Source organism: Podarcis liolepis (genome assembly GCF_965112155.1).
Source record: "Podarcis liolepis genome assembly, chromosome: 7".
NCBI classification, from domain to species: Eukaryota; Metazoa; Chordata; class Lepidosauria; order Squamata; family Lacertidae; genus Podarcis; species Podarcis liolepis.
In genome coordinates this window covers 28258464-29211123 of record NC_139561.1, presented here as the reverse complement: position 1 = coordinate 29211123, position 952660 = coordinate 28258464, and the positions used below count along the sequence as shown (strand labels likewise).

At 47.6% G+C, this 952660-nt stretch overlaps 11 protein-coding genes across 36 annotated transcripts; 6 read left to right on the top strand and 5 right to left on the bottom strand.

Moving 5' to 3' along the window:
• Positions 1-2696: 2696 nt before the first annotated feature.
• Positions 2697-16982, top strand: TAS1R1 (taste 1 receptor member 1; the record flags this gene model as incomplete). The annotated part of the gene is made up of 6 exons (XM_083512957.1): positions 2697-3001; positions 6303-6627; positions 7751-8506; positions 9537-9749; positions 9976-10096; positions 11516-16982. 6 exons carry the CDS (start codon positions 2697-2699, stop codon positions 12448-12450), a joined length of 2655 nt encoding a protein of 884 aa, XP_083369083.1. The 3' UTR covers positions 12451-16982.
• On the bottom strand, positions 13757-400430 carry ZBTB48 (zinc finger and BTB domain containing 48). Of its 5 annotated transcripts, XM_083513011.1 has the most exons (12): positions 400418-400430; positions 25518-25567; positions 23335-24030; positions 19930-20214; positions 19075-19182; positions 18277-18369; positions 17191-17277; positions 16404-16558; positions 16174-16310; positions 15486-15650; positions 14872-14960; positions 13757-14109 (listed from the first exon to the last, which is right to left on the bottom strand). In XM_083513011.1, exons 3-12 carry the CDS (start codon positions 24022-24024, stop codon positions 13816-13818), a joined length of 2103 nt encoding a protein of 700 aa, XP_083369137.1. In that variant the 5' UTR covers positions 24025-24030; positions 25518-25567; positions 400418-400430; the 3' UTR covers positions 13757-13815. The 5 variants fall into 5 exon arrangements, with proteins under 5 accessions (XP_083369137.1, XP_083369136.1, XP_083369139.1 ...); XM_083513010.1 differs by lacking the exon at positions 400418-400430 and having other exon boundaries at positions 25518-25634; XM_083513013.1 differs by lacking the exon at positions 400418-400430 and having other exon boundaries at positions 19075-19186; positions 19934-20214; positions 25518-25634.
• Positions 30707-40998, bottom strand: KLHL21 (kelch like family member 21). Its single transcript, XM_083513045.1, has 4 exons — positions 39052-40998; positions 36473-36878; positions 33779-33851; positions 30707-33102 (listed from the first exon to the last, which is right to left on the bottom strand). Exons 1-4 carry the CDS (start codon positions 40079-40081, stop codon positions 32809-32811), a joined length of 1803 nt encoding a protein of 600 aa, XP_083369171.1. The 5' UTR covers positions 40082-40998; the 3' UTR covers positions 30707-32808.
• Positions 43739-48919, top strand: PHF13 (PHD finger protein 13). The gene is made up of 4 exons (XM_083513280.1): positions 43739-43911; positions 44766-44867; positions 45650-46160; positions 47064-48919. The coding sequence occupies exons 1-4, from the start codon at positions 43873-43875 to the stop codon at positions 47288-47290; spliced, it is 879 nt and encodes a 292-aa protein (XP_083369406.1). The 5' UTR covers positions 43739-43872; the 3' UTR covers positions 47291-48919.
• On the bottom strand, positions 50739-111341 carry DNAJC11 (DnaJ heat shock protein family (Hsp40) member C11). Its single transcript, XM_083513064.1, has 16 exons — positions 110894-111341; positions 98331-98460; positions 94297-94370; positions 84208-84309; positions 66350-66478; positions 64661-64783; positions 64116-64189; positions 60723-60912; positions 60114-60199; positions 59653-59769; positions 57898-58053; positions 56889-56958; positions 55271-55328; positions 54509-54651; positions 53686-53815; positions 50739-52568 (listed from the first exon to the last, which is right to left on the bottom strand). The coding sequence occupies exons 1-16, from the start codon at positions 110966-110968 to the stop codon at positions 52543-52545; spliced, it is 1683 nt and encodes a 560-aa protein (XP_083369190.1). The 5' UTR covers positions 110969-111341; the 3' UTR covers positions 50739-52542.
• Positions 148029-854920, top strand: CAMTA1 (calmodulin binding transcription activator 1). 6 transcript variants are annotated; one of them, XM_083512793.1, is made up of 23 exons: positions 148029-149099; positions 164859-164977; positions 345727-345794; positions 438268-438403; positions 640413-640484; positions 783325-783478; positions 807327-807467; positions 809671-811547; positions 814659-814785; positions 816271-816405; positions 821832-821980; positions 822994-823190; positions 824288-824366; positions 824711-825026; positions 825926-826440; positions 828291-828478; positions 829193-829439; positions 830031-830102; positions 831666-831686; positions 833761-833954; positions 835261-835335; positions 839113-839143; positions 851014-854920. In XM_083512793.1, exons 1-23 carry the CDS (start codon positions 149075-149077, stop codon positions 851044-851046), a joined length of 4971 nt encoding a protein of 1656 aa, XP_083368919.1. In that variant the 5' UTR covers positions 148029-149074; the 3' UTR covers positions 851047-854920. The 6 variants fall into 6 exon arrangements, with proteins under 6 accessions (XP_083368919.1, XP_083368921.1, XP_083368918.1 ...); XM_083512795.1 differs by lacking the exon at positions 831666-831686 and having other exon boundaries at positions 148030-149099; XM_083512792.1 differs by lacking the exon at positions 839113-839143 and having other exon boundaries at positions 148030-149099.
• Positions 320799-900701, bottom strand: UTS2 (urotensin 2). Of its 4 annotated transcripts, none has more exons than XM_083513365.1 (5): positions 900575-900701; positions 897867-897989; positions 896955-897001; positions 894493-896809; positions 320799-320896 (listed from the first exon to the last, which is right to left on the bottom strand). In XM_083513365.1, exons 1-4 carry the CDS (start codon positions 900672-900674, stop codon positions 896693-896695), a joined length of 387 nt encoding a protein of 128 aa, XP_083369491.1. In that variant the 5' UTR covers positions 900675-900701; the 3' UTR covers positions 320799-320896; positions 894493-896692. The 4 variants fall into 4 exon arrangements, with proteins under 4 accessions (XP_083369491.1, XP_083369493.1, XP_083369492.1 ...); XM_083513367.1 differs by lacking the exon at positions 320799-320896 and adding an exon at positions 415550-415568; XM_083513366.1 differs by lacking the exon at positions 320799-320896 and adding an exon at positions 672965-673067.
• Positions 857675-865829, top strand: VAMP3 (vesicle associated membrane protein 3). The gene is made up of 5 exons (XM_083513293.1): positions 857675-858259; positions 861173-861251; positions 862147-862305; positions 863086-863137; positions 864204-865829. Exons 1-5 carry the CDS (start codon positions 857808-857810, stop codon positions 864221-864223), a joined length of 762 nt encoding a protein of 253 aa, XP_083369419.1. The 5' UTR covers positions 857675-857807; the 3' UTR covers positions 864224-865829.
• On the top strand, positions 868783-895507 carry PER3 (period circadian regulator 3). Of its 6 annotated transcripts, XR_014528391.1 has the most exons (23): positions 868783-868881; positions 873262-873886; positions 875098-875255; positions 875698-875813; positions 876650-876851; positions 878012-878060; positions 878513-878655; positions 879399-879477; positions 880048-880154; positions 881823-881979; positions 883586-883691; positions 883858-883986; positions 884489-884606; positions 884845-884968; positions 885976-886103; positions 886486-886695; positions 887332-887607; positions 888683-889395; positions 889790-889861; positions 890456-890648; positions 891875-891989; positions 893115-893265; positions 894241-895507. XR_014528391.1 is itself a non-coding variant. In XM_083512885.1 (22 exons), the coding sequence occupies exons 2-22, from the start codon at positions 873597-873599 to the stop codon at positions 894373-894375; spliced, it is 3699 nt and encodes a 1232-aa protein (XP_083369011.1). In that variant the 5' UTR covers positions 868783-868881; positions 873262-873596; the 3' UTR covers positions 894376-895507. The 6 variants fall into 6 exon arrangements, 4 of the variants coding, with proteins under 4 accessions (XP_083369011.1, XP_083369009.1, XP_083369012.1 ...); XM_083512885.1 differs by lacking the exon at positions 889790-889861; XM_083512883.1 differs by lacking the exon at positions 889790-889861 and having other exon boundaries at positions 891875-892055.
• A 7374-nt stretch (positions 900702-908075) lies between the features above and the next one.
• LOC310711348 (uncharacterized protein) lies at positions 908076-935352 on the top strand. 8 transcript variants are annotated; one of them, XM_083513212.1, is made up of 13 exons: positions 908076-909651; positions 914358-914421; positions 914882-914975; positions 920663-920725; positions 922471-922603; positions 924016-924106; positions 925783-925906; positions 926830-926948; positions 928739-928801; positions 929714-929857; positions 931004-931101; positions 931339-931448; positions 933295-935352. In XM_083513212.1, the coding sequence occupies exons 3-13, from the start codon at positions 914927-914929 to the stop codon at positions 933453-933455; spliced, it is 1155 nt and encodes a 384-aa protein (XP_083369338.1). In that variant the 5' UTR covers positions 908076-909651; positions 914358-914421; positions 914882-914926; the 3' UTR covers positions 933456-935352. The 8 variants fall into 8 exon arrangements, with proteins under 8 accessions (XP_083369338.1, XP_083369339.1, XP_083369342.1 ...); XM_083513211.1 differs by lacking the exon at positions 908076-909651 and adding an exon at positions 909856-909948; XM_083513213.1 differs by lacking the exon at positions 914358-914421.
• TNFRSF9 (TNF receptor superfamily member 9) lies at positions 935179-948208 on the bottom strand. Of its 2 annotated transcripts, none has more exons than XM_083513304.1 (7): positions 947846-948156; positions 947686-947739; positions 946235-946366; positions 945399-945465; positions 945190-945305; positions 942967-943101; positions 935179-937916 (listed from the first exon to the last, which is right to left on the bottom strand). In XM_083513304.1, exons 1-7 carry the CDS (start codon positions 947931-947933, stop codon positions 937795-937797), a joined length of 714 nt encoding a protein of 237 aa, XP_083369430.1. In that variant the 5' UTR covers positions 947934-948156; the 3' UTR covers positions 935179-937794. The 2 variants fall into 2 exon arrangements, with proteins under 2 accessions (XP_083369430.1, XP_083369431.1); XM_083513305.1 differs by having other exon boundaries at positions 935895-937916; positions 942967-943096; positions 947846-948208.
• Positions 948209-952660: the final 4452 nt, after the last annotated feature.

Genomic DNA, 952660 nt, shown 5'->3' with positions numbered 1-952660 from the left:
CAACATAAGGAGAGTCCTCCTGAATCAGGCCAATCAGTGGCCACTCCAAGGGCTTCAGCAAACAGAAAGCAAGTCCACTCAAGTGGAAGACAATAATCTGTTGTATCCAATGAGAGTCCCACTCAAAGAAGAGCCCTTGAAAGTCATGGTCATGACAAACTGAGGTCCATTAATTTCAGTGGGTCTATCAACTTTGTGTAGAGCATAGCTGGATAGGGCCCTGTGTCAGGTGGGACAAGGGTTAAGCACACCTCTTCATTCATTCCCTACTGAAACTTCCCTCTTTCCCAAAACTGTTTTTCTAGGGAAGGAAGGAAAGTGTGATGGGGTTTACACATGATGGAAATGGGCAGAGCAATGGAAATCATTGCACTCTCCCCAATACTGGGATTTCATCCAGCTGAGTTTTACTCAGAGCAGACCCGCTGAAATCAATTTGTTCCAATGGCTCTATTTGGAGTATCACCAGCATTGGTAACAACCCACTGGTTTGGTTCATTTCTGCAAATATTTGTCCTGATTACAGTATAGAGTTTAAGAAAGGAAAGTGTAGCACCCTGCTTGTGGTTAACGCTTAGCTGGAATGAAATATTCAACGCAGCAATAGAGAATTTAAAATAATTATTTATTTGTCAGACAAATAAATGAGAGGCACAGTGGTATATGGTTACCAAGCTCTGGCCTGGCCCCTGCCATTATGGCCAGCCCTTATATTCCCTTAATCCAGCCCCCTTTGCTCCTCCTGTGGCTGCCTCTGTCCAATCAGCCTGGTTGGATTTCCTATTGGCTGATTGCTAGAACCAATCACAAAAAGATACACCCATATCCTTCTGTCCTTATATGGAAGACAAACAGCTATATATTGTTACATCTATAAATGACAAATAAGTAGTAATATATCTTACATGTGTCTCAACAAGGAATCTTAATTACCAGCTCACCTCTTGCCCTCCCTGCCCTATTGCCTTCTAAAACAAATGGTTAATCTTAAATTTTTATCTTAAACATATGTCAAGGATCTTGAGTTTCACATCAACATTGAAAGATATCCTTCATTTGAAGGTTTCTAAACAAATGTCTGACAGCTAATATATCAGGACAGCATTTGATGGCGTCTTCTTGTCTGGCAGGGGGGCTAAACTGCTGGCTGACTTAATTCCAGGATAAATACAACTCTTCTAGCATTTGTTAAATCCTTTGCATAATTACATTTAAGCCAACATATTTAATACACAACACAGATAGCCTCTTAAAAGGAATAAGGCCTTTTTGAAGTAGAGAGAGAAAGAAAGAAAAGGACTCAGTTTAAAACAGTTTCAGAAGAAGCCTCCCCCCCCTTCAGCAAGCTGCTTTTCCCATTATCTGTTTAAGGAAGAAACAGCTTTAAAAAGACTTCCCAGCTAGATGCTTTAAAAAGACTTCCCAAAAAGCCTCTCTTTCTCTGTCAGCTAGATGTTTTTTCTCCCATTTGCCTCTGGCCTTAGAAAATACAGCTCAAGGTTTAAAAGAGGCCCATGGTATCATTTTACTATTTGCCCATTCCTAATTATATTTATCTCTGCCTTTGTTATCTTCTGTAACATGTAGGGTCAGTGTCATTACTCAGTCTGTAATTTCAGCTTTTACGACTTTGAGAATTGTTTTCTGCTATAAATCAAGGGGGGGGGGCCTTGTCTTAGGAGAATGGCCAAGGTTTTCTCTGCCTGGCATTGAAACATTTGAAAATCTTTTAGGCTCTCTCTAATATACAAGTCCTGATCAAACATTAATAAAATGCAGGCTTATGCCTGATGCCTCAAAAGGGCCATTACTCATTGGCAGAGCATCTGCCTTGCATCCAGGAGATCCCAGGTTCACCATTAGCATCTCCAGGTGGTGCTGAGAATGAACCCTGCCTGAAACCCCAAAATGTTGCTGGAAATCAATGTGGACAATACTGAGGAAGATTAACCATTCACCTGTATTATGTGTTTAACAAAACATAACATTAGAAATTCTGCAAAGCAAAGTGTCATCATCAAAAATACCATCCCATGTTCTCCCCCACCATGGGGAATCCCCATTTTCTCCTCTTTTAATAAAGATTCACTGTTTCTGCATATATTTTCTTTCCTTATTGGATTTTCCATGGATGCCATAATCTGAATTAAGTGGGGAAATAATACATGCCAGCATTTGGATGAGGATGTCATCATACAGACATGGAGCAGCATAGAGTCCAGCAATAGACCCGTGCATGGTAGAAGTGCTAATTACTTCCAAAAAGCCAGACATTGTAACAGCGTGGCAGTGAACATGTCAAAACATAGCTGCTTCCTCTTCTTTCATTCCAGTCTTTCAAAAGATTTCAATCTTTCATGATATATTCCTTTTGGGTGCTTCAGGGTTTTTTTAGCAGCTGAGGACTAGAGACTTACACAGGCCGCTAGTGCATCCATTCCTACATGATATAGTCAATGTGATCATAATAGAGGGGACATGAGTGTTGCAAGTGTTTATAGGGTCTAATTATTCCACAAGAGGCCCGGAAGGAGAGAGCACATTTTACTTCAACTCTCCTGCGGAATCTGTTAGGAAAATTAAACCCCACAATTTGGTTTTCGGCTTGCATCCTGCTGCCTCCCCGCTCCAGGAAAGTTTCCTGTGTATGTATATCTTACCCTCTGCTCTGAGGCATTTTACAGGTGTGCAGGGTTATGCAAATGATCCCAGGTGATTCAGGGACACTAGCCTCAGTATTCCTCCTCCCCAAAAAGCAGAGTGCCCTTATGGCTGCGACAGTGACTTCCCCTGGTCCGTTCAGGATGAGTCTCTCTCCCCCATCCTTTTTGTATTTGCTGCTTTGGGGCTTCTGTTGCTGTGCCAGTGGGAGCTTAAACCAGGGGATTTCTTCCCCGCTGAGGCTGGATGGAGACTATACCCTTGCAGGGCTGTTTCAAATTCACCGGAGTAACATCACCAAACCCCAGAAAACTAAGCTAGAAGTTGCCATCTGTGACAGGTAAGTGAGAGGAGCCAGAAATATCGCAGGTGCCATAGCTCAGTTCTTTGCGTTCTCAGGTTCAATTCCCAAAGGCATCTCCAAGTAGGGCGGGGAGAGACCCCTGTCTGAAACCCTGGAGAGCTTCTGCCAGTCAGTGTAAACCACACTGAGCTAGATGGTCTGATGGGCCAGTGATCTGATAAGTCATCTTCCTATGTAGGATGCAGGTATCTGTGTCTGGGAAGCATGTGGTCCCAAGCTATGTTTAATCCTGGCAAAAGAGCAAATGAAAAAGGCAAATACCAAAGTAACTTCTCCACAGTCAAGTGCTGGAAGGAACATCTCCTATTGTTGTTGTTTAGTCGTTTAGTCGTGTCTGACTCTTCGTGACCCCATGGACCAGAGCACGCCAGGCACTCCTGTCTTCCACTGCCTCCCACAGTTTGGTCAGACTCATGTTTGTAGCTTCGAGAACGCTGTCCAACCATCTCATCCTCTGTCGTCCCCTTCTCCTTGTGCCCTCCATCTTTCCCAGCATCAGGGTCTTTTCCAGGGAGTATTCTCTTTTCATGAGGTGGCCAAAGTATTGGAGCCTCAGCTTCACGATCTGTCCTTCCAGTGAGCACTCAGGGCTGATTTCCTTAAGAATGGATAGGTTTGATCTTCTTGCAGTCCATGGGACCCTCAAGAGTCTCCTCCAGCACCATAATTCAAAAGCATCAATTCTTCAGCGATCAGCCTTCTTTATGGTCTAGCTTTCACTTCCATACATCACTACTGGGAAAACCATGGCTTTAACTATACGGACCTTTGTTGGTAGGGTGATGTCTCTGCTTTTTAAGATGCTGTCTAGGTTTGCCATCGCCTTTCTCCCAAGGAGCAGGCGTCTTTTAATTTCGTGACTGCTGTCACCATCTGCAGTGATCATGGAGCCCAAGAAAGTAAAATCTCTCACTGCTTCCATTTCTTCCCCTTCTATTTGCCAGGAGGTGATGGGCCCAGTGGCCATGATCTTCGTTTTTTTGATGTTGAGCTTCAGACCATATTTTGCGCTCTCCTCTTTCACCCTCATTAAAAGGTTCTTTAATTCCTCCTCACTTTCTGCCATCAAGGTTGTGTCATCTGCATATCTGAGGTTGTTGATATTTCTTCCGGCAATCTTAATTCCGGCTTGGGATTCATCCAGCCCAGCCTTTTGCATGATGAATTCTGCATATAAGTTAAATAAGCAGGGAGACAATATACAGCCTTGCCGTACTCCTTTCCCAATTTTGAACCAATCAGTTGTTTCATATCTAGTTCTAACTGTAGCTTCTTGTCCCACATAGAGATTTCTCAGGAGACAGATGAGGTGATCAGGCACTCCCATTTCTTTAAGAACTTGCCATAGTTTGCTGTGGTCGACAAAAAGACACGCTTATACCCATAGACACGCTTATACCTTCAAGTGAGGCTCCTCTACTTGCTATCCCACCATCCTGCACATGCCGAAGTAGCATTACAGGCAGCAGAGCCTTGTGTGTGGTGGCACCTGTCCTCTAGACTTTTTTTAAAGGAGCTGTGGACAGGCCCCTTCCAATGTGGACTCACAGTCAGCTTAAGACCATTTCTCCCCATCCCCCAACACACCAGGCTTGTATTGGCAACAGACAGGCATCCTACTTATTTGCAATCAGCTATTGTGTTTCGCTGGATGGTTAATCAGTTTTGATATTTTCTAGGCAGTCATTTTTTATTTTGTCCCTCTGAGAAGCAGTTCAGCTGAAAACCCATTAAGAAGTGCCATGCTGTGTCTGCTCCAAGGTAGCCAGGACTATTCCCCTTTGGAATATGGAGGATTCCGTAGAGCCATCATGACTCACGGGCACTGACTGACCTCACCTCTTCCATGGATTTTATCCAATCTCCTTTGAAACAGTGTCTTGTGTCAACAAGTAGCATACATGGGACAAAGTTATGTGCAGTGAATCCCTGACCCTCCAGCTTCCTCCAGTTTTATAAAAGATGAAGGGGACTGGAAATTCCTATTTAATTTTTCCCAAAGAAGCTGCGTAAACAAATCAATAGCTCCAAAGTTATAGCTCATGCAATCAAAACAGTGCCACCAGGGCACAAGAAGGGCTGTGGCTCAGGGGCAGAGTAGAAGGTCCTTCAGGTTCAATCCTCACCATCTCAAGGGCTGGAAGAGACCCCCATCTGCAGCCCCAGAGAGCTGCTGCCACGCCTTGCAGGGAATCTTGAACCAGGTGTACCAATGACTCAACTAAAGCAGTTTCCAGAGATCATAATAAGACAAGTATCAGCAGGCAAGGAGGAGGAGGGAACTAAGGGGGACAACTCTCCAAGCAGCCCAGTGAGAACTGAACACTTGCCCATTTTTTTGCAACCAATCTACGTTTCATTTTATTTGTTCGACCATTTTATTTTACAGTTCAGTATTGTTTTTAGTTTGTGTTTTATAATCATTATTAAAAGTTTTAGAATGCAGTAAAAGCAAAACCGAGAGTAAAAATAAGAAAGAGCGAGTATAAGAAAAGAAAATGGAGGAGGAGGAGGAGGATGAGAAGAAGAAAACTTCTTTCAAGGTTATATATTTACTCTTAATGCACACCAAGGGATATAAATCATCCCAGCTCTCAACTGGGCGCTTCCCCCAGCCTCCCATCCTGGGAGATTCTCTCTCCCCTGCCTCTTACACAGGGCCTTTCCTCTTCCATCCCTCAAATAACATAAATATAAAAGGTAAAGGTACCCCTGACCATTAGGTCCAGTCGCGGATGACTCTGGGTTGCAGCTCTCATCTCTCTTTATTGGCCAAGGGAGCTGGCGTACAGCTTCCGGGTCATGCGGCCAGCATGACTAAGCCGCTTCTGGCGAACCAGAGCAGTGCACAGAAACGCCGTTTGCCTTCCCGCCAGAGTGGTACCTATTTATCTATTTGCACTTTGACGTGCTTTCGAACTGCTAGGTTGGCAGGAGCAGGGACCGAGCAATGGGAGCTCACCCAATCGCGGGGATTCGAACCGCCGACCTTCTGATTGGCAAGTCCCAGGCTCTGTGGTTTAACCCAAAAAGAAATAATAAAGAAAGAGAGAGAAAAAAAGAAAAAAAGAAAAAGATGCTGACAAATTCAGGGTTGCGGGGCAGGAAACAAGTAGGCAGGGCATGGAAAGGAGTATCATAATGGAGCCTGTTGCATAGGAGCAGTCTACCATGCAATATTTTGCAGCTGTCCTATTTGGGATTTCCCTCTCCCCCCCCCCACACACACTTGTCCTTTAGTTCCACCTTCTCCTGTGGCTTTTCTCTGTTTCTGCAGCAGGTATGACGCGAGTCACCACGGCTACTACCTGGTCCAGGCCATGCGGCTGGGGGTGGAGGAAATCAACAACTCCAGCCGCCTCCTGCCCAACGTCACTCTGGGGTACGAGATCTACGACACCTGCTCGGCATCCTCCAACATGTACGCCACGCTGAGCGTCCTCTCCCAGGATGGCGGAGAGGGCTGCTGCGGTGCCCGGCAGCTGGTGGTGGCTGCCAACTACACCCACTCCCTGCCCAAGGTTGTGGGCGTCATTGGGCCAGACACCAGTGAGAATGCTTTCACGACAGCCAGTCTGCTGGGCGTCTTCTGCATGCCAGAGGTAAGCCCCCAAAGGCCGGTGGGACTTCATGGAGTAGGAGAGCCGTCTCCTACTCTGTGCTTTCTCCAGATGTGGTTGGATCACAGCTTCCCCACCAGCCACAGTCAGCATAGCCAGGCCCAGGAATGAAGAAAAATATTGGGGGGTGGGCAGAACAGGCACCAGCAGCTGCCCAGAAATGTGAGGGGGTTGGTTTGGTGCCAGACTGCTCTTCCTGGTCTCTGTTTTAGGCTGTTGATAGCATGTTTCACAACTGTCTCGTTGAGATTCCTGCATCGCAGGGCCAGCTGAGCCTTTTGAGTCCCTTCCAATTCTGCGATTCTGCCTTATTTTTCTCACACATCTTCCCCCAAAGCAAATTACCCTCTTTGCTGGTGCAGGAGAGATCACTGCAAAGTAAAAGTGACGCAGTCCACTGGGAAGTTGTGTTGGGGAGAGGTTCCTGCCGGATCATGTCCGTGAAAGCGTAGATTAGACAGAAGAAAGCCTTCAGGAAATGTTGGGGAGGACAAGGGCGGTGAATTGAAGCAGAGGGAGCCACGGACTGACAATAAAAGACGTCTGAGGAGCCCTGTATGACTGGTGGCTGCTAGCTAGGAGACACACGTCCCACTGGTGGTTCTGTTTCCATCAGTGATGGAGCTGGAGCAAGCTTGTTTTCTGCTGCTCCAGAGGGCAGGACCGGAACTCAGGGATTCAAATGACAAGGAAGGAGGTGCCAGCTGAAAATTAGGTAGAACTTTCCGAGGATGAGAGTTGTTTGACGAAGGAACAGACTCCCTCAGAAGGTGGCAGACTCTCCTTCCTTGTAGGTTTTAAAACAGAAGGTGGATGGCCAATTGTCAAGGGAGTCTTTAGCTGCTGTTCCTGGTTTGCAGGGGGTTGGACTAGGATGAGCCTTGGGGGTCCATTCCAACTCACAGAACTGTTTCCATCTCCCCATCCAGCTGCATCAGGGGTGAGGGGATGTCTGTGGCCCTGCAGCTGTTGCTCCCATCATCTCTGGCCATGCTGGGAACAGAGAAGGGATTGCTGTTGGGAGTTAAACTTCAGCAACATCTGGAGGACCCGATGTATGTCAAGAGCAGTTGCCTCCTTCCTGCCTTGCCCTCTCTCTTCCCAGGTCAGCTACGAAGCCTCCAGTAAGATGCTCAGCAACAAGAGAGTCTTCCCTTCCTTCCTACGCACCATCCCCAGTGACCAGCTGCAGGTGGACGCCATGGTGCGCCTGCTCAAGACTTTCGGGTGGACCTGGGTCGCGGTGGTGGGCAGCAACAACAACTACGGGATCCAGGGCCTGCAGATGCTGCACGAAGCGGCCCCCCAGGAGGGCATCTGCTTCGCCTACCAGGGCGTCATTCCCGCCAGCAGCGCAGAGGTGGCCCGCATGATCTTGGATGTGGTGGCCTCTGCCGCCAACGTGGTGACCGTCTTCGCCAACAAGCGCAGCGCCCTCCTGTTCCTCCGGGAGGCCGTCCGGCAGAACGTGACTGGGAAGGTGTGGCTGGGCACGGAAGACTGGTCCTTGGCCACGGAAATCTGGAAGATCCCCGGCGTTCAGGGCATCGGCACAGTCCTCGGGGTAACCATCCACCAGGCACACCTGTCGGGGATGAAGGCGTTTGAAGCAGCTTTTGCCGCATCAGAGGAAGCTGGTGCCCACAGGGGCGACACTGGCTCGTGTCAGAATTGCAAGGAAAGGTGCGGCCAGCGATTCTCCCGGTTCCGCAAGCTGCCCGACAGGCAGGAGCCATCGCCCTACGACACACAAGGAGCGTTTAGTGTGTACTCAGCGGTGTATGTCATGGCGCATGCCCTCCACCGTCTGCTGGGCTGCCAAACTGGTGTGTGCCGAAAGGGCACCGTCTATCCGTGGCAGGTAAACCTCCCCATCTCTCTCTGTCTCTGGGCATTTATCCGGCAGGGACAGTGCCAAGTGGCATTCCTGCTGCGGTAAGAGTGGGGTCTCTCCATGGAAAAAGCAGGTGCCAGCCAGGGGTGGCTAACCTGTGGCTTTACAGATATTGCTCAACTCCAGCTCTCATCAGTCCCAGCCAGCAGGATTCATGGAACATGGAGGCTGCAACATCTGTAGGGTGCCACGGTGCTTATCCCTGCTCTGTGTTTTCCTGGGATTCCAGGATGCCGAAGAAAACAGAATAACAGCTGAGATATACTCTTAGCACCTGTGCCACACCATCTCTCCAGCTGAGCATGCTCTGATGGGCATTGGGGGTATGTGAGCTGGGATAGATTACTTGGTAGAGTATGAGACTCTTAGTCTCGTGGGCATGGGTTTGAGCCCCATGTTGGGCAAAAGATTCCTTCATTGCAGCGGGTTGGACTAGATGAAGAGTCCCTTCCAACTCTATGATTCATCTTGTTAGAGGGTGACCCAGGAGACAGCAGCCCCCAAGTCGCTTGCACTGGGCCCTGGATCTCTTGCCCTTTCCCCTCCCTTTTCCCGCTCACAAACCCTGCCTAATTAAAGAGTTCGGGTTTGGGGTGTGGAGATTTGCAGAATCCATGGGGAGTTTTCAGGGTCAAAAAATGGAAGGGGAGTTCATCCAGGGAATGGGACCGTTTGATTCAGCCCGCTTGGGGATCTTCCAGCAAAACAAGGCCTCGTGCATTCAATTTTAAACATGGGGCGTTTCCACACTGAAGACTTAAAACTAGTTTAGCAGTTAATTCCTTCTCCCCAGAGAAACTCTGGAAAATACCTCCAAGCCCACAGTTTGGCAAAACCTTTGGACCAACCCACAAGAACGTGACAAGCTCTAGAGTCTTCCAGAACGCTTCACCAGATGAGATGTACTGGGGCTGACATGAGTTGTAGTCCAGAACATCTGAAGGATATCAGGTTAGGGTTGGCTGGATTAGTCTTTCTGTCTGTCTCTCTGCTGCAGCTCCTGAAGGAAGTGAAGCGGGTGAACTTCAGCCTGAACCACAGACAGATTTATTTTGACACCAATGGGGACCCCTTGGTTGGCTACGACCTGGTCTTGTGGACATGGGCTGGGCAGGAGTGGAACTACACCGTGGTGGGCTCCTTTGACAGGAACCCGGACCGCCTGAGCATCCACAAGGACAGGCTCCTGTGGCACACAGAGGATAATCAGGTAAGGAGGCACACACGGAGGAGCGGGAGGCTCATACACCCAGGGAAGATTCTTACTGTTGAGATCTAGCCACCACCCATGACGTTGGTCTGCCTGGAATTCCCCTTGCCAGGGAAAAATGGGAGCGAGCAACCCATTCTACTACAGGGGGGTTGTAGCATTGGCTCATGGGGGCACTTTGGGTCTACCTACACCCCTTGACACCAACGCTCCTCCTCCCGCCCAGGTCCCTGACTCCGTGTGCTCCAAGGAATGCGGCACGGGGGAGCAGAAGGTGCAGCAGGGCATGCACCAGTGCTGTTTCCACTGCGTGGGCTGCTCTCCAGGAACCTTCCTGAACAGAAGCGGTGAGTGAATTGTCAGCAGGCAGAGCAAGGCCAGGCCAGCACCAGAGTCAGAAGCAGGCGGGCAGAGGCGATTCAACTCTCCTGCTTCCTGCCTCTTTAAACCCATGGCCTCCATGGCTTCAGGCTGGCTCTGCCCCCTTGCTGTCTCCCCACAGGGCCAACGCCTCTGAGGTCACATGGCTTCCTAATCCCGAAGCCCAAGCCTTGCATGATGTTCCTGAGCTTTTGCGGTTTGGGGCCTCACCTGCATCCTCTAGGAGGAAGGCATGGCCAAGCGGCCCGTGACCAGAAGCAGGAAGCTCTCTTGCAAAGCACTCGGAGGGATGGAGAAACATGGAAATGTGCTGGAGCCACAGAGGGTTTGCTCATGCTAGCCTGGGGGGGGGGGGTGATGGCAGTGGCAAAAAAAAAGGGAGAGTTTTGTACCCGGTATACCTTTAAAGCACATTCTTTCCCTCGGGAAATAGTTCACCCCTTCACAAAGATACAATGTCCAGCAGACCTAAAAAAAACCTACAGGCCTCAGGGAGATAATGTGCTTCAGATGCGTTTTTATTTGCTTTTCAATTTATTTCTAAATTAGATGCTTGTAACTGTCTTTAGAATGTTTTAATCTTATATATAGAGAGAGTCTGCTTTCTTGTTTTAAACGGGCCACCTGTTTGCCGCCTTTTTGTAGGAGCAGGTGCACTTTTAGGACCCTGAGAGAACTAAGACGGTGGATAGGCGAGGTCTAGAAGTTGAAAAAAAAGGAAGGAGATGGGTTCAAGAGTTTCAGGGTTGAGATGAGTACCAAAGACCCAGGGACACCCCCTAATACACTTTTGCACGCTGTGATATTAGGAGAGCACTTCCAGAGTGCAACACACACAGACGGCGAGGCACTGCAGCAGATAGGTGCACTAAGGCTGAGCTGTGTTGATGGGAGGAAGGGCAACGTTCTTGCAGCCGGGAATCCAGGATTAATTATTTCATAGAATCATAGAACTGGAAGGGGACGCAAGGATCATCTAGTCCAACCCCCTGCAACGCAGGAATCTTTTGCCTGGCATGGGGCTCAGACTCACAACGCTGACATTGAGTCTTGTGTTCTTCCAGCTGAGCTATCCCAGTTGGTTATTGCATATATATCCTAGGCTTTTCTCCAAGCACCTCAAGGTGGTATACACATTATTCTGCTCCTCCTCCTCCTCCTTTAACCCCCACAATAACCCTGTGAGGGAGGTTAGGCTGAGAGGCAGTGGCTGGCTCAAGGTCGCACCCAGCTGGCCCAGTGGAGATTTGAACCCTGGTCTCCCAGGTCCTTGTAGTCAAACTCTCTAACAACTACACTGCAGCGGCCGTCTTGTTGGCTGCCCCCCAGAGATCCCAGGGATGGGGAAAACGTAGCTTCCACTGACTAGCCCTGCCGCCCCACAGATCCGTACACCTGCCAGAAGTGCCAGAAGGACCAGTGGGCGCCTGGCAGAAGCGAAGCCTGCTTCGACCGCACCGTCGTCTTCATGCTGTGGGACGACCCCATCTCCGTGGCCCTGTTGGCAGCCAACACCCTCCTGCTGCTGCTCGTGGCCGGGACCACGGGCGTCTTCGTGCGGAACCGCCACACGCCCGTCGTGAAGTCGGCCGGCGGTTGGATGTGCTTCGCCATGCTGGGCGCCCTGGCCTGCGCCGGCCTCAGCCTCTACTGCTTCTTCGGGGCCCCAGGGCACTTTGTCTGCCTTCTGAGGTTGTCTGTGTACAGCACCTGCCTCACCGGGTGCCTCTCGTGCATGGCGGCGCGCTCGGTGCAGATCGTCATCGTCTTCAAGATGGCGGCCAGGGCTCCGGGCCTGTATGGGGCCTGGCGGAAGTACCACGGCTCCGGCCTGCTCATAGGAGCCATCACTGGGCTGCAAGGCACAATGGTCCTCACCTCCCTCACCATCAGCCCCCCGGCCCCCTACAAGAACTACGAAGCCTTTGAGGAGCTGATTCTCCTGGAGTGCAGCCAGGGCAACACAGTGATTCCCGTTTTCTGGATGATCTTCAACAGCCTGCTGGGCGTGGCTTGCTTCACCATCAGCTACGCGGGGAAGGACCTTCCCAACAGCTACAACGAAGCCAAGTGCATCACGTTCAGCAACCTCATCTACTTCGTCTCCTTCATCACGTACGCCACCGCCGCGAGCATCTACAAGGGCAAGTACCTGGCGGCTATCCACATCGCCACCCTCCTCTGCACCCTCGCCGGGATCTTCGGGGGCTACTTCGCCCCCAAGGCCTACATCATCCTCTTCCACTCCCATCTCAACACCAACCAACACTTCCAGATGTCCATTCAGAGCTACACAAAGAGGGTGAACGCAGCAGGCTGAGTGGCGGGAAGGTCAGGCGGCCAAGGCGAGATGGGTTTCGCCGTCTCGGTTTCACATTTTTTCGGTCTTATGTTCCGTTCTGTACAATTCCACACCAATTTTTTCTTCTTATTTACACAAAAGGAATCCTTGTGAATTCTAGTGCCATTTGTCTTCATATGGTACAACTGTGTGCAATTAACTTGCGCAATTTGAAAGCCGGCTGGTTGAAATCCCACAGATTAAGCAAAGGGAAGGTGGAGAGCTTAAAAGCTCCTTTTGCACCAGGTTTTACTGGAGCAGAAAGTTTTTAAAAGCCTTGCTTACCAGGCTCTGGGATGCTCTCAGGAGATTTTCTGGGAATCCATTTGCCTCCACAGGAGCACCCCAGAGCTCTCTGCTTTGCTTGAAAGGTAAAGATGGTTGCATGAGGGTGGTTTGGCATACAATGGAACCTTGGCTCTTGGATGGCTTAGCTGACGAACAAATTGGCTCCCAAACGCAGAAAACCCCAAAGTAAGTGTTCCGGTTTCCAAACGTTTTTTGGAAGCTGAATGTCCGATGCGGCTGTTGGCTATTGTTTCCAGGACACCTGCGCTAATTGGAAAGGTGCACCTTGCTTTTCGAACGTCTTGGGAGTCGAACAGATTAGATTTGAGAACCAAGGTTCCACTGTACGTGTTTTTGCACATGCAAACTACAGTATCCCCAGAATGTAACCCTGGCATGATGCAAAACACTACAAATTCTATGATTCTATGATTCATACCGTGTACGCTTCTTTGTATGCAATTTTGCTAAGATACATATTTTCCTGCAAAATGATTTCCCTTATATAATGCACTTTTGCAATTTATTTTCAAGGATATACACACTTATATGCAGTTTTGAACACACTGCTTGGCTGGAGAACTGCATTGCAAGATTTGGAGGAGTGGGAATATCCGAGGCTGGCTGGGTTTCCGTTTCTGTATCGTTTCATAAAGTACAGATCAGATTAGTGTGAACTGAATCAAGTTTCTCCCCCATCCCTTGATGGGAGTAAGGTCAGAGAAACCTAATCCACACACAAAGAACTCCAGGAGCTCATGGCTGATGAGGAAATAACACTGCCCACCACCATTTCCCCGTCCCAGGCAACTGGATCAACAATGGTTCGAGCTGTGGGGGCGACCGATTCTCTTTTTCACTCCACTCCAGCAGAGGAAGGGAGTAGAGGTTCTGTCAGCTGAGCAAGGGAAGGTCCTAGCGTAGAAATTTTAGCGGCACCTGGGCCATTATTACACACTGCATTATGTTCAGAGTACGGATGTAATTGAAGTTCAGGTTTTCTTTTTTAATTGCTCTCCTTTATTGGGGATGGGGCTTTACAATAGGGGCACAACGCTACGTCTCACAGTCATCTGGGATGGTAATGATCAGCGACTGTTCGATCACATCCGGGGGACCAAAGTTCTCGTTCGAAGAGAGTCTCTGTACAGGGAGCTCCTCGCTCAGGGAGCCGTGGGCGAGCGACTCCGCCACGACCTCCTCGGCAGAGCCCCCCTCCAGAGCGTGAGGGGGCTGCAGGGCCACCACCACGGCCTTCTCGTCCTCGATGATCAGGTTCCGCAGCTTCCTCTGGCGGGGGTTGTAGTTCTCCACCCGGTCATGGATCTCCATGTGGCGTCTCAAGTGGGCCTTCGAGAGAGAGCAAGAGGAGAGACGGTTGGCATGTCGGAACCCAGAGCCCACAAATGGAAGTGGGGAAGAGCAGCTAAGGGCCCTTTCCGGCGGTAACAGATGAACTGCTGGGCAAGGAGGCAAGGCAGGGGCTGAGCTGGGTTCCCTCAGGCAGGTCTGCCTCAGCCGGGCATCTGCACTAGAGGGACACCTTACGGGTTTGGGGTGAGGATGACAAAATGTGTGAAGGTCTCTGGACAACTGATAGTGCTTTATGGAGGGCCAGTGGCTCTGAAGGGGGTCACTTTTGAAAGTGTTTAGTCATCCTAAGGCAGAGGAGAATTCTCTTTTCTTCTTCCTGCCGAGGGCCACACTCCGTGAAGGATAATCTCTTGGGGGCCACATATAAGTGTTGGGCAGGGACCCAAGAGAAAAGTGAACAGAGCCACCCTCTTCTCTCTTACACCTCCTGCCCCGGTTCCCACCCCAAGTTTCCCCTCTGCTAGGCACTTGCAAAAGCCGAGGGCCACATGAAAATAGACAGAGGGCCACAGGTTGGCCACCCCTTTCTTCAGATGAAGGGGGGAATCAATGCAGATACTGTAGGGAGAGGGAAGAAGGAAAAAAGAATTGCAAGAATGAGAAAGAAAAGGCATTGAGAGGGGATTTGAAGAGCCTGGGAGTCAGCTATGCGCACACACACACACACACACACACACACACACAAAATTCCTATTTCTTAAATGTGCCGTAAGCCAGACCACGAGTGCCACATCGTACCTGCCGTGTGAACTTGTAGCCACATTCTGTGCATTCAAACTTCCTCACCCCTTTGTGCCGACGGACGTGGACACGCAGTTGCTCCACAGCTGGAAAAGCAAAACCAGAGGCCCATTAAGTGGCTGCCTAAGGACAGCATACAGCCCAGTGCTGCCCACTCCTCCAGATGTTTCTGGCAACTTCTCCCAGGGGCTGTGCTGGCCTTGTCCAAAACATCTGGAGGGCAGAAGCCTGGCCAACTTGGACAGTAGCTCTACCAAGATTTATGCCCAGCCGTCCCACCCTAGGTGGCCTCTTTAACTTGGCTTAAGTCTGGGGTCTCCTTGAATACAAAAGCTCAGTGCTCTGCCACTAAGCCAGATGCAGACAATCTGGTGCCCCAACCCTAATCCCTGACCATACCAGACCCTGGGGCTGGTGGGAGTTGTAGTACAACAGCACCTGGAGGGCATCAGATTGGCAAAAGCCAAGCTGCAGGATCTGTGCTCCTCAACTGCGTAGTTCCATCTTACGCAAAAGCCTTTGCACTGCACGTTTTGAGACAGCAAGGCTTCGCCCCTCTTAACAAGCATTTCACTCATTCACTCAGTTGTTTCGGCACTCCCTCCCCTTACCTTTGAAAGTCTTCCCACAGATCTGGCAGAAGTGGGGTCTCCCTTCCTGGTGCCGGCTGGCAATGTGCCTCAGCAGGGGGCCTCTCTCAGTGAACTTTTGGTCACAAAACTCGCAGCTGAAGGGTCGCTCGCCTGTGTGGGTCCGGTTGTGCTTGTCCAGGCTTGCTGATGTGTGCACACAGAAGAGAAAACCAGTCAAACAGGAGGAGAGGCCTTCTTTATATTTCTATACACACACCAGACTGTATTACAAAAGTGATGGGAATGGAAACATAGCTTCCAAAGCACCCACTATTCCTTCCTGACTAATGACTAGAGCTGCAAGATACATCGGTAATTTGTCCGAAACCCGTATGAAGTTCACACCGCAATACCGGTTTCAGACTTTTTGAGCTGGTGATACATCACGGCTCCCCGGCTCCAGCCAGCACAGCGCCCCTCACTCCAGTCTGCCTGCAGCTTGTTCTTCCCTGTTTCAACATCGTGGTGCATCGCCGGATTGCGCTGTTTGGTTGGTGATACACCACGGTGCTGAAAACCTGATACTGCCCAGGCCTCCTGCTGACTGAGAGGTTCTTTAGGTTCCCAGAGGGCCCGGGTGGGACAGGCTCCCAAGTCCTAAGCAGATGCCCTGCGGCAACTCTGCCCTTCAGTGGGAACGGCCCCAAGGGCCAGGCTGTACCCATACCTTGCGTGCGGAAGGTTTTACCGCAGAGGTGGCACTGGAAGGGCTTCTCCCCGGTGTGGGTGCGCAGGTGCATGTTGAGGTTGGCCTTCTGGGTGAAGGCGTGCTGGCAGAACTCGCAGACATAGGGGCGCTCGTTCCTGCAGAGACAGGAGAAGGAAGGGCAATGCTAGAGCATACTGGGGCATGGAAGCTCCCCGTGGAAAGGGACAAAGCAGGCCACTTCTGCACACCTATGCTTAGCTTTGATGTGCATCTGCAACCCGTTGCGACTCGAAGCCCTGTGGCCGCACTCCTCGCAGACAAACAGCTTCTCCCCGCGGTGCTTGAAGGCCTCGTGGAGGTGTAGCTCCGTCCGCGACAGGAAGCACTTGGAGCAGGCAGAGCACTGAAGAAGGAAAAGGAGGAAGGATGGACTGGGGTCAGGGATGTGCTCCTTGCGGGTCAAGCAGCCTTGCGGAGGTGGCCTCAGGCTCAACCAATTCCTCGCAGACTGCCCCTTTACCCCCATTAATATCCCTGGAGCTTGGCCTTCCCTTCATTCTCGCATGTTAAGGAAAGGTGCCATCTCCCAAGCAAACCACACTCCCTGTCTCCACTGGGCTTACCGTAACAAACATGTTTCAGGAAAAATAAGATTGTGTTTTTTTAAAAAATAGGTAAGTCGTAATCGCCAGTAATGAAGTATTGTATGCAGCTGTGCAATTTACTGGATCAATAATATAACCGTAGCAAAAGGGAAAGGAAGTGTGGGTTGTGATGACAGAATCAAAGCAATTGCAAGTTTTTGTTTTAACAAAGAAGATGAAAAAGTAACCTTGGAGTGTCCTAAACCCAGACACTTACATACTCCCTGTGAGGCCTGATTCTCCTGAGCTGCTGTGTTTCCATATAAAATAAAAATTAGACTCAATGGCGAAGAAGCCATTACAAGCACTTTGTCCCCTGGACATTTGCAGCTTAGGTGAGATTTTCCCAAGAAGGGCGATTTGCCAAGTCTCGGCCAACACCGATACTCACCGCATGTGGCTTGGGGGCCCCATGTAGCTTGATGAGGTGGCTCTGCAGGTCCTTCTTCTGCATGAACTGCTGGATGCAGGAAGAGCACTAGAACACAAGGCGACAAGAACCGCAGGTCAGTGGCGGATGAGGGTTGCTATTCTTTTGTTTGTTTTCATTTGAAAAGAAATGCCATTTCTCACACTGAACCACACCTTACAAAATTAACCTTCCCTTCATACAGTTATCTGAATAACATCCCACATATTACAAAGGATGTTAAAAACAAAAATGGAGATTCCGAAAACAAAGGATAATCCCTCGTATTTATAGGGTGAGGTGCAGAGCTGGAATAATTCTGAAGGTCTACTTTCTTCTCTTTCCTCCTTTTATCAAGGCTGGAGGCTTCCCAAGTTCATTATTTAGCATCCTTAAGGTTTGGTGGGAATCTGATAAAGAGGCATTGCAGGGACGGAACTCTATTCTACAACTCTACAATTCTGGATACTTACACATTGTGCTGCAAGCACCTGTCTGTCAATATTGCTGTATAAAACGAAGTCTTGCTGTGCGCTCATAAAGGAGACTTTTTTTCATTTGGCCTCTACTTAAACCAACTTTTTCGTTAACCTTTCACCTTAAACCATTCTTCTTTAGGAACCCCCTCAAAACGCTTCCAAATCTTTCTAATAATCATCCCTGTAACTTTTAAGTATTCTGTAAACCCTTTTACAGGCTGCTCCTTCATTAGGACTGTTCCCAGAAGTCCTACAGTAGCCATTGATAACAAAGGATACAGCACCATCCATAGAGCAGACCTGAGCCTAGAAGGGCGAGGGGAACCTCAGCTCCAAGCCTCTGCGCTTAGCTGAGCACCTGCCCAGGGTAGCTCAGGTACAGCTTCTGTTCCCAATGCCAGCCTTTCCCTCCCTCCAAAAGCTGGGGCCCTCCATATGTTTTGGACCATAACTCCCATCAGCCCCAGCTGGCAGGGCTGCCTTGTAGCTTCGAAGGGAAGGTTGAGGCTATGTGAATCGCTCCCCTTCCCCAAAGTAAAATGTCCTGTCGCAAGACAGCCAGCAGGACTCAGGGGCAAGGCAGGCTGACCTTATAAGGCATCTCTCCCGTATGGGACACCATGTGCACACGGAGCTCCATCCGCCTCTTGAACATCTCTTGACAGACAGAGCAGGTGAAAACCTGGACAGAAAAGGGAAAAGGACATTCAGGGAGCTGGGAGGAGGGGAGGGGGGGAGAGAGCCCTGCATAGAACTGCCAGCTCCAAGGAGAGCGAGCAAACCTACAAGTTCGAGAAACGCAGCCAGAGACTCTGCTGCTTCAGGAAGCAGGCAGAGAAATTTAAGAACAGCCCTGCTGGATCAGGCCACTCACCCATCTAGTCCAGCATCCTGTTTTCATAGGGAGCAACCGGATGCCCTAGGGGGAAACCCGCAAGCAGGATTCAAGCCCAAGGGCAGCACTCTCCCCTCCTGTGGCTTCCAGCCTCTGTGTCTTTGATTAGCGGACAGCTACATGAGGCTGCACTGTAGAAGGAGAAGGCCGCATTGCTCCTCTTCTAGCCATCACCCAACCCCAAACAGCCCCTTTTTGTCCTGACTCAATGCAGGCACAAATCCTTAAGTCACCCCTCTCCAGACAGGGCCTGGGGCTGCCATCTCTGCGGCTGGTGCATTTGCAGCTCAATGCTGACAGGCTGTGTCAGGGTCAGCTCCCAGGTGGGCGAGACAGGATTTGACTCTGGGTCTTCTACATCTCAACGCAGCCCTCTCTCTTGGGCACCACAACAGCCTCCACCCACCCAGTACTTCAGAGCTGTTCCTCCAACAGCACTGCAAGAGTGTCTATGTGTGTTTTCCAGCTGTAACCCCCTCCTTCCCATAATACCTGCTCTGTACGGTTCATGCAGTTCCTGGCTTCGTGCTCCAGCAGGTTCTCCTTCCGGAAGTAGCATTTCCCGCACTTTGAACATTCAAAGGGCTTCTCACCAGTGTGCTTCCTGCAGGTTACAAGGATTTTTTTATAGATTAAAAAAAAGAACAGAGTGACCCACTGCAAGTAGTCCTGCAAGGCAGGTGGGGCACTGTTGTGCTCTGGTCTCCCAAGGGCACTCACTTGAAACCAGGTACCAGCAGAAAGTAGATCAGGGTCTTCTGATCTGGGTGATTTGGCCTGCGATCAGGCAAACTGCATTTTCAATTGCTGGTTCTAAATGTGTTTTGATGTATTTTAGCTACTGTTTTTAACTAGTTAGTTTTAACTACTTTGTATTTTGCAATGATGCTTTTAAATGTTGGAAGCTGCCTTCAGAAAGGCAGGATATAAATACATTAAAATAAAATAGCATAAAACAGCAGCAACAGCAGCAGTTGACTGTCAGGAGTTTGTGACTCCCAATTGTTTAACAATACCAACAGATATCTCCCTTCCCCACTCCACAGCTAAATCTGGCTGCTGAAACAAAGAAAGTCTGGAGTAACCAGAAGTAGACTTCTGTCTGAGAAGAATGAGTTCAGTCCAGTTCTGGTCCTGAAAACAAATCCCTCCACGCAGAATGTGCTCAAAGGCACCTGTTCTGGACTCCTAAGTTTTGCACCTGGGCTCTCTGGCTTCTAATAAGAAACCAAGTTTGGAGTCTGCCCATTCCTGCTCCAAATGCTGGGCAAGGAGCCAACCGTGCCTCAATTCACAAGCTGGTTCTTGGGGCAAAACAGGCAGCCTGTATCAGCAAGGCATGTGAACTTGCCTGTTGTGCACCTTGAGATAGTACTTGCTGAGAAAGGACTTGTGGCAAGTGGGGCATTCAACTGGTCCCGTCGCACCCCTGCGGCTTCCCAGCACCCCGGCTTCCAGCAGGCCGCTGTTCCCAGCAGTCTTGGAGCTGCTGGGCTTCCTGGACAGGTGAGTTCTCCTTTTGGTCCTCACGCTCTTCTTCCCGGGAATGTAATCCTCATCCCTTTCCTTGCTCCCTCCTCCTTCATCTTCGGCGGTCAGGTCATTTGAGCCGGGAGCCTCCTGCGTTTCCCGCTGTGAGAAAAACAGGGCAGTAACTTCTACACACCCACCCAAACACAACTTTGTGTACTACGATAAACAGAATCCATCACAAAGGCTAGCCACTTGACCAGTTAAAAAATAATAATACTTGGCCATATATGATGGTCAAGTATTTAAAACGTTCATTTAGTACAACTGTAAGAAAGGAACTAACTATAGGCTAATTTCAATCCTGCCAATTAGTTAAGCGTTCCAGGTAAAAGTTCTATTGTCATCAAGTGTTATTTGTAGCCTAATCACATAGCGCAAATAAGAGGCGCAGGTGAAACAAGTTCAGGAGATTCACTCATTCTCCTTTACTTTATCCCAGGACCTGAGGAATTGCCCAAACCATCGTAAATGTTGTTTAAAATGAAATTTTAAACTCACACAGCAGCTCTAAGACAAAGGTACTTTGATGCTTTCTGGGTGTTTTGGACGGATGGGAGTTGTAGCCAAAAATTCTGGAGGGCATGAGGCTGGGGGAAGCTGCTATACAAACATAGCTAGACTATTTCACCCTTTACACAGGTCAAACCTGGTTTAGCAATGGAGTGTAGACTTGAGAAGGAGCTGCTGAATTTGATCATTGCACCTTACACATTTTCAGGTGTACACAAATATGCAGAGGGGTCCCCAAGACCCCTGTGAGCACACAGTCCTCATATCACCAGCTCTATCAGTTCCATTAAATAGACTGGCTGCCACCCACACAAATACATTTTCACCATCCCTGGAATTATCTGGACTGTTACTATCAGACTGTGGACTGTTAACTGACAGTATTTGATGAGTGACCTGTGAGTTTCCCAATATTTAGACTAAGCTCCACCTTTTTCAAGTACACAACACACAACCAAACTACTATGGGATGGATGAACTGGCCTTGCCTTTCCCCTGGCCTCCCCCAAAATCCAAGGCAGCCCCCCGCCCATTTCCTGACAAGATGCTTATTCTGTTCAGTTTCTCAGAACAACAGCTGCCTGAACCTAGAATCCCAACAGGCAGCTCTCAATCTTGCAGAGGCAGCTTGACTGAGTAGGCCAAACCAATCCTTCCACCATTCTACACGGAACTAAAGTTAGGTTTCTTCTCTAATATCCCGCTACCCATTGTGACTTTCAGCTGCAGTAAAACATTTTTAGCATTTTGTTAGAAAGACCTGGCCTTTGGGACAAACAAGAACACAAACTGGGCTTTGAAGATTCAGAAGCTCTTTGTTTACAAAAAGACTCACAGCTCAAACCTGCACTGTGTGTATGTGAGAGAGAGGGAGCTTGCTACTGCAGTATGACCCCCATCTGCAGGTTTTGGAGCACTAACAGCAGCCAGGCCTTGAAACCAGAGCTGTTAGTTATTTCTGAGTTGCTTTTATTAGTTCGTGCTGTACTGGGACAAAGTGCACAGTTTTGTTGATGCCTGTTGACATTTGTGATATTTCTGCATTGCCTGCATTTGCTGTACATGGATGTGTGGTGCTTTGGAAACAACAGGCCTGCGTAGATCTGCTGTTATAACATGTGAATCTGCACCATGCCTCACTGGATTTAATTGGTGCTTTAACAAAAAGAAAGGTAAATGAAATGAGGATTTTGCAATTCAAATTCTGCATCATAAAAACTGCAACATGCACGAATCACTGATTCTGACAAAGCTCTAAGTACAAGCTGGGATGAATTTGTGACTCATCCATCTAGCGTGTTTTTGTCATTGTTCAGTATTATTAAAATTAGCAGATGGGAAACAAGGAAATAATAGTTTTCCTACAGCCACTACGCCTATTTATACATACAGAAAAAAATACTATGAAAGATCCCACCCACCCAGAAACACTGTGTATAGCCCTGTCAAAATCCCCATGAATCAAGTCAAGGATGTTTAATGTACACAACTTTCAGGCTCTTGTAAATCTCAAAAACTTGCATTTTTGAATAGTTAAGTCTCTAGTCCTTGTGATTTCTCAGATAAGCTGCACAAAGACCAGACTAACTGAACACCTGTGGTTACTAACTACAAACTTCCTGGGCCATTCCAGGTTGTTGGAAGATAGTCTACCATAGTAAAGCGTCTTGAATTTTTCAACTTTCAAATTCCAAAAATGAGGGGTGCTAAAAAGTTGTAACATCAAGATGTTTTGGTTAAATTAATACAATTTAGTTTTGCTTGTTAAGTAAAATGTGTGTTTGCAAGGAAATCATTAAAAATGACTGTCAAGTACTTGCAGTTACATTATATATTAATATATATATTTTTAGCATTAGGACATTTTCGGAAGGTAGAATTAAACTTCTTTAGTTTTCCAAAAGCAGTTTATGTGCTTCTTCATTAGGCATGGACTTATCAAGCTCAATGTCGTCCAATCACAAAAACATCAGATTTGAAATCTTCACACCCAAAAACAAATTTTTAAGACCCCTCACTGAAGAGATTTGCAATAATTGAAGAAACACTCCCTAAACTGACATGCCCTACCACCATAGGCATTTCTGATCTGAGTAACCACATACGTACATTTGGGTTCACTGCAGCACAAACCAGATTCCTCAGCTGCTTTCTGGAGGTGCAGAAGTTTGCCAATTTGAATTACGGGAAACATCTATGGAAGCTTATTAGCAGTTCTATGCTTAAAAACTGGCAATGATGGACAAACTAACTGGAACAGAGTTTACCAATCCTCCTGTAACATGTACAAGTGCAAGACAGACTTGACTACCTTCCTGAACATACTCTTGCCTTGAGGCCCTCTGAAAACTGAACATGCATGCCAGGGCGTATCCCAGGATCCTCTGCAAAGTTGTTCTACACACCAGGAAAGGCTTCCCCAAGGACCCCAAGTTGCTTCCCCCACAGCTGTGAGTCCCTAAATGCCAGAACATGCAGTAACCCCAGAGATCTTGAATTCCCCCACCCCAGAGATACCCAGCCCCTTGGTGCAGGTCCCAACCCATCCTCCCCCTGCTCCCACATTAAGACAAGCAGCAAAGGCGTTCTGCTGCTTTGTCCCCACCAACATTGCTCGCTGCTTTAAGGCGCCTTTATTCTCAAACCGGGGCGGGGCTGGTCGCGGACAAAGGCAACCCCTTTCTGTTAGCACATGACTCCACACGCCACCTCATGATTGGCGCCCGCATCCTCGGCGGCTCCTCTTTTCAGTGGCCTTTTTAGGAGCTCCTTACATTCCGGGGCGCTCTTTACTTCACCTGCATTGCTCAGCGCTATTGTTTTGGGGGACCTTTTCAGCCTTCCCCGAAGGAGACAGGGGCTCTCTCTTTGGCCCTGGGCCACTTTGCTGCCCCGGATGCAGGGGCTCGGGCTGGCTTCTCGAGCAGTGTCACCTGGGGGCACAGCGCCACCAAGGGCTGGCTCTCCCCGCGTCTCGGCTAGCGCTTCGGAGCGACCCCCAAGGTCCTTTGCGAGCGGTAACGGGCCATTCTGGTCCCCGCCGTCCAGGCGCCCAGGCTTGAACTCCTGGCAAAGCCTGACTGCCTCTGGGATGCAGAGCTCCTTGGCCGCCTCGAGAAGTTTCTCCCAGTTCTCCGCAGTGATGGCCAAGTGGCCTGTGTAGAAGAAGTCGAGGAGGGGCGTGAAGATCTCCACAAAGGTCTCTGGCAGGATGATTCTGCTGGAAGCTCCGTCGTACATGCTCCGGAAGAAGGAGCTACAGCACGCCAAGACACTCCAGTGAGCCTTGAACACCAAGCTGCCCACTGCCAGGGTGGCATCGCAGTACTGCCCACTCTCCCGCTGCTTGTTGAGTTCCTGCAGGACACGCACACTGTGCTGGACAAAGGAGCCCTCCATGGTCTGCTGTGGGAGAGAAACAAAGTGCAGGAGTAGAAGGATCAGGGATTCTTTAGCTAGGATTCCTGCATTGTGGAGCATTGGACTCGATCAGGATTTCCCAAACTTGGGTCTCCAGCTGGTTTTTTTGGACTACAACTCCCATCAACCCTACCTAGTAGAACCAGCTGTCAGGGGTGATGGGAATTGTAGTCCAAAACAGCTAGAGACTCAAGTTTGGGAAACCTTGGACTAGATGAACCCTTTGGGTAATTGTAACATTATGTGATTGTAAGTGGATGGAAACATTGAAATCCAAGCTACGTACAATGAGAGGTAGGCTGCTCATCTTGGCAATCAGGCAGGGGTAGAGAACAAAACACTTATGTATTCCTTATTATAATTGTATTTATGTAATTGCTTTTTTCCCCAAGTTCCACAGATATTGCTTTATGACATTTGTGTTGTATGTTGTAAACAGCCCTGTGGTCTACTGATGAAGGGCTGGGGCAGTAAAAGAATTTAATAAAGAGCAATAATATTTATTAATAAATAACAAAAAATAATGCAGAGGGGTGTTGCTTTAATTGTGTAAGGAGCCTCGAGTCCTGGTCTGGGAAAAGAGTGGGAAATAAATATAATAAAGATAATAATAATAATAATAAGAGGGTGTGGGCTCTGGGCACAAACTGAATTATTTAGTCAACTGCATTAACATCTGAAAAAATTGGTTCCTTCATACCCCAGACCCAAACAACAGCATAAAAATAGATGAAATGAGCAGCACTGTGACTGTCTGTCTTTCCTCCCATAACTTTTCAGCTAAAAATGAAAACAAAGCAAATTATGTGTCCACAGCAAAACTTCAATGTTCATTTGCAGGGAAGATAATTGGCGAGCGGAGCCCAACCAGTGTTAATATTATACCAATTATTAACACTCCCCTCTCTCGAAACATCAGGGGGCAGAACGCAAATAGCAAAGCCAAATCACTCCCCAAACGGAAAGGTCCCTGCAAGCCTGATCATAAGAAGAAAAACAAATAGCAACATCTCTGAGCAGGAGTAAGGCGCCCCCCCTCCTTCTGTGTAAAAACACTTGGCGATAAACTAGTGCAGGGGGTGGGGGAGGGGCTGTCAGACTACAACTCCCATCATCCTTATCCACTGGCCTTATCCACTGCAGAGCACCCCAAAAAAATATCATGGGGGGGGGGGAATGGGCTGTATTGGAGGGTTAATGACTGAAATGAAAGGAAGGCGTGGGGGGGCAGTATTGACATTCAGGCTAAAGGAAAGCTGCAGATGGCAAACTGCCAGTTCAGTTTAATTAATAAGCAAGCGACCAACAAAGAAGGGGGTTTTCACTGCCTCTTCCCCCACCCCCAATAGCCCGTGGTCTCCTTCTTATTATGGGATAGCGGAAACTTGGGGAAACAAACCACAACTGGGGAAGCACTACTTTCCCCCACCCTGCCAACAACGGGCACTTTTAAACGCCCCTCACCCGCTTACCTCGGCTCTGCGCCCCTCCCTCCCTTCTTATATCGCGCCCAGCCCAGGCACAGGAGGGGCAGAGAGGAGCCAAAGCGCCGCCATCTTGGTCCGAGCAGGGACGTCGTGACGTCAGCGCGGCGGCTGCGGGATGGGACGGGCGGGAGATATGCTAATAAAGAAGGCGGGGCGACTGGTGACGCCCCGCCCCTCTCCTTCAGCTCCAAAGCGGCGCGTCCGGCGCAGCACCCGATTCGAATTAAGGGGGGGGGGGTCATCGAATCACAGAGCTGTAGAGCTGGGAGGGATCTCAAGGTCCCTCACCCAGCTTGAAACCATACTGGACCCTGTTTAGTTTAGCAGTTTTATTGCTACACCTCCCTGCTTTTTTTTTTTTAATCGATGCGGTTATCAGCTACTTAGATCAATACTATTTAAATAATCATCATAATTTAATAATACGATGTAAAGCAAATGCAGCAATAGCGGTAAGAAAACCACACTCAGAGCCCACTGAGGCGCAGCGCCTTTGTTTGCAATATGAAAGTATCATTGTTTCCAGAGTGATGGGTGCCTAGCAGGGCAGTGAAGTTTCTTTCTTGCAGCAGCAGGATTAACAAAGCTGCCCTAGCCCACAGTAAAGCTGTCAGTCCCACTAGCACCATCACATGCCTTCCTTCTTCCTGCTGTCAGCCATCCCATCAAATCAAGAGACCGCAGTCGCTGATACCGAGTTTCCAACGTATTATAAAAAAACAGGCAGGGCAAGAGCAAACCAACAGATTATGCCAAGCCCACAAACGGCACTGCTTTCCATATTCGGTGAAGAAAAATCTTGGTCTATTGTAGAAGGAATACCTTACAATTTTAAATTTACTGCTGCAAGATGCCTTGCAAAAAAAGGGGGGAGCCCCATTTCTAATGAATAATAATTGCACGTCAGCCTTGGTTGTTATTAGTGTGCAAGCTTTTGGGTGCCACATAGCTCTTCAACAACAGGGCAGGTGAAGTCCCACAAAGCAAAGTTGAGGTGAAGGAGAAAAACAAGCAATAGCTCAAAAGTTAAAAATGAGGCTAAGCATTGCAGCTTTGAGAATGGCAAACTGGGGAGGCTGTAAATTATCGGGCAAGGAGGTTCTTGCTGAGCCAGGGATTCCTTCCCGCAACGTGTGAAGCAGCGATTCCTCTTCACCCCCCACTCCCCATAAAATGCTGCGTCTGAAGTTTGGTGGGATGCCCCTGGGAGCCCCCTTTTATTCATTTAACAAAGTGCATTACAGTATATACCGTTTGATTTATTTTTTTTAAAAAACCCTCTGGTTTGTGACATTTAAGTGAGGGGTGGGACGTTGTTTGCTTGGCAACCCACTTACCTGGTCTCTGGGCATTGTTCCTCATTATTCTTTTATTGTATTTTTATTAAAGATTTTCTTGATTTACAGAAGTATGTGTAATGTCTCTCTCTTGTATTTTTTCCATGTAACATTTTTACAAATCAGTTTCATTTGTTGAGACATTAGGAAGAAAAGGGGGAGAGGGATGGGGTGGGGTGGCGATGTTTCTATTTTGCTTAATGTATGTAGGGTTTGGTGTCAGCCTTGCTTGTGCAGGTTCTCTGCTGTTCACTTGTATTCTTTTGGTGGTGAGACAGGTTGGGGTTGGCCTTGTTTGCTTGTGATTGGCTGTGGTGATCTGTGTTTTCATGTGTGAGTGGGGTGGGTGGGTGTTTTGGATCAGGTTAGCCATATTGATTTGTATGCTGTTGGTGGATTGTTGTCATTGTCTTGTTGGGCTGTGTATGTGATAAAGGGGAGCCATACCGGGGTAAAGGTGTCAGTGTGGTGTAGTGGTTAAGAGCAGATTTGTAATCTGGGGAACCGGGTTCACGTCTCCGCTCCTCCACATGCAGCTGCTGGGTGACCTTGGGCTACTCACACTTCTCTGAAGTCTCTCAGCCCCACTCACCTCAGAGTGTTTGTTGTGGGGGAGGAAGGGAAAGGAGAATGTTAGCCGCTTTGAGACTCCTTCGGGTAGTGATAAAGCGGGATATCAAATTCAAACTCTTCTTCTTCTGTTTGTCTCCGTGTCAGTTTCAGTTTATTTGTTAATTTTTCTAGTAAGGCTGCTTCCCATACTATTTGGTACCATTGGTCCATGCTTACTCCTGACAGGTCTCTCCAGTGTCTGGTTATGGTGTTCCTCCTTATTCTTGATGTTCCGTCAGAATGTTGAGGCACCTTGCTGCTCTCTCTGCCGCCTGGCTCAAACACCTCTCTCTTCAGGTTCATCTTTCCATTTCTCTCATGAATCAGGTTGTTCTCCATTAAGCCACGTTTGCAAAGGGAGACCATCTCCATCTTTTAAATGCAGTAGAAAACTCCTACATCCCAAGTTGAGGGGCGTGTGCAGCACAGTATTAGAAGATCTGCTTTTAATGCTGAGGGTGGGGCTGAGAATCCGAAAACCTGAAGAGCTGCTGCCAGTCTGTGTGGGCAATACTGAGCTAGATGGGATCAATGGTCTGGCTGGGTATAAGGCTGCTTCCTTTGTATATCCTGCAATAATAATTCCACCCAAGCAACAGGTGAGGAGGTGACATGGAACTGAAGGAATGGAGGTTACTTGTGTAAGGAATGCATCCGAATGCCGGGTGCAGAGGACCCCATTCATGCCCTGCTTGCGAGTTCTCTGTAACGAAACCCTAATTGCAATTCCCTCCAGTTGATTGCACCACCCTTCTCAACTGGATACAAGCAGCAGGGCTCCCACCGTCCTTCAGAAAACTTGCTCTCTCTGGGGAGGCTCACCTGATGTCATCATTACAAGTAAAAGCATTCTGTTTTAACCAGGCCTTTGGCTTGGGACTACTACCTATCACCTTTTTGAGGGGGTGCAATGTTTTAATACTTTTTTGGTGTGTATTAAGGCATGCATTTGTTCTTTGTTTCAAAGAACAAAGAGCCACCACCGAAAAGGCCCATTCTCATGTTGCCACTCTCTGGATCTCACATGAAGAAGGGCCTTGGATTATGATTGCAAGGTCCAGATTGGTTCATATACGTGGTTCATTGTCTTTTTAGTGCAGCTGTGGAAGTTTTCCAGGTGGGGCTGAGAAAAACCTGTGTGACCCCCCCCCCATCAGAAGCGCTGCCAGTCAGTGTATGCAATACTGTGGGATGCCAAGGACTTTTTGTTCTACCCGAGTCTGATCCCTGTTCTGCATTACAACTAACACATCTAAGAACGCCAACCTATTCCATTACAAGCCCATCTTTTGCCCGTCTGTTTTTGTGTTCTTCTTAGGAAAGAGGCAATCAGTTGGCCTTAATGGCTGGTCAGCTGGGCGGGGGCCAGCTCAGATTCTTGAGCAGTGGCATGTGGAGCCTCTCAAGACTTTGCCATCTGGAATTTCCTCTGGCGGAAGGTGGGGTGTAAAATGTCTTGAAACAAGTCAATAAAAATGTCCTGCTTTGATCAAGGTCTAGTAGGAAGCCACTTCCTGATTTCCACATAAGGAAAACGATCCCCCTTCAGAAGCTGTGACCAACTCCCTGATTTAATGCTATGGCTTTTTTGGTATGTAAATAACACATCTGCGTGCTTCAGTGGATGTTGCCCAGAATTGGGAAGCGCTGATCTGTGTGGATAGAGCAATAAAAGCTTTTATTGTGGAGCTTGTCCACTTTCAAAGCCTGTTTGGGCTGCTCCAGCAAGACACTATGTCCCCTCCTCACTCCTTTTAGAACAAAGGAGTTGGGCTGTTCTTGCTTGCTTTGGTATGATACATAGACTCATGGTCTATATCGCAGGCTAGGGAACCTTGGGGTCAGTGCTTTTGCCTGGCTGAAACATGTCTTTGAACTGGTGTTGCATCATCCTTACTTGCTTGGATGGATGGATGCAGAAGTGAGTGTGAAAACATCTGACTTTTGCTTAAGAAGTGCACCTGCAACTTGCGGACCTTGGAAGGTTGCCCATGAGCCAGAATTCATCCCTAGGTCTGAAAATGTCTCCCCACCCCTACCTTAGCAAGAGCCACACTATTTTACTGGGCTGGCCAGTTATGCCCCATGGTCATTTTGCCTTGTATTAAATGTTAATCCTAGTCAAGAAGGAAATGGACACAACTCATTAAGCAGACCTACTCAGTTGGATAAGGGACATGGGTGGCGCTGTGGGTTAAACCACAGAGCCTAGGACTTGCCTATCAGAAGGCCGGCGGTTCGAATCCCTGCAATGGGGTGAGCTCCCGTTGCTCGGTCCCTGATCCTGCCAACCTAGCAGTTCGAAAGCATGTCAAAGTGCAAGTAGATAAATAGGTACCGCTCTGGCGGGAAGGTAAATGGCATTTCCATGCGCTGATCTGGTTCACGAGAAGCGGCTTAGTCATGCTGGCCACATGACCTGGAAGCTGTACACTGTCTCCCTCGGCCAATAAAGCGAGATGAGTGCTGCAACCCCAGAGTCGGTCACAACTGGACCTAATGGTCAGGGGTCTCTTTACCTTTACCTTACTCAGTTGGATACCATGCATTAACCTCCCGTGCATATCCTAACTTCAGCTGCAGATTTAGGATCACAAGAGGCAAAAAAGCAATTGCGGCTGTCAAAATCCTGCAATAGCATGTGAAGTGTGGAGATGAATATCCAACTCACACTTATTTTGGCCACAGGAGAGAATGTGATGCTGGGACTGTTTGTTAGAAGCAGCCTAGACTCAGGCCACCTTTTCCTTCAACGTCAATTTCAGGTTGTTGCTCAGGCCACTGCTACTATGAAAAATTCACTGGAACAGTCATGGTGTCTGGGGTTGATGGAAGTGGTAGTCTAAACAGCTAGAGGCACCCAGCTGGGATAGCTCAGCCAGCAAGAGGACGAGGCTCTTAATCTCAAGGCCGCGAGTTTGAGTCCCATGCTGGGCAAAAGATTCCTGCATTGCAGGGAGTTGAACTAGACAACCCTTTGTGGCACCTCCCAGCTCTGTAATTCTGTAACTCAGGCTTCCTCAACCTCGGCCCTCCAAATGTTTTGAGACTACAGTTCCCATCATCCCTGACCACTGGTCCTGCTAGCTAGAGATTATGAGAGTTGAAGACCAAAAACATCTGGAGGGCCGAGGTTGAGGAAGCCTGAACTAGTTGTCTTTACCATTTTATGGCTAAGAAGTGTGTAATCCAGCAAAACGGCACCCTGGCATAGAACAAGTCCCCTTAACACACACACACCTTTACTTAACATTCAGCTTTCAAGTTTAAAAGAAAACAATAAAAAATATAAGAAATATCTTTGCTTCCGAGGGCATTATCATACAGTACTCTAGGTTAAACACAAGTATCTACATTAAAGTTAAAAATAAATAGGATGAAGGCAAATTCATCTGGTTCTAGAGATGGCACAGAGATCTTGGCTGTGAGTATGACAAAGTATCATGAAATCTATTAATAGACTTTAAAACAGCCCGGCACAAAATACTTAAACCTTACTCATCAAGTGAGACCAAAACAAGATGTCGTAAGCGTAAGCAGCAGCAGCAGCAACAGCAGGTCTGTAAACAGCTGGCAGAGTTGAAAAGGAGCCTCTCTTGCAAGTGTGTCTTTTTCTGGCTTAAAGAGGGTATATATAGGGGGGGAGGGACTTCAGTGTTTACTTGTGGAAAGCAGGGGGTTGCAAAAGAACCCCTGACCAAGTCTGAAGGGAGAGAAAACAACAGCTGACCTTAGTTGGAAAAGGGGAGGGAGAGGGTAAGAAATGAGAAACTGAAGCAGCATCACAGAATCTGGAACATGACACACACGCACACCAATCCGGCAAGCAAGGATGTCCCCACTTCCCCCAGGCAGCTCTGATGGAGGACCTCACCCGCCGTTCCTGCAGCAGATTTCCCCCCCACCAGGGGTGGGGTACCAACCGAATCCTATAAATTAGCGGCCATTCTACCTGCACAACCCAGAAACAGCTATGCTTGACATGCCTGGGGCAACCATACAGCAGCAGAGGCAGCCACCGTGGACAAGGCCCTCTAAAATAACCTCCTGTTTCCATCTTTGCTAGTGCTGTGCCTTGACAACAACAGAGTCTCCTTCCAAATTGCACTGTGATTAAGGCACCGACCGTGAAGAGGACCTCAAAACAACCTACTGGAGAGCAGCCCCCCCCCCGCCCCAGGTCACTAAACTGGCGATGCTCCCCTGCCCAAAGCTGGCCACTCAGATTAAGGATACTAAGATTGAGTAGACCAGAGCTCTTCCCCCAGATTTGGGCGGACTATAACTCCCATCATCCACAGATAGCTTAGTCCAGGAGGTCAAGGATGATGGGTGTTGCTGTCCACCTACATCTGGGGACCCAAGGTTGAAGAACTCTGTGCTGACAGAAACAATGATTCTGACAGGACCTCCTGCAACAGGAATCAATGGATGATATTCCAGCAGCAACATGCAACTGAAGAAATGGGCATCATTCAGGTTGCGGGGGGGGGGGGAGAGGGAGAGGGAGAGCAGCCCCCCCCCCAAGCTCTGGTTTTGCCAGCCAAATAGGACTTTTTCCCTAGTAGGACTCGGTGGCAGACCCAAGGCACCAGCTAGTGACAGCAAAGATGTCTGGCTTGTTCTTCGGCACACAAGAAGAGCCTTGCTGGATGCAGCGAAGGGTCCGTCTAACCCAACACCCCCATTTCTGACAGTGGTTAGCCAGAAGCTTCTGGCAAGCACAAAAGCTCTCTCTTGCCAACTAGCATTTAGTGGCACTCTAGTCTCCCACACGAGGACGTTTCACTGAGCTAACCTGAATAAAAACGGCTGCTGGGCGTCTCCTGCAGAAACGCTACAAGGGGGCATCACATCTTGTGGCAAGGAGTACCATAAATAAATTCAGCGTGGTGTGTCTCTTTCGATTTCATGGGGAGACCTCAAATTCTAGTGTTTAGCAAGGGGAAGGAAAGCCTTTGCTCTATCTGTGTTCTCCTCTCCATGCATAATGACTTTACGTGAACTGTGCTCATGCCTTCGTTTGGCTATTTTTGAGCAAAACAGCACCAGATAATGTTAGCCTAAGGGGACGTTTTCTGATCAGCAATTTTCAAACTCCTTGGGAACTGCCAGGAAGGAACCGGAGGAGAATTGGACACCTCCCTTTTCAGGGATTCCCCCGAAGACAGCACTGTTGATCTCAAAGAGCCCGCTCCTTGCCCTCCTCGCCACCCAAGCAGTCCTCGCAGCTGAGGACACCCGCCTCCAAATCCTCTCCCAGCTTGCCTCCCCAAGAAGCGGCGCTACAGATTTCCTCCAAGCCCCAGAGACAAGCTGTCCGACTGCTAGCGCAACTCGTTCAGGTTCAGGTTGTGGAGGTTCTGGCGCTGGCGGTTCAGGCTGATGGCGTTGTCCAAGGGGCGCTCCTCGCCCTCTTCCAGCGTCTCGGGCATGAATTGGCGGAAAATGCTGACACTGCTGTGCCAGAAAATCGGCTCAGGCAGCTGGCCAGCCAAGCTCCACTTGCGGGTCTCCGGATCGTAGGACTCCAGCATCGCCGAGAGTTCAAAGGTGTTGTCGTAGCCGCCGGAGACGTAGAGCTTCCCTCCCAGGACGGCCAAGCTCCCTCCAACATGCACCTGGAAGAAAAGAAGAGCAGTGTACAAACCAAGCAATCTCTTATCTACTCTGCATTTTGGGAGGTTGGTTGCCTGCTTGCTATGCTTCCGGAAGCCTTTTAAGATATCGTAAACCAAATTGTGCAGCGTGGTTCCCGAGATCAAGGAGCAGGTTTTTGTCTGTGTTCGGATGCAATTGGATGCCCTTTCGAATTGAAATGGTGGGCTGGACTTTAAAAAAGGCTTTTCTATTTTAATGAAAATGATTTGGTAGTGCTGTATTATTTATGCAAATTGATTTTCTCTGGAGTTAAAGATATGACTGGGACAAACCTTGTTATGTTGAGTTCATATTTTGCACAATTTGTATACGGTGTCTGTTTGATAATGTGTGGTTTGCTATGCCTAATAAAGGATCTTGATTGACTATTCTAATAGCGACGCCTTGAACTGGAAGCAAATGGGCATGGGCGTAACATGCAGACAGGGTCTCTCTCCTGACAGCAACCAGGCTGCAGCAATCTGCACTAACTGCAGCTCCCAGATCAAGTGCAAGGGATTCCCCCCAAAAAGCACATTGCAGTAATTCAACCCTCTCTCGCTAAGGCTTTTCTGCACTGCCACCTTTGGTCTGGACTCTTCAATCTCCTCCCCCTTCAGTTCCAATTACTGCTCTTTAAAGACGCAAGACCCTCACCTGGAGCATTGGAGGGATCTTGTCCCATTCGTTCTTTGCTGGGTTGTAGACGTCGACTTCAGCAGAGTCGTCCCTGCAGAAGGAAATCAAGTAGAGGTGATCGAGAAGAAGATCCAAACATCCCCTAGCCTTGTCGTGCAGATGGGAGGGAAGGCACGGTCCCTGAGTGTCTACTTTATTCCTTAACGGGGCATGGGGACCCAATCCACTCAGACCTCGTAGCGCTTGGCGCACACACAGAAAGTCTCAAGATTTCCAGGGCCTTTTGTGAGCAACTTAGAAAATAGAGATTCTGGTTGGTAGGACTGATGGAGAGGAAGGTGGGGAGGAGGATGTCTTTGTGCAAACACACCAAATCTGCAAAAAATGTTCCTTTCTCTGTCCTCTGCTTGCCCCCAGCCTTCCAGAGATTTGAAATCTGCTCTTTCCGTAGCCTCTCTAAAAGCAGCATTCCTCCAGATGTTTTAGACTATCAAGACTTTGAAAAGCTGGTACCACTAGATCAAGTCTATCAGTTATGTGGAATTAATGAAGCTCAATAGTTTTAACTGGAACATGAATAAATGCACAATTAATGGCTACTGTTTTGAATGCTATTTTGCTATATTACCTTCCTTAGTGGAGCATGAATAATGCTATTTATAGGGTGGGGAGCACAGGGGTTTATGAGTTTATGGAGCCAAGGCGATGGTGGCCTGAACCACTGAGCTAGACTTTGGATGAGGAGGAGCTGCCTGCAGTTTCCACCCATCTTTTTTTGGAGGAGGGGAAGGAGATAAAAGGAGAAACCCTAGAAGCTTCCCGAGCCGTTGCGTAACGCCCGTCTCCTTGCTCTGTTCACGAAACAGGGAGCCTGACAGCAACAGGTGAGGGGTGTCGATGACAAAAGAAATATGCTTTTCTGACCCTCAGAATGGCAGGCTGGGAACCCATCAAGGCTACCACAAAACTTCCAGCTGAAACGGAAAGGCTCAGAACCTTCTCCTGGGCTGCTTCCTCCTCCCATCCCAGCAAATGTCGAATGCCAATTGCATTCGTTTAACTTTGATGGGTAACCATGTTTACAATGAAATGTGGCACTTAGCAGAAAAGTTTGGGGAGGTGGGTGCAAAGTGAAAGGGGGGGTGAGGGTCACTGTCCTGTCAGCTTTGGGAGCTGCAAAATGTTTCTGGAGCCTCTGCAGGAATCTGAACTATTTCTCAAGCCAAGCTCTGGAGGGTTGCAGAATGCACAATTGCTGCTGGGGAGTAGAGCAGCCAAACACTTTAGCAAGCAACTGTTAAATCTCAGTGGGGCTGGCAGAGACGGGGTGGGGGGTGGGGGGTGGAATGGGCCAGAATGAATCTCAGCAGCAGGAATTCCAAGCTTCCCGTTCCTTGCCTGCACCAGAAGATTGAAGCCCCTTAAGATTCATTTCAAGCATCAGGATCAGGGGGCAATTCCTGATTTCAAAAAAGGATTTTCTTTACGTTGGGGAAACGGGGTGCATGTCCCGCCCCCAAATTAGGCAGAAGCTAGCACTGCAGGAGAGAAAAGAGCCCTGCAGGGACCAAGTGCTTATAGTAAGCCAGACAGGCGTGCGAAAGCGAGTTTCACCATCCTGGCACCCTCTGAGGGTTTTGTACAGGCCCTGATTGAGCCAAGAATCAGGAAAGTCCCTATTTGGACCCCAGAGCTATAAAGTCACTGGGGCCCCATGACGCAGCTGTTCATCCATTGGGAAGAGCATGCTGTACCTCCCCAAACACCCCCCCACACACAAAAATAAAAATTGTCTGGCTTCTAGATGAAGAATGAGACTGAAGGTCACAAGGAAGCCCCCCACAGCCCCTGTTCATACAGGAGGAACCGAACGAGCCTCCACACCAGAGGAAACCTCTTGGTGACTGTAGGGGCCACAGTTGCAGCAGTCCCTGGCCCCTGCCTGGGCAAGTGAATGGGTGACCGATGGCTGCGAGTGGGCTGTGGCAGCTACAGTCACATGGAGGCTCCTCAACCGATGGGAGTTTCCTGGCACAGCGAAGATCCATCAGGTCTTAAGCTGGTTCTGGAACCCATTTCTGAAGTCTACAGAGCGTGAACTGCAACCTGAACAGAGCAGGTGCCCAAATCCCAACAAGGAAAGGAACAGCTGACCCCTTCTCCTTCCTCCCCCCTCCTCGCCACTCCCCTCGGCCAACTTGAAAGATAACAAGCTTATCCGAACTATTTTCAGACCTCGCTCGATCACAAGCTCAGCCCATCACTGGCTGAAGGACTCAAGTGCCTTTCAGATAGCAGGAACCTGACCTACGACAGCCCTTCTCGATGAAGGACACCAGGAAGCCGCATCTAGGAAGCAACAGGCACTTCGAAGCTCCCTTCCCTAAGCTTTGCCAACTTAATCTGCAGAAAGAGCTTGGGAGGTATGAAGCAAAACTCCTTCTAGGGGGATGGGGGGGGGCAGGAGTTCCTTCCCACCCCCTGCCCAATCTGGGATGTTGCATAACTGGACCAGCATCCCACAACCCTCCAAAAACTCCAGGGAGATCAAACACATCCACAAAGAAACTCCTATGCAGACACATCCCTGTTTGTGAACTAGTGGGGCTATTGTGTGGGTGGGACGAGTGGCTTTTTTTACAATTCTAGGTCGCATGCTCCCACCCTCACCCCATCTCGAAAGGAGATGGCAGCGGCTAAGGCAGCCCTTACCTGACAAAATACATCAGCCCGCTGAGAGTGACGGTCTTGGGTGCGAACGACCAGGGGGGCAGCTGCCCACAGTTCACCAGGGACCACAGGTCCGACTCGGGGTCATAGCACTGCATGACCATGGACTCCTTGCCGGACAAGGAGCCGGTGGCGTAGAGCTTTCCGCGGCAGGCGGTGGTGGAGCAATTGTCCATGGGGTAGAGCATGGGCTGCAGGGGCTCCCAGGAGTCCAGCGTGTGGTCGTAGCGCTCGGTGCTGTCGGAAGCTACCACGTAGAGCAGCCCATCCAGGACCACAGAGCTGTGGTATTCGCGGGCTTTCAGCATGGGAGACACCTCCGTCCACTCGTTCACGCTGGAGTTGTAGCGCCAGACGCAGTCGTAGAGCCTCGAGCCGTCGGAACCTCCTAGGGGCAGAGAACCGCGTCCCATTAGCATGGAATCATAGACCTGTAGAGTTGGAAGGGACCCCAGGGGTCATCTGGCCTGACCCCCAAAAATGCAGGACTCGCACACAAGACTGTGGCTCAGGGCACATGGTTCACCCTAATGGTTCACTTACGTAAGGCAACAGCTCCATCTAATTGAGCTCCTTTGTACTGCGTTAAAGCATGCCTTGTTACAAGCAGCAGAAAATCTCCTAAGATTTGGGGCAGAGGTATTTCCCCTGGAGAATGCAGAACATGACTTTGATCTGTGAAGGCCCTTTGCTACACACCAATGAATGCATTTCTTAATTGGGGGAGAACTGCCCGCATCCCATGTTTGCTTGCAAGCCCAAATGCCCCTCGCTGAGACACCTCAGCATCCCTTCAAGCAAGACCAGGCTCTTATCAAACCCAAAAATGAAAAAGGGGCGCGCTAATTTCCTTAGGGAAAATGGGGTACACGGCCACTATCATCTGTGGCAAAGAGAATTGGCTTCAGGCCTGTGTCTGATGCTCTCAGACTCTGACAAGAACCAACCTGTAGCTTGGGGAGAGCCAATGGCCCTTCTGTGGCACGATGGGTCAGTGCACCTGGCTGTTAACCAGAAGGTTGGTGGTTCGAGACCACCCAGGGATGGCTGTGGGCAGGATTTGGACCACATGATCCCTTCCAACTCTACAATTCTATTCTATGATGGAGATGTGGTACCCGCCAGGTGTTTGTAGACTACAGCACCCATCAATTCCTCACCTTTAGCTGTTTTGGTTGGGGTGGATAGGAATAGCTGGGATGGGAGCATAGGCGACTCACCTGTGCTGTACACAGACCAGCTGCATCTTTCGTCTGAAGTCTACAGGGCTTAACCATTAACCATGCTTGCAGATTTCATGGCTTCTCTCCACCAAGAGGAAGACTCTGTTCCTCTGCACACCCCAGTGATCAGCTGTGGGCATGGGACTGGGGCCGCCAGCTACAATTACAAAAGCTCCTTTCTGGGCCCTGCACGTGTGTGTTTGCAGGGTTGTGGTGGTCCCCAAAGTTCACTGGGGGAGGCTTTGCCGAGGGAGAAAACGTCTGCCCCAAATGCAGCCGCTCGGTGGGAATGAGAGAAAATCCTCCTAATGTCTTTTGACAGCTGTATGGAGAACTCCCGCAGGGAAGATTCCCAGGAGGGCGGCTGGTGCTGGGGCAGAGCACAGAGGCGTCTCGGCTCAGGTGTCTCCCTCGCTGGCTCCTAGCACCCGCTCTATAAATAACTTGCAAAGCAACGAACAGGAAGGGGGTGTGGAGACTCACACAGAGCCCCTTGTTCAGCCTCCTCTCTCCAGCTTCCCAGGAGGAAGGTCAAAACAAACTGGAAGCTCCCCACAAGCTCAAAGGCAGATGCTGCTGGTGACACATATCATCATCTCTAAGCATCAGTCACACACGCTGGAGCTAAAGAAGGCATGTAAGATTGTCAGAAGAGCCCTGCAGCTGGATCAGGCCCACTTAGCCAAGCACAGTGACCAGCCAGATGCTTATAGGAAGCTGCAAGCTTCCCAAGAGTGATATGTCTGCAGCCTAACACAGTACAACACATTCAGCCACAGGCCATTATTGACAAGAGGGAAAGGAGAGAGAGTAGATGGGGCCTGTTACCCTGGAGAAGAGCTTCCTGTAGGGTTTGGGCAGGAGGGTAGCTAGGTCCTTAGGGCACAGACCCATGACGCAAATTGACAGGTGCTGATATGCATGGGTCCCCTTAAGATAATAAGAACTGAACAATACAGCTGTATCTGATCAATGGCCTATTTAGTTGCAACTCCTGTTTTCACAGGGGCCAACCAGATGCCCCAATGGAAAGCCCACAAGCAGGACCCAAGCAAAAACTGCCACTCTCCCCACTTATTATTGGCCAGCGACTGAAATTCGGAAGCATTGCTGCCTCCATCCCTTAAGGCAGAGCCTAGCCAGGGTTGCTAGTAGCCATGGATACCCTTGTTTCCCCATGAACCTGTCCAATCCTCTCTTAAAGCCATCACACCTCATGCGGGAGTTCCGTGGTTTAGGTGCTGTTCGTGCAGCTTTTAGAGGGCACCCCTGTGGCAAACTCCTTCAAGCAGGGCTAGGGACCCTCCAGCAACTGGCAGCCCTCCCGTCCCGGCTCACCGGTGACATAGATGTCATTGCCCAGGGCGGCGGCGCTGTAGCCTCCTCCGAGGTGCTCGGGGAACTCAGCCAGGTAGCGCCAGTGTCCCGTGCGGGGGTTGAAACAGTCGACGGTGACGAGCTCGTCGCAGTCGCGGTCGCAGCCGCCGAGGAGGACGAGGATCTCGGCCAGGCCGGTGGAAGGGCGCGGGCGGAGGCGGGCGCAGGGCGCGCGGTCGTGGCGGTCCAGGCGGCCGGCCTGGAAGAGGCGCGCCTCGGCCACCAGGCGCAGGCAGGCCTCGGAGCGGGCCACCAGCGGCTCGCCCTCGACGTGGGCCAGGAGGGCGAAGCGGCGCACAAAGGGCAGCCGGACGTGCGCCAGGAGCTGGGGCAGGAGCGGAGCGCGGGCTGCCGGCTCGGCGCGCACCCAGCGCAGCGCCAGCTCGAAGGCCGCCTCCTCCTTGGGCACGCGGAGCGCGTCGTCGCGCAGGTACGAGAGCAGCCGCGGCAGCGGGAGGCGCTCCATCTGCGCCGCCAGCTCGCCCTCGCTCTCGGCGGCGTGGCGCAGGACGCAGCGGCGGGCGGCAGCGGCCAGCGGGGCGCACGCGAAGGCCTCGCCGAACTCCTGCATCTCCAGGGCGGCGGCCGGCTCCAGGCGCGCCGCTAGCCAGGCCCCGCACGCCGCCTTGACGGCCGGGAACTGGAGCAGGTCGGCGGCGCGCAGCAGGCGCTCGGCCAGCTCCGGCCCGCCAGGAGACGCCACTCGACCCGTGTAGGCGAAGTCGAGCAGCAGGGCCAGGCACTCGGGCTCCACGCCGTGCAGCCGCACCCGCGCCGCGCGCGCCTCCCGCAGCCCGCCGCCGAACATGGCGCGGAAGTAGCCCGAGGCCGCCGCCAGCACTGCCCGGTGGGCGCCGAACTCCCCGCCGCCCGCCAGCAGCGTCACGTCCAGCAGCGCCCGCTCCGCCCGTAGCGCGCACAGGGCCCGGAGCAGCGCCGACGCGTGCGCCGCCTCCTCCGCTGTTGCCTCTTCGCCCGTCGTCGGCTCCATTCTCGCCCGCCGCTGAGTCTGACTGCTGCCCGACGCCTCCGCGCACCCCTCGGCCGGCTCCTCCCTCGCCTGGACTGGCGCCGTTCCTGCGCGCGCTCCGCCTCCTCCGAAGGGCGACGACGGCGCGCCTGGCTGGCTGGCTGGCTGCGAGGGGCGCCGCTCTCAGTCTCCAAGCAGCTTTGGAGAACGCCAGGCTCCTCGCTGCCGCCCTCCTGCCTCCAAGGGGAACCGGCGAGGGGGGTGCCTCTCTCGCTTCAGCCCCGGGAAAGGGGCAAGCCTGGGCTCTGGAGAGGGGGAGCCCGCTAGCTCCAAGCGAAAGGCCACAGACTTTCGGCTGGACGTAAAAGCAAATTGCTTGGAGCCTTCCCCAGTGGCGGCGCCGCCTTTCAGCCTCCACCTGAACCTTCGCTAACTCTGAAAGGCTCGTGGGTGCGCAGGAAGAAGGCCCAAGGGAAAAGCTAGCGGGATGCGCCTGGCGACAGCCCTCCTTGCATAGCTGCTCGGGACATCATAGCTACCCGCTGCGTGGCTACTAGTCACGATGGCTCTAATACTCCTAAGGCTGTAATGTTTCTGAATGCTTCTTGCTGGAAACCGCAGGAAGGGGGAGTGACTTTATGCTGGGGTTTCCAAGAAGGTGGCATCTTGGTGGCCCCTGCCAGAACAGAATCCTGGACTAGATGGACCACTGGCCTCATCCAGCTGGCTCATTTAATATTATGTTCACAGTCTGCACAACTCACTCCCTAGTGAACGTGCATAAGGTCAGGCTCTGTGGTAACAGCTACAGTTCCCTCGTGATTTTATTTTACTGTATTTATTTTATATATTGTAGATTTTTAATATATTTAGTTCTTGTATGCTCCTTCGAGATTTTTCCGAGTACAAAGTTGCTTATTAACGTTCTAAAGCAGAGGTCAGCAACCTTTTTCAGCCGTGTGCCAGTCTACCATCCCTCAGACCGTGTGGTGGACCAGACTATATTTTTTGGGGGGGGAATGAACAAATTCCTGTGCCCTACAAATAACCCATAGATGCATTTTAAATAAAAGGACACATTCTACTCATGTAAAAACACGCTGACTCCCGGATAATCCGCGGGCCAGACTGAGAAGTCGATTGGGCCGGATCCGGCACCTGGGCCTTAAGTTGCCTACCCCTGTTCTAAAGAAACAAGCCACTGAGTGAGCAGGGGTTGGGCCAGTCTTGTTTTGGGAGTAACTCCCTTTGAACTCAGTGAGGCGGACTCCCAAATAAACGTGAGGCAAGGCCTCGTGGACTTTCCTAGGAAAGGGCCCGTTTCACCACTCTTTCACATTCTGATTCATGCAGAAGATTATGATGCAATAAAGAATTAGTCACTAACACCCCTGTTCTAAATATAGTGGGTGACGCCAAGTAAGTCATACCCAGAGAGTGACTTAGCTGGATATCCCCCATCATGGGGAATTAGTGGATCTGGTTCCTAAGCGTAGGACTTCACAGCTCCATAGTCTGGTGGTGCAATAACTCAAGTGCATCTCATTCCAGGTGCACTCAGGTGTGCCCTCTCCAAAAAGCAACAACTTAAGCAGTCAAGCACTTCTTTATAGTGCCAAAAGAAAGGGGGATAAACAACTCCTGTTCACATGCATGCATGCATGCATCCATTATTATTTGACAAACTAGGACACTTGCACACTTACAGAGGCTGCGAAACCCCTCTCCTCAGAACTAAAAACAAACGCAAATTGTTAATGGGTTTTCCCAATACCCCCACCTACTGCAACAACACTGCTTTATTAAGATCTGGTACCTTTTCTTCCCAGCACCAAATATGGGGTTACAATCAAAAATTCACCCCAGCAAGTGAGAAGATTGCAGTAGGGTAAATGGCAAAACATGACTTATTATTTCAGTTGCACAAACTTGGTGACCTCTTGGTCCTAAGCAGGGCACACCTTTGCCATGGAGCTTCCAAAGATGCCTGGTTCGAGTTGGGGCCTCAGCATCTGAGCAGCGCACTGCAAGAATGTTGTGCTGAAGCTCTCCAGTCATAGCCTGAGTGTTTTCTCTCACAAAGGCCTCCTCTGTTGCAAGGACACTGCTTCTCTCGGATCTGCAACTGCTGATCAGCACATAACCATGTCAGCTGCTTATATAAAGCACACCAGGCCAGATCCCGTGGCTGTAAACATCCCAGAAAAACTTTGCAGCAGAGACGTTTGCTTTCCTCAGCTGGGCAGTTTCCATTTGCTGTGCTTTTAGTACTACCAGTATTTCCCTCCCCGCCCCTCACACCAAAAGAAATACAGTATTTGGTTTTTAAAATAATTTTATTTATAGTTTTCATTTATATACACTTCAATAGTTTAACAATAGTTGTAACATTTCAAACCTCGACTTCCTCCTCTTTCCGCTGTTCCTTAAATTTATTTTAATTTTATTTATTTTTATTATTTCCAGCATATTCTAAATTAACTTTTTCTAAAATATTTGTTTTATTTTTTAATTGGGCAGTATCCAATGTCACTCACACTCAGAGAAGACCCATGGGTAGGCAGAGGCCACTTTTTGCAATATCTGCATTTATTTACAGATTCCCCAATGGCTGGCATTAACACAGCAGACCCTGGATCTGTAGTCTCCCACTGGGAGAGGGGAGGGGGGAATTAAATGCAGTGGTCCAGGGATTGAGAGGAATCTCCTTAACAAAGGGAAGGTGCTTGGCCACACTGCCAGGGCCTTTAAGACAATCCCTGGCACTGCTGCTGGGTCCCATTAATGTAACAATCAGGAGTCACTTGTTGGCAGATGACCTGCATTAACGCCATCAAAAACCCACAAAAGCATAAGGTTCAATTAACTCTATATCTGCTGGTTTCCTCTACTGATCTCTCAAGGATGGAAGGACCCATTTTGTTATTCTTTGGATTCATGTATTTAAAAAGGCATGCTTATTGCTGCTTCTGAAAAACTGAACCACCTTGTGTGCCACCAGAGGCTATGCAACCCGCTCAGGCTTTGCATCAGTCTGGGAACTGTTCTGTGATTTTTATGACCAAACAATCTCATGGTTGGTATATTCATACTAAATATGATTTTATCCAGCAACATCTATGAACAGCTAATATATTTTGGTATAAATTCTGTATGAACCATGCATCTTATCATGGAACATATTTTACGCTATTAGGTCTTTGCAAAACGTTTTTTAAATTTTACTTTGCACTTTTACCCCTTTTGTTTTTATTATTTAGTTTGATGTTTTGTTTGTTGCATTTGCAAATCTTATTTTTAAAAGTTTATAGACACACGCACACAAAAGAATTACAGGGACCTCTGAAAGGGCTTCCAGTTATTGCGGAGTGTCCTGAAACGCAATGAATTACGACCTCAAGTGTACAAAACAAAAACCTTGCAAGACTTCCTGCGAACTTCCAGTGCCTCCCAAACCCCGACTGGGAAATTGCCCACCAGGATCCCTTAAAAGGTGCCAAGCTTCCGGGTGAGTGTCACAAGGCAGAAGCGAGCCAAGGGACTGACGCGCGTCTGCCCGTCCTCTCCCTTCTTCTCCGCCTCCTTGCTCTCCACTGGGTGATCTCTCGGTAGAGCGCAAGGACTACGATTCCCGGCTTGCCATGCGAGCGGCGCAGGCGCAGTGCTACCGCCAGACAATGAGGCTCCTCCCCACTGGGGCGGGCGGGGCGGGGCTTCGGCTCCCTCCCCCGTTGCCGGTCCCGGGAGGCGCCGCCGCCTCCTCCTCCTCCTCCTCCTCGCTCGGTCCTCTGATCCCACCCAGCCTGCCAGCCATGGATTCGGACTCCTGCGCTTCCCCGCCACCCCCCGAGGTGAGAAGTGCCCCCTTGCCCTCCCCCCCAGTGATGGGGTACAAGGAGTCCCGCCCCCTCCCAACCCCCCCTACCGCATATATACCCCCCAGAAGCCCCACTTTCTCCTATCTCCCCCCTATCTCAGTTTCGTTTCGTCCCCCCGCTTTCTCTTCATCCTTCTCCAAGCCTTCTACCCGCCCCCAGCCCCAGTTCAGGACACCCCCATCCACCGCCCCCCCTCCGCGCAGAACTGGGTCTCTCGCTTGAGGTTGGATGTACGTGGGTGGGAGAGGGGGAAGGCGTGGCAGTGTTGAGGGGGTGTCCGGAGCTTCTTTTTTCTCCATTTAAATCTCACCCCCCTCCTCCAGCACACCTTTTCAAGCCTTCCTCGGCCACTGTTCTCCCCTTCCTTCTTTAAAGGGTGCGATCCTTCTCTGGTCCTTCATCAGCACCCTGGGGTGTGATTGCCACCGCCGCCCAGGGCCGGTTGGGATTCGGCTTGTTGGGCAACCGGTTGCCCCCTCCCCATGCCTGACCCTCACTCCTAATCCCAACAAAGAAGCAGGCTCCCCTCCAGAAGAAACCTCCCCGCCCCCCCTCCACCGGGCATTGCCCAATTATTGTGATGGCAGGGGGTGGGGAATGGGCAAAAGTCTGCAATGTGGCGCGGCGCTTTAAAGGGGTGCTTGCAAAAGTGGGGGTCCCCTCCCCTGCAGCTCCTCAACCAGTGACCCCTCCCTTTAGCAAAGTTTTTCTCAACGCCCCCCCCCCGCTTTTTCGCTCTCCGAGTGGCACCTCGCTGGCCCTGCCCTCTTCGAGTCCGTGGCTGACGCCCCTAGTGGTTACGCCCGCCTCTTCCTCCCTCCTTGCAGGTTTTTTCTCCCGGATCCAAACGATGCCGCACGGTGGAGGACTTCAACAAGTTTTGCACATTCGTCTTGGCCTACGCGGGGTACATCCCCTACCCGCAAGAGGTATGGACGTCGGAGTGCGAGGTGGAGGCTGCCTTCGGTGCAGCTGGATAATCGGGGCGGGGGGGGAGGGGAGGGGCGGGCTCTGCTTCCCAAGATGCTGCTACGCTGCTGTGCAAGAGTGGGTGTTCTCTCCCCCAAAGGCTTTCTGGGTTTCGGGACCCTGGCAGACTCCGGTTCATTGGGGGGAGGGTAGGGGAGAATCGTCTCCGGAGGGCGACAATCGGGGGAGGAAGCAGTGAGCTAGGGAAAGCTAATTTTGTGTGTGTGTGTGTGTGTGCAAAATGCCTTTGAAATGCTGCCTGGGGATTAGGATGCGTTTGTGGGATGAAATGTCAGGAGGTGCTTTTTTGTTGTTATGCAGATTGGCAGCCTTTGCCAACCTGGTGCCCTCCAGGCATTTTGGACTACAATTCCCATCAGCCCCCATGGGCCATCATGTAGCTGTACTGATGGGAGTTGTGGTCCGAAACCCCTGGATAGCCCCATGTTGGCTACACCTGCACTGATAGGGAAGTGGGAAAGGCTGATCTACAGCCCTTCTGTTCTGTCCACCCTGAATGTCCAAACGGACCAGCTGTAGTGTCAAAATGCAGGCAAAAGAGTGGAGATTCCTGCACTGCAGGGGGCTGGACTAGATGGCCCTTGGGGGGGTCCCTTCCAACTTTGCAGTTTTGTGAAATGGTACAGGTGCAATTTAAAACAATTGTTTGGGTGCTGGGCCCAGTTGCAGCTTCCACTTAGAAGGCATGCAGCCTCTGTGAAACTGATTCCTCTTTCTGCAGGACCCTTCTGTGCGGAGCGCCCCCAGCCCACCCAACAGCACCGGGGGCACCATCGACAGCGACAGTGGGGATGTGGGTGAAGCGAGGCTCCCCTCTGCCCTCTCCTTGTCCGGGAAAGCACAGAAGAGTTTCAGCCAGCTGACACATCGGAAAGCTTACACCTCCCTCTACCAGTGGGCAAAGCCACAGGGCTTCCTGCTGGGCAGGAAGAAAATGGGGCTCAGGAGGAAGAGGAAGCTGAAGCGGAGGGAGGTGCTGGGAGGGGAGGAGTCCTACGCGCAGGCGCCCACGAGCCCCTCTTCCGAAGGCGATGCCCACTCCTCCACGGGCCGCTGTTCGGCATGGGATTCGGACTCGCTCTCCAGTGCCTCGGGCCTGCCAGCGGCCCCACCAGAGGCTCCGTGCCTGGTTCAGACGGTGGGCAAGCGCACCATCATCCGGCAGGGGAAGCAAGTGGTGTTCCGCGACGAGGACGGCAGTGCAGATGATGAGGACATCATGGTGGATTCAGGTATGGAGCAGAGAGGCTCTCAAACAAAGCACTGTCTTTCTGCATCAGGCGGAAGGTTAAAAGCAGGGGAGCCTTGAAGGCTGGATGGCATGTGCTGAGAGCTCCAGCCAAAACTTGCAGAAAACATCTGAAGGGCACCAGGCTAGTGACTGCAATGCTGGTGGCACCACATGGGGGAGAGCTTTCTCGGTGGTGGCTCCCTTTACGTGGAACGCTTTGCCCTGTTCCCCTCTTGATTTGTGTTCTACTAGCAATTGAAAACTTTTTAAATGAGTTTTTTGATTCTCTTGCTCTTTTGACCTGATTGCAAATATTGCCTTTTAACTACTTCAATCATTTGAGTTTTTAATGGCTGGCTCACTTCCAGCTTCATATTTGTAAAACCACAAGAGCAACACCCTTGTGGAAGGGGAAAGTAGGGGTATAATTTTAAATAAGAATATATATTCTATAATATAAAGGTCAGTGTATTAACAGTCCATTACTGGCAGAACTCTCACCACTATTAAAAAAACCAAACCAGTATTTTGAAATCATTATTTTGGTGTGACCAGTTGAAGGCAATGAATTCTCTTGCCACAACGGATGAACTCCTTGGGGAGCCTTTGGGGGCCCTGCAGTTATTGCTGGCCTCCATCATCAAAGCAGCAGCAAGGGATGATGGGAGTTGTAGTCCAGAGCAGCTGGAGAACTACAAAAGAGTAGCCAAGCCCTTTTCTGTGTCACTGGCTGCAAGAAGGTTGGGCTGACAAAAGCACAAAGACTGCTCCTTGGAGGGAGCATCCACCTACAAACAGGCTTCCCAGGTAGATGAATGTGGTTGTATTTGAGGACTGGTGGTGTATCTGACGAGGGTCTCTTAAACCTGGAACTTGTTTCTCTCTCTTCCTCCCTGCCGCACAGATGATGATTCCTGGGACCTTGTGACCTGTTTCTGCATGAAACCCTTTGCCGGGCGCCCCATGATCGAGTGCAACGAATGCCACACCTGGATCCACCTCTCCTGCGCAAAGATCCGCAAGTCCAACGTCCCAGAGATCTACGTCTGCCAGAAGTGTCGGGACTCCAAGTTCGACATCCGCCGCTCCAGCCGCTCCCGGATGGGGTCGCGCCGACACTTCCTGGATTAGCAGGGTGGCATTTTTTCCCCTAGCGCGTTTGACACAAGCAGACTTGTCATGTGAAACATGAGACTCTGGTTGGTGGGGGACAAACCCAGCCACAAGCAGGGAACATCCTCTCTGCGATGAAGGGAAGCGTCTCGAGGCGCCCTCAAGGGCCTAAATCGCCACTGGAGAAGGACCCGATTCCGTGCCCCAAAGCAAGTCGAGGAAAAAGGGCATCATTAGGATGATAAGAGGAAGTGGGGAGGCTGCCTGGTGTGCACCTCACTTTCCTTTCTTTCTGTTGTCCCAGGTATGAAAGTGTGGCAGGACGAACTGCCTGATGGGTGCCGAGTGACTCCACCATCAGGGAAGAGGATGCAGCAGTTTGACAGCTGGAGATGCCAGCAGCTGTTGCACCTCCACAGCGCAGCAGCAGCAGCAGGTCCAGGATCTCTCTTAAGGGTTGTGTGAAAAAGGGTCGCCTTCCCCATCCAGTGGAGAGCCAATCTGAGGTTGCCTCAAAGTGAGACAGCCCGTGGCTGCTTCTTTAAAAGCCCCCATCAGTGGAGGGCAGCCATTTCTCTCCCTTTGAAGGATGGGCTCAATTCCTACTCTGACGGGCTCCTCCTTCTCTCAGGTCCAGGATGGGCTTCCCTTCACATTGGCTGGCTCTGTGTTTGTAAAGTGGGAAGCATGTAAAACGCTTCTTCTGAGCTGATGGGGGTGGTAAGTCTTGGCACCTGGGGATGCTTCTATGCATTCAGCACAGAAGAGTCTTGCAAGCTGGGAAATGGGCGCAGAGATCTCAGGTTTAACAAGCCCAGTGGATTCCTGCCACCAGAGAGCCGATGCCTCCTTTGCAGGGACCAAATTGGCTTATTGCACAGATGTGAATCCTCAAGTGGATTCTCCCTTTGCATCGCTCTGAGCTGTCGACAGCAAGTAAATGTAGTTTTTGTGGGGAAGGAAGAGAAGCAGGCTCGGTGGAGTGAGCAGTGCACCAAGACAGACAGCCGTCTTGCCTGAGTCTCAGCGTGGACAAGTATTCCTTTGGGCACCTAATGTGCGAGACCCAGGTTCTCATATGGTGGACTTGTGTTACAAGTGGTAATGGATGGGGGATTGAAGCCCCTTAAGTCATTTACCCAATTGGTTTGGTAGGGTTCCCATACTGCATTCTTCTGCCATGACCGCAAAACTTTGTCCATTTATCAGAAGCAAGTATGAAGAACTTGATTCCTCTACACAGCAGGGTCTGCTTTCCCTCAGGCTCCCTCATTTGCCAAAGACAGTTCTTCCACAGAATGCCCCAGGCTGATGCTGTGATCACTTGGCAGCCTCAGCTACCATATTGGGGTTTTTTTATATATAAAAAAAGTTTGCAGAGCAAGACAAATCAGTGTAGGACATCTTGTGGTGGAGGAAACAGCCAAGGAAGAAGTTTCCTGTTGAGCAAGAGTTTTCACTTGTATTTTGGCATTGAGCTCTAAGACCCAGTTTCAACCATTCTGCAATCAGGTGGTGTCTGGCAAGCCCAGTTAATTGGATTTTTCAGCAGAAGAATAAACATCTTGCATGCCTGTGAGTTCATCTTTGTGCAATCTCAGTTTGAGAGCTTTATTTTTTTTAATTAAAATTATTTGTATTATCGGATGAGGCTCCTTGTCTGTCTTGTAAAATCTTTAAATGGTGCATGGGTGACCCGTTTCGCTGCTCAGTAAGAGTGGAGGCAAAATCACTGCAAAGCACTGGGAGAAGGAGCTGGGAGGTGATGGGGTGGCGGCGGCAGCTTGAACATAGATAGCATCCTTTGGGCATGACTTGTGTAATAAATGCGAAAAATGCACTTCCCTTTACTGGGGACGGGTGGTAGTTCAGTGGTAGAGTGCTTGCTTTGCATGTAGAAAGTCCTCAGTTCAATCCCTGACATCTCAGGTAGGGCTGGGTGCAGACAATACTGAGCAAGCTGGACCAAGGTTCTAACTGGGCACATGGTTGCTTCTTGTTTTCTGTGTCTGGAGGACCAATTCTGTGTCAACACCATTGAATTTCAATTCATTTAGCCCACCCAGTTTTCCACTACAATGCTCAAACCAGCAGAGAGCTTTGAATGCAGGGGATCAGGAATGTCTGGGGATCATGAACACCTTGTTGGCAAATGGGCTCCTGGACAAGATGCCCCCCTTGGTATAATCCTGCAACCAGGATCTCATTTTAGCGCTTAAGGCCTCAACTTTGGGGTTTCATCTCCAGTTACAAAACGACCAGTCAGCCAAAGTCACAGCCATGGCTGATCAAGGTGCACCAACTGTCCGATGACAGCATGCAGCTTTGTAGGTTTAGGGAGGTATGTTTGGTCAGTGCCAAGAACAGCCAGTAGGAATCAGGTCCCACCCCCACCCCCACCCCTTCATTCCAAACATTGTTAATATTTCTGCTTGATTTTAATGTGATTATAGGCAGAGCTGTTGGGGAAGAGGACGGTAGTCTTCACTCAGATCACACTTCAGCCTCAGAACTTCTAGTGGCCTGAGACGAGTCCCTATTGTTTTGGTATTTCCCTAATACACACTCCCTCTCACCCATATAAAGTATGATAATATTGTCCCACCAGAGAGGGTTGTTGAGAAGCTAAGAGAATATGGGCAAAGTGAAACTGCTTTGCATCTACAGAATGCTGGAAGTCCCCAATCTTGAGTTTCTTAAAAGCATTATTTGTAGCGAAGCCACTCTTGAGGTAAGAACTCACCTTGCAGGCTCAGAAACCCCCCAAAAGGGGGATTGGCAGTAAGGGGGTGGGGCGGGCAGAGACCCATCACAGTTAGGTAAGAGGGTTCATCCCCAAGCCAGAGGGCAACACCCCCCACAGCTGCCATCTTTCTTGAGCCTGATGGGATGGGGGCACATGACTTAAGGATTCCCTTAGGTAACAGGCTCAGTTTATGGGCATGACCATGAATGCCAATAGCTATTAAGTTAAGCTTGTCACCAAATTCAGCTGAATTAAAGAGGGGGAGAGCACTGGTATGCCAGCTAAGAGCTATGAGCACCTGGAACACGAATGAGAAGAGCATCAAGCACCTGGGTGGCTCTTACAGCCACTTCCCCTCTAGTCTATGGGAGCGGAAGGAGCAGAGGAAATAAAAAATGCACACATTTCCAGACACCAACCATGGCTCCATCACCCTGATAGTGCCCTCTAGCTGTTGTTGGACTCCAACTCCCATCATCCCTTAACCCTTGTCATGCTGGCTGATGGGAGCTGAGAACCTAGCAGCAGCTGGAAAGTAAAAGGTTAGGGAAGATTGATCCCTTGTACAAAGCCTGTTGCAAGAAAGAATGACCGAATAAGTCACCAGAAGACACTACATTTAGCCTCTCTGAAGGATCAGAGTAAGCATGTCTGGCTGTATCTTTTGCCTCCTTGCCCATTGGGAGGCTTCTGTGCCCCTGCTTTAAGTAGCCAACAGTCTGGAGAAAATGGGTCTCTTTTATTGTCCTTATTTGTTACAGGAGAAACCAGAGGCTCTGTCCTCATCAGCGGCTCATGCACTTTGCAAAATTTCCAATCACACGAGGCAGGGCCTTTGGAAAGCGGGGAAGGATTGAAGCGGAGGGGTGCTCGGGCTGAGCTGGGTTCAAAAAGCAGAAGGTTCAAGTGGTTATTGTCAGTGTTAATTACCAGTGTTAATTCTAGCCCGATTCTGGTTCTTGAAGAGGCCAGGTCACAGATTTCTGAAACCAGAACTCACTGTGATCCAGGAATAAATACTATGACCATACAGTGTATTTCTCATTCCATCAGCTCTGAAGGAAGTTGGGATAACTGGCATGTGGAAATATGAATGGGGCAATCGGGTAGGGGTGTCAACATGAATATGGATATTTACTTGAAGGTACCAAGGATTAACCAAGGAGATGGATATTACTAGATCAGAACTTGGTTCAATGGAAGATGCGAGAGAAAAATATTTGTCCAACTAAACAACTGAGGAGCAGCAACACCTAATTTCAAGAGGTAAAGGGGGCAGGAGGGATGTAACAGGCTTCATGGAATCAGTTATCATTTTACTTAGGGTAAGAGCTGAGGTGGGGACAGATTGGGGGCGGATATGATCTGGATCCAAATGAGTGCGGTGAACCCAGTTATACAAACGAATAAAATGGCGCAGGGGATACACCACACTGTGTGTGTTTCAGGAACCAGCAGTTACGATGGAAAGCTTGCTTTGGCATTCAACACCCCCAGGGATCCTATATAAATGTCATCAAGGAAGGTGTTCCAAGGACTAACAGAGAGGCAACTCCAGCCTCCTCTCTTTGTGTTTGTAAAAGGAGCTCTACACTGCCACCAGGGACAGAGGGCTAAAAAATGGACTCCTGCAACCTCTCTGTTGTTTTCTTGCAGCACAAGAGCACCCCTGGTCTGCAGTGGGAGCAATCTTCCATCGAGAATGCTATTGCCTCTGATTTGGCACTCACTTGGTCCTCCCACTCCTATCTCTCCACCCTGCCTCCATCCACACGACGCCTTTTGTGTACATCAAAATGCTTATGGCGACTTTTACTACTTTTCCGGGCCAGCTTCTTGCTGTGCTTGGAACAAAGACAAGCTGACAGGGAAACAGTTCCTCTTAGTGTATCATATTATATCAGCTGCTAGAGAGAGAGAGAGAGAGAGATGATGATGGACAGGAAGATTCAAACGTGTTAAAAGAAAGGCTTACAAATTTCCCAAAGTGCATTTCATTTCGGAACGTGGATATGAGCACCGTGTTCTTTGCATTGCCAAACAGCCGCAAGGGTCTGCGAGGAGGAGGCCACTCCTTCACCTGAAGTAGCCCGCACCCCCTCCACTTCCTGCAAGAATAAAATCGACACCTCACCCGCCCCGCCCCCCATTGCCCACCTGCCCCAAGGCTCCCCCCGCTGAAGAGGACACTGGTTGCTGCAGGGGAAAGGGGGGCTCCTAGTCTGCAGCCCGCCCCCTTGCGTTGACAGGGGGAGGCTGGAAATGCTGGCCATCGTCAGCTGTGCCAGTCAAGCAACAGCCCCCAGCTGCAGGGTCTGGGTGCCACTGTCTCGTTAGAGCAGATTCCTCTCATTTTGTCCCACAATGTTACGTTGGGTGTCAAACCACCTTCTTCCGCGCCGATCAAGAAATAAGTTGCATCCCCACTCGTCTGAAGACGTCATCAAATCCAGGGAGGAAAGATGGTGCCATATCCACTGGCTCCTGGGCACAGAACTCAGCACCTGCCCTCTTCCCCACCAGATTAGCTGTCTGCATCAATCCGGTGAGCTGTGGGGGTAGCAAAAAAAAGGGGAGAGGTGAGACTGTTTTATAGAGGCTGAGGTCAAGGCAAACTTGCAAAAGACCCACCACTGAGGGAGGTGTAAAGGCACTTTTTTTTAATAAGCAGTGGGCAACAGTGGGTTCACCCCCAGGAGACCCACATTGTGCTCCTCCCACCTCCTGCAAAATGGCAAAGGAGAGCAGGAAGCAGCCTGCCTCCAGCCCTACGCAGCATGCCACCATCCATGGGGGAAACTGGCAGAGAGGCCCCCAAACCAAATCCTTACACGAAAATCAATTTTGTGGGCCATGGCTCTAAGCTATCATAGCTGCAAAGTTGGGGATTCTGAAAATCTGGGTTTACCCTGCCCTGCTGCAGCCATGTACACAGGGGCATGAAGCATCCTCCAGAGGGGCAGGGCAGGGAAATGCTGCCATTCCTTTAGGAGCCAGAACTGCTCCTCAAACCAGCAGGAGTCACACTGCATGGAGTTGGCCGGCCATCTCTGGGCACTCAGGATAGGCCTCATCCTGAAGATGTGCAATATTTCTGCCGCCTTGGGGATTGGAAGCGTCCTCTCTACTTTGTTGATTTTATCAACTTTAAATTATTATTAACTTTAATTTGTTACACAAGCTATTACTTGTCCTCCACCAGCAGGCCCCATGGTGAGTTACAACAATTTCAGTTTTTAAAAACAGTTAAATCAGTCCCAGGAATATCTCCAGTGTCAAAGACCAAGGTACAAGAGGTGGGTCATTCGACAATGAAGTCAGGTTTAAGGGGTTCTCTGTGCGTCCTCATAGTCATGCTTAAATTGCTGGAGGAAAGTCTTGAGATTCATGCCCTGGCTCCATGCAACAGAGTGTGATGTGGCCACAACCCTCTCAAACTCACAGTCTCTGTCAGCGAGCTGAAAGAACATGAAGACAAAGGAGGCAGGAGTGAAATTTGGAGAGGTGTGTGTCGTCGTCATCCCCCTGACCTCATGAGTCCTTGCAAATGCAACCTTCTCATCCCCTGCCCATGTGGCAGCTCCTCAGTGGAAGGGCAACGGATGCCTTTACCAGGCCTGTAGAGGGGCTGGAAGTGGAAGCAGCAGACCAGGGCTTTGCTACTTACACTGCTTTGGTATCCGAAGGGCCTCGTTGTCGCCAGACATCACTTGATGCAGGACTCCTCGGAACTGGTAGAGGACTTTCAGGCTCTTATCTTCCCCGACACAAGGGTCGTAGAACCCAGGCAGGCCGGCCTGCAAGAGAGGAACAGTCACACGCTGAGTCAAGGAGAAGGGCGGTTATAGAGAGCTGATCATTAAGTGACTGGTTGGGCCCATCCTGAAACCTCCTGCCATTGGAAAACTCTGGATGGAAAAGTTTAACGCTCGGATATGGCCCCCAGCTTTGAATGATAAATTGACTCAGGAATGCAAGAGGGCCGGGGAGAAACACATGAAGGCAACTTTGCAGCAGTCTGGTGCCAGTTTATCTCTTCTAGAAACCTTAACAATAGATCAATTTTACCGCCATCTAATCACCTAATCATCTAATTCCTTGAGTTCAGTTGATTCTTTTGATGCAGCTTAGTTGGCAGTTCTTCCTCTACTTGGTATTTGCTGTGTTTGGTGCTGTTTTTAACCTCTTTATGTTAAAAATTCCAATAAAAATGTAATTACAAAAAAGGAAACGATGATGGTGGTTGTGCAGAAGTATGCACAGTGTGTAAGGGCTAGTGAACTTGTGCGCGCGCACACACACACCACAGAACCATTGTGAAACTTGGCTTCTGTACCCTACTGGAAGTCCAACCAAAGGTTTACAAATCTCACCTCGTGATCGCACGGTTTGGGCTGACAGCCACCCCAAGGCACCCCCAGAAATCGAACAGGTGAGTTGTGTGGGCTAATCTGCTTCCCCACCTCCCTGCACACTGGCCTCCTCCTTACCTTGGATGCTTCTGTAAGGATGAGCTTGGAGTCTTTCACCAGGCACTGCAAGGGCACAGTCACGTCTATAACCTTCACCTTCTCATTCCTTCTGCTCTGGTCATTGACGAATTTCCCATACCAGGCATTCACCACTATCAGGCCTGCATTGTTAACGAGAAGAAGCTGTTGGCTCAGAGAACACTTTCAGGAAACAGGGGAGCGCCCCCCTCCCTCCAGGCAAGTAGAGAGAGTGAGAAAAAGAGAGGTCTGCCCAGGCCTCTCACTACATAAAATCAAAACAGATGAGCACACAAATCCCTCCACCGGGATAGAGGCTCCATATATTCTTCCACCTTAGAGGCTAGGACCTTGATTTATTTTTTAAATAACTACTGAGGTTCTTGGGTTGCTGATTTCTGCAACCAGTACCAAACCCTGAGCTAGCACAGTACAATAATAGGAGGTGCCTTACACTGAGCAAGCTCAAGTTCAGTTTCATCCATGCCAATGGGAATAGGCTCTCCAGGGATTCAGACATTCTGGCCCTACCCGCCACCCATATGGGATGGATATGCCCTTGCAGATAAACTAGAACCAATTCGGCATTCCAGGATCATTAAAGCAAACGTTCTGGGACACAACCTCTTTCCACTTAGTGTTTCCTGTTCCAATAAGAGCAGTAAGCAACACAGTAGCATTTACGAACCCAAACAGAAGTGTGAAACCACCTCAAATGCCTGCAGGGCAGACTTGGGTGGAAGGGAAATCAGCACTCCTTACCCATCCTGGCTTCTTCGGTCTCAATAATTCTCCGGACAGATTCCTGCATCAGCCGCACCTAAGCAAGGGGACAGACCAAGATTCGGCATCAAAAGAAGAAGGCTTATTGATTGTGTTTGCAAATATTCTTAAAAGGAAAAAGGAGGAGGAGGAGGAGGCCTTTATAGGGACTGCACTTGTGTAAAACCAACATGTGAGCCAGGAATGGTCTAAGCTCTGTCTCTTCCATCACAGGAGGCTGCAGAAGGTTGCCCTCCAACTCGTGGAAAGCAACAGGTATGGCGGATCTTTGGGCATTTTGGGGTTGGTTTTGTGTGTGAGAACACCTGAAAGGGGAGCCCCTAGAATGTGTTGCTCAGAGGCAGAGGGGCAAAGTGGGAGCTGCAGAAGTAGGACAATCAAGCGCAAGACCCAACTCCTCTGGGAACCTCATAAAAACAAGACCAGAGGGAAGGGCCAAGGCTTGGTGGGGGGCGTGTTCTCCTTCAACACACTATGCTACAAGGGGCACAAGGAGGAAAAGGATGTCAGCAAGAGCAAGGCTTGCTCAGCAGCTGCAGAGGTTGTGCTGCCTACATGTTCCCAAGCATAACTTTGCAAGCACTAAAAACATATTTCACAGAGAGAGGTGAATTTCTGCACTTGTGTCTGGAATTGCGTCACACTCGCAATTTCTCCAGGGTTGCAGGACGAGGTGTTCTCCAAAAAGTGGTGCCAGGTTCTCTTGCCTGCCTCTGATCTGGAAGGCCTCCTTACCACATGCGATTGGAGCCTGTCATTGTAACTCAGCCAGGAGGGATGCGCACTCTGCAGCCTGCCCAGAGGCATTTGGATTAATTCTCCCTGCACTCCTGTCTGGATGCTGGCACTGCCCGGAGGTGACCAGGCAAAGTCTCTCTCTCTTTCAGCCTCGATAATGAAGATTTGTTGTAACAAGAAATACATTAGCAAGGGCTAGATTTACCAGTGGCCTTGTGGATGCTTGTCATCAAGAGGCAGGGTCAGAATATCTGAAATAAGTGAGAACCTTAGACGCTGAATGAGACCAAGATGGAAACATCTAGCCCAGTACTGTGCATCTCATAAGACATCACTTGGAAGCGCACATACCAGGTGAAGGAGGCAAATGACAAATGAACTGATGTCAGGTACTAAACCTGGGACATGTAAAGCATATGATCTATGAGAGACATGGCCCTGGCCCCCAAAACTGGCTACAGTCACACTCCTGCACGTGTTCTGTTTTTGAAAACACACACATGCTCTCTCTCTCTCTCTCCAGTAAACGCAGGCGATGAGGCAATTAAAACAGACTCAGTTACATAAAAACCCGATTAAAAACAAAATAAACCCAACGCTTTCAAAAATGAAGACAGCCAAGAGCGACAGTGAAAATTTGTGAGAGGGCTACGCAAAACTCACAAGGGTGAGTTAGGAAGCAGCAACTCACCAGACCTCCTCAAACACCCACCCACACTGTATTTTCAGTTGTCAGAGTGATTTTTGAAGGGAAGAAAAGCCCTTGAGATGAAGACCAGATCAATTATTCCAAGGAGGAAGTGTGCAGAGAACCCTAAATTATCCAGGAACGGGGAAGGAAACAAGACTTGAGACTCACTGCGGCTTCTGCTTCCTGTTTCTTCTGGAAAGTGTCGCTGGCCGTGCTCTCCCGCTGCTTCTCCAATTCTCTAACGTTCAGACAGGGGAGAGGAAGGAAGAGGGTTTCATTGTAGTCTGGGCACCTGCCTCCCTTCCCACTTTCCCCCAACCAATTCCCTGAGAGAAGCAGCCATGCCGCACGAAGGCTGGGCCAGCTAGTGCATTAAGGATGGCAGAGAGACAGAACAACCTGACTCATGCAAGTCAAGGCCAGTGAAACGAGCAGGAGCTAGACAGGAACGCTGCTTACTTCTCTGCTGGTCTTGCAAGTACAGTGGTACTTCGGGTTAAGTACTTAATTCGTTCCGGAGGTCCATTCTTAACCTGAAACTGTTCTTAACCTGAAGCACCACTTTAGCTAATGGGGCCTTATGCTGCGGCTGCGCCGTCGGAGCCCGATTTCTGTTCTTATCCTGAAGCAAAGTTCTTTACCAGAAGCACTATTTCTGGGTTAGCGGAGTGTGGAACCTGAAGCGTATGTAACCAGAGGTACCACTGTATCAAGGGCCCCCAAAGCAGGAGGGCTTCCCAATGATGATGGATTGCATCTCATGTTAATTGGCGAGAGCAGGAAGGTATCCTCTGGATGGTTTTCTATGCAAGTCACAGAAATACTCCCTTTGCAGCCCAGAGTCTGGTTCCTTCTTCTCGCTCCAAAAATCCCTCCACCCTCTGTGGAAAAGGGCAGGAGGGTGTTCCCCCCACCCTCTGCCAAACCACCACCCCTGCTTCCCCCACAGTGGGTGGCCAGAAACTTCCAGAAGGACCGCTAGAAGGCCTGTAATGCTACAAACCTCGCTTGCTGCCCCACCCCTGGCAGCTTGTTTCCAGGGATATACTGCCTCTCATGTACACACTGGGCAGCCCTCTCCTCCATCACCAGCTGCCTTTGCTGTGCTGTGCCCTGCAGGTCAGTCCCACCTCTATCCTCCCCCAGTGCATGCTGGGAATGCTTTCGGGGCACTCACTTCTCCTTCTGCGCCCTCAGGTAAGGCCTGATGATGAGCCTGTGCATGGCGAAGTAGATGACGAGGGGCCCCGCCGTGGCGTAGAAGACTGCGCTGGGCAGCAGCTGGTCTGTCAAGTGGATGGGGAAGAAGTAGGTCTGGCTGGCTCGGTTCAGCCTGAGATGCGGGGGAAAGAAGAGCAGTTAGCTGGCAAGGCAGGCACAGAGAACCTGCAGGAGTCAATACGCAAGGGGCCAGGGGAGGGAGAGAGAGAGCGTGCCCGACTCTCTGGTTCCTTGTCCTGCTCAATCATCTGCTGCCAGGTTGCAATGGGACTTTGGTGATCCTGGTGTGGCAAGGGATGGCTTGAGTGGCGGGAGACCCACAGCCAGAACTTTAGAGCAGTAAGAGGAGGGCCCCAAACCTGCCCAGCTAGATGACACATGTCTGCCCAGGCACACAAATTTAAGGCAATCCCTCCTCCATGTTTCATTACTCAAGGCTGCTGAGCTCTTTTAGCAGGGGGCGGGAAGAGAGCGAGAGACAGGCTCTGAAGTCTGATCACTGATCTTCCCACTTTTCCCAGACCGTTCTGCTGTGTTCTGGAGCCCTCTGCTGGCAAAACTGAAACATGCCAACCAGAATGACAGCGGCACATGTTGTGATCAGTGTCTCCAGCAGACACAGCTTTAACAGGTACAGTGGTGCCTCGCAAGACGAAATTAATTCGTTCCGCAAGTTTTGCCGTCTAGCGAATTTTTCGTCTTGCGAAGCACGGTTTAAACGGTTTAACAAAGTCGCAAGACGTTTTCGTCTTGCGAAGCAAGCCCATAGGGGAATTCGTCTTGCGAGGCAAATCGAAAACGGAAAAACCTTTCGTCTAGCGAGTTTTTTGTCTTGCGAGGCATTCGTCTTGCGAGGTACCACTGTATCTGGTTGTTAGACATACTGTGTTGCCCCGAAGGTGAACTTGCTCCAGAAGCTATGCTGACACCATGTGAGTACTCAACATAACCCTACAATTCACTGGAAGTAGCTGTAGCTCATATATGTTTACAAATGCCTGCTTTGATATCCTAATCGGCCTAGCTTTCATGGTACCCCTATCTGTGGGAACTGGGATGTTCTGAGTGCCTTCCACCTGTACCCCTGGTCAGCTGGCTGATGTAAACTGCCTTAGTGTATAAATGTATAAATGTGTATAAAGCATGTGCTTTAGGCTGGGTGCAGACAGTCCATCGTCGGACAAGCCACCTCCTTGCTGTGGAGACTACTTGCTGTAGCGTCCATCCCACATCTGCAAGGGCAAGGGGAACTGACAGGCTGCTTCTTGCTGTAGGTCTATTTCTTTTCTTTAATAAAGCATTAGAACTGATCTTCCCTGGCACTTCCGCAAATCTTGAACTCCTAGAGCCCTCTTCTGGCTCTACAGCTTGGGTGCAGGTCAACACACAAACATAGTGTGTTCATTCTAAACTACTAGTCCAGTGGAGGGGCAAGGCCCAGGGGATTGAGGAGCTCACAGTGGGCATCGTGCTGAGAAGTGGGACTTGGCAAGGGGTCCCAAGAATGCCAACCCTTACATGCAGCTCAGTCCAGTGGCTTTCCATGAAGTCCCTCGGCAAGTACCAGCAGCAAAATGCAAGACCAGAGGCAGGAGGAGCCGCTCCCTAGAGCATCCTTCCCCAACCTGGTGCTGATGACTGCTGCTGTCCAGCGCACCCAGAGCGCACCAGTCTGTGGAAAGCAGCCCCAGAACTCAGGCTGCCAACTCACTTGATTTTCAGAGAGACTCCCTGGGGTACACCCACACTGACGGTGGCTCCAAGGACGCTGTGCCTGGAGATTTTCCGCTCCGCCCCATATTCCACGATGGTCCCAAAGAAACCAGCTCTGAAACAAAAGTATTTGGGAACAGTAAGCAGAGGGACAGGCTCTGCCTCTCAGGATCACCGGGTCTCATCTTCTGCATACCTCGCCAATTCACCCCCTTGCCTGATGGGTCTCCCTTCCCCTCCAGAAAGGAAGAGGAACTGAGGCAGCACCTGGCATGCCTGCTACATCTGGTTTCCAGATGGTGAGCACTGCAGCTGCAGAAGGATGCCACCTTCTTGCCCATGCATCCTTAAAGCAACCGTTGCAAGAGGCTGACTCCCTTGCACAAACCCCTATGCCAAAAGCTGCCTCCTGCCTGCTAGTTATACCTGCCAGGGGCAAACCTCTGGGCTGGGACTTACTTGAGAGATCCTTTCACTCGCGTCTGATCCTCGTCCTGAAATTTGTGCTGGTAACTGACCATCATGAAGGAGTGAGGAATGCCCAGCTGTGGCATGAGAGAAACAGGAAGGTCAGCCAACCCTCTTCCTTCACTTCTGTCTCCCTCGCTTTCACCCACATATGCCAACACACTTCCTGTCCCTTGCCTACTGGCGGTAGATCCCAGGCGGACAAAAGGGAGCCACTTCTCCATACTATGCCTAATTCATTCATGCAACTCACTGTCAGGAGACGCAGTTGTGGTTTAGGTAATCACGTGGTTTAGGGTAGGGTTGTTCACAATAGCTATACATGGCCATGTTCAGAGACCACGCTGTGGAGTGTGGCTCAGGTATAGACAGTTGGGCGGCCCACACAGATTCCTCAGGAGTGGATGAAGCCTCATCCTCCTCTTAATCCCCAGAGTCACACGCCAGTCAGCAGATCAAAAGAGGTGACTTATCAATTCAAAGTGCTCCACTTCAACTCAAAAGACTCCCTGAGTTGCCAGAACAGGTCTCCCCCACCCTCAAAGAGCAGACAGTCATTGCAGAGAACAGTTGGAGCCAAAGGATGGAGGGCCGCCCTACCTGAAACGCCATTGTGAAGTGGCTGGTTTTGGTGTCCCGGACGATGCTCGTATTCATTGCCGACTGAATGCCCCAGCGCCACTGCAAGTAGCCCATGGTGTTCTTGTCCAGGTTCCTTGCCAGGACGGTTGTAAGGCCCGGGCGGATCCCTCGGGAGGAGAACTGCAGTGCACAGTTTGTCGTGATGAAGCTGCGAACAAGGGGATGGCAGGAAGAGGCTTAGAAGGAAAATCCTCTCAGTGAAACCGAAAGGTTTTCCCTCTTCTGTTTAGGCAACTGCTGCTCAAGAGGAGCCTCTCTCCCAGCTACACCCTGCTCCCTAGCTACAGCCACATCCATTCCCTTCTTAAGGCCAGGAGAGCTTGAGGTGTGCAGCAGACAAGTTATCCCAGCTTCAATTAGAGCCTCCGACTTACAGATGGACATGCACGCCTCCTCCTCCTCCAGCAACATCTCTTGGGAGTTGGGAAAGGAGAAGAGGAGGATTATCAGCTTGGGATTCTGGAAGCTGCTCAAAGCTCCGTCATGCTCTGATGTGTACATAGATCCCCACACACCAAACCAAGCTGCCCTGTTCTCTTCAGGGGCAAAACGCCAGCCAACAGCACACTCTCTACCTCTGCTCTCTAGGAAATGTGCTGGGCCTGAAGAATGGAGTCAGCTGCACGTTATGCCAAGGACAAGTTGACACAGGGGCCAGCTCAAGGGTCTCGGTCGGCTCTGCCAGAGTCAACCCACAGGGCGACTGGGCCCTATCCATTCCAACTGCTGCATGCCCACACAACAGATGCCAGGAATTAAACAGTAATGAGCGGCAGTTACTGGCCCCCGTGTTGCAGTTCACTATTGCGATGCCCTTACTTCTGCTAGGCCAGGCATGTACCGTCATCTCTGCTGACACTTGTAGATCTAGGAAATGCGTGGAGTCAGTTATTAGCTGGCCACTGGTCTGTGGCAGAGCACAGGTGTTGCAGGCCAGTCCCTGGTGTTATAAGAACTCTAAGGTCTCAAATATAGAATAAATGTTCATAAATGTACAAGACAAACACACATACTTAAGTATATAAACCATGTGTCTGAAATAGTACAGGAGAAGCCATTTTGACTCTCCCAAATTGACCTCAAATATTTCTCTGCAAGGAGGAAGGAAATGGGAAAAGCTTTCCAATTGTCTTTGGATTGTAGGGGCTTACACCTCCCTGAAAATACAGTCTGGAAAGTATTCGTTAGGCTGAGCAAACTATATTTGTAAGAAATTCAGGATTCAATATTTGTAAGAGATAAAGGAACTAAAGTATTTACCATCTCAAAGGAATGGCCAGGCTACTCAGAAAATGCAATCAAGTAAGGCATTATCAGGTATCCTGGCAGACAGGAATGAAGCAACACTCTCACATTTCTGCTGGAGACTGCCTCCTTCTGTGATGTATGTATGATGTTTAGGAGGGTGGTCTAGGGCTTTCAAAAGGCTTTGAAAAGTCTTTACAGGGGCTTGCGCACCATTGTTCAGGGTTCTCCTCCTTCCTGCGTGTGGTGAGTGGGGACCCTGTTGTAACAGTTTATTTCCTTTAATAAAGATCAGCATTACTAGCCGCCTTTCCTTTCAATATACTCTGGTTGGCCACTGCTTTCTCTCTGACCGATAGAGATCTCTCGAGGGACTCTCTATGGGCTCTAGATACCCCATAAGGGAATTAAGAGGTATTTTCTTATAACACTGGCAGCTCCAGGCCAAAGACCCCAGACAGCTGCTGCCTATCAATGATGACAGCACTGGGCAGCTTTGGATGAGTGCGATAGCTGGCCCTGCCCTTGCTGCCCACTAGGAACTGAACTGGAAGCTGTCAAAAGTGGCAACTTTTCCAATATTTCCTTTTGGAAAGTTCTGAGCTAAGGCAGAAGCAAAGGCCATCTTCTGGCCACAGAGGGATATTGCACCCCTGTAAAGAAGAGGCTCATGAGGATGGACAAGCAGGATTCAAGGGCAAGCACACTCTCCCCTCCTGCCGTTTCCAGCAACTGGCATTCAGATGCATTTATCGTTTCCAACCGTGGAGGCAGAGCAGAGCCATCGATCCAAGTTTAATCCTAACCTGCAAGCCACTTTGAATATTTTAAACTTCCTGTGTAAGCTTTTCTCTTTCCCATACTACACTCCCTTCTTTTTGCATTTTCCCCTCTCTCACCTCTAACAAACAAAATGACAACTGGAGGGTCAAGGAAAATCCAGCCGGAACAGAAATAGAGAGGAATACACGTGGGCGAGAAATTCAGGGATCCCTCTCTTTGGTAGTTGGCGCTAACTCCCAGGGGTTGCCAGAGTAGATCCCTTACACCTGGCAGGGGAAATGGGGCTGGGGCTCAAGCAACACAAGGGGCAACATGGTGACCCCTGCTGTCTCTCCCAAGTTCAATTTGTGCTTGGGGAGAGTTCATGCAGCCGGGGGGGAGGTTTCCCTACTAATATTGACTTGTCCTTTTGAGAAAGAGAGAATGAAAGAAGAGGGAGAGACACTTGATCCTCTTTCCTGCCCTTTCTAAACTGTAGGGCCTATGAGAGGCAGCTGTTTGTCTCACTGGAAGGCCAGGGACACTTTGCAGGCACCTGCTCCTGTTTCAAGACTATGCTTTGCGGCATCAGCTGAAAAGCACTTTCATATGGAGATGCTAGACGGACCTTGGCTCCACCATGAGCCTCTTTCATAAGGAAGAACTTAATACAGTGGTACCTCGGGTTACAGACGCTTCAGGTTACAGACTCTGCTAACCCAGAAATAGTACCTCGGGTTAAGAACTTTGCTTCAGGATGAGAACAGAAGTCGCGCAGCAGCGGAGCAGCGGCAGTGGGAGGCCCCATTAGCTAAAGTGGTGCCTCAGGTTAAGAACAGTTTCAGGTTAAGAATGGACCTCCAGAAATAATTAAGTTCTTAACCCGAGGTACCACTGTACAGCAAACGATTCTACATCTCTGAATCCATAGGTTTGACATGGTTACATTATTTACATTTCAGCCTGCCATGTATTTTCTGAGAGAGACACCAGGGCCCTGAAAGAAAAGGTAACCATAAGATGGAAAACTGGCTTCCTACTGGTTTCAGACTCTGAATGGCACTGTGGGTGGTTAATATCAGTGCCACTGTGTATGTTGTCTGGTTGCCTGTAGATGCAAGAGACACATAGAGATAGTGATGAATAATTGGTTGCATATTCTGTTTTTTAAGGTTTGATGTTTGGTTGTATTTTTATATAAGCTGTAAGCTGCCCAAAGTGGCTGGGGAAAAACAGCCAGATGGGTGGGATATAAATGAAATGAAATAAAAATAATAACATCACAAAACAGTCCTGTTGTTTCTAGTGTTGGGAGGGTGTCCTCCGCCCCTTTCTAGGTCTTACCATCTTTGTGTAAGATTCCGAAACACCTTCAGGCCAAACAAAGGCCCCTGGAGGTCTCCAGCTCCGAACTCTATCTGCACAAAAAGAAGACGGACAAGAGTTAGGAAGCAACAGCTACAGAGGTGAGATCAGCGTGACTCAGTTAAGCTCTGGGGCTGGTCAGTGAGCTCAATGTCATGAGCTGCCCACAGCCCTTCACCGGTACAAGCTGCCTCTAACAAGCTTCCTCTGTGGCAGCTACTTGGACGCCTGGATAGGCGCTGGAGTGTATAGCCAGGGAGAGGAGGCAGGTGGTGCTTCCTCCCCTGGAACACGGCGGTGCTCACAGCAGGAAGTTATCTGTGCAAGTCCAGATGGTAGCCTAGTCCAGCACAGTGACATCGCCCAGCTTCGAGAGAGTGAAAAAAAAGGGGCCCTGGGTGCCCTAAAAAAAGGGAAATCAGTGACCTCTCACCAACAGGGAAGGAATAGGTGCAGTAGCAGCCCAGAAGGCTCAAAACACAGCAAGAAACAGGGTGGAAACTGGGAGAAAGCAGTCCTCTTACCTCTCCCCAGCCTTTGGCAGACGTCACACGCCTCAGAGCCAAGTTCACAGAGCCGCCGCCATTCCCGTTCTGCGTTGAGAGGTTTCCCGACAATATCGCAGTGTCTGTGGCCGTCAGTGGAGCCTGCAAGAGAAAGGCAGCTGTCTTGTTGCAGCTCATAGGAGTCCTGCACAATCTACAGCAGGCCTAACTCTCAGTGGCAGGTATCACCCAAAGCAGACCCACCTGGATGGCACCCCTTTACAGTCTCCCATATAAATGAATACTTAACACCAGGTGGCCTCACCTGAGTGGGTACAGGGAGAGTGTAACGTAACTCTGTGTGCACTGATGCTCTCTGCACACAGGAGACAAGTTCATGGAGGAGAAAGCTATTGATGGCAAGCCATGACAGCTGTGCTCCGCCTCCACACTTAAGAGGCAGCAATGCTTCTGAATACCAGTTGTTAGAAACCACAGGACAGGAGAGTGTTCTTGTGCTTGGTTCCTGCTTGCAGGTTCCCTGCAAGCATTTGGTTGGCCACAGTGAGAAATACACTCTATGCCCCAACACTGTGTGGCCTCATCTACGTGGGTAGAATGTGTGCTGCACGGATGCCCTCTGCATGTAGGAGGGGTGGACATACATGCCCAAGACGTGGAATCAGATTAACCGGTGAATTTGAGAGCAATCATCTGCTGCAGATACACTCTTAGCCAAGACTCGAGGTGTGATGATTCAACCAAACCACTGAATAAGTCCACTGTATGCTCTCTTTACACTCAGCCTCCTGGCATTCGACCCCTCTAAGAAGCTGCGCTGTTGACTAGTTTTATGAATGCCCCTCCGCCGCTTGCTGTCCTTGGCGTGTCCCGGAATGCTCCATCATATTGCAGCTCAACTAACAGTGGGCAGGGGATGCTGACCAAGTGTGCAGAAGAAGCAGAATCGAGTCTTTGGGTTTCCCCACTACTACTAACAGTGGGACACAGGTGGCGCTGTGGTCTAAACCACTGAGCCTCTTGGGCTTGCCGTGCGATGGGGTGAGCTCCTGTTGCTCTATCCCAGCTTCTGTCAACCTAGCTGTTCAAAAGCAATACCAATGCAAGTAGATAAATAGGTACTGCTGCGGCGGGAAGGTAAACAGCGTTTCCATGCGCTCTGGTTTCCGTCACGGTGTTCTGTTGCGCCCGAAGCAGTTTAGTCATGCTGGCCACGAAAGCTGTCTGTGGACAAATACTGGCTCCCTCAGCCTGAAATGTGAGATAAGCGCCACACCCCATAGTCACCTTTGACTGGACTTAACCATCCAGGGGTCCTTTACCATACCTTTTCTTTACTAGTACTAACACCCTCTGCCTGGGATACAGCTTTTGAGCAACACACGCAGAGCCTGTGAAGACTCTCTGCTTCCAGAGATGGGAGGTGTGTGGCATACAAATGGGGTGCCCAAGCACAGCACTTGAGCGCATGAGAGACTCTGACAGCACATGGGCTCAGCCGCAAGTGAACCTTCCCTTCCCCACTTCCTCCGGTGCCATTTCGAAACAGATAATTGCATCCCTGAGCCAAATTTCATTTCCCGTTGCTCTGTGCTGAGGTGCCTCATTAACAGAGAACCCCTTTTTAATTTCTCTCTCTCTCTCTCTCTCTCTCTCTCTCTCTCTCACACACACACACACACACACACACACACACACGTACTTTACCTCAATGGACTGCGATATGTGCATTTTGTTAATTTCAACATGGGGAAAGCTGCTCCCTGGCACTTCTTCGTACTCCTCATCGTACCGATCAAAGAGGTCAGTGGCGTCTATTCCAACGCTAATTGTCCCCTGGAGAAACAAAGAAACAAGCCCTTGGTGTTAAATGGCATTGTGCTCAGCTGTTTCAGTGCCTTGCTCTCTTCAGCGCCCAGTCGTCTTCTGCCTGGAACAGCAAGAAAAACCTTTGCTCTGCCATTGCCTTTGCAAGCCCTTCTGAAAACCCACTCCCCTAGAAGAGGAAGAAGAGTTTGGATTTGATATCCCGCTTTATCACGACCCGAAGGAGTCTCAAAGCGGCTAACAATCTCCTTTCCCTTCCTCCCCCACAACAAACACTCTGTGAGGTGAGTGAAGCTGAGAGACTTCAGAGAAGTGTGACTAGCCTAAGGTCACCCAGCAGCTGCATGTGGAGGAGCGGAGACGCGAACCCGGCTCACCAGATTACAAGTTCATTGTTCCTATCTTTGGCTTAACCTCCCAATGCTCACTCACAGCTGCAGTTCCTTACATTCATCCCTATTCCTTGTTGGGGAAAACCTTAGTTCGTTACCAGAGACCTTAACGCTGAAAGACATGGGCCATTTTTAAGCACCTTCAAATGGTCATCCCTTTTTATCCCTTGGATAAAAAAGAAAGAGGAGGTTTTTCCCTGCCAGAACTGAGTCTATACTACGAAGCGGCTTGTTTAACATGGGTGAAAGACTGGATAAAATTAGAAAACACCAATCTCTTAGACTTAGAAGGTTTTGATAATAGGTACGGGTGGCACTCGTACCTATGGTATGAGAAGGTGAAAGTTCACAAGGGTTTTCTAAACCATATAATCAGAGGATCAATATTTCAAGTTTGGGAAAGAAACAAAGACCTATTGGAAAGGAAAACCCCTTGGTGGATTTCACCAATAGAAGTTTTAATTATCAAAAAAGTTAATATGGAAGGGAAAAAAGCTACTTATGAAGAACTAATCAAAAAGACAGATCAAGATATAAAACTCAAACCGTATAAAGAGGTAGAGAATTTATATACAGGATGGTTACAGTATCACCAAGTTAATGATCTACTAAAAGAAGATAAAAGGAAAAAGGGATTTGAGGATAAGAAATCTAAATTTAATATTGATATTCTAGAAGGTAAAAATAAATTATTATCAAAAACATACGATTTATTATTGGATTGGTATATGAAAGACGAAGAGATAAAGGAAGCTATGGTTAAATGGGCTATTGATTTCGGCCATAATATCGATTTTGATGCGTGGCAAGAACTATGAAATGTAAACATGAAATTTACGGCTTGTACTGCTTTAAAAGAGAATTTGTGGAAAATGATCTACAGATGGCATCTAACACCGGTAAAACTAGCAAGGATGTATAGAACAAAAAATAAGAAATGTTGGAAGTGTGGAGAGGTGGAGGGAGACCTCTACCATATGTGGTGGACCTGTAGTAAAGTGAAGGGCTTTTGGGAACTAATCTATAACGAACTTAAAAAAATCTTTAAATATACTTTCCCAAAAAGACCTGAAGCTTTTCTACTGGGATTGATTGGAAAGGAAATTGAAAAAAAAGATAAAAACCTTTTTTTATTTGCCATGACAGCAGCCAGAAATATGTTAGCTCAGAATTGGAAAACAGACATAATACCGAATATAATGGACTGGCAGGTTAAAATGATGGACTACGCAGAACTGGCTAGACTATCAGGAAAATTAAGAGATCAGGACGAGCAGGAGTTTCAAGAAAATTGGAGTAAATATTTGATGTATATAAGAAACAATTGTAAATCTTTGAAGACACTGGTAGGGTTGGAATAACTCTTACAGAGTGTAGTTGATAATAAGATATATAGAGTACGTGATATTAGAACTTTATTTGATACTTACCAAAGAAATGGAGGGAAGTCAGAGGCATGATCGAGCCTAAGTTAAATATGTAACCTACCGGTATATCTGTGTAATTTATGAATGTATGTATGTGTACTGAAAATCAATAAAAATTTAATTTGCAAATGGTCATCCCTGCATTTGTTCACCCCAAGTAAGGGAAGCCTGCTGGATCAGGTGGCCCATCCAAGACCAGCATCCTGTTGTCACAATGGCCAATCAGATGCCACTATGAGAAACACTGTCTCCTCCTGTTGCTTCAAGCAACTGGCATTCAGAAGCATTACTGCTTCCAGATGTGGAGGTACGGCATAGCGGTCATAGCCAGTTGCCACTAACAGCCTTAAGTATTTGTCCAACCTTCTTTCCAAGGCATCCCAGCTAGTGGCTGTTGCTGACTCCTGTGGCAGTGAGTTCTGTAGTCTAACTACGTGCCCACCGCTATCTTCTCTGCCAAATCCAAATCTGTAAACTCCAAGCAGGAAAGTATTGCCTCCTTGCTACACTGCTCTAGAACTGATGTTCACTATTACGAATGCATGAGCTGCATGCTCCTGTACCACCATCTATTTCAGAGAGTGGCCTGTGCAGATTAAGAGACAAACCATCCCATTTTTAAACATCTCAGAAAGACCTGCTCACTCGGATATCCAGGGGGAATCCAGAAAAGCTCAGAGATGGCTGATTTGTGCAGCTGCACCCCTAATGCTGGCGGGCAATCAAAGCGTCAATTAGGACCTCAGGATGTAGGCAAGGCCTGGATAAAATTAAACCCTGCACATGGCACCACTGCCAGAATGCACGCAAGGGAAGACTGAGACCAAAAATAAAACAAAATCCGCCTTAAGGCTTTTCTCCCCCACCATGCCAACCACCACCTGCAGAAATACTGCACTACAAAATGGAAGACGCCAACAAGAGGCAAACAGAACCACTTGGAACAGGAAGGGCTGATCTTTATGACAGGTGGGTCTATTCGCATGAGCTTGGGAATCCATTTGGCTTTTCAGCCCTGGAAATCAGTTTATGAAGGGATGCATTTTTAAAGCTCTTAGTAAGGGCCGTGGAAAAAATGAAGACATAACAGTCTCCACTAGCAGACCTACAACAGGCTTCCTCCACCTCGGCCCTCCAGAAGTTTTCAGCCTACAACTCCCATGATCTCTAGCTAGCAGGACCAGTGGTCAGGGATGATGGGAATTGTAGTCTCAAAACATCTGGAGGGCCGAGGTTGAGGAAGCCTGGCTTACAATCTAAGAGACACAGTGCAAAACTGAAAGAGGGGCAGGAGAAGGAAGACAAGGCTGGGGGTGAGCAATGAGGCAACCGAGTTTTACTGGTGGTACCAAATTGTTCTGGGACAGAAGGGGAGCCTGTGTTAATGGCGCCTCCACCCCAACCAGCCACTGCACAGAAAGGGTAGTAGGACCCTATCAAAGCATTTCTGCAGTTTCAAGTCCAGACCTGACCAAAGCTATCTAAAGACATCAGGGACATTTGGCTCAGAACCTCAATACCTTAAGGTCTGCCTCTCCCATACAAACCGACCCAAACCCTGCGCTTGGTGCCCAATGCCCTTCTCTATGTCCTCCCTCCCAGAAAGGTTTGGAAGGCTGCAACAAGAGCACTGGCCTTTTCTGTGGTGGCTCCCCATCTGTGGAATGTTCTCCCCAGAGAGGCTCACTTGGCACCATCATTAAATGTCTTCAGGTGCCAGGCAAAAACATTCCTCTTTACCCAGGCCTTTGGCCATTAAATATTCCATGGCCTGTTAAAGCGCGGGGGGGGGGGGGGCAGACTGCTATTACAGTTATTTTATTATCATGCTGTCTATTATTATGCTATTTATTATGTTTTCATTATTGTGCTCCGTAAAATGTGTTCTTAAATGTTGCTCACCACCCTGGGATCTTTTGACAAAAGGTATATCAATTGAATAAATAATAACTTTTTTCCACTGCTTAGGAATGTCCACCTCTAACAGGGTGCTGTTTAGTGCTGGGGAAAAACCTAAGATGTGCCAACATTTTTTTTGCTACGTTGCTCCCTGGGAGTGCAGCAGAGTGGCGCTCCCAAATCAATGCCTCTGAGAAGCAACTGAAGAGGAGTGGAGGAGCTAGGAGGCCACTGAGCCTGAAACCTGCTCTTGGGTGCCAAAGGCACTTGATGGGAGTTAAGCAGATGTTTGTTGGAGAGCAACTGATCCAGGGATAAGAGGGATCACTCTTTTTTAGCAGGTCTAGAGGCTTTCCCACTGTGCTCCTCTGCGGAGGAGAAAGATGCCAGCCATCTCTTGATCGCACATCATAATCCTATGGGAGCACATAATCTCACAGCCGCATCCAGCTCCCCGAGAGTCTCAGCCTGGGTTTCACTTGCTGTTCTTTTTTAAACTAAGCAAGCATCCAAGTTAAACAAAGCTGTAAAGAAACACCAGAAGGAATAGATTGTGATGGTCAAACAGTTGGAGGCAATGGTGCTTCTCTGCCTTGTGTGGACTGCTCCCTGCTCCCCCCCCCCCAAACTGGCAAGCCAGAATAAATGATATGAGATAAGAGATGCTTATGCAAAAATAATTGAATTGAACGGAATTCAGCTCTCCTTGGCACCAGCCCCCAGCAAAACTGGCCAATTCTACCCAGAGTGACTTTGCGAGGGGTATGTGAGCCACTTTCCCCTTCAGCTGAAGACGCTCTGGTGATATTTAAATGGGGGAGGGAGAACCAAACCAGGAAGCACCCCACCCCAAACTCCAGTAATGAGCAAGCAGAAACGCTCTTGGCTGCTGATTGGGAATGAAGGCTGAAAGCTGCAGTCCCTGCAGAGGGAGAACACAAAGTGAGATGCCATAAATTAAGCCCTGGCGCTTGCCAAACGAGACATGTTTTTCGCTGCCTCAGTCAGTCCTGTCCGCTATTCAGGCCGCTATATACTCAGACGGCTGGCGGAGCTTAGATTCTGATTTGCTTCCCCTCACCTCCAGCCCGCTTGCTCAAGAAAGCTCCCTTATGGAGTGGGGTGTGCTTGTGTGTGTGTGAACCTGAGCCTTCAGAAAGTAATTCACTATAAACGCTTTATTTCTTGCCACAAAGGGAGGAAAGGGATAAAAGGAGAGCTCAGAAATCTCTTCTGTGGTCAAGCAAATTCATCACTTTGAAGTCTCAGGACTGAGACCATCTTGTTGTTGATACTTTCACGCTCCTCTGGAAGCCCTTTTCTTGCAGGAACGGGGGCCGAAGAGCAAGGCAAAAAATGCTTCAAATAAATAAGTTCACTCCACACTCATTTGCATGGATGGAAGCAAATTGCTTTAAAATTTGCAATCTACATGCTCCCCCTTCTCTCTGATTTTAATGAGTCTTAGTGGGCTACAGACACCTCCGCAAGGTTGAGTCAACCTTACAACTTGCAAAAACAAACAAACAAACAAACCCCAAACTACATTTCTTTGTGATCTTCAGCGGAAATTCCTCTCTCACCTTGTCCTTATCCAGCTAGGCTGGACCTTCCATTCACACCTGGTGCCTGTGGTGCGTACTATTCCGAATAAGAGACACAGGTTATTTTTTTAAAAAAGAGAACCAGTGTGGTGTAGTGGCTAGAGCGCTGGACTAGGATTTGGGAGACTGGGGTTCAAATCCCCATTCTGCCACGAATCTTGCTCATTGACCCTGGGCTAACTCTCTCAGCCTAACCTACCTCACGGGGCTGTTTTGAGGATGAAATGAGGAGAGGGAGAATTGGGTATGCCACCTTGAACTTCCTTGGAGGAAAGATGGGATATAAATGTAATCATCATCATCACAGGTCAGTGTGGTATAGTGACTAGTGTGGAGTCCCAGGTTCAAAATCCCCACTCGGGCATGAAGCTCACTGGGTGACCTTGGGCCATCTCTCAGCCTAACCTACCACAAAGGACTATTGTGAGGATAAAAAGCAGGTACTGTCCTTGGAGGAAAACTAAGATATAAGCATAATAAATAAGATCAGCTGCAAGCCCTGTTTATGCAGGAAAGGCATCTCTCTCTCTCTCTCTCTCTCTCTCTCTCCCTCACAAACACACAATTACATTAAATCCCTTTTCTTTTTTTTCTTAAAAACAAACCAACCAGAAGGGTTGGGCTTTTTTTCTCGGAGGAAGACCTGCTTCACCCACCCATTCCCACAGCTCTTTTTCCAACCCAGACGAGAGAAAAGACCCACAGATACGTTCACAAGTTGGTCTGAAATGAAAAAAAGAACCAGCTCCCTCCCCAAATGATTAAAAAATCTCCATGCTTGGTCTTCTGGAACCAATTCTCACTCACGGCAGGCTTCCTGGGAAATGGCTATCATCAAGCCTTCCCATGGCCTTGGGTGCTGGCACAGTTTAAGTGTCTGAGCAGCAGGAATGTTCATAGATATTCCGCAAAACCTCCAGCAGTGGAGTCAGTAGCGAGGCAGTGCTAATTTCAACCCACAGAAGCCAGGGTTCAAACCACCCAATTTTACAGGGGTTTCTGAAAGATGAAGCGTGTTTTTACTTCAGTATTTCTCTCCAGTTGTGTTTCTTTGATTTGGAGGCTAATAATAATAATAATTAATAAAAATAAAAATAAACACTACTGTTTCCCTGTACACCCAGATAATCTGTATGGGTATATTAGATATCTCATTAATCTCTCATTGGCCAAAAAATTGTCCAACATGGCTTTGACTTTGCAGAGTTAACATAGATTATGTGAGCTCGACCTCACACTGTTTGACTATGTTCAAAGACCACCAAGGAGGGTGGCTGCTTTTTGCCCAGCATTTGTGGGCGCAATATATGGCTGCTTGTTGCTCCTCAGAGAAACAGCACAAATCCTCCAGGACTGAACAACCTTTACCAACAAATCTGAACGAAAGCATAAAAAGTCCCACCGATCTCATTCTACCAGCTCCTCTGGGACAAGTAGGTGGCAGGCTGTTTTTTAAAGCACTGCTATATTTGCTTGCCTTTCTCCACAAGGATGCCTTTTCCCAGCTACAGGCTGGGCAAGCCCGTCTAAGGGAGGTGCAGATAGTGAGGTCACATGTCAGAGCCCATGCCGCACTGGCAAGGGAATCTGGCTTAAATGGAAGGAATTGGTGGGTGGGGGTCAGAATAGCAGATGGTAGGTGGTTAAATATAGCACCCGGAAGATGAGAACACACCTCCTGTCACTGTATGAGATGCGGGGGGGGGGGGGGCTGGCTCTTTCTAGCCACTCCAAATAGAGCAAACTTAAACCCCAAACTGGGGATTGGGGAAGAAACGTGGGGGAGATGAGACAGGGGGTAGTGGTGAGGTGATTATGGACCAGCATAATGAAAGATAACTAGCCTGGCATAGCTCCTGCAGAATACATTAACTCTCTATGGAACACTGAAGTGCCAACCTGAAGCAGGTTGGTATAGTTACCTGGAGCTATATAAAAAAAAAACTCCAGGTCACCAGAGTGCCAAACAAGAGGCTCACACCGCTGTTTTGAGATGCATTTCCTTTAACCTATCTCTTGCACCATGAGTACGTGCACACAGGATTCAGAATCCCTCTGGTTCAGAATCTAAAGGACTCCAGAAAGACTTGGAACCGGCGTCTCGTTTTACGGGTTGCTGGAGACTGAAAAATGCCAGCACAAGAACTACAACCTTCGTAAGCGAGTAAAGCAATTTATTACGCCAAAGGAAGGAGATCATTCCAGGGTGGCAAATGGCGAGGCGTCCTTTCTGTGCTGAAGGGGGGAGACACCCAGATACTTTCAAGCAATGTAATGTATGCAGTAAATGGGCTTCTCATGCCCTGGACATCCCTCAAGCTAAACAACCGTTCGATTGGAATACATGCACTACAGCAAAGAGAGTGCCTTTAGCACATTAGAATTGCTGGCTTCCAAAGTATAAAGTTGTCCAGCGCAGCAGGTCTGGGGTAGTCGGGAGAAAGGTGGGCATCTTGCCATTTGGCTTGGTGAACGATCTCTCTTCAGGTGTCCTGGCAGCCATGGGTTCTACACTTCCCCAGCCTCAAGAAAGCCAGAAAGCACACCCCATGGCCATCAAAGGCATTTTCAAGAGACACAGGCTTTGAGATCATAACCCAAAGGTAAGGTCTTTATTGTGATCAGCGCCCCACCCATCGAAAAACCAAACAGTAAATATTTTCAAATAAGACTGCTTGCTATAGTTTTCAGAAGTTTTGTTCTAATGACAATGTTTTAATAAAAAATAAACCTTTTTACAAAGAACACAGATTTCAAACATGAAACAACTGGTTTCTATGTGTTTTCTCTCCCTCTGTAGAATACAAGACGACAGTCAAGCAACCCAGACAAGCCCTGGCTAGGGATAAAGTGGAAGGCCACAGACCAGGCTAATTGCGGAGGAAAGTCGAGAAAGAACCAGGCAGCTAGGGCTGAAACACAGGCAGAGAGGGGGACAGTCCTTGCTCCAAGGTCACAGACGTACAGCGGAGACATGCTGGAGAGAGGCGGCAGCGGCAGCAGTGGCTGGGTTGGTGGAGGAAAAATCAAAGCAGAAAGAAAGCAGCCCTAAATTAAACACATTATTCCTCAAGGGCCGAGAGCAGGGTAATTATGAGCAGAGTGATGAAATTGGAGGACCCTAAGGTTAGGCTACAGCGACTCCATACCAGGTTTATCCATATGGTCTAAATTTAAAGCAAAATTAGGTATCTTCATAGGTGAAATATTGTCAGAATAGGCAAGGGTTTGTGGTTCGTGAATCACCATGGGGTCCATTCAGGTGGGCTGTGGCATGTCTGTGGATGTGTGGGGTGAAGACAGGTGGTGCCACATTCATCATATTAAATATCCATATTGATTTTAACTGTATTTTCATTGCTTCTTTTATTTCTTACAATGCATTTTATTGTGCTACTATGTGAATTCTATGGAATACAATAAAATGCAACATATAATAAAGAAAAGGAGAAATAAAAATACACTTAAATACTGTACAGCATCTAGCACAGCACATTGCAATCAATGCAGCATGCAGAAAAGACATTAAGTGGACTGCGAAGATGCCTGGCGATGTTCAGGAGGAGGTTTGTGGGAGGCAAGAGCAGGGGGGAGCTTGGGGAACTCCTGGAATAAGCTAAACCCAGGAAGCAGAGTCATATCCCAATGACTAACTTGTACCACTGATTCCAACGGGGGCTTAACCTGTGTTCCAGCCCAATATCTAATTATACAAGGAGGAACCAGTTTGGAACATAGGATGCTGTCACATTCTGTCACCCTTCAGAATGACCAGTCAACAGGTCTTGGGGCAATACAATGCATAGGAACTTAGGATGTTGCCTTACACTGAGTCAAACCACTGGCCCACCTGGATAGCTCAGTAGGTTAGAGCATGGTGCTGAAAACACCAAGGTTTCAGGTTCAATCCCTGTATGGGATGACTGCATATTCCTGCATTACAGGGGTTGGGCTAGATAATCCTCGAGTTCCTTTCAACTCTATGATTCTATGGATCAGCAGTGTGTATTGTAGACATCAGGCTTGCGAGATCTAGTGTGTTTCACCTGGTACAAAAGATAAACATCTTTCAGAGCCCAAGAATTTATTTTGGGCTCCAAAACTGAATAGAGCTCACAGGTTTTCCTCTCCTGGAAACTGCCCCCCTTACTTTTTTATTTTCTTTTGTTAGAGTTTCCTGAAGTCAGTTTTGTTGGTATTGCTGAACAACTGAGAATCAGATTGCTGATTTACTTCCTTGCTGATTTACTTCACAGCACCCAGATAACCACCAGTAGATCCTGATCCATCTTCTGGCCACCCCTAATCTATACTGACTGGCAGCTGTTCTCCAGGGGTTCAGGCAGGAGTCCCTCCCAGCCCTTCCTGGAGAAGCCAGGGATTGAATTTGGGACCTTCTGTATGCAAAACCTTGTGCTCTGCTCCTGAGCCATGGCCCTTGGATCACAACTGGTCCCCAAGGATCACCCCCCTTTATTGCCCAAAATACGCAAGAGAATTTCTACCATGGCTAAAGGCAATTTCACACATGTGTGTTGATCATTTGATGACTGCCAAATTATATGGGGGGGGGGGAGAGAGACACGGACTGATGGCCTGCCTGAGAGAATGGGCTGCCTTGCATTGCCTCCTACCATTTCAAAAGCACTGCTTTTCAAGAGTCGGTTCACACATCCAGTTGAGAGTCATCCAGCGACAAAAGGAGCCTGCCTCAACTAGCAGAACAGAACCCACGGCTGCAACCCAGAGAGAGGCTGAAAAGCATGCAAAGGCACACACAATTAATTTCTGCAGGACAGAGCCTGATGGAGCGCAGCCAGCAAGCAACACCAGAGAGGCGCCTCTGGGAAACTTAATTCAGGAGAAGAACATCTTTCTGCTAAACTAAATCCACCATTCATGGCAAAGGTGATATGAGAAAGGCAGGTCAAGGCATATTTTTCACACCGATATAGAACAAGGTCACTGTGCAATCTTCTGCTGCTTCGAGGTGACAGTCGAAGACATGCTTTCAGAATCCCCAGGCCAACCTTTCCGCGTGCACCCTGCAATCTTATTTTAGAATTCTCTCTTTCGGGAAATATAGCTCTGCTCGTCACAACTCCCCTTTCATTTGCACCAGCCTGAAACTGAGAATGTGCGGTGTTACCCAAGACGGGTCCTGGCACACAAGGAGGAGAGAGAGGCTGCGCTTGCATTCAGAATATAACACGGGCTGCCGATGGCACACCACTGAGCATAACTCTGCTCACAGAAGCATGGAGTGGAAATAAACAAGGTTGCAATAGGCGCCTTTTTGCCAAGTGGAGATGCTCACAGCTGTGCAACCACAATGAGCTGTGTGCAAGTGTTAGAGGCTTTCAGAACCTCATGGGGTTTTCGGCAACGGCCGCTCTAGGGAAAAGGAGGAGGACACAGTCCAATGCTCAGATGACACCCTCAGCCACTTTGTGGCATTTCAAGAAGAAACCATTTGAGCTACTGATGCAAATGGGGCCAGAGAGCGTGAAACTGAATTCATGTACTCTGTTGTTGCTCTCCTCTTCTCATTTTAAATGCCAGGCATGGAAGCATCTGTACTGAAGAAGGCCAAATGAACTACAAACTCAAACAAGTGGCCACACGATCCCTTGATCATCAGGGCATGGCAGGCGATTTGCAACCCAACCCAGTTATTTAACAATTATGTTGTTTTGCTTTTCTTTTGCTCATGCACTTCATTTATGCTGTGGTCCCCCTCCCACCTGAGAACGCCTCAGGAGGTCCCCCGGTGCCTCCCCATTTAGATGCCGAAGAGACTCAGAATGGCTGGACTTCCATGCTGCTTCTGCTGCATCCTCATAGATCTTCAGGCCATGTTCTAATAAAAAGAGCGGACAGCAACCAGTGCTTCACAAGGACCATATTTTGAACTGAGATAAGGGACAAGAGACCTGCAGCTTTGGCTCTGACCCACCTTCGGCTCCAACTCATTCCTGAATTGCAAGAGGTTGGACTCGACGGCCCTTTGGGTCCCTTCCAATTCTATGATTCCCACTAGAGCAGTCTTTGGTGTTCTCCAGATGTTGCTGGAGTCCAGCTACTATAACCCCTTACCACTCGCTGGGGTTGATGGGAATTGTAGTCCAAACAGCACCAGGAGGACCCCAGGTTTATGTCTGGCACACTCCTATTTCCATGTACTGGGGTGTGGAGAGGTGCAAGATCCTGTGGCCTCAAGGTATTTCACCAGCTGAGATGAAGCTGCCCTATGCCTGGTAAAAGTAATAACTGCAAAAACGACTAGTTTCCTTCCCCACAGCCTGACCCTCCAAAGGCAACACCTCAGCTCATCCCTTGGCAAAGCTGTGCCACTTCTGCACATGGCTGCTACCTGCGGCCCATGAAAACTGCTGTGGGAAACCCCCACCTACAGTCATCAACCCAAATGGAGAACAGGCACAAACCACTGGACAGCCTGCAAGCCCCCCACCTTCTCGGCTGCGATGCTCCTGCTCCTGCAAAGGAAGGCAGAAGTACCCTTCCTCTCGTATGCTGGAATTACCATTCTACTCACAGCAGGTCACTGACATCCTCCAACCCTCCAGTGCAGTGTCTTGAAACAGAGAAAGAAAAAGCCAGCAGAAAACGAAAGAAAAAACACACAACCAGACAACTTGCAGCCTGCCAAGCTGCCCGCATCTGCTTATTGCTCCCTATTTCTGGTTAGAAATGCTTACTTATTTGAAGCCCATTTTATAGAACTAATAAACCGTCGGAAATTTTAAAATAACTCGCGTTCTTGTATGAAACGATCACAGCTGTGCTACCTAATTCCACAGGACGCTGCCTGGAGAGACATTTCCATAGAATGCCAATAAGCAATTGCTGTAAACACCCAGATGGCTGATTTTTATCACCGGATGCAGAGGCTTCGGCTCACAATGCGGCTCTCCTCTTTATCGCTCAACAGCCGCGGCAAAATGCAGCCGCCTCCTCACTGGAAATGTCAGGCTCCTGAAGTCAAGGGGAAGGAGTGCAGGGTGACAAGTGCCGCCCCTCACTTGCTCACCTACCCCCTTCCCTGGACTGTCCTCTCTCCACAAAGTCCCATGACCCAGTCCCAGGAATAATGGAAATTACAAAACATCTAGGTTTTCATGTGCCATGACCCTATGTATGTGTAAACTGCTGCATGGGGTGAACGAGATGATCCTTGTGGGATCCTTTCAACTTTACAATTCTGTGATTCTATGTACACATGCAAGAAACAGCAAGAGCAGGTAGGAGTGGACAGGGCTGAAAGGAAAAACGAAACACGCCAAGGTGGGTCCCTTTTGGCAATGAACTGAACTCTTTGTTGCCATTCCAGACATACAGGGCTTATACCATGGAGATGCAGGGACAGGATAACGTCTCTGCCTTTGTGCACAGAACACCAGGGCCGTGAGAGCTTTCCAACATCAAACCTCAAGCTTAGGATGCATGCCCTACTATTCACCCCACCCTACCCACAAATCTCCATGAAATGGGTTCAAAGTAGGTGTGAAGGAGAGGCAACTGACCTCGGGCAAAGCAGGATGACACACAAGGAGTTGCTTCCAAGAGACCCCCCCCACCCTCTCATGTCCATTTTAATATGTAATTTAGAAACATGGAAAGTGAGTAGAAAGTTTGGTTGAGGTAAGGAAACTGGGACTTCTCTGCACCTGCCTGTCTGCTTCATCCTGCCCTCTCTCCCTCACACAAGCTCTTGTCTTTCAGCTTCCACTCATCTCCACGGCCTCAGGCAGCCAACTCCCATATCCCAAGAGGAGGTGTATTTGGCAGAGTGCACTGGGACCACTTCCCTCTCAAAACCACCACCACCACCACCACCACCACCACCACCAACAAGTGGTGAGTCTCCATTAAGTAGTTGGTAAGGTACTATGCCATTTTGGAGCATTTATAACCAGGCATAGTACTAAAGGCAAAAACACACACACATCACACCCATATATTATGAGGATTACCGTTTAACATGCTTATATGCCGCTTTTTGTCAGAAGTGGCCTCAAAGCAGCTTACAAAATAAAAATAAATAAATAAATAAATAAATATTACAAATCACATAATACAGTTAAGATAACAGTGAAATATCAGCAGCACCCACATCAAGAATAAAACCACAGTATTAAGCCACACATGTGACCTGTACATGGCTGGTTCCTGACCCCAACTTCACAAAAGAGCCTGTATGCAAGAAAAAGGGAGGAATCCACCCAGCCTGGCAGTTCCGCGGCTGCGTTCCTTTCAATTGTTCTCGTGCCTCGGCAGAGCCTGGTGGATTGCTCCCTTAACAGTTTTAATTTAATTTTCCAGCGATAACACTGTTGGAGCAGAAGAGAGAAAGGCTGCCATAAAAGAAAAGAATTAAATTATATACTGTAAAACGGTTTGCATCCCCGGGGAGCGAGCAGGGAACAAAGAGTTGTTTGGAAGAAAGAGAGATGTCGATAGATAAACCTTTGTGTTCTTAGAACGAGTAGCCTCTCATTACCATCGCTGTGCTGTGGACACAGGAAGGGAAAAAAATATTTAAACCTGGGCCTTGAGGAAGGTCTGGAGGCCCTGAGGTAGGCCATTGGGGCTGATGGAAGCACAATCATGCTGGTGGCAACTGATTGGATTCCCAGTCCAAAACCATCTGGAAGGCACCAGGCTGATGACGGCCAATATCAGTTTTGCCCACATCAGCTCCGGTTCACAGAGACTTCATCTACTTCATCTACTTCCACAGTTTCTTGCTACACCTGAAACAATTTTTTGAAACTGTCCTCCAAACCAGAATGCAAACCATGGTTTGAAGCTGGCTGGGCCACCTTGCTCAGGAGGCAAGCACAAATCTTGCTCGCTGGTGAAGGTGGAATGTGCAGCTAGAGTCTGATCGTACCAGAAAGCAGCAGAAGCTTGCCCCCAAAGCACCATGGTTTGGCTGAACTGAACCATTGCTTTGGTTAAATGTTTGCTTGCCTTCTGATGCTGACCTTAGCAGAGGCAAGACAAAAGGTACCCTGGACAGCTCCTTGAGTTCTGCATGAGGGCAGAGCTTCAGGTGCAGTTAATTCTCAACTTGCAGCTTTGTTCCTCCTTCACTTAGAGCAGGCACCCCCAAACTAGGCCCTCCAGATGTTTTGGGGCTACAATTCCCATCATCCCTGACCACTGGTCCTGCTAGCTAGAGATCATGGGAGTTGTAGGCCAAAAACTTCTGGAGGGCCGAGTTTGGGGGTGCCTGACTTAGAGGTACTCTTTGCTGAAAGGGCACCAGCCTCTCTCTTCCAGCAGTCATTTACTTCAGTAGAGAGGGGAGCCTTTAGTTGCATGGAGCCTTCTGAGATGGACTGCTCTGAGTCAGAGGTGGGCAATGTCTTTGAGTCAGAGGTGTACTGGCTCCTTGAGCTCTCCTTACCCACCTCCAGCATGACACAAGCAGAGCCTGGTAAGTTCTTAGTTGAAACAGCACCTAGAAAACTCACCATCATATCCACCTCTAATTGTGCAACGAGTCAGAGAGGAAGATGAAAACGCAGCTACCCCACGCTGGGCTAGGTGACAAAAGGTATTTTGAGATATGTTTTATTTTTGGAGTCAGGAAGCGGGGGGGGGGGGAGATAAAACGCCCAGCTGTTTCTTTGTTGGAACTGCTTGGAACCTGAGACAAGTAAGGCCCCTTGCTCTCTACAAACCCTGGACCCTAAAACATGGTTTGGGACTCATGCACTAGTGCAGCCCATCAAAGGTGTCTTCTATTTAGTTGCAGAGTTAAAACCAGACACTTGCAGGACAGAGTACCTTTCCAAGGATGCCAACTCCCAACCAAGAAGTGCTGTCTTACTCTATTTACATAAGAGAAGGTATTGGCCAGAAACAAATGCTCCCTGCATGTGATTTGTACCACTTGAGAGGGGTGGGTCTAGAGACAAGCATATCCAGCTCAGCCAAGGATGAAGAAAAGTTGCCAAAAACGGTAGGGCAAGAATTCCTCTGCCAAGGTCCCACCTCCATCAGCCACACCCAGGGTAGATCTAACCACCCTACTGTCAGTCTTGATGTCAGATTCCTTAGGCCTAAAATGAAATGGCCTTTAGGCTGCCCTAAAATCCAGACAGCCTCTTTGATCTGCAAGTTCTGGGTGCTAAGATAAGACATGGAAACTTCTATTGGACAGCAACAATGGAGCAGGTTTGGAAGTGCTTTTAAGTACCTAATAGGGAAAACAACCCAACACATCATTTTAGTGTACACAAAAACGATGCACGAAGTTCATAACCAATTCACCACACCACAACTGGAGTAAAAAAAAATAAAAATAAAAGAGCAGAACGCTTACGACAATGATGGATATAAAGCACCAGCTGTTCAGGGGGGAAGAGGGGGGCAGATAATGAAAAGGAAAGGAAAGCCACTTCTGAAAGACACTTTTTATTTGGGCAAGCTTTTAGCCGCAGGGAATCCGCATTGGTGTTGTGTTATTTCAGCTGCATGTTTATATCGGCAATATATTTGGCATTTTACACAACTGTTATCTTTTAGGATGCTGTACAATGCTCAGACTTGAAGATACGACCAAATATGAATATAAAAATACATTCCATAGTTTGAGAGAAGACTTTGAAGAGAGGAAATGCCGCTGTGTTCATCAGCCCAGACTGAGAAAGCTCAGGAATCTTTGAACCAGGCCACTGTCCAAAACATGTGACAATCGTTTAAAAAGCCAGGCAGTTACTGATCTGTAGCCATCCTGATCCAAGGAGGCTCAAGGTAAAGCTCAGCCCAGGGGCTTTAGAAAGTTAGAGAAGTTTGGCACCGATTTGAGTCTTAATGCTGGAGCGCTTCAAGACACATTAGTGCACCTAGATGCTGCAACTAATTGCAAACACAGCTGGGAGGCTAGATCAAGGAATCTGGGCCTTGAAACAAGGACATATCAGGGACTGAGACTAGATCTGGCTCAGTGAACTATTGTGGGCCTGGAAGCCTGACTCTCTGCTCTTCCTTGGCCAACATAGGAGCTTATTCGTGCCTGCTGCGTGCCACGATCCAGCTCATGCCACTGGACTTTGAAGTCCTAAACTAAAAGCTGCATGCCCCCCGCTGTCTCAGTAGTTCCAACCATGACCCTACATACCACAAGAAGGACTGGGGTGATGGGGATGCAAGCCCCAGCTCTGTACCACACACACTCCACTACTGTCTATTCTAATTGGCAGCAGCCCTCCAGAGGTCTGGTGTGTTCTGCTGAAGATGCTAGGGAATGAATTTGGGGCCTTTGGCATAGAAAGCAGGTCCTCTGTCACCAAGCTAGGTGCCATCCAAGACCCAGTTAAGCCAGTATGCCAAGAGACTGGGCACACTGGCTCAAGGGGTGCAACTGCAGCTCTGCAGCATGTGACTAGGGGCTGCATTTTGTCTGGGGCAGAGGCAAGAGTGAGAAGATTGGCAGATGGCTGTAAGTAGGAGTTTTACAAACCAACACTGCACCTACACAAATCCATGGCACACCTGGGAAAGGGTCTCCCTGCATTGCTGCTTCTGGCTGACATTTTGACAGCTTTAAAATACACAAGCCTGAAACACGAAAGTGCCTGGGTTTATTGGTTCTTGAGCTGGGAGCAGCTTCATCAATGACGGCCGTTTGCCTGAGAGCATGATTAAGTTATTTCGAAAACGGGCCCTCGCTTTGCCTCTGGAGAGATTCCAAACTTTCTGCACTTGTTTTGAAATTTTGAGTTGCTGCTGGAAGGTTCATGTGACTTGGCACGGCTGGGCACTTCTCCTGCTTTGACGCCTCCCAGCTCAACTTGGGGAGCATCCTGGGCTGCAGGCAGTGGAGAATGCTGATCCAAGAACCATGAGGTTTCACTCAAAAGCTCTCAATGCACGTGCATCATTCTGTCCTCCACCCTTAATGCCCAACCATTCCTGCCTATGGCCTCTATGCTTCCAGCTCTGCCCCTCTTCATATAGTTCTGGCTCCTACACCTGGAACTCCACCCCTCAACACCTAACTGCATGGTGTGATTCCCATCTCACAATTTCAAAACCTACATTGTCTGTAACTTAACCTTTTTTCTTTTGGCCTAACTGTTTCATCCTTATCCCCAACCAAAAATGCATTGGCTTACTCACATTTTAACCTTGGTGCGCCCAACCCTCCCTTCTGTTGTTTACCTTTGCTTCTGGACACTTACTAGACATCATGATGGTTGAGCTTCTCCAGGACCAAGTGTGTGCCCTTCTGGAAGCTTCATCTCACCTTTCATGCATTTCTCCATTAAGGAAGTACAATAACTATGACCACAACATCAACCTAGACACACACACACAAGCTCCCAGCACCTGCTATCTCAGGAACACTTCCTCCATGCCAAGAGGGCACTCTAGCTTTTTACCTTGGGGTTAGTCCGCTGCTGAAGCCTCCTCTCTTCCCTCTCTCTCTGCAAACGCTCAAATTCCTCCCTGATCTCAGCAGGCGTCCTCCTCCTTTCCACCACCTGCGGGAGAAGGAATCAAGCATTTAGAGGTTATTTGGCAGCAGGACAGCCAGCAAACAAACAAACAACTGTGGGGTGTTTAATCAGAGATGCAACTGGAAACGCTCGAGGGCTTTTAATTCTCTATAGACAGGCAGGCTCGGAAGGGCTTTCTGTTTCCTTTCTTCACGCTGCAACATTCTCTCTCTTTCTGTGTCGTTCCCTCCTAGACAAAGGCACAGAGCTTTTATTGTTTTATTTAGAGTTACCAGTTACACTCCTGGCGCCCGGCTTCGTAAAAACAAATGCACGCAATATGAGACCCTGGCAACCCTAGTAGGGAGCCCACACAAAACATGACGTCCATTGAACTGACAGTGTATGAGGATGTGAGGGTTTGATTAGCTGCTTGTGCGTGAAAACGTGCTCCCTCAGAGTTTGTGCGACCCCACAAACCTCCGTGTGTGACGGAGCTCCTCAGACATGTCTGCTCTAGTCACTAGTAGAGTCCGACAGTGGCTGTCTGCGGAAGCGTTTCCAGCAAAGAAGTTCCTTAACGGAAACGCGTCTCCTGGACTCACGGCGTGACAGTTTCCTGCGAGGTGTGGGTCTCCCTATGGGAGACTCCGATACCTCCCCACTGTTCTCGCTGGAAGCCTCCCTGAGCCCTCCCTCCTGCTCGCATTCCCTCAGAGACCCACTCCTCCCCCTGCTGGTCCCTGCTTCAGCAGTTGAGTCTCTTTCATCCTGCCTGAGTCCCTCCACCACCTGATGCTCTGATGGCAGTTCCCTGACATCCACCTCCCCTCCAGGGCCCCCCTCACCCCCTCCCAATTCCTCCCCCCTGGGAGGTGAAGGGCTAAAACCCCGAAACGAATCTTCCTCATCTTCTGACGTCTCGAACAATTCTCTCCATCGATCGTTGTCCTGGCCAGCTGCATCCTCCTCCTCTTCAGAATCTGGGAACCCCTCCAACTCCTCTTCCTCGTCGGTGGTGGCAAAGTATTCCCTTCGGAACCTCGCTACAGGCTGAGGTTTACGTGGGAACCTCTGATGAAAAGTCTCTATTAAAACCTCGTCATTAACATCCTCTGCCCTAACCCAGGTGTTTTCCGACTCCGGTTCCCCTTCCCACATTACCAAATACTCTACTTGATCTCCCTTCCACCTGGAATCGAGGATCTCCGCTACATGGTAGCTGTGTTCCTTCTCCTCCATTGCTGGTCCCCTAGTGACCCTCCCCTCACTGTCTCCTCTATACGGTGACAGCAACGACCTGTGAAAAACTGGGTGCAGCTTCATGTGGTTCGGTAACCGGAGCCTGAAAGCCACTGGATTGACCTGCTGTATGACTTCAAACGGACCCAGCCTTTTGGGTCTTAATTTCTTACAACCTCCTTTGAATGGCAACCCTTGGGTTGACAGCCACACCTGGTCCCCCACCCTGATGCTTTCACCTTCCCTTCTGTTTTTGTCTGCCTGCCTCTTATATTCCTCCTTAGCCCTGTTTAAGTTGAGTTGGAGCTGGCGATGGATCGCTTCCATTTCTTCCACGAACTGTTCTGCAGCTGGAACGCTCCAGTTCTCCCCCTCCCCCCCTGGGAAGGCTCTGGGATGGCACCCGTGATTAGCCAAAAAGGGGCTCATCCCCGTGGACACGTTCTCTGCATTGTTGTAGGCAAATTCTGCCAACGCCAACTTCTCCACCCAATCATTCTCTCTGTCATTAACATAACACCTCAAATATTGTTGGAGAACCCCATTTGCTCTTTCCGCCTGCCCGTTGGTTTCAGGATGACGGGCCGTCGAGAAATTAACCTCTACATGCAGTAAGCTCATGAGCTTCCTCCAGAACCTGGAAGTAAATTGTTTCCCTCGGTCTGAAACCACCCTCAAGGGGGCGCCATGCAACCTAAAAACATTCTCTACAAACAATTTGGCGGTTTCTTCTGCTGTAACCGCATGTGAGCAGGCTATGAAGTGGGCCATTTTAGTTAACAGGTCTACTACAACCATGATGGCTGTTTTCCCTCTAGACTTTGGCAGATCAGTCATGAAATCTATTGCCACTGCTTCCCACGGTCTCTCAGGTGTGGGCAGTGGTTCTAATAAACCAGCCGGCGCCTGCCTCTCCCCCTTGGCTCTTTGGCATTGTTCACACCCTCTCACATACTCCCGCACATCTTCCCTGACCTTGGGCCACCAAAATTCCCTGGTAACCAGCCACATGGTTTTGTGTTGCCCAAAGTGCCCTGCTGTGGGGCTATCGTGCAGCTGCTTGAGTACCTTCTCCCTCAATTCCCCTTCAGGTATATATAACGCTCCCTTATAATACAATGCCCCATTTCTCTCCTCAAAACCACCGGATTTGTCTTCCTCCCCTCTGAGATCCCTGAGTTTCCCCTGGGCGTATGCATCCTGCACCATACCCTCTACCAATTCCCTTTGCCCCACCAAAGTCGCCCCACACACCCAGCGGTCCTCTGGAATGATATGGGTTTCTTCGGGTGCTCCCTCCCCCTCCAAATATTCAGGTTTGCGTGAGAGAGCGTCCGCCCTAACATTCTCTGGGCCTGGCACATAACAAATCTCAAAGTTAAATTTGGAGAACTCTTGGGCCCATCTCAACTGCCTTTGGTTGAGCACTCGCGCCGTTCTCCAGTACTCTAGATTTTTATGGTCCGTGCACACTTGCACTTTATGTTGTGCACCAACTAGCAGATGCCTCCATCTCCGGAACGCCTCATGAATAGCAAGCAGTTCTCGGTCGTACACCGTGTAGTTCCTCTCGGATTTGTTCAGCTTCCGCGAGAAGAAGGCACACGGACGCCACTCTGACTCCTCCTTCCCCGGCTGCAGAAGAAGCACCGCCCCTATGGCTCTGTCAGATGCGTCTGTTTCAACCCTTAGCTTCTTTCGTAAATCCACATGCAGAAGTTGTTCTTCAGAGGCGAAGGCCCTTTTCAGTTCCTCAAACGCTCGCTCCGCCTCCGCCGTCCATACAAACTTCTTTTTACTGCTGAGACAGTCAGTGATGGGCGCCGTCAGATGGGCGAAGTTGCGGATGAACTTACGATAAAAGTTTCCAAACCCTAGGAACCTCTGCACATCCTTCTTGGTTTTGGGTGTTTTCCATTCCAGCACTGCCTGTACCTTGCCGGGATCCATGGCCAATCCCTTGTCTGACAGGCGGTACCCCAGGAATTCCACCTCCTTGGTATGGAACCGACACTTCTCCAGTTTGACCCACAGCCTGTTGGCTTGCAGTCTGCTCAACACTTCTCTGACGTCTCTCACATGTTGCTCCTCATTCTCAGAATACACCAACACATCATCTAGAAAGGCAACGCAATTCTTGTAGAGCAAAGGGCCCAGCACGTGGTTCATAAAAGATTGAAAACACGCGGAGCCTGCTTGTAATCCAAATGGCATAACGAGGTATTCAAACGCCCCCAAAGGGGTAAACATGGTGGTTTTCCATTCATCCCCTTTCCTTATGCGTATCAGGTTGTACGCCCCCCTTAGATCCAGCTTTGTGAAAATCTTTCCCTTCCTCACCCTGGTCAAAATATCATCAATTCTGGGCATAGGGAACGCCACCGGTTCAGTCACTGCATTCAGCCGCCTAAAATCACATACAAGTCTCGGCTTGTCCGCATTTTTTTTGTCCACAAAGAACACTGGGCTCCCCCCTGCTGCTTTGGACTCTCTGATGAAGCCTCTCTTCAGGTTCTTGTCAATGAACCCTCGCAACTCCTGCATTTCCCTGTCTGACATGGCATACAACTTGCCCACGGGAAGCTGTGCTCCTGGGAGTAAATTGATCTGACAATCAAAGGGTCTATGAGGTGGTAGTTGGTCAGCTTCCTTCTCGCTGAACACGTCGCTGAGATCTGCATACTGTGGTGGTACCTTCACCTTCCCCATTACTTCAGTCCCTGCTAGGGTGGCTTGGGCCCCTGCTGAACCCTTCTCCCCTTTGCAGTGTTCTAGGCAATGTGCTGAACCAAAGGACACCACTCTTTGATGCCAGCCAACCAGCGGATCATGTAGAGCTAGCCAGCTCATTCCCAAAATAATGGGAGCGCCTCCCAGGGTGGCCACATTAAACGCTATCAGTTCTGTGTGCCTTGCCACCCTCATTATCATTGGGACAGTCTGCAAGCGGACTCCTCCTCCCAACAACTCCCTGCCATCAATCGTGGTCACCTGCAGGGGGTTGCTTAAAGGGATGGTCTGTATCTGGTGTTCAGCAGCAAACTCCTTGCTCATGAAATTGCAGGAGCTGCCTGAGTCCAATAGCGCCTTTATTTTTAGGGGGTGCCCATTCTGCAGCTCTAGCGACACTTCAATCACTAGAGCAGGTCGAGGAGCTTCTGGCACGGGCACTTTCACTGCTCTTTGGCCTGGCTGCAGTGCCCCAATTGTGGCAACCAGGCGTTGGCTTTTACCTGCTCCGCTCCCCCTTCTTCTCCCCCCTCAACAGCTCCCACCATCCCTTGCCATTCCTTCCTCTGGGGGCAGACTCTGGCAAAGTGGCCTGGCTGTTGGCAGAGATAGCATTTCCGGGGGCCCTTTCCCTCCTTCTTAGCTCCCTCGCTGGTTTTTGAAAATGCGCGCGCGCGCGCTGTTCCGATTTCCATCGGCTCTGCCGGCGGGAAAGCTGGCTCAGGAATGTCTGGAATGCGGAACTCCTTCCAACGTTCCCCTCTCCCTTCCCGCCTCTCCAAGGCTCTTGCCTCCTGCCGCGCTCCTATGGTCAGCGCAGATTTGGTCAGCTGATCCATAGACTCCGCCCTGGGGCTCCGTGCCAGCTCGTCTTTCACCCCCGAAGAAAGACCTTCTTCAAATAGCATTTGAACGGGTGCCGCCGATAAATCCCAACTCAGTCTGTGAATCAGCATGGTAAACTCAGTCCAATATTCACGGACAGATCGACTTCCCTGCTTACAAGCCATTAGCTGTCTGCGCACCACCCCTTCCTCAATATCGCTGGAAAACATGATATCCATTGCACGAAAGAACTTCATTGTGTCCTTTAGTATGTCATTGTGCGTTGCCATTAGGGGTCGAACCCAGTCTCTAGCCCCTTTCTCAAGATGCCCAATTACAAAAGCAACTCGCGATTCCTCATCAGGGAACTCATCGAACTGCACATTAAGGGCATATTGCATCTCTGTCCTAAAAGCATGGTAGTCCTTGGGGTCCCCCCCAAATTTCTGCACCAATCCTGGTACCTTTCTGGGGAATTGCGTGGCTCTCCCCTTCTTGTCTGCATCCTGAGCCCTTCTCTCCTCCAACCTCGCCGTCTGCAGGGCCAGTTGAACCTCCAACGCTCGGTATCTATCTTCCAAGCTTGGACCAGCTCCAGCCCCTGCTCCTCCGGTTCCGGTTGGTTCGCTCATGATGCCTTCTCTTGCACAGGCAGCGTACAAAGACTGTCGGACTGCTGTGAGGGTTTGATTAGCTGCTTGTGCGTGAAAACGTGCTCCCTCAGAGTTTGTGCGACCCCACAAACCTCCGTGTGTGACGGAGCTCCTCAGACATGTCTGCTCTAGTCACTAGTAGAGTCCGACAGTGGCTGTCTGCGGAAGCGTTTCCAGCAAAGAAGTTCCTTAACGGAAACGCGTCTCCTGGACTCACGGCGTGACAGTTTCCTGCGAGGTGTGGGTCTCCCTATGGGAGACTCCGATACCTCCCCACTGTTCTCGCTGGAAGCCTCCCTGAGCCCTCCCTCCTGCTCGCATTCCCTCAGAGACCCACTCCTCCCCCTGCTGGTCCCTGCTTCAGCAGTTGAGTCTCTTTCATCCTGCCTGAGTCCCTCCACCACCTGATGCTCTGATGGCAGTTCCCTGACAGAGGATAATATAACAAAACAAGGAGCGCCATTCCAAAGAGAGACAACTGCTCAGTGCAGGATATGCCGGCACCCAGATAAATGAATTGCAAGCAGTAAATTGAGGTTCTTTAGTTTCCTGAGAATCCATCTTACACCAGCAACTTTTTTTTTGACTTTCAGGCCATAAATGGCAAAGCAGGCACAAATTACAATAATGGGAGCACACAAGTGCATTCAAACATGAGGTTGCTTTGCTGAAGCTCAACAGGTCTGGATCCAGTCAGTTCCTGTATGGGAAACCACCACATGTCCCCAAATGCACCTCCCTATGTTCTAGCATGGAAGGAAGGTAGGGTATAAATATAAGTGAATCTAAGGCCAGCAGCACAAGGCCAATTTCACAGGCACCGGGGGTTTTGCACTTGTGATAACAATCCTCACTTTTTAGAGTATTTTAAGAGGAAAGTATCATAACTCAGTGGCAGAGCATCTGCTTTGCATGCAGAATGTCCCAGGTTTAACCCCTGGCATCTCCAGGTAGGGCTGGGGGGAAAACCCTGCCTGAAACTCTGGAGAGCTGCTGCCAGTTGATGTAGACAATACTGAGCTACATATACATACTGTCTAAGGCAGTTTCCAATGTTCGAAGTGCTTCATCTACATTTTCTCAGGAATCTGTACAACCCCACAAGTGACACCAATACTATCTTCCCCCATATTGCAGATGTGGCATGCCTGTGGCTGGTGGGGCTTGTCTAAAGGGACCAAGTGAGTTCATTGGAAAAGGTTAAATTTGAAGCCGTGACTTCTGGGCTCAGTCTTTGGGTTGTATCCAAGGCTAGCCCTACACAGAGGAGGCCCATTGCATACAACTAAGCTTAGGTCCATTAATTTCAATGCCCTACTCTGAGTAGAATTTGGTTGGATACAACCCTTAGTCACTACACCAGAGTAACTCTCCAAACATGTACCTATAAGACTGCCTAAGCTAGCCGTTTCTTAAGACAGCAACCAAGGCCACAACAACTTTATCTGACAGGTGGAGATTTGCCTTTCCTAAGGAAGGAGCTGCATTCTGAGTGCCATAGAAATGTCATTTCCCCCAGAACAGAAACATTTCCTTGGCTGCAGAGGCCACCAACTCTGAAGACAGGTTGTAGCAGAAACTTTAAGAGGCCTGAGTTTGGGGATGAAATCACATCCATTCTCCCTACCCCCCCCCCCAATACCAGGTTCTAAAACTATTTGATGGAAACGAGGGGATTAAATCAGCTGAGTCTGGCAAGGCCAGAAGGGGTGAGATTTGTTGTGGAGAATCCGAACCGCTTAACCTCTGCAAACCTGAATTAATGACTTTAAATTACTTTATCTCTGACATTCCTTGTGGCAGGAGGAAGCAAAAAAAATGGCTCCAAGGGTCTCCATTCACTCAATTCCTAGGCATCAGATTATAGAGCATTCCAAACACATCTGACAGGGCTAACTGCAAGGTCAAGAACACCTGCCCCTTGGCATCCCAATGAGGCCAGCAAGAGCTTGATCCGTCTTCCGTGTTCAATGCAGTGGTTTTACTGGATACTTTTTAAAAACAGGCTTTCGATTTGTTCTTATTTGTTACATGTTGTATCTGGGTCCGTTCTCCAAAAGTGGCTTTTTCACTTCTCAGGCACCATGTGAGCTAAGCAAGCCTGGGAGGGAGGTTTGCTGTAAGCCGAACAGACACAACCTGGGTTATCTGCACACAAACTGGGGGCCACATCCTTTGTCTTTCATCACCATTGTTTACTGCCTCAACAGCTAGGCACAGATTCAAGTCTGTCCACTAGCTTACAATCTAAACGGCAGCAGACTGGGAGCGGGGGCTGTTAGTATGCTACTGAAAACTAGCGAGGGAAAAATGCCAGATTATAATTGCAAGTTTTTAAAGGGTGAGGAAATGCAAAGACAACTTAACAAAGCTTTGAAACTGTTACATGCAATATTTAAGAAACACTTCCAGTATTCTGAGTGTGACTATTTTTGCTGCAGCTACTGTTCTGTCATTTTATGATAAATCATATTATCAGTGTAGCATTCTTTCTGGTGTATTATTGTTGCATTTCCCCCCCATACATACATATTCTCTATTCTGGGACCTTGAGGTGAAGGGTAGATTGCAAATGCTTCAAATAAAATAGAAGGATAAATAGAATTATAGGGAAATAATAAGATCCAGAATTTGCTCTCACAAGATGCAGTGCTAGCCGCAAACATGGATGCTCTTAAAAGGGGGTTAGACAAATCTGTGGAGGATAAGGACTAGATGGGCCCTTGGCCTTATTCAGCAGCAAGGCTCTTCTTAGGTTCTCATGACATTTCCTGCTCATTGTTTAGATGGTATCACCACCCAAGTTTTGTTCCAGCAACTACATTCCCCTCTCTTCACGCCTTCACTTTAAGCTCCTTGTACTGTATGTACTTTCCAGTGTCTTCACATCCAATGCTCGTCTAGAGCAACCTTCTCTCTGTTGGTTCCTCTCTGGGGCTTTTGCTATACAGGACCCAAACTTCTTGTCCAGACTAAAACAGCAATCTCAACTGGACTCCCTCTGTGCCCTTTTCTCTCTCCCTGATTGATGCTCCCTCCCCCCAAAGCTGCTTATTTTAAATATTTCTTCCCCCAAAGCTGCTTATTTTAAATAGTTAACTTTCAAATTCTGCATGACAATTTCAGGAACTTGGGTCCATAATAATGATAGGTACCAGCCCAAATGCTCTTGAAGGCAGGGGGATCAAAAGTGAGTGGCTAAGAATTTGCACTGCATAACAAATAAGCCATAATAGAGATTACCACCCCAGGCCCCTCACACACAGCCCTGGTGCTGCTCCACGCAGACCCCTTCCTCACCACTTCCCTTTCACCAGCAACTATACCAACATTGACAGGAAAGAAGCAAAAGGCAAGAAAGCTTGAGGGCTCTGAGCACAGGAGTACAGGAAGCTGCCTTATACTGAATCAGATCACTGGTCCACCTAGCTCAGTATTGTCTACACCAATTGGCAGCGGTTCTCCAAAGTTTCAGGCAGCAGTCTCTCCCAACCCTATCTGGAGATGCCAGGGATTGAACCTGGGCCCTTCTGCATGCAAGGCAGATTCTCTACCCCTGAGCTCCATCCCTTCCCCATGGAGAATATTGGTAGATGTTTTAAAAAGTAACTGACTCCCCAGAGTGAAAGCTATTACTGAAGTAGGGCAGGATCTATATTAAACAATTCATCCTGCAGCTGCAGGAAAACAGAACCAGCCTTGATGGTGGCTCCATAAAACAAGCTCTGCTGGTTAGGTTTGGCATCAGAGTATGAGTCATGCGATGAAGCTTGTTTTTATCTATGGGACACTATTCCTGTACAGTATAACATCTCTGAGTAAATATGGAGGGGGGGCACTTTGTGTACCTAACAATGAAGGCAGTGAAGTCAACAGATGTTCTTATCACCATTAGATCTTAGGCTACGACCCTGCTGAATGATAACCCAAGCAGCCAACTCTGCCTTTAACCATGCTTCCAGTTTCTTAAAATGCTTGGTTTTGTATCCATTTTCCATTTTCCATCACACAGCTGAGGGAATATAGGCTGTTTAGGATGCGTTTGCACGTAGGTGTGTAAAGTTGCCTCTTTGCACTCCTAACCAATGGCCAACTTCCTAGGATAACTGAGGGTGTGGTAGGATTGAGGCACTCTCTGTGGCCAAGCTCCTCTTGACAGCACCACATTTTCAGGCTCAGAGTGACTGTACCCCCAAACCAAGGGTAAAACAAACATTGCTTCAACACACTCAACAGGGCAGAGGGAAAGAATGACCAATTAAGCAGTGGCGGGTTTTGATTTCTTCTGTTGTTTAAACACCACAGCACTGCCACACTGAAGAAACTCAAAGGTCACTTCTCAGTTAATGTTGGATCAGCTTGATGTCCAAGCTGGAGAGCAGGAAAGGATTTTCCACTGGATAGAGAAGGTCATCAACTGTCAGAGGTGAAAGCCTGAGCTTGTCCTGAGTAACATGGGCACAGGAGTCTTTGCATGCACCTGCAGTTTGTCACGTATAGCCCAGACAACACCAATGAAAGTGGCTGAGAGGATTCTGAGACTGAACAACTTGCAGGTTCTATCTGGCTGCAATGGTCTTACCTCCCATCCTTCCATTTCGAGGCCTCTCTTTCCATATATGTCATAGATGGCTCTCGTCTGTGGGTCACTGAGCACTGAAAATCAAAACCAAAACATGTTCAGAGCATGCAGCAGTCAAAGCAGAGTTCAGACAGAAGTACACACACACACACGCACACATATGCACACATATACATACTCTCTAGCACCTTCCAAATACATTTTCAGGAAACCTAAAACCAAGTCACCAAACACACATTCCACAAAGACAACGTGGCCACCTCAAGCTCACTGCCAAATATGCCTATGTGACACACCTCTTTGCAAACCTAGATTTACATTTTTAAATGCATGCACCTAGAAAACAAGCTGGGAGGCAGGACCTCTTCGCAGGAGAATGCCAAGCGCGTTTCTAGAACAGATTATTCAAAGCACAACTCCTGGAATGCAAAGGGTTGAGGATTTCCCCCTACACAGACATCACCCATTTCAAGGTCTCTGCTGGATTTCCCTCCCGCTCTTCAAGCGTGTTCCCATGCATCACAAGGCCTAATTAAGAACGCTGTAAACGATTCCGCCCACGTCCAAGCCTAATGGGAGGAAAGGAATGCTGACCATTCAGAAAACACCAGAACCAAATTTCTTTAGCTAATCTCTGGGATTTAATAAGAAATCATTTATTCACCATTTCACTTTAGCTTCCCTTTGGGCCAAACCGCTGGGTGATGAGGACTGCTGGTGCTGCAGTTTTTCTACTGGGGTGGGGGTAGAATCCTGCAAGCTCCTAATTCACTTAAGTTTCAGTTACTTCTCCCCAAATTTCAAAAAATGCTGCAAACAAACTATCAATAATTCAGGCGCATGCAAGATTCATTCAACCAAACCCAGATAACAGAATATAATCAAAAGGGCAACAGTTTCGATGAAAGACGGAGCGGAAACACACACAGCCCATCTGCCTGTGACTGCAGAGCTGAGAATCTGGAGAGATTGCATTATCTTGACTATGCAGATTTATCACCCAACACACTCCAGAGTTTCCTGATGGCTATTAACATCTAATTTTTTTGGCAACAACCCCCACCCCCGGCAAACTGAGATAAGAGATAAGCTTTTACAGCAGATTGGGGAAAGTCTTTATTTCGGAGAGGAACATCTTCTTCTATACTTAGTTAAGTCTAATTATAGGAGAATTGCATGCCAAGCATAGCAAACAGCATCTCGAGTGAATTATAGCCCATACTTTCGCTGGTGGAAGAAATTCTCATCTTCCCTGTAATCCTTCATGGGAAGCAAAACCAGCCTGATGAGAAGCACTTACAGTTACGACTGCTTCAGATGACTATTTCAGTGCTGACACAGTTGGATTTTTTTTACATTTCCTTTCCACATCATGAACTTCTGTCTATTTTTTGTGCCGAGCAAAATAAGAAACAAAAACTAAAAAACAACAACCCAATGCCCCTATTCTGCAATTACACATCATCCCTGCATCTGCCACCAAAAAACTCACCAAGGAATCTGGTACTCACAAGGCAGCTCTAGATAAGGAAAGAAGGATGTGGCTGCAGTTGCACATAACAGGGAGTCAGTGGGGTGGGCAGACTATGTTCTAACACTAAGTGGAAATCTGGGTAACCTTGGAGGCCTCCCCCAACCTCAGTTCTGCTGCCTGTCTAACAGAAAGATCTCACCTTGAAAAGGGTTCCAAGATCCTTGCTGGGCATGCTCGGCTGACTGCTTACAACAGGGATGTGGAATTGGATCTGAACAGGGGACCAGAGCATTATCTCCCCTATCCCCTTGCAGACCACGCTTCAGCAGGAGGGTGTAGTCACCCAGTTGGCAACCACTGGCATGACATCAGGTGGCCCATTTTAGCTCATGTGGTTTGAAATCAAACCACTGCACTCTGCAAGACCTGACCATGAGAAGATCGCCAGAGCCTGCAAAGCACTGTGTGTGATAGTGGGTGCTGCTAACAGGAAGTGCCTGCAATCCCCTTTCTGGTCCACCTGTCAGAAATCACACAGGTTGCCAAGTTTAGGGCAGGTGGCGGTCATTCAGCCAGAACAACCTCATGGACCATGTTCGATTTACGGACCAGAGCCTCCCTGCCCGTGTCTTGCAGGAAATCCCAGAAGAGCAGATGAGCTAGTCCTGTTACAGTTAACACAAACATGAATTCTGCAGCACCTTAAAGACTTAAAGAGATCCACTGAGGCACCAGCTTTTGTGGACTAGAGTCTGCTTGCCAACGCAAGGCTGCCATCAGCACCTACTGCGCTGATCTCCAATTGGTGCCAAGACATGTAAGGGTGTAACAAGAAAACCAGTGTGGTGCAGCTGACAAAAGCACTGGACTTTAACCTTGCAATAGCTCTATAGTATGACATTTATGTTCTCTGCACCAAGCTGCTGGAAGGAAGGTGGGGTGCCGAAGAATGCATTAATATACAGTGGTACCTTGGGTTACATACGCTTCAGGTTACATATGCTTCAGGTTACAGACTCCGCTAACCCAGAAATAGTACCTCAGGTTAAGAACTTTACTTCAGGATGAGAACAGGAATCATGCTCCGGCGGCATGGCAGTAGCAGGAGGCCCCATTAGCTAAAGTGGTGCTTCCAGTTAAGAACAGTTTCAAGTTAAGAACAGACCTCCGGAATGAATTAAGTACTTAACCCGAGGTACCACTGTAACTGTCTTTGGACTATACTCGTCCAGGGTTATAATCTTTAAACAGTGCTTTCGGCTTTATAAAAACTATCCCAGGACCTCAGAAGGGGGCTTGGGACATGAAGCCTCCCTTGGACCAGGGAGATATACTTTTGGTGCATAAACACACAGTTCTGGGGTGGTCAAGAGAAAACCACATGATTTGAAGGGTGGTGTCCCTAGGAATCTGTCAAGCAACAAAGGGATTAGTACAGGCAGCAACCATTTTGTGTGTGTTCGACTGGCACGTGACAACCAATGTACATGCTTTTTCTGGCCGTTGAAGGGGGAGGGCTTATGCACGCTCCACCAACATGCGCAAAGACCCGGAATAAAACCCCTGTGCAAATGGGGAGTTGCCCATATAGCAAGGGAACAAGGATGAAAGACCTGTGGGGAAAGTTGGTGTTTCCTCACCCTGCTTACTCCACGCTCTTGAGATTCAGCTGAAGATCTCATGGGAGATGCTGCTCCCTGGCCCACAGAACAAAAAGTCCTCCACCAACTTGATGCAGGCATTCTGACACAGCCTGCCTCCTACCAACCATGTGTGTTGAGATTCTGTCCCATAATGACCAAATGCTGGCTCATGTACTGCAGAGGATCTCTGATCCTACATATGGAAGCCTCAGAGCTGCTGAATTGATGAGTGGTATGAGGAAGGCAACTGACTGTGGAAGTTAGCAGCATCTCTGTTCAAGCACTGCATGGCCCTACCAAGCTGAAAGCGAAAATCTGGTGTCGGCTGCTGCACTGAGAGGTTAGACTGGAAGTTGCCTAGAGAAGCATGATTCATCAGTCTTACTCCTAGCTTTCTAGTCTAGTTTGCTACTAGAAAAGAGGATTGGCTTGCTGGCATTAAGAGGTGGTCACTTCAAAACCCTTCCATGTCATACTCATAGAATGAGACTCCGTGGTCAGAATCTTTATTGGCTTGTTAGTGTATATCTTGGGACCCCCCAAAACCACATATATGTTCACTCATAGGAACATACTGAATCAGGCCAATGCTTCATCTAGCTCAGTATGGGCTACACTGACTGGCAGCAGCTCCCTGGGGTTTCAGGCAGGTTTCTCTCCCAGCCCAACCTGGAGATGCCAGGAACCGAACCTGAGACCCACCACATGTAGTAGATGCTCTACCACTGAGCTACAGCCCTTCCAATGATTCATTTGTCAAAAACTGATAGTCCAGGTATTGATTCTCTCATATGAAAACGGCAAAAACCAGCTACTGCCTTTAACAGCAAAAAGACTCGCTGTCTGGATTCCAAGCTAGAAAATCCATTGGCAGCTGCTGAGCCGAGGATGGCTGTGAATCTCTGGCATCCACTGACCTTCATAAGCCTGATGGAGAAGGTTGAAGAGCTGCTCGGCCTGCCTCTTGAGCTCTGGGTCCCTGTGCTTGTCAGGATGGTACAGCATACACAGCCTACGGTAGGCGGCTTTCAGCTCTTCCTGAGAGGCCTGTGAGAAGAAAAGAAATCCAATTATAGCACAATCAATGCAGTTAAGCCGCTATCATCTCAAAAATCTGCCCAGAAACGGGAACCCATCAGACGCACTCCGGCGCGTTCTGTTCTGCAGATCGGGAAGCATAATGAAGCTGTGATTTGCTAGGACCGCTTCTCTTGGCATGGTGCAAGAAACCACCAGTCTGGGGCATTAATAATCATAATTTATGTAGCACAGTTCAAGCATTCAAAGCACTCACAATTATCTCAGTATTCCTTACAACAGCCTCCTGGAAGCTCAGCCAGCCAGTACTCTGGATAAAAGTGCCATCAGCATGTACGGGGCTTTACAAAGCACAAGACAACAGGGCTCTGCCCCAGGAAACATAAAATCTAAAATAATTGTGCTACTATAATGCTGTTCTTTTGTTTTATTCTAGTTTATAATTTAAAACTGGTTTTATATCTTTGCAAGCCATTTTGCATGCACCTTGTTCTAAAAAAGCAGGCTATAATTAACAAAGATTTTGTTCCAAGTGGCAATGAAGATTCAGACGTTGTGCTTGTTCAGGGGCCTCATAACCTTTATGGCCCCTGTGCCACAGAAGGGGACACTGGGGGGGTAAGGGCCCTGCTTGAGACATGCTTGTGAACAGTCTTTTGCCTGTGGCAACTAAGAGTCAGCTCCAAAACTCCCAATGGCTGCACCCAAGAGGCTTCATATAAATGTAAAACAGCATTGGGGACACAGGGACAAGATTGTGCCTTGTAGTGCATCACAGCATGAAGACTGTGGAGCTGAAACACGGTCTCTCAGTGCTACTCTCTGGAAAAGACCCTCTAGGTAGGAGTGGAACCAGTGTAAAACAGTGTCCCCTGATACTCATCCCACAGAGCCAGTCCAGCAGGATGCCTTGGTCTAGTATCAAAACCCGTGGAGAGAGACAAAGAAGCAGAAGCAAAAATGCATTCCCCCTGTCCCACTCTCTATACAGGTTATCCATCCAGGTGACCAAGGCTGATTCAATTCCAAAACAGCACCTGAATGCAGAATGAAGTGGATTCAGGTACTGTTTTTTTCCGTGTGTAAGACGATGGTTTTTGCTATAAATAAATTAGACAAAAATTGGGTGTCGTCTTATACACGGATAGTGAATGCAGAGAGAGGATGTGCAATTAATGGCAGCAGCAAGCAGGAGATTGGCAGCGGCGATTGGGCGGCTAACTGGTGACTGCGGCAAGGTGATCGGCTGTGGCAACTGGGCAGGCGATTGGAGGCTGTGGCGAGGTGGGCAGGTGATTGGCGGCTGCGGCAAGTGGGCTGTTGGTGGCAGCAAGCGGGCAATTGGCAGCTGTGGTGAGGTGTGTGATCAGCAGTGTGGCTGTGGCAAGCGATCAGCAGTGGCAGGCAGGCGGGTGAGTGATTGGCGGAAGTGACCTCCCCCACTCCCCAAAAGAGCTAAACAACTTAATTTCTTAATTTTGAGTTTAAAAAAATAGGGGTCGTCTTATACATGGGGGCGTCTTATACATGGAAAAATATGGTAATTCCTGCAGGAACTCACTGCTTGGCCAGCACCTTACCCAAGAAAGGGGTCTTTTTTATGGCTAGTAATTGTTATAAACCACAGGATCCAGGGTGGGTTTCTTCAGAAGCGGGCGCACCACCCACCGCCTGCTTAAGGGGAGTGGCACCACACCCTCATGTCAATAAGCCTTCACTATACCCTGGGCCCATCTGGTCAACCCTTCCTGACAGGCTTTTCCTAGCCAGGATGGGCAGGGAACAAGAGAGCAGGAAGCCAGTCATTGCAAGAATGCTGCATACATTATCAGGCCAAGTAAAGTGACACTGATTCCTTGGTGAAGGCACTGCATTGGACACTTCAACTGGAGTTGCAACAACAGTAACATCTAAGGCGCTATGGGAATGGGAGAAACTCAGCAGAAGCACATTTGCTAGCCTTCAAGGTGAAGGCAAGGGTGCAAACTCTAGAACTAAAAAGAATGCCTATTTGTTACAAACAAACAAGCCAAATTCCTTGAAATTCACCATGATTACCCACATGGAGGTACAGGAGCAAAAGAGAGGCTTACGAGGTTGAATGATTAACTTGCAAAGATGGGGGCAGATCTTTTTTCCACACACAAATGCATTCTAACAATATACTTCCAAAGGCCTTCTGCCTGCTCCTTTTGATCAATGCAGAGCTGTTTAGCTCGGAAACAGAAGGTCAGGGTGCTTCACATATAAGGCTAATCCTCTCGCTCATGAACAAACACAGCGTATCAGCAAAAAACTGCAGTTTTTAATACATAAAGTGGGATTTGAGCCATTTCTGGTGACAAACAGGAATTGAGAGATTTCTTCTGTTTCTTATTCATACGTCTTGGTTCAATGACAAAGGAATTGGACAGACCTGCCTGGCTCCTGAGAACACATTGCCCGGTGAAGGAGTCATCCTTCCTGAGCAACTGCTGTCTCTTTCCACTCTCTTGGTTATTAGAATTAAAGTAGATGAGAAGGGAGTGGAATTTCGAGCTCGGCAATGACCTTCTTTAATCAAATTAGTGATAAATGGCTTAATGTGCTATTGATTAAGTAATAGAAATGAGCAGTTCCATTTTTCACAAATATCATGTTCAATAAAATGTTAGATTGCGCCTTTCATCATAAGTGAATCACTAAGGTCATTGGTTCAATATTTCAAGAGTGATAACCTCTCTCCAGCCACTGCAGAAAATACTGACAACATTTCAAATTCTAATGAGATACATAAGTCACTAATAATGATATTTTAAGTTACATTCTTATTACTTAAACTTGGGGCAAAATTAAGAGGCACGCCATCATGCTATTCGGGGGATTAAACTCATTCATTTCACATCTCAATCATCCAGTTACATCTTCGCAGCATGTAAATCTATTACAGATTAAATGGCCATATACTAGCAAATTGCCAGAGACAGGTTTTAGACGTCCTTCTCTTCCTCTTCCCCAGGCCCATAAAGTTTAGTGACCTATTATTCTCAGATTAGCCAGTGCTCTGAAGAGCTGAATTTGCCCTATAAGAAGCTGGGTAAAAATATGGAAACAAAGGCCTACGAAGGCAATGGAGAATTTCTCAATTTCAGCCCCAAAGTACCGTAAATTTTGTTATCTAGCAGAACTGGCTTTTGAAAGCCTCCAGAGAGCTCTGCTGAGAGTCCCTCAAGCCCTTAAGGGGACAGGAAAAGGACACCTGGGCACGGCTTGCTGCAACTACAATAACCCTGCAACTTACATGCATTTAACTTGTGCACATTCAGCTCTACAGACTTGGCAAAAAAAATAGTAAAAGCGGTGGAAACGAGGCAAGTAAAAAGACTTTGGCAATCCCACCCGCCACTGAACCTAATACGTTTTGACTATATGTGATTTTTGCTTCAGCCATGATCCTGGGAACGTAACCTCCGTGTAAGTTGTAGACTTACTGCAAGATAGCTGAAAATTCATCTCAAAACCAGCCTTTCCAACTTGATACCTTTTGGAAAACAACTTCAATCAGCATGTCCTTACTACCTAGGGCTGATGGGAGTTGTAGTCCAAAGCATCTGGTTGGCTTATCTCAAGCACATTCACATCATGCAATTGTAAGAAGGGAAATAAAGTGATATACTACTTAAAGACACTGTTACAGGACAGGAGGGGAATCAAATCACAGGTACTCCATTGTAGAGGGAGTCATACATCACAAGCACCTCTGAAGGTCATTTTGCTAGCACATGTTCTGCTCAATTCTGGAGGGGAACAAAAAACCCTTTAACTCTATTTCAGTGAGCAATAGAGAATTACCCCTAAAACCCGTATACAGCTAGTACCTAACCTCTAGGGAGCTGGCAATAATCCATCTTGGTGCCTCACCACATTGCTGGAGGGGCTGCCTTACACCCAGTACTCCTCTGCACTCGGCATTTCTCCTGCAGAATCAAGTTGACTCGACCTCTGAGACCTAAAGCCACATTGTGACTCAAGATAGACCTTGTGAGCAAGTGGCTGTAATCTGTTGAGTACTACATGGTACTGCTGAGTACTGTGAAGAAGGCTGTCTTCACAGTACTCAGCAGGGAGATTCCATAATAGTTGTTGCAGTCATGGTAGTCACCTTTGTTCTTGTAGAAGGTCACAATGCTGGAGTTGTGCATGTTTTGTGGCATGGAGCCTAATTCCTAACATTGCAAGAGAAGATCGTAGAGGTGTATCATGAGAGAAGATGGCTTTCAGCAGTTCTGTTGGGATTCCGTCCTGTCCTGGGACTTTCCCACATGCCAGAGAGTTGATGGCATTCTTCAGCTCATTGAAGGAGGGGCACCCAGCTCTTCCAAGACAGACAGAGACTGGATACTGTCTATTACGATGTCAGAGACCATGTTTTCCCAGCTCTTGGTAGTGCTCTGCCCATCACTTCATCTGCTTGCTGCGGTCTGTGATGATCTCTCCCAACAAGGTTTTCAATGGTACAGTTTTTTCCTGATTGTTGGTCCAAAGGCTTTCTTCATACCTTTGTACATTTTGTGAGTATTGCCGCTGTCAGCAGCAAGTTGAATGCTCTGACACAGCTTTAGCCAACAGTCACCGGCAAACTATCTGACAAATCACTGGGCATTGCTCCTTGCCTTTCTCAGTGCAGCAAGCATCTTCTTGCAGGGCGCATGCTTGTAGCTCACAAGAGCCTCGTGCTTTGCAGCAATAACAGGCTCCATGTCCTTAATGCCAGCCTCAAACCAGTCAGGGATCTGCTGCTCTCTTTTGCCAAGAGGACACAGCTGTGCTGTAGGTTGCCTCTTTGATGTGGTTCCACCTTACATCAATGCTATCTCTAGAGTAGTTCAGTAGTGCTTGTTCAACAGAAGCAGAGCAGCACTCACTCACAAAGTTCGGGTATGACTGTTCTGGCAATGCAGTACAGATCCTCTTTGGCTGAATAAGAATCTTCTTGCCACCAGGGAGTGAATCTGTGTCACTGTTGACACTCTGGTAGCTCCATGTGACACCAAAAAAGCTTAGTGTCAATTGCCTGGTGACAATCAAGTCCAGCTGGTGGCAGTGGCCTGACCTTGGAGGCCTCCAGAGAGCCAGTGTGGTGTGGTGGTTAAGAGCGATAGACTTGTAATCTGGTGAACTGGGTTCGCGTCTCCGCTCCTCCACATGCAGCTGCTGGGTGACCTTGGGTTAGTCACACTTCTCTGAAGTCTCTCAGCCCCACTCACTTCACAGAGTGTTTGCTGTGGGGGAGGAAGGGAAAGGAGAATATTAGCCACTTTGAGACTCCTTCGGGTAGTGATAAAGCGGGATATCAAATCCAAACTCCTCTTCTTCTTCTTCCAGGATGCTCACTGTTTTGCCTTGGTAGAGAAGAATGTGTTCGTGAAGCAGAGGCTATGATACGAGCACGGCTCAAGCAGCCTTTCTCAATTCACATTCATGCTGCCAATACCAAAGTGGCCTATGCAGTTGTCCCGTGTGTCACCTTCGTTTCCAATACTGGCATTAAAATCTCCCAGCAGAAATAGGTGTTCTCAAGCTGCGACCTGCCTGGCAGCTTGGTCTAGTGCCTCATAGAACTGGTCCTTGATATGTATATCAGAGTATATAGTGGAAGCGTAAATGCTCGAGAAGTTAACTGGACCAGGGTAGTTGAGAGACAGAGAGGAAGCCCTCAGTCGGCAATTCTATCATAGACAAAAGTGAGTTTCTCACAGCAATGCTTAAAGCTTGAATTTGTGGTTCTTCTGAGGCCTCCTTGCCAGAAGGTGAGTTTCTTCTCTGCCATTAAACATAAGTCTGGTCTCCTGTAAAGTGGCAATGTCAATGTTGAGTGTTTTCAGCTCACAGTCAATGATGGTCATCTTCCATGAGTCATTGACTTGCAGCAGATCGGTGGGCAAGCCAGGACACATGGCCATGACGTTCCAGCTTGCTAGGCACAAGGGGGGTTGTTTCTTTTCTTTGTTGTCTGGTACAGTGGTTTGATCCCTCACTGAGTGATACTCTGAGCTCTGAGCACCCATTGATGCAAGCAGACAGTGGTGGGTCAGTACCTTATTGACTGGAGGCTGCCCAGCTTAAGGTGAGCAAAGTGTTAGAAACTGAGATATGAAAGCTAGGAGCTAAATGGTACCTTAATCCTAGGTTAGGTTATGGGCGTAACAATGGAATGTCTAGGCGCACTTTTTTATAACTAGAATACAAAGCAGAAAATGAATGAACTGCAACTAAAATTTTATGCTCATTTTTCACGCGGTCTATCTAGTTCTTCCCCTGCCCACCCCCTAATGGTCTTAAGAGGGTCTCTTCTCCAGTCTTCAGAGTAGCTGGAAATGGGGAGAGAGAAAAAGGGCCTCCTTTCCTTCCACTCTGCAGTTTTAATCTGAAATCTTAGGCGCAGTATTGCACCCAGAGCTCAGAAACTGCTCATGCTAATGAAATTCCATCGCAAAATGCGCCTAGAACAATGGGAGTTTCGAATGCTGGATGGGCAGTAGCTGACCAGTGAGACATGATAATTTCTCCCACTGATGAAAACAACACCTGCGCCCACCACACTTCTTAGACTACAAAAGAGCATGATGGCTCCTAAACTGAGGCCTATTAAGACCCCAGAAGTTACTTGAGAGGCTGATGTTGAATAACTGGTTTGCAAAAATGCTACAAATTGACAAATTGGAATGTGGACTGTTTTCTTTTTAAGGCTTTCAGGGAAAGAGAAGCAATTACCTTCTTAAATCCCTTCCCCAAAGTCATCCTTCTGAGCTGGAATCGCCTGGAAGTTGTACCTTGGTTCGGCCTTGATTTATGAGCTACCCAATTAAATGATCTGTCATAACACTTTTACATTTTGAAAGGACAATGACAAGTCCCATTTCTCAGTTCACATATATTTCACGTTTTCATCTCTGTTGGCAAATCACCTGGGAATCATGGAAATGAGTGCTCCCCGCTTCACTACCACCACCACTGCCTTTTCCATTTAATAAATGTGGTTTGTGTTTCTTGTGTTCTAAATGGAAACAAAATTAACAACTATATGAAACATAACATTGACAAAATGTTTTGCCTATAAATAATCATGAATACAGATAGCATTCTGGGAACTGGGTTTTGGTTTTTTTGTATTTATAAAAAGGTTTTTTAACTGGCCTTTTAGGGTACAGTCCTTCTAAAGTGAATCAGAAAAATTTGTTCATAAAAATCGTTTTTTGTTTGTATACCAAGATATTCACCAGTTAATGAGCAGACACAAGTAAAGTTCAAGGAAGCGCTAGCCCTGTCGCCTGAAGCAATGGAGAACGTCGTGAAGACCACTATCACCTCTCCCTGCCCTTCATCTTCTCTTCCCAAAGCTCTTTCATCCAAACCCGTCAGCATCCAGTTCACCCTCCCTCTGACATCCTCTACTTTGTCAAGTGCAGAACAGAGCTGAACTATTATTTCTCATGATCTGGACACTCTGCTTCTGTTATCACAGCTTAAGGATGCATTAGCTATTTCAGCAGCCATGCTTCACTGCTGATTCATGTTCAGCTTGTGATCAACTAAAGACATCAAGATGCTTTTCACGTATACCACTGCAAAGCCAGGTCCCCCTATTCTGTACCTTTGCCTTTGATACTTTGCACCTACTTGCAGGACTTGACATCTATCTCTGTTGAGTTTCATCTTGCTGGTTTCTGCACAAGTGTTCCAGCCTGCCAAGATCATTCTGAATCTTGATTTTGTCTTCTGCAGTGTTATCTATTCCTCCTGTTTTTGTGTCACTTGCAAATATGATAAGCATTCTCTGCTCCTTCAGCCAAGTTTATAAAAAATGTTCAACAGAACAACGCCTAGGACAGAGTCTTATGGCCTCACGTAACTTGCATGACAGCCCCAACAATGACTGCTGTTGTGAAAGCAAAGTAGAAAACAGTTTAAGTATTGTATATAATAGGCAGCACCCTTGCCAAGCACTGTTTTAGTCTCAATGCAAGTTAAGCATAAAAAAACCAATTGCCAAAGTTTAGGCAGCAAGGAGGGAGTTTTTCCTACTGCCACTGAAACCTATCAATATATACCCAAGAAAAGAATTGGTGGCTAATAGGCGCCATGGAATAATAAAGGCACAAGAACAAAACCATTAAGTCAGATTTGGCAACAACATTAAGTTTTCCTTTAAAACAAGCTTCTAGTGCATCTTTATGAACAACATGATTAAGTTGGATCTGACCTATGAACCACAGCATCACATTGTGTCAGTCTTTAAAGTGTTATGGCTGCTATTTCTCTTGCAATCTTGGTACAACTTTGGAATCAACCCATATTAGATGGCTAAACAATCAAAATAGCTTGAGAGAGAAGAGAGCTATCTTACAAAATATTAATTATGGAAAGCAGACCAACAGCTGTCTTACATACTCAACTCTATGATTGTTTTCATTTCATTTTTGCTTCCATAGCACCAGGGAGTCACTCTGGTCCGTGGCACTGGATTCTCCAACCCACCACTTCCCCACTCCAACTTCCATGTGCTTAGCATAATCACCCATTGTTTCTTGGCCATTTCCTCACCTGGCAAAATCTCATAAATGATATTGAGGGATGGATACAAGCAGCTACTAAAGGACACCACACTGGCATGGTACATTGCCCTACCAGCGCTGTCCCTCTACAGCGTTAAAGGCCCCGTCCACAAGGAAATGCTGATAGCTTAGGAGGGAGATGCCAACATCCATCACTCTCTTGTCACCATTCTAAGTAAATCCTGCAAACCTTTTACTCTGGTAGCAGTCTCATGGCAGAGAATATGGAATCACACAGAGTACTAAAAATAAAATAATGTAAGTTATGCACAACAACAGAAATCAAAGAGATATTCTGGGACAATATAGCTAGGCTCATGCCAAACCCAAAGGCAAGGTATGCTATAAACCACAGTGTGTGGGTGTTGAAGTATTCCTCCAGTTTTCCTAGTGAGACTGAATAGAGGTGGTGGCACTGAACACGTATGGTCGTACGAACTAGCAGCCCAAGGTCACACCAGCACTGTACTTCTGATACTCTTCAAAATTGTGAGGAGCTACCATAAAATATGAAGGAAATAAAAGCATCCCTTTGAACAAGAGCCAGTCTAGGAAATGGTTGCTGTAGAGGCTGTGTTGGGGCTTGAGCGTGCAGCAGATGGTCAAAGGAAATTCACTGAAAGTGGCTGTTTAGACAGTTTGCTTGAGCTGCTCAGTTCATAAAATGTTTATTACCTTCTCCTATGGTTTTCTGGAACACTGCCTGTGATAATATCTGGATGGCTGAAAGACCATGGTTTTATTGCATCCAGCGAACCCAACCTCAGGCCATTTTTGTCTGGCCCATGCATTTCTACATTCTACCCTCTTTCCAAGGTAATACATTCATGGCAATGTAAACTTTCCAGAGCTCTGTAGAAGCTGACCCTTATAACTTTCCCGGAGAAGCAAGCTGACACATAGACTGGGTTCTGAGATGTGAGGTTCTCATTTATGCAATTCTCAAAAACAAAGGGGCAATGATGAAAGGGAGCCGCAAGCTTGGGCTTTTCATCACTTCTTTCTTCTTTCCAAAAGACTGCAGTGGCCTTTGGGGAATATTTATCAAAGTCAAGATCGCTGCCATTATCAACTTTATTGTGGTGAAAATGCAAATGACATGAAGTTGCCTCCCCACTGTGTAGGGAGAAGAGGGAGGGGATGGACAGGGATATTTCCTTCTCTTTGAAAGAAATCCTCTGTAAGATTTTTACTAGTTTTACAAACCTCTATGAAGCTTTTCAGCTGTTTATGGCTCAGATACAATAAGCCCTTAATTTAAACCCCCAGAATATGAACCATCCCTCAGTGCTGTTGATGAAAAACTAAAGATGTTGAAGCCTCCCCAGTGATATAATGAATGTTTGTGCTAAGGTGGGGAATGCTTAAAATTAGCAAGAAATCCTAGACATGTTCACACATTTCAACTTGAAAAGTATTTCTGAATTGCCCAAATGAAGTCCCATTCCCCAGTGGGAAGAAGACGCCTAGTGTTACCTGGGATGCCTGCGGTGGTAGCAGTTCCCGTTACCCCATTGCTCTTATTTTTCTTGTTATCTCGGGCTGTTTGCCTTGTGATTTCCTGCCTGGCTGATCTCCACCTCACCCTCATATACTGGGTGAGTTAGAAATGGGAAATCCCTTGCTATTGGATCATTTCTATTTAAATAAATACAAATCTTAACACCAGCAAGCACATGTGATAATTAACAGATCTCAGGTCATAGCGGGGAACACAATGAAAATGGCAAATAGGGTAACCATAAAGATGAAGGAGCTGCAGTAACTCCACCGCAAAGGTTACAACATTTGGGACATTTGGTCTGGTGAAAAAAATGTGAGTTAAGAGGGAGCATGATAGAGGTGTAAAAGAACAGAGAGAAAAATAAACTATTCCTCTCTCATAACACTAGGACTCATGAATATCCAATGAAGCTGAATGCTGAAAGATTCGGGAAAGATAAAATAAAGTACTTCTTCATGCAGCACATAGTTAAACTATGGAATTGGCTTTCAGAGGAGAAAAGTGATGGACACCAATTTGGATGGCTTTAAAAGAGGATTGGGCAAATTCATTTAGGAGAAGACTATCAATGGCTACTAGCCATGATGTCTATGCTCTCCCTTCTCAGTTGGAAGGCTGAATGCCACAGGAAGTGAGAATGCTCTTGTGCTTGAGTCCTGCTTGATGGCTTCCCATTGGGGAATCTGGTTGGCCACTGTGAGAACAGGATGCTGGACTCAATGGGCCATTGGCCTGATTCATTTTAAGAAGGACTTTAACAAAGTGGAGGAGGTGATTGTCAGGTGGAAGGATGTCAGGGAAAGAAATCCTATGAGGAATAGTTTAAAGACTGGAGAACAGAAGATGAGACATGACAGTGCTTCACATATCTGTCATACAGCAGATGGAGCAGGCTTGCTTACTGTTACCTTTAGAGGCCAGGACTAGAACCAAGGGTGGAAATTGGCTACTAGACAGGATGGTTCTACTCTGCCTCTATGGCTGGACGTAGCATGCTGGGAATTACAAAAGAGAGTGCTCTCATTGTACTCAGGTCTTGCTTGTGACCTTGCTATAGGCATGGTATGGTATGAGTTACTAACCCTGATGGTTATGTTCTACCTCCACTGTTGGAGGCAGTAATGCTTCTGAGTACCAATTGCTGGAAACCACAGGCAGAAGGAGTTTTCTTGTGCTCGGGTTCTGCTTATGGGCTTCTCACATTCATCTGGTTAGCATTGGTAAGAACAGGATACTAGACTACATGGGCCATTGTGTGATTTTGGAGCATTCAGAGTCCTTGGCATACATTTCCCCCTATAAATGCACACAGCAGCTTTGTAAAATAGGCTGGTGTGATTATCTCCATGTTGCAGTGAGTTGACTGTGGACAAGCATGGCTTGTCTTGGGTCATGTAGTGACTTCATGGCTGAGAAACTGATGAAGGCTAAGGCTATCAATGGCTACTAGGCACAATGACTATGCTCAGCCTCCATGGTCAGAAGCAGTAATACTTCTTACCACCACTTTATGGGAATCACAGGTGCCGAGAATGCTGCTGAAACTGCTTTGAATAACAATCTTAATATAACATACACTGTTTAAATTCTTAACTCATATTTACAACCTCTCCTTGTTGTTTTTAAAAATAAATTTTAATAGCAAACAAAGGTAGAAATTGCATTTGTGTCTCTCCTATGAGGAAAGCTTGCCGTGTCTGGGACTCTTCAGCTTAGATAAAAGGCAAGTAGGAGGAGACATAAAATTTTGGAGAAAGCAGATAAAAGTTTTTCTCCTCTCTCATGACACTAGAACACGAGGACTTCCAATGAAGCTGAATGTGGGAAGAAGATGCACGACAGATACAATAATGACTTCTTTACGCAGTGCAGTTTTACTATGGAGCTGCCTCTCGTAGGATGGGATAATGGCCAGCTTGGATGGCTTTCACAGAGGATCCAACAAATGCATGGAGGAGAGGGCTGTCACTGGCTACTAGCCACGATGGCTATGCTCTGCCTTTGTGGAGCTGCAATGCTTCTGAATACCAGTTGCTGGAAGCCACAGGAGCGGGGAGAGTTGCTCCTGTTGCATTCAGGTCCTGCTGGCAGCTTTCCCACCGGGGCACTGCGGGAACAGGACGATGGGCTACATGGCCGGCCCTACGCCGCCCTGGCCTGGCGCTCCTGCTGCTGGACCTCTCCTGCGTCCTTCGCAGGTGCCCATTCTGTGACCCGCCCCTCCCCCGCTTCCCCCTTCAGTGACTCGCCCGCTCCGCCTCTCCTACCCAGGCCTCTCCTTCCCCCCCGAGCGGCTTGTGAAGGCCGGCCGCCTCCGCCACCGCCCCCACCGCCGGCGCCTCACCTCCCGCCGCACGTTCAGCAGCGAGTAATAGTCCTCGTTGTCCGGCGCCTCATCCACTGACGAGGCCGCCGCCATCTTGCCGACCTCTCACCCGCACTCGCGCATGCGCCGGCGTGGTAGCGGCAGCCGGCCGCCCGCCGTCCTGGCCGCTCTAGGAAAGAGGAAAGCTTAAGGCGGCCTCTTGGCTGCAGCGCCCCCTGCAGACACGCCTTTATAAAAAGGTGGCAGGGAATGGAAAGGGGGAAACCGCAAGACAGCGGCGGGAGGGCACAAGGTCGGGCGAGGAGGACCGCATGTGCAGAAGCGGGAAACGCAGAGCGGGGGGGAATGAGCGGCTCCTGAGAGAGCTTTCGAAGAGGCCACCGCGTGGATCTCGGCGCGCATGCACATTCCCCCTATTGCTCTCTCTAGCTTCTAGGGGAAAGCGACGCACCGCCCTCTGGTGGGCGGGGATATTTGTAGCCCCGCCTCCCTCAGACTCAAACTGCAAGGAGGGTGTTAAGTACAGTATTGAGCTGCAAGGAGGGTGTTAAGTACAGTATTGAACATTCCAGCAAAATACATTAATCGGTTTTGGAAAATGAAGCATCAGTGATGCAGCCCAGGCAGTAACCGGGGATCTCTTCTGTAGCAGTTAATTAATGTGAATAATAATATTCATGATTTAAAAGATTTAAAATATACTAATAATAATTATAATCGGGATCCTTTCCACTTTGGTGGTAGGATGCAGCCCTGTGTTGGGGAGAGGATAGGCTGTTGTGCGCAATGTTGTAACATACTCAAGAAACCCACACACTTCATTCCGTATTGATAAATCCCTTGAAACTACCCGTGCCTGTTCTATACACATCCCTAATAATTTACACCATCTACAAGCACCACTTCAACTGTCTAGAAAGGGGGGGGGGGGTTGGCGGCATCGGCATAAATCCGTCTTTTTGCCATCCTTTTAAACGCTGAATATCGTATACATTTCAAAAGGTGGTTAAAGTGTTTTAGGGTATATCTACACTGCAAACTGACCAGGTTTATATCAATTTCACTGTTATGGCTTGCTGTAAAGAGCCCTGAAGTTTGTTGAGATCCGTGATATAGATCTTTTGAAGATCCCGTCGGAAGAAGATATGTAATGGACCAGGATCAGGCTAAAGGAGCCCATCTACCAGGCATCTATCCTGTTACCAGGAGTGGCTGCAGCCCGGGATGCCTGCAAGCCAGTCTGGCTGCTGTCCCTCAGTGATGGGCATTGCAAAGTGTTCTGGCTCAGAGAAGTCCTTCGGCTTGCCATCCCCACTGCTGGACACTTTCAGACAACTTTTATTCTGATTGGTTTGCGCAAAGGTTATACAACAAGGGTTTGCGTTGCAGGGAGGAGGAGAGGGAGGGAGAAACCCTGTTACACAAGCAGAAGTCCTTGTGCAGGGCTTCTGATAATGAACTCCTTAGCTCCATGCCACCCAAAATTATTTAAATACATTACTAGCCGGAAAGTAGCTCGGGAGGCAGTTGGAGCTTTGGATGAGAAGGCATTCAAAGGTGTCCTAAAGCAGGAAAGGGGGACTGCAGAGAAGCTGAAAAGGAATACAAGAACTACCAGGCTCTTAGCAACAATTGCTCTTCTGCCTCCATAGGTCAGAGGCATCCTCTGAATACCGCTGGCTGGAAATCACAACAGAAGAGAGTGCCGTGTTGCACACATGCCCTGCTTGCTGACTTCCCAGAAGAGGCCATTGTGATGGCTTTAAAAGAGGATTAGAGAAATTCATGGAGGAGAAGGCGATCAGCAGCTACTAGCCAGGATGGCTGTGCTTTGCTTCCAGGGTTGGAGGCAGCAATGTTTCTGAATATCAGTTGCTGAAAACCACAGGAGGGGCCATGGTGGGAACAGGATGCTGGACTCAATGGGCCATTGGCCTGATCCAGCAGGCTTGTCTTACGTTCTTAACTTTGCTTCAAGCAATTGCTATCCTGTATTTTTCACTTCATTTCCCCATTACTTTCCTTACTGCAAAAAACCCAAGGGTGGTTTTTTTGTCCTCGCGGTATTATTATTATTATTATTATTATTATTATTATTATTTTGGAAGCAGGTTTGTTGGGCAAGAGCAGCAAATCTGCTCTAATTGCAAAACCTGGATTTATTGCCTCATGCTTGATTCTCAATTGCAAGAGAGCACCAATCTGGCAACAGTCTAATCTCCTTTTAAAGCCAGCTAAGCTCCTGCTCGCCGCCATCACCTGGCGGAAGAGACCTCCATACATCAAGCACACATTGTGGAAATAGGCCCTTCCTCCTCCCCGTATTTCCTGAATTTCCTGCCAATCAGTTTCAAATGTCTACAGTTCCCAGAATTTCCAGGAGAGATGGAGCTGCTAGGAAGCCAATGCAAACTGATAGCATGTTACATATGCCTAGATTCCTATAGCAAGGGAACAGAACGTAGCAATCCTCCGATTGTTGCTGGTCTGGAACTCCCATCATCTCTGACCATTGCCCACATTGGCTGGGGCTGATGGGAGCTGGAGTCCAGCAACATTTGGAGGGCCACAGTTTCCCCATTGCTGCCTCTATACCTGTGTACACATTGCACCTTTGAAGCACATTTTCCCCCTCAAAGAATTATGGGATAGAGAGACTCACCTGCGTGGAAAGCTTGCATCAGTTGGGCCTTTTTAGCTTAGAGAAAAGGTGAGTAAAAGAAGACATGAGAGAAGTTTATGAAATTATTCAGGGCTTGGAGAAAATGACTGGAGAATTATTGTTCTTTCCTCTTTCTCTCATCACACCAGAACTCGACGTGGACATCCAACGAAGCTGAACATTGGAAGATTCAAAACGGAAGAAATAAAGTACTTATTCACACAGTGCATAGTTAAACTATGGAACTCACTGCCACAGGAGGCAGTGGTGGCTTTGAAAGAGGATTAGACAAAGAGAAAGCGGTCCGTGGCCGAGATGGCTGTGCTTTGCTTCCAGCCTGGGTTGGAGGCAGCAATGCTTCTGAGTATCAGTTGCTGGAAGCCACAGGAAGGGGAGGTTGCAGTCGGAATACAGTGGTACCTCGTGATACAGACACTTCAGGTTACAGACACTTCAGGTTACAGACTCCGCTAACCCAGAAATAGTACCTTGGGTTAAGAACTTTGCTTCAGGATGAGAACAGAAATCATGCTCTGGCGGTGTGGTGGCAGCAGGAGGCCCCATTAGCTAAAGTGGTACCTCAGGTTAAGAGCAGTTTCAGGTTAAGAATGGACTCAGAACAAAGGCTGAGTAGAGAAGAGTTGTTACCTCCCGGCAACAGAAACCCTGAGTGAACAAGCATTGAAAGGAACGTGGTTGTGTAAACAACTGCTTGCAGCCACCGCAGTTATGTAGCTCATAACATCCTCCGCTCCCCTTCAGGCTTGACCCTACCATTCCTCATGTCCCTCCCCCCCTCCTTTCTCTGCCAATGGTGAAAGGTCCTCCTCATTACCACTGTGCCTTTTACAAGCACCTTTCTCGTTAGTTGTGCATGCTGAGGCAGCACCCGTTTTGTCTCCCTTCCTTAATTGCTTGGCGTACGTAGACGTACCTACAGTCCTATATTTGGAAAGGTAATTTTCATGTAAATTTCTGCCTCTGGTATATATTGCATTGCGAGATCTAATTAATTAGATTGGGTGCCCTTCCTCGGGAAGATTACTTAAAAATCTGTCTGTTCTATAATTTAAACGTTCGGGGAAATTGCAGAGTTCTGAAGAGGGGGGTGGGGTTTTGGCAGGGCTGGCCGGCAGTCTGACCCCACAGAAGCATAGTAGTAAGTTTCAGGGGGACTTACACCCAGGTAGGCGGAGATAAGATTGCACGTTCCAAAACCTGGCGTTTTTGAAAGGAGATCGGCACCGTTCCTGCCCCCTTCCACATCTGTTTTCCATGTGCAAATCCTCATAAAGGGATTCCAGAAGAAAAAGTCTCTTCCTTCTCTTCCACCTGCAGCCTGGGCCCCTACCTGTGTCTCCAGTGCATCCTTGCTTCTGCACTTTTTGAGGCATAGGACATCACATAATGAGGCCTGCAAAGTATCCCCCCCCCTCCTGACAGGTACTTGGAGTTATCCCTGTTCCCCGGTTTCGTGACACTGGATCCCAATTCAGTCTCTGAGATATTTCCTTCCCAAGATCCCTATCTTTCCATTTACAGTGGTACCTCAGGTTAAGAACTTAATTCGTTCTGGAGGTCCATTCTTAACCTGAAACTGTTCTTAACCTGAAGCACCACTTTAGCTAATGGGGCTTCCCGCGCCACCGCCACGCGATTTCTGTTCTTATCCTGAAGCAAAGTTCTTAACCCGAGGTACTATTTCAGGGTTAGCGGAGTCTGTAACCTGAAGCATCTGTAACCTGAAGTGTCTGTAACCCGAGGTATACAAAACAGGTTTATGTTTTGTTTTGTTTTGTTTTGTTTTAAAGGCATCGTACGTTCCGCATTCGTAAGAAATCGATCTTTTGCTTGGTCAGACCACACCTGGAATACTGTGTCCAGTTCTGGGCAGGCACCACAATTTAAGAAGGATATTGACAAGCTGGAACATGTACAAAGGAGGACGATCGAGGGTCTGGAAACCAAGCCTTATGAGGAACAGTTGAAGGAGCTGCATATGTTTAGCCTGGAATAGAGGAGACTGAGAGGAGATATGATAGCCATCTTCAAGTATCTACAGGGCTGTCACAAGGAAGATGGGCCAAGTTTGCTTTCTCCTGCTCCAGAGGGGAGGACCCCAACCAATGGATTCAAATTACAAGAAAGGAAATTCTGTGGAAACATCAGGAAAAACGTTCTGACAGGAAAAGCTTTTTGATGGTGGAACAGTCTCCCTCAGGAGGTTGTGGACTCTCCTTCCTTGGAGGTTTTCAAGCAGAGGTTGGATGGCCATCTGTCATGGATGCTTTAGTTGAGATTCCTGCATTGCAGGGGGCTGGACTAGATGACCCTTGTGGTACGATCCGACTCTGTGATTCTGATTTCCCCCTTACAGGCAGGGTAAGGGGATTGTGAAACTTTCTGTGATCTGGGAACTGCATCTCTTCCTGAGCACAGCTTAGGCCCGAGACATGTTTCTTTGCTTCCTTTATCTCCTGCAGAAAGAGAAAAAGCCAACCGTATCATTAAATGAGGGAGGAAAGGGCTAGCCATATACAATTTTGTCATGCACCTTCGTGGGGACGGCCAGCCGCATATTTCAGCGGGGGAGGGCCCCCGCCTTGCCCGACTTTCCGCGGTGCCTGCGCACTTTCCTCCCCACCCAAAGTGAAGTGGCAAAACAATTTATACTGCAGCAGTGAAGTCTGAAATCCATTATTGCCGGCGCTTATCTTCAAAACAGAAGTCAATTTATCCCAGCTGTTCCCCCACCCCCTCCTCTGCAATAGATCTGGGCTGCATGCTCATCTAGGGCAGGAGAAGCTGTGGGTGCTCTTGCGTTTTGCGTGGGACCTTCCCTCCCCACCCCGTGCTTTCCCAGGGGATAGATGTTGGCCCCAAACAAAGGTCACCACGCGTCTCCATTTGAACGAGGGCTGCGCTAGCCGGGAGAGGAACATTGCAGAGTGCCACTGCCGAATCTAAGCCGCCCTCTATAATTCATAAGGAGAAATTACCTATAATCTTTTTATTATTCTCTTGTCATTGAGCCGGGATGGGGATTTAAGGCTATTTTTGTCGTTTTCTCCACTCCTTTGCCTCCGCACACTTGGAAAGCAGGCTGAGTTAGGAGGGAGTCGAGGATGGTTGGGATGCACAGAGGAGTTCCCCACCCCACCCCGCTCCCTGCAAGCTGGAAACTGCTGAACAGGGACATTTCCAGTTCAGCCACCTCAGGGGTGTCCTGGATAATCATGCAGCTTGTAGGATATTAAGCGTGGAGGGGTGAAGCAGGGGTCCCTGTTTAGGATGCGGAGGGAGAAAAAAGACTCTCCAGAAATATATTTGAGCAAAGGGCAGCCAAGGTGCTCAGCAGCCGTTCATCAAAGGCTGGCTCTTGGGTTTATTCAAGATTCAGTGGGAAACACACAACCAGGGTGAAGCGACACCTGTCTCCATGACACCCCCGAGGTGACTGTGCTAGGAATAAGAACACAACACAAGAACAGAAGCAGAAACCACAGGATCAGGCCAGTGGCCCTTTTAGTTCAGCACAGCAGCCAACCAGATGTCTCGCTGGGAAATCTGCAAGCAGGTTTCGAGCACAAGAGCCTTCTCCTGTCCAACATCTGGTACCTACGGGACCACCTCTCCTGGTATGCCCCGCGGAGGACCTTAAGGTCCACAAATGACAACATTTTGGAGGTCCCAGGTCGCAAGGTGGTTAGATTGGTCTCCACTAGGGCCAGGGCCTTTTCAGTACTGGCCCCAACGTGGTGGAACGCTCTGTCACAAGAGACTAGGGCCCTGCAGGACTTGACATCTTTCCACAGGCCTGCAAGACAGAGCTGTTCCGCCTGGCCTTTGGTTTGGACTCAGTCTGACCCTTATGTTTCCCTCCCCTTATGGTTTTGATCTATGGGCTACTTTTAAAATGAGGCTGTGTTTTAAATTGCATTGTAACCTGTATTTTAAATTGAGGGTTTTTTTTCCTTTCCCTATTATCTTTTTTCTGTAATTTTACTGGTGTTAGCTGCCTTGAGCCAGGCTCTGGCCGGGGAGGGCGGGGTATAAATAAAATTTATTATTATTATTATTATTATTATTATTATTATTATTATTATTATTATTCAGAAGCATTACCCTTTCTGACTGTGGAGGCACAATGTAGCCCTCCTGGCTAGCAGCCATTGGTAGCCTCCTCCTCCATGAATTTGTCCCATCCTCTTTTAAAGCAAGCTAAATTGGTGGCCATCCCTGCCTCCTGAGGGAGGGAGTTCCGCAGTTTAACTGTGTTCTGCGTGAAGAAGGGCTTTCTTTTAGCTGCCCCTGAAACTTCTGCCGCTGTTGCTTTATGCCTCTAAATAACTAGCTATCAACATTATCAATGCGGGCCTAATAGCCACTTTGTTTTATGCAAATAGATGGGCATGCTTTGCTGCCCAATGCAGGCTCAGCAGGGTCCAATCAGGATAGGACTGGCAGCTTTCAACCAGCTCTGGGAGCAGCTGCCTTTCCTGAACCACAGTTTGGAGCATCTCTCTGACCGCCAACGTGTCTTCAGGCCTGGCTCCAACCACTCAAGCTGACCATTGGACCCTCCTGGACAGGAAAAGCTGTCAAGAGCTTCCTATTGGGATTTCTGCCTTCCCGGCTTCTGTGTGTGTGTGTGTGTGTGTGTGTGTGTGTGTGTGTGTTGGTTTTTTTCTTTGCCTTTCAGCCCCCCAAAGGCTCCCAGAGCTGCTTAGAAATGTTAGCTTAAGACAGTCCCTGCCTTCAGGCTTAAAATCTGAAAGGCATGGCACAAAAGGAAAAGGGACTGGGAGGGAGAAGGAAAAAGGCAAGCTCTGGCAGTAGGGTTTAGTCACTTCTTGTACTTGGGAAGGTTTCAAGCTGAGGAAGCCCCAAACATTGCTGGATTTTAGCACAGCTGGTGGAGAAGCTCTGCACTCCCATCTCAAATCATTCTCCCATAGGAAGCTAGTTATTATATTCTTTTTTTTCTATCATGGAGATGATGGTGGTGGTGTCTCAGCAGCCCTGATCCAAGAGCAGCCGTAGATCAATTGTTGAGTATCTGCTTAGCATGTAGAGAGTCTCAGATTCCATCTACTGCCCCTTGAGAGATCTCACGTAGCTAGACCAGGAAAGGCCTCCCTCTGAATCCTTGAAGAGTTGTTGCCAGTCAGTCACAGCAGCCTCTCCCTTAGTGCTCTCCCAGTGCTCTGGACTCTAGTATTCAGGGATAGTGCAGGGACCAGAAGTTCAGCAGAGCCTGGAAGCCGCCTGGCTGAGGAAGGCTCTGGGCTAGGTGGGCCAAACTCAACAGGAGGAGGCTTCGTACATTCAGCAGCAGATGTGCATCCCTTTAAATGGTGCTCAAATCTTGATCACATGGTAGGTTAAGGGACACAGAAGGACTGGATCCTCCTCACTGCACCCCTCTGAAACAAGGGAGCAATGGGGCAGCAGCCTTCTTGAAGGGGCTGCACAAATCTTGACCTGGGCAGAAACTCAGGGGGGTGGCTGTTTGTAGTGGGGGGTGGGGTGGGGAGAAGCTGCATTGCAGGGGTTGGACCAGATGAGCCTTAGGGGTCCTTAAGTTCTGGGCATCTATGATGCTAATGCCTCTTTCCTTGCAGAGCAGACATTTGCAACACGGCTTGCAGACCCACTCCTCATTCTAACCCAGCCTTCTTCTGCCTCTGCCCGGCAACATCTGGAGGGCTGCCCAGATGCCTTCCAGATGTTTCTCACCCGCCCCCGTCTCCGTGCCAGCTGCTCCGCCGTGCCCAGACTCTTCTTTTCCACCCACCACCGCAGTGTGATACTCGACCCTTTGCGAGATAACTGAAGAAAGAGACAGGGATGAGAGTTCAGAGGTCTGGAATTGCCATGGCAATGTGTCCTAGATTTCCCAAGAAGCCTGCAGTGTGAAAGGACGAACCATCCCTTCTGCGGTGGGGTGGAGGGGGGTGGGGGCTGCGTCGTCCCCTGGCAAGAGGTAGCAAAAAAAATCACAGCACGTCCCCTCGCCCTCCAGACACCCCCTCAACACACACACACATGTGTTGCAATTAAGCGACGGCGAAGCAGACCCATAAACACACAACTGCTTGGTTGCTCTAGGAGACAGGGTGATTGTGATGCTTGCAAAGACTGGTTCTTGGAATATTTGCAGCCATGGGCAAGAAATGCATGATTTACCACAGTCGGAGGCAGCAATGCTTCTGCATACCACTTGCTGGAAAACACAAGAAGAGTGTATTGCTCTTGCACTCTGGCCTTGCTTGCAGTCTTCCCATTTGGGCATCGGATTGGCCACTGTGAGAACAGGATGCTGGGCTAGACAGGGTCCCTTTGGCCTGATCCAGCAGGCTCTTCTTACATTCTGATGCCCAAGGAGCCTTCCAGTGTGGCTGACATTGGCCTCTTGTTTGCCTGGATGGAAGAGGGACAAAGGGACAGGACAGTCCTTCCCTCTGTACAGTAAACTCTACCATCCATTGCTCCACCCACATTTGCTTCCGGCCCCGCCCATCACTGCCACATGGCCCTCAGGAGGTGGCCTGGGAGACGATGCAAGCTGGAAATGGTTCTCCACACCTGGCCCTGGCGATCCACACAAGTAGGGTTTCCCGTTCGTTCCTTTGCAGAATACCTTTGGGATTCCTTGACTTTCCCTGTCACGGCTGACTGTAAACAGGATGGTGCCTCCTGCCTCATACTTCCTGCCGTCCCCAAATGGACAATCTTGCCTTCGTTATAAAGATAATTTCTGTGAATGAAACTGCCAATAAGAAACGAGTCCCTTGGGTGGATATAAAGTGTTTATGCAAAATGTTAAAGAGAAAGAGGGAGGGAAGGAGGGAGGTAGAGAGAGAGAGAAGTGGAGTCTTGAACATAAAAGCTTGCAAGCCAGCCTGTTCTAACTCTCAGGTTGCAATCTAACAGAGAATCAGGTGCTATAATAAGGATATAATAATAATTTTATTATTTGTAAGCCCCCCCATCTGACTGGTTTGCCCCAGCCTCTCTGCACGGCTTCCAACATATAGAAAACCATAATAAAGCATTAAACATTAAAAAGATTCCCTATGTAGGTGTCTTCTAAAGGTTGTATAGTTACTTATCTCCTTGAAATCTAATCCTTCTACCTCCAGGAACCAAAAGGGGGATAGCAGTCTGTGAGAGTTAGCTGGTTATTTCTCTGGGATGCTATTTCCTGAAACGGGACAACATGGGATGAAGGGATATGGTTGTAAACATCAGCCCAGGTAGCAACATGGTAGCTGGCTGAAGATCTTTGGGTGCCCTGAGCAAAGGTTGAGAGGATGCCCCTCCAAGTCTGTGTACAGAAGTCCAACGAGCTGGCAGCTGAAGCCTACATCAGCAATGGGGTATTTTTCAACAACAACAACAACTTATTATTTATACCCCGCCCATCTGGCTGGGCTTCCCCCTCTTTAAATTGTTTAATTTCACCCCCCTTTTTTAAAAAACAAAAACAAAACTTCATTAACATTATTAATAACCCAAAAGTGCAGTAGCAGGCTATTACATCACACAATATACAAAATCAACAAACGATAAATGGATTCTGTTAGGAGATACTGCTTCCAAAAATGCGTACATTAGTCAAAATGGCCTGCAAAATATATATTTACAAGGAGGAATCTGCAGTGAAATGCTACTGAATTTTCAGGAGGATTTTTTAAAAGAAAAAATTGCAATGGTGCAGAAGTGTGGAGAAGCAAATTTTAGATGGTAAAGCAACGAGAAACAGAGAAAACCAAAATGGAAATGTCCTTCCATCCCTACTCACAGCCTGGGTTGGTTGGTTTGTTTATTTATTTGGTGAAGAGCACCATAGGGTTGCAAAGGGGAAGACTCAGAGATCTTCTCATAGAATCACAGAATTGTAGAGTTGGAAGGGATCTCCAAGGGGCATCTAGCTAAACCTCCCTGCAATGCAGGGAATCTTTGTGAGCTTCCTCTGGGAGCAATGAAATGGTGACTCAGTTCCCAGATGCCTTTGGCGACTGACTGGTGGCAGTGAGAGAAAAGGATGGCAAAAAGGCCAGGCTTTTAATTTTTTTGCGAAACTTTGACATCATGTGGCTTATTGCTTTGAGCGCTTGACATAGTGTGGGCTGTTGTGCAAAGGAGCAGACTTCTATTTTAGACCTATTGATATGCTTTTATAAAACATAGAAACCACTAAAAACAAAACAAAGTAATCATTACAACGACTGACCAGTCAAAAGGCTTGAAAGAACAGGAGAGGTCTGTCTGCATAGACAAGTCTTCAAAAGATGCCTGGAAGTCTATGAGGGAGGATGACCACGGGATCTCTGCCAGAAGAGTTTCCCATGGCATGGGATGAGTGACCATCAGTGCCCGGCTTCCAGCGTACCCTCCAACATATTGCCACAGAAAAACAGGGTATGTGTCTTCCTGGACACACTCCCGTATGAGTTGTGTGACTTGCGTGAGATCGCAGTGCCCCAAACCTCACTTTCTTGGGTGCCATGATCTCTCATGAAATCGCACCCTGAACATCTTTTGGGGCTGTGGCACCCCAAAACAAGATGTCCCAATTTAATCAGAGCAGCTGAGGCCAGTTGACACCTGTCAGGCATCTGTAACACTGAGTGGGCAATTAATAGGGCTCCTCTGGCCAATCTCATAGTATAGGGAATATTGTGCTGAGGGTGTATTTTGGTGATTTACTTTATGCACCGCAAATGCGCACACTGATTTCGGAGTCCAGCTTTTGTGGGTGCAGATATTTTTTAGTCCTTCCTTCCTTCCTTCCTTCCTTCCTTCCTTCCTTCCTTCCTTCCTTCCTTTCTTTCGTTTTAAGCAAGGGGGTTGCACACAGCCGATACGGCCCCTCCTGTATTAAGTCCATACAGAAAGATGCCCCTTCCTCTTCTGGAGCAGAGGGGCTTGGGCTGGAATACTCCAGGGCTCCAAAGGAAAAACATTTTTGCTCTTCCTTTTTAATGTTTTCCCTGCATGCTGCTGCTGATTTTATAACCTTGCTCACTGCATAGGAAATGAGGCTGCTGCTTTATTGCTGGAGTCCGAAGGCCTCCTCGTTTTCTATCGGCAGGGAAAAAAACCAACAACCCGCAGATCTTCAGAAAGGGAATTTTCAAACGCAAACGCTTTGTCTCCCTCCCATTCCGCCTCATTCTCCTGGCCCTGCTTTGGCTATTGCATCATCCAGTAGAGCCACACTTCCTCATGGGGAACCTTCCGGGGGCCACATGCCAGGAATGTGCGCGCGTGTTAGTGCCGGAGGTAAATGGCAAAGCAATGGGCAAGGCCAGGGGCCAAATTGGGAGGGGCTGGAACTCTGAATTTTGTACAGTGGGCTGCATTCTAGCCCTTAGTGTCAGGAGCGAACCAGAAATAAAGCACACAGACTAGGTGAAGAAACAGGATATGCACAGGAGCTCCAGGCCTCATGAGCACAGCGACTCTTCTCCGGTAGGTCTTGCCCCTATGAGAGAGATTGAAGGTCCCTGCCTTCCCACAGCTGCTTAAGTCTCCTTCTCTGCCAGGTCTTTCCCAAGCAATCTGAGACTGTGTCGGCGTTCCTTTTTCTTGCTCTTCCCACTTCATGCCTCTGCTGGTCCTGGGGGACCACAGGGAGGGGAGCTTGTTGCAGCAGGAGGGGGAGACACCTGTGCTTCTTCACCAGCCTGCCTCGTCTCTGCCTCTTGGTCCCCCTGATCTCCAGCCTCCGCTTCTGCCTCTGATTCTGGACTTCTCTCTCCCACAGACTCCCCCCACTCACTCAACCCTGTTACCTCTTTCGACTCACAACTTCCAACACCTCTTCCTCACAGTTTCCTCCCTCTTCTCTCTCTGACCACTCATCGTTGTCCCATCACCCGTCCCCAGGCTTTGAGCCTTCTTCCCTCGGGGCTTCCCCAGCTGGTTCCTCCCACCATTCCTCTGTGCCCAAGCAGCCCACGACACCCAGGCAAGCAAGTGCAAGGACATGTTCCAGCCAGGCACTTGAGGGCAGGTTGGAGTAGGACTGGTGTGAGGTGTGGCCTAGGAAGAGGGTGTGTGGCTTGGGGAGAGTCCTGAGGTCCTGATACAGAGGTCTGGCAGGCCAAATTTGCCCCAAACACCTTAGAATCTCCACTCCTAGTGTAGCCCCTCACCTGAGAGTTCAGCAGTGCTTTCTGATAACCCTCCACTGGGCAGATTTTCCCATATTCGCCTGTATTTTAACAGCAGCTAGAAAAGCATGATAAAAATCCTATGAGATCATTCTGGGACCCATCAGGCCTTGTGACACTGTGCCGTTAAATGACATCAGGAGTCACACACATGTCTTTTTAAAAGAAAAGAAAAGAAAGGCCCTAATATGTGAAAATCACCGCTTTATTTTTAACCGAGGCAGGAGCTCTAAGAATAACTCTGAAAGCCAGGCTTAAATGTGAGAAAAGATTCCATTGCTCAGTATAGATGACACACAATTAAAAATAACATTGGGGTGGGGGAATGCAAAGAAGAAAATAAATCCATGAGCATGAGGTAGGAAGGTCCATTTGTTCAGACCGATTTATTGTGGGAGATTCCTGAGAGGCTTAGCAAATTTTGGAAGAGAAAAAGAGATTATATTTTATGGGAAAGGATTCAATAACCATTTTTTCCCCATAAAGCCAGTGATGGAAGATTGTCTTTGCTCCGCATAACCGTAACAGGAAATCAATAGTATCTTTTATGTGGGAAGAGACATCATCTCCGCGGACTTCTAAGACCAGCAGATATGACCAAATCATGACTTCACAAAAATTTAGCACTCGGCATTCTTAGCAGAGTGGGCAGGAGAGAATTCGTGACTTGCAAGTGCTTTTGGAGGTTCCCCCACCCCAATAAAAAACAGATATGCCTGGCCTTCGTTGAGCATAAGAACGTAAGAATAGGGTGCAGGATGAGGCCAGTGGTCCATCTAGTTCCCATTTCACAGTGCTTGACATTGGGTTTGCACTTCTGCGTGCAAACAGAAATTGTGCAGCTGTGCCGTGCTCCTGTCTTGAAACGTGATGAAAGCATCTCTTAGTTGAGAGTAAGGGAAAGCTCTTTGTTTAGGCTGATAATGGTACAGTGGTTCCTTGGGTTACATACGCTTCAGGTTACATACTCTTCAGGTTACAGACTCCGCTAACCCAGAAATAGTACCTCGGCTTAAGAACTTTGCTTCAGGATGAGAACAGGAATCATGCTCCAGCGGCGCGGCAGCAGAGGGAGGCCCCATTAGCTGAAGCGGTGCTTCAGGTTAAGAACAGTTTCAGGTTAAGAACAGACCTCCGGAACGAATTAAGTACTTAACCTGAGGTTCCACTGTACAGGTTCTTCAGGAAGTGCAGGATCCAGAAGCAGTGGCATGCGGTCAGTGGACTAGGGGGACTAGGCTTAGCTAGTCCCCTAAATGCTCCCAGTAAAGTACAATATTATAGCCTGGTGCCTCCTTCCCAAAGCCCAGGAAGCTTCTGCCCAGCTCAGGGAGGCAGGCCCGATGCTCACGAGTGTGATGCTGGGACGTTGTGAGGTCCCGCACACGACACCAGCCTCTCCAATCGCCCTCACAAGCTGGCACCTCTGGCCCTAACTGTTCCCCTATGAAAAGGTTTTACCGCACGCCACTGTGGAGGCACGAAGGCAAGAGAAGAGTTGCACGTCTGAACTGAACGGAGATACACACAGACCTCTCTCTCTTAGCCCAAGTGCATCTTTCTCCACCACACCCAAACACCCTTCAAGAGGAGAAACAAGTGCCCACCATCAGCTGCACATGGCCAGTGGGCAAGAAACAAACAGGAGAGCAGGAAAGCCATTTGTGCTGCTTCTCTTCTAGGGTTGCTACACTGAGTCAGGCAAAATAAAGGACAGGTCAGGGGTGGCAATTGGGGAGGGGGCACACACATTCTCATGACACCAAATCCTCCCCCCTTTTTGGAGGGGTGTTCCCCAGCAAGAGGGGAGGAAGGAGGGTGTTATGTACTGAAGTACTCACCCTGGGCCAGCAGGGGGATACTGTAGATAGTTTTCACTCAGGTCCACATATGCAAATAAGGGATTGAAAGTGACGTTCAGTGATTGGATAGTTACAGAAAGTGGTTACAGCTGCGTTGTAGTGGAGCTCTATATAAGTAGGCTGGCTGAACCCTTCAGTTCAGTTCAGTTCTGGCCTGTGAATAAACAAGAGCTGTTTGAAGAATCACTGTGTCGTCTGATATGTTCACCCACAACTTAACAAAGGGAGCAAAGGAGAAAGAGGAGGTCTCTCCTTCCCCTTCTCTCTATTGCTGCTCGCGCCGGGCCAGGCTCCTTGTCAGCCACACCAACAGCGACACAACCCCCATTTTGTGCTGGATGAGTTCGAATACAGGGGGAAAGGCATCCTGTTTGTAGTCCAAACGGGACAAGGGACAGTTTTGTCCAAAAAGAGGGCAACCCCGTTTTTCTAGGGACGGATGGCAACCCAGTTCTGCCTGCACAAAAAATGATTCCAAAGCAACCAGAATGTGAGGTCATGCTCTTAGAGTTCTATCAGCTGCTCTGCAACCTTCTGCCTTTTTTTGGGGGGGGGGGTTCAACTATTGAGGATCACCAACCTGGTCTCATGGGCACCATGGGGCCTGGGGGTGCAAGGGAAGGCCTTTGCAGGTGCCATGGCACCCATGGGTACTAGCTGGCTATCCCCATTGTAGGGAGTAAGAACCACCTGAGAATTCATGAGGAGGATCAGATCTAGAGTGTGTCGGTGAGGTCCAGTCCCTGAAGGAGCTGACCGGTTCGTTGAAAAGTCTTTGCTGTACTTGGCAGTCTTTGACATCTGAGGAAATCAGCCTCCTGTTGGAGTGTCAGGCTTCAGGGACTCGACTTCCTCCCCCCCCCCCCTTGTCAGTATATAAGCAGAACAAAGAGAAAGCAGTCTCTTACCAGTTAGAAACTTTAATGATCACAGCGAGAGAACAAACAATCCATTTCCTAGGAATGAAGGTGCTCCCAATTAAGGTTTCCACCCACTTCCTCCCTATTCACCCATGTCTTCTAACCTGATCTCGCAACCACTGTGCTTTCTGTTCTGCCACCTTATCTGCTCTACTTGACCTTGAGCTGAGTGAATGAACACTTTCCAATGACAGTTAGTCTGTTAACTCCCTCTCTCTCTCCCAGTTCTCCTCCGCCTAGCTGTTCCCCATCCAGTACTTCCCAGCTTCTGCCTTCTGAACTACGTCCTTTTACAAACCACCATTCCAAATCTATACTGTCCTCCTGCTTCTGTGAAGATTCAGGATCCTGATCAGGAGCAGGGAGAGGCTTCCACCATTCCTCTTCAGTGCAGCCCTCATCAGCACGGTCCCTGACATGGAGATGGGGGCAGGGGGAGGCAGGCTGGGGGTGGGAGGATTCCCCCAAAGGTCCTGAAGGTTATCCCCCTGGGGCAGGGGAAGCCGCCTGAGCCTTGTCTTCAGGGACCTTCACTGTGCCCTACTTTGCTTCATTGAGAGCCAGTGTGGTGTAGTGGTTAAGAGCGGTAGACTCGTAATCTGGTGAACCGGGTTCGCGTCCCCACTCCTCCACATGCAGCTGCTGGGTGACCTTGGGCTAGTCACACTTCTTTGAAGTCTCTCAGCCCCATTCACCTCACAGTGTGTTTGTTGTGGGGGAGGAAGGGAAAGGAGATTGTTAGCCGCTTCGAGACTCCTTCGGGTAGTGATAAAGCGGGATATCAAATCCAAACTCTTCTTCTTCATGCCCAGCTTGCCTCCAAACCTCCAGCTGACATGCCCTTCTTCCCCCGAGAGGCCCTGACTCCAAGGTGGGAGATGGGGTCATCTTCGCGGTGCACCAGGGACCTCCCCTTCCCATGCCATCCCAGAGCGCCTGGGGCAGGAGGTTGTGAGACAAGGGCCTGTGAGCAGGAAAGACAGCAGCCCACAGTGCGGAAAAGTCAGGCACTTCCCTGCAAATGCCACAGCACCAATTATTCCTGCCAGGGGACCCACAGCCTCTTCAGCGTTTGTTAATCATGGTTGCCGGTGTAGATCTTGCTTTTAATGGGAGCGCAGACATGAGCTTTGGGGATGGCGGAGGGAGGGGGGAAACCCTTCCTTCGGTGTCGGGATAATGGCCCCACGATTTGAGTTCCGTAAACAGAGGGTTGCGGTTGCCTTGTGCTTTCCTGACGAAGAGCACACTCTGGGATTAATTAAACTCTCTGCTTTCTGCTCGCCAGCGTAACCTTTCCCTTTATGCATTTTAGTGGGTGTACGATGGAAAAAGTCAAGTCTATTATCCGCATGGCTCCGAGGAAGAGAGTTATGCACATCTTTGGAGCGAACGAGGCATTTAATGCTGCACAAGCGCCGTCGCTCCAGACGCAGCTCTCAAACATTCGCCGCTTAGAGAATCAAGTTGCAAGCCAGTCCCAAGCAGACCCTGGCCTGCTCCTTTTTGGGGGTATGGAGTAGGGTGTCTGGAAACACCCTAAAAGCCTCCTGGATCAGGCTGGAGGAGCCCTGCATCCTACAAGATGTTGCCCAGCTCTGACCTGCCCTGACAACAAAGTCCCAAACTGTTCACCTGCTCACAGGGCCAGATTAAGACCTTTAGACTCCCAAGGGCAGAAAAGGTTGTGGGGCGCTTGCCCCATATGAGATTCAAAACCATGGGAACATTAAACCATCAAATAAAATTTTGGGTGGTTTTTTTACATGCTTGCTGGAATTAAGGTTCTAGGATTCCTGATTGCACAATTCTGGATAAATTGGCTGATTTTTTAAAAAATAAAAAATAAAAGAATCAAATGTTGAATTCTTTCAAAAAACAGAACCCAACTCCCTCTTTCATATATGTGTTTTGGTCCAGCACCATCCATCCTCACTGTGAAGTGGCAATGGCAGTGGCGTAGCGTGGGGGGTGCAGGGGGGCCCCGGCTGCACCGGGCGCAACATCTGGGGGTTAGGGTTAGGGGCGCAAATCCACGGCTTAGAGGGCGCAAATTACTTGCCTTGCCCCGGGTGCTGACAACCCACGCTACGCCACTGGGCAGTGGTAGATGCCCCCTGGAACAAAGGCTGGCAGAGAGGGCCCTGCCTCCCTATGTCATTGGGGTGACAATGGAGGGCGTACCTGAGGGAACAAGGCCTTCTTAGAGGTGGCACCAAAGTTAATGAACTCATGGATCTGCAATGCCTTATACACAGGGCTGCCTTTGAAGATGGTTCGGAAACTTCAGCTGGTGCAGAATTCTGCGGCCAGGTTGCTTACCAGAGCAAGACAGTTTGAGCATATTATACCAATTTTGGTCCAACTGCACTGGCTACCGATTAGTTTCCAGGCCCAATTCAAAGTGCTGGTTTTGACCCATAAAGCCTTAAACGGCTCAGGACCACAATACCTCAAGGAGCACCTCTTCCCATATGAACCTACCCAGACCCTGAGATCATCTTCTGAGGCCCTCCTTCGTGTGCCTCCTCCGCGAGAGGTCAGGAGAGTGGCAACATGAAAATGGGCCTTCTCTGCAGTGGCTCCCTGTCTGTAGAATGCTCTCTGCAGGGAAGTCCACCTGGCGCCTTCATTATACACCTTTAGGCACCAGGCAAAAACGTTCCTTTTCAACCAGGCCTTTGTCTGACTTGATCTACACATCCTATACCAGGCATATGCAACCTTGGCCCTCCAGATGTTTTGTGACTACAACTCCCATGATCCCTAGCTAACAGGACCAGTGGTCAAGGATGATGGGAATTGTAGTCCCCAAACATCTGGTGGGCCAAGGTTGCCTATGCCTGCCCTATACCCTTTTTAAAAATACTGGCTCTTTGGGGGGGGGGGTTATATTGGGTTGTTGGTGTTGTTTTGATTTTATGTATTTCATATATTATGTGAACTGCCCTGAGACCTTCGGGTATAGGGCAGTATAGAAATTAAATTAAATTAATAATAAAGATGAGGATGATGATGGCTCTCTGATTTCACATTTTGTTGCTTTGCTGTTCCTGTTGGTTAATTCCTGGCACATCTGAGTAGTTATTTACTTCCTGTTGTCTTCTGCAGTTTAATTTTATTGCTTTTTAATATTCATTTCTGGTTGCCGTCCTGCCGATGATAGGAGTTGTAGTTCCAAAAATTAGGAGGGTACCAGTTTGGCCAAGGCTGACCTAATTATTATGGCAACATTTTGGACAGCCCTTTTGCCTCTGCTATTTAGAGGTTGGTTATGTATCGCTTTTCAAATAATCACGTATAAAGATGCTACAAAATTAGCTTTTGGTTTATCTAAAACAGGGGAGCCTGTGGCCGCACAGATGTGTTGCTCCAGCTCCCATCAACATCCACCAGCACAGTCAGCGATGGTAGTCCAACAACATCTTCAGGGCTGTAGGTTTCAAATCTCTGGTTTCAACCCTTTAATTGTCTTAGCAAAGGGAGGAGGGAGAAATGAACTCCTTAATTCTGGGAGACAATGGGTGGTTATTACAATTCATCAATCAACAGCATATTTTCCTTCTGGCGGGAGACGGAGACCTGCCACAGTTTTTTGGTTTGCCAAGTAATCGTAGAAGAAGAGAAAAAGAATCAAAGCAGCTTTGGTTTTTGTTACTTTTCCCTCACTGGAGAAGGGATCCAGAAAAAGCTTCCCCTGCCTACCTTTCGGAAAAGGCTATTTTCTAAAGGATCCCATTTGCTTTCTCCCCATCAATATTTGATCGGGATATATTTCTTCCTAAATTGGAACGTTGAACTCTGAGAGGGGGCCATGCTGCAATGGAAATATTTTTCCAGAGGGAAGAACCTGAGAGGCGGGGGGGGGGGGGACCCTGAAGAGAGATGCAGAGAGGAACCTGGAAATGTCAGTGACGGAGGAACGATGGAGGGGCTCTCTCCTCCTCTCCTCCCCACACCAAGGGTGTGTGAAACTATTTCTTGCCTCTCCAACAACCCAGTCTGCCTGAGGTAAATCTTCTTTCTCCTTCCTAGATGTTCCCATTCCTTATAGTTCACCTTATATCACAATACAGTGGTACCTCGGGTTACATACGCTTCAGGTTACATACGCTTCGGGTTACAGACTCTGCTAACCCAAAAATATTACCTCGGGTTAAGAACTTTGCTTCAGGATGAGAACAGAAATCGTGTAGCGGCGGCGCAGCGGCAGCAGCAGGAGGCCCTATTAGCTAAAGTGGTGCTTCAGGTTAAAAACATACCTCCAGAACGAATTAAGTTCTTAACCCGAGGTACCACTGTAGTTTTTTTTTTTTAAAAAAACTTATTTATCTTTAACCATCAGCTATCCCCTTTCCAATTCTTTCCTTATTTTTAAAAATAAGTTTATTTATAATTTTTGTTTATAACAAATAAGCATTCCATCAATAAATAAGGATTTAAACAATTCTCACATATCAAACCTCAACATCCCTCCCCCTCTTTCAGCGGTTCCATGAATTTAACCTCTTTTCTTCTTCTTCTGCATATTCCAACTAACTCTATTTATTCTTTTCCTCATCTATTTCGTATATGTTTTAGAAACTGCAGGTTTCTATAATAATCCTGCTAATGTCTCAATTTGTTTACAAATTGTTTGTAAATATTCAATATACGATTCCCATTTCTTAATAAAACATTTGTTGTCTTGCTTTCTTATTCTTCCAGTAAGTTTTGCCATTTGTGTGTAGCCCATTCATTTCTGTAGCCATTCCTCTTTTGTCGGGACTCCTCTTGCCAATTTTTTGCACGTACAATGTTTTAACATTTGCAATATCTACAAGCAGTGCTATTTTTCTAGAAAAAGAGGTGCCGGAACACACCACAAACACCTCCCTTCTTCCCTTTGTGTGTAAATGGTGCCCACCTGAGAGGTGCCAGAACTGAGTTCCAGCAAGTTCTGGCTGAAAAAGAGCCCTATCTGTTGTATGGTGGGAAGTCTCTCTGAACAACAGTGAAGCTGGCTGCCTTATATAATGCTCAATAACTTGTAACAGTAACAAATTCCAACTAACTACCCAATCAGTGAAAGCAACTCTCAATCCTTCATTTGCATACTGGTGGTCCAGAGTGAGAACTCCAGCCAGTCTGAATACATAACACTGCAGTGGTACCTCTGGCTGAGAATGGGATCCGGAGCCCGTTCGCAACCTGAAAGGCATGCAACCCACATCTGCGCATGTGTGGGTTGTGATTCACCACTTCTGCGCATGCACACGGTGTCATTTTGTGCGCCTGCGCATGCACGAGCGGCGAAACCCAGAAGTAACCCTTTCCGGTACTTCCGGGTTGCCGCAGGACGCAACCTGAAAAGACATAACCTGAACCGAATGTAACAAGAGGTATGACTGTATCTACAAATGAGGTTACTGCACAAAATTATCAGCCCCCATAAACTAACGCGAACCAGGCAGGGAGGGTGGATGATGTGCAAGAGGAGAAGAAAAGCAGAAATACTCAGCTCCTACCTGGCCTTAGTCTCTTGCATCAGGGAAATTGTGTTTTTCCTGGGGAAAATAGAACAATTGATATTAGAGATTTCCAGGCCAGGGACATGGGTGGCACTGTGGGTTAAACCACAGAGCCTAGGACTTGCCAATCAGAAGGTCGGTGGTTCGAATCCCCGTGACAGGGTGAGCTCCTGTTGCTCGGTCCCAGCTCCTGCCAACCTAGCTGTTTGAAAGCACATCAAAGTGCCAGTAGATAAATAGGTACCGCTCCGGCGGGAAGGTAAACGGCGTTTCCGTGCACTGCTCTGGTTCGCCAGAAGTGGCTTAGTCATGCTGGCCACATGACCCGGAAGCTGTATGCTGGCTCCCTTGGCCAATAAAGCGAGATGAGCCCCAGAGTTGGTCACAACTAGACCTAATCGTCAGGGGTCCCTTTACCTTAACCTACCTGCTTGCAGGCCAGGATAGGTCTCTGGCTTTCGGACGTTGCTTCAGAGCTGCTGTCTGCAGGAAAGGGTGAGATACTGAAAGACCAGAGGTGGGCAAATGCTGCCCCTGTCTTCAAAAGGAGGCAGGGGAGGCAGATCTGGGAAACTTTAAACCAGGCAACTTGACATTGATACTGGGCAAAATTATTGAGCAGATTATTAAGTAGTCGGTCCGTGGGCCTCTAGAGAAGAATGCTTACTAGGAGTAGCCAGCCTGGACATATCAAAAGTAGGTTATGCCAGACAATTCTTGTCCCGGTTTGTTTTTTTTGACAGACTTGCTTGTCTGATGGATCATGGGAACGCTGCAGACATCGTGCATCTTGATTTCAGCGAAGCATTTTGCGAGCTGCCCTATTATGCCGTTGACAAGAAGACAAAATGCGGGCTGAACGGAGCAACTGCTTCATGGATCCGCAGTGGGCTGAAGAGCTGTTTCCAGCAAATGATCATGAATGGCTCTGCATCAGCCTTGATGGAGGTCTTGAAGGGAGGGCCATAGGGATCCATCATAAGCCCAGCGCTGTTCAACATTTTATAAATGTGGGGTGCTTATCCAATTTGCAGGTGATGTGAAACTGGGGCTGATGAACACCACACTAGACAGACTCAGGATTCAAGATTATCTTGACAGGCTGGAGAGCTGGGCCGAAACATACAAGATGAAATTCAGCAGAGATAAATGCAGTTGATTTTTTTTTCTAGAAAAAGAGGTGCATGAACTTCTCCCTTGCTCTCTTACAATGGCAATGGCACCCACCTGAGACATGCTTGGAGCTGAACTCTGGTGAGCTCCGGCTGAAAAAAAATCCCCAAATAAATGTAAAGTTTTTAAAATATATATACAGGTAAAGGGACCCCTGACCATTAGGTCCAGTCGTGGCCGACTCTGGGGTGGCGGCGCTCATCTCGCTTTATTGGCCGAGGGAGCCGGCATACAGCTTCCAGGTCATGTGGCCAGCATGACTAAGCCGCTTCTGGCGAACCAGAATAGCACACGGAAACGCCGTTTACCTTCCCGCCGGAGTGGTACCTATTTATCTACTTGCACTTTGACATGCTTTTGAACTGCTAGGTTGGCAGGAGTAGGGACCAAGCAATGGGAGCTCACCCCGCCGCGGGGATTCGAACCACCAACCTTCTGACCGGCAAGCCCTTGGCTCTGTGGTTTAACCCACAGCGCCACCTGCGTCCCTTAAAATATATAAAACAAACAAACAAAGGCATGATGAACATTGGATGGGGTTCAGTAGTATCTGTGAGTAGGATCTTAGGCCGCTTGAGCAGGAACAGAGACCACAAAAAGTGACTGCTCTCTTCTGCACCAGTCAGCAGGGTGCCCTTAGAGTCCTGTGTCCAGTTCTGCGTGCCACATTTCAAGAAGGACATTGACAAATTGGACTGCGTCCAGGGAAGGGTGACAAGGATGGACTGGGGTCTAGGAACCAAATTAGAATACGAGAAACGGTTGAAAGCGTTTGGAGAAGAGACAATTAAGGGGAGACATGATAGCAGCCTTCAAATATCTGTTACACGGGAGATGGAGATGATATTCTCTTTGCTCCAGAGGGCAGGAGGACTAGAATGGATGTTTGAGAACTGCAGGGAAGCAGATTTCAGCTAAGCAACAGAATCTTATCAGTAATAACGCAAGAACTAACCAGCAGTGGGACAATCTACCAGCTGCTCTCCCTCGCTAGGGGTATTGAGTCAAAGCCTAAGAACGTAAGAAGAGTCTGCAGGATCAGGCCTATGGCCCTTCTAGCCCAGCATCCTGTTCTCACAGTGGCCAACCAGATGCCTGCGGGAAGCCTGTAAACAGGACTGGAGCACAACAGTACTCTTCCCTCCAGTGACTTCCAGCAACTGGCATTCAGAAGTACAGTAGTACCTTGGGTTACAGACGCTTCAGGTTACAGACTCCGCTAACCCAGAAATAGTACCTCAGGTTAAAAACTTTGCTTCAGGATGAGAACAGAAATCGTGTGGCGGCAGCGGAAGGCCCCATTAGCTAAAGTGGTCTTCAGGTTAAGAACAGTTTCAGGTTAAGAACGGACCTCCAGAACGAATTAAGTTCTTAACCCGAGGTACCACTGTATTTATTGCCTCTGACTCTGGAGGCATCCCACAGGCATCATGACTAGTAGCTGTTGATAGCCTTCTCCTCCTCCGTGAATCTGTCCAATTCTATTTTAAAGCCATCCGAGTTGGTGGTCATCAACTCACTGCAGAGTTAAATTCCATAGTTTATGCGCTTCATGAAGGACTTTCTTTTGTCTGCCACTCTGTTCTGCCTTGCTCAGACCACACCTGGAATACTGTGTCCGATTCTGGGCACTACAATTTAAGAAGGATGTTGACAAGCTGTGTGCAGAGGAGGGCAACCAAGATGATTAAGGGTCTGGAAACGAAGCCTGATGAGGAATGCTTGAAGGAGCTGGGTATGTTTAGCCTGGAAAAGAGGAGACAGAGAGGAGGTATAATAGCCATCTTCAAATACCTTAAGGGCTGTCACATGGAAGAGGGAACAAGGTTGTTTTCACCTGTCTGGAGGGTAGGACTCGAATCAATGGCTTTAAGTTACAAGAAAGGAGATTGCGGAAAAAACTTTCCGACAGTAAGAGCTGTTCGACAGCGGAACAGTCTCTCTCGGGAGGTTGTGGACTTCCTTTCCTTGGAGGTTTCTAAGAAGAGGTTGGATGTCCATATGTCACGGATGCTGTAGCTGAGATTCCTGCATTGCAGGGGTTGGACTAGATGAGCTTTGGGGGTCCCTTCCAACTCTACCCTTCTATGATCTGTCCTGAATCTCCCAAAATCCAAAACCATTGGACACACATGAGTTGTAGTGCAGCAAAGAGAGAGGGTGAGGAAAGCTTTTTATATCCGCTTCCTTGATGCTTTTATTGTATGCTGCATTGCGGACTCTACTTTGAGCAGAGGTTGGTTGTGATGATCTCCAGGTGTCTCTTCCAGTTCCATAACATGATTCCGTGCCCTGCTCCGCCAGCTGCCTGCTGGTCTCCTCGGCTTGGCCCAGCTTCTTTTTCTGCATTACTGTTTCTTCCTGCCAGGCTCCGGGGCAGTTGAGTAATGGTCCCCCACGTAATGTGGGCAAGCGGAAGCTGTAAAAATGGGTGTCGGAGTATTACCTGTCATCAGAGCCCATCGCATCTTGCAGCCTCTCCTAATGGGCTGACATATATCTTAAATAAGAGGATGCAGGAGAGTGCTGAGAGCCGCAGAGCTCACCATCGCAGAGCCTCGGTCTCTTGGCACGGCTGATGCATAAACAAGGCCCCTCCACTAAACAGTCTGTATTTTCAAGGTCTTTTAGCAACCTGGGGAAGAAATCGCCCCTCCTGCCCGCCTATCACTCTCGTTTCTCCTATTTAAGCAGATGAATTGCACCAAGTACTTGGACTGTGACCCTCTGCCTGGAACGACGGAGGGACTTTGGAAAGGAACCTGCTCACATTTCTGCTCAAAATGTGGGGCTCCTTTTAAACATTTCCTCACCCCCCACTCTTTGGTTTCATTTCAGATTTTCTCCGTTTGCTTATTTGCTGCATTTATAGACAATCTTTCTGCTATGGCACCTGGTGTGGTTCTTTTGAGTTATTCTTTTTTTGCAGTGCCAAAGACTAGATAGATAGATAGATAGATAGATAGATAGATAGATAGATAGATAGATAGACAGACAGACAGATTCAAACAGCCGCACATGCTGTCTACGTTGCAGATTTGTGCACGGGAAAAATTTAAAAAGTTGTGTACAAATAATAATTGTTATTATTATTATTAATAATACTACAACAATGACAATAATCATAATCATAATTGTGTACAAATAAATTGTGTACAATAAAAAGGAAACTAATTAGGTGCCAGTAGTGTAGTGGTTGGGGGTGGTGGTGGGTGGCTGAACTTTGGGGTTCTTGGAGGGACCCCTCCCCCCAATTCTCCAGGCATTACACTCAGATCATGCACACCTAGTTCAAGAGATGCCTGGCATCTCAACTTGAGGCTGGTTGCTTTCCCAGAGGTCCGACTCAGGACATTTTGCCCCCTTCCATACAGAAGCTGGCTGGGCTGGTAGCTGACTCTCACATCAACATTGGCACGTGGGCTAGAATTTCAGAAGGCAGAAGGTTTTTTTTTTGCTTCTCTTGACTAGGAAGTCAGCACAGCTTCCGCTCTTGATGGCGACTCAACTCTGGTGCTAGTTTGGTAACTGAGAAACTTCCTTTGCCAAGGCTGTAACCCTCAATCAGTCACTAGGGTGAAGTTCTGTTGTTCTTAAAAGGAGCTCCCCTCCTTCTGCAGAATTCTTAAAAAAAAAAATTAACCATTTCAACATAACAAATTATCAAAACAAATCATCTTCATTATTCCCCCCCATTTTTAATTTCCCTTCCACCTCCGCAACAAACCCTCCCTCCCCCCTACGACTTTTCTCAGCTCCTCTCTCTGATTTCTGAACCAGTGTTAACTTCTGCATATTATAAAATTGTATACATCCTTATATTATCTGTTTTAACCCTCAATAAATTTGTGTATATTTATTCAAAACCTGCCAAGGAGTCCAGTTCATTTTGTTGTCTTTTAAAGTAATTTGTAAAAGGTTCCCATTCTTCTTTAAAGTCGCAGTTGTCCTTGTCTCGTAGTCTGCATGTCAATTTCGCCAGTTCTGCATAGTTCATCAGTTTCTCTTGCCACTGTTCTTTTCTCGGAGTTTCTTCATTCTTCCATCCTTCTGCAAAATTCCAACTGTTTCCCCCAGCCCCTTCAGCTGCACAAGAACATTCCAATTCGTGGTTCAACTTATCCCAGCAGGGTGGCCTGTCAGGGCTGGTCAGCTTGCAAAGGAACAGCAACACTCCATCCATTTCTTCGATTTTTACTCTGCTGCTTGGTTGAAGCCCTCGAAGGGGCTCACAGTCAAATAATCAATCATGGAACTCCAACAGGAAGCAGTGATGGCCACCAACCTAGATGACTTTAAAAGAGGATGAGACAAATTCATGGAGGAGAGGGCTGTCAATGGCCATGGCAGCTATGCTCTGCCTCCACAGTTGATGGTGCCATGCTTCTGAATGCGAATTGCTGGAAACCACAGGAGGGGAGAGCAAGTATTGCTCTTGAACTTTGGTCCTGCTTGTGGGCTTCCTATGGGGGCATCAGGTTGGCCACTGTGAGAACAGGATGCTGGACTAGATGAGCCATTGGCCTGATCCAGCAGGGCTTTTCTTTTGTTCTTATGCCCATCAAACAAAACACCCAATGGAATAAAAAGACATGTTTTCAACCAGCTTTTCATAGTGACAACAAACCCCTGTAAGGCAGGAATCCAGAAACCAAGCTCCTATAACCTTGATCCAAAATTCCCCAATAAAAACTCAATTGGGGAGCTTGTAGATCTTCTGTGCTTTAGTTTAGCATTGCAGAGGCTCAGACTGGATGGCCCTTGGGGTCCCTTCCAACTCTACAATTCTATACCAAGGAATGTGGGTGGTGCTGTGGTCTAAACCACCAAGCTTCTTGGGCTTGCCCATTGTAGGTCGGCAGTTCGAATCCGCACAACGGGGTGAGCTCCCGTTGCTTTGTCCCAGCTCCTGCCAATTTAGCAGTTTGAAAGCATACCAGCGTGAGTAGATAAATATGTACCGCTGCGGCGGGAAGGTAAATGATATTTTCATGGGCTCTGACAGTTGTCATGGTGCTCCGTGCACCAGAAGTGGCTTAGTCATGCTGACCACATGACCTGGAAAGATTTCTGCGGACAAGTTCTGGCTCCCTTGGTGGAGATGAGCCCTGCACCCCATAGCAGAATTCAACTGGACCTAACTGTCCAGGGGTCCTTTACCTTTACCAATTCTATGATTCTATGATCCAGGAGCTCCAGAACTCTGAAGAGAACACAGTGTTAGGAGTGAGTCCAGGGTGGGTGGGCAGGTGGCACTGTGGTCTAAACTACTGAGCCTCTTGGGCTTGCCGATCGGAAGGTCGGCAGTTCGAATCCCCGCAATGGAGTGAGCTCCCGTTGCTCTGTTCCAGCTCCTGTCAACCTAGCAGTTCGAAAGCATGCCAGTGCAAGTAGATAAGTAGGTACCTTTGCAGCAGGAAGGTAAATGGTGTTTCTGTGCGTTCTGGCTTCCGTCACGGTGTTTCCATTGTGCCAGAAGCAGTTTAGTCATGCTGGCCATGTGGCCTGGAAAGCTGTCTGTGGACAAATGCCAGCTCCCTCGGCCTGAAAGCGAGATGAGCGCCACAACCCCATAGTCCCCTTTGACTGGACTTAACTGTCCAGGGATCATTTACCTTTACCTTTACCAGGATGAGTGGGATGTTCTTGACCTGTTGTCAGTTGCTTCCTGTTTCTGGGACTTTTTAGCCAGCTGCCTAGGAAATAACACAGATTTTCCTTGGATGACCCACAGCCTTCATCAGCCTTCTCCAACCAGGTGCTCTCCAGTTGTTTTGGGCTAAAACTCCCACTGGCCCCTGGCCAAAACTGCTGTCAAATGACCTAGAGGGCACCAGGTTGCGAAAGTCTAGCCTCCTGGGAATGGTTGAGAACTATTGGGTGGAAGGCTGGTGGGGAAGGTTACATGCTGGCAAGGAGCAAAGAGAGTGAGGAGAAGAAATCGAAGGTGCTGTGTTTACTGAAATGTCAGCTGTGTCGGAAAGTACATGCCACATACAAAGAAAGATCACAGAGGAGATTCTTGCCAAGGCATTGCCTCTTCCTCTCTGAAGCTAATAGTTGACCAATCCACCTGCCCCTCCATGTCTTTGTAAACAATCCCCACATCTGCCGCTCCAACAAGGTTTTCTACCCTTGCTCTGTCCCAGGCTGCGATATTTAATATTTAACCATCTTTATTCAGTAAATAATTGATGCGCTTGTCTCAGCAACCTCAGATCAGCAGCCGGCTTTATTGTTGACAACAGGGAAACATTCTCCTGCTGTCCTTAACTGTTTGTTACATATGAACTTTGGGTCTCTGGATATATGAGAGCATCTCTTCCCGGTCCCAAGGCCACACACCTGGCTGCCCCAGCTCTGGGAGATGTGGGTGCTGGGAGGATGAGTGCCTGGCCCTGGAGGAAACACAAGAGAAGAAGCAGGTGGGCAGCCCAGCAGGTGAATTGGGGAGGAGCTTGGCCCACACCTGAGCGATGAGCCTTGAGGAATCAGAAGATCTGTAGTGCAAAGCAGAATCCTATGGGCAGCCTGCAGTACTCCCCTCTGGCCACTTTTGGCTGTGGCGTTGAAGAGCAGGCAGAGAGCAAACAAGCAGGCTTGTTTGTGCCCAGGCTGATACCACAGTGGTGCAGACTCCCCCATTCAAAACCTTTAATTCATTACTGGGAGGCAGAGAAGCAGTTGCAAAGGAGTGTGGGGCTTGGGCTGATACCAAGGGGTCTCTCTCTATTTGCCATTCCTTTCTGCCCTGCCCTTTTTTTGAAGATAGAGATGTATACCCTTCAACATTTCTCTGATGAAAATAGGGGCATCCTATTCTATTATTCGGGGACGCGGGTGGCGCTGTGGGTTAAACCACAGAGCCTAGGACTTGCCGATCAGAAGGCCGGTGGTTTGAATCCCCGCGACGGGGTGAGCTCCCGTTGCTCGGTCCCTGCTCCTGCCCACCTAGCAGTTCGAAAGCACGTCAAAGTGCAAGTAGATAAACAGGTACCACTCCGGCGGGAAGGTAAACAGCGTTTCTGTGCCCTGCTCTGGTTCGCCATACGCGGCTTAGTCATGCTGGCCGCATGACCCAGAAGCTGTACGCCAGCTCCCTCGGCCAATAAAGCAAGATGAGTGCCGCAACCTCAGAGTCGGTCACAAATTGACCTAATGGTCAGGGATCCCTTTACCTTTATTCTATTATTATTACTATACCCCGCCCATCTGACTGGTTTGACCCAGCCACTCTGGATGGCTTCCAACATATCTAAAAACATAATAAAACATTAAACCTTAAAAACTTTCCCTATACAGGGATGCCCTCAGATGTCATCTAAAGGTTGCATTGGTACTTCTCGGCTCGGGGGGGTTGCATAACTCCATACTGTATCTCCCAACATTTCTCTGATAGAAACAGGGACATCTTAAGGAATAGCAAGACATTCCAGGATCAAATCAGAAACCAGGACGGCTTCTGTAAATCTGGGACTGTCCCTGGAAAATAGGGACACTTGGAGGGTCTGGAGATGTCTCCTATGAAAGATTAAGAACACAGTGCAGACTCAGGGACCTTGAGAGGCGACATAGGCTCGTTCCCAGCACCCTGTGATATATAAAAGCACCTGCTGCTTTCCACTCCGCATTGAGTGATAGGCAATTCCAGGGTGGCCTTTTATATGGACATATCAGCACTTGTTTTTAAGCCCGATGCAAACCGCTGCTTATCTGCTGTTGCCTGAATGGCTGTATCTGCTGCCTCCCTGCCACCCACCAACATGGCTTGACAGGCATCCTTCCCACAAAACTATCACCTCAAAGGGAAGCAAGTTCTCTGGGCTGGGCTGAAAATGAGCAGCAAGCCTGCATTTATTGAACTAAGAATGGAATGTGAGGAGCAGCTGAAAGCGTTTGACCTCGGCACTAAAAATCTTGCTTTTGAGCGGTGAGAGGGAAACACGCTTTTTTGAAAGTAACATCTGAACTGTCCCCCCCCCCCAACTGCAGCTCCTTTGAGATGGCACCCACATCCCCCCCCCAAGTCTGACATGCCTGCCTTGGGAGAGGGATTTGTTGTGCAAACGGCAACAGATGGATAAGCCAAAAAGTGTGAGTGGAGACTCCCAACTTTGCCATTGCACCTTTTAAATGGAATCCTTTTTGTTTTGTTTTCCTCGTGGATGTTCAGTTTACTAAACCTCCATAGCAAGTCTCTGAGAAGCACCCACTCTTCCCTTCTCATTTCTGCCATATCATCACATTAACCCAATTAACCAAGCTTATCCTACAGCTGCCATGGAATGACAATGAGGAACAGGGGACGGCCGGGGGGGGGGGTATCTTTAAACATTTTAACCTTTCCAAGAAAAGAAACCAAACAGGGAAATTAACACAAACACCCTCTCTCTCTCTCTCTCTCTCTCTCTCTCTCTCTCTCTCTCTCTCTATTACTCATCTGATGAGACACCAGAGTCCTTCCTTTTTGGGCACCAGGAAGCAGGCAGGTATTTAACCAGTTGCCTACATAAGTTCAGGAGCCATCACATAAAAAGGTAAAGGTAAAGGGACCCCTGACGGTTAGGTCCAGTTGCAGATGACTCTGGGGTTGTGGCGCTCATCTTGCTTACTGGCCAAGGGAGCCGGCGTACAGCTTCCGGGTCATGTGGCCAGCATAACTAAGCCACTTCTGGCAAACCAGAGCAGCGCACGGAAATGCCGTTTACCTTCCCGCCGGAGTGGTACCTATTTATCTACTTGCACTTTGACGTGCTTTTGAACTGCTAGGTGGGCAGGAGCAGGGACTGAGCAACGGGAGCTCACCCCGTCGCGGGGATTTGAACTACCGACCTTCTGATCGGCAAGTCCTAGGCTCTGTGGTTTAACCCACAGCGCCACCCACATCCATGCAGGCAAATTCTAGATGCAGTGTCAGGCCTCCCAGGTTCGCATTCACTGTAGTGTCAAGGCAGTTGTCTGGTCTGCAGCCCCTCTGGCCCAATGAAAACCATTGGATCCTGGTCCAAACCAGTCCATGCATGGAACCAGAATGAAACAAGACCTTCTCTCCTGCCCTTGAAGAAACTCAGGACTGGCCTCAGCACATGCTGGGTAGACCCCCCAATGCAGCCCATTTAGAGAGTCTGCAGAGTTAAGAAATCTGATGCCTGCCCCCAAATTGGTCACCCCCCCCCACTCTAGACCCTCTCTCACCAGACCTCAGCAGCAAAAGGGCCAATGAGCTGAGCTAGGACCTGGGAAGGGCCAGGGCTCAAGTTTTCAAGCGGCCATGAAGCACACTGGGTGTCCTTGGGCCAGTCGCTGTCTCTCTCAGCTTGACCTACCCCACAGGGTTATTGTGATGATTAAACGGGGGGGGGGGGGAGAGAACCATATATGCCATGTTGAGCCCCTTGGAGAAAAAGGTGGGATATAAAAACGATAAAATAAATAAAAACAAACTGTGGGCGACTCCCTGCAAAAAGAAAGCAAATATAGAAGGCAAAGGGCAGGTTTTTAATGTTAGTTCTCTACTGGCAAGGTACTTATTTTTGCAAAGGAAATTTATATGGTCTCATTTTTCCTACCACCACCTCCTCCTGAGTTCAACTCACTGAGCTCCCAATTGCTTTGTGAGCAGATTTTCCAGACTCAGTCCACCGCCGTCTCTGGGCGCAGTTCTGACTGTCACTTCAAACAGGGGAAGCGAATTCTCGTTTGATCTCCTGAGAAACAAGCTGGACGATTTCCATCTCCGACTGTCTGTCTTCCCTCCCTCTGCACCCCTCCCCAAATTTGCTTCAGTCATCAGCACAAATAATAATAATAAAAAGCCATGAAAACCAACAGGTCGTTGAGAAAGGGAAGCTCGTTCTCCAGAGGCGCAGAAGGGAAGCGATCCCTTTTGAGCGTTTAGTCACACACATCAAAGGAAACAAGCGTTTCCATCTTCATTTGCATTGTGAAGGCATTTGATGTGGTCCAGTTCCAAAGGCGCCGCTTGAGGAGGCAGCGAGTGCCTTTGACGGCGCTGGGGAGCAAAAAGCAGCCAGGCAAGGAGAAGGAGGAGAAGTGGGAGATGGCCCAGCAGTGCCAATGCACTCTGCATCTCCAGAAAAGGACAGAGCAATTTGCTTCGTTACCGGGGGGACTCATCGAAGCACGGATTCCTTGACATCTGCGATGGGAATGCTGGATTGGCGCTGATTCTTCAGCTCTCGAAACGAAGGCAGTTTTAATTGCTGTCCTAAAAAATAAAATAAAAATGCATCGACTGTTTTCTACTCTGGAACAAGCTCTGTAAAACGTGACTCCTTACTAGGGAACGCTGGTATGTTGAGTTTTTTTATTATTATTTAAAATAGGGTAGATAAAAGAAAGCCATTCTTCACACAGCACATAGTGAAACCATGGTTGTGAGTCGAGGACCCTCCACCTGCATAGGATTATAATAAGACACACAGACACATTATTTTAGGTTAATGGGCAAAATTAGGCCACAACTTTTATTGGTTATAGCATGTGAGTAGTATTGGCTTTGGCATTGGATGAAACAGCAATACAAGACTCCACCCTGCACAGCCAGGAGTCATATCAGGGTTAACAACCAATGGGAGGAGCTTGTTGATGCAAATACAACTGGAAGCTCCCCATGATGTCACTGGAGGTCGTGCCATGGCCCTAGCCACCAGCAGGGATTGGACAGGATCCATGACCACCGGATTCCTTTAACGGAATACCCAAAAGAGGAGGGGTAGATGATGGGGCATACCCAATCCTCCAACACTGCACGCTCCCACAGGTGGCAGTGATGGCCACCAACTTGGATAGCTTTTAAAGAGGATTGGACTAATTCATGGAGGAGAGGGCTGTTGACGGCTGCTAGCCATGATGTCTGTGCTGCATCTCCATGGTCAGAGGCTGTAATGGTCCTGAGTGCCAGTTGCTGGAAACTGCAGGAGGGGAGAGGGCTCTTGGGCTCTGCTTGTGTTCTTCCCAGAAGAAGCATCTGGTTGGCCATGTGAGAAAAGGAGGGCGGGACCAAATGGGTCTTTGGTCCAACAGGTCTCTTCTTACATTCTTTTGAGGTCTCACATGCTCCCAGTTGGATGGTTCAGCCTTAGGCAGAGGAGAAGGACCATGGCAAGACGTGGCACATGTACATGCTTGGGATTCTGGGAAGTGTTGTTCATCTAGGCCAGGGGTCAGCAACCTTTTTCAGCTGTGGGCTGGTCCACCGTCCCTCAGACCATGTGGTGGGCTGGACGATATATTTTTTGGGAAAATGAACGGATTCCTATGCCCCACAAATAACACAGAGGTGCATTTTAAATAAAAGCACACATTCTACTCATGTAAAAACACACTGATTCCTGGACTGTCCGTGGGCCAGACTGAGAAGGCGACTGGGCCGCATCCGGCCCACGGGCCTTAGGTTGCCTACCCATGATCTAGGCACACACAACCTCTTCAGGTGAGGTGTTGACTTCACCATGACCCTCTCTGAACAGAATGTGCCCCAGAAGAACTCCATACCCTCCAACATTTCTTCAAAGAAAATAGGGACGTCCTATTCCATAATGATGATGATAATAATAATAATAACAACCTGGGTGGTTTCCAACACATATAAAAACATAATAAAACTATATAGGGCTGCCTTCAGATGTCTTCTAAGGGTTGTATAGTTACTTATCTCCTTGGCTCAGGGGTCACAGAACTCCATACCTTCCAACATTTCTCCAGTGGAAACAGGGATGTCCTAAGGAAAAGCGGGTCCTTCTGGGATCAAATAAAAAACTTTACAGCTTCTGTAAAATTAGGGTGGCCCTGGAAAATCAGGACACTTGGAGGGTAAGGAACTCAGCAGGAACTTCCATGTCCTGCACTGGAGGTGTAAAGCCATCATGGCAGAACAGCTGAACTTTTGTCAGCTGGTCTATCATTAGTGATCTCTCAGGGAACCCCAGTTAAAGATGCCCCTTAATACAAGAGACATTGAGCACCATGAACTTTGAAAGCTTTGAAACAGAAGTTTCATGATTAAATAGATTCCCCAGCCTTCTCAACTTCCCCAGCAAAGAGATTCAGACAAAGCAGGAATGGCAAAGAGATTAAAATTTGCTTCCTCACAAGAGACATGACCAGCTTCCCTATTCTTTTAATTTTTTTTAGCCCTATTAGAAACTAAGATGTCAAAGAGGAGGCTGTAGAACAAATTAATACAGTAAACTGCAATTAATCACCTGCGCTAGATTGTATGCATTCAAGAATTCAGCAAGATTTTAAGAATTAAACAGCTGCGCGGCTTGAAGGGGGAAAAAGTAGAAAGTTAATCTATCATTAAAATCAGTTCTCGTCCTGGAGTGTAGCCAGGGTTTTGCCGATCTGTTTGAAAAAGGCCTGAGGGTAATCTTGGGAATGGCAGACCAGTAAGCCTGACTTTAGAACCAGGTAAATTAGCTGCAAAAAATAATTAAAGATGGCATGGTATGATAGGGGCAAAGCAGCAGGGCTTCTGCAAAGGGAAAAGCTTTGCCTCTCCAGCCTAATAAGATTCTTTGAGGGAGCCAACAACACAGCGGATAAAGGGCTGCTGGCAGATAAAATTTATTAGACTTTTCAAAAGTCTTTGATAAAGTTCCTCACAAGAGGCTATTAAGAAAACTAGGTAGTCATGGGGTGAGAGGTAAAGATCTGTTATGGATTAGAAACTGGCTAGGAGATCGCTAGAAACAAAGCAGGAATAAATCTTCGATGGGCAGCAAAAGGAAGAGATTAATAATGAGGTACTCCAAGTATCCGGAGTCTGACGGCTGGTTCTAAATACATGAATATGTTATGAAAGCAAGTTGTTAAAATCACATCAGCTTTGCAATGAAGAGTATTCTCTGGTGCCTAGCCAAGCTATTCCTAAATTTATGAAATAAAGTATATGGAGATGTTATTAGGCAAATTTCTGTTTGTGTATAAAGGTGAAAGCTATGGTATTACACAGGGTTCTTCAGCAGGGAGATGGTATCGCTCCAGGTTCCCTGCTTTCACTTTCCTGGTGAGGAGAGCAAACTGGGGCTTTATAATGTTAGGTTCCACCCCAGTTTCTGGGGAATGAGAGATTCCAGGAGTTCCAAGTGGTTTTTCCCAGGGTTTGGTTTCCTTGGAATGAAGGTCAGTGGAGTCTGTGGTGTTTTTAGAATGTATGGATTTATTTGCACAACCTGTGCAGAGAATGGAGGGACTCACAGCATTAATGCCAAAGCAGAACTTGCTTTTCTTTTAGGTTCCCAGTGAAGCACCAAACCCAGCTTTGGATCCAGCACGGAGCAAAATATGGCTCTTCGAGCATCAGCCCAGCTCTCTCCCACATATTCTCATGCACAGCCCCTTGGGTTTTTCTTTTTTTCCATTCTAGGATAAGGTGGCATCCCACCCGGTGAGGTGAAAAAGACCCACCCATTTATCTCTATAGAAACTGAGCAACCTCTTTGGCTATATTCAATTGCCATACTTAACTTGCCAGCCAAAGCCTAAATTACCTTGACAAAGGAATTGGTTTGGCAGGCTTCCTCTTATACATTCTAGTGTTGGCAGCTTCAAGACTGCAAGTTTGGAAGGAACCCATGGTATCATCTATACTGACCCCTCCAAACTCGTAAGGATAATGTTTCCTTTCTTAAACATAAGGCTCTCCCGCTGCCTCCCTCTTTGGCCATGCAGGAAGACGATTATGAGGGGGGAAATCAGCCTGTGAGAGAAGAGGAAACCAAGACGCAACAAGAGTTTATGTTGAGCAAGCTCAGCAGGGCTCAGCAGTATATATATATATATATATATATATATATATATATATATATATATATCTCCCCATTTGGCCATGAGGTTCCCTGGGTGACCTCAAGCTGGTCACAGCCTCTCACGCACCGGTGGAGGTGTGCCTTGGATTTCACCTGGCATGCAACGAAATGTAGGCATGTTCAATGTAGGAGAGACTGAGCCAGGTCAAACTGAGCAGGAAAAACAAAAAAGCCTCTGGTGCACTGTGGATTTTGGAGGGGATATTCACTGAGACCTTTCACAAGCACCACAGGAGAAAATGGCAGGGAACCCTGGGATAGAGATAAGTTTCTTTCGCTCTTTCATAGAATCCAGTGGGCTCATGCAATGAAGCTGAATGAGAAAAGACAAAAAGAAGGACTTATTCACATATTGCAGAGTTACAGCTATGGAGTTATCTACGCAAGGTGGATGTTGCAATGAATATGATTTCCCAGCTTTTGAAGTACAGAAGACCAAAAAACATCTGTTGCAACTATGCATCCATTCCTGTGGCATAAAATATAAACATATTAGGGCTGCAACTTTAATAAATAGGGCAGATTTATCTCTTAAAATATGTTTTGAGTCACTAAAAAGGTACTTGGGTTAAAAAAAATCCAAAACTTTAGTTTGAAAGTTTCCTGTACAGTATAAAGCTTGCATGACCAGGAGGTGCTTGGCAGCGGGGTGGAGGGCTCCTGAAATTAATAATGGTTGTACAGTATTACTACTACCACTTTCTGTCCTAAATGTATGCTTTTAAATTAAATTAATCTTTGCAACAATTATAATGGTGATAATACTAACAGCCGTCCTAACATTATCATTTTTAAATGGAATAGTTGCTATAACAATAAAAAATTATAATTGCATCAATAAAAAAATATAATTGCAACAATGAAATTAATCAGCGCAGTAATAAGAAAAACAGGCACAGTAATAAACAGATAATGCAATTAACACAAACCATAATTAATTAATTAATTAATGGATTAATAGCGATCTTTTTATTTGCTTTTTGCAAATAAGGACCCATGCAGACACAAGCCCCTCCAGAACCCAGCAGAACAGCCAATGATGGCAGGGACCAAGGGAGATCCTCCAATCGGACAGAGATCTAGACACTTTCAACCATTGAAGTAAGCCACTGAGAGGACCCCTTGGTCAATCAGAACTGCGGATTCGCTCCGCACCCCCTCCATTGGTCACAGTGCCCCTTTTGCACCTCCGCCAATCAGAGCCTTTGTTTAGGGTTAACAAGGCGAGCAGGGGCGTGGCTGCCTGTCAATGCCAGCTGACCAATAGGAGCGCGCATCGAATTCCAGCCCCCGCCTTCATTCTCCCTCTCTGCTCCCTTCTCTCCCTTTGGGACCCGGCTCCCTCCCTCCCTCCGGCGTCGCGCTTCCTCGCCCTATTCGCTGCCTCGCATTTGCGTCACGGTTTTTCCCCGCCGCATCCATCCTAACGCCCTCATTTGGCACGGCTATTGGCTGAACCACCTGCCATCAACCCCCTCCACACCTTTCTAGAGTCTGATTGGCTACGCTCCCCACTCTAGAGAGTCCCTCTGCCTCTCCCCGCTCCTTTCATCATGGCCGCACTAGCGCCTCTGATGCGCCTCCCTCCTCTTCTCCCGCCCACTCGCCGACTTAGCCGCCCATAGGCCGTCGCCGGTGCCAGTCAGGCCCATCCTCCCTTCCGGCTCGCCTCTGCTCAGCGAGGGTTGGCGGAGAGAGGCATCAGTCCGCGAAAGGCCCAATGGGAGCGCCGCACTGCCTGTGAGGCGGCGGCTGGGGGGGTCGGTTGGCTGGCCCGGTGTCGGAGGCGGCGGCGGCGGCGAGGGGACGCAGGCAGGCAGGCAACAACGGCGGCAGGGGCTGGAGGTGGACGGCAGGGGGGTAACAACAGCGGCGACAGCAGGGGAAAGAGGTGGGGGGGCCTGAGAGAGAGGGAGCGGAACCGGAAATAGGTCGGCAGGAGGAAGGGGCGGGGGCAGCAGGCGGTGGCGGCAACGGCAGCGGCGCGCGCGCCTGCCTGGATCCCGGTCGCGAGGAGGAGGCGGCGGAGGAGGATGTGGCGCGCGGAGGGGAAATGGCCGCCGAAAACAAGCCGGAAGGTGAGCTGTGAGGGATGGGAGGGAGGGAACCGAAGCGCCGGCAGGACAGACCCGGCTGGCTTCACTGACTGATGGAGGGGACGGCGGGAGGGTGGCCGGGAGGGCTGAGGGGACACGCGGCGGAGGCGCGCAGGCGGGAACGCGCGCGCGCGCGCAGGGGGGACAGCCCCCTCCCTCGAATTCCGCTCCCGCCTCGCGCGCGCTTCCTCCAAAATTCTTCCAAACCAGCCCAACGAGGCGGTGTCTCGGCTCGGCGTTCTCGGGTCGGTCTCCCGGCCCGAAAGTTTCGAGGAGCTGCTGCCGCTGCTGAGGGGAGGGGTCTGCGGAGGGGGCAGCCTGGGGGCGGGGAATGGCCGGCCAATGGGAGAGGGGGGGCGAAGAGAGAGGGGGCGCGCGCGCGCGCGCAAACCCCTCCCCCGCCTCTGCTCCTGGCGACCCTTCGGAATAGGATTCCGCCTCTCATTGCCTTGCATGACAAGTGAGGCGGGCGGTGGGGTGGGAAGAGAGAGAATCGGGGGGTCTTCCCTAGGCGAACGGGGGGTTTGTCCCTGGGGTGATGGTGATGGAGTGGGTGTCCTCCTTGAGCTGCAAGAAGAATGCTGGAGGGGCACAAAAAGAGAAGAGTTCGGCGTGGGAACACAAAACACACATACACACGTCTGTGCCTCTTGTTTGTTAGGCTGGGGGGTGGGGTAGGAAGCAGCACTTTTAGGCAGAAATCAAAAATATTTGCCTTTAGGTGCTGAATACCTAAAAGAAAGAAAAGAAACCTCTAGAGGTGACGTCTGCCTGCTCCGTGGAGCGTGTTGGAGTTGGCATGTCCCGCGATTTGGGCTGGCTGGCCAGTTCTGTCAGTGCACTGTGATGACGTCCAAGTGGGGAGGGTTGGGTGGGTTAAGGTCCTGTGTGCTAAGAGAGTGGCTGTCTGGCAGCTGTGACATGCTCATACACCCCTGTGAACACCAAAGGCATAAGCAGCATCTTTCTCTGTGTAAGGATTGCAGGCGGACAAGCCCTGCCTTTGAACACATGGTTCACCTGCCAGGGTTTGCCAGGCAAAGGAGCGACAGAGCCACCTGTTCTCCTTGTCAGTGGAAAGGTCTGTGAAAGTCACTCTTTGCATACTGGGGAAAGAGCTCTGGCACTTTTCTCTCCAGTCTCTGGCATTGGAAGGTTGCGATTGCCCTCACTTTCGTATATTTAAACAGGACATGGGATTGGTGCCTTTTCGTGTTGGGATATTGCTGACCCACACAGTAATCTGCCAATGGCAAATGCAGGTGAAAGTGGGCATTTACTTGTCAGTTTGGAAGATCCGTGCCTGATTGCATACAAGGACACAGGCACTCTGCTGTATGGTGTTGGTGGGACAGGCCTGCTTACTGAAGGCAGGGTAAGGTTTGAGCCATAGTGAGGTCACAGCAGGCATTGCTATTTGTGCAATTGGAGGGAAGAAGGGATATTTGACTTCTCCAGATGTAGGGAAAGAGAGGCATAATTTTGCCAGCTCTTTTGCTGGGCTGTGGTAAGATGTGGTGGAGTAAGGGGCAGGGGAAATATATACATCCAGCCTTTTTATGTGAGGATCCGGTTTGCTGTTGTCACTGACAAGGGCAAGGCCTTGGAACATTAAAAAATATAACCCTGTTGATCCTTGGTAGCTAGCATGGGCAGAGAAAAGTGCTGTGGTACATGCATGATTAATATGTGCGTGAAAAAAAACATCAATGTTGTGGACCAGAGAAAGAGGCAATGTTCTGGGCAGCCAAGGGCATGCCTTAAAAGGTAAGCTGGAGGCCAGGTCATCCTTTCTGTTGGTGGGGGTGGGTGGGAAACTGAATAAATTGAGTGGAGGACAGGGCCTTGCATCTCATGGCAGCTGAGGCATTACCATATTGCTCCAAATAGTCTATCCTCTGCTGCTGTTCAAGGAGAAGGTATGGTATTGCTGCTTGGAGGTGCAAGTGGAGGCTACAGCAGTGTCATGCAAGTAGGTATTTGGCATGTACAAGTAGAGAGGCAGCCGTTTGTATAGAATAATGAATATCTGTGATTTAAATGTGTGCATGATAGCATTTTCACCCTTATGTATGCTCCACGGGCCATCTCTGGGTAGCACAGGCACACCTGTGTGGCTGGACATTCGTCTCCCCCTCTCCGTATAGAGAAGTAAATAAATTTGATGGCATTTACCCAACTTTATGCTTAGGTTTGAAATTGACCCACATCTGCTTGTTTCCTTATGATGCTTCCCCTTGTTGCTTCCTCTCTGTGTTGTGGGCCTAGTGGGGCATGGGCTGGCTATTCAACCCTTGGTTTACTACCTCTTCTGCATCACGCTGTAAGACATCTGAGAGTGGACATGTTTTTAATGGGGTTGATTGACTGCTTTCAATTCACCTTCACCTCTTGGCACCATTTTGTTTCTCCTGTATATACTTCAGTCACAGGTGCAATATGGCCTAATTGATGCTGAGCCATAACAATCTTAATATGCCTCCCTCACCTGTAGGCAGGTGTGTTGGTGCTATCCCTTTAGGAACATTGGAAGCTGCCTTTTGTTGAAAGAGACACTTGATCCATTGAGCTCACTGTTGTCTACACTGACTGGCAGTGGCTCTCCATGCCTGGAGATGCTAGGGATTAAACATGGGACCTTTCACATGCAAAGCAGGTGCTCTATCGCTGAGCTACAGCTTTTTTATTTTTGCCTTGCATTATGGGAAGGGCCGATCCTGCCAGTGTGTGTTCATTATAGGACAGACAACCACAGTGACCCATGCAAAGTGAAAGCTGGGGCACATGCACCCTACTGTACCAGTGTTTCTTAGGGAAAGGGGCTAGGCATTCTAGGTGTGACTTTTCTAAATGGGGATTGGTAACCATCTACTACGGAGTAGTACTAGCTCATTAGTAAAGCACATGCTTTGCAGCAGGCATCTCTGGTTAAAAAATCTTAAGTAAGAAGCTTTGGGGAAAACCTCTGTCTGCTGGAGACCTTGGAGAGCCCTTGTCAGTTGGAAATGGTGTAGATCATATTGAGCTAGATGGACCAGTGGGCTGTGGCTCAGTGTAAGGCAGTTTGAGATGTGGGAATTGCCATTCATAATAATATGCCCACTCAATAAACATACCCAATGTGTGATGTTATCAAACATTCTTTTCCAGTAGTACAGTATTTTGCCTTAGTGGCATGAACTTCCTTCCTTCTTTCCTTCCATCCTGATGTTGTTTATTAAATTTGTATACTGGGCTTCAGCTGAAGATCCCAGGGCTGTTCACATGTGTGATGTGTGTACTTTTTTCTTGTGCAAATCAATCAATCTGTTCTAATGCTTCGAATATGTAAATGTGCATAACTTGTGTCTACATATCTCCATCAGAAGGAATTGCTCAATGCATATCTTCCTTGCATATGTCCTTGTGTGCCTGTCTGTTAAAATATTTAGGCAATAATCCATGTGCATGCCATTTTCATGGTGTAGGTTAGAATTATTTTGGTCCCACAAAATATTTGGAATGTCCAGTAAGCAGAGGAGTTTCCCTTGTTTTGAGTCAGTGGGTTTAGAGTTTGCTTTGGGGCATGTTGGTGCAGTTGAGATACTGGTGTCAAAGGCCTAATATTCAAAGTAGTCTGAAAATGAGAATGAAAAAAACCCCACCTGTGATTGGGATATGGTATCTAAGTTGCTACGAATCAATCTCAGGTGGCTCATTTTATGTATTACAAATTAGCATTCAACTTCTTTTTTGATCGAGAGCTAAAACTTTTAGCTGAACTAAAATAAAGTTGGTATGGTGCATGTCCATGCTTTAAACATTACTGCACAATGGGAGTGGTGTAGTAATTGAAATGGTGGCAGTAGTAATCAATGACTCTAGCCAGGGATAAAATGAGGGATCAAATTGTTTGTTGTTTACAGCATTTTAAAGCAATAAATTTTATATTAAAATAAAATTGATTTTGTTAATGAATTCTCCACTAATGTTTGAACCTTTTGTGTGATGTACAAAAGTCTTTTTGAGATGTCACCTTGGTCTTGGAATTAATTAAAGCTTAATAGGTAAAAAAATATGACATGTGACGGGAAGAGGTAAAGCCTGTAACTTTTTGGTGAAGTTGCATGAAGAGAATACAGTTTTGAAAATCGGAACACGAGGCTTTTATTGCATAGCCACAAGGGGGTAGTGATGTACTGTCAAAGAAATTTGTAGTGTATTGGCTGATCCCTTTAAGAACATTTTAAATATACACATTGGGCTGGTATAAATGAATGCTAACTCTGTGAGATATTAATTTTTTTTTTGCAAGTAAAGGTTTTCAAGGGTTAAACATGTCCTGTCTTTATATAGGCTGTGTAATGCTGGATGGTTAAATGTTCTTTTCTGTGCTTCTGTAGTCATACCTGCGTACACTTGCCAAGGCATCGGTTGCAATCAAAGTTGTTGTTTTGCATATTGCATTTAGAACTTCAAAAGTACTAAGGTGGCATGAGGTGAGGTGGGAAGCTGTGCCCAAACCTTATAACCATACAGATATGACAAGTAGGGGATGTTTACTCTTGAGATTAAAAAGCAGGTTCCAAACAGCAAAAAAAAAAACCCCATATGTGAATTGTTTCCTTTTTGTTCAAGGCTTTCATTCATTTGCATAACTTTGTCAGAAACATGCAACATCACCTTTATTTGTACAGTGCTAGCAGGGCTGGAAAGCAGCTTGAAATCTCTAGATGTAGTCAGTGGGTTTTCAGTCGGTAGTGGTATCAAATGTCACAGAGGACTTGTACCCAGTCAAACTGTTGTGGCTGGGTACTTGGGGCCCTACATGCTGGAATGGACTTTGGAGGTCTGAGGGAGTGAAATGGCACATGTTCTCTTTCCTTATGGAGATGCTGCTGAAACAGTATAGAATGGGATGTTAATATGCGTTTGCCTTAATAGAGAAGGTGAAGAGTCTTTTGTTAACATAGTAGGTCAAAGGATGCCATTCAAAATCTTCCACCAGTTTTATAACTCTTGTGCTTTAAAATACCTCATTTGCAACAGCACATATTCAGCTAAACATGTACTGTAGTTATACAATTACCCACATCTTTCCCCCCATTCACAAAATCACTGACTTGAACTCCCAAATTCATGGCTTCTGCACATCCATTTGCTGTGCGCCGTGGAAGTTTCGGGATAATCGAGCTTGCGTGGGTAAGTAAATGGAGAGGAAGATGCTGGCTTTGCCTTCTAAGATGCGAATAAGCATTTTCCTCACGTAAAAGGTTGTTGATGTCCTGTTTTGGTACAGGCATTACTTGAGGTGAATGAATTTCATGTGGGCTAGTAGTTATAAGCCATAAAGTTGCTTGAATAGCGCTTAAAGCTTCATTCTTGTACAATGTTCAGGAAGTCTAGTTCTTTGGGGACTGCAACAGCTGTTAGTGTGTTGAGACGATTAACCTGCAAGGTCACTTGTTTCTCTGCTGCAGAAGGTCTGCTGTAAGCCTTGACTTGCACCCTGTTTAAGCAGGAAGGTGTCATGTAGTCTTGCCATGCCGTGTGATAGTAGCGTTGTCATGTGATATTCATGCATTAGTGTTTAAAAATGTCTCTTCATGTATTGCCCTTCCTCAACTACATTCTTGGTCCTTGTCGATAGTAGATGTGAATGCTGGCATTTAAATTAACATTCCGAAAACTCTTGCTCATCATCAAACTCCTGCGAGCTCTCTGCTTGATCCCCACCCCATTCCAAACTGCTTGATCCCCACCCAAAAAGAACATTTTACCATCATTACTTTGTGTTTACTTTGACTGTAAATTATTACATAATTTTAAAATGGGTTACACTGTCCTTTACAGTAGCTCAGATTGTTCTAGACATCCTGACATTAACATGTTTTCCACTTAGTAAATATTTATTGTAATTTTAGTGAGCTGGCCTGTGGGTGGCCTTTCTCTCTTTCTTGGAGGAGGGGAAATGGCAAAAATTCTTTTTTGCTTTGCTTAATCACATGATACTTAACCTCTGTCAAAAGTATAAAGGGAGCCATTTCTCTCCTTTAATGATTGTACAAAGACAAGTATTTCGCTAGTGGTTTATAATTGGAGATGCTGTTCCGGTTAACTTATAAAACTTAATGTTTAATAATCTCTGGACTTAACTGCGTGTGAAATCAAGTGGGCTGACCATTCTCAGGTCTGAGAATGTGACTGTATTTTGTAAGCCATTGATGCACTCCCTAAGGCACCATGGATGAAGTGGAAAGCGCTGGTCCTAAGAAGGAAGTCATGTTTATCCATTTGTATTGAAGGGTGGCTGCCTCTTAACTGTTCTCTGTCACCCGCAACAGGGGGAATAAATGACAAGGGAAGGGTGTCATTCTCAGTGGAGGGTTTAAGGGATGTTCTTGTAGTACAAGAGTCTTGCCCCTGTTGCGAGAATGGTTTGAAAGTATGGTTGTTAAATTGTTTTCACCCCTTAGTATTTCTGTCCAGAGTGTTGTACTGTATGGCCTGGTGGCTCACTTGGGGTGATGATGTACTTCCTGGGGGCGATAATGTTACCAGAACACAAGCATGGAGAAGCAGTCGTCTCCACCAGGGCAGATAATTCAGCATTTAAAACTCATTTCACAAACTGCCAGCCACATTTCTGGAGTCAAAAAAGTGTGTGTGGATTTTGAAGTGTTAAGTATTCAAGTGAATATTTATAGCAAGGCATAGAATGGGGTTTGGGGGGGGACGACCATGAACAGATTAGTTAACAGGTGAACGCAGATAGCTGTGCTAAGTGGATTCTCTATTGTATAGATTTGAAATAGCTTCTTGCTGAGCTGCTTCTTGGTAAAATCGAGCATTTAATTTGAAAAATGAAGACCTTTGTGGAGTGTTAAAGCTAAGGGAAAATGTAGCCTGTGCCTATAGTTTAGGACTGGCAGTTATAAAACTTAATCTTCAGAGGGCTGGGGATTGGAACGGCATCTGATGATGTCTCTTGCACAACATAGACATGTTATGATCTGGTTTTAAAGAAAAGCATGTTGTTGTTGTTGTTTGTTGTGTAAAAAAACCTCTCTGTCCAAAGGTCTTGCTCATGTTGGAGTTTGGACTTTGAAGGGCATTTCCTGTGGCCATCTACTTTGATTCTCTTGCTTGTAAAATGTACTGCATGACGGCGGCTGCTGCTGTTGAAGAACTGTTCTGGTTTTATTGACCAACCATAGGCTGGGGGCAGCAAATCATCAACAGAAAGATCTCTGCTGTGGAATTTGCTATTAGTTCAGCTGGAAGCCTTAGCTGCCCCTGAGGTTTTCATACATGACTGGAATGGGAGCAGGGCTTTCAGCGTTTAAGCAACAAATGGCTGTTCTGGAATAGGGTTCACTTTAAAAATGAAATTGTGCCCCCTGTTAAATTCACAGATTTTCGTCACTTGTAGAAATATTAAGTAACATCTAATTTTAAATTGATGGCTTCATCTAGAAGTGGACACAGATCAATTTTTGAGTATATTTAGAAATGTTACAAAATTAAAGGTTTAGTAAATAGGGTTGTAAACTTGGACTGGCAACTTTCCCCCAGGTTTTTTTTTAATGGAATGTGACTTTCACTTTGCATTTTGATGCCTAGGAAACTGGGAAATACTGTAGTTGATAGTCCAGTCAGGTTTTGTCTTTTGGCTCCAGGCCCCGACAAAGATGCAAGGAAGCTTCTTGGTTCCAAAAGGTCACTGTAGGGAAAAGAACTGGAGAATTTCTGTGACCCATTGATTTATTCCAATATATCATTTTGAAATAACTGCAAGTGTATGGGTGTGTGTGTGTGGAAAGGACAAGTTCTTTGCTAGTGATTATCAGGAATCAAATGGGAATGAAAATAAGAGGGTACAGGTCTGTAAGGCTATTCTCTCCCAAGACCGGTATTATTTGGCCTAGTGCAACTGCGTTTGAAATATGGGTTACTGTTCTGGTTGCTTCATCTCAAAAATGATAACTGCTCTTTCCCATTTTTTCAAAAGGCAACCAATGCAATCAAAAGGTTTCAAGCACCTTTACTATGGGCAAAATATCTGGGGCTTTTTAGTTTAGAAGAAAAATGACTAAAAGGGCAATAATGGTTTTTAAAACTATGTAAAATGTAGAGAAAGTGCAGATATATTTTTGTCCTAACTTGTAATACTAGAGCTTTGGGTTATCTAATAACTCAATGGCGGGAGATTCAAAACAGTCACGGGAAAAGCAGTTCACACACACAGGAAGGCATAATAATGGTATGAAATTCAGCTGTAGTTGATCTTGTGTGTTGTTTGGTGACTTCCTGGAAGCAGGAGGTTGGTTTGCTGGAGGGAAAGCCATTGGGGAATGAGGGTGTTGTCCCTGGGCTTCTCCCCCTCACATCTTCTTTTCATGCTATGTGTACTTACCTTCTTCCTGCTCTTTTCTTGAAATTGACTACAGCTGCTGTTTATATCTTGGTTATGAAGAAGTCTTTCCTAAACATGCTGCCTGAGGCAAGGGAGTTGTAGTCCAAAACATCTATGGGCACCAGCTTGGGGAAGCATTGGCAGAGTTTCTTGGTAGGGCGTCTACTACCTTACAATGTGAAAGTTGTAATGTTGGAATATATATTTTTTATACAGTTGTACCTTAGAAGTTGAATGGAGTCGTTCGACTTCCAAAACGTTTGGAAACCAAAGTGCGGCTTCTGATTGGCTGCAGGAAGCTCCTGCAGCCAATCGGAAGCCCCGTTGGACATTCGGGTTCCAAAGAACATTCGCAAACCAGAACACTCACTTCTGGGTTTGCGGCGTTCGGGAGCCAAAATGTTCAACTTGCAAGGCGTTTGGGATCCAAGGTACAACTGTACAGAGGTTGTTGTTGTTTTTTATTTCAGTACAGGTAACTACTTTTTCTTGTTGCAATTTTGTTCCTACACTTGTAGATTCTTATCTCTTACTACTTTAGCTTTTACAATAATTATGGAAAAGACAAGTGCCCTGTAAAAGGCGAGAAAACAATTTTGCAGGCTTTGAAAAACGACTGCCTGGAAGCAAACCTAAATGGTACAAATGCATCCGCTCCAGGGCTTGTACAAAAAAGGCCAGCTAGGCTGCGTGGAGCTGGAAACTGCCCTGGCGTGTATTGCTGCTTTGTTCAGTTTTCAAGCACATGTTGAGCTTGCAGTCTGTCACCCAGATGGCTATTTTTAGCACTACTACTGCCGCTTTCAGAATTTCTCCCTCCCTCCCCCCTTTCCACTAAACCTTCTTGTTAAATAATATTCTTAGATGTATTTGATCTTACTTGGCGATTTGAGCCTGGCTTCAAACCTGTGCAGTTCATTTTATGCATTTCGTCTTCACTCTGCTTTCTCATGCATAAACTGAATGGGACTTAAGAGATAGCAGCTTGAGAATGTACATCATCATCATCATCATCTGGATTTCTTACACACCCTTCACCCTGAGGTCTCAGGGTTGTATGGCAGTGCAACATTAGAAGCAGTTAAAGCAGCTTAAAATCAAAAGAATTTGGTGATATATATGTTGAAGGCTGGGGCAAAGAGGTGAATTTTCAGCATACAATAAAACCTATATACTGAAGTGCAATAGGGACGCGGGTGGCGCTTTGGGTTAAACCACAGAGCCTAGGACTTGCCGATCAGAAGATTGGTGGTTTGAATCCCCGCGACGGGGTGAGCTCCCGTTGCTCGGTCCCTGCTTCTGCCAACCTAGCAGTTTGAAAGCACATCAAAAGTGCAAGTAGATAAATAGGTACCGCTCCGGCGGGAAGGTAAACAGCATTTCCGTGCGCTGCTCTGGTTCGCCAGAAGCGGCTTAGTCATGCTGGCCACATGACCCGGAAGCTGTACGCCAGCTCCCTCGGCCAATAAAGCGAGATGAGCACCGCAACCTCAGAGTCGGCCATGACTGGACCTAATGGTCAGGGGTCCCTTTACCTTTACTGAAGATGCACCTCTGTGGGGAGGGAATTCTACAACTTAGGGGATGCCACAGGGGATGTTCTCACTTGGGCCAGCACCCCTCAAACATTTGTGGGTGGTACGACTACCCAAGAGGGCCCACACTCTTGAGATGGTCTATATAGGAAAGGAGGTAGCCTGTTCAGATATTTGTGGCCTGTAGTGTTTGGTGAAGTATGGCCTCGGTGCTGCTGTGTTCTCTCTTTCTCCACGCCCCCCCTGCCTCGTACAGACCCACCTAAGTCATCTGGGAGACGAAAGTGAACAGAGAAGTAGCATAGTTTGAATAGGTAGTAGCAGTTAGCTGCATGAGAGTAATTGCATTGAGGAGTTCTGTCATCACATTATTATGTAGTGAGAACTTGATGGGAGTAATCAGCTTGTTTGTGATCCAGAAGAACTGTGTGCAGGGTAAATAAATGACAAGATGTTCAGTCCAAAATATTACTTTTCCAAGCTTCAGGAGAAATGTCTTGAATTGGATAATCATACTGCAGTATGTCTCCAATGACATCTTTATTTCCTCTCTCAAAAATACTTCCCTGAACTCTAAAATTGCTTAGAGGCATAATCTAGTGATTCTGCCAAAGAGCAGTAACATCATTAAATACTTTTCACTGTTTGCATTCATATCCTGGCTGTTGAATTTGTTGGGAGTATACCTGCCCATGCAGTGGCTTCCTGCCCACCGCCTGATCTTGTGTGGCAGATTGTTTAGTTCTAAAGCAGAGGTTCCCTGCAAGCCTCATTCTGGTGGTTCACAGTATGCCCGTATTAAATAATTGTATTGAACTTTAATTGTATTTTTATTGCTGCTTTTAATTCTTATTGTGTATATTATTGTATTACAATATGTATTCTGCGGAAGGTATACAATAAAATACAACATAAGAAATAAAAGAAGCAGTAAAATGCACTTGGAAATAATCCAGCACAGTGCATTACAGTTGCTGCAATAGGCAGAAAAATCATTTAAGTAGTCCTCCAATACAATCAGCAATTTTTAAGTGGAGAAAAAAAGTTTGAGAACTACTGTTCTAAAACATAACGATTACCTTTTTGTGCCCTAATCTTGAGTGTGTTGAAATTACAAGGGCAGGAAAAGACTTGACCTGACACAGCTGTGTCAGTGTTGGGAAGAACAGCCAAGCAGTGCAAGCGTGTTGCTTTTGTATAGTTGGAATAGGCTGTAGGTAGAACAAGACTGCATGTTTTGTGCATTTGTTTTATATTTGTAAACCAGTTAGAAGCCAATTTGGCATATAAGTGGTATATAAATTAATAAATGATGATGATATTATAAACATGTGTAAATATCTGCAGTCACAGTGGCTGGTATAATGCTCTTAGGGATTTGTTCTTGTGTCCTTGGTTCTTTGTAGGATGGAGAGGTGGAATATAAATACAGTATGTTAAATGAAGAATTTTGAACCCGAATGGAAGGTCTGTTTTATGGGACCCTTTGGCGGGGGATGTACATTGCAAACAGTAAAAAGTTATTTGCACCAAAGCTTTGATAGTTAAAGGCCTACAGTTCCAAATCTATTGGATCACCAAATATGTAAGAACTGGTAAAAAAAAAAAGAGAGGGGTATGTGTATATAGAGGAAGGGAGGGAGGCATGATTTGTTTGCTGTTGTATGTTTCAAATTTTTATTGTCTATGTTGCCTCCTTTGGGAGGATGAAGTGCAAGGAATGTGAATGAGGCTATAAAACCACCAAGACTTTATAGAGTGTAATTAATTCAGAATCCTTTATGGACTTTTATTGGTTGGCCTTCTCTCCCTTCCCTCACTTACCTTTAAGACTTTTAAGATTTTTGTACCATGGAGTTTAGATGATTGCTTTGCAGAACTTGGACTGCTGTCCAGTCCAATTTTTCAATTTTTGAGTCCCACTGAGTTCAGTTAGTAATTCCTAAGTTTTGGCTTAGTGTACTACACCCAAGACACTTACGAACGATGCCTTACCTGAATATGTAGCCACTTTGTTATTTTGTCACGGGGAATTTTTTTCTGCTTGAGCTGTATTGATTTTTTTTTTTTTAATGACGTGGAGCTCTTGTTCCTAATACTGAATTCAGTTGTGGTCTGCCACTTGCTGCTCCATGTTCTTGCCTCCTTTGCCCCAATTTTTGCATTTGTCCACTGTGCACATGAAATGAATAGTTCAGTGTATAAAGTGTGACAGTTTGGTTCTTAGCTCTATTTTACCCTTCCAGTCAATGTGAAGTTTGTATGGTTCAAGAAATAGATAAGAGGCCTTCACCGGTTTGGTCCTTCATGAGGGTTATTGGCTGTGCAGGACTCAAGAGAAGACTCAGGATTCACCAGCTAACCATTGGTTATTGCTGAAAGCCCTGTGATAAGCTTTGAAGCTCTGACAATCAGCTGATCAGCAGTTCCTGCAATCCCCCTTTTGGCCTAGTGCAACTTCAGCTGCCCACAGCTGATGCACGTGGCTTTTTCAAAATGGCCTTGTGGGTCAGATGAGGAAGCCTGGCTGGTCTAATTAATTCTGCAAACTGGCGGTTCCCTGCCCCTTCCTGAAGTGATAAAAAGTTGATAGTTTGTAGGGACACGTTCCTCTTGAGGAGAACACTTGAGACTTAATATGCCTGTAATAATAAAGAAATCTCAAGCTTCATCCGAGCCAACTTTCCCTGTTCTGGCGCCCTTCAGATATTGTGAAACTACACCTTCCCTCATCCCATGCTGGCTTGGCACTCATGGGAGTTGTAGTGTGTGAAGGGCACCAGTCTGAGGAAAGATACAATTGTGGTGTTTTGCCATTACCTCCCACCTGCACTCTTGAAACTCCATTTTAAAATATTTCCTATTCTCCACCTCTGAAATCCCCAGCTGAGCAATTCACTTAACTTTTTTCCTCTTTCCTCCTGTTGCATAAACAGAGTAGGATGTAAATATTATTATTTATTATCTCATTCTACTGTTGTTTGCACCCAAAGTATGCATCCATACCACCATTAATTACTTACTGATAAAGGTGCTTTGTATAATGACTATACAGTCATACCTTGGGTTAAAGTTGCTTCAGGTTGAGCATTTTCAGGTTGCGCTCCGCGATGACCCAGAAGTAACAAACGGGTTACTTCTGGGTTTCGCCGCTTGCGCATACGGTCAAAATGATGTCACGTGCATGCACAGAAGCGGCGAATTGCGACCCACAGACGCGGGTTGCGTTCTGCTCAGGATGCGAACGGGGTTCCGAAACGGATCCCATTCGCATCCAGAGGTACCACTGTATATCCAGACCAAAGGCCCCATATTTTGGTTTGTACTAAGCAGTGCCTCCAGTTACTGAAAGTTGATAAGAATAAAATGACGCATGATCTCCATGTCTTAACAGTTTCTTTACTCTGGCATCAGAACATGTGTAACCCAACAGTGCTTCCTTTTCGCTCCCTTTTTATGTTACGTAGATGCTTCAAAGGGGAGCAGCTTTGCTTGATGTTCTGTCATACAAACAGCAACTTAGTGTGAATTTGAAAGAATGAAAAGACAGTTTAGATCTGAATGGCAGATCTCTGCTTTAAATAAGGAGAATGATAGAATTGGGAGGCTTCATTTCTGTAATTTTGGTGTTCACTGTAGACTTAGTTCATCAAGGCAGCATGCATAGTCCTTCCCTTTCCCTCCCCACCCCTATTTTATCCTCCTAACAACCCTCTGAGGTAGGTTAGACTTAGAGTTGGTGACTGGTCCAAGTCACCCAGTGAGCTTTCATGGCTTAAAGGGGATTTCAACTTGGGTCTCCCCAGTTCTGGACTGACAACCGCTATACCACACTGATCCCTGAGTAAAGCTTCCCTGTCTTTCTTGACCTGGCTCTGCTTCGTGCCTGAGCTTAAACATTTTATAGTACTTTTTTGTCTGGTGAAGCTGATAGATGCTTATAATACAAGTCTTTCTTGAGGACTGTATTTTAGACCATGCACATTATTCCTTGTGTAAGACTGAAAGTAGAAAAACATTTGGAAATGTCAGTGGAAGATAATCTACTTTGCAATAGGATAAGATGTTATTTCTATATCCGTCTGCCCCCCTCTTTTCTGCAAATTAAATGCAGCCTATATGAATAGCCGCTTGTTACCTACACCTTATTTTAGGCCTGGATGTGGTATTCTAACAAATCCTCAGATGTGCTCAATGCACACAACTAAGGCTGATAGTAGAATAATTCACTGCTAGTTTGCTTGTACTGCATCTATGTTTTCCTTTTTGTTATCCAAACTTCTTTTGCTTTTGCTTTCAGATCTTTGATTATACAAACATACATGCTGAAAAATCTGGAGAGAGGGCCGTATTTATTTTTAACTGATATAAGCTTTTTTTTTACAGCACCTTGGACAGTACATGCTGTAGAGTAATCATAAGAATTTAAGTTGAGAAGAACAAACCCTCCCCACAGCTGTGCAGCCTTCCTGTCCATCATGACTTGGGTTTGGTCTCCATGTAGGCGGCCATGCTCCAGCTCACTCTAGACATCTGGGAGACTTTGTGGTTTAGTAGCCGTTCAATAGCTATTGTGTTGCTTCAGGAGACTATAGCAGTTTGCAATGGCCAGGCCGCTGTCCTTTTGTATGTGAGGATTGGGATGCTATGGTTATATGGTTCATGCAGTGATCCAGAGCAGGAAAAAAAATTCTTGTCCTATGCTTTCCCATGGAAACGTATTCATTTCTTAAAATGTGTTGTTGAACAAAATGAATCAGTAGCACAGTGGCCTAGGTCACATGTCACTTTAAAGCATAGTTAAAAACAAGCTGTTGCTTAAAAGCAAGCAATGTGCTGGTACATTTACTCCCCCTATTCCTGCCTTTGTTGCATTGGGAGGGAAATAAACCAGAAGCTGGCTCAGTGTTACTTGCAAACAAGCGCTCATGATCTGTTTCTCTCAAAACATACCACAAGCAGTAAGCCAAGAGCAAACCTTGGCTAATGAGATTCCAGTTGAATTTTCCAATTCGGATTCTGTTTTTCAAGTAGCCTATGACTGCTCCAGTCATTTGCAGAAGCGTCAAGAGTTGTTGTGGTATTACTGAACCATACATGATCTCTTATACTGACCTGACACTCTCAGCACTATTGAACTTGCCCTTCAACTGTCATGCCTTATTTTTTTTGTGGAGATAATGAATAGAGAACATTATTTTGCATTATTTTCCAGTCTAGAACTGGAAGTTATTTGTTGTACTCTTTCTGGTTTGTGGTCAACCCTACACCAAACCCAGGACTCGGGCTCTATTGCTGTAATCTAGGACTATTCATGATTAAAATAAAAATAAAAATCCCCAAAAGGATTGTAGTTTAAAATTACCTCTTTAGCTCTCCCTTGTATAGAAGGCATACTGGGGTACTGGGAATGTCTTCTGTAGAAGTGGCAGCAGAGATTGGATTTGCTGTTCTGACACTTCATTTAGTACCACTTGGGAACAAAGCTGCTGGCAGCTTGTGTGGTTGGTTTGGAAAGATGTCAGCTCATAAACATAGTCTCCGCTTGTGAGATCAAGGGACTATTATGTCTGTGGTACAAGCTTAGATTTGTAGTGGCTCATAGCCTTATGGTCACAAGTGGTATACATAATGCGACAAGTTATGGAGATGAATTCTGTGTGTGTGTGTGTGTGTGTGTGTGAGAGAGAGAGAGAGAGAGAGAGAGAGAGAAAGAGAGAGAGAAAACTTGAACCTTTTGCATCAGAGAGGAGGAATAAGTTCTAAGTCTTGTTTTCTGATGTATTGTATTTACTTTTTTCCTCTTTGTAGATGATCATGGAAACAGCAATGGAAGTCATGTAAAAATCTTTTTACCGAAAAAGCTGCTTGAATGTCTACCAAAATGTTCCAGTTTACCAAAAGAGAGGCACCGTTGGAACACTAACGAGGTAGATACATCCAATTTCTGTGTTTTTCACTGGCTGGATTGTTTAAATCATATCACATTGGAATCAAAATCTTGTTCAAAAAGGCTCTGCCACCATCAATTCAGAAAGGCTCTGCCACCATCCCCCTCCCCCGGCAAGAATTGTCAATCAAGTCATTGGAAACTTAGCATGAAGTTTGAATTGTTTGTGTTTTTAAAAACAAAGAGGCAGAATTTGTGCGCTCTGCTGCATGTGGCAGGTGTTGGCATTTGTTTGCATGTCTTGCATTTTGCTTCTCTCCAAGGTATAGTTAAGATCTGTGTGAATCTGATGTAAATGCTCTTACACTTGTCAGGAATTAATGAAGACATAGCTATGGTGCATCTTTGTCTCAAGTGTTAATTTGATAAAGACAGGAGGAAGATGATAAAACTTCCCAACAGCAGAACTGCTCTTGACCCTGCTTGCACAATAACTTCCCTGCTTTTCAAATTGCTTTAATATAGCATCCTCTTGACGGTACAAAGTATGAAATCTAGCCATGTATGAAACATTTGGTAATGTGCATAAAGGCTTTCAGAAATATTTAGTCTCTGAGGAATGTAGCATTCTCATGTCAGTTTTAAAAAATCAAACCTTTTAAATTCCAAGATATAGTGGTCAAGTGTGGTTTGTTATAATGCAAAATATGTGAAGAGGTGTGAACTCTATCCAAGCTCTTCTAAGTTCTTTGTTGACTTCTACAGAGTTAAGCACAGGCTTAAATCTCTGCTGATGAAATGGGTGGGTCTTTAAAGAGCATAATCTTTGTTTGGATTGTTCCTTGCATATCAAGTATTTCGGTGTAACTTTGGGCTGAGCACTTCGTTTAAGCAGTCACACTCTGCAAAGGTTCTACTTGCAGCTTGTAGAAAAGTATAGGTTTGTCAAGAATAAGTGGCTTGTAAGTAGTTGTGAATATAAGCAACTAACAATCTGTGAGGGAAATGTATATTTGATAGTTAACTTGCTAGTTGTCAGAGTTGCTTCAATACCTTTATCTGGTAACTTATTTCAGAAGGTTTCATCATCATAAATTGGGGGCACCATCTAGCTTAAGTTCAATGCTCTTAACATTCCATTTATTTTAGTGGAAAATTTTAAGCATGTGTGCAGTCAATGGGATTTACTTACCTTTGACAGGATTGTATCTGTGGTGTAGAACATGCACCTTCACAAGTGGGAAAAAGTGTTGATAGCAAAGTTATATTATCCTTGATTTCCCACTGTCTACCTTTCGTAACTTGTTTAGTATTTCATGGATTTTTTAAAAAAAGCTTTTTGTGGTTCCTGAGTTCTGACATCTTAGGTGATAACTTCTGTTGGCTTTGTTGTAGCTTTACTTGGCTATTTGTCTTGCAGCCATGCACAATTGGACTCTGTCTCTGTAATTAGTAAAGCTTTTCCACGTAGTACTCTTGATGCCGTTTGCAAACCATTTTGAATATAATTAGAAAGTTCTGCAGCTTTTAGCGGATAAGTAAGAAAGAGAAAAGTCAATTCCTTCTAAAGGGAGTATCAAGCCTGTGGGCCAATATCTTTTGGTCTTTCTCAAAAGCGTTTTCTCTGATTTTAACCAAATCTCTGGTCTTTTCAATTTCTGCTTTGAAGGATATGAAAATAGCCAAGTGCCATTCATAAAAACTTGTGGGACTGGCTGCCACTGATTAGTTATTCACGATATGTTGATTCCTTAGGCCTAGAACTTCTACATAGACTGGAGATTTGCATTCCTGTTTGGGTTTAGGCAAGAAGCAGCTGAGTGAGAAGCAACAATAGTACCTCCTCAGTACAGTTAGATAGATATAGGGCAGGTCCTCGATGTTGTTGGACTCTTTCCCCACATGAGCATCAGCCAGCATGGCATAGTGGGTGTTGTAGACCAACATCATCTGAAGGGTCACAGCCTCCCTGTCCCTAATGTAAGGGCTGATCTTCCTGTCATCCATACAGGATACCAATGGGGACCCCCCCCCCCAGAGTAAGATACAGAAATGCTCTTGTAGGTTAAAGATTTCTGAAAGAGGGTTCTGTAACAAATGGAGCACTTAATGATTCTAAATCCTTTTTAAAGAGTGCGAGTATGTTTGGAATAATCATAGAAACAAAAGGTGCCCAGATACATTGCCAGCTGTAGCTCTAAGATACAGCATGGTCCATGTCAATCGGTTTGAAGAATGGCTTCCATTCATTCTGGGAGGGTGGGGCATGATGAGAGAACAGCCTCTATTGGCTTGTGTACTGCTGGTCAGGGAGGGCTGGAGAAGGCCTCCAAGAGCCTGGGGACAGGAGTTGTATTAGCAGTTGTGTGGGAAAGATGGCACATTCTCTGTGTAAGCCATAGAACAAATTGCAATTGTGACCTATGCAGTAACTTGCTTTGTTCTTAGTATAGTGTTGATCACAAATGTGTGTTCTACTTTGAGTTATGCAGCATAAACAGTTGTATGATCAGGCACGAAATAAATTGTTGACTTTGCAGATGGTGCTCTTGAAGTTGAAGATTCGTCTTTATGGAGAGATTAAAGCAAATGGTTTCAAGTTCTTCAGAGCTGCAGTTTCATTTTTACTGCACTCTTTCTCAAAAAAAGAGCAGTTGCTCTTTTATCTTTGAGAATTCTTGGAGAACAGGTGAGGTCCCTACAGACTGGAGCTGGGCAAATGTTGTTCCCATCTTCAAAATGGGGGAAAAGGAAGACCTAGGTAACTACTGGCCGGTGAGCTTGACATCGATACAAGGGAAGGTCCTAGTTAATCCAACAATCAGCCTGTGAGCATTTAGAAAAGGATGCTGTAAATACTAAGACCCAGCATGGGTGTTCATCTGTCATGGATGCTTTAGCTGAGATTCCTGCATTGCAGGGGGTTGGACTAGATTCTATGGACTAGATCCAACTCGTAAGATTCTATGATTCTATGACCATAGAGCACATTTTCTTATCTGTAAAACAGACAGGACAGCTGTAGCACAGGGTGGTTCAGATCAAGTTCTGGAAGGAAGAGGGAAACTTGGAGGAAGGATAGTCTCAAACCTTCCATTTAGTAAAGTAACATCTGAAGTTGTGGGTGATGGGAAAGGTATACAGCCTCCTGATGAGGGATTTGCTATTAGTTTGTGGTGAGTCACTTAAAGTGTTTGGAAATATGTAGTTGCCCAAATGCTGTCTCTTTTAAAATAAAAGTCATGGTGTCTGTTCTTGTAGAAAAAACACTACTTGTTCATTTTTTTCCTTTCAAATTGGAGAAGGTAAATTATATCAGAAGTTAGTTTGATAATGTCATTGTGGCTTCACGTGGTTGAGACAGACTAATATACATTGGATGGTTAGGGGGAATAAAAGTTAAGGGTTTGTACAGCCATCATTGCTTAAGTTCGCTACCAATTAACTTCTCCAGCAGTATATGATGCATATCAATTTATATGCCTTTTAAAGAATTCCTGTTATACTCAGGCTAATACTGCTTTTATATGGCAGCGCCGCCTCTGGCTTTTTCAGCAAAGGAAGAGGGTGGTCGCTCCATTAGTTGGGGTTGAAATTACAAACTACTCATACCACATTCTTGCGATTCCCTAACACGTGTTCATACCGCGGTGTGATTTTTGTCTGTACATGCAGTCTTTTTCTTGTGTGATTGGCTTCTATTGAGTGTTTGAGATTAGATTCAATTTTGATTTAATTTGTATGCTGCCTTTTTGTTAAAAATTGTACTTAAAGCAACTTACGATATATGCACATCTCTGGAGAAGATGTTGAAAGGAACCATTCCCATTTGACCCTCAAAGCTGTAGTGGTAAACAATGATGTGGGACAGAACTTTATTCTTCCATGGAAAAATTTCCATTGCATAAGTTCATTAAGTAACAATGAATAAGTGTTAATAGCAAATACAATATTAGGCAATCATAGCTGTTTCAAAGCTATATTTAATGTCTTTGAGGTGATTATCCCTAGTAAGTATGTGAGAGAATATATATATTTGAAGTCAAATACTTGTGGTGTGTTGGGACAGAAGATTAACTTGGGGCACTTTTTAAGCTTTGTTCACTAAACTAAAGCGGATATGCTAAATGAGATCACCCTAGGGCATCAGAAAAAAATTCTGATGCAAATTACCCCAATCTTCAATAAAATAAAATCCTGGGAAACCCCTATCACTAATGCCAAGGATTCAGTTTTGTAGCCACCAGCTAGGAGGGGAAAATGAAATGGCCAGACACCTTCACTTTACTAGCTGAAACTTTCCCTTGCATCAAATTGTATTTGAAGAGGCCCTGCAGCTCTGGGCAAGCACAGTCTTTGCCAGCTACTGGAAAATGTTTAGGGTTGGGCAGATGGGATGGACTTAAGTTGAAAGTTAGGGTAAACAAAGTAAGATTTGGAAGAATTTGGATTCTTTGCTTGATTAAAAGACAGCAGTGGCTGTTTCACTGATTTCACTGATATCCTTGAGAATTCTTTGAGAACGGGTAAGGTCACTGCAAACCTGAAGTAAGCAAATGTTGTCCCTATTCAGAAATGGAAAAAGAGAAGACCTAGATAACTACTGACCTGTCAACTTGATATTAATACCAGGAAAGGTTCTAGAACAGATTATTAAACAGCTGGTTTGTTAGCACTTAGAAAAGCATGCAGTGAATACTAAGAGCCAGCATGGGTTTCTTAAAAATAAGTCATGCCAGACTAATTTTATTACTTTTAAAATATGTATTTTTGATTTGATTTACTTTTTGATTTACAAGCATGTTGGATGAGTGGAATGCTATGGATGTAGTGTATCTTGATTTCAGTAAGGCTTTTGATAAAGTCTCACACAATATTCTTGCAAAGAAGCTCGTGAACTGTGGGCTAGATGATGTTGCTTTTGGATGGCCATCTGTCATGGATTCTTTAGTTTAGATTCCTGCATTGCAGAGGGTTGGACTGGATGACCCTTGGGGAATCCCTTCCATATCTCCAAATCTTTGACTTGCGGGTATAGGGTGGTATACAAAATTAATAATAATAATAATATGGTATTGGTAGCAAGTGAAAATGATGCCATGTTTCACAGGACAACATCAGTCAGGAATCTGACCCCTGTAAATTGCAAGGTTCACAATGTTCTTCTTAATTGTAACCAGCAAGAGATTTGGTTTTTGGAATGTTTGCAGGAAACAAGGCTTCACCCTTACCTATAGTTAACTTGTAATATACCGTATTTTTTGCACCATAACACTCACTTTTTTCCTCCTAGAAAGTAAGGGGAAATGTCTGTGCGTGTTATGGAGGGAATGCCTACGGGTGGCATGCCTACAGATTTTCCTCCTCTAAAAACTACGTGTGTGTTATGGTCGGGTGCGTGTTATAGAGTGAAAAATACGGTAGTTAATGATAGTTACAAGAGCCCTGGATGATTTGATTGGTTCATGAAATAGAGTATCTACAGTGGTTGGTGGACAATCTGTGCTGGCCAGGTTGGCTAACAAGCTTTCAGGGTGCATAGACATTTTTATTATGCGGGCTTACTCTTTTCAGGAACCAAATGCTAACATTTCTGAAATGCCCTTTTTGTGGGAGCAGCAAGACAAGCTTTGCAGTGATCTCCTAGCCAATATTTATGAAGGGCTATGTCCATAAGCTGGCCTTTATAAGGGAAGCCAGCAAAGCAAGGTGGATACTGCCCAGCTCTGTTGATTTCAAAGTTGCTTTCCCTGTCCTCACTGGAATGAGCAGATGCCTATTCCATTCTGGCACCCTTCATGGTTTCCTCCCTCTAAGTGTTGTATAATGTAATGCCATTGTGATAAAAAGATACAGAACATCAGTGCCAGAAGCTGTCAGTTTAATTGGGTCCCAACATTATTGTTTTTATTTGCAATGTAGTCCACACATTATTTTATATTGGAAGGAATTACTCTCATGAAGTTATACAGAGCAAACTCCTCCCTGGTGAAATTTCCGAAATCTCTTTACACAGGGACTTCATGCCTCTTGGCTTCCACAGTGCCTTTCTGTCTTGGCAGAGTTCATTAAATTGACAGAAACTGAGGTTACCTGCTGTTAATCACAGGCGCAGCTGTCTGTTGTGAAGTTTAGAGCTGGAGTTACGGAATGTACTGTAGCAATCTCTGTTCTCCAAGAAACATCAAAGCCACAGACTTATGTGTTTTAGGAATAGGTCGTGTAAGCAGGCACATTTGCACATCTTTAGTTCAGCAGTACAAAAGACACCCTCCTATCAGTGCGCTGAACACCAAGCCAATTTGTACTGCACATGATAGAAAATGTTTTGGTAAAAATACACAGCTTCAGTATTCTGAGAAACATTTGACTGCCAAGTTCATTTTCTCCTTTTAGTTTCCTTCATGAGAGCACCTTAGTTATGACCTATAAGTCTCTCTGTAGTTTTCCATTGCCCTGTCTTGTAGTAACGTTCACACTTGCAGATTTCAGGCTTAATGTCCCCGGTCTGATATTTTGGTAAATTGCTTGTGCTGGTCATAGGGAGAAAGTTCTTTCCCTTGCTACGGCTGTCACCAGAGAAAAGAATTTAGGGGAGGGATGAAGACAAAACACCTGGCATAGTGTACAAATCTTGGCGGTGCCCCCCCCCAAAAAAAACCAAAAGTGCATGTGCTTTTCTAGGAATCCAGGCTGATGAAGCCAGTTGCATCTAAATCCAAAGTTACTGTGCCAGTCTCCCCCACCCTGATGACTGTGAATGCCATTCTGCTTTCTAAGCAGCTATGCAGCAGCCACTGTGTGCGAGGAGCCAAGATACTGATAGATCAGGAACCCTAGAGGAATTCAGGAGGAGAATTCTGCAGCAATACAGAGAATCACAAGTGAAGGTCAATATCTGCCTACTGCAATTCTTCTGTTTGTGAGCACCTTGCAGCCAGCCTGTCACAGTAGCTTTAGGTATTAATCAGTAGCAAACTCCCTGTTACAGAAAGCTACTGGCAGAGTGGCTTTCTCCCCCTTAGCTATCCTATAAGGTAGGCTAGCTATGAAACATCAGTCCATTTTTTTAAAGGGGGGCCAACGCTGGTTGCCCCTCAATGAGTCAGGTAAATAAAGTATTTTTCACATAGAAGGGTAGGTGAGTGGAAAGAGAAGCAATAGGCTGTCATGCTTGACTACTAATTTGCTATATTCTGTAGTATCAAAATCAACTATTTCTACTTGGCCGAATGTACTGGGGTTGTCCCCACCCCCAAAAATGTGAAAGTAGCGATAACGTCTTAGGCCACAGTACAAAAATATGTTGTGAACAATCCTCTGATGTCCTTTGTATGGAATGTAAATGCAATGAGTTGAGTGCTTTGTGGTCAAGTAAGTTGCTTGTAATGTTTTGGCAGCCTATATAAGGAGGTCATCAAAATACATTTTCCTCTTGGGCCTGAGCCTTTGTATTACAAAGTGCTGTGCAGACATTATGAGGGTCAAACTGCCATTGAAAGCATAGCACTCTAGCTTGAACATAGTACTTTTGCTTGGAATAGACTGTTGAGGTAATAGGTTCAAATCCTGTGTTTTGCTGTTCTCAGTATTTCACTAATCTGGGGTTTTGTTTCTGAGATAAGGTTGAGCTTTGGATGCCTCTGAAGCTCATCCCAACTGCAGGGGTAATTTTCTACCCTCCCCAAGTCAACTTTGCCAAAGAGGGTAGGCCTGTTTTCATAGTCAATGACTGTATGAACCTCAGTCTCATAAACTAGTGCTGTACCCCTGAACACCTAATCTTTCACCTGAAATGTCAGCCAAAGCTTAGAGGTAGAGTTTACACTATGTATGTTCAAATCCTTGCACAGCTAATTAAAAGACAACAGAGTCCTACAATTTGGGTTTGGGGATATTAAGAATTACTGTTAGTCCAGGAGAGAACATATTCATAAGTTCAGACTACAGTAAAGCCACTTCCGGCATATAGCTGATACTGAAATCTCTTCTGGGATGTAGCCAGGGTGCCTAAGGAAGGGAAAGAATAGCAGGATGGTAAGAATAAACATAAAGGGACCCCCAACAAAGAGCAGGAAAGCAGAGAAAGAGCTTTCCCTTGTGGAAACATTGAAAGAACAGGCAAGAGAACTGGCTGAGGACGGAATCGTGGAGAGCTGGGGCATAAAGGGAGACAAGAGGGTGGAATAGGACTGAGGAGGGTATCAAAGTTGGAGAAGATGCTTCAAGAATTCCTGGTGTGGGTTGAAGAGGTGGTGTAGTCTTTTTTGGCTATACTATAAAACAGATGAGAAGGTGCAAGGATGAATTTGGTTGTGGATGAAATTGGCCACGTCTTTTGTTCTCCTCCAGAGGTGTTCACCCATGTGAGAACATGAATGGAGACAGCAGTGGGCCAGTGCTGGGAATGAGAGGAGTTAGTAGTCTCCTGGAAAAAAGGGCAGATATGTCTAGCTGCGGGCAGGATGGAATGAATTGAAAGTGAAAACTGCAGAGTCTGAGAAGGAGGCAAAGACAGCAGATGGAGAAGATCAGTGGATTGGAGGTCTTGGGAGGAGCAAGAGGCAAAATGTGGGGAGGTGGATGAAGGTATCAGTCTGGCAGAGGGAATTTCACTACAGAAGCATTTGAGACTGAGTGGTTTTTGGTGAAGAGAAACTCAAGAGGTTCCCTAGGCAGTGAATGAGGAGTCTGTCCAAAGCTGAAGAAAGACGAGGCCAAGAAGCAGCTGAGTCAGGGCGATAATCAACGTAAATGCTGAAGTCACCCAGGAGCAAAGTAGAAGTGTTGTCCCAAACTCAGGTCATGCAGGTCCAATGCCTTTGAGCCTTCAGATTCTATATCTGTGTAGGGACAGAGGGACAGTTGTGAAATTTTTGTTTGATTCTATACACATGCAATAAGACAAAGCAAGATCACTTATGGTAGTTGAAGACAAAATGGTCAGAACTTCCTAGAAGCAAAGGCTAGCAGTTATTCAGTGGAACGTTCTGCAGCATGTCAAGGACTGTAAATGTTCATACTTGATGGCTAACAGATAATAGTTTACACAATAATAAATGCCATGTATGCAACACCTTACAGATTATGTCTAATTCTTGACCTTAAAATTCAGGTATTTTGACCTGGTTATCTCAGGTTTTGTTTATAAGCCCATGAGTTTAATCTTAAGAGATTTGCCACTGCTGGAAGCAGCTTATATGTGGCAGATCAGCAACATAAAATAATCCAGAAAATGGGTGCATTAGGCTGATGCCTTCTTTAAAAAAAACCCAAAACCCAAAATAAAAAATTGAGAGCTTGTTCACCTGTTCATGTATTTCACTTATGCTGCATTTGATGTCTGGCAGCTTTGTTGAGAAACATTTTGCTTTTGAGAAAAGCGAAGGTTCTCTCTCTGATGTTATAGCAAGTCATTCCTTGATGTGCAGGGAAGCTTGAGTCATGCTTGTGAATATTTATGTGATGTTGACTTGCCCATAACAGACAACTATGTGTATATGTCCAGCGCGGAGGTGCAGTAGGTGCATCTGTAATGAAAGCAGACAGTTTCAGTCATGGCTGCGGTGCTCTTCTCCTCTTTCCTGAAATTCTGCTGAGTCATTTAGTACCCACTCCATGAGCTTCCTCCACCCCATACTCCGTCCCCTGCATTGTGCAAAACTGACTTGGCTACTCCACATTTTGCCTTTAAAAGAACCTTGAGGCAGAATTGAAATTTCTTCGTGCTGTGTTAAATTTACATAGTGCAGAATTTGCTGTTAATGTTGCCCTGCTGTATGTTTCTGCTAATGTTTACCAAATTAGCAAACGTTCCGAGTAGGCACAGTAATTTCACACGATTGAAAGGTTATAATTCTGGCTGATTTTTAAACAAACACATCGTACTAACTGTTGGGCTTCCAAAGAAGGTATCAAAGCAGTGCTGTGTTTTCCTTAAACTGCTGCATGGAAGTAGCTTTCTTTTTTGCTGCTTTTCCCAGTCTTTATTATTATTATTATTTTAGCTATAGGTAATATCTCCTAGTTACAGTTCCCATATAACTTACAACTCCTGCAGATCTTTAAATGTTTTTGAAAAATATTTAAAGGAGCTGTTGAACGAATGAATAAATTTGAAATGCACACTACTTAATTGTTATAAATGAATATTTCAGAGGAGTTTGGGATGAAACTATATTGTTGGGAACCATGAAAAATGCCTCTAGAAAGACCTTCAGTTCATCATTATTTCAGTGAAAAGGGATTGGTGCCATGCAGAGTCGGTGAAGAAGAGAGAGGAAAAACCTGCCAGGCCATGTCTGAATTATCTCCCCCTAACCCAGCAGGAGGCAGGGCAGGGTTTGAAGTGAGCAAACAAACCCTTAAGCAACTTTGGAAATACTTCTGGGCCCTTTCATTGAAAGGGCAGTAGGGAGTGACTGGCAGATCCTAATGGACTCCTCTATTGTGCTTAAAGCCAATTAATAGCATAGTTTACGAAAAGTAGCCAAGGTTACCATTTGAAGTGCAGATTCCTTAGCTGATGGGGCCAATAAATCTTCCAATCAGTCTACTGTGATAGGCTTTCATCACTTTCTCTTTCTGGGAAAACTGGAAGACTAATTTTAGACTTGCCAGTGGCCTGGACTCAGAAGTGAGAGATGATTAAGTTCAGGACACTTTGCCTTTACGTACATGAAAAAAAGAAGTGTTATTAACAAGGGCACCATAAAGTGCACATGTGTGTGCACACTCCTGCCCCACAGCATTGTAAATTTAGTACAATCTACACAAGAGTTTGGGACTGCAGCTTTGGGCTGACGGTTGTCTGTTCATGGTTGCTCTATGTAGTGACAATATGCCCCTCAGTTCTCTTTTCTGTGGCCCTGGGGTTCTTGGAACAGAACTCAGAAATAACTGACTGGTAGATCTGGCTGGATAGCCTCAGAGACACACAGAGAGAGAGAGCATGTGGAAACCGGCCTATCTATTTGTATTAACATTGTTCCATAGCTGCTGCGAAGGACTTCCTCCTTTATTTTTTTGAGACTCAAGGCTTCAACTGCTTCATTCCACTGGGTTTCCATACTATATGTGTCCCATTAATGGGTTACTACCATCTCTTTAGTCTTGGGAAAATGACACCATATCGTATACCCATGGTTTCCAGTAATTTGTGGCTTTGTAGTACCAAGACCTTTTGAGGGACACATATGATTTGTGTGTGTGTGTGTGTTGGGATTTTTTTCTTTTTTGTTACATTATTCCAGTTCATTAAAATCCTTTTAAACGTTGAATAGAGGAGTGAAGAGATATTTGTGTCTACTGATTAACATCATCACCATCATTTTATTTGTATGCCACCTTTCCATAGTTGCAACTGTGCTCAAGGCGGCTTACAACATGACAAGATTTTCATAACTACAAAATTACATAATTACAAACATAGCAGAAGTCATAAACAATAAATAAAACACATCAAACGTACACAGCCAAATGGAAACAATATCCATGTAAATCATAAGCTCTAAAAATAAAGATACAAGAATGATATCAATAACAGCAACAACAACAACATAACATAAAAATGTGATTGATCTCTGGAAGCATAGGTATTTGATTGTCATCCACTGCCAGTCCTTTCACTAGCAGTATCTGCCATTTGTTTGTGTCAAATTTGTTGTGATAAGAAAGCTTGCTGGTGATTGCACCACAGACTCTAAAATTGTAGCCTTGCATTCTGAATAAGTTGACGGGAAAGAATAATTATTGAGCAATAGGATTCTGTGCAGAAAACTTTCAACTATGATTTTGGTTTTGCAGTATCTGTTGAACTGTATGGTGCAATAGCCCACTTGGTGGCTTCTAGATGTTTTGGAACACAACTTTGATGGCCATGTTGATTGGGACTGATTAGAGTCAGGGGTCATTAAGAGAGTCAAGTTGGCTTCAGTATTGCTTTGTGAACTTGGATAAAATGTCTATTTTTTCAGGGAATATTTCCTAAATTTTGACAGGCGAAGGATTTGTTTTCTGTGGAGTGTGTCTGGTATGTGTGCACCTTAAAATTCATGTAAAACTACCCCTTTGCTCACTTTGGAGAGGGTTCTCTGTCCCGAATGGCACCTCTTTAACAGTATGTTTCCCTGACTGTATCCTTCTAAACAGGTTTCTCCCTTCTTTTCAGCTGGCATTGCTATAGTCTGTTATATCCATTTATTTGGTTCCAACAATTTCTCCACCAAGCTTTTAATTGTGCCCGTATGATCTTTTATGGCACTTTGTGCATAATATATGTGTTCCACAATATAGTTCACCAACTCTGGTGCTTTAGACCAGTGTTTCCCAAACGTTTTTGGGCAACGGCACACCTGTTTACTGAAAAAAAATCTCGCGGCACACCACCATTAAAGCCCCGCCCCGTGACGTCAGCGCGCAGCGTCACGCCGGGAGGGACGCACAAAAGTGAAAGTTTTTTCCCTCCCCCTTGCTGGGGAACCTCCAAGCTTTGGGGGTGGGAGGAGGCAGCAGAGCGAGGGACTGAGGGACGGCGGCAACTGAGGCGGCGGCGGCTGAGGCAGAGCTGGGAAGGGGGTTTCCAGGGGACACGGCAGCTCCTCGAAAGGCTTCTCTCAGCTGCGCTCAATCCGCCTCGGAGAGGATTTCCCCTCCGGTCCCATGCGTTCGTTTGGGGCATCGCTCCGGCTGCTCCCTCTCCCGCCGCGCAGGAGCGATGCCTCTCTCTGGCTCTCCCTCCGCGCAGGCTGAGGGAGGGAGGGAGGGAGGGGCGCGTGTGACCCGTCTCTGCTGGGAGACCAAACCCAGCGAGGCAGAGTCGCGCGGAGGCGCCCAGGCAGCGCTGCCGGCTGCGAGGAGGAGCGCCAGGCAGCAGCAGGAGGCGCGGCCTCTCCTCGCCGCCGCCGCCCCGCCTCTCGCCGCCCGACTCGCCCGCCTCCCTCCAGGCATCTCGCGGCACACGAGGCAACGTCTCACGGCACACTCGTGTGCCGCGGAACACCGGTTGGGAAACACTGCTTTAGACATCTCTCTCCCCAATTCATGTACCTTTTCCTGAACAGGCCAGCTAGAAAATTGACCTATCTCTGCTGAATGTCAGAGCACAGAATCTGACCGTTCTACCCATTATTATATTCCTATTCAGTTCTAGAAAGGGAGGGTCATTAATGTACTGAAACAGTGAAGAGACTTTCTACAACTAGAGGTTAGCTGCCTCATAAATAAATAAATAGATAGATAGATAGATAGGCCTTTAAAGATGCTTGCTAAGAAGGTGAATTTGCTCTTCAGGTGCCTGAATATAGCTCCTGCTTCACTTCACAGGTATCTTTCACCCTACCTGTCTTTTATGCTGCCCATTTTCCCCAAGGACTTTTTTTCTGCCCACCAACATAGCTTCCTTCAGTCTTAATTTCCTGCTGTACATTTTTTCACTCATTATATTTTCTCCCTCCCTGTTTTGCGGGCTGCATCATCTTCCCCCACATTCTCTACCAAAGACCCTTTCGAAGTCTTACCGTATTTTTCGCTCTATAACACGCAGATTTTTTCTCCTAAAAAGGAAGGGGAAATGTCTGTGCGTGTTATGCAGCGAATGTGTGGTCCCTGTAGCCGAAAAATAAGGCAAAAATCAAACCGCGCTTCAGGGAGAAGGGAGCTCCGTGAGAGAGAAAGCTGTTGCTTTCCTGCATTCTGCCTCAGGGTCTCTCTGCCCACCCTGCTCTGTTTCGTTGCTGTGTTTGCTCAAACGGAACAAAGAGCAGGGAAAGCCCCTCCCCTCCAGGCAAGTAGAGAGGAGAGCAGAGCGTCCAAACAAAGAGCAGGGAAAGCCCCTCCCCTCCAGGCAAGTAGAGGGGAAAGCAGAGCGTCCCTCGCTCTATCCTGTCCCTGCTCCGGAGGGAACAATGTTTGTGAAGGGAAGAGAGATTACAGGTTCGGCTTAAAATTCTGATTTGACTTCCTGCTTTTTGTTTTTGGAGACACACAGCATTCAAATATGCTTTCTTCCATTTAAAAGGATGAAATCCTTAAACAGTGGCTGGCTTGTGTGGGTGGGTGGGGGAAAACTTTTGCCTTCCTTTCCTCACGTTATAGCCCTCTCCTGCATTCTTAGCCTTCTGTGTTTTTTCTTCCCTCCCCACTTAAAATGTGGTTACAAAGCATGGATCCACATGGATCCTCAGGATCTTTGCATTGGGTCACCCCAAATTCACCATCAGAGCACACAGCATGTCCATGGCTACAGCCTGTCCCCCCCAAAAAAAATCACACACCCATTGTTGCCTGGGGCTGCAATGGTGCAAAAACGTGGTTACAAAGCATGGATCCACAGGGATCCTCAGGATCTTTGCATTGGGTCAGCCAAAATTCACCATCAGAGCACATAGCATGTCCATGGCTACAGCCTGTCCCCCCCCCAAAAAATCACGCACCCACTGTTGCCTGGGGCTGCAATGGTGCAAAAACGTGGTTACAAAGCATGGATCCACAGGGATTCTCAGGATTTTTGCATTGGGTCACCCCAAATTCACCATCAGAGCACATAGCATGTCCATGGCTACAGCCTGCCCCCCCCCCAAAATCACGCACCCACTGTTGCCTGGGGCTGCAATGGTGCAAAAACGTGGTTACAAAGCATGGATCCACAGGGATTCTCAGGATTTTTGCATTGGGTCACCCCAAATTCACCATCAGATCACATGTCTGTGGCCACAGCATGAATCACAAAAATGATACGTCCACTGTTTCATTCAGAATATTTTTTCCCTTGTTTTCCTCCTCTAAAAACGATGTGCGTGTTATGGTCAGGTGCGTGTTATAGAGCGAAAAATACGGTAGTTTCTCTTCCCTTCCACCACTCTAATCCCCCACCCCCACCCCCCATGGAGTTTCTGTGCTGCCTTCCTACTGTAGAGGTCAGGAACTTTGTTCTCCAAATGCCATTATGTTGTAAATAATGGTCCACACCAGCCAAAGGTCATAAAAGTGGCTAGTGTTCTTAGAGCTAAGCTGCTGTATTCCTTATTCATTTCTGCTCCCCCCACCCAGCACTTAATACATGTGTGTCCTTTATCCTCAGGACTGTACCCTACTGAGTTCAATGAGATTTTCTAGTAGGTGTGCCTGGGGCTGCAGCCTTCCCAACTGTTTTGAGGGTAGCCATAAGTTGGAGGGTTGTACAGTATTCTACTAAGTAATACTTAAGTAGGCCTATTGGGATGAATGCATCTACGTGTGTCATGACCATGAATTTCAGTGGGTCTACTCTGAGTCAGATTAGCATTGTATAGAACCTGACAAAAATGAATATATCAAAATACTTTATTTGCGCTTTTGTATACATCCATTAGCGTTTTTTTCATTGTTTGCTGATTGTTTATATTTTGAAAAAAAATGTGAATAAAAACATTCTAAAAAGCACCCTAACACTGTATGCATCTGATACACTGCAAATCTGTCCCTGGCAGTAAATGAAAGATGATCAGCAGCCTTTTTAATGCTATGCCAATTCCTTGTATCAGTAGGTATGTATGCCTTTTAAAAATTCATCTCCTGCCCTAGCCATGTAATAGTGAATCTTGTGCTGACTAGTGGTTGTATGTGAAGCATCAAGGGTTGTATTAAATGATTCTTGAGTTTTGCACGTTTTCCAGTGGCCTCTTCCTTTAGGACTAATTCAACCCTCTTATGCTTTTATGGATGCAGGTAGTATTTTTTCAGCTTCCAGGTACACCAGCTTGTCTCTTGTTACCCTTGGGGACCTGTCCCGACTTCTCCTTTGCCACTCTCTGACCCATGCCCATTCCATAAGCATTAGTATTTCTCTAGGTAGGTGCTATTTACAGCAGGTAATGGTAAGCAGGTAGTATTTCTGCTTCCTTCTTTCCTATTCTCCCACTTTCAGCAGTGGCCACTCATTTTATGTACAGCATTCTGTATCTGAAATATATTTAGAGCATCCAGCCTTTCTCACTGAAATCAATTATTGAGTATTTTCTTGTATAGGCTTTTTCTATGTGGGCATCTCTATGCCCCACCCCCGCTACTTCTCATGTTGCTTTTGTTTTCCATGTGAAATAACCCCCCTTGGAAGCATAGAAAGCGAGATTGAAAAGGCAGCATTTAAGCAACTTAGAAAATGTAATATTCTTCATTCCCAATTCATTTGATAAGTGAGCCAGTTCATCCGCCTCTTTTATTCTAGTGCCTTGCACAAAGATGTTTAAATCGACTTTGGAAAATAGTTTCTTTGTAAAATGCTGTGTAGAAGTACCAGGGCCTGCAATACATATTGTAGAACATTTCCTTGAATGCTGATTTCCAGAGGCTGAGTGTTTTGTGATGCAGCAGCAGCTAATTGCTGCTTCTGCCCTCCAGATAAGCAGGATAAACACTTTGATAAAATTGAACAAATTACTGCATCTCTGCCAGGGTTTTGTGTGTGCGTTTATTTTTTTGCTAGCATGTTTTGAGATGTTTGGTTATTGCAGGAGGAATGGACTCATGGGTAATTTGTGATTACTTTATCAGAAATAAGTAGATATTGGGAATTATTTCCAGAAATTTGAAGCAATGGGAAGGATCGATCCCCTCCATCCAGGGTATGTTCATTGCTGGGCAAACTACCACCCCTCAAAACTTTATTGGCCATGGCTGCCCATGGGCTCTCTGGCAACCATGGAAAGGTTTGTATCTCTGGACCTGCTTTGGGCCAATCTTCTCCATGGGTGTGGTAAGAACATGGCTGTCTGAAGTTAAGATACCTCTGGGTGTTGGAAAAAATGTAATAAATGCTTTAGGGCCAAGAAAATTGAATATGAATCTTTTAAAAACTCTTGTATTCAATCAACAATTTAAAAACAGAATGTTGTTGTTGTAGCTCAAGTGTATTAACTTCAACGGGTTGTATTCAACATTGGTTCTACTCAGAGTAGACCCATTTAAATTAATAGACATGGTCTGTTAAATTCAGTGGGTCTACTGTCTGTTGGTCTAATGTTGGATACCACCCCAAGTTTGTAGTTTGGATTTCAAGGACAATCTTTTTTAAACTTTCAAACTGTTCAGTTTCTAAACACTTTAGAGTGAGCAAACTTGGCCCATACACTCCTTTTCATCTCCCCTCTCATAGAAAAGGACAGTCTTTACATTTGCAGACATAATGGTGAAATGACTTACACTTATCATAAATATTTGTAACTCATATTGCCATAAAAAAGGAATTCATGGGTTTTTAATGTGTGTGTGTGTGTGTGTGTGTGTGTGTATTAGAGATTGTCTACAACAGATAAAGATGAGATGACAAATACAATAATTCAGTGGTTTAAAAACTGCACAACAACAGGAGGATGTCAAAGATGAGGCAAGGGTAGGAAGCTCTATTGCTGGGCATGCAATCAAAGTGAAGCGCCCCCCCCCCAGCAATGTTCCAACCAAGTGCCACTCAAATGTTCATCACCCACACTTGAGTTTGATGGGAAAGAAAAGGTGTTGGGTGCCATTCTCATATGAGTTGCACCACACTCAACATCCCCAGATGATCTCACCCAGTGGGTTTGCCAGCAGCCAAATTGTCAAATACGAATCCCCCAGCCCAGCCTTCTGGAACTGTCTGTCCAGGAAGGGCTGCAACCAGTGTCCCGTTCCAATTGGATGGTCCAGAATGGTGCCGTATTCAATTATATCAAATGCCATTGAATGGTCCAGTAGAACCGGCAGGTGGCACTCTTACTGTTCTCTTCCCAGTGTGGTTTGCCCAACTGGGTAACAACAGCCGTAACAGGACCTTAATCTATTTCATCTGGGAGAATGTGGACTGATGTCACTACCACATTTTCAAACACCTTGCTTGGAAAAGGAGTATTAGTGATTACCTGGAATATGGTGGGATTCAGTAAGGACTATGTTAGCAAAGTTCTTAACCACTACCTCATTTAATAAGGAAGTGTTTATCACTCACCTCACCCACTTGGTCAGCCCACCCCTGGATATCTTTGTCCACCAGAAAGTATAAGGACAGAATATGTTCTTAGTTTATCTACTGACTCTGCCCTAACCATTATGGTTTAGGGACCCCTTCCCCTAATCTAAGTTTGACACTGGGCCCTATTTAGTTAATTATTTTTTGTTATAGTGTGAGAGGAAAGCTGCAATGATCTACAATGGTTCAGAACTCTGACAAACAAGAAGAAACATGGTGATGTGTAGCCCTTGAGCCACATCACAACAGTGGTTGAATTCTTACCACACAATGTGAATAATGCTATGAATTAAGCTGAATATGTTTTCTGGAATGGTTTATACTTCAGTAGCTAATAAACTTCTGGCATTCATGTGATTTTGTGTGTAAGCACAATTTTAATCATTGTGCCCCCCATCCCCACAAATCATTTTATTTTTTCAAGTTTTTTGTGGGTTGTATCAAGTGTTGTCTCTTTAAGGAGACTAATTGAAATCAATGGACATGCCTAACTCAGGTCCACTAATTTCAATTGGTCTATTATGAGGGACACAGGTGGCGTTGTGGCCTAGGACTTGCTGATCAGAAGGTCGGCGGTTCGAATCCCTGCAACAGGGTGAGCTCCCATTGCTCTGTCCCTGCTCCTGCCAACCTAGCAGTTCAAAAGCACGTCAAAGTACAAGTAGCCAGAAGCGGCTTAGTCATGCTGGCCACATGACCCGGAAGCTGTACACCGGCTCCCTCGGCCAATAAAGCAAGATGAGCGCCGCAACCCCAGAGTCGGTCACGACTGGACCTAATGGTCAGGGGTCCCTTTACCTTTACCTATTCTGAGTGAAACTTAGTTCAGTGCAACCTTACATGTGAGATATTCAATATTTTGCAAAGTTTTGGAAATGAATCTTTGTCAAAAGGCAACCAGCCATGTCCTATACCTTACATTGGGGCAATAGGGGGGGGGGGAGTTTAATTTAGTGAAGGTTAAAAACTTAAGTTGTCAATTCGATAAGAACTATAGAAGGCTTTCAGTTTTACTCTGAAGCTTCTTAAAAAAATGGGTGCATGTTGTTCTTAGACATTGCCTTGTAGCTCAGATGTTAAGACATTAATAAAGAAATGTTCTATGTATGCTTTGATATACTTGTTCTGAAACACCCCACGTAGGCATATGTTAAAAGCATTTGTGGCAGTTTCACAAGAAACCTTGCAGTTTCAGTTGTCAAAAGATTTAATTTGTCCTGTGTGAATTTGGCCTTAAGATATTCATCTTCAAATGAGTCATCACAATAATCACCCAGCCCTTCACCAGCTAGATGTTCACCATCTTCTGAACCCAGTGCCAGTTTTGGACTGTGCACATATCAATGCACACAAATCCATTTTTCTGGCAGACACATTTTGGCTCATTGATGCAACCGCAGGCTAAATGATCAAGTACACCCTCAGTGTATTGTATACATATGTATGATTTGGGTGACTCAAAGCTTACTGTCGGGTGCATACCCCAGTTTCTTCATTAATCTGTTTGTGCATATTGGGTACTTTTAGCAAGTGAGTGCTGCATTTGAGTGTCTTGTGCACCAACAAAGTATTGGCTTGGACAAGAGGCTGTGGTATCTGGTAGAGTTTGGGTTGTGTTTTCAGGGGGCTCAAAGTTTACTGTGGGGGGCACAAACTCAGTTCCCTATTAATTTATACATATTTTTTGCTGTTACTGGCAGTGCAGTATAGCTTGACTATGTTTGTTGCCTTAACAAAGCATTGGGTTGGATGTGATTTTGTGGCAAACTGTAGAAGATGCTGCACTGGAGATGTGAGTGAGTTTGCAAAGCACTCTGACTGTTGTAATTCCTTAACCAGATCGCTTCACCTTTCTGCATAATTTAAGTAATGATCACACACCAGCTGCATGATGCCTGCAGGTCTGCCGCCTATTTTCCATCTCTTAGGTTGTAGACCTTTCCAGGAATGATATACACAGTATTTTTAATCAGGTATGGTATGAATTTTCAGTGTGGTTTGTGGACTAATATAGATAAATTCAGAGTGGGTGCTGTTTCATTAGCTGCCTGGACTAAGTCGTGTGGTGTTTCCTATGTAGCTTACGTGTTTTTTATTACTTGGATTTAAATAGGGAAATGTTAAAAATGCCTTTTTAAGTTTAGCATGAATTTAGTTACATGGAATGTAATGTTTAGTTCTGGGGTCTGGATTTCTGTCTCCTTGAAGGATTCTTGATAGGATTGGATAAAAACAATGTATTGCTGAAATGTCACCTAAATGCTCAATTATAATAGTTAGGGATGCTTTTCAGCTTAGTTCTGCAAGGCCTCTTGTTCTTGGAGCTATGCAGCTGCTTCATTCTGGAGTTACCCATGTTACTTTCTTAATGATTTATCCCAGAAGTTATACTTTGGCTTTGAACTGGGCTTAGGGTTACTGAGGAAATGGTGCCAACTTAATCATACTGTTTTATCTGAAGTATGTGATCATTTCTCTCCTCCCCAAATAAATACGGTGTTTACTCAGATGAATCTGATTTCACCTTGCTTATATACTAGTTATCAGGCTTCTTAGCTCTTCCTCCCCCCTCTCCTTTCAAAGACTAGAACAATACAAACAACAGTGCCTCTGAAGGATTGTGTGCCTCATACTGACATTGTGATGGGATATTGATTCTTGCTGTAACATTTAAAATGGCGTGCATGCCTCCCAGCAGTGAATACATATGACAGATGCAATATGAGATGAGAATTCTGGTAGAAATGAAATGATGTAGGGTTTATTTTCCCGTTCCAGTGGCATTGCTGAGTGGGGAGGGGAGAGATGGGTTGGGTTTATCTTTTGTTCTTTTTGTAGGCAGCAGCCCCAAGGAACTAAGACATTAGTTTCCAGTCCTGCAAGTGATTTTAATAAAAAAACTAATTTAAGGAGAGGATTGGGCTGACTCTGCTTTTGTTTGTGTGCCTGTGTGTTGGTTGCTGCAGGATCATATTCCCAGAACATATTCTTATTTTGGCTCACTGTGTTTCCCAAGTAATTCCAGGGTTAACGGCTGGATGTAGAGGATGTGAGTAGGATGAAGATAGAAAAAGCAATACATGAATTGCAGTGAGAAACTTAAAAACTCTGGCTCAGCTTTCAGGTCCTGTGCAGATGTAGTGCTGCCCAGTTTCCTAATCATGTTGCAGACTTTCATGCCACCTCTCTGCACAGATCTTCCCCTCTCCTTTTCGACTCAGAGCAAAGTATGTCTAAGTGCTACCTTTTTGCCCATTCATTTCCTGACTATAGTTGGCTGCAAACCATAGTTTGCAACGATGGTCAGAATTAGATTTGCAAAGCATGGTTTGGGCAAACTATGAGTAGTGTGCTTGTGTAGACATTGCATGCTACTTGGCTTTGAAATAGTAAGGTTTTTGTTTTATTTAATGCCTGCAAGAAAGGAATGGGTTGAGGAGTGACTATGGGGTGCTGTCCTTCCCAACCATGGTTGGTCAGCTGTTCAGAGTTGTATCTAAACTGAGCCTGGATCTGGGAAACTGGCCTGTGATGCTTCTAAAATGTGAATGCCAAAAGCCTTTTAAACTGGTACCAGTTGGTATCCTTAAACTGGTACCATTTGGTGTAACTGGCTGTGTGGCAGAGACTAACGAATTCGTTTCTCTTTGCCTTAGCCTGGTTACTGCTTACTTTTCACAGGCTACTGTGTTTTGGGATTGAGATGGAAAACCAGGAGCAAATGGCCACACTGACATCACCCAGGGGGGTTAGTGGAAATAGTATGCAAATACAATGTATCTAAGACCAGCCGTCACAATTTCTGGTTGCCTGTTTGTGGGTCACTGTGACCTTGTGCCATCCCAACACGAAGGACTGGTCTCTGATGTCATGCTGAACTTTGGTGGTCAGCATGCAGCATGAAGTCAGGGATGATTCCCCCCTGCCCACTCCAAGCCTTGGTGGGGGGATTTTCTTTGTTGTGTTATAGAAACATAGGATGCTGTCTTATATAATGAGTCAGAACATTGGTCCATCTAGCTCAATACTGTCTACACTTACTGGCAGTGGGCTCTCCAGGCTTTCAGGCAGAGAGGTCTTTCCCAGCCCTATCTGACAATTCTGGGGATTAAGATTGAGATCTTATTCATGCAAAACAGATGCTCTATCACTGAGCTACAGTCATTTCCAAACTTGGGGTTGGGAGCTTGAGGTACTTCTACAGTGAATTGTGACTTCAGGGGCAACCCCCATTTTTTGGTGTGTGTGGGGGGAGGTAGAGGTTCATTGTGCTCATGAAAGGGATGGGGTGCTTACCGTGACAAGAAAAAATAAAAAAAATTTCTTCCAGTAGCACCTTAAAGACCAACTAAGTTAGTTCTTGGTACCAAGAACTAACTTAGTTGGTCTTTAAGGTGCTACTGGAAGAAATTTTTTTTATTTTGACTATGGCAGACCAACACGGCTACCTATCTGTAACTCGTGACAAGAAAGTTATTGAGTTTCTTCCCCATTTGAGACTTAACTCTCTTTAATCTGTGTGGTGTAGTGGTTTGGACTGGGACTGAGGAGATGGTTCAAATCCCCATTCACCGATGATGCCCACTGGGTGATCTTGGGCCAGTCATAGTCTCCTAGTCAAACCTAGCTGGTTGTGAGGGTAAAATAGGAGGTGAGCAGGAAGAGAACGGAAAGTGAGGGACCATGTGTGCAGTCTTGAGCTCTTTGGAGAAAAGACGGGATATAATGTAATATATAAATTCATTCCCTTTTGTATTGGTAATCAGATTACTTTGTGTAGAGTCTCAGTTCTGAGAAGTCTGTAGCCTGTGGCTTGTTGCCTGAACTTATATTTTTTACCCTTTCTGCCCCGTTCAAATATCTTACATTACCAATAAGCCAGGAAGCCCTAACATTTGCTTTTTAAATGCAGCTCTAGGTTGATTGTATGCTGCCTTTTAATATAATGTTAATCTGTACATTACAAAAACACCAGATTGAACTTGAAGTAGTAAGATGTGTTGTGCTTGGTGGTTGAGGGTTGAGGTTTATGCAGTGTTTGTTTACCATATGAGACCAGCTGAACTCTTGAGGAGTCCTCCCCACCGCGCCCCCCTCCCCAGCAAAAGGAAAAATATTAAGTCTTAACAACTTGCTTTTTCGTGGGGAATAAAATTTAGCAAAATGAGAAGAATCAACATAACATTCTTATTTCAGAATGACTTGGGAACTGCTCTGAGATGTGTTAGAATGTATATCAAAGATTATTCACTTCATGTAGTGGAATTTCAATCACTTTAGATGTCTTTAGTAGTAAACTTACTTTAGAAGACCTATTTATTGAGTTAAAGAGCTACTTAAGTACTAACTTTAACATGTGTGTTGGCTTTTATAATGTTTGCTAAATCAAGAGCAGCCAGATCAATAGTCCAACTGAGGTCAATATAGTGGGGTAACTGGGTTGAAATTGGAATCTGCTTCTTTTAAAAAATATGTGGGGGGAAGCATTTTGTTTTGCAGTACAGTTAACAATATTATTTCCAAATAAATTGTTCATGCATTTCATCTATCACTGTGACAAAAACATAGTGTGGTTTTAACTTTTTTTATTTAAAAAATTAAGCTACTTGAGTCATCACTGGATATGTGATGCATTCTATTTATTGGATTTTAATAAATAAGCAACTACAAAACTAACTGCTAAGTCTGTGCAGAGCCCTCCCCCCCAAAAGTAGTAGAAATATGTTTTGAAGTGAAGGTGACTGTAAATGTTGATTTGTAACTGATTGCAATGTGTTTGATTCATTTCAGTAAATGTGAATCTGTGCAACATACTTAGTTTTTTACTTACTGTAGCTCCTTTGTTTTGCAGAGATCTTGATGCAGCGCCATTTTGGATTTCTTTTTAATAATGTGTGACCCTTCACCTTTGATCCCTTGACCTGCATTATCTTGGTAACCATTTCATTTTTAATTTAATTTTCATTTTTTGATTTTTGGTGTGCAAGCTTGTAACATTTCACCTTCTTAAATTGTAACATTCTTTGATTTCTCTAAATATAAGTATTATGTTTACCTGTAAATGTTGTAAAATGTTAGTTTCATTTTCTGTATTAAAATTCATTTCAGTTTTAAAAATATGCAGTTCTCATTGTTTTTCTTTTGATGTGTAACAGTGTGCATGTTTTTATACAGTATGTTTTCTAGCCATGTGTTTAGAGCACTTATAAACTAACATTCTTTTTTTAAAATAATAATATGCAAGTTTTAAGCTTGCATATTCTTAAAACATTTTTCTTGCCCAAGTCATATGTTAGCAGTTTTGAGATCATAAGAGTATTATAGGGCTGAATTTTAAATCTATCTATCTGTCTGTTACACACCTTACTTCACAAGCCTCCTTTGCAAGTACAGTTTCATTTAAATGTATGTAAAGATGCACCTTTTAATTTTTGTTCAGCTAAGTTAATTCTCCTTTTTCCTGTTCTGGAGAATATTTGTTTCTTTTATGAAGACTCCATAATTGTTGTTTTGCCTGATGATGATGCCCATGCCTTCCTAGTTGACTTGTCCCTACTTGGTGTTTTTGGGACTTGCACTTCAAATTATTGTTGGTATAGTGCAGCCTTCACCAATCTGGAGCCCTGTGGATGTTTTGGACTACAACTCCCATCAGGCCTAGCCAGCACAGCACCATGTTCCAGTTGCATTGAATTGCAGCCCAAAACATCTGGAAGGCATCAGATACATGCAAACGCTCCATTCTTAACTAAAATCTGATGTAACAATTTACTATCACTAGACAGCAGATTTGTTGGACAAAATGAAGTGATCAGCACAGATTCAGATGACTACTTCTCATCCTCATAACTGAAGTGGATGGACAATCGCTTGTCCTCCATATTACATTTTAAATTTCAAGGGAATATGTTTAGCAGCAACATTCTTGGCATGCACTGGGTCAGACTTCACAGAAGAGGTGACATGTTAAAATCTGAAAGGAACCGAGCTTGCAGATGCTTCCGAAACAAGTAGTTTTAGGAGGTTGGAGCATGCTTACAAAACACATTGATTTCAGTGAAGTTTTCTTCCAAGTAAGACTGCATAAGAATTATGGCACCAGTGGCACTGTTATGATCTAATGCTATTGGAATAGTTCACGTCAAGAGTGAGTATCAATTGACTGTAGAGCTCCAGCGTGTTTTTATGTATAAAAAAGGAAAAGGTGTTGACACTTAAAGCAGTCTGCTAACTTAGGACAATGACTGTGACTTTGATAGGAATCTATTTTTGTCTTACAAATGATCTGATGAAATCTGTGCTGAGCATGGCCCAGTGGAGCACAGATTATTTTTTAAGTGCCTCATTATTTTATTCTCTAACATTTAATACTGAAGTTTTAATTGCACACAGCTGAAGCTGCTAAATGAATGCTGAAATGGGTTTAGGGCCTCTTGGAGCTGCCTTTGTCTATGAAACTGTTTTGTTCATTACAGTCACAAATTACAATTTGGGTTTGGTACTAGGGATCTTGGGCTCTTGCTGTCCACCTCTCCCTCATTTAGGATAATATCTTTGCCCTCTCAGCATTAACAAACTGCAGACTCCAGGATTATTTGGGGGAAGCCAAGTGATACGATGCTGCTTTAAATGGATAGTGCAGACGGGGCCTTTTCTCCTAGGAGTTATGGAAGCCATGCAAGGCTGTGAGAATGCACCCAAGGCTCCTGAGGCCTTGCTGCTTAGAGTTAAGGAGTCAGGAGTTGGCTGTGGTATCGCACAGACCACCTCCTCCTCAACCCATGTGCTAATTTTACTCATCATTACATCTGTCTGTTAATCAGGGTCTACGATTTTTGCTGGCCAACCCCCAAATTCTGGTTGTCTGGTTCCTCCCTACACTGGTTGGCTGGCTTTGGCACCTCTGCCAAATGGCAAAGAAATCCCCCCCCCCAACATTTCTTGTGGGAAAAGCAGGATGGAAGAAGCATTCTTCCTTCAGCTGGCGCTTGGCAATGCGGTTTGGAGTCTTGCTGCTGAGCAGAGGCTAAGAGAGCTTCCCTACCTGTTTTCCTCTCCCTGTGAAGAGCGAGATGAGGAGTTTGCTTCTTACTCTCAGCCAGCTTTCCTTCCAGGATTGGGGTGGGTGGGAATTGCAGTGAAGTTGCTGTGACAGTCCCAGCCCCACTCTGTAGCTTCAAAAGTGGGCGCAAGCTCGCCATGTTTGCCAGAGGGTGATATACTCATCATGGAACAGCACAGAGGACAAAGCCTGCTGTTACCATTGGTTTAAAATTCAAGTTAGAATCCACCTGACAGAACCACAACCATATTCCATTCACTTACCTCCAGGGAGCATTGTGTATACACTCCAGTGGATTCCACTGCTGCATAAATGAAGTGGGTTTTCTGCATTTGAACCTAGCACAATTCCCCCCCTCTTCTTTTAGTGGTTATAGCCGAGTACTTTGTCCTGCCAAAGCAACCCCATTGCCTTGAGCTGCCAGCTGCAGCCCTAAACACTTTGTGAGTTGGCTTCTTTGAAGTCAGCAGAGTTTTCTTAAGTAAATGTGCTTAGGAGCAGAGCATCAGGCTGTGAACCTGCCCACTTAGCTGTTCAAGAGCCCTTATTGGAGTTGAAGGGACTGTCTGAGCAGGAAGCCAAAGGATGAATCCCGGAGGCATGTAGCTGGGGAAATGTAGGCCTGCTGCATGATGGGGGCACATGCTTTTGCTGGTTCTCATCATCAGATTTGCTAAAAGTCCAGAGGGTTTCAGTATTTTAGAGCAGTTTTTAAACAAGCCTTGTGGCGTGGCAAGCAACGAGATAGTTATGCTTTTCTAAGTGCAGAAAGAGCTTTCAAACACTATAGGTCCAAAGGGTTGTTTTTACTTGCAAATGAGAGGCCTTGATTTTCTTGTTTGCAGCACTTTTAAAAGGCAGGGTTCAGAAGTGCATTCTGCTGTTTTAGGGGACATTTGTTATTGAACAGCTGTGTCACCCCCCCCCCGCCCCTTGGAGCTGGTTTAGAGAATTCAAGGTCCTGAAAGTTGTCTTGGTTTCCTGCCTCCTTTCCAGATGCTGCTGTAGCTGGAGTTGGTCAGTACTTTTAAAAACTCAAACTGATTAGGGGCTTTTGCTCTGTTTTCAGCTCTTGGCAAACTCTTGGCTACCAGGAACTCCTAATTATGAACATACCAACAAGAAAGACCAACAGCTCACACACACACACACACACACACACACACACACACACACACACTAGTAGCAGAACCTCATTTAAACATGACTTGAATATACCCCCCTCCCCCTTTCCTTTAGGAGTCATGCATAAAAGCAGTTGTTATGCATTTGAAATGGAACCTTTTAAAACACATTTTTCTTCTTTTAGGTTGCTGCTAACATGACAGCATTAAAAGCTTGCTTGTAAAATAAAGCGGATTGTCTCTGTAAGCCCCCTCCATCCTACTTCAAATAATTGTGTGGGAAGACAAACGAAATAAGTAATGGAGGACATAGAAGTACACCAGATTTTTCACCTAGTGCTCTCTGGAAGTTTGCTGAAGAGATTTAATAAATGGCAAAATGTAATAAGATGCTTGGAGAGAGCTGACATTCCTGTTTCAGAGGAGCATATTGTAGGTCCCTTGCAGGGCAAAGTTGGCGCACTTGTTGGGATCAGCCTATGGAAGTGAATCCTGCTAAAATTATTACTATTATATACAAATTAATTTATTTGATTTATATTTTACCTGTCCTCTAAGGAGCTCAAGGTGTCATGCATGATTCCGCCCCCCCCCCCGATTTTATCCTCACAACAACCCTGTGAAGTAGGTTAGGCTGAGAGATGGGTGACTGGCCCAGGGTCATTCAGTGAGCTTTTTGGCCAAGCGGGAATTTGAACCCTAGTCTTCCAGGTCCTACTCTTAACCACTACGCCACAGTGGGTATGATTGTAGTACATGAGCAAAAACTCCATGCTCTAGTTGATTTCAGTGATACCTGGCCTCAGCAACATACGGCTGATGAAGCCAAATGGATTCCTCCAATATGGCAGCTTGTTTGGAAATTCATTGCTGCTTCTCCATCTCCCTCCCCACCCACCACGCAAAAACTGGCATGTTTGCCATTTCCATATCCGGGGTAGCACCAGCCAGCATAGTTAGTGATTGGGAATGATGGGAGTTGTAGTCCAATAATATCTGTAGGGCACCACATTGGCTTCCCTTACTCCATACCATAATAATGTTTACAGTAGTTGAACTCTCTGCCAAACCTCATATTCTCTCCAGGAAACCAGGGTTGAATGGCTCTTGGATCCCTCCGTTTGTACAATAACTTGGACGATTACATTTTTATCCCTTCCCTCAAGGAGCTTGGGGTGGGCCTTCTGCCCCCCTCTCCATTTTATCATGTGCTCAACTCTGCTGATTTACTTTCCAAAGGAGTAGCTGTGTTAGTCTTTTGCAGGAAAACATCAAAGTGTATTCTGCCACCTTAAAGACTAACAAATTTTATGATGGCATAAGTTTTTTTTGTGAACTAAAGCTTGTGGTGTAATAAAATGTGTTGGTCTTTTAAGTGCCAGAGGACCTTAATGTTGTTTTTTTCCTGTGAGGTGGGTTAGGCTGAGAGGCAGTGACTGGCCCAAGGTCACACAGTGATCTGAGTGGGGATTTGAACCTAAGTCTTCACAGTTGCAATCAATATTTTATCCACCACACCAGGGTCTACTTAGGTGGTGGTGGTGGTGTTTAACTAGAACTGCAAGATCTACCAACCAGATCCAGCTTGTAAATACACAACCAATTAAGGAACAGGCAGTCTCTATGTGCATTCTTCGCTGAGACATTTCTTTCTTGAACCAGAGAAATGAAGTGAGCCCAGAGTTCTTTCACCCAAAAATGCATTCCTGATTACTCCCAAATTTTCAGAATTCTCATTTAAGGAGGAAAAGTCCTATTTTTTCATTGCTATGGTTCATGCATAGGGAACTTGTTTATGACTCTTCAAATGTTACAGAACTACAACTCCCATCATCCCTGGCCATAGGCCATACTTGATAGGACTGATGGAAGTCGTGGTTCTGCAACATCGGGAGAACCAAAGGTTCCCCATAGTTGAAAGCTGTTGCTAACCTACTTCAGCTCACCCAGAAATCTTCTGGTAGATCTTGATCTACCTTCTCTCCCCACCTCAAGCCTGCACTGCAGCATACTGGATCTTTACTGAGAACACTGTGTGCAGTCTATAATGCTACATAAATTAACAGTTAAAACAAAGTAAGCATAGGGTATTAATCTCCATACAAGTCTTTTTTGCTTTCGCTCTCTGTCATAGCTAAGAAAACACCAAGAACAGAGACTGAATTGTGTGTGAGTCTTGAAAGGCTTCTCTTACTATTTCATGTATTGCCCATACTTGGCATCGGCTTCGATGCCAGGTTTTAATTAAGGCCATAAATTTAAAGCCAAGACCCTCATTTTCTTTCCTTGAGCTGGAAAATCTTCCGGTTGGCCCCAAAGATCTAGAAGTGTGTCCTTCGCTCTTCATAGGATTGGTGACCCAAGTGGTTGCAACTGGGTGGTGGCCATTATTGTCCACTTTTCTTCTAGCTTGACCCTTGCCTCAGTGTTTGGACACCTTCTTTGGCCAGAAGCTTTGCCCTGGGGCCAGCTGTTAAAGGTTGCTTTGGGAACCTTAGACCCTCTACCAATGCCTTGTTATGCTTCTACCCATGTCCCTCCATCCTTTCCTACCAGCTTTGAATCTTTGCTGCAGCCAGCATATGGTTAAGGTTCTGCTCTTGGTTTGGAAGCTGATCAGTTCTCACTGTGTTTGGAAATCCTAATTAGCTGGTCTCACACAGGAGATTGGGGCGAAATTGGGAGGAGAGCTTGGGAATTCTTGCCTTGCATTGTGTGCAATAACTGCACCATCATTCTTGCTTGCACCAAAAGGGAACTGGTTAGCCACAATAGCTCTAGGGTTTAAAATGCCACATGAACAAGATTCATTCAGCTAATAAGCTTTGAGCCTTCGCCTTGGGTATCAATATTAAGGGGGTGGGGAAAACTATTTTCTTCACTAATGCAGTATTAAAATGGGTGGGAGCATAAATGAAGAGCTCTTTCCCTCCAAGCCAGTTTTGAGAAAGCCATTACGAGGTAACAAATGGCCGTTGTAGGTTGCTGTTCATACGTGCCTCTGCATAGTCATAAGGTCTGCCTGCATCAGCACCATGTTGTCTTGGCACATCGTATCCCAGTGTTTTTCAGGAGGGGGCTTCACATTCTGCATCCACTTCCAGCTCCTGTCACAGACAAGCTTTTTACTTCTGTGGCTCCTTTGTAAAGTAAGTGTCTTCACATATTCTTATGCTGTGAACTGCCCTGAGATCTTTAGGTGAAGGGTGGTATACAAATTCAATAAATAAAAATAATAATAGCAGCTCCACATGGCATTATATCATTACATTACATAAGCCTGCAACCTGTGCAGGGATTACGTTCCGGGAACCACACCTAAAGCCAGAATCGTCAAAACACATTGGGGACAATGGTGGGTCGGATTGTTGAAGTATTTTTTCCCGTGGGCAACCACCCCCCCCTTTTACTTTTTTTTTTTTTTTGCCAAGCGCATTAAGCTCAATGCGCAAAAGTTAAATGTGCCATAAGTTGCGGGCTTACTGCATATATATTTAATGGGGTGTGAATGTTTTTGCCTTACAACATTTTTATATACTGCCTTTCCCCAGGCAGTTTATAATTTATAATAAAGGGCTTGCAATTTCAGAAGAGCCATGATACGAAAAGAAAGGGTATTGAGACAGGAGGAAGAAAATAAGCATGTTCAGGTGCCAATTCTTTCACATGCTTGGTTCCAGAAGGATTGGGTTCAATGTCCATGCCTGGAAGCAGTTCTGGGAGTGGAGAAGCCCAAAATCACAGTTGGTCCCAGGAAGCTAGGCTAGATGGGCCTTCAGGGTCTGTCTTCTTCCTCTGGTGCAGCCAGTTGGAATGACCACAGATGAAATCCAAGTCAAGAAATCAGTAGGCTGGTCTATTTGGGGCCTCATGTGGTACAACATTTTGCTTCCCGAAGAAATCTTCTTCAGACAGAGGGAGGTAGCATGAGTGGCACCATGTTGAGTATGGTGCTCTGTTTTCAGGACCCAGGCTGTGGATGCATAGTCCGTGTCCCCCCCCCCCCATGCCAGTGGCTATGAGCCATGCTGAATGCAAGATGGTGGCACTTGTGGGACACATGGCCACTGCTGTTTTGGATGCTCAGCATGTGTAAATCTAGGTGCTTTACCGCACACACAAGTTGCATCAGAATGGGGAAGAGTGTGCTTTTACAATGTAGTTAGCTCAAGCAACGATATAAAATGTCAGTGCATGGAATGAGTTGCTAGAGGACAGAGACAAGCAAACAAAAAATGAAGGGTACAAACTCAACCCCCAGGGGCTCTGTGAAGTGAGGAATTTGGGTAGTGTCATATAGAAATAGACCTTTTTTTTAAAGCACTGTTCATCTGTATTTTAAATATTTTGTTGATGGGTGAGAGAGAGAGATTCCTGCCCACTAAATACGGTACAGTAGCAGCTTCTCAAGCACTGCAAAAATCAAGACAGCAGTACCCAAACTTTTTAGTCATCTTGGTCACCTCGGATCATTTGTTGAGCAAAGCTTATTGTAGTTCTTGAGGGGAGGTATTGGGAGAAACCCCAAGAATACAGCTCACTCGTGTACATTTTTCAGATGAATGCTCCTAAGTTCCTTGTGTGCTGGGAAATGCTAAGTAACTTCTCCCTTTCGCTTGCATTTAATATTCTGTCCCTCATGAAATTCCATGCAGGGTCATTGTGGGTAGGGGTCACGGTTACAGCCTTCACCCTGGGCACGGGTCTCTTGAGTGCATTGCCTTTACAGCTGGTGAATGAGAACCATTCAATTATACAGCAGGGAGTAGAGTACTACACTTGAAAACAACATCAGAGACTGCATTTAGTGGAGAAATTGCCCTGTTTGAAAGCTTGTGTTTCCAAGGAGCTGGTGTTCATACACACAATGCACATATCTGCAGACCTCAGATTCATATACACACGTTTTAGGCAACCCTATAGAGATTCTGAATGGAGGGAAGAGCTTTTCTTTCCTATCCTCAGGGCCTAGAGGCAGGCTTCGGTTTAGGACAGATACAGCACAAGCTGAAGTTTGCAGAATCAGCCCCCATCTTGCGTACTGCCTGGGGACTGTGGTCTCAGTGACAGGTGGAATGATGCAGTGTTGGGGCAAAGTAGGTGCCTCTGTTAGGGGTAAACAACTGGGCATCTTCCCCTACTCGGTTGCCCACTGGTTCGTTGCATTGGCTGACACACACAGTTGGGCTTAGGAATTAATATATCCCACGTGAATCTGCACATTCATTGAGATCCTCCTGATGACCCTCGTCGGACGCGGGTGGCGCTGTGGGTTAAACCACAGAGCCTAGGACTTGCCGATCAGAAGGTCGGCGGTTTGAATCCCCGCGACGGGGTGAGCTTCCGTTGCTCGGTTCCAGCTCCTGCCCACCTAGCAGTTCGAAAGCACGTCAAAGTGCAAGTAGATAAATAGGTACTGCTCCAGCGGGAAGGTAAACGGCATTTCTGTGCGCTGCTCTGGTTCACCAGAAGTGGCTTAGTCATGCTGGCCACATGACCTGGAAGCTGTATGCCAGCTCTCTCGGCCAGTAAAGTGAGATGAGTGCCGCAACCCCAGAGTCAGCCACGACTGGACCTAATGTTCAGGGGTCCCTTTACCTTTACCATGGATGGGAAAAATGTTAGGGAGCAGCAGGAATACCATCATGGCCTCACCTGTGTGAAGCTGCTTTATAAGGAAGGAGCCTGCTAACAGTTCCTTTTTCACCATCTCTTCCTGTGCGGAGATGGTGATGAAACTCTAATCTGCCCAGAGTGAGCTGTTTTGCAGAGCAAACAGCACCGAAAGGAGGTGCCTTCCTCTTCTCTCACTACTACTGCTTCCGAATTCACTGTTTTTGTTTCACAGGGCCTTTTGATATATCCATATAAGCAAAAATCCAATAAACAATTTCAAAAAGCTTGCTCGTTAGGCTGATTTCCTCATTCTTTCACAATTCTAATTATCTGATGTGGAGGAAGTAACATAATACACCGAAAATCAAATGAGGAATTAAAATGGCAATAGCTTTATTGCTGGAGGTTTTTTCCCCCCTCTTAAAAAAAAAAATCCTAATGAAGGTTTAACTATTATGGGTGGTGGGAAGTGGGGGAGAACTTGTACCCACATTAGAAAGGCAGTTTCAGAATCTAGTTTCACACTTGAGTCATACTTGTCATTTGTAACCGGAGGCTGACAAGATGATGGCTCATTTTACCGAGGCTGGATGTGTTTTGTGTGTTGGCAAAGCCATATAATTTCTCTCTTCTCTGGCGTAGGCTTCTTCCTGGGAATTACCTTGGGGAAAGGAGACGAACACTAGAAGAGCCCTGCAGCTGAATCAGGCCAAAGGGGGCCCATCTACTCCAGCATCCAGTTCTCACAGTGGCCAGGCAGATGCCCAAATGATGTTGTTGTTGTTTAGTCGTTTAGTCGTGTCCGACTCTGCGTGACCCCATGGACCAGAGCACGCCAGGCACTTCTGTCTTCCACTGCCTCCCGCAGTTTGGTCAAACTCATGCTGGTAGCTTCGAGAACACTGTCCAACCATCTCGTCCTCTGTCGTCCCCTTCTCCTTGTGCCCTCCATCTTTCCCAGCATCAGGGTCTTTTCCAGGGAGTATTCTCTTTTCATGAGGTGGCCAAAGTATTGGAGTCTCAGCTTCAGGATCTGTCCTTCCTGTGAGCACTCAGGGCTGATTTCCTTCAGAATGGATAGGTTTGATCTTCTTGCAGTCCATGGGACTCTCAAGAGTCTCCTCCAGCACCATAATTCAAAAGCATCAATTCTTCGGCGATCAGCCTTCTTTATGGTCCAGCTCTCACTTCCATACATCACTACTGGGAAACCTCCATGGATGCCCAAATAGGAAGCCCCAAAAGCAGGACTCTCCCCTTTTGTAATTCCCAGCAATTAGATACCACCTCTTTCTCTGGAGGTTCTGCACAGCCATGGACAGCTTTATCCTCAGTGGATTGGTGTAATCTTTTCATAGAATTGAAGAGATGGAAGGGACTATGAGGGTCTTTTAGTCCAACCCCCTGCAATGGAGGAATCTTTTGCCCAATGTGGGGCTTGAACCCATGACCCTGAGACAAATCCATCCAAGTTGGTAGTCCTCAACTACCGCTGGTCAAAGCAAATTCCAGAATTTAACTGGGCGAAGAAGTTTCTTTTGTCTGTCCAGCAACCTGCTTCATTGGTTGACTCCAGTTTCTAGTATTCTGAGAGTGAGAAGAAAAAATTCCGTACCCACTTTCTCCAAGCATGCATAATCTTATATACCTGCATCATATTCAAAGGTTAAAACTTTGAATTATGCCCTGAAACAGGCAGTCCACTTCAGAACTGATGCATTGTGTTTTGAATGACCAGTCCCACACAGAAATCTAGCTTTTGAGGTGATTGTAGCTTGTCCGTAGTCTTTTGAAAGTCAGCCCCATGTATAAGGGACAGCTGTTGCCTCAGTCTGCATGTTACCAGGGCATGGATGACTGTGGTAAGGTTATCTCCATCTGTGAGTTGCTACAGTGGAACCTGGTCCTGAAAAGTATTTTGTAGAACCAAAAGTGCAACTCGCATAGTGGTAGAGCATATGCTTTGTACTTCTAGGATCCTAACTTCCATCCTCTGGAAATGCAGACAGAAAGATCTGAGATGGCAGATTTAACCTTGGAGAGCTGCTGCTTCTAGTTAGAGTAGACAGTGCTGGGTTTGCTTGATCTTAGTGGTTCTAACTCTGTGTCATTGGCAGCATCACAGACTCACACATAAGTACTGAAGGAAATTAGTTCTGTAAATTATCCTGTATTGATGAGAACTAGAAACTTCAGTGAACTGAGGAAGGAATAAATTGCTTCAAACTTGTTCTCTTCCTACAGAAGCGCTGGCTCTTAAAAGTCATTAATTGATGCGTGTGACTGCCTTTGAAGATGAAAACTTGCTATATAAATGCTAAGTATTATTATTATAATACGTTGCGCAAATCAATTGATGCTCCTGCGTTTCTGGAACTCTACTATGTCAAGGCACAGATAAATTACTGCCCAATCTAAAGCACGATCAATAATTTAGACCTGAGATTTATTCAGCTTCAATTTAAAAATGATCTGAAAACCCGAGGATAAAGTATGGATCACATCTATTGAACTTCTTCAGTTCTGTGCTTCTGCTGTGAAACACTATGAGGGTATAAATAATTGCATTGCTATTATTCACAAACAGTTTTAATATTTAATAATTTGATAATTATAAGCTTTTAAAACATCCATTAAATTCCTGAGCCTTTGCTGTAGAATTGGGTGGTACACTCCGTTTTGTAAATAAAAATGAAAAAGAACAGGGCCCCATACAGAACATGGAGTTGTGCCAAAGATAAAACAATCCTTTATATATTTAGGCAGGGGTAAGTCCTATGAGTTTAATCTTCCTCCCATGTTTACTGGATATAGGACTTCAGTATACAATGGTTCCAAGGATCTGTGAGCATGTAATACACCCTCTCTGGTCTCTCCTTCCCTGCACAAATATCCCTCACTGCCTTAGCTATGGTTATGATATGCTTCAATGCAACCTTAAGCTCCATGGTTAACATTAAGCAGGTAACTAATAGCCCAGGGTTTTGCAACCAGTGTTAGACTCACAGACCCAGTTCAGCTGACACACTGAATCATACCATGGCACAGTTTGAACACATGGGTTCCCAGGGAGGAAATGGACACTTGCTCCTCTGGTGCTGCTGCGCTACTATGAAGTAAACCCATGGTTTGGCTTAGTGTGTTGACTGAATGCAGGCTGGTGCTTTGGCGTTCCTCCAGATAAACCATGAACTGTAACCATGGTTTTTCAGCTTGTGATTTCTGTAGAGGGAACAAACCACAAGCCTGGGTTTGGACAACTTACTGAACTTAACCGTGGACTAGCTCACACAGCAGCAACAGGATTAGGAAGAGCAAAGTGAGAGTAATTTCTCTGGCAGCCTGCATGTTTGTGTGTGGTTTAGTGCTACATACAACCTGTGCCATAGTTTAAACTGCTGGTTTATCAAACCATGGTTTGCATTAATGTCAACCTTTGTTATTGTGTGTGCCAATCTAAAGGGGGAAGGGCATTACATCACTGCCTATTCTTGATCCCTTAATCATGGTGCATCATTGTCTCAACAAACGTATGATTGTACGATATATATTTGATTTATGGTGCAGAATAATAAGCCATTATAGCAATTTTACCTATAGAACTCCCCTGTGAATTCAAGGGTTGACATCCAAAACTTGTATACCATATATTAAGAGTCTGACTATGGTGTGAAAATGTTTGACTAGAAAATCTAGGGCAAGAACTGCCTTTATAGGGAGACTATTAGTCTTGGCAGGAAAGGCAGCTTTGGAAGGAGTTCTTTGAGAGATATTATAATTAAAAGCTTTGTTTAAATGTAGGGTTCCCCCCCCCACCTTCTGAGGAGTTTAAAGAAATCCCCTCCCTTCCTAAATTGATTACCTCTCAACATCAGAACTCTTTGGCATTAAATACAAACTAAGCAGCCGCCTTGCTGATTTGACTGTTCCTTTCTGTAAAAATGCAAAGTAGGTTTTTAATCTTCTGATTTAGATGTTTTAATAGAAAGGAAATGTTTAACTTGCTTTTGGTTGCAGCTGAACCTGAGTTTAATCCACAAGAAAATTATTAGAGGAAGAGAGAGAGAGAAAGAATGAAACTGAATAGAAATATGTTATTTGCTGGACTAGCTGTTTTAAGTCTCTTGGAATATAATAAATTCCAAGCAGGGTTACTGTTTTTAATAGAAATGACAGCTTGCATTTACACACTTCCTATAATTTTAACTGATGCCTTATATATGGCAATTTAGTAGTATATTTGTGAACTGGGGCAAAACCCCTTGAGTGACGAACTGGATTTCTTGTCCCGTTCAGCTTGCCCAGTATCTCCTTAAAGAGAGTTTTCAAACTCTCTTTAAGTTTGAAACTTTCCTTTGAGTTTTCAAACTTCCTGTGTTCTGTTGGTCCTTCCTATCCTTTTTCCTTTGTGAATTCCATCTACCATGGACACTCCATGTCAGACCTGGAGTTTTCAAAGTGTATTTATCCAAAGTGCGCCTTCAGCAGATGCTGGTTTCTGACCAAGCCTGTTAGAACACCCTCCAGAACAGCCTCTGCTAGTTTGGTGTTGTCAGATGGGGCTGTTGTAATCCAAAACATCTTAGGAAGGCACCAGAGTTACAAAGGCTACTCTAGAATTTGCCTGACACTCATCCTTTGGCTATCCACTATAAGAAATATCGGGACGTGGGTGGCGCTGTGGGTTAAACCACAGAGCCTACGACTTGCCGATCAGATGGTCGGCAGTTCGAATCACCGTGACGGGGTGAGCTCCTGTCGCTTGGTCCCTGCTCCTGCCAACCTAGCAGTTTGAAAGCACGTCAAAGTGCAAGTACTGCTCCGGCGGGAAGATAAACGGCGTTTCCATGCGCTGCTCTGGTTCGCCAGAAGCGGCTTAGTCATGCTGGCCACATGACCCGGAAGTTGTATGCCAGCCCCCTCGGCCAATAAAGCAAGATGAGCATCGCAACCCCAGGGTCGGCCACGACTGGACCTAATGGTCAGGGGTCCCTTTACCTATAAGAAATATTTTGTAACAATGGACAAAATGCTGGGCTTCCTGGGAAGCCTAATGCCACCATTATAATCTGCAGAGTTCAGATTTTTAAAGCCTGTAACCCGCTTTTATCCTTAAGCCAGGAATGGGGAGCCTGCGTCCCTCCAGATGTGATTGGACTCCCACTCCCATCACCCCGACCCTTTGACACGTTGGCTGGGGCTGACTGGACTTTGTAGCCGTGGTGTCATGTACTGGCAGAACGCAGATGAGTGATGACTGGATGCCGTTGAGTCGGTGCCAGGTGAAGTGGGGCTTGAGGCTGACTTGGAAGAAGAGATCGGTGATCTGGGGTAGCCTTTAGCAGCCAGGAGATGATAGTCAGAGGCAGGAGAAGCTGCAGGATTGGAGAGTGAAGAACAGGTGCAGAAGGAGAGAAAGAGAGAGAGAGAGATCAGGATGGCGTAGAGTCAAGGGCTTTCACCTCTCCACCTCTCCTGCTCCACTGTCTCCCAGGAACAGGTGAGGATTGGAGCTGCTGGAGTAGAAACAGGTTGCATGCAGGCTCAGCTTGTGTTGGGGAGGTATATAAGCCGAGGTCAGGGGCAGGGCCTCTGTTGCAACAACTTCCTCATCGGGTGCACATCCAGGAGTAGCTGGTGGGCATGCCTTTTCCTAAGTTGTAAGAGTACTTTTGACAATGAAGAGTCAACTGTTCGCTCTGGCAGCGCCATGACACATGGTGGCTGAAGCTGATGGCTCCCCACCTCTGCCTTAACTTGCCACAGGGAACCCACTTTTAAAAAGCAAATGTTCGTATTTCCCCTCTCTTCCAAGGAACAGGGCTGTGTGTGTGGACTTTTCAGCCCTGAAGGCTGCGTTTGCTTCCTGCGAGTCACATTGCAATGGTGGACGGGGCCAGAGAGAAAAGTGGGTAGAGCAGCGATTGCACATTTTATTTTTGTACAGGGGGCCAATTTCTAGGTACGCCCACACTCTCCTATCTGTCCTCCATTTAGAAACAGAGATGCTTTAATCTCTTTTAATTATTTTAATTTTTTTTAAAAAAAATATTACCGTATTTTAATATTTCTAGTAAACTGCTTAAGAAGTTCTGCTACCATCAAGTAGGATATTACTTTTGTTAAGTAAATAAAGATCATGGCAAGCAAGAAGGGTTTCTAGAGTTCAAGGACATACCTCCCCCAGGTGAAACTGCTCAAGCTGGGCTTGAAGTATGGGTGTGGCTTGAGAAAGTCCTGAGGGCCAGAGAGAGAGAGAGAGAAAGCTGTAAATGACTTCATTTAGCCCTTTGTTTCCCCATCTCTCCCCTGGCGATGGAGCCATGGACATGATCCAGTTGAGTTGGATCAATGTGAAACGGCAATGCATTAAATCATGCCTGTAGGTCTCTTTCCCTCCCTTCTGTCTCTCCCATCTGTTGCCCGACCCATGGACTATCATGTTCTCCCGAGGGCCATGGTTCCTAATGCAGAGTGGCCCTTCCTGGCATCTGGAATGTGGAGATGAAATGCCAAACCACCTTCACCTCCAGTCTAAGTGGTGATCTGCTGATGGACACTCTCACAGGCTTAAGTGTACAGATTTAGAATTCCTTGATGTTACCGTCTCTCTCTCTCCCCCGCCCCCGTTATAATACACACCGCATTGACTCCAGCTGGTTGAACCTCATTCCTATTGAAACGAATGGCATGCCGAGCTAGTCCCACTGATTTCAATGAGACCTAAGTTCAAGTAATAACTCAGTCTGGATCCAGCTCACAGGCTAGGGATCCTTCACATGAAACCCCAGAAGCTTCTTATGCTGCTGATACGAAAATTCTAAAATAAGGGAGAACAGGACGCGGGTGAAAATCCTCCCCCTCTTCCTCCTCCTCCTTGCCAAACTAAAGGGAAAGAAAACATGTAATCAGGACAGTCATCTGATGGATGAAATCTTAGCTGGCTGCTTATATGATGATTAAGTGATTTGGAATCTGCATGCATTTTGCTTTTGAATGAAACAAGAATTCTGGGAGAAGGAGGGCAAAAAAACAACAACTTACTTTGTGTTTAGGTGGTCTATTTGTCTGCCTCCACAGGTACCATCTTAGAAGGGTCATTTCTGTAGAGAAAAGGGGATGGCTCTTCTAAGTTAGCACACACTATTTGCCTTTATCATTGGTTTTTAAAAAATCCAGTTAATCAGCAACACCTTTTCTAGCCAATGAATAAAAATAGAACTGCAGCCCTATGGTAAAGGACATCCCCTCTTCATTCAGCTTGGTTTGGGGGGAAGTCTGCAGGTGGGAAGGAACGCGAGTGGCGCTGTGGGTTAAACCACAGAGCCTAGGGCTTGCCGATCAGAAGGTTGGCGGTTCGAATCCCCGCGACGGGGTGAGCTCCCGTTGCTCAGTCCCTGCTCCTGCCAATCTAGCAGTTTGAAAACACGTCAAAGTGCAAGTAGATAAATAGGTACCACTCCGGCAGGAAGGTAAAAGGCATTTCCATGCGCTGCTCTGGTTCGCCAGAAGCGGCTTAGTCATGCTGGCCACATGACCCAGAAGCTGTACACCAGCTCCCTCGGCCAGTAAAGCGAGATGAGTGCCGCAACCCCAGAGTCGGTCACGACTAGACCTAATGGTCAGGGGTCCCTTTACCTTTACTGCAGGTGAGAAGGAGGCTTCAGAGTTGTAGTAGCCATTAAAAACACCTCCCCGAACCTTTTCTCTGCTTGTGTTCACCATATGGTTGAAGTACTCAGGAATTCCCAGTGCATTTGAGGTACCACAATGGGATATAGGGAAGGAGGCAATCTTTTAGGTATGCCCAACCCAGACACATCAGCACCACATGGCCTTGTTAGCCTCCAGAAAATGGCACGTTTTGTCTGGCAGGTTTAGAGTTGCTCTGCAGAGAATACTTAAGGATTTCAATGATTTGTCATGCTCATAGGAGAATTCCAAATATTCCCTATATAGCAGCGGTTTTAGATTCATTACTGAAGGCAAAATCTCTCTTCAGCATTTATTGCGTTTGCTGTTGAAGTTGCAAAGTGCTCTGGCTCTGGATATTGCCTGGAAAAAAAAGAAGTACTGCTGTTTTTCTCTTCTCTGCCGAAAGATGATTGATCAGGCACTCAAACCATCTTGGATTACTCCGATACTTCGCTGGACATGCATTAATTACATGCAGTTCATGGCTGGATTGGGTGAATTGGCCAGCTGTAAAACTGAGCTCCACAGGCCTTCATGAGAAGCTCAAATGTTCAGAAAGTTTCTTCCAAAGCAGCTTCCCCAGCTTGGTGACTTCTAGATGCTTTGGACTACAACTCCCATCAGCCCCAGCAGGAAGGTTTGCGCAGGGAGGGAACAACACACTGGGTTTTTGGACGGGGCTATTCAGGCCACATAGAATGGCTAAATTGTACCTCCCAGTGTTGGAGGTAGTTTGTCATAAATGCCACTTGCTGGGGGAGGCAAGAGTGGAGAGTGCTGTTGCACTCAGTTCCTGCTTGGGGGCTTTCCTGTGCAGCAACTGGCTGACCACTGGGCAAAACAAGATGCTGGACTAAAGGAGCCTATTGGTCTGATCCAGCTGCAGGGCTCTTATTTATGTATTGAATAGCCTTGCATTTTTCTCCAAGGAGCTCACGGTGGTTCACTTGGGTCTCTCCTCCTGTAATCCCCACAGCAACCCTGTGAGGTAGGTTAGGCTGAGAGGCAGTGTGACTGGCCCAAGGTCACCCAGCCAAGGTTTCATGACTGAGTAGGGTTTTGAACCCTGGTCTCCCATGTCTTAGTCCGGCACTCCAACCACTACACCACACTGGCTCTTCTTGGGTTCTGGAGGATCCCATAGGCAAATGTGAGTGGAGAGAACCATTCCGTCGCTGCATCCTGGCTGTGAGCAAATGCAGTCTGATCCAAAGGCAACCAGCTTGTGGCCTGGCAGTTGCTTCTCTGGGCTGACAATGGGGAAACCTTATTTGGCTGGAGCGCCATGTTCCCTTCTGGGCGAGGTTCAGTGGTGGGTGGTGGGTGGATGGGTAGGAAGAAAGTGGATGGAGCAATGAATTTAAATTTTACTTTTGCACGGTAGGCTGGTTTCTATACAGATACACCCACTCACACCCTTTGGTATCCTTTACCTAGAAAAGCAAGAGGCGTGTTCACAGTTCACAGTTCAAGGACATATTCCAGCCAGGCAAAGGAGCTCAATCAGGTCCAGAGAGGGGAGTGATCTGGGGGCCAAAGGAAGAGGTGGGGGGCACATTCAGCCCCATACCTGAAATTCCTCCACCACTGCACCAGTCAATGCTGTCGATTCAGCCTTCTGCACCACCCTTAAACCTCCCAGGACTCCTGCCTTGGCATGACCTTGGCTGGGGTGGACATTCCCAGTCACACTGCCCACCTTTACTCTGGTGAGCACTGGGCTGTGGTGGGCAATGATAAGCAGCACTCAGACATCCTTCCTTGCGAGATTTCCGGGTTGAAGTTGACCCTCTGCAGCCTTGAGTTTGCAGCAGTGTGAAGTTGTCCCCCTCCGACTCCCCCACCACTCTGCTTCAGGTTGGCTTAACCCAAGTTTTCTCGATGCTGTTCTTTCCAAATCTGCCTCCCACCTCCCTGCCTAAATCCGCTCTTGTTATCTGAGCAGAGTGATTAGGTTCTTTACTCCCCTCCTGTGGATGTTGTCAAATAACATGCAGATCCCCCCCAACCTGCTGGGATTACCCTGCAGGCACATTTTAAATGACCCAACAAAGATTGCAGCTGGAAGTGACTTTTCTTTGCCCTTGTTTCCTTCCCCAGATGATTTAGGAAACTTTTTTTTTTTGTATACATAAATACTTTTGGGAAACATTTTGCCTACATTTATAGAAGTGCAAAAATTGGTTTGGAGTCTGTGGAAATCTATGACTCCCCCTCTCGAATTTTTCTAGTGGTCCTTGAAGTTGTTCAGCCATTATTGGAAACTCTCAATGATACTTGACCCATTTAGGGTTTTATTCCCCACCCCAAGTATTCCGGTGTGTGTGTGTGTCACCTTTCCAAGTGACATATCTATACATTGTAAAACTAAATGCTAGCATGTAGTGATTCTCCAGTTGACATTGAGGTCAATGTTGCTAGAGGAGACTGGACTTCTAGCAGTGTATAAATTGCTGAAATATCTGGAGATGCAAAGAGCGCTCATTTCCCCCTCTCACTTGAGTGTAGTAACCAGGGGGTGTTGCTAGGTGCTTGAAAAGACTCTGGGCACAGGCCCATGGCACACATTTGCATAACATTTGCATATGCTAAGATAGATGTAAATTCAGACTGACTTTTACAGGGGAAAAACAAATTGTGCCTCTTGCTGTCAGGGCTTACTGTAGTCTATGGGGTGCAAACAGAATTTCCCTCTGGGCAAATTAAGTTGGTTGTTGATGGGGTCTCAATAGCCCTGGCTTTGTAGCACATTTAGCTCCCTGTAAGCACTTTATTTTAAAAATGTGACCACAAATAAAGGAAAAAATAGGGTAAGAATTGCAACCATGCATGTTGGCCAAGACCACGTCTCCGACCCTTTCACATGCAACTCATGCCTTAACCTGTAAAGGAAAAGAAGAGAAAGTCATAACAACATTTTACTGTTTCAACATTCTCATAGACCTTACCTGTTCCTGGAAAATAATAAGAAACTTGACATATACTGAGTTTCAATATTTAATGTATTAATGTGCTGCAAATGTATGGTTGCAAATATAAGCATTTTTTAAAAAGCTTTTTAAGCTTTGAAAATGGGAGGGGCAGGAGGTCTGGGTCCGAGTGCAAAAGATTCTGAACCAACCCCCTACTGATGCTTCTGGTGGCAACAAGTTCAGGGGATATCTCTATGGGTCCATGGTTCTGTGTCACTTTACTTTTGGAAATGTTGGTAGCAACATGCTACTTCTGCGCTTTGAAGGAGCGGAATCCAGACACCCCCTGCGACTTGCTACACACTTGTTCCAACCTGTTCTTTGTTAAGCTTGTTAGTTGTTCTTGTGTAGGCAAGTCAAAGTATCTGGCCAGCCTGAGATGGAGGGAGGTTCAAGGTGCCAGTCTCTCTTGAGGTCCACCCACACCACCCACCTGTCCCTTGACCCAAACACTCACTCTGCCTACATTTGTACTATTTATTTACAAGGCTTGCAATCGTTTGCACTATTCATTTCCAAGTTATTTACTATTTGTTCACTGTATTTGTACTGTAGTTGGGATCTGTCTATCTCGAGACAATGGAGTGTGCCTCCTGGGGTGAAGTCAAACCATTGTGTTAAGAGCACTGAAGTGACCTCCCCGGGGTACAAGCCTGGGCGCAGTGTGTGTGGAAGTCCTGGGCTGCCCACACGACAAGAGCCGCGTCTCGGCCTCACTGATGTCGTCCAAAGGAAAGCAGAGCAATACATTTGACACCGGCTTGGCTGCAGGAATTGCCAGAAGGAGGCGTACAAGGTGCCATCCAGCCACCTTAGGGACTCCAGATTTGTGTAGGGTTTTCTCCTTGGTTTGTACTATTTATTTACTATTTGTATGCTCATCATTTGCTATTTATTTGCAATCGTTTGTGCTCTTTATTTCCTGTTTGTTTGCGCAAGGGAAGTCTCCTTGTCCATGGTGTGAGCCAGGGCTAAGCAGGGATTTTGCTGCCCTCCCAACTCACAGCTGCTTTGTGGAAAGTGTGTCTGAATTGCAAATAACTGAATGGCGAGAAAGGGGGGGGGGAGAGCAGTTTCTGCTATGCCCGAGCCCTTCCCTCCTTGGACCAGGGACATTCCCTTCAGGGGTTCCCCAGTTCTTCCTTGGGCTTCTTCCATCCTGATCTGTAAAAGCAGCCACCATATCTGCTTCCTGCCTCTTTGCTGGAGGGGCTGGTTGTGAGGCAAGCTCTGCAATAGCTGCTGGGGCAAGGGGCTGGGGGGCTGGGGAGAAAGCCGAAATCAGCAGTTTTATTTTTAAACCAAAGCACCTGTCAAAGCCATGTGACAAATTGACTGGCCTTTCTCTCTCCCCCCGCCCACCCTCAAGGCTTCAGTAATTGAATCATAAACTTGGTGAAGTTCGTAATGTCACTGTTTCAAATGAAGATTTTTTTTTAAAAAAAAGTTGGTTCATTTAAATCTCAAATGTGGGCTTCCTTTGTTTTCGTTTTGTGGGTGCTTAGCTATAATTGAGATCTTTTTCTGAGCCTACCCACCCCCCTCCGGCCTCCAAGGCTGAACACTGTTGGGCAAACAACGAATCCCTGAAGTCTGTTAAGAAAGAAAACAGAGAACTTTGCAATTTAAGCTTTGCACACCTATTTCCAAGTTAATTGTTTTCCAATCTGATGTATAGCAGCTACATTTCCTCTGCCTTTTGATTAATAGCTTTGCTAATTATGTGGCAAGGAGAGATGGCTGGATAGATTTTAGACTTCTCTTGATAACGTCCAAAGGGTTAGCCATGCTAGTGTCTTGCAGCAAAAAGATCAAAGGATCTTGTGGCACTTGAAATGACATGGGGATTTATGAAGGCATAAACTTTTGTGGGCAGCAGTCTCCTTCATCAGATGCATGGAGTGTTACCTGAGTTGTGTGTGTGTGTGTGTGTGTGTATACACCAGGGGAATTGTAAAAAGTGAGGCCAGAGGAAGATTGACTGCCCAGGCTGCTCTGCCATGGACCTTTAAGTGGCCGTCTTAGGCTGAAGGAGCCTCAGAGGGAGACTGTGGTGCCAATCTGCTGAATTAAAAGTCTACGTTAATAGATTCAATGTTAAAACTTGTAGGCTGAGCTGGGAGAAGGGTGTTTTAGCACACAGAACCATACAATGGTAGAGTTGGAAGGGACCCTGAGAGTCATCTAGTTTAACTCCTTGCAATGCAGGAATCTCAGCTAAAGCATCCATGACAGATGGACATCCAACCTCTGCTTAAAAACCTCCAAGGAAGGAGAGCCCACAACGTCCCGAGGGAGATCATTCAGCTCTTACTGTCAAAAAGTTATTCCTGATGTTTAGTTGGAATCTCCTTTCATGTAACTTGGAAGTCATTGGCTTGAGTCCTACTCTCCAGAGCAAGAGCAAACAAGCTTGTTCTCTCTTCCATGTGACAGCCCTTGAAATATTTAAAGATGGCTATCATATCCCCTCTCAGTTTCCTCTTTTCCAGGCTAGGCATACCCAGCTCCTTCAACTGCTCCTCATAAGGCTTGGTTTCCCTTCTTGTGGTTTCTAGCAACTGGTATTCAAGAAGCATTACTGCCTCTTTCTGTTACTGTTCAACATTTGCAGGTTGCGTGTTAGTTTAGAGCAGGGGTCACCAACCTAAGGTCCATGGGCCGGAAGCGGCCCGTGGAGGTTGTTTGAGCGGCCCATGAGCTGCCCCCAAACTGAGATGCCCACCTGTGCGCTGCACTAAACCAGTGCAACGCGGGGACTCGCTTCCGCGGTGCTGGAAATTGCGTCTGCGCATGTGCAGAAGCCGGAAATCACATCTGCGCAGACGCTGAAAATTGCAGCTGTGCACGTGGTCTCGTGTGTGATCCGGCCCACAGAGGAATCTCTGTGGGACGGATCCAGCCCAGGCAAGATAAACCTTGCTGACCCCTGGTTTAGAGAAAAGTTGAGAAAGAGGCAATATGATAGATGGACCAATGGTCTGACTGCATATGAGACAACTTATTTGTTGCTAATAGTCATATGGAAACAGCGTAGGGAAAGAGAGGCAGGTAGAACCATCATTTTATTTGTATGATGTCTATCCACACACATAAAGGGCAGCCAAAATGATCAAGGGGGTGAGATGACTTCCCTAAGAAGGAAGGGGGAACATTTGGGACTTTTTAGTTTAAAGAAAAGGTGAGTAAGAGATGATATGATGGAGCTTTATAAAACTTTGCATGAAAGTGGATAGAGGAAAGTTGTTCCCTTCTCATAGCACTAGACCTCATGGAAATTCAAGGAAGCTGAATGCTGGAAGATTCAGAACAGGTCAAAGAAAGTACTTCTTCACCCATCTTATCGGGTCGCTCCAGCCACTCTGGGCAGCTTCCAACACATATAACAGGGGTCTGCAACCTGCGGCTCCGGAGCCGCATGTGGCTCTTTTACACCTTTGCCGCGGCTCCAGGGCGGATACTAGCGAGGGGAGGAGGCGCATTGTATGCCCCGACTCTCCCCACTGTGGCGGGTGCTGTACTGGCTGTGACGTTGCATGGGGGTGGTGCGTGCGTTAGTCATGCACCGTCCTGGCGTCACCTTCCCGCCCGCCCCCCCCACTACATTGTAAGGGGCATGTACGCTGGTCACTGTTTTGAAGGGGAGTGAAGAACACACACACACACACACACACACACAAAAGGTAACTTGTTAATTTAATGTTTATTTCTATGAGGAGGAGTAATTCTGAGGGGTCAAACAATGAAATAATAAAAAAGTGACAAAAAGGTTATTTTTATAATGACGAGTTTTGCGGCTCCCAGGTTTTTTTTTATCTGAAACGGGTCCAAGTAGCTCTTTTCGTCTTAAAGGTTGCAGACCCCTGACATATAAAAACATAATAAAACATCAAACATCAAAAACTTCCTAAACAGGACTTCAGATGTCTTCTAAAGCTTGCATAGTTAGTTATTTCATTGACGTCTGCTGGGAGGTCGTTCCACAGTACAACACCACCAAGAAGGCCCTCTGCTTGGTTCCCTGTAACCACACTTCTTGCAGTGAGGGAACCACTAGCAAGGTCCTTGAAGCTGGACCTCAGTGTCCAGGCTGATTGACTGGGGTGGAGACCAGTTCATAGAAGGCTTTGCCTTCACGCTTGGAAGCAGTAATAGTTCTGATTACAAATTGCTGGAAACTGCACAAGGGGAGAGCGCTCTGCTGCTTGAATCTTGCTTGTGGGTTTCCAGTGGGCATCTGGGTGGCTGCAATAAGAACAGGACTCTTGGCTAGATGAGCTCCCTTTTGCCTGATGCAGCAGGGCTCGTATGTTCTTAGCGGTGGCAGTGATGTGTATCTGTGTGCGTGAGAGCGAGTGAGCGAGGGAACAAGCAGCTATTGCAGCAGTCAGAGTGCAACTCCTGTAATCTGAGAAACCAATTTTATTCTGGTATATGAAGTCCCAGAAGGTCAATCAAGCAGGTAACACACTTTCTAGGTATAAATGTGACATATCTGTCCTTGCGGTCCGGCCTGTTGCTAATTTGGGTGCGCAGTCCGCAGGAATGGTTAGGAAAGTCGGTGATTGGTGCGTAGGGAATTCTTTTATTTTCAGCTTGCTTTTCATTACTGCCATGTAACAGGTGAAATCCTGTGGGTTCTCTCTTTCTCTCCCTCCCACACACACACCTTAAATAAAATGACACGTAGCTGTAGGGTGCAGCTCAGAGAACAAAATAAAATGGTTCAATTTTAGACTTGTTCTACCCCACTGATACAGAAAATGAGGTTAGGCTGGAGTTACTGCGGGCGGTGAAATAACCTTGCCGGTAATCTTTGTCATATATACATTAAGAGGTTATGCATTTTTAATTGATATACTTTAAATGGAGGCAGGTAAAACAAGATGATTATTTAAAGAGAGAGAGAGAGGAGGAGGAGGGGAACATTTCATCATACATTAAGGGACACAGGGCGATTCTCTTTGGGGATTTCTTGCAGTTCATCAACTTGTGACATAAATATTCAGATGCCTCCAGCTTTTAATTTAACAAGCCCAAAGCAGCCTCCTGTGCTCTTTCCCTCATTAAAAGCAAGCAAACAAAAACAAACAAATAATGAACTGGCCACGGTTATAAAGCACAGGTGTTTTCCCTCTCTCTTTTTCAATGGATGTGAAAATGTCCACCAGGACCATATCAAGTTAAGGGTTCACATTAATCAGGACTCTTTGTGTTTGGTCGTTTAAAAAATAATTGCATGGAGGTAGCCTGAATATTTTGCCCAGGGAAAAAAACAACAACCTGAGCATATGCAGTTAACAAACAGAGAAGAGGTTTGTGTCCAAGGCTGATGAGTATGAGGGATAACTGAACAAGCCACTGAGGAGGAAGCACAAGGGTTGCTTTTCTCTGGGGGGGGGGTCTTGGGTGCTGACTCCACCACTGGGGAGGTGTTTTCCCAGTCTTTCCCACACAGTCATGATGGTCTCTCGTGGTGGGATTGAAGGAAGATAAATCAGCAAACATCTTTGCGTATATGCTTCTGATGATGATTCCAAGTAGAAAACTGAATAAGCATGCAAGGCCACCAAAAGCATGTGCGACCAAAATAATGTTGGCATTTCAAAGGTTATTTATTCAATTTATGGCACCCCACCTTTTTTTTAATCCAAAGAGCTCAAGGTGGCACATATGGTTCTCTGCCTTCTCATTTAATCCACACAACAACCCTACGAGGTAGGTTAGGCTGAAAGAGCTAGTGCCTGGCCCAACGTCACCCAGTAAACTCTGTGAGAATCTGAACTTTGGTTTGGCAGGTCCTATTCCAACACTCTAACCACTGCACCACAGTGGCTCTTCCTTGAGGTAGCTTGGAAAGGACCACAACTTTCATATGAGAAAGGCTTCTCAATAAACAGCTGTTGCCATGCTTGTGAAACATAACCTCCTTGTCAAGATGCAGTGCACCTCTGTAAAATGGGTGCAGGGGCAACAAAGGCAGCTGGTGTGTTGGCTTCAGGCTGTTCTTGAGAGCTCCTCCCGGATTTAAACACTCACGGAAGCCCAGCTATGTGACAAAAGCTCAATTTGCATCTTTCAGCAACCACAGAGGTGGTGGCAAGCCTTTTGTCCCAAGGCATATGCAGAGAAGGCCTTGGTCATGCTTTCCCTCTTGCCTTGTGGCCAGCGGGAACTTTAGAAGAGGGATGGGGAACTTGTGGCCCTGAAGATGTTGTTGGATTCCAACGTCAGCGTGGCAGAGAGTAGGGCCAAAATATTTTGGGGAGAGTGTTGGGATGCCCTGGTAGATTCAGGGCAGCTTGAGGCTCACAAGGGAAGCAGGCAGTGCCCAAATGGAAGCAGAGAGGACCAGCACCTTGGACAGCTCCAGAGGCCCTGCAGTCCTATAGCAGGGATGTCCAACTTCCAAGAGACTGTGATCTACTCCCACTAAAAAAAACAACAACTGGCAGTGATCTACCCATTGTGTTGACGTAAGTTGTTGAGCTTTTTTGGGGGAGCATTGATCAGAGTTGGAGTGGCAGGGGCTTCCTCCCTGGAGTTGCCTGGCTGGCTAAAGAGCTCTCTGCTTATTTCACAGTCTTCAGCTTCTGGGTAGCAGAAAAGATGATGTTGTTCCCTACTGCATATGGCAGGGATGTAACTGTCAGCTGAAAGGGACCCAGACAAAGTGCTTACAAATATTTGGAGCCGTGCCGTTTGGATTGTCCACCTTGGGGCCCAAAATGTTTTTGTGCTGAACTGGCATAGAGGAGGAACTTGCACCAACTCAGCGGCTTAGCGAGACCAGCACGGGATCTCATTGAATTGTTGAGATCCTAGCCCCACTAGTCTCAGAAATTATGCTACAGTGGCTCTAGAATGGCTCAGTGTCTGGTAGGAAAAGGACCCTTGGACGGTTAAGTTCAGTCAAAGGCAACTCATATTGCATCAGGCCGAGGGAGCTGGCATATGTCCACAGACAGCTTTCCAGGTCCAGTGGCCAGCATGACTAAACTGCTTCAGGCACAACGGAACACCGTGACGGAAGCCAGAGCGCATGGAAATGCCGTTTACCTTCCAGCCACAGTGGTACCTCTTTATCTACTTGCACTGGTGTGCTTTTGAACTGCTGGGTTGGCAAAAGCTGGGACAGAGCAACGGGAGCTCACCTCACTGTGCAGATTTGAGCTGCCGACTTTCTGATTGGCAAGCCTAAGAGGCACTACCTGTGTCCTGCTCATACGTCTCTCCCAAACTTAAAATGCCCCCTCTTCCACTTCCTTTCCTGCCCTGCTTAGGAATTTTTCTGGAGCACCAAGGGAGTGCTGTGCTGTGCTTTTTTGGGGGGGAGGGGTGGATGATCCCTGGTCACCCACTCCTCACTTCCTTTCTGCTCCTGGCCTCTGAGCTGCCTGGATCATTAGTTGCCCAAATCCCTCAACTCCCACCCTCCCTATTTTTCATTGTAAGCTTTTATATTGACAGCTGAACGTGCAGTACTAATTCGGCCGTGTTCAGCCTTCTTAAAAATAGCCCAACTATTGAAGTCAATGCCAAGAAGGCTCGGTCAATTTCAATTTAATTTAAAAGGCGTCAGATCAAAGGATAACATAGCAAAGCCCAATAATAGCCCAGGGTATGGGGATCGATGCATAACGATGAGTGATTCGGATCTGAACCTCACTGAAGGACAGTTGAATGGAGCAGTGGGAATGGGCTACCCACAGCATGCTTGGAGCCTGAACCGTTTGGCAGCTGCTCCCATCTGAGCTGGTTTTGGAGGAAGCAGAAAGGAAGTGAGGGTCATAGCCCAGGATTCTCCCAACCCCTGTCTTTGTTGCTTTGCCTTCTTGCTCTCTACCTCCCTCTGCACAAATGGTTGTGTTGCAGGGAACTTTTTCCAGGTGAAATGCATGTTGCAAGACAGACCCAGAGGGCTGCATTCAGCCCCTGGGTTGGAGGCTTGCCACCTTTGCTGTAGAGGAGACACGTGTGTGCATTTGGGTATAAGAAAAGGGTTCGGCTCTAGAATATGCGGAAGCTACAGAGCAAGGCTTCTCCTGCAATGTTTACCTCTAATGGTGCTGAAACACCTGATCTGTTGTGACATCTTTTGAAAATCCATTTGGGGAATCAAACATATGTTTAAATGGCGTCAAAGTCGGGATTGATATGTGGTGGGATGTTTTCGTTTGTGTGTGTGTGTGTGTGTGTGTGTGTGTGTGTGTGTATGAAATAGAAATCTGTTCTGAACTAGCACCAAGCAGTGCAATGAAACTTCTTTGTGCGAGTCCTCTCTCTCTCTGTCTCTCTTTTTTTATTGGAAACTTGTCACTGTCAAGAAAGGTCACACCATTCCCTCAATCCGTCTCATGCTATCTGTGTTTTGCAAAATGCTGCAAAACAGGGTCATAAACCCAGATGGAATATTTTAATACTGACATTGACTCACTCACCCACCAAAGGATTTCAAGCTTTTATTCCCTTGTATTCCTGACAAAAGGCCAGAGTAGGTGTAGTGCTGCCCACCCATTGCAAAATACCCCCCCAACACAGCACTCCTCCTCCTTCTCCTCCTCCTGTGGACCATTTTCACCTGTGAAGGCCCTAGCTTTCCGAAGGTGGCTTTTCCTGCATGAGTGACTCAGACATGTGGCAAAGGCTACACGGATGAGTCATGCTTCTGAGGACAGGTGTGAGTCCCTCCCTCCCCCATTCCCACAAGACACCAGAAGCTCAGAAGGAAGGATTCTGCAGCTCATTTGCATTGCTCCTGTGCAATGTGGAAAGAGAAAGAAGTTGTCAGCTGTCCAAAAAGTTGTCTCTTTTAGGTGCAGTTGCTAAAATAAACATTGCTGGGGAGGGGGGAGATTTTCTTCTTTCTCAACCATTTTTAGAAAACTGACCTTATGCCCTCCAGATGCTTCAGACTGCAATTCCCATCAGCCCCAGCATGGCCATATGAGCTCTAGGTAACTTTGGCTCTGCTAATAGACCCTGAACCCTCCACAGGAGGGGTGGAAAGAGATTCGCACCACCACCACATGTGACAGTGGATGCTGGACATGCCAAGCCAGACTTGCTTGCAGTCTTGCTGCCTGTTGTGGACTTGGTAGACTCAGCGCTTTTAAGAACATTTCCCTTTCCGCAAGGCTTGTACTATCCCTCCTTATTCCGAAGCTGCAGGGCGAAACTGCTACCTGGGTCCCAACCCATGCTTTTAAACCTTCTGGGCTGCAGAGTTCATCTTCTCAAGACTCCAAGGTTACATTTTGCTATAAGTTTCCAGGCCTTATGGCAGCAAAGAAATGCCCAAAGTGTGTGAAGGGTGGTGCCTGCTGAAATCTCAGAAGCTGCAGGAGGGAGACGCTGGGTAAGATTTCTGTGGGATCGGAAGAACATTAGAGCAGCCTCCTGGATCAGGCCAAAGGGAGCCCCAGCATCCTGTTCTCACAGTGGCCAACCAGATGTCCCAGCGGGAAACCTGTGAGCAGGACCTGAGGCTTCCAGCAACTAGTATTCAGAACCATACCCCCTCTCTAACCATGGATGCATAGCATAGGCATTGGGGTTAGTAACCGCCGATAGACTTCTCCTCCTCCATGAATTAGTCCAGTCCATCTGTTATAGCCATCCAATTCAGTGGTCGTCCCTGCCTCTTGTGGGAGCAAGTGCCATAGTTTCACTGTGTGAAGGACTACCTTTTATCCCGAGTCTTCACTGTTGCATTCAGTGACTGAATGAGGAGCAAACAGGTTTTGCCCAGTGCCATGCACCATAAGCCAGGGTTGGCCACGCACCTTGGTGGGCTGTCTAATCAGCATTTGTTTAGGGTCTACAGGGCTTCCCAGTTTCATGGAGTGGCATGCTCTCTCCCCTCCTGGGGCTTCCAACAACTGTTTTTCAGAAGTATTGCTGCCTTCAACTGTCTAATCCTTTTTTAAAGCCATCCAAGGTTGGTGGCTATCCAGTGGCAGTGAGTTCCATAGTTTAACAGTGCCTTGCGTGAAGAAGGAACCTTTCTTCACAGGGGACTTGCTCCACTCGCTATATTATTTTTGGTTGCTCTTTTTTCCCTCAACCTTTCCCAACTCTACAATATCCTTTTGGAGGTGAGGTAACAAGAACTGTACAACCTGTGTTCTCCGAGGAGTGGAACAAACTGTGCCAAATGAGCAGATTTCATGCAGGTTGCAGAATTCTGGATGCTGAAAGTAGTCTGGGAGCTGCGGTTGAAAGGAAGTCCTTCGCTGGAACCTTGATCGTTGGCAAGGTCGAGGGCGCACGGCTGCCATCTGTTCCTGTGTGGCAAGTGGCATTTACATGGCACTCTGCTGAAGCTGCTTCTTCTGCTTTCCGCACCAATAAGCCCCCTGCCCAGTGCCCCTCCAAGCTTGCACTGAAAGGCCTAGAACGCTGCCCCCTGGCAAAGTGTTACACTCCAGGCTTGGATGCAAACTGCAGATTACCAGCCCTCTTCTTTGGCTGGTCCTTGCTTCAGTGGCTCTGTGCTTCTGTTTTGTTTAAGGTCAAGGTATGTAACCCATACAGCTGCTGGAAATGTAACTTTGCAAATGTCGCCTCGCGTTCGTAAAATGTGAATGTTCGGCTGAGCGGCAATTGCGAGCCGAGCCATAAAGTTCTGGGAAGTGGTGACTGTGTGAATAGCGTGAACTGGGTGGGTCGGGTCGTCTTTGCAGAACAGCTTTTCAAAGGGCTTTGGATTAAAAATGTCCTTCTTTGTTTGAGATTTTATCTGATTGGCTTCTCCTTTTGTAGTTTTCTCATCACTGACAGGTGAGAAATGCCTGACCAGGTCACTTAGCCTGGTATTCTGCTTCCAGCGCTAGGCAGCCTGGTGCTTCCAAGCAAGGTATGAAAAGGATGTCCTTCCTTTATGACTATTTCTTTGCTTCTCTACAGCATCTTGTATTCAGGGATACTGCCTCTGTAAAGAGAGGTTTCATTCGACTTCTGTGGCTTATAGCTGCTGTTAGTCCCCCTCCTCTACAAATCTGCCACATTCTGGCAGAGATTTCCACAAGTCACTTATTTTGTATTTGATGCTGAACCCATTGGTTGGGGCTCACAGCTGCTTCAAGCAAGCCTCCAAGACAACCAGGTGGACCCACCCTTTCCTTGTTAGAGTACTGTAATGCCTCTGCGTGGGGCTGCCCTTGAAGACTGTTCACACATTTCTGCTAGATGTGACTGCAGAGAAGGCTTGCTATGGTGTTCCTGCCAGACATGTGCCTGGTAGAGTCTGCAGGAAAGCCTTCTCGGCTGATCTTAAAGGATGAGTGGAGATCATATGTGAGAGAGGCACTGCATCATGTCAGGGCTCTGGGATGGGCATTCCAGGCATCCATTGGGCAGCAACAAAGGAAGGGTGGAGACTTTTGAAGGAGCAGAGCTGGAGAAGAAAGTTGTAGGCTGGAATACCAGGTGGAGGAAGTTCTTGGGGAACATGTAGCGGGAGAAGCCTTCTTTGAGGATGGGACGCCCATCGCTGAAACCTCTGGTCTGCTCAAGAATGCACAGCAATTTATTCTGAGCCGAAAGATAAAGACTGCCAAGTATTTAATGCGTCAAATGGCATTCTCTCTCTTTCTCTCTCACACCCACTAATAGTTATTAGCCACGTTGAGTAGGAGTCCTGAGATATTAGAGGAGGATTTCCCCCCCCTTTCATTCGTGTAAATCAAGTGCTGTGTTTGCTTCAGGACTCTCCCTCTCCCTCTCCTGCTACTGCTCCTGAAATATCCTTTAGATTAAATTTTTATATTTGCCAGGAAAGGGCCTTCATAAAGATGATCAGATTAAGATAACACCAGATGCCAGGAACTTGTTGCCCCTGTGAGGAGGGACGTCACAAAAAGTTTCCCCTCTCCTTGTTATTGCGAACAATTTACATACAGCTGTGCTGGGGGGGATTATGCCAATTTGCTATGAAATTGACCCAGTAGCAATTTTTTTTTTTGTTTAGTGGTGAGTGAAACTTATTAGATGCCTTGGCCCAGTATACCTGAAGGAGCGTCTCCACCCCATCGTTCTGCCCGGACGCTGAGGTCCAGCGCCGAGGGCCTTCTGGCGGTTCCCTCATTGCGAGAAGCAAAGCTACAGGGAACCAGGCAGAGGGCCTTTTCGGTAGTGGCGCCCGCCCTGTGGAACGCCCTCCCATCAGATGTCAAAACGATAAACAACTACCTGACATTCAGAAGACATCTTAAGGCAGCCCTGTTGGGTTTCTATGGAAGCCGCCCAGAGTGGCTGGGGAAACCCAGCCAGATGGGCAGGGTACAAATAATAAATTATTATTATTATTATTATTATTATTATTATTATTTAAATTCCTATAATTAACTGCCCTGAGACCTCCGGTTTAGGGTGGTATATAAATTCTAACAACAACAGCTGTTTGAGGATCTTGCACCATCATTATTATTTGTTACTTATCAGATTTATAGATTTAATACAACCATTGTCAACAATGCTGTTTTCTGGGGCTGCAACCTCTAATTTGGGCAAGGGAGCTGTAGCTCAGTGGGTGAGCATCGGCTTTGCAAGCAGAAGGTCGCAGGTTCAATCCCCAATGACAGCTCAAGGTAGGTGGAAAATCTCACTGAAACCCTGCAAGGCTGCTGCCAGTCAGTGTGGACAGTACTGAGCAAGGTGGACCAAACTTTCTGACTTGGTTTAAGGCTGCTTCCTCTTTCCCTATTTAAACCAGCCCTTCGCTCAGAACCATGAGGACTGAGATCTTGCTGTAGATCAGTGGCAAAATGCCATCAGTTTCCTTGGTTCATGGCTGAATCTCCAATGGTATCACCAAGTAGGGCTAAGAACTCTTGCCAGGCATAAATACGCCGCAAAACAAAAAAATAAACAACTCCTAGTTGTGCTTGATTTACAACATGGAATGCAACTACTTTATAATATGATCATGGGGCATCCAGAAAGTTTAAAACAATGCAGCTACATAAGACCATCAATCATTCTCGAGAAATGATTATAAGCAAGCCTCTTACATATGTACCTTAAGTAAGTATACCAACTCAGTGAGAGGTGGGAACTTGATTTTGCTGGGTAATCTCATTTATATTAGGTCTAATTTGAGACAAACAAACTCTCATCTCCTCATCAACGCAAAGAAGCCTTTATCTCATTTGATCCTTCTTAGGGATGCGGGTGGCGCTGTGGGTTAAACCACAGAGCCTAGGACTTGCCGATCAGAAGGTTGGCAGTTTGAATCCCCTTGATGGGATGAGCTCCCGTTGCTCGGTCCCTGCTCCTGCCAACCTAGCAGTTCAAAATCACGTCAAAGTGCAAGTAGATAAATAGGTACCGCTCTGGCAGGAAGATAAACGGCGTTTCCGTGTGCTGCTCTGGTTTGCCAGAAGCGGCTTAGTCATGCTGGCCACATGACCCGGAAGCTGTACGCTGGCTCCCTTGGCCAGTAAAGCGAGATGAGTGCCGCAACCCCAGAGTCGGTCACGACTGGACCTAATGGTCCCTTTACCTTTTTATTGGTCAGAGTTGAAAAATCTCTGTTCTCAGCGATCTCGTGGAGAACTGTAGAAGACCTGCCAAGGCTCTTGCTCTCAGTTTGAAAAGATATCTATCCATATTCTGCAAATATAAAACATTCTTTTGATACTATATTACTATACTATACTAGACTGAAATGTTTCTTCGATTGTCCTTGAATCTTCCTGCCACATTTGCCACCCTCTCCTGCCGCACCCTTTGAGAACCACTCGTGTTTTTATATAACGAGACCTTTCCTTCTAACTGGGAGCAGTAGCATTTAACCCCCACCCCCAATCAAATCATAAACAATCTACACCAGGGTCCCCTGGCATTTTTAGGAGTTAATGGGCACATTTAAAATTTTGAGAGATGTGAAAAGGCACCTTCATCAGTCACTGCTTCACTTGCTCAGAGAGAGAAGCTCTCGCCTGTTCAGTATGGATGGAAGTATTGATGTGTGGTCCTGGCAGCCAGTGCAATGTGGGCTTGTGGTGTGTGTGTGTGTGTGTGTGTGTGTGTGTGTGTGTGTGTGTGTGTGTTTTCAGAACAGGAGAAGCTGGGGCAGTGCAAATGGGAATGGAGCTAGAAGAGCAAACAGCCTCGCACATGTTTTATTTATTTATAAAAAATATTTACATACCACTAAATCATTTACAAAAAGATAAAAACCATGCGATTTTTGAGGGAATATATGCAGAGATGCTTTGCAGGCATCATAGGGCATCCTGGCACCAGCTGGGTACCAGCACCTTTGTTGTTGTTTAGTCGTGTCCAATGCTTCGTGACCCCATGGACCAGAGCACGCCAGGCACTCCTGTCTTCCACTGCCTCCCGCAATTTGGTCAAACTCATGCTGGTAGCTTCGAGAACACTGTCCAACCATCTCGTCCTCTGTTGTCCCCTTCTCCTTGTGCCCTCCATCTTTCCCAACATCAGGGTCTTTTCCAGGGAGTCTTCTCTTCTCATGAGGTGGCCAAAGTATTGGAGCCTCAGCTTCAGGATCTGTCCTTCCAGTGAGCACTCAGGACTGATTTCCTTCAGAATGGAGTGGTTTGATCTTCTTGCAGTCCATGGGACTCTCAAGAGTCTCCTCCAGCACCATAATTCAAAAGTATCAATTCTTCGGCGATCAGCCTTCTTTATGGTCCAGCACCTTAGTGACCCCTAAAATTCTACACCACCCCCACCACCTCCAAAATCTTATGTATGGATGTTTTGCTGCTATGTAAAATTATTTTTAAAACCCCATCTCACTGACATTGTATCCCATGTCAGTCTTACTCAGAGCAGGCCAGTTGAAATTTACAGACGTGGCTAACTTAGGTCCATGAATTCCAGTGGGTCTACTCTGAACACCACTTACGGTAGTTGGGTATCGCTCAATGTACGTAAAGGATAAATCAATGCAGCTCTTTAATTGACTGATAGGACTGGCTTTTGCTAACTTGTCAAAAGGCATTTCTGCCTGATTGGGGCGGGACGGGGCGGGACGGGACGGGACGGGTCACCAAAAAGAGATGGCGTGTCTGCTGCTCACCATTGTACTCTGAGCCCAAATGCCTTTGTGTCATTTCGCCAGTGAAATTGGTGCCAGCCAGCTTTGCTGCTGGATGAATTACCCCGATTGACTGATAAATGAATAATTCTCCAGCCAATCAGATTTGCTTACTCCCGGTTGTACAGTGATTTTTGACTGAGGCACTGGGCATGCCAATCTCTCCCCCCCCCAACAAGCCAATAAAAATGTGCCGTTTTAAAAATAACGAGCCCAGTTGCCACTCTGGTCTACTACCATCCATCACGGGAAAATGACAAAAATTTGCATCGTTAATCTCCGGCTGCCACAACAAAAATGCAGAAAGCACCAAGAGAGAATTGCTCTGGGCGGCCGGGGTTTGGGTGGGGGGAATGAATGTCTCCCCACTGCAAATAAATGCTTTGCGCTCCCCCCCCCCGTGGTGTTTTCAATGTTTGAAAAATGCCCCGGCTTCACAATGGCACTTACCTGGCACCAGGAGACCATTATCCTGACACAATGTTCTATTCTATTGACATAGGCTCTTAACTGCTTGCCTGCCAGCTTTTAAGTGGGCAGCTTTCGCCCTCCCTGGGGCAGGCAATGTTGAGGCAGGAAGCACAAGTGTGTGTGTGTGTGTGTGTGTGTGTGTGTGTGTGTGTGTGTGTGTGATTGTTACGGGTAAGCGATTAGCTGCCCGCCAGAAAATATTATGGGGGTAATATTTTGTAAATCACGTTGATTGTTTGCTTCAAACGAAGTTCACAGATGAATTAAATCTCCCCGTTTCCCAAGTTTCACCCACGCCTGTAAATGTGTGATGGGGAATTGACTTACTTATATTTATCTTATCATTGCATTTACAGTGGTACCTCGGGTTAAGCACTTAATTCGTTCAGGAGGTCCGTACTTAACCTGAAACTGTTCTTAACCTGAAGCACCACTTTAGCTAATGGGGCCTCCCATTGCTGCCGCGCCGCCGGAGCACAATTTCTGTTCTCATCCTGAAGCAAAGTTCTTTACCTGAAGCAATATTTCTGGGTTAGCGGAGTCTGTAACCTGAAGCGTATGTAACCTGAAGCGTATGTAACCCAAGGTACCACTGTATACCCCACCTTTCCTCCCAAGGAACGCAAGGTGGCTGATGAGCTTCTCCCGCACCCCATTTTATCCTCAAAACAACCTTATGAGGTAAGTCAGGCTAAGAGACAGTGACTGGCCCAAGGTCACCCAATGGGCTTTGCAGCTGAGTGGGGATTTGAACCCTGCTCTCTTGCTAGTGCAGCACTCTAATCCATTTGCTGTCTTACCTTGGAAGGAAGACACCAACCAAGGAATGCTGGAACCTCTATAAATCACAGTGAAGCCTTCCTGTGGCCTGGTCTCTTTTGCCGAAAGAGGTGCAGGTGACTTGATTCATCCTGTGTTTATGGCATTGTGCCCCCAGCCTCTGAGCCTGTGCCCTTGGCTGATTTTTTCTAGTGTGCTGCTTCAGCCTAAGGTGTTGATGGACTGTCCTACTGCACATGTTTAACTTCGGTGGCACACGTTCATGGCACTCTTTCGCAGGTGGAATAAAGCTGAGATTGTCGTTAGGTGCAAAACCCCCAACTTCAGGAAACGTCTTGCTGTAGCTCAGTGGCAAAAAGTGTCATCCGTTTCCTTGGTTCATGGCTGAATCTCCAATGGTATCTCCCAGTAGGGCTAAGAACTCTTGCCAGGCATAAATACGCTGCAAAACAAAACAAAAATAAACATGTCTTTGCCATCAAGCCTCTGAGTGGGCTAATACCATCCTGAAAATGCGTCAAATTCCTGCGCCCCCACCCCAAACTGAAGAGAAACCATGGATTAAGGCATGCTCAAGTTCATTAATTTCAATAGATCGACTTTGACTAAGACTAGCATTTGATACAACCCCATGCCACAATTAAACTTAAGAGCATAAGAAGAAGAGTTTGGATTTGATATCCCGCTTTATCACTACCCGAAGGAGTCTCAAAGCGGCTAACATTCTCCTTTCCCTTCCTCCCCCACAACAAACACTCTGTGAGGTGAGTGGGGCTGAGAGACTTCAGAGAAGTGTGACTGACCCAAGGTCACCCAGCAGCTGCATGTGGAGGAGTGGAGACGCGAACCCGGTTCACCAGATTACGAATCTATCGCTCCTAACCACTACACCACGCTGACCCATTGGTCCAGCATCCTGCTCTCACAGTGGCCAACCAGATGCCCCAATGGGAAACTTGCAAGCAGGACCGGAGCACAAGAGAACTCTTCCTTCCTGTGTTTTCTAGCAACTGGCATTTCACAGCATTACTGCTTGTGGAGGTGGAATGTGACCAACATTGTAGCCATCAAACAGCCCTTTCCTCTGTGAATCTGTGCAAACCTCTTAAAGTCATCTAAGCTTGTGGCTGTCACTACTGCCTCCTGCAGAAACGAGTTCCATAATAATAATAATAATAATAATAATAATAATAATAATAATAATTTTATTATTTATTTTCGCTGACCATCTGACTGGGTTGCCTCAGCCACTCTGAGCTCCCAAACAGAATATTAGAAACCACAATAAAACATCAGACATTAGAAACTTCCCTATCTATACAGGGCTGCCTTCAGATGTCTTCTAGAAGCCAGAGAGTTATTTTTCTCTTTGACATCTGATGGGAGGGCATTCCACAGGGAGGACACCGCTACCGAGAAGGCCCTCTGCCTGGTTCTCTGTATAACTTCACTTCTTGCAGTAAGGGAACTGCCGGAAGGTCCTCGGTGCCGGATCATAACATCTGGGCTGAACGATGAGGGTGGAGATGGTCCTTCAGGTATACAGGGCCAAGACCATCTAGGGCTTTAAAGATCAGCACCAACACATTGAATTGTGCTCAGAAATGTACCGGGAGCCAATGTAGATCCGTTAGGACCAGTTTTATATGGTCCTGGCAGCCACTCCCAGTCCTCAATCTGGCAGCCGCATTCTGGATTAGTTGTAGTTTCTGAGTTACCTTCAAAGGTAGCCCCACGGAGAGTGTATTGCAGTAGTCCAAGCAGGAGATAACCAGAGCATGTACCACTCTGGAGAAACAGTGCTCAGGCAGGTAGGGTCTCAGTCAGCGTACCACATGGAGCTGGTAGACAGCTGCCCTTCACAGCCAGTAGACAGCCGCTCATAGTTTAACTAGGCGCTGAGCGAAAGAGGACTTCCTTTTGGTTTTAAATGAATGCATTGCAAAATGTCACACCGTTTTGGATGCCCCTTTAACACCTTGATCTGGGCCTGCTTCTTCTGTCCTAGTCCCTTCATGTGACTGAGCAAGACGGTTTCTTGCATTCTCAAAACCGATGCTTGACTGTGAATTACACAGCTGGGGGGAAAAAAGACCTCTGGAAATATAAATACCTCCCCCCCAAAAAACTTCCTATATCCTTGAGATCCAGCGAGGTTACCCTGATAAGGGCAGGCTCATCTGGCGTCGTGCTGCTATATTAACTTGCGTGGCAGACATTTCCTTTGCAAAAGGCTACAAACTCCATTCCGCCAGGTCAGGCAAAAGGCTAAGCTAGCTTGGAGGAGGAACGTCTCCCATTACAAGCAGCTGACCTCATAGGAGAGAGGGAGCCAGCCCATCAATTGTCAGCTATGAGAATTATCTCAGGTACTACAGTGGGAGGGAGGAGGGGGTGGGGTTGGCTGGAGGGAGGGAGGGAGATGGCAAAGTTCCATATTTCAATATTCCATATTTCACAATGGAAATGTAATCACATCCTGGCAGCCCTTCTCTCTCCCCTCCTCCACATTTCCCTGGATATTTTAGCTTGAAATAATTAAAGTTATTGCCCAGATACTATTTTTACAGCTTGCAGGAGTAACATATGGTGAGACAACCAGCCTGGGTTTATTTAGGCAAGTGCTAGAGTTTTAACAAAATTAAAAAGAATAAAAAATCCTCCAAAAATATATATATTTAAAAAGAGATTGAAAAGAACAGGCGCCATATATATATATATATATATATATATATATATATATCAAGTGTTTCTCAAAAAATAAAGTACGGCAAACTCCCTCCCCCCTCCCCATCTTCCTCCATGTGAGATGTGCTTTTGGTACTTTCGAGGAGTAGCAGCTGCACATTTCTCCTGCAGAGGAAGGAAAATGGGTCAGTGCCAGTTCTGATGCTGAAGGGAGGAGCCAGGAAAGGTGTTCAAAGAGAACAGCTGGGGCGGGGCAGAAGCCGGTCTTCTCTAAACAAGAGGAGGGGGAGTCTGTAAACACCCCCTGGCCTGGTAGTCTGTAGCCAGTGAGAATCGTCTTCCAGCAAATAATAGAACTGTAGAGTTGGATGGGATCCTGAGAGTCATCCAATCCAGCCCCCCCCTGCAATGTGTGTTCAAGATCTCCTTCGCCACAGCATAAGGAGGTTTGTTTGCAATGAAGAAAGAGAGGAGACAGGTACAGTCAAGGCTGCGCCTGTAGAGTTCGGTGGTTCAAGAGCGCCTATAATCCGTTTTGGCTTCAGGATTCAGAATGCTGTGTATCTCAGCTGTCAGTAAGAAGCAAAAGAATCAGGCAATCTCCTAGTCCTCATGGGCTTGAATGTGCATGTTTGCGTGTTTGCCTGCTGCAGTCCCTGAAGCTGGCAAGAGGGGTCATTAACTGGACCGTTGTGTTCTGCAAAACCTCATGGCCATGCTCTATGGCAGGCATCCCCAAACTCGGCCCTCTAGATGTTTTGGGACTACAACTCCCATCACCCCTGACCACTGGTCCTTTTAGCTAGAGATGATGGGAGTTGTAGTCCCAAAACATCTAGAGGGCCGAGTTTGGGGATGCCTGTTCTATGGCTAGCAGGAATCCAGTAAGTTACACAAACTGAATAATTATAAGCAAATGCATTTAGTTTGCATAGTGTATACAAGTTGTTGGCACTTAGAGAGCGAGGAAAGAGCATGCTGTGTACAAACAGCTCTGAATGTGATTCTGAGGTCTGTAACTTGACATAAGAAGAGCCTTTTGGAGCAGCCCAATGGCTCATCTAGCCCACCCCACACTGCTGGTCTTTCAGCAACTGATATTCTGAAACACCAAGGCTCCTCTTGCTAGGAATCCAAACCTGGACTTAAACCTCCGGCAGCCGACTCCTATTTCCCCATCTTTGATTTATTTAAACTTATTTGACTTATTGCTTTTTCTGACCCTGGAGGCAGAGCATAGTCATCATGGCTCGTAGCCACTGATAGCTTTCTCCTCCTTGAATTTTGTCCAGTCCTCTTTTAAACCCATCCAAGGATAGCTCAGTTGAGCATGAGACTCTTAATGTCAGGGTCATGGGTTCCAGTCCTATGTTGGTCAAAAGACCCCTGCATTGCAGGGGGTTGGACTAGATGACTCTTGTGGTCCCTTCCAACGCTACAATTCTGTGATTCTAAGTTGGTGGCCATCACTGCCTCCTGTGGAAGGGAGTTCCATAGTCTATGCGCTGTGTGAAGTCTTTTCTTTTTATCTGTTCTAAATCAGCCTGGATAGCTCAGTTGGTTAGAGCGTGGTGCTGATAACACCAAGGTTGCAGGTTCGATCCCTGGATCCGGAACTCAGGCAGATGGGTGGGGTATAAATAAATAAATTATTATTATTATTAGGGCTTAGATGATCCTCAGGGTCCTTGCTGACTCTACAATTGTATGATAAATCGCCCAGTTTTCAGTTTCATTGGCTGCCCGTGAGTTCTAATCTTAATTCATGCTGGCATCAGGTCAAAAAGACAGGGCAGTTTGCTCTTTGCATGTGACCAAACCTGAATTTTTCTTTTGCCTAAAACACAAAACTGCAGGAAAGTCCCTTTCTGCTTCCACTTACAGCTCAAAACACACTCCTCTCTTCAGACCACCAGACTATCAGCTGTTCTTCCTTTCGAGTTTCTGGTCTCTAAATGTCTGATACTTGTCTTTCTCTTTCTCTCTCTCTTTTTTAAAGGAGATTTTTGCATGTTCTCGGCTTCCCCTCTTACTCCTCCGCTTTGAAATGTGTCTCCTGCGCTCCCCGCTCCCTCCCAAATAGGAGTGTGCTGGGTTTCCTCTGCGCTGTTGCCCTCTCTTTGAAATTTAAATTTCACCCCTAGCTCAGCTTTCTGCTGCCTTCGCTTTACTTTGAAGTATTCATGAGCGCAGTTATTTGAGGAAACCCTGACGCTATGATTAGTGATAAAGTAAACCGGGAACCTCGGAGGTGAAAGCGGCAGCGACGGCGTCGTCGTCGTCGTTTGCTTCGGCAGCTTTTTCAACCTGCAATTTCTAATTATAAAGCTCTGCCACGTTAATCCAATGCAGTCTTGCAAGGAGTTCCAACAATGAAACGCTCGGCGGTGTCGGCGGCAGGGGACGCAGTCTCTCGTGCAAAGTCCATACCCTCGAACATTTCTCCGATGAAAATAGGGATGTCCTATTCAAATAATAATAATAATAATAATAATAATAATAATAATAATAATAATAATAATAATAATAATAATTTATACCCCACCCATCTGACTGGGTTGCCCCAGCCACTCTGGACAGCTTCCAACATATATAAAAACATAATAAAACATTACACATTTTAAAAAAATTCCCTATACAGGGCTGCCTTCAATATGTTGTATTATCTTATCTCCTCATCTCCTGGGGTGTCGCATAACCCCATACCCTCCAATATTTCTCAGATGAAAAGAGGGACGTCCTAGGGAAAAGTGGGATACAGTGGTACCTCGGGTTAAGAACTTAATTCGTTCTGGAGGTCCGTTCTTAACCTGAAACTGTTCTTAACCTGAAGCACCACTTTAGCTAATGGGGCCTCCCGCTGCTGCCACGCCACTGCTGCGTGATTTTTGTTCTCATCCTGAAGCAAAGTTCTTAACTTGAGGTACTATTTCTGGGTTAGTGGAGTCTGTAACCTGAAGCATCTGTAACCCGAGGTACCACTGTATCCCGGGATGAATCAAAAACCAGGAATAGACCGTCCCTGGGAAATAGGGACACTTCTGAAAAATATTACCTTGGGTTAAGAACTTTGCTTCAGGATGAGAACAGAAATCGTGCTCCAGCGGCGTGACAGCAGCAGGAGGCCCCATTAGCTAAAGTGGTGCTTCAGGTTAAGAACAGTTTCGGTTAAGAACGGACCTCCAGAATGAATTAAGTTCTTAACCCGAGGTACCATTGTAAATGGAAAGGGCTAACGTACATCGGAACATAACAAGATGCCCCAATGGGAATCCCACAAGGAGGATCCGAATGCAAGAGCAACTTTCCCCTCCTGCGGCTTCCAGCGACTGGTATTCAGAAGCATTACTGTCTTCTGACCATGGAGGCAGAGCATACCCACCATGGGAGTAGCCATTGATGGCCTTCTCCATAAGTTGCCCCATCCTCTTTTAAAGCCATCTAAGTTGGTGCCAATCACTGCCTCCTGTGGGAGTGAGTCCCACAGGTTAACTCCGTGCTGCATGAAAAAGGCCTTTTATCTGCCCTGAATCTCCCAACACTCAGCTTCATTGGCTGTCCACGAGTTCTAGGGTTACGGGAGAGGGAGGAAAACTCCCCCCTGTCGTCTTTCTCCCTGCCAAGCTTCATTTTATGAACTCCTATCATGTCCTCTCCAACTCGCCTTTTCTCTAAATTAGCCCCTGTAGAAGGTACTCCCAGTCTAAGCAGAGAATATACTTGCAGATGGCCGTGTGGTTTGAATGGGTATAAGGTAGATTCATTTCGCTGTAGATTTTGCTGGCGTTCAAAGAGGATTGGGTAGGTTCACGGAGGACAAAGCTACCAATGGCTACTAAACCCAGATGGCTCTGCTCTCCCAGCTGTAACTACAGATACCAACAGCTGCTGAACCTCCAGACCTTTCTGCATGCTGAGCTAGGGCCCTGAGCCGAAAGATGGGTCAGCCGCGGGATAAAGTCTTAAGAACCTAGTTGCCACGTGGCTCCCCACTTTGGCAGGTTCAGCAAATATTAGCAGCCTAGCAGTTCCCCCTCCTTCCCCTACTGCGTGGCCTTTTGCGGTCGTCGCCCTCTTAATTCCGCCCCGGAGACCCTGCATTCAGCTGCCGGGTGCCATGAAGGAGGCGATTTACGACGCCGGCACCTGCAGTGGGAAAATGACGGATGAAGAAAATGCCTTTAATTATCATTCCGTGCCACGTCCCTGTCTGCTCTCGTCTCGGGCGCTGCAGCTGTTGGCGCGCACTTTATTTTAAAGCCAATGTGCTTATCTGGAGGAGAGGCTGATCTCCCTGGGCAAATTGACTTGTGGGAGACGGGGGAAATGGCGCAGGCGGCCGCGAGGCAGGAGCAGCGGCAGCTGAGCAAATGCAGATTTGGGGCTGCGTTTGCTCCTCTTAATTGTCTGATCCGTTTGACTTCCCAGCAACTTCCCCCCACTCCCCGCCGCCACCGGCTTCTGTAAATAAAACATTGGTGGGGACACCGAATCGAACACCTACGACCAAATTGCTTTGCAGAGGAGACTCCGTGCCAGATTCCTTTCCCCCCCTCTTTGCTGCTATCCCCGCCTCCCTCCCCCCCCACCCCGGCACAAAATGCATTCTCTGAATAAATAAGATTTATGTAAGTTTGCTTGCGTTGTGGCTGCCTTCTCCGCTGACGTGTGCTGCTGCTGTGATAAAACACATTTGTTTGGCTGAATTTGGGATTCTGTTGGCAAGGGGCGGTGGAGTGGGCCGCAGAGGATGTGTTTTTCGGAGTGGAGGAAGAGCCTGCGCTGGATCAGGCCTGCACCCTGTGCCGCCCACAGCGCTTGACCAGATCCCCTGAGGAAGCTCGCAAGCAGGACATGAGGGCATCAGCCCTCCCTCTCTCTTTGCAAAGGAATCCTGGTTGGAAGGGATCTTACAGGTCACCTAGTCCTCCCCCCCCCCTTGCAAAGGAGAGCCCACCTCCTCCAGAAGCTGTCTCTACCCATGTCCAAACTGCTCCTTACCTTTAGGATCTTCCCGCTAATGTTTAGCTGAAATCTACTTCCTTGCCATTTCCACCCAATGGTCCTAGCCCTCAGTGGGCAGGAGGGCTCCTCACTTCCAATGCAAGGCCTCTTCCTGCTGGTCTTTACTTTCTGCTGAGTCTCACCTCGTCTCTCAACATTCAGCTCCCTGCTCACCAGGAATTTGATTCCAGAAACTTGACTGCTCATAAAGTGTCAAGCATTGAGAGTCCCGGACCAGAAGCTCTTTAACAGAGAGGTCCAAATGCCTGGTCACCCCCACCACTCGGGCAGGGGAATCATAGAACTGTAGAGTTGGAAGGCCCTCTGAGCATCATCTAAAAATCTGTCTCGAATTCTTCATTGGAAGTCCACGAGTGTTATGTCGCTGCCGACTCTGACCTGGATCCTGGGCTCTGAGCAGCTTGTTTTTCAGGCAAAGGCTGCCCATCTTGATGTGTCCCCGTTGCTGCTGCTGCTGCTGCCCACTTGTGCTGCTAGCTTGCCTCCAGACTGTGAGATGATGAGAAGAAGGGCAGTCCTGGCCCCTGGATCACTCTGCACAGGTGTCCACTTCTTCCTTCGCTTCCCTCATCCAGAACAGGGAGCTCTTTACGGAGCAGAACTAGGCCCTGCCTGCTCCGTCTCCTCCTTTAGTGCTCAAGAGTCCCAGGCCCTGTCAAGGAAAACAAAACAGCTACTCAGCTCCAATTATCTCGAGAAACATCCCCCTTTTATCTGGTAATCATCGCGTGACATCCGAGTAATACCAACAGCAATTGTGATGATGTGGAGGCAAATATAATTAAACAATCATGTGGCAATAATTGACTGGAGCTGCTTAAAAAGAGAGGCGCAGAAGCAGTTTTAATTTTTTTCAGAAGGAGCCTTACAGATTGCATCAAGGTCAGGAAGAGATGGCAGCACCGTTACGATGCTCATCAGAGGAGCCGCTCCACGAAAGAATTAACACGTATTTTTTTCTGAGGGAACGCACCACGTACACAGCCCTCCTGCATTAATTTTTATTAAGCGTTTTATGTTTTAATACAAAGCCTCCTCACGGCGTTCTCCGAGCCTCGTACGCTTTATACGTGCCATATATTTCGGCGAAGGTTTCGCTTAGTGGAAATGTGAGATTTAGCACTGCACGAAGCCAAACGCCCTCTAGGAGGGCTGACTCGCTACTTGACCTCTAAACGCAGTTGGTGGTTAAGGTGCCACGATCTTACCTGCTGATAGGTTTTGTTTTTTCCCAGGGAGGCAGGGAGACAGAGATCTGTACTGGAAGCTGTACTGAGCCGCTATTGGCTGAGTTGTCCTGACGTCAGAGAGTGGAGTAGCAGGCAGCCAGGATGCTAGAAGGAGCGTCTAGGAGAAGCGGACGCAGGGGTGGCCCAGAAAAACAGGAGAGCAAATAAGACAGGCTGGGTGGGTTGCACTGCAATGCTGCCTTCTATCCACAGACCATAAGCTGCTATTTCAAGGCCATCTGCTGACTGGTGAAAAGGAAGAATAATCCTCATGAATAGAGGCTGTTCCCTCTATCGAGCATTGGATCCAAGTGAGATATAGATGCTTACATCCTTTTCCCCAAAGAGCAAGTCAGTGTGTTTGCCCAGCAGCAAAGCTCTCTCCCCTAGTCTCCCCACCTTCTCCTTTATTTTCCCAACTCCTGGTGCAGGATGGGGCACAGAATACTGTGCCCCCCACCGGGGAATGGCTCAGGTTCTCATGTGTTTTTCTGACAACAAACGTGCTTATCTCCTTTTCCTGGTTTTGGGTTGTCTGTGCTGTTTGGTTGGGTTGGGGAAGTTTCTCTCTCTCCAAGCGATGCAACAATACAGGCCTTTTGGCTGAATGAAAACCCCCTAATTACATGTGTGTGTCCCCCACAATTCTGTGTCCCACAATATGGTGGCAATCACTTATGGCGATTTCAAAACACGCTCTAAAGATTGTTTTTGGTAGTGGCTGTTCAAACAGTGGCTTATTTCTTCTCCAGAGGGGTAGTCCCCAGCCTGGATGGACAGCAGCTGTGCCACAGAATTATGGTGCTTCTGGGTCAGGCCATCCCAGGGCATTCCTGCCGAATGAAGCAAAGGAGAAGATGGCGGGGCCCAACCCCACACCCCATTCCACATACAGAAGCTGACCTGGCTGGTAGCTGAAACAGTCTCCAGCACTGGAGATGAACCAGGGCAGTGGTATAGCATGGGTTGCCAGTGCCCAGGGCCTAGCAGGAGGAAAACGGACGGAGTACACATGAGCATTCAACTGCTTAATGGCACCCAAGTTACCCAGGAGATTGCAACTGCAGAGATAAGAAAAGAAGAGTTGTTCCCTTGTCTGGAAATGTCACTTCCTGGTTTGCATGGAGAAGTCCTTTTCAACGGAGCCCAGCAACGGAAGCGCACAGCTGTATTGAGGCAACACTGGGTGTTGAAATTTTCACTCCCTACGAATTCTGCGCCTGACGCAACCGCCCCTGTGGCCCTCTCCATGCTATGCCACTAAGTCAGAGTCCTCTGCTGGCCCTGGAACTAGCTTGAGGGGGTTCAAGGCAAGCCCCCGACATAATAACACCCGTATCCTCTAATGCCCTGGAACTACTCCCCAACATCCATCGCCTGAGGCAGTTGCCTCAACCTGCCTAATGATAGGGCCGGCCTGGTTGCTGCTGCTGGTTGATGGCATCAAGCCCTTTTGCCTCACTGCGGTCTCCTGCCTCTGGCTGATGCATGGAGCCTTCCTTTTTCCCCACTGGAGAAAGGTGAGGTCTGCAGGTCTGCTGTAGTTTGATGCTGCTCCATGCATGTGTGCTTGTAGCGCAGGGTTCTGTTTCCTGAGAAAGTGGGCACCCAGTGAAGCTGAATGTTGGAAGGTACAGGACAGCTAAAAGAAAATCCTCCCTCACGCACCACAAACTATGGAACTCACTCCCACAGGAAGCAGGGACGGCCACCAACCTGGAGGAGAAGGCTATCTATGATTCCTAGCCACGATGGTTCTGCTCTGCCTCCAGAGTTGGATGCAGAAAGGCTTCTGAGTACCACTTTCTAGAAACCACAGGTTTGGGTCCTGCTTGTGAGCTTCCTATTAGGGCATGCCACTGTGAGAACAGGATGCTGGACTTAGACGGGCCATTGGCCTGATCTTAAAGTGTGAACAAGGGTCAGACGAAATCTCTGAAACGGGTGGCCAAATAAGAGTGTCAGACTTGATTGGCCCATGCAGCTCTTGGCCCCTCCCCCCGACTAGCAGAATAAATTATGCAAATTTGCAGGGCGAATGCAAAATGGATTTGGGGCAATAGGGGAGCTATGGTTTCGTTTGCAGTGTGGAGGTATTTTGGTGGAGCCTCTGGCTGCTTCTGCTACTGACCTAAGCCGGCAGCCTCCCCCCCACCCTAAGCCGGGATAGGGGGACAGCGGGTGGCTCTATGCAGCTTTCGGAAAGCTTTCTGGGCTGCTGTGTCGTACAACAGCGTCTCGTGTTCCTACATCTGCAGTAGGGATTTTTAATGTGTGAAGCTGAATTTTAATCACTGCCTCAATTGACTATTAAAATACAGCACCGCACCGTAAAATCACTGTTGCTCTGCTGCGGGGATGCGTCCCACAGCAGCAGAGTGGCGCTCATGCGGGCGGCGAGCTGATGATTCTGATGAGGGCTGCAGCTTCTGTCATCTGTCTTCTTCCCTAGCTTGGCTCCTGTCCCTGCTTCCTTTTGCAAGTGGGGACCAGGGGGCGACGGGGTGAGTTGAAAGCCATTGTAGCCCCAGGGCAGAGCATCTTCTCTGCATGCACAAGGTCCCAGGGTCAACCCCCAAAGGCCTCTCCAGGGAGTTCTGGGAAAAGAACCCTGGTCCGAAATCATGGAGAGCCGCTGCTGCCAGTCAGTGCAAGCAGTGCTGAGCTAGGTGGACCATTGGTCTGACTCAGTAGAAGGTGCCTTCCTATGTTCTTAGGAAGAAATCCCCCACCAATCACTGAAACTGAAATGGCTTGGTAAGAAAGCAGCAGTGGGAGGGACCACCCACATTGCAGGAAGAAGGCCCCAGGTCCAGTCCTTGGCATCCTCAGTCCAAAAGGGACCAGGAAGGATCAGGTGATGTGTAAGAGAAGCCCTATCCTCCTCTATGAACTCGCCCCCTTTTAAAGTTTCCTCTTTACCCCTTGGACTCAGGACTCATTACTGCGACTGGAGGTTTTGGGAGCTTTCCTGATGAAATGAGCACAGCATCCCAGCATTGGGTTACAGGTTACAAACAGGCAGAGAACTACAAGATAAGGATAGGCTTAGCTAAGATGTTGAGCCAACCATTGACACATACACCCCCCACACTCTCCTTCCTATGCGTCCAGATCTCCACCTCCCAATCCACTGGGACCCTACCCCAGATTGAGCTCTTCCACTATGTCTCCATGGGACTCACGACACCATGAGCAAGTTGTTGGCCGTTACCATACGTCCTGAGGCTACAAGTCCCACATTTTTACCATGCCCATGTGGAGAAGTCCTTCCTTCTGCCAACATTCCAAGAATGGTGCTCAAAGGGTTTGTGGGGCAGACGGCCGCAGCCACAAATTTGCATAAATCGGCACATGCTCATTTACAGATGCTTCTGGGCATATGAAGATGGCAGGTGGGCCTGGGGGTCTCACCTGTGCTGTGTTTTGCAGGCCATGCACCCAGCCCTGCAAGCAAGCGGACATATTATTTATTTATAGTGGTGCCTCGGGTTAAGAACTTAATTCACTCTGGAGGTCCGTTCTTAACCTGAAACTCTTCTTAACCTGAAGCACTACTTTAGCTAATGGGGCCTCCAGCTGCCGCTACACCGCTGCTGCACGATTTCTGTTCTCACCCTGAAGCAAAGTTCTTAACCTGAGGTAATATTTCTGGGTTAGAAGAGTCTGTAACCTGAAGCGTATGTAACCCGAGGTACCACTGTATTACATTTATAGCCTGCCTTTTCCTCCAAGTATCTCAAGGTGGCGTACATGGTTCTTCCCACTTCACTGTTGTTGTTTTTATCCTTGCAACAACCCTGTCAAGTCGGTTAGGCCAAGCCTGAGGGACTGGCCTAAGGTCACTGCACTAAGCTGAGCCAAGTGGGGATTTGAACCCTGAACTGTCCCAGGTCCTAGTCTGGCACTCTAACCCCTAGGCCAGCCTGGCTTTCTAATTTAATACATGAGAGAGTTTGAAAATAGGGTGGGAAGAGGTTCCGGGGTCCATACACTTGGGACCCGGCCACTCTTGGCCTCTGGCTAGCAATGTTCTGCCCCGTCCGCCCTGAGGAAGCCTTGAGCCTGGTCCATTTGCCTCTGAAGCGGTGACACAGCGGACTTGCCAGGGACGGCCATCTGATTCACGGTTTATTGGCACAGACTTTGGCTGTGTCGTATTTACTTTTTTGTTTACTGTTGGCTGTTAACAACGGTAATTACCGTATAGTTGTGAGATGAAAACATGACTAAATTATGACAGCGCTTGTGTAACAATCTCTTTGAACGGGCTCGGAAGGCAACAGCTGTACAATTAGGCTATAAATTCTCTTAAATGAACTTGTCTCTGCCAATGGTACCTGGGTGGCAGTGCTTTGGAAGAGATAACTAGGCTTAATGGGCTCGGTGAAGGAGCCCCGTGAATCGCAGGAGAAAAGAAGGGGAGAGAGGGGAAACTTTGGTTTCTCTCTGCAAACCATCTTGCTCTCTCCGGAAAGCAAAATAACCTGGCCCGGTTAGTTTCCTCGCTTTCGTTGTGGGACAACCGAGAAAGCCAAGAGTTACCCCTTCTCTCTGCCTCACTCTCTCTGGTATGATATTTGCTTCAAAGCCCGGCTGGAGTCTCAACACAGGTTCTCTCTACAGATGGCAGAAGGGAAGTTGGGAGAGAGAAAGGAGGCCTTGCACTGTATTTGTGTCGGTGCCAAATTCCGCGTGGGCAACTGCCTTCGTCTGATCGTCTCTTGAAGCTGTGAGGCAAAAGCCAAAACGATCAAGCAGTGCAAAGAGACGAGTTTCCGCTGCACTCCCTGTATTGATGTGTATTTTGCTAATTAAAAAGAAGCTGCTCCGGTTTGAATTAGACTGCATTTCAGGCAGCAGTTAGGGAGCTTCAAAGCTGTATTTCTCGTGTTTGGAAAATAAACAGCCGTCCGAGACTAGCTTCCTGTATCTTTTCTAGTCTGAAGCAGACAAGGGTAAGACCATGAGGGTGGAGAGGGTGATAGGTGGCTGTAGTCAGGGCTGCTTTCTCCGGTTCAGGTTTCCACCCCTGCACTCTGGCTTAGCATTGCCTACAGAAGATAGTCTTCTGTGTTATATCACTCATCAGCCCAGCGCTGCTGTCCTGGACTCTCTTTCTCTGAAGCTTGCAAGCATCGTTCTGCCCAGACGTTCTGTCCAGCACCGAGGGTCTTCTGGCGGTTCCCTCACTGTGAGAAGCAAAGCTGCAGGGAACCAGGCAGAGGGCCTTCTTGGTAGTGGCGTCCTCCCTGTGGAACGCCCTCCCATAAGATGTCAAAGAGATAAACAACTACTTGACATTTAGAAGACATCTGAAGGCAGCCCTGTTCAGGGAAGTTTTTAATGTGTGACATTTTAATGTATTTTTAATCTTTGTTGGAAGCTGCCCAGAGTAGCTGGGGAGACCCAGCCAGATGGGCTGTGTACAAATTAATAATAATAATAATAATAATAATAATAATAATAATAATAATTTTATTTTATTATTATTATTATTATTATTATTGGTGCAACCACACCATAGCATCATAGAAGCATAGAATTGTAAAATTGTAGAATCATAGAATCTCATAGAATCATGAGTTGAAAGGGACCACAAGGATCATCTAGTTCAGCCCCCTGCAATGTTGGAATCTCAGCTAAAGCATCCATGACAGATGGACATCCAACCTCTTATGAACCTCCAAGAAGGGAGAGTCCACCACCTTTCATGGGAGTCTGTTCCACTGCTGAACAGCTCTTACTGTCAGAAAGTTTTTCTGAATGTTTAGTCAGAATCTCCTTTCTTGCAACTTTGAAGCCATTAGTTCAAGCCCTACTCTCCAGAGCAGGAGAAAATAAGCTTGCTCCATCTTCCATGGGACAGCCCTTGAGATATTGGAAGATGGCTATCATATCTCCTCTCAGTCTCCTGTTTTCATATAGGTGGAAGGAAGTGAGTGTGGTATTGGCAATCCTAAGCAGGCCCCAAATTGGGGCTCTTCCCAGAGGGGGCAGCAAATCTCCCCATTGCCAAGGAGCCCTTGGAGCTGGACATCATTGCCCCAGGGTGGTGGTGGGGTGTCCCCATACCAGCTACCTGACTTCCTGGCTGGCTCTCACCCAGGACAATAGGAGGAGAGAATATGGAGAGCCAGGCAGGAGATTCAGAGCTGCCATGGTAGTGCCCTGCCTGTGAGACTACTCGGGAGGAGCATGAAGTACATGAAAGCACTGGCTCAGATCAGGACCCGGCTGAGAGCCAGGAAGGCCTCCAGGTCCTCTGAAAGCTCCTTATTTGAGTGGCTTCATTGCTCCAGACAGAAGTGCAGGACATTGCCCTGGGTTGCCACTCCAGTTGCAACATCTTCAAAGGAGTCTTTTCAGTGTGGTGCAGCACTGCACATCCATCCTGGCCAGAAGCTGAATGTTGGAAGATTCAGGACAGATAAAAGAAACTCGCTTCCACAGACAACCGAACTATGGAACTCACTCCCACGAGAGGCAGCGATGGGCACTAAGTTGAATGGCTATAAAAGACGGTTAGCAAATTCATGGAGGAGGAGCAGGAGGAGGCTATCTGTGGCTTCCAGCCATGATTGCTATGCTCCGCTTCCACAGTGGTAGTGAGGCTTCTGAATAGCATTGTTGAATCACATGTGAAGGAAAGAGTTCCTCATGTGCTTACGTTCTGCTTGAGGGTTTCCCACTGAGGCATCTGGCTGTCCACTGATGCTGGCCTGATCCAGCAGGCTCTTCTTATGTCCCCCCATTGAGTAACGTGGTTGGTCACTGTGGAAATAGGATGCTGGATTAGATGGGTTAATCCAACAGGCTCTTCTCATGTTCTTATGAACTAGCTGCCCATAATGGTGGCTGCCTCAACTCTCCTAAAGAGCATGTGCATCCATGCTAATATGATGCACAACTGTGTGCTACACCAGGTTGAGGGATGAGTCGATGCTGTGTGTTGTATTGAGACACACCCACCCCATGAATGTGTTTAGTACAAAGAGAATATTGGTACATGCAACCCCAATCTCTGAGAGACTCCTGGGATCCTAGCACTTACCCAGGGTTTGGTTTGGTTGGAGGGTACATTGAGACTGTGGTGATTTACAGATATATGTTGCTAGGAACACCAGCAGGCAGAGTTTTCTATTCCACGCGGGTCCCGCTTACGGGTTTCCCATTGATGGATCTGGTTGGCCACTGTGAGAACAGGATGCTGGTCTAGATTGGGCCACTGGTCAGATCCCCATGTTGTTAGAGGGAGCCATTCTCAAGTGCCCTGGAGCACGCTGGTTTTTGCATCAGCGTCCCGTTTCTTAACTTATGGATATTGTTATCTTTCTTGGAAAGCTGCTGTTTTCAATTCCAGTTACTCTGATCCCTGTAGTAAGGAGGGGCTGAAAATGTATTGGCAGAACGGAATGGAATTGGGTTTGGTCATAAGCTGAATTTCCTTCCCCCCCCCGCCCCCGCCCAGCTGCTCCTCATAGCTCTTTCATTCAAGTTATCTGATGGATGTCTGTTTCTTAGGGTTTTTTTGTGAATGGATGTAGCAGCACATTAGAGAAACCGGAGACGGTGAAACGGTGGGGGTGTCCCCTGAGGGTGTAGCCTTTCCTGAACGAAGATATTTTGTGTGTGTGTGTGTGTGTGTCTGAGCGTGTGCTGAATTTTCAAGCGGCTTTGCTGATTTGACAGTTTTGCTGAAAGTTTCATTGAAAACCTCCTGATGTTCTGAATTGTGTGTGTGTGTGTGTACACACATTCTGATTGCCGTGACCTGTGGTTGAACAATGGATGATGATGAAGACGGACATGTCAAACTCAAGCAGCAATTTCTCTGTGAAAGCACTTAGTTTGGAAATCTCTTGTGCTTTGATCAGAGTGCCTCTTTTCATTGAGCTCGGGAAATGTTGCAAAATCCGAGTACATTTCATTAATCTGCATTTTTATGCGATGTGTGGGTTTGTTTGTTTTTTTGCTTGCAATGCACTGCATTTTCTTGTCAAACGTTGAATAATTTTTGTTACTGTTTGTAAGTTGTGGACCAGAGCAAAGATGGGCGAAATTAATCAAAATCTCTTAAGTCAGGTGCAAGGCTAAAGGCCCAATCCACCTGTCTCCCCACCCTGGGGGGTGCTTAGTTTTCTTTGCTCCTTCCCACACGGCAAGTGGATTGTAGGAGAGGTATCAGGAAACTGAGACTGGCATTGACAGATTGGAACACAGAAAGTTGCCTTCTATGCCAAATCAGACCCAGCTTTTTACTGACCGGCAGTGGCACTCTGCGATTTCAGACCAGGAGTCCTTCCTGGTCTTACCTGGAGATGCCAGGGCCTTCTGCATGCAAAGGAGATGCTCTGCCACCTAGGTACAAACCTTTTCTTATAAATAAAGCAAGATTCCAGTCATCATGGTTCTGAATGGAGGATCATCTCAGTATTGCCTGCACTGCCTCTAGAATTTCAGACCGAGAGTCTTTCCCAGCCCGACCTGGAGATACCATTCAGGATTGAACATGGGACCTTCTGCTTGCAAACCATTGAGCTTTTTCTTACAGGAAATACACTTGCCAATTGAAACCCCGCATAACCTTCCTTCTCCCTACCCAGGTATGATCTGAGTTGACTTGGGGGCTCATTTGGTTCATCATCCACTCATCATGGCCATCCCCCCCCACCCCATTCTCCGGTGAGAGAGCTCCTGCTTGCTTCTTGGAATAAATTGCCCAGCGATGCGTTTGCCCAGATTTATTCCCTCTTTATTTTGCTAAATCGAGATTTTCTACAGTGTTTCGTGGTTCAGGAGGAGCTCAGCTTCGTGGGGCCGTGGGCAGGCGCTGCCTGTTCCTGATCCAGGCTCCGAAATGGATTGGCTTTTGCTGCCACTGTTCCGGCACTGTCTTTCTAAGACCTGGTTATTAATGGGGCTCTGCAGCTCCCCACGGAAAGATTCAGGCTGTAAATAGCGAGGCCAGGAAAATATGGCACCTGCAATCAGGCTCGCTTGTCTGCTCTCGGAAAGAGAAAGCTCTCCGCGTCCCGCCATATATTGCTCCGGACTTCCCCTCGGAGCCACCTGATTGCTGGCAGGATGCTAATTTATGGGAGCATAACTCAAAAGAAACAACACGAGAAAAGTTCTCTTCTGCGTTTGGAGATAATCCACTTAAATCTCAGGGAATGAAGAATTAAGAGGGCGTCTATGGAGCAGTGATAATTCTTTCCCACAACCTCTCCTTTCCCAGAACCAAGTGAATTGAAAAGAAAAAGAAAAAGACAAGGGGGCAAGGAAAACACACAAACTTTGCAATGTTTGAGAGGAGGTCCGTGGGATCTGCCTGGCTTTCCTTTTGGACTCTGGTGTTGCAGCCCAGTCCCTTGTCTTCATTGATAATGACCATGACCATTGCATTTTATTTAGAAACTGCAGTAATAACAAGTGGTGTGAACCAGGTTGATAGGCAACTGATTAATAATAATAATAATAATAATAATAATAATAATAATAATAATAGGCCTGCATTAGGGTGTGGCAGCTTCCCCTGTTCTTAGGTGCTGCTCAAAACCTGATCATTTCACCTTATGGTTTACTGGTCCTCTTGCTAGGGTTTGGGATTATAGAGATAAATGTGAAACTCCATGCATGCTTGAATACAATGCCCAGGAGAGCTTGGGGGTAAAGGTGTCAAGCTTTGGAAACTGAAATTTCAAGGAACATGTGCCAGTGCATGGTATGATTCTGAACATTATTTTGCATGCCAAAGGTATTTATTGAGGGTCCCTGAAGGGGCTACTATTGGCAGAGACAGATAACATATGATCCTTAAACATAAACCATTAAGAATGTTTTATCTAAATCCCACGTACGAGGATTTTTTCATGCACAGCCCAGTTGGCACCACTGTCAAAAAACCCCCTGAAATAAAGCCAGTGAACACCTGGGCACATTATTATTTTTTAGTATTTGGTTGCTGCCCTTCAGCTGTTGATCTCAGGGCAGTTCTTGGCTAAAGCCACCCAGTCTCTGTTCACCTGGGTCTTGCTGGATCTAGCTGCGTTTTCTCTTCCACTGTGATCTTCTTCAAATGGATTCCTGGAAATTAATGACCGGGGCCTCATAACAGCAGGGCATATCTCTTGAGTACCAGTTTCTTGGAGTCACATGTGAGGGAAAGGGTTGCTCTAGTGCTCAGCTTCTGCTTGAGAGTTTCCCATTGAGGCATCTGGTTGTCCACTGATCCTGGACCAGATGGGCTACTGGCCTGATCCAGCAGGCGCTTCATTGAGTAACATGGTTGGTCACCGTGGAAACAGGATGCAGGATTAGATGGGGTAATCCAGCAGGCTCTTCTCAAGTTCTTATGATCTAGCTGCCCGTAATGGTGCCTGCCTCAACTCTCCCATAGAGCATGTGCATCCTTGCTAACATGATGCACAACTGTGGGCTACACCAGGTTGAGGGATGAGTCAATGCCGTGTGTTGTATTGAGACACATGCACACACTCCATGAATGTGTTTAATACAGGGATGCCCAAACTTTTTTCAAAGAGGGCCGGATTTGATGAAGTGAACATGCGTGAGGGCCGACCAAAGTTGTTGAGCTTTTATTGAAGTTGCTGGTTTAATACAAAGAGAATATTGTTACATGCAACCCCAATCTCTGAGAGACTCCTGGGATCCCAGCACTTACTTGGGGTTTTGTTTTGTTGGACTGAAGGTCCACGGAGACTGTGGTGACTTATGGATATATGTTTTTATCTGCACATATATACAGCTTAGCAGAGGATGGAGGGGCTCACAGCATTAACACTTCAACAGATATCGGTTCCTCATTAGGAGTCCAGGGGAGCCCCAACTCACAGCTTTTGGTCCAGCGTAGAGTAAGATGTGTCTCTGTTTTTGTAGCTTCTGGCATCAGCCAAACTCTCACAAGAAGCACATGCACCCTTGGCTTATTGTTCTCCATCCTAGAATGATGTGGAATCCAGCCAGAGGAGGTGGGAAAAGGCCCGCCCATTTGTCTCCATGGCAACCTTTTTCAACATGTAAATGGGAGTACTTCACCGGCCCATCAAGGCCATCACCTTAACTAAAGAACTGGATTAGCTGGTTCAGCAGCCTCTTTTACTACATTCAAAACATCACCGGATACAGGATACAGACCTGGAAGGGACCCATAGAGACCATCCAGACCCCCCTCAAACCTATAACACTATGAATTTCAAAACCCAGTAGACAATAAGCAGAGAGTACTTGTCCTGCTTCCTTGAGTCTTGGGACTTGGTCCCTGACACCAGCCTGCCCTTCCCTGTAGGCAATTTGTATCCAGTGGATTATCATACTAGAGCTGGCCACTCCATTCTCCCCAGTTAGGAGGGCCACAGCTCAGTGGGAGAGTGTAAGAAAAAATCCCTGGGATTCCTGTTGTAGTTTGCCTGGGTAAGACTCCTGCCCAAGAAACTGGAGAACCACTTGCCAGTCCGAGGAGACAGCATAAATGGCTTCATGCATTTCTCAGAAGATCTTGTGGGAATGTTGTAGATACTAGGAGAGGATATATTGATTTAATAGTATCCTTCCTAACTCACACTTGTGAGTCAGCAGCAGAACGACATTCCCCAATATATAGCAGGAAGCTAGTTGGTAGGTTCATTTGAATCTCTTAAACAATCCAATCTGGCTTTGTTCAGATTGGAGTATATTCCTGGTAAGAGCCCTTTTATCCCTCCTAAAAAGAATAAAGACACAAGGAGCTTCTTTTAGAAGTAATAAGAAGTTTACTCACATTCAGTTCACAGTTGGATCTTTGAAGGCAGGATTTAGCTTAGAGTTACAGAAGAGGGTTTGCGTTCATCCCATATGGGAATGAGCCCATGTCCTGGTGCCTGAGTGTCAGCAGACAGCAAAATACATCAGTATTAGGAGAGCATGGCATGAAGAGGAAGAAGAAGAAGAGTCAAGAGAAGGAAGGTGGCTGCATGACTGGACCTTTTGTGTAATAGGAAGTTCAACTGACTGGATCAACATCCTCCTGTCTGTGTCCACTCTAGGCAGACAAGGAATGCTGTACTTGACTGCTGCCATAGATTACACCCCACAGATTTGTCACTTAGAAGATCTGTCAGCTACAAAGTTCTCCATTAGCACAAGGGTGGAGGACTCTGTATATAGAATAGTAAGCTATTGAGAAGGGAGCCAGGTAGCTCCTTTGCAACCTTTGGGGAATGCTGTACCCCATAACTCCAGTTCCCTTCTATTTGACCCTCTTGGGCAACCAGGCCTTACATTCTTGTCCTTCAGCTCAGTGGCAGGATTTAACCCTTTAAGGAATCCTGCCGTTGCTTTCGAAAGCTCAAGGAAACGTCCTTCTCTCTCTCTCTCTCTCCCCACCCCCCGTCATCCTTTGTTTCTTTCTCTTACAAAAAAATTATAGTAAAATTAAGCAGTTATTAGTATTCACGAAAAACGGCTTGTAGCAGCCGCCATGGAAGTAACGAGAAGCCACCTGCAGTTCAAAGCAGTACTTGATAATGCTGTAATTAGATTTGAGATGCAAAAAAGCTCATTAAAATTAAATAACATATTTGTCACTGTTTTAAGAGGTACAGATTGCCTCGAATCACGCTGGTCTCCTGACCTTGATGTCTCCCGCGCTGTCGTGGCTGTCAGAATTCAAAATGAATGCTGGCAATTTTACGCGAGGATTTCTGGGGGTGCCGTGGGGTGGGGTGGGGTGGAGAATATTTGAATGCAATGTAAGCTGTAAGATGAAACAGCCAATGAAAGCTCCCGTCTCAGTAGCTGGATTGTATTTCGCCCCCTCCTTTTTTGAGGAGGGGGGAAGGGAAAGGGATGTAGCTTGGAGTGAATTTACATGGCCATTTGGTGAGGTCAGGTTTTTGGGGGATGCTTGCCTCTGCTTGGGAGCAGAGAACTGGGGACTGTCTTCTCAAATGTGCTTCTGGGATGAAGCAAGTGGATGGGTGTCCATGCAACCACCAGCACAGATGCTGACTCTCTGGGGCCCTGGGGGCAACTACAAATTTCGGCACCAGGGCCATGCACGGCCATGGTGCCAAGTGTATGCAGACCATGCTTGTGGGGATACTGAAGATGTAGCCAATGGTGGCACTTAACCCATTGTTCACGAGGCTGCCATACTGCTGCTCTCCTTAGCTTTCTGGGCTGTAGTGGAGGGGGGAGACCCTAGCTCAGTGGGAGGCCATCTTCTTTGCATGTAGAGGGTCCTCAATTCAATTCCCGGCATCTCCAGGTGAGTCTGGGAATGTCCTCCACCTGTCACCCAGGAGGGCTGGACAACACTGAGTTAGATGAACCAAGCAAGGCAGGTTCCTTTGTTTCTGTGATGCTTTGATTCTAGAGATAGCCGTTAAGTGAGGTGTTGCGTGGAAACGTAACATTTACAAATGTCCAATACCTGAATGGAAAGAAAAAGGTGCTTGTGAGGAAAATGAGCTTGGTCGTTTGAGCATGAGACTCTTGCTGTCAGGGTCATGGGTTTGAACCCCACACTGGACAAAAGATTCCTGCATTGCAGGGGGTTGGGCTAGATGACCCATGGGGTACCTTCCAACTCTACAATTCTATGAAGTAAACCTTTCAAGGTGGGGCCAGGGAGTCTATAGGTGGAGTGTTTGTCAGGGTGTATGTCTATCCCCACACTGCTGTGCAACCTAGTTGGCAGAAAAGAGAGCTCCTCAGTGCCTCCTCTTCAGGTGGCCAAAAGTTATCTACACAAAGGGGATGGGACGCGGGTGGCGCTGTGGGTTAAACCACAGAGCCTAGGACTTGCTGATCAGAAGGTTGGCGGTTCGAATCTCCACGATGGGGTGAGCTCCCGTTGCTCGGTCCCTGCTCCTGCCAACCTAGCAGTTCGAAAGCACATCAAAGTGCAAGTAGATAAATAGGTACCGCTCCGGCGGAAAGGTAAAAAGCGTTTTTGTGCGCTGCTCTGGTTCGCCAGAGGCAGCTTAGTCATGCTGGCCACATGTAAAGCGAGATGAGCGCCGCAACCCCAGAATCGGTCACGACTGGACCTAATGGTCAGGGATCCCTTTACCTTTACCTTACACAAAGGGGATTTAGGTATCTCCCACTGGATTTCCCCCAGGCTCTCTGGGACTCTCTTAGCCTGGCTTCTTGGGCAGAGAGCAAGGTACTCTCACAAGGCCAGACTCTCCCATTTCCCCTGCACTCCTGAGTCCCTGTTCTGCTCCCAGCCTGCTTGCTCAGGCTTCCAGCTTTTCCAGAGCTATTGCTGGCTGTTGTAAAGATGGCTTATGCAGTGTTTTGTTTTAAAACGGGCCACCCTTTCATTATTTTGCTCCGGATGCCACGAAAAGCTAAACATGCTCTTAAAAACTCGATAAAACGATAATTTCATAAAAACACCGTAAGAAATCATTCTGACGGCGGCAAATAAACTCAAGCACTCGTTAAAACACTTTCCTTGGGTGGGTTGGGGGTAAGGGGGTAGAGCTTCTGGGATTTTTTTTGCTAGCTTGTGGAAAGAATATAAAGATGGTGCATGACGGACACCCCCTGGGGAGAGGATGCCCCAAATTCTTCCTCTGTCTTCCTACGACCGTTGGAGGACGTGACGGCCACTGTCCTGTTTATCTGCAAAGCAAGGTAGCAGGAGCCGAGCACTGGAGGTGAAGTCAAGGAGCCTGAATTTGATATGGAAGGCAATTTGGAGCTAGCGGCAAGGGGACGAGGACTAATTGTCTGGCTGGATTTGCGACTTGCTGAAATCCATACCGTGACCATCACGGCAGGGGAAGGGCTGAGCGGAGTTTTGTCCGAAGGGCCCAGGGGTGTGTGTGGGTGTGTGTGGGCTGCCTTCTTGGGGGGGGGCACTTGGTGGGTGCTGCGTTTCCAACTTCCCAAGGTCCTCGGAGAAAGGGGAGAGAATTGTTCTCCGAAATCTGTGGCCTCCCCCTCAATTGGTGCAGGACTCTGAGCTTTCCCTCTAGGTCACCCTCTCGCCGCACGGCACGGTCCGTGAGCACCAGAGACATTACTTTCATTACAAATCTAAATATGATCCATATTAAACTCAATTGGCAATGCAGTTTTGGCCTCGGCAGTCAATTAAAATCATTTGCATTTATTACTAAACTACTTGTTTGCTTTCTTTGCCCCTTTCCACGCACACACAATCTCCAGCTGCTGTAGAAAATGTCCCTGAAGGTGACTGCCGTGATTGTGGGGGGCGGGCAAAAGCATCTGTTGAGCCCTCAAGTCCACGTGGGCCTTTGAGGAGTGCCCTGTGTGTGTGTGTGTAGGAGTGAACTTGGCTGGGTTCGCTTGCAGCGATGTCAGAAAACAGTGCCTAGAACGAGCCAAAGTGTCCAGAGAGCTGAGAAGCTTCTGCAGGCAACCCCTCCTCTCCCTGTTCCAGGAAAGGGAGCACTTTGGGGCTGACGCCATTCACAATTTTAGCATTTCAGGCTGGTCAGTGAAATTGATCAAAGCGGGTTTCCAGCTTTCCAAGGGACTTGAGGGTTGGGAGATGTGGTGTGGTTTATAGACTGGGCTGTGGTGGTACACGGAGGGGGCAGGAATTAATCTTAAGGGGTTGAGGATCCCAGGAGGAGAGGGGCTTGAGGTTGGCTTAAATATGAAATGTGCTGGCCACAGCATAAAACCCTGAGAAATCCCTTGGCCGGTTTCCTCTGCCCTGGATCGAGGGGCTCAGAACGGGTCTTCCAAACTGGAGAGCCAGTGTGGTGTAGTGGTTAAGAGCGGTAGACTCGTAATCTGGGGAACCAGGTTCGTGTCCCCGCTCCTCCACATGCAGCTGCTGGGTGACCTTGGGCTAGTCACACTTCTCTGAAGTCTCTCAGCCTCACTCTCCTCACAGAGTGTTTGTTGTGAGGGAGGAAGGGAAAGGGGAATGTTAGCCGCTTTGAGACTCCTTCGGGTAGTGATAAAGTGGGATATCAAATCCAAACTCCTCCTCCTCCTCCTCCTCCTCCTCTTCCTCCTCCTCCTCCTTCTCTTCTTCTTCTTTTTCTTCTTCTTCGGCATTGTCTGGGACTGACGGGAGTTCTAGTCCAAAATATCTGGAGGATGCTACTGTAATGGGCAATGAGAGTGGCTCTTGGAGGGCTTTTCCAGCCTTGCTACACAAGATCCTTTTAACCGGAAGGTGCTAGGGTGCAAACCATACCAGATTCGTGCTGCGCCACTGTGCTGTGGTCCTCTTCTGATTGATGTTGTCTTCTAATCATTGCAGTGTTGTATCCACGCAGCTGTGTGCTTTTTATTGATGTGCTCTGTGTCTATCACATTGTTTTGTTTGGGAAGGGGTCTGGGTCTTCTGGTTGAAGGGTGCTGTAGAAGGGCCCATATCCCTCAGTGGCAGACCAGCTGTTGGGTATGCAGAAGGTTGCAAAATCTCCAAGCCGGGCTGGGAAAGATTCCTGGCAGGAACCCTAGAGATCTGCTGCCGCCAGTAGATGTGCTTGGTGAACCAGCAATCTGACTCAGTATCTAAGGCAGCTCCCTATGGCTCTCCAAAATTGCTAAACTAGCACACCTAAAAAAGCCCCTTTTGGCTTTTGGTACCCACCATGGCTTCCTTCACAGCACCTCCTTTCTTTCTTCTACCTTAGAGGGACAAGCAAAGGAACATAGGAATATAGAAATCTGCCTTCTAATGTCAGACCATTGGTCCATTTAGTGCACTATTGTCTGCACTGACTGGCAGCAGCTCTCCTGGATTTGGGGCAGGGGGCATTCCCAGCCCTACCTGGGGAATCCAGGGGTTGAACCTGGGACCTTTGGCATGCAAAGTAAATCTTTATCATCTGTCACCACAGGATTTGAGCTGGACATGTGAGAAGGTTCCTTGCCTGTTTGGGGGCTGCTGGCCTCTGATATCCTTGCCTCCAAACACTGGCTTGCTTTGGAACATGGTATCCAAAGACAACTGCAAAGACGACCTTGAAAGCCCAGATGAGACAGGAACGGATGGAATAATTATGGGGGCCAGAACTGAGTTCTCACCTGCCTTGCCTTTGCATACCTTTCTGTGGCTTTATTTTAGGTACTTATTCCTTGTAAACCACTTAGAGCTTTTATTGCAATCCAAACAAGATACAAATTTTGTTAAACAAATACAGTGGTACCTCGGGTTAAGTACTTAATTCATTCCAGAGGTCCGTACTTAACCTGAAACTGTTTGTAACCTGAAGCACCACTTTAGCTAATGGGGCCTCCCGCTGCCACCGCGCTGCCAGAGCACGATTTCTGTTCTCATCCTGAAGCAAAGTTCTTAACCTGAATCACTATTTCTGGGTTAGCAGAGTCTGTAACCTGAAGTGTATGTAGCCTGAAGCGTATGTAACCCGAGGTACCACTGTAATTGCGCAAAGAGGGCTGGGGAGCCACGGAATCTAATGACTTTTGCTGCAGCCAAAGTTCTCGCACCTCCTGTGAGTGCCACGTGGCTCAGATTCCCTTCCCCCCCCAATTTTTAAATATACAGTATATAAAATTATTATTATTATTTAAAAAATAGTTTTAATTTCATTTGAAGCAAATTATAAACCACCTGTTCTCGCCAAAAAAGCAACATTGAGGCGGTTTGCAACCCACTAAAATGCAAGTTCATTAAAATCAATGCAACAAGCAGCAATCGATAATGGTGGCAGTAGCGCCCCCATAACTGGCTAAAGTGCAGTGAGATGGGCTAATGGACCCCAAAAGCCAAAGCAAGCAAGCATGTTTCTGACGAGTGCCAGGAGCACATCACCACTGGCAGGCTGTAGAGCAACTTACTGAAACGAAACTGAAGACTCCGTGCGTGGCTCTTAAAATATGACCCAGAAAAATAGCTCATTCTAGACATTACGTAAAGAGCACTTTAATGATTAAAGTGAGGCTGCTGTTTCCACCCCCACCCCCTCGCCAATTGGCTTGATATTATTCCAGTAATCAGCAAAGAGCCTCCACGTTGCAGGAAACAGCTGACTTGAATGAAGTGTTTGTGTCTCAACGTTCCCTTTGGCATAAAACTCCCAGGGTGGAGGGCACCGTAGGCCAAGCTTTACTTCACCCAGATGTTTTGGACTACAATTCCCAGCAGGCCTAGGCAGCATGAACGTATGATGTAGGGGCTGATGGGAGTTGCAGTCCAGAATCTCTAGAGGGCACTAGGCTGCAGAAGGCTGCCATAGCCATCCCTCCACAACAGGCGTCACCTTTTCAGTATTTCGCAAGCAGCATGCATTTCAACTTCCCTGTCCATTGTCCGCGCCTCCTTCCACACCATTCTCAAAAGAGCCCAAGTTAATTACTTGTGCATGGAATGGTGCCTTGTTACGGCTTACTGCCCTTGGGTGTCCTCATATATTTTGCCAATATATTTTAAAGACGATTTTCAGTTCCACAAGAGTCTGTGTTGGCCTCATAACAACAAAAGCAGCATCTTTCAGAGTTGTATGGGTACATTAAAGGAAGAAAAACCCAAGGTGGTACTTAACATGGTATCTTACAACTGCTGTCTTTCAAGGCCATTGCTGAAGAAAGCCTTGGGTCCATTTTACAGGCCTGTTTGCCGCCTGAAACCGGAATTGCAGTTTGGAGATCTCTTCCCCTAATTCCTCTTCCATTTTGTTTGCAAGTACTTTTCTTCCAATATTTACAGATTAGAAGTGTGATTGCAAGGACACAAGGAAATTATAACCACAAATCTAATGAAGTTTGAGCAGTTCTTTTAAAGGGTTTCCTCTCTCAAATAGACAGCGTTCTTTGTCTCACCTCATTATGCCTGTTAAACTCTATGGTGGGGAGATGCCATAAATCTTCTTTTCCCAACCTACCAAAACCACTTATTTCCCTAAGTACTGCAAACTCTTTACTATGTATTGCTGATGCCAATGGTGTTTATGTGGCTTTGAAAGAGGTTATTAGACAAAAGGGAACAGTTGTTCCATCAGGCTGCTGGAGAGCAGGGAAGAGATGCAACTGCAGATCATCAACTTTTGGTGCCTCTTATACTTGAAATCTTTCCATTCTAGCCGGCCATTACAAGAATTCTGTAACTACAAAATAGTGCCTGAGCTTGCTTTTCTCCTCCGCCCATCCAATTCCTTTTCCTTTTGTGTCATGTCTTTTCAACTGACATTTGCAATCTGTTTGGGGAGCCTTCCCTCGCTGCCTTGACTGAAGAGTGGAATAAATCTGAGACTTCATTGCCGTGCCTGTCTTTGCTCCTTCTGCTTCATGCCAGAGGGAGAAGAGGGAACAGACTGGGAGAAGGAGGTCTCTGAAGCTGAAGAGGCAATAGGGTTTAGTGAGCAGGAAGAGGCTATGGCAGAGAGCAGTCCAGAAGAGAGGCTGGAGAGGAGAAGGGGCCAAGAGGCAGAGATGAGTCTTGTTGGTGAAGATGCCAGGGGGTCTTCCCCTCCGACTGACCAGCTCCCCTTCTGACTGGTCTTCTTCCTCTGGCCACTCATCATCATCCCACCACCAGCCACCTGGCTCTGAGACTTCTTTCCCTGCAGGTTCTCTTTGGGGTTCCTCAGCTGGCACCTCCCACCACTCCTGGGTATCTAGCTAATCCATGACAATTGAGGGGCATAGGTTGATTAATATGAGCCATCACCTCTAAACAGAACCTCCTGGTTTAGAAGCAATGAGCCTCTGTAAATGTGTGTTTGTGTGTGTGTGTGTTTGCTTTCATGCCTTGTTTACAAGATACCTGGAAGGATCTGCCATTGTTGGAGTCAAGGCGATGGACTTGATCTGAACCAGCCAGGCTTGGTTATTTCTGTGTCAGTTTGGGAATTAGTGATACAATTAGTCAGAGGAAACACCCACACGCAGATGCAAGGGAAAGCTGTTCCACTGGCTGCCAGCTCCATCCGTTGATTCAAAGCTGTGAGGCACATCACCACATCTGTTACCGGAATCAGCTGATTCTGCTTCCATCCCCAGGAGGGAGATAAGTCTACCGTGCCCTTTGGAAACTGGTCCTGCTCTGAGATTGTTGCTTTTGTTTCAGTTGCACATCTGCCCGATTGCCATTTTGTGGAGGCCAAGGGAGCTCTCTGGCAGGCGCACACCTTGGACTACCTCCTTGGGTGGCATAGCTGCACAGAGAGCCACTATTTGCCTAATGGATTTTGCTCACATGCCCGGCATGGTGCGTCAGCAGAAGCTAGAAATAGTTTCTACCCTGAGACATGACTGAAGGAATGTCTGTTTTGAGATGGAGAAGGCTCTATGGCACGGCTTGTGACTGACCTACATTGCTTTTTCCTTCTAAAAATGTATCCCCCCAGGTTTGGCGTTCTGCTGTTTGGGGTGCTTGTAGTAGCATCTGCTGGGCACTGACCTCTGAGACTGGTCACATCTGTCCCTTGTTGGTTTTCATGAGAACCTAAGCAGAGCCTGCTGGATTGTGCCAGTGGCCCATCTCATCCAGCCTCCTGTTCTCATTGTGGCCAACCAGCTTCTTCAATGGGAGACCCATAAGCAGGATTCAGGCAGAAGAGCAGCATTTCCCTCGCACCCTGTGGTTTTTGGCAACTGGTATTCAGAAGCATTCCTGCCTCCAATTGTGGTGGCAGAGCATAGCCACCAAACATTTCATTGCCCATTTGTCTTCAGGTTTAAGCTTTGTAGACGCTGGACATGTTCTAATGGGATTGTCCTTCACAGCAATGCCATAAGATGTTGAGGAAACACAGCTATTCCCTGGGCAGATGATGCCCACAGGAGAGATTGTGTGCTTGGTGGTGGGACAAATCTCTCAAGGACAGCCCAGCTCAGTATTTATGTTTGGAAATGTTGACATTTTTACATCTCTCTTATGAGAACACTGACTCTACCCGTTTGGCAAATCCTATGAGATCTCTGAATAGGGTGGTTACTGTATGAACTTTTAAAATGTCATTGGTTGCATAAAAGAACTTGCTGTTAAGACTTGCAATTGCACAATGTTTATTCATCTCAGGAGGGCCTCTAGAGCAGTGTTTCCAACCCGGTGTGTCCTAAGATGTTTCTGGACTACAACTCCCATCAGCCCCTGCTCTACTCAGCTTCAACATCATATGGTGGTGTTGGCTGGGCCTGATGGTGGGGTGGCAGCCTGAAACATCTGGAAGGCATCTGGTTGTGAAAGCTGCTCTGGATATTTTCAGCAGAAAGGTTCTCCAATACCAGAAGTATTACCAGAAGCAAACGGCAATGATCAAGAGGTCTCGCTGAATATATTGTTTTATAAATATAAGATAAAGGTGTTGTGTTATAAGTAATGAGCAAATAACCCTGCTTTTCTGCAAAATATATTGCACAACTATGTGCTTCACATCTTTTCTCCACTCTGTTCCCACACTGGGTACTTTGGGAATCAACTTAAACCAAAGATTAATGCCATCAATTTGCACCAAGTCAGATTGTGATCTCAGTGCTCATGAAATCATGTCACAGCCTGCATTGCACCTTTCCCAGCCTCCAGGAAAATGGATATGGGTGGTGGTGTCAAGCTGGTGTTCAAATTTGTTCTGTGAAACTGGATACCTAACAAGCACACCAACATCCATTCTGTTTTTTCAGTCCAGGACAGACAGCCCTGGACAATGTATTTTGCATCTTTAATTGAAAATGGGTGTTGGGAATTGGTGGTGGTGGGGTTCAACCTGACATTTCAACTGAAAACATGGAATCGTAACAAATGTGGGATGCTAAAGACGCTGCTCTGCCCAGCCAGCAATGTACTGAGGGGCTGCTGAGAGAACAGATTGGCAGGAAATTGGGCTCTTCTGGGGATTCCTCTGTAAGACATCCAAGCTCTCTGAGAAAATCACCTTCCCTCCCTCTTCTCTCCACAAACTTGGTCCTGCGTCTAGAAGCTTTTCTGAAAATAATGAGAGCTGGGGAAACATTTGCAGCAATTGTGCGGAGGACCCGGTTTGCAGTCAGGTGAGCATAAGCGAGGCTGGTTCTTGATGCAATTGCTACGAGTGGGCTTTGCTCTTTTCAATATATAAAAGAGGTGAGCAGACTTTAGGCTCATCAGGTCTACTTTGCTCTTACACTATAACCCTAAGATCTACTCACCAGAGCCAGTTTCCAAAAGGCATGCAGATACAATTAAGAACTGGGTGCCTCGGAGCACATTCTGAGCCAAGGAATTTTGTTTTTGGGCACTGGTGTCTGGTTTGGCAAAGGAGCCCACTTACCGCAGCAATTGCAGCACCACGGTCAGCTCCGAGCGAGCCCTTTGCTCTGACAAAGCCAGAGGTGGACTGAGGGTTTTGAGTCTGTGGTCACATCCACCCCTTATGCTTAAAGCAGTATCCTCCCACTTTACACAGTCAGGGTTTCCCCCAAATACTCCTGGGAACTGTAGTTTGTTAAACATGCTGAGAGCTGTTAGCAGACCACTGTTCCCCTCACAGAGCTACAGTTCCCTGGAAAGAGGGATCCACTGTTAAACGCCTTTGGGAATTGCAGCTCTGTTGGGTTTGGAGGGAAGGAAGGAGGATGGCTCTGCCTTGTGCCCTGTGAATTGGGAAGGTTTGAGCAAGCAATAAGAAGACAGGAGCTTTAGACACCAGGAATGACATTGTACTAAGTAACAGAACAGAAATGCATTACAAAAATAAAGGCTGCTGCTGTGCCAGGGTGTGAAAGGAGGGGTGGGACTTAAAGGGTCAGCCTGTGACAAGTTGACAAGACCAGCTAATGCAGCATCTCCTGTTCATCCATCACCTTCCATGCTTGGTTTGGATCCCAAGCTTTGTATCTAGCCAGGGCGCGAATCGATGCCGAGCAGAAACACATGCACACACTCATCTCCGTCTTTCCAGGCTTTGATGAAATGGAAGAAGACATGCTTGAAATGGCCACCCTTGCTTCTGCCTCTGAAGAAGCGGGAATCGGGAGTGCGAAGTGGCCTCCATTAGCAAAGCGTCGTAATTTTCCAAATTAATTTTTAATGGCTAATTTGTCTTGTTCCCCCCCCAAACATTTCAGAAAACAGCTTCTCGTTTTTAAAGCAGTGCTTTCCTCTCTCCACAATGTCATCCTGAAGGAGAATCGGATTATCTCAGGATCTCCCAGTAAAGGCAGGCAGACTGTTGAGCTCCTTCTCGTCTCTCTCGCAAAAGACTTTAAGCTGCAGAATAATTGCCAGTCACAATTAAATAGAAAGTGGTTGCGAAAGGGCCCTTGCAAAATGACAAGTGCAAACATGGGCACTGAAACAGCAACGCTCCCTTTGTGACATAAGCAAATGGGCTCTCCCCACTTAGATGGAAGGGAAAAGGCCACACACACCACCTCATTTCTTTGAAGGAAGTGACCAGCCGATCATGCCTGGGCTGTGAGCCTGTGTGATAGACTGCCTAGGAGGAGAGTTCACAGGCTTCAGAGAACAGCAACAGGACCCTGGACAGCTCCCTCGATAGTCTCCCAAGGACGCTGCTCTGCCAACACGCAGCACCTCAGAAGTCAAGCCCTGTCTGGTACTTGAGGGCTTTCCAGCCCTGGCTGCTTGGCACTCCCAGGCTAATCCTTGGGCAGCTGCAGAGTGGTGAAACCTGACTCCTTGGTGGAAGAGTCTGAGTCCCGAGCCCAAAGTCCCGAGTCTAGGGTCAAGCTCTCTCCCTGGCCTCTTCCTTGGGGCATGGAGCTTGTGTGATCTTTCAGGGAGACTCCAGTTGACTCACATCCCTCAAAGCCCCCACTGCTTCAGAGCTGGCATACAAAGCCCCATGAATATGGGACAAAACAGTCACACTCAACTGATCAGAAGGATACATAAGGAATCACCTCCATAGGGTCAGTCCATCTCATCTTAAAGAAGACAGCCACTACATCACCATCCGCTTCAGGCTTTCTCAACCTCGGCCCTCCAGCTGTTTTTGGCCTACAACTCCCATGACCCCTAGCTAGCAGGACCAGTGGTTAGGGATGATGGGAATTGTAGTCTCAAAAATATCTGGAGGGTCAATGCTGAGGAAGCTTGATCCACTTCTTCCAATGGTGTTTGCAGCCAATCCCATGCACTGTGAAACTTCAGGAGTCAGGATGTTAAGGGGTGTGCTTAACACAACCGGCAGAGCACATCAATAAGAGGAGACTGAATTTCTTTCTGGTTCTGGGGTCTGCAGTGGGCTCCTCTTTTGAGAAGGTTCCATCTCAAAGGACTGTAGCTCAGCATCCCCAGATGAAAGGCTCCCTCCCTAAAATCCTCAGAAGCTGCTGCCAGTCAGTGTAGACAGTATTGAGGTCGATGCACCGAAGGTTTGATTCAATATAAGGCAGCTTCCTAGTTCCATCAGACTTGGCCTCCAGGAGCTGGCATTTCCTGCCACTGGGCTGCAAGCTTCATCCCAAGTCTCTGCCTCTTGTTCCATCTCCCTGTCAACTGTTCCAGCCCCTGAAACCAGACTTTGCCAGTGCAGGGGGAAATGTCTGCCTTGGTGGACAAGGCTCCTTTTTGGAGTGCGCGGAGGCAACCCCAGACCGTCAGCACCAGGCCACCTGCGCTGGCCACAGAGCCTTCTGTCCTGTGTTGCGGAGGCGTTTCAAGTCCACCCATGCAGCCCCCTTTTCCTGTGGAGTTAATTGACTGCTGGCGATGCTAATCTGGGAGCCAGGCATAATCCTTTGCTGGGATGTGAAATTGACCAGAAAGTACATCGGAGAGATAAAGCCAGAGCCGACAGTCCCGCCAAGATGACTCATGGCCCTTTCCCCCCAATGTAAATATGTAAACATCGCTTGCGGCATCCGGGTGACATTGCACGGCTATTAATTACAAATGCAGGCTTAAATATATGCGGAGTACTCTTACGTTAACCCAAAGAGCACCAATAAATTTCAAGATCTTTGCATTAAGCAGCCAGTGGCTAATGGACAGGCAGGCAGGAATTGTCTGTAATGAAATGCCAGGCAGCTGTTAAGCAAGCAGTGGGAATGAAAAGGGAGCCTGATGGATCGTCTTGGAGAGGAGCTCATCCTGAAGTGCCCCCCAGCAGTTTTATGCCCCAACTTCTTTCCTCTCGTGGCCTGCCTCTCCGCAGATCCTTCTGCTGCCTGCCCAGACTCTCCTGCGCCCAGCTTCTTGCCTTTCCTGCCCATCAAACATCTCTCCATGGACTTACCTGCCCGCTTCCCTCTGCCTTGATTTCCTGCTTGCCCCAGTGAGCTCCAATCCTCCAGCTTGGTTGTACTGGAAGTTTGCATGCAGCTCTACTTGCAGGAGTGGAATTTGCATGGATTAAAACAACAGAGTGAGGAACCTCCAGTTTTTCCTACTGTCCTTGTATCTTTAACCTCTTGAGCCGAGATTTCTATCCCTTTGTTGTTCAGACGGGTACCTCCTAGGTTGCATCCTGTTTTACAAATTCCTTCTCGGTCTCACATCTCTCTCTCTCTTGGGTTGGCCGCAAAATGAGATGTCATCTTTAACTATCCCCAAGAGAACAAAAGAGAAAGTGTGACTGCTTTGCTCTCCTCTAGACTAGTTAGACAGACTGGAACTAGAAATTTTTGTATCCAAGTTATATATTTCCTACAACCATCAACTTCATTCTTTTTTACCTGTGTGTCTGCAACAGGTAAAGCCTGCCCTTTAAAACCATGATTCTCTAGCTAGAGGCTGCTGATCCCAGTATCAGGTCTGTTTCTAGGGGTTTATCTACACACAGGAGAAAAAAAAGCTATAAATAAATAACAAATTAAATTGTTTTAACAAAAGGGGGGAGGGAAACCTCTATGTAAAATTGCATAGAAAAGTTTTCTGCTCCACATCGCCATCTGGTGTTGCATGTTTGTAACACTGGTTTTTGACTAATGTAGCTGAGTCGCTGATCTCTTTAATGCATCACCACTTTCCTCTCTGCCCTACCCTCCAAGTGCAGAACACCCACCCAAATACCCAGATATCAGTGGTGGTGATGGGGACTTTTTTATTGAGAAAAATGCTTGCACACCGAAGTTTCATTTTTAAAAAGTCCAGCGATAAGTACATATACACAATAAAACCCACATACACATTTAAAATTACAGGTTGCTAGCTAAGTATAGATATATTTCAGCCAGAGCCCTGCATTTCCTTCCTGGCCAGCCTCCCGAGGGTCACATGCCAGCAGTGGGCGGGGCCAGAGGCAAAAGTGGGCGGAGCAGCAAATTGTACCTTTGCTCTGGTTTCTGCACAGGCTCACCCACCAGTGGCTGGAGAGGGCTGGTGCCTTTGGGCCTTCCTCGTGCGCTTCCCAGAGGCATCTGCTTGGCCACTGCTGAAAACAGGATATAGCAGGGTTCTATTTAACTTAGGATCTGGTGGGCAGGATCTGGCCCTTGGCGGTGGGGCTCAGTGCCCAGTCTGGGGGCAGGGCTGCTAGTCTGGCTGGTGGCAATTCTGGTCTAAGGACACTTGTCAGTCACCTTACAAATCCTCCCCTTTTCTTAGTTGTCTGGGTGGCCCCGGGGAATTAGGCCTTGCCTACAGGGCTCCTGGTTCGAGTCCTGACAGATCTCCTTTGCGGACGCTCTTCTTCCTTTCTGTATGTCTTTTCATCACCAACATCAAAGCTGTAGTGAAGTGCTTGAGGAGCTCTTCATGTCTGTCTCCCTCTGTTGCCATAGGAAGTCCCCCCCCCCTCTGTGTGTGTGTGTGTCCCTTTTTTCAAGCATCTCCCCTTTAAGAAGAGTCAAATGCATGGCTGCAGCTGCTTTAGTCACAGAGGCAAGCACAGCTTGTAACACTTCTTGTTCCAGGGAGTGTCAAGGAGTGAAGAAAGGGAGGGAGTGAAAAAAAACCCTTGGAAGTAATTAATGGAACTGGGGGCGGGTGGTGGGCCTCCAGGAGAATAATAGCACACTGGTCCCCCCCACCCCTATTTCCTCCCTCCTTCTTCATTCTGTGAGTGCAATTACCTAGAAGTTCCTTTGCTTTCCTCCCATTCCATCACTTGAAATAGGAAAAACTAACCGAGGGAAAGGTGATGTCAAGTCTCCAACTTTGGCCAGGATTAAACGAGTGCTGTGCCAAATTCTGTCCTCTGGTTTTTCAGAAGCTTGCTCCTTCCAGGAAAGATGCTTCTTCCATTTTCCTGCTTGTTTTCAGGGCACTTCAGAATTCATTGGAAATTTCAGAGAGAGTTTAGGGCCTTGCAGACCCTCCAAGTGTCCCTATTTTCCAGGGACGTCCCTGATTTAGAGAAACCGTTCCGGTTTTTCCTTTGATCCTGGAATGTCCTACTTTTATTTAGAATGCCACTATTTTCACTGGAGAAATGTCGGAGGGTATGGAATTATCCGACCCTCAAGCTGTATGAATTTCAATCCTATAGAGGGAAGTGTTTTTTTAAAAAAATGCTTAATGTTTTATTATGCTTTTATATATGTTGAGAGCTGCCTAGAGTGGCTGGGGCAATCCAGTATGATGTGTGGGGTATAAATAGAAAAATATCATTATGGAATGGGACGTCCCTATTTTCATCGGAGAAGTGTTGGAGGGTATGGCCTTGGGAGGTGGCTGCGGGTGGAGCGAATGTGCTTCTTTCCAGAACACTTTTCTGCAGCCTCCCTCCCTGTCTGCCTTTTGTGGTCTGAAAAAGCCCCATGGGGAAGGAGTTCACCTCACCATGCCTCCCCCCAGGAAACCGGGGGAGGGGGGCTTTGAAGTGTAGCCCACCAAAGAGATGATTTGTAGAATGAAAGAACGGAGACCCACAAGCAACCCTTAGCCAATAAGGGGCACCCCACCCAGGAAAATTCCACCGAAACATTCTTATCCCTTTAATAAGGAAATGCAATTTCATTTTTTGTTAATTGGTGGGAAATGGTAAAAAAAAGGGGGGAATTATTTTGGATGCAAAATTAGGCAAAATCGCCATGTATTCCTAAAGGCCTTCCTGGACTATCATGGAACATTCTGCCTACCCCACTTCCCAATGCACAGAGAGTATATTTGTATGAATTTAAGACACTATGCAGACCCAGGGGTGCATAGAATCCAGACTTTCCCAAGCTGGTGCTGCCCAGATGTTTTGGACTACAACTCTTACCAATCTCAGTCTCCTAGGACTAGGGAACTGTTGTACAAAGCATCTGCAGCTTAAGGGAGGCTGGCTTAATCAGAGAGTGGCCGGCGAAGTGTCTCTGCAAAGCCCCAAAGTGGGTAAGGAGGTGGGCTCCACCTTTCTCCTCCGAAGAAGATGCAGAAGGACCCCTTTTGCGCTGGGGTCTCCAGGCTCCCCCGCCTCCTCCTCAGCTGGTTCTTGTGAGAAGGCACCACACAGGAAAGGATGCCTATTTCTTTTCCTTGGTGCTTGGGAGAGGCCTCTACGCTGCTGCTGGTTTTTCCCTTGACTCCCTCCCAGGAGACTGGAGCTGTTTCGCAGTCCCTGGGGCGCCCCGTTTCACAGGGGAAAAAAGTAATTTCACTTCTGAGAGAATCCTTTGATGTCCGTAGCCCAGTTTGTAGGCAGCTTCTTCCCCAAGCGGAGTTGCCTCATGACATCTTCCTATGGGCTTGGGGAAACCAGGACACTTGGCTATGGGGAGCCTTCAATCAGGGCGCTTGCCAATTTTGTTTTTAAGGGAACCATTCCTTCCTACCTTTTAAATCACCTCCCCACTTTTTTATTTTTTTTAGTCCTCACTTTTTAAAACTCGCAACAAGCAGCTGCTAGGAGCATAAGAGTCAGCCTCCCAGCCTCGCAGTGATTACAGGGAAGCCCAGCTGAGGGTATTATGGGATTTTCAGGGAACTAGGGGCACCTGGGAGGGCTGCAGGATGCAGAGGACTGGAGGGATTATTTGTAGATTGAAAGGAAGGGGACTCACAGCCACCCTCCTTGGAAGTAAGGTAAGCACAACCAGACCCTGAACCCCACCCAAGGGACATTCACTAAGCACTTTCTTCTTCCTTTTGCTAGTTTTCAAATGGGCATTTTTGGGATTATTCATTGGTTGGAGAATCGTCATCGGGAAAAGGAAGAAGGCTTCCCCTCCTCCCTCCCCTCCATAGTTGGTTTGGCTGCTGCCAGTTTTGTGTTTTGCTGCTATTTCCGTGCTTTCGTTCGTAAGGGCTTTTTGTTTTGTCGGGTTTTAGAATGTACTTAACGATGACGCATTGGGTTGCTTTCATTTTTAAACGTTGACATTGAGTATCCTAGGACGGGGAAGTTTAAAATGTCTTTAGTAAACCAGAGTATTTGCCACCTTGCAAAGGGGCAGTGGGAAGGATGAATGGCAAAGTGCAGGCGATGTGCTTTAAACATGCGCCAGACGTAGGTGTCAAATACAGCTGTTCCTCCATCAATGTACTCATTTCACTCTGGCCCTCTTTGTGTGGGCTTCCCCTCTGGTGGCCTTCCTCTCTTTTTATTGCTTATCCCCACCAAAACCAGGCACCGTGGTACTCATGTAGATTGAAATAATGCAAGGAAATCGGATCCTGCCATGCGCTGCAAGAAATCTCTTCTTCGTTACTGAGATGATCTTCTGATCATGTGTACTGGATTTGTTTTTCTTTCTTCTTTCGTATGTGTGTGACACATATACATGTAAATAGTGTGCTGTGTAATTTGGTGTTGTTGTTTTTAATTGTTATTCTGAGTTATATATGGGAGCACCAGGGTGTTTTGTTTCCTCAGCTAAAACTCACTGGAACTCAGTTCCGGCACCTCTCAGGTGGGAACCATTGCCATTCTAAGAGAACAAGAGAGCCACTCAGGGTGCGTTGCAGCACTTCCTTTGTCTGGAATTATATCACTGGGGAGCACCATAATCTTGTCCATGTTTAGGGTCTCCACAGGTCTTAATCCAGCCTTGCTGGTCGGCCACTGTGAGAGATCTAGGGGTAGGCTAGAGGGGTCTTTGGCCTGATCCAGCTGCAGAGCTCTGAGGTATATAGGAAGCTGCCTTATACTGATGAGTCAGGCCATTGATCCACTTAGTTTGGTATCGTCATAGAATCATAGAATTGTAGAGTTGGAAGGGACCCCGAGGGTCATCTAGTCCAACCCCCCACAATGCAGGAATCTCAGCTAAAGCTTCCATGATAGACGATCATCCAATATTGAATGGCAGCTTTCTGGGGTTTCCAGCAGATGACTCTTCCTGCCCTGCCTGGAGATGCTGTCTGGAATTGAACTCGGGATCTTCTGCACACAGTACAGGTCCTCAGCCACTCTGCTATGTCACTTCCCTCTTTATGTTCTTAAAAAGCAGCACTGGGCCACTTGAGAGGAGTTTGCACTGGCCCTGTGCAGTTCCACCAGCTCTCTGCCCCTTTTGCACTGTAGGCTTCCCCTCTCCGCAATACCAACTCACAAATAGTTTTTGGAACTGCTACAATTACAGACAGCCCCAGCCTGTCGTACTCCAGCTCCCATCAGCCCTTGCAAGCAGCACTCCCAATAGCCAGGGATGATGGGAGTTGTAGTCCAACAACATCTGGAGGGCAGCAGGTTGGTTGGGAAAGCTGTGTCACATTTAGAGCCCTTTTGAGCTTGCTTGGCTAAGCCCCCTGCATCCTGGCTACGGAGGCTACTTCAGTGACCACCCTGAATATTGCATTCAGGGTGGGATTCCTAACCTCTCAATACTTGTCCTTTCGCAATCTGTAAATGAACAAGCTTGCATGTTTCCTGACAACACAGGGATTCGCCTCTGTGGAAGGACAGCCACTGGTGACTCAGGTCCCCTTGGCTGTAATCTCTTAATTTGTATTTATCTCTGCAATCCGCCACCTGCCTTTTCCGCCTTGTGGATGTCACCCGGAGTTAGGTCACTCCCAAAGGCAACTAGGTTAGTACAATTTTGGGGATTGAAAAAAAAATGCCTTCTGCCAGGGGGTTGATGAATTCTGTGTGACCTTGGAAGTCTGCGTCCTTCTAAATCAGCAGTTTATGTCCCAGCCCAGGCTTCTTCTCTTTGCATTTCTTGTTTGCCTTCCACTGAAGCAGATGGAGGCAGGCCTCATCCTGTCAGGTGCACCTGCCTGGGGTCTAGATCCTAGGCTCTTAACCATCTCAGGAGGTCCAAGGAGCTGCAGACGGCGATACCCTTATGAACCACCTTTGTCTCCTGTAACTGTAGAGCCCAGCTGCCTGGGGATAAAGATCTCGCTCTACAGTTTTCCTTTTGTCTGTAAGGGCCACATCCTGCCCTGGCAGAAGTCTTTTAGCTGGAGGTGCTGCCTGGGATTCCTAACCCTCTTCTCATGCAGTAACAAGAAGCTGAAGGAGCTCTGCTAAAAGGACCAGCCGCATTGCCAACTCAGGTTTGCAAAAGGGTTGAGCTGTGTAGCTGAAAGCAGCCACCCAGCCAGTCTTGGGGCCTGCTAGGTAATCAATGGCCTGGGAAGGCCATGGCTTAGTGGTAGAGCATCTGCTTTGCATGTAGAAGGTGGCAGGTTCAATCCCCAGCATCTTCAGGTAGGATTGAGAAATGTCTCCATCCTAAAACCCTGGGGAGCTGCTGCCAGTCAGTGTGGGCAGCCCTCAGCTAGCTGGACCACTGTACCCAAGGCAGTTTCCTCTGCTCCAAAGTAATTCATTAGGATTTTGTGCCCAGCCTTTCATGGGGCTGCCCTCAAGGTGGTTTACAATAATTGAAAGAAGTAACAGAATGCAAAGCCCCCAAACTCCCAACAGTAAAGCCATGGAGAAAAAAGAGCCAAGCCAGTATATAAAAATGGCAGCCAAAGACCCTCAAAAGGGTCTTAAGAGAACAGGACAGATCTCTTCTAAAAGGGAACAAATGATGGCGCCAAGCCCACACATCTAGGGTGATGCTGGGTTTCATCGTTTTGTGCCACTGCAGAGAAGGCACTGCTACCCTCCCATGACCCCAGAAAGGGAGAGGTATTCAAGAAGACCCCTGAACAGATTGCTATTGGTAAAACTCAATGGGAAAAGGGGCTGGGGGGGAATCCCAAGATGGGGCTGCTATTTTCCATGGTGCAGGCCTGTGTTGTCCTTTTCCTCAGGCAGTCTTTCTCAGCCTTGGATTTCCAGACATTGTCAGACTACATCTCCCATCATTCCTAGCTAGCATGGCCAGTGGTCAGGGGTGATGAGATTTGTAGTTCAATAACACCTGCAAACCCGAAAATGAGAAAGGCTTCCCCTAAGATGTCTCCAAATTTTCCTTTTTGACTCTCTTTTTCCAAGCCTTCTGCTCTGCCCTTCATCCTTTGACGTTATAAAATAGGGTTGCCAACCATGAAAGAAGTTGTTGAGCTTTATATATATATGTGTGTGTGTGTGTGTGTGTGTGTGTGTGTGTGTGTATAAACAACACAATTTTTTCGATTGACTTGCCTAAGATCCTGGACAAAGCACAGACTTTCAGAATTTCGGAAATCCCCCCAGATGTTAATTCTGCCTTTGAAACCCCATAATATCTGGGAAAATCTGGACGTATGGCAGCCCTATCATAAAAGGTGTCCCTTGCCACTTTCTGCTTTCTCTGTTCTTGGGGAAAACTGCAGCCGTTCTAGCTATCTTTGCAGTGGGTGGTTTTACATGGGCATCTCCAGGGAGACAGAGAGAGATCCTATTGGAGCAGTGCACTTCTGCAGCGGGGGAGCAAGTCCTGAGTAAACAGCCTCTGTTCTGCAGCCGCTGGAAAACGAGAGTTGTTCCCCCCCCCCTGCTATCACCACCCCCAGCTTGGGAGCCCACAATTTGTATTCAGATGAAGGTCATCTGAAAGGTGTAACACAGTAAACAGCCATTATTTCATTTTGATGGTGGTAGTAAAATTATAGTGTTGGTTGAATTATTTTAGTGTGGGACCATTACCATCTCCCTAAAACACTTCTAAGGGGTTTTTTATATCGGCACTGCAGTCCTGAAATTAGAGGAAAATTAAAAATCACAAGGCTGAGGGAGCACCGGTAATTTTTTGAGAGCCTGCCTCGATTTTTATTAGGGTCCCTCTTGCAGCTGCTTCCGCTCTTGTGCTGAGAAGGGAAGCGTCCTCTGTCCCTTGACAAGTTGCCATTGCTGGAGTCACCCAATGACATTCCAGCTCCATCTTCAAGCCCTGCCCTTGTGTGTGGGGAGGGGGCGTCCATTCTGGCCCCCTCCACCTGCACCATGACTTGCAACAGCTTAACAGATGACTTGAGGGCTTCCACAGATATCTAGGTGGTGGTGGTGGTGGTTGAGTTGACCCCCAAAGCAAGCAGAAGCAGCCCAGCGAAATAACAAGAACCTATCAGCCTTTCTCAACCTGTGGGTCCCCAGATGTTGTTGAACTACAACTCCCATCAGCCCTAGCTAGCAAGGCCAGAGGTCAGGGATGCTGGGAGTTGTAGTCCAACAACATCTGGGGACCCACAGGTTGAGAACCACTGCGGCCTAAATCATGAACTTAGCAGAGCTGTGAAAAACTGAACCCACCATTTCTTGCAAAAGATGCTGGGAAATTCAGCCAGTCTCGCCAAATGAGGAGAAAGGGACAGTAGCTTGAGAAACTACCAGGAGCGGAGCAGTAGTCCTACTCAGAGTAGACCCATTGAGCCTAATGCATCTGACTTGGTCACGTTCATTACCTTTGTCGCCGAGTGGAGGGGATTTGAACCCAGGTCTCTCCCAGGTCCTACTCTGACTCTCTTAACTGTGCCAACCAGGCTGCCAGTCTCTATCACTGGTACGTTAGGACTTCAAAGGTTGAAACCAGCACTTTGAATCCAGCCTGGAAGATCAGTGTAACTGGTCCAGAATCAGTGCCATGCACTCTGGCCATCGTTGCCCACATCAGAAACTGATCAGTAGCACAGCCTGTGCCAGTTGGGAGTTTTCAGACTGCCTGCAACAGCATGGTGCAGTGGTGAGAGTGTTGGACTAGGGACCTGGGAGAAACCAGGGTTCAAATTCCCCACTCAGTCATGAAGCTCCCTGGGTGGCGTTGGGCCAGTCACTGCTTGTCCTACCTCACAGGGTTGTTGTGAGGATTAATTGAGATCGGGGAGAACCATGAGCTCCTTGGAGGAAGGTAAAGGGTAAAGGGACCCCTAACCATTAGGTCCAGTTGTGACCGACTCTAGGGATGCAGTGCTCATCTTACTTTATTGGCCGAGGGAGCCGGCGTTCAGCTTCTGGGTCATGTGGCCAGCATGACTAAACCGCTTCTGGTGAACCAGAGCAGTGCATGGAAACGCCGTTTACCTTCCCGCCGGAGCGGTACCTATTTATCTACTTGCACTTTGACATGCTTTCGAACTGCTAGGTTGGCAGGAGCAGGGACCGAGCAATGGGAGCTCACCCCGTTGTGGGGATTCGAACCGCCGACCTTCTGATCGGCAAGTCCTAGGCTCTGTGGTTTAACCCACAGTGACACCTTGGAGGAAAGGTCAGCCATAAATGCAATAAGGAAGTATCCAGGAACAATGCAGGTCAATATAAAGCCCATCAGCATGGCGGGGGGTCGGGGAAGGTGAATGAATCTGAGCAGTGTACAGTATAGCAAACTGGCCAGCAGCTCTTAATCAGGGACAAGGAGTGCTTAAGTTTGCTATACTTCTGTTATGGGGAGAGCTGACTGTTTGGAAAAATCTTGCTCCTTGCGACAGTTACGAATCTGCCTTGTGGATAAACATCCAGACGAGGCAACGCCACTTTTCATCATGGCAGTTATAGGGAATAATAGCACAGGGCATTATACAGACCGTTTCACAGATCCCCTGTTAACATTCAGAGCAGCCTTCCTCAACCTGGTGCCCTTGGGGAATTCTGTCCACGGCTGCATTCGCAAGGCAGTTTATTTTGACATTTCCCTCTTAATTTCTGCATTATACTTGAGCTTTCAAATGACGTAAACGCGGTTCAAGTTGAGCACTCCTTTCTGTGTTACTTTCCCCCCGGAGGGGGCGGGGAACCCCATTTGTACACAACGCAGAAATGAGTGCTAAAGTTGAGCTGTATTTCAGATAGCGGTTTTTACGTTGTGTGAAAGCTCAGATTAACAGTTAGGGAAACACCAGGAAAACAAAATAAGCTACTGTGTGAATGTAGGAAACAAGCAGCGGGTGGAGGGATGCAGTACACCCAACCTGGGGTTAAAATGGCCCATTTACATACACCACACTGGAAACGCACATTCTTGCACATTTTCAGATATGTGGACCTTATAGTACTAGCAAACGGTGCTGGAATTCTGCTAGTATTGATGGGGTATTTTGAGAGGTTGGACTCTTGGGCATAGAGGGCAGTTTGCAGTCCCAAGCATCACAAACAGGCATAGGCAAACTCCGGCCCTCCAGATGTTTGGGACTACAATTCCCATCATCCCTGACCACTGGTCCTGTTAGCTAGGGGTGATGGGAATTGTAGTCCCAAACATCTGGAGGGCCGGAGTTTGCCTATGCCTGATCATGAAGGTACCAGCTTGGGGAAGGATAGGGATTCCATGCCTGAGATCATTAGGAAAAGGAACTGAAGGTTAAACTGATTATTTTGTGATACCATTATACGCCCCAATGGTGCAACTGTGTTTGGGCTACTGTGCGCAGCTGTGGTTGCCTCACCTCCAAAAGGATAATGGAGAGTTCGGAAAGGTTCACAAATGGGGTGGAGTGACTTGCCTAGGAGGAAAGGTTGAGGCGTTTGGGAAGTTTTGGTTTAGAGAAGAGGTGAGCAACGGGGGACATGATAGAAATTTACAAAATGATGCGTGGCATGGGGAAAGTGGACAGAGGAAAGTTTTTCTCCCTCTCATAACACTAGAACTCATGGGGTGGAGGATGGAAACAACGTCTTCATGTGGCACATAGACTATGGAACTCTCTCCCACAAGAGGCAGTGATGGCTACCAACTTGGATGGTTTTAAACGAGGATCAGAGAAATTTGTGGAAGACCAGTCTCTCAGTGGCTACTAGCCAGGATGGCGATGCTCTGCCTCCACGGTCAGAAGCAGCAAATGCTTCTGAAAACTAATTGTGATTTGAGGGCCCGCCACCCGCTTGAGGATAAGAAGGACACATGGACACAGTCAATGGGGTAAAAAAGGCTACACCTTTATTGATTACAGCATGTGAGAGGAATTGGCTTAGGCATTGGATAAAACAGGGAGGGGTGAGTCTAACAAGGGTTAACCACCAGTGGGAGGAGCCTGCTGATGCAAATACAACTGAAAGCTCCCCCTGATGTCACCGGGGGTCGTGCCATGGCCCTAGCCACCAGCAAGGGCATCGGACAGGATCCACGACCGCCGGATTCCTTTACTGGAATACCCATAAAGTGGAGGGGTAGGCGATGGCCACAGCCTGTCCTCCAATGCACAAACATATTCCAGTGCCTAACCGCCAACACCTAAAAATTGTGACGATTTGCTACAAGGTAGGTGAAAAACCAAGTGGCCGGTGCCAATTTGCCAGTTGGATAAAAATTCCTACCAGGCCCCTTGGGCAACCAAGGTGACCAACGACAGGTCCATAGCAATGTCAAGAACCAAGCAATAAACTAAAGGGAGGGTGGGTGGGTGATCCAACGAAAACCAGCAGCACAACGAAAGGGAAGTGCTGCTGTGGCCGCATTTGAGTGGCTAAACCCCACCCCCAAGCCTCCACCTGACTGGCTGGCTACCTGGGGGCGCGGCATGGCAGCCGGGCCAACTGGGCAGGGGCCGGAACTCCCCTTGCCAACGCAGGAAACAGCTCCCGCTCACAACTCCTCCCCTCTGTAAGGGGGAGAGGCTTTGTTGGAAACCACAGGAGGGGAGAGGGCTGCTTTTGTGCTTGGCTCCTGCTTGCAGGCTTCCCTTTGGCGCATCTGGTTAACCACTGTGAGAACAGGATGCTGGACTATGTGAGCCATTGGCCTGACCCAACAGACTCTTATTTTCTTATGTTCAGGGCGGCTGCAGTATCTGAAGGGGGGACTTAGCTTCCAGCTCCCTCTCCCTCGCAGCCACACCATTGCATCGGCCGTGTTTTGAGAAAGAGATCCCAGGAATGGTGTGATGTCCCCAATATAAGAAGAAAGTTGGTTAGAGGGAAGAAGCAGGGCTTGAGAGGGAAATAAAAAAAGAGCGCTGAATGTTCCGAAATAAACAATCTTTTGGAAGCGGCTTTTCCCACCTGGAGAGGTAGCTTGGCATGGCTTGATTTCCATGACACAACAGTTTCCATCGCTGCAGATGACAGTACAGTCAGGCAGACAGCACCCTAATCCTACGCCATGAGCCAACATTGACTCACTCTTGGGAACTGAGTAATAGGGAGAAACAAATCTGACACCGTGCCAAGAGGACCAGGCATCTCTGTGAGTGAGTGAGCGTGTGTCTCTCTGTGTGTGTTGGGAAACAGAGTCAACTAGGCGTGGGGAATTCTCTTGGCAAAGGAGCTCATGAAAGCATTCGTTGCACAGCCATTTTCGGTTCAATTAGTGTTTTCTCACAAATGTTTGAATCGACCCCAACTGTTTGCTTGACGTTCCAACGTCGCAGGCGCAGCAGCTGAAAGGCAGATGAGAGGCTGCCCTGCTGTTTCAAGTAGCCGTCCAGAACAGGGGGATTAGTTGGGGGTGGAGAGAGGAACCACAGTTCATCGGACCTCTTTTCTCTGAATGCCAGAACCCCCAAAGCTTTCAGCTGGCTTCAAAACAGTGCACGCCTCTTTCTGTACAAAAGCAGGAAGCAAAATTGGATGGGCAAAATCTTTGCTAAGGCATTTTTTTGAATTTTGCAATGCTAGCTATTTGTGATATTCAGCAAGAGGGGCAAGCGACTGCAGCCCCCTCTCTTTTCCTTGCCTGCTGTTATATGAGGTCCCTTTTGTGTTTATATCCCCACCACCACCACCACACACACGCTTTCCTTTTCAGAACTCTTGCAATATAAATGCCAGCTTAGCAGAATGAAAATAAATTCCACCACCCCAGTTCTAGCGAATCTTGGGCATGCCAGGGTGGAGGTTGGCTAGACAGGCTCAGGCAATTACACCTATTATTAGGAGGACGTTGGAGGGGTTGATGTACTGTGGGCCAGGCGGAAACAGGCGTCTCTAGACGTGGGCTACATTTTAATAGTGGGATTCTCATAGATTATCGCTTCCTTCATTAACATTTTCACACCTCGCTGGCTAACAAACGAGGAGAAGGCCTCTCTGTACTGGTAGATTTATAATGCTTCAAATGCGCTCTCTCCTCCTGTGTGTGCCAGACTTTAATCTCCCCTAACCTGGAGCTGCCGGGGATTAACTCTCTCTCTGCTGAGCCTTCTGAGCAAGATCCACACTCTGCATTTAAAGCGTACTCAGCACCACATTAAAATGACACACGCACACACCCTGCAAGAACCCTGGGAACTGCAGTTTTTCCTGCAGTTTCCAGCACCTCTTAGTGAAGGACACTTCCCACCACAGTGCCTGGCACTTTCCAAAGTCCTTTAGGGTGGGTGACTGTGGCCTTGCGTGAGCCCCTTTTGGGGAATGAGTGGTTTCCTCTGCAGAACCCTTCTTAGCCTCTTGATTCATCTATCTCTCGTGAGCCTGAGCCCCTGGATGCACAGGTGCTGTTTAACTGCTCTAGCACCAGCCTGAGATTGCTTTATGGCACTTGCGGCAGTCCATAAATCTTGGGTGTACGTGTGTGAACTGCCTCCTCCTGGATCCAGCGTGCCTCCTCAGCACTGCCTTGACCCTGGACCATAGCAAGGAGTTGCATGGAGGGATGAGAGGTGATGCTTGTATAGTGCTGTGACTACAAATACCTACTGCTCTCCGGAGGTTGCTGGACTACAACCCCCATGGGGTGTTAGGGGAGGAGTAGTGCCTCTGGTGGGGGACATGTCGTGCTCCTCCTGGGGTAGCTTGTTCACCTTTGGTCCCCAACCTGCACTCAGCTCTCACATGAGGCTCCTAGAGCCAGTGTGGTGTAGTGGTTAAGAGCGGTGGACTCGTAATCTGGTGAACCGGGTTCTCGTCCCCGCTCCTCCACATGCAGCTGCTGGGTGACCTTGGGCTAGTCACACTTCTCTGAAGTCTCTCAGCCCCACTCACCTCACAGAGTGTTTGTTGTGGGAGAGGAAGGGAAAGGAGATGGTCAGCCACTTTGAGACTCCTTCGGGTGTTGATAAAGCGGGATATCAAATCCAAACTCCTCTTCTTCATCTAGGAAGAGGAGGAGGGGGCTACGAATGGCTGCTAGCACAATGAAGCCTATGCTTTGCCTGCACTGTCAGAGGCAGCAGTGCTTCTGAAAACCAGCTGAAAGCCACAGGAGGGGAGAGGGCTCTTGTACTCAGGTCCTGTTAGCAGGTTTCCCACCAGACTATCTGGTTGACCTCCTTAGGTCTGATCCCCCAGGCTCCTTTTACAAAGGTTCTCTCTCTCTCTCTAGCTTTATCTCACCTCCTGGGTCTCTCTTGCATTCATCTCTCCATGGCTTTAAATCACTTTGGTATTTTAGCACCTGAGAGAGAGCTGGTACTCTCTTGCCAGTGTCATTATCTTACCGGTGAATGGCAGGAGGTTTCTCGTATGTGTCAGGAGCTGTCCGCTAAGTTGCATGAATGCACACCTGTCCGTGTAATGACACTAGTGATACTCCACGAGGGGCAGACGGTGACACATACTGGCCCCACTAAATGTGTGGTTCAAGAGCCTTAGACCAGGACTCAGAATAGCTTCCTCATTGGAACATTTCCCCTGCCTTTGCTTTCTGCAAACTAAAAAATAAATAAATCTTGACTTGAGCGCAGTAACAATTCTGGGATTCTGCAAAGCAAGACTTGTTGTTGTGCGTTAATATGATATGCTGCTCACATGTCAAAATGGCTTCTAAGTGGTTTGAAACTGTAATGCAGAGGTACCTTGGGTTACATACGCTTCAGGTTACATACGCTTCAGGTTACATACGCTTCAGGTTACAGACTCCGCTAACCCAGAAATAGTACCTCGGGTTAAGAACTTTGCTTTTGCTTCAGGATGAGAACAGAAATCGTGCCGCGGCGGCAGCGGGAGGCCCTATTAGGTAAAGTGGTGCTTCAGGTTAAGAACAGTTTCAGGTAAGAACGGACCTCTGGAATGAATTAAGTACTTAACCCGAGGTACCACTGTATTTGTTTCCCCTCTCCATTTTATCCTCACAACAACCCTGTGAAGTAGGCTAGGCTGAGAGACAGTGACTGGCCTAAAGACACCACAGTGAGCTTCATTGCTGAGTCGGGATTTGAACTTGGTCTCTCCCAGGTCCTAGTCCAACACTCTAACCACTGCTCCAACAGTTCTCAGATGAAAATAGGGGCGTCCTATTTAATAATAATAATAATAATAATAATAATAATAATAATAATAATAATTCTCTGCCCATCTGACTGGGTTGCCCCAGCCACTCTGGACAGCTTCCAACATATATCAAAACATAATAAAACATTAAACATAAAAACTTCCCTATGCAGGGCTGCCTTTAGATATCTTCTAAAGGTTGTATCTTCTAAAGGTTGTATCTCCTTGGCTCAGGGGGTCACATAACTCCATACCCTCCAACATTAGGGACATCCTAAGGAAAAGCTGGACATTCTGGGATCAAATCAGACACCAGGACTGTCCCTGGAAAATGGGGACACTTGGAGGGTCTGCACCACATTCAGTCATAATTCATAAAACCATTACTTAATTAAAGTATGCCAACCTCTGGATGACGCCTCCCTTGGCCTTCAGAGCCTTCCGACTCCTCTTCCAAGACAGTCATCATCCAGCTCTCCAGAACAAATTGGCAGAGCAAAAACCGGCTGCTCCACCCCATGAGGGACTCGGGTCAATGAAGCACATGTGAAAAAGGGAAAAGGGAAAAGGAAACGGCCGGAGAGTAAACAGGACATGTGCAAAATCTCAATGTAACCTGCACCCCTAGAGCACTGGCAAATATCTTGGGCCTCGGAGGTGCTGCGTGGCCGTGTGAAGACAGCCTTAGTGAGGGGGGGACGACACTGTGGTGCCTTGTTCATGCCCCCCTCCAGAAGCTGGAGTTGACCCGGAAGCAGTTTCCTCCAAGGAGGTGGGGTGCTTGGGTTGATGAATTGCCCCCGGCATCGGCTGCCACTGGAGATAAGCATCACCACCTGTTCTGTATTTATTATGAGCCACAATTTGGCGAAGGGAGAATTTAGATTAATAACATTCAGCCCGAAGAAGTAATTTCCTTTGAGGAAAGCGATTTGCATGCTCTCTGCCCAAAAGAGCCGTCACTGTGCTCTCTCCTCGTGTCAGCTCAAATAATGAAGTTGAAAATAACATGGAAGGTTAATAGGTCCTACTTATCTCCTTAGAGCCAAGAAGGGAGATTTACAGCGTGGAACCTCTTTTGCATATTTCCTTCGGAAAGCAAGAGTGCTCTAACCCCCCACCCCACCCCCCAGACAAGATTTATGGGAACCCCTCTGGCAAAAGGGACCTGCTCTCACTCAGCAGTGAGGCTGTACGCCTCGCTATTTGCACAGACCAGCTGTCCCCAACCTGGTGCCCGCCAGATGTTTTGGCCTAGAACACCACAGCTGGAATGCACAAATTAGGCAAGGCTAAGAGCGTTTCACAAGGCAAAAAGACGTCTGCTTTATCTTCCAGTCACTGATTTGTGGTTTTGATTGCGAATCAAATTTTTGAAAGATAATGATAGCAATTTTGGGATGCTGATGGAATCACTCAATGGAGTGAGATCAATGGGTCGAAACACTCTCCATACTGAAAATGTGCTCTAATTCGTTTTTGGCTACAAAAAAAATAATATCCCTGAGTTGATGGGCCTTATTTGCTGCAGATTAATGTCTTCTTCAGCTAGCCTATTGCCACAGTCTCTAGTCTAGCTGTTTGTAGCCTTCACAAAAAGTCTTGACTGTAAGATTTCTGTGTTTGTTCATCTGGAGGTGAGTATTACCTGCCACGGCTGACCAGTGGCAAGACTGTTTACAGGCCTGGGTACAGGTTCCTAATGTGCCACTGATAGCACATGGAACACATGCAGAGGAGAGTAACCAAGAGGATCAACGTCTGGAAACCAAGCCTTGTGAGGAACAGTTGAGGGAGTTGGGTATGTTTAGCCTGGAGAAGAGAAGACTGAAAGAGGGGTGGGTGGGGCGAAAGGATAGGCATCTTCAAATGTCTGAAATGCTATCAACATGGAAGATGCCCCAAGTTTGCTTTCTGCTGCTCCAGAAGGGAGGACCCAAACCAATGGATTCAAATCACAAGGAAGGAGGTTGCAACTAAACGTTAGGAAGAACGTTGTGATGCTAAGAGCTGTTTGACAGTGGAATGGACGCCCTCAGAAGCTGGTGGACCCTCTTTCATTGGAGGTTTTTAAGCAGAGGTTGGCTGGCCATCTGTCAAGGGGGTCCCTTCCAACTATGCAACTCCACGATTCCATGAGTATTCATGTGCAATCAGCTGGTGGTGCAGCAGGGGTCCATAACACTCCCACGAAACCTCTTGAATGAGGGAAATGGAGCTCAGATGCTTAAAAAAGGTGTCCTCTTTCAGAACGGAGCAGTGTGGGAAGTCGTTCTGTACCTGTGTTTATGCGTGTGATAGACCATTTATCCAGCACCAACAGCGTACCAAATTAAATGAAAAAATGGCATATGTGGTATTTGAAGGTATTTAAAATCTATACAGGGTGGGGAGACAGGAGATATGGAAAAGTAGGAAGGGACATTCCAATGGAACCACGAATGAGAATTTGCAAATTCAACTTCAGCTGATCTGTTCTTTCCACACAGAAGTTCAATGGGATTTCCAAAGGGTGTAGGTAGGATTGTAGCCGGAGGTTTTGCCTTGCCTTGGGATGAGGTCAAAGGATTAAGCCAAAAGCTGGACAGGAAAGGTGAGGTTGGGAAGGGGGCGGAGAATGGGGGCCGACACACTGGGGTGACAAGCATGGGGCAGAGAGGGAGAAGGAGCAGAGCCATAATGCCTGGGGCTTCCCTGACCCAGAATACGAGACCCTACTTTCTGTGTTTGGATCCGCTGCATTTTTGTCTTATTTGATTGCTTTTACATGTTTTTATTCTGCTGTTTTATTGGTTTTAGGATGTAATGTTTGCTTTAATGATATTGTTTGCTTTTTATCTTGCACACCACTAAGAGATTTTTTTTTAAAAAAATATTAACACCATTTAGACATGCTTTTAAATAAATATATGCATTTATTTAAGAAGAGCAGGAAGCATTGGAGGGCACTGAAGCCGGGCGCAGTCTTGGGAATCCACACAATGGGAAATAATGGCAGATTTTTTGTATCCTCTTGAGCCCCTTGAATGTACCCATAGAAGCTCCAATTTGAGAGGTGTCGGGTGCAAACAACTGTGATGGGGCTCAAATACATTTGGGGAAGGGGTGTTTTACAGTTCTTCAACTGTGTTTTTAACATGAGAAGGCTTCAGCCATCATTTCCATAGTCTCTGACCGCTAAGGGACTAAAATGGAAACCCACATTTTGCTTTTCAGCCTGAAGGGCTACATGTTGAGTGTGAAGAAGTAACCAAGGCTGCAGCTTTGCAGCCTCACGTGTTCTGGGATGCTCGGAGCAAAGACCATGCAGAGGCACAACAGGCAAGCTCCTTTGAATGCAAGTGGTTGCAGAGGACCTTCCCATCCTGATTGGTTGAATGAGCCAGTCCTGCTTTGGGGGGAGATTAACTCACCTGGAAAGCGGCAAGGCCAGATTGGCAACTCACACAGAGACACGACAAGTGCCCTCCTTTGTAGATGGGCATGTCGGTCTCCTCGGCAGCCTTCCCTTATTTGGGGATTCCTAATCTAACCCAACACCCGATCTCTCTGCTTTCTAAAATGTGATGAGTGGGCCTGGTGGAACTGCCATGTCACCCAGAACCTCTCCTGTCCTCAGCAGGCAGCCCTGACCTTGCGGGAGCTGAGAGGAGGCCAATCTGTTATCTCAGCATAAAGGAGTATCTGGAGCTTGCTCGGCAATTGACCACTTTAAAAAAGAAATCCATCTTGCTTAAGCAGCAGATGATAACAGGCTGCGCAGGAGGGAGCACTTTCAGGACGTGCTCCGTGCTGTTCCAAATTATTAATTATTATTGGTGCTATTATTATTGGTGTTATCATTGCCCTTATTTTGATTAAATTCCAACGGGACCCAGGGCGCTTAGTTACGGACTTGAGCAGGCATAATTTCATTTTTAACAGCTAAGCTGTCCTTAGGTTATACAGACACAAATTACACAGAATTACCAGTTTCCCTTGTCCTCCCTGCCCCACCCCACCCTCCCCCTCTGCCCGCTTCCACTTAACTTGAAAATGGCCAAGCATGGTTTTGTTTTGTTTTGTTATTGTTGATATTAAAAATGGAAGTCAGGGATTCTTGTAATTGGCTAGCAGAAAATACATTAATTTTCAAAAGAATCGCATTATGAAATGGCGTTCTGTTGCTCCAGATAATGACAAAGGGGGAAATGGATTAGTTGTTTTAGAAAGAAAGAAATTAACCAAGTAGGCAGGTCTCTTCGGCACTTTGCCTGGCTTAACTTAACTCATCTTCCACTGCCACCTGGTTCCAATGTATTTTTGGTGTTTATTTATTATTATTATTTTTGAAAAGAGTTGCAGAAATTCACCTGTGTTGCAACACCTCCCGTGACCATTCCCCATTTGTTGTCTCGTAAACAGGCACAATTCACTGGTGATAATACAGCTTTCTCAACAGCCCTTTCCTCCAACAACTCCTTCCGACCTGTATAACTTATGTGTTTACAGGTTCATACCCTCCAACATTTCTCCAGTGAAAATAGGGATGGCCCATTCCATAATGATCATTTTACTATTTAGACCCCACACATCTTACCTGGTTGCCCCAGCCACTTTGGGCACCTCCCAGCATATAGAAAAACATCATAAAACATTAAAGAAAAAAACATTAAAGAAAAAAAAAACCTTTCCAATACAAGATAGCCTTCAGTTGGTTCAGGAGTTGAAAAATTCCACACCCTCCAACATTTCTCCAATGAAAATAGGGATGTCCTAAGGAAAAGAGGAACATTCCAAGATCAAATCAGAAACTGGGACAGCTTTTCTAAATCAGGGACTGTCCCAGGAAAACAGGGCACTTGGAGAGTTTGCTCACTTCTGAGCAGTTTGGGTTTCCATGAATATTCTATAACATCCCAGCGGCTGAGCCAATTGCTAGAAAGGGCTGGTTTCAGCCCGCAGAAGCCGATAGCTGTGAAGGTTTTTGGTGACTGTCACCTGCCTTTCCACGAAGTGTGTTTTTCTTTTGGTGAACTTCTCTAATTCGAGAGCAAGGCCCTGTTTCCCCGCAAATGTTCACGTTCTTGATTAATACCTCTCTTCAGCTGTTAGAGCTCTTGACTACGTACCTCTCAAGCTACGCTTGCTGGCGTTCCCTGCAGAGAAGGGTGGAGGGCGAAGGCAGAATTACCTTTGGAAGTGGGGCGAAGGCATCTTGAAGGCACCACCCTGACAATGAACGTTGCGGGAGGCAGGATACAGAAATGCAAACTGCCTCCTTCTCACTTGAGAGCATGCGTCTGCTGAGAAAATGTATGTGTGAGTTGTGTGTGCATGGAGGTTAATTCTCAAAGTCTTTCCCCTGTATTATTAAGGGGAAGGAAGTAGTGGTTTGGTTTTGCTGTGCTGCGTTTTTGCTTGAGGTGAAACCATTTGGTTTTTGCTAGATGAGGTTCACCCTAGACAGGATGGAGAAAATTGTGTTTCCAGTCACAAAGCACTTCCTTGGAGGTGAAATGGACCAGCAGTGCCATTTCTCCTTCAGGTGACTTCATTTACATGTTTTTAAGTTTAAGTCAAGTGTTATTGGCCACTGCAATCTCTGCCAGGCGGTGCACAAGATTCCAGGGGTCTTTGCGCTTAACCAGGAGTTTGTGTTTCCTTCAGAAATGAGGCACAATGCAGGCTGTAGTGAGAGCCAGTGTGGTGTAGTGGTTAAGAGTGATAGACTCGCAATCTGGGGAACCGGGTTCGTGTCTCCACTCCTCCACATGCAGCTGCTGGGTGACCTGGGGCCAGTCATGCTTCTTTGAAGTCTCTTAGCTTCACTCACCTCACAGAGTGTTTATTGTGGGGGAGGAAGGGAAAGGAGAATGTGAGTCGCTTTGAGACTCCTTCGGGTAGTGATAAAGCAGGATATCAAATACAAACTCTTCTTCTCTTCTTCTTCTTCTTCTTCTTCTTCTTCTTCTTCTTCTTCTTCTTCTTCTTCTTTGTGAAATACGATTTATTTACACCTGAGCCTGCTGTTGAGCGGGTTAAAATAATAATAAAAAGAAACGTGAGGAGCTCCAAAAGGAAGAACTTTCTGACGGTAAGAGCTGTTTAACAGCGGAATGGAAGATGGTGGGCTCTCCTTTGTGGGAGATTTTTAAACAAAGGTTGGATGGCCATCTGCCGGGGATGTGATTCCTGCATTGTAGGGGGCTGGACTAGATGACCCCTGGGCCCCACTCCAATTCCACAATTATATGATTCCACAAGCTTTCCATGGGCAGTGAAATGGTAAATGCAACTCAAAGCAAACAAGCCGTTAAGTGATGCACGTTGGTGCAGAAAGGATCTTAATTTCGCATATATTATAATAGGGTCTAAACTGGGGGTGGCTGGCCATGAACTAGGGGTGGTTGGTGAGGAGCTCGCGAAACTTGCTGAGCCCATGTGAGGGCATTATTGGAGCAGCATGCTTTGCCTTTGATTCTCCCTGAATTCCACTAATACCTGGGCATGGGCTCTGCCTCCCTTGCAAATCAATGCATGAGAATATGTAGCCTTGGATTCTTCTTTTGCTGTGACATCTCATGTCTCTGAATGGCATGGAGCCTGCATTCTGCTGTTGTGAAACACATTTGACATAACCTTCACCCACCAGCAAATGTAGGGATGTTTCAAGCGTCACGTTGACGGGAGAAGCATTTGCTCAGCGTGTTTACAAGGGATTAGGAGGAGGCCGCGTTGAAATGGCAAGCACGTGGTCCTCCTCTTGCAGCGTGATTTTCGAGAAGCGGAGAAAGGGGGTTGCAGCAGCGTGATCCTTCCTCTGGAGCTAAACAGAGACAGGTTCTGGTGAGATAAATCTGCTCGACCCCCACGCCCAACCCCAGTACTGTAACTGCCTCCTAGGGCAGGCCACAGGGCGGCCGTATATCAATCCAGCTCAGGCAAAGGCAGAAATCCAGTCTCTGTTTACATGCAGGCCTGGCCAACCCAGAGGCTCCCTGACATTTGCCAACATCATAGAGGACAAAGTGGTGCACCCCTTTTACTCAACCGAAGAGGGCCAGATGCATAATTCATACGAGCTCACTGGGCTGCAACAGCCTCAGACTCTTGAAATTTCAAAACAGAGAATGAACAACAGGCTTGTCTTATGGAAATACCGACACCTAGGGACAGAAGCCAGGTATTACAATTGCCACCTCAACTTGGACAGCTTTGAAAGGGGATTAGACAAATTCATGGAGGAGAAGGCTGTTGATGACTAGTAATTCTGCCTCCTGGATTAGAGGCACCATTGTCTAAAACCCATTTGAGGAGAGTGCTGTTGTGCTTGTGTCCTGCTTGCGGGCTTCCCATAGGCTGGCCATAGTGAGAACAGAAGTCTAGATGAGACGTGTGTTCCAATCTGGAGAGAACATGCATTTAGACTAGGATTTGGCTGATAATTGAGGAAAAACAAACAGAAATAGAATTGCACCCAGTATTGCAATTGCGGAAGGTTTTGGTGGCGTTAATCAATTCCACAATGATTTAGATTTATTGACTATGTGTTCTCCTCGGATAGCGACATTTTCATTTTGTTAAAAATATCATGCTTATACTGGCAGGCAGTATTTTATGTATTTTTCATATTTATATCCCACTTGTGAGCCAAGAGTGGTTCCCCAAGGCAGCTCACAATTAAAAGCAACAACACTGCTGGTATAGGAGGAATATATTTACAGTACTACCCTCTGGTCTCCAGCAATTGATGCCATCGTCCAATTTCCAGCTTCTTTCCTCCAGAAAGAGGCAGCAGAAGTTGTAGTTATGCTTGAGGGCTGAGGGTCCCCAACAAAGTCTCAAAGCAAACTATGGAGATGTGAAAACCCAGGATGCAATGTGACTGTGGCAAAAATGTCCTGTCATTTCTGCAGTGTTAAGGCCAAAACATTACAATACTTTATACCAATGTCTGAATGTGTGTGAAAACATATGGACCAACCAGGAGCTGTCGAGATGTTTTGGACCCAATTGGTGCAGACTTATGATGCTGGGGCTGATGGAAGTTTCAGCCCAAAATGTATTGAGGGCTCCAGGTTGGGAAAAGTTGTTCTGGAGAACAAATTCATTCCAATTTGCCTTTTAATTTTGCACTTATTGAACCAATACCTGAGCCGAAATACAGCTACCCTTGGAAATTCACACTGCTTTGAGTTTTGCAAGGCTGTTCTCTAACCAAAATATCCATGCAAAAAAAATGTATTTTAGGGAGAGGTGTACACATTGTTACTGGCGAAAACAATGCACAGGTATGCATTACGTTAGATGAAATTTCTTGTAAAATGTGTATATTAGGGTAGATTACATCCAAAAATGCACATTCAAAATGCAGATGGATTTCTATGCAGGGTGTTTGTTTGTTTGTTTGTTTGTTTAATTGCAAACTAGTGTGGAAATGGAGAGGACCAAATTTAAGATTGGAAAAATGATCACCACAAAATGGACAGATTTCCCCCCGATTCCTGGACAGACAGAAATGAATTTGAAAGCAACAACAGCACCTTGACAGAAATAGGCTGGATACACAAGTGAATAAACTGTTATCCAGAAGGCAGTTAGTTCTCCATAGAAACTGCTTCCTCTGGCAATTGGTTTCACGTCTGACCTCCTGGGTTTTTTCTTTCCATTTGCTCTGCTACACCTTGGAGATGATTCACTCCTTACTTTTGTAAAAAGAATGTACTTTTTCATGCGGCGAGAGTTAAATTACGGAGCTCGCTCAACAGCCACCAAGTTGGACAGCTTTAGGAAGAGGGTAGGACAAATTCAGGGAGGAAGAGAAGACTCTCCAGAATGTGGCAGCTAGACTGCTTACTGAGAGTGGCCGCCAGGACCATAAACACTGGTCCTAAAGATCTTCACTGGCTCCCGGTATGTTTCCGAGCACAATTCAAAGTGTTGGTGCGGACCATTAAAGCCCTAAAGAGCCGCGGCCCGGTATACCTGAAGGAGTGTCTCCACCCCCATTGCTCAGCCCGGACACTGAGGTCCTCCTTCAAGGGTCTTTTCCTAGTTCCCTCATTGCAAGAAGCAACAGGGAACCAGGCAGAGGGCCTTCTTGGTAGTGGCACCCTCCCTGTGGAACGCCTTCCCTTCAGATGTCAAGGAGATAAAGCATTGCACAACTTTTAGAAGACATCTGAAGGCAGCCCTATATTGGGAAGTTTTTAATGCTTCTACCTTGGGTTACAGATGCTTCAGGTTACAGACACTTCAGGTTACAGACTCTGCTAACCCAGAAATAGTACCTCAGGTTAAGAACTTTGCTTCAGGATGAGAACAGAAATTGTGCAGCAGTGGCACAGCGGCAGCGGGAGGCCCCATTAGCTAAAGTGGTGCTTGAGGTTAAGAACAGTTTCAGGTTAAGAACGGACCTCCAGAATGAATTAAGTACTTAACCCAAGGTACCACTGTACTATGTTTTTATATAAGTTGTAAGCTGCCCAGAGTGGCTGGGGAAACCCAGTTAGATGGGCGAGGTATAAAGAATACAATTATTATTATTATTATTATTATTATTATTATTATTATTATTATTATTATTATTAATTTAAAAATACAATTATTATTACTATTACTATTATTAGTGGCTTTACCTCCAGGGTCAGAGACAGTGATTTGCCTGCATACCAGGTTCTGGAAGCCACAGGAGGGGAGAATGGTCTCGTGCTTGTGGGTCCTGCTTCTGGGTCTCCTATTGGGGCATCTGGTCGGCCACTGTGAGAACAGGATGCTAGACTGGTTGGGCCATTGGCCTCATCCAGCAGGCTCTTCTTATGTTCTTAAACTGGATATCGGAAGTTAGTGAGAAGGCGCCTGTGCATTCAAAGAGCTACGCAAAACAAGCAGCTGCCAGCCTCTCGCTTTTGCTTAGCCACTTAAACTTCATTCGTTTGTCTCTGTTTTTCAGGCTTGTCTCTCACCCTTCATCCCAAGACCTCAAGGCAGGGGGCACAGCAAGTCTAAATACAGATAAAAACCACCCTGTGAAATTCAAAACTTAAAAAGCGCACCTTGGTGGTCTGTTAATATAGAAGTTAATTGCCAACACGTTAGCATTGAGGCAGGGGCTTTTTGGAGCCCAGGTTTGAAAAGAAAAGTGCAGATTAGCAGCCCACTTAAAAGACAGCTCTGAAAAAAATGGTGTGGTTGGAGGGGGGGCATGAGGGCCTAATAAGCACCCCCTTGTCTTGTGCGAAATGTAAAATATTAATTTAAGGTGGTGATTTCCCATTACCAGATAAGTGCAAAGAAAGGAATTAACTTTTCCAACTGCTTAAGGTATGATTCAATAATAACCGAAGCTTTTAAATGGATGAAATATTTAACATAATTTGCATACATTAAATGGCGGAATACTGGAATCTAACTGATGCATCGCTGGAACGAAAGGATAAAAACCCGGAGGGATAAATACGAAATTACCTGCAGAATAAGAGGCTTCCTTTCTTGGCAACAATGGCATTTGTTCCAGAAAGAGTTAGCCGGAACTCTTTCTAGAACTTCTCCCTCCAGCAAAGGAAGATGCAGGGAGATGCCTTGTACTAAGCTAGACCTTTGGTCCATCTTGTTCAGCGTTGCCTGCAGCAGGGGTAGAGAAAGTGGGGGGGGGGCTGCAGTTGTTTTTGGACTACAACTGCCACCAGCCCTTGCCAGTGTGGCAAACAGGGGTGATGGAAATGGTAGTTCAACAGTATCTGAATGGCACCACATTAACTATCCCTGGACTCTATGCTGACTGGCAGAAGCTCTCCAGGTTTCATTCTTTCCTGGAGATGTTGAGGATTGAACCTTGGGCCTTCTGTGCTCAGAGCATGCCCTGCTCCTGAGCTGTGGCCTTTTCCAAAGTCTGGGAAGAAAATAAGCACCAGCAGGGTTGATGAGCAATGCATTGCAGAGATGGGGAGCGAATCCCGGATTTGTAGAGCTGGAAGGGTCCCTGAGGATCATCTCGTCCAACCCCCTGCAGTGCAGGAATACGCAACTGTCCCATGCAGGGATCGAACCTGAAACCTTGGCGTTATCAGCACCATGCTCTTACCAACTGAGCCATCCGGGTGGATTGAGCCACGTTGGGCAGAAGAAGACGTTCCTGTTGGGTGGGCTCCCAACACAAGATGGCTTTGCTAGACAAGTGGAGGAGGAGCAGAGTTCAGTGCTGGTGTGTGACTACAAAAGGTGTCCATGGCATTTCGAGTGAGTCTTGCATAAGGCAGCGGATCTGTGCCTCTCCCTTGGGATGCCATGGCGGGTGGTTGAAAGAGGGCTTGAGTGCTACCCCTTTCTGAGGCCCATAAAGAGTGTTACGGCCACCCTCTTTTGGCAGCAGAGGCAGTATAAATTGGTGTTCTGGGAAATGGGTGCAGAGGGTGTGCTTTTGCTGAATCCTAGTAATGGACGGGATCCATTATGAATCCCCCTGTGAGGAAAGGCTGCAGCGTTTGGGGACGTTTTAGTTCAGAGAAAAAGTGAGCAAGAGGTCATGTGATAGAAGTTCATAAAACTACATGTGGCACAAAGAAAGGGGATAGGAAATTTATTTTCCCTCTTAACACTGGAACCTGGTGAACATTCAATGAAGCTGAATGTTGGAGGATTCAGGACAGGTCAAAGAAAGTCCTTCATGTAGGGCAGGCTTCTTCAACCTCGGCCCTCTAGATGCTTTTGGCCTACAACTCCCATGATCCCTAGCTAGCAGGACCAGTGGTCAGGGATGATGGGAACTGTAGTCTCAAAAACATCTGGAGGGCCGAGGTTGAGGAAGCTTGATGGAGGGCAGCCTTTCTCAACCTGTGGGTCCCCAGATGTTGTTGAACTACAACTCCCATCACCCCTAGCTAGCAAGGCCAGAGCTCAGGGATGATGGGAGTTGTAGTCCAACAACATCTGGGAACCCATAGGTTGAGAACCACTGATGTAGGGCATAATTAAACTATGGAACTCCCTCCCAGAGGAGGCAGTGATGACCACCAACTTGGATGGTTTTAAAAGAGGAATGGAGAAATTAATGGGAATGAATAAAGCTATTAATGGTTACACCTCCATAGTCTGAGGTGGTTAATGCTTCTGAATACCCGTTGCTGGAAACCGCAGGAGGGGAGAGGGCTCTTGTGCTCAGGTCCTGCTTGCAGGCTTCCCAGAGGCACCTGGTTGGCCACTGTGAGAACAGGATCTTGGACTAGATGGGCCATAGGCCTTTTCCAGCAGGTTCTGCTTATGTTCTTGTTATGCAGCTTAACTGGCTGCTGGGACCAGTTTCTCATCTCCCCCCACCCCGAAGAAGAGTGCCCACATGTTTGAAACACGCTGGGAATTCCTTAAAAAACTTCATCCTTCAATAATTGGCTTTCTGGCACTGATTGCCTTTGCCCTCCTGCCTTTAGCTGCTGTCTTCTGCAGCTATATATGTGTGTGTAAAAGAGAGGGAGAGGGAGCTCAGCTTTGCTTTGCTTCGGAAATTTCCCTGGTGTCTCCTCCTCCTCTTAGCATGATACCTTTCTTTAGCTGCCTAAGAGCAAAGGGAATTTCATGGTAAATACTTCATACTAAATATATTTTCGGAAATCTAATGAGCCCCGGTCCTCCCCACTCCCTGTGGGGTGCAAATCTTACACACACACACACACACAGAGAGAGAGAGAGAGAGAGAGAGAGAGAGAGAGAGAGAAAGAAGGAAGGAAGGAAGGAAGGAAGGAAGGAAGGAAGGAAGGAAGGAAGGAAGGAAGGAAGGAAGGAAGGAAGGAAGGAAGGAAAGAAAGAAAGAAAGAAAGAAAGAAAGAAAGAAAGAGAGTGCTTTAGTCTGCGTAGGTAGGAGAGAACCTTCATTTTTCCAAGGATATCTAAGCTGCCCCATTTCAGAGGTTCAGTCTTGGTCATTATATAAACCCAAACTCAACATTCAAAGAAGAAATCATGCAACATTTCGGACCTTGCTCAGCTAAGAATAACATTTTCTAGGCTCCCAGTAGCCACCATGGCAAGAGCTTCCTAGTCCTTCTGAAATCCTGTTGCTTTCTTCCCGTTGCTGGGGAGTAGCTGAAACTCAGGGGGTTGGGTAGTTTCTCCCCAGGCTTAAACTGGCTCAGTCACCATTCCTTTGGGCCTGGCTCTTTGGCCAACTGAGCATCACTCACCACCCAACCAGACTTCCTTAAGCGTCACATACGACTTCCAGTGTCACATACAACTGACTGTCTTTGCAACCAATTAAGAGATGATCTAACAGAGGGATGAGTGACCTGGCCTCTAGCCCAAAGCAGACAGCATTGCAAGCCATCTGTATTTTACTGAGCTCCTTAGTCTTGACTTTATTCTCCCAGTACTGAGGCCTGGAAAACCAGCAAGCAACAGTTCTTTAGATTCTGCCCTACTTTCGCTCCTTATTTATTAAATTCTATTTGGGCCCCATCCGTGAACCCTGCCTAGCCTCCCTCGTCCTGCTATTTTCAAAAAACAAAGCTTGGCAACCCCACAAGTGTGGCTAGATGTCAACCAATCTGGCTACTGGTAGATGGAGGGATCTTGGGAGAAAAGCAATGACAAACCTAGACAGCATCTTAAAAAGCAGAGACATCACCTTGCCAACAAAGGTCCGTATAGTTAAAGCTATGGTTTTCCCAGTAGTGATGTATGGAAGTGAGAGCTGGACCATCAAGAAGGCTGATCGCCGAAGAATTGATGCTTTTGAATTATGGTGCTGGAGGAGACTCTTGAGAGTCCCATGGACTGCAAGAAGACCAAACCTCTCCATTCTGAAGGAAATCAGCCCTGAGGGCTCACTGGAAGGACAGATCCTGAAGCTGAGGCTCCAATACTTTGGCCACCTCATGGGAAGAGAAGACTCCCTGGAAAAGACCCTGATGTTGGGAAAGATGGAGGGCACAAGGAGAAGGGGACAACAGAGGACGAGATGGTTGGACAGGGTTCTCAAAGCTATGAGCATGAGTTTGACCAAGCTGCGGGAGGCAGTGGAAGACAGCAGTGCCTGGCGTGCTCTGGTCCATGGGGTCACGTAGAGTCGGACACGACTAAATGACTAAACAATGACAACAACAACAACTTCAAGGGTTTACCCTATATAATCCTGATGCAGCATCCAGACTCTTCTGCTGATCTTCCAGCACCCAGTGTCTGGTTTTGCCCATACTCCCCCCCACTCCAATCCAGCAAGGTTCTGTTTATTTTTCTTACACACTCCCCCCCCCCCCCAAATCATGAGGCTCTCTTGCCGAGAGTTGCAATTTTGGGCTAGGCTTTGGAGTAATTTGCTCACTACGGAAAGCTGTTGCCCAATTGTGGGAGTCAACACTAGCCTTCTTGCTAATGCTGATCCTACTAAACAACAAACAACAACATAGATGGAGGGAAGAAAGGGCGCTTGCCTTCTGCTCCTGAAAAATGCCCAGGCATCTCCATGAGAAGCTGGTGCCTCTCCATCTTAGCAGGCACATTCGGAGTTTGTCTGTAATCCTGATAGTTTGCTTGTGTACTGAAATACATTTCCTAGCTTTAAGGGAGCATGGGGGTGGGGAGAGCATGGTGGGAAGATTAAACACACCCAATTTCACTCCACCATCAAATCTTTTTAAAAGCTTTTTTCTTTTGTGGGGAGGGATTAGGGGTTGCAATTGGAGAACAGCCTTGTTGTGCATGCAAAGACTTTAGAATCACAGAACTGTAGAGTTTGAAGGGTCGTCTAGTACAACCCCTGCAACGCATCCCTTGCCAGGAGCAGCCATTGCCCAGTGAATGGTCCCATTGAAATAGCAAATGAGGCAGAGGGGTTTAGACTGGGGAAACAGTACAGTGGTACCTTTGTTCTTGAACCTAATCTGTTCTGGGAGTCTTTTCGACTCCTGAAACCATTCAAAAACCAAGGCGCGGCTTCCGGCTGGCTGCAGGAGCTTCCTGCACTCAAGCGGAAGCTGCGTTGGACGTTTGGTTTCCGAAAAACGTTTGCAAACCGGAACACTTACTTCCAGGTTTGTGGCATTCGGGAGCCAATTTGTTTAACAACTAATCCGTTTGAGAACCCAGGTACCAGTGTATGGCCTAATGGGCCACATGCACACACCAGCCAACCAACCTGGTGCCACCCTCCAATCTAATGAGGGTGCTTTGAACTAAGAATGAAATGCAGAAGACCCATTCTCAATCCCCCTAGGATATTTTCTCATTTGGCTCTAAACTTTACTAGTTCCCATGTGATCGCCAGGAATTATTTCTCTCATTCAGAAGGTTCATTGGGGCTGGGCCTCGGTTTGGTATTCCTGTATTGAAGAAGGTATTATTTATTTATTTTATTTCCAATACACTGCCTAACATTCCAGATTTCTGAGTGGCGCCCCCTCAGGAGTTTTGAAAGTCCAGGATCATCCTCCTCTTCAAAACCGGGGTGCATTTCCATTGACTTCCTAGGTGCTTGAGCTGATCCCTGCAAGACGTTTTCTACACTGGCAATGCCATCTGAGAAGAAAGGCTGCAAAGAAGCCCTTTGCCAAGCCTTGCTGCCTGCTGCCACCCTACCCCCTGTCCCTGGAGACCCCAAGAAGGGCTCTTGGTGGCTTATTGCTCTGGTTCACCATGGGGCAAGGGCAGGAGACACCACAGAAGTGCTCGGATGAGAGTGATTGCTGGCCGGTAGGAACTGGGAATGTTTGCTCCAAGGGTGCAGCTTACTCGAGTGAGGCAGGAGGTGTGTGAAAGGGGCTCTTTCCTTCCCTTGGGACAGTTTGTGCTCCTGGAGAGACAAACGGGGCTGTTTCTGAGAAAGCCTGGCTGTTAAAGGAAGCCAAGAGGAAAGAAGATTAAGGGGGGAACTTGATAACAATCTTCAAATAGTCAAAAGTCTGCTGCAATATAGTTGCAACTCAATTGTTCTCTGCTGCCACAGATAATCAAGCAAAGAGGCTTATATTTCAGGAAGGCAGGATTAGGAAACACTCTGCATGTGTGTGCTTTGGCGGGCGGGCGGGAGGGAAACATCTCAGCCACCAGAACAAGCGCCAACAAAACAGGTTGTCAAATCTCTTTTATGGAGTTTTCAAAGCAGATTCTAACCAATGTGTGGGAGGCTTCAGTCAGCCTGGCCAACGATCAGAGGTGATGGAATCCAGCAAAATCTGGAGGGTGCCTTGTTGGCTACCCCTGATATATCCCAACCTGATGACCAGCACTTTGGACTTGAATTTGAGCCAGGAGGATTTCCACAGCTAGGAAAAGGGAGCTGTTAACACACCCAGTAAAAGCGCAAAGGAGACTGCTGCTGGAGTCTCTGCTATCTCCCCCTCTACTGAGTTGTTGCTTGAAGCTGGACATTCCCCCTCCTCTCATGGTAGACCATCACTGGGTCTTCTCCCTTCCTCCTGAGTAGACCTCTGCCCAGCAACTCTTGGCTCCCGTTAGGTCCATTGCACCTTTGCTCCTGAGGCCTGGGGAAGGATTGGGAATCAAGGCAGGGCTCATGGTGAGGTCAGAGAGGTCCTGGAGCTGGAGCTGTAGGTTCCTCCAGGTCTTAAGTTAGAATGAGGGTCCACCCACAAGGGTCCAAGTCCCTCCTTCCCAGCAAGCATGGGATTGATGGGAGCACAGCGATGATGGCTGGGATGGATGAGAGCTGCCATCAAAAATGTTGGGCTGGCATCAGGCTGAGGAAGGCTGCTCCAAAGGAATGCAGACAGTGACTGTGTCTGGTCCTTTGAGTGATTGTTCCACATTCTTGGTGCTGCAACCAAGAAGGCCCCGCTCAATGCATCAGTGGACTATCCTACTTCAAAAACAGAACACAGGTTCTCGTCCCCCCAAATTTGTGAGCCCAGGGAGGAACACAGAGGCTGTCTCTTTCCCTAAGACAAATCTGGGGAACTTGATGCCCTCCAGTTGCTACTGTACTCCAACTCCATTCATCCCTGACCCTTGACTGTGTTAGCTGGATTCCGACATCATCTGAAGGGCACCAAAGATTTCCCACCCCTTCCCCTCAATGTATGCTGAGCTTGAGAGGCAATAACCAATACTTCAGTTGGGCTTACGTTCATTGAGGGGACGGCTCCTAGCCACAATGGCTATTCAATGAGGCAGCAGTGCTTCTGAATACCAGTTGCTGGAAGCCAGAGGAGGGGAGAGGGCTCTTGGCCTTGGAGTCTTCTTGTGGGTTTCCCAATAGAGGCATCTGCCTGGGCACTGCGAGATCAGGCTAAGAGCAGGGGGAGCTAGTTTACTCTGAGTCAGTCCATCTTGGCAGAGTATTGCCTACCCTGACTGCCAGCAGCAGCTCCTCAGGGTTCCAGGCAGGGGGTCTCTCCTAGGCCTGCCTGGAGATGTGGCTGGGGATTGAACCCCCAGGACCTTCTGCATGCAAAGCAGATGTTCTACTGCTGAGCTACTGCCCTGGTGGGCTAGATGGGCCATTGACCTAATCCAGCAGGCTCTTCTTCTGTTCTTAGGGCCCCAGGAACATAGGGGTGCCTAGCATAACTCCACCAACTGGAATTAGCAGTAGGAGCCTCAGAAAGGGCTGTGTGTGTGAAATCCAAGAGGCAAATATAAGGTCACTTTCCAAAGGAGTCCATGCCACTGTCAAACAGTGTTAACAAGCAGATAGAAACAGGTTTCTAGAAATGCTGTTTTGTTTCTACTTATAAATTGCAGTTCATCATCAAAACAGTGACCAGGCTGGATTGTCAATTAGGCCCAATTAACATGAGATCCTCCCCATCCCCCAGTTCTGAGTGAAATGCATTTTAGCAATTCATTATACTCTTTCTTTCTTTCTTTCTTTCTTTCTTTCTTTCTTTCTTTCTTTCTATAACCAGCTCTTTGCAAATCATATCCTGAAATTAAAAGAACGCCTGGGAGGAAAATTAATGTGGCTTTCCCAGTGGCTGGCTGGCTTTCGGTGCCTGATGGGGGTGGGGGGGGGACAGGAAAGGCTTTTAACCTCCCGATAGCTTGGATGCAGAGCTAGAAAGGGGGAAGGACATGTGGGTGTTGGCTGACAGGAAAGGCTGCTGTTTCCTGAAACGGATCTATGCTTCTAACTGTGGGGAGTAAGAGCTGAAAGAGGTGTGCAGGTGTTTGAAACGGGCCAACATTTCTGATTTCCCCAAATGCTGAACCTGCAACTTCAATTGTTAAAAAATACCTTATTTATTGAAACATGAACGCATCCGAAAATGAGAATCCTGCCTAATGGAACTGTAGAATTGCGGCATTGGGAAAGACTTCAAGGGTCTTCTTCTAGTCCAGGAATCTTGGATGAAGAATCCCTGATAGGTGGCCATCCAACCTCAGCTTGGAAACCTCCAATAAAGGAGACTCCACCACCTTCCAAAGGAGTCCATGCCACTGTCAAACAGCTCTTCCTCTTCCTAATGCTTAGCTGGGATTTCCTTTCTTGCAATTTGAATCCGTTGGTTCAAGTCCTCCACTCTTGAGCAGCAGCAAGCAAGCTTGCTCCACTTTCCATGTGACAGCCCAGGTATTCAAATATGGCCATTGTATCGCCTCTCAATCTTCTCTTCAGTGACATACAAATACAGTGAATAGAAACTGAAAGGGTTCTAGTAGATTAAAGACAGCATAAAGGTAAAGGTAAAGGGACCCCTGACCGTTAGGTCCAGTCATGGCCAACTCTGGGGTTGCGGCGCTCATCTCGCTTTATTGGCCGAGGGAGCCGGTGTACAGCTTCCGGGTCATGTGGCCAGCATGACTAAGCCGCTTCTGGCGAACCAGAGCAGCGCACAGAAACACCGTTTACCTTCCCGCCGGAGTGGTACCTATTTATCTACTTGCATTTTGACGTGCTTTTGAACTGCTAGGTTGGCAGGAGCAGGGACCGAGCAACGGGAGCTCACCCCGTTGTGGGGATTCGAACCGCCGACCTTCTGATCGGCAAGTCCTAGGCTCTGTGGTTTAACCCACAGCACCACCCACGTCCCTCAAAGACAGCATAGCATTGACTATTAACAGTAGACTTCTTATTATGGCAAAACCTTACCAAAACCCAATCATTTCCCCGTAGAATTATTGGTTTGATTTGCACATGCTGTTTCATGACAAGGGAACTTGATAAACATTACAATGGGCTAGATCTCTTCAATCCATTCAAATTCAGGAGGAGCTCTGCTTTTCTACTGGTTCTTTACAACTATTAGCCTGACGGTGTAATTTCATATTTGAGCATGGATGTTTTGGGGGCACCGTGAGAGCACAGCCCCTCCCCTCAAAAAAGTGCGTCTTTTGGGCTCTGTAGTCTCACAGAGGTTACATAACTCACACAGCAGTGTGGACGGAAAGACATGTACCCTGGTTTGGGGCTCAGGATGTTGGAGGGTATGCCATTTTAGCTATTTCGCCCCCTATAGCCCTCTCTTCCATCAGTTTGTCTAATCTTATTTCAAAGCCATCTCTGTTGTGTTCTGTAGAATGTTAATGGCCATATCTCTTGAATCATCTGCAGCCATTACTTTGTAATGCACCTGGATCTCTCTGTGCAATTTAGATGATGTGTGTGGCTGGTTTGTCACCAGATCTTGCCTCGGGATAGAAAGCTGGTTGATTTTGATGTCCCTTCTGCTTCTTTGCAAATTGCCATCTGGAACTGGGGAGAGAATCCTCAGGTACCCAGGGTAACTTGTGCTGACTTTATTGCTTTCAAAATCAATGGTTGTGTCACCTTTTGAGCTGGACAGAAGAGGGGGGTGGAGGGGGATGAGAGAAACACTTTGCTTTCTTGCCTTGTGGCAAAGCAGACTTTTAAATTTTGAATGTCCCTGAAAATCCGATTTGAGATATTAAAAATACTTAAATCTCCTTTTGTTTCTTTTATGCAGTCGACACGCTGTGATCAGCACAAATTTGTGGCCTTTTCCAAAGTGACTTCCCACCTCTGGAAACAATTTTAAAAATAATATGTTTGTTTTAAAATTGAATATCTCTTCCTAACATCTTCTGATGGCCATCGAGAAGGAAATGCCCCCTCACTTTTTTAACCCGAAAGCTAGAGGTGTTTTCTTGGTGGGTATTTGTAGCTAGATGTTTTCTTAAATAGGTACTGGTGGCTTTTGACGATTCCGCTGTTGATGTATGAATATAAACAGCAGTTCTTGCCAATAAATGTGTGATGTGAGAGCCCAAGAAATCTGGTTATGGTCCCTGACACGGAGCAAGTTCTGTCTGCGCTGGGAGCTTCTCCCAACTGAGACTGCTTTCAGTATATACAAGGGTAAAGGTAAAGGTAAAGGTACCCCTGACCATTAGGTCCAGTCGTGACTGACTCTGGGGTTGCAGCACTCATCTCGCTTTATTGGCCAAGGGAGCCGGCGTACAGCTTCCGGGTCATGTGGCCAGCATGACTAAGCCGCTTTTGGTGAACCAGAGCAGCGCATGGAAACACTGTTTACCTTCCCGCCAGAGCGGTACCTATTTATCTACTTGCACTTTGACATGCTTTCGAACTGCTAGGTTGGCAGGAGCAGGGACAGAGCAATGGGAGCACACCCTGTCGCGGGGATTCGAACCACCGACCTTCTGATTGGCAAGTCCTAGGCTCTGTGGTTTAACCCACAGCACCACCCACGTCCCTATATACAAGGGAACCCCCCCCCCCAAAAAAAAGTAGTTTAGCGCTTGGAGTGCTTGTGTTGACAGAGCCTGTGCTTTAGTGGGTTGTGGGTGGGTGGGGAGTCAGCATCAGAGAGAGAAATCTCTGCAGGAAAGGGTCTCCCATTTCAATTCCATTATTATTATTTAAGGTTTTGAGCATTTAAAAGTGCAGCCACTCTGCACACAGGTCAGTGGAGCACAAGGCAAGCCACTGAGTGTTTGCTGTGAATCACATCACAGAGGAAGTTGAGGGGACAATTGGGCTACTCTTTCCTGAAGCCTGAGAGATACTGAGGGTTTTGGACTGTGAATCCAAATCAGCCTCAGCACCACTCGGTTAACCGTGGACTATGTTGCAGTCTTCCAGCCTGCCTCAAACTTGGGTCCCCAGATATTGTTGGACTACATTTTCCACCACCCTGATAATGGTCCTTGTAACACTTGCAAGAAGAAGAAGAGTTTGGATTTGATATCCCACTTTATCACTACCCTAAGGAGTCTCAAAGTGGCTAAAGAATCTCCTTTCCCTTCCTCCCCCACAACAAGCACTCTGTGAGGTGAGTGGGGCTGAGAGACTCCAGAGAAGTGTGACTAGCCCAAGGTCACCCAGCAGCTGCATGTGGAGGAGCGGAGACACGAACCCGGTTCACCAGATTACGAGTCTACTGCTCTTAACCACTACACCACACTGGCTGTTATACCCAATTTCACACTGGTTGTTATACCCAATTTCAGCCAAACAGTGGTCTCATAGCAGTGGGCAACAGCACAGGGTTGTTGTAAAACACCCAGAGCCTGACTTTCGGTATTCAGTGTGAGCTATACTGCAGGGCTGTGATAAGCCACTCTTTCTCAGCGCCAGCCCTTTTGGATTAGCAGGTTTTTTTTGGAGGGGATGAACTGCATGTGCAGTTCTCCTTCTGCTACATTTGGGATTTGTTGGGGTGTGGTGAGAACCCCTCTGTCCAGGCCTAGCCTTATTAAAATGCCGGATTTCTCCATTAGTTTCTGTGAGCAGTTTACACTTCTGTCTTGCAGGATGCTTAAAAACAGCTCCCCAGTGTGAAACAGGAAATGTCTTATCCAGACAATGAGATGGTCCTTTCTACACTTTATATGCTGACTTGTCTCTTCCTTCCAGCACCTTCAGTTCCCACTGAGTCTGCTCAGTCTTCATTGGGTTGATTTCGGTAGTTCTTGCATCCCCCTCCCTTTAATTTTTCTGTAGTCCTGCCAATGTTGGGATCCTCCTGAGCCTAGTGACCCCCTCCCCATTTTCATGTGGGTGCTGCTGCTGTTTTGGTGCTGGTCACTGGATATCGGAAGCAAAATGTTGGGTTGGAGTTCATGGCATAATGTCCGAGGCTAGTTCTCCCTTAACTTTAGCCCAATTGAGCAAGAAAACATTAAGTAGCAGCTTTGTTAGATATACAATGCAGCTGGTCTCTTCTTAAACCAAAGATCTTTTTTTAACGCCACCATAAAGCATCCGAAGGTATTTCCGAGCCAGATTGCGCCTGTATTCTTAGCAGACATTTTGATTGATCCATAAACCAACTTGCTGGTTCCTGAGAAGCCATGCAGTAGAATGTGATCTTAGGAGCACGGATACCTCCATCTGTTTTTCTGAGCACAAGTCATTTGTATCGGGATGCGAGGGAGGATACGGGAGGTGCATACGGATCTCCTAATCAGCTTAATGGCCCCTTGCACTGCCTGTGTGTGAATCTGTAAACAGGGGTTAAAAAAAAAAGTATGCGGGTGGCACTGTGCTCTAAACCACTGAGCCTCTTGGGCTTGCTGATCGGAAGGTCGGCAATTTGAATCTGCGTGGTGGGGTGAGCTCCCGTTGTTCAGTCCCAGCTCCTGCCAACCTATCAGCTTGAAACCACACCAGTGCAAGGAGATACAGTGGTGCCCCGCAAGACGAATGCCTCGCAAGACGAAAAACTCGCTAGACGAAAGGGTTTTGCGGTTTTTGAGCTGCTTCGCAAGACGAATTTCCCTATGGGCTTGCTTCGCAAGACGAAAACATCTTGCGTTTTTTGCAAGTTTGTTTCCTTTTTCTTAACACCGTTAATACAGTTGCGACTTGACTTCGAGGATCAACTCATAGAACGCGGTGTGGTAGCCTTTTTTGAGGTTTTTGGTGATTTTTGAAGCTTTTCCAAAACTTTTCCGACACTGTGAGTCGCAAGATGAAAAATTCGCTAGACGAAAAAACTCGCGGAATGAATTAATTTCGTCTTGCGAGGCACCACTGTATATAGGTACCAGTGGGTCAGGAAGGTAAATGGTGTTTCTGTGTGCTCTGGCTTCCGTCACGGTGCCCCATTGCTCCAGTAGCGGTTTAGTCATGCTGGCCACATAACCCAGAAAAACTGTCTGTGGACAAACGCCGGCTCCCTCGGCCTGAAACGAGATGAGCGCCGCAACCCCATTGTCACCTTTGACTGGACTTAACCATCCAGGGGTCCTTTTTAAACAGGGGGGACAGTCACCTCCTGTTCTTACACTGGGGCCTTTAATTGCAAAAACTTGGCTCTCTGGTTTTGCCATGATTTTGAGTTCAGAACATATCCTCTAAAATGTTCGCAGTTCCTCCCAGTTTTGCATCACACATAGACTTGATGTGCCCACTCCATCATTGGGAGGGTGATTTCATACTCTCCAACATTTCCCTGATGAAAATAGGGATGTCCTATTTAACAACAACAACAATTTTATTATTTATACGCTGCCCATCTGACTGGGTTGTCCCAGTCACTCTGGGTGGCTCCCAACATATATAAAAACATAACAGAACATTAAACATTAAGCCGCTTCCCTATGCAGGGCTGCCTTCAGATGTCTTCTAAAGGTTGTCTAGTTACTTAGCTCATTGGCTCAGGGGTTGCATAACTCTAGACCCTCCAACATTTCTCTGATAAAAATAGAGACATCCTAGGGAAAAGTGGGGCATTCTGGGATCAAATCAGAAACCAGGATGACTTCTGTAAATCTAAGACTGTCCCTGGAAAATAGGGACACTTGGAAGGTCTGGGATTTTAACATTAACACATTAAAAGAACATCCAATCAAGGACCGGCCCTACAAAGAACTTTCTAGTTGGAGCGGGAATCCGCTAATTTTCAGCTTCTCTGCTATATTCAGGAGCGAGCCTTTCTGATTTAATTCTGTTTTTCAAGCTGAACAAGTAACCACAATAAAACAGAACGAAATCCAGGACAGTTACTGATGGAAGCAATTGATGAATTGCAAGCGGTTGGAGCATGGATATTAAATTGGCATCATCCTTATCCGATAGATGAAGAAGAATGACCCGGCTTAATAGTGATCAGAGGTAAACAGCTAGAGCCCTATTCATCTTGCTTGGAAACACACGACATTTCTCGATGCAAAATGATTCTATTCTTTGAGACACAGAAAAGATATGAGCTCAGAAAACTTGGGTGGGGGTGGGAGGTTGTTCTGCATTTGATCTGCCTCGTCTTCGGAATTAACAAGCGCCCCAGGATGTTTCATGGCTGTACTTTCTCCTCCAACTCCCAGCAGTCCCAGTAGCCAGCATGACCAATGGTCAGGGATGATGGGCATTGTAGTCTGGCAACATTTGGAGGGCCTCAGCAGCCTCCTCTGTTTTGCCGTCCTATCAGGGAATTCAGAGTATGGGGCTTTCAAAATGTTTTCCTTGTAGGCAGGTGTTAGCCAGATCTTCAGCCTCCTTAGCTTCAGAGGTGGACCACACAAGGTGGTCTTGCTATTTGTGTGTGTGTGATCTGTCCTTCCAGTGAGCACTCAGGGCTGATTTCCTTAACCTAACCATTCTTAAGGAAATCAGCCCTGAGTGCTCACTGGAAGGACAGGTCCTGAAGCTGAGGCTCCAATACTTTGGCCACCTCATGAGAAGAGAAGACTCCCTGGAAAAGACCCTGATGTTGGGAAAGATGCAGGGCACAAGGAGAAGGGAATGACAGAGACGAGATGGTTGGACAGGGTTTTCGAAGCTACGGACATGAGTTTGACCAAACTGCGGGAGGCAGTGGAAGATAGGAGTGCCTGGCATGCTCTGGTCCATGGGGTCACGAAGAGTCAGATACAACTAAACGACTAAACAACAAACGTGTGTGTGTGTGTGTGTATGTGACATTTTCCCTTACCAAAGCAGATAGGTTTTGGGAGAAACGACCATGTTTCCTCGGGGTATATTCTACAATGGAACAGGCTGATCAGACAGAGCTTAAGGACATAAGAAGTTGCCTTGCTGGGTCAGAGGAAAAGTCTCCCTAGTCCAGGACTCTGCTTCCTACAGTGATGCTTCCAGGAAGCACACAGCTGAAGGCAAAGCCTTCAAGGAACTAGGATTCACAGGCTCACTACCCAACCCTGTCTCTCCATCCCATCTGAATCAGGAGAGGCTGTTCAGTCTGAGGGCAAGTGTCTGGAAGCAGCCATTGGCTGGGTGACAGCTAATAAACTGAGACTGAATATGAAGGCACTGATGGCTGGGTTGTTCCCAGATCTGAGAGGTAGCTAGTTGGCCTGTTCTGAACAGAGTCACATTCCCCCGAAGGAGCAAGTCTGTCAACTGAGGAAGCTTCTTCAGCAAACACAGCCACTAGAGGCCCAGGTGGCCTCAGGGGCAAGGCATACCTAGTTCCCTCTCCAGCTGGTTTGCCAGGTGCAGCTCTTCCTGGACCAGTATAACCTAGCATAAGAAGATAAGAATAGCACGCTGGATCAGGCCAGTGGCCCATCTTGTCCAGCACCCTGCTCCCACAGCAGCCAACCGGACGCCACTCTAAATGCTCTGCTAACCTCTTGCTTAGATCATAGCAATGCACTCCTTGAGTCCTTTATGTCAGCCTGGAAACTGAAGCTGATGGAGAATGCAGCTGTCAGGCTATGTGGGATCATTTCACATTGATCATAAAAGAGCTTCTTTGGCTTCCCCAGCTAAATTCAAGGTGTTGACCTTAGTGTGTGAAGTTGTACATGTGTTGGGGACCCCTGCCCTGCCCTGCCCACCAAGTATCTGAAGTAGCACGTGGTCCATCATCTGCCTTAACATCTACCAGGGAGCTCTTGCTGGAGCTTCCATTGATGACCATGGGACATTCTGCCATGCCATGGGACTGGGCCTTCTCTGTTAATGGTGTCTTGCATGTGGAACTCCCATCCACTGGAGCCACAACTGTCTCTGTTTTGCTGATGCCATTTCAGCATCTGCTGAAGACCCAGCTGTTTCTGTGGACTTCTGGGGAAAGCTGAGTCAGCTCTTCTTTTCACTGTAGGAATGATGTATTGCCACATTTGTGGAAGACTCATCGGCGATTCCAAGGCCTTAACGTAAAGTCCGCACACTCTCCTGGGTGGTTTGAAAATGTCAGAACATATGAAAGGCCCTGTTGGGTCAGTTTTCTGTTCCCACGGTGGCTCAAAGCAGGAGTGCAACAGCAACTCTCCCCATTTACAGGCCACAGCAGCTGGTATTTGGAGGTATTTACTCTGAGACACCTAGGGACCCAGGTGGCGCTGTGGGTTAAACCACAAAGCCTAGGACTTGCCAATCAGAAGGTCAGCGGTTGGAATCCCTGCGACGGGGTGAGCTCCCATTGCTCAGTCCCTGCTCCTGCCAACCTAGCAGTTCGCAAGCACATCAAGTGCAAGTAGATAAATAGGTACCGCTCTGGCAGGAAGGTAAATGGCGTTTCCGTGCACTGCTCTGGTTTGCCAGAAGCAGCTTAGTCATGCTGGCCACATGGCCCAGAAGCTGTACTCCGGCTCCCTCGGCCAGTAAAGCGAGATGAGCGTTGCAACCCCAGAGTCTGCCACGACTGGACCTAATGGTCAGGGGTGCCTTTACCTTTACTCTGAGACAACTCAGTTGGCAGAGCATGAGACTCTTAATCTCAGGGTTGTGGGTTTAGAGCTCCATGTTGGGCCAAAGATTCCTACATTGAAGGGGGTTGGACTAGATGACCCTCGTGGTCCCTCCCAACTTTACAACTCTGCAACTCAATGATTCTACTGCCTCAAACAGTGGAGGGGGAACCAAGCTATCATATGATGATGATAATACATATAACTGTTCCTAGCATTGTCTACCCACTGCCCTGCTTAATGAGGATTTTTATTTGTGTTGCATATGAACATGTAAGCAGTTAAGCTTGCAAATGGTGTGGATACTCTGCAGGAAGTTGCCTTTGTGTTTATGTGTGTTTGAAAGATGCATGAAAAGATATGTATTGCTTAAAACAATCCTCATTTCCTTTTTGTTACGGCATTATTGTTATTATTATTATTATTATTATTATTTGCATTTGTTGGGAATGCACTCTCTGAATTCTTAAAGTCATCCATTCTGGGACTGGCGGCTTAAATGGAAGGCGGTTAAGGCAACCTTCCCGAAAAGAAGCCCTTTCAAAGCCTCTCTCTCCCCCTCTTCAAATACCAAGAGCTTAAAGGTTCAGACCCAGTGAACTGTATGTAAAGAGGGATCATGTGAGTGAAGACTTTAAGATGAATGATGTGAAGGCGCCGTCAGAAATGCTTCAGCCTGCCTTGACTTGTTCTAATGGAATCTCAAAAATAGCAGCGAGAGGGGCTTAAGGAAACCTGGCATTTCTCCAAGCACCCATCTGCGGTGCTGATGTTGGCAGGCATGGCTTGCTCCCCAAAAGGACTCTGGGATCTGTAGTTTTGTGTGTAAGGTAAAGGTAAAGGGACCCCTGACCATTAGGTCCAGTCGTGGATGACTCTGGAGTTGCAGCGCTCATCTCGCTTTATTGGCAGAGGGAGCCGGTGTACAGCTTCCAGGTCATGTGGCCAGCATGACTAAGCCGCTTCTGGCAAACCAGAGCAGTGCACGGAAATGCCATTTACCTTCCCGCCGGAGCAGTACCTATTTATCTACTTGCACTTTGACGTGCTTTTGAACTGCTATGTTGGCAGGAGCAGGGATCGAGCAAGTCCTAGGCTCTGTGGTTTAACCCCCAGCGCCACCTGCGTCCCAGTTTTGTGTGTAGTTGCCAGGAGTTATTCATCTAATGGGTGAGGAGTGGTCAACCTTTGCGGAGCATGCCAGCAGTGAGAAGGGGCAGAGGTAAAAGTGGACAGGGTTAGACTCTTATTTTTTGGTGGTACGCTGCATCCCACCCATGTGGAAACCAAGAGATTGCTACAACCTCCTCTCTCCATCCAGCCCAGCAATAGGCATGATCACAACTCAGGGGCGCATTCTGAGCTGGTGTGGAGCAGGGCTGGTGCCAGGCTTGGCAAGGGAGCTGAACAGAGAGATTGGGAAGGGAGGGCGCATCTGGCCCCTGCCTCTGTGGCTCCCCAACCCTGCATTAGATGGTTTCCACTTCTGCTCACAGCTATTGCTGTTGTTATCGTTTATTTATATAGTGCCATCAACGTATACGGCTCTGTACACAGTTAAAACAAGAAATGCTACCCCGAAGAGCGTGCAGTCTCAAACAGTTGTTATGCTACGGAAATGGCCGTTTGCCTCCGCAGTGCAGACAATGCGGAAACCGAGAGAGTCATGGGTCCAGCATGGCCATGCTTCATCCATGTAATTCTCCCCTTAGGGGAACTCATGTGCAGAAAGATGCGCAGGCGACATGAACATATCTAAAGGCTGCTCGTGCTGCAAGTTCCCCTTTGGGCTTTACAGAGAGCATGCATGGAGACTGTGTTGTTTTGTTTTTAAAAAGATTTTTGTGGATAACAAGGGATAATCTACAACTTCTCTGTTTTCAATTCATAGAGTCCTTTTTACAGGTCAGTTATGTCGTCTTCTTCTTCTTCTTTGGCTATCACTCGTAGCCAAGTAAGATTGCCTTCCATAAGCACAGTTATAACAATGAGTCTGTCAGTGACTGTGGAAGCCAATTCTGGATCCACACGTCCTTCCACAGTGGGGACATTGGTTTCTGGGCGGGAGTTGATCACGGTGTGGATTTGCCAAGTGTGCCTTCCTGTTAGCACATTTCTCCTTTGCGTCCTGAGTTCAAGTGTCTTCAAAGCTGATGACACTTTTGGTAAAGGCTGTTCTCCAACTGGAGCGCTTGCAGGCCAGTGTTTCCCCGTTGTCAGTATTTATACTACATTTTTAAAGATTTGCCTTGATACTGCTGTCATAGACATTGTGAGGTTGAGGGGATGGGGTGGGAGAGAAAGTCAGGGTGAAAAAAGGGTGGGTAATGACCTTTCATTCTTTTGCTATGTTTATGTGCAGAGTTTTTGAGTCAGCATCAGCGGGTTAGGTTCTTTGTTTGCCTGTTTGTTTTTGTCGGTGGTGCGAGAGGTTGCAGAGCCCAGAGAAGGGCAGGTTGCATTCAGCTGACTGCAGTGAGTTTCGTTTGTGGGTGTGAGGGGATGAGGGGTGGTTGGGTCAAATCAGAAACAGCCCTGCTAGAAAAGCTAAGCAACAAACTGAAACTAGCGTGGAGACAAACAAAAGAGGATGCCTTCACCCCGACGAGGCTCCCCTTTAATTCCTAGACAACCCAACAAGACAACGACCTAACCTGTGTTCCAGCAACATGGAACCTGTGTTCAAGAACCTCATGCCTCAGTGTGGATGTGTTGGGAACATGGCACCCAAATCAGTTCTGAGGCCACCCATTTATTTGATTTATATCCCACCTCTTCTCCAAGGAGCTCACGGCTCTTTTCCTCCTCGTTTTATCCTCACAACAACCCTGTGAGGTAGGTTAGGCTGAGAGAGAGTGCAACTGACGGAGCTGGAGAGATTTGAAAGCTGGTTCCCCCCAGGGCCCTAGTCTGACTCTCTAACCACTACCAGGAATCAGCAAACTTTTTCAGGAGGGGGCCGGTCCACTGTCCCTCAGACCTTGTGGGGCGCCGGACTATATTTTGAAGGGGGGAAAATGAACGAATTCCTATGCTCCACACATAACCCAGAGATGCATTTAAATAAAAGGATACATTCTACTCCTGTAAAAACACGCTGATTCCTGGACTGTCTGCGGGCTGGATTTAGAAGGCGATTGGGCCGGATCCAGCCCACGAGCCTTAGTTTGCCTACACTGCACTGATTCCTCAGTCTTGAAAAATTTTGCTTCCATGGTGGATGCATGAAAGCAGATAACACTCCCTCTCAACCACCATCAATGCATGAGCAGCAGCAAGCCCTCCATCCCAAGTTGGAGTTATGACACATGGAGGGTACCAATGGGCTTAGCCTGGATTTGTGTTGGGGGAGGGCAGGCCTTTTGTTGGGGGGGCAGAACCTCAGTTAGCTATGGATTTTTATTGATTTAGGGTGGCAGCTGCCCCTCCCTGCCCCCCTTGGCTATGCCCATGGAGGGCACCCTGAAACAGCTGCCTGATATGGGGAAAGTTGCCCAGGACCCATAGAGAGACATATTGCTAGTGTTGGACATGTGTGAACACCTTCCAGGGTACAGATATTCCCACCCGCCCCTGTCTAACGTAATGATGCATGCTTTGGTAGTGGTGGTTTCAGAGGGGCTGCACGCATTCAGTACCCCCAGTTTGAGACATCATGTTCCCTTCAGTAATGACTGATTTCCATTCAGAAACAGCCCTTCCAATGAGCCACTCTGTGGCCACCTCCCTGCTGGGCTGCCCACAGTTAAAAGCCCCAGCTGGATGGAACAGAGATCTGATTGCTGGTGGGTTTCCTTCTATCTTTCTTTCTCTCTCTCTTCCCCCACACTCTCGTCCTCTTTTTGGTAATGGTAATGATGAATGGTGTTTCAGCCCGGCTGCGACAGTGAAAAATGTGACAGCAGAATCCAGCAGGATGGAGCCGGGGTCCCCACTGAACTGGAACCAGATCAGCTGATTTGGAGATGTCTCTCGCCATGGGCACCTCTTTGAGTCTTGCCAGAAGCACTGGTGGACAGATGTTGGAGGCAGGCTTGGCTCCCCCCTCCCTCTCCCCCCCTTTGCAATAATCAAAAGCAACCGTTTACGGAGTGTAGAGAACCTCAGAACATTTATCTAGTGCTTAACCTTTGGAAACTCTTCCTCTTGCATGAGCTGTTGTGTTGGGGATATACTGTGACAGCAGAAAGCTGGAAGCAAGGCCGATGATTATCCCGTAGTGTCTGTTGCCAGGAAGGAGGGGAGGCTGAACAGGACCAGGAATAAAGCCCATAGAAAATAGAGGGAAGCAGAACTTGGCTCCTTCCCACATGCTGGCAATGTATGCTGGGGACACTTACCTGCAGAATTAGAGTTGTGCAGCTGCTATTATTATTATTATTATTATTATTATTATTATTATTATTATTATTAATGTGCCCTTCACCAAAGGCTCCAGGGCAGGTTACAGCCATACAAAATACAGCATTAAGACCACTTTGAAACAAATCACAAGAACAACTAGAGTGGGTCCAAATATATATATATATAATCTCATGTGTCAAAGGGCAGAGTAACGAGGTGCATCTTCATCATTTGCAAAAAAACTGTGGAATGAAATTGCCAGGCACACCTCTGTGGGGAGGAGGGGCTGCCTCAGAGATGCTGCTGTCCTGGGTCACTCCACCCAATCTCTGAGGGCAGTGGAACCTCCAAGAGGACACTTTCCGCTGCTGTTATCACCCAAGGGGATCTGTAGGGAAGGAGGTGGCCTTTCAGGTATTTGGGGCCTAAGACATTTAAGGCTGTAAACACCTTGAATTAAGCCTTGGAGATGAACTGGCAACCAGTGGAACTGTTTTTAAACTGGGTTTATACAATTACCCAGTCAGTAATCTGGTTGCTGCAATTTGGAGCGGTTGATGGGTGGATCTACACACAGGAAAAAAACACTATAAATAAGTCAGAAATTAAATTGTTATATATATATATATATATAAAAGGCTACGTAAAAATCTCATAGAATTTTTTTTTGCTCTCCAGCGCTATCTGGTGCTGCACATTTATAACATGTTCAAAACATTTTATTTTGACTAAGGGAGCTGAGTCCAAAGTTTCCAAGTCATCTTCAAGGGCAGCCCCACGTACAGTGCATTGCAGTAATCCTGACTGGAAGTGTGGAGTACAATGGCCAAGTCAGATTGACTGATTTAGTTAGTTTTATTTATTATATTTGTATACCACTCTTCATCCGTAGGTCTCAGGGCAGTTCACAACATAAAAATACAAAATACATAATAAGAACAAGAACAAACCAATAACCCCCCCCTCGCCCCCACCCCTCCCACATCTCTGAGCTGCCTGAGGCCGCCTGAGCCTCCCATGAGAGTGTTGGGTATGGTAGCACCCACAAGCTAGAGACCTACTCCTTCCAGAATAGGCTGTCTTCCCATCTCCTAGATGTAAGAATTTGGAACACCTCTGTCTTTTCAGGATTCAGCTTCAATTTTAGGGAAGTGAGGGGTCACACAGGTGGAGCTGAACCAAGGCTACTCTTCCATGCGCCTTCCCATAACATTCAGTTCAGTAAGAGAGCGAATATCCACGCACGCCCCTGGTTGTTGCCTGTGTGCGAGTGTTGCAGCATTTTGTTTGCAAAATCTCAAAACCATTCACAGGTTAGTAGGGCGAGCTTTCGGATTGGGGAATTCCAGATGGGGAAGGGCTGGTAAGCAGCGTTCCTTCCAGGGGAAGGAACGGGAAGGGAGCTTGGGGAAGGCGTTGCCTCCTCCGTGTCTCCTTAAAATGAATGGCATTGAATTAGTAATAGGGGCCTGCTTTAATATTCATAGCCTGCTACTTACGCAAGCCAAAAATATTTTCGCTTTTATGTCCTGCATGAAATTGTAAAGGAGAGGGCGATTTCATGGCAGCCGTGGGCGTAATGAGTTGCAGAGGAGCCTGATCTTGTACATTAATCAGCATTTGTTAGCCACCTTCTTCCAACCTGACCTAGAAGAGCTCTCCCTGCCTTTAAAAAAAACAAAAGAAGACGACTTGCTCTTTTCTTAGGCTCAAGGATGGAGTTTGCCATTTATCCTCCCATGAGTCTATCCTCCTCTCGTGTTCCGCCTAAGTTCTTTGGTGTGCGTAGGCCTGCCAGATTGTCACCTGGGGGCCTCCCCAAATAAAGTGGGGCATTTCGGTTGTGGAGAATAGCCTCCCTAGGGAGGCTTACCTGGCCCCATCTTTGTCATCCTTTCAGTGGCTGTTGGAGAAGACCTCTATGTTCCACCAGGCCTTGGCCATCATTGGTCAAAGTCTGGGCAGCTCTGAATGAACAGTTCTGCCTCTTCAATCTGAGAGGGCAGTGGGCTTTTTGCTTTCTTTGCATCTGTGCTCATGGCTTGATGCCTTACTTTGCATTTCAGTTTTTTAAAAAATGCTTAATTATTGCAACTTTCCCAGAAAACTTAAGGTTATGGAATGGCCCACCAATAAATAAATAAATGAAGTAACAAATGCCTTTTGTGCTGAGGGGGTATTGTGTCGGCTGGCATTCCTGGCTGCCCTCCTTGCCCCAATCAATTTGAAGCTGTATCCTTTTTTCACCACTGGAAAAAAGACAAGTTGTGGTGACGTGTGTGGAGGAGAGAGAGGGATGGGATCAGAAGAAGACCCGAAAGGGTTTGGCAAAGGGCAAGAGAGACCCGCTGGATGCTTTTCGGGGAAGCTGCAAGCACTTGAGCGCAGATCTTGAGAATATCCTTGCAGGCTGGTGCTTGGCTCTGCATTCCCTGAAAAAACTGCAGAGAGAAGGGCTGACGAAAGATGGTTGGACTGAGAGGCCCTTCTTAGTTTTGCTTCACCATTGGGACTGTCTGGTTGTTTCCTGACACAAGGCTCAGCAGCAAAAAGGCCTCTGGGTTCAACTCTGAGCCATAAAGTGTGGTGTGGTGTCATTACGGGAACGCGGAGGTTTTCCTTCGTCGCCTTAGTATTCACAGGGAATTTTGGCTTTTGCGTCTTTTCTTCAAGAAAAGCTCTTTCTTATTTTGTGAGCCTCCCCTCTCCCTGTTGCCGCTCTGCAACTTGGTTGATTCCCCCCCCCCCCGACTTTCATCCTTTGTACTGAAAGCAAGATGTATTTAATTGGCTTTGTAATGGACTTATTTATACTCTCTGTGTGTTGGGGATGGGGGGGGGAGGTTATGAAGAAGGATTTTGTGAGGTTGTTGGCTCATATTATTCCACTGAGAGGACAGCCAAGGGTCAAAAGATTATGGAGATAATGTATGTGAAAGGCTTTGATCTCTCCTGATGAAGCTGTAGGAAGGAGGAGGGGTGCTCTTCTTAATTTTGAGGCATTTGGAGGAAAAGGGAGTGGAAGGACGTGAGGTGAGTCCTGCTGGATCAGGTCAGAGGGGAGCCCATCTAGTCCAGCATCCTGCTCTCACAGTGGCCAACCAGATGCCTCTTCTGAGAAAGCCTCAAGGAGGACCCGAACACAAGAGCTCTCTCTCCTCCTGTGGCTCCTTTAAGCAAACCTACTTCAAGGGTTTGGGATGCGGGTGGCGCTGTGGGTTAAACCACAGAGCCTAGGACTTGCCGATCAGAAGGTCAGTGGTTTGAATCCCTGCAACGGGGTGAGCTCCTATTGCTCGGTCCCTGCTCCTGCCCACCTAGCAGTTCGAAAGCATGTCAAAATGCAAGTAGATAAATAGGTACCACTCTGGTGGGAAGGTAAATGGCATTTCTGTGTGCTGCTCTGGTTCGCCAGAAGTGGCTTAGTCATGCTGGCCACATGATCCGGAAGCTGTACGCCGGCTCCCTTGGCCAATAAAGCGAGATGAGCGCCGCAACCCCAGAGTCGGTCACGACTGGACCTAACGGTCAGGGGTCCCTTTACCTTTACCTTACTTCAAGGGTTTAACCTATATAATCCTGATGCAGCATCCAGACTCTTCTGCTGATCTTCCAGCACCCACTGCCTGGTTTTGCCCAGACTTCCCCCCCACCCCAATCCAGCAAGGTTCTGTTTATTTTTCTTACACACTCCGCCCCCCCAAATCATGAGGCTCTCTTGCCGAGAGTTGCAATTCTGGGCTAGGCTTTGGAGTAACTTGCTCACTATGGAAAGCTGTTGTCCAACTGTGGCAGTCAACATTAGCCTTCTCGCTAATGCTGCTGCTGCTGCTGATGATGATGATGAAGAAGAGTTTGGATTTGATATCCCGCCTTTCACTCCCCTTCAGGAGTCTCAAAGCGGCTGACATTCTCCTTTCCCCTCCTCCCCCACAACAAACACTCTGTGAGGTGAGTGGGGCTGAGAGACTTCAAAGAAGTGTGACTGGCCCAAGGTCACCCAGCAGCTGCATGTGGAGGAGCGGGGACGCGAACCCGGTTCACCAGATTATGACTCCACCGCTCTTAACCACTACACCACACTGGCTCTCTGATCTGTTGCCATGATGGCTTTGCTCTGCCTCCATGGCCAGAGGCAGTAGTGCTTCTAAATACCAGTTTCTGGAAACCACAGGAGGGGAGAGGGCTCTTGTGCTTGAGTCCTGCTTGAAGGTTTCCTCCTGGGGCATCTAGGTGGCCACTGTGAGGACAGGATGTTAGGCTCGATCAGGCATAGGCAAAGTCCGGCCCTCCAGGTATTTGGGACTACAATTCCCATCACCCCTGACCACTGGTCCTGTTAGCTAGGGATGATGGGGATTGTAGTCCCAAACATCTAGAGGGCCAGAGTTTGCTTATGTGGGCCATTGGGTGATCCAACAAGGCTCTTCTTGTGTTCTTAGGTTCTTACCTGGTCACTAGCTGAGTGTGCTTTATCTACATGGCTGTGGTGTGATGGGCCCACTCCTGCTGTCTTTGGATTTTGGGTGCTCCAATGCTTTTCACTGACCTCTGAATGAGTCTGAATCCCAGGCAGCCATGCTTCGTTGCACCTTCTCTGCCGTGGCTCCATTCAACATACAATATTCCCCCAAGAAGAGTTGTTTTTAGCATCAACTGTGCTTGGGAGAACTTGAAGTTCTTGCTTACGCCGGTGCATTTTTAGGGTGTGATGCCTGACCTTTGGTGATGCTCATGGGAGTTGTAATCCATCAGTACCCAGACAGCGCACCATTTGATGGACTCTTCTCTCTGTCGAAACACACTTTCCCCACCCTCTTGCATTTGGGGAGGAGGGGCGTTTCCTTTGGGATGCATGGTTCTCTCCCTCAAACCGTCCCATGCGCCGCCGTACCAGAAGGCTTCATGTACTGGACAGAGCAGGATCTGGACCATGAAGATCCTCTCTCGGACTCAATGGCTTGGCCTTTCCTTGTGACTCCAACGCCGGTTTTCAAATGGCTTCTGCTCAGGAGAGATGGTAGCTGGCGGAATTGTATGGATCCGGGATTATATGAGTGTCTGGTTATAATGGCCCCTTCGGCGCCATTATGGTTTAGCCTTGTAAACAGCATACATTTTAAGAGCTGCTTTAATATGTGCTTATACAACGGCCGCTAATGGGCCCTCCATATTCATTAAATCTATCAAGAGCTTCGTGTAATAGTTTTCTTTTGAAAACAAGCGTAAAAACTGTTAACACCGAGGTTTTGTAGCCCTTGTGGTCAGGCTCCACCCAGGCCGCCTCCTTCCTGCCTTTTACCACCCTTCCCTTGAAACAAGCCAGTGCATTAGGGTGCATTAGGAGGGAAGCTAATGCTTGTGGCTTTGCAGGCAGAGAGCTGGGGATGAGAACAGCAAAGGAAGAGGCTGGTTTCCGTCACAGCAGAGAGAGCAGATGGTGCTTTTCCAGCATCTTGTTTGGGTTTCAGAGGGGCCACTTCTTCTGGACATGGGGCAGAGCTAGGTCCAGCTGATCTAATGGAAGTTCTCAAGATGAAGCCTTCACCTCCCTCTCTCCTCCATTTCCTGTTTGTTACAGGGCCCTTATTTTGTGTGTGAGTCAGAGCATGAGCTTAAGGCGAGATCCCTGCAGCTGGATGAAGCCAAAGGACAATCTATTATTTATATTTATATTTATATTTATATTTATATTTATATTTATATTTATATTTATATTTATATTATCTATATTATTTATATTTATATTATTAATATTTATATTTATATTTATATTTATATTTATATTTATATTTATATTTATATTTATATTTATATTTATATTTGTTGAATGGTTTCTTTAAATGTAAAGGTTCATCATTGTTCCACTCAGGTGCTGCTGAGTTGTATTTGATTAAGGTGTGTCAGCATCTGGGTAGAGTATATAAGGAGCAGCATCTAGCTCTCCCATTACCCTGGGGGATGGGTTGGTGGTTGGGTCTGGTTTGTTGATGTATTTAGTGTAAATGGAGTTTTTGTTTTTCTTATTAAAACCTTCTTTAAGTTATTTTTGAGTCCTTTCTTTTTAATGCATGATCTCCCCAGCAAGCTCTCTGCAGCGTTACTATACTGCAAAAAGCCAACATCTTTGGTTATGGGCCCAGCTGCTGAGTGGATGACTGCATATTTTTGGACTCTGAGAAAGGTTTGAAAACTCCTTTTCCTGTTAGCGTAGTTTTTGTGGGTCTGGAAGAGTTCCAGAATGGTTGACCGGGTTCCTGAAGCTGAGAAGGCTCTGGTCTTCCCACAGCTAACAGATGAGAACTATAGTTTATGGTCTTTTCGGGTGGAGGCGCTTTTGACCTCTAGAGAAGTATGGACCTATGTAACTGATGACCCTCCTGACCCTGCAACTAATGCTTGGTCGAAAGGAGATGCAAAAGCCAGGGCGATAATTAATTTGGCAGTCAGCGACCAGCAAGTAGTCTATATAAGAAATAAGAAAACTGCCAAAGAAATGTGGGACAGTCTTGCAGCAGTGCATGTTAGAAAAGAGTCAGCGTCTGCACTGACGTTTTTCAAGCAGTTGTACCAGACGAAGTTGCAGCCTGGTGGTGATTTGGCAGCACACTTGAGACTTCTGGAGGCAATACGCGGCGAATTAATTCGAAGGGACATGGAGGTACCTGATATTCAGTATGTTTTTATCATCCTTTGTTCCCTTAATGAGGACTTTGATGGTATAGCTAGCCAGATATCTGCCGTTCCACCAGCACAATTAACTGTGGAAGGGGTAACGGCAAGATTAATGGGCGAGTTGGATAGAAGGGAGGCTTGTGCCATAAGCACTCCTGTTTCCAGAAAGAATGAGGAACGCCATATGCAAACCTGTGATGATACAACTGCATTTAAAGCTGCAAAGCGTTGTTGGTTCTGCAATAAGCAAGGACATTTTGCAAGGGACTGCAGATCCAAAAGAAAGCAAAGTACTCCCAAGCCTGTTTCTGTTCGTCAATCACGGTCGTCAGCCCAGCAGCCAGCATCGTATAGTAGAGACAGAAACGAGCCGCGAGCTTTTCACGCTCGGACTAAAGATCGTAAAAGAATTAAAGATGCCAAGTGGAAGTCTTTTGTTATCGACTCAGGAGCATCGCAGCACGTTTGCAATGATCGAAGCTTGTTTATTTCTTTCGAAGAGGAAATTGGTAATGTACATTTAGCCAATTCACAAGTCTTGCAGTCGCTTGGCAGGGGTACTGTTAAACTTGACTCTTTAAACATTACAATAGCGAACTGCATTTACTGCCCGTCAGTGGACAATTTATTGTCAGTAAGGTGCTTTGCCCGTCAAGGCATAACTGTGCGTTTCTTAAAGTCTATGTGTGAGTTTTTCGAGGGGAACAAACGTCTATTGTATGCCCGGGAATCTGATGGTTTATATAGACTGTATTTTCGCACCTACTCCCAATCGCCTATAAATTGCAGAGCAGCACAGTCCAGCCAGGGGTTGAGGAATGTAAGGCCACATTCTGGGTGTATCCACATGGCGCACAGAATTCTGGGACACCTGAATTTTGCTGATGTAATTAAGACACAGAATATTGTCAATGGCCTCAACTTAAAACCATGTAAATTCTTTATGCAGTGTCTATCTTGTTGCAAGAATAAGATTAAGGTTGCACGCAAGGGTAGGTGCTCAGACAGGAAAGTAACTGAGCCATTTGAGCGTGTACATTGTGATTTAGTTGGGCCACTCCCACCATCATTAGGAGGTTCTAAGTACTGGCTTACTCTCATAGACCAGTATAGTAGATATTGTTGGACTTATGCAATAGCTGAGAAGTCCCAAGCATTTGAGAAGTACAAGGTTTTTTGCAACTGGGTAAAAACGCACTTTAACAAACCAATTAAGAACCTGTTTTCTGACCGGGGCGGGGAATTTGTTTCTGAGGATTTTGAGAAATTCCTGGAAGCGCAGGGGACTACTCATGAGTTATCTTGCCCCCGAAGTCCCTGGCAAAATGGGCTTGTTGAAGTTGTGCAGCGTGACCTGCAGGCAGGGGTTAAAACTTATCTGCACGATGCTAATCTGCCCAAAGACTTTTGGGCTGAAGCGCTCCATGCCTTTTGTTATGTTAGAAATCGCAGTTATCATTCTGGTTTAGATGTCACCCCCTATGAGAAGCTGTTTAAAAAACGCCCTAATCTCTCTGCAGCGTTACTATACTGCAAAAAGCCAACAATATTTATATTTATATTTATATTTATATTTATATTTATATTTATATTTATATTTATATTTATATTTATATTTATATTTATATTTATATTTATATTTATTACACTGATATAGTATACCACCTTTCCCCCCAAGGGAACCAAGGTGGTGTAACATGGTTCTCCTCCCCCTTTTCATCCTCACAACAGCCCTGCGAGGTAGGTTAGGCTGAGAGATGGTGACTGGTCCAAGGTCACTCGCTGAGCTTTATAAAAAGAACCCCTAGAGTACTTTATGCAAAAGTTAAAGCAACAAAAGCAAGAGAGAAATCAACAAACAAGAGCTTAACGCATACAAAAAGTTAAAATAGTAAAACAGGTTAAAGTTCCACATCAACTTTCTAAGCATCTGGGTGGGCTGGTCCAGACAGAAATGCTTTTAGCAGGTACCAAAAATAATGCAGTGGAGGCGCCTGTCTGATATCAATAGGCAGGGAGTTCCAAAGTGCAGCTGCTGCCATACTAAAAGACTGAGTTCTTCCAAAATGTACGTCTGTATTCTTACAGGAAAAGAGAGACTGTCTTTAGTGCTTCGTGCTGAGTTAAGACACAACCCAACTTCTTCCCACAACCCATCACGAATTTGCAGGGTTTGCTGACACAAGATGCAGCGATGGCCACCAACTTGGATGGCTTTAGAAGGCAAATTCAAGAAGGATAATTCTGGCCCTGATGGCTGTGTTCCATCTCCAGGGTTTGTGAGCCTCTGAATGCCCATTGCTGCCAGAGATCACAAGCAGGATGAATGCTTGCGCCCTCATCCTCCTGCTTGCTAGTTTCCCATGGGCATCCGGTTAGCCACTGCAAGGACGGGTGAGATGCTTAAGCAGATCAAGTTATTACAAATGCAGAATGGGTATCATGTGGCGCTGGTAGTAGTGCAAATTCCACTAACTGAAGTGGTCAAGTGGCCACATGTGGGGTAAGGTGGTCTCATAGGTAAACTGGTCCCAAGTTGTTGACATGTGAGATAAAGGGCCATCATAGTGTGTCAAGTTTATCTTTATTGTGTTTTAATATTGTAACCAGGCCTGGGACCTTATGGTTAAGGGTGGGACATTAACAACAACAACAACAACAACAACAACAACAACAACAACAACAACAACAACAACATGAATGGCAGGGGCACTGGAGGGGGGCATTTCACAGAGCTGCCCATCTTCAAAGGAACTGAGTTTCGGTCTCTTGTAGCTCTGATATGTCCCAGCACAATCACTCTTAACATAATTTTGGCAATGATTTAATGTGCATCTTCTTCTTCTTTTCTTTTTTCTTTTTTTCCAGAAAGCATTTTAATTCCCTGTTTGAAATGGGAAGGGGGGGGGATCCCTCTCCACCATAAATCAGAGGCTGAATCTTTTAACATTTACAGTTTTAAATGAATTCCTGCCGAGAGTCTCTTAAGCCAGATTTATATCTGATTTTGCATTGAACTGTGTCGTTATGAGGGCCTGGAAAAAAATCTCGTAGAAAATTAGGCGTAATGCGGAAACATGCTGAAGAGACAGTTCTTCAGAAATGTGGAACGTTATTATGTTTCAGGGATATTGGAGGAAGGATATGCAAAAAAGAACAATTACCATGGACATTTTCCTTTTAATGATCCTTGTACAATTCTTTGGCAGAAAGGTTTGCTGATGCCTCGTTATAGATAAAGGAAAATTGAGGGAGCGATGAGACTGGCCCCAAACAGTGTCCGAACAAAGAGGAGGGCATCGAGCAGAGCAAGACATGTGCGATCAGCTCAACCAGTCGGATGAATGTTTGTTCCCTGGACCAGGGATGGGTTGACGTCTCTTGCATGAGTCGCTCGTACATCTCGAGTTTACAAGGCTGTCTTGACAGTTGAGGCAGAGCTAATCTGCGCTGAGGGATCCTGAGTCTGCATTCTTGCTTCAGCAGATGGAGGAAGTGCCTTGCTGGATCCGGTTTTTACATTATTTTAAATATGTTTCTCCAGCATTCTTTGGAAGAATGCCAGATGGAAGTGAGGATCGACTTGGAAGCTGAATAGTGGCCTGACCTTTGCTTATTTATTGCCTTCACATCCCACCTTTTTCTCTAGGGAGCTCAAGGCGGAATAATAATAATAATAATAATAATAATAATAATAATAATAATAATAATTTATTCCCCGCCCATCTGGCTGGGCCTCCCCAGCCACTCTGGGCAGCTTCCAACAAAATATTAAAATACAGTAATGCATCAAACATTAAAAGCTTCCCTAAACAGGGCTGCCTTCAGATGTCTTCTAAATGTCTGGTAGTTGTTGTTCTCTTTGACATCTGGTGGGAGGACGTTCCACAGGGCAGGTGCCACTACCAAGAAGGCCCTCTGCCTGGTTCCCTGTAACTTGACTTCTCGCAGTGATGGAACAGTCAGAAGGCCCTTGGCGCTGGACCTCAGTGTCTGGGCAGAATGATGGGGATGAAGACGCTCCTTCAGATATACTGGACCAAGGCTGTTTAGGGCTTTAAAGGTATGCTGTTCTCTCCCCCCTCCCTTACTTAATCCCCATAACAACCCTGTGAGGTAGGTTAGGCTGAGAAACAGCGACTGGCCCCCAAGGTCACCCTGTGGGCTTCATGGCTGAACGGGGATTTGAACCCCGATTTGCTAGGTCCTAGTCTGATGCTCTAACCATTAAGACACACTATCTCTCTACCTTCTCTCCTCCCTGTCTGCAATATGCAAGGATCCCTTATGGCAGGGATGGGCAACAGGCCTTCTCAAGCCACACCCGCTCTTCACAGGCCACACCCCTTAACAGCCCTGTGTTCCACCTTCCCTGGATGTGTTTGCCTACCTCGGATGTGTCTTTTGACTTGGGATAAAGCCTCTTGCATGTCAGGATGGGGACAGAGATGTGCATAGGCATTTCTGACTGTCACATGGTTGGAATGTGGCCTAATGTATTAATGTGGGTTGCTGCATCCTCTTTTGCCATCTGCGCCCGCCCACACCCTTGTTGTTTTGGGATTGGAGAAAGGCCCCCTATGATGACATTCATGTAGGTCCTCTGTCCTCCTTGGTTCTTTGCTGGAATGAGTGGCAGCCCTTGAAGGCTCTGCTGGGAGGTGGTCTGGGATAAAACCCTCCACAGAGGTTTACTGGTGATTCCTCCCAGAGTGCTGGGATGGGCGGGGAAGCCAGCAGCCTTGAATCATGGAATTCATCCAATCCTTCCTGCATCTGGGATTACTTTCCTTTTGCCACACAGGTTCGTTACAGGGGAAATCCTCATAGCGGGAGCCTCATTAGTCTCTAATACAGCCTTTCTCAACCTGTGGGTCCCCAGATGTTGTTGAACTACAACTCCCATCACCCCTAGCTAGCAAGGCCAGAGCTCAGGGATGGTGGGAGTCGTAGTCCAACAACATCTGGGGACCCACAGGTTGAGAACCGCTGCTCTAATAGATCTCATCACTGTACTAGTCTAATGAAGATTGCAATCCCATGCGAGGTGGGAGTAACTCCCATTGAACTTAATGGGTGTTCCTGAATAAACATGCCCTGGGATAGGCCTCAGAGCTTCCGATGCCATCTAAGGGCCATTTCACCATTTATTGAACTACTGCTTTCTTTTTAAGCAAATGAAATGAGGAGTAGGCAGTGGGAATAATTCAGGGTTTCCCCATATTGAAAACACGGTCATTAGTGATGTAGCTGATGCTGAGGGCAGGAGTCAGACAGGACGGGGCACTTCACACATTTGAATGAAAAGGGCGTAGGAAGAACAGTGGTCCATCTATCTCAGCATCCAGATGCCTGTGGGAAACCCATGAGCAGGATTCAAGCACAAGAGTCCTCTCCCCTCCTGTGGTTTCCAGCAACTGGTATTCAAAAGCATTGCTGCCTCCGACCATGAAGGCAGAGCATAGCCATCGTGGCTGGTAGCCATTGGCAGCTTTCTGCTCTATGAACTTGTCCAATCGTCTTTTGAAGCCATCCAAGATGGTGGCCATCACTGCCTCCTGCAATCAGCACCAAAAAAATCAAGGAAGACAAAAACTGAAAATGAATTAGATATAGCCTCTGAGCAATGGACACTCCAGGGAGTCTCTTTACTTTGCCGATAAATTCCATCAGTGTCCTGGTTACCCATAACTGTTTCCAAAGTGTACAAAGCATAGCAAGGGGAGGAGGAAGAGCTACAGTAATTTCTGGGCTGGGTTCAGATCATGCTCTGTGTTACGGACACCCAGCAAGCCAAATACATTGTGGGCATCACAAGCGTTTATAACTTTATTGACACCAACATTTCACATACATACATACATACATACATACATACATAATTAAATAAATCCAGAACTCATCTAATACATTCTAGCCAAGTTGCAAACTCCAGTTTTCAGGAGAAAATATGACCCACCCCATCCAAGCTTGTTATTTAGAACACACACACAAACACACACACCCTGCTGCTGAGCTGTAAATTAAGATTGTGAAATTAGCAATTAAAAAAAAAAAAGATAATTACAGCCACCGCGCAGTATCTCGATTCGACTAATTTAGAGTCACTCGCTTGTATTACACACTGAAAGTGATTTTGGACAGATGGTCCTTGCAGAAAGGTGACTGCCTCGCCACGTCCTCCAGGGGGCCGTTTCTGCCGCTTTCTGAGCTGAACAAGGGGCTGCCGTTTGCTCGGCTTTGGCTTTTCATTAGCCAGCATTTTTGAATTGGAAGCTGCTGCTTTTTTTTTTTTTTTTGCTGGGGGTGAGGAGGGGATGTATTAAATTTCATTCTCGGGGATTCTCCGAGTGGAAGAATTTGTGTGATTTCTTAGCCAAATGGATTCAGCGACAGCTTGCGAGGCAGCAATAACAGCAAACGGGCTATTCCCACCTCTCCATCCTTCCTTGTGTTTCCAGACACTGAAAGTTGCTTGCAACGTGCTGCGGAGGTCTGTGCCTCGGCCCAAGTCAGGTGGAAGCCAGGTGCTCTTACCCTGTTTTGCAATTTGCCCGAGACGGATAGAGATTTACCTCCAGGAGAGTCGCAGCAAGATTCCAAGGACTTTAGTGGGTTAAAGGGTGAGCTGGGGAGCCACAGAACCTGGATAACTCCTTGTTAAGGTAACATCCTTAACACAAAAAAGATGTAGGGGGGAAAGCTGCAGGAAAAGGAAGGCAAAATGAGGAAAGGTGGTAGCATTTGTGGTTTAGGAAAAGGGCAATTGAATAGGGGGCGTGGAAGAGGTGTAGAAAATTCTGCATGGGGTGGAGAGGATGGTTAAGGAGAACATGCTCTCTCCCAGTGCCAGAACCCAAAGGGACCGCCCACTGAAGTTGAATGTTGGAAGCTGGAAATAACTAGTGTGGCATAGCAGGGGTCAGCAAACATTTTCAGCAGGGGGCCGGTCCACTGTCCCTCAGACCTTGTGGGGGGCCAGGCTATATTTTGAAGGGGGGAAAATGAATGAATTCCTATGCCCCACAAATAACCTAGATATTCATTTTAAATAAAAGCACACATTCTACTCATGTAAAAACACAGTTTCTCCCGGCCCGTGGGCAGTCCGGATTTAGAAGGCAATTGGGCCGGATCCGGCCCCCAGGCCTTAGTTTGCCTGCCCATGCGTTAGAGTGTTGGACTAGGCTGGGAGACGAGGGTTCCACTCCCCACTCAGCCATTGAGGTCCCATTGGGTGACTTTGGGACAGCCATAATCTCTCAGCTTAACGAATCTCACAGGGTTGTTGTGAGCATGAACTGTGGAGGAGGAGAACCATGAGCTCCTTGGAGGAAAAGGTCGCATAAAACGTAATAATTAAATAAGTTTTAGGACAGAAAAGAAAAAGTACGTCGGGAAAGACAAGTTGTGCAGAAAAGCCTTGCCAGATGGCTACTTGTGGTGTAGCTTTCTTTGCTCCTACTTGTGTTCCTCAGCAACTGATATGAAGTTTCTAGCCAACATGCATGTTGACTCTGTCTGCATGTTGAACCATTTGTGGATATTCACCACCTGTAAGAAAGGGAAGAGAACAACCCATCTTTTGGTGGTGAACCCAGGCATTCGGCTTTCATCTTCCAGGTTCTTATAGTCTTTCAGAAACCTGATTTGGTCAGAGGGGACCACAAGTTATGAGAGATGAGTGAAGGTACCATGAGGAAACAAATGGCTCTCCTCCTCAAGAGTAGGCCCTCTCACTCCAGCCTTGGTTACAAAGGATGGGGAAGCCCTTGTAACTCCCCTGTCATGAAAAATGGGGTCTCTCTCAATGTCAAAAGGGTCAGCCGAGGACTTGATGGGGCCGCGGAGAAGTGTCTTCACAGTCAGATGACTTCATTGGCTAATCGGAGCTCCAGATTCCTAAATGTCATTTTATAATGTCCAATTAAGGTATCAGTTTGAAGGCATCATGTTATTTTAATTGAAACCGGTAAGAGTAATCTGTTCAATTTTTCCAGCTAAATTAGCGGTACAGACCTTTTAACAGATACTTAATAGGACTTTGTTATTAATGGAAACTTCCTGCTGTGGGAAAAATCTAATGACTTGCCCTGTTATATAAATGGAAGTGGGTGGAAGGAGCCACCTATGAGTATGTAGTCCTCAGTGGAAGATGGTTGGTGGACTCTGGAGCTAGTGTCCTATCTCCTTGAGAAGATCTAGATCAGGGTGTTTAACCAGAGACCCTCCAGAGGACATTGACCTTCACATTCCATCAACACCAGCCAGCATGTCCAATAGGCACAATGGTGAGCCCTGGTCACCCTTGATATAGACTTCACAGCATTGAGGAATTCCGCCGCTCTGTATTGCCAACCTAGGGAGAGATTCAGTGTGGTGGTGTGGTTAGAGTGTTGGACTAGGACTTGGGAGACCTGCGTTCAAATCCCCAGGTGACCATGAAGCTCCCAGGGTCACCTTGGGCCAGTCACTGCTTCTCTCAGGGTTGATGCCTCAGCCTAGCTCTCAGGGTTGTTAGGCAGATAAAATCGGGAGGAGGAGGACTATATACACCGCCTTGAGTTCCTTGCAGGAATGAAGGTGAGATATGGATGCAATAAAAGAGAGGGGGGGGAATAGGACTGCACGAACAAGCTAATTTGCCTGAGTGTGGCTAGAGGCTTTGGGTTCTGTGAAAATGAGGCCAGGGTGGATACTTCTGTGGTATAAGAGTGTTGAACTTTGGAGAACGGGCTTCAGATCTCCACTCAGCCATGAAGCTTGCTGGCTGATCTTTCACCAGCCACGCCCTTGTTCAGCCCAGCATGGCATGTTCTGAGGTTAAAAGGCCTGCAGTACCATATGCACTGTCAGGAGTTCCGTAGGAGAAAAAGGTGAGAAGCCAATGTAATAAGTGAGTAAAATCTCTCTTAAGGGGCTGCTCCTGATCTGACTTGTTTTTGAGGCCTGCTTCTGTCCCGGCGGTATGGCAGGGGCTTTGTCCACACAAGGCAGCACTGGGCTGCAGATCTGACTCTGCTAAGTTTTTTGGAGGGGAGCAGCACACCGGCTCTCAATGCACTTCTTCAGGATGAGGGAATCTTCCTGCACTCATGAGCAAAGAGCTGATGCTGGGCTGTTCCTTTCGTAGCTTTTTTGCATGTTTTAGGATATCATGTTGAGACGGAGAGGGAGAGAATGCACATTTAAATATGTACAGTGGTACCTGGGGTTACATACGCTTCAGGTTATAGACTCCGCTAACCCAGAAATAGTACCATCACCGGAGGCGCCACCCCGGAAGCTTCAGGTTACAGACTCCACTAGCCCAGAAATAGTACCTCAGGTTAAGAACTTTGCTTCAGGATGAGAACAGAAATCATGCTCCGGTGGCGCGGCGGCAGTGTGAGGCCCCATTAGCTAAAGTGGTGCTTCAGGTTAAGAACAGTTTCAGGTTAAGAATGGACCTCCGGAACGAATTAAGTACTTAACCCGAGGTACCACTGTATTTAATGATAAATTCATATTTAAATATGACTCTTCCTATGCATTTAAGCAAAATTATCCTACTGATTTGTAAATGTATTGGGTTGGACTTACCAGCGAACCCAGGCCAAACAGCAAATGAAAGTTAAATATGCAGGGTGAAATATGAGTGAGCTTGCTGATGACGCCTACAGCTTCCGTCCCCAGGGATTAAGCAGGATGGGCTCTCTCATATCCTGCCCTGCATAGTGGGTGGGCTCAAAGCAAAAGGAGGTGCTGCCTCCCTTGTGGGTGGGTATTCTAGACCCCTTCCCTCCTAGAGAGCCAATATGGTGTAGTGGTTAGCATGTCAGACTACTAGGACTTCAGAGGAGCAGGGTTCAAATCAGGCTATGAAGCTCACTGCAGTGATATTGGACCACTTACTCACTCTCAGCCCAAGCCACCTCGCAAGGTTGTTGTGGGGAGAGGGGAGAGAACCATAAATGCCACCTTGAGCTCCTTGGAGGAAAAAGTGGGATAGAAAGCATTAAAACCTTGGTTCTCGAATGCCTTGGTACTTGTACTTTTTAGCTCCCAAATTCCAAAAGCCCGGAAGTAAGTGTTCTGGTTTTCAAACGTTTTTCGGAAGCTGAATGTCCGACACAGCTTCTGCTTGAGTGCAGGAAGGTCCTGCAGCCAATTGGAAGTTGTGCCTTGGTTTTCAAACGGTTTCGGGAGTTGAATGGACTTCTGGAACGGATTGCATTTGAGAACCTAGGTACGACTGTATGTGCCCTGTGTGGTGTAATGGCAGAACGTCGCTGAATATTTAGTGCTGGGGACAAGGAACATGGAGGCTGCTCTTGTCCTCATGACCTCCTTGCAGGGCTAGCTGGACCTTTGGATGGATCCAGCCTCAGGACTCTTTGTATGTTCGTATTGCCGGCTTAAAATCTTGATTATTTTTTTTTTTAAAAAATATTCATTTTAATAGAAACCTGTCAAACAATAAAATCACTCTTATACGTGGATAAATTAATTTTTCTTTCTTCTTTCTTTTTCTTTTGGTCTTTTTTTAATTCTCCAGTCTACCCTTTCCTTCCAACACACACCTATTGAGATTGCAAATCCTCTGTATAAAAAAAGAAAAGAAAGGAAAAAAATAGCTCCTAATTCAAAATGATGGATTTTTATGAGCCATTGGCACTTCCAGCAACGATTCATAATGACATGCACAGAACAAAGAAATATAATCAAATAAAGAGGAAAGCCCAAACGAGGGAGAGAAAGGGAAAGTAGTGGGGGTAGGGCAGGAAAAAATAAGAAAGAGAATCAGGATAAGGTAAAATATATTTTCAGTACAGTGGTACCTCGGGTTAAGTGCTTAATTCGTTCCGGAGGTCCGTACTAAACCTGAAACTGTTCTTAACCTGAAGCACCACTTTAGCCAATGGGGCCTCCTGCTGCTGCCACAGCGCCGGAGCATGATTTCTGTTCTCATCCTGAAGCAAAGTTCTTAACCTGAAGCACTATTTCTGGGTTAGCGGAGTCTGTAGCCTGAAGCGTGTGTAACCTGAAGCATATGTAACCTGAAGCATATGTAACCCGAGGTACCACTGTAATGCGGTCCCTATAACCAGGTCCATCTCCTGCCTCGTGAGATGCCCCCAACCCAGTTGTTTGTTGGTTGTTGTTATTTAACCACCCTTCACCCAGGTCAGGCTACAGCATCAAAACACATTAAAAACGCTTTAAAACAACTCAAAATCATGGAAATAAAGTGGGCCCCTTTTCTGTCTCTCAGCCTACCTTATGTCACAGGGCTGTTGTAGAGCATGAAGCTATGCGACCTGCCCTGACTTTATTGGGGGAAGGTTGGGTTAGAAATGTAAACGTGTGAATTTTCAGAATTTTCATAAGACCATCAGAAGAACCCCACAGCAGCAGCAGAACCAGGCCAAAGAGGGCAGTTTCTGCAGTGGCCAATCTGGGCAGCCCACAAGCGGGACGTGAGATCTCTGCCTTAGGGAATTTGCTTATAGAGACCCAAGTTACTGCTGCTGCTTTATATCTTTATATCTACTTGGAAATAGGTGCAGGGACTGAAGCTTGAACTTCAAAGGGGGTCTTTTGGCTTTTAAGGTAGGCCAAGATACAATGACATGGCGACTGGCTTAGACACATTCTAAAGGGGATTAGATAAGTTCACAGAGGAGAAACTCAATAAGGGAGGTGGTGAGTGGGACTATGGTGAGAGAACCCCTTCAAAGCTTGCCGGGAGCTCCCCAAAAGCATCTGGAGAAAAGTGGAGCCTTAGTCTGATCCAGCAGGATGCTTCTCATGAAAGTGTGTTCAAACTTGCATGCAGGTCTTGCTAGCAAACAGAGGAAAGAGGATGTGTTCTGTGGGAGCTTGAGGCACCTAATGGAAGCAGATCAGGACCTTGGACAGCTCCTTAGGCCCTGCTGCCCAGGGAAGCTGGAGTCCCTGAAGTCTTATGCAGACTAACCAGTCTTGATGGTTGGGAGGGTTAGAGTGCCAGGCTAGGACATGGGAGACAAAGCTTAACAACAACAACAACAACAACAACAACAACAACAACAACAACAACAACAACAACAACTTTATTATTTATACCCCGCCCATCTGGCTGGGTTTCCCCAGGCACTCTGGGAGGCTTACAACATATCTAAAAAACATCAGTCCTTAAAAACCTCCCTAAACAGGGCTGCCTTCAGATGTCTTCTAAAAGTCAGTTGTTTATTTCATTGACATTTGAAGAGAGGGTGCCACTGCCAAGAAGGCCCTCTGCCTGGTTCCGTGTAACTTCGCTTTTCACAGTGAGGGAACCAGCAGAAGACCCCCGGAGGAGGATCTTAGTGTCTGGGCTGATGTGATGGGGGTAGAGATGCTCATTCAGGTATACTGAACCGCTGCTGTTTTGGGCTTTAAAGGTCAGCACCAATACTTGGAATGGCCCTCGGAAATGTACTGGGAGCCAGTGAAGATCCTTTAGGATGGGTTCGAATCCCCACTCAGGTACAATGCTCACTGTGTGACCTGGGGTGCAAGTCATTGCATTTCAGCCTAAACTACCTCACAGGGCTGTGGTGGGTATTAAATGGTGAGGGGGAGAACCACGTACGCCACTTCAAGTCCTTGGAGGAAAAGGTGGGGGTAAGAAAGCAACAAACAAACAAACAAACAAACAAACAAACAAACAAACAAACAAACAAATACAGAGTCCACCTTCCAGAATCCAGGCCAATGACCAGAAAGACTCTGGGATGACTGGCAATCACTTTGACTCTTGGTACTTGCCCTTATATTTTTCTTTGTTTTAATGAAATGTGTTATTTCCACAATGCAGTTGGCTTCTGCTCTTTCTGCATGCACGCTGATGCATGGCCATAAACCGAGCTGGCTGTGAGCCACGATGTTTGGGAGGGGAAATGTGGCTGCGGGGAATGTGTGTGTATTTGTGCGCCATGGGGCTGTTTGCACCTGGATTGCTTTCCGTTTGCAAGGCAGTGGACCAAGGTCCGTGCTGAGCTTCCCTTTGCCCACCTGTGGCTCTCTGTCTCTCTCTTTTGCTGGCAGTGTGGGCCGGTTCCGGATGCTGCTGCAGAGCCTCTAAATGAGTCAATTAGGGATGGTTTCACATGTTGATAATAAAAACCCCGCTTCTGTCTAATTAGGTAGGACATTAGTCGGTGTATCCTTCTTCAATTAGGAAAAAAATACATTTTAAATGTAGTTTTAATTTATTTGTGCCTTTAATTCAGTCACAACAGGGGAAAGGGATGGCGGTAATTGCCTGGGCTTGCTCACGAGGTTGGCTGTGATGGGAGCCCCGTGTTTGGGCTGATGGAGCTGGATTTGTTGAGGATATTAAAAGTCGGTCTCGCATCTGGCATAAATGACCGTCAGCCTAGCCAGGAAGCACCTGTGCCATGCCAACCTGTGAAGGCACCTCCAGGATAATGATGGAGGGAGTGTTGTTGCCTGCAAATGCCGGACAGGCACCATTCCTTGGCCATCGTGGGGTCTGCAGGCTTGTGTGGCACCCACTCAGGAGGTCTTTGGAAGGCAGGCCATATCTTCAGGATAATGCATTGCAAAGGTAAAGGTAAAGGTAAAGTGACCCCTGGCCATTAGGTCCACTCTGGGGTTGCGGCGCTCATCTTGCTTTATTGGCCGAGGGAGCCGGCATACAGCTTCCGGGTCATGTCGCCAGCATGACTAAGCCGCTTCTGGTGAACCAGAACAGCGCACAGAAATGCCGTTTACCTTCCCGCCGGAGCCTATTTATCTACTTGCATTTTGACGTGCTTTCGAACTGCTAGGTTGGCAGGAGCAGGGACCAAGGAACAGGAGCTCACCCCGTCGCGGGGATTCAACCTCTGACCTTCTGATTGGCAAGTCCTAGGCTCTGTGGCTTAACCCACAGTGCCACCCCCGTCCCACAATGCATTGCAAAGGCATGTCCCAATTAACTCGGGACAGTTGAGGGGTATGCCAACATCTGAAAGGCCAAAGTCTACCTGCCCTGTCAGAACTGAAGGGTTTTCCAGAGCTTGATGCTAGATCGATTTTGCATATTTCCCAGTCAGCACCTCTTACCCCCAGGGAAAGAATCACAGTTCCTCTCTCTCTCTCTCTCTCTCTCTCTCTCTCTCTCTCTCTCTCTCTCCGTGTGTGTGTGTGTCTGTGTGATTCCAAAGCACTCCTGTGCTGCTTTATATTGTAAATGTCCAATGTAGTTTACAAACAGAAGAAGAAATACAACCAATAATGCAATTAGAACTGTGCAATAATGACACAATGTATGTTCAAATAATGTCCCTGCTGATGTGAAGGACCTGTATCGGTGGTTATCACAGATGAGTTTGAGAAAGAAGTGTTCAGATGCAGAGGAGTGGGGGGGACGATGACACCCACTTGTCCCCCAGCACAAACGCTGGATAAAGACATCTCCGTTAATTGGAGGTGAGCTGGATGGTGTCTCTTCGCATCAGTATTTATATTTCAAACTCAAATTTCCCAGACGCAGATGAGGGACACAGGTGAAGATTTTCCTCCTCTTCCTATGTTGTGGTTATTAAAAATGGGGAATTTAATTAAGAGAATTAGGAAAGGGGGAGGGGGACCTGCATGTCATTAAAGCTGCAGCGGAAAAGCAATGCCAGTGCGGCCACAGTTCTCCTTCTGAAAATGGCTTTTTATTGCACATAAAGGTGAAATTAATAAGACGTGGAGCTCAGAGTGGTTTCCAAGATCTCCTCTGTAGGTTTCTGGAGAGGCTGCTCTGCTTATGGCTTGGAATCCCTGTCCAACTCAGCAGTTGGTTCTTTATTGGGACAGTGTTTAGGGATGATGTTCCCTTCTTCTTTTCTGGGGATTTCCTGCTGTGCTTGGGTGGTGAGTGTACCTGAAACCTACCAAGGGCAGCAGTAGTGGGAGAGTGGTGATGGCAGCCAAAGGCTTATTCATGACCTCAAGGAAAGCCAACAATAATCTCACATCGACTCCATCATGCCTAGTAGCCATCAATAACCTTACCCTCCATGAATTTGTCCAGCCCTCTTTTAAAGCCATGCGAGTTGCTGGCCATCACTGACTCCTGTGGAAGTGAGTTCCACAGTTTAACTATGTTCTGCGTAAAGAAGTCCTTCCTTTGACGTGTTCAGCATTCAGGTTCAACATTCTGCTTCGTAGGCTGTCCACAAGCCAAACAATATCGTCTCCTGTTCATCACTCAGCAGCTTGTGGTTATTATTTCTCTTTGGTGCATCCAGACCAATCAACAAATGTAAGGAATGCAGAAATAATAAAAAGCAACAGAGCTCCGCTGTCTAAAGTGCATCTCACCCACAGTGACAAAGTGTAAATTATCCCACTAAACGGGGTCCGCTGGGGAAGGAAGCGGTGGCGGTGTGTGTGTGTGTGTGCGCGCGCGCACCGTAAGCGAGGTTTTTCAACATAAATTATCTAATTGCTTTATACTGAGTTGCTATTAGCCAATTAAATGGCGCTGTCTGGTGGCAATATGTGGAGAGAGCCACAAAGGGGGGGGCGGCTTCTCTTTGAATTTACGTTGTACCATCTGCATAGGGGGCCCTGGACCCAGAAGCTCCCAAGTCGCATTCAATCGGAGCAAGCACCCAGAATGAGATGGGCAGGTGCCATCTACCAGCCTTGAAACATGGTAGAGCTTTTTTTGGGGGGGGTGATGTGGAGTTGCTTCGTTGGCACTTTCAGGGCTCTTGTTTCAGTAAAGTGCGTGGCAGGGGGTGACAAGTGGCGGAGAAGATGCGGGTGCAGATGCGGCCCCCTCCATCCGTCAACGGCCCTCGCCCGCCTCCTCGACAGCCGCGGCAAGCGGACTCAGTGGCCTTGAATCATCAGCCAGCCTTGCTTTAATGCTGATGCCCTGAATAGCGAGCGAGCGGGTCCTCTTCAGCTGATGCTTGGAAACAATAACAACAACACAATCTGCGCTGTGCATATCGGGGGCTCGGACGGATCCATCTGCCGGCTGCATTTTGATTGCCTGGAATGAGGGCAAAAAATGGCAGATGACTAACCTCAAGCTGCTCCGAAAACGGGCCGAGAGAACACCTGCAACGACAGCCTCCTGAACTCCTCATTTTTAATGACTAATGGAAACGGCGGCGATGGCAAGAGGCGAATTACGTCGTGCTGTGTTCAGTCATATATACCTGCACAATCCTTTCAGCTGTCAGAACCCATCAGCGCTTGGAGTCGAGATGAAAGGATGCAATTTATTACAACCTGTTGCATGACCACCCTCGGCCTCTTGCTATTCGCCGGGGGATTCTTGTCTGCACACTGAAATACCACCCAGTGTGGCTGGAGGGAGTCGCGAGAGGGGTGGAGGGAGCCTTATTCTCAGCCCAGTGATGCTGCTGCTGCTGCTTCCCCCTCCCCAATGTTCATTGCCAAATGATTGATCTCTGCACTTGCATTCAATTCTCAGCGTACTTGGATCTCAGACACCCAAGATTCCAGCCCATAGCTCCTCTCTGCCCACTCTCCTCTTGGTTACTAGGGGTTGGGTGCTTCCTTAATCCTCCTCCATAGGCACTTCTCCCCTGGAGTTTGCAGTTCTGAATGGCCTGGGCTTGTTTCTGAAGCGGAAGTGATGCATTATTAATCCTCTGTTGTTTCATTCTGTGCTGTACATGCTTAGTTGGCCACAGGCTTTGGTTTGCTCATTCATGTCTGCCTCCCTCTCCTACAGCCGGGTGTGTGGAGGCATTGCTAAAATAACAGGGGGAAGGGGAGCGCAAAATGGAAAGAAAACGCTCTTTGACAAAAGGATCTTTGTGCAATGGGTTTTCGGGGGGACAGTCTGGATGACACTTGGGGGTCCCTTCCAAACCTGTGATCCTGTGTATGTGGAGATGGATTCTCTGAGAGGAAGCCTGCTGAACCAGTCCTTCTGAAGGGAATGGCCTTGGCAGGACAGTTAAGTACTGCTATTTGCATGCCTAAGAGGTTGCCATAGAGACAAATGGGGGTGTTTGTAATCCCCCCTCCACCTAGTTGGAAGCCACATAACCTTGTAAGTTGGAAGGATAATACCCAGAGTTTTGGCTGATGCTGGAAGCTGGAGAAACAGAGGATTGCCTTGCTCTGTGCTGGACTCAAGAGCTGAGGTTAGGGGCGGTGTTAATGCTGTGAGCCGCTCCATCCTATTTTCAAGTTGTATATATGTGCGAATAAAAGCATATATTCCAAAGGCACCACACATCAACCTTCCTTCCAGGGAAAACAAACCCCCGGGTAAGAGATGGAACCTCTTGGCTTCTCCTGCTGCTCAGAGATTGGCGGTACACATTGTTGTTTAATCGTTTAGTCGTGTCTGACTCTTCGTGACCCCATGGACCAGAGCACGCCAGGCACTCCTGTCTTCCACTGCCTATCGCAGTTTGGTCAAACTCATGCCGGTAGCTTCGAGAACACTGTCCAACCATCTCGTCCTCTGTCGTCCCCTTCTCCTTGTGCCCTCCATCTTTCCCAACATCAGGGTCTTTTCCAGGGAGTCTTCTCTTCTCATGAGGTGGCCAAAGTATTGGAGCCTCAGCTTCAGGATCTGTCCTTCCAGTGAGCACTCAGGGCTGATTTCCTTAAGAATGGAGACGTTTGATCTTCTTGCAGTCCATGGGACTCTCAAGAGTCTCCTCCAGCACCATAATTCAAAAGCATCAATTTATCAATTTTTCGGTGATCAGCCTTCTTTATGGTCCAGCTTTCACTTCCGGGGGTGCACATAACATACCAATATATATATATATATATATATATATATATATATATATATATATATATATATATGGGGTCACATTAAAGTGGGGAGGAGTAATATGTGGAAGTGTGCACCCCGATAACACCGAGAAGGGGAAAGATGCAGATGAAGTGATGAGACTGGAAGTTGGAGGGAAGTGTACAGTGGTACCTCGGGTTACAGACGCTTCAGGTTACAGACGCTTCAGGTTACAGACTCCGCTAACCTAGAAATAGTACCTTTTGGTTAAGAACTTTGCATCAGGATGAGAGCAGAAATCGCGTGGTGGCAGCAGCAGTAGGCCCCATTAGCTAAAGTGGTACCTCAGTTTAAGAACAGTTTCAGGTTAAGAACGGACCTCCAGAACAAATTAAGTTCTTAACCTGAGGTACCACTGTACACGCTCGAATGCCTTCTTTCAGTAAGTTCAGAGGTCCTCCTGGCTCAACAGGGGAAGGGGCCGTGTGTCAGTTGTAGAGCATCTGCTGTGATTTGCTAAAGGCCCCAGGTCCTTGGCATCTCTGGGAAGGCTTGGGAGAGGCTTCTGCCGCAAAACCTGAAGAGTCGCTACCAGTCCATGTGTTTGGAGGGTCAGTGCCTTGACTGGGCGTAAGTCAGCTTCTGGCATTCCTATGAACTCAGCAGGAGCGGGACACAGCATAGACTGCATCTCCAGAACCCTGAAATAACAGAATGGGGAAGCACATTCGTTCTGCACTCTCTTCTCCATAACATAGAAGGCTTATCCCGGCCCCTAGTGCTGCCCATCTCTTCCCCCAGGGAGATGCACATCAAAGGAGTTGCCCCTCCAGGCCAGGATTGCCTCCTACCTGATGGTTGGCTGCAGGTGGTATTCAGGGGTCTACTGCCTGCCTAGGGAGGCTTCTCACGGCATAATGTAAACAGGGTTTGACTGTGTTTGTGGATAAGGACCTGGATGTTGTGCTGTAGTCCCAAAGAAAAAGGAAATTTGAAGAGATCTCCCGGAAGGCGGTAGACTCTCCTTGGAAGTTTTTTAATGGAGGTTGGGTGGCCACCTGTCAGCGATTCTTCATTTGTGATTCCTGCATTGCAGGGGGTTTGACTAGATGACCCCTGCGATCCCTTCTTACTCTGCGATTCTGTGATTCTGTGAACAAAAGAGGTGGAAGTGGCACCCTTCTGGAACTCAGGGCAGGGTATTCTGTAGTGGTTAGAGACCCAAGGGAGTGGGGGAGAGAGGAATCCTGCAATACTGATTTCTGAGGCGGCACTAAGACTTCTTTTTTGCCCTCTGTTTCTTATTTTCTTTCATTCTTCCTTTCATGCTGCAGTTTCAGTGCAATCTTCACAGAGAGAGAGAGAGAGAGAGAGGAAGGAAGGAAGGAAGGGGGGTGTATAGCCACATTGTGCAGGAATTAGATCCGACTCTGGTGACCTTGGTACTGACATCCTGGCTTTTGTTTGCAAAATTGGGCAGAATGCAAGTGACAAATGGGGAGATAGGAGACAAACGCAAACAATGAGCCTCTCCTGGAAGGGACAATGGATGGGGCTTAATTGATTTTCCTTTTCTTCTTTTCCTTTTTTCTGCGAAGACATTGATTTGACCCTGTAAGACACACAGAGAGCCGATCATTAGGGGGCTTAATGCACATCGAAATGTGGTTTATTATCGCAAAAACCCTGACTGCACACGTGGCAGCTTTGTCTTTTAATTATTATTTTAATGACATCTTTGTTATCTCCAGGCCTGCAAAATCTTTCTGCTTCTCCTTCCCCTCCTCCTCTGCTCGCTCAGTTCTCTCTCCTTTGCCCCCCCCCCCCTCTTTAAGCACCATAAGCGATGGGACACTTCTGGAGACTGGGGAAGTTGAGGGTGGTGCAGCTAAATGAAAAGGGCCGCCACTGCAGCTCTAAAGCCGGCGGGGAATTTCATTTCACTGTTTCTACCCTGTGCAGTTTGTGAGAAGGAAAACACCCTCAGAGATGCACAATAATTTATGTATTTTTTTAAAAGCACAAAATCCCCAAAGATAACAATGGACAAAGAATGCAAACATCCAATTGCATTTATAGTTGCCAAACACATATAATAAAGAGGATGGGTTGGGTTTTGCACAGAAAACCCAGATAACTTAGGGAAGGGTCGTAGCGCAGTTGCAGAGTATCTGCTTTGAGTGTAAAAAGTCCCAGGTTCAATCCTAGAAGGCGTTTTCAGGCAGGGCTGCAAAAGACTTCCTGCCTGAAACCTTGGAGACAATACAGTGTAGACAATACAAAGCTAGATGGTTTCCTTGAGGAGATTTCACCCCTCCCATACCCAAGAATCTCCTGATGATCTCCTGATGGTCTCTGCTGACTCTCCAGAGAGGAGGAGGCGTGTCCTGCCTATCTACTTATTCTGCCCAGCAACATATCTGTGTGTGAGTGTGAGAGAGAGTCAGTCAGTCAGTGTATCGGAGAAAGTGAGAGTGTTAGAGATCCTAGAGATAAGATTGCTGCTAAGTGCAGCTGCAGACTCTCAGTGTAGCATTGATTTATGCTTAAAATATTCAGCTCTGTATATAGTTTTGTATCATAGTTGTAGTTACAGAATAAAAGGAAGATATTCTACAGAGCTGCTCTCCGAGTGGTTTATACTCTGCAAGACTCTGCAAAACTCTGCTGCGCAACGACTGTATTATTGAGACAGTGAATCCGGTGCTCTCAGCTCTAAGCTGTGAGTCCACAGCACTGTGACCTGTTCCTGTGAGAAAGGAGGTCTCTGGCGGTGCTACTCAGCTCGCCTAGCCCAGTCGGGGTTGAGGTGCATGAGTCCAGTTGGTGCACTGGCTCTAGGGCGATGCTGACATTCCTACGGTCCTATAATCTTCACTTTCTACAAGCTTCTAGTCCTTATGGAAATAAAGATCTTCATGCATGCTTAGGGGCACCCTGCCTGTTTGCTGAAACTTATTTTGTATGTTGCATTCATGTCCCACCTTTCCTCCAGGAAGCTCTAGGTGGCCTACATACTTCTACCTATTTTATCTTCACAACAATCCTGTGAGGTAGGTTTGCCGGAGAATGAGTGATTACCCCAAGGTCACCCAGTGAGCTTCATGGATGAGGGGGGATTTGAACCCTGGTCTCCCAGGTTCTAGTCCAGCACTCTAACCACTACACCACACTGGCTACCAGAAGGGGGACAGCAGCTGAGTCTTTGCAGTAGACAGCAGCTGTGAAGGTCTGGAGTGTGGCAACATGAGAACGGGTCTTTTCTGTGGTGGCTTCCTGCTTGTGGAACGCTCTCCCCAGGAAGGCTCACTTGACACCATCATTACATACCTTTAAGTGCCAGGCAAAACCATTTCTTTCCCTTAGGCCTAATTGGATTTTAATTATCTGTGTTCTCCATGAGTGGGTGGGATGTTCCAATACCTGCCTTTTTCTTTTTTGAAAAGGGCTGTGTTTTAGATTTTTCTTTCTTTTACTTGATGCTGGTTTATTTTAGGTCACTTTGAGTCACCTGGGTTAAAAAACAACTTATTGACGATGATGATCTTAATAATGCAATGTAGCATCAAGCAATTGTGATCCCACACTTTCCAGTGCATTTATGCATTAGTCGTACCATGGTTTTCGAACAGCTTAGTTCTCGAACGTTTTGGCCCCTGAACGCCGCAAACCCGGAAGTGACTGTTCCGGTTTGTGAACTATTTTTGGAAGCCGAACGTCTGACGGGGCTTCCGCAGCTTCCAGTTGGCTGCAGGAGCCGCGCTTTGGTTTCCAAACGTTTTGGAAGTCAAATGGACTTCCAGAACGGATTCCGTTCAACTTCCAAGGTACGACTGTACTTTCCTTACTGCAAAATGTTGTGTGTGTGAGAGAGAGAGGGGTGGGGTGGGGTTTGATTTCACAAGACTTCCAAATCTACTTTAATTGTGCAACATGAGTTTGCTGGTATATGACTGACACCCCCTGCCTTCAAAACAGCGGAAGCCTTGAAGCCACCATTGCTGTTAAAGTATTTTTATCCCACTCTCTCTTTTTCTTTTTTAAAGCCTCTAGGAATGCAGACAGCCAGAGATTTGATTTGCCAAGTGAAAGAGAGGACATTCACAACCCTTCTCAAGATGCCAGTGCTAAGACAGCCCCTGTAAAACACACAACACAAAAGGAAAAGGGATATGGATGGAGGAGGGGGGGGAGGAAAAAAAGAAAACTTATGCACTAGTTCTCTGTTGGACCTTGTTCTGCATTTGAAGGCTGGAAAGCAAACTGCTTCCCATAGGGAGCTCTTGCCATTGGTGTTAATCCTCCTGCAATGTCTGTCATGAGGGCAAATGGAGGGTTGCACCATAGACCTTGCACAGCAGACCTTTCCCATGGGAAACTTTGCTGGCCACTTTTTATTTTCTGCTTAGAACATTTAGTAGGTTCCTTGCAGCTGATGGCATCTTGCACCCAGCACTGGCCATCACAATGGCCTTGTTGACTCATGCAGGAAGTGAGAAGGAGGTGGTCCTATGGGAGAATGGACAGCTACTCAATAAAGGCTGCTGCTTTAGTCCCCAAACACAGAAGCATAGAGTTGGAAGGGACCCTGAGGATCATCTCCTTCAATCCCCCTGCAACGCAGGAATAGGTAGCTGTCCCATATGGGGATCAAACCTGCAACCTTGGCATCATCAGCACCACGCTCTAGCCAACTGAGCTATCCAGGATACGTGGCTCATGCCAAAAAAGATTACACCTTTTTTGTTTTTAGAAAAGATGTTCACTAAGGGTAGGGACCCTTAGTACATTTGGAGAGGATTCTGTTTATAGCCACTGAAATCCCAACTGGGTTTAGGCTGTAAATGTATACAGCGTGTTGAATGTGCTTGATTGAGGGGCCTCTTGTCTCGATTTCCTGGTTTTGAATCATAAAAAGCCGCCGTGATTAAACAAATAAGGTAGAAAAACCATATCCGAGTTAATGACTTCCAAGGCTGACCATCAATTGGCCAAGCGTTAATCAAAAGGCCCCCATAAAGCCAGGCTTCAGAGGGGCTTTCACAGCCATTAATCTCTCTAAGAAGTTCATTTCTCTCCCCCCCCCATTCCCCCTGCCACCCCCTCCCTTGGTGTGTGCTTTTTTCTAATGTGGCAAAAAAGAACATAAATTTCTCTCTCATAACATTGATATCCCTTTATGGTAACCTCTCCAAGAGCGGGATCCCTTTATACGAGTTTGATAGAATATATAAATTGCATCGGAAGCAGCTCTGTAGGATTTCTGTGATTGACTACGGCACCAGGAGCGGACGCAGCGGTCCCAGCGCCGTAATAAGGCCATTACGCATTGCTCAGTTTTTATATTCTCCAGCAGAGCTTTGCTTGGCAAGGGAGGACGTGGTGGTGGTGGGGAGGGAGAGGGGATCGCACACTTTTTTGCAAGCTGAGCTGTGCAAGGGACGGTTGCAGGAAGCTGGTCGCGGCCGTATAAGCCGCTTGTGAACTGTAACTCCTCTAACGTCCGTGCAGGGAGTAGGATCGCACCCGGGTAGGCTCTGTTCACACCTTTGTATCAGTGCATGGGACGTGGGTGGCGCTGTAGGTTAAACCACAGAGCCTAGGGCTTGCCGATCAGAAGGTCGGCGGTTAGAATCTCCGCAACAGGGTGAGCTCCTGTTGCTCGGTCCCTGCTCCTGCCCACCTAGCAGTTCGAAAGCACGTCAAAGTGCAAGTAGATAAATAGGTACCACTCCAGCAGGAAGGTAAACGGCGTTTCCGTGTGCTGCTCTGGTTCACCAGAAGTGGCTTAGTCCTGCTGGCCACATGACCCGGAAGCTGTACACCGGCTCCCTCGGCCAATAAATCGAGATGAGCGCCGCAACCCCAGTGTCGGTCATGACTGGACCTAATGGTCAGGGGTCCCCTTTACCTATCAGTGCATGGGGGCTGCCCCATCCCTCTCTGCCTTAAGAGGAGGACCCCAGCTGCTGGATCAGACCAAAGGCCCATCCAGTCCACCAGCCCTAAATGGCCTCGGTCCAGTATATCTGAAGGAGCGTCTCTACCCCTATTGTTCTACCTGGACACTGAGGTCCAGCGCCGAAGGCCTTCTGGCGGTTCCCTCACTGTGAGAAGCTAAGTTACAGGGAACCAGGCAGAGGGCCTTCTCAGTAGTTGCGCCTGCCCTGTGGAACACCCTCCCGCCAGATGTCAAAGGGAACAACAACTACCAGACTTTTAGAAGGCATCTGAAGGCAGCCCTGTAGGGAAGCTTTTAATGTTTGATGTATTACCGTATTTTAATATATGGTTGGAAGCCACCCAGAGTGGCTGGGGAGGCCCAGCCAGGTGGACAGGGTATAAATAAATTATTATTATTATTATTATTATCATCATCATCATCATCATCATCTTGCTTCTCCCGATGGGCCAGCAGAGCCTGAGGGCAACAGCCCTCTACTGCTTGTTTGCCCTTGAATTGAACATCTGATACCCAGAGGTAGATTGCCCCTGAAAGTGGAGGCTCTGTATAGCCCTCCTAGATTACAGTGCTAACCTGACTCTTTCTTCCCTCCCTTTAAAGCCCGTGTACATCACCATGTCCTACGTACAGGAAATTCCATCAGGTGCTCTAATTTAGGTGTGTGCGGACTTGTCTTATGGCTTATATGTCAGACCTTGCTGATGAGCCTCTCCAATTGGCTCGGAATCGCCACCTCCATCAGCAATTCTTCAAGCAGCGTCTATCACCGCTGTGAAACTTTTTAATTTAACCTTTCACATAAAAGTCTAATGAGAAGCCAGGAGTGTTTTTCATTTTCTTTCATAGAGGAGTGGGGAAACAGGCCTGACTTGGGTCATTCCTGCTCTTTACCTCTAGATTAGATTACCCTGATTCACTTTGTGGGGGGCTGCCCTTGAAGACTGCCCTGGTCCAGAAGGTGGCTGCAAAGGCTCTGAGAGGGTTGTCCCTCCAGGCCACAACTCAAGCATTCCCTGTCAGAATGGAGATATCCAGGGATGTCTTCCCAGTTTCTTCACTGCCTGCTCTCAGGCGGGTGGCAAAGACCATTTTATTCAACTGGGAGCATTTTAGAGAGCGTATGTTCTCTGCTGCCGTTTTAAATTGCTGTGAATTGGTATTATTCAACGCCGAAATCTATCTTGTCTTTTCTGCATCTTGACATTTCTGTAAGCCGCCTTGCAATATTTTGTTAAAAGGTTGGGGTGTAATAAAGCACAATTATGCTGTTTCCAGGTTTTATCGAGTACCAAATAATTAAGGCATATAGGAAGACGAAACTTGTGCTGTCATAGTGTGCTGTTTTTAGTCGTGTTATTGTATAATTTGAACTGCTAGGTCAATAATCTTCTAGAGGACCATCTCCTTTAAGAAAATATGTGCTTAGCCTTAATGAACTTTGGCTCTTTAAATTCCGAGGCCCTCCAGACGTCCTTTTCAGGGTGATTTGTGCTCATGATGCCATCAGGGTGCTTATAGGCAATACGGCGTTCAATACTGTTTGCGTCTACAAAAATGTCAGGGCGGACACATGTCTTTTTTCCAGTTAGTGTGCTCTCTGTTATCCTGTAACTTTTCAAGTTTGAGTTTCTCCAGAATGGGTTTAGATACGACAGACGGTACACCCATTTTGTTCCTACATGGATGGCAATTAAAGAAAATAATCTGCGTTCGTTTAGGCTAACTTTGCTGAATCTACATCTTAACAAATTTGAAGTGGACTGTTGGAAAATCTCTCCAGGCCCCAGTAAGCTTTTAACTAGAGGGATTCCTCCCTCCCACCTAATACACAGTATTTTCTTAAACCATATGGTGAGTTCCACCTGGAATACATTTCCCAAAAACTACAGAGGAAAAGCATAAGTAAGATTTTAATGTAAATCAATGTCATTTCTGCAAGAACCCTGAAGGAAACAAGTGTGAAATAATGTCCACTCTGGAGCAGGTAAACCTGCTTATTACTATTTTGAAATTCTTTCTTGAGGTGATTTCTTGATTAGGTCAACCAAAATGTCACAAAACAGCATGGGAACTTGAGAGCCACCCGGAACTCTTCATCAGGCTAGGTGGTCAATAAAGCGGGAGGCCTGGGAGCAGCAGTGGAGCAAGCCAATTGGGTGTCTGGGGTGGTGGGCGTGCCCTGGGCCCAGGGCGGGGCCAACCGGGGCAGGACGCTCGGCAGGGCCTCTGAGGAGTCAGCCGTCCTACAGCTGAGGGGGAGGTAGCGGGAGGACAGTTTGGGGCAGCGTGGAGCCTGCGGGCGCCCAAGCCGCCATGTCACTCCCAGGAGAGACATGTGGCTCGGGCGCGCTGCAGGCCCCATCGTGAGCGCATTTTGTCACCCCCTCTGTGGTGACACCCAGGGCGGACCACCCCCACTGCCCCCCTTCCTCCGCCCCTGCCTGGGAGTGGCGGAACAAACCATGGGCTCCCGGTTAAGCCCTACATCTGCCCCTTGTGCACATTTTCAGGGAGAGTGTAAAAGGAAGGGATGGGGCTCAGTCTCAGGAGCCTTGCCGGGTCCAGCTTTCTCCAAGGCCTGATGGAAAGGAGAAATAACAATGGCCTGATTACCCCATCACAAATTCTAATGAGCCAACACAGTTACCTTTTTAAAAAAATTTTTTAAAGGCAACCATACGGTTGAAATGTGTTTAGCAATTTATTTTTATTTTTAGCTCACCTTTTCTGCCCAAGGAGCTCCTGGTGGTATACATGGTTCTCCCTCCCTCTCCTCATTTAATCCCCACAACGACCTTGTGAGGTAGGTTAGGCTGAGAGTGAGTGACAGGCCCAAGGTTGCTGCAGTGAGCTTCATGACTGAGTGGCGATTTGAACCCTGGTCTCTCCCAGGCCCTAGTCCGATGCTCCAGCCACCACACCACACTGGCTCTGGGGTATTGTTTATCTACCTCATGGTGCTTTTGAACATACTCTTGTCCTCTAGGCAATGTTTAATGGTGTCAAACGTCAATGCCAGGTGTCAAACGTAAGTTAATTATTATTATTGGGGGTGGGGGAAATGGCAGGGTCTTTTTTTAACGGTCCTAACTTTCCCATTATGTCTCAGTGTCAAGACGTCAGTAACTATGTCTGTCATTTGTGACTCAGGCTAATCAGAAAGCAAGCCCCCCCCCTTTCCCATTCACCATCCACTTACCTCCCAGGTGAGCTTGCTGAAGAATGGGTGGAATGATATCTTTAACCGTTGTTTTAATCGATGGCGCTAAATCATTCCTGCCATGTTGGAAGAGGGAAATGGCTTTGCCACCGTCTGGTATTTTTAAGTTGTATTGTTATTGATTGCATAACTGTGGAGCTGCTAGGTCAGTGAGCCTTTAAGAGGATTATCTCTTTTAAGAAAAAGTGACGTGATGCCTTTAGGCTTTTTGGAACTTAGGAGGCGCCGAAATAAATGTTTTGATGAATTGGCGGGATGACTTGGAAAAGCAAAGTGAAACGGGGGGGGGGGGGGGTTTGAACCATTTCACGAAACCCTCCTTGAATTTCCTGGGCCACTTCTGCAGATGTTTAGGTCTGAATTTTGGGGTTTCCTGCCAGAGCCCAACTCCAGGATTAATGTAAGATGAGTTGGTTTTGGTTCATCTGGCTTGGGACCCCTCTGGGCCTGTCTTTTGTTGTGGGCGTCTCCTGCAACATGTTTTTTTTAATTCTGCCTTATTTGCTGTGCCCACCCGGGACGGGGGTGGCGCTGTGGGTAAAACCTCAGTGCCTAGGACTTGCTGATCGTAAGGTCGGTGGTTTGAATCCCCGCGGCGGGGTTCCAGCTCCTGCCCACCTAGCAGTTTGAAAGCACCCCTAAGTGCAAGTAGATAAATAGGTACCACTTTATAGTGGGAAGGTAAATGGCGTTTCCGTGTGCGGTGCTGGCTCACCAGCTGCAGCTTCGTCACGCTGGCCACGTGACCCGGAAGTGTCTTTGGACGGCGCCGGCTCCCGGCCTCTTGAGTGAGATGAGCGCACAACCCTAGAGTCGGACACGACTGGCCCATACTGGCAGGGGTACCTTTACCTTTTTATTTGCTGTGCTGCCACGCTTTCCAAATTACTACCACATTACTGCTGTCTGGAGAGGCTGTAGAACAACAAAATCTGGACAAAAACAAGCCAGAACATTTTTAGCATAAAAAATTATTGGATTTCACCAGGAGGTTATGGGCAGACACTCCAAGTGTCCCTATTTTCCAGGGATGGTCCTGGATTTACAGAAGCTATCCCAGTTTCTGATTTGATCCCAGAATGTCCCACTTTTCCTTAGGACGTCCCTATTTTCATTGGAGGTATGGAGTTGTGCAGCCCTGAGCCAAGGAGACAAGTAACTATACAACCTTTAGGAGACATCTGAAGGCAGCCTTGTATAGGGAAGTTCTTTAATGTTTACTGCTTTATTATTATTATTATTTTAAATGTTGGAAGCCACTCAGATTGGCTGGGGAAACCCAGTCAGATGTGCAGGGTATAAAGAATAAAATTGTTGTTGTTGAATTCCTTGAGCCAGTGTGGTGTAGTGGTTAGGAGCGGTAGTCTCGTAATCTGGGGAACCGGGTTCGCGTCCCCGTTCCTCCACATGCAGCTGCTGGGTGAGCTTGGGCCAGTCACACTTCTTTGAAGTCTCTCAGCCCCACTCACCTCACAGAGTGTTTGTTGTGGGGGAGGAAGGGAAAGGAGAATGTTAGCCGCTTTGAGACTCCTTAAAGGGAGTGAAAGGTGGGAAATCAAATCCAAACAACAACTCTTCCTCTTCTTCTTCTTCTTCTTCTTCTTCTTCTTCTTCTTCTTCTTCTTCTTCTATTTTCATTGGAGAAATGTCGGAGGGTATTGAGGAATGTGCACTGATTGGCAGTGCAGCAGTGTGACCATCTCAAAAGCATTTGCAGACACAAGCAGTGTTGAGAGTGGAGTTGCGTGTGACTGCCCTGATAGCATCATGAGCAGAAAACCTTGTGAATGTGCAGTGAAGAGGCCATCTGGAGGTCCCCTTCAGCATCCGGTGACACAATCCCCTGGGAAACTGGCAGAACTCAAGACGTAGTTTCTGCTGCTGCTGGAGGTAGGGTTAAGGCTGTACCCTTTGAGTACGTGATTCTTGTATTTTTCTCAATAGACATTTGCAGAATGGGAGGACTTCTCTGCTGGGTAACCATGTTGCTCAGAAGCCGTTCATTATGGCATCCACACAGCCCTAATAAAGCACACAACACAGAGATCTGGCACCACAGGAATGCCCAGAGGATGTGAAGTATGAGCCTTAACACTAAGACTATTGGAAACAAGATATTTTTTGTGTCTCATTTGGGAATACTCTAATTGTATTTCGTGGCTCTGGCAGATGCCTGGGCCAGCTGGTTGGAGAAAAAAGCATAGGGTTCTCTATCTGGAGTTGGTACCACATAGGAAGCCTTTTGGATTCTTGTTTGAGAAACACCGCTGCTTTTGAAAAAACCTGTTATCATGTTTCTGTTAGGCAGGTTCAGGAGCTTTTGGGTGGGCTCAAAAGAGACTCCAGATGATAGTTGCAAGGGAAGGGAGGGTTGCTGTTTCTATACCCAGGTCAGACTCTCTCCGGAACCTGCACTGGGATGTGATAAGAAGAGCTGTGGATCTTAAAAGGCAAGGTTCTCGTGGCACAAACTGTTCCTGGGTTGAAGCTGTGATTGGTGTCAGGCAGGTTTGGCCTGTGTGTGTCCCAGCTCTCTCATTCAGTTATCCCATGGCTGAATGCGATAGACTGTGTTAGGGCATAGCAGTGCTTGTTTTCAGGGTCTGGTTGGCTGAGGCGGAGAGCGGGGAGCCTCCAGCCCAAGAACAGGCCCTCCAAGTGTCACTATTTTCCTGGGATGTCCTTGATTTAGAGCAGCCGTCTCGGTTTCTGATTTGATCCCGGAATGTCCCACTTTTCCTTAGGATGCCTCTATTTTCACTGGAGAAATGTTGGAGAGTATGGAGTTATCTGACCCCTGAGCTGTTTGAAGGCAATGCTGTATAGGGCCGGTGTTGGTTTTTTTTTTTTAAAAAAAAGTTTAATGTTTTATTATGTTTTTGTATATGTTGGAAGCTGCGCAGAGTGGCTGGGGCAACCCAGTAAGATGTGTTGGGTATCATTAGTAAAATTACCATTATGGAATGGGACGTCTTTGTTTTCATCAGAGAAATGTTGGAGGGTATGCAAGAGCCCCCCAGGGAGAGCTCGGACTGGCTGGATGAAGAAGAGCAGTGGGAGCCTGCCTCCCAAAAGCCCCCCCCCCCCCCCGGGAGGGCTCCACAGCCACCTTAGAGCCTGGAGCCTGGTGGTGGGACACTGAGGAGCAGTCAGCAGAAGGGACAAGCTGGGAGCTGTTAGAAGCAGGAGATCTGAGCGATCAAGGGGTGTGTGCAGTGCTTCTTTTTCTAAAAGAATGTTTAGGGTTACTCTCATTTTCCCACTCATATTGAAATACTGCCCCTCAATGAGGCCAAACTTAGATTCACAAAATATTCAGGGCTATGCATACCCCTGTGGTGTCCTCCCAGAAAAAAAGGACTGTGTGTGTTTGTGTGTGTATGCGCCACACGCATTTCACCTGGTGCTGAAATGACTTCAGAGCAATCCAATACAATCTATTTCAGCCTAAATGGATGGCCCCTCCAGAATTTGACACACACACACACACAGAGAGAGAGAGAGAGAGAGAGGGAGGGAGGAATTTGTAAATCTCTTTGTGCTTTGTTATTCAGAACTGAAATAGATGACCTTTCAAACTCATGCAATACTGTACCATACAATACATGCAGGCCTGGGGAAATAAATAAATAGGGGGAATACAGTGGTACCTCAGGTTACATTAGCTTCATGTTGCATACGCTTCAGGTTACAGACTCCGCTAACCCAGAAATATCACCTTAGGTTAAGAACTTTGCTTCAGGATGAGAACAGAAATTGTGCTCCTGCGGCGCGGCAGCAGCAGGAGGCCCCATTAGCTAAAGTGGTGCTTCAGGTTAGGAACAGTTTCAGGTTAAGAACGGACCTCCGTAACGAATTAAGTACTTAACCTGAGGTACCACTGTATTCTGATGAGGGGATGAGTTTTGTTTCACATGTCAAATTTATGAAGGAAAGGGAGAATAGTGGGGGGGGGGAATGGGGACGGCAAGCCTTGTGGGGAGCTTCTCCTCCACCCACCCACCTCTCTCAAATATTATGCAAGATAACTATGTTCAGAACTGGAGCTTCTGAGCTATACTGACATGAAACCGCTTGTTTCCAGAGACTCAGAATTGCTCGTTGAGGGATGGGACCTGGCATTCCCAGGCTGCAGCCCTGCGGATAGTCACCTTAACCTAGCCAAAGCTGCAGGGCAGGGCTGAAACTAGGCTTTATTTCACCCGGGTCAAAGACACCCTGCATTTGTGTGCTCACACGCACAGGCTGAGAGCCTCAGTGGCACCCCTCTGGAGGCTTCACCTGGGGCAAAAAACCTGGCTGCAGGGAAGTGGAAGGCACAACTGGAAAGCCTTACCCTGGTTGGCTCCTCCTTGGGGGCAGGCTGAAGAGAGGGAGCAAAGTGCAAAAAGAAAAGGAAAGAAGTGAGAATCAGGGAAAGAGAGAGAAAAAGTTCAGCAGCAGAGTAGGAATAGGGGAAATACAGAACAAATTGTGTCCTGTATTGAATCGATACAGGACATAGCATTTTATACTGAAAGAAGGGACAATCCTGTATTACACAGGTCAGGGGGTGGCGCTGTGGGTTAAACCACAGAGCCTAGGACTTGCCGATCAGAAGGTCGATGGTTCGAATCCCTGTGATGGGGTGAGCTCCTGTTGCTCGGTCCCAGCTCCTGCCAACCTAGCAGTTCGGAAGCACATCAAAGTGCAAGTAGATAAATAGGTACCGCTCCGGCAGGAAGGTAAACAGCATTTCCATGTGCTGTTCTGGTTCGCCGGAAGCGGCTTAGTCATGCTGGCCACATGACTCACAAGCTGTACGCCAGCTCCCTTGGCCAATAAAGCGAGATGAGCGCCGCAACCTCAAAGTCATTCATGACTGGACTTAACAGTCAGGGGTCCCTTTACCTTTAAGGGACAATCCTGTATTACACAGGTCAGGGGGCCGGGCAACCTGTCTTGGGGTCCACCTTGTGGAACACACTCCCTGTGCACATAAGGCAGGCCCCGACTGTGGTGCGTATAGCTGCCACCCCGACGCATAGCTGGCCCTATAGAAATATTTTAATAAAACGAATAAACAACATGACAATGCTGGCAATTCTATCTGTATGTCATCCAAGTAGGCGAACAGGTACCCAATTAGCTTCAGAAAGGGGGTTGTGGGTTGTTGCTTCTCATTTTGGGTGTCCTGACTGGGATTGTTATCTGTGTACGTGTGTGTAGGGGGGGGGAAGGGGAAGAGTTGCCTCTTGCCTTGCAAGGATGAAGGATTAAATCTCTTACAACACTTACCGGTGGCGATTTGTATTTTGTTCTCACGCCTGTTGACATGAAAATGTGTCTGTGGCTTCAGAGAAGCAGAGATGTCCATCAGCGTAATTGATGGATCACCGACGTTTTAACCAAGCCGTTTAAATCTGCACATTATCCAAAAGTCTCAGTGCCTGCCCCCTTATTGAGATGTCGGAGGAAAGCTTAGCACAGAGGCCCCTCTCACAGCTTCCCTTTGCGTTCCCAGTTACAGTAAGCCCCCAGGAATAGCAGCCGCAAAGCACACTTATCGAGGGCGGCTTTACATTAGCTCTCCCAGCCATTGATTAAAAATGGCACCACTCAGTCAACTGAAGTTGCAGTTGATTAAGCTGCTCGTTAGTGTTAGGAACCCTGCAAAGAAACAATTTGTCTTACTGTAACCTTTCCCCGTCCTTGCAGTATTTTGCTTCTTCTGGCTGTTAATTATTCTCTCTAAACAAAAAAGGCTTTTCATTTCTGAGCAGGACAAAGGAAGTGTACAGAGAAGGGGATTGCACAGTTTAAATGTCATCTGGGGCAGGTCTGGCTTGATTTATGTGGAGGGTGGGGGGGCAGGCAGGCGGAGGAAGGGCAGAGTCCCCACGGCATCTGGGGCGAGGAGCAAGCCATATACAGTGGTACCTCGGGTTAAGAACTTAATTCGTTCTGGAGGTCCGTTCTTAACCTGAAACTGTTCTTAACCTGAGGTACCACTTTAGCTAATGGGGCCTCCTGCTGCCGCCGCGCCGCCGCACGATTTCTGTTCTCATCCTGAAGCAAAGTTCTTAACCAGAGGTACTATTTCTGGGTTAGCGGAGTCTGTAACTTGAAGCATCTGTAACCTGAAGCATCTGTAACCCGAGGTACCACTGTACATGCGAATCAAAGGGATCACAGGGGGTCGCATGATCTGCTTCAGAGGGGGCCCCTTGGATTCAGTTCCAGAATTGGAGTGCCCGTTTCGCCACTGCTCTCTGTTCCTCCTGTCCTCTTCCCTTTACCAATGGTAGCCAAGGTGTTGCCCCCCAGATGGTGTCCAGCAACACATCGTCTTCCCCACTTGACATCATGACAGCGCCTACCTGCAGGCTGCTCACCTGGCAGCGAGGGGAAAGACGCAGAGGAATGGAAGGAGCCTGTTCAGTCGTGACAAACCACACACCTGCAGTGCGCTCTGTACAAAATTTGGAAATAGCAACTGAAATGACCGAGGTCTCAGTTCCACTTTGGAATGAAGATCAGATAATGCTGGGAGAAACCAATATGAGAGACCACGGCACACACACACACACACACACACACACACACACACACACACTCCTTAGCCTGCTCTTTAGGCGAAACAATCAAACAAACGTACCAGGTTTCCCCAGAACAGTTGTCAAATGTCAGCGATCAGACCATTGCCACCATCAGGCTCACAATCTAAAAGCCATGACACAAAAGGAAAAGGGGTTGGGAAGCAGGAGGAAAGACTGCAGACTTGGGCGCCATTTCTTGGTTGACGGGATTATTTTATTTTCTCACAGAATTGTATTGGTCTGTGACTGTGATAAATAATTCTTTCCTCCCTGTCGTGACCAGCTGGAGCAGGAAAGACTTCAAGGACAGGAGGAGCCAAAAGTTGTCTGATCAGAAGTTATTTTGAATATGTATTTTGAATACTTTATAGCCTGATTGGCCCCCAAAGGAGCTCACAATGAAAGTGTGTTCAAGGGTGTAACAAGAAGGCTACATGGGGAAGGTTGAATGTGGCCAACCCTTCTCTGGGCTCTGCTCTCTGGAGGGAGGGGGTAGAAGGGGCTGCGGAGGCATTGGACTGGATTGTGTGTGTGTGTGTGTGTGTGTGTGTGTGTGTAAGGCCTGGTGAATGATCAAGATGCAGAATCATGATGCCCCACTCTTTGGTGATGTCAAAGTCCCCCGACAGCTGATGATTTGCCGCGATCCCTGCTCTCATCAAGAGAAATGGTTTTTAGAGAAGTGAAAGCACTGATTTTTAATGGTTTTTCTTTTCATTTTCTCACCATTTGTGAGATGCTTGTGCGGTGCAATTAATAAGCTTCATTCACTCATTCATAATCTAACCCTCCCCTGTTTTTTCCTCTTTCAGGAAATTGCTGCATATCTAATAACATTTGAGAAACATGAAGAATGGCTAACAACCTCCCCTAAAACCAGGTAAGACTCCCAAAAAAGCCCTCCTTCTTGTGAAAATGCCCATTGATCTATTTTGCTCCTGATTTTACTTGACTGGCTAAATCAATTCATTGGTCACCCAGTGAAGGCAAAAGGCAGGGAGGGGCTCAATGGGGTGGGGGCCAGGCTGCAGAAGAACCAGCAGCCCACCAAGTCATGCTTGATAGCTTGTGACACCAAAGTCTCATTAATTGACTTAATGAGTATTTTATTGAATGAAATCAGACTGATTAAAACCAGGCCATCTGCAGTCTTGACAGGTGGGGAGGGGGGAGGCTGAAACCTGATGGCTTAACATTTAATTGTTTCTGTTGAGAGGGATGGATTTCGAAGGCTTGGCTGAGCGAAGGGGTGTCGTCTGCTCAAGTCCGCGGCGTTCCCAATTGCTGCAAACCATTTTATACCAGACAGCAAAGGGAACCAGAACTGAAGGGGAAGTTGTGCGGGTGAATCTGAGATTGTCTGTTGTCCTGTTGGATTAAGCTTGCTGCGATGAGACCCTACCACCACCAGCCCCATCCCCAGCCCACTTTCCCAGGAAAGGCCACAACTGGAAGACCTGTTGTATACACTTTAGGTTGTAATTGCTACAAGGTCTTCCAGCTTTTAGAATTGTAGTAATTTTGCTCAACCTCAGCTACAACAAATGAGAACAGAAGGTGTGTTTTCGTGCTGCGCAAAAATTGTGGACATTTTCAGTAGGGTTGAGAAGTATGTTGGGTTGGGGTTTTTTTTTTTAAATCTAGTTGTTATTATTTTTCTTAACTCTATTCTCTGCAAAGGTTTGTGTTTCGGGAAGGCTGTTTTGGGTCATTTTCTTCGGGCCACAGATGTTACTGAATTACAGGTCTTCTTCAGAATGACAGGGACAGGGGCTTATTGGAATTAAAGGTGACTTGAGAGCTCCTCTTGATAGCTCCACCAGCTTCAGAAGTCCAGGCGTGGTGGTGGCTCAGGAGAGGGCCTTCTCTGCAGCAGCCCCTAAGTTGTGGAACTCCCTCCCCCCAGAAGTGCACCTGGCAATGTCGCTCTGTCCTTCCCATGTTATGCTGAAGAGGCATCTCTTCACCCTGGCCTACGACACCCGAGATACGTATTTTAGGACCCATCCCATTCTCTTGAACATAATCTGTATTTTTTAAATTGTTGTAATATGCCCTGGTGCTTTGTGGTAAAGAGCCATCAAGAGATTGAAATAACAACAGATTAATGACACAATTTGGGAGGCGGGAGGTAGAACATCTCCCTTTCCATTTCTTCTTGCTCTGTAAGGAATTGCAGTGAGATTAACATTTGCAAATAGCTGACATTTCAGCAATATCCAGAGGTTGCCATTCAAAATGTGGAATTTAAGTTCCGTTTTGAATATGACGCTTTCATCTCAAAATACGAATCCTTTCCCTAAGGTACATTCTGTTACGTTCAGGGGGTCTTATGGCCAGGTAAGCATGTAATAAGAGTGTCGTTTTAGAGGGACATCTCGGAGTGTATGTCAGATTCGGAAGTTCTGCGGCACTCCAGCTATCGCAAGGGGCCAAGCACAACTGCCTTCCAAACTCTTGAAGTGTTTTCAGGTATTGAAACTGGATATCTTCTGTCAAATAATCAGTGAATGCGGTCAATGTGATTTGTTGCATATTAAGTGTCAGAATTTGCAGTGGGGAGCACTGGATTCTTTTGCAAGGGATAGATTAATTTCAGCTCCCATGAGTTCAACCATAGGAGCCAACTCCTAGGAGCTGTGGGGCCTCCTGTGCCCACAATAAAATATTTGAGGGGGCCAGGCCCCACAAAGTTGATAGGGATTCCCATTCAAATGCTGTGTGTGCACAGTGTCCTGTGATCAATTATGTGGGGCAGGCCTTACCCTGGCCCCCACAATATTTTATACAAGGTGGCACCTCTGAGTTCAACATTTATTATTTGACACCTTTCATAGCCAGCTTTTCTTCTGTGATAGAACTCGAAAGAGCTGGCGTGGGGCTCCCAGAAAGCTTCTCATGTAGCTGCTGACCAGGCCAATTTTTGAAGAAAAACATAGAGAGAAAAAATAGGGGTTACGGAGGGAAAACTTCAGCTCAAAGAGACAATAATTGTGTGAAACCTCCCATTCCAAGCCCACTTCTGAAACATAAGAAATTTTGGAAGCATCAGAAATTGGGGAAGAGGAGTGGACTGTCCAGATTGGAGCCTTGGGCAAGGCTTGGTCTTGCTAACCTGAGAATGCCTTCATTTACAGTATTCCCAAATTCAGGGATTGATGCAGAAGATCCCAACTCTTAGGCAAACTTGCACTGGGGTCCTGCTTGCGAGTTTCCCATTTTGACACCTGGTTGGCCACTATGAAAACAGGATGTTGGGGTTCCCCCCCTCCAATTCTTTTTCTCTCTCCACTCCCAAACCCCATGACATGCAAAAGCTACGCAAGTCAAATTCCATTCTCTTTACTTGCCTGTTGCTTGGTTTGACATCTGATTCCTTGGCAAACAGTTAGTCAGGAGGACAAAATTTTAGCAAGACTCGAGAACTGCTGTTGGGAGTAACACGTGGTTGTTGTTTAGTCATTTAGTCGTGTCCGACTCTTCGTGACCCCATGGACCAGAGCACGCCAGGCACTCCTGTCTTCCACTGCCTCCTGCAGTTTGGTCAAACTCATGCTGGTAGCTTCGACAACACTATCCAGCCATCTCGTCCTCTGTCGTCCCCTTCTCCTTGTGCCCTCCATCTTTCCCAACATCAGGGTCTTTTCCAGGGAGTTTTCTCTTCTCATGAGGTGGCCAAAGTATTGGAGCCTCAGCTTCAGGATCTGTCCTTCCAGTGAGCACTCAGGACTGATTTCCTTAAGAATGGATAGGTTTGATCTTCTTGCAGTCCATGGGACTCTCAAGAGTCTCCTCCAGCACCATAATTCAAAAGCATCAATTCTTCGGTGATCAGCCTTCTTTGTGGTCCAGCTCTCACTTCCATATTTCACTACTGGGAAAACCATGGCTTTAACTACACGGACCTTTGTTGGCAAGGTGATGTCTCTGCTTTTTAAGATGCTGTCTAGGTTTGTCATCGCTTTTCTCCCAAGAAGCAGGCATTCCTAAGGTTGTGCTGATGCCAAAAATAAAAGGAGTCCCTGGCCCAGTTCCTTCCAGTAAGCAAAATGGCCTCATGAGCCATTTACTTAAAACAAGGGGGTTATAGCTTGTATATAAGTTTATGTCCCATTGTGTTTGATAAGAAGGTTGGTGACAGGCTATGAAGTGGTGGCGGCCCCCTTTTAAAATCAGCAGGGATGTGCTGAGCTCACGCTTGGGGACCGTGGCAGGCAGGAAGATGGGTTCTCCGGTCTTGCTACCTGGGAGACTTTAACTGGGGATTCTGTGGATATTCTGCAGGCAAACCAGGTGCTCTAACACTAAACCACAGCCTATTCCCCTGGCTGCTTGGAATAACTCAACTGCCGCAGGTGCTCCTGGGACCTTGGAGTGGAGTGCAAGCAAGGAAAGCAAATTGTAAATAAATAGATTTTCAGCATAGCCCTTAATTCTCCACTCTGCAGCCTTGAGTTGCTCCTTGCCAGAGCACCAGTATACAAGGGAGGAAGCTTTCCGTGCAAGCATTGGATGGCCTGGGCCAGGATCAGACCCCAAGGGCTTCGTGCATGGAGTCTGCCTTGCCGTCTTTCTTCTGACTGGTGAAGGATTTCCACCCTCTTTCTGTCTTCTCTCTCCCCTTCCCTTCCTTTCTGCTGAACAGCAGCCAAGGGTGGGAAACGCCGTTTCCTGACTTGAGAGGTATCGTGAAAGCGAAAGCAGATCATCCCGACCTGGTGCCGAGTCAACCTATTGAACGATCCAAAGTTCTCTTATGCAAAGTCGGGTGGGGTGGGGTGGAAATCAGCCGCAGTATTAAAATGCCTGATTATGGATGCATTTGCAGAAAGAGTTACTTCCCCCTCCTCCCCGCAGCACCCCATAAAACTTTGAGGGTTTGTTTAGTCTGCTGAAGGCAAGGCACAAAAATAGCAGGATTTCTATTAATATTACACTATCCTGCTCCTTTGCGATTATACTTGAAAGCTCTGCTGTCCCGGGAGAAGGAGAAAAAAAGACTGAATGTGTGCGTTCGTGCCTGTGTGTGTGTGTGTGTGTGTTGTTGTGCGCACAATTGCTGTTCAAGGACCTTAAATTACTTGTTTGAATTTGCTTTGGAATTTATATAATATATTGAAATTAATTGCTGCAGTTTAGTGCTGAGTTCATACAAACAGGCCTCTTGGTATTAAAGAATTAATGACATTGATCCTGCACTGGACTGGAACATTCTTTTGGGTTGTTTCTCTCCCCCTCTCCCTGCCCCCACTACTAATTTTGTTTGAGAAAATTAATAAAAATGAATTGCACGGCTGTGACAGTTTCATAGAGTTTCTTAATAAAATGATGCATAATGTGAGCTGGAAGGATCCCTCTTGCAGCCGCTGTAGGTTCTGATATTATTATTATTTTTTAAAACCAAACATCCGCCCCCCCTCTTGCTGTTGGGGTGGCTCAGGAGACAATTAAAAACACAATCTATTAAAATGATTTCTAAATCAACACAACACCAATCAGCGGAGAAAATGATCGTGGCGGTAGAAACATCTACCAAACCCTGTCTGAGTAGCTAACCTCCAACAAACAGCAGCTGGAAGGAGAATGAGAGAGGCTGTAAGTGTCTCCTTTAGAGCCCCATAAGGAGGACACCACCACTAAGAAGGCCCCGCTCCTTGCAGCCTTCTGCATGACTTTACAGAGTTTCCCCGATTTGTAAATGAAGTTTGCAGCACTAAGAAATAAACAAACCGTCCATAGTCAAAACTGTGGGATTCACTTGCACAATATTAAGCGATGGCAACGACATCAAAGGGATGCCCACCAATTTGGATGGCTTTAAGAGAGGATTAGACAAGTCTACTGATGGCTACTAGTCACAAGGGCTATGGTCTGCCTCCACAGCAGGAGACAGCAATGCTTTTGAATACCAGTTGTTGGAGACCACGGGAAGGGAGAGGGCTCTTGTGCTCGGATCCTGCTTGAGATTTTCCCGCAGCCATCTAGTTGACCCCTGTGAGAACAGGATGCTGGACTTGGTGGGCTATTGGGCTGATCAAGCAGGCTCTTCTTGTATCTGTTTGTTAGTTTCTTCACTTCTGCATGTGACTTAGTTTTTATTCACACTTTCTGTACCACCCTGGTATCTTTTGAAGGAGGCAGTTAACAAATATATTCTTGAACAAACTAAGGAACAGCCTTGCTGGTGGGCCTCTTGGAAGGACTGGATCTCATGGATCACTGCAAGGAGGAGCATACTGAACTACACAGACCTTTGGTATGATCCCATAAAGTAATAAAATAAAATAAAACATATATTTGTCACAAATAAAATACAATTAATCAAACATTTCCCCATACACATTCATTTTAAAAGTCGACTTCCCTCACACCCTTCCATGGTTTTCTAATGGTTAACTTCCGCTGCTGCATATTATAGTTAATCTATACCTTCTTTTCTCAACTTTATTCCCAAAATAACTTTTACTGCCGTATTTAATGCCAAACCTGCTAGCAAACTTAGCTACTCTACAAGCCCACCACGTATAAAATGTACTACTTTCTATTTATTTGCATTGGGCCCTCCTAATGGTTGGTGGAGGAGGGCATTATTAGAGCACAAGACCAGCAGGCTTAGAGGGTAGGCAGGAGACATTCCTCAGGAAGGTTCTGCAGAGGAAATTGATCTGAAACGTGACAGGCCGGATCTTGGGCTGCAGATCTTTTGCCAGAAACCCAACCATATTTCGGTGATAAATGACTGCTATTATGAGATTGCTATCCGAGATCTGCTATCTTAAATCCTTGCTTCTGATTGCATCAGCTTATTGCTGGAGTGAGACCTGCTCTGCTTGGGAAGTGATAACTAAGGGGGGGGGGAATCTATGAGAATAACTGCAGGCAAACAAGGTCATGTGACAGTGCTAGGACCATTATCATGTGGAAAGCTACCTCCATGAAAATGAATGGCGCAAGGCATCCAGCCCCACACTGACAGCCATTGGGATTTCTGTTGATATCATCAGGATAACAACAACAACAACAACAACAACAACAAATGGGTTTTCCACCAAGATGTGGGAGGACTGTAGTGCCAGAAATTCCCATGGTGGTTCCTTTGGGGTTTTCCTTTTGGTTGTGGTTAGAAAATATGCTAATGCATCAACTTGAGTATTATTAAAACTAATTAAAAACTAAATGCCACATCAAGATAGATCAACAAAGTACATTTCGCGATGCGTTCTCCTTGATGTTCCCTCCCTTGTAATCTCATTTGTTTGCTTGTTGTTGTGGTTGTTTTTTAATTGGCCAGCTAATCTACAGCAGAGCTGGCAGTCATTAGCATGGCTTGGGTGGGGGTGGGGGGGCAGCGCAGCGAGGAAATAAATGAATACATGAACTGGTCGAGAAGTACAGTAGCATCACAGGAATCTGGAATACTTTGCAGTTTCTACACAAAATCGTGGAAATCAATTAGGCGTTCTTGCAGTGAACAAAAACGAGGTTGGTGGGGGGAGCCGTGGGGGGTGGGGGTGGAGATGTGCTTTGGGCCCCACTGGGTTCCTTGTCATGACTAATTTTGGGAAACATCAGACAGCTCCTCGTTCTCCAGCTTCCATGGTGTATATTCTTCAAGGAAACAAACAAAAAGGCCTTCTGTTGTTGGTGTTTTTTTTTTTTGGGGGGGGACTAAGTGTGTGTGTGTGTGTGTGTGTTGTGTATGCACCCACATCCACTTGTAATATCCAGTAAGATGAGCCGCTTGCATAAGCCTTGTGACATGCATGGCATTACTGAAAAGGCCATAATATTCAGAAATCTGCCACCCCTCCGCCATGCACTTCCTCTGGGAATAAGCTCCACAGAGCAGACTGAGTCTGCTCCTCCATGAATCTGACTACCAACACCTACCGGCCAGGATATCTAAACCACTGAGCCTTGTGGGCTTGCCGATCAGAAGGTTGGCAGTTCGAATCCCCGCGATGGTGTGCGCTTCCATTGCTCTGTCCCAGCTCCTGCCAACCTAGCAGTTCGAAAGCACGCCAGTGCAAGTAGATGAATAGGTATCACTGTGGCGGGAAGGTAAATGGCGTTTTTGTGCGATCTGGTTTCTGTCACAGTGTTCCGTTGTGCCAGAAGCAGTTTAGTCATGCTGGCCACAGGACCTGGAAAAGCTGTCTGTGGACAAATGCCTGAAGTGAGATGAGCGGCACAACCCCATAGTCCCCTTTGACTGGACTTAACCGTCCAGGGGCCTTTACCTTTTCCTCTTTTTTTTTTTTTAACCTGTGTACTACCTCCACTGCTAAAGGCAGCAAATGCCTCTGAATACCAGTTACAGGGGGATATATGATTGGGGAAAGTCCTGTTTCTGCACACATGTCCTGATTGTGGTGGGCTCCCCTTTGCAGCATCTGGCTGGCCAGCGTGAGGACAGGGTACTGGAGTAGATGGGCCTTTGGACTGATCCAGCTGCTGATGCTCCTTTTAGGGGCCGGGCAAGATCAGTGTTATGGGACGCGGGTGGCGCTCTGGTCTAAACCACAGAGCCAATCACAAGGTCGGCGGTTCGAATCCCCGCAACGGGGTGAGCTCCCGTTGTTCAGTCCCTGCTCCTGCCAATCTAGCAGTTTGAAAGCACACCAAAAAGTGCAAGTAGATAAATAGGTACCACTCTGGTGGGAAGCTAAACAGTGTTTCTGTGCGCTGCTCTGGTTTCGCCAGAGGCAGCTTAGTCATGCTGGCCACATGACCCTGAAGCTGTCTGCGGACAAACACCAGCTCCCTCGGCCAGTAAAGCGAGATGAGCACTGTAACCCCAGAGTCGTCCGCAACTGGACCTAATGGTCAGGGGTCCCTTTACCTTTACCTTTAAGATCAGTGTTGCATTGACACCAGCCTGCAAGCAATTCTTAGAGCCAAACTTGCATCCCCAGCGAATTCCTGGTACAACAGTGGAGGGCCGTGATCCCACACCCTCCAACGTTCCTTAGATGAAAATAGGGATATTCTATTCTATGACAGTATCATGGCTATTTAGTTGTATTTATTGAACCAACCCCCCTCCCCCGCAACCCGGGTTTCCCTAAATGCAGAACATAAATTCAAAAACTCCTGGGCTTAAAATACCTCAGTTTCTGTGTGTTTCCTCTAATAACTTTTGTACTTTTAAAAAATTAATATTTCATTAAGAGAATTTTATATTTAAAATGGTAGAGTGAGGAAAAAAAGAAAGTGAGTGAGTGAGAGATAATGAAAAAAAGAGAAAAAAATACTGTTACATTACCATACATTAATATGCAGGTGTTTATCTTCTTATTTTCCTAATACACATTTGATTGTGGGTAACCTAATATATTCTGTGTAAACCTATTCCAAATGTCATTGTATTGATCCAAAGAAAGTTTGCAAATAACTTTTGTACTTGACCAGGAGGAATTGCTCAAGCAACGATACTGATGTGGAATAGAATGTCCCTATGTTCATCTGAGGAATGTTGGAGAGTATGGGATCCTGGAGGTACTTAAGCCTAGGTCTTACTCTCAGTGGGTGAAGGAAGCCCCTGTGTTGTCCTTTTGACACAGCTTTTGGTCTGCAACCTTTGTTCTCGTGGCCCTGGGGGTGAGCATGTGTGTGAGAGAGACAGAGTCTTGTGGCATAGTGGAAGCTCAGGCCAGGGTGCATTTCTGAGTCTCTGTTCTTAGTCTAAGGGCAGACATCCTCCCTGGGTGCTGCCCTAGAGCTCCCCAGTAGTGTCTGCTGGCTCTTCCTGGTCTTGGCATGCACTAAGGGCTCTGTGTGGGGCAGGCTCTCTTCTTTTGAGGGGGTGACACCCGGGAGTTAATCATGCCAACTGCGTGCCAACTCATGCAGATGGTTGCACGGGCACATTAGTAATCGGAGCTGGGCCTTTGTTTATCCCCACTTCATCCCTTGGGGAAGCATTTATGGGCTTTCCACTGTGGGATGCCACTTCTGACACCACTTGTTGCACTACAGACAAACCCTCCTAGCCACTCTGTCCACACCTACCTTTTGGGCTTATCTTGTCTCCACCTTGCAAAACTTCAGCAGCTGGCTGTTTGGCTAGAAAGAAAGGCAGACATGTGGAGGGCTAGGAGCGATTTCCTTCGCAATTCATATTTGCCCCCTTGCCATCCATTTGTTTGGGCCCACACTACTGGCTCCTGTCCTTGCTTCTTCTAAAACATACCTGTGTGTTTGGAGAGTCTGCACCAAGGAAGTTGCTGTGTAACATTTCTAGGCAGCAGGAGTTGGCAATGATTAATATTTCTGAAACCCCAAAGTTCTGCGGCACTCTACTCTGGCGAATCAATAGCAATTTACATGCGGTGTCAGTATCTATTTGTGGTAATTTAGTTTTACTTCGGCTACCTCCTGGTTTTATTTTTAGCATTTTAATTTCCCTCTGCCAGCTTTTAGGAAAACAAGAGTCACTTTCTCCCCCCCCCCCACCGGCAGACAAGGGCTACTGGATGGGGGAACCGCCTTTCTTCCTGTGATAAATTCTCACCTAATAAATCATGAAGCTTTTCGAATGGCCCGATTCCTAAGAAAGCAAATGTGCGCCTCTCCCCACCTTCCAAAATCAGCTGGCTTCCTTTGTTGGTGGTCTCAGGGGAGACCTTTCCCTTTTGTGTCTTTTCTCTAACTGGTACAAAAAATGGCTTTCTGAAATCCTTGCAGAGACAGGTGTATGAGCCTTCTGGAATCATGATCTCTCCCCTAATCCCCTTCCTCTTCTTTCGCACTGGGGCAACTTGGAGTCTTATCCTGTTTGATGGTTTGGTGGTTCGAGTGTCAGACGAAGACCTGGGTTCGAATCCACACTCAACCGTGAAGCTCACTGGGTGACTTGGGGGGGGCAGTCAATGCCTCTCAGCCTAACCTCAGGGTTCGTAGACGGTCATAGACTCATGGTGTTGGAAGGGACCATGAGGGTCATCTACTCCAACCCCCTGCAATGCAGGAATCTTTTCCCCAACACGGGTCTCGAACCCACAACCCTGAGATGAAGAATCTCATGCTGTAATTGAGCTACCTCGGGTTGTTGTGGGGATTAAATGAGGAAGGGTGGGGGGAACCACATACACCACCTAAAGCTCATTGGAGAAAAAAGTGGGACATAAATGCAATAAAGAAAGAGAGGAAAGGGATTTTGTGAGGTGGAGGGGGCGGTATTTTAGGGTCATATGGGCTGTGGTCTAAACCACTGAGCCTCTTGGGTTGCCGATCAGAAGATCAGCGGTTCAAATCCCCACGATGGGGTGAGCTCCCATTGCTCGGTCCCAGCTCCTGCCAACCTAGCAGTTTGAAAGCACGCCCCAAAGTGCAAGTAGATAAATAGGTACCACTCCAGCGGGAAGGTAAACGGCGTTTCCATGCACTGCTCTGGTTTCGGTGTTCTGTTGCACCATAAGTGGCTTAGTCATTCTGGCCACATGACCTGGAAAAACTGACCTGGAAAAAACTGTCTGCGGACAAACGCCGGCTCCCTTGTCCTGTAAAGCGAGATGAGTGCCGCAACCCCAAAATCATGACTTGACTTAAATGTCAGGGGTCCTTTACCTTTACCTTTTTACGGGTGTGAGGAGGAGGCTAACAAATGTGAACTGGATCCTGGAGGCAGGAGGTTGAGTCAGAGGCTCAGCTTGTGTGATACCTGGGGTGTTGTCTGAAAACACTGAAGCACTATTCATGAATTCTGTTTTCAGTGTTTGATGGTAGTTGTAACATCCAGGTGAGCCAGGAACCCACAGACAGCAGTTATAATTTTGCAGATTATAATGCCAGCACTTCTGACCTGATGTCAGTGTTCCTGTTGCATTAGGGAACCGCGGCTTTTGGACTGACATGCCACCATGCTACACTAAATTTAAAATGTCAGGAAAGACCTGTATGCCGGGATACTGCTCCAAATTTTGTCACGTGAAATTACGGCGCAAAACTCCCATCATTTTCTGAGTCAACAGGGTTGCAGGTGGATTTTTTTTCTGAATGAACATGGAAATTATTGCTAAACTTCTACCAGACTCTAGTAGACTTCTAGAAATGGCTTTTATGTTGTGTGAAACATCACACATTTAACAGGTGAAGATGGAATAAAGTGCCATCTTAGTGCAGCCTAAGTCTCTTGGTTGTATAATAGCTGTTGCTTTTTTATTCCTCTATTTTTTGTTGATTGGAAGAGAGTAGGGATGGGAGGCTCTGTCAGTTTTGGTTTGTTCAACTTTCTCAGTTTTCCAGTTTTAAATTTAGTTCACATTTCTGCAGGAAGTTACAAGTTATTATTATTTTTCTTTAAAAATCCCCATGAAAATTCGTCAGAATTTCTGTGCAGATTTCTCCTAATAAACACGGTTTTGACAAATAGACACATTTTTGAAACAATTTCTCTTAATATAATGCATTTTTGCATTCATTGTTATGCATTCATTCCTCGAACACGTGCCTTTTTGTAAACTTTATTTGGTTGCAGAACTGCATCACAAAGTTCAGATAAGTTCATTTCTTTTAATGCACTTAACTGTTTTTTTCAATTCACCTAACTGTTTTGTAAAGTGCAAATTTGATAAATTTGGTTTTAAAGGTGAACTGAATTAAATTTCTCCCCCATCCCTAGAAGGGAGGACATGCAGCGAAACACCCTGGGGAGGCTGTATCTGTTGAGACATTATTTAATCAGCAGCCCCTTTGGGACAGTCATGGAATTGCAGAATTTGAAGGGACCCTGAGGGTCATCCAGTCCAACCCCCTGCAATACAGGAATCCTGCCCACAGGTGTCCCTGGGTGGGCTCGAACCACCAACCTTCTGGTTAACAGCCAGCTGAGAAAACAGCCGAACACTACCAGCGTCTTCGCCGCCACCCCCATGACCAAAATTTGGTGTAGAATCATCACCCTTATGGAAACCCCATATGGACATTGACTCAATGCCTTTTGGAGAGATGGGCGTCTACTGGTATTCCAGAACCTTTGCAGTATATATTAATTTTGCAGTATATAATTAATAGTAAAGTTAATTGATGAATTATTCATTTTTTCATGTAAAAATAGGAGCAATAAATATTAATAACTTTTTTTTTTATTAAGGGACTTTCCATTTCCTGTGTCATTAAAGAGAGATTAACCAAAAGTTGGTTTTAAATGAAGATTGAAAACAATTGTGCTGTTGAATTAATTTACAGTGTTAAGGCCGTTATGCCGTGATCATAACTCCTTGCGTTGGAGAGATTCCCCTCCCCTTGACTGGATTAGTAATATTGAAGGCGGGGAAAGAGAGCACTGTGAGGAGCTATGGAGCATTCTGCTAAACTACAGAGCTTTCTTTTGGTGTTTCCAGATGCAATTCTGCCTTAAATTAGTAGACGAGGCAAATGCGGCCATTTGAACAGGCCAGAAACTGTGGAAGGGGGAGAGAACCACTGAGATTGTTTGCTGAAGTGCAGGGTACACATCCTGGCATTGCAGGGGGTTGAACAAGACAACCGTTTAGGTCCCTTCCAAACCTACAATTCTGTGATTCGAAATCCCTTTCAAAACGGAGAGCCACTTGTGCTAACAATCTTGGGTGAGCAGTGGGGTGCTGTTGCAAATCCAACTTCTTGGACTGTCTAAGACAGATGTTGGATCTCCACTCTGTATTAGACTGGCTAAAATCTATTTCTCTTCCACGTTCACTCCTATACCAACAGGTTTTTTCTTTGTGAGCGGTAGAAGTAGATCATAGCTGGCAAATAGTGGCAGCTAGACTGGTGACCAGGAGTGGCTGCCGGGACCATATAACACTGGTCCCAAAGGATCTTCATTGCTTCCCAGAGCACAATTCAAAGTGTTGGTGCTGACCTTTGAAGCCCTAAATGGCCTCGGCCCAGTATACCTGAAGGAGCGTTTCTACCCCCATTGTTCAGCCTGGGCACTGAAGTCCTCCTCCGAGGGTCTTCTGCAGGTTCCTTCACTGCGAGAAGCGAGGTTACGTACAGGGAACCAGGCAGAGGGTCTTCTTGATAGTAGCGCCCTCCCTGTGGAACACCCTCCCTTCAGATGTCAAGGAAATAAACAACTCTATGCCTTTTCAAAGACACCTGAAGGCAGCCCTGTATCGGGAAGTTTTTAATGCTTGATGTTTTAGTATGTTCTGATATATGCTGTTAGCTGCCCAGAGTGGCTGGGGAAACCCAGTCAGATGGATGGGGTATAAATAATAAAATTATTATTATCATTATAACCATACTTTACTATAGCCAGAAAAATCCTCACGTTGACGGGCTTCTGGGCTAAGTAGCAAATGGCTCATTGAAGGCTGCTCGGAGGGAGCCTGATTCCTGTTGGTCTGTCGGTCCAATACCCCTTATAGCTTTGATTCCAGAAGAGGATGAACTGGACGGAAGTGGTATAATGGCCTTGGACTGAAAAGATTTCTATCGCATGGAAGTCCAGTAGATTTGGAAAGCCAACAATGAATCCTTTCAGCAGCTCTACCTTCTTCCCACTTTGTTTTAAAAATGGCCTTAGAGCAGGCGCTCCAGAGCAGCCGAGATCCGTTCATTGTCTCAGACGATTTCATTTTGACTGTGTTTCCGATGAATTATTCAGCCAGGCGGCAGGTGAGAACGGGCTCCCCCGGACGGCTTGTTTTATTTAATATCTGGCTGGTAACCGAGGAGGAGAACAGCGTCGCGGTGATAGACAAGAGATCTGCTAACTTCGGCGTGGAAGGAGATATCCGTGTATCCTCATATGGGAATTTAATTGGTACAGATGTTGATATTTCGGTTCTGCTGTGTAAGACAGTTTGTTGAACTTAGGAGGCGGGCAAAGGAAGGGGGGAATTTCTGAATTGCTGTGGTTTTTGTTTTTTGAAGAGGTATATGCCTAGGTTGTCTTGGTTTGTGCATGAGAGAGAAAGAGTTATTTAGGAAGCAGGAAGTTACTACATATTTCTGGAGCAGCTGTTGGTTCCCTCTTCCCATTTCCAGTCATTTAACTTTTGAATTGGCTCTGCCCTGCTCAGGTGGGTAATTTGATACTCCATACCCTCCAACATTTCTCCGATGAAAACATTTCTCCTGTTCCTCCATCATCATCATCCTCCTCCTCCTCCTCCTCCTCCTCCTCCTCCTCCTCCTATTTATACCCCAAACATCTGACTGGGTTGCCCCAGCCTCTCTGGGTGGCTTCCAACATATATAAAAACACAATGAAACATTAAACATTAAAAAACACTTCCCCATCCAGGGCTTCCTTGAAATGGTTCAAGGGTTGATAACTCCAAACCCTCCAACATTTCTCTGATGAAAATAGGGACGTCCTAAGGAAAAGAGGATCAAATCAGAAACAAGGGCAGTTTCTGTAAATTCAGCCAGCCCAAGTTGGGGAAAGAGGGGTACATGCAAGGTAGCCCTGTGTGCCTTTTTCCCCACCTCAGGTTGGCAGTGGCTCGGGCTGTCTTGTTTTATTGCTCTTCAAGATATGGCAACCCTATTTTATTGGGAAAGTCCAGTTGAATGGCTGGTGACACTACTGTACCTAATGCTCTGTACCTTCAATGTATTATGAAGGACAGGAGAATTGTCCACATCATCATCATCATCATCATTATTATTATTATTATTATTATTTTGTACCCCGCCCTTCTGACTGGCTTACCCCAGCCACTCTGGGTGGCTTCCAACATATATTAAAACATCATAAAACATTGAACATTAAATAAAATAATAATTCAGCTTTGTTCAGAGTTGTTCCGCCAGGCTTTTGGTCAGAGCGCAGCCTGACTCCCTCCTCTGGCAACCTGCACAGAATTTTGTTTAATCGGTTGCCATCAATTTGATTTTAACTAATTTTTATAATGAAATATTTTTAGAATGTGTTATTATTTGATTGTTTATTTGATTGTTGTTAGCCGCCCTGAGCCCGGCTTTGGCTGGGGAGGGCGGGATATAAATAAAAATTATTATTATTATTATTATTATTATTATTGTTTTTATTTTGGTATTTATTGTGGTGGTGGTCTGTGTTTGGAAATGATGGGAGCACCTCTTCTTCCTGGTGAAAAGTTGGAGCATTTCAGGGGGACCCAACAAACTCATATTTATTCATGATATTTAACGGGGGTAATAAAATTAAAGACTTTGTGGCATTTTAAATGCCTTACAGCTTAATTTATATTCTGGCATGCTAATGAAGAGCCAGCTTTTGTCCAGGAGGTGAGATATGCAAAAATAACCTTTAAGTTGCTCATAATTAACCTTTAATGATATTCCCTCCACTTTACCAGTTTTGTTTTTTTGCACATCAGGAAGTGAAATGTAAGAAGCTGGCCACCCCTCTCTGCAGCCAGCAGAGCATGGCATTTTCTTTTTCTATTTTTTAAAAACCTTTTGTTTGGGGGTTTATTTATTTGCAGTTTCTTCCTACGTGAAACCTGGCACCAGAAGAGGGAATGCTGAAGAACAGGGGCAGCTTTCTCAGTTTCCTTCCAATCTCTCTCTTCAGAGGATGATAATTATTGACAGAGTTAGTAGGCATGAAATGGTGACTAAATGAACTTTCTCTCCCCCTGCCTCTCTTTCTCTGCAGGTTTTTATTTTGGGGGGATGGGGGGGAGGAGAAGATGGACTGTAAACAGATAGGATTAGTGGCGTCCCTGAGACCAGAGAACAACAGCAACTGAGCAGTAGGTGCCGCTGTCACCAGAGACTTCTCGTGTGCTGCTGCCCCGTGACAGGGCCTTTTCGGTGGTGGCTCCCCGGTTGTGGAATTCCCTCCCTAGTGAGGTGCGCCTGTTCCCATCATTGTCAACTCTCAGGAGGAATCTGGAAACATTTCTCTTTAACTAGGTATTTGGTGGCTGGAGGGAAACTCTTCCCAGCAACCGTAAGATCCTTGCATAGAAGGATGCTTTGAATTGCTGTAAGGATGTTTTTCACTGTAGCCGACTTTAGATGTTACAAATTGTAATTGTTTTTAGAATAATTGCTTTTAGAACGGGTTCTTTTTTTAATGTTCTCCAGGAGCAGGGCTGGGGGGCGGGCAGGAAAAACCCATGTGGGCCTCTGGTGAGCTGCTGTCCGTCACAATAGACCATGCTCAGCTACATGGACCAGAGGCCTGACTCATAAGCCAGCTTCATATGCACAGGAACCTGGGATAGCTCAGTTGGTGGCACATGAGACTCTTAATCTCATGGTTGTGGGTTCGAGCCCTATCTTGGACAGAAGATTCCTGCAATGCAAGGGGGTTGGACTAGATGACCCTCATGGTCCCTTCCAACTCTACATTTCTGTGATAACACAGTGGATCAGGCCAGTAGCCCATCTAGCCCAGCATCCTTTCTTACAGTGGCCGCCCCAATGAGAAACTTACAAGCAGGATCCGTGCACAACAGCACCACCACCCCTCCTGTTTCCAGCAATTGGTATTCAGAAGCACAACTGAGTGTGAGAGCTAGTAGCCATCATTGGCCTTATCCTGCCTGAATTTGTACAATCCTCTTTTAAAGCCCTCTAAAGGTAGAGGTAAAGAACCCCTAGATGGCTAAGTCCAGTCAAAGGCGACTATGGGGTTGCAGCGCTTATCTCACTTTCAGGCTAAGAGAGCCACTGTTTGTCCACAGACAGCTTTCCGGGTCTTGTGGTCAGGATGACTAAACTGCTTCTGACGCAATGGAACACCATGACGGAAACCAGAGCGCACAGAAATGCCATTTACTTTCCCGCCGGAGTGGTACCTGTTTATCTACTTGCACTGGCGTGCTTTCAAACTGCTGGGTTGGCAGGAGCTGGGACAGGGCAACGGGAGCTCACTCCGTCGCAGGGATTCGAACCACCGACCTTCTGATCGGCAAGCAAGCCCAAGAGGCTCAGTGGCTTAGACCACAGTGCCACCCTTTAAAGCCCTCTGCGTTGGTGACAATTGCTACCTCTTGTGGGAGCGAGCTCCATTGTTTAACTAAGCTCTGCATGGAAAAAGAACTATATTTATCTGTCCTGAATTTTCTGACATTCAGCTTCATGAGATGCCCATGAGTTCCAGTGTTATGAGAGAGGATGGCCCAGTGTCACCAGGACTCATAGAATCATAGAATTGGAATAGACCACAAGGGCCATCGAGTCCAACCCCCTGCCAAGCAGGAGACTCAGAGTAGTTGGGGTTGGGATCACTGGAAGCACAGAGTTACAGGAAATCTGGTGAACTGAGGGAATGACAGGGCAGGAAAGAATGGTTTTTTTTTTAATTAAAATAAAATAAAAAAGGAGTTATTTTGAATTCTCACCCTGTAACCTTCTGCAATGCTGCCATGCCATTTCCTCTGCTGCCTTCCTGCTGTGCCCCCCCCTTGCGCCTCCCCAACCCCATCATGCACTCTTTAAGCTACCAGGGAGGGTTGGGATGCTGAACACCTCTGCCGGAGATGGATGTAACATTTGATCCGCTACCAGTTGTGACACTTGTAAGTCAGGCAAAACAGGGCGTTTTTAATTGGATTGAATATATTTCATGACCAAGAAAAGGCTTCATTGATTCCGGAGTCTTTTTGATGTTATCTGCAGGCACATTAACATCCCTGAAAGAGACTCGCCCCCAGCAGCAGCGGTGGCAGCAGCAACAACATCTGCCTCTCCCTGCCCCATTAAGGTGTCTGATAAACTCTGCTATGAGCTGTGCCTGGTGTTATTTACAAACACAAGGTGACCGGCTGGCTTCGGGAGAGGTGTCAGCCAGAGCCAAGGCCAGCTTCTTCTGCTGGGAGGAGGCTCTTGCACTCCCCAAAGGGGCTTTCACATCCCTCCATGCCAGTCTGAGCCTTCTCTGCAATTGCAAAGACCTTCATTAACTGCAAAGGCTTCCTGATGGAGGTTGGGGATTTCAGAGCAGCCAGGCCAGCTTGCCAAGGGGCAGAGTGGGGTGTCCTTGCCCTCGAAAGGTGGAGGTAAGGCCGGGCCCAGGTGCTTCAAGACGACAGTGCTCAGGAAAGGACTCAGGCTACAAGAGACAACTGGCACCCCTAATTTCACTGCAGCTTTTAAAACTGCCATTGGATGACAGTTTCCTCCTTCTTTCCTCCCTCGCTCCCTTGTAACCCATCCACTCCCCCCCCAATCCAAATAATAACATCCAGTGTCTTTTCATAAACCCATTATTCAAGCCCTATTTCAGAATGCGTTATGACTTAGAGCTACAGCATTTAAATATATTTAAATTGGTCAGGCCGTTTACAAAAAAACAAAAACAAAAGTACTGGAGTACTGTGTCCAGTTCTGGGCACCACAATTCAAGAAGGACACTGACAAACTGGAACGTGTCCAGAGGAGGGCAACCAAAATGGTCAAAGGCCTGGAAACGATGCCTTATGAGGAACGGCTAAGGGAGCTGGGCATGTTTAGCCTGGAGAAGAGGAGGTTAAGGGGTGATATGATAGCCATGTTCAAATATATAAAAGGATGTCATATAGAGGAGGGAGAAAGGTTGTTTTCTGCTGCTCCAGAGAAGCGGACACGGAGCAATGGATCCAAACTACAAGAAAGAAGATTCCACCTAAACATTAGGAAGAACTTCCTGACAGTAAGAGCTGTTTGACAGTGGAATTTGCTGCCAAGGAGTGTGGTGGAGTCTCCTACTTTGGAGGTCTTTAAGCAGAGGCTTGACAACCATATGTCAGGAGTGCTCTGATGGTGTTTCCTGCTTGGCAGGGGGTTGGACTCGATGGCCCTTGTGGTCTCTTCCAACTCTATGATTCTATGATTCTATGATTCTATGATTCTATGAAAAACCTTTTAATTGACTTAAATAAACAAAAAACCTGATTAGTCTGAAAGCACTTTTGTGCATGCATTTAATGTTTGTTTATTTTTTGACTTGTATCCAAAGTTAGCCCTGCTCAGAGCAGACCCAACTGAAGTTAATGGGCATGACTAACTCAGCCCCATTTATTTTAGTGGGTCTACTCTCAGCAGGATGGATGAGACCCGGCGTTTGCAGCGAAAGCCCTCACACAAACTGCGGGTGTCGAGTGCAGTCATAAGAGGCATTTCCCCTTCTCACCTACATAATGTTACTTTTTTTCCCTTTTTAATTACTTCCCACTCAGCCCTATCATCCAAGGAGGTCAAGGTAACATATGCGATTCCCCACACCCCATTCTGTCCTCACAACAACCCTGTGAGGTCAGTCTGGCTGTGAGAGAGTGATTGACAGAAGGTCAACCAGGGAGCTTCATGGCCGAATGGAGATTTGACCCTTGGCCTCCCTGGTCTTAGTTCAGCACTCTAACCCAGAACCTACCAAACTGTGCATCACGATATGTTAGTGTGTTGGCTGCATTGTGTAGGTGTGTCACGCAAACACTCCCAGCGCTCTTCCCGGGGCTGATAAGGGGTTAGTTTAACCTCCGGTTTGCTAGCAAAACTGAATTACTTTGTCATGAAAAGTGAGTCACCAACGTGAAAAGTTTGGAAAGTTCTGCTCTAGCCATGATGACACTTTGGTGTCTCACAAGAGGAAATGATGTTTCTAAAATGCCTCCTCTGACAATGCATGCCTTGTTGGCAGCCATCAGAGGAATCCTGTGTTTCTCAAAGTAGCATAGGAGCATGGTCAGCAGAGAATAGGCCTGGCTCAACTCCCAGGAAGGCTCCTCTGGGATAGTTCAAACACTTCATAAGGCAATACAGGGCCAGGACCACTCCCCACCTGGAATTGGAGCTAAAAGACCAAGGAGAAGTGTTGGTGCATGGAGAGTAAGTTGTAGGCAAGCACAACTAACGATGTTAAACATCACTTCTGATCATGGGGCATGTCTGTTGAGGCATCAGCCTTAGTTTCCAGTTCCCTGGTTTTGTGGAACAACATGGGGCAGCCTTAAATCTGATCTTAAACCACCAAGTCTCTTAAGCCCTCTCACCGGACTGTTTTTACGCACGTGCAATTTATCTGTACAAACTTAACCAATCAATTGATTAATTGCCTAAAGCTCATGTGATCCATTAAGGAATGTTTAATTGGGTGTCAGTCCTGATTATTCGTGAGTTGGGCCCAAAGGTCCTGTTCCAGAATGTGGAAATCACTTCTCCTTCTTTTGAGCAAAAATCGTAAAAAGAACATCCCCTTGATGTTCTCCTTCTGCTCAGTTGCAAGAACATGTCCTACGTAGTCTCTTTGGGACCCCATTTTCCTGCTGCTCAAGTTTCTTTTCATCCAACCCATTTTTTAGTATTTATGCACCACCTTCAGCGGGCCTCTGCAATGGACAGAGTCCTATCAGAAGAAGGCAGCTCCCTGTCTCAAGGAGTTTACAGTCCTTTCTGTTTTGGTTTCACAGTGGATGGAAAATGGAGAGAGGAAAATGAGAGCTGCGAGTGACGGGTAGAATTTGAAGAAGTGTTATTACATTGTCAGTTGCATGGATTTAGGTCTCTACCTAGAAAGCCAGCTGGGCCCAATCTGGCGCCTTGCAGATTGATGTTTTGGATTCCAATCTCCCAAAAGGCTGGAGGACACCAGGTTGGGGAAAGCTGGGGTAAGCTAAGATCTGTATGGAAGGATGTCTGGAGGAGTTGGCACAGCCCAGGTGTCCTGGCATGGAGATCCAAGCATGAGGGGCAGGAGAGAGTGTGTGTGTGTGTCAGAGACATCACTGAAGGAAGCAGGAGACCTTTTGGCAGATCATTTTCAGAGAGCTGGAGGAACAAGGGACAAGCTGGAGGGAGAACTCAGAAGAGAATGGGATGCTGTTGCCGGTCTCTCAGGTGCCACCACCATCCCTGGTCAACCTGTAGGCCTAGCAGCAAATGACCACTGTGCTTGTATTGAATTCAGTGCACCCCTGTAGTTGGTTGGTGCACATGGTCCTGTGCCCCATGCTTGGGGGTCTCACTCTTGGGACATTGCTGAGGATTGAATTCACGGCAAAGCGTTGACGGCATTGTCCTGTGAGGCTGACGGCCTCTCTGATCCCCCACTTGGAGCAGCTTGTTCCACCGTTGAGGTGTGTCCTCTTGTTGTTCCTCCTTGCTGTGAGTTTTTTAGCTGCTGTGCTGGGGATCTCGGCGGGGCATTTGATGCTCCGAGTTCTAATGGCATGTGCTCTTTGGCTCCTGCTGGGGAGATGAATGTTTAATAAAGGCCTTCCACGGTGGTTTCCACCAGCCGCCTTTGCTGCCGCAGGATCACCTGTGCACATAAAAGTCTTCCTGCTCCTTGTTGGGAGTTCTGCCTCCCCTCTCTCCCTCCCCTCTTTATTTTAAGCATCTGATACTTGGGAACTTGTTACCGGAATGCTCCCGGCTGGAGATCCAAAGCCAATTTAAGCGGTGAGGGGGAAAAGCCGGCAAGGTAATTTTCGAGACCCATAAGCAAACAACTTGCGAGAGCAGCTGATGGGAAAGTGGGGAGCGAGATGTCGCCTACTGAGTTTACCTGGAGAGAAATCGTTCGTGCATCCCTTTATCTCGGCCTCTTAACTTATCGCATCCACTTTGCATTTAAATGGAAATATTCTCTCCACCCCCCCCAATGTTTTTAATACTCCACGTTGGACTTAAGCATTTCTTAAAGTGCAGTGAGTAAACAGACAAGGAAGCGCAGTGGGGTGGCTGCTGCTCGGAGGTCACGGGGAGGGGCAGGCTGCTCAATCTTTTTTGGAAGTCTATATATATCTGAGACCTCTGACTGTGTGCTGCCTTGGGTTGCCGGAAGGCCAGATGAAGCATTAGGCTCAGTATGTGGGCATCTTGATGGTGTCATCTACCGTATTCCACATCCGTTTCCAAGCTCTACTTTGAAGGCCTCTTTTCTTTATCTCTCCTGTCCTGATCCTCTTTGCAGAAGAATTTCCTCCCACCTTGGGTGAGGAGTGGAACGTGCCCCCTGCCCAACCTGAAGCCTTAAATGACACAAATTGGATGGCATGTGTAGTAGTCGATGCTAGTCCTACTCAGTGTGGATTCATGGATGTTGACGGACATGACTCACTTCATTCATTCCAATGGGTCTACTTTCTCAGTAGGATTTAATTGAACACAACCTTATGCAATGGCCTGTTTGCCTTGGCTGGTCTTCTCCAATTGGAGCAAGCTGGCCTAGTCTGGTGTGTCTTCTGCACCTCTGAACCCTACACCACCTTGAAGATTGGCCAAAACCTACCTGTAAGAAGGAGAAAAAAATCTAGGCGCCTTGTGGATTTGTTGTGGCTCCCCCAAGAGCTGACCAAAAAAGGACCTGACATTTCCTTTTGGATACAGCCTTGGCTGTTTGAGAATTGACAGGTGTGGCTCTTCTTCTTTTTGAACACTTCACTTCCAATTTTCCCACCGCCTCTATTTGTTCCAGGCAATTGTGAACACAATCGGTAAAGTAAGCATCAACTAAGGCTTTAATTGTTCCGCTTAATGGACAATGACTGATGAGAATGGAAGCTTTAGCCTGGCTGGTACCTTATACTGCACTGACAAGCTGCTCTTGTGGCGATGGCAGCAGCTGCCTTCTGGGCTCTGACCTCCTCTGGATTCAGAAGTCTTCCTTTACTTTGCTTTTCCAAGAGTTAATGGCTGTATCAGAGAATCCTAGGGTTGCGAAGTTGACTTCTCTGTCCACCCCAACCCCAAGACCCCTTTTGGGGGAGCACCTGGGGATAAGTGTGATGGTGAGATGGCTATGCCAACACCAACTTCATCTCCAGGGTTACAGAAGTGCCCAGCTGTAGCAGACTGTGGACGCCCAGCCTCCATGGAGGAGTCCCCATTTGCTTGTCAGGATCTGAGCCTCAGGGTGCCAGCTGTGCAAATAAGCTGTGCCCACCTGGCTCTTCAAAAGGAGTGCACAGGGGGTGTTCAAGTAGTTGAGTCAACACCTTATCAGTTTCCCAGACAGAAATGCATACAAAATTACATATATATGGGAAGGGAGGGGGAGTTTACAAAATACACACAGTGCATTATGCTGGGCAAATCAGCTTATTAAAAATCATACTTCAGGGCTAAACTGTGCACAAAAATGTGAACATTTAGAGACATGTACATGGACATTCATACAAATTACTGTGTTGATTCATTCATTTATTTACTGAGATCACAAACAGATGCAGGAATGCAGTGAACTAAACCAAAGTTTGGACAAACGAGAAATCGACTGATTCTTCCATTCCTAGCAAGGCGGTATAAATGCCTCCCTCTTCCCTGGGCAACAGCCCTGTGTGATGGGTTAGTGCAGGGGTCTGCAACCTGCGGCTCCGGAGCCGCATGCGGCTCTTTTACATCTTTGCTGTGGCTCTGGGGTGGATACTAGCGAGGGGAGGAAGCGCATTGTGCGCCCCGACACTCCTCACTGTGGTGGGCGCTGTACTGGCTGTGACGTCGCATGGGGGCGGTGCGTGCGTTAGTCACGCACCGTCCCGACGTCACCTTCCCGCCCGCTGTCAGATCGTGGCTCCGGAGATATATTTGTTTTAAATGTCGCAATGGTTTTGCGGCTCCCAGTTGTTTTTTATTCGGAAACGGGTCCAAGTGGCTCTTTTTGCCTTAAAGGTTGCAGACCCCTGGGTTAGTGAGAGAGCTTCATGACTGAGTCAGGATTCAAACCCAGGTTTCCTGATATTCACTTATCTACTCTACCGCACTGGCTCTCTTTCCTGTTGCCTTTTCGTTGAAAAGTTTTGCCAGCCGTACAAACCAGAGAGAGACCTATTAGTGGTGGTTTCCATTTTGCAGTTGGGAAACTGAGTCAGGGTGCTGTTGAGCAGGGATCTGAACGCTGCAGGATCTAGGCTCTGGCTGGCTCAGAGCCACATGGTACGCTCTGCAATCTGCAGCCCATCCCATTCTCTCCTCCTTCATAATTTGCCCTCTGCTTGCCCAAGATGGCTTTTTAGAACAATTAATAATAATGGAGGGGGATCAACAGTGCTGCTATTAATGATCTCTGCACCTGCTGATTCTTTGGAGCACCAAGCCTCTAGGGTTATTTCTGATTCTTATTATTAGAGGAGGGGTTTGGAGGCCACCAAAGGTGGAAGAAGGTGGGCCTGTCCAGAGACGTGGCGTTGGCATTGCTAATCGGGCTGCTTTAATTGAGGGCGAAGGCCTCCTTCAGGTCCCTGCCAAACCATCAAGCGTGAAGGTAATTTGGAAAGCTTTACAGTGCCTGCCTGCTTGCCTCCCTCCCTCCCTCCCTTCCTGCGGATGGTAAGCAGGTCAGCTCCTCTGCAACAAGGCCCTTGTTTTACGGCAGAGCCTCAAAACGATCAGCTGAACAGGAATGCCAAGGGCTGGGATGTGTAAAAATTCCCCGACCCCATCTTTAGGTTTCTTTTGCCGCTGCTGGCAGTAACAAGTCCCAGGCTGTTTGCTAAAGACCGTAAAAAACACCTTGCCCTCCTCATCTATGGACAGTGAGAGTGTCAAGCCTCTGTTGAAAGGATTTAGCTTCCTCCTGCTCAGTAGAACCAGGCAGCCACCATCGAAATCAGATGCCTTGGGCAGCTGCATTTACATGCTCCTGGCTACTTTTATTTTACAACCTGCTGTAACTCTCTTTCCCCTCTCCTCCTCCTCAGTTCTTAGTGAATCTGAACACCCTTTCTTAATCTTGCATTTTCTCTTTCTAATCCTCTCTTGCTGTTATCTGTCCCCAGTGATTAATTTTAGGTTGCAACAGCCTTGAGGCAGGTTGAGGCAGTGACCTATGATTTCTCCCCTATATTTTATTTTATTTTATTGCTTTTCTGAATCTCCTGAAAAAAGGGGGAGGAGTTTGGGGTGGTTTTTTTTGCTGCCTCTGAAAACCAGCAAATCACTGGGTCTGAATGTTTGCTACCCCAGAGTCCTAAAGAAACACAAATGTGAAATTGGTGATCTTCTTACAAAAAAATGTGTTACTTGTCCCTAAAATATCCGAGGACTGGAAAGTGGCCGGTGTAACACCATTAAAAACAACAACCACCAGATCTAGGAGGGACCCTGGAGATTCTAGACAGATTATTGTCTGCTCTTGGAAAACTGTTAGGAAGTATTGTTAAAGATAAGATTAACTAGTATATAGAAGAACAAGCCTTGCTGAAGCAGAACCAGCATGGCTTGTGCAAGGACAAGTCTTGTCTCACTTACCTTTCAGAATCATTTGGAAGTGAGAACAAGCATATAGATAGAGGTGACCCAGTTGACATTGTGTACTTGGATTTGGTATTGAAGTGTGACAAGATGCTGAAGAGAAGAAGCAGGTGTGTGCTCTTCCTGTTTCTCTCCTGATAAAGGTCATATTTCAGGGAAACCAGGACTGATTCAGTCTCAATTTGGGTCTGAACACAGATTGAAATGGATATAGAAAATCGGTTTTCTCCAGAAACACCACAGCCCCCTCCACCACCCTAACTCCCCCAAATCAGCAACTGATCGTAGAATTGTAGTGTTGGAAGGGACCACAAGGGCCATCTAGTCCAACCCCCTTTCAATGCAGAAATCAATTTGCCGGTGGTTGTTACATGCCATTGGCATCCAGCAACAGCACAGTGGATAGGGCCCCAGTCATATGAAGGTGAGAAGGTGGATCAGAAAGGAGCACAGAGCACAAGCAGTTCAAAACTCCACAATGAAACGTGTCCTTGGTGAAGCCAAGGAAATCGCGGAAGGCAACAATGCTAGAAAATCATGCTATACCTACCATTGGACAGAGTGAGCCAGTGAGGCTTCAGGCAGCAAAAGGTCTTGGGCAGGCTCTGCTGGGGCAGAATAGGGGGCATGCTTGAACCGGGACAGCTGGAATGTGTGCTCTTAGCCACAAACAACAACAACAACAACAACAATAATAATAATTGTTTTGTATGTCTTGATTAACTTCTGGCTCTTAATATTGATTGTGGCCTCCCTCTTTTGCATGTCTTGGCAATATTTTGCTTGCCTTCAGCTCCCGTGAACACCCCCCTTTCAGGTCTAGTCCCTGCCCTTTGTGCTGCTAATGAGATTATGTTCCTTTTCTCTCCCCGCACCCGCCTTTTGGCCTTGTTTTCTGCGCAATCTCTGAGCTGAGGGTTTTTGAATTTGTGGGCAAAGATAAGATCCGGGAGCAGGGAGGGCTCATGCCAGCAAATGGCATACAAGTGGATAAACATTTTCAGGCCCAGGCTGGGTTGCTTGGTAATCGATAGATGGAGAGGGAGCCGTAGCATAAATCCACGTGTCAAAATGATTTTTCAGCCCCTGTGAGAGAAACGGATTTCAAAAGAGAGATTGACCAAAGAAAAAAAGAAAGGAAAGGAAAGGACGGTTTTCTCCCAAGTTCCAGTTGGTTAGCATTCTTGCTAGGCACTCTGTAACAATACTTTAATATAATTAAATTTAAAATTCCATGTAGAATCTAGTGGGTAGGCAGATGTACTGGTATGTTAAACTTTATGTCGCTTGAAAATGGTTTTCAAGTACATCAGAGGGAGACCATCCAGCTGTAAAATTATCTGCTTTATGACGGTGCATCACAGCTTTGGTCTTTCCCCCTCTTTTAATTAAAAAATATACCTTTAAAGTCTAACAACCACACAGGCTGGCTCGACGGTAACTCCCACCACCCCTCCCTCCTTCCCTGCAACCCCCCTCACCCACCCCATATGCTTGTTTCTTCTTGGAACTGAGAGGTAGGTGTCCCATCCCAGGAGCCGCAGTGTGGGAACGGCAGGGAGGGAGGTTGTGGATGTGGTCTCTTGACAGAAGAGGAGGAGGAGGCCTCAGTGCTCTTTGCAGTGGGAGGGGCATGGTGGGGGCAGTGAAGGGTGCAGGGGGTGGCCAACACAGCACTAACTCCCAGCCAGGCCATAGCTCAGAAAGTCCATGTTTGACCCAGGTAGGGCATCTCCAGGTAGGGCTGGGAGCAAATCCTACCTGACCCTCTGGAGAGCCACTTCCAGTCAGAGTGGACCATAGTGAACTAAATTGACCAATGGATTGGCTTGTTGTAAAGCCAGCTTCCTGTGTTCCCATTTTGGGAGGGACAAGCTGATTGGCTGAGTGCCCATGTTGCCTTCGTTCAAAACGAGGAGGACTGGGATCAGGTGGGCAGGGTACAAGTAAACTCATCGTCGTCGTCTTGGGTGAAAGACTCAGTAGAGCACCTGCTTTGCATGCAGAAGGTCCCAAATTCAATCCCTGGTAGCACCTCTAAGGAGAGGACCTGGCCTGAAATCCCAGAGAGCCACTGCCAGTCAGTGCAGGCAGCACCGAGCGAGATGGATCAATGGCATCTGTCATTGACTGGCAGGACATTGATGAGTGTGCACTGGGAGAAGGGAGGTTGGAGTCTGACTCGGGAGAGGGGAGCAGCGGTTTGTGGGGTACTGTACCAGCCAAGAGGCGAAGTCAGAGGCAGGGGTAGCTTTGGAGCTGGAGGAAGAGGCAGGCCCAGCAAGTGAAGGTCTGGGTGCCCCCCACCCTCTCCTGCACCACTGTGTCCCTGAACCAGGAGAGAGCTGAAGCGGGAAGAGCATAGGATGTTTCCATGCAGGCACAGTCTCTGGCTATGTGTGTGCAGCCCATCCAGGGAAAGTGCATAAACTGGTGGTGGGAGAGTTGTTGCTTGTTGCTGCAATTGCTCCGTAGAGCGCTGACCTGGGAATAGCTGCCTAGATGCCAGATTGGTGTCTGTAGATACCCAGAGGTGTAGAAGTGACTTTGAGTGTTATCTTTGACAGTAAGAAGGGTTTACCCTCTGCCATGTGCACTCCTTTGGCTGGCTAGGAAATGACCTTGATGGCATCTTCCTGTGTTCCATCATCTCACTGGTACAAAGCCATAGACCAGGGGTCAGCAACCTTTTCCAGCTGTGGTTCGGTCCACCGTCCCTCAGACCATGTGGTGGGCCGGACTATTTTTTTTGGGGGGGGGATGAACGAATTCCTGTGCCCCACAAATAACTCAGAGATGCATTTTAAATAAAAGGACACATTCTACTCATGTAAAAACATGTTGATCCCTGGACCGTCACAGGCCAGACTGAGAAGGTGATAGGGCTGCGTCTGGCCCATGGGCCTTAGGTTGCCTACCCCTGCCATAGACTACTTCACTGGCAGCAGTTTTAAGCTACTGCACTTCATGCTGGCCAGGGATTCTGGATATGGAAAAGAAAGAACGGGTCTTTTTTGTGTTAGCCCCCCAGAGCTCACCTGCCTCAGACAATTGTTATCTTTTCAGTATCAGGCAATACACACACACACACACACTGTATATATTTGCTGGCATTTGGACTGTATAAATGGCTAGGCTTCTAGCAGCTGTTTCTGCTGGTTGGTCAGCAGATATAGATAATTCTTGTGCTCAATGGTTTTGGAAGAAAGCTTTTAGTATATCTGTTATTTGTTTTTATGGATATCTTATGACGCAATTCTCTCTCTCTCTCTCTCTCTCTAAAATTGATTTGGGGCTTCTTTGGGTTACATGAGGTGATATATAAATTTAATAAACTGAGCTAAAACAGACTAAGTTCAGCAACCACCCTGAAATAACGAGGGCTATTCCAAAATGCTGTCGCACCATAGACTTGTTTAATGGCAGGACCATGCTAGCATTTTTATTTTCAAGTCGTTTCCTAATGATTCCTTTCCTAATGCTTCTTGCCAGCTTGGCCTCTGAACCCTGCCCCACCCATCGGTATGGGGCAGCCTGTGCCATCTGTATGTGCCATCCCATATTCATCCCCACGGGGGAAACAGCTTGAGGATCGGGTAGTGCTGTAGAGCATCCACTTTGCTTTGCCTTGTGGTCATTCCTGTGGTCTGTCAGATCAGAAAAGAGAATAGTTGTTTCGTGTGTGTGTGTGTGTGTGTGTGTGTGTGTGTGTGTGATGGGCTGGACAGTCACATCCTGCTTTGGAAGAACCTTATCAGACCTTAGGTGTGCAAAGGAAAGAGGGAAGTTGGTTAATGGAGGCTGGTTGGAGCTGGGAAGGAAGAAGAGGAGACAGCAACAATGCAGCAGACGGATGAAGCTGAAGGCAGAAGAGGGAAGGAAGCAGATCAAGGCGAGGGCAGGAGAAGAACAAGCTGTGAGGGAGGGGCCCTCTTAACTAGCAACCGCTGACTGGCAATCATTTATTTATCCTTCAACAAATTCCCTGTTGCCAAGGAACCAGCAGCGGGTTGGTTTGGCAGGTATCATGGAGGGTTTGTTTTCATGGACTTCTGGCTTATGGTTGCTCTGTATTTGGTAGTCCTTAAGCTGGCAAGATAAAAGGATAGTTTATCAGGGACGTGGGTGGCACTGTGGGTTAAACCACAGAGCCTAGGGCTTGCCGATCAGAAGGTCGGCGGTTCGAATCCCCACGACAGGGTGAGCTTCCATTGCTCAGTCCCTGCTCCTGCCCATGTAGCAGTTCGAAAGCACGTCAAAGTACAAGTAGATAAATAGGTAATGCTCTGGTGGGAAGGTAAACGGTGTTTTTGTGCGCTGCTCTGGTTTGCCAGAAGCAGCTTAATCATGCTGGCCACATGACCTGGAAGCTGTACGCTGGCTCCCTCGGCCAGTAAAGTGAGATGAGTGCCGCAACCCCAGAGTCGTCCATGACTGGACCTAATGGTCAGGGGTCCCTTTACCTTTAAGCTGGCAAGATAAAAGGATATTGTTCCATTCAGGGTGCTTGCCAGCCTCCTGAGCACAGGACCTTGAGGCATCATAGTCCCGACAAATGCCATGACTAGAAGGGAAAGAAGTTGGGGAGCTTTGATGGTGAAATAATCGCAACACCCGCCACCCCATGTTTTTGTCGAAATGAGCATGCATAATTTTGATCCAAACAGTCCACATAATGGTCTCAGACTGATGCAGGGTAAGCACAGTTAAGTTCATTGATTTCCATGGGCTAATGAATCCTTCAGGTTCTCCTGCACTGCCAGGGTTTTGGTCAACAGGCCAGGAATCTTCCGTGCCCATTTTGGGAGACAGAGGACCTGACGGTTTCAATGTTCTGAGTCACAAACTTCGAAACTTTAGCTATCTTAAACCTCACAGCTGTGCAGTGGGATCTATCACATCCTCAGCTGTCCCCATTTGCACTGGAAAAACTGGGGCAATTCCCTCTCACTGCTGCCTCCCCCCCCCAAAAAAAACTTTTTGAAAGTGGTTTCACCCTGTCCCATTACAAAACTTTGCAAGCCTCCCCCCTCCTTGGAAGAAACAAGGGCTAGTGACTTCTCCCCACGTGCCACAAGTAATGCTGGTAGTTTGGCACATTAATTCTCCTGAGCTGTTGTTTGATGGGTTTAGGATTTGCCAAAGGGGTTTGCGAATGAACATCCAGAGAACCTTTGTGACATTTCCACATTTTAATTAACCTCCCGGCAGCAGGCGCAAATGTTATGAAGACGCAACTTGAATGTCAGTGACTATCTTCGAAATGCACAGAGGGAGAGGTGAGATTCTGACGGCCGCGGCCATGAGTGACAAGCCCCGGGTGCAGGAGGGGACCTCAGCTAGCGCCAGAAGCCACCAGAGAGGATCTTTTCCTCTGCCACAGGCTGGGTCAGGATGAGATCCAGCAAGGTGCGAGGAGATGACTTGCTCAGCCACGAAGGGCCTCCTTTAGGGTGGGAAAAGTTTGTGGAAAGTACAGCCATCCAAGATGATGGCTCTGGAAATTGTGTCCCCTTCTCCCAACTTCCAGATCTGCCCACCCAAGGACAGAGAGGAGATCTAGTGACAGCACCTTCCATTCCCATCAATGTGTATTGATGAGCAGCAACCCTGTTCCCACCCACCAGCTGTTGTCCTCCAAACTCAGGCTCTCACTAAGAGATTGCTTGGCGCTTCCCATTTGAGTGGTTGCTGCTGTAGCAAGGTAGCTGAAGTCACAGAATCATATCATCAAAGAACTGCAGAGTTGCATGGGATTCCCAAACTCATCTAGTCCAACCCCATTCAGTGCAGGAACCACAGCTAAAGAATCCCTGATAGATGGTGATCCAACCTCTGCTTAAAAACCTCCAAGAGAGGAGAGTCCACCGCCTTCCGAGGCTCCAATTTTCCAACATCAGAAAATTATTCCTAATGTTCCATCACAATCTCCTTTCTTGCAGTTTGAAGCCATTGATTTAGGTCCCACCGTTTGGAGCAGCAGAAACAAGCTGGCTCCATCTCTCACATCACAGACCTGTAGATATTTGAAGGTGGCTATCATATCTCCTTCTCAGTCTCCTCTTTTCCAGGCTAAACTTTCCCAGCTCCCTGACCCATTCCTCATAAGGCTATGTTCCCACAGCCTTGATCCTCTTGCTTACCCTCCTCTGCACACATTCCAGCTTGTCAACATCCTTCTTAAACTGTGGTACCCAGAACTGGACACAGGACTCCAAGTGGGCTCTGACCAAGGCAGACTAGAGTGGCACTCCTACTTCCCTTGTTCTGGACCGTATGCTTCTATTTAAGCAACCTAGAGTAGCATTAGCTTTTTAGCTGCTGCATCACACTGTTGACTTGCAGTATAGTAAGCTTGTGGTCTACTAAGACCTCTAGATCCCCTAGTCATAGAGGAACTGTCCAGCCAAAGGGTCATATGGATCTGGAAACCGCACAGGAGATGCTCGTGCTCACAAACGCTGGACCGCCAACTGAGCACTTTTAATAATTGTCCCACCCCATCCTTGGGAGATTGCCAGGACTTCTGCTCAGACATGCTCTTGGCTCTGTATCCTGCTGTGGCCTGGAGCTTGGTGTGTTATGTGTATGATCAATCAAAGTGCATCGTTCTCAGGTTCTCTGGATTCTGGGAGCTCTCCAAATGGGAGGTAGTTTCAAAGAGTTTGTTGGGATTATCTGACTCCCCAAGAAGGAGGAGGAGGGCTGGTCCTGATAGTAAAGTGACAGTATATTTATTTTATTCCTAAAATCTATAGACCGTTTGATTGTAAAAGAAACCTCAAAGCAGTTTAGAAAAGGAATAAACCTTGAGAGGTCCAGAGGGTGGCAACAAGAGAACGGGCCTCCTCTTCAGTGGCTCCCCGTCTGTGGAATGCTCTCCCCAGGGAAGTTCACCTGGCAGCTTCATACACCTTTAGGCACCAGGCAACAATGTTCCTTTTTAACCAGACCTTTGGTAGACTTGATTGACATCCTATGCCCTTTTAAAATGTGGGGGGATTTTTTTTTGGGGGGGGAGTGTTATTCAGTTGTTGTTTCTATTTTGATTATATATTTTGTGGTTTTATATTTTGATTTTGTTCTGTGAACCTCCCTGAGACCTCTGGGTATAGGGAGGTATATAAATTCAAATAACAACAATAATACTAATAATATTAGAATGAAATTGTCTGTAAAAGCAGTTAAAAACAACTGTTTAAAACACTCAAAAAATATTTAAAATCAGCGATAAACTAAAAACAGATTCAGACATGTGTTTGGGTAGGTTTGACTAAACAAAGATGTTTTTAGCAGACATTGAAAAGAGTACAGCCAAGTTGCCTGCTTGGTCTCAATAGGCAGGGAGTTCCAAAGTGTCGCTGCCACCACACTAAAACATTGATTTCTTAAAGGTGGGGAGTGAATATTATATGACACTTGTAACAGTGCTGGTTCTCCGTATCCAAGCAGCCAAGTGGGCATATGGGAGTTAAAGTGATCTCATAGGTACAACACCTTGATCGGTGAACTGATCTGTTGCCTTCAGCTCCTGACCCAGATCTGAAGAAAACAACACACAGAAACACCCCATCTGTATTTGGCCAGTGCTGCCCATGACTCCAGCCTGATGTTGGCTGCTCCTTTCCTCCTCTTCATTCTGATTGCTCTCTGATTGCTGTCAGTTCAGAGAAGCAACAGTAAAGTGAGGAGCAGCTGTGAGCAGCAGTGGTGAGGCTTTCTCTATCTGCTAGTAGGGAAAGTGACACTGAGTGATACAGATGGCAGGAGGACGGAGTGTTTACAAGGGAAATGAGGTTGTATATTTTAAGCCCTACTGTAAATACAAGTGACGGGCCAATGAATCAGAGTCTGTGGGTCAGGCAGAGAAAGTAGGATTCCCAGCGCTGATTTGTAGCCTGGTGTTTGGCCTTCCTATTGGCACGGGGAGAGAGGCTCTTTCTCCCCCACCCCCCCGAATTCTGTACAAGTTGATGTACCAGCTAGATGCAGACTTTGCTGAATTAATATCTTGCTGACCTTTTGCATTCTTCTCATATTGGGTCCTTTCAGCCCTTGGAAACACTCTTGTTTCAGGGCCAGAGTGACCAGGGACCAGCTTGTAGGCTGGATGTCTCTTCCAAAAGCAATGTTTCTGTCTTTTGGTTGGTCTTACAAAATTTTAATTGAGGCCTGTTTGAGGTTTGTCCACCATCTGCCTTTCAGAGGAAAAAAACGGCAATTTCAAGCTGTTGCAGATAGGTACATCGTACAGTTACTATACTTCAACCTTCCGTTTAATTTTGTACACGTGCACATTCTGGAAATGTCTACATTACAAAATGTTTTGAAGTTCTTTTGCGTTTTTTTAAATATAAATTTTGCTGGAAGCTGCACAGAGTGGCTGGGGCACTCTGGTTTAGATGAGTGGCATAGAAATAATAAAATTATTATTATTGCTGTGCAGTGTGGTGCCTGAATTTGTGCTCTGCCTTCTTCAAGCCACCCTGTGTCCACTCTGAGCCAATTGGAGCCAGGGCTCAGAGCTGAGAGTTGGTTCCAAGAGTCAGAGTTGAGAGAAGAAAGCAGTTTTAAAATCAGAGGAGGTCCAGAAGCAGATCCAGGAAAGGCTCACCAGGAACCCTGACGTAGAAGGGCTAACACATGCATTGATGGGGTATGTGCTGGTGGTGACTGACCAGGAATGAGACCTTGGGGTTCTAGTGAATAGCTTGATTAAAAACATCAGTCAAGTGTGTGGCCGGTGGCATAGGAAGGGGGGTGCGGCGGGTGTGGATCGCCCCAGGTATAATCACTGAGGGGGTGACCGCAGGGCCTGGCCTGCAGTGTGCCCAAGCCACACGTCTCTCCTGGGGAGTGACGCTGTGGTGCAGGCACTTGCAGGCTCCGTGCTGCCCGAAATGGCAATGTGGGGCTTGCGGACTCTGTGGAGGTTCTGCTCAGCATGCTCTGCCCCATCTTGCCCGGTCCCAGGTACAGGGCATTTGCGACACCCCGGTCGCCCGAGCAGCTAGCTTCGCTGCTGTGTGCGACAGCTGTGAAAAAGCCAAATTCCAGACCCTCCAAGTGTCCCTATTTTCCAGGGACGTCCCTGATTTAGAGAACTCGTCCCGGTTTCTGATTTGATCCTGCAATGTCCCACTTTTCCTTAGGATGTCCCTATTTTCATTGCAGAAGTGTTGGAGGGTATGGAGTAATCCGACTCCCAAGTCGTCTGAAGGCAATCATGTAGAGGGAAGGGTGTTTTTTTGTAATGTTAAATGTTTTATTATGTTTTTATATATGTTGGAAGCTGCCCAGAGTGACTGGGGCAACCCAGTAACATGTGTGGGGTGTAAATAGTAAAATTATCATTATGGAATGGTCTGTATTTTCATTGGAGAAATGTTGGAGGGTATGAAATTCCATGCTGGAGATTTGAGGGCCTTCTGGCAGTTCCCTCGTTGCAAGAAGTGGGGTTACAGGGAACCAGGCAGAGGGTCTTCAGTAGTGGCGCCCGCCCTGTAGAATGCCGTCCCGTCAGATGTCAAGGAAATAAACAACTACCAGACATTTAGAAGATATCTGAAGGCAGCCCCGTATAGGAAAGTTTGCAATGTTTGATGTTTGAATTTGCTGGAAGCTGCCCAGAGTGGCTGGGGCAACCCAGTCAGATGGACATCATATTATTATTATTATTGATGATGATGATGATGAAAGGGATTGAAAATAAAACTGTGGATGTGAAAGTTGAAATGCAACTGTATCTGGAGGGGCACATCTTCCCTGGCTCTGTTTCACCAGCAGGCAGTGTGCCTGCCTTGCTTTGATGAATGCTGTGCCACCCCCCCCCAAAAAAAGGGAAAGCTTGGGTGCTCTGTGCCTCTACCCCCTCCCTGCCTGCCACATGCGCCTCGTGCTCAGCTTCCACCCCCACCCAACGTACACAGTGGTCTGACCAAGTTTTCAGCCTGCTGTTCACAGTGTTGCCTTTCAGAAAGGTTTTACTGATCTGGCAGCATGTTAATTGACTATCTTTATGGGGGAATATATATATATATATATATATATATATATATATATATGCATTTTTGAGCAGAGAGTTCGATTCAACATGCACAGGATGGTCATTATAGGGGGAAAAGCACTGATTAATAGAGCAAGGAAAACTGGGCTGTTTATCAATGGAAGGGAGCGACGGCTTTCACCTTGATTTGGGAAAGGGCTGGAATGGGGTGGGGCATAGAGGGAGATTGATTCTTGGGTCTGCAGCCTCCGATGGAATGCTACTGTCAGGGAGGCTTTCAAAAGTCTCCCCATCCAATTCCGTCCCACATCCGGGAGCTCTTTATCTTCTTTCTGGAGTTAAACGAATGAAGTAGTCATTCTCCATTGCTTTGGTTCTTGTTTATTTATTTATTCCTACAGAATGGTGAGCATGGACAGATTCCTTACAGCATTTGTCTCTTGCCCCCCCCCCCAAGCATCACTGAGCATTGGGGGAAAGAGCAGGTTTGGGGTGAGGAAAATCTATTTTGATGTGATTGTGCGTATGTGCGTTTCAAAATCTTTGTGTATGTGTTGGGCTTGGCCGTTGAGTTGCCCATGTGCATATCTGTTCAGAGAGCACACAAAAAAGGAACTCAATGCAAAACCACACATCGATTCCTATCCGTGGCTTTCTTGGCAGGAGCCTAGAATTGTAGAGTCAGTAGAATAGACCCAGTCCTAAGTGTCTCCAGTTTTGAGTGCCTCAGCTTCTTAAAACTAGACCCTGCAGTTGTGTGGGGCATGTTGAAAGGGGAAAATTAAGTGAAAGCAGATGCACGGGAGCCAAGTCAGTCAGCAGAGAAGAACAATTTAATCTCCCGAGTATTTGTTTCTGTATGCTATTTAATGATACCTTTGCAGTGTTTGCCTGATGGCTCAACTGCTGAGGAAGGTTACTGTGTATTCTTCTTCTTTTTCTATACTTTTTTATACTTGCTGCTGAGTGTGGCAAAAAGAAAAATTACACAACGAGAGGCTAAAAAGATTTGGGATTCTTTAACTCGGAAAGTGATGGCTAAGCGTCAGGGCAGCCCCCGACGTCTCTACTTATAATGAACCTTTTGGAAGATAGGAATGGAAAAGAGATGTCTACTATTCCCCCCCCCGCCCCCCGCATCCTACTAGATTCAGAGGGTGCCCAACAAAAAGCTAATGAACCAGCGGAGAGATAAAAATTCGAAAAGTTGTTTTTTTAAAAAGAACTATTCTGGCTGCTCATCGCTTTCCAGGGCCACAATGCAAAATGCAAGGTTATTTTATTTTATTTTTTAGACATAAATGTGGCCAGGGTACTTGGAAGCTCTGGGCCGGATTCAACTACAGTGGTACCTCGGGTTACAAACACCTCAGGTTACCAACACTTCGGGTTACAGACGCTACTAACCCGGAAGTAGTACCTCAGGTTAAGAACTTTACCTCAGGGTGAGAACAGAAATCACACGACGGCGGTGCAGCAGCAGCGGGAGGCCCCGTTAGCTAAAGTGGTACCTCAGGTTAAGAATGGTTTCAGGTTAAGAACGGACCTCCAGAACGTATTAAGTTTGTAACCAGAGGTACCACTGTATCTGGTTCCGTTAGTACAGGCTTCCTCAACCTCGGCCCTCCATGTGTTTTGAGACTACAATTCCCATCATCCCTGACCACTGGTCCTGCTAGCTAGGGATCATGGGAGTTGTAGGCCAAAAACATCTGGAGGGCCGAGGCTGAGGAAGCCTGCATTAGTAGAAGCTGGCAGAAGGACTCATGCTAATGCAGTGGGACTTCCCTTTCCCTAACGCACCTGGTATGTCTCCCCCAAATCCACTCTGGAGGGTTAGGGAGAACCTCAGAACAGTGAGGTGGGTGCGGCGAGGGAAGAACATAAGAAGAGCCTGCTGGATCAGGCCAGTCACCCATCTAGTACACCATCCTGTTCACACAGTGGCTAACCAGATGCCTTTACAAATAGGGCCATAGAATCACAGCATTGTAGAGTTGGAAGGGACCCTGAGGCTCATCTAGTCCAACCCCCTTGCAATGCAGGAATAGGCAGCTGTCCCATGCGGGGATCGAACCTGCAACCTTGGCGTTATCAGCACCACGTTCTAACCCACTGAGCTGTACACACAACAGATTTGTATAATGGCATTATGATGTTGACTTTCCCCCGTCCCCCATTCCTTTCTTAGTGATCCCTAGCATAGAATTTGAAAGGGGAGGAGATGGTTCTTAGGTATGGAAAAGTGGCCCTCTTACACTTCTGAGTGGGGTTGCACCCCCCCCAAAAGAGCAGCTGGAGAATGGGTAGGCAAACTAAGGCCCAGGGGCTGGATCCGGCCCAATCGCCTTCTAAATCTGGCCCGGAGACGGTATGGGAATCAGCGTGTTTCTACATGAGTAGAATGTGTGCTTTTATTTAAAATGCACCTCTGGGTTATTTGTGGGGCCTGCCTGGTGTTGTTACATGAGCGAATGTGTGTTTTTATTTGAAATGCATCTCTGGGTTATTTGTGGGGCATAAGAATCCGTTCACCCCCCCCCCAAATATAGTCCGGCCCTCCACAAGGTCTGAGGGACAGTGGACCGGCCCCCTGCTGAAAAAGTTTGCTGACCCCTGGTCTGAGTGTGCTCTTTGACACAGCTGCATTGCTGGAACATCAAGTAGCCTCATTGGCATGCAGTACATTTTGCCAGTGCTGGTTTGCCAGCAGTGGCTATTACCGGATCAGGGTGGCTCACTCCTAGCTGGACTACTGCAGTGTATTGTATAAGGAGCTACCCTCAGTATCTTCGATTACTTAGAATTTGGCTGCAGGAATTCTGTCTCTTGAGGGTAGGTGGAGCCATGTTACACAGTCCTCTGCTTCCTCCTGAGAGAATTTTAAAAGCCAATGTTGTTCATTGTTCCTTTCACATGGAAATTAGCACCTGAGCAGAGTGTGCATTTGTGAAATAAAACGTTGCCGTTTAAAATAGGACTTAATATGTGGTTAAGTGGCAGGAGCAAGTCATACAATCTCAAGACACAAAGAGCAAAATATCAACAGGATGCTAAACTCTTCTTCCCCATATGTGATTGACAGAAAAAACGCAGGATGATAAGTTTATACTGTACTGTGAAATCAAGCTATCGAGATAGGCTTCAATCCTAACTGCACTTACCTGGGAGTAAGCCCCACTGAATTCACTGGGATTTACTTTTGAGTAGACATGGTCAGGACTGCAGCTTTGTGATGGGTCGTTAGCTATTTCATTAACTTTGCCTTTAAGATGTCACAACAAGACTTTTGGGGTTTTGCTGCAAAAGGCCAATAGAGCAACACCTCTGGAAATTCATTAACTTTGAAAGGGAGCACACAGAGAAGAAGATTGCTTTGTAAATACCTGTCGATGCCCGAAATGTGGTTGCGTGGCAAGTCCCCTCCCCCATGTGAAATGAAGACACTGGACACATTATTTAAGGTTAATGGGCAAAAAAAGGCCACAACTTTATTGATTACAGAATTGAAAGGTATTGGCCTTAGGCATTGGCTCCTATCGACTACCCGGCATGGAGACCGGGAAGGGTTATCCACAAGCCGTGGGAGTCCTGTTGAAGTACGCCAACTAGGATCCCACGGGTGTCACCGCTCGGGGGTGTGCCGGAGGCCCTTACCTCCCTAGGTTTCGGACAAGGCAACGCCCCCCGGAGTCCTCGACCGGACTACCCTTTTCCTTGGGGGAAGGTGATGGCACTTCCTCCCCCCCCATTCATTTGCATAACAATAGACCCCTGCCAATGCCTAACCGCCAATACCGTGGAAGTTGTGACGTTTGCTACGAGGTAGGCGAAAAAACCAAAAGGCTGGAAGTGCGCCAAATTGGAAAAATTCCTACCAGGCCCCTTGCGGCGACCAACCGGAGTCCATAGCAAGGTCATAGCTAGCTAAGCCTAAGGGTGGGTGGGATGGGAAAACCGCTCAGCCGGAAAGGGGAAAGAGGGCGGTCCCCGGGCGTGCCTGGCCTTAAGTAGGCTAGGCCATGCCTCCCCAGCCCGCCGATTGGCAGGCCAGGTTGAAGGCACGCCCGGGGATTCCCTGGATCTCGCGGGGGCAAAGGCCAGCCCACGCGTGTGTGGGAGGGGGTAGCCCGCAACCCCCTCTCCTCCCAAGCTCGGAAATGGCTATGTCAGTGTGCACTATGATATACACATAAAATATACATTGCTTCCAGCAGGTGAAAGTTGCCCACAACTCACTTCCATGAAGCAGCATGCTCATTGCGCAAACCTGATAGACCTTCATCTTGATATTGGTCATTACCATCACATTCTCTCATATCCTTTCGGAGAGGCTAGCGGCCATTGCTGTAGCTGCCTTGCCCAGGGCACTTACCCAGTTCGGCGTTGATGGAAAGATGGCTGGTTATGGTGGAGCCCAGGTAGACAAATTTGCCTACCACCTCAAGTGTGTGCTCACCAATGCTGATGTGTGGAGCGCTTCCTCGGGCTGATGGTGAGGCTGAACTCCCTGCAGCCTTGGGCAAAAGCAGTTGATGAATCAGTCTAGCTTCTTTGGAGTGTGCTGTCAAGGCTGCATCATCTGCAAACATCATCTGTTGTACATCACAGGTGCAACATATATATAGAGAGAGGGAGAGGGAGAAATATATACAGGAATGAAAACAAACAACATCTTGCTTCCTATGGGAAATTAGGGACAGAGAGAGAGCTAAACCAGAGTTCTTCTCCCTGATTGCCTAGTTGCCTGCTAGATGCAAGGACAGATCTGGTTGGTCTGAAGGATGCTTTTCTGCAGGTGTAACTATACCTTTCAGCCCCAACTAGCTGTGGCCAGAGCCAGATACCAAGGCAGGCAAAACATTGGATGTGATTCTTGCCTTTCTATAGTAGGGTGTGTGCCAGAGGTTTCCACACACACACATCATCCATGCAGGAGAGCAAGAGAGACCTTCTGACAGGTCTAAGGCCCACTTCAGCCAGGCACCAGCATTCACTGATTGTCAGAGGTGTGGGTTGGGGAAAGGGGTGCATCCTGGGATAGTCCCAAGGGGCCCTATAGAGAGTTCCTAGGGTCCACATTTGGCCCCTAGGTCTGAGGTCCCCCCTGTGTTCTGTGAATGTACAGACCACACTTTAAAAGTCCTTTCCCTCCAAAGACTGTTGCTGCTCCCGACAAGCAGGAAGCATCAGCCGTTGCCTCCCAATTGGACTGTTGTTTATTTTCATTTTTTATTTGTAATTTTCAGTTATATACATTTCAATAGTTTTACAGTCATTTTAACATTTCAAAACTCAACTTCCTTCTTCCTCTTTCTGTGGTTCTTTAAATTTATATTTCCTGCATATTCTAAGTTAACTTATTCTTTTATTCATCTACTTTAATTATTTACTCTTATGAAACTGCAGGTTATTCCAATAATCCTGCCAGTGTCCTTATTGGTTTGGACTGTTGTTTGTTGGAAAGTGTATTTCAGGCTGCAGTGCTCTTGAGTCATTCCCTGCCCATCAAAAGTGGAAGCAGGGTCCTGGCCTTTCACCCTGCTGCTAGGGAAAAAGCTTTGAGATTTGAGTTCTAGGAGAGGCAGGGGAGGAGAGCCGGGTGCAAGCCGTGCTTCTTCCTCTGCAGGGATATTTCAGCTGGACTTGGCCTGCCCCAAACATGACTGCTGGCCTGGTGGAAATGACCTTTGACAACCGGCTGTAGCTCAGCTGATGAGTTGGTCTTCAAGTTTGGCTTCCCAAAGGTCCAACCTCAGTTCTTCCTCTTCTGGGGAAATCCAGCAAATGGTCATGATGCTGCCGGTGAACTTATGCAGCTTCTTGCAATTGTCTGTCATCAGAGACAATACACCTTGCTTCTTGCAATTGTCTGTCTTCAGAGAAAACATTTTGTGCCTCTGCAGGCTGCAGTAATGGCTGAGAGCAAGGAGGAGATTACCATAGGAATGGCCCATTCATCTCCTGCCGTTGGTTTGGAATCAGCCTCCAGTGGAGAGCCTGCAGCCGAAAATGGCACACAGTATGGATCCCCTGCAAGAGAGGAGCCAAAAATAGCCCTTTCGGTGGAGCGGAACTTTTAGGCCCTGAGTCTCTTGAGCAGAGAGTCCAGGTAGAAATACAGGAGCCGATTTTTAAGAGAATAGCTCCTTTTATGGTTTCCGAGCACAATTCAAAGTGTTGGTGCTGACCTTTAAAGCCCTAAACGGCCTCGGTCCAGTATATCTGAAGGAGCGTCTCCACCCCCATTGTTCTACCCGGACACTGAGGTCCAGCGCCGAGGGCCTTCTGGCGGTTCCCTCACTGCAAGAAGCCAAGTTACAGAGAACCAGGCAGAGGGCCTTCTTGGTAGTGGCACCCGCCCTGTGGAACGCCCTCCCACCAGATGTCAAAGAGAACAACAACTACCAGACTTTTAGAAGACATCTGAAGGCAGCCCTGTTTAGGGAAGCTTTTAATGTTTGATGAATTACTGTATTTTAATATTTTGTTGGAAGCCGCCCAGAGTGGCTGGGGAGGCCCAGCCAGATGGGCGGGATATAAATAATAAATTATTATTATTATTACTGTGGGACAAGGTATAAGGGTTGCCTCCTGAGGCCAAAGTGGCTCAACCTCTCCTACCCTTTGTATAGGTGCCCGGGTCATTTAAGGACAGGAGACAGCAGGGCCAGTCCCAGAACTTTAAAAGACCAGGTGGGGAGGTGATGTGCATGTGCTAATTTTGTTTATTTTTATTGCACTGATGTCCCACCTTCTTCTTCAAGGAGCTCAAAGTGCCATAGATGGTTCTCCCTCCCCTCATTGTTTTCTTCACAACAACCCTGTGAGGTAGGTTAGGCCCAGAGTGAACGACTGGCGCAAGGTCACCCAGTGAGTGGGGATTTGAACCCAGGTTCTGGTCTGAAATTCTAATCACTGCATCACACTGGCTCTCTCCTGTATGTATTGATGCAAATTTAGGCCAACTTTAAGAGGGAAAGTTGCTCTATAAGTAAAGTTACAAATAAGGGGGATGGGTACAGGAGAAATGCCGCTCCCAGGGCACTCCTGGGGACAAATTCACCCTCAGCCTGGTTGTTTTCTCCCATATAAGTGAATGGTTGTTGCCATTAACCCCAGTGGGGAAAATTCCGTATTACTTTTATATACTAGGGGTGTGTGTGTGTGACCACCTGTCAGAGTTGACCCATGAATTCTTTGCTCATCAGGGGAGCTTAATCCTGCTTTTTGGAAGGTTTGGGTTCATCAGCAAATTACCTACTGGGAATTATCTCATGTACCTGAACCAAGCAGGATTGAAACAGGTAATGTGCAGGGAATTCTTTCGGTTCTTCATTTTTCCTACGGTAGGAAAAATGGGAACCCCAGAGTAGATCTTGCAAGTTTGAAGTTTGCTCACCTGGATGTAGAACCTCTTCGGTGCAAATTTCAAAAAGCCGTCAAGAAATGCGACATAGCTGACCTGCGCAGCTGCCACAACAGTGCTGACTGTGCAACCGTATTTCTAGATGGATAGATACCTGGGCAAGTATTCAGATATTCACCTCCACCTGCAATCTTTGGTGTTACAGTCCAAAAACAGGTGCATTGCATTAGGCTGCTGTTCCCGTCTTCCAGCTTTGAGAGACGGCGACATTTCCTTTCTTGACCCCACGAAGTCCTCTTGGCACTTTGCTACTTCAGGGATGACATGACGCAGGCATCCTCCTCTGTTGTTTTTTCCCCGCTTAGGAAAGTGGCATCTGCTTTTTGACGGGGAAATGTGGTACATCAGACTGGATGGGTGAGCCATGGGGGGGCGACGGTGGCGGTTTGGTGCGCGCGTCGGCCTCTTTTCAAAACCAATTTCCCTTCCTTCACGGGATACACCAGCAAAGAGCTGCCATCCCTTGTCACCAGCTCCCGGGGAAAATTCATAGAGTTATAATTGAGAGAACAAACTGGGGATGGTGCTGCTAATATGCCCCGACAGCGCTAAGCTGAGTGAAGCCATATTATAGAGGCGGATGTCAAAACAGGTTATGTGCGTCACTCAGTTGGCTATCTGGAAAGAGCAGAGCAGGGGACACTGGCCTTTAACGGAGAGCTCCTCTTCTGCGTTCCCTGCTGCAGCAACCCCCTCCCAGCAGGCTCTTTTGAGGAGGTCCTGTGGCACTCAACTCCTGTGCAAGCAGAGAGAGGGAGAGAGATATGTACTCTGGCTTGTGATTAGCCATCTGCCCAGGAGGCAGATTATGGGAGAACTCAGCTGCAACTGGAGTGTGTAAAGCAGGTGAGACATGTAACGGCTTTTGCAATCTGTAGGACACCCTGGGAAATGGAGTCTGTGTGTGTGTGGGGGGGTGCTCCTATGACAAAGCCCTTGGCTGCAGAGATGTGCAGTCCTCTCTCTCTCTCTCTCTCTCTCTCTCTCTCTCTCTCTCTCTCTCTCCTGGCGAACTTGTCAAAATCTGTTGAACATCCCTCAAAATTCCCACAAGCGCCTCACTTGTGACACTATCCAGTTTTCTCAGCTTCCAGTTCCAGGATTTGGGTCCATTATCATGCCTCCTGAGAGCTCCTGGACTAGATTCTGTTCTTTTCTAGCCCGCTGCATTTGCGCTGGCGGACTGCTGTAATAAATGTTTTCTTCTTTGCTTACATGTAAACACTTCTGTGGTTTGGTCTTGGGTGGGAGCCAGGGCAACATCACCACTCCTGGCAGTGTGTATCCCCAATTCCTGGCAGTGGTACCCCAGCACAGAGCAAATATGCTGTGTCAGAAACACCTCCCCCCTCGCCTGCCTGCAAGTATTTATGTATGTTTAATTATACGTTATGGGGCAGGAAGAGGACTCAACTAGGGAAGGAATCATGCCTTTGTGAGCTGCTGGGGGGCTTCCCAGGAGACCCTGACTATCTCACTACTAGCAAAAAAGTGCTGGGCAAGATGCATCCACTTTGTTTGATAATAGCAGCCCTGCTGGACCAATCAATCAATCAATCAATCAATCAATCAATCAATCAATCAATCAATATTATTGTTACTGCTTCTACTGTTACAAGGTGGAATGCCACTTTTGGTAAGTTGTTTTCACAGTTGCACTTCCCTCCCTCTGCCCCCTCCCAGAGATGATGAAACTCTCTCTCTCTCTCTCTCTCTCTCTCTCTCTCTCTCTCTCTCTCTCTCGCTTTCTTGCTCTCTCTCTCCTTGACATCATTTGGGCTTGGATGACTTTGCTTTATCCTTCACACTAACATTGAACTCTCATTTCCAGGTCGTTTTGCCCAGCAGGGCAGCACAGCAGGTTGAATGAATTTGGAATGCAGATTTTGTTTGATAAAAAATTGCTTCTATGAATCAAGCCATCTAAATGATTTGCCTCAATTACCGGGTTTGTTTACCCTGGAACCGTTTCCTGCCGAGCGAGCCTGGCACCGAGGCTGTGTAAGAAGGGGGTGCCAGTGGCTGGCCTGGTTATCAAGGCAAAAAGAGGTTTCGCTTCATTGACTGTCATCAGCGGCTTCAGCGAGGCGGCGATGCTGAGCCAAAACTGCAAGTCAGACGGAGTCACTCATTTTCCAGGTTCCAGCTGGGACAGGGAACCTGTGTGCCTCCATAAGAGCATAGGAAGTAGCCTTTTGCTGAATCAGACCATTTGGTCTATCTAGCTCAGCATTGTCTGATTGGCAGCAGCTCTCTGAGTTTGCAGACAGATGTTCCAAAGTCCCCTTGGAGATGCCGGGGATTGGGACCTTCTGCATATGAAGCAGATGTTCTGCCAATGAGCTCTTACTCCAAATGTTGTTGGATAACAGCTCCAATTGCCAACCTAGCAGTTCAAAGTGCAAGTAGATAAACAGATACCGCTCCGGCGGGAAGGTAAATGGCGTTTCCATGCACTGCTCTGGTTCGCCAGAAGCGTCTTAGTCATGCTGGCCACATGACCTGGAAGATGTACGCCGGCTCCCTCGGCCAATAAAGCGAGATGAGCGCTGCAACCCCAGAGTCATCCACGACTGGACCTAATGGTCAGGGGTCCCTTTACCTTTAACAGCTCCAATAATCTTTGACCATGGTCCTTCCTGGCTGGGGCTGATGGGAGTTTGGAGTTCACTAACACCTGCCATGCAGCAACACCCCACATGTTCACAAACCTCATTTTTGACAGCGACAAATGATGACCTCACTTTGATGTAGGCATGTAATTCGCCACCAGCCTTCAAAGGGCACAAAGCACTTCAAAAACCTAGAGAGGGTGTTTGGCATATCCAGGTATCTCACAACCAGTAGGACCATTTCTGCAGATGCTGTATTTCATTGCTAATGGCCAAAGCCTCCTTCGCCACGCAGCAGCAAAGTTTAATCTGTTTCCTTTCCCAGAGAGCTCTGGTGCGATTCAGGCCACGGATTAACATTTTGCAGATTGTGGCTGTTTCTCCGCTCTCTTTCCACCGAACCTCGCTCCTGTGCACTCGGTAGCTATCCTGATAATACAGGAATTATTTCTCAGTCACTCCAGAAGACCTGCTTCATTAGGTTGGTGACTGTTTGGCAATTTGCAAAGTCACTTTCACAAGTCCCCCCCTCTCCTTTTAATACTCTCTGGTTGAGAGTCACTGTAATAAATGTATTCGATCTTAAGAGTGTTATGATTCAGTTTGGAGTGAGAGGAGGGGAGAAGGAAAAAAATTAGTCTCCATAATTAGCTGTGACCTCAAGATAAGCTTGGCGCTCTCTGGGAGATTGTGAAGATTTCCTGCTAGGAGCCCCCCCACCCCCGCTCTCTCTGGGTTGCAATTCCTGCAGATATCCTGCAGCTGCTGTGATTACATCTCCGTCAAGCTGGAATTGGACCTGCACTGGCTAAGGTGGGCTTTCTGACTGTATTTCTTAGCGGTAGTGCTTTCCCTCCAGCTTGAGCTGTGCAGACAAGTAAACAAAGGGAAAAAAACAACACACAAGGACAAAGGAAATTGGGGACTTATGGGGAGGGCAGGCAGGCTCCTTGCATCTGTGGAAGGACCACCTGGCTTCAGTCCCAGGTCAGGGGGCTGCTAGGAGGACCTATGGAGATGTGGTCTTCCTCCCCATCACCTGCTTGGAGCCACTGCACCATAGTTAGTGGGTGGCTTCAGGTGTTCAGCATCCTTTGACCAGTTGAAGCTGTGGGGTGAGGTGTAGGGACAAAACGGGAAGGAGCAGGTGGTGGCAGGTAGATGTTTGGCAACAGGGGGGGCCAGGAGTTAGCCAGGTCTAAGCTCTGCAGAGAACTTGCTTCAGCAACCTCCAGAGGAGGCCCAGAGGCTGTAACTCAACTGATGCACACCTTAGTGTCCTGAACCACAGGGTACCTGGCGGCCAGTCCTGCTGGAGGGCATGATCCCACAGCAGATGCTTGCATGCAGTCCAGCAGGCCAATGTGTCCAATGAGTCCAGGTTCCTGCCTCTGCAGCCGATCCAAGGGCCAGGGTCCATGGAGATTAGTCCCTCACAAGCACAGTCCCAGAGAGCTCTCTGGACCATCCAAGCCATGGTCCAACCAACGTGGAAAGTTGAACAGACACAGCAGCTCAGCTCTGCTTCCCTTGTGTACTTTGCCTGCTGATGGTAGCATCTGGGCTTGACGAGGCAGGTGACCCTCACCTGTCCTGAGCCTACTGGAGCTGAGGAATCACACCCTTCCTCCCAGAGCTAGCAAGCCCCACCTGGCCAGCTAGGGAGCTGGGCTGGGTGCCCTTGCCTGTCTCAGCCTCTTAGAGCTTCCCTCCTGCTGCTCCCTATGCCTCAGACCCTGCCGTGTTTGGGGAGAAAGGAGCTCCTCTGGCTCAGGTGATGGGTCCTGCTGCTCTGGTTCCTGTGCACTGACCCCCATCCCCTCTCCATCCTCCCATCACCCCATGAGTACTTCCTACACCAACCTCTCCTTCCCCACCCCCGGCTTCCCCAGTGTGTCCCAGTCCCAGCTACACCCCTTGCGGGATCCACTTCCTACTCCCTGTCGTCAGTTTATGACACTTAAGGAGGAGGGGATCTCGTAAAGAGGCCTTGTTTTTGCTTTGGAGTCCAGAGCTCCTTGGCACCCTATTTCCTTGTGGGGGATGTGGTGGGCTCCTGCATGGCAGAGGAGCAATTGCTGCTCATCCCCAGATGGAGGGTCAGATCCTTGAAGCCCCATGGATACTTCCCCATGCCCATGTCTGAGGTCACTGCCATTGGTGAAACTGTGGTACCTTTCTATGTACGGCTCACTGGTTCGAACCAATTTGATCTCCACTTTATTGGTGCAATTCCCAGAAAGGATTGTTTCAAGAAACACCTAGTTAAACTAGGAAGCAGTGATGGCCACCAACTTGGATGGCTTTAAAAGAGGATTGGACAGCTTCAGACTGGAGAGCCAGTGTGGTGTAGTTGTTCAGAGCGGTAGACTCGTAATCTGGTGAACCGGGTTCGGGTCTCCGCTCCTCCACCTGCAGCTGCTGGGTGACCTTGGGCTAATCACACTTCTCTGAAGTCTCTCAGCCCCACTCACCTCACAGAGTGTTTGTTGTGGGGGAGGAAGGGAAAGGAGATTGTAAGCTGCTTTGAAAGTCCTTAAAGGTAAAGGTAAAGGGACCCCTGACCATTAGGTCCAGTCGTGACTGACTCTGGGGTTGCGGCGCTCATCTCCCTCTGTAGGCCGAGGGAGCCGACGTACAACTTCCGGGTCATGTGGCCAGCATGACTAAGCCACTTCTGGTGAACCAGAGCAGCGCATGGAAATGCCGTTTACCTTCCCGCCAGAGTGGTACCTATGTATCTACTTGCACTTTGACGTGCTTTTGAACTGCTAGGTTGGCAGGAGCAGGGACCGAGCAATGGGAGCTCACCCCGTCATGGGGATTCGAACTGCTGACCTTCTGATCGGCAAGTCCTAGGCTCTATGGTTTAGCCCACAGGTAGTGATAAAGCGGGCTATCAAATCTAAGCTCTTCTTCTTCATTGAGGACAAAGAGGATTGTTGCTATTAGCCACAACTGCTGTGTTTTACGTCCACTATCAAAGGGAATATGCCTCTGAATCCCTGTTGCTGAAAACTGCAGGGGTGGAAAGTGCTGTTGTGCTCAGGTTCTGCTTGCGGGTTTCCCATGGAGCTATCTGAATGGCCACTGTGAAAACAAGATGCTGTTCTAGATGGGCCATTGGGCTGATCCAGCAGGCTCTTCTTGTGTTCTTAAGGTGAAGGCATGACTTGTGGCCTTTGGGGGTTCACCTAGACCACTAGTCTTCAACTTGTGGGCTGGGACCCACTAGTGGCTTGTGGCCTGATCCCAGGTGGGTCACAGCAGGAGCACTTGCTCCATGAAGGTATATGGTAAAATGTTATGAAATGGATCCCCAAATGCTTAAAAGTAGGTCCTGGCTCTGCAAAGTTTGAGGATAACCTGACCTACAACAATAGCATGCAGAAGATTTAGATGGGCTATTTTGTCCTATTCTGCTTTTTTATATTCTTGGAGGCTATTGGGTATGTTAATTGTGTTTTTTAAATGTTTTATTACTGGACTTCTTTGATTGTGTAAACCATGTTGTGATGCAATATTGCCTGAACCGAGTCCAGAAACTCTTGAAACAAAGGAAGGAATAATCTCTTTCATCCTCTGGGGCCAAATGGCCCTTCTCAGTTTCTTCCCCCCACCCAAAGGGTTGTTTGTTTGCTCCGCAGAGACTTCCAGGCATGCTCACAAAATCAAAAGAGGCTCTGGCTTGCCAAAACTGTCTTTTGCTTTTCTGCATGTGAGTGGAATTCATACAATATTTTTGTCCTTTGCATAGATTTTTTTTTTGGGGGGGGGTATTATTCTTTGTTGTTGTTGCTGCCATAAATGCCTCCCTCGTCTGGAGCAAAGCTTAACAGCAAAATGGATTTTGACATTTTGATAAGGCTCGGAATCGTGATGCTGCTGATTTATGTTTTTTTTTTCTTTTTGGGGAAAAATAATCTATTTTGAAAAGCTGGTTGCTTGATGTAAAAGAAGAGTGGAGAAGGAACCCTCCTGAGCTCAAAGGTCTCTCTAATATATGCTTGAAATGTATCATTTCTGGATAGATAATGAAATTTTGAGTTGCGGAGTTGATCGGGGGCGGAGAGGCAGCAGCGGCAGTGGTTTCATCAGGCTCAAGGAGAGGGAGGGAAGTGGGACTGCAGGCCCCCTCCATCCCTTCTGCTGAAAGACCAGCAGCTTTTGGCTCTTCCTTTCCCTCTGCAGTCTTTCCATTCCAACCACCCATCGCAAGAACTTTGCAACCAAGAACTGTTGCCTAAGTTTGCTTTCTGCCCTCCCCCTCCCAATCTCCTTTTCTTTCCGTGTCGTGGACCATGGCTGTCATCAGCGATATTTGCAAACTGTTCTGGGAGCTTCCTATGAATTTGGAGGCTTCGTGAAAGTGGTGTTAATGAGCAGGAATCTGCCAAGAAATCACCCATTATTATTATTATTCTTATTAGTAGTAGTATTGTTATTATTAGTCCAGCTGTTGTGAATTGCCTTGATAAGGGCTAGAAACCTGTTGTTTTTTTAAAAATTAAAATTGTGAATCTTGGGTTGCTGAAGAGGGTGGTGCATTCTGAGAGTCCATTTCCATGGTACAATTTTGTAGCCATGGAATTCAGGACGACTGACCAGAACGCCTTGGACCTTGCCTAAATCACCTGCAATATTGCAACGTATGCCGGAAGCAAGAGACTGGGTTAGCCTGACCAGTTGGTCTTACAACATAAGACTGCGTAGCTTCCCTCCCTCCCTCCCACCCCACTGCCGCCTTCCTTTTCTTGAGCTGATTGATGTTTTCCAGAGATTCTTTTACAATATATCAGCTTCTGCTGTAAGAGCGATGCAATTTATGAAGGAAATTACAGGGGGAACATGTCCTTCCTCTGACAGGTGTTTTCTTAACTGTTGCCTCCTGGATGACGGGGCTGATGTGGAGCTTCGATATGGAGAATTGCGGGGAAGGAAATGCGCAAGTGGTTAAAGAAAGTTCTTGCCATAACCTTGGAAGTGGCAGGGTGGTTTTTTGACAGGAGCCGCGGGGGCTCTGCGATTCCCCCCCCCCCCCAGATCTCTGGGTTTCTTAGAAGCTGGCGCCTGACCAGTGCAATCAACCTGGTATGTTCTCAGATCGAGTATCATGCCATCAGTTTAATTTAATTTAATATTATTATTATTTTTTGCTAAAAAGGGTTATCTGCCCAACTCAGGGCCATGAATCATTTTGTCAGCTTTTTGTGCTGACTCTGCCTGTCTGCGTTCCGCTGTCAGAAATGGGACAAGCGGATTCAAGCTTGGGCTAAACGAGGAGAAGGAAGCGGTGACTCAAAAGAGCTCCCCTTGGATTTGGCTGTCCTGATCTGCTCTTGGCTCACATTTACAAAATCGCCAGGGTGAGGGAGGGGGCAAGCTCGGGGCCGCTCCTTCTGCACGCCGCTAGGGACAAGATAACTTGTTCCGCTTCTGAATTTCCCACCGAGGAAGCCTCTCAGGGCAGACGTTGCCAGCCTCATGGTGAGGCCTGCAGCTGGGAACCCACTGAATGAACTACCCAGGATGGTGAGTGCACCAAGGGAACAAGGAATATTGGTGCCTGTGATTGGCAGGCAGTATGGAGCCTCTGGAATGGTCTGCTCTGGCATAAATGCAAAGAGCCTCGCCTTCTGCCTAAGCTTGTTGACTGCACCTTCTGCCTGCTGAACCTGAAGGCTCCAGATTGTAGCTTTGCAATCTTCCTGTTCCACCAACTAACCTTGGAGGCCATTGGTCAGATTTGCTTGTGGGCGGACCCCCAAACACACCACACCAGCCACCACTTATTTCTCCTCCTCCTCCTCCTCCTCCTCCTCCTCCTCCTCCTCCTCCTCTTCCCTTTCCCCTTCTCCTCTTGCAAGCCAAAAAGGAACCATGCTTTGGGGAGAACCTCACCCCCCCGAGGAGTTCAAGGTGACTTCCATGGTTCTCCCCTTCCCCATTTAATCCCCACAGCAAGCATGTGAGGTTAGACTGAGAGGCCCAAGGTCCCTCAGCAAGCTTCTTCATGGCCATTTGAACCCCTTTCTCTCCCACATCCCAGTCCTGCTCAGTAACCACTATACCCACCCTTGTCCTGGTGGTGACTCAGCTTGCTGAATGATGATAAACTCTGAAAACATCAGGGAGGGAACTCCAGATGCAGCTCCCCCACCCTTCCTCTTCTGCCAGGTGTTGGGGGTCCAGAAAGAAATGAACAAGGCAACTGTCAGGTCTCCTCTCTACAACACTGTCAGAAAATGCTGCTTGGCAGTTCTAAGCTGGAGTCAAAATGAAGATGGAGTTCAGCTAAGGAGGATTTTGGGGCAGAGGAGAGCTACTCAAACTCACTTTTGCACAAAAGTCTCTTGTCTTATTGTGGGACGGCAGAGGGGGACGGGTCCCCAAACTTGCCTCAACCTCTGATGAGATGCTGGCTGTGACCAAAGGATAAGGCTTTCCCACTCCTCCACAGCCCTGCCTGCCCCCCTCCTCAGGTCTCTCATTTCCACTGTACCTTTGTCTCTGAGAACATCCTCTTCTGATGTGGGCTCCCCCTCCTCACTTTCGCATGGAAATGCAAAGTATCTGCTTTAAAAATAATCATAAAGGGAGTTATTTATAGCAGATGGCAGTAACCACCAGCAGAATGAATTCCCTGGTTGTCCTGCGTGCAAATTACTGACAAAAGTAAGAGGGGGACAGCGATAAAGCCTGGCTGTGTTAAATCACCACTTTCATGCCTTCCATAAGTACCACTCATGATCCAAATACGCCAGCCATCTCCTTTCTTGGTGCCCATCTCATCCCTTGCTCACTATACAGGCCACCATCTCTACTAAGGAGGCTTCAACATCAAAACTTCTGTCCAGATTTCCAGAGTCCTGAATCACCTGTTCTTGTTTTTGAAGGGAGACAGGTCTCCCTATTTGGAATTCTCCAGTCTCCTGTTCATTATTATTTCCAAACATCATGTTGTGAGAGCAGCACATGTACAGTTTCAGGGACTTTGGTCAGTTTTGTGGGATCCCCTTCTCCATTACCAATATGCTCAATAAGGACCCTTAAGCAATGGGACCATTGCTTATCCTTACTTTGCTTCTTGGCTCCTGACTTGTACATGCTCTAGAGTCTTTGGACACTTTGGCTAGAAAGCTCACCTCCCCCAGCCTCATTGGGTAGAACTACTACTTGGGGCAAAACAGCCTGTTGAGGGAAAACAGCTGCAGGAACCCTGGCAGAGAATCCCTCAGGATTTAAGGAGAGTGCAGCTGCACTATGCCATCAGGGAGCAGATAGGCCCGAAAACTCTCCTTGCAGCTCCTTGTGAGTGATCTGCGTCTCCTTCCTAGCAGAAAAGCCAGGAATGTTCCTTGCCTGAAGGAGCCTGCCAGCTTAACTGTCGGGGTGAAATATGCCATCTCTCTCTTTTGCATGGGATTTCTTGCCGCCTGCTCCAGGTAAGCAGCCCGTAGACAGTATCTTATTTGAACAGTTGGACGGGCTGTGCCTGATAACACAATTCCATTAAGACGCTCCTATCTTTATCATAAAAAGGCAACTTGTAAAATAGGGCTGGTATTGTAGCAGAGTATAATCGGAATAAAAAATGCAGGGGGAGAGAATATTTGAAAGTGTTTATTTCCTGGGACGCTGCTTTGGCAAATGTCAGCGGTGATGGATGCGGCATTCAGAAGTTTTGTCAGCTGGGTCTCCCCCCCCCCCTCAAACGCCGTGCCATTGAAGGTTACATTTTCAGTATCTTTTCAGCACTGGAAGTATGCAGAATAAATCACTATTAAAAATGCTGGACATCCTGAATAAATATTCTGGCTTCATATTGGAATATTTTGATGGTGGCAATGCATTTTATCTTACTCCTATCCAAGTGTGAGGAGAAGCAAAGGGAGGGAAGATAAAGCCATTTCTGATTTGAAATAACTTTAGAACAAGCCGGAGATATTGTACAATCTGTCAGTGGATGTGCCAGGGCCTGGGACAGGTTGAAGGGTTGCTCCTGAGCATGACTTCAGCCACACATGGATGACAAATGGAGCAGGGAGAAGTGTGATGCTCTCCAACTCAGTGGCAGGAACTGGATCAAGAAGGTGCGGGGCAGGGGGAAAAGTTAACCTGTTTCATCTCTCAGGGTTCCCTTAAATCCGGTACAGACTTCCTCTCCATCGTGACACCCACCCTGTGGAATTGCTTCCTTCGAAAGAGATTTGAGGAATGCCTTCCGCTTCATTCCGTATAGGTGGAATGCCTTCCGCTGCTGGCATTGATAGGAGGTGCTGTCGAACAACTGTGTGGGTATCCCTGGTCAAGATACTTGAAGCTTTAAAGTACCTTGTTGGGTGCCTAGGGTTTCTGATTTTGAGAGATAGGTCTAGAAACAAGCTACCTTCTGCCTTGTAAATTATTCTTCCTCCTCCAAAATCCGGTTCAAACTGGTGCCTTCTGAATGCTGTTGGAACACACAACTAAACAGCCCCCTTTGGCTGATGGTTCTCCTTCCTAGGGTGATGTGTCATCCAGCTAGGTGAGGTGGTTGGGGGAAATTCCTGCCTCCTTCCTGAAGAGCACCCTCACTTAGTTGTAGCTCTTGCTGCAACCTAGCTCATACTTTGAGATTTGGAAGGGAGCACTTGAGTGGCCAGCTAAGACCATTGTCTTAAAAGGAAAAGTGGCCAGTTCAGAAGGCTCTTCTACTAAATTCTAATCCTCACTGGAAACAGCATCACAGACCTGGAAGTGTTCCAAGGAGACCATCCAAATTGCCACCCCACCCCCAAAACATACAATAATATTATTCCTGATCTCCCATCTTGACTCACTCACTTCAGGGATGGGCATGGGCTTTCTGGGCAATGGTGATGCTTTTGGGATTCCTGATGACACTGCCTGCATGTGTATGCTTGTGGTTGGGGGGGGGGGAATAATTCTACCCAGGGCCTCCCCATTATAACTATGTGGACTGCTGGGAAGCATCCAAGCTGGCGGCTTAACTCCCCCCCCTCACTTGTCAGTCCCTCCTTTGGTGGCACTGCTGCTCTGGAAGACAAATAGAATTAATTTCTGCACCTCTCTTAGTCCTAAACTGAGTGTCATGTCCGGGCTTATTCCAGCGACCTTTGCGTACAGCTTGATTGCTACATTTTGCTGGGATGCTTTGCACTAATGAAATCTGATTGGGAAGATAGAATAGATTTCCGCCCAAAGGAAAGGAAGGAAAGAAAGAAAAAAAGCCGCCTCCTGCTTGCTCTCCCTGACTGGTGTCCCACTTTAATTGCCTTGTCATCATTAATTGATGTCTCAGAAGTGATATAAATAAATAAATGGCATTCCTGAAGTTCGTTTGGAGCCTGGGGCAGAGAGGAGGAAGGGGCCCTCTTTGGAGCCTGGATGCATAACAGAAGTAGCCCAGAGGCCAGGAAATGGGGCTCAAGGGAGGTAACCTGGTCTTATTGCTGTGGCTGCTCTCCTTTGAATCCCTTTTTTATCTTAGAAGGGCAGGACGCGGGTGGCGCTGTGGGTTAAACCACAGAGCCTAGGACTTGCTGATCAGAAGGTTGGTGGTTCAAATCCCTGCGACGGGGTGAGCTCCCGTTGCTCGGTCCCTGCTCCTGCCAACCTAGCAGTTAGAAAGCACGTCAAAGTGCAAGTAGATAAATAGGTACCGCTCTGGCGGGAAGGTAAACGGCGTTTCCATGCACTTCTCTGGTTAACCAGAAGCGGCTTAGTCATGCTGGCCACATCACCCAGAAGCAGGATGAGTGCCGCAACCCCAGAGTCGGTCACAACTGGACCTAATGGTCAGGGGTCCCTTTACCTTTATCTTAGAAGGGAGGGTGACAAAGGGAGGCACAATAGTGCTAAATGTGGAGCTCACCACCCTGGCTGCATACTGAGCTCACACATCTCTTGGGGTGGGGGGTGGCGAGGGAGGGTGAGATGTAACAAATGGGCGCATGGCGATTGTGATCTGTAGGTAGCACGGAGGGCCAGAGCAGAGGGGCAGAACAAGCAGAAGTTCCCAGGTTCCAACCCTGACCCCTCCAGTTCAAATGACAGAATCATAGAATTGTCATCTAGTCCAACCCCTTGCAATGCAGGAATCTCAGCTAAAGCATCCATGACAGATGGCCATCCAGGCTCTGCTTAAAAACCTCCAAGGAAGGAGAGCCCATCACCTTCCAAGGTAGTGTGTTCCACAGTCGGAACAGCTCTTATAGTCAGAAAGTTCTTCCTGATCTTTAGTTGGTTCTTGTAACTTGAAGCCATTGGTTTGGTTCCTACCCTCTGGAGGAGGAGAAAACAAGCTTGCTTCATCTTCCCTGTGACAGCCCTTCAGATGGCTGTCCTATCTCCTCTCAGTCTTCTCTTGTCCAAGCTAAACATACCCAACCCTCTCAACCGTTCCTCATAGGGCTTGATATTCAAGACCCTTGATCACCTTGGTCACCCTCCTCTGCACATATCTCACATATCAGGGCATCTCCTGATAAATCTTGGATATCAGGGCTGGGGGAAAGTCTCTTTCCACCCAAGACGCTGGGGAGCTCCTGCCAGTGTGACTAATTGACTAGCCTTTGCCAACCTGTTGCCTTCCAGGTGTTTTGGATTGCAACTCCCATTAGCTCTAGACTGATTGGGGCTGATGCCAACATAAGGACACAAGGAAAGCCTGGGAAGCCATCTAGTCCAGCATCCTGTTCTCATAATGGCCAGCCCCAATGGGAAGCCCCATAAGTAGAACCTATAGAACAGTGCAAGAGCACTGGCATTCAGAGGCATACTGCTTCACAGCAGAGAAACAACATAACCATAGTGCCTCGTAGCCATGGAGAGCTTGTGTTTGTCTAATTAGCTTTTAAAGTTGGTGGTCATCACTGCCTCGTGCAGGAGTGGGTTCCATAGTTTTAACTATGCACTGCAAAAAGAAATGCTTTCTTTTAGCTGCCCTGAATCTTCCAACATTCAGCTTCATTGGAGGCCCGTGACTTTGAGTCTTAGGCATGGGTAGACAAACTAAGGCCCGGGGGCCAGATCCAGCCCAATCGCCTTCTCAATCCGGCCCGCAGACAATCCAGGAATCAGCATGTTTTTTACATGAGTAGAATGTGTCCTCTTATTTAAAATGCATCTCTGGGTTATTTGTGGGGGCTGCCTGGTGTTCTTACATGAGTAGAATGTGTCCTTTTATTTAAAATGCATCTCTGGGTTATTTGTGGGAATAGGAATTCATTCATTTCCCCACCCCCCAAAAAAATATAGTCCCCCCCAAAGGTCTGAGGGACAGTGGACTGGCCCCCTGCTGAAAAAGTTTGCTGACCCTTGGTCTTATCATGTCTCCTGCCTACTCACTAAACAGTATTCAATGCTGCAACTTTTCCTCATAGGGGAGTTGCTCCACCCCCTTGATAATTTCGGTTGCTCTTTTCTGAACCTTTCCCCGACTCTACAATATCTTTTTTGACACAAGGTGACGAGAACTGTACATAGTATTCCAAATGCGTCCACACCATAGGCTTGTATTGTTGGCAGTAGGAGGTTGGCAGGTTTATGTTTAATTCCTTTCCTAATGATCCCTAGCATGGACTTTGCCTTTCTCACACCTGCCACACACTGGGTCAACAGTCCTGGTTTAGGCACAGGGTGTCATGGGCTTCAGACCAAGACATAGGGAAGTTGGGTGTAGAGGGGAAGCTCAACTCAACAGGAGGCGACTGTCTTGGGGTGGAGGTGGCAGCCCCACCTGCTTTGTAATGGGCAAACCCACCATGCACAACCCTTTCAATGCAATGGAGTGCTGGCACCCGTGCACAGACTCTCAGAAGTGTGGCTTCCCATTTCATCTGAGAAACTTCTCGCTGAGTTTCAAAGAGCGATAAATTGCTAGAATATGATGGAGAGGGGAGAGAGGAGAGGCTGTTGGCCCACCCCACCAGGGCTGATTTACATGATGCACTGAACATCTCTCAGCCCTGGGTCAGCCTGGATTTATGTATATAATTAGTATTAATCAACAATCAAATGAGAGCTCTTGAGTAAATCAACGTTTTTTAATTAGATTGCTATGTTGCGTAAAATATTTTCTGACTGCGTGGAGAAAGGGAGCCCGCTGGAGCTCCTCCGTCGTGCCCTCTTCATTAGTGTTGGGGGCTCATATGTTTGCAGCCGCTCTCAGCTTCTGCTAATCAGGGGCTTTTGGTGGCTCTGCTGGGCTAGCAGTTGCATTCTGGGACAGCCTGGAGTGGAGTGTCTCGCTCTCCGAAGCAAGATTCCCAACAGCTGGATGTTGAAACATCAGCAGGTGAATATAAAACCATGGGGCTCAGGCAAGCCATTAGCAAATGGAGCAGACAGAGGGAGTTTCTTATTGATCTCAGAGCTGCCAGAGAGCCTGGATAACAAAAGACTACTGGATCAGAACCAATGATCCTTCTAGGATTATGCTCATCGCAGTTGTCATGGTCTTGAGCCCTCAGAATCCCCAAGCAGTAGACGCTTCACAAAGGAGATGAACCCACCCACTCAGTGGGCCATTCTGAGTAGACCTACTGGCATCTGATTCCAGAACAAACCAACCCCCAGTCCTCAAACCTGAGAATGTATACTTGGCTGTGGACTCGGAGGAATGGATTCCTAATTGCTCCAAGGATCACAAAAGCCCTGCAGAGCACCAACAGCTCTGTTCTCCACTGCTCCAAGCCCTAGTGCCTAGAGCAGGGGTCAGTAACCTTTTTCAGCTGGTCCACCATCCCTCAGACCATGTGGTGGGCTGGACTATATTTTTTGGGGAAATGAACGAATTCCTATGCCCCACAAATAACCCAGAAATGCATTTTAAATAAAAGCACACATTCTACTCATGTGAAAACGCGCTGATTCCTGGACCGTCCATGGGCCAGATTGAGAAGGCGATTGGGCTGCATCTGGCCCCTGGGCCTTAGATTGCCAACCCCTGGCCTAGAGGGACTCTTTGCTTTCATAAGCAGCAGGCTGCAGCGCTCAGAACTCTCCATTCTGGAATTCTCCAGGTCAGACTACAAAGCTGTTGCCTGGGCAGGCACTGTCCATGGTCCTGAAATGCTTGCTCTTAAAGTATTCACTGCTGACGCTGTCCAGGGTCCTGACTTCATGCTGCAGTGCGAAACTAACTTGGGAAGCACTGAACCCGTTTCAGTTGTCTTGCCTGGGCCATCACCACCTCAGGGATCAGGACATGGGCGCAGATAGACCTCTCCTCCTTCAGCTGCATATGAGTTTGCCAAGCCCACTTGAAAGTGTAGTCCAATCTAAAGGCCATCTAAGCCTTTAGTCCTCGCTGTATCTTGTGGCCGTGAGGCCCATAAGTTTACCACACACTGCATGATGGAATCGGTTGAGTAGGCAGCCTTTGTGAAAATGTACTCAAGGTAGTTTTGAGAGAGCAGCTTCTGAGATGTAGGGCTGTGATGTTCCCAGACACAGGCCTCAGAGGGATACGTCTGGGGATGCTCTGTGGCCTAGGATGAAGATCTGAGCAGTTCTAAATCAGGGATAGAGAGCCCTTTTCAGCCTGGGGGACCTCATTTCATCATGGGGGCATTCCTGGGGCCACCTGCCAGCAGTGGGTGGCACCAGAGGCAAAAGTTGACAGGGCAGCAGTAGGCTACATTCCAGCCAGAGGTCTCTATCTATCCTCTATCCAGGCAAGCAAGAGGTACCATAACAATGCAAGAAAACTTTCCAGTCAGGGAAGAGCCTACGGAACAGGGCAAGTGATGGGTGTGGCCATTGGCAAAATTAATGAGGGCTGCATTTCACCTCTGGTCCTGAGGATTTCTTTTTCTGCTCTTAAGGAACACCCTGGAAGGATGTGTTAGCTGTACTGTCTTTGACTAGCTGGGCAGGAAATAACCACCTCCCCCCAAATCAGTGAGTAGTGGAGTGCCCTCTATCCACAACCTTCCCATAATAGGGTATAGTAGCGCTGAAGTGAGTCTTTTTCTTCTTCACCCTATGGGGTGCAGTGCTGTGGATGTCTGGATGACAGCAGCCATGCAGGGTCTTTAAGTGGTGGTCTGAGTGGCAGTTCCTGAGTTTTCACTCTTCCCAGGGTGAAAGAGAGGAGTGGGGTGGGTGGGTGGCAGGCCTGGATTCCTTTGGAAGCCTCTGTGATGCTCAGGGGGCAAATTGAGGTCTGTAATCTCGATCTATCTAGCCACTTTTTCTTTCTTTTCCTGGCTGACATGCAGGAAGGAGTTTGCAGACTGTCAAAAATGTAATATTGGCTTGAAGTGCTTCTCAATTAAAATTTATAATTAACAAGTTATTATTCCATTTTCAAATATTTACTGACTTTATAATATCTCAAATCATCTGCCAGGCACGACACTTTGTTAGAGGGAGATCCAGGGACCTGGCGATGACAGCGTTCCCTTGGTTGCTAAGCATGGAAGGTGTCTGAAAGTGTGGCGCTGGGGCTGTTTCCCCCCTTCAAAATTAGCTTATGTTACACAGCTCCCTATCCTTGTGTTTGTTGAGGGGTTTTTTCTGCACATATTTTGCCTATGTTGCTACTGTGGCAATGATTGTGGCATTTGTGAATGTGAGAACAAAGGCTCCTTTTCATGAGAAAGCAGGAAAACTGAATCAGACCACTGGTCTACCTTGCACAGCATTATCTACACCAGGGGTAGTCAACCTTTTTATACCTATCACCCACTAATGCATCTTTCTTGATAGTAAAAATTCCTTATTGCCCACCAGTGCTTGATGGGATTCAGCTTGTGCCATATAACCCCCAACCCCCCACCTAGAATCCTGAAACACCTACTAGTGGGTGGTAGGGACCAGGTTGACAACCCCTGGTCTACACTGACTAGCAGCAGGCCTACCTGAAGGCACTGCGTATTGAGTCTAGGACCTTATGCATGCAAAGAGCAATGCCTCTCCCCCAAAAGAAGGAAGCCCGGGGCCTCACCCAGTTCTGAACAAAGGCTCAGATTCATAGCACCATGCTCAGACCAGATGAGCTAGGTGGCCAGCAAAATCTCATGGCAATTTGTAATCAATGGTTCTATTAGGTGCCTCTGTCCTTTAGTGGTGTGTGTACATTACTTTATTTCTTCCTGTCATGCTATGATCTGCTTTGGTTCTGCAGAGGCAAGCTGGTTCTTGCAGCACTCCTGGGTGAGCCTTGGCTCCCAGCCCACTTTTCCTTGTCTCCTCCTGGGGTCCCTTGAAGACAACCAATACTGTGGCCTGAAGATGAGTACTTCTCCTGTATTTCATTACCTCCCCGCAAGGTGCAATCCCTGCAGCTGGAAAGGTACTGCAGGAGACATTCAGTTTCTCAGGTCCTGGGAGAGGCACCCACAAGGGTCCTGGCCCAGGTTCTGTGGACCACAGAACTATGGCATCTTCATTTCCAGGGGCTACTGATTACCTACATCAGCTTCAGATCCAGGAACTGTTGTTGACGCTCTAGCCTCTGATTTCCCATCCTGTTCTTTGCTGGCCATAGCAATTTCACATAAAGACTGACTTGCAGAAGGGCCCCCAAGGAACATCTGGGAAGATGCTGGACAGACAAAAGAGGAGGCAGGCATGGCCACCAACTTGGATGGCTTTCAAGGAGGATTAGACAAACTCATGGAAAAGAGGGCTATTGATGGCTACCAACCATGCTGGCTATGCTGTGCCTCTACAGTTGGAGGCAACAATGCTTCTGAACACCAGTTGCTGGAAGACACAGGAGGGGAGAGGGCTTTTGGGCCTGGAGCCTGCTTGCTGGGTCCTGTGAAATTGCCATGACTGGTAGAGACCAGGACAGGCGTCTTGGTCGGCCGCTGTGAGAACAGGATGCTGGACTAGATGGGCCTTCCCAGCAGGCTCCCCTTATGTTCTTACCTAGTCCAACACTTACCTAGTTGCCCACTATAAGAACAGGATGCTGGACTAGATGAAGCTCTGTCCTGATCCAGCAGCCACTGGGATCTTTTAATGTTCTTCTGCTTAACACACAGACCCTTGATGCAGGAAACCCCTTGTCATTGCATCCTCAGTGGGTAGCTATCCAGCCTCTGTTTTAATGAAGGAGAATCCACCAACTTCCATGGCAGTTTCTTCCACCGTCTGGTCAGTTTCCAGTTAGTCAGTATTGACACGACGTGCTTCCAATATTTAATCCAGATCCTTTCCCTGCTGAAGTCCGGAGCAATGCATGTCCGAATGTTCAGCTTTATTTTTCCTCAGGAGCAAATCTCCAGAATGACGTGGTTGCTTCCACACAAGCTCCTAGCCACTTCCAACCCATTGGGCCATTTTTTTTCCCTGAGGATGGGTGAGCATCAAAGCTGGGATAGCTGGTTCCCTTCCCTGGTTCTCCTCTCATCTTCTGGGAGACAAAGTGGTCAAGGCAAGTCAGGAATTGATGAGACCCTTAATCAGGTTAGTTGAAGCAGATGAAACCTCCCATTGCCCCCCGCCCCCCTGAGCTTCCATCTCTCCTTTTCCCAGCAAGGAACTCCAGAAGCAAAAGCAATTCTAAGTGCATTGTATGTTAAACTCCTTTTAAAAAAAACACACACACACACAACCCAAAAACCAATTAGATTAATAATAAACCTCTCACAGCTCTCATTAGCTCCAAATTGGGTTAAACTTGGTTGTTAAGTTTCAGGGAACATGTAATTTTCTTCACATCTGCTGCAAAACGTAAGGGATAAGAATTGGAGGCTTGCAGGGGTTTTCCCCCCAGAATGAAAGGTTTGGGCTTCCCTGGAATTAATGCGCTCTTTATTCTGGAGGTCTTTGCCCCAGGCCTGTAAACGGCAATTTTTATCAGTGCCTGTGTGGTTGTCCATCTTGGATGTTGAGAAGGCTCCTTTTCATTCTTTGCCATGAGGCTGGTTAGTTTTTTCACCCAGGGACTGCATTCCCTCATGGACCACCTTCTGGTGGGCGGAGCTAGAGGCAAAAGTGGGTGGAGTAATGGGTCCACATTTTTGCTGCTGTGCAAATGCACACCCACCCACCCACCCAACCACACCCACACCCCTTTTTGTCCTGAACCCTGGCAAGAAAGATGCATTATCTAAGTTCAAGGACACATTCCAGCCAGGCAGGAAAGATGTGCAGAGCATAACCCGGGGAGATAGAGAAGCCTACATGGCTGCAATTTGGTCCCCTGGTCCTGAGATTCCAGTTCACTGAGAAAAACAACAACTTTAGTGTTAAGCATTGCATTTCTCTCTAGTCCAGAATTAACCTCTTTTAACGTATCTACAATGGAAGGGATGTCCCTCATGCACAAGCCATCTGAAGTAAATAAGTCTCCAGGGCCTTTTTACATATCTGGAGTGTGGTAGTGTTTTCCCCTCAAAGTGTCTGAGTTCCTGTGCTGTGGGGCCACCACAAAGAGGACTCTGCCCCACATGCATGAGCCAACGCCACTCACTGAGGTGCTGAGCAGACAAGAGGGGCCATGATATTCACATGTGGGCAGCTCAGGCGGGTTCTTCAAATAACTCTGGCCCAAACCACTCAAGGTTTGAAAGAATGGAACCAATGTTTTGCAGTGGGCTTGGAAACCTCCCGCCCTTGTAACATTTGCAAGTGGTTTGGATTTGTCTAATGTGCTATTTTCAAAACTAATATCCAAATGTAAAATTTTTGATGCACCCTTAATAACTCTCTCCTGCTAAATATTTGTGATGCTCTTAATGATGGGTTGTATCCAGTGAAGTTCCACTCAGAATAGACCCACTAAAATGAATGGACCTTAGTTAGTCATGTCTGTAACCTGCAATGAGTCTACCTTGAGTTGAATTAACACTGGATACATCCCAGTAAGTGTTTATTTATTTATTTATTTGTTGCATTTATGGCTTCTTTTTCTCCAAGAAGCTTGAGGCGGCATACACAGTCCCCCCCCTCCTCTTTTAATCCCCCACAACAACCGTGCGAGGTAGCTTAGGCTGAGAGTGAATGACTGGCCCAAGGCCACCCAGTGGGTATCTCCTTGTCTGAATAGGGATTTGAACATTTATGTCTCAGACCCTGGTCCAGCACTCTAACCACTGCACCACATTGTCTCGCTGGTGTATGTGTGTGTATGTATCTATATCTATATATAGATATATGGGCGGGGGTAAATCTTAGCCCATTATTTCTCGGGAAGATGAATGGCCGTTGTCTTTCACAGCATATGCCACTGCTGTCACAAATTTAAAAATGATTTCTGTATATGATCCTTCATAGACATTTATTAGTGTGGCAGGCATTGTTCCCCGCCGGGCAAGAGTGGCGTCTGGAGGATACCTCTCCAAAAACAAACCCAGGGAATTTTCCTTTTCCCCCTCTCCAGAATGAAATGTGAGAAAGGGGGAGACAGCAAGCAAAAGAGCACCTGCTGCATTTCATTTTACCGGTGGAACATTAAAAGGCCATAAAGAGAGGGGAGTGCCTCTCCCCGACAGCTCTCCTTGCAGCCCTTCTGTGGATTTGCCCACCACCAAATTTGGACACGGGTGGCGCTGTGGTCTAAACCACTGAGCCTCTTGGGCTTGCCGATCAGAAGGTCAGCAATTCGAATCCCCGCGACAGGGTGAGCTCCTGTTGTTCGGTCCCAGCTCCTGCCAACCTAGCAGTTTGAAAGCACATCAAAGTGCAAGTAGATAAATAGGTACCGCTCCGGTGGGAAGGTAAACAGCATTTCTGTGTGCTGTTCTGGTTCACCAGAAGTGGCTTAGTCATGCTGGCCACATGACCCGGAAGCTGTCTGTGGACAAACGCTGGCTCCCTTGGCCTATAGAGCGAGATGAGTGCGCAACCCCAGAGTCGGCCGCGACTTGGCCTAACCATCAGGGGTATCTTTACCTTTACCTTTTAAATTGGGCTAATGAAATCTATGCCAAGCAGAGGCACACCCCAGCAGAGGAGAGAGGACAACTTGCCATCTTCTTCAGCCCCCCCCCAATGTAGAGCCAGCTCTTAAGTTTTGGGGTACTTGTGAGGGGGACACCCTCTACACCCTGCTCCCTTAGTGAGACTTCACCCTCAGCACCATGAATCTCCAGCTGCTGCTGCTGTTCCCCTTCCTCATTGATGCTCATCAAGCAGAGAGTCGCTGAGCAAGCAGGCTATCTAGTATCTAGGCTCCCTTGCATGGCAAGGATCAGTTTGGCGCCTCCGAAACCAGGAGAGATCATGGACCAGAAATTTATTTTGTTGCCTTTCATGCTCTGCCAGTGACTTCCTCTATGGTCATTGGGGTCTGGTCTGCTCTGCTGTGTTCCACCTCCCCCCTTCGTTCTCTGTCTGTCTGTCTGTCTTTCTGTCTGCCTGCCTGCCTTCTTCCCTCCCTCCCTCCCTCCCTCCTAGCCACTCCAAGGCAGAGTGGAGAGGCACAATTGTAGTGCCCAGAACTGGACACAGTACCCCACGTGTGGTCTGACCAAGGCAGATTACAGTGGCACTCTTACTTCCCTTGATCTGGACACTAAACTTTTGCTAATGCACACCAGATTTGCATTAGCTTTTTTTTTGCTGCTGCATCACACTGTTGACTCATGTTCACCCTAAGGCCCCAGAGCCTTTTCACATGACAGCAATCGGATTGTGCATTCCCCTGCACACACTCACACATAATCCAGGGCCTGCGTGTTATTTAATACAGGTCACATGATGATGTGAAAAGACACAAATGGAATTTTACAATGTGGTTTCAACTCATCCGTGCACCGCATGGTGATAAAGTTCTGGAAGGCAGATTTCTATGGCCAAATCCAAATTTCACAATGCAGATGCGTGCAGAAAATGTGCTCCTTTGCCTTGTTGTCTCTCCCTGTTTTCTCTTCTTTCCCACGCCGTTTTAAAAAAAGTTTTTCAGCATTACATTTAGTCTGCCTAAAGGGATCAGTCTGGCAGGGTTTTATATAAAAGCTGTGTTTTTTCTTTCCATGGTTGTGGCAGCTAAAAACTCGGGTACTACAAGTGAAGTCTTGACGTTGCAGATTGACCTTTGCACCATTTGCTCAGAACAGAAGTGTTCTTTTAAAGATTAAATCTTAGCTGTCATTTTCTGCAGGATTTTTTTTGTTTTAAAGGCAGGTGTGTTATTCTCTGAGTTCTTCACTTGTATTTTCCAAAAAGGGGAAAACCTTTGTTTTCACCAATAAATAAAGAATTTATTCGGAATCCCACAAAGCCAGAATGATATGCAACATTTAAGCTATGTTTAAAATAAGCTTTGTTTTTTTTTTCTTTTTGGAGGGTTTATTCTCCCCCCTCCCCCACTTAAATTGGAACTTCGGGTTCTCAAGATAATGACTTGTTTCCGTGGAGAGAGCAATCAATAACTCAAAACGACAGTTAACACAAAGAACAGAAATCCTGTAGCTATATTTGAAAATATAGATCAAGCAGGCCCTCTCCTAGGTGCACTAACAGATATGTGAGTGATTTATACGAAAACAGTTTAAAACATTCACTTGCTGTAAGGACTAATTTTCAATAAATCAAACTGCATTCCCCATAGGAGTGTGAAATAAATGAGGGCAGGAGAAATTGCTGAAGGTTGTTCTGCAATAAAGAGATGGCTCCGAGTTCCCTTAAAATTATATTTAAATGGACAAAGTTGATTTAACTGTCTTTTCTCGTGTCTAGTACCAAGATTTAGGTCTATAGCACGTCATTAGAACCAGAAATTATTCATCAGCCGACTTTTAGTATTTCGTATGCATTCTACTTAATGGCAATTTTAATATTCCCATCTTCGGCCCTAAATCGTTATGGAGAGGATTCAAATTGCTTGGTATATGGAGCAGCCCATAAAATTCTTTCGGGAAAATTTTTCAAATTGAGTGGCAAAGATAGAATTATCAACATCTGATATTATCTGGTTGTTTGAAAACGGGAAAGGGGGTTTGGGAGGGGGGTAGAGAAGAGGCCTTTTATTGTGTGTTTGCTGGTGGCAGTAAAATCTATATAACCCAGAAGTTAAATATCCCTGCAGTGGGTGAACGATTTGATATTTACAACAATCACAGTTAAAATGAGAGTGGAACCCCATCCTTCCTCAGTGAGAGTGGTTGGCCCAGGGCCACACTGTGGCAGGCCACTGTCTGAGCTGAGTGGGGACCAGGGTTTAGGGCCAGAAGTGAAGAAACGGATGGTTTGAGTAAGCCAAGAGCCCGCAAAGGCCACCCAGGACTCCCCAAGTCCTTGCCTGTCTAGGAAAGCTTTATAGCCTTTCCTCTTCAGGAGAGCCAGTGGCCTCTTCCTTCTCTTCTCCACCCCCCCCCATTCCTCTCCCTCCTCATCATCCCCTTCTTTTTTATTTTTTAAAAGAGCAATAATACAATTCTTCTTCTTCTTCTTCTTCTTCTTCTTCTTCTTCTTCTTCTTCTTCTTCTTCTTCTTCTTCTTCCTTCTAGACTAACGCATCATTTGGCCAGACTGGAAAGAACAGTCTTCATCTTTCTGCATATAGTGAAGACCAAGAGCTGTGTGGGTGTTGTGGGAGTCTGTGCACCGTGCTTCTGAGTCACATAAGGGTGTTTGAACCCTTGTGTGGAGGAATGGTAACCATGAGGTCACTGCTGGCTGTGTCCTTCGGGCTGATGGGTGGGGGGGCGCGCTGGTGTTACCTTGTGTCTTGTGGTTAGTAATGCTGCTGCAAAGAGCTGAGCTGGGTCCATGTCTCCATTGGCATGAGAACCTAAGAAGAACCTGCTGGATCAGGGCATAGGGAGTCCACCATGTCCAACATCCTGTTCTCAGAGTGGCCAAGCAGATGCTTGTAGGGAAGGTACAGGAAGACTCCCGCTTGTGATTCCCAGTGACTGGTTTTCAGAGGCAGGCTGCCTTGGCACAGGAGATGGTTGCATTGCCCTCAGGACTAGTGGGTGTTGATGGACTTTCCCTCCATGAATCTCTGCAGTCCTCCTCATCCCAGTTGGTGACCATCCCTGCCTCTTGAGGGAGCAAAGGATATAGTTTAATTATGTGTGAAGGACTTAGGGAGAACATAGGAATAATAATTTATTTATACCCCCGCCCATCTGGCTGGGCTTCCCCAGCCACTCTGGGTGGCTTTCAACAAAATATTAAAATACAGTAATGCATCAAATATTAAAGGCTTCCCTAAACAGGGCTGCCTTCAGATGTCTTCTAAAAGTCTCATAGTTGTTGTTCTCTTTGACATCTGGTGGGAGGGTGTTTCATAGGGCGGGTGCCACTACCAAGAAGGCCCTCTGCCTGGTTCCCTGTAACTTGGCTTCTCGCAGTGAGGGAACTGACAGAAGGCCCTCAGAGCTGGACCTCAGTGTCCGGGTAGAATGATGGGGGTGGAGACGCTCCTTCAGAGCTTGCAGAATCATGCCAATGGCCCATCTAGATTAGGGCATGTCGTTTTAGGCGGCGAAACTTATTTTTTGCACATTTTTTTCTCCAGTGAGGAGGTTTTAAAAATATGCCTTTGCATGTAAGAAATTAAAATCTATCATTTTTGTGAAGAAGCACCTAAACTGCTGTTGGAAAAACCAAAGAATTTTAATTTTGCCTTCTCAAAATATCAGGTAATGCTCAATAAGTGAATAATATATAATCTAGCTGCAAGTACTTGGCAATTATTTTTAATTATTTCTATGCATTTTTTTTACGCACGTTTCACTTACCAAGCAAAGCTAAATGATATCAATAGAACCAACAGATCTTTTGAATTCTCAAGGCATGTTGCAACTTTTTAGCAACCGCTCGTTTGGGGAGTTTGAAAGTTGACAAATTCGACGTGCCTGAGTCCAGCATCCTCTTCTCACCGTAGGTCCCCAGTGGGAACCCCCACCCCAAGCAGGACCCTGGCTCAAGAACCCTCTCCAGAGCCAGTGTGGTGTAGTGGTTAAGAGCGGTGGACTCATAATCTGGTGAACTGGGTTCGCTTCCCCCTCCTCCACATGCAGCTGCTGGGTGACCTTGGGCCAGTCACACTTCTCTGAAGTCTCTCAGCCCCACTCACCTCACAGAGTGTTTGTTGTGGGGGAGGAAGGGAAAGGAGAATGTTAGCCGCTTTGAGACTCCTTCGGGTAGTGATAAAGCGGGATATCAAATCCAAAACTTCTTCTTCTTCTTCTCCCCGCCTGTAGTCCCCGACAACTGGTGTTCAGAAGCATTGCTGCCTCTGAGCAGTGACTGCTGATAGCTTTCAACACAAATTGGTCCAATCCTCTTTAATCTAAAGCCATCTGCCACATGTTGCAGCTTCCCGCCCTTCTTATCTGGAAGCGGATCCAGAGCAGGCTCCACTGCTCTGGCCAAGGCAGAGGTTGCCAGGATGCCCCACTTTTTTGGGCACCCTTCTGTCTGTCATTGTGCTGGCCCCGATGAATGGCCGCCGTTGTGTTGATGAAGCAGCCCTGGGTGTTTGCTGGAAGGAGGAGGTGGGGATTAAGTGCCGTGGCCCACCGCTGCTCCGCCAAGACACATCCAGGCTCCAATTAATGTGTCCTTGATAGGATTAGTCACTGCCTTGACTACGACTCCGGATAAAAATTGCCACGTCTGTTACTTTTAGGCTTTAACTTTCTCTAAAATATTGCAGATGCGATAGAGGCGCCCTAGCTTTCATCTGAAATGCAAATTGGTTTTAATATTGGCGACTCGGGGAAGGGTTGGCGTATTTACATTTCCGTGACGTGCCCGCGTGCGGGATTTATGTCGGTCCCTGCCTGAGTGGAAGAGGATCTCATCGCTAGAATCTTAATTTCATTATACGGGGAGCCCAAAGAGCCAGGTGAGCGGCAGGCAGGCATAACTCAAGCTTCCTTCAGCCCCAACGCAGGCGCCGTGCTAACGAAAGGGAGCGGAGTCTTTAAGAGAGCGAGAGGCATATAACTCAGCTCCCCGCATAAGATGAAGCACCGCTAGGGCTCCAGCTCAGGCGTCAAATTCGGTGGATTTGTGTTCCGTTGCCGGAGCAGGTGGTGTGCTTTTGTTTTGTAGCTTTGCTACAAGAAGCTGAACGTAAACTAAGATATTTCTCCGCTCCCTGCCCCCACCACTTCCGTTAGCAGCTTGAACACAAACCATATCTCAAGGCCTAAAGGCAAGTGCTTATTTTGCAAAACAAACAGACAGCCGAGAAGTGATGGATTGCATGCTAGCCTGCAATGCCACAAGTTGCAAGCAGAAATCTTTTCAGATAGTGGTGTGTGTGTGTGTGTGTGTGTGTTTTAAACTGACTGCAGGCTGTGTGTGACACAGTGGGCTGGATAGAGGTGGCCAGAACCAATTGCCTGCGTTGAGTTTTGAGTACAGTGGTACCTCGGGTTACAAACACCTCGGGTTACAAGCACTTCGGGTTACAGACTCCACTAACCCAGAAATAGTACCTCACATTAAGAACTTTACCTCAGGATGGCGTGGCGGCAGTGGGAGGTCCCATTAGCTAAAGTGGTACCTCAGGTTAAGAACGGTTTCAGGTTAAGAACTGACTCCCGGAACGAATTAAGTTCATAACCAGAGGTACCACTGTGGATAGAAATGGCAAATAGCCATGCTGATGTGTTGAGGGAGGGGAACAGCAAGCAACAGTAGTGTAACAGGTGTGATAGCCTGCCTACAGTGACCCCGTAACCTTCCAGCTGGACTTCTGCAATTCACTGTATTGTGGGGCTGCCCCTGGAGACTGCAGCTGGTACAAAAGACAACATTCATAGTGTTAACTACCCATACTGCAGTCTGGGATTTGAGGCTGGAGGTTATCTTGGCACCACTGCCAAGTTTTACTTTCAGACACAACATGGAGAGATTTCTTTTTCTCTGAGGCTTCTAGAGATTTTAGCCACATAGCCTTGAAGATTAGATGCACGGCAGGTGAGCGAAACAGGTCAGTGATCTTACACGTGTCTTTGTTTCGCATGCTGTAAACATTTTGCAACCCGTTCTGAGATTGCTTGCGAGCAACAGTGAGATATACCGTATTTTTTGCTCTATAACACGCACCCGACCATAACACGCACGTAGTTTCTAGAGGAGGAAAATCCGTAGGCATGCCACCCGTAGGCATTCCCTCCACAACACGCACAGACATCTCCCCTTACTTTTTAGGAGGAAAAAAGTGAGTGTTATGGTGCAAAAAATACGGTAAATTCTATAAAACGAACAAACTCCACTGTTTATTAGCAACGGCGCCATGCTGTTTATTAATTGCCCCTTGTTCTGAGCTGAGTAAGGTTGCCGAGACAGCAAAACAGGGACTTGAACCCCCTCCTCCTCCTTTTATCTGTCCTGAATCTTCCAGAATTTGGCTTCATTGGATGCTTGCGAGTTCTAGTGCTATGAGAGAGAGAGAGAGAAACTTTTCCCAAAATGTTATAAACTTACATCTTGTCACCTCTTACTCACCTTTTCTCTAAACTAAAAAAGTTTCATATGCTGCAACCTTTCCAAACAAGGGAGTTGCTCTATCTCCTTGATCATTTTGAGTGCCCTTTTCTGAACTCTACAATATCCTTTTTGAGTTGAGGCGACCAAATTTGCAGACAGTGCTCCAAGTGCAGTGGCACCATAGATTTGTATAACGGCATTAGGATATTGGCACTTCTTATTTTCCACCCTCTTCTTAATGATCCCAAGCATGGAATTTGCCCTTTTCGCAGCTGAGTTCCTTCAGTCCACTTTGACCTGCGTTTCACTCTTTCTGAATTCTGGTTTAAGCCAGGATGCAGTTTGCTTTAAGTTCCTTCTTGTAATCCCCCCCCCATGTTATTTAGCTTTGTGGGTTTCTTGGTTACATTTGTACCCTGACTTCCATATACCGTATTTTTTGCTCTATAAGACTCACTTTTTCCCTCCTAAAAAGTAAGGGGAAATGTGTGTGCGTCTTATGGAGCGAATGCAGGCTGCGCAGCTATCCCAGAAGCCAGAACAGCAAGAGGGATTGCTGCTTTCACTGCGCAGTGATCCCTCTTGCGGTCCTGGCTTCTGAGATTCAGAATATTTTTTTTCTTGTTTTCCTCCTCCAAAAACTAGGTGCGTCTTGTGGTCTGGTGCGTCTTATAGAGCGAAAAATACAGTATATATAGAGAGAGGGGGGGCACGCTATCTAAGGTAGGCAACACCAGTACTATTCAACTAACCCACCAGCAGGTAAAAATGGAGCAGATTAAATGGCAGCTTGTTGGTAAGAAACATAACTGAATTAGAGAATTAGAGATACGGATTAAAACACAAAGCAAAACATACTGGCCACTGACTGAACTCCTATTTAAATAGAATAGATGTATAGAAACACATGTTTAGAAAAACAGAATTGGAGAGCTGGAAGGGACCCAGGGGGTAATAATAATAATAATAATAATAATAATAATAATAATAATAATAATTTATTTATACCCTACCCATCTGGCTGAGTTTCCCCAGCCACTCTGGGTGGCTTCCAATCGAGTGTTAAAAACAATACAGCATCAAATATTAAAAACTTCCCTAAACAGGGCTGCCTTCAGATGTCTTTTAAAGAGAAGATAGCTGCTTATTTCCTTCACATCTGCTGGGAGGGCGTTCCACAGGGCAGGCGCCACTACCGAGAAGGCCCTCTGTCTGGTTCCCTGTAACCTCACTTTTCACAATGAGGAAACTGCCAGAAGGCCCTTGGCGCTGGATCTCAGTGTCCGGGCAGAACGATGTTGGTGGAGATGCTGGACTTCTTCATCTGTCATCTAAAATACTTCAGAGAAAACAACCTTGATGTGATCTTCCAGGCAGCTGCCTATTTGGTGCAGAGCTCCATTCATGTCTTCTTACACATTGGCAAATTAGCATGATATGACCCTTTGGGGATGTGGGGCCATAGCTCAGTGGGAGAGCATCTGCTTTGCAGGCAGGTTCAGTCCCCAGCAGCATTTTGATATAGGGCTGGGAGAGGCCACCCCTGCCTGGAAACCTGGAGAGCAGCTTTCAATCAGTGTTGGCTATACTGAGTTGGGTGGACCAATGGTCTGACTCAGTATAAGGCAGATTCCTATGCACAATCACATCCAGATGGCTTTTCCGCAGTGTTTCGCCAAGGCTCAAGCTGTGGGAAACTGCTAACACACACACACACGGATACCACTCTGTGCTCAAAATTTGGAATATTTCTGCCTCTTCAGAAATGAGACCAAGTCACCACAAAGTCCAAACTCCAGGGAAAGATTTGTCTGAGGAGGATTCCAGGAGAGCCTTCTGTTGAACATGGACAGGAGAGTTTTTGTCCTGGACTTCCAAACAGCAATGTCAGGAAAGTTTTACCGAGCCAAACTCTGAACCAGAGGTGAGCTTTTAATGGCTTCCTGGCTCAGGAAAGAGTCCTGGGCACTCACATCAGTTTATGCTGATAAAAGCATATAAACCTTTGAATCCAGTCCTTTGAAACTTGTCCTCCCCATACCCAGTCTTTCCAAATACTGGGAGACGATCAGAGGGATGCATTTTCCAGCTTCTCCTTCATCCTGCCGTCCAAGATAAACATCTTGGAGCAGAATCCTGGGGGATTGTGGAAGATGTAGTTGTCCTGAGGGCTTTGAGCTTACACTTCCCATGGTCCATGTCAACATTCCAGGCGCATTTATGCTTCTTTTTCCTGCACTCCTGCAAATTTGCTCTAAGTTGCAGGTGCCACAATAGGCCCTGAAGCCCCTGCTTCTGGCACAGTTCCCAAAGAAAGGTTGTTCTGTGGTTGCAATTGGCGGGACCCCTCCAGGCTGACAAAGCCTTGGAAGAAGCAGAGAGAGGCCAATCCCTCACAGAGGATAAAATGTCGAGGATATGCCAGCTTGATTTTGTTGGAGGGAAGGTGAAATAGCAAATCAAATTCATAGAGAGTTAGGGCCAGGGGTCCCAAATTCCATGGTTGAGATATTCTCTCCCCTCCTCCTCCTTTCCCTGTCTTCCTAAAGCCGTTCTTAACCACACCGGTGGAGAAATCAAGGCAGAGCACTTGGTGAGGCAAGAATGGCTCGTGCATTTGGTTTTTAATTTACAGCCAATCCTCAAAAGATTGATTCAGCTCTGGAAATAATGCCGGTTTCATTTGTTCTGCCGGTAAAAAAAAAAAAGTGCCGCTATTGTGTTGTCTCGTAAATGCGCCTTGTTTCCAAAAACAGAAGCAGGCTCCCCTTCCTTTCTTCTCTGGGAGCTCGGTAGCTCTTGCCGTTGTAAATCTCCCAGAATGCATGATGGGCGCTGACATTTGCATTGTGCTGATATCCATGCGGGATGTTCCCTGGGAGTTTTTCTGCCACTGAGCAGCTTTGGACATTAATGATATGCACAAATGCAGGAAGCACCGGGGAGCCGCCCCTCCCTCTTCCCTGACAAATGCTTAACATAAAAACCGGGGGCCTGAAGATTGCTCTCTGCAGCCTCCAGAGCGGCCCCAGCGGTCACCAGGATTTCATCACTTGGAAACATGACTTGGAGCTGAATGAGAGTTGCGTAAGGTTTGGAGCAGGTTGGAGAATCAGTTTGGATAGCATTTCAGTGCAAAGCTCTCTCATTTTCACTTCCTCGAACAGAAAACAAGCCAAAATACAGCTGTCGGTGGCTCCTTCTTCCATGGAGGTTTTTATGCAGAGGTTGTTCGATGGCCATCTGTCAGGGATGTTCTTTTAGCTGTGGTTCCCGCATTGCGGGGTTATGGTTGGGGTGGGGTTGGACTAGAGGACTCTTGGGGTTCCCTTCCAACTGAACAGTTCTTTGAATCTGCGGTCCTTCAATATTCACACTTTGAATTTTGTGCTGCTCTTCTCCAGCCAGAAAAATATCTCCAAAAGTGCATTACGTTGGGGGAAAGTGTGTATAAATAGGTATATATATATATATATATACAGTGGTACCTTGGGTTACAGACACTTCAGGTTACAGACACTTCAGGTTACAGACTTCACTAACCCAGAAATAGTACTGTACCTCGGGTTAAGAACTTTGCTTCAGGATGAGAACAGAAATCATGCTCCAGCGGCATGGCAGCAGCAGGAGGCCCCATTAGCTAAAGTGGTGCTTCAGGTTAAAAACAGTTTCAGGTTAAGAACGGGCCTCCAGAACAAATTAAGTTCTTAACCCGAGGTACCACTGTATATATTAGTGAAAATAACTTGCACAAATTTATGGGGGAAATTGCATGCAAAAATATGCATATCCAGAGAAATCCACACTAGACAATGGGATATGTTTTGGGGGGAGGACTTTTGGAAAAAGGTAATTATCTTGAACTGATGCAGAAATGTAGCGAACTTACCATATTTTTCGCTCTATAACACGCACCCGACCATAACATGCACGTATTTTTTAGAGGAGGAAAACCCGTAGGCATGTCACCCGTAGGCATTTCCTCCATAACACGCACAGACATTTCCCCTTACTTTTTAGGAGGAAAAAAGTGAGTGTTATGGTGCAAAAAATACGGTAAGACTGTAAAACCAACACATCTATCCGTTTGTGGTGTTGTTTAGGGTGGCCATTTGCCTTCACTTTACAGAGGGCATTCTTTATATGAAGGTTGCCAGTCTATGTTCTGGTTAAAGATAAAGAACCCCAAGAAGAAGGGAGAATTTGGGGTGGGTCTTGAAGTCACTCCTCAGCAAACCCCCTGCACAGGAGGCTTAAAAGAGGCACACAGGTCACATATAATGGGATGCACTGCATTGCTATTTATTATCATAAAATCATGTCCAACATTAGTCCTCCTCAGAGTAGACCCATAAAAATAATGGACATGACTAATTTTGGTCTAGTAATATCAGTGTGTTTACTATGTGTAGGCATACAACCCAGGGTTATTATTTTAAAACTAGCATTTGATGTATGTAAATTAGCATACATGAGTCTGTGTCTTATTTTGTTCACTTTTTTGGCTGACAAGTGAGGGCCACCCAAGTGTTGGGTTTAAATTGCCCCTTCCCATAAAAAAACCTTCTCCTGTGGCTTTTTAACCTCTTCCTGGTATCACAAGGCTTCTGAACCTGGAGTCAACCCTACTTGTTTGTTACCATGATGATATTCATGCTCCCTTAGAGAGAGGCAGCTTTCTTAGTCTTGACTTTTCCTTCTCTGAAATGGAAATAACGGTAGAGCCGGTTATTCGTTTGGTTAGATCATTTCTAGCCCAATTAATGTAAAGAAATCTCTAAGTAGGGCACAGTAAACTAAAGCAACAACCACAGAAAACTTCAACAAATGTTGCATTAATACAATTTACAAAGAGAGAAAGAGAAGGAGAAAGAGAAAGAGAAAGAGAAAGAGAGAGAGATTTTCTCTTCTAACATATAATGCTCAACATCTCTCTGCCTCCTGGCTGTCACCCAGGGCTCATACAAACTCACTGCTCGCCCCCCAAATCTCACAGAGAATAGGGTTCCTGGAAACCGCTGGCATCACCCTAGTCTCTCCCCCCAGAGTTGTTATTATGGGCTGGCGCCCAGGTGGGATGGAGCATTTCAAGGCTTCCCACAGCCAGGTCCTTTTCGACCACTCTCTACTACACAGCCAGTTTCAGGCTGCAGCAAGCCGGGTGCCTTTTCCAGAAGGCATCAAGGCTGGCAGCTAACAGGACGGCCCCTCCACTTTGCAAGGGGAGATTAAAACACCTGCCGTGTTGTTTAGGGATGTTGTGCACAAATAAGGGCTGCAAACTTTAATTTGTTTTAATTAACCAAGATCTTAAAGTGCGGGGTGCGTCTTTATTTGATGCGACTGTGAGTTAAACGCATACGTGTTTATATTTTTTGAGGCTCTAACACTGGTGTGTTTCTGTAATTGGGAAGGAAAACAGGAAAATATCTTAAGTTGGTTTATTAAATTCTGAATTATTAATTCCAAATTATATTGCACTTCAGTATCTCGGAGGGAAAAAAGGGGGTCCTGTGTTGAGGTTTCGATAATATGCATATTTAGTTTAAATTTAATCAAGTGATCAGCCAATTGACTGTCAGGTGATGACTCAACTAAAATTATTTTAATTAGTCAACTGCACCGGCATAAATCTAAATCTTAATCTAAATAAGTCAATGGAATCAAAGGGAAGCAAGGGGCCCCATACTCTTCCTCCCTCCTCTCTTTCCCCAACTGCTTCAGATGGCGTCTGAAGAGGATAATTCAGTGCAATGATTATGTTACAAAACCCATTTCTCCCTATCGAGCCCTCCTGTGGAGACTCCAGCTGCCAGGCTCTACACCACAAGCTCTGGCCCATGGGAATGGGAATGCAATTTCCTTTATGTTCTAAAGCCAAGAGTTCAGGTGAAAGGGGGACCTGCTTCCTCCCTCTTTCCCTTTACAGACCCGCTCAGAGGACAACACCTTTGGCTTATAGGGACACTGGCCCCATGGGGTGGAGGGAGGAGGAAAGATTAGCGCCCAGAATGGTAAGATTACTGTTTTGCCAGTGTGGTGTAGTGGTTAAGAGCGGTAGTCTCGTAATCTGGGGAACCGGGTTCGCGTCTCCGCTCCTCCACATGCAGCTGCTGGGTGACCTTGGGCCAGTCACACTTCTTTGAAGTCTCTCAGCCCCACTCACCTCACAGAGTGTTTGTTGTGGGGGAGGAAGGGAAAGGAGAATGTGAGCCGCTTTGAGACTCCTTCGGGTAGTGATAAAGCGGGATATCAAATCCAAACTCTTCTTCTTCTCCTCTTCCTTTGGTTTTGATGTCGTTTTAATTGCTGTGACCTGTACTGAGTGCATCCGTTCAAAGGAATACTTTGTGGGGTGCCTTTCCAAAGTGCTTGGACTTCACCAGTTGTTGTGAGCAGGCAAGTTGGCTCTGTGCCATCACTTCTTCCCCTTTGAGTGTCTCCTGCCACACTCCTTATCACCCTGCTTTTCTGCCGGAAAACAGAAGGATGGACTTTTGACAATTTTGCAGGCACTCAAGGACACAAATTTCATACCCTTCAGCATTTCTTAGATGAAAATAGGATAGTCTTGTCTAATAATTATTGTTATTGTTATTATTTATACCCCACCCATCTGACTGAGTGCCCCAGCCACTCTGGGCAGCTTCCAACATATAATTAAACATTTAAATTAATTAAATTAAATTAAACAATTAAACGTTTAAAAAACTTCCCTATACAGGGCTGCCTTTAGATGTCTTCTAAAGGTTGTATAGTTACTTATCTCCTTGGCTTGGTGGTTGCATAACTCCATGCCCTCCAACGTTTCTCTGATAAAAATAAGGATATCCTAAGGAAAAGTGGGATCAAATCAGAAACTGGGATGACTTCTGTACATCCAGGACTGTCCCTGGAAAATAGGGACACTTGGAGGGTCTGATAATGATCAAAGGCTTCCTTCCTCCTAGGTTGCACATGAGACCACCAGGGATATGATCTATCTGACTCTCAAGACCCCACGTTTCCGTTCTAATTGTTGTTACAGTTCTCCTTCGTTCTGTTTATTGATTTATTTCCATGCATTTTCTGTAGATGAAAAATAATATGAATGAAGTTAATGGTGGGGAGAAGGAGTCGTGGTTGGGGCAAGAGGTGTAAAACCAAGAAGGGTGTGTTGGGTGATCAGGCAGAGCTGAAGGAGAAAGCAACAAGTCTCTGAAGAATGGATATTTTCTCAGGCGTGGCAGGTTGCCTGCCAAGAGGTTGTCCTCAGGCCTTGATACACAGGAAACATGGAGGTCTTCTTGAGGCTTGTTTGGTGCAGCTTGGCTTGACTGGGCTAGAAGGCTCCTCCAGCAGTCTGTAGGCAAGGAGCCTGAGGAGCTTGGACAAGACTCACAAGGGGCTATGAGTTATGGCCTCAACCTGGATCTCAGATGTCTTCTGCTGCAGAGGAACAGCTGGTTTGCAGCTGAGCCCTTCTAGAGAGTGGCAGAAAGATGTGATCAGCCTTTCCTCATTGGTTTATTATTACTGTTCATTACCCAACCTTCACCCTTGGGTCCCGGTGTTAAATTACAATACTAACAACAATTTAAAACAACTTGCAGTCACAAAAGTCAGAACATAAGAGGAGCCGGCTGGATTGGGCCAATAGCCTGTCTAGTCCTGCATCCTCCTAGCAGATGGAAGGCTTTCCTGTGGGGCTGGGAAGCCTGTGACAACTCCCATCAGCTCCAGCTAGCATGGCCAATTGTCAGGAATGATGGGGCTTGGAGACTAGCACTATCAACTTGAAGCAAGGACCCCATCAAAGAAAAGCAAGGAAGTACCCAGCCTGTGCTTGATTCTTTCCCTTATTTTCTGACATTGTGTGTATGCGGTGCCATCATAAGCAAGCCTGAACAACTCATTATCACCTCATTCATTTGCCAAAGCGAGGGGATGCCGTCACTCTTGCTGTGTGTGTGTGTGTGTGTAGGGGGGTGGGGAAACATTCATGTTGCCGCTTCCCCTGCCATTTGAAAGCTCTAAATTACTGTAAAATTGGAGAGCAGAAATAGCCGGTGGCCTGTTGACTTTGCTCCAGGCCTCCAGACAAGGGAAGTTCAGCCACATTAGCTCCTTTTAAACAGCAGAAGCAGCTTAACAGCAGTATGGCCAGGTTAGTAGGTTTCAAAGTATATTCCCATCATCTCCAGTGTCATGCTTGTTGACGCTGATGGGATTTGTAGTCCAATACATTGGGGGGCGGATCCAGACTTAGGAAGGCTGATGTATCGGCCAATAACTTTGTGGACTAATTTGCAAGGTTGTTGCATTCACTTATTTAACGAAATGTATAAACAGATTATTAGAATGAAAAATCCCCCTATGCTGCTGACAGCAGACAGCCCTAAAATGTTCATTAAAAGTACCAATAAAAACATGCATTAAAAACAAGTTAAATAATGGACTTGCTGAAACACAAAAGGGTTTACAGGTGCCAAAACCAATACAGTGATTGTGTCTGGCCTGATTTCGGAGAGATCTGGCCCAGTGTAGCATTTTGCTCTTTCCTGTGTTTGCATTCAGAAGACTTCCCACCACGTGAGACCTCTCTGTAACGTGCCTAAGATCCAGAGCATCTGATCCTGCTTTGGATATTCAGAAATGCTCTTTCCTCCAAAGACTGGATGGGAAAGGGGGATCCTAGCTAGTGGCCTGGGCTTGTTTTTGAAAAGCCTGCAATGTTTTTTGTCCAAATGAGGAAATGATCGCTAATGCCTGCTGACCTTGGCCGCGTCTCCCTTTCAGAAGCTAATTTCTCGATTTTATGGCGATGGGGGCTGAGGCGTTCTGAGTTTCCTTCTCTGCAGACATCTGAAATAATTAGAAGGGTGGAATAGTAAAAAGGCGAAAGGGGGGGGGGGGCAGAAATCAATTTTAGAAAAAAGGACCTTCTCCAGGCAGGCTTTTGGATGACCTTACTCCTTTGTTCTAGAAAACTTTGAGTCACTGTTAGCTTTGCAATATTTACTGCGGACTCAGAGCTCCCTTGGCTGTAAAGCATAGATCCCGATTAAATTATACGCCTGACATTTACCAAATTTTTATGTGACAATTTAGAAGAAACTGGTTGCGTTAAACAGCCTTATTAATATTGCAGTAATGTGATTAGGGGGAATATCACGGTCATTTAGACCAACGGGGCTTGTAATTTATGGCCTTGGCTAGCAAGATGCCTCTTGACCAAAATAGAATTTCTGCAATGGCTGGTGGGCCGAGGGAAATAGGGTCTACCTTTTCTGGTTAACTTTGATCATTATTAGTGTGTGCCATTTGCTCCTTAATACACAGACACCTGGCCCTTACTCTGGAAATCTCAGAGCAGCTTCTAGAGCAGGGTTTCCCAAACTTGGGCCTCCAGCTGGTTTAGGGCTACGATTCCCACCATCCCTGACCACTGGTCTTGCTAGCTAGGGATGATGGGAGTTGTAGTCCAACAACTGCTGGTGACCCTAGTTTGGAACAACCTGTTCTAAAGGTTCCCAGTGACTGAGTTGTCCATCTAAGCACTGGTCCTGTTCACAACACCATGCACTGGAGGTGGTGGTGGCCACTCCCATATTATTCCATGGCTTTCCATGCACTGGAGCAGCCCTGCTGAATCAGCATAAGGCGGGCGCATGGAATCCAGCATCCTGCTTCTTGCCAATGGCAATCGCTCAGAGGCGCAAGCAGCGCTTTGAGACCATCCGCCTTCTCTGCTGTGGCTCGCTGGCGTCTGGCATTCTGTAGCACAGCTGCCTCCAGGCGTGGAGACTTTGCAATGGCCATCGGAATGTCTCTCCTCCCTCTGTGAATTTGTCTGGTCTGGTCTGCCAGGGGTGTTGAATGCAGAAGAGTGGAGCGGATGCGCAGTTAAAAATAAAGAAAGCACAAATAGCCAATGTTGAAAACTCCCCTTTTAAAGCCACCCAAGTTGGTGGTCGCCATATCATCTTCCGAAAGCAAATTCTGCAATCCATCCCGTGATATTTTGTCGGGTGCAGGCCGTGGTGGAATTTCTACAGATGAAGTCATCGTCGGGCACATCATGGTGGTAAACGCAGTGCCCAGAAGAGGGGAGGTTGAACGTATCAGCCCATGGCACACCCTCCCCTCCCAGTTGTGCCCAGGACAAACAATCTCTCTGTTTAAAATCTCTCTCTCTCTCTCTCTCTCTCTCTCTCTCTCTGTGTGTGTGTATGTGTCCTTCCCCCAGGCCCCAAATAAGATACCAGGAGATAGGAGTAAGCAGTTTTCCTTAAATGCCACTGAGCCATAAAAGGGAGGAAATTCAAAGTTGCTTTGGAAGTTGAAGCTTGCCCTGGAAATATCCTGTGCTGTCTTAAACAGGGAAAGCTATTTGAGAGTGGATAGAGAGATGGAGCTCACACCCAGGCCAGCTGACTGGCTGTGGCTAGGAGGCCAGTGGGGAGCTTCATTGATGGGAAGCAGCGGACCTCCCATGCTGGAGGCTGGGGGGCAAATGGTGGGGTGCCCACCTCCCCTACTGCCAACGTTGCTACTCTGACTGACATTTGGGTTGACCCAGTGAAGCCAGTTCAGTTGTTCTATCTTTGTGCTATTTAAGTTTGGCAATGGCTGAGCTTGAAGATCCCACATAGATCTTCCATGGGTGGTCCTTCCATTTTAATTTTTTTTATTTTAATGTCATGACATGGTGTTTCTTCTCTCTTTCTCCTATGGAGTAGTTAGAGGCCATCCATTCTGAACCCCTGGCTCAACGCAATGTCAGCAGTGCAGGAGACAATGACAGCATTGCTGACAGAGGCATTGCTAGCTGTCATCGATAGCCTTATCCTCCATGAATGCCCATCACCCTGCCCTGATCACCCTTTTCTGGACATGCTCCCATTTGACAATGTTCTCCTTAAAGTGTGGCATCCAGAATTGGACACGGCACTCTGGATGAAGCCCCTAGAGCTCTGAACAGAGTGGAACTATTACTTTCCACGATTTTCATTTGGCATGCCAACTTGTTACATGCAATGACTACTTCCTCTTCCTCTAATTATTATTATCATTATTATTATTATTTACATCCCACACTTACTCTAAAAGGATCCCAGGGTGGCAAAAGCATCCCCATTTTTTCCAAAATGAAGGAAAAAAAGAATCATTTTTAAAACAGTTAAAACATTCCAAAAACAGTCGCAGTTAATAAAACATTCTTCCATCCAGTGATCTCAGGGTTGCCAGGAGCAGCGTTCTTCAATCACCAAATCCCTGGGTAAACAGGAATGTTTTCAAATTGCTCCTAGAGGAGCCCGTTCCAAGCTTTTGAACTGTTGCACTTATTGTTCATTTGAAATGCTGTGAGACATACAAATGAACAGATGCTGAGGATAATGAGGATAAACAAGGGGCTAGTACCGAGATCTGTAGGTTTGGCTCTTGGTTTTCCAGAAGACCAACGAAGTAAAAGAAGCAAAATGAATACGATTTCAAAGGGCTAGTGAATCATAGAAGGGTGAAACTGGAGGGGAACCCAAAGGGGCATCTAGTCCAACCCCCTGCAATATCTGTGTCTATATATCACATACTGTAGTATATTTACTAGCAAATCAAGTGACTGAAGATGTAAGCGCCTGCATTCATAGGCAAAACCTCCTCCCTTTATTTTGGTCCCCAAGTTTGTGCTGTCTCTTCATGTTTGCTGAGGTCACTTGTCAAACGAGTTCCAGAAATACACTCCAAATCTATTGGAAGGTTGTGTCATCTTGTAGTTTATTTAAGGACATAAGAAAGGCCCTGCTGCTGGATCAGGCCATTTGCCCACCCAGTCCATCATCTTGTCCTCACAGTGGCTGTTCAGACAACAACAACAACAACAACAACAACAACAACAACAACAACAACAAATTTTATTTATACCCCGCCCTCCCCCGCCAGAGCTGGGCTCAGGGCAGCTAACAGCAGTAAAATTACAGTAAAATCATAATAGGAAAAAACCAACCAATTTAAAATGCAGGTTAAAATGCAATTTAAAATGCAGCCTCATTTTAAAAGTAGCCCATAGAGCAAAACCATAAAGGGAGGGAAAACATAAGGGTCAGACTGAGTCCAAACCAAAGGCCAGGAGGAACAGCTCTGTCTTGCAGGCCCTGCGGAAAGATGTCAAGTCCCGCAGGGTCCTAGTCTCTTGTGACAGAGCGTTCCACCAAGTTGGGGCCAGTACTGAAAAGGCCCTGGCCCTAGTGGAGACCAATCTAACCTTCTTGTGACCTGGGACGTCCAAAATGTTGTCATTTGTGGACCTTAAGGTTCTCCGCGTGGCACACCAGGTAGGTGGGTCCTAGACCGCGTTGGGCCCCATGGGGAACCTCAAGCAGGACCTAAACGCAGCAGCACTCTCCCCTCCAGCAGTCTGATATTCAGAGGCATCACTGCCTCCAATTGTGGGTGGAGAATATTGTGACATGTTTTCACTGGTCTGTGCGCATTATCATAGAACTGGAGAGTTGGAAGGGACCCCAAGGAATCAATAATAGTAGTATGAACAGTTATATTTTTAAAAATCTGTTTGTTAAATATACATATATTTCTAGCAGTTAGAATACCCCCCCCCCCCGATTTTGATCGGGGAGACACAGCTTGGGTTATGAAAGGGAAAGGGGTGCCTCTCTAATCTGTGACGTCTCTAAGCCCCCTGCAACCCAAGCTTCCCCATTCCGTGGAATAATATTTCTTTACCCCTCCCTGCAATATTCAAAGCGAATGGCCCGTGTGTCCCTTGGAGGGATCCCCAGGGTAATAATTTGAGATAATTTTTGCTTCCGATAACGCTCTGCAGGCTGCCTCTCCATTTGCATATACTGTCCAGCTTCCTCGGTACTTCTGCTCTGCCCCTGAAGGGACACAATTAAATTACCTGATTCACCTCCTTCCCTTTTTGGATCTGTGGGGTTGATGAATGTCTTCAGCTGTGATGTTGTAAAAGCAAAAGCTGGTCTCTTTCTTGGCCTGTCTTCAAGGTGATTAATGAGCCGTTCCAGGACGGGGGCAAGGAAAGGGGGGGGGGAAAGAGATTTTCTCCAGCCTCCCCGTTTTTTATTAACTGCACATTGGGGAGAAAGAGCATTTAATATTCAATGGTAAACAATTTAATAATTCAATAGCAACAATGAGTCAATAATACATACCATTCCTTCTTGGCACCTGTTACTGAGAGGAGAAGCTCAAGTGTTCAGGTCTGCTGAGTCTGGAGGTGGCGGAAGAAGTTTAGAAAACTCATGAGTGGTTTTGGAGGATGCGATGAGGTCCCTCTTCCATTCCATCATTGCAGCACTCCCTGCCTGCATTGTTCTCCACCTGTTTCCAGTTGAACGAGGAAAGTTCGGGATTGGTGTATGTCTGGTTTGCCTCAGTGATTTAATCACAAAGCGAAAAGGGATCTTGGTGCAATCCTGTGGCTGCAGCAAGATTCATTATCTCACTGCATTTTATAACAATATGTGTCATATGTGCCAACTCCTAAGGGCCGAGGCATTTTCGGCTCCTCCCCAATGCATTTTTTGAGAGGGCCAGCAACCTGCACGTTCGGAGGACATTTGGCTACACCCCCTGGCTCCTTGTGATGATGTTGCACGTGTGTCTTCAAGACGTTGTGGGATGTCACATGTGTGGCATCAGAACGTCGCATGGGGCCCCCTCCATCAATTTGCGAAGATGGCACCTCTGATATGAGTATCTCAATGTGCCCAGATGCTTGTCCACAGAAAAAATAGTGAAGTTGTGAGCCTTAAGTTGAGGAACTCCCTCCCCTTTGAGATGCGTTTGGCACCTTCATTATACAGCTTTAGTTGAACGCTGGCTTTTGACCCTTGTGGTGCATATTTGTAGAACCTGCCTTGCTTCTGTGATTGTTCCAAACCGATTTTAACATTGTGTTTTAATTGTTCTAACCCACTGTGGGACCTTTAGGTGAAGGGCAAGCAATTAATAATAATAATAGTTTTTACTTTTATTTGTTTAGAGCATTTGTGCCCTGCTTTTCAGCCAAAATGTCTCCCAGAAAAGTTTGCATACAGTCAAAAAGGGACAGTCCCTACCCAAAGACTTAATACACAAACACGACAAACAAGGAAAAAGGGATAGGGAGGGAAGAGGAAAATCATAACTCGAGCACCAATTTCTGAACAGTTGTTCTTATAATGACCAGTGGGTACAATCCAGGGGCAGGAGGTGCCTGATGGAGCTGGGCCCCCAGCAAAGTTGATGCAATGAGCCCTGCTGCTTTGCATCTCTCCAACTGAGGCTGCCCTCAGATGACACTTGAGAGGAGGCCTGATGGAGCTGGCCTGTTGCGGCAGGAATGGCTGGAATGGCTACTCCTTGATGATGATGATGATAATATAATCCTGTGGCCAAAGGGAAATTACAGTTCTCAGCACCACTCAGCAAACAGAATTCGGTGGTTTGTAAACCCCAATTCCTGGGGGAAATTCACATGAGATGATTTTTTTTATAAAACATTTAATGAGAAGCTGGACAAGAAAGATTTTCTACCTTCTCTGGCAGATGGGCAAAGGTTGTTCAACGAAGCTGAATGACAGTAGACAGGCAATAAAGTTTTCTGCTCTCCCAATGTGGAATTTCTGGCACAAATTGTAGTGATGTTCACTGGCTTAAGTGGTTTGGACAAATTTATGAAATGGGAGAGGTCTACTCAAAATAGTTGATTCACAGTGGAGCCTTCCAAGTTCAGAGGTAATGTACCTTTAGTTACAGAGGCAGCTGGCTGGCCACTGTTGGTGACAGAACACTGGGCTAGCAAACCCGGGACCTTTTTTTGAGCGAGCAGAAGTGGCCATTGCATATGCAGAGAAATACTAGAGGAAAGCACAGATTGGAAAGGCAGGAGAACCTCAGCGCTCCCCCACCCCACCCCCAATCTCGACTGTGCATGGTATAAATTTGATGAGAGAAATCCCCAAAGGGAAGTTTACAGGCCGAACCTTTCGGTGTGATTAGTTTGCAGGGTTTGTGCGTGTGTGTGTTTTATTTTACTTTTTGGTAATGTAATGTAGCAACGGAGCCGTTTGTTTGCAGGATTTGTATCTGATCTTGATCTCGCCTTGCCTCCGCCATCAATTTATTACTCCTGGCCATGTTTGTGTTTGAGAGAGATAAGCGTGGGAGACATATTTTCTCAGCCTCCCTTTTCTCCCCCTGTCCCGGCCTCCCCTTCTTCGAATCACAGAGAAAATCTGTAGGAATAATTCTGCAGCAGGTTGAATTTGACCCTTGTTTGTTATGACGCCAAAAACTAGTTGGCTTCTGCGAGGAACAGACTGACTTGGAGGGCTGTTGTTGAAATAGGCCATGGGGCTGATATCTGGAATTGGTTGCCTTCAATACCCTTCGGTCAAAGTTTGTTCATCATTGATTGCCAGGGAACAGCACCTGCAGGAAGCCTTGAGTAGGAGACCCAGGAATATGTAAAAATACTTATTAAGCAGCCGCAGGCAGCTCAAGCTCTTTGCTGAACAGCTGAAGGTCGTCTAAGAAGAGAAGGGAATCTGCTGGCAAAAGATAAAGGGAGTGAGACTTGCTGAAGGAAAGGGGCCTGAACCCACATCTCTGAGAGAGTTGGTGTGCCCAGCTCAGTGTACCTCCTGCAAGCGATTTGGCCCAGAACTGTGATAAATGCTTCTTGCTTCGCTGGGTGGAGGTGTGTGTTTGGAAACCTCTGGCTTTGGAGTATCTGGATTTGCACCTGTTGTACAAAGCTAAGCACCATACTGTACCATTCAACATTTCTCGGATGAAAATAGGGATGTCAAAAGCAGGACATTCTGGGATCAAATTAGAACCTGGAGTGGTTTCTGTAAATCTGGGACTGTCCCAGGAAAATAAGACCACATGGAGGATCTGTCACACCTGTTGCTCCACCCACATTTGCCTCTGGCCTCGCCTACCACTGACACCAGAAGGTTGCTCATGAGGGCATGCAGCTCTGAAAAGGGTGTATAGACTAGTCAGGTTTGTGAAGGATCATCCCTCTGTGAAGGGTGGTCCACATCAAGCCATTGGTCCCTCAAGCCCAGCGTTGTCTGGTCCATATTTCTCTGTCCTGGTGGGCTCCCGATGTTTGGAATATAGGTTCCTATCACCTCTGACCACTGGTAATGCTGGCCAGGGCTGGCAGGAGTTGTAGCCCCAAGACCACCATATCTGATGTAGGGACGTAGGCAAGGTGGTCACCGATGCATGTGTGTATTTCGCCTCCCTCTTTCCGTTGACCTTTGTGATGGGGATTTCATGCAACAGGTCAAGCACTGCTGGTCTGGAGGAATCAAGGATACAGATCATCCCACTCCACCCCACCCACAACTCTGCCACATTTAAGCCATTCTGCTGGTGCATCTTCACAGCAGAACAGGTGTGCCAGGGGTGTGTTCCACTCATATGCCCGGGGGTGTTCAGCTGCTATGTCCTGCGTGCTCACTATGCATCTCTTGTTAAGAAGATAAGAAGAACCTCCTGGATCAGGCCCATCTAGTCCAACGTCATGTTTTCGCAGTGGCCAACCAGATGCCCCCAAGGGAAGCCTGGAAGCAGGACCTGAGCACAAGCACCACTTGTGATTCCCAGCAATTGACATTCAGAGGCATTTGCTAGTTTAACTACTTGCTGCATGAAGGAGGACTTTCTTTATCTGTCCTGAACCTTCCAGCATTCAGCTTCATTGGATGCTCAGGAGTTCCAGTGTTAGGACAAAGGGAGGACAACTTTCACCGAGAGGGAAATGGATTATGGATTGGTCCCCTTCCCAGCTCTCTGTTGTGTGGCATGGTGCCTTGGGGAAAACATGGAGTGCTCTCTCTCTCTCTCTCTCTCTCTTTCTTTCTCGTAATCTCAATTTTGATCTCAGTGGGGGGAGTAAAGCGATCAGCCTCCCTTTCCCGCCTGCTGCCTTCACAGCGAGACTTGGGCTGCCACACCTGTGTAATTACTTAAGGAGAGGAAAGATTGGGAACTGCCTGTGAGGTCCTTAAGCTTATGTCTTAGTGGGAGGCGAAGGAGGCCCTGGCCACATTGCCAGCTGCGGGGCAGCACAGCTGGGCTGCTTTTAGGTGGCTCTCGTCACCCCCCACAATTTTTCTCGGTGGGGCAGCACCTTGAAGCATCAGAGGGATGTAGGGATAGCGAAGAAATTCAATTCAGTTCACATTTAAAGGCAAACCTACCTATTGTGTACTTTCCCAAACAGTATGCAAATAGAAACATAAATCATCCTTCACATTTTGTGCTTCTCTGAATTTTGCAATGCAGTTCTTCTCCAGCCAAGTCTTGTTTGCAAAAAAATGCATGTATCGGAATAAAGTGAGTGCAGAAATGCACCGGTTAGTGAAAACATCATGCAAAATCGCTTTCCAGTTTGGAAAAAATAATTGCTGTTCCAAAATTGTGTATATTAGACAAAATTGTATACAGAATTAGGAGGAATTCACACTAAAATGCTGCCGAATTTCCACGAGGACTACATGAAAATGTGGAGAACTGAAGACTAGGAAAACGTGAAACTGAGAGAAGCTGAAATGGATAGATTCTTCCATCCCTACACTGACTCAAGGGGACCTGAGATGGTCAGCTTTTCCTGGAGGTTCTGGGGGCCCCTTGATCTCAGCAATGAGTAGCTCGAGGCTGATGATGCTGAAAGCGCCTTTTAACTGGCACAACATTAAGATATGTGTTAGGAGGTGAAGGTCAGAGAAGAGACTGGCACACTTACTGATCCAAGGTGAAACAATGTCCCCAGCCCTTGCTTTGCGGGTGCCAGCTTTGAAGTCAGGGTCATAACTCAGACCTCTGAAAATTAAAATCTGTAAGACCATTAAAAAAAAAGGAGAGAAAACAACAAAAGTTTCACAAATGTCCCGTTGTAAAAAATAAATAAAAATCTTGAGCAATCATCAGCAAGGCAGCAGGGACCAGACACACAAAGCTCTTGGGAGAGCCAGTGTGGTGTAGTGGTTAAGAGCGGTGGACTCGTAATCTGGTGAACCGGGTTCGCATCTCTGCTCCTCCACATGCAGCTGCTGGGTGACCTTGGGCCAGTCACACTTCTCTGAAGTCCCTCAGCCCCACTCACCTCACAGAGTGTTTGTTGTGGGCGAGGAAGGGAAAGGAGATTGTTAGCTGCTTTGAGACTCCTTCGGGTAGTGATAAAGCGGGATATCAAATACAAACTCTTCTTCTTCTCTTGCAGGAGGGGTAACAGGAGAAGACCTCATTCCTCAGTAGGGAGATAGTTGGGCACTCATGCCAAGTGGGTTTGGAGGACTTGTTCGACCAAAACTGAGAGAGTGCATGTGTGCCTGTGATAGGCAGCAATACAGCAATCATTTTATTTAGACAGCAGTCACTTTGTTTTGCACTATTTGGACTTCCAGGGGAAAGGCATTGGGAGGCAGAGGAGCCCCACCTCACATGGCATCAGATGTTGGGCCAAGCCCTCTGAAGGGCCAGTATGAACAGCCCCCCCTCCCCACTGACCACAAGGTCTGGGGCAGATGGTATAGGACGATGCAGATTGGTAAACTTCTAGACCTCTTGGGGAAGGGCGTTGTGTAGGCTGGGTGTGATGTCTGACAAGACCCACCCACATCTCATGGGACGATGGTGTCATAAGAACATGGGAAGAGACTGCTGGGTTTATTTATACCTTTGAACACTACTTTGGGATGCTAAACCCCTAAACAAATGGAGAAGAATATCTAAGGAGCCCTGCAGCTAGATCAGACCAGTGGCCCATCTAGTCCAACACTGCGTTCTCAAAATGGCCGACCAGATGCCTCAAGGGCAATCCCACAAGCAGGATCTGAGCACAAGAGCGCTCCCCCTTCCACCAACTGCTTTTCTGAAGCATCACCTCCTTTTACTGTGGAGAGCAGAGCCTCCTCCATCATCTCTAGTAGCCATACCCCATGGATGGAGCTACAAACAGTCCCCACCCCTCTCGGCAGATCTCAAACCCGAAGCTGGTAGGTGCTCCTTCAGGCATCCCTCAAAGTACTTACCTTGCTACTTTTTGCTCCCTGAAAACGGCTGCCTGATCCTGAGCACAAAGAAAGTTTGGGGGTCTTTTACACTCTGGTTAATATATGTGTTTGGGGGTGTGCAGAGCAAGGAGAGAGTGACTTCCTTCCACCCTCAGTTCCTCGCGTAGATTTTGTTTCACTTCCACAACTTCAAGAGATTTACGTGCTCAAATGCCGCCAACTCCAGGTTTTTCCCCAGAAGTTGTTTATGGCGGCAACTGCTGCTAATGTTGTTGTATTTCTTTCTGTTCTTGGTGTTCCAAAGCCAAATTACTGTGACTAATGTACTTCTATAAATTTTTGCAGCCATCTCCATGGCTGCTGTCTGAAAATGATGCACAATCTCTTCTTTGTGAATTCTGGGTTTACTGAGGGCTGTTTTCTTTGTGTGGGGGGGGGGGGGAGGGAAGGATGGCTTGCGCAAGAGTGGTATTTCTATTATATCAATTTGCCATATGGTAAAGCGATTGGGGGGTGGATATATAAACATGGGCTGAATGGACGGCGACAGATGTTTATTGGACAAATGGCTGCACCATCCCCTGTAGCTATGCCAAGAAGGACATTTCTGAAAGAGATCTGGGGGCTTCCCTGGAGCTGATGAAGACAGAGCAAAAGCCAGGTCTAACACCGACCTGTTCTGTTCTGGGGGAAATCAATGCTGGGTTGTTGGTGTTTTAATCTGACTTCTTTATTCCAAACTTCCTTTTTACTTAAATCATGAACGATGGGTTGAGAGAGAGAGAGAGAGAGAGAGAGAGAGAGAGACTCTTTTGAAAAGTATGAGATATTGTGTGGACCATAAACATAATCAGTATAACCCCCCTTTTTTCTGCTGCTTCCTCCCTACCCCCCCCCCTCCTGACCCCACCACAAGACTCTAGACAAGCTGAAGAGTCTTTGGACACATCACACAGAATGAGGCAGGAACATTTTTCACAGTTCCTTCTAAGACCACTGGTTAATAGACCGGTTACATTTTTGAATGTAAAGAAAGTTGTGTGTCTGCTTTAACTTAGAGTGTTAGGGAGAGAGGTTTTGCTCAGATCTAACAGTCAGGCTCCGGATCAAAACTCCCCCACTCAGAAATGTGTGTCCCTTTTCAAATGGGCTGCAGACCCCGTTGAGACATCACTGGAAATGCTCTTTGCAGGCTGTGAGATTTTTTTTACTGTTCTCTCTCTCTCTTCTGTAGGGATGGGAGACAAATTTGGTTTGGCCCACAACTTCTTGTAAATCTCCTTAATTTAATGCAAACCTGCCTAATTCACACTTCCCAAAAACATGCAGAAGAGGGGGGGAACAGCAGCTGCACTTTGAAGTTTGTTCATTCTTCCACATTTTGTGGTGGCCAGCTCCAGCCAAGAAACGTGTACATGGAAATGCATGCAATTAGTGAAAATAACATCCAAAAATATAGGAGGGGAAATTGCATGCAAAAAATATGGATACTTGGGAAATGCACTTCAAAATGCTGACAAGTTTTTGTGAGGACTGTTTTTAATAAACTGGGATGAACTGACTAGAAAAATTAGAAGTGGAGGGAAAAACTGGAATGGGCAGATTCTTCCATGCCTTCTCCTCTGCCAGTGCCTGCCTTCCTTGACAGCAATCAGTCACCAATCAATCAATCAATCAATCAATCAATCAATCAACTCTTGACTTTGCATAGTGGGAGGGGTAGGTAACCACCACCAGCAGGAAGTGCTTGCAGGCGGGTAGGCAGGTGCCCCTGTGGATGAACGGGTTGAAAATGATGTTCCTAATTATGACTTTCAATGTGAGTGGGAAGGTTGGTTGGTTGGGGAGGAATGGGATGCGCAAAACCAACTGGGGCCTTTTGAGCCCTTTCAGATACTCAAAGCCAAGCAAGCAATCCCTGGAATATTTCAAGAAGTTTGGGGGGATGCTCAGGCAGCCCAAATTGTTATTGAGACAAGCTGGGAACATTGCTAAGTGCTGGTGCTGCTTCATTGATAGCTTCAGGGAGCACCTCCAAAATATGATCTCCCCACCCCACTGCAATCCAGAATTCCCACACCTTCTGCAGCTCCTTTCTGGTTATGGGGAGGGGAGAAGGAGTTCTTCGCAGCTTCAGTCTACCCTTGGAAGGAGCTTTTGCTGTGTTGGCTTCCTGGGCTTTTAGGATCCCTCCAGCAAGTTCTCCCAGATACCTGTAAAAAAACCCAAAGTGTGGCTCTTTGGTTTAAAGCCCTTTGCATACATTGTCTGGGCAATCCAGGCAAGTCGGCCTGTCCTCATATTTGTAGATTGTGTGTGTATTGGGGGCGGGGGAGGACTTTGACAAAGGCCACTGAGCATCTCCATGGCTGTCCTGAGATGTGAACCGAGGGCATCCAGCTCATAGCTCATGCTCTCTGTCACAATGCTATGCTGGATTAGTGCGCTGCCTCCTCTGAACTCTCATTCTTAGCTGTTGCACTGCAAGAACTTTGATTGGCAGGCTTCATTCCTTAGGGAGAAATTTCCAGGTGGGTTTTGGGAGAGGTGCAGGGAGGAGGAATACTAGGTAGGTGATAATTTTCTGCCACACGGAGAATATTTTCTTTCTACAGTAACTGCCATTGGTCACCTTATAGGAGTGAGTTCTCTACCCCGGTAATTGACGGCTGAACCTCTCTCTCTCTGTGCATGTGTGTGTATGGGACTCACGCACAGCTTTGAGGCAGCAGCATCCCAGGTGTTGGGTGTGAACGCAGATTTGCTCGGCCTCTCTGATGAGCCACCCTCCTTTTGTTTTCCAGGCCTCAGAATGGCTCTATGATCCTATACAACAGGAAGAAGGTGAAATACAGGAAAGATGGATATTGCTGGAAGAAGCGGAAAGACGGGAAGACCACCCGAGAAGATCATATGAAGCTGAAGGTTCAGGGGGTGGAGGTAGGTGCACAAGGCGAGGGGGGCTTCATTGCGGGGGCTGCCATGTCTCGTTGCATCAGCTGAGCAAGTAGGATGATGTTGTTTTTTAAAAAATGTCGCGTCCATATATATGTATTTTAAAATGCTCTGCTCCACTTACTTGTGAAAGGCTACCTTCATGCGTTACCGTAATCCCTGTTATTGTAGGAGAGTCTCATATTGCTGTTTTTGCGAGCAAGAGGTTGTTTCTGTTGGTGTAGGGCTAAACCCAGCACTCTGGAGCAGTGTTCGAAACTCCCATTGTTCTAGGCACATTTTGCGACAGGGAATTTCATTAGCGCAAGCAGTTTCTGAGCAGTTTCTGGGCGCGATACTGTGCCTAAGATTTCAGATTGAAACTGCAAAGTGGAAGGAAAGGAGGACCTTTTCCTGCCTCCCCACTTCCAGCTACTCTCTAAAGATTGGGGAAGAGACTCTCTTAAGAATATTGGGGGGGTGGGCAGGGGAAGGACTAGACCATATGAAAAATGAACATAATATTTTGGTTACAGTTCATTCATTTTCAGCTTTGTATTCTTGATATATATATATAAAAACTGGGCCTAGACTTCCTTCGTTGTGCCCTTAACCTAGGTTTAAGGTGCCATTTAGCTCCTAGCTTTCATATCTGAGTTTCTAACACTGCTCTGGAGAGTCCTTGCGACTTGGTTATGGGGCTAATGGAAGCCGCAGTTAAGAATCTAACTGGTTGGAGTTGGAAGGAGTTGTGACAGTTTGGAAGGGACTTGATTCTGTGCTTTTCTCTTGCAGAGCTTTTTGAGTTCTCTTACTCTGGTAAGGGGAGTGTGTGTGTTATCCTTGCGTCTTGAAAGATGAGTGATGCTTTGGGGAATTCTTGTCTCCCTGATGACAGTTTTTTTATGGAAGCTTTTGAAAGCTGTTTATTGCTTAACAGGTTAAAAAAAACCAAAACCCTTATTGTGATTGAGTTCATTTCTTCTTCTTCTTCATTATCATCATCATTGCAATTGTGAATTACATCAATGGCGAAAAAGTTTCACAAGTGAGTTACTGGTGATACCAGAGTTGTGCATGCAAGCAAATTTCAATTCGTCCTGCTCTCGGTTTCCAAAATAAGTGCTTGAGAAGAAATGGCTTCTGGAGCCAGCGACAGCTTTAAAAAACAAAACAGATTTGTTCAGATGTAAAAGAGAGTGTACAAAGTCCCATCAATATAACAGAAGTTTATGCGTTGCTGTATTTTATTATTCAGTTGCTTCACAAGGGACTGCATGTCGTGGTTGTGATTGATTCTCCTTGTATTTTAAAGTTTGAGCTTCTGCTACGTTGAGCTAGTTTTGACTTTTTCTTCTTCTTTTTTAAAGGATATAAATATAAAATAAAACATGTGCCTAATACATGTCAGGATTTTAAAGGGATATGATGCCTGGTGGTACCTCTCATCCGCACTGAAATTGCTTTCTAGAATGCTAAGGAGCTGTAATGACCATTAGCCATTAGAGATGTGCTTTTCCCACTCAATACTTAATAATTAAACTGCCCCTGGAGGGATCCGTGGAAACACTGTGTGTGTCACCATCAGACCATCTTAAATTCTAACTCATCCCCCACCCCCGCTGGTGACGCGATTAATGACAGAGCTGAATCTAATTCGGCAAGAGGGTAGCCCCTTTCCATGGCACAAGTCAGATTGGGCACTGCCGTGGTTTGTGGGGCGTACGGGGGAAGCATTTCCATTGGCAACCCCCCCCCCCCGTGGCCTTATTTGCATGTTGCTCCACTGTGGATCTTGGCTCGAAGAAGTCTAAAGTCCTTTTCAGGCTGCCTGGCCATTTCTGCATCTTTGACAAAAGTGGCATTTGGGTAGCGATTGGGTGGGTTTTCTCAGCAGCAGAAGCACGAAGGACTGTGCTCTCTGTGTCTTTCTGCCTAATGACAAGGCAGTGCAGTCACAAATCAATGGAAAACTCTTGCGCCGGGTACCCTTCTCTTGCAATTCACTTCGTTCTGGTGCCCATTAAGATGCAGATTATCCTGAGACTCCTTGTTGCCACAGACTCCCAGCTCCCAGACGCTGGGCATTGATTAGGCTGCTCATGAATATTGAAAGCTGCGTGTCACTTGCCGGTTCCTCCTGACACAGGGCAACGAAGCGATGGCTGTGTCAACCAGGCAAATGCAATGCCCAAGCGGAGAAGCGGGGAGCCCACTTGAGGCCAGAGCTGTAGCTGTCTGCTTTCATGACATACCAGTAGCCCACCAGCCATTTCCCTGTTTGCTACGGTTTCCATTGCTGCTTCATCTTGTGGGAGAAGGACTTCTTACTTGACATATTTTGTGTGTGTGCTGGGGCAGACTGATATTATACCCTCCAACATTCCACTGATTAAAATTGGGGTGTGCATCTTTCGTTGTGGGTTCTGCAATTCCAGGATGTCCTGGGAAATTGGGGGTGGTTGTGTGGTACGTGATACTACCCTAGCTCATGGCCACTTATCATTAGCGCATACGTGCATGGTCTGATCCAGTGCTTCCTCCAGGGTGTCAGCCCCAACTGCAGTGGAGTGCATGACTTCTGTCAGCCTGTTTCCCTAGTAATGTGCAGAAAGAGAAGCAAGTGTCTTCTTCGCACAATGCATAGCTGAGTTACAAAATTCACTGTGGCAAGCTGTATTGCTGGCTTCTGACTTGGATGGTTTTTAGAGGGGTTTAGACAAATTGCAACAGGGACGCGGGTGGCGCTGTGGGTTAAACCACAGAGCCTAGGACTTGCCGATCAGAAGGTCGGCGGTTCGAATCCCCGTGACGGGGTGAGCTCCCGTTGCTCGGTCCCTGCTCCTGCCAACCTAGCAGTTCAAAAGCACGTCAAAGTGCAAGTAGATAAATAGGTACTGCTCTGGCAGGAAGGTAAACAGCATTTCCGTGTGCTGCTCTGGTTCACCAGAAGTGGCTTAGTCATGCTGGCCACATGACCCAGAAGTTGTACGCCGGCTCCCTCAGCCAACAAAGCAAGATGAACACTGCAACCCCAGAGTCGGCCACGACTGGACCCAATGGTCAGGGGTCCTTTTACCTTTACCTTAGACAAATTGCCGTCATGCTTCCGAATACCATTTGCAGCAAGCCATGGGGGGAAGTTCTTGTGCTCAGGTCCCGCTTGCCGGTTTCCTACTGGCATCTGGTGAGGACAAGATGAATCATTGGCCTCATCCCTCAGGCTACGAAGACTGCAGTCGTGGTCAGGACCTGCTTCGCATCTGGGCATCTGGTTGGCCACTGTCAAAACAGGACGTTGGACCAGATGGGCCATTGGCCTGATCCAACAGGTTTTCCTTATGAGATACAATGAGATACAATGGCTGTATTCAATCTGTAGCAGGCAGTATGTTTCTGAATGCCAATTGCTGGGGATCGCAACTGGGGAGAGTGCTACTGCATTCAAGTTCTGCTTGTCAGCTTCCCATCGGAGCATCTGGTTGGCCACTATCAGTACAGAATATTGGTCCCAGATCAGTGTTTTCCAGCCTTGGTTCTCCAGCTGTTTTCGGACTACAACTCCCATGGTCCTTAGCTAGCAAGACCAGTGGTGAGGGATGATGGGAATTGTAGTCTGAAAACAGCTGGAGACAAAAGGTTGGGAAACACTGGTTCAGATGGACTATTGTGACCTCATCTCTCTGGGTATTCTTATTCATTTGTTCAGGTGTTTTTATGTAGCATCCTGAAGTGGGGTACAAAGGTATAAATAAATTAAACCATATTAACATTGCAAAAATACACAAAATGACAACCCTCCAAGTCACTGGCCACCCCATGCAGGGGATACAGAAATACTGACCCTGATGATGTCTTTTGCTAAATGTTTTTTAGGAGGCATTTTGGGTGGGTTTCCCAAACTTGGGTCTTCGGCTGTTTGGGGATTATAGTTCCCATCATTCCCGACCACTGGTCCTGCTAACTAGAGATGGTTGTAGTTGTAGTCCAAAAACAGCTGGAGACCCAAGTTTGGGAAACCCTGATCTAGACTCTCAGGGTAATCAGGCCCTCTGCCACTCACACAGGTTCTCAGTCCCCCATCTCCTCTGAGCAATCACATCTAGGCCACCAAGGCAGGGGAACCAGGCTGTTCAGTGCTCCTATGCCATTCGGAAAAGACATGACCCCCCCCCCCCGGGGAGGAGTATTTGCATGTGGGATATCTGTTAGCCTAGCATCACTCGGAAAGTGAGGCGCATCCTTGTGTGTCAGCGGTGTTTGTCAGGTGGAATTTGCTCAGACTTTGGGTTGCCATTAGAGCTCTCTTGAAACGTCTGAGATGAAGGAGCGGAGGTATGCTTATTGAATTGTACAAACCCGAAGGAGCTGAAAACACTCTGAGGGATTAGATTAAAAATCAGGCAAAGATGGATTTTGCATTGCTGCGGTTCCTTCCACATCGAGTTTACTTGTCGATTCAACAGGAGCAGACTGGCGACGGATTCGACTGCCAGCTCCTTTTGCTCTCAGTCAACCTCTCAGTCAAAGAGGGACGGACATGAACTGGTGAGACCAGAGGAGAGTGTTTTTGCACTTAGTCCAGCCTTTCCCAACCTGGTGCCCTCCAGGTCATCCCTGACCACTTGTCAGGATGACTAGCTAGGGATGCTGGAAGCTGGCGTCCCAACAACATCTGGAAGGGAGAAGGTTGGTCTAAATGCTTGACATATAACCACATTTAATGGTGAGCTGGGGTTGTTGTTAGGGTTTTTTAAGCATGTGCATCAGTTGACATCTTTGAAGGGGTGGAAGGAGGCATTGTCAGATTTCTGGATGACCAGAAAGAGTGTGTGTGTGTGTGTGTGTGTGAGAGAGAGAGAGAGAGAGAGAGAGAGAGAGAGAGAGAGAGAGAGGCTGATTCTTTAGGAGGCAGAATGAATAAAATCCAGAATAACCTTGGATTGACTGGTAAGTGGGTTGGGACTAACCAAAGTGGAATTCAAGGGAGACTAATGGAAAGCTCTGGATTTCGGCAAAGCAAGAACCAAGGAGAGGAGAGCCCCACCTTGGCAGTTTTCCCTGGGGCACTTGGGGCAGCAGCAGCGGCAAGGAGACCAAGAAGACTGTCTGTTGTCACTCTGCATGTGCTGTTTGAATGCCCCAGTAGATATTCGTCAGAGGTCCAGCTTCCTTGAGGTGGAATAGGTTACCTGAAGGTAAAAACACCCTGAATGAAACAACGCCTTCAATTGCTTAGCAACTTGCTCTGTCTCCCCACATTTACGCTGTCCCAGCAGTGACATTACGCCTTTTACGGCTTCATTCTCACTGTAATTGAATGAGATGGTCTTTATGTGGACTTTTACAGGGAGGACTAGAAGGGGAAAGGGGCTCCCATCTGCAGCAGGGCACTTGCCACATTAGGTATTAAGAGGGCGAGAAATAATGGCTCTGACAAACAACTCCAGCTTTGATTTGCTGCTAGAGGAGGAACTCTTTATTGGGGTTGACAGAAGGCTCATAAAAAACACAGTGCTGAAGGGAGGCCAATGAGGAACATGGGAGAGGTGTCAGCTGATCCGAGGGGACCCAAAGCTCTCAGAAGTACGATGTATCTTCTTTTCTAAAAAGATCTAAGGTGTGTCCCCTCAAGAAAAAGCATTACAGTGAGGACTGAGCATGCTCAGTAGCCACGGAATGTTAAGTGTCAGTGGGAAAAGAAAACAGAAAACCCATGGAATGGAGGAGGATGTCCCTGAACAAAACCACCCTTTGTTAGAGAGTCAGGACGAAGCAGACACTGCAACACTTTGTTGCAGGTCCCCAAAGAATTTCATACTGTGGGATAAATGCTCCAAGAAGACAGCAGGTTCACAAATACTAACGCCAGATTAGCAGGGGGTGGGGGAGCTATGCAAGCCAGTTGTGCATGTGATCTGTTGCGATGATTGAGACCGGCGCTGCTTTGAATGGGGGAACACGATGTGCAATTAAAATAATTAATTGTGCCATGATGAACAACAACCATTTGTGTGCATGGTTGGGTTTGTGAACATGACGCGCGATTGCTGTTGTTTTACATTGCCTCGGGTGGTTTTATTTTTATTATTATTACAGAAAGGTGATTCATAAGCTTTATGAATGAACGAAATGCAGGTTATGCTCAAGTGATACATGAGAAGGAGCGGGATCAATCTTTTGACAACCACATCTCTGCGTTGGTGAAGAAATGCTCTAACTGTGGGGTTGTCAGCAGTGTGTTGGGAGGTGGAGTCGCTCGTGAATAGAAAGGACCAAACTGCACCGATTGCTTTAAAGGTTTTGATTTGCTGATGGAGGCGGGAGAGACGGCCAGAGCAAAGACCCCCAAAATGTGAAGTGGGCACTCTAGTGGAAGTTTGATGAGGCTTCGTCAAGTCAGACCATTGATCCATCTGACAATGGCAAGCCCTCTCCAGGGTTTCAAGAGGATTCCCAGCCTTTCTGAGGCTGCCAAGCATTGAACCCGGGGTCTCCTGGGGTTGCAAAGCATGCTCTCTACCACAAGTAGCAAATGGTTGCACACACCCCAATCTCTGAGCAGTGAGAGGCTCCATGGGCGCCTGTACTTGCCCAGGGTTCGGTTTCCTTGGAAGGAAGGTCAATGGAGACTGTGGTGTCTTTAGGACATATGGTTTTATTTGCACATACGTACAAGCTGAGCATAGGGTGGAGGGGCTCACAGCATGGCTTCCCCCCCATCTGGTTTCCAGCAAAGCCGCAAGTCACAGTTTTGGTTCCAGCTTGGAGCAAGACAAGCTCCCTAGCTTGTGGCTCCCTAGCTTTCAGCATCAGCCATACTCTCTCTCTCTCTCTCTCTCTCTCTCTCTCTCTCTCTCTCTCACACACACACACACACACACACACACACACACAGCCTACCTTGGCTTATTCCCAGGTGAGGTGGGAAAAGCCCCCCCCATTTGTCTCCATGGCAACAGATCAACCTCCTTGGGTATGCAAGTGCCAGGTACTTAGCTGAGCAGTGAAGACTATTACCCCATCATTTAGGTGGTACAGTGTTCTGGCTGTTCCCTCACTGCGAGAAGCCAAGTTACAGGGAACCAGGCAGAGGGCCTTCTCGGTAGTGGCGCCCACCCTGTGGAACGCCCTCCCACCAGATGTCAAAGAGAACAACATCTACCTGACATTTAGAAGACATCTGAAGGCAGCCCTGTTCAGGGAAGCTTTTAATGTTTGATGTATTACTGTATTTTAATATTTGGTTGGAAGCCACCCAGAGTGGCTGGGGAAGCCCAGCCAGATGGGTGGGGTAAAAATAATTCTACTACTACTTGTTTGACTTCTTTCCTGTTATAGCTTCTAGCCCACATAAACTGTACCATAGGCTTGGAAGGGCCCCATAGGTATCTTCCAGACTGATCCCCCGAATTCACAACACTGTGGAGGTGCCTTATATTGAGTCAGGTCATCTTCTTCAGTTCTGCCTACACCAGGAATGCCCAACATGCTTCCCTCTCCTTGTCCGTGGACCACAACTCCCATCATGCCTGACCATTGTCTGTGCTGACCAGGCCTGACCAGAGCTGCCGATTCCTCATCCTTTCTCTACACTGATTGGCTCTGGTTCTGCAGGGTCTGTCCCATCCCTCCTTGGAGATGCCTTCTTCCTGCAAAGTAAGCATTCTACCCCTTCCCTTAAGGTGTTGGAAGCTGCCTTATACAGAGCCCTGGCTGCTGGTCCATGTAGCTTAGTGTTGTCTACACTGGCTGGCAGCAGCTCTCTGAGGTTTCAGACCAGGAGTCTTCCCAGTCCTTACCTTGGAGATGCTGGAATCTGGGACCTCCTCCATTCAGCGTAGGTGCTCAAGCCCTGAGTTTTGACGTTGCTCAGTGAGTGTGTGTTGCTGTGGCCTAGGAGAATGGGAGATTCCCGGGGAAGGGTTCCTGTTCATTCCCTGGCTCCCTGTTGCTTTCCTAGCTTACATGGCCTGCAGTCTTTTAAAACAAAACAAAACCAAAAAAAAAGAGGAGAAAAGATTTTAGGCGGCAGCCCCAGCCATGAGGATTCACTTGGCCCTGCTGTATTTATATCTCTTGGCAGAAGCTGCCGAAGATTCCCCCAAATCATTGTCCTCCTTGAACTTCTAATTAGTTAGAATCCCTGGTGGTGTGTTCATAATCAATTTGCCATAATTAAAAAATTCAGCTAATAAATAGAGGTAAAGCTGAATGTTGGAAGTCGCACCGTCGTCTTTCTGGGCTGACACGGCGCTGAATTTACAGCTGGGTGGTTTAGTTAATGGGCTTGCCTTATTCTTTGTGCATAAAGTTCTATAAATATCCAGGAATGATGTGTTTTGAATGCAGAATGGACCTCCCCCTTCTTGTTTGGGGTGGGGGAAAGAATAAAAGCATTGAGCGGTGGGTTGTTGTTTTTTAAATGTTAATGCTCGGTAAGAGATGCTTTTAATGTAGAAAACGACTAAAGAAATAAAGTAATAAGATGGGTTTTGTCATTTAATTTGGATAAATGTTGGGGCCAGGCTTTCTGAAGGACCCTGCCTCGCTATATGAGCCTGCCTGTGTTTCTGAGATCTTTGTGGCAGGCTTTCTCTCAGTCCCGCCACCTGAGAGGGGGCCTTCTTGGTGGTAGCTCCCAAATTATGCAACTCGCTTCCACGGGAGGCTAGGCTGGAGCCCTCTCTGCTTTCCTTTTGCTGGCAGGCAAAAGTTGAAGAAGCAGGTGCCAATTCTGCAGAGAAAGAATGGTTTTGGGAAACTGGAGGGCAGGTTTAGCACAGCACTACCTGGGGATTGTGAGTCGGGAAGCTATTCTGGGGCGAGGAAGGAGGTTTTGCTAAGGATAAAGCCTAGATGGTGGTGGAGGAACACAACATCATGGCAATGTGTAACCTCCTTGCTTAGAGGCAGTGTACCACAAAGTAAGCAGTTCTGTGAACATCAAATTGCTGCTGCTGCTGAGCTTCCTGGAGGCAGTGCCGCAGCTACGAGGGGTGGGGTAGCCGGGTTTCTTGACCCGGGTGAAACCTCCAGAGGGGTGCCATTGAGACTCCTGGCCTGTGTGTGTCTGTCTCTCTGTGTGTACGCAAATCCGTGCAAGGTGTGTGTGCCAAACTGCATCTTTGACCCAGGTGAAATAAAGCCTAGTTTCGCCCCTGCTGGAAGCATCAGGCCGATTGCCATGCGAAGAAATATATGGGACAAAAATGATCCTTTTGGCCTTACCAGCTGCAGAGCTCTTCTTGCATTTCTTTGGAATCTGGAACTAGAATCTGATCTCCTCCAAAGAGGCCAGACCAGGAACTTTCAGGTAGTAATTGCTTTTGCGGTTGTTGAATTGAATTGCTGGGTGTGTGTTGTGACCTGTCCTGGGAACGTTGATTGATGAAGGGCAGGCAAAATATACGAAAAATGTTGATGGATTCTGCCAGTGTCTAAACAGAAAATTCTCGGGGGGGGGGGGGTTCATACCTCAAGTGGGACAGTTTGCCAATTTCTTATGCTTGCCTTCAGGGCACCCATGCAACTGGGAACCCATGTTTCTTTAAACAAGCTTTGGAGTCAGTATTTTGTGGCACGTTCAATACATTCTTTCTTTATAGCTGCGCCATACCTGTTTTGAGCTTCATTAAAACAAAAAAATTCACTGAGGTGGGGAGAAAGTGGCCGCACGGTGTCAATTTTGCATGCAAGCCTTTCATTATTATTGTTACAATACAGATCTCCCTGTATGGATGGATGGGGGAAAAAAGAAAATAAGTTTTCTTATTGCTTGGTAAGCGCTAGAACATTTCTGTCAAAAAGTGGGGGGAGGGAGGAAACCAGCCCACAAAAGGCTTTTGTGGTGTTTCAGTCTAACTATTACATGCAGGCTGAATGTTGCATTGCCAGGATAACCTTGGTGATAATAGGGTATTATTATTACCAACACAGCTTGGGAGCAAAGGAAGCCCTGCCTGAGAGCACGCTGCCTTTTTATTTTATTTTCCAAAGCCACCCCCAGTTTGCAAGTGACCAGTGGGGCTTTTCTGGCGTTCTGTATGTAAAGGATCCCCAGCTGGATCCAAAATTGCAGGAATATATGCTGGCATTACTCAGTTCCTTGCAGCTGTCGGCAAAACGCACTCCCGGGTTATTACCGGAGGACGAAGCAACTTGTGAGACCAGAGCTAATCTTGCAAAACTATTCCTAGGATGCTCTGATCTGCTTTAATTTAACATGGGTCTTTCTCTCCATCGGAGGTGAGCTGTGTAGTTTGCAAATTAATTAGGTTCATGTTGTTCAGACCGGCTGCTTAATGCATTTCAGCAAAATAGAATGAGGGCCACTTAGAGGAGGAGGCCGGGTGGCTGCTTTGATGCAGCCGCACTGAGCTGTCCTTTGCAAAGGATGGTGCTTGGCTCAACACCCAAAAGATTTTGTGTTAACAGAACAGCTTGGTCTCATTCCAAGACCACCTCCTGCCCCCCCCCCAGGCTGCAGGCATTATGGCTGTGGTAACTGGACGTTTTTGACCAGGGGGCTACAATCCCTCTGGGGGCCATGTGTGCCACCTCCCCATTCTTCTCCATTCTTAGCTCATAAGGATCCCTGCTAATCGAGTTATCAGTCTAATGATGGGAAGGAGGTGATTTGCATCCCTATAAGGGCGCCAAGCGGGATGCAGGTGGCACTGTGGGTTAAACCACAGAGCCTAAGGCTTGCTGATCAGAAGGCTGGTGGTTCGAATCCCCGCGACAGGGTGAGCTCCCATTGCTCAGTCCCAGCTCCTGTCAACCTAGCAGTTCAAAAGCACATCAAAGTGCAAGTAGATAAATAGGTACCGCTCTGGTAGGAAGGTAAATGGCGTTTCCGTGAGCTGCTCTGGTTTGCCAAAAGCAGCTTAGTCATGCTGGCCACATGACCCGGAAGCTGTACGCCGGCTCCCTCGGCCAATAAAGCGAGATGAGTGCCGCAACCCCAGAGACGTCCGTGACTGGACCTAATGGTCAGGGGTCCCTTTACCTTTAAGGGTGCCAAGCTGTCAGGAGAGTTTTAAACTTCTCTGGCTATCACCACACCCCCCTTTCTATCACCACCAACAAAAGCATTGGGGGGGCGGTGGAAAAAACTGCTCTGTGTTTTATTTTTTGGGGAGGGGCACATCATGCCTGTGGACTAGGAGTTAGCCACCCCTTCATGGCAGAATATAGATTGCTGTCATCCACTCCTAGGTAGGCTATAATTCATGGGGCACTGCAGGATACTGCCTTGTGCAGGTAGTGGTGGGACATCCCTTTCAGGACCAAGGACAGGTCCCAGAGGAAAGAGGTGTTGTCCTCCTGCAGACACTCAGGCACTAAAGCAAAGAGGCTAGCCTTGACCTGAAAGGTGTTGTGGCCTCCCGCTGAGCCCTCTAAGAGCTGCAGGGAGTCATCTAGGTGTGGACATGGCAGCCCACCTGACTCCAGTTGCCAGAGGACTCTTCAAGATGCTTCAAGTGCAAGGTCTCATATTGGTTTGGGGTCAGTGCTCGCCCTCATCTGGAGAGATCCCTCAACTCTGAAGGTGCTGTCATAGGAAGCTGAGGGATTGAGAGACATGACAACCAACGTACCTTTGTGGTAGCGACAATGCGCTAGAGCCTGTGCCTGAACTTGTGCGGAGAGTTGTGCCATGACTGTTGAAATTGGGCACCCCAGTTTCTTGTGAAGTATGTGGGTGGTATTCAACTAAGTTTTACTTAGAGTAGACCTGTTGAAACTAACAGGCCTAGCCAAGTTAATCACAGAGGGTCTACTTTGAGAAAAAAATTGTTGAGTTCCACCCAATGTTTTCAGAGTCTCAGACCATGAAAAAAGACCCCTCTCTCCCCATCACACACACACTAACAAGTTACGCAAAATGTGAGGATAATAGTGCTGGCCTGCCTTAAAGGGTTATTTGTAAGGATTCCTAAGTTAATGCATGCAAAATTCTTAAAGTGCTCTCTAAATGCTAGGTGGTGTTATTACCCTATGCTCTGAATGTTCCTTTGGCCTGATGCAGATTTCAATGAAATTCAAAAGCTTTCGCCAAATGCAGCCAAAAAGTGGAATCCTGCCCATTTACCCAGGAGTAAGTCCTGCTGAACTCAGTGGAGCTTCAGGCTAGCCCAGGATTGTGCTGTAATTTCATTTACATTGTGCTCTTAATACACTGCTTTTCAAAATAGAGGCATGAAGCAGTTTACAGTATAAAGACTTATAAGATGACAGGTGAAACCAGTAACAGTAGAAATAAGCAACTTAGATGCGGTTCATCATTGGTATGATCTCAAAGAAGAGGCGGAGCAGGAGGGATTTTACCTGCCTCTGAAAGCATCCAGTGAGGAGGATTCAGGTACACCTAAGAGTGGAAAGCACCCCACATGTTGGGGCAATGACTAAGAAGGCCCTGCCTAGTAGATTTTGTGACCTTTCCCTGGAGATCTCGAAAAGGGAGTGGCTCTTAAAGTAGATTACACATTTAAAAATTGCACCTCAAATTAGGTTTGCAAACATAGTAATAAGCAACACAGTAGAAGAGACATCTTGCACAGGTACTGGCTTGTCCAAGTCAAAAGATGAGCAACAGTAATTTGAATAACTTGAATTTTACAAACAGCCTTCAAGGGCAGGCCTACATGGAAAGTGCTCTACAGTAGTCTAATCTGGACATTGCTAAAGCACCAGTGACAGTGACAAAGTTTTTGGTCAGCAGATTTTGAGAGAAGTTGAGGGGAGGTGAAATGGTGGGAAATGTTATTATTATTATTATTTACTTAAGCCATTTCCTCCCACTCTTCAGCCCTAAAAGGCTCCTGGAGTGGCTGGAAGTCAGGTGCTGGTGGCAAGACATTCCCTGCCCACTGACCTGCAGACATGGCACAAAAGGAAAGAGGATTGAGAGGGAGAAGGAGAAAAGCAAGCTATTTGAAACTAAGAGCCTTTGTAGAGACCAGACCAGCTGAAATAGAAAGCTTTCCGGGAGAGGAAGAGCAAAATGCCGTACATATTTCCGAACAGCTAATGGGGAGGCCCTGCCATCTCCCTGCCCCCAGATTTTCTTCCCTCTCCTGTAGGGGCCCTCTGAAGTGAAGATGGGATTTAAAATTCCCAGGATTGGCGTTGAGAGGGGAGAGAGAAAGATAGAAGCCCCTTGCTTGCCAGTGCATTTATTAAGGAGAGAGCGCCTGCCCCTTAGGACACATATATTAGTCTTTCCTGTTTTAAGCATTTACATGACAGTAGGAGAAAAGCCTCGGTCTGTTTTCTGTAATCTGCGTGGCCATAAATCCTGCACCCTCGGTGGTGATGGATGTGAGAGGCAGGGGTTTATTACAAGGAGTGTTTAAAAAATGTTGACTCTTCACAAATTGATTATTTGGGATTTATTTCAGAAAATATTTGCCACGGCGTGTGATATACTGAACTTACGGTCATTACGGCTCCTTAACGATTCACGCATCAAAGGGCACACCAGGGAAATCGGAGAGCTCCTTTTACAGTTTCTGAAGGGGGAATATGGATTATTATTAATTCTCAAATGGGCCTCCCGAGGATCTCTTCAGAAGGGGACGTGCATATCAATAATCCCCTTTTCTGTATTGGGGATCCTAATGTATTCATACACGGAAACATAAATTAAAAGCAAACACTTTTTCTCTTGTGGCAGGTTGATGCTCTAAGTGCTTGAGGGAGAATGTCTTTGAGCTTTGCCAAATACATAACACCCAAACTGTTTTAAACCACTTCACTTCCTTTTCTCGGAACTCATAATAGCGTTTACGGAGACAAATTCCTGGGAGCTGATGGTTTAAGGAGCCCTTTGAGCCAGTAAATGGAGCTTCCAGGTTCAGGCGCAGTCTACCTCTGCTGGGCGCAAGCAGCAGGGAGAGGGCACTTCTTCTTTGTGCTTCTCTTCTCAGGTTCCCAGAGGATCTGCCCGGCGACGGTGGCGGGGGTGGCGGCGGTGGTGGTAGAGAGAAATGCTGAACTAGTTGGGCCATTTTATTTCTATTGCAGAGCAGGGATTGCCTTTGAGGGACTGCTCTGTGTTTGTTTAGAAAATGAAAATACTTTCAATACCAGATGGAATTGCTTGATGGTTTTAAGCAGCCCCAGAAGGGTCGGAGATGGCAATAAATCCGCAAAGAAGTAAAGAGTCTATTTCTTTGTCTGTCTCTTTTCAACTAATTCCTCTTGAAACATATTGTGAACGGGCTGAGTTATAACAAAAGCCACAGAGGGAAAAGCCGAGAGGCAGGCAGAACCAGCCTCAACATGGGCTTTAACCGGGAGAAAGATGCAAAGAAACTTCTTTTTTTGCCTTCCCCCACCCCCACCCTTTTCACACTCAATTAGTTTCCACGCTGCGCTGGGTGCAAACTTCGATTGGAGAAGGTTTTTCTTCTTCTTCTTCCCCCTGTTTGCTTTTTACATGATTAAGAGAGATGAGATGAAATAAATTGCATGAATTACCCGCTGTGGTTGCTGCCTTCCAGCTTTCTTAAGGAAACCTTCCGGTGACTTTCTAATCTCAACTTTTGGAGCTTTTGGCGTTTTGAGTAGGGTTGGTTTTGCTATTGGTGGAGGAAGCGACAGCTGTTGAGTTCCAAAGAGGCATTATTGTCACAGACACCTACATAAGGACCGCGTAAGCCACCAACTTAGATGGCTTTGGAAGACGATGGGACCAATTCGTGGAGGGGCAGGGCTATCAACAGCTGCCAGCCACAGTGGCTATGCTCTGCCACCACTGTCAGAGGCAGTAAAGGGTTGTTCTTATGCTCTCACATTCTTAACTGCCTTGCTGAATCGGTCTAAAGTTCAACATCTGGCCAGGTTCCCCCAGATGCTCATGAGCCAGGCATGAAGGCAGCATCCTGCCCCATTGTTCGTCCCCTCTAAGAACTGGTGCCAGCGCCATGCTGCTTCTCTGGATGTTCCCACAGAACTCTTTGCCTTGTCCTCCTCCATGAATCGGTTGAATCCCCATCCAAGTTAGCAACCACCACGGCGTCTTCTGGCAGGCAATTCCATTGAGTCTCTTTTCTCTTCCCTCCTCATTCCTCCCCCCCCCTTTGTCTATTTGATTGGCAAGAATGGTCTTGTTCTCTGTATAGCACTTAGAAAATTGTAGGGGCTTATTAAATGTGGTGTTGTTGTAGTCGATGATGATCTGTGGAATGCCTGCCAGTACGTATTGGCCAGTTCCAGTGCCACCACTGTTGACTAGAAACACAGCTATTTCCAACGAATGGTCCAGGTTGTTGTTTTTGCGAGTTTCTTTTATTCTTAATAGTACTACTACTAATAAACCTTGGCTGATCCCTTCTTTGCCAAACCGTACAAGTGTTCCTGTTTGTCTTGTAAATGAAAACTAGAAAGTGCCGTCTTCTCCCCCCCCCCCATCCTTGGAAATGTGTTCTCCCTCTCACCCATTTTCTCTCTCTGCCTGTCCTGTTTCCTTCCAGAAAGTTTTCTTCTTCACTTAGCTGAGCTCCCCTGTAGCAACTTGACCTCATCTGCCCACCAGTTGCCGTGGGTTGAGGATGAAGCTGGCATACGTCTGAGGTTGACATCAGGAGTGAGTGATTCGCCCTGACTGAAAGCAGGTCTTTGCTAGGAGTCAGCTCCTGAGGGGGTGGGTGGAAGCCAGACACAGATGCCATCAGTTGCTGGAGACCTTGGGCATCTGAGTTAGCATCTTTCTCCAATGAGATCTGGAGTCCTACATAATGATGTAACCAGGTAGTTTTCACCAGTCACTTTGATTGTGATGGGTGTTAGGAATGTGGCTCTTAAGGGCATGGAGTGCCATGGGCGTAGCCAGGATTTTTGTGGGGGGGGGACAGGCTTTTTGTGGGGGAGCAGAACCTCAGCTTTGTATTGATTTAGGGGGGACAGCTGCCCCGATGCCCCTCTGCCCCCCTTTGGCTATGTCCATGCTTGCCTCTTGGTAGAATCCAGTTTTCTACAAACCATAGGGGTTCCTGTTTTAAGGATCTTGTATTCAGGGTGTTCCTGTCTGGTGTGTCCTGGGGAGTGCTTGATTCAACTGGCCCCCAACCATTCCAGTCTATGGGCTTCTTGTAGCTGAAATTGTGATAAAGGCGGAGAATCACCTGGTGACCTTGGAGGGTTTTTTGTTTTTTTGTTAATGGGTCTGCTTGTGCAAGAGCTGTTTTGGTGGTGATGCTACAGTTCCCTGCTTTGATAAGAGCACGGTGGTGGCACACAAATGGATTTTCGGCTCAGGGCTCGTTTATACACCCCTGCCCCCTTCCCCGTTGTGTTGATTTCCTGCTATGCAAGCAGGATGGAGGCTCAAGAAAACTGAGCACTCTGGAAAACATTCTCTCTGCAGCAATAAAGCAGAAGGGGGGGGGATGAAGCCTCTGCACCCCAGTCCCACCCCCACCCCACCACCCACGCTGGAAGAATTTGTCTCCTTGCTCTTGGGATGTTTTTTTGCTGCAGTAACATTTATGGAGGGATGTTAAGACCCAGCTCTAGTGCGCTTGGGCTGCTCAACATTTTGCCTTCTGAATTTCACTGAAGGATAAGCAAGCGAAGAGGCGAACATCTGCTGGAAAACATTTAAGCAGCAAAAAAGTGTTTGTCTTGCAGAATATTTCAGGAAGCGCATTTAATTTATTTTGCTTAATTATCTCTCCTTGCATTTTTAATGTCCTTTAATACAGTTACGTTAAGCACTGCAGTGTCAAGATACTTAGAGCCCCCTTCTAATACATCCCGAATGAGGTGATTAAATTGCTTCTCTAACATGGCTTTGCAAAAAATTTATATATCTGTATCTCTCTCTCTCTCTTTCTCTCTGTATATACGTTGTGCATCATCACAGGGAATGGGGGAACTTGCATAACCCTTTGAATCGAAAGGTCACCGTAAGTTTATAGAAGACAAAAAAGGGAAATACTGTCCTCTTCCACTTAGGGATTTTTAAGCAATGAAATAATGCAATGAGTACATCTGCAAATTTGTGAAATATTTTTTTCAGTGCTGAGATCGATATATATTTTGTTAGTAATTTGTGTCTTGTAAATTTAAGTAATTTCTCTGGCAAATCCATTTTTAAACTTGTGAGCTCAATATTGAATGGATTTTCATTCTTTGCGGTAAATACTCGCCATGTGTCTCCCATCTGTGTTTTCAGAATTGCAAGAAAATTATTAATAGAAGGAGGAGAAGAAAAGAAGAACGCAGGAGTGTTGGGGAAAATATCCTGTCTCCCGTTTTATACTCCCTAATGCATCTCAAATAAATATTGCGCTTTCATGTTACATCTAGCAAATGTTTTAGGCAGCATAAATTATACAACTCATTATCTTTGCTTAGAAAACCCCCAGCAAAATTTTGGCTCTCAGATGCTGAAATTCCTGATAGGCTCCCTGTAATTTAGTTTATTACTGACTCACCTTTTTTATTATTAATTCCCAAGGAACTGCATCTCTGTTGCTCTAACCTCTGGGAATAGGGTTGTTTCCTAGAGAGAAATCTCACTTTAGAATTTTTTTTTAAAAAAATATTTTTTTTCTTTAGCACTAAGCATGGAACGGCTCTCTCTGTGGCTCATTCTTCTTTGCAATATCCTTTTGCTGCTGTTTTCTATTTATTGTTGGGTTGTTGGTTTTTTGCAAATCTAGCATGCCTGCTAGATTTTTCTATTAACCGTCCATCCTTTTTGCTGCAAAGTTTTCCTGGTGGATTGTAGCAAGAGCAACAAAAGAGTTCTGTGGCATCTTAAAGCATAACAAATTTTATTACAGCGCGATCTTTCCTAGACTACAGTCCACTTTATCAGTCACATGAAGTGTTATCCTGAGTTCATAGCTATACACAGATCCCCCCTTTTCCCCCCTTTTATCAGAGATGCAGTTGTAGAAAGTGAGATTAGAGGGAAACAAGTACAAACAGTGAAAAATAGCTCATTAACAGTGGTTAATTCAGAAACCCACACATACCTCCTGCCATTGGTAAACCAATTCACACATATAGGGTGCTAAAAATCCTTTCTCTTGGCTCATTCCAGAAATGACAGCATCAAACTTCTTGCTGTCTTTCCATCCAGTTGTTTCCTTTCAATTTCCTTTGCTCTAGGGTGGTCTCTGCCAGGGTCTCAGGGTACTCTGGGAAGTTGAAATGCCTCCCCCCACTTCCAATGTATGGATACTGCCATTTCTGATGTCAGATTCGTGTCCTTTCATTGTTTTGTATCAGGCTGGCCCCTTTTGTGTGGAAGCTGCAAAGGGGCACAAACGATTCCATACCCTAAAATATGACCTCTACTCCTTTCAGAATGGTTTAGATTCCTCAGTTGAGATCGGACTATATGGGTTAATAAAAAGGGCTCCTCCTGGCTTGTTTTGCTTTTAGGCTGAATTTTGTCCTGTTTCCTACCTGTGCGCTTTCATCTCATTTGGTCCTCTTGTCAGTTTTGTGAAAGCTGTCTTGTGGAATTTGTTACTGTCAGTTGCCATGATGGCCACTCACTTAGGAGGAGTTTAAATGAAATCGCGGGAGGGGAAGATGTCTATTAGTGACCATTAGCCAAGAGAGCTAAAGTGGAACCCCCATGTTCAGCTGCAGGGCTACCTCTTCTTAGGGGAGAAACACAAGGAAATGCCAATACCCCCAGCTTGGAGCTTTTTGGAGGCTGGGCAGCCCCTCAGTCTCACACGGCATGGCTTTTCATCTATTTCAGAGCTGCCTTCTCTATTCCTTGTGACGTATTTAAAATGAAGGACAAAGGGTGTTAACCCTTTGGCTTTTGAAGTTTTTAAACTGCCTGGTACTGTGGTACCTCGGGTTACATACGCTTCAGGTTACAGACTCCGCTAACCCAGAAATGGTACCTCGGCTTAAGAACTTTGCTTCAGGATGAGAACAGAAATCGCGCTCCGGCGGCACGGCGGCAGCAGGAGGCCCCATTAGCTAAAGTGGTACCTCAGGTTAAGAACAGTTTTAGGTTAAGAACGGACCTACAGAACGAATTAAGTACTTAATCCGAGGTACTACTGTAGTTTATTTGCTAGCAGGATGTCACAAGCTGGGGGAAATCCAAAATGCACCCCTTCTTCCATCTTCCTCCTCTCACTGATAATCATGGTGGAAGTAAGTCATGTCTTAGTCTTGTGCACTCTCTAATAGTTGTGTGGAAAAGAATTCTTAATGAAGGAAGGCCAAGGGAAGCAGGTGTATTGAGCCTAGAAAAGAGAAGATGGGGGGGGGGACATGGACCCCTGAAGGGCAGCCCACACAAAAGAAGGCAGGCTTGTTTTCTGCGGCCTAGAGCTTATGGGCTGGAGTCAGAGGAAGGTAGATTGCAGTTGACTATTAGAAGAAATGTATAGGATGCGGGTGGTGCTGTGGGTTAAACCGCAGAGCCTAGGGCTTGCCGGTCAGAAAGTCGGCGGTTCGAATCCCCACGATGGGGTGAGCTCCCATTGCTTGGTCCCTGCTCCTGCCCACCTAGCAGTTCGAAAGCATGTCAAAGTGCAAGTAGGTAAATAGGTACCGCTCCGGCGGGAAGGTGAACGGCGTTTCTGTGCACTGCTCTGGTTCACCAGAAGCGGCTTAGTCATGCTGGCCACATGACCCGGAAGCTGTACGCCGGCTCCCTTGGCCAATAAAGCGAGATGAGCATTGCAGCCTCAGAGTCGTCCACGACTGGACCTAATGGTCAGGGGTGCCTTTATCTTTATCTTTATTAGAAGAAATGTATTGATGGCAAGAGGTTGAGAACAGAACTGATAATGCAGAGGGGTGCTGGGTGGGCTCCCTGCCTCACTGGGGGTGTCTTCAAGCAGAGGTGTCTCTTGCAGGGATGCTCTTAGCGCTGGATCCTCTGACCCAAACAAGGGGTTGCAGCTCAGGCCCTGTTGCATCTGGCAGCTGTGTGGCAGAGCCGGGATCTCCGGCCGGCCTCCTTCCGCTGGTGGCTCAGCGCTGGAGCCAGACCAACGGGGCTCTCACGCTCACAACCAGCAGGGCAATAAACAAATCTTGCATTATTTATAATTGTGGAGATTAATTATGAATTGTAACGGTAAGGAACGTTATAGTGATGGATCTGCAGAGACGAAATTGTTCTCATTAAAGGAGCAGGAGGAATAGATTAGGGGTCGGCAGTTGTCTGGGGAAGGTTTCTCCTTGGGCTCTGCTCCCCTTGTGGGTCTGGGATCCTGGTGTGGGGGGAGGGTGTTGCTCCACTCCTATGGATGTGGGTTGCAAAGGAAAGCCACCAAAAGGGGGCAGTTAAGCGGCGCCCACCCCAATGCAGCCTTCCCTCATCATCTGATTGCCACAGTGTACATTTATTTCTGCTGCTCAAACATCACTTCCTCGGTCTTGGGACCATCAGGTAGCAGGGTCCCGATGGTCCCTTTTGGACCATTGAAGGATGCTTCCTTATTCTTATTCTCCTTTAAGCCCTTGATGATTGAGCTCCTTGCATTGCTGGCTACCCAGTTTGCATTTGTAGATGGATGCCATCACCGTCATTGGGATTTATTCACACGCCCTGGCTGCTTCTGCTTCACCATAAGGTGCCAGAGTGGACCTCACAACAAAATAAAAATGCTAAATTAAATCAGTTAAAAGCAACTTACGACTGGAAGAATAGCCTGGGCAATATGGCGTCTTGGGGATCTGCTTCCACCTCTCCTCTGTGCTCATTAGGAGGCCAAACACCTAATGCTTTGCTGTCCTGCCTGCAAATCTGTTATGTGGCCCTATCTCCCTCCCACGGTCCCCAAGGATAACCCTGGTAGCTGTAGTGCTCCCTATCACTTGTTGGATCCTGTCACTCTTCCTGCTTCTGCACTGGAAATGTCAGCAGGACCTAAGGAATTATTTCAAGTAGACCTCGAAAGAGCATCTCTTTCTACCTACCAAAACAGCAAGTCCCAGAGTTCCTTGTGCAATCCCTCTCTCTTTTTCAAAGGGGGTCCTGGCCCAGCAGCCTCCTAGTTGGAATGTGGCTTCACCTGTTCTGATGGTGTTTCTGATTGATGCATGGAGATCTTACATGTTCCAGGCATGCTCCTGTTAGAAAAGCTAACCAACAAACTTAGTCTAGCAAAGTAGGATGCCTTCATCCCAGTGTTGTATAGCATAGCAGGACAATGACCTACCCCCTCTCCAAAAAAGTATACAAATCAATATGGCTAATCTGACCCAAAACCACCCCCATAACCTCACACATACAAACAAACAAACCAGAATTCCACTCTCTCCCACCACATAGCAATTCCCTCCGGAAATAGAGGAGGAGTTTAAATTCGGGTTGCGATATGGCACGGGGCAAGGATATTTGTTGGTCAAGTGCAGGGGGTAAACTCAGATACAAAAATACTGTGTGCTTCACACATGAACCTTGGGGGTGTATAAAACAGGCTTAAGGATTCCAGCCCACGTTTTAAAACCTGTAGCATGTTAATAATACCTTTTCCGGAGGGGTGGGTGGGTTCTGTGTTAAATCAGTTGCAGCAAAAGCGGCAGAATCTCGTGGTGCCAGGAAGACTAACAAGCGGGTTCAAAACGGCAAAAGCTTATTCCAAAATAAAGGGGTTGGCCTTTCAAGTGCAACAAGAGGCTTTGATATTGTTTTTTACACACACGTGCCAGAAGTAATGTGTGGCCCGTGACACACAGCCATGTGTCTCTTCCAAATCCGCCTTCTGGCAAGGCAAGCTAGCCTTCGCTTGCGCTCCGTTGCATGTGCTGCAAATGCAGAGCAGGTACATGAGAATTGGGAGCCTTGTCATCTGCGGGGAGTGTAAAATATGGATTTTCCAGCCTGGCTTTGAGGCTGCCTAATTCTGCCCGAAGCAAAATCTCAAGGGGAATTTAAAGACCCAGCTTGGATGAAATCGTCACAGCATTTTCAGGGATGGAAATGAATGTTTGGATAACGAGAGGGTGCCCGTTGCATCTCTCTGCCTGACTCATGTCTCCAGGTTTACCCCCTCCCAAGCAGCAGGCATGTCTTGAACCAAGTCACCCCCCCCACCCAGAGTTTTGCCAAAAGCATTTGAGGCTACTTTGGAGATTTCTTGCCCAGGTGAAGTAATGAATTCCTTGCAGTTTCTCTGCAGATGTTCCCCACATGTTGATCCCCCTGACGGATCTCATTTTCCAATTCTGAGATATGGGTAGAGTAAGGATATGATGCTCCAAAAGCACCTCTAGCATGGCTTGAAGCCAGCCCAAGGGGAAAGAGAGGCTCCTAGCATCTCGTTAGAATGTAGTCGAATCGGAATCAACCTGCTCTGCTTCCTGTGGCTTTTGCAACAGGCCGGGCTAGGGAAGGGGGTAGGAGAGAGAATGTTGTTTTGCATTTTAAGGTGCACCCCCCCCTAATTTGCACCTCCTGAAATAACCCCTTGCAAAATCTCTGAAATGCACCCTTTTTCTGAATTGTGATGCAGTTCTCCAAACAAAAACAAAAAAGTATGCGAAAATGTGTTTTGTTTTGTTTTTGAGAATTAAAGCTAGTGCACCAACTGCGCCCATTCCTTGTGATGTCTGATTTGGCCACAGTGATGCATGCCTTACTGTAGTTACATCCTGTTTAGATTGCTGTAACTACATGGGGCTGCCTTTGAGTAGGGCTCAGAAACTTCATCTGGCTTAAAGAACTGCAGCCAAATTGCTGACCGTAGCTGGTTCTTGGGAGAATACAATTCCCTTGCAGGAATAGCTCCACTGGCTTCCAGTCTGTTTCAGGGCACAATTCAAAGTGCTGGTTGTGATCTATAAAAACCCTACATGGCTTAGGCCCAAGTGATGTGAAATACCATATTCCCTCATTGGACCCTGCTTGGGTTTAGAGATCTTTTGGGGAAGCCCTTCTCTCGGTCCTGCTACCTTCACTGGCATGCTTGGTGGGAAAGTGGGAGAGGGCCTTCTTGGTGGTTGCACCCAGGCTTTGGAGAATTCCTTCCTGGAGAAGCTAGACTGGTTCCCTCCTTGTTGTCCTTCCACTAGCAGGGGAAGACCTTGTTCCAACAGGCTTTGGGGAACTGACTGCTTTGAGTTAAAGGGCTGGTGCCATGATGTTTTTATTGTAATCATTGGTATGTTTTAAAATTGCAGTGGTACCTTGGTTTGCATATGTCTTGGTTTGCATACGTTTTGGATTACAAACACATCAAACCCGGAAGTGCATGTTCCAGTTTGCAACCTTTTTTTGGATGACAATCCCTTTTTTAAAAATTACGAACAATTTTCTTTTGGAGGCCCCATTGGTGAAAGCGCGCCTTGGGTTACAACCTGTTTTGGTTTAAAAACGCACTTCTGGAATGGATTATGGTTGTAAACCAAGGTACTACTGTACTCTATGTTTGCATATAGTTTTGATTCTATCAATGTTTAATTATTTTTAAATGATTGATATTTTTTCCTGTTTTTTTCACTGGCTCTTGTTTTTATCTGTAAACCACCTTGAGTCCCATGATTTTAATAGTAATATTTTTTAAAAATGCATATATTATGAAACATGGGTTGTTGAATTGTGTATATTGGACGAAGGTGTACGCAAATATATTTCTTTTAGGAGAAACATGAACTAAAATGCCAGCGATTTTTTTTGGAAAAAAACAGGAAATCAAAATGGAAGATTTGTGCCTCCCTTGCCTGGGCAGAAGGCTCTGAGCTGTTCCTGGGTGTCTTGCGACATCTGCTCCCGCCATAGGCTCCTCTCTCTACTCTGATTGGTCACCTGAAAATTCTCACCGGAGCCCTTGAGAAAGCCACATCTTCCATTCATAAAACCTCAGGTCTCATTCAGCTGTTTCTTTTCCCAGGCCCATCCTTTCAATACCTAGGTTTATAAGACAAGCATCTAGGAGGACAGATTGAACGTGCACCATCTGCACCCACACCAGGAACTGGATGCTCCTGACCTTGTTTTTAATTAATGTCCATTTTCTTTGTTATTGGAACAATTCTGAGCTGCATTGTAAGAAGGAAAGCTAGCTTACCCAGGCACCTGTCTTTCACTGGGCCCACAAATCCGTTTGACCATCTCTTCCTCCCCCTCTCTCATTTTCTTTTAAACACAAGTTATTTTTTAAAAAATTCCTCTTTATGCTTGTTCCGGGAGGCAAAGCATTTTGTCTGCCTCTCCTTTAGTCAGAAGTGCCTGAGGGCTGCTTAAGCGACTCTGCCCAGATGGCTCAGGTCTCCTCTTTGCAAGATCGGCAAGGCCAAGGGTGCTTTGCTTCTCCTAAACCTGTCACCCGTCTTCCTGGCAAGGCTACAGCAGCATCCCAGGCAGAATACAAAGGATGCTTTTGTGCTGAGCGAAAGGTGAAGTGCTGCAGCTCTGAGGTTTGCGCCTTCTCAAAGGCATGCAAACAAACACACGTTCACCTTGTGGTATATTTTCTTTCTGAATCATTGCTGCTTTTTGCTGTAGGACTATGGCAGACTCTTCTCCCCACAACCTGGTTCTTTGACACCTTGCAAGGTTTTATTTCGGTCCCAGCTCCTGCCCACCTAGCACTTCGAAAGCACTCTTTAAGTGCAAGTAGATAAATAGGGACTGCTTTATAGCGGGAAGGTAAATGGCGTTTCCGTGTGCTGCGCTGGTGCTGGCTCGCCAGCTGCAGCTTCATCACGCTGGCCACGTGACCCGGAAGTGTCCTCGGACGGCGCCGGCTCATGGCCTCTTGAGCGAGATGAGCACGCAACCCCAGAGTCGGACACGACTGGCCCGTACGGGCAGGGGTACCTTTACCTTTACCTTTAAGGTTTTATTTATTTACACATAAGTCCTGACTTCCTTCCATCTTGCTGCACAGAGTCGTGCTATGTGTGGTTTCCAGGAGGTCTGCGACTTGGGCACTGACCAGACGCAGACCTGCTTAGCTCCAGGAAGGGGCCCACATTAAAGACCTTCACACACCAAGCTTTCTTAAGTCAGGCCACATGGTCCACATAGGCCTCCAGTCATGGCTCTCTGTGGTGGTTTCGGGGAGAGTTGCATTTTGCCACTGAAAGTGTCCCTGGTGTTGGTGGGGATACTGACCATGTACATGGTGTCTTGCATAACCCTCCCCCTCCATATTGCACCCTTTTCAATTTCCAATGAACGTGGGGGAATTTGGGGCTGGCTTTTGGAAGGAAGATCTGGGAAACACAACTGAGCAAGACGGACCTTGTAGTGTGTGGGTGTGGGGGGAGAGTTGCATACCCTCCAACATTTCTCTGATGAAAATAGGAACATCCTATTCAATACTAGGTAAAGGTAAAGGGACCCCTGACCGTTAGGTCCAGTCGTGGCCGACTCTGGGGTTGTGGCACTCATCTCGCTTTATTGGCCAAGGGAGCCGGCATGCAGCTTCCGGGTCATGTGGCCAGCATGACTAAGCTGCTTCTGGCGAACCAGAGCAGCGCACGGAAATGCCGTTTACCTTCCCGCCGGAGTGGTACCTATTTATCTACTTGCACTCTGACGTGCTTTCAAACTGCTAGGTTGGCAGGAGCAGGAACCGAGCAATGGGAGCTCACCCTGTTGCGGGGATTCGAACCTCCGACCTTCCGATCAGCAAGCCCTAGGCTCTGTGGTTTAATCCACAGCGCCACACGCATCCCTTATTCAATACTACTACTAATACTAATAATAAATATACCCCACCCATCCAACTGGGTTGCCCCACCCCCTCTGGGCAGCTTTCAACACATAAATCATTAAACATTTAGAAACTTCCCTATACAAGGCTGCCTTCAGATGCCTTCTGTAAGTTGTATGGTGACTTATCTCCTTGGCTTGGGGGTTGCGTAACTCCATTCCCTCAACATTCCTCTGATGAAAATAGGGACGTCCAAATAGCAGGACCTCCCAGGATCAAATCAGAAACTGGGATAGCTTCTGTAAATCTGTGACTGTCCCTGGAAATTAGGGGCACTTGGAGGGTCTGGAGTTGCTTCCATAGTAGAACCACAGAACTGTGAGCAATGGAAGAGAAACCATGTGCCATCTAGTCCAACTCCCTGCAATGCAGGAACCACAGCTTAAGAATCTCTGAGAGAAGACCATCCAACCTCTTTTTAAAAACCTCCAATGAAGGAGAGTCTGCCACCTTTCATTTTAATTACGTCCCATTCCTAAGTTTAGAGGAATTTCAACCTTACTCTGCCATTTTTACCCCTTCCATCACAAACACCCTTGCAGAAAATATTGGGCCAGCTCTAAGTTTTGCAGCCTGCCTGGCCAATGCTGGGGCTTCGCTCTGCATTGAGAGCCAGTGTGGTGTAGTGGTTAAGAGCAGTAGTCACGTAATCTGGGTAACCAGGTTCGCGTCTCCGCTCCTCCACATGCAGCTGCTGGGTGACCTTGGGCCAGTCACACTTCTTTGAAGTCTCTCAGCCCCACTCACCTCACAGTGTGTTTGTTGTGGGGGAGGAAGGGAAAGGAGATTGTTAGCCGCTTTGAGACGCCTTAAAGGGAGTGAAAGGCGGGATATCAAATCCAAACTCTTCTTCTTCTGCATGCTGACGCTGCAGATCTCCATTATCTTCCGTACTTGTCTAGTTCCAGGCACGCCACCCCCTCCCCATGCAACAGGCCCCCTGCCACGAAGTTTCTGGTTTACTTGGCTGACCTTCCTGAGCACAGGCTCTGCGTGAATCAAGGCCGCGGCCCTCCCTCCTTCCTCTGCTGCAAGGCGTAATATTCCGTGTGCGGTATCAAGTTTGCAATAAAGGCATTGGTAATTGCTTTGTAATTGACTGCTTCACCTTTCCCCCCTCCCCCTCCCCCATTTAATAAATAGCACGAATAAAGCCGAACCACATGTGGTGGGGATTGTAATTCAAATCCCATTCACTAAAAGCGGACCATTTTTCATTTAGCATGGAAAGGCGAGTTTCCTATGTAAATTATTCCAAAAGGATCTCGCTAGACTAATGACATTAGTGTCTGGATGGATTGAAGTTGTTTGAGTAATTGATGCTGGAGCACAGCTGCAAACTGTGCGAGGAGCCGAGGGCGGTAGCTGCGGGGCGGGAGACGGTGGGCGGAAGAGGAGAGTGCAGGGGGACACAGAAGTTTTAGCACCTTTCAGCAGACGGACTGCAAAAGCAGTAGAAAGCAGAAGCCGCCTGCAATGATCTGGTGTATGGGGCAGTTGCCCCCTTTGCTACATGCAGAAGTGACCCCGCAGCTCTAAACTTCAATTTGAACTTAGCCTGATCTTTTATTCCCCTTCCTTCCCTCCTCCCCTTTTTATGAAGATTACCCGCTCTGGGATCCCACAGCTAATTCTCCCCTGGTGTCCTCGCTGGCCCAAATAGGACTAATTTAGCCAGCTAGCCCTGGTGATCATCTAATGTTTATTGGATGGATTTCCCCCCTAAATTGAATTTTGAATTCTAAATTTATTGTTATTCATGTTTTATATTGTATTTTATGCTTTTTTTGTTGCATCAATTAAGTGTTTTAAATTTGTTGTTAGCTGCCCTGAGCCCGGTTTTCTGAACCGGGAAGGGCAGAGTATAAATAAAAAATTATTATTATTATTATTAACACATCAGCCCAGCAAAAACCAGGTCTCAGGGGCACAGATGGGCTGATGAAAAGCTGTGACTGTGCCAGTGAACTCAACCTAAGAACATAATCAGGGCCCTGATGGATCAAGCCAGTGGGCCATCTCGTCCAGCATCCTGTTTTCACAGTAGCCAAGCAACCAGATGTCTTTAGGAAGCCCACAAGCAGGATCTGAGCATCCTCTCCTTTCTATGGCTTCCAGGGCAATGGGAAGTTGCACTAGATAAGCCTTTGGTCTGGTCTACACTGAGTCTTCTGAAAGATGGAAACCAGGGCTTTGGGAATTCCACTGCCTCTCCAGGCATGGGTTCAGTGGAGAGGGCCTTTCCACAACATTCAGGATGCAGGGTCCAAGATTATATGTGGGATCTGCAGCAAAATGTTAAGAACATAAGAAGAGCGTGTTGGATAAGGCCAGCGGCCCATCTAGTCCAGCTTTGTGTTCTCACACTGGCCGACAAGAGGAATTTGAGCATAAGAACCCTCTCCCCACCCTGTGGCTTCCAATAGCTGGTATTCAGAAGCATTTCTTCCTCTGACCAATGAGGCAGAATCTGACCATCATAGCAAGTAGCCTTTTCCTACATGAATCTGTACAATCCTCTCTTAAAGCCATCCAAGGCATATCCCCAAACATTTCTCTGATGAAAATAGAGACGTCCTAGTCAACAACAACAACAACAACAACAACAACAACAATAATAATAATAAATAATAATATTTATACCCCACCCATCTGACTGGGTTGCCCCAATCACTCTGGGCCATTTCCAACATATATAAAAACATAATAAAACATTAAACATTTAAAAACTTCCCTATACACTCATACCTCGGGTTGCGAACGCTGCGGGTTACGTCTTTTCAGGTTGTGTCCTGCGGTGACCCGGAAGTACCAGAAAGGCTTACTTCCGGGTTTCATTGCTCATGCATGCGCAGACACACAAAATGATGTCACATGCATGCGCAGAAGTGGCGAATTGTGACCTGCGCATGTGCAGACGCAGGTTGTGCTCCGTTCAGGTTGCGAACAGGGCTCCGGAATGGATCCCGTTCGCAACTAGAGGTACCACTGTACAGGGCTGCCAGGGACAAAGCTTGTATAATTACTTATTTCATTGGCTCATGGAGTGTTTTGGGGTTTTTTTGCATAACTCCATACTGTCCAGCATTTCTCTGATGGAAGTAGGAGTGTCCTACCATACCCTCCAACATTTCTCCCATGAAAATAGGGACTTCCTAAGGAAAAGTGGGGCAATCCAGGATCAAATCAGAAACCGGGACAGCTTCTGTAAATCCGGGACTGTCTCTGGGAAATAGGGACACTTGGCGGCGGGGGGGGAGGGGTTCTGAGGTAGTTTGCCTGGGTCACATTGTAGAGAGTTGGGGTGGGGGAAACTACCCTCCCCCCTCAAGCAAGCAGTCAGGGATACTCCTCACAGGGACTTCGCACCCCAAGCACGGGGAAAACTCTCCGTCTTGTGTGCAAAGCATAGAGAGATGCTTAGCCGAGCCCCAGGAGCTGCTGCAATATTATTATCATTTATTACCATGGTTTAAAATATTTATATCCTGCCTACTAACTGTAGTTCTCGAGGTGGCTTCGCAGGACATTAAAAAGCGAGTAAGATAACAGGGAAAACAAACATCCACGTTAAAAGGGAACGGCCACCAGCCGATTAAAAACCAGAAGCTGGGTTGATTAATCAGTCACTTAAACTCACACAGAAGCCCAGGTAAATAATGGGTCGATCTGGCCCCTGTAGGCATGTGTGTTTGCACATTTATGTAGGGGGTAGATTTATACCCTGACCCCCCTCCTCAGAAAGAGGGCATCGCGAGGGTTACAACAGCGATAATAAAAACAGCATAATCATAATAAACCAAATTTTAAAACCAGCAAATAAAATAAAACACAACCGTAAAGCCGCAGCAGTAAAATTCTGCATAGAACCACACAGCCGCTGCCCGTTGCTTGAAAATGTCAGCAGTGGGGGGGGGGCAGGTTGGATATAATTTGGGAGGGGATTCCAGAGGTCTGGGGCTACCCCCAAGAAAGCCCTGCAGGCCGCCAGCAAAGGGAGAGCCCATCCGCTCTAGAGATTGGGTACCATTGCTCAGCTGCCTTTCCCTGTCTAGAAGAGTCACCTATTGTTCAAGCATTGTCTTGGGACTTAACCTCTGGAGCAGCAGAAAGCTAGTTTGCACCATCTTCCATGTTAACAACCCTTCAGATATTTGAAAATGGATACCATGTCACACATAAACCAGTCTTCTCTTCTCCAGGCTAAACATACCCAACTCCCTCAACTGTTCGTCATAAGGCTTTGTTTCCAGAGTTCAGCCTCTCCCTTTCAGCTTTCCCTTTCAGCTAGGACTCCTTCCTCCATCATGCCCATCCTTCCCAATATTTCTGTGATGAAAATAGGTAAACGTAAAGGGACCCCTGACCGTTAGGTCCAGTCGCGGACAACTCTGGGGTTGCAGCGCTCATCTCGCTTTATTGACTGAGAGAGCCGGCGTACAGCTTCCGGGTCATGTGGCCAGCATGACTAAGCTGCTTCTGGTGAACCAGAGCAGTGCACGGAAACGCCGTTTACCTTCCCGCCAGAGCGATACCTATTTATCTACTTGCACTTTGTGCTTTTGAACTGCTAGGTTGCCAGGAGCAGGGACTGAGCAATGGGAGCTCACCCCGTCACGGGGAATCAAACCACCGACCTTCTGATCGGCAAGCCCTAGGCTCTGTGGTTTAACCCACAGCGCCGGACGTCCTATTCAGTAATAATAATTATTATAATACTTTTATTTATATCCCACCCATCTGACTGGGTTGCCCCAGCCATTCTGGGCGGCTTCCAATGTGTGTGTGTGTGTGTGTGTGTGTGTGTGTGTGTGTGTGTACACACACACACACACACACACACACACACATAATAAAACTATACAGGGCTGCCTTCAGGTGTCTTCTAAAGGTTATATGTCTCCTTGGTTCATGGGTTGCATAACTCCATACCCTCCAACATTTCTCCAATAAAAATAGGGATGTCCTAAAGAAAAGTGTGACATTCCGGGATCAACACAGAAACCAGAACAGCTTCTGTAAAACCAGGACTGTCCCTAGAAAATAGGGACACTTGGAGGGTCTTGTCAGCCTGGTTTTGGATGTCCAAGGTGGGGGAGGATGTCCGATCCTGGCAAGTGCATGTGTGTGAGCTGAGTGGTTTCCCATTCAAGGCGATTCTCCAAGGAATACAAGGCCTCCTCCATCCCATCTCTACCTAGCCCAAGAAGGTCCAGGTGGGCATTATCTTTTTCACTTGGTTCAGGTAGGGAGAGACAGTGAAGAGCCAGATTCATGCGGAGGAGGGAGTGTGGCCCAGGAGGTGGGGCTGCCCCCTCCCCTCAGAGGGCCCCATGTCCAGGGCCCCCTCCCAGCCAGCAGGGGGCACTGCACCCCGATGAAAGAGGTCACCTTCGGCATCTGTCTCCCAGTATAAACCTACCCGGAAAGAGCATCTGTTTTGAGGCCAGCTTCTCTTTTCATCCCAGTGGTTTATCATTCTTCGCAGACATCTCCTGCCTGCACCTATCAAAATAACCTGAGCAATCTTTTCAGGAAGTGGGAGCCTCTGGGAGGGAGGGAAGGAGGGGAAAGGCAGGCTGCCCCTTGAGAATTGCTCTCCGCTTCTCCTCCTGCTCACTCTGGGGGAGCAGCTCTCTAGCTAGAATCGCCTGGGATTGCCACCAGCTCCAGAAACCTCCTGCAAGCAGCTCAGCCACACTTAAGAGATTCACCGCAACTCTCTCTCTTCCCTCCCCCCCTCCGTCTTTTCCGGCCTCTTGAGAACCTGTCAGCGGGATAATGTAGAAATCAAAACTGCGGTGCAATTAAATACTTACTTACTCCTCTTCATGTCCCTTTAGACACAATCTCGCCTGGAAACTCTTGCTCCTTTCTATCTGATTATTTTGAGGCGGGGGGAAAGTGGTGGTTTTTAACTTGGGGGAGCAATAACTTCATTTCTGGAAGCAAAAAATGCATGTTAATTCTTGGCGCGGCAGCCGCACACGTAACGCTCAGGGCACATCTTATTTGGGCTACTGTTTATGAGTCTCCTCTGACGACAATTAGGAAAAAACCCTCCTACCCTGAACAAGAGTTCTAAACTGGGTCGCAGGTGGTTGTTGGTCCCCCTTCCCTTTTAATATCTGGGTTGGGGTTTTTTTGTGTCCTTGCAACTCAATCATTTCTGGGCCCAAAGATCTGGGTGAAGGCAGGAAAGTGCAGGGATTACAGAGAAGTGTTTATGAAACAGAACAACTGGGATATAAAATTGGTGGGCACTCCTTTCTTGGAGGTTTTTAATCGGAGGTTAGATGGCCACCTGTCAGGCATCCTTTAGCTGTTATTCCCACATTGCAGAGGGTTGGACTAGATGACTCTAGAGATCCCTTCCAACTCTGCAGTTTCTGTGATTCTGTGACTCCAACATTGAGCAGAAGTGGAGGCTCCACACTGCTCCACACAGAGGCTGCTGAGAGCATTACTTTGGCCCTTAAAGGGATTTTTTTTGGGGGGGGGGAGAGCAGCTGGGTTTCCTTGCAGTGCAATGCTTGGGAACAAAGGTATGGTTTGGAGCAGGCTAGCAGGACTCAGCACATGGTAGCAGGAGCAACTTCTGCTCTTCAGGGTGTCTTATGCGTTCCGAGGCCCCCAATTAGTTCCTTGAATTTTCAAAATAAGGAGAAAGAGGTATTGGCCGCTGAGAACCTAAAAGAAGGCACCTGATCCAGCAGCCCCAGACCCTTCACTCTTTCCCTCATTCCCATGTGGAAGAGAAGCTTGATTCTGCAGATTGGTGAATGAGCAAGTAAGATGAAGGGGGCTGAGTGAGTTTTCCCCACCCAAGCCGCATGTGGCCTGGGGAACCAGTATTTTTGGGCATCCCCCCCCCTAATATATTCAGTTTGGCATGCAGTTTTGCCCCCCCCCCCAATATACACAATTCTGGTTAGAATTTGGCAAAATCCAGAGAAGCGTGAATTCCAGAGGATCGGTGCTCTTCCGTTCATTATTGTTTCCAGAAGTGCAAGTTAGGCAGGTTGGCTCGATGCAAAAACAGAACAGAATTTCTCCCTCAACCCAGGCTGTGCGTTTGACGTCTGGAAAAACCGATGGTTTCCATGTGGCCAGAGACAGTCGAGCAACTCGAAAGGTTCCCTTGCTCGGGGTGAAGTGGCTCCTTAATCTGCTTGAATTGCTCACATTAATCAACAAGTCTCCTTCACTGCTAATGCTCCAAATGGCAGGCAGTTCACGTCCGTGACTCGGCCCAGGGATAGGCTGATAGCAAAAGCACTGCCTTTAGCCCGGGGGGGGGGAGGCTGCCTCTGAAGACAGTTCGGAAACTTCACGTGCTGCAAAATGCTGCTGTCCAGAAGAATTTGCACTAGGATTGTAGTATTTAATTTATTTATTTGTTAAAATGTTTATACACCAGTACATCATGAGAAAAGGGACGCGGGTGGCGCTGTGGGTTAAACCACAGAACCTAGGACTTGCCAATCAGAAGGTCGGTGGTTTGAATCCCCGCGACAGGGTGAGCTTCCGTTGCTTGGTCCCTGCTCCTGCCAACCTAGCCGTTCGAAAGCACGGCAAAGTGCAAGTAGATAAATAGGTACCACTCTGACGGGAAGGTAAATGGCGTTTCCGTGCACTGCTCTGGTTCGCCAGAAGCAGCTTAGTCATGCTGGCCACATGACCCGGAAGCAGTCTGCGGACAAATGCCAGCTCCCTCGGCCAATAAAGTGAGATGAGCGCCGCAACCCCAGAGTTGGTCACAACTGGACCTAATGGTCAGGGATCCCTTTACCTTTACCTTACAAGAAACTGCATATTCTAATTTTGGTATGCAGTGCCATCTCCCCCCCCCCCAAAAAAAAAATAATATATCAAGGTGGTTTGCAACAATAAAATATAAAACTCTACAAGGAAACCATAAATCAAGTTAAATACAGACATCAGTTTACCTTTGTGGAACAATGGAGTCTTGATTGCCTGCATGGGCCTGGCATTATAGAAAAGATTTCAGCAGCAGTTTAAAGTTATAACAGAAGGCACCCACTGAATCTCTATTGGCAGGGTGTTCCACAGGACTAGACTGATGACATAAAGCTCAGTTTCTTGTTGTTGTCAAATAAGCCTCACCAATTTGGAGAATGACCAGCGATGCTCCTGCCAGTGAACTCAGTGACTGAGCTGGGATACAAGGCTTCCGGTGGCCCTCGAGGTACTCTGGACCTAATTTGTTCAGGGCTTTGTATGCAAGGACCTTGAAACTGGCCTTGTAGTAAATGCTGGCACTTTAACAATGGTGTCCCTCAAGCAGAAGCTTCCACCAGCAGTCTGGCCACCATCTCCTGCATCAGCTGGAGCTTCCCCACATAGAACACGCTGCAGTAATCCAGCCTCAAGGTTCCGAATGCATGGACTGCAGTGGTCAGTATTTCTGTCCAGGAATGACCATAGTTGGCAAACCAGACACAGCTGGTAAGAGGCACTCCTAGCCACAGAGGACACTACTTGGCACAGTGGTTCAGTGCTGGTAAAGGGTAAAGGGATCCCTGACCATTAGGTCCAGTCGTGACCGACTCTGGGGTTGCGGCGCTCATCTCACTTTATTGGCCAAAGGAGCTGGCGTACAGCTTCTGGGTCATGTGGCCAGCATGACTAGGCCACTTCTGTTGAACCAGAGCAGTGCACGGAAATGCTGTTTACCTTCCCACCGGAGCGGTACCTATTTATCTACTTGCACTGTTGTGCTTTCGAATTGCTAGGTTGGCAGGAGCTGGGTCAGAGCAACAGGAGTTCACCCCGTCATGGGGATTCGAACTGCCAACCTTCTGATCAGCAAGCCCTAGGCTGGTAGTCATCTTTAAATCCCTCAATGGGTTGGGCCTAGGTTACCTGTAGGCCACCTGCACCGAGCTTCTGCTTGCACATAGCAATCTACTTCATCAGAGTCCCTGGCTGCTTTGGGGTTTCTCAGTGGTGAGATCATGTGGAATCAAACTGCTTGGGAGGATAGACTGGCTCCATCCCTCAAGAGTTTCCAAGCTCTCCCAGAGCTTTTGGTGGAGTATCTTTGGGTGCTGAGTTTGTGCTGGGCTGGGCTGATGGCTTATGGCTTTTGTGCTGACTTCTTGGATCATCATGATAAAACGTTGCTGTTTCTAAATGCTATTTGTATCGGTCGTTTTCTTATTGTGCCCTACTTGGCAAAGAATGTTTTATTAAAAAGTGGTTCATAAACCCATTAAGCCAAACGAAACAGTGCAGCAAAGATGGTGATGGGGAGGTGGTTGGCAGCAAACTCAGTGGCGTTGGTTATCCTTTCGGGAAGTCGCCCAAACTGTTCCTGTTTCGCTGGCAGCTAAAGATGAATGATTTCATAATTCTTTGGTTGTGTCCACAATTATATAATCTGTGGCTTAGGAAGGGGTGGTGATTTCCTGAGCCGTAGGCATCCTGAATCAAGGAAGCTGGCTGGTGCCATTGTACCCTTGGCCCACCTGTGTGGTCTGCACCCTCTGGGTGTTCTGGATTATTAATTCCCACCAGCTCCACCCAGCATGGCCAACAGTCAGGGATGATGGGTTTTGGAGGCCAAAACATTTGGAGGGCACCAAATACTGGGGAAACTGATCTCCTACACTGACTGTCAGCTGCTCTCCAAGGTACCAGACAGGGGTCTTTCCCAGCCTTACCTGGAGATGCTGGGGGTCAAAGCAGCCATAAAATCAAAGCAGAAATTTTATTAATCAGCTATAACCTCATTAGTGTTAAAATGGAACCTCCTCAGGGCTAAAATCCTAGGAGTCCTCGATGCCATATCTGAGATGAGCTCAGGCAAAAGAACAGGCAGCAGAGTAGTCAATAGCCTGACTGACATATACTCAATCCTGTCCCGATTGCCCAATGCCAAGTAGCCAGCTCTCTTCAATTGGTCCAGGGTAAGGAAGAGCCTGAAGGGACGCAGGTGGCGCTGTGGGTTAAACCACAGATCATAGGACTTGCTGATCAGAAGGTCAGTGATTCGAATCCCTACGACGGGGTGAGCTCCCGTTACTCGGTCCCTGCTCCTGCCAACCTAGCAGTTTGAAAGCACATCAAAGTTCAAGTAGATAAATAGGTGGGAAGGTAAACAGCATTTCCGTGCGTTGCTCTGGTTCGCCAGAAGTGGCTTAGTCATGCTGGCCACATGATCCGGAAGCTGTACGCCGGCTCCCTTGGCCAATAAAGCGGGATGAGCTCCGCAACCCCAGAGTCGGCCACGATTGGCAGGGGTCCTTTACCTTTACCTTTAAGGAAGAGTCTGCTTTCTTGGGCCACTGATATCCACTCTCCCCATCCACTGAGGCTACCATGTTCCTGGACCACAAATACCACAAAGAGCCACTGGGCTGAGACATCCCTCTCTGTTGCCATCTGAATCAGGTAGGATTTTTTATTTTATTTTTTTTACCAGAGGCAAATGGGGAAAAATACAGACTGTAATTTTCAGAACTTGAGTAATCCCATTAAAGTTAATGGGGCTGCTCCAAGCAGAAGCCGCTTGCTGCTTGTTGCCCTCCCATCTGTGTCTGAAGCCACAGACATTTTCCTACGGGCGAGTTTGCTCAAGCCTGCCCTTTATGCAATCGCTGCTGCGCTGGCAAACGCCAGTCAATTTTCTCCTGGAATTACTCTGCAATTAGGGATGTGGAGGCAACGGGAAGGTGGCATTCAGCTATGTGGCGCTGTGAAAGGCAGGCCAGGCATGTGCTTGCCACTGTCACTTGCAATCCAGGGAGACGTCTGCAGCTTGTCTCTTGGCAATCAGGACTGATTACAGCAGACACCAGGGAACAAATTAGTGCACTCTGTTAAGAACGAGGGACCCGGACAGTGTCTGATGGCACTTCTGAGAATCACTCAGGCTTGAGCTGGCAGAGCAGCTGTTTCCGCGCTTGGAGACCAGGGCTGTGGCTTCCACAGTTTCCTCACCCCTTGACCCGGTCAGTCCTAGCCTGGAGCGCTGTAATCCTGTCCACGTGCAACTGATCTTGAAGAAGAGTTGAGAGTGGCAACAGAAGTTGGTGCAGAAGTTTAGCTGTAGGACTCCTGCCCATGTCACACTGGGTAGCTCAGTTGGTTAGAGCATGGTGCTGGTCATGTCAAGGTTGCAAGTTCGATCCCTGTATGGGACAGCTGCATATTTCTGCAGGGGGTTGAACTAGATGATCCTCAGGGTCCCTTCCAGGGTTTTTTTTTCCAGCTGTAACTCTCCGGCGGGTGCCATTGGCAATGCAGGAGAACAAGGAAGGTGTTCCTGTTGAGTTCTGGCACCACTTTTTCTAGAAAAATAGCGCTTCTAACTCTACAATTCTGTGATTCTGTGACTTGACTGTTGAGTTGTCTCTTGCTCTATGACTCAATCCAAGGTGCTAGATTTATGTCTCTGGGCACCAGTTGCAGGAGATCACAGTTGAGCAGAGTGCTGTCGTGCTCACATCCAGCTTGCAGGCTTCTGCCACAGGGATCTGGTCAGCCACCCTGATTCTAGCATTAATTTTGGAAATTCTGCAGCTCAAACCAGAACCCCGGAGGAACAGGATACAGTGCAGAGCAAACCCACAAAGCCACCTCCCATCAGCCCCAGGGAGCGTGGCCCCATCCTTTATCCAGCCTAAGGGAAGGCTTGGCCATGGGTGGTGTCAGCAGTGCACATGGGCAACCAACGCATTTGTGAAACTGACCATAACTTCTGTATATCATGCACTGTAGAAAAATTATTGTTGGGATATTCCAAAGCCTAGCAGCAAAAATAAAATAAAATAAAGCTGCAAGAGATTAATCCTATTAGGACAGTTCAAACAGGCTACAGCTGGAAAAGGTCATTCGTCACCAGTGGTGGGTGAGGGGCAGTTTCCAACTCTTGACAGTAGTCTTATTTGGCAGAGACATTGGCAGGAGTTTGCCTGAGTGAGGAGGCAGACCAGCGTGCTGCCGTTGGTTGCAGGAAGATACAGTGGTACCTCGGGTTACAGACACTTCAGATTACAGATGCTTCAGGTTACAGACTCCGCTAACCCAGAAATAATATGTCGGGTTAAGAACTTTGCTTCAGGATGAGAACAGAAATCGCGTAGCAGCAGCGGGAGGCCCCATTAGCTAAAGTGGTAACTCAGGTTAAGAACGCACCTACAGAACGAATTAAGTTCTTAACCCGAGGTACCACTGTATGTTTTTAGGACTTGGTTTCTGTTGATTTGAAGAATCACTTAAATATAATTCCCTGGGAAGGGCTGCTTTGGGCTCAGATGTTTTGACGGACATCTTTGTATGTAGGTGCAGAACTTCGGTCCCTACAATTCATTACATGTCCCGAAAGAGATCTAAAGGGCCAGGTGTTAAGGTGGGGGGGGGAGCAGGTTGGGGGGCAGAGGGAAGCGAAGCGCAACCTTAGCTGACTTCAGATTGCAACGACAAGAGCAGCAGGGGCACCTACACACCACCCCAACATCTATATTGACTTTTTCACTTTGAACGGATTGGAAATGGAATATCCTTTCCTTGCCGGCGCTCCAGGGGCTGGCAGGGGCTGGGATGGGGGGGGGGCGCATTTCATAGAAACAAAATCCAATTGCAGATCTAAAGATTGAGGGCCTGAAATGAAATATCTCAGGAATAAATGATATGGAGATTGGACGGTTGGATCTGTAGCCAAGGATCGGATGAAGGGGAGCAAGGTTTATTGGCCGAACCTCTCGATAATTGTGTGAGCTGCTTTTCACAACTTGGCAATTTAAAAAGCGATTCTTTCGATGTGAAATAAAAATGGGGGTGTGGGGTGGAATGCTGGACCTCTCTCTCTCTTTCTCTTTCAATCTGTGTATGTATACCTTAAGAAAACAACGCCCTGAAGTATGTGAAATATGGAAAGTTAAACAGAGTTCCCTGTCTTTTCTGTTTCCTTTACAATTTGCTTCCAACTTAAACATGGGAGAATGCTTTGGTGTCCAGGGTTATGGGGCTTGAATTGTGGCCTTTATGGCAGAAAATGTGCTTTTATCTCATGGGCCTCCTCTAGAGGAGCCTTCCCCAGCTTGGTTCTCCCCAGCTATTGTCAGACTACAACTCCCACAATCCCTCTGCTGGCTGGGCCTGATGGGAATTCTAATCCAGAACCATCAGCATGGCACCAGGTCGAGGAGAAGGTTGGTCTACGTGATTAATGGGTACCCTCCCAAATTTATTCTCATCTGGAATTCTGCTCTCCCTGCATTTCGAGATTTGAAAGGATCTGGCCTTTTTCCCAAAGTGGAAACTATGGTCCATTATTTTACCTCGAAGTGTTGAGCCCATCACTGGGTGTGCAAAGTTTATGCCTTGACGCCCCTTCTCTGGCATGTTTGATGAAACACTACCAAAAAATGATGAATACGATTTTTGAGAAGGGATTACTTTTGTGCTGTGCTTTACCAACACAAAGGAGCATATAAACAAAATTACACAGAAGAAGAATACTGATGCAATTGTAATATACAGTCGTAACCTTGGCTGTCAAACTTAATCCGTTCTGGGAGTACGTTCGACTCCCGGAACTGTTCGAAAACCAAGGCACGGCTTCTGATTGGCTGCAGGAGCTTCCTGCACTCAAGCAGAAGCCATGGAAGCCACGTCAGACATTTGGCTTCCAAAAAACGTTCACAAACCGGGAGCTGAAATGTTCGGCGACTAAGCCATTTGACATCCAAGGTACGACTGTACTGAGAGCAACCTCATTCTCTCTCCTTGCCCCACAAGTATTGTTTTGTCAGTACACAAGTGTGCACTGGTTAAATAAAGGAGGGGAGGAAAGTGGCAGCAAACAGATTGGATCAGACTTCCAATCCCAGAGTCCCAGAGGAGCGAGATGCAAGGTGGAGCAAACCCACAGCAGGCACTAGGGAGAATGGGGAATAAATTTGGTCCAGTTGGCATTTTAATACTAAACTCCCTCATTTCCACAATCCTTCAAAAGTCAGGCTTCTCTGAATTTTGCGACGCAGGTCTCTCTAGTCAAGTAACTTGTACCAAAAAATAAATAAATCCATAAACTAAACTTTGCAAGAACAGGCATTCATTAGTGCCAATGACGTGTGAAAATACAGCGTATTAGGGAAGATTGTTCTGCAAATATGTATTGGGCAGAACTGCTTAGGGGAAAAAAGTGTATTGTGCATTTGCACAAAAATGCTGATGAATTTTGATGAGGACTTCAAAAAAATAAATCACAAACTGATGTGGAAATGTGAAGACTTGGAAAATGAGAACGCGAGAGAAGCTGAAATGGAGAGATTCTGCCATACCTCCTTGGTTTCCACTCCCTGTAACCCTCCCAATTTTTATTTTTATGCATTTTATTTGAGGGGAGGTTTTTTAGGTGGGGTGCTACCTGCTTTCTTGGAGGGTGCCTGTTTTTATTCTTGGTTTTGTTTTGTTTTAAAACAAAACCCTTTGTTTCATTTGTTCTGGGGTACCTAATTGTTTTGCCTGCTTCTGGAGTTCTGAGCATCGCCTAGTTTTCTTCTGTGAAATGGGTACATAGTTTCCTAGATTTCCAAACCTGTCCCAGGGGACAAAAAGTTTGAGGAGGCCTGTTCTGCTGGCACTGGTACATGTGTGTGTTTTGGAGGTGAGGGGTTTCACATGCAAAAAACCCAGCAATTCATGCAAAGAATCCCTGAAGGGTCTGGATTAGGCCTTTGGTTGCCCAGACTTTGCTCCATGCATCTGATTCCAATGGAGCTTTGAATTCTGGACACAAAACGGTGTTGGCCATTCCCAAGATTGTCATCCCCTCCTCCTTCCCCTTCCACCCTTTGCCTCTGGGAAGGATTTATAGGGGCAATATGTTCTCTGTTTGCAGGCCTTCGCTGGCATTTAGGAAATATTCTTAAATCTTTTTGTCTTCAAAACGACGCGTCGAGTGGATGATGCACTGTCTGTGATTTTTGTGCAATTTGTCAGAAAACATGTAGCCATCTATATTACCAATGTCCAGCTGGGCAGAAAGATAGCTTTTTCTGTGGGGGGAAAAATCTTGCACACCAAGAACATTTATGAACATCTGAAATATGAGCCTTATGGCGCTCTTGGTGAGGAGGGAGGAAGCCTTTAAACTTTTGCCTCCTTTTCTTAGGAGCACATTAATCGCCCATCAGAAATGGACACGCTACATGGATGGACCGTTCTGATTTACATACATAGCATGTACAATCCTTAGCAGAGCGTCATGAGCAATGGAGAAAGGCCCTCGCCTGCAAGGAGCTTACAGTCAGTGAGGGGAGCGGATGGGCGTGAGCTGATGTCCTTTCAAGAGGCTGGATTCTGGCTTGATGAGCTTCCGGCTACAGTTTCAGAACCTCCAAAGGTCCCCAGGCCAACAATGTCTGCCTGGAAAACTGAGAAGGGGGAAAAGAGATTTGATTTGACTCCCATATCAGTGCAAAGCTAACATATTGAAGCAATCTGTGAACTGAAACACGGGCACCCTTCGAAGCAGCTCACCAGAATGCGGTGCAATTTTCCAACAGAAAAAGTGTTGAAAACGTCACAGTAGTTTGTTGCTCTTTGGCCAACCAGGTCAAATGCATCGCACCCACACCCACCCCACAAACACATGCATCACAAAGCAAAAAAACAAGCTTGCATGAAATTAAGTGCATGCAGGATGTATTATCATGAAAAGCTGTTTAGAAACATTCTCTCATGAAAGCAGAGCTCCAAAGTTATTTTAATGTGTGTGATCTTCAGGTGCCGTCTGTAGCATGCGCCTCTCGTAGCCTGTTTGAAAAATCTGGCGGTTCTGTATGACGTGTCGTAACCTGTATCTCCTGCTAGGAATGAGTTTCTCTTAAAGGGGGGTTGCTAAGTGTACAGAAATGTGACTGTTGGAGGAAAGGGTGCGTGAAAACAAGTTTGGTCGTGAAAATAACATAAAGGGTGCACACACGCTCCACGTGGCTCTTTAAAGGGAGCGCTGAGCAGAGCCTCCCACCTACATCTGCTCCATGAGATGCACACACATTTCCCCTTACTTTTTAGGAGGGGAAAAGTGTGCTTTATAGAGCAAAAAACACGGTATATTATTCTTATTCTTATAATTTATATACCACCCTATACCCATAGGTCTCAGGGCGGATGCAGAATAAAATCAAAATATAAAACCACAAAATACATAATCAAAATAAAAACAACCACCCAATAACACCCCCTCCCAAAAAAACCCCCACATTTTAAAAGGGCATAGGATGTCAATCAAATCAACCAAAGGCCTGGTAAAAAAAGGAATGTTTTTGCCTGGCGCCTAAAGGTGTATAATGAAAGCACCAGGCAAACTTCCCTTGAGAGAGCATTGCACAGCGGGGGAGCCACTGCAGAGAAGGCTTGTTTTTGTGTTGCCACCCTCCAGACCTCTTGAGGAGGAGGCACACAAAGAAGAGGCTCAGAAGATGATCTGGGTAGTTTCATATGGAAAGAGGTATTGTGGTCCTGAGCCATTTAAGGCTTTATAGGTCAAACCCAGCGTTGCAGTAATTGAACGTCTTAGGAGAACTGCACACTACAAAATGCTGACGACATTTTTTAGGTCAGGATGCTGTTTTTTGTTTATAAGTGCAACCTGACATGGAAATGCGGACAACTCAGCCGGAAAAGCGAGAGAAAAGCAAAGGGACAGATTTGCCCTTCCCTATTGGGAAGACAGAAGCCACCACTCTCTGTACTGCAGTTGCCCCTCTGAAGTGTTTCTTTGCAGGCAGGTCCCTGCCCCAAAGTGCTTGCAGTCTAGAACTTGACACAGAGAGGAGGGATGGCAACAGAGGAAGGGATGGAAAACTGAGACTGTGGATAGGCAAGGGGGAGAATCTGGTCTCCTTTCCATTGCACGTACATTGGCTTAGCAGCAGTGGGGAAGTGAGGTGTTTCTGGTGGTTCCAGCTGCTGCTGCTGCTGGATCTTCTCAGGACTGAATTCTGGGTTAACCTCTTCTGAAAGCAGCTGCTGGTGGGGAAATGCTTCTGCAAATGCTGCCCCCGGCCCCTTCCTTTCAATGAGCCCTAGCCAGGAGATGCATTTTAAAGGAGGGCAGGATGACCAAGTGGCTATAGCTGCATCAGAGGAGTTCCCCCCTTCAAAACATAATCTCCCTTTAGTCATTTAAATGTTACGGCAAGATTTTTATTTTTATTATTTTGTAAGTGACTCTCAGGCGGTTTCCAGAGAAGGGCTTTGCTGTGCAAGTGTTAAATCAGCAGCCTAAGCACAAATGATGGGGCTGTTTGACCAGTTTAACCAAGTTGACAGAACTGGTGGCGGCCAGATGAGGGCTGACAGGGTGAGGAGCAGAGTTTTTACAGCCCTTGCATATTGAGCCTGCTGAGTCACAGGGAAAGAAGAGGCAGGGAGGACAGCGTCTCCCTCTGGGAGCTGCAGCCAAAAGCATCTTGTTCACCACATAGCTCTTTCAAAAGCAGCCAGGCTTCCCTGGCAGGATTGGGCCACAGGTGAGAAGGTCAAGGCCTGGGAACTCTTTTCAGCCTTCAGAATCATAGAATCGTAAGACCTGGAAGGGACCATGAGCGCCATCTAGTTCAACTCCTTGCAGTGCAGGAATCTTTTGCCCAACATGGGCCTTGAACCCACAACCCTGAGTCCCGTGCTTTGCCAACTGAGCTATCCCAGCTGACGTGTTGTGGGCCTGCTCCTTGTTGGTGCAAAGCAGAAGCTGCCCTGTGTGGCCCATCTGAAGAGGAGCTGCCAGCCGAGGCCAAGCAAGGGAGGGGCAGAGGAAGTAGGAAGTAGGGAGGAAGAAGAACCCAGCCAAGAGGTCCAGGGATCTGGAAGCCTGGGGGGACCAGGTTGGTGCCGCAGATCTGCCTTTGGGGCTTGCCATGGTTTTGGATGTGGTTTGCGAATTGAGGAAGTGGAGCTCCAGGTGGAGTTAGGTAGATTTACAGGTTAAGAATTTAGGATTAGAATTCAGGAGGTCCGTTCTTAACCTGAAACTGTTCTTAACCTGAGGTACCACTTTAGCTAATGGGGCCTCCCGCTGCCGCCGTGCGATTTCTGTTCTCATCCTGAAGCAAAGTTCTTAACCCGAGGTACAATTTCTGGGTTAGCGGAGTCTGTAACCTGAAGTGTATGTAACCCGAGGTAGCACTGTATCTATTTCCCCCTCTTGCCACTCTTTGCAGTCTTAAATGCTCCCCCTTCCCAAAAGCAAAAGAGATATTCCTGCATCTCTCCCCCCCCGCCCTCCCCTTGTGGATCTAATAGCATTTTGACTGAGGAAAGTGAAAGCAGGCACCCCCCCCCCTTTAAAGCAGACACTTTGGGATGGATTATTAGGAAGGAAGGGAGAGCTGGAGTCATTAGGGTTGCCAGCCTTTTGGGGGGCACGTTTGCAAGCCGGGCAAACTGCTGCACACACACAACTCTGCAGCCAAGCACACAATGCAATCTCTTCTCTGGGCTGCAACAGAGCACTGCTTTCCAGTCAAACCTCCATGAGGGGACGGGGAGGGGGCCCTGTGGGTGTTGGGGAAGACGGGTGTACCGGTGAGAGCCAGGTGGACAACCTCTGACATAGATTATGAACTGCCCGTGTTTTCAGCACTATGGATAGATCCCAGCAGACGCACCACTGGAGGGCGAAGGGAAGGCCAGGAATCTCCTGCTCGTCTCTGAGAGTTCACAGAATTATAGACCCACAGAATTGTAGGGTTGGAAGGGGTCCCGGCGCTCATCTAGTCCAACCCACTGCAATGCAGTGCTGGTCCAGTGCAGTCCTGCTCCAGTGAAGGGTGTGTGGCTCAAAATCCCCGGGAAGGAGACTAAATAGAGCAGTCGTTCCCAAACTAACCCCAATGGGCCACTTGAAAATTGCTGAGGAACTTGGCAGACCATGTAATGATTCTTTTAAAAAATATATATATAAAATGCCTGTTTTAGCAATTGCAGTGTGCTGTGCTAGATGGTGTATGGTTTTTAGCTGCATTTTTAAAATTCCTGCTTTTCTTTCTTATGCATTCTATCCTACTGCATTACAGTTTGAATTCCATAGGGTTCCAATTGTAACGCAATAAAATGCAACGTAAGGAATAAGCGAAGCAGTAAAAATACAATTAGAAATCGATACGGAAATTTAGTGCGAAGGCTGCGCCGCCTCTCTCCTTCAACCACAAATCCATGCCGTGGACCACCTGAATGACCCTCACAGAGCTGTGGTGGACCACAGGCAGCAGTCTGGGAACCTGTGTCATAGATGAAATAACCTGCACTCTGCCACCTCGGCCATGTGTCGCAGAGGGTCCACTGATCCCTCTGAGCATGGCCTGGATGTGGGCAGGTGGGGAGGCTTGCAGAGGATCCTGGAGAGGAATCTCTGGTATCTGAAGGTGCCCAGAAGGTAATGGGTCGAGCGAAGGGTTTGTTGGGTAATAATAATAATAATAATAATAATAATAATAATAATAATAATAATAATTTATTATTTATACCCTGCCCATCTGGCTGGGCTTCCCCAGCCACTCTGGGCAGCTTCCAAAAAAGTATTAAAATACTGTGATACATCAAACATTAAAAGCTTCCCTAAACAGGGCTGCCTTCAGATGTCTTCTAAAAGTCTGGTAGTTGTTGTTCTCTTTGACATCTGGTGGGAGGGCATTTTCCACAGGGAGGGTGCCACTACCGAGAAGGCCCTCTGCCTGGTTCCCTGTAGCTTTGCTTCTTGCAGTGAGGGAACCGCCAGAAGGCCCTCGGCATTGGACCTCAGTGTCTGGGTAGAATGATGGGGGTGGAGACGCTCCTTCAGATATACTGGGTCTGCCTCTTCCCCCTTTGTGATCTGCAGTGACTTTGTCTTAGGATCCCTGCCCCATACAAATCCTCTTCTGCAGACAAGCTTCCTGAATTTATGTCCAGGTCCTGAGTCACGGCAGGACATTCCAGAGGCGATGCTTTTCTGGACACCAAAAGGCCTCTTAATAAAGATGGTGGGGGAGGACATTCCATGCGCTCTGTGCAGCAGAAGAACCCATTTTTATGATTTAAAAGTGCATTAAAAAAAAATCAAAATGCATGGAATTTGAATGCAGAGCTTTTCTGCACATTCTTTCCAAAGATCTGCACAAAACGGGTCAGGACAGACCTGTGAGTTGAGTGCCAGTGAGACTAAAAGGAGATGAAATTAGGCTGCTGGGCATTCCTAATCCTATGGGGTTTTCACACAGAAGCATATAATTGGATGTGACCCCGAGCGTCATCTAGTCCAACCCCCTGCAATGCAGGAATCCCCCCCCCAATGTGGAGCTCGAACTCACAACCCTTAGATTAAGAGCCTTGTGCTCTACCCACTGAGCTATCCCAGGCATTGCCGTAGGACCTCCTCCCCATGGGCTGTAGGAGCCAGGGAGGGGCAGGGTCCATGCTGCCACAGCCACATGTCGTAGAAATGCTCTTCCTTTCCTGGAGGATGAAAGACTCTTGATGGCTACTGGCCGTGATGGTTTCTGCTCTGCACCCACAGTCAGAGGCAGAAATGCTTCTGAATACCAGTTTGCTGAGAAGCGCAGGAGCAGAGGGTTGCTGTGGGGCTCGTAGGTCTTGCTTGTGTGTGGGTTTTGCATTGGGGCATCTGAGAACAGGATGCTGGACTAGATGGGTCCCATTTGGCCTGACCCAGAAGGTTCTTCTTTGGGTCTGAAATGCTTCCCTGAAATCTGTAGGTTCGTCTGAGAAGGGAAAACGCTTCCTTGCACACCCGGATGCATATCCCTAGAGAGGACTCTACAGGAGAGACCTGAAGGTGTGCAGGAACTGCTCTTTTTCCTAGATGGTGAAGCATTTGCTGTCCTTGGAGGGCAGAATTGCCCCCCTAACCCTCTCTTGCTCTTTCAACACCCAAGTCACCAAAACCTCCCTTGTGTGAGAATTTAAAAGAAAGTGTGGTGGGAGAGGAGATTTCATTTAAAAAAAAAAAGATGCGCAGATGTCTCAGGCCTGCCAATAAACAGTGCTAGGAGCGCCCCCCCCCCTTTATTGCTCTGCAGATATCCTGATTTTACAGGTGTGCAAGCAGGTGCAAAGGGGAGTGTGGACCGTGGGTCCTACGTCTTTCATAGCTTTCATGCAGAAGAAGCCTGAGGTTTGTCAAGACAAACCCCGCGTAGAGATCTTCCTCTTTTTTTTTTTTTTTTGCAGCTCTTCACCCTCACTCGGCGTGATCCTTCACAGCCACTTCTTCATCTTAGCAGGTTTATAGTCGCTCTAGAGCAAATCACCTGGTGATATATATTCATCTTGTGTCTACTGCCACCTTGTGGTCACCCCGGTGTAACTGCAGCCGTGCCAAGCAGATCAAAATAGCTTTGGGGGGGGTGTTGGGGGGCGGTGTTCCCCTTCCCGCTGAAAGGAAAGAATATGACTTGTCATTTAGAGGTTTCTCTATTCCATGAAGTAGCATGGAGTCTTTAACGCAGCATAGAAATGCAAGAAATCTGGAGATTTACTAGTTCCCATTTTTAAAAAATGAAATTAACATGGTTTTTGTTTTGTTTCTTACATGCATTTTACCCGTGTTAAGACGCACTCCTGCACCCCACTTGCAGTGGGGCTTACCTCTGAGTAAACCTGCTGCGTAGAAGTGCAATATATTGGTTTGCACTCAGTGGTTAGGTATAACTTAGCAAATAAAATGAAAATATATAGAACATATCATAGATTCATAGAATTGTAGAGTTGGAAAGGACCCCTGAGGCTCATTTAGTCTAACCCCCTGAAATACAGGAATCTTAACTAAATCATACATGACAGAGACCCATCTAACCTCTGCTTATAGAAATATGCCCTCTGGTAGAGTCCTCTGAACTGCTTAAGGTGCTTAAATAAGGTATCAAAACTGAAAACCAAAAGCAGAATCACATCCATAAACAGAAAGGAAGGTTTGATTATCTGCGGTTAGGAAAGCCAAACAGAAACAAAAGGAACTTTAGAACAAGCTCTTGAAATAAACATCCCTCTAATATAAGAAAGCAATACATATTCAATTACGCTTTATTATTTCCTATTCACCCCTGCCTGGAACGAAGCCCTTTGGAACATTGTGGGACTTGCTTCTGCATAAACAGATATTGAGTTTAGGGATAATTTCCCTGATCAGTGCCTGCAAAAATCATTGCTGCCAATTCTGAGTTCTCACTTTCTGCTTTATGGACTTTGGAAAATGGAAGGTTCACACTAGTTGGAAATCGGGTTCTCTCACCTCTTCCCCACCTTAGTCTGCTCTGTTTAACATGCACCCTCTCCATTGTTCATCAGTTGTTGGTTCTTTGCCTGTATCCCAGAGAAGGATGCTGATGCTGCTCAGTTGGGTTGAATTAAGGTCTTCATTCAAAGAAAGAAATCCCGCATGGAAATCAGCTCTGAAAATACATATGTTACTGTCGGGGTCTAGTCATGTTTGTGGGAGAGAGGAGGCTGTTCCTCCAGAGTAATGCAAATCATCCCACCCTTCTTTAAATATTCTGTTGTAACGTGGAGGCCAAATTCAGACTTTGGAGCTGAACTCTCAAGGCCAACTTGCTTTCTTCAACTTCCCTGGGCTTGGGTGACATTATCACACATGCAGAACCCTGGCTCAGGGTAGGTTCCACATCTGGGATGTTGCAAACATACTGGACCCATTGAAAGGGCCTTCTGAGTTCTGCAGGCCCCATTGCCTAGACTTGGAGATGCTGTGGGATCTACCACAGGTTTGGGCATAAAATTGTTTTGTCCCTTTGCCTGGCTGCTTTAGCAATAAAGGTAAAGGGAGCCCTGACCATTAGGTCCAGTTGTAGCTGACTCTGGGGTTGTGGCACTCATCTCGCTTTATTGGCCGAGAGAGCTGGCGTACAGCTTCCAGGTCATGTGGCCAGCATGACTAAGCCGCTTCTGGCAAACCAGAGCAGTGCACCCTTCCTGCCGGAGCGGTACTTATTCATCTACTTGCACTTTGACGTGCTTTCGAACTGTTAGGTTGGCAGGAGCAGGGACCGAGCAACGGGAGCTCACCCCGTCACGGGGATTCGAACTGCCGACCTTCTGATCGGCAAGCCCTAGGCTCTGTGATCTAACCCACAGTTCCATAACAGTCTCCAAATCTAGCCAGCTCCACATCTCTTTTAAATCCTTCCAAGCTGCTGCTTAGTTTTGGGATTGCCCTTCCTGTTGTGTGTTGTCAGCTCCAGAAAGGAAGCTCTCTGTCTCTCTCTCCATTACCTTCATTCCCACTACCATCACCACATTGGATGGTATGACTTCTCCTCAGCTGCTAAGATGTGGCCAAATGCTGCCTGTTTTACTCTGGCTGCAGTGAAAACTAGGTCAAGGCTGTGCCAGCAACTGGAGGTGACATGTCGTTTGGGTGTTTTAATCTGTGTGCTTTATTGTCCCGTTGTTCGGTCCCTGCTCCTGCCAACCTAGCATTTTGATAGCACAAAGTGCAAGTAGATAAATAGGTACCACTCCAGCAGAAAGGTAAATGGTGTTTCCATGCGCCGCAACCCCAGAATCGTTCGTGACTGGACCTAATGGTCAGGGGTCCCTTTACATATATATATAACCTCCAGGGATCCAGTTTAAACCTCTTCCGGGCTCTCAGAGGTGCTTTGCTTCCAGACAGCAGTCCAGACCTGGAAGTGTCTTGTGCCTAACCTAAATCGACTTCTTCAGCTGAACTAACAGACTAATGCAGCTGGCGACTCCAACAGCAAGTGCTCCACAGCTGTGGTGTCTGGATATACTCTGGTGCAGCTGAGACATCGAATTCTAGAGTGGGAAGGGACCCTGAGGATCATCCAGTCCAACCCCCTTGCAATGGGGTTGTCCCATATCGGGATCGAACCTGCAACCTTGGCATTATTAGCACCACACTCTAACCAACTGAGTTATAGATGGCACATGTTTGATCCAAAACCCAGGGGGATGTAGCATTTGGGCTGGGCCTGCACCTGTCTCTTAAAACCTGATCTCCACCGCCCCACCGTTCCTAGGAGTGAAACGGCTCCTTCTAATCACCACCTCCTGATGAAAACTCAGTAGGGGCTGATAAAATTGCTTTACGGTCTAGAACAGGCCCTTATTTAAATGATGGCAGACTTCTCTTTGTTGCAGATGCATTTGGTGTGGAACACCCCAAAAACCTAATGTGGGAAGAGGCCCTTAGATTCCATGTCCATCGTGCAGGAACCACAACATCCCGATTTCCTCCAGTGCTTGCTTCATGAATGAATAATAAGTTATCGTGTACATTTTTATTTTGCCCATCCTCCAAATTGCTTGCGATGGCTGGGAGGTTTGCTGGTGTTTGTTGCATCTTCCTGGTATCCCCACAAGATAGGCCGCTCAGCAAGCAATATGGCTAAGTTGGGGGTATGAACTTGGGTCTTCCCAGTGCCACCACGCATCCATTTCTAATGGCCCTCCCCATTCCCTCGTCTCCTGTGTTGCAGGAGCCAGGAAGGGTTGGCTGAACACTCTGGCTCTTTTCTAGCCTTGTACACCATGGAGGAGAGAAGATAAGGACCCCCCATATCTCACAACCATAAGAGTGTTTTATGGTTCAGTCTGCAGGGGAAGGGAAACCCCTTGGGTGCTTCAGTGGTGGTTCAAAAGTAGTGCCTGCTTGACCTTTGGGCGAATTTGGATGAGGCGAGAGCCACTTCTGCTGGAGGGCCATCATTGCAAATCATTGCCTTGCATCCCCTCCAGCTTTTCTCCCAAAATGGTTTTTTTTTTTTGCAAGCTAGGGATGGAAGGGCGCAGGAATGCCTCTGGATGCAGCTGTTGGAGGCCACACAATTGCACACGTGGCTGTAATTTTCCCTGGATAATGGTGTCATGAAATTGAGCACTTAACTTCTACTGACCTTCTGCAACCTCCGGCAGTCTCTTAGGACTCCTGTGCCACAGGTTCTGCTCCCACAATTTCCCACCCCCCTCAGCTGCCTTATTGGATCCCTGGATCCCCCCCCCTCCCCACAATTGCTCACTGCAACAGATATATTTTTTTCCAGTGGAAAGGAGGAACCCTGTGTTGCTAAGGACTGCACAATTTTGCAGTACTATAAACCTGCTTTTGAGGATTATGACTTGCCCCTCTCTCTCTCTCTCTCATCTAAGTACATTTCTCAGCAGTGTGGTGGAATAAGAGTTTACGGCAGTGCTTTTGCTGTAATTTTTGCATCCCTGTTGTCATAAACAAGGAAAGTGGGTTAAAAAGGGCCCACCTCCTAAAAGATGGCATTCATAAAAATAGAAAGAGGCTCATGAAATCCACACACCGGGACTCACACTACCCTTTCTGGTGTTCCTATTTCTGTAGCTGACTTCCAAACTTAGCGTGTGCTTGGTGTGGGGCCTGCTCCAGGGGTGCCCCAAGCACATGTGGAAGGTATTGAGGGTCTTGTTGATGGCTCTGGCCCCTCCTGTGGACTTCCCATTGGAATAACTGGATGGCCACAATCATCATCATCATCATTTTTAATTTGTATACAGAGGACGCTCAGGTTGAGAACATGATCCGTGCGGGATGCACATTTGCAACCCACAGCATTCACAACCCGCGTCTGCGCACATGCGGGTTGCGATTCGGCGCTTCTGCACTTCAGCGCTTCTGTACTCATTCCAGTACTTCTGGGTTTCAGTGGTCCATAACCCGAAAATACGCAACCTGAAGTGGCTGTAACCCGAGGTATAACTGTACCGTCTTTCTATCTTACAATACTTGGGGGGGGGGGAACAAAAAAAAAATGTACACCTTATAACAATCCAATGCAATACAAAAATGCGATAATAAAACATAACTTTAAAATAAGGAACCTGCATCAAAAAAGTAACATTCAACAATCATTAGAATAGGAAAAAATAATAATACAGCATATAAAAGTTAAACAGAAATTCACTCTTAACAGTTACAATGAATAATTTCTAAACTATAACCAATAAAACAACAGCAAGCCACAGTACATAAAATAATACAATACAAATTGAGAAGCAGAGAATAGAGGGTGGGGCAAGCCAAGTGAAAGAGAGCCAGTGTGGTGTAGTGGTTAAGAGCGGTAGTCTTGTAATCTGGCGAACTGGGTTCGCGTCTCCGCTCCTCCACATGCAGCTGCTGGGTGACCTTGGGCTAGTCACACTGAAGTCTCTCAGCCCCACTCACCTCATGGAGTGTTTGTTGTGGGGGAGGAAGGGAAAGGAGAATGTTAGCCACTTTGAGACTCCTTTGGGTAGTGATAAAGCAGGATATCAAATCCAAACTTCTCCTCCTCCTCCTCCTCCTCCTCCTCCTCTTCTTCCCTGGTGAAGTCTCTCCCCTCACAGTTCTTCTTCCAGGACCAGCTCCCTTTTGAGGACTCCTAGGGCCGGAGGGTGGGGCAAGGCAGGTGAGAGAAGGCCTTGTCTGATGAAGTCTCTCCCCTCACAATGAGGACGGGACGCTGGGCTAGACGGGCCTTTACTCTGATCCAGCCGCGGGGCTCTTCTTGTGCTCATCTGAGCATATCCATTTCCCAGGGTCCCCCTCTCCAGGGACAGCCCCTTACCCAACTGCTCTCACAATTCCCGCAAGCTTAAAGTGCAGTTTAGAGGTTTGGCTTGAGAGTAAGGAAGCTCAAGACCCCTTCGGGGAATGTTGCTAGTGAGAGTTCCCTTGGTGTTACTCAGTGGCGTAGCGTGGGTTGTCAGCACCCGGGGCAAGGCAAGTAATTTGCGCCCCCTAACCTGTGGATTTGCACCCCCTAACCCGTGGATTTGTGCACCCTAACCCCCAGATGTTGTGCCCGGTGCGGCCGGCCCCCCCTGCACCCCCCACGCTACGCCACTGGTGTTACTTCAGCCAACCGCCCTCCACTCTCCCAGTTCTCCTTCAAATGTCAGTTTAGGTCAGTGTTTCCCAATCTTTTCCCGACCCTGGCCCCCTTCTGACCTTTTTTTTCTTCCTGTGCCCCCCTATGGGTGTGACCCCCTAGCCTCATGCTGTGCCCGCCCCCCCCCCCATTTACCTGTTGCTAGGAATTGCAAGTAGGAGGGAGAACTCCTTCTGCTTCTTTGTCATTGGGATGTGCTTCTCATTGGGGTATCTGGTTGGCCACAGGTGATGAAAACAGGATGCTGGACTCGTTGGGCACTGGCCTGATTCAACAGGCACTTCTTCTTACTAGATTGCAGCAAAACACTCTCTGGGGACATTAACGATGCCCTTGAAGTTGACTCGGGAGTTGCAGCCGGTCCGAAACACAGCGAAACTCCATTGTCTGGGCAGAGCCAGCTATTGGAACCACATTTTCGCAGTTCTTCAAGATCTGCATTGGCTTCCAGTTTGTTTCCTGCTTGAATTCCTGGAATTTAAGCATCATAGCATGTGTCACAAGACAGGGCAGAGGTGGTGGTGGCCCACTTCAGTGAGAAGGAAGAGACTCGGTGGGTGAGTGGGGAAAGAGGGGCACCAGGTTGACGAACAAGGAGGTTTGGAAAAGGAACGCCTAGAGATTGAAAGACATATTTAAGCCTCAGGAGTGTCAAGTTCCCAGTTCAAGAGCACAAGGCTCTCAATGCATCCACCTTGCCAGACAGCTTAAGCCATGGGTAAAACTAAGGTCCGGGGCCGAATCCAGCCCAATCACCTTCTAAATCTGGCCCGAGGACAGTCTGGGAATCAGCGTGTTTTTACATGAGTAGAATGTGTCCTTTTATTTAAAATGCATTTCTGGGTTATTTGTGGTGCCTGCCTGGTGTTCTTACATGAGTAGAATGTGTGCTTTTATTTAAAATGCATCTCTGGATTATTTTTGGGGCATAGGAATTTGTTCATTCCCCCTCAGAAAAATATAGTCGGTGGACGGTGGACTGGCCCCTTGCTGAAAAAGTTTGCTGACCCTTGGCTTAAGCAGGCCTGGATCAGGGCGAGAGAGTGTTTCGGGCCCTCCAGGCATGTTGGGAGAAGGGTAGGAAATAATAAATTAGCACTGTAAACTCCCTTCCCCTTAAAGGAATTGGATAAAAATACAAATAGCTATGTAAAGTATGGAGTTATTTGCTCCTTGGCATGATTTACTTCCTTCCAAGTCATGTCTTCTACTCCTTCGTAACCCACTGAGCAGCAGGCAGTGGGTAGGCCTCGAAGCCTGTGGGGATTCCTGAGGCCCTTGACTTGCTACGGATCGCGTTGGGCCCAGGGCAAAAGCAGCGTTTATCGCCCTTGCCAAGGAGTTGTGAATGCCGCTCGCCCTGATTGCTACCTGCTCTCCACAGCTTAGGAGCTAATTACTGTTTTTGCCCGTCTCCTCTGTGTTGCGAAATTGCTAACTGATTAGGAAAATTGGTACGTCTCCCCGTCACCCAGGGCGGGGTTTGTGTTTGTGTGTTTTCTGTTTTGCCGAAAGGCCTTTTCTGAAGTGCCTGAGGGGGTCTGGCGCCGATTGGCAGGCTCTGTTCCTTGCCGTTTGAGCGGGAGATGGCAGAGCTGATCTTGGGGGAGAGGGCGGCACTTCTGAATGGGTGGCTCGGTGGCCAGCAGGCCTTGGGAGAGGGAAGGCACAGCTGCCTGCAGGGGAGCTGCGAGTGTGTCATTATCGGCCCCTCAGAAACCTCTTTCTGGCAAAGTTACGTGGATCACGAGAGCTTTTCATTTTGAGATTTCATTTTGAGATCTCGCCTTCAGCCCAAAGAACGAAGGCCAAGCTTTGCAGGTGCATCAGAGCTGCACCCACTCCACCTTTGCACAGGTAGACAGCAACATGCCTTTAGGAAGTCCACAAGAGGCACACGAAGCCCCCACTCCGATGATTCCCCCCCCACCTGGTATTCAGAAGCACGTTGCTTCGGATCGAATCCCCACTTGGTCACGAAGCTCACTGGGTGACCTGGGTCCAGTCGCTGCACCTGAACCTAACCCACCTCACGGGGTTGTTGTCAGGATTAAATGAGGAGGGGAAGAACCACCTTCAGCTCACTGGAGAAGAAGGTAGGATTTATAAGTCCATTAAATAAATAAACAGGTCAATGGAAAATGCAGTCTGTATTTGGACCAGGGTGGGGGTTTGGCCTACACCCTCCAGACTCAGAGAGCTGCTATTCCTGTCTCCATGAACAAGGGGTTCAGGGTGAATCTGATTCCTACAATGTCAGAACTTGGGCACATTGGGTTGTCTCCAACTAAGTCCTGCTCAGGTGAAACACATTGAAATTGATGGGCCTAAGTTCACCATGTTCATTAACCTTTCAACTGGTCTGCCCTGGGCAGGACTAGCACCGGATACACAGTCCAACGTCTCGTATCCTGGATTGCCTTCCTCCCTCTCCGTGGGCCCCCTCGTTTGAAGTGGTCACAGTGCAGAATTGGGCCAGAGAGCCGAATGCATCGTCTTCTCTTATCCCATATTATCCTCATTTGTAAAATGGTGCGTCCGTCAGCTGAATGCCTCGGAAGGGGGACAGGAAGAGACAACTCCAGGTTTGCAAATAGCACACGGATCACCTCTAGATGGTCAGGAAAAAATGAAGAAGTTGTGTTGCTTCTTAAACAACAGCTTGCAGAGGAGGGTTATTTATTTAAATGTTTTAAAACAAATCAAAAATCCCAGCAGAGCTTTTTAAAAGTCCTCCTCATGCTTCTCTGGGCTGGGACCAGAGGCTCCCGTAATCCACTGTGAAATCATCAGCCAGTTTCTCCCATTCACCTTGTGTGGCTGCAAAGCACCCTTGATGGTTGCTTTTGTAGCGCCTTAATAGAAATCAATGGCACAGCCCAATGTGTGTGGAGCCTCCATTGTCCCAGTTCCAAAATGGAAATAATAGAGCAAGTGAAATGAAGAGGAGCAATTACGATCAAGGGCAGGAGACATCTCTCCCGGCACAAGGTGGGTTTGAAAAGGGCTGGGGAAGAGAGAAGGGAATAATTGTGGATGGGCAGGATGGCAGAACGGAACCTGGAAGGCTGGCGCAGACTTTTTCTATACCATACCAAGAGTGGCGGAATTAACATTCAATGGGTCTGAAATGAACAAAGGGAAACATCTCTTCGTCTCCCCGCCCCTCACCCGACATCCCAGGTCACAATGAGACATAATAGCGGACAATTATATAGAACTTGTTCAGAACCGAACGAGATTTATCCTTAGCTGAGCTTTTGATTGCACAAAATTGGAGGACGGCGGATCTCCCTGCTCAAAACGAATTGCTTTTGAGGGTGTAGGAGCTCGGCTGAGCTGCGATGATGCTCATGAAACAATGGGAAGGAGACGTGTAGCTGGTTGCCGTGAGAGCAACGTGGCAGAGTTTTCAGGCAACTTAATGTTGCTCCAGGACCGCTCTATTGGAAATACATCAGAAGGTGTAGATAAAGATGATAAGCAGTATCCAATAGATTCACATCCTAAAGGACCCCCAAAGGAAATGGCACTGGGGCCTAGCAATGCCCCCTTCCCCAAATCTCTACAGCTAGACACAGCTGGCCAGAAAACGCCCCTCACTTGCATGGTTTTGTCAGTGGCTCCCTTTTGAAGGCACCTGGGGATGGAGGGTGGGGAAAGGCAGGTGCAAATGGCCATTCCCTGATGGTAGAGACAGTCTCTCTTTCCTCTGAGGACTAGGAACTTGTAGAATATGGGTAACAGATGAAATGCCCTCCAGAAAGTGTTGGGCTTCAACCTTCCTGAGACCCCAGACTGCTCCAGCCCCAGCCAACATGGTCAACAGTCAGGGATGATGGGAGTTCAGGACTTCCATTCAATGTTGGCTTTCCACTCCTTGGGATTCCAGCTTCTTGAACTCCTTGGAGAACAGGTAGGGTTACGGAATAAAACTAATTAAAACAGCACACACGTAGTGTTCTTAGACTGGCCACAGGGACCTTGTTTTTAAAAGGCAGGTTTCCAGTCATGGTGATACCTGAGGAGACAGATGGTCACCTGTCTGGGCAGCCATGGAGAATTTGTGGCACTGTCCATAAATTGTCCAGATGTCTGCAGTCTGGCAGATGTTAATGGGAGTTCTGCGGGCACCAAATTGTTTAAACAAAGTGACCCGACTGCATCCTGTTCCTGATCCACCAGGGTCAGAAACAGAAGGTCAGAAGTATGGGGAAGGGTCACCCACCCAAAAAACCCCTTAATTTGATTTCAAATATTGATTGATTGATTGATTGATTGATTGATTGATTGATTGATTACCTGCCCTTCACGCTGTGGTCTCAGGGTGGGTGACAGTATTAAAGCACCATATTAAACCAGATTAAAACAACTTAAAGTTAGAGGAAGTATAAATAGACACCTCCAGGGTCAAAAGGCAGGGTGAAGAGATGCGTCTTCAGCTGTATAATGAAGGTGCCACACACCCCTGTGGGGAGAGAGTTCCACAACTTAGGGGCCTCCACAGAGAAGACCCTCTCCTGGATTGTGCCCCCCCCGAGCCTCTGAGGGCAGAGGAACTACCAAGAGGGCTTCCTGTACCCTCTAAATTCTGCAGATGAATCATCTGCACCATATGAGCATCTGGATAGTATCATTCCTCAACAGAGGAGGCCATAGTATGGGTCTGCCCTTGTCTCTTCTCAGTGGTGGAGGGTCTCGTGAAAGAGCTTCTGATATGAATAATCACCCAGGAGGAGTTGATCCTTGAGGAGTCCTGGACCTAAGGCATTGAGAACACTTTGAAACATCCCCAGAAATAGACAGGGAGTCAGCATAGCTGTTGCCCCACGGAGATGTCCTCTGTGAGCCTTGGCCTAGTAGTCCATGGACCCTCTTGCTGTCTTCTGTAGTACTGCCTGTCCTTTGAGGTCCATTTTCGAGGCAGCTCCGTGTTCTCTAGATGGGCACAAAGAACTGTGGCTAAGCTAACTGTTATGTACTGAGCTGAATCCTAGAACAATAGGATCCAGAATGCAGCAGTCTGATTGGTCTGCAGGAGCCACCCAATCCAGCTCTAGGTGGAAGCAAATCAGCGACCTGATTGGCCTGCAGGAGCAGCCAATCAGGTTCCTGGTTAAAGTGAATCAGCAACCTGATTGGCCTGCAGGAACAGCCAATTAGGCCTCTGGAGGAGGTGAATCCACAACCTGATTGGCCTGCAGGAGCATCCCAGAATTAGCCAATCACGTGGGGCTCATTGTGTAAATAATGTATATATAGCTAGACGTTTTTGGGACGCGGGTGGCGCTGTGGGTAAAACCTCAGCGCCTAGGACTTGCCGATCGCATGGTCGGTGGTTCGAATCCCACGGCGGGGTGAGCTCCCATCGTTCGGTCCCAGCTCCTGCCCACCTAGCAGTTCGAAAGCACCCTTAAGTGCAAGTAGGTACCGCTTTACAGCGGGAAGGTAAACGGCGTTTCCGTGTGCTGCTCTGGTGCTGGCTCGCCAGAGCAGCTTCGTCACGTTGGCCACGTGACCCAGAAGTGTCTGCGGACAGCGCTGGCTCCCGGCCTCTAGAGTGAGATGAGTGCACAACCCTAGAGTCTGTCAAGACTGGCCCGTATGGGCAGGGGTACCTTTACCTTTACCCAGCTAGATGTTTTGGGGGAAGCTTCATTCATTGCTGCTATGAGCTGAATAAAGAGCATGAAATTCACACTCTGCTCCGAGTATTTTTCACTAACCTTATCTAGGAGAGGCTATAACTGGTGGACCAGCCAAAACCACTGAGGCCACTTGGAGTTCTGGATGGAAAGTCAGATCTAATGGCACACCTCCCCTACCCACAGCACTACCTGACCTTTAAGGGACAGCTCAGTCGCTCCATTCAGGACAGCCTGAACACCACCTCCCAAATCAGATGAACCACCTCCAAGCCGTATTGAGAAAGAGCTTCAGTGTATTGGCCTATTATCAACCCCAGTCGCCACAATGACACCCAGATTTGATAAAAAGGAGATGTAGAGTTGGGTGTCACCAGCATAGTCAGCAGTTTTAAGTGGATCAGGGTGAAACCTCAGCCTTGGGGGAAATGCAGTCCTCTTGACATTTGGTATCTGGCCCTTCCCAACCCACTCTTCTCACATTGCCTTTCTATAGGAATGGCTACTGCCGACATTCCAGGTGCAGCTGAGAGGCCGGCTCCTTCCACGCAAAGCCTTTGTCCTCTGCAGAAGGAAGTCCTCTCAGGGTGCGTTCGCTGTTGGTTTGGCCCTGGGCTGTCAGTACCAGTGGTATTTTAAGCTTATTTGATTTTGTGCCTCTTCCCTTTAGCAGAGGCCAATCTCATTCTGTAGAATAAATTTGCCATTAGATGTGAGTTGCCTCGGACGGTGCCTATTTTGAATTCCCTCTGTTATATGTAGGGCTGAGCCAAAAATTACTTGCCCTGTTTCCTTTCTGCAAGCATTGAGAAACGTGGTGATTTTCAGAACTTGCCACAAATACATTTGGGTTGGTTTAATACAATTTTGGGTTTTTGCTTTCACTGCCCTTGGTCTCACTAGCCCACCCTGCCCTTTAATCCAATTGGCTGTGGCAGCCCACATGTTGATGACATCATAACGCTACATCTGATGCGTGGTGATGTCATAGGTGTTGCAAACAAAACCAGAACAAAATGCACAGCCCTCCTTGGGTTGCTGTTGCACTTATCTTCCTCGAGAGCAGGATTTCCCCAAACTTGGGTCTCCAGCTGTTTATTTGGCTACCACTCCCATCATCCCTAGCTAGCAGAAACATCTTATTGTAGAAGCCAGATTTGTAATTTCAAAGCACTGGAGAACTTTGGTGAACTGGTTTTAGAACGGACACCTCAAACCTGGCCCTCCACCCTCGTGGAGCAATTAACTCTCAAACTAAGTGCAAGAAGGGAAAACTCCACAACAGACAATTTACGTATTATCTGGTCAGACTTTCTTTCATGCGCAATGGCAAAAGAGCATGATTTTCGACTGCCTGCAGTTTGTAGAAACTTGTGAAAGACTATATTGGGATAGTACTTTTTTTGCTTACCATATGTCCAGTGCAGGTGGAGGGGAAGGGGAAATGTTTATCTTCTTCTCAAAAACCATGTTTTTGTTTTGTTTTGTTTTAAGGCTCAGATAAATGCTTTCGTATTGTCATGTAGTTCAGACATCTTAGTGGTGTCTCACCATTGTAGGTTTTTTTTAATAGAGGGGAAAGTAAATGTGGGAAACGAATAATACATTTTCGTTAGATGTGATTACATACTCCGTTAATTGAAGATAGCATCTCACCTTATAAACTGTTTTCAACTATCTAGCTTCTGAAAGCCTCTCTTTTGCATCACACACACACAAACTTTTCTCCCTCCTTCCTCTCTTCCCCTATTTTTTATTGTTCCCTTCTCCTTTTTCTTTCTCTCTTCTATCCCCTGTCCTTTTCCCTTCCTCCCTTTTTTCCTTCCATGGCGTCCTCTGTCTTAATACCATACCTTAGTTATCACTAAAAGGTACACCTCTCTCTATTATACTTTGTGTGTGTGTATTTGGTTGCAGTAATATACCTCGCAATGGATGGGATAAGGAAATATTTTTCAGATGTACATTTTAATGTCGTATATGGCAAGTGGCCTTCAGAGTGTTCGTTGTTGCAGGTGTCTTAAGAAACTGAAAACAATAATGTCAAACTAAACCCCCCCTCCCTTTCACCGAGCCTGAAGGCAGAGTTCAGATCTAAATAATAATAAGAATAATGTTCATATCTGCACTGAAGTGCAGAGAGTCGAAAGGTTGCTGATCTCAATATAAAAGAAGGCATTGGCACCACAATATTTTCTCTTTGCAATATGCAACTCAAAGTACGTTTTCTTTTTTTCCTTTTTTCTTATTTTGAAACCATGAAACTAAAAAGGAAATACTTTAAAAACAATAAATATTGTTGTTTTATTTGATGTTCGAATGTGCTCTAAACTGCTTTGAGATCCCCCCCCCCCGCCTTTAAAATCTAGAGCAGTAGAGAAATGAAATGGATAAGAAAAAGAATTAATAACAGATCTCCAGCTAAGTCGCACCTAAAGTATCGCTTGCCCCGGGGATAGCTGGAGAAGTAGAGGAAGTAATCTCTGTGGTGGGGAAGTAGGGAAGACTTTTTCTGGGTGATTCTGCCTCTCCCCTTCCTTTCTCTCTCTCTCTCTCCACACACACACATCCCACATCAAGAGCAGAGCTGGCAACTTTCTACAGGCTCCAGATTCAGGAAGGTCAGCATGCAGTCCACAAGACCGGTGCCAGCAATATTGTTTGAGAGAGATGGATTATCTGTCTTTGCTGGAGGAGGGATGGAGGGTCTGCAGAGGGCAAATGGAATACATAGCAGCACGCGTCAGACCGGCTGAAAGGCAAAAAGGGAAAGGTGGGTGTTTTGCAGAGCAAATCCCCAAGCAGCCCTCCCTCCTGGATCAGAAGTTGCTCGACACAGACTTTTCTCTCCCCCCCACCCTCCCCTCAACCCGCGATGGTCTTCTGGTACAAATATGCCGCCTAGCCCTTCTCAAAGCTGGAGCAATGCAAGAGGGAGGAATCTGAATGTCAAAAGGGCTGCTGATGGGCTGTCTTAGTGTTGTCAGGGCTTGAGATTTGGATTTGAAAAGTGTCAGAGTTTAGCAGGAGGCGGCAGCCCCCTGGTGCTCCCTCCGGCGAGTCAGAAACAAATGCTGGCAAATGGAGGGTCAGCCGATGACATGCTTGCCTCTGGAGCTTTCGCGGAGGTGGAGGAGAGGCCTGGATTTCCAGCTTCCTCAGGCTTCCTTAGCAAACGCCTTACGCTGCTACTGAAACCTTGTGGATAAGGCCTGTGATTCGTATCACCTAAAGGAGCTGATAAATATCACCCAAAGGATACAGAGAGCCAGTGTGGTGCAGTGGTTAGAGCAGGCATAGGTAAACTCGGCCCTCCAGATGTTTTGGGAATACAACTCCCATCATCTCTAGCTAGCAGAACCAGTGGTCAGGGATGATGGGAGTTCTAGTCCCAAAACATCTGGAGGCCCGAGTTTGCCTATCCCTGGGTTGGAGTGCCAGGTTAGGACCTCGAAGACCCAGGTCAAGCATCCCATCTCAGCTGTGATGCTCACTGGGCCACCTTGAGCCAGTCACCATTTCTCAGCCTAACCTTCCTTACGGGGTTGCTGTGAGGATAAAATGGGGAGGGGGAAGAACCATGCTTGCCATATTGAGCTTGCTGGAAGAAAAGGTGAGATATAAATGCAATAAATGAATATATAAATGAATAAATATCCGAGTTGGATGCTGCTTGAAGAAGTGTGGCTGACCACCTGCCTCCTTGACCCTTGCCTACCTTGGCTTCTTAGAGCTAACCATAGAGAGCTGACTGGGTGGGACCAGGGGGTGATTACTGCTTCAGTGGAGAAGGGAGAGCACCATCTCCCTTGAAGGAGGCGGTGGCGCAGCCTGCCTTTAAGGCCTCCCTGGACCCATGTCACAAACTCATGGAACCAAGATTGGCCGCAGCTTCCTGTCAAGTGGACACTCTCATTGTACAACTGGGGGGGGGGGCGGTTGCTACCATGTGGTGTGTGGAAGGTCCCCTCCCTGCTGTTGCTCCGCCATGACAAATTATATGCTCATGTGCTGAGTTCAGTTCTTCTCATTGCCAAAAAATGGTGCAGATGTCCACACCCCCACACCCCCACAACTGTTTCCTGCTTCTTGACAGCCTCCACAACCAAGAATCTCCCTTCCCAAATATCCACCTCCCTTTTTCTTTCTCGCCCTTTCTCCTTCCCACTTCCCTCGTTGTCATTCCTCCCTCCCATCATATCCAGAATTTCAGCTGCAGAAGATGATGGCCCTTCTTTCCCATAGACCTTCCTTAGGCACATTAAAGCTCTTTGGGGACGAGTGCTGTGAGGCCTCACCAGGAGAGGACTGCCTCATGGAGGAGAAGGCTTGTTGGTGGGAAATAGCTAGGATCGCTATGCCATGCCTCCATGGTCAGAGGCAGTCATGCTTCTGAACACCACTTGCTGGAAACCACAGGAGGGGAGAGGGCTCTTATGGTCATGTTCTGTTTGCAAGCTTAGTGTTGTTGCATCTGGTTGGCCACAGTGAGGACTGTGGGAATGTTCAGGGTGGCAGGAGAGAATATATGGTTTATTAATATCCTTCCCAACTTGCCTTACCAAGTTTCTTTACTTAGCAGAGTGCATTCCCCTTTACACAGCAGAAAACTAGTTGCAAACTCGTGGGAGTTTCTTAAGACAATATGCAATTCAGTCTGGCTTGTCCAGATTGAAATGTGTTCTAACATTTTCCTGGTAAGGCCCCTTGAATCCCTCCTAAAAGAAAAAAGACACCAAGTTATTTATAAGCAATAAAAAGAAAGTTTACCCATGATCAGGCAGAGCACAGTGTGATCCCTGAAGGCAGGCTTAAGGCTTAGTTTCAAGCATATACAAACAGGTTTACCCCATATGTGGGTTGACCTAGTGACAGCAGGCTAGCAGTCCAGCAGTTCACAGGATGAAAGGAAGATGGAAAAAGAGAGAAGAGTGGCAGCATGCCCTGTCCTTTTACCAGGTCTGGAAAGGTCATGCCCACCCACTAGTCACATGCAAGGAAGGAAGCTCCAGGACAGGAGGAACAGGAAATTTCTTGCATGTCCACTCTAGGAAAACAAGGAATGTTGTATTTGACTGCTCTCAATGGATTCCATCCCACAAGGACAAGATGCTGGACCAGGTGGATCCCATTGGCCTGATCCAGCAGGTTCTTCTTTGTTGTTGCAGAATGCCTTTCTCCCTCCTGAGCCCTCTCCTGCCCCAGCATCTCCTCCCAGTTCAAGCTGACAGCCTCTTTGATGATTTATCCTACTATCTGTCTCTGGTTTGCCTCTGTTCCAGCCTGCCTGGGAGCTCCAAAGGGGCTGGAATCTTTATGCGAGGGAAGCAACTTCGCAAAGGTGGATGGGGGAAAGAGGGATGGCGCCCCGAAGGCTGATAAAATGCTGGGGATTTAGAACACATTTCCAACGGCCTTTTGGTGGCAGGAGGGTGTTAGGAGTTACGTGCCTGTTGAAATTATGCACTTTGCTTGTTGGTGTTATGGATGTCTTGCTGTGAGTTGCAGCCGGGCTCCAAGGTCTTTTCAGAGAGGCCGGTTTATATTGCTTTGAACTCACAAGAGCAGAGACCTTGAAAGGTGCCTCCATCCTTCAGAGGCATTTGCCACGGTGTTGCAAACCTAGAACTACAGACCCAGCACCGATTTTCATCTGAACGTTCTCCTAATGATTCTGAAAGAGGGAAGACAGCAAGGGGAGGCCAGTTTTTCTCTCAAGTAGCGTATGTTGGGGCAGGAGGAGGATTTTCAGAGGAGGATTTTAACACACCCCCCCAAAAAAAAACTTTAGAAAGAGGTTGACATCCTGTGCCAAATTAAAAACCTGACAATCAACAATTAACACAAGGGCCAAATGTTTAAAAAGAGAGAGGGGGAGATTGTGCAGAACTTAAATGACAAGATACATTACTTGTAGAATAAGCTGGCATAAAACAGAGATGCCTCGCAGTGTCTCCTGAAGTACCGTACTTTTCCGTGTATAAGACGAGGATTTCTCAAAAAATTGGGGGTCGTCTTATACAGCGATAGTGTATAGTGGGGGGGGGGGGACGCGCGGGACAGGTTGCTGCTGCAACCCGGAGATTGTCAGTGGCTATTGGACATGTTATTGGTGGCTGTGGCAAGGGCTGGTGTTGATTTGCTGTCACTGCACCAATTGGGTGGGCGATTGGCGGCTTCTGCCGGTGAGGGGACAGACGATAGGTGGCTTTTGGGGGACATGCGCGAGTGGCAGCGTAGGTCTGGCAGGTGAGTGATTTTCAGCAATCCCCCCATTTTCTCAATTTTAAGTCCCCCAAAACAGGGGGTGTCTTATACACAGAAAAATACAGCAGACCCAAAGCTCTAGACCCTCTGGGAAGAATCTTGATTCCCCAGTGATCCCACTATGAGGAAGAGTGCAGTCTCTTTACCTGGATGGAGGGAAGTCCTGGCAGGTGCCACCTCTGCTATGAAATCTCGTTGAGATCTCACCAAGCTAGCCAGTAAAAGGCTCAGAGATCAAGGCTCTATAGCAGCTCCTTTGCCTAGACCAAAACCTCTGTGGTCTTGTCCACTGGCATCCTGAACAAGATGTTCTTGAATTTTTGATTAACACATAGGCAAAACTTTCCCAGCAATTCACCTTTGCAAGGCTATGCGGAAGAGAAAACAAAGGAAAGGTGACTGATTCTGTGAAACCTTAAAAGCACCAATGCCCTCACAGTGTTTTGTTTTTTGAAAAATTCCTTTGTACCCTACCTTTCTTCAACGAAAGTGGTTCATGTGGCACTGAGCAGCCCCAGAGCTTCAGTGAGGGGGTGGCCTCAGGCGATATACCAGGTTTAGGAGTCTTCCAGCCTCCTTCATCTTGCTCACAACCTCCTAGCAGCAGGTCTCAAGGATGCATGCAAGTCGAGGGACCAGAGAAGTTCAGTGGAGCCACATGGTTGGCTCCTTAGCATCATTCATCACCAGTTACAGGCTGTCAATTAAGCAGAGTGGGGAACAAGGTGTCCTGTGCTCTCAGCAAGTTTACTTAACACCCTGGGTTTTGTGCAAACGCACAGAGTTAGCGCTGTGGAGAAGAAGGCACAGTTGAGTTCTCAGGTTCCATACTCTGGGGAACCTCCAGATTCTTTTTAAAAAAACCCACAAAAAACGGCACACATCCAGAGTTCCTTTCCAGAAATAACCAGGTGGCTTTAAAAACCTGCAGAGTCTCTAACGGGCTTTGAAAGCAACGATCCCAGCAAAAGCATATATAGCGATTCCACTTTCATACATGCTGGCGTCGCAAGTTTCAGACACCCGTCCTCAAAATGGGTTGCATGGCTTTCACGGTGCATTTGTCACACAAAGCATGACACATCTGGCTGTTTGTGGATCCTCTGAGTCCATGCATACAATTTTGCACCTCTGCAAGCCATAGGGGGTGAGGGGCTGCTGGGAAGCTCCAGCGGCACTGCTTGCACAGAATACCCTTAGAACACTGTCCCATCCTACAGTTAAAGAGATCCCATTGGCCTCTTGCAGCAGGAGTATACAGACCTCAATCCCTGTTGAGCATTGCCTGTGCCATTGACTTAGATGCACATCCTTCTGAACGGTTCTGATAACACCCTCCAAATTGCTCCCTGCTCAGGACTTTTCCCTGCACCTGGGGGACAGGTGGCTTCTATTTTCAGAAGAAGGGAAATGTGGATTTCCTCAGCCTTCGTAGGTGGAGCCAGGTGAGGTGGGATCCCTCTGTTATTTCTGCGGCCATTTGGTTGTGGCATGATGATGGAAACTTGCAGAGCAACCACAGCTACCGGGCAGGCTTAAATTAATTTCTTTGCCACCATATGGCATTTAATTAGCTGAAACCAGGGGAAAGGATCCCGCTGCATTAATGGAATTTCTTGGACAAATGTTTTTTATCCGAGAGAGAGCGGGCAAAAATGACATAGCTCTGAGTTGCGGCAAAAGGCAAATAGGAAGGGATACTCATCGCCCCCCCTTCCTTTTTTTTAATGCCAGAGGGGCGGAAATTGTTAGATATCCAGAAACACAAGCAGAATCTAAATGGGGGGAAGGACGTTCAGTGTGCTTTTGCTTCTGTTAAACAAAACAGAATGTTGAGTTGAGAAATGGAGGCCGAGGCAGCCAAAGTCCGCTGGCAAGAACCGCTGGCAGAGCAGATCAGCCTAAGCCATGCTCTGTTAACTGAGTTATTACAATGGCTCATCCTCCTGGAGTGCCAAAAAGTGAAGGTTCTGTAAATAATCCGGGAGGAAGATAGTCCTCACTCAGAAGGCTCGCTGCCTTATGGCAAGTGTGCCACAAGTCAAGTCTACAACATGAGTGAGTATCACTCTTGCATGCGCACACTATAAAAACTGCACATCTTTTTTTTAACAACAACAAAAAGTGGAGGGGGGAAATTCAAATGAATGAGTACCCACTCATTGTTTTATGGGGTTGTAAGATGAGGTGGATGGGACGTGGGTGGCGCTGTGGGTTGAACCACAGAGCCTAGGGCTTGCCGATCAGAAAGTCAGTGGTTCGAATCCCCACAATGGGGTGAGCTCCCATTGTTCGGTCCCAGCTCCTGCCAACCTAGCAGTTCTAAAGCACGTCAAAGTGCAAGTAGATAAATAGGTACCACTCCGGCAGGAAGGTAAACGGCGTTTCCGTGCGCTGCTCTGGTTTGCCAGAAGCAGCTTAGTCATGCTGGCCACATGACCTGGAAGCTGTACACTGGCTCCCCCGGCCAGTAAAGCGAGATGAGCGCCACAACCCCAGAGTCGGTCATCTTACCTTTTAAGATGAGGTGGGAAGTGATAGATTTCACAAGAGCCCAGATGGATCTGCGGCGCCATTGTTCTTTGTTGAGGTGGGTGCGTTCCAGGCCTCTCCAGCCCTCGCTTTCTAAGAGATCAAATCAAACACATTGTTTTTGCCCCCACAGGAGGCAAGTGTCTTCTTGCGCTACCCTCCTCCGTCGGCGGGAGGTCCTGGCTAGCAATCGCTCTCATTTAATCAGTTCTTTCCCCCAAACGATAGTTCTCTCCGGTTTTCCTCACAGCTGAATCTGCATTACAAATGAAGACATCTTTAATCATGCCTAGGACAAGGGTATGGATTTGCAGAAAATATGAAGCAATTATTTAATCAGGTTGATTTGTGCTAATTGGTTGTTTTGGCTACTGGGGCCACGAAAGCAGCAAGTGATTTACGGGTATTTCCTTGTGGCTGTTTTTGATCAGTATGAAAGTTAGGACCGGGTTTTTTTGGTGTTGTTGTCAGATTTGCAAGGGGGTTGGGGCAAGGGAATTGTCCTCCATTTATATGGGCTAAGCAGAGGGTGCCATGCTACTCAGAAGCAAGCTAAGGTGGCAGGCTCGGTGCTGTGAATGGCAGTTGCATGAATCAGGAAGAGACAGAGAGACAAGAAAGAAATGGGATTTCTGGGTCACAAAACAAGGGATTATTCTCTTGCATCAGTCCATTGAAATAACCAAGATCTAAGCAAGGGTACAGTAGACTCTGGTGGAGCTCCTGTTCCATTCTACTGAGGTTTTTTGCAGAAAAAGTTGATGTGCAATGCATATTTTCCAGTTCCAATTTTCAGGTAGAAACTTGGAAGATTTTGTGGGAGAGAAATTCACCCAAACACTTAGAGCCACCCAGTCAGGAATCACACACAGTTGACTGGCACAGCACTGTATCATCATAGCCAATCGGATGTGACTAATTGATGATGTCACAGCAGGCATGTCTAAGTGGACACTATCACAAAGTGCCTGATTGGGCGACCGCTTGGGAACCGCATGTATTCTGCCTTGAATTGCATGGTAGAATCCATGTGGAATATAAATGCGAGGAAATAAATTTTTAAAAAGGACAGTCGGATGAGAGCTTGTTTTGGCACCACCCAAAAAAGTTTGCAAAAAACCCAAACAATCCTGTAAGTCATTTTAACTCTGCTCTCGGGAGGAGTTCTTGGTGGGTTGTGCCCACTTCAGTTAAAGTGAGGTTGCCCTTTGGGATGTTGTACCTTGGTGCCAAGATGTCTTGGGCCAGCCCTGATAGAGGTTGACAAGACACAGCAAAGGTTGCCAGCTTTGGGCATTTCAATAAGCAAAGGAAGCCAACACCGGCTGGCATGCCACCCAAACATCATGTCTGGCTCTAACCCTGTGGTTTTGGCATCTAGTGGATGGTAAAGATCAAGTGTGCTCAATAGATGTTAATGCAGTTTCATCACTGCTTCCTCTTGGATACGGCCAGCAAATTCCCCTTCTCAACCACCATCTCCTCCTTAATGTGATTTGATAAGCGATATCCTTGTGCCTTCATTCCGTTGGCTGGTCCTCCCACCCATAGAGTACTGGGAAGAGTGGTCAAAAATGAAGCTCCTCTTGATCAGTGTGGGTACTGGAAAGTGCATTCTGGGAATATTTCACACAGTGCAGTCAGTGGCGCACTTTGAGCCAAAGGATGGGAAACAATGAGAGCGACTGGCGTGCCGGCACTGCAACAAAGGCAGAATTGCATATCTGCTCCTTGTAGGAACTACAGGCATGAACACATTAGCAGATAAAAACACAGCGAGGTCATTCCCCCTGCTGTGTCTCAAGGTGACTTTTCCATTGCTGTGCATAACATTACCTGATTCGCTTCCCTGTGCCTGCAACCACCCCTGTGCTCTTATTCAATGAAGCCGTCATCTGAGCATGTGCAATGATTGTACACACCTCAGCTTAACTGTGGGGGTACATTTTCAAATTGGACGGAAGCTGATTTGAGGGGAAATGCATCAAACAGCAGCGTTTCTCAAGGAACGGCAGGATACAGATGGATTGTGGATGGTGCCATGTTTTCTCGGCTTCAAATACCCGTCGTGAGAGTGCACGGTAACTGGAGTAAGGGGCCGTATGTGTGTGCAGCTTACGACTTCTGAAAAATAGCTGTAGTTTCTCCCATGCTTTCTGGAAAACTGAGAAATGTTTTTACATGGCAGGGTGAGGTAACGGAGCAAAAATGCACACAGGAACACATGAGTCCCTTTGGATAAATTTTGGGTAGCTTTGGCATGACTTTTGCTTTGCTACCCTCAGTGTTCCCCAGAGATTCCACCTAACCAGGAACCTACAAATTTCCCTCAAAATGTCAGCCAAGAATGGGGAAGATTTATGGCCCTCCAGGTGTTGTTGGCTGGTGTGGTTGATGGTCATGGAGAGCCACCTGGAGGGTATCAACCTAAATGCTAAGATGCCCTGAAAAGACCTAGTGGGTGCCCTGGCTTGGCTACCAGGCAGAAGGAGTTCATCTTGATCTCTCACCCCATTTTAGCTCCACATTTTTGCATCCAGGTATTCCAGTCGACATCAGAGGGCATACTTATTTTATGAATGACTTCTGGGAGGGGATTATAAACCCCACCAGGATCCTCTCTGGGAGGCTGGCTCATATTCTATTTTGTCAGCAAACAAAAAAAAGAGAGGCAAGTTTAATACTTGCACAGGTCCTTTGGGATCACCCTGATGAATACAAGATGACAGTTGTCACAACACTCCATATAAATACAAGCAGTTTTGCAGAGCTCTCTTCTATTTTTAATGCAAAGCCCACCAAACTTGCTCTGGGGGGAGGCTGTCTGGGGAGCTGGCTCTGGTATCTATCATCCATATTGTGCCGTCACTTCTAAACACCCCCCGCCCCGCACTCCACTTTTATTAGTTCAATGAAAAAACAGTTAATCAGGTAATTCATCTGCCAGGTGCCATCTTGACAATCTGGATATATTTAACTGGCAGCTCAGCGGAGCCTGGCTGGGGAGGGTGATTGGTGCTACCCTCTCATTGTCGCTGGCATTTTCTGCATCTTCGGCTGTTTTGTTTTGCTCCCCCCCCCCCCCAAGTTGAGCTGAACATCCCAGCAGCAAGAATTTAGGCCAGTTCTTCCCTAGTCCTTGCCCAATTCTTTAACCACTAGGCTATGCTTCCTTCGGCCCAACCCTGGCCTCTCCCTGGTGGCAGTTTAAAACCTGAGGATGTTCCTGGGTGAAAATTGGGCAAAGTCCTAAAGTACTGAAAGAACAGGCCACATGGTCTTTCAAAAACTGGCGCCTTCCAGCTGTTGTTGAACTACAACTCCCATGAGCCACAGCCAGCTGTGGGGAGTTGTAGTCCAGGCAGTGGAGGGTGGTTCATTAGGGCCAATGGGGCACTGCCCCATCAACCTAAGCCTGCCCTCAGCTAGCCCCCACCATGGGCGTAGCCAGGATTTCTGTTGGGGGGGCAGGCTTTTTTTGGGGGGGGGAAGAACCTCGGATTTGTATTGATTTTGATTGTTTTAGGGGAGGCTGCTGTCCCCCTGCTCCCCCCTTGGCTACGGCTATGGCCCCCACCTGCCTGCCTTCTTCCTTGCAACAAGTCCAGGGGGTGGCACCCCCCCACCTCAAAAAGGAAAGTCCTAAAAGTGGGAAGGGAACAGGGAAGAATAGCAACATAATGATGGGGGGGGAGCGGTTTGCACAAAGAGCAATGAGCATTTTTAGTTGTGAGGAGGTAGAAAAACCCGGACACAAATGTTGTTGAGGGTTTCTTTGGCTCATTTTTGGCTTTGCTTCTGTGAGAGGGAGACAATGGAGTGAGGGGGAATCGGCAAGGTTTGTTTGTGGATTTCCGGGAAGGTGGGGAACTACAAACAGCAAATCAGCTGATGAAGTACACGGACCTGCCGTGGTCTGATCCAACAGATCTTAAGAGCTCCCGAAAAAGCCAAAAACCTGAATGCTGATCAGTGGCATAGCGTGGGGGGTGCAGGGGGGCCGGCCGCACCGGGCGCAACATCTGGGGGTTAGGGGGCACAAATTACTTGCCTTGCCCCGGGTGCTGACAACCCACGCTACGCCACTGATGCTGATCGCTGGTGGTAGGCTTGATCTCTTCTGCATTAGTATACTGTACTCAGCAAAACAAAACCCTGGGCCTGCTGCTCTTTAAAACAGCTCAAAATTATCTTGCTTTGTTTACATGTTAATGGATGCTGCTGGAAGAAAGAGGTCTCCCTCCCGCCCTTTTTTATTGCTTGCTTTTAAAGTGGGGGGAGGGGGCGCAGGAGACCATCAGGGATCCAGCTGCTTCTTGGCAGCCGATCCATTATCCTTCTTAGCAACTGACCCCCACAACTGCCTCTTCCGGATAAAGCGCCAGGGCTATTTTTAGCTCATCAAAGAGATGCCAAGGAAGAGACGTTTGGAAATGAGGGCTGAACTTTCCCAGAGAGGCTAATCAGAAGCAGACGCCTGAAAAGGGGTTCCAGCATCTTTGCTCACCCCTCTTGGCTGGCGGTGGGAAGAATGGACAGATATCAGGACTTGACCCGTCAAGGTCTCTCAACACATCCGACCGCCTTCCTTTTGCATCTGTGGCGGACCTCTAAGCGGCTTAGCTAAATTGATGCATCTGGCTCTTTTTAGCTAGCCATTGCCTGCTCACGTCTGTGGGAATGCACACTGTGAAATTTCTTTCAAGCTATCCTGCTCCTCAGTAGTCTCCCCCCCCCGTCCATGTTCGCCCCCCCCCCGCCCATTCCTCCAGGCAAAAACAAAAAAATTGCCTAACCACCATCTTCCTGGTGGGCAGGCTGACATGACAAGGAAGACCCCCGTTGCCTCGGAGCCCTGAAATGTGAGCTCGCCTTTGCGTGGAAAAGTTTAATAGCAACTTTCCTGAGCACAAAAAGGAGACTTCCTTGCATCCCTGTTGATTGCATAATAGAGGAAAATGAGTTGAGTCAGCTCCTGTACAACTGAACAGGCCCAAATGCCAGCTTTTGCCCTTAGGGAAAGCTTTCTCTATTCCTCTCCTGACATTCCCGGGAGATAACCTAATTAAAACTACAGATGCTGGGTTTTTTTATTATTATTATTTAAAAAATGCTTGCCAGATGTTTGCTTAAAATGACCTAGCAGTGCTGGCAGATGAAAGGGAAAGTGCTGGCCCTGGACGCATCTCATGGCATGATGCAACCTTTTTTCTTTTTTCTTTTTTTGTGGTGGTGGGGCATTGAGAGGAGGCCGCCATTCTGTATGCTAATGAAGCCCAGCTGAATTTCAGTAGCAGGCCACTAAGCCATAAAGCAAATGGGTTTCTGAGAGTGCCGCATCAGTAATTCTTATCACCTGGCATCTGGAGCCACCAGCACAAGCAAGATGACTCTGGAAGGAGAGCCCAGCTCTGCATGACTGAGAGGACTCTGCAAGCACACCCTCTGTGGCCAGTGAGCTGGACAGGTGTCCTTGCCTGCAGCCAGTGACGTCAGCTGAAGAAGGACTTGGAGGAGGGAAGGGCCTTATGGGGTCTGGGATGGAGTCACCTTTCTTGCACTGCCACCACTATAGCTGCCTTTAAAACTAGCCTCCGAACCACTCCTGTCGCTTGTGCTCTTCTCGTCGCCGGACTTCCCTGCTCCTGTATCAACATCAAATCAAAGTACTTTGACGTGCAGCACATGAACTGTGGAACTCACTGCCACAGGAGGCAGTAATGGCCACCGACCCAGATGGCTTTTTAAAAAAGGATTCGACAGATTCGTGGATCAGAGAGGGCTGTTGATGGCTACCAGCTGCAATGGCTATGCTCAAGGTCAGAGGCAGTAAATGATTCTGAATACTGAATCGCAAGGGGACAGAGCGCTGTTGAGCTCAGGTCCTGCTTGCGCCCATCCCACTGGGACAGCTAGTTGTCCAGTATGAGAATAGGATGCTGGACTAGAGAGGCCACTGGCCTGATCCAGCATATGCTTCTTATGTTCATATGTTCCTTCTCCTGCCAGCACATCCTCCTGGAAGCACCTTGAACATTTATGTTCACATGTTAAAGCTGAAAAGAAGAGACGGTCCGTTGCACAGACAAAATCTCTCTCCTCCCTGCCACTGCTAGAAATCTCCTTCGCCCCAGGAATCCTGCTTCCTGCTGCCTTTGCAGACAACTCACTTTGAGTGCAAAATTCATGAAAGAATTGGCTCCTGCCTTACACGGTCCTTAAGTCCTTCTATCCGGCCATATCCCAAGAGTCCAGAGTCCTGGAGAATTCAGCACAAGAGAATCCAATCAGACCTTGCTACGTCCTCTGCTGCGCCATCACCCTCAAAGGTGCGGGACTTTCCTATTTGGCGCAGATCAAAGATAATAAAACAGGCCGGAAAGGGAAAGGGACAGAGACGATGGATGCCTGATGGGCAGTTGCAGTAACCTGATCTGATACTTTAGCAAGAGCAGAAGCAGCGGCGGTAGCAGCAAAAGGAAAAGTTCAGCAAAAGTTATTGGTGGAACATATAATTGCTGTTCCGTCCCTGTTGTTTTCCGGCGAGATGATGAATATAGCACCCTTTAATCAATTTCTTTTAAAGCAAATTGACTCTCGCTTTCCCTTGGACCGACAATTTATAGGCAACAAACGTCTATTGGCACATTTATCAAAGAAAACATGGAGGTTAAATTACAGTTAAACCAGCAGCCAGCTGTCAATATCTAAGGATCGCAAACTATTTTTTGCAGCCTCCGTTGGGGCAGCTCTCTGAGCTCCCAACCATGTGAGGTCAGGATTATTCCTTTGTGCGCGCGCACACACACACACTCATGGATGACATATATCAATGTGTCATATCTGGAATTAAATCCAGCTTCTTGCACCTAAGAGACTTATAAATTGGTCCTAGGAATGAATCACTCCAGGTCCCCCCCCTTTTTTTTGGGGGGGGGGGGAAATCATGGAGAATGCAAGGAAAGATTCCCCCCCCCTGCATATATGTTTTCAAAAAAAGGCACTAGAATTGTTCCTTTTTTACCCCTTCAAGGAAGCTTAAATTGTAACTGTGCTGTGTCACAAGGTACAGGTTGGGGGGAGGGCGTAAATTTGATCTGCATTTTAAAACAACCCGCCAAGCCTGATTTGCACATCAGGAAACAGTTTGCAAGCCAAATCACAGCTATCCGTCAAAATCCATACTTCTGCAACTGCAATGCAGTTCTCAAACCTTATTGGGGAAAGCGTAATCAGACGTGCATTTTATTACGGAAATTGCTTTTGCAAGAAAATTTCACATATTAGGCTAAATTGTATTCAAAGATATGCATATTAGAACAAATCCACCCCAAAATGATTTTATAAGAAAGCATGCATAAAACTTTCTTTAAAAAGAAAAGGAAACTTCCAAACAGATGTGGAAAATGGGGCTAGCTGACTGCGAAAATGAGAATCTCAGAGAAACCAAAATGGAGAGATTCATCTTCCCCTGCTACTGCAGTTGGTGGAGAAACACTGTTTTGGGGCCTCTAGTGTGTGGCCATGAAGAGGAAGGAGCCCTCAGGCGACTCTAGCTTCACCTATGCGCTCTCAGTGTAGAGCAAGCTGCCCTCTCTGCCTCAGTTCCCCCACCTGCAGTATGGCAATAAACAAAAATACTCCTGTCTTACAGGGTTTGTCGGAAAGGTTAAGACACTATGATTTGTGTAAAGCAATCTGAATATTTGATGGAGGTCTAGAAAGCTCTGGCCACCTCGCCAGCATCCTTTTCTTTCCTTTTCCAATTCTTCAATGTCCGTTTTGAAGCGAGGCAACCAGAACCATACGCAGTATTGCTAATGCGCTCCCATTAACACCATTATGATATCCTGATAAGCTACACCTCTTTGCGGGGAGGTTAAGAACGCAGCTATTGCAAGTACAGCATGCTAACTGCATGTGTGGAGGTTGCAGGCTCCAGCGTCTTATTTGAAAAGACGTCTCTAACCGTGCAGCTAGGGAATGTGGTGCTTGGCAGATGTTGCTGGACTCTCAACTCCCATTCGCCCCAGGCAACATATCATGGATAACAGGAGCTGGAGTTCAGCAGCTTCCTGGAAGCCCCCATGCTGGCAAACCCTGATAGACGGATCACTGCTGCTGGGGGATAATGTATGTATTATATGAGCAAAAATCAGGAGACTTTATATTCAATGGGACTTACTCCTCTTAGAGACTAAAGGGCTTATGTGCTATTGGTGAGAAGATGTTTGGAGGGTTGAGCAACCCCCAATTCCACATGTGGTTTTAATGGGGAGGTGGAGGAACTCTCCACAAAGTTGGTTTGTTTGTTGCAGGCCCAGCCGCAATTCCACACACCCTGCACAGTGGCTAAATTCTTATGATGTGATTAATAAACTCAAGCAGACAATGATCTGGATTAGAAATGGCCACAACTTTATTGATTATGGATATAGGCGGCTTTTTTGGCTCAGGCCTTGGGTGTATATCCATTCCAGCCCCAGCCCCAGACAAAAAATAATAATTATTTAATAAAAAAAGGTAAGGGAGCTCAGTACCTGCTCAAAAAACAACCACCACCACCACCCTGGTTTTAAATATTATTATTAAAATGTGCAACGTGCATCAGTGCAAAAACACCACCCGTGCCTTCCCAGGAGTCTTTGCAAAACATGGTCCCAGATCCATCTCTCAGAGAAAGCAGTAACCATCCTGATACAGTGGTACCTCGGGTTAAGAACTTAATTCGTTCTGGAGGTCCGATCTTAACCTGAAACTGTTCTTAACCTGAGGAACCACTATAGCTAATAGGGCCTCCTGTTGCCGCCGCGCAATTTCTGTTCTCATCCTGAAGCAAAGTTCTTAACCCGAGGTACTATTTCTGGGTTAGCGGAGTCTGTAACCTGAAGCATCTTTATCCCAAGGTACCACTGTGTTTGGCTCCTGTGATTGCTTTTTAAAAAGCTGCACGCTGGAGCTCTCCTGGCCCAGCTTCTCTGGTGCCTGTGGACAATCTGGCTTGGATTGTGTTCTGGTTGCAACCACAGCCTTCCCCTCCTTCCTGTGCAGGCTGGATTGTGGTGCCATCCAATAACTTTTGCTGCTTTTTTGAATCTTGGAAGAGAGGTGATAGGAGCCAATAGATACGGGGCGCTACTGACCAGAGGCATTTCTGCCCTGGAGCTGAGCCAGCGGCCCAGAGTGACAGGTCTCCCAGGGGAGAGGGGAGACCTGCCAAAGATGGCCACTGCTAAGCGTGGGTGATGGTGTTGTTGTTGTTGTGTGTGTGTGTGTGTGTGTGTGTGTGTGTGTGTGTTTTGTGTGTGTTTTTTTTAATGCCACCTTTGCCAGCTGCAGTGCCAAGAGAGAGAGAGGCTGGTGATGAATGTGGGATTGTTCTCCCCTCTCATAAGCATCATCTGCGTGCATTATCTTCCGACCGCCTCGGCTCCATCATTTGGTTGGCGTCCAGCGATGCCTTTGCAGAATTTCTAGGAGGCATTGTCTCTGTCTGGCCTCTCATTCTCCCCCCCCCCCTTCTCTCTGTGGAGCAAAAGAAGAACGCGGAAGCCGCCAGCGTTGCGGTCTGTGTGCCAAGCGCCAATCCGGATGGTGCAGTAACAAAAGGCAGGGAAGGCATTGTGCCACAAGCTGCCAGCCTGAGACAGAGGGGATTTAGTCTAGTTTCGCAGCGAGCGCCTGGTGGCTGTGCCGTGCTTTTCCTCCGCTTCATGACATGTGTTAGTTACGTCCCGCACCCAGAGATGTACCTGATTCCTTTACACCCTTGGCAGGGAGCTGTATCTGTCTGCCCCCCCCCCATCCCTTGGCAAGCAGATGTATTGGCACCTCCAAAGCTAGGAGAGACCATAGACCAGAAACTCAAAAAGTTTTATTTTCACCACCTTTTGCGCTCCACCAGTGACTTCCTCCATGGTCATTGGGATCTGGTCTGCTCTTTTCTGCCTCTCCCTCTCCTCCTCCTCCTCTTCCTCCTCCTCCTCCTGTCATTCCATCAATTTGTCTGCCGTCCTTCCTTGCTTCCTCTCACCGCTTTCCCTCTTAGCCATTCCAAACCAGAGTGCAGAGGTGTGATTTTTGCACAAATACTTTGCGGTTTCGAAACAGGCAGCAAATAGCAGCCGAGGAACAGAATAGGAAGAAAAGATTTAGAGAAGAAAGAGGAAGACAGAGGTAGAATGAAAATGCAGGTTGTCACAATAAGAGCCAGTGTGGTGTAGTGGTTAGAGCAGGGGTCAGCAAACTTTTTCAGCAGCGGGCCAGTCCACTGTCCCTCAGACCTTGTAACTGTTAGAGATGGATGGGCCTGCTTGTATCTGGTCCCTGCCAGTTTTGTGTGTTTACAGTCATAAGGCACTTCCTGCACGTTTCCAAATGAACGTGTATTTAATGTTTTTAAAATCCACTCATTTTTTGTATTTAAATATGTATTTCTGAACACATACATTTTTAAATATTTAAATATGTATTTCTGATGAGTTTTCTCTGAAAGAATGCATTTCTGAATGTGTATTAATTCTAAAATGCACATTTCTATAGTTATTTTGATATTTTGAACTGCAGTGAAAAATTAGTAGAGCATGGAAAGCTGCCTTTTACTGAGTTGGGCCATTGGTCCATCTAACTCAGTATTGTCTACACTGACTGGCAGTAGCTCTCTTGGGTTTCAGGCATCGGTCATTCCCAGCTCTGCCTGGTGATCCCATGGAAGATTGAACCTGGAACCGTAGGCATGCAGAGCAGACTCCCTACCCCTGAGCTACAGCCCTTCCTCCAAGGGAGGTGCAAATTCCGAGGGATAAACCACAACTGCATTTTATTCTGGAAGCTGCAGATCAGGCTGGCTCTCTTTAAAATACAAAGCGACCAAGTTCCTTGTGCATCTCTAGTGACAAGTCTGCAAATGCGCAGAGGACCTCATGAGGATAGTGCATGTGGTTAAAAAAATAAAAATAAATGAAAAGGCAGGTGTTGAAAGTTCTTGGACTCTGCGCTGGTACAAATTTGCTCCTTCCCTTGAGGAAGCTGCAAACTCTCCACAAGGTGCCAGAATTTCTTTGGAAGTTTTAGCCTCCTGGTGCAGTTCATTCACTGATGGCCATCTCAGCTGCAGGCCAGGAACAGTAACCCCAGCAGGGAGAAATTCTCCCATGGGGACCCTGTTTTATTGCTGTTCTGCTTTCTGGTGACCTGTCAACCATCTCCTTTTCCGATAAGTGAAGGGAAGCCACTTTGCAAATCTGATTTGGCTGAGCACAGCTCGCTTTCCAAGCCCAGCAGGGAGGCGACTGGCAGTTTCTCGGAACTGAAGGGGCAGAGAAGAGAGGACTGTGTCTCTCTCTGCAAAAGTTTTGGAAAGTGGGTGGGGCTTTAGAAACTGGCATGTGGGCGGGTAAGAATCATACAGTGCTGGCCTGCCCTTCATAGAATCATAGAGTTGGAATAGACCACAAGGGCCATCGAGTCCAACCCCCTGCCAAGCAGGAAACACCATCAGAGCACTCCTGACATATGGTTGTCAAGCCTCTGCTTAAAGACCTCCAAAGAAGGAGACTCCACCACACTCCTTGGCAGCAAATTCCACTGTCGAACAGCTCTTACTGTCAGGAAGTTCTTCCTAATGTTTAGGTGGAATCTTCTTTCTTGTAGTTTGGATCCATTGCTCCGTGTCCGCTTCTCTGGAGCAGCAGAAAACAACCTTTCTCCCTCCTCTATGTGACATCCTTTTATATATTTGAACATGGCTATCATATCACCCCTTAACCTCCTCTTCTCCAGGCTAAACATGCCCAGCTCCCTTAGCCGTTCCTCATAAGGCATCGTTTTCAGGCCTTTGACCATTTTGGTTGCCCTCCTCTGGACGCGTTCCAGTTTGTCAGTGTCCTTCTTGAACTGTGGTGCCCAGAACTGGACCCAGTACTCCAGGTGAGGTCTGACCAGAGCAGAATACAGTGGCACTATTACTTCCCTTGATCTAGATGCTATACTCCTGTTGATGCAGCCCAGAATTGCATTGGCTTTTTTAGCTGCCGCGTCACACTGTTGGCTCATGTCAAGTTTGTGGTCAACCAAGACTCCTAGATCCTTTTCACATGTACTGCTCTCAAGCCAGGTGTCACCCATCTTGTATTTGTGCCTCTCATTTTTTTTGCCCAAGTGCAATACTTTACATTTCTCCCTGTTAAAGTTCATCTTGTTTGTTTGGCCCAGTTCTCTAATCTGTCAGGGTCATTTTGAAGTGTGATCCTGTCCTCTGGGGTGTTAGCCCCCCCTCCCAGTTTGGTGTCATCTGCAAATTTGATCAGGATGCCCTTGAGTCCATCATCCAAGTCGTTGATAAAGATGTTGAATAAGACCGGGCCCAAGACAGAACCCTGTGGCCCCCCACTAGTCACTCTTCTCCAGGATGAAGAGGAACCATTGATGAGCACCCTTTGGGTTCGGTCAGTCAGCCAGTTACAAATCCACTGAGTGGTAGCATAGTCAAGACCGCATTTTACCAGCTTCTTTACAAGAATATCATGGGGCACCTTGTCAAATGCCTTGCTAAAATCAAGGTAGGCTACATCCACTGCGTTCCCTTCATCTACCAGGCTTGTAATTCTGTCAAAAAACGAGATCAGGTTAGTCTGACATGACTTATTTTTCAGAAATCCATGCTGACTATTGGTGATCACAGCATTCCTTTCTGCTCCAGAATCTTCCCTGGTATTGATGTCAGACTGACTGGGCGGTAATTATTTGGGTCCTCTCTTTCCCCCTTTTTGAAAATAGGGACAACATTTGCCCTCCTCCAGTCTGCCGGGACTTCGCCTGTTCTCCAGGAATTCTCAAAGATGACTGCCAGTGGTTCTGAGATCACATCTGCCAGTTCTTTTAATACTCTTGGATGCAGTTCATCTGGCCCTGGAGACTTGAATACATCTAAACTAGCCAAGTATTCTTGTACTATCTCCTTAGTTATTCTGGGCTGTGTTTCCTCTGCTGAATCATTTGCTCCAAATTCTTCAGGTCGGGCATTGTTTTCTTTATCGGAGAAGACTGAGGCAAAGAAGGCATTGAGGAGTTCACCCCTTTCTGTGTCCCCTGTTTGCATTTCACCATCTTCTCCTCTGAGTGACCCCACTGTTTCTTTGTTCTTCCTTTTGCTACGGACATACACATAAAAGCCTTTTTTGTTGCTTTTAGCCTCTCTAGCAAGCCTGAGTTCATTCTGTGCTTTAGCTTTTCTGACTTTGTGTCTACATATGCTGGCTACTTGTTTGAATTCCTCTTTGGTGGTTTCCCCCCTTTTCCATTTTTTGTACACATCTTTTTTAATCTTAACTCAGTTGAAAGTTCTTTAGATAGCCACCCTGGCTTCTTTAGCCACCTTCCATGTTTCCGTCTCATTGGTATTGCCTGAAGTTGTGCTTTTACTATCTCCCTCTTAACAAACTCCCAGCCATCATGAACTCCCTTTCCTTTTAGTATTACTTTCCATGGGATCTCACCCAGCACTTCCCTAAGTTTTATGAAGTCGGCTTTCTTAAAGTCAAGAAATTGAGTCCTAGTATGCTTGGCTGCTCCTTTCCACTGTATAGTAAACTTCAGAAGAGCATGATCACTCGCGCCTAATGATCCTTCCACTTCTACCCCACTAACCAGGTCATCAACATTGGTTAGGACCAGATCTAAAATGGCTGTTCCTCTTGTTGCTTCTCCCACTTTCTGGACAATGAAGTTGTCTGCAAGGCCAGTGAGGAATCTGTTTGACCTTATGCTCTTGGCTGAGTTTGAAATCCAACAAATATCCGGGTAATTGAAGTCCTCCATTACTACTATCTCCCTTCCTTTTGCATGCTTGGCCATCTGTTCCAGGAAGGCATCATCTATGTCCTCCGTTTGGCTTGGGGATCTATAGTAAACTCCCACAATGAGGTCTCAGTTATTTTTCTCTCCCTTAATTTTGACCCAAATGCTCTCACTTTGGCTTTGAGGTTCTAAATCTTGGATCTCTTCACAGGTATACACATCCCTGACATATAATGCCACTCCTCCTCCTTTCTTGTCTGGTCTGTTTCTCTGAAATAGATTGTATCCCTCCATTATTACATTCCAATCGTGGGACTTATCCCACCAGGTTCTGCCCTTGCTGGGGCAGAAGGCAGGAGCCCCAGAGCCGATGGCAACAGAACCAAGTTGAGCAGTTTTGCCCCATTTTCCTCCCTGCTGACTACTACGAGGGCAAAAGGAGGAACATAGGAACAGCCTGCTGGATCAGGCCAATGGACCATCCAGTCCAGCATCCTGTTCTCATAGGGACCAACCAGATGCCGGTGGGAAACCTGTGAGCAGGACCCAAATTCAACACCACTCTCTCCTCCAGCAACTGTTATGCAAAGCATTGCTGCCTCCGACCATTGAGACAGAACATAGCCATCATGGTTAGTAGCCATTGATAGCCTTGTCCTTCACCCCCTTTTGAAGCCATCTAAGTGGGTGGCCACCACTGCCTCCTGTTTCATAGTTTTACTATGTGCTTCATAAGGAGGGACTTCATTTTATCTGTTTAGCATCTTCCAACATTCAGCTCCATTCAATGTCCACAAGTTCTAGTCTTCTGAGAGAGGGAGGAAAGCTTTTCTCCATCCACCCTCCCCATGCCATGCATAATTTTACAGACTCCTGACATGTCACCTTTTCTTTCTTTTTTATATGTAAATTTTTATTAGTTTTTTTAACCTATCATTTTCAACAATAATTAAACATAATTTTACATCACATACAGTTTTTTTTTTACTTCCATCAATCACATCTGAAAATTTCCCAATCTAATCACTTAATATGCATTTCTTACATGTCACCTTTTCTCTAAACTAAAAAAATCCCAAACTCTGCAACCGTTCTTCATAGGAGAGTGGCTCCGTCCGCTTGATCCTTTGGGTTGCCCTTTTCTTGAAGCAACCAGAACTGTAAACAGTATTCCAGATGTGTTTGTACCATAGATTTGTATAACAGGACTATGATATCAGCAGCTATATTTTCAATTCCTTTTCTAATGATTGGTGGACTGTGTTGATAGCTAAGAAGGCAGGGAGGTTGGGGGGGGGCTGCCTGAGGTCAACCTGAGGTTGGGAAAGTCCAGTGCCCCTTTTGTCCTCATGGACCAGCTTCCACTGGGAATGAATCTTCAGCCTGGACTGCAGCGTGTTAAGAAGATGGCAGAAGACGGAGTGGGGAGGAGGAGGAGGAGGAGGAAACAGGCAGCGGATCCTGCTCTGCTGAACTGGGAAAGGGAGTCAAGCCAGGCTGTGGCACTGCTAGAGGGCCTTCCTGGTCCAGAGGTAGACCTTATATTTCCTGACCATCACAGAGGCTGATGTTGGAGCCCCTGATCCGTTCTGTGTCTAATAGATGAATACCAATGTCTAGTAGCCACAATGGCTATGCTCCACCTCTGCAGTTTGAGGAAGTAATGCCATTGAATACCAGTTACTGGAAAATACAGGGGGGGGCAGTGTTCTTGTGTTCAGAACCGGCTTGAGAGCTTCCCACTGGGGTATCTGGTTGGCCATTATGAGAACAGAATGCTGGGCTAGATAATATTGGCTGCAAAACTGAGCTGATTCATCCATCTCTGGTAGAAAGCAACTACAAGGCCTCATCTTGCGAAAGGATTGGCCAGAATTGACTGTCTAGGATCCACCTGGAGCCCTGTTCCTTTTAAGGCAGGGTTGTTGGGGTTTGTTTGTTTTTACAATCAAGTGCTGTAGAAATTTTATTAAATAAATAAGGCAAGCAATGAAGGCAGCAGTGCTTCTGGACGCCAGTTGCTGGAAACCACAGGAGAGGAGAGTGTTATTGTGCTCAGATCCTGCTTGCAGGTTTCCCGGAGGAGGCATCTGTTTTGCCACTACAAGAACAGGTTGCTGGACTAGATGGATGCTTTGTCTGACCCAATAGGGCCGTTCTTATGCTCTTATGTTAAGCTGCTCTTAGCTCTGCATAGAAGAGGGAGATAGAACTCATGCGATGCCATTTAAAAAAGGAGAAGAGAAGAAAAGCTCCCTAGGATCATTGCCATGCACCAAGCATTTTTAAGGTTTTAGTAATCATTCCCACTCTTAGTGTTGACAAATGCTGCACAAACTGCCTTCAACCATTAGTAATAAATATGCAGGCAATTGAATCGATTGATGTGCAGAGAAGCAACTTTGTGAGAAGAGTGGGAAGGGAGCAAACAGTGGGGGAGATCTGTGCTTGGTGGCCTCTCCCCTGGGGGGCCAGGGAGATGCCTCCTGCACCTCCCCTGGTGGGCTCCCTGGGCAAGTTGAGGTCAGGTGCGGGATCTGTAGGACCTGCAGGACCTGGGACAGCGCCAAGGCAGCAGAGACGTTTCCCCAGCGAGGTAGAAACCAAAAAGCTTGCTGAATCCCTATGCAGGGTGTGGTGACGGCTGGCCCCTCACCACGTAGGATCATGGAAAGAACTCAGAGGCAGTCGCACAGGAAGCTTCCTTCTACCAAGGCAGAATCTTGGCCCATCTGTCTCGGCATTGCTCACAGTGACTGGCAGCAGCTCTCCATGCTTTTCAGAGAGGGGGCATTCCCAGCCGTATGTGGAAATGCCAGGGATCCTTGTGCATGCGAAGCAGATGCTTTGCCACTGAGCTATGCCTCCCTGGCCAGTCCTCTGGCTTGTCCTCACTCAGTCATCTTCTCAAAGGTGGAAGGTGGAAGCAGGGGCCCTGGGACACTCATTGGGGTGCTTGCAGTTGCTGGTCCCTGCTGAACCCCCTTTGTTTTACCCTTCTCCCTTCCCAGGCAATTCTGCACCTATGACAGCAGTGCCCTCTGAATCGACTGCTTAGGGCAGTGTGTGTGTGTGTGTGTGTGTGTGTGTGTGTGTGTGAGAGAGAGAGAGAGAGAGAGAGAGACTCTCCTTCTCAACCACGATTCAGAAGGCTTTCCATTTCCCTAATCAGAAATTACCTCCTCCGCCCCCTCCCACTCCAGCTTGGACCAGCTTTCCCCTCCGCTCCAGCAAAACTTTCTTACATGGGCCGAGCATCAAAAAACCCTCACGCGGGTGTCGTCTGCATCATCTTGGATGCACTGGCCGGCCAGTCCTAAAGAGTCCTTTAAACTGATACAAGCCCATTAACGGGCATTGCTGGTTTGGGTGCACCAAGTTGGCGCCATGACAGGTTTCTGTTTGCACCCGCAGGTCTGTGGGATGCAAGAGGGGGAGAGTGTCATTATCATTGTACTGCGTGAGGTTGGGGGGGGGGGAATGGCTCGGAGAGAGACGTACGTGCTTTGCAGGGCAGTTGGCTTCCAAGCTGGCACAGGGGAGGCTGGGAGCCATTTTTCAGCTCAGTTCCTGGCTGATGAGCTGTTGAAGGACAAAAGGTCAGGCCATAACGTTGGCAGAGACAGAACCTCGGGCGGGCTGGCGAGGCAGTGGCTGCTCTTCTCCCTCCCTCTCTTTCTCTCCCTCTCTCGCTAGCTGTGTCTCGCTGTAGTGAAAGTTGCTCAGAGTGTCACAGGAGTGGGGGGGGGGGAGAGAGAGAGGGAAGCGGGTGACAAGAGAGACAGCTGTGCCCATCAAGAGATGCTCCTGTGTTTCTAGGAGACGGCAGTGCGTGGGCCTGTTTGGTGGCATTGTTTGGCAAACATGGCAGTGTGGGAGGCATGGTTGCACTCCTCCACATTGGGCAGCCCTCCGTTTCTTTCTCAGCAAATTGCCAAGGGGTGGAAGCCCGTCTCTCTGCTCTTGGAAGCCTTAGGTGGGCGACGGGCTGAAGGCCAGACATTCTGCAGATCATCAAGAATCATTACCAGTACAGTAGTACCTCAGGTTAAGAACTTATTTCATTCTGGAGGTCCATTCTTAACCTGAAACTGTTCTTAACCTGAAGCACCACTTTAGCTAATGGGCCTCCCGCTGCCACCACATGATTTCTGTTCTCATCCTGAAGCAAAGTTCTTAACCCGAGATGCTACTTCTGGGTTAGCGGAGTCTGTAACCTGAAGTGTATGTAACCTGAAGCATATGTAACCCGAGGTACCACTGTATTATCAACAGCAAACAGGCTTGGGGGCACCTTATGTTTTTTTAAAATGTATATTTTCAGATAAAACTACAACTAATCCAGAATGCGGCAGCTAGACTGGTGACTGGGAGTGGCCACCGAGACCACATAACACTGGTCCTGAAATACCTACATTGGTCCCAGTACGTTTCCAGGCACAATTCAAAGTGTTGGTGCTGACCCTTAAAGCCTTAAACGGCCTTGGTCCTGTATACCTGAAGGAGTGTCTCCACCCCCATTGTTCAGCCCGGACACTGAGGTCCAGCTCCAAGGACCTTCTGGCGGTTCCCTCACTGCGAGAAGCGAAGTTACAGGGAACCAGGCAGAGGGCCATCTTAGTTGTGGTGCTCGCCCTGTGGAACGCCCTCCCATCAGATGTCAAGGAAATAAACAACTACTAGACTTTTAGAAGACATATGAAGGCAGCCCTGTTTAGGGAAGCTTTTAATACTGGATGAATCATTGTATTTTAATATTCTGCTGGTAGCCACCCAGAGTGGCTGGGGAAACCCAGCCAGATGGGCGGGGTAGAAATAATAAATTATTATTATTATTATTATTATTATTATTATTATTATTATTATTATTACACTAAGATGCTGATTATATATATATACATATATAATTTTGACAAACATTTGTGTGGACTATTTTATTTACAGACTGATGTGGAAATTTGGTGGACTGAGCTTTAAGGCTGGGCAGCTGGAGAATGGAGAGAACCGATTTGTCCATTTCTGGCTGTAGCTCTGAATCACCAGAACCCAACACCTTTGCCCCATGGCTCACCTGTTGCCTCAATGCCTTGTCTTTAAAGTGAGGAGCAAGTTCTGTAAGAAGAGGTGGGGGAGGATTCCCACTCAAATGCAGCAGTTCTTTACGGAGCGAAGAAGGCAATCCTTCTCTGAGATTGGGAAGAACTAGCGGCAGCAGGAGACTCTGGGGAGAGGCAGGCCAGGGAGATGGAAGGTGGCTTCCCGACTTCCACCTTCCTGATGGCTTCAGGACTACAGGGCTTTTGAGGCTGGAGGTTTCGGCTAGTTGGCCTGAAGTGCTTGGCCGTTGTTCTCAACCCGCTGTCCTGGTTGTGCAATGATTAAAGCACCCATAACAACTCTCCTGGAGTGTCTGACTCATGAAAAAAGGGGCACGTGATCCAGCCCAAGTGAAGCAAAAATTCAGCATATGCTTAAGCATTTCCTCTTTAACGTGGTCTACAGGAGACCCCAGCGTCTGTCATGCTGAAAGGTGCATATTTGGGGGGGGGGAGCAGAACTTGGGGGAAGGCTTTTGCTTGCAGTCATCCTTTTGAAAAGGGGGCCCCTGCTTTCTCTCCCCCCCCCGACTTGGTTATCTCTTGCCAAGATGAGACCCTGTCATCTCTCTGTTGATTTTCAACAGCTGTACCAGTTGGAATATTTTATTCCGTGCAGAGGGGTTGAGACAACAAATTGTAGCTGTGATATCAACTTAAAAGCCATTAGCATTCCATGCTTGCGCATGTTAATGACACCGCGGAATAGCGATAATTAGATGAAGCATCATTTAACATCATCGCCGGTGTACTTTACATTTATTTATACATCATTCCACAAGCCCCCCCCCCCCGAAGTCAGCAAAATCGAAGCCCTCCATGGTGTTCAATAAGGAAAATATCCCATGGCTGCTAGTTAATTATGCCAGCTTATTTGTGTAATAATTCTCCTTATTGCATTACTGTCCGCTTGCAGAGGGATCTGGGGAAGTGACCCTGGCCTTCTCCCCCCCCCCCCCAACACCATTCTTTTCATTCATCACTTGTTCTTGTGTCAAGGCTCTGCTGCGGCTCTTATTGTCATTTTCTGCAGTGAGCCTGGCCGTGATGAAGCTGTGCCACGGTGCAGAGAGGAAAATCTAGCTGAAGGATGACAAATGAGAAGGGGATTATTTAGCTGCAAAAAGCTTGGTGGCAGCAGCAACAGCATGGGTTCTGGGAGGGTTGGAACCAGGCCAGGGGGCTGGGGGAGATCTTCACTCACCTGATGCCCTCCAGATTTTTTGGAGCACAACACTCTACAACCTCAGCCAAGACAGCACAGGATGATGGGAGCTGCAGCCCACACCTCCAGGCAGTGTACGACAACACTGTGAAACACGAAAGCAAGGCAATAAAATCAAAAGGCAATCTGCCATCCAAATAAATCCAAACTCGCAGCAACAGGCACCCAGAACCAGAAAAGGCCATGAGGAACGGAAAGGTTTTCACTGTGCTCTGAAACTATGAGAACATTGAAGTGTGCCTTATTTCCAGGGGGAAGGGGGCCACCACAGAGAAGGGAAAGTCCTCTTCCTGGTTGTTGCTGGATGGAGATGGGGAGGTTGTGGGCAAACTGGGAGGGCTTGAGGTGAATGCATCTTTAGTCACTTCAGGTCAGAAAGAACCAATTGACTTTTGGAAGTGTGTGAGAGATGGACCGACCCATGTACAGATATGGGAAGGCCCCACTTCTCATTCCCTAATGGACCAGTTAGGGCACCACAAAGGGGCACAAGGCCACACACTGAGAGGCTCCAAGTTCAAATCTCAGCTTATCCAGACAGCAGGAGAATGGCTCTAAGGAAGCTAAAGATTCTCATCCAGTTTTGGAACCCTTAGAAATGTTTCCCCACCAGCAGAACCCCTTCAGACATATGAGACAAAAACTGGGAGCGCCACTCAGGAGATGTGCAATGGAAGAGCAATATCAGAACAAGCACGGAAGGCGCACAAGGAAACTCAGTTGGCTCAGACCGATCTCATGGCATCACACTGTGTGGTGGTGGGGCCTCGGGGACAAGGGCAGCTCAGTCACAGTACAAGCCTCTGGAGGGATAGCTCAGTAGGTAGCACATGAGACTCTTAATCTCAAGGTCATGGGTTTGAGCCCCACGGTGGGTGAAAGATTCCCGCATTGCAGGGGGTTGGGCTAGATGTTCTTCGTTGTCCCATCCAACTCTATAATTATATGGTTCTATGAAGAGAGCAGAGTTGAAAGTCCAGTGCACTCCAGCCAAGCCAAGGCCAAACCCCCAAGTCTAGACCCCAGAGGCCAAGGTCAAGAGCACAGCCAGGAGAGGGAACTTAACCTAGGCGTCAGAGGCCTGTGGAGAGTCTGCTTTGCCCTCTGGGGTCTTGGGGTCTGGCACCAGGGCAGGGCATAACAAATGGTCAGAACAAAGCCTGATGTTGCAACAAGGTCTGCTTGCACTTCAGGGCATCTTTGCCACCCCTTGGGAAGAAGACACCCCCCTCCGAGAGCAGCCTCTGGACCACCTTCCGTATGTCTCTCCTATTTTTATCTCTCTCTCTCTCTGCCTTGCAAGGTTTGTAATTGCCCTTGGAACGGGGCCGTACAGATTCTTGGAAGGGAGGATGTGAGATTCCCAGCATCCTCGCAGGCGAAAGACAGGCCCTGCTATGTTGGCACAACAGCCTCCTTCCCTTGTACAACATCCTCACAGGAGCATCTCATGTCTCGCGCTTCTCATGCAGCAAGCACGCCTCACTCACTGTTTGGATTTGGCATGAGAGATGAATGCTGATTTCAGAAAATGGCTCCTTCCAGGACAGACCCTCCTCCTCCTCCTCTCCCTGTTTCTCCTTCTGAGGGTTCCCTTTAAAGTTCATTACTTCCTCCTCCACCCACCCCGTACAGGCGTGAATCCCTAAGTGCTTAGAAATTGCTCCAGTTCACCAGATGTGGGGAGAATATGAAAGGTTTTTGGTGTTTCTCTATTTACAACCTCCTCTTTAATAACAGAGCAAGAGGCTTGGCTGTTCACTGAGAGGCGGCGGAGATGGGGGGGGGCGCATTTCTGGGTTTTCGACTCCGGCTGACATTTTGACACAAATGTCATCATTTGCAAATTCCTGCCTGCTCTGTTCGCAAGGCACCTCATCTGCAGGTTTAACAATTGTCGCTTCAAATCCTGAGGGGGGAGAAGAGAGTGAGAAATCCAACCTTAGAATACAGTCTAAATTAGAACACCGTCATCCCTGACCATTGGTCCTGCTGGCTAATGCTGATGGGAGACAGAGTCCAGCAACATCTGGAGGGCCGCAGTTTCCCCATCGCTCCTTGAGCTAAATACGAAATAAAATAATACTGGCCTACCTTACAGTGTTGTTGGGATACTGAGATTATGTGTGTAAAGTGCCTTGATCCCCTCATGTACTCTATAGAGATGAATCTGCTACTGTTATTATCCATTACCTTTTAAGAGGCTGTTCTTATTTCAGTTGGATGAGCAAATGGCTTTTCTCTCCCTCCCGTTTTCTATCCATGTGGTAGGCAGAGTTCAGCGGCAAAGCTGGAAATGGCTGTTTTTGTGCCTAAGGCTCAACATTTCTCTCTCTCTCTCTCTCTCTCTCTCTCTCTCTCTCTCTCTCTCACACACACACACACACACACACACACACACTGCCCCTGGTGGGAACCAGCACCCAGACCAGATCAAATGAAGGGATGAGTACTGCTGCTGTTGTGTTTCCAAATTCTCCCTGCCCAGGTAGACTGCTCTTGCTCAGAAGCTCTTGTGCAAAAACTAAGGAACAAAGCAAAATCCTCACCCCCACCCTACCAGTTTTTACTTATCTGTAACCACCTAGAGCAGCCGTTCTCAACCTGTGGGTCCCCAGATGTTGTTGGACTACAACTCCCATCATCCCTGAGCTCTGGCCTTGCTAGCTAGGGGTGATGGGAGTTGTAGTTCAACAACATCTGGGGACCCACAGGTTGAGAAAGGCGACCTAGAATCTCACTGCACCTACCCCCACAAGGAGCGGAGTGTGTTTTGCCAAAGGAGGGGCAGCAGGAATTAAGTGTCCCAAATGTGAAGCCTGCAAACACAAGAGCATTTCCCCCTGTTTCCAGCAACACGTATTAGGAAGCATGACTTCCTCCAGCTGTGGAGACAGGAGCATAGTCATCATGACTAGTGAGGGTTAGGGTTCTTGTGTGATTTCACAGGCATTTCATAACTGTCACTGGGATAACTTGAATCTCATTTTGCACCCTCTCCAGTCTGTGCCAAAGCAGGCCCCCTTTCTACTTACCCTCCTTGTGAAGATTCACAGCAGGCTCCCCCAACCTGGCGCCCTCAGGGTTGTCTTGGACTACAGCTTTATCAGCCTCAGGTGCTGCCTGGGGTGGCTGTGGGAATGATGGAATCTGCAGCCCAAAGCATCTAGAGGGCACCAGGTTATGGGAGCCTGATCTATGGATGCTGACCAAGGATGGAAAGACCTGCCAAGTTCGATTGTCTCAGGTTTTCTTTTTCTTTTTTCCAACCTTAAATTCAGTTCTCCACATTCTGCCGCAATTTGCAGTTAAAAACAAACAAAAAAATCTCATGAAATTCTTATGCGTTTGAGTGCATATTTCTCCTAATAAACACAGTTTTTTACCTATTTTTGAAAGCAATTTCCTCTAAAGCGACGCATTTTTGTATGCTATTCTCATGAATATTTTCATTTCTATGCGCACTTTCCCCTGATATATCCATTTTTGTAAACATTGGTTGGCTGCAGAACTGCATCGCAAACTTAGAATGAGTGTGAATTTTGAAGGGTAACTGTGTTTTGGTTCTCATAATTGTTTCAGAAAGTGCAGATTTGGTAGGTTTGTTTCTAAGTGTGTATTGAGTTAAATGTCTCATTTACCCCAATGCTGACTGACCTGTCCCTCCCTATTTTTGAAAAGGAGCAACTTTCAGTTTTGTGAAAAAGCACCTTGGACAGCTCCTTGAGAAATCTGAGAGCTCTGCCATATTGCCCACCTCTCCCCACTCCCCAACATTTTCTCTCTCTGCATTTTTGAGTTCTAGATAAATTCCCTTGTGTGCACACACAACACATCCACACACACACACACATTGCAGGATCGGATGCAGTTTGCAATACATTACTCGGTCTTGACATTTATGGCGAGTCTAAACAGTGTGTGTTATTCCTGCCAAATCATCAGGCTCAGGCCAGGGGGAGAAACGGCCAGCGGCTAGAGGAGGTTTTATACAAAAGAGAGCAAAGTGATGCACTCTGGCTTTTCGTACTGCCAGCTATAAAACAGAAAAGCGAAGAGCAGAAAATTGAAACCATCATGAAAGTGTCAGGTCCAGGGGCATCTGAGGCAGAAACCTTCCTGACTTTCGGAAGTGATGCCTGCATGGAATCCTCTGGTTGGCTCTCCTTCAAAGTTTCCCCCAGTGATTCTTTGGGTTTGGCGGGACAGACAGTGGGTGAGTCAAAGGGTCTCCCTTGCCACCCTAGCCCCATCCACACAGACACCATTGGGCATTTCTCTCTCCCAATTAAATGCTTCTGGGGTGAGGGGGTAGAAATGAAGGCTTGTTTTTCTTAGGATGAAGCAGAGCTCTGTATGTGAGCTACTGATAGCCCTTTGAAATGGATGACTGAGAAGAAAGCTGCTATGATTAGGGATGGAATTGGTTGTAGGCTTTGACATTCTACAAGGTTGCCCTGTATTATTATTTTTTATGGCTCAACTCCTGCCCTGTGGAATAGTTAATTTTAAATATAAACTGTTCTATATTGGTCTCTTATAAAATAGCCATGCTGATTGGGGTTGATGGTGTGTGTGTGTGTGTGTGTGTGTGTGTGTGTGTACAAACACAAACTAGGGGCCGTGTCTCTGCAAATTCTGCTGATCAACCCTATCATTTCCCCCACATTATGCAATGATCTCCTTCCCACCGCATGCAACTACTAAGCTTGCTTTTCATCTTCCCAACCTGATTTCTTTGTGCAAATCCAGGATGTGACGGGCACTACAAATACTCCAGTGGGAACTGCATGATGACAGCCTTACATTTCTATGCATATAGGAAGATATATATCCCACTCTCATATCTCACCTATTGTTTTGCTATTGTTCTTTTGGAAATTTCTTACAGTGAAAGCCACTTTGGGGGAGTTTTGCTCAGAAAGGGAGCCTATAAATATTTTCATATTTTACAGATTAAAACACAAGTCAACATTCTACACATCTGGGTAGGCTTAGGAACAAACCCCACTGACCAGAAACATAGTGCCTGACCTTGTTCTTCTTTAATCTTCAAGGGGCTTTTTGCTGATTGTTTATTTATTCCATATATAAATAAATTCCAAATATAAATAAATATTATTCCACCTTTGTCCTCCAAGGATCTCAAGATGGTGTCCATGGTTCTCCCCTTCCTCATTTAATCCCCAAAACATCCTGTGATGTAGTTTGGGCTGAGAGGCAGTGACTAGACCTAGGTTGCACAGTGAGCTTTGTGACTGAGCTGGGGTTTTGAACCCAGGTCTCCCAGATCCTAGTTCAACATGCTAACCACTACACCACACTGTCCATAGTGTGAATGACATCTCCAGGCAGGTTCCTTCCCAGGTTCCTTCCCTCAGGGGGATCTTTCCTTTCTGAGTCCATGTCAGGGAGGATCTCTGAGTCTTGTGTAAGTTGTCTGAACAGACAAAGGCATCGCAGCAACTCAGCCAGGTTTGCTAATATATTCATGGTTAAATTTAATATGAAGTGGAAGGCCTTTGTTGGTTTCTGTACATGTAGTTAAAACTCCTGACTTGACAAATGAGATGTGACCTTGAAGTAAATTTGTCTATTATCTTGAAGTCACGCCGGCAGATATTAAAAATGGACTTCATTTATTTTACGAGGAGTCGGGGCATGTCAAGCTGCTCATAATTAGTAATAAACTTATCTTTGCCTGACTACTTTTTACACTGTTTGTATTTTTTTATTGATCTCGTCATGCTTCTGCAGCAATCATCCTCAATCGGCAGCAGCGGGGTCATTTATAACAAAACGAGTCATCTCCCAACTTGGGATAGAGATGGGGGAAGTCCTTTAACTAATTAGTGCCATTTTGTAGGCTTTCATTCCGCGCAAGCCATCTTTAATCATAACTGCCAGTCAAAACTGCTCTCTCTCTTCTCTCTCTCTTTTGGTTAAAACTCCTTTTTGCAGCTGGTAAACAAAGTTAAAAGAATTTGTTTCCTCAAAGTGAAATAAAATACAATTGGCCAAGCCCCTCAGTCTGAAACAGGTTTGCTACACTGGCTTTGCTTCCTTTGGGTTTCTGTAACAAGACACACGAGACCTTTTTAGTTGTGCTGGAGTCAAAACCAAGAGAGAATGAAATGAATAAGCAGTGTAAAGATTAACATGTCTATTTTTTTTCCAACTTTGGGTTGCGTTGTCTTGCTGACATAACTTTGCTGCATCAAAATAAAGAGACACACTGAATTGTTGATCCCAAATGATTCTAATCCTGGGAACCATCGTTTTCAGCCTATAATGAGAACAGCTGAGTTCAATGAGGCCAAGCTAGACACCATTTATCCCGGTCTCTTCTTCCCAAGAGGTGCCAACCTCTGAAAAGCTTATGAGCAGTGGATGAAGATTGTGGCCTCTACCTGTTGCTTGACTCCTGTCCCTGCTTCTATAATATTTCGGTACACTGCTTTGACAGCTGGAAGCTCCTTTGGACTGTCCTTTTTCTAGTCGTTGATCGACCTTTCTGCCTCCATGATTTGTCTTGTCTTCTACTTCTTTTTTTAAAAGCTATTTGAACCATCACATCAAAGTGTTAAAATATTTTATTGGCAGGGGCCAAAGGGTCCTGGGCCCCTAGGAGTGGGCTCCTATGATCTAATATGCATATTTTTGCCTAATGGACCCATGTTTGCAAGCAATTTGCCCCAATACAATACATTTTTGCACATTATTTTCACTGACGTAAGCAGATTTTGTGTGCGCACACTTCCCCCCAATACATCCATTTTTGTATGCATTTTGTCTTGGTTGGGGAAATGCGTCGCAAAATTCAAAGAAGTGAGTTTCCTACTTTTGAAGATGGCTGCATTTTGCTTCATAAATCGGTTTGGATCAGGTAGGTTCACATGAAGATATGAACCAAATGGATTCCCCCACCCCATCCCTAGCTCTGGTAAGAAAAACCTGGGGGGGGGGAGGGAATAACTCTATTTGTGGGTCCTGAAACTTGCCATGCAACCAGCCTTAACTTACCCCTTCCTAGTCAAAATATATATAAAAATAAAAAATTGTTTAGTTGCACCTTAGAGACCAACTAAGTTTGTTCTTGGTATAAGCTTTCATGTGCATGCCAGTGTGGTGTAGTGGTTAAGAGCAGTGGACTCATAATCTGGGGAACCGGGTTTGAGTCTCCGCTCCTCCACATGCAGCTGCTAGGTGACCTTGGGCTAGTCACACTTCTCTGAAGTCTCTCAGCCCCACTCACCTCACAGAGTGTTTGTTGTGGGGGAGGAAGGGAAAGGAGAATGTTAGTCGCTTTGAGACTCCTTCGGGTAGTGATAAAGTGGGATATCAAATCCAAACTCCTCTTCTTCTACTGGAGAATTATTTATATATATATATATATATATATATATATTGACTGCGTCAGACCAACACGGCTACCTACCTGAATCTTCCTGAGTGGTGTTCACTGTGCTGTGGATGTTGTAGAATGCGGTGAAGAGAGAAAACAAATGATGAGTCACTACATGATATTTTTGAATCTATGGAGCTTGCCCTTTGATATCTCTTTTCATTGTTTTAGTTTATTGCTTTTGGTTTTCTCCTCCACCACCCTTTTTATTTCCTTTTAGGCATCCTTCCTTATTTTGAAAAGTTCACTCTCCAGCCTGTGAATTTTTGCTCAAAGTTTGAAGGTTAGTTTGCAAGGAGCGGGGAAGCATTGAAAACAAGCAGAGTGGGGGTTTAATTCAGGAGGTACCTAAGATACCCATGTTAGAGGAACATGGTGGTTGGTGCAGCTTTTAGAAGCTGCTGCCAAAAGAATAAGGGCGGAGAAAAGCTTTTGGTCCTCGTAACACTAGAACCCATGGACATCCAATGAAGCTCAGTGTTGGAAGATTCAGGACAGATAAAAGGAAGTCTTCATGCATAGTTAAACTATGGAACTCCCTTCCACAGGAGGCAGTGATGGCCATCAACCTAGATGGTTTAAAAAGAGGATTAGGCAAATTCGTGAAGGAGGGTAAAGCTATCAGTGGTTACCAGCCATGATGGCTATGCTCTGTCCCGAAGTCAGAGGCAGCAAAACCTCTGAAGACCAATTACTGGGAGCCACAGTGGATAGGGGAGAAAGCTCTTGTGCTCAGGTCCTGCTTCTGGGCTTTCCATTGGAGCATCTGGTTGGCTGCTGTAAGAACAGGATGTTGGATTAGAGCATGGGTAGGCAAACTAAGGCCCGGGGGCTGGATCCGGCCCAATCGCGGACAGTCTGGGAATCAGCGTGTTTTTACATGAGTAGAATGTGCCCTTTTATTTAAAATGCATCTCTAGGTTATTTGTGGGGCCTGCCTGGTGTTTTTACATGAGTAGAATGTGTGCTTTTATTTAAAATGCATCTCTAGATTATTTGTGGCGCATAGGAATTCATTCATTTTTTCCCCAAAAATATAGTCCGGCCCCCTGTTGAAAAAGTGTGCTGACCCCTGGATTAGAGGAGCCATTGCCCTGATTCAGCAGGCCCTTCTTGCGTTATTGTGATATCATACAGGTGTTCTGGGGAGCAGGTCCAAGCATACTGTCCTGATCTAGTGTGGTATAGTGATTGGTGTGTCAGACTTGGTCCTGGGAGACTGGGGTTCAAATCCAAACACTCAGCCACAAAGCTCACTGAGTGACCTTGAGCCAGTCACTTGTTCTCAGCCTACCTCACAGGGTTGTTGTGAGGATTAAATGAGGAGGAGGAGAGCCGTGTGTGCCACCTTGAGCTCCTTGGACAAAAAGGTGGGATATAAATGCAAGCAATAAATAAGCCAAGCACTTTCAGTACCAGATGGAGATCTGGACCCTGGACAGGGGCATGTGTACTGGGTTAGAGTGCAGGAGCAGCCAGGGTTTCAGAGCAATCTCGCAGGCAGCAATCACACAGGTAAGAGTAGCAGGAGGAAGTTGCCCTTTGCAGAGGATTATAGTGGGGAAGTTTGTGGGCCCCAGCGCTCACCATCCCTGACCATTAGCCATGCTGGGTGGGGCTGATGGGAGTCCTACAATGTCAGGAGGGCCGAAGGATTCCCTTCCTGGCTAGAAAGTCTGGTCTGGAGCAATGACATAGCATGGCGGAAGGGCAGGAGTTACAGGGGCGGTTGCCCTGGGTGCAAAATTGTTAAGTGGTGCAAAATTTCAACACCTGGTGGTACCTCAATACAGCTGCATGCTTCTGTCGCTGGGCTCCATTGGAAATGCAAACCAAAAAGTGACCTCTCCAGACAATGGAACAACTTTTCTTATCTCTGTGGCTGCAATCTCCCAGGTGATGTGGATGCTGTTAGGCAGTTGAATGTGCATGCGTACTCTGTCCATTTTCCTCCCACTGCCACCCTCCACATGGCCCTGGCAACCCACGCTATGCCACTGGTCAGGAGAATCCAGGCAGATGCCTCCTGAGCATTGCAACATGCCTGTTAAAGGGCTCGTTCTTGGCAGAGGGGGTTTGCGGGGCCTTGGCCAATGGAAGTTTCTTTGTCCTCAAGGCCATCAGTGGTCCAGGTGCCTCCTTGCAGGTTCAGGAGGCTGTGTGTCACATTTGGTGCTGGTCTAGTTGAACTACCTGGGGAACCTAAAACTGAGGTCTGTTTTGGGGCATATGGCGGAGCAGGTGGAGAGTTACAGGTAGGGGATTCCTTGGGGAGTAGGGGCAAGGAGAGGAGGGAGGGAGGCTCTGAAGAACTGGGATGAATTGAGGACTGGCTCTGCCACTCACAGGCATGTGAGGGAAGATTTTGGTTGGTTTTTTTTACAAGAAGGCAGCTGAGGCCTCGAGAGCGAGAGCTGGCTCAGCGTCCAAGGTGATATTTCTGTGTCTTCATTTCTGCCGTCATTCATCTCTTTTGCAATCTGGCCACAGGCCGGTTATTTCCTCTCTCCTCCCCACCCCACTCCTTTTTGCAAAAGGAAGTTTACTGCTGCAAGTAATAGGGTCATTTTCCCGCGGCCATAAATCCGACTAGTTTGCTGTGGCTTCTGGATGGGAAGAGTGGAGGCCTTAGTTAATGGGCTTGAGCCACTGAAAAATGCAGAGGCCTCTTTCAAGGCATGTGTTTGGTGCTGGGGGCAGGGGGGACAGATTCTGCCTGTCTGCTTTGCAATTATGGCTTAGCGGAGGGGTGGGACTGAGAGGAGTCTTTGCCGCCCGTCCATCTGCCAAGCTCTTCCTTCACAGTCTTCTTGAGCCAGGACTGGAGAGATGACCCTGTAGGTGTGACCATTAACATTTTCCCCCTACGATAATAGAGGGAGGCAAATTGGTTTCTCCTCTTTCTCTTAGTCCCTGCATCTCATTTCCTACAGACTGTTGCAATTTAAAGAGGAGCTCTTTCCTCTCTGCAGAAGAGAGGATGCCCTTACTTTTCTCTGTGCTAAACAGAAGGGGGAAAGGACCATTGTCGTCTGTGAAGAGCAGGAAGAAGTTCTCATATCCAACTAAAATGCTTGTGCCAAAATGGTTGGGGAACCATTTTCACACTGGCCACTTCAAGGGGGTTTGGGGTGCTAAGTGTCCCACAGTGGTTCCCTGTTGGTGAAGGCTCAGCCAGTCAGATCGGGTCAAGAGTAGAAGCACAGGTTTGGCCCCCAAGCAGCAAGGCCTTGGCATGGGTGTGTGATCAGTTCTCTTCCCTGACCCTGTGATTCCAGGCATCAGTACCCACACCTGCTCCTGACTGCAGAGCCCCCATCCCAGCTCTGTGTTTCTTGGTCATGCAGATAAGAAACACAAGACAGAAGCTTAAATGTTCATCAGCCTTCCTCAACCTGACACCCTCCAGATGTTTCAAACCACAACTCCAATCAGCATCTCCCAGCACTGATGGGAATTGTAGTGGACCCTACCTCTGGTCGTTCATATATGTTCCCCTGCATGTGCCATAGAGCCACTTCCACCTACAAAGGAGATGGGATTGCGGGTGTCATGGCCCCACCTCGCGCGCAGAGGCTGGAGCCCAGCCCTTGCGCGATTGGGGGAGTCCCCGGCTGCGTCACCCCCGGCCAGCCAATCGGCTGGCTTTGGGGGTGTAGCCCACCCAATTTAAATGCAGGCACGGCCGGGGATCTCCCTCTTTTCCCGCATACCAGCTGTTCCTGTTTCCTCTTTAAGCTTTTCGTTCCTTAACCAGTAAAGTTGTGGCCATATTTAGCCCATTAACCTTAAATAATTGTGCCACGTGTCTTTATTTCCATTGGGGGGGGATGGGAACTTGCCACACAAGTAGTCTCTCTTTATCCCTCTGTATAGGGAAATATTAAGTGGAACAGTTAATGTGCATAGCAACTGGTCATTGTGCACATTCACCATGCCTCATGGAGTATGTGCACATGATCCTTCCAGGAATAGGAAATTTCCAAGTTAATATACATAATAGCCAACAGGCCTTGGGGAAAACATGTGTGTTTAATTTCCATCAGAACCGGAAGAGCAAAGGTCTAAAACTCCTCTTCTTGCAGTCCTGCTGCTCAGTTGACTAGGGAACAACCGAGAGTGGTGAAAAGGGGGCTGGAATGCAGAAACAAAGTTTATTTATTTAAAATCTGGAATGCCCTTCTTCCTGCTGCTTAGCTGATCAGTGGGAGGATATGTTGTGGATACGTAAATCTAGGCAGTGGTCCAGAAGCAACCCAGGGGGTACAGATGACACATTTCTGAACGGTAAACAATAATCTTTGGGAAGGCAGCATGAGGGCTTGGGTAGCTTCCCAGGGCTCTCCTGTGACCTTCCCAGAGCCCAGTAAGCAAGGGAACCCCACTGGGGTGCCGGAGTAGAATGGGGAATAAATAAATGCAAGCTGGGGAACGTTGGGTTTCCCCAGCTCTCCATTTATTTATCTGTATTTCCCCCACCCAAAGACAGCTGTGATTGTGTAACTCTAATAAGTGTAAGATGCTATTTACCTGTATCTGTCTATATCACTATATTCCTGTTGATCCATTGACTGGTTGATATAGATGCAGAATTGTGTTTTGTAGCCGTACACAATGCGTAAGTAATTTACGGACTCCAATGGCCTCTGGCTTTGGTGGCTTTAGTCAAGGGGAGGGGAAGTTCCATCAATATCTATTATTTCAATCGATCGATCAATTTATTGCAGCCAATAGGCCAGAAGGAAAAAAAGCACACAGTACATATATCTACTGTTTTCTTTTCTTCTTTATTTCAGCATCGCTAACCCACACTGCTGTGTTGAAGTCAAACTGTGGGTGGCTTACAGATAAAAATATGTCAAACCAAGTTCAAAACAGTCGCTGAAAATAACAGTGCTGGTGGCTCACATAGAACCTTCATGTTCAGCAGCAGTCTACCTTTCAACATCCCATTCCCAGGGGGCACAGAGTCATGGGTGGCTGTTGCCTCCCCCTCTGCTTGTTGGCTTCCCATTGGGACATCTGGTTGGCTGCTGTGGGGCATCTGTTGGATCTGAGAGCCCTGCCATGGTGTGATCCAGCAGGCATTGTCTTTTTTCAGCATACTCTAGGAGAGAGAAATCACCCCTTAATCTCTCGGTTTGCCCTGGCAAAGGAGGAGCTGAGAAATACCATTATTTTTTACATTCTGATTTATTTATTTTTTTGTTCTGCAGAGGCCAATTAATGCAAAAGTGCATCGTTGTGGATTTACTGTTCAAAAATCAAAATTCACCGGCTGCAGGAAAACAATGAGACGTTAGCTAAAAATAACTGGATTACTTCTCACCTTTGAGAGCTTGGTGGATCCTGATTTTAATGTCTGCAGCATTTGGGGCGAGTCTGAGTTTACTATGTTAAGAGGAAAATTCCACACTTGTTGTGCAACCCGTCAGAAACAATCAAAGGCACCTTATTTTAAATATGCACCCAAAAGGCGGCTTCTGGCAATAGGCAAAAGCACTTAATGATACAAATAGAAAATTCAGACTGAAACTAAACATCAGGTAAAGTCGACAACTGAAGGCTTGTGTGATAGAGATCTGCTCAGACAGGCTTAAAACATAAAAGGTCAGTTGGGGAAGGAAGTCTTAAGAGCCCATTTCAAAGCAACCAGAGAAGATCTCTGGCACGTGGTGATGCTGGTTCAGGAGGCCCTTGTCTCTTCAGACCAGAAAGCTGAGCCACCATGACCCTTCTTAAGGTTCAGGCAGTTTCTTGAAACATTGCAGCAAGCCTGTTACATATTGATGAGTGTTTTAATCTCAGTATCAAAGGTGGGAGCCTGAGGCTGACCAATGGTGGCAATGTCCAAGCAAGATGTGGACCACTAGGCCCACTCAGTCACTTTACTGCATGACACCAGTACCTTCATAGATTTGGGAGAGGGACCTCCCCCCAAACCCTGTAAATTAATAAATGGTAGGATTTTGATTATTTGGGATGTGAAGGGAGAAATACAAGCTGTAGAGGAATTCCTGGACTAGCCTATGCAAAACCACCTGGCCAAGCTAGGGCCAATAGAGGGTCGTTGAGAGCCATTGGCAATGCAAGAGAACTGTCCTTCCCACTCGCCCTGAGGTATGAACAGAGACTGGGCCAGGTTTGGAAGGTTGCCAGGGAAATTGTGTTTGAGGTGACTGGAAAAGGGAGTCTGGTGGGAAGGGCATATGGGAAGGAGAAGGAAGAAGAGGAATCCATTTTGGGCAGGCTGGCTGAAGGCTGGCTGAATTCTATGGGGTATAAGCCCCTCTTGGAATGACCATGCTGTAAGATTTGGACTCCCTCCGTGCAGATTGAAGATGTAAATAGGTGCATAAATCACATTTCTTAAAGCCACGGCAGTTTCCGCCGTGTCTCAGTTCTCCAAAGGAGCACAGACTCTGGGTGACCCCCATGGGCACTTGCCACCGCTCATCAGAGAGAGGGGGAGGCACCCAATTTTTGTAACCACATTCTTTGTGGGGTTTCTTCCTAAACTCAGGTGTGATTAGGATGAAAAGCCGCCCCATCACTTCTGCTCCCCAGTGCAAATTTAAGCTGGCACCTGGCACCACTTACACAATGGGATTGAGTTGTCAGCACTTCTCCTTCCCCCAAACACACACACACACACTTCTGGTTACACCTGTAGGGGACCTTGAACTATGAAATCATATTTCATCTTCTGCACAGAGCCAGACGATTGATGTAATGTGAATGTCGAAGAGGTTGTTAATAAATAATGAATTGCAGAACGAGCCAAAGGGTTGACCTTTTGGAGAACACCGTCTGTCACTGGGAGCTGTGCTTGATCTTTCACTTTAACACCCATTTCCAAGGGGGGCAATCGGACTTCTCTTTTGCTCCCCTTCAGGCTACTGTAGCTTCTGGTCTTGTCTGTGCCTCAACTTGAACTCGCAGGAACTTTAATGCAGGCTTTTGGTGCAGTAGTATATGCACCCATTAATTCACCACTGGAGGGGTAGAACTGGGAGGGTTCCTTTGTGCAGATACACTTGCTTTTTCCAAACCAAAAAGCTGGGTTTCTAGTCCTCATCATCCATATGAAGGTAATAAGTCCTCCCTGAACCCACCCTCTGCCTGTGTTGATGTCCTGAATAACAAAGGAGGCTCCAGAGGGAGAGGCCCTCAGAAGTGGCTTGCTCCTTTCTGGAAAGGAAGAAGAGGAAGGAGGGGAAATTTTGGAGCCTCTGAATCTCTTTTTCCCACAAACTTAAGTTCGGTTCTTTCCATTTCATCCCTCTTTCTCCAAATACATTTTTGTATGCAATTTCTCCTCATAGAAATATTTCTGCAGTGCAAATATATAATGCTTTTTCGTGCTGTTTCTGCAGATATGTGTATTTATATGCCTAGTCTATGCAGTTTTGTACACATTACTTGGATGGATAACTGCACTGCAAAATCTGCAAGTTTCAAATGCAAGGCTGCATTTCAAGTCCTGTGTTGCTACGGGGAGTGCAAATGAGGGGAATTCACATTTGAATGTGAACTGGATTGAATTTCTCCCTATCCGCAATTACTTCAGTTGTGAAACACACAAGTAACATTTCACATGCCGCCATTGCGACCTTTCTATACAAGTGCTTCTTCATTTCTGATATATTACAGCAAAATCAAACAATCTTTTTTTAAAAAAAAGAAAGAAAAGGGAACGCTCTGAGCATGTGCAATTTTGCTTTTTAAAAACCCACCAACACCATAGTGCTATCATGACTGCAGGAATGAAATAGGCTTTGCTCCTGCCTCTTCACTAAACACATTTACTTGAGTCTGAGCACCATTTTGTTGTGGGAGGGGATTGTATATGTTTCTGAAATAAAAAATAGTGCTGCGAGGGGCACCTTTCACCATGGACGTTCCCAACCAGCCACCATCAGATTATGTATTTTAAAAGTTTTAACAAGAAGGAAAGCTGGCCTGCTACCCACCCTCATCATTTCCTGCTCTCTGGGCAATCATTTCCTCTTCCCCCCAGGTGGGGGTGGGTGGTTCTAGATGTAGAGGCACCGCTTCCTTCATTGAGGGGAATCTGTTCTGTTGTTTGGGAATAATTAAAAAGCAGGAAGAGGAGCTCATCTGTTCCCCCATACGCAAGTGAGTGTGTGAATCAGCCTCAGGTCAACCTGAGGAATCCACTTCAGTTTCAGTTTGCAGGGTGAGTAAGATTTCTCAGGGCTCTCTGCTGGGCTAGGGATGCTGCTGCTCAAAAACAAGTGGGGTCCTTTGACTGTAGCTGCTGCCGCTATAAAGCACAAACACAGCAAAATCGACTGCCTAACTGCTTAGCAGAATTCTTGATGCTTTGCAATACATAAAGCTCCCCACATTTGCAGTTGCATTGAAATGTTGAAAGACATCTGGAAACATTTCTAGTTCCATCCTCTCCAGTGAGATACTCCAGTTTTGATAGCATTCATCCTAAAGCTAACGGCAAGGTTTTAAGAAGAAAAAAGAACAGCTTTGTTTGGAGGAAGAATGTCTCTCTCCCTGCCCCCCCTTAAATGGTGTCACAGCAACCATTTATTATTATTATTATTATTTTCTCCTCCGGAGGAGTAGAGTTCTTATTGATTTAGAAATCAAGGCACCTGAAGTCACTTGAACCAGAGTACGCAAAGTGCAAAGTCTTCCCACAGCCCCATCCCCTCAATAAAAACAGACATGGATGGATAGATGTCAATAAGTGATGGGAGGGAGGGAGAGAGAGAGAGGCTTAGTATCTTTTAATGTCATGGACACATGAATTTCAAAAAACTGGCAACAGGTTGTTCGGCTTGTAGTTGATATTCTGTTTAATGCAATGAGCTGCAGACTTCCCTTTACAGAATGTCATTATCATAAAGAAGATAACTTTTAACCTCAAAACCTTTCGGACTTGGAAATATTTCCAAATTAAAAAACAAACACCCAGTGTCTGGGTATTCAAACCGAGCAGATATAAGCCTTAACTAAGGCCACATTCACACCATCCATTTAGACAACTAAATGACCACTTTAAACAGAACTAGCTTCCCCGCAAAGAATTCTGGGAGCTATAGTTTGGTTAAGGAGGATGAGAGTTGTTTGGAGACGCCCGCCATTCCCCTCCCAGAGCTACAATTCCTAGAATAGTTTAACAATCAATCCCTCTCCACAGGGAACTCCGGAAACTGTATCTCTGGGATCAGGATAGGTTTCACCTAAGAAGTCTCAGCACTGTCAACAAACCACAGCTCTCAGAATTCTTTGCTGGAAGCCATGACTGTTTAAAGTGGTATCATAGTGCTTTAAGTGGTTGGTGTGACTGTGTCTTTAGAGTACTGTAGCTAAGCTTTAACCTACATTTTGGATTCTTTTCAAAACCTCCCCTCTACTTCGATGTGCCATTCTTGAGGCTTCTCTCCATCCACGGCCTTCGGTGAAGCTCCTCTCTCGACGTCCTCTGACAGCCTTTCTGACAGAGGTGGAGGTGGAGACGTCAAAACGCCTTTAAGTCATTCTCTCCTTTGTCAGCCACTTATTTACATATCAGTGTTTGTGTCCGGCTGCATCCGCAGGAGTCTGGGCCTCAGATCACCGGTATCTCTCTCCTCGTCTAGACCCCGGCTGCGCTTTGGCCCTTTTTTCCAATTTATGCAAAATGTAACCTTTGCTTGCCTCTCTCTCTCTCTGCCCTGCTCCCCACTCCTGTCCTCCCTTGGCAATCTTTTCCTCTTTTAAGGGGGGAAAACGCTGACAGGGCCTTTCTCCTGTGTCATTTTGGAAACTGTCAACAAATTCTATGGAGAGGTGACCTCCATTATGAGAAAGAAACCCGGTCTTGGACGGCGCCCAAGCTCCACACCGAAGCGCTCCTTTGAGTGGCAAGGTGACATTGTTTGTCATATCAGCATTCATGACCAGCTCCCCGCTCCTCGGAGAGTAATTATTTCTTTCTGAAAGAAAGGTCCAATTTGCTGTAAAGAACAGAGCCCCAGGTGAGAGAGAGAGAGAGAGAGAGAGAGAGAGAGAGAGAGAGAGAGAGAGAGAGAGAGGAGCCTGCCAGCCGGTTCCCCTGGTACAAAATGAGGCAAGGAAACCGAACTTTGCATCACCCCGGCAATTGCGCGGGGCTTATTACGTTCCTCTCTGTGGCTTTTCCCCTGCCAGGTCCCATTAGAGCACCCAGGTGGCACTTTGGTTCGGCATACAGATCACAGGGCGAAGAGCACCAGCTTGCAGGCGTACGTGAAAACCCCAAATGCCTGAAGTCTAAATGGGACCCTTTCCTTCCTGTGAAACTTCTCAGACTCTTCTGTTTGCTAGGAAGTTTTGTCTCCACATTCCCCTTTAGCACTGGGTGCCACGGAGTGGGAATGCACAAGCGCACACTAGGAAATGTGGGCACTCTTTTTCCTAGTTGAGGTTATTGCAGTAATAATATCAGGGCAAAGACCCTCATCAAAACACCCTTCTCTTTCTCAAAATTGGCTTTGGAGAGACTGACGCCTCTGGGCATCACTTGCTGGGAATCATAGGACAGCAGAGTGTTGCTGTTGGGTTCGGGCTTGCAGGCTTCCCACTGGGGCATCTGATCAGCCAATGTGAGGACAGGGTGAGGGTCCCTTCCAACTCGAAAATTTTATGGCTCTGTGGATTGACCTTGGGGGCTTCTGCATGCAGTCCGTGTCCCGCACCCCCTTCTCAGTGGTCCCATTTAAAAATGCAACATGGGCATTGAGTCAAAGTGTTTTGCTTCCCCTGCTGTCTTTGTGGCTCTGGGTGCTGGGAAAAGGAAAAGAGGGCCAGTTTCTGTAGGTGCTAGAGGAGGAAACTTATCTTTCTTCTGTACAATGGTACCTTGGTTCTCAAACTTTATCCGTTTCGGAAGTCCGTTCCAAAACCAAAGCGTTCCAAAACCAAGGTGCGCTTTCCCATAGAAAGTAATGCAAAACAGATTCATCCGTTCCAGACTTCTAAAAACAATCCCTTTTAACATGAATTTTACTATCTAATGAGACCATTGATCCATAAAATGAAAGGAATAATCAATGTACTGTACTATAAAATAAATAAGACAGTAGTGTAGATGATTAAAAATTAAAATTATTTTTTGTCTTACCTGCACTGATGATAGCCATTGTTTTGATAGGGGGCTTTTATCCATTTCCGTAGTCACTCACTCACTCACCAGTAGCTGAACTGGGTTCCACACAGTCACAAAAGCAAATTAACCCAAAAAGCCTCAAAAACAAAAACGCAAAATAAATAGCAAAAACAAAAGTGCCAAACTTAATCTGTCCTGGAAGTCTGTTTCACTTCTGAAATGTTCGAAAACCAAGGTGCAGCTTCTGATTGGTGCAAGCGCCCCAGAAACAATAGCCGACAACCATATCAGATGTTTGGCTTCCGAAAAACGTTTGAAAACTGCAACACTTACTTCCAGGTTTTCGGCATTTGGGAGCCAAGGCGTTTGAGAACCAAGGTACAAATGTATTCCAAAATCAATGGACAGAATGGAGTCCTTGGTTTCCTGAGTTGGTATAACTGCAGTCAAACGTCTTGTTTTTTTAAAAAAAAACGAACAACTATTTTGAATCCATTTGGTATGGCGAGCCTGGCTTTGCTATGATTTATCTAGCAGGGAGAAACTACTTGACACCCAACACAAACACACACACAGACAGTAGCCATTGCTCACCAGAAAACCCCAGTGACCCCCCCCCATACTGCCCATTATGAGCTCTGTAGAAAAGGACAACATCATTTGGCTTCTGAGGTCCACAACGTGACACCCCTGGGCATCAAGCTGCCCTTGGACTCCCACTTGGTAGGACGCCTCCTACCATTAAAAAATGGCAAGAATTCCACTGCAAACTCCACGGAGCTGCTTTTGCAGAAAAGCATCCTAGACATGTAGAATGTGTTCTATTTTTTTCATCATGCCGGGAGAGTACAGCAGTAACCAAACGTCCGCACTTGTGTGCAACAGTGGGAAGCTGTAGAAAACAGGGCCACCCGTGACTGTATATTTTAGATCATAACTCACATGTGCTCTTTTCTCCTGGTGGGACTGAGATGTGCTTCCAAATAAAAGCCTTGATGCTGCTTCAAAACAGTTTCACATCGTGGCTTACTCACCACTGCGCTGGGCCTGGGAGGAGAGGAGCAACTCAGCCCAGCACTGCAACAGGGAGAAAGGGCTTTGACTTCATTGCAAGAGAGCCTTCTCGCCTTCCAATGTGGCACCATTGCTGCAAGGTCCGTATTTAGGAAACAGGGAAGAACACACCTGGTTTCTAGAGCGCTAAGACATTCTGGCAAAAGTGGCGGGTCAGAAAAAGAAGAGGTGTCTTTGCAAGGAAGCTGGGGACAGGAGGAAGGGGAGGGCATTTTAGGAGGGATCTGGCAAGCCACTGGGAGCAGCTTGTGGGCCAGATGCCAGCTGCAGGTTCACCATACCGGATTTAAGGACTGCCTCTCTCCATAAGAGCCTCCCCATATGCCAGGATCCTCCTTGGAGGACCCATGTCATGTCCCCTGAACATCTGAAGATCTGGTGCGTAGCAGTGCAAGGCACTTAGGTTGTGATGCTTCCTCCCCACTCACTTCTTTGTTACTAGCTTTTAGATGCCTGGAAGCATTAGGAGTTCTCTGATGGCCATTTTTCACCATGCATCTTCACGTTGTACTTGTAGTGGGTTTGATAACTTCCCTTCCTGCTCATCAAAGCAATGACTAGGAAGGAGCAATTTGACGGTTCCGGGTCCACCTTGCAGGGTTCTCATTGAGGCATCTGGTTGGCCACTGTGAGAACACGATGCTGGACTAGATGGGCTCTCAGCAGGCTCATATAATGTTTTCTCTTTAGATGTCCAAGCAGAGGCTTCACGTGCATATCATACTACAGTGGAACCTCAATTGTCGAATGTAATCCATTCTGGAAGACTGTTCAACTTCCAAAATGTTCGACATCCAAGGCTCAATGGGCGGTTGGCAAAGTCTATGGTGAAAATTGAGAAACACGCCTCGGAAGCCGTTTGACTTCCGAGTCGCATTTGAAAATGGAAGCAATTACTTCTGGCTTTTTGGTGTTTGGGTTCTGAAATGTTCGGTTTCCGAGACGCTCAAAAGCCGAGGTTCCACGGTATTATTTTTGGCAAGCTAAGGTGGCAGTCCTTCTTCCAGGTTAGATACGACCTTCCCTGGCTTGGCCGTCATTTGATCAGGGGCTCACCTTTTTATCCAGTTTGAAAAAGGAATCTGGTTGGCCACTGTGTGAACAGGATGCTGGACTACAACGGCCCTGATCCAGCAAGGTTCTTCTTACGTTCTTATCCCATCAGTGTGCTGAGTTGGGCAAAGAGGTTGAAATCACTATGCCCACACCAGAACTGTGTCTATGATATATTCTCTCTCACACACACTCCTTTTTTTAGCTGCTGTCAAAAGCATTGGGGGCTCAGAAATCCACATGGGGATGCTTTTGGGGGGTGGGTGGGGGTCAGATCAGACTCAACATCTGGACCTTAACCATTCCTCCAGTAAGGACTATTGTTGCCTAGTTAAAGACACATCCACTGCAGAATATCTTTTTTATAGTTCTCCTGGTAAAAGGAAGCCTGTGGCTCTCACCCTGAGTCATTGGATTCCAGAATTCTGCACAAACCACTGCAGCTGTTGTTATGTAGACATCCTGCATCAAGCTCTAGGTCTGCTGCGCTTCATCCTTGGCATCCCCCTGCTCCGTGCATTCAGCAACCCACCTTGAGCAACTCCAAATGTTCTTACGTCGTCATGCAGCTTCCCAAACGACACTTTCCACATTCTGTCCTTTAAGGCCTCATGTAGGGAACGATAAAAATCCCGAGAAGGCAATTGGCTTCGGCACGGCATAAATGCAGCTTGGATATTATGGTGTATGCTAAATTTTAATGGCATTTAGAAAAAGTGTTTTGTGGGGTAGAAAATAGAACTGAACCTATCAAACATCCAGTGTGCTGTAAGCTTTATTGAGCAGAACCCTTTCGCTGCTACAATCAGAAGGATTTAAATGTAATAAGGTGCACCGGAACCCAAGGGTTTTTAAATATATGTGGTGTTTTGTTTATTTTTTTATTTTTTTAAAACACACATTGATGCAAGAAGTAGAATGAACAGGCCAGTTTTCAGTGAAGGCAGAATTCAAGAGGGAAGAGGGAGCTTTTAAGTGGTGCATGTTTGACAAAGAATTATTTATTGACAAGTGTTATTAAAATATTACAGAGTTAGGAAGAATAATGCCATCTCTCCACCTAGGTTTCACTCCTGTAATTTCTGTTTGTTGGTTCTTATACCCAAAATGACATTTAAAAAAGAAGCCATTAAATTTCCGTTTTAGCTAAATGTGTAGTGGGGGGGGGGAGCTCCAGCAATGAACTGCCTCCACCTTTTACAGCAGCATGGAGTGGGGGATGCCCTGGGCTCCCCCTGCCACACTTTATAAAAGCGCAACATTGCTTTGCATATCTGTCCCGAAGAGGCTCAGCTGCTGCTGCTGCTGGCGCTGGGGTGCCTAGCTTTCCATTTTAGTGCCTGCCGTTAATGGAAGAGTGGTTTACATATGTCTACAAGTTTTAAAGTACTCTTTTATATTGCAATAAATGTGTTCTAGGCTGTTCCTCGTGAGTTGTGGTGAAGGGCGGACAAATCTGTCAGCTTCCGTTTCTCTTGGTTTCCCAATTCCGTTTGCCACACTTCAACATCAGGAGGCAATTTATCCCCCCCCCCCCAAAAAAAAAGTTCTTATGGAAATTTGTCAGATCTTGATATGCATATATAGCCATTTCTGTATGCACTTTTTGGGCCTAATATATACATTTTGGCAAGTCCCCCTAATATAGTGTGAGGGTTTATTTTATTTGTATATGCATTTTTATGCACAATTTCATTTAATTTTGTTGCACATAAGCCCAGTCACCAAGCAGCAAGAGACTCAGGGGTTCCAGTGCTTACTCAGGGTGCATTTTCCTTGGATGAAGGTCAATGGAGACTGTGGTGTCTTTAGGAGATATATGAACACATATATACAACCTGAGCCTGGGCTGGAGTTGCTCACAGCATTATCTCCCACCCCTATAGGGCTTGCTTCCCTGTTAGGCTTCCAGGGAAGCTTAAAAACATAGGCCAGCAAAAATAGATAAAACAGTACAATAGAAATGGTAGCCACTCAAGAATAAGTGTCTAAAATATAGCCTTAATTAAGAAATGGCAATCCAAAATACATAGGGGCTGGGCAAGTTAGTAATATTCATCAACATCAGTGGGCCTACTCTTAGTAAAGGGATGCTGGTGGCGCTGTGGTCTAAACCACTGAGCCTCTTGGGTTGCTGATCGGAAGGTCTGCAGTTCAAATCCCCATGATGGGGTGAGCTCCCATTGCTCTGTCGCAGCTCCTGCCAACCTAGCAGTTTAAAAGCACGCCAGGTCAAGTAGATAATTAGGTACCACTGCGGTGGGAAGGTACACGGCATTTCTGTGTGCTCTGGTTTCCGTCATGGTGTTCCATTTCACCAGAAGCGGTTTAGTCATGCTGGCCACATAACCCAGAAAGCTGGCTGTGGACAAACGCTGGCAATCCGGGCCTCAGGAGCAAGTTTCTCTGCCCAGGCAGGCTCATGCAATCCTTCTGATAACATTCAAATAATAAGGTTAAGACATGCCCCCAAACCCCACATAACTTACACCAGATTTGGCACAAACAAACATATGAAGCAAATTTGGGAGTTCCTGTTTGGATGACACAACACCTGAGGGGGAAATGGAGGGAGATTATCATGTTTTGGTTGGAATGCTGGGTTTCCCCAGGGTATGTGGTTTTGGTTTTTTGTATGCGGTAGCCCTACTCAGAGTGGACCCATTGAAATTGCTTGGCATCACTGATTTTGGTTCATTGTTTTCAATGGGTTGTATCCTTATAAGTCCTGCTCAGAGTAAACCCAATAATAATTTAATAAGCCTAAGTGATCCATGCCTACTCATTTCAATGGGTCTACTTTGAGTAGGACTAGCATTGGGCGCATCCCATTGGATCTGCTCGGAGCAGTTGAATGCAACCTCTAGCAATCATAATTGGTTGTGGGAAGACGTCCTGAATGTTACTTTTTTTTGTTCATACAAAGCACCTCCTTTGTGGGTCTGGATTAGTGCCTTGGCTTTGCCCTAAGAACAGGGACCTGGACTTTTGGAATCAGTTTGGGAAATCAGCCTCGGTTCTTTGTTTGTGGCATCATTGTATTTCCCCCTCTTCCTGTCTCTTAAATGTAAGGAGGAGGCATCAGTAATGGAGCCGAATTTTGCAGCATAACTCATGGAGTTGTACAAATACCCCATCAGCGGCGCAGCGGCTCATTTCATTGTCCTCAGTGCATGGAATCTTCATTATTTGCACTGTTGATAAAAGGCTGGGTTTCTTAGCAGATCTGCGCTACTCCATTTAGCCGGGAACAGTGATGTATTCTTCCCTCGCGATTGGACATCCTCTGTTTCCTTGGGTAATAAAGAACTCCCACACTGAAAGAGGAGAAAATGGCTGTTTCTCCCCTTGCTGGAGAGAGAGGGAGAGAACAGACCCAAACAATGCGGGGTGGGCAGAAGTCCCAGAGGGTGGGCTTGCCTGGAGAGAGCTGCCCAAATGCTCTGTGTTTCTTTCTTTCTCTCCAGATTTTGGAGTGTCGAGTTAGCTGGTTTCATTACCAAACTGTGCCCGATGCCTGAGGGACCCTTGGTCTTTCTGATATTTGTTTCCAGATTTGGGTGATGCCTTAAGGGTACAGCTGGTCGTGGGCTGGAGACAGAAAACAAAAAAGTGGGGCATGGGAAGATGTCGAGTCTTGCCATTACTCCATCGAGTTCAGCAGTGTCTACAGCGGCTGCATACCCTCCAACATTTCACTGATGAAAATACGGACATTCAGGTTGGCAGTGGCTCCCTGGGGATTTAAACAGGGTCTTCCCTGCCAAGCATGTGCTCTGCCACTGAGCTGTGACCCTTCTACAGGTTTGCACAAAGTTTGCTTGTTACAGGGGCCAGCAGGTCAGGCAGCTGTCCATGGTCCTGAGCAATGTAAGAAAACAAAAGAACTGGGTGAGCCCCAATGAATAGTATGAACTGAAGAAAAAATGACCATCGCTGATGCTAAGGAGCAGCTTCCTGGAATAAGATACTGAAACCCAAAGCATTTGCAGTGTGATTCCCTTCTTTGGCAGATATTGTCAGGTTGGGGGCTAATCCAAATCAGCCCAGTGGAGGGTTAGGTACGTCTCTCAGCTGTGTCTCAATACCAGCTTCTTCGCTTCTGTGGTAGTCAATGAGACTAGCCTGGAGATCTGACAGGGCTGAATTCCCATAGCTGACCATCCTTGCTGGCCCTTCCTTTGAAATCTCCTGATGTGCACTGGCCCTCCCTCCCCCACCCCTATAGATAGCCAGCAGCCTTCCCTTGTCTACACAGGCTATAAACATGCTCCAAGTAATTACGTTCCTGGCAGGTAATCCAGGGGAGAGAAAGGGAGACCCTTTATCTGCGTGTGCAGAGCGTCTCTCTCTAGACTTTTATCAGCTGCAAACAGAAAGGATGGAGGGAAGGCGAGGTTTATTTTCCCGATGATAAGGATCTAGGCTCCTCAGCAGAGACAAAGAGACAGACAGACAGACAGACCCCAAACTTCATTGCGCAGGATGATCTGCCCAGCCAAGATCGCTCGGCAGATGGATGTTCTGGGTGGAGCAGGGGCAAGTGGGCCCTGCAGATTTACTGGCATGTTGGATGTCCCAGCATTCATTGCTGCTCAATCGTAATTCTTACTCAAGCTGTAATTGTAAACAAAGACACTTCCACAGTGTGACCCTATGAAAATAGGCCTCCTCAGAAATATGTCCTTCTGCATTCAGTGGGAATTACTGCCCTGTAAGTAGGAAGTGGGTGGCGCTGTGGGTTAAACCACAGAGCCTAGGACTTGCCGATCAGAAGGTCGGCAGTTCGAATCCCCACGACAGGGTAAGCTCCCATTGCTCGGTCCCTGCTCCTGCCAACCTAGCAGTTTGAAAGCACAAAGTGCAAGTAGATAAATAGGTACCACTCCAGCGGGAAGGTAAACACCGTTTCTGTGTTCTGCTCTGGTTCACCAGAAGTGGCTTAGTCATGCTGGCCACATGACCTGGAAGCTGTATGCCGGCTCCCTCAGCCAATAAAGTAAGAGTCAGCCACGACTGGACCTAATGGTCAGGGGTCCCTTTACCTTTTACTGCCCTGTAAGTGCTGCAGAGTTCAGAAGGGAAAGTGAGCCCAATGGATCAAGCCAGTGGCCCATCTGGTCCAGCATTCTGTTCTCTGCCAGATGCCCGCAGAGGAAGCTTGCTAGCAGGACATGAGTGCAACAGTACTCTGCCCACCTGTGACTCCAAGGGCATAATGCCTCTGACAGTGAAGGTAGAACACAGCCACCATAGCTAGCAGCTGTTGACTGCCTTCTCCTCCATTAATTTGCTCAATCCTTTTGTAAGATGACCATCTAAGTTGGTGGCCATCCCTGCCTCATGTGGGAGTGAGTGTCATGGTTTAACTATGAGCTGTGTGAAGAAGGACTTCCTTTTGTCAGTTCGTAATCTTCCAACATTCAGCTTCATTGGAGTCCACCTGTTCTGGTGCTATGAGAGAGAGAGAGAGAAAACTTCCATATCCACTTTCTCACAGATGATGGGGGTCTTGAGAAGAGACATGATGAATGAATGAATGTGGAGGAGATTATTCTTCCTGCGCAGCCTTCACCCTCCTGCTGCCTTCCAGATGTTTTGGACTACAACTCCCATCAGACACAGCCAGTGTAACTGTATGACAGTGTTGCTGATGGGAGTGCCGGTCAAAAACCTCTGGAGGACACCGAGTGGGTTGACTTCTCTTCTCATATTTCTGTGTGTGTGTGTGTGTGTGTGTGGAGAGAGAGAGAAAGATGGGGGTGAAGAGAGATCTTTTTTATTATTCTCTTTGTTCCTCTTGTTCTTTTAGTGGCTGAGTCAGCACTTTGTGTGGCATTTAAGAAAGTTAATAGGGAATGCTGGATAAATAATTTAAGGTCATAGATAGGCTCCTCAGAGGCCTGCCTTCGCTTTTTTTCCAAGCTTCTGTAATGTGATGCTTATGCTGTTCAAAGCAGGGAAAGCAATCCTAGAATGTTGGCAATAAAAACTGATACATACAATGATGGCTGCTTTGGTCGTGCCCAAATGGGCATTGGGGTAAATCCACATGGCTGGCACAACCTTTCTCCTACGACAGCTGAAAATATCTAGCTCCATAGTTTTGCTCCCCCACTCACTGTAAGGATGGAATCAATCAAGGACTCGATACATTTTTAAGAAGAATTTGGTGGGATTTGTTCTGGACATGGATACATGGGAAAGGTTTTGCTGGTCAGAAGATAGAACAGCAGGTCAGAGAGGGGGCTAGTGGGGGCCAGTAAAGGGACAGATCCAGCATCCATGACATCTACCAGGGTTCCAAACTCGTTATCTTAGGCATAGGAGGCAGAATCCTGAGCCTCTGGGTTGTGCTTCATCAGTGTGGGCTGCTCCCTTCCCTACCTGGGTCAAGAAGTTCTTTCACTGTCAGTGGCATTTGGATGCAACCAGGCCTCTGTTCAACACTGTCAATCCCCCTTGCTTCTTGGTGGGTGTGGTTATGTGAGCTTCCTCTGATAAGGCACAAAGAAATGCCCCCATTTTCTCCCCACATGCTGATGACTTACAGTGGTCTCTGCATTGGAAGAAGATAAGAAGAGCCCCATTGGATTAGGTCAAAGGATATTTAGTCCAATATCCTGTTTCCACCATGACCAACCAAGCGGGACCAGCGGGCAACAGCCACTCTCTGCCCCATTTGTGCTCCCCAGTTACTTCTATCCAGAGGCAAACTGCTTCCGAGAGCCCTTCCCCCCCTTCTTAAAAAAACAGCTCATTTTGCTCTTCCATGTGCACACATTGAAAAATGCTAATCTAAACATAAAAATATCTAAACAGACTTAATGTACTATGGAGCAGCTTTTTATCAGCTTGGGTCCTGATTCATTAACATTTGCTTGCCGAGGTGAAGGCCATTATTGTTATGGGATTCCTCGGCATGGCCATATGGATATGTTGGCTGTGTTGGATGGATCAGCATGGGAGCAGCAACAAAGCCATCTGGGTGGCGCTTGCCGTTCGCCTCGAAATAGCTTTTAAAGTGCAGGCATGGGGAGGCCCCCACATTTCCAGGCAGAATCTGGTGCCTTGTGTGACTGAAAGGCCCAGGAATTCACTTGCTTTGGTCTGGAAGTACTCAGCTCTCGGCCCTCTCACCACCTCTTCTTTTCCTACCCCTCACACCTCCCTTAATTCTCTCTCTCTCTCTCTCTCTCTCTCTCTCACACACACACACACACACACACCCTCTCTTTCTCTTGGATTGAAACTAGCAAGGTGTTTCTGAGGATGCAATGGCCTTGGCACACATGAATAATGGTTAGCTAGCAGGCATTCAGGACCATGGACAGCTCACTGGCTGGCTAGCAGCCAGTCAGGACCATGGACAGCTCCCTGGTTAGCTAAGCAGGCATTCAGGACCATAGACAGCTCACTCTGGGCTCAGAGTGAAGCAAGGAGGGAACCTTGGAACATTTTACCTTAGTTTGGGGCCTACCAAGGGCCAAACTGGACCTTACTAGGCTTGGCAGCCAGATCTGTTTAAAAAAACCAAACATAAATACCAGGCACTGGTTTTCACCAGGAATTGAAAACATAGGAAAAAGCTGTGATCCTGAAAAATAGTGCACCTCTCCCCACCCCCCAGGGCACTTAGCACTTAAAAAGAAAATACTTCCCTCTGATATCAATGGGAGTCTTCCACCCCCCCACCCCCCGCATGTGCCCGCTAATTGTTGGGGAGGGGTGATTTTTGCCAGGATCACAACCAGAAAAATAAGCGTTAAAGTACCTCTCCCCATGTGCTCCCCAATGAAAATCAGGGTGGGGGTATCTGGTATTTCATTTTTGAAAACCATAGGTGTGGTTGTTAGTCATGCAATTAAAGCAGGCATAGGCAAACTCCGGCCCTCCAGATGTTTGGGACTACAATTCCCATCATCCCTGACCACTGGTTCTGTTAGCTAGGGATGATGGGAATTGTAGTCCCAAACATCTGGAGGGCCAGAATTTGCCTATGCCTGAATTAAAGTAACACCTAGTTGCCCTGGGAGGTTATGTAATCCCTGAGGGAGGTGAGTTCCCCCAGTTTTGTTTTGTTTTTTAGTGTCCGCAGCATGGTTAGCAGTCGTGTAACCAGCAGAGGCCCATGGGGTCCCTGTGCCCCTTCCTGCCCCACTCCCCAGCCCAGGCTCCTGTCTCAACCCTGTGTAGTAGAAACACGCCATTTCATGGTATTTGTCAGCATGCCGAAAACTGCCCTGAGGTCCTGCATTTATGTTTGCAGACTTTGTAAAAATATTATTTCCCATTGCTACTTGGTTTTTATAATGTCAATATGTTCAGATCTACTCTTTGGAATTACATTTTATACACAATGCTGCTCCCTTTATGCCCTGGAGAATGTGTGTTGTCGAAGTTAGGTTTTTTATAAAGGGGGTGAGAAAAGGAAAAGCCAGCCCCTTTTCAAGGGGAAATTCACAGGAGACTTGGGCTTTTGGCAACCATGTGGTGTGTTTTTTTATTGTGGTCTGGAGTGAAATGTGCTACAGATCCTTAGTTGAAATTCACCTTTTTTATAATCCAGAAGCCTCTTCCCTCCACTTCTTTTTATGGTTGTGATTTGAAATCCATTGTTGAGGATGATTATCATCAAAGATTAATTCTCCTTGGGGAGGTTGCTGAGTTGCTGGTGTAATTGGAAAGACTGAAAGATTTAAAAAAAATGGAGGTGAGGGGTGGGGAAAGGAAAGGAAAGGAAATAGACCTGTTTGCATCTCCCATCCCCATCATTGGCACTACTGTGCAATCCTAAGAACCGTCCTCCTGGACAAACTAGTGGTCTGATTATGTGATGATGCAAACACAACCATTCTATTGAGGTCCATAGTCTAGTCAAAATGGCCCCATCCGCTGCTCTTAATCCCAGTGTCTCACAGAAGTGGCTCTGAAAATAAGTCCCTCCAAAAGGATCAGCCCTTGCTTGTGGCTTTTCCAGAGACCTGGTTGACTACTATGAAACGCAGGGTGCTGGTCTAGATATATCCATCTAATCCAGCTGGAATCTTCCTACACTCTTCCAATATATTAGCTGTACAATCCCTGGCCTATCAGTGGCTACAACAGAAGGGCCCACCTGGAAGTTCCAGATCTTCATCCCAATATTTTCGGCTATTTGCAGGGCTGTGCAAAAACCTTGGTAACATTCTTCTCGGTGGATGTCAGCTGCCCTACCACCTAAAGCTCCCCTGCTCCCCTTCCCCCAAAACCACTTGTGCAAGATTTATAGTCCTCCCTGGCTTTGGCTACAAAATCATTCCAGATGATGACACTCTCCAAGGGCAATATCATCACCAGCCTGTCAGCTCACCACTGTCCCGTGTGGTGAGCAAGATCACTGCAGTTTCTTAGGGAAGAACCTCCTGGACTGACTCTATCTATGATGGCCATTGGCTCCTCCTAGGCAGGGAGGAGCATAATGGGGTGTATAATATGTCTACTGAGCACTAGTTAGTGTGTCTGGTCTTGGCCATTAGTTCTGATGCTGGGCCAGAATTTCCAGTCCTGCCTCCTAGTTCGCGCTGTGATCCAGACTGCTCTTTGGTCTGGGTTTCCTGTGCCCAGCCCCAACAAACTCCTCATGAGAGGTTCAATCTTGTATATACTGTTGTAGACTGCCTTGATATTTTATGTGATGCTAGTGGTCAATAGTGTGTGTGTGTGTGTGTGTGTGTGTGTGTGTGTGTGAGAGAGAGAGAGAGAGAGAGAGAGAGAGAGAGAGATCAATAGATTGCCCAGGTGGGTGATGCTTGTCATGTATTTCCCGGATGCACAAGCTGAATAGCAGGGATGTCCAACCGGTCGACCACGATCGACTGGTCAATCCCTGGGAAGTTTGGGTCGATCGTGGTTGATGTGGGCTCTTTTTCCTTTGCGGGGGGAAAAAGAGGATCCGGCCCTGCCCCTTCGCCCTGCCCTCCATTCGCGCATGATTGCTAGAACAGAAGACGGAGTTTTCACTGTGAGGCTGCCTGTTTCCTGATCGATCTTTTGGTGAGCAACTTTTCCCCTAAAGAAATCTCAACAACTCTGACCTGAACCCCCCCCCCCCAAAAAAGGAGAAGATAACGGCCAGTTTTTTATTCTGTGAGTAGATCACAGTCTCTTGGAAGTTGGACATCCAAGGTTTTGTTTCAGTTTGTCATAGTCGGTTATTCAGGGGCAGAGCTGATTCTGGCTCCAAATGCTTGACTCTTGGCTCTCTCCAGATTGCTGCCCACTGCCCAACACTGATACAGCCAACAGCTGCAATAGCCAAAAATGACCCTCCATGTTCAGAGGTACCTGACCATGAACATTGAGTGAGGGGGAAGCTCTCAATGTGCCCTGCTTGTGAGCTTCCAAGAGGCATCTAGTTGACCACTCTGGTAAACCAAACAGTGGACCAGATGAAACTAGATCCTTAAGTTCTGGTGTTTTAAGCATATGAGTGTCTATTTACAATTGCAGTCTGATGTGTGTTCTCTCCAAAAGTGGAGATGCTATGCTCTTTGGCTGCCAGGGCTGGTGGACTCCAAATGACCTACCTTGCATGTTGCGTATATAAGCTATCCATTCTGAAAATGTGTACCATCAGAAATAAATAAAAGACTCAACTGAACATGTGCCCACCCACAGAGGAGGCCACCTGGCCGGTTCTAATCCTGCCTCCATCTGTGCATCATGTGTGCATGGATCAGCAAGAGACTCCTGACATTGAATCAGGACTTCTTGCGAGAATGCTGGTCATGACTCATTGCTCTGGGTTGCCTCCTTCAAGTCTGGAGATGTGCCCTGGTCAGTGAATCATGCAGAAACACAGATGGGCACTCCTCTGTGGACACTGATTTCTTGCTCTTTCACCCTTGCTAGAAATTGGGGGTGGAGGTGGAGGGGGGCTTTCAGGTCCAGAAGCAAAGCACTGCCTGCAGTTTGCTTCATAATAAAAAATTATGCTTCAGCTATTATAAGTTTAGTAAATACTGCTCTGTAATCCCTTTTAAAATCCGTTTATACAAGTTGCAAACATGACATCCCATGGCAAGCAGTCCTAGGGGGTGGCGTTGTCCATTTTTTGTGAATAAAATGCTTCCTTTCTGTTTTCCGGAAGCAGATCTTTGCCGTTTTCCACACCACAAAAGCCTTTCTAGGATTAAACATTCTAATGGATACATGAAGCCCACCCAGTTGAGAGCTCTAGGGAGTTTTGGGATGAGAGTCAACTACAGGATGCAACAGGAGCAGCATTTTGGACCCATGAGGGTGGGCCTGTCTCTGATACAGCCCCCATTTCCTGATACCCAAAACTTCCCTTAGTTTTCTCCTTTCCCTTTGGTTACTGCCATTGTGTCCTTCCTGATGCCAGCTGCTCCGAGACTCTTGCTAAACTCTCAAAATTCCCCACCTTGTGAAGCACAAAATTAAAACTATGGTTCAATTATGGAAGGGGATCATTAGCTGGGAAGCAGGGCAATCCTTAATCAACTGCCCCAACTTAGGTAAATAGCACAGTTGTGCAATTAATTGGACTGTGCCTTTGCCGGCAACTGACTGGAGGGGAAGGTACTCCGGAATTTAAGGAACAAATTGTGTCGCACAATCCGGTTAAGAATCCCAAATCCCACCATCTTATGTTTTGACATGTCTATTATTTATATGCAAATGCAGTCTTTTCGGCAGAATTTCCTTGGAGATAAACTTTATTAAGGAGTTAAAGGCAGAGGACACAATATGTTAATGGGAGATAATCAACATGTGGCTTGTGACTTTGGGAACAGGCTTGCAAGGAAAAGGGCAGATTAGCTGCTTCTGTTCACGTTTCCTCCCCTGCGGAGGCAGCTGGGTCTACAGCATCATAGAGGGAGGGGGCTCTTGGCAGTCCTGCTTGCATTTCTAGTAGGCACCCTCCTGCGCTGGTGATGAGGACAAAAACAAACCCAACAGAAGCAGCCAGAATTCACTGAAGTCAAGTTCTCCATTGCTGGTGCTACCCAGTGTGTGCCCTCAATCAGCACAGTGTTGTTCAGATGGCCTTAAGCGAAAAACAAAACAAAAACAAACAAACCAGTCTTTGCCCCAAGTCTCTTGCCATGTAAATTTGACCAAGGGAAACTTGTAACAAGGGAGTTGTTTGGGCAAATGTTAGAAGGACTTGGGATAGCTCAGTTGGTAGAGCATGAGACTCTTAATTTCAAGGTCATGGGTTTGAGACCCATGTAGGGGAAAAGATTCCTGCGTTGCAGAGGGTTGGACTAGAGGACCCTGGTGGCCCCTTCCAACTCAACAATTCCATGATTCTATGATTTGTATTGTGATTTGAAGAGGTGACCCTGTGTAAAGTCTGCGGGGGGGGGGGTTGGCTGAAAGGAGCAGGGAGAGCTCTGCAAGGGGATCGCACTGTGGTCTTGGGGTCATGGCAGCCCAACTCTTTCCTCACATCAGTATACCAATGCAAAGAGGCTGTGCTCCATTACAGTGGTATCTCAGGTTAAGAACTTAATTCGTTCCAGAAGTCCTTTCTTAACCTGAAACTGTTCTTAACCTGAGGTACCACTTTAGCTAATGGGGCCTCCCACTGCCGCTGCACCGCCGCCACATGACTTCTGTTCTCATCCTGAAGCAAAGTTCTTAACCCGAGGTACTATTTCTGGGTTAGCGGAGTCTGTAACCTGAAGCGTCTGTAACCTGAAGCATTTGTAACCCGAGGTACCACTGAAATGAAATTTGGCAACAATAGAAAATCTTGATAACTCTCTCTATAAATGGAGACATTGCAGTTGGGGGAGAGCTCAGGCTCTGGGCACATCTCTCAGACATATTGCATGAATGGGAACTTACAGATTCACCCCAACTTTGCTTTCACTGAGAGTCAATTGCAACCTGAAGCACCATTAAAGCTCTTAGTCTTAGCCAACCCCTGGCACTTTCACTACACAGCTTCTGGTGAATGCTGAAGACACACCTCTTTACCTTTGGCACTTGAGGTGTACAGTTTTAGGACCCACCTTATTTCTGTAATTTTAAGTTGTTTTAACCTGCTTTTACTACTGTGTTTTAATGGTTGTAACCCGCCCCTGGGACCTTAGGGTGAAGGGCAGGGAATATAATGATAATACTGTACCCCATGCATTCCTTTTGTGTTTGTGGCTACCTTGCATGGACAGAGCTCTCGTCCATCTGCTTGCAAGCAATCACAAGGCCTTCTGTTTTTAAAAGCCATTCTTCCGAAGCTCATCCTGATGCTGATGGAACATCAGTGCACATGCCCAGACCTGCCAAGTGTCCCTACTTTCCAGGAACAGCCCCAGATTTAAAGAAACCATCCTGGTTTCTGATTTGATCCTGGAATGTCCCGCTTTTCCTCTGTTGTCCCTATTTTCATCGGAGAAATGTCAGAGGGACATGGAATGTGACATCCCCAGTGCATTTTTTCCAGCCAGGACTCACTAGAACTCAGTTCCAGCTTCTTCTTCTCTCAGATTGAAGAAGAAGAAGAGTTTGGACTTGATATGCCACCTTTTACTCCCATTAAGGAGTCTCAAAGCAGCTAACAATCACCTTTCCTTTCTCCCCCACAACAAACACTCTGTGAGGTGAGTGAGGCTGAGAGACTTCAGAGAAGTGTGACTAGCCCAAGCCATAGAGCAGCTGCATGTGGAGGAGCAGAGGTGCGAACCCGGTTCACCAGATTATGAGTCCACTGCTCTTAACCACTACACCAGGCTGGCACCATTGCCATTCTAAGAGAATGAGGGAGTGTTCATGGTGAGTTCATATTTCTAGGAAAATAGCGCTGGACATCCCTATTTTCATCAAAGAAATGTTGGAGGGTATGCATGCCTTGCTCTGAGGAAGAGAGAAGGGGGTTAATGTGCATGATTTAATATAAAGCCAGCTGGGAGACATAACAACCAATAAGATGAAGGGAATTGGGTTGGTGAAGCTCATGGTTCACTATGTGTGTGTTTGGGGGGGGGGAGGCTATCTGCCCAAATGCCACTCTGTCCCCCAGAGTCCCACTTAACACAAGGTGACTTCAAGGAGCTCTCCGGAACTTGCTAAACTTTCTTCCAGGGTAGATGCAAACTGTTTCAGGCCTTTGCTGGAACATTTAATTTGAGGAGAGGAAGAGACAGATTGGAGGGAGGAGTCTCAGCTATCAGGCAATCAACCCTTCTGTTATTTCCACCTCCAAATTAATTTCTTGTAATTGTTTTGCACTTCCAGAACTGTGGCGGCTTAATAATGCTTCAAGAATGCCTCGTCTCCTCTCGTGCTTTTGCTTCTCTTTACTCAAAGGCTGGGTTCTGCGTCGCCTTCAAGGATTGGGCATCCAAGAAGCAGGGAGGGGAGAGGAGTGGGATAAGAATGCCTTTGCAGGAATAACCTGCTCTGTCGTGGCCAGGTGTTGAGATAAAGAGTCCTAGAGAGGGGTGCGCTTTCAGACTCCCAGCTCCCACCTTCATCCTCGGCCATTGGCCATGATGGTTTCTGGGGCTGATGCAAGTTGGAGGCCAAAATCATCACTTTCTTTTTCTCAGCAGGACCAGACATATTTGTAGAAATGCCCATCAGGAAGACAGGGTTCCTGGCCTCTGGCTTCCATGGAAGGTTGGACTCATAAGCATTTATACAGTGTCCTATAAGCCTTGAAAGAGCTTTGCCCGCAGTGGGGGAGGGGGTTTCAGGCCCAGAGGCCAGAGGTGGCCCCCGAGTCCTTCTGTTTGGCCCTTGAGACTGTTCTCAGGCCACACCCTCTTCCCAGACACACACACACACACACACACACACAGAGAGAGAGAGAGAGAGAGAGAGAGAGAGAGAGAGAGAGAGAGAGAGAGAGAGACCCTACTCTTTGCTTTGCTTTTGGCTGAGCTGGAATGTCTTTGTGAACTGTGTTAGGTCTCTTGCTTGCCTGGATGGTGAGAGAAGAGATATGAGGGTGGCTAGGAAACCCCTGGCTTTTGTGTGGCTTGGATCTCTCTGTACAAAGGCAAGTCACCTGTGTTGTTCCGTCCACTGTTGCACCTGGCCCTGCCCACCACGGAAGATTGCCCATGAGGGAATGCAGCCCTCAGGCTGTAATAGGTTTCTGACTCCTGGTCTGGGTTTCAGGCCTGCTGTGTTTCCCAGCCCCACTTGGAGATGCCAGAGGTTAGACCTCCTGTGGTCTAAGCCTTTCACCCGAACCCTTAAACTGCCTCACAGTGTGTATACAGCCCATCATTAAATGGTGCTTAGTGGCCAGCTCCAGGGCTGAAGAGCGCTTTACGTTTGCTCAAAGTCACACTGCAACATGGTATTTGAAGCCTTTGTGTAAAAAGCATTAGAGGAGCATACAGATAGCTGTGAGACTTCAGAAGGAGTTTTGCAGTATCATGGAAAGTACCATTGCTTGCTGATGTTGGCATTTGACAATGGGGTTGTCAGAACCTTCCTGCGTAGGATTGAAAGGGTCTTTGGAAGCTGAGGTCAGAGGGCCAAGGACAGCCCAGACTGAGTAACTGTTGGGTGGCATGTTTTGGCCTTTGCTGCCCTTGTCTGTGTTTACTGCTTACAGCTCTTGCAGTCTGCAGTCTGTTTTTTTTTTTATAAAATTTTTATTAGTTTTACAACCTTTTTAGGAAAAAACAGACAAACATTAAAATTGACAAACAAACACGTATAGTTTCAAACATATTTTCATAAACCTCTTTTCTTGGACTTCCCCATACCCCCCCTCTCTGCATCCCAATGTCCATAGTTCAACTAGCAACTCCCAATTGTTACTTTCCAATCTCTATCATCTTAGTCCTCTCTTATAATCTGACCTTATATCCCTGTACCCCTTTGTTTCTGAAAACCACAACATTTTAACATTCATTAAGTTTATAGTAGTCCTTAAGATAGCTTTTAAATTTTCTCCATTCTTCTTCCACCGTCTCTTTTCGTTGGTCACGGATTCTGCCTGTCATCTCGGCCAGTGTCATATAGTCCATCACTTTCATCTGCCATTCTTCCAAAGTGGGTAGATCTTGTGTCTTCCAGTACTTTGCGATGAGTATTCTTGCTGCTGTTGTGGCATACATGAAAAAAGCTCTATCTTTCTTTGTCACCAATTGGCCGACAATGCCCAAGAGAAAGGCCTCTGGTTTTTTAGAAAAGGTACATTTAAGTACCTTTTTCATTTCATTATAGATCATTTCCCAGAAGGCCTTAATCTTCGGGCATGTCCACCAAAGGTGATAAAAGGTACCTTCAGTCTCTTTACACTTCCAACATTTGTTATCGGGCAAATGGTAGATCTTTGCCAGCTTGACTGGGGTCATGTACCACCTGTATACCATTTTCATAATGTTTTCCTTTAAGGCATTACATGCCGTAAATTTTATACCGGTGTTCCATAACCATTCCCAGTCAGCTGACATAATGTTATGTCCAACATCCTGAGCCCACTTAATCATAGCCGATTTAACTGTTTCATCCTGTGTGTTCCATTTCAGCAACAAGTTGTACATTCTAGATAGATTCTTAGTATTGGGTTCTAACAGTTCGGTTTCTAGTTTTGATTTTTCCACCTGGAAACCGACTTTCCTGTCCTGTTTAAAAAATTCCATTATTTGGCGATATTGGAACCAATTTTCTACTTTATGCTTCAATTTCTCCTGACTTTGTAGTTTGAACTTATCTCCATCCTGTTCTAAAATTTCCCAATACTTCGGCCATCCGACCTCCATATTGAGTTTCTTCACTGCTTTAGCCTCCACTGGTGACACCCATCTAGGGGTTTTGTTTTCCAATAGATCTTTATATCTTGTCCAAACATTAAACAATGCTTTTCTGACAATGTGATTTTTAAAGGCACTATTAACTTTATCATACCAAAGATATGCATGCCAACCAAAAGCGTTATTGAAACCTTCCAGATCCAAGATGTCTGTGTTCTCGAGGAGCATCCATTCTTTGAGCCAGCAAAAAGCTGCTGCCTCATAGTACAATTTTAGATCCGGCAGGGCAAAACCCCCTCTCTCTTTAGCATCTGTCAATATTTTAAATTTAATTCGGGGCTTTTTGCCCTGCCAGACAAATTTCGAGATATCTTTGTGCCACCTCTTGAAACATTCCATCTTATCAATAATCTGCAAGGTCTGAAACAAAAATAACATTCTAGGCAATACATTCATTTTGATTACTGCAATTCGGCCTAACATTGACAATTTCAAATTTGACCATATTTCTAAATCTTTTTTAATTTCTGACCAACATTTTTCATAGTTGTCCTTATACAAATTCTGATTCTTAGATGTTAGATAAATCCCTAGATATTTGACCTTCTTGACCACAGTCAAACCTGTTTCCTCTTGAAATTTCTCCTTTTCCATATCTGTTAGGTTTTTCCCTAAAACTTTGGTTTTTTGCTTGTTCAACTTAAATCCAGCTACCTGGCCAAACTGTTGTATTATTTCTAATACCTTTTTCGTACTAGTGTTTGGCTCTTGCAAAGTCAATACTAGGTCATCTGCGAATGCTCTTAACTTATAATGTTTAGCTCCGACCTGTACACCTTTAACCTGCTGGTCATTTCTTATCATGTTCAACAACACCTCCAGAACTGAAATAAAAAGTAATGGGGAAATCGGGCACCCCTGTCTTGTTCCTTTTTCTATCTTAAGTTCCTCAGTCACAACATTATTTACAATCAGTTTAGCTTTTTGTTCAGAATATATTGCAGCCATACCATTCTCAAAACCCTGGCCTACCCCCATCCCATGAAGATTCTTCCTCATAAAACTCCAAGAAATATTATCGAAGGCTTTCTCCGCATCCACAAAAATCAATACTGCTTTAGTGTTTATATTCACCTCTAGCTTTTCCAGAATGTCTATTACATTCCTTACATTATCTGCCAGGTGTCTTTTAGGAAGAAAGCCTGCTTGGTCCTTATGAATCTTCTCCATCAAGACTCTTTTAAATCTTTTTGCCAAAATGTCTGCAAAAATTTTGTAATCCACATTGAGCAATGATATTGGGCGGTAGTTCTTGAGTTGGGTCTTTTCAGTCTCTGACTTTGGTATGAGTGAAATATATGCCTCTTTCCACGATTCAGGTGCCCTTTTTCCCTCAAGGATCTCATTACAAACTTCTCTTAGTGGTTGAGTCAACCATTCCTTCAGCGATTTGTAGTATCTGGAAGTCAGTCCATCTGGTCCCGGAGATTTGCCCAGTTGCATATTCTGAATGGCAGCCTCTATCTCTTGTTCTGAGATTCTCTGGTTCAAGTCCATCTTACTTTGATGAGAGATATTTTGTAGTCCATATTTTCCAAGGAATTTGTCTATATCTTCTTCATTTTGCGGGCCTTGAGTGTAGAGTTTTTTAAAATAACTTAAAAAGCAATTTCTGATTTCATTGGGTTTGGATATATTCTTTCCATCCACCTCAAGGCTTGTAACTGTATTTAGTTTCTGCCTTTTCTTCAGTTGCCATGCCAGAAGTTTACCACATTTATTTGCTGATTCAAAGGTCTTTTGCTTCATTTGCTTTATCTTCCATTCAATCTCTTGGTTCATCAATTCCATATATTGTGTTTGGTATAGCTTGATCTCTCTTAAAATGTCCTGAGACTTTGGTTTTGTTCTTAATTTCCTCTCTCCTTCCTTTATCATTTCCAAAATCTTCTCTTTTTTCTCATTTTGTTTTTTCCTCTTTATTGAATTTTGTTGAATCAAAAATCCTCTCATAACCGCTTTACTTGCATCCCAGATCACTCTTTTGTCCACGTCGGTCCTCAAATTTATTTCAAAATAGTCTTTTAGGGTCTTTTGGGCCTTCGTGAGAATCTCCTTGTCACAAAAGAGGGTGTCATTCATTCTCCATCTAAATTGACCAGTTATTGTGAGTTTCATCTCCATCTTCACGGCGTTATGGTCGGAGCAAGTTTTTGGGCAGATTTCCACTTTCTTAATCTTTGGCGCCATTCCACTAGTAACCCAGATTTGATCGATTCTGGTCCAGGTCATCATTGCTTGGGAGAAAAAGGTTCCCTCTCTCTCCAGAGGGTTCCTTGTTCTCCAAATGTCTATCAAGTCCATGTTTTCGGTCATTTCAAAAAAAGTCTTAGGGAGTCTCCCTTCTTTGGTGACTGTTAGTCTTTGTGCCTTGTCCATATTGGTGGAGACCACGCCATTCATGTCTCCCATGATTATCATATTGTAATCCAGATAATCCATCAACGTTTCATGAAGTCTCTTGAAGAAGTCGGATTTGCCTTCATTTGGAGCATAAATTCCGACAACTAAAAATTTTTCTCCTTGTACTTGTATCTCCACAGCCAGATATCTCCCTTGTTCATCTTTGAATATCATTTTTGGAGCCCATTTCTCCTTCACATATATTACAACTCCTCTCTTCTTAACTTTGTCTGATGAAATAAATTCTTGTCCTAGCCTTTTATTTGTAAGTAATCTCCTGTGGGCTCTGGTTATATGAGTTTCTTGTAAACATATCAGGTCCAGTTGTTCTCTATTTAATACATGAAATACTTGTCTTCTCTTCAAAGGCCCATTGAGCCCATTACAATTCCAACTAAGGAATTGCAGAGCCATCTTGCTATTTTTCTAAGGCTCCTCCAACAGCTCCCAGTTGTTGCTCTTCTTCTGATGGTGGTGGTTTTTGTCCAAACGAGAGATTCAGGATGTCCAGCGCTCTCCTCTGTTCTGCAAGTGCGTCCACAGTCCCCTTCTGTAGATCCTCCTGGTATCTTGCCAAAAATTTGTCTTTATCTTGAATTGTCTTTATTTTCACCTTGTTTGCCTTGTAATCAAATGACAGCCCTTGTGGGAATTCCCACCTGAAGCGGATAGAGTTTTTCTTTAATAAAAGGGCTAAGTCCTTGTAGAAGTTTCTTAAGTCCAGAATGTATTTTGGGATGTCTTTGAAGATCTGTACAGCTGAATTTCCAATTTGCAAGGCCTTTTCAAAGTGTAGTCCCAATATTTTGTCTCTTTCCTCCTTGGATCTGAGTGTGATCAAACAGTCTCTCGGGGTCTTTCTGTTTTGCTTTTTGCCTAATCTAAAGGCAGTCGTAATTTTGAATTCGTCTTCCTGAAGGTCCCAACAGTCCACAAACTCCCGTGTCAAGTATTCCACAAGGTTGTCTCCTTCGTTCTCCGGAATCAGTCTTATTTTTAAATTTCTCTCTTTCCTCTGTAACTCCCACAAGGCCAAAGTTGCATCATGCTCATAGACCTTCTTGGCGATCGGCTCTAATTTCTCCTGTGTCTCTCCCGCAGTAGCTTTGGCATCTTCCGCAATTTGGCGCGTAGTGGCGTTTTCCTCCACCAATTTATTTATAGATTCTGTATTCTGGTTTAATCTTGCTGAAATTTCTGTTAGTTTTAGTGTATTCTCTGAAGTCTGTTTTGTCAGAGACTCCAGAGTTTGGTTTATCTTGAGCAGGGCATCTGTCACAGCTTCCATGGAGACGGCTGCTCCTTTGTCTTGTCCTGTTGTTCCTGTTGATCCTACTGTTGCGCCTGAAATTGAGCCTCTTTTCTTTACCTGTAGCTGCTGCAGCTGTTGTTGTTGTTGCTTGGTCTTGGCTCTTGTGACTATCTCTTCTTGTGCGCCACTCATGTCAAGGTCAGTTCCCACGGGATTTATTCTCCCTTGGAAAATTCCACTGTCTTAGGCCGTGCCGGACTTCACTTTGTCCTCTAGAGGGAGCAAATCAAAATGGCCATAGAGCAAAGTTTCCAAGTATAGAAACAAAGGAGACTGTCCAGAATGTAAAAAGGCAGATTAACACAGTCAAAGTCAGTGTTACTAAAAACTTGTTACTTCAGGTTGCCACAGTTGCCCAATTTATGCTACTTCTTCTTGTATTGTACAGTAGCCAAGCACTGTGGAAACTTTGTATCAAGGTGTCACTTCACAGGGAGAAGTCAGTTCAGTGTGCTAAAAAGGCAGACCGTTTCATTTTCAGATAGATGAGACAGCAGAGGTTTTTTTTTACTTCCAACAGATCATGCAGTTATTGTTCGAATTCACCTCCCCTCTGCCCTGCTAGCTAGAGGGGAGATCAAAGGGTCTAAATGTCCGGTTAAGCTGATCAAAGAGCAGGTTTAAACGGATGCAGGCTTAGCGCTCCGTTGCTTTCACTTTCATGCAGTCGGGGGGAGGCAGACTTCCTTTGTTTAGATCTCCCCCGTTTTTAGCCCAATTTTTAAAATTTAAAGAGTCCCGATTATATTTCAGCTCTTACTCACGGGGATTCAGTCCAAATTTTCTTTTCAGGAAGGAATCGGCGCTCTCCGCTTATGGCGACGCGGCTTCACTTCGCAGGCTGGGTAGCGACTCTCAGCACCGCGCTCACTCCCGATGTCGATCCGTAGCCTTTAAAAAGGCTCTTTCACGGTACCGGGGGGCGCAAAGGTGCCCACCGAGTCTCCTTGTTCTCAGGCTTCAGCGCCTGGGATTTTAGGGGTCCCCCGCTTGCCGTAGCGGGTAAGACCCGAACTTGCGAAGCAGTCCTTCTCCGGAGCTCGGAGCTAGGACCGCCATTAAGCGCTGGCACCGACCGGACTGCAGTCTGCAGTCTGGTTCCCATTTATACCCAGAAGCGAGCCTCAGCAAACTCAACAGGGCTTACTTCTGAGTAGACATGCATCGGATTACACTGTTAATCTTCCCTGGGAAGCTGCAGCTTTCAATATTTCACTGGCAAATAAGGTTGTTCCAATGTTTGCTCCAGGCTCTTAACTTCCAGTTTGAATATATTTATTTCTGTGTGTCCCCCCCCCCCACCTTCTTCTATTCATCTCTTCTCTGGGGGGATGTTGTGAATGTTTAATTTTCCTCGTCATAAGCAAAGCCTGTTAAGCAGAGTGAAACAGAAAGAGACATCTCAGGGAATAGCTCACAAGACCAGCTCCCTTTGCATGCAAAAGGGTAACTGGATCTCCCCCCCCCCCAAGAAACTCTGAGAAAAGAGGGGTGGGGAGATGGGACAGAGGGAAACTTGGAGAGGCTGGAGGGATTCAACCTGATCCCTCTGAATTCTCCTGCCATCCCACCAGATCCGCACTTCCCGAACTATAGTGCGGATCGGAACCTGGTTAATCCTCCAGGTTTCGCATCACAACAAATGTGCGTTTTCGGATGGAAATGTTAGAAATGTGTACATGGAGATAAAATCTGCCACTGTGCATTTAAATACAAATCTCCGAACAGATGAGTGTGTGTTTATGTGCATAGGTTTTAATGAAAGAATTCAGAGACTGCCGCAGAAAGAGGAGGGCGAGGGAGCTACGAATGAGCACCTGCAGAACCGGCTCTTCCATAGAGCCAGACATGCCAGGCTGTGAAGAGACATGGGGAGTGGAGGGGGTGGGTGGGTGGACATGAGGCTACCTCAATGGCCCTCTTGGCTGAATCACACCATTGGCCCACCTAACCAAAACAATCAAGGGGGTGAAGCTACTCCCCTGTGCAGAAAAGTTGCAGTGTTTGTGATTTAGTAGTTCAGAGAAAAGGCAGGTAAGAGGCAACATCATAGAAGTTCAAAAAAATTATGCACAACAAGGAAAAAGGTCCAGAGGGAAACATTTTTCTCCCTCTCATAACACTCAGAACTCGTGGACATGCAATGATGCTGAATATTGGAAGATTAAAGCTGAAGGGACCCCTGACCATTAGGTCCAGTCGTGGCCGATTCTGGGGTTGCAGCGCTCATCTCGCTTTATTGGCCGAGGGAGCCGGCGTACAGCTACCAGGTCATGTGGCCAGCATGACTAAGCCGCTTCTGGCGAACCAGAGCAGCGCACGGAAATGCTGTTTACCTTCCCGCCAGAGCGGTACCTATTTATCTACTTGCACTTTGACGTGCTTTCGAACTGCTAGGTTGGCAGGAGCAGGGACTGAGCAACGGGAGCTCACCCCGCCGCGGGGATTCGAACTGCCGACCTTCTGATCGGCAAGTCCTAGACTCTGTGCTTTAACCCACAGTGCCACCCACATCCCATTGGAAGATTAAGGACAGATAAAATAAAGTATTTCTTCCTGCAGTGCGTAGTTAATCTGTGGAACTCACACCCACAGGAAGCAACCGATAGAAGCATCCTGGGATGGGGGAGAGCTGCCTATCCTTCAGCTCATCCTTCAGTGTGCCCAGACATGCTTCCTGATCTGCCACTCTGCCCTCCCCCCTCCCCATCAATCCTTTAAAGATGAGCTCATGCTGGCTCCACGTGTGATAGATTGGAAGGGGCAGCAGAGGGCGAGCAAGCATCTCCGTTTCCCTGAAGGCAGGACCACATGTTTCACCTAACACAGGTATCTTTCCCAAAATGTCATCCCATCATGCATGGGAACACTTGCACCAAATTGTGAATATATTACATTGTCCTCCGCCCTGCCCTGCCCTGCCCACCCCACCCTACATACAACCCCCCCCCCACACACACACACTTGGCTGCTGGGGATCTTGCTCCTGAAGTTATAGGTTAGACAAGCTCAGTTTTCTGACTGCAAAGTTTTTGTGGATGCTGCCCATAGTGGCCAGGTAGAGCATCTGAGCGGCTGGTGAAGATCAGCACCCACCACAGATGGGCTTGGCCAGGCCCCTCACTCTTGACCGCCTGGCTTCCACGGCCGGACGGCAAGGCAGCGGAGGGTGGCCTCATCGTCCTTGGCGAAGGCAAGCTCATTATGTATGCCTGAGCGGACGTTTGACAATTAACAAATGCAGAGGGCCTGGGTGGATGAGGAGGACCTATCCATCTTTTACTCCTCACTAATCTCTAACTATTCTTACAAATGGTCTGGAAAGTGGGACATTTAACTCAACGTGGCAATTATTTCTAACCTTTTCCCCCCATGCCGTGGGAATAGATTTGCTTTGACAAGGATCGTTGGCAGGGCTAATGGCGCTAAGGATGTGGGCGCAAGAGGATGGGGGCGGGGAGAGCGGCAGGCTCTGGACTCAACCCGGATTGAACCAGCTGCCCTGCGTGGTGCGAAAGAGCAGAGAGGGATGCCTCCCGTTTCTGTCATTTTTGTCAGGGGCTCTGGGGATCCTCAAACCGAGAGTCTTGCAGCCAGAGTTTGGGACGTTGCTGAGCCAGCTCCCTGGCACTGTGCATGCTCAGGACCAAAGGCTACCTCCTTCAGCCATGGAAGGAGAAAAGCCTGTGTGAAATCAGCCACTGTCCTTGGAGGGCAGAGGCAGGCTTCCTGATTGGCCAGGCCTTGGAGGAAAGACCCTCAACAGCTGATATTCATGAGGTCAGATGGTTCCCACTATAGCAGCTCCCCTCCAACCTGGTGCCTTCCACTTGTTCTGGACTCCAGCTCCCCTCAGCCCTGGCCAGCAGCTTCAGAAGTCAAGCAAGGAAGGGAGATGAGGAAACAGGCCTGCTTCTTCACATTCCTGTCTGCATGAAGTTGATGCACTGATGTCTTTGCAAAGTTTGTGTGGAGGGGTGGAGTGTTGGGGTTCAAACTAGGCAGAGAAAAGATAAATGTTCCCCATCTTCTTCAGATGTAAAGGTAAAGTAAAGGGACCCCTGACCATTAGGTCCAGTCGTGACTGACTCTGGGGTTGCAGCCCTCATCTCGCTTTATTGGCCGAGGGAGACGGCATACACCTTCCGAGTCAGCATGACTAAGCTGCTTCTGGAGAACCAGAGCAGTGCACGGAAATGCCGTTTACCTTCCCGCTGGAGCAGTACCTATTTATCTACTTGCACTTTGATGTGTTTTCGAACTGCTAAGTTGGCAGGAGCAGGGACCGAGCAACGGGAGCTCACCCCGTCACGGGGATTCGAACTGCCGACCTTCTGATCGGCAAGTCCTAAGCTCTGTGGTTTAACCCACAGCACCACCTGCGTCCCTTTATTCAGATGTAGACCCTGCATTACTACATAGTGTTGCATGGCCCCCTAATCTCTGAGCAGGGCGAGATTTCAGGGGTCCCAGGGTTCATGTTTCCTTTGGGAATGAGGCTAGGCAGAGATTGTGGTGCCTTTATGATATATGGTTTCTTTGCATGTATATACCACCTGAGCCAGCGACGGAGGGGTTCACAGTATCAACACCCCAAGAGGGGCTTGTTTCTCCCATCACTGCAGCCTCGGATTCAGACAGAAATCAAACATTTGCTTGTTCTTTCTCTCTGCCTTTTTGCTGCTTTGCTTCTAGCTCATATCACAAATCCCTCATCTCTTGCCTTTTGTCCTTTTCTACTAGCCAGTTGAAGGGGGAGGGGCATGCATTTGCCATCTTATACAGATCCACTTCCTTTGTTTCCATCACCCAGCCCAGCACCTCATCAGGAAGCTAGACTTGGCTTATATTTTAACATTTGCTGGATCCAGGGGTTAGAAGGGTATTGCATACAGCCTGCTGCCCCCAAACTCATAGCAATACTAAGAGCCATGGCATAACAAGGGCATAACCTCACTTTCTGGAGCAACCTTGACCAGTCCTTTTCCAACCTGTGGCTGCTATTAGGAGCCAGGCAGTAGCTTCAAAGAGGGATGTATTTGAAGTGAGATGTGGAGGGTTCTCTCTGTAGCTCCTGTGGCATGCCATGCAATTTATCATGTTTATTCTACCTGGCAGGAAGGCACTTGGGGGTGGGGGCAAGGAGTGCTCTGCTCCTGCAGGGGCGGCCTGAGAGGTTTGCAGGCATCTGTCTGAAACTTTGGGTTTTGCTCATTTGAGAAGGTGCTCTTCTCAGAGAGTGGAGTTGGGAGAGAGCAACCTATTTTGGGCAAGATTGAAGTTTCTGCAACTGATAATAGAGAAAATGGTCTTCTTTGAATAAAATGCACAGGAAGTGTGAAGGTGTCTGCTCCTCGGAACGCCCCCTCCCTAACTTTGAGGCCTCTTTCCCCATGGCTGAAGGCTGAAAAGTAGAAGCAGGAATAAATTAGTCCCTGTCGTTAAAAAGACTGCTGAGATTTAAATAGCCGTGGCAGGATTCCCTTCCTGCCTCCCATCCCCTACCCCTCCTTCAAAGAACAGTGAATTGAATTAACATTTTGGGTTGCATTTATTGCTCTTCTCTCTTTTATTGGCTGCTAAATAACTTTTATGGACACATCCGTTGCTTCCAGCCTGCAGAGGTAACAACCCCCGTTTTGTTGCTCTGCCGTCAACTCTTTTATTTCACACAGATGCTGAGGGAAGTTTAGAGTTCTGGTAACGCATGCCCTGCCCACCCAACAGGGTGCCGGGTTCAAATCCTGACTTGCAGTGTCTGGGTCCCTCTCTTGAGAAGTGGGCCTGCCTGATGCTTGTACCTCTCCAAGCTGCTCAGGTGTTTTGTTGGGGGAGGCGCTGTCTTCAGGAGGTGGGATAGGGGCCCCTCCAGCCCCACACCAGAGGAAAGCTCCCTGCCTTACTGAAATTCTTTCGGTTCCCCTTGAAATCCTCCAAGAATCACACTTGAGGAAGAGGCTTCCCTCCACACACATACACAGACCATTATCTGAAATTAAGTTTTTAAGTAAAATTTCCTTCCAGGTCTTCTAAGCCTCAGTTGAAAACTGGCTCTTTTGTAGCAGAGAGGTTTCAAAAAAACGACTCTTTTGAAGGCAGGGCAAATCCAATCCTTTCTTCGATTTGCTTTGCACTGAGAGGAAGTCTCTGCACGCAGTATTAAAAGGAGAACGCTGACAGACCCGTTAGCCTGGTGATGAGGGTGCATTTGGGGAGAGGAAGCCGCCCCAGGAACAGGTCGAGCAGCCAGGTGCATTGCAGGGGGGACATTTTTCTCTCTCCTTATTGTTTCTGTCCTAACGTGACGCACATCATATGCCAGTGTCCCAAAGAGGAGCCGAGTTAATTGAAGTGGAAGTCTTTGCTGCTTGAGCGCTTCCGGATCCAGGCGCGAGAGGCTTCGTTCAAGAGCTGGCAAAACCCGCTCATTAGGATCGATGGGCTTGGAACTATTGAGTTTGACATCTCCTCCAAGCAGCCCACGCCCTGCTCTGTAAGGCAGTCAGGAGTGGGATGAAGGCAGCTGCCAGTCTCCAGGCATCTCCCGTTCTCCCACATCATGAAACTGGTCACCCACCTCCAACCTTGTCAGCAGCGCTCTGCTTCGAGGGGCTAGGCGAGCATCAGGGTCTTGTTGTTATTGTTGTTGTTGTTGTTGTAACAGCTCACTTATGCCTGCTAAATCTTTGCTGATCTTGGCTTTGGGCGTGTGTTTAGGAATAAGTAGGAGGTAGCTTGGCTATTGGCTCGGTTTTCTTTCTTTTTTCCATATAATTTTTATTTGGTTTTACATATTTAAGTTTAAGTTACAGGTAGGTAGCCGTGTTGGTCTGCCGTAGTCAAAACAAAATAAAAAAGAATTCCTTCCAGCAGCACCTTAGAGACCAACTAAGTTTGTTCTTGGTATGAGCTTTCGTGTGCATGCACGCTTCTTCAGATATACTCAAACAGAAGTCACCAGACCCTTATATATAGTGAGAGGGTGGGGAGGGGTATTACTCAGAAGGGTGGTGGGAATGGGTGATTAGCTGATAGGTGTGGTAAACCTGTTGATGACTGTTAACAACTGCAATTGGTCTTACAGGAAAAAGCAAGGGGTGAGATGGCTAAAAATAGCTTTATCATGTGTAATGAGATAAGAATCCAATGTCTCTATTCAGACCTGGTCTCTCCATGGTTCTAAGTTTGGTAATAAGTTGCATGCACACGAAAGCTCATACCAATAACAAACTTAGTTGGTCTCTAAGGTGCTACTGGAAGGAATTTTTTATTTTTAAGTTTATAATCATACCACAACACATCCAACTTTACAAGATCCCCCCAAATCTCTGGACTCCCCACCATCCCTTCCATGGGTTCTGTTGTTAAACCTTTTCTGCTGCATCTTTTAAAAAAATAATCCCCCCCCCCAAAAAAACTCGATTATATCCATAGTTACATTACAAGTGTCATTTGCAATCCTGCTAATGTTTTCAGCTGCCTACAGTGGTCTTTTCCCATTCCTTATTAAAGTTTTGGTCTTCTTGGTTCCTGAGCTTTCCGGTCAGTTTTGCCATTTTGGCATAGTCCAACAACTTAATCTGCCGTTCCTCTCTGGTAGGGACTTTATCTTCTTTCTGTCTCTGGGCTAACAGCATCCATGCAGCTGTCAGCGCATACATAAAAAGTATTTTCTGCTCCCTTGGAATTTCAGCACCTACAATTCCTAATAGAAAAGCCTCTCGGTTTTTAAATAAAAGTTATTTTAAACATTTTTTTGGGTTCATTATACATCATTTCCCAGAATGCTTTTATTATTTTACATCTCCACCACATATGATAAAAGATGCCTTCTTTTTCTTTACATTTCCAACAGATATTTGTACCTATCTTATATTTGCTTGATTTTCAGGAGGACCCTGCTGGGTTGGAGTAAGGCCACTTTGGGCTCCATCCAATCTCTCTCACTGTCCTCTGCCTGGAGGTCTATCCCAGATCACCCACATGCTCTCACCTGTCTCTCTTTCCCTGCAAACACCGCCAAAAAGAGAAAACTCAAAGATCTCAGGTCCGAAGATCTCAGGTCTTTCACTTCTTCTTCTTCTTCAAAAAAAAATGCCCTATCTTGGAAAAGTTATTAAAGTGGGTATCAAAGCCCCATTTGCTCCTCTTCCAGCATTCCAGGTGATGCAGTTCAATTATCAGGGCAAAATTGCAAAACTGAGACAAGTAGGAGTTGAGCCTATCAAACAAGCACATTGGCATGGATGCCCTCCATCTGGGCATTTTGGAGGTGGGCATTTTATTGGAGCCAGCCCTCTGTTTATTCATTTTAAGCTGCCTCCAACCTCCCTTTCCTTCCACCCCATGCAGAGTGACTGTATCAGCCCCATCTCCTCGTCCTTTTGTGTTTCAATTGGCAGCAAGCGCTTTCCTCTCATCCCGCTGTGCCCTCCTGGGGATGTGAGTGTCTTTTGGTTCTGTCAATTCTATGAAGCTTTTAGTGTTCAAAGTGCTTTATTTTACTATGGTCCCATTCACTCATCCCCTGAAGCCACCCACACCCACACCATTGAAGCAGGGCACAGAGCTCAAGAGTGGCCACCAGATCTCACCTAAAGCTAAATTCCAAGGCAAATTTGGTGGTTTCTGCTTCAGGGGAAAGATCTGAGGACTATTATTATTTTATCTTTAGGGAAGAAAGAAAGTGATTTGGTGGGATGAGCTGATTTGCTCCAGGGAAGGAAGCGCTCTGCTTCCAACCCACCCAACTAGGACTTCCAACAACCACTACGGTGCTGCAATGGATAAGCTTTGCTGGCTTACTATTGGGAATGGGCATATTAGTCTAGAGCAGCGGTCCTCAACCTGTGGGTCCCCAGATGTTGTTGGACTACAACTCCCATCATCCCTGACCACTGGTCATGCTAGCTAGGCATGATGGGAGTTGTAGTCCAACAACATCTGGGGACCCACAGGTTGAGAAACACTGGTCTAGGGGTTGCCAGTGCAGTGCCTGGGAGCACCAGCCTGTCCGCTGGTACCACCTACGGCGCTTGCAAAAGGTCTCTGTAAATATCCCCTTGGAAATACACAGTGCACCAGAGATTCCTTGCTCTTCCTGCTCAGAGCCTGTTTGGAGCCTGTCTCAGCCTCTCCTATGCTAAACATGTCCATGATTTATTGGATGTCAGGACTCGACACCCGCCCTCCCATCCTTTCTGACCAGAGGAGAGGCACAAAGAGTTTCTCTGTGTGGGGCGAGTGTGGTGGCTGCCGATGTAGGTGCCTCTTCCCCCATTGGTTTGGGGAGGGGCAGGATATGCCTGTACCATGTTGTCATCCTGCCTCCTTTTCTGCTCTGTTAGATGTGATGGGCATTTCCTGTACCATGACTCCAAAGCAGCCACTTTCTGACTATCTGAGACCATACCATCTCATACCAACCTGCCCAGGCTCTGAGATCTTAAGGGGAGTCCCACCACCCTCACAGGCATACTTGGTGGGGATTCAGGAGAGGGCCTTCTTGGTGGCTGCTCCCAGACTCTGCAACTCCCTCCGCAGAAAAGCTAGAGTGGCTCCCTCCTGGCTGTCCTTGAAGGGACCTTTGGGAACTGACTAATTTTTACAGAAAAGGCTGGTGCTGCTGATGTTTTTATTGTTGTTAGTCTCTTTATTTTAATAGGGTTTTTTTTTAAAAAAAATACTGTTTTAATTCTATTAGTGTTTAATGGTGTCTGTGTTTTTAGCTTTGCTAATATTTTAAATGCTGTTTGTACCTGCAAACTGCCTTGAGTCCCAGTCTGGGGAAAAGGCGGTGTATACATAAATATAGTGATGATGACGATAATTCTGATGGGCATCTCAAGGTGACTGGCAGCTCTGCGCTTTCCCTGCCCGGTTAATGTGCAAAACAGTTTTCGATATTTCATGCAGAATCCATTGGCGCAAAGCAAAATAACTGATAGAAGCCATTTTTATTGCCTCTAAGGTAGCAAACCTCCAGTGTAAATTAACTGCCTTAATTAATGATCAGCATAAAATCACCCCCCTCTTTTTTTTAGTGTAACTGTAAGTTCTCGGCTAATTTTACAGTTGAGCCAAAGTTAAAGACATCCTTTAGAAGATGAATGAGGCTGATAAGTTCTGACTGTCTGAGAGGCTTTTTCTGGACTGACACCCTTTGGGCTGGTCCTCACATATATATTTTTGCCATTTGATGAATTGGAGTTGAATGTGTGAACCGACTCAAAACAGAGATCTACTCGTCGTACCAACACCCAACCAGATTTCTTTTCATTCGTCGGTAAGCAGGAGGTATAAATCTCTTGGCCAGCTGAATTTGCCCTAAGCCCACCATGCACTGAAGGAGGGGGAAATTCCTGCCATGTGCTGAATGTGTCTCCAGCACAAAGCAATGGTGTTTAAAGTTTGGGACAGTTTAAAGAACAGTTTGGCCATTCTGTGGGAGCCTTCTTCAATCTGGTACCTACCAGATGTTTGGGGCTATAGCTCCCAATAGCCCCAGCCAGCACAGCTGCTGAGAGAGGGAGCCCAAACACTGAGAGCCAGTGTGGTGTAGTGGTTAAGAGCGGTAGACTCGTAATCTGGTGAACCGGGTTTGCGTCTCCACTCCTCCACATGCAGCTGCTGGGTGACCTTGGGCTAGTCACACCTTTTTGAAGTTTCTTAGCCCCACTCACCTCACAGAGTGTTTGTTGTGGGGGAGGAAGGGAAAGGAGAATGTTAGCCACTTTGAGACTCCTTCGGGTAGTGATAAAGCAGGATATCAAATCTAAACTCTTCTTCTTCAAAGCACTTGGAGCGAAAACTGGCCCATAACCGTACCAGGAAATATGGAGAAAAGGCCACCACGGCCGGTGCTTGGGCAGGAGGTGCCTTTGGGGGTGGCCACGATTCAGGGTTGCCCAGCAATATGCTGGCTGATGCATGTAGAAAAGATTTGGTAGACTTCATGATGAAAGGTGGCCGGTGGAAGTTCCCCATTCCTAAAACCTGGCTCCAGAGATTTTTAAATACCTCCACCTGGGCTTGTCTGGCAACCGTCAGACCAGTTAGTTTGCTGTGGGTTTTTTGTGGCACGCAGTTGTATTTCAGTGACCCGGCTTGCGGCGCAATAAATAAAAGCTCCTTGAAGGTTGCCGACTCCTTCACGTCACCCCAACATAGATTCTGCGTGACTTATATGAAAACGTCGAGAACATAACAAAATGCTTCTCCGAGACTCATTTGTTAGTGCGTTGCTCTCCGGGACTCAGGAAAGAAATTTATTCTGGATTTTGCTTATTTTCTCTCTTTTGTGTGTGTGTGTTGGGGGGGGGCAGAACCCAGGAGTTTTGGTTTCCCCCCTCCCTCCAGTTTCTTTTCTCTTCCTATATTTTGTCGAGGATCGTTGATATATGTCCCGGTGCTCTGGAATCTGTTTGCCAAGGAGTTTATCTTGCTCTAGTCATTGGGATAAAGGGGACAGGCCTGCTTAAAAAGAGATCTTTCATATTCTGAGCTGTCTGAGCAATCAATAAGCATTCGTGAGGGGCAGAGCCACTGACCTCATGACAGTAATTTCAGTCATTTTAAAGAAAGTGAGCCATACTTCACTCTTGACATGCTGGAGAGGGAGGAGGAGGAGGAGGACGCACTGCTGCTGCTCCTGCCTGGGACTCTTTGTTGCTTTCAGGGTACAATACCTCTTCAGTTGCTCCCCCCTCCCTCTTCAGGACCGACACTTTCCCACACTGTGACTTCTGACTAAGGATGCTCAAGGATTTTGTCTGCTTTGCATTTCTCAAGCAAACTGGCTTGATTCTCACCTTCTGAACCAATACAGTCATACCTCGGATTACGTTTGCTTCATGTTAAGTTTTTTCAGGTTACGTTTTTGCATCCCGCGGTGACCCAGAAGTAGCGGAAAGGGTTACTTCTGGGTTTCGCCACTCGCGCATGCACAGACGCACAAACTGACATCACGCGCATGCGCAGAAGTGCCGAATCGCACCCCGTGCATGTGCAGACGCGCCGCTGTGGGTTGTGTTCCTTTCATGTTGCGAACAGGCCTCCGGAATGGATCCCATTCGCAACCAGAAGTACCACTGTACAGAAAGAGTGGGAAGAGCATCACCCACTAGTTTTCATACTCCCCCCCCCAAAAAAAAATTATGCAGTAGCAAGCTGTCAGCTCCCCACCCCCCAAAGAAACCCCACCCACAAACCCCTATTCCATAATGGTGACTCTCAACTGTCTTCAGAGGCAGCCCTACATATAACGCTCATAACCATCAGGATGATCTTCTAGCGTTTTGTCCAAATCCCTTCTTTTCTTGTCATTTGAGCCCAATGGGGGAGGCAGATTTGGCCCATAGACTATGTGGCAGCCCTTGAAATGTTTGGAAATGGCTATCATATATCATCAGTGATTGATTCTCTGAAAGATGTCAGGGGTCTCCAAGAAGGGACTTGTCAGGGGAAGGAGGTGCTGAGTCGCCTTCTGCTGGGCTTCAGCACTCCCACTGCAGATGGTCAGAGAGGGGGGTTGCTCAGCAGGCTTCCAGGGATGCAGAAGGCCAGTTGGGCACCATATCGGGCACCATAAAATGGCTGATGTGGGGTCAGCCCAAGCTGCCCTTTTCTTGGATTGTGTACTTGACTTCCAGACCACAGGCTCTGAAAGTCTTTTGCATTTCGGTTTCAGTGATATTAATAATGATAATTAACCAGGGCTGGGGGAGAAATGCCTCCAGTTTAAACTTTTATGCGAGCCTACCAGATTTGCATTCTCCAGACCGAAATCCTCTGTGGAAATTTGACAATTAAAAAAGAAAAAACACATACGCGAAAAAGTGCGTATTAAGTGAAAGTGCCCACAAAAATGCATAGTTGTATGGGCAAATTGCTTGCAAAAATGCATAATGTATGGGGAAATGCTTGCTAAAAATAGCCTATATTGGGCAAAACGGTGTACAAAGATCTGTGTAGCAGGACTAACGGGCGCAAAACTGTGTCTGGTCTCTTCATGCAGACTTTGAAAAACAAAAACCACAAATTGACATGGAAAAGTGAGAGATTGACTTCGATTGGATATCTATGCACTGGGCAGTGTGGGCTGCAGTCAGAGTCCCTGCCTTGTCTTTGAGGTTTGATTCCGTATTTCCCACCCTGTAGCTGTAGTGCTGCTTTGTACATTTTGAATCCAATTCATTTCATGGGCCTCGTTCCCCGCTGCCACCACGGGATCAAAAGCACTCTTTCCCCAGAGGGTTTCGTGGGAGCTTCCCTGTCTTTGGGGGTGTTGCCTCCACCTGGGTGCCTCCCTGGCATAGGCAACATCTTCATCGGCCTCCCACAGCCGTAATCGGCTCCTGATTGAGATTAATAGAGAAAATATTTCCGTGTGCCTTTTCATTAATCTATGTTCGGGAAATTAATCTTGTGGGGCGACCTGTGAAAGGTGTTAATTGCAGTTTCACATGCGAATCTATCAAAAGTTTGGGAGAGGCGCGCTAACAACAGCAAAACAACAGCCGGCGGTTCCGAGGGGATTTCTGCGGCTCAGAGGCGCATCTTCCGCCTGCCAATTAGGAGCAGAAAAGGGTTCCTGATGTGGCACAAATCTGGCCCCTTTTGCAGCAGGGTGGATGCATTTCTTGAATGGCTGCCAGGGGCCGCCGGGGAGGTGGTGAATCTCCGCTTTATTTGCTCTATTCTGCTGCACAGAATCTAATAATTGCTCATTCGCCGTAATGTGCTGTAGCAGCCAGGCAGCTTGTTGTTCTGTGGCTTTCATCCATATCCAGTGACTGCTCCTGCCACTGATGTTGTGCACATGGAAAAATGACACGCTTGTTTTAAAAGAAAATAGAGTGGGGCGGAATAAGCACATTTGAGATCTCCTGACCTTCGGACTCGTCACGTACTTAGAATCATAGAATTCCCAACTTCTTGCATTGTAGGAAACACAACCAAGGAATCACTGGCAAAAGGCTATCCAACCTCTGCTTAAAAACCACCGAGGTGTAGTAGAGTTCAGCATCTTCCAAGGGAATCTGTTACAGTCGAACAGCTCTCCCTGTCAGAAAGTTATTCCTAATTATCACATTTACAGTATATATCCTCTTCTTCCTCTTCTTCTTCTTCTTCTTCTTCTTCTTCTTCTTCTTCTTCTTCTTCTTCTTCTTCTTCTTCTTCTTCTTCTCCCCCCCCCCAACCTTATTCCCCAACTAATGGCTCACATCAAATGCAACTGATCTGTAGTGAAGACTCTACAACCTGAAATAGAGACAATTCACGTATTTTTGTAAACCGAGAAACTCTTTAATAAACATTCTTTAGAAAGAAAGAAAAAGTTTCCTCCTAGTGTTTAGTCAGAATTGCCTTTCTTGTAATTTGAATCCATTGGTTGGAGTCCTACCCTCTGGAACAGCAGAAAACAAGCATGTTCCGTCTTCCATGTGGCAGCCCTTTTGGATATCTGAAGGTGGCTCTCGGATCACCTCCCCACCCTCTGTAACCTTTATTGCTATTACTTATCAGTGTGGGATTATAAAGGAAAACAAACCTTGTAGTTTTTCAGAATCTTTTTTTTCCCTGCCAGAGCCCCCAAACACCTCCGTTCCTCTGTGTTTTGTGCCCTGCCTAATGAAAATATTCACTGGTTCATTCAAATTTGCCTTTGCTTGCCCCAGCGACATAATTGCATAGGGGAGTGTCACCGCCCCCCAAGTAAGTGAGGTGGTAGCTTCTTGGCAGAGCACTTGAATTGCATGCAGAAGGTCTCATGTTCAGTCCCTGATAGCATCACCAAGTAGGGCTGGGAACATCCCCTGTCTGAAAACCTGGAAAGCCAACAGACTGTCAGTGTTGGCAAAATGAGTTATGTGGACCAATGGCCCAACTCAGTATAAGACAGCTCTCTATTTCAAATGGACTTTTATTCCTGAACTTGGGGACTAGACTCTTACTTTCTTTTTAAGGGAGGGGCCACAGCTCAGTCATAGGGAATCTGCCTGACATGCCAAAGGTTCTGGGTTCTATCCCTGGCATCTGCAGGTAGGGCTAGGATTGCCCCCTGCCTGAAAAGCCTGAAAATCTAAAGGCATATCAGTGCTGACAACAATGAACCAGATTTACCAGGGGCCTGGCTCAGAATAAAGCAGCATCTTATATTCTTATGAGGTTACCAGGCAAACAACAGTGCTAAAAAAAAGGAGCACAAAACAAGTTAAGTATTCTAAATATTTAAATTGAAAAATCCCCCAAATCCACCAATTTTGATGCAGGAAGTGAAAGTGGTTCATACGTTCCATGGCTGTGTTAGTTATTCCAATTATCAACATTTTTGAATGAGCGTACAGTTGTCACTTGATTCTTCCCTACAACAAAGCAATTATTCCTATTTTACAGATTAGGAGACTGAATCAAAAAGATGACTCACCCAAGGTCAGCAAAGGAGCACAGGACTGGGCTGCGATTATGTTCTTATCTCCATGTTCTAAACTTAGTGACAACAAATAGATTTAGATGAGCCTTTGAAGTACATCAGTGCCTGCCTGCCACACCATGGCAGGTAGATGGGACTGGCTTATTGGAAGCAAATCTAACTTTTTCCTGGCTATGGAGTCCATAATGCCTTCAACCAGAGGACTTTGGTCAAACTTTGAAAGAAGCAAGAGGATGTTAGAGCAGTGTTTCCCAACCGGTGTTCCGCGGCACACGAGTGTGCCGTGAGACATCGGCTGGTGTGCCGCGAGATGCCTGGAGGGAGGCGGGCGAGTCGGGCGGCGAGAGGCGGGGCGGCGGCGGCGAGGAGAGGCCGCGCCTCCTGCTGCTGCCTGGCGCTCCTCCTCGCAGCCGGCAGCGCTGCCTGGGCGCCTCCGCGCGACTCTGCCTCGCTGGGTTTGGTCTCCCAGCAGAGACGGGTCACACGCGCACCTCCCTCCCTCCCTCAGCCTGCGCGGAGGAAGAGCCAGAGAGAGGCATCGCTCCTGCGCGGCGGGAGAGGGAGCAGCCGGAGCGATGCCCCTTGAAATCTTCGCCCTGCCTTCTTCTGGAGCGACGGAGAGCCTCTTAAAACTCGTCCGTCCGCTTCTCTCCCTGCCAAGAGGCGTCCAGCAAGCCGGCTTTGCCAGCGGAGCCAGCCTTGGAACAGACCCATCCGTCAAGCGGGGATTGTGCGTCCTCCTGGACAGAGTGTAAGCAACCGGGTTTAATTTGGGTTACGCGGAACTCCAGCGCTCAGGGCGGGAGTTTAGGAAATCCAATCGGGTGGCGCCGCTCTTCCTTGGGACCCCATGGGGAAACACTGGGGACCTACTTCTAAGCAAACGGGTCTACACGTCTCTCTGCCCCCCCCCTTTAACCTTTAGCTTCAAAGCCAGAGCAAACCGAGGCTAAATCCGTATTTACATAGGATAGCTTTCGTGCGTCCCTCCCGGCGTGACGCTGCGCGCTGACGTCACGGGGCGGGGCTTTAATGGTGGTGTGCCGCGAGATTTTTTTTCAGTAAACAGGTGTGCCGTTGCCCAAAAAAGTTTGGGAAACACTGTGTTAGAGCATTTCTTCCCTTTTCAGCAGTCAACAGTTAAATATTTGTGAAAATAAATAAATGATGGCTGGTTTTTCTGGTTTTTGTTTGTTTTTTACTATTGAACCAAAGAAATAATAACAAAATGGAAATGTAAAAGCAACCAAATGCATTAGCCATCATGCTAAGATGGGGTGGCATTGTCCATGGGGATGCCATGCCCTCCAGCACTGATAGGTGATGGCCCAAACAAGAGAAAGGCCAGGAACTTCAGGGTTTCATGCAGGCGAAGAATGTGAAGTAAGGAATTGGGTCAGCACCTTGGAGAGAGGCCAAGCATGGGTTTCAGGACCATGGCTAGCGACACTGCAGTTGAGGCCGACATGGACAAGTTGCTTTAGCACTGCCATGGAAGAAACACCTGGCAGATTTTTATAACCCATTTGGGCTGATTTTTCATTTGCAGCTATTGGCTTCTATTAAGCTGTAGCTGCCAAGAAAGACTCGGGTGCACTCTGTCCCTTCAGATTTTTCCGTTTTTTTCTTTTGGCACTTCTTGAATTTGACACCATTTTCATTTGCCTCAAGTTGACAGGAAGAAAGGCACCACATTCAAAAAGCACCAAAGTCTCCTAGTGGCTGGAAAAGAAGAACTGGGAACCCACTCAGTGTGCCCCTCCCCCAGTGCCTTTCTTTTTAGTTTGGTCCTGCAGGTTTTCCTTGTTCTGTGCTTGACATCAGGTGTTCTGCAAGTTTCAGGGGCATCTCCACCCGTGCTGTAGGCTGATGTATCTGCATGAGGAAGGGTACATTAGAGAGGAGCCCGCAACCTTCCTAGACTGTCCTTTGGATGACCTCTCAGGGTCGCTGGCCTGACGTCACTTCCTCCTCCTTCTCCAGACATGCTTGGAACTCTCTCCACCTGTGATGCAAGAGTGAGTTGTTCAAGGCATCTGCACCTTAAATAGGATTGGGATCTTTCCTATCCAACATGTGTTTCCTGACATGAACATGGCTTTCTTGTTTCCTTAAACTCTGAGCCTTGTCTAGTCTAAAGGGTGCTGCTCTAGCAGGGATCAACTTCAGCTTCTGCTGAGCATTTGGCTGCAAATGCTATCAAAGTGATAGTTTGGACTAATGAGGGGAGAGCAGCAGGGTTTGTGAGGGGCCTAAGGAGACCACTGTTCTGGAGGTCCCCCATCGCATTCCTAGGCCCTGGGGTCTGAAGGGGCTGTGAGGATACTTTCTCAGGGCTCTTCTGATCCTCCCAGGAGTCTGTGGGCCAATTATTCAGAGTCCGATGGCAAAAGTGCCTCTTCTTTGTTTAGTGGAGGAGATGTGGGCTTCAGTGGGTCGAGAAGTGGGCCCATTTCCTCTCTGGGGCTGCTTTCATTAGAGGTCTCTGCCTCCAAGGATTCCTGTTCTGGAGCCATGTCGAGAAGTAGATCCAGCTTTGCCCTCAGGATCCTTTTCTGTTCCCAAGGAGATTAAGGTGACGTGTTTGTGTGTGTGTGTGTGTGTGTGTGTGTGTGTCCCTCTTTTCCATCTTTGCCATGCATATGGATGAGAATTGCTTGGGGAAATTTCGCTTGCAGTTCCTAAGGAACTCAGGGTGGAATTGATTCATATTTTCTGGCTCTGGCAGTTCCACGACCAGCAAAAACTTTATACGTTAAGAAGATATAGGCACAAAGATGTTCCAATATTTGGACTAAGCAGGCTGTGTACATATTCTCCAGTAGACTGTGTGCAGAATAGTCCCAGGGGTTCCACTTGCAAGCTAAGCACAAACGTAAGGGTGGGGGCACTACACTCTGAGCAGCCTGCGTGCCCAGAATTAAGTGTCAGTATTGCCTCTGTGCAGAAGATTCCAGCTTGGACTTGCTTCCCCGAAGAGCAAAGGAAAAGTTAAAGGCACTGCTAGCTGTTCCCTGTTGCCAAAGATATGAGTTGAAGTCCTCCTGCTTTTTGGAATTTAAAAAGTTCATTGCTGGGTCAGAACAAGGGGCAACCTGCCCAGGATTCTCCTTCAGGCAGCAGACAGGCCCTGGAAGGCCACAAGCAGGGAGTGGAAGGAAACAGCCCCTCCCCCATTGATTGATAGCATTGATTGACTCCCTCCAAACCAGGCAGGACATTTAGCCACAAAAAGCGGAAGTGCAATTCTCCCCAGGCAGACGAGAAAAGCAGCTAACCATCACATAATGTGTATGGTGGTGGGGACAGTTGCCCATTCAAAAAAAGAGAGAGAGAGCCCCATTGATCAGAGTTGTTGTGCCTGCAGTTGTTTAAAAGAGGGCAACAGCTCACTTCTTTGGGTCTCTGGTGGGCAACTTGCATGAGGTTTCTTGGAAGGTGACCAGGGACTGACCATGTTGGGCAGAGGATTGAGACTGGAGTTAAGAGGTTGAAATATAACACAATAAAAGTAACAAAATATTCAAAAGCTATTGGGGTATCCTGGTTTGCTTCCCTTTTAGATTGTAGTTTGTATAGGCCAGGGAGCTTTTTTTATTTCTATCTTTCGGAGATGCAGCATACACTTTTAGATGCTCTACAACTCCTCACATATGAGATTGCAAAAAATGTCTGTTGGTCATGCTGGCAACATCCTCTGCAGGGTGAGTGTGCAGCTCAATGTGACCAAGAGACAGGGGAGGCAAAGCCATTTCCGAGCCTCGGGAGGAGAGGGTGTTGTGGGCTGGCCCCTCCCACAAGCGCGGGGCTGGAGTTTAGCCCCGCGAGAGCCAGGGAATCCCCGGGGGCGTGCCTCCCCGCCTTCCCCTGTCCGCCAATCGGCGGGCCGGGGAGGCGTGGCCTGGGCTATTTAAGGCCAGGCACGCCCCGGGATCTCCCTCTTCACTCCTCGGCAGCAGAGAAGTTTTCCCAGCCCACCCACCCTTAGGTTAGGCAGTCTTGACCTTGCTATGGACTTCGGTTGGTCGCCGCAAGGGGCCTGGTAGGAATTTTTCCAAGTTGGCAACTTTTCAGCCTTTTGGTTTTTTCGCCTACCTCGTAGCAAATCGTCACAACTTTCGCGGTTTTGGCGGTTAGGCATTGGCAGGGGTCTATTGTTATGCAAATGGATGGGGGGGAAGGTCACGCCATCACCTTCCCCCGAGAAAAGGGTAGTCCGGTAGAGGGCTCCGGGGTCGTTTGCCTTGTCCGAGACCTAGTAAGGTGAGGGCCGCCGGCACGCCCACGAGCGGTGACACCCGTGGGGGTCCTAGCTGGCGTACTCCAGCAGGACACCCACGGTTTGTGATCAACCCTTCCCGGTTCCCATGCCGGGTAGTGATAGGGACCAATGCCTAAGGCCAATACCTTCAATTCTGTAATCAATAAAGTTGTGGCCATTTACGCCCATTAACCTTAACTAACGTGTCCTGTGTCTTCATTTCATTGGGGGAGGGAACTTGCCATGCAACAGCTTCCTCTGTGTAAGGGTCCCTCCCCCTTCTCCATCTGGCCTTCAGCATGGGATGACAGGGGAGGGAAATGGCTGCTACCATGCTAGGTAGAGGCTCCCACTTCCTTCTTCCTTTTGCAGGGGATTGTGGGAAGAAGTTAAGCCTGGCTAAGGCTAAGGAAGAGCTGCCACTCCAGCACACACAGCAAGAGAGGAGGGCTTTCTGGTGCCCTGTGGATCAGAGCTCTTTTCAGAAAGGAATTATTTATTTCCAATTACTGGTAATTAAATGTGCCATGGCAATAACCCTTGTTTACATTGCCCAAGCAGCCTCAGGATGATGATCTACAGTTGGCTATTACTTATGAAAGGACTCTTGGTAAATTTTGCGCGACTTGAAAAACTGCAGAGAACGTATTGGCGAAAATTGATGAATCGGAGGGCCGAGGGAACCGCTGTCTCCATTCCCGAGAGGCTCATTTTTAATGATACTTTTTCTCTGTGTTTGTTAGCATACTGCTTATCTCTGACTTGGAGAAGCAAACGGCAATCTGGGCTTTCACTTGAACCAGAGACAAACAGGAGTCAGTTTCAAGGGCTGAGGAAATATTACTCCTGATTTATTGCTATTAATAGGGCTGAAGTAAGACCCGGGGACACGGGTGGCGCTGTGGGTTAAACCACAGAGCCTAGGGCTTGCCAGTCAAAAGGTCAGCGGTTCGAATCCCCACGATGTGGTGAGCTCCCGTTGCTTGGTCCCTGCTCCTGCCAACCTAGCAGTTCGAATAGGATGTCAAAGTGCAAGTAGATAAATAGGTACCGCTCTGGTGGGAAGGTAAACGGCACTTCCATATGCTGCTCTGGTTCGTCAAAAGCGGCTTAGTCATGCTGGCCACAGGACCCAGAAGCTGTACGCCAGCTCCCTCGGCCAATAAAGCAAGATGAGCACCACAACCATAGAGTCGGTCACGACTGGACCTAATGGTCAGAGGTCCCTTTAAGACTCAGGCACCTGGTCAGTCTCCATCATGTATTTCCACCTGACAGTCGGGAGGCCCTTGAGTGCTACTCCCCTTCTTGGGCTGCTGGCAGAAAGCATTTTCCCGGAAAGGCCTCCCTTCCGTCTGTGGAGTCACATGGCTGTGGAAGCCTCTGGGTGCCCATTGCATGCAAGAGCATGGTTAGCTGCGAAGCCAGCGTGTCAGACCAAATTAGAGCCATCTCCAAGTGGGTTGACGCATCACCCCACCTGTGTGGAGCACACAAGCGCACACACGCAATCCACCAAGACTCTGTTTGCATCCTTGCTTTCCGGTCTCCTGCTGCTGGTGCCGCCATGCACAGAACATCATGAGCAGCCCCAGCTTGGAACAGCCTCTGCCTGGCTCTGCTCTGTTCCCCTTGTGCAATGCCTGACCTGCTGTGGCCTCATTTTGCTCCCCTTGACTCGCCAGGAATGAAAACGCTGCCGCAGCACATGAAGATATTTTTGAAGGGAAGGGGGGACGGGTGATCCGTGGCACTGCTTCCTTCTGCCAGGACTTCTGTGCATTTGACAGGCAGTAATACAGCAGGGTTGGGGAAAGCTTCCCTTGTTGAAATATCACCTCTCATGCAGATGAGGAGCAGAAAAAAGTGGTAACTTGAGCCCCAAACCACATCATTTGTACATGCATGTGCACAGACATGTGTGTGTGTGTGTGTTCATTCCTACCTGCAAACACACAAGCATGCTCTCCCCATCCTGTCAATATTTGCTCAAACAGGATATTATATCATGTATGCTGATTGCCTGAATTATAATGTACTCTGATCAGCCTCAGAGTACCTGCTCTGTGTCTCATCATGAATAAGGCTGTGGCACAAGAGCCATGGACCCTGCCGTGGTGGCCCCTCAATTGTGGACACTCTCCCTGCAAAGACCTGCCAGATGGCATCTTTGCTGGCTTCCCGGAAGGCAGCTAGAGTTTTTGTTTTTACCCTCAGATGATTGCTATGCTCTCTACTTGTGATCTACTGATGCTGATATTTAAGGGACAGCATTAGGATGTTTGAATTTTATATTTTAAAAACAGATTTTTTTTGTTTATTACAGTGGTACCTTGGGTTATAGACGCTTCAGGTTACAGACGCTTCAGGTTACAGACTCCACTAACCCAGAAATAGTACCTCGGGTTAAGAACTTTGCTTCACGATGAGAACAGAAATCGCGCGGCGGCAGCACAGCAGCAGCAGGAGGCCCCATTAGCTAAAGTGGTGCTTCAGGTTAAGAACAGTTTCAGGTTAAGAACGGACCTCCAGAATGAATTAAGTTCTTAACCCGAGGTACCACTGTACATTGATATACCACTGTTAATCTTCCAAGGATCTCAAGATAGTGTACATGCTTCTCCGCCTCCCCATTTCATCCTCACAACAACCCTGTGAGGTAGGATAGGCTAAGAGATGGTGACTGACCCAAGGTCACCCAGTGAGCTTCATGGCTGAGTGGGACCCCTGCTCTCCCAGATCCTACACCCTAACCATTACGCCACAATGTTCATGCTTTACAAATGGCTGTTCCAAGTGAGATTGCTAAGCTTAGGTTCTTTTACACAGAAAAGAGATATATTCAGATAAATACATCAGAAACGGTACATCGGAAGCTGTCTTAAACTGAATCAGGCCATTGGTTTATCTAGCTCACTATTGTCCACAATGAATGGCGGCAATGGCTCTCTCTGGGATAGAGCCTTGGGCCTTTTGCATGCAGTGCTGCCTCTTGACCTATGAGCCTTGCGTGTGGCACTACAAGTCATTGGACAGGGATTGACTCACTAGATTGATCATTGGGTCCGTTCTCAGCGGCTTCCATCAAGACCTACAGAAAAATAAACAGATCGAAATTGGGAGATGATTGGAGAGCATCCTGCCGGGGGGGGGGGGAAATGCTTGCCAGCTGGAATTTCACCCCTCCAAGCAGTGTAGTCTGAAAATTCATCCTCCTGCAGAGGGAGGAAAAATGAAAACTGAAAAACCCCAAATAATTTTATTTGCTTGGTATCCAGTTCCCGCATCTACCAATTCTTTAAAAAGTATGGTGGTGGTGATGGGGGAGGGGAGTTGTTCTAGCTAGTGACCCAAAATATTTAGTGGATTCAAACTGTCCCTTCCCACTAAGGAGACAATGATGTCCGTCAACTCCTCTGTTCATCGCAACCAGCCCTGTTTCCATTCTGCTACAATTTGGCTTCTGCTAAAACCTACATTGTTAGTCTTGCTATTTGCTATGGCCAAAACTAACATAACATTGTATTTAATTATGCAATAAATTTCAATGGAAAGGGAACATCAAAAACAGTACAGAAAATAAATGTAATTATTTACATAATATTTGTGGGCTTTAAAAAAATGATAGCGAATACTGCTCATATACACTTGATGAGTTCCATTCTTGGCCTTTGATGAACAAGCAGATCATAACAGCTCCCACTCCCATTTTCTGTTGGTTTTCTCCAACTTCCATACTTCCCACCTGGCATATACCTTGACCTCGCAATAGGTCCATCGATATACGCAGCACAACTAAGACAACCTGATGTGTGAGTCCTGGAATCCTGTGTTCAGTTCTGGGCACCACAGTTTGAGAAAGATACTGACATGCTGGAACATGTCCCAAAGAGTGCGACCAAGATGATTTAGAATCTGGAAAGCAAGTCTTACAAGGAATGGCATGTGTTGATTTATCATTAATAGCTATGTCCCACACCTCTTTATACCATTCTTCCACTTCCTAGCTATAATAATTCATGCATCTGTCAATACATTTGTGAGCAAGTCCTTCATAGCCTGTGAACCTTCCATCACTGACACATTGATAATTGTACATTGATAATAATGCTACCTCTGGACTTTCGGTCAGCTTTAATCCAGTGATTTCTGTTATCTCCTTAAACACCCTTTGCCCCCACCCCCCAAATTGTACACATTTACACCTCCACCACATGTGAACATAATTCCCTGTTTCCTGGCATCCCCAAGAAAGGAGTTTCTAACAGTAAGAACTGTTCAACAGTGGAACGGACTCCCTGAGAAAGCAGTGGACTCTCCTTCACTGAAGGTTTTTAAAGAGGTTGGATGACCACCTGTCAGGGATTCTTGAGCTGTGATTCCTGCATTGCAGGGATGGGACTAGAGCAGGTTTCCTCAAACTCAGCTCTCCAGATGTTTTGAGACTACAATTCCCACCATCCCTGTCCACTGGTCCTGCTAGCTAGGGATCATGGGAGTTGAAGGCCAAAAACATCTGGAGGGCCGAGTTTGAAGAAGTCTGGAGTAGAGGGACCCATGTGGTCCTTTCCAATTCTATGATTCTGCCATTCTATGAGTTGCAGGCAAACTGGTTTTCACACTGCATAGTCACAGGTACGACAATCCACACACTGGCCCAAATAAGAGCTTGAGCTGTAGGAGAAGCACATCATCTCCTCCAGGCAGCAGCTGGGAAAGGCTGCTAAGCCACACAGTTCCAGCTCACTTACATTTCTGAGTCCAGCTATGGAAAGGTTAATAGTGGACTGCTCTGTGGCTTAAGTCCTGCAAAGAAGAGTAGAGCTGCACTTCTGAAGCATGACCGTCAGCACGGGGGCACTGGGCTGTGTCCTAGCCTTCTCCAGGGGCTTTTAGGACCATCCTGAGCCCGTAGGTCATTAAAGAAAAAGTTTAATCCATTCCCTCCCCCCGCAAAAAATAGATCTCTCTCATACCATCCATTGCACAGAGAAAACAGAAGCCAAACAAAACCCATCAGTGAGAAAGAATTTAATCCAGTCCAAGTATGAGGGATAAGCTGTGTGGTATGTCAGTTTTAGACATGGGGGGGCGAGAGGAGCATTTGGAGGCGCATGAAAGGAAAAGCAAGGCAGGACTGCATGATATTTGGTAGAGGTCCGTTTGCCAGCCCAGTGAGCTTCCCTTGCAGGTGGGAATTTTCCCGTTCCAGGGCACTTTGAAGGAGCCTGTTAGCCAATCATGGAAGACATGTTGATGATCACCCCATGCTGGCTCTGTAATCAGAATGCAGACATGGACGGAAATGACTCTGTGGGAAACTTCCAGACGGAAGGAGATCCTCCCGCCTTAATTGCGTTTAGTAATCAGCCTTGGCTTAACGAAGGGGATGGGCACCTCATATTGTACCAGAGTTGTTAACAGGTGGTCTTTCAGAGAGGGATGTACTGGCAGTCTCCACCCTGAAGCTTTATTTTTCTTGCTGCGGGTAGAACAGCCTTCTGACTCTAGGTGAATCCCGTAAGGATTTGCTGGGCTGGATCATGCCTGCTGCCTTGTTTTCCGTGTGCATACATTGATCATGGAGGCGCAGTGATGTACCTTTTGTTGGTGTTGTTTAGTCATTTAGTCGTGTCTGACTCTTCGTGACCCCATGGACCAGAGCACGCCAGGCACTCCTGTCTTCCACTGCCTCCCGCAGTTTGGTCAAACTCATGTTGGTAGCTTCGAGAACACTGTCCAACCATCTCGTCCTCTGTTGTCCCCTTCTCCTTGTGCTCTCAATCTTTCCCAATATCGGGTCTCTTCCAGGGAGTCTTCTCTTCTCATGAGGTGGCCAAAGTATTGGAGCCTCAGCTTCATGATCTGTCCTTCCAGTGAGCACTCAGGGCTGATTTCCTTAAGAATGGAGAGGTCTGATCTTCTTGCAGTCCATGGGACTCTCAAGAGTCTCCTCCAGCACCATAATTCAAAAGCATCAATTCTTTGGCGATCAGCCTTCTTTATGGTCCAGCTCTCACTTCCATGCATCTCTACTGGGAAAACCATAGCTTTAACTATACGGACCTTTGTCGGCAAGATAATGTCTTCACTTTTTAAGATGCTGTCTAGGTTTGTCATTGCTTTTCTCCCGAGAAGCAGCTGTCTTTTAATTTCGTGACTGCTGTCACCATTTGCAGTGATCATGGAGCCCAAGAAAGTAAAATCTCTCACTGCCTCCATTTCTTTCCCTTCTATTTGCCAGGAGGTGATGGGACCAGTGGCCATGATCTTAGTTTTTTTGATGTTGAGCTTCAGACCATATTTTGCGCTCTCCTCTTTCACCCTCATTAAGAGGTTCTTTAATTCCTCCTCACTTTCTGCCATCGAAGTTGTGTCATCTGCATATCTGAGGTTGTTGATATTTCTTCCAGGAATCTTAATTCCGGTTTGGGATTCATCCATTCCAGCCTTTTGCATGATGAATTTTGTTAAAGAAATAAATTGCATATTTCTGGGAACAGTCGCTGACCCCATAGAAGCTCCTATGCAGAGGACAGCTATAGCCTTTGTTCTCATCCTGTGGTTTTTGGAGGTAGACAGCTTCTATATATGGAGGTTCCACTCAGATATCATAGCCATTCATAGACCTCCCCTCCTCTGTGAATGCATTGCCCTTTTTCTAAACGATTTAGGGTAGAATTCTGTATGACTCTTGGGGGGGGGGAAGCAAAGTAGTTCTAAGGTAAAGGGGACCCCTGACCATTAGGCCCAGTCATGACCGACTCTGGGGTTGCGGCGCTCATCTCGCTTTATTGGCCAAGGGAGCCGGCGTACAGCTTCCGGGTCATGTGGCCAGCATGACTAAGCCACTTCTGGTGAACCAGAGCAGCGCACGGAAACGCCGTTTACGTTCCCGCCGGAGTGGTACCTATTTGTCTACTTGCACTTTGACATGCTTTCGAACTGCTAGGTTCGCAGGAGCAGGGACCGAGCAACAGGAGCTCCCCTCATCACAGGGATTTGAACCTTTGACTTTCTGATTGGCAAGTCCTAGGCTCTGTGGTTTAACCCACAGTGTCACCCGCGTCCCAAAGTAGTTCTAGGAAGCTTCAATTGGGAAAGGAGTAAATGGGTATTTAGGTCTTTCCCTGATTGACCCCTCAAGCCACTTTGCGGTCTGTGGGTTGATGGGAATACAGGTCCCCCTTGCAACTCTGTGCAAACTATGTTTGACCCCTCGGAAGGTCCTTGCCTGGTCCTTTCTCTGGGGCTGATGTTGCTTCCCTCTAGTACCCAATCAACCTCAGTTACCTCCTGCATCCCCAAGAATGGGCTTCCAAGGAAATTGGCATGGCTGGGTCGCTTGCAAGCGAGAGCCAAGCATCTCTTGGTGCCCTCAGCTGGAATCAGAAGCCCGGAGAAACACGACCAGGCAGCTGCCTTTCAGCCTGAGCTGGGCCCCGTCTCAGAGCATCGATCCGCCACCTGAGCACGACAGCCTGGAATAGCCACGGTTTTGTGTGGAAAGTGCCGACGCCAGCCCTTCTGGCTGAGATCCTATTATCGCCTAAATAACCGTATTGATTGGATTGATACTCTTTTCTTAGCGTTTTCTGTCTCATTATAAAACATAAGAGGCTGTTGGATGGGGGGGGGGGCAAATGTGGACACCCCCCTCCCCCACACTGCCTTTTCATGTATAGAATTTGTGAGATTAACTTGCTTGTTGTATGGGGGCAGCAGGGGCTGGGAGAGAGCCCTGGTTTTGGCAGTCCGCATTTAATGAAAGGTGGATGTTATGTCCTGGAGTCGGTAGCTTTAGAAAAGCTAGTTTTAAGAAAAGGAAGGAAGGATCCTAGCCAGCCAGCCAGCCAGCCAGCCCCAGCCAGCCTTCTGAATCCCCAGACCCCCCTGGGGATGAGACCAGGTTGTCTGAACTTCCCAGTTCCCTCTCTGAAGAGGCAAAGTTGCCAGATGAGAGTAGCAGGATCTGCCCATGGACAGCATCCATTTCGCAAGCCCTACAAGTCTGGCTGTACCATCAGCAGGGAGAAGTGGGCACCTCAGGACGCTGAGTCTGAGAGTCACAAAAGGGCAGCAAGTTGTTAGCAAATGTGTTAGGATTTTATTTCTTCTGCCAGGCAAGGGGAAGACAGAAGGACTTGGGGAGTTTCCTGCTGAAGGTAGCAAAGTGACTTGCCTCACTTTGGGTGCAGTCAGGGGCATTCTGAGGGGGGACGGGGGACGGTCCGCCCTGGGTACCATTCCAAGGGGGGGGGGTTTGACAAAATGCTGACCTCCGGTTGGCGGCACCCCCTGGGACGCGCTCTGCTCCGGGTACCAGAGCAGGTTGCTTCGCCTCTGGGTGCAGTTCATCTTGGGTTGCATGGGAGTAGGCAGGGATGGATCCGTCCCTCTCGATTCTCTCAGTTTCTCATTCCTGCCCCCATCTTAAATCCAGTTCTCCATATTTCTGCAGGAATTTTCAATGTATTTATTTTTCAAAGAAAAGCCTTGTGCAAATTTGCCGGTGTCTCTGCAAATTTTCCCCCAATAAAGACATTTTCTGCGTGCAGTTTTGCCTAACATACAAAATTTTATTTAAAAAAGTCCCCCCATATAATAATATATCTTTGAATGCTCTTTTTGCTAATATATGCATACTTAAGCATTCTTTGTCCGTCCTAGTGATGCATTATTATTATTTTTTGCACACTTTACTTTGAGGGGGCAAGGATAACTGCATTGCAAAAGTTGGGAGAAGTGTGAATTTTGACGGGTGGTTGTTTTTCAGTTTTGCATCTTGTTTCAGAAAGTGCAGATTTGGCCTGTTCTCCTTTGAAATGTGAACTTAATTGAATTTCCTCTCCATCCCTGAGAGGGATTGAAAATGTCTCAGGCAGCAAAATGCCCTGGGCTGACTGGATGTTTCTGACTCCCCCTGCCTCATCGTCCACATTCCTCCCCTGTATTTGGTGGGGGCAGGTGGCTAAATGATGCTGTTTACAAGGTGGAACCGGCAGATTAGGAATTGTGTTTCCCCTCCCTGGATTTTGTACAGGAGAACTTCTTCTGCCTGTGGAGTTTGCAGCAGCTTTTAGTTTCTTCATTGCCTTCTTATCTCTGCTCTGCAACCGAACACCCCCAAAATGTGAGTGCACCTTGAATTAAACAAGGCAAAAGAAAAGAAATCTCTGTGTGCTCCTGTGCACAATAACATTAATATTATATATATATAATTCTACCACCTTTCTTCTCCAGGCAACACTAATGATGGTGTACATGGTTCTTCTTCCTCTTTTAATCTCCACAACAAACCTGTGAGGTAGGTTAAGCAGAGAGGCAGTGACTGGTCTTCACTGCAGAGAAATTCAAAGCCAAATTCAAACTTGAACCCTGGTTGATATTTTATTTTAAAGAGTAGTGTGTTTGTGCGTGTTTTGCAATATTTTAGCACTGAACATGTGGGAAGGCAGAGTAAACTAGAGGAGTAATAAAGGCGCAGAGAGGAAGAACATATTGTCATCCTGCGCATGAGGTTTAGGGCTGGGGCCTCTGGATCCAGCCACCAATGCACTTGAAGAATCCTTGATGTCCCAGGCATTTTCAGAAAAAGCAATGGTAGCCGTTCCGGCCACATAAGGAAAAAAAAAATCGAAAATCTGCATCAAATTGCATGCAAACATTTGAGTTTTCCAGAACTCTTCATCAGGTAAACAAAGGGTTGTCGAGTGCGGGGGGAGAAACAGCTGGTGCTGGAGCCACCTAAGTCTGCAAGTAGTAGATCAATTTTCACTTTTGTTTTCACTCTTGACTTTTGCTTCCCACCCACCAAGGAACTCACCAAGGATGGAGACAGACCTGAGCAACCTGTTTCTCCTTCCCAGCAGGTCTTGCTACCACTGAAGGCCTGCATGGTGTCTCACAGAGAGCTCCATTGGATTGGGTGGTACCCAAGTGTTCAGATATAGTTCCATTCCACCTTTAGAACAGGCATGTGGAGTTGTTGTATGTCACATGTCTGTTTACTTCCAGCACAGTCTGCTGGGAACTTCCGTTGTATATAGCTTTTGCCTATGCTGCTGTTTGCTTGGACACGAAGGGAAGCAGACATGTTTTCCTTTGTCCTGATGCTGAATAGATGCCTGTAAATATGCTTACATATGCCTCTGTCCGCTACTTCAGTTGCAAAGAGTTCTTATCTCTGCTGGCTTGAGACTCTCTCCAGATGCAGTGTTTGGTAGCACCCAGTCTTTTTCTCTATGCTACTCTTGGGCCCTCTGCCTGTATTTTACCATCTAGCTGCACAAACTCTAAAGCTTGCACATTTCGGAGTGCTTGGGGAGGGGCCATCTTGGCTCAGTGGCAGAGCATCTGCCTTGCATGTAGAAGGTCCCAGGTTCAAACCCTAGTGGCATCTCCACGTTGGGCTGGGAGAGACACCTGCTTGAAACTCTGGAGAGCTGCTACCAGCCAGTGTAGGCAACACTAATGATAATGGTCTGGCTCAGTATAAGGTAGTTTCCACTGTTTTGTGCCACTTTGGTTAAGCTAATAAAAGAATTACCCTACTACTGATAATTGGAATTAAGAGTTAGTGCAATTTTGATTGTTTTGGTGGCAGTGTTGCTAGTGGGCTTGAACAAAAAGTGGGGTGTACCCTGTTTAGATTGGCCTTTCTCAATCCTAGGGACACGGGTGGTGCTGTGGTCTAAACCAGACAGCCTAGGGTTTGCCGATCAGAAGGTCGGCGGTTCGAATGCCCACAAGGGGTGAGCTCTCGTTGTTCGGTCCCAGCTCCTGCCCACCTAGCAGTTCGAAAGCATGTCAAGTGCAAGTAGATAAATAGGTACTGCTCCAGCGGGAAGGTAAACAGCGTTTCCGTGCACTGCTCTGGTTCGCCAGAAGCGGCTTAGTCATGCTGGCCACATGACCCAGAAGCTGTACGCCAGCTCCCTCGGCCAACAAAGCGAGATGAGCGCCGCAACCCCAAAGTCGGTCACGACTGGGCCTAATGGTCAGGGGTACATTTACCTTTACCTTCACAACCTTGGGTCCCCAGATGTTGTTGGATTACAACTCCCATCATCCCTGACCACTGGTCCTGCTAGCAAAGGATGATAGGAGATGTAGTCCAACAACACCTGAGGCTCCGAGGTTGCGAAGGACTTGTTTAGATAGATAAATAAGTTACTGGGGATGGAGGGGCTCCCCTTTCCTAAGCCTTCCCCACCTGGGAGAAGAACTCAAGGTATCTGCTACTTCTCCCTCTGGAAGATTCTTTTCCCTTGCTCAGCAGTCTCTGCTGAGCCTCAAACTCCGACAACTCCTGATGAAACAAAGCAGCCGTAATTTACGGGATTTTTGAGATAAGGTCGGAGCAGAAGACAAGGGAGAAGGGCTCCCAAGCCTTGCCATTTTTCATGTGGTGGAATTGACCGGCGCCGTATATCTTACGAGAGCAGCTCTCGGACAGCATTTATTATCTCCCATGAAAATGAGCTTTTCAGCTTTGATAAAAAATTAATACAAGTAAATGTCGACCTTTTTCTCTGCTTATTGAATGTCAAGAAAGCTGAGCTCCATGGGCTCGTTTTGAACTTTGGTAAATTTCTCCAGACTAATCAGAAGAGACGAACGGGCCCCCGTTTGGGTTTTGGGGAGGCATGAAAAATTTATTGGTTGATTGTGGGCAATGTAAACTTGGTATTTTCGCCGAGGCCTGTCCAGAAAAGCCTTTCTTAAAGGCTTACTTACTGTCACGGCTGCCAAGGGCCGGTGAGCTATAGCAGGAGGCTGGGAGGCTTTTAAATTGGAACAGGAAGATTTAATACAGGCATACACAATAATTTGCTTTTAGCTGTATAAATAGCATAACAAGCAGGGAGTTGTCCAGAGGACGCTTGAAGGTCAGACCTCTCCATGTTTGGAGCACACTTAGTGGTGGGCTACGAGACGTGGCAGCAGGAAGGACCTGATCTGGGGCCATCAACTGCTTCTAAAGGAGGGCAGAGAGGACTGAGGTGCAGCCTGGGTAGGCCAAAGAGGGGGAGCTGAACGACCCCCCTTGCCAACTTAACTATACTTTGAGTTTTGATTTTTAGCCAGTTTCTCTCAGAAGGGAATTACCTATGGGCACTAAGTGAAGAACAGCTTAAGGGGGTTGGATTCTCTCCCCAGCTTTTGCCAACATCATTCTACTCTGTCGCCTCTACCTTGACCTCTGCAAAGCAGTTTTAAGCCTTTCTCCAAACTCTAAACTGACGTGACGCAAGGAGGAACCTTAATAGTTGGAACCGCGTAAAAGTGAGAGCTGGTGTGTGTGTGTGTGTACACATGTGTGTATGTGTGTGTGTGTGTGCATGGCCTATGTACAATATCCAAAGGGGCTCAGCCCCTCTCTCCTGCCTCCTGCCTCCTCCACAACAGCCCCTCCCTCCCACTCAGGAGTTTAAATTGATCATGCCCAGGGAAGGCTTTGAATGCTGATAATTATTAATTCTCCAAAGTGTAATGACTTCTTATCTTTAAAGATAATCGAGGAGTAGGATGAAACTAAGGGCCATCAAATGAATTGGCTCGCAGCAAAGTTGGAAACGTTCCATTTTCTTTTCTTTTCTTTCCATTCCTTTCCATTCTGGTCAGAGGACAAAATGCATCACGGGCTAACAATGGGGAGGATAAAAAAGCAGCTGTAGGAAAAGAGCCAGAGAGAAGCAAACAAAACGCCAGGTGTGGAAGTTTACGATGCATTTCGGAGAAGTCCCTTTTTGAGCAAGGCTCTCTGTACCACAAAAGGAGAGAGGACATTATAATAGGACAGAAACTGCATCTTCTAAAGCTAGGACTGTCTGTTAGGAGTGGGCAGTAGGAACTGTGCCTTCTTTGAAGGTACTGGGAGAAGAGTCCTTCCCATTTTGCTTTAGGCCAGAAAATATTCTTCTAAATTTCTTTCATCCCCACATGTGATCAATGGTGCTGAGGCCTCTGGAAGAAGGGGCAGGACTCTCCCTGAGCTGGCCTGAAAGGACCGGGGGCCCACCTGGTGTTAGTGGGCAGGGAAAGAAGCAATGGGATCCTAGAATTGTAGAGTTGGAAGGGACCCCAGAAGTCATTTAGCCCAACTCCCTGCAATGCAGAAATCACACGTAAAGAATCCCTGACAAATGTTTGGATTTGAAGAAGAAGAGTTTGGATTCGATATCCCGCTTTATCACTACCCGAAGGAATCTCAAAGCAGCTAACAATCTCCTTTCCTTTCCACCCCCACAACAAACACTCTGTGAGGTGAGTGGAGCTGAGAGACTTCAGAGAAGTGTGACTAGCCCAAGGTCACCCAGCAGCTGCATGTGGAGGAGCAGGGAAGCGAACCCGGTTCACCAGATTACGAGTCTACCACTCTTAACCACTACACCACACTGGCTCTCATACCTTTAAGCAAAGGTTCATCCAACCTTGCTTAAAAACCTGAAATGAAGGAGGGTCCACCACCTTCTGGTGCAATGTGTGTCCAGAAAAGTCCCACCCACCCCTGGAGGAGAGCACATCTTGATTCATGCATGCTTCCACACAGCATCTTCCAAGATCCACCTTCAGGGGCCATAGGAGGAGGCAGGTAATGAAGAAGACCCTGTGCAATCCCCAATATCATCACTGCAAAGAAAAAGAGGTACCCATAGGGAACATAAAGTATGACCCATTTCTGCACCACCTCTGCCACTTGGTTCAGTAGTGATCAGCAGAGAGATTGGCAGTCAAGTCTCCATGTGGCTTGTGGATCCTCGTCACCCAGTTGTGATGCTGTGCTAGATGTATACCACAGTTACAATCCTATATATTCTTATCCTAGAGGATAGGGGAGCCCCATTGGACTCAACAGCCAGAGCTGAAAGAAAGTTACTCCCATATGTTCTCTAGATGTGCAAATATTTGGCTGGTACTCGATACGCTCAGGGCCGGCCCTTGCATTAGGCAGAGTGAGGTGGCTGCCTCAGGCGGCAGGTGCTGAAGGGCGGCAGTGGAAGGAAGCGCTGAGTATCACACATGTCCAGGCCTCAAGCTCCTCTTCTGCCCTGTCACCAAAGCTGGTAAGATTCAGCTCCCAGCCTAGTCAACTTCTCTATGTAAAGCTGCTGGGAGGGGATGGGTCTTGTCCTTCACCTCAAGGCAGCAAAACGTTTTGAGTCAGCCCCAAATATTCCAAGTCAGCATTTGACATCCAATGATATTTAGTGTCAATATTTCACTGCTGATGTGACTTGCCAGTTGGTATCTGATAGCATTTGACAGCTGATATGCAATCGCAGCCAGACTTTGACAGCATCTGACATGTCGCATGTCAACCTGTGACGATATTTCACATTAGGCAACAGCAGCAGCCTCAACGTATGTGACAGCCCCCAAGTCAGCTGACTTTCTGCAGCATTTAATATGGGGGGTGGGGTGGGGAGAGGTTGCTCATTCATTCCATTTGCTCCCTAATCTCGAACCTCAAAATAATCTGAAAACCCAAATGGTTAAATCTTTAGTTTCATGCCAGATTCCAGCTTTGAAACCCAAATGTCAAGTCTTGGAGATCTGGCCCCAACAACACTTTCAATTTGTGAAATTTGGAATTTTGTGGGAATTTGAACCCTTCCACTCTGCTCGATGGGTCATTACGGTTTAATGATTCTTCTGTGTATGGTGGAGGCTGGTTTCCATTGTGGCTTGTAGGACAGAAGGCAAGGACCCCAAACAACAGATGGAGCAGGATCCAATGAAAGACAGAGCCTACCCTTGCTCCTTTTGCTCCCATCCTCCTCCCTGCTGAGCTCCAAAAAGGGCAAGACTGAAACTTGTGAATGAGGAGGAAGCAGGCAGAGGGCCTGCTCGGTGGTGGCACCCACCCTGTGGAATGCCCTCCCATCAGATGTCAAGGAAATAAACAACTATGTGACTTTTAGAAGACTGAAGGCAGCCCTGTTTGGGGAAGTTTTTAATGTTGGATTGTTTTATTCTGTTTTTAATCTGTTGTGAGCCACCCAGAGTGGCTGGGGAAACCCAGCCAGATTGGCGCGGTATAGATAATAATAATAATAATAATAATAATAATAATAATAATAATTGGAAGGCAGTTGGACTGGTTTTAAGTGAGAAGGCAAGCAAGTCAGGGCAAGCAAGTCAGTTGGTGGGGCAGTACCCCAGTGGTTCTTTAGCTGTGATTCCTGCTTTGCAGGGGGTTAGACTGGATGGCCTTTGGGGTCCCTTCCGACTCTACAGTCCAAGAACTCTGTGTAGCAAACTTCACTTCACTTGGGAAGCATGCATGTCAGCAAGCAAGCTGGGCCAAGCACTTTCCCCTTGGCAATGTGCCTGTTTGTTTTAGGGATTCCCAATCCATCTTTTAAGACGTTCCCAAGGCAATGTATTGAGTAGCCCCAAATGTTGGACCACCTGTACCCGTACCACCCTGCTTCTTAGGTTTCTGACAGTTGTTTGTGCAAGAAAAGTGATGCTGGCAAGGTTAGGACCCTCCAGCAGCTGCACCTCTAATCCATCTCCTGACATCCCTTGTGGCTTGTCCCATCACCTGGCCAGAGGCGCATTTGCCCTCCCAGGTATGGCAACGTCTTGACTGTCGTCACAAGGTTAGGAGAATTGCAAGCAGAAGGCGGGGAGGGAGAGAAATCATCCCGCGCATTAAAGTCATATGGAAATACGGCTGCGATGCAGAGAACTATTTCATATTTATTCTCCTTTAGCAACCGTTATAAAAGGCATATAATGGGGATGTTGCAAATTAGACAAGTGTTTTCCTCCTAGCCTGACAATAAAAAAAAATACATCAGAGTCGAGCTGGAAATCCTAATATAAGGAAAAATAATGTTGGAGCTGAGCTGTGACAGGAGTTAATGAAGATTTTACTAGAAGGTTTTCATCATATCGGCAGCAAGAAAAGGGGGAAAAAAGCAGAAGCAGGGTGGGAATCAGATATAAACTTGCGGTAATGAACTGTGAATGTGCCGGTGGGTTGCTGAAGCCCTAAGCGATGGGTACCTGGCCAATTCTGTGCAGTGGGTCTCTGAGGCAGGTAACGGGCCCCACTCCGGTTCAGGTAGTATAAGGAAGGATTTCTCAACCTGGTGCCCTCAAGATATTCTGCACTACAAATCCCGTCAGTCCCAGCCAGAAGGGAGAGGTTATCTCGTCCTCTTTTTGACAATCCAAAATATAGCTATAGGGATATATAGAGAGATGCTATAGGGATGTATAAGGATATATATAGGGACGCGGGTGGCGCTGTGGGTTAAACCACGGAGCCTAGGGCTTGCCAGTTAGAAGGTCAGTGTTTCGAATCCCTGAAACGGGGTGAGCTCCCATTGTGCGGTCCCTGCTCCTGCCAACCTAGCAGTTCGAAAGCACGTCAAAGTGCAAGTAGATAAATAGGTACCGCTCCGGCGGGAAGGTAAACGGCGTTTCCGTGTGCTGCTCTGGTTCGCCAGAAGTGACTTAGTCATGCTGGCCACATGACCCGGAAGCTGTACTCCGGCTTCCTCGGCCGATAAAGCGAGATGAGCGCTGCAACCCCAGAGTCGTCCACGACTGGACCTAATGGTCAGGGGTCCCTTTACCTTTATAGCCATAGCTAGATATATTTGACCTTCACATTGGTTTTCAGCTTTTACTAGCATGCAATCCTGACCTGCTGCAGAGTTCAGAATCTGACAGCCAGCATGTGGTCACGCCATCATAGCTCAGCAGGACAGCACTTGTGTTACATGCAGAATGCCCCAGGCTCAATCCCCATGCCGGCCTGAAACCCTGGAATACCACTGCCAGCCAGTGTCAACCATACTGAGCTAGGCAGACCCATTAGCTAATTTGGGTCAAGGCCACTTCCTTTGCCTCCACGTTCCTGTTCGCTGGCGTTTGGTTGATGGGATACAGAGCTCCTTAGCGTTCAGCCGTGTTTGCCTCCTGGCAGCTCAGGAGAGATCAGATCCGATGTCTTCCAAAACAACTGAGAGAGGCCAACAGAGCAAAGCCATCTGATGCAGAGGAGTTTCACAATGTGTGGTGTGAATCTGGTGGTTTTGGTGGTTTTGTGAATATTGGTTTTGAATCTCTTTCAGACAGGTCTCCCTGTCCTGCTTTGACATCTTATCCTATTTTGCCTCTGGTTTAAGTCAGTTTCACTCTCCCAAAGGTTAGCAGTACATTGTCCTTGGCGGCTAACCCCAGGAGTCAGCAACTGAGCAGCTCTGGCCTAACCTGTCCCATTCGCCTTCTGGGACCTGCAGCTATAGCAATGCACCTGCAGGGAAATATGGGGTGTGCCCATGTTTACCTGCAGGTACGTTGCGATTCCTATATTGCAGGGATTGTACTAAATGACCCTTCCAACTCTACAACTCTATAAAGCTTTTCATGGATCATTTGCCTTGGTAAAGCATGAGGCTCTTAATTCAGAGTCCTGCGTTCGAGTCCCACACTGGGCAAAATATTCCTGCATTGCAGGGGGTTGGACTAGATGACCCTCGTGGTCCCTTCCAACTCTACAATTCCATGATTCTGTTATTAGGGATTTGTGGTACAGCAAAGCAGCTCAAGCTGAGAGCTTAAACAGGGGTTAGAGGCTCCAGACCTTCCTGGCTCTCAACCAGGCCCTGATCCGGGCAATTGACTTCATGCACTGCTCCCTCCTTCCAAATAACCGCACATGGGGGTCTCTTCTCAGGGCAACCATGATGCTCCTGCCTGGCTCAGCAATTCTCCTGCTTCTGTGGACTTGGCAGAGATGAGGGAGGGCCCAATACCCATCTAGGAGTCCAGACAGCCACTTTGGAGATGTCCAGAGCCAGGGACCCCAGATCCAGCAGCTCTGGCAGTGGGGTGATCTGCTGTTCCTGTAAGGGTTGAGCCTGTAAGGCTGAACCCTGACAGGTTGCAATACAGACAGACACACTGAGTCTTGGTGTTCCTTTCTCCCCAAGATATAAGAAGCAAAAGCCATAGCTGAGCATCTTCTTTGCAAACAGAAGGTCCCAGGTTTTGGACCTGGGAGAAGTACGCTGCCCGACTTTTCTTTCCACCACAAAGGTCCTAAGGATCCCATTTGTTCTGTCTGTCGGAGGCTGCTTGTGGTCATATCCAGGTTGTGATGCGAGCACCATCAGAGTTATTGCCGAGTTTCCCCATCAGCTGCTAATTACCCGACTCCTCTTGGACTTAATTATTCCTTTTGCCTTGGCAGTGATGGATATTGCCTGTCAGGGCAGCAAACGCCGTTCCAGCCACACTGGTGGGATGCCTTTCGGTCTAGTGTTCTTGCTGCGGGGCTCATTCTGTTCTGTTTTTGCAGAGGCCCCCGGGAGGCCGAGCTGAGTCGTACTTCCTAATGAATCCCTATGATGATGCAACTTGTGAAAGCGCCCTTTCTGGTGTGCATCGCAACCACTTCAAATGCAACAGTATTTTTTTTTTTTAAGGTAGCTTCTTTGCACTATAATTCAGCATCTCAATACAATGCAGATGGGCAGTGGGAGAGAGAATTACGTGACATAAGAACAAAATAGCAGAAAGACAGTGTGGTGCAGTGGTTAGAGTGTTGGATTAGGACCTGGGAAGCCAGGGTTCAAATTCCCACTCAGCCATGAAACTCCCTGGGTGACCTAGAACCGGTCACTGCCTCTCTCATCCTGACCTACCTCACAGGGTTGTTGTGGGGACTAAATGAGGAGGGGGAGAACCATACACGCCATAAACCAAATAAAATATCAGAGGAACTGGCTGGATCAGACCAAGGGTCTATCTAGTCCAGCATCCTGCTCCATGGAGTGGTCAACCAGTTGGTTTCTGGAAGCCCACAAGCAGAGGATGATTGCACCCATCCTTCTTGTTTTCCCAAAACAACCAACAATTGGTATTCAAAGGCAGACTGCTGCTGCTGCTGCACAGTTTCCATATACTGTTTATGTTAGTGGCAAGTTTGTCTAAGCTCTCTTCAAAACCGGGGGTTAACTTTGAGTTGGGTTTTAAACCTGCCGCTCCCTCAAAGAAGTGTGCGAGGTCCCCACAACAAGAACCTTGTGAGGTAGTGTAGGCCAGGGGTCAGCAACCTTTTTCAGCAGTGGGCCGGTCCACCTTCCCTCAGACCATGTGGTGGGCCGGACTATTTTTTTTTGGGGGGGGGAATGAATGAATTCCTATGCCCAACAAATAACCCAGAGATGCATTTTAAATAAAAGGACACATTCTACTCATGTAAAAACACGCTGATTCCCGGACTGTCCGTGGGCCGGATTGAGAAGGCGATTGGGCCACATCCGGCCCCCGGGCCTTAGGTTGCCTACCCCTGGTGTAGGCTAACGACTCACACAATGTTGCATGATGAGCTTTAGGACTGAACCAGAGTCCACCACTCTTGTACAGTGGTACCTTGGGTTAAGAACTTAATTCGTTCTGGAGGTCCGTTCTTAACCTGAAACTGTTCTTAAGCTGAAGTACCACTTTAGCTAATGGGGCCTCCTGCTGCTGCCGTGCCACTAACGCACGATTTCTGTTCTCATCCTGAAGCAAAGTTCTTAACCCGAGGTACTATTTCTGAGTTAGCAGAGTCTGTAACCTGAAGCATCAGTAACCCGAGGTACCACTGTATACTGGTTCTCCAAGACGACCACTTTGATTCACAATCAGACCACTGCACTCAGACGTAGAAATTAGTGGTTTGCCATTTCCCAAGGTTGTGGGAGGCTGGACGGGGGCCTTGCTGGTTTCAAAATCTGGTTTGCCACAGTGTGGCTCTCTTGCTTGAGATACACACACCTAACTGCATGTGTCTTTAGGTCTCTGCCATAATAGAATCATAGAGTTGGAAGGGACCCAAAGCGTCATCTGGTTCAGGAGTCACAGCAAGACTACCTGTCCAAAGAAATGTCACAATCCAGTCTTTCTTCATTAGCATAGCACTGACATTCTATCATGTATATGGAATGGAGATTCAGGTCCCTGTGCCTATTGAGTTATTTATCTAAATTTCCTCTGGGAGGGTGACTTCTAAGGGATGCCCTCTAGCCTCCGTGGTGAGAACCTTGTTGCCTCCATAACATTCCCCCAGTTTCTAGGCCCACATTCTCTGCAGGCCACCAGCCTCTCCCCGGCACTGACAGGAACTTAGTTTTAAGAAGACTTGAGAGCTGTGGCAAAGGACTCCGCATGTTTCTAGGCAGTAGAGAGGAGTGTGGGGAGAACAGGGAGAGATTCCAAGTGGGCCCCGTCATGGTCCACTCGCTGCCTCGGCAGCTTTCTGCTATGTGCCTGTGTGCTACATCCAATTTCCTGACTAAAAAGTGAGGCAACAAATATGAATATGTATTAACAAAGTCCTTGATTAATTGCGCTGTTCAGCGTGGATACATCTTTTAATGATTATTTCCCTTTTTAATTAGAATTTATCTCTCCCCTAACCACAGACAACAGGATTAGAAGAGGGACTTTTTATTCTGCCATCAATTCTTTCCCCTCCCTTTGATGCGACTGGCAGGATGCAGAGCGAAGCAGCAGCCAGTAATCTGCATTGTTGTGTTGTCCCCCCGCCCCCACCCAAAATGCCCGCCACTCTCTTTGGGTCTGCAGGGAAGCTGGGGTTGGGGGTTTTGGGGGGGGAGATTCCTTCCCCCCCTCCCTTCTCTTCTCATTGTTCCTTGCGTGGATTAGGCAGTCTGTAGACTTGGATGAGAGTCCACAGCTTTGTAGTATCAGGAGTTTGTTTGCTCTCCTTTCACAAAAGGAGGAGTGTTAAGAAGCTTCAGACTCAGGCGAGTTCAATTAATGACCCTCTTTGCCCTCAAGCACAAATGGAAGGAGCTTGGCTCTGACACAGACATCATCTGGCCAGCTTCAGATTCCTGGCTGATGGAGGCAGGTTGGTGGGGAATGTTGGACCAAGCAAGGAAGGGCGTTTGGAGGTGTGATCAAACACTTGGACTTTGATTTCTCCTGTTTAGAAATGTGCTGACCAAATGTCTTCTGCAGCAAAAGGAGGGCTTTGTTTCCTGATTATTTTATTCAAGCAACATATTTATGCCATAACATAACAGAGCATCCATGTAAACTTGCATCAATATTTTTTAAAAGCCTTTAACCGCCTACAGAACCACTTTGGATGTTAATCCAATTAAGAGGCTGCTTTGTACTGAAGATACTGCTTTGGTTCACATAGCTCAATATGATTGTCTACACTGGCTGTCAGGGGTTTCAGACAGGGCATTCCCAGCTGTACTTGACATCTCCAGATTCAGGAAGGCTGAATACCAGGGACAGGGAAACTTGTAACCCTCCAGATGTTGCTGGCCTAAAACTCCCATCACCGTTCCTGACCATTGGTTCTGTTGGCTTGGGCTGATGGGAGTTGGAGTCTGATAACATCTGGAGAGCTATTGATGTTCTCCATCCCTGCTGTAGCTCTTTCAAGGTGAGAGCCAACATGGTAAGAAGCTGTGTCTGGAAGCAAATGGGTTGGTGTTCCTTAGAAGCAAATGGGTGGTGGTTTTGCTACTGCTAGTGCCAATTGAGAATCATATCATGGGCCACCCTAGAGATTAGCATCATGATCCTGCAGTACCCAGGACAGCTCCATATGGGAGCCCTGGCAATGGCAGCAAGAAATCCACAATCCAAATGAGCCTTCTTGAATCCTGGGCCGGGATCCAATCTTCAGGTCATCATGCACGGCTACCACCACATGTGCACAAGGAAGCTCTCATTTGGACTATCACCATTACTTCTATGGGAGTCTGCCCATGATGCTAATCTCTAGGGATGTGCATATCACCCATAAGATGTGCCTTGCATCTGTATCTGTACACTAAAAAAAAAAAAAATCATATCTGTTTCTTAGTATCTGTAAAACGAACCTTTGTTTTCACCATGCACTATAATGGGGAATCTAAAAATGTGCAGAAGTGGGTGAAATTTGCAGGTACAGGAGTTTACCCAGAGTAGATGTGGTCTAGGGAGGGGGGGGAGCACGGGAGAGTTGTCTCTTGCTCTTTCTTACCATAAAGCCATTAAGTGGCGGCCAAAGGCTGTGCCCTCTTGCTTATACATTCTTTAAAACTTTACAGCTTCACAACCGGCCTTTCCTTTCCCAGAGTTGTTTGTGCCCCCTGAAAATACACCTTACAACAGGCTTCCTCAACCTTGGCCCTCCAGGTGTTTTGAGACTACAATTCCCATCATCCCTGACCACTGTCCTGGTAGCTAGGGATCATGGGAGTTGTAGGCCAAAAACATCTGGAGGGCCGAGGTTGAGGAAGCCTGCCTTACAGCATAGACTCTCCTAAATGTGTCCTGCATAGTTCTGAAGACGTCTGCTTTTGCTTGCTTGCTTGCTTAGTTTGTTGTTGTTGTTGTTGTTGTTAAAGCCAAGCAACATATTATTTTTTAATGAAGTTTTTTTAAGAACAACAACAACAACAACAATCAACTGCTGCTGTTGTTCAACAAACAAAAAACAATAGCAACAATAAGCCCAAGTTCTCCCGGATGCAGGCAGTGTTTTAGACAACCTCCCCAAGCCTAATAAGAGGAGGTGGATGGTGTGACTCCAGAGGGTTTATTGGCATTGCACAACAGCCCAGGAGTGGGGGAAAGCCCCTTGCATTTCTCTAATGTACCTCACTACACAGCCGCCACATGGAACCATTGCACATCCAGATGCATCACTGCTGCCATTTTTGCTGCTTCAACCCGGCTCCCGACTATGCACACTTTGGACTTACTGTTTTAGCAACTTCTGAAACCCCAGCCAAAGAGTGTTGAGATATCTGAGGATTTGCAGGGGTCCGTGAGGATGCTCAGGCGTCCTCAGGAACATCTGACTGGTTGCTGCTAGACTGGGTGGGATTTTACTTTGAACCTATGAGCCTTTCTCTTATGGGCATGGTCAGAATTTTTGTGTGGAGAGCCAAAGGTTGTTTGTTTGTTTGTTTGTTTGGGGGGGTTGGAAATCACATTGAGCTTTTCTTGGGAAATCACAGCTAGAAATACCGTATTTTTTGCACCATAACACTCACTTTTTTCCTCCTAGAAAGTAAGGGGAAATGTCTGTGCGTGTTATGGAGGAAATGCCTATGGATTTTCCTCCTCTAAAAACTACGTGCGTGTTATGGTTGGGTGTGTGTTATAGAGCGAAAAATACGGTACTCTGTAAATAGGACATTGCGGGGGGGGGGGCTTCTGGGGGGGCAAGAAACTCAGATAATTGAGTGCTAATATATGCTTCTCAATAATATTTGTGGATCTGCCCCTACTTGGCTATGCTCATGGGTACAAGAGATGGGGAGGAAAGCAGGAGGAAATGAAGCTACAGGCAATTTTCATGTGAACAGCTCCAAATCCATACCTAGTTTGGAGTGAGGTATCACTTATTTTTATTTCTGGACTGCTCTTTTGTGCAAGCGTAGTAGATCACAAAAGGTCTATGTGCACATGTAAACAAATACCCATGGATCTCAGGTTTCCTGGCTTGGAGCAACACACACAAACACACACACGGCTGCTGTTTTGTGCAAATCTGATAGATTGAGAAACCTGTAATTTTTAAATAAATAAATAGGGCACTGGGAATCGCAAGTGGGAAGAGTTGCTGTTGTACTCAGGTTTTGGTTGTGGGTTACATTTGCGGCATCAGTTTAGCTAGTTTGAGAACAGGATGCTGGACTTGATTCTCCTGAACCAGCAAGCTCTTATGATGTTCTTAACAGAAAAAATGGCAGCTTTTACTTGGATTAGGGCATACATTGTAATAGTTTCTCATTTGTTCCTCTGATCCAACTCCTTCTATAGGAGCCACTTTAATCTCTCCCCCTCCCTCCCTCCATTCCCCCCTCCCCAATTCTCGCACATCAAAGTGAGAGGTACCTTCATCGCCAGTGTTCTCTCACCAAGGCTGTTGTGATTAAGCACTTAAATTGATTAATCAAATTTCCTGCAATGAGAACCACTGTCATTCATTAATCGGAGCGAGATTATAAATAAGAGGTGGTAGATATAAGCGGCAAACGTGTTGACAGACGCGGTGCGTCACCTTGAATACAAATGCGCCCAGTGCATCCATTGGGTTCTCGCTATAGGCAGCTTCTTCCCCACATATGAAATTAGATCCAGGTCATTTTAATGAAGAAATATGCTGTGGCTTTTGCCTGCCTGCAAATTGTGGGTTGCTGTCAGTCCTGCCAGGAGATCTGATGCTGACATGATATGTAGAACTCCACATGCTCCCGCTTTGAGTTCACAGAAGGCTTGATACGACTTGCTTTGCCCATGTCTGCACTTGGACTGGGGAGGAGACTCACAATTGGAACTGCCTCACCTCTCTGCCCTTCCTTCCATCTCTGTGCTAAGGGGCTTGCAAGTGCAAAGACTCAAACCTTCTGGGTGCCACAAAGCAGTTGAGACTGCAGAGGATTCCTTGTTTCTTTTCTGGTTTTGTATTATCTTTTTCTCAGTTTGGGTGTTGCTGTTGTTGTTTTAGCAATTCTTGTGTTGTCTAGATGGGGCTTCACTTCCTGTTTTGTTTTGCTTTTGCCCACATTTGGCCACAGTGCTACTGGATCCGATTGGCTGAGGTGGCCCAGCTGACTTGATCTGACACAAATCAGAATCACATGAGTTCCCACAGCCAATGAGAATAAAGGGCTATGGACACCAATTAGACTGAGGAGTAAACAGAAGGAGGGGAGGTTGCTAAAGAGAGCCAGCAACACAGTCACTTCCTTGACACTTGTTAAGTGTTTCCCCCTCCCGTGTATTTCATGTGCTTTTTTTGAAGTGAATATTGCAATTGGAGAACATGGCAATTAGAGAAAGCCTTACTTTCCATGTTGTGGTGTTGAACACTTTTTGCATGTAGCTCACCTTATTGCTGTTGTTCTAGGCAGGTAGCAAGTGCCTCTTCTTCCTAATTTTATTATTATTTTTAGCTGAAGTCCAATCACAGTATATGCTTTAAGGCACAGCCATTGCATTGCAGCCTTGGGATGTCAATGTGTTTTAGGAGTGACTGAATTATGAAGGCATCGAAGATGATAAACAATTGAACCAGTGATTTGGGATGTCAGTGTTGAGCAACATCTGAAGGGCAGCAGGTGTGGGAAGGCTGATCAAGTCCATCCTTCCTGCGGTGATCTGCCAGGCACTTTTAGATGGGCCACCAGCAGGGTGTGATGTCTCCAGGCACCCCATCATCACCACCATCTTCACTGGTGACCCTCCAATTGCTGATCTTCCTTAGCACCCTGCCTTTGAATGGAAGTGTCGTAGACCCATCTTGGCAAAATGTGCATCTCAAAGCTTTAAGGCAGCACATTAATGAACTCCAGAGGTCTTAAAGAGCATTTCCAGCCCATCCGACAAGAGATCCTAAGTTAGTGATGCCCATTAGCTTCAGTGGGTCTACTCTGATTAGCATATAGGGCTACAAAAAGCTGCTTTATACTGAGTACATCCATTGGTCCACCTTGCTCAGTATTGTATGCACTGACTGGCAGCAGCTCCCGGGGGTTTCAGACAGGAGTCTCTCCCAGCTGGGTAGCTCAGTTGGTTGGAAAATAGTGCTGATAGCACCGAGGTTGCAGCCGTGTATTCCTGCATTGCAGGGGGTTGGACTAGAATTCAGCCTTTCTCAACCTGTGGGTCCTCAGATGTTGTTGAACTACAACTCCCGTCACCCCTAGCTAGCAAGGCCAGAGCTCAGGGATGGTGGGAGTTGTAGTCCAACAACATCTGGGGACCCACAGGTTGAGAACCACTGGACTAGATCGATGCGACTGGGGATTGAACTTGGGACCTTTTGCATATAAGGCAGATGCCCTCCCACTGAGCTATGGCCCTTCCCCAAGTGGAGCTGCCATAGAAATGTGCATCTCAAACCTTTAAGGCATGCTTCCTCAACCTCGGCCCTCCAGATGCTTTTGCCTGCAACTCCCATGATCCTTAGGTAGCAGGACCAGTGGTCAGGGAGGATGGGAATTGTAGTCTCAAAACATCTGGAGGGCTGAGGTTGAGGAAGCCTGCTTTAAGGCAACCTTTCCAGGTGAGAGGCAAGCTAGGGCCCACAGAGGCTGAGTTTCTCCAGCCCACTTTCTCTGAAGTCACCCACTATCACTGAGAACTTGAATTGCAGAAGCTGGAGCTTGAAGTATGGCAGGCGAGAAAGGTCTGCGCTGTCGACTCAGATGAAGGCAGAAGGTGCGGGTCCCCATGAGCTATTGATATACCAGGCATGCCCTGCTCAGAGAGCTTACAATGCCTACAGCCACAGGGATGAATGCTGCTCCTGCCCTGAACCCCAGGGGTTGGAGTGCCCAGAGTTGCAGGTGGACCACTAGGTGAATTCCCAAGTCCCGGAGTCTCCACTGCTCCCCTCTCCCACTTGGGGAATAAATGGCAGCTCTGCTCTTCAGCTCCAGCTTCTGGAGGGCATGTCAGTAAGTGGAGGGAGCCTTGCCGAGATTAAAGCTATCATTTCTCGCTGTGCAGCCTGCATGCCTCTGAGTCGTAAATATTTAAAGAACTCTTATTAAAAGAATTACCGTCGTAAAAGTTTAAGTGTTTGATAGATGAAAACCAACTTGGGTGTTGCTCTCGTGCTTTCGGGTGGGAAGGGGCTGCTCTGGAGGTGAGGGAGCAAGTCAGGCTTGTGGGAAAGGAAGGTTTTTGTCTTTTGCAGGCCTTCTTTCAACTGCCCTTATAATTAAATTGGCCTCTCCTTTCATGGCACAGTGCCCCCTTCTGGCCTTGTCGATGTCTCCACCTCAGGCCCTTCCTCCATGCAGGAATGAAGGTAGCCCCGCAGGGAGAAAAGTCCTTGATGTGCTACATTTCTGTGCTTGAGTTTGGTGCATTCCCAAAATTCAACATCTCCCCTAAGGTTTGAAAGTGATGACCTTCAAAGAGGATTGGTCAGATTCCATATCCTCCAACATTTTTCTGCTGAAAATAGGGATGTTCTATTCCATAACAATGAGGGACGCGGGTGGCACTGTGGGTTAAACCACAGAGCCTAGGACTTGCCAATCAGAAGGTTGGCGGCTTGAATCCCCGCGACGGGGTGAGCTCCTGTTGCTCGGGCCCTGCTCCTGCCAACCTAGCAGTTCAAAAGCACGTCGAAGTGCCAGTAGATAAATAGGTACGGCTCCGGTGGGAAGGTACATGGCGTTTCCGTGCACTGCTCTGATTCACTTAGTCATGCTGGCCACATGACCCGGAAGCTGTACGCCGGCTCCCTCAGCCAGTAAAGTGAGATGAGCGCTGCAACCCCAGAGTCGGTCACGACTGGACCTAATGGTCAGGGGTTCATTTACCTTTACCTTTAGTCCACAACAATAATTTTATTCTTTATACCCCGCCCATCTGACTGGGTTGCCCCAGCCACTCTGGGCAGCTTCCAACATCTATAAAAACATTTTTAAAAGTAACCATTTAAAATTTCACCTATACAGGACAGCCTTCATATGTCTTCTAAAGGTTGTATAGTTACTTATCTCCTTGGCTTGGGGGTGTTGGAAAACGCCCTGGGGGGTGCCTGCAAGCCCCCAGAACTCTGAGCGTCCTCTAGTATGCACAGCTCTAGAAATGGCAGCTCCCTTCTCTTCCAGTGCGCTTCTAGTGACACACATCATAATGATATATGCACACTAAGCTTCTGGCAGAACACAGCAAGAAGCGTGAGACATCGTATAGCTAATCTACTATTTATTTACACAGTACGTACAGACAAAAGCATAATGGCGTCCGTTCTCTCCAGCTCCGAGAGAAACAACAGGCACAAGTAAAAACGAAAGTACAGTGGTACCTCGGGTTAAGAACTTAATTCATTCTGGAGGTCCGTTCTTAACCTGAAACTGTTCTTAACCTGAGGTACCACTTTAGCTTATGGGGCCTCCCGCTGCTGCCGCTGCTCCGCCACCACACGATTTCTGTTCTCATCCTGAAGCAATGTTCTTAACCCAAGGTATTATTTCTGGGTTAGCAGAGTCTGTAACCTGAAGCGTCTGTAACCTGAAGCGTCTGTAACCCGAGGTACCACTGTACATTACAAAGTACATACAGCGGAAGAGATAAGACAGTCTTCCGTGTCCCACACTCTTCTCGGACTGGCATCTAGCCAATCACAAATGCAGCATCAGAGGAGTGAAACTGCTAACAGCGGGTTGCATAACTCCATACCCTCCAGCATTTCTCTGATGAAATTTGGGGAAGCGGGACATTCCAGGATCAAATCAGAAACTTGGGACAGCTTCTGTCAATCCAGGACTGTCCCTGAAAAATAGGGACACTTGGAGGGTCTGAAAATTCATGAAGGAGAGGTCTATTTAAGTCAGAGGCAGCAATGCTTCTGAATTCCAATCGCTGGAAGCCACAGAAGGGAAACGGGAAGCTTTTGTCCCACAAGCATCTGGTTGGCCACTGTAAGAACAGGAAGCTGGGCTGGATGGGACATTGGCCTGATCCAGCAGGCTGCTCTTACGTTCCTATAGTGTGTTTCTATGTCAGGAAAGCCCTCGGCTGCACACTCACCAGAAGGTCAGGACTAGCGATGTGCAGCTTTCAGCCCAGGGCAGACTCAGTAAAAAGTCCAGATGGTGCAGAATGGCCCTGGCAGAGACCTCTTGCCTGCTGGGAGCTTCCATTCTAGTGCCTGGCTGTTGGAAGCGCCAAGGGAGGGAAGAAGAGAAGGTGATGAGGAGGAAGGGGGTGCCTGGGAGCCGAGGCAGGTCTGTGAGGACCAGGCCTCCCCACCTCCCCCTCGGCCTGAGTGCCAGGCCCCTGAAAAATAAAGATTGATGGAGCCTGCTTGCTTCGGCCTGGCGTTGGCTGGGAGTCAGGGGGGCTTTATAGCGGCACGTTGGCTGTTCTCACTGAATTTTGATTAATGGAGCAGGCTGGAACTGCTGATGTCTCCCAGCTCCTTTAGCTGACAGGAATGAGGGTAATCTGGTGTTTAAATGGATTTGGGGATGTGTCTGTGGTTTTAGCCTCTGAGTCCTGAAGGGATGGCCATCTGCTGCATGATAGGGAAGCTCTGCATGGCTCAGAGGCTCTGGATTTCGGGTCCGCCAAAGACCAATGACACGTTTATAAAACAGGAGGTTCTGCGTCTCAGCGTTCTTAGGGTTCTGTTCTGTTTTAAAAGACTTTTTTTTTCAGATTTGGCCGGAGCAGAGTGTGAAAGCCGCAGATCAAAGGCCTCTGGTCCCCTCCCTACGCTAGTCTCTCCTTTCTGGACCAGTTAGCCGTACATGTTCCCCTGGAGGGATTCCTTCGCAAACACAGATGGGGGGGGGAAACCTGCTCCTGAGTGTAATGTCTTTTGCACACCAGCAACCTGTTTGGCATTTTGATGATTTTGAGCGCATCGTTCCCTTGCCCTCTTAGAAACAGGTGCAACGGAGGCAGTAAAAGAGGGTCCTCAAGCATTGTGCAGATGGCATAAACCCATTCAGCCTGGGTTTTATAAACAGCACGAATTGACGGGTCGTTTTGCATGCGGCTGGACAATCCCCAACTCCCAACTGCATTGCGCTCCCCATGGCTGATAGTTGGGCTTTTTCAAGGAAAGGCAGGGTGGAAATGCATTAAATAAGTCATGGGGAAACTGTGGCCCTCTAGGTTTTTATGAACTGTAGCTTCCATCATTCCTGATCAAGCTGAAGAATGAGGCTATGTCACTCTGTGACTGTCAGGACATGACAGTCATAGTCTTTGGGGCATGCTGATGCCTTCTAAAAAGCTCTGAGAGGGCCATGGTGAAATGGCAACCCATCTGTAGTGGGTGGTTGAGCTGGACAATATATTGTCCAAAATAGTTTGAAGTCCATATCGTGATATCAGTGTCATCATTTTTGACCTGGCAATATATAGTGGCTCATGGTGTGTGTGTGTGTGTGTGTGTGTGTGTGTGTGTGTGTGTGTGTGTGTTGTGCAAGCATCGCAATGTGGGAAAAACCGTGAAGCCAATGTCTCTACATAGCTTCATCTTTATTTCGGACATCTCAGTGTTTTGTTGATGATATATCACATTGTTGAAAACCAGATTTTGCCCAGACGTAGTGGGTGGCTGAAGCAGGATTAGCATGGCTTGCCCTGATCACAGCTGTCTCCCCAAGCACCTGTGTTTCTTGCAAATCATGTAGTTGGTGTTGTGCGAAGTAGTGTCAGAGTACCTGCAGTAAACACCACTTTAGTAACCTGTTAGGCAGGTATTTTATTATATTTTGGAGTTTCTGCCTTTGAAGGGTTTGACTTCCAGTGAAAGAGGAAGCCAGGACGCACATCAATCTGTTGGCTTCTTAAGACTCAATTCTGGAAGGCTGTCGCATTAAGAGAAGGCTGGGAGTGGGGTAGAGAGGGGGCTACCAGACCTTACAAATAAGCTGCATTTGAAATGTGTATGTGTCTCCCCTCCCTGCCAGAAAACACCGGGGTGCCTTGGTAAGCATCATGGAAACAGGAGGGACTAAATTACCCGTCCATGCCTTAGGGGGCTCGGAGGCCCACCAGTTCCTACATTACACTTGCAAAATTCAATACTGCTGTATTTGAAGCCTGACTGCTCATATTTTAAAGCAGTTGCATTTTGTTGCAGGCGACAGAAACCCTGTTATACATCTAAGAAATGTGTACCCCATGCAGCCGACACGCCATTACATGTTTTAAAACGCAGCAGGTCCATCTTCTCCAAGCCTCATCCATAACGGAGCCAATAAGGTCCAGGACCAAGGTTATGAGCAGCTCCTGATTAAACCTGGTGACAGCCTTTTAATTTAAGGGACCTGCATCTCGTGGCTCAGGTTAGGGCCTGGCTCCCCTTCCTCCCTAGAAGTTTCCTGCTATTGTACAGGATGTTGTTATTCCCCAAGGAAAACTCCTGGAACAATCGGAGGGATAAATGGGGCTGTATTTATACCGCAATTTCCCCAGAGCATAGAAGACCTTGAATTTGTCAAGAGATCCAGCTTCCTCACCTTTCTTTCTTTCTTTCTTTCTTTCTTTCTTTCTTTCTTTCTTTCTTTTTTCTCCCTCTCCCTCTCTCTCCTTCTCTCTCTGGATAGCTAGGTTGCTTAGAGCGTGGTGCTGATAATGCCAAGGTTGTAAGTTTGATCCCCATATGGGACAGCTACATATTCCTCCATTAGAAGGGGTTGGAATAGACGGTCCTCATGGCCCCTTCCAACTCTTCTATTCTGTTCTGCTCTGCTCTCTCCTAAAAATAAGTTTCTAGTCCTTATGGCCATGAAGTCCTTGTTCCACACATTTAAGTCTTTAGCCATTAGAACATAAGAAGACAACCTAAGGAGAGTCTGGCTGCTGGATCAGGCCCACAGGGGCCCACTCTGTTCTCGCAGTGGCCAACTAGAAAAGGGTGGGTGTCAGGAACTGCCAGAGACCCAAAGTGAGTTCCTATTGAGCCTCAAAGAGTCAGCCCTTGACTCAGGTGGTCAAAATGCAAAAAGAAAAAGACAAGACCTTCCTGGTTGCTCTTTTCGTCAGCACCTGTCAATCTGTTTCATTGGGTCTTTCAGTTCCAGAGTGCTGAAAGACAGCAACAAAATGCATGCCATGTCAGGCATCATTTTATGAATGTCTCTCATGGCCCCCACTTGGACACAACCCTATGAACTGCCTGTGTGCAGGATGCATCACTTTGTAAGGGTGGTGGGAGGGTGGGAGCATTCCCCACTCCCCACCCCCACCCCACAGTTACGCCCACAAAAGAACCTGTCATCTTTGGATGTCTTGGTTGGGCTTGTGATGGGCTGCCCTGCACTGCTGGGAGGCTGCCCTGTCCTTCCGCTTAATCCTACTCCCTCCTTGCCATTTTCCATCCTGATTTGGTTTTCCCTGCTGAAAAGACGGTGGCGCCTAAATTGGCCAGTTCAACCGGGCGGGAGGCAGGTCCTTGATGTCTCTTCCCTCCCCTGTGTGATGCTCCTTCCCTTTGCCGCTCATCTCAGTGCCTGGCTGTTCTCTTTGGATTGATTGTGGAGGCAGTTCCTTCCCCTTCACCCCCCACTCCCCAGATGCTGACAGATCTTTGCAAAGTAGATTTCACTGTCTCGTGGTTGTGGCGGTTGCTTAAACCCTGTTGCCAACCAGCTTCTTTCGCTCAGAAGTTGCTGCGACTGTATTTATTGGGAAGTCCGTCTTGAGTCGGGATTTCAGTCCTGCATGGTTAACCCGAACCTCCCCTCCCTCTTTTTGCTATCAGGTTAATTCTTCTATCTCTTAGCCTCCTTTTGGAGAGAAGGGAGTTAGGCATGAGAAATTGGATGTCAGGAGGAGAGAGGAAGATTTGGGGGGGAGGAGAAAGAAATTGCCTGTTGAGGGCGGGGGGGGGGGGGAGTCATGTGCTGATAAGACACTGCTTGGAGAGGGACTCCAAGACTGCTCAGCTGGGTCAGGAGAAAGAAGCCTACCCCCCTATCATTATGCAAAGCATGTCGCTGCACAAAATAGGTGCATGTCAGCATTCCAAGGACTTCTTATGGAGAGAGGAGAGCCAGCCACCACTGTCTGCCAGGTTGTTTCCAGCACTGATGGATACTATAGGGATCTGAGTCGAATGAGCCAAACCACTGGTCCATCGAGCTTGGAATGCTCTCCTTGACTGACAGGGGCTCTCCGGGGTCTCAGGAAGAGAGAGGGGGCTTTCCACATCACTTGCTATCAAATGCTCCTCTTGTAGCTGCAGATGTTGGGGATCAAACCTTGAACCTTGCTCCCCAACCTTCTGGAGCACCCCTATGTCTGATTATTACAGGTCGGGGGACCGCTGACATGGTGATCCCTAATACGTTGCTATCGGACCCCAGCTCCCCCTAGCCGGCATGGACAATGGTCCTGCCCCCTTCAAAAGCACTCTTGGTGGAGACGCAGAAGAGGGCCTTCTTGGTGGCTGCTCCTAGACTCTGGAACTCTCTCCCTAGAGAAGCCAGACTGGCTCCCTCCTTGCTGTCCTTCCACTGGCAGGTGAAGGCTTTTTTGTTTCAACTGACCTATGGGAACTGACTATTATAAAGGAAAGGGCTGGCGCTATGGTGTTTTTTATTGTTGTCATTGCATGTCTTTCTAATAGATCTTTTTATCTGTTGTTTTAATTCCATTAGTGTTCATTTACTTTTCAGTGGATGTGGGTGGCGCTGTGGGTTAAACCACAGAGCCTAGGACTTGCCGATCAGAAGGTTGGTGGTTCGAATCCCCGCGATGGGGTGAACTCCCATTGCTTGGTCCCTGCTCCTGCCAGCCTAGCAGTTCGAAAGCACTTCAAAGTGCAAGTAGATAAATAGGTACCACTCTGGCGGGAAGGTAAACGGCGTTCCCGTGTGCTGCTCTGGTTCACCAGAAGCGGCTTAGTCATGCTGGCCACATCACCCGGAAGCTGTACGCTGGCTCCCTCGGCCAATAAAGCGAGATGAGCACCGCAACCCCAGAGTTGGCCACGGCTGGACCTAATGGTCAGGGGTCCCTTTACCTTACTTTTCAGTGACTGTATTTTCTATGTTTCTACATTTTTTCTATTTTATCTTATTTTTGTTTGTTTATCTGTAAGCCACCTTTGAGTCCCAGCCTGGGAACAAGGTGGGGTATAAATGAATACAATCGTCACCATCTTGTTTAATTGATCATTATGTTTACATCCCACTTTCTTCCCTTTGAGGATCTCAAGGTGGTGTATGTGGTTCTCCCTCTCTCCATTTTATCCTCATAACAGCCCTGTGAGGTAGGTTAGGCTGTGATACAGTGACTCATGGCTGAGTTGGGCTCTGAACCCTGGTCTTCTGATAGACGACTCTAACCACTACACTACCGCTGCCTTTTTAAAGACAAGGAAGGGGGAGGTGAGAGTCGGACGCCTGACTCCAACTCAGGGAAGGCAATGGATGGGAAAAGGCAGCTTGGAAGGGTGACATACAGAGGTCCTTCCCTCTGGAAGGGATCACCAGGGAGAAGATAAATCCCTTAGAGTGTGGCCTCCTTACCTACAGCCCAGGTGTGCGGTACCCAAATGCTAAGACTGTGCTCCAGTAGCTGGAGCTCCACCTTTAGGGTTCCCAAAGTTCTGCACTCAATATAGGGACATCAGGACAGAAGTCCATAGTCACTTACCTCCCCCCACGCCCCACTATTCTGTCAATGCAGAGAGTGTTACGAGATGCATTATGGAACGCACCGGGTCCAGGATCATAATTTACCCACATCTGCATATATAAACTTTTTAGAGCAGAGGTTTTTATGTGATTTGTTCTCTCTAAAGATTGATTTAGCTTCTTATTAGGGGAATTGGGGAATTGCATATGGAGAAAACTAAACCTAATCCAGGGGGGGTTTTGAAGGGGGTGATGGTGGTGGAGGAGGAAATAGATTTTATTTAAATATATATTTCTCTCTCTCCACTGGTGCAATTCAGCAGGGAGTAGATTTCAAAGCTTGTCCAACCTTAGCTTGTATTTCTGATTTCTTTTGCTTTTCCCGTTCACATCCCCCAAGGTGGTCTCATTAAAGGGAAAACACCTCAGCATTATTGTATTATTTTTAAATAAGCCACAGAAACTTGGAGGGCTTCGCAGAAGGGCAGCAGGTGGGTGGGTGGGGGGAGAGAGAAATTTATCTCCTGCTTTGAATCCTCTTCTCTGCCCAGTTTTCACAAATGATGATCACGCAGGGATCAAAGTGAGCACACTTTGGAGCTGGGTCACCAGCAACCTTCATAGACACCTTCAACTATCTGAAGGGCTGCCACATGGAAGTCAGAGCAAGCTTGTTTTCTGCTGCTCCAGAGGGCAAGACCTGACCTAATGGATTCAATCTGCAAGGAAGGAGATTCCGACTAAACATTAGGAAGGACGTTAAGAGCTGTTTGACAGTGGAGCGGACTCCCTGGGAAGGTGGTGGCATCTCCTTCATTGGAGGTTTTTAAGAAGAGGTTGGGCGGCCATCAGTCAGGGATTATTTAGCAGCGCATTGTGAGGGGTTGGACTAGATGACTCTTGGTATCCCTTCCAACTCTACTGTATTGTAAGATTCTATAAATCAGTGCTTGCTTTGGGTCTGATAGGATTGTTCTTGCGCTCTACGTGGGGCTACCTTTGAAGGTGACCCGGAAACCACAGCTAATCCAGAATGCAGCAGCTAGACTGGTGACTGGGAGCGGCCGCCGAGACCACATAACACCGGTCTTGAAAGACCTACACTGGCTCCCACTATGTTTCCGAGCACAATTCAAAGTGTTGTTGTTGACCTTTAAAGCCTCAGTCCAGAATACCCGAAGGAGCGTCTCCACCCCCATCGTTCTGCCCGGACAGTGAGGTCCAGTGCCGAAGGCCTTCTGGTGGTTCCCTCACTGTGAGAAGCCAAGTTACAGGGAACCAGGCAGAGGGCCTTCTCAGTAGTGGCACCCACCCTGTGAAATGCCCTCCCACCAGATGTCAAAGAGAACAACAACTACCAGACTTTTAGAAGACATCTGAAGGCAGCCCTGTTTAGGGAAGCTTTTAATGTTTAATAGATTATTGTATTTTAATATTCTGTTGGAAGCCACACGGAGTGGCTGGGGAAACCCAGCCAGATGGGCGGGGTATAAATAATAAATTATGATGATGATGATCCTGAGCGACTCTCATTGTATAGTATAAACTAGTGGATGTCAAGCTCTCATCTCTATCTCAAATGAACCTGCTCCATAGCCCTTTTCACATTTTACACGCATGCAGGGCACTCTTGTGTTGAAATCAGTGTGAGACCCTGGCCCCAGTATCACACAGCCAGCTCCATCCCAGCCTGGCATCTGAAAGGCGAGCACTGAATTCCGGAAAGTAGAGGTGGTTGCCCTATGTCTCCCCCCCCCCCAAATGCTGCTAGACTACAACTCCCATCCTCCTCCCTGGTTATTGGCCAGGCTAGCTGTTGGAAGTTAGAATCCAGAAACGACATCTGGAGGGGACATGGTGAAGGGGCTTCCAATAATCGGAACACTCCATTTGCCAGGTCCTCCTCTGTATGCATGATCAGCTCTTCCACTTGTAAAAACACAAATCAGGATCTGGAGGCAGTTATTGGGCTGGATGTGGGCCAACAAACTGAAGCTGGACATAAATGAAATGTAGGTATTTTGGGCGGGTGGTTCCTGGGTGTGGGAGTTGGCAGAGCATCCCATTCCAGATAGGGTTGCACTCTCCTTGAAGGAGCAGGTGTGCAGTTTGGGGTTATTCCAAGAACCTCCTTGTCACCGGATGCCCAGGTAGCCTCAGAGGCTAGAGTAGCCAGCCATGGTTTTCCATGTTTGGGTAACCTCCAGGTTGGAGTACTGCAATGCGTTCTATGTGGGGCTGCCCTTGAAGACTGTTCAGAGGTTGCAAGTACAGTGGTACCTTGGGTTAAGTACTTAATTCGTTCCGGAGGTCTGTACTTAACCTGAAACTGTTCTTAACCTGAAGCACCACTTTAGCTAATGGGGACTCCCGCTGCTGCCGCACCGCCGGAGCATAATTTCTGTTCTCATCCTGAAGCAAAGTTCCTAACCCGAGGTACTATTTCTGGGTTAGCAGAGTCTGTAACCTGAAGCGTATGTCACCTGAAGCGTATGTAACCCAAGGTACCACTGTAGTGCAAAATGCATCAGCCAGAATGCTTGTGGAAGTGGCATGCTGCTTGCGCATGACCCTGCCATCACAAATGCAATTGCACAGGTTGCCAAATATCTCCCAATCCCAATTCATTGTGCCAATGTGACATTTAAAGCCATGGATGGCCTGAAACCCAAATACCTTATCTGAGAAAACGTACCCCCCCCCATACCATCCTGACTGGTTCTTAAGATCATTTAATGAGGTCCTTCCTCCTGGTGGTCTGTTTGATGGATAGGAATCATATTGGAGAGGGGGCTGCAAGGCTGTTTCAGTGGCAGCTCTAGAATTCTTGAATGATCTCCCACTGTCTGGCCTCAACATCACATCCGGTTAGAAGGCAGGTGAAGACACACTTAGTCTGCCATGCTTTTGGAGGGGAGTAGGTGTGATGCATTGAGGGCTGTGAATTGCATCCGACCAGACTCATTGCAATGAAGAAACCTAAGTCAGCCACGTCCATTAACTTCAGTGGGTCTACTCTGAGTAGGACTAGAGAAAACCCATCATGTGTGGTACCTGTAGCTGTCATATGCTATCCCATCAGCCCCAGCCAGCATGGCCAATGGCCAAGGTTGAGCGGGGTTGTATCTGTTTATTTCGTTAATGCACACAAAACATCCCCAAGTGGCAGATGCGCAGGAGGGAATCAGCCCAGACTATGGCAGGCTAGGGGTAGGTCATGAAGGAGGGCTCAATCAGAGGGATTGGGGCCCTTTCAGGCTAGCAGGAGAGCAAGGAGAAAGTGGCAAAGGAGTGAAGCCCAGACTCTGGCGCTGCAGCTATTCTCTGGCTTTGGAGTTATTTATAGCTTGGAGAGTCGATGGGGCTACCTGGGGTTAGCGGCTGGATGTTGCCAAGCCAAGCCCTGGAAAGAGAAGAGGCCCCCCTCTTGCCTCCCCCTCGGAAAGGCTGCTGCTCTTTTCTCCGTTGTGAAATTTTTCTTTTATTTTTGTCAAGTTAAAAGAAAATCATGGGTCGGGGTGTGTGTGTGTGTGTCCTCGCGCGCATGGAATTCCACCCGTCTCTGTCCAGCCCATTAATTCTGCATGCTCAGGACAGAATTAACCTTGGCAAGCTTTCTAGAGGAGAGAGTAATTCTAACCATAAAAATCTGCTGATTAAAGCTAGTTTTAGGAATTCGATTTCACTTAATGCCTTGGCAGCCAGCCCAGCAGAGCATTAACAGAGCCACAGATACACAAACCTCTCTCTCTCTCTGTTGTTCGTTGTTGTTGGGGGGGGGGTTGTTCTTTTTTGTTTTGTGTTTTTTTTAACCTCTTCAATTAAAGAAAAAATCAAGCTAATGAAACTCCCTTTGCATGTTTTAAGCAAGAATTCATTTTAAGAACTCCTTTTAAAAAGTGCATTAAAAAAGAAGGAGGAAGTGAGGTTTCCCTCCCTCCTGTTGCAAAGGGAAGGGGAGGGAGAGAGAGAAAGCCCTTGTGACAGTGGCGGGACATGTGCCCCCCTCCCCCTCCAAACAGCATGGCATTGTGCCTTGCAAAGGAGGCCACCCAGGAAGGGAGGACTGTCAAGGAGAAAGCAGTCTTGGAATGCTCCAAACGGAGCCCGGAGTGTGCTAACATTTGGAGGAGAATTGCCAGCACTTTTGAAGGCCTCATCAGCCTATGCCAAATGTTTGCTAATTTTGAAATTTGCTTCAAAATTAGCATCTTTGACACAGCCAAGCTAATTACTGCTGAAGACAGGATGGGATGCTCACTTCGCCGAAGATTTACGCTGCTATGGTTCTCTCGGACGGCTGCTACTGCTTCTTTGCACCACCTTCCTCCTGCTTTTGCCCTCACTGTCCCTGCCCTCATTTGCCCTCACCTGGCTTCTTCCTCATGCTGACTCCCTCTGCTGGGCACTCAGGAAATTCCTGGCCACAGGAAGGTGGTCTCTTATCACTCAGCGATCATGTGAAGTTCTCCTGAGAATGGGTAGAGCATCTTGGCAAAGGAGAGAGAGTAGATTAGCCTTCCTCCACCTGGTTCCCTCCAGATGCTTCAAACAAAAACTTCCACCGGACACACAGCTTTCCTTCAAACTTTGCACATCTTTGAATTCAGTACTGCAGTTCTGCAACAGCAACAAGCAGTGCCCAGAAAAATGCATATATTGTGGGGAAAGGGCGCATGAAGTGCATATATTTGTGAAAATATTACGGAAATTCACAATTGGCTTGCAAAAATGTGCATGCTAGGCAGAATTGCATACAAAATGTGTATATTATTATGGCATGCTGATGGGCAGGAGGATTTTCTGGAGGACTTCCAATAGATAGATAGATAGATAGATAGATAGATAGATAGATAGATAGACAGACAGACAGACAGACAGACAAGCCAGAACTGGCCAATTCACCCATTACTTTCTGTTGCCCAAACATCTGGAGGGCATGGGGTTTAAGGAAAGGATAGAGCAGATCAAGTATCTTGAAAAGGGATAGATAGCTGCCTTCTCCATGCAAGTAGTTCCTCCTGCTATCAATGGCTGCTAGCCTGGGTAGCTATGCTCTGCCTCTGCAGTTGGAGGCAGTAAACACTACTGAATACCAGTTTCTGGAAACTGCAGGAGGGGGAAATGATCTTGCACTCAGGTCTTGCTTGAGGGTTTCCTAGAAGAAGCATCTGATAGGCCAGGCATAGGCAAACTCGGCTCTCCATATGTTTTGGGACTACAACTCCCATCATCCCTAGCCAACAGGACCAGTGGTCAGGGATGATGGGAGTTGTAGTCCCAACACATCTGGAGGGCCAATTTTGCCTATGCATGTGATAGGCCATGTTGAGAACAGAATGCTGGCCTTCATCTGCTACAGGGCTCTTTCTTGTGTTGCACCTTTTGAAGTATTCCCTGTTGGTCTTGCGGAAGTGGGTCTTCTTTGTTTCGGATTTGTTTGGATGTTGATTGAAAAGTGGAAGGCAGCCTTTGCAATAAAAAATGGAAAGGGTCCTTTCTGTTTCTCCTTCCCTCTCCAACCATAGGGTGGGTGGAAAGGGCCTGCCTGATGAAGGGGGTGGGGAGCAGCGATTGAATTATGGATGAGTGGGCTTTCTCTCTTTCTCCTAAGCTGCTCAGAAGATGCTGGTGGCATCAGAGTGTCCATCTGCATGTGTCAAACCGGAGTCTTCCTGCCCCAATCCATTTGGTAACCTGTAAAGTGCTCCGGGATGCCTGGTTGTTTTTGCTGCCACTGTTGCAGGAATTTATGTATAGATTGGGGGGGGGTGCCCCTCCAGCAGATATCATGCACATGCAGCCCACTACCAAAACCAGCACAATCACTTTTGTGATTTGTCCCCACAAAACACTTCATCACAGTTCCTTCCTATCTATTCAAAGGGCCTTTGCTGCACGATACCAAATGTAACAATTGACTGATAAATGTCTCTATGTAATGGCTCACTGGGAAAACTTCAGAAATTCATATAGACATGTGAGCTCAGCTACTCAGCAGCCCCTCTGCCTGAGTGATAATTCCTGGCATCCTGATACCTGAGTGCCAGACAGGTAGCCATTCCAGAAATAACAAACCCAGATAAAGACAAAAGGGTGTGATTAACTTGGCTGGGAAACAGGGAAATGTAAATATCTTTTTTGTTACACTTGATGGGTGTTTGGTGGAGGGCAAGGAGAACCATGGGGCAGGGTCCAGGATGCTCAGATTACTGCCACCAGACCTCCCCTTTCATGATGTAACCATGATGTATGAGTGATGTAGTTTGGGGGGAGTGTAACATGGGGATTAGCAGCTAATAAAAGTTTGGGGGCTCTTTTGTTCGGGGCTTCCATCTTGTTCCACCTTGTGGCAGGTTGGAGTCCTGTCGCAACAGTCTTCAATAAAGACCAAGCCTACTGGCTGCTGTTTTGCTTTGGTATTCCTGGCTGGTGTCCTTGTTTTATTGTCCAAGGGAGCCCTCAGATTTTTCCATTAACACCACAGATGTGTAGAGCTGCTCCTCTGGAGAGGTTGCTTTGAGAATGGCTCCTAGCATGATGTCCTTACACACACACACACACACACACACACACACACGGCCTGTGGTCTGACCTGTGAATGACAACATGCTGCCCTGGGAGAAGCTTCCAGCCAAGCAAGATGTGAAAGACAAGACCTGGAGGTGAAAGGCCTCATCCCTGCCGGAAGGGCAGTCTTTGTTCTGTGCATTTATAAATGACTTGCCGGCTCCCCGTGGCGAAGGAGAGGTGAGCAGGCTAAGGCTGGCTAATGGGGAGCGCTTATCCCTGGCTCCCAGTAGCCCTGGCTGTGTGGCTTGACTCCTGCCAGGAATGGGCACAGAGCAGGAGAGCTTCCAGGGCTTCTGTCCAACATGACAGATGCGCTTGAAAGCAGCCCCTTGATAGTGGCTCTGGCCTTTGCAGGAGCAGCTCCCCCTCCTTCCCCTTGCCCTACGCTTCCTTGGAGGGAAGATTAGCCAAGGAATTCAACACTGTACATCAAATGGGTGGTGGGCACTCTTAGAAGGACAACAGATGCATAATTCTGTTAGAAATGCAAGAGTATTAAAAGCCATCAGCTGTGTTAGGGCTCAAGCAACATACGCAAGCTGACTGCAAGTCCTATTCTCTTTTTTGGGGGGAGAGAGATTTAGGGGCAGAGTGGCCCCTTCTTATTGCAACAGCCTGGATGTTTAGGTATAACTTTTAGTGCATTATTTTTAATGCCATGCTGGTCTATTAAAAAGCAACCCACAGACGGATATTGTCATGAGGATCTACTTCAATTCATTATATGTAAGAACACAAGAAGAGCCAGCTGGATCAGGCCAATGGCCCATCTAGTCCAGCATCCTGTCTCACAGTGGCCGACCAGATGCCCCAGTGGGAAACCTGCATGCAAAACCTTGAATGCCAAGGATATTGCAGTTTATACTTGTGGTGTTCACATCTGGTACACAGGCTGAGACCCTACCTGCCCGCGGACTGTCTCGCCAGAGTGGTGCATGCTCTAGTTATCTCTCGCTTGGACTACTGCAATGCGCTCTACGTGGGGCTACCTTTGAAGGTGACCCAGAAACTACAACTAATCCAGAATGCGGCAGCTAGACTGGTGACTGGGGGTGGCCACCGAAACCACATAACACCGGTCTTGAAAGACCTCCACTGGCTCCTCGTACGTTTCCGAGCACAATTCAAAGTGTTGGTGCTAAGGTTTAAAGCCCTAAACAGCCTTGGTCCAGTATACCTGAAGGAGCGCCTCCACCCCCATAGTTCTGAGGTCCAGCACCGAGGGCCTTCTGGCGGTTCCCTCACTGCGAGAAGCCAAGTTACAGGGAACCAGGCAGAGGGCCTTCTCGGTAGTGGCACCCTCCCTGTGGAACGCCCTCCCACCAGATGTCAAAGAGAACAACAACTACCAGACTTTTAGAAGACATCTGAAGGCAGCCCTGTTTAGGGAAGCTTTTAATGTTTGATAAGACTGTTGTGTTTTAATATTCTGTTGGAAGCCGCCCAGAGTGGCTGGGGAAACCCAGCCAGTTAGGCGGGATATAAATAATAACTATTATTATTATTATTATTATTATTATTATTATTATTATTATTATTTTGCTGCTTCTTGATCTCAGGAAGGGCTGCAACTTTGCGTGCAGAGCGTTCCAGCCCATGTAGAGAATAGTACTCACTTAGATGGGCCAAGGCAGTATATTCAGTATAAGAACATAGAAAGACTCTGCTGAATCAAGCCAATGGCATTCTGTACCCACAGTGGCTGACCCAATGCCTCTTCTGGGAAACCCACAAGCAGGACGCAAGCCCTCCACTAAGTGACATGCAGGTTTCAGGTTGCCCCTAAGACTGATTGGAAGAAGAAGCACACAGTGGTCAAGCCTTCGTTTTTCAGAAGGGACCCTCAAGGGCCATCTATTCCAACCCCCCAGCAATGCAGGAATCACAGCTGAAGAATCCCTGGCAGATGGCCACCCAACTGCAGCTTACAAACCTCCAACGAAGGAGAGTCCATTTCCTTCTGAAGGAGCTGAATAGCTTTTGAAATATAAAAACCCAGCTGTTCCCCAGATCTGCCTCCACCCTTAGGCAAAAAAAACCACACAGAAGTTCTTTGCGGAGACTGATCTGTTGTTAAGGTCGATCTTCTGCTTAAAACAGACAGCTGTGATGGCAATGGGGGATACCCTTGCTGGCAGATAAGGCAGAGGATGTTAAGAAATGCATTTGAGGGGTCTGAAAATCAAGAGATGGGTAGATTCTCTTAAGCACCATGAATCACACTCTGCAGCACTTTCTGTGGATTTCTCTAAGACTTGGCTTCCCAAATAACTTATGCTTGGGATATCGTAGCCTCAGTCTGAGATAAAGCAATGAAGGTGTCTCTGGAGGATATGGTCACACACACACACACCAATGGGGACGTGCAAAAAGGGAGTGCGGTGCATGGCGGACACGTCCCCGTTCTCAGAGGTGGCTCTTTAACGTCCTTTGAAGTTGGTCTCTTTGAGAGTTTGCCCTGGAGGGAGGCTGGCACACGCACGCGCCGTGGGGCCGGCGGAGATGGAATCCACTGTGAGAATAATTAAATCCTCTTCAGGGAGCGGCACGCATTTCCACCCCATCGCAGAGGGGCTGGGCCACTTTGCTGGCGTTGGTGAAACAGAAATCAACAAAAAGGGAGCGCGAGAGAGCTGATTGAAATATTAAATTATGGTAAGCAGGAGCCTTGCCAGGAGGCTTCACACAAGCAAATAGGCATTGATTTTCTAATTAGAGGAAGGGCTGCCCGGGTGCTTGCTCCGCTCCTGCCTGCGCGGGGGATTGATTGAAGGGAAGGAAGGGACCTTCTTTGTTGGGGAGGGAAGAAGGAGCCTGGGCTGGGCGGAGGGCAGATCTGTAGCGGCTCCCAGGCTGCCAAAGGAAGTCAAAGAGGCTAAGAGAAGACTGTAGCTCAGCGGTAGAGCATCTGCCTGCATGTAGAAGATTCCAAGTTCAATGCCTGGCATCTCCGGGTTGGGCTGGGATAGACTCTGCTTGAAACCCTGGAGAGCCACTGTCAGTCATTGTGGACAACACTAAGATGGGCCAAGGATCCAACTCAACAGAAGGTAGTTTCCTATGTTCTTATCCTGCCATCTTTGGAGACATGCAGGTGTGCCCATGCTCAGGTAGAAGGTGATGGAGATGTACAGAACCTCCTGAGAGATTCTCGTTGGCTTCCCATGAAATGCCTAGATTCCGATACTTTCTGCAGCTTAATGGTGATCCTGTTTGGTCCCAATCCAACACTGTCGGTAGAAACCTATTATTCCATTACTCTTACTCTTCCTCCTCTCTTTCTTGTTTCTCTCCTGGCTGCCCAACTGGGGATGCTTCTAAACGCAGGAACCTAGAAACCCAGAAAGCTGTGCCTTAGATGCAATCAGGTTCCTGGTCCAATTAGTCCTATATTGTCTGTGCTTAATGGTTTTGCCTGTGTTAGCCCTGAAGCAGGATCTTTTCATAGGCTGATGCTAATCCACTACCACCATCCCAACTGGAGACTCTGTTGAGCAATTTGAGGAGATGCTAATGGTCATTAGCAATCCAGTGTGAAAATGGGGTTGGCTTTTGCCATCTTAAATGTAGCAATCAATAGAATGCTATAATGTTATACTTTATTTTATTATACCAGTTGGCAAACCCAAAAATACATATCCTGCATTGTTCATTTCCTGCTGTCTCAAATTCCTCCACCCACTTCACTTTTCTGCCTTTTAGGGTTCATAGAATCATAGAATTGTAGAATTGGGAGGGAATCCAAAGGATTATGTAGTCCAACCCCCTATGATGCAGGAATCACAGCTAAAGAATCCCCGACAGATGGCCATCCAACCTCTGCTTAAAAACCCTGATTCAGCTGCAGGGCTCTATTTCCATATGTGAATCTCCCAATGGGTCATACCTGCCACCTCCTTGGAAGATGCTTCCTGAGAACCCTTTGGATGTCCACCCAATGCAAAGACAGTGATGCTGAGGACCCTCAGCAATTCATTTGGAAGGGCTGGAAATCCGATTTTTCAAGAGCGCCTGCTGTAAACAGAGGAAGGCTTTCATCTCCCTGTCATTAATCCATTGCGATAAACTGATCAGAATCAACTCATTCAGCATTAATGGGGCTGTCATAAAAAGCAACGCAGCTAAAAGCTACGACTTCCATTGCAGGAGAACGAACTCAAGCCATCCTCTCTGACCTGTCGCTGAAAACAGGTGGAAACAAGTTGGGGCTCTTTTCTGGTTTTTGGTGCAATGTTCAGTCAAGAGTGGAAAGTTGTCCACCACCACCTGGCAACCTTTGCATACCTACACACCACAACACATCTCACCAGCACCCCCACGTGGCTTTCTGACGTAGATATTTCTGGTAGTTATGTCAGGAAAGTCCGTTGGGTGGAGAAGACTCAGCCATGCAACCCAGTCCATGTGGCTGCCTGGTGCTTGTCTTCTTGGATGTCCTTGAGTTCTAAACATTAGGAGGCACTTTCTGAGGGTAAGAGCTATTTGACAGTGGAGCGGACTCCCTTGGAAGGTGGTGGACTCTAGGCTTTTAAGCAGAGGTTGGATGGCCACCTGCCAGGGATTCTTTAGCTGTGATTCCCGCATTGCCTGGGTTCAGACTAAATGGCCCTTGGGGTCCCTTCCAACTCTACAATTCTGTAATAAGTGTTATGAGAGAGGGAGGAAAGCTTGTCTCTTTCCACTTTCTCCACACTGTGCAGAACATTATGCACAGCAGCCGTTTGCCTCCCCCATACTAACAAGTGCCGAGCATTGTAACCTTTTCTCATAGGGTAGTTGCTCTGCTCCGCTGATCATAATGCTTGCCTGCACCGACAAAGCATGAGGGCTGGGAGGGGGGGGTGTTGAAAGCAGGAAGCCACAACTAGTGAAATTCCTCCAGGAAGCTTTTCTGCCTTCCAACCTGGAAGATCAGGCTGAGTTCAGACTTTGCCCTTCAAAGTCCCCCAAGGAAGCTGCTGATGCCGGCAGGTTAACAGGGAATCCAAGTGAGACTCACCTGCAACAAGAGAGAGGGAAGTGTGCATTATCACCATGGAAGCAGGCCGGGGAGACACCATTAATGGCTGTGCCCGACTGTGAGAATTGAGAGCATCTTGTTGAGGATGTTATGCCCCAGTTCACGTCCTAGGAGCCGTGTAGAAGCAAAAGATCCATTAAAACAAAAACTCCACTTCCTACCCTCTGGGGCTGGCATTTCCATAGAGTATCTCTCTCCTTCCAACCCATCTTTCCCCAGAACATTGCTTTGAGCCTCTTGCCAATTAAATCCAGCCCCACCCCCAAATCACCACCACACATGCTTCCTGGTTCCCTTCAATCCAATTGTAGCATGTTATCAATTTTTTAGCTGTTATTTCACTTTATAGCCCTTTAATATATTATTAATCTCGGAAACCCTGCTTCCTGCCCCTCCAAAAAAAGGAAGCCATCCACCCACTATAGATATAGATATATAGATGTATATTTTCCTTTTCACAAATTTATGTCTTCAACATTATTTTTATGTCTTTTTATCTGGAAATGCATTTAATTTTTATTACAGTCTTCACTCATGTCGTCTTCATTCCAGCAATTGGATTTATTAAGATTTGTTTCCTCTGCAGCTGGTCCTCATCCTTCTCCTCCAACAGTGTTTGTTCGGAAGTTCCAGGCGCAGAGCAGCCTGGGCTGCCCGCATTTCATAGGAAGGCAGGGTGTATCTGGAGTCCCTAGGGAGCCTGCAAGATGCCCCTACCCTTGAGCAAGCTTATAGGGCAAGCGTCTTTTGCTAGCTTTGGACTGTGGTAGGGGAAAAGGATCCAGGGCCGTAGCGCCATCCAGAGATTTTTGGCTCCTGAAGAGAGCCTTTTGCCTCCTAGCCACTTCTGCAGCTTCAGGGATGGGGCGCCATTTGTCTACTACAAAGCTCAGTTCCACCCCCACATTAGTCCACTGCCCAGCCGTTCTCCATCCTCCTTGCACCTGAGGCAGAATCAGATTGGAATCCATTTAGTTAAAATTAATTTTGGAGCAATTCTCTCTTGGTTAACAAGTTCCATGCTCTCCGCTCTCAGTCAGGGGACAAATGGGATTTTAATCGGCTGGTCTGATCTACGACTTGCACTAGCCACAGCCTCAGAATGCGGGCGACAGCTTTGCAGGAGCCCGGTTGAGACAACCCAGAATATTGTTCCTCTGGATAATTTGTAAGAATGGACAAAATGAACATCGTAAAGTCCGAGGGGAGGGGTCAGAGCATAAGGACAGCTTTTTGCTGGATCAGGCCTAAAGAGGCCCACCCAGAACAGCATCCTGTCCTCACAGTAGCCAACCAGATGCCTGTGGGAAACCCACAAGCAGGACCCAAACACAAGAGCCGCCCCATTACTTCCAGAAACTGGTATTCAGGAGCATTACTGCCTCCAAGTGTGCAGGCAAAGTATCGTCATCATCATCATTTATTATTTATACCCCGCCCATCTGGCTGGGCTTCCCCAGCCACTCTGGGCGGCTTCCAACAAAGTATTAAAATACAGTAATGCATCAAACATTAAAAGCTTCCCTAAAGAGGGCTGCCTTCAGATGTCTTCTAAAAGTCTGGTAGTTGTTGTTCTCTTTGACATCTGGTGGGAGGGCGTTCCACTGGGCGGGTGCCACTACTGAGAAGGCCTTCTGCCTGGTTCCCTGTAACTTGGCTTCTCACAGTGAGGGAACTGGCAGAAGGCCCTCGGAGCTGGACCTCAGTGTTCGGGCAGAACGATGGGGGTGGAGACGCTCCTTCAGATATACTGGACCAAGGCCGTTTAGGGCTTTAAAGGTCAGCACCAACACTTTGAATTGTGCTAGGAAACATACTGGGAGCCAATGTACGGTAGGTCTTTCAAGACCAGTGTTATGTGGTCTCGGCAGCCGCTCCCAGTCACCAGTCTAGCTGCCACATTCTGGATTAGTTGTAGTTTCTGGGTCACCTTCAAAGTGATCGTCAAAGTGCATCATGCCTTGTAGCACAGAACTGATAGACTGTTCCTCTGTAAATTGGCTCTTCAGACATTGCTGGACTCCCAACTCCCATCATCCTTGACCATTAGCATTGCTGGCTTCTTGAGGTTGGTGCTGAACAACAGCTGGAGAAGGACCACAGGTCCCATCACCCATTTCAAAGAATCCTAGGAAGGGAAACTTCAAAGGACCACACAGCCCAACTTCAGGCCTGGGATGCCTGTTGGTGGTGCAAGTTCCCTGGGATCCATGACTGTATCTTCTCTACATCAGGGGTTGGGCCATGAGTCACAAGGAGACATCTTGGCCAGGCAGGTCAGACGCAGAGGAGGAATGGGGTAGCAGTGTGGAACCTAAGCCCAGTAGCTTAGACAGTGTTGAGCTGGATGCTGAGGAGAGTCTGAGCAGGCTGTTGGGAGAAATCCTTGCCTCAGTAGCATCAGATGTCACAAGCGTCAAGGGAGAGCCACTTGTCTTGGCCCACCTGACACTCCCAAGCTGAAGGGAGGTGTTGGATCCTCGGTCAGACAATGAACAGACAGCTTCAAGGCCACCTCCATCTCCAAGGATGCACCACCCTTTGTGCCAGCATGAACAGAGAAGGGTTGCTTGCCCAGTCCTGTGGCTTGGGGTGGGACACAGGGGAATGACTGTGCCCCCTCTGCTCTTCGAAAGGGTCGCTTGGGGGACATGCCAAGTGTTGGGACAAAGCTGACACCTAGCCGTGAATGCCAGAGCTCTGTTGCGACCACGTGACTCACACACCTTGTTACCTGATCTATGTTTGGAGATTGTAGTGAACTCTAGAATAAAGCTTTTGGCAATAATTGAGTCCAAGCGCCACACCCACAAGTGGGAGCCAGGGCAGGTAGCATGTTAATGGCTGCAATTCCCATTTGCCCCAGACAGCATGGCCAGTAGTCAAGGGAGTTGGGAGTTACAGACCAACATTATCCAGAAGGCCAGATGTAAGCTACCCATGCTCTATTGGAATTTTGAGCTCTATAGGGAAGGTTAAAGGTAAAGGTAAAGGACCCCTGACAGTTAAGTCCAGTCACAGACAACTCTGGGGTTGTGGCACTCATCTTGCCAAGGAAGCCGGCATTTGTCTGCAGACAGTCTTTCCGGGTCATGTGGCCAGCATGACTAAGCCTCTTCTGGCTCCAAAACCAGAGCAGTGCATGGAAACACTGTACAGTGGAGCGGTACAGTGGTGCCCCACAAGACGAATGCTTCGCAAGATGGAAAACTCGCTAGATGAAAGAGTTTTCCGTTTTGGAGGTGCTTTGCAAAACGAATCTCCTATGGGCTTGCTTCGCAAGACAAAAATGTCTTGCCAGTTACTGCGGGGGTTTTTTTCCTCCACCCCCCTTTTTCTAAGCCACTAAGCCGCTTATCAGCTGATCCGATAAGCCGCTAAAAACCGCTAATAGCGCTAATAGCGCTAATCCGTCAATGGGCTTGCTTCGCAAGACGAAAAAACCGCTAGACGAAGAGAATCACAGAATGGATTCTTTTTGTCTTGCGAGGCACCACTGTATCTATTTATCTACTTGCACTTTTGGGTGTGCTTTCAAACTGCTAGGTTGGCAGGAGCTGGGACAGAGCAATGGAAGCTCATCCCATTGCAGGGATTTGAACCGCTGACCTTCTGATTGGCAAGCCCAAGAGGCTCAGTGGTTTAGACCACAGTGCCACCCGCATCCCTACTATAGGGAAGGTTAGAACTGGCTATGCACCAGCCAAAGGGTTACTGCTGTGTTGACCAAGGAAGATCACGCCCTGGACAGCCCAGAGGCATGCTGCTAGCCAGTTACAGGGGCTGGTGTTGCACACCCTTATTCTCCTTTGTAGCTCTGAGATCCCACATAACGTACAAGACTATTAGTCTGACCAGTTTCAGAGCCTGCAGGTGAAAACCTGCAATGCCCCCCCCCTTCTGCCTGCTATGTGATAAGCTGAATTCACTTCCTTCCCCCTTTCAATAGTGGGATTAACGTGCTACACTTTCCTTTGGCTAACATTATCTGCTCCCTCCCTTCTTAGTCTTATTTTCAGCAGGGGGTGTCAATGTTTTTCCCCTAGACATGTTTTGGAAATATTATTAAGCGCTGGCATTTTGTGTTCATAAAAATAACTCCGTGACAGAAGCTGGCGGCCTTGAAAATCCTTCTTAATTCAAGCCAACCTTGTGAGTGATTATCTTGGGTGGCAAAAGGAGGCATTTCCTCTGAGTGTGCTCCCTGATAAAGCATGTCCTTTTTAATGACTCACCTGAATTGACATTTCCCCCCTCCCACTAATCCCGTTATGGGCCCAGCTAATGATGTAAAGCCAGGAAATGCTCTTATTGTTTTCAAAAAAAGATATACTTCTTCTTTTCCATTGCAAAAAGGATCTTTGGTGCTGAAGAATTATACATCTGAACTGGTGGAGGCAAATATGTGGGGATGAAATAGCTCAGATTCCAGCATCAAGGAAAATATATGGGTCTGTGTGCACGGGCACAAGGATTGTAAATGAAGGCAAGGAGAGGATGAACAATTGAGTTTAAGGCTTTTGGTTCTTATCCTGTTCTGACGGGGTATGGTTTGTGGGGTGCTGGGCAAGACCAAGGCAACCGTGGGAAGAAGCATGAAGCCATCCACTGGCGGTGGAAACCAGAAGTATGAGCAAGTGGCATAACACTTGGGATGTGCAGGCTTGAGAAATAGCCAGGGCACAGTGAAAACCAGCCAGGACCAAGGACAGCTCAAAGGCCGCACCAAGTTGCTCCAACAAGCAACAGAGCCCAACAGAACCTTTGTCTTCTGCTGCAGACTCTGATGATGGTGTGGTGCTCCAAGATCTGGCTTGGGCCACAGATTCCTTCTTAATCACTGTCATCTCCAGTGTCAGCTCACATAGGAGGGCACTCCGCAGTCTGTACACTCCCAGGAGCTTTTGGGGTCCTAGTCCAACCTCAAGCCCTCCACTTCATAGAGATCTGCACACACTTCTCCCACAGACGCTTCCTTAGCCAAACGTGTGGAGTCAGGAGACGATGCTGGCCCTTGCACCTCTTCAAGGCACTAGCTGTATTTCCACACGATGCTAAGCCATGCAAGGGCAACCCTTGGGTCCACAGCTGGCACAGCTGCTCAGAGGAGGTCAATAAGCTTGTTTCCATTTCTGAGGAACCACAGTTTAGCATTACACTCTAAACGGTGGTTAGTCTTTCTTGAAACAAACCAGGTTTGTAACCCTCAGACTGAAGCTGGTTAGTCTCAGCAAACCATTGTGACGTTTAGCTGCGGTTTGTTTGTGTTCAGATGTCACGAGGTCAAAAATGGAAGCGGAAGCTTCTGAACTCTGCCTTGTGGCAGAGGTAGGGAAGGGGAAGCGTGCAAGCCAAGCATCATCGTGCAGGGGTTCTGTGCAAGCACAACCACTGTTGAGGTTAGGGCTAGGGTTTGTGAGTATCCCAAATCCAATCTCCGATAATGCTTTGTATGTTCTGTATGTTGCATACATCTCTATGCTTGCCCCTTCTCACTTGATCCTGTTATGCAGAAAGGTGCCAGTATTTCAAACCTTCTTTCTTTTCTTTTTTGACATTTCTGCATGTTGGATTCTGAACCTGCTGCTATCAGGGAAAAATAAATGGGAAGGAGAACATCACCCAGAAACAGGGTTAGTGACTGCAGGGTGATTTCCAGGAGAGACCTACAGCAGCGGGAAGGCGTAGCATAGAGACAAAGCAGTGCACAAAGGCATGACAGCTGGTGGCTGATAATAAAGTCAGGGCATGATGGATATCCGTGATTTTCTCTACCAGTGTGAAAGGCTACGGGTACAGATATGTGTCCCAAACAGGCAGCAGGGTTGAGAATGTTATCATCAGATGCATGAAATATCAGAAATGCTGCCTCCTTCCCCACAGACACTCTCAGGGCCCTCTTGGTAGTTTCGCCACCCGCAGAAGTGTTGAGAATTACAGCCTGGATGAGGGACTTCTCTGTGGAGGCATCTGGGACTCCCTCCTCACAGAGGGACACCTTTCTTCTTCACTATGCAGCTTCCAGCGTATGCTGAAGATGCACCTCTTTATCCTGACTTTTGAGGCCCACCCCATTGCTGTGGTTGTAAGCTGTTCTAACTGTTTGCAGTTTCCATTGTTGTAATATGCCCTGGGAGCTGCCGGTATTGATGATGATGATGATGATGATGATGATGCAGGAAGCAACTTGATGGTCAAGTTGAACTGCAGCTAAGCAAGTTGCAGATAACGGACGGTTCTTTAGGCAAGCTTTACTCACAGTTGACCCGCTGAAATGGAGGAAGTCAAGTCCATTAATTTCTATAGGTCTACTGTAAGTAAAACTTAGCTGAATGCCACCCAATGATATATGTTCTGTTGTATTTGGCATCCGTTTGTCTCAAGATAGAATGGAGTACAGCTCTGGGGGGTGACTTCCCTGAGCTGTAAGCCTGGGTAGTGTGTATGGAGGTCCTGGACTGCCCAGATGACAAAACCCCCCTCTAGACCTCACTAATGCTGCCCAAAGGAAAACAGAGCAATACGTTTGGCACCAGCTTGGCTGCAAGAGTTGCCAGAAGGAGATGTGCAGTGAAATGTTTGTGATACATAAGAACGATTCACCTCTGTGTGCTTAGACAGTGCTTGAAGAGGTGCTTTTCTGGAATGGGCTACATCGTCCTTTGTTAACCTGGTACTTGCCAGATACTTTGGACTACAACTCCCATCAACCCCAGCCAGCGTGGCTGGGATGGATGGGAGTTGTAGTCCATAAAACATGGAGGGCACCATGTTGGGAACATGTGTAGTACATGGCGAACAGTTAAGCCAGCTACAAAGGACAACGTGAATTCAGATCCACCTTCAAAAAGCACATCTGCCTTCTTTTGTAGATGAGGTTCCCAAAGATCCAGTGCTAGCCTGCAGACTGCAGAAATATTCAGAGGAATCCAAAGAACTCAGCCCTCATAAAAACAGACACAAATAATCTCTCCCTCCAGAGCTGATGGAAGAGACCTCTGGCTATCACCAGCTCCTGGGATGATTCCTGAATGGCATTTTGTGCCGTTGGGAAAACTCCTTAAGAAATCCAGAAATAACTCGGGTGGGGGAGTTAATATCTTCAGAAGGAGAAGTGGCATCGCATAACTTATTTAGTTTTGGTATTTATTTCAGAAGCAGAGAGGCAGGAAGCAAAAGTTTCTGCTTTATCCGAGACCTGCTTTATCTTAATCCTCTGCTTTATGGCATCCGGGTGCTGCTAATATTTACACAGAGCAGCTCGTTTTAAAATATTTACAGTGCATATAGCTCTTAATAGCGTTAATATTTTAAAATGCTTTGGCACTGAAGGGTGCTAAACTTGCTTGCTGAGGCAGTATTAAAAAAAAAAGGCTCCAGTGGTAATAACTTGAAATCCAGATCAGTTTGGCACCTTTTCCCTTCTCTTCTTCCCATGCAATTTTGGAGCAAATGCGGCTCCTTCTGAAATAGAAGCTTACATAATATTGCCCTGTAGATCTGTGAGCCTTTCTGGCTGCGCCTTCTTCCTCCTCGCTGGCGCAACCGGTGAGCACCAGGAAGGCATGTTTGGAAAGCTGAGAGGGAGCTGGTGACCTTTCACCTGAGTGAGGACTCTGCCCTATATGCCCCTTCCCCAGAAATGCACGTACTGCTTTGCAGGAAAAGTCTTTTTTTATATAAAAAAATATTCAAAATTATAACAAGACATATTATCCAAAAACATATCATCCTTGTCCCCCCCCCCCCGTTTTTCCTCCCTCCCCCCTCGCACACAAAACCCACCCACCCCCCGACTTCCCTCAGTTCCAGTCTTTGGTTTCTCTAAGAATGCTGTTTTCTGCATGTTACAAAGTTGTATAGATCCTCAAACTATTTAGCTGATTATTATCAATAAAAAAAATTGTGAATGTTTATTCAAAACCTGCCAAGGAGTCCAGTTCTCTTTGCTGCATCTTCAGATACTTTGTAAAGGGTTCCCATTTCATCCTTAAAGTCACAGTTATCCTTGTCCCATAGCTTATATGTCAGTTTTGCCAGTTCTGCATAGTCCATCAATTTTTCTTGCCATGATTCTTTAGTTGGGGTTTCTTCAGTCTTCCATACCAGAACTCTCATGGCCGTTGTTGCATGTTTTTCAACTTTTTTGGCAGGCTTTGCAGGAAAAGTCTATGTCTCAGTTCAGAGGCAGAAAGTCACCAGGCTCCATTTGCCAAGAGGCAGCCATGGAAGTGGGGGCGGTTAGAGCTGCTGTGCTTGATGCAGATTCATGGTTTCCCTCTTATAACTCTGGATTTTCTCTCTCTTCTTTCTCCCTCTCTTTAGTGCCTGTATGGTTGCTACGTCCATTCTTCAATCATCCCCACTTTCCACAGAAGGTGCTACTGGCTTCTTCAGGTAAGACATGGCCTTTGTATCTTATGGTGACAAGCAGATCTCTTGAGGATTCTGGAGGGATCCCAGCTACCTCCGGTTTGGGGAAGCGTTTCAGTCGCACAAATGTTGTCACAGATGTTTTCTTTGCCACGTGGTTGGAAATGAAATGGCTGCTTCTTTTTCGAAGAATTCCTGTTGGCGGACTCCATTGTTGTTGTTTGTGAGAAGGGATTGGATGAGGAGACCTGAGTTTTCTGTTTCTTGTGGTGTGTTGAAGGGACAACTGCAGAGGCATTGCAAGGCCAGTCTGAGGAACCAAGACTGGTGGCTTTGAAATGGAACAATTTGCACCAATTGCCCCAGCAGAGTGAAAGAAAGCTGGCTGGCATTGAACAGAGGTGGGAATAGGTGAACAACAGTGCTTGGATTAGGAAGGAAATTGGGAGGAGGGGGGGAGTGCAATTTTATTTAAGGTATCTTTACCTGAGGCATCAAGGTCAACTATCTTCTTTGGTGTCAAGTTGTAGGTGAGGCAGAGAGGATGCAAGGCCGAGAAGGAGGAGAAAGTGAATGGCGGCCAATTCAAGACCTCAAACCTCACCAGAAAAGCCTTATTACTTGTGAGCGCCCAGGGGGCTGAAAGTCTGTCTGGTCCCCTCTTTTTGCCTGAGCCAAGTGTTGGCGGTAGGGCTCAAGTTGCAGACCCCCTTGACACCCATCCGATTCTGGTAGGCTGAGGCGCCCTTCTGTGCTGTGAAGTTCAGTTGTAAGCTTGATGAATACTGGCTGATCCTTGGGCGTCTTCTCCATCGAGCCCTGCCGGCGAAGGGGTTTTCTGGCTGTTGCCTCTTTTTCCAGTTACGTCTGCGTTACTTACTGGCAAAGCTTCAGGCCTCGCCGTTGAGTGGAGATGATTTGTGACTGAGTCCGGGGTGGGGAAGCTCTTTCCTCACTCACCCCTTCCACTGTGAATCCCTGGGCTGCAAGTGGTGCAGAAATTGTGAGCTCGAGAGTTCAGCATCTCTCTTAAAAAATAAATCTGGCCTGTGTGTCAGTTTGAAATGGGACGTGCAATCCTGAGTAAAAGGGAAGATTTATTGGGCTGCCACTGTAGGAATGTTTGTGGGTCTCCCGTTGTTTCCATGTGAGAGGCCCTGCGAGTTTGTGAGGAGACCTGAGGATGCTTTTAGAGAGAGGTGGCGTGATGCAGGGGGTGCCAATAGCCTGTTCCATTTTGTAAAGCATAGCAAAATAAACTCGTATCTAGCCTCTATCTATCGGTCGGTCGATCTCCCATCAGTTGTTTTAAGGATTGCTTGCTGTCTACTAACCACAAATCAGCTACTTGAACATTATTTCCACATGTGATGCAGGTTAAGGTTTGCGGCTCAGTGTTTAGTTTGATTTATTTATTTTTATTTTTAAAAGGACGTAATCCTGAGGAAATGGGCTTCATGGTCCCACCCTTCTGTCCCTTGACCATCAGTGGGATCTACTGGCTTCTAACGGTTGTGTGAAATTCTGTGTCAATCAGAGGAAACTGGTGGATGACAGGGAGAAGATCCAGCATAGGGCTGCAAAATGGGTTGGGGAGAGGACAGCGCTCTTTGCCCCTCCCTCCTTATTTGCTCTCCTTTCATCTTCCAGAGTAGTCCAAAGGGCAATCAGGCCAGACAGAATGTTCATTTCCAGCTCTGCTATAATCAATGGAGAAATAAACGTGTCAGCGTTTAAGAGTGATAGCATTTCCATTTTTGGCTGACATAAGAACAGAAGACTTTTTCCAAAGCCCTGAAATCCAGGGTCCATTTTCTTCTCACTGCCTCCCTGAGTGAACTTAAGTTGAGTTTGGGTTTTTTCCAAAAAAAATTATTAATTTTCACAAAATTATAAACAAACAAACAAACAAACATAAATCATAACCTTATTAAAAATTGCACTTATTAACATTGTTAAGTGACTTCCTTGCTTCCCCTTGGTTGAATTTCAATGCATATCTTTTTAACGGTTTTCCAAATCACAGTTCTTATAAAATTTAACTTGAACATTAACATCCTTAAATCTTTTCATTTTGAAATTAAACATATTAATTCATCACCTAACTTATATAAAATCCTAAGCCAATTAATTATCTGTTGAGTTGAGTCTTGGCCTTCTCTTCTGAGGAACCTTGGGAGACCAGAGACCAGACTTCGTACCTCAGCAATCAGGCCTCTGGTCTGCCTAGGCACTGTCTAGATCAGCAGGCATGTGCCCAGCAAAGACCTTCCCCAGCCCAGCTACTGGAAAAGCTTATTTAATAAAGAAAATTGAGAAGGGAGGCCATTGAACCTGGAGCATTTTGCTCTGATCAGCTATTTCTTTCTGACCTGGGAGTTGTGGGGGGGGGGGAGGGGCAAGCAGGAACCCTTGGGCATTCTGAGGCTTGAGATGTTGTCAAAAGGAGCTCTGGGGTTGTGAAAGAGCCAGGAATGTGTAGCCAAGCAGAAGTCGCAATTTAAGGGAGTGTGAGGTGGTTGAAGGGTGGCAAGAAGGGGCAGCCAGCTCAACTCACTGTTGGGCTCGGAAAATCCAGAAACCAGCTCAGTTATTCCAGTTACACACCCTTGCAGATTCTGTTGCATGCCAGTTTATGTCACTAGCAGCACGGCAGGGTTTAAATCCTGCTTTGTGCCTGGTTCTCCTCTGGTCACTGCTGTGGGGCTGGGGATCTGCCTCCTGATGGAGTGAGTGGGGGTGAGGAGGACAGAGCTCAACCACTGGTCCAAGGTACAGAGGCTACAGCCTCCACTCCTCCCAGCATGAAGGAACTCTTGGCCCTTGGGTGCCCCCTGTCTGCATCAGGGAGAGGGGCTGCTGAGCTGGTCAGTATCAGACTCTACCAACTAACTGGGTATAGCCAGGATGAGGTAGGACAGGGGTCTGCAACCCGCGGCTCCGGAGCCGCATGTGGCTCTTTTACACCTTTGCTGCGGCTCTGGGGCGGATACTAGCGAGGGGAGGAGGCGCATTGTGCGCCCCGACACTCCTCACTGTGGCGGGCGCAGTACTGGCTGTGACGTCGCATGGGGGCGGTGCGTGCGTTAGTCACACACCGTCCCGACGCCACCTTCCCGCCCGCTGTCATATCGTGGCTCCGGAGATATATTTGTTTTAAATGTCGCAATGGTTTTGCGGCTCCTAGTTGTTGTTTTTTCTTCGGAAACGGGTCCAAGTGGCTCTTTTTCTCTTAAAGGTTGCAGACCCCTGAGGTAGGAAAACTGTCTGGGACTGTACCACTTTGAAGACGGAAGGCTCACAAGACTGAATGTTCTGCTGCAAACATATATTATCTCAGCACAGAAAGCTAGGATATCATAGAATCATAGAGTTAGATGGGCCCCTGAGGATCCCATCTAGGCAGGAATATGCAGCTGCCCGATATGAGGGATCGATCCGGCAACCTTGGCGTTATCGGTACCACACTCTAACCAAATGAGATATCCAGCTGTCAAAACCTGGGAGAATGTTAGAGTAGCCTTCTTCTCTCTGACACCTGGTTTTCCACAGGCAGGGTTTTTTAATTTAGTTTGTTTTATTGACATCAGAGTCCAGCTGGCCTTAAGGAACCCGTTGCTTAGCCAGCTTCAGCCCTCCTCTCACAATTGCAAAATGAGGATCATTTCCTGGCTGCATTGTTGTTAAGATTGATAAAGGAATGCATGCAACTTCCTTCAGAGTGCTTGACAAGCGTGATGAGTTCTTTGGAGAAAAAGGCGGGATATAAAGGAAATAAGTAAAGTAAAATAAATACAGTGGTACCTCAGTTTATGAACTTAATCTGTTCTGGAAGTCTGTTCTTAAACTGAAACCGTTCTTAAACTGAGGCGTGCTTTCCCTAATGAGGCTGCTAGTGCCCTTCCACCATTCGGATTCTGTTCTTAGACTGAGGTAAAGTTCGTAAACCAGGACACTACTTCCGGTTTTGCGGAGTCCGTAAACCGAATAGTTCTTAAATAGGGCTGTTCTTAAACTGAAGTACAGTGGTACCTCAGGTTACAGACACTTCAGGTTACAGACTCCGCTAACCCAGATATAGTATATTGGGTTAAGAACTTTGCTTCAGCCTGAGAGCAGAAATCGTGTGGCAGTGGCGCGGCGGAAGCGGCAGGCCCCATTAGCTAAACTGGTACCTCAGGTTAAGAACAGTTTCACGTTAAGAACGGACCTCCATAATGAATTAAGTTCTTAACCCAAGGTACCACTGTACATTATGGCTGTAGTGTCATTGCTTTGGCTTCAGTTGAAAATGGCCGTTTGAAGGGGCCTCTAGCTCTTTCCTCACTCCTGTCTCATGACTCTGTTCCATGGATCTTTTCCTTGGTGGGAATAATCAGCTCCTCAGTGAATCTCTCCTCTGCCTGGAGAATTGATGGAGATTTGGGCGAGCCGACCAAAAGCCCCCTTTTCTGGTGTGAGCTCGTCCATGAGCAGCTCTTGCCTCACGAAACTAAATTGCCTTAATCAGCCCCAAGGACGGGTTGTGCCTTTGTTGTGCTGAAGTGCAAGCGCGTGATTCATTTGAGCATCTTCCTGGCGGAAATGGGCATCCTTCGATCACCTCCCCAAGGTCAGACAGCTTTGCAAAGAGAAAGCATGGGGATGGGGAGGCAGTGGGCAGAGATGGCTAATCCCCTTTCAGATACCTCCATGAGGCATCCATTCCGCGTCAAGGGTGAAAGCTGGGATAAGGAAGATGGAAAGCCTTCGCAGTGCCAAATGAAGCATCCATGATCAGAGTCCTTGCTGATACCTCTATATCAGAGCATGACAAGGGAGGGATTTGGGGCTCAGGGCTGTGTAAGTGATTCTCGGGCAGCTCCTAGCCATATGTCATTCCAAACATGGTGTTCTGTGCCACTTTGACTTTTTGAAGCTGGAAATTTGGCATCCCCATGGATGTCAGCCTCTACTCTCAAAGGCTGGTTCCCCACCTGAAAATCCCCTTGCAGTTTGGTGGAGAGCAGGGCAACTGGCATGGAGAGCAAGTGGCCGAAAGGCCCTGCAGGCTGAGTATTAAACTTTCCCCTGGGTGCGGTGCCAAGTGTTGCTACTGGTCAGTTGGCACTCCATCCAGGGGAACACCACCTACATTCAGCCTGTCCGCAAAGCCACCCACCCGAAGAGGGCAAACAGACTTCAGTGCTGAAAAACAGCTCTGTGAGCCTGCATGTGGAGTTTGCACGCAGCTTTTGGTGTCCTGACCTGAGCTTCTTTCAAGTTTGCAAATTTGCGTTTAGGCTCCCTAAGGACTTTTTTGTGTGTGTGTCCCCCCCCCTTCAACGCAAGAGCGATGCCAGCCAAACTATTTATACACGCAGTGGCAGTTCGACTCTCTGTCCAGAACTGGGTTCCTAGTTCATGGCAACAGCTTGTTAAAATTAGAAAATAGCTTTAAAAATTCATGTGCCTCTTTTGCGTTGCTGTTCCTTTTGCTCTCTAAAGCCAGAGCTATTCTCAAGCCTGTTTTTACCTTTGATGACCTGTAAGCAACTCAACATTCATTTCTCCATTGATGTGGGGGGGGGTGTGCTGTGCCTGCTCTCAACACTACCTCCAGCTTCTGCCCCACAAAGGCTCTCTTCTGTGAAACTACTTACTTTTAATGCTGGTAGACAGATAGTTTATGTCAGTTCACCCTTGGAGAGAGGGTCAGGCCAGGCATCTGTCTTGCTCCAAAGGCACTGAGGATGTCTATGATAGAGTGGTGGTGTTGTTACTGTTACTGTTGCTGTTGCTGTTGTTGTTCATTTCCTTTCTCGGTTGCTTTATATATTTTTAAGCAAAACATCTCAAAGCGGTTTACAGCACATCAGAACATCAGATTGGCTCACTCCATCTGTGTGAGGTAGGGTTGGGCCCTGGCTTTTATATAGATCTCCCTCATCTGCAATTCCTGAAGCTATGCATGGACCAGAACTCCCGCTTCTCTTTTGGAAACTGCTCTCCTCCATTGTTTGCAAAGCAGTCCTCTCCATGTTAAAAATGCATACAAAAAGAAGGATCTATAAAGGTTGAGATTCAACACTGAGTTGCTACAGATGTTCATTTCCTTTCTACGGGCTTTTCAGCTTGCCAAATGGACCAATCCCTTCTCCACTCCCAACCAGCGCTGTTTTGGGGGTTCCCTTAATACCCCTCCAAGACAATTCAGCGGGATGGGGGGGGTGCCTCATTTTGTAAGCCAAACTCCATGTGCAGAGGCTCTTACTGACAGGACCCATCAGGTGAATGCCACCCATAAATTTCCGAAAGCATTGTACAAAAACGTGTCACTAAAGCGAGAAGGTATCACATTTGAAATCGGAAGCTCAGGGAGATTGTAGTTTTCCCCTGAGCAAAACAACAAAAGAAGCCATTTCTTGTTTCTCGAGCCATCCTAAGCGCCCATCTGTTGGAATCAAAAGATTGCGCTCGACAATGCCATCAGAACAGGACCCTCTTTGACAAAAGATGAGCACCAATTAAACGGCTATTTAAGAATCCCCAGCTTAATCTGTATTAATGAGGCAATCAATTAATCATTCCGGATTAATGTTTTAAGCCCTACGATTTGCCTTTTCAAAGGACAAACGGTGATAAACAAAATGCCTGAATTGGTCGACTCTCCCAGCCCCCATGGAAGAGACAAAGAGAAAAAGCCAGGCATCTGATCAGCAAACATTGATCATCTGGTTCTGGACTTAGATGTCTTTAGGTGGGGAATGGAAAACTTAGAAGTTCTCCTTCGCATGGGGAGAGGATTCCTCCCTGCATGTTCTGCTCCAACCTTGCAAGTTACCTCATCAGGGCAATGTTTCTTGATAACACCTTCCATGCTCTGGGTAGAATACAGGCATTAAATTGTTTCCTCCATCAACAGACACTTGAAAAAACATAATTGTGCTACCTCACCTCCAGATCTGTGGTTCACATTGAGGAGAACTGTTGCTGCCACAAAGTGTGGCAATGGCCCCAAAGATAATGGCTTTAGAAGGGGAGGCACAAGTTACCGTATTTTTCGCTCTATAAGACGCACCAGACAACAAGACGCACCTAGTTTTTGGAGGAGGAAAACAAGAAAAAAAAAATTCTGAATCTCAGAAGCCAGAACAGCAAGAGGGATTGCTGCGCAGTGAAAGCAGCAATCCCTCTTGCTGTTCTGGCTTCTGGTATAGCTGCGCAGCCTGAATTCATTCCATAAGACGCACACATATTTCCCCTTACTTTTTAGGAGGGAAAAAGTGAGTCTTATAGAGCAAAAAATACGGTAATTCTTTTGAGGTGGAAATCCAAAGACCCAGAACCAACAGGTATTTGTCGGCAGCTGTACTGCTGCAAAGTGATTTCACAGAATCATAGCATTATAGAGTTGGACGGGGTTCTGAGGGTCATCTAGTCCAACCCCCTGCAGTGTAGGAATGCACAGCTGTCCCATATAGGAATCGAACCTGCAACCTTGGCATTATCAGCACCATACTCTAACCAGTTGACCTTTCTACAGATATGAGTTGCTTTAATCTCGCTCACTCTCTGGCCTCTTTATTGTTCGGTTTTTTATTTTTTAAATAAATTGATGATTTTATGCTTTTGATTGCTGTGCTCAACCTCAGGCTTCTTGGGAAAAGAAAGGATGGATGGATGGATGGATGGATGGATGGATGGATGGATGGTTGGCAGGCAGACCCAGCCAGCATCCCTTAGTGAAAATCTGTGTAGTTTCTTAGCATCCTTGGATGCTTGGGAAGTAATCCTTCCTTCCTTCCTTCCTTCCTTCCTTCCTTCCTTCCTTCCTTCCTTCCCCCCTTTCTTGCCCGTGCTTAAAGGGTTTGCTCTGTGGAGCTCAGACCTCTTTATGTTTTCTCTGGGAAGTGCCATGTCTACTGGCAATGAGCAGAGTAATAATTAATAAAAGGCAGTTGAGCCCAGAGAGAGAGAATCCGCAGGTGACTTTTTTCCTGGGCTAGGGTGCCCTGTGTTGCGTCTCAGGGTTTTCGCTTTCTCTCTTTGAGATGAGGAAGGGGTCAGGGTCTAGCTAGGAGGGTAAAACACTTGGCCGTTGGGTTGCAACTCTTCCAGCAGAGAAGATTGCTTCTTGGCCTTTACCTCTGAGATTTGAACCACTCCTAATTTATACCTTGGTAGGCAGGCTGGAAGGAAGCATCTTGTAATGAGGCTGCCTCTTGTACTTCCACATATTCTGTAGTGCCAAGAGATCCACTGCAGGCTGCGGAATAAATTTTAGTAATAGCCCTGCTTTCTAGAAGGACTCGCACTCCTCACCAGCAAAGGGAATGTCTTTCCTTCGGATGCAATCTGTGCCAGTTCCTTTTCAAACACTTGGAAAGGCTTCTGCGCTAAGAGACTTGTTTGACAAAGTGAAGGACTTGTCTCTGTGTGTAGAGAGAAACACAAGTTTGTGTGTGTGTTTAGACAGCACCAGACTTCTAGCAATGGAAAACAGGCCTGTATTTACAGCGATTAATACTGCCAGGAATGCGAGTTGGCTTTGCTGTCAGTTTTGGCCCAGCTGAATGGCAGAATGGAGTGTTTCCCTTCTGCTGTTGAGAATTAGTAGCTTGGGAGGCTCAAACACATCTGGCTGTTGTGAGATCGCAGGGCTGGCTGCCATTTGCCAAGCATCATCCTGCTGTCGAGTTCACCGTTGTGATGCTGGTTTTTCCCCCAACTGCACAGCAGATTTGTGGGATCTTGGCAGGCACCGGTCTCCAGTCTTAAACTCAAACCATACATTACTTCTATAGCATAGCATAGGGTTGGAGCCAATGTTGGTTCTACTCAAGTAGGCCCATGGAAACGAATGGACCTGGTTAACATCTGTTGATTTCAGTGGGTCAATTCTGAGTAGGATTTAGTCAGATAACAACCTATAGGTGCTGGCTCAAAAAGAAGCGGGCAGATTTATTTAGAATTCATCAGTGTTATGCTCTAAAAAATAAATTAAAAAATCAGTGTTAGGCTCTGTTCATTTAGGACTCAATCAAGACCTTGGTTTCCTTTCCCATGAGAGCTTTTAAATTAGCATGGTAAAGCAGTATATAAGAAAATAGCAGACCCTCCAAGTGTCCCTGTTTTCCAGGGACAGTCCTGGATTTACAGAAGCCATCTCGATTTCTTATTTGATCCCGGAATGTCCCCCTTTTCCTTAGGACGTCTCTATTTTCATCAGAAATGTGTTGGAGGGTATGCAGTTGGGCGATCCCCAAGCCAAGGAGATAAGTAGCTATACAACCTGTTTAGAAGATACCTGAAGGCAGCCCTGTATAGGGAAGTGTCTTAATGTTCAATGTTTCATTATGTTTTTATAGGTGTTGGAAGCTGCCCAGAGTGGTAACCCAGTCAGATGGGTGGGATAATAATAATATGATGATGATGGAATAGGACATCCCTATTTTCATTGGAGAAATGTTGGATCAGGCCAAAGGGGGCCCATCTAGTCCAGTTCTCACAGTGGCTGTCCATATGCCTATGGTAAACCTGTGGGCAGGACCCATGCACAACAGCTCTCTCCCCTCCAGCAGCCTCTACACACTGGTGTTCAGAAGCATCACTGCCTCTGACTACAGAGGCAGAGCTTAGCCATCCTGGCTAGTAGCCACTGGTAGCCTTGCACGCCATGAATTTTCTGTCTAATCCTTTTTTTAAAGCCGCCCTGGTTGGTGGCCAGTTTCTGCTCTCGTGAAGGGGCACCATGTTCATCTTGGCTGCGTTTGAGCTTCACGCTGAAATGTCACGGGCCTGCTGTCCCTCTTTTGCTTCACATCCATTTTTCTGTGTGCGTCTTGAGTTGCATCCGGTGTCAGACCTCCTCAAAGAAGAATTGGCCTCTCTCGGACTCAGTTACGGAGAGTCCGTTCCGCCTTCCCATCGTCGAAAGGTTTACTCTGAGCAGAACGACTACTGGGTACAACTCTGTGTGCGCTTGTCGGCGGAGGGTAGCGTTTCACACCTCCGACAAAGCTGGCTCCGGTCCACGAAACATTTCTGCCACAATAAATCTGTTAGTCTTTAACAAGTCGCTGCTGCTTTTGTGGCAACAGACCAGCACGTCTGGTCCTCTGGAAGTTGCTCAAGGAGTTGCTGCAAAATTCCCCTGTATGTTTCGTGAGCAATCTTCTTCCGCTTCATTTGGGGTCCCTTCCAAACTGGTGGCAAAGTTCTGCTGTTGTTGTTTTTTCAGGGTTTTGCAGCGCAGACCCCGTGTTTTGCAACACACACACACACAAACAAACAAACAAACTGAGTGGTAGATACCGTACATCAAACTGGGGTTCATAGTTAGCACCCCAAAAAACTCTAAATAATTTTTTATTAACTTTTCCATTTAACAATCCAATCATGTCACATTAGTTATTCCAAATTATACCAATACATATCGAAAAGTCCAAATATTTTGCCAAATTTTAAATTTTTGTTGGGGGTTCCCATGCTTCGAGTTCAGTAAGGGTCCGATCATCTCATATTTCTGCTGCTTTTGGATTCACAAGTCCCATCTTTCGATCTTCTTGTTGTTATCGTTTTTCTTCTTAATAACCTCTGAATTGTTTCCACAAGTGAGTTAAGGCAAGCATTATTATGTTTCTGTGTGAACTTTGTAAGGCTCTCCCTTTTTTAAAAAAAACCTGGTAAGTCTTTTGTTTGCAGTAAATCATCACACACAGCACCCAAAAAAACTCTCGCCGTCCCATTCATTCCTTGACCGTGCAGGCATCTGGTTGGCAGGCAAGTAGCTGAGGCAGGGAGTAGGCAGTCCGTGGTGCTGCAGGCGTTTCTCACCCCAACGCTCCTCACAGGGTTGTTGTGAAGGCAAACCTGTGGCAGGAGGGGGCTCTGTGTTTCATAGCAGCCACTCTGAGCTCCTTGGAGAAGGAAGGGATAAGCATGCTTATTTGAACTGTGCACGGAGAATCCTCTCCTCAATATGGTGCCGGGAGGCATAGCAACGTTTTCTTTGCCCGAAGGCATTCCGAGATAGCTGGTCCTCCAGAGGCTGGGGTGTTGGGTTACTTTTATATAAAGGGGTGTAAATTCATGCTGTAGATGGCATGTGTTAATTCACCACTCTCTTGGGAGAGAAGCACCATTACTGGGCGATAAAAGAGGCCCTAAGTGTGAACTCCTGCCTCTGTTACCCATAAATGTACAATAAAGGCACGTGTGTGCGCTTGGGTAGCTCCCATTACAATAACTCTAACCCATCTCCACAAACACGCCCTGTCTGCCTTGAAATCATGGTTGGTAAGTAGCCCCTCTGCCCCCCCCCCCACCGCCATCATATATGTCTGCCTGATGTATAGGAGGGTGTTAAAAGCTCTTGTGAACTTAGCCAGAGGCTACATATTATCGCTTCATAACAAGGTGGCAAAGGCGTCTCAAATTGGCACCTTGACTGTAAGTGTTGACTTCACAGTATCTTAAATGGAGCTGAACTGTAGATTTTTGTTCCCTTTCACATTTCATCCCTTTAATTATTTGTCTTTTCAAAACTATCTCCCCTGCTTGCTGCGCCGGGGCCGATAAGGTGACAAGGAAAGTCATAACAAAGGGAGGTCAGCAATACCTTTTTCCTTGACAAGAACATGGGCCAGGCAGGCTGAGGAAATGAATTGCCGGATGTTCATTCCGATTAGGCTGGAGGGGGGGGGGAGAATACCAAGACACCATCCCCAGTTGCTGAGAGCGTGTTTGCTATTTGATTTGACCGTGTTGAGGATCCTTTATTTTCAAGGCGACAAGGTTTGCAGTTGCAAGTGTGTGCATGTTTGTGTGCATGAGGAAAGGGGGGTGAAGAAAGGCTTAGAGACGTGTTTGCCCTGGAAGTGCCCTCAGCACACCAGTCAGAGTTTGGTGCCAACATCTCAGGAGCTTGTAGGTTCTGGACGCATTGGGCTTTGGGGTCAGGATACCCAGGCACTTGCTAGCCCAGGTTTCCAACCAGCTGCAGTCAAACTACAGTGAGACCTCCCTGTACATAGCCACCACTAGCAGACTAGTAATGCCGTGATCAGTGTGGATCAAGCCTTACCTTGCCCAGATTCTCTCAAGCAGTGAACTGGGTCAGGAGCTCATCAAACAACACCATCTCCTCAAGCTCATTTACCTCCTCTCTGTCAAGGAGCTACTAATGGTACCAGCATGGACAATGGTCCACAGTGGTGGGAGCTATAGTTCAGGAAGATCTGGAGGGCATCCTGTTGACTGCACCCTATCATGGATGGGTAAGGAATCCATTTACGGCAACCACCATTCTCTTCCATCCTTAGAACAGGGATAGGGTACCCAAGGTCTCCCAGATATTGCTGGACTCCATCTCCCATTATCCCTGACCATTGGTCATGCTGGCTAGAGCTGAAGTCCCACAACATTTGCAGAGCCACAGCTGCTATGACCCACTCCTCCATTACCTTAGAATGACACAGAGTTGGTGGCAGGAAAGGGTTTTAAAAAGAATAATCTGTGGCACTCACACACCTCACATGGACACACCCTCTTTAAATCTTGGCAGATTTTTGAACATCATTCCTCCCCCTCCCCCCCCAAAAAAAATTGTTTCGCATTTTGGACCGCTTCGGTTGGTGTGAGAGAACAGACAAGCTGTTGGATGCACGCAGGACTCTGCCTGACCGAGAGATGAATAAAATCAGGAAGACTTCTGACATCATGGGTTCCCTTGTGGCATGTGAGCACCCATTTGAGCAGGTCGGAAGGTAGCTGCTTCTAATGTCAGTGGCCATCTAGAGCAGCAGAAAAGAAACCACACTGGACCACCAACTCCTTCTGGAAGAAGAGGAGGAGGAGGAGTTCGGATTTGATATCCTGCTTTATCACTGCCCAAAGGACTCTCAAAGCAGCTAACAATCTCCTTTCCCTTCCTTCCCGACAACAAACACTCTGTGAGGCGAGTGGGGCTGAGAGACTTCAGAGAAGTGTGACTAGCCCAAGGTCACCCAGCAGCTGCATGTGGAAGAGCGGGGAATCAAACCCAGTTCACCAGATTACGAGTCCACTGCTCTTAACCACCATACCACACTGGCTGTCTGGTTCAGTGCCCACTAGCTTCTTGCACCCTTTCCTCCAGGAATGCTGCCACCAAATGTTGCCAGTGATGCACTGTGGAGACCACAGTGGAGAATAAGAGCCCACATGCATGGGGGATCTGCACTGCACTCCTCACCTGTGCCTCTGAATGGGGACCATTCAGTACTGCTTTACCATTGCTCCATTTCACTCCGTATTGCCTGCGACTCTCCAGGACTGCAGACTCAGGGTTCTCTCCAAGTCCTGCTTGGAGATGGCACTGGACAGGTGCAGGGGGACCACATCTGAGGCATTTTGCATGCCAAGCAAACTTCTAACACGGACCTGCAATCCCTCCCCGTTTTTGAGCAGGCGTCCCAGACATGTGATTCCCATGTGCTGGAAGGAGGCAGTGGCGGGGCGTTCCACGTGCCCCACGTGCTTTATCTGAGGCCAGCCACGCCTCCGTCGATTCCTCTGGTCTTCCTTTCCAATCTCCAGTCTCCCGTCATAGTTTAGAGGACCGCGGCTGTTAAGCCCAGAGATAAAGGGAAGAGACAAACGGAAGCTGAATGAGATGCGGAGCCCTTAGAGATGGAAATTATTAATTAGACTTATTATCCGGAGCTTGTCAGTTGACTAATCCTTCGTGATGCTCAGGGCTTTGTGCTGCCAGGGTTGTGTCCCGTCAGCCTTGCGAAAGAATTGCTTTGCGATCAGAAGCACTAAGCCGGCTGCTTTGCTTGCTGTCTTTATTTGTCAGACCAAACAAGCACTCACCTCTCTTCCCCTCGTACGTGGCGACGCCACAAGCAAAGCAGCCTGGAAAGCAAGATGCGACAACAGAATCCGGTGCTGCATTTCCAGAGGCTGAGCAAAGCTTGGTGTTTCTCATGGGGAGAGGAGGAGAAGGAGGAGAAGTGGATCTTTGTGGCCACTCCTGCTCCCAAGTTGGCTTGACTCTGGCCTTCTGTCCACTGCAGTGGGGAGAGATGGGGGGGCAGAGAGCCCTATTATGATGACCCAGTGCCTGACCTCCTCTCTGCGGCTGAGGCCAGGGGCAGAGGAAAGGAGGCAGGCTTGGTTTTGCGAACCTGGACCTTCCCTCTCTGTCTGTGACCTCCAGGCCCACAGATAGGAGATATGGAACTGTCCCCCAGCCCCAAACTGGAACCTGAATTCAGAATGAAAGGACAAAAAGAGCAGGTATACTTGTGAGAACGAATCTGCTCCCATTCCATGCAACTTTCTCATTGGTACTAAACCAAGGCAGGTGATGACTGCATTCTAATCAGCAAAGTGGAGGCGTAGTCAGTTTGATACAAAATAAGTCGTTTTGGGTTGCCTTAGGCAAAATAAAGTGGCTGGCAAATTAAATTAATGGTAATAGCAGAGATGTATTGAATCCTCAAGCATCTCTAAGGGGAACTCTTCCTATTCCTAAGCATTAATTCATTGCTGGATCTGACAAAGGTCCATTTGGTCTGGCACGGCATCCCCAAAGTGCCCACCAGCAACATGCCTCTGAGTACTCACATTTCTGCTTTCTCAAGTTGTATAACATTTTTCTTTCATCTCGTGGAGGAATCTGCCTGATAAAGGCACTCCGAGGCACTGGAATGGACATAGAAAGAGTGGCAGCTACTTGTGCGTTGTTGTTGTTGTTTGTTGTTGTTGTTGTTGTTGTCTTCATTATATAAAAGTATGATGAAGAAGAAGAGTTTGGATTTGATATCCCGCCTTTCACTCCCTTTAAGGAGTCTCAAAGCGGCTAACATTCTCCTTTCCCTTCCTCCCCCACAACAAACACTCTGTGAGGTGAGTGGGGCTGAGAGACTTCAAAGAAGTGTGACTGGCCCAAGGTCACCCAGCAGCTGCATGTGGAGGAGCGGAGACGCGAACCCAGTTCCCCAGATTATGAGACTACCGCTCCTAACCACTACACCACACTGGCTCTCAATCCACTAAAAGCATGAGCACAATATCAAATTAGTATCCAAATTAAGCTCCCAAAGCCTGGCTTGTTCTTGCTTGCTGCCTAAAGATAGAGGAAGGTGGTGTCTGGTGTTCTTCCCTGGGGAGAGGGTTCCACAAGAAGGGAGCCACCACTGAAAAGGCCCCGTTTCCTGTTGCCACCCCCTGTGCCTCCCTCAGGGGACACTTGGAGAAGGACTTCAAATCAAGGCAGGATCCAGGTCGGTTTTGATGAGGAGACACATTGGGATCCTTAGGCTTCTTAGGCTTTATATGTCAAGACCACCACTTAAAACGGAGTCCAGAAACTATCCGGTAACCAGTGCAGACATGCCAGTATCGATGCTGCCCGCTCAAATTTTCTCGTCCCAGCTAGCAGTCTGACTGCTGAATTCTGCACCAACCACCATTTCTGAACCATCTTCAAAGGCAGTCCCGCGTATAATGCATTGCAGTAATCTAGCCTCCAGACAGCCATGGCTAGGGCCCCCAGTCAAAGCTGATGGAAGGCTCTCCTTTCCACTGAGGCTTCCTGTTCCTCCTGCAACAGTAGTGAATCTAGAAGTGTCGTCCCCCCCCCCACTCAGGCTGCACACCTGCCTCTTCAGAGGGAGGGTCAGCCCATCCGGAGCAGGCCTGACCCCACCTGTCCAGTCCAATTGGCAACCTGCTCCGAGGCAGCTGTCAGGAAGGTGCGAGAGGAAAGCTCCAGCAGCCGCTTTGCAAGAGTTCAGCGGCTGCTGGTCTGGTCTTTGTCAGCTCCTCTTTTGATCATCCCGGCCTCTGCCTCAGGCGTGCCAGGCCCTGCGCGTCTCGATCGCAGGAGGGGGTTGCGGCAGTGTGGAGTGGCAGGCAACTGTCTCAGCTGCTGCTTGTGATGGGCGTTGAGTGTCACCTGCTGAGACAGCTCCTCTTGTTCGTTCCAACATGCTCATTTGCTGCCGCCGGAAACCTTGTTCTCATTTGCTCGCTTCAAACGGGTGCGGGGAAGAAGGGGCTCCATTGTGTGCCCATTTCCTCTGTGCGAGGGTCTAGGAGAGGCTTCCTTTGAGAGCCAGAGAGGTCAGTTGCCATCCATGGGGTTGGGGGGGGGAGAATGGGGCTGGTTCACGAGGGTAGCAGAACAAAAACAACAGCCTTTATATGCCCATCTTTCCTCTAAGGAGCTCAAGGTGGCGGACACAATTCTCCTCTTCCCCATTTTATCCTCACAACAATCCTGTGAGGTAGCTTAAGCCAAGAGCGACTGACTGTCCTGAGGGCATCCAGCAAGCTTTATGGCTGAGTGGAGTTTTGAACTCTGGTCTCCCAGGTCCAGCAGTCTAACCACTAGGCAACCCTGGCAGAGTGAGGTTGGAAAGGGGTTGCTGAGGTAGTAGAACGGACATTTCTTCCCAAAACACACACACAGGTGGTGAGTCCCAGGTTCCCCCTTTGAAGCTCCCTCTTCCAGCAAACAAACAAGCCCAGCACCTCACTGAAAAAGATCCACACCCCTCCGGTTTTGTGCTTGCAAGGAGAACTTCATGTGGAGGAACCTTGAAAGCAGTTATTGTCCCCTCCTGCCGATGAAAGCAATGCAGGGAACAACACTTATGTGGTTCAAGGGTTTAAAGCACTCCGTAGTCCTTGTGGTAATCCAGTACGTACAGTAATTGCCTCAGTAGAAGAAGAAGAGTTTGGATTTGATATCCCGCTTTATCACTACCTGAAGGAGTCTCAAAGCAGCTAACATTCTCCTTTCTCCTCCTCCCCCACAACAAACACTCTGTGAGGTGAGTGGGGCTGAGAGACTTCAGAGAAGTGTGACTAGCCCAAGGTCACCCAGCAGCTGAAGGTGGAGGAGTGGAAACGCGAACCCGGTTCACCAGATTACGAGTCTACCGCTCTTAACCACTACACCACACTGTCATTGTCATTGTCATCCCACACCATATTGCAGATGAGGTGCCTGAGAAGGATTAACAGCATCCTGCTCCCTTCTCAGGCTACATGTCTCTTCCCAAAGTAACAGGAGCATTGCAGCATGTTTTTTTTCCAGCCGGAGTGCATCAAAGCTCAGTTCCGGCACCTCTCATGGGGACACCATTGTGGGCCAGTGGTCCCTCCACCCACTTCTTGCCTTTACGTGCTTCTGAGAAGCCTAAAACAAACATATCAAGTGCTGAGTCTGAACTTTTCTTAGATCTGTGACTCCACCTAGCTCCTAGCCATGATTGGTCAAGCTACAGGACGGGCCTCATTCATATTTCCTTTTCTTTGATCCATCTCCTGTGTTGCAGCAGCGGGCTTTAAGCTTTCCAGCCAGGCCTCTACCATTGCGCCCACGCACATTTGCGCAAAGGCCCTTCCGAGCAGCCTTAGCCATCCGCCCGAATCTAAGAGAGCGAGGGAGACAGGGGTGCATTCATTTGACCTGCCCCAGAACCAGGGGTGACCCCCCAATCCTGTTAGGGAAACGGCTTCACCATAGTTTTTAGCACCTCTGTGGGTGGTGAACGTGGCTGTTGTCAAACCGGCATCCGTTCAGGTCCACCCCAAGTTGCCCGGCGACTTACTGGAGCAACTTCATGGAGAGTTCCGGCACCTGTTTTTCTTGAAAAAAGACACTGTGACTGTACACATGAGCATAAGAAGATCAGTGCAGCAGGATAGGCCCAAAGGGGTCCATTTAGTCCATCATTCTGTTCTCAAAGTGGCCGACCAGATGCCCCCAATTGGCAGGACCCAAGAGCAGGAACCCTGTCCTGCTGGAAACGGCTGGAAACTCCTGCAGTTTCCAGCAACTGGCATTCAGAAGCATCACTGCCTCCGACCTATAGGATGAGTAAAAACCAGGGATAGCACCCAAAGGTTGAATTGATCTTCTGTTGATGTTCTGGCTCAGGAAGAGCGAATGTGGGTTTTACAAATGAGCCGCTCTTAAGAACACAGGACGCATTTCACCAAAAGGGTGTGTGTGTGTGTATGGGTGTGGGGGGAGGTGTATAAAATTTATGGGAAGTTGTAATATATCAAGGCCCGCCTCTACGGACTGCATGGTGCAGAAATGAAATTTCCAACCTAACTTCATTTTTGCAGAGGTTTCTGCCACTTTTGTCTTGGGGGCACACACACAGAGGGACAAAACCCATAAAGGTTCCTTCCCTGGGCATACAAAAAAAAACCTGACATAAGTGCAAAACGAAGCCAGTGAGCCAGCCAGGAGCTCAAATCTCTGCTTAAATAAACCAGCAGATGTATTTTCCAGTCTGCCCTGGGATGTGCCCGGGTTGCTAATTGCTAGGGGTTTATTATCGAAATCCCATAAAGAAGAGAGTTCTGAACAGGGGTGATTCGTGCTGGGCTGGGGGGTGGGGTGAGGGGACCAAAAAGCAGATTTAATGCTCCTGGCTCTGTGTGGAGCCGAGGTATCGTTTGCACTTTTACACCAGACTCAAGAGGCTGAGAGAGGCCTGTAGTTTTATCGCTGCGGCTTTGCTGCCATTCACCGCTGGCTCAGCCAGCGCCACACAAAATAGCAGCACAGCATGAGAATTGCCAGCAAGAACCGGGGGGGGGGGGGGCAGATCTGGCCTGGATGGGACAAGTGACAAGTTGGCAGTCGTGCTTCTTCCAGCTGCTAGAAACCACTGGTGGGGGAAGTGTTCTTGTGCCTGGGTCCTGGGATCTGGTTGGTGACTGCAAGAACATGATGCTGGGCCATTGGTTATTCTTATATTTTTTTCAAAGCAATTGTGATTCCCCAACTACCCCCCCCCAACATACACACACACACACACACACACACCAGAAGGCTTTATCGAGGTGACCTTAGTTTGTTCCACCTTTATTGGCCCATAACAGGAGAAAGTTCCGTGGTTTGATATATGTTATTGGCACACATGCATACATCCCTAGATCTCATTTCATGATGATGCCCAGGCAGATTTGGGAGCCCTTTGCTCACAGAAAGGTCTGATGTGTTTGAGCTGAGTTCTGCTTGGTGCAATGACTGAGATGGGAGATGAGAGATGAATGAGATGGGAGAGTTGGGATGCTTACATTTGACTGCATTGGCAAGACAGCAAGAAGGAGCCAGTGTGGTGTAGTGGTTAAGAGCAGTGGACTCATAATCTGGTGAACCGGGTTCGCTTCCCCATTCCTCCACATGCAGCTGTTGGGTGACCTTGGGCTAGTCACACTTCTTTGAAGTCTCTCAGCCCCACTCACCTCACAGAGTGTTTGTTGTGGGGGAGGAAGGGAAAGGAGAATGTTAGCTGCTTTGAGACTCCTTCGGGTAGTGATAAAGTGGGATATCAAATCCAAACTCTTCTTCATCATCTGTGTTCCTGGGTTTCTTTTGTAGGCTGTTGCACTTGGATATTGGGATCAAATTGATAGCTGTCTAAAACAGGTTCTCTGGGACAACTGAACTGACCAGGTGAGCTGTAGATCAGTTTAATGTGAGTTCCCTTACACCCAGAAGTCCTTAAAATGACCCAGGTTTTTATTCCTTCACATCTGCAGGTGTACCTCTTAGCTTGCTAGGTGTATATGCTTGCTAAACATTTTCCTACAAATCCTCCGAGGTGCTTAGGGTGGCTGATGGCACTCCTTTCACATGCACAGCTTAAGTTCATAAACCAAACTCTTCAGTTCTGAACTGTGGATGCTTCACTCATTCTTCCTCTGTTTCCACCCCCTCGCCACTGGTGCCGCCGTTGCAGCTCAGGCACCGCTTGGTCCCATCCCACCCGAATCTTTGATGCTTTCCATGAGTTATCTTCGCTGCGAGAGCCGAAGTCTGACAACAGCACAGCTCAGTGGGAAACAAAATCAAACTAAAGGCGATGTGATTTTTTATTGAGTTCTTGTACACCAAAGATTAGCCTCTCTCATTTTTGGCAGCACTTAAATTGCATTCTAATGCTATTTTGAGACATTGTGCATGGTAAATTGACTCCACCTCGGATCTCGGGTAAATGACTTATGAAATTGTGCTGTTTTCATGGAGTCAAATGCTGCGTTCTGTTGAGGATTGTTAAAACAAGAATTGGAGGTGGGGGTTCTTTTGTGCTCCTTTACCCACCCACCCCTTCCTTAAGGCTGCATTCCTATAAACCCTTACCTGGGAGCTTACTTCTGAGTAGGCATATATAAGATAGTCCTGCAAGCTTCCTTAGAGAGCAGATTTTACCTTTGTAATAACTGTTTAGAAATGTATGGAAGTTGATCGGATATTATTGGAGGTGAAAAAGCAAGCACATAGTAAGTGGTGCCAACATTAGCACAGTCTCAAAACTCAGAATTCTTAAAGATAAAAAACATATCTGTAGACTTCTTACTGATTTTGCCACACTAGTCCCAATGGGCAACAGCCTCCACTGCTTCCATCTGTCTGTCTGGAATTTCCCACCAATCTGTTTTCTTGGATGGTCCCAAGCCATATTTTTCTGTCCTTTTCTCTGCTTTCTCCAAATTGTGCATAACTTTTATACAACTCCATCATTTCCTCCGTTAGCTGCTTCCCCACCCCTCACAAATTAAAAATCCCCAAATGCTATGGCATTGTTTGCTTCCCCAGAAAGCTGATTTAAGGGTTTTTTCCGTAAATTATTGAGCATTCAGCTTTTGCATCACTGAAGTGCAAACAGGCCTCATGTTTCCACATGGCAGAAACACTTAACCGTTGACTCCTCACCTCCTCTCGTCCAGAAAGGACAAGGCAGACTTTTGTTTTGATGCAGCAGGGCAGTCCTTGTTCTCTCGGAATATAATGTGAAGGAGAGGTTTGAATGTCCCATGTTATATCTGGAGAGTGGCAGCACTTCCAGAAGGCACCAAAACGACCTTCCTGGTGAGTTTGCAATGAGCCCGGACTGGGGCTTCCTCACAGCCAAGCTACAAGCTCACCCTAACTACTGACGGAGGGCAGGAGGCGGCTGTCAGGCTGGTGACATGGATGAGCCGAGCAGTTGGTGCTGGGCAGAGGATGCCTCTGTGTGGGTGAGCAGGTGAGGGCAGGCGGCTGCCAGGCAGCTACTGGCATGCAGAGTTAATTAGCCAGCCTGTCACGCCTCTGACAGGCACGGACAGGGAATAAATCCTGGCTCGGGCATCCAAGGCACCTTAAAATAGATTCTGGAATTAGGCCTGGCCTGAAACGGGGGAGATTCTCGTTAAAACGGTTCTGCTTTTCGAGAAACGACGCCATCACGCTGGCAGGGCTCGGAGATCGGCTGCTTGCTCCCGAGTGCGGCAAAGCAAATGAATAAATCAAACGCTCTTGCGTGCTTTGAAAGACTGAAGAGATGGCTGGCTGTGGCTCCTCATCTCCCAAGGGGTGGGGGTCAGGGTTAGTCATGCCTTTCAGATTCTAGAAAGGGCCAGTGCAGCTGGGCAGAATTTTAGGTGTGCATGTTCCAAGGGGAGGAAACTGGGAAGACTGAAAGTTGGGAAACAGAGAGGAATTTACTGCCAGAGAATCCCCACCCCTCTACGAATTTTGGTGTGGAGTTTTCTCCCAACGTTCAGCAGATATCTCCATGAAAAATTAATTTGGGAGGTTTTACTTAGCCTCCTATTGGGATATTCTGGTTTCCACTTGTTTTGTGTTGTTTCCTGGGGTCGGGGGATCTATAAAGTAAGCAGCACCCACCCCATCCTCTGCAGGTAAGTTAACCTGATTGCAGAAGTGCCGTGGTCAGCAACTGAGGCTGTAATTGTCAGCCCAAGCGAGGGAGCGAAAGGTCAGAGGATCAGGTTGCAATCCATTGCGGTTTGCTTACAGGGCTTCTTTTAAAATCCATATAAAACTGTCACTGTTTGGAGGAGGTACGCAAGCAGCTGAAGAAGGAAGGACGTTTCCAAGAGGCTCTCTGAGTTCTGAGTGTTTCCAAGTTCCCCTTGGATGCTTGTAGAGGGGGGCTCATTAATGAACGTACCTGCAGGGGGGCGTGGAAATGGAGTAATTAATTTTAGATACTTGTGAAACCAAAGAAGGTTTAAAAAAATATATATGAGTATGTTTTTTAAAAGAACGAATTTCTGGAAGGGACAAGAACCCAGTTAAAGGGAGATGCTTTGAGAGTGAGAGAGAGATTGAGAGAGAGTTTAAGCAAATATAATTTTGCTGCTCTGAACCCCTTTTATCTCTTGCTTTCAAGCCAGATAATAGCATTTTAGAAGAAGTCACCCCATGTGATTTTCTGTACAAAAGCTTGCGAGATGACGGGCAGATATTTGTTTGTGGTGCCTGAAGGGGCTGAGCAAAGTAATGGGATTGCCTCAAAGGCCTCCCCTCCCTCCTCCCTTTGTAGGGAGACAAAACACTGTAAGTATATCGAGAAGATCCTGCTGGGTCTCCAAATATCAGGCATTTCTGGGCATACAAAGGAAGGGTTTGCCTTCCTGCATTTATCGCTTGTGATCCCGACGCCTCCTTTGCTTCCCCACTCCTCTCCCTCTCTCTCTGTCTGCCCTTTGTCTGTGAGGACAGGAAACTGAGATGGTGACAGGCGACAGAACTGAGGAGGGCCACTGGGCAAGCCTAGCAAAGGACTCGTGAACTTGAAGCAGACCCCTCTGATGCCTGCGCACCATGCACTCAGCCTCCCAAAGTCACCGGAAGGAAGGGGCCATTGGGGTAGAGCAGGCATAGGCAAACTCGGCCCTCCTGATGTTTTTGGGACTACAACTCCCATCATCCCTAGCTAACAGGACCAGTGGCCAGGCATGATGGGAATTGTAGTCCCCAAACACCTGGAGGGACAAGTTTGCCTATGCCTCTGCCTTAGCCAGCCCTCCTTAAAAAAAATAATCCTCTGGTTCCCTCAGCCCAATGCCTCAGCTCCAGCAGGGACCAGGCTGGAGAGCTCCCACTCCCCACTTGGATTTGGGCATGGCTGCCAATGAGTTTGGCTTGCTCCCTCTCACAGGGCAATGGGGGGCTAGGGAGTAGAGCAACCATTGTTACAATGTTCAGGTTCTCTCCACCTCTTCCTTCAAACTCCTCCCCAGAAGCTACCTTCCCTGTGAAGTGAGCCAGTGTGGTTAGAGTTTCAGGCTAGGACCTGGGAGGTCAGGGGAAAAACAATGCTGTCCAGAGCTGTAAAGACTGCGGAGAGAATAATTGGGTGCACTCTTCCCACCTTGGATCAAATCTATGCTTCCAGGTGTCATAAGAAAGCTGCAGAGATAGTGCAGGATAGTGCACACCCCGGAAATGAACTCTTTCAGCTTCTGCCTTCTGGAAGAAGGTACAGGGTTATAAAACTAGGACTAGCCGCCTGAGAAACCGTTTTTATCCAAATGTGATTTTGGCTTTAAACGCAGTGTAAGGTAGTCTCTGTGGGAGTATATTGTATTTAATTATGGGGTATCAGAGTGTTTTTAGGGGGTTAACCAGGCTGGGATAGCAGGCTTGTTGGTTTTTGAATGTCTGGTGTAGATTTTTTCAATTTCATTGTTCTGCATAGGACAATGACAATAAAGATTATCGTATCATATTGTATCAATATGGGTGATATCAGGGTGAACCTGGGCCAGTCACTGCCTCTCAGCCTAACCTACCTCAGAAGGTTGTTGCGAGGACAAAACAGGGAGAGTTAGAAGCATGTACGTCACCTCAAGATCCTTGAAGTAAAAGGTAGGGATATAAATGCAATAGATGGATAAATAAATGTAGTCTTCACCAGGAACCTTGAGTCCACCTCCTCCTCAAATGAAATGAACCTGATGTACATGCTGCTTCCTTATGTCACCTTCGTCCCTTGTGAACTTGGCCATGCCCTCCTTCTTCCTGCTGCCAAATTGCCTCCCACCGGCGATCATTGTCGACATCAAAATGATACTGGTCCTTTGACGCAGCCAACTGTCCATTGTGCTTCTCAGACTAGGATGCAAAGTCTTGCGTTCAAGTGTCCACTCAGCCTTGAGAATCACGGGTGGCTTTGGACCCGTCACTGCGTCTCAGCCTATCACATGTTTGCTTTTTGTAAATATTTTTTTATTAAAATCAAAAATCCAATCAAGAAAGAAAGAACCTAAGTGAACTGCTTCCAATGTTTGTTGGAAATGTAAAGAAAAAGAGAGCACGTTCTACCATATGTGGTGGATGTGCAAGGAAATAAAAAGCTTTCTGGGAAATGATATATAATGAGTTGAAAAAGATGTTTAAAATAGCATTTGCTTTTAAAAAAACCCAGGCTTTTTTGTTAAGCATTTTAGGCACAGAAATTCCAAGGGAGCAGAAAAGACTTTTTATGTATGCACCAACAGCAGTGAGAGTATTATGGGCCCTGAAATGGAAGGAAGACAAATTTCCAACACAAGAAGAGTGGCAGATGAAGATGATGGACTGTGCCGAAATGGCAAAGCCAACTGGGAGACTCAGAGACCAAGAGGAGAAGAAATTTAAGAAAGAATGGGAGAAATTTATAATGTATTTAAAAGAGCATTGCAAACAATTAAAAACTTTGGCAGGATTAGATTAATACTTGTGACATAAAATAATATAATGGAAAAGAAGATAATGTTAACAATAATTTAGATAAAATTGGATAAGCTGTATGGAAAAAGGGAGAATAATGGAAACCAGAGGGGGTGGGTGGGAGGGAAGTCAAGGGATTCAGAGGATCCTATGTGCAATGGTGAATGATGTGTTTTGATGGAAAATTTATTTGTGAAATTTAATAAAAAATATTTATATATATAAAAAATAAATACTGCAATGGGGGGGGGGCTAAGCGAAGTTACGAAACACTGGAGCAGAGCAGAGGTTGCATTTTCCAAATAAAGAGAGAGCGGGGGGGGGCGGAGCAGCAAAACACATTACACAATCCAAATTCTGTGGTTTGTGGGCAGGCAAAAGTTTTGGGTATGTGAATTTGACACAGAAGAAATTAAACCCCACCAAATCGTGTAGAAATGTTAAAGATTTTCCTTTCTTCCAAGTCTACCCTTTAAAACCCATAATTTGTGAGTTACCGTATTTTCTCCGCAATAGCCAGAGTGCACATATTCTTGTGCCACAATGAGAGGCTTAAGTCCTGTCATGTCTTCCAATTCTGGGCCTAGTAAGCTCTCACTGCAGCCAGCATCCATGTGAGAAGTTCCTCAAGTCAGAAAGCTGCTGTTTCACCTCACAAGCCCCAAAGGACAAGTTTTGGAGAGGCTTGGGTGAGGCATTTAAATTTGTTTTGATACTGGGTCGGCCCAAAATTGATATGCATGGAAAATTTAGACCTTGGAAAAATACTCCAAGAACCCTGTAGAGTATTTGATATATGAGGAAGATGCACAGGTGTGTGGTACCACCTTCACAGGGTTGTTATAGTGATGAAATGTGGCAGGAGCAGAGAGAAGAACCCAGTAGGTTACCTTGAGTTGCCTGGGGGAAAGATGTGATACCACTGTGTGCTGTGCATAAATAAAGTGCTGTGCATATTGCACAGGTCCTGTACTTCATAGATCCTCAGTTACATTAATGCAGTAATATTTACAGCAAGGTATGCAAATGTTTTTGTCCTCCCCCCCCCATAGCATATGGGGCTCGGTGTCTGAGGTTGATAAACATTGCCTAACACCGCTTAATGTATGGATGAGGCACCTGGAGCCACTTGGCTCACAGCTCACGCTCTCAGCACCAAGTCTAAATAAATAATCAGTGGAGTGGGTCTCTCATCGTCCGAGTGATTCCTCTCTTGCCTTGTCAGAATTGCCTCCCAGGACAGTGATCTTGCTGCTACTGTAGCTGTAGCCGTAGACTTGGCATTCTCATGTTCCCCTCCCTCCCAATTCTCTTTCCCCACCAAATTAAGGCAGGAAACAGGAAATCTGTCTCTGCTTAATGAGCTGGAGACATTAAAACAAAGAAAAAGCCACTGCACTTAATATTCCGCAGGTGTATCAGCTTCTCTCCCAGGTAGTCACCTGCAGTTCCTAAAGAAAACAAAGCAAGCAAGCAATTGGAATGTGGCAGAATTATGGGATGGGAGGACTGGGCTCAGGGATTGGGCTCTTGCATATAAGCAGCATCCTGGTTCCTCCTCCACCCCATACAGATGAAACTTTGCTCAAGAAACCAGGATAAATAACTGAAGGTGATGGGAGCACCTTCAGCCAAGGCTCAGAAATGCACAACTGTTGGCCAAGATGCTAAATGCTGCACCCAGCCACGTATGGTGGTCTTTCTAACAGAATGGGAGGAACCATTTCATATGGGGGGGGGATAGTGGTGGAAAGAGAGTTCAGAGAGTTCAGAGTTCAGAGTTCAGAGAGAGAGAGAGAGAGAGAGAGAGAGAGAGAACAAAACAGTCCATATCTGAAAGCCATGGTGCAGCTAGAGGAGTAGCCTACAGAGCAAAACAGCTCCGTAGTTTCAGCACCATGGAGAGATCCAAGGCTGTAACTTGATTCAACAAGAGTTGGGAGATGAGACCAGAGGCATTTTGAACCTCTGCCTCCTGCCCACTTCTCCTCCGCCTTCACTCTTTAAAGGAGGGCTAGGTGGTGCTGGGGGAAAAAATTTGATTTTGTTCACATTTTAAGGAGAAACTACCTCATTTGCACTTCTTGAACCAATATGCAAACCAGAACACAGCTATCCGTCAAAATGCACATTTCTCCAAATGTTGCTATTCAGCAGGCGGTGTGTACAAAGATGCCTAGAGGAGCAAAGTGTGCAAAGAAATGTATATATAAGTGAAAAACACACAGAGAGGTGTGTTATATTAAGGGAAAGTGCTTGTGAAATGTGTATGTGTCAAAATTGCATACAAAAGTGTCTTGATTAGGAGAAATTTGCCTTAAAATGCTGATGAACTTTCATGAGGTATATATATATATATATATATATATATATATATATATGCAAATTTATGTGGAAATGTGGAAGAATGAATCTAAGATTGGGGAAAAATCAGAAACTGAGAGAACTGGAACTGAGCAGTCTGTCCATCCCTGACACTAGAGAACCTCTCCAAGGAACAACAACCCCTCACTCTCAGAGGCAAGTCCTTCACCTGCCTTCCATCATGGCCTCCTTCCACCTAGAGCAGGGGTCAGCCAAGTTTTTGTGGCTTGGACCAGTTCACGGTCCCGCAGACTCCGGTGTGGGCCAGAGTGCACGGGCACACACGCACACATGCGCAAACGTGAGGTATGCACAGCTTCCCATTGGCTGCAGGAGCTTCCTGCAGCCAATGGGAAGCCAGCCAGCGTTGCAGAAGGCAGTCCCCATTCTGCTCTGCGCTGGTTTAGCGTGGCACACTGGAGCCGACCCATGGGCCTTAGGTTGCCGACCCCTGACCTAGAGCACTCTCTGCCCTTTTGGAGAGGCAAACTATATATATATATATATATATATATATATATATATATATATGCAGGTTTTGGTGTCCTCGGGTGTCTTCCCGTGTAAAAGTTGGGGTGTCTAGGCGACGTTTCGACGAGGTCTCACTCGTCATCTTCAGGCTGGTGCTTTCGGCTTCTTGTTACTGGAACAGAGCGGGATCTCAGTGTTTGAGTTCCTATAAATACTGTAGAGGGGTGTGGTGTATTGCCTCAAAAGTTCTGGGCAGAGGGGAAGTTCCCAGGCTAGTGTTCTTTTCTTCTTTTGTTCCTTAATTACTTGAGGGATATCTTGAGTGATTTCTTGAGTGATATTCTGAGTACCACTTAGGTGGGTCATTAGGTGTGGATTAGTTGCTAAAGCCTTCGTGTCTTGACCTCTTGAATTTGTGAAGAGTTTTTCTGGGAAGATGGCTGTACTGCACTTAGTTGTGCTTTGGCTTGGCTTCGTGTATAGGGGCGAGCTGTGGTTTTGTGCCCTGTGCCAGCCAGATCTGTGTAGGGATTGCAGGGGGGTGCAGCATCCGGAGTTGCCACTATGGTTTGGTTACTGGATGGTGTCTGTAATTTATCTGTGGAGAGGGTCTGGGTTTGGGTCTGGTGTGGTTGATTGGTGGTGGCGTTCTGTGTGCCTCTGGATCTGGTGTCGGTTTTTGTGGGGAGGGCTAATTTCCAGATGTCTGGCAGGCGGGACGTGTCGTCACGCTTGTTCATGTTGTGAGGGTGTTTCTCTATCTCGATGGCTTCCATGATTATTCTCTTGTGGTGATGTTCCATGTTAAAGAGCACCACAAGAGAATAATCATGGAAGCCATCGAGATAGAGAAACACCCTCACAACATGAACAAGCGTGACGACACGTCCCGCCTGCCAGACATCTGGAAATTAGCCCTCCCCACAAAAACCGACACCAGATCCAGAGGCACACAGAACGCCACCACCAATCAACCACACCAGACCCAAACCCAGACCCTCTCCACAGATAAATTACAGACACCATCCAGTAACCAAACCATAGTGGCAACTCCGGATGCTGCACCCCCCTGCAATCCCTACACAGATCTGGCTGGCACAGGGCACAAAACCACAGCTCGCCCCTATACACGAAGCCAAGCCAAAGCACAACTAAGTGCAGTACAGCCATCTTCCCAGAAAAACTCTTCACAAATTCAAGAGGTCAAGACACGAAGGCTTTAGCAACTAATCCACACCTAATGACCCACCTAAGTGGTACTCAGAATATCACTCAAGAAATCACTCAAGATATCCCTCAAGTAATTAAGGAACAAAAGAAGAAAAGAACACTAGCCTGGGAACTTCCCCTCTGCCCAGAACTTTTGAGGCAATACACCACACCCCTCTACAGTATTTATAGGAACTCAAACACTGAGATCCCGCTCTGTTCCAGTAACAAGAAGCCGAAAGCACCAGCCTGAAGATGACGAGTGAGACCTCGTCGAAACGTCGCCTAGACACCCCAACTTTTACACGGGAAGACACCCGAGGACACCAAAACCTGCATTCCTGTACCCGTGAAAATCTACGAAAACATATATATATATATATATATATAGTATGAAAATTTAAGTGGGAATGGTCTGGAATCAGCTTATCACTTGAGAAAGTGACACAGACCAGAAAGAGATTGAGATCCATCCTTCCATCATGGAGAACAAACAAGACCAGAAGCCCATCTAGCAATTACTCTCTCTGAGTTCCAGGTGCTATAGACTCTCTGTCAGGCTTACAAAGAGCACATGAGCATCTGTCAAGCGCAGCGGCCACCAACCCCTTCCCTTTCCCTGGCACCATGGAAGGCAGAATGAGCTTCTCCATTTGTGTCCCAACGAGGTGCAGCAAACAGCCCCGAATTTCCCAGCAGAGTTTGGTGGCCACACAAATAGCTCAAGATTCAGTGGCTGTTACTCTTTGAATTTTATTGAACATTAAATCCATCACGCACAAGGGAGGGGGGAAGGAAGAGGGAATGTAGGAAGAAAAATGAATGCAACATCTTTCAAGGTCACTTACACGGATTGCTTCCTCCCCCTTCCCAATGCACAACGGACGGATCCAGGGCACTGGTGTGAAAAAAATCCTGCATCAATTAACCACAAGGCCTCTGATCCAGCAGTGTGAACTCCACATCATCACACTAGAATTTTTCTTCTCTAGTTCTGTCTCAATGGGGCTACAGTCAGAATCCAGTCTGGGGCCTTCAAAGTCCACCCCAGGGGATCAAGGTCCTCTGCTGTCCAAAGCTCAATCCATGCATCATCATCATCATCATCATCTGGGGGGGGGGGCTAGATAAGTCATCACTGAATGCTCCCTTGCTAGGATAGCTGGCCCTTCCATGAGGCAGAATGAAGAAGGTGGCCAACTCAGGCAGTAAATGCTGAGGGGCAGGAAGAAGTAGCAAGGTGACAAGTTATTCACAAGTTATCGGCCAGCCAGTGATTATTGACAACGTTCGGTTATACCCCTAGGACTGATATCTGAGCAGAACCAATAATTTCAGGGTCACCTTCAGGCATAGGCAAACTCAGCCCTCCAGATGTTTTGGGACTACAGTTCCCATCATTCCTGACCACCGGTCCTGTTAGCTAGGGATCATGGGAGTTGTAGTCCCAAAACATCTGGAGGGCCAAGTTTGCCTATACCTGAAGGTGACTCTGAAATTATTGGTTTACTCAGATATCAGTCCTAGGGGTATAACCGAACGTTGTCAATAATCACTGGCTGGCCGATAACTTGTGAATTTGTCTAGTCCTCTTTCAAAACCGTTACAGTCATACCTCGGGTTGAAGTTGCTTCAGGTTGAGCGTTTTCAGGTTGCGCTCCGCGGCGACCCGGAAGTAATGGAATGCATTACTTCCGCGTTTCACCGCTCACGCATGCGCAGACGGTCAAAATGATGTCATGCGCATGCACAGAAGTGGCAAATCACGACCTGCGCATGCGCAGACGCGGATTGCATTCGCTTCAGGGTGTGAACGGGGCTCTGGAACGGATCCCGTTCGTATCCAGAGGTACCACTGTATAATCCCTATTTGGCATCTCATGCTCACGCAGTTACAGTTTCACAAGGTGGGACAGTGGGTCTCTCTTCCGGACACCAGCCACTCTTTTTGCATTCTTGACTCCTAGTCACATGCCTCTCACATCCTATTACAAGCAGTGCTTTTTTCTGGGGGGTACACAGGGGTACGCATACCCCTAAACATTTTGTTAATCTTAAGTTTGGCCTCATTGAGTATTTCAATATGAGTTGGAAAATGAGAGTACCCCTAAACATTATTTTTTGGGGGGAAGCACTAATTATAAGGATGTGTAAATAGTGTTTATTCCCTAAGAAGGACTGAAGCATGTCTTTGTTCTGGGGTTCTGGCACTTCTTCTATAGCTTCCACTAAGTTCAGCTTAGGTTGCATGCCTTTCTGAAATACTGTGTGTCCCAAATACATCACTGAGATGGTACGGAATGAGCACTTTCATAGGACTATTTTGTTGCCGTTCTCTTTACACCACTTTCAAAATGCCACCATGTTCCACAGCAGTTTTGCCATACACTGAGAAGTACACAACATCTGAGGTATTACCAAAAAATGTGTGTGATGCGCTATTCTTTGAAGGGTGACGAGACTAATCCAAATGGCATCCTTTATGCTGGAACAGCCCTTCTGGGGTGCTAAATGCCATGTAGCCAAAGGAATCTGATGATCTGCTAGTGTCATATCCAAAGATATAAAGGCTGAAGCCTACTTTGAAGTAAGCAGCATCTGCCCTTTGGAATTCCTTCCCCTCCTCTGTTGTCTTTTCTGCATCTGCTTTCCTCTTTTCCATCTTTCCCTTTCAACAAACCATTTAAGATCTTTCCAAGGCTGCATCTGTATTGGAATCATTTTAAAGCGTTTTTTATTCTTCTTCTTATATCTTCCTGATCGCTTCTCTGGGCAACTTTGGGAGGGAGAGCAGGATATAAATTTAATAAACAAAGAAGCTTTGTCAGCGTTAGGTAAGGGGAGACCGCCTGCAACAACGTTAGTTTGCACCTCTCATATCTATGAGCATGTGAAGAGTTCCATTCTGTTTCTGTTATCAAGGCAGTGGAAGAAACCCATTCTGATGAGATCTGGCTATTATTACAGGTATTACAGCCAGGTTCAGCTGAATTTTATGTCTGGAATGCTTGGCATAACATGGAGTGTCAGTGAAAAAAATGGGTGATTATGTCTCTACATGCTTCATTGTTCATTTGTAATGCAGGATCCACACTATTAGCATCCAAAGTCATGTGGAGATCTTGCTGCTGATTCCATTCTTTTATGGGAACTTTTGCAACCTACATTTTACCTTCTGAAATAGGGTCCTTATACTCCAGAGCAGCTTTGAAACATCAATTGATAACACTAGGGGATCCTCCATAAACCCCTGGGTTTACATCTGGAGCTTCCAAGTTAAAGCATAGCTTGTAAAATAGCACCCAATATAACTGAGCTGGAATTATGGATTAAGGGGGCCTGGAGCCATTCTTTGTTCATGCCTATTTATTTTCATCTGACTGTGTGCGACGGGTCATGATCACACTTAAGAAATTGTCCGGAGGCATTTCATCCTCATTTCCATCAAAATCCCCTGAATCACTACCACTTTCATAATAGACTTGCACACTTTTGGCAAAATGTCCTTTATTTGCGGCATTTGTTACAAGTCACCTTTCAAACAAGACACTCTTGGAAATCAGCTTTGTGGTTTGGATCCCCTCATTGGTAGCAGAAATAACTTTGCCCTGCACATTTGCCTTACAAGGCAGAACGGAAGCAGATTCCCTCCCCACCCCTGCCACCTTTGGAGAAGTTGTATCAAACTCCCTTTCCCCTCCCTGGCATGGCTCTTCTTCTGTTTTTATACAAATTCGTAAAGGAGAACACTATTGATGACTACTAGCTATGAGGGCTACAGTCTGCCTCCCTGGTCAGAGGCAGTAATGCTTCTGAATACAGTGGTACCTCAGGTTACAGACGCTTCAGGTTACAGACGCTTCAGGTTACAGACTCCATTAACCCATAAATAGTACCTTGGGTTAAGAACTTTGCTTCAGGATGAGAACAGAAATTGTGTGGCGGTGGCGTGGCAGCAGTGGGAGGCCCCATTAGCTAAAGTGGTACCTCAGGTTAAGAACAATTTCAGGTTAAGAACGGACCTCCAGAATGAATTAAGTTCTTAACCCGAGGTACCGCTCTACCAGTTCATGGAAACCACAAGAGAAGAATCCTGTTTGGCTCCTGCTTGCAGGTTTCCCATAATGGGCATCTAGCTGGCCATTATGAGAACGGGATGCTGGGAAAGATGGATCTGATCCACAGGGCTCTTCTTAAGTTCTGATGCTCTAGTGGAGAAGCCCAAGAAACATATGGAGAGGCAATCGGCACTGTGAATGGCATTCTCAGCCAGTTATTCCAACAGCTGTCCCCCTGCCCCCCAAAAAAGAAGAAGCTTTCTTTCCAGTAGAAGTGTCTCTTGACGTTTGGATGAAGAGGTTTTCATAACAATGCAGTCTCTAATCACTTCCTCAGCTATGTTGCCAAAATCACAAGTCACACATAATGCAATGACATAGCAATCTCTTGGCTCTCTTGGTAGTTGAAACCTTGAATAAAATGTGTCGCTTTCAGCAATCACACTCACAGGAAGGTTTTGAAAGGTCTCTTTGCTTGTGGGAGCTCCAAAATGTGAACCACCCCAAATTTCTCCTCCGTTCCTACTTTGGCCTGCCCTCCTTCTGAAGAAAGATGCCTCTTTTGCCCTTCTGCAGGAACACCACGGAGAAGCCTGTGCATGGGATTTATTCCCTTCTCTCAGCGTTCTGACTGGGTTTAGGGCAGTAGTTCTGAGCAGGAACGCATTCAATAAAAATTTGATGTGGCACTATAGCTCAGCAGAATCATCTTTTTAAGGATTCCACCTCTGGAGTATATTCCATTTTTAGTGCATTCTTTTTGGCACTGCAAATGAACTCTTAGCTTGTTAACCAGTTTATGGGGAAGAGGAAGAGGAAGAAGAAGAAGATTGTTTCATCCCAGTTTCATCCCTGAGCAATATTTAGGTTTCTCTCTATGGGTCGGGGAATCAGGGGCTTGCTATGGGGAGCTCTGGATCTGGCACTGAGAACTGTCTTGGCGAGTCACCAAATCCAGTGGGTTGAATTCAACTAAGCCTTGCTCCAAGTAGATCCATTGAAATTAATGGCCCAAAGTTAGTTATGTAAATTCGTTCCTATGTGTCTACTCTAACATCTGCAGAGTCCTCTTCAGGCAGGAAGGAGAACAGCTGTCAGCAGCACTGGCCCCTCTGATGGACAGGAAGAGGAAGCATCTGAACTGGTGAGGCTTGGGATAAAGACTAGGAGATCTGGGCTTTTCCTTTCACCTTCTGACATGAACCTTCTGTCTGCAGCAATTACTACTATGCAACCTTAGCATGCTCCAGAGTCAGACTTAGTGCAGCCGGCCCTCATCCTGAGTCTTTTCCTTCACATCATCATTGCTTCTTCTACCACCTCCTTCCATTTGTGAAGTGCCATGTAGAAGTCGCAAGGCTGGCTCTGAATGATACCAACTGAGAGGAAGCCACCCCTGAGCCAATGGGCAGGCCAGACAAGAAGCCAACTGTGGCTGGTGGATATAAAGTTGTGAAGCCTGTTGAGAAGAAGAAATAAATTTGCCACATTTAGTGCGGCTGTAATAAATTTTGATTCTTTGTCCTCTTGAGGTTCACATTGGCTTAGCATGCAAAACGAAGCCATTTGGGAGCACAAGGATGTGGAGGATTGAGAAATGGGCCAAGAAACAACAACCGCAAGGCTTATTACAGCTCAGGGTATCAATGTATCTTGGGCATCCTTCTCATGGTGGACATGATGGGACTGTGTGGATTTTCCCTGGGTGTGCCCTGAAATCCCGATTAGCAGGAATTGTAGTGGAGTCGGAGAATATCACTATGAAGGTTTGACTTTGCTGCAGTTTGCTTGCAAGGGCTGGGTGGAGAGACATTCTCAGAGTAGCTCCTAGACTGCAGGGTATGGATGTATGAAAGCCAAGCTGAGGAAAACTCCTTGGGTGGCCAAGGGCAAGTAGTTGTCACATCTGATCCTGCCTCTCTAGTTAAGAGACGAGAAGTCCACTCTTGGGAAAGCAGGATTCAGTTGTTACTGATAAGTAAGATGAAGCGAAAACTGATAGTTTGTTTCCTATCTATCTATCTGTCTCACACTTCCAGTGAGCTGAAGGTGGCGTCTCCACTTATCTTCACAACAACCCAACAATGTCATAACAATGGCTTGACTTTGCTACAGTTTGTTTGCAAGAGATTTGTAGCTAAGTCTCTGTAATCACTAGAGTCTGGTGGAGGGACAGAGAACCTTTGACGCTCCAGTTACTGCTGAACTACAACCCCCATCAGCCCCAGCAAGGATAGCCAAAGGCCAGGGATAATGAGACTTGTAGTTCAGCCACATCTGGACAGCCAGAGGTTCCTCACAGCTGGTCAAGTAGAAGCATCGAGTTTGCATTTGGTCTTTTGGTCAAAGTGGGAAAATAATCAACAGTTGCATTTAAAAGGATGTGTTTTTTCACCTATTGCTTTTGCTACAGTTCTAATGCTAAAAGCATCTAATTTGCATTACTGCTGAGGCTTGTGGGAAATTCACCATAAGCTAAAACGAGAAAGAAAATGGAGCTTAAAGGGAGGGATAACAGGCTGCACGTAGGTCTTGCAGACTGGGGCATTCAGTTTGACAAGTTCAGAGGTTGCACAGCTGCTTGTCACCAAGGCTTCAGTGCTGCCTTAGGCTTCCCCACAGATCTTCACAATCCTTCCTTGGAGGTATTTGCACTGCTCTGACCAAATTGTAATTGGTGTCACGATCAAGGCAAAAGAATAAAGTTTTGAAGGGCAGTTGAAAACAATAAAGTCCAGCCTATGCTGTGAGTCACTTTAGATCTCTCAAAAATAGATGGTCTTTTCACCCCCTTGGCGCTCTCTAATGGCTGCTGAAATTGCTAACCCAATTTGGAACTGAGCAGAGGGGCCTTTCTCCCACAACTAACATCCAGTTTACTGGCCTGTGGTTTCCTAGTTCCACACTGGATCCCTATAAAAATGAGGGTGCTGCTTCTGTCCTGCCTGCTTCCGACATGAAAACTGTTGTACAGTTAAGCCAGCAAGTTCCTCTTGCCCTGTTCTCAGTGAATCTTGGCCCTTCCCTGCAGCATCACCTGGGAAATCACAAATCTCAATCCCTGGGATACTAAATAAGTAGAAAGAAAGTCCGGCTCTTCCATGTCTGATTTTGCAGTCAGTGTCCTCACTGTGCATGACCTGAGCTTCTGACAAGATGGAATGAGGTTTGGAAACAAACTGGGACATGCTTGCCGCACCCTAGCTGGGTGGCATAGAGGAGAATCGACCCATCCCCCCTCCCCAGTAGACCACAGGGAGTTCAGAAGACAGTCTTCTGCCTTCTTCAGACCTGTGTAGCTTGTTTGTTTCACATCAAGAATGATGAGGCCTGCACCTTGGTCCTCTCAGAGACATTATCCGGCAGCTTCCTCTTATTCATCACAGCAAATGGCCCAGACTGACTGGAGAAGTGCTTCTATGGGAAAAGGAACAACGTTCCCCTCCTCCTTTCCCGTGGACCTGCTATACTCAAGTGCTTGGGGGGGGGGCTGGAGGCTCTGTCTGCAGACAGATTTCCTTGCTGCCACTAGACCTTTCCTTCAGGGGGCTCTTCCTTAGCTGAAGAGGAACATGGCCGTTTCCTGTGTGATTTGGGTCAGCTTGAAGTGGACCCCAGCTGGCAATACACTCGAGCTCTTTTCAGAGCAAGGCAGAGACTTATCAAGAACGGGAACAGGATCTAATCACTCGCTCCGGAATGAGCTCAGTGTGGCAGCTCCCATGCAACCATTTGTTTCTGGAAGGACTAGGTCCCTCCTGAATAGGTTGATTGCCTGCTCATTTAAACATTTATTATGTTGTGCTAGCAAAAAAAGGGGGCACTCATGTGGTTGTAAGCAGAGCCTCTGTAGTCTGCCTGCGAAGCCACCGCCAACCCAAAGATTGCCACACTCTTCACAGCCAGAGATGGGTGGGGTGGGGTGGCGGTATTTTAGTGACTTGGGGAGCAAGGTGATAAGAGGGATGAAGGAGTAACAGCACCAGTCAGAAGGTCTGGTGCCATTTCTTTTACCCTGCAAGAATGATTGCTTTGTGGAGCTGCCATGTGGGGATGAGGTATGACCATAAAGCCAGTTCGGAGAAAGGGCAGAGATTTCATGCCCTCACTCTGTAGCCTTGTGTGCAAAAAGAAAAAGAAAAAGGTTGCCTCTCAGCAACTGGAACTTCTAGGGGCCCGATTATCATTTGTGACCATGAAATAGGTAGTGGCTAAAAAAAAAGGTGAGCCACCTACTTCCGAACTGAATCTAACTTTTGAATCAGCACTAGTTTTCCTGGACTTCAGGAGGGTGGCCTGATTTTCTGTGTGCTCTCTTGGTAAGGCACATTGCAACAAAGCCACAAGGTCCCTATAGATGCAGCTGACTCCCCCCCCCCCAATACATACACTCTTAAAGACACAGGAGCCTCATGGGCAGGAAGTGACACTCCTGATTTCCAAAGTGCTGCTAAGATGCAGACAAACAGCATTTCAGAAATGGAAGAATAGCCACTCCCCACATGCCTTCTTGGGTTTCAGGTTCTATCTATCATCTGTCTATCTATATCTGTCTGTCTGTCTGTCTGTCTGTCTGTCTGTCTGTCTGTCTACCTCTCCAATGCCTCATCATGTGTTGTGGTTTTTATCTTCTGCCTTTGACTGTTAGATTGGCAACAGGGACACATTCTGGAGAGCCACAAAACTTCTGTAAAGTCAGTACCAGCCGTTTTGCTATTCCTAACTTCTGGTCCTGCCCTTTGCTGAGCAGAACCACCTGCCAGCATTTCCTGGGACAGGCACACCCCAGGCCCAATGCCGTGTGCCTCTTTTCTGTAATTTTCAATTAAAATGCTAAAAGGATGCTCCTTTAGCTCAGCACGCCACAGAGTGCCTGGGCAGCTGATGCTGTCGTCTCAAACTTGCCAGGGTCATCTGTCAGAAATCCTTCTCCCAAATCCACTTAGGGGATTAAGGCAGCGCTTGATGCCGTGAGGGGGTGTGGCTCCAGCCAGCATCCGTGGCCATGTTGGCGTGCCTTTCTCTCTCTCCCCACTTCTGCTGGTTACAGTGAAGCATTTTCTTAAACAGAGGCTGGAGCAGCAGCAGAGGTCTGGCCTGAGGCAGCCCTCACCTGCCTGCCTTCTGACTTACAACTGGTTCATGAGGTGGACCTGCCTGTCACCTTCCTCTCAGGTGTTGTCCTTATTATCATGGAGAAGAATGGGGGCAAATCCAGAATATCTTGTTGGCTCTGGTGCCACCAACTCTTTGGGCTCTGCAGCTTCCACCTGACTGGTCCTAATGGGCGCCAGCCACTGCTGGGTATCATTCCCCCTCCCCCAATATTTACACTGGCTGTATCTGGAAATCTGATCTAATGCCAGGCAGCAAGACATTTAAGAAATAAACACATAAAATATTGGGATCCTTCCATTTTCCATTCCATTGAAAAGCTTCTTTGAAAATCCTGCAGGTGGCAGGAAAAAGTCTATCAAAACAACAGTAAACTACTGATGGGGCCCAGACATGGTTTGTTTGGAACAACACAGTCCTGGCTTTCATTTGGAAGAATGCACCCTCCTCGCAGCAACTACCCAGGTGCCACTGGTGATACCCAGACAAGGATGTCAGTCCCCTGCCACCTGACTCCAGTCTGGTTCCCAGAGGTAGACTGCCCCTGAGCTATGAAGTTCTACTTAGTTATATTGACTGGGAGTTGTCAAGCTCAATCTCCTCTGTGAATTTGTCATATCTTCTCCTATACAAGACCTCTGCTGCTGCTCCAGCCTCTGTTTAAGAAAATGCTTCACTGTAACCAGCAGAAGTGGGGAGAGAGAAAGGCCCACCAACATGGTCACGGATGCCGGCTGGAGCCACACCCCCTCATGGCATCAAGCGCTGCCCCATTTACCTTGTTGAAGCAGCCTCCCCAGGTGAGACAACCTTCCCACCAGCTTCCAAGAAACATGGCTAACCCTACCCACATCTTGACATGCCTGATGAGGGTCTCCTGCTGGGGTTTCATTCTATTTGCCAGGAAATGATGCTTTGAGCAAAATCTGGCCTCTTCAGAGCTGAGGCCCAGAGAAGTATGCTAGTCTCCTTTCCCCAGGTACATTTGTGTGCGTGCAAATGTACCCACAATGCTGCATTGAGATGATGGCAATGAGGAAGGCCTCAGAAGTGACTGAGAGAAGCTTCTTCTCCCAACCTGCCTTAAGCCCCAAGGAGCCCTGGCAAGTGGCTTGTGCTCTTATCATCTCAGCATCCTTTTAAAGATTTCTTGGAACAAGTTCCTGGCCAAGCTGAGGGAGGAAAACCAATGGTGAGCATCCCTGCTCCTGGGCCCCGATGGAGGAGATGGAGGACCTGCATCAGTGAGTGATTGCCTTTCCAATACCTCTTAGCGGAAAGCTGGAGGACCTTGAAGAGGGAGAGCTCCTGGCTATCTTTTAGTGATAAACTGGAGTCTCCAGTGAGTAAACAATTGGTTTATTCTACACCCCCCCAACTCCCTCCCTCCCCCACATTGCAGTCCTTCTTGCAGTAACATCTATTATGTCAACCCCCAAAATGTGTGGAAAGCATCCTCTGTTGCTGCCCCTCCCCCCTTGCTATAGAAAAGCAGCACCAAAGCAAGTAAAATGGCCCGTCATGGGGGATGAAATATGCCCACATTCTTGGCAAAGCCTGTTTTTATTGCATGATGGTCTGAGATTCCGTGGATCAAGGCATCCGGCACTATTTCCAAATGGCTCGCTGGCCCCGGTTGCCGTTGCTCACAGGCGCTGGGGCCACACCCCCCCCTTCTGGTTTACTCTTTTTTAGCCGGATTATTATCCATAAGTTTTGAAACAGCAAAGGATTCCTGAGTGCTTTATAAATTAGGGCTGTATTATAGCTGCACCCAACAGCGCAGCTATATTTTTAGATGGTGTCAGAGTTTCTATTATAAACCCCATTTTTCAGAGCTTTATAACTTGGCCATAAAACTTTCACTGTGCGCCAACACCCAGAATAGACCGACTGCGTCTTGCACTTCGGAGAGGGAGGGGAATTAAAATCTTTTGGCCATATAATGGGGGTGTTTCTGTGCATGAGACCGGTAGCAGGGCATATTGATTGTTGTGCGAAGTGAAGACAGAGAGGGCTCTTCACTTTCTCAGTTCATGAGTAGCCCCTGCCAGGCAGGAAGCAGCAATCATTAATGTCTCGTCAAGGTGATCTTGATATGAAACCTCATTTGCTTACCTGCAAAGTGGAAGCAAGTTGTGGGAATGTTTCACTCAGTTGTCAGAACACTTTTGGCACAGTCCTAAAAAGGTAACATGTCAATGGGGGAAATATGTGCTTGGGTATCATGCAGGTCCACTCACCCTGAAGGCAAACACCCCAACATTTCTCCAATGAAAATAGAGGCATCCTATTCAATTATAATTATATTATTGATACCCTGCCCATCTGACTGGGTTGCCCCAGCCACTCTGGGCAACTTCCAGCATATACAGTGGTACCTCTGGATGCGAACGGGATCCGTTCCGGAGCCCTGTTCACATCCAGAGTAAAATGTAAGGCGTGTGTGCGCCGGTCGCGTTTTGCTGCTTCCGCGCATGGCCGTGATGTCATTTTGAGCATCTGCACATGCGCAAGTGGCGAAACCCGGAAGTAACGTGCTCCTTTACTTCCGGGTCGCTGCGGAGCGTAACTTGAAAACGCTCAACCTGAAGCACGTCTAACTCGAGGTATGACTGTATTAAAAACATAACAAAACATTAAACATTAAAATAAAACTTCCCTATGCAGGGCTGCCTTCAGATGTCTTTTAAAGGTTGTATAGTTACCATATTTTTTGCACCATAACACTCACTTTTTTCCTCCTAGAAAGTAAGGGGAAATGTCTGTGCGTGTTATGGAGGGAATGCCTACGGGTGGCATGCCTACGGATTTTCCTCCTCTAAAAACTATGTGCGTGTTATGGCCGGGTGCGTGTTATACAGCGAAAAATACGGTACTTATCTCCTTGGCTCGGGGGTTGCATAACTCCGGACCCTCCAACATATCTTCGATGAAAATAGAGACGTCCTAAGGAAAAGCAGGACCAAATCAGAAACCAGGATGGCTTGTGTAAATCCGGGACAGTCCCTGGAAAATAGGGACACTTGGAAGGTCTGTGAAGGAGCTATGCTAGCCTTCTGCTTCCTGTTCAGTGTAGATTCAGTGGCAAACCTGGAGGCAGGGTGGGGTTCTCATTCCACCATGCTGATCAGTATTGGAGTATGATGCTCAAGTTTCTGCTTCGAAAGGCGCAGCCTGCAAATGAAAGGGAGGCAAATTGAGAGTCTCCAGGCTGAAAGGTGGTGGGTAGCTTCCTTTTGCCTCCCCTTCCCACCCCTGTACATGAGGGAGGGGAAGGAAGAGTCCAGGGAGGGTCCCCTCCTCCCTTTGCTTCTGCATCCCTCTTTCTGCCTGGAAGTGCATTTCTCTTAAGTTTATTACAGAGAGTGCTGCATTCATTTCACCTCCAGAATGCTGCCTTGTAAGGAACACCCTATAAAATTTCGTTTCAGGTGCTGCAAACGCCACAAGAATCCATTAAAATGGGGGTGGGGGTTTGCTGCTGTTGTTTTCTAAGTCATATTGAATTACAGCCTTTAGGGAGGATGTTTTTACTGTCTTTCTTCTTCTTCTTTCTATCCTTTGTACTGCCCACTATTTCTAATCTAAGACCTGCCCCCCCAAAAAAAATAAAAAAAATGAACCAACACATCCACTCTTACATGCATAATGCATAACGTAACTGCCGCAGACATTTTGGCAGGTGTAATGATGCTGGTTTTATAAGGAAGGCTCACCTTTAATCTCACTTCACCTGGGTCCAAACGTCAATATTTTCCCACCAAGATCCTGGCTTTGCTTGTCGTTCTTTTCTCTTTCCTTCTCATGCTTTTTAGTAGGGAGAAAGCAAGAGGGGACAGCAAGAGGAGGGGAAACTGGTTCCAGAATTGCTCAAGGCCCCTGTCCATCAGGAGCCAAGCCAGAATAAATTATGGAAAGTCATAAAGATCACATCATAAATAAATCACGCAGAGTTAGAGCTGTTGTGCAATTTACTAGCTCACAGGATCCAGCTCGTCTTCCTTGGTTCAGGATCTTCAGACACTTTCCCACATACAGAACTCAGTGCCAGGCCACCCTTGGAGGCTGGAAACGGTGGAACTGCCCATCCTTACCCAGGATAAAAGATAGAAACCTTACATCAATGCAGGGTAGCAGGGAGTGTCAGATGAGAAAGAGGCAAGAACAGAAAGCTTGTTTTTGAAGGTGCCACCATGAACTACCCATCTCAAGAGCTTGGGTTAGGTACAACATTCCTCCACCGCACCTGCCATACCCTCTCTTCTGCCAACTCAAAGGCCTGGAAAGGCAATTGTTCTCTTGGTTATAGATAGACCAGGAAATCCTGGTTGTCCTACAATGGACGGCCCAAAGAGACCTTAGTGGCAACAAGGTGAGCCTAGTGACCACGTGGCCAGCTTCATGGATGAGATTCTCATCAGCAGAAATTGCCCATCCATGGTCTTCCCTCCCCGCTATGGGGAGATGTACAGTATACCTGTTTTGTTTTTATTAATTTTGAAATTTGCATCTATACTTATAAATTAGCAAGTGAAGGTTTTGTGCAAATTTCTGGTGGTCCATAACCTCATATGAAATGGCAGACTGGTCAACTTCACACACCTACTTTGACACTAGATGTATCTGTTCTCCAGCCTGAGGTTCAACTCTCAGAGGGTCTAGCAAGAGAGTCAGATCCTGAAGAAGAAGGGGAATAACTTTACTTTTACTAACTTTATCAAGGGCCCCACATCCTACAGAAATTAATGGAGATGACTCAGATCCTTTATAGTGAATTGTGTCTACTAACAGGTGGGTGAGGGTTGCAGGCTTTCCTTACTTCTGGGATTTCAACCCTTCTTCAGCCCTCAAAAGTAAATGTAAGTTTAACCTGTCAGGATATTAGCCTCAAACTCATATTGCTCACACATGCAAACATGAGAACCAGATCTCCCAGGTTCCCTTCTGCGTTTCCATTTTCCGTAGCCACCATGAATTGGCCACGGTCCGAATCTGAAGGAAAGACTTATCTCTCACACTCTCCCATCCTCATTTTCATTTCCAACTAAGGGAGAGAGAACTTCTCTTTGCAAAATCCAAAGGCAGCGAGTCAGATTCTGCCAGATTCTGGTGCATTTTAGCCCATGGGGAGTCTTCTGTCCTTCTTTTCTTTTCTTTTTTTTTACCGTTGCTGTACAGAAAGATGAAAATGCTTCATTAAGAAGCAAAACGCCGTTGTGTTTTATCTGGAGGAGATCCTAGAGGACTAAATTAGGAGCGAGAAACATCTGTTGCTTTCTGCCTTTGTTTTAGTGCTCAATCTGCCAGCAATTCTGGCCTTTTGTACCCTTTTTAATGCGTCCCCTTATTCTAAATATTAGGGCATGTTTTGTTCATTAACTGCCATCATGTTGCAACCTTCTGGCAGAGGCAGCTCAAAGACCAGCGAGGGAGAAATCGGGGGCTTTTCTCTCTCGTGCCAAGAACTAACAGATCGGCTTCTGGAAGTAGAAGCTGAGCCAAAAGTTGCTCTGTGAGAACTTTCCGCTCAAAATTTGGGGGACAAAAAACCTGAGCCTCTGCACACACACACACACACACACACACACACACACACCCTCCATTCCTGGCATAATGTTGTGTTTTTCTTTCCTTCTCATGTTTTGCTGCTGCTGTTCCTGCCTCTGGTTTCTGGGTGGCTGCCATTTTTATTTCCCATAATCCCCTGGGAACAATGCTACATCTCTGTGAATGGTTGTTCCAAGGGGATGACTAGGGTGGGCGGACAGGTGGAATAATGGCTTTCTGGTGCTCATAGGTTTGTCACCAGCAAGGACTCCTTATTTTGGCTCAGACTTATGAAACGGATGGCATTTTAATTCTGAGGAATGAATGATGGTGTAGCGGCAAGTGCAGGAACTGATTTCATGGAGTAGGGTCTACAGGGCATGAACTGCTTGTGCTCATTAGGCCTGAAACCCAGCCAAACCTGTGAAGTTTGTGTTTCTCTAACAAAGAGTTAACTTCAGCATTGAACCATATGATTTACTGTCTGGCTTGCTCCATGACAAATACCAATAACAAATGCTTTTCAACAGCATGCCATGTGCACCACCTAATGCCCATAGCCACACATACCCCTGCATGCAGGCACCACCCTCTGTGATCTTGAGCAGCTGGTTTTCTTTCAGCTGCCTTCCCACCTCCCACAACATGGGGATAACAGCACTGGAAGGATTGTTAGGAGAATTGGTGTGGTGAACCTTCAGAAGTGTCCAGAGCCTGGGAGCTGTCCGTGGTGCTGAAAGCTTTGATTCAGCCTGGATGGGATGGCCTACCCTAGAACTCTGGCCTTTCCTGGCCAGCTGGAGGAGACCTGCAGTTGCCAAAGGCAGGTGGGTCAGCATGTCAAAGCTCAGCATCCTTATTTCTCTCCCCCCCCAAATATGTGGATCACCAGGAATGTTCCCACTGACAGAAAAATAAAGTCTGGCGAGAGCTGGCTTTTACATTCTGTGAAGGTCTGGAGGCAAGCCCTTCTTCTCTCTCAAACCCAGATGTGCCCAAGACCATTTTTTGCCTGAGGTGAGCAGCCAAGGGCTCCCTGTTGCTCTCCCCAAGGCTTAACACCCAAGGGCACCCAAGCTTTTCCAGCCCCGGAGGCAGAGAAGCCCACGAGCATCTGATGGTGAAAACACAGTAATGGCCAATTAAATAGCGTAACAATTTGCTGTCCTTTGAGGGCGCCCTGAACCAGCTGCCCGAGGCGGCTCCTTCACTGCGCCCAATGACAGGGCCGGTCTTGAATGTGCCTGAAAGCATCCCAGGCCTCCATGGCAGTTTGTCTGCTGGAAGCAAAGCGAAAGGTTTACTTTGCCCTGTCTGCTACGAATCTCCCTCCAATAGAAAGCTGGTCTCATTGTTTCCACATCACATCAAATAATACTTTGAGGCAGAAAGTGAGAAAGCTGGGGGGGCGGGTTGGAGAGAGAGAGAGAGAGAGAGAGAGAGAGAGAGAGAGATATTGTGCGGAAATATGGAGCGCGCCACGAAAGCAATATAGAGATGTTTCCCGTCGTTATAGCAACGGAAGCTAAACAGTTGACACTGAGACGAGGCGAGGAGTTTAGAGCCAGGGCTCCGCTGCGCTCCCCCCCCCACCCGCCTTGTCACAGCCGTTCCAGGACTTCTGCAATTCTAATGAATTTGACAAGAGGCGCTTGCTCTGCCGCTGCTGCCGCTCTGGCTAAGCAATTTTCTTCACAATCACCAGGCGGGTTTGCTTTCTCTTCGCCCCCACCTTGTTTGCAAAGAAGATGAGCCTGGGAAATTGAGACCGGTGCTTCTCCAGCCGAAGGTGCCTGCATGCAGAACTCTGTCTCTCCGTCTCTCTGTCTGTCTCCCTCTCTGTTAGACAACAGCATGGATGGTCCCCTGCCTTGCTTGCTACCACCACGAAGGGATTTTCCCCTCCCTCTCTCATGCACACGCAAGTGCAGGTAGTGACCAAAACGTGTCAAAGGTGTCCACGGCTAATTATGCATTAGGTGTGTAATTAGTGTGGGACAATCATGACATTTTAATGTTGTTAATTTTTATGCCATTCGAGGGATTGGAACGAGCCCACAAGTTGCAGGTGAAGAAGAACTACATTGGAGGCTAGATGGAGAGGGGGGGAGAGATTCTAGCAGGCAAATATTCAGACTGAGGTGCAGGCAACCGCATTGCAGGATCCAGCCCTGCCCGCATCTGTCCCACTGATGTCCAAAGGGTCAAGAAGCTTTGACTGACCTCTCCTTCCCCTCCAAGCTGTCCAATTTGCTGAACCTGACTAACCAGCTGTGAACTAGGGGGAGCAATTCATGGATTAAACCTGTGAATGCCAGTGTTCTTCTGTTGAATGACATACAGACCCCTCCAGAGTTTGGGCCCAGCAGGACTTACTACGTCCCTTCCCTAGAGAGGTCCCAGCATCATGCCCTCCATGCCACCGCGGCCTCACCCAAACTTACTCACCAGCATCTGTGGGGGAAGAAGAGCCCTGCTGCTCCTCAATACGCTGTTGAGAGTGGCAGAAAGCAGTTCCCCACTTTCCCCATGACCATGAGTTGTACCACAGTGCCCAGGCATTCACCTTAAGGGATGAGGCTGCTCCAAAATACTTCTAACCATGTTACCTTGGCCAAGGTATGTATGGGACAAGGGAGACCCCAGGGCTCCAGTCCGGGGGGAGTGGCCCAATCCAAACTGATCCCCAGCTGAAATAAGGACTAAATGAACTAGCTTGAATTGGGAGCATTCTGAAATGACCCACCTGGAGCAAATGCAGCTCAGCCGCAGTGGTAACTGTTTGAGGGACACAGTATTTGGGGGCAGCAGTGGACTGGCTTCTTGCCGGGGCAGGAGAATGTAGCTGGCTTCTACAGTGGTGCCTCGCAAGACGAAATTAATTCGTTCCACAAGTTTTTTCTTCTTGCGAGTTTTTCGTCTTGCGAAGCACGGTTTCCCATAGGAATGCATTGAAAATCAATCAATGCGTTCCTATGGAGACCGTCCGGGGACAGAGGGGAAGCACCGCACGCCTTCCCCTCTGTCCCCGGAGATTGCGGGGCTGGCAACGGGGAGAAGCGATCTTCTCCCCGCCGCCCCTTGCTTCAAAAGAGGTCCGGGGACAGCGGGGAAGACGTGCTGCGCTTCCCCGCTATCCCCGGAGCTTGCGGTGCAAGCTTCGTTTTGCGAAGCAAGCCCATAGGGAAATGCGTCTTGCGAAGTGGCTAAGAAAACGAAAAACTCCTTCATCTAGCGAGTTTTTCGTCTTCCGAGGCATTCGTTTTGCAGGGTACCACTGTAGTTCACTCCCAGAAGCCAAGTGAAAGGCTGCTTCTCTGCTGGATCTTTCTTCCGAACACAGCTCAGGGAGAAACCATGTGACGTTTGGGGAGGGTTTCTGTGAGGAAGCCACTTGACCTTTGAAAGGTGTGCGTGTTCGCAAGGTGTTTGGGAAAGGTATGGAGCCAGTGTGTGTGTGTGTGTGTGTGTGTGTGTGTGACACTAGTCAGGCTGTCAGTTCTCTTAGCAGCAAACGCAGGAGGAACCCGGCCTGCCAATTCCTTTAGGGAGTTCAGCAAAGACAAAGCTGTGCTCCTGCCTTGCTGCAAGGAGAGGGGCTCCCTCTTCAGGGAGTTCTCCACTTGCTGATGTGCCTCTTTGGCTTCAGAGTGTGCTCAAGAATCTTTCTCTTTGGCTATCACTCGTAGCTAAGTAAGATTGTCTTCCATAAATACGGTTTGAACAATGAGTCCGTAAGTGACTGTGGAGGCCAATTCTGGATCCACGCGTCCTTCCACAGTGGGGACATAGGTTTCTGGGTGGGAGTTGGATCACGGTGTGGATTTGCCAGGCATGCCTTCCTCTTAGCACGTTTCTCCCTTGCGTCCTGAGTTCGAGTGCCTTCAAAGCCCATGACACCTTTGGAAAAGGCTGTTCTCCAACTGGAGTGCTCGCAGGCCAGTGTTTCCCAGTTGTCAGTGTTTATACTACATTTTTTTTTTTTAGATTTGCCTTGAGACAGTCTTTAAACCTCTTTTGTTGACCACCAGCATTACGCTTTCCATTTTTAAGTTCAGAATAGAGTAGTTGCTTTGGAAGACGATGATCAGGCATCCGCACAACATCATTCCAACAAAGTTGATGTTGAAGCATCATTGCTTCAACACTGGTGATCTTTGCTTCTTCCAGTACACTGATATTAGTTCGCCTGTCTTCCCAAGTGATGTGTAAAAATTTTCGGAGACACCGTTGATGAAATCTTTTGAGGAGTTAGAGATGGCGTTTATAAGTGGTCCATGTTTCACAAGCACACAGTAAGGTTGGTAGTACAATAGCTTTGTAAACAAGCATTTTGGTTTCCCTGCGAATGTCCTGGTCCTCAAACACTCTGCACTTCAATCGGGAGAAAGTCGCACTCACAGAGCTCAGGCGATGCTGGATTTCGGCATCAATGTTGGCCCTTGTGGAAAGATAACTGCCTAGGTAGGAGAAGTGATCGACATTTTCCAATGTTACACCATTGAGTTGGATTTGTGGTGCTGCAGAGGGGTTATTTTGTACTTGTTGGTGCAGCCCTTTGGGTTTTTGGATGTTGAGTGATAGGCCAAGCTTTTTGTAAGCTTCTGCAAAGATATTTAGGATGGTTTGGAGGTCATCCTCTGAGTGTGCGCACACTACGTTGTCATCATACTGAAGCTCTATGACAGAAGTTATGGTAACCTTACTCTTTGCTTTCAGCCTGCTCAGATTGAAGAGTTTTCCATCTGTTCGATATATGAATTCTACTCCGGTGGGGAGTTTCTGTTCAACAAAGTTTAGGATCATGGCAATGAAAATAATGAATAGAGTTGGGGCAATAACACAACCCTGTTTAACACCTGATCCCACTGTGAATGATTCACTTTGAGATACATTGTTATCTGCAATTGTTGCTGTCATATTATCATATAATATTATCATATTAACCCACTCGCTGGATCATTACCTTGTCGTGGTGAGTGGGCTTGCATGTTCCCTATGACCCTTGTGAGCAAAGCTCAAGAATATCAAGGTGGCCTCAAGGCTGATGTTTAGACTGTTGCTGTTTAGACTCTTTTGTCTGTATGGATATGGTGTTTTTTATATGTATTATGCAATTTTAGTTCGTGTTTGTGTTTATGCAGGGCAGGGGTGGTTTTTGTGGTGCTCTTCAAAAAAAATGAAAAAAATTAATTCAACTATTCTCCATCCATTTTTAATGAGAAAAGAAATTGCAATTGAAAATTAACAAAAGGGGAGAGAAATTTTCAGTAAAATCTCCATGGGTGGGGGTTTGTGGGCTTTATTGTGCCTACCTTACTTTCAAGGTGACTGAGTGGGTTTTGTGAGTCGTCTTCTTCTTTGGCAATCACTCGTAGCCGAGTAAGATTGTCTTCCATAAACACAGTTTTAACAGTGAGTCCGTAAATGACTGCAAAGAGCAATTCTGGATCCACACATCCTTCCACAGTGGGGACATTGATTTCTGGGCGGGAGATGATCACAGTGAGGGTTTGCCAAGCGTGCCTTCCTCTTAGCATGTTTCTCCCTTTCATCCTGAGTTTGAGCGACTTCAATGCCCGTGACACCTTTGGTAAAGACTGTTTTCCAGTTGGAGCGCTCGTAGGCCAGTGTTTCCCAGTTGTCGGTGTTTATACTACATTTTTTTAGATTTGCCTTGAGAGAGTCTTTAAACCTCTTTTGTTGACCACCATCATTACGCTTTCCATTCTAAAGTTCAGAATAGAGTAGTTGCTTTGGAAGACATCCGCACAACATGACTAGTCCAACAAAATTGATGTTGAAGAATCATTGCTTCAACACTGGTGATCTTTGCTTCTTCCAGTACTCAGGCATTAGTTTGCCTGTCTTCCCAAGTGATGTGTAAAAACCTTCGGAGACACCATTGATGGAATCTTTCGAGGAGCTGGAGGTGACGTTTATAAGTGGTCCATGTTCTGCAAATCATCTGCATGGTGCCTGGCTGCTCTTTCTGAACATAAGAACATGAGACAATGCTGCTGGATCAGGCAGGCCAGAAGCCCACCTAGTCCAGCATCCGGTTCTCACAGTGGCCAACCAGGTGCCCCCCATGGGAAGCCCCTAAGCAGGAATTGAGCACAACAGCAGTGTTCTCTCCATTTGTGATTCCCAGCCAACTGGTAGCCAGAGGCACACTGCCTCCAACTGTGGAAGCAGAACATAGTCGTGAGAGTCAGGAGCCATTCCTAGCTTTATCCTCCGTGAATTTTTCTAACTCTCTTTTAAAGCCATCCAGGTTGGCAGATTAGACACCAACAATTCTATATTTCAAATCCAGGCTCAGCACCCATTTTCAAGAGTGTCGGGAAACGTATAAAACATGCCATAATGTGATTGTTCCCTTGAGCGCTGCAAGTTCATGGTTAAGTTTGATGTGTAACCTTAACGGCACAATACATTGTTTGGATCCCCGGCTCCCGATGCAGAAATGCATTGCAGTGCGATGTCTCCAGCGACGGCTCCCAAACCTTGAGCCATGCCAGCGTTCTTGTGCGTTGTGGGATGGCACAAATAAATAAATAACCATAATGCGCTGCAAGCTTCACAAGGACAGGGAGAAGTTTAAAAAATAGATCATATACGTAAGCCACATAGCTGTCAACATTTCCCTTTTTTAAAGGGAAATTCCCTTATTCCGAATAGGATTCCTCGCAAGAAAAGGGAAAAGTTGACAGCTATGGTAAGCCATGTGCTAAATTGGGACACCTTCTAGCTTCAGTTTTTTCCTTGCTCGTGTGCTTGGACGAAAGTTATGGAAGCAAGTGTAAAATATAGGAAGACACAATTCTTTGTAATGTTGGAATGGTCTATGCTTCCCTGAGCAAGTACGAAATGCCTTGCATAGAAGACAGAAGAGAGGCTAAAACTTCCAAGTGTGCAAAAGCGGTCATTCCCCCCTCCCCGATGTTTTGGCTTACAAATCCCATCAGCCGCAGCCACAACTACTAGGGCTGGTGGGCGTTGTATTGCAAAAGGGCACCAGGTTGGGCAAGGCTGGGCTAGAGGTACATCTAACTTTGCCAGTGATGAAATGCAGAATTCTCTTCTTCACAAGTCATCTTGTTTGAAAGGAGGGGGGGAAACCTCTAAAGCTGCAGTATCCGTCTTCCTAATCACCAGCAAGGCAATATAAGTCCTTCAGCAGTGCGGCGCGATGAGAAACAGCAAAACAAGTTAAGAGATAAGAGATGACATTTTTATAGGCACGCAAGCCTGGCCTTCATGCCTGTTCACTTGGAAGTGAGTCTCACTCATCTCCAGAGGACTTGCTCACTAGTCTGTGCACTTAGGATTGCAGCCTGCATCACCTCAGAAGTAAGACCCAGTGATTTCAATGTGGTTTCCTCCCAGGTAAGCAGGCCCAGGATTGCAGCTGTAGCCACCAGCATCTTGAATTGAAGTTCTGAAGGAACTTTCTCATTGGCAAGGCGTGAATAACGACATTGGTAATCCTTGCACACACAATGGGTGTGTGTGTGTGTGTGTCCTGTTGCTGGTTTGTTGAGCTCTGTTTTGACACTTGTTAAAATTGTGTCTTCATGCTTGGGAGACAGAAGCCAAACCACCAAGCTTGCAAACTCCTAAATGCCAAGGCCAGTTGTCTTCATTAACACAGCAATCAGCTTTTTTTGGAGGGGGGGGGAGTTGGAGAGAGAGAGAGAACACGTATTTGGTTCTGTTTAGCAGAAGCCTGATGAGCTTCTAGCTTTGCGGCTTTTTATTTTGCTTTCCTCCTTCTCAGAAAAGACTGAAATCGGCCTCCGTGCTGCTGGCTGTGCCCAAATGAAGGGCCAAATGGAATAAATTGGAACTGATTGTCATCCAATTAGCGGCCTGGGCAGTGAGGTGAGGCCTCGTCTCACAAGAGCTGAAGAAAGTGGGGGCTGAGCAGAGGAAGGGGGGCTGCCAGCTTTCCATTAATCATCAGAGAGGCAACAGGGAGGCAGGTTCCTCAGCAAAGGTCCCGAAGGGAGAACATTCTTTCTGGAGGACTGACAAGGAAGTGGCTCCCAACAATGCCTCAGGGCCATCCTGCACAGTGCATCAGCTTTTTCCCATGGTCACCTCTGGTTGATTGGGAGTCCAGCTCCCAGTAGCTCCAACCCAGCGTGCCCCATGGTCAGAGGTCACGGGAGTTGCGAATGGAGAGAGGCAGATCTGAGCTGGTCAACCAAGCTCCTTCCATGGGAGTGCAACCCTGTCCAGGGTGGGCAGTTGCCCAGTTTGGGAACATCTGGGCACCCCTCAAAAAAGGCATGCATCCCAGGAGGGGACCCATTGACTCCTCCATTCATGAGTGCAGCCTGCTTGGCTGAGACGCCAGTGGCAGGGAGGAGGAGGAGAAGCTGTTGATGCCACAGCCTGTTTGTTCATTGGCTCTCTGTGTGGCAGACGAGAAGGTGATAGGCCAGAGGCATACTGACTAAGGGAGGGGGCTACTCTTGCCCAAAGACCCTCCAGAAGCTGAGATTAGCACGGTGTGATGGCCTGGGACTTGGACTCGGAACCAGAGGGGACTCAGTCTGCACCTTTGCCTCAGGTATCATCTGAACCAAGTCTGGGGCTTGATCCTGAAGAGTCCCAGTCTGCACAGGTTCCCCTGCAACAAATACCAGCAGGGCCGAGTCAGGGGCCTGAGCCTGCCCTGGCTCCAGATTACCTCATTGCCTTCAGCTGAGCCATCACTTACAGCTGCTCCACTACCGTTTGGGTCAGGGGAGGCTGAGGCGGCTCCTGGGTCTAGTAGCCCACCAACGTCTCCCGAGCTGCAGAGACTAAGGTCTGAGAGAAGGAGAGACCTTAGTACTCGCAGGAGGAGTGCTCGCTTTTGGGCAAAACAGGGAGGTGAGTCGCCAGGGCTGCTCTGGAAGCCATTCCCTCTTCATTCGATGCTGTGTCCCAAACCTCCATTGAATAGGGGGCTGCTGACTGCAATGGGCTGGGCTAGCCACCAACTTGGATGGCTTTAAAAGAGAATTAGACCGATTCATAGAGGGGAAGGCTATCAACGGCTGCTAGACACAATAGCTATGCTCTTCCTTCACAGTCTGAGGCAACACTGCTTTTGAATACCAGTTGCTGGAAGCTACAGGAAGGGAAAGTGCTCTTGTGCTCGAATCTTGCTTGTGGGTTTCCCACTGGGGCATCTGGTTGGCCACTGTTAGAACAGGATGCTGTACTAGATGGACCACTGGCAGGTCTCTTCTTACGTCTTTATCGCTCGGTGGCAGGGAGAGAGAAAGCACTTTGGATGCCTGGATGCCTGCGATTATTTTACTCCTGAAGGGCTGTTTGCTCTTATTAAATGCTCAGCTTCTTCCACAGAGCAAAATGCTGGCGGGTGTTGAACGTGGAATCCCCCCAGCAAGAGGCCTGGGCACCCTGGACTCCCTGTGGATTGGACACTTCCCAAATTCACCTCACCAGCACTAATGGGGTGGGAGCTCTGGAGGCCTGAGAGATGCGCCCACCGCTTGCAGGCCTGCAAAGCTTTTCACAGGAGGCTTCTTTGCCAGCTGCCGAGATTCCTCTGAGGCAGAGAGCAGTCAGAGAAGCATGAAATGGTGGGTTTCTGGGGGGGGGGGGGAATCTGTCAGCAGCCTTCAGAGTTTTGCATCTCCAGTTGTGCTCATTCTCGGCTTTGGATTGGGTGAGGTGGTGATCAGGTAGCTAATGACAAATGTGCCCAAATCTCCATCTTCACACCTTGCCAGGAAGCCATTAGTTTGATGTGTTTCTCACACCTTAGGAGTTGGGGATTTACCAGACCATTGAGCCATTTGGGGATAAGGATTCAACCCAAATCCAATGACACAGATTCCAGAATATCTGACCAGGTGGAATATTGGGTGCACGGGGGGGGGGGGCGCTGCAGAAAGCTCCACCCACACGGCTCCCCTTCCTATGGTCATTGTGCCAGCACGTGTTGGTGACACCAGCCAAGGCATGGTGGTGGGGGTGTCCCTTGTCCTTAAATAACCCCACAAATCGCGAGTTATTGCAGACCAGAATGGCGTGGCTCCCAGCATTTCTCAGATGCAAGCCAGATACTTTTGTGGATTTGTAACACCTCAGATCTGAGGGACGCTGCCTCCACGTCGCACACTGCCAAAAACTTTTCGCCACTCGGCATGGCTTGCATTCATTTAATCCTCTGTAGAATGACCCTGCGTCAGCTTCTCAAAGAGATGTGCAGTGGTGTGTGTGTTTTAAGAGTGCTTGTCTTTCAGAACACAAGACTGTTTACTAGATTGTTTGGTTCACAATGGAGCTGGTTGTACTTATTATTGAAACCTCGCAAGGCAGATTCAGCTTCTTGGTGAGGTTGCTTGCAGGGGCTGGATGAAAATGGGAAAGGATTGTGCTTCAAAGCACTTTAAACGGGCAACCCTTTGCACACTCCTAAGGGGGAAAGACTCCTGGAGTCTCCAGGGGAGGAAGCCTCACTGGACTCCACTGTGAGTCTTCGTTTTGAGTAAACATGCAGCAGAGTCTGCAAATAATTTGTGTGTTTTTTTAATAATAAAAAAGCTGGTCGTCGTCCCCATCTGTCCAGTGCCGCCGCGCCCCCCCCCCAAAAAAAACCAGAATGTGTCCAGAGAGTGCCCTGTGGTTTTCAGGAATGCCCTGGCAGATGAGGAATGGTAGCAAATGTTGAAGACCCTTTCCTCTTCACTGTTAGCGACTCTCCGAGATTTCAGGCAGTGGTCCTTCCAAGTCCTACCTGTAGACTCCAAGGATGGTGAGCCTGGAGGCTGGAACCTTTTGCATGCAAAGCAGGTGTTCTGCCACTGGACAGCAGTCCTTCCTATAAAATATGAAGCAAGATGCAAGCCCTCACGGTTCTGAATAAAGTCATTTCTTTTATCTGCCCCAAATCTTCCAATGTTTGACTCCATTGGATGTCCACAAGTTCTAAGGTTGCATTTGTCTTGGAACTGAAATGGAACTTCTTGTTTGCCAGGATGGAAAAGTGTGTGGATGGGTTGTAGAAACATCTGGCTTTTGCACAGTTGACGTAGCCTCCTGCACCACGGTCCCGGTTGTACCTCTTGGCCTCTGTCCATTTTTGCTCTAGCCTCCTCCACCACCACCCAGAAGGTGCCCATGGGGGAATGCAGCTCTGGGGCTGAAAGGGGTTCCCCGCCCTTGACTGCTGGAGCTGTCTAGCATTCTTGACAAAATGAGTTTCTTCCCCACCAGCACCGCACGAGCCCCCTCCTCCTGGTGAAGACCAGGAGGAAGTCCTCCTCGCCACCATCCCTGGTGTTTAATATCTGCTGTCAGCCTGTAGCCTTCTTGTACGCGAGACCTCTATAGCTCTTCATATTGAGCTGTCAGCATTCATCCCCTCCAACGTTTTTTCTCCTTCTGTCGGGTGCTGGGATGGCACTCAGCTGAGCAGGAGAGAACTGTAGGAAGCTGATATTATATATGCTTCCTACTCTGTGCTCAGGGGTGCATCTCTCAGGCTGCATTGAGAAAAGGAGAGTTATTGGATGTCATTCTGAAATGGCAGGTGGAAGCACAGTCTTGGTTGCTTTATCACCTGAAAATTTGGGGAGGCCACCGACAGCTTCTCAGCATTGGTGCTGCCCACTGTAGACCAGTCGACTTGACCCAAAGAGAAAGCCAGATCAGGACAGACAAGAGTCCAAACGTGGGAAACTGGGCTATGCCACTCCAGGGGAGCCCCCCTCCTTTAAAAAAAAATGCTTGCCGACTTTTATTTAAAGAAAAAGCAATCTCCAAGAAGGAGACAAGAGCTGAACCAGGACATTTCTCCCTAGTGCCTTAGTTTTCTTTCATGTTTGTTGGGGGGGGGGGTTGTTTTGTTTTGCTTTTTGTTTTCAACAGGGCACACTACTAGAAGCTATAGAAAGAGCCCCCCCACCAGCTGTCTGACGTGGTACACTTCACCCTGCCAGTTCAGGAGTGCACCATTCAATTATTCTACTGCATTATGAAGGCCAGGAGGTTGTGTGGTGGGTTGTTGCCACAAACTGCCATGTACCCCTTTCACAGAGGGTTTTGGGTCCAGTTAATGAGTTGTGCAGAAACCCGGGGGGGGGTGATTAAGAAGATATGGACACAGCCAATTGCTTTGTACCCAAGTCAGAGCGTTCTTCCATCTAGTATTGTCTGTGCTAATTGTCAGTGTCCCTCCAAGGTTTCAGCCAAGGGGTCTTCTACCATTGGGGATTGAACCTGGGACCTTCTTTTTTTGCAAGCCAGACACCCTCCCACTGATGTGCAGTGGTCCTTCCCCTATATCATGGTTTGGTGTTTCCCATGAAGTCCAGCTCACCCCTACCAGGCAGAGCAGCAACACAAAGCAGCCTAGTTCACACCTGCCCTCCCTTTCAATGGCTTCATCTTAAAATCAAACACACACACACACACACACACACACACACACACACACACACACACCAAGCACGGCAGGGAGCATCTCACTCAAGAGCTCAATCATAAACAGAATAACAGACTGGGAATTCATTGATTCTGCCGGCTCCCGATTCATACAGAAGTGCCTTTCTTCCAAAATGTAATAAAAGAGACAAATTGCAGCAATGTGCCACTGCTTTTGAGGCTGGGGCTTTGTTTGTTGAGAAACAAGCGGCTCGGCGTGGAGCTGAGATGATGACAAGAACGGCGGCGGGAAATAAACCCCCAAACTCTTTTGTTGCCCATGAATGCAGTGCCGTGGTTGGCATACAACACTCTGGAGTGGCAGAGAAAAGCATTGGATCTGCACCAGTTGCCTGTTCATGATGCTCTCAAAGAGCTGGCAGTGCTGCAGGCAAAGGAACCAGGAGTGAGGGGCTCTGCTCCCAAACCACCTCTCTCTAGATTCAAATGAGCATCCGAATCTGGCGAAGGTGAACACTTCATTCCTTTGGGGTTCTTCTCCCAAGGCAGAAGAGCATGGCTGGTCTTCTCAAACAGGCCTTGTTCTGATGGACCACTGTCCCCTGGTCATGGGTTGGGAAGGCATGGCTTGTTCCGTGGGGAGCCATGGAAAGTTCTGGGGGTGGTGGGTCTCACCAGCCCAGCACATAGCTCTTCCACCTTCCTACAATTGCTACTTGTTCATCCATGAGCCTGACAGATGGAGCCCTGGACTTCAGAGATGCTGCAGGACCACTACCTCTCCTCCATCACCTGTAAAGCCCTCCAAAATTGTTCACCTGAGGAGGCCTTGCCTGGTACAGCTGTCTAATAGAACCTGACCTTCTTGTCGCAACACCTCCACCACCCTGTTTCGAATGGCACCACCCAGCTCCTTCGTTGGCTTCTTCTGAGATGTCATCTCTTGCACGTTTTGTTCTCCTGGGCCCTTTGCCTGCTGCCCTTGGAGCATCTTCCATACCCACCTTGAGCCACGTGGCTCACCTCTGGGGCCTCCACAGTGACTCCATATCCTAGATCATCATGTTAATTCCACACAACATTCTTGTGGAACGTGTGCTCCATATTCTAAAGTTTCTCCGCCCACCCAAGTGCTCAAGCAGCCACACCCTCTGTGACATCACAGCAACTGAGCCAATGGCAGCTGGAAGGGCCATGACACTGTGGACTGAGGCCGGGATGGGATCAGAATATGAGAGCCATTTAGGCACTAGCACGCCAAGAGTAAAAGCAGGGAAGAAGAGAGGCCAGGAGGAGTTCGCAAGAAAGAGAGTGATTTACTCCTAAGTATGTTAGGTTTCAGATTGGTGCATAAATTGGCTTAAATGCTGGAGGAGGGGCGCTTGGGGCCATGAGGAAGGTGGTTCAACACCCCTCACTGCCTGTCATACTGATGGGCCCTTAGCTAGTACATTATATATAAAGCATATCTATTATATGAGAAAACTCTGAGTTTCCTGCAGGCCCTCTGTTCCATCAATATACTGGGAAGTGCAAGGAGGGCCTGGGGGAAATCAGAGAAAAGAAGAATCTGATTTTTCCTGGCATTAATCTTAATAAATGTCTCTTGTTCAGGAAAACAATAGTTGGTGAAAAACAGGCCTGCAAATTAGAAATATTTCTTACAAATAGTTTCCCTTCGAGCGTAAGTGTTGGGAGTGCGGCGAAGGACACCGATAAGCTGGGCGGCGGGAGGAGGGAGAGAGGAGAAATGATTTGCATGGCTGCCTCTGGAAGTCAGGCCAGGTTTCCAGGAGAAGTTGGTCAGGGGAGAGGGCTGGGGTGGGGATGCAGTGCTCAGGAGCAGAGGGTATGTATTGCAATGCAAGGCCCTCTCCCAGCATTAGGAGCAGCATGAATGAAAGCCACTCCCCACAATCTTCAAGATTTCCTACTTGGAGATGCTAGCGATTAAATATGGGACATCCTGCATGCAAGGCAAATGTTCTGCTGTTGAGCTATGGCCCTTCCCCACACTCCTACCTGCAGAAGCCGTTCGCCTCATCAGGCTGCAGGAGAAGGACTGCAGGGCCATTCCATTGGCGCAACTGAGAGAGCAACGAATTTTGGTTCCTCTTTTGAGTGTCTTGCTTTGCTGCGGTATTGGGACTGTGGGGGAAATGGCCATAAATTCCATGTCCAAGGAGCTACCAAGGCACCCTACTGGCTGCATTTGGAAAGATGTTGTCTCTGCAAAGGCTTATGGTCACACCCGGGAGCCTTAAAGGGGCTGACAGTGTTGGATCTTCCGGGACTGGCATTCCTCTTTCTCCTGCAAAAAGAAGCCCTAGGGCAAAGCCCTGATCCAAATGGCATCCTCCGTGGCACCAAAGCTGCTTTTTTGGAGAGGAAGACAAAGGAATGCCTTCTGGTCACACAGAGTTCCATGTGATGCAATGAAGTGGATTTACTTCCCCCCAGTTCCATTCTCGTCCTTCTGCTGCTGCCGTTTTGTGATCTGCCACCTGGATTTTAGTTTGAGCAGGAGAGTGTCTAAAACAAACATGAGAGGCGCACTCAGCTTAATTTATTTATCTATCGCGCAGATTTACTGCCCGCCCTCCATCGCCGTGGTCCCCGGGGTGGCCTGCAGATCAGAAATTACATAAGAGCCATTAAAACAGCCATAAACTGTAAATCGGCATAAACAATAGGAGCAGCTGAAATAGCAGCTGAAAGGACCAAAGCCACGGAAACTGCACAGGGCTGCCTGTCAAAGCTGAGTGTGAAAGTGACCATGGTGGGAATGTGCAATGTTCCCCTTGGCGCAGACACTTATATTTCTGGTGCCAAGCAAAGACGAGCCAGTTTGCCCAGGCATTGTAGGGTGTTGGAGTACAGTGGTGCCCCGCAAGACGAATGCCTCGCAAGACGGAAAACTCGCTAGACGAAAGAGTTTTCCGTTTTGGAGGTGCTTCGCAAAACGAATTTCCTATGGGCTTGCTTCGCAAGACGACAATGTATTGTGAGTTCCTGCTGGTTTTTTTCCTCCTCCCCCCTTTTTCTAAGCCGCTAAGCCGCTTATCAGCTGATCCAATCAGCAGATAAGCCGCTAAAAGCCACTAATAGCGCTAATAGCGCTAATCCGCTAATCCATCAATGGGCTTGCTTCGCAAGACAAAAAAACCGCTAGACGAAGAGAATCACAGAACGGATTCTTTTCGTCTTGCGAGGCACCACTGTACTTTTGATATAGATTCTGAATTAATGAACAAGGTATGATTGAAAAAGTGATCTCAAAATAGTGTAGAAAGCTGGTGTGAAAAGCGGTTTTGAGAGCCGCAGTCCCATGAGCCAGGACCCTGCCAGCAATGGGGCATAAGAAAGTTAGACCATTGCTGGATCAGCCAATGCACCAGGGCCTGTTGTTTCACTGATCTGTTGGTGCTCCACCAGGAGAATAGCTCTGTATGTACAACCACAAAAAGATGACAGTTTTGCAGTGTTGTTACCGATGCACATTTGCTTGCATTGGTAGTTTTGAGTTTGTTGGAAGAGATGAATCATCGGAAGGTGGGGTGTGGCAAACTGCCTTTCCACGAGGCTTTGTTGGGAAGCCAAAAATAAGAACAAACAGAACCACACAGAGCATTCCTAATCCCATCAGTTTCGCTTTAGGAACTGGGAGTTTTGGAACCCCCGGCTCTGGTGGGAAAGGGATTCAAGATTTTGGGGTCATCTGTAGCTAATACACTGGCGCTCTGAAAATACCGAGGGATCCAGGCGGGCTCCTCTGGGTGATTTATAGGAAAGCTAAAGTGTAAGTCCTTCACAGATTATGCCTTTTGTCTCTGGAGTGGCGTATAGGAGCCCATCTCCCAGGCAACATTATATGGGGAACGTAACTGGCCCTGAGTTACATCACTCAAGGGTGCCTGGGTGACGTTCAAGAGCTGTGTTTAAAATGAGAAAGAGGAGCATCCTGGACGCCAGCAATATTTGATGGAAGTAAAGGAAAGACACCTTCAGCAAAGGTTTTTGGTGTGTGTTTTTTAATATCAAGTGATTTCCGCTTGCTTCCCTTTATGTGCGGGAAGGGTTTTGATGTGCTGCGACATCCTCTTCTTCTTTTTTTAAAGGCCCAGAAAGTTCCATAAAACAACCCCAAAGAGCGGAGGAGGGTCTTTCATCTGCTTTCAAGCCATCTCCCCCCAAGGAGATGGAGAAAAGGGGAGGGCGGCAGCGTTGAGGCTGCAAGGTTACCACAAGGTCACTTGCTACAAAAAAAAAAAGGAAACTGGGAGGGGGGGTCTCCTTCCTTTTTAAGAAAATATCCCTATGAACCATTAATGGGCGAAAGCTGGAGAACGTTTGCTTACTGCTCCGTTTTTGGATTTAAAGTTCCAGGGTTTTCCTTTCCTTTTCTTTTTTCTTTAAGAGCGATAAAAAGATGTGCCTTGAACTTTGGTATTGTTGTGTGCTCAGAAATAATGCCAGTCCTTTAAAGTTTGATGAGCTAGGAGCCTTGAGGGGATCAAAGGATTTTGAAAGGGAAGGTTACCATGTGCATTAACAAGGGCCCTTTTGATCCACGAAAGTGCAAGGCCTCCTCTCGCAGACAGGAAGGAAGTACTGGTGGCTACCCTAACCACGGCTCCAATCATGGGGATGACGCCCCCAAATGGCCAAACTGCAGCCATTCATTGAAATGCAGATGATCCAACTGGCAACCTTGGATTCTGCAGCCAACAAACCCAAAGCCAGCATTCATGGGTGTCATGACCCGACAAGTTCACTTCTCTCTGATTCTCTCTCTCCCTCCCTCCCCCGTCTTAAGTTCAATTCTCTACATTTTGCAGCAATTGGGTTTTGTTTGTTTTTTAAAGAAAAATCCTCATGAAAATTCATCAACATTGTAGAGGGCTTTTCACCTTACAAGCACATTATTCTTTGATATTTTGACTAATGTGCATGTTTTTCCCCAAACAATTTCTCCTAATGTAATGCATTTTTGTTGTTCTTCTTGTTGTTGTTGTCATTTTCTCTACTACCTTTATACACACTTTCCCATAACGTGCATTTCTGTAAATGTTGGTTGGTCAGAGAGCTGCATCACAAAATTCAGATGAGTGTAGGGTTTTCTTTTTAGGATGGCTACATTTCGGTTCGCACAATTGTTTTGGAAAGTGTGAATTTGACAGATCTGGCTTCTGATGCAAACAGAATCAAACCCTAACCCTGAAACTATTCTTAGAGTGAACCCAAAGCCAATATTAAGGAGCGTCCATCAGGGTTAGGTGTCTTCTATGAGCCTCCTCCGGGTATCCTTCAACCCCCAACCAGGGGGAACCTCTGTGTCAGGAGCTCGTCCTACACTCGAGTAGGACCCTGGCAGAGGCACATGCCCGACTGGCATGTTCTCTCCCTCCTGGTTGATTGGGAGCTTCAAAAGCTTTCTTCAGCCCGAACATCACAGCGACCGATGCCAACAGACACCGGCACACTTAGGGATCCACAGAGTCTGCGCAGTTCGTGTGACAGACCTCAGCAACTCATCATTTTGGCTAATCTACTTTATTTACATATAAACACACACAGGGCACTGTAACATGGCTCCCTCTCTCTCTCTAGAATCAGACAGCAAAGAGAAAAAGAACAAAGGACAATAGTCCCACTTCATGGAACACAGTAACACAAACATCCAGTAACACAAACATCCTGTCACCATCACTTCCCACTTTGTGGAATCAAAACATATACCATCATGTGATAGACAACAATCCCATGACTGCAATCATGGAGCAGGAATTCTAACACTCTGGTACTGTAGCAGGGGGTGTCCAGCAGGGGGACCTCAGATTCAAGGTCTAGACAGCACTGACCCCCTGACACAAGGATGGGACATCTGCAAAGAGCTGAACTGCTTCTTTCCTTGGCAACATCTCTCCCCCCCCCCCAGCCACTGCCCTTGCAAAAGTTCTCTACCAGCTGTGGCTGGTTCTCAAAGGTGATGAAAGTTGCCAAGTGAGGCCTTTCCTGTTTTGTCAGCAACAAGCTGAACTTCCCTGTCACCCCCTAATGTGTTCGCTCTCCGTCTTTCTCTCTCTCTCTCGCTCTCTTTCTCCCCCCCACCCCGCCTCAGTCAGTGGCACAGCAAAGTAATATCTGCCGATACTAAGCCATACATCTTGGCGGGTGACAAATCACTTTTTAATTGCCTCAAGGAAGAAATCCATTAGTCTTCCTTTTACGTGAGAATCATAATAACATCAGCTAAACGCAAGATGGATGGGAGCCTCGAGTCAATGGGGTTATGTGAGCAGATGAAACTGCCTCTGACTCGGCCAGGCCCCCGGACCCTCCTGCGGCCTGGCAGCCCCACCTTTTGATGGGCAGTGGCTCTCCAAGGGCTCAGGAGGAGAGGGGGCTCGATCAGCTTGGCTTCCACACACACACACACCCCTCAACACTTTGCAGACATGAACTGCCAAGCGGGTGAGGAACTCGGGGAAGAGATTTTGAGGGGCACATGTACCTCTTCTAAACGGTTTCGGGCACAGCATTGATCTCAGTAGAGGACGGTGTTCTGCAGCTTTGTCCTGGAAGAAGAGGAAGAGGAAGAGGAAGAGGAAGAGGAAGAGGAAGAGGAAGAGGAAGAGGAAGAGGAAGAAGAAGAAGAAGAAGAAGAAGAAGAAGAAGAAGAAGAAGAAGAAGAAGGGAGTTTTAGCATTCATCAGGGCAACTTCACAGACCCAGCTTGTATAAAGCTCCACAGTACTCCTTTGTGTCACCTTCCAATCCTCCACTGGCAATTGGGGACTGGTGGGGAAAGACTTCCACTTTCCTTTGGCAGGTGCAGAAGATGAAAGGGGGGAAAGGGGAAGGGAAAAGGGGAACACAGAGGTGGATTTGAGTCTCTTATGCATAGGGGAAACATCTTGAGAAATTCTAGGGAAAACATTATTTTAATAAGTTGGGGGGTGGAAATTGCCTGGTCAAGAATGGAGCTGTTTTGAATGGAGAGTTGATGGCTATTTGTAGCCACTCCTAGGGAAAATGCACTTCAGGGCCTGGCGTTCACAAGCTAGTCTCAATGGCTGCATTCTCCCTCCTCCATTGGAGCCAGTGTGCCTCTGAATGCCAGTTGCTCAGATGGGGAGAGTGCTGCTGTTGTGCTCATGCCCTGCTTGGGGGCTTCCCACTGGGGCATCTGGACCAGCAAACAAACCCTTAGACAGCAGACATGGAAACAAAACTTTCTGAGCTAAACTACTTCCGTTGCATGTGATGTGGGTGCTCCTATGGCTGAATGCTTTCCAATACCCCCGCCTCAACATTTCTAAATCCTGCACGTAGAAAACTAGTGTACCGGGAGAACAGCTCTAGCCTTGCCTTCTTCTCCCCACCTCCCACCCCCACTCCAGACATGCTGTTTTTCTATGTGCAGGGAACTTTGTTTCTGTGGAGGAGCATTCTTCCCACCTTGGATCAAATCTATGCTTCCAGGTGCCATAAGAAAGCTGCAGAGATAGCGCAGGATAGTGCGCACCCCGGAAATGATCTCTTTCAGCTTCTGCCTTCTGGAAGAAGGTACAGGGTTATAAAGACTAGGACTAGCCGCCTGAGAAACAGCGATTTTGGTTTTAAAGGCAGTGTAAGGAGTCTCTATGGGAGTATATTGTATTTAAAAATGGGGTATCAGAGTTTTTAGGGGGCTAACCAGGTTGAGATAGCTGGGATAGCAGGCTTGTTAGGTTTTGAATGTTTTATGTAGATTTTTCAATTTCGTTGTTCTATATGGGACAATGACAATAAAGATTATCGTATCGTATTCTGTATTGTGACATCCCCCCCACACCTGCAGTCTGAAGTGGTGCAATATAAAAATAGATTTACCCCCTAGTCAACTGCTAGTGGGTCCAAAGTCCTTCTTCTTCAGCATTTAAGTGTGATGTTCTGATGTTTATTGAGTTCCTCATTATGTGTGGTCAGTTATCTGATGATGACACCCTCAGCTTGGTGTCAGAACTCTTACCTGAAGAGCAGCGTGTCACAGGTTGGACACAACCACAGATGCTTCTCCTGGCCCGTTGCATCAAATTAGCTGGAATTAGAGCACCCATTTTTATCTACAGCATGTTGTTATAGAGAAAAAGAGAGAGGAGGGGTCTCTCTCTCTCTCTCTCTCTCTCTCTCTCTCTCTCTCTTTCTCTCTCTGGCAGTAACATCTGTAACTTTCACCATCTTTCCATTCTGGATACGCCTGGGAGCTCATTATGTTTTGAAATATAGAACAAATTACATTTTTTTAGATAATTACCTTAAATGATTAGGCTTATGATATCCCTGATTAGTCAGAAATTTAGGAGGAATCATGAATTTTAGATACGATAATTGGAAACTAATTTTTTCTCTTCCTTGAAGAATGATGGACAGAACATATTTTCCCCCCTCTTTTAAAACTTCCCCCTTTTTTAAAAAAATGACAGAATAAAATGTTTGCCCTAAATTTTCCTCTAGGGCTGAAATTGAGTCGCCACGGACCCAGGCTGAACAATCCAAGCAAGAGATACTTAAGTGCATCATGGAAATGTACACCAGACCTATCCCTGCCCACTCAGAGCACACTTGCCATGTTTGCCTCCCATGTGCTGGATAGCTGGCCATCAGGAAAAAACATTATTCTTTTGGTCTTAGCCTCTTGTGCACAGAGATAGTATAGGGATACATGCCTTGCAAGGCTGCTGTGTTGATTGCTGAGACCAGATGTAGAATGCTCTGAGCATTACTATAGGAAACGGGGCTGGTGTTCTTATACCTTCAGATGTGAGCTCAACAGCATTGTATGGGGGAAAGGGCGTGACTTTTTAATGGAGCACCTCCCTTGCCTTTTAGAAGGTCCCAGGTCATCTCCAGGTAGGGCCCAGAATGCCCCTTCCTGAAACCCTGGAGAACCACTGCCAATCAGTGTGAGGAACAAAACTGAACAGCAGATCCTTCTCTGTTTTGCTAGCAAGCACTGTCTCCTCCGCATTTGCCTTTCCAGCACTTCCGGCCGGAAGGTCCCTCCTCTGACATTTTGATTCATGGAGACCTCAGCATGGAGGCCAGAAGAAAGCAGAGGGGACCAGGGTGATCGTCCCAGGTGCATGGCTCAAGCCACCCTCATGCCACCCTCCCTGAGCTACCCCTGCACCGCTTTGCAAGACTGGGATCTGCAAGCCAGCGTGGTGTAGTGGTTAAGAGCGGTAAACTCCTATAATCTGGTGAACCGGGTTCGGGTCTCCGCTCCTCCACATGCAGCTGCTGGGTGACCTTTGGCCAGTCACACTTCTTTGAAGTCTCTCAGTCTCACTCACCTCACAGAGTGTTTGTTGTGGGGGAGGAAGGGAAAGGAGAACGTTAGCCACTTTGAGACTCCTTCAGGTAGTGATAAAGAGGGATATCAAATCCAAACTCTTCTTCTTCTTCTTCTTCTTCTTCTTCTTCTTCTTCTTCTTCTTCTTCTTCTTCTTCTTCTTCTTCTTCTTCTTCTTCTTCTTCGCAAAGTGGCTCAGGGAGGGTGACCTAAGACGAATGCAGCAGCCATGCGCCCTTCGATCCCAGCACCTCGAGGGCAAAGCTGGGATTGAAGGGCACATGGCGTCCTTCTCATGCTGTCCTCCCCAAGCCGCTTTGCGAAGCTGAGATCTGATCATTCCAGCCTCGCAAAATGGCTTGGGGCTGGTGTTGCTCTGGCAGCCGTGAGGGCTGGGGTGGAGTGCAGTGCAGCGGGCTCCGTTCACCCTCCTGGCCCCGGGTGCCGTGAAAACCTACTCTGCCATTGGGAGGAAGGAAGTGAGGAGAGCAGATACTGCTGCTGGTGGAGCTCCCTATGTTCCTTCCCATATTCTGGGAAGTGGGACAGGCGCCTTTCCACCCGGCCAGAGCTCTTTCTCGCTGAAGGAGCAAGTTAGATCAAACTCTTAAGAGTGTCTTATAACGAGCAAATGACAGTTTGCATCCCAGGCAATCCCTAATGAAGCCGACTCAAGTCAGGCTGTTCTCACTGAAGGGTGCCAAGCTGTAGGGCAGAGAGATGGATGCCGGCCTCTTCCCTTAATTATCGTATGTCTTGCGCTCTCTCTCTCGGGTCTCTCCTTCCTGGTGCTTCCCTCACCGCGGCACAAGTCACCACAATCTGTAATTAATTACCGGAGCGCCTGCTGGCAGCTATTTTTGAGACAAATACAGGGGTGTGTGGCTGCAGAAACAGACTCACAGGCCTGCAGGCAGGGAGGGTCCTTGTAGATCCAAAGTTAATTTTCTTGTCCAGCCGACCCTGAGTTGCTTTTCATCTTTCTTTCTCCTTCCTGCCTGAAAGAGACGTGGCCTTTTTTCATCTTTGTTTTTGACATGCTGGCTGGTGTTATGTACGAAGAACCTTCCGTGTATACAGTCCAAACCAGCTCGCAATTTGGGCAAGATCTGGTGTGGTCATTACTAAACCCAGGGCTCCTGGATCCAGGGGCCCCCAGAGGCCTCTCTGGAAATGGAGACCCTGGGGTTTGAAATGGAGAAGAAGGTCCTGCTCTGTGGACCAGGAAAGGGTCCAAGGCCTAATTTCCAGTATGTATGCAAGGCCTGTCCAATGCAGAAGTTTCATGCTGCCTGCCACTAAGAACATAAGAAGATCCTGCTGCATCGGCCAATGGGGGCCCATCTAGTCCAGCATTCTGTTCTCACGGTGGCCAACCAGGTGCATGTGGGAGGCAAGCAGGGCCCGAGTGCAAGAACAACACTCCCCACTTGTGGTTCCACTAGATGGCTCAGTCGGTTTGAGCCTGGTGCTGATAACGCCAAGGTTGCAGGTTCAATCCCCATGTGGGACAGCTGCATATCCTTTCATTGCAGGGGGTTGATGATCCTCAAGGTCCCTTCCAACTCTACAATTCTATGATTCCCAGCAATTGGTATTCAGAAGCATTACTGCCTCCAGCCATGGAGGCAAAGCATAGCCATCATGGCTAGGAGCTGTTGGTAGCCTTCTCCTCCATGAATTTGCCTGATCCCTCTAGGTTGGTGGCCATCACTTCCTCCTGTGGGAGCCAGTTCCTTAGCATAGCTATGCCCTGAGGTTGATGCTTAAGATCCTTCTTCCATTCCTTTCTGGGCATAAGAAGGAACCTGAAAACAGAGGGTATAGACCACCTTACCCAACCTGGTGCCCTCTGGATGTTCGCTGGGCTGATGTGAACTTTAGTCCAGAACATTAGAAGGGGCAGATTTGAAGTATGAGGATCAACTCTAGGTTCCTGACTTCTGTAGCAATTCCTGAGAGGAGGAGAAGGTTTCTGTGACCAATCAGTGATCTAAACACCTCTGCATCCTCATTTCCTTTGGAGACCATCCCCATCAAGACAGTTTTTTACCAGAGTGGTGTGTTTGCTTTCTCTGTCCTTGAATCATTTCCTAAATTTACTTTTCTAAATGTCATTAACCTGCAATTTCAGGCCTTTCTGAATCTAATAATGTGCTGATGCCTCCATAATTGGTCAGCCAGACAGAATTAGGGAAGGTGACGGGAGCAGGTTTGTGGACAGCAAAATTCAGTGGGAGTTTCCCTCTTCTTCTCTACCTTTTGGCCCTGGCTTCCATAGCCTTACAGAGCATGAGATAGCAGAGCAGATAAGAGGAACACACCATCACTGTTGCTGGCTGTGTGGATCCTGTTAGGTGGAAATTGTTTTTCTTTTATCCACAATGACTAAAGACTGAATCTAGGAGTTCATCTCCAGCTCAGCTATGTAGCTGTCTTCAGTGTTAAGGCTATTGGTCATGTCAGCAACAAACAAACAAAATGCATTGTCTCCTATGTTAGTGACACTCAGTGTAGATCCATTTAAATTAATAGGCATGACTAACATAGGGCCATCAATTTTAATGGGTCTACTTTAAGTAGAACTTAGTTCAATACCACCCATGCCCGGTGACTTTTTCCCCAAGTCAGGAAACAGGTTGGTCCGATTTGCACATAACACGGTGCTATGGTTTGTTTAACAAACCACAAGTTAACCACATAGATGATCCAAGGAATCACGGCTCGCTTCTCAAAAATGTGGCTTGCTTTCCCACTGCCCTTTGTAGCTTGGCGATGTCTGGGGTGGAGTGCAGGCTTGGTTAAGGAAGGGTGTGATCAGTGGCGTAGCGTGGGTTGTCAGCACCTGGGGCAAGGCAAGTAATTTGTGCCCCCTAACCTGTGGATTTGCGCCCCCTAACCCGTGGATTTGCGCCCCCTAACCCTAACCCCCAGATGTTGCGCCCGGTGCGGCCGCCCCCCCTGCACCCCCCACGCTACGCCACTGGGTGTGATGCCAGGTTATCAATGAGACAAACCAAGTTTCCTAAGCCAACTGTGCTGTGCCTGCTCAGATTGCTCACTTCGAGGTCCCTCCTTGATGTCCCTTCTGGAGGTTCATGATCTTGGATCTGACAGCTTTTCAACTAGGGGGCTGTCTTCAGCAAAATAGGACACACAGCCGCCCTAAGTTTGGAGAATCATCTTGATCAGGTCAATATTAAGGGAAGCACTGATCAGCAGCAAAAGATCTCCCATGCCATCTCTTTCTCCCTCACCCCAATTTGGAAATTACAGGCCAGGGAAATGCAGAAGGCAGCATTGAGGGGCCCACCTCATTCATGCATCATATTTTGGGGGGTGTCATAAAAAGACAGCAAATGATTAATTATTTAATTTGTTGTTGCATTTTCATGGGGCGGGGGAGGTAGCTGTGTGGTTTTCCGCCTAGTCCATTGTTAAAATAACTTGGCAGGCCTCCTCTGCCCCTTAGCTGCCCCACTTCAAGCAGCAAAATAGGAACATGGGAAGCTGTCTAGCTAAAGAGTCCATCTAGCTAAGGGTTGTTGACACTGTTTGGTCGTGGCTCTTCGGGGTTTCAGGCAGGGAGTCTTTCTCAGCCCTGCCTGGAAAGGCCATTGCAGATAGAACCTGGAGAGCCAGTGTGGTATAGTGGTTAAGAGCGGTAGACTCGTAATCTGGGGAACCGGGTTCGTGTCTCCGCTCCTCCACATGCAGCTGCTGGGTGACCTTGGGCTAGTCACACTTCTGTGAAGTCTCTCAGCCCCATTCACCTCACAGAGTGTTTGTTGTGGGGGAGGAAGGGAAAGGAGAATGTTAGCCGCTTTGAGACTCCTTTGGGTAGTGATAAAGCGGGATATCAAATCCAAACTCTTCTTCTTCTTCTTCTGGGACTTTTTGCGCCATGGAGTTGGTACCCATCACCCCACCAATTGTTTTGTGCCAGCACTGGGTGACTCGAGGCTCCTGCTGAGTGGTGATTAATTCAGAGGCCGAGGAGCAGGAATTCTGAGGGCAGAGGAAATGGTTTCTTTGAGACTGGGCAAAGTTTCTCACGGGGATGGCACAGCCCTCGCTCGAATCAAGGAAGCACAGTTCCCCATCACCACCTCTCTTCTCCCGCCAGCAGAAGCTAATGGCTCTGGAAGGAAGTCACATCACATTAACTTGATAACTGCACAGGCAAAGGGGCTCCGCTGCTCCTCCCCTTCCCCACCTTGATAGTTAGAGGAATGATCCCCAGGAAAGCCATAAATTATGACCCAATCACCAGCGAACTTCTGGCATGACCTATCAGGAAGTAACTCTGGTTTCCTGGGGATGGAGAAAGAAGTGGTGGCGTCTGGAAAAGGCAGCTGGACTCTCTGCACTCCTTAGTCTGAATCCTCGCGTGTATCGGCTTGCATCGAAACGGCCCCTTCCTCCTCCTCTTCGCCCAGTCCCTGGTGCAGGTGGCAAGCAGCTGGACAGTTGGTCATGAATAATGCACCGGGTTAAAGGCCGGCGAGGGACCTGTAAGCGGTCAGAAAGGTCACATAAGCAATTGTTAAGGCCTAAACACCGAGCTCAACTGTAGCGGCGTGATTAATTGACGGGATCGCGTGAGCTTCTTTGCAGAAGGGCCTCTCGGAAGTTTAACGAATTAGTTCATTAGTTACAGAAAGTTGCTTCTCTGCAGAAACTCCGAGAAGGTCGTTGCTCTCTCTCGGAAACAAGCCGGCCACGGAACAGCTTGGCTCGGCGCCCCGGCTGGTTCTGCTTGCGTTAACCTCAGAACCTGGAAGTGGAGGGGAAGCATCAACTCTATCGTAGGCACAGCGAGGAGGATGCAAGGTGACTTTCAAGGGCCACTTGACCTTGGTTTGCATGGCAGCATCATTACACTGTCACCATTGTGTTAATTTATTCCTTTCTTGCTCTCTGGGGTTTTGTTTGTTTTTTCTCCTCATTCCCTGCTTCTCCTCTCTTTTTGGTTCTTCTGCTTTTAGTGTATTAGATCAAATCTGTGGTCCCTGCTAGGTGATTTATAGGGTGAAGAGGAGCATTAGCACTTTAAGAGTGGTGAAAGTGGTCTGTGGGCACCCTCCCTGCCCTCAAAAATGTGTACCACGCTTCCCTGCCGTGAGGCATGTTTGGGGTGGGAGGGAATGGCTTTGTTGTTTCCAGCTTGATTCCGTTTGAGCAGAGGAAAGACCATCTGTGGTTAGTGCCTACTGTCCAGTACTTGTGCCATCACTAACACACCTCCCTCAGCTCCACTCCAGAGACAGGGAACCTTCCACCCCATTTAGAATCTTGGCTGGGAACATCCTGCACATTTTGTGCAAAGCCTTGTGTATTTCTGGAAGGGCTCCAGGACTCACTGGGAAGCTAAAGATCAGGGGCCTGTTTCTTAAATGCTTCTATCCCATCTGGGATAGAAGGAGAAACTTGGTTCAATTTGCATGTTAATTCAAACCTAGCTAAACCTCACTTCCCAAAACAATGCATGGGCTGAAAGGCAGCTAGCCTTTGAAATTTGCACTTCTCTGAATTTTGCAATGCCATTCCCCAAACAGAGAACTGTATACCTGAATGCATGAATCCAGGGAACCACATGTTACTGAAAATTATTTACAAAATGCATTTTATTAGGAGAAAACATTTGCAGAGTGTGTATAAATTATGCAAAATTGCATACAATAATAATGTTTATACATGCAAGTCCTGCTATCAGAATGCTTGTTATCTGAAATCTCAGTTATCTGAACACAAAGAATTATATCCAAACCTCACTACATGAACGGCTGATTCAGATATCCAAACAGCCAGAGTTTGCCCATTTCCTTACTACTAGTTTGAGGTTGGTTGATTGGCAGAAGCCATTTCAGGCAGAAACCCTGGGATGTGGGAGGGAGATCAGACAAACTGCTTTTTCCTTTGCTTGGCTTTTGCTGGTTGGCTGCAGCAGTTTCAGACAAAAACCATGATGGGAGGGAGGGAGATGGGACAAAGCACGGATTAGAAATGATCCCATAGGAAATAATGGAAATCATCAGCTTGTTATGCAAAGACTTGCTTATTGAATGATGTTCTATTTGTATTAGGGAAAATGTGCACTGAATAAAAAAAGTTCAAGAAGACTTTAAAACTGGTGTAGCAAACTGAACTTAAGATGAGGAAAGTGAGAATGTGGGAGAAACTGAAACTGATAGTTTCACCCAGTTCCCAGTCTCTAACAGAGGACAGTTATCTGTTTGAAGGGTTGTCAGGCTCAAGTGTGGTTTAAAGAAAAAGAACAACTTGAAAGGAAAGTGGCCGGGGGAGGGTCTTGTCCCCTCCGAGGCCACTGGCACTCCTGGAATGGATGCTGTGATCCATTATGCCTGCAGCAGCCCTGTCTAGAATTTGGACAGAAAAAATGGGATTTATTCCACACTGTGCCCAAACATTTCCAAGCATACTTCTTTGGCCATGGGAAGCATTTTACGGAGCATGTGTGTGCTTGTTTCATTTGTTTTACTTAACAATTTTCATATCCCACTTGATTGTAATAAAACTTCGAATGGGCTTGTCAAAAAAGAAAGAAAGAAAACATTAACATTATCGATAAAGGACTGTTAAAACTGGGTATTGAAAAGCATTCAAGAGATAATTGAAATGAACAGTAGGCCAAAAAGAGATGTCTGGGAGCCTGGCCTGAACAAAAAGGTTTGATTTGAAGTTCTGTAGGTATGTGACACCAGCTACAAAGCTGGGCTGGGGCTGCAGGTGAAGAAAGAGTCCTTCAAATGCCATATCTGAGTACTTTGCTTCTCATAAGGAAACGTCACTTAAGAACGTCCTGGACAGGCCATGCTTTGGCCATTGGATTAAAGCTTCATTATGTCCTCAACAATGGACTGCAAGAAGATCAAACCTACCCATTCTTAAGGAAATCAGTCCTGAGTGCTCACTGGAAGGACAGATCCTGAAGCTGAGGCTCCAATACTTTGGCCACCTCATGAGAAGAGAAGACTCCCTGGAAAAGACCTTGGTGTTGGGAAAGATGGAAGGCACAAGGAGAAGGGGACGACAGAGGACGAGATGGTTGGACAGTGTTCTCGAAGCTACTAAAATGAGTTTGACCAAACTGCGAGAGGCAATGGAAGACAGGAGTGCCTGGCGTCCATGGGGTCACGAAGAATCGGACACGACTAAATGACTAAACAACAACAACATGTCCTCAACATGGCCTGGTAACTATGAGTCTTAGCAGGGTGGAAGAGGAAAAGCCTTAGGCCTTGTCATAATGATCCCTGGGTGCCATCCAAGGTGGTTGGGAGGAGGAGGAGGAGGGCCTTTCAGAAGGACCAGTCAGGCCATGATGTTTGTTCAATAACTACAAATTGATTGAAGTGAAACAGGTGCATTGTGACGGTCCTGAGCACATTAGTGGGGGGATAAAGTCACTGTGATCGGATGCCAGCACAAAGCAAATCCTGCCTTTCCGGAATTATTGTAGCATGCTATTGATCACGTAGCTCAGAGGCTCACACATATTTTTCCCAATTGCATGTTTTATTCAGATGCAGGGTGTGGAAAGCACAAGCCTGTTTGCAGATGGCAAAAGGCAGGAGATGGAGCTGCCCAGGAGGGGGCGGGGCAAGCTTAGGCTGTAGCTCCTGTTTCACCTCTTGAGTGCCAAACTGGAAGTTTAGGGGTGTGCAGGTGGTCTGCTAGCATCCATGGATGTGTCCCTCAACAGCAAAACCTGGTTATGTTTCCAACACGCGTCAAAGTGCTTTTGGTAGCAAGACACTCTTGTGCATGTTTCATAGGATTGTAGAGCTGGAAGGGCTCTAAGAGTCATCTGGTCCAACCCCTTGTAATGCAGGAATCTCAACTAAAGTGTCCCAGTCGAAAGGTGATTAGATTGGTCTCAACTAGGGCCAGGGCCTTTTCAGTACTGGCCCCGACTTGGTGGAACACTCTGTCACAAGAGCCCTGTGGGACTCGACATCTTTTCGTAGGGCCTGCAAGACAGAGCTGTTCCGCCTGGCCTTTGGTTTGGACTCAGTCTGACCCTTATGTTTCCCTCCCCTTATGGTTTTGATCTATGGGCTACTTTTAAAATGAGGCTGCATTTTAAATTGCATTTTAACCTGTATTTTAAATTGGGGGTTTCCCCCCTATTACCTGTATGTTTTTACTGTAATTTACTGGTGTTAGCTGCCCTGAGCCCGACTCTGGCTGGGGAGGATGGAGTATAAATAAAATTAATTATTAATTATTAATTATTAATTATTAATTATTAATTATTAATTATTAATTATTAATTATTAATTATTATTATTGTTATTATTATTATTATCAGCATAATCACCATGATAGATGACCATCCAACCTCTGCTTAAAAACCTCCAGTGAAGGAGAGTCCGCCACCTCTTGTGGGAGTCGGTTCCACTGTCAAACAGCTCTTACCATCAGAAAGTTCTTCCTGATCTTTAGTCAGAATCTCCTTGAAGCCACTCATTCAGGTCCAACCCGCCAGAGCAGGAGAAAACAAGCTTGCCCCATCTTTCACGTGACAGCCCTTGAGATATTTGAAAATGCCTATCATATGTTTAGCCTGGATAACAGGAGACTGAGAGGAGATATGATAGCCATCTTCAAATATCTCAATGGCTGTCGCACGGAGGATGGAACAAGCTTGTTTTCTCCTGCTCTGTGGCGGTAGGACCTGAACCAATGGCTCCAAGATACAAGAAAGGAGATTCTGAATGAACAACAGGAAGAACTTTCTGATGCTAAGAGCTGTTCGACAACGGAACAGACTCCCATGAGAGGCAATAGACTCTCCTTCATTGGAGGTTTTTAAGCAGAGGTTACCCACCATGGGACCTTAGAGTAAAAGGCAGGCAATACATTGTAACAACAACAACAACAACAACAACAACAACAACAACAAATGTGCATATATTTGGAGAACATGTGCATTAAAATTCCAAATATGAGTGAAAACATCATACAGACAAACATTGTATTAGGGAAAAGTACTTGCAAAAACGTTTACATTGGGCAAAACTGTATACAAAATATGCATGTTAAATGCTGGTGCATTTTTATGAGGATTTATTTATTTATTTATTTATTTATTTATTTAAGCAAATTGATGCAGAGATACGATGAAAACATAACTGGAAAAATGAGAAATTGAGAGAAACCAAAATTGACAGAGTCCTCCTCCCCATCGTTTTGTCATTTATGCAAAGGAATTCTACCCTGCCTTTCTATCTCTTCTTTTTAGCGTTTTTTTCTAATTATGAAATTCATATAAAAGTCGAATACAAATATAACTACAGATAATGTACAGTTAATGATATTTAAGGCACTAAGGTTTCTATAATGTTGTTGGAAATAGAGTATTCATAGTTTGATAAGGAATTCCATCAGTCAAGTATATACATGAATCAAATATATACCAAAAAGAGATATAAAAAGAGACATTAGTCATTTTCCCTCCATTTTTTCATACTGCCTGATCTAAGCTCCCACGCTTCAGCTAGTTATATAGCATTAAACTTCCCCTAAGAATATGGGTTTGTTCCATTAAGAGATAAACAAATGCCAAAGTTCCTTTTCTTAGCCTCTCTGACTTTAACCAAGTTGATTAACTGTGTCATCTATGTGATGCCCCAGATTGTAACTAACCAGGATTCTATAGTAGAAATTGTTCCCCAGTTCCAACATACAGTACTGCTATTCTGGCTTATTGTTAGCAAATGAGGAATCTTCCTCTGGTGTTTTAATCCTTGAGATATCCAAATAATATTACTGTTGGATATCTCAGGAGGTCACTATCTAAAATATTTTTCACTTCAATCAATACAGAATTCCAAAGTGTTCGGCTTTTTGGACCAGTCCTCATAATGTGAGCTAGATTTGCTCTGGGCAAATCTACCTTACCTAGTGTGGTCGCTGGCTTCTCAGTATATTTCATTCAGTCAAACTGATGCTATGTACTATCTAGTTTGTTTGTTTGCTTTATTTTTAGAAAGCGTTAAGAGATACATGTGTCCAGGACCCTATCTTCAACCTTACCTGTTGGAACTGCTAATAGCAACTCTTGCTACCGTTTGCCTGATATTTACAGCATGAAGGTTCTAGATTAGTGAATGGCTTTTGTATATCTCTCAGAACTCCCTTGGCTTGTCTATTAGACGTAATCAATATTTCAAAGCTTTTTGGATCTCTTAACGAGACGTGGATGTGTTGCAATTTATTTACTATCTTCCTAACTCGAAGGTATGTAAATCAAAGGTAACTGCACGTACTCCAGAGTTTGTTTAACCTGACAGCTAAATGTTTCCAAGGTTTCTCCTGTGAACATACTCCTAAGTTAACAGTGATTGGGAGCCGCCCAGAGTGGCTGGGGAAACTCAACCAGATGGGCGGGGTATAAATAATAATAATAATAATAATTATTATTATTATTATTATTATTATTATTATTATTCAATCAAACCACAGTTCTCCCTCCTAAAGAGCCACATTCCCAAATGACATCTGAGAGTAGGATTGGAAAACACCCTCGTCTTAAATCCTGGAGAGCTGCTGCTGCTGGTCTGGTTTGTTTTGGAATAAGTTGGCTTTGTGTGTGTTCCTGTGATTCCCAGATCCGCCAGCCCAATAGATTTCTGTGCTGTCTTTTGTTGTCGTGGGATTTTTTTTCGCCCTATGAGGTATCGGTTTTCACACCCACGCGGCAGGAAAGTTATCTCAGATAATTTCTCCGAAGCTTTTCTGAGCAACTGCTCCAGTATTTCTGTCATCTCCTGGCAACCATTGGAAGATGTTTTTCTTTTCTTTTCTTGGGGGGGGGGAGCTTGCTGAAGGCCGCTCTTTTCTTCATTCCCTTCCATTACAGCCCAAGGAAAGTCCAGAGAGGGATGCTGCTAGGCTCTTGGGGAGGGCAAGAAGTGGACCCCCTCCTGCAATTGGCTCTTTAATGGGTTCAGGGCAACTTTATTTAGCCAGATGGCTTTCGAGGTAAACATTGCTGCAAAGAGAAATGACTCCGCTTTATTTGCTCTGACTAACTTGTGACGCAGGTGGCATTGTGGGTTAAACCACAGAGCCTAGTGCTTGCTGATCAGAAGGTCGGAGGTTCAAATCCCCGCGACAGGGTGAGCTCCCGTTGCTCGGTCCCTGCTCCTGCCAACCTAGCAGTTTGAAAGCACACAGTGCAAGTAGATAAATAGGTACCGCTCTGGCAGGAAGGTAAACGGCATTTCCATGCACTGCTCTAGTTCGCCAGAAGTAGCTTTGTCATGCTGGCCACATGACTTGGAAGCTGTACAGCGGCTCCCTTGGCCAATAAAGTGAGATGAGCACCGCAGAGTCGTCCGCGACTGGACCCAACAGTCAGAGGTCCCTTTACCTTTAACTTGTGAATAGAGGGTGTTGCTAGGTACTTATGAGGGCTCTGAGTGTATGCCCAAGATGCAAATGGACGTGCATGTAAAGAGTGCCTCTGGGCAAATGAAGATGGCATTGACTGGTAGCGGGTGAGGGGGGGCACTCAGCAGCCCAGTGCTTTGCAGACCCCCAGGCACCTTGGTGAACAAAGTAAAAAGGGGGAAAATGGTTTTTAAAGGGGGTGGTGTTTTTAGTTGAAAAAAATTCTGAAAAATGGAAAGATGAGGTAGGAGATTTGGGGGGGAATACAGAAGACATGGGGGATAGGAGCCATCTCCAGGGACCAAAGTCCTTTTGCACACACCTCCCAATAAAATATTTGAGGGGGCTGGCCCTCCCCAAAGTTGATGGGCATTGACATTCAAATGGTGTACATCCACCGCGTCTTGTGATCAGTTATGTGGGGTGGGGCCTTACCTCCCCTCCCCCATATTTTATTCAAGTTGGCATCCTTACATGGGTGGGGTGAGCCCCCTGGAGACTCTTGAAAATGTCCCTGCCTCCTCTTGACCAGCCTTGAGCCATGGCTGCAAAAGTGGTCCTCATGCCGAAGGGACTCTCTCAAGTCCATTTAACAGGAAACAGGCCAGGGAGGTGTGAGGTCCAGGAGATGACCTTTGCCATCGCCTCTCCTGGAAGGATTTGAATGGGCCTGGGGGTGCAAGGCCCATCTCTGTCTCCAGAGTCCTGTTGGAATGTGTGAGTGAGAAAGAGAGAAAGAGAGAAATAAAGATAAACAGAGCAACACACTTACACAGGAAAACACCCTGTCCTGGCTTCACTGTTCCCTGGGTGTCTTCTACCTTCCTCGATTCCTTCCAGAAGCACCTGCCATTGGTTTGGGGTCTCAAGCAGCCCCCTCCCTCTGTTTGACGGTGCCTTCAGTGGCGCAGTTACAAATGAGGGCTCTGCGGAGAGGAGTGCTCTCCGTTCCCCAGATCACCTTTTCCTTTCTTTTCTGAAGTGCTCAGAAATTGAAGAAACAAGCAGAGCGTCTGGGGAGTTTGACCTAGACAGCTCTATTAGGCTCGCATGTGGAGTTTGAAAAGAGGGAGCGAGAAAACAGTCACCTCCACCTGAATGTCGGGAAGGGGGGGAGGTTTTTTCTTCCCTTTCAAGAGGCAGAAGAGTGACGAGCAGCACTCACTCCCCCCACTGAGGCACAAAGGATGAGTTCAGCCCTCGCTGTCCCTTGAAGTTTTAACTCCCATCCCCTTCCTCTAAGGAAGCTCATTAAAATGTATTTAGGGACTTTTTTTTTTTTGTCCTCCTAAATTCACATGCGTTAACTCCATCCGTGCTGCTGAGATTGGAGGGTTTCTGATCCTGCCAGGCATACTAGGACTGCCTGCCATGTCTGAATGTGAGTGACAGGCAGGAGGGGAGTGGCAGATTCATGGTACTCACAGCAACACACCCTCACAGGTGTGTTGGTGCTGACCTTTAAAGCCTTGGTCTAGTATACCTGAAGGAGTGTCTCCACCTCCATCGTTCCGCCCAGACACTGAGGTCCAGCGCCGAGGGCCTTCTGGCGGTTCCCTCGCTACGAGAAGCCAAGTACAGGGAACCAGGCAGAGGGCCTTCTCGGTAATGGCACCCTCCCTGTGGAACACCCTCCCACCAGATGTCAAAGAGAAAAATAACTACCAAACTTTTAGAAGACATCTGAAGGCAGCCCTGTTTAGGGAAGCTTTTAATGTTTAATGGGTTATTGTATTTTAGTGTTCTGTTGGAAGCCGCCCAGAGTGGCTGGGGAAACCCAGCCAGATGGGCGGGGTATAAATAATAAATTCTTATTCTTATTATTACAATTTCCTGTGCACATACATGGGCAAATGATTTGGACTACTCCAGTTTCTTTTTTCAGAGTGACTTAAGTTGCGCTTTCCCCAAAGTTCCATTGCACATGACAGAATTTGTGCACTGCTCTCCTGTGAAACCCCCCTTGCTTTTTCAGCGTAACTAAATGCTTGCCTCTTGGAGAGTACAGAATGATGATTCATAGAATTGTAGAGTTGGAAAGGACCCTGAGGATCATATAGTTCAGTCCCCTGCAAGGCAGGAAAATGCAGCTGCCCCCCCCCATACAGGTATCGAAACTGTGACCTCGGCGTTATCAGCATCATGCTCAAACCAACTGAGCCATCCGGTCTGATTCCTCTTTGTTCTTCCTGCACGCCTTCTCCAGAGAGTGGCCCTAGGAGCCAGTCCTCACCCCCTTTCACTCTGATTGGCTCCAAACAGCACAAGGAAAGGAGAAAACTACTTCTTAGTGGCTAGAAAGAACGCCTTTCGTGTTATTTGGGGGAGGCTCTAGGATGATGGAAACAGGGACTTAGCTGCAGAAATAGTACAGTGCTACCTCGGGTTAAGAACTTAATTTGTTCTGGAGGTCTGTTCTTTACCTGAAACTGTTCTTAACCTGAGGTACCACTTTAGCTAATGGGGCCTCCCGCTGCCACTGCACGATTTCTGTTCTCATCCTGAAGCAAAGTTCTTAACCCGAGGTACTATTTCTGGGTTAGCGGAGTCTGTAACCTGAAGCATCTGTAACCTGAAGCGTCTGTAACCCAAGGTACCATTGTAATGGGTTTTTGAACACCCCAACCCCAGGGGACGCGGGTGGCACTGTAGGTTAAACCACAGAGCCTAGGACTTGCCGATCAGAAGGTCGGCGGTTCAAATCCCCGCAACGGGGTGAGCTCCCGCTGCTCGGTCCCTGCTCCTGCCAACCTAGCAGTTCGAAAGCACGTCAAAGTGGACAATAGATAAATAGGTACCGCTCTGGCGGGAAGGTAAACGGCATTTCTGTGCGCTGCTCTGGTTCACCAGAAGCGGCTTAGTCATGCTGGCCACATAACCTGGAAGCTGTACGCCGGCTCCCTCGGCCAGTAAAGTGATATGAGTGCCGCAACCCCAGAGTCGGCCACAACTGGACCTAATGGTCAGGGGTCCCTTTACCTTTACCCCAACCCCAGACCCGTGCAATTCTGGGTGCATGAAGAACATGCCAAACCCTCCTCATCCATTTCACAAATGGAGGGGCCACCAAGCAGGTGGTACAGTTGCAATGGGAACTGTGGTTCAGTCTATTTTCAGCTTTGTGCCTTGTGTTTTGCAGCAAGGCTTCAGCTGCCCCTGGGACCCGGGTCTCCCTTGGCTGGTAGTGGCTGGCTGAGGGTCCCCTCAGGCTGAGGGAGGGGCTGATGAGGGGGCTTGTTGCCCAGTGCCCCCTGGACATGAGGTCCGGTGGACGAGGCGGCCACCTGTTCATTTTCTCGCTCGCTCTCCCCCCCCCCCTTAATTTGAAGCAGTTTTCTTCCACCCTGCCCACTTATTGTCACAGGTTGAAATTAATGTCCTCTGATATAGAGGCAGGCAGCAAAACAATACCGTCAGAATTAGAGAGTAATTTTGGTCGCTGTAGTCATTAAGATAAAAGGCCCGTTAATGAGCAGCAGAGCCTTATTTGGTTCTGGTATCTTAATTTAATTGGATTTAAAAGCAGAAAAGAAAACCCAGGAATGTGAGGGGAGGAGGCAAGGGGGACAGCACCCTGCACATTGTGTTCATTGAAGCCTTCCTTACACAAATCTCCGCAGAATCAACACCAGGCACCTCTAAAATCAGCAAATTTCACCGGAGATGACAAGACATGTTTGTTTGCTTCCACAGAGGAAACTTCCAGCCTGTCCTTCCTTCCTTCCTTCCTTCCTTCCTTCCTTCCTTCCTTCCTTCCTTTCTTTCTTTCTTTCTTTCTTTCTTTCTTTCTTTCTTTCTTTCAATATATTTTATAAAATTTCCACAAATTTCACATAAAATTCCAATACATAATAATTTTTTCTTTTGTTTTACTGACTTCCCATTTCATTTTCCGGGGGTTTATTATTATTATTATTATTCTGTCTTGCTTTACCCCATCTTCACTCTTTTTTGTCATAACTATAATACAATAATACAATAATCTCTAATTATTTCTGTTGCTCTATAGTTCAAATCCTGCTCATCATCACATTATAATATTCGTCATATTATAATAGGTCTTTAAATAGCCCAGAAAAGGCTTCCATTCTTCCATAAAACCGTCGTCCTTAAGTTCTCTTATTTTGGCTGCTAGCTTTGCAGGTCCAGCCTGCGCTGTTTCTGTCTGATGTGCAACCGCATGAAACACGGACCCGGTTGGACACCTGGATGGCTGCTTCTGGCTGCCCATTCATTTGCCCTGAGAAACAGCTCAGCTCTCCTGCTGCTGTTCCCCCTTGACATCCTTGTAAGAGGAGCTGTCACAGATTGAACCAGGGACCACCTGCCTGCCTCTCAGGTGCCCCAGGAGGGAGCTGTCGCTGCCACCCCCCTCAAGTAGATCTTCTCTGGAGATAAATGGTTTGCTTGAGGGAGAAGGTCAGTGAGGAGTGTGTCAGCTCCGGACAGGAGCAGATAAAAGCAGCAGCAGCAGCAGAGCCGTTACTAGCAGCTCAGATGCTCAAGGTTCTGCATCTCCCCCCCCCCCGAGCCACGCAAAAATAAAAGAAACAGGGTGATCAAATTCAATAAGTTTTTTAAAAAAGCAAGTTGTTTTAAGCAATAGTTACCTCTGCACCAACTCCTGTGGAGGAACGATGACTAGGTAGTGAGTTGAGAATGATTGTGCATCTATAAAGGTGTCACTGAACACTTGGGGGGGGTGGATTTTCCAGGGGAGAAAGCAGATGGTGCTGTCGAAGCCCTGGTCTCGTTATGGGATGGTGAGATGAAATGGGCTCCTCATTGGCATACTGGAGCCCAAGTGGTTTCCTGGTATTCTAAAAGCTTTGGGCTATGAAGAAGACCAAAGACTAGCGCTTGATTGGCACAAGTCTTGCTCCAAAGCTGACTGAACACTGGATAGTGTGAGCTGCAAAAAAAGGCTCATCTCTGGCCAGTTGCTTGGAAACTGAGGACTCTCAGAGAAGGAGCAGGGGGAAGAGAACCGCTGCCACCACCACATCTCAGGAGACCTCCACCCTACCAGTGACTCTGAAGGGTACTTGGATCTCTACATACATGGCCCAAGAGGACTGGAGGTCCTCACACCAACTGCCTGGGTTCCTGCCCAGCTCCCAGAGCCCCCTTAACTTCTCCCTCCACCAGCCACAGGAGCGGAGGAGATGCTGAGTGAGGAAGCAGCTTCAGGGCTGCTGTCGAAGTGCCCAGCTGGCTGTGCATGAGGCCACTCAGGAGGGCAGGGAAGCACATGCTTAGATCAGGGCCTCAAACTCCTAGCCAAGATCCAAAACCTGAGCTTCCTTGCTGAAGCTCCAGGATCCAGACTTCCTGACCTGGGGAAGCAAACCTCCCCAATGGCAACTGCTGGCTGCAGTTGTAGTTGTAGTCCAATACAGTGAGGGCAAAAAGTATTTGATCCCCTGCTAAATTTGCCTGAGTGCCCTCTGACAAAGAAATGGCCAGTCCATAATTTTACTGGTAGTTTTATTGTAGCTGTGAGAGGCAGAATAACAACAGGAAAACCCCCAGAAACCCAGAAGCCAAAAGTCAAGAGATTGATGTGCATTATAACGAATGAAATAAGTATTTGATCCCTTTTGCAAAAGATGACTTAGTAGAATCATAGAATCATAGAAACATAGAGTTGGAATAGACCACAAGGGCCATCGAGTCCAACCCCCTGCCAAGCAGGAAACACAATCAGAGCACTCCTGACATATGGTTGTCAAGCCTCTGCTTAAAGACCTCCAAAGAAGGAGACTCCACCACACTCCTTGGCAGCAAATTCCACTGTCGAACAGCTCTTACTGTCAGGAAGTTCTTCCTAATGTTTAGGTGGAATCTTCTTTCTTGTAGTTTGGATCCATTGCTCCGTGTCTGCTTCTCTGGAGCAGCAGAAAACAACCTTTCTCCCTCCTCTATATGACATCCTTTTATATATTTGAACATGGCTATCATATCACCCCTTAACCTCCTCTTCTCCAGGCTAAACATGCCCAGCTCCCTTAGCCGTTCCTCATAAGGCATTGTTTCCAGGCCTTTGACCATTTTGGTTGCCCTCCTCTGGACACGTTCCAGTTTGTCAGTGTCCTTCTTGAACTGTGGTGCCCAGAACTGGACACAGTACTCCAGGTGAGGTCTGACCAGAGCAGAATACAATGGCACTATTACTTCCCTTGATCTAGATGCTATACTCCTATTGATGCAGCCCAGAATTGCATTGGCTTTTTTAGCTGCCGCGTCACACTGTTGGCTCATGTCAAGTTTGTGGTCAACCAAGACTCCTAGATCCTTTTCACATGTACTGCTCTCAAGCCAGGTGTCACCCATCTTGTATTTGTGCCTCTCATTTTTTTTTTGCCCAAGTGCAATACTTTACATTTCTCCCTGTTAAAGTTCATCTTGTTTGTTTTGGCCCAGTTCTCTAATCTGTCAAGGTCATTTTGAAGTGTGATCCTGTCCTCTGGGGTGTTAGCCACCCCTCCCAGTTTGGTGTCATCTGCAAATTTGATCAAATTTGGTGTCATCTGCAAATTTGGTCCATCATCCAAGTCGTTGATAAAGATGTTGAATAAGACCGGGCCCAAGACAGAACCCTGTGGCACCCCACTAGTCACTCTTCTCCAGTACCTGGTGGCAAAACCCTTGTTGGCAATTACAGAGGTCAGTCGTTTCTTGTAGGTGGCCACCAGGTTTGCACCCATCTCAGGAGGTATTTTGTCCCACTCCTCTTAGCAGATCCTCTCCAAGTCAGTAAGATTTCGAGGCTGATGTGTAGGTACTCAAACCTTCAGGTCGAGTAAATGGGCAAATTTAGCAGGGTATCAAATACTTTCCCCCCCTCACTGTACATCTGGAAGGAACCAAGTTGCGAAAGACTGTCTTTGAACAGGGGTGGCCAATAAAATGTCCTTCAGGTGTGGCTTGGCTCCCAGCTCTCCTCACCCCGATCATGTGTTATTATGGGCTGTGGGACTGGCAGATACTCAAGTGTCGAGTGTCAAGTCCCAGTGAGGCCTGAGCCACAGAAGGCTCTTGTCAGCTCAAAGCAGGAAGGGAAGGTCTTCCCTTTTGCCCAGCAAAGGTGATGCAATAAAACCTCCAGGCCAGCTAAGGCGGGGGGAGTGAAGGAAGGGCCCCCACCTGCCCTGCTTCTTGCACAGCAAACAGGTCCCCATTCCACGGCAGAAGGCCATCCATCACTCCCCCACTGTTTTCTACTTCAGGAGAAATGAAATGTGGGACTGGAAGAATTATGGTGTTGACAGCTGCTTGGTGCCAGGTGTTTATGCAAATACTCACAGTGGCTTTTGTCCCTGCAGCTGCAAATGACAAATGCAGGCCTTGGAAAAAAAGACCCTCCCGCATTTCCCCATCCAAGACTAGCACAAAGCGCTGGAGGCATCAACCTCCCCACTGCTGGGAGGTGTGTGCATGTGTGTTTCTGCATTGCATAAAATAATTGCAGCCTATAAAACCAGTTTCCATCATTCTGCCCAACGCTCCCTCCTTTATGTCATAAGAACATAGGAAGCTGGCTTTTAGCATTAGGCCGTTGGTCCATGTAGTTCACTGGTGCCTACACCATTCAGCAGTGACTGCCTATGTCTCAGGCAGAAGTCTTCTCCATCCCTAACGTGGAGCTCACTGGGGTTCAGCCTGAGACATTCTGCATGCACAGCCTGGGATCTCTTGAGCCTCAGTGCAGACTTTTTGCAGAAAGGTGGTTTCAAAGCAACAGGTAGTTCGGCCTCCGAATGATTTGCAGCAGATTGGCAAAGGTTTCTGACCTAGCAGCAGCAAAATTAAATTTGGCTTTCAAAATAAAGGAAGCTAACCAGGAGTGTGGATGTTTTATGAAAAAGCGCTGTGAGCTCAGTTCTGCTGAAAAGAAACCCCCCGGTTCATACTAGGCTCAGTGGTGCTACCTGGTCCTTAAATTCTATGTCTTTTCACCTGGCCTCACTTGGGAGAGCTCAGAGTTCTATTGAAGGGGGGGGAGGAAAGTAGCTCCAACAAGCCTGAAACCTGGCTGTCTCCTGTTTCTTAGGATCTCCAGGGGCAGACTAAACCTCAGTATTCTCACCAGGGTTGGCAGTGTCTCTGAACAAACTCATTACTTTCTGCCCTGTAAGCAAATGACTGCCATTCATCCCCATCATTCACACTGGGGGACAACATTATAGGAGAGGGGGGCAAGTATCCATTAGCCTTGATCTTGGGTGACCTGGGCTTCAATGACAAGGATCCCACAATGGTATGTGAAGCATCTCTATGGAGCACAGTGGGTCCAGAGGTGTCCCTAGACCTCCTGCTCAGCCCCCTCTGCCTGCACTTTTTGAGGCTTTTACAGAGCCACTGGGTTTTGCTGCCGCTATTTAGCTGCTCATACTCTGAGAATGCTCTGTTTAATCGCCATCCCCTGACAAAAGTAGCATAATCACCCAGTGTAACACAGGAAGGGAGCAAAATCCAGTAGAATAACTCAGCATGGAATGGGAAGACACCGTTCAATGGGAAACATTATTATTATTATTATTATTATTATTATTATTATTACTACTACTACTACTACTACTACAAACAGCCTCTATGCAATTCACGAAAATGAATACAAAACTGCAAATCAATGTAGTCATCATCAATGAACAAAACAGGCCTGCACGTCACAAACTACCTGCAATATCGTGCATTTTCATTAATATACAGGTTTTACTTATTTTATTTTATTTGTTCCCATTCAGCCAATGTCTTTTTTGTACACATTCATTGGCTGGAAAACTGCCTTGCAAAATTTGGAGATGGATGCTGTCAGGGGTTCAGAGGCAGAGGCACAGGGGAGGCAGGAGATGGAGAGCGATTGGGAGGAATCCGAGGGCAGCGAGGAGGATGACAGTGATCCGAGGGACTCCATGAGCCTCTCCAGCAAATCAGAGGATTCCCAGAAAGGGGCGCCTGTGGTCAAGACAAGGGGAGTCCCAGGGGGGACGCATCAGGGGCAAGAGCCCAGCGGGGAATCCCAAAGCGGCAGCTGGAGGTCGGGACCAGCTTCCCCACCAGAGAGTGGCGAAGGGGGGGGGGGAGTTCCAGTGTGCAAGGGGAAACAGCTCCGTCAGCAGGAAAGGAGGGAAGGTCAGAACAAGCCATCCTCCCGGAAGGAGGGGGGAGCAGTGAGGGGAGTAGTGTAACGATCAGAAGGAAGGTTGGGAGCTGCGCGCGCGCGCCAAGTTCAAATGTGCAGGCGCGCGGGGAAACAGAGAGCCCGGATGGGGAGCCAGGTCCTAAAGCCCGCCGGAGGGAGGGGGAGCAATCTGGGGAATCTTCAGCGTCAGAGGAATCCAGGAGGGGCGAAACCCCAGCGGGCAGGAAGACCCTGCGGAAAAGGGGAGAAAGAAGGAGGTGGAGCAGAGCGACGCTCCTAAACTGGTGCAGGGGAGGGACTGAGTCAGAGGGGACTTCAGCGGTCTAGCGTAACAGACGTAGGGCTGCGCGCTGCGGCTGTGTAACGGAAAATGAACTGCAATAAACACTTTTGTATATAAAGAGAAGCTGGCGTTGGTCCTTTTGTGAGCTGGGACCTGAGGCAGCCCTGACAGATGCATTTTTCAGAATGGGAATATTTGGGTTTGCATTTTGTTTAGGGGTGGGAGTATGGCTTAGGCAGCTCCCCTAAATTTCTCCTCTCCTCTCTCCCTCAGCACAATTTGCCACCTGGGCAACACACATACACACACTGTGGGCCTCCAGCCCCTTTGGCCCCTTGGCCCAACCCTTTCCCTTGCTCAGAACTCTGTTCTTCCATGGCTGGGATTGCCAGATCTCCTCTTCTTCCAGTAGAGATCCCCGTATGCTTTTGCCGTCCCTGCCAGTCTCTGCCGTTTGCTCTCCTTGCAAGCCTCGGGCTGGGACCCCCGAGGGGGACCGTGTCTTCTGACACTAAATGTGAGTGATTCCCAGAAAACCACATGTCAGCTTGATGAAAGGGGTTGTGACGCCAGGAACGCTTGACAGCGAGCAACTGGGGGAGGGGGGGGGGGAGAAATGTTAATGTTCTCCTTCTGGGAGCAATTCAGCATCTGGATAGCGCCAAGGCTCACATCACCTGCAGGGAGCAGCAAACAGGACTCATACATCCCCAGCACAGTGGCTGAAACTCCCTCCCTGGCCTGGGAACAAATGATTTATGGCGAGCCAGGCAGGCAGGCAAGCAGGCAGGCAGGCAGGCGAGCAAGGACTGGCACGGCAGCGGCAGAAAGGTGTTTGTTTTCCATCCTACCATGGCCCTGAGTTCTTTGTATCCTTCCCTTCCTTGGGGACAGGCGATTCATGGTGACAACGACCCTCCATGCGGGACCAAATTCCGTCTTGCAACTTCTGCATTCCTATCACGCAGGGTGGGGAGGTGGAAGGCAATTGTATGGGTTGCAATGGAGCATCCCTGCACAAAGTGGAAGGCAAATCCTCACCACATCAAGGGATTTCCAAGGACTACAACTAGGGAATTGTCATCCCAAACTTGCACTGCTGATTAGGTAAAAAGTAAAGGACCCCTGGATGGTTAAGTCCAGTCAAAGGCAACTATGGGGTTGCGGCGCTCATCTCGCTTTCAGGCCGAGGGAGCCGGCGTTTGTCCACAGACAGCTTTCCAGGTCATGTGGCCAGCAGGACTAAATCACTTCTGGCACAACAGGACACTGTGACAGAAACCAGAGCACATGGAAACGCTGTTTACCTTCCTACTGCAGCAGTACCTATTTATCTACTTGCACTGGCATGCTTTTGAACTGCTAGGTTGGCAGGAGCTGGGACAGAGCAACGGGAGTTGACCCCGTCATGGGCATTCGAACCGCCAACCTTCTGATCAGCAAGCCCAAGAGGCTCAGTGGTTCAGACCACAGTGCCACCTGCATCCCTACTGCTGATTAACATTTGCTAGCAGAGGGCTTGCTGTCATTGTCGAATAGCCCTCGTTTTCCCCAAGAACCAAGTCAAATAACTCAACCTTGGCAAACCTGGTGCCATACAGATGTTTTGGACAGGTGTGCTGGCCGGGGCTGATGAGAGTTGTAGCCCAAGACTTTCTGGAGGTTGCCAGGTTGGTGAGGACTAAGTAATGATAACCCTGAGTATTCATAGACTGGCGAGTCCAGAGCCTTTGTTCATGTTTACTTAGCGCAGTAGCCTAGTAGGATAATCTTTGCGTTGCAGAAAGGAGACTGATGGCAAGCATGGCTTGTCTCTGGTCATGTGGTGAATTAATGGCTGAAAAACTCATGGAGGAGAAGGCTACCAGTGGCTACTAGCCACCATAGTTATACTCAGCCACTGGTGTTGGAGGAAGTATGGAAATCACAGGTGAGGAGGCTACTGCTTGTTGCACGCAAGTCTTGCTTGTGGGCTTCCCCAGAATGGTGCCTGTTTGGCCACTGTGAAAACAAGAAGCTGCATTAGATTGGCCCCCTTTGGCCGGATCCTGATGCCAGGCTCTTCTGCTGCTCTTGAGGAATGGAGTGCCAAAGATCCCCACCATGCTGCCCTCTTCCAGCCTCTTCCATTGTCTCCATGGAGGGGAGGCTTTCCCTCTCTCTACCACTGGGGCCCCCTGGACTCGATCATTTCCCCTTCCAAATCCTCCCTAGATGCCTTGCCCCCCACCCGGGCAGCCTCATCATTTCCCAGAGTTTCAGTGCCACCGATATATGCAGAAAGCACCAAGCTCTACTGCAGATCGTCCGCCCTCCGTCCATAGCTGTGATTTATTGGATGGGGACTATTATAGCACTATTATCTCCTTGTGTGTTTTAGTTTGTGTACCGGCCTGAGTTTCTTTGAACATTAGCCGTATAATTTCTTTTTAAAATAATAATAATAATAGAAATAAAAGTTCTTATCTCTGCTTCACACACCCACCTGCAAAATGTGAGTGATTGTAATGCTGGTGTAGCTTTCAGGGTGGTTGTTTGGGTGACTGAGATAGTGTGTGTCTGTGTTTGTTTTTGTGTGTGTGCACGCATGTGTGCGTATGTTGGAACACTCAAAAAGCTCATTGTGTGGCGAGTTCCCACCCCCACCCCCAGTGGAAATAAAGACACATGACGCAATTATTAAGGTTAATGGGCTAAATAAGGCCACAGCTTTATTGGTTACAGGTGATGAGTAGTATTGGCTTAGGCATTGGTCCTAACCGACTATATCCGGCTTCAGCCCGTCCGCTTGAAGTCTGGGAAGGGTTAACCACCAGTAGGGGGAGTCCTGCTGATGCACATCAAGTAGGAACTCCCCCGGGGTCACTGATAAGGGGTGTGCCTTAGGCCCTCACCTCCTTAGGCTTCTCTCCATAGGCTTCAGCTCCATAGGCTTCAGCTCCATAGGCTCCATAGGCTCCATAGGCTTCACTGCTGCTGCTTTTGCATGACTCAAATTCCAGGGGCTTTAGGACAAAAGCGCCCCATCAAGAATTTGCATCCCTGTGCGCCTAGAGAGGCCTTGTGTAGGATGAAATGGTTTGTGACATACAGGCTTCTACACTTGGGATTATAATTTACTAAAGCAGCCTGCCAGGTGCTGTTGTTGGACTACAGCTCCCATCAGCCCCAGTCAAGGGTCAGGGATGCTGGGAAATCTAGTCTGGCACCATTGAGAAAGTTGCCAGGTGTGGGGGAGGCTGCACTGAACCCTTTGGCAACCCTTTTTAAACAACCTGCAGTGCACATGTCTTGTAAATCAAGATCTCTTCAAGAAAATCAACCCCCACACAAAAAAATGGACTGGGGGTCACATAGCCCTGGTATCTGCGGCCTTAGCTACAACCACTAGGTTGGAAAATGTATCCTCATATGTTTAATGTAGGGAGGATGACTCCATCAGTACAGTAAGGTAAAGGTAAAGGTAAAGGTAAAGGGACCCCTGACCATTAGGTCCAGTCGTGACCGACTCTGGGGTTGCGGCGCTCATCTTGCTTTATTGGCCGAGGGAGCCGGTGTACAGCTTCCGGGTCATGTGGCCAACATGACTATGCCGCTTCTGGCGAACCAGAGCAGCGCACAAAAACGCCGTTTACCTTCCCGCCAGAGTGGTACCTATTTATCTACATGCAGTTTGACGTGCTTTCGAACTGCTAGGTTGGCAGGAGCTGGGACAGAGCAACGGGAGCTCACCCCGTCATGGGGATTCGAACCACCGACCTTCTGATCGGCAAGTCCTAGGCTCTGTGGTTTAACCTACAGTGCCACCCCGTCCCCAGTCAGTACAGTATGTGACACTTAATTTCAGGGTCGTGGGTTCGAGTTCCACATTGGGTGAAGGATTCCTGCATTGCAGGGGGTTGGACTAGATGATCCTTGTGGTCCCTTCCAGCTCTACAATTCTATGTACATCAGACAAATGCTTTTCAAGCTTTGGGAGTCTCAACAACCTGCTTGAAGAGGCACAAAGGGGCTCAATTAGCTCAGCTTGATTTCAGCTCCTTTTGCAGCAGCAATGCGAGGGGGACACAGCTGCGGTTGGTGTAATCGATACTTTGGTTGCTTCAGAGACCAAAGGCTTCCTGCCACACCATCCAATCCCAACCTGCCTATGCGTTGCATATACTTCAGCCCCCCCTTTCCCTCCCACACCTTCCCCCTCCCCCCGCCATTATGTGCATCTTACCTGACAGTCTGCTGTTGTTCCTCTGTCATGTTCCGCACAATTCTCAGCACTGTTATCACCTCCCTTTTGGAGAGGCTTCCTTCATTCCCCAGTGTCATTTCCCTCTGTTTCCTCAATGTCTTATCTGCCTTCACTTTAGCACATTGGCTCCACCGTAGAGGTGAGAAATCACTTGAGAAACCTAGTGGCTTCAGACCTGGAACGCCAACAGATCAAATCATTTTCTCGTTGATTTAAACACATTTGCATTTTCGTGAAACCTTGGTATAGGCAACAGATAGCTGCTGAGGCGGCGGCAGCAGCATCTGAGTGAGAGTGGCAGAAACAGGATGACTTGAGGACTTGTGAGCTAGCAGCGGGGAGGACTTCTTATTCAAAGGGGGTGGGAGAAATCACAGTGGTTAGTTCAGCGGTTCTCAAGCTGTGGGTCCCCAGATGTTGTTGGACTACAACTCCCATCATCCCCAAGCTCTGGCCTTGCTAGCTAGGGGTGATGGGAGTTGTAGTTCAACAACATCTGGGGACCCACAGGTTGAGAAAGGCTGGGTTAGTTGGTGGAAGACAAATGATCCCATGCAAAGATAAACACATTCTTCCATGTTGGATCATAACCAGTCAATAAGCACAGGAAGAAGACCCTTTGCCCAATTTGATCCGGTCTTGTCTTATCTGACCAGCTGGCAGCTCTTTGTGGTCCATGAAGGTTACAGCCTTTTGGACTTTTTAGTTTGGTGGGGGGAAAGGTGGCATGAAATAAGTTTATAAAAGATGCATGATCTGAAGCAAGCGGATAGAGAAAAAGGTTTTCTCCCTCTCTCTTAATATCAAACCTTGTGGACCTAGTTGGAAGATTCAGGACAGGGTGGGGGAAAGGACATTCACGCAGCACCAACTATGGAACCCCCTCCCACAGGAGGCAGTAAGGGCCACCAACCTGGATGCCTTTGAAAGAAGATTGGACAAATTCATGGAACTCTTAATGGCTACTTGCCATGATAGCTGTGTTCGGCCTCCACGGTTGGTGGCAGTCATGCTTCTGAATACCAGCTGCCGGAAGCCACAGGAGCGAAGGGCGCTCTGGCTTCCAGGTCCTGCTTGTGGGTTTCCCACTGGGGCATCTGGTTGGCCACTGTGAAAACAGGATGCTGAGACAGATTGGTCTCCCATTGGTCTCATCCAAAAGTCTCTTCTTATGTCACTGGCAAAGAACATTTTTCTACAGCCCTGATGACCAGGATCCTTTTAGCTTGAGATTCTGGAGACAAAACCTGCAAACTTCTGCATGCCAGAAGGCTGCAGTTGTGACCCCTTCAGACTTATGGGGAATGTGATGCTAACAACACTCATGCAAGCACACACACACACACACACACACACACACACTCAAAAAAATGTTTGCAATATTCATGCACCCTCCCCCAGCCTGGCATTTAGGCTGAGTCCCTTTTGTATATTCTCTGTTAACCCCTCCTTCTAACCATGTGACTGTATTTTTATTAGTAGTGGTAGTAGTAATTAGATTTTTTACATGTCCTTCACTAGAAATTCCCAGGGTGAGATACAGCAGTAAGTCATTTTGGGCTTTAAACACTAGGGTGAGCATTTTAAATTAGACCCGGAAAGGCACTGGCAACCAGTGTGGCAACAAGGGTTAATTGCAGTAAGAGCCTCCAGCTTTAACTAGAGGGTTCACCAAATGCCGATAAAGAGACTCTCCATAAGATATACCTCCATAAGAGCTTGGAGCTTCCTGAGATTTGCTAGAAAAGCTCTTGGGTTGCACAGTGTCCTTGCTTCTAAGAAACTTCCCAGAGCCGTGCCTTGTAGGTCATTCGCTTATGGATAGCACCATTCTCTGAGCTATGATTACGCTTGCGATTAAGCTTGGGCCTTGAGTGAAATTAGCAGGAAGGGGTGAGGGACAGTTGAAAACCCACCGAAGTATGGAGGTGCTTTTTGACCATTGATGAAGAAGAAATCTTTGAAAAGGGCATCAGGTCTGGGAGAGAGGTCTTGCGAGCAGAAGCAGGCATTTCCATGAGTTCCCTTTGAAAATGTCAAAAGCCTATTCCAAACGGAGCCATTCCAAGACCAAGCAAGCCAGGCTATAGGCCACCACTTGGTTCCTCTGAACAGGATTGTATTGAGGCAGAGGCGTAGCAAGGTCAGGTGGTACTTGGTGTGGAATTTATTTTGTCACATACCCCCATCAATGGCTTGGGGTAGGCTTGGGAGTCACAGGCAGGCGGCACGCCGAATGTCACTCCCCGGGCACGCGGCACGCCCACAACTCCCAATGAACTCCCACTTTGCTGTGCCACTTTGCCAGCGGCCTTCTCCCTTCGTTTTGACAGCTTGGGGGAGGCTTGGGAGTCGTGGGTGGGCGGTGCACCAAATGTCGCCCCCCTCAGCGATGACACCCAGGGTGGTCTGCTCCCCCTGCACCTCCCTTCCAACGCCTATGTATTGAGGAAGAGGATAAGGAACTCCTATCTGCTTTTGATCTGCATTGGTTCATTCACACATGCAGAGAGACATCCATGCAGGTCTGTATGAACCAGGCCTGGTTATCTTGATAAGACTTCAACGGCCTCAAGACCAAAAAGGCCTGTTTGGGCACAGTTGTTCTTTTCCCTGAACATAACCTGAGCAATGCATCCTCTGCTTTCGTTTTCACCCACCCCAAAACTTGGCAAGTGTCTCAAGCCACATTTCCCTCTGGACTCAGCAAAATCTTCTGTGCCTTTCCTGCCCCACCTTTTGACTGCGTGCTTCATGAATCAAAATCGGTTCCGCTTTCAGCTGCGCGGCGTTTTTTTTCCAAGCATTTGGTAAAGGGGAAGGGATGCTCTTTGGTATGGGGGAACCCCAGTGCTTGGGTATTCCAGGTGACATCATGGTGGCAGCAGCAACCAGGTAGGAAGCCTGGCAGATTTTTTCCAGGGACCCCTTTGCTGGGGGTAGGGAGGGGTGGGGAGTGCAATCCTGCCTCAGCCATGAGCATTCAGAAATTAAGGAATCCTCCCCTGTGTTCTAGCCAAAGTCACAGTGCCCTCTGGTGCCCATTTGACAGAAACATTCTGCTTGGCAAGGCTGCAGAATTGCATTTCTAGCAGGGGGGATCCCATCATGAAAGCAGCAGCTTGCTAAACTCGCAGGTCCGCCTTCACCACACACAGGCCAGCCTTGTCTCAGCCTTGCTGTCTGTTGCCCTTTCCTCAAGGTGTGCCATTTTGGTACAATCCAGATCAGCCGCCTTATTCAGCTTCCCTCGTGCACATGGATGTGCGCACACACACACACACACACCTGGCAGTAATCAAAACCAAGAATACAAAGGCAATGCAGAGTGTTATTTTTGTCCAAAGGAAAGGAAGTGACTCACTCATTGGTCGGGGCTGAGAATCTCCGTCCGGCTCACAGCGGCATCACCAGCTGCCAGGTGCCTACATTGGCACTCGGCCGATGAGGGCCAGGAGAGCAGAATCATGAGCCAGGCAACAGTAGCTGAGCATATCCAGGCATTTGCTTGGCATCAGGCAGAGATGAGAGAGCAAAGTCATGGCAAGAGGAGCTTCTTGACTCCCTGGTTAATTGAGGCCTAGGGTAGAGGATGGGCACATTTTCCCCTGAGGGGCTTCCGTTGGCTTGGACTAAATTTTGTTGTCCAGCTCGGCTCTGGTTAAGGTCAGGTGGAGCTCAAAGTGTGTGTGGGTCACAATGAGGGGATCTCTCAGCAGCAAAGAGCACCAAGATCAGGCATTGACTCCATGTTGCTCCAACCATCTTGGGACCCTTGGACAGAGGTCAGGGAAAGATTGCCTTGCTGTGGTCTTTTGGGGCAGGGAGCCTTCCTGGCACAGGTGGAATTTTGCCTGGCATCCTTGAGGTTGCCAGTTCTGTGGGAATGTATTTAGGCAGTAGGAGAGGATATATTGTTTGTTATCCTTGCTTGCTCACGTTAGTGAGAACAGCAGAGTACCAACTTTTGCAGCTTAAACTTGGAAGCTAAGGCAAAGTTGATTTAACCTTGTCGGAACAATAATCCGGTATGCTTAAAGGCAGACTGGGTTTTCCCCAGTATTGCTTCTTTTTTCCTCTTGAAAACAACAATCACACACACATTGTTTTGTGAGGAAATAAAAGTCATATTTACTTACATAATCTAGGTCTTGAAGCAAGAGTTATGGTAACAAAATGAAGGCAGGTTTAAAACTACTGTTACAAAATGTACAAAATGTAAATTCAAAAACGGCGTCTAAGCTGCAGAGCTCAGACACGTGCATGTTGTCAGCTTGGAAGCATGATGAAGAAAGATGAGGCTGCCCAGTCAGAAAAAAAGGATGCCGTATTAAAGCTTCCTGCCAAGACAAAGGAAGTGATCTCACTGAGTTCTCTCTAGCAAATTTTACAGCAAATCTCTGTGATCCTCATCCCCTTCATGCATCTATCTGGCAAAACATGAAGTCTTGGTTTGGCTATAATGATCTCCCACAAGTTCGAAACTATTGCAACCTTGAGTTCCAACTGTCTACCTTTCCAGTGGAATGTGTTTCTTGAGGAGGGGAAGTGTTACCATGGACAGAAAGTTCTCAGCACTCTTGCCAGGCTTTCCCTTAGGAAACTCAGGCCAGGTACATCATCCCAAAACTTATGTAAGCCTGTTGTGTAGACATGACTATATAAAAGGCAATCCAGTTGAAATCTCTAGTTCATTTGCATGCAATTGATGGGGCTATGGTTTCTGCCTCCAGTGGTGCAATGGTTGATTTTGAAGTGCAAGAGCTTGACACTATGATCCACACACACACACACACACACACACACACACACAGAGAGAGAGAGAGAGAGAGAGAGAGAGAGAGAGAAGAACAACTGTGTATCGCACAGCACCCCCATTTATTGGGATCAGCATAATCTCAATCCCATAGCAACATGGGGAGGAAGCACCATTGAACGCAGTGATGATTACTTGTAAGACGCGTGGAGTTTTAGCAAAAGATCCTCAAGTGGTTGAAATGCAGCTGTTATATATTCATTAGAAAATGCAAACAAACTTGCAGAGAAGTGTCATCATTTCAAGTAGGAATCCTGTCAAAGGAAAAGAAAGTACCCAGCCTCTGCTTGCTTATTTTTCCCAATCTCTGATTTCCACTGTTTCCATCTGTCCCAAACAAATTTTACCAGGTGCTGCAGCCAGCCGAAAGCATCTGGTTCCTGATGGTTGTCCCGGCCCTCCCATTGGCAGAGTGATGTGGCTGCAGGCTGCCTCAGGCGGCAGGCGCTGAAGGGCAGCTGTGGAGGACAAGGTTGGGTATGCTGCATGCCCGGGAAATAAGCTCCTCTTCTGCCTTCAGGGACAAAGAAGGATGTTGCCCCATTACTGGTGCTGAACTGAGATGCCAGTCAGGTTCTGTACCTGGGATTTGTGCAGGGGAGTGTCCCATCTTTTCCTTCATAAGAATATAAGAAGTGCATGCTGGGTGAGGCCAATGGCCCATCTAGCCCTGCATCCTGTTCTCACAGCAGCCAACCAGTGGGAAAGCGGGAAGCAGGATCCGAGCACAACAGCACCCTCCTCAACTGTGGCTTCCAGCAGCTGGCATTCAGAAGCTCTCCCTCTGGAGGAGAGCATAGCCATCCCTGGCTAGTAGTCATCAATGGCCTTATTCTCCTCCACCTATGTTGGTGGGCATCACTTCCCCTCTGTTGGAACAGGTTCCATAGTTTAACTAAGTGCTGTTGCTTCTATCTGTGCTGAATCTTCCATCATTCATCATTCAAACATTCTGGAGCTATAAGAGAGGAAGAAAAAGCTGTATTGGTCCACTTTCCCCATAATGTGCATAATTTTATAAGCATCACTTGTGTCACCTCTTGCCTTTCCTCTAAACTTTTGTTGTTGTTTAGTCATTTAGTCGTGTCCGACTCTTCGTGACCCCATGGACCAGAGCACGCCAGGCACGCCTGTCTTCCACTGCCTCCCACAGTTTGGTCAAACTCATGCTGGTAGCTTTGAGAACACTGTCCAACCATCTCGTCCTCTGTCGTCCCCTTCTCCTTGTGCCCTCCATCTTTCCCAACATCAGGGTCTTTTCCAGGGAGTCTTCTCTTCTCATGAGGTGGCCAAAGTACTGGAGCTCCCAAATGCTGCGACCTTTCCTCATAGGAGAATTGCTCCATCCCCTTGTTCCTCTTGGATGCCCATTTCGGAACCTTTCCCTTCCCTTCAGGCAGCAAAATTTCTCAAGCCAGCCTTGCTCCAATGCCGACAAGGCTAGGAAGATGTGAGTGAGTTTCCCTCCCCTTTTAGTTGCAGGCTGGTCCATATTTCAGATATGAACTGAGCCACTGTACTCTGTCTCTATAACAGAGAAGAATCATAACACTGGCCTCCCATTTGGGGCTTTCAGATTACTCTGAAAATGTCCACAGAGCAGTCTGGCCGTTTAAAGGAAGTGCTGCATAAATACCAAGCATTATTGATTAAAACCTCCCTTTCCCTTTTAGAACACAAAGCTGGGGTCTCCTGGCATTTCCCAGCATGCTGCGCTGATAATTAGTTATGCAGCTGGTTGCAAGCCGGGACAGGGGCAGGGGGAGATGATTTAAAGCCCCCCCTTTTTTTGCAAGTTTGAGTTGCTGTTGCTGTTAGAACGCAGGCTCCCCCAGCACCCCCTTCCTTTAAAAAAAATAATAATATGCACGCAAACCTGGGAAGTTTGGTTGAGTATGGAGTTCCTGAAGAATACACTCTTCTTTGCATCACTAAGCAACCGCAGTCCGTTCACTCACACGGAGCAAATTGAAACATTGATTTATCTATTTGTTTTGAAACCGGCACCAGTGGTTTCATTACTGCATCCCATAGGGAGACCCTCGCCCATGCTTGGCTTGGAAATTAACTCTTTTTGCCCAAGAAGCAGCTCTGGAATTTGCATCAGTGAACTTGTGGCAGCAGCAGTGTGTGTGAGAGAAAGAGAGAGAAAGAGAGAGAGAGAAGATGAGGGTCTTACCCGGGCACAAGGAAGCATGAAATCAGGAGCTGTTCAGGGCTGCTTTTGTAGTCAAGGCAGGGCTAGTGAGAGCAAACCTGAGCTAAACAGGTGCTTGCACTGTAGGGGCCAAGTGAGATTCAGGTAGACTGGTGTAGGATATGCTAAACCTGGGACCTGAGGGTTGTCAAGGCAGAGAGGCAGCCGGGTGTTCCTCCAGGTCTGTTCAAAGGAGGGAAGTACAGACAAAGTAAGGGACGCGGGTGGCACTGTGGATTAAACCATAAAGTCTAGGACTTTCCGATCAGAAGGTCGGCGGTTTGAATCCCCCCGACGGGGTGAGCTCCCGTTGCTTGGTCCCAGCTCCTGCCAACCTAGCAGTTCGAAAGCACGTCAAAGTGCAAGTAGATAAATGGGTACCGCTCTGGCAGGAAGGTAAATGGCATTTCCGCGAGCTGCTCTGGTTCACCAGAAGTGGCTTAGTCATGCTGGCCACATGACCCAGAAGCTGTACGCCAGCTCCCTTGGCCAATAAAGCAAGATGAGCACCGCATCCTCGGAGTAGGTCACGACTGGACCTAATGGTCAGGGGCCCCTTTACCTTTACAGACAAAGTAGGCAGACTAGGAGGAAGTATGTTTCACCCTACAAAGCTTCCAGGACAGGTGTGGTCTACGCAATGACCCCTGATAGGGCTGTGCTGCTACTGCTCTACTGACTTGGTTAGAAGTGCCTTTTTTTCAACCTCAGCACCCCTTTTGGAAAGCGATGACTTTGCCACTGCACTCCATGCTTTGATCACTTCCAGATTCAATTATTGCAATGTGCTCCATACGGGGCTGCTTTTGAAGACAATTCGGGAACATAAGTTGGTCCAAAATGCAGCGGCCAGATATCTGGCAGGGGTTCTGTTTAGATTTCCTATAGCCCCAATTCATGGTGCTCGTGTTGGTGTTCAAAGCCCTAAATGGCTTGGCCCCAATTGCCTGAAAGGCCGTCTCCTTCCCTACAGACCCTCTTGGGTGCTGAGCTCAGCAGAGGAGCACCACTTGGTCATTCCTCCACCCTCAGAAGCTTGGGGGGAGGCTGGCTGTGGAGAGGGCCTTCTCTGTGGTGGCCCCTAAACTGTGGGACTCCCTGCCCACTGAAGTGCATCTAGCACCTTCACGCTACAGCATTTGCTGAACACTGAAGATGCATCCTGGCTTTTGACACTTGAGATGCATGTTTTTAGGACCCACCTTATTTCTGTGGCTGCAGTTAGATTTAAACTGTTTTTAATATTGTGTTTTAATCATTGTAACCTGCCCTGGGACCTTGAGGTGAAGGGCAGGTAATTAATACTCCTACTAATAATTTCACTTTACCCTCCCTTATCATCAGAAAGTAGCTGGATCTCAAGATCTCTCCCTCTCTCTCTATCTCTTTCTCTCTCCTCCTCCTCCTCCTCCTCCTCTTTCCCTCCTTCCTTTCCAAAGTTCAAGGTGATGTATATAAAACAATGCAATAAAGCACCATAAAGCTGTGATTTCACAAACAAGACACTAGCAGCACCAGAACTGTGCTGTGACTCCCTCCAGTTTCACAGGTAGGAAAATCCACAGATGCTCAGCCAGACAGCACTTCCCCCACTGAATTTCCCCTATAGGGGAATTTACTGTAGATTTTTAGGGCCAGCTCAATTAAAACATTGGTAGGAGTTTAAGGGAGGAGTGAAAAAGAGTTGTGGTGAGAAGATAATAGGAAGTTCTCTTGAACGTTTTGTGTATCTCCAAAGTTTCAAAGGGTCTCAGGCTTTGGTCCAATGCATGGCTGTTGTCAAGGGGTGGCATTGGGCCCCAGATCTCCTCCTCCCCTTTCTCCTCTCCCCAAACTCCCAAAAGCTTGTGGCTCTGTGGGAGAGAGGGCATGGGAAAAGCAAGCCGACCACCAGGCTTCACAGGCACCTTCATCATTCCTAACCTAGGGAGGACTTGAGGAGAGGTCTACTTGAGTTCTTTGAGTGTGGGGAGAATTTGCATTGGCCAAAATTCCCCCCGCTTTAATCTTACATCTGTTACAATATAATTATTATATTTATATATTTGTACTGAGGCTGTTTCTTCTCTCTTTAGACTGAGTCTTGAGAACTTGTGATAAGGTTGTTGTAAATAATGTGTGGTGGCTTTTTCAGTTTCAGATTTCACTCCCTCTTCTGCTTTAATCATGTTATTTACAATTCCTTATATTATTGGGGAAGGACTTGTGACTTGCAACTTTTAAAGACTTTAAAAATACATGATACACAGACCCTTAACTAATGTCTTAAAAATAATCCAATGCCATTTTAAAATGTGTTGGAGGGGGTTATTGGGCTGCTTTTGGTTTTTTTTATTATGTATTTAGTGTTTGTATATTGTAATTTTATCTTGTGAACCATCCTGAGACCTGCAGTTATAGGGCAGAATATAGAATTAATTAATTAATTAATTATACTTAATTTCCCAGTCACCCTAGATATGTAGCAGGATCTTAGGAAAACAGGATAAGTTATGACATAAAATGATGACTGTAAAAGATTAAGTTTTATTTATGTTTGTGAAAAATTCAATAAAGCATTTTTTTAAAAAACGGAAAACAGGATAAGTTAGACAAACACCCAGGTATTTTAAAGTCATGTTCTTCTGTGCAAACCCTTTCAATTGAGCCTAGCTGACCAATGCTTGCCAGGAAAGCAGAGTATCTTGGCTGATCTTATGGAAATGAAGCCTTGAAACCAAATCAATCCAATTCAAAACCTGGCCTCAGATAGACAATTGCTGCACAGGGAAGCTCTACTTTTGACAAACAATTTACTTTTTCTTTTCTTTTTTTCCTTTGGTCATACAGTCATAATACTTCTTAGAATTCCGGAGATCTACTTAAGGTTGAATGAAAGCCAGATACCGGTACATACACAGACCCTTTTACTATTTAGAGACACTATCTCTTCTCCGGTCTCTTTCAAATTACGTTTTTATGCCCTTTATGAACAAATGTGTTGAGTTTTGTGCGTGTGTATGTAAAGGTACGTGGGGGGGGGGGCTTGCCAAACTGTGTCTTTGTCCCAGGTGACAGAAAGCCTAGTTTTGGCCCTGGACACCCTATGTAATCTCACACCCAGCCAGGGACCTTGCAGACTCTGAGGTTACTTTCTTGGCTGAGAGGGGGTGTTATTTGGGGACTCAGCCCTGCCACTATCATCTGAGTCAGATGATGACTCCTCTGCTGAACCTCTGCCTCCCCACCAACACAGAAACCATAGCAGCCAAATGAGAGGAGGCCTTTTAAGTAGCCAACAAGTTCCTCCACATGCCCCATCCTGTAGCTGTCTTAAGAGGGGAAAAATAAAAAAATTCCTTCCAGTAGCACCTTAAAGACCAACTAAGTTAGTTCTTGGTATGAGCTTTCGTGTGCATGCACACTTCTTCAGATACACAAGAGGGGAAAGTTTGGGTACCTGGGAGCTCTCCAAGGTGCTGGATCTTGTCTGATCTCTACTTTGTTCTGCTTCAGCTGGGAGCCTCATACTCCCTCGGTACAGATCCCTGTATGAAGCAAGAGAATATTAGAATATTTGGCCATATCCAGCTAAGTAGGTCTACTCTGTGTAGGACTGGCATTGGATACAACCCAATGTGCATGTAGGGAGGGAGAGGGGGGGTGTATGTGTGTGTGTTATTGGGAGCAATCTGGAGCATGAATTTTTCCAAAGGGAAGCCACCCCTGAGGTTTCCTGGGCGAAGACGAGGCACCTAGACATTGGCAGAGTCTGAAAATAAGTGTGTAGAGCTGCATTCCTGTTTGAGAAAGGTCTCCCTGCGAGGAGGAGGGCAACTCCATCAGCAGAAAAGGAGGGGCAAGAGGAGACCACGGAAAGGCGTTGTTTGCAGAGAGCCAGCTTAATACATTAGCAGATGGGCAACTCTATCGATCCGGCCTTCTGGAAGATGCCACACCTCCCCAGTGCCAAAGAGTCTTTGCTCATTATGCCCAAACTCCGAGCGCAGTTATTTTTTCCCTTCCAATGGTTCTCCAGGAAAGTGTCCGTAATTAATAACTGCTAAACTTGGGAGGCCTCCTGGCTCATCCCCAGATCACCTCTCCGGTCTCACCACAGATCCCAGCCACTCTCCAGCACTGCACTTCCACGGGCGCCACTGCACAGAGGTGCTGCATTATTAAAACGCACTTAGAGCAAGGAGCCTCGCATAGAGGGGGCTCAGGCCAGCTACATCAAAGGCAGCCAAGCTGCCGGAATCGAAGGGATGATGAAGTGTGAGGTTGTTTACAGGCTTGGTCTGGCTGGGCAGGGATGTGCTCGAAATGGCAATGGTGCTGAAGTGAAGAGCATGTGGGGGGGTAGGGAGGCGCAGGGTGCTGAGGAAGAGCCGCCGGCAGCTCTTTGCACCTTTCACAGCCCCATAAATTCTCTGCGGGAGCCAGGATGGTTGCACGAAAGAAAGGCTTTCGTTCCATCAGGCCTGACTGAGCTGCTCTGCTGGCACCCTGGAATGCTATCAAGAGGGCAGCATGGTGTGTGCATGTGCAGAGTGTCTCTGTGAGCAGTGTGGGGGGGGCGGGGAGTACATCGTGGCACCTGGAGAAACCCTGGCAAGAGAGGACTCCTCTCCCTGTTTGGTGCACCTGCCCATCATTGCTCAGGCACTGTCTGTACTGAGCTTCAGGCACCTGCTCAAAACGGTTTCCTTTCAGGAGGCTTTGGCTTCCTAAATGCTTCTCAGACGCTTTGCTTATCATAGGATTGTAGAGTTGGAAGAGACCCTAAAGATCTTCTAGTCCAACCCCCTGCAATGCAGCTGTCCCATACGGGGATCGAACTTGCAACCTGGGCGTTATCAGAACCACGCTCTAACCAACTGAGCTGCCCAGGCCCTCCTGTTGAGATCATACCTTGAGGTTTAATTTATGCTTTTAATATTGTGTATTGTAAATTTCATCCCTGTAAGCCATTTGATACCTACTTGGTGAAACACAGGAGGGAGAGAGAAAGAGAGAGGACAGATTTTGCCCTTATTACAAGAAGGCCCCAAAGAGTAGCTGTGTAATTTCCCTTACAGGTCTGAAAGGGAAAGGAAGGGACACCACTGGAAAGGAAGGGACACCCCCTCTCACCTCTAACTATCTACCCTGTTCATCTGCTCCTGCCTGGGTTCTGTTTCTTAGATGTGCTATCATGCAATGGAATGTTGGTCACACTATTGTGTGACTTGTGATCGCTTTTCATTATATCGAGAGTTATCAATGGCTTGTGGAGCTTGATAGAGCAACACCGTCATTAGCAATTTCCCCACTCATTTTTGTGTCTCTGCAGTGACTGTTCATGTATGTAGAATCAATACCAAAATATGTCTGTGGGCCAGAATAAATGTCTGCCTTCCCCGCCGTTGATGTGGTACCTGGTGTACCTAAGACCCCACACAGGAATTAATGATGCTGGAGTTCAAATCTCTGTGGAGACACTTACAAAAAGGTGAAGGGGTCCTCATCTGTCCCCCAAGTCTGAATGTGCCCCCTTCTCCACCTCCCCATCTCTTCTCTTCTCTCTCTCTTCCCATAATCCCACATCTCTTCTGCCATGCTGTCTGCCAAAATTCATCAGAACTCAAAACATGGCAAACTCATCAAAATTAAATAGCAATGCTCTCTCTCACGCACACATACCCTGCAAATTCTCGACTGACGTATATCACAATGCAAGCTGTGGTTTGCACTCTTGGGCCACATCTACACTGTACATGGAAAGTACAGTCATACCTCTGGTTACAACCGCTTCAGGTTGTGTCTTTTTGGGTTGCGGACTGCTGAAACCCAGAAGTACCAGAACGGGTTACTTCCAGGTTTTGGCAGTTGCGCATGTGCAGAAGCACTAAATCGTGCTTTGTGCATGCGCAGAAGCGCCGAATCGCAACCCTCACGTGCGCAGATGCGGGTTGCGAACGCTGCAGGTTGCGAACGTGCATCCCACACGGATCACGTTCGCAACCCGAGTGTCCACTGTAGTCTTCCCATCATGGCTTCCCCCAAAGCATCCTGGGAGCAGGCACACAGCTCTGCACATCAAAAACAGTCTCCTCCTCCTCCTCTTCCTCCTCCTCCTCCTCCTCCTTCTTCTTCTTCTTCCTTGTGAACTGTATTTATCTATTCTCCTTCAACTGCTCTATTTCATTACTAATTCTTTAAAGAGGACCCAAAGTCCTGATGGCTGTCAGGTGGGAGCCAGGCCACCTGGGCTTATGCCAGCAGTGCCGAATCGCCACCATCCAGCTTGGATTCCCCCTCCTCTTTTGTTCTCAAGCTGCCCTAAAGTGGGTTAGTGGATCAGAGCAGATTCCCACTTTGTTATTCACAGAATGCTGCCTTTTGGCTCCAGCTGGAGAAGAGTTCCATGTTTTCCGCTCTTCTAAAAAAAGAAGCCCTCCCTGCACAAAGGCTGGCTATTTTTACCTCCCATAAATTGGTTTCCCTCCCCATCTCTCTCTCACTTACTCACTCGCTTTTTGTTCATCTGAGCAGAGAGCTTACAAGGCTCCATGCCCCTTGCCCATATCTAAAGATCCTCATGTGGCCCAGATGGCCCTGTGAAGATCACTGTCAAGACATGTCCATCTCTCTCTCTTTCCCCGCCCCCACTTCTCTCTCTCACACACACACACAATTCCCCAGGCAGAAGCTTCTCTCCTGACAGCATGGCCAGCGTCTCCCCCAAATGACCTTCCTTTCCACTGCAGGTGATGGGGGGCAGTACGGGAGAAGGGTGGACCAACCATAGACAGCAGTCTTGGAGAGGTCCCAATTGGAGATTCTGCCCAGAGAAGGCACAGTTGATGGGAGGCAGTGGGAAAGAGGCATATCACAAGATCTTTAAAGGCATCAAGGCATATCCAAGTCCAACATGATGCCATCAGCACGTAATCAGAACCCTGCAGCTTTGATGAGGCTGAAGGGGACCCATATAAGTCCATTATCCTGTTCTCGCATTGGCCAGCCAGATGCCCAGTGGGGAATTGGCAAGCGAGACCCAAGCACAAGAGCACTCTCCTCTCCTGCAGTTTCTAGCAATTGGTATTCACAAGCATGGCTGCCTCTGACCGTGGAGGCACAGAATATAGCCAGCATGGTTAGTAGCCACCAATGAATTTGTCTAGGGAAACAGAGAAGTATCACCTGGATGGACATAATTTCCATCTCGCTTTTTCTGTTTTGCAAGAGCCAACAATCCAAATCGCATTATCTTCCAGGGAAGTTTGCACCTCTGCCCTGACAGTTTAGATGTGCTCCTCTTGATCCTGGTGCCTGTTGCTGTCAGAGTGTCAGAGATGCATCGCCCTAAATGTCCCTTTCCTCTTCCCCTCCTGCTCTCTTTCCTCCCTTGCTGACAACTGCCACAATCTCATTTCTAACAATAGTCTTTTGAGGCTGGGCCAGCTTGGCATCTCCATTTTTCATTCTCGCCAATGCTTTAGGGTTTGAGGGAGATTAACTGCCAGGAGGCCTGAGGTGTACAGGCAAGAAGAATGGGTGTGTTGATGCTTTTTAAGTAGGAGAGTGGGTTTTGTCAGGGCTAAAAAGACGTGATAAAGCCATTCACAAAGCTGGCAGCATGAGGAGCTGTCCTTCTTGCACTTTCTCTCTGCCCTAAAAAAATTCCTTCCAGATTCCTGAAAGAAAAATGTGATGTCCCACAGTCCCCAGAAAGGAAATAATTCTTTGTGGGGAAGAAAAGAGGTACAGTGGTACCTCGGAAGTTGAACAGAATCCATCCCGGAAATCCATTTGACTTCCAAAATGTTCAAAAAGCTCCTGCAGCCAATCAGAAGCCTCAATGGACGTTTGGGTTCCAAAGAACGTTCGCAAACTGGAACAATCACTTCCGGGTTTGCGACATTCAGGAGCCAAAACATTCGACTAGCAATGTGTTCGACTTCCAAGGTGCAACTGTATTTGGGGCCAGCAGGTGTCAAGGGTTGACCTAGCCAGGCAACTGCAAGGCACCCAGGAGAGTTTATTGGGAGGTTGAATTTTCACCTTATCGATGCCACATTTCTGCAACTTTTTGGTGTCCCTCCCTCCCCCAAGAATATGAGAACATAAGAAGAGCCTGCTGGGTCCGGCCAATGGCCCATCTAGTCCAGCATCCTGTTCTCACAGTGGCCAAACAGATGTCCACTGTGGGAAACCCACAAGCAGGACCTGAGCGCAAGACCTGTGGTTTCCAACAACTGGTATTCAGAAGCATTGCTCCCTCTGACCACAGAGGCACAGAGTAGAGCCATCAGGAGATGAACAACATTCACATAGCCCTGATGGGTAACTCTCTAGAGCTGACATTGTTCTTTGCGGGGTCCTTGTGGCAAGATTTTGCACGGCTGGCTTAGCCACGGTCGGGGAGAAGTTGTGCACTCGTCTCTCCCCAAGCAATGCATTTTGAGAGTCTTGCATTTCAGAACCGGAGGCCTCTTGGGCAAAGTTGGATGAAGCCTCCGAGTGCCCACCAGGCCTGTGGACAGATATGAGCAAGTTCTCTTCCGAAAGCGCCCTTGCCTTCTAAATCAAATTACTCTGGTCCCCAGCTAAAATGCACGCCCGGGGCTCAGGCACTCCTCTTGAAACATTAACTGTTGTGTGCAAACCCTGAGCTGAACACCCTTCAGAGTTATTTAAGAGCTCCTCTCCTTTCCATTTTGATGATCTGTTTCTAAATTATACATTAAACTTATCAGGGTGACTAATGCCTTGCAGCCTCTGCACATCAGGCCTAATGTTGCTTACTTGGCATCAACTCTGTGTTTACATGGAGAGAAGGCAAAGGGGCCGGTCTCCTCCCACCCCACCCCACCCCCGCAACCATCCACTGTGTTTATCTGGAAGGCTGACATCCACAAAACACATCCCCAGCGTCAGCACTCCTGGGCAATCCTTGGTCTGCACAGCAGCAGCAGTTCCTCATGGCGATGTTCAAAGGGCCTATGGAACAAGTCCCACTCCAGACACAACACTGAGAGAGGGAGGGAGGGAGGGAGAAGCACCCTTTCTCTTCTCTGCAATAAAGGTGGTACTCGGGGGAGCTGTGGGGATGATGGATTTGGGCATGGGCACCTAAAGTTACATTTCATCCATTCATCTCATCTGCATCCCAAAGAGAGATGTACCTAAGGACTGGGGCCACAACTCTGCAGAGCAAGTCACCCATTGAAAGGAATGGCACAGGAATAGGATCAGGCAGCAAGGGAGTGAACCACACACCTTTGCAGAGGGGATGACACAGGCTTCCTCAACCTCGGCCCTCCAGATATTTTGAGACTACAATTCCCATCATCCCTGACCACTGGTCCTGCAAGCTAGGGGTCATGGGGGTTGTAGGGCAAAAACATCTGGAGGGCCGAGGTTGAGGAAGCTTGGGATAACAGATCTGTCACTAGGAGTGGGGAGACACTTGTATCTAGCATGCTTCTTGGGGGCAGAAAAACACAAGTCTATACTGCCCACGAAACCTGGGCCATGGAGCTTCTAGGAGAATTGGGCTACTTCCTCTATCTTCCCCTATTTGGTTCTGGGATGGCAGAGAAATTGTCCACTCCTTGTGATAGCCATCATACTAGCCCTATTCAGAGTAGGCCTATTGAAGTTAATGAGTAGCCTGACCAGCTTAGGTCCGTTGATTTCAACGGGTGTACTTAGTTGGACTTAGACAACTGAGACTACCCATTGTGCCCTCCAGATGTTGATGAACTTCAACTCCCATCATCCCTGACCATTAGCTGTGCTGGCTGGCACTGACGGGAGTTGTAGTCCAACAACATTTAGAAGGCACCCCTGCACTAGGGATATCTTGTACAATCCTGGGGTTAATGGTTCCTGTCCGAAGGGTCAGATTCCAGGTGATAATCCAACCGAGGGGGCCATGCGCTAGAACTCCTGCATCCAGATTCACGGGTCTGCGGTTGGGCTACACTTTTGGCTTAGCAGGAAGAGAGCAAGCCAGCTATGGCCAGCATGCATATATATATATATATATATATATATATATATATATATATATATCCAAGGTCATGTTTAATTGCCATTCTCCTACCAGAAGGAATCAGAGTGGGGAAACACTATAATAGACTCTATTAATGAATACATTTATCTAGGACAAATGCCGTCTCCTCATCACAAGCTACTCGAAGAAATTAAATGCAAAATCTAATTAGGATGGTGTGTGTTTGGAAAGCTAAGCAGTCTAATGAAGGGAATCATCCTCCTTGTCAAAGAGGGAGAATATATTCACCCTGTGTGTGTTGCAACTTGTGTTTCTGCAATACTGGTATGTGTGTGTGCACGCATGCGAGCACATGCGCAGTTCTGTTTTAGCAAGGAAGATGTGGCACTGAGTTGAGCTAGGGTCCAGCCTGCGACAGGAACAGCTTCTCATTGCTATCAATCATGGCTCGGCCAAATGAGTGGCTTTGACACATAGGCAGTTTTCTGCTCCTCCGGCTGATGTAAGCACCTTTCATGCTATTTAGGAAAGGGGTATCTGTGGGAAGGGGCTGACCATTCCTAGATGGGGTCCTTTCCCCTCTTCAGAAAGAGGCACAGACTGGTGCTTGATTGTCATTCTTAATGTGGTCACTCACTCCCAAATCAAACCTGGTAGCAGCTGCTCTGGACCCTTTGCTGGACTTACCTCTGGGATAAAAATTGGCATGTTTTCAGCCACAACAATGAACAGTTTTTAGGCAGTAGATCCCCCCCCCTTGGCCTCCCCAAAGCATCCTGGGTATCTGTCCACCTCATCAGTAGCGACGAGAAATGCAGGCTATGTGAGGCTGCTTTTGGAAGATGCTTGAAAGAATTCTCTTTGACCAATTTTCTCCCCAGTTCTTGGGAGTTCAAGCTTACCTAGCCAAGCTTCCACAGTGCATTGGGCATTCTCCATTATTCCATTTTTGAACATCTCAGTTTTGTATGGAGGGCTGAACGTGTGCCATGAGCCACAGCTTCCTGCCACATCTGATGCTTTGATGCCACGTTTTGTCAGTGTGCAGAAGTGCGACTGCACATCAGTGGAACATCACACAGAAAGAATGGCAGTCGGGCATTTCGCAGCCAAATATTGTCGTTTCCCCCCCTCCCCTTCTTTATTTCTGGGCATCTTTCCATCAGAGTGTACCTGTGCACCACTCATTTTCAAAGGTGGAGGGAAGGGAGGCAAATTGATGGAAGGAATCTGTGCACACTCTGCTTCTGAGATTAATTTTAGAAGTTCTCCAGATTAAATTGATACTCAGGAGGAGTGGAACCCAGGGCAGAGCGGACCTGGGGAACAATCTGAGCTGGGGAAATTTGCTCATCTCCATTTATGCTTCACAAATGAATCTTCTCTTTGCTCACCTGGATTGATCCTGATGCTGGAATGTTCTAGGGCAGCTGAGAGCCAGTTTCTTTTTCGACAAGAGCATAGTGGGAGCTGAAAAGACTTTTTGCAATGAGCAAACCCACTGGCTGTGCAAGCTGCAAGCAGGCGCTGAAGCAGGTGTCTTGAACCCCAAAGCAAGGCCAGTCCCTCACCCCACAATCCTAAGCACTGCCCATGCTAGCCAGAAACCTCTGAGCGATCCTGCCAGAGCTGTTTCCCCAGAGACAGCCTGCTTAATTTGTCCTACAGAACTCAACACACTGAGAAGTGTGAGTCCTTATGCGGGTGCATTGCTTTTTGTTTGTTATTGTGGTATGTTGTTTTTGAGTTTTTATATTGCAAACCACCCTGGGTTCCTCATGTGAAGAGACAGTATAGAAATTTCAGTAATGGTAACGATGCTAATAAACCAAGCTCCTCCCCCTTCATCTGCATAGCCCCACCCTGGGCCCCATTCCTTAGCCATACAGTGGTACCTCAGGTTAAGAACTTAATTTGTTCTAGAGGTCTGTTCTTAATCTGAAACTGTTCTTAACCTGAAGCACCACTTTAGCTAATGGAGCTTCCTGCTGCCGCTGCACCACTGGAGCACAATTTCTGTTTTCATCCTGAAGCAAAGTTCTTAACCTGAGGTAATATTTCTGGGTTAGCGGAGTCTGTAACCTGAAGCGTATGTAACCCGAGGTACCACTGTATTTGACTGTGACGGAATGATGGGAGTTTGCATCCAAGAGAGAGGACATTGGAAGCTGTCCATCAAACAGATGGATGGAGAGAGGCTCCAGAGCACCCCTGAATTTTCATTCTGCCCTGGTTAGGACCCCTGTGGATGGTGAAATATTGTGGTTGGAGTCTCATTTCTGTACCGTTTGGAAAGGGAATCCAATGGAGTTGTGTGTTATTCTGTATAGCATCCTCATCTCCTGAGTACGAGGTGGAAGGAAGCCGAAATGGAGAGAGCATTAGGTAATTAACTAATGATGTCAAGGAGCTGGTTGTCCTGCCAAGAGCCCTACATGGCCACTGCCTACCCCTGGACCAAAGAGCCTTTCAAGCGAGGGTGTCATCTCCAGCTTCGAAAGCCCCCGCCTTCACCTCGCTCCTTTGGCTGCTGATCTTTCTCTTTTGTTCCTCCCTGGGAGCAAGGCTCCGTCTCAAAATGACAAGCTTCAAGAGAGATTAATTTGTTATTTCAGCCCTTTGGAAAGTGCAGTTGCGCAGAAACGAGATTCCCGGGTCGTAACGAAGTTCAGATCAATTAAAACAATTTACTTTGCCGCTAATGATTTCAGACCATTGTAATTTATTAGTAAGTAAATGACTTCAAAAGTGCATTCGTTCGGCAGCGGCACAGGGGGAATCTTAACAAGTTCTCGGATAAATTAAGGCCAGGATTTTGGGAGCTCGCTTTTATCGTGGCGTCTTTAAAGCAGGGGCCCCGCCACTCAGCTTGACGGCTTCAAAGTTTCTGGAAACAATTAAAACTTCTAATCAGTTCTTTGGGGCTTTTTAAAGAAATGCAAATGAAGAGAGGGGCGGCTCTTGTGTTGGGTCAGTTTAAAGCAACCCTTTCTTCTTAGCAGGAATCACATTGTGCTTCCCTGTTTATGCCATCAGTGGCTAGGCGCCCCACTCTAGTAACATGTGTTGTGGATGGGAGGAGGTGCTGTTTTGGCCCATGAGGGGGTGGAAGTGGGGGCTGAGTGTGCTTCTCTGCTGGGTGTTGTGTGGGAGCCATGCAGTGAAGTCACTTCACTTTTCATAGTATACTGATTAGGATGGACAAGGAAATCTCTCCACTGGTTTTTTTCTTCTTCTGCCAAGTGACTTTAACAGTGGCAATTCTCTTTCCTTTGCGTTTGCTGGGGCATAGCTTTGCACTGCTAAAACCATAGCTGTCAACCTTCCCTTTTTTTGTGGGAAATTCCCTTATTCCAGCACCGTTTCCCACTGCTTCCCGCTGCTCTCTCAGATTGTTAGATATCCCGTGGACTGTCCCCAGGACAGGTGAGGCTGCTGATCCCTTACTTTCAAGGCTGCTGATCCCTTATTTTCAAATCTGAAAGTTGACAGCTATGTAAAACAGGAAGGGCAAGTCTTCAGTTCTGTGGACAGGACGAGGCAGGTGAAAACAGAGTTTTGCAAGGCTTTGGGGGGGGGTGGAGAGGGCTTAAAGCTCCGTGCCAGAGCTGGCGGCTTGCGTTGCTCAAGGCCCCACATGGCATCCACCACCAGACCTTGTGTGGCAAGAGGGAAGGGCTTTCCCTTGCTCTAGGGCAGCCTTTCTCAACTTGTGGGTCCCCAGATGTTGTTGAAGTACAACTCCCATCACCCCTAGCTAGCAAGGCCAGAGCTCAGGGATGATGGGAGTTGTAGTCCAACAACATCTGGGGACCCACAGGTTGAGAACCGCTGCTCTAGGGCATGGATAGGCAAACTAAGGCCCAGGGGCTGGATCCGGCAAAACTGCCTTCTAAATCCGGCCCGCGGACGGTCCAGGAATCAGCATCTGTTTACATGAGCAGAATGTGTCCTTTTATTTAAAACACATCTCTGGGTTATTTGTGGGGCATAGGAATTTGTTCATTCCTCCCCCCCCAAAAAAAAAAATATATAGTCTGGCCCTCCACCAGGTCTGAGGGACAGTGGACTGGCCCCCTGCTGAAAAAGTTTGCTGACCCCTGCTCCATGGCTTAAACTCTGATGGCATCCCCAGGAGCGTAGGCTGAAAGTGAGGCCCACCACTACAAGAGGGTGGCACAAGCGCCTGGGATCTGGAGTCCCCATGAGTCACCTGCAGCGGAGGGTAAGCAGGGTGGCCCAGGCCCAAATGCTCCCTTGAAGTGCTTCTCCCTTGTGGCTCTTCAGTCGAGGAGAATGAAGAAACGATCGTGTGAATCTGCTGACAAGACGCATAGCTGTTCCTTAAAGCAAACTACCATCTGCAAGAGCCAGAAAGGAGGGGGCAGCAAACCGTCTGTTAATTAGCCCTGTCCGTTGGCACCTCTGCATTGCATCGTGGAGCGTGGGGGGGGAGGGGTTGAGTTGGAAAGTTTCAAGCGGGCCCTTGCTCTGCCTCCTTTATTGCCTCCTGCCCCCCTCCCTTAAAAAAAGCCACTTCAAAGCCTCAGCGGCTAATCAAGGCATCACTGTGCACAGGTGTCATTCTTGGAGCACAGGTGTGGGACAGAGAGCACAGCGCCTATGTTCGGGTCTGCTTTATTATCACTCTCCGAAAGGGAATTAAAGAGCAATTAGTGAGCGAGGACTGGGTTGTATGTTAAGTGGCTGAAGGTTTAAGAAGCCACCTGGAGTGCTTAATTAGTGAACGGAGAGGTGTTAGGGCTTGTGCTCACCTGAAAGCTCTCAGCCCTTTGACCTAGAAGCTGGCCAGGTGTGGGGAGTGGATCTAAGAAAGGGTCTCTGCTGCAAGGAGCTTACAAGGAGCAAACGCTTGGCAAGGAAGGCAAAAGACTACAGATGAAACATCTCGCTTCATTTCACTAATAATTTGTATGCCACATTTCTATACACAGGGCGGTACAGAAGCAACAAGGTATTACAACCAAGATCACACATCCTACAACAATCCAATCCAACGCAAGTAAGCCAGAATAATAAAACAATGGCTTTAAGATAAGCAACTTACATCAAATAAAGTAATATTCAATAAGCCGTTTAGAATATAATACTACACAATTAAATTAACTCTCAGAATATCAGCGAGTCATAATTAAACAGTAATTCACTCTCACCAATTACAATAAATCATTGCTAGGCTATAATCAATAAAAAAGAACAGCGAACTTGCAATCCATGAAATGCCACAATACATTTTTTTTAAAAATGTAAAAGGACCAAATGGAGCAACAAAGTCGCATGATTTATGAAATTACAGAACGAACATAACTGGTCCCCTAGTCCAGGTCCAGTATATAATCTGCTTCTTGCAGACTCTTTGGAATGTTGGAAGAGCCTCACATATACTGTCCTCTTTAAACAAGCTTTTAAGGTAGGGTAGTGTGATGATTCTTGTATTGTGAGGGAGGCAGAGACGCTTTCTGGGCTCGTGGGCAGATGTGTCTCCTCACCCAGGGGTGGGGAACCTTTCTCAGAGTGAGGGCCATGTTTCCCCAGGGGCAGTTTTCCAGGGTGCACGTACCAGCAGGTGGGAGAGCCCAGAGGGAAACATGGGTGGAGCATCAGACTTGCTGGCACTCCAGGCATGCAGAAGTCAGATTTACACACATGCACACATCCCTTGCTCCACCCTACAAACAAACAAGCTAGAGGCATGATTGAGGACATCGAATTGTAGAGTTGGAAGGGACCCTGTGGACTCTAGTGCAACCACCTGCAATGCAAGGAATAGGGAGCTGTCCCATATGGGGAACGAACCTGCAGGTGGCTGGGGAGAGGGGGAGCCTGGGAACAGCAGCGGAGGAAACCACTCGGGTGCCTGGGGCGGCACGCCCAGGGACGGGGCAAGCTGCCCGTAGGTGCAGGGCAAGGGCAAGGCGAGCTGCCCATAGGACCGGGGGTCCTCTGGAGTCTGTCTGCCTCCTCCCATAAAGCCACCCTACATCGGGGGGAGGCAGCGAGTGGACTGTTTGGGCCACACGCTGCAGGCCCCGCGGTGAGTGCCGCCCGGCATTTTGTCACCCCCCTCAGTGGTGACACCCGGGGTAACACAGACCCACCGCTCCCCTCCTCTGCTCCTGCCTGGGAAGTCCCAAGAAACTGATAGAAAGGTGCAGAAGGCCACATTTGAGTGCTGGGTTGAAGGTCCCCACCCTCCAATCTCTTAAGCGTTAGGCTCCACCAGCTCTTGCGAATGATTAATTCGCTTGCTCTAGTGCTGGGTCCCTGGTCCAAATGTCAGGCTTCCTCATCATCATCACCACCAACAACTTGAAGCAGAACTTACCAAAGAGCAAGCATTGCACAGAGAGAGAGAGAGAGAGACTTCTTGAGGATTAACAGCCTGTGCCGCCGTTCTCAGGGTCGCTGCATCCGCGGACACGTTCCGCCGCAGCTTCAATCTGCCCCTGGGTGAAATTGAGTGTCAGCTGCCAGGGCCGCTCAGATCCGTCAAGTGCCACTCGCCTTCCCCTTTATTAGTTCTATCGGTTTTATTGCCTGGCTTCAGCTCTGAAGGGTGATGGTTGTTTAGTGACAGACGCCTGGAAAATCATTCAAGTTGACAGTGCTTTTTAGATTCCATTTCTCCACCGCCAGCCCCTATCTCTGGATGCTTGTGTCTGCTCCTAAGAGGGAGAGAGGAGCATCAGGGGCCTCCTGCAACCGGTGAGGTGATATCACAAAGTTCTCCTATGTCCTCCCTACACCCAGGACTACATCAAGACTCAGGGAGTTATAAGGAAGACAGTGCTCGGGGAGTTATAAGGAAGACACAAGCAGAATCCAGTTCCATCTCTGGATCATCACTGTTGGAGTAGGGGGGTTGGACTAGATGACCCCTGGGATCCCTTTGTTTCTATGTCATACATTTTTATCTTGCCCTTCCTTCAAGGAATTTAAGGCAGTGTACGCATTTCCCCTCCCTCCTCCACACACACACACTGTGTTATCCACACAACAACCCTGCGAGGAAGGTTAGTCGGAGGGAGTGGGATTGGCACAAAGCTACCTAACACTCAAACTGCCACAGCACCCTTGACTCATCCTACCTGCAACTGGAGGAGGGAGGAGTCAAGGAATCCAGATGAGATGGGACTGTTTCACTTCCACATAGCAGTCCTAAAATAGCCTAGCAAGTAACCAGTCCACAAGCATCATAGACAACCGTGCAGCTGATTATATTGGCCACTCTAGGCTAAAGCTAAGTTGGATACAGTGGATAAACTGATGGGAACTCCAGGATTATTTCAGTTGAACCTGAAGGTTGTGATTTGAAGGGCTGTAATGAAAACGGAGGGATTGCAGTATAAAAATTGCTGTGAATCTGTGGATTGGCAACTGATCCCCTACATCAAGACCTTGGCCAAACCTGCTGGGTTTGCAAAGCGTTTGTGGGAGGGCAGTTCTTGATTCATTTTTGTTTTTGTTTCATTATGTACTTCTTGTTCTCATTTTTTATTTTTCTGATGTGAACCACTCTGGGATCTTCAGATGAAGGGTGATATACAAATTTAATTGTTGATGATGGTGGTGTGATAATGATTATGACAATGATAACGATAATAGCAGCAGCAGTGTGTTAGTCTGCTTACTCTCTGCCCAGGACTCAGAATTTCTGCATAGATAGGTGATAGATAGATAGATGATAGATAGATAGATAGATAGATAGATAGATAGATGATAGATAGAGCATTAACAAAAGTTTAGCGTCCAGATCTAGGGAAGTAATTTTTGTTGTTTAGTCGTTGAGTCGTGTCTGACTCTTCATGACCCCATGGACCAGAGCACGCCAGGCACTCCTGTCTTCCACTGCCTCCCGCAGTTTGGTCAAACTCATGCTGGTAGCTTTGAGAACACTGTCCAACCATCTCGTCCTCTGTCGTCCCCTTCTCCTTGTGCCCTCCATCTTTCCCAACATCAGGGTCTTTTCCAGGGAATCTTCTCTTCTCATGAGGTGGCCAAAGTATTGGAGTCTATTCTGCCTTGGTCAGGCCACGCCTGGAATACTGTGTCCAATTCTAGGCACCACAATTTAAGAAGGGTGTTTACAAGCTGTGTGCAGAGGAGGGCAACCATGATCAAGGGTCTGGAAACCAAGCCTTATGAGGAGCGCTTGAAGGAGCTGGGTATGTTTAGCCTAGAAAAAGAGGAGACTAAGAGGAGATATGATGGCCATCTTCAAATATCTTAAGGGCTGTCACATGGAAGAGGGATCAGGCTTATTTTCTCCTGCTCTGGAGGGCCGGACTCGAACCAATGGCTTCAATTTACAAGGAAGGAAATTCTGACTAAGCACACAGAAAAACTTTCTGACAGTAAGAGCTGTTCAACAGTGGAATGGTCTCCCTCGGGGGGTTGTGAATTCTCCTTCCTTTGAGGTTTTCAAGCAGAGGTTGGATGGCCATCTCTCATGGGTGCTTTAGCTGAGATTCCTGCATTGCAGGGGTTGGACTAGATGATCCTACAGGTTCCTTCCAACTCTACAATTCGAATATTCCGGTGGTCCAAGCTGCGTGAGAATGGCACAGCCTGCCTCAGAGATTTCAAAGCAGAGGCTGGATTGCCCACCAACCAGGGATGCTGTAGGTGTAGGAGATGCATTTGGAGATGCATCTGTTGAGAGCACATTGTAAGACAGTTGTGTTTCCCTGCTATGTTTTCAAGCAGGCAGGCAGGCAGCTGGGGAATTGGAGCCTTCCACTGTGTGCCATGCAGACAGGGAAGGGAAGTCTTTGGGCAGCGCCACTTGGCGTGAGGACAGGAGTGTGACACTTTGCAGAGAGGAGGACAGGACTCCAGGAGGGAAGATTAACTGGGCCATCTCACAGTTGCAAGTCGGGTGGTTGGTCAAGGAAAAAACAAAATGCCTGAGTGCCTTTTGGAGTGTAAGAGTGGAGTGTCCCTCCCATTTTAGTTCAGGAAAAATAACACCCTTCTTCCCCAGGGATGAAAAGTTTGGGGAATGGTACCATTTTTTGGACACAGTTGGGACCTCACAGTAAAAAAAAATAACCGCCACCCCACTCTCCCTGCTTTTGACTGGAGCTTAGTGCAAGTGACCTACTGAAATGGGTGCCGGGGGGCAGGAAAACGGTGTCCAACCCCTCCTTCCGAAACCCAGGCTTAAAAACTGAAATCAGTAAATGAGCTCCATGCAGCAAACGGAAGGGGAAGAGAAAATGCCCCCGTCAGCCAAGCAATCCTATTCCCAGCATCTTAGAGAGGATTTTGGCTAACACCTGCAGTTCTGTCGCCATTAAATATTTATTCGTCGATGGCGAGAGTGGGGTTGGCGTTTTATTCTTCCCCGTGTTGAAACTAGGCCAGGCTGGGATTTAAAGACGCAAGTGCCTACGTGCTTCCATTACCTTGCAGGATGTGGTACCTGCTTTGAGCGAGATGCAGGATTTGTGCTCCGTTTCACCGAACCTCCTCCTTAGACCTCTGTCGGCAGGAGCAAGGGCAGCAAGGCAGAGGAGAGACATCCTAACCTCAATTATCCGGGAGGAAGCCCCATTGAATTCAATAGGACTGGCTTTTACGGAGACACGGCTGCGGTTGTGCTGTCAATCAGAGAACCCACAGGGCCATGGGCAGCCGTGCCCAGACCTGGGCACCGAGGGGGTCATATTCTGCTGTGGGTGCTGTGTAGGAAGGAGCAGGCACACCTTTTCTTGGTACACCTTACATAGCGCCAACTGGTGGCATTAACTGTAACTGCACTTACATTACAGCTGCTACATTGTGCTAGATCCGTGCCTGTCTGGGTTCAGGCCTAGATTTGGGGCTGAATCAGCCTTGATTGCCCTGATGGGCAACCTTTATAGAGGGAAGGGCGGGGGGAGGGCAACCCTGTTCCTTCTCCTTAGTCTCTCAGCACCTTTTGATACTATTAACCATGGTATCTTTCTGGAACGACTGCAAAATGACCGACTGGGAGCCAGTGTGGTGTAGTGGTTAAGAGCGGTGGACTCGTAATCTGGTGAACCAGGTTTGCTTCCCCGCTCTCCACATGCAGCTGCTGGGTGACCTTGGGCAAGTCACACTTCTTTGAAGTCTCTCAGCCTCACTCACCTCACAGAGTGTTTGTTGTGGGGAAGGAAGGGAAAGGAGAATGTTAGCCGCTTTGAGACTCCTTTGGGTAGTGATAAAGCGGGATATCAAATCCAAACTCTATCAAATCCAAAATGGGTGTCCGTAGCACACACTGCGGTGGCTCTATTCCTACCGGATTCCTACCGGGATCAGGTCCTGAGTGTAACGCTGGAGGAGTGCTCATTGGCCCCTGATGTGGGGTGCTGCAGGGCACTCCTTTGTCCCCAAGGCTATCCAACATTAAGCCATTAAGGGCAGCCATTAATGCTTTCATTAGTTCTTTTTCGAAGCTTGTCATTCTTTGTACAACTGAGCTGAATGTTTCGGAAAATGACCCCCCTTTTTTCTGCTTTGCAGCAGCAGCTCCTCTTGCTACTCCTCCAGGCAGATACCAGGCGCCATTTTTATTTCCCATAAATCACCTTCCCAATCCCCCGTTCTCTGCCCTGACTGTGCAAAAAGATCTCGGCAATCCCAGAGGAAGAATGCAAATAACGTCGAGGCGTAGCTGAACAGCAAGCCCTGACGGACAGCTATTCAAAGCCTTCAGACTGCAAGATGCCATTTGCATTTTGCATGCATGAAAATTGCATGAAGCGCAATTGCAAAATCTATGGAGCCTTTTTGCATATTTGCAAGGGACACGGTTGCCGCTCTGCTGAGTCGTTTCCCCCTTTCTACTTTGATCTTATTGCAGAAGATCTTCTCGCATCCAGATGTGAAATCTAAATCTGAGAGCTCTCCTCTCCCCGCACTGCACACCTGGACCTTCAGGCAGAGTCCTGCTCCACCTGAAACAGTTTTAATCCTTATTTTCAAGTCCATCCTTATTTTCAAGTCCATCCCATTTCTGACCAGGAGAAGTCCTGTCTTATCCGGATATAACCTCAGTTTGTTAAGTCCAGCTGCAGCCCTGAGAATACCCACAGCTTCCTCAAAGTAGAATGAAAAGAATAAAGAGAAGTGGCATGTTATCCATATGTTGCTAACAATGCAGCTCAAATCTCTCCCAATAACTCCATAGGGACATTAAATAGTGGGGTGGGCAAGTTGTGTCCCTGTGGGGCACCGGAATCCAGAATGCCAAGCAGGATCCCTCCACATGCTGGAACTGGCCCTCAGGGGAGGACAGGAACTCTTCTCAGCTGTGGCCCGTCTTCATGGTGCATCATTCCTCTGTCCTCCTTTTCTCTCCTTTGCCCATTCTCTGCTGAAATGCAGATGGCAAATGCCTTTCAGCAGGGCAGGCACCAAGGTGGTGCTGTGATAAGCAGTAAGCCATTCATTGTTCATGTAGAACCCAATTCAGCTGTTTCCCTCTGGTGGAAAGCAATGGTAAAAGCAGAAGGTGATTTCCTGTCTCCAGCCACCCTCTTCCTGCTACTCCCTTCCATGCACAGCATGGCTTTTCCCACTAGGGATGGGCTGGTCTGTTGATTTCTCTCTGTTTCTCATATTTCCCATCTTAAATCCCTTTCTCCACAGTTCCACACCAGCTTGCAATTTTTGAAAAATTCCTTGTGGAAATTTGTCAGCGTCTTAGTGTGAACTTCTAATATTGGTGCACAATTTTGCCTAATCTACACACTTTTGCAAAGCTCTTTTCCTTAACTTAATGCATTTTTGTGCAGTCTTTTCACCAGCATATGAATCTTATGCTCTGCAGTATATGCATTTTTATACACTAAACATTGCTAGGGAACCGCATTGTAAAATTCAGAGAAGTGTGAATTTTGCAAGAAGAACATGGTTTGGTTCATGGTTTGTTTTGCAAAGTGTGAATTGGGTGGGTTTGCCTTTAAATGTAGACTGAATTGCATTTGTCCCTCATTGCACTATGTCCTGTGATGTTTTCCTTACAAGAGTGTACCCTTGTGCAGCAAAAATGGAGCCATGTAAAGAGACATCTTGCCCCAGCCAGTCTTGGCTTCCCAAAGGGTGGTCTGCACTGCTGTCCAGGGGGCCATCACCTAAGAAACTTACAGTCTTCAAATAAAAACATCTTGAAGGTCCCAGGCCACAGAGAAGTTAGGCTGGCCTCAACTAGAGCCAGGGCTTTTTCGGCTGTGGCTCCAATCTGGTGGAACACTCTGTCACAAGAGACTAGGGCCCTGCGGGAATTGACATCTTTCCGCAGGGCCTGCAAGACAGAGCTGTTCCACCAGGCCTTTGGCCAGGGCACAGCCTGACTCCCTCCCTCGGCAATCTTCGCGGAGCTCTGGCCCAATGGTTGCCAGTGGTTTGATACGAATTAATTTATAATGAATGATTTTAGAGTGTTGTTTGTGCTGTACTTTTGTACTCTTTTATTGTTGTTAGCCGCCCTGAGCCTGGCTTTGGCTGGGGAGGGCGGGATATAAATAAATTATTATTATTATTATTATTATTATTATTATTATTATTATTATTAATTATTATTATTATGCCTGAAGCAATGCCAAGTCACTCCCTGTGTTTGTGGGGGGCTGAACAGCATCGTCTGACTCCCACCCAACCCACACATCAGAAAAGCTCCTTTACCTTCTTTTGATGTGGCAGCCAGGGGGCTGGTGCTTATTTTGCTGCTCTGGGAGGAGAAGGAAGTGAAAAATATAAATGTATATCCTGCACAGCTTCCCAACGCCAGCTGATTGCAGGCACAAAATAATCCCAGGCCAGAGTTTTCCCCACTCACCAGAATCCCAAGTATTATCTGCTTGAGAAAGCTTCTGGAACAGCCTTACTCCCGGCGCCCCCAAAATCTGCCCCCACTGGCAAGTTAGAGATCTGAGCAGCAGCTGTTCAGCTCCTCTCTTCCACCCCCTGGAATTCCCTCTCCAGCCTCCTCAACATCCTCCATTCATTTGAAACGGCCGCTGGGGAAGACCTGAGCAGTAAGGCAGGTAGACGCCACGAAAGGTAGAGACAGGCTCCCTTTCATATCTGCGTGCTTGAGCAAAGAAGGGATGTCAAGCCAGGAAAAAGAGGGTATTTTAGGCCAGTGATGTCATCACATATGATGCTGAGCTTTTGCCTCCCCGAACCGCTTTGCACATCTCCTTTCAGTAATCGCTCCAACAGCCCTGCAAAGCCGTTCAGCATTATTCTCCCCTTTATTGCAGATTACGACGAGAGGTGGTGGCTTATGTTGTTTCTTATTTTAGACATTATTTCACCATTAACAAAGCAGAAGCATGTGTGAAGGCATTTAAACAAATAAGCAAACAAACCAGAACCAGTGTCAGAATAAAATCAGAAGAACTGAAACTAGGAGCAAGCCACAATAGGATAGCAGTCATTCTACGGAGACATCTCCCAGCTGCTGCTCCCTAAAGGAAAAGGAGTGGTGCTCACGCAGTTTCCCTGGGGTGGCTGTACCAGAAATGGGGCACAGGAACTGGAAAGGTCCTGCCACTGCCCACTTCCCCTCTGGAACTCAGCTTCCACCAGTCATCTCAGCAGACTGAGAGGTTTGGGCAGAGCTAGGCAGCCCTTCAGGTGCCCTGGCTGGTCCCAGATCACATCCTCACCTGCAGGGCCACTGCTGAGTTCATGGTAAGTGGCAGGTAGGAATGAAGATTCTGGCAGCCTCATCTGATTTTGCAGCATGGCCATTATCCTGCCCTGATTCTCCCTCACCTGAGTTTTAAGTCAGCTTCTCCCAGCATGGTGCCTTCTAGGTGTTTGGACTACAGCTCCCATTGTCCCCTGCCAGCACCCCTCTGCATTCCTAACTGGGGCTGTTGGGAGTTGCAATCCAAAACTTATGGACAGCAGAGGCTGGATGATTTGTCTCTCCTCATTATAAGTGGGTGCATTCCTTCTTGGAGAGGGCAGTGGCTTCAACCCACCCATCTAAATTTTCTTAAGGTGATGCTCTATCTCCACCAAGAGCATAGGCTCTTTTGTCCTTCCCCGACTCTTCCCTCTGGGAGGTGTCAAGGCAAGGATTTAAAAACCAACAGATGTTGTTTCCTTTTGTCTTGGGAGGAAAGAAAATGCTAGGCTCAGATATTTTCCAGCACTTTGCATGTGAATAAGCCCGTTAAGAAAGTTAATGTCAACATTAATCCAGTCCCCAAAATTCCTAATTTGCATCAAGATGATAGCAAGCATATAAATTGTCCTGGCCCAGGGGGGGGAAGCTGCTGGCAGCCTAGGGGAAGACCCCTAGTGGTCCTCAGCTCTTTCTCCAGCCTCCTTGTTCGGAAATCAGCTGGAAGAAGTAATATCCAGAGGGGTTAGGCAGGTTGCTCTTCCTGAGTCAAATCAACAAAGAGTCATTAAGGCAGGGACAAATTTATGATGGCATAATAAGCTTTTATGGACTAGATTCCTTTGTTTGCTGATGTTACTGTGACTCAGCTTTTGAAACAATGCATATGGAACCCACCTTAATGTACCGTAAATAACAAGGCTCAAGATGAATTCATGAGTCTTGCAAGTGGGCAGATCCACTGCTGAGTAGCTCATACTGTCAGGGACCTCTGGCCAAAGTCCTTTGCCTTGTAAATTAAGCCCATGGTTTTGGGTCCTAACCTCTGAAGCAACAGGAAACAAATTTGCTCCATTGTCTACAGGGCAGCTCTTCAAATATTTGAAGATGACTCCTATACCTTTTAAGTGCCTCTTCTCCTGGTGATAATACCCCAGCTGCTTCCACCTTTCATCACAGGGGGTTGTAGTCACTGCTAGCCTTACTAAGAGTAGACCCATTGAACTTGATAGACAAAACTAAACAGGGTCCATTAATTTCAGTCAGTCTAGTCTGAGTAGGACTTAGTTGGAGTCAACTATTACAAGAATTCTTAGGTCTCAAGTCTAGAATAAATGTTTATAAATTCACAAGGCAAACACATACATAAGTATATAAACCACGTGTCTGAAATGGTACAGGGGAGCAATCCTGAAGCCATTTTGGCACTCCCAAATTGACCTCAAATATTTCTCTGCAAGGAGGAAGGAAATGGGGAAAGCTTTCCAATTTTCTTTGGACTGTAGGGGTTTACACCTCCCTGCAAATACAGTCTGGCGAGTATCTGTTAAGCTGAGCAAATTATCAATATGTGTAAGAGATTCAGGATTTACCATGTCAAAGGGCAAAAACAAACAAGATGAATTTTAACAGGGAGAAATGTAAAGTATTACACTTGGGCAAAAAAAATGAGAGGCACAAATACAAGATGGGTGACACCTGGCTTGAGAGCAGTACATGTGAAAAGGATCTAGGAGTCTTGGTTGACCACAAACTTGACATGAGCCAACAGTGTGATGCGGCAGCTAAAAAAGCCAATGCAATTCTGGGCTGCATCAATAGGAGTATAGCATCTAGATCAAGGGAAGTAATAGTGCCACTGTATTCTGCTCTGGTCAGACCGCACCTGGAGTACTGTGTCCAGTTCTGGGCACCACAGTTCAAGAAGGACACTGACAAACTGGAACGTGTCCAGAGGAGGGCAACCAAAATGGTCAAAGGCCTGGAAACGATGCCTTATGAGGAACGGCTAAGGGAGCTGGGCATGTTTAGCCTGGAGAAGAGGAGGTTAAGGGGTGATATGATAGCCATGTTCAAATATATAAAAGGATGTCACATAGAGGAGGGAGAAAGGTTGTTTTCTGCTGCTCCAGAGAAACGGACACGGAGCAACGGATCCAAACTACAAGAAAGAAGATTCCACCTAAACATTAGGAAGAACTTCCTGACAGTAAGAGCTGTTCGACAGTGGAATTTGCTGCCAAGGAGTGTGGTGGAGCCTCCTTCTTTGGAGGTCTTTAAGCAGAGGCTTGACAACCATATGTCAGGAGTGCTCTGATGGTGTTTCCTGCTTGGCAGGGGGTTGAACTCGATGGCCCTTGTGGTCTCTTCCAACTCTATGATTCTATGATTCTATGATTCTAAAGGAATGGCCAGGCTACCCAGAAAATGCAGTCAAGTAAGGCATTATCAGGTATCCTGGCAGACAGGAGAGAAGCAACACTCTCAAATTTCTACTGGAGACTGCTTCCTTCTGTGATGTGTGCATGATGCTTGGGGTGTGGGGGTCTTGGGCTACAGGGTGGGCAATTTCAAAAGCTTGTGCACCATTGTTCTGGGTCTCTCTTACCTCCTTGCCAGGAGGGGAGGGATCTGCCTTGCTTTCTATGGATCTTGCCTCCACCCATTCATGTCTGACCGATCATGGACTTAGGGGACTCAGTTCCTTGGGGAGTTGGGTGTCAAAAGCCAAACCCCCTGTTTTTTTTCCTATAACACAACCTAGGAGCTCCACGCCCCTCACCTTTGCCATGCTCCTCTGAGGTGGTACCCAATGTACCAATTGGGGTCTCACCAAATGAGACTAGAGCAATGCTATTACTTCTCTGGTCACTATACTTTCCTTGACACAACCTAGAATTGCAGTAGCCTTTTTAGCCACCCTCTAGCACTGCTGACTCATGCTTAGCATGGGGTGCGCTAAAACCACAAGGTCCTTTTTGAAGGCGCTGCTGTCACCACTGCTGTCAATCTGATTGATCAACACATAAATGCCATTTAGCTTCTCCACCCAACATGGTGTCATCTGAGAATTCTACGAGCATCCCTCTCCACTCCTTTCTGGCCCAGGGCAGAAGCACGAAGCTTCCACTTGTCACCTGTCACCAGGTGGATGAGGAGCCATTGGTGAGAATGCTTGGGTACCGTCCATTGCTGGAAACCGCAGAAGGGGAGAATGCTCTTGTGCTTGAATCCCACTTGCTGGTTTCCCACAAACATCTGGTCGGCCACTGTGAGAACAGGATGCTGGAATAGATGGACCACCAGCCTGATCCATCAGGGCTCTTCTTATGTTCTTATGTCCACCCAGCAGCTGCAAATCCACCAAGCAGCAGAATTGTCTAGATAGGAGGGACAAGCCACAAGCTGTAACCTGGACACCCAGCACTTGTGGGCTTCCTCATTGGAAACTGTATTCAACAAGATGGGACCACCATGACAGTTCTGGGCTTCATCCTATCACCTGTTTCTGCACTATGCAATCAGGCACAGGCAGATGGAGTTTTTCTGGGTTAGCTGCCTGCTTGGAGAGGGGAATGTTTGCTCAGCAAAAGGGCTATCCCATTGCACATTGGACTACATTCCTCTTCCCCCGGCTTGCTAAAAGACTTCAGGTAGCTGTTTATTCCTCTGTGTTACCTGCTCCTTCTCAGATGCTTCTTTGGATTCTGTGGATGCCAGAAGCCTAAAGGAACCTTTGATCTGCGCTCAGCCTCCCTTACATCCTCCCAACTTCAAACGCTCCCTTGTTAAACTTTAATCAGCCCTCCATTCCGCTCTGGGTTCGGCACTTACCGCTCCGTTTCTGGGTTATCTCAGCTGTTAGTAGGCACTCGGCTCCTCAAGGAGCTGAATGGTCGAATGAAAAGGAGGATTTGCCAGTCTTTGATGATGGGAGTCTTCAGCGCTTGCGGTTGCAAGTCGTGGAAGTCGACAAGCCCTCCGTGCGGTGGAGGTTGGGCCTGGGAAAGGAGGCTGGTGGCATCTAGTCCTGATCCTTTGGGGCCAGCAGCTTGAACTGGAAATCCATTTCATCCTTCCTCCATCCCTTCACAGCCCTGGCACTCATTAGCCTGCCTACAGAGCTGGTCTCTCGGTGGAGAATCAGATCCAGCATAGTGCTGCAGACTCCAGCACAAGGAGGGTATCCCTGACCACTGGGAGAGGGGGACTGATGGGAGTTGAGAGCCCAGCAGCACCAGGTGGTGTTGGTTAGATTAGACTTATTACTAAATTGCTAAAAAGGTGATTTACTTTCATGAGGGAAGCATGCAACTTCAGAGTCAGCTGTTGTTGTTGTTTACTATAATGCATGCATTCATTCGCTAACTTCACACAAGCATCTCAAGGTGATCTAAAATAAAAATTGCAACAACAAAAAACAACCCCAGCAGTTATATTTAAGAAACAAAACAAAACCCAAGCCATCCAAAATAGACACGTGGCAAAATATCCCTTTATCCAGCTGGGAAATCCTATCAGAATGAAAATGCCTTTGATTGTTTCCAGGAAGCACAGACAGTGGGTGCCTGTTGTATCTCGATGGGAATTCTGTTCTGCAGAACAGGGGCAGTCACTCTAAAGGCCCTGCTCTGAGTTATTGTGAAGGAGGCTTCAGCGCTCTTGTAGGAAAGACTCTCCCGCAGAGTGCAACAATCTTCTGGGCATTATATAAGGGATAAGGCCGTCTCTCAAGTAACCTGGTCACCTGAGCTGTACAGGGACTAAGTTGTTAGCACCAAAGCCTTGAACTTGGCCCAGTAGCAAATCGGCAGCCAGGGCAAATCTCTCAAGCAAGTTTGCCCCCACAAGCAACCTAGCCACCACAATCTGCACCAGCTGTATGCTCTGGTCCAACCTCAAGGGTAGTCCCGCATTGAGTGCATTGCAGTGATCCAGCCATTGGTTAAAGGGGGCTTGCTAGCCTCCCAAGGGCTAAGGAGCCACTGGGAGGGAAAGCCCTCTGCTTGAGAGAACCTATCTTCCCTAATACAGCCAGTAGGAGCCAATGGAAGCTGTCCAGGGTCCTGTCCTGTCTTGCTCTGTCTTGCCATGGATGGGGTGGTGCAGGCATGAGGCTCTGGTCATCATTAGCATGCCATTTGCAAGGCCCAGTTGGAGGGACAGGGTGCTTAAGTGAAAGGAGGTCTGCCCACTATCTCCTTAGAGTGGAGGTGGGAAGCTTTAGATCCAGTGACTCAATGGAAAATCCAGATGCAAAGGCAGCCGAGTATTAATAGATGGATGGATATCAGATGGTGCCTTGTTGCTTCTAACACACATTCCCAAGTCCAGCAAGGAGCCACTGCTGCATGGGAAGACTTCCTACATTGCAGGGGATGAACTAGATTACCCTTGTGGTCCCTTCCAACTCTACAGTTCTGTGGTTCTTTAATGGCCACATCATGGCTAGGACGTAGAAGCTGCTTCAGAGGGACAACTGGCAAAGTCCCTTTGACTTTCTGTTCCTTGGCTGAACTTCTAGCTCCAAGTTTTTAATTATTCTGGTTATTATTTTATTGTTCTCTCCGCTTAGCAATGTCTTGGTTTCTTTTATAATAATAATAATAATAATAATAATAATAATAATAATAATAATAATAAAGATTAACACCACTAATGAAGCCGCCGAGCCTTCAGCTTGCGACTGATAAGAGGTGGAAGTGTCTGAATTGAAAAGCCGAATTTTCCAGCGGCGCCTGCTGTTGATATAAACCTTGAGAGCTCTCGGTGAATGTCAGCCCGGCTTTGAAATTAAAATATCTCCTGTTTTGTTGCGTCTATTGTTCCATCGCAACCTCGAGTTAGCTGGGGAAGGAAGGGAAAGAGCCACTTGGGGGCTTGCGGTATAATACTGGCATTTCTAAGCGGTGGAAGGGATGGGAGAGTTGCAAATGGAGCTCCATCTGTTTGAAAGGCAGAGTTGGGGGGGAGGCGGTGTTCAGCTCCAAATGGAGAAATGCCACAGCTGCATCCTGGGAGCTACACTAGGCAGGGCAAAGGCCGGCCGGCCCTAGAGAAGCAGCCCAGTGGGGCATGAGCTAAGGCAGGCATGGGGTGGGGGGCAGCAGGTATTTGGCAACCAGGTAAGAACATAAGAAGAGCCTTTCTGAGTCCCATCTAGTGCAGCCAAGAGAGACTTGAGAAGCCAAGAGCCAGGACATGGAGGTGACAGGTTCCCTCCTTACTGTTTGTTCCCAGGTGATATTCAGAGACATTCACCCTTTCAACATGGGGCAGTTAAGCTGCTATGACTAACTACAGTGGACAGTCCTGTTCTTTTTCTTCTTTTCCCTTTGCCCCTCACACTCAGTCCATCATCAGGCTATCTCCATTGCCCTTCCCTTCAGCTTTGACATTGCCGAACTGAGCCCCTTTCTCGCTTTCCCCTCAGGAAAAATATCTGGTTGCTGCCCATGGCCATCTCTTGCCTTAACTACTGCTGTCTCCTTCTCTTTGGCCTTCCGTAGCCTTGCTGTAGTCTTCTTGTGTCCATCCTACACCCTGCTGCCCAAATCAGCCCCCTGATTGTCTCAGCCATAAATCCTTGCCCTGGCTATCTCTCTGCTCCCAGGTGCTGCACAAACATCTCTGCTTCTGTTGCCTTGTGCCCCCTGCCCCTTATATCACCCATACTTCCCTGCCTGTGACCCACACTCGCCTACTACTCTCAATGGTTCAAATTCTCCTGCCCCTTCAAATCTTCCCACCCTTCTTCCCTGATAGCTGGAACAGCCAGCCAGAACCCCCTCTGCATGACCCTTCAAATTCCTGCTTAAAATTCATCTTTGGCCCAAGCCTCTTGTCCTCAGGCCCAAGGCGTCCCACAGGAACTCAGCCTCACTGCATGTAACTGCAGCCATTGCATGTTGTCTCATTTCCCCTCTCCACCCTCCCCGCCACACAATCCCACTTCCTTTGTCACTCTCTTGGGACTCTTGTTCAATTGTAAGACTTTTGGGGAAGGGACCTGTGCAGCCAGTCTTTGGAAACATCAGAGGTTGGCTTCATCAAAAAAGGCTCAAGATGTTCTCCACTTTTGTTCACATGCAAGAATCTGGGGAGGGATGAGATGCTACCCAATATTGTCTGGGGGCGGGAGGGGGGACTGAAACTCTGCAACTGCATAGGGAATCTGGATATTCTTTTTATCAGAAAATTATTTCCCTGAAACATTTTGGCTCAGCTTCGTCAGCGTTCGGTAGAGTTCCTTTCCTCCACAAAAGTTGTGTTTATTGCTGCTCGACTCACGCACATTGCAAAGTCAAACCCATAGAAAGTGTTTTGCTGCAGGCTCCCTGGGAACGATGCACAGCATTATCTAGGAGCAGCTTGCACTGGAGCGATTCCTTATGCAAATTCGGTGGAGGGGCCCCAAAGAGATTAATGAGACCTTTTTCAATTAGCGCACAGGGAGAAAAGGCAAAGAGTTCCCATTGTCATCTTATCTTCTGGGTTCTTTATCCAGGTGAAGAATGAAAGTCAGCTCTGTGCTAGGGGGCGGAGGGCGATGTCGTTTTTTTTGCACTAGGTTGAGGGGCCAAGGGAGTCTGCATGGCCTTGGTGGTCCCTGTGAGCTGCCAGGCTGGTGGAGGGGCATCAGGAGTGGTCAGCATCAAGGGTCTGCTAGGAAAGACCACCACACTCTAGACCACCAATAAGAGGTTTCAATGACAGGGCAGACTTCTCTGTTCAGGCAGAGATTGCTGTCTGATGAAAATGGCATTTGGGTTGCTAAGTTGACCCCTAGTTTTGCTAGCTTCTTATGGGCCGAAGTGGGGAAGGGAGAAGCTGGGGCACAAGAGATCCTGCTAAGGGGGCAGAGAGGCACCTATGGCACTGTCTGTGGGTTGAAGCAGCCCAGGAGGACTGAGCTAGTGAAAGCCTAACAACAGCAACAACACACTCCAGTTATAGACTGAATCGGGGCAGCAGCTCTGAGCACCATCAGAGAAAACTCTTTTTTATGACTTTCTTTCAAATTTCCTAAAAGGACTACTACAGTGGTACCTCGGGTTAAGTACTTAATTCATTCCAGAGGCCCGTTCTTAACCTGAAACTGTTTTTAACCTGGAGCATCACTTTAGCTAATGGGGCCTCCTGCTGCCGCCATGCCACCGGAGCCCGATTTCTGTTCTCATCCTGAAGCAAAATTCCTAACTTGAGATACTATTTCTTGGTTAGCGGAGTCTGTAACTTGAAGCGTATGTAACCCGAGGTACCACTGTACAGCGGAACCTCAGTTTCCAAGCATCTCGGAAGTCGAACGTTTCGGCTTTTGAACTCCAAAAACCCAGAAGTAAATGCTTCCATTTTCAAACACTTTTCGGGAGCCAAACATGCCACGTGGCTTCCGTATTGAGTTTTCCAGATGTAAATGCTTCCAGAAATGCAGGTTTCGGTTTTTGAATGTTTCGGAAGTCGGAACAGGTCTTCTGGAACGGATTACATTCAGAAACTGAGGTTCCACTGTATAATGTTATGCTACACCTTATTATTTTCAACCACCCCTCAAAGCTGCATCTATTTTTTAAAGAAGCAGGAGGAAGCTTGGGACCCCAAGAAACGGGCAATCCCAGACGCCATCTCCCTAAACTCTGAGAAACACCCCAGTCCAAATGTGTTCTTTGCTGCAGTCCTCTTCCCCACCCCCTTGCCTCTGCTTTCTTGATGAGGACAAAAAAAACATTCTTCCCCAAAGCCTACAGATAACTACAGACTTCAGCATCATCTATAAATAAAGAGGGTGACCATCTCCTGCTCCCTTCTGCCTCAGTGTGTCCTTCAGGGCCCTGCACTGGGTTGGTTTGTTTTTACTCAGTCCCACAGAGATTAAGAAAGAAGGGAAACTTCTACAGAGGTCTGTTTGGAGGCTACCTGAAAATTCTGCCCCTGTGTAAGAAACGTTTGAACAATGCTGCCTGGAAAGGCGTCTGAGTAGGGCAAGCAGCCCAGAACCTCCCTGCAAGGCGAAGGAAGAACTGTCTTTGAATACTTCTCTCCTTTGGAGAGTCAGTCATTATGAATACTTTTGGGGACTATTGATTGACTGACTGTTGTGTCGTTGATTATCCTGGTACGTTGTTCCCACCTTCTGTTCTTTTATAAGAAATATGGGGTATGCATTTTAAAAATAAGAACAGCAAGCCTTGTCATGCCACCCCCCACCCCATGGCTGAATCAGAAGACTCATCTTGGGACCTGCCCTGCCTCCCCGACGTCCTTTTCCCATCTCTGAAAATGAGTGGCATGTCCCCTTGTTGGCATCTAAAGGAGGAGAAGCTTCTGAGCTATCTTGGCTTCCGCACAAGGATGCAGATTTGCTGCCTTGTCCTGCGGGGAGGTTGTGGAAGGGAAGGGGGGGAGCTCATGTCATCTGGGACGCTCAGATGGTGTTAGTGAGCAGGTATTGCCACAAATGGGGCTTGCGATGTGAAGGAAGCTTCCAGGTTATCAGCAAATGCCAGGAGTGACTGGAGGGAGTGTGGAGATAAAGAAGGATTAAGGAGGCAGCTAACAAGAAGGCAGAACTCTGATTTCCTAATCCGAGCCCTGCCCTGCAGCAGCTCTCTAACCCCTTAGTCATAAAATGTACAGCACCCTCCTCACTCCAGTGATTAGGCTTCCTTTTGTCCTACAAACATATTAAAAAGGAGCACACGCCGCTCCCATTTTCTTGAAAACAAATGCAGGCAATTCTGCGATTACCACGGAGGCGGCATAAACATCGCCCTGGGAAGCTGTCGTTGCTGGCAGCTCCAGGGAGAGGCTGGCTCACCTGAAACCCAGGCTGGGAGGAGAACAGCTCATTTTCTGGGACGAGGAGAGAAAAGATGGGCTGGGATTCGCCCCTCCTGCTTTGTCACGGTGCTTTTGTCAGCCACACACATGATCAGTCGCTCTGGAGTAGCTCTGGAGCGACAGGGCGCCTGATCTGCAGGGAGAAGGTCCCAGGTCCATGGGCTGTTCCAGATTTACAGAAGCCGTCTTGGTTTCTGATCTGATCCCAGAATGTCCCACTTAGGACATCCATGTTTTCATGGGTGAAATGTTGGAGGGAATGGTAGGGTGTCCCTATTTTCACTGGAGAAATGTTGGAGGGTATGCAGTACTGGACTAGATGGAGCAAGGATTTGAGTCAGTATAAGGCAGCTTCCTATGTGTCTTCCGTCCAATGTCCATGTGCAGGATTGTTCCAGGATGGAATGTGGATCTTGGCTGTAGCAAAATGCAGCTCTTAAGGTGGTGGGTGATACAAATATTCTTTATTTGTGTAGCCAAAGCCATTATGAAAAACAAGATACACAAGACAAAATAAAACGCATTACACAGGTAAGATAATTATTAAAACCAGGCATTCCATCGGATAGGAGTTTGCTCTCCTGAAGAAATTGGCTTATCATCACTACAGACGTTTCTCCTTAAAATTGTCACTCCAAAAGATGAATCCGGATATCTTTTCAGAAGTGTAAAAGCCAGTTGTTCAGTAAAAAGTTAATCAAGTACCCAATCCATCTCTCCGCTGAGAGATTTTAAATCTTTGAGCAAGGCTGCTCTTTAGTCCTCGCAGATTGCAAGCAAGGAAGTAGTTGGGTACATCTTAAGGCAGATGACCCCATGTGGACAGAGACTCTTTGTACTGAATCGGGCAATAGCGTCCTTCAACTATAGCAGACTGCATAGGTGGTACTTTCAGAGCCACAAAAGCATTTCTCCATTTGGCATTTGTAATACTGGTGTCATAGTGATGGCAAGGAGTCCGGATGAGTAGTTTGGCATACCAAGGGGCATATTCAGACAAGCAGGCAGAAGTACAATCAGCACAAAAATCATGTTTCAGAATACGAAATTTTATGTAGCAAGATGCCATCTCACAATCTGACGAGTTCAAAATGTCCAAAGAGTGCCCATACCTATCAATAACTTGTAGTATTTCCTGATTCCAGGATGGAATTGCTCCATTATTAAGACTCAGCATTTCCCTGAAAGCAGAAAATACTAAAATGGGCCCTATCCTTTTTTTAATTTCAACCAGTAGATGGTGATAATAAGGGTCCTGAAATAAATGGGTGCTGTGCAAACATCTGAGACAGGAGGCAGCTGTTCACGGGGTAGATTGTCCTAATCAATTTTATAATAACAGTGATTATTTTTTAGCTCCCTGAAGAAGTCTGCTTAATGTAATGGAAAGGTTCTGTTGGTGTGAGCACAGGCCCAGTTTCCCCAGCTCCTTTTCTAAGCTTTGGTTACCCACAAAAGAGGCTGGCAGCGCTATTTTCTTCCTTCTTTTCTCAATAATTTTCTCTCCTACTAGCTCTCCATTGGTGGTTGACTGGAGAACCTTCCCTGCCTAAAGGTCTTGGAGTTGAAATTCTCATGGCTGAGGTGGCACCCAGGAACTTATGCCTGTCCCTTGCCACTGACCGCTGCCCCCCCAAGCCGCTGCTGCTTCCATGCCAGCAGCTGTCAAATCCACCAGCCTTGGCATGCTTACTTATTCATGCCTTGCTAAGATGCCCTTGTGTCCTGTCGACTCTTGCTCTCTGTTTTATGTTTCTTATTTCAAAACTTAGGGGGGAAGCACTTTGCTTGCTGTGGGGCCTGGGGAGAAAGTTCCTCCTTAATGTGGGAAATAAAATGGGTTGGTGGAACAAACAATGGCTGATTTACTCCCCTAATTTCCACAGGCTGGCGCAGCCGAAAGAGAGCCTAGCGCATGCGCCTTCCTTCCGGTGCCTGTGCCAGGAGGTCCACAGCACCATTACAAGCCATTATTACTTTCTGGATAATGTATACATTTTCACTATCACCCAGCCCCTTGCTCCTTCATTTTTCATAAGAAGTGGCACGAGATTAATGACGCAGCCGCAGAAGAAACGCAACGCCACGCCAGCTTGATTTATTGACCACTTAGCATTGATGAAGCTGCAACCACAACTCAAACAGCTGTTGCCATTGCATTTCTCTTTATCAAAGGGAACAGCTTTTTGCATTTTTAACCAGGTCTTGAGCTGGTTTCTGCTTATCGTGCACAACCAAGCTAAAGGGGAAGAGCACAAAAGTGGAGCCAAATATCTTCTTTGTGTCAGGAACTACCAGGTTTAGAAAAACAGAAGTGTGCTTCTTGGTAAATGTAAAGGTGCCTCTGAGCATAGATTTAATAGCTTAAAATGCAGCCCAGACGGTGCCTTGGCAAGCAAAAGCAGCTTTGGCTCTATCACCAACAGCTGATGGGTAGTCAAGCCCAAGTCTTGGGTGCTTTAAGCACCACGCAGGGCTCTTTGCAAGACCGGCGTGGGCACTTTGAAGTCTCCAAGTCGGGACGTCAAAGCACCCAATCACCTAATGCCATTGTGATGCCAGGTGATTGAATGGTGGGTCAAATCTGGTCAGCTGGGATCTGGCAGGAATCTGACCCACAGCACCAAAAATGTTCCCCACCTCCTCACCCCATGTCCTCCCACTCCCAGTGAATAATGCCACTCCTCCCAGGCAGTTCCTGCCAGTAGCAAACACCAGGCTGCATCAGGCAGAGAGCAGGTTCTTCGACTCACCCTGTGACTCAGCCTGTCCCCTTGTGCCCCAACTCTTGTGCAGCAGGAACCTCTTGCTCCCCTTGCCCCTGAGGTGTAACTCCTGGAGAACCAGAGAGTGTGCTGCACAGGAAGCCCAGTGTGACCAAGAGACAGTCGCCAGACAGGCAGGTGCTGACATTTGGGTGCTTCCACCAGCAACTGAAAGCACCTCCTCTTCACTCTGGATTTTCCTGGCCACTAGTAGTACCATTTTCTGGCACCTGTGCTTGTAACAGATGTTTTATTGATACGGATTTTATTCTTATATATTGTGTTTTTATGCTCTTGGCCTCTCTTTCAAAGGAATGGTGATATACTTTAATACATATATAGCTGATATGCCGCCATTTTGCCAGGGGCCACAGAATGCTTGCTCTGCGTCTATGAGTGATCAGTCTCTCAGTGCGATGACAGCAGGTCACACTCTAAAACTCCCTGTCCATTGACACTCGGTGGCTGGTACCTTCTCTGTGCTGTTCCTAAAGGTAAAGGGTAAAGGGACCCCTGACCATTAGGTCCAGTCGTGGCCGACTCTGGGGTTGCGGCGCTCATCTCACTTTATTGGCCGAGGGAGCCGGCGTACAGCTTCCGGGTCACATGGCCAGCATGACTAAGCTGCTTCTGGCGAACCAGAGCAGCACACGGAAACGCCGTTTACCTTCCTGCTGGAGCGGTACCTATTTATCTACTTGCACTTTGACGTGCTTTTGAACTGCTAGGTTGGCAGGAGCAGGGACCGAGCAACGGGAGCTCACCCCGTCGTGGGGATTCGAACCAACCGACCTTCTGATCGGCAAGTTCTATACTCTGTGGTTTAACCCATAGCGCCACCCGCCTCCCTGTGCTGTTTCTAGCACCTGCTAAAAAGTTTTTTATGTTTAGGAAAGACTTCCCAGACATGTAATTTTATTAACGTACGCTTGTTTTTAAATTCTCTTGACTTCCTCTGTCCTTTTGGATAATTTAATTATGTATATTTATTTTTTTACAGTTTGTTGATTTGATCCGCATTTTTATGCTCCGTTATGTGAGCGGTTTAGAGGGTCATCTTTTTTGATTAGGCGGGTCGATAAATCCCTTTAAATAAATAGATAAAATTAATCCTTTGTTTTATGCATGGCTCTTAAAGTGCTTTCGGACCTGCCTCGAATCCTCAGCTTGCATTTCCAAAGGGCTCTGGCCTCCAACTGGTGTTTGTTTGCCCTGCTGTGTCTCATGGACAAATGGCAGGTGTCATTAAATGTAACGTGCAGGAGTTTATTAAATTTTCAATGCAAGCAGCATCACCTGGCTGCTTATTATGAGGAGTGGGGTCGACCTTCCCCTCCCTGTTGGTGGTCCATAGGAAAATCTCTCCTCTGAAACTCTAGCGCTTGCTTACTTGAGCCGTGTTCTCCCTCTGGGTCAATGAGAGCATGTGCACAGACACACTTCCCAAGCATGAGCAGATCGCGTTGAGACGCTGCTAGCCACAATGACTATGCTCTGCCTCCACAGCAGTGCTTCTGAATACCAGTTGCTGGAAACCTCAGGAAGAGCAAGGGCTCTTGTGCTCAACGTTCTGCTCCCTAGTTTCCCACAGGCATCTGGTTGGCCGCCGTGAGAACAGGATGCTGGACCAGATGGGCCATTGGCCTGATCCAGAAAGATATTCTGATATTCTTGTGTCCCAAGAACTCCTAGGTAACTGGGAACAGAGTTGCTGCCTCAGCAGTGACTACATAACTTTATGACCATTGCTCCATAGCAATTGTTGTTATACTTTTCCTTTTTTTAAAAAAAAGATATTTATTTAAAAAAATTAAAATATAACAATGAAAACGAAAAATAAAAAGAAACAAAATACAACATAAAAACAGTTAAAAAACAAATAATTTTCCATAACATATCTTCCTTACACTTATTTCCCCAGACCTCCTCATACCTCCCTTCTTTGTATTCCACTTCAATTTGTTAGTTCAGCAAATCCTTACCATTAAGCTTTTACCCATTTGTAAACCTTTTTTTTTCCGTATCTCCTAAAGCATTACAGCTGGAAACCCCTTAGTTTCTATCCAACATCCTTCTAGCATTCATTAATTTTACAATATTTCTGTAAATAGTCTTTAAATTTCTTCCAGTCTTCTTTCACCATCTCTTCTCCCTGGTCTCGGATTCTGCCATGTTGTTATACTTTTCCATTCAACACATAGATGGGTTTTTGAAGCATTTCTGTATCCTTCTGCTGTGCTGAAGAAGAATTCCACGAAACAGTGGGTATATCCAGAATCACTGTTCACAACGTCTGTTTGCGAACTACTTAGGCAGCGTTGGACGCCATAAACAAAGCTTTACAGCCTGTTTTCACCAGATAAGAATCTGATACATTGCTTCTTTCAGAGCCTTGCATAGTCTTCAAAGACTTTCAGAGACTTATAAGACTTATGTTTATTTGGTTTTATGTTTTCAAGAGAATCCATTAAGAGTACATATTTTGTGACTTTCAGAGATTCATAAGTCTTCTGTTTGTGTGATTTCCTATATTTCATATTATATAAAGAGTGTACAGTGGTACCTCAGGTTACATATGCTTCAGGTTACATACGCTTCAGGTTACAGACTCCGCTAACCCAGAAATAGTGCTTTAGGTTAAGAACTTTGCTTCAGGATGAGAACAGAAATCGTGCTCCAGCAGCGCAGCAGCAGCAGGAGGCCCCATTAGCTAAAGTGGTGCTTCAGGTTAAGAACAGTTTCAGGTTAAGAACGGACCTCCAGAACGAATTAAGTACTTAACCTGAGGTACCACTGTATATTGATATTGTATCATTGTATTTGGTCATCGTGTTGCCTTGGATATTACTCAGTATGACGGTGGCAGGTGTGGGAGGGGGTGAGGGTGGTTTGCAAGGGAGCAGAGCTTTAACTGAAAGAGAGGGGTTGACATGCAATGTTGGAAGCGGCAGAAATCCGAACCGGCAGCTCAATTTTCTGCAGAAGTATTCCGCTCAAGAATGGGTAGGGAAACTGAACTTACCCAATGTCTTGCCTCTCTGAAGCCTCTCTATCTGGGCTGGCATTTAGCAGTCAGAGCTGCTCCCAAGAAGGAGATGTTATATAGCTTGATATTTAACTAACATCCGTACTGAGTTCTATTTTTAAAAACTGCACTCCACTCCAAGCCCTCGGCATCAGGTAAATAAAGAGTTCAAAGATGATGGGGCTTGCTTTGATTGGGCACCGTGGCGCCATTTATGAAGTTTGCCTAGGTCATCAAGGTGGGGTGAGCGAAGGACTCTGCATGATGAGGAAGGCGGGAGGATGTGTTTCAGCGATCGTAAAAGCCGATTGGGGTGAGCCGTTCCGCAGCCTCCTTGAAATACCTGCATCCAGGGCAGTATTAATTCACAATAACAGGACAATAAATATGATACATTTCTAATAACTCCCATTATAGTAAAACGAATGGAAGCGAGAAAGGAGATGAGGAGTTCTCTTTGCCTTTGGGAACTTTCGCGATTGCTTTTTCTAAACGCTGGGTTAGTGATTGCCTCCCCCCCACGAGCATTGGGTTGATTTGCTCACTTTATGGGTCTGTTAGGAGAGGCAAAATTCCCACCAGATGCCCTTCCAAAGCCCTTCAAATAAGGGCTGGATGAAAACTACAGAGGATAAACATCCTTGAAACTGAGGATCGGGAGAGGCAGCACGTCTCTTCCTGAAGCTGTGCCAGCAGCTTCGAGGGTCCAGATTGAAAGGTCCTCTTCTCCTCCAGCTTAAGACACCCATAGGTACCACTTCCCTTTCCTCAAGCAAGCTGAATTGCCTGTGGCCGTCATTCACCACCTTCCCCCTCTGGACGCATGGCTGGAGGCTCTGCTGATTGCTGGATCTGCTGTCCTCCTCTACTGATTGAAAGGTCAAGAGGTTGTTTCTCCTCTTTGGATCAAGATTGGGGAGGGCGATAATTGCCCTATAACCTTGGGAGGTGGTGGATATTTTTAAGTAGAGGTTGGATAGCCATCTGTCATGGATGCTTTAGCTGAGATTCCTGCTTTTCAGGAGGTTGGACTAGATGATCCGTAGGGGTCACTTCCAACTCTACTGTTCTATGATTCTATGAATCTGGAAGTTCAGCATCTACAGTGTGTCCAACTGCCGCCTGAGTGCATTGCAGGGTGCATTAAGTGCCCCACCTGCACCATCACATCTGGATGCAAGCACACTTGCAGCAGAAGAGGCCTCTACCTCCCCACTTGGATATTTCACATCTAAAGCCTCTGCCTGGAAAGGGGACTGAGCCATGAGGAGTTCAAACCACCTTCTCACAAGGCATCCCAAAGTGGGCATCGGAGGCCAGTTGCTGGAAGCAGGTGGAGGGTCCTGCTTTGGGGGCCAAGCAAGTGTATAGAGGGGAATCATGGAATCATAGAACTGTTGAGCTAAAAGGGACCCCGAGGGTCATCCAGTCCAACCCCCTGCAATGCAGGAATCACAGCTAAAGAATGGAGCCACACAAACTAGGTTTGTGAAGGAGAGTCCACCACCTTCCAAGGAGGTCTCTTCCAAGGAGGTCTTCAGCTCTCGCCATCAGAAAGTTCTTTGCGTGGCAAGTCCCCTCCCCCATGTGAAATGAAGACACTGGACACATTATTTAAGGTTAATGGGCATGAAAAGGCCACAACTTTATTGATTACAGAATTGAAAGGTATTGGCCTTAGGCATTGGCTCCTATCGACTACCCGGCATGGAGACCGGGAAGGGTTATCCACAAGCCGTGGGAGTCCTGTTGAAGTACACCAACTAGGATCCCACGGGTGTCACCGCTCGGGGGCGTGCCGGCGGCCCTTACATCCCTAGGTTTCGGACAAGGCAATGCCCCCCGGAGTCCTCTACCGGACTACCCTTACCTTGGGGGAAGGTGATGGTGCTTCCTTCCCCCCCCCCATTCATTTGCATAGCAATTAACCCCTGCCAATGCCTAACCGCCAATACCGAGGAAGTTGTGACGTTTGCTACGAGGTAGGCGAAAAAACCAAAAGGCTGAAAGTGCGCCAAATTGGAAAAATTCCTACCAGGCCCCTTGCGGCGACCAACCGGAGTCCATAGCAAGGTCATAGCTAGCTAGGCCTAAGGGTGGGTGGGCTGGGAAAACCGCTCAGCTGGAAAAGGAGAAAGAGGGCGGTCCCCGGGCGTGCCTGGCCTTAAGTAGGCAAAGCCACACCTCCCCAGCCCGCCGATTGGCGGGCCGGGTCGAAGGCACGCCCGGGGATTCCCTGGGTCTCGCGGGGGCAAAAGGCCTGCCCCCGCGCGAGTGGGAGAGGTTAGCCCGCAACCCCCTCTCCTCCCAAGCTCGGAAATGGCTTTCTAATGCTTCCTGGTCCTCCTGGCTGTTCTGCAGGCTGCATCCAATTGACTGGGGCAGGGGTGTTCAGGGAGGGCTGGATCATGTCCCTCTCCTTGTCCTGAATTGAGAGTTGAATCACACCACCCAAATGCATGTTGAAGACATGGTCCTCCTGGCCATTCTGCAGGCTGCATCCAATTGACTGGGGCAGGGGTGTTCACGGAGGGCTGGATCAGGCCCCTCTCCTTGTCCTGAATTGAGAGTTGAATCACACCACCCAAATGCATGTTGAAGACACCCTCCTTCAGGGCAAGGAGATGAAGTGATTTGTTTTCTAATTGCTTGCCTACGATGTCCTCTTCCCCTATCTGGGTGGAGAAGCAACCCCAGTGTGTGCTTTTCCTTGATAGCTTCTGCAGGGAAGAAGCCCTCTCAGTTCCTGCCTGTGCCCCCACTCACTTGCAGCTTTCCCCACCACCCTGCCTCAGTTTTGCCCCCTTGGCAGTTTCCCTGCTGTCCTTGGTCTCAGCCTATAGTTCAGGCCCCGGTGTGTTTTTAAACCATCTGAAGGACAAGCAATTAATTGCCTGGCGGCATCTTTTTCATTAGTGAAGAAATGCTCGTTAGTGTGGGAGCTGATTTGATGGTCTGCTACCTTCCACCAGCAGCAAAGCGACTCCCTTTTGGTGAGGTCGGGCGGGGAGGGGGGGAGCTGCTTGGTGCAGACACAGACCCTCCCCCCTCCCAAGCCCTGCTCCAGCAACATTAATGAAACATTAGAGTTTTAATTACACCATTATCCTATTTATTTTTATAAATAATTCCAGAGCAGTCATTAAAGTTTGTGGAATTTAGGAGCAAATGACTTCAGGGAGAGGAATCAAGTTTTCAATCTCGTTGTTGTCTGTCGTGGGGGTTCTTTCCTGGTTGCCTTGTTGTTCTTAAGATTATTCATTTATCCACCATCCAAGTGGAAGAAGTTTCTTTGTCGGAAAGTTTGTTGCGGCGGGACCAGACTTTCTGTGGTTGCTGCCAGCTGTCTGGGCCCCAGTTCTAGGAGTATACTGAGGTTCTGCAAATGTCTGAGGCTGCCAGTCTTCCTGTTCTCCTCTCCCCTGTGGGCTAGGGGTGCTGGGTGGCTGCTCAGACACATCATCATTATCATCATTTATTATTTATACCCTGCCCATCTGGCTGGGTTTCCCCAGCCACTCTGGGCGGCTTCCAACACAATATTAAAATATGGTAATGCCTCAAACATTAAAAGCTTCCCTAAACAGGGCTGCCTTCAGATGTCATCTAAAAGTCTGGTAGTTGTTGTTCTCTTTGACATCTGGTGGGAGGGCGTCCCACAGGGTGGGTGCCACTACCAAGAAGGCCCTCTGCCTGGTTCCCTGTAACTTGGCTTCTCACAGTGAGGGAACTGCCAGAAGGCCCTCGGCATTGGACCTCAGTGTCCGGGTAGAACAATGGGGGTGGAGACGCTCCTTCAGATATACTGGACTGAGGCTGTTTAGGGTTTTAAAGGTCAGCACCAACACTTTGAATTGTGCCCGGATTCTGCACCCGGAGAAGCTGAGCATGACCAACCCTGCCTAGAATATACAAACGGAACCCATTTGCACATTTCCTCTTATTTCTCTTCCCATGCATAACTTGTCCTGCCATTTTCCCTGTTTTACATAATTTAGAGCCAGAAACTACCTTCCGCCTGCCCACCCACCAGCTTCTGAGATTTCAGTGGCCTTTGCCCTTTTCACACCCATCCAAGCTGACCTTCTCAGGCTTAAAAAAACCTTTCCTTTGGCTTCACCTTACAAGGGAAGAGCCCGTCAAAACACCTCTAGTGCCATGTTCAGTTATTGCCTTTTGAAAATGTCCAGCCTCTCTAGAACAGGTTTGTCACATATGAATGAAGTCACCTTGGTTACAACGGTAAAACCTGGATTCTTCCTTTGTGCAATCTATATATTTTAAAACAAAGATGAATGAAACTTGGATTGCTATGAATAAGCTGTTTGCCACTTGCCCTCCCTTATATTTAAACATCTTGGGCCCCACCTAGTCTGCCTCAGGCAGGGATCCCCCTAGGGAAAAACAGCACCTCTTTCCCACCACCACACCCATGGGTGCCCTTACAGAATGCCCACCCCCTTGTCTAGAGGTGGGCAGGTGATGACTGTGCATTGGACCCTGTTGTGGTCCTCTCTCACACACACCCCTTGGCCACGTCCTCTGACCTCTTTCCAGTGCCAGGTGAAATCTTTTTTGTTTTGTTTTACTGAGTCCTTGAATCTGCTGCTCTTTATATTGCAGCCTGGTTTTTCGTACTGTTGCTTTATGATTTATTTCTTGGGGGAAAGGGGCACAAACTGCCCTGCAAGGGTACAAACTGCCCTTGCAATTGCAGGAAGTCCTGAGCACAGAGGAAAGGGGTAGATGTTCCCTTCTGGGGCTCCCATTTGCATCCTGGGACCAAACTACTCTCACGTGTGCAATAAATTATTGCCACCTGGCTTGAAGCCAAGCACCACCAGCTGGAGATGCCTTCTGTGGGTCCACTGGTTCCTTGGGGTTCCTTGGGGCAGAAGCCCAAGGAACTTTCCATACAGGCAGCTAAGTTCTTAATGTGAAGTTCAAAGCCTGGGATAGAGCCAAGCCCAGAGTAAGCCTTGAAGCAATGGATAGGCTTTGTCAGGAGAATCAGGAGGGAGCAGCCTCTGGAATGGACAGAACGCCAGGTTCGATTGACAGCGGTTTGGGGATGAGAAAAGGGAACTCAGGGCTGGGGAGCAAATCCATGCCCCATTTGCATTTTAACACGAACCTCCTGCTCCCACAGTTTCCAAACAGATACACCAACCAACACACAACCACCCTTCGGCAACCTCGTTGAATGTTGCGAGGCAGCACGGAAATGCAGATACTCCCCAAAATAACATAGAAAACTACCATATGTTAGGGGGTGTTCTTGCAAAAGTGCATATATATTCGCCAAAATACATGCATGAGGAGAAAGGAGTACAAGACGGCGCATAAGTTTGTGTGTGTACGTAAATTTGTATGCGTGACTTCTTTCCTAAGAATAGTTTGCGAATTAATGCAGAAATGGGGGAAATGGAACTGAAGTGGTTTTGTCATTTAATGTTGTTGGCTTTTCTTTCAAACCTCCTTTTGAGCTTTTATCAACCGGAAGGTATCATCATCTACTGCAGTGGCTTTCAACGAGTATGCCGTGACACCCTGGGGTGCCTTGAATGATGGTCAGGGGTGCCGCGAGCAACACTGGCCTCTGTCCCTCTTTCCTTCCCTCGCTCCTCTCGCATCTCTGCCTCCCAAAGGTTTACACAGCTGTTTGTTGCAGAAGCCCTGGCTACAAGCTGCCCAGGTGAATGGTGCCTCTGGGGCTGGTCAGGGGTGCTGGTTGCCAGGAGCTGAGGCTGCCTTGGAGTAAGCAAGCAAGCAGGCAAGGGAGCCCTGCCAGCCAGCCTGCCAGCCCTTGCTGTTGGGAATGGACAGACAAGTCCCTGGCCCCTGTGGGGCAGTGTGAGGAGGCATCTCTCTTTGGGGTGGGGGGGGCAGCTCAGAGACCAGTAGCGGCAGCAGCGGCTGTCCAGAGGACTCCCAAGGAAAAGGTAGAGGAGGCTGAGGGGACACTCCACAAGGGAAGGTGTTTGAAAAGGGGTGAGAGGCTGCCAGCTCTGCAGGCAAGGGGCAACATAACTGGGCTCCTGAGCCCTGCAGGGGTGCCGCAGAAAGAATGGAGTTGGTCATGGGAGTCATGGACTCAAAAAAGTTGAAGAACTCTGATCTGCTGTATATTCCGGGAAGCGGTTTGACTGCTCACTCTGTATTCGGACACCTCTTTTGATACTGTGACCAGATTTTGTATGATGGTTCCTGAGATCAAGGAGCAATTCTCATCTACGTTTGGATACCACTGGGCGCCATTTTGAATTAAGATGGTGGACTTTTAACTTCTCATAACAGCACCGATTTCAACCACTGACTTCAAAACTGTGTTGATTGGTTTATTTATTTTGCTTTTGTGGGGGCGGGGCCTTAGAATTCCCGAGGGATGCCATGTATTATTTTGCTAAGAAATAATGATGCTAATAGGTCTTTTAGAATAAGCTGGTGGTGGTGATGACAATGTGTGTTCTCTACCACTCTTCCTGCAGAACCCGGACATTGTGCTGGTCCACTACTTGAATGTACCCGCCATCGAGGACTGTGGAAAGCCCTGTGGCCCCATCCTGTGCTCCATCAACACCGACAAGAAGGAGTGGGCGAAATGGACGAAAGAGGAGCTGATTGGCCAGCTGAAGCCAATGTGTGAGTAGGGCCTGCTGCACTTGGGGCCCCAGAAGTAGTAGGGCCCTGTGGGGTTTGTTTGTTTGTTTGTTTGTTTTGTTTTGTTCTTTCGTTGTTTGTTTTTTGCTGAGTGGGGACAGGGGACACTCCCCCTGGGCATGCATAAGGTAGCTGATGCATTCTGCATGCCCTTCAGTCGCAAACAATGCACCTTGCAGAATTTGCAGGAGGAGGATTATGGGTCATAGAATTGTAGAGTTGGAAGGTACCACAAGGGTCATCTAGTCCAACCCCCTGCAATGCATGAATCTTTTGCCCAGCACGGGGCTCGAACCCACGACCCTGAGATTAAGAGTCTCCTGCTCTACTGACTGAGCTACAAACTGGCTGGCTGCCGTCCCATTACACACCTGTTTCAATTTCAGCAGTGCAAGGGGTGCAGAAAAGAGATGAGATAGATTCACGGAATTGCAGAGTGGGAAGGGACTGCCAGGGGGGTCACCCAGTCCTGCTATGCAGAATTCACAACTAAAGAATCCTTGGCAGATGGCCATCCAACCTCTGTTTAAAAACCTGCAATGAAGGAGTCAGTCCCAACATCAAACATCTCTTACTGTCAGAAAGTTCTTCTTAACATTTAGGACTGTTTTGCCATTTGGACCCATTGGCTTGGGTCCTCCCCTCTGCAGCGGCAGACACAAGCCTGCTCCAACTTCCACGTGGCAGCCCATCAGATATTTGAAGATGGCCATTGTGTCACCTCTCAGAGTCACAGAGCCAGATCCCAAGGTCTACTCTTTTTTGCTTGTTGAAGAATGAGCCGCAAACGAAAAGGAAAGCATGTGTGAGGGGCTCCTTTTTATGCCTCCTGAAAGTCACGGTGATGCAATCAGTGCTTGCCCAAGAAACGCCCTCTCCGAAAAGCAAAAGGCTGTGTACTTTTGCGGTTCGTGAGAATCATAACATGCCTTGCAGACATCAAAACCATTCTGCCATGGATAACAACAGTCGCCTGCTGCGTCAGAGCAAAGCCAAGGATGCTGCAGGGGGCCGCTTAGGAGGCTTCCTCACGTGCAGGACAAAATGCAGGGAGGCAAATGGAGGTGGCCACACCTGTGCCCACACAGCCAGGGCCTCTGTGCCCCAGGGCCTGGCCTTCACACAGAGAGATGTGCCTGTTCCATGCAGGTTTGACTTGTTGCCTTGACAAGCATTTCCTTGTTAGGCTCCTGCCTCCTGCTGCCCTCTGCGGGGGCTGCCTTGGCTCCTTCCCCTCCTGTCTGCCCACCGATTGAAGTGCAAAGAGCATTTTGGAGCAGCTCTTCCTTCCCGTACAGAGAGTGGCTGCTTTGCTTTAGCCATCCGGCATCTCCGCCCCCGTGCAAAAGGCTCAGAAATGGGAGACACCTCGTGCAAAAGGCTCAGAAATGGGAGACACCTCCTCTCTGCCAGCAAGCCGTGCTGAGAATGAGCCAGGCCAGATCCACCTCGCTGACCAAGACAAAGTCGTCCCCTTCATTCCTTCTGAGCCTCGTTCCCAGGATATTGCAAGTGTTCCCACTCTGGATCCTGCTGAGCCTAGGACTGTGTTTGCAGAAGGAGTTCCTGGACAGATTGCAAGCAGACTTCGGGGGCAGACCAAAGGGAGCACCATCCATCGGCCAACCCCAGCTTTGGAAAACCCAGAAAGTGCAGCCGCTTCCTTGCTGGGCTGAAAGTGGCAGAGCCCATAATGGGAAGAGCAGCTGCTTTGCATGCAGAAGGTCCAAGATTCATCAACTCCAAGGCTGGGAGAGAATCCTGCCTGGAACCCTGGAGGGTCACTACCGGTCAGCGCAGACAGACTATTTATTTGATTTCTTAACTGCCTTCATGGTATAAGGTCCCAGGTGAGGGTTACGGCAATAGAAAGATGCAATATTAAAACTGATTAACTTTAAAATCAGAAGGATAGGGTGGGTTCTAAAATATGTATCTCAGGGTAAAGATATACAGATATACAGAATACAGATATCATATACCATCCATGCACAGTCCAATTGTGGTTGAGGGGAGCAGTCTGGTGTGTATAACTGAGACCTGGGTGGCCCCATGCTAGTACAGTATACCAGAAGGGTGGGAAGAGATGGTGGGTTGTAGTTATCCATAAAAACCCCACCTCCTTTGCCAGAAGATCCATCCACATAGTGTCTGCGATCAAGGCAGTGGCGTAGTGTGGGGGGTACAGGGGGGGCCGGCCGCACCGGGCGCAACATCTGGGGGTTAGGGTTAGGGGGCGCAAATCCACGGGTTAGGGGGCCAAATTACTTGCCTTGCCCCAGGTGCTGACAACCCACGCTACGCCACTGGATCAAGGGACTGTTTGTGGTGATGGACCACAGAGAAAGACGGAGGATACTGCTAGTTTGCTGTCCAGTTTGCTGCATTGCAACCACAACGCCACCTCCCCACAAGGGAACTTGGTCCAGCGAACCAGCTGGGGATGTAGCAGCCTGGGCCGCCATGTCCTCTCTGTGAGCCTTTGGGGTGTGGGGAGCTGCAACTTTGCAAACTCTGGAAGGCCCCAGTAAGGGAGATCAGGAGTACAGCTTACTTTATTTATTTGTTGCATTTCTATCTCTGCTTTTTCCCCAAGGAGCTTGAGGTGGTGTGCATCCTCATTTGCTCCTTACAACAACCCTGTGAGGTAGGCTGAGAGGCAGTGACTTGGCCAAGGTGGAGGTTTGAACCCTGGTCTTCCGGGTCCTAGCTTGACACTCTAACCACTACACCACAATAGCTCTCACACGTGTGTGGCTGACGGCACAGGTGTCTTTTTGCCCACTCTGATCCCCAACTCAGGCTCCTTCACAGACTCAGTTCTCGCCCAGTGGTGTTGCTTAAGCTCTGCAGTCTCCAGCATTGCTTGTGCAATGGAAAGTGTATTCGCAGCCGTTACACTTGGAAGGCTCCCCTCCCCGCAATGTGCAGAAGCCGAGAGTCTCAAGAAACTGGGTGGGCGGCCCTAGAATCCCCGATTCTGCCTTTTCCTGGCTGCTGCGCACACAACAGCTGGGGCTGCTGCTCCACTCTGCCAGAGTGACAGGCGGCATCGGCGCAGCCCTGACCTTAAAGAGAGGGGCCAAACTGCCCCCCAGGGCTGGAGATGTGGAGCTGGAAAACTTTTGAGGGCATCACTGATATCAATCCAAGGCCTGCCGGGCACCTCAGGAGGGGGAAAGTGGCAGCCGGCTTTAAAATCTGCAGTGCGTCAGGAAAAACGACGTGCGGATGACACCAAGCTGGCTGTAAATCTCTTTTATGTCTTGGGAGGGAAGCGCAAAGTTCTGCCCAATTATTCGGCCTGCTTAGGCATCTGCACGTCCCTGTTTATGGATGCGCATCCTGGGAGAGTTTCCCGTGGAAATGCAGCTCGGGTTGGAAAGGGGATGTGTGTGTGTGTGTGTGTGTGTGTGCGTTTGCGGGGTGGGAGCTTTAGATTCTGATCAGGCTTCCGGTGAGGAGGGGAGCGGGGAGCGTGGAGCTTGGCTGAGCACATTCCGGGGGCGCCAAGCGCTCTCCTCGCCAGGCAGGCCTGCGATTGGGTTCCAGAGCAGAGCCCTGCTGCTCAGTCCAGGAGCCAAGCCCATTAGCTTCATCACATTTCCACATAAATCACATTCTATCGCAGGCTTCACAGTTTGATTTCCTGATGTTTCCAAATTTCTCTGCCCTGAAGGAGATTAGCCCGTGATTGAATCTGAATGTGTTGCCTGCTCCTCCTCCTCCTCCTCTCCTCCAGGAGTCCAGGGCAGGCTTTCGCTGAAGAGGCTTCTTCTTTCTCCTTCTCTCCCTCCCCCAATTCACCTGTTGCATAATGCAGCTCAGTCTCCTTCCTCCCACCCCAGTTACTTTCATTCTTCCAGGCTTCTGAAGCACAAACGTCCGCAGGTGAGCTTTGATTCCCTGCCCTGCCTCAGAGTCAACCCTCTTTCTTCTGGTTCCTGGACCTGGCGGAGCCTCCACTGCCACCAGCCACTTAATTACAGGGTCCAGATGCTGCCTCCTTGGGGGCAGATTCAGGCAGAATTTATCAGCCCTCCAGAAATGGCTTTTAATTTCAGGCAGTGGAAGGTAACTTCCCTTGGCAAGGAAGGACGCCTGCTGTCCTGGCCACAGAGGAAGCTCACTGGGTAGGGGAGGGCAGATCATGCAGGTGCTTTGATCTGTTGAAAACGAAGTGGAATTAGCCAGCAGAAGAAACACAAGATAAGGGAATCTGCCTCTTAACTTCGCTATTTGTATATAGTGCCATCAAAGTGGGCGGCACATCACATCAAGGGTAGAGCCATGGTGCTCACCTGACCTTGGACTACAACTCCCATGATCCTCCCTGTCCACTGCCCATGCCGGCTGCTAGGGCTGCTGGGAGTCTGAGCCCAACAGCAGCATCTGAAGAAAGGAGGTTGGGGAAGACTGGTCTAGATTTTGAAAGCGGGAGGCAGGGCGTGTTGATGCGTGTCCATAATCACATGTGCACCCACACATGGATGCCAACGCATGTCACTACCAGGGAAGTTGTGCCATTCAGGATCTCAAGCCAAGAGTCGCAGTAAGCCACAGGGAAGGAAGGCGCATTCTACATTATTAGCAGGGGTAGATCAGCCATAGGGTACAGGCTAGCTGCAGCTCTTGGTGAGCAACCCAATCTGCATGTATAGTATTACAAAACAGGAATCGGTTAGCAGGTCTGCAGAGTGGATACAGCTGAAGATGTACATGCTCTGAAGCTCAGATATGGCCTGAACTGACAGCTCAGTGGACGCGTCATGTGGAAAAGGGAAAGCCAGGAGAAAGGAGAGAGGCCGAGGGCAAAAGAGGTCTGGCAGGGAGCAACCGAGCCCTGGAGGCACATGTGGTGGGGAGGCGTGAAGAGAGACCCTGAGAGACATGATCAGAGAGAGAAAACGCCAAGGTGGGCCTATTCCAAGAAGAGCAGGAGGAGTACAAAGTTTCTTTGCAGGCTAGACTTGTGTGGCTACCAAGGGTTGTGTGGCGAGGCAGCCTGGCTCTCCAATCAGAAGGTGGGTCTTGTCATGCACAAACAGCCAGAGGGAAGGCAGTGAGGATGGTAATGGCCGGAAGGAGGCAAGACATTGGAGGTTCCCTTGAGCCTTGCACAGGACAAGTGAACTAGAGGGTTCACGTAGCACTGGGCCAGGCTGTTGCTGTTGGGTGGCACCCAGGGTGTGTGAAGGGGATAGATCTTGAAGCCTGGGTCAGGTAGCACTTGGGGTCAGGCAACATATTTGGAAAGGAGGAGCCCGCTTCCAGAGAGTTGTAGAGGGAGCTGCAGGGAGGTGTTATCATGAGCTAGAAACAGCGCGAGTCCCTGGCAGTTGGCACCTGTCAGCTACTTCCAAGCACTCGGCCTTCAGCCTGCCGTTGTGCTTAATTGTTTCCCCTCCTGCTCCCCGCTATCCTTGCTTTGAGAGCTCTCCAAGCTGATCTGCAGATGCCCTTGGAGGCATCTGGTAGCTGAAACAAGATTAGCAAAGCAGAACTCCGTGTGCTCCAGCCAGGCCATCTGATCAGCTGCACTGCAAGGCAGCTGAGCCAGGAGAGCTGCGATGGTGGCCTTGACACTGCCACCGTCTTTCCAGTTCTGTAAAGCGAGACCCCAGAGGGTTGCAGGTTCTGCGTCAGTTGTAGCTGTGGTGGGGCCTCTCCCAGGCAGGCAGGAGTCCATATTGACCGAGGATGCTTGATGGCATGTGTGGAAATAGCCACCTAAACTAAAACGTTAGGCAGATTTGGATGGCTTTGCTCTGGCAGAACATTAAAAGAATGCAAGGGAAGGCAGAAGATAAAGGAAAGGCCAGCTGGGTTTTCGCAGCAGGCTGCCACAGACCCTGAGATTTAGTCACACTTGCTTTTCTCTGGGTCTCATACCTTGGGTGCTGCTGTCACAAATTTTACCGACTTTACAGGTTGTTGTTGTTGTTATAATGGAATTGTGAAAATTTAGGGCCTGTGCTTCCCCTCTGCCTTGCCCTGAGGACCAATTGCCACTGTCACAGCACATGTGGTGTTTAGTCCTGAGGAGTGCTCCAGTCTCAGTTTCCAAAGCCCCAAGCACCAGATTTCCACAGACAAACAGTTGGCTGCTCTGCGTCTCAAACGGTTTTTCTTTAGCACTGCCGTTTTTTCACCCGTCGTGGCATCCAAGCATCATGTGGCCTCCAAAGTATTTGCTTGCATAACATGGATTTGTTGGGAAGGCAAGGAATGGGTTGGTGGGAAGTGCCAGAAAGAGAATGCAGAAGGTGCACTAGACTTGGTTGATGGAAGTGAGATAACAGCGACTAGGATATTTAAGTCCAGGACAATATAGCAGTTAATGGAAATCGTGGCAAACTTTTCAATGTGGCCATTTCTGGAGCAGGATTCAGAAGTTCTGAAATAGCATTACTCACCCATCATTTCATTGGTTGGTTGGTTTAAAGTATTTTTTCCATAGGAATTGTCATCAACACAACATGTCAACATTTATATAATACATAAAATTTCAAGCTTAAACAGAGCACAATTTGCTTTTATTATGAAGGAAAAAATATTGTCCTGCTGAAGACTTAGCATTACTAACTTAATATAACACTAATAGTAGATAGGTAGCCGTGTTGGTCTGCCATAGTCAAAATAAAAAAATTCCTTCCAGTAGCACCTTAAAGACCAACTAAGTTAGTTCTTGGTATGAGCTTTCGTGTGCATGCACACTTCTTCAGATACACTGAAACAGAAGTTGCCAGATCCTTCTATATAGTGAGAAGGTGGGGAGGGGTGTTACTCAGAAGGGTGGTGGGAATGGGAGATAGGCAGATAGCTGAGAGAGCCTCTTGACGACTCTTAACGACTGTAATAGGTCTTACAGGAAAAGGCAAGGGGTGGGAAGGTGAGAAATGGTATAGTTATGTATAGTGAGATAAGAATCCAATGTCTTTGTTAAGCCCAGGTCTTTTCATGGTTTTAAGTTTGGTAATGAGTTGTAATTCAGCAGCTTCTCTTTCCAGTCTATTTCTGAAATTCCTTTGTAGTAAAACAGCTACTTTGAGATCTTGTATAGAATGTCCTGGGAGATTGAAGTGTTCTCCTACTGGTTTCTCTGTTCTGTGATTCTTGATGTCAGATTTATGTCCATTTATTCTTTGGCGTAAGGTTTGGCCTGTTTGTCCAATATAGAGAGCTGAAGGACACTGTTGGCATTTGACGGCATACACAATGTTAGACGATGAGCAATTAAATAGTCCCGAGATGGTATGTGTGATGTTGTTGGGGCCAGTAATGGTGTTGTCCGGGTGTATGTGGCAGCAAAGTTGGCATCTGGGTTTATTGCAGGCTCTGGTGCCAGTGTCTGTGTTAAGTCTGGTTGTAGTATTATTGTGGGTTAGGAGTTGTTTAAGATTGGGTGGTTGTCTGTAGGCAATGAAAGGTCTTCCTCCCAGAGCTTGAGAAAGAGAACTGTCATTGTCCAGGAGAGGTTGTAGATCTCTGATGATGCGTTGTACTGTTTTAACTTGGGAGCTGTATGTGATGACTAGAGGTGTTCTGTTATTTTCTTTTTTGGGTCTGTCTTGCAGCAAGTTCTCTCTGGGTATCAGTCTGGCTCTGTTGATCTGTTGTCTAACTTCATCTGCTGGGTATTTTAGTTCTGAGAAGGTTTGTTGTAGATCCCTTAGGTGAGAGTCTCTGTCTGTAGAATTGGAACAGATGCGGCTGTAACGTAGTGCCTGGCTATATACAATGGACTGTTTGGTATGTTTGGGATGGTAGCTAGAGGCATGTAGATATGTTTGTCGGTCAGTTGGTTTGCGGTATAAGGTGGTGTCTATGCGCCCATCCTGTATTTTTATAGTAGTGTCCAAAAAATGTATTTCTTGCATAGATTGATTCATTGTAAGGTTGATTGTGGGGTGAAAGTCATTAAATTTCTGGTGAAAGGTGTCCAGGGTCTGTTGACCATGTGTCCAGATGATAAAAATATCGTCAATGTATCGCAGGTACAAGAGAGGTTTGAGTGGGTAGGAGTTCAGGAAACGTTGTTCTAAATCTGCCATGAAGATGTTGGCATACTGTGGGGCCATGCGGGTGCCCATTGCTGTGCCGCTGATCTGAAGAAACAGGTCATCACCGAATTTGAAGTTGTTGTGGGTAAGGACAAATTGGCAGAGTTTGGTGGCAAGGTCCGCTGTGGTTTTATCTGATATAGTGTTCCTTATGGCTTGTAAACCATCGTTGTGTGGGATGTTGGTATACAGAGATACCAAGCTCTTTCTCTTTCTCAAGCTCTGGGAGGAAGACCTTTCATTGCCTACAGACAACCACCCAATCTTAAACAACTCCTAACCCACAATAATACTACAACCAGACTTAACACAGACACTGGCACCAGAACCTGCAATAAACCCAGATGCCAACTTTGCTGCCACATACACCCGGACAACACCATTACTGGCCCCAACAACATCACACATACCATCTCGGGACTATTTAATTGCTCATCGTCTAACATTGTGTATGCCGTCAAATGCCAACAGTGTCCTTCAGCTCTCTATATTGGACAAACAGGCCAAACCTTACGCCAAAGAATAAACGGACATAAATCTGACATCAAGAATCACAGAACAGAGAAACCAGTAGGAGAACACTTCAATCTCCCAGGACATTCTATACAAGATCTCAAAGTAGCTGTTTTACTACAAAGGAATTTCAGAAATAGACTGGAAAGAGAAGCTGCTGAATTACAACTCATTACCAAACTTAAAACCATGAAAAGACCTGGGCTTAACAAAGACATTGGATTCTTATCTCACTATACATAACTATACCATTTCTCACCTTCCCACCCCTTGCCTTTTCCTGTAAGACCTATTACAGTCATTAAGAGTCGTCAAGAGGCTCTCTCAGCTATCTGCCTATCTCCCATTCCCACCACCCTTCTGAGTAACACCCCTCCCCACCTTCTCACTATATAGAAGGATCTGGCAACTTCTGTTTCAGTGTATCTGAAGAAGTGTGCATGCACACGAAAGCTCATACCAAGAACTAACTTAGTTGGTCTTTAAGGTGCTACTGGAAGGAATTTTTTTATTTTAATATAACACGATCGGGATCATTCTTAGGGAAACACAAACCGAGGCATTGCATTTGGCCACAACCACTAATTTTTGCTGTATTCAACAAAACTGTTCCATCTTCTCCAAAAGCAGCTTTTGTCCCTTTGCTTCTGTTTCGGAATAACCAGAAATGGAACTCAGGCAGCTCACAAAAGTTAAAACAAACACAAATAAAACACAGAAAGTCTTGTAGTGGCCACCAGAAAGGTCCTCTCCTGCGTCCCCACCAAACATGGCCTGTGAGGGGGGTGGGACTGAGAGCAGGGCCTCCCCAGAAGATCTCAGAGCGTGGGCAGGTTCATATGGGAGAATAATGTCCTTCAGATAGCCTGGGTATGTAAAGATCTTTATAGGTCATAACCAGCACTTCAAATTGTGTCCAGAAACAGACCGGAAGGCAGTGGAGCTGTTATAAGAAGGGATTCATATTCTATCCCCAGCTAATAGTCTGGTTGCAGCTCTCTAGGTCAGCTGAAGGTTCCAAGCACTTTTCAAAGGCAGTTCCACATACAGTATTCCAGATGTGGTGAAGCTAAGGTGTGTGTCACTGGGGCCAGATCAGACAAATGCACTCCTGGCCACCACACAGACCTGAGGCATGCCCAAACTGCCTTCAAGGGATATCCCCATCCATTACAGGCTGAGCCCTATTGTTCCACCTTCTGACTGACCAAGAGCACCTCTGTCTTGCCTGGATCAAGTTTCAATTTGTTCACCCTACTCCAGTCTGTTGCTGATGACAGATGTTGGTTTAGAGCCAAGGCAGCTTCCTTGGATTTAGGTGGAAAGGTGAAATAGAGCTAGGTGTCATCAGCATACTGGTGCCACCCAACCCCAAAACTCTGGAAGACCTCTACCAGCGGTTTCATGTAAATGTGAAATAACCTGGAGGACAGGACAGAACCCTGTGGCACTGCATAAGCCAAAGGCCAAGGCATCAGACAGGAGTCCCTCAGTGCCAGCTTCTGGTTTGCTCACCCAGGAAGGCATGGAGCCACTGTAAAACAGTGCTTTCAGGTCCCATCCCAGCAAGGTGGATCAAACAACTATCATGGTTGATGGTTTCAAAAGCCGTTGAGAAGTCCAGCTGAACCAACTGGGACACACTCCCCCTGTCCAATTTCTGGCATAAGTCATTCACCAAGGCGACCCCAAGCCATCTCTGTCCCAGAAGAGGCCTAAAAACATGTCGAAATTAATCTAGAAAATCCATCTCAACCAGAAACCTCTGGAGATGCAGTGCCACCACATGCTTCAGTACCTTGCCCAGAAATGGATTATTGGAAGCCAGTGGATAATTATCCAACATGGTGGGATTCCAATACTGTTTTGAAACATCACATTTCCAGCAGATGGCGGGGATCACCTCTCATTTTGGCATTTCCAGCACATGGTAGAGTGATTTTTTATTAATCTTTTCTATCTAGACCAGATGGTTATATATATATTTTAAAAAAACCTACTACTACTACTGAGTTTTAAAACTCATCATTCTTCTGGGAGCTTTTGATAATGATGATGCTTCATTACACGTATTAGTTGCCTTCTACCAAAGCCTCAAGGAGACTCACAAGAAGATGAAGTTGCTACCCAGGAGGACTCCCCTGCGAGCGCCTGAGGGCCCTAGTCCTGCCACTCACCACCTGGCCTAGGGCAGGGCCTGACGGGCTCCATAAAGGACTGCTGCTGCTGTTGCTGCTGCTGCTGCTGCTGCTGCTGGGCAGAGAGGGCTCCATCTTTGTTTTTGTTTTTTGTTAATAAATTGCTGCTATTTTTTTACCTCTGTAATTTTAAACTGTGATATTAATGCTGTATTTTTGTTTTAGATTTTGATTTATGTGGAAATTGTTTTCCATTTGGTTGTGTATTTTTTGGATGTGGTTTATTTGTTGTTTATGACTTTTGTAATTATGTAAATCTTGTCATGTTGTAAGCCGTTTTTAACTGTGGAAAGGCAGCATACAAATAAAATGATGGTGATGATGATGATGATGATGATGATGATGATGATGTTTAAAACACTACAAACCATCAAGGACCACCCTAGTCTAGATGAATTCATGGATGAGAAGGCTCCCAACCACTAATACCGTGCTAGCTAAGTGGAACCTCCATGTTCAAAGGCAATGTACATCTCTGGGTACCCAGTGCACAAACGCCATCACCTCCATGCCCTGCTTGTAAGCTTGGAAGAGGCACCTGGCCAGCAGCTGTCAGAAGATGAGACCGAGAATTGGACAGGCCTGGAGTGGGTCTGCATGAGATTGGATCTTGGAGGTCCTGTGTGAAGTGTGTGATGTGAGTGTGTGGAAGCTCTCCAGACAGCTGTATGTTGGAAGACTCGGGACAGATAAAAGAAAGTTCTTCATGCCCCAGAGTTAAATGATGGAACCAGCTCCCACAGGAGGCAGTGATGACCACCAACTTGGATGGTGTTAAAAGAGGATTGGAAAAATTCATGAAGGAGAACAAGGCTGTCAGCGGCTACTAGTCATGGTGACCATGCTCTGCTTCCACTGTGTGGAAGGACATCAAGCCTTCACATTGTGATTTGGGTATAGATCTGTCCAAGACTCTTGTTTCTTATGGTTATTGCATTTTAGGATGCCCACCACCACCACCTATCAGCCAGAATCTCTTCTGAAGCGATCAATAGGGCATTCTGCTTACATATGGAGCTAACAGCTTTTTATATGGATGACAAAGTTGTCACAACTGGTTAATAAGAAACCACAGGGAACTAGCTTTACAGGGGAAATGCAGGAAAATCATTCTTGCTGAAGTCAAAACCTTTGACGTGCCTTGCTCTGTTCTTTCACCTACTCTCCCACCTTTGTGGCAACTTTCTTTTTACACACCAAAAGAGAATATAAGAATATAAGAGCTGAACGTGCTCCAGTCTATGACAGGCCCAGGTCCTTGCAGACCCCAGACCCTTACGTTCTGCACCCACAACTATCAGAGGCAGTAATGATTCTGAATACCAGTTCCTGGGAACCACAGGAGAGAAGAGTGCTCTTGTGCTCAGGGCCAGCTTCCCAGAAGAGGCATTTGGTTGGCCACTGTGAGAACAGGACGCTGGACTGGATGGGCCCCCTTTGGCCAGATCCTGCAATCTCTTCTTATGTTCTCAATACCACCCATTGGGCCAAAGGGCTTCCCCGCCCTCCCCGCAAAGGGATCGTCTCCATCTGAGCCCTCAGTGACGTTGAATGTTCAGGGAACTCTCTTGTCACACACGACGTTGTCTGCTCTTTCGCACAGTGTTGTGTTTGACAACTGAATCTCTCTCCGCCTTCCATGCTGCACTTCCGCGCATCAAAAGCCGAGCTCGCACCTCCAGCAAATGCTGCTCCGTGTCAGTCATCCGTAATCACTGTGTTCTTGTTTTCTCCTAATTATTCAAAGCACAGACCTGAAACAGCCAACGGAATTCTTAAGTCTGTAATCTTGGTGATTATAGAATATTTAAAGGGTGGGGGTTGACCACTAACAGCAAAAGCTTTCATTTATGTATCAAAGCAAGCAGAGCCTCATCATTGCCTGGTCAAGGAGCTCCACCATGTGGCTGGCAGTAAGAACGGTTCTCTTTTTTCCCCCTATAAAATTGGGGCTGGAGGAGTAGGGGTTGTTTTCACACTGCACTGCTTCAGCACAGCTTCACCCAGCGAGCGTTCATTCTCTCTTGATTTGTTTGTGGGGAAGTGAGACGATGTTGCAAGGATTATCCCCCATTTTCCTGTCCTTTTCCTTAGCGCATTCATGTTGAGCGGACCGGGGAGTGGATCTGTTGCTCAAAGTCTCCCACTTGACCGCCGCCTGAATTTGCTAATAGGCAATTGAATCCTACCCTGAAAATAATGACTGTCTGCAAGTGCCCTGAGCCTACCAAATCAGGATTTATTATCTGCACAGGGCATTCAAGGCTTGAAAACTGTTCCGGCTTCAATTTCTTTCTAATCGCCGTGGAACCCTGGCATGGGCCACAATGCTCATTCATATTACAAATGCCTCTTTCTTTATCTCCCTCCCTCCCTCTGGGTCTTCTGTATTGGCAGCACTCGGGTATTTGTATAAATAGCAGGGATAGGGATGCCTAGCAAAGAGCTGTCAGAGATCAAGCCGCCACAGGCAGATCTTCCCGGTCAGGTCATGCATTTAGCAACATGCCCTGAGGTGTTGCAAAATCCAGGGATGTGCCAGTGTTTGTGAACTGTAGTTTAGAGAAAAGGTGAGTAAAAGGTTGCATGATATTTATTTATTTGTTGATGTTGTTGTTTATTTCATATAATTTATACACCCGCTTGATTGGAAAAAGAAACCGACAACAACCTCAAAGCAATTTACAAAAAGACAAAACAAGAAAATCAAGAAGAAAAAATCACAACCATACTTTAAAACATGCAAAAATTTAAAATACTAAAATGTATTAAAATGAGCTCAACTTTCTAAGTATCTGGGTAAAGGTAAAGGGACCCCTGACCATTAGGTCCAGTCGTGGCCGACTCTGGGGTTGCGGCGCTCATCTCACCTTATTGGCCAAGGGAGCCGGTGTACAGCTCATGTCATGTGGTCATGTCAGCTGGTCATGTGGCCAGCATGACTAAGCTGCTTCTGGCAAACCAGAGCATCACACGGAAACGCCGTTCACCTTCCCGCCAGAGCGGTACCTATTTATCTACTTGCACTTTGACATGCTTTCGAACTGTTAGGTTGGCAGGAGCAGGGACCGAGCAACAGGAGCTCACCCCGTCACAGGGATTTGAACTGCCGACCTTCTGATCGGCAAGTCCTAGGCTCTGTGGTTAACCCACAGTGCCACCCGCGTCCCCAGGTATCTGGGTAGGCTTGTCTAAACAAGAATATTTTATAGCAGCCACCGGAAGAAGTATAGTGAAGGCAAGTGCTTGCTCTCAATAGGCAGGGAGTTCCAAAGTTCAGGTGCTGCCACACTCAACAATCAAGTTCTTACAAATGTGGAACGGGTATTATGTGGCACCTGTAATGGTGCCAATTCCTCTCTCTCCTTCTTCCCGTTGAGACATCTGGTTGGCCACTGTGAGAACAAGAAGCTGGAGGAAGAGGAGGCAGAGATGGGCCCCCTGTGGTCGGATCCTGATCCAGGTGCTGCTGCTGCTTCAGGACACTTCTTGTTCTTAGGTGTGATGCTGATGCTGGGAATCAAAAGCAACCAGCAGCTAATAACACTTTATTTTTCAAAAACCGTTTGTTTATTCCCCCCCCCTCCATTTATATCCCACCTTTCTGCCCACTTTGAAACAGAGGGAAAGTGCTCCTTGCTGAGACGTTTGCTTTATAATTTGCTCTTTTAATTCGAGAGCCAACTCAAAGAACCGTTTTGTGATGGGGCAGCCTATAAATAACAGGCAAACCGGCCTTTAGGCAGGCAGGCAGGGGTGGCCTCTCTCGTTTCGGAGATGCTTTGCAGGCTGAGCCTTCCTTTCCGGCCTGGAAGCAGGGAGAGGTGTCCCAGGTGTGCCACAGCCAAGCCAGTGCTTTGCTTTTGCTGATGTCGAGCTTGTGGGTTTGTGGGAAGCCATAAAGGGGCCTTGCAATGGGCACCAGAGGAGGAGGAGGAGAGAGGAATTAATGGCTCCTGCCGCAGGAGTCGTAAATGAGCCGTGTGGCAGCCGCTCAGCACTTCGCCAGTTTGTGTACCTGGTATAGAGATTCAGGAGAGAGCACCAAACTAGGAGGGGAGCTTCTGCACACACACACACAAAATCCCCTGTTTGCCAGCCCAGGAGCAACTGAGCAAGGCCTCTGATGTGCCAGAGAGTAAGGAGGACCAGCAGTGATGTGGGCATCACCACTGCCCGCTGCTCCCCTGTGGCCCATCACTGAGAACCTCTGACTTTGAGATTGTAGTCCTAGGCCCACCTACTTAGGAGTAAACCCCGGTGAGCTCAATGTCACGTTCTCCAGAATAGAATTGTTTAGATGACTCAGAAGTAAACAACAGAACAGACATCCCCAGCCAAACCACAAGAAACACGTCTGTTTCAGCAGCTCACCCAACACCACTACACACAATATACACACACTGTCTCAAAGGCGTGCACACACACACCTTCCTGACCAAGCCTATTTCTCCAGAGCAGCTCTCCCCAGCCTGGTGTGCTCAAGCTGTTTTAGACTACAACTCCCATGATCCCCAGAGTACAGTTGGGGCTTATGGGAGTTGTAGTCCGAAAAGCCTGGAGGGAACCAGGTTGGCAAAGGTTGTGCCAAAGGGACTCTAGTTGCCCATCTGGGAAACAGCCCTCTAGAGCAGTGTTTCCCAACCGGTGTTCCGCGGCACACTAGTGTGCCACCGAACATTGCCTTGTGTTCCGTGGGAGGGAGACGGGCGAGTCGGGCGGCGAGAGGCGGGGCGGCGAGCACACGCGGGGCGGCGAGCGAGCGAGCTCCCACATCCCATCGCCGCTCGCTTCGGCCGGCCTACTGGAGGAAGGCGCGAAAACCCGGCGGGCTTTTGGGTGGGCGCCAAGCAAGAAAGGCGGGAAGGCTCTGGTCCCTCCCCTCCCGGCGGGGCTCCCGCACGCACCTTTCTGCGCCGCCGCGTCCCGCCTGAGCAGCAACAGGAGGAGGAGGAGGGAGGCCAGCGCCGGCCGGGTCCCCCGGGGGAGCGGGCGCTCCGGGCTGCTCACCATACCCCGCGTCTCGGGCGCAGCAGCCGGCAGTCCGAATGCATCCCGAGCCGCGCTGCTCTCGCCTTGCCTCCTTCTTCGCGCCTCCTCCCGGCTCGCGCGCCGTCCCTGTGCGGATCCGTCCAGCCTCCGGCCGCCGCCGCCGCCCCCTCCTCTTCCTCTCCTTCCCCCACCCACCAACCCGCACGGCGCGCTCCCACCGCCCCCGATGGGCGCAACCACTTCCGGGTCCGCTGCAGCTGCCCCTTCCCCGCCTCCGGCAGCCGAAAGTCCCCCAGCGGAGCCCGTCTGGCCGCTCCCCCCGCTCCCTGCCCACCTCCCGGTGTTGAGGCGCCCTTTTTCGTTGCTTCGCGGGGAGGGAAAAAACTTTAACTTTTGTGCGTCCCTCCCGGCGTGACGCTGCGCGCTGACGTCACGGGGCGGGGCTTTAATGGTGGTGTGCCGCGAGATTTTTTTCCGGTAAACAGGTGTGCCGTTGCCCAAAAACGTTTGGGAAACACTGCTCTAGAGTAATCCTCAAAGCGCCGTGTCTCCGAAGCGAGGACAAATTGTTTCCAACACTTTAATATGCTTGGAAAATTACGGCCAGGAAAGGCTGGGTTGGGCCTGCAGTGCAAATCAGCTGAGAAACTTTAATAAGGAGTAAGGGCTGCTTGGGTTTTTCACTCTCCTTGGTCCTGAAAGTAGAACTTTTAAATACAGGCATCTCCCCCACTTACGTGGGGTTTTGTTTCCGGGTGCCGGGTCTTTAAGTAAAAGCATGCAGAGTAGGGAACACCATCTAAAAAAACCTGTCAATGCCCTCTAAACCTCTGGAAACCCTTTTAAAAACCAGCCGCGCTTACCAAACTGGCATGAATGGTGGCAATATGACTGTCTTCCTCATTGCTGGAGGACAATGTGGAAACAAGGCAGGTAGACCAGTCCCCCATAAGTGCCTGGCTATGATTCAGAGGTAGACTAATACCCTGCATTGTTTGGCTGTGGCCATTTTCCCTCCCTTTTTGCCATGTTTTTGCGGTTTTCCTGCTCTTTTCCTGGCCTTTTTTGCCTTTTTCACGCCTTTTTGCAGTTTAAGTCAATTTACTTCATTATTTCTCAACGCGTATAGGCAGTCGTGTGTGGGTCAAATGCGCATAAATGGGGAGAGGCCTGTAAATGTAAGAAAACGGCAAGCTTCTGGTTCTTCTACTATCCCATAACATTCGTAGTGTCTTTTCTGCACTATCAGGCCCTTTATTTGGAATTTACTGTTTAATAACTGCAGCCCCTTCCGGATATGGACCTGGCGTTCCACCAGAGGCTCGTTTCTCTCTCTCTCTCTCCCTCCCTCCCTGCCTCTCTGACACTCAAAATATCTGCATGTTATGGAAGCCTTCTTCCTGCAAAGTGCAGCCTATTCCCATTGTTTTCAGTGCTTTCTCCCCTAATGCAAAGCTTTTGTAGATAGATCGATAGTTACCATATTTTTTGCTCTATAAGACGCACCAGACCACAAGACGCACCTAGTTTTTGGAGGAGGAAAACAAGAAAAAAAATATCCTGAATCTCAGAAGCCAGAACAGCAAGAGGGATCGCTGCGCAGTGAAAGCAGCAATCCCTCTTGCTGTTCTGGCTTCTGTGATAGGTGCACAGCCTGCATTCGCTCCATAAGATGCACACACATTTCACCTTACTTTTTAGAAGGGAAAAAGTGAGTTATAGAGCAAAAAATACAGTATTTGTCTGCCCCTTTTGGAGACCAGAACTATACCCCGCACTTGAGAAGTGTGTAATCCAAGGGATCATTTCATTCCAAGCAGGTCAAACTGGGTCAGTCCACTGCGATAAATGGATAGGATGACTTTCTTCCTGTCCCTGGTCCCCACCAGTTACTTGCTCAGAGCTCCGCGATTAACCCTGGTGAAGCCGAATGCTTTCGGCTCGGCACCACATGGCTCAGAAAGGGCAATCTCTTTAGGCACTTGGTTTGGGAGACGAACGTGATGGCGTTATAGCCGCAGGTCCCAGACCTTCACAAAGAGGCAGCTACACTTCTAATTGCCTTTTTGTAGTTAAAAGAAAATGCTCTGCCTTGCTTGACCCGCAGCTGCAATTAAGGAGCAAATGACAGACTCCGCCGGGTTTCTAAGGAGATCTTGGAATGAGCAGCAGTTGCTGGAGAAGAAAGGCTTGCAAAAGGAACCCCAAACAGGGATATTGTTTCAAGTCTGCTCGCTCAGCAATGCACATCCAGGTGGGTTTTCACAACCCACAAAAGGGTGGGAGACACCTCATGCCAGGATTTGAAAGTTGTTATTGTGTAGGTGTTGGGAGGTATGAAAAGAGAAATCTAATTAAAGTTTAATCCATTTGAGAAAAACCAAAGCGATCCCTTTATTTCTGTCAGTTAAAACTTGTGGGGAGTCTGGAATGAAAAGGCACATGCTACTTTTTCAAATGGGCAGTCGCCAAGGAGACCCCGGCTGTTGTGTGTCCACAGTGAGGGGCTTTGGAGACAGGGTAGTACTTTTTTTCTTGGAAATGTAAGAACACAGGAGAAATGGGGGAAGCTGCTTTATACTGAGCCCAGCAGCTCATCCAACTTCTGACCGGCAGTGGCTGCCTAGGACAGGGGTCAGCAAACTTTTTCAGCAGGGGGCCGGTCCACTGTCCCTCAGACCTTGTGGGGGGCCGTACTATATTTTGAAGAAGAAAAATGAACTAATTCCTATGCCCCACAAATAACCCAGAGATGCATTTTAATTCAAATAACCCAGAGATGCATTTTAAATAAAAGGACACATTCTACAGTGGTACCTCAGGTTACAGACGCTTCAGGTTACAGACGCTTCAGGTTACAGACGCTTCAGGTTACAGATGCTTCAGGTTACAGACTCTGCTAAACCAGAAATAGTGCTTCAGGTTAAGAACTTTGCTCAGGATGAGAACAGAAATCGTGCTCCGGCGGCGCAGCAGCAGCAGGAGAACCTGGTGCTTCAGGTTAAGAACAGTTTCAGGTTAAGAACGGACCTCCGGAACGAATTATGTACTTAACCCGAGGTACCACTGTACTCATGCAAAAACACGCTGATTCCCAGACCGTCCGTGGGCCAGGTTTGGAAGGCGATTGGGCCAGATCCAGCCCCCGGGCCTTAGTTTGCCTACCCATGGCCTAGGATTTCAAACAGGGGTTTCTCCCCAGCCCTCCCTGAGAGGGTATGCCAGGGGATGAACCTGGGACCTTCTCATGCAAAACTCGTAGTCTACAGCTGAGCTGTGGCCCTGCTTCTCACATGTGTGGTTTTATATTTCCATGGAAGTCATAAAGACAGGAATGGCTACATAAGCGTCATGGGGTAAGCCACAAAGTCCTAGTCTGAAGGTCAGGGAGTTTTAAGTAAGCCATTATTTTATTTTATTTTAATATATTATATTATTTCCAAACAGTTGTAACCAGGTCTGTATTGACTATTTTCAATCCCAGAGCAAGGAACAATGAGAACAATATTCTCTCAGCATCAGCCCCAGAGATGATTGAAAAAAATGCTGCCCTGCTTTACAGGGCTGTTGTAGATGTTACTGCTGTCATATATGTATGTAGCACAGAAATGTGTTTCTCCCCAGTTGATATCCTATGCCCTTTTAAAATGTGGTTGGGGTTGTTGGGGGGGGGATATTGGGTTGTTGTTTTTATTTTGATTATATATTTTCTGGTTTTATATTTTGTGGGTGTGTCGTTTGTGAGAGACGGAGGGAGAGTTGTATGCACGGCTGTGCATAGGTGAAATGGATCTGTGTGAAAGATGGTGATGATGATGATACCCTGCCCATCTGGCTGGGTTTCCCCAGCCACTCTGTGCGGCTCCCAACAGAATATTAAAAACACAATAAAACATTTAAAACTTCCCTAAACAGGGATGCCTTCAGACAGATGCCTTTGTCTCTGGTCTATATGTGTGTACATGAGAGAGTATGTGTGTGGTGCAGCTGCATTGTATATTATATTATTATTATTATTATTATTATTATTATTATTATTATTATTATTATTATTATACTACCCTATACACGGAGGTCTCAGGGTGGTTCATAGAACAAAATCAAAATATAAGACCACAAAATAAATAATCAAAATAGAAACAACAACCCAATAACTCACCCACCTCCAAAAAAAAACACATTTTAAAAGGGCATAGGATCTCAATCAAATCAACCAAGGCCCTGGTTAAAAAGGAACTTTTTTACCTGGTGCCTAAAGGTGTATAATGAAGGCACCAGGTGAACTTCCCTGGGGAGAGCATTCCACAGTGGGGAGCCACTGCAGAAAAGGCCCCGTTCTTGTGTTGTCACCCTCCAGATCTCTCGAGGAAGAAGCACAAAAGGAAGGGCCTCAGAGGATGATCTCAGGGTCCGGGTAGGTTCATATGGGAAGAGGCATTCCTGAGCCACTTAAGGCTTTCTAGGTCAAACCCAGCACTGGTTTTTTTAAAAAACGTTTTTAACTTTATTGAAGAAATTGTAGCATAATCAAACATTCAAATTACATTTTTCAATTTCAACTAACGACTTCCCCCAACTTCCCTTCCTGATTTATAGCATATCTGTTTCTTCTGCTTATAATTTTGAATTCCTTATATATTAAAATTAAGGTTGTATCATTTATCTATTCTTCTCATTTTTACCTCATAATTGTACTTTCTGTTTGTATTTGTCCGTTGTAAGTGTATTACTCGAATCCTCCCAGTGAGTTCATTTCAGTGCATTGTTTCTGTAGATACATCATAAAAGGTTCCCAATCTTTTTTAAAGTTGTTATTGCCCTTATCTTTAAGTCAGTTAGCTTTGCCATTTCAGCGTATTCCAACAACTTTTCTTGCCAATGTTTTTTCACTGGTATTTCGTCGCTTTTCCATCTTTGGGATAGTATAAAATTCTGGCTGGGTTTGTTTTGTTTTTTGCAAACCCAGCACTCTGAATTGGGCCCAGAAACTAATTGATGGACAGTGCAGTCAGACCAGGATCAGTATAACGTGCTCAAACTGTCTTACTCTGGTGAGCAACCTGGCTGCTGAATTCTGCACTAGCTGAAGTTTCCGAACCGTCCTCAAAGGCAGCCCTACGTATAATGCATTGCAGTAATCTAACCTTGAGATTACCAGAGCACAGACAACGGTAGTTAGGCTATCCCTGTCCAGATAGGGGCGTAGCTGGGCCACCAGCCGAAGGTGATGGAAGGCACTCTGAGCCACTGAGGCCGCCTGAACCTCAAGTGACAGCAAAGGATCCAGGGGGATGCTTCTGTTTCGCTATTTATTCATCTCTCTTCCCAAACTCCAATGAGATCTGGTGTGCTTTCCAAGCAGTTTTGATCTTCCAGCCTTTCCGGGAGGGAGGTGGCAATGGGCTGTTTTATTAACCTTCCCTTCATAATGCTCTCTTTCCCCCCCCCCTTCCCACTGATTCATTATGTGTCAGGAAGCCGAGCGTGACATGTTAAAAGCCATCTTGATAGTATTTTATATTCAGTGCTAACAACTCACTGGCTCAGAGGAGGTTTTCTTTAAAAAGCCGGGGGTGGTGGGGGGTTGCGCTGCGCAAGGAAAGCGAGACAATCTGCATATTGGATGTGCCAAGACAGTCGGTAATTTACATTAAGCATCCTGAAATTCTCTCCTTGCAATCTGTCACCCTTCAGTGGGTTTTCATCGTATAACCTTCACAACAGAAGGGGGAGCAGCAGCAGAAAAAAAGAAGCTCATTTGGAGGAGAAGGAGCAGCAGCCTAGCTTGGTGACCCAATGAGGGAAAGGTGGGGTGCGGGGACAGGATTTGTGGCCAAAAGAACAGCAAAGTTGAAGGCCGGCATCGTTCTTCTTCAGAGAGCTGGGGATGGACCAGTGGAGAAACCTCTTCCTATTCTGTACAGACTCAGAGCCAAATTGAAGAGGCCTTGCAAGGGTTTCCCCCCATCACCTCACGAAACACCGCCGTACTTTCTTGAGCAGCAAAACAGGGTCCCTTCCAACTTTACGATTCCAGCAGCAGCAGGGCGCAGAACCGTACATGCACTGCAAGGGAAACATAGCTCTGGAATCTGTGTTGTCACACCTTTGCACTCAGACCAGAAGCTGTCGCAAGCCCAAGGATTCCAGAGCCCCTGCAAAGTTGTGTCGGAAGCAGTGGTCCCTCAGGCCAGCCATTGATTAAATCTTGGCTCTGAACTATTTGCACACGGGCTATGCAAAGCTTAAAGGTAAAGGGACCCCTGACCATTAGGTCCAGTCACGGACGACTCTGGGGTTGCGGCACTCATCTTGCTTTACTGGCCAAGACAGCCGGCATACAGCTTCCGGGTCATGTGGCCAGCATGACTAAGCCGCTTCTGGCGAACCAGAGCAGCACATGGAAACACCGTTTACCTTCCTGCTGGAATGGTACCTATTTATCTACTTGCACTTTGACGTGCTTTCAAACTGCTAGGTTGGCAGGAGCAGGGACCAAGCAACGGGAGCTCACCCCGTCGTGGGGATTCGAACCACGACCTTCTGATTGGCAAGCCCTAGGCTGACAGACTAACCCCACAAGCTGGAAGCAAAGACATATTTCACAGATGTCTTTGAAGGATGGGTGTGGTGCCTACTGGCTAGTGCGTATAATGTCATGACTGGAGCCTAATGCTGAAGAGTCTTTAAAAATTTGCTTCCTTTTGTTTTCATCTGTTGTTCTGCTGTCTGCCCATCTACAGCTCCTCTCCTGCCACTTCAGTATCATCTCCTTTTCTCTCAAAACACACATTCTCTTTCCAGGACTTCCTTCCTTTCTGGCCTAACACCTAATATGCACCAGGTGAAGACAGATAGTTTTCCTCCTCAGCTGCAAGTCTCTGCCTCTTGCCTGTTTATCTAAGCAGGGCTGCAACTAAAACAAGGGAGGCATCTGAAATTCTCCTTGTTTTGGTTCCAAAGTTGAAATATACTCAGAGTCGCAAAGTGATTTCATGCTCTTTATTCAGCTCATAGTGGTGAGGAGGAATGAATGAAAGTCCCCTCAAAGTATCTGCTTTATATACATTATTTACACAATGGGCTGCACATGATTGGTTAATTCTGGAATTCTACTGTAAGCCAATCAGGTTGTGGATTCACTTATATCTGGAGCATGATTGGGTGGTTCCTGCCAACCAATCATACTGCTGCATTGTTCTTGGACCAATCAGACTGCTGCAGTTTGGATCCTATTCAACTCAGTACATAACAAAAGTTGAACTGAAGGACCAGGAATCATAGAATCATAGAATCATAGAATCATAGAGTTGGAAGAGACCACAAGGGCCATCGAGTCCAACCCCCTGCCAAGCAGGAATCCTCTGTAGTTCTCTTTTTTTATTTTCAGGTGGTGCGCAAAGGGCCGTGCATGCACACATCACCACAGCCTTCAATGCATCACACACACACACACACACACACACATTTGCATTACTGACATGAAAACCTTGCACAAGAGCCGCTTCAGTGTGACCTGATTGCACCAAGACTCTGTTTGGGCAGAGGTTGCGTCTCTGCACTTGTGTGCATGGCTGAAACGCAGCAAAGGTCACCTGCAGGAAACCATGTGCACATTCATGCCAAGAGCGCTTTTGCAAGGGGGGGGGGCACAGAAGAAAAAGGGGGGGGGGAAAGAATTATCCCTGCACATATTTCTGTAGGTTGGTACACAGAGGGGTGGGGAGAATGCAAAGAAGCTGAAGGGAGTTGAATCTTTGGCAAAGGGTGTACACTCCTGTCCTGGGATTTATTTTAGGAGTTGTTCCAGCAAAGGAGGAGTGGGAAGCAGGGCAAAGCCCCCTGGAGAAACATGAAAGGGGAAAGGGGGGGCATCCTCTCACTCCCAACTCTAATTACCCTAATGGGAAATGAGGTGACGAAGCATTTGGTTCCGCACAGTCTATCCCCAACCAAAGATCCTCCAGAGCAAAGGATCTGCCAGAACAACTGCTGGTCGTCGGCTGCTGCTGCTGCTTCCACCTCACCTCTTACCTTTCTCTCTCTCCCTCTCTCTTTCCACAGTTCACGGCATCAAGTGGACATGCAGCAATGGGAACAGCAGTTCGGGCTTCTCTGTGGAGCAGCTGGTGCAGCAGATCCTGGACAGCCACCAGACCAAACCGCAGCCTCGGACGCACAATTGCCTCTGCACTGGCAACTTGGGTGAGGAGCAGGAGCTTGCAGGGCAAAAACGTTCTGCACTCTCCCAGTTTTGGAATGCCACAAAGTGCTGGATTTGTGGGAGGGCGGAATCAGGGTGGGATGTAGGTTGGCGGGTGTAATGTGTATGGGTTGCTCGTGTGTAAGTTGCCGCCTCTCCAGGCTTTGTTGCCTTGCTAAACCTTTCAGTCTGGGCAGCCCTTCACTTCGTGGCTGCCTCAGTCGCTAGCAGAATCCGTCAGTGGGCGTTTCTTAAATCTTTTCCAACATAAAAGTTGTTTGACACCCAGTCTCCTCCGACTCTCTCTGCGCGGAAGTCTTCTGCGCAGGGTGGGCGTGGGTAGCGGAGGACCCGTGCTCTCCCCGCTGGTGTCCGGTGAAGAGTCCTGGAGCCCTCTCTCCGATTCCCCCATCAGCCCCTCTATATCCCTGGTGTTGCGCTGATTTGCTTCCCCATCTGCGGAGCTGCCTCTCTCCCTGCTGGGCCCTTCTCCAGCATCATTTGAGAGCCTTCCCTCCGCCTCTAGCTCCGATGTCAGTTCCCTGACAGCGGGGAAGCAAGGCACCTGCTTTGCATGCAGGAGGGTCACAGGGCTAGGAAGCTCCTCTGCCTGAAAAACTTGAAGAGCCACTGCCAGTCCATGTAGACAACACTGGCATGGATGGACCAATGCTCTGACTCTGTACAAGGCAGCTTCCTGTGCTCAGGGCCAGCCCACAACTGAGATAAAGTGAAGCAACTACCTCAGGTGGCAGAATCCACAGGGCCACAGGGGAAGCAGATTCTGGTGTAGACCATTATTCCTCCTTTGTTCCTGATGTCAAGCTTCACTTTCCCCTTCTTCCCTAGTGGAGAGGGGAACACCATTTTGTAGTTCATTTCAAGTGTCAAAATGTCTTGGGCCAGTCCTGCCTGCGCTTCCCATGTCCCTATGGGGCAGGAGGGGTGAAGGGCTCTTAGCCATAATACCTTAAACAGGACCCTACATTAGAGAGACGGCAGACATGAGAGGTGGACAGATCAGCCGATTTCTAGGTTACTTGGGGAGGTAACTTCCAGTTTACTGAGCATTCAGCCTGATTTGCTGGTGGGGAGGTCACATTATTTTGTCAAAGTAAGTATTATCCTTCGCTTCCCAGCATATTTGCTGGTCATTTTGCTTAATGCAAAAAGCCCGGTCTTTTGAGGAAACAGGTCTGTGCAAGAGCTGGAAATTGACTATAATTGCATGGCCTGCGCTTGCCAGGATATGACTGAATCCTCACCCCACCAATAAAAGGGGACATTCTGTATGTGCCCCAAATTTCAGATATACATTCTGCCCCGTTTCTTCTTCAGACTATAAACCTCTTTTAAATAATCACACAAATAATTGCATTATTTTTGTATATTTTATCTTAAAATAGGTGTTTTGAACACATTTTATTCTAAAATGCTTACTTTTGAATGCATTTTAACCTAAACTATGAATCTTTTTCATGATTTTCAGATTTATACATTTCAATAATTTTACATTTTAACATTTCAAAACTTGACTTCCTTCCCCTTCTTTCTGTGGTTCCTTAAATTCTTTTAATTTATACTCTCCTCCCTCTTGTTCTAATAAATTTCTATGTTGTCCACCCTTCTATCATATTCTTTTTCTTTACTGCTATAGCTTCCAACAGTGAGAGCCAAAGTGGTGTTTTTACCTTTAATAAATGTTTGTATTTATCCCATACTCTATACAAATTTTTCCTAATTATATGATTTGTAAATCCTTTATGTACTTTCACCTCTTCATACCATAAATAAGCATGCCAACCAAAAATATTATCATGACCTTCTAAGTCTAGAATATGTGAATTCTCTAATGTCATCCATTCCTTCAACCAACAAAGACAGGATGCCTCGTAATATAGTCTCATATCAAAATCAATGGAAAGCTGAGTTCCCTCTGGCCCGTGTCTTAGTCCAAGAGGCACAAATCCAGCTGTAGGCAAAACATGTTCAGGCTGAAGCTCTGAATCCCCCAACAGGTTGATCCTTTCATGGTGTTTTTGCCCATCTTGATCTTGCTCTAAGGCTGACGGCTGTAGAAAGCTTCAGCTGTTCAGTCCCAGCCATCCCTCTGCACTAGAAAGTAATACAGAGAAACTTCTGGCATAAGGACCAGCTGTCTTGTGTTCCAGTCCATGATTAACCTTCTGTTTCTACTTGGGACAGGCGCAGGTAGCAGTGTGCACCACAAGTGCAACAGTGCCAAACACCGCATCATCTCACCAAAGGTCGAGCCGAGGTCAGGCGGGTACAGCGCCCACTCCGAGGTGCAGAACAACGATGTCTCTGAAGGGAAGAACGAGCACAGCCATGGCAAGTCCTCCAGCCGGGAGAAAAGGAATGGCAAAGTGGCCAAGCCGGTCCTGCTGCATCAGAACAGCACAGAGGTCTCCTCAACCAATCAGGTGGAAGTTCCCGACACCACACAGAACTCCCCCGTGTCCATCAGCAGTGGGTTGAACAGTGACCCCGATGTGGCGGACAGCCCAGCTGTCACCGGGGTCTCCAGCATGGCCGTTGCTTCAGTGATGGGCAACCTGTCGCAGAGCGCCACGGTCTTCATGTCGGATGTGACCAGTGAGGCCGTCTACACAATGTCACCCACCGCAGGTCCCAATCAGCACCTCCTCTCCTCGGACGCAGCTGCCCAAGGGCTGGTCCTGGCCGTGAGCTCGGATGGCCACAAGTTCACCTTCCCCACCGCCACCAGCTCAGAGGGCCTATCCATGCTGCCCGCCAGCGTCTCCGAAGAGCTGGTGCTCTCCACCACTCTCGACAGTGGCCGGAAGATCCCAGAAACCACGATGAATTTCGACCCGGACTGCTTCCTTAACAATCCCAAGCAGGGGCAGACGTATGGAGGAGGAGGCCCCAAGGCAGATTGCCTGGGTCCCAACATCAGGCAGTCACCCACAACAGAGCGCGGGTTCAACTTCAGTGCAGCCCTCACCAAGGAGATTAAGACGGAGGACACGTCCTTTGAGCAACAGATGTCGAAAGAAGCGTTCTCCTCCTCTTCCTCGTCCAACTCGCTCACCCTTACGACCGGTTCCAGTTTGCTCCCGTCCGGCGGAGGCCTCAGCCCCAGTACCACCTTGGAACAAATGGACTTTAGCGCAATCGATTCCAACAAAGATTACTCCTCTGGTTTCAACCAAGCGGTCCAGAGCCCCCACGTCCACCAGACCCCTTCCCCCAGTTTCTTCCTGCAGGATGCCAGCAAACCTCTGCCTCTGGAGCAAAACAGCCACAACAACCTGAACGATGCAAGCAGTTCCTTTGTCAACCCTTTAGGGCTCCCCAACGTGAAGACGGAGGCTTCCTCCCAGAGCACTTCCAACTGCAACGGCACGGTGGAGGCTCGCATCGAGTCCACCTCTTCGCTCCAGCTCATGCAGTTCCAGGCAAACTTCCAGGCTATGTCAGCCGAAGGCGAGGTCCCGATGGAGACATCTCCGCAGGCGGATGGGAACGAGAACCTGCTGAAGACGGGGGAGCTCCAGGCCTGTGGTGGGACAGAGCACTACATGCAGCCCGAGACCAACGGGGGCAGCTTGCGGAATGGAAACAGCCTCCCCATCCTCCAAGGGAACATGGTGCAAGGCCTCTACCCAGTAGCCCACCCGGGTTTGAACAACTCCTCCAACATGGAGCTGAGCTTGGACCACTTTGACATCTCCTTTAGCAACCAGTTCTCTGACCTGATCAATGATTTCATCTCGGTGGAAGGTGGGAGCAACACCATCTACGGGCACCAGCTGGTATCAGGCGAGAGCAGTGGGCTGTCTCAGCCGGAGGACGCCAACCGGGCCTCCTACAGCCAGGCAGAGATGTGTATCCCCTGCTGCAGCCCCCAGCAAGCCAGCCTGCACCTCAGTAGCAGCACAGAGAACGGGGCAAGCACTCTGGCCTACATGCACGTGACTGAGGTGGTGTCGGCGGCGGCAGCTGCTGCTGCTGCTCAGGGCACCCTGGGCATGCTCCAGCAGAGCGGGCGCCTTTTCATGGTGACGGATTACTCGCCCGAGTGGTCTTATCCAGAGGTGAGCTGCTTGGCTTTTCAGCCCTTGGTGGGTTTTTGGCAGTGCTATTTTTTCTAGAAAAAGAGGTGCAGGAACTCACCATGATGAACACCTTCCTTGTTATCTTAGAATGGCAAAGGTGCCCACCTGAGAGATGCCAGAACTGAGTTCCAGTGAGTTGCGGCTGGGGGGGGGGGAGTCCTGGGTTTTGGAAATGAGATCATTTGGCCTGCCAAGGAGGGGAGGGCCCCACCTCTCTACCTGACTGTCCCATCTGTGCTCCAGGGAAGTTGGAAAGGAAGGAAATCCAAAACCACAGCATGCAAGGGAGAGGGAGCTTCTGCTGTCAGAGGTTTTATGCCTCTGAATGCCAGTCCTGGGAGCCACAATTAGGGAGGGTGCTGCTGCTGCTGCTGCTGCTGTTGCTGTTGTGCTCGTGTCCTGCTTGTGGGCTTCCCAGAAGAAACATCTGGTTGACCACTGCGAGAACAGGATTCTGGGCTCATTGGGTCCCTAAGACCTGATCGAGCTGCTGCTGGGCTCCTCTGGTGCTCCTATATCCTTCTTTCCAATAGGCATTACAGTCTCTCATTCCCACCAAGGCCTCTGTCCCTCCCTGTTTTAGGCTGAGAGAGAGATTGGGGTTATTGGGAGTAGGTAGGTGAGGGACGCAGGTGGCGCTGTGGGTTAAACCACAGAGCCTAGGACTTGCCAATCAGAAGGTCGGTGGTTCGAATCCCTGCGACGGGGTGAGCTCCCGTTGCTCAGTCCCTGCACCTGCCAACCTAGCAGTTTGAAAGCACATCAAAGTACAAGTAGATATATAGGTACTGCTCCGGCGGGAAGGTAAATGGTGTTTCCGTGCGCTGCTCTGGTTCGCCACAGTCATGCTGGCCACATGATCCGGAAGCTGTACGCCGGCTCCCTTGACCAATAAAGCAAGATGAGTGCCGCAACCCCAGAGTCAGTCATGACTGGACCTAATGGTCGGGGTCCCTTTACCTTTACCTTTACCTTTTAGGTAAGTGACACAGTTGCCAGCTTCAGCCTAGAAATATTTTGAACCGGCCAGAATGCTGCCCTGCTACCCGGTCACCTGTGTAGAACATTTGTTCGGGCAGAAAAGTGCAAAATGCACCTTGGATGAAAGGCAGTTAGAGAGCTGGCCTCCTGGCAGTGCCACGCAGCCAATCAGCTTTAGCCACATGGTGACATCACAAAACCAAACCAGACTGGGCAGGTGTTCACTGAATGGGTGAACATTTCCGCCCTGTTTCCTAAAGCCATTCATCTTAACCCCAGAAAAGAGCAGTCCATCCCCAGAGCAAAGTGCCTGCGTGTTGATGAGATGCCTTTCATGAAACACATCCTTCTGTGTTACCTTTCGCCAAGACTCCCAGGTTGGCTACTAAATGTGCACTGGCCAAGGTGCTGCAACCAGACCTGCTCACAGCATCCACACTTTTGACTCTTTAGAGAAGTAGATTTGAAAAGCATTAACAAAGTGTGTGTTGAGGGCCTCCCAATCCAAGCTGGTAAAATTGCTTTTTTGAAAAGTGTTTTCCTGCCTTTCTGCCACTGGGGGTCAGCACAGGAGAAGCATATTTCGGTTTCTCTTCAGGTTTTTAGATCTCCTGCCCAAATGTGGCATTTCCTCTTCAGCAGAAACCAATGCAGGGCGGCTCTGCAACCTGAAGATGTTTCTTGTCCTACTTGCTTGGACAGAGGCAGCAGTGGGACAGAGGCCTCTCCTTCCCCCGGCCCACATTTGATTCTGTCTCCCAGGCAACTTAGGCTAAAACAAGTCCTCCCTTCAGAGTCAAGGGTCAGTTTTCTTTGCAGAATAAGCAGCAGCTGCAGGAAGCTACCGTGGCTTTCCCCACAGAGCCATTTCTCACTGAAAATGCCCACAGTGGGAAATATTGTGTCTTTTCCTCATAGTGAGTCAGGGCACAATATTGTTCTGAAAAACAGGCAGAGGGAGAGTGGGTTAAGATGACCCTCCCCTGTTGCTGCTCCTCCAGGCTCTTTTACATTTTTTAGCAGAATCAGGAGACTGTGACCCACTTCTGTCTCGTACTGTCTAGCTGGGCCCTGAGAATTTCAGCCTGAAGGAGCTGCAGGCGAGGGGAGAGAGACCTTTTCAGCAGCAGCTCCCTTCTTCTGGAAGGGCTTTGGAAAGGAAGTCTGAATGTCTCTCTCCTGTGTTGTGGTTCCAGTATTGATGGATTGGTTGTTATTTCTCCTGCTTCCTTCAAGGGGCTTTCCTTCAGGTGGAATGGCAACAAGCTTTGAGGTCCTTATTGGGAAGAAAGCTGGGCGGTGAACATGCCTGATAACATTCATCAGACAATAGGTTACTGCATTGTCCATTCTTTCAGATGGGGAACTGAGGCAAATAGCGACTTCTCTAGGCCACAGAGTCAACTGAAGCCAGGAGTGGTATTTGAACCCCTGCTGGTGGTGTCCAATGCTAGTCCTACTCAGAGTAGGCCCATTGAAGTTAACAGAAATGAGCAACTTAGGTTCATTAATTTCAGTGGCTCTACTCTCTGCATAGGTCTTAGCTGAATACCAGCTCACATCTGCCCTGTTTACACTTAGCTTCCTGTCTACTAGGTGGCATTGATTGCAGGACTTTGTTGGAGGAAATAAGGAAGACAGTATCTGATGGTGCGGCACATGGTTGTTCTCTGGTTCCCACAAAGCTAGCCTTTGCTGAGTGATGCCTTTCCAATGTTTGGGGCTACAATATGGCCGTGACAGCTGGGGATGATGGGAGTTGTAGTCCAAAGCCTCAGTGGGGCACCTTGAACCAAACACAGCTCCACACTTCCATTTCCCAACCGAAAGCCACCTCTTAGATAGGGGAGGCCCTCCTACCTCGCCATGGAGCCCTGCCTGCTTGCCTGGTCTTGGTTGTCCCACATGCAGCAGGCATTGGCCGCCAGGGCTGAGAGCCCCTTGACATCCATATGACTCCTGCTCTTATTTCCTCTCTCTGTGGCAAATGCCAGTAACTTTGTGGGGCAGGAGGAGGAGGGAGCCCCTGAGAGGAGGCAGCCAAGAGTGGTCCAAGATTGACTCCTCCTGACCCCCATTCCCTGCTCTGCTTGCTTTTTTCCTCTGCAGGGGGGTGTGAAGGTGCTGATCACAGGGCCCTGGCAGGAGGCCAGCAATAACTACAGCTGCCTGTTTGACCAGATCTCAGTGCCAGCCTCCTTGATACAGCCGGGGGTGCTACGCTGTTATTGCCCAGGTGAGAAATCCAGGAGTGTGTGTGTGTGTGTGTTTTAAAGCCACTTTGCTGGAGGCATTGCATCAGAAAGAGCTGGGGCACCTTTTCACACTTGTAATGCTTGCTTCAGAACTCAGGAGCCACTCTGCTGCTGAATAATAATAATAATAATAATAATAATAATAATAATAATAATAATATTTATACCCCCTCCCCCCAATCTGGCTGAGTTTCCCCAGCCACTCTGGGCAGCTCCCAATCGAGTGTTAAAAACAATACAGCATTAAATATTAAAAACTTCCCTAAACAGGGCTGCCTTCAGATGTCTTTTAAAAATAAGATAGCTGCCTATTTCCTTGACATCCGATGGGAGGGCGTTCCACAGGGCGGGCGCCACTACTGAGAAGGCCTTCTGTCTGGTTCCCTGTAACATCACTTCTCAAAATGAGATAACTGCCAGAAGGCCCTCGGCGCTGGATCTCAGTGTCTGGGCTGAACGATGGGGGTGGAGACGCTCCTTCAGGTATACAGGACCAAGGCCATTTAGGGCTTTAAAGGTCAGCACCGACACTTTGAATTGTTCTCGGAAATGTACTGGGAGCCAATGCAGATCTCTCAGGACCGGTGTTATGTGGTCCTGGCGGCCACTCCCAGTCTAGCTGCCACATTCTGGATTAATTGCAGTTTCCGGGTCACCTTCAAAGGTAACCCCACATAGAGCTCATTGCAGTAGTCCAAGCAGGAGATAACTAGAGCATACACCACTCTGGCGAGACAGTCCACAGGTAGGTAAGGTCTCAGCCTGTGTACCAGGTGGAGCTGGTAGACAGCTGCCCTGGACACAGAATTAACCTGTGCCTCCATGGACAGCTGTGAGTCTAAAATGACTCCCAGGCTGCACACCTGGTCCTTCAGGGGCCAGTTCAAGCCTTTGGCTTCCAACCGCAGCATGCCAGGTTCCTGGAAACCTATGAGTTGGGGAGGAGTAAGGAAGCCCTCCCCGCCATTCGTTTCCAGCATCTGTTATTTGTAGGGACACGGCCTCTGAGCATGGAGGTTCAATTTGACTGTCGTGTCGGTAGATCTGTCTTCTGATCTGTTGCTTTTCATATAGATTTTTTCCCCACCTGCTGCTGCCGTCCTAGTTTTATTGCATTGTTTAAGCTGTCCTGTTGTTCAGTTTGTTGTTTAAATAGTCATGCTGGCCACATGACCCAAAAAGCTGTCTGCGAACAAACGCAGGCTCCCTCGGCCTGAAGCAAGATGAGCGCCGCATCCCATAGTTTCACTGGACTTAACTGTCCGGGGAAATTTTACCTTTACCTTACCACTTTGCAGCAGACAGAGAGCCAGCCTCTGCTTCCAGAAAGGGCAGGTGGTGGGGAGGAGAGGGAGTTGCCACAGTCCCCAACACAATGAGAAAGGTGTGTTTTGCAGGTGCCCAGTGAAGGCTTCCGTGTGTTGGGATCACTTTCTTAAAAGCCACCGTCTCCCTTTGCCTTTCAGCTCATGACACGGGGCTCGTCACTCTGCAAGTGGCCTTCAACAACCAGATCATCTCCAACTCGGTGGTCTTTGAGTACAAAGCACGGGCACTGCCACCCTTGCCTTCCTCTCAGCACGACTGGCTGTCCCTGGATGGTGAGAAATGCAAACATAGCTTCCAGAGTGGTGGGTGGTCTTGGGGGCAGGAGGTCAGACTGTGCAGTGGGGGCTCCAATCTCCTGAAGATGGGGAAAGTGTCAGGCTTGATCGCTGGCGAATCCCTTCCTTGCAAATAGAGCTGTTGCCTTCAGTTTTGTCTTGTAAAAGATACCTTAACCAGCCCATCTCAGCCCCTGTGACTCTGGAGCACTCCTGAGTGATAAATCTCATTCCAAAGCAAGCCCAGAATCTAAGAATGATGTATAGAACCAGAAGTGACTGCAAGGGCAATCACAAGTGTTTCTGGGGTGCTTCAGAACTCTGCAGCCCCAGATGTGCTCTATCAGTAACAGGGATGCCACAAGTTCTAGGATAGCTCAGTTGGCAGAACATGAGACTGTTAATCTCAGGGTTGTGGGTTCAAGCCCCACGTTGGGCAAAAGATTCCTGCATTGCAGGGGGGCTGCACTAGATAATCCGAGTGGTTCCTTCCAACTCTACAATTCCATGATTCCAAAAACAGTGCCTCCCCTAGGCAACCACATCCACCAGCCTTCCAAAGCTTTGTGCCCTCCAGATTACTGATGCTGGTCTCCAACTCAAAGCGACCCCAAAAGCCAGCATGACCAATGGTTAGCGATTGTGAGGAAGGCTGTAACCGAAACATTTAGAAGGCACCAGCTTGGGGAAGGCTGTGCAAATGAGCGGGAGGATGGCAGGAGCTCTGCTCCTCCTTCTACCTGTTCCTTTGTGGAAAAAGCCATGCTCTGCCAGAGGCTCGGTCTATTAATTTCCTTGGCGGTGGGGAAACTGACCCAGATTGTTCCCAGGCGACTCTTCAAAGAGTTCCACCTCCAGCTGACTCAGGCAACCTGGATTTTCTGTAGCTTACAGGGTGAAATGGGGGATAATGAAAATGCACTGCTCAGGTTTCCTGGAGGAACTGAGGCTCACCAAGCTAAAAGATGTGAGTGGGAGAGATGGAGGGTGCTACAGAGATCCCTTTTCTCCTACAGGAGACGATAGGGCACCATTCTGATTTCATCTAATCAAATTTTATTGGCTCCGTTTGCACAGGGGTGGTGGTGGTGGGGTAGGAAATGATTACCATTCAAATGCAACAAGAATCAAAGCCATAAACGTCTGCCAAACAGCAAGGCAGGTAAAAGACAGTCCAGGGAGCTTTCTTTTCGAACACTTCCAGCAAATCCAGGAAACCCGACTTGCTAGCAGTGAGGAATACCTGCCCAGGGAGGGAGACACCTGGGAGGAGGTGCAGCTCCTGCAAAGCAGCTCTGCTTTTGGGGCTCTGAGCTGTCTGTGGGCTGCATCACTCCAGACATTTCATGGGGGAGCCACATGACAAAATGTCCCTGCGTGCCAAAACAACAAACCCCCTATGTGGAAAATTGTTGGGGAGAGGAAGGGCTCTGAGCTCCTTCTGCAGACATTTCTTCTTCATGGGGAAGGATCAGTTAATCAGAGGATCCCTCAGGTACATTTAATCTGATGTACTATAGCCAGGTGTAGCTGCAATGTCTTAGCAAGAGCTAGGCCACTATCCTTGCAAGCGTGAGGGTTGCTCAAAGACACAATGAGCATTTGCAGATGATGCAAAACTGTGAGGGAGAGCTACTATCACCGCAGACCTTGAGAGAACAGGAAACTGGGCCAAAACTATTTTTTTAAAAAAATAACAGCAACAAATGCAAAGTTCTACATTTAGAGAGAGGAACCCTGAAGTGTTGTTGTTGTTGTTGTCATTTGGCAGCATTACATGCAAAAATGATCTCAGAATTGTAATCAGCTACAACCTGAACATGAGCCAGCACTGTGATATGGCTGCAAAAAAAAGACAAATAATTTTAGGCAACATGAATAGGATCATAGTTTCCAAGTCCTGGGAAGTAATAGTTCTAATTTATTCGGCAGTAGTCCAACCTGGTCTGGAGGACTATGTCCAGGTATGAGTGCCACACTATTAAGAATGATGTAGACAAGTTGTATTATAGACTTGGGCGGGACCTTGGAGACACGTGATGCCTGGCTCAGTGCAGGATCTGCAATAGCAGCCTCCTTAGCAGCTGGTGACCGTTCCACCTCCAGCCAAGGAGAGCCCATCGTCTCCTGAGGCAGCCTTCAAAATGGGGAGCGTGTCACACCCTGAAATGCAGGAATGCCCAAAGCCATTTCTCAGGCTTGGCTTGGCTGAGCTGGGCACCGGCATGCAGGAGGGGGAGGCAGGGAATAATGGCTCTCGTGTGATTTGGGGGTGGGAAGAGAGGAAAGTATATCTGATCTAGGAAAAGGGGGAGGATTGCCTTGCCGGCTCTGCTCCAGACGCTGAAGGGGACCTGCCCAAGGGAAGGCCGTCCCAACGTCGATCCCACCCCAGTTTAGCCATGCGTCCTTGCCGCAGACCCTTTGCTTCACGGATGCCCCAGCACAAGAGTTGGAGGAGACTCCCGCCAAAGCCCACCCGCAGGGATGGGGGGGGAGTGGGGGAAGCAGGGAGGCCGAATCCAGGGACGGCAGGAGCAACCCGAAGGCAAGCCGTGGGGAGGGGGCACTTTTCAGCCCGCGGAGGAGAAGGGAGGGGGACGGCGCAAGGCATAGCGCCTTGCAGCTTGGAGGGCGACGGCCGACAGCCAGCCAGGGCCGGCGAAGGGGCGAGGCGGGCGGCTCAGCCCGGCGGGAGGGGGGCGGCGTTGCCGCGCGGAGGCGGCTCCAGCCGCGCTTTGTCATAATGCGGAGCGCCCCCTCCCCGGCGGCTGCATTGCGGGCGCAGAGCGGCGGCAAGAGCGAGCGGGACTGGCCAGGTCGCTCGCTCTCCGGGGCGAGCGCATCCTCCTTCTCCTCCTTCTCGTGCGCTCCGGCCGGGCATGGCGGGGCCGCGACGGACGGCGCAGGCAAGGCAGGGCTGGGCTGGGCTCCGCGGGCGAGGTGGGCGGCGGCGCGGGGCGTCCCGGGCCGGGCACCTGTTGCGCTGCCCCGACGGCTCCTCATTGGCTCCGGCGCGCGTGTGGCGAGCGGGCGCTCCCCGGCGGCAGCGGGGGCTGATGTCACTTTCCGCGCTGCGGATTGGCCGCGCAGAGGCGGGGAAGGAAAAGGAGGGCTGCCCAAAGAGCCCGGCGGGCTGGCCGGCCGCTCGCTCGCTCGGGCTGCGTCCGAAGGGACCCGCGGGCGGGCGAGCTGGCTGGCAGGTAAGTGCGCCTCGCTCCTGCCCTGCCCACTTTTTTTGCGCCACCGCGGGGCCCGCGCGGAAGGTGGGAGCGGACTCCAGGGGAGCGCCAGGCGCGGACGAGGAGCGGGGAAAGTTCCCAGCCGCACGTGGGGAAGGAACGCGCCCTCTTCTCCCCCGCCCCCCACAGAAGTTCCTCGCTATCCCCTACTTCGGGAGGAGGCTCCCGATCGCCCACCGCCAGCAGCGGCGGCGACCTCTCCCTCGGGGCTTCCGAAACGTAAGAAAACTTATTTTGAAATGCGGGGGACGGGGAGAGAACGCGATTGGAACAAGAAAGTGGTGAAGCCTGCCTCGTCCCCCGCCCCAAGGAAGTGCCAGGCCTCCTTGAACTGGTTGACCCTCGGGGCCGCTTTTTGGACAATAGTGTGATTAGTATACAGCTAGCTAGCTGGCGGGTGGGTGATTTTTGCTCCCCAAAAATAGGCTACTCAGCACTATTTGTGCTCCCCAAAAATAGGCTACTCAGCCGGAAGAGGTGGCCTGTGGAACCGCCTGCCTTGGTTTGCCACCCTGGAAGTGGAGCGAAATCCCAAGAGAGGGAGTGCCCCCCCCCCGTCGAAATCTGACTGTGTCAGGGATCTCAGTCCCCAGCTGGATTCATGGGAGAGCTGGTTTTCCTCCAGGCAGGTTCATCACTTGATGACCACAACCTAAGGTGGAGCACATGGTTTTCTCCCTTGCTCCAGAGGGCAGGCCCAGAGGCCAAGGGTGCAAATGGGAAGGAGGAATGCCCCTCATGGTACAAGGTCTTCCACTGTGGAAGCAAGGCAGCCTCTGGGGTGATGGGCTCTATCTATCCTGTTAGGGTGCTGTCCTGGGTGCTGTAGTTGCAGATCTCTGCCTTGCACAAGGTTGGGCTAGATGTCCTGCAGCTCTATCATTCTATAATTATGCTGTACAGCAAAGTCCTTTTCCTCCAGGCTGCAGATATTAGGCCCTCAAACATGTAGGTGATGCCTGGAAGAATCTGGGGTAGGGGAATGGCCAACTAGGTTATATTTATTTGCTTGTCAAATTTCTGTCCCCCGGCACCACCAAGATCCCAGGGAGGCAAACAACAAAGCAGGAAGACAGTGTAGTTAAAAATAAAACATTTAAAGCAATTAAGGACATCTGAAAACAACAGCTAATAATGTCAAGCTTGCTGGAATCAGAATTTCTCAGTTATCAAATAGAAATGTGTTTAAACTCCTCCTAAATGTTAGTTTTGAGAGAGACAGACGCATCTCACCAGGGAGGACCACAGATGGGGAACCACCACCAAAGGGGCCCTGTCGCTAGTCAGTGCCAGTTGAACAACTACCAGACGTGGCAGCACCAATTGTAGGGCTTGGGATGGTTGATATTTGAAGGGGGGAGTTACTTGGGTCCCGGCTGTTTAGGGCAGCGCTTTCAGGACTGGTGATGCTTGGCCCCTTGGGGCTGCTCTACCCACCAATCCAGCAGCTGCATTCTGCATTTGAGTGTCAGTCTTCCAAGGGCATTGGTACCCTATATATAATTGCTTCACTATTCCCCCACCTGAGAGAGAAGCAGGGTCAATGACTCAAAAGTAACATGGTTGGCCGAACGGTTTCTACATGAAATCTGGGCAAGCAAGATGCATTGTGACATTTCAAGGGCAGAAGCATCCCGAGAGTGCAGAGTAGGGTCAGTGGTGGATGTGGCTTGTGCAGAGACTCTTGGTGCCAGATACACCAAGAGGGCTGCATAAGTCCCCCAGGCCTGAGGTTCCTCACTGTTTCACTGGGGTGTTTGGAAGGATGCAAGCTGGCCATCCTCAGTGCCTTGGTATCCAAAAATAAATGCCTGCAACCTGGAGGGCCCATTTAGCCTACATGCCTGCTAGCTGTTGTTTGGTCTATCCATTGGAAGGTGCCAACAGGGCCAAAGACCCTGGGCATGCATTGCTTTCTTTTTGAGAATGTTTAAATACAGAAGCTGATTCTGTTTTGGGTGGTTGAGAAAACCCAAGAAAGCACTCAGAAGCAGGACAGTGTGATGCAGAAGAAGAATTGCTAGCACATTGATTCCCCCAGATTACTCCACACACAAACTTCTCAAGACTTGGGACCTTTTTGTCAGTGATTTGCCTTTTGCTTTTGCTCCCCATGTCAGGAATGGGAGTAGCCCTCTGATTCACACTCTTTCTCTTTGTTTCTCTCCTGTGTTGCCGCAGAGAACCAGTTCAGGATGTCTATCCTGGAGCGACTTGAGCAGATGGAGCGGAGGATGGCCGAAATGACTGGGTCCCAGCAGCAGCAGCACAAGCAAGGCGTAGGTGGTGGTGGGGGCAACGGCAGCGGCAATGGAGGTAGCCAAGCACAGGTACATGCTGAGCCCCCTGGCTGTGTTCCTGGGTGCCCCACAGGAGTACTTTACATTCAAGAGACTTTTGCAGTCTCTTCAGAATTTTGTGCCACTCTAGGGAGGCTTCCTCCTCCCTCTTGACTTTGAAGTGGCTGCTAATGGTGCAAAATAAAAAACCACCAGTACCATCTGGGAGGAGGGGAAGATTTAAGGTAGAGGCTTTGTGCTCCATGATGCTGGACCACCCACTGTAGGTTAGTGGTAGAGCCCCTCCTTTGCATGCTGAAGGTTCCAGGCTCAGTCTCCCATGGTATCTCCAAGGTGGGGCTGGAAATGTCTCCTGCTTGAAACCCTGGAGAGTTGCTGCCAGTCAGTGTAGGCAGTACTGAGCTAGATGGACCAATAGTCAGACTCAGCAAAAGGCAGCTTGCTATTTATCTTCTATGTTCAGTGTTGATAATGAAGATGAACAGTCCATTTTGGGTACAAAAATTGCCCCTTGAAGACAACAAGTAAGGAGAGATATGTGCTACTATGTGGAAATTAAAGAAGCTAAAATGCTCAGAAATGAGAGCCACTAATATTGTAGTTAGTGTAATTGGTTGCTCATTCTGAAGAGGGAAAATAATGCATAGGCAGTTTAAAAACAACAACAACAACAAAAACCCAGCAACAACCAGAGTATCTTCCGCATTAGCTCCCTGGGCCCTTCCCAGCTGTATACTTGGGGAAAGCTGCAATGGTCCTGAAGAAAAGCACAGGGAGTGTCCTAGCTGGCAGCCTGGTCCTTTCTCACAAGCTCAGACTTGCACTTCCTTGTGTTTTCCCATGCTTGAGGGACATGACCCATTCATAGCACAGAGCCAACAAGCCCCAGCTGTTTGAGGACAGACTCTTCTCCCCTTCAAGCTGTCATTTGTTCATGGCAAAATCCATTAAGAAGCCTTAGACTCTGCTCCCTCTCTGCCCACACTGCTTGGCTTGCTCTACTGAGAGCTAGCCCCTGAGCCCAGCGCATCTCTCCCTTGCAGTGCGTCTCGGGGGCAGCCACCTTGGGGAACTGCTTTGAGAGCCGTGTGGTAGTTGTGTGTGAGAAGATGATGAGCAGGGCCTGCTGGGCCAAATCCAAGCACCTCATCCACTCCAAGACCTTCCGAGGGATGACCCTCCTGCACCTGGCAGCAGCCCAGGGCTATGCGACCCTCATCCAGACTCTCCTTAAATGGCGGTAAGAACCCGGGGGTGCAGGAGCAGGTTCTGGGGGTGGGCACTTGGCTATGCCGCTTACATAGGAGGAGGCATCTCCTGGGGTTCAGGGCTGTCCTGGGGACTTGGCAGGAACCCCTTAAGGGCTGTTGAAGCTCTCAAGTGACTAGTTGACTACCCCCTGTGCATAGCTGCATCTTCACAGTACATGGGTGCAATATCTTTTTGGGTCCATATAAGCCACAAAGGAAACTCTTAAATCCCTGAGCACTCTGGGTGTGTGGCCTTTGCCACTTGGGGAAGCTTGATTGACCGATCCAGTGTGTCTGGAGTGTGGGAATCTGTCCAGAATTGAACTATTTTGGATGAAGATTGGGCAGCTATGGGAGAAAAAATCCTTGTAAAACAAATTCAGCAAGACTAAAATAAAATTATTTGAAAATAATACAAAAATGGCATTTAATGCCTTAAAAAAAGCACTAAAATTCTACTCAGCTGCTTGCTGCAGGGGACGTCCAGTTCATAGTTCCTTCACACACATGTGATGGTAAAGTGCCAAAGTTGCCCAATTCTGGGATGAAATATTTGTAGAAGTAACAAAAATACTGGGAAAACCTGTAAAGAAGAAGAAGAAAGAAACCACTATAAATAGCATTGTTAGGTGTATTCAGCAGAGACGAACTAAGGCTTAGTAAATGGCAGCAAGAACATTGCTAGGCAGAAATTGGAACGAAATGAAGTGTTTAAATGTATTAAAATAGTACAGTGTAATTTGGGAAATGGCACTTTCTGTAAAAAAAAAAAAAGGCTTTTATTTATATTGACATTAGCAACCTTCGGACTCTCTCCACTCCAGTGCTTATACAAACTTTACTGTTATTATTTAGATCTAAACTATGCCTTTAGGTGGGGTAAAAGCGGGGGGGGGGTGCTAGGGAGGATGTTTAGTTTGTAATTTTCCCCTCCTCAATATGTAACTCAAAAGCACAAATTTTTTTTGCAAGTAACTTTAAAAAAAACCACCGTCGAGCTGCCATCCACATTTTCTTTGGGGCAAAGATTCCCCCCCTCCCCTGAGTAAGCAGCTCCAAATGACTACTCTCCTTCTTGGGCCCCCAGTACCAAGCATGCTGACAGCATCGATCTAGAGCTGGAAGTGGACCCCTTGAACGTGGATCATTTCTCCTGCACGCCGCTGGTAAGTAGCCACGCCCTGCGCACGAGGTGCTCAAAGTCTCTTTTCTTCGCAGCTTGTGGTAACCAGGGAGAGGGTGGCATGAGTTTCCCATTGGGATCATTGCACAAGTTTTGCATCCTTAACCTGCCACTCCCTTTCCCTGAGCATATGTGATGGAGTAGGCTTGCCAGCTGTGTCCAACTCCAAGAGACTTGAATGTGAAATAATGGAGCTGTCATATCCTGGGGTGCACACACCAAGACTTGACAAGCCTACAAACAGATAGTTATTTGAGTGGGTCCTGTACTCTGCCACAGTCCCCTCCCCTTTTCTTCCTTGCCCACCCAACTTCTTTTTACTTCCAGATGTGGGCATGTGCGCTGGGCCACATGGATGCAGCTGTGGTCCTTTACAAGTGGGACCGCCGCGCTATCTCCATCCCCGACTCCCTCGGGAGGCTCCCCTTGGCTATTGCTCGTTCTCGGGGCCACGTGAAGCTGGCTGAGTGCCTCGAGCACCTGCAGCGGGAGGAGCAAGCCCAACTCAGGCAAACCCCCCGGATCCCCTGTCCTTCGCATGAGGAGCCCAGCAGTGAGAACTGGATCGCCCAGTGGCACAGTGAGATGGTGGCCTCTCAGGAGCCCCAGAAGGGAGTCACCGTGATTTCCAATTCCAATACAGGTAGGATGTTGTTGTTGTTTTTTGTTTGAAAGGCCTCCATCACATTCCTTGGAGAAAAGGTTTGGCCCATTCTCCTCCTCCTTCATTTGTTTCCCAGAAACTTAGGACGATCACACAGTGGCTAACTTTGGACGTCAGTATCCTGGCTCAATAAGCTGAGCTATTCACAAACCTTCTACCTGCTGGCTCCATCCACTACTTTCTTCTGATCTTGCTGCACACCATGAAGACTTCCTGGGTTAACCATTATTTCCTTTTCTGTCCAAACCAGGAAATGCTGGTTACTAGGGTGGGGGCACACCAGGTTTTGAGACAAACTTCTATTATTGTTTGAGATCCTGGTTTGTGCCAGCCCTGGCAACCATGGTTTCCTGGTTTATATGGAATGGGAAGCTATGGTTACTTTACACCTGACATCTGGTACTGAGGAGGGAAGGGGCAGTGCAACAGCAGAACACAGGCACAAGGCCCCCTATGTACCCCAGCTTAATGAGTTCTGTTCATCCAGTGCAGGTGATTGAGTCCTCTTGGTTTATCACAACTAGACCCTTGCCTTCCTGTTATGATCTAGAAACTGACTCAGGATGAGGCCACTTTAGAGACCAGTTTTGCTCCCTCCCAACAGTGTCCACCAAATATGCCCTTTTACACAGGGCTGCTATTCACATATGTGGGGAAACTAAGGTGCCTGCCCCCTCTGTCATAAGGAGGGCGCCTGCGTGCATCTCCATACAGAGCTGATGCAGAGGTGCTCTGCTGTTCCCCACCTTGGGCACTTGATTGCCAGACTTCCAGAGCCTCATGGTCCCTTTGGCAGAGTGAACGCAGGGCATATTTCAGGAAGATGCACATGCACACTTGCATGACTGAATCCTGACTTGTCTTCTGTTTGGTTCCAGAGCTGAGGCGGCCCCGGTCCGAGCCCTCCAGTTACTACAGCAGCGAGAGCCAGAAGGAGTACCCCGCGCCCAAAAAACACAAACTGAACCCCGACTACTTCTCTGCTCGGCAGGAGAAGCTTCTTTCCACCGCCCTGAGCCTGGAGCAGCCGAGTGCCCGGAAGCCAAGCTCCAGTGCTAAGCAATCCCTCCCAGAGACAATCAGCCCCAGGCATGGGGTGCGGGACTATGCGCGGGAGCTTGTCTCCGAAGTGGCTGGCTACCACGGCTCCGGCACACAGGCAGGGGCCAAGTGGAGCCCAAAGGAGGCGTATATTGGCGTGCCTGCGATGCAGGTGGCAGGCAGCCCCAAGGGGCTGGCGCTGGGGAAGGACTCAGGGGCCCAGCGGCTCCATCCGCGGGAGCAGATGAGCGTGCTGATGATGGCGGAGCGGGAGGTGGCTGACGCAGAGCTCCTCTCCTTCCGGGACGGCACAGAAAGTGAGGACTGCTTGCATCACATGGATGACCTGCAGGTGAGCCTTCATAAAACACACACCAGGGGGGTGAACCATCCAATATCAAAAGAACTGCAAACAAAACAATCATTAAAATGCCTAGCTATGCAAGAGGTAGTTTAAACATTAAAAAAAAAATCATGAAAAAGCTGGAAATGAGAATGTCATTGCCAAATCTCTGCTGGAAGAGTGTTCCACAGCATGGAACCTGCTGCACTTAAATACCCAATTTTTGGTTGAGGACCATTGGGCTTCTGTAACATGGGGGAGCAACTAGCAGGGCTCACCTGGGTAATCTCAGTGATCAGGCTGGGATATATGAAGGTTCAGACAGTCCTTGAGGTACCCTGGGCTCAAGCTGCTCAGGGTGTTGTATATCAGCAGAAGAACCTTGAACCTGGCCTGGAATATAAACACCTGAAATAAATAAGAATGGAAGGAAAGAATGGGTGTCTATTAGCATGTATGTGAGTATAAAGGAGGGCAAGGGGTCTGTCCACTGCATGCGGCCCTCAGTAGAGCAAAAAAGGCTGACTACAAGCCCTATCAGGGAACCCATTTCCCTCAGCCTTGCTGTTATAATAAACAAAGGTTTAGGTAGCTGTGCTGCTTTCATTTCCCACTGCTACCAACACGCTCAGAACAGCTTTCAAAACCTCCTAGTAGCTGATATAGCCAGCTTAGGTGTGAGGTTGACATTTACACTAGAGACAGGATGAACTCCTGACTAAGATGGCTGGCTTCTTAAGGGGAATGCTGTGTGCATGAGGGAAATACGGATATTTGCAAAGGGGTCTTAAAGGTGCTTGTTAACACTTTCTGAAGGCTCACGAAGTGCTGCTGTTGCTGACTCCAGCCTCTTTCACCTCAACCCAAATTCCCTAAACATCCACCATAGACAAGTTTGTCCACCACCCACCCCAGCTCCTGGGGGCAAACTGTACTCCTGGCTGTTTGGACTGTTTGGTCAACTTCAAAAACCTGCTTGTGGGAAGACCTTGACACAGGGCAGCCTCTCAAGCTAACTCCCTTCCCTTCATTGTCATCAAATGAGTATTAATAACACACTGGGCAATAGTATTTATGCCTCAGCTTTCTTTCTCTTGTCTTTTCTTCACACACCTCTTATCGACTCCCCTTTTCCCTCAACTGTCAAAATTCAACAGACTCTTTCTTAAGACCCAACCTGCATGATACATTTAAAGCACCAAAATGTGACTTTAAACAGGCATGGCTTCTTCCCCCACAGAATCCCGAGAACTGTTAAGTTTGATAAAAGTGCAGAAAGTTATTGGGACACCCCTTTCCCTCTCTTTCAGAGAGCTTCAATTCCCAGAGTTTTCCTGGGAAGAGGGATTGACTCTTAAACCATTCTGAGAATTATAGCCCTGTGAGGGGAATAGGTCTTCTGGCAACTCTCTGCAGCCTTTTCAAGCTGCAGTTCCCATGATGCTTTGAGTGAAGCCATGACAGTTTAAAATGATTTAAATGTAGAGGGCAAAGGGGGCCCAACTGACATTTAACTCCCAACTGACGAGAATCTCCAGCCAATCAGAGTCTGCTGTCAGCCACACAGACCAATCAGAATGAATTTACCTGAACCAAGCAAAATAAGATTCGCTTGTCATCACAAGCTACAGCTAAACAGGCTTGCAACGTCGTGTGATGGGACAAGGCCTCAACCTTTGCCAATTGCAGAATACTTTTTACCTTCCAAACCCAAGCACAAGCATTTTATGTACAGCATACCTCCTCGGTCTGACAGGAGCAGGTTCTGGGACCCAACAGGAAGGGAAGCAGTGGGAAGTGCTGTTCTTGCCTTGTCTCCACCCACATGCCCCTGAAAAGCTTTCCTTCTCACTTCACAGGTGACCATGATGACTCTGGCAGAGCACATCATCGAAGCGACCCCAGAGAGGATCAAGCGGGAAAACTTTGTGCCGATGGAGGCGCCACCAGCCGAGAGGACGGAGAGCGCCACCATTAGCACTTCAATGAGCTGGCTGGCCAGTTACCTCGCGGATGTCGACCATTTACCAAGTGCTGCTCAAATAAGGTCTGTGGCCTTGTATTACCAGGACTGGTCGAGCTTATGATGCCCGCTGGCCCATATTGACTTTTCTGGCCTTCACCTTGCAAAACTGAAAACCCACCAGGCAAGCGGGGGGGGGGGCTCCTTGTTGCTGCTGGTGCTGCCATATGGGGGGGGGGATCTCCTACCCAGTGCCCAGCTGTTTGATGCTTTAATTCATTTTTGAATTTTGGGTTACAACAGCTAAAATGAATCCACTTTCTTTTTCTGAGTCAAGCCAGTAAAGGTTCAGAACATCCCTGAAACAGGTTCCATTCAGGTTCGCTGGGTGTGGAGCAAGTTAACTAGTTACGACAAATTTTCAACCCTTAACCCTCAAGTACTGTGAAATAAAGATCCCTGGAATGCTAAATAGTAAGCTTGCAGCATGTTTCCATGCTGTTTCAACAAGGGTTGGCACATTCTGGGTCACCAAGACTTAGCCCCTGCCTCAGAGAGGGTGAAGTGTAGTTTTACGGTGCTGGGAATCATAGCTGTGTAAGGAGGTAAACTATAGCTCGATGATTCTTTGGGGAATGTATGTGTTTTCACTGTATGGCTCAGATGTGACCAACTCACTTGTCTCTCCCCACCCTTAATCTGAACCAAATCCAGGATTTGTTCTTTTTCTCCAGCCAGCCAGCATGTCTTGGTGTTTGTGCAGCTATGACCCTCTTCCCCCTGTGCCTCTTTTTGCAGAAGCCTGTACATTGGACCCCTGACCCCTTCTTCCAACACCAGCCTGAGCCCTGCAAGCTCACCAGTCAATGAAATGGCTTTTGAGAAGCCCAGCCTCCCTTCGGCAACAGACTGGACAGAATTCCTAAGCGCCTCCACCAGCGAGAAAGTCGAAAACGAGTTTGCGCAGCTGACCCTCTCCGATCACGAGCAGAGAGAGCTCTACGAGGCTGCCAAGCTGGTCCAAACGGTCTTCAGGAAATACAAGGTGAAGGGCAGAAGTCGCTGTTGGTAGGGGTGGGTGCAGGGAGATGGCATTGGGGTGCATGGAAGCCTCCAAACCTCCCTTTGGAATCAGTGGCACTCCGATGCCAGCTGACAGAAATAAGTTACTTTAGAGCACAGTAGCAAGTGAAGTGGAAGCCTGGGGCTGGTGTTTGGCACATGATTGTCCAATCTGCCCCTGCATGTGTTAAAGGGGGCAGCAACAAAAATGGCCCAGGAAGATTCAAGGGAGGTGCCCTCCTCCCCTGCTGATGCTGCAAATATATGCAAATATATATTTGCTCTATGTTCTCCTGTAGTGTTTGCTTCCCCACTACAAAACATGAGCTGGACAGGAGCAGGAAAATGCACTTCATGGTTGTGTCAGGTGGTGCTCCAGAGGCTTCTGCATTGGGCAGCCTGATGTTCTTTGCCACACTTCTTTCCATGGTTTGAGTTCCAGTTCTCACAGGGTGCTTCTCCGAGGTATTCAGAGAATAATCTACAGCCTTGACACAGTTGCACTTATATGCTGTGGCACTCAGGTCCTGCTTGCAGTCCCATTGCCTCTACCATTTGTCCCCTTCCCTTGCAGGGACGCCCCCTCCGGGAGCAACAGGAAGTGGCCGCTGCTGTCATTCAGCGTTGTTACCGGAAATACAAACAGGTGAGCTGCAGATGGCTTTATATTGGTACCACCAGGCAAGTGTGAGAAGCCACCCTGGACTGCTTTGTTTCTTATAACTCAGCAGAGAGCTACTTCAGAAGTTTCAAAGATGGAGTGTGCCCAATTTTCAGCCTCCACAAGTGAAGGAGCCTGGATTACTCCTGCTTCCTTTGCCTCACACCTCTTGTGAAAAAATGAAGCATCCCAAAGAGAGAGGCCCTCTGATCCAACAGCTCATTGCATGGTCAAACAATTTCAGCACCATTTCAGATGACAGGTTGGGGTGGGAATCAATAGCATGACACCTTTAAAAAAAGTTTGTTAGACCTCAGTCCTGTTCATCCTTTCCTCTCCACCTGAAGTCTCAGAGTAATCCCCCAGATCAATGTGTTGAGTCAAACTTCTGTAAATATGTGCATGGAAGCTTAACTTGCATTTTTTCTGTATTTGAGTAAATGTACAGATTCAAGGTGGTGGCAAGGTATGGGAGCTAATGGGCCAGATAGGTTGTGAGGGAGGACAGGGCCCTCTTTATGTGGAAAGGAATGTATAAGAAGGACTTTAGGAAATCTGCTATCAGGGGGAAATATTCTATCCCAGCCATCTGTCTGACATGCTAATCCCCAACCCCATTCAGTTCAGCAATCTTCACCCCACCTTGCCATCTGAACAGCCCAGGAACAGTTTCGAACACACGTTGATGGCCCTTTTTTGCCTTGAAGCCCTGAGGTTCTGGTAGTTTTTTTAGGTGTTGCATACATCAAGTATGTAGCTGTATTTACTGTAGCCGCCAGCAACCTACTTTTGTTTCCAAACTGCCATGCTTCATGCTGTGGTGTCATAATGTAGAGCAGCAGAGGTTAGGAGGAGGACTCTAAAGATATCTACTCAGTGTGCACAGCACTCTAGCCATTGTCAACCACTGATTTTGCTTGAGGTTCACCACAGAGAGAGGGTGAGAGCTGGTTTATTTCCATGTTACGTTGCTGCAGCAGTCCCCAATAGCCAATAAAGTTGGGGTATTGCTGTGGTGTTTAACTTTCAAGGCAGGAGAGAGAGAGAATCTCTAAAAACAAAAGCTGAGGAATGGCTTCCTTCAGAGGCTTGGCAGTGGCCCACATATTTAGGCTGAGTTCTCAACCACCAATGGCAGAGCTTTTTCTGAGGAAATTGGTAGAATCATAGAATCATAGAGTTGGAAGAGACCACAAGGGCCATCGAGTCCAACCCCCTGCCAAGCAGGAAACAAAAACTCAACTCTGCTCAACTCTGCAGGCTCCCAAGCAAAGAGCCCTTTCCCAGCCATCTTACATTGACCCCACAGCAGGACTCCCCAGGGAATTGCTGCTGCAGCAGCAACTTCACACCCTCCTCCCTCCCTGTTGTGGTTGAACCTGAATGTGGCTGTTGGCCTCCAGCAGCACCCATTTGCTTTGAGAGAATCTCTTCTGGAGGCACCCAGGTCTCCTAAGGAGGCAGAGCCCCTCACTCTGTGCTGATGATGACTGACATGGCAGGCCGTTGAACGTTAATCTTGTATTTTCTGTTTCTCCCCCTCCCAAGCTTACTTGGATAGCCTTGAAGGTAATGACTGAAAACTCCCAGCATTTGGGCTCATGAGCTTTTCACTTTCATTGCAAGCCAAGGAAAGGATCTGTCCATTTTGCTAGAGCACGTGGGTTGCATCCTGCTGTGGAGCGTGCATGCCAGCAGTCCTGCTTTGTTATGAATGGCAACCTGTCCCTTATGAAAGGGGCACATTTTTAGGGCCTTGCCTGGCATCACAGAACTTGCTGGGGAGGGAGTTAAACTTGGGGTGCATGCCGGAGGGAGAGACCGCAAATCACTGCAAAGCAAGGAAGGACTTCTACAAGTAGCTAAATAGGTTAAATTTAAAGTTGTTAAAATCATGAAGTCTAATTTAATTTCCTTAGCTTTTTCGTTTGTATGTTTTTGCACTCAATGGCCAAAGCTCTGGATGGCAGGGAAAGAAACTGGCTCAGAAACAGCCTGCCCATTTTCCTTTAAGTTTATATAATTGAAGTGGGATAGGTGCTTTTTAATTTAAAAATGAAAGCTGAAAATTCAGGGAAGTTGTCTGGTCCCTGGAAGCCCACCTCCAGTTTGGCACACTGGCCTTCCATTCCTACCATTTCACAGGCATGCAGAATTTGCCAAGGATGGGCCAGAATGGGGGCCTGAGTCCTCTCCTATCCCCTCTTTCCCAGTACCTTCTTCCTTCACCTACAAGTGTGGTGACCCCCTAAACTGCTCCCCATATAGAGAACATACCAGTTTGCTTCCTTGATTATGAGAATTGAGAGAGAACATCATCTGGCAGCAGTGCAGATTTGGCAATTTGGGGGGAGAGGTTCAAGCACAATTTGGCGGTGTGTTAGGGTAGAGCAGCGGGGAGAGATTCCTCAGTCACAAACACCAACAGTTCTGTACACTTTGCTGGTTTAGAGGCACTCTACCCCCCTCTTCCTAGCTTATGCGTCCAGGAAACAAGGAGTGGCAGCTTCATCTTGTCCAGTTTCTCCATTCATTGACCCATGTGTCAGACAGTAGGGGCTAGATCAACCGTTGGCCTAGTCTAACATGGTGGCAAGCCTTGTGTGTCAAGTAGGCACAGAGCCCACTTTTTCTGTGTGGTGCTGGTTTGCACATAATACTAAGCCAAGGCTCATGGCTTGTTCCTCTTGGCTCCAGGCAGGTTGGAAACCCTAATTGTACAATGCCAAGGGAAAACAGGCATCAGTTCTCCTGTGCATCAGCTGTTGGGTGACAGAATGAAAGCCTGCTGGATCAGCTGCTCAGGGCTTGCAGACCACTTTGTACACAGGTTCCCCGGTTCAAGTGGGATAACCCATATGACATCATTATGACATCATTTGATTGACATGTGGGTTGTCCTCACCTACCTGTCAAAGTTGGTCCATGGGGGCCTGGCCCACGGGGCTGGAAATGTTGTTCACCCTTGCACTGGATGCTGCCCATTCATGTTAAACATGACCAACTGCATAGCATGATGTTTGAACCAGCCCACTATCAGGTTGAAAATTGGTAAAGTATTTGGCCTAGTGTGCAGGTTTGTGTGCTTTATCTGTCTCTTACACGTGCACAATAAATGGAAACCAAGTCTTAGAGCAGATTAGATTTTTTTAAAAAAACATTTCCCCCCATACTCTGAGGAGTAATTGAAATATTTTTGTCATTGTCCATGGAAAGCACTCTTAATTGGGAAACATTAATATTTCCTAAAAGTCCCAGTCTAGTCAGCTTCCAGTTTGTGGAACATACATGTGCACCATCCAGAGATGACTAACAGGTGTGGAAGGCCTGCCACAGATGATACACCTTGCGTTGAGATGCATTCTGCATTTTCAGGGCAGAGCCTTTTTTGCATATTCAGCTGCCCATCCTCAAGGGATTGAGCTGCTTTGTGTGGAGAACCAGTGGAGGAGAGGGGGGTTATGGGTAACAAGGAATAGAATTTATGTGCCCTGCTTAGTAAAAGCAGCAGGGTACTTTTTCTGTTATCGCAGTGAAATTCTTCTGTGCCCATCTCTGGATTTTCCCCTGAGTGACTGTTATTTTTGCCTTTGGGAGTGCTTCAGCCTCTGTCTCTCTCTCTTTCTCTCTCTTCCCCTTGCAGTATGCACTTTATAAAAAGATGATACAAGCTGCCATCCTCATCCAGAGCAAATTCCGAAGCTACTACGAACAGAAGAAATTCCAGCAGAGCCGGAGAGCTGCTGTCCTAATCCAGCAGTTCTACCGCAGCTACAAGGAATGTGGGAAGAGGAGACAAAGTCGCAGGACGGCTGCTCTCGTGCAGCAGAAGCTCAGGTGAGGTGGGCATGCTGGAGAAGGTAGACAGGGCAAGGGCTAGTCCTCACGGATCTTAGGCAGTCCCCCACATTGACTTGCCAGACAATACCAGGCAGAGTGGATGGATGGATGGAAGGAAGGGGGTGTAAGGCAGAGATTGATGCTTATGCACTTGAGTAAAAGACTAAATTATGCACCAAGGAAACCTAGATTCTTCCCCCCCCCCCGATGAATCAAGCAAATGCATAGGAACAAACATTATTTCTCTCAGAAGCCACGATTCTGCATCTGTTACCGCAGAGTGCCTGCCAGCTCACAATTGGAAGGGCTAAGAAAGGCAGGGGGAACTGATGGGTGAAGGGACAAAAGGGCAGCTCAGATAGGTGGGGGCTTTCTAATGCAAGGAGGCTGCAAGATCGGTAAGTACAACAGGAGGGTGGCATTCAGTCACGAAGGACAGAATGAATCAATATGCATCAAAGCAGGTGTCTGAATAATTCTAGCCTTGTAGGAAGAAGGCCCATATTCATAAAGTGTTTTGGTTTTTTATAGTTCTTTCTAAAAATAAATATATTAAAATTTTCTCTAATACAGTAAAATTACAACTACAAAAGATACAAATTGAATAAGTAAAATACAGAGCCCTCACTTAAAATTAATTGTTAGCCTTACCACCCACAGAGGACAGCAGCTCCTCCCAGCTCTCACCAGGGATCTTTCCTTTCTCCTCCCAGCTTCTCACCCTGAGAGACCGACCTTTCACTCTCTCTCACCCAGGGTCCTCCACTGACCATCGACCACCCCATCAGTATACAGTCTTTGGACCTTAATAAAGGCTCCAAACATATGACTCCAAAGAAAGAAGAAAAGGAATAAAAGCAAAGAATAGAAACAAAACAAAAAAAGAAAGAAGAGAGAGAGAGAAAGTAAAACAGACAAAATAAAAAGAAACTAGCAAAAAAACCATGGAGTGTTTTGTCAGCCAGCCTCCCTTATTATGAGTAAAAGCACTAAAGTTTTTACAGACATCAGCTTGGACAGTCTCCCTCATGGGAGCATTAAGCTGCTCTATATACCACAGGCAGGCAGTTGGTCCATATAGCTCAGTATTGTTTGCACTGATTGGCAGAGGCTGTCTAGGGTTCCAGAAAGGGGGAGAGAGTCTTTCCCAGCCTAACTGGAGATGTCTGGGATTGAACTTGAGCTTTCAGCATTGAAAGCAGATGCTCTACTACCACTTACTTAGATGGCCTTTTCCCCTCCCCACTTCCTCCTTGGTAACTCCTGGACCCTGATGTTCTCTTCCTTCCTTCCTTTCTTGCAGAAGCAGCTTGCTCACCAAGAAGCAGGACCAAGCTGCTCGCAAGATCATGCGTTTTTTACGACGCTGCCGCCACAGGTGAGACATCACCAGCGTTCAGTTTCTAGGTGTGCCCTCCCCAAGATACCTAGTTGGGGGCTACAGACCAAGGATTGGAAGGTAGTGCGGACAATCACATGGGGGGGCTGCAAATGGTTGTGCCAAGAAACAAAGTTCAGGTGCTCCCCAGAGGATTGGAGCCTGGTTGGATCATGAGTGTCCATGGATGTTGTCCATGGGAAGTTGACTTGGGCCTCTGAAGGCAAAGGCAGGCACAACCCTCTTGGCTGCAGCCACGTGAACCTTTGCCTGCAGTGTAAATCTGGTTTTATAACATCACTGTTGAGTGCTAGATCTGCTCTTGGTTTGGACCCTCTTACATGCTTCAGGGGAGCTGCCTGCCTTTAAACATATACAGATGTATACTGTATATTTATATTAGTGGTTCCCTATACCTCATAGAAATATTAATGATCATTTCAAAAAACAGATACTAAACTGCCCTGGCAGTTTATTGTGTGGTTGATGCTTTGATGTGGGCATGGTCAATAGGAACCCAGCACCTTTCCTGACAGGCTCAATATCTGCAGAAATTTTTTTTAGGTTCAAAAAAGCCCCCTGTGTTTCCCTCCCAGGACAGTGTAAGTCTGTGGTACCCCCAGGTAAGGCAATAGGACATGCTTCTGTGGGATCCATCCCAAGAGGACTGTCAGTCCAAGCAGTGGGGTGTAGAGGGGGTGCTCCTGTTGCTTCAGAATGAAGAAAGGCCATCTGAAATTTCAGAGTTTGGCACATGAGGAGGGGAGGCAAGAGGAGGGGAGGCAAGAGGAAAGTGACTGGGTGGATGTGCTAAGAAGGAACAGAAGGGGAACTAAGAGCTTTTCTGCATATGACCCAGGATAAAGTATGTCATTTCAGATTTAGGACTAGTTGGGTGATGCTGGAAACTGCAGAGTGCAAATGAGTGCAACCGACAAAGATTGTGGGGTTTGAATGGGCAGCCAAGCTTCAGGTAGAATTGCTGCTAGGCTGCAATTGTGCACTTCACCTGCAGTTTGGGCTGGGGTGGTGGGAAGTCACTTAAGTGCAGAAGCTGTCTTAGGTTGACAGGCCTTTGTATGATGCCTTCATGGCTCCCAGCAACAGTTCAAAGCTGCTCAAGACAATGAGTCTGCAATCCTATGCCCACTTAGTTAGAAGTAAGCTCCACTGAACTCAGTGGGGCTGAATCTGTAGCATCATATTGTTACCAGCTCCTTCTAGCTGAAATGGGGCCTTCTTAGTTTTCAAGTCATATTCTATTATTTATTTTTTTCTTGTGCACAGAGAGAGCAGCAGGTTTTGTGGTACATAAAAGCACTTTTCAGTCTCAGACCAAGATGCTTTAATGGTTATAGCAACTAATGAGTGTGCACATTTTTCAGGAAATACAACTGAGGAAATGAGTTTTAAAACTATTGAGTTGTGCCCTACTCATAATAGACCCATTGAAATTAATAGCCATGGCTCAATTTGTTACCTTAATTTCAACGAGTGCACTCCGAGTTGGACTAGCATTAGATACAACCCATTATTGAAATCAGTAATGCAGGCCTCTTCGTCCCCCATGAATTTGCCTGAACCCCTCTTAAAGCCACTGAAGCCACATTTGGTAGAATCAGATTCCACAAGCTAACTACATGCTGTGTCAAAAGTAATTTCTTTTTCTGTCCTGAATCTACTGCCCACCAAGTTCACAGCGACCCCAAATTATACTGTTGTGAGAAGGAGAAGGAAGGAAAAAACCCTGTCTAATTTCATCCCATCTCATCCCTACCTACTTCTTACTCTTCTGTTATCTAAAATAAGAAGCCCCCAAACAGTACAGCCTTTGGGATATTCCAACTAAGCTCTTTTTAGAGTAAGCCCATGTAAATTAATGAACCTTAATTTAGTCATGCCCATGAACTTCAGTGGGTCTACTCTGGATAGGACAGAGAGTTCTGGAGAATTCAAAGGTTTGCTTGGTCCATTCTTATTAGTCCTAACAAAAAGACCCCAATATTATCTTGATGTAATAACCATCTCTTGTAACACTAGAATACGTGGACATCCAGTGAAGCTGGATGTTAGAGGATCCAGGACAGACAAACGAAAGTACTCCTTCAGACAGTGTATAATTAAACTATGGAATTTGTTCCCATGGGAGGCATTGAGGGCCACAAATTTGGATGGCGTAAAAAGAGGATTGGACAAATTCATGGAAGATAAGGCTATCAGTGGTTAATAGCCAGTACGGTTATGCTCCGCCTCCCCAATTGGAGACAGTAATACTTCTGAATACAAGTTACTAGAAAACTGCAAGAGGGGAGACTGCTTTTAAGTCCTGCTTGTAGACTTCCCATAACCATCCAGTTGGCCGCTGTGAGAATAGGATGTTGGACTAGATGGGCCACTGGCCTGATCCAGCAGACCCTTCTCATCTGATGTTTTTCGTTGTTTAACTCGATACTAATTCACTTGTATTGCCATCTCTGCTCCATTTACTCAAAGAACCTTTACTTGACAGACTTTTAAAAAAGATTTTGGAGCTCCAAATATATACTACCTTCAAAATAACCACTGCCCATGTATTAGTTGGCAACATTCAGGTTTATAGGAATTGCTCCCACAATGGCCTCTGTGTTTGTGTATTTTGTACCATTCTTCCCATTATATGTGAGGGAGAGATGCAAACCTTCCCCACCCCCCACCCCCAAAAAAACTCTTATGGAAGGGACAAATGGCGATATGACAATGCAAAGTCGTGGTCTCTTTAGCTTGTGATAGCCTGACTACAAGGGCTCATCAACACTTCCACTTGTCTCACTCCTTTCCTACGGAAAACCCGCTGCCTAGCTCTAAATCAGAGCAAACGTCAGTCCAGAGAAAACCCAAATTGAACTCCCATTGAGTGCTAAAGAGCAGTTTTCCCCAGAGGAAAGCAGCGGAACAAGAGGAAGTTTGGATAAGCCCTGAATATGCTTTGAACTTGACAGCACTTTTAAGGATGTACACCAGGGGCTAGCAGGTCATCAATTGGCAGTCCAGATGTCATACCTGTAGCCCCATCTGCTGGTGTTTCTTGACATCCTGTGCACAGCAAATGACTAGTTTGGCTTTGAAACAAGTAATAAGGCATGACTAGCTTTTTCCAGCAGAAAACACATCAGGTGGCAAAATGGCATATTGGGATCAAGAAGTAAAGGGAAGGGGGCCCTTTGGAAAAGTGGCCAGCACCTTTCTGTTGAATCTGTTGTTAATCAGAATAAAAATTCTGATTAATAGATTTTCATTACTTAATTTGAACCTTGGTAAGAAAGTGGAGTTTTGGTCAGTGGGCCAAGATGGCTACAAGGTTTTGACAACGGCTTGGATACTTCTTGCTGCGTTCGTAGCCCACCATATCTCTGGGGTTACAGTTAAGGAACACCTTCTTTCTGATTATCACATAGTATTTCTAAGAAAACTTGTTCTAGTCTTCTGAGTCAGAGAAGGAGGGTCTTGGAACCTCAATGCTACTTCCCACCCAGCTCCAATAAAATAGACCCGCATTTGGGTTTTGCTCAATATTGTATGGTGCTACTCAACCAGCTCCACCCTCCCAGCACGTAGGTTGTTGCAAGCTGGCCCCTGAGATCTGACACCCCCACCTTGGCCACCCTCTCCTCTCCCTCTCCCTTCCCCAGAGCAGGCAGCTTGCCTATCCTCCTTGATCTGAAGCTGTTGAATAAAAGGTGTCTACCTGTTGCCATCTATATGCTAATAGCTCTTTGCTATCGTTTTGCGCATCTGAAGCCCTCTGGTGGACCATAGGCGGTACAAAAGGGTGAGTTTAGCTGCCTGCTGGACTGTTTCTCTTCCATTTAAAATGATATATCTATATATATCTCACTATATATATATACATATATACACACATATATATATGTCTCTCTCTCTTTGCTTTCTGCTTGCTTGCATGGGGCTGCAGCTGAGATGATGACCATGAAGTTTCACATCCATTGAATTCTCTCTGAATCGGGGAAACTGACCATGCCACAACTAACTGTTGCGGTTACTAACACCGCTGCTTCGTACTACCTGCAGTAGCTGTTACAGATGCATGAACGGAGCAGGGGGTGGGGAGGGAACACTCCTGTCCATCCATCATGGGGCATGCTGATCAATGAGAGGGAATGGGGCAGAAATCTCTGTCCCATGGTCCCCCACCCCCAGTAGCAGCTGTACTGAGCCTACCTAGCTACATTCTCTGTGGACGGTATCTGCTTCTGTCTATACAAAATTGCCCATAGCCTGAAAGCGAGGCTCCATCCAGCGCAAGGCCTCAATACTTTGTTGAACAGACTTTCTCCTCTTCTGCCAGGAGGGAAGAAAGGAGTGAGAGCTTCCTGCTCTAGCCTAGGAAGCGCTGGCTCTCAGCACTTCAGGCCAGGAATCAGGAACTGGGGTGCTGGGGGATGAGGGCTCAGCCAAGTTAAACATCATGGGTGGGCGGCCCCTCTAAAGGCACAGGATCCGCCCTTGCCGTTGGCAGGTAGTATGAAGTCTATGGATTTGATGAATACTGATAGCCTAACCGTAGCTGCTGCCTACTGTAGTTCAGAATCTGGGAGAAGCCCCCAGCCTGGATCAGGCAGCCCAGGTCTGACCTGAGAGCAACACGCACAACTGCATTGGCATTATGCAGGCTCTCTATTCCTTCCATGTCCTTACAAAGCTGACATCTTGCTCCATGAATGACTTCTGAAAGTCAGTGGAAATGTAGGGGCTAAAGAGTAGAGGGCTGGATGTGAGCTGCTGGATTGCAGGACTGGGAAAGAGACTCAGCAGAGCCCTTGCTGCCAATCAGAGCAGGCAGCACTGAGCAGCAAGGAGGATCCACTGCCTGGCTTACAAGCAGGTAGTTTCATGTGTCTGGAGCAGGAGAGCACATGCTTTGCACGCAGAATGTCCATCTCCATCTCCAGCAGCAGCAGTGCTGGGGAAGACCCTGGAGGACCAAGCACCTCATCTTACCTGCTTTCTGCACAGTTACAGGTTATGCTGTCCTTGTTCCTCATTTGTTGTGGGGTCTGTTCTCCACCCAGCCAATCTTGAAGTTTGTTGGGCATCTTGTTCTTGGGACTGCCTCAGATATGAGATTTTATTTCATATATTCTTTTAGTTATATCATTATTTTACAATGTGAACCATATCAGAGTAGCCAGCAAGATTCAATGGCAACATTCCTCCTCGAAGCTGGCAGCAGCGATGAAGAAAATCATCCTTAAGATTTCTTGTATAGCTTTCTTTCCATTCTCTGCTGAGTCCTTTAGTGGCTTAATCATAGGGTTTGTCCACAACTGAGCATTATTGAGCTGTTAATGCACTCCCCCCCCCCTCCCCACATTTGAATTAGTCCACAGCTGCATATACATGAATTTGCCTGTAAGGAAGAACTTTTATCTTTCTTGTTCATGTCAGTAAGCATTCCCTTTTGCGTTTTTCCCTGCCTTCTAATTTGCTGATTCAGTTGTGCCGAATAAATACTGACAGGGCATGTGTACAGATAACTGGGCAGGCAATTTTTAATTCTTAGCACACAGTTTTGTAGTTTTCTGACTTTGTGCAAATCTGAAGGATCAAAAGAAAATATCTAAGGCTACACTCCTCCATTCAGGAGTGTGCCAGAAAAGAAAACAATTGTATGTTTTCAGCACATACTTTGAGATTAATTCTGTTCAGTATTTGGTGCAGATTTGTGTGTGTGTGTGTGTGGTTTGCTTGTGCAGTTTTCTGGTTTTGTGCAAATTTGAGAGATCAAAAGGGAAAAAACCACACGGCTGTACACCATTCGGGAGTGCAGTGAAAATAATTAAGAATATGGCTGGAAAAGAAATGATGGTATTGAGATAGTACTGAGCATGAAAAGGTGAGTAGCAGAAAGTGAAAATAGATCCACCCACCCCTAAATAAATAGTTTGCAGTTCCAAGTGCAGTAGTTCGGAGCCCAATTTCCACTAACGTCACATTCCCCCTGTGTTGGGAAAGGATTGGTGTTTGAGGATAACATCATGTGGATAATACAAATTAAATGGGAAAGCAAACAGCTGCAAACACACAATAAACTCTGGTGTGAACAAACCCACTGATGTTTGTCCAGAAAAAGCCCTCTCCTCAAAACAAAACAAAACCACACACCCCACAACAATTTTGTCTTACATCTCAAGTGGTGACCGCATCTTCCCAGAATATGTCTTCCTATCCTGTTGCAGGTGTTGAGCTTGTCACATTTCTTTCTGTGGCTGTCTAGAAGGAGTTTATTAGCTACATGGTAGTTTTTTAATTGGATTAATAGCCATTCCCTCTACTCGGGGAACTCTTTGGCATGTAGTTCTGTGTTGGAATCCTAAAGTTCCCCAGCAAGATAATTTCTCAACGCCACCATCAAAACACCATCAAATACAGTATTTCTCAAGAAACTACTGGAAAGATGTGGGTTGTGGCTGACACCATTGTGTGTGTATGGCTTCACAATCCAGTGATGGAAGTGCATGGATGCTGAGCAAATGGAAGTCTGTCCACTGCCTCAGTACTGTGGGCAAGGAAGCCTCCCGTTCACAAATGCAAGGCTGGACCGATGCAGAAGAATTGCTTTTGAAAGGGGCTGGAGAGTCACCTCACGCCTATGTGAACACACTTTGTAACAAGTGTGTGTGAATGGCAGGGTCTATTCACTGTGGTGTAGACACCGGTTTTGGACAGTGGAACCCATTTTGATGCCATTTGACTCTCCCGTTACAAAATCTACTGGCACCTTTGGTAATGGTGAGGGAGCTTTCCCTTTTATACAATACCTTTAAAACAGTTGTGTGCTGCCGAGCTGGGATTTGAAAAAAGAAAAAGCAACATGTTTGTTTACTGATTGTCCCTTAAGTTTGTTGATGATGCCATGTTTAGTATCCTACAGTAAAAAATGCCACTGCACCACCTCATTCTCTCCCTTCGCCTGGCAATTTTTACAGGGCTGCAAAGTGAGGAGAATTCCCAGCATGCAAGGGGGATGTGGGGTGTCTCTCAGTTCAGCTAGGCCTTAAAGGTAAAGGGACCCCTGACCATTAGGTCCAGTTGTGACTGACTTTGGGGTTGTGCGCTCATCTCGCTCTATAGGCTGAGGGAGCCGGCGTTTGTCCGCAGACAGCTTCTGGGTCATGTGGCCAGCATGACTAAGCCGCTTCTGGCGAACCAGAGCAGCACACGGAAACGCCGTTTATCTTCCCGCCGGAGCGGTACCTATTTATCTACTTGCACTTTGACGTGCTTTCGAACTGCTAGGTTGGCAGGAGCAGGGACTGAACAGCGGGAGCTCACCCCATCACGGGGATTCGAACCGCCAACCTTCCGATCGGCAAGTTCTAGGCTCTGTGGTTTAACCCACAGCGCCACCCGCGTCCCTATCAGCCAGGCCTTAGAGGCATGATAAATAGCTTCAGGATTGTGTCCATGGAGCAGCCCCATAGCACAGCTTGTGAAGGGAGGTGTTAGGACAGCTGCTCTGACAGGTGGAAACAGTTGCTGCTAGGACTAGGCACCTAGGGGGTGAGCAAAGAGAAAACTCACAGTGCTGATGAGAGAGGGGGACATGAGAGTCCAGAGCCTGGGGCTGACTCAGAAACACATAAAGGCAGGCACAGTAAGAGAGAGCCCCCCAAAGTGCTGAGAGGGAGGCCTTGCGGCAGGAGGCAGAGTCTTTCCTAGCAGTAAGTGCAGGCAGCCACTTCCCAACTAAAGCCATGAAAGCTGCTACATTTGGCCATCAGCTGAGCATCTGTAATATGGATCTTTGCTTTGCAAAGGATCTTGATCTGACAGCTGACCTAAAAGCATTCTAGGGGGTGAACCCCAAAATACCATTTTAGTTATTCAACTATGTTCTATTTAGGCGGGTGGAGGAGAGTCCAATCAGGTCCTTCAGTAATTTTGCAGATTTGTCGAAGGGAAGCGAGAGCTTTAATCTCACTGGCAACCACAGGGCACTTCCACACAAATCAGCACCAAATCTGGACTTGCCATGGCGCACCAACCCTGTAAGATAACCCAGTAGCAACAGGTGCCCCATTCTCTTTTTGTCTCTCCCTCTCCTTGCTACCAACCATGTATGTCACTTGGGGCATAGTATAGGATTCCCACTTCTCTCTGTTGATCTCAGGAGTAGGAAAACAGCTAGATGAACTCCCAAGTCTCCTACTTGACAATTCCTGCTTTCCCAGGCGCCTTAACAACAGTTGTATAGTCCAATGTCGGGAGATGGATCACCCGCCGTTGAAGGTATCCAGGATTCAGAAAAGCCCAGGAATCCAAATCAGCAGTTTTATGCAAAATGAAAATATAAAATAGGGAGTGAATATGCAGATCAAAATGGAGATAAAAACACTATGCTAGAATGTTGGATGATGATGATTTTATTTATACCCCACCCATCAAATAAGTTTTACTCAGCATAGGCTGTTGTTTCTACTTCTGTGTAAGCTACCTTGAGTCCCTGTCAGGGAAAAAGGTGGGATATAAATAAATATAATAATGAAAATTAATGGTCCTAACTTAGCCATGTCTATTGTTTCAAATGGATCTACTCTGCCTGGGCATTCTGAGCCAGGGACAAAGGTGTGTGGAGGTGAGGAATAGGAGCCACCTGTGCCATGGTCCGTCCCTTCAGGGAGAATTGGGTGGTTGCATGTTCAGGTGGCTTTGGGCACCTGTTTTTAGCATGGTTCATGTCAGCCCAGACCCACTCCTGTGCCTCCACCTCCTCCTCACGTTGCAACCCCCAGGACCTCTGCTTCAGGCGGCCTTGACCATCTCTGCTGCTTTGATTTCCCCACAAGAGCAAACAAGAGAGAGCTGCTGCTGCTCTGCCCTCCTATACAAGGCCACACCTGCTGCGGCTGCGACTGCCGTTGCTGTGCATGTGCGGGACACACTCACATCTCTGAATGCTGCTGCTGCTGCTCCTTCCCAGTTGCCATGAGAATTTGTACAGCCCCCATTCACCTCACAGCACAAAGCGCTCACACAGCTGGCCTCTTTCAGTTAGAAGCTCTGAGGCAGGCCTAGTCTGGCTTCTCTTGTCCAGTTCTCTGTCCTGGTTCAGGAGTGGGCAAATGCTGCAGCAGCTGCTTTTGCCATGACAAGGAGTCACAATGCATAGGAAGATTTTGAGGTTTGAAACCTGGGCCTAACTTAATAACCTATCCATGAGTATGTATATGTGTGTGCATGCATAAGCCTCAGAGTCAGTGTGATCGGCTGGCTAGATGAAGCCTCTGGATTGGACAGACATAACATAAGTCCTGGGACTCTGGGCTTTCTTACTCTGCCTGCTCAACAGAGCACTACCGTCTGCCTGCTCCAGCTCTCAGTTCCAGTGACTGACCTCCAAGGCATCTTTGGGCTTGAGAATATGCACCGCTGGTCTGGATACAGGAATAGCTGTCCACAGCTCTGACCTGGAGTGGAGAAGCCTTAGCTGGGATCTGATCTGTAGTTCAGCATGGCTGTTTCCAGAGCTCCTGCAATGGGGTTTCATGGTTCCTCTGCCAGTGGTGACCCTTCCATACTAGTGCAATGGTGCTCTGGCACTGTCCTGTGAGCTTTGCACAGGAGTGGGGTCCTGGCCCCTTCACTTGCACACAGGGCATTCCCTGGAAGCAGTGGAGGAGGGAAGCATGTAGCTCAGCTGTGTGAGACATTTCTAATTGGGAAAGGGGTGGGGTTTCCCGCTGGCAAGGCAACACTGTCTTGGCCCCACAGCTTGGGGGCTGCTCAGGGAGCATCTGTCATAGTTGTGTAAGAGGTTCCTTGCACTTTTGCATGTCAAAGCAGGCTTAGCTGTTGCTGCCATTTCATGTTAAAGAAGAAAAATGGGCAATTGGCAAAAAGATATATATACTATGTTCAGTGAGTAAGTTTCCTTATATGTACAGCCCTCTCATGAATATGGTTGAATAAAAAAGACCTCTCTAGCCAAAGTGTACATCTTAACAGCTCCATGAAGGACATGTCTGAAGGGTTCCGACAGGCAAACCTTTCAGAGCTGCTGTTTTCACAGTTCTCTATTGAGTGGGGGGTAACCAACATGGTTCCCCCACCCAATTTTGCTGGATCCCAACTCCCATCATCCCTAACTTTTGGCTATCCTGGCTAGGGGGAATTGGAGTCCAATATTTTCTGAAGGGCAACCCATTGGCTGTTTGTGCTGTGCAGCTTCCTCAGGTGCAAAGATAAATTTTCCAGATCTGGGAGTGGTCCCACTGATAGCAGCATCTGTATTTAAACAGGTTGTAGTATATTCATTGCTATATTCAATAAGGGTGACTGAGTACTGACAATAGTGTGTTTTGGTAAGTATGTCTCTTACTATGTTTGAAACCTGAATTAACCACTAGCCATTTATATGTGACACTGGATTTTTGGTTTCTTCTGAAGTCTCATCAGTTTCCCAGTTCTTGTGCCACCTTGAGAGTGCATAGTTAGATGGTGTCTTTTTTTCTTTCTTGTTTAACCTGGACTTCTCATGCCTTGGGCAAATCCAGCATCTCCCTGCAGCATCAGGGCCTGAGATCCATCGGTGAGGTGGAAACAACACCAGGGAGAGACTTTCAAAGGTCAAGAGTGAGGCTAAAGAGAATGGTGGATTTGTTGTTGGAAAGCCAATCTGGGGTTAAGCGCAAGAAAGCCACCCAAGGAGGCAGGGCAGGTGGGAGCACAGAGAGAAGCCAGTAATAGGAGCAGTAGGAGGAACTGTTGAGAAACTCTGAAAGGCTGGGAGGGAGGGAAACAGCCAGCAGACAAATGCCTTTCACTACACAAAGAAGAGGGATAGGAAGAGGAAGTTTGGCCTGGAATTAGGCTGGGGAGGCCCTGTTGAAGAAGGGAGGGAGAAAGGGTTGCTGCAGCCCAGTTCTCAAGAAGTCCATGTGACTTAAGACACCCGTCACCACTTGTCTAAACTTGTCCAAAAGAGCAGGGATGAGAAAATAACGCATCACATGTGGTCTGCGTCAAGGCAGCCACAGCCACCATTTCCAAAGTAATCTTGTTCCGTTTGCCTCTTTCAGGAGCTGAATTCTTTCGAAGTACAAATCAGTGTGTTAAGTTGCAGGCCACATGCTCTGGGGTGTCTCTCTTATTGGGCCTTCTCTCTCTTTTTGCTTTGCAACCCAAATGAGAGATCTGGAAAAAGGGAGGAGCCCCCATTTCCCAAATTTCCCACGAGCCATTACTGCTCTAAGAGAAACAGGTAACTGATTCTAAAGTCCCACCCTGGGGCTCCACCCACTCCACTGCCACCCTCTGCTCCTTTTCCTTCACCGGTCAGTTTCTGACCTTTCGCATTGCCCCAACCAGTTCTGCTGTCCACTTCATCCAGCATTTCTTTGGCTGGGCATTTTGGAGTCCGCTGTGATGCAAGACAGCTTTGCAATGTGCTTTTTACTCACTCAGCCATTTCTCTGCTCTTACAAAGTTATTTTCCCCGCCTAACTAGACCTAACTCATTTTGCTCACAATATCGTCATCTGAAGTTGGGGTGGGGAGGTGGATAATTGGGCAGAGGGCTTTGTCCGCAGGTGGCTTTTCAGGGCTTCTGCTTCTGCCATTGCTTCTTCAGTATGTTATGCAACCCCCTTGTGATTCATCAAAGAAAGCAGCAAAGGAAATTCTCTGCTTGGAGGGGGAGTGAGGCATCTACTTGGCAGCGGGGTGTGGGGGTGTGACCACATCCTTTATTGAAAGGATGCACAGTGAAAGTGTTTCTAGTTTAAAGTTCTCAGCTGCATCCATATCATCTAAATTGTAAATGAAGCTTCTATCCCACAAGTAAGATGCTCTGGGTGCTACTGGAAGCAACCGCCCAACCCTCATCAGATTAGAATGGGGAAAGGAGATGGAAGATCCCACTCAGTATTCTGCTCTGTGTGGGGCTTGTTTAACTCTATGGTGTCTGGATGTCTGCCTCTGTTGTAGTGTAATCTTCATGCCTCAGGGTTTGACCACTAAGTGTACAAATACCCACTCCACTTTTTAGACTTTTCAACTAATCAGGGTGTTTTCAACTATATTTGAACCAGATTTCTCTTGCTACTGTGTCTTGTAGTTGATTCCTGTGCTTCTTCATCAGTAAATCACAGTGTTCTCCACGGTGCTTACACGGGTGTAAGTGTGAATAGGATTGCACAATGAAACATTGGAGAGAGTGGGTGGAAGGGATATTTTTATGCCTATCCATTTGGGAGGAGAAACATGCCAGTGTCTCCTATTCAGAATGGCCTAAGTGGTCTCCAAACTTCCTTCCTACTGCTGCAGAAGATTGGGGGATAGGTTTGAGGGTGTGCATTCCCCTTCCATGGAGTGCTGGCTAGGCCTGTTGAGCCTCACCACCATCTCCATTGAAATGGTAGGATAGTTCGAGAACATAGCCAAGGTCTGCTGGGATGGGAGGCCTTTTTCTGAACATATCCCAGAAAAGTCAAAGTGCTCTTCAAATGTTTGCAGCTTAATGCTTTTTGCAAAATAAGAGAAAATAGCAACACAATCAAAAGCAAGTGGGAGCAATATTAGGAGATTTGACTAATGGTATATAAATTTTGCTGAATACGATAAATTGGAATATTGGGTCTTTTGCAAAACGGGGAGAAGTGTCTTTGCATCGAGGAGGAAAGAGAGGAAGGATGCGATTTTGGCTGGTGGCGTCATGGTTGTATTGAACCTGCAATTTCATTAGCACTATATATTATCGATTTAGTAGTCTGCACATAGTTGTAAAACTGGATATAGTGTTTCCAACAAAGCATAAAATTATTTTAAACCTACCTGTGTTTGAAACAGTTGCTCAAAGCAAGTTAGTATCACTCCCCTGCCCCAGCACCCACACAGAAAAAGGGGCCTGATCCATCTCTAGCCCAACCTGGTTGCAGGCAGCCAGCAAGCCTAGACAGCAAGGAGCCACCCATCTATCGCCAACACATCCATTACATCAAGTTGAGTCTGCACAGGTATATGGAGGTGAGGCTCACGTTAAAGGCCACTGTTACATCTTGTCACATCAGAAACTGCAGCTCTAGAGTGTACATCCATTTCAGCTAAGGAGCATCACAAAGCTCTTAATACCTCAAGAGTCAACAATTGTCTATCCATTAAGTAGTTGGTCTGGTGTTTAAACCTCAGCATTCAAGCAAGTCAGCCACCTGATTTGGTCCCAAGAAAGGCGTTGTGTAAATTTCTAGATGACATCTGTACTCGCGCAAATGTGGAATGTGGCGAGAATCCGCATGCATTTTCCAGACAATGGCAACTGGTCTCCACCAGTCCAGACACTGCATGCTGATGATGACAGATGGTGCCAACAAAGCATGACTTGCATCCCCTCCACTCCAGCAGAAGTGCTCTGTTAGCCTAGACTTTGCATGACTCAGCATGTCTGCAAAGGAGCCACCAGCTTCGATTGATCATGCATGTCCTCAATGAGATCCCATAGCAGATGGGTCTTCTACCTCAGTGAATGAGTCCACAATGGGAAAATGTGGGCTTTGCATGGGAAAAGCACGCCTGGCCTGACACATGTATCTCCTCTTTCTGAATTTAACATGTCTATTACCTCAACTCACTGTGAACATGGTGTGCCTACCTGGCCAGGTTGCAAGTCAAGAGAGAGGTGGGAAGACGCTTGACAAAAGGGCTTTGTGGACAGTGACAAGAACTATAAAAGAGAGGAAAAGGTTTCTAGCTTCATGGGACAAAAAAAGGAAAGGTCATTCCAACCTCTGTCTTGGCCAAGGAGCCAGTTGGGAAGCCTGGCGGGCCAGTGTTTTCTCCAACAGAGGCACATAAAGAGAGAAAAGACAGGATAAGTCGATCACCAGGAAAAGTTACTCGTCTGACAATTTCACTTGGCGCTAGACAACTTGCCCATTGCTTCAACCAGTGGAAGTGCATTGCTAGATGATATTTTCATCCCTTCAGCATGCTCACTGTCCAGCAAAGATGGCCAAGCTGGTTGTGAGCTGGTTGTCTGAACCCACCTTGAAATGAGCATCATTATTGGTCTCATGGAGAGTTCCTGTGCGTACTTTGAACTCCCACATATGCAACAGAAGGTTCAGGAGAAAGGCTGGTCTTTATGTTGAACTTATCTTGGCCAGTTGTTGACCAGAGGTGGGGCTGAGGGAGAGACAAGAAGCCCTTGCTATGTTGCTACCACTGAGTAGCTGTACCTTTTATGTGTAGCTGGTCTTTTTTACACAAAATGCCATGTGTCTGAAGGGGCAATCCAGATCAGGAATCTTGCTTGGTGGGCAACAGGAAATTTGGGCGAAAACACCTGTTTGCTTAGATGAGAGCTTTATTCCTCCATGCAAACTGCAGGTATAGGGTCCTGATTGGGATCGCAGCAGAAGGAAAAAGGGTTAAAAGTACACAAACCATTACATGCTACCTATTGGGATTCCGATACGGATCAAGCACCACCACCCCTCTGGATTTTTTTTTTATGTACATTTAAATGTTTTTTATTTAAACAATTCATTTATATACTACTTAACTACAATAGTCTAAGCAGTTTACAAAAATGCAATACAAAAAGTATAAACCAGTTAAAACTATAAAATCAAACTTCAATTAAAAGACCAGCTGGGATTTAAAAAATATTTTTAGTAGATGCCAGAAGTTCAGTAGGCAGGGGACCTGTCTGACTGCAATTAGGAGTTTCATAAAATTGGGCCCACGCTAAATGTGCGGCTACATGCATCTGAGCCACATGGGACTGCTAACAGTGATGCCCCCCAAAGACCTCAGTGATCGAACAACGATATAAGGGATTAGGCCATCCTTCAGGTTTCTTGCAGCCAAATTCTTAAAATACTTTGTAAATTAATACAAGAATCTTGAAACTGGCCCGGTTGCGAATGGGCAGCCAGGTTGTGGGGTTTCCTGCTTGGCAGGGGGTTGGACTCGATGGCCCTTGTGGTCTCTTCCAACTCTATGATTCTATGAGTACAAACTTGAGCACCAGAGGTTTGTGCTGGCAACAGTCAGACCCCCAACAAGTCTAGCCACAGTGTTTGGCACCAGCTGAAGCCTCTGGACAAGGCCTAAGGGTAGCTCCATGTAGATGCATTGCAGTAATCAAATATTGAAGCTTTCAATGCATAAATCACCATGGCCAGACTGTCCCTGTCCAAGAACGTCTGTATTTGACACACCAACAAGGCTGGTAAAAGACATTCCTAGCTCCTGAGGCCTCCTGAGCTTCTAGGGACAAAGGTGGATCCATAAGCACTCCCAAACTGCAAGTCTGTTATTTCAAAAGAAGCATAGCAGTATCCAGAACAGGTGACTGGCATATATTCTAGACATGGGAACTACCAGTCTACAGATAGATCTTCTGTCTTTTCAGAGTTCAAGCTATTCTCCCCCCCCCCCCCCCAGCTTTTTCCTAGAAGCTGCTTCAAATGACACTTGCCTTTTGGGACTACTGGGTACAGTTAATTTCTTTCTTTTCTTAAATTATTAGTGAAATATGGGAGAAAAATGAGGTGGTTACTTCCTCTGCCAAAAAATAAAAATAAAGAAATGCATAATGCCTTTTCGTTTTTCACACCAAGGGTTTTGGAAACAGAAACGTCATACCTTTCCCCCATTTTCCCTTTTCTTTCATTTCAGAGCGAAAGAATTGAAAAAGGCCAAGGAACTTGAAGAAAGAGGCGGCGGCGGCAGCATCCCGTAGCAATGTGACATTGCTTTTCAGACTGTTTTCATTTTCTGTTTTTAGCAGAAACATGCAACAACTACAAAAAAAAAATTATTAAAAAAAAAAAGAAACTGACTGCAGTGCCGAGAATTTCGGCTGCAGGATTTTAATGGTAATGTTTAGTCATTACATTTGCACTTTCATGGACAACTTTTAATTTGTTCAGCAAGACATCTTGGAACTCAAATCTTTGGTTGGATCATGGGGGGGAAAGTGACACCCGGAAGGCGTTTTCATGAGTTGCTTCGTTCCTCTCAAATATGAAAAAAAAGAGAAGCAATTAATTATCCTTTTCATATAGGGCTGTATTAAAACAAAACAAACAATGTGTGGAACTGTACAAATAATAATACCAAAAAAAGCAAAAACCCCACAACCCAAGAATGCTATTCCTGCACCTGTCAATCATCTCCAAGACCCGGAACCGTTGGGATTCCCTGTGGAAAGGCGCTGCTCACCTTCCTTCCGTCTTGCGCGGGGCCTCCATCTTCCCTCCTCCATCACCTCCTTTGCACACCTGTGTCTTTTTGTTCTTCATCGAATCTCTCTCTGCAACTTTTTAGATCTGCTGGTTTTAAATGTATCCCGTGGGACTTTTCCCAGAAAGCTGTCAGTGTTTTTAAGGCAAACGGGTATTTTGCAAGAGGGTGGGGTGCGGGGCGGGGGAGAGAGAATGGGTGAGCAGCTCAAGCAAAAAGATCCTTTTGGTTCGGTGGTTTTCCTTTTTCTTTCTCTCTGTCTCTCTGTCTCTCTCTTGTGCTCTCTCTCTCTTTCTCTCTCTCTCTCTCTCTTTCTCGAGCCTTCAAGTATCTCAGCTGCCATATGCACTTCTCATATTTGGCACTTTATTTTCTGGCCTTACTTCACGCAAGATTTTTACTTCTTTAATAACAATGATGATTTGTAAAGCATTTTGGTAACCTGCAGACCTCTTGTTCGACCGAAGAGTCACATGCAAATAAGCTGACTGGACATTTCTACCACCGAAGGGAGCGAGCAGTCGGGTGCTGCATTCCGGCCAGTAAATCTCTTGTTTTGGCTATTTCATCTCAAAAAAAGAAAAAAAAGAAAACCTAGGCAGTTTCTGTACATAGAGAGAAGGTAGAAATGGAAATGAGAAATAAATATTTGAAAGGGAATATATTGATTAATTGCTAACTATTTTATTCACAAAGGGTCAATAACTTGGCAAGAGAAATTTGCGTATTTGTATAGTTTTGTCTGAATGAGCGAGAAGAGTGTGGATGTTTGTACATATTGTATATACTAAAACAGATGTGCATGAATTCAAGGACAAAAAGAAGACATGAAAAAGCAAAGCATTAGTGGCTTATGGTCTGTAAAATGAAACAAAAAAACTTTATTTCACTATAAGAAACTTTATTTTAAATGTTCTTTAGAAGAACATTTTGCTAACGCATGACTAAACTGCAGAAGCAGAAGAGCTAAAATGTATTTAGACTTAGGAAAAAAACGGCAAAGTAACATTACTTTTAAAAAAAGAGTTATGTTTACATTTGATTTTGGCTACCAGGAGTTTATTTAAATTTCTTTTAACCTTCTTGGTTACCTTTTTAATATTTTATTTAATTTCTCCTTTTTTTTGCCAATGGTGCCAAGTAAAGTGAATGCTAATATTGCTTAAGAAAAATTAAGTTATTTTGCAAAGCAGATAATCATAAGAATACAAAATTGTATCTAGCTTAACACCATACACTCTCACTCCAATAAAGAACACTTAGAATGAACATAAAATAATAAAAAAATAAAAGAAAAAGAAATAGTATGAAAGTAGAAAAAAAATATGTTTCACATATCCATATTTCCTGCTGGAAGTCAGACAATGTACTAAAAATTGCACAAAATTTTAAAAAAAGAGTAAAAGTTTAAAAGATGCAAGCAGGTTTTGTAGGGGTGTCATGGTATATTGCTATTTCCACATAGACAGGAGCCAAAGAAATCTGTTTTAGAAGAGTCATTTCGATATAGAAGCTGATGTGAAATGTAGACGCTGGGAAGTGGGGTGAGGGGTGAGGGGGTGGGCAAATCTTGATTTTTGAACTACACTCCGCTGCGCCTGAAGTCAGATGGATTATTTTGGCTTTTGACTGGGTGTAGCTCAGGTCAGAGGTGGCGGTGGGGGTCCGCCAGCCTGCCCGTCCAGCTCTGCCTGGCTACCTCTGTCCATCCCGCACGCCTCCCCCCCCCCCCAATGCCCTGTATCCTGCTAGTGCCAGTTGAAACGTTGCCAGTGGGTTGGTCGCTTGGCCTGGCCTCTCTAGGCGTTTTGCTTTATGGAAGAGTAATTGTTCTTGCTTGATCCCAGCCACCAGATGCAATGTGTAGTCTTTGCTCAGAGGCTTGTTGTGAAGCCTAAAAATACTCACAATTCTGTGAAGCTTTTTAAACTGGTGTCTTTATAAAAGAAGAGTTAAAACACACAAAGATTGTGGCAACAAAAGCAAAAAGAAAAGAAAGACAAAAGCCAACCTGGGGTCAGAGCTCTCCGTGCCTTTTCTCTCATTGAAATTGTATATCTCTTTCTCTTTTTTTAATTCCTTTCTTTCACTGCCAAGACTGAAAAATAACTGCGGTGTGTGTGCTGAAGCTCCTGCATAGACCCCTCTGTACGTTTGTTAAGTGCTGTTTTGTGGCCCAGTTCAGTAAAGGGGGGAAACACAGAAAAGCCCAAAGCTGGGCAGGCGGGCAGAGGAGACCTCAGCTCCTGCTGCTGCCCTCTCAGGCCAGCCCTGGGCTTCCTGGGCCCTTTGCACAGGGGGGCAAAGAGGAGCAAGGAGCCAGAAGCGGGCGCCAACTTGGCAGCACCCTCTGCTTGCCATTTTCAAACGGTGCGCTTGTTGTCTCATTTTGGGCTGACCCTTGTTGCTTTCCGTCCTCACCAGTCACGACCCGAGTGGCGATTTTGGGAGCCTGTCCCCTCCGTTTGTCCTAAAAGGGGGTTCTTCAGAGTCAGGTGTTTCCACTTCAACCCTTCCAGATCCGCAGGCTTGGTGTTGCGTTAACCGAGTGTCAGCCTGGCTCTCGGGGTGCTGCCAAGGCTGGAGCAAGAAGCCCTTGCTTGGGACCTACAAGGCAGGCTGAGGGTTACAGCTGTCATTTCCCCCCTCCCCTTGTTCCTCAGAGAGCTCCAGGTGGGGTCCTTGTTGGAACAACCTGTGTGTTTATTCCAGTCTGACACGTGCCAAAAGGCCTTGCTGAATCAGGGCCATCACCTTTGGGCATATCAATGACCTCGGGCATGTTTGGTTTGAGAACGCTCCCAAGACAGTATATCAGTTTTTTTAAATAAATAAAACTATTTTGCTTGCCCTTTCCTGGGTTGCGGGACTCAGTTAGAAACAGGAAGACCCCTCTCGGGGCCACCTTCCTGAATCATCGAGGTGCCTGAGCGCCTGAGTCCAGGACCCTCTTGTATGTCTCCCCAAAACCCAGAATTGCTCCTTTGTGTGACATCACATGTGAAACGAACGATCCTGTGTGAACGAAATAAAGAATATAACATGAACCCCCTCTATGGTTGCACGCTTAATGGCAGTTCCACACAGCAGTTGGCGCCCAAACAGAGGGGAGGGGGGGTCCCCGAGACTTGCATGTAAACCTAGTATAGATGTCTCTTTTTGTAAGTTTTATTTTTGTAACTGTGCATGTTAAAAGCATCACTGAATCAATGGATCTGTTGAAGAACTCAGCTGCTGGAACCATGCAAAATGTTTTGAATTGCCCTTAAAATATGGAAAATGTTTTCTGAATGCTTTATATTCTTTCTGCTGTAAATTAAAAATGAAGAAAATTTCCCCACTTGAAGTCTGTTCTTTTTTAAGATATGCATGTATTAATATAGCTACTCCTATTTCAACGCACAGGATTGCCACTGACTAGATCCTGCTCAGAGTAGACCCACTGAAATCAATGGACCTAAGTTAGTCATGTTCATTAACTTCAGTGGGTTTACTCTTGAGTCAGGCTAGCCTTGGATAAAACTCACTGTCAGGTTTGGGCACCTGTTCAGGAGTGCAAAATGGGCATAAGTGAGATGGGTTGTTATTAAAACTATACCCATTTCCATGATTGAGAGGGACATTTTTGCTTCTCATGAGCCCCTGTGACAACACAGGACATGCCTCCAGCCACTGGCTATTCTTACAGGCCATGATTTGGCTTCCAGTCGCGAAGCCGCCTTCACAATTTTTCCAGCCTAGGAAGAACGGTTTGAATCCAGACTGCAAATAGGTAGTCCAAAAGCTTCTATTCCCACAGCTGGTAGACTCCTTTCTTCCCTGATTTATGGCCAAGAGTCAAACACACTCTTTTGTGGTTAAGGCAGGCTTTGCTCCATATTTTCAAAGTGTAGTGTTCCGCCCTCTTCCCTCTCAGTTCCTTTCTCTCACACATGCAGTTCCAGTTTTGTTAAATTCCATATTTATATTCCAATTTCTTCCTCACTTTTTTTTTAAAAAAAAATGCATTCCGGGAAAGGTTACTGTATCATAAACGTAGAGAAAAATTTTGATATAAGCAAACCGTGGGATCCCATCCCCCCCCATCATCCGAATGAAATCCGCTCTCAATCCAGACCTTTTAAATCCTTGTAGCTGTGTTCATTTTTGCATTTTATCATCTCTAGCACACACCTGTAGTTTAAAAAAAAAACCCAATTAGCAGGATAACCTGTTCTTCCAGGAACGTGATTGGGGGTCGTGGCAGCCAGATTGCTCCATGCACCCAGTGCCTTTGTCTGCCCTCACATTCCATGGGGAAGCAAGTGCCAGGCAAACTGTGGATGAGAGCCAGGTTCCTCTTCCAACCAAAGAGGAACGCAGAAAATGCAGATTATCTGTCTCTCTTCATGGTGTCGGGAGAAGCGTCCATCCCCTGGCACACAGGAAACTAGAAGCCAGCAGCCCTGCTCTTTCTAGGCAGCAGATACATGCAACAAGTGCAGGTGATCAACTGACTGCTGACCCTCCCCACCCTGCCGCTTGAGGCAACTGTCAGTGGGCCGGCCCTGCAAGACAGCAGTCTGTTGGCCTGTCAAAGTCCTCATACCATCAGGAAATTTCTTAATGTTTCATTTAAAATGTTTCAAGCCCTGTGGTTCATGGCCTTCCCTCTAGAGTAGCAGGTGGAGAATCTATGATGTGGTTCCCATCATTTCTGGGCATGTTGGTGGTGGTGGTGGTGGTGGTGGTTCAACAATATCTGGAGGTCTGCAGGACCCCCCATCCTCCAGCCCTGAAGCAACAGAAAACAAATTGACTCTGTCCTCTAACATTTTAATATCATTTCCTGGCTAGACATACCCAACACCTTTCCTCATTGGACCTGTTCTCCAGGCCATACCTCTCAAAATAATCAGTGCTGTTCTTCTGGCATTACAGAGGGCTCCAGCAATTAAGATTCTCAGTAGTATTTTGTACATGCCAGGCTTGAATTGCCCTCAGTGCTCTTTTCCATGCTGAATCACAGGAAAGGCTTTTGCAATGCAAATGCACTTTCTGCCCAGCCTAGGCTAGGCTTTCCATTAGCACTGCAAAGGCCACGTCAGAGCTGCTTCTGTGTGGAAATACTCTCTGGGCTTTGGAAGACTGGCTGAGTGACAGGTTGTGCCATGAGTCAGCCATCTTGCATATGTGCCCAGGTTTTGCCTACCTTCCATACTGAACTCTACATTTATCTCTGTTGAAATTTGTTTTGGCCACTTCTCTGTCTTCTTGTTTCCGTCTTCCAGTGTTTTAGCTACACCACCCAGTTCGGTGTCATCTGCAGATTTCCATTTCTTTGTTCAGTCATTTATAAAGGTGTTAAGCAACAGCAGACCTAGGTCCAAACCCTGCGTGCCACTCTTCTCCAGGTAAACAAAGAGGCATTTGTAAATGCTCTTTAAGTACAGTTCCTTAGATACCAGTAGATAACAAGTGTAATGGGGGGAAATTGTCAAAAGCACTGCTGAAGTCAATATGCAGTACTCCAATGTCCACAGCATCCCGCTGATCTACCAGACTAGGGACTCATCAACAAAAGGAGATGAGCATAATCTGTCATGCCTTGTTCTAAGAACATAAGGCAAGTCCAGCAGGATTAGGCTAAAAGGGGACCATCTGATCTAGCATCCTGTTCTCACAGTGACTGGCCTGTGGGAAGCCTACAAGCAGGACACAAGCACAAGGGCACTCTCCCTGCCTGTGGCTTCCAGCAACCAGCATATAGAAGAATTATGAATGCGCCTAATCCTCTTATAAAGCCATCCAGGTTGGTGACCATCACTACTTCCCGAGAATTCCTTGTTAGCCCGTTTGTGGCCACAACCTTTCTCTAAATCAAAAGCAGGCAGGGTCCGGTCCCGCCCAACATGCCCACCTGCCCAGTACTAGGCATCATATTTGGCATCAAGCGTGGCGCAGGTAAAAACGTGCCCCCTCCCCATCAGGTACTCCCAAATGCAGCCGGTGATGGGCTGCTCCGTTCTTAACTTGAGCGGATCTCCTCTGAGTAGGACGAGCACCGGAGGCTCACCAGCCTCCCTCCAGCGCAATGCACTTAAGAACATACAGTAAGGAGAGCCCTGGTGGATCAAGCCAGTGGCTTATCGAGTGCACCGTCCAGCGAAGCAGTGGATAACGCGCAAGTAGGACCCGAGCGCAAGAGCCCTTGTCCCTTCCTGTAACTTTCAACCACTGCCGTTTAGATGCATTGCTGCGCCTGGGAGCGGGGAAGAGCCATCGTGCCTAGTAGCCTTCCAGTCACGGCCGTCCAGGGAAAGAAGACGCCACAAATCAAGAGTTTCCGAAGAAGCCCTAAGAAGAGACTGACGGGCGCCGCGGCCAGCGGGTTCAGAAGCCGTCGGCTGAGCGCGCTCAAGCGCTTGCAAGGCTTCCCTGCTGCTCCTTGCCGTCGGGCGGGTTTCCAGCTCCGCGGGTTGCGCTCTCGGAGGCGCCTAGCTGCTTCCCCTTCCTCCGCCTCCTGCTCCTGGGGCTGGGGGCTTTCCCCGGCCGGCGGGGCGGAGCTTCCCAGGGCCCCACCCAGCGGCCGCGCCTGCAAAAGTTGCAGCCCGAAGCGGCAACAGCAACAGCCCGCGGAGCAGCAGAAGTTCCTTGGAGAGAGTCGCTGCTGCGCCACGACCAGCCCCAACGTCACCATGTGAGCCCCGTTCGCAGGCGGAGGGGGACCGATCCTGATCTGGGGGCGGTGGGCGGGCGTCGGGGCTCCCCGCTAGCTGCCCTGCTTGGGGCGGCGCCTCCCCGGCCTTAGGCCCCGGCCCGCAGCCCGGTTGCTCTCCCTCCCTTTCGCTTTTGCACCCCGGCGCGCTGGCCCGTCCCGTTGCTCCTGGCCGCCACGGAGGGTAGTGAAAGTCGGCCGGACACTCTCTCGTTTCTTTTCCCGGGCTTGCGTGGCGTGGGCAGAGGCGCGGCCTCTAGGCATAGGCAGAGTGCCTTCGGGTACGCGTCTCCACCGAGGCACAGAACGGCTGCAGCCCTAAAGTGGCCCGCTGCCGAAGTTGCGTTCTCACGCCTCTCCAAGGCTAGTCCTCCTCGGAGTAGACGCTACTGGCTTAAGTGCATTAATTTCACTGCGCCTGCTCCAAGTAAAACTTTTTGGGAAGCAGCTTCATGTCTACTTGGCAGTAAATCGCCTTGAATTAGGGCGGAAGCCTTAAAGGAAAGGGATGCAGTACCGTGCCTGTTCCCTTGTAAGGCAAACGAAGAGTAATCTTTCAGGCTTTCAGTATGGAGGGGGAAATTGGAGTTGAATTTGTTTGGGGGCTCGGCCCCTATGAATCACGGTGCCAGCGCTCAGGAGCCCTGACGCTCTCGAAGAATTAACCACAGGTTGAACTTGAGCAATGTCACCACTTTGCAAGGGGTGTTGTATATTCTAATTTTCTTTTGAAAACAAAGTGTTCCCTGTTGAATTTCAAGTGGTTCAGGGTGAGCATGTGGGATACAGGTCACCCTACGAAATGAGGCTCTCCCTTTTCTTCTGGTGCCAGCTGTTAAACAGCTGTTTCTCTTGCCCACATGGACCAGAATTCAGCTGGGAGGAGATTAGTATAAATCACACATTTGGGCTGAAGGGGCCCAACTTGGCACAATGGCTCCGTGCCATTGAAAACTAACCAACCAGCGGGGCACCAGGAAGAGTCAGCTAGACTCGCCAACCTGCCAAGTCCTTTCTCTTACCAGTACTGCTGGGCAGAAACACCCCAGTGAATTTCCAAAACTCACTTTCGGAAGGAGATGGATGTTCAGCTGTGAAAGTGAAAGAGGCTTTCAGTGCTATCCCATGTTATGTTGACTGTGGCCCGCCCTTGGGAAATGGGATTGTTTCCCCTCACTGATGGTCTTCAGATGCTTGCAAAGTCTTTATTTATTCACCCAGGCCTTTAGGAGTTAAATCCCCAGGGACCCAACCATTGTACAACCATTAGACTGCTTTTTTAGAAGCTTGTGCCCTTGGGTATTTTAATGGCAGTGTGAATTAGTTTGTGTTGATGGTTTTAATTACATTTTGCTCCTAACTGGGTGGAAAAAGCAATATAAAACTTGCATAAATGCTACTCCTAAGCAAGCCACAGTCTGACTAATGGGGCTTTCCTGCCTAATAACTGTGTCCCAGCATTGCAGTTAAAAATGGTTACAAAGGAAGGGTCAGCCATATTGGACACTTTTGGAGGTTGTTTATCGGTTGACATGGATAGGATTTTACACCATTCTGTTTTGTTATAGGGAGACCTGCACACAACACTGGAAGTTTCACATATTAGCAGTTTAAAGTTAAACCTCCATCAAACTTAAAATAGGGTTTTCTTGCATGTGTATGTTACACTTGTGTTAGGAACATTTGGGGCAGCCCCCTTGGTCAACTGCAATGCATGCCCTTCGGTTAACAAGAGAGTGATCAGTCTGATGGATCGTGCCCTTTCAAAACTGGTTGCTTCCAGACAGGGCCGTCTTTAGCAGATGCGGCGCCGGGGTGCAAATATCCGCTCAACGCCCCCAAATTAATACAGATGGGGGGGAAGCTGTGCACTACCAGCCATCGGGGGGGGGCAACTCTCCCCCATGCCGCTGCGGGAGAGCGATCCCTGCAGAGGATTGGAAGTTGCATGCCCACAAGCCATATGGTTGGTGGGGCGCAGTTGGGCATGCAGGGAACGGGGAGGCCGCTGGCAAAGCCACGCAGCTCCCTGGGGCGCCCCTGAGAGGCCAGTGCCCTGGCGCGATGCACCACTAAGCCCTATGGGAAAGGCAGCTCTGCTTCCATAAGTTTTTTGTGGGGGGTGTTGCCCTGATAATTTAGTTTTTGGGTGGGGATTTGATGCAAGAGAAACAAACCTGCAAACTTTAAAGGACTTAACTGTTATGGGCAAATCATCACATCCTGTCTTTGAGCCTGTTGTGGGTCTGGTGGTGTCACTGTGTTGACAGCCTCCTGGCAACTTGTGGTGGCTTTCCCTTATTACAGGGGTGAGCCCTGTTGGACTCCCAAGACCCATCAACCACCCCCATCATGATAGGAGCCTCAGCTGGTGCCCCCCTCCTGACACTTTGCCTTCAGTATCACAAATGGTACCTAGACTGAGATTTTAATAACATGCAAGTGTCTTGACACTTAATTGGCAAGAAGATATGATTCAGCCATGAGCTGAAATCCTAAAGACAGTGAGGTCTAAGAGAGCTAGAGGTCACTTCCTGAAACTTTAAATCACTGGTTTGTTTTTTTTTAGCAGCTAATCCTTCAGTTTGAAACTTTGCACTCTCAAATGCTGCTGACATTTGTTTTCATTTTTCCTTCCCGCAGTGTCCATCTTTTGGAAGCTGGTTTTAATTTTTAAAGGTGTAAAGATTTGGGGTTTGGTTTTTTTAAAAAAAATGAAATCTGGTGTTTTTAACTCTAAATGCTAATTCTGAGCTGCTTTCAAGACACCATTTGGTACAATGGACACAAATCTAAGAAGCAACACATGCAGGGGGAATTCTTTACCACTGGAATTCTGTCCTGGCCAAGCACACAGCAGGCCGTGATAACCTGACTGTTGCCTCTGACTTGCAGGTCAACCAGTGGCCCCTCAGGGGCTGCCTCTGCCCCAGGCAGCAACCGGCTTCAGAAAACCCAGAACCAGGTGGATGAGGTAGGTGTGGCACCATTGTGGCTCCCCTGAGCATCCCTGTGTGGCGAGGTTCATCTGTCTCTTGCAAGACATGAGCAAAGCTGGCCATCATCTGCCCTCTTCCTTCCTCTTCTCTTTGGCTGCACTGCGTGAAGCTGCAGCAAGATGCATACTGTAGACTACCTACTCTGTGGGGGTGGGGGGTAACCTTCAAGAGGGGGGGTGTCTAGCTGGTGTAAACTTAGTGTGGCTTCTAAGTGCCAAGCAACTTGGCACCCTGTTGTGGTTTTCCTGTTTCCAGAGGGGTTCAGTTTGGCCGTCTGCTGCCATGAAATCAACAAAGGGTATTGTGTGGCCAACTACAATTTATTACGGCACAAACCAGCCTTCCAGATGTTCGTCACCTCCCAACTCATCACTGGATGCTGGGTTTCGGGGTCCAATACCATCTGGAAGGCACTAGGCTGTGGGCAAGGCTGGCCCAAGCTTTCCTCTGCTAGTGGACTTAATCCATGGAAGTATATACACAGAGACCCCAGCTGCTGAATCTGGCCAAAGGGGGCCCATTCGACTTCCAAGGTATGACTGTATATACAGTCATGCCTTGGGTTATAGATGCTTCGGGTTGTGTTTTTTTGGGTTACGGACCCACCAAAACTCGGAAGTACCGGAATGGGTTACTTCCGGGTTTCGGTGGTCGTGCATGCGCAGAAGTGTTAAATCGTGCTTTGCATATGCACAGAAGCACCGAACCGCAACCCGGGCGTGCGCAGACGCACCACTGCGGGTTGTGAACGCTGCAGGTTGCGAATGTGTATCCCACACGGATCACGTTCATAACCCAAGCGTCCACTGTATATGTAAAGAAATGATAGAGGCATACACATGCATGCTAAGAATCATTCTGACTTCTCAGGTGGTGGATATCATGAGAGTCAACGTGGACAAGGTTTTGGAAAGGGATGAGAAGCTGTCCGTGCTGGATGACCGCGTGGATGCCCTGCAAGCCGGAGCTGCCCAGTTTGAGACAAATGCTGCCAAGCTGAAGAGGAAGTACTGGTGGAAGAATTGCAAGGTAACTCTGACTGGGCGGCAGCAGCCTTCGCCAGCCTGGGGCCCTCCAGGTGGTTTGGAATACAGCTGAGGTCCAGAACATCTGGAGGGAACTAGGTTGGCAGAAGATACGGGGTTCCCCCTGAGTCCCTGGACAGCTGCAAAGGATGACTGAGGGAGCCTCTTGGAAACTGAAGACCTGTAGAGGGTCAGGAAAGGGACACCAGTGGGAAGTTTATTTTCTCCGGTTCCAGAGGGTAGGACCAACCCCGATGGCTTCAGTTAAAAGAAAGGGGATTCCAACTAAACATCTGGAAGAACTTTCTGACAGTAAGAGCTGTTTGACAGTGGAACGGACTCCCTTGGAATGTGGTGGGCTCTCCTTTAAGTAGAGGTCAGATGGCCACTTGTCATGGAGTCTTCAGTTGAGATTCCTGTTGCAGGGACCCCTTGGGGTCCCTTCCAACTCTACAATTCTATGATTATGTGTTTTACTCCCTGTTGACTAATGCACACAATTTCCCAGTTCCTGAATGATTGATTGATTGATTGATTATTTATTTATTTATTTATTTATTTATTTATTTTGGTAAAAATATAGGCTGCTATATTATATTGACCGGAATCCTTGTATTAGTAGGCTGCTACTTCTCAAAGAAATTCACAGTTCCCAAATGATGTTAAATGCCAGTATCTGTTGAGTGATTGCAATTAGACAAAACTAGGATACTAGATTAAACTTGCAAATTATGGTGGTGGCTCGCAGATTTAATAGTTCTGCTCTGTTTCTCTCTCTTGGCAGATGTGGGCCATTCTGATTGCAGTGGTGGTCGTTCTCTTAATCATCATCATTGGTAAGCGTTTTGAGTCCTGGTTAGGCATGGAATATTGTCGACCAACCTTCGCCAACATGTTTCCCTGCAGTTTCTTTGGACTACAACTCCCATCAGACCTTGCAAATATGGCTGTGGCTGATGGGAGTTGTAGTCCAAAACACCTGGAGGTTAGCAAAAGCATCCATAATCAGATAGAGGCCTTGGAATTGGAGACCCCTTGCTCCTTAGCCTGGGACTCACTGATATATTGGACCTCTCTGCTTCATTTGCCATTTGTGCCCCTGAAAAACGTCTTCAAAGAAAGAACTTGTGATTCTCCGTTGGAAGGCCACTGGTAATGCAGTCAAGTGGCTTTCTTCTGTCTGTCTCTCTCGGGATTTGTAGTAAAGGGGAGCCAGGTATTATATATTCTGTTCCGCTCCCAGTGGACCCGTTGCAGACTGAGAACTCTTCTAAAAGGTTGTGTGTAGAAGCCCTACAAGATAGTTATTTCCCCAGGTACGTTGATCTAGTAGTAACACTGCTCAAATAGAAGATCTTTTAGCTCTTCTCAGTCGCCAGGCTAAGGAGCAAGGAGAGGCTCCCAGATGTTGCTGGACTCTCATCACCCTCAGCCAGCATGGCCAATGGTCAAGGATGATTGAAGCAGCAGTTCAGCAGCCTCCAGAGGGCTACCTCTGTTTTCAGGAAAAAGAGTTCCCTGGCACTGTGGAATAGCTGCCACAAATGCCTCTGTGCCCTGATTCATGTACAAATTGACTCAAGACTGTGCAGATAACTTTCTGGTTTGATGGCTGTTGGCTTCATGCAGCTGGAGTCCCAACAACATACGGTTTGGGAAGGTAAAACTGCCGTCCCAATTCCTTTTGTTGAGTTTGTTCTTAATGGGAAGTCAACGGCAAGTGCTTTGCATTCTGTGGTTGCCAATTTTGCTAGTTGCCCAGTGTCAGATGATGACCACTTTTTATAAAGGGAACACTCTTCAAATATAAATAGTTTTAAAGGTATCCTTTGATTTGAAGCATAAAATCATGTTTCTTCTCCTGACCCCTTGTGATTATTTTTTTATAATATATATATATAGTTTGGAGCGTGTCCTCGTGAGCCTTTTGAGGAAACCCTGGAACTTGAAGCAGTTTTCAACAAGAACATCAGTCTCCTCCATATCAAGCTTTCCTACGGGTGCACAAATCAAACGTTTATTTTGGATAGAAATGTTAACTCTGTAGCCTATAGACAAATGTGCCTTTATTCAAATGATGCGCTTCAACTTGTAAATGCTGTTGCAGTTGGCTGAGACTGCTAAGACCTGTATGAGTGAGGGTGAAACATCTTAAGGCTTGGGGGTATCATGATCTATACTAAAGCTGTGAGTTTCTGGGTGGGTTTTCATAGATCATGGGTATTTTTTATCTGTTTCACCTCCTATACCTGGACAGGGAAGGAAACTAGCTTTCATTTGTGCTTTCTGGAGAATTTTTTTTCCTCTTGTGCCATTTTGGAATCATTGTTGCCTTAATTAGATAATATCTCCTAATCGGGTGGGGAGCAACCATGAAACTTGCACACTCCAAGCACTTAAGTGCCAATACACCTTTTTGCAGTATTTGGGACAAAGCACTGTGCCTTCTGCTCTTCTCGTCGTGAGCTGTCGTTCCTCAGTGCCTTTTGCCTGGATCCGAACAAATATTATAAAAGTATTTTTGAAAACATATTTCTGGTTGAATTTAACTAACGTTTCTGCATTGGGGGTTTTGGCAAAACTAAAACCGGCAAGAAAAGCTTCCTCAGCATACCAGCAGATCATATTATCTGTTTGGGAAATGAGGGTCAAAAGCAACCTTGAAAGTACTTTTGACTTGCATCTCATGTTGCTTAGGGTGGTCCATGCAGATGTTGGCTGCCCTCCTTGAGAGATTTTGTCAGAGAGTGCTTCTGTCCTCTTCCGTGTGCAAGATACTCTGGTGTGTCACAGCTCTTCATGAGCCAAGCAGTGTGTGATTGTGTGCCTTCTGGGTGATTCACTTTCGCTTCCCACCCACCCCCTTGCACCCTTCGCACAACACCCCACCCCTTTGGGTCTTCTGTTCTCCTTGTCGCCCTCTACTTATGAGCAAAAACTGCATATATGAATGAGACCGGGTCTGTACTGTTTACCAGCATTGCCAAACATGTAGTCCTCGGTTCCTTGCCGATTCCCCCCCCCCTTTTGTACACATTTGTTGTTCAAATTGCTAGAAAACTAGAGTTTTAAAGGGGTGGTGAAGATGAATGAAGAATAGGTTGGTCTGCCTTAAAGAACTCCAAGCAAAACCAAATTGGCAGGCACTTTATAAGGAGTCTTTTTCTTGAAACTTGTCCTGCGATAGTTGTTAACCTGCTAGTTTTAAAGTGAAGGTGGAATATACATCGGGAGGGTAAGAATTATGGTAATGATTTCAAAAATGTTTGATTATTCAGGTGTTATCAATCCTCTTACTGTATAAAATGTTATTAAAACATTTCTATAAACTTCAAGCTTAACCAAACACTGGATGTGAATTTTGCCTTGTAAGACTTGCTAGTGCCTTGACTGAAATCCAGCATTGTTTTGTGTATATGTGTGTATGTCTTGGCCAGGGTGCAAAGCTTCACACAACTTCCTGGCACTATTAACAGGGCAAAGAGAAGCCTTCTTTACAACTGCTTAATAAAAAGTGGATTATAAGTCGCTTCTAGTGTGCATTCTTTTTTGTAAAAGTAATAAAGTAAAAGTGGAAGGGAAGCCGCAGAGGATTTTCCTCTACTCCTTTCACTTCTGCTTTCTGCTGGTCATGATGCTGTTGGTTTCAATTCCACTTTCGGACACAGTATGCTTTGCAGGGCAGTTGCTGGGATTCATGAGCGGGGAGAGCTCTGCTGTTCTTGCACTCAGGTCATTCTTGCAGGCTCACCAGTAAAGTCATTCAGTCGGCCCCAGATGCTCGACTGGGTAGACTCCCTTTGGCCTTGTTATAAGAATTATAAGGACTTAGATATAAAATAAATGTACAAGGCAAACATGTACATAAATATATAATCCACATGTCTGAAACAGTACAGGAAGACAGTCCTGAAACGATTTTCACTCTCCCAAATTGACCAAATGTTTCTCTGCAAGGAGGGAGGAAATGGGAAAAACCTTCCCACTGTGTCTTTGCTCACAAATCCTGCCTTAAGGGCACATTTAAGATATGAATAGGGTGAGCCTGTGATGTGGACTCTGGAATTAAGTATTTATCACCACATAAGACTGGCCAGGCTCTCCAGGTAAACCCATCAACAGGTTTCCTGCCAGACAGGATTTCTGCTGTAGACTGCCTCCTGTGATGTATTTCTGCTGTAGACCACCCCTTCAGTGATGTATTTTTGATGTATTGGGGGGTGGTCTTGGGCTCTAGTGTGGGCAATTTCAGAAAGTCTATATAAGGGCTGGCACACCATTGTTCAGGGTTCCTCTCCTTCCTCCTGCGTGGGGTGGGGGGGTTGAGACCCTTTTGCAACAGTTTAATAAGGATCAGGCTTACTAGTGTCTTTGCTTCTCAATATTCTCTGGTTGGCTTCTTATTTTCTCATACCGACCTACATAAGGACTCTGTATGGGCTCTTGGGTACCCCATAAGGGAAAGGGAGCAGTTTTTTTCTTGTAATAGCCTGGTTCAGCTGCAAGGCTCTTGAAGTTCTCAAGTGAAGAGTGCTGTGTCACTCCAGATAGTGACAGACTAACTGTCACATTCTGCAACTTCTTTTCCTTTGAAGGTTCCCTTCCCCCTTTTTAATAGCTAACTTTGTGCCAGTAAGCCTCAGCTTCTTTTTGTTGGCTTATCCTGGCTTGGCGCATGCTCTTGTCATAAGGTTGCCATGTGCACAGAATAGCTGTGGACTCACCCAATGAGCCCTGCACCTGCCACAGACCTAAAAGTCCATCTACCCTGGTGTCTTCTTTCCGACGTTGGTCAACCAGACGGCTCCTGGCACCCCGCAAACAGGCTGGAGAGCAATAGTTTTGCTACCAGGACCGGCCCACCCATGAGGCAAGGTGTAGGACCACAGGAGCAGCAGCTCTGGCCCCCAAGAAAGATATTGCACGCTGTGGCAGCAACAGTTGTGTTGTGCTCCTTGGAGGCCAGATCTTCTGCCTCCTTGGCAGCACCCCCATGCCACCTTCACAGCAGCCTGCCCATGGATAGGAGGCACTGTCTGGTCTCCTCTCACCCCTAGAAGGGCTGGTGTGGCACCGGTCACCCTCCAGATGTTGCCCACTGCCACCCCTGATCATTAGGCAGGCTGGGAGTTGGAAATGTGGCAGCAGCTAAGGGGCCACAGCCACTTTCTCCATTCAGGGCCTAGGCCAGCCTTCCCTTCATCCCCCCCCCCCCCGATGGTGCCCTACCTGAGTTTTAGATGCAACCAAGGACAGTGGCCTGATGCAGATTGGCAGCTGAGAGCTTAAAACATCTGAAGGGGGTCCATGTAGGGGCAAGGCTGGTAGAAGTGCTTCTGTGGGCTGCAGCCCCTTGACCAGATGCATGAAGAGCTGCAAACAGGATTGGCAAAGGTGTGTGTGTCAGTGTTTGATGGAGGCGGGGGGCGGCAGGAAACGGGGAAGTCGGATGAAAATAAGAGGCAGGAAAAAAGACGTCGCATATTCTGTGGCAAAACACGGCACACCAGACCAGATGGGTCGATAACGCAAACATCCTGGCATTGGCAAGCCCACGACAGTAAGACACTTTCAGCACTTGGAGCGAACTAGTTTTGTGAAGTTTGCAGAATTAGTTGAAGGCTATCTGAACCGCAACCTCAAAATAGTTCCCTGGAATGTAATTGAAGTAAAATTTTGGAACACAGAAATAAAATCACCAAACCATCAATTTTACCACGGGGGGGGGGGCACTAAAAATATTTAACTTGGAATTTGAACGATTCATATTCATAATTGTTTTCTAATTTGGTATTGTTATAATGGGGCTATTATTGGATTGTAATTGAAAACTATTAAAAATTATTTTAAAAAAAGTTTTGTCTTGTAAAAGGAGGAAACTGCGAAGTGGAACCAGCTCCCTTTTTGGAAATGCTGAACTTGGGACCAGAACTTTCCAAATTTTTATTTTTATTTTTGTTTTTAATCGCCTTTCCAGGCTCGTGACTTTACCAGGCGGCCTTGGAGACCGACAGAGATTGGCAAAGGGCAGCCAAAGCCGTCTGGGCAGAAGATCGCTAGGAACAGCCGCTTCCCTCCTGAGAGTATACACTCGTTAGGAAGACTGCGGGAAGCAGCTGGGCGCGCCTCGCAAACATGTTTACTGCGAAGCGGCCGTTGCTGAGCATGCGCAGCAAAGGGCAGCCGCCTCCCTCCCCGCCCATTTGACCACCGTTCGCTCCCGAGCATGCGCGCGGGAAAGGAGTGAGTGCGCGTGTGCACACCACACGTAGAACACCCTTTTCTGCTCCCCTCGTTCCAAGAGCGAGCGGCGGTGGGCGTAACACCCTCCTCAGGCACGAGGCATGGAAGCGCGACTTCCCGCGGGCTCCTCCCTCTCTCTACCAATAGCAACTCTGGCCCTCTTTAAGACCCCGCCCTTTCGGCCCCGCCCCTCCGCGCGGCGGTCCAATCAGGACTCTCATGCGGATGGCGCGCCCGCCTACGGGCCCTGGGGGCGGGGCTCCTGTCACGTTGCGCGGATGTGTGTAAAGTGTGAGGGGAAAGAGCGAGCGGAGGCGAAGGTCGGTGCTGATGGCGGGTGAGTGAATGGGAGAAGTGGGGCGCCCAGAGCCGGGTTGCCCCCGCCACCACGTGCGTCCTGAGGACTAGCAACTTGGCTGGACGCGGTCGTTTTTGTGGGGAGCGGGGAGGAGTAAAGGTAAAGAGTTGCCAGTTGGTGTTTGTTTTGAGGAGGAATCACCTAAAAGACACGCACTTCAATTCAGCTCAGTCCGGTAGAGCAGGGAGGGTCTATTAATATCACGGTCGTGGGTTCGAGCCCCGTCTGCATTGTAGGGGGTTGAACTAGATGACCCTGGGGTCCCTTCCAACTCCAGGACAGATAAAAGGGCGGGGTTTCCGTAAGGATCGTAGTCAAATGTTTCTCCGCCCCGGTTAAAGCTCCCTGTGGCCGTGGCCCCCTTTTACCTTGAGGTCTCTCTCCTTGCCTGGCTTTTGCTCTGTCTCCCCAATCGTGTGTCTGAAGATTGCGTTTACTCCTAGAGCCCCGACCCTCCAGGATAGGGAGCAGGAGAAATCTGTTTTGCCTCTGTGGTTTTTTTCCTGTGGGTTGTTTTTTTTTGGGGGGGGGAGCTGCTTTGCTTTCTCTAGGACGGGGTGAAACTTCGCCTGGAGTCGTTTTCTGCTGCTCTGCTGCGTTAAAAGCCTCCAAACCTCGGGAGGGGGGCGGGGCGGGGGAAAGGGCTGGGAGAGACCAGCACAGCAGCCTCACGGTGCCTTGCGGTGGTGGTGAAAAGATGCGCCCATTGTTTAAACATTGCAATCAAAAGTAAAGTATAGAACTCCTCCCAGGTCTCCACCTCTTTCTCTCCCACTAGCCACTTCCCAGGAATGATAATAAGCATTTTTGCTGTGTTTCCTTTTACCTCTCCATGATTCTCATCCTTGTATCTGTCTCTCCACCAATCGTACTGTAGTGGTGGCTATTGAGAACAGGGTGACACAGGGGTGGGGCGTGATACTTTGTGTATATATAGTTTGATTTCTATCTATGTTTAGTTGTTTTCCAGTTTTTTGTTGTTGTTTTACTGTGCTCTTATTTTTATCCGTAAGCTACTTTGAGTCCCTGTCGGGAAAAGGTGGAGTATAAATAAATAAACATAATAGTATACAATAATAATTAGTATTGGGCTAAGCTATAGGGATCATTGGGATAGGGTCCGCTGTTTAAAGGAAGATCTTTTTCCTGCTGTGGAGTAGGATGTCCATTAAATATTTTGGTATGTACGTACGCGCACACACACTCTTTGTTCCCTTCATCTTTAACAGTTCTTTGCAGGTATGGTCTTCACCTGTTGCAAGAAGACGTGTTTCAGATTTATTCCGGGGCGGCAGGGAGAGATTTAGACAGTTGGCTGCAAAAACATCTTTTGAAACTAAGCAATGGTCTCTGCATCATCTAATCTAGGGCACCAGAAAGTTCAGAAAGTAAAAATCTGTAGGCCTAATTTGCTTGGTCTTAGCTACCATGTCAGACTATTGTGGGAATGGAATTCCACTTCACCCATAACTTAAGATTATTCAGGAATGTGGCTCATTTGCTTTCTGTTCAGTTAGCCAGGGGCCTTGTGTAGTTGTGCAGGTAGTTATGAGTAGGTTCCTCACAAAACTTTGCTTCAGCACTTGTCAGTTAAACACTATTTCCAGTTCCTCCATTTTAAGACACACACACACACTGATGTCTAGGGCACACTGCCCTGCTTCCCCCCACTTTTGTTCATACTAGCCTCATTCAAATCTTCATGCCCCCAATGTTACTAGGTGCTACTCAACCCCCAACCTTCCCCTGATGAGACTTTCAGGCATGTTTAGGTGAAAACCTAAAAGCTTCTCCTCCTGCCCCTCCTCATTTAAGAGTCTCCTTTTAATAAGATGTGGAGTGCACAAGATCCGTTGCGGGAAGATCTGGTGTGAAATTTCTATGCAAGTTGTGTTACCTTGTTCAGGACTATTGCCAGAAAAGGTCTATTGTGCAGTGTTCCTCTCCCCCTCCCTATTCAGCTTGGATTTATTATTTTCTTGCTTAGAGTTGATTGCTCGTCTTTTGTGACATCACTGCCTGCATTTCTGAGAGTGCTTTTCAAGCTTGCTTTACCTCTGTTGCACTGGCTTTGAAAAAATTATTAATCCTGCCCCCCAAGAGGAAGCACACCCTGTTATAGGAAAAATAGAAGCTTGTTGCACAGTATGGACTTTGGGGTTTTGACAAAACATTACAATCTGCTGGAGTTGGACGGTGGAGATGTTGGTGTTTATGGTCCTGTACCAGGCTAACAATTAGCAAATCATTTTCACTCTTCCATTGCTTCATCTAGTGTTATATAAGCAAGTGAAAAAATGCCCTGGAAGTAATTAATAGGAATTCGTGGTGGCACGTTGGTCCTGATTGGCGTGCCTCCCTGTGGGCCAACTTGCAGCCTGGGAGAAGCCCTGAGGAGCTCCGTCTACCATCTCGCTTGGTGATGAGTTCTGGAGCACTCAAAAGCTTGCATACTATTTTGTGATATTTTGGTTGCCCCAATAAAGGTCATGCCCTATGGAGGACTTGCTGGTTTGTTTTTCCCTTAACAGCCATCACAGCTACCCTTACTTTTTTGTGTTGCTTCCTTGGCAGAAGTTAATGCCCAATGGTTAGTGTTGTACAACATTGTAGAACAGTGGTAGGGAGTGACTGTCCCTCCCAAGTATTGTTCGCCTCCAGTTCCAGACAACGTGGCTGATGGTCAGGGAGGGTGGGAGTTGTAACCCAGCAACACTTGGGTTTTTGAGACCATTTTGCTGGTCCAACTTTGCACAATGGAGGGGTCATCTCCACACCTACGCACTTATCTGCAGATTGAATCTCCTGCTTTGGTTATACTCCTGTATTAAGGTGTGGATTCCTTGCCTCCACACTTCCCTTGGAGGCTTTCACTCTCTGAACTGCACTTGAGTCTTTGGGTGGGGAGGGGAGGGGAGACCTTCAAGTCCAGGAATATCCCCCTGAGCTCATTTTCTTCAACCAGGGGTGGGGCATCTGTGCCCCTCCAAACGTTTCAGGCCTGCAGCTCCTATTTTCAACATCCTGGCTTCTGGGGCTGGTGGGAGCCGAAATCCAGCAGCAACAGGCTCCCCGCCCCTGCCATAAACAGTCATTGTTGTGACCCAAGGAAGCAGCTCAGCCAAAAGGCACTTTTACCAAACAATTTAAAACATGACATGGTCCTGTTTTTGTTTTTTGTTTGAATTTTATTTCTTGCTTCCACAAGTATTGTTTCGTTGGTCCCCGGATAAAGCTGCAAACAATGTGAAGCTGGGATTCTTGCACATTACGTCCCTCTGCTTGGGTTTGGCAAGCAAGCCATGAGTCAACAAGAAGAATTTCAGGTTGGGTGTTAACAAGCATTATGTAATAATGGAGAGGAGCATGAGACTCAAGGCAGTGTCTCCTAGAGTGTCCTGGGAGCTGTTGTGAACAGAACTTGCAGTGGAATCTGTGGCAGTTTCAAAAGTTCTCTTTTCATTAAACATGCTGAGGATTGTACTGCATGTGTTTTGCCCATATTTTTTTAGCATGTGGTGTATTAACTGGGACGGTCTATTTGAAAAAGCCTTTTATGGTACCTTTACATTCGGTTACAGCAGAATTTATTGTCCTTACTGTAAGCTCGTCTTTTCTTTGTTGAATACCTTTCAAGTTGTGCTGTTCAGGGGTTCTAGCTTAGATACATATGATCATCAAGACGCTTCCTTTTTCTTTGGCTTTTGATGCATTTTTATTGAGGAGGCTGCCTAGCAAGGTGGCAACACCCCTCAATTTAATTAGAAAGGGAGTCTGTTGCCTGCAGCCTTTCAGCAGGTTGACTCCAGTTTCTGTTCACCAAGTATTGGTGAACCGCCTGCAAGTGTGTGGTGGAGCAGCAGCAGTGACTTGACTGAAGCACTGAGAACCAAGCTCTGCCTGCTCTTTTGTGACACTCCGGGGATGGTTCTGTGTGTGGGGTTAGCCAGCTATTCACCACAAAGATATATTCGAAAAAAGCAAGTTTGCTGAAATCCACCAAAGCAAAATCTCTCTTTGGGTGTTCTTTTCCCTCCTGTAATTGTGCAGTGAGCACAGTCAAAGTTCCATATTTCAGGAGGAGCCTCCAGGAGTGCTTGAAATATGGGGACAATTATGTGTCAGGGTGCTGGGCTTCCCCCTCCCATGGCTGCAGTAGTAATCAGGTCTTCTGATGGACCCAAATGTGGTTATGGAAATGCAGCAGTCTGGCTTCAGTGCTGAGACATTTCAAAAGGAGTAAGATGCACCATCCTCATCTGGTTATGGGCTATTCTTCTCTCTTAGCGGAGATGTTCATCATCATTAGCTTGTCTTTCTCTTTCTCACTCTCCCTCCACTTGGCTTCTGTTTCACCAGGATGAAGGCGCTGCAGGATGAAGGCGAAGGGGAGATGGAGTCCTTGAAACAAAAGGCTTCTGCAGCTCTCAGTCGGGAGAGCTGTCTGAAGCTAACTCCCCACAAAAATCTGGGGCCATTGGGTCATCTTCACACGGAGAGGATGCAGTGATTCTGGATGCTGTGCCCATCCAGAGGTGTCACATGAACACATTGTTTTCAACAGTAAAATGAAAAGGGGGCGATTGCTAATGATAGATTCATGCGGTTTTCCAGGTGGCTTAGAAGGGAGAACTTGAATTTGACCAGGCCATGGCAATAGAAGCCTCCTTACTGTAGCCCTTTGTCCGCTCACTATGAATGAGGACCTGCTCCAGGATGACTTCTTGGACCAGCAGGAAAACTGGTTGCCGGCCAACTTGGCCGAAATTGAGAACCGGGAAGGCGATACTCTTGAGCAGAATGGTACCTGCGAAGAAGCCGCCGCACAGATACGTTGTGGTGGAAGTACAGAAAGCAGCTCCATTGGAAATGAGTCCAGCGGGACCAGCACTCACTGCCTTGAATCAAATGGCAGCTTGGCCAGAAATCCTGATGGGCAGAACAGATCTGTAGGTGGCAGTGGTAGCAGCAGCAGCTGCAGCAGGTAACTCTTTTTGCCAGTTTGGTGAAAAGCATGGCCGCGTTCTGATTCTAAAGTTGGCGCTTATAATGTCCCAGGGTTGAAACCAGGAGCTGCTAGAACTGCTGGGCCTGAATTTAGGAGCCAAGCACCATGTCTTTGGGCCACATTTGGAGGTATTCAAGTATAGACCAGTCAGTTGTGGTCACAGAGTGACACTTGGGGGATGAATGGATGCAAAGTTCCAGGGAGGAGTAGGTGACTCTATCCTCCCTTCGTCTCCACCATCCAAGAATTGGGTGGGCTCAATACTGCCCCCCCCCCAAATCGGGTAACCTTCACTGATCCATGTAGTGCTTGCTTTGGGATGAAGGCATCCCCATCATATTAACCAGATTTGGCAGGAGTGAAATAAGAAAGAGTTGCCAGCTGATTTCCTCCACGCAGAGCAGAAATGCCCTTCTAAAGGCAGTATTGGGTTAATTGCAGCCTTGGCCAGCCTGGTGCCTGCCAGTTGCCTTGGACTAAAAGTGGGTTAATCCCTTAATCCACAGATCCTTTCATGCAGCAGCAGACTTCCCGCAATTGTGCATATGATTGGCATTGCGGGGGGTGGGGAGTGCAATAAAAATTTAAAACCACAATAGTGAGGCACAGCAAGTAAGTAAATTAAACCACAGGAGACTTCAGAAGCCACCAGAATACATACTTTTTTAAAATTCAAAACCCACGGAGAAAGAAAGAACTGTTCCTACCCTTCCCAGAGAGGCCATTCTACAGCTCTAGAGGCAATTTCAGAAAAGGCCATGCTCCTAGCCATGCCTCTTGGAAAGCGGGATATGGAGCAGGGTTCAAAATGGGGGCATAGGAGTCCATACAGAGGGCGCTATTATCTTGGGCCATAATGGCTTTTAAAGGCATGCTTCAGTGCGCTCAGGTATTTTAGCTGAGGGCCAGGCAGTCTGAAGTGTTTCTGGGGCTTGTGACAAGAAATGTAGAGCCTGGAATGTGCGAAGTGCCATAAACAAATAGGGTTCCATGCGCCAGCCTTGCCCACATACTGGTCCTGTTAGATGACAGAGCTCCAGGTCCTTCTTTACAGCACAAGGAGCAACCTTTCTTTGTGCTGGAGCAAACATGGCTTTCAGCTTCTCCCCACCCAAAGCAGATATCACCTAAGAAAGGCCCTTCTTTCTAAAATGTGCTGTTGTGCGTTTTTTTGTATTCATCTGCAGTGAGCTGCTTTGTTGGAACCAAAGTAATAATAGAAAGCTGAAGCTGCTGATCCAGGAAATGAAGCAATATCTCCCTGCAGAGCAGGTGGAGAGTTGCAGCAAGGCCAGCACCCTCTGTGCCCTGAACTACGCTCTCAAGTGTGTCCAGCAGATCCAAGGTACGTGGGTGCATTTGAAGAAATCCCACACTGCACGTGTCGGCCTGTGCCCCAACTCCCATCTATTGGCATGGCTGTATGATGCTGGGGATTGAGTCCAGTGTTCTGGAGGGTGCTGAAGGGTGGCACATGTAATGGCAGTTTCCTGGGTTCCACCTCTCTTGTGCTCTCTCACATGAGCAAGCAGTGTAACCCAGGAGGGTGCACCTGCCAAGACAGGGACTATGAGAGGGCACACAGAATATGTTGGGCTTTCAGGAAGGGGCCACTGGCCGCTCGTGGTGTTCAGTGACAGCATGACTTTGAATTCTTCCTTAGAAAGGGATCTTGAATCTGGCATGGTCATTTTACAAGCAGGGTTACGTAAGAAATACCCAAATTTGCCACCTGCTCATTGCTGATTTCTCCCCACTGCCTCTTGCTTCCCTTGCCTCCTCACCAGCTGACAACAAAGTTTCTAAGGCTTTTGGTAAGCATGGAGCACATCAGACCGATGCCGCTGTGTATGGAGTGGAAAAGCTGGCAGCCATCATGTCTGAGCACACCCCCAAAAACACAGTAAGTGACCCGAATGCTAATTGGGGCTCTTTGCCCATTTCAGGTGTACTGGTCAAAGAGTTAGCAGCAGCTCAAAGACGCTTCCTAAAACGTAACCACCACAAAATGGCTGTTGTCTTCCTTCGCTGTAAAGCTGCATCTCTGCTTCACTCTTAGAGAAGGGATGACAGAGACCTCCCAAGAAGTACTAATGAGTGATAAAAGCACTGAGCAGGAATTGGTGGATCTGTCTGTGTGCAGGTCCTTGGGACACTTTTGCTTCTCAGCCTCTGGAAAACACAAGGCCGCGAGGGTTCTGTGTTGATGTCAGTAACCTATCTCCATCCTGAATCAGGTGGGGGAGGGACCTTTTAGATGAAGCAAGGCCACATTCCCTAGTAGGTGGAGCCAGAAGCTGAAAGCAAGGCAGAGCAAGAGATGTGTCCCTTAGCTTTGTACAGATGGCTACATTTCAACCAGAGAATTTCTTAAACATGCATATCTCCATCTCCATCCTCCACATAGGCAAGCAGGAAATCTTCTCACACTTCAGGACTCATTCCTCTAGGCAAGAAGCACTTGGTGGAGGGCATGGAGTGGGGCTGCTGGTAGAGGAGCAGGGCTTGAGGAGAGTCCCAAGAGAGGGAGGCATGGAGGGCACATTTGACCCTTGGACCTTAAGGGCCCTTGCTTCTGGTTTAAGGACATACCATGTAGCTGAGAAGCGGCAGGTGGCAACTGGATCCCGATTTGTAACCTGAAAACTGAACATCTGTGTCTCTCTGTGATCTTGTTGGCTTGCCAAGTGGCTCCTGCTGTTCTGGCTGTGCTTGAGGATTGTGCTTCTTTTCCTCCAGGACACCTTTGTAGCCATCTTTTCATTGCTCTCTGGGCGGACTGTGCATGTCTCTGAGCAAGCCGCCTCTGTCCTGAATTGCAAAAGGAAATGCTTGGAGTCCTGCCGCTTTGCAGAGTTGTTGGCTCCCCAGGATGTGGGCGTCTTCTACACTCACACCAACCGGGCTCACCTGCCACTTTGGAATACGGAGGCCCAAAAAGGTGAATTGCTCTGCCCAGGGAAATTTCATCTCATGTGCATGGTTGTATCAAATGCAAAACACTTGAATGAGTTGTAAATATTGTGCTCCAGATAAACACAGAGAATTATCTGGTTTACCAGTAATTCATGTGTTGCTATTACAATATTGCAGCACATAGTCACTACCTAACCAAATTGGGGGGGGGGACCCTCCAATCTTCAGGCCAGATTTGACCCGACATGTGTCCCAATTTTTGCCGGGCTGTTTCAGCTCCCACATACCTGATGTCACCTGTGACATCTGTATGGGACAGGTAGAGATGTGACTGAATTGGTTGTGCAGCCAAGTTCCTCACAGGGCATTTGATTGTTCAGCCAGTCCCTGCAGAAAGCATCAGCTGAAGGGCACTGAGTTTACCCACTGGGCCAGGCAACCGACTTGAGTTCCGCTCCTGGAACTTGATAACACAGCTGATTCCTGCTGTTCCTCACCAGCTGGCTGCTGGGTGGTTGGGAAGGACTTTGACAGGTGGACATGACAACCTGTCTGTCATCTGACAGGACATCTGGTACTTGACTCGCTCACCTATCAGAGTTAGCCTGTGGGGTTGGGGACAGATAATGTCCTTAAAAACTTGTGCACGCTCTTGCAGCATTGAAAGTTCAGAGACTAGTCCTGGGAGAAATGGGCTGAGGGTGGAGGGGTGGGCAGGTCAAGGGCACAAAGAAGTAGTTGGTCGTCTTTGCATGCAGCTCATCTGACCATGGAATGGGAGCTGTGCGTGAGCTTTTAGTTGCATAGGAGAGCTGAAAAGAATGCTAATATATTTCACATTTGGCAACTCATGCAGTTCTTTGGTTTCAGATAGTACATGGGTAGACGAGTCTAAAAAGTCTGAGGCACAAATTTTCACAGCCGTCTAGCAGCTATGGTGACTCATTTACCAGAAGTAATGTATTTAGCATTAACTCTAGAAGTATATATTCAGTTCTGACCAAACTAAGCCTGCTAGAGTGAAATATACTTCCACCCCCATCTTCTCTGGTCTTGGTGGGCAAAAAGGCCATCTTAGTTTTTGAAGTAGGTCCTGGGGGTGAGAGGGTACTAAGATGTGCATGCTGAGAACGAGGAGAATTAATAAACAAATGTTGGTCTCTTTGTGTATTTTTGCCCTTACAGACTCACTTTATGAATATGCACAAGTGAAGTCCTTTTTCTGCAGATTAAGGTGAGTATTATGCAGGATTATGGCAAGAAGAGGGGTGTTACAATCTATTTTCACCAGAACTTTCTGTGTGCATGTTGATGCCCAAGCATTTTAGGATGGTAGTAGTGACATTTCTTCCTATTACCACCCTGCTTCATTTTACGAGATTAACTGGAAATAGTCCTTCTCCCCCCCCCCCCACTTGGTAGTACGGAGTAGAATCTGTGACTACAAGGTGATCCAGTTTCTTACTAAAAGGAAGCGTTTGGCTGTAGACTGTTCCTACTGTTATAACACTTTGATGCTAAAATGCTGCTCTTCAAAGGAGACAAAAGGAATCAAGCATCAGAGTGAATTAACAGGACTGCAGCTTTCTCTTCCTTCTAGCCAGAAACCTAGACAATCCCTTGCCATTTGGAGTAAACTTCACCTGTAACTGACGAATCAATGGTTTTCTGTTGTTTTGTTTGCAGGGGAGGCAAAGGTCAAGGCCGAGAGGAGCATTACTACCCATTCCGGATGACCCCTTATTTGATCAACTTCTCTGTCTCTGATCCCAGTGGGCCGATGTCTTGTTGCTTGGCTCTCGCTGAAAAAATCCACTCTGGCTATGAAGGCAAGAAAAGGGGAACTCCAGTTAAAATTGGCTGGGCTAAAACCCAAGTGTATCATGCTAGATTCTGTTATGTTTCCATCCCATCTTCTTCTGGGAATTAACTTTGGGACTGGATTGCACCCAGCATCCCTGTTAAATGGTCTGTGTGTGTCTCATGGATGTGTCGGGATGTAGACAAGGCGGATGCTTTCAGTTCTTGTGTGTGAGCCAGTTTGACAGAACATTTCAACTTCCTGGTCAGCATGCAAGGGAATATGGACTGTAGCCAAGTAGACCCACTGAAATTAATACCACCTAAGTTAGTCATATCCATTAACTGCAGTGGGTCTGCTCTGAAAGGCACTAACCCTGGATAAAAATTCCATTACTCTAATCTAATTCTGTGAACGAAGGGAGGTTCTAGATGGAACAGTATCTCTTTTCTTTCCTCATCCTCTTTTGATAAGGAAAGGCTCCTGAAACCCAGAGAGAGAGTTCCTGAAAGTGTTGAGTGTTGTGGGTCCGCTGTCAGAAAGGAAAGTTGCTTGGGTTCACATGAACCTCTAAGTCAGTGTTCCCCAACCTTGGGCCTCCAGCTGCTTTTGGACTACAACTCCCATCATCCCTCGCTAGCAAGACCAGTGGTCAAGGATGATGGGAATTGTAGTCCAAAAACAGCTGGAGGCCCAAGGTTGGGGAACACTGCTCTAAGTGGATCTTGAGCTATCACTGATACTTTGTGTTTCTTTCTTTTAAATTGTTAGCTCCTCGAATTCCTGTAGAAAAGAGGATCTTCACCACCACTCACACCCCAGGCTGTCTCTTTCTGGAGGTGGATGACAGGTGACGACTTTTATCTTGCTCATACATATGAGGTGTGTTGCTGGCAGTGCCAGAGAGAAATGCCATTAGGGGCTGATGCGTTGTCTGTTGCAGGCATGGGGTGCGCCCCTCTGTGGCCCTCCAGAGCTTGTTGGACTCCACCTGTGAACTGTCCCGGCAGGCAGCGTGGCCAGGGGTCCGAGGATGGCAATGGGAGTTAGAGTCTAGCAACACCTGGAGGACACAGATGCTCCCCACACAATGGGTGTATTGCTTTGTCTTATCCTAATAGTAACCAAAGAGCTGTCTCCTGAAGGCTTTTGAAAACACCCTGAACTCATGAAAGGTTCAATGAACAGCTGAAAAAACGCAGCCCTCCCAGTGTGGAACCATTCATGAATTGGTGGTGATGGGAATGGCCTTTCTGGGTGATTGACTGAGATCATAGCCAACATGTGCTTAATAGTGCCATTTTCTTGATGTTTAAAAGCTCCCCCCCCCCCCCAGTTTCTATGTCACAAAAGGCTCCCTTACAAGGTTGGTGTTTGCACTGTGCTTTTGTCAATTGGCCGCTGCATTGCTCGATTTCAGGGCGGTGCCTCTGTTGGGATACCTGCCCCAGGATTTGCTTGGGACGTCCATCTTGCAGTACCTTCACCCGGACGATCGACCCATCATGGTAGCCATTCATCGTAAAGGTAAGTTTCAGTCTCTCCTCTGCCTTTGGACCTGATGTGGGTGGAGGGAGTGTCCTCAGTGTCACAAGAGGAAGGGAGCAGGTTTTTCCCTGCTCAGCTCCCATTCCGTGGTCAGACGAGCTGCATGCAGGGAAGAGGGTGATGCTGTTTTGGAGCAATGAGGCCTTTGCGTGCGTTCTCTCTCCCCAGAAGTGGAGGCTTCCACTCCCGTGGTGTAGTGCCTGTAGGTGAGCCAGTTGCTCATCTAAGGGACTATTTTGGGGACCATTTGTTCTGCATGTTTTTTAACTTCAAACCATTCTGGATTTTATTTCAATTTGTTTCTTAACCTCTGCATTCAGGCCATAGAACCCATAGCAAAGGCTCATGGGATTGCAATTGCAAAGGCTCCTGCGATTGCTAACTACAGTGGTGCCCCGCAAGACGAACGCCTCGCAAGACGGAAAACCCGCTAGACGAAAGGGTTTTCCGTTTTGGAGGCGCTTCGCAAAACGAATTTCCTATGGGCTTCCTTCACAAGACGAAAGCCCATAGGGAAATCTCCGGGACAGCGGGGAAGCGCAGCGCGTCTTTCCCACTGTCCTCGGACCTCCTCCGAAGGCTGGCGGTGGCGCGGAGAGACCTCCTCCTGCCGCCAGGCTTCGGAAGGATGCTCCGAAGCCTGGCAGCGGGAGGAGGTCTCTCCGCCCCACTGCCAGGCTTCGGAAGGCTGCTCCGAAGCCTGGCGGTGGGGCGGAGAGACCTCCTCCCGCCGCCAGGCTTCGGAAGGCTCCTCCGAAGGCTGGCGGTGGGGCGGAGAGACCTTCTCCCCACGCCAGCCTTCGGATGGCTGTCCTGAAGACTTGCGGTGGGTGGAGGGTTTTCCTTCCCACCGCCAACATTCAGAAGCGCTGCGCCCCTTCCCCTCTGTTCCCGTACCTGTCCTGAAGGCTTGCGGTGGGGAGAAAAGCCCTTCTCCGCACCGCCAGCCTGGCAAGCAGTTCCCATAGGAACGCATTAATTGATTTTCAATGCATTCCTATGGGAAACGGTGCTTCGCAAGACGAAAAACTCGCAAGAAGAAAAAACTTGCGGAACGAATTAATTTCGTCTTGCGAGGCACCATGTATTTTATTGCTCTTTTCATGCCATTTTGAAATTTACTGCTCTTTTTGGGCTGTTTTTGCAGTTTAAATTGATTTAATTATCTCCTGGTCACACATGAGTAGAACACGTGTAAGTGGGAGACACCTGTATTATGTTCACTGACCAGCAACAGCTCTCTAGGATTTCAAGCAAGAGTCTCTCCCAACCCTACCTGGAAGTCATAGAATCAGAGTTGGAAGGGACCCTGAGGATCATAAATCCAACCCTCTGCAATGCAGGAATAGGCAGCTGTCCCATATAGGGACTGAACCTGCAACCTTGGCTTTATTAATACCATGCTCTATCCTATCCAACTGAGTTATCCAGGATGCCAGATGCTGAGGATTGAACTTGGGATGTTCTACATGCAAAGCAGACACTCTACCACTGGTTGCCCCCCCCCCCCATAACCTCTCTCCTTCTGGCCGAGAAGAATGATAGAACTTTGCATTAAGCTAGTTCCACTAGGTGTGGGCAGGCCTTTGTGTGCTTCCATTGGCTGTTGTCAATCCAGCCTTGTCTTTGTCTCTGGCTTTTACTCAGTTCTGAAGTTTGCGGGCCGCCCTCCCTTCGAGCACTCGCCCATCCGATTCTGTACTCAGAACGGGGACTACGTCATCCTGGATACCAGCTGGTCCAGTTTTGTGAATCCATGGAGCCGGAAGGTCGTCTTTATCATTGGGCGGCACAAAGTCAGAACGTAAGCCTCCTGAAGCCACCGTGTTTGGGGTTTGTCATCTTTCCCTTGACACCCAGAGCCAATAAGGAGAATTCAGATTGGATTGATACTGTGCTCCTGTGTGTGTGGGCCTGTAGAACTGGTGTAATAATTTGGATTTAGTCCTACTCAGAGTACAGTCATTAAAATCAATGGCTGTGGATAGCTTGGGTCTGTTCATTTAAATGGGTCTCCTCTGAGTAGGATTTACGTGAATACAACACAAAGATGGTGAGGCATGTGGCATATTACAAGGGCTTTAAATAAAGATGATGCCAATTTATCAGAGCAGGTCCAGTCAGCATCTTGCATGGTGCAGCAGTAGCAATTTCCCAGGAGTGCTAAGCTAAGGCACTGCTGTTTATTCTGGCTCTCTGCTCTCCAGGACCTGTTGAGATGCTAAGCGTTGAGCCTGGGATCATCTGTATGTAAAGCATGTGCACCTCCCCTTTGCTAAGGCCAGAGCAGATCTGACTTGCATCGTTTTATAAGCCACAAAGTCCAAATGTAGGAAGATTCTGGCTAACGAAATGCTTGTGGCCAGTACCTGGAGGCTGGAGCTAGACAGGGAGCCCAGAGGAGACTGAGGGATTCAGATTCTTGCTGTCAGCTGACTTTTGACTGATCACATGCTGGGTGTTTGCAGTTGAATCTTGTGATTCTTAGTAGACCCTTCCAGGAAGACCCTGGTGCTGGAGCCTTCTGGCAGGGAAGCAGACCAGCAACTCTGAGCTTCACATTGAGTCTGCTGCTTCCTTCACTTCTGAGGCTGGGGAAGGAGAGTGTGAAGAATCAGGGATCCAGGCAGGGCTTGGGAGGGGCTATTGGGGGCTCAAGTGAGGCATCTGTGAGATGGAGCTCTTTCAGGCTGCCTCAAGACTGCTGGGCTTTGGTGCAAGGCCCTCGGCTTCTTCCCCAGAAAAGCTTTTCATGGGGTTTGGGTTGGGCAGGATCCTGACACTTCGTTAAAATTTGCCTTCGCTGCAGCAAAAGAAAGGATGCCATGCCGGATATTATTGACATAGAATTTCTGTTTTGTGTTCAAATTGTTCATTGTTGAAATACTGTCTTCTCATGAGCCTCTCCGCTTGCTGCCAGGGTATTTCTTAGCCCTGCTCTAGCCTGTTTGGGCTTCCTTGGGCTGCCACAGACATTTCTCAAGCTCCGCTTTAATTCAGGCCTTGTGTAGGAGAGCTCCTTACTTGGAAAAGCGTTTTGTTTCTAAGATATTCTGAAAATTCATTTTCAATTTGTGTCATTAGCAGATAAGGCCAGTTGTTTCCTTTTCTTTTCCCCACAGCAGGAACAGATTTCTTTGAGTATCCAGCTACGTACTACTCAGGTCTACCCTAAGTTAGTCATTTTCATTCACTACAGTGGGCCAACTCTGAGTAGGACTTGCATTGGATACAACCCTCTGGGTTTACTCTTTCATCAGTCTGTTTAACATTATCCAGCTGGGGAGCCAGAAGAACTCTGCTGCAGAGCTAATCCCTTTCCTTGAATAACTCACTCCTGTAATCTTGTGATACAGACCTTCCCTCATCTAGTGTCAAGATGACGCTCTGCTTCCATTCATGCTTTGCAGGAGCCCTCTGAATGAAGATGTCTTTGCAGCAAGAAGCAAGGGGATGAACAGGGTTGACAAGGAGATCTGGGAGCTCCAAGGACAGATCTATAAGCTGCTTCTGCAAGTAAGGAGGGGAATGCAGCTCCAAGCTGGGATGCCTTCTGTCGGGTGGGGGCAGGGTGCATGTCAGCATTTTCCTCTCCGTGTGATCCAGAGGCATGCAGCTGACAGGAACAATTGCTGCAGCCCTTCCCAGGCTTTGGAAGACCTCTGTTTTTCTTTATTTCCAGCCTGTTTATAGCAACGGTTCTAGCGGTTACGGAAGCCTTATTAGCAATGGATCTTACGAGCACTACATCAGTGTGGCGTCTTCCAGTGACTCCAATGGGAACTGTGCGGAGGAAATACAGAGAGAACTGGTGAGTCTCTGGTCATTCACAACCAGCCTGCAGTACAGGTAGCGGCTGGGGGGGGCATTGTTGTGGGGGTGCCTCTGGCCTGTTAACCAGCAAGGAAGCTTACGAAGGAAATGGATTTAGAGGGGTTTGAGTCAATGGGTATTCTATTCTATTTAATTTTAAAATTATTTGTAAACTGCTCTTTGTCAAAGAGACAGAGGCCCTCTGCCATTAACTATACCCAGTAATGGGGCCGAGTCTACAAGCTGACCATGGCTACAGCATCCTGCCATTTTTTTGTACTGCTGTTTGTGTTCCACTGTTCCCTTCCCACCCACCCTTGCTTTTGTGTAACATCTTGCCTCTTGAAGAGGCCCAGAGAGAACTTGAAATCCCCACACACCTTTGCAACGGCTTGCTTTGTCCTAGTGAAAGTCTTGGCCACCTGTGGGTTTGGTAGGTTTCTCTTATGGACCAGTATTGCTACCTTTGCTTCATTCATCCTTTGTCCCCCCTGCCCCAGATGTCCTTACAGCAGATCTTTGTGGATGCCAACAGACTCAAGAATGTAGGTCAGCAGCTGTACATTGAATCACACAGTAAGCCTCAAGATGGAACTCCCAGGGCAGAGCAGCCAGGAGGTGAGTTCATGGGGGCGACAATGGCCAGGGAGTGGAAGGGATGCATCGTCGAGGGTGCCTGCCCCAAGATGGGGAAAATGGTCCAAGACAGATTGATCTTTGGGGACAACAAACATTATAATCTGGAGCCAATGGGAATGACATTGAGACCAGGGGCAAGTGGCCAAGTGGTGGTGGTCGCCCCACTCCATTGTAAGGGACGTTCTCTTTCCCCCTCCCCCCTCTCCCAATTTTCTAGACCAAAACCCGGGTGCTCCCCCTTTGACTCTCATTGACCCACCAGCTGAATCTTGTGATGTCTTGAGAAGCACCAACCACGTCCTGTCCTATCAGCAAATTAACTGTATGGACAGCATCATCAGGTAATAACAACATGGCGTCTCAGCAGGTGTCAGTGCTCCTGAAGTCTTGACTTCCTCCTCAGTCCCTGCTAGGCATTTCTCATGCCAGCAAAATTCAGTTTCTGTACCTCGTAAAAAGAAGAGTGATCTGTCTGTGAGGCCCTCGGAATAAGGTTGTGCTGCTTTCTCTGGTGAATCATGTTATTTCCCCTTTTTCTGTTGTTTTGGACTACTTAGCCTTCCTTTCTACAGCCTCAGGGATCTCAAAGCAGGTTGGGGCAGAGGGAGACATAAATACAGTCATACCTTGGTTTTCGAACTGCTTAGCTCTCGAACGTTTTGGCTCCCAAACGCCGCAAACCCAGAAGTGACTGTTCTGGTTTGTGAACTATTTTTGAAGCTGAATGTCTGACGGGGCTTCTGTGGCTGCTGATTAGCTGCTTTGGTTTTCGAACGTTTTGGAAGTTGAACAGACTTCCGGGACAGATTCCGTTCAACTTCCAAGGTATGGCTGTAAATAGAAACGTTTATCAAAACCACGCTCAATTCTAGTAGTGTGGCAGAAATTATATAGTGTCTGTATGGAAACAGGATTACATTCAGGCAATTCCTAGCATCATCCTAGGCACCAGTAGCTCCCCCCACAAAAAAAACCCTTGAGGTCAGCGGGTGGGGCTGAGCAGCTAGATCTCTCTTGGCCCTTACGGGGGGCCAAGTTTGCTCTTCTGTTGGCATCATTAGACCATTCTGTTTGTATGTTTGAGTGTGGTGTTTTATGTTCTCCCTAACAGACCAATGTATTAAGCATAGAAGTGCTTGATAGAATTTCCCCACTTTCTAAAGTGTCAGAGGACCATGGGGGGGGGGTGCGAAGAGAATACCTGCATAAATTCAATGAAACAGATGGTTGGATTGATCCTGATCTTTGAAACTTGCCTACTCCTTCGCTCCCATTCTGATTGGCTGGGTGAACAGCTTATATTCAGACTTAGAATAGGAAGATGCTCATGCTAGGCTCCTGATTGCAGATACCTGGAGAGTTGTAACAGTCCCGCCCTGAAAAGGAAGTGCGAGTCCTCTACCAATGCATCCTCTTCGTCCTCCGATGACGACAAGCAGGCTCACCTATGCCAGAATGACAAGCAAATCTTGGAAGGTGAGAGGGAGCTCAGGAAGGTTTTTAAGAGTTGTTTCAGTTTGCTGGCAGCGCAGCTGGAGGGTGCTGGTGGTAGCTGTGCTAATGGCTGTTTCTGCCAATATGTTCCAGCACTTCATGTGCTCTGTGGAAATGACTTCCTACACAGATACTTTTTTCCCATTTGAAAGCCCCACATTTATATTGATCAACTGGCTTGTCTTGGCTGTGCTTTTGTTGTGTCGTATTTTTGAAAGCATTTGCTTTAAGGTTTTTAAGTGGAGGTTGGATGGCCATCCATCTTGGATGCTGTAGTTGAGATTCCTTCATTGCAAGGGCTTGAGCCAGACGAAGCTCAGGGGTCCCTTCCAACTCGACAGTTCTATGATTCTTCTCCCACTAGATGCTGCTGAGCTGCCCTTGGTTGATTCCCAGCCACCTGTGACACCCAACCTGGAAGGCGACATAGAGCAGCAGGCCCCAGCGAGGGTGGTGAGCGGTGCTGCTGCAATGACTGACCTGGCGCTGACTGCCAAAGCATTGAGCGTGGTCTCCGCAACCAGCCAGTGCAGCTACAGCAGCACCCTGGTCCACTTCCCACACCCGGAGTCAGGTAGGTTGGCAGACGGATCTTGCTCCTCTCCTGAGAAAGACACACAAACCTCCAAGCTCCTTTGCTTACCCACCCACCTCCTCTGGATGCTGTCCCTGTCCTCCGGCAGCGGTGTAGGAACCTCACTCAGTGATTGTGGGGGACAAATTGCTTCCTGTTTATGGGCAACATCCACTGCAATGAGCACCAGTCGCCTTGATTTCAGGTAGGGACCTTCCAGTTCTGTTCCAGGGAGCACACTTATTCACATCAGTGCTTAGAGTTCCTCTGGCCTTCCTTACTTTGCCTGGCTAGACATTTGGGCCTAAGTAGGAGAGGGAGGTCCAGTGCCCAACCAGCCGAGAGTCCCAAACGCCTTCTCCTCCACCACTTCCTCCTCCTCCTCTTTTTCCCCATATCATTCCTGTGCAGCAGATTCTCGGCGGGATAACTTTGATTCAGATGCTGTCAATCAAACGGTATCTGAGTTGCCTTCCATGTGGCATGTGGCTCCCCCTTTTGCAGCCTGAATAATCCATTCCGGTAGCCCTGCACAACATCTAGGTGAATATTTGGGTGGCAGAGAAGGAGGTTCCCGAGTGTTGTCGGCTGCCTCCTCGGGAAAGTTGTGGCTGACTGTCCTCCTACCCCTCACAGAAGCCACGGCGCTTGAAGAAGCCACTCTGCAAGGTGAGCAGGTGGAGCCATCGCTGGCCAACCCCACACCCAGCGCAGCTGGGGCTGGGGCTGGAGCCACCCTGGAGGAAGTCAGGCTAGTGGGGCTGACCAAAGAGGTCTTGTCGGCTCACACGCAAAAGAAGGAGCAGGAATATGTGGACCGCTTCCGCCAGAGGGCCCTGCTGTCCTCATACCGGCCAGCCTACCTCCAGCACGGAGGGGCCAGGAGCAGCCAGCCTCCTTCCCAGGACCAAGGTAGGAACCAAGTGAGCAGCAATGGTGGGGGAGGCAGAGCTGTGGCAGCTCCCCATAGTCCTCTTGCTTTCCTCCCTACAGGCCACTGAAACCTGCTTCTCTGTGTTTAGGGAAATAGCCTCCCCATATTCTTGAATGGTGTGTGTTAGGGGAAGAATTTAGCTTAGGAGCTTAGAGAGGTCTCTCTCTATTTGGCTAGGGAACAGGGTGCTATGAGTCTGCTAGAAGCCAGCTTGCTTGCTGCTGTACCCAAGAATACAGCCTGTGCCACGTTGCAGTTGTAGCCTAGGTTGCAGATTACACTCGTAATGTGAGCAGCAGAGGCACAGCCAGAGACGCATCTTTATTGTGAGAGCAAAATGAAAGGTAGTTTTTGGATTGACTGAGAAGGGAGGAAGGGAACGAGAAGCGAGCAGCAATGAGGCAGAGGAGGCTGGAAAGTGAGAGAGTTTCCTTCCTCATATCTAAGAAATATGTCAGGGTAAGGGTGGAGGAACGAAGGTTTTTCAGCGGCAAGAAGAGGAGGCTTCTTGCAGGCAGTCTTTGCTGAGGGCAGAACGAGGCCCCCAAAGAGCCAGGCCAGGCTTCTGCATTCATCTCCTGAGAGCACCTTGAGAGAAGCGGTTCAGGGGTTCAAAGAGGCTCCCAGCTAGGACTTCTGCAGACCCAAGAGCTGAGCAGAAGAGGGTATGCCAAGAGGACTGCACCTGAAACCACAAAGTGGTGCCGCCTTGCCGGAGCCACCAAACTGTTGCCCTCTAGTTGCTGTTGGGCTCCAACTCTCTTCCCCTGAGTGGAGAGCACCTGCTGGGGGGGAGGACTGCAGGAGAGGGGGAGGGGAGAGGGCCTTAGGGTCAGGCAGGTGTCAGGATGGGGAGTGTGACTGCCTGCTTTCTATCCTCAACTGGGAACCGGTGCTATTCTGTGCCTCTCCTACTGTCTATGGCAAAAGCACTCTTGGCTTAACCTGTCCTTGAACGGTCAGTCTTGGTCACCTAAACAAAGGGTGCTGCTCCCGCCTGCCTCTCTCTCTCTCTCTTCACAATTTCCCCGCCTTTGGCTTCTTCCTCTGCAGACGATGTCTCTCCAAAGCAGACCAGGCCAGTGGGCTGGAAAAGGAAGACCAAGCCGGGGAAGTTCAAGCGCCAGAAACCACTGGGCTCCCCCGACAGCAGGAGTGGTGCTTGGGAGGCGGATGCTTCCCAGGGACCCCACCCTGGGGCCCCAAGCTTCACCCTCCCTGCCGATCCTTATGCAGCAACGCCTGGTTTCCCTGTTGCCTCTCTGGGAGGAGGCCCTGTCTTGCCGCCTTCTGCCATTGCAGCAGCCCCAGCCACCCCACCTTACCTGCCCTGCAGCATCCAGCCCCTCCCAGCATTCCCTGCTCCATACATGGGCGGCTTCATGACTGTCCTCTTTCAGAATTTCCCAGCGTATCCTCTGCCACCGCCACCTCTTTTCCCCCCTCCGCCTTCCTTCCCTGCGCAGCTCTTCCCCTGCCCCTCTGCTACTTCCTACCCCTGCCCTGTGATGCCCCCGGGCCCTCCTTCCGCTCTCCCTGTGGCAGCGCCAGGCCCCATGGAGCACCCTTCACCCCCCTCTACCCCAGTGTCTGCTGCCGAGGAAGAGCAGCCTGCATCCTCGGGGGACCCGCCCCACCAGAGGCTCTTCAGCAACTCTCGGAGCAGCTCCCCTCTGCAGCTGGACCTGCTTCAAGAAGAGCTGCCCAAACCGCTGGAGCTGTCCGGCACAGCACAGGCCCTCCTGGCAGGCACAGAGGCCATGTGTGTAAGTTCCTGCAAGGGGCATCCCGGGTCAGGTTTTGGGAAGGGTTCGCTACCAATGGTGGCAGATTCAGGGGGGAAATAGTGTAGTGTGCAAGGAATGCCACTCCCCACAACCCCAGCTGTTTTCTTGCTCCGTGGGCCACAGAAGGAGCTTCTCCGTCACAGATCTGTGGGGCCTTGTGAAGCTGGTGGTGGGGCATCCCACCCAGAGATCCTTGCAGTCCATGCTGCTTATTCCGCTTGGGTTTGGGTAGTGCTCTGCACATGGGGCACGGCAGCTTCAAACATGGCAATTCATTCCTCCCCCCCCCCTTTCTGTCCTGGTCCTTCTGGCTCTTTCGGGAGCCGCCTAACAGCAGACGATGGTTGTTCTAATTACGCCCTCTGTCTCCCAGGGATGCAGCTAAGGAGCGAAGAACAGGGACTTCCTGCGTTGGGTCGGTTTCCGTTCCGCTGTGTTCTCAGAGGTGGGAATCTGAGTTTTGCAGGCAAAGAGGAAAAAATGTATTGGCTCTTGAATCCAGATTGGACTGGGGAAGCTGGCACAGCTGCACTTTGGATGGGTAGAGGGTCCCAGGCACATACAGCTGCTGTAGCTGTGAGTTGGGCGCAGCCGACTGTGGAAATGAGACCCCCTTTGTGTGTGTTGTGTGCTGTCGTCTACCATGTGCTTTGCGTCTGTGGCTGCATTGCGCCATATGAAACAGCAGCGGGAAGCTTGTTTGGTCTCTGTTGGCAGGAGAAATCCTTGGGTTTAAAGCACCCACCTCTCCAGATGTTTTGGGCTCCTATCAGCCTCTGCCAGCGTGTCCATAGTACACTGGGAGTTGTAATCCAAACAATCTGGAGGACAGGTTAAGGAAGTTTGCAGGGCTCGCGGGCCGTATTCGCGCGACCACATTATCTGGCTCCGCGACAGGAGTCTTTTACTTTCAGAACCAGCTGAGCTGGTACCAGCTGCTAATCCTGACCCCACCTGGGTGCCTGCAGAAAGCACCGCCATCTCTCCTTGAGCCCGGCAGTGACTTTGTGTGGATGGATTTGTCTCATTTCCTTTGCAGGATGAGGATGGGGAGGACAGCGTGAACAATGACAGCCACTCCGTCTCCAGTGAGTTCTTCGACCTTTTGCTACTGGAAGATTCCCAGTCTGGAAGTAGCTCAGCGGCCTCTGGCAGTGGGTCTGCCAAGTCCAGCTCCTTGGTCTCTGGGTCCAACGGCTCCAGCTCCAACGAAACGTCTGGTTGTGGCACAGGTAAGGCAGGCACTCTGGGCACGAGAGGGAGACCCTGAAATATTTGACGGTGGCAAATGTTAGTCCATGGATGGGGCAAGCCAGTGCCTTACAATGCACTGTGTGAAGGAGGACTTCCTTTGTCTGTTCTGAATCTTCCAACATTCATCTTCTTCTGATGTCCCCAGCAGCTAGTATTACGGGAGAGGGAGAAGAGCTTCTCCTGATCCACTTTCTCCACTCAGTGGGAGAAGTTGTTCCATCCCTTTATTATTTTGATTGCCCTGTTTGAACCTTTTCCTGCTCTGCAATAAGTTTTTTGAGGTGAGGTGATTGGACAGTACACAATACGGTCTTACCTCGAGTTAGAGATGCTTCGGGTTGCGCGATTTCGGGTTGTGCACCATGCCGAATCTGGAAGTACCGGAACGGGTTATTTCTGGGTTTTGGCGCATGCGCAGACGCGGCGCTGTGGGTTACGAATGTGCTTCCGCACGGATCACGTTCGCAACCCGAGTGTCCACTATACTTCAAAGGCACTCACACAACACATTTGTATAAGGGCATTGTGATATCAACAGTTTTATTTTCAATTCCTTTCCTAACGATCCCTAGCGTGGAATTTGCCTTTTTCACCACTGCTACACACTGGATCAACATCTTCAGTGAGCTATCTGCTACGATCCCATTCTGACCCCATGAGCATATATGTGAAATTAGAAATTTTTGCTCCCGTGTGCATCACTTTGCAATTTCTTACACTGAATGTCATGTTATAATTTCCTGCGCATAGACCCCACTTTGGAGCTCCTCAGAAATCCCTCTTTGTTTTAACCACTTTGAACAATTTGGCATCAACAGCAAACAAGTCTACCTGAGTGCTCACCTCAACTCTAGATCATTTGTAAACAAGTTAAAAAACACAGGGCCCAGTACCGATCCTAAGGGAATTCTAGATTTCTCCTTTTCTCTGTGAAAGTAGTTCAGGCACAGGAGGGATCTGCCCGATGTCTCCTACTGTGAAGACAGATGCAAATAATTTGCCTTGGGATCTCTGCAGCCCCTTTTTCTTGAGTGACTGGGCCACAACTTAGAAGGAGAGGAAGTGCTGTGTGTGTCGGCTTCCACAGAAAGAGAAGCCCAAAGGGATTTGCTAGCAGGGGAACGGCCACCCTCCTCCCTGCCTTGAGATTGGCCTGTGCAGAAACCCACATCTCATTTGTGTCCACCCACCTGTCTCCAAACAGGCAGCGGAAACAGCAGCAAATACTTTGCCAGCAATGATTCCTCCGAGGTCTCAAAAAGGGGGAAGAACAGCCAAGAAGGAGGAGAAGAGGCGGAACGGCCACCGCGGCCAGCCAGGTTGGTGCGGAGGACAGTGAATAGTTTGCCTGAACCAATCCAGATGACCTACCAAATGCCAAAGCGGTGAGAAAACGCCTTTGCTTTGCTACTTCTCCAAACTAGGTAGGCCCTCCTGCCTTCCAGAAGGCAGCGCTGGGAAAATTGGGATGGGGAAGGGCAAGCGTTTCAGGAAGGGGAGCAAAATAGGATTTCCATAGCTTAGTCACTAGCAGGCCCCGTGATATTTGCCCCCTTGTGAGGTGCTGGACACATTGGGTTTTTATTGTTGCTGGGAGTGTTAGCTATTGATGGAAGTCTTCTCCATCAAGGAAAATCTCCCGAAACTCTCGCAGGCACCATCCCGGTCTGTCTCCGCACTGGAGCAGAAAGAGCACGTTCTGATGAGCATCTTAACACAATGGATGAAATGCGGAATGTTTTTGTTTTTTTAATAATGGGCCAGGAAGAGAGGTAAATGGAGGAAAGGAGAGCCACGGGCAGCCCAGTCCTGGGTGGGTGGATGGATGGATGTGTTGCCAAGGGGCAGATCTGCATTTCATGCAGAGTCTTTGGAATTACAATTGGGAGGTCCTCTCATCACTCTGCTGCCTGTTCCCTAGGCTGTTGTTGAGAAGGCAGAGGCAGCCCTGAAATGTCTTTGGAGTTGTTTTCAGGAACCTGGACCAATGGACCAATTTGAGGAAAGGCTTATAAAGAACAGAGAAGTGCTTTGGGTAGGGCTTAGGTTTTGCATCCAACTGCAAAATATGGATGGCAGAGAGATTGTGATTGCAAAGTAGGGAAGATTCAGTTCAGAAGGGATCTGTTGGGCCTCCAGATATTGGATTGTCTAAACTGCGCCCTAAAGTCCAGCAGGATCAATGACCAGGGACCAACAGCAATGGGAGTTGCAGCCCTCCAGGCATGGCTGGGGTACAAAAGGCCTGCTTTTCTGTAGCTTTAGCAGCTAATGTTGTTTTAAGGCTTTTAAGATTTTGGAGGGTGCCGCACCTTCTCTGTAGGACTCTGGGTGGTGAAAACTAGCTGAACTTTATGCAGAAGGTTGTAGGAGGAGGTGATGTCAGGATTTTGGCTTTGTCGGGCTGGTGCCTTTTCATCTAGCCAGCTTCTCCTCTCTTGCAGAATTGCAGAGGAGGTGCTGAAAGAGGACCTGGAGAAGCTGGCCACCCTGGAGAGCAAGCAGCCCTGTTTCTCGGAAGGGCAGAAGGAGGAGCTGGCAGAGGTCCACCCCTGGATTCGCACCCAGACTGTCCCCCAAGAAATTGACACCCAAGTAAGGAAACCTGGGTGCATGGAAGCTGGTACTGTGGGTTTCAAATCCATGTGCTCTCACTGTACTCTTTCCGGCAACTGCTCAAAACATTTTTGTTAGGCCAGCCCATCTGAACACGTAGAAGCTGCATGCGATTTACTTCCTTTTAACCACTGCTGACTTCAGTCATCCTTTGAATACTCTTAAATACCTGCTTTTAACTGTGTTTTATCAATCATTTTAATGTTCTGTTGCATATTTTTGTAAACTGTTTAGGAGCTCTCTTACCATCATGCAGTTTATAATATATAACAACAAATTCAATTTAAAAAACACACACACTCCTTTTCCTTTCAAATTGAGTTTGAGCCTTAGCGCAACATACTATTCAGTAACTGTCCTCAAGCAGAGATGGGAAGGCCTGGAAAAAAACCAGAAAAATTGCGGGGGGGGGGGACACAGACAGGTTTCCCTCGATTTTTTCCAAAGCCGTTTTTTAGAAGTCCATGAGAAAAATGACGAAGAGGAAGAAGAAATGAAAAATGATAGTAGTAGTTCAGAAAATGAGATAGAATGAACTGCATGTATATGTTGTGTCTTTCGTTTCTTTTTTTAAAAAAACACTACTCCAAGGGTAGACCTATGGAACTTAAATATTGAGTTGGACCTTAACTATATTTGCTATTGGTGTTGTGGCAAATCTGATTATTTTTTATGTTGATGGTTTCTTCCTTTTTTGGTTGCTTTTGAGGGAAAGGGGTGGTGGCTACCTGTTTTATTGCAACTCACACAATTTGTAAAACTGCTCCACACTGAACTTTTTTTTTCAATTTTTCCAAAATTTCTATTTTGGAAAACAGAGGGAAACAGTTTTTTTCTCATGGCTTCAAAATTTCTGGAAATTGTACATCTCTAAGCTGGAGCAGGTGGACCTTTCGTCCTGCCCAGGAGGGCTCCATTCTTCCATGTTACTCACCAACTTCCTTCCCTTCCTAGGGCTGCATCATGTGTGACAACAGGAATGCCGGCTTGACTGTTGTTGGTGGGCTGGAAGACAGAGATCCTCAAGAGGAGGACAGCAAGGACCTCCTTGATGAGACACCGCTGCTTCCACTACAGGCACCGCCCTAGAGAAGTCCGCCCTTCCTGTGCACATGACCCGGCTCATCTTTTCCTCTGGCTCTCCAAGATGCTGGTTCCAAAGGCTTACCCCTCACACCACTCCAGAATTTCTGAAATTATGGCAACTAATAGTTGGTTCTTGTTTGGGACAAAGCGGCAAGGGCCCCACTACAAAAGACCATTTGGTTCCCAGAAACCATGAGTATTCAGGTGCGCCTGTGCTCATCACACACACACACACACACACACACACAATCACCACCAATGGGGCTTCCCCATTGGAGCTGGATTAATGGCTGGAGATCATCAGGCCGGATCTCGTCCAGTCGTTCCTTTTCATGGCAGAGAGCCAGATTTTCCCCTCTCCCACCCCTGAAGGGCCACCCACCTGTCAGACCACCTTAGGTCATAGCAGTGTCAGGTGATGCTTTTCTGTTTGAAGCCAACTGCGGGGTTTTCAGGCAGTTCTGTGTAGACGGTCTCCTCTCCTGCCACTACTTTTGTTGAAACAATTTTGGCTCACCAAGGAATATATTAGGGTTATTGTCGTTGAGGGCTGTCAAGTTTTTCAGAAGTAGAAATAGCAGCATTTTAAACTGACAAAACTCTCTTCCCTCATTTCTGCCTTTGAATTACACCCAGGATCTGCCTTCTCTTGGTTTGGTGTGATGCTAGGCAGTTAGCCGGGAAAGGAAGGGAGAGTTATTTTTCCCCTCCTTGGGAACCACTTTCTTAAAGAAGAAGAAGAAAAAGTTGTCACCAACTAAGTTTTCTTCAGAGTAGTCCCATTAATGCACCTAACGTAGCCAGGACATTTTAACTTCTGTGGACCTACTCTGAGTAGGACTCATGTGCTACAACCCAGCATATATAATGTTGATGCTGCTGATAGAGACCATGTCACCTGCAGCAGCTCAGGAGGATTTGCTCTAGGAATGGGACACACACACCCCCATTGCAAGCCACAGAGTAGAATGTATAGTTCCAATTAGTTATCAGTGGGATTTATAAACTGGTTTTGGGGCAATAAACTTGTTTGTACCATACTTTTCAATATGTGCGTTTTTAAAAGGTGACCTGTTTGTGCGTGAGATGGGGAGAATTTTTCTCTTTTTGAAACAAAATAAAATGTGAAAATCTTCTTCCTGGGTGTCATTTTGCAATTTAAAATGCAGCCCCAGCACCTTCTTCTTTCTTCACCACCACCAACAACAACCACAACATGGTGCTTTTCTGCTGTTGGACCTTCCTATCATTGGGGAAGTGAAGGGGAGCCTTGTCAGAAAAAAAACCAAAACAGTTTAATTGGTTTCAGTCTTTACACATTTTGAGTGAAAAACACAGGATCGGGGATTGCAGAACCTGCTTCAGAATTAAGTAAAGGCAAATTGGCAGCGGCAACAGGATAACTCAGAATTTCATCCAAGTTGATGGCTACACTTAATTGTTTTGATTCTAAGAAGGACCTTGCATTTGCTCGCTGTTCCGTCTGAGGCCAGCGCTTGTTTACTTTTTGAGAGACACTGCAAATCTTCCCAAAGTATGTCAAAGCCATAGAGAGGAAGTGCTCCCTTCAGCAGAGCTGGTTCTTCTTAAATCACATCAACTTCCCATGCATTTTATCTGATTGCAGCATGATGCTCCCGCCAGAGAGGCAGAGATTTATGACGGGCATCTTCCAAAGAGCTGCCGCCCATTCATCATTGCCAGCTCCATTCTTCATCTGAGGTCGAGGGACAGGCTGTCATGTCTGTGCCTAAAAATGAGAGCGGAGGTTGCAGGGGGTAGAGAGCCTTTTAAAAAAAAGTTAATTGGGTTTGATTGTCATAAAGGAATAGTCAGTCTAGGGACACCCAGTTCAATGCCAGCAGAGTCAGTGACATAGCTAAAGTCTGCCATTTCTGCTGCTTTCTTTAATTGGCACAGAAATGTCTGGCCTTCCTTTCCCAGTGCTCCCCCCCCCCAATAGAGAAACTACTAAGTGTTTTTTCTGCCTCCCTTCCGCTGGCCTGGCAGAGCATAACACACAAAGAAAGACTCAAAGTCTATCCACGCAGACAGGAACCACCGAAGGAAGAAAACAATTCTTTGCTTACAAGATCTTAGCAAACCAGATAGGATTTATTCCTCTCGCAAACAGCAAGGATCATAGAGGTTGTGGTCTGGAGTGTGATTTGTTTTTGCCAGCTTCACATTTCTTTATTTTAATCTTTTAAATATGCACAAATCTATATGCAGGGTTCTAGGATTCTTCTTGATGACATAAATAAAGGAGCTAGAATGGGGGGGGGTGTCCAGTTGGCCATCAGCCGCTTCCAACCATCAGTTACACACAGTATTTCCAGAAACATTCGGAGAGGTTGCCACGCTTCTTGTACTGCTTCCTGTCTGTGGCTAGCAAGCGGCTCAGCAGCGTGTTCTGGGGGAGGTTTCCGAAGAGTACCTGAGAAAAGCAGATGTTACATGTTGAGTCATGTAAGGAAGGTTGACCGGGAGTCCCTGGCCGCACACTGAGAACCCAGCAGAGTCACAGCACCCATAACAAGGAGGAAAGCTTTCAAATGGCCTTGGGGCTGGGGGCTTCTCACCTCTTTGACATTTTCCCTCGATGGCATAAAGCCTCTGGGGTGGAGACCTGGAACAAAAAGAAAGAAGATACATCCAAGCATTGCTTTCTCCTCTGGAAAGGTCATGGTCTATTTTCCAGCCTTGGTTTGGTCCCCTTCCCCAGCTTCCCTTGGTGGGAGCTTTTGGACGTTGCTTCCTAGGACAGGAGTGGACAGAGAGAGTCAAAGGGGGCAGTGTGCCCATGCTCTCAGCTCATGGTTGGTGCTGGTCAAACCAGTTTGCCAGCTCTTAATCCTAGAGGGGAAGAAAAAGAGCCTCTGCTGTACATTTCTTCTCTGGGTGGGAGTTTTCCAAATTAAAAGTAATGAAACCCAGCCTTGCAGAATACCAGGCATTTCCCTATTATGCCCTTCCCCAGCAGCTCGCTTATCAGGACTCTTATCACACCTTTTCTACCCCCCAAGGTGACTTTCTTCCCACTTGATCCTAACAACAACCCTGTGAAGAGGAGGTTAGACTGAGAGGCAGGAACTGGCCTAAGTTCAGAGTTTGTGGCCAAGCGGAGATTCAAAGCCTGGTCTCCCGATTCCTGGTTTAGCCCCCTAACCACTACACCAGGGGTCTTCTGCCCTTTCAAATCCACCTGCTGCAGTTGCACCCAGCCTTGGATCAAACCATAGGTCCTGACCCATCAGTCAGAAGACCCCTGGCTCTGTTTTGAATGCTCCCTGGTTGGCTAGGTTGCATGGAGTGCGAAAGAAGGTGAACAGGTAGTCCTAAGGGCAGGTATGGCGTGGGCGGCTTCAACCCTTGGAGCAGGATCCACTGGGAAGCAGGAGCAGCAGCAGTTTGGTTGTCTGCGTTGCAAGTGCTGCAGAATGCCCCTGTCTGGCTTGCTCCTCCAGAGGCAAAAGGGAGTGTCTCTGTCTTACCTGCTTTCCTCAGAGCGTCTTCCACCTGTGCTCCCACTAATCCCTGTGGGGTCTGCATGAGGGAGGACCCTCTGTTCCTGCTGCTCAGGGCCTCCAGAGTTATCCTGGCATCTTCATCAGTGGCTGTAAGGAGAGAAGGACACGAGAGGGAGGCATCGCACAGCCTGAGGGGGACTCTATGCCTTGTCATGGGCCAGCTGAGGCACAGTGGGTGGTTGGGTTGGTGGGATGCAATTGACACTCGTGTGGTAGCAGACTCTTCCCAAAGGGGCTCTGCACAATCCACCCACCTTCTTCTCTCTTTCCCTGCAAAAGAGAGTTCCCCCTGCCCGGTAGCTTTTCCCCTGAGTTATTCTGTCACCTTTAAGAGTGTAAGACCAGACCAAAGTCCTCCAGTGTCCATTGGGCAGCTTGCCCCCTGCTCACCCTCTGCTCTTCAGAGGGCCCCTGGATCTAGGGCCTACTATGGGGTAGGAGCCAGGAGGGCCCCTTGGCCCAGGGCCTCAAGGGCCCCCTCAGATTTAGATGCCAATTTTTAGACATTGGATAAACTTGCTTTTATGCACATCCAACAAAAACCTCTCTCTAACAAACACACACACACACACAGAGAGAGAGAGAGAGAGAGAGAGAGAGAGAGAGAGAGAGAGAGAGAGATTATAACTGCAAATTTAAGCAAAGAAGATACATGGTTTAGTAAAATGATATTTTGTTGTTGTTGACTGATACCTATTAACATTTGGGGCAATTCCAGATTCTGATGGGGTCTGCCTGCCTGTACTGAAAAGGGTGTGTGAGCTGAGGCTCACGGGCTTGTGGCTCTGGGTTTGTGGGCTTCTGTAGCTTGTTGTTATTCCTGTTGTTTCTGTATGTGTTTTTTAATATATTTCTCACTTTTTATAAACCTCTGTCGGCCTCTTTCAAGACACCTCTTGTTTGAATCTTGATTTTAAAGCTCCTCTGCAATAGTGCTGAAAAAGTCTCTGTTCTTATTATTTTCTCCCACTCTGTCTGCTTCTGATATGAATTGTGACTTTTTGTAAGAAAGCACATTATGTGCACACAAGGAAGATGCACAGACAGGTAATGACGGGATGTGCTTTGCACACAAATTATAATCGCATTCCCCTGGGCAGTAGTATTCACAATATTTTTTAAATGCCATTTGCACAGCAATTTGCAACACAATCCTAAACATATCTACTCAGAAGTAAGTTTTATTGAATTCAGTGGGGCTTACTCCCAGGTAAGTGGGCTTAGAATTGCTGCCAAAATATTTGAGAATCGGAAGTTTCCAATGCCAATTTCTCCCATCCAGTCTGTGCATTTAGTACTCAGGCAGATCATTTTTATTTACTGCTGTGAGTCTGAAGCAATAAAAGGAAGCAGCTTTTGGTTGTTGAATGCCCTATTTTGTTTTTCTGTGCGGGCTTGCCATTTTTAATTTTCATTATGGGTAGGGATGTCAAAAGCCGGGCCTCTGAGCGGCTCAGCCTGCCCCCGGACATGCCTTTTTAAAAAGGCCATCTAAGCTGCTTGTGGCAGGGAGTTCCGTAAGTGAATTAGGCTTCCTTGGGTCAGACCTGTCCTGCTGCAAATGAAGAACTGTGGCTCAAAACCTTTGCCTCCCTCCACACCCCAGCCAGAAAGGATCATGTCAGGGTCTGGTGTTCCTCTGCAGCCACAGTTCCCCCCCCCCCCCCGTTTCTTTCCACAGGACTCCAGCAGCGTCAACTACCCACCTCATCCTTTGACAAGGAGCAGATCTCGGTAACCTAGAAAGGCTGCTACAATGGCCATTCCCAGGGATGAGTGGCTTTCATGGGCATTCATTTTCTTCTGTCATTATTAAACGTCAGGAAGAAAAGCTTCTCAATGGATGGATTGATGCTCTTTCAAAGATCCTCATATTCGGCAGTGCCAAGTACCGGAGCCATTCCCAGTGGTTGGGGTGGGGGGTTTAGAATAGATGACCCACAAGGTCCCTTCCAACTCTGCAATTTTACGTTTCTATGATTCTGTATCCTGACAGGTTCCCGGGAGAGGGCTTGCCAGTTTCCTGATGTGCCTGTTGTTCATCCCTTGAGGGTCCATTTAGGGCACCAGGGGCTCCCTTAAGCCGACACCCAGCTTCTAATCCTCAAGCAATCGGCACACCTGTGTGAACTGGGATGTTTATCCATTTATTTATATTAGGAAATTTATATGCTTTGCCCAAAGGCCCTCAGGACGGTTCCTGTCATAATTATAAATGATGCAATAACCACCCAACACAAGAACTTAAAAAAATTGTATCAACCCAAATCCTATTTAAAGCAGCAATGTCGACCCATTCATAAATTTCTTGGCCGTTCCTCTCATTGGGAACATGAGAAGCTGCCTTATGCTGTATCAGACTGTTGGACCGTCTAACTTAGTGTTGTCTACACTGGCTGGCAGCAGCTCTCCAAGGTCTCAGGCTGGCGGGGATTGAACCAGGGACCTTCTGCATGCAAGGCAGATGCTTTGCCACTGAGCTATGAGGGCAAACTCCTGCTGGAAGAGGCGTGTCTTACCTGTTCCCTAAAAGAAGTGGTGTAACTGGATGCCCCGCATTGGGGGAGATAGTTCCCCAAATCTCTCTCCCTTGGCTTTTTCGGTTCTCCTGAACCTATTCTTCCACCAGAAACCAATGTCTTACTGAGTGAATGGAAAGGGATAGGACTTACCTGGGAGCCAGTAGGACCCTTCGCTGGCCACAGGGATTGCCCAGAGTGGGCCAGAGAGACTGGCAAGGGAGAGGCAGATCCAGGTCAGCTTGTCCATCATGCCTCCCCAAAACGTCAGCGCTGAGATTCCCACCTGGCCGATGCGTCTTCTCCTGCTGTTGCCCCCATCGTGTGCTTTTATGCCACAGGTCCACCCGTGATGGCGAGTGACCTCATGACTCCACCCAGCGCGGATTCTCCAATGGCTGTCTCATCCGTGGAAGTGGCAACGCAAGCACGCTCTTCACATTGATGTCATCTTTCAGAGTAGAGGTTCTCAGACAATAAATTTACTGTCTCGTTGGCCCGGTGGACAAAGCGAACATGATCTCCGACGAGGGGTGGGGTGGGGAAAGAGCAGGAAAAAAAGTTTATAAATCGGGCATAAAATAAAAGAGAGCACCTTCCAGCGATAAATCATGAGCTTAATGAAAGAGCTGGACGTCATCTGAAATGGGCAGAGTATTGAAATGGCTGATTTATGAACCTGGGCAGGCCTGACGCAAAGGATCTGGGACTGAACGGATTGCGCTTTTTCTCACTTCCCTCCCCCCTCCATCTTTTGGGAAGATGGATGAATGAGAATGAGAATGTTTGAAGCTGCCACGCCAAGATGGTGAAGCACACGAGGAGGGAATGACAGATCCTATTTCAACTTCTTCGCATCAAGGAAAGTTGAGATGAAGTTCTCGGTGGACTTTTTCCCATTTTGTTTTTTTCTTCTTCCCTTTCCCCGCTTGCTGATGCCACATGCAAGAGGGATATAGGTGATCTGCCACGGCATTATAAAAAAAATCAACATGTACGCAACCATGTCCAGAGAGCACAAGGGTGGCGTATTCATCTCGGGGTGCTGCAGTGCACCATGCCAGCAACGCTGGTCTTGTGTGGGAATGTCGGCAACGACACTGAGCCGGTCGGTTTTCTGTGCTTGCCCCACTCTTGAGGGCCGGTGAGAGTATAACCAGAAAAGGGCAGAGGCAAAAAAGGGGAGTCCCTCTAGGCAGGGAATGTGGGGTTGCCACAGATAGCCGAGTGCCTCTTATGTGAAAAGACGTACATTCCCTCAATGGTCACCTGGTGATGGACTCCGCTGGTCCAGTTTCCCAATATCCTCCAACTAAAGATACCCACTTTTAGTCCCTGATTGGCATGGCTGGCCCAAGATATCTGGGCATCTGAGACAGGCCCCAAAATGGCACCTCCCTCTCTGCCAGGGAAGAAGGGCTGGGGTGGGAAAAAAGATTGATATTGGGATCTGCTGCCCCAGTGGATTCTGTTGCCTGAGGCGGGTGCCTCATCTTGCCTCATGGGAGAGCTGGCCTGGCTGATTGGACCTCCTCTATGTCCAAAGATTGAGGCAAAGGAAGCCCAGAGGAGGTGCTGTGAGTGTCATGGATTGTGTGGCGTGCAACGACACTGCACTAACCTCCTGGGGATTGGGCTCCTGAGGATGAAACGTGGACCTTTTGCTTTCAAAGCAGGTGCTTCTAATTATTCAGGTCATTTATTTTCCCCTCCTGTCAAAAATAGGCCCATTGAAATATTTAGAAAGCATAAAGGTTAAAGCTGGGGTCAGGGAGTGTCCGCAGTAGGCTTCCCCGGCCTGCTGCCCTTCAGATGTTTTGGATCACAGCTTCCATCAAACTCAGCTGGCACAGCTGTATGATGCTGCTGCTGGGGCTGCTGGGAATTGTAGTCCAAAACATCTGGAGGGTGTCAGGTTGAGGAAAGCTGTTTTAGGGAGAGGAAAGGGCCATGGCAGAACGGTCAGTGTGTATGTTCGGGTGCAATACATTGATTCCTTCAGCCTGCCGTCATCTCGGGTCAAACAGGTTTGTAGGTTTGTAGGTATTTCAACAATCCAAAAAGCCTGTTTGACCAGAGACCAGATAAGTCACCAGCCAAATCTGCGCATAAATTCGATTCAAGCTTTAGTTTAACTCATTGGCGAGGCTGCAAGTCAAGGGCACAGGCTTTTATTTTGAGGGGTTATCATTTCTTTCGGAAAAAATATCAACATTGGGAAGGGGGAAAATATGGTCATGAACAGCATAAGATCAACAATACTTTGCTTACCATTGTGCTACAGGGACATGGAATGAAAGCAAAAGTATGGGCAATGGCCTTTCTTTCAAACAATGAGGTTTAGTTCATTTCTAAGCCACTTGAGACTTCAGAAGGTGAAAGAGGCGCTAGCATTGAGGGTTTTTGTTTGTTTTTATTTTTTGTGGTTGTTGTTTTTTTGTAGCCATGGGCCAGTGTGGCTCCTGGCTTTATCTAAAGTCAGTTTCTGAGGGTCACAAGTGTGGCAAAATATAGTAAGAGCTGTCCTTGGAGGTTTTCAAAGGGTAGTTGGATGGCCATCTCTCATGGATGCTTTAGCTGAGATTCCTGCATTGCAGGGGGCTGGACTAGATGACCCCTGGGGTCCCAACTCTACGATTCCAAGATTCCCATGTTGCCCACTGTGAGAACAAGAGGCTAGGTGGGCCGCATTTGCTCTGACCCAGCAGGCCTCTTCTAATTGCTACAGGAGTCGGAAAGTTGGATGATTAATCGGCATGCCGGGCTCAAATGGATTGACAGCTCTCTCTTGATGGGAGAGGAGCCGGCTGCCTCCTCCGGCCCGCTCCTTCCATCTCCTCCTCGGTGACTCATGGGCCTCATTTCATTTTGCTGTAGCGCAAAGTAATTAGGTCTGTGTGGAGACGGCGCGACCTCATTGCTCACAACAAACCCTTCTTCTCCTTCTCCTTCAACAAATTGCCAGTGACAAAAGCGTCAACCTCCACTCGGAGGAGCCACAGCGGAAAGCTAATGAAGGGAGACCTTCTTGAGAAGGTGCGGCCTGGAGAGGTGCGTCATGAAGGGGCTGGCAGTGGTGGGTGGGGGTTGCCTGTGCCCTCCTGCCTTCACCTTGGCTGCGCATCGCCTCTGGCCCATGACGGTGGCATCTTCCGACACGAATGGACGTCAGTCGGCACTGCAGTGGCACAGAGATGAACCAAGAAGTTTCTCCAAGTGTTGAGGCGGAGGACGTGGAGGGAAGATCTCCGACAATGGCAGTGTCATAAGAAAAAAACCTGCTCCTTTTCTCTTATGGGGTATCCAAGAGCCCGTACAGAGTCCTTAAGTGGGTCCCCTATTGGTAGGAGAAAATAACAGAGGCCAACCAGAGTACAGTGGTACCTCAGGTTACAGACGCTTCAGGTTACTGACGCTTCAGGTTATAGATTCTACTAACCCAGAAATAGTACCTCGGGTTAAGAACTTTGCTTCAGGATGAGAACAGAAATTGTGCGGCAGTGGTGTGGCAGCAGCGGGAGGCCCCATTAGCTAAAGTGTTTCCTCAGGTTAACAGTTTCAGGTTCTCTGGAACGAATTAAGTTCTTAACCCAAGGTACCACTGTATACTGAGAAGCAAAGCAGCTAGTAAGCCTGATCTTTCTTAAACTGTTGCAACGGGGTCCCCACTCACCACACGCAGGAGGGAGGAGCACGCCGAACAACGGTGCACAAGCCCTTATATAGACTTTTGAAATTGCCCACCCTGTAGCCCAAGACCCCCCCTAAAACACCATACATACATCACAGAAGAAGGAGTCTACAGCAGGGGAGGCGGTCTACAGCGGTCTAAATCCGCCCTCCCAGGATACCGGATAATGGTCACTGATTGCTTTACCTGGGCAGCCCGGCTATTCTTTTGTGATGGTTAATACTTTAGTTCCTGAATCCAGGTCTCAGGCTCACCCTATTCATACACAAATACGCCCTGAAGACAGGATTTGTAAGCAAAAGACAATGGGGAGGATTTCCCATTTCCTTCCTCCTTGCAGAGAAATATTTGAGGTCAATTTGGGAGAGTCAAAATGGATTCAGGATTGCTCTCCTGTACTATTTCAGACGCGGGTGGCACTGTGGGTTAAACCACAGAGCCTAGGACTTGCTGATCAGAAGGTCGGCGGTTCGAATCCCCGCGGCAGGGTGAGCTCCTGTTTCTCAGTCCCAGCTCCTGCCAACCCAGCAGTTCAAAAGCACGTCAAAGTGCAAGTAGATAAATAGGTACCGCTCTGGCGGGAAGGTAAACGGCGTTTCCGTGTGCTGCTCTGGTTCGCCAGAAGCGGCTTAGTCATGCTGGCCACATGACCCGGAAGCTGTATGCCGGCTCCCTTGGCCAATAAAGTGAGATGAGCGCCGCAACCCCAGAGTCGGCCATGACTGGACCTAATGGTCAGGGGTCCCTTTACCTTTACTATTTCAGACACAGGGTTTATATACTTATGTATGTGTTTGCCTTGTACATTTAGGAACATTTAATTTATATTTGAGACCTTATAATTCTTATAACAGCAGGATAAGGCATAGAACAGTTTTTTGAGATCATAGGGGGCAGGTGCCTACTTTGGGGCAACACCAGTGCCACGCTAGGCAGCAGCCTTCCCCTTTCGTCCATTTGATGCCACCTCTGCCAAGAAGCCAGGAGCGGGGTTGCACTCTGGGCCGCCATGAAGACTCGCTGGTTCTTCCCTAAACAATCCCTCAAGCATCACACCAGGACCACGTACGTATAGCGAGGGGAGGGGAGACACAACTGCCCTGCCTTGGCAATACAAGCATCTCCTAAGAGAGGCCTCCAAACCCTTTCCCAGCTGCCAAAACATCGCTCTTTGTAGTGCCTTCTCTTGCATGGAGCCCTGCTGGGCTGGCATGTGACCCGTACGGCCCCTTCTGCCCAAGCGGAGCCTTTTCGAGCAGCACGCTGGCATTTCACAACCAAAACCCTCCCCGCCCCGTTCACCATGAGGGAAAACAAGTCTGGCATGAGGCCAGAGGTGCCTCCTCACAGCCGAGTCCCCTCTCAGCCCCCGGCAAGGGCAGGCCTCCTGGGAGAGATTGAAGAGGCTGCCCCAAAAGGAGGCCCCAGTCCTCGCCGCCTCCCAAGACGAGCAGCGACTCTTGGGGAGATGGGGAGATGTTGCGGCCTAGATGTTTAGGTTCCACTTGCTGCTCTAAAGGCAAGCCCAGCAGTGCCACAGGGTATCACAACTATGACGTAATGCTTGTTGTTGTTTAGTTGTTCAGTCGTGTCCGACTCTTCCCTACCCCATGGACCAGAGCACGCCAGGCACTCCTGTCTTCCAATGCTTCCTGCAGCTTGGTCAAATTCATGTTCGTAGCTTCGAGAACACTGTCCAACCATCTTGTCCTCTGGCGTCCCCTTCTCCTTGTGGCCTCAATCTTTCCCAACATCAGGGTCTTTTCCAGGGAGTCTTCTCTTCTCATGAGGTGGCCAAAGTATTGGAGCCTCAGCTTCACGATCTGTCCTTCCAGTAAGCACTCGGGGCTGATTTCCTTCAGAATGGATATGTTTGATCTTCTTGCAGTCCATGGGACTCTCAAGAGTCTCCTCCAGCACCATAGTTCAAAAGCATAAATTTTTGCGATCAGCCTTCTTTATGGTCCAGTTCTCAGTTCCATACATCACTTCTAGGAAAACCATAGCTTTAACTATACAGACCTTTGTCGGCAAGATAATGTCTTCACTTTTTAAGATGCTGTCTAGGTTTGTCATTGCTTTTCTCCCAAGAAGCAGGTGTCTTTAATTTCGTGACTGCTGTCACCATCTGCAGTGATCATGGAGCCTACCTGGAGTAGGAACTGGCAAGCCACTCCAGTATCCCTGCCAAGAAAACTCCAATGACATAATGCAGTGGTTCCCAATTGTTAGTCCCCAGTCCTCAGGGGGTCTGCATAACCCACCCAAGGGGTCCTTGGCACCCATTCACATAACAAAAGCTACCATTGAGATATATAAGATTCAAAAGTAAAGGGTCAGTGGCTTTCCTTTTGAAAAGGGGGGAGGGGTCCGCAGTACTTGGCCAATTGGGAGCCACTGATGTAGTGAATTGAACAGAATGGAAGGCAAGAGGCAGGAGAGGCATCAAATTTTGGCCTTGCAGAGGGTGCCACTGAAATTTGAAAGGTCAAAGTCCACCCCAGATTCCCCTCTCCACTTGGGTACTCTGGACTTTAAAATTTGTTTCAGAAATCTATTGCTCGGCTTGAAATTGCTTACACTACAAGTGAGGAGGCTTACAATTGCACTCTGCCAGCAGATGGCGCCGGTAACCTTGCTTGTCATTTATTTTTCCGCCCCAAATGGCAGAACCCAAAAACGGGTTTGCATCTGGGGCTCTGAGGTCCCCATGCCCCATACTTTTTATAAGAGGCAATACATATATACCGGTACAAACCTGTGGTTCTTAAAGGATCAAACACCGCTTGCTTATTTGCTTAATTTATGCATTGCTTCCCAAGAAACACCTCATAGCAATTAACAATAATAAAAGATCAACAGCAAAAGCATTTTCATACACAGACTTGGGAGGGAGCTCCGAAGGGTTGTGGTGCCGCCACACTAAAGGCCTGATTCCGGCATCATGTGGGGGTGGGACAGATCTCTTCTATCTGCAGCGCAAAGTCTAGTCTGCAAAGCATGCTATAGAATCATAGAATTGTAGAGTTGGAAGGGGACAACGTGGGCCTTGAACCCACAACCTTGAGATTGCCTCAAGCTCTGCCGACTGAGCTACCAACTGAGTATATAAGGGGCAAGACGCTCTCTTAGTTCATCCTGGTACCGAGCCGCATAGGGCTTTGTATACCAGGACCAGCATATTAAACTTAGTCCCGCAGCTAACTGGCAGCGGGTTCAAGGCCTTCAGCACTGGCGTAACATGAAGCCAATACTGTATTCTGCCCCCAGGGAGCAGTCCAGCTGCTGCTTTTTGTACTCGCTGCAAGTTCCAGGCCAACCACACAGAGGGCATTTCAGTAATCCAGCCTGGCAGTTTACCAGCACATGGCTGCAGCTGGTGAAAGGAACTCCTGGCCACTGAGAACAGCTGGGCTTCTATTTATTTATTTTTCCAATTTTTTTATTCATTTCATAACACAAATAAACAATACAAACAGAAATACAAACAATACAAACAAATTATTGTCTTATCCTTATTTTTTCTAAACATTGTTAGGTGAGCTTCCCCAAGTCCCCACTATCTGATTTTCATTTTACCTCACCTTTAGCAGTTTCATATATCATAATTTTTAACCATTTTTTAAATCACACTTACTTTTACCTTAAAAAATCTTCACATTTTATCACTTACAAATAATACTTTTTAAAAATACACTATCTTCTATTTCTATCCCTACAGCCCATATCCACTTCCAAAGCTATTCAAAGATTTAAATATTAACATATTTTTCCAAATATTCTTTAAACTTCTTCCAGTCTTCTTCCACTGTCTCTTCTCTCTGGTCTCGGAGTCTCCCAGTCAGTTCAGCAAGTTCCATATGGAGGACAAAATAAAAAAATTCCTTCCTTTTTTATTTTGACTATGGCAGACCAACACGGCTACCCATCTGTAACTGGAAACATATGGAGGACAGCTGGGCTTCTAGCGACACAGATGATGCAGGCGAATCCCTGGATTTACAAACTTACTCTTTCAGAGGGGAGTATGCAGGCAATTGTCCGAGCTGGAGAACTGGACACTCTCAGCACCTCTGCCTTGCCAGGATTCAGAATCAGTTTGTTGGCCCTCGTCCAACCGACCACTGAGTCCAGCCACTGGTCCAAGGTTTGCACAGCTTCTTCTGATTCAGATGTTACGGAGAAATTGTTCCACCAGCACACAGAGGACACTGTGCCCCGAATCACCAAATGATTGTTCCCAATGGTTAGTGTGGGAGGTTAAATAGCTCTGAGAACAAGCTGGTACCCTTCGGCACCCTACGGTACAACTGCTGCCCTCTCCCAAAATAATAATCACCCAGTGCCAGTGCTATTTGTCTAGAAAAAAAAGAGGTGCTGGAACTCACTTGGAAATGCCCCCTTTGGTAAAACATGGATCCTCCTCAATACCCATCTCACAGAGTCAGTTCAGGAAGATTCCACCATCAATGGAATATTTGCTGAGAGATTAAGCAAGAATAATAGGGTGGCCAGGGCTTTTATTCAGCCAGAACTCAGTTCCGGCACCTCTCAGGTGCGCACCATTGCCATAATAAGAGAACAAAGGAGGTGTTTCAAGGTGAGTTCTGGCACCTCTTTTCCTTGAAAAACAGCACTGCAGGGGGGCTCTCCCCTTGTCCTTCTCCCCATGAAGTTCACCCATCAGGACACTTCAGGCCTTTAAAGAGCCAGGCTTGGACCCAGCCTGAAAAGGGACAAAGTGATCAGTTTCACCCAAGAGTTATTTGCAACTGTCTTGCCACGGTCTCCCTTAATCGCCTTTCCCCCATGGAGGGTATTTGTCACAAGCCGCTGGGTCCAGAGTGAACTTTCTCCTCAGAAGTGGTGGGATCCCCATCTCTTTCAAGAGGTCCAGGACCACTCCCCTCGTGCCAAGATGTGTTCAGCCACTTCTGAATTATGTATTCAGACAATCTTATATACTGCCCAATTGCAATCGTCTTTAAAGCCATGCAAACTTCAGACAAGTTCGCTCTGGATCCTGGTAGGATGGTAGTTAATAACTCGAACCACACACACATTTTTTTCATCTTTTTTTTTTTAACCCGAACTAAAACAAGTTTTCTTGCATTTGCTGAAAACCTTTCACAACATCATCCAAGCAACCTCCGTGAGCATTTCGATTTCAAATACTCTGATTGTTCCTACTTTTAGTTAAGGATTTTTATTTATCTTGCTTGCAGCCTTTATTGGGGGGTGGGGCCTTTTCGTGGAGGAAGGAACCTGGACAGCTCAGTTGGCTAGAGCCTGGTGCTGATCATGCCAAGGTTGCATGTTCGATCCCCTGCAGGGGTTGGACTAGATCCCTTCCAACTCTACAATTCTACGACTTGCTTGATTTACGCCTGGCAACGCCTGGTGTCCCTTCGTCCTGATGGGTCTCCTTTGAGTAAATTTAGCTGGCTGCAGCCCCCGTTTCCTCCTCCGCCTCCTCCTCCCCTTGCTTTAATCCTACGCAAGGCCGCTTATCCAGGCGGTCGCCGGGCAGGAGGACGAGGTAGGAGCCGGTGCTGCAGCTGGATCCGCCCGCTTCCCTCCTTCCTTCTTGCGCTCCTTGGGGAGGCCTCCGGGACCGGGGAAGGCGGCGGGCCCCGTGGGTGGGTAGGCGGGCAGGGGCTGCGGGGGGGGGGGGCTCGGCGGGGCCAGGAAGGCAGGGGAGGCGTCGCCCAGCCTCCCTCCCTCCCTCCTTTCCTTCCTTCCTCCCTCCCATCCGCCTGCGGAGCCGCAGAGCCGCCGCCTCCTGCCCGCCAGAAGGCGGGGCGAGAGCGCCTTGGCCGCGCAAGCAGGCAGTCAGGTAAGTACTTGGGTGGGTGGTTTTGGGGTGGGGGTCTCCCTCGTCCCTTCTCATTCTGGCGTCTTGGATGAGAGGTTGGGGGTGGCCTCCCCCTCCCCAGCAGGTTGGAGGGAGGGGCCGGAGGGGCTTCGCCCAACAACAGCCCTGCGAGGTGGTCCCGCCTTCCTCTGACCCGGCGTCCTGCAAGTGTTGGCTGGGGGGGGGGCGTGGAGGAAGAAAAGGCGGTGTCCATCACGGCCAAGAGTGGAGACCTGGCGCAGCAACGCGGATGCGGGTCTCCCCTCTGGGCTTTGCAGCAAGGGTAGCTCAAGCCAGGCAGGGGAAGGAGGGACCAGGGTCGTGGCTATGCCCCCTCCCACCATGGCATGCCTGCCAGGTTGCCTTGTCTCGCTGTAATCCTCTGGTCATGTGCAGAGTGCTGCCTCTTCCTCCTAAAAGGGATAAATCTTGCCGTCAGCCTGTCTGCATGCAACCCCCCCCCCCAAAAAAAAATCAACCCCAGGTGGGACCTGGAAAACCTTGGGAAGGGTTGCAGCCAGCAGAGGCCCTTAAAAGGAACAGAGATGCTACTGGCCATGTGCAAAGTTCTTCCCCCTGTTGTATATTAGCAAAGAAGGGTCCAGTCATGTCCCCGATAACATGAAGTCAAAACCAAACCCAAAATGGCAGCTTACTAAAAATCCTACAGGGGCTGTAGAGGTCACCAAGTTGAAATCCACATCCCCCCCCCGCCACCCCTCCCCCGCTGCTCATTGCAGGAATTTGCAACTGCAGCAGTCCCTTGGGGGAGGCTGCCCATTCTACCCACAGCGAACGAGGGCCCACTGGCTTCAAAGGTAGCCTTAGTCTCTGTTCCACTATCAAATAATAGATCTTGGCTGCTCAGAGGTTATCTGCTCCCCTTCTTCCTTGGTTCTGGTTGCTGGAGCATCTGCAGGGGATTCCACTGAGAGCAACTACACCTCTGTTACCGTGGCTTTACATTGCTTCACAAGAGCATCTTGCTAGAGGGACAAAATTCAAGCCGTTTGATCATTTTGGATGAACAGTGTGTGTATCTCTGTGTGTGTGTCTGTGTTACGGTTGCATATCTTTCAACAGTGGCGTAGCGTGGGTTGTCAGCACCCGGGGCAAGGCAAGTAATTTGTGCCCCCTAACCCGTGGATTTGCCCCCCCTAACCCTAACCCCCAGATGTTGCGCCCGGTGCGGCGGCCAGCCCCCCCCTGCACCCCCCACGCTACGCCACTGTCTTTCAATTAACTTCTAGGGTTGCCAGGTTTCTTGCATACTCTCCTTTGGATTCCTTTGAGGGGCCTTGCTCATGTTCTGGGGGTCCGGAGGAAACGGGATTATGATATAGGGGATTTAGCAAATACTTTCCGAGCGCTGGAGGGACGAGGGTGGCGCTGTGGGTTAAACCACAGAGCCTAGGACTTGCGGATCAGAAGGTCGGCAGTTCGAATCCCCGCGACGGGGTGAGCTCCCATTGCTCGGTCCCTGCTCCTGCCAACCTAACAGTTCGAAAGCACGTCAAAGTACAAGTAGATAAATAGGTACTGCTCCAGCGGGAAGGTAAACGGCGTTTCCATGTGCTGCTCTGGTTTGCCAGAAGCGGCTTAGTCATGCTGGCCACATGACCTGGAAGCTGTACGCCGGCTCCCTCGCCCAATAAAGAGAGATGAGCACCGCAACCCCAGAGTCGGTCACCACTGGACCTAATGGTCAGGGGTCCCTTTACCTTTACCTTTCTGAGTGCTGGGTTAATTGATGGAGAAGTTGGGGCTGAAGTGAGCCTGCTGGGAATGGGTTGCAACTCTGCAATTGCAGATGTGTTCATGTTACTACACACACACACACCATGGGTTTCACATCTGCACAGCTTCATTATTGTCAGATTTGCTACCTGTTTTGTGTGCGCACCGGGGGACATTGACAAGATGGGGGTGTCTTCACTCTTCTGACCTTAGGCAGAGATGAGCTTTGTGAACACAAAGGGGAAACCTGGTAGCACTCAAAATACAGCGAGTGCAGAATAAAGGGAAGTCTGGATGGAGCCACGATACAGAGAAATTGAGCAGGGGAAGCTCTACCCACCCTTTGTCTCCCTGAGAGGAAGCGCTTCACATTTGCAGTCTTACAGGAAAAAAAGATGAGGCACATATAGAGAGTAGACCCCCACACATCAACTGGGCACATTCATATGCCCTTACTTGGGAAAAGTTGCATTCCTCTCTGGCTGCTATTTCCAGAAGGAATCCACAGTCTTCAAGCTCTCCACTGGGGAGTTTGTTTAAATTTAGGAATGAGCAGAGACTTTGCACAACCAGACCAAGCCTTGATGAAGGGGAGGTTGGCACCGCGCTAGAAGTTAGACAGAGGTCAGGGGTCCCTTGTGAGTGCGCCTTCCATGTGCAAGTCAGGTATGTTTTATATAAAGCTTTGAACCACCTTCTGATTTTGTGTGGAGTGATTTCGTGTGGGGTTGTCTGTTGGCAGTAAATATCATCATCACTTTTCTGTGTTAGGTCATAAGTTCAGCTCCTCTTCTTCCATTAAGGGGAACAAGAGTAGAATCTCTGTTCAGCTATGCTGAAAAGCAACACCTGGCTAGAAATGGTCTAGGGCTATTCTAGGGACAAATGACAAATTGGCAAATCTCGGAGTCTTGATGGTGTTCATCTAAGTAGGGTTCTTAACACAATCCTCTTCATGTGTTTGTTGAAGTAAGCCCTAGTGAGTTTAGTGGGACTTTAGAGTTTAGTGTATTTTTTTGCAGGATTTCAGCCTAAAGGAAATCAACTTGCTCAAAATATTCCACCTCTTGCTAAAATATTCCCCCTTAGCAGAGAACTGGAAGGCAGGCAGCTTAACATGTATATTTATTTATTTATTAAGTGTATCCAGGGGCAGGGGGAGGATCCAGGAAATTGCATTGTAATGTCCGTTTCAGGTAAATTGGTGGAAAGCATAATTAAAGTCGAAATTGATCATGCACATAGAAGAACAAGTCTAGCTGAGAATGAATCAGCAAGGCTTCTGTAAAGGGAAGTTCTGCCTCAGCAACCTTTTAAGAGTTTGTGAAGAAGAGTCAGGGAGCACGTGGGTAAGGGAAATCCAGAAGATGTTGTATACGTCTTCTGACACCCAGCGTAGCATAGTGGTTAGAGTGTTGAGCTATGAACTTGGAGACTTGAGTTCAAATCCCCTCTCAGCTCCCTGGGTAAGCTTGGGCCATTCACCATTCCTTGGAGGAAACATGGGGTAGAAATGTAATAATAAGCACACTCAAAAACCTTTTGACAAAGAAACACTTCACCGAAAGCAAATTAAATCAAATGCATTTAACAGTCATAGGATAAGACAATAGGCCTTTTTTAGGAGTTAGCAACTAATTAAAGAACAGTAAGCAGTGGGTGGAGTAAATAAGTACCGTATTTTTCGCTCTATAACACGCACCCGACCATAACACGCACGTAGTTTTTAGAGGAGGAAAATCCGTAGGCATGCCACCCGTAGGCATTCCCTCCATAACATGCACAGACATTTCCCCTTACTTTTTAGGAGGAAAAAAGAGTGTTATGGTGCAAAAAATACGGTATTTCTTGCAAAGGAGGAAGGCAAAAAGTGGAGTCTGCCTGCATACTGAGGGAATCGGAGCTTGTTGTGACTCTCCCCAGAGGGTGCTGTGCAGTCGTGGCAAATAGCTTAGTGCAAACACTGTGCGACAGCTGCGGAAAAGGCTAATTCCATGCTGGGGATTATTAAGAAAGGGACTGAAAATAAAACTGTCAGTATCGTAATGCTCTTAGGCAAATCTTTGGTGCAGCAGCTGCATTTGGATCTCTTTCCCCACCCCCATTTCAAAAAAAGGAGAGTAGGAAAAGGCGGAGCAATCAAAAATATGTTGGGACTATGGAGGCAACTCCCCAAAGGAGTGAGGGTAAAGCTACCATTATTCCTGTTGAGACAACTTCCCCACCCACCCACCCACCGTAATACTAGAAGTTCAGGTCACCCAGTGAAACTTGCCAGCCAGCAGATCCGAGCGAGATAAAAGAGAGCCGCTGTTCGCAGAGTGTGCAATTTTAACTTGTGGAATTTGCTTCGGCAAGAAGATGGCGGCAGGTTTAGAAAGGGGAATAGACACGTGGGGCAGTGTCTGTGTTGGTAGAGAGGAAGGCAAGCTGCCCGTTGGAGGCTGGCAGCAACTGGAAGCCACCCCATGCCTTTGTGCCATCCTCTGCTGGGTCACCCATCTTGCCACTCACCATGTTGGCAGCAGGAGGTGCAGGGAGACAGCACTGGGCTCCTTTGGGAGGAAGGGCCGGGTATAGATGGGATCAAGTGGAATGTTTGCCCAGCGTTGATCATGAGTTCACACGCCTTCTTTTCTCTCAATGCCCTCCAGATGTTTGGGACTGTAACTCCTGCAGCTTAGAGTGGGGATTGCAGTTTAGAACGACAACTGGAAGGCAAGTCTCTCTCTCTCTCTCTCTCTCTCTCTCTCTCTCTCTCTCTCACACACACACACACACACACACACACACACACACCTTCCCTAAATCAGGGTTTTCCAAACTTGGGCCTCCAGCTGTTTTTGGACTACAAACCCCCATCACCCCTAGCTAGAAGGACCAGTGAAAGCCTTGCACAAGAGTTCTTTTGGGACCCTGTGGGCTATCTCTTGTTCCTGGGCTCGGGGAACTCTACACAGAAGCATTTCCTCTTGCGCTGGCCCTGGGAGAGAGTTTTTTGGAGGAGCATGCTCACCTGTCAGCACCGACAGGCTTTGCCAGGCGAACCTCCCTGAGAGAGCCGCAGAGATAACCCGGGCTTATGCAATGGGAAGGGTTTCTCCTCCAGCATCTCGGAAACCCACTTAGGTTATCATCACTAGGCAATCCCAGTAACTCGTAGCCTCTCTTCTTGCAGGTTGCCTTTTCAGGAGTCCATGAGAGCACAGCCCGGTCTCTGAAGATGACGGAAGTTCAGATTGACACCTCCCGCCTGCCTCCGGTGCAGGAAGGTAAGCCATGCAAGAAGCTAGGAGTTCACCTTGGGGGGTGTGTGTGTGTGTGTGTGTGTGTGTATTAGGAAACACGAAGTGAAGCTTCTCTGATAATCCCACTTTACTGATCTGCAGCTTGAAATGCATGAAATTTCTAACCTTGAAAGGTGAGGGTTAATAATAATAATAATAATAATAATAATAATAATGATTTATTATTTATACCCCGCCCATCTGGCTGGGTTTCCCCAGCCACTTTGGGCAGCTTTCAACAGAATATTAAAATACAATACAGTGGTACCTTGGGTTACATACGCTTCAGGTTACATACGCTTCAGGTTACATACGCTTCAGGTTACAGACTCCACTAACCCAAAAATATTACCTCGGGTTAAGAACTTTGCTTCAGGATGAGAACAGAAATCGTGCTCCGGCGGCGCGGCAGCAGCAGTAGGCCCCATTAGCTAAAGTGGTGCTTCAGGTTAAGAACAGCTTCAGGTTAAGAACGGACCTCCAGAACGAATTAAGTACTTAACCCGAGGTACCACTGTAGTCTATTTAACATTAAAAGCTTCCCTAAACAGTGCTTCCTTCAGATGTCTTTTAAAGATAGGATAGCTGCTTATTTCCTTCACATCTGAAGGGAGGGTGTTCCACAGGGTGGGTGCCACTACTGAGAAGGCCCTCTGCCTGGTTCCCTGTAACTTGGCTTTTTGCTGCGAGGGAACTGCCAGAAGGCCCTCAGCACTGGACCTCGGTGTCCGGGCAGAACGATGGGGGTGGAGACGCTCCTTCAGGTATGTTGTTGTTGTTGCTATTTATTGAATTTATATACCGTCCTATACCTGGAGGTCTCAGGGCGGTTCACATAAAAAGACCACAGTATATAAAATAAAAATAAAAACAATTACCCAATAATACCCCCCACCCAAAGACCCTTTTAAAAGGGTATGGGATGTTGATCAGGTCGACCAAAGGCCTGGTTAAAAAGGAACGTTTTTGCCTGGTGCCTAAAGTGTATAATGAAGGCGCCACGTGGACTTCCCTGGGGAGAGCATTCCACAGATGGGGAGCCACTGTGGGGAAGGCCCATTCTCGTGTTGCCACCCTCTGGACATCTCAAGGAGGAGGCACACGGAGGGCCTCAGAAGATGATCTCAGGGTCCGGGTAGGCTCATATGGGTAGAGACGGGCCTTGAGGTATTGTGGTTGCATTTATAAGAGTAAGACCACAGCTTTGCCCAGTCGCCATCATGGCAAGGCAGGGACTTCTGGGAAGTCCACTTGCAGAACCCAGCCAGCAGTCTGCCTCTGAACTTGGAAGCTCCATTCTTAAGGGTAATGTATATGCTGCTCTTCTACAAAAAAGAGAAATGTACAAAATAATCATCAAAACAGAGAGCAGCTTATAAGAAGTAAATAAGGAGGCCAGATACAGGAGAAAGGAAGTCTTTTATTTCGTTGTTTGTATTGTTGTATGCTATGCTTATTGTATGTTATGTTCACGTTTAATGAGGGTGGATTTCTGTATTGGGGGGGTGGGGGGTTTGTGTGATGTTGTAAATAAAATTTCTAATAAAAATTAAAAACAAACAGAGCAGGTGTGGTGCAAGCCCCCAAATGCCGCCAGGTGCTGAGATGCGCGGCGTGCCAAACAGCCACAAGCTCGCCCGCTTAGAGATGTGTGCCGGTTTCCATCTCCTTGCTTCTGCTGTGGGAGCAAAGGCCCAGGAAACCCACTTGCCCTCTGGAGTCTGCCATGGTCTCCTATTGATGGCTGGCAAGTCCAGAAGGAAGAGGGTCATGAAAAACATCTCCTTTCCCTTGATTGCTTTCATTCCTCCTGCCTCTAATTAGACAGGGAGGAGCGAGCAAAATCCTGTCCCTGGCATGCGGCTGCTTGCTCAGTGTACTGGGAGATTTGCTTCAAACTTCACTGCAACTTCTCTCCTTCAGTCACTAGTGTCTAGACACTTGGGAGAAGAGGACTTCCACAATATGGAGAACCAGCCAGAGTTCAGTACAGTGGTACCTCGGGTTACAGATGCTTCAGGTTACAGACGCTTCAGGTTACAGACTCCGCTAACCCAGAAATAGTACCTTGGGTTAAGAACTTTGCTTCAGGATGAGACCAGAAATCGTGCTCTGGCAGCACAGCGGCAGTGGGAGGCCCCATTAGCTAAAGTGGTACCTCAGGTAAAGAACAGTTTCAGGTTAAGAACGGATCTCCAGAACGAATTAGGTTCTTAACTAGAGGTATCACTGTACACAGATCCAGTGGCTGCAGAATGATGGCCCCAGGTGGTATTTGGAAAGGTGGCTCAAGCTGTGGAAAGGCGTCAAAATCTAATGTCAGTCCCTTAAAAATATATATATTAAAAATCCCCTCCCTGTGGCCCAGTTAACCAGGGTAATCTTCCCGAGCCTGGTGCCCTTCAAGTGTATTGGACCAGGGGCAGCTGCTACACCTTGCCCTGCCAAGATCTCCTCTAGAATTGTGTGAGGATGACGATTGTGAAGGCCTCAGAAAGCACCTGCCAAGATGGGCGTAGCTAAGGCCTCTGGGAGAAGCTTGCTTTCCCCCCCTCCCAGCGCTGCAGTGTTGGGGAGGGGCGCATTTTTTCCGCCACTGAGATTTGATTCCAGGCCAGTAATTATAATGCGTGACATGTCCCTTATTCACCTTGTAATGCGATACGGAGAGGGACGGGGAAAGGATTAAATGAATGTAATTTGGGAAGGAGGAGGAAAGCGATGCCAGCTGGAAATGAGGTCGTGAGGCTGAGTGGAGAGCCACTCGGGGAAGCAAAGCTCAGAGTGCCGGGGTTTCCACTGACCTGCTGCCGCTTGACCATTCAGCTGCCTCTGGGAAGAGATTCTTCAGGGCCTCTCTGCTAAAAGAGCAGCAACTTCCGGGCCCCCCTGGGTCACTTCCACAGGGCAGCTGGTTGTGGCCTCAGTGCTGCTCACACAGGCAGATATTATTATTATTTTTACAATATCCACACCAAAGTGCCCCACCACCACCTTTAACCCAGAGTTCTGTTTTCCGTGGTGGTTTTTTTTACTTCTCACACGTTCTGCAGAAGAGGCAAGTCCACATTAAATGGAACCAGAATAACATCCAGTAGCAATGAGTTCCACAGGTCGCCTTTGAAGGAGTATTTTCTCTCACAACTCCAATTCCAGCTTGTTGTTGAATTCTAATTGATCATTGTTCTAGTTGTTGACTTCCAATTCTAATCTGTTCTTTCAGTGGTACGGAAAAAGGAATACAGTGGTACCTCAGGTTAAGAACTTAATTCGTTCCGGAGGTCCGTTCTTAACCTGAAACTGTGCTTAACCTGAGGTACCACCTTAGCTAATGGAGCCTCCCGCTGCTGCCGTGCAACTGCTGCACAATTTCTGTTCTCATCCTGAAGCAAAGTTCTTAACCCAAGGTACTATTACTGGGTTAGCGGAGTCTGTAACCTGAAGCGTCTGTAACCTGAAGCATCTGTAACCCGAGGTACCACTGTACAGATTTCGGGCAGCCCCCTCCCCCCAAAATGGTACCACTTGAGCCCTTGACTTCCTTACTCGCTTGGAGGTTGCCACAAGGGCTGGCGATGGCTACTGGCTTCAAGAGTAGGGGGAGAAGGGCCCTATTCATCATGATGCAAGGACAATAAACTTGAAGACTGGTTTTGTTGTTTCGTTTTTGTTTTTTTCTGTCTGTGTCCCCCCCACTGGCGCTCCACAGAAAAAAGATGCTGAGTGGGGGCTAACTTCCCTAGACTGGGTGTGTCTGATTTCTCATTTTTTGGAAGCAGAAGCTGTGTTTCTGCGCAGCACAAATGTGACCCCCACCGGCAAGCAGCCGGGCTCTGTGACAAGGCTGGCTGGCACTCTTGAGCAAACGAGAGCTTTGCCAGGCGCAAGAAGGCCTGGCGTGCCGAACATGGTCCTTTGTTGCCACCTTGGAAAAGGTTTTCCCTTGCAATGGGCAAACTTTATTTGCCGCCCTTTGGTTGAAGTGTGGTTGAGGCCTAAATGGCTTATTTGGGGGGGTGGGCCACATCATAAAGACTCTCCCCAGCTGGCATTTGCCACGGCACCCGGTTTAGGCTGAGAGGTGCGGCCCTCCATGTTCACTCCCCGCCCTTTTTCTCTTTGTGTTGCGTAAACGGTGCGTGTAGACAGAGATCTTTCAACACCTTGTCAAGCTGTGCTGACTTGTCGGCCAAGTAGCTGTGGAATGGCTGGGTGGGCAGGGACTGGGTGTGCTACGTTGGACACACCCAGATTCTGGCAGGGCTCCTGCAAAGAGGCGCCTGTTGCCTTGGGCAGGCTGGCTGCCTTTTTGCCAAGGGAGCGCAGCTCACAGTCACCTCAGTGCTGCCGCCGCTGCCACCTCTTCCTCCTCCTGTTAGGAAGGCAGAATGGAAGTCCTGGAGGCAGCACTGATGCTCTGTGGGGTTACAAGTATTTGGCAGCAACTACACAAAACATGAGGGATGCAGGTGGCGCTGCAGGTTAAACCACAGAGCCTAGGACTTGCCGATCAGAAGGTCGGCAGTTCGAATCCCCATGACGGGGTGAGCTCCTGTTGCTCGGTCCCTGCTCCTGCCAACCTAGCAGTTCGAAAGCACGTCAAAGTGCAAGTAGATGGATAGGTACCACTCCGGTGGGAAGGTAAATGGCGTTTCCATGCGCTGCTCTGGTTCACCAGAAGCGGCTTAGTCATGTTGGCCACATGACCCGGAAGCTGTACACCGGCTCCCTTGGCCAATAAAGCGAGATGAGTGCCGCAACCCCAGAGTCGGTCATGACTGGACCTAATGGTCAGAGGTCCCTTTACCTTTACAGTGGTGCCCCGCAAGACGAATGCCTCGCAAGACGGAAAACCCGCTAGACCAAAGGGTTTTCCGTTTTTGAGCTGCTTCGCAAGACGAATTTCCCTATGGGCTTGCTTTGCAAGACGAAAGCATCTTGCGAGTGTTCTGATTTCCCCCCGCTTTCCCCCCTTTTTCTAAGCCGCTAAGCCGCTAATAGGCTTTTAGCTGCTAAGCCGCTAAGCCTTTAATAGCCACTAATCCGCTAAACTGCTAATAGCGCTAATCCGCTAATAGGGTTGCTTCGCAAGACGAAAAAACCGCTAGACGAAGAGACTCGCGGAACGGATTATTTTCATCTTGCGAGGCACCACTGTACCTTTACACAAAACATTCCTCCTCCAAATGCTGTTTCGGATGGTTGTGAGCTTCCTCGGTCCAAAACCCAGCAGCCAGAGGACTTGCTGGCTGGCTGGCTATCCAGTCGCAACTATCTTAAAACAGATGCCCTGGTGGCTGGTTTGTCTTCAGGCCCAATTAAAAGTTCTGCTTGCATTTGTGTTTAGAGCTCTATAAACAATTTAGGCCCCAAACATTTGAAAGTCCCTCTACATCCATACCGGCCTTCTTCGGTGTTGAGATTTGCTGAGATGCACCGCTTTAATCTGGCCTATTTTGCTGGATTTGCATTTCTCTGTTTCCATTTTGAATGGCTTCCCCCCCCATTTGATAATTGCAAAGGCCTTCCCTGTTTACGTAGCTGCAATGGTTGGAACTCAACCTGCTACTTTGTGGTGTGATGGATGGGTAAGAAAACTTGCAGATGAATGAAAATATTGGCAGAACTGGGCTCTGCTGTTGTTTAATTGTGTGTTCTCTTTCCCCCTGCAGTTTGCCGAGATTTTGCGGTCCTGGAAGATGGCGCTTTGGCTTACAGCCTTCAAGAGCAAGAGAGTAAGAGCTGATGGGACTCTTCGTGCTCCTCTTCCTCGGGGCAAAGGCTCAGAGCAAGCCCAGCCTTGCCTTCCCTGGCCAGTGTTTTGGAATTTCTTGGGGCCTTTTTCTACCTGGTCTGGCTGGGCCCCTGGCTTCAGCATTTAACAACAACAACAACTTTATTATTTGTACCATTCCTACCTGGCTGAGTTTCTCCAGGCACTCTGGGCAGCTTACGGGATACAGTGGTACCTCAGGTTACTTATGCTTCAGGTTACAGACTCCGCTAACCCAGAAATAGTACCTCAGGTTAAGAACTTTGCTTCAGGATGAGAACAGAAGTCGCGTGGCAGCGGCGCAGCAGCAGCGGGAGGCCCCATTAGCTAAAGTGGTGCTTCAGGTTAAGAACAGTTTCAGGTTAAGAATGGACCTCCGGAACAAATTAAGTACGTAACCAGAGGTACGACTGTATATAAAAACATAGTAAAATATCAAGCATTCAAACTTCCCTGATACAGGGCTGCCTTCAGGTGCCTTCTAAAAGTTTTGTGGTTCTTTATCTTCTTGACGCCTGAAGGGAGGGTGTTCCACAGGGAGGGTGCCACTACTAAGAAGGCCCTCTGCCTTTAGCATTGGAGTATTAACCCCCCTCAAAACCCCCCGCATACACCGCATACACTTAGAGGCCTTCAGACGATCCCTGGAAATAGGTCCGTCCTTCATGCTCAAGGCATCCTTTGGAAGCGCATTTAGTTTTCCTAGTACGGGGTGCCTGTTGGTGCCAGAGTTTTTACGGCCATTTTTTTTAGTTAATTAAATGGAGCCTAGTGCTTCAGTGAATCAACCTTGCAGATTTTAACGAGGAACAGGCTTGACAGGCACCACTCTCTCCAGGGACACTCTCAAGGTTGACTCCTTTTGGCGGCCCTTTGGAAGGGGACGGTTCCTCCTGCAACCCAGATGGGCCGCCTTGCCCACCCCAGCCTGTCTTGGCTGCCACAGCGGGTGCCCATGAATCATTCCGCGACGTCATTCCCCGCTGCAGTGACGCACACGGTCCAGGCAGAGGACACTTCTCCCACCTCCCCCGGTGCCGCCCCCTTCGCCACCCACACCCTGTCAGCGGGACTGATGGATGGCAGCTAAGATCAAGCCTGCCAGGGGTGGTGGGAGCAGCTGGCTGGCCAGCCAAGCAGCTCTTGTCTATGGCACCCAGGGGTGGTGAGTTAGGGTGGCAGGCCGAAGAGGAAAGAGCCTTCCTTCTCCGTCTCTCCTCACCAAGCACCCTTGAGAGGGCAAGAAAGTGTCAACAGCTGCTGCCCAGCAGACAGGATCTGGAAGAGATCCAGTCAGATGAGCAGCTTGGCATCACGCCACCTGTTTGGGCTGCTACCTCAGAGTCCTATTGCTCCACCTTCGCAGTCTTCCTTTCCCCCTTCTGCCCAGTGTCTGGAGAGGCAGCCTGAGGAGTTTTGCCCCCCGAAAGTGCGTCGCTTGAAGCAGGATCACACATCCCCTGCAGCAGCTCCTTTGCGTTGGGCCATGCCTCCTCCGTGGCAGCCATTTTGCGACTGGCGCCCCCAGCACTCTCTCAAAATCCGGCCTACACGGACCGGCGGCAGCTCTCCAGTGTTCCAGACAAGGGAGTCTTTATTCCCAGCCGAACCTGGAGATGCCCTTGAAGGCGAGGAAGGGAGGAGAGAGGAGGACGAAAGAGGCCTCTCCATTCCAGCCCACGCAGTGAAGTTTCCATCTCTTTGCAGTTGAGCAGCATTACACTTCCAACATTCAGAAGAACCAGCTGGTCCAGAAGGACATCCGAATTGCCAAGAAACTTCAGGACCTGGAGGAGGAAGCCAGGAGGAAGCACCAGCTCTCTGAGCAGCAGAAGGAACTGTAGGTTTGCTTTGGAGTCCCAACCTTATTGCAGGGCGGCGGTGTCTCTTGCTTTGGGTGGGAGAGAGAGTTATGGTGATGCTTATGGGAAGGCATCCCAGTGGGATGGACAAGGCCTAGTCTTGGTTCTGCTGTGGCTGCATCTTCCAGTGTTTCCCAAGCTTAGGTCTGCAGCTGTTTTCGAACTACAGTTCCCACTGGTCCTGCTGGCTAAGGATGATGGGAGTTGTAGTCCAAAAACAGCTGGAGACCCACATTTGTGGATGAGCATGGATTGGATGTGGGGAAAGTGGGGCAGACTAATTCTGAAAGGACTCTTTTCCAAGCCTCTTTTTATTCATTTTATTCGCTTCTTAAATTTCTATACAGCCCTACACCCCAGGGTCACAGGGCGGTTTACAATATAAAAACACAAAAATACACAACATAGTGAAAATAAAAACAATGCCCTCCCAAGTTTAAAAGGCCATAGGTTGTTTAATTAGCCAAAGGCCTGGGAGAAAAGAAATGTTTTTGCCTGGTGCCTAATGGTATGTAATGAAGGTGCCAGGCAAACCTCCCTGGGGAGAACATTCCACAAGCGGGGAGCCACCACGGAAAAGGCCTGCTCACATGTTGGCACCTCCAGACCACTCAGGGAGGGGCACAAGAAGAAACGTCCCAGATTATGATCTCTGGGTCTGAGTCCCAGAGGTGGGAGAGGTGGTCCTTGAGGTATTGCAGTCCTGAGCTGCTTAGGGCTTTATAGGTCAAAACCAGCACGTTGAATTGTGCCTGGAATTGGATTGGCAAGCAGTGCAGTTGAGCCAGAGTTGGCGTTATATGCTCAAACCGTCTTGCTCTGGAGTGAACAAACTGGCTGCTGAATTATGCACTGGCTGAAGTGCCCAAACCATCTTCAGAGGCAGCCCCACATATGATGTGTTGCAGCAATCTAACCTAAAGGTTATCAGAGCATAGACGGCAGAAGTTGGGCTATCCCTGCCCAGATTAGATCAAGCTGTCCTTTGAGGCTGAAAGGGACGTAAACTGAGGTTTGTTTTCCCCCCTCTGCAACTCCAGTTATAATCTGAGCTGCAAAAGAATTTGGGGCTCTTTTTTGCGGGGAGGCAAGCCTTACAAGCCCACAGAGCTTGTGTCTGACCTTGCTTGTGGCAGACAGAGCATACTGAACATGTTGATGTCTAAAGTGTGCACCTGGTGCAGCTGTGTATGCTAGAGGCAGTGGATGACTTTTCTCTGTAGCTCCCCAGGTGCCTTTGTAAGGTTCCTGTACTCTTGAGGTCAGATTAACATCTGATAGGAGGCCCTCTGAAGTTCCTGCCCTGTCCCTCTCTTGTGCATCTGGTCAGAGGCTTCCTGCTTCACTAATTGCCTCTTCCTTCCCTCTCTCCTGCCCGCATCACACGCAGGGAAGATCGGGACTCCGAAATCGCCCGTGCAATCCAGGAAGACATTCGGAGGGAGGCGGAGGAGAGTTGCCAGAGGAAGGAGAAGGACCAGGTAACAGGAACACCTGGAGCCAGGTGGCAGGCTCCCTCACTTCCTTTGGCCCCGTCTCGGCAGGAACAGGACAGGGTGGGCTGCCTAGCAGGTACTTCCAAAAGGCAGATTATTTTTAGTTGGCTCTAGTCTAGCACACCCTGCAGTAATTTGACTCTGGGTCCGATCACCCCCTGCCCAAGTTAAGTGGGGGGAGTAATGATGGACTGACATCGTTGCATATCCTCATTGCAAACAAATCAGAATGTTTTCAGGGGGTAAAAGGTAAAGGTAAAGAGACCCCTGACCATTAGGTCTAGTCATGAATGACTCTGGGGTTGCAGCGCTTATGTCGCTTTACTGGCCAAGGGAGCCAGCGTACAGTTTTTCCGGGTCATGTGGCCAGCATGACTAAGCCACTTCTGGCGAACCAGAGCAGCACATGGAAACACAGTAGAACAGTGTAAATGTTTCCTCCAGGGCAGGACTGGAAAGAGAGATTTATCTGGAGGCAGATGAATCAATGGCTGCTATCTTATGGATGTTTCCAGCGTGCATTGTTGGCTGACTTGGGCTGGGTTCTTGCACCTCCTTGTTCCTCCTCTCGCTGGTCAGTGGGAAGCCGGCTGTTCACTGTGGAGCATTGTGGAAACCCACTTGAATGAGAGTTTCGCCTTTGCAAAAACCGCTTCCTGCTCCCTGCCATTAGTGGCCAAGGGCAGCTTGGCCGCAAACCGCTTTGAGGGCGACGTTTTAATATGTAGAACAGGCTGTTCGGTTCCAAATAGGATTAGCCTGGAAAGAGCAGTTTGGTGGAGCTGCTGCTTGTCTGGCTAATGGAACACAAGCAAGAGATCAAAGCTGGCGGGGTCACCTGAGGTGACAGAGATCCCTGGAAGAGGCTCTGCCTGCCTTCTAAGAACAGCAGTCCCAAATCTGGACTTTCCTCAGCCCCTTCTCCCTCACAAGGGATTGAAACCCCTCTGCCCATTTCCACAGTTCTTCTGGAACAAAAGCTTCCCCAAGAGAATATCCTCTTCTAAACCAATTTCCTTATCAGGAAGACAGAACGAAAAAGAAAAAAATTCCTTCCAGTAGCACCTTAAAGACCAACTAAGTTAGTTCTTGAATGAAAAAGAAAATTGCCATCTCCACTCCATGGTTTCAGCCGATCAGAATTACGTATAAAATTACATTTTTTATGGCTGGCTGAACGTTGGCTTGAAAACAACCTAAGGAACTTTGAAAAAGATGAAGGCTTGAGTGGAGGGATGGTGCCCAGGTCCAGAACAGCATTTCACCCTCTGGTTTAAAAATGTTCTCCAGAAGATAAAAGCAGGCACAATATTCCAGCTTTGGGCAGGAGACGGCTGCAGTGCAGAGTTTGCAGCAACTCCTGTCATCTCATTGAGTGAGGCTCCCTGTCAACACCAGGAGCCATCAACAAGCCTTGCTTCCACCAGAACCATTGGGAGGAGTGCACTTTAAGGCTGCTTTCCAGTAGCTCCTTTGCAAGGGGGGTGGGGTGGGAAATAAGGCCACAGAGGCACAATTAGTACCCCAGGTTTCCATTGTCTTCGTTCTCTGACAGCTGAATGGGAGACAGAAAGCACCACGAAGTAGTGGCAGGGTGAAGCCTGGCTCTGGAATTCCATTTCCATCCCCTCTCAGTGGGTGTTTTCCTCTCCTTCACACAGGAAATAGCCAAGCAGCTTCAGGACTTGGAGGAGGAGAGCCTGCAGAAGAAACAGCAGCTGTGGCTCAGGAGCTCAAGTGCGACACAGCGAGAAGGAGGAGAAGGTATCTGGAGCTGGAGGAGGGGTGAGGGTTGCTCCAGAGAGGAGGGGCTTCTCTGGGGGCCGCAAACCAGACACACGGGGCCTCCCAAATTTCATCTGACTGCAACTTGTGTCCTCAGCTGGAGCGCAGGTGGCACAAGTCTCGTGAGGGCATCCCAACACGCATGGGACCAAAGATGGCACCTACTTTGGGTGCCTCCGTTGCCTGGCCATCGCTGGTGCTGATGGGATTTGTAGTCCCACCAGCATCCGGAAAGCAGCTGGTTGGGAAAGGCTGGTGCACAGTTAGCGCCCGGCTCTCGGGGATGTCTCTGGGCCGAGGCTTTGGCGTTACACCGCCCTGCAACTGGGAAATCTTGGCACCGTTTTCACGTGGGAGATTTCCAAGCACAAAAGCGCTGGAAGTATATAGAGCGTCTCCACCCCCATTGTTCCACCCGGACACAGAGGGCCTTCTGGTGGTTCCCTCACTGCGAGAGGCCAAGTTACAGGGAACCAGGCAGAGGGCCTTCTTGGTAGTGGTGCCTTCCCTGTGGAACGCCCTCCCACCAGATGTCAAAGAGAACAACAACTACCAGACTATTAGAAGACATCTGAAGGCAGCCCTGTTTAGGGAAGCTTTTAATGTTTGATGTATTAAGGTATTATAATGTTTTGTTGGAAGCCGGCCAGAGTGACTAAATAATGGGCAGGGTATAAATAATAAATTTATAATTAATTAATTAATTAATTAATTAATTGCCTTTCGGAAAGGGACCAGGCCAGCCTCGGCTGGGTGGTCCTGTTTCTCGCCTTGGCCTTCAGCTGCCAGCAGAGGGGCAACCTCTGCAATGAGCTCTCAGCTTGCTTAACCAGCAGCACATGCAGAGCTGCTCCTTTGTCGTCCTTCCCCATGACTCCATTTTTCATGTTTGTCTTCCTGACTCTCTTTCTCTGTGTCTTCAGATGACTCCCTCGGGCCCCTAAACTGGGTGATGGCAGAACTTGAACTTCAGAACCAGCAGCAGCTCCAGCAAGATGAAGAACTAGCCCGGGAGCTACAAGCTGAGGAAGTGGCTCGCCTGGTGAGCGCCCATTTTATTCTCCTCCTCCTCCTCTGGGCCAGGAACTAAAGTTTGGGTGGCAGCACTTTCTTGCCTGTTACAAACTGGGCCTGTCAAATTAAGAGAGCATGTGAAGGTTTTAAGGTTTCACATCTGGAGGCAGGTTTGTGACAACTGCCCAGTACCTTGAAGGTTGTAAATCTCATGCTGGGACGTGTTGGCTCCAGGATGCTAAATACAGACTGGCATGAAGTGGTTGAAATCTGGAATCTCTCAGGGCAGTGTTCTCCAAAGCAGGAGAAGTACCAGTTTCCTGCACTTTAGAACTTTCTGCTCACAGTGGCTTCCTCTTGTCAGGATTCAGTTTCAGTCACTTGGCCCTCATCCAGCACCCCTGCAGTGGGCTCTGGTGACAAGGGAGGGAGAGCCGAGTGTCATCAGCATTCCAGATCCCCAACTGACCTCCCTCCAGTTGACTTCTAATAGACTCATAGAACTGTAGAGTCGGAAGGGACCCCCGAGAGCCATCTAGTCCAACCATCTGCAATGCAGAAATCTCGACATGTGGTCCCCCATCTAATTTGAAACCATACCGGACCCTGCTTAGCTTTGCAAATGTGCTAGCGGTTTTATTGCTGCACCACTAGAGGGATGCTGTTAAAGAGTGCAGAGGATAAGGTGGGCCCCATGGGCCCCCGAAACACCAGTGCCAAAGTGTGTGTTTGTATGCGTATAGATGGTCTGAGCATATTACACCGATCCTGGTCCAACTGCACTGGCTACCGATTAGTTTCCGGGCCCAATTCAAAGTGCTGGTTTTGACCTATAAAGCCTTAAATGGCTCAGGACCACAATACCTCAAGGACCGCCTCTTTCCATATGAACCTACACAGACCCTGAGATCATCTTCTGAGGCCCTCCTTCGTGTGCCGCCTCCTCGAGAGCTCTGGAGGATGGTAACACAAAAACAGGCCTTCTCTGCAGTGGCTCCCCATCTGTGGAACGCTCTCCCCAGGGAAGTCCGCCTGGCGCCTTCATTATACACCTTTAGGCGCCAGGCAAAAACATTCCTTTTCAACCAGGCCTTTGGATGACCTGATCAACATCCCATACCCTTTTAAAATGTGGCTCTTTGGGGTGGGGTATTATTGGGTTATTGCTTTTATTTTAATTTTATATACTGTGGTCTTTTTATGTGAACCGCCCTGAGACCTCCTGGTATAGGATGGTATATAAATTCAAAAATGATAATAATAATAAATAACAACAACAACAACAATTACCCACACCTTTCAAGATTAGAAATTTCACGCATTTCAAGCTGCAAATTAGTAAAGTGGGATTATCACCCTCAGAGAAGCTTCACTTCCATAAATAATAATAAATAATCATAATAGATAAAGGAAGCTGTCCAAAAGGCAGCCGCACTGCCTGAGAAGATGCTTTGTACTGAACCAGGCACCACTGAGCCCTGGCTGGCAGCAGCTGCCCAGCAAATGGCCTGAGGCAGCGTTTATATATTCCTGTATATTCCTGCATGAATCAGAATTACAAGGGCACCTCAGAAAAGGAGCAGGGGTTCTTTTGCCTTCCCCAGGTGAGAATAGAGCTTGCAGCTCCTTCCTTGGGAGAGCAGGGTCCATCCTCTGTATTGGAAATGCCGAAAGAAAGAAAGAAAGAAAGAAAGAAAGAAAGAAAGAAAGAAAGAAAGAAAGAAAGAAAAAGAAAAGGATTTGTGGTGTGAAGAGAGCTCCTCCTCTTCCATCTTCCCTGTACCGCCTTGTTTTATTAGCTTTTTCACTCTCATGCAGAAAGCCAGGAAGAACCGGGAACGCCACAATGACTACAGGGCAGCCCAGGTGGCTCAGGATGAGGTAAGGAGCTGATCGCTGGTCTCTTCGCTCGGCTTGGCTCAGTGGGGCTTTGGGGTTTGTGTGGGGGGGTCACAGCTGTGGGCTTGCCCACTGGTGGAGAGGGTGGCATCAAAGCAGCTCTGGCGTGACGGCCCAGCCCAGCTCCAACAGCATCCAAGGATGAAAGCAACTCTCTCGCTTCCCTCCATAAACAGCCAGGCTCCCTCCTTCAAACTGGACCATGACTGGCTGGCTCGCAGTTGAGGCCACAGCGCTGCCAAGCCAGCTGCTCTCACCATGGGCATCAGAGCGAGGGTTTGCTGCTGGGGGGCTCCTTGCCCACTGCCCCACCCTCCTCTGAGTGTGAAGCAGTGTCCCAAGAGCCAGTTTGTCCTCCCCCAGTGCCTTGTAAGCTGCTCAGGCCCTACTCCACCGACTACTTCCCTCCCTCCCACCTTGAGTCCTTTTGTTGGTTCTTTTGCCTGAAGACGCCTGCTTTGGGGGCGGGGGGCTCCCTTCGGCCCACTCGCGGCTCTGCGCCCGTTCAGAGGAGTCCCAAGACCTCCCTGTTTGTCTGGGCCTTTTTGGTTCAGGGTTGAGCCAGGAAAGACTGGAGTGTGGTTGGTGCTTTTGGACCTGGAGTGTGGGCTGTCAAGTTACAAATGCCTCAACTCTCCTCTGTGGACCCTGAAAGACTTCGAATCCTCTCATCTGGAGCAGAAACCGCCCAAGGCCACTTTGTTAGGGTGCAGCCTGGAGCTAAGCAACCAAAGGGCTTGTGGGAGTGGAACACAGGTGGGTGGTTGGGGGACACCATTTGGAAAGCCTCACAAGGCCAACGTCACTGGGCTCCGAAACAGAAATACCTTCAATGAGAGATATTGACTTGCCTTTTTAAAAAAGGTCTTTCTCCCTCCCCTATCCTCCTCGCAGGAGATTGCCCGCTACATGCAGGACCAGGAACTAAAAGCTCAGTGGAGATCTCCCAGAAGGGTCAAGGCCATAACAGGGGCAGGGGCAAGGGGCAAGGGCGCCACCATGGAGGAGGCAGCCCCCAGCAGCAGCCCCAGCCAAGAGGTAAGTGACCCAGCTGGGTGTGGGTGTGTAGCAGAAGTTGCCTCTGCATGGACCCAGCAGCTTGGAGCTGGCCGTGGCACCTTCCTCATGCATAGCAAATCTTGATGTGAGGGTGCTCCTAATGACAGGTTCTATGCCAGGGGTCAGCAAACTTACCGCACCTCGGGCCGGTGTCTCCAGCGATGATCGCGCGGCCGGCCAGAGGGTGGGGGAGCGCGTGCCCATACGCGTGCGCACATGCTATTTCCGGCACAATTCCGGGTCGGAGGAGCACCGGAAATAGATGGTGCACATGTGCACGGGCCTCCTCCGACCCGGATGTGCACCAGAAATAACGCATGCGCACAAGCTATTTCTGGTGCTTCTCCAACCCGGAAGTGGGCAGCCGCGCAGCGCAGCGCTGGTAAGAGCGGGTGGCAGCAGCGGGCATTGCTGCGGGCCGGATAAACGAGTCCCTTGGGCCTGATCTGGCCTGCGGACCTTGGTTTGGGGACCCCTGTTCTGTGCCCTATGACAATATAGTGGTACCTCAGGTTAAGTACTTAATTCATTCTGGAGGTCCATTCTTAACCTGAAGCACCACTTTAGCTAATGGGGACTCCCGCTGCTGCCGCGCTGCCGGAGCACGATTTCTGTTCTCATCCTGAAGCAAAGTTCTTAACCCGAAGCACTATTTCTGGGTTAGTGGAGTCTGTAACCTGAAGCATATGTAACCTAAAGCGTATGTAACCCGAGGTACCGCTGTACGGCAAAACCAAACTTTTGACCAGCGCAGGCACAGTGACTTTGGCTCTAGACGAGTTTCTTTTTTCTTGCTTATGCTCCACTTTGATTAACACCCCACCTAGACTCGAAAGCAGGTTTGCTGTTTGGCGACGTTTCAGCTGGCCTTTGGAATTTTCCAAAACGAAAATTGCCATTTGCCCCTCAGCCCATGACTTCTCCTCTTCCTCAGCTTGGCTTACTATGAGCAAAGCTTATTTGTGGGCTATGTGGAGGGTTGGGAAATAAGCACCATGGGGGGTGGGGGATTGGCACCAGCATCCCTGCAGTTCACACCCAGCTCCGAAAGAAAGCAGCTAGTCACTTGGCAGGCAGAACGGTTCAGGATCTGTCTTACGTGGCACCGTGTTGCTTTCTTGCCAGAAGGAGGCGCAAGAGAGCTGCGGAGCCGCATCGCCAACCGGACTCTGGTCCTCGGACAGCTCAGAGGTGCCCACCCATGGAGGCCAGCCGGACATCAGGTCAGTGCTGCTCAGATGGTAACTCAGCAAAGATCCCTTATGAATTTAATTATACAAATGGTTATTAAATTCTGCTCTCTCTCTCTCTTTTAAAAATTCACTTCCGGGACCCATTTATTGTCTTCATTAGAAACCAGATTTCCAGAGAGATGGAGGGCAGGGTGGGAGGGAACGCAAAGAGCTGCCAGGGCAACTGGAGGGGAAACGAACTTGTGAGTGTCCTGTCCTTTCTTGCAGGTTGTCCCTCAGGCCACAGCTGTGCCGGAATATCGCAGAGGACCTGGACCCAACCTTCAGGGCCCAGAGGGTGGAGGCCCCTGCTGGAATGGTTGCCCTTTGCTCCAGAGGTGGGTAATGCAGCTGGTTCTTCTGGGATTGCAAGCTGTTTCCCAGGGCTGACTGTGGACGGGGGTGTCCCTTTGACCTCAGGTACACACAAGAGTGGGACACGGGTGGTACTGTTGGTTAAACCACAGAGCCTAGGGCTTGCCGATCAGAAGGTCGGCGGTTCAAATCCCCGCGACGGGGTGAGCTCCCGTTGCTCGGTCCCTGCTCCTGCCAACCTAGCAGTTCGAAACCACGTCAAAGTGCAAGTAGATAAATAGGTACTGCTCCGGCGGGAAGGTAAACGGCGTCTCCGTGTGATGCTCTGGTTTGCCAGAAGTGGCTTAGTCATGCTGGCCACATGACCTGGAAGCTGTACACTGGCTCCCTCGGCCAAAAAAGCGAGATGAGCGCCGCAACCCCAGAGTCGGCCACAACTGGACCTAATGGTCAGGGGTCCCTTTACCTTTACGCACAAGAGTGGCCACCAGGGGGCAAGCAGGTGTTGGTGAGGGCTTCAAACATTTGCTTGGGCACCATCTTTTAAGTGGGCGACAGCGTAGCAGCCCCTCCTGCCCTCCCCAGCGGCCTCTCTCTGTCCTCTATGTTTGTTTTGAAGTGCTTATGGTAGTGTAGTCAGGGTGCGCATTCAGTTGTGTTACATTTGTTCTCTGATCTGTCTTGTGTTAATGAAGGATGTTAAAGATATCCTTTTTCATAAACAAACCAGCCACAGTTCTGATCGGTCCAGATCTGGCAGTGAGATCTAATTCCATGCTCAGGTGCTCCATAAAGGGCAAACACTAAAAAATAACATTTAATACTTGTCCTTCAATTCCATGGCTAGATGTTACAACGTGGTTTTCCAGCCCCGTTTACCCTCCGCAACGAAAGGCTGGGGCCATTTGCTGGCCAGTCAGAATCTTATAGGGACACTGAGGGCAATCTAGTCCAACCCCCTGTAACGCAGGAATCTTTTGCCCACTGTGAGGCTCGAACCCACAACCTGAGATGAAGAGTCCCATGATCTACTGACTGAGCTGTCCCAGCTGCAGTTGATGGGGAAGGGTAGCCCCAAGGCCCAAGTAGAGCAGGGAAAAACTCATCACTGAAACCCTGGTGAGCCGCTGCTGCCAACCAGAGTAGGCGGCACTGAGCTGCATGGACCAGTGGCCTGAGTTAGTGTCTAAGGCAGCAGCTTCCCCTGTTCCCATCCCTCCCCGACTGCACCCGGAAGGCTGGAAGTTGCTGCTGATTCCTATCATTCTGTTTGTCATCCCCGAGTCGACACTTGCCCCCTCCAAAAAAACCCCTCTTTGGCTCCCATGAATGATCCCAAGATTATCAGTGGTGATAATTACCAAAAGGCTTTGCAACGAGATGCGAGCGCTTCCTGTGCAAGAGGAAGGTGCTCACAGCCTGCTCCACTGGGTGCTTGGCACCCCAGCACCACCATGTCCGTGTGCCTGGTTGCCTTGGGGAGGGTTCTTGTCCTATCTTCCCCCTTATCTCAGCCGGTAGAGCAGGAGACCCTTAATCTCTGGGTCATGGGTTCCAGCCGCAGCAGATCCCTTCTCCCTGTGCTGCAAAGGGAAGAAGCTTCTTCTCCTACAGCTGTCTTGGGTATAGCACAACTGCCTCATCAGCACAGCAGGGAATAGACTTGTGAGCACCCTCCTCCAGCCTGCTGCCCTCCACATGTTACTAGACTACAAATCCCATCATCCCTGAGCACTGGCCGTGCTAGCTGAGGCTGATGGGCATTGTAGTCCAAAGCAGCTGGCTCGCTTGGGATGTGGGGATGCTGCTGCTGGTGATGCCATTACAGACAGATCTCTCTCTCTCCTCTCCTCTGTCCAACCACTTTAGCCGCTGCTGCCCCAGGAGGACACTCAGTCCCTGCGGGCAGCTTCTTCGACTACCCAGATGAGCTCGGCGAACCGGCCTTTGTGTCCCCGACAAAACGACAGCCAGAGAAGGTAGGCCGGCAGAAACCCAGGGACAAGAAGGAAGGCTGCAAGCAACAGTGACGCATCTGCTCCCAGCAGAGCGGCTGCTCCGCCCAGCCCTTGCCACAACCCTCTGGCCTCTTTGCCACCTCTGCCCATACCTGCAGTTGCTCGGGGGGGGGGGGCAGGATTTGCTATAACAAATCTGAGGCCAACGATGCAAAAGGCTGCCATTTCCCCCCACCCTTTGCAAAGAACATCAATGTCCGCACAACTGCTGCATCCTCGGTCCCAAAAGGCTGCCGTCCCTTTTCACCGGGACCAAAACATTTTAGCCATCTTGACTCACTCGTGTGACCTTTTTGCCCTGGTTGGGAAGAAGATGGTTATGCCAGGCAAGGTCTGCCGGGTGTCAAGACGTAGAACAGCGGGTGCTCTGCAGACAGGCAAAGCCCCGCCCTTGGACTCCTTTGTGGGAAGACGCTCTTTTGCTGAGAGGGTACAGTTTTGCTGCAGCGAAAAATGGGGCAGCAGCTATTGGACGGTTGCGAGACTGGAAACGTCCTCCGAGAGGCTTGAAAGGATAAACCAAGAGCCCTGGATCAGACCCATCTAGTCCGAAATTGTGTCTTCATAGGAGCCAACTAGATGCCTTGTCTAGGGAGCTAGCTAGTACAACATTCATTTTAAGCCTGCAACTGGTATTCAGGGGCATTGAGGTTGCTTCCTCCTCCATGAACTTGTCTTATCCTATTTTAAAGCCATCCAAGTTGGTGATTTGTCATCGCCGCATATTCCGGAGCTCAGCTTCACCCCACCAGCTTTTTTCTCCTTGTACTGCATGATAAGTGGGTTCTGAGTGACCCCACTAGGCTTTGGAGGAGATCAGGCATTTCCAGGGGATCCTAAAATGAGGCTCTTTGATAAGAGGGAGAATATATTACCTTCTCGGGCTCTTTGCCTTTCTGCAGCATTGGACACGGTGTGCAATATAAACGGGCAAGGAGCAAGAGCACGAAATGCTTTCGAAGTAGATTTGGAAAAGGTCTTCCACAGACACCCACCCCCACCCCCTACTTATTGCCAGGACTGGATCTCGCACTGCAAGGAGTGCAGTTTGAAATTGGTGCTAAATGTGCTAGGCTTAATCTTAAATATATATATAATAATCCCATGTGTATGTGTGTTTTAATGTACTAGCACCGTGAGCAGGATCTGTGCCCAGGGTGGCTGGTGCTGCTCAGCAGTTCTGCTAGCAAGAGTCTTGCTGAAGAAAAAGCTTCCTTGTGACTATTTCGTGCATTTTCTGTGGGGGCGGGAGTGGTGTGTGTTCAGGAAATGAGCCCTTGCTCGAAAGCTGGTTCTTGCGCACTTTCGGGCGGCTTACGTAAACTTTTCCCACCTGAAGGGTGCAAACCCATTCACCTGGACCACATCTTCTGGGATTTGAGAAGGCTCCACAGGGGAAATCCTACAGGTTTGAAGGCCCTGCTCCCAATTGCTTCTTTCCTAGGTAAGCTGTATTTTCTGGTGTTTCCTCAGTTAAAGAACAGGGGAACCTCTGGAACTCTGTGACAACTCCCAAAGGAGTTTTGCAGAACACTTTGCTAGGGCTTTATGGGGATGAGGGAAGTGTGCCAAGACCAAGTTTGTTTTTTGCCAACAAGCGATGTATTCAGACACATTCAAAATAACATGCTCTTCTCTCCTCTTAAGCTTCCTCTCAGCTTAATAGGCCCCTTAGACCATGAAGGTTCTCTTTCACACCTCATATTTTCAAGAAGAACAAAAGCACAGGGGGAAATTGTTTAAAGCATTAATTTATTACAAAATATATATCTCTACGTAGCCTGACAGTAGCAAGTAACAGATAGAGCTTGTATCAGAGGTATATCAAAATGTTGTCGTCCCCACATATTATATATAACACTGTTTATGCAAAGTATCAAAGCTTTTGTTTAAAAAATATATATCACTTCCTGTGAAAAAAATATAATTCCTGTGAAATTATCTTGAGGGAGAAACTGGATTCCCCCTTTCCATGCACCCTCACCAGCACACATGATGCCTTGCCTATGCAGTGCCACCATTCATGTTTTTGGGGCCTTACAATAACCTCCAAATGTTTGGGGATGCAACTCTGAAGCATCAGCCCCAGCAGATGAGGGAAGGCTGCTTTACAAAGCACGAGGTAACAGATCCCGGCCACAAGGAGCTTACAGTGAGAAATCAGTTGCAGTGGTGGATTTAAAGGCACTTGGATACACAGAGGCTCTCTGAAACGCCCTTGAAAGCACTTTAAGCAAAGCCTTGGGGCTTCATTCTTTAGCAGATTGTGCCACCTTTTGGTCAGCCTAAAGCAAAGTGAGCTGTTTTCTGGGAACTCTACAAGTCCCAGTCCTTGATGAACAAATAACTAACCCCTTATTGGAAGAGCTTTCAGGATGCCACACATCATTATTCCCCCCCCCCCCAGAATTTGGCAATTCTTCTGCCCTTCCCAGCTGCCCCCCAAATCCCTTTTTTTTGTAAACCAAGAAATATTTAATTTTTAAAAAACAACGTTAAAAAATGGAGCAGAGTTAAAACCTTAAATTCTATCTTAAATTTAAAAGCAATACAAGTCCTAGGATAGGACTAGGCCCCATCAGCACATTTAAAGCAGTATCATAGCATGTTAAATAGCCATGGCTTCCCAAAGAAACTTGGGAACGGTGTTGAGAGCTGTTAGGAGACACCATTCCCCTCACAGAGGTACAAGTCTCAAGAGTGCTTTCACTATCAATCCTTCTTCCCAGGGAGCTCTGGGAATATTAGCTCTGTGAGGGGAAATAGGGCTCTGTTCCCCTATGCTGCCCCAAAATTCCTGAAGTCAATAGCTGGCGAAATAGCAGCTGAGAATGCTCTTTGTTAACGAGGAGGCTGGGTGACTTTCTGTAACCCAGGGCGGAAGCAATTCCAAACCCCTCTCGTGTCGGAGGATGCTCACATCTGCTGATGCATTGTGTCGCTACAGCCACCCATAACCAACAACTGTTTGGGTTTGGGGGTTTGTTTGTTTTTTCAATCTAGGGATCCAAACCACAGCACCCATTTCCTGCTGCTTCTAGGTTGGCTAGGGATTGTAGGGCTCCCACCTAGGGAGAGCAAGTTTCACTGAACTCGGCAAGACAAAATAAATATAGCCAAGTGCCATTAATCTAGAAGGGGAGTAAGGAGCATCCCAGGCCCACAGCTGAATGTGTCCCTCCAGGCAACACCCTTTGCCAGCCTTGTTCTACCTAAAGTCCTATGCTGGGGCTGTGATCGTGACTTCCCTGGCTAGAGAGTGGAGAAGGGAGGCTTTTGGCACGGCTGGAATGCAACCTCTTGTACCAGAGGCCAGAGACATATTTGGTTCCTCTCTGCTTTACACCCTGCCTTTCTATCTTGAGCATCTTGCAACTCTGGCTCACTTGTCTTGTGCACCTGATGCTGGGTTTGTCAGTGAGTATCTCTTAAAGCAGGAGCTGCTGGACTTTGCCTTGAGCAAGACAAACTCTTTCCAGGGGGGGTTATATGTGCAGCTGATGACAGGTGCACCTATTCATATTCCGTTTTAGCTTTTTCCATCCCCAGCAGTTGGTAGCATAGAGAGAAACCAGGTCCCGGATCTCTGCCTTCTACACACACACACACACACACACACACACACACACACACCCATGTGGCAATAGCACATCCTTCAAGAGGCAAGCAGAGCAAGGGTGGAAGAAGGCAGTTCACCAGCCTGGGTGCCCTTTACAGATCAAAGACCTCAAACCTCAGTTCGTCACAGAAGTTTCCGTCGGCGCGGTCACCACAGCCGCTCCACGTTAAGGAAAGAGTGCAGAGCACACCGCCGTGAGTCATCTGTGTAACCCTGAGCAAAAATGGTAAAGTGGGAGGTAGGGAGGCCGGGTCTGGGAACTGTAAGATAAGTTATGGTCTTCACTGGGGTCTTGGGGGCTTTAGCTCTGCTGGGATGGGGTGAAGAGAGAAGGTCTGCCGGGCCGGTTCAGCCCAAGAAACGTCGGTGCCTCAGCTTAAAACACCTAGTGATAAAAGCAACCGCCAGAAGGGGCAGACCTCATTGGATAGAGTGCAGCCCTGGGGGAAGAGAGAGTTGGGCCGCTGCTCTGTCCTCCCCACTGAAAACCTACTGCTTGGGTCGGTCAGGGCTACTGGTGGGTTTTCGCCACACGCTCAAATAGGAAAGGGCAGTTGCAGTGCAGGTGTCTGCCTCGAGGCCATTTCACCAGCTCCCTTCCCTGCACCCCACATCAAAAATAAAATAATAATAAAGGCCAAAGCAATGTGAAGACAGGACGGATGCTTTTGACCCACCCCAAACTCCCATCAGAGGTCGCATCTTCAGAAGCATCTTGGGCACCAGGGCTCACTAAGGGATTTTTTCCATGAGCTGCCCTGTCAGCCCTGCTGTTTCGTTGCTTCCTCCCTCTTCTTCCTCTGGGTAGCGGTAGCTGCAGTCATCCACCTCCTGGGCCAACTGTCCAAGCGGCACTAGTGGGGGGGGGGGAGAGAGAAACAGGCAAGTGATTTGCTCAGCTGGCCCCCAGTTCCTATTCTGTGGATAGAATCTGATTTCCATTCCCAGTTTGTGCCTTCTGTGCTGAAGCTCCCGTCCATCTAGCTCAGGGCTGACAAGCCGTGAGGGTCTCGGGCCCAGGCCATTTTGCAGCCTTAACTGGAGGTGTTGCTAGGAATGGAGAATGGGACCTTCTGCAAGCCAAGCAGGTGTTCTGCCACAGAGCCACCGCCTTTCTTCAAAAACAAAAACTCAACCTTGCTGCTGCCACCCCTGCCAGGGTCACTACTGACCATGTGAAACGCCTCCCCACCCACCCCTCCATTTGTCTTTCAGCACAAATGTGGGGTGGGTGAGAGAATTCTGTTTCCAATTGTTAAGAATTTGTCAAGAATGTATAACTTGCTGTTGAAATGAAATACTCAGGATGAAACGGTGAAATCTGCTATGATTAAATGGGCACAAGATGTTGGACATAACATTATGATGGCTGACTGGGAACAGTTATGGACCACAGGTATGAAGTTTACGGCATGTAATGCCTTAAAATAGAATTTAATGAAAATGATTTACAGGTGGTACATAACACCAGTCAAGCTTGCAAAAATGTACCATTTGCCCGATAATAAATGCTGGAAATGTAATGAGACTGAAGATACATTCTTCCACCTTTGGTGGACATGCCCAAGGATTAAGAATTTCTGGGAGATGATTTATAATGAAATGAAAAAGGTATTTAAATATACCTTCCTGAAGAAACCAGAGGCCTTTCTCCTGGGCATGGTCGGCCAATTGGTGCCAAAGAAGGATAGAACTTTCTTTATGTATGCCACAACAGCAGCAAGAATACTTATCGCAAAGCATTGGAAGACACAAGATCTACCCACCCGGGAAGAATGGCAGATGAAGCTGATGGACTACATGGAATTGGCGGAAATGACTGGCAGAATCCGAGACCAGGGAGAAGAGTTGGTGGAAGAAGATTGGAATATTTACAGAAATATTGCAAAATTAATGAATGTTAGAAGGATGCTGGAATGAAGTTATATGACTTTAGCAGAAATGTTATAAAGAATTAAGCAAAAACAGATTGTTAATGGGCCAAAGTGGAGAATTTAAGGTTAGATTGTGTTAAGATAAATTATAGAACAAAAATTGAGAAAGATGGAAAGGATTTGCTGAAATAGCTAATTGAACTAGAATACAAAAAAGGGAGGCGTGAGGAGGTCGATGAAACAATTAAATGAAAGGTAAAGATACGGAAATATTGGATGTGTTTTTAAATGTTTTTGTTTTTCTTGTTGTTTTGTTGTATTATTTTTGGTTTTTTGTTTTATTTTATTTTTGATGTATTGTAAGGTATTGTTTTGTTATGTTTAACTTTTTATTGTTTCTTTCTTCTTTTTTCTGTAACCATTAAACCTCTAATAAATATCATTTCTATTAAAAAAGAGAGAGAGAGATCGGCTTCAAAGCCACCTCAGCACTCTTCAAATCCAAAACCAGCTTCCCAAATGCCACAGAGTTAAATGGAGGCTTTGGCTAGACAAGAGGAAGGCCTTCACGGGCCACCACATCCCCAACCTATGTGGTGGCGAGGCCGCAAGTGGAAAAGGGCTCCTTTCTACCAAAAAATGACAAATGTGTGCTAGTATCTGGCTTCACAGCTCGATGAGGACCCCACAACATTTAGAGAGTGACTGATGTGGCTTTTCTGACTCAAGCAGAGAGGCAGGCTGAAAGGCAGAAGTCGCCCACCTTTTTGGACCAGGGGAGGACATTTTTGAAAGCGCTGGGGGCGCACGTCATAAAACGGCTGCTGTAGGCGGTGTGACATAACACAAAGTGAGAGAGAGTACAGTCATGGTGAGGTTTCTCCCATAATTGTCTTTTCATACGCAATCGTTCTGCCTAGGAAATAAGACAGCGGCAGGGAAAATGAACGAAAGGGAAGAGGGAAACAGCAGCCCTTTAAGTTGCCGGAGATTCCTTTCCACTGGTGTCCAAGCAGCTCATTCAGTAACCACAGCTCTGACTACAGTCCTTGGCTAAAAACACGGACAGGCAGGGCCGTATTGCTGTGTGGAGGCTGAAGTGAAACAGGGAAGGAGGTGACCTCTCTGGGCCGCAAGGCCATGGGTGCCTTACAGGGTCAAAGCACAGCCTTCCGGTGGTGGGCCCTGAAGGAAGAAGTGACCGGGGGACCAGGCCAGGCAGAGGCAGGCCCTTGGGTGGTGGCTATTCTCAGCTAAAATTTAAAAATTCTCCACCGAAGCACGGAAAGCAAGAAGCAGCAGCTGCCGGAGGTTGCGGCTGAGACCTTCTGCCTGAACATCAGTTGCCCAACCGCTGAGAAGTGCTGATGTCTGCAGCCGACATGTATTGAGCAAAGTAATGTGATGGGTTTCCCCTCCCTATTTTGCACCGCATATCCTGCGATTTGGGCTAATTTTGCACAAGTCTGGTGTGGCATTCATGCGGAGGGAGAAGGGCTGCTCTGCAGAGCAACAAGGCCTCCCTAGCCCCCACTCCAGGCTCTGAAAGCCATTTTCAGACACCCTATTTTGACTTCCGCAGATTCTGAAAAATAAGCCCACATCCTTCCAGATGTGCCTTAGTGGCCCCGAATATGCTAATCCTGTTTTTGTTTTTAGAAAGCAGAGGTTTTCAGGCAGATGAGCTGTGGGCTCACTACCACATTCCGTGCTCCTGTGGGGTTGGGGACATATCCCTTGGGTGACCGAGATGTGGTTGGGGTGGCTCAGCCCTTGGTTAGGAAGGAAAGAGAGAGAGAGATAGCTTCTGGTTCCACTCTGCCTTAATGGAGGCAGCCCCCACGACAACATGAAATCATTGGCGAAGGAAAAACAAGGATGATTGAGGGTTATTATCCTTGCAAATTCCCCCCAGGGACAGGGGGGAATAGGCTTCACTCGCAGTTCATCTTGGTACCCGGCTCTCACTCCAGCATGGATTGCGGGAGGCAGGGAGGCGCTGAGTGCAAAAGCACTTCGTCTGCTGAAAACCCATTAAGAAGCAGAGCTTCTCCCCTTAATTAGAGCTTAACTGGACTAAAGTACAGGCGTTGTACTAGCAAAGATGAGATCACAAACTGCAGAACATAAACAACTGCAAGGACTTTAAGGTTTGAATTTGAAATAAAACTTCATTTAGTGCAAGAGACGGTGGGGGGAGGGGAGCCTATGGTTTCTTTACTTAAAATTTTATTCTCTACATTTATGATTCAGCAACCCTCCTCTGACTGTTAGTTCAAGCTATATTTGTACAGTACATGCAAGGATGGAAGAAATTGGATTATAAATATGGAATATAATATCAAATGGAACTGTGTGTGTAAAAAAAGGAAAAAGGGAGGGGAGCTCTATATTGCAAAAGGTTTACCGTACAATGGAAACTTAGAGCTAACTCTTTCCCATCCTTTATTATTTACAAACTGAATAACGCTAAGAGGACTTGGAATTTAATATAATTGGAAGTATAATTGCACATATACAGTTGGAAGGAAGGATGAAAGGAGTCTATGAACTGCCAAGGAACTGATAAGGTTCTTTACTGAGTCATCTGCAGTTTGATATACCGCTCTTCCTCCCAGGCTGAGAGGGGAAATGGTGACAACAGGTAATATTGACTGGGACAGAGTGACTTTTGCAGCTGTTGTTAAAGTTGCAAAACAATGAAGCACAGGACAGAGAGACAGAGAAATCTCTGAAACAACAATGGGATATCGGCTCTGCCCAAGGCATGATGGATAACAGCAACAACCAGGGGAAATAAAGACATGACATCTTACAAGGACAGGAAGAAACACCATGGACAAAATAATTGCCACACACAGCAAGAACAAGGATATAGTTTGAGTTCCTCACTTGTAGTTTTATAAATCATTTAATGTGTCCACACAAATAGAAGTTATTAATATTGCTGTTGTTGTATAAGGGATTATTATTATGACCAGTATGTAATTGAAATTAATAAGATTATGGAATGCAGAAATAAAATCATCAAACCATCAAATCTAGCACAATTTGGTATTTGAACGATTGGTATTAATAATTGTATTATACATTGGTATTATTATAATGAACTATTGGGCTGTAATTGAAAACTGATAAATATTATTATGAAAACAAAAAATAAAAAAGAAAGCAAGAGAGAAACTCCAGGCATTTGAAATAGCATTTAAGTGTTGGAAATGTAAAGAAACAGAGGGTACGTTTTATCATATGTGGTGGGAGTGTAGGAAGGTTAAAAAAAACCCCCAGGAATGGGGGTTGAGAGGGAAGTCATGGGATTCGGAGAATCTCACTTTATGGAATTGATATGGTTTTATGTATAATTTTATTTGTTTGTGGATGTTATTGCATTTGTTACTGTTTGTTTTTTATTTTTGTTTTTGTTACTTTTGATGAAAACTTAATAAAAATACTTTTATTAAAAATGAAATAATATTTATTCCAGGCCCAACATATTTCAGGGGGGAAAACGGCCCCAAGGAAAGCTTTTCTTCCTAGATGCATCAGGCCTAGACTAAAGCTTATTTCAAGTGTCATAGAACTGTAGAGGTGGAAGGGACCCCAAGGGCCATCTAGTCCAACCCTCTGCATTGCAGCTAAAGCATCCGACGGCTATCCAACCTCTGCTTAAAAACCTCCAAGGAAGGAGAGTCCACAACCTCCCAAGGGAGACCATTCCACTGTTCTGCTCTCCTGGAGCCCTGAGCTGCTAGGAGACCAGCTGAACCCACAACCTGGGAGGTTAAAAAAACAACACAGGGCTTGACTTTCTGAATCCTGAAAGAAAGAAAGTCCAGCCCTTTCACCAGCCAAGGTTTGCATGGCCAGAAAACCAAAAGGCTGCAGTGACCCAGGAATGCTGAATGGCTGCAATGGGGACCCCCACTCACCCTGGACAAAGCACCCCATTGGTGATGCTCCACGGCAAAGTGGTGTGTGAGGGGGGGAACAGAGAGCAGGTTCCTGGCAGAGGATCACGCCTTGGTCTTACCTTTCAGGATCACAGCCGGGAACTTCTCTCGAGCCCAGGATCTGAAGATGATGCAAAAGAGCACCAGGAACAGCACACACAGAAGCAAGGCTACCGCCAAGGCGATGCTGATGGGGACCAGATGGCTGTCCTGCTCTGAAAACAAGGAGAAGGCATCCCTCAGAAGTAGCCCCAAAACTAAGCCGAGCTCCTGTAGGAAGCCCTACAGGTGGGCTTGGGCTCAGGAGAACAAGGCTGAAAAGCCTTCCTTCACCGCTGAATACTTGCCCCAGGACAAGTAGTACTAAACCTACATTTAGAACAAGTATTAGGAAGAAAGATCCATGTTATCCGAGGCCTAAGGAGAAAACCAGGTACTCCAGCTCTGCATAGGGGAACAGGCCTGCTGCCCGGGAAGAGCTCTGGGATCTCTAGCACCAGGTACCTGGCAGTACCCGCCCAGTCCACCAGGTGCCCAGCAGTGGCACCACTTTGTCCAAGATGGAGGCACAAAGGAGTCCGAGACCTCCAACCCAGGATGTCGCTGTAACAAAATGCTCAGAGGCAAGCACACCTATCTACCAAGAAAATGTGACTCATTCCAGGAGAGGTGGACATAACTAATTGTGTACCAAAACAATGGATGGGCATTATTTCAAAGCAGGCAGCCTCTAGAAGGCTGTGAGGCTGGTGTTGTATTTTGGCTCGGAACGGATGGGTACCTGGCCCTCACTTGAACTCCTGAATGAAGCAAACTTTTTTTCTGTTCTTACAGCCCACAATGGAAACTCATCATCACCCTAAGCATGGAGTTTTGAACATTTCAGGTACTGTATTTTTCACTCTATAAGACGCACTTTTCCCCTCCTAAAAAGTAAGGGGAAATGTGTGTGCGTCTTATGGAGCGAATGCAGGCGGGCGGCTCTGCTCAGCACTCCCTTTAAAGAGCCGTGTGGAGCGTGTATGCGGCTCTTGGGGGCTTTTCCCCAAGGAGGGAGAAGGGCTGCCCTTCTCCCTCCTCAGGGAAAAGCCCCCAAGAGCCACACACACTCCGCTCGCTCTTTAAAGGGAGCACGGCTCTTGGGGGAGCCTTAGTTGTGCGCAGCTTCTCCCGGACAGGGGGTGAAGACTCCCCTTGCCCCCGGGAGAGGCTGCACGTGGCTACCCCATAAGCCAGGACAGCCAGCGAAATCGCTGCACTGCGATCCCGCTGGCTGTCCTGGCTTCTGGGATTCAGAATATTTTTTTTTCTTGTTTTCCTCTTCCAAAAACTATGTGCGTCTTATGGTCTGGTGCGGCTTATAGAGCGAAAAATACGGTATGTGTCGCTATGACCTCCAGGGTGAAAAGAGGTGGTCGTGTTGAGCATGCGAGAACGCCAACTGAGGGGGCTTCAGAGTGACCAAGGATAGCTGAGGACCAGTGTGTACTGTTTCTGGCCATGAGGACAGTGGCGGAGGAAGGGGGTGTGTGGGTGGTGCAGACCACCCCAGGTGTCATCACTGAGGGGGGTGATAAAATGAGTTTTTTAAAAAAATTGGGCTCACAAAACTTTAGGAGTGATGTAATGGCTTAGGCGCCTGCAGGTTCTGCGCTGCCTAAAATGGCAGTGTGGGATTTGCCTCTGCCTACTGCCTCTCCCTCAGCGGCCCTACAGCGTCGGAGAGGCTTGCCCTGCCCCCATGGGTGGATCACCCCGCCCCCGGCCGCAGGACATGCCCCCACACCAGGCACCTGAGCGGCTAGCTACGTCACTGCATGCAGAAAGGCACTCGAGAGCTGAATCGGAGGAGAAGAATGAGAGGCAGGAGCAGCAGACAAAGAAGAGGTGTACAAATAGGATGATTTACCAGTCTAGAAGCTAAACGAAAAAGAAAACAAAAAAATGTAATAATATGTTTTCTACCCAGTTAGGGTCCTTGAAGCAGCTCATAGTCAAACCCAGCAATTCAGAAACTAGAACAGCTGCCAAAAATAAATCCCCCCAAACCAAGCTGCAAAATGACTGTGCATCAACTGAGTGTTCTAGCAAATGTTATTCTCCTCCCTCGAGAGAGAGAAGCCAGGTCTCCAATGTCGACCACAAGCATTTCCATCGGTGACTATTAGTGTGACACACAGTAGAGGGTGACTTGCCCTTATTTCCTTTTGCCACCCTCCTCTGCCTAGAGAGCAAAGCCCTCTGAGTGACGTCTGCCAAGCTGCTGGTCGTTCAGCACTTAGAGAGATGCAGCAAACCCTCACCTGTCTCCTTTGTTAAAACCGGCCAAGTCGGGGGTTTTGTAGGGCCTTCTGTTGTCGTATTGCAAACCACATCAGTTTTCGCCGTCCCAGGAATTGAGATCTGATTAGCTGGACATCTGCAGGCAATCACAAAGTCCCATTAAAACACACACCAGCAACTATGATACTGAGAGAAAAAATGTTTTTGCTGGGTTCTTTAAAGGACTTACTGTGTCCAGTTTTGGCATTTGCCAGATATCCAGGCCTTAAACTTCCCTTCAGGACACTCTTGGCAACCTTTGAGGAACAGGTGGGGGTTACTTAATGGAAGTGAGGCAACAAACCCAGCCCTGCCCTCTGGCCTGGTCAAACGGACTCCCAAACTCACCAAGCTTACAAGAGCTTGAAAACCTCTACCCCCTCTGCTGGCAAGGAAGGCATGTAACATTATTTCCCATATATTTTGATGCCTTAGAATTCTTCTCGGTTGGGGAAATGGTTTAGTTTGGCCCTATAAGATGTCGTTTCGTCTAAAACAGAAAGCACCTCTTTGCTGATTAATATTCAACAGGGTCACTAGATTCTCAGAGAACACTTGTAAGGTGTCACTGGAAAATGAGGGGGCAGCGTTGGGGGTGAGATGTTGTTGATGGAGGGGGTGGAGCCTCGGACACATTCCTTTCTCTTATTTCCTTTTCTTCGTGTTCCAAAGCCTCAAAAGAAGGTGCCCAGAGATGGCAGGAAACAGCCCATAACCTGGGGACAGCCCAAGTTTATTTCCAGGCACCTCTCCCTTCTGTTCCCCATCCTCCCCTTTGCGCCCTCCAAGTCAGCCTCCCCTTCTCCATCTTCTGTCAGCTAGACACCCTTCCCCACCCCATGCCTCTTTCCTCTATCTCTCCAAATCGTCTTTCCCTCCCTCTAGCACCCCAGAAGCACAGCAATCAAAGAGGGACCTTTCTGCCCACCCAACCTGTCTGTGACATGAGGGTCTCTCCGCCAACAGTGCCACATCATGGACATATCTCCAGTCTTTGACAGATTCCTACCCATCCTAAGCCCTCACCTGCTCCGTTCCACTCCTCTCCAATACCACAGATGCAGCTGCCGCACTCTAGATCTCCGCATTCATATTCAGGGGCGCATTTGCAGACAGCATCGGAGTCTTCTGAGCAGCGTCGCTCATACTGATATTTGTCTAAAGAGTTAATGTATTTTTAGAGGCCCACATTATACCCGAGGAAAGAGGCCGTTGGCTCCATTAAGCAGCTGTGGCCACACAAAGCGGCAACTGGGTCAAAGGAGGAGTTCTGGAGGCAAGCAGGTGGGCTCTGCATGACAAGGTGTTTGGGAGAGAGCCTTTCTGGTCTCCACTAACTAGTACCCTTGGTTACTAGTTAATCTGACAATTGGGAGGGGCCATCCACCTGTCAATCACCTGGCATCACAGTGATGTCAGGGGCAAGGTGCTTTGAACAATAAGAATATGAATGTGTCAAATGCGGTCCGCGGGAAACCTCTTTAATTAAATTGAATTCATTGGCATTTGTATAATTGGGTTAATATTGGAAAACTAATAATTTTTTTTTGTCAAAGCACCCTGCAACATGGGCATAGCTGTGGTGGGGGGCAGCTGCAGCTCCTAAATCAAGTAAATAAATATAAATACTTAACTAACTGACCAATTGCATCAGAGATATTTCGGTTCTGCCCCCCCCCAACATAACGCCTACCCCCCCCAAAATAAATCCTGGTTGCGCCCATGCCCTGTAAGGTGCTGCTAAAATGAAGGGCTTTCCCCTCTGCTTTAGCAGGGCTTTTGTTGCAATCACATTCCTGAGGGTTTGCATTGGAAGACCTGCTAAATCGGTGGAGGGCTTCGGTATGGCTCTGAAAAGCAGCTGCTGGGCATTGCAGATGGAGAAAGTGTGCTCAGATTCTCATTGTGAGGACATCCCTTTGGGGCATCTGGCCACTGTAAAAACTGGATACAGAGCTAGATGTGCCACTGGCGATGTGATACAGCTCTTCCCATGTTTGCATGGCCTTGAGGATGCATGAAAGTGCTTACGGTCTACCCTGCTCTCAAGCAAATTTGCATTGCACCTCTCCTGTGCATGCCCAGCTCTTGTGGACTCCCCACACCCCTCACTGTCCACTCCTGTCTCCGCCCACCTTGCACCCTGGTTCCCCACCCCAAGCAACGAAACCTCTTAAGATCTGGGTTGTGCCAATATTTCATCATGCAGAAGAGGCAAGTCCAGATACCTTTTTCCCAGGTGGCAGCATTACTCCACTTTCTAAAGGAAATTGGTCCAGATCATCCCTGCTCAGAGCCTAGGATGTCTCCTCAGGAGCCATCCCGGGGTTGTCCTGAGCATCAGCTGGCAGGCTCTCTCCCTCCCCACCACCACCTCCCCTCGGGATTTCTCACGCCCTGTTTGCAAATTGAAGCCCCCTTCGGAAGCAGCAGGCGCCAGCTGGGAGTGGGGATCGCGAACGGGAGGAGACACCTACCTTGGCACGGGGTGCAGGGGCTGCAAGTCTGGCGCTGGGCGTCCCGGTAGGTGCCTGGAGGAGAAGGGCAAAGGGGCGTCGTCAGAGGAGCGGGCTAAGGGGCCAGCCGGGCTCCGGCCAAGCCTCCCCACCCGTCCGCCTGCCGGGGCAGCCCCCTTACCTTTTTCGCAGCCCGCCTTGGCGGCGGCGAGGCATCTCCAAAGGAGGAAGGCGAGGAGCAGGAGCGGCGTCGGAGCGGAGCGCCCCATCAGAGCGCGTAAGAGGCGAGTAGGGACTACTCTCGTTTCCTCCGGGCGGCGCCAAGCCTTTTGTGCGTCGGAGCGGGGCGCCAGCGACACGTGGGGGCCCCCGGGGCGGTTCTAGGGCCGGGAATCCCCACCGAAGGCGGGGGCAGCCCCTCGAGAGCGCCAGGGAGAGAGGCTCTAGACTTAGGACCCTTTCAAAGGCGAGATGGGGGGCGCGCACCCTTCCACTCCTGCGCGCAAAAGGCTTCCAGCTGGCCTTGGAGGGGACCAGCAGGCTTCACTCTCCTGCCCGCGGCTGCCGCCTGTTAGTGGGGTGCGGGGGGGGGGGGATAGGTTAGACTCCTTTCTTTGCAGGGCCAGGGAGGTTAGACGACGTTGCGTCCAGCAAGGGTATCGTTCCTTCCAAGCACCTGTCCGGTTGCATTTTCCGCTCACTTGCCTTCTTCTCGCCAAACCTCACATGGGGGCGATGGGTGTGTGGGGGGGTGGGGGGCTTTGCTCCGGAGCTCCAAATGCGCACTTTTTGCCTGCACGTGATCGGATCCCACTCAAAAACGGGGGGGGGGCACTGCTTTGGAGCAGCACAACGCACACCGGGAAGGAGGGAGAGGCCACACACAGCACAACGCAGATAAGGGTTCAAGGCTAATCCAGGGAGGAGCATCCTCTTTGGGCTAGGGGGTGGAAAAGAGGGGGCAGGACAGGCAGCAACGGGGGGCGGGTTCTGAGGACTTGGGCAATGGAGTCATTTGGGGACACTTACAGGTAAGAAGTAAGCGTTGGTGGTGTAATGGTGAGCATAGCTGCCTTATAAGCAGTTGACCCGGATTCGATTGCCGGCCAACGCAGAGTGTCTTTTCTCCTGCCAACCTAGCAGTTCGAAAGCACCCCAAAGTGCAAGTAGATAAATAGGTACCGCTCCAGCGGGAAGGTAAACGGCGTTTCCATGCACTGCTCTGGTTCGCCAGAAGCGGCTTAGTCATGCTGGCCGCATGACCCGGAAGCTGTACGCCGGCTCCCTCAGCTAATATAGTGAGATGAGTGCCGCAACCCCAGAGTCGGTCACGACTGGACCTAATGGTCAGGGGTCCCTTTACCTTTAAGGGTAAGAAAGCACCTCATGCATAATTCTGTACATCATGAAGCTGCAATGAAAGGATGAATAAAGATAGCATCACCAATTTGTTGTGGTCCATTTTATTATAACTGGAGTGGAGAATATTGCTCAATATGTTATATATCACAACTTAACTATAAACACATTAATACAAGTCATGAACAAACCAAATCATTACCTCCATAAGCTATGGGAGGGACATAAGGTGAATTGGTGTGAACCAGTTCACTGATAGATAACAAGACCATGATTAGTGGCTGATGAGCCCTTTCTCTTCAGTAATATCCTGTTTTATGACATGAACTTTTTTTTTAGCTTTCTTGGAAGCAAAGTCCTCAGATCACTGTAATCCAAACCGCTACTAAGCCACCACTGCATAACAGACCCACCCAGGCAGCCACAGCAACCTCCCATAGCTCACTGCATCACTTGAGAAGCAGGAGGTGCGAGTTCGAGACCCACCGGCCATGTCAGGGGCCAAAGTGAGGGAACTCCTGGAGTCAAAACCAAACTGGGTGCTCCACAGAGAAGTACGTACAGTGGTACCTCAGGTTACATACGCTTCAGGTTACAGACTCCACTAACCCAGAAATAGTACCTCGGGTTAAGAACTTTGCTTCAGGATGAGAACAGAAATCGTGCTCTGGCAGCGTGGCAGCAGTAGGAGGCCCCATTAGCTAAAGTGGTGCTTCAGGTTAAGAACAATTTCAGGTTAAGAACGAACCTCCGGAACCAGAGGTACCACTGTACTGTGACACCACCCAGCCATGGCAGCAGACAGGGCAGCGGGCATCACCCTGTACACCAGTGTCAGGAACTACGGGAGGAGCCCCATTGAGATAGAAGAGGGGGCCCTAGTTCAAATCCAGGGTCATTCCCACATTAGGAAAGGGGAGGATGAGGATCCCACACAGGGACACCTAAGGAAAAGGGGGGGGGGAGAGAGAGAGAGACAGTTTCACAGACCAATTATAATATGGCTCCTGTGTGGGCCAACCAGACCTTTTAGCTCAACCTCCCCCCCCCCCGCAACCCACCTGACCAATCCACTCCCTCTATGTTACCTGATAGGTCAGCCATGAAAGATAACACCCCCCCTCATCCCAGCCTGTCCTCTCACAGCCCAGAGGCAAACTAAGACCTGGGGCCAGATCCGGCCCAATCGCCTTCTAAATCCGGCCTGAGGATGGTCCAGGAATCAGTGTGTTTTTACATGAGTAGAATGTGCACTTTTATTTAAAATGCATTTCTGGGTTATTTGTGGGGCATAGGAATTTGTGCATCCCCCCCAAAAAAAAATATAGTCCGGCACCCCACAAGGTCTGAAGGAAAGTGGACAGCCCCCTGCTAAAAATGTTTGCTGACCCCTGGCCCAGAGAATGGTGTGAGCAGTGAGCGAAAGAACTACTGCCTCTGATTCTGCCTCCCACCAATTCAGAAGTTTCTCCTGAGGCTTACTGAAGCCTGTTCCTAGGGGATCCCTAGCTACCCTTCCTTGCAACTAGGAGACATGTTCACGTGAGTTAGTTCCATCACCTTTCAGCTCAGGTAAACTGTGAGGGCCCCATCCTTGTCTCGTTTCATTGCAACGCCTCAACAACTGCATAATCTGTGTTTGTTTGTAGGCAATGACCTCCCAGGTCTCACCCTCTTTTACCCGTTGGCCAAACAAGTCTGACCAGCGGTCTTTCAGTTTTTCACACCTACATTTCATCCGAGCGTGAATTTGGGGGACCCACTTCTTAATCAGGCTGCAGTGAGCCCAAAACGTATTATCACTGGAACACCAGTGGTTGTGAAGAAAAGGCGTTTGCCTTCACCTGGCAAGCAGAAAGCCCCCACCCCAGATAATAAGATGACCATGATGCCCTGTGCTGGGAAGTACAGTATGTGAAATGTCAAAGGAGGAAGGGGAGTTGGGTTTCCTGTCACTGGGCTGGATTAGAAACATGAGCGGTAATCTTGCAATCGTGATTGAAGATAGAGAACTGTTAACTGTGGCTTCAAATAGGATGTTGTTGTGATTTTGAAACAGATAAAGCAGTTTTTCTGCTTGATGATACCTACACATATGCAAGCAAAAATGTAAAGTGCAGTTTAGATAAGTTATCCTAACTGAAAAAGCATTGGCACCACTGACCCGGTTGGGCATGTTCATTTTATTTTAATTAGCTGCTTATACCTGTTTTCTTCAACTTGGAAAATAAGACTGTTTTCTCTTGGGGGAAAAGTATGTGCAGTTGCCTTTATTCTTAATAGAAATTATTCTGAAATGCCCATGCACTGACTCTCCAGCTACTAAACATGGGGTGAAGATTGAGTGCACAGAGAAATCAGGTGCTGTGAATGTTACTGCTGCTAAAAAAATTAAAATGGGGACAGGTGATGTGCTGCTCTGGTTATATGTTAATAGCACATTGTCTTGATAGTTTCTTCAGTGGCACAGCCAGGCTTGATGGGGCCATGGGCAGGTGGGGCATACTGCTACCCTGCTTCCCCCGGCAATGGTTGCTCAGTGCCCCAGCCCACTTGCCAAGCAGTTGAAAGGGACTAGACGACCAGGGAGGAGCGAGAGAGCACACCCCTCCCCACCCCCGAATGTCTGAGATGGTTTGTATCACCAGTCTTTGGCTAGATCTTTTGATAATCCTAGAAATCACTGTGTAAAAATCTAGGAAACTGCAGACCATTAGCTTAATATCTGTTCTGGGGAAAGTGGTGGAAAGCATTACAGATATAATTCTGAATCATGCAGAAGAACAAGTCTTGCTGGAGCAGAACAAGCATGGCTTTTGCAAGGCCATCCTGTCGAACTAACCATTCTGAGTTCTTTGAGAATGTCAATAAGCATGTGGATAGGGGTGATCTGGTAGACATTGTGCATCAAGACCGTTAAACAGCTTTTGAGAAATTTCCTCAGCAGAGAAAGCTTAGCAGTCATGAGTGATGAGAACAAGTCTTTCCGTGGTTCAAGAACTGGAAGCAGAATTAGTACAGCCAAGGACCCACAAGCTTTGGTGTGCGTTATGAATGCCTACCCCATTATTAAAATGGCCATGAGGTTACTATGGGATTGCTTGGCCCAATGTTTACATTCCACAATACTGTCCTTTGAGTCTCTCAAAGCTGCTAAAAAAAATTCTAGCATTTGAAGATGGGCAGTTTATTGAATTCTAATAATGACTTTAACCAATGACAGCTATTTGAACCAACTGACACGACCAGATGATTGGTTGTAAGTCACTCTGGGTTGCTTTGGGCAATATAAAGTGACTAACAAAAGTAAGAAATAAGATAGTAAGATGCAGTCAGCCCTTCTAAATAAACCCTCAGTCATCCTGTGAAGGCACCCAGGCTTGAAATTTTGGGTATGCCAAAGAGCCTGTTGAAAAAGCTGTGCTGCTATTCTTACCAAGTGACTGTGAAATGGTAAAATCCTAGTTTCTGGGAAATATCTTAACAACTTTGTTCTCTGGGAGTGAAGTTTAAGGCGGCAAAACTCTGATCAAACACTTACTGATGCCCTTACTCACACACAAGAGTCGAATAACTGGCTTTTCTGCTTTTACCACCCAAAGAAAATTTCTGCTATCAGAAGATTTAAGAACCAGTC

Excerpts from the sequence above, each read along its gene's own strand:
- ZBTB48 (XM_083513011.1), bottom strand. The coding sequence starts at position 24,024 with ATGGAGGGCTCCTTTGTCCAGCACAGTGTGCGTGTCCTGCAGGAACTC. Across the intron at positions 16,559-17,190 it reads GGGCCCCCAAGCCACATGCG|TGCTCTGCCTGCTCCAAGTG; the intron begins GTGAGTATCGGT and ends TTCCTTCTTCAG. Across the intron at positions 16,311-16,403 it reads CACATCAAAGCTAAGCATAG|GAACGAGCGCCCCTATGTCT; the intron begins GTGTGCAGAAGT and ends CTGTCTCTGCAG.
- KLHL21 (XM_083513045.1), bottom strand. The coding sequence starts at position 40,081 with ATGGAGCCGACGACGGGCGAAGAGGCAACAGCGGAGGAGGCGGCGCAC. Across the intron at positions 36,879-39,051 it reads CAATGACATCTATGTCACCG|GAGGTTCCGACGGCTCGAGG; the intron begins GTGAGCCGGGAC and ends CTCTGCCCCTAG. Across the intron at positions 33,852-36,472 it reads GGGCTGATGTATTTTGTCAG|GGACGACTCTGCTGAAGTCG; the intron begins GTAAGGGCTGCC and ends TTCCTTCTGCAG.
- PHF13 (XM_083513280.1), top strand. The coding sequence starts at position 43,873 with ATGGATTCGGACTCCTGCGCTTCCCCGCCACCCCCCGAG. Across the intron at positions 43,912-44,765 it reads CTTCCCCGCCACCCCCCGAG|GTTTTTTCTCCCGGATCCAA; the intron begins GTGAGAAGTGCC and ends CCCTCCTTGCAG. Across the intron at positions 46,161-47,063 it reads GGACATCATGGTGGATTCAG|ATGATGATTCCTGGGACCTT; the intron begins GTATGGAGCAGA and ends CCTGCCGCACAG.
- DNAJC11 (XM_083513064.1), bottom strand. The coding sequence starts at position 110,968 with ATGGCGGCGGCCTCGTCAGTGGATGAGGCGCCGGACAACGAGGACTAT. Across the intron at positions 59,770-60,113 it reads CGAGTGAAAGGATCTCTCAA|AGCTGGTTTCTTTGGGACCA; the intron begins GTAAGTCCCAGC and ends CTTTTGTTTCAG. Across the intron at positions 58,054-59,652 it reads GGAGTCTCTCTGAAAATCAA|GCTGAACCGAGCCAGCCAGA; the intron begins GTGAGTTGGCAG and ends CCCGCATCTCAG.
- CAMTA1 (XM_083512793.1), top strand. The coding sequence starts at position 149,075 with ATGGCCGCCGAAAACAAGCCGGAAG. Across the intron at positions 807,468-809,670 it reads CCTCTGCACTGGCAACTTGG|GCGCAGGTAGCAGTGTGCAC; the intron begins GTGAGGAGCAGG and ends TACTTGGGACAG. Across the intron at positions 823,191-824,287 it reads CAGACTCTCCTTAAATGGCG|TACCAAGCATGCTGACAGCA; the intron begins GTAAGAACCCGG and ends TTGGGCCCCCAG.
- VAMP3 (XM_083513293.1), top strand. The coding sequence starts at position 857,808 with ATGCATTGCTGCGCCTGGGAGCGGGGAAGAGCCATCGTGCCTAGTAGC. Across the intron at positions 858,260-861,172 it reads ACCAGCCCCAACGTCACCAT|GTCAACCAGTGGCCCCTCAG; the intron begins GTGAGCCCCGTT and ends TCTGACTTGCAG. Across the intron at positions 861,252-862,146 it reads CCCAGAACCAGGTGGATGAG|GTGGTGGATATCATGAGAGT; the intron begins GTAGGTGTGGCA and ends CTGACTTCTCAG.
- PER3 (XM_083512883.1), top strand. The coding sequence starts at position 873,597 with ATGAATGAGGACCTGCTCCAGGATGACTTCTTGGACCAGCAGGAAAAC. Across the intron at positions 875,814-876,649 it reads AGCACACCCCCAAAAACACA|GACACCTTTGTAGCCATCTT; the intron begins GTAAGTGACCCG and ends CTTTTCCTCCAG. Across the intron at positions 887,608-888,682 it reads GCCTCCTTCCCAGGACCAAG|ACGATGTCTCTCCAAAGCAG; the intron begins GTAGGAACCAAG and ends CTTCCTCTGCAG.
- UTS2 (XM_083513365.1), bottom strand. The coding sequence starts at position 900,674 with ATGATGGACAAGCTGACCTGGATCTGCCTCTCCCTTGCCAGTCTCTCT. Across the intron at positions 897,002-897,866 it reads AGACGCTCTGAGGAAAGCAG|GTCTCCACCCCAGAGGCTTT; the intron begins GTAAGACAGAGA and ends TTTTTGTTCCAG. Across the intron at positions 896,810-896,954 it reads CGAGGGAAAATGTCAAAGAG|GTACTCTTCGGAAACCTCCC; the intron begins GTGAGAAGCCCC and ends TGCTTTTCTCAG.
- LOC310711348 (XM_083513213.1), top strand. The coding sequence starts at position 914,927 with ATGACGGAAGTTCAGATTGACACCTCCCGCCTGCCTCCGGTGCAGGAA. Across the intron at positions 929,858-931,003 it reads GCAGCAGCCCCAGCCAAGAG|AAGGAGGCGCAAGAGAGCTG; the intron begins GTAAGTGACCCA and ends CTTTCTTGCCAG. Across the intron at positions 931,449-933,294 it reads GGTTGCCCTTTGCTCCAGAG|CCGCTGCTGCCCCAGGAGGA; the intron begins GTGGGTAATGCA and ends CAACCACTTTAG.
- TNFRSF9 (XM_083513304.1), bottom strand. The coding sequence starts at position 947,933 with ATGGGGCGCTCCGCTCCGACGCCGCTCCTGCTCCTCGCCTTCCTCCTT. Across the intron at positions 946,367-947,685 it reads CCCCTGCACCCCGTGCCAAG|ACAAATATCAGTATGAGCGA; the intron begins GTAGGTGTCTCC and ends TTAACTCTTTAG. Across the intron at positions 945,466-946,234 it reads AGAGGAGTGGAACGGAGCAG|GTTGCCAAGAGTGTCCTGAA; the intron begins GTGAGGGCTTAG and ends TGTTCCTCAAAG.